The sequence below is a fragment of the Cavia porcellus genome, unplaced genomic scaffold, assembly GCF_034190915.1.
Source record: "Cavia porcellus strain 051 isolate PalLab524CR breed Dunkin Hartley unplaced genomic scaffold, mCavPor4.1 scaffold_7, whole genome shotgun sequence".
Classification (NCBI taxonomy): Eukaryota; Metazoa; Chordata; class Mammalia; order Rodentia; family Caviidae; genus Cavia; species Cavia porcellus.
The window spans coordinates 68,124,260-69,227,522 of record NW_026947490.1 but is presented as its reverse complement, the minus strand read 5'-3'; the positions used below and the strand labels follow the sequence as shown (position 1 = coordinate 69,227,522).

General features: G+C 43.7%; 6 protein-coding genes, 5 long non-coding RNA genes and 2 other non-coding genes across 30 annotated transcripts; 6 read left to right on the top strand and 7 right to left on the bottom strand.

The window, feature by feature from the left end:
• Positions 1-4,701: 4,701 nt before the first annotated feature.
• Hspa14 (heat shock protein family A (Hsp70) member 14) lies at positions 4,702-34,084 on the bottom strand. Of its 2 annotated transcripts, XM_003468610.4 has the most exons (14): positions 33,886-34,084; positions 32,900-32,980; positions 32,748-32,830; positions 24,765-24,813; positions 24,529-24,634; positions 23,222-23,312; positions 21,899-22,003; positions 20,700-20,861; positions 18,965-19,120; positions 13,639-13,741; positions 7,939-8,151; positions 7,378-7,551; positions 5,686-5,756; positions 4,702-4,916 (listed from the first exon to the last, which is right to left on the bottom strand). In XM_003468610.4, exons 1-14 carry the CDS (start codon positions 33,940-33,942, stop codon positions 4,838-4,840), a joined length of 1,530 nt encoding a protein of 509 aa, XP_003468658.2. In that variant the 5' UTR covers positions 33,943-34,084; the 3' UTR covers positions 4,702-4,837. The 2 variants fall into 2 exon arrangements, with proteins under 2 accessions (XP_003468658.2, XP_063109869.1); XM_063253799.1 differs by lacking the exons at positions 32,748-32,830; positions 33,886-34,084 and having other exon boundaries at positions 32,900-32,979.
• On the bottom strand, positions 24,529-32,974 carry Msantd7 (Myb/SANT DNA binding domain containing 7). 2 transcript variants are annotated; one of them, XM_063253800.1, is made up of 6 exons: positions 32,900-32,974; positions 32,748-32,830; positions 30,145-30,868; positions 28,755-29,639; positions 24,765-24,813; positions 24,529-24,634 (listed from the first exon to the last, which is right to left on the bottom strand). In XM_063253800.1, exons 3-4 carry the CDS (start codon positions 30,704-30,706, stop codon positions 29,116-29,118), a joined length of 1,086 nt encoding a protein of 361 aa, XP_063109870.1. In that variant the 5' UTR covers positions 30,707-30,868; positions 32,748-32,830; positions 32,900-32,974; the 3' UTR covers positions 24,529-24,634; positions 24,765-24,813; positions 28,755-29,115. The 2 variants fall into 2 exon arrangements, with proteins under 2 accessions (XP_063109870.1, XP_063109871.1); XM_063253801.1 differs by lacking the exons at positions 30,145-30,868; positions 32,900-32,974.
• A 164-nt stretch (positions 34,085-34,248) lies between the features above and the next one.
• Cdnf (cerebral dopamine neurotrophic factor) lies at positions 34,249-57,065 on the top strand. The gene is made up of 4 exons (XM_003468653.5): positions 34,249-34,497; positions 49,513-49,640; positions 50,680-50,821; positions 54,442-57,065. Exons 1-4 carry the CDS (start codon positions 34,383-34,385, stop codon positions 54,618-54,620), a joined length of 564 nt encoding a protein of 187 aa, XP_003468701.1. The 5' UTR covers positions 34,249-34,382; the 3' UTR covers positions 54,621-57,065.
• Positions 57,066-71,042: 13,977 nt separating this feature from the next.
• On the bottom strand, positions 71,043-71,149 carry LOC111756440 (U6 spliceosomal RNA). The gene has a single exon (XR_002790933.1). It is a non-coding gene; the product is annotated as a U6 spliceosomal RNA (small nuclear RNA).
• Positions 71,150-110,121: 38,972 nt separating this feature from the next.
• Positions 110,122-288,305, top strand: Fam107b (family with sequence similarity 107 member B). 4 transcript variants are annotated; one of them, XM_003468652.2, is made up of 5 exons: positions 110,122-110,535; positions 163,590-163,647; positions 278,189-278,372; positions 285,020-285,170; positions 285,759-288,305. In XM_003468652.2, exons 1-5 carry the CDS (start codon positions 110,122-110,124, stop codon positions 285,873-285,875), a joined length of 924 nt encoding a protein of 307 aa, XP_003468700.1. In that variant the 3' UTR covers positions 285,876-288,305. The 4 variants fall into 4 exon arrangements, with proteins under 4 accessions (XP_003468700.1, XP_013006753.1, XP_013006755.1 ...); XM_013151299.3 differs by lacking the exons at positions 110,122-110,535; positions 163,590-163,647 and adding an exon at positions 218,853-219,030; XM_013151301.3 differs by lacking the exons at positions 110,122-110,535; positions 163,590-163,647 and adding an exon at positions 219,435-219,457.
• Positions 219,543-255,092, top strand: LOC134477021 (uncharacterized). The gene is made up of 2 exons (XR_010048907.1): positions 219,543-252,178; positions 254,060-255,092. It is a non-coding gene; the product is annotated as an uncharacterized LOC134477021 (long non-coding RNA).
• A 197,737-nt stretch (positions 288,306-486,042) lies between the features above and the next one.
• LOC134477020 (uncharacterized) lies at positions 486,043-488,446 on the bottom strand. Its single transcript, XR_010048906.1, has 2 exons — positions 488,322-488,446; positions 486,043-487,795 (listed from the first exon to the last, which is right to left on the bottom strand). It is a non-coding gene; the product is annotated as an uncharacterized LOC134477020 (long non-coding RNA).
• Frmd4a (FERM domain containing 4A) lies at positions 488,316-1,050,076 on the top strand. 11 transcript variants are annotated; one of them, XM_005003241.4, is made up of 24 exons: positions 761,430-761,961; positions 876,903-876,968; positions 917,492-917,586; positions 927,164-927,256; positions 937,137-937,221; positions 954,474-954,530; positions 955,398-955,420; positions 966,899-966,982; positions 969,220-969,285; positions 969,553-969,610; positions 972,578-972,664; positions 999,714-999,790; positions 1,003,866-1,004,004; positions 1,010,444-1,010,585; positions 1,023,806-1,023,939; positions 1,027,037-1,027,159; positions 1,029,750-1,029,978; positions 1,032,140-1,032,196; positions 1,035,138-1,035,375; positions 1,036,010-1,036,177; positions 1,037,228-1,038,105; positions 1,041,247-1,041,343; positions 1,043,374-1,043,445; positions 1,046,932-1,050,076. In XM_005003241.4, exons 1-23 carry the CDS (start codon positions 761,869-761,871, stop codon positions 1,043,441-1,043,443), a joined length of 3,159 nt encoding a protein of 1,052 aa, XP_005003298.3. In that variant the 5' UTR covers positions 761,430-761,868; the 3' UTR covers positions 1,043,444-1,043,445; positions 1,046,932-1,050,076. The 11 variants fall into 11 exon arrangements, with proteins under 11 accessions (XP_063109853.1, XP_063109855.1, XP_063109851.1 ...); XM_063253783.1 differs by lacking the exons at positions 761,430-761,961; positions 1,043,374-1,043,445 and adding an exon at positions 488,316-488,504; XM_063253785.1 differs by lacking the exons at positions 761,430-761,961; positions 1,043,374-1,043,445 and adding an exon at positions 634,363-634,762.
• LOC134477019 (uncharacterized) lies at positions 894,225-897,652 on the top strand. Its single transcript, XR_010048905.1, has 2 exons — positions 894,225-895,144; positions 897,496-897,652. It is a non-coding gene; the product is annotated as an uncharacterized LOC134477019 (long non-coding RNA).
• LOC134477018 (uncharacterized) lies at positions 984,870-985,486 on the bottom strand. Its single transcript, XR_010048904.1, has 2 exons — positions 985,327-985,486; positions 984,870-985,061 (listed from the first exon to the last, which is right to left on the bottom strand). It is a non-coding gene; the product is annotated as an uncharacterized LOC134477018 (long non-coding RNA).
• LOC134477017 (uncharacterized) lies at positions 1,031,465-1,035,141 on the bottom strand. Its single transcript, XR_010048903.1, has 2 exons — positions 1,034,923-1,035,141; positions 1,031,465-1,032,212 (listed from the first exon to the last, which is right to left on the bottom strand). It is a non-coding gene; the product is annotated as an uncharacterized LOC134477017 (long non-coding RNA).
• Positions 1,050,077-1,059,105: 9,029 nt separating the features above from the next.
• Positions 1,059,106-1,102,855, bottom strand: Prpf18 (pre-mRNA processing factor 18). 3 transcript variants are annotated; one of them, XM_013151295.3, is made up of 11 exons: positions 1,102,653-1,102,855; positions 1,091,403-1,091,480; positions 1,091,262-1,091,288; positions 1,088,472-1,088,576; positions 1,084,463-1,084,576; positions 1,078,430-1,078,576; positions 1,076,372-1,076,440; positions 1,075,103-1,075,243; positions 1,074,906-1,074,977; positions 1,072,790-1,072,945; positions 1,059,106-1,060,999 (listed from the first exon to the last, which is right to left on the bottom strand). In XM_013151295.3, exons 1-11 carry the CDS (start codon positions 1,102,716-1,102,718, stop codon positions 1,060,919-1,060,921), a joined length of 1,056 nt encoding a protein of 351 aa, XP_013006749.1. In that variant the 5' UTR covers positions 1,102,719-1,102,855; the 3' UTR covers positions 1,059,106-1,060,918. The 3 variants fall into 3 exon arrangements, with proteins under 3 accessions (XP_013006749.1, XP_003468698.1, XP_023420451.1); XM_003468650.5 differs by lacking the exon at positions 1,091,262-1,091,288; XM_023564683.2 differs by lacking the exons at positions 1,091,262-1,091,288; positions 1,091,403-1,091,480; positions 1,102,653-1,102,855 and adding an exon at positions 1,089,167-1,091,201.
• LOC111756449 (small nucleolar RNA SNORA2/SNORA34 family) lies at positions 1,071,873-1,072,009 on the top strand. The gene has a single exon (XR_002790940.1). It is a non-coding gene; the product is annotated as a small nucleolar RNA SNORA2/SNORA34 family (small nucleolar RNA).
• Positions 1,102,856-1,103,263: the final 408 nt, after the last annotated feature.

Here is a 1,103,263-nt window from a genome sequence, read left to right as displayed (position 1 = left end):
CAGGGAGACGCTGACCGCTTTAGAGTGGTAGTTTTGGAGAGAGAAGTCATTTCACAAATTCATCTGAAAAGCTCAAGGATGTTTTGTGTAAAGTGAATATTACTAGGCAGCCCACGTACAAAGGATCGCCTTCTCGAGCACCAATCTACCAAGTGTGTTTGATGTTTCTAAAAATTTTTATAGCTGAAGATTAAAAAAATAGCAAACACTCGGTTAAATAAATTGACAGCCTACAATAATGAAGAAAACGATTTCGTCGGCCAGATTAACTATCCTCATTGCAGTAACACCCCTTCGCGCGTTCACCCTACACTCGCCCCGTCACGCGAGTCGGCTTCGGGACAATGAGGTCACAGAGCGCCTGTGGAAGCAAGGGCGAGAACCCCTCAGGCTGGGGGCGCGCAGCGCCCACATTCGCGGTAGCAAGCGCGCCGTCCACGCGGACGACTCACAAGTTTGCGGCGGGCAGAAAGTTGCCTAGGCGGACGCGGCGCCCCACACCTCCACCGGAGGCTCCTCTCCGCGCTCGTAGCACCGCGGTGCCCGCAGCCTCCAAGCGGCGCTTCCGCTCTCGGGGAGCCGGCGCCACAAAGAAGCGCGGCCACCTCTAGACTGGCCGGCCGCACCGCCAGGCGGGGAGGCGGGCGCCGGGCCGAGCGCGGGCTCGCGGCAGAGTCGCTCGGGGGCCGGGGCAGAGTGCAGCCAGGTGACGGCGGCAGGATCCTGCAGCGTCGCCGTGCGGGCAGCCTGTATGACGGCCCGGGCTTCGGGCGCACGCCTGGAAACGGGGCGGGGGTCGCGCTCCGCCTCACCTACTCGAGCCTCGGTCCCGGCCGCCGCCATCTTGAAAAGCTTTCATTCAAACTGACGCGGTCTGACAAGGCCGCTCAACTGGCCCAGCGCCCCGCCCCAACTCCGCGCGCCGACTGGGCCTTAGCTGCGGGACTGGAGCCCGCGACGCGCGCTGACGTCACGGAAGTCGCTCCGGACCGCCAGCGCGCCTGCGCCCACGTGCTCCACGCTCGGAAGAGGCGTGGCTACAGGGCGTGGTCTGGCTCGGGCTACCCCTGGCAGCCAGGTTCCAACCGCAGAGGGGTGCACCTGAGCAAAGGTCCCACGGAGTTCCTCCGATGCCAGATTCACTTCACCCCTCTGCTAAAGCGGTGTTACGCTGTGGTCACTTGGAGTTTTGTGTGACCCACTTGCAGAAATGGTGAAGAGCTGGCACGGTGTATGGCCTGTGCAGTGGCAATGGTTTGAAAGCACCCAGCTGATACGCGTGATAGTTTGAAATATGGTCTCCATCAGTACTTCCCACCAAAACCCGCCTGGGGAGGCTGACTATAACGCTGATTCAGCTGTGCCAGATCAAGCCCCTGTATCTCTGGCCAGCTGTTCGAGCTCTTGGGCAGCAAGGCTGCAAGACTCCAGGGGCCCCCTCCTTGAGGTGACCCTGCCTGCCCACCAGCTCTTCACACTAGTGGCCATGATTATTCTAGTAATCTATAATCTAAACTTGAAATTTTAGAAGAGGAAATCGCATCCATAATCCCAGTACTGAAGCAGAAGGATTCTGGCAAATCCAAGACCATCCTGGGCTCCAAAGTGAGCTCAAGGGGGTCCTGAACTACACTGCAAAACCTTGTATCAAAAAATACAAAAAAAAAACCCAAAAAACAAACAAACAAACAAACAAAAAAAAACCGCAAACTTGTAGACAGCCATCTTAACACCAGGGAGTTTTAAAAGATTTATGTGAAAATTACACTGCTGTGTAAATTTGAAATACTGCAAAGGTGGAACATTAAAGGTTATTTGACTCCATTATGAAATGCTGGCTAGCCCTCTGAAAAGGTGCTTACAAAGTTTCTGGTGTCATAGAAGTGTTATAATATGTGAAGCAAAGGCAAATCCTAAAATAAGAGTTTTAACTTTAAACAGAAGCATATAGAGGGCTGGGGATATAGGGACACAAGTGCCTGCCCGGCAAGTGTGAGGTCATGCGTTCAACACCTGGTACAAAAAAAAGTATGTGGAGGAAGACAACAAAATATAAAACGTTCAGTAATTTGACTTCCCAACTTTACATATTTAGCTATTTTCTGTTACGAGCTCCTATTAAGGAAGTACAGGGACAAATGATTTTTCTACTCCACCACATGCAAGGCACCTTTACCAGGAGTGCCTACAACTTCCTCCCCTGGGATCACTTCCTCCTATGCTCACTCCACATGACTGCCTTAGTTCCCATAGATCAACATACTGACTTTATGATTCAGATTCAAAACATTTTGGCTCTAGCCTTGACTTCTTCCCTGAATTCCAGTCTTGAATGTTATGGTTATATCCAAAACGTCCCCCAAAAGTCTCATGGCTAGAGGTGGGGGTTCTGCAAGATGACTGGATCATGGGTGTGCTCTCTTCATTAGTGGATGAGTTCACTGATGAATCTGCAGCTCAACTGTGCTGTTATGAAGTGGGCCTATTTGGAGGTTATAGCTCTTTCTGAGCTTCCTCGCTGCTAAGGGTTCAGGAACTTTCCTCTGCCCATCCTCCTACCTTGCTGTTTCCCCCTTAGAGCAAGGTGACCATACACTGAACCCTCTGAAATTGTCAGCTTAAACTGTTGGGTATTTTTCTCCAGCAGTGGGGAGCTGACCAATACAAACATGCACTAGTGCCTAGTGAATGCATTCCCCTAGGTGTCACACAAAAAATTTACAACAGCGCCCTTCACTTATGCCTCCTAAGCTCGCTCACTCTCCTGCAGAACTCAAAACTTCCCATCTCACTGTATCAGCACTTCTATTTACTCAGGTGTAGAAGGCAAAATAAGTGCTATCCATCTCACCCACAAATTTACCCCTCAGCCCCCGCGACCCTAAGCTCTCTCAGAACTCAGGATCATGCAAGCCTCCTGCCTTAGCCTCCTACATAGCTAGACCACAATGCCTGGCCTCAGTAATTCGTAAGTGTAAAGGGTCCTGAGACTAAAATATATGAATGTCTTGATAAATCCTGAGTATAAATGAATGGAGAAGGCAATCAATGGCCACTGAGCAATATAAACCAGTGCCAAGGGAAATACTCAAAATCATGCCTCTTCTCAATTTCTGTTATAAAACCCCTGAAAACTTAATTTCTGGAAACCCATGGATCATCTCTCCTCTCCTAAATGCATGAATAGTTTCTGAATGGCAGAGAACAGCACAAATACCAGATTTTTAAAAAATGGGAATTTAAATGAATAAAGCATGTCATGTGCTTAGAAGACTGAGTAGCCAAAAGCAATTTAAAATTAGGTATATGGTCATTAGTTCAAAATTTACTACGTATTTACTGTGAGACACTGGATTGGATACTTCTTCAAAACAAGTTTATATCTAGAAAACAATATATGTTGTGTTATTCTCTGCATATTACAATCATTTGTGGAAATGTGATGGGGAAAAACTTGCTCTCTACTACTACAGCCTTAGTTCTTTTTGTTTGAATCTTACTAAACCTTGAACTTGTTAGTCCAGCTACCTCAGCCTCCTCAGTTACCCGAATTACAAGTGTGCACCTGATTAAGATCAAAATCTTAAAATGAAAAAGTGAATTAAAACAAACAGCATTTATTGTGCATAAACATTACAATAATTATTAATTTCATTTTAGATATCCTTACATTTTCCCATGAACGTATTTTGTACTCTAATAATTGTCTGGTATAGTGACACACACCTCAGAACTCTGGGAGGCTGAGGCAGGAGGATTCTGAGTTTGAGCACAGCCCAAGCAACTCAGTGAGACCCTGTCTTAATATATATATATATATATATATATATATATATATATATATATAGCTGGCTCAATTTGAGGGCCCTAGAGTCAATCCTCAACACTGCGAAAGAAAGAATTCTTAAACATGTAAAAGCTTTTGAAATGTTTATTTTGTGGCTTCCTTCTCCAGACTGGACTGAGTATTTGTCCCCACCCTATGTGTATGCTGAAATCCAACCAACCCCCAGTGTGTTGGTATTCCAAACCAAGGCCTCTGTGATATAATCAGGCTGTCAGAATGTCCTCATAAAGACGGTCAGTACCTTCATGAAAGAGACCTTCTCAAGTAATGTGCCATTTGTCCTTCATGATCCAGCAGTTAGCAACTCAAGCGCCTCCCTGAGTGACCATACCAATACTCTCATTTCAGAGCTCCAGACCAGACTGTGAGGATAACTTCTAGGTGTTTATAAGCCACCCTACATTAGCCCCAATGAAGCCACTTTCCAAGGTTTTCGTGTTACTTTTACCTAAAAAGTAGGTAAGTTTCTTCCAGGTTTTATTCAGATAATGTTATTCATGTAAATAAGCAAAACTCCAATTTGACATAAATATTTGCCAGTAAAAATGTATGTATTTTCAGGTGTATATGTACTGTACTGAGGACTGAAGCCAGGGTTTTCGTATGGATTCCTTCCCAGCCCTTTTTACGTATTTTAAAATTTTGAGACAGGTCTCGCACAGTCACTAAGTTGTATAGGCTGGGTTCAAATCTGCAATCCTCAGTCTCCCCGAGTCTGAGGGTTGTTATAATTTTGGAAACACCATGTATAATTTCCCTTAGTCAACTCAATTCTTAACAGCTTAATGGCCAAAAATGTTATTTTCCACTAGCAGGTGGATTTTACATGAAAAACAAAACAAACACTGCAATACTTACCAATATATTGTAGTTTAATTGAAACATAGCTTACATAGTTCACTGAAAAAGTATCTTGGTATAAACATCACTTATACATAAAACCAAATATGTTGATCCTCCGTTTCTAAAACTCTTGATTTATTGAAAATGCTACGATGTAACCTCAATAGTAATCGCTTCACATTTTCCAGTCTCTTGGTCTGTGCATGTCACATGTAAAGATCCATCCCTATACAAAAAATAAATAACATCTCATGACTCGTTTCGTAAAACAGGAAGTCATTAAGAAGTTACTTCAGGATACAGAATAAGTGAGCAAATTTCAATTTTTGAAAGATATTAAGATAATGAATAAATGCAGTATTAGTGTCCTTAAATTTAGGGTATGTTATATTGTAAGACAACCTTAGAAATCTCCTCCTGCACCACTGAGATAATAATTTCTTGGCAACCTAGGAAGACAAACATCTTAAGACTTTACATAAAGCTAAAGATAAATCATACAATTTTCAAGCTCAGATCAAAATGAGTTAAACCAACCTTGATGAATTTAATATTGCTAAGTATCACTTAAGGAGTAAGTTATCCCTAATGTTAATTTGGAAAGGATTTACTTATAATACTCAGAGTTATGGATGACCTGTAAAAGAAATGTTAATAGCAGAACTTAATTACTTATTTCTTAAGATGTTTTCTACAGCAATAATGAAATATGCTTTCACAGGACAGAGTATCAATGATAGAAAGTTATACTGAAAATGATAAAAATTACATCTCAAGTAGGTTGACTATATGCAAAATAAAGAATTTATAAAATAGTCATAATATAAATGATACACATAAAATTAAGTTTTCAGGGTGAAAAAATGTGACTGATAAAATCTTTGTTTTTATTAAATAAATTGTCTAGAATGAAAATGAGTAAAACATAAGCTTAAAAAGGGGTCAAGTTTCAAAGTGGATTTTCTTTGTACTAAAAGTATATTCATTTTTGTTACCTTTTCATAGTGAGAACGGCTAATATATCACGTAATCCATTTTCTTTTTTATCTAAATCCTGAAGTACAACCTGTTATTGCAAAGACAATACAAAGATGATTCAGTACTTTAACATATTAACGATCTGAGGCATCAATCATTGTGAAAGTCTTACATTGAAACAGAATTCAGAGAATAGGAGTTAGGCTTGTCAAGTGAAAATGTATCATCAAGATGAAGAGCGTATTAAGAAAACTAGTATTTGTCTCTCATATCATGTCCTAGATTAAAACTATTATTTCTAAGAATTACTATTTACCTCAGAAACCAAAGACTACTATTCTTTTTGGTGATTAACTATGATCATTAACATACAAATCATATTTTGGCAAAGAAAGGTATACCAGCAAACCAAATCTGAAGCTCGGCAGTGACTTTTCACACTTTGTCCTGATTGAGGTTGGTGACTGAAATAAGCCACCCTTGTTTTACTCATTGTAAATGAGGTCGGGAGAGACAAGAGCACAGAGAATTTCCTCCAGTTTAGTATTATGGGACTAACTCTTCTCCTTCTGGTGCCTTTAAGTTAGAATACAGTGGCCACATGCATGGAGTCAGTCAGCCAAGAAGAGAGAGGTAGTAAATGAGTGTGAGAGGACAGCTGTGGGGATACTGTGCACCATCTGAGTTTGGCGAGTGTGGGTGCATATGCCACCAAGTTACCTGGAGGGACTCTCCACACAGAGCCAGTAGATGCCAAGGTGGGAAGTCTAAGATGTAAGCCCTCGCATGCAGCATGTATGTGTGTACCTTTTCATTATGATTTTGTTTTGTGGGTATCAGAAAGTAAATTACACACCACCTCCTCACATACACTCATGCTCAGTCTCTTTACACAAATGATATTATATGCTAAATGGCAATCTCATGTGCTAGCTGTAATGAGATATCTACCTCATTATTATAGACAGAGCTATTGTGAAAAAGTAATCTTAATCAGAGGCAGGATGGTCCAATGGGAAGAACACAGGCTTAAGAGTAACACCAGGTAGAAATAACAAATGTAATTGTCACAAGCCTGTTTTTAATTTCTCCCCCCTTTATGATGTTGAAGGTGGAATGCAGACCCTCAAGCATGACAGGCAAGTGTTTCACAGTTGATGTACAACTGCAGCCCTATTAAGTCAGTTTCCTAATCATTTGGAACAGGTCTTACCTCCTATCATTCTGAGACTAGGCTTATAAATCACCTGACATTTAGCAAATAAAACACAGCTTTCCATTTCCCCTTATGAAATTAAACTGGGCCAAGAGCATGAACAAAGAACCAGTACAATTCTTTAATCTTTATTCTTTCATTTCACATTTCTTTATTCTTTCAGCAAGTAGAAGTCTTTCATTCACAAAGGGTGTCAGCTGGGGGTGGTGGCACATGTTTGTGATCCCAGCACTCTTGGAGGTTAAGGCAGGAGGGCTCACAAGCTCAAGCTCCACCTGGGCAACTTAGTGAGACCTTGTCTCAAAATAAGAATAAAGGGCTGGGGATGCAGCTCAGTGAGGTGGCCCTGGGTTCAATCCCTAGTGCCATACACACACGTGCAGAAATTACACGTCTTATATACATTTAATATAAATATTAAACTGAATCTAATTGAAAAGAAAAGCTATACAGTTGCATGTGACTAAGTCATAGTTTAATTTTATGTATTTACCTGTGCAAACTTGGTTTCTTCTTTTGCAGAGTTTTTCCCCTCAGATTCATAAAGCTCAAGGCACACGGAAGATATACTGCCAGGGGCCTGTAAGGTGTGCTGTCTTCGGGCTGGCAAAGGAGTCCCAGACGGAAACAGCACTGTGAACCTGCTGGCTCCTGATTCATCTATTCCCTACGATCAGGGAGAGAAGACTCATGTCTTTTGATCTTTACAACAACAAAAAACTTTTATTATATATGAAATATACATTTCTTGTTGATTTGGAAATTAGGCAAAGAAGAAAATAAATAATTCAACCCCCACTTTATTTAAAATTATACTGAATTTATCTGAATTTAAAATACACTGAATTTATGCCTTTATCTGTATTAGAAGCTTATGACTATTTCATCTGCCTAAAAAAATTAACACATTAGATAAATATTAACTAAAAGAAACTCATCAAAAGTAGTTACACGCCTATATTTAATATCTTTACCAATATAGTTTTACTAAAAAGTCACTGTGGCAATTAATTTGTATCACTTTTATGGCAAAGTATAGAAAAGCTAAACATACCTTAACTAAAATATCTCTAGCTGAACACTCTATCATAAGAGACTCTTCCATTAGTTCATTTTCTTTTCCAATAAGAATTCCTGCTTCAATAGCTGCACCAATAGGGATAACCTCATCAGGAGGGATGGAGTTGAGAAGTTCAACAGCTGGGAATAGATCTTTAATCAGCTGCTGCAGCTTTGGGATTCTTGAAGACCCTCCACAAAGGACAACCTAGAAAATGAGTATAATTTTCAGCTTTTACTTCCAGAAGATTCTCAAAATCAGTTAACAGGCTGAGCCATCTTCATCCTAGGTAAAAGTAAAATCCCTATTTTAACATATATAATGGACATCTAAATATTTAATATATATCCATACACATATATAATGTACATACATATATAAGTAAAAACATTCTTGTAACGAAATTTAAAATGAAAAAACCTCATAGCACAAAATACAGTAGAAAGCCAGGCAGTAGCGTAGTGTACACCCATAACTCCAGCACTCAGGAGCTTTAGGTGCAAGACTGGGTTTGAAGCCACCTTGGGTTACAAAGCAAATTTGAGGTTAGCCCTGACTCTCTGGACCACTGTCTCAAAAAACCAAAAGCAAAAACACAAAACAAAAAAAAACCCAACCACCTCAAAAAAGGTTAGTGTTTGGTCTTCCGTGGAAGAGAAAGCGAGCAGAAGACAAAAAGCCTTGAGGGTATATGAGGGCTGCCAAAGAGAGGCTGGCACCCTCTCCAAGCTTTGGGAAAATACAAGGGTTTCATTTGGAATTTGACAGAGGGTGGAGTTAAAGGGATGGGCAGAATGATGTACTGACAGCTAATAAGAAGAGGTTTTGCTCATGCACGAAAGGTAGAGAGGTCTGAAGTTTGGATTCTGGAAAAGAACACAAGGAGGCACTGTCCAGTGCTAAACAGCGGTGCTTTCTGGAAAAACCTGTCAGCAGTATTTTTGGCTCGTGAATATTAACTGTATATATAAGGTTTAAAAACACATGCAGTCATTTGAATAGGAAATATTTTGAGCTGCTTCAACATCTTCTATAACCATCTTTAAATAAATTCCACATCATTTTTGTGATAACATATATCAACCCACATGAAACAATACCAAACCTTTTTGTCTCCGACAGATTTTTTTTTTTTTTTTTGAGACAGGGTCTTGCTATGCAGTTCAGGCTGTATTTGAACTTGCTCATGTAGCCTAAAACTCAAAGCAATCCTCTTGCCTCAGCCTCCCAAATGCTGGGATCACAGGCATGTGCCATCACGCCTGGTTTATGACATAATATTAAGTGTCTTGAGGAAAAAGATGTAGTGTTGCAAAGCTACATTTTAAACTCTTAGTACTATTTTGCTAAATATCCTGCCTGAAGAGCTTCATGTAAAACTGTTCCTTTACAAATTTCCTAGGTTTCTCACTAACATCCATTCAGCACTCAAAATTGCACAGGTATTCATAGTAATATAAATACACAGAAGGACGGTAACTATGTTAGGAAGGGCCCCAGCCTCACTGCCCATGTAATCCTAATTACTTTAGGAAAGCTCCCATCTTCCAAACAAAGTCACAGTGAAGAGTAAGGCTTTAACATATGGAATCTGGGTGGGGATGCTGACCAGAAAAGGACAGAACACGAACACAGAGTCCATTATATGACCATAGCCACTTGGAAATTATAAAACATGATGCTAGACAACAAAGAGGAAAATAAAAAGTATAACAAGTTTAAAAAATTGAGACAAGGTCTTGCTATGTAGGTTCAGGCTGGCCTCAAACTCCTAGGCCAGCCAGTGCCTACAGGTGTGGGATTACTGGCATACCTGGCAAAAATTTCAAGTTGCAAAGTGGGGAAAAAAGGAAAAGCAAGAGTACTAGATGTTTGGGCACAATAGGTATTGCTAAGCATGAATAAATCAAACAATGGTGATATTTCATCATTCTGAGTCAGTTCAAGAACTTAAGTCATTCTCTAAGTGTGTCTTAGGACTTCTGAGAGAGGAGACGGGGGAGGACAGCAGAGTCTGAGGCTGGCAGTGTTACTATGGTCTCAGAAGAGGCTACCCAAGAGCAGTCACATACTTTGGGGACAGGGAGAAGTAGAGAGGAAGCACTGGAAAAGAAATGAGCCAGCTTCCAGCCACCTTGAAACTCAGCTCCACACCCTGACTACAAGCAGTCAGGATCATGGGGAGTTCCTCCTCCTGGGACAAAAAGGAGCTACAGCTAATATGCATCTAAGACACTTCTTCAGAACACGGTCCAACCACATAAAGTCTCCTTTTAAGTGTTCCATATTGGAAGGGGCCAGTTTTTCAGGCAATACAGGCAAAGTAGAAAGGGCTGAAGTGTGTCAGCTTTATACACTTATTTGCTAACAGCATGAATAATGTGAAAATGATAAACTACTTAGAAATGTAACTAAAAAAGAATAATTCCTCATAGCCAAGTAAGATCTATCTCAGGAATAATTGTTCTCATGCTAGTAAGTTACTAATAATTGATTGCACAGCTTTAACAAATGTAAAGGAAACTGTAAGATCTCATCAGTGTCTAAAAAACTCAACAAGTACTTCACATTAAAAAACTATTAACTACAAGGAAAAAGGGAACTTCTGTCTCAATATGGTAGAGATTCTATTTCCAATCAGTTACTAGTATCTCTTATCCATAAGACTATTTCCCCAATACAAAAATGAAAGGAAACTGATCTCTATAAAAATAGTTGTTATACATCTGATCATCGTGAATACAACAGAAATACGAGGGGCTCATGCTAAGGAGAGAGGAGCATTCCCACTCACAGAGCTAACACTTCCCCGACATCCCTGGTCACCCACATCCCTGTGGCATGTGTGACCTGTATGACCCGTATAATCCTTCACTGTCATCTCCATTTTGTCACCTCCTGTTCAGCAGATGCACTTCAGGAAAGTGTTACCTCTGCCTCTGCCCTGCCCTGCCCTCTCACTAGTCACCCGCACTGCCAAAGCCAAGGACCTATCTTCAGGCCACTGGACTGCAGTTGAAGGGACAGCTGTCTGTGTGCTCCTTTGCTGATAAGTTTTTACTCATTTTCTTGGTCCTCTTTCTCCTTGACTACTGGTTCTAAATGGCTTATGTTCTGCTTTCTCAAACAATTAACTGTTCCTAGCTCCCAGGCTCTGTCCTGGGGTCTCTGCTGTGCTCTACTTGCCTTGTAAGTGGCTCCTGCCCTTTGGTGGCTCAAATAGCATACAGGTGCTGTCAAACAATTCCAGCCCAGATCTCTCTTCCCAAAGCAGATGCTGGAGTCCACCACTAGTGTACTCTTCACTAGGCACAGGGCTAAGGACTCCTTACTGGTGCCTCATCCCAGCTCACTGCCCTGAGCTCAGCTGTCCAAGTCTGCAGCTTCTTCCCTCAGTTCCACCCACATACCCTTCTGCTGCTTTTAGTCATTTCAGGCACCTCCCTCCCGGCTGTTCCCCTGCTGTGATACCAGCCGACATTTACACACCTGCTCCTCCATTTCATCCAAGTCACTGATCAAAAGCCACTTCCTTAGAGGGGATCACACTTTAAAAAGCCACCCTGTATCTGCCACAAACTTTCCTTGTTCTTTCTTCACAATATCTACCACATTGTTTCTTAACTGTTTTTTTTTATTATCTGTATATCCTAATTGGAACCTCAATTCCAATTAAGCAATGGCTGTGTTGTACTTACTACTGTCCCAGAGGGATAAAAAACCTGCCGGCATAAAATGGAACACACAATGACTACTCATGAGCTCACTAATAAAATATATTTAATGAATGCACAGGAAATTCAAAAGATTTCAAAGAATCACTCATATAAAGAATTTACAAAGTGGCAAAATACAAGTAAGCCAAACTAATAGTTATTGAATATATTAGCAAAAACAAATTCGAAAATAAAGCACAGAAAAATTTTTCATGATAGTAATAAATCATAAAGCAGTCTTAGCCAAAATTTAGTAGTAAATATTTTTTAAAAACATAAATTTTAAGAAAATATTAAGCAAAACTTGAGTACAGAGCAAAAGCAATGTGGTGGTTAGGCAAACTAGATTATAACAAGTTCCTACACTACCCACAAGTTATTTTATAGACAATGCAATTGCACCAAAGTCACAGTGAGATTTTTGTGTAAGGAATTGGAAAAATAATTCTAAAGCTCTCTGAAAAATAAGATATGTGAACACATACTCAGTAAATTGCTTTTGGTGAGCAACCTCATAGCAATACTAAAAGAATTAACATCTAGAGCAACGGTAGTGAACCTGTTATAGAAAGTGCCCAAAATGCAACACCAAACCCACTTATTTATCACAAAGTGCCAACAGTGCAATTAAACCAAAGCTTTAGTTTTAGAAAAACAATTCATACATTAACATCTGTTGTCTTAACAACAAAATAACATGCATCTCATAATTCACTAAGACTGATATAGAGTTTTATTCCTAAATTTTTTTCTAATGAAATCAAGAATGTTCACAAGTCACAATAACTGCCACTTATAAAACCAAAATAACCTACCTACCCAACATAAAGAATGAGCTCTGGAAATCATGGTACAGTAAGTAATGCAATGAAACCTTTGAGCTTCTGAAATCCAAAGCTGTGTTTCAAAGATGCTAACCTCATCCATGTATCTTTTGGAAAGTAACTTTAAGTAAAAAAGCCTTGAGCTACTTAAATTTTGACCCAGAAACTTTACTATGGAATCAGTCTTAAATATGGTAAAAGCTTGTGTCCAAAGACAAGCATTGGTCTGTAATGAGAGGTAAAGATCCACTTTAGGTAAGGGAACAGTAAAATGAAAAAACAAAACAATAAAATAGTAAAAAGATCCACCCTAGATAAAAAGCAAAATAGTTCTCTCACTGGTACCTTTCCTTTTCTAGTGTATGAATGACCTATTTTAATAAGTATTTGTAAGTACTATACACTCATTGAAAACAATATAAAGGAAAGAGCAAAATTCAATATTGTACACACAGAATTCAAACAGTTTTTTTAAAAAGTCCACAAAACTATAGCTTGCAAACAAACGTGTACAAGGTGTTATGAAAACTTTTGGAATATAACACTTGTTGGCTTTTGATATTTTCTGAATTTTCTTACTGGAACACTCATTGCTTGAATAATGAAAGTGAAAAATATCATAGAACATTTTTATATGTTCAATAGACAGAAATAATTCTGTGGGAAAGGAAAACATTAAACAATTTAAATGTTTCTGAAAGTTTCAGACTTACCTACAGAAGCAGAAATGTGGTATGCTGTACGCTAAGAACAGACTCAGAAATGATACTGGGTTAAATCTTGACTCTATTATTTACTAACCACATGACCTGATGAACAGAAATAAACAACAGTGTCGACCACACAGAGGTTTTGTGGGCAGTCCATAATTTACTATACATAAAGCACTAAAGAAGCAATGCTTTGCCCATCTGATACATTCAGGTATCTGTTTATCTTACAAAAAAACACACTGGAAAGAACTTACTTTGTTTTGTTAGAAAACTGAGTGTATGTGTTATAAAATTCGATTCACCAAAGCCACTAAGCACTTTGCTTATTAATTTCCTGAAAATACTTACATACATAAAAGGAGTTTTTGCCATACCAAGAGCTATTTCTTAAATTTCAAATCTAAAACTACTAAAATAATCAGAAAAATATAAAAACATTACCTTGTTGATATCATCTGCTGTAAATCCACTTTGAGCTAAGAGATCTCGGATTGCGTCTATACATTTACTAAACAGTGAAGAACAGAGAAGCTCAAATCTTGCTCTGTACACATCATACACGACACAAACATCCAAAGAGACAGAAGAGAAAGACATTGAAAAAAGGCTTAGTATATCAAACTTCTTTTCTTGTGAAGATTAATGCCAAAATTTAATGTGTTATTCTCTGAATGACAGTGACACATTAGAGAATAATTAAACAGGGTATCATTTAACAAAATGGTACATGTCTCTCTCAGTTATTCATCTCCATATGTATGAAGAAATTATTTAATATCAAATTCAAGTGAAAAGCTATTGTGCCCACAGTCTACACACAAGCTTTCTAAAAAATCTAAAAACACACATCCAATAAGGCATTCCCAACAATAAAACAAACCCTAATCAAATAAATCATTTGAAAGTTTTTGCTGAAAGTTTTGCTCTATGCCAAAGGTTTCAGAATTATTTCTACTTACTTTCCACTTAGTTTGAAACCATACTATAACCAAGTTTCGTCAGTTAGTCCTTTAGCACTGCCAGAGAACTTGAATTGCTGCTGTATATAGTACAACTTTAAGAAAGGTTTATGTTCAAGAAAAAGATACTGAGTGATTTTTAAATCTGTGTTATTTATAGATACTAAAACATGTTTTTATTGAATGATATATTTGAAAGGCAAAATTTCCTTAATGATCAATTATATAGCTATGGTGGCACATGTCCATAATATCAGCTACTTGGGAGGCTCAGGCAGGAGGTTTGAAAGTTTGAGGACAGCATGGGTAGCCAAGTAAGATGCTGTCTAAAACTTAATAACAATTGTGGGATGTAGCTCAAGGCTACAGTGTTCTTGGGCATGAGCCCTAGTACTGGGGGAAAAAAAGGAGGATGGAAGGAAGGGAAGGAGAGAGGAAGAGAGAGAAAAGAAGAGAGCGAGCAAGACTGAGAGCGAGACCAAGAAAGAAAGAGAAAGAAATAGGCAGAAAGAAAGAAAAAGGGAAAAGAAAGAATTTCCTTTTTATTTCTTATTCACTGATACTAACAATACGTACTGAGCACCTGGAAAAACTCAGCACTAAGATATGCAGTGTAATCAAAAATCATAGTGAATACTGCTGTGAGTCATCCAACCGAAAGGCACACTGAACCTTAGAAACACTGTGACAAGTTTCAATTTATTTATTGCAATCAGTCAGCTGAGAGAATATGTGTTATAAAGTATGCCACAGGCACTCAATCATTGAGTTTGATCACTGGCACCAAAATAGATAAATAAATAAAGCCACAAAACATGCATCATCAACAATGCAGTAACATGAAATTTTGTCAGTTTCACTGGAGTTGTGCAACTGTGCCATTTGAGATTTTAGTTTCTTAAGACGCATCATCACGAACTGCTGGGAAGATGTCAGAGTAGTGAACAGCAGAGAAACAGCCTCTCCAAGATTTGGTGTCCAGACATTGGAACACAGCAACATGAGGAAAAGGAAGGAAGGAAGTGCCTGGGATCCAGCAAGCTAAAGTGAGAAGTGAGGCAAAGAGACCTCAATGTGTGCCAAGGAGGTGGCAATCGGCACCTTTCTCCCTGTGCCCTGATTCAATGGATGGGAGGGGGCTCCAACCTACAGACCCACAGTGACTACTGGCGACCCCAGAGGCCTCCACAGAGAAATGCAGCAGTGGACCACAACCGTGGACACAGTGGACTGCAGCGGCTGGTGAGTTAGCTGGCTTCAGACATCGTCCGGGAAAGGGCAACTGGCTGGTAGCCATCTTAATAGAATGGCCAATTGAGCTCAGATCTCAGATATCGCAAGCTGGCTCCATCGAGCAGATCTAGTGTCAGTGTAAGGCAGAGCCAAACTAAAGCTGGCATGAGGCACACAGAGTACTGTAGACTGAACAAATCGGGTTCCAGCCTCACAGGCAAAAACCAGCCTGAATTTCAGTGGAACTAAAGGTACATACAGGCTTGCTGAAATCATCCATTATCCTGGCATAAACCTACAGCTGGTTTGCTGTGACTACTCAACATGGATCTGAACTCTTGTCTGCCCACTCTGTCACTGACATTAAGAACATACCCTGAAGGGGACATGTTCTTGATTTGTTTTGTCCCCTACCCCGCTTTTTTTTTTGGTGTAAACCCAGAGTTGGATCTGAACTGTCTGCCCACTCTGTCTACCGGTGCCAGTAGAGACATGCTATGAAGTTTCTTTTCTTTACTGTTTATTCTTGTTTTTTTTATGAGTATGAACACTGCTTCTAGTTTTTTTGTTGTTTCTCTATTCTTGTTATTTTTTCTTTCGTATCTTCACCGGTTTCCCAAAGTTCATATAATCTGGTGGAGAAAGAACTTGTTCAGTTTCCCTTCTGATCTTTTCTTCTTTTATTACTTTTATATGTTTTTTCCATAACTCCTTTTAAGTTTTCTCCCAAGAGTAAAATCATCATAAATAGGGCATATTTACTGTATACAATTTTCTGGTTTTAGACTTTGTTAACCACAAATCAAGTTTATATGATTAAAGGCAGAAAATGAACAACAATCTATCATTTTGTAGGCTGTGTTTGATGCTATTATTATTGATTTTACTGCTTTAGCCAAGATGACATAATTGTTCTATCTGTAGTCCCTTGTATGCCACCACTTAAGGTCTTAACCAATACTACAGGCCAGTGCCAAAGAATCAGGAAGTAAATCAAATAGGCAGCAACTTCTCATCTGTCTCATCCCAAAAAGAATGGCCATCATCAAGAAATCAACCAGTAACAAATGCTGGCAGGATCCTGCATTGTTGGAGGAAGTGTAGATTGGTGCAACCACTGTGGATATCAGTGTGGAGAGTCCTCAGAAAAGTAAAACTAGAGGTTCCATTTGACCCAGTCATTCCTTTCCTGGTATCTTCCCAAAAGAATTAAAAGAATCATAGCACTGTGATACACGCATATTCACGTTTATTGCAGCAGTTTATAATAGCCAAATCTTGGAAATAGTCCAAATGCCCATCAACTGATGAATGGATAAAGAAAGTGTGGGGTTTTTTTTTGACACAATAATATACTACTCTGCCACAAAGAAGGACAAGCTTGAGACATTTCTAGCTAAATGGATGTGCCTTGAGACAATACTTTTAAAGGAAAAAAATTGGACACACATATTTAAATACTGCATTGTTTCTCTGATGTGAGAAACGTGAAGTGTAAATAAGGAACAAAATGTGTAATAGATATTGAGAAATGGGAAGAAAATATTCAAATGAATGGTGAACAAGGGAAAAAGATGGGGAAAGCAAGGACAAGAAAAAAAAGAATGAAAGAGAAAAAATGGAAACAAAGCTTTCATAAATAAGAGGGGGGTCAAAGGTAAGGGAGGAAAACAAAAGAAGCAAGACATATCATGTGTAAGTCCAAATTCCCTAAAATGCATATCTAAAATGTACCAATGAAAATATAAAGAAGAAATGTCATCATGGGAAATAAAACTTTACTCTGTGTTCACAATTCTGAGATCAAGGTCTAGAGTTCTCAAGTGAAATCACCCATTCTCCTTATGTGGAAAAAAAGAACACCAATGATGTGGATGTGGTTTTTGACCCTGATGAAATTGTGCAAGCTGAACTGTACTCAGGAACACAATGGTGAGCTGTGGCATAATAATTTCTGTCAAATGAAAACATTATGCTGTGATTTTATATGACTTATTCATTAGATCTGGTACTCTGCAACTTCTGGCTCTTCCCCAAAAGTGAAAATGAACACGGAAGGGAAATATTTTGAATCATTTCCGTACATCAGGACAGCCAGAACAGCACATCTAAATGTGTGCTGAACAGGGCTTCTAGAACTGCTTCAGAAAGTGGAAGGACAATGAGGTAAGTGTGCTCAAAGTGAACAGGAGTATTTTAAGGGGGATTAATGGCACTTTGCCTTTTGCTATCATCAGTTTTTCCAATTTAAACATTCACTGTATTTTTTGATCACACTGCATATTCCAGAAACAGAAAAAGAAACATAATCTGCCCACCAAGAGATTTCAACCCACTGTTTCTGTCTTTGGGGCTGGAGTGTCGAGCTTTCTTCAAAGAGCTACAGTGATGCTTCCAATAGAACTTTTTGCCAGCCACCTGTCACTAAGACTACAGAATACAGTATTTAAACTGCCTTTCTAATGTCATGTTAACTAATTTAAACTTGAATAGCCCTGGGAAGCTAGTGACTATTGTACTGGGCAGCTGCGGATCCAGACACTTCAGGAAGTCCAAGGGAAGTAAAGAAGTTCAATTGGTAAAAAGATGGAAAGAGAAGGTAGCTCCTCAGAAAAGAGTCCTAAAAGTAATATAACTGCAATGTTGGAAAGCTGGGCTGTTTCAAAGTTATCTGGTAGGTATTTGGGAAGTTTCAGCTGGCTAAACAAAGACAGCTGTTTTTATTCGTAGTAAGTATGATCCAAAAGCCTACTGCAATATTCAGCTATCTTGTCTTTGTGCTTTCTTGTTGTGCTGTTGTTATTGTTGTTGTTGTTGTTGTTTTTGGTACTGGGGATTGAATTTACAACCTTGTGCTTGCCAGGCAAGCACTTATGCAACCGAGCTAAATCCCTGACCCAAATATTGTGTCTTGTAAGCTATATCTTGAACTATGTAAAGAGTAAGGGTATTAGAAACTGTTTTCTTCATGTAAGTCTGTCATAAAAGCTTTTAAAACATAAAATACTGATAATGGTGGACAGAGCAAAGAAACACTAGTTAGATGTCAATCTTCAGTACAGTGCAATAGGTAAAGAGGATGTATTACGAAGTCGAACACTTCTTGGTCCCTGCTTCTCTTTGCCTCAAATAAGGAGAACACTAGTACCTACTTCACAAGGAAGACATTAGGATTCAATCAGCAAATAGGAAAAAATACTTAAAATACAGCCTACCACATAAGGTGAGCTACTGTATTAAGAAACATGGAAACATGAGCAAACCCCATATCGAACTTAACAGGAGCTAGGAACTTAAGAGGTAGGACTGTAATTTAGGGGGAAAAAAAAAAATCAAACCTTATCTCATCTTTCTTTAACACTGTAGCCTAAATTCTCAGGGCAAGCAATCACAATGAATTATTTGGGGAAAATAAAACCCAAATAAAATTATTATTTGGATCCACAAAAATGTGGACCCAAAAGTAAAGATAGTAAAATTCCCCTTTTAAGGATTAATAAATCTCAAGATGAGAAAACTACATTTACATAAGATGCTCTTGGAATATTTTAATGTTTTTTGAGCTTTAGTGTTACCTGGATACATTGCAATCAAAATCTTGACCTTCATATAATGAGTCAAGGAAACAGTTGGCACTTCCCAAGGTTGACAAAGAATGTTTTGCAACTTCAGCACTGTTCATCAATTTCATCATGGCTCGGGCATTTCCCCTAACATCATGTCTGAAGGATCTAAATGAAAAAATACAAATTTTGGAGTTTAAAATTACTGAATTACCTAGAAATTCATGTAACTAAAATCTGAACAATCATTATTAAGACAATAATAAATTCATGCATCAATATTACATACCAGATATTAGCATCTGGCTTTGCAGTCCCATTAAATTTTCCTAAAAATATTCTCTGCAATTAACAGGATGTCCCTTAGAGAAAAATAAGCAACCAATTTAATTACTACTTTGAATTGCTGTGCTATATAACCATCATAGTAGACTGCCCTACAAAGAATGTAAAAATAGCTAACACCTCTTTGCAGGTGAGACAATTACAGATTGCAGGAGACTCATGTAACTGAGTCAGATTCTTAGCTCAGTCTTCACTGGACAATGGTTATCTGTTGAGCACTAAAAAATAAGTCACGGACATCTAAAGGTACTTTCTGACACATACAAAATATGTAAAATTAAAGTTCTCTCTCCAATGCAAGTTAATTTTTAAAACTGCTGGCTAAGTAAGGATCATTTGCTTTGTTAAAACAGCACTTTTGTAATAAAAATAAAAAGCAATTATTTAAAAAAAAAAAAAAAGAGGCAGGGGGGGAGGTGCTCAAGGCAGAAGGAGGACCTGGGAGATCAGCAAATAAAAATATAAAAAAAAGCAAAAAAAAAAAGCAGTGTAAGTCTTTCCTAAACAAGAAAGAAAATAAGTTCTCTTAAGTTTTCTTAAACAAGTGAGAAAGTTTTTTCATGACTTTTTCAACCTTGTAAAAACAGGATTATTTCAACTACATTTTTTTTTAGTGGCAAGGTCTAAAACATTTCTATATATTAGATTCTTCATCTGGTCAAAAAGAATTAAGATTTAAGTGGAGTAATTAACAGCCATTAATAATACTAAAGTATTTCTTATTATAGATTAGTAAGTAAATAAATAATCCACATTTATTAATTCACTGCTCTGGTGGTACACACCTGTAATCTCAGCAGGTGGGAGGCTGAGGCAGCAGGAACGCTTCAAGTTTGAGGCCAGCCTGAACTATAGAGTAAAGACAACCTGAACTATGTAGCAAGGCCCTATCTCAGAAAAAACAAAATCAAAACAAGCAAATAAAAAAAAAAGGACATTGACTCACTGGAATATGATGATAACATAACTCTAACCGGTGCAAAATTTTAAAAACTGTTCAGAAAGTAGTAAGGACTAGTCCTATACCTTCTCTATGCAGACAAGCAACCCATTACAGGGTGGTTCCTGCCTGTATCCCAGCACTCTGGGAGGCTAAGGCCAGAGGATTACAAGTTCAAACCCAGTTGGGGGAACTTATCAAGACCCTGTTTGAAAATAAAAAATAAAAAAGGGGCTGAGGCTACAGTGCAGTTCAAAGGTAACTGCGGTCAATCCTCTGTACCATGAAAAAGTGGGGGGGGGGCCCAACCACCAATGATTGAAAAAGAAAATCACTGAGTTCTTGTCACTCACTGGCTGATGAACCCCCTGCACAAAGGACACTTATTCCAGAGGTAAATCCAGTCTCATCAAAAGAAGACATAACATGCTCCTTTACATTGACCAGGCCATTAGTACTCACCTCTGGAACTCTGAAGCCAGGTACTGCGCTAAGGCTGCTGTGAAATGTGCACCTCCGATGCTATCGTCAGTGTTTGCTGAAAGAACCCGATACATCCCACTGTTAACTTCCATGACACTGAGAGATAAGGATGTCCCTCCAAGCTTGAAGACCAGAACATTGCTTTAAGGGAAAGAGAAAGTATGCAATTTATCACATTTTAAAGCTAGTTTACAATTATAAATCACTGAATCTTTAAATTACAAAGTAGTTGAAACTCTCAAATGAATAACCAAGTGTCTACAATGACTTGGTGAAGAATTTGGCCTTGAACATAGACATTCTGAGTTTTTTTTAATCTTGTCATGCTGAAAATACAGGTAAAACTGTATCCTGAGTAACCAGAATTCAAAATTCTAACTTTCAAAGTAAATCAGGAAGAGATTAGTGATTACAATGAATTTTAAGAGAATACAGAAATTCTAGTATTACGAAGTTATTCTGTTGAATATTATACATTTTACAGTCTGCACTACTGAGTTAATATTATGCAAGTTATTATATGTTCAAAACTAGAAACTAACTCATTTCTTGTATATCAAAATTCATAATCTGATATCTCTGTATTTATCTAGTTTACCTAAAAATAACTTCCAAGTGATTTATACATGTTAATTTAACTGTGAGACGCTGAGTAAGTAAAATAATTAGAGAAAGTTAACATAATATCTGAATTAATTTCTCGGAAGTTTAACGGCCTTCAGATCGAGAAACCAGTATTGATAGCTAAGTTAGGGTTATGCAGGTCTGAAGCCTTAAATCCTCATGCAGGATTTTCCACTCATCTCCTATCAAGTCCAAAGCACATAAAACGGTATCCACTATTTCTAAATATGTAATCACAGGAAATGCTGGCAAGTGTCCTTGTTTCTGCTGGAAGTGAGCCAGATCTATAATCTCCCAATCTCCCTCTAATACAGGGACAAAATGAGGGCAGCAAGAGAAGGGCAGAAAAGCTCAACTTCCCTCCTGCGATGTTCCTCCTTTGCTTTCACAGCACTTCTTTCTCAACCATTTGACAAACTCCAGGTGAGAATTTCAGTATCTTCCAGCCTTAAAGGTTGGGCACTACAGTACAGAATAACTAAGACTGATGTAATTGCTAAAATCCGCAATGCTTCTACATTGAAAAGACTTAAAGCTGCAAACACAGTTTTTACCTTTTTCCGGTAGGGGAGTCTTGCCCAATTCCATAAGCAAGAAGAGCTGCAGATGGCTCATGTATTAATCGTAAAACATTAAATCCAGCTGCTCCAGCTGCTCCTCTGTGAACAATTTGTTTTTAGTGAATTTAATATCACAACACCTTAAATCAATTTAAGAAATTCTGCACTAAAAAATTTATGCAATAGCAGGTAAGATTCCATAAGTAGACAAAAAGTGTAACAATCTTTAGAAGCAAGAAAATAGAACATGTGAAATGGAAGTCATTCTGTAACAGCTCACTTTCTGTTTAACATTACAATGTTCAGAGTCCATTTTATTGAGGAAGAAAGTACATGCTTATACTGAAAAAAAATAAAGCTTTTTGAAATGGCTAAGCTTAAAAGTTTACTTTTTGGGGCGGAGGGGGGGGGTTACTATCTTTTCGGGCTCTCCAAGTCTAGGAGGAATACCCTGCTTAATTACATAGAATTTCCTATTCAAAACATTTACTGAACTCTCTTGATAATTCTGTGAGATCAGAATCATGTTTTAGTTATCTTTGTGTACTCAACTTTGAGTTCAAAAGTAGTTTAATTAACAAAGACAACTATTAGCTGAATGAGGGGGAAAATGATCATAAAGAGATTAAGATAAATTTATGAAATATTTTAGAATTTTTCCAATTACATTAATCTAGGGTCACAATTTTTAAACTATGACAATTTTCTGTCAGTAGCAACTTCAGGTAGGTGCTGTGGCATACATCTGTAATTCCAGTACTCTGGGAGGCTGAGACAGGAAGGTTATAAGCTTGGGCCTACCCTAAGCAGTTTAGCAACTTATGAGACGTTATCTCAAAATAAAAAATTAAAATGTGCTGGGGATGTAGTTCAGTGCAAAGACCCTGGGCTCAATAACCAGTAATACAGTGGGGTGGCGGGAGGTCACTTCAGTGCTTGCCAAAATCAAATGGAACCCCATCCAGCAAATCAAAGGTATGCAAGCCCGATAATTACATTTGCCTGATCACCTGTAAAACCAATGAAACTTTTTGGTTTAATATTATGATCTCAGATGAAATAATTACAAATATTTTCTATGATTATATATTCTTATATGATTCCCACATAAACCTTAATTACATGAAATAGGCAATGATTTGTAAACATCAGTTTAACCTGGTAATGAAACGATTATCACCATATTAAGGTATTTATGGTACAATTTATTATGCTAGGGTATTTTCAAATACAATTTTATAATGATATTATGAATTGTAATATTGTCAAATCTGCATTTCTTTTAATTAAGAAAAATGAACCCCATATCATACTTACCCAAGAGCCTTTTTCTGCTTTTCTCCAAAATCAAATGGAACAGTAATAACCACATTATTTGCATCTGAGCCCAAGACAGAATGTGCTGTTTCTGTACATTAAAAAAATATAAAAATACATGTTTTTATTTTGCTTTTTGAAACAAGGTCTTGTATAGTTTAGGCTGGGCTTGAACTCACTATGTAGCCCTGGGTGGCATCAAACTAACAACAATCCTTTTGCTTTGGCCTCATGAGTTTTGGTATTTTAAGTGTGTGCTACCAAGCAAAACAAAAACATAAAAATCCCAATGACAGAAAAAAATATGTCAAGCAATACTTTCTGATGTTTCTTAACTTATGCCAAAGATCTTACAAAACAAATATTTAAATTCCCTTGCTTCCTCTAGCCTGTCAATTTCTTCTTCTGAGGTCTTAAATCATGCAATATTTCCTATACTTCAAAATGGTTGTGCTGAGAACTAGGTACTGTCCAAAAAGCTATAGTTAGATTTCAGTTTCAACTATCTTCAAATTAGATCAACTCCCACAGAGAACAGGCGTTTGATGAACCAACATGGAGACGTATCACATGAGCTCAGCATGTCACAGGACTGCCTTTTATATCTTAGATTCCTAACAATTCCAGAGCAGAAATTAGCCTTGAAAGTAACCCACTCCAGAATTTCTCAAAGTGTTTCACAGAACACTGCTCAACTCACTTCCCTTTGTCTAAAGTGGTGATAAAATCAGATCTACTTTACCTAAATTATTGTTGACAGTTTGTTAATCTTGAAGAAAGATATTCACTGCTTGCCATGTTTATTTGGCTGCTAAATCTCAAAAATTTTTCAAAATCTTAATCTGGCCCAATCCATTTATGTCACAGGGTGAACACACCTAATCTGAAAATCTAAACTCTGAAATCTCCAAATCAGGGCTCAAAAGGGTTAAGATTTTGGAGCATTTCAGATTTTGGACTTTTGGATTACAGATATTCAACCAGTAAGATCTATATAAATATGCCTAAATCCTTAAACAAACAACCAAACCTGAACACTGATGTATTTCTGGTCTCAAGCATTTCAGGTGAGGAAGACTCAACCAGTACTTCAGGGAAACCATAGTCATGGAAGGCACATCACAAAAGGCGAAGTCACAAGGCCAGAAAGTGGCTAATCCAGCCATGGTGTTTAGGTTTCCTTACTGCTAATCTGCTTAGTCACTTCTCCCAAGATCAAAATTACTTCTGTTTTGTAAAAGCAAACTTTTAAAAGATCACCTTTAATTTTAAGGTCACTTAAAATTAATTGCTCTTTTGCTTAATACCTTTCATTTTACTAAATATCAGTCTGGCAACATCTTCTGAGTTAACAAATTTTGTTTCTTCTCCAGTATCTATTTCATATCGTAATTTCCCATTTTTTTCAACGACCTATAAAAGAAATTATAGTTGGACTAAAGAAGGAATAAACTTAATAAAAATGCAAAGTTTAACATCAACATTACCTGTCATGACCTTTGGCACTCTGTATAACAAGAAGTAGTAATAGAATCATACTCACTGAACATTTACTTTCTGTGATGTATTTCTGAACTTGTGGGTCATCAGAGCTGTCCATAAAGAAAGATAAAAACATAGCTAAGTATTAAAATTAGTTTCAAAATTATACAAGGTTTAAAGATTATACTTTTCAATGTCAACAAATACTAAAATATAAACAAAATCATTAGACAACTCAGTAAGTCTTCAAGTATTATAGAAATTAGAATTTATCGATTATGTATGACAGTTATAGTAATGCTCCTAAAGTGTTAATCTTCAAATCTGAAAGTACACTTTATTGTGCTGACCATGACACATATGACTTTGCATCTTATCACTGATTTTATATCACACACTTTCACATTATGATCCTGAAGACACAACAACTAAGATACAAAGGATAAAAAGTGAGACTGCAAACTGAGGGCAGATCTCATTAACACCATCTATCTGTGTTACTTAGTTTTGGAGCAGAATCAACATCCAAAAGTAAAGGGTTGAGCCTAAATGCAAATGTATTTAATGCAGAGTAGTAGAGTATCCATATAAAAGTTTTATAATAAGGCTCCATACTACTAAATGTATATGACAAGAAAAAAATTACGTTGCTTTAGATGGCAGTACCCATTCAAACATACTATAGAACATTTTCATCTACTTGATTCTCACCATACCTACATGGGGTAAGTTTGGTGGGCATTGAGAGAAGTAAGTTCATAGAGGGGTAACAATTCTTACTAACAGGCAGAGCCAACTGATCCCAGGTTTTAGTTACCAGGTGACTCCTGTCCAAAACTTTATTACATTGCCTCCTACTAATAAACTGTAAACGACCACTGTACTTCTGCCCCCAAAGTGATAGGAATCTCTGACCCTTGGCTTAATTTTACTGAGACATAAAGATGACATGGACTAGTATCCTTCCTAGGAGGTTTCTAAAAAGCTGTGGCTACTTTAATAAAGAAACCAATTTTAAGTGTTTAATCAAGATGAAAATTAATAGTGGGTAATTACAGATGGATTAGAGAAAATCTTGAAGATCTTAACCTGTGTAAATAAAAGATAAAATAACTGGGCTTCGAACTGAAATATTTTTAGATTCTTCTTACTTTACTATCACTTAAGTAGCAATTAATAGCAGACAAGCTTGCTGAAAGTGACACTACTAATTCATACCATGACAGGATGGTATCTAGAGGTTCATTATAAACTTAAAGGTTTTTCTTATTAACCTTTCTGCTCCTCCCTTTAACTACACCACCTAAGCTACTACCTACATAACATTTTAAGACTAGACAAAAAAAAAGGAACTGTATCTACAATTTCAAGCATTTTTCTTTTATCACAGAATTCAAGGCAACCAGGATAATTTAATCTGTGTGTGGGTTATCTCCTACTTAGATGGGTTAACTTTTAAAGGTGTTTTGTAGAATTTAAAGAACTCTTAGAAATGAAAAACAACTTTTTAACTGCCATTCAAAAAGGATCTCTCTCATCTGAGGACAGAAAGCACACGTAGCTCTCAGGGCCAGACCCAGGCAAGACGGTAAGACTCAAAAGCAGGGAAGTAGAAAACACAGATGGAGGTGACAAAGCGGCACAGGTATCACGAGAAAGCAGCAGACAACCCACAACTACATACAAGTAAGAACTTTTATTTGTCCACAAGAGGATTAAATTACAGAAACACAAAGGTAGTGAAGGTAGTGGGAGGCCAATACACACAAGCACTGCGTTCACATCCTGGTCTTCAGGAGACAGCACTGACTCAACCATTGGACCACAACATTCCCAGCATGCCGTTTTCTCTCCCTCCTAAACACCTCTGATAATCATCATGGCACTCCATCGCACCAGGGACTCTGCCCACAGTGCCTACTCATCTAACAGTGCTTCACATTCACCTGCCTGTGAGTCCTCACAACACCCCTGTGAGGTAGGTGGGACAATGACTTGGTCTCATGTGGGAGGAACTGAGTCAGTAAAGAAAGGTCTGTGAGGCTGCGAAGGTAGTGGGCCTGGAACTGGAGCCTAGGCAGGACTCTGCTTGCTTCCCAGCACAGTCTCCTCTCACCACCACCTTTCTCCTCATATTCTTAGCAGATTTTTCTGTTTACTTTGTTAGGACTCTTTCTCTTGAGCTTTCTTCCCACACTGTAGCCCTTGATTCATTAGATTTTCACAGCAGCACCTCCAAACTGTAACTCTACTTTTGTTCTGCAGCGCTTTTCATTATTTTAAATCAATCCCTGCCTCTACACATTCCTATCATAGATTTATATGGTACAGTTCTAATTCTTAAGTATTCCATTTTCCCAGAAAATCTATTTAATCTGTATTAGTGATTTTCAGTTACAACTGATATATATCCTTCCACATAATGACCTAAAACAATTAAGATATCTATGTATGTATGTGTTTTTCAATGCCTTAACACGTGTTGTTTTGTTTTGTTGAGACAAGGTCTTGCTATGTAGTTCAGGCTGGTCTCAAACTCATGGCAATCCTCCTGCCTCAGCCTTCCAAGTGCTTGAAAGCAAAGGATCCACATGTTGGATCTGGTAGTTAAAAGTTCATGGGTTTATTAACATTAACACTATAGAATGCTCCCTTAAAATACAATTGTTACCAGAATTTCCAACATATACTAATATGCTGCGGTAACTGAAAATGTCATAACTGAAATTTTGTTTTCATTGTCTTTTTTAAAGACATGCTATTTAAAATATTTTTAGAATTGAAAGGTACTAGAAAAAAAAGCATCCAGTACAAACCTGCCATTTTAGAAACAGAGACCAAAGCATACAAAGGGCAAGTGATTTGCCCAATGAAAGGAGATGTGCCAGGATTAGAGTCCAGCAGTGCTCCAGCCTGCTGTACCATACACCTAGTTGGTGCTCACCCTGGTGGCCAGCACGCTTGCCACTTGTGAGGTTCCCGAGTGCTGGGATTATAGGCACACACTACCATGCCTGGCTGCAGAAATCCCAAATCCTATCTACATTTCCAGAAAGTACTCCTTTTAAACCCAAAGATTCTTATTTGTATTTCCTGAAAGTACTAATAAACTACTAAGAGCTTTAAATTAATTTAGTTAAGACCTGTAATGGTTTTTTTCTAGTTAACTGAAAATGCTGCTTCATTTCTCCTAATAAATGTGTATTGAGGTTGAAGGTATATCTGCTCAGGGCTTGTGCTTAAAACTTTATCATGGACAGTCTTCATCTACAGTGACTCAAAGCTAAAGTGAAAACAAAGCTCATCTCTTACTATAGGCCATTAACTACATGAACTTTTGTTTATACTACTGAGAAAAAGTGACCTTGGAAAGTCTTCTAAGGTTTGTCCTCTTTAACAAAGTGGATCAAAACAATAAAACCATAAACAAAACCAAAAATAGGTATAAGAACAAAATTTACCAAAAGCAGATTGGAAACTGATATAATCCAAACTGTTTCCATGGTGTTCAAATGGCAACCACAAAGTAAACATATAACATAGGCACAAAGGGATCCAAATAATATAAAATTTAAAGAATTTACTTACACTTACTATTTTATATAACAGCCAATATTTTATCATATTGAAAATTATCAGTATGAACCAGAGCATACTATTAATTGTGGTTGCCTGGCAGTTCTTAACTATGTCCTTATCTTGACAGGAGACAAGAATTATGAAAATGAAGGCAAGAATACTCACTTGACTATTTTAAGTGCTTACTAGTAGACTTGTCAGAGCCATCACAGTAAAGCTAAGAGATAAAGATACAAATACATACTGTGTCTTAGGAGGCTAATGAGCCACGGAAGGATTTGAAAAACAGATCTGAAACTTCATGAAGCAGTCAAATCAAGCTAGTAACAATTCAAGTAATGAGGTGAAGGTATGCAACAGTACTTCTATGTCTTGTGAACTAATGTGCTCATTTTAGCCTTGCCTCAACCAAGGTCATGTGCATTAATAACTTACATATGTAAAAGTGCTTTTAAATTTTCACATCTATTACCTATCTGATCCTCACAACAACCCTGTGAGGTAGGCAGGGCAGGAGTTATCTGTCCTCCATTTTACAGATGAGGAAACTGTCACAGCAAGGTAAAGGAGACTGCTTCGTATCAGTGACAAAGCCAGGACGAACTGGCTCTTGAATTTTAGCTCCATCTGTTTTGTGTTAGGCAATCCTTCACATTTTGGGAAGATTAATGGAGGATCTTGGGAAAAGGAACTCACAAGTAAACTCCTACCACTCCACATATTAATGATTCATTTTCTCTCTTCTGAGGACACAGTAAGTCAGGGTACCAGAAGGCAGGTGCTGGAAGTAGACTTTTACTAGTTTAGGAACTGTATCCTTCTGCAATCAGTTCCTAACTTTTGGTATTTGAAATCAATCTCTGAAGCAATTTTTCAAGCCCTAGCTGAAAAGCACCAGTTGCCTCTTCCACTGCCGTGGCCAAGCGTCTGAGTGCGATGACCGCATCCCTGCGCAGTTCATTGGCAGTGTCTTGCTGGGCACTGGCCTCCTCACCAATAGCAATTAGCCTGTCCAGTTTTTCTTCCTCTCGCTTTGAAAGCTCTTGTGCCAAACGCCTGTTTTCTGCCAACTCGGCTGCAATTGTCCTGGCCACTGACCGCCTTCTTCGCCTTGCCCACCTTGTTGGGGGCTCACTGGCCACAGGAATATTCCCACCAGAGACAAAATCAAGTCTGGAAGAGAAGACTGGAGGCTGCAGTGTGGAGGCTGCACCAGGAGGGTTTCGGTTGGTGCTGGTGGAAGGATTAGGCTCACCGGACATGCCCAATCTGGTCATAGGGCTGCTCTGACAGGGAGCAACTGCACCTCTGAAAAGGTTGTGGGAGCTGCTGTAGCTGGGGGTCCCTTGAGAGCACCCTGAAAAACAAAGCAACAATGTTGCAGAGAGGACATTCCTGCCAAGGGAATGCCTAGAGCCAAGCAGCAAAGCTGGATTACAAAACTAGGGCTGTTCTTGGGAAGCAATCTTTCCAGGAAGTTGAAAAAATTCTGTACTCTACATTTTGCCTGTTGTAATCTCCAAAACTTCCCTCTTGCCTCTAGAACCCTTCTCCATGTAGCTATCCAACCCACGTTTTCCCTGTGTATTTCTAACCACTTATCACTTTTCTACCATTATCACTTTTTGCCAAAACTAGTTTATTTGTAGGGTATGTCTTTTAAGTTTCAAGAATTCTAATATTTTACATACTTAGGGTTACAGCTTTTTAAATCTGGAACCCTTTATCTTACTCTTAGGTTTGAAAAAAATGGTAGGATGGGACAGAAACAGGCTGTTGAAGAGAGCACTCTCTCAATGCTCATTTGATGTTTAGAATGAAATGATCGCGAGACCCTAATCCTGTACATGCTTGAAAGTTACCTGCACCCGAGGATTCATCCCAGGAGTCCTCAAGGTCACTGGTTTCTTGTATCCGGTCACTGATTCTCAGCTGACAATCCTCATCTAATTCCTTAACTGTTTTCAAGACAGGCTGGCCATCTGCTGCTTGAGTCCTTTTTGCTTTCAGCATGCTGGTTCCCTCTTCCCCTGCTGTGCCAGAGGCCACTAAGTTCTGATCACAGTGCTTGGCCCAAGCAGCAGCCTCCATTAAGTTGTCTGGGTCACTCACTATCTGATTTCGAAGAAGCTGATCCAATGTGTCATAAAAAGGACAGTGTGGTGGGTCGCCCATACTTGTGGCATGAGCAACATAGGCCTTTAAATACAATGCCTTCAGAACTTTAAACTTGGAGCGGCACTGACGTTCGGTGCGGCGGAAGCCTTCCTGTTGCATTCGCTTAGACACAGCCTGATAGACATCTGCATTGTGATGCACAGTCTGAAGGCGTTGAATATACTCTGCCTCACCTAATATGGAGAGAAGAGTTCGTGTCTCCTGTCTGGACCACCGGATGCCTGCACTGCTACTGGCAGTAGCCATAGTGGGCTGGGAAGACTACTGAAGCAAGCGCCTGGGCAGCAAAGTACAAATGTGAAGGTGTGGGGAAGCTCTGTGTGCTCTCAGCGTATTCCCAGGAGCCAGCCGATTCTTCCCTCTCAGGGCTAATTGCTGAGAAGTCAGGTCCAAGGACCGCATTTCTGGCTGGAAGGCCACAGGGAATGAGAGTTACAGGAAGGGTGTAAGGATCATTTTGGCAGCAAATAGGTCATAAACAGGCATGTCTGCAAGACTGAGAAAGCCCACCGTTGGAGTTCACTCAAGGCGGGCACTGGACTAAAGGTTCAATAACTTGGTAACAAAAAGGCCAAATGCTTCCAAGGTTGACAAATGGTACAACTGTGTGTCTTTGAAAACCAGCAATGTCTAGTGAGTACACAGGTGACGAGAAAAACAACCTGTACCATGAAAAAACTAACTCCCAGGCCTACAGTAAGTATCATGCTGTGGCTGTTCCTCACCTGCTACCACTCTTGTGTTCCTTTGCTAAAAAGTAATTCTCAGGATCAGAAGAGTAAGCTTAAGTCAACCTGCTAACACAAAGCATTGAGCATAAGGCAGAATACAGGTTCATCATTACTCTAGCTATCTGCCTCCAAAGAGCAGAATAAAAGACAAATACATGTTGGCTCTCAAGGGATACAGAGTTACACAAATGTTTCCTTATCTTGAATATATCCACGTCAGTCTTCTACTTGTGATATTAGACCAGTTTTGCAACCAAAAAAGGAAGCGGGAAATCTAGTTATAAAGCAGATGCCTCTATTTTTTTTTTTAAACTACATGTGAAACTACAAGTATCTCAAAGTTTAATTAAAAAACAAATTGTTAGCCACCCAGTGATTCTGGCTCTGACATCTATTACACATCCTTGCTTTTTTCCAGAATATATAATTTGAGAATATCTGACACCACAAACACTTTGTACTGTTTTATATACTTGTACAGGATATAGGATCACAAAACTTGAATGTTCTCCAAAATACTATACTTTCTAGAGATACAAGAAAAAAAATACTAATACAAAAATATCTGTATGTACAAAAGAAATGAGTACAAAATCCAATACATAATCTCCAAATCCTAAAATCAATACAAGGAAAAGACAATCAAATGAAACAGAAGGGTAAGGAGGGCTGGGATATAGTTCAATGGTAGAGGAATGGCCTAGAACACCCAAGGAAGAGGAGGAGGGGACATCAGAACCTGGGGATGAAAGTTAAGAGATCTGTCTACCTCTCTAACTTAGAAATGCCACACTTGCATATACCTTGATTTTCTCATCAATAAATGAGAAAGCACCTGCCCTATCAATTTTTACAGAGCTGTTGTAAGGCTTAAATAAAATGACAGATGTGAAAGCACTTTGCAAATTTAAAACGATTCTACCAAGTAGTACTATTCTAGTGAAAATGAGAACTCTTTAATTATTATGGTAATCTATAATTTGAGGAGACAGAAGTCTGGGGAAGCAATCTCTTTAATCTTCTAATTAAAATTACAACAAATGATTAACCTGATTCTTACATAACACATCACTTAAGCTGTTTCTCTAATAATTAAATTTGTAAGCCAAGTGGAGGTTAGTTCCCAGAAAGCTTCACAAAGAGACCTGAGGAAGAAAATCAATAGCCTCTACATAAATTATGATCAATTACAAAATTTTGCAAAATTCAACCCCCATGCAAGGAAATCTTCAGATTTCCACAAAGCCTATCAAGTTCCTTTGGTTAAAAATTATAAAAATGTGAAAATTACCACCTCCAAATGAGACAAACTGTCAAAAGTAAATGGATATTAATATTTGTCAACACTAACTTGTCAGGAGCAATCAATTATCTGAGTGAATCCCATCCTCACTTAAGAACCAACAAAAATCAAAAGAAACAACTTGGTTATTTTCTGGAATGATTCAATTATAAAAGCAACAACATAAGCTGTGGTGTTTCTAGTTTTACTTCACTTTTCACTTAGATGAATGCATTTTTGATGCCATACTGTAAAGTACCACTTTATTCCATACCTTCTGCCAAGGATCTGCTTGACTTTCATGACAGTATTTGAAATATTTCTTATTCTACTTTGCTTTGCTGCCATTCCAACCACCTGAAAAAAGAGCAACATGTTGTAACATATGTTATTTTTCATTATTTCCCAGTACAAAAAGAATAGTACCTCTTCATTTTCTGAGTAGGCAACAACAGCTGGAGTAACTCTATCACCTGCATCATTTGCAACAACATCAGCACGGCCATCCTAGAGAAAAAAACATAAAGTGTATTAGTTTTTAGAATGATTATATAAAACCTCATTGAACATGAGCCACATATAGTGTCACTTTTCCATCCACGTGGGAAAAAAATTACTGTATTAAACCTTAAAACTTGTAGATTTAGTCACCATTACATCCCATGTAGAACTGCCTCATTTTTTCAGATTGCTATTCAGTCAACAATTGGATCAAACCTAAGATTTACACACCCTTTCTGCTTCGCTTCTTTCTCACAAAAAACACATCTTTTTTCCATCTTGACTGCTTTGGGCTTTCCTTACAAATCCTGTAACACCTGCACACGGGCTACTGGCAGGAGAGTTCATTATGGTTGGTCCTCCTGCCTCACTATAGAGGAAAGCAAGGTCACATCCCCGCGTCAAGCTCTCACCTCCGCAGGGGCCGAATGTGTACAACACGCAAGTCGACTCACCCCACAGACAGCGTACTCAGGCGCTCCCGGAAAGACGCTAAACCCCTGTGTACCGCGGACCTTCGGGCTCAGCCTGCGAGCCCCGAGCCCCAGACACTGGCCCTCTGGATCCTGAGCAAGGGGCACCACCAACCGCTCCGGACACTGCAACCCGGGTGTCTTCTGGCTGTCCTAGTCCTTGACGTCCCGGAATCGCCCAGGACTCGGGCCACCTCACACGCCCGGCCGTCCCGGACCCCCAGGAACCTCATCGCCTAGGTGAGGACTCGGAGCCCGGCTCCGACGCAGCCCGCAGCCGAGCCGTGGATCCTCGGAAACGCCGCTCGGCCCCGCCCCACAGCAGCGCCACTCCGCACGCGTCCCCGGGCCACCCATGCGCCGTTCGCACGCTGCAGTGCCGGTGCCGGAGAACTGAGGGCCCGCGTGAAACCCCGATTCATCCCCCAGGGCTCTCACCTTATAGACGGCCACACAGGCTGATGTGCAGCCCAGGTGAACGCCGATGGCCGCCATGAGGCGGCAGGGACCGCGGCAGCACTAACCAACAACTCCCTACCGCCAAAGGCTTCCAGCCGACTAATAGGCCCGTCAGGCACCGCGGAGACCTCACGTTGCTGCCCGCCCACTGCGTCCTGTTGGACACGCCGACCTCCTGCATCAACACCAATGAACGCCAAGGTTCCGCCTTTCCTCCCGATCAACCAGCGAATAGCTTTAGTGCGTCTTTCCTCTGGAGACTCACAAGGCGTAAGTATTACGCACAAAAAGCGGAGGGACAGAAAGAACCTCTTTAGCTCCGCCCCTTTCCCTGTAGATAGAGAACCAATAAAAGCTCTCAGTTGAGCTGCGTCACTCGTCCTAGCAACTGCGGGCAGATTCTTTCTTGCCTAGAGCTAGGCACAGAGTTTGCGTTGGTACCCTCGGGCGATCGGAGAGCAAACTGCTTTCTCGGCATGAGGTGCGCGAGCTCAGCTGCCGTGGTTGCCTTCTGCGCCGGGCTGTGGGTCTCAAACCCGGCGCTGGCGCAAGGCCAGCAGCCCGCCGGACGGCCGGGGTCTGGCTGTGAAGGTGAGCGCTGTGTGGCCTGCTTGCATGGCGGTCCGCGCGCGGCGCCCCTGGGCTTTGGCGGCTCGGGCCCTGGCTGTCAGTCGCACTTCGCCAGGTCCGGGATCGCCATGAGGCCGCTCTGCCTTTGCTCTGAAGGTTGCCGCTATGAGGACGGTGGGTCGAAGCTTGGTTAGGGTTGTACAGGCACTGCCGGACTAGACAGGCCTGGCACCACTCCGATTCTGCGCCGACTCTGGCCTGGCGGGGTGAGAATTGCTTTCCTGGACGGAAGACTGTTTTCAGCTGCCAAGTAGTTTGTGACTCCCAAAAGGAAAATCAAAGTGAGCCGGGTGTTAAGGCAGAGGATGCAACTAACAGCCATTAGGACTTCATAGGTAAAGGCTGCTTCACGAAGGAGTACGTGGACTGTGAGAGAATAAACTCTGCAGTCATTGCTGGGGATAGGGGTGACCCACACACACCTCCTCTGGTTCCAGGGTTTTTTTTTAACCTGGGTTTTGCAAAATCAGCGTATGTCACGTAGAGTTCCGTTTACAAGAGAAAAGAAGATAATTACCTCTGTCAGCCCCTACCTTTTACACTTCCTTAGCAATTACTCCATGTTTCACTGAAGCCGCTGAGCTTGGGAATCACTCCACGAAACAGGAAATTATAGGCTGACAATATATGTTAATGCAAGAACTGATATAGTTTATGTTATGAAATAAAGACAATAACTGGAGTCAGCTTTCTATCAGCAATAATTAAATTTTTCTCCAGAAATTGCAGAGATCTATGTGATGTTGTTTTACAAACTTGCTATAAAGTCTCGCTAAATTATGATTTTGCTTAAAGACACTTTGTCATATACATTTAAAAAAGCATTTGTGCAATATACACAGTTGATCTGAGGAATTATTGGCAACTAATTGCCTGGAAGAGAAAGAGTATCTGTATTAATTATGAAGCTGATGTTATCCTTCCTACATGTATTACTGCCCATTGTGATTATTAACTTGTTTGTCTAGCAAACTTGTGTACGTATTTCATTTGTTAAGTAAAGAGGCTATATAATCAGAGGAATGAAATTTTTGGACCGAGAACTAGATTCTAGATCTTGCTTTATTACTTACTGCTTGTGAACCTTTCATTTTACCTGCTTAATTTCTCAGTGTAAAGCTTATTATGCTGTATTGTACTTTAAAGGAGAAATGTAAAACACGTTTTATAACCCAATTTAGAACTACTAAAGTATTTTGTGAGGCTCACAAAGTATTTTGAAAAAATTTAATTGCCCACATTTTTAAATTTGGAGATTTCATGTAAAAATTCTGAGTTCTAGCTTTTCATAACAACTTAGTAAAAATATGGTCAGTGAAAACTGGCTTAGCTGTTCTTTTGTAAGAAAGACGTGTTCACCTGGTGTTGGGCCATCTACAGTCAAATGGTTTTAGTCACTTATTTGACTTGTCTGATATTTAAATTTGTGAGCTCTGCATTTAGGTAATGTAAAGCTTAATGGAAAACATAAATGTTTCTAGACCTCTCTAATGTTTCTAAAAGGATTGTATTATAGTAGTCTTTTTAAAAAAGTATTTTGGAATAATTACAGATTGACTTATGGGACTATTTTTTAATAAATACCCAAAACATAAATGAAAGGAGTATGATTGTTTGAAGTTATTATAGCAAAAGATACATGCCAGGAACCTGGAGTTCCTACTTTGTTGCTTCCTATCTCTGTGCCCACTTGTTCAAGGTATCTTTGTGGAATTCTAATCCTCTAGCCATTGCTTAAATACTACATAATAGGATTATTTCCAAAAGATGAAAAATATTTCCAAAAGATGAGAAGTATAAAACAAAAAGTGGCCTTTATTCTGAGAACACGGAGAGAGATGGCCAGCACCCCCCACCGCTGGCGTCCGGGTGATCTCTCTGGCGGACACGTGGCGTGGGGATATGTAAGTAGCCTCGGTTTGGGGTGGAACCTAAGGCGGGCATTAGGGATGCACAGGTAGCCCATTCGTCCTAGGTTTCGCACCATAGGTAAATTCCCAGGGGCGGGAAGATGGCATCACAGGTAAATTCCTAGGGGTAGAGGAGATAGGGGCATCCTGCTTCCCGTTGAGGCTTTCCTGGCTACAGTGTCATGTCTGGGCCAAAACCCTTTCATATCCCATCTTATGATTATTATTATGAAAAGGGGAAAAGATTTCTCTCTTTAACTACTTCCTGCTGGCAGAAGGCGCTGTACTGGAGCCTAGGGGAGTCAACGGGATGACGGTTGATGCCCAGGTAGAAGCTGGTGCCAGGTGTTTTGCCAGGACAACTTCACTGGTGAATGCACATATGTTAGACTGGAAAAACAAAGAGATAAGATGTTATGAGGAGACATGGCACTGTCATATTTAAGGACCCAGGTGAGGTAGAGAGAAAGGTGCCTTTGATTTAGACATGTTCCACGGTAGGGCAGAATTCTGAAAATTAAGTGTGAGGTTAGGGGAAATGATGTTATAAGTGGTGATTACTCCCCCATCTGAAAGCATAAAAGTTAAGAGGGTAGGTGTATAAAACTTGTCTCCGGTCCAGGAGTTGAACTGGAAAAAATCGGGGGAACAGGGAAGGCAGTGGCTGTACCAATATAGGGAAGGTAAGGGCTTAGGCTTTCAGGGATGTCACATTTAACCAGACAGCTGAGGTAGAAAGAACTGCGACTGTTACTGTATAGAACATTGTGAAGATTATCTTACACATGATGTGGGAGTCTTTAGGAAAGACTGTCAAGAGTCCTGCTGTAAAAATGATCATTAATAGAATGTAAGAAATTAGGAACCAAAGTGGATAACAAAACATGATTTAGCCTGTTAACTGTGGCTGTGAGGCTTTTGTGAGACGGAGATGGGTGGGCGACAGAAGATGAGATGACCACTAAGAATGATCAGATTTAGGGCTGGAAGGGCACCTCTTAGCCTGAGTGATGTGGAACCAGGATGGCAGTCTAGCAACTTTGATTTGGGCATGGATCGCTGTAACCTGGTTGTATCAGCAGTTTACCTGGTTGTGGGAAAGGCTTTTATGTATCCTGAAAAAGTATAAACAAAGTGAGAAGACAAAATGTATCTGTCAGTCTTGACCAGGGTTGTCTAACAAATTGGTGAATAAGAAAGGAAGGGGGTGGTCTTATATCACTAAGGAGAGGTCCACCAGCGACAACAGGTGGAAGCTGCCGAGGCCTCAGTGTGTCTAAGTGAGCCTGCATAAACATAAGGGAGTGAAAGCATTTTAAGATTTAGGACTGGGACCTACACAAAATAGGCCCTGTTTGTAAATGGCATAGGTTGACCATCAATACCCTGTCATAGAGATTGAGGACTTAATATAGGCGCCTAAAAACTCAGGAAGAACTCTGTATATATGGCCTCTATGTCCACAAATATAGAGAATTGTCTTACCTGAGACTTTAGTGCAACTTGGACTCTGAGACGGACACCTTAAAGGGGGCTGTTGTTGCCCTGAACCTCCTCAGTCTTCAGCAGCAATTTTTTTTCTGTTGGCAAGGAGTCTGGCAGTGTCAACATTTCCTGTGAGGGCTAGAAGTTAGAATGGATTACCCACACACGGCACCAAATGATAGGATTATTTCCAAAAGATGAAAAATATTTCCAAAAGATGAGAAGTATAATACAAAAAGCGGCCTTTATTCTGAGAACACAGAGAGAGATGGCCAGCACCCCCCACTGCTGGCGGCCGGTGATTTCTCCGGTGGACACGTGGCATGGGGGTATGTAAGTAGCCTCGGTTTGGGGTGGAACCTAAGGTGGGCATTAGGGATGCACAGGCAGCCCATTGGTCTTAGGTTTTGAGCCATAGGTAAATTCCCAGGGACAGGAAGATGGCGTCACAGGTAAATTCCTAGGGGCGGGGGAGATAGCGGCTTCCTGCTTCCGGTTGAGGCTTTCCTGGCTACAGTGTCCTGGGCCAAAACCCGTTCACTACAGTTTTCCAAAATTCTGCCCACTGCCTTTCTTAGACTATACTCTTTTATGTGCAGTCAGAATCAACCTACCGAACAGTCTGATAAATTCAAAATTTTACATCCAAACTGTCTTTCTAGAGTTCCAGACCAGACCATTCAAGACCTTCTAGACATGCATCCAGTGCATTACTAAATATCTTTCATACTGTAGCACTAAAAACCCAAGTTCCCCCCTACCATACCCTTAAGCCTACAGTGCAAGGATGGGACAACGTCAGGATGGGAACCCAGCCTGAATTCTTGAGTTTTCTCTTAGGTCCCTCACAGCCAGGCAGTCACTGTACCCATTGACTCTACCTCCTGATGAACTCTCTCCTTCCCTGCTGCCAGTGCCTTGTCACTCACCATTTTTCACTCTTTACTGTCACACTACCATCCTTCCTTCTTGCACTTTTCCTCCTCTCTATCTATTTGGAAGGATCATCATGTTCTTCCTTCATGTAACATCTTTACGTGGTTCTCTAGTTTTCTCCAGGTAGCTTCCTTTCTGTTTGACCATAACATCTAGCATTCATATGGCTCAATAATTGTTTTATTCTACAAACTGGGACTCTGAAATTCAAGACTGTGCCTCTCACCAGGTCATTTTTAGTAGCTGCTATAACCCGTTGCATGTGTAGGTACTCAATCTGTTGAACAAATAGATGTCTATGTGCTATATGAAATTTCATTTACTGTTGGAACATCAACTTTTAACTCTCATCATCTAGACGATACTTTGCAGAATGAGAGTTGAGGCCCAGAAATCATAAAGAAGCACCGAGGAAACAGGGCAAGAGTTACTAGGGTTTCTGAGTCTCCTTTGCAAAAAGACAGAAATGAGAGGTAGCTGGGAGTCTGAGTTGATGTAGAGCATTGATTGTAACAGTAGGTGTCATTGTTACATACTTAGTATATTTGCTAATTAAATTTCACAATAGAATATGTGTTGGGAGAGATCTCATTTTTCACACTCCATTAATAGTGTTTAACATTGTGGATGACACAAGCATTTCTTTTTACGTTTTCCTTATTTGTCTTTAGTATTAACATTGGTCTTTTGTTCTCAGCCTGTCTCACTGGCTGCTGCTTTTTGTCTTTTCTATTTCTTTCCTATCTTTGAAATTTCTATAAACATTAGCATTTCATGAGGAAGAGATCTAAGTCTATATCTTTTCTCCTCCCCCTCCCCTACCCCATTCTGTGATCTCATAAATATCACTGGGAGGTTTGCTGGGGCTCACACAGCTTCTGAGTTTCTTGGGATGAAGGACCCAGAGGCAATGAGAAAATAAAGAAGAGAGAAAGCTGGAGTCAGGTAGAGTCCTTATCCTTCTGATGGGGGAAAGGTACTGCTCAAAGACTGAAACATGTTTACATACTAGGAAGGATGATGTCAATTTCATCCCCTCTGCCTACCAACCTACTGTTTGAATTCTATAGACCTTAATGTTTTTCTGGGCTGTAGCAACTTCTTCATGTGGCTGACCCTGGCACTCTTTGTTTTCTGATAGGGTTATGCCCTAGGTCAATTTCCAGTTTCAAATGGCTCCCAACATAGGTTGACTTATAAATTTATGTGTCAAGCTACACCTCACTGTGACATCTAGATTTGTGGTCTAGTGCTACTTAATGACATTTCAGTCAAGAACGACCATGAGATTATGATGTAGAGATTATAATGATATTATAATGTAGCAAAATAGCCCTGTCACCCAGTGAGATCATAACATTAGGCATCACTTCCACATTTTTGGGGTTGAACACATCTGCTACGCTGCCCATCCTGTAGAAGTATCACGCATATGATTATGTACAGAATATAATACTTGATAATAAATGGCTATGTTACTGGTTTATGTACTTACTGTACTAAAATTTCAATCATGTTAGAGTTCCTGTTCTCTACTTGTTAAAAGTTAATTGTAACTTCAGAAAGGTGATTCAAAGGAAGGAGATTCCAGAGGGAGGTGTCGTCCTCACAGAAGGTGACCAGTCCATGCATATCACTGTCTTTAGAGACCGTCCAAGGGACCAGTTTGTGGAGGTAGAAGACACTGATACTGATAATCTTGACCCTATGTAGTCTTATAAAAATATGTTTAGTTGGGCCTTAGTTTTTAACAAATAAATTTTAAAAAACATTTAATGGAATAAAAACATATAAGGATATAAAGAAAAAAGATCAAAAAGCATACGTTTTCTCTAGTATGAAACAAATAAAATATATAAATAATATAGAGAGCAAAATAAAAGATGGTAGGAAAGGTAGACTCTGGACATAGGAAGCAAACCAGAGAAGGTGGAACAGGGAATAAAAAGGGTGCGATGCAATACATAAAGAATATATTTTCATGCAGCTTGTAAACTAAGTGATACCGCAAAAGTCAAATAGTTTTTGATAAAAGTTATACTGTCAACAATTACAGTAAGCTAAGGTTAATTTATTAGTGAGAAAGTGATGAACAATCCAGAACAGTGCACAAGCGTATCCTGGGCCTTACCTCCGCTCCCCTCTCACTCACCCTGAGCTGCTCCCAATCTTGAGTGTCCCATCAAAGGGAAGGGCTCTCTGCAGATGTGTTATTTAACTTTGTATTATTGTGCTTTTTCTACGGTTAGATATGTTAGGCAACTATTTACCATTGTGTTAAAGTTTTCTGCAGAAAAATCTGAATATACATCATGAACAAAACCCCTTTGGTAGTCTGCATAGGTCATTACGTTTCATAATCAGGAGCAAGAAGGGAAACTCCAGTCTGAACCATCATATTCAGGCCCAGTGTCCACAGTCAGTGGAAGAGATGGAGCTCAGAGTGGCACAGATATTAACAAACAGCAGAGTTAGTTAACATCTGTCAGATGTTGACAGGTGCTTGCCCTGTTCTAAGCCTTTTATGTTTTTCTCTTATTCATGTCTCACAACAAAACTGTGATGTGGATACCTACTGTCTGCTTTTTTTACAGTTAGAGAAATTGAGTCAAAGCAAGATCACTTGACTTGCCCAAAGTAGCAGAGAGGGCGTTAGGTCCGAGGTGGCCTGAGTCTGAATGCACACGTTCATCCCTCGGGTTATCCTGCCTCAGGAGGGGCTCTCCTCAAATGAGCAGGTGTCTGGGCTGAGCAAGACATGAAGCAAAAGTAAGCTGGAAGCCAGAAGCTCGCACTGGGAAGGCCCTGATACTGGAATGTTACAGAAACACAGTAAAAGAATGCAGTGCTTACACCCTGGTTTCTCTTTATCCTTCCCGATGCACGGTCCTGACTAAAGTCAGGTAATGTCCTCTATCTCCTATACCCAAATGCTCAGGTGCTCTTTGTTTTGGTAAATAAGGCAAGGTCTACCACTCTAATGATACACAAATGAGACATCTTAAGTAATGTGGACTGTGTTCTTTTGATCTGATTCATGTATTGGCTAATTTTTTGAAAACATTTCTATGTGTAGAAGATGAATTTCAAGAAGGAGACAGAATCCATCAGGGAAGATCAAGCTGTAGATATAGTGGTGAGAAAAGAAAATGACAAATATTTAAAGATCTAAGTAAAGATTATCTAAAAAAATCATATGTTAATGAACACATAAAAGCATTAACATATAGGAAAACCTAAATATAACACAATCATAATACATGAGAAAGAAGAATTCAAGTTAAAATTTTATTATGTAGGAGGAGGGTAGAGAAATATAAAGTCACTGAACTTTAGCCAACTGAACATGATCAAATTATAAGGATAACAAAAAAGTATAGATTATTTCTAGTGCAGTATTAAAGGCATTTTTAATGGTAGCAAATGCCAAAAAATATTAATATTTTATCTAGATGCTAGATACATATTATGTCAATTTTTTCTGTGTTTGGAATACTTTCTAGTTTATTATTAAAACTCACCACATCTTTATTACAACCATCTCCAACATGATTAGTAAAATATTTGGTGATATAATAAAATTGAATTTAAAATAATGTGAAATCACAATTCGATTAGGCAATTACGAGCCAAGGCCCTAAAAAAGAAAGCTACGTTTGAAAAATATAATAATACCACTTGCAAGAAAAGAACTACCATTTTGTCCAAAAAATTCTAACATAATGATGCTTGCTTAAAATCAGGTTCATAGAATTGTTAAAAATTGTGGCAAGATGCAGGGATTTAGCTCAGCAGTTCAGCCCCTGCCTGACAAGCATGAGGTCCTGAGTTCTATTCCCAGTACCAAAAAAAAAAAAAAAAAAAAAAACAAAAAAAAAACAAAAAAAAAAACAAAAAAACTAAGTTGCAGTGGTATGAATATATGCTTGTAACCTAGCAGCACTACTGGTAAGCAATGTCAAACAGCCTAGGTAGGTTATACTTTGTAAGTTTGTATAAATACCCTCTATGATGTTCCCACCATAAGGAAGTCTCCTAATGACAACTTTCTCAGAATCTGTTCCCATCTGTAAGTGATGCCTAACCATATATTCAGCTGCTTTCTCACTTTTTCCAGTTGCATGTTGTATCAGGGTTCTCCAGAGAAACAAATCTAATAGGAAGAATGTGTGTGTGTGTGTGTGTGTGTGTGTGTGTGTGTGTGTGTGTGTGATGGTTATACAATGGGGTCGCATCCTGATAAATCCAATATAAATTGAAAATATGCTATAAATCATATGTTCAATATACCTAGCTCATCAAATGCCACAGTTTAGCAACACAGTACATGAGCATGAGTGTCTACCCTCATGATCATGTGGCTGACTAGGAGCTGGGAAATCAGAAAAGTTACAGACCCACCAGGAAAAGGGGCAACATAAAGGACAGCCAGTTGAAACAAGAGACAGAAGAAGCATACTTAAGAATCTTGGGTGTCAGAACTATCAAGCATGGAATGTAAGATAAGATTTTTATGTTTAAAAAGGTTTTTTAAAAAGTCTGAGAGATAAGTAAGGGCAGGAGGCTACTAAAAATGTCCAGTTATTTTGGAAAAAATAAAAAATCTCACAAAATAAAAATTAGCAACAGATTAGATACCAGTGAGAAAGGAATCAGACTAGTGCTCCAAGGCCTGTTGGGCACCAGGGATCTATTTCAGAGAAGACAGCTTTTCCATGGATGGAGGGCATGGTTTTGTTCCATGGGTGACTCAAGCACATTGCATTTTGTGTACTTCATTTGTATTATTATTACATTGTATAATGAAACAATAATGCCCTAATGTAGAGGGCTGGAAGCATGAGCTTGTCTTTCTGCATCTATGTCCCATCTAGAGGTCAGGAGAGACAGCGATGCTGGAAATATGTTGTTTATGTCCAGTCTATTCTGAACTCTTTCTCTCCAGTTTTATTTGCAGTACCAATAATTTTGTTCTGGCTGCTGTGACTGTGGAAACTCCTGCTTTGCAAAAGCTTGAATGTTGGAAATGGAAGCAGGCTTCCCAGTGCTTTTTGCAGGGCTGGGTGTGATCTCAGAATATTCCCCTTGATTTTAATCCAGAAGTTGAAGATTAACTGAAGACTTGAAATTTCTCAAACATTTTTAGTCCACCATCATTTATAATCTTTTTGTTTTATTTTATCTTTTAAACTTTCATATTTTATTAGTATATATTTGTCATATATATGTATCCTATTTCTTTTTTGCATTCTCCTCTCTACCTTTTAATCGCCTTCCACATTTAAGTTTTGTTTCCATTTTTCTCCTTTTGTTGTTTCCCTTTTTCCTTCCCTCCCTTCCTCCACCTCCTTCCCTTGTTCCCCTTTCCTGTTGGAATTTGTTCTTCCTATTTCACAATAGCAATCCTCCATTACACTCCTTGTTTACCATCAAAGTAATAATCAGTAATCAAAGTACAATCAATAATAGCAATAGCTTCACTTGCAGATTAGAAAATGAAAACCATGATATTATTTTGCCAATTTAAATCATGGAAGATTTGTAGTTATATAACAAGATCTAAGATAAATCAGACAATTATAAACAGTAAATATTCACTCAATAAAGCAATTTTACCCTTAGGAAAAAAAATAGATAAATAGCAAAAGTAAAGCAAGACTGAAAGATTACCCAAGCTTTGGAAAGCTAGTGAAGAAGACAGGCGAGAAAGAATGAAGGAAAACACAAAAACTAGAACAAAAAAAATCCACTAAAACAAAACCCCTAAATGTTCATACTCATGAAAAAATATAAACAATAAAACAAATCAACAGCAAAAACCCAAAAGGAAAGAAAAGGCAGAAAACATTTTTCTGTGATTTCAAACCTCTGATTATCTTCTGGAGTCTACAGTTTTGTGGTAGTGTCCAGTTCAGGGTGTGACTCTTCCTCACCTTTGTTCTCCTGGACCTCTTCCCACTTATCATCCTGTTCCTTTTGTCAAACTTTTATTTTGTAATTTATGAATACTTTTCCTTACTCACATGAGAGGTATTACACAGTATTTTAACTTGTGAGTCTGACATTTTATTTAATATTGTATTTTCCAATTGTATCCATTTTCTACAAATATCTTTATTTTAAAGTAGTACTAGTAGCCAACTAGTATTCCATTGTGTTTAGATACCATATTTTCTTTATCTATTCATTTACTGATAAATATACAGGCTGCTTTCAGCATTTGGCTATTATGAATTGCTCTGCTATAAACATGGGTTTGCATATATGTCTGTAATATGATGTCATTTGCTCTTTTGAGAAGATACCTAGAAGGAGAATCCCTTGGCTAAATGAGATTTCTAATTTTAGTTCTTTGAGAAATATCAGTGTAGGATCAATTTTTTCCCCAAAGCCACACCAGCATTTGTTATTATTTAATTTCTTGATTACTGCCATTCTCAGTATTGTTTTAATTTGCATTTCTCTAGTGGTCAGAGACACCAAACATTTTTTTTGTGGGTGTGAGTATGTTCTTTCAAGACAGGATTTCACTATAATGTTCAGGCTGGCCTTAAACTCATTTTGTGCCCAGCTGGCCTCAAACTCATGGTAATCCTCCTGTCTCAGTCTCTCAAGTGCTGGAATTAGAGGCATGTGCCATCACACCCAGCTCTGTACATTTTTTCATATGTTTACTGGCCATTTATATTTCTTCTGAGAAGAATTATATATTCATTTCACTTGCCCATTTTTTGTTTGAATCTTTTATTTTGGAGGGCTTAATTTTTCCTAAGTTCTTTATGTATTCTCTACTTGTCCTCTGTCTAAGGAGTAACTGGAAAAAACTTTTCCCATTCTGTAGGCTGTCTCTTTACTCTTCCGATTGTCTCCTATGCTGTACAAAAGATTTTAATTTAATTTATTTTATTTATTTATTTATTTATTGTCTTTTTCCTTTTTATCGGTACCGGGGATTGAACTCACGACTGCCTGCTTACAAGGCAGGCACTTATGCCGCTGAGCTAAATCCCCAACCCCCAAAAGATTTTAATTTAATATGATTCTTTTGATTCTCGTTGATATTTCTTGTGGAATTGAAGCTCTGTTCACAAAGCCCTTACCTATATGTATGACTTCAAATGCTTTGCCTATTTTATCTTTCAGTTTCTGTTTTGGTGTTTGGATCTTTGATCCATTTTGGTTTTAGTTTTGCATAGAGTGAGAGATGTAGGTACAGTTTCAATCTTCTGCATATATATATAGCCAGTTTTACCAGCACCATTTGTTAAATAGGCTATCCTTCCACTGATGTGTGTTTTTTGGCCTCTTTGTTGAAGGTCAAATAGCTGAATATGTCTGGGGATGTTTCTTCATCCTGTGTTCTGTTCTATTGCATCATTTGCAATCTTAAGCCCTTATGTTAGCATAAAGTCATTTTACCTGGCTGCACGTTGGGTCCTCAGGCCCTAGATTCTCATAAGGAATGCACAGACCAGAGTCTTTGAATGTACAGTTCATAGTAGGGTTCACACTCCTATGAAAATCTAATGTCGCTGTTGACCTGACGGGCAGAGCTCAGACATTTGACCAATGGGGGTAGGTATAAGTACAGATGAAGTTTTGGTAGCTTGCCTGATTCCTAACAGGCCACACACCAGTACCACTCTGTGATACATTGGCTGAGGAGCCCTGAAATTAGTGAATTAGAGATCTAAAGAAACAATCAAGATGCTTTCACAATGTGCTGAGCTAGGAACTTTGACCTGATCTGTTTTATTAAATATCTGTGCTCCCTCTATATGTGGACAGTTTTGCCACCTGCACATTAACTTCTTTTTTTTTTTTTTTTTTTTTTTTTTTTTACCAGTACCAGGGATCGAACTCATGACCAAAAGCTTGCAAGGCAGGCACTTATGCCACTGAGCTAAATCCCCAGCCCCCGCACATTAACTTCTATCTCCCACTTCTCAGGACCTTATATAATGAATTGTTACTCTCCTCTGTGCATTCATTTTGTCTCCCTTTCTTTATGTCTCACTCATTTCCACCAATATTTAAATCATGTTACTAACTTATTAAAAAAGAACTTAGTAATCAAGCATAAATCACTGAGAGATGAAATGGTAAAATAGGAAAGAAGGATAAAGGTACTACAGGGATACAGAGAAAAATTCCACAGTGTGTAAGTTGGATTTCCAAAAGGACAGGAGTGAGGATATGGAAGCCCAATATGTCCCAACAGTATAAATAAGAATGATTCTACCTCTGATCACATCATAGTAAAACTATACAACACAAAGAGAAGAATGAGAAATCTTACTAAAAACCAGGTTAAAAAAAAGGCTAATTGCTGTCCATGACTTTGGATGGACACATGAATTTCTAAAAGCAATGATGAAGAGCCAAAGTCACAGAGGTAAGAAACAGAAAAGCCAAATTTGGATGCACAGACTATAGTCTCAGAGCCCAAACTCTTTGAGTTATATTGCCTTCTGAGTACTTGGGAGGACTCATTAGTTTAGGAAAACATCACAAATCAATTGAAATGAAGAAATGCCACCCACATTATTCAAGAATGCCTGAGTGTTCATAAAGTCTTAACTCACTGTAATGTGCACTGTGTTGTCAGGTAACAACTCTCTTATACTCTGGGTACCACCCAAGAGTAATCTGGTGGGCATTTTCCCCTCCAAATCAAACTGGACCAGATAAAGGGGGACTGGCTATCGTTATAAAAGGCCTGAGTGGAACCATTTAGAATAATATTTATACCACTGCAACTTTTATTTTTTTTGGTACTGGGAATAGAACTCAGGACCTCATGCTTTGTCAGGCAGGGGCTGAACCACTGAGCTAAATCCCTGCATCTTGCCACAATTTTTAACAATTCTATGAACCTGGTTTTAAGCAAGCATCATTATGTTAGAATTTTTTGGACAAAATGGTAGTTCTTTTCTTGCAAGTGGTATTATTATATTTTTCAAACGTAGCTTTCTTTTTTAGGGCCTTGGCTCATAATTGCCTAATCGAATTGTGATTTTACTTTATTTTAAATTCAGTTTTATTATATCACCAAATATTTTACTAATCATGTTGGAGATTGTTGTAATAAAGATGTGGTGAGTTTTAATAATAAACTAGAAAATATTCCAAACACAGAAAAAATTGACATAATATTTATCTAGCATCTAGATAAAATATTAATATTTTTTGGCATTTGCTACCATTAAAAATGCCTTTAATACTGCACTAGAAATAATCTATACTTTTTTGTTATCCTTATAATTTGATCATGTTCAGTTGGCTAAAATTCAGTGACTTTATATTTCTCTACCCTCCTCCTACATAATAAAATTTTAACTTGAATTCTTCTTTCTCATGTATTATGATTGTGTTATATTTAGATTTTCCTATATGTTAATGCTTTTATGTGTTCATTAACATATGATCTTTTAGATAATCTTTACTTAGATCTTTAAATATTTGTCATTTTCTTTTCTCACTATTATATCTACAGCTTGATCTTCCCTGATGGATTCTGTCTCCTTCTTGAAATTCATCTTCTACACATAGAAATGTTTTCAAAAAATTAGCCAATACATGAATCAGATCAAAAGAACATAGTCCACATTACTTAAGATGTCTCATTTGTGTATCATTAGAGTGGTAGACCTTGCCTTATTTACCAAAACAAAGAGCACCTGAGCATTTGGGTATAGGAGATAGAGGACATTACCTGACTTTAGTCAGGACCGTGCATCGGGAAGGATAAAGAGAAACCAGGGTGTAAGCACTGCATTCTTTTACTGTGTTTCTGTAACATTCCAGTATCAGGGCCTTCCCAGTGCGAGCTTCTGGCTTCCAGCTTACTTTTACTTCATGTCTTGCTCAGCCCAGACACCTGCTCATTTGAGGAGAGCCCCCTCCTGAGGCAGGATAACCCGAGGGATGAACGTGTGCATTCAGACTCAGGCCACCTCAGACCTAACGCCCGCTCTGCTACTTTGGGCAAGTCAAGTGATCTTGCTTTGACTCAATTTCTCTAACTGTAAAAAAAGCAGACAGTAGGTATCCACATCATAGCTTTGCTGTGAGACATGAATAAGAGAAAAACATAAAAGGCTTAGAACAGGGCAAGCACCTGTCAACATCTGACAGATGTTAACTAACTCTGCTGGTTGTTAATATCTGTGCCACTCTGAGCTCCATCTCTTCCACTGACTGTGGACACTGGGCCTGAATATGATGGTTCAGACTGGAGTTTCCCTTCTTGCTCCTGATTATGAAACGTAATGACCTATGCAGACTACCAAAGGGGTTTTGTTCATGATGTATATTCAGATTTTTTCTCTTTGCTTAAAACTAAGCCATCCCAAGATCACACCCTATAGGGAGCTATCTTTCCTTTTAGGGTTAGCAAAAGTTTGTAGCAAAGTTGTCATTTTAGGTGAAAATGGTTCCAAAAATTGATTAAATAACTGATATAATATTCTCATATTAGTGTCTATTGTATCTGAAGCCTTAGTAACAGCCCCCAAATATTGTAGAATTTGAATTCATGATCACAATGCTTTGAACCTATTCTTTCACTTGGCGAACCAGTCATGAACATGGGTATAAAAGTGCTTAAAATGCCCATACAGATCCATTTCTTTGTTCCTTATAGTGTGCACAGAATTCTTGAACAGATTCTACAACTCCTTGATAGCCAGAGGAGTTAACTTTTCCCTGGACACCATAGAAAAAGAATTGATCAACTTTTGCTTAGATGCCAAAGGAAAAGAAAGCCGTCTGGTATGGTAAATCTTCACTTTTCATTTTTATTGTGTGCTTAAAGAAAACCACAAATAGTTCCATTTCTCATCTTAGACGTCCTCCTACTCACATGTTTGCTCAGGGACATCATTGTGAACAGCACGCAGAAATCGAGCTTATCAGGGAAACACTGTCCTGTGTGTTTATACTGAATGTATCATGTCACTTTGGTTTCTGTGTAAATGATAGGCAAATAATTTTACATTTTCTTAGATAAAAATGGAATAGTAAAACTGAATTCCTAATGAGAATGTATTGTCCTGAATTAGTGGTTTAGACTTTCCATTTGTTAAGTATATCAAAACATGCACATTATTATTTACACATAATTATATTTCCTTGTATTTAGGTGGTGCTGCCTGTGTTTACACATATGGCTTGTTTCAGCATGTTATTTTACATTACCAAGGACAATTCCTGTTTTGTTTTGCTTTGTTTTTTGATGCATGGAACTGAACCCAGGGCCTTGAGTGTGAGCTTCACCTTCACACCCAGGCCAATTCCTTTTTGCCTAAAATGCTGCATTGAATTTGTCAGCTAATCTGCATTGTCGATCACTTTTTATTGACACATTGTAAAATTTTTGTCACGTATTTATGACATCAAATTTTATCTTTTTACATGTAAAAGTGTTAGGTCAGTAGCTTGAAAGGCAGCATTTCATGACTGAGAAAGTCCTGGACTCTGGAGTTGAAAGGCCAGATTTTTAACTCTGTTTTGTGTTGCCAACCAGGCAACCTTAGGCTGACTGGGTGCAGCATGGGAAGGATGATAGTATTGCTATCAGTGAGAATTCAGTGAGGGACTGTCTTCCAAGTGGTAAGAGTAATCCATGCACAGAGAAAAAGCTTAGCAGGTACAGCTCTTCTCACCAGCCTTGCAGCATCAAGCATGCTGTAGGGTGCTTCTAACTAGGATCAAAACTGGGTTAACTTCTTTCTTCTTTCTCTGTACCTGTAATACTTGTTTGATTTTCTTTTATAGTCTTAAGCATTAAATTGTCTGCATTCTCCTTCAGTGCTATTATCTAGGAGCCACAAAAGATGCAGCCACCAAGATTCTAAGTGAAGTCATCCGCCCCATGAGTGTGCATGTGCCTATCATGAAGATTTGTGAGAAGCTGAAGAAGATGGACAGCCAGATCTGTGAGCTGAAATATGGTACAAAGGAGCCAAGTATTTTTTCCAGTGTGTTCCATGTGATGCCAAACTTTAAAGCAGGTCACTATGTTGTCTGAAGGGTCAAGATTAAAAGAAAGGGAATTCTGCTGGGTGTGGTGATGTTCACCTATAATCCCAGCACTTGGGAGGCTGACTGAGGAGGACCTCTCTTATTTCCTAGTCAACCTGGGCTACGTAGTGAGTTCAAGACCAGCCTGGACTGCATAGTAAGACCTTGTTTCAAAAATTAAATAAATAAATAAATAAATGGAAAGGAATTCTTCACTCACCGCTTGGTTGCTGGCTGATAAATGCTGCCTCTTGCCACCTGAGCAGTTTTCTTGAGTGAAGAGAAATAAACAGTTCCCAATCAGCCTCAGGTTAAAACTGCCAACCCCAACAGTGACGTTTAAACTCCTAATTTACCAAGGTAGGGTCAGCCTGGCATCTGAAGAAAAGTTTCAGAAGTGAATACAAATATTCCTGGTGATTTAGTGCATGGTAATCTATTAAGACAAAAGTTTCATCTTTTCAAAGATGTTAGTAGGACTTTCAAATGTGACTATAGTTTTCTTCCTGGACATGTTTACTAATCTGCCAGTTTTAAATTTTAGGATATAGGTTATTTATATCAAATCAAGTTCTGCCTGATGAAACAGTTTATCAGAGGTGCGTAAAATAAACTACAAGGAAAGAAAGCAGATATCCTATTTAAAACATTATCCTTCGCCTTATAAATTTCACATAGTTAGATTCTTACACTGAATATTTGTATCTTGGCCAGCCTTTTGGGTAGATTGAGTTGGAATGATAAAAGGCTGGGGAATTTTTTTCTTTAGTTCACCTGAAACTCCAGCAGTAGAGACGCATTTCTTTTGCTAAAATCATTGTTTCATGTTACAGACCTAGTCTAATATTGTAAACTACCAAAATGATTAGCATCCAACCCATATTATTTTAGTGTTAATTTCCCAGCACAGCCTATTGCTCCATAGCAATATAGATAACTTTAAATAGCAATGTAAGGAACTAAAGATAACCTGTTTCTTAATTTGTGAAGCACTGACCCTAAACTCCAGGGCAGTCATTATAGGCAGGCATCCCTTTTTATTGGCTTTAAGGTAATTAAGTAGAGGCAGCAATCATCAACACCACATATGCAATATACATAAAAGGGACAGTCTCGTGCTGGTTCTTCGAGTCAACAAATTTATTTTTAAAACCTGGTTTATGCAAGACATATTAAAAAGTCCTTAAATCATGGAAAAAGTAATCAGGTAGTACTGAGAAGAAATGAATCTACTTACTGTTAGATTTTTGGTTATATTGGCTATGAGAGACTCTTGGGGAGTCATGAAATAATTTTAACATTTGTATTGACTTTTTCTTTGTAGTTTTGGGATGTCACAGAGGTGTTCCCCCTTTTAAAAAATTAATGTCAAATACCAAATTCTCTAGAAAAACTCAAATAAACTACTGACATAAGAAAGTATTTTTTCTCCATCTGCCGTTTCACCTGTACTGTTCAATAATTCTAAATTTTTCTTGAAAGAATAAGATTGAACTGAGGCCTTAGGGTTGTCACTAGGCATGGCACATACATCTGTAATCCCAGCTACTTGGGAGACTGAAGCAGAGTTATCACAAGTTTGAGGTCTGTCTGGGCAACATAGTGAGACTGTCTCAAAATAGAAAATAAAAAGGTCTGGGGATGTAGTTTAGTGGTAGAGTAACTCTAGGTTGAACCCTAGTACCCAAGAAGGGAGAGTGGTGATTCTCTGGAATACAGAGTATAGCTGATACTCTAAATTAAAAAAAAAAAAGGTTGGGTGTCATAGTAAACTCCTGTAATTCCAGGAGTTGTGAGGCTGAGGCAGGAGGATGACTGTAAGTTTGGTGCCAGCCTGTGCTACATAGCAGGACTACGTCTCTAAAAAGGAAGCCTTTAAAATCTAATTTTCAAATTTGAAAATTTCCAATTTTCCAAAACACACTGGAAAAATTTGACAAATCATCTGACATGTACTAGGATTATAATCCTTTTAAATATTATGTCTGCTCTGCAGAATCGAAAAGGAAAATTTTTGAAGAGAAGTCATGCTGAAAAAACCCTGGGCTGGCAGTAATTATTTCATAAGTCAACTTGAATGCTTCATCCATGTTTGATGTAAACACTTAGCAGTAGAGAGAGCCAAGAGAAAAATCATCCCTTTTTAGTAGTGACATTATAATCACAAGTGGATGAGCTTATTCTTTTTCTTTTTCTTTTGAATGGGGAGATAGAGAAGTAAGTGAGCTCTTCGTATGCTCAGCACATCATCCAAGAGCTGAGAAGTAGGAGTCGTGGTCAAGGAGTTAGACACTGATGATGAGTATATTGGCAAGGGTTTTAGGAACCAGGTTGATGGCACCAAAGCAGTAGTATACCACAAAGGGTTGCAGATACTCACTGGGATGATTTAGGAATCCCCACAAGGCAGAGCAGGCAGTGAGTTTAAGCAGAGAACCTAAACAAGGATTGGTGAAATGCTCTTGATTTTATTTACAGTTTTGATTTCTTCACATTTTTACTGAAAACTCCTTAGCAGTGGTGGTACATCTATGGAATGCATGTTGTTTTTCTTTTAACACAAAATAATTGTTTTTTTTCTAAACTAAAACTTCAGTATTCAGGTTTAACTGCAGTGTTGGTACTTTGCGATAAATAAGTGATATTTGGCTTGCAGTTTAGGCGCTTGTCTCTAAAAGATTCACCATCACTGTTTCTATAGTGTTCAACAGTGTTATTAAAGACCTAGCCAGCGTACAAAGTACACTGTGACATTCTGGTTAATTACGATCTATGGCTTTCAGCTGGCCACTGCCTTTTGGGAATCTCTGTCTTTTTATCTTAGCACAGCAATGGAGATGGAATACTGTTGGTTTTAGGAACGCTGATCTGGAGAACCCAGTAGAGCTGTATAGGTCCATGTTCTGAAGTGGATATAATCCATTGGCAAGAAAGACAGGTTGAACACAAACTAGGCTGATAGCTTTGTATAGTTGGCCCTCAGAATTGGCAGGGGATTGACTGCTTTCCCCACCTTCTGTGGATACCAAACTTCAGATGCTAAGTCCTTTGTAGAAACAGTATAGAGTTTGTGTGAAACCTGGGCACATTCTTCTATATTCACTAAGTCATAGATTATGCTAGATTACTAACTATACTTCACTCAATGTAAACATTATGTAAGTAGTTATTATATTGTATTACTAAAAGAACAATGATAGGAAAAAATCTATACATATTCAGTGCAGATGCAATTTTGTTTGCCTCATGAATAGTTTCGGTCTGCGGTTGGTTGCATCTGTAGGACCCACCAAAAGGGAGGGTTGAATGTACTATACATTTTCCTTGGCTGTGTCTTAGTTTCCATGGAAATTGGAACTGTTGCCAAGTTGGACCATAGGGAAGTTAGTAGCATGTGCCTTTTGAAGTGCTTCTGTTTCTTTTTTGTTTTCTATTGCAGTGCTGGGGACTTTTCTATTGCAGTCTTGTGCATGCTAAGGCAATCACTTTACCTGTGAGCTACATCCTAGGTTTTGGTTTTTAATTGTGCCTTTTTCTTTCTGGTGTTTAGAGAAGCAGCTGGACTTGGCTTCCGTGGACCTTTGGAAGATGAGAGTAGCAGAGCTGAAGCAGATACTGCAAAGCTGGGGGGAAGAGTGCAGGGCGTGTGCGGAGAAAACGGACTACGTGAATCTGATCAGGGAACTGACCCCCAAGTATGCACCGAGGCACCCCAGGACAGATCTGTGACTTGGCTGCTGGGCCACTGTGGATTTTAACTAGAGAAAGTATGATGCTGTAGGCATGTTGGGTGAGCATGAACCAGGAAGTGCACTGTTCTGGGTCTCAGATTCTCATCTCAATACTGTACCTCAGAATTTTGTTAGGTTTACGAGTAAAATGACAAATATTAGGTTTAGAGTGCTAAAACCTAAAGTGCCTTTCTCCTAATTTTCTTATACGGACTATGTAAGTGCTGCCTAACTCCTAAAATGGAGGAAAGTGAGTTGCTAAAAGTTGACAGAATAAGCCAGTTCTAAGAGTTAAGACCACGTACATAAGCTCCTTGTTTGCACAGTTTTAAAATTATATTAGGCAAGGACAAAAGAAACAATAGTAGTAGCTTATTTAAATAATTACTTAACGTAATAAAACAGTTGATTTTTTAAAACTAAATTTTTGCCAGGCGTGGTGGTGTATACTTGTAATCCTAGCATTTGGGAGGCTGAGGCAGGAGGATCACAAATTGAAACAATTTAGTGACTTAGTTGTTGGGAGCCATTGAAGCTGGAAATTGACCACATGTGCAAGGCTGAAGCATGACCATCCCAAGAACAGAGTGCCTGGGGCAAGCCACTCCAAGTAGCTGCTTCAGCCCAGAGAACACCCAGCCCTAAGACAATCTGAAGAGTAGGTTTGCTAGGACAACAGGGTGTCCTGTGACACTAAGTTGCTGAAAGGTATGATAAACACCCTTGCAATGAGAGGCCAGTTCCTTTCCTCCATCAGGAGAGTAAGGCTCCACCTGACCCCAGCTGTATCTCTTCTTTATTTTTTCGGCCTCTCATGGTCCTTCCTTCAAGAATCTCAAGAGCCTCATGGGTTGCAGCACTTATCAAGGCCCTGTCTCAAAAAATAATAAGGGCTAGGGATGTGGCTCAGCGCAAAGGCCCTGTGTGAATCTCTAGTACTCAAAATAAATGAAATGAAGTGAAATAGGCTAAGGAAGCCATGGTGAAGGGTTCTCTTTGGGTGGCAGGGATGCCCCAGAGCAGTGTTCCCTTGGAACTTTCTGGAGTGGTAGGAATGCCTTACATCTGAGTGGGATGGTGACAAATGCAATTATCATACTCACCCAGGAGTACAATAAAGAGCTGAAATGTAAATCATATGTAAAGTTGTTGGAAAATGGAGTCAGAATGCCTCGTTTGTTTAAAGGATCGTATGCACTGCCAAAAGTCCATGTCAGGAGTGGAGAAAACTGTTCAGACTATAAGCATACACTGAAAGTGCTGTATAATGTTCACTTTTAGCAGGGAGTTGTGGCACACGCTTGTGGTCCCAGCCCTGGGGAGGCTGAGACAGAAGGATTGTGAGTTTGAGGCCAGCATGGTTAATTTAGAGAAAACCTGTCTCAAAGAAAGTAGAAGAAGAGAAATGGGAAGAAAAGAAAAGAAAAAAGAAAAGAGAAGAAAATGTAGTTTATGTTTCATTGCTAGAGAGGTGAATGAATTTTCAACTGGGAAGTTAGGATGTAACCAAACTTGTCAGAAAATTAGTGGTCCGAAGGAGATAATGTATTGTGCAGAATGGAACTAAAAACATGAATAAAAAGTTTTGCTGTAAGAGCAGTGGCCAAAGTGGTTGTTGTTCATGAATTCTGTTCCCTTGGTCACCATGGGTAAAGCACCCACTTTATTTTGAATTGTATCTTTAAAAAGCCCAAAATTAGTTTTTTTTCTTAAACTTTATGTAACCTATTTTTATTTTTACATTTTAAATGTAATTTAAAATATATTTTCACATTTTAAATGTAATTTAAAATATATTTTTACATTTCAAATGTCACTTGAAAATAATAGGCCTGATCTCAAAATTGGGTCATATTTCTGTGTCATTTTTTGGTTTATATGTAACTAGGTAATGGGAATACTGCCCGAGGTCATTCAAATCAGTGAGGTATATTCTGGTTCTTCAAAGAGAATTTACATCAGTGCTTCTCAAACTTCTTAATTTGTACATATACATCAAAGGGGAAGGTGGGGGCTGCAAACAATGTAGGTCTGACTAGGTGGGTGTGGGGGATCTGGGCGTCACCATTCCTAACAAGGCCCCGGGAGATGCCTGTGCTGCTGTTCCAAGAGTTGCACTGTAAGCAGTAAGGCCGTGGGTCCTGTGATAGAATTTGGCCTTTGTCAGTCTGTCTGTTACGTTTTGTATAGAGGTGAATATAGCAACAAAAATGCACAAGAGCTTATTCTTCCATGCAGGCAGGCAGCTCACAGAGGTAGGTTGTCCCCCATGAACCTGGCAACTCCCCGAAGCCATTCAGGACTCAGTATCACCTCTCTGCCTCCCGTCCTGTAGGCAGGTTTCATTCAAGTTGGCTGCTGGAATTCCTGTAAAGTGTGTACCACCACGCCTGGATGGCCACTGTTTCACAATGCGTTTGAAATAAAACAAAAAATTTTCTTAGATGTGCTATCATTCTGAATTTAGGAACTTTTTATTATTATCATTTATTTTCATTTTCTCTTTTTGTTTCCATATGGGAGTCTTCAATTTGTAGTATCAACAAAGGATTAGAGTTAGAAAACATAATTGTATCATTATTGTTCTTCTCAAAATACTTATTTTCTAGTAACACAGAACATTTAAACTCTCCAAGACTGTTCTTCACCCAGACCAGTTCCTACTGGTGGTTGGAGGCAAATAGAGTCCCAGGTGACTTCAATGTGAAACTGAGCTTGGGGTTTTCCTGAAGTTTGATGTTCAGTTTTGAAAGCTAACAGATCTGGATTGGCAAGTGGTCCACATGAGCATACCTGCCTGGGAAGATACTCTCAATTCATTGTTTATACTGATGGATAGGTGAGTTAACCTACAATAAGAACAGAAGAAAGAAGAAAGACACAAAGACAGGATTCAGGCCCATGACCCATCACCAAGGTTCCTGTTGCAAAATATTCTGAAATTCATAATATTCTAACAAAGTTCCTGGAAAGGTGTGATGTCTCACACACACACACACCAACCAGAGGTGTATAGTGGCAGCTCTGAAACACGTCTCATAAATCTGAGTGAAATTTGTGACCAGAGGAATTCATATCACATTAAGCTTTGCTGAGTTATATATAACTTAAGAACTTAAGATTTTCCAAACTTTTTGGACTACAGCATCTTGGATGAGTGATGGTGGATGACTCTGGCCTAAGTGTTACTAAACATTAATGAAGACTTTGGGGCCCATTTTCTGAAATTTCACTTCTCATACACTCTTAGATGTTGAAAAGAACCAGGGAGCCTTAGGAAACCAGGACTCATGGTCCTTTGCCTCTGTGTGTGTGTGTGTGTGTGTGTGTGTGTGTGTGTGTGTGTGTGTGTCTTGTTTTCCTGGAGCATAGGGCAAGGTAGTGTTAAATATTTGCAGAGGATATGCTCACCAAGTTGCCTTCCTTCCCCAAAGAGGTGCATCAGCTATGGTCCCCAGGAGCATCTAGCCCTTCCTCCTTCCTGTAGCCCCTGCTTCCAGAAACCTGCTCTCCTAGACCGTGATCTGCCCTGTTTGGACCCTGCAACCAGAATGGCCATCAGTTTTTGGCTGCAGTGTCACAATCAGCTGCAGAAGACGTTGTTTACAGGGCTCTTGCTCTTTTTCCTTTTGAATTTTTAAAAACCTATTTTGGAAAGAACAGATCAAATGTTCGTTTCTTAGTGACAGAGCAGCTATAAATACATTCTGAGGGCTCTCGGGCTATGTAATTTCTGGCAGGCTGTACATTTCCTTACCTCAAAGATTATCTAAGATGTGTGCACACATCCTAGGAATTCCAGTGTTCCCCTCACCTCTCACAGTCTGAATACTTACATATCTCGAGTCTTTTTAACCCTGAATGAGTAAGTTTCCTGTTTCTTTCAGACTCTTTCCCAGATTATATTTGTATGTGCATCATTTTGTTTCTCGGGTGAAGTTCATACTGTTATAAGCACTTTGACCTTGAACAGGAAACACTTAAAGCCTGGTTCAGATTCAGATTCTGAAAATGATGTTTTCAATCTGTTTGTTGTTATTCAGTTTGCTAGTCATTCTCAAACATTTCATTCTACTGGAGACTCCAGTAGAATAGCCTCCTAAATAGCCTCCTTAGTATAATAGCCTCCTAAATACACAAGTATGTCAGTGAATATAAGAAAATGGAAAGAGTGCCACACTGAAATTTGAATCTTAGATTTGCTTATGATTAGTTGTCCTACCTGAGAATGACTCAACTTCTCTGGCCTTTGGTGTTTCATTATGAGAATGTAGCTACTGATTGTCTATTAGGGTTACTTTCAGGATGAAACGACAAAAATAAAAAATTAAATACTCAAGAGAGTGCCCAGCATAGAGTCGACATATCTGCAGATAGTAGTTGAATCTAAATGGTGCTTTTCTTTTAAAGATTTTCTATTCTCACAGCATTCTATAGAAAGTGTAAATATTGGCCTATTTATAACATAGGTGAGGAAGCAGGCAGAAGTAACATTTAGTAATTTTTCCCCAGAAACAGGAATAATTCAGATACAATGACTTCTGGATTGGGTATAATTTTTAGACTGAGAAATGCAGTGTCAACCGTTCAATGGTTTGGAAATGAGCTCTTGAAATGACCTTTGGAAAAATAGGTACCTTTCCATTTTTAAAGGAATTATAAAAATCATCAAATAAAAATGACCTAAGGTAATTGAAATTCAATAAATAAAATTGAGTGCAGTGTGTCATGGGATGGCACTTGTGAACCAGAGATTGGACATCTCTTTTATTGGGGTGACTCAGTGTTTCTGGAGCACCCTTTAATTCTACACAGCTTTACAATGCTGTTGCATCACGTAAAATGCAAGGGGGATTCAGGTCAACTCTTCATCAAACAACACAAAGAGTAATGGGTGTGTGTGGATCTTTTTATTGCAGTCACAGAAATCAGTTCTCTGGAAATCCCTGGGAAATGGGGTCCCCAGATGGTATCTCTAGAATATATTTAGCTCCTAACTCTGGCGTCTAGAATGACGCAACTGTGAACTGTGCTTTCTTGAAACTAGTTTGACTGTTAGTAACTTTCCATTCTATCTTCCTTTCTCTGTAAGGCAAAACAAGCAAACAAACAAATAAACTATATATATATATATATATATATATATATATATATACATATACAAACTAAATATATACATGTACATTCTGCACTACAATGTGATACTTTATTGTTCTATTTTGAAGAATTCTTTTTCATGATTATTTAAATGGTTGGAAAACATACAAGTTGATTTTCTTTTCCTGTTTATATAATGGTGTCAATTATTTTAATCTAACCTATACTTATGGGTACACCCTAAATTATAGCTCTCTCTTCCAGGGGCAGGCAAAATATGTGCTGTAGTGCTTGAAAAAAAGCAATGAGAATATATGATGTGCTTTGGTTAAATGCCTTAATTTTAAACCTAAGCCTTCAATATCATATTGAAAAAAACCCAAAAGGTACCTTAAATGGTTTTACTAATCATGTGGGATAAGAATGATAATGTATGGATAATTTCTTATTTTTTATCTGATCATCACATATGAATTAAATGGAAGAATGTATGTGGTCATGCTATTTATAAATTTTCTTTCCAAAGATTTGACTCTTTGGTGACTAGGTCACTTCTTTCAGGAAGGACTCTATGATACCTTTGTTCTTGGCATCAGTGGCCCTATCATAAAAAAGTCAAAAGCCTCATGAAAATCAAGTACATACCAGCTTACTTTTTGTTCATGTCTGTCAATTACATCTTGTATTTCCAGTCATTCTCAGCGTGACCTTTGAAAGAGAACTATACAAAGTTTGAATACCTGTCCTAGTCAAAGTGCTGCTCTTCCTATAGTTCAGATCTGCCCCAGATGTTGGCAGGAAGTTGGTCTACTGCACCCAGCCCATTTTGTTTGCAGCACTTAAAATCTTCTATGGATGACCACCCCACTGCCAGTCTCTAATTGAGAATAATGACATACAAAGGCAGATCAAAAAGTATGATGTGTGTCTAAATAAATGAATTGATTATAGGCCAGCTGGGGTAGCACACACTTGTAATTCCAGCACTTGAGAGATTGAGGCAGGAGAACTGCTGAGGGTTCGGGACCAGCCTGAGCTACAAAGTGAGTCCAAGGCCAGCCTGAACTTCATAGCGAAATGCTGTCTCAAAAAGACAGAGACAAAAAAAATTGATCAGTACCCTCTTAAAATACTTCCCTTCACTTGTGCACACTTATCCCATTGTTCAACTTGCTCTTTTCTGAAGTAGTTCTGGAAATGCTCTTTTATGAGTGTCTTTATGAGGTGCAATAAAAAATACAGTGAATGCTGCTTCCAAGTGCCATGTAAAGGAAAGGCAGCTTGTGAGAACTTTACGGTGTGTCCTCATCCACCTTACTCATCTGGTCTGTCACTGTGTGACTTCAGTCTCTTCTCAAAGTTAAAATGACTGAAATGCAAACACTTCGAATTGACTCAAGATATAGAGGCAACCAGGACACTCATGCAAATACATGTTAGATTTACTTTGAATTTAAATATTTTTCGGTTTGTGGTATTGAATACAGGACCTGCTCTTGCTAGAAAATAACTGTACCACTGAACCACATACCTGGTCCATTTTTCTATCTTTGGTTTTGACATAGGTTCTCAGTAAATTGCCCAGTATAGACCTGAACTTGCGATCCTTTTGCCTCAGCCTTCTGAGTAAATGGGATTTCAGACATACACCATCACATCCAGCTTCTAAGATATATTTCTAAGTGAGTAAATCAGTCACAGAAAAGCTTGTGTCTTAGTTACTTTTCTATTTCGTGGTTCAGACAAAATACGTGATGTCCAAAATTAGGGAAGGAGAGGTTTATTTCTTACAGGTTGGAGGTTTCAGTCCATATTTAGTTGGCTCCAGGCAGCAGGGTGATGTGGCAGGGCCACAGCAAGCAGCAAGCTCCAACTGGGCAAGAGAAAGACACACCTTCTCCCCCCCATTACAACATACGCTGGCTCCACCCCTGGGTGGGTGAAACACTCCCACCACCAATCTGAGCCCCAGACAACAAACCAATCACAAATACTAGATTTGGTTGCGTCTGTGATTGCATGAGGCTTGGGGTGGGCCTACAAAAACAAACCACAACAGCTTGTATAAGGCACGTTGCCCAGCCCAAAATATAACTGCAACAACATACTGTATGTAATCTTAGGAAAATATCACAATGCCTCTCTCTCTGTCCATAACATGTATTATATAAATTTGCTAAAAGTTGACTTTGAACTATGTGCTTTTTTGAGTAAATATATTTAAAAATAACTTTAAACACATACATTTTAAATAACTTAATTTTAGAATTTGATTTTAAACTTACAATTTGCAGTTTCCAGAATAGCACACGGATATCCCTAGATTCACCATCAAAATAATGTACTGTCTCTACCTTTACGTTTTTTCCCTAACTGCTTGGTGAAAATTTGCAAAAGGCACACTGTCCCATTTCTTGTAAAGTCATTAGTATGTATTTTCTCAAAACAAAGGCATTCTCAACATAACTGTTTGGAGTGGTTGAAGAAGGAACTTGACCTAGGACATGAACCAGACATCCTACCAGAAAATAAAGAACTCCCAGGGCAGCCATGTGAAGAAGTTGCTATAGCCTAGAAAAACTCCAAGCTCTTAGACAATCCCAAGCATGGGCTGATATGCAGCGGGGCTGAAATTGACATCATCTTTCCTAATATACAAATAAACATGCTGCATGGGTTGAGCAGCCCCTTTCTTCTCATCAGGAGAGTCAGGGCTCCACCTCACCCCCGCTTTCTCTTCTTATTTTTCTTATCCTCTCAAGGTCTTTAACTCCAAGAACCTCGAGAGCCACTTGGGTTATGGCATATGGCGCCAGAACACAGTTGGGGTAAGAGATTGAGGACAAGGTGACACTTCTCATAAGTGTGCAATTTAGGGGGGGAAGTGCATTGGTATAGGTCAATAATCATCATTGGAGTGTATTGATAGTGGTTTCATCAGGTATAAAGAGTGGGGCATTGAAAGTTCCTTATTCTCTAGGGCCAGTTATTAAGGGGCCTGAGAGAAACTGCCTTAACTGTGGGACAAACTTATTCAAAAGAATCACAAGTGGATGAGGAATTGTTTGTTGCATGCTTGATTCCAGTGTTTACATTCCTTCTATGGATCTGGATTAGGCAGGATCATAATGATCCTAAACTTCTTGAGACAACCACCTTGGAATTGGCTCCAGGCACTGTTTTAGAATCAAGTCCCAAGCAGGGAAAAGAATGTGGCATGACAGCCACCCCGAAAGTCTTAACTGAGCCACAGCGGCAACTCCTGCCTTCTCAGGTCAGAGAAATTTTGCTGTATCACAGGTTAAAATTTCTGCCTTCCGGAGAGTAGAGCCATTTTCTCCATCTCCCTTGCAACTGATGTGAAAAGAAGCCAGATGGGTAAGAGAGTACATAGAGAGTGCTACTCTGTTACTAAACTTTGAATCCTCAATAGCCAAGACCAATTATAATCACTCAGGTCATCAGTTCACAGCCAAAAGGAAAGAGAAAAAACAAAGCTACTTATTTTCATTGTGAGAGGAGGGGGCATTTTGCTAAAAGTTGTGCTGCTGCACCTGTGGGGGCAACACAGCCACTAACTGTCCCTTCAGCAAAACCTTCAACCATCTGTCTACTGAGCCACTTGATGTAAAATCAAAACTGATATGGAAGACCTTCCTGTTACAAAAGAAAAAGTTCCAGCAGGGCCTGCGGCAGCCCCGCCAAAAAGTAGGGTGCAACAGCTCAGACAGCTCCCCCAAAATGGCCTGGTCCTGCCTGGCCAGGCAGGTGCCTACTGGGTGGGGGATAATACAGTCCTGGTTCGTGGTTTGCTGATTTCTGTGTACAAAGTGCTCTTACAAAGAGCAATTTCAAATAACCAATACAACTAAACTTTAAAACTTCTAGAAATTAACATTTGGCATTCAATAGCTGGTACTAGGATGGCTCCAACATATCACTGTCTCACTGGCTTTGTAGGGAGTCTTGATATCTGGTAGTATAAATTCTCAAACTCCATTGTATTTCAAACTATTTACCACAGGGGTACTTGTTTCAAATTCATGATTAATTTACCTGTTTATTTAGGTCTCTTTTGCTTTCTCAAGTCAAATTTTAGCTTTCAATACACTGATGCTACACAGCTTGCTAAATTTCTTGAGTTTGTCTCTAGATGAAATTGTAAATTTACTTACTTGGGAGGAAACTGAAAAACAGCTTAGAGCAGGACTAGGGAAAAAACAAACTAATATAAATCTAGCTGGCCCTCTACAGATTTTAAAGCATTACTTAACAGGGAGAAACTGCTGCTTTCTGTTCCTCTGGCTCCTTCTCACAGGCCCCAGGCAGGGAAGGGCACCAAAACCTCCACTGAGCCCGGAGTTTGGCTCAGACAAGGAAGGTAAAGAAACAATGTTGCTTGTTCCAGGTTCAAGGGGAAATCAAGATTATGGTTCAATCTACTCAAAATACAGTTCAAATTTCCCTTGATTATTATATTGTTCAATTGGTTATTCTTCTCTTGACAAAAATTGGAAATCTGTAAGTAAAGAAAGGGTACCTAAGGATTTTGGCTCTTCTGACACTTACTAGAGAAGTGGGACATGGCTCTGGCCTGCTGGAGCCACCCTGATTTTTCCCATCACCTGTGCACATGCTTTATGAATCAAAAGTTTACACTGCACTGGTGCTCAGATCCCAAACAACAGCGGGGCCTCCAACCTAGAGCAGGTGCACAACCTGCGTGTCACAAGGTGCCCAAATACAAAACGCATTTTCTTTTTTCTCTATACCTTACCACAAAAATTCTTTATAATCTTCGGGTCTTAAAAGTAGTTAATGTGCTCACAATTTAAATTTCAAAAAACAAAAGGGAGAGTTCACCTCATAATAGATTTCACTTGGCAGTATATATCACTTAAAATATTTGCATTCTATTAAAGATGTAACTACCATAGCAGAAAGGTAATGCAATCAAAGACTAAAAAGAGTCCATTAGAAAGATCTTTATACTGGATAATAAACCCATTCCATTGCTAATGTGGATTTGAGGGTGCATTTATGTTTTTCTAGGAAAAGCTAAATGTCCTAACTGGGTGCCAGTGTGAGCTATCCAGCTGTATCATGGGCCCAAATCTAGAAAAAATGTTGATTTCTCTCAAGAAGCTGATGCTCAGTCCTATGACAGTGATGCCTCAGAGACCACGCACAACTGGTAGAAAAGGATGAAGCTAGAATCAGCCTGAATTGACCCAGGATGCTCAGGAGATTGTAACAAAAGTAAAACCAAAGGTTCAAGTAGATCATGGGAGTGTACACTAAGTCCTATGACAAAAATATACGTGAATTATAGATAAGATTTTGTCCCTCCAAAAGTCTTTGATAAGAGATATCTGCTAATTGACCTACAACAAATCTGACTAGTCTATAATTTTAAATTCTACAATTGTAAAAATTTTATGTAATTCAATTTGGCTAAAATATATTTGAGTGCACTCTGTGTAAGATGTTTGTCAGTCTGCCTGCATATCTGTCTGCTTGTCTAGTCTGTCAAGCTGTTGTTGGAATTTGCTGAGCTAGTGATCGTTCACATGTGTGGAGCCAAAAGCACAAGTGCCCATACAGGAGTGCCCAAGTGGCACGGAACAACTGAGAAATGCCCAGAGGGCATGAGGTGCTAGAGGTGACAGATGTTTCAAACCTGAGGACTGGGGTTGTAAGAAGTGAGCTAGTTCAGCAAAGGAGTGTTAAACAGCCCTCAGAAACTTAGTTCTCACAGACACTGACAACTGTGTTTGTTTCTACATCCGTTTGAATCTATACAGATTGTCTGTCCAAGTTCGTCCATTTGTCCATTCTGCAAACAGCTGTTCCTTTTATTTTGAGCTCAACAATTTCTCTCTCTTTTTTTTTTTTTTACATTTTTGGATCATTTAATCAAAGTTTAATTTGGATAAGACTTAAAAATCATGCTTCCACCTGGTTCCCCAGTTAGTCAAAATGATGCTAAAGTTAGTTGTGTAAATGTAATGTACATTGTTGCTTATCATAACTTGACAATCTCTCATTGTTCAAAATAATATGTTAAATGTTATGATTGGAGTTTTCTTAAGAAAAAAATTATTATAAAGATGATTGAACAAATATCCCTTTTGGGATTATTGGACAGATCTTCAACAGATGAATAAGAAAGTGGGGGCTGGGGATTTAGCTCAGCGGCATAAGCGCCTGCCTTGCAAGCAGGCAGTCGTGAGTTCGATCCCTGGTACCGATAAAAACGAAAAAGACAAAAAAAAAAAAAAAAAAAAGAAAGCGGCCACCTAGTGACATTTAACCAGTCCCTGTTCATTGATTGGAGGCCTTAATGATCTCTATAGCCTGATGGGAGACACCCCAACTAAAGTTATATAAAAATATTATTATAATATGTTCACATTGATCATCATCAAAAGAAATAATACAATGCAGTATTTGATTTAAAGATTCCCATACAAAGGTTTTCATATGGTTATGGCAAATAATTGTTGTTAACCTCATGGTGTACTCATATATTCAGCCTTCTAGATGTATAGGTCTTCAAAAAATGTAAAATAATGTTTATTTATGGTGATAGAATTTTGGTTCAGATTCAGATATCTGCTTTCAACAAATGCTTATGAGATCTATATCCCACCAAATTTCAACAAGTTAGGTAAAATTTTTTATGGATTAGATAGGATAATTGACCAAAAATGTGAAAATTTTTAAAATTTTATTTAAAAAACAAAACAAAACAAAACAGAAAAAGGGTACAAGTAATACAGAATTTCAAAAAAAACAGTAAGAAATCACTAGTTAATAGATTACATGTTGTCATCTTAGAAATAGTTGTTCAAGTTACAGGATTAAAGCATACAAAGTGGACATTCAAATAGTGAGACTGCAAACAGTTGTGTTCAGTGATCCAACAAAAACTTAGTAATATGGTCATCTATCTTACACACCTAAACACACTTGCAGTTATATCCTTTAGAGCACTTGCTTTTCGTCTCTTTTTTTACAATAACATTTACACATTTTGGGTTTATTACTCCCATAGTTCTTATTACTTTTTTTGGAAGAGAATAAAACCAAATATAACAAAACAAAGCAGTCAGTCAAAACAAAGGATGGACATAGTACATGATGTAAAAACAGAATACAAGGTAATCAACAGTGGTTACCATAATGCCTCTTGCTACCTTAAAAAGAATTGCCTATATCATTAGGTATAATAAAATTGAACAAAACAGTACAGGACAAGACCAATAAAATCTAAGCATGGGAGATATTACAGGACTTCAAAAGAAGATAATAATCAAACCAGAATGGGCATCATAGTGAACCTTATTGCCTTCAAAGTAGTTGCCTACCCTCAAACTTGACACTATCAAACAGAACAGAATAGAGTCAAATCATTCAAAACAAGATGGTGGGAGCAACACAGGGCTTCAAATCAAGTTAATAGGAAATCAAAAAGTTATTATAATATATCCTTGCTAATTTTTCCCTTAATTAAAAAATAATAATAATAAAATAAATAAATTTTTTTAAAAAGGGGAAGATTGAGATAAAAGAGGACATAACAACATAACAATACAGGTCAGAACAGAGCAATTTAAGCAACATAGTGTTTCACCACAAGATAACCCAACTTAATAGTAGTTACCATAGTGTCTCTTTCCTTGAAATATTTGAGTATAACTTGGTATACTGTAGCATCAAACGTATCAAGACAGTGTGAAACCATTCAAGAGGATGAAAGTATTATAGGGTATTTAGAACCAGCTAATGGAAAATGGACAATGGTTTCTATATTTTCTCTTTGCCTATAAAAATTTTTGTTTATACTATCACATATAATAAAACCCAATAAGATACATGATAAAACCAATGGAGACAGAAGAACAAAAGCTTGATGGGACTTCAAAACAAGCTGATATTAAATCAGCACTAGCTATTATGATGTCTTGTTTTCTTTAAAATAGCTGTACATACCATCACAGACAATAATATCAAACAGGCCAGAATAAAACCACTCCACTTAATGAGTGAAAACTTATAAGGCTTCAAAGCCACATAATGGGGAATCATGGTTACCGCATACTTTTATATATTTGAATCATTTCTTACAATAGGGAAACTATTCGGTATTTATACATGTGAGTTTGATTTATTTCACTTATGAGTATGGTCTCAAGCTGCATCCATTTATTTATAAATATCTCAGTGTGATCATTCTTTATAGCTGAGTAGTGCTCCATTGTATAAAAATACCACAACTTTTTTATCCATTCCTCAGTTGATGGACACTTGGGTTTTTTCCAAGATCTGGCGATTACAAATTGTGCTGCTATAAACATGGGTGCACATATATCACTGTGGTATGATGCTTTCAGTTCTTCTGGGAATATGCCTAGAAGTGGAATAGCTGGAACAAGTGGGACTTACAATCACAGATTTTTGAGAAATCTCTAGACTGACCTCCACAATGATTGCACCAGTCTACACTCCCACCAACAGTGCAGGAAAGTTGCTTTTTCCCCACAGCCTCTCCAGCATTTGTTGTTTATGGTTTTCTTGATCCTGTCCATTCTTTCAGGAGTGAGATGGAATCTCAGTGTGGTTTTAATTTGCATTTCTCTAATGACTAATGATGATGAACATTTTTTCATGTATTTATTTGCCATTTGTATTTCTTCATCTGAGAAGTGTTTATTCATCTCAGATGCCCATTTTTGGATTGAATCTTTGAATTTTGGGGATCTGATTTTTGAAAATTCTTTATATGTTTTAGACAGAAGTCCTTTGTCTGAGGGACAGTTCACTAAGATTTTTTCCCAGTTTGTGAGTTTTTGTGAGTTTGCTGGAGATTTCTTTTGACATGCAGAAACTTTTTAATAAGAGGTGATGCCAGTTATTGATTCTGGGATGTATTTCCCGTGTGGTTTGAGTCCATGAATTCTCTACCCTCTATGTCTTCAAGGTTTTTACCCAATTTGTCTTCCAATAGATTTAGTGTTTCTGTTTTAATATTCAGATATTTGATCCATTTAGATTTTAATTTAGTACATGGTGATAGGCATGGGTCTAGTTTTAGTTTTCAGCATATGGAGAGCCAGTTTTTCCAACACCATTTACTAAAGAAACTTCTTCTTCCAGTGAACCTGTTTGGCTCCTTTATCAAAGATAAGGTGGTTGAGTGTGTTTGTAGTTGTGGCTGTATCTTCTAATCTATTCCATTGATCTTCATCTCTGTTTTGATTCCAGTACCATGTTGATTTTATTACAGTTGCTTTGTAGTTAACTTCAAGTCAGGGATTGTGATGCTTCCTGCCTTGCCTTTGTTGCTTAGAACTATCTTTGCTATTCTAGGTCTCTTCTCGCTCCAGATGAATTTTAGGAGTGATTTCTCAAGATCTATGAGGTATGTTGACGGTATTTTTATTGGTATTTCATTGAATCTGTATAAGAGTTTTGGGAGAATGGCCATTTTCACAATATTTGTTCTTCCTATCCATGAGCAAGGGATGTCTTTCCATTTTCTGAGATCAACTTCAATTTCTTTTTTCAGTATATTATAATTTTCCCTCTATAGGTCTTTTACTTCTTTCGTGAGAGTAATTCCTAAATATTTCATTTTTTTGGTTGCTAGTGTGAAGGGTGTGGCTACTCTCATTTCTCTCTCTGTGATTTTGTTGTTAGTGTATAGAAATACTATTGATTTTTTTGGATTGATTTTTTATCCAGCTACATTACTGAATTTATTTATTATATGTAAGAGTCTTTCAATCTAGTTTTGGGGGTCTTCTATGTAGAGTATCATGTCATCTGCAAACAATGATAATTTAACTTCTTTTCTTATCTTTACCCCTTTTATTTCTCTTTCTTGTCTAATTGCTCTGGCTAGTATTTCCAGTACTATATTGAATAGGAGTGGTGATAAAGAACATCTTTGTCTTGTGCCTGATTTTAAAGTAAAGGCCTTCAATTTTTGGCCATTTAGTATGATACTGATGGTTGGTTTGTCGTAGATGGCCTTTATTATATTGAGGTAAAGACCATCTATTCCAATTTTCTGTAAAGTTTTTATCATGAATGAATGTTGGACCTTATTGAAAGCTTTTTCTGCATCTATAGGAATGATCATGTGATTCTTACTTATGGCTTTATTGATATGGTGGATTACATTTATTGATTTATGTATGTATGATTTATGTATGTATGAACCATCCCTGCATGCCTGGGATGAATCCCACTTGGTCCTGGTGTATAATCTTCTTGATGATTTGCTGTATCCTATTTGCCAATATTTTATTGAGGAATTTTGCATCTGTGTTCATTAGGGAGATTGGCCTGTAGTTCTCTTTTTTAGTTGGGTCTTTCTCAGGTTTTGGTATTAGAGTAATATTTGCTTCCAGAAATTACTTAGGAAGGATTGCTTCCCTTTCAATTTCATTGAAGAGTTTAAGGAGTGTCGGCATTAAGTCTTCTTTGTATTTCTTGTAGAATTCTTCAGTGAATCTGTCTGGGCCTGGATTCTTCTTTGTAGGTAAGGACTTAATTACATTTTCAACTTCATTAATAGAAAGTGAGTTATTCAGCAGTTTTACATCTTCTTGACCTAGCCTTGGTACTTCATATGTTTCTAGGAATCTGTCTATTTCTTCTGTGTTATCAAACCTTTAAGAGTAGAGGTTTTCGAAATAGGTGTTGATGATCTTCTGTATTTCTATAGAATCTGTAGTGATTTCGCCTTTTTCATTTCTTATTGCATGAATTTGAGCTTTTTCTTCCCTTGTTTAAATAAGGTTGGCTAGGGGTTTATCAATTTTATTTATTCTTTCAAAGAACCAGCTCTTTGATTCATTGATTGTTTGGATTGTTTTCTTAGTCTCTATTTCATTGATTTCTGCTCTGATTTTTATAATTTCCTCTCTTCTTTTGGCTTTGGGCTTGACTTGCTCTTCTTTTTCTAGATGTTTGAGGTGTAACATCAGGTTATTTATTTGTATTCGTTCTGTTTTCCTGATGTGGGAACTCAGTGCAATAAATTTTCCTTTGAGGACAGCTTTCATTGCATCCCACAGATTCCGGTAAGTTGTATTTGTATTTTCATTTGCTTATAGGTATTGTTTAATTTTTTCTTTAATTTCCCCTGTGACCCACTGATTACTCAAGAGTGTGTTATTCAGTTTCCATGAGTTTGTGGGATTTTTGCAGTATTTTTTATCATTAATTTTTAAGTTCAAAGCGCTATGATCCAATAACATGCAAGGGATAATTTTCACTCTTTTGCATTTATTTAAGCATGTTCTGTGAGCTAATAAAAATGCAACGCTTCTTGAATTTGCGTGTCATCCTTGCACAGGGGCCATGCTAATCTTCTCTGTATCGTTCCAATTTTAGTATATGTGCTGCCAAAGCAAGCACCAAAAATGAGAAATTTGATGTCAAAATGAAAATTCAAGAGTGTTACAAAATGTCACCATGTTTTTTATGCTACAATGTTGCATATGGTTTGATTTCTAATTTTCTGTGTAAAATATGTAACTGTTTGTTAATATTCTACAGGTATTCAAATCTTAAAACATCCATGGTTGTTAAAAAATAGTGATTTTATGTTGTAATACGTTTAATATTTAGATAAGGTATAATGCCTTCATTATATTGTACTGTTATCAATCTTTTCTTCTGGGTGCTCAACAACTGAGGTTTAAAGACCGACAATTAGACAGATAGGCTAAGAGGACAGCTGTATTTTGACCCCAGCCCTCCAAAGTCAGTGAGGACCCAGGACATTAGAGAACCTCTGCTTGACATCCAATACTCAGTGAGTGCCTGGTCTTCTGAACAAGGAGACAATGAGACCACCGAGGAATGAGATCATCAGTGTGTAGTGTGCCTAAGTAGAATCACCAGGAGCAAAAAAATCTCCCAAACTTTCACAGAAAACAACGTGGTCAAGCAATAGCCCTGACTCATCCAAATGGCTGACACTGACAGAAGAATAAGAGGTGCTATTCCTGAGGGGACTCACCTGACCTAGATTACAAAAATTGATTGTATTTAATACAGATCTCACCTTAACTTGGTCTTGAATATCCTGCAGAAAACATACAACTACTAGATGTATATAAAATAATGCTAAAGTAGTATATTCTGAAAGAAACTCAAATCACTAATACCTTTTGACAACTGCCAGCTACACTGGTAACTGACTACTGTTATGGGTTGATGGACTGCACAGGTTTCAGTTGGGGAATGCAGGGACTTAAAAATCTTTGGACTGCACTTAAAATAAAAGACCTTCTACAGAGGTCTCCAACACAGCTCCTCCAGCTTCAACTAACCACCCATCCTGTGCAACAACAAAAGAGATGGATATGTTGGAAGCCATAAAAGCTGGAAATTGATCTAGGGCATGAACCAGACACATCCTACCAGAAAACAAAGAGCTCCCAGGGCAGTCATGTGAAGAAGTTGTTACAGTCCAGAAAAACATCAAGCTCCCAGACAATCCAAGCAGTGCGTTGCTAGGCAGAGGGGCTGAAACTGGTATCATCTTTTCCAGTGTATAAATAAACATGCTACATGGGTTGAGCAGCCCCTTCCTCCCATCAGGAGAGTAAGGGCTCCGCCTGACCCCCACTTTCTCTTCTTCTTATTTTTCTCTCCCCTCATAGTCTTTAACCCCAAGAACCTCAGGAGGCGCATGAGTCACAGCACCTAACTACTGAATGTTCATCAAAATCAATAAGTTAGCATTGATAACAAAATACTTTCCGCAGATCCCTATTCAGATTTCACTGAGGATCTCAGCAACGATGCCAGGGTCTGGTGTAGTGGATGTATTTTCTTTATTCAAATGGTTGAAGAAATAGATACATTTGCTCCAATTTAAAAATTACAAAATGTATGCATGTATCAAGATATCACCTGGGACTCCATTAACATGTTTAAATAAGTTATGCCTCACTTGCATAGTTTTCCTGTTATAAGCTCAAAAAGCTAAAATGTGCTGTACTTATTATAACTTGTTCTCTTCCTGTAAAACTTGTGTAACTGCCAGTTAAGTTGCAACCTTGTAACATACCCACCATGTAACCCCCTCCCTGCCTCCCTGGTTCCTGTAACTACTTACTTGTTCCGCCTCCCTGGTTCCTTTTATGGGGACAAACTGATCTTAAGACTCTGACCCTGCCTTGCGGCTTGCTACTTTATAACTCCCTGCAGCCCCTGGCTCAGGCACATACTTCCCTGGCTGCTTTTCTGGGACAGTGTTGCCACTGAGCTCAGCTAATAAAAGTGCTTTTTAAAAATTTTTTGGAGTCCATCATTTTTCTGCCCATATCATTCTGTAATGGGTAGTGAAACCCACGTTTTCCCATTCCAAGGTGCATTTGTTACAGACCTGGTTCCCATGTTGTTTAGAAGTAGTGGAGAAGTAAGAGGAGGTGTGGCCTAATGGAAGTCCTTGGATGATCTGGGTGTCCTCCCAAGAGGCTTGGGGACCTGATCCATCCTTTAACTCCCTTTGTGCTTTTGGCCATGCAATGAGCAGTCTACAACACCATGTGTTCCTTGCCATTTCCATCCAGCATACACATCAGCTGCTCGGAGCAATGGGTCCACCTGATCTTGGACTGGAAAATTCAAAACCAAATCTTGAGCCAAATAAAACTTTTCTCTTTTAAGCTAAATGTCTCAGGTATTTTGTTACAAATGATACAAATGGCCCTTAAAGTCCAGGAGCTGATGGAGAATGATGTATTGATTGTAGGTCATGTGTTTCTTTAATCATTTTCAATCTGGAACAGTTCTTTAGTTTTTATTTTTCTTTTATAGCCTGGGTATTTTTGAAGTACAGACCAGTTTCTTTGAGGAATGTCTCTTAATTTGAGGTTGTCTGGGGTTTGTCATGACTGGATTCTAGGATGTTGCAGGAATATTGCAGAAATGATGGTGAGTTCTTTCAGTGCATGTTGTCAAAGCACTCGACGTTGATTTAACCCCACTAGTGCTGATGCTAACTTTTACAGTTTGGTTAACATGCTGTCTGTTAGGTTTCCAGGAAAGTTCATGGATTAGAACTTTGTGAATGGATTATGCTAAGTATTGGTAAGTGTTGATAATTATCTATTAAAGATGTTAATTAGTGGATAGATTTGAGACCATATAAATGTTTCCTTATTAAAACATCATCCTTTAATTTAGACATCCACAGATGCTTTTTACCTGAGCCAAATATTAAGATGATCAATAAATAATTATATAATGCTATCATTCCTTCTATAATTATTACTTGGGATTATACTCTAAGATAGAGCTTTCCCTTCTCATTTATTTAAATCAGTATGTATTCATGGGTTTCTATTTTGTTGAATGAATTACAATCCATTACGAACACTATTTGCTTGGATACTTAAAGTGGCCTAGATCTGGCCAAAGAGAACTTTGTGAAGCTGATTTCCATGACTGCTGGTATCCTTCATCATTCTTGGAGAAATTCTTAACTTGAAAATTACAGACTCATCTTGAACTTTTCTTGCCATGGCACTGGAATTAGCTATTTCTCCAAGGAGTTCTGGTAGCTTTCAGTTGAAAATGGTATTTAGAAAATAAGACTTAGGCACTCACAGTGCTCTGCTCTACAAAAGTACCACTGATTCCAGGCTTGCTCAGTGAGCAGAGTTGTAAAGCCATATACATACTTTATTAGTCTCTGTATCCATGTATTTTGGAAACCCTGCATTTACACCAGTGCCTGCTATTATAATCCATCATCATATAAACTACCGTAGTCCTCCTTTCTCCATAATTATGCCTCCCTTCCTTAACAGTGAGAAAACTGAGGGTCATAGTCCTTAATATTTGATGACTTCTTTAGAATGTGGCCTGCTCTCTCACTGGCTGTGGTGTCTTCTCAGCCCAACATCTCTGACTCACACCAGCTGGTTTAGGTCAGGAGTCCCAGGCTCCCAGTTCTAGTGGTAAGCTAGTGAGAAATTCATGCCTGTAATATTCTGAACAGATCTTGACTATCTTACTAAGGGATGCTTCACTTATGGTTAAGGACGAGATGTCTACAGTTGGAATATCAGCCTTATGTAACAACTATCCCTCTTGCCAGCTGTGGGCAAAGTAGTCAACTTCCTCCAGGATTTAAAAGAGGCCATGGCAAGGAGAAGGTGGACCATCTTGTTGATTCTCGCTATTTGAGTACAGATCCTGCAACGCAGAATGAAGGACCTGCTTCACCAAGTAGCCATTCACAGAACAATGCACAGCAACCTTCAATGAGAGATTGTGAGGGGCTTCAGAGCAGAGGTACCAGCTGGGCGGGAGCGATGCATCCACAGAGGACTTGCCAATCACATCAGCTCACCTGGGGTAACTGCAGCTCACTGTCACATAAACATGCATACTAATATGTCTGAGGCCTCCATTTCTTGCAACCTGAGGATGGTGATGTGAGCTTCTCTAAGGCAGAGAATTCTCTACCTCAGAGAATCATGTGAGGATCAAATGCACTAACATTTCCCAGTGGATGAAATTAGAGACATTTAAAGAACACTTTCAACTTTCACTCCTTCTCCTTTTCAGAAGAAACACATATGCATTGTAGATAATATAGGAAGCCTAAGCAAGCAGAAATAAGGAGGTAGCACACCGGAAATCCTTTCAGAAAGGATAGTGATGGGTAACATTTTGAACTACATCTTTTTCATCTGTTGCTATGCACATCTGGGAAAAGGCATTAATCTGATGGAGTCTTTGCTCTGTTCTCCACTTTCTGAGCAAGGAGAGGACCAGATTTGCTTGGACTCCCATGTCCCAATTCTGCTAAGCCCCTTACAATGTCCCCACAAAGAGGCCAGGAAGCAGGTGAGGGTCTGAGTGAGCGTGGCATGGACCATGCATGCGCTCTCCTCTTGGTGAGCACTTGTGTCTGGCAGCTTTCTCCCATGACACCCTTCTTCCTTTCCAGGTGCAGAAGGCCAGGGCACAGGTTTCCTCATTCTTTCATCATGACAAGTCATCTCCTGTCAAAGCTGGCTGGTGTCCAGATCCAGAGGAAACAGCAGTACTAACCTTTTCTTTTGACTGTGCCAGGTACGGAAGCCTCTCTTGCACACATGGGCCTGGAGTAGCCTCAGAAGATGTGGTGGGGGTGTATTTGTGATCCCTGGGGAGGGGGAGATCACGGGTCCCTTCCTATCTCTTATGCTTGCCTTGGAAGTTGGCCAGCTGGTCAGTTGAAGAAGAGGAAGAACATACATTTAGCTCTCTTGTCTTTGCATCATCACTGTCTGATGAAAGGATGATAGCTCCTTTGAAGTCCTTTATTGCATTCAATGTAGTGTCTTTATTGTTTCTATTCTATTCTATTCTATTCTATTCTATTCTATTCTGTTTGATTTTTATCCTGTCCAAAGTTATCTGAAGGTGTTAGGAAGACATCAAGGGGCATTATGGTAACTATTGTTGATTTTGTAATGTTTTGAAGTCCTGTATCTCTTACACTGGGTTTTTTCGATTGGTTTTATTGTTTTATTTGCTTTAAAATAAATAAAATAAAAGTAAAAAGAAAGGATGATAGTTCAAGTGTGCCTTGCATCTCTCTGAATATCTCCTAAGGCCTTGTGGATGTTTTCATCACTTACATCTACTGGAAGCCACAAAAGCCTTCATTTTTGCACCGTCATCTTTTTATTTTTATTCATTCAAAAAACAGATTAGTGTATCCTAGCCATTCTGCCCCAAATTCGTTATTTACAATCTGTTAATGGTTTGAAATTTGAGACTTTGTGTCTGGACATTTTATTCATCAAATGGTAAGAGTCTGATTAAAACACAGCTCGAGCTTTATTAGGGAATGGGCTGCTGTGTATTCGTGGGTATCCTTCAGTGTTAACGCTTGAGTGTAGGGAGGATGAGAGGGGCAGACTAAGAAGACAGGGTAACAGGGACCCAGGAGGAGCTAAGAACAAAATCATCTTAGCACCTGAGTGAAGTTGGCTGGCTTTATCATTCAGGAAGCCTTGGGATACGACTTTTTTCTTTATTTAAGTTCACCCCCTCCTTTCCCATCATGTCTTTATGGCCCTTCTCACTATGGTGAGCAGTGCTTAAGTGATTGCTTTGCATATGTTCCAACTCCTTTAACCCCTACCTAGTTCTCCGCTGGCAAAGTCTGATGGAATTCACCTCTGGCCAGCTCTGCCCCTGTGCCTCAGCAGCTGAATGAGGCTGCCCAAAGTTCACAACTACGAGGCCTATCTCACATTAACTCCAACAGTCAAGGAAAAACTATTTGCATCTTCTGTTTTTTCCTGAAACCCCAGCACTTCCTCATTGGTTCTCCTCATGAACTGAGGGCCTTGACTCCAACTGAGAAAACAGAAGATCATGCCCGCGAGGTCCCAAGTCCTCCAGCCTTCTTGGTTTTGCATCTGTCTACTGTGCTTTCTGCCCTTCTGTTTCTATTACAAAGAGTGATCAGCTCATTCTCGTCCCTTCCCATCTTCTCTAGGTCTTTGTTCCTAGGTCTTCTCCTCCCACATCTCAGCTTTCTTTCCTTCTTTCCGATGCTTTACATTAGTGTCTAAATTCACTGTATTTCTACTCACTTTGAAGCAAATAAGAACCCAGATTCTGAATGTGGCTTCGTCTTTCTACTCTCCTTATGGCAAAGTATCTTAGAGTTTTTATCTCTACCTCCAATTTGTGAGATAGTGGTAGTGCTATATTAACTGAACGCATGTGTTTTTGTTTTTTTCCCCGTGAGCTTTGGAAAACCTCTGAACTAAAAACTGAGGTGTAAAGAGTTTGCGGGACTGTGGGGCATGGAATGATGTTACTTTTTTTTTTTTAATATTGCATGGCTTTGGGATGGACTTCTGGGAGAATATGGCAGCAGCTTCAGAGGCTCTCTGAGAAACCACACTTAAAATCCAGGAATGGTGTCAGGCGAGAAATCCTAACAAGGGGAGATATACTTTGCCGACCCAGGAACGAACTAAACTAAGACAAACCAACTGGAAATGCAATCCCGGTGATATAAGAGGAACAGATAAGGTCTCAGTGCAGAAGCTGGACCCTGCACCACTGGACGCTGTGATTTGAATTTCCTGCAGCCGCTGCTGCATCCCAATCGGCATGGCAAGGAGAGAGGCACGAAAGCTCTCAGAGTGGGAAGCGGTGAATGGAGTTGAGAGCAGGACTGGCCGGGAGCCCTGCATCGACCTGTGGTGAGTGAGCAGATCAGGGACCCTTCCATAGAGTAGGAGGCTTCAGCAAAGGGACATACTGGGACTGGGAAGACTAGCTGGAATGGGATGCTGCAGTGACTTCAGTCACATACTCCGCTCTCAAGCAGATTGGTGGGGAGTGCCTGGCCTGCATGACGCGGCTGACTAAGACCCAGTAGGCTAGCCCAAACCAGGTCCCAGCACCTGGAGGTGCACCCAAGTGGTGAAGCCTTCAGTAGGTTGACCTGGAGGGGAGGGCCCAGCAGAGGCTGCCGAGGTTTGTGTCTCCTTAGTACACTGCAGTGGGCAGGAACACCTAGCCGGCACAATTCAAACAAACAAAGAAAGAAACTGGGCCTCCTATATACGCTTGTATAAAAGGAACAAAAAATATGGGAAGAGGGAACAACAAGAAAGGGTCCTCGGCTCCCAACCCTGAGAAACAGGCAATAGCAGACATGGCACCAATAGACATAAAGTGCTATCGCCAGAGCCTCATAGACGAGTTCAGGAATGAAGTTATTAACGACCTGAAGCAAGATATAAGTAGAATAGTTAGAGAAATGCCAAGCACTGCCCAAGAAAAAACAGATGGTGGAATGGGCTGCAACCTGAGAAAGTGCCTAAGAAAATCCAAGGTATGTGTATACCACAGTTTTTGTGCTCATTCTTCCACCATATATTATCATGAATAAACGCAGTGAACATAAGGATGCAGATATCTTTTTAGAATTCTGATTCCAGCTGTTTTAGATATGCAACCAGGGGTGGGGTTATGGCGTTGTTTCATTTTTTGGTGGGTGGGAGGGATTCTACGCTGTTTTTCATGGTAGCTGCACTGTTGATATCCTGATCGATGGTGTGTGAAGATTCTCTTTTCTCTGCATTCTCAGACATCCTTTTGTATTTTTGATAATAACCATCCTAACAGGTATGTTATATCACTGTTTTTTAGTACCAGCTGACTAGTGATGTTGAGCACTTTTCATATATCTGTTAGTCAAATATATGTCTTCTTTAGAGAAATGCCTGTTTAAACGCCTTGGCATTTTCTATGTATTTTATGGTGCTTTGGATCAAACGCAGGGACTTGCACATGCTAAACAAGTGTTCCACCACTAAGCTATCCCCCAGCTCCTGTTTTTTGCCATCAGTTGATAGTAGTTCCTTACATATTTTGAATATTAACTCCTTTTGGATTTGATTTGAAAATATTTTCCCATCTGTAAGTTTACCTTTTCATTTTGTTTATTGTTTCCTTTGCTGTACACAAACTTTTTAGTTTGATATAATTTTATTTGTTATTAATTCTTTTGGTGTCATATTTTTAAAAAATTACCACCAAGTGTAAAGTCAAGAAGCTTTTCCTCTATAAGCTTTACTTGGAAGTTTCAGGTCTTACGTTTATATTTCAAGCCTGAACACATTATAATGTATAGTGTAAGATAAGGGTCTACATTCTTTCTTTGGCTTGCGTACATCCGATTTTCCAAATACTACTTGCTGAAGGCTTTGTCCTTCTCTACTGTGTTTTTGGTGCCCTGTCAAATATCAGTTGACCATATATGAAGTATGATAGAAATTATGGTGAACATTTAATTTAAACAAAATTACCTAAGACATCTTGCCATTGATCCCCCTCACACCTGTCACGATCATTTTAATTTGGTGAGGAGTCAGAAGTTGCATGCTGCCAGATTCAGTTTAATAATGTAGGCGAAGACACACTGTGATGGATTTATGAGGCAGCCTTTATGTAGGATGAAGTTAGCAGCATATTCCCTAGTCTTTTGATCATACCTTGAAAAGACACAAAAGATTTACAGAACTGCTTCAGAAAGTGGCAAGGATGATGGGATAAGTGTGTTGGAAGTTATAGGGTGGTATCTTGAAAGCATTTAATGGCAATATGTCTTTTAGTATAATAAATTTTAAAAATGTAAACAGTCATAAGCAATATTTTGATCACACCTTATATGTGTGGGTTTATTTTAGGGTATCTATTCTGGTTTATTATTATTATTTTAAAGGGAATAAAGCCAAAGAAAGTAAAACAGAATAAAATCAATCAAAATAAACTAGTATAAGTGATAACAGATCTTCAAAACCTTATGAAATCAGCAATAATTACCATAATTCCTTTTGTTGTATTCAAAATAGCTGCAGATACCTTTGGACATAGTGAAAAACAGAACAGAATAGAATATAAACCATAAAAACAAAACATTGAATGCAATAAAGGACTTTGGAAACAAGCCAATAGCTACCATAATGTGTCTTGCTATCTTTTAAATAGCTGCTCATGCCATCAGATTTAACGTAATCAAACAAAACAAAAGAGAATAAAACCCAACCCAATAAAGCAATGAAAATGATATGGTTTCCAGGGGAGGATCACCTCCTGGTGAGGCCTGGTTCTCTCCCCCGCAGTCCATGAATGGCTCTATTCTGTTTTACTGGTCTGTAATGGTATATCTGTTTGTCTTTATGCCAGTAACATTTGGTCTTATTATATCTTTGTATTATGCTTTGCAATTAAGTGGTGTGATGCCTCCAGTAGTTTTGTTCTTTCTTAAGACTGCTTTGACTATTTGGGTTTTTTTGTGATGCCATATGAATCTTGAAGTATTGTTTTCTTCTATTTTCTTTCTTTCCTTTTTTTTTGGACTGGGAGTCCAACTCATGATCTTGTGCTTGCCAGGCAGGTGCTTATGCTGTGGAACTATATCCCTCGCCCACCATTAGGATTTTGATGGGGATGATGTTGAATTTGTAGGTTGCTTTGAGTCATATGGACATTTTAATGATATTATCTTCCAATCTATGAAAATATCCACTTTGAGCCACATGTTTTAAAGAATTATTGTTAGGAGAATGCTGTCATATAAGCTTATTTGAGCTTCTCTTCATCCAGTCAGTACAGTGACTTTTGCTAACAAGAAATAAAATTCACTCTTTTGGGAGATTTGGGTATTTTAAGAACCTTGAAAATATTTATATTCTCTGAGCCACTATATGATGAAATAATCTAAAATATAATTATAATAATGTATTCATGAACATACTTCTTCCCATATAGGAAAATTCATAAAGATTCTTTCTCTTCTTTCTTCCAGTGGAAAACCCAAAGCAACACCACACATACCGGGTAGTCACTACAACAAAGCTGCTGGTTATTCAAGCTGGCCAATCCTAAATTGTCCTGTTCTGCTTTGCTTTTCTTGCAGAAATATAAGTAATGACTGTGGCCCAGCCCTTCCCTCACCCTGGCTTCTGTCCCCTAACTTCCTGCCTTCATAGCATGCCATGTCCTCGTCTTTGAGACCTGTAAATATAAACTTTGTTCTCCTGAGCCTTTCTTCTAAGCCTTCTTGCGGTTACATCATAAAAGAATTATGAAACAAATTCCAGTAAGAATCCTGGAAATTGTTTTGGAAGAAATGGACAAGCTGATTGTTTTTTTTTTTACATGAAATTACAAAAGATTTGGAGTAGAAAGAACAAGTTTGAAAATAAAGAATAAAGATGAAGAATTCATGCTACCTTGATTTCAAGATATTACAAAGCTACGGTCATCAAGACAGTGTTATTGGTATGAATTTAAACACACAGATTAAGGGAACCAAATTGAGACTGGGGATAGGTTCACACATGTGTGGTCAATTGATTTTGTAGAAGACACTAAGATAGTTTGATGAGAAAGGATAGCTTGTTTCAAGCAGCCATGCTGGAACAATTAGATATTCACATGGGAAAAAAATCCCCCTAAAAACTATGAACTGATAGGTAAACAAATTGTGGTAGATCCAACAATGGAATCCTACTCACCAGTAAAAATAAATAGGCTATGAATACATTTAACAATATGGGTAATTGTAAAAGCTAACTGAGAGAAGCCAGACACAAAAGACTACATGTTGTATATTTCAGGACATGAAATTCTCTAAAATGGCATGTGTGTGGAGACAGAAAGGTCAGTGGCAGTCTGATGCCGGGGATTGGATGAGGTATTTAGCAGACAAAAGGTATAAGAGGAGTTGTAGTGATAAAATTCGATAGCTGGAGTATGGTGGTGGGTCTCTAACCATTTGTCACAACTATAGCCATTTGTCACAACTCAACAAAATTAACATATTAGCAAGTGTTATGGAATGTAAATTATAATTCAGTACATCTAATTTTCTATAAAAACTGCCAGGGCTTGGATAAAACTCGTTTACCCATAAGTTTCTGTCTTTTCTTATGATAAAGTTAGATGATTCATTCCTATTTGTTGCCTGGTGATTTATGTTTGGCACAGATCAAAGTCTTTTTAAAAGTACTACCACTCCAATCATAGCAATTTTAAAATATTCTACTTGTTGTGATCCAAGATTTGGTAAATCCTACATAAGCAGTTGTTCAAAAATTGTCTGGGGAAAGCAGTCCTGGAGGACTAGGTTCTCAGCTATCAATCTCACCCTGCTGTCATCGAACAGAAGTGAGGGCTGGCCACTCCTGGTTCACACAATGCTGGACTCAGCATTCATGAGATTTGCTGTTTTTGAAGGGTTACACATCCAGTGCTTCCCTGGCGTCCTCAGGATAAAGCTAGTATTGTCAGCATTGCAAAGTAGAACTACTTTATCTTCCCATGGCTCACCTCAATGAGCATTCCTATTTCTTCTTCTACCTTTCAGCCATAGAAAGGGCTGGCTGTATCTTTAGGGAACTTTGCTTTCAGACCTAACCATGTGCTCTCACTTCTACCTGCAAAGTTCTTTATTTCTCCATCCCCTGATGTCCTTCTTTTCGTGTACAACACATCTTACTCAGTTTAGGTGTTAATTCAGGAAAAATCAACCCCTCAGAGTTATGTTAGATATTTCTCTTGAGTGCATTAGTGATACTGTTTATGACCCTAAGGTCTTGAAACATCTTTGAGTCTTAAGTGTAGCTTGCCCAAAGTCTTTTCTATGCTTCCTTATTTTTCTGAAACCATTTTGTCTTGAGTTGTCTTTCTCTTACTACTATCCTAAGTATAAAGGATGGTTACAACAGGTACAACAACTTTACAATTAACAAGGGAGAAACCTTTAAGAAGGGATTAAAGGAGGTGGCTTTGGAAACCAGTAGTGGAACCAGGAGAAAAATCTAATAGCTGCTAGCTGCATCCACACACAGTATGTGTCTGGTAGCCTCGGACTACAAGAATCGTAAAGGTCCTAGAATACACTTTTGATTACTATAATTAATTGAGGTGTAAGAAAGAAAACCAAGGCTATGAAGACAAAAAATGAAAAATCAAGACAGTATCTGTTACTGCATTCTGTGCTCCAATCTTTTGATTATTTTTGTTTTGTTTTGGTACCAGCGATCAAACTCATGACCTCATGCTTGCTGGGCAGGTGATTATCCCACTGAGCTAAATCCGCAGCCCCTGAGCTCCAATCTTGAAGATGAAATGGACATAGTCTTAGAAAAGCTAATTGGACAGTTGGCAGCCTATTTCTAAGCAACAGAAATTGGGAACTGTTTTAGTGACTTTTTTCATTGCTAAGACAAAATACCCCATACCCACAAATTAAGGGAGGAAGGGTTTATTTTGCTCAGTTTGTAGAGGTTTCAGTTCTTAGTTGGCTGACTCCAAGGCAGAATGGAATGGCAAAGAGGCATTGCAGAATGAAAAAAAGGCAGCACAAGATAATCAGAAGCAGCAATAAATAACAAGTCACCAGAAAATAATCCTCTTACTTTCCTTTATGTCTTATCCAGCTGCTAATTGCATCCTTAATCCTAGTATCACATCCTTGATCCCAGCATCACCCATTCTAGATCTAGCGACCTCCAAAAAGCCCCATCTATGACTGCATGAGGCTTGGGGGTGCATCTAGATACAAGCCGTAACAAGAACCCAAGCTCTTCCCAGCAGAGAGGCTCCTGGAAAAACTGAGAACTTTCCCAGACAAGTATCTTGCAGTGATCCTACACACAGGGTGGGGACTCTTGGTTGCTCTGAATTGTTTGTTAAAGGTCGGGTAAGAATGCACACTAGAATCCCCAAATTTCTCTATGAATGGTATATGTTTACTGAAGGCTGTGTTTTTACAGAACAAAGATTTGAATATTATTTTATTAACTAAAAGTTATTTATTAAGTACACTACAACTCATTACTATCTGATGCAGAAACTCCCAGAAGGATCTGAAAGGAGAGTAGTTTTAGATTTTTGTTTTTCATCTGAAAAAATAGATGCCAAGAGAGCATGATAATTAGCCCGAATGGAGTTGGAACTAGAACAGAAGATTTCTAGCTTATAATTCACTACACTTCTGAATGCACCAGGATGGCAACAAAAGAAATCAAAACATGAAAGATTCATGCATAGATGTGACCTTCCAATCAGCAGCTGGTAATATGTTAGGAAATCTTCTTGGTCCTCTCCAGATAGTTTTATTTTTTATTCTTCATACATAGGGGATGAAGTCTGAGGTGCTTTATTTCTCTACAAGTTGTTTCCTTTGAGCTGTTATCAGGAATCATAGGAATGTGAGGGATAATAAAAGTAATACATCAATAGATAAAGGATAAGGATAACTATGATATAGTGAGAATAAACTCCGGCCTGGGGAATGTTTAAAAATTTTAATATTTTGGTTTACTGTAAATAAACATTCAAAACTATTCTATTTCTCTTAGTTGAAATTTTTAATGCATTATCAGTCCATTTCTTGTACAATGAATGAAGTATTGAAGCCCAATTTGTTCTTAGAAGCAAAAGGTTCTCTAATGAATGCTCTATGTTAATTCAGTTCTCATTATATAGTATTGATAATGCACATGCAAAAACCTAGGAAAAATAAGGCTTTAAATCCTTGAAACTTTTTAAAAATGCTGCTGTGCTAAAAGTGGAACACAAACAGTATCAGGACAATTGTGAGTTTCCTGATATATGATCAGAAATTAGAATTGGTGATTTCCCCGTGATTCTTCTGAGCATATCTTCCACTTCTCCTTCTAGAAACATTCTCTGAGCTTCTTGCCCTGCTGTGCACCCCCGAGGCGATCTTTGTGGACGGTACCAACTCAAGACCTTGCCCCTTGCTTCTCGTTGGGTTTCAAAGGGAGAAGCATCAACAGTTCATTGGCAGAGGGAAAAGCTTGGATATTTATTTGCTCATTCCTTGCTTGTGCACTTGAAGTTCTGGTGCAGAGTGGTTTTCTCTATGATGCACACCATCAGCTTCTACCAGGCAACTTTGCTTCCAGAGCTCCAACTTTCTATTTCATATGCCTCCTCTTGACTTCTGAGACCTGTGGGTGAGGCGCCTTTGTCTTGCTTGCTCGTTCTGTGTACAGGCCCTCAGTAAGCTCTCTCTCTCTCTCTCTCTTTTTTTTTCTTTTTTCTTTTTGGTCTTTTTCATTTTTATCGGTACGGGGGATCGAACTCACGACTGCCTGCTTGCAAGGCAGGTACTTATGCCGCTTAGCTAAATCCTCAGCCCCAGTAAGATCTCTTTGATGTAACCCTCTGACTATACCATCGATTGCCTGCTTAGACTTGGGGGAAATAGGAGTGTTGCAGAGGCTAATGATTTTCTTTGAGGGATTATTATTCTTTATTCAATTATAACTCTCTCGAGTCCATGTAGTATTTAATAGTGAATTTCTATTTCTCTTATGTACATCTTTTTTAGTTTGGATTTTTCTGTAAAGAAAGGTTGTTTCTTTTCTCCCATGTAATCCTTTGTTTAAATCAGTATGCTTGTGTAGATATTGATTTTATTCTTTAAAGTATCATCCAATTTATTATATTATTGTTGTTTGTTTTATTGCTAATTTGTCCCAGCTCTGGCCATTGTGTGTTCTTTCAGGTTGGCTTTGAATCTGCTACCATTTTTCTTTCTCTGCTTCTTTCTCCTCTTTCCAGTACTTACAAGGTGCCCCCAGGCTCATCTGTGTTTTCTTGGTTCCAACACTTCTCCAATGAGCTCTGCTTCCTTTCAAAGAGCTGTGTTTAAAAACAAAGCCGCAGGAACTGGGTATGCTCATTGCTTCTAGGTCCTCTCAGGGTAGAAATAAGAAATGTATGTATGTATGAGTTTGTATAAATACACACACATCTCACATTTCTGGAAGTACTCTTTTAAAAATATTTATTAGTACATATTTGCCAAACATTGTGATCACATTCATCATAAAGAATTTGAACCTGTAAGTAATATATCTTAATTTTCTTCTTTTTCTACTCCCTTTCCCTTCCTTCAGCCCTTCTTCCCTCCCAATTTACAGAAGTTTGTTTTCATAATTTCCTGCCACTCTTTGTTTTATAAATCCACTTTTACTTTTATCTTTTCTTCCTATCCCTCTCTAGTTTCCCTTCCCACCTGAACATGTTTTTCCTAATTCCTAACATCCACCCTCTGTTTTGCTCCTTGTTTACACTTAGAGTTTCTCACACAAGAGAAACAATGTGATATTTAAACTTGTGTGTCTAATTTATTTCATTTAAGATTACAGTCTTGAGGTGCATCCACTTACTTAAAAGTTTATTCTTCTTTATGTCAGAGTAGTACTCCATTGTATATAAATACACCTTTTCTATTACAAGTTATGCTGCTATAAACGTGGTTATGCATATATCACTGCACTATGATGCTTTTAATTCTTTCAGGAAGATGACTAGAAGGGGAATAGACAGGTCAAATGGAATCTTTGATTTCAGTTTTTTGAGGACTATCCATATTGATTTCCATAGTGGTTGTATCAGTTTACACTCCCACCACAATGGGGAAAGGTTCCTTTTTCAACACAGCCTCGCCATCATTTGTTATTGGTTGATTTCTTGATGACAACCAATTTTTTTGAAGTGAGATGGAATTTCAGGTTAATGGCAATGTTTCTCTTTTGATTTCATTAAAGAGATTGAGGAATTCTCTAAAGTTCTTATGAGGTAGGCATGGTGGTGCACGCCTGTAATCCCAGCACTTGAGAGGCTGAGTCAAGAGGATTGCCGTGAATTTGAGGCTATCCTTGGTTACATAGTGAGTTTAAGGCCAGCCTAAAATACACAGTGAGACCCATTTTTAGAAAAAGTTTCTTGAGGAATACAGCAATGAATCCATCAGGATGTGGACTTATATTTACTGGTAGTTTTATTATTGCTTCTTTAATTTCATTGATTGATATTGTTATTTAGAATTTTTATATCTTCATTTAGTTCTGGAAATTCATATGTATCTAGGAATCTATCCATTTCTTAACTTCCTAATTCTAACATAACAGATGAAATCAATTGCCATTGATTTCCAATTTCATTGCACTATGATCCGATAATGTACATGGGATGATTTTAATTCCTTTGCATTTATTTAAGCATGTTCTATGAGTTAGTACGTGGTCTATTTTGGAAAAAATTCCATGTGCTGCTGAGACGAAAGTGATTTCTGTTGTGTAGTGGAACACTCTGTAGATAACTACTAAGTCCATTTGTTCAAAAACTTAGTTCTGATAATTCTTTGTTGATTTGTTGCCTAGTTGATTGTCTATTTGTTACAATGAGGTGCTGAGGCCCTCCATTACAATGGTACTGTGTCTATCTGGTTTTCGTATCTATTAATGTTTGTTTTATATAGTTGGGTGTACCAGTATTTGGTGCATATGTACTTACGACTGTTATCTCTTCCTCTTGGCTTGTTCCCTGAACAAGTATGAAGTGACCTTTGCCTCTTTTGATAAGTTTTGGCTTAAAATGCACTTTGCAAATAGAATAGCTACCCTTGCTTTTTCCCAGGTTTCTGTCCCATGAAGTTTCTCATTCTTGACTTTTAGCCTGAGTTTCTTTTTGTATTTGTTTGTTTACTGTATGCATCACATTGTTGGATCATGTTTCTTGTTCCCCTCTGCCAATCTGTTTCTTTGATTGATGCATTGAGACCATTCACACCAACTGTTACAAGTGATACATACTGACTTGTCCTTGTCAACATATTATTTTTCTGTTTTTTATTCCATTTCTTTTTTTCTATTTAATTGCTTACCTCATCTGTAGATTGATTCTACTGGGATTCTTGGAATTGTTATCTTTTCCTAGAATATCCTTTGGAACTTTTTGGAGTGCTGGCTGAGTGGTCATGAATTTCTTCAAGTGTTCTTTATCATGAAAGTATCTTGCTTGTCAATCAATTTTGAAAGATAATTTTGCAGGAAACATCAAATTAAGTTGGAGATTTTTTTTGTAGGGCTTGAAATACTTCATTCCAAGCTCTCTTTGATTAAAGGTTTTGTGTTATGTTTTGTTTTTTCTAACAGTTTTTAATGTTATGTTCTTGTGTTGAATTTCTAGAATCTTGAATATTGTATGGCTTGGTGTGGTTTCCTTTTCTTTAATGGCTAATTGGAGTTCTATATGTCTCATTTTCCATGTTTCAGAAGTTTTCTTCTATTACTTCTGTGAACAGGTTTTTTTTTAATTTTAAAGAGAATAAAACCAAGCAAAATAAAACAGAACAACTCAGGAGGCTGAGGCAGGAGGATCATTGCAAGTTTGAGTCCAGTCTGGGCTACAAAGTGAGTCCAAGGCCACATAGCAAGACCCTGTCTCAAAAAGAGAGGAAAAAATAATATAAAATAGAACAGAGCCAATGAAAACAAATCAGTGTAAGTGGCACGGAACTTCAAAACAATACAAAATCAACAGTGGTTACCATAATGCCTCTTGTTGTCTGCAAAATAGTTGTAGATACCTTTACACATAGTAAAAATCAAATAAAACAGAACAGAATAAAGCAATGAAAACAAAACAATGAGTGCAATAAAGGACTTCAAGACAAGATAATAGTAAACACAAAAATGGCTACCATAATATATCTTGCCATCTGTGAAATAGCTGTCCATGCCAACATATATAACAAAATCAAACAACAAAACAGCACAAAATCAAGTTCAACAAAACAATGAAAATGACACAGGACTTCAAAACAAGACAATAGGGAATTAACAAGGCCACCACCTCAGAAGAAGATCCCCCATAGATGCCACACTGTGTACCATGATCCTCTGAATTGATAATCAGACCAATGGCCCTAGATTTGCAGAGCCGGTGAAACTCCAAACGCCACAAACATCAAATTGCATTTCACCTCAATAGCTATTGTTACAGCCTGTGTTTCTCTGGATCAACTGGTTACTTACCAACATGAGGGGTTGGCTCTTCTTGTTTCCCAGCCTGTGTGCCAGAAGGGGCTGGAGGTCTGGTTATCCTCCAGCGATGGCAGCCTGAGCATGGTGCGGGTTTTCAGAGAGGGCTTGCTTCTTGTGGACTTCTTGTTCTCTTCCCCCACAGTGTGCAAATGTGAACAGGTTTTTAAAAATGTAATTTGGCTGTCTCCTGCCTTTTCATCAATTCCAATCAATCTTACACTATTTTTCTTTGCATCACCTAGAAACTGTTGGGTTGATTTTTCATGGTTCCTTGCTATTTTAAACAAGCCTTTCATTTGAAAGGCTTTAATTTGAAACCAAAAATCTGTTTTCTATATCTGAGTCTCTATCTTCACATTGGTTGATTCTCTTTCTCTATGTATCTGTATTTCCATAGATTCACTAACTATGTCCATCACTTTAATTATCAGTATAATTAGTTCTGATTTTTTTCTAGATATATGAATCTGCTTTGTTATACCCACTGCTACTATTTTGGGAAGTTCAGTGGGGTGGTTTTTTATTTCATCCACCTCAGTGCCCCCTAATTTTGCCTTGGGGAGCTGAAGATCTGAGATTGCATCTTGCCTTTGTGTTTCCTAATTTTCTATATTTTTTATTTGCTTTCTGTGCTGATGTTTGTAAATTGTTTATGGTAAGTATCTTTATTGCTAGTATATTGAGACTTATTTTTCAGTGATATCTTCTAGGCATCATTGATTCTTGGCCTTTGAGTCTATTCCAGGAGCCTGTCACTTCCATTTCTTAAGGATGAGAAGTTGCAGCCTGTTTGATCTACTATGCAGTTTTGTATTATCTGACAATAGTAGTTTTTATGTTCCTCAATTAGCTATTGTATCATACAGCATCCATTGCTCTGTTCCACTGGTTCCTTTCTCCCTGGAGAACTCTGAAGTTACCTGCTTTCACTGTGTCTCTGTAGATTCCATGATCCTTTCTTATACCACAAGCTAGGAACTGGGGAGAAAGTGTAGGCTGCCCCTTCCTTTTTCTGTGTTGTGGTCTTTCTCTTCAATTTTTCTGTAATTTGGGAAGTCTTCTTTCATAAATGCCCTTATGAAATGTGTTCAAATATATAGTGAATTGTTATCCAATGGAATACATGTGGTGTATTTGCATTCGTTCACCTTATTCACTAGATCTTGCACTGTGTGACTTCTTGCTCTGATCCAAAGGAAAAATAGCTTCAAAAGATTAAAAAAAGTCAGTACAGTGCATTGAGGCAGTCACAATAGTACAACTAAAGACTCTTGGGAGAGGACTACCAGAACAGCTTTAGAAAATGGGCAAAAATGATATTGTAAGTGTGTTTGAAGCAAGAGGGAGTATTTTGAAGAGTGAGTGGCAATGCATCTTTTACTGTAATAAATTTTTAAAAATTTAAGCATTCACTATTTTTTAACCACACTTCCTACATTTATTTCTCATTTGTTTGTGTATAGTATGTGGGTATACATACACATAAGTTATATATTTGTGCATGTGTGTATATATGAATAGATACACATATAGTATATACATACATTTAAAAAGCCATGACTTTGAATCAATAGGAAATGAGGTAAAGAAGCACATACTACTTCAGATTTAATATAGTAAAGCTAGCCAAAAATATCATGCTTCTAACATGGGAAACAATTTTAATATTAAATAAGATAGATTTACAGTCAAGAAAATATTTAAGGAATAAAGAAGTCTATATACCAATAAAAGAATAAACTGAGCAAGAAGATATATCAAAAAACATATAGACACCAAACAATGTATTCTCAAAACATGAAAGACAATTGATACAGTATAGTGGGATGATAAACACCCACTTGGGATAAATGTCCCATGTGTAACTGGAGGTTTTAATATAATTGCTTCAAAATTTGATGAAAGATAGTGATTATCAGTAAGCAAAGAAATAGATTAGAATTCCACAGTTAACTTAATCTGTTATATGCCTAGCCTTTAAAGATTCTTAATAATTACATCCTTAAAGACCTTTCTGCCACAGAACACTTACAGGTTCTGGGAATTTTACCAGGCTGTTGCATTAGTCACACTTTCTTATTACTGGGAAAAATTATCTGACACCCATACCATAAAGGGGGAAGAGTCATTTGGCTCACAGTTTTAGAGGCTTCAGTACATGGTGGCTGGCTCCATCACAGAAACGTTACAGTAGAAAGGACTGGCAGAGGAAAACTATTCATTGTACAACATCCAGGAAGCAATGAGAGAAGAGAGGTGCTGGGGACAAGACCATTATGAAAAATGGTTAGACATCAGTGATAAAAGAGTATACAGTGAATGGTACCTCAATTCATGAACTTCATTTATCTCACGGTTCTGGGAAAGATGGCTATTGTAGTCAGGGCTTTCAAGGAGAACAAGACAATACGGGACACAGAATTCATAGTATTATTTATAATGGTCACCCATAGAATCAAATATAAAGAAAGTGCAGGAAATCTGTCCACAACACTAAAGACCTAGAAAATCCAGCCAAGGGCTTGGATCCCATGGCAATCACCCATATGAATTCAGCTGAAAACCTAGACAGTAACTCATGCAAGTTATTTCACAGATCTGTACTTGGAAGGCACAAAGGTCAGTGGTGAAAGCTAGAAAGTCTGTGCCAGTGGGGTGAAGGATCTGTGCTATATGCTGAGGGTTCTGCAGTATAGCCAAGAAGTGATGATCAAAATAAGGACCAGGACTCCCCTGAGAAGTACCACAGCCATCCTCAGCAACAATGAGGTCTCCTCTGATGATGATAATAGCCAGCATCAGGAAGCCAGTGTGACAAACTTCCCCTCTGGAGCCTGGAAGCGATGCCCAAAGTAAGGATCAAAGCTCCCCTAAAGTGAATCACAGCCATTCTCAGCAACAAGGTCCTGAGCTCTTATGATAAGCTGAATTCCTATCAGGGGAGCCAGCATGACAAGCTCCTCCAGGAGAACCGATGGCTCCAAACAGCAATAATTAGGAAAACTCACAACACTACTCTTTCTCTCCAGGTTTCCTTTTTATGCTGACAATAGTCCTCAGATGGGCCATCCATGCTCAGTACCACATTCAGTTGGTATTTAAATTGACCACCAGTCACCAATCCATTACAGTGGCTGAATTCGTGTTCATGCAGAGAAGACAACAATAGCTGTGTTCATCATATGATATGGAAATGAGAACTGGAAACAAAATTTTGCTAAACACTTCTCTTAGCAAACTGTATTTCAGAACTGTATTGTCCATGAAAAGAAGTGTTCATTAATCAAGGTATTGCTGTATAAAATAAGTAAGCATCCTATGTAAAGAAATCAAATGCTATATTACTTATACCAATGGAAAAAGGAAACATAAGGGAAATAATCAGATACTTAGAAAGAACCAAAAACAGACAAAAATAATATGTCAAAATTTCAGGGACATATTTAAAGTAGTGGTTAGAATGGTGTGCTGTGTGATAGTCTGTCATATCTTCATTATGAAAATGTTCCTGTCAACTCTGTTCAATGCAATAGCTATTAACCCCATGTCATTTTTAAACACCTGAAATGTTGTTAGTATGAGAGACTATATATATATATATATATATATATGTATGTATATATATATATATACATATATATATATATATACATATATATACATATATATATATATACATATATATATATATTTTAATTTTATTTAAGGAGAAAAAGAAAAAAAAGCAGAACAAGGGTACAAGTTATATAGAATTTCAGAAAAAATAAACAGTAAGAAATCACTAGTTAATGGATTACATATTGCCATCTTAGAAATATTACAAGTTACAAAATTAAAGCATATAAAGTGGACATTCAAACAGTGAGACTGAAAACAGTTCTGTTCAATGATCTAACAAAACTCAGTAATATCATTGTCTATCTTATACACTTAAATATACATGCAGTTATGTTGTTTAGAGCACTTTCTTTTCCTCTCTTTTGTACAATGACTATTACACATTTTGGGTTTTATTGCTCCCACAGTTCTTATTACTTTTTTTGGAAGAGTAAAACCAAATGTGACATAACAAAACAGAGTCAGTCAAATCAAAAGGGTGGACATAATAGATAATGTAAAAACATAATACAAGGTGATCAACAATGGTTACCATAATGCCTCCTGCTATCTCAAATAGAATTGCCTATATCATCAGTTATAACAAAATTGAACAAAACAGTAAAGAACAAAACCAACAAAACCAAAACATTGGAGACATTACAGGTCTTCAAAAGTAGATAATAGTCAACCAGAATGGGCGCCGTAATGAATCCTACTATCTTCACAGCTGTTGCCTAAACTTTTGAACCTGGTACTATCAAGCAAAACAGAATAGAGGAACAACAGTCAAAACAAGATGGTGAGAGCAATACAGGGCTTCAAATCAAGTTAATAGGAAATCAAAGTGGGTTACTATATCGTGCTTTTTTAAATTTATTTTTCCCTTAATTAAAAGGATAAAAATAAAAAAGTAAATAATAAAATGGAGATTGAGATAAAAGAGGGCATAACAACAAAACATAACCATTTAAGCAAAATAGTGTTTCACCACAAGATAATCCCGACATAAAAGTAGTTACCATATTGTCTCTTTCCTTGAAATCTTTGACTATAACTTCGTATACTATAACATCAAATATATCAAAACAATGTAAAACCATTCAAGAGAATGACAGTATTACAAGGTATTTAGAATCAACTAACAGAAAATGAACAATGGTTTCTGTATAATCTCCTTGTCTATAAAAGTTTTTGTTTATACTATCACATATAATAAAATCCAATAAGATACAACATGTTAAGGCCTATGGAGACGGAAGAACAAAAGCTTGATGGGACTTCAAAACAAGATGATACTAAATCAGCATTGCCTATTATGACATCATTTTCTCCAAAATAGCTGTTCCTATCATCCAATCTTCTCTGCCTCATTTCTGTTGAGCTCTTTTTCTGTCATTAGTTGTCAGTTTGTCTTCTTCATTTTGTTTTCTGCTCTATTCATTGTGGCCCTTCTGCCACTATTTCTGGATTCTTTGTATTTTTCTTTTTTAGAATATCCTGCAGTATTCTCTGTAGAGTTGAATTGGTGGTTGCATATTCCCATAGTTCCTCTTTATCCTGGAAGCACCTTGGTTTTCCATCAATTTCTAGGGACAGTTGTGCAGGATATATCAATCTTGGCTGGAGGTTATTATCTTTCAAAGCTTGAATTATTTCCCCCCATGCTCTTCATGATTTGATGGTTTGTGCCAAGAAGTCTGCTGTAATTCTGATGGGTGTTCCCTTGTAAGTGATCTGTTTCTTGTCTCTGATGGCTTTTAATATTCTGTTCTTATATTGGATTTCTGATTATTATATGCCTGGGTGTAGCTCTGTTTGGGTTGTAGGTGGCTGGGATCCTGTATGCTTCATACATCTGAGTATCTTTACCTTTTGCTGAATTAGGAAAATTCTCCTGGATTATTTCTGCGAGTAACTTTTGTAGTTCATTTGTTTGTGTCCCTACCTCTTCTTTTATGTTCTTAATTCTTAAGTTATAGATCCTCTTATCATCTTCTAGTCTTTGTATTATTGCTGTTTGTTTGTTATTTTTAAGAAGTTTTTCATTTCATGCTCCCATATTACAAATCTGCCCTCCAGTTCAGATAATCTATCCTTAGTTTCTTTCAAGCTGTTATGCCAGTTTTTGATAGAGTTTTTAGTTTCCTGGTAATCTCTTTGAACCTTCACGTATTCTATGTTTTCTCTATTTTCTCCATCAAACAATTCTCCCCTTTTTTTCTGTTCTTCCATTCCACAATCTATTTTTTCTTGGGTGGTGTTTAGCATTTCTCTAACTATTCTGCTTATGTCTTGCTTCAGGTCATTAATAACTTCATTCCTGAACTCGTCTATGAGGCTCTGAAGATAGCACTTTATGTCTATTGGCGCCGTGTCTGCTATTGCCTGTTTCTCAGGATTTGGGGCCGAGGAGCCTTTCTTGTTGCTCCCTCTTCCCATATTCTTTGTTCCTTATATATGCAAGCGTATATAGGAGGCCCAGCTTCCTTCCCTGTAGGCCACAGTCTGATTGAATTGTGCCCATTAGGTGTTCCCGCCCACTGCAGCGCACCAGGGAGTTATGGATCGGGCAGCCTATGCAGGGCCCGCCCCTCCAGGTCAACCTACCGAAGGCTTCACCGCTAGGGTGCACCTCCTGGCGCTGGGACCTGGGTTGTGCTAGCCTACTGGGTCTCAGCCAGCAGTGTCATGTAGGCTAGGCACTGCTCACCAATCCTGCTTGAGAGGGCAATACGTGACTGAAGTCACTATAGCGCCCTGTTCCGGCAAGTCTGCCCAGTCCCAGAATGTTCTCTGTTGGAGCCTCCTAGACCATGGGAGAGTCCCAGTTTCCCTCACTTACCGCAGTTCGATGCACGGCTCCCCACTCATCCTGCTCTCAACTCCATTCACCGATTTCCGTTCTCAGAGCTTTTGCACATCTCTCTCCCTGCTGAGCCGATTCAGATGCAGCAGCGGTGGCAGGAAAACCAAATCGCGGCTTCCAATGGCGTGGGCTCCAGCTTCCATGCTGAGGCTTTATCTGTTCCTGTTATAGCACCAAGATTGCATTCCCAGTTGGTTTCTCTCAGCCCAGTTCGTTCTTGGGTCAGCAGGGTATATCTCCTCTTGCTTAGGATTCCTCACTCCACACCATTCCTGGATTCTAAGCTAGGTCTCTCAGAGAGCATCCGTAGCTGCTGCTATCTGTCCGCCATGTTCTCCTGGAAGCCGAGAAACTATATTTTATATTTTAGTTTAATTTTAATTAATTTAAAGCTAAATAAACACATGCGGCTTGTGGCTTCCTTACCTTGCAGTACAAATCAAAGAGAAACATGTGCCTTAAAATATGAGGAAACTTTTTAAAAACTGGAAAGAGTGAACTTCTGTAAGGTTAGGAGAAAAGAACAGTACAAATCCCCTATCTTATAGAAGTAAAAACAGGAATTAATGGATCAGAGAGCAAGGATGATAAAAAAAAATGAGTGAAATAAAAAATGAGCTATTTGAGTAGGATAATAAAACTGAAAGAATTTTGATAAAACTGATCAGAACAAAAGAGGCTGCAAATAAATAAAAGTCACAACTCAGAGATAAATATTTTAGAGCCAAAGTGATGGTAGGGGCTGGTGTTGATTGGACCTGTGTTCATGGTGTGAGCTGATGCACCTTTGACTGGGGTAGCTGCAATGGAATCTCCATGGGAAGCTGATGACCTCGATTTTCTATCTAGCTGCACAGGCTTAAAATCTGGCTTTTTTGAGATCTATGAACTTATTTTGTCAGGTTAATGAAATATAATTTACATATGATAAATCCACCCTTTAAAATATACAATTCTGTGTGTTTCTGCAAATGGACATATACTATATCCATCACCACTATAATCCCTTGTGGCTTTCTGCTAACTTCTGTAATCCTCCTTGACCTTCCTCAAGTTCTTGGCAACCACTGATAGTAAATTCTGCTGTTATTTAGGACCTTATAACTGATAAACTGTAACATTTTTACTCACTATGATGCCTATGGTAAAGCCAGTGCTGTAGGTTTTTCATCCCAGTTTATTTTCCTAAGCACACGGGAAGATATTTCCTTGGCAGACTCCTTTGAAGTTATTTCTGTGGATGTGTCCTATGTACTGAACAACCACAAATGAGTAGAAACTTGAAAAAGTAGGTTTTAATGACTCCTGTGTGAGCCTCTGCTCTCTCATTTCATCTGCCATCTTGGGGATCACATATTTCAGACGATGCAGTCACAAGAAGGAAGCACACCTGTATTATTGAGCTCCTAAATGGAGCAGATCTGTACAGGATAGCTACACTGCACTGTAACAGGAAAGAGAAACAAACCATTATTGGGCTAAGAATTTAGATGTTAGAGCTTATGTATTTCAGTAGCATACTTTAGCCTAACCTAACTTCTTCTTTTCATCTGATTGTCTTTACTTGGACTTTTATTTCTTTCAGCCCTAACCCATCACTGATCTTTTTATTTCAGGCTTTTATTTTCATGTGGAGGACATTCCCTATATCTTTCATGGAATATAACTTTCTAATTGCTTAAAAAGTATTCTGGAGATGGGGTGCTGTGTGTAAGTTGTCTAGAAATACCATACGAACTAAGACTGTAACTCCTTTACCATTTTTACAAAGAATCTTCTGAAAGTTACTATTATACTTTTTACTTTTTAAAGGAACATGTCTAATCAATAAGAAAAGTAAAATGTTTAGTCCATTTTTATAGTTAAAAAAAACACAAAGGAAACCCTCAATGTCATGTCATATGCAGTGGTAGGGGATGGGCAAATTTTCACTCCTGTTAAATAGTTCCAGCATCTGCCATACTACTTACTGCACTCGTTCTGAATCATGACAAGGCACGCAGTCCTAGGGAAGGGTGTAAATTGCATTGTTGAATTCATCATATTTTACAACTTTCTAGGGAGAGAAACTTACTTTTCAGAGTCTAGAGGCTGGAAGTCCAAACTCAAGGAACTGGCAGAGTCCATGTCTGGTAAGAAATCATCTCTTGGTTGATAGATGACACCCTCACATGTGCCTCCCATGAGTCTCCTTTATAAAGGCTCCAATCCTTTCCAGACAGGCCCCACCCTCGTGACCTAACCACTTCCCAAAACCCCACCTCCTCATAAATTTGGGAAGATACAAATATTCTGACCATTGTAGGTTCCAACTGCTACTTTATCAAAACTTCAAAGGATCTTTCAATCTTTCTGACTTCCAGATCACCCAGAGCCTCCAATTTCTAAGCTTTCTGGGAACACTGGAAGTGTGGAACAAGTGGGATTCAGTGATGGGCTCTCAGTGTGTGTTCTTTGCAGACACTGAATTTTCAATCAGCTAGATCTGTTCCCTTTTCCCCTTGCCTTTTGTATTGTTGTCTTCTACAGTCTTTTCTACCTTCTTTCTTTTTATTGATTTAAATGCTATAAATTAGTTTACTATCATTTTTGTGAAATTCTTTTTACTGTTCTTGCTATTCTTTGGTCATTTAGATCTTGAAGATCTTGAGTTAGTTCTCTGAATTATACCAGGATTCACATTCTATTTTTATTTAAAATTTACTTTTATTTTATTTAGCAAATGAGATGATAGATGACGCCTTATAATCTGCCTTTAAAAATTAACACAGTATGAAGACTTTTTGTGTGAGGCTCATTTGCCATGAGACTTCATTCCCTCATCACCACCTGCCCATAGTGTGTCATGCAGGACAATAGCATGTGTCTTAGTTACTTTTCTTGTTCCCGAGACAAATATTTTACCTGACACACACAAATTAAAGGAGGAAAAGTTTATCTTGGCTCATGGTTTGTAAACGTTTCAGTCCGTAGTCAGTTGGTTCCGAGGCAGAATGGCATGGCAGAGGGGCATTGCAGAGGAAAAACAGTCCATGGCAGGCAGGAAGAATATAGCTGCAAGCAGTAGCAACAGGTCTGCCTGCCCTCTCTTCCTTTATATTCCACCCAGACTGTAAACCTATTGATTGCTGCTGCTTATGCCCCAGGTAGGGCTTCCATTGTCCACATCCAGAGCTCTACTAATTCTAATTAGTGACTAATAATTTAGTACCATATACTCTTAATCCCAGTATCACCCACATTAGACACAGCAAGTTCTGTAAAGTTCCACCTATGAAGCTTTTTGAGGGACTTCTAGATATAAGCCACAACAGCATGGTTGGCATGCCCACATTGTGGTAGGTGGGAATTACATGGGGCAGGAGCACGTGGACAAACCATTGGGAAAGGGTGCAGGGCATGTAGGCTTTAGGGAAAATGCTTTTTCACTCTGAAATTACTAGAACAGAAATCCGTATCAGACAGCTGAATACTGTCTACAGATCCATTATACTGATTGTGCAATGAGACGGACTAGCCACCATCATGAGGCTAGGACTCTAGCCCCCTCTATTAACTTGTTTATTAACACAGCCCCTGACTTCTGCTACTTATTTCTATGGCCACCCAAGGGGCTGAATAATCCTCTAAATGGCAAGTTATGGAACAGAAAGCACTGTAAAAGAAGCTAGAGATGGGCACATGTGAAGCCTTTAAATATGGGCCAGAAAAGAGCTAACTAGGAACTCAATAGATTATTATTTACTCAGAAATACTGACAGAGCTGTAATGACATAAATATAATCCTGAAGTCTGGGGCTTTGCTGAACATCAAAAAGGAAATGTTGACCTGGCCCAGGGGTCAATCCATGGTGCAGTTATCTGGAGAAGGGATGGGGATTAACAAAGACAGGGCAAGAGACAAAGAGAAATGGAGACAAGTTGAGGAAGTCCAATCAAGTCTTGTTTATTGAGGAAGTGGTCGCAGCTTTTATAGGGCAAGGGTGGGCTGGCAGGACAGGAAGAGGCTGTGGGGTAATCTCTGATGGGTCATTGTCACGTCCGTGTACGTGACATGAACAGGAGAGGATTATGGTTGATGTAGGTGCACTATGTGCCCATATAAGGGAGAGGTGAGGAGACAGCAGTGGGGCAGTCACGCTGCTCCCTACATCTCCTCCCCTTTTATATATTTTTTAATCAGGATTATGGCAGACCCTGTGAGGACAGTGCCTGTCTTGGGTCAAGGACCTTTTTACATGAACCCAACTGGGCCTTACCCGTCATGGGCTTGCAGGACAGCAGTTGGTCCTGTGCCTGTCTTAGGTGGCCGGTGGTGTAGCATGTATGTCCTAGTTGCCTGTCTCTGGCTGCCTGTTCATTGCCCCAGGGCAGTTAGGCCACATCGTCATATGGGCCACTCGTGGGAATTCTTTCCCGGTAGGTTTGTTGATCTGCCATCTCCAGCTGATGATAGTGTACTTGAATGGGCTTTGTCATAAATGCGTCTATCTGGTTATCAAAGAGTGTCATAATCCTCTGAAAAATACAAGGACCCACAGAGAGGAGAAGCAACAAGGCAGCTAGGGGCCCCAGGAGGGGCACTAGGTAGGAGAAGAGCCCTCCTCAGAGTGTGGAGAAAGGGTTAGAGGCCATCTGTTGTTTTTTCAATTTGAGCCGCTCTTCAATTTTTTGAAGTTTTCCACATACGATGCTGGATTGGTTAACATAAAAGCAACATTTTTCCTGTAAGGCAAGACAAATTCCCCCCTGTTCTGCAGTTAGGAGGTCTATCCCTCGTCTATTTTGGAGGACCACCTCTGCCAATGAATCTAGTTGATTTTGGAGGGTCCGTATGGTGGCAGACAAGGCCTGGCATCTTCTGACAGCTGGTTGGAGATCTCAGTGTACTTGTCTAGGGCGACACCCAATCCAACTGTACTGGTGGCCAGTGCCCCGGTGACACCCATTCTTATCAGAAGTGGGATGAGAGCCACCGCTTGCTTTTGGTGGCCAGAGATGTAGGTAAATTCTGGAATGGGTATAGGCTCTTGTCCAGGAATTATATCAATATCAGGCAAAATGGCAGCTAGCATACATATTCTTGACCAATTGGATGGGAGAAGAGGGTAAGCCAGATTGGCCCCCACAGACAAACACTTGTCCTGAGGGGGGGCATAAAGGATAAGGGCTCTTCTGGCTTTTGTCTAATTTGGGTGAGGGAGGAGGTTACATCACTCCCAGAGGGAAGTTTTTTCCAAGCCCTGGTAGCGGATGTGTTAACTTGTGCAAAAAGGCCTGGATCATATCCCATTTGGGCCTCTTTGGTGTTAAAATCCCCAGTTCCCGTTAACATGGGAAGGGTCCAGGGGTTTTGTCTAGTGGCATTATCTCTAACAATATTTTCACATTGATCCATAAATTCAGACTTCCAGAGTAAATAATTGCCCCTGGAGAGAGTAGCTTTAGCTAAATCCCTCCATTCATTTGGAATGATCCAACCTTGGGTCATAGAATCTAAAACAGCAAGAGTGAAAGCAGCTGTAGGGCCATATTGGGCGACTGCTGTTTTTAATTCTTTTAGGGCCACCACTGTGAACGGCATATGGGTTCTGATGACCTGTAGTGCTGGTGGCATGGTGCCGTCTTGCGGCTGTGTGGTGCCATCTTGGGGAGGCACGTTTGTCACCGTCACCAGAAACACCATTTTGGGGAGGGGCCCACCCGGATGTGGCGGAAGTAAGGCAAGTGCCATTTTAGAAACTGGCACCATCTTAAGGGTGGCGTCCAATTGGCCCATCCGTAAAGTTTGGAGTTGCAGAATGAATCTTTGTTTTTCTTGTTCTAATTGGACCTGTTGTTGCAAGTCATGAATCTCTGACTCTAAGTCGAGAAGCGCAGTAGAGGGGCCGGACAATTCGGGTGTCTTATCATAGCGAGGGGGTGGTTTTTATGGAAACAGAGGCTACGATAAGGTCCGAGTGATGTTGGCTAGCTTCCTCTGCTAATTGTTCCCAATCAACCTCTTGTAAAAGAGCGAGGTCGGGATATAGAGAGTTGTGGCGGGCCTCGGGTGATAGGGGCTCAGGTGGTGGTGAGCCGCCATCTTGGAGCCTTTTTAATATATCATTTGCCTCCTTGTTGGAGGGGCAAGAGACTTCAGATTTGTCCCCTGAAGGGAGCAGTGTTAGCACAGCTGAAGCGTGCAAGGCGGCTTCACCCTGGGTGATTGTTTCATCAATTTGAGGGTCTTGGCAGTGCTGTGTAAGTAGCTCTGAGATTAGGTTCCAGTAGGCAAAGGCCATAACCAGGACCTTTTCAGGGCCAAAGACCCAATAGTAATCCTTTAATGCATCTCCTACTCTCTCCCATCTTTTTGCATCAATAGAGCCCTCTAAAGGGAACCAAGGGCAAACCTTATGAATAAATTGAAAATATTGTAATAAATCTTTTTTTTAGCCTTAATCCCTCTTGTCTTTAATGCCTTACTTAGACCTCCCACGAAAAGTTTGTGATCACTTAATGCTTGACCCATGCCAGAAAAAAAGGGGAAAGGATCGCTGTCCACTTACCGTGACTTGAGCGGCATGGCAGGCTCCCACGTAGCATTGGTCACAAAACTCTTAGTTTCCTTTTTACGCGCGCATCCCCAGATGGCTCCCTTGTTGGATCCTCTGTGCCAGGTGCCCCACTCTGGGTGCCACTTGACCCGGCCCTCAGGTCAATCCATGGGGCAGTTACCTGGAGAAGGGACGGGGATTAACAAAGACATGGCAAGAGACAAAGAGAGATGGAGACAAGTTGAGGAAGTCCAATCAAGTCTCGTTTATTGAGGAAGTGGTCGCAGCTTTTATAGGGCAAGGGCGGGCTGGCGGGACAGGAAGAGGCTGTGGGGTAATCTTTGATGGGTCATCGTCATGTCCGTGTACATGACGTGAACAGGAGAGGATCATGGTTGATGTAGGTGCACTATGTGCCCATATAAGGAAAAGGCAGGGAGACAGAAGCGGGGCGGTTGTGCGGCTCCCTACAAAATGTCTAGTTTTTCAGCTTACCTGACTCACCAACTTTGAATAGAAAGCAGTGTAGGTTTTGCTTTTCTCTCCAGAGGAATCAAACCTTATGATCAGCAGTACTTCTATGTGAGTGCCAGGACCCATGGGTCTCCATGAGGGGATGAGAAAAATAAGAAGAGACAAAGCAGGGGTCAGATGGAGCCCTTATTTTCCTGAGGGGAGGAAGGAGACTGCTCAACTCATGCAGCATGTTTATTTATATACTGGGAAAGATGATCTCAATTTTAGCCCTGCTGCATAGCAACCCATTGCTTGGATTGTCTAGGAGCTTGGTGTTTTTCTGGGCTATAGCAACTTCTTCAAGTGGCTGACCTGGGAGCTCTTTGTTTTCTGGTAGGATCATGTCTGGGTCATGCCCTAGATCAATTTCCAGCTTCAAGGGCTCCCAGCAAGTGAGAATTAAAAAGAAAGGTGAAGAGAATTCCAGCAGGTGAATGGAGGGCAGTCTTATTTCCAAGCCAATCTTGTATGCTTATCAAATCTAGTTTTGCAACACATTAGGGCATTTTCAACAGTCTCAGAAATGTTTGAGAAATCCTTATCCAAAAAAAAAAGAGGAAACATTACTTCACTTTAAATTCACTTTGACACTAAAATAAACAGGGGGAAGGATGTAAAATCAATCAGTGACACAGTTTCAGGCCTCACTGAGGTCACAGCTGTGTTTCTGGGTCTGATTCTCGAGTCCCTTGTTTCCTGCGCCTCCCCCTCCTCCCTTAGTTAGGTGATCTCCTTTCCTCCACATGTAGGTGGAAGTGACTCTTCCTGTGATTCTCAGGGACCGCTACTGAACTGCTGAATGCTGCTGTGCACTTTGCCTTTTAGAACAAGGACGAGGGCTTGGGCTTAAAGAAGATTTCTCTAGGGCAGAGGATATTCCCAGCATTCATCGTCTGGGTGTAGGAAACCACCAGAAAGGAGGGGAAGGGAATTCTGGGCCTTATCTCTTGAGCCTCTGCAGCACTCAGGGATCAGGCTGGGTTTGAGAGGGTAAAATGGTTGATCCCTTGCAGAGGCTGGACAGGAATCAGGTAGGGAAAGCCCTGGGAACCCTCCAAGATAACTGGGGACTTTGGGCACCCAGCGATACTATCTAGCATCAAAATAAACAAACAAGTAAAAATTTAAAAAAAAAATTTTTGAGAGATGTAAGTCCCCTTTGTAATCAGTGAAGTCTACTTGAATAGCACAGATTAATATTAGTTGAATGTGGACGAGAAGGTAATTTAGCTTTACTTGGGCTGGATTTGTGAAAGAAAGCCCCAAGGCAGGGCAGGGATCAGTGGGATCCTCAGTGAGAACATGGATCTCAGGATGAGGTCATGGGCCCTGAGATCAGCCATCTCCCTAACTCATGTCCGTGTTTCCTTTCCAGTGGGTTTTCTGCAACATGCTTACCATGTTCCATCATGTCTTCCACTGGCCTCCATGTTCCAAGGAAAAACAACCTTATCTTTTTGACCCACCTCTGTACAGTAGCACTAATGCAGAACTTCCTTTCTCAATATTGTTTGAAAACTGGATCCAAGTGTCAGTTTCCATGTCTGGGTTCCCTGTGGAAGATGAGAAATTTTGAGATGTTCCAGTGATGGCACAGAAGGACCTCATGTAGGGGCTTGGGTTGGCCCTGTGAGTCTCTTCTTTGGAGAGATCATTTCAGCCTAAGCCTTGACTTTTATCTGAGACCCTGCCAAGAATTGATCACTTTGGAGCCCAGTCACTTTGGAATACTTTCATGCTAGGTTTTTTTAAGTGGAAAGTTAGTATTTGCATATTTTTTTCAAAGTCAAATCATGCATCAGGAACACCACAGATCAAGAATACCCAAGGGCACACTTCTGAGGTCCCCTGTCCAGAAGCAGATACTAGCTGCTTGAGCATTTCTTTCATAAATTGCCTACATAAATGTGAACACAAACATGTATATATTTATATAAGCATATTTATAGATATGTTTTTCATGTTTAGTATAATTGGGACCATATTGTTTTGTTTTTAATTTATTTTTGCCATTCCAAATGTTTGTTGGTGATTTTTCCATATTGCCTCACGTAAATTGACCTCATTTATTTTTTAAAATATGATCATGTTCTGCCTCAGCTCCAGCCTTAACCCACCTGCCTCTTATAACTCTTAGTTTTTAGTTTTAATAGCAGTATATTATCAATAATACAGTTATATTCATATTTCTTAAATTATCAATTTAAAATATTATCTACTGGTATTGTTCTATGATAGATAAGGATGCATCCCACTAATATGGTAACTATCTATTAACTTTAGATATTGTCTGTTGGTTTTAGAATAAGGCAGCTGAGTGCATAGCTACCTATTCCACCCCATCTCCTTCCAACACGGCTGCAGTTTCTCCTGTTGCCACTATCTCCCTTTGAATTGCCACTATCTCCCTTTGAATCAGGCAGAGGCAGCATCTTTTGATTCTACAAACCACAACCTTCTTTTTTCTTTAATCACATCTTCTACAAGTACCTCTGCATCTTTCAGGCTCTCCCAACTCTGTTTCTGCTTCCATTGTTGAGGTTCGCAACATTTTCACTCTGTTCTGTGACCTTAAAGATGTTTTCAAAGATCTGCTGATCAGAGTGCTTCCTGTGTGGATTAGCCCTTAAGGTAGCAAGTGACCGAAAACTCAAAACCAAAAAGTAGGAAAGGAAGTTTACCCCTCACATCACAAATGGCAAAGGGAAGGAGTGGATCTAGCCTCAATAAAGCTTCATCTAATAGTGTTCTCAGGATGGTTTCTCTTCAGCTAGTAGCTTCTGCTTTTGGACGGCTCTACTGGTTGAGCTTGTCCCTAAAAGGTACAAGCAAGATGTTGGTATCTGCTCCATCATCTTACTTTCTCAGGTTTAAATCCAATGAATCCAATGGAAAAAAGAGCAAATGTTTTTCAAGTGGTCAACTTGTGGAATTTATTCTGCTTGGAACAGCACATTGCCATGCCCATCCTGAAACGGAGTCTGTAAGCAGGGATTGCAGATATATTGGGTATCTAACCCTGTGCCCCAGGTCTGTGTTTGTTAGGAGACCAGGAGTCCCAGTCAAAGCATAGAAGGAGTTGCCTGCCCAAAAGGAAATAGAAGAAGGAGGAAAGGTAACTAGGAATCAAAAATAATAAATACACACTCTTAGTGTCTCTTCTTATTACTGACACACAAAGTTAAAGGAATGTTTATTTAACTCACAGTTTATAGAGGTTTCAGACCACGACAATTTAGCTCCAAGGTAGTGACATGGAAGAGGGGACTGGCAGAGGCGAAACAGTCCGTGGCATGGCCAAGCAGCCAGCAACCAGGCTGCCTTTCCCTTTCATTTTATGCTACAAACCTTTCATTGGTGCCACCCACATTAAGGCTAGGGTTGCTGTTTTCAGTAAATCCATTCAGCCACACCCAGAACTATGCTAATTCCAGTCAGTGGCTACTTTAGTATCACACACCCTTAATCCATGTTCACACACCCTAGATCCAGCTGCCTATGACAGCATGAGGCTTTGGAGAGAGAGTAGGGGGTCTAGATATAATTTACAATACTATGCAACAAACTTTCATACCTTCAGGGTTCTGCTGACTGAAACTTGCAAACTCAGTGAAAGATTCAGGGAGTGATAGCTGCTGTGGTTGAATAGTTGTATAATAATTTCTTAAATTGTCATTCACCAAATGAAAGCTACCCAGAGGCCTAATTTTTCTAGAGAGTCACCAGCACACAACTACTGATCTGCATCTTAATTTTGAAAGTTGAAAAATGCAAATAGATTTATATTACTATGGCTATGCAAATGATTTTTATGGCAGAGTATGTTGGTATTTCAAAGTTCCCTGAGAGTCTTGTCATGTTGCATTCCACAAGAGTGTTCCTGGTGTTAAGCTGCTGAGAGGCCCCTGACCTCACACACTTGGCTCACAGTCAGCCCTGCTTGTCAGACCCTGGACAACAGACTCTCTGGCTTCCTATCTTCCACGCTCCTCTTGCTTGCTAGGATCTTTTTTTTTGGTTTGGTTTGGTTGTCATTTATGTTGCAAATGTCTTGTGATAGCTCCAGATGTATTTATAATTTTAAATAAGCAAAGAGTATGAGAGTTGAGTGGGAGTTCTGTGAATGTTGGTGGGATTTGTCAAGTAACAGGTTCATTGTAAGGTGGCAGGTAGAGAACTACCTAATATGTATCAGGGCCATAACTGACTAGGATAAACCCAGTCTGCAGGGGTCTTTATTCTTGAACCCCCATGTCCATACTAGCTACACTCACCAGATCACTAGACAGCTCATCAAGTAGTTTTAGATAAGACTGACCTCCCATACCTTAACAATTGTTTTTGTAGCGAGTTTGTAACTGTCATAAGTAGATAAGAATGTAGGAAATTTTTATTTCCATAACCGAATTTATGTTAATCCTATTTTCAGACCTATTCTTAAGTTTCATTGCTGCTGTCCCTTTTTGTTTAGCATAATGTCTTTCTGACTTTTTTTCATTAATTCATAATATTTTATCTGCTTTTTGTTCTATGGAAATTTATTGAGTATTCTTGTATGTTAGAATAACTTTAATAGAATTCTATCAACACTATCTTAATGATTTCTTCCAAAGAGGAGTTTACACATGCACATCTTTAGTACATGTGATGTGTAATCCTGTACCTGAAGCCTCTATATTCTTTTTAGTGGCTGCACAATATTTAAATGTACAAATATATTAATCCATCTTCTGCTGATTACTTTGTGATTATAAACACTAATGCCGTGAATGTTCCTCTAAATGCACATAGATTTATAGAATAAATTTTTAGTAGAGTGTGGAATTGATAGTCATTGGAAAGCTCCTCTTTGGAGAGAAAGAGAAAGAGAGAGGTGTACGTGTGTGTGTGTGTGTGTGTGTGTGTGTTTGTGCACACGTGTGTGTGTGTGAAGTGGTATCGCTAAGTGATTAAGAGCATGAACCCTAACGCCTGGTAGCCTGAAATCTTGGCTGTCTTCTTTAGTAGTGCTGTGACCTTGGGCAAGTTACTTAAGTTTCTGCGTCTTATTTTCCAGGGGATAAAAATGGAAATAATAATAATATCACCTTTCCTCTAGGACTGTGAGGACTAAATGAGTTAATTTGCCAAGACTCATGTCTGAATACTCAGTAACTGTTATCTGTTAGTGATGTTATGCTAGGTCAGACTTAGCAACCACATGAATTAAAAAGAAATCATGATTCTTGTGGCCTGTGCTAGGACTCTGGTGAGCGTGGACCTACACTCCTAAGCACACCTTTGAGAGGGGACAGGTCGTCCTCCCACAGCAGAGCTGCAAGCCCAGGGCCAAGGAGGAAGCATAGCTGATGTGAGCATGGGGCTCTGAGCTCCTCAGCCTTTTAAGGCTGTCCTGATCCCTACTGTCTCTGTAGGCTTAGATGGTAATCAGCGCATGGTTGGATGAAAGAGTGAATAAAACCAGGTGTAGGAATTCTTTTTTCCTTGTTTTTTGGAATTTTTTTCTTGTTTTTAATTTCTTTCTATTATCTCTAAGCCCTCATAAAGCCTTGTTAAAAGCTAGGTAAAAGCTAGGCATAGTGATACATGCCTAAAACATTAGCAACTTCAGCCACTTAGGAAATTGAGGCAAGAGGATTACAAATTCAAGATCAGTCTAGGCAACTGAAAGAGACCCTGTCTCAACATAAAATAAAAAGGGCTGGGGATATAACTCATGGTTAGAGTGCTTGCTTAGCACACATGAGGTCTTGGGTTCAAATCCCAGCACTGCCAAAATACCAAGCCAAAGCAAACCCAAAGAAGACAAATCCTAACCATCAGAGCCTAGTTTACCATGCTTGAAAGGGAGAGGACCAAGGAGGATGCAGAGTGAAATGATCCTGCCTGAGCTGATTGCAGACAAGAGACAAACCCCAGTCCCCACGGCTCCCCAGGAACAGGTGAGAGAGCCTGGCAAGAGCATGGGTTTCTGCTCCTTCAGGAAAGAAGCCTTGGACTGCTCACCCTGTATATTAGCAAAGAATGAACCCTTAACCCTAAGAACAGTGGAGCAAAGCTGTTTTGTGGTTAACCTCTGAATAAAGGGAAGCTTTTTATATTCCATTTCTAACTTTTGATAAATACTAAAATAAGCCAGCATTTGATGCTGGATTGACTCGTTCTCCTGGTTAAGGCAACTGTCAGGTTAAATCCAAGAGATCAGTTGAGATAGCAGGAACCTTGGGCTTCCAACCAGACTCAGTGCCATAACCTCACCATCGGTTTCTGGCTCTGTAAAATGGGGATTACTGTCATAATAACTACCACTTGCCTGGATTTAAGACCATCTTGACATTAAATTAAAAGAGAGAACAAACAAATAAATTAGAGTGATAATATATCCTGAAATATTTTTTTTGGTATTTTTACTGGTACCAGGGATCGAACTCATGACTGCCTGCTTGCAAGGCAGGCACTTATGCCGCTGAGCTAAATTCCCAGCCCCCTATATCCTGAAATATTAACCTAGAAGTCATTGTTACTGGTAAAACTATTAGAATGTTATGTTTCTCTAACATTCCTGGCAATGCTTGACTAAGGAAAAATCTCAATTTTAAGTTGCCTTACAATATGGTTATAATTTATTATTATTTCTTTCACAATTCATGTATTAATGTGTTGAGAAGTAGATCTATGTTCAGCAGGGGCTTCCTTTCTAAAATTAGGAAGTCTGTATAACAGATAAACAAAATACTCTTTCACATATTATAATAATTGTCACAAATCATAATATGTAATGTTCATTGTTAATGCAGAAAAAAAAAGAACAAAGACTTATTTGTAATTAACCGGATCCAGTATAAACCCAGAAACCAGGAAGCTCCTTTGGAAGAAGGCTCAGGAAAGACCAATGGAGATTCCAGGAACACTGGACTCACACATGGGTCTCTGGATAATACCTGCACCAACCTCCTATTTTAATAATGAATCAGCTGCTGGGGACGTGGCCCCTTTTGGGGGGTCTTCATTGGGGTAGGTAACTGGATGGTTTCTGTTTTGTTTGGGGGAATAAATATTTGAAGGGGGTAACTGAAGACGGTCTTGCGGCTGCTGTGGTGTTACTGATACACAGGCTGACGCTGTTACGCGGGTACTATCAGGCCACATTATCTTTATGCCTCCAAGGTAACCCGAAGCAGCTGTCTATTGCCTTGGCACCCCCTCACCAAGCTCTGCCTACCTGGGGAAGTAACCTGAGCAGACATACTCCTCACAGACAGCTTTCTTAGCCACTGACAGCAGCAAGAAGCCAAAGCGCGAAAGCACCTCCACCGGCGCTTGTCTCCTCCTCTTCTGCTGAGCGAGATCCACTGGGGAGCCCTCTGCAGGCGCACGAATAATTGCTGCACGGAACCCTCTGGAAAATTCCCTCTGCTCCTGGGACTTCGCCATGTGTCACCGCGGGTCATGTCCACGTGGAGAGCCAGGCTGGCCCAGGGGCTGAAGGCCCGGTCGGGAGGGATGCACCCATTCCCCTGCTCCGCGCTACTGGCTTGTTTCGGGAGCTCGCAGGAGCCAGCGCCCTTCGATCAGCCCGGCGCCGCCGCAGAGGCCCACGCCACCACCCACGCCCAGCCCACGGCCAGAGCGGACTCACACTGCAGTCCCGGGCGAGCGGAGGGAGCTGCAGCCAGAGGGGGCGATTCTGGCAGCTCCACTGGGCGAAATGGCAGCGCAAAGCAGGACGCAGGCAATCACGCAGCTGCCCAGCCTGCAGGGCCCCTGGAGGGTCAGCCTAGGCCCCTGGAGGGGGAGCCCCACCACCAAGCAGTTACTGTGCAGACGCCCATCCCCAGACCATCAATTATCAACAGGCCGGAGGTGAGTGGGGCAGCCAGGGCTGCCACAGGTTGGGTGGTGCTGGGCCACTGGTCTGATTCGCGCGTGGACTCACACGCAAAGACACAAGGGCACTCACGCCAGCCCAACCAGGTGTGCAAAGCCTTTAACTCCTCCAGGCTCTCAAAGATGTAGCGAGAGGCAGGCAGTTGAGAACTAAGAGCTTCTGCAATGGTCAACAGGGTCTCAAGAGGGGTTCGGGGCAGTACAATATGGAAAGACCCCCACCCTTCGCTTTTAAACTGGTTAGTAAATTTATTTATATGAAAACAGTGTAAAAGGCTTGACTCTAGGAATTAAGAAATTATCTTTAGCCTTAAAATGAATCACAGGGCAGTAAAGTACCATGAAGGACATTTGGAAACGATAATCACAGTGTGCTCAGGAGCGCAGAAAGGGCCTGATTAAGGAGACGCACGATACCAGGTGTTCCTGTGACAGTTCCGAGATTTCAAGACAGGAAGAGGAATGTGTTTTAAAAGATGGTGCTCCTGGGGCGAGGGGTTAGCTCCATGGCATAAACACCTGCCTGGCAAGGTCAAGGTCAGGAGTTAAGTCCCCAGTAACAAAAAAAAAAAAAAAAAAAGCAATCCCTTGAGGTATTTGGGATTTGATTATTGAATTTCCCAATAAAGTTCCCAAATAAACTGTACCGGCATTCCTAAATTCTTGATAATGCCAATTTTGGAGAGGAAGTGTCTCCTAAGATATTTCTCAGAGCTGTCCTATGAGCATGCTTTTGCTCTTGATTTGTCATTTACTGGCTAAGTAGCTTAGGACCAGACCTTAAAAACTGAGAAGTCTTAGGGTATCTATTACTGAGATACTCTGATTTTTTAAAATCTTTTTTCCTATGACTTAAATCTAAGGAGACTCTTTAGCATTGAAAAAGTCTCAGTATCAAATTAATAAAGTTAAAATATGATTTAAAACTAGTTTTCTTTGATGCTCCACAGATTTATGTTAAGTAAGGAAACTCAGCTCTGTTGCCCGCACCCTTCTATTCTGAAGGAAGGGACAGGTTTCACCGAACTATGTTAGAGCAGTAACAGCTGGCTTTTCCTTGCTCTTCTAAATCAAACCCTGAAACTAATCCTCAGAAACAAAAACACCCATTCACTTTTCAGGACACACTCACATCCAGATTAAGGTATTGTAACAGCATTAGAGTTAACTGAGTACAGTTGTAGTAGTTATGGGTAAATCTGTATTTGTTGCATGCTGCTTGTTGGTTGTAAAACTAGAGGTTCAGCTCCGGCCTCACGCCTGCTAGACAAGCACTGTACCACTGAGCTCTACCCCAGTTCTTTCTATTTTTTAAATTCTGAGACAGGACCTCACTAAGTTGGCCAGGCTGTCCTTGAATTTATGATCCTCTTGCTTCAGCCTCCCAGCTAGCTGGGATCACCGTATGTGCTACTGTGACTGGCTTGAAGTATTGCTTTAACAAGCTGGAAGACTTTCTATTGGGGAGAGGGCCCAGCAACCCAGAGCCCACCCTATATTGAGTATAGGAGCAAGGAAGAAGAGTCCATCTGATTTTATCTTTCTGTTTTAGTGGCTTATGTGTGACAGCAGGGTGGTCACAGTCAGCATCTGCGTTCAAATAGAACCAATAAAACATATGCTTGTATTGCTAATTAATTATGTAGTGTTTGAGGGTTTGTAATCAAGTATTCATATATGACCACACTTGATGTGCAATAAAACTTAAATTCTCTATGTATGTGTATGTTCGTGTAAGTACATGTAAATGTATGCATGCATATGATTACAATTTTAAACATCAGTCTGCATAGCCTTTTTCTACTGTGGTTTTATGGTGTCTAACACAATGGAAGGGGACTTTTTCCATTTTGCACTCTGCTGGCTCCAAAGCTTGCGGCTAACAGTGTAGGCGCTTACCCTGGATCTTGCAGCTGAACATATTATAGGACTTCCCAGAGTTTCCATTATCTGGCATGTTTCCCCTCAGCAGTTGATGGATGAGCTGCTTTTATTACCACCTTGCCTGGTGGCAAAAATCTGCACTGATCCTTATCTATCACTTAAGCTGCCTTAGTAGAAGCCACACATAATACTTTTTCTTCTTTGGAGTTCAATCTCAGAACATAACTAGTGTAGCTCAGCAATGAGGACAAGACCTTTTACTCACTGCTGGTTACCTGGTCTTCAGACAGCAGGGTGGATCATTTAGGTCAGAAAGGATGGTCTGAGAGGAGAAGGTGGAAGTCATGAAGTCAAGTGAGCTAACTATAAGTGAGAGGTTTTCCTTTTGTGTAAATAGCATTTAAAAAGTGATACCAAGTAGTTTTCAACCTTTTCTGTGGTTGTCTCTTCCCTGTTCTGAGCCTGAAATTAAGTTGATAACAAGCCTAGATTTGGGCATATCTTATAATTGCTAGTACCTTTAAAGAATATATTTTTACCTTTCTTAATGGTCTTAAAATTGTGGCATCTCATATTTGGTAGAACCTTAGAGTCAATGAAATATAGCAGTACTGTGGTCTCTTCCTTTCCCTTTCTTTCCCTCCCCTTCCCTTCATTTTCTTTCCCTTCCTTTCTTATCTTTTTCTTCCTCTTCTGCTCCTCCTCCTCCCCATCCCAGTCCCCATCTCTTCCTCTCTCCATCCTCCTTCTCCTTCTCTTTTTTTTTCTTCTCCCTCCGCCCTGTGGCCTTTATACTGAACCACATCCTCAAACATCCCCAGCCTTTAATTAACTTTCCTTTTTTGAGACAGGGTCTCACTAGATTGCTAATTTATCCAGACTGGATCAAACTCATTGTCCTCTGCCTCACCCTCTCAGAATGCTGGGATTACAGGCATTTGCCTCCAGGTCTGGGCTGCTGTTTATTTTTCTAGCTGATCCTTCTGTGCCTTCCTTTTCTGCAAGGACAGCAGCAGGCCTGGGGAAGTACAGCTGATGGGTGATCTGGGGAAGACAGATGTGTAGACAGTAGTAGCATCAGTGCTGTGTGAGAAAGCTGAGGGGTCAGCTTTGGATGCCTCAGGGACGCGGGAAGGTGCTTCCAGCTCAGTCTTAGGAAGACAGGGAGACCAGTTATTTGGAGGAGGTGGTTTCAACCTTGTTTTCTGAAAATTGCTCATCAGACCCAACCCTGCACCTTGCTAGCTGGCTTCACTCTGCTGGGAAGGGAGATTCACACACAAGTGCTATGGCTCCAGGGTGGTTTGGTACTGGTTGGAGAAAGTCTCTCTGCAGTAGTAAGTTTTGATGACTGCAGGCTCCTAGTAAGTTTTAAACTTGGCTGAGATCATGAGCTTTGTTCTGTTCTTTCAAGATTGCTTTGGTCATCTGGTGTCCCTTGAAATTCTGCATAACTTTTAGAATGGATTTTTCTGTGTCCCGTAAGAAGCATCGTTTACCTCCAGGTAAATTAGGGTGGTATTGACAGCTTAATAACATCAAGCTATCTGTTCCATCAGCATGGACTATGTTTCTGTTTATTTGTGTCTTTGATTTCTTTTATAACCATTTTGTAGTTTTCAGTGTACATTTCTTTTGCTTCCCAGGTTAAGTGAATTCTTACATATTTTATTATTTTTGACACTATTGTAAGTAGAATGGTTTTCCTTATTTACTTTTTAATTGTTCATTTTTAATGTTATAGTGCAACTGATTTTTGTGCATGGGTTTTAGGTCTCAAAATTATGTTGATTTTATTTTTTAGTTCTGTTTTTAAAAATTGTTTTGAGTATCTTTATAAACTTTAGGGCTTTCTCTATAGAAGGTTGTGACACCTGAAAGTATGTAATTTTATATATTTCTTTCCAATTTGGATACAATTTACTTCTATTTTTCTTGTCTAATTATTCTGGCCAGAACTCTCAATGATGTGGGAAGTAGAAATGCTATGAGTGAATGCCCTTATCTTGTTCATGATTTCACAATAAAAGCTTTTAGTCTTTCACATTTAATGCTAGCTGTGAGTTTTCACATGTGGACTTTATTGTGTTGTGATAGTTTTCTTTTATTCTTAATCTGTTGAACATCCTCATGGTGAAAGTGTACTGAGTTTGTTAAATGCTTATTCTGACTTTTTTTTTTACTTTTGTTTTATCTTTTTATCGGTACTGGGGATCGAACTCAAGACCGCCTGCTTGCAAGGCAGGTGCTTATGCCGCTGAGCTAAATCCCCAGCCCCAAATGCTTATTCTGAATTGATTGAGATGAGCATATCAATTTGCTTTATTCTGTGGTGATTTGTTACATTTTGGATTTTTCTATGCCAAATCATCCTTGCATTGTAGGAACAAATCCTCCTTGGTCATGGTATAATCTCCTTAATATGTTGTGGAATTGTTTGCTAATATTGTGTGGAGAATTTTTGCATTAATAATCATCAAGGATATTGGTCTGTAGTTTTATTTTCTTAGTATTGTCTTTGTCTGACTTTGATATCAATGTAATGCTGGCCTTATACAATTAATGACAAACTGCTTTGCAGTTTTCAATTCTTTGGGAGAGTTTAAGAAGGACAGGTGGTAATTCCTCGCATGTTTGGTGGAATTCACCAGCGAAGCCATGTGGTCCAAGGCCTTTCTACATTGGACTACTCATGGGACCATGCATGTTATCCGACTTGGTCTTAGTACAGAAGAGCTACCATGACAGCATCGCTGAACTATGGTAATCACAATTGTCATCACTTCCTGAGTCCCACTAACAGTCTAGGAGTAGTGTTACATTTCTTACTGGATTTTCCATCTTTCTAGTCCTTTCAAAATATCACTTCCGAATTATATCCTCCTCTTCTCAAATACCTCCAGGGCTTCCCATTTCATGCTCACAGTGGCCCATAGGTGCTATATAAAGTATCTCCTACCGTCTCTCTGAGTTTGCTTCCTACTATTCTTTTTTTTTTTTTTTTTTGTCTTTTTCATTTTTATCGGTACCAGGGATCGAACTCACTACTGCACACTTGCAAGGCAGGCACGTATGCCGCTGAGCTAAATCCCCAGCCCCGCTTCCTACTATTCTTGATGGGGAGACTGGACTTGGTGGAATGAGCTTCTGGTCCAGTTCCATTTTAAAGAAAACCCTTTAAACACATTCTGGAGACTCAGATGAACAGTTCAGAGCACACCTTTCTTGGGTGATGCAGAATTATATTGCAAATAACTGAACAGCTTGAGACAGGGTCTTGATACACAGTTCAGGCTGGCCTGGAACTTGCTACAATCCTCCTGCCTTAGCCCCTCAAGTTCTGGGATACAGACATGCACCACCATGCTCAGCTACCTGAACAGCTCTTGATTCTGCTCTTCTGGTGGGCTCTCAGGTCCTCCTTTCTCCTCTCTTGGCACAGTCTCTGTTAATACTTGTATGGTTCGATCATTTGAGCACAAGCTTTTGTGGTTAGGTCAGGTTCCAACCACACTCTCATGAAGCTGCATCAAGGCCATGTGAGTGGAATCTGGTGTTGAGGAGGTTCCTGGGAAATCTGTTAATGGGCAGAGCTGGGAGGTATTCACTCTGTTGGTAACTGATTGAGTTCATCATGTGATTTTTGTTTTCAAATGTTTTTAAAGTTGTCTTTAAGTCAAGGCTCAAGGTACCATCTAGAGATGGCAGTGCTGCTTATAAGCACATCATAAACTCGTATGCAGTCATTGCCCTTCACCCCACCTGTATTCTACTTCCCCTTATTCTGTGGCATCACTGGGAGCAATGCTGCTGGGCGCAGATCCCTTTTCTGGCACAAATCAATTTCCCTGCATGTCTTTAGATGAAACCTGTGCTCCTTTTCCAGAGGCCTGAATGGAAGTCAAGAGAACTTAGCCTATAAAAATAAACAGTGGAAACAAATGAATGAAGTTGTCTGTTGAAGACATGAATTGACATAAATATTTTAAAAATAGAGACAACCTAGAAATCTATGTGACCCAATGTCCATTTTCTAGCTCTTTTTATGCTTCTGGGAAAACCCACTATATTTCTATCCTTCTCCAAACAAGGATATTAGAATCAGTTGGGGAGAATCCTACCCCATTCCATTTAACCCCTGATAATTTTTCCTGTCAGGTTTCTGTTTTCAAAGGATGTTAAACACAGTGGTACAACAGTGCATGATACACCAGTATACTCTGTAGGGAATTTTCCAATCCAGATATTCAGTTGCATTGCAATTGGAAAAGAGGGAGACAGCTTCCTGGCTCCTCTTTAAAATGAAATAAAATGAATATAACCCTTAAAATGTACATTTTACAGCTTTGGCTATCGGAAACTATACATGAGCTATCCATCAACACCAAAGGATGGCAAAAATGCAACACTTTCTGACAATTTAGAGCTGAAAATATACATTCTGAACTAAGAAATAGTAGATGAGCACATCATTTAATCAAAATTTAAAGCATATTTTCAGATGAGGTTCCTGCTGTGTTTAGATTCCAATTAAAATAAAAAGTATTCTCTATGTAGGGCTTGACGTATTGGAGGGACAGAGAATAAAAGACAGAGGTCAGTTCATTTTTGAGTAGCACCTGTTTCCAGCTGGACAGCAAGAGTCAGCAACTTGCCTGTGACCTACTTGTTCCTTTCCCCTCGATTTTTGTAGATAGGGAGCAAAAGAGCAGTATTAGTTTATGTATGGGCAGTAGCTTTGGGTATCTAACCCAAGAGCCACCAAGAAGATTCCAACTGAGTGACAGGCCCTGTTTCCCCAGAACACTTTATCTGTCTGCTTGGTTGGAGTTTCTTTTCTCTTGATTATGTAACTGGGTGTACTGGAAACTTTAAAATTTCTTATACTCCGGGAGTTGCAGATCCAGTTTAATGAATGTGCTATATCAATTATGGGGAATTAGAGTTTTTTCCAGCCAAGGACATGGTTAACCTGATCTGACTGTCTGTTAGTTTTCCACTTTTACAGTTCCTTCTTTCCAAAGAAAATATAAATCATCCAGTTAACACTTTTTCTAATATGAGGTTGACTTACTAGATTTGTAATTCTTCACCAAGAGAGGCAAAAACTTGAGAATCTGAGGCAATCTGAGGAAGGGAAAGCCTCCACCAGAGCATTGAGCTTGCTGGAGATGGTGGGTATAATCTTGTCTGGGAAGCTGGTTGGTGTCTATACCAGTTCCAGTTCAAATGGAGGATGGCCATGAGGTAATGGTTAGAACCAAACCATAGACATGATTTGGTTGTCCAGTGGTGAGGATTACAGTCCTCCAACTGAGCTACCTGCCAGGGAAGAGTCAGAGCAATCAGATGTGCTTGTGTCATTTAGCAACAGTATTGTGACTACTGTGCAAATGATAACCTAACTTTAAAGGTTTTATTTGTAAAATAAAACAATGCATGGTCTTGTAAAAGTTCAGATATTTTACACGTACACTTGACATTAGAATTGATTCAAGATTATCCCTGCTCTCTGGTGGACTAACTCAAGGAGGAAGAAAAAGTGCTCATGCTGGGGGCTTGCTGGCCCTGAGCATTGTTGCCATGGTCCTGACACAGAGTGGGCACGAACAAATCATGCTGCATCGTCCTTGGAGACCCTGAGGGACTGGCTTCAGGGCCCTGAGACACTGTAAGCCACAGATGCCCAACTGTTATATAAAGTAGTGTCATATTTGCAATGCAGATCCTCCTCTTGTATATGTTAAATCATCTCTGGATCACTTATAATACCAAGCACAATATAAATATTAATACATCACGGCGGAGGCACATGACAAAGGAGGCTGTTTACCTCACTACCACCAAGAAGTGAAACAAGAAAGAAAGAGAAGAGAAAAAGAGTCCCATGCTGTCCTCCGAGGGCATTCCCCCAATGAGTTAAACACCCACTAATCCCTTTGCTTAGTTTCTACTCCCCCTTCCCCAATAACACCACTCTTTTGGGACCATGTTGTTCTGGTCCCTGCTGATCTGGTCTGGTCCGGACCATGTTGTTGATATATGAGCCTTTGGAAGATACTTTTAGAGTCCAATGATAGTAGTTACAAGCCCTCAGGCTTAGATCTAGCTGGATTCGTTTGAAGCACTTGCTCTGGCCACCATGTTGAGGTCCTCCAGTCACTACCTGACCAACTGTGAGTGTAGACTCCACAATGTTCTCTGTTCTCCAGAGGAACAAAAGGTGCTCAAATGTGGAGTTCAGACATTGTTGGGTGAGGGACACTTGATGCTGCTGCTAGAGCCACCCTGAGAGCCGAGGAGCACAAGGAACTAGAGATGACAATAGAGAAGTAGAAGGAGCTGAGGTCTGTGACAATGTCATGAGCCACTTCTAGTAGGACAAACTGTCCTATAGATGTAGATCCTAGTAAGTTCATGCAGAAGTATTTTAAAGAACTAAAAACTGCTACAAGCATGACGTAATCCCAGTAATCTCCAGGAAATTGCTAGATGGTACCACAGCATCTCAAATTCAACCACACCCTCTTATATTCTTTAGCTTGATTTTAGCTGCAATAAATGAACAACAACAAAAAAATGTACTCCAGCTTAATGCACAAATGTGTTACGTCACACATCTTTAGGAAGACTTCCAACACAAGGAAGTGATAAATGTTTAGGGACATGCGTGTGCTCTTTACCTTGATTTGATCATTGCACATCGCACACACATATTGACATTATGGAAATATGAGCAATTACTATGTGTCAGCTAAAAATAAAAATTTGATAGTATGAGCTCCAGGTTGAGCAATTCAGTGGTCCAGTGTGGACATGGAGCCTCTACACTTTCTCCATCTCTATACTCCCAACTTCTGTGCTGGTTTCAGCCCGTGTGTAGTTTCTTTTGTGGCTGCTAGAAAACTCCCAGCAGCAGCTGGGGCAGCAGGCTTCTTCCCTTCCCATCTGCTCCCTAAATGGCTTGGACAATCCCTGCTCGTGTTCCAGCTGCTCTGTCCGCTTCTTTGTTCAGACACCATCCCCAATACTCAGTTCCAGTTTTGTGCCCCCTGGTGGGCTTCCTTGGTACTGGATCTTTATTTTGCTTAAAGCACTTATTAAAATACAATGTATAAGAAATTTAAGAAATTAAAAAGTTTATAAAGTAAAAAAAAATTGAGTTTGTTCATGTATTTGACTTTCCTACTAGACTATGAGGAATGTGAGGCCAGGGACTGTATCTTGTCTGCTTTTTATTCCTTACAATTAATGCCCAGAACAATAACTGGCTCATAGAAAGCACTTAATATTTTTGAATAAGTTAATGCATGACAGAATAAAATTAAAACCAGGAAAGAGGTTTGTGGTAAATAGCCTCCATATAATCTTATTGCTTGATCTTTATTTAGTATTGCCAGTATCTTTGAGGCATTCTCTTGACTAGAAATTCACAGAAATAATTTAAGATTACATAGAGAGATTAGGAACCAAGATAATTATTCCCCCCTTGAAGAATGATCACTCAGATTTCAAAGAAGAGGAGATTTTATTGTCAAGTAATCCCAGCTAGAGGAAGTTCCCTTTTGACTGCCCATTTAGACCATTTCCTTGAAATTTCATTGAAATTTCTTCCTTGCAAAGAACTATAATTTTACACTTCAGTTTTTCTACTTGCAAAACAAGGATAATAGTTTTTATGATTCTATACTGTATTAGACAGAGCAGCTATTTATTCAGAACTTTAAGTTCTACAGGAGAAAATGTAGAATTTAATAATATAAATAACAGTGTCTTTAAAATAGGAACAGGAAAGCAAGGTACATTTATGCTGTTGTTCTCTGTGACTGCAATAGCAGGTAAAGAAACACAAACATGATATTGGTCACATTAGACGCTAAGCTATGTTAAAGACATCAGGAATGGTTTTACATCCTACTCCCTAATTCTGGCTTTATAATCTTTCCTATTGAATTTTTCTTTCCTGATTGGCAGAACACTCAATGCCTGAAACATGGTTTTAGTTCCTTTGATTAACTATGGAATACATGATCTTGCATTTAATGGGTTACTCATAGATTTAAGATCAAAGCCAAGCACCTGCATTTATTGTTAAGCTCAAGGGTATATGCAGTCAGGCTCTGAATCCACGACTCTGGGTCCATGGTTCCACCAGCCAAGACTCACTGACTGTACAGCTAGGCCTGTGCAGCTGAACTGTACTGAACTTGTACAGAATTTTCTTCTTGTAATTCCCTAAGTGACATAGCATAGCAACACTGGTACTTACACTGTATTATAAGTGATGCAGAGGTGACTAAAGGACATAGGCTGTATGTCCATTTGCATAGGTTATATACAAATACTAGTTCATTTTACAATAGGGCTTTGAAGATGGCTGTAATGAGAAATAATTTCAAATTGTGTTCAGCACATGATTTGCTTTGTGCTTTCAGTAATTTTTGAGAAGTCTAACTTTGTAGCTTGAAACTCTGCTTTCATTCCTTAAGTCAGCACACATTCATGGAGACCTAGTGTGTGCTTTATTAGGTGCTAGGAGGCTGTGAAGAAGTTAGCCCTGGTTTTGCCTTTGAGTTGCTTGCTGTTAGGACAGGAGCAAAGAAGCAGCTATTGTTACTTTTTCCTACGTTCTTTGATAATGTCATAAACAGCAATTTAATTAGACACTTTCTAGGAGCTGTATTGTACCCTAGGATCATTTCTACTCTACTAAATTATACCAAGGCAATAAAAATTGTCCACTCTTAACATTTTCATATTCTATACCAAACTCTTCTTCACAACCCAATCTTTACTAAAAACTATGAGCTTGTGTCTGGATGAGGCCTCAGGAATTAAGTGTGCCCTGGTCTCCACTTTGTGCCAGTGTAATGGGACAGGGACAGCATGAATGTGAGGAGTGGAGAAGCGCCAGGGTCCCTGCTGTCCTCCAGCACTGGAACCCTGCAGAAGGAATGAATTAAAAGCCCATGGGCTAAAACTCAGAGGCTATGAAAATTACACAGGCAACATGTCATGTCCTTTCCTCAGGCTTTACTTTCCAAGTCATAGCAGAAACAGGCAGGAAGCCTGGAGCCCAGAACTCAACCTAGAAGAGATCCTCAGCCTCCTGCAGAAGCCAGCTCCTGCCTGGGATACTGGGACCTGCAGATGGAGGTGACATCCAACTGAAGAGGAAGAGTCCTCCCTGACCCAGCAAGTCTGCCAGTAGCAAACCAGTAGGCCTTGGAAAGCACTAGGAAGCTAGATGAGAGAGATCCTGTGGTTAAGCCACACTGACTCCCTTATTTCTTCCTGAAAGCTCCTTGTCCTCCCAGCTGACCACCACTGACTGTCTAAAGAGGGGCAGTTGGAGCGTAGTGGAATATATCTCGGACTTCTTCAAGAGGCTGGCTCTCCCTTGTGCTCTTGCGTCTGTAGCTCTAGAGGCATAAGCCAGGGAATTGATGGCAAGCATTAAAATTTAGGATAAAGATTTAACTTGGGATGGTAGGCATAGCTAGTGTGGGTGGGTGGGTTCCAGAATAGCTCTATTTTCTTAGACCAGTGGTGATGAACCTATGGTACGTGTGCCTCCATGGGCTATTTGCATCATTGAAAGCTTTAAAAGGTTTGCCATCACTGTCCTGGACCTAACCTTGGCCTGTGGCTGGTATGACTAGCATGTTCTTACTCAAAAAAGATTTCTCTATGGCCATTAAGTCTTTTCAAGCTTATACTAGACTGTGATTTGTGTTAAGTTCAACTTAGATATGTCAAGTCATGAAGCTTTTTCATCTACTGACTCGGTTCAGATGATTGGTTTCCAAGTCTCTGTTTCTCTAAAATGTAGTTTTGTTTGGCAGTGAAGATGTTTCTTTTGAAGCCGCACTTGTGGGTTTGTTTGGGAACACTCTTGTTTGGGCAGGGTGAGGCAGGGTCTTTGCAGTTGGATTCAGCTTCTCCCTGGGGGTCTTAATATAGAAGGAGGGAGCAGATGTGCAGGCCCTGTCTGCACCACTGGGGCCAGGTTCTTTCTCCCACTTGCCTCCAGAAGATGGTCACAGCATATGAGGTTAGTGCCTTCACAGTCCATCACCAACAATAGCCTAGGCAGATCTGCTCCTAACATTTGCAGGACTGGACTGGGCTGACAGGCTGAGGCCAAACTCCCTTCTGGAGCCATCTCTGGTGCCACATTGGGACTCCAGGGGGCCTCTAGTATGTGGTCCAGCACACTTCAACCTGCAGGTCCCTCTGGTCTCCAAAGAACCAGGCTCTGAACCCCATCCTGCTGAGAGATATGGGCTTTTGCTCTCAGGAATACAGGCCCAAGGACAGAGGCTGTGCCCAGGGTGATTGCGTGCTATGACCTGCACAGCTCCCAGAGTGAGGGGTCACAAGAAGATGAGAAAAATAAAGGAGAGTTGAAAGCAGGGCTCAGGTGGAACCCTCTCTTTTCTGATGGGAGGACAGAAAATGCCCCCTCCTGTAGGGGTGTTTATTTATACATTTAGCAACTTAATGTCACACGATATCCCATTGCCTAGTAATCTGCATGTATGACAACCCTAGAGCCTGATTTTTGGGACCTGAAGTCACTGTTTTCTGCGACTCACCCTGGGTGGTCTTTATTCTTGGACCTGGCTGGCAGGCTCCTGCAGGTGTGGTCAGTTTCTAGCTTCTAGAGCTCCCTACAATCCAGTCCCAGAATCTCTGAGTTCCAGGAGCAGGTGCACTGTCTTGGGTGGGCAGGCATGGAGTGGGTGCAACCTGACCTGAGGACCCGGAGAGGGGTGTCTCCCACAGAATGCTGCAGGCAAAGGGCTGATGGCCTGGGACTCAGGCTGGTTCTTGGCCTCTCAGTTCCATGACACTTTGTACACTTGCACTTTTTATAGAGATGAATGTTCTTCTTTTTGATTGGTTTCCTGTGCTTTAAAAATGGGTTTCTAGGGATTTTTTGTGTGTGTGGGGCACAGTTTTGCTTTATAGGCCAGACTGGACTTGAATTTGTCATGCAGCCCAGTTCAGCTACCCAGAGGTTCTTGGGGTTAAAGACCACGAGAGGATGAGAAAAATAAAAGACAAAGCTGGGGTCAGGTGGAGCCGTTACTCTCCTGATGGGAGGAAAGGTACTTCTCAACCTGTGCAGCCTGTTTATTTATATACTGGGAAAGAGGATGTCAGTTTCAGCCCCTCTGCCTAGCAACCCATTGCTTGGATTGTCTAAGAGCTTGGAGTTTTTCGGGGCTGTAGTAACTTCTTCACATGGCTGCCCTGGGAGCTCTTTGTTTTCTGGTAGGATCCAGTCTGGTTCATGCCCTAGGTCAATTTCCAGCTTCCATGGCTCCCAACAGCACAGGCTGGCCTTGAATTTATAATCTTCCTGTCTCAGCCTTCCTAGTGCTAGGTTTCCAGGTATGTGCCACCTCACTTGGCTTAGAATTCTGTTTTTATGTCTTTCCATGATGATGCAGCTCCTTTAGTTTCCACAGGCGTCCTATGCCTTGAGATATGAGTCAGGTCACAGTCAGCATTTGTCTGGGAGGACACATTCAGATGACATGCAACCTATGTGAACACTCCAGTTCCTCAAGGAAGGCCAGGGGATACTGCCTGTGGCTTTACATCTTAGCTTTGCCTTCACACTGTTTCTCTGGCCTCAGGTGGCTCTTCTTTAGGCATTCTCCTTGTCTGAGTGGAACTCTCCTTCCTTCTGAGCTCCCAACTAAGTCCCTGAAGCCCTCTCATCCCTGGCTCCTTAGAGTCCACACAGGTGCCTCTTCTTTGGGGCTTCCTGGTGTCCCCATCTGGGGTTCTTTTCTTCCCTTGTCTCTAAAGTTTCATTTCCTCAAGGTCAATCCTGTCTGTGGAGGTGGTAGCCATGGTTCTGCAATGCCATCTCACGTTGCATTGTCATTGAGTGGCTTAAGAATAGGCATGAAGCTGGTGGCTCTGGGAATTGCAGCAGGACAGGAGGGAGAACATCTCCAGGAGGGTCGAGAGCAGGTGCCTCTGTTCCTGGGATGGAGATTCTCTATCAGAGTGACAGTGCCTGAAGCAGCTCCAGTTGTATCTCTGGGAGGACCCCAGGAGTGGGAGAGGACTTGCTGATGCCCGTGTTCTCATGAAGGGCTTCTCATGAAGCCCTTTCGTTACTGACTTGCCCAAGGAATAGGGTGATGACATGTGTGTTTTACTAAATGAACTCACCACCTTGCAGAGTGGATATTACCCAGAAGAAGGTAGCTCAGATGCCAGGTTGAAAAGAGGGGAAGAGGGGTCAAGAATGTGCCAGAATGTAAGGTTTTCTTCTGGGGGTATGCCCTGTTATCCCCGAGTGTCACTCAGCCTTCATGTCCTCAGCCAAGTTGGCTATTAAGAGTTTGACAGATCACACAGTCTTGGCTTTTGCTTCTTCCCAATGGAGTTGTTTCCTGACTTACAAACTCAGCTATTCCACTTCAGCAATTGCTTCTTTGCAGAAAGGCTGGCTCTTCTGCTGCCTTGGGATGTATCTCAGCAGTGCTAAATCCCTAGTACACCAGGGAACATGTAAGTTTTGTCTGCGACATGCACTCAGGAGATTTCTCTTGTTCTAAAGGAAAGTTACCCTGGATTCCCAAGGCATAGCCAGATCTATTCTTGCCTCCTGCTTTGAGGAAGGACAGGGGTAAAATCCAGGCCAGTTGGCACCTACGTAAGCAGGCCACATATCCCATTTGGGACAGCTCAGTCTTTAATTGCCCTGGGATTTTACCTGGTTTTATTTGTGCCATATTTTGTTAAAATGCTGTATATTTGAAATCTCTTGATATCAGGTAGGGTTTGTATTTGCAAGCAATGGGAATGGTCACCAGGATGCTAGAGAATTAGGCTGTGGTCTAACACCCAGGAACAGCACCCACATGGTGCTGCAGAATTGGCCCTGGGGAAGTGGCCCTGAGGCCACTGTGAGCACAGATGTGACAGCCATGTCTTCAGTTCTGCTGGCTGGGGACATTGGTACCGCTGCTGATTCTGGTCCAGAATGCAAACTATTTTCATGGCTGCTGTTCCCAGTCCCCTCTACCTTAAATTACTACTTCCCATTCAGTCTTGTGTAAGGGCAAGTACCTCACTGCAGGCAGTCAGGTTAGAGCCTGTACCATAGATACAGGAAATACAGGTAGGGACTCTGGATATCTTCAGCATCTGCAGGTGGGCTGTTCCTCCTCCTGAGTCTTCATGATACAGTTATTGGGTGGCCAAGAAGAATGACAGACATCCCCTGCTCCTTTTTAGATCTAACTGGCTCTCAGGTTGAAGACATTCATTCATTCATTCCATGTGCATTAATTGATCCCTCCTTAATAGCCAGGCACTGAGGTGACTTCTGAGAATGACAGTATCTAGTTGGGAAGAAGAATAATTCACCAGAATGAAAAGGTACAGTGAATGTTTCCACAGGAGTATGCACCAGAGGAAGTAATGGATAAATACCTGACCAGAGGAGGTAACAAGTGAGAACTGCCTGGCAAAGAAGAGGAGGGTGTTTCAGAAAGAAAAGCTTCACTGGTTCTTGTGGTGGAAGAAAGGACCCGGAGATGGGGCATGAAAAATTTGCATCCTGCATGAGGAGTTTGGGACTAATGCTAAAAGTGATGGAGCATCCTTGGGGAAATTTAGGGCAAATCATTTTGGAAACATCATTTAAGATGGGAAAGTTAATTGTGTGGGGCAAGATGGAAGAGAGGAGGCAAGCCAGGAAATTACTACAGGAATCTAGGAAAGAATGGCAGATTTGAGAATGATGTGACTTAGGAGATGCTTTGTGACAGACTGATGGACTCAGTAATCCACTGAGCATGGGATAGCTTCTAGCTCTGTATTTGGGCAACTATGTGCAAATGATGTCAGATCTGGGGAAGAGGGTCTGTTTGATTTTGGAAATGCTGATGTTGAGGAGACTGTCAGACATTGGAGTAGAGATAGTTGCCGAGGCAGACAGAGATAGAGATCTGAATTTCAGGAAAGTAGGCCGTATCAGTTACTTTCCCATTGCTGGGACCAAAAACTTAACATTTGAACATTAGAAGAGGGAAGGTTTATCTTGGCTCTCAGTTTCCAGTTGGTCCAGTCCAAAGTTGGCTGCTCCAAAAGAGCCTGGTGAAGGAAAGCAGTTCACTCTGAGGCAGCAGAGAGCAGAGAGAGAGAGAGAGGAATCAGGAGCCAGGGACAAGAATATGCCCTTCTGGGTCACTCTGGAGTGCCTGCCTCTTCCAATCAGGCCCCTCCTCCTGAAGAGACCAGGGCCAGCCTGCCTGCGATCGCTCCGCATAATAAGGGAGGACAGAGGCAGCACTGCTCTATTTCTGGCCCTAAGTCACTAAGATGCCTGGAAGCTTTTACTTTGGTCTTTTGGAAGCCACCCACCATGTCAGAAGTGTGAATACCTGAGGCCTCTATTCTGGGAAAAGTCCAGACCACAAGAAGCCCACAAAAATGCAGACCAGGGAGCCATCTTGGAAGGTGGTCCTTCAAGTGTAGCCACTACACACACACACACACACACACACACACACACACACACACACTCGGATCATAAAGAGCTCAGCTGAATCCTTTCTGAAGTCCCGACCCACAAACTTGTGAGCAAAATGGTTTTGGGGTTGCTTGTTCTGCAGCAGGAATATCCAGAACAGAAGCTGCTTAGCACCCTGATATGATGAACTGGAGCTGGGCAGCCCGGTCAGTAGGCTCAATCACAGTTAGTTTTAGTGACTAAACACTTGCATTCACAGGCCCCACAGGGGTGCGGCAGGTGGTGGCGACCTGGTTTTGTGTGTACTCATCAACCTCCTTTTTCAGATGGCCTGTGACATGCTTCAGGCTACTCAGAAATAGGCTGCTGCTGGGATCCTCAGGGACTCTTTTGGAACTGAAAGGGCCCTGACAGACCATCTCATTTTACAGATAAGATTTAAAGAGCCCTAAGGAGGTCAGGGGACTTGGCCAAGCTCAGTAGAAACAGCTGGACCTGCAACCCAAGATGATCATTTCCTATGCCACCTTCCAGCACCAGTGGCTTCTCTGTGTAAGGGGACAGGCTACAGGTGCTGTGGGTGAGTTCAAAAATCTTCTTTCTTCCTGAAATCTGCCCTGTGTTTCCTTTGACTACTACCTGTAAAAATTTGCTATCCTGACTGCTTTCTCCTAATTTAAGACTTTGAAGACAAATTGGCCACTGCAGTCAGGTGTGGATTGAAGCCTGGATTTAGCCCATCATTACCTTTGTGACCTCCAACAAGTCACTCAAATTTGCTGAACTTGTGTTCTTGGCTGTGGAACAATGGGGACAGCATCCTCCCTAGTTGCTACACATCTGTGTATATAAATATTGTTAAAAGCCAAGGAGATCACGAGTGTGACTTCTGCTCCACTCTGCTGGCATGTGGTGATGGTTCACAGTGATGGCATCGCTGTGGTGGAATGTCAGGGGTGGACATGCATAGGGACAGAAACCATGTCCAGGAGTAGACTTTGTGCTGAAATGTTCAGCACATTTTATAACATTGCCACCATTAAGGAGTATAAATTTGCATTTTCAAATGGAGCTAACATTAAACTGAGCACAGAGCTGGGGCCTGGCCTAAGTCTCCCTGGCAAGCAGGTCAAGGAGAGATCAGTGCCATAGAGATGGGTTGGCCTTTTGATGAAGGGTGTGTTTTTGGAGAGGTTTCTCTGTTGAAAGAAGCTAAATTCACCTTACGGTGCTTCTCCAGGGAAGGAAACGTTTTTCTGTTGACAGGACATGCTTTTCTCCATCCTTCCCCCTCCCACTTTCTCTTTCTCTCTGCACCATCAAGACTCCAGCTCTGTGATACATGGGTCAAAGGGAAGCCATATGAGCGAAACAAAAGGGCCCACTGTGAGCAGAGTCAACGGAATCCCTCTGTTTCTACCCAGAGCCCAGCCAGGGTCTGGCTCCATCCTGCTCAGGGATGCTTTCTTCGCCTCCTGTATGTCTTCTTCACAGACTTCGTTTTCCTCCAGTACCGAGGACTGGTGTGTATTGTGTGACCTTTCCTCAAACTGCCACCATGGCTACCTGGCATGGCTTCCTGTTTGAATGCTGGGGTTGGCATTATCATGGCTCCAGGGAGCCTCAGCCATCCTAGGTCACAAGGCCCAGCATGACATCTGTGAGCAAGGCCACATGTTGTGGCCATTTGGATCCCATTTTTAGATGACTCTTTCAAAATTCTTCTAGTGTTGACTCTTGAAAGAACATTGCATGCTGGTGAATGGAAATAAATCGTAGTAATACTTATCCCTGAACAGAATTAAAATAAAGTTTTGGAAATAACTAATGATTTTTAATATTTGTTCTTAGTAAATGCTTTTTAGTATATCTTGGATGAAGAAAATGGCATTGATTTATGGAGCCAGGAAGAATTGAACAATAATTTTTTTCTTAGACTCACTGTGCTTTCATAAAGTGCTGTATTATTCACTTTAGTGCAAAAGAAAGCTGAAGAATATATGCATGAATAGAATCTTAATTGTGAGTCCGTAAGAAGGTCATTCCAAACAGCATGGCTTGTCTCCTATATTGGAGTGGACCCCTTATGTCATCAGAGGCCTGCTGAAAAGGAGTTGACAAACTGGCATCAAGTGTTTCTTGTCAGGAGGACAGCACATGGCTGTAATCCAAGCACTTGTGCTGAGGCAGGAGGACCATAGGTTTAAGGCAGCCTGGACGATGTAGAGAGACCTGTCTAAAAAACGTTTCTAACTTTCGTAAGCAATACAGCAGAACCCCCCTCCCCAAGCACCATAGGGAATCCTCTTGTAGACTTCACTGTCTCTAAACTATAATCATTCATGCCTGCCTTCCTCATAGATTTCCCATTGTCGTAAGTGCCATATATCATAATATAGTATGATCATATGTAATATGACTTTTATATACATGAGATATGATAAAAATATGGTGTCTGTTTAAATTTTCAAAATTTACATTAAAAGACAAATTTCCTTTAATCCCCCTCAAAATATCCCTGCTTCCTTCAAAGACATTTTTGCCGCTCTCTGAAGCAGTTCTGGAAGTCCTCTTCTGGAGTATCTTTAGCTGTGCTGTCCTGGCTACTTTGCAGTCCTGAATCAGTTCAAAATGTTTGCCTTTCATATTCATGTTTTATTTGGGAAACAGCCAGAAGACATATGGGGCCAGGAGCTGATAAATAAGGCAGATACTACCATACTAATGCTTTACATCACTACTTTTCTATTGGATAGTACTTGGCAGAAGCAATCACTGTAATTTTGGTTACACCTTGTAAAGATGCTCATGAAAGATCACTACCAGAACTGCTTCAGAAAGTGGCAAGAATGATAGGTTAAGTGTATTAGATGCCAGGAGGAGGGATTGAAGGGATTAATGGCAATGAATCTTTTTATTTAAATATTCACTGTATAATTTGATCCAATTGTATATTTTGATCTGTTTGATTTGCTAACAGAAGTGTTGGGTAAAATTCTGTTTTTGTTTATGAACTCTCCATTGGGTGAGGAATGCAACTTTTTTGCATGAACATGAATAAGGCCATTTCCCCCAAAATTATGGAATGATTGAGGTATCTCTGTATATACATGAATATTTGGGGGTAACACTCAAGCAGTAGATGTTAACATTACTACTTGTCCTAAGGAGAAACTCTAGTAAGGCAGGACCATCAGAACAATCATAGATCTTGAAAGTGAACTTTGAAGGACATTGAAGTCCCTGCCCTGGTTCAGAGAAGTTTTGGAGAACATCAGGTACCTTACGCTTTAATTTCTTTGGAAAAGGTTTTTCCTTATATCCCTGGTGAATGTACCCAAGGGTCCTATGCCCTTATAGTTGGAGAATTCTTTTCAGAAGCACTGTAAACAGTCCTGCCTTTGCTCCAAATTTTCTTGCTCATCTTTTCATGTTGCACTTCAGCAAAATGTATTTGAAATTTATGCTCTTTCTCCTCCTGGGAGGACAACATCCTAAAAGGTTTTCTCTCGGGCGTTGCCCTGCTTTCCGCCAGGGCTGCTCTGACAAATCTCCCACAGATGAGTGTCTGGTCCCACACAAAAGGCCAGCAGCTCTCAGGAGACCAGTTCTACTTGTTTTTTCCTGTCTGGATGCACAGGCCCTCGGAGTGACTGCCTAAAACAGAGTTCAGTTTTGTGGTGGGAGCCAACCTCAGGGTATCAGATGGAAGACACTTGCTGGACAGTGTGTATGGGGGTGGACACTGGCTTGGCAGATTGTCTGCAACAGACGGCCTTCTACATGCTGCTAGAGGAGGCTACGCATATTAATTTGTTTTCTTCGAAGGATTTATAAAACCGTACCCACTGCAAGGTGCCTGACAAGTGAACCATTCTCAAACACAAAGGTGTGAGGGATGCCAGCAGCAAGGTCAGGTTTATAGAGCGGAGCTGGCTCTTGGCTTGAACAGTGTGGACAGGTCCTGTGCTTTGGAGACCAAGTCTTGCCAATTCTTTTTTTTCAGTGCTGGGAATAAACAAAGGGCCTGTGCATACCAGGTGCTCTGCCACTGAGTGATGTTCCTGGCCTTTTTACATTCTTTTGTTTTGAAACATGGTCTCATTAAATTGCCCAGTCTGGCTTTGAATTTGGGATCCTCCTGCCTCTGCCCACTAAGAAGCTGTGTTTATAGGTATGCACCATCGGGTCTGGCTCTGCTAATTTTTTCTCTTTTTTAAAAATTAGTTTTATTGGTACATTTTAGTCCATAATGATGACATTCACCATGGGGAATTTTTCCCTGTATATGATATGTCTTGCTTCCTGTTTTCCCCATTCCCCTCCTATGAACCATTTGGATCCAGGTTGTCTGGGACAGCCTTGGTGTCCGTGAGCACAGCATCCATCACCATGGAGACTGAAGCCTGCCCACCTGGCTCTCCATGGTGTGTAAGTGATGGTACCACAGGTCTTCGATTCTTGGGTGGAAACACATGTATTCTCCTGCTATCTTAACATTTTCATCTACTTACAAATCTGTTAGTGTTGTTTTCTGTGGAGAAGCCTTTATTGAAGGGAGTCAAACTACGTGTGCTTGAACAGATCTGGTCCTAAATGTGTGTGGGCGTGGTCAGCAATCCACTTATGCATTTTAGTGGCTCAACAGGGATGACATTAGCTTACTATTTGTTCCCTCAAAGTCCTCTCTCTGGACAGCAGGTGACTCTCTTCAAGGACAGTCATGGAAGTAGCATCCAAAAGATCTGTGCCATTGACATGGACAAAGTAAAAGTCGATTGAAGAGGAGGCGACAGACAGTGTGGCTGGTGTGGGAAGCACGTGAAGACTGTAGTCAGAGAGACTCGGAGTTGAACCTCCTCTTGGCTGTGTACCTGCCTTTTGATCTTGGAGAAGCTGCATAATCTTTCTGTGTCTCACTGTGAGGGAAGTTATGAAACCTGCCTTTGAGTTCTGAGATCAGTAAGTCAGATAATAGGAGCTTATCATTACTATGGACAGATAATTTACCTTATCTTATTACAGACATTTCCCCAGTGCACTGTGTATCTACTCTGATATTTCTGCAGGCCCATCATACAAATATTATTTGCCAGTGTAATTTCCTCGTTAAGATAGACAGATTATTAACACTCGATCCTGCATTTTAAAAACTAGTTTGTCATACAAGTAAGACAATAACATTTTTCTAGATAACATTTCTGCTTAACATGATGTTAGTGAGGTTTCTAGGAAACGTGAAGGCATTTTGGTAACAGCATAGTGATCTTTGAATATGAAGTTAACAAACTTGAAATAAAATGTGATCTCCATTGACAAAGCTAAATTTGGTACACTATGATTGATTCTGGGGCTATTTTATTTGAAAAGGTGGGAGAGGTTGCCAGTGTAGTGTAGTAAATGGCAAGGCCGACACTGAGACGGCCGCCCCACTGCTGGCCAGGCACTGCTCCCCACTGCGCAGCACTGGAACCTGTCAGGTGATTCACTGTCACAGTTCTGGCCCTAGTTGGACATCCAATGAGAGCAAGTGGTGCCAACAGACATGTGTATGCATCAGGAAATTAAAAACAGCTCCTTGGGAATTACAGGCCTAGTCCTGTCTCCTGGACCCAGAGCTCCGTAAGGTGAGCACCCTCTCTGCCTTAGGTTTTTGGTGCCAGGTGTCTGGCAGGTGCTCAGTAAATCGGTGGGTAGTCTGATGTTTGGATACCATTCCTCACATGAACTTTGCTTGTATACCTCCAGGTGAGCAGGTTCAAAATAAGGCTGGACCCCTCCCTCACTCAAGTACCTCTCAGATGGTAACAGCAGCTGACCCTCAGTTGCTCAGGCCAGAAACTGAGGAGTCTGCCTTGATCCTGTTTCCCTCCTCCCTTTTATTCTTCAAGTCCAGGCTGTCTCCTGTATCTCTAAAACCTGCCCACTTTGCCTTGTTCATGCTGCTGCTGCTGAGTTGTTAGATAGGGTAACTAACTGTCCTTTCTTTCCCAGGACTGAGTTCAGTGCTGAAATCAGAACATTATCAGGCCAGTTGGAGAGTTCTATCACTTTGCATCTACGTCACATAATTTCTAGCCTGGTCTAGTGCAGTAGCATCCTCATAGATAGTTTGTCCCTTATAATCCATTCCTACACTGTTGCCAGAAAACCTTTGTGAGTATAAACCAAGTCATGCCATTGAGGAAAATGCTTCAACGACTACAAATCTTCAACAGGCCACCATATTGACCTGGCTCCCACTTCCCCCTAAGCCTTTCCTCCCCAGTTCTCCAACATCCTCCAACATAACCATATTCTCTGTGCCTTCATGTGTGAGATTGTTTCTGTGTGAATTGCACTGAATTCCTATTTTAACTGTTACTATTATTCTCATCATTACTGTTGTGCTAGGGATAAAATCTGGAACCTTATGCATGCTTGGCAAGTGTTCTACTAGTAAGCTACACCTCTAGCCCATTACTTAGGCCTTTAAAACTCAGCCCAAGAGGATTACATTGGTGAGACTCACTGGGTCAGCGTGGCTTTGCCTTAGATCAATGATTGTCAGCCTTGATTTTATATTAGAATCATATGAGGAAACTTTAAAATATCCTGATGTCCATGTCCCACATCAGATCAACTCAATTCCCATAATTAGACTTGCCTAGATGATTCTGCACAGCCATGCTTGAGGAACACCAGTTATTGTGAAGTTTCTCGGATCCCAAGATTCCTCCCACTCCCTATGACCTGATTTGATCTCTCTCACTCTAAGCTGTAAATGTCTCTCCCAGTGATATCTGTCACACTATGTCCTGAGGGTAGGGACACAAACTAATATGTCTGGCTTATAGAAAAGTTTTAGTAGACATTAGCCATGTAAAACAATGACCTTGAACCACTTACATATCCTATTTGAAGCTCATTTTTCTTTCTTTTTTTCATTTTTATTTTCTACAAAATGAAGATAAAATATCTAATTCAGTGCTAAGGAGCAAACAATTTATGTCATTTCTGGATTGTGGTTTGCTTGCTGTTAGTTTGGTGGTAGATGGATAGAGAACATTCCTGCCGTCTCTCCATTGTAATAGTCAACTTTTCATTACTATAATGCATAGCTCAAAGCAGGTTGCCTTATAAAGAAAAGAAGTTTACTTGGTTCTGGAGGTACAAGACTTAAACAGCATGGTCCAGGCTCCTGAAAGGGACCCTTGTACTGCATTTTGTCATGGCAGGTATATATATGGATCTCTGCAACCATGGTCTGTCTCCTTCTCCTCATAAAGCTACCAGACTCAATCACTGAGCTCTGTGCTGAGGACCTAATCTAATCATTTCCTGAAGCCCCTACCCCACTCCAATGCCATAGTCTGGTTAAATTTCCACCTTCTTAATATCTTTCATATAAGGCTTTGGAGTTTAAACTCCTGCATGAGTTCAGGGAGACAAGAAATCCAAACCACAACACATGTAGCATGCCTGACTCTAAGTTTATTCCTGTCAAAAATAAGAGGAAAGCTTGTCCTAGAAATAGTGTCCATTTGCTTTTGCACCACACGAAGAAAGGCTGGATAAGATCGTGACTTAGAGGTGGGGTTCAGGTGAACTGAATTGTGTGATGGTGACACTGCAGCCTCTGGGCTGCCACCCCAGCCAATTGCTTTGCAATCCTGTGACCAGGAGTTCTGCAAATCTGTCAGCAAGCAGTAAAAGGGAAATAATATGACCTCCCCACTCAGCTTTCTTGTCTAAAAGGAGTTGGAAAACAATTGACAAAGAGATAAAGAAATGTTTCTGGAGGCTATGGTGGTAGATGGTTTTCACATGTTACCCTGCTGGCCACTCAGCATGCATGCCCTGGGTTCAGTTCCTGTATCCTTTCTCCTTTCTATTTAGTGTGTTTTTCTCTGTGGCTTTACTTTTTAAAAATTGTGATTTCTATGATTGGCAATTAAAAAGAACACATAGACACATAACACACCACCACCGCCACCATCACCACCACCACCACCAAAGAAATTATCAAGATGAGAGAAAGATAATTATTATTCATTTTACAAGAAAGTCAACAGATCAAAAATGAGTTTTGATCAATATGAAAACACCAGTTTAAAAAAACTGATGTAAATGAAATTAACCTTAAAAATTTAAGTAATGACCCAAGCCATGGTTTTGATCTCGAATCTCAAACCGCCCGCTAGCTCACAGATATCATCATGCTGGCCAGACACTACATTTGGCTCCTCAGGTTACTCAGGGGATTTCTCACTTTCTAAATAGATGTGTGGATGGTGACAGTGAGTGGAGAAAAGAAAGACAAGAATATGGTGGTGGGTTGATGGCTGGCATATTTAGCTCAGTCCTTTATCTTTGGTTTAGAACTTATGGGTTTGCACCTAGGGTGTATCTTGTATCTGCTTAGAGCATTTTTATTTACCTAAATTTCCAAAATTACTTTTTCTTAAAACAGCTTCTTACTTAAAATTAAGAGATGAGGTTAGTTTAACCTTTTGCTGCCTGTTTTGATATGGGTTCTCTTAGAAGCCTCCTTAGCAGGAAAGTGGGAAGTGTCTCAGAAAGAGAGGCTGTAACTAAGCCATCTGTCGTGGTGCATACCTAGTGCTTCCCACCATGAAGGAGTCTGGAGGTATGTTAAACATACGCCAAGAAGAATCCCATGGAAAGGTTGAGGGAGTTGGGTACGTAAGTACCAACCCCAAAAGTCATGAATTGCGTGCTGCTCCTGGTGGGTGTTGTCTGACAAGGCTAGCCTGCTGATTCCCAGGCTACCATCTTCCTTGATCTAGAGCTCAATGGCGCAGGTATGTAGCTGCAGACAGCTGGAAGCCCATACTGGGATACACGGTAACAACTGTGGTACTTGGGACCTGGCTTGGACAGAATTACCAAAGCAGGTTCAGCTGACAGCACTACTTCTGGAACACTAGATACCAGTTTTGGAAGATTAGAGCAGAGTTTAAAGGGCAACTTTGTGGGAGAGGATGCAGAGAGCAGCTGATCATCTGGGGAAGACGAAAGAGCCATTTCATGTGCGTTGGTCCTTTGGAGCACTTCCTACTGCAGGAAGCTGGATATGCATATTTCTAGATGCTATGTGGCTAAGTGTGGATTCTAGGGGAAGCATGATATTACTGTTCTTCATCTTGGACTGTTACCCTCCAAAGCATAGCTCCAGAGACCTGACAGACACACAGGACTATCTTTCAGGTCTGGTTCTGTATTACTCTGTGCTACAGCCTAGTCCTTTCTCCTTGAAAGCATGGTGCAAACATCCTCTCTGCTTGCATTTGTTCTGCTCACAAACCAGACCATTGTGCCCAGATACAGCAGGAGATACTACCATGTGCTCACTTTCCTCTGTATGTGAATGTTTGCATTCCCCACAGATTCTCCAGCAGCATGATAGGTAGTATTAGAAGCTGAACACTTCTGGAGGTGGTTAGGTTTAGTGTCTTACTATTTCCCTGTTTCCGATTTTCTCTCTTTTATTTTAATCTTTATTTATAATTCGAGTTTCTCATGTAAGAGAAGTCATGTATTATTAAAGCTGGTGTGTCTGATTTATTTCACTTTACCTTGTGGTCTCCATGGTATGTCTGTTTTCCTACAAATGACTCAAATTTATTCTTCTTTATGGTAGAGTAGTGCTCTATCATGTATAAATAGCATATTTTCTTTACCCCTCATTTGCTGATGGACATACACACCTGGATTTCTGAGGAGTCATCTAATTTTCATTCTCTATCCCCTTACCTTCCCCTCTCCTCCCTTCTCATTCCTTCCTTCTTCCTGCCTCCCTTCACAACCTCCTTCAGTTTTCTTAAAGAGATTCCTCAGTGTCTATAATTGCAAGTAGATATTTCAAACTCTAGGAAGCTCAGCCAAGCTGCCTGGCTCTGCAGGGAAGAAGGAGCCAGGGTCTCAGCTCTCCCCACAGTTCTGTGGGGCATAAATGTGAGGTCTTCCCCAAAGGCATCTGGCTCTCAGGAGCTGTCTCTCTTCTCCCCTTGGAATTGGATTTATTTTCCTGGAGATCTGAACCATATGTTTCTATTTCATTTATACAAGCTTGAAAGCCATGTTGTTTCCTTATGATCCTTTGAAGTCGTGTGAGCTGTGTGGATTGATTCTGAAAATGTTTACTCTTAAACCGTCACTCTCAAGAGGCACTTTAGAAATGCCCATTTTGTTTTCTCATAGCCAGTGACCCCGGAACAGACAAGAGAAGAGAGGTCGGTGCCTGGGGCACCCTCACTCTTCAGTGGGGATGGCCATAGCTTTGCCTGTCTGCTGTCTTCCTGCCCTCACTGTTAACTGGGCTCCAGGAAATTTCTGCAAAGCCTGTGCAGAGGCTGATTTTTATCTTCCGGGAGGGTTGTGAGCCAAACTTCTCATGGCAGAGAACGCTTTGGATGGCAGATTTGTGAGCCAAACTTCTCATGGCAGAGAACGTCCTTTTATGGATGAAATCATGAGCACATGCTGCAGACCACTGCTAGTGTTGATGCAGTAGTAGTGATCTGTGGTTTGTTCCACACCAGTGGCAAAACCGTGTGAATGTATGTGAGATCCATCAAAGCAGGCCGGGTGCTATTGGGAGGCCCATGAGGGCAAGAGTGTATTGTGTTCTGCTGTGTCCAGATAGTACACAACACGCGATAGACATTTGATCAATGTATATTTAAAGAAGGAATGGGGACTGTGTGGTAAGTAGAAGAGATCCACACATACACAAGGATTATAAAAGCATTCACGCATGTGCTCACAATGTGATATAAATATTAGGAGCGTGCTTCTCTCAGCTGAGCCTGTAGCAGGTTCTGAAATGAATCAAGACATTTGTTTTGTTTTTTACTATGGAAGTACTTTCTGCCTCTCTAATGTTTGGTATAAAACAACTCTGTTAAAGTAGTTAGATATTTACATAAGTATTCACCAATGTAAAGCAAAGCTGAATTAGGGCAGCGAGACGCTAAGTGAACAGATGTTGAACTTTCGGAAGTTTCAGACAAGTTTATTTCCCCCTCACATTGCTGTTATACTCTAAAGCTTCAGTGACTACAACAGTCTGGTACTGGCACATAAACAGGAATCTGGGTCAGTGGAACAGCGCAGAGGAAGCAGACACAGCCCTAGAGAGGGATCAGAATGGTGATTGGTTACAAGAAACTTTTTGCCTGAGGAGTAGTCAAGTAAAAACAACACTGAGATTTCATCTTACCCCAGAAAGCATCATCAAGAAATCAGATAATAACAAATGCTGGTGAGACTACAAGGGCAAAAGGAGTCCTCCTGTATTGTTGGTGGGGATGTAAACTGGTACAACCACTGTGGATTCAGAGTGGAGATTCCCCAGAAACTCTAACTAGAAATTCCATTCAACTCACATATTCCTTTCTGGAGGTCTTCCTCAGCTAATTCATGACATCATATTAGAGTGGTACACACATTGCTGCGTGCATAGCAGTATAACTCATAATAGCTAACTCTTGGAAGTGGCCTATCTCTCCATAAACACATGACTGGATAAAGAAAATGTATTTATACACAGTGCAGTACTAATCAGCCATAAAGAAGCATAAACTTGAATCATTTGTAGAAAAACGGATGCACCTTGAGACTATGATATTAAGGGAAATATAATAAGATACACAAGCTTCAGTGTTGCATAGTTTCTCTTATAGGAGAAAGCCAAAGTAAAAATAAAGGTGAAATAAAAGACAGTAGGATATAGGGAGACAGAGCTTCCTTACAGATCAAGGGATGGAGAGGGAGGGAGGGACGAGAAGGGATGAAAAAATGAGTGTGGTGTACATGTGCTGACTCCACACAGGAATGTACACAGTCTATACTGCAAACATTAATAAAATAAAATTTTACAAGTATTTTCACAGTGTGTTCTTGTGTTCTGTTATCCATGTTGCAGAGCATACACCTTTCTAGATAAAGCTTTGCTGACACTGGTGGATTTGCTGAGGCAAACGGCGGGGACAGCACAGCGATGCTCCATGGCACCTGAGGTGCTGGACATACACGGTCAGTTGTTAGAGGAGCAGCGTGACAATTTGTAACAGTGTGGCCACTTCCTCTGACTAACCAGAGGGAGCATGGACTGCTGTTGAGGCCCAAAGCTTGCCCAGCAGACAAACTGGCAAGGAGTTGTTCCTGGGGGAGAGAAGAGCAGGGCCACTCTGTAGGCCTGGTGACTAAGGACTATTCTGTGACAGAAACCTGGAATCCTGGAAGAGAAGTCCAAGAATGACATAAGAACCCTTAAAATGAAAAGTGGAGACATTTGGTCTCGGCCACCCTTAAAGGAAATGGCTTGAAGAGAGAGCCCAAAGCAAATGTGAATTTTGGATTTATGATCAAAAAAATTCCCCACTTCTCTGACTTTGACCATTTTGTACCTTAACCCTTTCACCAGGGATGCTCTTTAAAATTTATTTATTTATTTATTCATTTATTGTCTTTTTGAGACAGGGTCTCACTATGCAGTTCAGACTGGACTTGAGCTCACTTTGTAGCCCAGGCTGGTGTCAAACTTGCAATAATTCTCCTGCCTCAGCCTCCCAAGTGGTGGACAGGAATGTGCCACCATACCTGGCTAGAGTTGCTTTTATAACTTTTATGGCTTTCTGCCACCTTTGCTCTTGTGACTTACAAAAGTACCAATAATTCTGTGCTTTTAAATGATTAGGGTTGAAACTCCTGTATTCTTAACTTGGTAAACTTGAGAGAGTTCTTGCTCTTTGGTGAGAATTTGTGGATTTTGAACTCAGACTTCCCACAGGAAAATCTAAATGCACCACTAGACACTAACTAGAGTCCCTGAAGTAGGACCTGTGTGCTGGTATTTTTAAAACTTTCCTCAATATCTTGCAAATTGATAGTCTTTCAAGAAGTGCTGTTAGATTCCCTGAAAAAAATGAGTGAAAAGTGCTTGGAGATCCCACAATGAGTGAAGGGCCAGTAGGGATACATTGTTACTCGTTTAGGGTCACTGTGACATCGCGGCTCACTACTGGCGTCTACTCTGTGGGTTCTGACAAATGCAGGATGACGTGTGTCCACAACCATAGACTCACACAGAGCCCCTTCCCTGCCTTCAGGGTCCCTGAGTGAGGGTTTTATTCTTCCCTCTCCTTGCAAGCCCCTGGCAGCTGCTATGTTTCTATTGTTTCCATACTTCCATTTTTTCCAGAATGTCACAGACAGTTGTAAGTCACAGGATGACATTCGGTCAGCAGTGGACCGAATATATGACAACTGAAGTCCTGTGCGGTCGTGCTGGAGCTGAAACATTCCTGTTGTCTAGTGATGTCACAGCTGCTCTGACGTTGCAGGAAAATGCGTTACTCATGGGCTGTGTGAAAGGGAAGCACTGCAGTGACCTGCAGGACACGATATCTGATGATGCTAATCTGTGTTGTGCTTTATATATTTATTCTGCTAACTTTTAAGTCGTTACTGGAGAATTTTTCTGCTTGAAGTATTTTCCTGTAAGACACTGTGTTGCCCTGGTAGCAGCTTCACACATCTGGTGTTTACACTTGTCTTACTTGCTTTCACATTCAGATTGCTTTCATTTCTAGATTGCTTCAGTTTTTCTTGTACTTGATTAGTGGTCGTGAACCTGTGGCACGTACGCCGCCACGGGCAGTTTGTGTCGTTGAAAGCTCTAGGTTGGCCATCACATATATTGATGCTGCGGTTAGAGGCTGCGCTGAGCGTTTGACTTGACAATGAAACGGAAATAGACAAGGAGAGGTGCGGTGTGTCTCACTGGTAAAGAGCTGCTAGCATGAGTGGGGCTCTGGGTTACAACCCCAGCACCACAAAAAAGTTACTAAGGAAGACAAAAGTGAAAAATCAGTGCTTTTTACTGCTCTCTAGTCAGATGTGTCTCAGTCCACCCAGTCAGGTGAGACTGAAACATACAGCAAATGTGTAAATTTAAAAATTATTACTGTAAAATAAATGTTGCCATTAATCATCAAAACACTACCTTGCTTCAGACACACTGTAATTATTTAGACCTGGGAGCAGAACCAGAAGTCTCGCGGTCCTGATCTGTTGGGTAAGGTGAAGACGATGTGCTCATGTTCTTATGAGCTGCCTTTCCCCTGGATGGCGCTTGGCAGGGATCTTCACGGTATATTTGATCACAGCTTATAAGACACTTAAGAAAGCTGGCTTTCAGAGTTCCTTCAGAGAATGGCAAGAGAGAGGTGAAGTGTGTTTAGCTGTGAGGAGGAGTACTTCGAGGGTGACTGAGGGCAGCGTTTCTTTCACTGTAATAAATGTCTTTATTTAGAGACTCGCAGTATAATTTGATCACACCTGGTAGCTGCAGTCTTGAAAAAGAGAAAGCAAGCAGAGGAAGCTGTCAAAGTCTGTGCTTCATTGAAAGCTGTGAAACTAACGTAGGCTTGAAAAGATCTCACAGGGAGAGATTTCTGCTGACCAGGCCTGAAGATAAACACAGAAGTGGGTTCCTCTTAGTGCCAAGATCATCACTGCTAAAACAAAAACCTGGTGACGCTGGAAGAAAGGCCAGAGGGAACTGTGATGTGGGAGTCTTTGCTAGCACCAGGCGGCTCATACAAGTCAGGAACACTTATTCATCACACAGTGTGAGTGCGAAGACTCTCTACAAGTGCTGACGTGAAAGAAGCTGAAGGATTTTTGGAAACTCTAGATTAGCTGATTGTGGAGGAAATTTACTTGCTAGAATAAATCTTCAATGTGGATGAAATCTTCCTGTTTGGTTAAAAAAGAAGATGATTTAAGGGCTTTCATCTAGAAGGAGCCCAAGAAAATGCCAGCTTTTGAGGTTTTTAGAATCCAGGGAAGCGTCTTGCCTGGGATCAGTGTTGCATGATGCAAACTGAAACAGTATGAGGCCTGGCACTGTGAGGCCAGGTCCCTCAAGCGCAGCAGGAGACACACACTGCAGCGAGCAAGGAGGGGTGCTGGGTGACCCAGATCCTCCCGATGTGCCCTCCTCAGTGGGTTTACCCAAGGAGCAGAGAGGCGGTTTTGGAGAACAACCTATTTTTCAGTATTTTGCCTATTGGGATAATGTTCTTGTGTATCCTCCTGTTACTGGTGCTCTTCATCCTAGTGCCAAAGGCAGGATTCTTTCTGCAGACACCATCGCTTTGATCCAATCAGTGAATCAAAGAGGTCTGGCAGGGTTTAAGGCCGATGACCTGAGGATGGCTGTGCCTGGTGACTGATACTACAAAGGGAGACACACAGGTTCTGGGGCAGTCATGCCATCTGCGGCTGTATTGAAACCTTGCTTGGGCTGGAGGTGATGTCCCCAAGAAGCGCGTGAGAGACACTGGAGCACGATGCTATAAGGCTCACACGTGACTCCAGAGGTTTGCCAGAGGGGAGGAGGTAGCATCAGGAATGTGGCTTGGGTGGAGTGGCAGCACTCCCACCTGTGTGGGGGGTGCTAAGGAGTGGGGGTAGGCGGAGCTGGTTTCTGAGGAGCTGAGGAATGAGGAAAGGTGGGGACCAGAGCAGGAATGTGGGCTGAAGAATTAAAGAAGGCAACTGCGGCAGAAGAAAAAGTAGGGCCCAATAGAAAATTCGCAGTGAAGGGTTTAGTAGAAGCAAGCCAACTTTGGCAGCAACTGAAGACGTCTGGAATTGTGGCCGGCACACAGGTTTTCATCAGTAGAGGGGTGTTGTCTTGCTTACTTTTCTTGTTGCAGAGATAAACTAGGCATCAAAGTTAAAGGAGAAAAGTTTATTTAGCATGCAGAGGTTTTGGTCCATTATCAGCTGGCTCCAAGGCTGGGCGGCGCATGTCAGAGAACAGTTCACAGCGGGCAGGAGACAGCAAAAGCAACAAGAGAGAGACAGGCAAGCTTCCTTCTGTCCCTTGTATTGTACTCAACCTACTGGAAGTTAAGGTGGCGCTAATCCTATCGGTGGACTGATCCAGATTCCCCCCCACCCTGAATCCCAGCACCCTGAATCCCAGCACTGCACTTTGGATCAGTCACACACTCTAGAATCAGCTGCCTCTGAAAAAAACACATTAAATTCTGGGGGAAAGCGGGACACAAAGCATAATGGGTATGTTCATGGTGCCAGATCTGCTTATAGCAAATCAGTGATGAGTAAAAGAAAAACAAGTTAAAGCATCACAGCCATTTTTCTGATCAGAGAAGGTGGTCTGCAGGAAGACACCTCTGAAGGACCCCAGAAGATGGCCTCAGCAGCTCCACTGTGTCACAGGAACAAGAGGTGGAGGTGGAGATAGTGACGTGGATGACACTGTCCATGTAGGCCAATGAGGGGCTTTGTGCCTGGTTTCTTCCCGTTTGTTTTTTTTATTATACCATCACATTTGCATTTCCCATGAGGAGTTGGTGCATCGACCTAAGACATTTTAATTCCTTTCCTGATTCCCTTCCTGCCCCTCCCTCCCTCTCTTGATGCCCTTCCCTTTTGCGAAAGATCTATCTCCCTTTTTCCTATAATCTTTTTTTAAAAAAAAATTTGCTCTTTATTCATGATTTTGGGTTTTCATTTTAGAGAAACTATGTGACATTAAAACTTGTGGGTCTGATTTATTTCACTTAACATGGTCTTAGGGTGAGTCCATTTTCCTACAAAGCACCCAAGTTTGTCCTTCTTTATACAACATTATCTTTTTATCCATTCATCTGCTGATGGACTTAATAGACTGCTTCTGAGGTTTATCTGCTATGAATGCCTTGGTTTCTAACAAAAATATTTTAGTAGAGAAAAGCTTATAGACTATAAAGAAAGAAAATATTTTTTATGCACCCTTACAATGTTTTTGTATTTTAGACTGTGTTGTTACAAGAAAAGTTAGAAAATATCTAAAATGTTTATAAAGTGGGACAGTTATAATAAGCAGAGGTACATTTATTATGGAAAAAGAAAAACACCTTACGAGTTGGGTGTAACTCAGTGTCAGTGCTGTCTGCTGTAGGGTGCAGCCATGGCCTGGTCTCTCAAGCTATCCCCGCTCATCCATCGACTCACTCATGGCAGCTGCTTGTCCTGTGAGCTCCAGCCAGTGCTCGCCACAGGATTGCTGTTTTAATCTTTCATGCCTCATTGTTGCTGCAACTGTCCTGTGTTTAGGTGTGCACACACAGTACCACATTTTTACAGCTGTCGCACACTGTACCATGCTGGACAGGTTTGCTGCCAGGAACAATGGTCCATTCCATGTAGCCTTGCTGTATAACAGCTGCACCATCTTGCTTTGTGCAAGTGCCCTCTGTGATATTTCCACACCAATGAGAGCATCTAGTGCTAATTTTCTCAGAATGTCTCCTGTCATTAAGAGATCCAGGACCTTAGTGAGGGACACACAGCACATTACAGATACATCTTTTGGGTTTCCCCATTGCCTTTTTATGACTCATGTCTTACATACCTCAGCTATACCCCCTTCTAACTGCATAGTTTGCTTACTCATTGACATATTGAAGAATGTCTCAATAGCCTTAAGCTTTCAGCGATGATGTGTATTGCTTCTATAAGCCTCCCTGGGCAGGTTTTTGCATGGACCTAAGATTTCCTTCACTTGGGTAAATATTGAGGAATGTAGTTGATGAACCTTATGGTTCAAGAGTATGTTTAGTTTTACATTTAAAAAATGGACAAATTATCTTCCATAGTGGCTGTATCAGTTTGTCCTCTACCAATACTGAGAGTGCTGGGTGCTTCACACTGGTGCCAGCATTTGGTGTTATCAGAGTCCTGGATGTGAGCCTCTATGGCAGGTATGCAGTTGTGCTGCATTGTGTAAATTTGCAATTCCTGTTGTTATAATGCTGAACACTTTTCATATGCTTATTCACCAGCTAAATGCTTCACCTCATGCTGTATCTGTCCAGATCTTTTGCCTATTTTAAAACTGAGCTATTTTCTCATTGTTGTTTGTAAGAGTTCTTTGTATAATTTGAATACCAGACCTTCACATCCCAGTTATGTGTTTTGCAAATATTTTCCCCCAGTCTGTGGCTTATATTTTCATCTTCCTACCAGTGTATTTTGCAGGTCACAAATTTTAAATTTCTTTTGTTTTTGTTCCCTGGTACTGGGAATAAAACTCAGGGATACACCATCCCTGAGCTACATCCCCTGCCCTGCATCCTTAGCTTTGCATTTTGAGACAGGGTCTCTTCATATTGCCCGACTGACCTTGAACTCGTGATCTTTCTGCTTCAGCCTCCTGAGTGGCTAAAATTACAAGCATGTGGCACCCAGCAGAAGTTTTTAGTGTTAATGAAGTCAAACTTACCAATGTTTGTCTTCAACTATATTTCCAGGATTGAGAAGCAAGCCCAGTGGGACCTGGCTGCACACTGATTTTCTTGTTGGTCTCAAAGGCTGTTTTCTGGGAAGTCAGCCTTGCTGGTGATATGTGAGAAACATGTTATCCTGTTGTCTTGCTGACATCTCTCAAAGGCACAGAGTCACAAGAAAGGGCCATGGTCCGTGTGATCTGGGGTTCAAAGCTCCTAAGGTTAGAAGCCTGAGCAGTTGTACAAAGTGACAGCAAGGTTAGAGACAGAACACAGTGAGGTCTACCAGTAGACCTCATGGGACTGTTATTTTTGAGCTCAGAAAGGTGAGTCTTACTGTCCATAGAATGGAAATCATGGTTACTGCTCCTCTCAAATGGTTTATACAAAATCCGTGGGATTCAACTAGTTTGAACTTTTTTCATTGCTTTGTCTTAAACTCATATTCAGCCATTTCAGTTGCTAAGAAGAACAGCAGCTACAGTGTATGGTGCTCAGTTATTTATGAGTAACGACCTTCTCCATGCTTGGGAATCTTTCTGCTATGACTTCTGCGAACAGGTTTTTTGTATGTATGTTGTGCTGTTCTCTGATTTTTTTCCACTGGTTTCGATTAATCTTATGTTATTCTTCTTTGCATTATCTAGTAGATGTTGGATTGATTTTTTTTTGTGGTCCCTGATATTTTAAAGAAATCTTTCACTTGATGATTGCTGACCATAAACAGGTCTTCTGGGTCTGATATGCTGTCTCACATTGGTTGATTGTGCTGCATCACCTTCAATAGAATTTTTAATTTGAAACTGTTGTATGAGATTCAGTTCTTTCCTATGTTTGGCAGTTGTGGTTTTCATCACTTTCCTGAGGTCCATTTTTCTTTGTCTGTTCCTTCTCTAGATTGATTAACCATGTTCTTCATTATGGTCCTTGTCCTTTTAGTTATCTGTGTAATTTTTGTGATTTTTTTTTCCCTAGAGACTCATTCATCTGCTTTGTTACTCCCAGTGCTACCATTTCAGTAAGTCCAGCTGGGTAGCTTTTGATTTCTTTCTCATCAAGGACCCCTGAATTTGCCTTGGGTGAATAGGAGTTTGGGGTTGCATCTTGCTTCTGTGTTTTCTCATGGTCTTTTTTAGAATTTGTTTTATGCATTGATGCTTGCAAACTGCTTATGGTAGACAGCTTTATTGCTAGCACTGAGACTTCTTTAGGAAATGCCTGCTTTTCAGAGATGTCCTCTAAGAGTGGCTGTCCTTTGGCTTTTAAATTAGTCCCAAGATCCTGCCTCTTTCAGCTTATTAGGAATGGGGGATTACTGCATGTTTGTCGTAACACCTAACTCTTAGGTACTGGACTGTGGTATAGTTTATGACCCCCGGACAATCTAGGTATTGGCATATAAGGAAGAACAATGAATCACAATAACTATGTAGCCTTGGCTAAAGTAGTACAATCAGTAATAACATCAAGCACAGTTTAGAAAATGACAAGCTATGGCAACTTTAATTTGCCACCTTTAACCATAAGGCACAAAATTTATAGTTACATAGCATAATATAAAATAAATCAGAAAAGATATACCACAAATGTCCACTCACTAGAGAATTTTACTCTGAAGGAATAAACTTTAAAAGGAATAAGAGGAAAAAATAGAGAAATAAGAAAAGGAGATTTGAATTAAGGTTGAAGGACAAAGGAAGATTATTCAAACTTTAGGAAACTGGTAATAAAAGATAGGACATGTTTACTTATTTATGTATTCTACATCTGAAAAGAATCAATATAAGAATCTATATTTCTGCCACATTATTTTGTTTTTTGAGTGGCAGCAGGGGCCAGCAGCAGGAATCTTGCACTCCTGAAAGTTTGCTTCCGAACACTGCTGATGCAGTGACAGATATTTTTACTGTATTCTGTTTGGTAAGCAGTAAATCTGAGCGGGCTTAGCTCCCTACCTTGGCAACTCTCTTTAGGATGCGGGCCACCTTGCTCATCTCAAAGGCCCACAGAGGGACAAGTCTTGCAATGCTCTGGTGTCTCCAAAGGTGACTAGCCTGACACCACACGTCTCCTTTTTCCATCCCTCACTCTTTTTATGATGGGGGTACTGGGGATTGAACCCAGGCCAGGGATGAACACTGAGCTGCACCTCAGACTCTATTTTTGTTTTTATTTTGAGACAGGCTTTCACTAAGTCACTGAGTTGCCCAGGCTGGAATTGAACTTTCAATCTTCCTGTCTCAGCCTCCAAAGTAAAATATGTGCATAGGGCCAGTTATGCCCTCTTTTTGGTCATTGTAATGATGTGCAACATGGCAATAGTTGACTCAGGTGGCCTTTGCCTTATTTTTTAGTTCTCATATTCAATGATTCCATGATAAGTAAATATTATTGAACTTTCTATGACTATTTAAAATGGAAAAGTTCACATAGTACTGAGCTTTTAAATGTATTAGAGGGAATTAAATGACGTTAGTACAATGTCGTAATCCAAGTGGCCTGAGATGGGATGAACTCAGTGCTTCCACACAAAAGCAGCCGTAGAAAAATGCTTTCCAAGGAAAATATGACTGAGTGTCACCTCTGATTCTCATCCTGACCTCAGGACAAAGCTCTTGCTGATCTAAAGCCCCCAGAGCCATCTTAGGCTGAGGTGATGTGTGTGTGGCCACATAGTACCGGCCACTGCCTGTGTCTTCCGGGGAACTGTTCAGCTGCTGCTCTCTCCTCCGGCCATTCTTTTCCTCCTGCAACCAGCGGGGCCTGTGTTTCATCTAGGGCTGATGTGATTTCACATGACTCTGGCTGTTAGAGCTGCCAGCAGAAAATGGTTATTCAGTCTGTTCAGCAGCTGGGCAGGAGTGTGTCAGGGTTGTTTACAGCAGAAGACAACGCCCTGGGCCCTGAAGCTGTCTACACGCATGGATCTGGCTGGGGATGTGAAAGTGAGCACAGGCTGGGTTTTAAAATTCCCTCCTGCCGTATTCTCCTCATTATGCCTGAAGAAGCACATGCATCTTTGTATTGGAGCTCATCTGGTTTCCTTCCTTGCACTGAATTCTGGGTGAACACTGGGGTGTCCTCGAAGCTCCCCTAGAGAAGGGTAGTCTCCACTCCATTGTTGTGGAATTCTGACAGTTATAAATTGGAAAACCAGATGCTCTCCAACTTCAGAATCACTCTGGGGCTGCCCATGCTATTCTCAAGCTCCATAAAATGTCCAAAGAAATGGTTCATTTTCAAAGAACAGTCTTTCTACTGGGGACTGCTTGTCTTCTCTCTGCTGAGTTTTTCCTGGATTATGCTTGGCCTTTCCGTGTATCACAATTGTCATTACTCCTTCTTTTTAAAAGATCTTCACTTCCCTTCCATCCACAGCTCACAGGTTTACTGTGCAACCAGCCCAGGCTCCATGCAATGGTATGACTGACCTATGGGCTGGGCTGTCTTTGACTTCTCCGTGGGCTTCCTGTTGCTTTGCAAATAAAGTGAAAATCTTGACCATGACATGCAAATTCTATATGACATGGCGAAGGTTAATTTTATGTGTCTACCTGATTGGGCTGAGGGATGCCCTGAGAGCTGGTAAAACATTATTTCTGGGTGCATCTATGTGAAGTTTTCCACAAGATACTAGCTTTTGAGTCACTGGACTGAGTTAATCAGAGCACCTTCATCCACACAGGAGGCCATTGTCCAATCCACTGAAGGCCTGTAGAGAACAAAAAGCAAAGCAAAGAAAGCTTTTTACTATGCTTGAACTGATGCTCATCTTTGCTTGCCCTTGGGTCTCATTGCTTCTGGTTCTCAGACCTGTGCTCTTGGACGAGCTCTTATACCATCAACCCCTGGTTCTCATTTCCTGGGTTTGCCCTGGAATTAGAGCACCAGCTTTCATGGGCCTGCAGCCGAGTCCCTCAAATAGTTCTTTTTTTCCATGTCTACATCTAGGTGTGTGTCAGTGTCCGTGTACATGTCCAGATAGCCTGCCGATCTGTGTTTCTGGAAAACTCTAGGGTCTGCATTACACCTTGTCTTACAAATGGCCCCTCACTCAGAATTCTCGTTCTGCACCTTCCTTCCTTGTCTTTGCTATCACTGTCCTTCCAGGTTTTGCTGCTCCCCCTGCCTCCTGTCTTGCCTGTGCATGTTGTACTCTGTCTCTTTTTCTACCATCAAGATGTTCTCCTCACAGCATGCAGAGTATACTTGTGCCTCTTTATGATGGTCACAAGTTTTGTCTTCCAAGTTATTTGTGTTTTTGTCCTAGCCTCTGGGAGAGCAGAGCAATGCTTTCTAACTCCTGGAGGCTGGCATCTAGTCTACAGAGGGTTAGCATAAGTGGGTCAGGGGGACAGAGCAAAATGTCAGTCAGGCTGGAGGTGAGGGTTGGCTTAGGTCTTGGTTGAGTCACAAGTCTGGTTTGAAGTGCTAGAGTTTGGAGCTGGAATGTCCCCAGAGGACCATGTGTTAAAGGCTTGGTCTCCAGCTTGGCACTTGTGAGAGGGGGAACTGTTCCGAAGTGGCCCTGTGGGAGGCCCGAAGTCAGTGGGGGCAGCCTCTGAAGCAGGCCCCATCTTTCTACTCTTTCCAAAGCCCCCAGACAAGTGACTCAGCTCTGCTAAGCTACTTCCCACATGATGTGCTGCCTCACCATGGACCCCAAAGCGAGGCCAGCCATGAGGTAGACCTTCCAAAATTCACCCAAATGCACTATTTCTCTTTATAAGACAATTCAACATGTCTAAGCGTACTTTGAGTATGACAGCGTTTCCTCAAAGATCATGTAAAATAATACATATGAAATACCTTTACAAATTTAGAGTATAGTACACATATAAATTTAAACAGTAAATATTTGGAGAATTAAGCAGTTTGCAAATGGTTTCTAGAACTTTCTCAGGCACAAGTATTCTGATAATCCTCTTGAGTTCTACATTAGCTCTACCACATTTACAAGAGTACCACTTCTTTCTTTTCCACTAAGATAGTTGTGCTTTCCATCACCAAGTTAAAAAGATATAAGACTCCACTCTTGGAAAAGGAGAGTTTTTAATCTTCCTCCAGATAAATATCCTGTGGTTTATGTTGGCTTAGGCGTACAACTGGCTTGAGTAATTTGTTTTGGTAAGTGTGAAAGTTGTGGATGTGCATTATTTTTAATCTTTGAATTTGTGTTTTGAGAGCCAGAGTTGAACTGGGGCTGGGCCAGTGTGTGTTAAAGGCCCTCACAGCAGGGAAGGTACAAAATTATAGAAATGATCTAGTTTTAGCAACAAGAGGGTGATGTTAAGAGCTCCCTGTACCCAGGGAGACAGTGATTGCTGAGGTTGCACCCACCAGGCAGTGCATTTCGCAGAGATAAAACTGCTTCCAAGGGCACCTTTACATGGGACCTGGAAGTGAAATATTTGGAAAGTGGCTATTTTTATTTGCCCCATCTGCATTCCTTTAAGACCACTGTTAAAGAAAGAAAAATGGATTCTGGAACATGATAGTTTACAAGTTATTTGCAGCCAGATTTGGCTTATGATTAATTCCCAGGGAGTGTGGCAAACTTTCCTATTACATGAACACAGAGCCCTTCATTATTTAAAAAGCTCATAGTCTTGGTCTGGAAACGATTTAGGAGTCTGAGCCATGGCAAGTCTGAAGGAACTGCTGCTCCCATTCCCAGGACTCAGGGTTGAGGAAGGCTGGCTGGGGGTATTAGTGGGAGAGGAGAGGAGAGGAGGAGAGAAGAGTTGGCCAGGAGCTAAAGAAAGGACAGAGGGAATGAAGTAGCCATTCCTGGCTCTTCTTCTGAGGGGGTGAGCTAATCATATTCCTTAAACCTGCTGCCTCAGCTGGAGGCCTGAGCACAGGGCTGGCCTCCTCTCCAGGCTCTGGTCCAGGCAGCCTAAGCTTTGATGTTGCCCCTCCCAGCCTGTGTCCTCTCTAGACTGCCAGTTTGTCAGGTGCCATCCGAATGTGAGTGTTAGGCCTAGTTAAGTGGGAAACTGGAGACACAGACAATTTGGCAAAAGTAAACAGGACAGACAGAGTCTCCAGCATCCTTCAGGGACACTAAAGAAACAAACCACTGGACTCGGAGCTCCATGTCCCTGGGCACTACCAGAGGTCCTTGGGCACCCTGCCATCATCTGTCCTATCTCTGTGAAAGCAGATTGATGAATTGGCTAGTGTAATTCACACTCAGAGACTTCTGTTGATCTATGATGGGTGTTTTTTCTGAGCCTTGTTAATAGTAGTTTTATTTTAAAAACATGCAAGCATCAGAGAAGTAATCAAAAACCTCCCAGCAAGGAAGAAGCCAGGAACCGATGGTTTCATGGCTGAATTCTCCTCAGACATTCAAAGAAAAATTAATACCAGGACTGGGAGAGATATACAGAGAGAGAGAAAGAGAAAGAGACAGAGACAGACAGACAGACAGAGAGACAGAGACAGAGAGAGAGAATCTTTCAAAAGCATTTTCTGAGACCAGTATCACTTGACATCTCAGTCAAAAACAATGCAAGAAAAGAAAGCTACAGGCCAATATTTCTGATGAATATTGATGGAAAAATCATCAATAAAGTATTAGCAAACTGAATTCAACAACATATCAAAAATGTTATATAACTTGATCAAATGAGACTTACCCCTGGCCAGGAAGCCTGGTTTAACAATCACAATGATACCACTACTTGCAAATAATATAACTCAATATATAGAAACCCTCAAACTCCACAAAAAGGAAAGCCTTTCAGAACTAGTAAGTTCAGTAAAGTTTCAGGACACAAAAAGTCAATATACAAAAATCAGTAGGATTCCTATACATAAGTAACAACCTAACTGGGAAAGAAATCAAGAAAACAATCCCACTTTTAGTAGCCCAAAAACACTATACTTAGAAACAAATTTAACCAAAGAAGTGAGTGATCTGCATGCTGATAGGCATAAAACACTGGTGAGAGAAATTGTAGACAACACAAATAAGTAGTTTCCCATGCTCATGAATCAAGAAGATTAATACTGTTAAAATGTTTGCAACTCTCAAAATAATATATCAGTTCAGTGCAGTGCTTATAAAAATCTCAATGACATTCTTCACAGCACTAGAAAAACACTCTTAACTTGTATTATTTGTATGAATCCACCAACAATTCCACACAGATCAAACAATCTTGAGAAAGCTAGAATCTTCCTGATTCAAAATTATATTATAAAGTCACCTTAATCAAAAGTTTGTGGTCCTGGTTCTAGGGACAAAACATACACATAGACTAGTGAAACAAAATGGAAATAAATCCTAACACATGTGGTCCAGTGATTTTCCAGAAAGGACAGTCCCTTCAATAACATCGTGGGAAAACTGAATTTCTGCTTGCCAAAAAGTGAAACTGGATCCTTATCTTACATCATACACAAAAGCCAACTCGGAATGGATGCATGACCTACTGTAAGAGCTGATACCATCAAGTTCCTGGAAGGGAACCTGGGGAAAGCTCAGTGACATTGGCCTTGCAATGATTTTTTTTTTTTTTTTTTTTTTTTGGTACCACATTCAAAGCTAAGGCTATAAAAGGAAAAATAAGTAACTCGAACTATATGAAACTAAAAGGCTTCTGAAGCACGGAAACCAATGAAAAAGCAATCTAAAAATTGGGGGCGGGGGAGGACTTGCAGGCCATAATTCTGAAACAGTTATGAAGGGCTCAATAATAGGAAAATAAAGAATGTATTTGAAAATGGACAAAGGGGAATAAGCTTTTCTCCAGGAAGAAGAAATGGCCAAAACATACATGAAAAGGTACTCAACATCATTAATCGTTAAAGAAATGCAAATGGAAATTGCTCTGAGGTGCCACTCATGAGCTTTGTGATGGCTGCTACCAAACAGCCGCGAGGCAGCAGGTGCTGGCAGGACCGTGGAGAAGGGAACCTGCACCTGATAAAGCCTTGAAGATTGATGCAGGCTCCACCGGAGGCGGGTGGAGGTTCCTAACAGACGAATGTGACCACATCCTCTTGTGGGCCTGTACCCCAGGGAAACAAGATCATCACCGTGTGAAGATCTCTGGCCATCTACATTGCTCACAACAGTCAGGATGTGGAAACAACCCATGCACACGCTGGCGAGTGAGCAGACATGGGACCTGTGGTGTAGATCAGCAGCGAAATATTACCCAGCCTTTACAAAATGTCCTGCCATTCCTACAACACAGATGAAACTGAGTGAGACTAGCCAGACACGGAATGAGAAATCTGCATGATGTCACTTCCACATGGACTGTAAACAAGGGGAATGAAAGAGTCAGCATTCAGAGAGTAAGACAGTGGTTATTAGTGCTTGGGTGATGCGGCATGGTGCCTATTGAGCGGCAGAAAGTGGGATGAGATGCAGATCTGAAGCATGGGGACTGTAGCTAACAAAATTCTACTGTATTTCGGAGTCCTGTGAAATGGGTATGTTTTAATGTTCTTATCACACAAACAATGGGTTACTGTGTAAGATGGTGATTGTTAATTTACCTCACTGACAACTATTTTACCATCTATATGGAAACTGTAGCATCATTTATATCCCTTAATTATATACAATTCCATTTATTTATTATGGAAAATAATTGAAAATTTATTTATATATACACAAGGAATTTTATTTAAGACACAAACAGATCCAGATGGACTAGTAATTAGAATTCCACTTGATAAAAGGCTTAAATCACCAAGCCATCACCTCTATGAATGTGTGAGTAGTTTGCCATGACTGGGTTGCTTTGCTAAATTTCTTCACAATAGACAGCCCTGCTGAAGATGGGCTGTATCTTTTGCATGGCTCCTGTAGGCTCCACACACTTGAGGCTGTTTATAGCTCTAAGGTCTATAGCCCTAATGGACTACTTGTGTTTTTTATAGTTCATAAAAGTCATTGGCCACATATTTTACTTTCATTTGACACATAAAAGATCAGAGAGGTTAATTGAAAAATGTGGGCTCATGCAGTAAGATCGCATTCATTGGAGAGCAGATAGGGCTATTTGAAACCCAGCTGATAACTGCAGACAGCATAGATAGGCAGATAATCTGTTATCCAAACTGATACTTCCGTCAGCAAGGAGGGAGGATGGGCGTAACCATTTTATATGGGTACTTTAGACATAGGAGGAAAGAAGGGTAGTTTTTTTAATGAGGGTATCAGCAAGTCTTAAATTTGAATTCTGCAAAATTTATGGGGCACTTTAAATGGACAGTCATTTGTATTACCTGCCACTCATCAAGACTCCCCACGTGCTCAGAGGAGGCATATAGTGGGGTTGCCCAGTCCCTACCCTGTGTGGAGAACCAGAAGTAGAACAGCCTTCAATTTTGCTGGGAGCTTTCTGCTGCCTCCTGGAGTGCCCAAACTCAACTTCTCCTCAAAGCAACAGAAATGGGATAGGTCCAGGAACACAGAGCCACGGGGGCTGAGCTGTGGCGTGCGCCATGTTATGCTTGCGCCTCTTCCTAGTTCTAGGGCAAATCATAGCTGTCTTAGACACTTCATGGAAAGGCACTCCCCAAATCTAATCCCATCTGGTTTCTGGCTTCGTGGACCTAACAATAATGGCCAAGTCAACTTGCAGGAGAGCCCTTTGCCAGCAACTGACTCTCGCTCTGCCGTGCTGTCTGGCCATGGCTCCGAATGACCTATTCCTGGCCGATATTGCTGTGGAGTGGCCACGCACTTAGGCCCAAGAAGAGGACTCACGCTCACACCCAGGTGCCACCTACTTCTCACCACGGACCATTTTAAGCCTCGATTTTCTTTTCTGCACAATGAGGAAGATAATACCTGTTTCATAGACGTTACCATGAACAATAAACCTGATATTTAGCATAAAGCTTTCAGTTCAGTGCCTGATTATGAGTCTTCATTGTTAGTAAAGCTTTGAGCACAAAGCATCCGTGTCAATGTTCAGCAGGCGAGGAAGCTTCACTTGAGTGCAACTCTGCATTTCTAACTGCTCTAACAGAAATGTGGACTTTGTCAGACTGAACTAGATGAGTATAGACTCTAATGGCACAGATTCCATCCTGCTTACTTTCCCATTTCTCTTAACTATGGAGACTGTATTTTCTGAACTTCACATTAAAATATAGCATCTGAGTCTAACAAGGATGTTGTCTTCTAGAAAAAGAAGAAAGTTTTCCTCTCCACTGCGTGTTGCATGTAGTTGGCCACCAAGTTGACCCAGGGCACGAAGAGATCATACAGCCCCCACCGCCACCCCTGGCCTCTGTATGTAGTTGCTGCATCCTGATCTACCTGGTGTGTTTGCTGTTTACTGTGTCAGTTAAGGGAACAGATGACTCAAATTGAATATGCAAGGAAAGCTTAAGGAGGGGATTGTCTGCGGAGCTTGGATGAGAGAGAAGGGGACTGCAAGGGGTGCTAGTAACAGTGGAAGAGCTGCTACCAGTCCTAGGCACACAAAGATGAGGGGTGGGAGCAGAAATAGATGAGAGGAAAGAGTCCGTCCTGGAGAAGGCCGCTTGGAACAGCCTTAACCTTCAGGGACTGCAGACGAGTGAGTCCAACAAGCACCTGGAACACAGCCTCCCTCCTAATGACTCTCACTGATGGAGCCAGTGGGAAGAGAGCATTAAGGGGACCCATTGATGTGATCCATCAACAGGTACGAAAGAGGATGGAGTGCATGGTAGATATTTGGTACATGTGTCCGAGACACAAGGAAGAATTACAAGTGAAAACCAGTTCCCTCTCAGGAATGCCACCTCCTCCACCTCCCAGCCGTGTTCCAGGCCCCCTGAGAAGTCTTCCTTGTGCATAGTTCTCATCACCTCTGAGCAGAAAGTGTCCCTTCTTAGTGCTCCTGAGTGCTTTGCCCTTCACCCCAGTGCTTCTGGTGCCATGAAGATTAGTGTTTTTCTCTAGGAGTCCTTGGAGTCCAAGGATGATGTGTTGGTCCATCTTGTCTCTCTCACTATAGCTAAAGGACACACACACATAAGCTCATAAACACCAAGTTGGTGTTTGGTCAGTGTTTGTTGAATGAATGGCATTTTACATTAAATAAAAGAATACTTGATGCAAGATTACAATAAAATCTTCCTTTGATTTTCTAGATTAAAGCCCCAAAGTCTCTTCTCCCTCAGCATAGTAGACATGTTAATGATACAGGTCTTCCAAGTGTCATAGGAGGAATATTATAACTCCTAACTTGCTAGATGTCAGATATGGTATTTGTACTCACCAAAATTGAAGAATGAATTCTAAGGAACATGGAAGTTAAGAGTCAGAAAACTTTGTTGGTAAAGATAGCTCTTGAGAGACAGAAGGGAGCCTTATGGGGTTTGCCAACAAGCCCACTTCTCACAGGAAGTTTTATTTGAGCAAAATCACTAGTTGGGAACAAAGTCACGAGGTGAGTATAACATAGGTCAAAGCTATGATCAACCAATAAGATTACAAGTATAGCCATTTAGTATACTGATGCAGTGAGGAGCAGGTCATTTAGGCAGTATATATGGAAAGATCGAGGACCTTTTTAGTAAGAGATTGGTCAGAAGGCCCTGGTCACCCACCCAGTGACTGATGCTATCTAGCCTTTACTGGACCAGGTAATATCATATATTGTTTGTCCCTCAGGAATGCAAACAGGCCTGACCATTCCATCTTTATCTTGAGGCCTGATCTTCAATGAATGCGCCTCCAGCCACAGTTGTGATGTGCTCTTATCTTCTGCGCCTACGCCCTCGGGGCCTCGCCCTGTCTGACTTCCTAGAATATTTCTACATAATGTAGTTGTCTATAATAGTAAGACCAACAGAGCAAGGTCCAAGGGCCCTGATGAATTTGAACATCTGGACCATGTTAGTGGCTGTGGGAAGCATCCAGCCAGCAGGAAGGGGTGGGTGGTGAGGTGATAGAGTGCTGTCTACAACAAGGAAACTCCATTAGTAAATTGAGCATTACTTACATTTGCATTCAGATTCTCAGTATCCCTTCCTTTTCTGGAGATCTGGCAAAAGAGTCAGTGAACTAAATGTTGTATTTCTTTTACAAAGATCAGAGGCATTAACAGGACAATTGGGAAAGCTTGACAAAATTTTTCTCACACTTATGATTTGTTATTGTTTTGCTCACTTTTGGTCAGTTATGTGCTTGTGTGTTTTGTAAGTGTACGTACATGGGTGTGTACGTAGAGCTGTAGATGTTTGCATATTTGTATGTATGAGTTAGCCCAGCCATAATGGTCTAGAAGTAGATTTATTAGGCTCCGTCCAAAAATAAGAATTGGATGAATGTTTATAGGTAGAAGAGAATGAAGATGATACACAATAGTGTGAGGGAAAGAAGCTGCTCAAAAGCAAAGAAAAACTGGAATGGGGGAAAGGAGAAAAAATATATACACTAGATAACTAAGATAATTGCACTGCTGTTTCTGTTTGTTGAAAGGAGCAGTTAATGCTTATTACTGTTTGATCAATTTTTCATGTTGTATCTGGTAATCTGAGCAACTATTTTAAAGACAATATACAATATAATAACCATTGTTAATTTCCTATCATCTTGTTTTGAAGTTCTGTTTCATTTCTAGTGGCTTTTAAAAAATTCTTTTTAGAATAAAAAAAAGTAGAACACAGTAGTCTGGAGCACACTTTTGCTTCTTGCCCACCCTTCCTGGTGCCTGCCCATCTCCCCTCCACACAGACCTCTTCTCCTCCCCTTGCAGCACTTTCCTAGGACTCCCAAGCAGGTGTGGTGTTGCCTGTATGGTGATCTTAGCCCACAAACAATAATCCTTGCTGAATGATCATTGTGTGCAGGGTGATAGATTCTACTTGCCATATTGATTCTTTTATTTGCACACACATGGTGAATTCCCATGACACCACCAGATAAATATTGACTTTATATATTAACTTTTATACTGATTGATCTCTTTCCAAATAACCAATGTGTTAGAGCTTCTGTTATGCTCATGCTCCCACCCTCACTTGATCCGGAAGGATCTTGTGAGTTGCAGAACTGCTGTGCAGTTCTGTGTTAAGGAGGAAATGAAGGCCCCGGAAGTACGAACTTGATCCGGTTCTCATCATTATGCTGGTGTGTGTGTGTGGATGGGGAGAGGTCATAGATGTTCATTTTCCCTGAGATGACATTGCCTTTCTAAAATGAGATTAACAAGGATTAGTGAGAAGAACATTATTTTTCTTTATTGGTGAGAGCCTGAAAGAGGAGAGGTCCATCCTGCCCCATTCTCTGTGAAGCTTCACCAGATGTTCTGAGCACAAAGCTTCCTGAAATGCCTGAGGATCACTGAGGTACTTGATGTCACTGCTGGCACAACTGCATTAAAAATAGCAATGCCTCAGAAGTTCCTTTAGTAGATGTGCTTTTCTAGGACCTGTGTGTCAGGGGTGCAAAGAAGGGCTGAACAACAGGTCACTGTCTTCCTGCCTGGTCCCTCCAATTCTTTACTGTAGATGAACATCCACAGGTTAGCATTACTTATCAGGACAAATTCAGACTATGCATTAAGTTTATTTGAGCAATTTATAAATTTTACTTTAAGTCAGCTTAAGCTTAAGGAAAAGACCCTAAGAGCTGGACCTGGAATCTAAACTTCTTTGCTTAGTTTCAGGGCTACAAAAATTTAGGTTAATTTAAAAAAAATCACCACAAAGTTTATATTTATTCTGGAAGGTTCTACGAGTGTCATTTCTGCTCACAGTCATAATTTTAGCATCCACAAATGCTAGGGCTTTGAATAAGTTTGGAAAGGATGGTTGGCCAACGTACTGATATAGCTCCAGGGTCGTCGAGAAAGCTCCAAGTTCACGCTTATCCTGAAGAAACCACAGGCCTCTGGCTCAGCCTCTTCTGCATTCTTATTTCCTAACTTTCCTGCCTAGACTTTGAGGGAGCCACGGGAGGAAGTAGGGGTGAGCTCACTGTGCTCCATACTGGCTGATGAGCGTGGACCCTGACCTCCTCTTTCTGCACAGCTGTGCCTGTGGGGCTCAGGATTCTCAGGCGGGACCTGAGGGTACCTACTCTGTCTACCTCCCAGAGTTACTGAACGCGTCAGGTAAAATCATGCATTGGACTTCACTTTGAACGTGGAGAGTTATCAGAGAGATATGAGATACGACATTTTCACAAATATGCAAAGAATTGTGCCACAGTTTCCAGGTGGGTCTTTATCCTCTTGCTCACACCATGTTTATGAACTCCTTTTGGCATAGTGCTGTGGCCTGAAGGCTTATGACTTCCAAAGTTCATATGTTGAAATGCTAACTGCTGAAGTGATGGTATTAGGAGGGTGAAGAGTTTGGAAGCTAAGTCTTGAGGGTGGAAATTATTGCACTCATAAACGAGGTCCATGGGCACTCATTCACCTCTCTGCCATGTGAAGACAAAGCTGAGAAAGGTTTGTTTATGAGCCAGGAAGTAGAGTCCTCTCCAGATGCTGAATCTGCTGTTGCTTTTGATAGTAGACTGACCAGAATTGTGGAATAGGTTGTTTAAGAATCAGCCTACAGCATTTTCTTATACCAGCCCTACATGGTCTAAGACACACATGTCTCTCAACCTGCATTCTTTTCTAGGGACAAGTGTCATTGTGTAAACATAATGATCCCCTCTTGTCATTTGCTCATGATCTTAATGCAGTCTGCACCTGGGATCTGCATATAGGATCAATAAAGGCAGTCGATTAGTCATCAGTATAGTTAAGTCTTAGCCCTTCTGTTCCTAGCAGTTTGACAAGATTACAAATATTTTGCAATAATTATGTAACTTCAGACTTTGGACCCATGAGTTGAATTACAGCTGCAAAGATAATGCCATGAAAACTTATGGAACTGGATTTGAAAATTTCACCATGTGATAAATGTGGTTTTGGTCCGTGGTTTCCCTGGCTGGGGCTCTATAACTCTAAAGGCGCACAATGCTCTGTCCTTGGAGAAGCCTCCTCTAACTTTGAGGAACAATCATTCTTTCCATTGCAGAACTGCACTGCCTACCTTTTCTTTACCTTTTGAGCTAATCCTCTCACTCAGGATAACTACACATTAACCAGCTTTTATTCCTCGTTAAGATAAAATTTATTTATTTTTTTCATTTTGCAGTAGTAGAGATGATTACACCCAGAACCTTCACACTTAGTTACATTCCCAGGTCCTTTTGTTTTGTTTTTTGAGACAGGGTTTTGCAAAGTTGTGAGTTACTCAGGCTGGGCTTGGATGTTCACACTTCTTCCCTCAGCATTCCAGCATGCTAGGACTACAGGTGTGCACCATGTGCCTGGCAAGGTGAAATACTTAGTCACATGAGCAAACAGCTGGCATGGAATGTGGCAGTGTGGCCAGGAAGATGGTATGAATCCTTCTCCCATTTAAAAGTATGTGTCCTGAGATAAGGTCTTTAGCCCTCTGGATCCCTTCTGTGCGATGAAGATACAAATGTCTACCCTTCTGTCTCTGTGACCTAAGATATTTACATTGGTGAATTGGCCAGGACCCATCCTGTTTGAAGGACAGAAAATCTGACAGAAATGAGTTTGATTTAAAAAGAAATGTATCATCTGACCTATGCAAAATGTCCAAGGTTAAGCTTACATCTGGCTTGACTGGGCTGGGGGCTGAGGTGATGTTGGTAGGCCTCAGTGTCAGTGTGTTTCTTGGTTTTGCCTTCCTTGATGTGGACATCAGTCTTGGCAGCACATGAGAGCAAGAGAGTGGCCACAGGAGCAGCTCTGAGCCCTATCTGCATCTCAGGTCTCAGAGTCAGTGGATAAGAATAGGAATATATTTCCATCTTTCCAGAAATACAGAGAACAATCTGATTTCCTCTCATTCACCCTGGCTGGGTTACACATACCAGTGCAGCAGACTGATGGGAACAGCCTGGTGTCACTTTGCCTCTTCTAGAGTGGAATAAGTTTCATGGACTACATCAGATCACAGGGCCACACTTCCTTCAGGATGGGAAAGCATTGCTTTAAAGCGGAAGTCAGACCACGCTTACTTCCTAGAGTGCGAGTCTGGGCCATAAAATCAACAGATGTACTACAGTTGGGCTGTTTTTATTGTATCCTAGTGCTGCTGAGGGAAAGCCACTGAGATCAAGTTCAGCAAATCACAGGCTGTCACCAAAAGGAAGAGGCCAGGAACTGAAGGAGCTCAGCCTCTTTTCTCTAAATAGAACATAGTTTATCCCTGCAGACAGATGTTTGTGTATCCTGAGCTGAGAGCTCTCCAGCAAGAGCACTGCAAATAGCCTTTCCCCTGCAGACTCTTTTGGGCTTGTAGCTCTTACCAAACAGAAACTTGGTGGAATGGAAATGGAATACTAAATATGTGTGGAGGAAATCTAAAGAGCTCTTATTTCACAATTCCAGAATTCAGAGTAATAAAATGTTAATACTGTTATTGGCTCAAGGGAGAGGATCTTTTGTGTATGAAAAAACTTTATTTGGATAATTTTGCCATCTCAAGAAACTCTCTGTGGCTGTATTATACAATAACTCCTCCTGTTTTTAGTATGTACTATTCAGTTGGGCCTTATGAAGTAAGAAATTACTTGCTGTACATTTAATTGCTATGGGACAGGACTTTTCTACAATGTGTGTGTACCACTGACATACCACTAATTCCCACTCTATTAAGAAAGAAACAAGTTTGGAGGCAACTTTTATTATAATTTCCTGTCACACATAAATTTGAGGTAATTGGACTGAGGCCTTGTTTAGCGTGTGCCCATGCCAATACTGTTTCATGGGTTTTAACAGTAAGACAAAGTTGGGAAACTTCAAACTCTGATGATGAACATTTGAAGATGGTATTTGATTTCTGGAAAAACTCTCATGCCTGATATAGGTAATGCCAATTCCCTCGGAAACTAATAAGGCACAATGACACTTGCCTTTATGAATTAAAAAGCATATTTCTCTGTCTCACTAACTGAGCTTGAGAGTCTGCTGGATTCTGATCTGTACGAGACATTATTACCTACCAACTGGAAAATGTATCACAAATTTGAGATTGTGTCCATGATGGACAGTATCAGGGTTTGAGTTCCAACATTCTACCCTGATGACAGAATAGTCCCAACTGTCATATGTGGAGTTCCATAGCCATGTGCCTTGTATAGTCTAGAATATCCTGTGTCAGGGTAAATTCTCAGGAAGAACAAAGCATGAAGAAATTATTTCAAGGTAGGAAAAAAGCTGCCCACAGTGTAATTCAAGGGTGTTAGGGTGGATCCTACCTAAAGACCGAGATTCCAAGAAATGGCCCACAATGGGAAGAGCGAATGACTCATCATCATAAAGTCCCCATCTTGCAGACAAAATAAAAGAGCCATCCTTTCGGCATTCCTGCTAACTTATAGTCCTCACTTTCAGCCACCTCTGGTTTCATCAATGTTGTAGCATTAGCAATTGTCCTTAAGCAGTTCCAGTTATTGTGACACCGCTTGTGCACTGTGGGAAAGTACATTAGTACAACCATGTAAATAACAGTACAGTGGTTTCTCAAAACATTAAAATAGATCCAAGTACACTGCTTCTTGGTGACTATCAAGTGGTGTGAAATCCATATATCAAAGTGATTCTTGCACATCCATGTTTATCCCAGCATATTCTGAACAGCATGGTATGGAATCAGCCTGGGAACCTATCAGTAGACAAGTAGATAAAGGAGATGTGGATCACACTCAGAATATTGGTCAGCTGTAAAGATGACACCCCGTCTTTCATTACCAGATGGGTAGAACTAGATGACATCATGCTAAGTGAAATAACCAGACAGAAAGAAAAGTACTGCACATGGAAACTAAAAAATGCTGACCTGAATGTATAATAGCAATCATACCAGTACTAAAAGAAGAATGTGAACTCTACCTTCCCAGAGATTAAAAATAACTATAAACTTTCAAGAGTACATGAAAAAAGCTCCTTGAATTATGAAAAATAAAACGTCTTCTTTGGTATGCCACACTGCTAGAATTCTTCCTGTGGAGAAGCTTTTCTAAGTAACTGGTGTCCCCAAATGTCTTAGTCCCAGAAAACCCCTGGATGATACTCCAAGGATGATTCTCAAAGGCATTTCCAGATGAATAGTACCTGGAACGATGAACCAACACTCCCATAGTTAGACAGCTGTTCTTGTATTTGTAACTTGTCCAAAGCTTTAGTTCTGTAAGGCGTGGCGTCATTTTCTGAGTTTTGGTCTCAAGTTTGCAAAAACAGTGTTGCTGTAAATTAATGCTATGTTTTACCTTTTCTCTGTTTTTTTTTTTTTTTTTTTTGGCTTGTGGGACTGGAACTCAGAAGGAAGAACTCCAAGAAGAACCTAAGTACCCTGAGTTGGAAAAGAAGCCGCCATCAGGTAGAGTACATTTGATCCTTTCCTGGCTGCTGTTGCTGACAGCAGGGCTCAGTGCTGCCCAAAGCTCTGCAGATTGCAGAAGAAAATCTGTTTCCAAATGATTGGAAACATGATGAGGAATGTCACTGTGATGTATTCCAGGCATGACATCTGGACAATCTAGTCATAATGTGAAAAATAGCTTATTCTCTTGTCCTCTTTCTTTTATTGATTGCAGTTCTTGATGAACAAATACTTGCAAAGTAGTACATAATGATGAAGAAATTTCAGATTCAGTAATGCTAAAATAGGGAATGTGGTTATTTACTGAAATGTTGATGATTATCTTGGAAAATGTTATTTAGATACATTTGCTGCGTTTTTAAAATGTTAGTGCATAGTAAAGTATGTGGCATGATAAAGTTAGTTATCCCCGAATGGGACTTCTTATGAGACTCTGTGGAAGGAAACAAGTGGTGATCAAGTTTATAACTTAGTTTGTGACTCAGATCAGCAATGATAATAAGAAGTAATGGTCATAAAATAAACATTAGTTGAATGGACCTAGAGTCAGAAACTAAATCTTAATGCTCTCATCTTCAATTTTCCTAAAGCTTTTAGTGTTGTGTTTTATATGGTTCAGTATTAGAAGATGGCTCTAGATGTTTGCTCCTGGGAGAAGGTCGTTCTTCTGTGATGAGACACCATGTCGATGAGGAGTGCCCCATTTCCCAGAGACAGCAAGGCAGGCTGGGCAGGTGGGTGGAGTTTGTTTTTGCCCCCAGCCTGCCCTTCCTGTGCTGTGCTCCTCCTCCTCCTGTGCCCCTGTCTGCTCCCTGCCTTTCCCAGGTTCGCTACCATCAGAAGGGCAGGCAGTTAGACACAGGGGCCATAGCAAGCCATGCTGCTTTTCTTTAGGCTGCTAGTAATACAAACCTCAAACCTACCAGTGCAATGAAGACATACAAGCAACTGTTAAAGGGATTTTGGACATCAGCAAACAAGCAAAGAAATACAAGTGGGAGGAGCAGGAGGTAGCTGGAGGTGGCACTTGCAGTGGTGGTCATACTAATAGCCCACTGTGTTCTCAACCTGAGCACAGGGGGCCTTGAATCCCAGGAGCACCAGGTGAAGGCTCTGTTAGTCTGTGTGCTCCCGAGCAGGAATTATATCTTTTGAGTGTGTGTGTACTGGGAATGGAACCAGAACTTCACACTGAGCTGTATCCCCAGCCTCATCCATGCATTCATTCACTCATTCATTTTGAGACAGGGTCTCACTAAATCACTAAGATACCCAAGCTGGGCTTGAACTTGTGATCCCTTGTCTCAGCCTCCCAGAGTGCTGGAATTACAGGCATGTACCACCATACCTGGTAGGTTACATTTGCTTAAAAGTGAAGTTTGACCTTTTATTGAAAGGTACCATTTTAAAGATGCATCCCTTGGACATAATATTTGAAGCAAAAATAAAGAAAAGAAATATGAACCTAAATCTTGGTTTTATCTATAATTCTGCACAGGAAAAGGGAAGGATGAGCTAGTGACCCCACAGAGAGTGATGATCTTTGTAGAGGAAAAGTCTCCATACTTCGATGTTTCTACGCTATGGCCGAAAGTTGTTTCAATAATAAACAAAGGTTCTTTGCCGATAATACCAAGGAAGAGGCTATCACACCAAACAGAGAGCTTCATGATGAGCCAGTTCCCGGGAGGGGGGTGTTCCTGAGGATGGGGCAGAAGGCAGTGTGTGTGTTCTCACCTGGGCTCGGACCTCCTTTCTTGGCAGCTGCTAGACCAGAGCACTCTTTACTTCTGTATCAGCCAGGGTTCCCTAAGGGAACTACTAGGATATAAATCTTCTAATACTGAACCATATAAATCTACTAGGATATAAATCTGGATGAAAATCTGGTACAGTCGGTGATGCATGGGGCATCATCCGGGCTGAGAAGCCCCACGGCTTCTTACTGTGAGCTGGGCCCCCAGGAAAGCTGATGGTGTAATTCTGCCACAGCTTAAAGGCCTCAGAACAGGCGAGCCAGTGGTGCCAGTCCTAGCCAATGGCAGTGGCTGACAAGAAGCAGAAGGGGTGAATTCCTCCTTCTTCTGTTCTTTGTCTACTCCTGACCTGGACAGATTGGACCCTCTCCCCTGTAACTTGGGAGAGCAATCTACTCCACCAACAGAAGATTCGGAAGATTCGTGTCTCCTGGAAACACCTTCACAGACATGCCAAGAGCACCTGGGGCCCAGCCAAATCAACACAGAATGGGCCATCACTCTCCTTCCCATCTGCCTTTCTATGGACGCTTCTCTTTCTCCAAGTCTTCCCTGGCCACTCTGCTTTTTATTTTAGAGAGGAAGTTTTATGGTGAACCTCTGTTTAATCTCTTTATTCAAATGAAATGCTTCTAGGACAATAAGCCAAGCCCTACAAAAGGCATCAGTAGTGAAGAAGATCAAAATTGAACATCTCTTGTCCAGTGCAGAGACTTAGGCTTATAGCTGATCTAGAGACACTGCAGACGCTGTCCTTGCTTATGTCATTTTAAGCTCAATAAATAGAAATTGATAATTGTACACTATGTAGAGAGAGGGAAACCTTTTAAAGATAACATATCATGTCTCCCCTTGTTCATTTATTTCCTGTGGGTGGATCAGTGAGTAAACAGGGCAGCTATGCTTTCTTCTAAGAAATCTTTTTGAACATGAATTACATTTTTCTAGTGGCTATATTTACAAAAGTGAAATGTATTTGAACATGTTGCCTCTCTCTCACCATTCCTATTGCATTGCTTTAGAAGCAGGTCAAGTATTTCAATGTGCTGAAACATCTTTCAAATGAGGATAAAATTCAAGGAGACCTTGTGGAAGCCTTCTTATATATCCAGCTCTACTTAACTCTGTTCCCAGGGCTTCAAATATTGCAACACTTGGTCATTCAAGGGGGCAGTCCTGTAAATTGGGGGTTGTGTGATGGTCAGAAGTTTTCATCAGAGCGCTCTGTGCAACTGAAGGTCACCTGGAGCTCAGCGGGGCTCAGCACAGTTTCAGAGTTGGCTGTGTGTGTGTCGTTTCCTGAGGTTTGTGGGTTACTTAAGTGTGAAGTAATAAACCCCAAACGGTTAAAGTTCTTTACCTAACAATGAGTGCAACGAGGAAAACAATATATGTATTTTTGCAACTTCTATGGGGCAGTGAGATCTGGGCTTATACTGAGCAAGTCTTAGTTGTACAAGGTAAGCTCCCTGTGGGAAGGTCTACAGTCACATTAAGAGGCCAGGCTTTGCTGAGCAAGACCCATTTTCTGTTTATTTAGACAAATGAAATAATCTACTTTTGCTTTTGTATCATGCTAAAAACAGTCAAAAGTGCTGCTTCCATCAAAGCCAAGTGTATGAGGTGTGATTGAAAATATGGTGAATATTTAAGAAAAATGTACTGCAGTAAAAGACACATTGCTATTAATCCCCCTCACTTTGAACACGCGTATCCTATCATTCTTGTCACTCTCTGTAGCAGTTCTGGAAGCCCTCTTTCATGAGTGTCTAGGGCTACCCTGTCATGGCTGCCATCTGCTAAACCAGTCCAAAATCTTCCATGATGATTTCGACTTTAGTGAAGAGCTCGAAGTTGCGTGGGTGCCAGATCCAGTGAATAAGATGGATGAAGACACGGGGTCATATTTTATAAGCCTGCCTTTCCTTGGATGATACTTGACAGCAGAATTCACAGTACTTTTGATCATATCTTGTAAAGACACTCATGAAAGAGAGTTTCCAGAGCTGCTTCGGACAGTGGCAAGAATGAGAGAACAAATGTCTTTGAAGTGAGCGAGATGTATATTTCTATCATATTCATATTTCAGTCTCTTCACTTGTGCAAAAAAGCTTATCATCCACACAGACTTTCCCAAGACTGTGCCCAAAGAATGAATAAACAACGGTTTAGATAAACAGATTGGAAACTTTCTCTGTCCTGAATTCAATTTCTTTCCATTTCCTTCATCCCAGGACAAACACTGTAAGGAACTTTGGTGGGGCTTTTATGAGAGAGAACACTCTTGGGAGTTGGAGACAACTGTCAGGGGAGAGCTGGTTCCAAAACTCCTTTCTGGTCTATCTGACTCATGCTCCACCACGTACCAGGCCTTCGCTCCCAGGAAGATTTTTCTTGGTCACTTGCTGTAATGTTGTGATCTCTTTTCAGTTCTTATATCCTGTCCAGCTTGTTTTCCTAAAGACAATGAGTGCCAATCTTGGAAACAAGCCAATTGCCCATCAACTGAGGAATGGATAAAAAGATGTGGTATTTTTATAAAATGGAGTACTACTCAACCATAAAGAAGGATAAACTGGAAACTTTTGTAGGTAATTGCACACAAGTGGAGAACATACTCATTAGTGAAATAAATAAAACACACACATGCAAATGTTGTTTTTTTTCATTAGTGTGAGAAGCTGAAAGAAAAAAACATATACAAGTGTATGTGTATGTATATAAAAGATAGTTAAGATAGTTATACTACTGATTTCTCTGAGTTTGCTGAAGAGAAAGATTTGTGCTAGTCTCGTTCAGACAATTGAATGCAGATGTCCTGTGCTCTGGGTGAATGATTTGGGGATGAAAATGTGCAAGGTATGTACCATTCTTGCCCCCTAATTGTATGATTTGAAATTTTGTTGTAACTTTTCCTCTCCTCCTCCTCCTTCTTTTTTTTTTTTTTTCTTTTTATCCTTGAAATAAAATGGATTTTGGGGGAAAAAGACTAGTGCCTCCCATTGTGCGATGGGGAGGACTTAGTTTGGTCTGTTGCCCCCGCACAAGGCAAGCCCTGTGGGGCAGGGATGTTAGGCCTCCTGCACACACAAGCAGAGCCCAGAAGAGAGCTGGCTAGGAGCAGGTGTGTATTTGTGGAATGAGAATGAATGCTTGTTTCCTTAAGCTCTTGCTAAAGTGATTAGATGAATCAGAGCTGAATGCTGTTTTCTATTTGCTTTTTATTTCAGCTCTCAGCACAAGGTCTGGAACATATAAAGAACTATAAATAAATAGTTGTTTGACTCAGGTATGCATTCGTGAGTGAGTGCTGAGTGGTTTCCAGGAGTCTGTGACACAGAGTGGTGTACATCAGGTCCCACCCAACACGGAGTGTGTCATGCTAGTCCGGGAGAAATAAGAGATGAATCAGATATAAGTCTGCCTTCTGCAAGCCAACACGACTCCTTCTTTCCGAGTTTCCTTTCTTCCCATTCTCTTCATCTCAGGACATCTTGAGAGTTTGTCACAGCTTTTATTGGAGAAAATGACCTCAGGGGTTATGGGTGACTTCGGGAAGGATCTGATACCTGGGATCCTTTGTGAAGTGGTGCTAATCTCTATTCTAGTCTAAGGAAGCCCACTATTTTGTTTCTGTTCCAGGTTTTAGAGATTGGATTTTCACTATCATTTAAATTCTTTTTAAGAAGTAAATGTGGTAATATGCTTTTGCTGGAGAGTAATCAGGGGAATAGGCTTGAAGAGAAGATACGTTCCCAATTCAACAGCTCAAAACTCTACAGGACAAGAAGCCATGGGCTGTGAACATATAAAAAGATGTTTCTAGAGTTTGCTGATAGCTCTTGTGTTATCAAGTAGGAGAACTTTATTATTGATACTGTAAGTATTATTGCCTAAGTCTTCTGCACTGGTTAAATCAATTGGAATTGCCTCAGGCGCTGAGGAGCTACTTCTGTGTGGCCAGGTGTTGCAGGTGCTTTCTTCATCACTGAACTTGACCCACAGAAGGAGGAGAGGTTAATTTTGGCTCAGTTTTAGAAGTGTCGGTTTGTGACTGGTGGTTCACATGCGGAAGCAGCAAAGTGAGAGGGTCGGCTACAGAGGACAGCAATGAGAGAAAAGGAAGGAGATGTGTCCTCCAGCTCACAGCCGCAGTGACATCGGGTGAGATCAGGCCCATCTACTAACAGCGCATCAGCCAGAGAGCCCCACAATCCAGTCACCTTCCAAAGCCCAAACCTCTGCACCCAGCTTTGGGGAACGTTCTCGATCTAAACCCTGACACTAGGGATGGAGCAGTGTTTGCTTTTGACAGGAGAGGCTGCAATGGCGGAAGGAAGTTTCTGCCCACTAAAGATGTGCTGTTTCTAGCCCACTGTCGTTTTGCATTCAGAAGGTGTCAGCTAATGACGGTTTCAAAGCTCTCAACAGTCTCAAGGGCCAAACTATCACTACCCACAGCTCCAAAAACCATCCACCCATCCTCTTCTGGATCACTCTACTTTTTCACCTTCTCTCTATAGGCACAGGGCTACTTGTTTCTAGTTTTTTTTTTTTTTTTTAATTAAGGAAAGTCAACGGACTGTTTCTTGTTCATGAGCTGGGAAATGCCAGAGATAAATAAAAATGAAGTCTGGCTTAGTCCTCTGTGTTTGAGGTAGACTTGACAGCTGTTGATTGATTGGGTACCTGAGCCTTGTCGGAGAACTGAGGTGAACGTGTGCAGCAAACTGTGGAGTGTGCCATTGTGCTCGTGTGCACTGAGCCATTCCACACCTAGTTCTACATCTGTAACCATAGCAGAAGTGGAGGCAGGAGCTCTCCAGGTTACCCACCATGTGCATTAGTTAACAAATGAAACCTTCAGGGTGGTAAATCGCGGAGAACTGCTTGATTTTATATGTCACAGGGTCTCTTTGTACCCTATCTTACTTTCTTTTAAAGTTTCCTTATTTGTATGCATAAGATTTAATGCTGGTCCCTTGTAAAAAATCTCAGAGGGGAAAGAATTATGAAGATGCCGGTACTATACACAGTCAGAAGTGGTGGTATTCAGTGTTTCCCTCCTTGAGGAGCCTCTCTACCCACTTCCCATTTCTCACTGGCCTCCCGCACATAGGAGTAAGGGACATATCTTGTATTGGTCACTAGGGACTTGGATGTCCAGCCAGCTTTCTCCTAGGGTGCACATTCACTCCCATTCTTGGGATGTGGAAAGTGGAAATTGACACCTAGAAATTCTAGCTCCTGGACACAAATATTCAGAAGAGAAAAAGTAATCCAACGTTCTCAAAGATTGTTTTTGAAATTATTGGTGATTTTGTTTCTTACCCGTGTTTCCTTGCAAACATGTCAAAGAAGTGAAATTCTGCCCCAGGTTTCCATGTGAAATCAGATCCATTTCCCAGCTGCAAGCTCCACTTGTGCTTGGCTTTACAGCTGACATACCTCGCCACTGTCAGTGCCTCACAGAAGAACAGCTATTGCTCCTGAATTTGTACTTGTGCAGGAGGGGACCTGGAGTCAGCAACATGGTGGAAAAAACATGAAGCGACTTGTCCTAAAGCTGTTTTTGCATCACATTACTGGGCATTATCCTGGAAAATGTCCACTGTTCACAACAAGGGTAGGCAGAGGGAGGACCAAGTTGGAATGTGTGGCTGGTCCCCACACCTGCTTGCCTCCCCTCATTCCTCACCTTAGGCTCACTGCTTCCTCCTGGTGCCCGCAGTTCTCCTCTTATCTACCCTGAGTTCACTGGCACGCCATGCCCTGAGGGAGCAACGCTCAAACCACCACTGTGAATACACAGGGCAGCTTGCCCGTGCTCAGGCAGAGTGCCATGAGCGCTGCTGGTGCCTTCCAGAGCCACTCAGAGTGTCTGCTGCATACAGCCCTGTGGTACCTACCGACATCATACCCCGGCACCCACCTCAGGGGCTTCTATCTGAACCCCTGTCACCGAACCTGCTTCTGGGGAAACCCCAAAGAGAGGGTCTTGTGAGATGTTCACTGATAGAACACTAACAGATTGGAAGGCATCAATAACTGAGATCACAAAAATATTTGAATATATTTTTAACTTCAAAAAATAACATTTGAAACTAACATAAAAAGCTTCCTTGATTTGGATACGGCCAATGCAAGTGCATTTGTTGAGATGGACAGCATGGGACATGAATAATGCTCTCAGATGGGCTCCCCTGCTCCCCCCATCCTCCAAATTGTGGTTTCGTTGAAATTGTGGGGGTTTCTGGGGACACTTACTAGTTTCCATGGAAAAATTCTCAAATTACTGAGGTCAAGAATTCAGAACCACAACTTCACAAGAATACACAGTATTTTTCAACTCCATTAATTGGTCAAAATGGTAGCATTCCTAACGTCTTAAAATTTGGTGATATTTTTGAATGCAATGTTGTAGCTTATGTGTCTACTGAGAAATATTTAATAATTGATTTTAAAAATGAGATTTTCCCATTATGAACTTGACTATCACAAAGCAAGTCTGTTTATTTAGTGCCATATTTTGACTTAATTTAAATGTGCTTGATTTGAGCTTTAGCAGATTTGTATTGTAATGTCACTTACTTATGAACTACCAAACATGGGCCCTCCTGCCCCGCTTAACTGCTGATAGATCCTGGGTGAACTTAGATAATTGCACATCCTATTTTGATCGTTTTTTCCCTTTTTAAACAGATTAGAAAACCACCTCTTATTTCTCCTCCTTCATCATAGACAGGGAGATATGACAAAGCAAAAAAGCCCTTTCTCGCATGAATTATGCCTTCCTGATTAACAACTTAATGAATTATGCCATAACCAATAATCAATAACTAATGATAATTAATAACTAGGCAGGGTATGTTTCTCAGAAACATTCAGAATACAGCAAATTATTCTGAAAACCTGGAAGGCGCTCACACTGCTTGTGACTGGTGTTCTAAACAGGGCAAACTCATAAGGGTTGTTTGGTTGGGAGCCTTTAAACATTTTTTTTAATTGGTTGCCAAGGTTTAAAATTGAAAAATTGTATGAAGAAAACCCAAGTTCCCATTTATCTTGAGAAACTAAGAGCTAGCCAAATCAGGCCTGCAGGCTAAGTAATAATGAAAACATGATGTTAGTGGGTCTCTAGCTGCTCTGGCCAACCAGTCCTGCCCTGGGGGACTTTTCAGGCTTGAACTCACAGTTTAGGAGGTCAGGAGAAATGTGGGAAAAGGAAGAAATACAAACAAGTAGCAGCCCTTATCCTCCTCAGGCAAGAAGAAACTTGCGATGTGCTCATAGTTTGATGGATGGACGGTATCTTCTGTGGTTTCATTCTTATATCAGAAATCTCTTTAGCTGTGAGCTGAGGAGCAGGTAACACAGTGCGGGAATGGTTGCTATAGAAACAGTGGAGCAAATGCAGGCATCAAGCCTGTGAACTCTTACCTTGGCCAGAAGGTTTAAGGGAGTTGTGTAAAAATCATGTGGTGAAAGGGAATAATAGTATATTACTCCACGGCTTTTCATGATTTCAGTAAAGGAGGATTATGGCAGCTTTTACAGCTGTGAAGAATTCCACGAGGAATGCAATCAGTGGGTAGGTGTGTGAACTGCTAACACTTCAGTTCTAGTTCCATCGCAATGACACAGGAAGTTGGAAGGTGCAGAGAAAGCTCTAGAGCCTGCGCTTTCCTCTGGTTCTCCTTTTGAGAGAAGTGTGCTCCTGAGAGGGCTGGAGTGAGGGTTGCTGCTTGTTCTGTGCCTGAGTAGTGAGGCAGATGATGCCAAATCACCTGGGAGTGTTTGCCTGGCTGTGTGCCTGGCTCCTTGTAGGTGGATGTTGATGAACCATGACTCCTGTGTGAACAGTAATCATGGACAATTTCAGCATTCTGTCCACAGAGAAATAGACAAAGCAACCAGCTGTCATTGGCTTTTTCTAAAGTCGTGGAAGCAGAACACATCAAAGACTCAAAAAATCAGGGCAAGTTTTGTGAAGGTCTGGTTCCAGTACAGTGAGTCCCTGACTCGAACATGTTCCATTCCTGTAGAATGTTTGCAAGTTGAATTTGTTCAGAAGTCGGACAGAGTGAGCCTTACATAACTTTGGTGCAAATATACAATGCATATGGCGTTGTGCTCCCTAGCAGTGCCCTCCACATCAATACCACTTTCCCTTCAGCTTGCAGAGACCTGGGCTCTGCCAAATTGGGCCTTAGCACATAATAGTCTAATCAATCTTTTCTAACAACTGAGCACAATATGTCTGGTACTCATCCTAGTCTTGGTAGTATAACAATAGCAATGGCCAACGTTATTAAATTTTTGCAATTTAATTCAAGATATTGTGCTGTGATTTATTATTTAATCCTCTTAGCAGCCCTATGTAGGAGACCTATTTTATTTCTCTTTGCACAAAAGGAAAGTCACACTTTAAAAGTTGACTTTTGCAAGATCGTATACCAGAAAGGACTGGAACCAGAACTCAACTCAGACCTGGTTGAGTGCAAAGCTGTTTTAACAGCTCTTCAAAACCTAGCATGCCTTTTGGATGGAGTTAATCTGAACAGTGTCATGTATCTCTGATCTGAGGAAATGCATCAATAGGGATCTTAGATTTGGTGCTACTTGGATGGTCCAGCCCTCCTGATGTCCCATAAAAGAGGGAGCTCTATGCCAAGTGTAGCAGCTATAATCCCAGCCCTCAAAAAGTTTGAGGCAGAAGTAAAAGTTCAAACCCCATCTGGACAATTTAGTGACTTATGAGAATTTGTCTCAAAATAAGAAAAAAAAAAGGATTATGAATATAGCTCAAAGTGAAGGCTTTGGATGTAATCCTCAGTGCTGAAAAACATTAATTAAAAAAATTCTGAAATTTGATGATGCCTTGGGGTTTTCCCTGTGCATATCAAGTCGCTCTGGATGGAAATAAAGTATAGAAGTAAGTCATTGCTTCTTTTAAAAAAAGATTTGGTGAAGTTGAGAGTCTATTCTCTATCTCTGACTTCAGTGTAGTAGGACCTTCTCTGTAAACCTGGCAGAGTCAAAGACAGTAACACACATCCCTGAACTTGCCTCTTCCCTCTGCACAACTTCCATTCATGGTGCCCCATTTACCCTGGCTTCCAAGGTCAAGGTCATGTTGGTCCTCCTTTCCCTTTCACCTCTGTGTGAATCTTACTCAGGGCTCCTGCAGTGCCTGTCATATTCATTCTCTCCTCCAGTCTTGCTGTTCTACTCCAGTGCTGGTCGTTATTCCGCACACCCAAACCATCTTAATAGTTTCCTAACTGGGCTGTCTGAGTCTCGGCTTCATCTGTTGTTATAAATCCTGCACATTGATGTCAGAGAGTTTGTTCACTTATAAAAATCACAAGTAAGCAGGTCCTGATGGTCTATGTCCTTAATCTTATTAATTTGACAAGCTGAGGTAGGAGAATCACAAATTTAAGCCCAGCTTAGGCAACTTAGTGTCTCACCGAGGCCCTGATGAAAATGAACAATTTAAAAGGGCTGAGATGTAGCTCTGTGTAAAGATCCTGAGTTCAACACTTAGTATCTAAAAAAAGAAAGAAAGAAAAAAATCACACCTAGACTTGAAGATCCAAGTCAAGTTGTATAGGCCTAGCGAAGTATGTGCCAAGTAATTTCTCTGGTCCCTTAGTTATGGCCTACATGTTCCCGTAACCTGAGGATTTACCTTATTTCCTGGGGCAGAGATGGAGCAGCTGTTTATATTCTTCTCTTTACCCATGAAGTCCTGCTGTTGCTGGCTACAGTTACAGCCCCAGCTCTCAAGCTCCCTTTCCAAGCCCCCATAGGGAGGACTGCACAGCGGATGCACTGGCTTCCTCCAGAAGCCAACACTGGGACTGGGCAGGCTTCCTCACATGAGTAGTACAAAGAGGGGAGGGAACATGCAGAAGGCACCAAGAAAGCCAAGGTGTTAGGAAAGAACCACTTTGGAGATGGAATCTTTCTCCTGCTGGGGAGCTTTAAGGGTACATTGCAGTGCTAGAAGTATTCTGCTCTTTCCCTAATGCTTGACACCCCACTTTTCTTTTTTTTGGAGTGGTGTGCACTGGAGGTGTGAAAACAGGCAGCTGGTTGAGCTTTATTGGAATAATGATATTTCCCCCTTTTTAGGGCATTCTATTACTTCTTGAACGTTTACCAATGTAACAAAGTGAGAAAACAGTAATGTAATGCCGACTATAAAAAATAGAACCTAAAATTGTTGGCTGGAATTCTGATCACAGAGGACAAACCCGAGGTCCAACTTTCACAGGTGGCAGGAGACAGACCAGGATGTCACAGGAGGAGCTCCCCATTGTGGAGCTTCTGGCCAAAGGCCGCCTCCCCCCTCCTCCTTCCTATCTGAAACAGTGATGGGGCACAGCATGGCAGCCACCTGGGCCCACGGGGAGGCCTTGAAGATGGAGCCATGTGCCGAGGGTTGTGGGGAACAAATGCAAGCAAAGGTCGCACCTCTGATGACCACAGAGCAGTAATACCAGCTCTGAGCTGTCGGTCGCAGCTTCTTTTGAGCGTAAAAATAAGGAAAGAAAACTGCTCTCTCATCCACAGTTCTGGTCTTTGTGTACTTGTGGCCCAGACTGAGCCTCACTATTTTTTCCTGAAGAACCTGGGGGCTCCTTGTTCTATCCATGTGTTGGTGTCTCCACCATAGCACCCCCGCCGCACCCCCGCACCATGCATACAGAGCCAGATCCTACAAAATCTTTGTGGAACAAAGAGACTGACTTGGACGAACTTGGAGAACTGCTCATGCGGCTTTGTGTCGGGTGTTGTGGGATCTAAACATGATAAAACTAATGCCTGGGCTCTCAAGGAATTGATAAAATCCTGTGCGTGTGTGTGGCTGTCTCTACCTGCAGCTGGGTAGATAAAGGAAGAGGAGGTAAGTTGTCTGCTTCTCTGAATTCAAACAAGATGCTCCTTCAGTCTCGTTCTCTCCCATATCCTTGGTTCTTTGCTTTGGCTGGAAAAGCTGGGCTTGACTTGGTGTTATCATGACGTCTGAGCTTTGAGAGCTATCCCCCCACCACAGCCAACAAGACACAGGAAAATTATTCTAGTGGTATCTGAATGGCTCTAGGAGATGGTTCCCTAGCAACAGAAGCATCTGGAAGCTGCTCAGCACCCTCTCCTTCTCCCGGCTTTTTGTTTCCTCTCCTGCACATTGCATGTCAGCAAATGGCCAGAGAGATTGCACCTGCTTTGAGTCAGGGCCAACCCAAGAGACCCCAGATGCAGTGTTACTGAGTCAGAGGCTCTGTTCCTCTTTGGGTCAAGTTCCTCCTCAAGTCTGGGGCTGTGCTGCTCCTGGTTAGACCATAATTACCTCAGACCACACATACTTCTTTGTTCCTTAGGTTTGTACCCAAAATGGGCAACATTGAAGTTACAAGAAAATTTGAGTGCTGCATCTGTTAAGAAAATGTTTAGTGTTCCTTCCTCCCACCAGAAAGAATTCATTCTCATTTCATTCTTACTTTCAATGTTTCCACAGATGTCAAACAAATTCTTCATTTCTTAATATATCAGCATCTTGACCTTAAATGGGCAAGATGGTTAGACTCAGCTTTTCTGTTACTGGGACAAAATACCTGACATGCACAACTTTAGGGAGGAGGGGTTTACTTTAGCTCATGGTTTTCAAGGTTTCAGTCAATAGTCAGCTGGCTTCCAGGCAGAAACATCATGGCGGAAGGGCCTGCTGGAAGAAAACTGCTCACCTCATGGCAGCCAGGAAGCACAGCACTGAGTCTGAGGGAGAGGAGGGGCAGGTGATGGAATGAAACCCTCCAGGTCAGACATGAAGCTGTAAGTGACCTCTTCTCCCACCCAGCCTCATCTCCTAATAATTTGTCCTGCTATGAATTCACCAACAGATTAATCCACTGGAATGATGGTCTCATCACCTTCCAACGCCCCACACTGGAACACATGAGCCTTTAGGGGGACATTTCTTATTCAAACCATAACAGGATAATAAAGAAGTATCCCCTTAGAGTTTGTTTGCAACACTCCTTCAGACTCTGGAGCTAAACCCGACTAGGGACATTGGTTGTACTGCTTCTCCAGCCCCAGGAAACTGTTTGGGAAGTACAAATTGGAACAGGGTACAGCACGTGGCTCTATCGTGGGTCCAGAGCTACTGACTGGAAATGCCTCGCTTGGTTTCCATAGAGCAGTCCGGATGAGCAGCTGTCTCATAGGAGATGGTTGTATCTGCCCATCAGCTGCCTAGTGTGGACTCAAAGTGTGAAGCATGTGGGCAAGACTGATGGTGGTGAATGATAGCATGGAGATGCTGGTAGCTAAGCCTAGCCGCCCTCTGAAAACTTGTCATCTACACTTTGCAGACTAATTTTACTCATTCATTCAACTAACACATATTTGTCGTTGAGAGTCTCCTAAGTGGAAGATGTGGTGTTGGATCCGGTCAGGGAAACACCACGCAGTACATAACTGTTGAGAGGCCTCAACCTCAAAGAGAAGATCAGCTTTGTGACATGAAGGAAGACTGCTGCAAAAAGAAAGGCAGGCAAGCCCTGTGGTCGTTCTCTTCCATGATGTCTTCCTGTGGGAGGGCCCTGCTAAGGGTGAGTGATGAGCAGGTGGAGTATGAAAGGGAAGCAGAACTGGTACGGTTGTTTCTGTACTACAGAAAAACAGGGTTTCCAAGATGGAGTCCAGCTCGTTTTTAACCTCCCATTTATTAAGATAACAAAGTAAACTGATAAAACTCCCCTGCATCCAGATACTTTGTTTCCACCCAAATGAGGTATTTTTAATCTATGTTAAGAGCTTAACATATTTTAGGGAATGACATAAAACAGAAATCAAGATAAGTCATTATCTGGGACCTGGGAAAAGTAAAAAGAAAACAAAAAACCTAGACTAGGGAAAGTCTGAGTCACCACTGTTTATCTTATATTCCTCTCAAACATACTTTTCCACTAGTAAATGAGGAAGGAAGAAAAACACATCTTAGAAGCCGAGCTGCCCGGGGCCAAGGCTTTGCCTCGTGGCCTGGCGCCCTGTGGGCTGTGGCGTGTCTCCTGGGTGGAGTCCCACTCTCAGCCACAGCTGCAATGGACCTACGAAATGAGTTGTAGATGATGGTGACTGGGGGAAAGAAAGGACCAGCCGAGTCGGACAGCCCCTGTGTGTTCTTTCTTAGGCTTGCTTAGAGCACTGGGCACAGATATCTAAAGGCGACTCTTCATGTGTCTAGGTAACAAGCTTTTGGGGATCATTTCAGACTTACTAAAATAGCCACTACTGCTTTCTGTGGCCTTGACTCTTCTTGAAGATTTATGTAGCGAGGAATGTGAGTCTGGGAAATAAAGGAACTTTTTAGCCAAATACAGTGGGCTCTCAAGTTACCACCAGCCTGAAAAACAAATAATTTGGATTAAGACTGGAAATTTAGGTTTAACTTCTGACTAAAGTCTTGAGTTTTGATACAAATGCCAACTGGTTGTGTGATTGTAAACAAGACTCGTGAAAATTGAGGAAAGTATATGTAAGTGTATGTAAGCATCAGTCTGAGCCCGGATGTGCGTGTTTGTGAATGGAGTTTCAGTCAGTGCTTCATATAATTGCTATAATTATTGCTATCAGAAGGGTCCCAAAACAGAAAAGAAGCTAAGGAAGGGAAGATTAAAAAAAAGCAATCACAATAAAAAAGAACAGTGTTAAGGAAAAGACAGAAACAGACAAACCTGGAGCAGTCTTTAGTTCTGAAAAGGTTGAGACCTAGTGATTCAGAAGCAGGTCCTAGCCAGCTACAGACTGTCCTGAGGAGAGAAGGGACAGCAGAGCCAGGTTCCTGATGCTCCTGTGGAAGGGGCCTCTCCTTCCAAACAGCAGCCGCCTCCCCCTCCATCTTCCCTTCCTGCAAGCTAAAGGTGTCCACTTGGATGGAGACTTGGACATATGAAACTGTTCCTGGTAAAGATTTTATAATTTCTTGGTGAATACAATAGAAAATTTTTGGTGTTTCTGGTAAATTATGCACATTATCTAATCCTTTTATTATGAAAAAATTAGTTAAGGGATACTTTGGAAGATTTGGAACACATTATGAATATTTCCATGAAAAACACAAAGGCGTAGTTTCTTGGCCTCACACTCAGTAGTTTTGATTTTGAATCTAATTGTAGCCAAGAAGCTCATAGGTAATTACCTGTTTTTCAGATACTGTGGATGGATTGCTTGAGACACTTGATGAGCAGGTACCAGACTATAATTCCTAAACCTGCTCTCTCAGTGTGAGAAAATTAATGTTTATTGAGCATCTGCTAGACCAGGCTAAACCCTCTGATGTTAGGAGATAATTATTCTCTGATTTCAACATCTGGATATGATGAAGATTAGATAGAGGAAGCACAGAAGAAAGTTTTCTTTCTGTCATACAAAAAGGTGAAATGTTTTTGTGTTTTATAGAAGTGCAGTCATCTTAATACTTGCACTTGTGTGTATTCTTCATCACACTTTCACAGTAATTTATTTGTTCTGTGACTGCTGGTGTAGACGAAAGCATTCTCCAGTTCTGGAAGGTTTATTTCTGCTAATGTTCCTACTGTCAGTGGGCCTCCTTAGCAATAGGCAGCATAAGTGGGAAGAAGTAGGGCTTCCAGTGCAGGTAGGGCAAATGGAAATCGCAGTTGCATTTCTTGTTTGTTGATTTATGCTGAGACTGTCCTTATCTGTAAAACAGGATAACAAGACCTACCTCATCAGTTAGGTGGAGGGTAAGGCAGTGTAGCACTGGGAATGTGTAATGCCAAGTGTAGTAAAGGAAGAAGAGCTCCTAGAATTAACAAGCATATGATCAACATTAATCATCGTTACTATTGTTGTGTCATTGTAGATTCTCAAAATATGTCAGGATTACATGTACAGAAAGACTGAGAATACAAAGAGAAAGGGGAAATAGCTTTCACTCTTGTATCTGATCTTTCTTACTACTGGTATCATTAGGTAATTTCTAGATAAATTGTATGCAACAGCGTAAAAAATATCTTAAATTCGACAGCTGCTGTTTATGTCTTTGCCCAAAGTGGGATTGTGTCAGTCACCCTCTGCAGTTATTTTGTGGAAGCTGCCATGGTTGCTGAATGCTAGGGTCACACATAGTATGATGTTTAACTGTATTGCCAAGTTGACTGAACCATATACCTGTAAATTTGGTCAAAAATTACGATAACACTGGGGGTATAGCTCATTGGAAGGGCAGTTGCATAGCATGCACAGGGCCCTGAGTTCCATCCCCAGCACTGAAAAATGTCTCTCTACATATGGTTTTGGAAAGTTAAATAAAACAAATTGAGCTCTCTAATGCATGTGGGCCTTAAGCAATCAATTTATGATCTGAACAGAGCAAAAAGGACAAGAGAGAGCTCCTCCTCATTACTTAATTTAGCTAACTCATTGGTCTTTTCTAGCTTTCAAATTTAGACCAAAGATTGACTTCTTGGCTGTCAAGACTACCAACTTGCAGACTTGAACTATACCATCAGCTCTCCTGAGTCAGCACTGTATAGACTGTAGATCTTGGGCATTCCCATCTTTCATAATAACATGAGAAAAACTGGAGTAGTGGCACACACTGTGAACCCAGCATTTGGTAAGCTGAGGAAAAAAGCTCACTATTAGTTCAAGGCCAGTCTGGGTTACATAGTAAGTTCAAGAGCAGCCTAAACTACATAGCCAGACCTTGTCTCAATAATAATAATAATAATAGTAATATAATTCCTAATAATAAATCTATCCATCCGTCCATTCACCGATGCATATACAGTTGATTCTGCTTCTTTGTAAAACATTGGCTGTGATAGTTCATTGTGATGCCAACTTGAATGGATTAGAATATGCCTGGATTAGAATAGATTAGTATAGTTTTGGGTGTGTCAGTGAATGATTGGCATGTAGCTTGCAATTTGAGGAGGGAAAACATAGGCTGGTGCTGGGCAGCACCAACCAATGGGCTCGTAGCATGGATGGAATAAAAAGGAAAAGAGGGAGGAAGTCTTCTCTTTCCCTTTTCAGAGGAGCTCCAGGCCTTTGGATGTTCGTCTCCAGCTCCTTGGGGCTTCCAGGAAAGACTCTGGCTTTCCAGGATGGACTTACACCAGACTCTGCAGGACTTACACCAGACTCTCTAGGCCTTCAAAGTCAAGTGGATCCTCTGGCTGTCCTGAGCACTGATGGCTATTTTTCACTCTTCCACTCTTCCACAGGTAGCCATTGGAAGCCACTTTGTCAATCCTTTATATATCTCATCACTTCTTACCATGTTATACCATAGCACATCTGTTCCTCTAGTGAAATCTAACTGATACGTAGACTAAAACAAATGTTGTCCCCATGGTAGGTGGTAGTGGTGCTTTGCTATAACAAATACTTTAAAATATGGAGATGAACTTGTAATTCATTAATGAGTAAAGATTGGAAGAATTTTGAGGTGCATACTAGAAATATAGACATAACTGGCAATTCTGGTGAGGTCTGAGACAGAAATGAGGAAGTACTATTAAAAAGATGATCCTCATTCTAAAGTGGCAAAGAATTTGGCTGAAATTTGTTCTAATGTTTTGTGGAAGGTAGTAGCTGTGAAAAATGAAATACAGTATAACCGACGATATTTCTAAGTGACGATTTGAAGGAATGGCTTGGTTCCTTCTGTCTGCCTTGTGTAAGATGCAAAAGGGAAGAGAATAAGGATTTGTTTAGACAAAAAAAAGGAATTAGAACCCACATTTGGAATGTTCTCAGTCTATTCCTATTAAAAAATGGGCAAGTGTGTCCTGAATAGAACAACAGGGTTGCAACTGGACTATCACTCAAAAGTGAGTCCGCAGAATTATATGAGCAAAAGCATAGCCAGTTTAAACTGCAGAATGAAGCAATGAAAAAGGCTTTGGGCTTCTTGGATCTGGTAGAATGGGACAGTAAACGTGCTACTCTTCAGGAGGATAAATGGAGAAAACCACAGGGCAGGCCTTTTGCCTGCAGCTGTGGGGCGCTGCTTCCTTGGGGAACCTGAGACACACCCTCAGGATTGTTCTCAAGCCTTAAGATCTACCAGAATCTTCCTCGTTGTACAGGCTGGCTTAGGGTCTGTCACCCCTTTTATAGTTCTGCTCCCTCTTTCCAGGGATATAAATGGTCTATCCTAGGCCTATCGTTTGTATTTTGGCAGTACATAACTTGTCTGGTTTACCTTGGAATGAATCCTGCCTCAGGATCCACCTGTATCTGATTTAGATATTTAGATAAGACTTTAAAGTGCATAGTAAAACAAGACTCTTGAAGTTACTGAGATAGAATGAATACATTTTGCATGCAAGAGTTAATGAATTCTAAATACTAGTTGGAATTCTATAAGCCGACTTGAGCCCCCTCCCCCGCCAGTTGATTTGTGATGGTATTTGGAGGTAAAGCCTTGGGGAAATAATTGGGTTTACATGAAGTCATAAAGTTGGAAACCTCGTGATGCAGTTAGTGTCCTTGGATGAAGACACCAGAGAGTATCTCTCCTGGCCATTTGATACAATAAGCATGTGGCCATCTGTAAGTTAAAAAGCAAGGTAAGGATCATACTGGCCACATTGGCACTCAGACTTAGCTCTCAGCACCTCGAATTGTGAGAAAATAAATTTCTGTTGTTTGAGCCACCCCAAATATGGTATTTGTTTTGGAAGTCTGAACTAAGGTATCCAAGCATTTCAGACTAACGTAATGTGGTTTTGTATCTGTTTGTCTAATCTGAGAACAGGTCTCAATGGACTAACCTATGTTCTCCCAGACCAGTATTGGCTTGAATTATTCAGAAGTCTCAAGTGCTAGAGGATCGTAAACTCTTAAAATGTATTGTATCTGTTTAACAAAATTGGAAGCTTAATGAATGGAAAATACCAATTTAATTATTTCACTTGTCTAAGAAGGAACTACAGAGGATGGTAGGGCTTTGTTGATGATCAGTTATATTATTTAAGCAAACACATTTGGTTAAAACACATTTTCCCCTTCTGCTAAAGCTGCTGGTAAGGAAAGCAAAGGAAACTCTTCATCTGAGAGACAAAAGAACACTCACGTAGAAGGATGTTGCGTGGCCACCATGAATCCTTTGAATCCATGCAGTTTGAAGTGGAAACTGAAGATAATCATTCTGGGTCAAAGGTAGACAGTTAAATCTAGACTAAAACTCTTTTAAAGTAAGCTTTAAAGTAAGTTTTAAGAAAATGGAGAAAAGTTTATTCCTTTGAAGAAAGATTTGCTGACAAGCTTTGAAGCACTTTTTTCCCTTTGACTCTGGCCTGAGAATCACCAGTTACTTGTGTGACAACTGAAGAGTTTGATTGCTTTGCCAATTGGTGACTCAGTTCCTCATCATTAAATTAAGGGGTTGGAATCAACCCCTGTAAGTTCAGCTCAGAAATCCCTTGATACTAACTAGAATTTATGCAAAGTACTATCCTAGTAAATCCAGCAAGAAAAAAGAAAACCTGCTGATTTTATCCAAGTTTCAGGAATGTTTCTATTATACACTATTCACTATTCCACTCATGACAGAGCTCTATGGTTGGTTATTCCTTTGCTTTTTCCAAGAGAACTAACTCAGATGAGAACCTTTTTGAGAGATGTGGATTGAAAGAGTTTACTATGGATATGCTAAAGTGAGTAAGGAAAACCTATGGAAAAGGACAATTGATTACCTTCTACCATTCTGGAGATCTTGTCATTGGTGTATGCATTATTTAACCAACACTTACAAGAGTCACTGTATTTTATTATGGTTAAGGTTCTGGAATCAGACTCCCTGGGTTTAAATCCCAGTTCCACTACTTAGGTCCTTTGTAGCTTGGAGGAAATACCTAATTCCTTAGTTACCACATCTGTAGGCTTCAGATCAAAGACTTGTTGTGGTTAAATGAATTAATGCAGATAAAATATTTATAACAGTATTTGACATGTAAAAATCATTTAATAAATGATTATGTGATATCCTGCCACACTCTCTGTTAGAGACAGATAGGAATTCAGAGGAATGTCACTATAGCCAATCATGATCAGTTTATAAATGAGGAATGTGGGCAAACATCAGAGAGGAAGTAATTGCAGCTGAGTCTCAAAGTTGAGATAAGGCTTTGTTGAACATGAAGAAAGGCAATTCCAGAAATCAGGGGCCCAGTTGGTTCGGGAGGGAAGCTTCAAGTCACCCTGAACTCTGACTGCACTGGGGATGGCTGGTGAGTAGTCAAGGGGGAAGCACCACGGTACGGAGCTGGGTGAGGGTGTGAGTGAAGCTGGATAAGTATGTGGATTAAGGAGAGCTCATGGGGAACACAGTAAGTTTCATGGAAACTATTGAAGCTGGCTTAAACTGGAGTAGGGGCGGGGGGGAAATGCCATAACCAGGAAGTCTTCAGGTAACCAGGAAGTCTTCAGGCTTGGAGCAACGCTGGAATTGGAATGAGAAGGAGGTTGAGAAATGAGCCTGGACTTGGCCCCAGGTCTGGTAGATCTTGGAGTGAGGCTTTGGAGAACAAAAAATCTCATTCAATTTTGTATATTTCTTGATTCACAGTTCTGGGTTGCTTCCTTATACAAGATTCCATTTTTGCATTTCCCGGACCACGAATTCCATGGCCTTTGAAAGCCTTCTACTAGGCAAAGACACTAGAAAGTCAATCATGGCAGGACATTATTTCAGGTTGCTGGTGTTACTCAAGCATAGGAGTAGGGGAGATATCCTTGACTTGGTTAATCAGAGAATATTCCCAGAGGAAACTGTCTTCCAGCCAGATGTTTAAGTTTATGGGAAATATTGATAGAAGGAAGCATCATCAGTAGAGTTGAGGAGATGAGAACATGTGAGAAGGAGACAGTAGTATAGTGTCTAGACACAAAATCATGAGGACCATGCTTGAGAGTTACCAGTAGCTCGACAAAGAAGTGGCTTGCCTAGAAGTATGAGAAGGAGGGACAGAAAGGTCTTGGTCACCTATAGGTTAAGGGAAGAGTGAAAGTAATTGTTAGGAGACAGTTATGATATTATAATGGTATCAGGACCTCTCTAAGGGAAATATAACCTGCTAGGTGTTCAATATTCTGAGTTCGTGTTCTCTAGAATTGAAGAATGAATTCTAGGAACAATGAAGGTTAAGAGTAGGAATATTTACTGGGAAGGAGAGGTATAACTCTTCAGAGGCAGAAGGGGACCCAAAAGTGGATTACCAAGGACCCCACCTTTCAGGGGAAGTTTTGTAGAGCACAACCACGTGGGGGCAACATGGGTTATAGCTATGATCAACAAATAAAATTACAAGTATAGTTACCTAAGTAGAACTGATCGAGTGGTGGAGCAAATAACATAATAAATGTGCATGGATAGAACAAAGAGCTTTTTAGGAAGTGATGAGTCTGAGGGTCTTGGTCTCCAGTCGGGTCATTCTGTTTTTATCTTGAGGCCTGGGCCCCCCAACAGATGCACCTCCAGCCATAGTTTTAATGAGTATTCATCTTTGCCCTGATTCTTTCTAGGACACATCTCTGTCTGCCTTCCTATAGTATTTCTACCTGATGTAGCTGTCTGTAATAATTAGGAAACAATGCACTGAAAAGACTGTCTATAATAATTAGAAAATAGTCCACTGGAAAAAAAGAAAAAACCAAAGATACAAACTCAAACAGGACAGTTTATTTCAGAACAAACCTGACAGAGACTGCCCTGGCACTTAGACCAGAGCAGTGACTCTCATACAGGCTGTGCAGTCTTTCAGGGCCAAGTGTGTAGAGGGGGACTGTGAAAGGAAAAGGGGGAAAGGTTCCATGAGCAAGAGTTGTGCCACCTGCCAGGGAGGCTTGAGGATGTATAGGGTGTGGTGGCTGTCTGTCACAATAGGGCTGAAGAGTGGTGGTGGTTTGGGGGTATGGTCATGCTTACTGGGCTTTCTTAACTCACAATTATACACCTTCAGCAGGTGTGAAAGCATAGTGGGACAGAAGGGGCTTAACATCTCTGGTCAGCCTAGGGTGGAACTGGTTTGACTCCTTCACTGGCAAAAAACAGGTAGCTGGGGCTTCCCACCAGTAACCAGCTCAGGTCCAGGAGACAGCGGGCAGCCCTGTCCGCTGACACATACCAGTCACCATCGAGGAGGCTTCCCACTTCCAGTAGCCAGTGTGAACTGGGAAAGCAGCAGCCAATCCCACACCAGCACACCTAGTGGCCACCATCAGATATCTGCAGCCAGCACTGGCCAGGAGAACCCAAGTCATGCTTCAGAGAAATTGTAGCCAATGTGGGAAATGGCTGGGACCCCATTACCCACTTGTCCAGAAGAACCCAGGAAAATGTCAAGATGAAGAAGCAAAAGGCAGTCTATTTCCAGCCCATGCAGAGCAAGTCCAGGAGATGTATACATGGAAGTGACTGAAGTTTCTCAAGTGATGGCAACTGAAGTAAAGAAACAACTTCATGAGGCTATAAAAGAAATTAGAACAGAAATAATATCCAAGGTAAAAGACGAAATGAAAAAATAATAAAAGAATTGCTAAGCATCTTTAAAGAAGACATACAGAAAAAATAGAGAAGTATAGGAAAATGAGGAAACCTTAAATAAACAATATAAGAAAGATTTACAATGCATGAAACAGATTCAAAGAGATAGCCAGGAAATTAAAATCTTCATTGAAAACTTGAGAAACTGCTTGAAAGAAACTGAAGATAAACTTTCAGACCTTGAAGACGGGTTTGCAGCTAGCAATGGCTAAAAGAGATCTCTTAAAAATAACAAGGAACCAGGAAATAACAATTCAACAGCTGCAAGATGACACCAAGAAAAATAACTTAAAAATAATAGGGATCAGTGAAAAAGCAGGGATCTACACAAATGACATAAAGGGTCTATTTACAGAAGTAATAGAAAATTTCCCAAGCCTGAGAAAAGGATATGACATACAGGCAAGTGATGCATATAGAACTTCAGCTAGCCATAACCAAAATAAGTCTATACCCATACATATAATAATCAAGATCCCAGAAAATGAGCAAGAGAACAAAATATTAAAAGAATTACAGATCAGAATCATGACAACTTCTCAACACAAACCATCAAGTCAAGAGGTGGTTGGTATGAAGTCTTTCAAATCCTGAATGAAAACAACTTCCAACCCAGAGTGGTGTACCTTGAAAAACTATTTTGCAAAATTAATGGAGAAACAAGATTCTTCCATGGCAAAGAACAACTGAAGGAATTCATGACCACCTAATCAACCCTATAAAGAATATTAAAGGACATTCTAGAGAGAGATAAAAATGACCACGTTTCCAAGCAAGGCAGACAATTGAATGGAGGGGGATACATAGGCAGCTGATGGCAGGAAAATAGCATAGCAGAGATGAGCCAGAGAAGGTTGGCCATAACCAGTAATGTAGATGGCCTCAATTCACCAATAAAAAGAAACACAGGCAGAGTGGATCAGGAGACAGGATGCATCAATATGCTTTATACAAGAAACACATTTAACTTGAAAAAAATTCATAGATTGAAAGTCAAAGGACAGAAAATAATGCTCCATGTGATAGAGAACCAGAAAAAAGTAGGAGTACCTTCCCCATTAACTGCAGAATGGATAAGAAAAATATGACATTTTTATACAGTGGAAAGCTACTCAGCTATAAGGAAAGATAACCTCGAGGCTCTTGCAGGTGTGGGTACAACTTGAGATCATGCTCATGTGTGAACATCCTGTTGTCTCCCTAGTATAAAAAACTGAAGAAGTTATTGGGATCCAAAATGCACATTAGATATTGTGAAAGTGAAAGGGGAGGAAATGTCTAAAAAAGGAAAGCAGTGGCCATTGTTAATCTATTATCCTGTTTTGAAATCCTGTATTGTTTTCATTGTTCTGTTTGGTTTGGTTTTATTCTCTTTTGTTTTGTTTGATTTTGTTATATGCGATGGCATGGACTGCTACTTCAAAGATAACAAAATACATTATGGTAACTGTTATTGATTACCTATTGTCTTGTTTTGAAGCCCTGTATTGCTTTCATTGTTTTGTTTTAATTGATTTTATTCTATTTTGTTTTGTTTGATTTGGTTATGCCTGATGGTATGGGCAGTTATTTTGAAGATAACAAAAGACATGGTAGCCATTATTGATTTTCTTGTACCTTGTTTTGCGGCCCTGTATCACATTCATTGTTTTGTTTTGATTGACTCTGTTTTGTTTTATTTTGCTTGATGTTATTCTCTTCTAAATAAATAAAAATATAAATAAATACCAAGTAGCTGGAATTTTGGGCAGTGAAGAATTTAATGCCAAGATAAGACCTTTAAGAAAAAATTATTTCTAAAAGGCAGTTGAAAATGTAGGTTGGTATTAGAAGGAAAATATAAATATCTAAGATAACAGCTTGAGGGTCAGCCACATAGAGGATGTATCTGAACTTTGGGATGTGGTAAGTTTCTGGAGGGACTAAACACAAAGAAAAACCAGCTTGATAGGAAATCTATGGTAAATTCTTCCATTTCTAGTAAGATGGAGGACTTTGTAACATGAAAATCACCTGGTTCAGGAGTGAATACACCATACACAAACTAACCAAGATTTTTGTAAACAGGCTGCTGAAGGAAATAATGAAATTCCCGTAGATCAAAAGCAAAGAAGTAGCTGGAAACTAGGTGTAGCAGTGTTGTAAACTGACCCCATTGCTGCCCTGGGGCAGCTTTAACAACCTCCGGGCTTGGCCTTAATGCTCCTTTGATAGGCAGGAATCAGTTAATTTTGGCTGTGTAACAAAACTCAGTGATTTAGGTGGTGAAGTACTAGGTTGTTGAAACAGTCATGCTGTGACCTCTATTGTTATATTGTTATGTCCTGTTTTATCTCAATCTCCCCCTTATTGTTTCAAAAAAAATTATTTAGTCATTTCTTATGTTTGTCTTAATTAAAGAAAAAATTCAAAAAAATTAGGAAAAAAAAAAAACCTCAGTGATTCAAAACAGGGTGCATTTATCTCACATTGCTTGGTAGCTGTGCTGTAGTTTCTGTCAGTTTTTGGCCACTTGGCTTGTTGTTGGGCTTTTATTTAAAATTGCCAGCTCTTTTCTGTAAGGGAAGTCTCCCCTTACTAGAAGCAGAAATCCATTATACTTTACCCTCTCTCATTGTCTTGAAAAGCGGGTACTTCGATATGAACAAACTCAGGGCTGTCTACGTGTTTCCCAAAATGTGGATGCTGAACACGTGTTTCAAAATCTTAAATGCTATTTTGTATTATTTAAAAATCAATGATAGTGTCTTAAAAGTGTCTTAAAAGTATAACTCAATAGAGAAAAAGCCCCACAGTCCAGTTTGTAGGAGTGTGGAAAGTGGCATCGTATCTCAATGTTCCTTCATCTCTGGCAGGGGAGATGAGATTCGTGCATCATAGCTTGTCTCATCTTATTCCCAGATTGTATTTATGTTTCCAAAGTGATACAATAGTTTTCCAGAAATGTTTTGAATCTCTTGCTTTGTGAGAGAAGTCTGAGTTTAGTCCCACAAGGCAGGTCTCAATCAAAGCAGTGTTTTCTCAGCATGTCTTGTGAAAAAATGAGTTGTCAGGTTTCAGATTAGAAAATTACATCTCTGAGATTTGAGGATTAAAGAATGTGCTTGCATTTATTCATTTACTGACCTCCTCAACAAGTATTTATTATGTACCCATATAGATTATTAAGGTTAGAGTTTTTTTGTGGATTAGGATTAACTAGTAATGTGCATGTTTACACTCATCAATAAATTAGCTCCACAAATTTAGTTAATTTATGGGTGCCTTGATAAAGTAATTTTATTGACCATTAAATACATCATAATCATAGTCATTGCAAGAGCCTGAAGCATCAATGTCTGCTATCATCTTTTGCGATCATTGAACCCATATGAAGTATATGTATTGATTCTCCTGAAGAATTATGTATATATGTTTTTATTGGCCAGTTTTATCATTAGAGACCTGTGGACCTTATTCATGAGCTCTTGCAGGAAACTTTTACTCAGTGTGGTGCTTTTGATCAACTGGATGATTTTGAGTCAGTTGCTTGTTTCTTTCAGCAAATGGATCCCTAGCCTCAATTCCTGAACTTCTGCTCTCTCTGGCTCTTCTTTTCCTAAACCCCACTGACTCTGTCTTCTGGTCAGCCTTGCCTGCCTCTCCCATGCCCTGTTGCTCTCCCTTATCCCTACCTCACACCATATCTTTTCTCCTGCAACATTTGCTCACTCCCGACTTTCATTGAGGAAATTACTTTTGGATTTCTTTACTTAATAATCCTTATATGCAGATTTCTGAATCCTATCTAAATATTCCACTGATCCCCATGTCACCTTTCTTCATGGACTATATAATCTGTGTGGCAGAACAGGGACTTGTACTTATATAACTCTATACTTCAGTTAATGCTTTGCAGCCATCATCTTGAAATGCTTAGATACTTTTTTTTAACTCAGGGTAATACATGTTCATTTTACTGTGGGCCTTGCAGGATATGCAGCCAACCCTACATTAAAGAGAAGAGCTTGTTGAGCTAGGAGGAGTGCTATCAATGTGGAGGAAAAGGGAAGCTTCAGGGTAGTGATGCAATCACTGGAGTGAGAGACCAGGAGGTCAGAGAAGGAAGGGGAGGGTTATCTTTGAGTAGTGCTCTTTCCCCCTGACATCTCTTTAAATCAGAGGGCCAGGTTCTGGGAGGCATGGTGGTGGTATTCTTATAAATTTTTCAGGGAGATGTTTAAATGATCAGTCAATTCTGATCTACTTTTGAGGAACCTCTGCCAAGTCCCAGAAAGGGAACTTATCTCTAAAAATAGATGGATTCTAATAATTATGCCATAGAAATTATACTGGCCTATTTCTCTCATCTAAACAGAGGACCTGATATAAAAAGACAGGCAAGTTGTGGGAAAATCTTGGCCTAAAATGACAAGAAGTTACCTTTTAAGTACATGGGCTGCAAAGAATTTAGTGTTGGTTCAGGGAAAAAATCCTGGTAAACTAGGCAGAAGATTGTGGTATGGACCTGTTGAGGAGGTACATGATGAGCATGAAGGAAAACTGAGTTTCAGAAGTGAGAAAGAAACAGAAGAAGACACACAAGGTAATCACAAACTGTGCTGAAAAAAATGAGGGCTATGCTGACCCAAGTAACAAGGTCTCTGCGATGATCAGTACAATAGAAAGAGGCTTTGCATTCACTGTTTTGTTGGCTCTCAATAAATGCAACATAATAAAAGTTCATTAGATAAACCATTCTAAACAGACTAGAGTCCATTATACTTCTTAGAATTCAAGCAGCAGTATTTGAAGGCTGTTTACTGAATTTCTTTTTTTAAATAATAGACTTGCTTGCTCTTGAAGGCAAAACATGGTTTTGAAAATGAGATATAAGTAATATGCACACTTACATGTGTAAAAGCCACCTCTGCATAACAGTATTATTGTATTTTTTGAGATTCTTTGGGCCTTTGACAATGGGCATTTGAAGGCAATCCCGTATTTTGCTGATGATCACTATGTTAAATTTTGCAATTCAGCTATTTTTCCTCAATTTCTATTCCACTGTTCCTTTCACGATCAAGAAGAAATCAGGGGAAAGTGAATTCAACAGCCAACTCCGAACATTCTGTGGAGGGCAGAAAGGACTTCCTCTAGTCCAGTGATGGCAAGCCTTCTAAAGACTGCCAAAGGCGCTAGGGATTTAGCTCAGTGACATAAGCACCTCCCTGGCAAACGTGAAGTCATGAGTTTGATCCCTAGTCTGAAAAAAAAAAAAAAAGGATTAAAGACCACCAAAGTGTAGTCCAAGCCCTTTATTTTTATTGTGAAGCACCAATGGTGCAATTAAACCTGAATACTGAAGTTTTGGTTTAAAGAAAATAACTCTACATTACATTTTTTGTCTTAAAAGAAAAACACAATAACACATGTGCTAGAGGTTCACCACCACTGCTCTAGGATAAACTGCTAAAGTGTATCAGAGAAATATATTTTGCATGTTTTCTTGAAAGTCTTGGTATGGAACACAGGAAATTCTTCAATGAAGGAATCCTTTTTCCATGCACTGTTCCCTGCAGAAGATCAAAGGGCATCAGAGTTTTACCATGATGCAGGTTGTTAGTTCACTGTGTAACCTCAAAGAAGAGAGATACATTTTATGACTCTTTAGTGGAGAGATCATACTTTGATGACTTATTTATATTTTAATATTAAAAGCTTTTTACAGAGTAAATTTAAAAAGCGTGGTATTCCTTATGTTTATAAACTGTGTTATGTTTACATACTGCTAACACATTTAAAAATTACTTTTATGTCCTTAATTTTTGGTCCCACTTACATACTTAAACCCCTTTAAGTATTTTCAATTGTATTTATATTTATATATTTTATTTATTTGGTTGTCTACATTCTATGACACACCAAATTCTTCCCAAGACTTGTAATAGAAAGCCAACATGTATAGTATAATATATGCATTTAAATAACCTTAAACTCTTCAAAGTTTTTAAATACTATTTATAAGTTTAGTTTTATCATTTTAACTTAAAAGCATGAATCTAAATCTATTAATCATGCCAAATTATTTTAGGTAATAACAATATTTAAAATATAAGGCATGTAAATTATTCACTATTAATGTAAAAAAAATTAATAAAATAACTCTCATTAGTTAATCATATTTAAACTTGGATTTAAGTTTACTTGGGTTTAAATATGCATATACAATAAGGACCCAAATACAATACCCACTTTCCTTGTATTTATCTTTCAAGAAATTGGGGGATCCTCTCCCGAGGAAGCCCAGGCTCCCTTCTGAATATGCTGATTTCCTCCTCAGAGACCGAGTTGCACATGAGGTTCAGAGACTGGCTTGCGTGTGAAATGATGCTGGCCACAGCATCATTATTGCCATCAAAAGACTGCTGTGTCAGCCTCCTTCGTCTAACAGTGGCTTGTACCAACTGTGGACTCCAAGTCACTGTCCCGAACTCCAGGTCCCCTGGATTCATGCTCATTCTTTGTAATTGCTCTTAATTCTGACCTCTGACTAGGGCAAATGATGGTCCGCAACCTTCCCTCCAAACTAATTCCTATCACTTGCTTTTCTCTATTCCCTAATTGAATTTAATCTATGTAGTGTTTGTCTCTGTTCTGAATTCTGTCCACATTCTTTCTGTATGGAAGAGATACTATTTTAACTGATGCTTGTAAGGCATCTTTTGGATTCTGGGCATCTCGCTTCATCTCTGTGTATCTGTATAGATAGTTTCTAAAGTTACTCTAATGGAAATAGTCTAAATAATGTTTTTAAATAGATGGGAACCTAAAAACAAGGACTGTGGTAAAAGTATGTTTTAGTAGAATTGAATGGCAATGCTTTAAGAATTAATAGTATTTTTTAGGAAAGTTTGATTTTGAATCATTTAACTACAGTTTATACTCTGGTAATTAAGCAATGGCGATTGGCTTAAATTGCCTGGATGGCAATTGGTGCCCAGAAGAGAATAGACCCACCAGTGTGCCTGCTTCATAAACGTCTTGTTTGAAATACATTTTCAAGCTAGAGTTTTACCTAATTAGGGCATCCTGTGGGGTAGAGGTCAGAGATGATGCGAACAAAGAATTTAGCCAATTGACATTGAAGAAAATCTGGATAGTACATGACAATTTATAACTGATAGACAACAGATAGAATAGCATCCATCAGAAACTAATCCAGAGGCCACTATAGTGTGCTCGGTGGCCCTTTTATGCACAGCCTGAGGAATTTTGCCAAGATACACAAAGACTTAAAGGAACCGAGCTAAATGAGACACCTAAAGTTATATAGCGATCCATTTCAAATACCACAGTCTCCACACAAGTTAGGTTCCATGATAACCAAGATTCCCAAATGAAAGACCACATCACAGAGGTGCTGTGGGCGAATCCCAAGATTTTAGCTCCTGGACAATTGTAGAGTACAATTGAAAACTCTGCACTGCCATTCACACAAAACAGCATTGTTCTCATTGTTTGTCTAATGAATTGTGTATTGAAAACAGAGGAGGGAGCGGGATCTCAGTTCATTCATGTGACATGAAGAGAGACTTGTGTAAAACTGTGGCCACCCAGGGGCTGGCAGTGGCCAGCAGTGACCAGTCCTGGGCAAAATAAATAAAATCATCAGTGTAACAGAACGTGGCTTTTCTCCTCTCCTTCTGTTTTGCCAGCTGCAAAACAATCACAGTCTTAAAAGAGTCCCAAGTGCACCTTGGGAGGACCCAGGGTTCTGCGCATCTCTTTTTCCCTAATGAGGGAGGAAGATATGCTTTGCTTTGATGTACAGCTGCATGTTTTCTAATGATATAGGCAAGAGATTGGATTCCATTAGGACTTCTCCTTTTAAGCCTTGATTATTCAGCAGCCCTGTTGAAATTAGCTGTTCATTTGTCCATGAGCAGCTGCATGCAGGGTTAGATGGTTGTGGGTCTCGTGTAATACTGAGTGGATCTGGGCAGAAGCATCCCTGAATATTTATTTAATTCAGTTATTTCTCTGCACCACTTTTTTTTTCCTTATAAGCAACATCAGTAGATTTCTGAACCCACTAGATTTTCATAATAAAAAAGACCAAGAAATCTGATCTGGATTGTAAAATGTAACTTGTTTCTAATACGAGACAAATCCTTTCTGTCCCTTCCGCCTGTTACTCTTGCACGCGACGTTAATGCCTGTTTTGGCACATCGTGTCACAGCTGCAAAGCAGGACTGGTCCCTCCTGTTCCCTGTTCTTCTGAGCTCCCCGCAGAGCTGCCAGCACAGTCATATCCATGACAGTCAGGCCCTGGCCAGAGCAGTTCTGAAATGAAGTCATTGTAAAACAGGAGCCAAGCTCAGTTCCCCATCCTGGGGAGGTGCGTGAGACTGGATGAGGCACAGAAGAACTCAGGACTGACCCTGACACAGGGTGGAGACATGTGCCAAGGTGGAAAACTGGCAGGTCTGGAAGGGATACACACATGTACACACACGTGCGTGTGCATACACGTGCAGTTCTGATCAACAAAATTATCCTGCATCTGAGTTAGCTGACCAGCAAGAATACAAGTGTACTTTGCTCTTGAATTTTTAATGATCAAGATATGTAAACTGTGTTAAGTATGTGCTTTTATTAGATTTCTATGTTATTGATTTGATAATTCCACCCATTCCCGTTTTTTTATGGCCACATTTTCCAGCTGCTTATTTTACCACATTTGTCCTAAAGTTGCTATAGACTGTCACACCCAAATGTGAGATGCTGTTTAGAAACATCAAAACTCGCTGAGGACTGACCCCTAATTCTTTGCCTCTGAAAGAAAACAAGACAAACAGAACCTTGGCCCAGTGGAGATCAGCCCCACTGTATTGTCTTCAGGCTTTTCAATCAACCTCAGAACAGATTCTGCACTTGCTTATTTTCTTTACTTTTAATTTTATTCTATAGAAAAGAATAACATGGAAAAATCAAAAGCAATCAAACAACCAATGAAAGAAAAAACAACAGCAAAAGCCAAATGACAACAACATCAACAACAACCACAAAAAAACCAGTAATGACACAGGATTTCAAAACAAGATCATAGGAATTTAACAATCATTATATTGCATACCTTCATAACAGTTGCATAGGTTTTGCTTATCTTCTGACTGATTTTGTAGTTTATGTATCCTTATTATGGACACAACATTGTTTGCATTATTAATAGATCTCTTTCAACGTTTCTAGTCTTCTGGATGGTCCTCCATGTATTTTCTACTTTAGGCTCCAGGTTCCTGCACCTGCCTTCATTTTGTTTTATGTTTGTGAGAAACTGTTTGGGAGTCAATACAATGGTTGTTGATGTGAGAAGCTGATATTTAATAATGCTCTGTTATTCAGAAGAATGCTTTGTCACTGTGGCTGGCAAGTTCACTAGAAGAGTTGTACTGCCAGACATTGTAACTATGCCTATAATCTCAGCACTCCAGGAGGCTGAGGCAAGAGGATCACCAAAATTTGGCCCAGCCTGAGGCATTTTAGTGACTTACTAAGACACTTAATAAAATATTTAAAATAAAAAATACAAAAAGGGGCTGGTAATGTAGCTCAATATGAAGGTCCTCGGTTCAGTTCCAGTACTAAAAGTCCTAACGGCAATTAGCAATGATTAATGCTGAGAAATGTGAATGTCAGCTTGATACTTCTGTTATGCAATAGGAAAATCAAGTATTCTATATGCCTTTTAAAAACAAGACTGGTGGTGAGATATTTAACTTGAGCTGTTTGCTTTTCCTCTCCATATATTTGTGCTTCTTTTGTACCCATTTCCACACTTACAGAATCACTCTCCTCTGAATGTATGTGCTCTTTCTGGACTAGAAGTTCTTTGGACAGATCTCCATTGAGTCACTGCTAAGAGGAATTAGCGTTCTCAAGTCCCCTGTGGAACACATTGAGTGAGTCCTACAACTTGCTAGGTCTCCCTACTGCTGGGTGCTTCCCACACTTCTGCTCCTACAGCCTACCTTGTTTGTGTGTTTTCTCCAACTTGACATCCGTTGTACTTGTTATTTAAATACACTATATAGTTAAAATTAAGTCCATAAAATGGGAGTGTCAAAAGAAAGATCATTGTGATTATGAAATTCTCAGAGAAGAATGAGGATGAACTGCTTAAGACAAATTGCTGTCAAATTAGGTGTGGGCAAGAGAATTGTATCTGACTGATACATGAGTATAAGGCAACAAGGATTCTTGGATTGCTTTGCAATTCTCTCCAAATTCTTGCTCTCCTTTAAAGAAGAAACTGGAATTGTGCATTGCATGTGTTTACTGCAGGAAAGAAAACAGGGAACTCCAATTAGATGGCTTATGCTTAAAAGAAAACCTTGAGCCAATGATCAAATTGGCCAGAAAATAAATACCCAAGACAAGTTTAAACTGGATCATGTGTTTAAGGTAGACATCATGTTTATACATGATTGACTGGCCATTGTCTTAGTTACTTTTCTTATTGCAGAGACAAAATATTGGATACCTAAGATTAAAGGAGGAAACCTTTATTTGGCTCACAATTTGTACAGGTTTCAGTCCATAGTTGTCTGGTTCCAAGGCAGGGCGGCATTGCAGAGGAGAAACCGTCCATGGCAGGGCAAGCAGCAGCAGCAGCAGCAGCAGCAGCAGCAGCAGCAAACCTACCTCTCCTCTGTTCCTTTAGAGTCTATCCAGGCTATAAGCTTTGCATAATGGAAGCACCAGGATGGTGCTTCCATTATTCACATGCACAAGTGTGCTGAGCCAATCATTGGACTAATTTAGTGCCACACACCCTTAATCCAGCATCACATGGCCTAAATCCAGCCAGCTCTGAAAAATTCCACTTAGGAGCATATGAAACTTTGGGGGACTATCTAGTCACAAACCATAGTAACCAAGTATCTGAACTAAACCTGCTGGTTTCTAGGATTGTTGAACGTCACGCTTTGTTCCATGTTCTGCTCATATTATACAGAATCCCTTCCAGAGGCTTTCCCTAACTTCCTCTGGTGAGGGTGAAGAATCCCTCCTGAGTGTTCCTGAGTCTTTGCCTTCACAGCTTTTTACTGCATTCTAACTGGTTGCTTCCTCAGCTGTCTTCTCCCCTGGGTCTTGAGTGTGGGTGGAGACAGTAACCTCATTTTTAATCTCTTAAATCCTAAAACCTTGCCCTGGCCTAGTGGATGCAAAAATGTTTATTGAATGAATGCTTTAAAAAAAGATTTTTATTAAACGTGGGGATAGAAAAACAAAGATAAAAAACAGGTGCCTTATTTTGCAGAAAGATGATGGAAAATATTTGTTGGCATAAGAGGGTCATTTATTTGTTATCTCAGTGTTCTGTGATTTATTTCAGGAGAAAAGACCTGAGGAACCAGCATAGCTTGAATTGTTAGAGTCTCAACACATCTTCTCTTAATTGCAAGGCATTTTGTAGATCTTTTTCACCCTGAAAAACTGTTACTCCCCTTTCTTTTTGCTGTCCATGTATTATGTTAGGTTTCTAGCAGCTAATAAACAAACTGGGAAACTGCTCTGGTATCACTCTACATGGGCAGAGAAAGTCTCAAATCACCTTTTTTTTTTTTTTTTTTCTTTTGGTCAGGATCTCACTGTGCAGTTCAGGCTGGCCTTAACTCACCATGTCATGTAGTCCATGCTGGCATCAGACTTGTGGCATTCCTCGAGCCTGAGCCTCCTGAGTGCTGGGATTACAGGCATGTGATACCACACGCCTTCAGGAGAGCCCAAGATTCAAGCCATGTTCAAGCCTGACTTGAACTCTTGCATTTCAAAGCTGGTTTTTGCTTATTCTTGTCTTCCCCAACGTCCAGTCAACAGACACTTCTAGTCTGGGAACCTTCGGGGGTGCCCAGGCTAAGCATCCTGTTTCCTTTAATAGAGTTGCAGCCTAAGTAAAGCAAGCATTAACTTCCGTTTTGTCCTTTATATTCTTTAATTCCTTAGTCTTAACTCTTTAATCATCTGTCTTGCTCTAATTATCCCTTACCCTGTGGTATTTGCCTTCTGTCTAACCACTAAGTGTTCTATTTTGTAAACATTTTAAAAAGTGTACCACAGGAGAAAATATTTCATCCAAAGGAGGCATTGTAATATGAACATTCACAATGTTAGACCAGATAGTCTACAGTGGACATCAGCCATACAGAGTATGAATAGTTAAAGCGTAGTTTAACAGAATTATAAAATGAATCCATGTCAAAAGTGGCAGTTTAATGCATGCTTTCAAAGCAGCTAAATGTGGACCCTAATGTCATTCTTCTATCTGGCAAAGCTGTCTTTATTGAAAATGACATGATAGTCTACAAGAAAATCCCAAAGGATTTTCAAAGAAAGCTACTTGAACTAATGTGCGCGTTTAAGATCAGAAACTCAAGGATAGTTTATAGGCATCAGCTATATCTTTATACACCAGCAACAAATAACTAGAAATTGAAATTTTTGTAAGTCTCATTTATAGTAGCACTTAATCTAAAAAATGCGTAAGCATAAGTTCAATAAAATGCTTAAGATTTCTATGCCAAAAGACTGGATTTGGGAGATGGAAAGGAAGTGGAAAGATACACTATGTTTATGCATCAGAAAACTAAATATTGTCAAAATGTAAGTTCTCTTCACATTGATATACAGATTTAATGTAGTCTCAATTAAAATCAGTAAATATTTTGGAAAAAAACCAACATGTTATTCTAAAATGTATGTGAAAAGCAAAGAACCCAGCATGACCAAAATATTTTTGAAAAACAACAAATTGAGATGACTCACTTGATCTGATTTAAAGACATAATAATAAAAGAAAATAATGTAGTATTGATGAAAGGATAGATATATAAAAACATGTAACAGAATAGAGAGTCCAAAAATAGACATACATTTGCATAGTCAATTGATTTTAAAGGTACCAAGAAAATCAATATATAAAACAATCATTTCAATAGATGGATCTGTAATAATTGAATGCCTATATGCAAAAATGTCCCTCATCTTTTCTAATATCATCTACAAATATTTACTTGAAATAGGTCATATATTTAAACATAAAAGCAAATACTCTAAAGTTTCTAGAAGAAAGCATAAGAGAAAATATTTGGGTTGTAGGTTTGGGAAAAGATTTGTTAGCCAGAATACAAAAATATAAACCGTGAAAAAGATGACTATCACATTTAAAATGTCTTCTTCTTCAAAAGACATTAAGAACATAAGAAAAGTCATAAATGGGTAGAAAATATTGCAAAACACACACCTGATAAGTATGAATGAATTCTTATAACTCATTAACCAAGAAAATACACAACTAAAAAACTGATAAAGAATTGCACAGACATTTCATTTTATAGAAGATTCTTGGATGGTGAATAAGCACTAAGAATGATGCTCCACATCGTCAGCCATTGGGAAATGGAATAGAAAACCACACACATCTGTAAGGATCATGTTAAATACAAAGTGCTGACAGACTGCATAGCAATGGGATTTCCCATGCACTGCCGGGGGAGTGTGTACACAAGTATTTGGAAGATAGTTTGGCATCTTCTATTAACCTGTCAAGGAAAATATATACTGATCATGCATGTTATTTTCATCGGGATGCTGTACCAAATTATCACAAAGTTGGTTGTCCTAAAACAACAGAAATTTGTCTCACATGTCCAGTGGCTAGCAGTGCTGCCAGAGGGTTATACTGCCTCTGATCATAGAGAGGAGAGTCCTTCCTTACACCTTCAAGCTTCTGCTATATCCTGGCAACCCTTGGGTGCCCTTCTGCTTCCAAATGTGTCAGTCCAGCCACTGTACGCATTGTCACAAGACCATACTCTGCTGTGTTTCAGTCTCAGTGTTCTCTCTTTTTTTGTTAATTTTTTTTAAATTAAAAAAAACTAAAAAAGTATAAAAATGATGCAGAATTTTAAAAAATAAATTGAAATTAACACTAATTAATATATTGCATATTGTTACATTGAAAGTAGCTGTTCAAATTACAAGATTTAAGCATCACAAAAATGATCAAACAGTCAGACAATGAGCACACAAATTATTCTTTTTGATTAACAGGTTAGTAGTATAGTTATCTATTTTGTATATGTTTATATACACACATACATAATTATAGATATGTATATGTATAATCTTTCCTTTTCTTTCCCCCATCCCAGTTGTTCTTTCTTTTTGAGTACTTTCCTTCCCTTTTATTTTCACAATATCTATTGTACATTTTGGATCTTATTTACTCTTTTTTTTAACACTAGGGAGACAATAGAATATTTACACATGTGAGTCTGATTTATTTCACTTATGAGTATGTGAAACTAGTTGCATCCATTTACCTATAAAAGCCTCAATTTATCCTTCTTTATATTGAGCAATATTCCATTGTATAAAAATAGCACATCTTTTTATCCATTCTGTGATTCATGGGCATTTGGGTGGTTTTCAAGATTTAGCCATTACAGTTTGCTGCTATACACATAGGTGCACATATATTACTGTGGCATGATGTTTTCAGTTTCTCTGGGAAAATACTGAGAAGGAGAATAGCTGGGTTGAGTGGGACCTCCAATCTCAGCTTTCTGAGGAATCTCCCCACTGATTTCCACAGTGGTTATACCAGTTTACACTTCCTCCTGCAATGAAGAAGGGGTCCTTTTTCCCCACAGCCCTGCCAACATTTATCATTGGCAGATTTCTTGATGACAGCTATTCTTTCTGGAGTGACATGGAATCTCAGTGTTGTTTTAACTTGCATTTCTCAGATGACCAGTGAAGTTGAACATTTCTTCATATATTTATTTTTTTATTTATATTTCTTCATCTGAGAAGTGCATGTTCATCTCAAATGTCCATTTTTGGATTGGGGTTTTGAATTTGAGGGACCTGATGTTTTTTAGTTCTTTATATGTTCTAGATATGAATCCTTTGTCTGAAGGACAATTGTTTAAATTTTTTCCCACTTTGTAGGTTTTCTTTTCAGTATTGGTGACTTATTTTGATGTGCAAATCATTTTAATAAGAAAAGATCCCAGTTGTTGATTCTTTGAAGTACTTCCCATACAGTTTGCACTTTGTTCATGAACTCTTTGCCTACACCTATGTCTCAAGATTTCTACCTACCTTGTCTTCCAGTAGATTTAGTGTTTGTGTTTTAATATTTAAATCTTTGCTGCATTTTGCCTTTAGTGCATGGTGATAGAAGACTTCTAGTCTTCAGCATGTGGAAAGCCAATATTTCTAGCACCATTTATTAAAGAATCCATCTTTCTTCCAGTGAACAAATTGGGCCCCTTTGTCAAAGATAAGGTAACTGAGTGTCTTTGTAGTTGTATCTGTGTCTTCTAATCTGTTTCACTGATCCTCAGGTCTATTTTTTTCTAGTACCATGCTGATTTTATCACAGTAGCTTTGTACTATGATTTCAAGTTGTGGATTGTGATGCCTTCTGCCTTGCCTTTGTTGCCGAGGGTTGCCTTTGCTACTCTAGGTCTCTTCTGTTTCCAAATGAATTTTAGGAATGTTTTCTTTAAATCTGTGAGGTATGCTAATGGTATTTTGATCAGGATTGTGTTAAATCTGTATAATAGTTTTGGGTGTATGGTCATTTTCACAATGTTGGTTCTTCCTATCCAAGAACAAAAGACATCTTTCCATTTTCTGATATCTTCTTCAATTTCCTTTTTCATAGTACTATAGTTTTCAATATATAGATCTTTTACGTCTTTTCTTAGATTGATTCCTAAGTATTTCATTTTATTGGCTGCTATTGTGAAGGTGATATTTCCATAATTGCTCTCTCAGTGACGTTGTTTGTGTACAAGATTGCTATTGATTTTTGAGTGTTAACTATGTATCCAGCTACACTGTTGAATTTGCTTATTAATTCTAGTAATCTTTTCATGGAGTTTTCAGGGTCTTCTATGTAGAATATCTTGTCATCTATAAAGAATGATAATTTAACTTCTTCTTTCTCTATCTTTATTCCTTTTATTTTTCTCTCTCCTCTAATTGCTTTGACTTAACATTTCCAGAACTCTATTGAATAGGAGTGGTAATAGTGGACATCTTGTCTTGTTCTTGATTTTAGAGTGAAAGTTTTCAGTTTTTGTCAATTTAGTACAATGTTAGCTGTTGGTTTGTCATAGATGACTTTTGTCAAATTGAGGTAGAGATCATCTATTACAGTTTCTGTAGGGTTTTTAAACATGAACAAGTACATCTGTTGAGATGATCATATGATTTTGTCTTTGGCTCTGTTGATGTAGTAAATTACATTTTTTGATTTGTGTATTTTCAACCATCTTTGCATTCCTGAGAAGAATCTCACTTGGTCATGATGTATAATCTTCTTGATGATTTGCTGCATTATGTTTGCTAGCATTTTATTGAGAATTTTTGCATCTATGTTCATTAGGGAGATTGGCCTGTAGTTCTCCTTCTTGGGTTGGGTCTTTCTCTGGTTTAGGTATCAGAGTGATGTTTGCCTCCAAGAATGAGTTAGGGAGAATTGCTCCTCTTTTCAATTTCATTAAAGAGTTTGAGTTTCATTAAGAGTTTGAATCTTCTCTAAATTTCTTGTAGAATTCAGCTGTGACTCTATTAGGACCTGAGCTTTTCTTTATTGGTAAGTTTTAATTACATTTTTAATTTCATTAACTGATATCGGGTTATTCAAAATTTTTATATCTTCTTGATTCAGCTTTGGTAATTCATGTGTTTGCAGGAATCAGTCCATTTCTTCTGTGTTTCCCAAGCTATGCAAATAAAGATATTGCTGTTCTAAATTTCTGCAAGATCTGTAGTGATTGCATCCTTTTCATTCTTCATTGCATGAATTTGAGGGTTTTTTTTTCCTTTAAATAAGGTTGGCTAGGAGTTAAGCAATTTTGTTTATTCTTTCAAAGAACCAACTCTTCATACATTTTTTGTATTTTCTTCTTTGTCTCAATTGTATTAATTTCTGCCCTGATCTTTATAATTTCCTCCCTTCTATGAGCTTTGGTCTTGACTTGCTCTTCTTTTTTTTTTTTTTTTTTTGTAGAAGCTTGATGTACAGCATTAGGTTGCTTATTTGTGCTTGTTTGGCTTTCCTGATGTGAGAATTTATTACTACATATTTCCATCTAATAACTACTTTCACTGTGGCCCACAGGTTCCTGTATGTTGTATCTGCATTTTCATTTAATTGTAAATACTTTTTAGTTTCTTCTTTAATTTCATTTGTATCCCATTAGTTGTTAAGTAAGATATTATTTAATTTCCATGTGTTTATGCAGTTTCTTTTGCCACTAATTTCCAATTTCAGTGCACCTTGGTCAGATAAAATACATGGGATGATTTCAGTTCCTTTGCATTCTCTTAAACATGTTCTATGAGCTAGTATATGATCTATTTTAGAGAAGCTCCCACGTGAAGCTGCAAAGAATGTGTATTCTGATGCTGGTGGAACACTCTGTAAGCATCTAGCAAGTCCATTTGTTCACATGTTTGACTGACTCATTATTTCTTTACTATTTGCCTAGTTGATCTATCTCATTGTGACAATGGGATATTAAGGTACCTTGTAACAACTGTGTTATTGTATATTTGATTTTTCATGTCTATTAGTATTTTTCTTATATAGTTGGGTTCTCCCATATTTGGTGCATATATACTTATGATTGTTACCTCTTCCTCTTGAATTTTTCCTCCAATGAATAGGTTGTGATCTTCTTTATCTATTTTGTTCATTTATGGTTTGAAGTTCACATTGTGTGCAAACAGAATAGCTACCCCTGCTTTTTTCTTGGTTCCTGTCTCATGGGATATTGTTTCCATCCTTTGACTTCCAGCCTATGAGTTTCTTTTTTAGTTAGATGAGTTTCTTCGATACAGCATATTTGGATCTTATTTCTTAGTCCTCCTGCCAATCAATTTCTTTTAATTGTGAATTAAGGCTATTTACATTGATGGTTAAAAGTGATATATATTGGCTTATCTTTGTAGTGTTGTTTTCCTGTTTTTGGTTCCCTGATTTTCTTTTTTGTTTAATTGCTTACCCTGCCTAGTGGTTTTTTTCTGTTGTTCTTGGAATCGTGGTCATTTTATATCTTTCTATAATATCTTTTGTTACTCTTTTTAGGGTTGGTTTGGTGGATATGAATCTCTTCAGTTGTTCTCTGTCATGGAAATATGTTATTTCTCCATTAATTTTGAGAGATAGTTTTGCAGGGTATATCAATCTGGGTTGAAAGTTGTTTTCTTTCAAAGCTTGAAATACTTCATGCCAAGGTTGAAGGATCTGTGCCAGAAGACTGAGGGTTGTGCACTGGAGCCAAGAAGTGATGCTCAAAATAAGGACCAAGGGTCCCCAAAAAGTACCACAGCCATCCTCAGCAACAATGAATGATGTCCTGAGCTCCGCTGATGATGAGAACAGCCAAGTTCATATCAGGAAGTCAGCATGACAAGCTTCTCTTGAAGACTGAAGAGCACACCATCTTCCCCTTCAAGCCAGGAAATGGTAAAGTAAAGACCAAAGCTCCTCCAAAGTGGACCGCAGCCATTCTCAAATACACAAGGTCTGGAGTTCCTCTGATGATGAGAACAGCCAACTTCATATCAGGGAAAATCTCCACAAGTTTCTTTCAAGAGAACCAAGAGCAAGAGGAGAACCCACCTCTTGCACCATGGAGAAGCAACAATGTTACCATTTCTTCTCCAGTTCCCCTTTTAATATTGACAGCAATCCTCAGGTGGAACATTCACTTTCAGCAACATACTGATTCAGTTCCGCTGGTGTTACAAGTTGACCACCAGTTATCAATCCACCATGAGGCCATATAAAAAAGACAAGTGTTGTATAAAATCATTTATTCAATGTTCTGGACAAATGGAACAGAAATCAGGGGAGTATTTCAGGAGCTGTGGAAGTGGGGAATAAGGTAAGTTCAAGAAGGTCAACCACAACGGACCATGAGCCAGCTTCTCTGGGAATGAAATATTCATTATCATAATTATGGTGGTGATGGAACAACTATAAATGCTTGTCAGCATTAAAATACTACTACATGTTAATTAACCCTCAAGAAAACTGACTTTCACAAGAATTCTTATATTCTACAGTTTGACAACCAAAGTACTTAAAAAAAAAGAAGACTCAAATTCTTTGCCATTCCAAGGTTGATTGCATCCAAGATTCACTATAAGCAATCCGTGTGTGAACTGTTCTAACTTAAGGAAATAAAATGTCTGCAAAGATTGTATGGATATATTTGGGTGAACTTAAATTAATAAAGGTCCAAGAAAAATGAAGGAAATCTGTAAAAGGGGACAGGGACTGTCCTTTCAGGGAATGGTTGTCTGATCATTACAAGGAGCATCCCTCCTATGCCTGCCTGGGTTGTTTCCCTGTTTTCTACTTGGGTCTTTCCCTAATTTCTCTGTTTTGTCCCCACAGCTTTTTCCTAGACAGGAATGTGCTCTGTCTTCCCAGAGGACAGTTTGCTCTTGTTCCCGTCATTTTGAGTTCTCAACTCACAGTTCTACTTTTGTCTGAAATCTAATATAGACCACTACTTTCACGTTTCCTCAATTTTAAGAAGTCATCTTTTGTGAAACTGTGGTATAATAAGCTTCAAGTGATAGGATGTCTAGTTTTAGGTTAATTCACATTCAATTTATACCACTGGGGTTTTTTGTTGTGGTGGTCATTCATTTTTTTAGGCAGTGGGTCCTGAATAGCTTAATTCCTCCTGAGCAAGACTTAGTCCTCCCTCACTTCCTGTTTCAAGTTTGAGAGATCCGTTTTCTCTAGGGACTTGAAGCAGTTAGGGCCCAGCCCCAGGTGCAGAATGTTGCTCTCATACACTCTGGACAGCTAGCAAGGCGCATGACAAGAACTGCCTACAGGAAGGCTTGTTTCCATGGTCTTTAATTCACAGTAAAATCAGGGCTGACCTTCCAGAAGAAAATCTTAAAATATCCCAAGTCCTCCTCCCTGCCAGTTTCCTTTTCCTCCCAGCCTCTCTCTTTACTTCCTTTCCTTCATTCTACACTGGTTTTGTTTGAAGTTACTTCTTCCTGTTGGTCGTTTTTCTTCTCTCTCTCTCTCTCTCTCTCTCTCTCTCTCTCCTTCCTTTTCCTGCTCTTCTCTATCCCATCCACCTTATTTTTATTTGACTTTTCACTTGGCCCACTCTCTTTAACTAGTGTGAGAGGCTCAAGTGTAGCATTCATTACTGCTGTTGTTATTCAGTGAGGTTTTGCATTCACAGTAAATCTGCAAGAAAGTCAGCAGTAGTCCTGTGCACAGTGTAACTGCCGGATCCACCCCCGCTTCACTGCCAGTGCAAGTGGGCAGCACCTTCATCAGCGTTTGGGTGGGAGTCCAGCTCATGCATATTCGTTTCCTGCCCCATTAACCGTCCTCTGGCTTGGACCCTGTCATCTGTAGTGCACTGGGAATAGTGGAAACCTCAGTCACAACAGTGCCCCTGGTCTTTTTATTTGCTGTTGTATTTCTGAGGCACATGTGTCCCAGAGCTCTGTGGAGTGGCTGACCAGCTGCTTTCCCAAATACAAATCTGCATCCTGTGGACAGTCCTGCCAGCTGATGGGCAACGTGCACCAAATTTGGGTTCATCAAAATTCCCAGCAAATCGTCCTGTCATCCTCAAACAGACGAGAGTGACTTTTAAACACTGCTTTTAAGGATCTTTATTTAACGAGAGCAGAAAAATATGTAATATATTTTAGAAAGTATTAAAATAAATGTTATAAAATGTTTATAAGAATAAACTTTTACAATTTTATTAGTAATTCATGTAACTGGAAAGTGATCTAATAACGTTGTTTTGAGTAATTACATCATGCTGATTTTTTTGTTGTTTGTTTGGCATTGGAGGTTGAATTAAGAGCCTCGCTCACACATGAGGTTCACTGCTGGGCCATGCCCTGTTCCAGTCATATTGATTTCTGGTAAAATTTGATAAATGTCAATCCAGTTTCTATCATGTACTCACTATGCTAAGTGATTTAGACATCAGCTCTTGCCTTCCTTCAGGATTTACAAGATAATTAGGGCAAAAAACATGAGTGCAAGAATTAAAAATATAGAGCTGGGCATGGTGGTGCACACCTGGAACCTTAGTACTCAGGAGGCTGCGGCAGGAGGATTGCTTTGAGTTCCAGCCCCGATTACATAGTGAGTTCAAGGCCTCCCTGTACTGTATAGCAAGATCTTGCCTCACTCCCCTACACACACACACACACACACACACACACACACACACACACACACACGGAGAAAAGGAAAAAAAGAATTAAAATACAGACCAGATAATAACTTCATTAGTTTCTTGAATATAGATATCACATTTTTTGGTTTTATTTGTTGTACTAGGGATTGAACTTAGAGGTGAGCAAAGTTCCTGATGCTTATGCATTTATTTATAGACAGAGTCTTCTAAGTTGCCCAGGTGAGGCTCAAACTGATCATTTTGCCACCTCCTTCCAGAAAGCTAGGATTACAGGTGTGTGCCACACCTGGATGATACTGTGCTTTTTAATTGATGTACTCCCTTCTGAAATCTAGTTAACTCCTTTCTACACAAAAACACTGAGTTAAAACAGTTCTTCAGGATAACTGTTGTTCAGGAAAGAAAAGTCATTTCTTAAAAGATGAAGCAACTTTGAGTTTTACTAAACGTAAACCTTTGAGATGAAAAGAATAGCATACTTTGTTTTGCTGAGTTAGCCTACTGAATGCAGCCTGCTTTAGAGAGGACTGAGGACCGACAGGCGGGAGGAAGCAGGCTTTGTGGCTGTACATCAGGTTGGGAAGGGGAGACATATGGGAGGGTCAGGTGGAAATCAATAGATGGATGATGTCTTAGTTACTTTTCTCATTGCTGACATGAAATACCCCATCTTAAAGTTAAGGGGGAAACATTTATTTAGCTCACAGTTTGTGGCAGTTTCAGTCTATAGTTGGCTGGCTCCAAGGCAGGGTGGCATGGCAGAGTCGCATTGCAGAGTGGGCAGGACGCAGCAGAAGACAAGCAGCAGCAGCAGCAGCAGCAGCAGCAGCAGCAGCAGCAGCAGCAGCAGCAGCAGCAGCAGCAGCAGCAGCAGCAGCAGCAACTGCTTTCTGTTCCTTGTAGCTCATCCGGGCTACCTGGCCTTAGGGTGTATACTCACACCAGGCTGGGGCAGCCTTAATCCCAGCATTACATCCTTAATTCCACACACTCTGATCCAGCCACCTCCAGAAAGCCCCACCTATGACCATGAGGCTTTGGGGAAGTCTAGACACAGTCATAACAAAGGCAAAGTGAGTTTGAGAGACATGGTAGAGAAGACAGTGTGGGTTGGCTTGATCACCTGGGCAGATATGGGGCCTGTGGGAGGAGATGAAGATTGGCCTGATCTTTGTGTGTGGAGAAGAGGCTGTCAGGTGTTTTCTTGATAAAGGGGCCCAAGGACAAGAGAAGTTGAGAGTTAAAAGAGAAGCTTTGCTTTTAATTAGTCATGCTGATAAAACTATCTCTTAAAAGATTAAGATCTCCCACCAAACCAAGAATTATCACGAGCAATTTTTTTCCTAAAATCAATTTCAACAGCACTAGATTCCTCTATTCTGTGAGAAGATTTTAATTGCTAGTCCAACATACTGACAGTTTATGGGATTCTGCAGATTTCTTAATTCAGGCTGAGTCATGTGCAGAAAGCTGTACTTCTCTATTTTATTTTAATTTCCAAACTAAGTTGTTCATAGTGTTTCCATGTTTTCTCTAGATTTTGAGTGTCTATACTTATGTTCTGTTTTTATTCTTAATACTTTTTACTTTTTCCCCCTATGTGTGTCTTCATCTCACTTTCTCTGTATCTTTCAATCTGGACAGAGATTTGCCAATTTTCTCTGTCTTTTGAAGACTGAGATAGTATCTGTTTTTCTTTCTTTCTTTCCTTCCTTTCTTCTTTCTTAGTTGTGCATAAAATTTTGCAGAACATAGCAGATGGTTTCAACAGTTTCAACAGTTGTTGCAAAGAGAAATGAGCTGAGAAAAACAGATGCGTGTCAATGCCCAGTGTTTTGCACTGTGTTTCAGCTGTTGACTTAGAAAAAGGAGGTTTCAAGGGCAGGCTGGAATATGAGGACAGGCAGGTTGTCCTTAGCACTCTTGGCTAGAGCCTGAGCAGTGACTGGGGAGAACTTTGTGACATCTCTAGCATGTGCTTTCAGCACCCAAGGGGCACTCTGTCCTTCATCATTTGCTCTGTCTTTTGCTTTATAAAGTTCAACCTTGTATTACTGTTAATGTGGTCCAGCAAATGTTAACCTTAGAGTTTTTAGTTCATATTTAACTTCGTTGGAAGAAACAGAGGAATGTTATCAATGCAAAGCAGTTTCAAAAGTCCAGTAATCATTAGCCGTTCAAATGTGTAGGTGGCACACTTCTCTGGGTAGGGTTAATAAGCAAACTTCTGGTAAGATTTCACATAGCTGTAGTTTGGACTTGTAAACTTAGAGTGGACTGGACAGCCTCCCTTTCCTGCTGAGTCTGGTGGCACAACTATTAGTACCCAATTTTTAATGCATATGAGCAATACATGCACATGGGCTCACACACACACACATACGTATTTGAACTGTTATATAGAGTCATCCAGCATCAAATCCAGAGGAAATGGAAGGCTACAGTGAATTAAACGCATTGTTTAAAGTTGCCCAGCTGTTTGGGAACACATCTTTGACCAGAAAGAAGCTCTCTAGTCCTAGCGTTGCCTTCGCTCCACCACTCCATGAACTTACATCATTCCTCTGAATAAATATAGTATCTAAATGACACTCAACTGGTTATTTCTGATCTAAGCTTTCCAAGGGATTCTTTCTGCTAATGGGAATGTGTTTATCTAGAGTGAATACTAGAAGAATAAAAAAACTGTAGAACACTCTTAGTAAATGGGCCATTTGTATTTCATAAGAGCCATCTGAAGTGAAAAATATATAGCAACGTACCTTTTCTGTGTTGAAATCTGAAATGATCTGCTTATTTCTTAGTGTTTGCTCTTAAGATAGCTCACTATTTCTGACAAGTTGAATGTTGAGCAGTCCTCCTTCCTTGCCTTTTAGAGCTCTTAGCCTTTAACACACAGGAAGACCCTCAGGAAATCCTTTCTTCTGGTTTTGGATTCATGTAAAGAAAAGATGTAAAGCTCAGGTCTTGGCTTCGTTCAGTGGTTGTTTATATACTAACAGCTGTCTCCCTTCTTTGTGATATTTAATTACAAACTACAGCCACCATTTATAGACTCTCTTTGATTTTATAATTCTAAACAATAAGGAACAACTGTTGTATAAAAACTAAATTAAGCATTTTAGAAAGCACATGTATTAGATGTCTTGAAATTAATTTTTCAATGCTCTACAAGTGACAAAGTTTCACTGTGAGGTACATCTATGCTACAGAGTTCACAAATGCTTTCTAGTAGATAAATATAATAGAAGAAAATATTAGTTTATATTATTGGTACTATTAGAATATTTAATGAAATCCTTCAATTCCCTTTCTCACAAATGCTCACATAAAGAGGTTATTTAATCTAATCTAATTTCTTATCATCTGGTTCGTAGCATATTGTTTCAGGTATCAGTATATCGTTTTCATGCCTTCCAAGTACTGTTGAAGTACATATATGCCATATTTGCATGATAAATCATATATCTTATCATAAAAATTCTTCTCAAATTAGATGTATCAATATTTTCATTGAAAGCATTTTCCAGGATTATAGAATATTGTGTTAATCTTATACAACAACTGTGCCAGTTATATAAGCAAAATAAGGGAAATACTGTACTAGTATGTTCAAGTTACCATGCCGTTAAAATAGTAAAACTAGGGCACCATATTCTTAACTTTGTTTTTCTCTCCCTAATTTTTCAGTATTCACCAGATTTCATAAAGATTCATTGCACAGTGGTATGGCCTAGTAAGACTTCCTTCTTAGTGTTGGTTCTTCTGGTTTACCTAAATATTTACCAAGCTCACTGATACCTCTACTTTCTACCTGTCCTCACAGCTATTAATTCTTTCCTAAAGAGTATCTGTCCGCACATTCTTTTGTCTATCCACCTATATTCATGATTGTGGGCAGAATTCCAAGGCAGCTTCCTAGATTTCTGGCCTGAGGTGTGGAAGCACCTTGTCTCAGTTATTCTATGAGGCACTAATTTAAGTCTCTTAGTTCCATGTTACTTGAATGAAATATTTGAGGCAGGCTAACTTTGTTAAGAAAATAAGCTTATTTAATTTAAAGCTGTTTTGGTTGAAAGTTCAAGATCATGTAGCCCCACGATTCAGCCTCTGGTCAGGGCCTAATGGCAGGTGGCAGCCCAACAGTGGTAGAGATCATAAGGCTGGATTCTATTGCCTCCTCTGAAGACATTGCTCCAGTGACTAGGACCTCCTGGTAGATTTTTGTTTTTACTAGTCCATAACTTCCAGTTATACTGGGGCACAAGCCATGCAGCACATGAACTTCTGGAGGACATGCTCATGCCAGATCCATAGTGCTGTGATGGAGGATCTCAGAATCAGTTGACTGTGAGATAAGGAGACAATCTGCTTGGGCCCAATTCTCACAGGAACACGGGCCTAGAAGCTGAGAAGGAAGCTGCTAGGGTCTGGGGAGCCGCTGATGACTTGAAGATGGGAAGGGCCATGTGGTGAGCGATTGGGACAGTCCTCAGGAACTGAGAGTAGCTCCTGGTTGACAACTGCCAGGGAAACAGGTACCTTAGTCCCACAGCCACTAAAAACTGAATTCTACCAACAGTAGGAGTGAGCTTAGAAGAGGACCTGAGGTGGCATGGACTACTAGTCTGCCCAAGATCTTGCTTTTGCATTGTGAGGTCTTCCACCAGGAATCCATGAGTGTTGTCTGAATTAGTCAGGTTCCTGTAGATAGGAAAATGCCTGATGACCACAATGGGAAGAGAGGTTTGAATCTGACTCTGTTTCAGAGGTTTCAGTCCATGGTTGACCGGCGCAAGGCAGAAATACCACTGCGAGAGGTTATGATAGGAGAAGGCTGCTGGCCTCGTGGTGGCCGGAAGCAAAGAGAAAGGAAGAGCTAGAGCCAAAGCCGTGCTCTCTGGTGACCCACGTCCTCCGATGGGCCCTGCTCCTAACAGCACATTTTGTCTATGAAGTCATCAATGGATTAAGACATTGATGAGCACTGCATCCCCATAATCCAATGGCTTTCAAAAAACCCCACCTCCAAACACATGAAGCTTTGAGGGAACATTTCAGGTCCAGACCATGACACTGCTAAGTCACTGTTCTGATTTGGAACCTGGTCTACTTTAACTGCTTTAGTGTGCTGAAGCCCTTGTTTTCGGCCCTTTGTTTTTATTCTTATTTTAAGTTTTCTTTACTTATATTTTTTCTTATTTTAAATTTTAAAAAGAAGAAACCAAGTATCTGCTTTGACCTATTTATTCAGAATATGACACCAACACCAGCCTACCAAACCTGTTCTTGTGGGCTTCATGTCCGAGGGCCAAGGACTTTTGGGTTGTTTATAGTCAAAAAGATTTCTCTTGAGACTGTACCACCGGCTACTCTCCACTGCCTGGCTGTCTACAACTGACTCAGAGAGAAGTTGTTTGCAAGGATGGCTGTAGTGACTCTCCTTAGCCAGGTATTTAGGTTCCTTGGCAATATGACTACTGCTTCTAAAATTAAGAGGTGGGGCTAGTTCCCCAGACCTTGAATTCAGGCACTCCTGGTGCCAGTTTTAAACAATAAATGCAGCAGGACGACCTTGATGCTTGACCTAAAAGGCTTCATTGCATCCCCCTTTGTTTACTTGCACCTGGCTGCTATGCAGGGGAGTCCCACCTGGCCTGTAGCGAGGCTTGGAAGGAGGGCATGTGAGCAGTTTCAGCTGACAGCTTAGGTCACCTCAAGGGCTTTCAACTTCCTCTTCCTGGAACAAGCCAGTCTCTGGCTAACCTCCCAAACAGCTGAAATGCATGAGGGAGCTGAGCTGACACTACCCAGGGCATGACTGTGGTAGTCAGCGGAACCTGGTCTGTGCTGATAACCCTCAGCACACAAAGCAAACCATCCGTTCTTGTTTTAAGTTGCTGCGTCGTGAGGTGCTGTTGAAACTTCTAGAGAACTGATGGAGACATGAAAGAGCATGACTTTAAAACAAAAATTTTCTTTTTGAGTGGGTTATTATTTATTTAAATGTTAAACACATAGAGCAACATTTAAGATGCAAAATAGTACATGTGTGAAAATGAATTTTGCTCCAAGAGGGACCTATGGAGTTTGCCTCATCTCTTTGGAGTTCCTTTGAATGATGATTAGGGCATAAAATAACAATCTCAAGATTATGCACAGGAAAAATGACTAAGGTAGACGACCAAAAACCTCTATCTTTCAGCAAATCATCAGTTGATTGCAGAATATAAGATCGTCTAATATTGCTGTGTATAGGAAAATTATCAATGACAGTAAGAACAATAATTATAAACTCATTAGTATTTTAATGTGATTCTCAAACTTAACTTTTAAAAATGTTTTATTAATACTGCATTATGGATAAAAGAAGATTCTCATCTATTTGATTTCCTATGCTTTTCCATTTCTCTAATTTTTATTATTTGTATGACCTGTACTCCATTTGTATGAAACTTGAGAGTCTGTATGAAATAATACAGGATTTTGGAAATTGTAACAGACTTGCCAAGACATTTGTGATTCTTCAGAAAACTATTTTTGATAAAATTGTGGAAATCAAGAGATCTCTAAATATTTCATTTTAGGGAGCATGCTGTTGAGATGATGCTTGTTTCTGACTTTTAAATATGTGACACATTTCTTGTAGCTGGCATGTAGTGGGGCCACATTTTTCATTCAGTTTGACAATCTTTGCACTTAGGTGTTTTAATACAGCTGTCCACTAATCTTACATAGTTATTTATATGGCTGTGTTTAAAGCTATCTTGTTAGCTGGAATTGTAACTTCATATTACTTACCATGAGTGAGGCCTGGGTTCCGTCCCAAGCACATGCATGTAAAGTAAGCATAATAAAATAAAAATAAGGGAAAAGCTATATATTATCCCAAACTGATTTGCCTTGCTCCACTTTATGTTCCCAAAGGTTCATTTCTTTTGTTTTTGATTTTCCTTAGGAATGAACTTAAAAGGTTCCCAGATGTCATAACAAAAGGGCAAGGTCAATGCTGAGTATATAGGTACACTTGTAGGTGAGCACTTAATTGTTTTGTATTGTTTTCTAGTAATATGACACTAGAGAATATGGAATCAGTGACTCCATGTCTTAGTTACTTTTCTTGTTTCTGGGACAAAATACTGGACACTTACAAGTTAAAGGAGGAGAGTTTAGCTCACAGTTCACAAAGGTTTCAGCCCAAAATGAGCTGGCAGTAAGTATGGCAGAGGAGCATCACAGAGAAGAAGGTCTGTGATGTGACAGGCAGCAGGCAGCAAGCAGTGAGCCCACCTTTCTATTTTATCCCATCCAGGATGCGAGCCTTTGGGTGTTGCCACCCACACCCAGGGTCGGGTTTTCATCCTCCACCTAGATCTATGCTGCATGTACCCACGACCCAGCTGACTCCCAGAGGCTCCATCTTTGAGTGCATAAGGTTTGAGGGGGACATGCTGATGCAAGCCATAACACTAAGAAACCACTCAGAAGAGTATTTTATTTATATTTTACTTGGAGAAAATAAGTCAGTCAGGGCTATGGGTGTCTCCTGGTAAACCAAGTCAGCCTAGGAACAAGAATCTAAGTGCAAACCTCCATTTTTTGAGGCCACTGGTTTCTTGTCCTCATTCAGAATGTGATATCTACAGGCTTAGGCTCAGGTTCAGGCTCTGAGTCTGGTGTCACTCAGGATGACACTGAGAAGTCCTTGAAATACCAGGTTTATTCATTCAACAAACACTACTCACACACTTGCTATCTTCTAGGCCCTATGGCTAGGGTTAGGAATATAAAAATACCACCATAGTTTATAACAATACAGTTTTTATTTCCAAGATCCAATCACTCTAGGTTTAGGGGACCCCAATTAAACTGGATATTTAATCAAAGTCCCTCTAAGAGTCCCTAAAAAATGTGAAACACTCAGTCCAAAACAGTGATTTTGGCCTTTGGTCTTTTAATAAAGACTTGAATTGTGAAATTGAAAGTAAGTATTTGCTCTCCATTTATTTGTTTTTGGCTTAAAAGACATTATTGTGCTCAGTATGGAGGTGGGTTAGTAAGTGCATTTTTAAGCATTTGTATTTCAGACTATGGAACTAATATATGGATTACAGTTCTCTGAGTGTCTACTGATCACATCCAGACGCTGTGCCCAGTTACCTGGCATCACAAAAATGTATGTGGGCTCTTCTAGGGAACAAATTGGGCTAGCAGTAGTTTAGTGCTTTATTGTATTTAGAATCCAAATTTGGTTGCGCTCTCATAGCAGAATACTAGAGACTGTGCAATTTAAGAAAGACATTTTATTCTCTAACTGTTGTAGAATTTAAGAGTGTGGAGAGACTGCAGGGGTTTCAGGAGGATTTATTAGGTATACACCTGGCCCAGGGGACTTGTGTCCAAAAGGGCTGAGCACTAAACAAAGAAAAGGCTCTAGCTTCACACATGCTATCAAGAGGGTTGGTTCAGTATCTCATGGACAAATAGAATAAAGACAGTTTGTCAAGTTGTGCCCAGTGGCTTTGGGTGGGTAAAAACAGGATGTCATGAGAGCAGGAGGCTATAAAGCTTTATTTATAGGGACTAAGTCACTTTTTTAAAAGTCACTTTTATCTGTATTAGAATAAAGACAACAGCTGTAGGGAGGGAGATATTTTGTCTTCATAATGGTTCCAGAGGTTGGAAATTCCAGGTCAAGATGCAAGCAGGGTTGGTTTCTGGCAAGGCCTGTCTTTCTGGCTTATAGACGTTTGTCTTCTTACAGTCTTGATGTCACCAATCCTATTGGATTAAGGCCCAACCTTCTGACTCATTTCATCTTAGTCTCCTTCCTATATAGGACCTGTCTCCAAACACAGGTACACTGGGGGCCAGGGCTTCAATATATAAACTGTAGATGGAGCCAGGGGTTTAGCTCAGTGGTGTAAGTGCCTGCTTGGCAAATGTGAGGTCAAGAGTTCAATCCCCTGTACCAAACAAACAAACAAAAAAACCCAAAACAGTAGATAGAATACAACTTAATCCATAACACTTAAGCATACCAGATGTGACATTACTCCCAAGGATGTATATCTGCACAGCCAAACTCTGGACCCAGGGAAACACATTTACAGTATGGTACAATAATTAGACTACCAAGCTGGGTATGGAGGGACAAAAAAAGACGATTTGCGTGGGCCAGGAACAGCTTTTCAGAGGAGAGCAGCTCTCAGGGAGGAAGGTGGAGTGTGCTGGGTGAAGGCAGAGGCATTCGAAGAGGTATGAGTGGCTCACTCATCTTTCATAGTCTCCACAGTCACAGAGCAGAACCTTTTGCAGATACAGTGCATGGGCCAAGCAGAGCCCCGAGGCTTGGAGAAAGTAGAAAGAGCACCTCAAAGCACTCAAACTGATCTCAAAGAAGGATGTAGCACCCCTGGGCTGCACTAAGGAGCTTGTACTTGATCATGTGGCAGGTACTAGACACTCTTTATATGATTTTTAGTAGCAGAAGAAGCTGAGCATTTGCACTTGGAAAGTTCCCTGGGTAATCTGGAGGAAAAGACAAGGACATTGGAGGCCTGGCTCAGGAGACAGAGCCCACAGGCCCCTGCAGCAGGGGAGGTGAATGAGGCAGCTGAGTGAGGACTGCTAGGCATCATGCCCAGTGTATAGAACTTATGAGAGAGGAGGATGATGTCGGCAGGAGGGGAACCTAGGCTGGACCCAGGTTCTGGGAAGTAACTTTGTGGAGCCATTGTCTAGAACAGGAATAGGATGTAAGAAGGAAAGAAGGAAGAATTGCAGGCAATCCTGTGGCTGAAGTTCATGCAGCTCTGCTTTCTGGGCCGGCCCATCTTCTTTCTGACTACCCTGCAGATGATGCCAGTCCTTGGTAGGTGTCCTGGACCAGGAGATGGATGGATGGTCAGGCCGGGGCTGTGGCGCAAGGCATTACGTGCATGACAGATACTTGCAGGAGAAATAATCTGCTTACAAGAATCTTTGAACGCGACCCAAGCTTTTAGTCAAAAAAGCTTCCCAACAAATAAATCCCTAGATTTATGTTGCCAGAACAATCAATAAGCTTCTGATGTGGAATCCACCCAATCTCACCGCGCCTCTGCGGCGGCGCTGTTCCAGATCCTGCTGTGTGTGACACAGGTCGATGGTCGATCTTTGGTCTGACCAGAGAAATGGCCCAGAGAACGGAGATCAGAGAGGATTTTTTAAAAGAAAGGTAAAACACACACTGTCTTCCTTGTGCGCATGCACATCCAGTTCCCTCTGAGGAAGAGAGGGTGGAACATGAGGCTCCGGACTCGGAGCCCTGGTTTGATAGCGAATCTCAAATACAACAAATTCGTTTCCTTTTCCTCCCCGACTCTTGCTGCCTTCTCAGCTTCCCGGTCTGTCAGATGCTCAGTCTTAGCCCTCTTTCGCGAGTCCCCGAAGCCAACCCAACATTGCTAAACGCCGCAGCTGCCGGCGGAACCCACTCCAGTGCGCCTGCAGCCCTGAGCTCGCACGGAGCTCTCGGGAGGGGGCGTGGTCGGCCAGGGGGCGTGACAAGCCGAGGCTCCCGGCCCCGCCCCTCGGCCCCTCCCATCCCAGCCCCACCACTTAATTCGGACGCGCGCGGCCGCGGGGTGAGAGCCGTTCTGCTCGCCGTCCGTGCCGTCGGGTCCGCCGTCCGAGCCAAGGAGCAGCCGCCGCTTCAGGTCGCCGCCGAGCCGCGGAGCGCCGGGAAGGGGCCGCGCCTTTGTACGCGCTGAGGTAGGTCGGTCGGCACGCGCTTCGCACACAAAGACGGGGGCGTGCCGCGGGCCGGGACGGCGGGGGCCGTGGGGGACCGGGGCCGGGGGCGGCGCGGAGCGGGCTGGGAACCTCGGCGCGCGGCGGCTGGGTCAGCGCGGGGTCCCGCGGCGCTCGGCTCTGCCGGCCCGGCCCGGGGCCCGGAGACCCCGCCGAGCGCTGCCCGCCGCGCCGGCTCTCGCCCTCGCCCCACCGTCCCTCGCCCTTGCAGACAAAGGCGGGGTCGGGCGCGCCGTCGCGGTCCAGTCGCCCGCGACTTCCCCTCGCCCCGCGCTCCCCTGTGTCGCGTCCGGGCCGGGGCGCCCGCACGCCGCGGGTCCGGGCGCGCCGCATCCGTGTCCTCCGCCTGGCGCGCAGTCCCGGGACAGAAGAGGAGTCCTGCTAGCGGGTGAGCACTGGCGCCTGCCGTACCCTCCTTCTTGGCGGAGATTTTTGTGATGACCGCAGAGCGGAGTTACCGGGTTCGAGTAAGTGTGATCTTGAAGGGACACGCAGGAAAGTGGCCCGAGGCCTGACGGACGCGGTGTTCTCAGTCATGGGGTTCCTGCTGACAGGTGGCTGCTCCCTGCCCCACGGTTCTGCTCTGAGCATCTCACAGCGTTGCTGTAAATTGAAACTCTGGGGTGTCGACTAGGGATTCCTTTATGCCAGTAGTTTTGTATTTAAAACTTTTAATAAGATTGCACGTATTTATTAAAACTTGTAAAAAAACACAGAAAACATTAACTGCCGTGACCACCACCAAAACCTACCGTGAGGATAAAGACATCTTTGCGTGACTTATGATTGAACAGTCCGTGTGTGTGTGTGTGTGTGTGTGAGAGAGAGAGAGAGAGAGAGAGAGAGAGAGAGAGAGAGAGAAATCCACAGAGGGGGAGAGATTGATTCTGATTCGTAACCTTGATCAGTTACATCGTTCAACAATATGACGTTTAATAATAGTTCTGCAACTATACACGTTTAGACAAACATTGTTTTGGAATTTTTTTATACCTTTGTAAATAATCACTTAACAGAGAGGAGAGGGAAGATGAAAGAAAAACTATAATTTCTACTTGGAAAAATGGGCTGACTAAAAAGTTTTGTGAACAGTATTCTTTGGATTTAAGAGTAGTTTAGAATTTACTTCATTTTTAAAAAATATTTTTCAGCTTTTAAAATATAGTGCGTAATTGTTCAGCAGTTTATGAGAAATATGTGATGGAAAGGAACTCTTTTTTGTAGAGCAAAGAATAGCATGGTTTTTACAGCTGGAAACATTGCTTCTGAAAGACTGCATTGAGAAGATAAAACAAGAAGGGCTTCCCATGCAGTGGTGAGCAGTTTCAAGTATGTGTCTTTTGTGGGGGGAAAATCATTCAGCCATGTATGAGGCCACTGGAGCTTTTGTTACATACTTTTATTTTCCTCGTTTGAAGTTTTCGGACATTTGGAGTCTTTAATGTACAAAGTTAAAATAGGCCTTTTGAGACAACCATTTAGAAGTAGGCTGATCATGAAGATGATGCAATACTTTCTGAAGTTGGAAGAATTTACAAGAAGGAAGTTGTGGCTATGTAGCATCAGGTGCATTTCTTGTTGCCGTTTCTCCTGCTTGGGGTTCCTTCCCATGCTGTTTGGGGCTCCTTAACTGCCTGCCCTCACAATGGAGTTGCTGTGTCCTTATGGCCCTTATGTGAAGGGTGGAGTATTTGTAGTGATGAGTGTTCTTGAGGGGTTCTGGTAATATTCTGCATAATAAAATTGATAGGAATGTATGTGGGAAATACCAGAATCTTCACATTTTGTTTTTCAACACTCCTTTGGCATCTTGGATGATATAAGCTGTGTAGCCAAGTGGGCCTGAGGTCACAATTTAGGAGTTTTGCTCTTTAGTTCTGTTGCTGTAAGAGGAAAGAAAAGTGTAGGGGGTAGCCCAGTGGTGGAGACTTTCTGTGGCTATGTGATTGCTAGCTTCTGACCCTGGGGAGGACTCCTGCGGTTGTTAAAAAGTAGACTTGGTTTGTGTGGGAGAGGAGTGCTAGGCAAGACCTTAATCTTGTTCCTGAACTGTGGGAGTATTGTCATTCATTCATTCCTTGTATTTGACTGTTTAAAATGTCAGAAATGAAGGTGGGAAAGGTGATTTTCTTTGAGGGGTACAGAGGTAAAGGACTTTTGTTTTTGTCACACTCATGACTAATAGTGTCTTAATGTTATTGTCCAATCTGCCTCTTCTTTCCAGAATTCTGTGTGTGAGTATTCTTAAAACAGAATCAGTGAAGTCTAGATTTCAGGCATCTGTAGATCTGGTGTCAGACACCTTGGGGAACAGCAGCATACTTCAAGTCTAGAGAAAAAGTGGCTGTGACAACTGGCCTGTTTGGGGTCTTTCTAGGCATGCCCCTGTGAGAGCTGTGCTGCATTTCCTTGTGAAGTCCGCTTGTCTAATCTTGGCTTGGTTTTTGCTTTTCCTGCTTGAAATAAACCATCCCTCTCCCTTTTTCTTTTCTATTTCAAGAAGTGCTGGGCTTGTCCATCTGAACTTTTCTTTACCCCAAGTACTTGGGGAATGTGCAGAAAAAGAATCAACACTTGTATCCACTTCATGTTATTAATTCCAGTGTCCAATCAGTAAAAGAAAACCTTATTTGGCAAGCTGGCTCAGGTTCCTATTTAGTGCTGGTAAATCAATCAGGTCCTGATCCTAAGGCTGATATGGAAGCCTTGCTTTTCATTCACCTCACATTTAACAAATGTTTAATTAGTCGTGTTATCAAGACTGATCGGTTCCTCATCTTCATTCTCATCCTCATCCTCATCCTCATCCTCATCCTCATCCTCATGGCAGGGCAGGCGAGGAAGGTATTTTAAGAATTGCACAGAATGACACAAAATTGTTCAATTCAAATTAAAAGCTTTGAATAGAAAGTAGTACTAGCCAGGTGTAGTGGTGCTTGCCAGAAATCCCAGCACTTGAGAGGCTGAGGCAAGAAGATTGCTGTGAGTTCGAGGCCAGCCTGGGCTACATAGAGAGACCTTGTCTCAAAGAAAGAAAGTAGCACTTTATGAATTATGATAATGTCTCAGAAAGAATGATATAAACCCAGGTAGGACTAGGATACTGGGTTTCTGACCTTGTCGGGTCAGGGGTGGTATGGGACAGAGATGGAGGCAAAGGAACGTGATTCACCAGGGCTGACCAGTTCTGAGCATGTGAGTGGGCCTGGCTGAACCGAGGAGGTGACTGTTTGGTTTGGCTGAGGGGATAGGCTTTCCTCCCACTCTCCTCCTTCCTTCTGAAATACATCCCCAGCCCTTTTTCTGAGCCAGGCTTTCACTAAATTCCTGTGTTGCCAGGACTGGAGTTAAATTTGCTGTCCTTTCTCAGCCTCTGCTAGTGCTGGGATCACAGATAGGCACTGCAGTGCCTGATGATTTTCTATCTGATGATTTTCTATCGAGGAACTGAGGATGGGACAGAACACTTTACAGTGTTTTCCGTTGTCCTTAGAGGACAGTAAGTCCCTGGTGGTCATGGGATGCCAAAGTCTGCAGGTGGAGGAATCCTTCTTAAGTACGTGTGGTCAAGTCCCCTCAAGAAACAGGGCTGGAAGAATGCAGATTATGACCAGCTGTTCTGCCTTTGGCTGGACATAGGTACCCAGGCATCGGAGGGTTTCTTCTCCATATTCTTTTCTCCCTTTTGTGGTCAGTGCCAAGTAAGTTACCCAGGGGTATTTGAGGTGAGAACCCTGCACGGCTGCACACGGCCACAGCCTTGGGCTGCAGCAGTGGAATTATGGATTGGGACAAGGTTCCACACCTGGTATAAGGGAAAGGTTTGGAGCTTCGGGCAGGGCACATCTGATTTGGAGTCCAGCTCACAGCCTGTAACTTCCAGCAAGTCGCAGAACCACTGCGCTGTTCGTCTCTGTGCTCGTCAGGTAAACTTGGTGGTGCCCGTGTCACAGTGAAAATAGCTGTGGGCGCCAAGGCCTTCATCTGTGGTCCCTGAGAGTTGGTAGGTGACCTTTGGACCATCAGCCTTGGTTGTTTTTTTTTTTTTTTTTTTTGGTGGTACGTAGGGCTTTGGCATTGAGTTCCACATCCAGCCCCTTTTTCACTTTTTTTGAAACAGAGTCATGTTTGTTATGCAGTTTAGGCTGGGCTTGAACTCACTGTGTAGTCCAGATTGGCCTTGAATTCATGGTGATCCTCTTGCCTCACCGTCCCTCGTTCTGGGATACAGGTGTGTATTACCGTACCCAGATCTTTATATTTTAATGTTTTTGAGTTTATATTTTAGTCTCCTCGAGTTGCTAAGTTTTCCATTTTGGGCTCATATGTGCAGTTCTCCTGCCTCAGCCTTCCAGAGTGTTGAGATTACGGGTATGTGGCACTGTGGCTGACTGTATATAATACTGTTAAGTACAGTTTTTGTGTGTGTGTACTGTTGGGCTGCAGGTTCTCTGCTGAATGGTAGACATGTAGAGATGACTCATGCTGCCTGGTGAAGCTTTATACCCCTTAATAGGTTACTCCCTATTTCCCTGTCCCCTTGGTTCCTGACAGCCTCCATTCTGCTCTCTCGCGTCTGTGCTTTAACTGTGCACGTACTTCATGTAAATAGAGCCGTACTGTGTTGATCTTCTATATGGCGTGGTTCCCTTTGCAGAATGTCCTCAAGGGCCATCCCTGTTGCTGTGTGCTGCAGGGCTGGCTTCTTTCTAAGGCTGAATCTGGCCTCTGCAGGTGTGTGTGTTGTGTTTTCTCTGCCCGTTCATTTGTTGATGGCTTTTTAGGTGTGTGTACAACACCAGAGGAAAACATAGCAGGCCTACATAACATCAGTCTCAGCACAGTTTCATGGATGAGATGTTGAGAACGTGGGCAGCAAATGCAAAAATAACCAGATGGAACTGCATGAGTTTTCAAAGCCTCTGTCTAGTCAAGAAAGTAATTAACAGCGTGGACGGCAGTGACTTGTAAGATGAGGGACTTGTAACCCGTGTAGCTAGAGAAGGTTAATCTCCAGAATAGATAAGGAGCTTCCACAACTCCATAGTGAAAAGCCTAGTATTCTGATTAAAGAACAGGTGAAATAATTGAATTGATGTTTCACCTCCAACCTTTTAATTCAGGTTTTTAGTAGAGTAGCTGCAGAGTTCTCAACATGTTGGCTTGGGGACACTCAGAGGGAAAGGGACTGTGTTGCTGTCTTCACCCAGTTCTGCATTTCTCTTCCTGCCTTCAGGAGAGTTTTAAAGCTAGTGTTGCTTTGCTGCCCACATTCCCTCTCATATTCTATTCTTGGGCATAAGTTTTGACATCTTCCTAAAGTGTCATAATAAATGTGCAGAACAGAGGGTGTGGTACTGTGGTGTTGACAGTAACATGTGAAATACATTCTGATTTCCTGAGAGTTAGTGTTTCATCCAGGTTTTCAAAGCATCTGGGCCTGATGGAGGCTAACAAGCTTATAAAACTCATTGTAAAGTCCTGCAGCATAAATAATCAGAAGTCGTTTATGAGCATCTATTGTAGATACATTGAAATTCTCATGTCCTAGACAAGATATGTCTATGTATGACTTGATGTTACTTGAAATAGATAAACTATATTCAAAGTTCTTTTCTCAGTGATTGTAGAGAATGGTTTGGAAAGGAGTAGGCCAGGACTTAAATTTCCTGAACTCTTAGCCTAAGCTCACCTTGACTTATAGCATATGATTTTTGAACAAGCCATTTAGTTGTCTTCCAACGTCTTCATCAGTAAATTGGAGACAGTCACATGTCCTTCCTTCTTAGTGTTGTCTTGAGGGTAAGATTCAGGCATGTTTCCTTGATTGGGAAGCAGTGCCTTGTGACTAAGTTATTAGAGAGTTCTTTAGGGTTGTTGTAATGTGTGGGTCAGCTTCAGGAGGAGGAGAGGCAGGCAGGGCCCAGAACGGAAAGGAAAGTCAGCTGCATCTTTCTGGAGAATCCTGGGGCTCCAGATCCTTGTGATTTTCCTGTGTTCCTGGAATGGGAGAAATCTCAGAGGTTATGGCCAGTGAGACATAGATTTCAACCTGGGTTATTAGGGCTCCTGTAGTTTTTATCTGTGAAATGCAATGATAACACAACAAATGTAATAAATGGCAGTATAATTGTTACCAACCAACTGAGCATGTCCTATGTGGTAGGCATTGTGTTGAATGCCAGCTGACATTTGTTTCTTCCTTCAATGGGTATTTGATGATGCTGCTATATGCCAGGTGCTGCTACAGACTCAAAATCAGGGGGTAGGATGGGGGTCAGACAGAAAACAAGCTAACTGCACAGTTTACATGGTAATGGGATGTCAGAGTAACTGCACACATATATTCGCTATCAAGAAGACTAAATCAGGTCAGAGAGCTGGAGGCTGATGGGAGGGGAAGTGGTGGTTTCAGCAGGGTGAGGTCCCTCTAGGGAGGAGAATTTGAGATCTGAAGGAAGGAAACGGACGAGCCTTACTCAAGCTTGGTGTTAAAGAAGGGGGCACAGGCTAGAGTAGGTAGAACCAGATGGGCAGGGAGGCAGGGGATGGGAAGTAGGGTCTGAGCTGGGCAGTGCAGGAGAAGCCATGGATTCTGAGCAGGGAATGGAAGAAATTGACCTAATGTTTTATAATGTTCCTTTGGGTAATGGTTGCAGGGGCCAGCATGGAAGCTGAGAGACCTAAGTGGGGCCATTGCTGCATCTGGGGCATTGCTCCATCTAATGAATGGATGGAGGTAGGGAAATGTTTGGATGCTTGATGTATTTTAAAGATGGAACCATCAAAACTTGCACATGGATGTGGAGCTGGTATTCAGGAGAGAAAGGAGTTGACAGTGGCACAGTCAGGGGTAAAGGATTGACACCATTTGTCAATGTGGGAAGACTGGCCAAGGTTTTTTTTAATAATGTGCTCAGCAGTCTCTGAAATTCTTTAGTATTTATTTTATTCCCATTTTAGAGATGTAGAAACTGAAGATTAGAAAAGCATAAAGTTTGCCTAGGGTTAGGAGTGACTTGGGCTCAAGCCCTGCATTTTCATCCCAGTTCTGTTCTACTTTGTAAATATCTGAATCTCTGAATTTAAAATGCCAGATTCATGTGAGTTGCTTGTGCAGATGCTTTGGAAATGCATCTATTTTTTAATGCATCTTTTACATTCCTTTCAGGTCACTCATTATCAGTGTACAGTTTGATAGTTTTGAGTACATTTGGAAGACTGGGCAGTCATCATCCTAATCCAGTTTTAGATTTCCCGGTTTCTGTTTCCATCCTCAGCTTTAGGCAACTATTTAGGCAGTTTGTTTTCACTCTCTAGAATTTTGCCTTTTCTAGAAATTTCATACACTCTGACCCTTTGTGCCCCGCTTTGTTCATTTATATGATGTTTTTGAGGTTCATCCACTGCTGCATAATACATCTGTTTTAAGACACATTCTTGACCTTTCTCAGAAGGAGGTACTCTGTTTTCAATTGAGAAACATATCTGGGATTCTTAAGGTGATGATAAAAATAACAGCACTGGGGGCTGGGGATTTAGCTCAGCAGCATAAGCGCCTGCCTTGCAAGCACGTGGCCGTGAGTTCCATCCCTGGTACCGATAAAAAGAAAAAAATAACAGCATTTATTGAGCAAATATTAATGCTAGATTTGGTTCCATTATTTTTCTTTTGTAATCTTTCAAGTGATTCCATGAGAGAGTGCTATGATTAGTATATTACAAATGAGGAAGCTAGTGCCTAAAGACCTTAAAAGGCTTGAGGATGGTAAGACCTGAGATTAGTCTGGGTCCTGGTCTCTGCAGAACTGCCTCTTGGCCTCCCGCCATTCCTGTAATGATAGATTGAGAGCTGGTACATCTTAGCTGCAGAGAGGGCTGGGAGTCCCACTTTGAGTAACGCACTTACCAGATAAAACATGGTTTTTAGGAAAATATTTGTCCTGCATTTTTATTTTGGTGTTACTGTAGAGAAATTATAATGCTGTACAGTGATCCATTTGTGAGGTAATTTTCTTAGTCATGGTGTCAGAATAGCACTAAATTAAAACACATAATTATGTTATTAGACAGAGCTTGCATGTTTGAGTAGTGTTTTAAATATTGTGTGCACCAGAAATGCATTTTGGTGTGAAGTATCCTAAGGCTGTTTATTACTTTATTATTAATGAATGGAATTAATTAAGCATCATGAACTTTTCAAGATACTGATGTAATTATGTATTAATGCATTTCTCTTGTTCTGTCAATATACATTTAAGCAGTGTTTTTCCCATCTACATAATGTCTATATTGGAAGATTTTATGTTCTGTATTATAAAGGAATTGTTTGTGTATCAAAAGAATTCTGAAATTTTTGAAAATAATTTAAATACCTCATACACATAATTACCTTGATCACACCTACTTATATAAATTTGTTCATGGTGAGCAATAAACTTGGAATGAGGACTAATGTCTTAGTTGCCTTTCTCATTGCTGAGAAAAGATACCCAACACCTGAAGTTAAGGAAGGAAGAAAGATTTACTTAGCTCACAGTTGGCTCATAGAGATTTCAGTCCGTAGTTGGCTGGCTCCAAGGCAGGGTGACTTGGCAGGGGAGAGTAGTTTGTGGCAGGTGGACTGTGTATAGCAACAAGGGGAAGACAAGGTTCTTTCTGTCCCTTGTATCACATCTACTGGGACTAGGGAGGTGCCAGTCCAATCAGTGGACTGGTTTAGTAAGCACATCCTTTTCATCCTGGCATTGAACCATGAAATTAAAGTTGCAGTAAGACTTCATTTGTACACATGACATTTATGTCCTATGTGCAGAGTACATGTATAAAAAGACAGAAATCAAAGCAAACTGAAAAACCTCTAGGGTGCAAGTGTTAGTGTAGAATGCTGCTCTAGATGCATTAATCTGACTTGTGTCTTGAATGTTTTTTCTATTTTTTTCTACTCTTATCTCGTAGGTGGCTTGATGGCTTTAAATGCTGATTTCTTGGTGCAGAGCACCAATTTTCTCATTTTTTACAAGCATAGTTTTCAGAAGCAGCTCTGGGCTGGCAGAAATGTATTGACAAAAACTGCCAAGGCGAGGAACTTGCAAGTTTCTTCTTGTGATATCTCCAGGCACTGCTACCAAGTCCAGTCCTCTGACCTGAGGGTCTCCCCTTTCTAAGCTAGGTGGGACCTTGCTGCCCTAGCCTGGTTTCTGCTTCTGGGCTCTGCCCTTTCAGTGGGTAGCAGTGCTGGCATGGCAAAATGTGCAGTCTGAAAAATCAGATGACAAAAGGTGGGGGAATCCCAGCAACCTGTTGAACTCCTTACCAGCCCATTGTTGATTTATTTGAACTAGGATCTAGAAAAAAGCCTACACAGTGCATTTGACTATTATGCTGCTTAATGGCTTTATAAGTGGAGAAGAGCTTTTCTTTTTTCACTTGTCTCCCCGCATTACTGGTTTATTGAACAGATCAGGTCACTTGTCTAGTTGAGTGTCCCACATTCTGAATTTGGCTACTAGTTTGCTTTTAAAACTTGTTCCACAAGTCCTGTATTTCTGTAAACTGGAACTTGGCACTGACACGTGATTGGATTCATAGTAGGCAGAGTTCACTTGTTGCTGGTGTTATCTGTTCTGTGCTTTGTTATCCCAGCACAAGGTTTGGTTGTCTACTCATAGTGATGTGACCATTGATCATTGGGTTTCTGTCTTGGTTCCTTCATGCTTCATGGTGGATTTTCCCTGTTGACGTATTCCCAATGTCATCAGCATGCATTGATGACAGTTGCTTGAATTAATTATCTCAAGAGAGATCAGTTAAGAGCATGTTAGTGTGAGAAGAGATTTAAAACTGGCTATCGAGTCCAGGAAAACTGTCAACATTGATGCAACTTAGGGATGTTAGAGACTTAATGGGTAAAAGCAAAGAGTGACTTGGCTTTTCTAGTGGTTGTGGGTACTTCCTATTATTAAAATTAATGGCTGTTTGCAAATCTTTATGAATGATAGTGTGTCAGTTTAATTGTATTATAGATCTTGTTTAACAGCAATATAAAATTCTGTGCACATATGCTACCTACGTGCTAAACATAACATGATTACCTGTTCACTACCTATAACATAAGATTATGAGATACATAGTTCTATAGTCCACAGTACGTTATCTTTTTAAGTGATTATTTAAAATTTACTGACACATATAGACATTTATGTCCTGTCTTTTTAAAAGAAGTATCTATTGATGAGTTTATAAGAACAAGAGAAGGATGATAAAACTAAAATAGTTTTCTCTTCTGCCAAGATGTAAGAGAAATGGTCCCTTAAAGGTACCTTTGAACTTCACTGTTTAGAAAAGATGAATTATTGCAGCGTTTCCAGTGAAAAATAGTTGAGAGGCCTCCTAAAGGGACTTGGTCATAGCAGACGAAATTTATTTATGTATCCTCCATTATCACTGGGGTATATCATGACATAGGACCCCAGAAGTCTGATGTTTGAAGGCCATTGGTATGGAAATGGGTTGATTTCTCCTATCATTGGCAGATCATCCTTCTAACAGTGTGCTCCCAGAAACCACTTCGTGAGAAAGGCTTTGTAAAAGCAAGTCCTAGGAGTTGGGTGTGCCTCCTATGGGCATGTCTCATATTAGGAGTCCTGTTTTTGACCAGACACTTGGTATAAAATAAATCATGGCTACCACCAGAAACAGTAAAGCATATAAAATCTGAAATCCTAAAAGAATTTGAAATTGAAAATGACTCTGTGTTGTCAGAGAGGGTTTGAGCATAGAGAAGCCATGACAGCCAAGAGTTATAGGATCTAGACTTCTCATTTTTAGTGAATAAACTAACCCTTCGACGTACTAAATAGCTTGCTCAACACCACACAGGTAATGATGGGTGGAGTTGGAACCAAAACTCACCCAGAGTAATGATCACTAAAACTTCAGTGTTACTCATAGACATGCCTAATGCTTTACATGCTTCTCTCTCTCTTTTTTAATCCTAATAACGACTTTGTAATACAGGACTGTGCCTGGCTGTCTTTTGCTGAGAAGCACACTGAGGCATAAAGATATTCAGTAACTTACGTGTGATCACATAGGACTCAGATACATTCATTATAGAGAATACTATATTCCGTTACCCACTCTGTAGTCCTTTCTCCTTCCTTCCTTCCCATCTTTTTTTGTTTTTTTCCCCATGCACCCTCTTACTATTTTTAAGTTCATTATTTCTTATTAAAAGAATGCTTTTTCTTAATGACCTATAAACATGACCTAATAGGGTTTTCCATAAACTCTTAAGATCTATACTTTTTAAAAAAATCAGCCCATTTGTTATGAATATGGTCAATGGAACGTGATATGCTTGCTGGAATAAGTATTTTTCAATAGTAATTTCACTTTTTTTAACGTTAAAAAAGCTTTTGTGTCCTCAGGACTTTTAAAAGATGTCTAGAAAGGTTTGATGGGATAGTGTCTTAATAAATGCCCTGAGCCAATTCAGAGCTTTAAAAATAATTCTTCTGATCATTCTTTAAATTTAAAAAAGTCATGTTTTACCTTTAGATGTTTGGAAGCATCATCAAGAAGCTTAGTGGCTTGTGGTCTGGGCCATCCTCATCCTTCTGTCCTCCTCCCTCCCTCTCTTCATATCCTGGGCAGTCCTGAGCAGTTCTGCAGCTGGAACGTGGGGAGGGTTCAGTGACTTCAGGGGCATGCACAAGGTGGCAGTTTGGAAACCATGAGGATGAGAAGCCATTATCTTGCAGTGGAAGAGGACATTAGTTGGTTTTCTGAATGTTAGTCTCTCTTTTATTTCTTTCTTGTTATTTTTTTTTTGAGGCAGGGTCTCATGTCCTTAAGCACGGCCTTGAACTCTTGAGGCTTGTATGATCTTCTTGCCTCAGCTTCCTGGGCAGTGAGGACTCAGGCACAATGCCCAGATAACCTTCCTATTCCTCAAGACTGCTTATGAGGCCCCGCTTTTCTCTGACCATGCTGCCACAGAGAGCCCAGTATGGATGCCTCAAGCGTACTAATTAAAATGGTAACCTGTGTTCAGTGAGTGGTGAGGAGACAGACAGATCCTGATCAGGTTCCAGAAAGCATTCACTTAGAGTGACCTGCACGCTGATCCATGGGTGCCTTGAAACAGTCTGATAAAAATACATTTGGCTTACAAATACCCATAGATATGCCTGGAGGAGGTTTGCTATTTTGATTTCATACTACAACTGAAGTCCGTGTGACTCTACCAAGACTGTTTTCTCTCTACTACACTTACACAAGAAACTAAATAGCTCACACATGTAGCCTGGTACATGTTGCAGGCACACACTAGTGAACCATAACACTTAGCTGACTAATTTCAAACTCTGCCTATTTATAGCCCCTTCAGAGCTGTCATCAGACAGCTGGTGGTATGTTCACATCATGTGGACTCACAGGGCTTTTTAAGTGGAGATAAATTGTTTTCACTTCAGGGTGGATCATTTGGCAATGTTTCAGTGTGAGCCCTGACTGGAGTTTGCAGCAGTCCTTGTAGGACTGAGCACAGGACCATGCCCTAGGAAACATGCAGCTCTCTTTCTTTGTAGACAGCTCTGAAGCGTAAGACCTCCTTGGTGCACACCTGGGCATAGGGCTCCCTTCCTTCACTTCTGACTTCACCATTTCCTCTGTCTCACCCATCATGCCTCACCCTATCTGCATTGTACTGCCACTTGTCACCACAGAAGAATAAAAATATGATCCGGAAACTAAACTTCTTAGTTATCAGCATGGTAATGACAATTTTATTACGAGAATAATGTTTAACACCGTGCCTTAAGGCTGCCTTTTTTATGTGTATGCATAAGAAATTCTTGTTCACACTAATGGAAAGTTTGCAAATATTAAATGTTTAAAACACTTAAGTGAGTGGGTGAGGATGCTCTTTGCCAGCTGTCGTCTCTTGTCCATATTCTCATGTCTGTCCAGTTACCTACTGTTTGAATTCTAATGAATGTTTCACAGTGTACTCTACAGAGCTCTTGTCTCTGTTTTTAGATGGCTGTCAGTTGTGCTCAGTTTACTCTGTAACCTTCAGGGCACGTGCATACCACAGATCTAGAGCACACGTCTCTCCTGCCACATCCTCTTCTCCTGGGAACGTCCCTTGGTACGTTGCTCCACCTGTGGTGTTGGTAGCAGGGACTGTGGCTCATGGGAATGGGGAAGAGAGGAGGGAATAAAGCCTCACCTCCTTTCACTTCTCAGCCTGATCTTAGGTGATTTGGAGCATCTTCCTTTGATGTGAGTGCCTGGAAAGTGGTGTGAGGGAGCAGAGGTTAGTGTGGTGGGGTCCAGTGTACAGTGGGCCATCCTGGTGCCGGCTTTCATTGTGGAGAGAGCACTACATGTGTTTTCTTTTTTCTTTGTTGGGATGAAAGGGTTGATGCTCTTCCTTGAATGTCCACCAGCTGTTTTATATAGATACCAGCATCTTTAGGCCATTGTCAGTCCTGAGACCCTTTGTTTATGGTGAAATGAAATGGAAGGCTCTGAGGACTTGAGGGCTGTGGAGTGAGAACACCATTGTCACCTGGGAGGTGCTTCTCTCTCTGGGGTTCCTGTAGCCTCTTGATTGCTGCTGTGGTTTTGATTTCTGGTTAGGAACTTTGTGGGTAAGGGGCCATGTCATTTTACTCTCTTGTGTCCCTATAGGTCCTGGGTAGAGTAAGCACTGTTCAAAGTGCTCGGTGCTGTGCTAGGTCAGGCACTGACCCACTGACTGCCTTTGACACTGTGTGTGCTGTTTTTCCCAGTGGGGCTGCATAAACCTCCTCAAGTCTGCCTTGTGTCACCTCCTCAGCCTGTCCTTAAGCTCATTCCCTGTTGGCATCTGGAATCTATAGGGGTAGCTAAGCAGTTCCTTTTATGAGGCAGTATCTACTTCTGTGTTTGTAACATTTTTAGCCCCACATTTTCTGAGCTCAAAAGTCCTTTTCCTAAAGATTGCGTTGGAACTCATCCAAGTGATGACCATGACAAGAAGTACCTTTTGGGAAAGGCTTTGTGTTGTATCCCGGACCTTGCATCCCAGGAGGTGGCCTTGGGATTCCTGCAGGAGTCTGAGCAAGGTTGAAATACAGATATTCCTAGTGAGTGGACAATTTTGGCCTTCTCTCCCTTCACCTCTGGAGCTTCCTTCTCTGTGAACTTTTCCTTCATGGCAGCTGTGCTGTCAGTAAATGCACAGGTTAATGGGGTGGGGCCTCTTCTTCCTCTGTCCCCACCCACGCTATCTTTATGATTCGGGTGGAGTGAGATGTCCGGCCACAACTTCCGTGACCCTGCTCTAAAAACACAAAGGGAGAGAGCTGTGCAGTATGGTTGGGATCTCCCATAGCAAAACATATTAAACGTAGAAGGGCGCAGCTGCTAAGTGGGTGCCTGCAAAGGTACACCTGCTCTTGTCCTGTTGGCAGAGCTGTGTGGTTTGTGTTGTGGTTCTGCATTTCACATCACTCATTGTTAACGAGCAGTAGTTTTCCTGCAGTTAACTTAGTTCTAGGTTATGCATGTCTCCCTCGAGTGTCCTGCCTCTGGATCTTAAATAAGACCGTGACTCTCACACGGAAATGGCTACATCCTCCCCTGTCTCCCTTGGCAACTTAGGCCGGATGAATAATTCTTCTTTTTCCAGATTCTTTAAATTTAGAAGCAATATGAGTTGACCAGTTCTGAAATCAGAGTGTGTGGGCTGGTCTTCGGCGGCTGCAGTTTGCCAACTTGTGATTTTGGGCAAATGAATTATCTGATTTTGTTTCCCGAGCAGGGAGAGGGAGGTAATGATAGTGCCTCCTGCACTGAGTTAACAGTGTTGAATTACTGCATTAGCAGTGTGCCTGTGGAGAGTGAGCACTTAGAGAAATGATAACTAGGTGTGAGCACTTAGAAAATGGTAACAAGGTGGCTGTGTTGTTGGTAGTGTATACTTCAAAGTTCGGGCATTGCTTTTAGAGCTGTTGTCTGTCTTCTGGTGGTCTGGTCACTGTCTGTTCTCTACCTGTGGCCAGAATGAATTGTTTGAGAACTCTACATACACTTATGGGGACAGCAATGAGGTGTTGAAATTGAAACTGTCCCCAATAACCTGGATGCTGTTGGCAAGTCATACAAGTAAGGTATGTTTTTCCATGGCCGAGGACTGTTTATTCTAATGCACCCAAGCCAGGAGTATGAATTGTGGCCACAAAGATTGTCCATGGTACGTGAGGATTCTAACTGTTGGCCTGGGCAAATTCCACGAGTTTTTGTTTGGTACTGGGCATTGAACCTAGGGCTTTCACACTGAGATACAGTCCCAGCCTTTTTATTTTTGTTTATTATTTTAGTTTTCTTGAGATAGTGTTGCTAAGTCACTGAGTTGTCCAGAATAGGCTTGGACTTGCAGCCTTCCTGGTAGGCAGCTTCCCAGTGTGTGCAGTTTTAAACAGTGATTCCAGACTTCATACAGCGTGTCTCCTTTTGCGGAATGGATATTGATTTTGCAGCATCCTGGCATAATCATTAGTTGGTAATGCCAGAATTGGGCATCTTTTGGGAATACGATGATGGCCTAGTAAGCCTGTGTGCGGGATAGCTAAGGAAAGGATGCTTCAGAGGAGCTGGTGTTTAACTATGTTCAGTGGCCTGGAGCACTGAACCTGCACTTTCCTTCATTATGCCCCGTTTTCCAACCACAGTAATTCTTCCTTTTATGTTGTTCTACAGCCACATTAACCCATTTGCATCTTCCTGAACTGTAAGTACATTCTTGCTAGGACCTTCAGGTCTCCCCAGATCTCTCTCTGGAAGGCTTTTACACACATTCTCAGTGACCCCTCTGGGCATCTGTGTAAATGCAACCCCTTGACTAGCTGCACCCTCTGCCTCTCCTTTGTTGTTCTTCCTTGCACATCATCAGCTTAGCTTCATAACTGTGTTCCTCCTCCCCAGCCGTCTCTAAATCATGCATTCTGTGGACTCAGTGACCTATTCAGGCCCTGTCCAGACAGAGACTTAGTTCTGTTCTTGCTGTGTGTGGCTGTAACCTCAGGTGTCCTTCAGCCAGGTGAGATTGCTTTTATTCTCCCCAAAGCCACAGAGGATAGAGTTCTTTAGGTCTTTATCTCTGACACTAGCTTCATCATCTGTCTTCCCAACAAGCTGGCAGAAGGAAATGATACTTGGAAAGAAAATTCTGCAGAGTACATTAAGTTCCACCTTGATAGGAAATTGGGAGCCAAGTAGGAGAATCCGGTTAGCATTTCTTTTCAATGAATTAAAATGAATTAAAGACCATTGAATTAAAAGCCAGACCTAATCTTATGCCTTCCGCCTTTGTGGTTTTTTAAAATAGAAGATAGCTGTGTGTTCAGTGTACTTTCGTTTGTGTGCAGAAGGATACTACCTATATTGTAGCTCATTGTCCCTTACTTAAGGTTCTATGTGATGAACTTCTTTTAGACTATCATGCCTTGATTTTTCTCTTAAGAGGATGGGATGCCATTTTTTTCTGAGAATAAAAAATATGTAACTTTGTTTTGTTTTGTCCTGGCTATGAGAAAGCTTAAAACCACACTTAATACACAGATCTGGAAATTATATGTGTTCTAATGTATAACATTTTGCTATGTCTTGTATAGGTTGCCTTGATTTTCTAATTCTGTTATATTTACCTACTTGCATATTTGACTTATATTTTAAGGTCCCTAAATCGTCTTTGGAAAGTACCAAGGAATGACCAAGCAGTTTTTTCTCTCTCCTAATATGAGGTGTAGAGCCTTAAAATTAGTTTTGAAATTCCCTTGCCCTTTGTGGTTTCAACTTGGGTAACTGCTTGCAGAAATTTCTGTTTGCTCAAGTGTAATTTCCATTTCTTTGGCTAATAAGCCCAGGGTAGCAATTTTAGGATGGTTGCCCACTGGGCAGGGAGGCTGGCACTGGTAAATTATCCCATACCATTGGAGACAGAGCTCTCACCGATTTTATCTGGTTCATTCTAATTGTGAGATTTTCATCGCATTTCTGTAGTAGCCTTTAACCATGTGCTGCTTTAGGGAAACCAGCCATCTGGCTCCAGAGTATTAAACCTACTTGCTTATGAGACAGCATCTTCTATGTAATTGAGGCTGGCTTGAACTTGTTTTATAGTCCCAGCTGGCCTTAAAACTTGGAATCCTCCTGTCTCAGCCTCTTGAGTGCTGGATTATTACCACCATGTCTGGCAAGAAATAATGTTTTGATTATGTTGCATGATTATATTCATTTTTTAAAAATCTTTTTTGAGGCAGGGTTTCACTATTATAGTTCAGGCTGGCCTTGAACTTACTTTGTAGTCCAGGCTGGCTTTAACTCCCAGTGATCCTCCTGCCTCAACCTCAGCCTCCCGAGTGCTGGGATTACAGATGTGTACCACTGTGCCCAGCTGATTATATTCTTTTTGACCTACTGCTAAAAATCAGTGTTTAATTTTTTTGTTTTCTTTGTTTTTAATTGCAGGGAGGATTTAATCTAACACAAATACTCTTCCTCTACTCAGACATATGATAATTTCTCTATTTCTTAACAGTAATCATGGTGATCTCAATATTTCTTATTAATGAATACTTCTTAAGCATTGCAAACTCTTTAATTTCATAGTAAACAGCCTTATTTCTCTTTCTTAGATGGAAAAAAAACTAAAAGAAGTGAAAAGATGTGAGTATGCTGTTAGGATTCTAGTAGTACATCACACTATTGTAAAATAGTTCTTCCCAGTTAGATTCATCTCACTAACGTCATGTAGTGTAGAAAGACTCCACTATTTGGGAGGAAATTTCCCAATTGTTAACTACATTCTGACTCTATTTTTATTGTGATAAAACACATACAGCAAATGCCCAGATTTTCATCATTTTTAAGTGTAGAGTTCAGTGGCCTCAAGTTCATTCATGCTGTTGTGCAGCCATCACTGGCACCCACCACTGCAACTTTTTTTTGCAACTTTTTATTAAAAGCTAAACTGTGTTTATTAATTAGTTACCTCAATTTCTCTGCCCCTCAGCCCCTGGCCACCAAGTTTCTGCTTTCTGTCTGTGACTCTGACCACTCTGAAAACCTCCTATAAGCAGAATCACGTACTATTTGTTTTTTGGCTTATTTCATGTCACACAATATCCTCATGGTTACCGTGTAATAACTTAAAAACTGCCTTCCATATGAAGGGTAATATCCCATTGCATGTAAATGCCATATTTTGTTTATGCATTTGTCCGTTGCTGGATCTAACTCACTTTTGATAGGGTAGCTCACAAGCTGCATTTTAAAATACAAAATACAGTAGGAAGTGTGTGTCCCTTACTGTCAGTGGCTGGAGCTGCCCAGCGTGCACTCAGGTCAGGCACCTGCATGAACTGCTGTGTGGTGCTGTTGTGGTTTCCTTGGATTCCCACTGTTACACAAAGCGTTCTCTATGCCATGTTTGTAGGCTTTTCAAGAGAGAAGTCTCCTGGGAGGTGATAGGTAAACATTAAACTAGAAACTTCGAAAAATATTTCTTCTGCTTTATTCAGTGCAGGATGCTTAACTTCATTACTGCTTATTATTGATTCACATGGTTAAGAGTTTCATGAGCTATTTATCCTAGAGGTCTTCATAAATGGCAATGTCAATAAAGAATGTCGCATTTCTTTCTTGCTGTTTTCAGGTTGAGTGTAGTATAGTAGAGAGTAAGATTATCTGGAATAAAACAGCTCTAGAGTCAAACATTCTGTTTCTGGGTGGCTTGACCAATTTTATGCTGTTTAAGAAGAGATACACCAGCATCCTTAAGCAGAATTAGGCCAGGTTAAAGATGGAGGTATGTTAGAAAAAATGTGATGTAGTGTCATTTAAAGGTCATATTTTTAGCTTGGTGTGGTGGCACATGCCTATAATCTCAACACTCAGAAGGCTGAGGCAGGAGGATCATTGTGAGCTTAGGCCAGCCTGAACTGCATAATGACACTTTATCTCAAAAAGACCAAAAAAAAAAAATCATGTATTTTTTCCTGTAGAATGTAATTGCTCAATTCCTTTTCTGTGAGTTTACTAAATTTACCAATAATCTGTTGCAGGTTCTTATGCTAATTTTTTTCTCAGTCTCTTATCTTAGTTAACTTAGGTTCATAAGATAATGGACTGAAAGTGTGTGATCTGCTAATTTAATTTGATGCAAAGAGGGGAACCATTGTGATCATCTCTGAGTACTTTGTTCTGAAGTTTGGATGACAGGTAATTTTTGATCTGTAGGAGCTCAGAACAGGAAGGAAACAAAATATAGGTATGAAAGATACTTCCCAAATGCCATTTGTTTGTCCAAGAGACATTTTTACCAGTCTGCAGAATGTTTTACTGAAGATCGTTTTTAGAAATGAACAAATTAAAACACCAGCAAAAAAACATGGCTTTTAGTTGTCAAATGAATTATATCCACCAGACTGTATAGTTTTAATGGCTTCTGGTACAAAATTCAGAGTAACAGTTCATTTTACAGATCCAGTTAGGAGTAACTATGGAATGCCTGAAAAAACGTATACCTCGATAACCATTTGTTAAATCTAGTTAAAGATTTTGGGAGAGGGTTGCATTCATTAGTGTGTGCTTGTGTGTGTGTGTGTGACACTAAACTCTGTTCTCAGGTAATTCATTTTTAGCATTTATTTATTTATTTATTTATTTCTGCAGTCAGAGTAGAGCTAAACTCTACTACCACTGCTTCTTAGGTCTTTGGGCACATTTCATATTGTGGGCTAGGAAAAAGCAGGAAGATCAGATAAACTTGTGAGGCGCAGTTAGTATAAAAGTATTGCAGGCTCATATTGGTACACTTGGGAGGACCTGAGAGAATCAGACTTGAGCTACACAGCACCGCAGTTTTTCCAGGGTGTCTCCCTGTGCCCCTTGTACACAATGAGTAGGCTGTGTCCCAGGAGCTGCCTAGTGCCTGCCTGTAGTGGGGCACAAGTTGACATCAGCTCAGTAAGTAGGTGCTGTGTATGCTCCCACAGTTACAACGTCACAATCTTTGTTTTGATGTTGATTTGTTACTTCCTAACAGTTGGACAGCAATGACCCAGAATTTTGATGGAATCCCTGTGTAGAGAGGAGGACCTGTCAGCCCTGAGGTTATACAGTTAGTAGTAGAACACAGCTGGGAGTAGAACTCCAGTCCCTCCTCCCACCAGGGCTGTTTATTCCAAAGATCATGGTACACTCCAATATATGATGCCCAATCTGAGAACAGCTGGAAGACGAATGGCATTCTTTATTTTCTATTGTATTGTACTGAACACATTCTCTGCTGTCTGTAGTAAAACTTGGCATATCTCCCAAGTAGACTGTAATGCCATGAGTTAGAATCTGAAGGAGCACAGTTTTCATTTGCCTCAGACCTTGTGTACAGGTATTATGATGATGCATAAGAAATACTAAAACTCAGCCTCCTGGAGTGGGGCAGTGGAGTTATAAATATTTGAGAGGGTGTCAGATGGGCAGGTGGTGTGAATGCCAGGCTGTGGTGTGCACCCAGACCCGGAATGGGGTCTGATCTGTGATGCACGCTGCAGACTGTGACAGCACCCAGCGTGGGAGCTGCTTGGTAAAGGTTACACATTTCCTTTCTTCAAGGGTAGATTGTAATCAGCCTGTGTGAAGGGCATTTGGTTTCAAGTAGATTTTAGTATGAACCAAATTTTACCTAAAAGTGCTATTGAAGACAGTGGTGTGCTGCAGCTATAGAGGTGGCATAGTCTGTTTGGCATCATTTGCCATAGTTCCTGTAGCCATCCAGCTTTCAGAGTTCCTTCTTTTTGAAGAAAGAGCTTCTGGGGTGGCTGTTCCTCACTCACTGTGTAGGGAACTGCCACTGTTGAGAGGTGTGTTTTTACTATTCATCTTTTTACTTGTCACCTTGGATGAGTTCAGTCTCTGGAACCCTATGTCACTTACATGTTAGTAGACAGGTGTGGGATTTCCTGGGCATATTACTCTCTTGCTAAAAGGTGACCATTTAAAACCTTGAAAAATTCATGCTTAAAGTAGAAACAAGAAATTGTGAACTGGAGCTAAGGATGAAGGCTGGGCTCTTCCTGTGGGATATAGAACAGTCTAGTTCATTGCTGGACATTGTGTGGACTTAACCTTGTGGGCTTCACAATGAGCCTGAATAAAAGCCATGTCTTAACAGTAGTGAGTCGTATTGGATATTGTGTCTTTGGTAGGAAGAGGGCTTTATAAGAGGTTGTCTCTTTCATTGTCATGTACTCACTTACATTTTTTCCCTGGTATTCTTTAAATGCCTAAACATGCTTGTTAAACTTTGGAGGAGTTGCTGTTCTCTTACTTTAAAAACATCATTTTGTGTTCAATAACTTTTATCACTCCATGTTGTATGATTTAATCCATGCTGTATGATTAAATTTATGTTGTCTTTGGAGATTTCTCTTTCCAGTAAAATATGACTCTCCAATGAAGATCATGGGATTGGTGTGTAGTTTGAAGTACTTATTACAGCCTGAATGCTTACCCGCCTCACCGTATTCACATGTTGAAATCCTACCTGCAGTGTGATGGTGTTTGGAGGTGGGCCTCCAAGAAGTGACTGGGTCCCAGGGTCCCAAGGTGCAGCCCACACAGAAGGAGACGGAAAACATGCTGTCTCTGTTCTCCACTGTGTGTGGACAGGTGAATGGACTGACCTCTGTAGACCAGGAAGCAGCCCTCACTAGGCACTGAATCTGCTGACTCCATGGTGTTGGACTTCCCAGCATTCAGGGAAATAAATATTTTTGGTAAGTCACTCATGCTATGGTAAATTTGTGTTAGTAGCCTGAGCTGACTGTGTGCTTTATTAAAGTAGCACTTGATTTTAACTTACCTTTATACCTTTTTCCTAGTAGTTGCAGAGTACTTAAAAAAAAAAAAAAAAGGCAACAGAAAACAAACGAAACAACCACAACACAGTACTCTGATGTGTCCAGAGATGCATTTGTTTCTCTTGCTTGCTTGAGATTGGGGGTTGGGGCTTGAGGGTTTCTTGTCAACCCACTAAGGCAGTGTACTACTTTAGTCCCTGGCTAATGAGAAAAGGATTTTATAGCCCTCCTTTATCTTGCGTAATAATTTTCACAGTGGCTTTGGCTTTCTTGCACCACATTATTTCACCACTCTGTCCTGCAGGCCTAGTGTATACAAATATTTAGTGAAATATGATGTTAGCCCAGACAAATAGATTACACACCTTTTTTTTTTTTTTGTGATTATATCTGCTGTGTCTTTTCATTTGAGAAAATATATGGGCTATCCTTATGTTAACATATGGTTATCATCTTCCTTCCTTCCTATATAATCATATTTCTTTATATGAAAATAAAATTTTTAGTAGCATTTATAAATGCCACCTTAGTAACCGTGGCCTGGCATGTGAACATTTTGTATTTTCTTATTGTTACTAATGAAATTGATGTAAAAATGTGATCTACTGGCAACTTGGCTTGAGAAAATAGGCTGACTTAGCAGTGGGGATTTCTGCTCTGTTTCTGTACTCTGAATTTGAATGAGCTCTGGGCTTGTCCCGCCTGCTTAGTTGCATTTAGACTAAGTCTAGAAAAGTGACCTGTCCTAGAGAACCTGTGAAAGTTTACTCTGCCTGCCCCAGAACAGGCCCTGAATGTGTGCTCTTTTGAAGCAACAGTGCCCTGCTTTGAGGTGGGGACAGAGAGAACCTGGCCAGGCGAGGGAAGGGCAGAGTGCCCCTGATGCCTCCCAAGGTCCCTAGTCCCAGGACTGCCACTCTCCTGGTTACCTGTGACCTTACTGTGCCGTTGTATTTGATGAAGGTCCAAACACTCCCAGGCTCGGCTGAACTGTTCTCCCCAGAACTTAGCGGAAATTTGACTCAACAGAAGTACAGTAGAATTGATAGAATTTTTCTGCATAGTTTTTCTAAATAATGCTAAGACATTTTTTCTGGAACAATGTATTTTATTGTTGAATCTTTCTAACTTCCTTTCATAGGACTCAAATTATTTGATGCAGTCTTAACATGTATACGTGTGTGTACTTGCACACATGTATGCACAAGGCAAATACAGCTAAATACAACACCCGTGCCCTTCCTTCCTTTCATGGTGATACAGTAACTTGAATCTTTTTCATTTTGTCTTTTATTGTCAAGGACTATTTTTTACATTTGCCTTTCTCTTGTTAGCTTTTGGCAGTTGTTACAGTTCCAAATCCATCAGGATTCTCTGGGTTCAGTTATCAAACACATCATTAGCAAAATACATGGGATGTAAGGAGACTCAGGATTAGGCACAGGTTTGAATGAGTACGATGATGTGGATGATGATTTGTGAATCAGGCATCTGAGAATTGAGTTCTAAAGGGAAGGGATGCTGAGACAAGGACCAGCAGGAATGCATTTCAGAGCTTAGAGAATTTGTGACTTCATTGGTGGGGGGTTAAATATGTCTTTGTACCAAATAGTTTCCAATGTGGTGAAATACAATTGTGGGACACCAGGTCTGCCATAGACACCATTTACTAAGATCCCAAACAGTGGTCCCCAATTCATGTGGAATGTAGCCCCTTTTCCACCTACCCAGTCTCTTCTCATCAGCACTTGCATCTGTGGGTTCCTTCATCCCTCCAGGCTCAGGGGACTTTGCTCCTACAACAGCTCAGTGCTTTCCCTCTGTTTCCTTGCCTTCCATTTCTTCCACTTTTGCTTGTCTCCTCCCTTGTGATCAGCCAGTTCTCAGGCCTCTTTCCCTCCTTCCTGGTCCTATTAGAAACCCTGCTGTTTACTGTGGACCCAGCAACTTTTGTGAGTGGAGAGTTCTGTCCCATGCTGTGTGTGGCTGGAGGTTTGGAGGCTGGAGATCGGGACCCTGCCTTTCTGGCCACTTTCAGATTGTTACTTTTCCATGCCCATCTTGTTCCACTGAGGCTCATTTCAATAATCTTCTGTCCTTGGCCCTTCAATGCTGTCATTTCCTGGTTTTAGCCCCCACTGACCAATTAGGCACTGGATGACAGACTTCTCTTAGGTGTCTGTGTTTAGCAACACTCCGAGGTGATGCTAGTAGCAGCCAGAGCTGGGAACCAGCAGTTCCAATTTGTATGGGAGTTGGAAAGGTTAGGGTCCAGTCTGGAGACTGAAAAGATGGCCAGGATATAGGATGTTCAGTGCTCAAACCAGGCTGAGTGCACTACTCTGCAATTTCTGTTCTAGGTCTTGTTATACCAGGAGTTGCTGTGATGTGAAATTCAGAGATTCAACCTACTGGCCCAAACATCCTGCCCTTCAATTCATCTAAGCAGGAGTCAGATTCTTCTTCTGCAGGTCTGTTTCTGGCTCCTGCTTTGACTGTCTGCCAGTCCTGTCCCACTGTACGTTTCCAGTGTGAGCCAGCACTGCAGCTCTGCTACATCCCTGTGCCTGCTGTCTTGGCTCATCCCAGCCCAGGAGGCCTAGGTTGCCAGAGGGAGTGGCCCAGAACTCTGTGAGATCTGTCCCTGCCTCACCTGGGTCTGCACACTTCCTGGAATTTTCCTTATCAGCCCTCTCACTTCCTGTAGTGACTTTCCCAACCTTATGACCACTTTTCTCCTTACATCTCCAGTTTTGTACTCAGCCACTTCCCTTCTCCTTGTCTCTGCCTGCAGATGGTCTTGTGTCTTGGATGAACTGGATGAAGACGGCTCCTTGTTCTTCCCACTGGCTTTGCACTCCTGCTTCTGTGGCTATCTTGTTTTACCTTTTTCTTCTTACACTTGGAAGAGGAATCCTTGTTGCTTTCTAAAAATCAGCTTTTGCACTCCCTCCCTCCACCCCTTGTGCCTTGTGTTGGTGTTTCCTTCTTTTTAAGCATTTGTGAATATTCAGGCCTCTCCCACCTTAAGACCTAAGAAGAAAAGAGCAGCTCAGCCCTTCTTTAGCTGTCACTTTTATTCTCCTCTTGGTTAAACTGAGTGATATTCTGCTTTTAGGTGTGTGTGGATTATCTGTTACTGTGGAAGAGACTATCACAAATTTAATAGTTTAGGCAGCACTCAATGATTATCTTACAGGTTCTCTGGATTAAGACTCTGAAAGAAAACAGTCTGCATGTTTGACCTCGTTTCATTGTACTGATCTCTTTAATGATTCTTTTAAATGAAAACTGTTTTCCAAATGCAGAGGACTTAGAAGAGTAGAATTGTTTTCCATTTTTAAAGATGTGTTTCATAATCAGCTTTAATAAAAAAGTAGTTGAGTTCCCACACCTGCTTCTGATTTCAGTCTGTGATGACAGTTTGTTTTAGTTGCAGTATGTACAAAAAATCCAATCTCAACAGATAAATGATGGGCAGGTTAGAGAGTTGAAATGACCTTTTCAGAAATTGTGTGTTTTCTTTGATGTCCCACCCAAACTTGACAGGTGATAAATATCTTAGGGTTAGTTACATCGTGCATTCTGAAATTTTAAGTGATCTTCTCCTATTCTGATATATCAGAACATTGCTCTATTTTCCATTCTGACTAGGATACTAAAGGAATAGTTAAGTCAGTTATAATACATCCATGTAATGGCATACTGTGCAGCCAGATTGCAAGAAGTATTTTACCACAGGTGAAATGCTCACAAATGTAATAATGAATAAATGTTAAAAATGAAGTGTTTGTATTGTTTTAAAGGAAATTTACTGAAATGTGGATATATTTAGTGATATATTCATGGATAACTCTTCTTTTCTTTTCTTTTTTTTGAAGTAGGGTTTTGTTTTTATGTAGTATACACTGGCCTTGGACTCACTGTGTAACCTCTCAGTATCCCCGTCCGGCCTCAGAGTGCTTCAGCCTCTCAAGTGCTGAGTACAGATGTGTGCCACTATGCCTAGCAATGTTGTAGTTTCTTTATACTTCTGTGTGTTTTCCAGTTTTGTGTGAACAATTCATTGCTTCTAAATCAGGGTAGGGGAAATGTATTTTTTAAAATGAGAAAATAAGGATGTCTGTTAAACGGATTTCCTTGTCCATAGGTTTCCTTATATGGGGAAAACATCAGGATTGACAACTGTAGCAGCAGTGTTGTTTTTCTTCAAGTTTTTATTTATTAAATGGATTAATATAATCTTTCTGTGGCTGTCCCAAGCCTTGAAATTTTTCGTGTTTTAGCAACAATTTATTGGTTCAGCAGAGAAATGTTACTCAGAGTTTATTCAGGAAAAGTTGTGTGCATTGACCTCGCACATGCAGTGGAGACAAAGCTACCTTTTCCCATTCATGGCTTCGGACAGCTCTGCTTCTTGTCTGAGGAAGATGGCAGAGGATGTCTTGTCCTACCGTGATAATGGCACTTCCTGTGTGGTTCAGAAATAACCTGTACACAGGTATGTGGTCCCCGTCTTAGCTGTGGTGCCCTAGTCCTGCTGCCAGGGTGTGGGTGTTGTCTGCTTTTCTTCGGTTTTATGGCCGCAAGTTGAAGTGGTTTCAGAAATGCAAAAGGCAGCTGGCATTTGGGGATTAGTTAGTCACTGCTGACCCTTGGATTTAGAAAGGATGTTTGCCAGTGCTTATCTGGCTACTACTTTGTTCTAAAGAGTTGGCGCTGCCAGACTTTCGTCTCTGGAGAGACAGGAATCTAAACCTGGTGATGCTCTGTTGTCCTGTTGTTCATGTTCCTTAGTTTTACATTTCTTATGATACAAGTAATTATTAAGATGACTGAGGATGCAATGAAGCATCCACAAAGCATGAAATAAGCAGCTTTGCATCCACCACCTGTCATATTATAGCTCAGGGCATCATTACTCCGATGGGTCTGGGGGCTGTGTGGGGCCCATGGGGGGCCGTGTGGCCGTGTGCGTGGCCCTATGTGAGTGACTACCAGGGATTGCAGCCTCTCCCCATTGTCTACAAAGGCGCAGCTCCCATCGAAGTGTCAGCTGTGAGAGAGGACTACTTAGTGCATGTTCAAATACTGCTTTACATTAAAAGAGCACTCTGTCCTCTGCTGAAAGCCATTGTGAATATTATCCTAGTGGTTAAAAGTATCACTAGGTTTGGAAATACGCTACTTTCATTTCCATCCAGTGTTAAAAGCTAAATATTTTGGAGAGTACACTCCAAATATACCTAGTGGTTTCTCTTTTTTGTTGAAACTACTATTTTCATGTAACTGTTTTTTGAATCTACCAGTGTCTTTTACATATTAGACTTGGTTTAGATGGATTTGCAGATCCTAAATAAGGATATTGAGTGTTACTGTTGTGTTACCAGAACCAAAGACTGCAGAGGCCTCTTACCCTTGCCTGCACTCGTGTTGAGAGTTCATCCTTCCCTTGGTCTGACTCTTGCCTGTTCTCTGTCCTTCTCACCACTCCCTTGCCCTGGTCCCTCTTGCTGTTTCCAGCTCTGGCCTCTGTCTGCAAAAGCTCTTCCCTGCTTAGCCAGTGGCTGGCCTCTTAGTTCTGCAATCTTTGCTCATTATTGTGGTGACACCAACTGCTTCAGCAGGGAAGTTGGCTGTGACCGTTTATTTAAAGTAGAAAGTAGCACCCCTCTTTTCACCTAGGTTTCCGCCCACGGCCTTACCGCTGTATGACACTGATTTTCTTTGCTTGTTTATGGTCTGCTGCCTGTGCTGAGTGCAGGTTGTTCAAGGGCAGCAGCTTTGTTTCCTTCACTGCTGAACCCACAGACCCAGAGACAGTGCCTGAGCCTTAGCATGGAATAAACACCTATGAATTCATGACAGAATGGATCACCTGGTACTGCCTCCTGGGTGACTGAACAAGATGGTATTTGCTTTCCAGGTATTGCAAAGACAGGATGAATGGCTGGTTCTGCTTTAGTTTGATCAGACAGCACCACCACACACACTGTTCCTGACAGGCAGATGCAGCCATATGGGACAGTGCACAGTACAGTAGGGTGTTCAGACAGTTAGCTATTAATGCTGACTTCTGTCAGGGGCACTCAGAATGGTAATATGCTATAGAGGCGGAGAAAGGTGGGGCTTGAAAAACACAAGGAGGTTGGTAGGAAGCAGTTTTCAATTTCTAATTAGTAAATGTTGGGACTTTCATAACTGGAACTTAATTTTGATGATAGAAATGAAAGTCTTGTGTGAATGTCAGTTAGGTTCTTGTTAAAATATTGGTTGCATCAGATTTTTTCATAGGCCAACAAAGAGTTGGTAATAGCTGTTTCATCCATGTGCCTAAAACTGTCCCTGTCATGACTGCCTCCTTGGACCCTCCATGGAGATCTTTTACTGACTGTCGCGTGCGAACCACATCTGACAGTGGGTCTGCCTCTTCAGCCGGATTTCCTGTCTCCTCCCTGATTTGACTGGTCCTGGTTTTAGCACCTGTGACTGACCATTTGGGCCGTCTAAACTATCTTTTTGGATCACTGCTCACCCTGCCTGGCCCAAGCCTTGCTTCAGATGGAGCTTTCACTCTGACTCATCTCTTTGCACACCACCGCATACGTCTGGTTCTTCATAGTACATGATAGTGTGTGACGGTCAGATGATATTTGTGTCTTAGTTTGACTCTGTCTTATATCTATTAAATCACTTAAGCCTTGAGTGTGCTTAATGAAAAAAGTACAGAAAAGAAAAAATAAGACAAACATTTGGCTTTAGAATCCCGTGGTGACCCCAGTGGAGGGTGCCAAGCACTTAGGAGCACTGGATAGGCCTGGGGCACAGCACTGTGTGGTGTAGCACCTGCCCTGCCAGCTAAAATGAATTTGCGTAGGTGTGGGCTGTGGATTTACTAGGTTGTGTGAAACTAGAAAGAGGATGTTTAAGTTTGTAATCAGTCTCATTTTTGTCACATTTAGTGAAGGCTCTTACAGTTTCTTCTTTCACCCCAGCACTGAACAACACAATTTGAGTCCTCCTGCAAGAGTGAGAAGTCCCTGCAATTTTGGATTTTAGTGTCCCCCCAGCTGCCCTGTGTCCCGTCAGAGTGCCCAAGGTGATGCCTTTAGGGGGTGACAGGCCTGGTGAGGAGGTTGTAGGGTGCAGGGCGGGGTGTTGTGAGGGGAATGCTCAGTAGCATTTGGCCTTGCTGGGGTGTGCCAGCCCAAGCACAGCAGGACTCGCGGACCATGGATGGAAATCAGTCAAAAGCTGTGAGCCAGAATGCACCTCTCTCTGCAAATTGACCTTACTGCCGGAGGAGTTTGTTGTAATAATGGAATGCTGACTCACACCGAAGCTGTGGACTGAAAGGATTTAAATTCAAGGGTTATTGAAATTGCTTGGAATCCTTTGAAGTTACTTTTTTTAAATAATAAAATTAACTTGAAACATAAAGTAAAATTAGAAGAATTATTAAACTTCCAGTAATTGTTTGTTCTCCATAAAAGTTTTGTTTTCCTAAAATACCACTTAGGGTGGGGCACCTTGGATCTGCCCAGGTGGTCTGTGCCACAGTGTAGTGAGAGCCCTCAAGGGCAGGCTGCTAGGTGTCTCCACTGTCCCTGGCCCAGTGATGCTCCCACAGGTTGCACTTGGGAGGTGGTGAGAGGGAGGCAACTGAGCTCAGGCAGAGCTCAGGTCAGAAGGTGAAATCAGGCTTTTCTAAAGATGTTTTTCTAATGGTTTGCTTGACTCCAAAACAGGAAAAGATAGTTCTGCTTCATTTTTCTTGTGTCCTGCTCTACATTTGCAAGGAGTGAAATGTATAATTTTAGAGGCTGGGCTTTTCAGGCTGAATGACCTTGGGCAAATTGCTGGCTACTCTGCTGTCAAGAAGGGAACTAATAACTCCCTCCTGGAACTCCTGGGGACAATAGAGGAAGTGAAATAGTGTTTAAAACATTGCCTGGAATGCAGTAAGTACTCACAAGTTAACTAGGAGTAGGAGCAGGATTTTTGTGGGTTACCTTGGAAACCAAGCCATGATTGCTAATGTAATTTGTTACAAGTTTTAAAGGATTAAATAACAAACCATTTTAATCAAGAGTTTGCAGTACAGCATAAATTCAACCAGGGTGGAGCAATTAATAGGGAGAAATAGAATGAGAATTAATATTTGGAATTAATTAATGTTAAGAATTGATATTTCCCAAGGTCAGTGAAAACACTTCTGTCACTATCACCAATATAGGTGACTTGATGTTCACGGATTGTATCTTTTCTCCTTACAAAACTTGTTGAGGCATTTCCTTACCTTAACATGATAATTAAACATTGAGTATCTTCTGTGCCTTGGAGGAACTGTAGGATATGAAAGAGAAATGACTCTAGTCCTCAGGTGGCTACATATCTAGGAAGGAGACATCAGGTACACGTGTCCAGCAGTGATTAAGCAGTTGCAGATGGGGAGGAGGAGACAAATCTCAGGACAGAGATGAATAGTGGAAGGGCCATGTTAGACTGTGGAGATTTGGAAAAGTGAACTTGAGCAGAGATTAAAAGGTAAGGATGAGATGTGGAGACAGAGGCTGGGACAGCTTGGAGAGCCTCTTGGCAAATAAGGCTCTCCTGTGTGACTGAAGGCAAGTGGGGGAGCTGGTGAAAGATGTGAGAAGCAGATCTGGGTCAGATTGGGTAGGGTGCACTAGAGCTGTGGAGAATCCATCATGGCAGTCACTGGTCCACTTCTGCACGGTTACTGCTGCTGCTTTGTGCTCTCTGCCCCAAACTGTTAGCACCTGGATATCTTTGAGAAGTGTAGTGCCAAGGTGGCCTTCTGAGCCCTCACCCTGCAGCTCTGATGGTGTCACGTACATCCCTGTGGGAGGCAGGTACCACAGAGTATAGGGAAGGCTGCCAGTCAGGTCTGAAAGTGGTGTACAGCTTTGCATTGTCCAGAGCAGGCTCATTAGTCAGATTCTGTGACGGACATGGCTGTTGTGACCTGGACTGACACCTGCATGCTGAGTGCTGACGAATATGTTTCCTTTCTCACAGAATTCTGGCCATGCCAGTAACCATCCAGACACTCAGCAGTCAGCAGTTTTAGAACTTCTCTGCATTTGGATGGAGTCACCATAGATGATGATCAGTTATAAATTTCTGATGTCAAATCAGCCTTCAGCTGGTTCTAACAGCAGGAAGCCCTCTGGAAAGTCATTTTAGCCATGGGTAGTCAAACAGCGCTGCTGTTCAAACTGAGTGCTGGGAAAGGGTTGCACTGTGGCTGCTCTTGCTTTCTTCCTGTGTGGGTCACCTCTGAGGCTGAGAACATCATGCATGGCAGTGTGGAGGCCCAGGTTTAATCTGGGGTCCGATGAGTCATAAATCTTAGGGACCCCCATATTGTTTTGTATAATAGCCTAATAAAAGACAGATTCCCCATGTTCTTTTGGGGGAAGGAGGTATGTGGCTATGATGTATGCATTGCCCAGTGTGGTGGCGTGTGTGTACATGTATGGAGAAGCCGGCAAGAGCATCCTGATTAGGGAAAGCCCCCAATTGCTTTGGCTAGGACTGGGGCAGACTTCTGACCCCAGACACAAGTCACTTGCTACAGGCACAGGGTCTGAGAGTGGCAGAGCTGGGGCTCAGCTTGGAGTTTGAAGCCATAGTGCTCAGTTAATTGTAAGGAAAAGTTCAGTAGCAGATGTTGTGAAGAGTTACATAATGCCCAGTGACTCCAAGCCATCAAATCGAGTCTTCATCTTTGCCTTGTACATCTTATGAGAAAATAAAATTTGGAGTCAATTATTTTAAAACTAAGAAGGGCCAAATAAAACTAAAGAAAGAAAACGTTAGCCTAGGATACCTTGTATGTTTTATAATCAACTAAGCCATAAATTTTGTCAGTGGAATATGATTGTAAGATTGTAATGTCATTAGGATTCAGTTAAAATAATAGATGTGTTAGTAAATCTGCTTTCATTCTGTAATCCCACAACTCTGGGAGGCTGAGGCAGGAGGATCACAAGTTAGAGCTTAGAGTAGGCAACTTCACAATTTGTCAAGATCCTATCTCAAAATGAGAAAGAGGAGGCTGGGGATGGGACTCATTATGAAGACCCTGGATTCAGTCCCTACTAACAAAAACAAAAACTTAAACTGGCAGTCTACCTCATAATCAATTTTTTCCTTAAGGTGAAGAATATTCAGTCTTTTAAAATTATTAAATAGCTGTATAGTAACATCCTGTTTTCTGGACATTTGTCAATGCTGTTTATATCATTTAGAATTATGGTTGCAGTTTTCCAAGTGAAGAGGGAAACTTGGAACTTCTCTAAGTGCAGAGTCAACCAAGCATAGATTCCCTCTGGTTTGAGCAGGTAGTGATGTCTTAATACTTAAAGGTAGCTTTAAGTAATAATGATAGATGGAAATGTGAAACAAGGAACACAAGCCCCAGGTACTGTCTGAACAGGTGGTGTCCAGGGCTCTGCCAGCTGCCAGTGTGCCATTCGGAGGTAACTTGTTCCACCCTAGGAAAGCACTTGGAGCAGTTACTCTGTGTTTGCTTTTAATACCCACCCTTGCTGAGTGGTTAGGTGAGGGTGTGTTACTGGCTTGTCTTTAATCCACTCAATTACATGAATTTGGTTGAATATTTAGACTGTTTTCACTTAACAGCCTGTCAGTTCCTGTCTTTACTCACTTTTTTTTTTTTTTTTTTGTGAAGGATTGGGGAGGGAATGTGATTCACGTGATCCTGTTTTGAAAAGTTCTGTCAGGACTTACTGGCTGCTTGGCTCCCTGGCACTTCCTCTTTCCAACACTGGAGTCTGTGCAGTCCTATGTTATGAGTGTTTATTGCCATAGGCAGAATTCCTGGCATATTTGAGGCCTGTGCTCTTTAGTTTCTGACGGAGCCTGGAGCCGGGCCGGTTCCATTCCCTCCTCGCACAGCAGTGGTTCTCTCCTCTCCTTCATGCCAGCCTTGTGCTGGTGGTAGAGATCACAACCGCAGCGTACTCCTGCTCCTGACCACCTTCGTGGCTTTCTGTCCTCCTGTCCAGGCTTTGAATGGAACCTGACAACTTACCTGCTCTGACTTTAGTCAGCTATTCACCACCCCGTTGAGTAAACAGGCTGATGCTGGATGTTCCGTGACTCTCACCCACAACACTGAGGATGCGGTCATGTTTCCTGGGGTCAGTGGAAAGAATTCATGGGAGGTGGTGCAGAGTGGTAGGGCAGTGGGAGGGAAGGAGGAAAAGACAGAAAAACCAGCTCTGACTCTGCTTACCTGGGGCAGTTTGTGGCAAGTGTGTATAGGGAGATGAGCTTTGTAGGACAGGCAAGCCCAGTCCACAGACCAGGCCTGATGGGAAGCTAAAGAGGCTGGGTTCAGAAGCCAGGGTGCACTGCACAAAGCTTTTGAAAAGGGCCTGTGTTCAGAAACTGGTGCTCCCATTAATACCTGCATAAATTCATGCTGGTTCCTCCTCCTCTGAGCCTCACAGCCTGCCGTGGAGTGTTGTAAAAGCTCAGCCCGTGTCCAGCTCTTGCCTAGAATATGTTGGATTCTGATTGTGATTGTTCGGACAGTGAGGCTGGCAGATGGGTGACAGAGCTGGGCTGACTGTTTCCTACCAAAAGCTCCTTGTTCTCTCTGTTACTACTGTTACTGTAACTGTGTCAGCAAGAAAAGCAGACTATTTCTTAGTTTAGCCATTTTATCATTTTTTGCCCAATTGCCTTTATAATCTTCAACTATTTAGTTTCAGGTAGCTAGGACTGAAGAAATTCACCCTTGTTTAACTGTAGTTTAGTTGAATATTGTTCAGTTTTTTTAAAGATTATACAAATGGAATTGTTTTGGTATTAAATTTATATGAATGGATTTACCTTCTGACTTTTTTTTTTTTACTGCATATGCTCTGTCACCTTATTTGCAGACGAATAAAGTATTGAAACTGCTTTAAAAATAATATTAAGGTGTTACAGCTCATTGGCAGATTGCTTGGCAGGTTTCTTGGCTAAGTTACAAGATCGTGGACTCCATCCCCTCACTGCTAAATATATATGTAAATACATGGGGAAAAATACTTTCTCAGTCATCTCTATTCCCCAGCTTCCGTCATTAGCAGGAAGAGGGAAAGCTTATCTACGAACAAATACAGTTTTTGTTTTTTAAAATCTTTTCATGTGCAATGTGCATAGAGAGAAAGTTCATAGACCAAACAAAGTGTAGGCTCATTGAATGTTCACAGTCCAAGCACACACACACATAAGGCTTCTAGAGCAAGAAATTTTTAATTTGTATTTCCTCTCTTATTCCTATTCAGATAAATGGATTTAAAGTTACATGTAAGGATAGTTTAGAGTAGGTGGAACAGAACTGATGGCTGCAGTGTCAGTGACATTAACCCAAGTAAGACTTTCTCAGCTTGGCTGTTGGAAAGGGATGATGGCACTTGGCGTGTAAAAGATTGCCTAACCTACCTGTCTCCTGGAGTCTCAGTGCCTTCCCCAGCCACAGAGAGCAGCCAAGTTATTATAGACATTTAACTAGATGAATTAGGGCAGTGTTTGTGTAGCTGTAGATTGAACCATTACTGTGTTGTGAAACCAATGTAGTGGGGGTCACAGCAAGTATTACAGAAAAGTGAAGTAATATGAGCATAAGCAGTGTGTAGTAAAGTTTGTGTTACTACTTTGGAAAACTTTCACTTCCTGGGGTTCGTATGTATTGGGTCACTACCGTGTATGTGAAGACAGATATTTGAAAGCCATGGATTAGTGATATTTTAAGATGCTTATCAAAGTTCTTTATATATAAAAAGTACTTATAACTGAATCTTTGTTAGCTGTGTTTTCTTTACAGTCTAAGTGGAACCATTTTAGGATTTAAGACTTTGATTATCACAAGAGCCTCTCCTGGTCCAGCTGAGATCTTCCCAACATGATGTCTAGGTGGGAGAGCTGCACAGCGAAGCTCACTGTCACATGCACAGTTACACAGCCTGGAGGTGGCCACACATCCTGTCTCCTTTCTCTTAAAGTTGCCGTATTTCTTTTCTCTGTTCTAGATACTGTAACTCCAGATCCTTTGCTACAGAACTGTACTGCATGTCACAAGAGACAGACCTCTGGGGAGGTTCTGTGTGTACCAGAAATGGAGAGAAAGGGAGGCTGACTCAGGCTCTACAGGATTAGAATGGGAAGCTGGTGTCCCAGGTCACTAAAGTGCTGCAGAGGGCCAGGGGAGCTTTGTGAGAATATGCCAAGCCAGAAAGAGGTAGAAATAACAATTGCTGTTGGGATTGGCGTCTCAGAGAATTAAATGAGAGAAAGAGAAAAAAAATCTTTTGGTTTTTGTTCGTTTTTGTGACAGTCTCACTGTGTAATCCAGGCCAATCTTTGAAATCACTGTGTCCTCCATGGTGGCCTCAAACATAATGCTTGTCTGCCTCAGCCTTCTGAGTACTGTTACAGGTATGCACCACTGTACTCAGCAAGAGAGTCTTTACTTTTGGTGACAGTACATTGTTATTAGGCATAACAGTTTTAGTAGTAGTAATACAGGACTATTATATTTTATAAATAAAAGTGAGGTTATGACTCCAATTATGAAGACTCCTATTATAGATGAACTAGAAAACTAAAGCATCATTTAAAATCATATTACATGTGTCCTTATGTTTATATATTTTGTACTATAAACTCAGTTGAAAGATTATACAGCAAAATACTTGGAATCTTATTTAGCCTGGTTATCTGTAAGATTATAAGCTATAAAGAGTGAAGAGTCTTATTTTCAGGTTTTGTTTGAACTCTGAATTATCTTGAAAAAAATTTTAAACAATTGTTTCTTTTTCCACAGCCTTTTGTTGTATTTTACTTGGCTTAATCTAGTTAAAAAGGTAGAACTGTGTTATTATTTTTAATGTTTTTAGATTAGTTTTGTTGGAAGGAGTAACAAGGCATAAAAGGAAGTAGTTAGCTGTCATGATACATCTGTACATCTGTGGTTTATTAAAGAAGTGTTTCCTGATTGTTCTTCCAGAAGCAATTCATGAGTTCCTTTCTAATCAGCTGTGAGTAAAGGACAAGTTCTTGTTATGAATGTGTTGACATGTCATTTGTTCATACCCTTCTAATACTTAGAGTAGCTGATACTCTCTGTAGATTTAAAAACGGTGTTGCTGGGAAGTACCTCAGTGGTTGAGTGGTTGGTTGCCTAGCATCCTTGAGGCCTTTGTTTCTGTCCCCAGCACTGCAAAAAAACCTTAACCAAACCAAACCAAAATGGAAAAACAGATACTGTTAAAGGAAAGTTCTGACCTTTGTGAAGAAAGCCATGTGGAAAATCAGAGCTATTGAGAAGTTTCTAAATGCTGAGTGTTTGGGTTGCCAAGGCACGGGCAGGGGGGATTTTGAAACAAGGTGGCCAGCAGGGGGGGGGGGGCGGTGTGTGGCAGGCCTAGAGGCTGAAAAGCTAGGTGGTGAAAACTGTGACTTGCTGGATTCTAGTACTTTGGAACCTGAAAAGAAACCACTCATACAAAAAGACAGGGGGAAAATTTTTTTTGGACTCAATATTTTTATTACTTTTTTCCTTCATGGGGTGGGGGATGAGAATTTTTCTCTTTGTTTTCTTCTTTTTTATATTTTCTTATTTTTCTTTTTCTGTCTCTATTTTGCTCTGATATTTTCCTTTTTTTTTTCTTGTTTCTTCTGTTACTCTGATCTAATAATACTAATTTCTTTTTACTCATTAGGATCCTTTATCTGACTGTTCTCTCCTCATCTTCCATTGATTAATTTTTCAAATTCTACTTTTTCATTCTCTAGTTCCCCAACTAGTAATGATTATACTTACTGATCATTAAGCTTTATGAATCTTTAAATTTATGCTTTTATTGTTGAATCCTATTCCATTGTTAGTAGTGGTATAGTCGCTGCACTTAGTAGATGTTTACTGGATGTCAGTATTTGGTTTTAGTGTTTTTATCCTGTAGTTATCAGTCTCCTTTCCATGCCTAAGGGTGGTGCATTACTGTTTCTTAGGATATGTCAATATGCAGTTTGTCTTTGATACCATTTCTAGTGCCGATTTGTTGCTGTTGGCCAAGGTGGCACTATTATTGCTATTAATTGCTTTTCTCTGTATCCAGTATGGGTCATAGAACAAAAGCAAAAGCCTATCGTTAGCCACACCCAGAGAGTATCCACAGAAAGCAGACAATAACTAATAAGGTCTCAACACTAGGAATGAAGTTTTCCACTGTAATCAAACTTCAGACCTTGTCACAAAAAAGCAAAGCAGAACAGTGACAGCAAAACAAAGGATAAGATATATAAGATGACAAAGCAACAAAGTGTTCTAAAAACTCCCCACTTCTCCCAAAGCGATCCATGGAACATTGAGGGGGAGGATATCAGAAGCTCTTACAGCTGAGTTATTTGAAGGGATAACAGAGGAGATAACAAGCCAGCAAACTTAAAAGACAATATAACTAAACAGGTAATAGACCTAATAAAACAATCAGTGAGTTTGCAAAAGACACTAATAAAAAGTTAACTGAGTTAACCATAATGTTATAAAACATGAATGACCAGTTTAGCAGAAAATTAGAGTCCTTGAAAGGAAACCAAACAGAAATTCAGGAGCATAAAAATTATTTTGAAAGTAATGGTTGCAGAAGCAACCAATGCGTGTCTACTAGAACTAGAAGATAGAACTTTTGTCAAGAGACCAGTTATTCAGAGATACTTTAGAAGCAAGAGCATGTGAGAAATGAATCAAACTGCTATATGACATAAAGAATAATCTAAGATTAATTGGAATAAGTGAAAAATCAGAAGATAGCACAAATTGCATTTTTAAAAAACCCTGTTTACATAATGATAGCACAAAACTTTCCATATATGGGGAAAGAACTAAAAATACAATCAGTGAGAGAACCCCAAATAACCATGAACAGAAAGTACCTTTTCATGACACATCATAGTCAAGATCCTAAAAGTCCCAACACAAGGACTGAATCTTAAAAATAACAAAAGCAACAAATTATTTGTAAAGGTGTATACATTAGAACTACACCACACTTCTCAGTACAAACCTTAAAAGCCAGAAGACCTTTCCCTAAAAGAAAACAACTTCCCAACTCAGACCAATATGTTCTGCAAAACTCTCTTTCAAAATTGATTGAGAAATAAGGTCTATACAAAGAGCACTTTAAGAAATTCATGACCACTAAGCAAGCACTGCAAAAAATTCTCAAGGATATCCTTGAAAGAGCTAAGAATGCAAGACGATCTGCTGCAATGAGAGGACCAGGGAGAGTGACAGTTAAGTAGAAATGTGCACCTGTGCTCATGTGAATCAGCAATAGGAGAATAATGCAATGACAGTGATAACCCTCCAATGAGCTGCTTCAGTTCTCCATCACAACACACAGACACACGTAACACACAGTCGGCAGAGTAGATTAAGAGACAAAACCCTGGAATATACAACAAAGACATTTAACCCAAAAAAGAATTCTTAAACTAAAAATCAAAGTTCAGGATACAATATTCTGTGCAATAGGAATCTGAAAACAAGAGGAGTACTATTCCTGTTTTCAGACAAAGTGGACTTAAAGCCAAAATGAATCAGAAGAGCAGAGGTCAAGATGAAGGGAACAGTTCAATAGGAAGATCAAACTTTAAACATGTATGTACTGAATACTTCAGAAAACAAACAGTGCTGGACAAAGAAGATCAGGTAAACATGAACACGGTTACAGTGGGGATCCTCAGTAACCCATTGTCACAAACATCAACTAGACAAAAAAAAAAGATCAGTGAAGAAATGTGAGAGTTGAACCAAAACTTTGAATACATGGACTTCATAAATACCAACAAAGTGATCCACCCAACAAAAGAATACACATTCTTCTTAGCAGCACATGAAACTTTCTCCAGAATAGACCACATGAAAGCCAATAAAGCATGGTTAAGCAAATGCAGAAGAATTAGAATTATCTCATACATCATATCAGATCCCAGCAAATTGAAACTAGGAATCAGTGGCAAAAGAAATCATGGAAATTAAGCAATGTACTCAGTGGGACAGAATCATTTTGAGAATCCAATAATATCAGTACAACATACCAGAGCTTGTAGGACACAGTGAAAGCAATCCTAAGAGGATTGTTTATAGCTGTGAATGCCCACATCAGAAAAACAGGACAAGCCCAAATAAATGACCTAACAGTCACCTCAGGGTCCTAGAAAAACTAGAACAATCCATACCTAAAGTAACTATAAGGAAGAAAATGATAAAAATCAAAGCAGAAATCAATGACAGAGAATTTTAAAAATAGAATACAAAGAATCAGTGAATCAAAGAGCTGCTTTTTCAGACGAATAAACAAAACAGAAAAACCTTTAGCTAGTCTTATCCAAAACAGAAAAGAACCAAATCAGTGTGCAATTAGAAATGAAAAAGGTGAAATCAGACACCACCGAAATTCAGAAGATAAGCAACTACTTCACAAAGTTGTATACCAATAAATTGGAGAATTCAGAAGAAATGGTTAGATTCTTAGATACATGAGAATTAACAAAACTGAACCCAGAAGATATAAATACTCCGAGTAATCCAATAACAAGCAGTGAAACTAAAACAGTAATAAAAAGTTTAGCAACTGACAAAAGCCCAGGTCCCAGTGGATTCACTAGTGAGTTCTATCAGAACTTGAGGAAAGATACAACAGTAATACTCTTCAACTCTTGAATGAAAGTGAAAGGGAAGGAGTACTCCCAAAGTCATTCCTGAAAATTAACGAATTACAGTACTATTTCCAAAGCCTTTAAAACAAGATCCTATCAAGAAAAGACAACTACATGACATTCTCTTTAACACAGTTCTGCTAGTATGAACCACCAGTGGTACATCAGGTGGCATGGACAGTTGTGTGTGTGTCACTGGTGGTTCAAACTTACGGGAACTTAACACATTTAAATCAGAACCACCTAACAGACATGAATTGTGGCCCCGTTGTGAATGTGTTAATGAACACAGATGCAAAAAAACCTCAACAAGATGTTGGTAAACAGAATGCAACCAATTATCAAAAATATACATCATTAACAAGTAGGCTTCATCCCACATATATGAGAGTGATTCAGCAGACAGATTCAACATTGCATTATATAAATAAAGACAGAAATCACACAATCACCTCAATAGATGCAAAAATACCCTTTGACAAAATCCAGTATCCATTCATGATTTTTAAAAAACCTGAAGAAATAATTATGGAAAGACATTATTTTAGTCTGATAAAAGGTGGCATTTATGGCAAACATACTGCCAACATCATATTAAAATCTGAAAGGTTTCCCTCCAAAATCAGGAACAAGACAAGGCTGTCCACTGTCAACACTCCTGTATGGTACCCAAAACATTAGCCAGGGCCATCAGGCAAGATAAAGAAATGAAAGGGTTATATATGTACTATAGGAAAGGGAGAAGTCTATAATTATTATTATTTGCAGATGCCATGATCTTTTACGTGGAATACTCCAAAAATTCCAGCAAAGTAGCAGGGTATAAAATCAACTCACAAAAATCTGTAGCCTTCCTGTACACCAATAATGAGCTCATTGAGAAAGAAATTAGGAAAACAGTAGCATCTCCAATAGTATCAAGAAAAATTAAATACTATACTTAGGAATTAACCTAACCAAAGAAGTGGAAAACTGCTGCAATGAAAGCTTAAGTACTCTGAAAAAGCAAATTGAAGAGGACATCAGAAAATGGAAAGATACAGTAGTTCTCTGTTCTGGATAAGAAGAACCAATGTAGCCAAAAATGGCCATAATCCCAAAGCTGATATACACATTTGACACAATCTCAGTCAAAATACCAACAGCATTCTTTACAGTACTAGAGAAAGCAATCCTAAAATTTATAATGTATCAGAAGAGACCCAGAATAGCAAAACTAATCCTGATCAACAAGAACACAGCAGGAGACATCACAGTACTGGCTTTCAGGTTATATTACTGTGATCAAAACAGTGTATACTGACACAAAAACAGACATGTGGCTCAAGGGAAAAGAATAGAGGATGCAGATACGACCCCAGGCACACTGAGCCATCTGGTCTTCCACAAAAGGGCCAAAAAACACACTAGAGAAAAGATAGTGGGTGTTCACAGGCAGAAGACTCAATTGAGACTCGTAATTTCTCACAGTGTATTAAGCTAAAATAAAAAATAGAGTAACAATCTTAATGCTAAAACAGAAACACTTCATCTACTGGAAGATAAAGTCGGTAAAACTTCTGAAGAAATAAGCATAGAAAAAGACTTTCCAAACAGAAACTAGCTGCACAAGATATAAGAAGGATCAGCAGAAGGGTTCGCATCAAGTTAAAAAGCTTCTACACTGCAAAGGAAACAACCAACAGAGAGAAGAGACAACCTACAAAATGGGAAAACATTTTATTGAGCTATTCCTCAGACGGAGGACTGATATCTAGAATTCATATATAATTCCCCAAAATTAGATCCCCCAAATAAAAAATGCAATCAAAAATGAGCGACTGAAATTAATAGACGTCTTAGAGGAAGTGCAAATAGCCAATAAATATATGAAAAAAATGTCAATGTATCTGACCATTAGAGAATTGCAAATTAAAGCAACACCAAGGTTCCCTCTTACTTCCAAAAGAGTGAGTGTCATCAAGAGGTCACATGACAACAATTGCTGATGAGGCTACAGGGAAAAAGGAACTTTCCTGCATGGTCATTGAGGAAGTAAACTAGTACCCATCACTATGGAAATAAATATGGAAATTCCTCAAAAGACTAAAACTAGAAATTCCATTTGACCCAGCTGTTTTACTTGCAAATATCTTCCTAAAAGAGTTAAAGATGTCATGTTTGCATGCATACTCATTTTTATAGCAACACAATTCATAATAGTTAAATATTGAGAGCAGCTTATATGTTCATCAGCAGATGCCTGGATAGAGATGTGCGGTATTCATGTACAATAGAATACTATTCTAACATAAAGTATAAACTTGAGTCATTTATAGAAAAGATCATAATGTTAAGTAAAATAAATCAGATACACAAAATTAAATGTCCCAGGGTTTCTCTTATGTGAGAAACCCAAATATTAACTAAAGAGCAAAGTAAAAGCTGGATAACAATAGGAAATAGGAAGGTAGATCTTGCAAATGGGACATAGACTAAGACATGGAGGGAGGGCAGGGAGAGGAATAATTAAAGGTGTGTTATGTATATGTACTAACTTCACACAAAGAATGTGATTGTTATATAGTGTAAACATACTAATAAAAAGTAAAAATTAGAAAAAATTCACTTTCTGGAGGACAGAGCAAACAGGAGAATATTATAATAGAGTTAAATCTTTAAAATTTTTGAATGAAGCTGAATTAAACCACACAAATTCTATAGGGCCTGGGTTATGACCAATGTTCTCATTCTTCATGTCTAAAATTAAATGATTGTATTTCTGTAGGACCTCTTTTAGCTCCAGAATTATATAACATTTTGAAATCTTGAGTATTTTCTAAATCAATGAATCTCCTTCCCATTTCTCTTAAGAATAAATGTTGTCATAGTTTTCAGACATTGTGGCACCTGGACATTTAGTTGTGGACTCCTTTTAGGCTTTCACTATTCTATGTTCCTTGTTTGCCAAGTACGTTGCTGTCATTTTTCCCTACTAGGTTTGGAAAGTCGCTATGTGCCTGTGACTGTGCACACAGAATCCAGGGAGGCCAGTGTGGCTCTGGCTTAGCCCTGCTGTGACCTGTGGTGACTGACAGTGTCAGAGGGCTAAGGTTGCCTTATTTTTGTTTTCGTGAGGCTGCAAGGCAGCCTGTGGAAAAATGGGAAGCCTGGCATCCTTATTGGACAGGCCCCAGAGGGAGGTGAATTAATGTGTTCAGCCCAAGCTGAGGAAGGGAGGAGTCAGTGTAGTTTACTCCCTTGTTCCTGTGCATCCTCCACTGCTAATGTGTTTTACATTTGAGCTTTTGCTGAAGCGCTTTGGCTTTTTAAAAAGGGAGATTTCATATAGCGAGAAAAGTAAGACAGAAAGGACTCCCATTAGAAAGTTTCTCATCTTTGTTCTTATTGCAGTTTTTATTTGGATGCTGTGAGCACAAAACACTTCTAAGAACTTATTTTTGCTAACCAAATAGGGCCTGGATGTGCCCTATGTCAGGAAGCTGACGTGACTTTGAAGGTGGTTGAGTTTATTGTGTTCCCAGTCTGTTCTGGCTGCCTTAACAGAATACCAAAGGCTGGGTAGACTGGCTGAAATCGAGGTACAAGCTGCTTTAGTCCGTGAGAGTGGTCTCTGGCTTCGAGTCTTTTTGCAGTCAGTGTCTCCATGTGGCCAAAATGAGGCATGGAGAAAAGAGGAGAAAGAAAGAGGGAGGGAGAGAGGCTGTCCTATCAAATGGGGTCTACTTCCATGATTTAACTAAAATGAAACCTGACCTACCCATTTAAACCTAATTGCCTTCCAGAGGTTCTGCATTTCAGGTACTATCACTTTGAGGGGAAGGATTTATATCTTTGACATGTGAAGTATGGGGGGGATGCACTCAGTCCAAAGCAGATGCAGGTGAGGGAGAGTTGGCTGTGTACCGTGCCTTGTTGTCCCCTCATCACAGTTGAGACGCCTGGTTTCTATTTTGTCAGCTTCCTTTGGGATGGTCACATAACTATTCTGACCAGTGAAGCAAACGGAGTTACCCAGGGGGCTCTGGGGGTGCCTTGCCTCCAGGTGAGACAGCCGGTGGGGTCCTTCCTTGCCTTCTCTTTCTCCTGTGTGCACAGCATAGGACACTGGGGAGAGCCCAGGTCCCTCACAGAACAATCAAGCCCTGCTGTGGCTTTCTAACGGCAGCGTCCTTGAGTGAGCTGAAGGGGAGTCCCAGAGATATTAACTACTTGTAGTCAGTGTTGCTGGTGCCCTAAGTATCCTCACTGATGTGGTCTACAAGGAACCCGTCCTCCCGGAGCTGGCAAGAGGCCCAGTCTTCTAAGATCTTGTCTCTGAGACAATTAGCACCCCGGAATGTCCATGTCACAGTGTGGCACATGTGGTATTTATATGTGAGCCCACCTTTGTGCTCTGGATAGGAGGGTCTGAAGGTCAGGGACCTTCCTTGTTCCTCCCTAGATTTTTAGGGTCTGCCTTGTGGTCCATGCTGTGGAGGACACCTGGAAGTCAAAGAAAGTGAGCAGGCCCTAGATGCTAGTCTTGCTGAAAGCTGTGATCTCTTCCTGTCTTACATTGGTGTCCTCCATAATGAAGTGGTTGTTGTTCTCAGAAAGCCCATGAGGTAACCTGAAGAGAGAGGTAAGTGGGAAAACAGGCTTTAATTAAAGATTGTTGGGCTAGGTAAATAGCTGCTCTTGAGAGTTTAGTTAGAGACAGACAACCCTGCAGAGACCAGGATGGAGACAGGGCCCAGTCCTCACACTAATTTCTCACTGGGAAACAGAAATCAAAAACAGTTACCATATTTTCTTTAAATTATGAAGCATTCTAAGCACGTAGAAAAACACAGATGTTGCCATTATTTCTAGCATGAAGTTTTCTAGACAACAGCTTCTCTGTATTACATTCTAGAAGAATATAGTAAGTTGAGTGGTTGGGAGTCAGAAGATGTTTCTCCATAGGAAAATACCTTTTTTTTTGACCTACAGTATGACTGAAATATAAACATTTGAGATGGAAGGTTGTAAGATGATAGTATTACTTGCTGTCATTTTACTAGTAAGGGAACACACCCACAGAAGTGGAAAATTGGCATTTTACTTAAGGTTCTTTCCACTCTACCATGTTAGTAGTAACTTAGATCAAACTGCTGAATCCTATCAGCTGCAAAGTACGAGACACACACTTTAGTCACAGAGATAGTGTGCATGTCAGTGGGCCAGTGTACCCAGGAAGACTATGGATACTACCACTTTGGACACCTGGATAGGCATTGGCCTGATGCTTGTGCTGAGTGTGACCTGAGGGTGGGCTAGGGAGATGGGGGATATGGTCAGGATGTAAACTCTACTCACTACTCTAACATTTTTTTCTAGCTAGCAGGAGATAAAGTGTGGCTAGAGCAATCATTTAACTATCACACATTAGTGAGAAAGGGGATTATCTGGGTGTTTTTTGGGAAATTTGATTGCATTTTGGGAAATGTGGTTGCATGTGTCCTGTTCTGAGCCTTCTTTAGGGTATGGTGCATGTATTGGGGTTTGTTGTCAGTAAGGCTGGTCCTTCCTTCTCTACTTGTCAGTGAGACTGGTTTTCAGTTTTTCAGTTACTTATTTAGTGTTATGCTGAATGCTGATGCTTTGGGAAGGATATGATTCAACAGAAGAAGAATGGGATGGTGAGTAGAATCTGAAAAGGATTTCTGAAGTACCTGGGAATGAATAGTCCAATTTTTTTGTAACATTATCTTAGCTCATTGGTAATATCTCTAGCAAAGAAAAGATGAAAAAGAAAAAGACAAATCATGACTTTGTACTGTGCTACAGTTTGGCAGCCTTTAGAAGTAGATAAACCTGTGATGTTCTCATTAAAAGTATTCTTGTAATTTAAGCACATTTTTATAGTCCTCAAAGATGTCATCCAGTTATTGATCCAAGATAATGGTGGTATTAGTTGTGATGCCAAAAATGCCCTCCAAATCATGGAAAATGTAGAAAATCAATTTAGAAAACTCGAAAGCTGTCAGAAATGAGAGGTTTTGTGACCACAGCTTAAAACCTTATGTCTTATCCAAGCTACTTGGGGTGGGGAGTACTCACCCTAGTGCATTTGATACTAGCATTGCGCCATGAATTGATTCCAGTGTCACACACTCTAAATCCAGCCACCTTTGAAAAGCTCCACCTATGGCTGCATGAGGGGGACACTGAGGGTCATCTAGGCACAATCATAATACTGGGCCTCAGTTTTTTCTTCTGTAACTAGGTGGAAACTGAGTGAATAGTCTCTGTCGCTTCTAAAGTTCCTGTCATTAAATCCTTTTGAAGATAGAATCTCTTCCTTTGAACATATTAAGTAGTGATTTGGACTCAGTCATGAATTTTATTTTGTTGTTATTCATGTTTTGAAGACAGAATATCAGAAGCTATGAAAGCTGCTCCAGCAGGAAGTTTTTTTTTGGTTGGTATAGTCTCCTTCCTGTCCAGAGTGAGTAGGCCTAAATTGGCCCTCTTCTCAGTGCAGTCCCTTTGTAGTTTCCTCAAAAGAATGAGGTATTTCCCCCTCTGATGATAATGTACAGTGAACACGCCAGACAGGACCTCTTTATTCTGGAATATGCAACTTACAATTAAAGCCTTTTTTCTTTTTGCAACTTTGAATTCTGTGAATGAAAAATAGCATAATGTGAATATTTATGCATTGTGTTATGTGCAAAATTTGAAATAGCACAGAAACCAAAAGCATTAAGAAAATTGATCAGAAGCTGCATGATTTCAAAGAGGACAGACCAAATGACTTGTAAGTCATCGTCTACCACTCCAGCAGGCATTTGGAACACCTCATGTGTGTAGTTAGGCATTGCTGATGGACATTATTATTTTTGCTAAAATGGGCTAGTATTTAATGTGTACTTAATTCTAAACTTTTTATACTTTTGAAAGACCTCAGCCAAGTGTTCTTTGAGAGGTGCATTAATGGTGATACTGGTGATGGTGCCATCACCCCCATTCCTATCAGTAACTTCATAGTAGAAGTGTTGACCTACTAGGAAGAATCAAACAATGCCTGGGTCACATCTGGCTACTTGCTTAGGGGAAGAAACACAGAGCAGAGTTAACACAGAGGCTGCACAACAAAATGATTCTGAGTATGTTCTCCAGTGAGCTGGTGCTGCTTTTTTAGCGCTGTATCCTTAGACCTAAGTCACCATAACCTCCTGCCTGCTATCCTGTCTGTACAGCAGGAGGAAGTTAGTAGCTCCCTCAAAGATTGTGTGGCACATAATGTGCAGAATGGATGCACTCATTGTTGGGCACATCCCTAGGGATTCTGATTTATTACCTCTTAGCACTTTTGCATTTAACAAATTCTCCAATGGTGTTCTGCTGCTGGCTTTGGGACCCTTTGAAGACCTTGGCTGTGCTTTTATATGCACAAATAGGCACATAGACATTTATTTTACATAACAAAGGGTGTATGTTTTTGGAACCTGGTGTGTTACTCCCATTTAATGCAGCATGAATATTTCCATTTTCATTTTTACTGTTGTCTTATATTCTCATTCTATTCCATTTTTATATGGAATTTTCATTTTTTCACTATTATAGATCATGCTGGAATAAATATTATTAATGTACGGTTTGGTTTATATCTCCTCATCTCTTTTGTTACATTCCCAGAAGTGCAATTACCAGGTGTAGCTCTTGCAGTGTAAAACTAATTTTGTCATCAAGCACACAGATGTGGGTCTGTCAGACCCAAGTTTATTCTTTAGCATATTTCTACTGATGAATTATTTTAAGTTCATGAGTTTTATTAAACACTGAGTACTTGACAGGAAAAATATCACAAAAATAAAGTATTGAGTTCTTGATATTTATTAAGTATAAAAAAGCATCAATATTTTCATGGATTTTTGGTGTACAAAGTCTGAAAAGAATCAGAAATTTTCATATGAACTACAATAAAAATACCAATATCGCTTTACAGAAAATGATCTTCAATTATCACACCTAAGGCAGTTTGCACACATGATAATAATACACATCTTTTGCTTTCCTGCATGCTCTGTAGGATGTACTTGACATTTCAGTGGTCTTGCTGTTTTGTCAGGTTCTTGGTATATTATACAATGTGTAGTTAACAGGAACATAAAACATCAACAAAATAAATCATTAGACTCCTCAATATGTGTTGTGTGTTTAGACATCATTTGCACATTAGCTGCATACTTAAAAGTAACATCAGAAATAAATTCCTATATGAACTACAGTGAAAATACTAATCGAACTCTAATACCAAATAAGCTTTGCTTCAGTATCACACCCAAGGCAGTCTTTACATGACAGCTGTGTTTGCTGTGTACATGTCTTACTTACACTGACAGCACAGGGACTTAGCTTTCCTGTCTTATGTGGAAGGTCATTCTTGTCACCTCTCGTTTCTTCGTTAGGCACTTCCTACTAGAGTGTACAACATGCACTTAGCACAGAAATAACATGTCAGTAAAATACAGTATTAGATATGTAATGTGGTACTTAGAATAGACATCAGCATTTTCACACCAGCTGTTTACTGCTCCCAAAACCTAAAAGATAACATGAAAAATAAAACCTGTGTGAACTACAGTATAACCACAAACAGAGGTCTACCACAGAAATAAACTTTGCCTCAACTGTCACACCCAGGTCTTCACACATGACAACTGCATGTTCAATCTACAGCATTACTTACACTGATAGTAAGTATGTTTTTTTTTCCCTATACTTTCTTGTAGGGCACAGTTGACATCTTTTTTGTTTTCCTGTTGTCATAGTAAGCGTTTGTATTGTGCCTGCCTGTTCACCTGTCAGCTTACCAGTGCACTGCGCAATACTTGTAGTGTAAGTTCCCTGGGCAGAAACAATTTGTTTTCCCTCTGCTGTAAATGATCTCTTCTGAGGTCCAGGCACAACCCTCTAAGAAAATTTTTTCGTGATATTTTGTACTTGTTATTTTCTTTGTAAAGTATCACTGTTTATGCCACACCCATTCAGGATCGAGTAAAACACAACCTTGACCAGTGCTTTGTGTTTCAAGTGACATCTAGTTGTGCATAACTCAACATCTACTCGACGTTCAGTTTTGTTGTTGAAAGTTTCCACCTCAGGCTTCTGTTTGGTTGAGAATTATTTACTTGCATTTCAGCATTTGTGTATTTAACAACATCTTGTGGATTTTTATCTGTTACAGTTTTCAACCCTGAATGGCAGTGCTGGCATTCTGTCCAATACATTTTACCCCTGCCAAGGCCTTCACTGTATTTCCGGACCTGGTTCTAACATTGGGTTCTTCTATTCTATTTGATTGTGTGGCCATTTTGCAGCATTTTGACTAGTCAAGTGTGTATTCACATTGCTGTTTTCATCATCTGAACCAAGAAGCTCTGCAATCCCTGTGTCTGTCTCAGTTGCTTCTTGCTTCATTTCACTGTCATAGGAACTTTGCTTCACATAGCCCATGTCAACGTCACCGTCATCATCATCATCATACACCTCCATACCATTCTTCTGTTATGAAAACATGTATTTTACTATAATGGATCATCTTCATCCTTGCACGCATAATCTGAGGATCCACTTTTGACCTCCTTCAAAACTTGCACATCTAGTTTTCACGTGCCAGTCTACTGAATTGGGCTACTTGTATCAGAAAAATAAAAATAAAACTTTTTAACAAATCCTGGAGTGGTATGGATCTATGGTACCCTCTGTGATGCTAGTGCAAACATATACAGATCCAGCTAGAGCATAAAGGTGGGTCCACATCTCATTTTGACACTTTTGTACATGTGCACACTCTTTGCCATTCATACCAAGTGAGTTAACACATAGATTGATTCCTGTATCCCTCAGGGAAAGGTACTGAGATGTATAGCCAGCTACCATAATGCTAAAATACAAATTTACAGTGGAAAAGTAAAAGATGGGTCTGCTGGACCAAGCTTATGCCTCAAGGATTTAAGAATGTGTATATGTTAAAACCTCTTGGCACACACTGCCAAGAAATTGTGGCAAAAGACAGGAAACAGCAGAAGCTTCGTTTGACAAGTAGTCTCTGAGAGCAGACACTTTCTAATGTAAGGGGTTAATGAAAAATACTTTGTCATTAACTTAGTAACTTTTTTCATGTGTCCTTGGGCTTTGTTAAGAATATGCATGGATTTACAGAGAAAAAATACTAAGAAAAGCTAGGGGAGAATAATGGGGCAAATTTCAGGTATTTTTAGGATTCATGTATGTATGATTCTTTAATACATGCCGATGTAGGTGACTTTACACAAAGATGACTAAACATTGCCTTATTTTTACTTTTCATGCCTCATTGCTGCTGTTAAGCTCAAGAGTCTGACTTAAAATACTGGGCTTTTGTTTGTGATATTTAGGAGGCCCCTGGATTTGGTGTTTCCGTTTCCTGCAGTCGAGTCTGTGATCTGGCCCTGGGGTTGTAGAGTGGGGTGTATGTGGAATCTGAGGGGAATACCCTCTGCATGTTAATCTGGCCCAGCAGTGAGGCCAGTGTGTTACGCCCTCGGCTGTAAGCCCAGGTGGTGGAGATGAACGGACAAGCTGATCTCTTTACTAACAGAACATTTAACGTGTAAGGGATTTTGGATCATCAGGCCAATGTGTCTTGTAGTACAGATAAGGAAATTTCCAGTGAACTTCACTATATACAGCGTTTTGTTTGTTTGTTTTAAGTTTTCAGGATGGACTTTTGAGCTGCTTTGGAACAAAGTCAGCAGCTTCTTATTTTCTTTCTCTGAAAGAGCTGAGCTTCTGCGGACTGAGATCCCTGAAGGCCAGAAGGGTGCAGCAAGAATGAAGTGAAGCAGAGAGCTCTGGTAGCTGCAGTCACCCAGCTTGGGCAGTGGCTGATTTAAGGCTCCCTTGTTGCTTCTGCACCCAGAACCTCGCTTCTGTGCCTCCTAGGGAGGCCAAGCTCAGAACTGCCCACACTTTCCTGTGTGGTTCCCTCACAGTAATTTAACACAAAGAATTAAAAAGGGTGGGGGCAGGGGTTTAGCTCAGCAGCATAAGTGCCTGCCTGGCAAGCACAAGGTCATGAGTTCAATCTCTGGCTCCAAAAAAGAAAAAAAAAAGCAGCAGCAGTCAGGCCAAACCCAGTGCAAAGGCCCTGGGTCCCCTCCCCAGCCCTGTGAAACAACAGCCAAACAAGAAAGAATAGTTTTTTTCTGCCTAGTCCTGTGCTTTTAGATATACACGGATTTTCTTTTGCAATTCAAAGAGTTGGGTTTTTTCCTTGTAGTAGAGAAACATGACAGTGATTTCCTTTTAAAAACTACGATAGCCACTCTGAATCTAAACTGCATTTTACCACTGGGTGACACTGGCAGATCACAGAACCCCATTTACTGACACAATCAAGAGTCCTTGAACTTCATATTTCATTATGCTACTACTCATAGGAGAGAGAGAAACTATTGAATCTAAACTTTGGTGTAGTCATCTTACCAGTGTTATTTGATAACTGTAATTTACCAGCCTCAGGCATTTTAAGACCAGTGAGTTATGGGCAATCATTAATGAAATCTGTTAGTTGGGCAGCATTTTAACTGCTTAAAGATTTGGGCAGATTAGTGTGCTACCTATTAATGAACTACCAATTATTTCATGGAAATATTTATGAAACCAGTGTTCTCACATTTATTTCCCACCAGACAACAATCTGAGTTATCTTTCTGTGGCAAAAGGCCCATTGCTTATGGGTAGTAATTAATAACACAGACTTCATCCTGGTCTTTATTGAGCCATTTTACTGGAGAGGACACACACTGTGGGTTAGAAGAATCAGTGTCTGCTCCCTCTAACTTCTTCTGAGCACCTGCAGTCAGGTGAGGCAGAAGACTTGCAGGTGGCTTTGGAAAAACAAGGGTGTTAAGGGAACAAGGGTTATTTCTGATAGTGGGAAGACAATGTGCATGCTGTGGTCTCTATTGCTTTTGACAAAGAGTAGCCTCAGCCTAGGATGACTGCATGACAGTGTAAGCGTCTCAGTGGGGGCAGAGTCTAGCCTGTCCCGTTGGGGTCCTGTGCAGAACCTGGGCAGTGACTGGCACTTACATGGCTCTCAGAAAATGCTGAGTGAAGTTGATCTCAACTCTGTACTTGCTGCCTCTCAGATGAATTGTCCGGGGACAGCTGGAATTTTAGACCCAGAGCGTGGCAAGGTGAGAGTGGCTCATGAAATGGAAAGTGTGTGTCACTCCAACAGCCTGCCAAAGGGAGGTACAGGGCTGTGGGCCTGCCCCTGTACAGTTGTTGGTCAGGGAGGGAAGGGGCAGCTTGGGGAAAGTTAGGGGAAGACCCCAGAGGAATGCTCCTGGGGACTGACTTTCACAGAATCCAGTTCAAAGCTAAGGAGAGTATCACCTGTGAAGATGCTGGAGCTCTGGAGGTTTGAGGCAATCCCTGGCTATGGATAATTATGATCGTGCCACCTGTGAGCGAGTGGTGAACATTAATAGGATGACATTTATTATCTGCTAGTGATGTATTGATGGCTTTTGTCTTTGACTGCTTATGGATCACAGGTCTGGTCCACAGACCCTGAGGGCCAAAAGCCTGAAACCTATTTGAAAGAACAGCCCAAGGGGCAGGGTCAGCCCTTGTAGAGAACAGCTGGTCAGGAGGATGCTTGTCCAGGCCCAGCCAGTCTCCTGGAGTAAGCGTGATGCATTTAGTTGATAGACGACCCTGTGCTTTTGTCCTGCAGCTGAGACCAATCAGGCCAGGACTTGCAGAAGTGTAAGAGTCTCAGGCTCCAATGTGTTACCTTCTTGTGCTGTGCTGTGTGTCACCGCAACAGCATTGGACCTCACAGAATGAGGGACGCATTGCTGTCCACAGCGAGTTCTAAATCTGTCCTGCGTGTGACTGAGAGGAAGCAGTCTCCGAGGGTCTGCCTTCTGCCAGGATGGGGATGGTAGTGGCTATAGATAGCCAAGGGTTTTATTCATCTCTTGAATCCTTTGTACTTCCTCTCCTAACCTAGATCCTTCATAAACATACTTACTTTGTATGAGTTTTATTCTTAGTGACTTCTTTCTTTCACACCCTAGATTGTTTCTTTTTTCATTGTCTCCTTACATTTTGCCTTCAAGCTTTTCTATGTAAGTTTGGATATCTAGCTTTCTAATAAAATGGATTATTCAGTAACTTACTTCTTTTTAACTTTCATTTTGGCTTTATGATATAATTGAATTGTTTAGGAAATGACATTTCAAGCAAAATGACTTGAGGAGCTAGAAGGCAGAAGGACTTTGTGTGATTCCACCTCCCTTTTTTTTCTGGGGATTGAACTTAGGACCTTGCATTTGCCAGGTAGGTGCTGTGTTACTGAGCTACATCACCTGTGCAGCAAAAGAAATTTGATTGCTGGAGTTATTTGGTAGTTTTCATGGAAGGCTCTCCCAGATTTTGAGCTCAGCATCACCTTCTTCTGAGCAGGCTACCAAAGGGTCTTCATTGCCTGAGTTTGCTGTAGTTCTTGCTTCTATCATTTTCCTTCTTGAAAAACTGTTTCATGCGTAAGAATAGTCTTTAGTGGATGCAAATATAAATGCATTAATAGTGCAGAAACTTGATTTTGATGAGGCAGCATGGTAAACTTCCTGTCTGATACCAGTAGCATGGTATGATCAAGTGTGCAAGTGTGATCTATTATGGTGCACTTTAGGATGTTTTATCTGTCCCTAGTTCACTAAATATTTGGTAAAATATGCCTGTAAAGTGCTCTCTTTCATTCTGTTTTTGGCTTTTTGGTGGAGTTCTAACCACTGTTGATGGGTGGTTCGTTTAGAATCCACAAGGAATGTAGGAGGTTGAGTAACTTGTAAACATTAATCAGATTTACTTGATGATGGTGAAGTTAAAGGATATACTATGTTTTCTTAGATTGCCTCATATTTATACAAGCACTTTTTTCATGGGGTAGTTCCTCATTCCAGCTTGCTAGGAACATGAAGAGAAATGGCCTTAAGTGTTTCTGATAAGTAGATGAAAGTGCGGAGTGAGGAGATTGCAGGGTATCCCAGACCTTGCTGCTTCTGGCTGCAGGCTCTCCTCTGTGCCATGGCTTTGCCAGTTAGAGATTTTCTTTTCTCTCCTCTCCTTTCTCCTTTCTTATTGCGCTCTGTCACTCTTATGTCCAGATTAGAAAAATGAAGAGGCCAGATTGGATCCACCCACTAAAGTTGTATGTCTGTCTAAACTAGTAGATTTATAGAGGGTCATCCATTTTGTTAGCACACTAGTCTAGTTATGGAGAGTTCAATTAATGATTTAATTTGTTGGGACTGTAATTTCCCCTTTGTTGAATATCTGTTACATGTGCTGGGACTGTGTATGGATATGCCACACTGTGTTTTCCATAAGTTATTTCACTGTATGGAACAGCTGTACCACTATAGGAATGTTAGCTCTGATCTTAGCTGAAAATCAAGATTCAAATCAAAATCACATAACTGTTAAGTGACCTAGGCAGAATTCTCATCCAGGATGACCTGTTCCCCAAACCTGGTGCTCTTCTTGTTGCAGAATACAGTTTATGGACTGAACACAGTTTCAGATGAATGGTATAACCAAATGGTAACAATGTAGCAGCAGATGGTGATTGTTAGATGGTAATGCCACAAGCTATGTAATAGAACTGATTTTTTAAAAAACCAATACAGATAGCGATCAGCATTTTTGGACAATGCTGAGGATTGAACCCCAGGACTCACACATGCTAGGCTAGCACTCTGCCACTGAGCTACACCCCCAACCATCAACATGAATTGCATTTGTTTGGTTGTAACTTGTCTACTGAAAAGAGAACATACCAGAAAAGTACCCATGGACGAATTTTCAGAATGCACACACTCACCTTACCAGAGCCTGTGTTAGGAAACACAGTACCAGGCCCTGGGAGCACCCATTTGTGCCTGCTCCCAAATAAGCTGACGCTGACATGTAATACCAAGGTGGAGGAGTTGCTCGCTTTGGATTATTCTGATCATGGGACTGTCTAGTAAGTGCTCGGTCTGGCTTCTTTGGTTCAGTATTGTATTTGTGAGATTCAGACATGTCATTGCTTATAGTTTCCACTGATTTGTTCTTGTTGGCATGTAGTATTCCATTTATCAGTGCACTGTGATTTATTTACCTGCCCGGTAGCTAAATCTATGGACATCCAGATTGCTTCCTGTTTTCGGCTATTATGAATAGCACTGCTATAAACATTCTTGTAAAACACGTTTTAAAGCAGGTGTCCTTCCTGCCTGCTGTCTCCACTTTCTACAAGATGTTTGTAGCTTGGGATTATAAAGCTATAATGTTAGAAAACTTCTAAAATCTTTTTTGAGATTTTTAATCATCCTGTTAAAAGTCAAACCCAATTCTTGTCTGTTATCTCATTCCTGAAGTATAGAATTTTTAAGGGCTTCTCACTGGAATTGCACAAACTCAAGTTCAAGTCCTGGTCTCATCGTTTAATAACTGCGTAAGCTTAGAGCAGCTGTAATGGTATTATTGACTGATTTGTTGTTACTCATTGCCAGTGATAGCACTGATAGCATGTGGCATTTGTTTAAAGTTTATTATGTGCCAGGGACTGCATTTTGTGTGCATTTCTCATTTATTCTTCATAGTGACCAGTGAGTAGGTTTTTTTTTTTAATTGATGGACACTTGCCCAAGATCACACTTGCAGTAAGCGATAAAACTGGGGTGAAGATATGGTCAGCCTGACCTGCAACTGGTGCTTTGGAAACTGACCGCCTCATCTGGAGACTTAGGGGAAGAATATGATGCGCAGCCTGGGCATAGCGGACCTCCTAGGCGAGCTCCCTTCCTCGTGCTTTTCTGCCTAACAGTGCAGAGGGCTGGAGGGGCAGCCTGCTCTGCTCTAGACCAACAAGAGGTCTTTGTGCCACCATCGCCATCTGCTGGTTGGTCCCACCCTACCTGGCCCAGCTTCTCTTAACTTCTGGATGTTTCTTATCTTGGTCTCTCCTCCTCCCTTTCAATTTTGTAAATATGGAAAATGTGCCTTATTTGGGAGATGAAAGTGATGAGAAAGTTAGTTTGCCATTATCCCAAGAACTTCACCATTTGGGATTGGTTCAAAAGCATATTGGGATCCAATTTATTAAGAGATTAACATTGTTTTAAATGAATGGTTTGGAATGTTCAAGTCACTGCTGTGCGGCTGTGAGGCTTGGCAAAGTATGACAAAATGACATTTCTGCGCTTATGCAGTGCACTCTGCCAGAATGTCATTTCTAAGTATTGGTGTATGAGGTTTGTGGTCACAATGGCTCTCTGAGCATTTTGCAGATGTTTTAATGCCAGACCATGTCACTGTCTCTTGATCCAAGACTAAATTTTTAGGTTCACATCAAGGCCAGAAAGGTAAGAAATTTATCAGGTGAAGCCGGTGCTATTTGGAAGAGAATCTTGTCTTAAATCATTCTCCTGCCTATCTGGGGAACTCAGGGTGCAGAAGGAGACTATTCTGGATTCAAGAAGAGCCTATGCTCTTTCAGGCCAGCTGAAGGGCCAGGGCTTGTCAGCCTGCTCATCAGAGGCTACAGAATCTCTTTGAGACAGCTGAGAAATCAATTCCCTGAAAGAATGTCTTGGAATACTTTGAGGCTTCCATGAGTTACAGCAATTTGGAAGTGTAATTCTTCAGCATTTACTGGTGCTCTCACTTCCAGACTTGTTCCCCACCCCCCTTTTTACTTGGGGCTCTGGATTACGTGGTGCTCAGTGAGCACACACCAGCCACCAGCACCCGTGGGGGCACACCAGGCTGCAGTGCATGCAGTTGCCAGTTCAGGGGCTCCCCTGCCTTGTTACATCGTTTAATGTTAATTAAGTCCAAGAGATCTAAAAGATGTGAAGATAACCCAGATATAATCTCTGCAATGAAGGTATTCCTTCTTTTATATGCATACTAAGATTCAAGATTTAAGTCTTAAATTTAAGATATACATGTATACATATATATATAGCTGAAATATAAGGTGATAAATCAATGAATATGTAGAAAAAGGAACAGAAACTTCTGTTGTCATCAGAGGTCAGAGAAATCGAACTACAGCGTCACATTAGGGATGGCTTTGTGGAAGATCTGCCATTTACCTGACTCTGAAGGGATGAGTAAGGTTTGGCTCTGGAGAGATCTGGGATGGAGTGGGAAGAGGATCAGCATGCTGCTCAAGGAGCAGCACTAGCCCCTTGCTGCTGGAGGAAGGTGGAGATCCAGAGCCCATGAGGGAGCACTGGTGGTTACTTCAGTTAGAGCACAGCCGCTGAGATTGCAGGTCCCCTTAGAGCTGTGCTGTCCTCTGAGGTAACATGGATATGAAGGCTGGCAGAGGAACAGAAGTGAGCAGGGTCACTAACATGGTTGTTGCCTGTTTTGCTGTGCTATCATGGTTTCAGGGTGGAATGTCACTGGGAGTGTCCAAAACCCAGATCCCAGATTCTGTACTGCCCTGCTGTGAGTGCCCTGAACACACAGAGAGCTGCCCAGCCAATTCACTCCCTTGTTCCTAAGTCCCTTTCCCCCAACTCCACTGCACTTTGCTCCGCTGCAGCAGAGCTGTTAGGATCCCACTGCCCTGTCCCCAGATGACCTGAGGGCTGCACAGGAGGCTCAGGCTATGGGCTTCTGGGCCTTTCACAGACCCAGCTGTGAGGGCCAGTGAGAAAAAGAACAGGGAAGTGTTTGCTCTTGCATTTCCAGCAACACCTTCCCTGCTGCACTGTCTCTCTTCCTAGCAGGAGATGGACACAGGCCCATCTTAACCCACAGTCCTGAGAAAGAGACTTCCCAGCAACTGAATTTGTAGAGAAGTCAGGGAGGTGCTAATCTGTTGTCCTGTCTTAGAATTTCACTCATCAGAGTGCTGCAGTGGCCACTCCTTCTTCTGCCCACCTATTCAAATCCAACCCATTTTGCGGCTGACCTTCAGAGGCAGCTTCTGTTGAATTGGCCTTTGAAGGTCTCAGTGGTTTAGGCCAAGAAACACCTCCTTTTATGGAAGCATGGAGCTTCCTTTGTCTACTGATTAACTAGAGTGAAACTGCTATGTTCTCTGTAGATGGTCCTGACTGCCCAGGGTGTGCGCAGTGCCTCAGAGACGTCCATGTGGGGCAGTCCACATTGGACAGCCAATGGGGCAGGCTGGCTGTGAAGAGATCACGACTCGCCATGCCACATGCAAGATTTACCTTCTCCACTGGGCTAAGGCTGCAGTATTCTCCTTAAGAAAGCAGTAGGACAGTACGTAAGGAAGGTTTGGGGAAATGTGTCATCTGTTCCTTGTCGTTTGCTAACTTTGAGTCTTAGGTGGGTTGATGTTTCAAGTATTTAAAGAAGCCATGCAGCAGTTCCTCTTAGGTGATTTTTACTTTTTATTCTCTTTATTTTCATATTAACTTTCAAAAAGATGTTGTAAGCATGTTACGTGTTGCAGTGTGGTGGAGAGAACACGGCTTTTGAGATCAAGGCACTCAGTTTTAGCTTTATGCTGCTGTCAGAGTAAATGAGGGCACACTATTTAAATTTTGTGAACCCATTTTATAATGATGATTCTGGTTCCCTTATTGAGGCTTGCTACTGGGGTCTGGTGTGGTTCTGTAACACATACACCATAACTGAAGCAGGGTAACTGCAGTGGGCTGCTCCTTTGGACAGTTTCTGATCACCTCAAATGAAAGCAGGAGTTTGAAGTTTCAAGGCACCAGGGATGTTTTCTCAAATCCCTGAATTATGCTCTGCCACACCTGATCAGACACAGTAGAGAGCATCACCATGCATCGGGACACGGTTTGTGACAGAAGCACAGCCACAGTGCTACTGGAACATGGAGTTGGGGATGGTGCCAGTGCGAGGTGTGATCCGTTCTGATGTGCCTTTTCCTCCTCCACGTTTTCTTCTATTCTGTAGTTACTCTTCCGTCCAGGAGCTTCCCAAGCCAGAGGGCATGCACCTTGCAAGCTCTCTGCTGTGTGTTCCCAAGGCCAGTTTGTACACTGATGCTGAGGAGGCAGACAGGCCCCCGGGTTGGTACCCACATGCTCATACTTACTGGACGCTTGCCGATGAGACTTGGTGGCAGGAAGTATCCTTTGTGACTCATGATGTGAGTGGCAGTGATTGAGTTAGTCAGAGGGTTCCTCTGCTCTAGATACAGGCAGCACAGAAGAAAGCAGCTTCCTCCTCTCCCTGGGCTCCCTAGTTACTTTCTGAATACTGGGGAAGACCCCTCAGTGATGTCCCTGAAGTAGACCTGGAGGTGGCACCTCCCAGGCTTCTGGAGTAGCACACCCTCTGTACCTGTGTGAGGGCATGCAGAACAGATCTCATTATAAGCATCTCTCCTTTATCCACTTCAGATAGCCCACTTGAGGACAGTGACCCCCAGGACTCATCCCTCACACCAAGACACATCATGGCTGAGCCAGACTACTTGGATGATGACAATCCTGAGCTGATTAGACCCCAGAAATTGGTCAACCCTGTCAAAACATCCCGGAATCACCAGGATCTTCACAGAGAACTCCTTATGAATCAAAAAAGGTAAGGAGCTTTCTTGAACATAGTTTTCCTTTGGGGATTTTTAAGATAGCTATGATTAATTTTAGTTGTGTTGACAGTGTTTTGAAGAGTCTTTTGCCGTTTGACTGTGGTGAGAGCTTCCTCCAGCGGGCTGGTCCCTCCAGCACAGCCCTCAGCACTGTGTCTCAGTGTCCCCTGCAAAATGGTAGAGGAATTTATTTCTTAAATTCAGTACCTTTGAATTTCCTCATTTTGCATGGAGAAATGCAGGGCTCAAATGTAAGTTATGCATGTGTTTGCATTTGTAAGTGGCAGGGCAGAGTCACTAGAACCATTTTAGATATAATGGATAATTGCTCTTCCCTGTGTTTCTGTTGGTTTGCTGTTAAAGTACAATTTAAGTTAATATTATTGTCACCATGTTTATTAAATTTCTAAAAAGGGGTACAACATCCAGCCTGTCTCCTTGGCAAGCCATTGTTATCCCTTCGGTGCCGTGCATACTTGGGATGCTGGGTCAGGTGGTTCAGCAGTGAGTGGAGCTGGCATGAGCCAGGAGCTGAGGGTGCAAGGCCAGTCCTTTGTTTAAGGCAGCTGAACTCATGTTTAAGGACTGTAGAACTCATGCTAAGCCCTGTTGGAAAGGTTCAGGACTCACAGACAAGTTAAGTATTGGGGAAGCTTTTTTTTTTTTTTTTTTTGCGGTACCAGGGATTGAACTCATGACCTCACACTTGCCAGGCAGGCGCTTATGCCACTGAGCTAAATCCCCAGTCCCTTTCTTTTTTTTTTGGGGGGGGGCAGCTTTTAGAAACCAAATTTGTGACTCTGCAGAGCAGAGGTGAGGTATCCAGAGAATGACTGTGTTGGTCTCATTCTTCCTTTCATTCCCTCACCCTTTTCTAACTTATGTTTTTCTCATTTATCTCTACAATCTGCCTTAAATCCTGGGTTTACTTATATCCCTATTGTGCAGTCTTGAGAAGATTAAAAATCTTAAAATAAAAAAGGATTGGGGTATTTTCAAGGCAGGTCCCCTCTCCAGAGCACATTCCTGGCTTCCAGAACTAACAGGTTTAATGACTCATGGCCTAGGAATTCTTTGTAAGTGCTTCTCTCCTTCTAGAATGGGGGGCGTGGGGCATCGTACTTGTTCCTAGCACTAGGGTGATGTTAGATTAACATTTATTAAATTTAATGAGAGTTTAATCATTTTAATGATTTAGTTTCTACCTGTCTTTGTTGAATAATAGAAAAAAGAATATGTGGATTTGGTATTCTCATGTCCAAAGCAAAGCAAGCCAGTATACTTTCTTAAATAGACTTCAGAATTGAGAAGCAGTCAAAATTCAACAAATGATGTCCGCATTGGTGTAGAAGAGACCAAACAGAAGCAGCTGTGACTTACGGGTTTTCTGACTTCCAGTGAACCACCATGGTCTTATCAGTGGGCCCGCCGAGTAGAACTTCAGCACCATTTTAACTCAGACTGTCCCTGCTGGTGAAATGTACAGAAAAGCTCCAAATCAGAGTAAAGGCTAAAATCAAACCAAATTTTGTGGAATATATGTTCTTTGAATTCTAGGTTACAAATTATTCTACAAAAATATAATTAATAACATGGATTATATCACTATAGAACATACAGATTTGTGTAATTGAATCTGTTGCCAAATTTTCTAGCAGAGGGCCTTTTTCTCCCTGTCTGCCTTTCTGTGTCCCATTTTTTCTTTCCTTTACTTACATGTTGAACACTTCAGACAGGGCCAGCTCTACAAATCTGGGAAAACAGAGAGAATGTCTTAAGTATCATGGTGCAGAAAGGATGTGGCAGCCTATGGCACACATGCTACAGCCAGCATACAAGCCCCTTGGTCAGCATGGGAGCCAAGTCGTCCCAGCGACCAAGCACTTGGTGATAAGTAAGAGGGCTTGGGGGTGCAGTTTGGGCACTCAGTCTGTAAAAGGTTCACCAACACTGTGGTGTCCCCCTTAATATTACAGAAAGGACACAAATCCAGGCTCACTTAAATTGACCTGCCTTCTGATCTTTACTGAGGCACCCTTCTTGAGATCTGTTTCTTCATCTATAAAGTGGGAAAAAGTCAAATCATTCTTATAAAATTGATAGCATGGACCAAAACTGCTGGCATGGGAGCAATCCATCAGGCCCACTTGTCTTTTACTTTCCGTGTGCATCACTGGGAAATTTTGGTATGTCTTTTCTTAGAAAGACTTTAGTCTATCTGGAAGTACATTTTGAAAGGAAGAAAAGAAAAAGCAAATGTCAAAGTCAAAAAAGATGAATGTATGTCATTCTATATTGAAGGCATAAACAGGTTTTTCAAGACAAAATCTTAGTTTGATAAAATCTTTGTGAGAAATACAACTAGTTTTAGGGTGAAAACTTCTCAAGCAGTTTCTTTTCTTTTTGTTTTTCATATACTATACTTTTTAGATGTTAGTTTTTTGTTTCTAAACCTTGGTGTCAAATAAATTACATCACACAATAACAGGCGCGTTTGGCTCAGTATAACCAGTCTTGAGTTCTGCTTTGTGCAGTAATGAAAGTGTTGTGTTGCTATTGTGTGTAAGGGGTTCATGCATGTTACATCTAACCCACGATCTTCCCCGTAACCCAGCATGTTTCTTGGAATTGTCCCACCTTGAAATGTGAGTTATGGAAAATTCAGAATAGATTGAGGAATTTCCTTGAGGTCATACAGCAACTTTTTCTGGAATAAAGACAGAAATAAACACAGAATGAAAGCAATTTATAGAGGTAACTATAGTAGCAGTACAAATTAGAAAATGAAGCGGGGAAGTGAGGGAGGAGGAAGGGACCCCACACAGCCAGCTTTCTGGAGGCTTGACCTTTGCTCTGCACAACCGCACATTTGGCTCCAGTTCTGCAGCAGTTTTGTTGTTTTCCAAGTTACTCTTCAGATAAAAGCAGTTCCTGCTAAGGAGGGCAAACATTGATAGACCTTCTGGCTTGGATCTCACGTTCCTGCTAGAGTACACTTGCTCCTCTGTCATCACTTTTTGGATCTGGCTAGGTTTCATGTTAAAAGTCTTGGATGTCTGCTTGATTATAGTTAGCCACAGCTCTGAGTGTTAAGGTTCTTTGTCTGGTTCTCATTTTTCATATACCTTTTCAGCAGCGTAAACTGTCTAATTTCAAATGGCATTTAGAAACATTAAGTTTTGGTAGTTGAAATTCATATTGAAAAAATGTTTAAGACAATAATATTTTCACCATTGAGAGAGTCTAGCCTCTGTAAAGGGTGAATCTTTTTATAAGAAGGCTAGTTGCTTAAACACATCCATAAAATTTGTTCTTTGGCTTGTACATTTCTAATTCAGTGTTCTTGTAGATCCCCGTGTTTTCAGTTGACCTTTTGAAATGCCATAGTAAATAAATAGTTTTTCAAAAATATTGAACCAGACAATAGAGACAGACAAGGGAAGTTGTAGTGGTACTGGATAGAAGTATCTGTTTGAACCCATACAGGTAAAAGTGGCTAAGCCAAAAATACAAGTTATTCAGGCCAAACTAGAAGGTTTCAGAATTCAAAACTGAAGCCTGAAATCCAAATGCATCCATCCTTTTGACCCCACCCTCCTAAAGGTCAGGGAAGGGAGAGGTTTGGCCATATGGTGAGTGTATTCTGTGATGAGCTGAGCACCGGACCATCCTCACTGCTGCTATCTCAGGTGAGGAGTCAGCCTCGTACCTAGGGCTTTCAATGTTTGGTGTTCAGGTAGAGACGGAAGGAGTGTGATCCTTTCCAGGAACCCCTGCGTGTGCTCCATTGTTTGTGCATCACATGAAACATTGCCTTCAAGGCTGCACATTTCACACACTGGTGATTGGGATGGAAATTCTGGAGGGCTCTGGAAGTCCAGCTTCTGTGGCTATAGCCAGCAGAATTTCTAGTGCAAGAGCAACTTGTCAGTGTACACAGAGGTTCCTTGATTTTAATAGCAAACAGTTGGAAGCAAAGGCCTCTCAATAGGGAGAAGGCAGAATTACTGGATTTCTGCACTGTGAGATATTGTGCAGATGAGAAGGAGAGGAACATGGGCCAGACTCATTGTCTTAGTGCGGGCATGCGGCCTCTGTCGGGACCATTGCTGGATAGGATGCACTGTGGACAATGATCTCATCATTCACAAATATGGATAACCACCTGATTTTATTTTTATCGCATGAGTATTTATTAATTCCATGCTTAAGATTGGCTTGGCCCACTGCAGTGTCACAGGTAGCTCCCTGACTATGAAGCAAACTTGGGAATTCCCGGGTCTTGGGGAATAGGAAACTACCAGGACTTGATCACCCGTCAGGAATCATTAATATATATGTTAAAATCAGCTGGAGAGAATCAGGTGCTCTGCACAAGTGCTAATATTGTGGTTATTTGAGAAACCTAAAGAAGCTCACTCCTGTCTGCGGACACTGTGTCTACAGTCTGGGCTGCTGTGGACTGCAGAGAGCTGTACTGTTCATGATTAGCTTCTCCAGTGCAGCACAGAAATTAACTGATCCACCGTGATAAAATATTTACTTAATATGTATGATTTCTTGACTGCTACAAGTATAGATTATTTTTCATAGAAACACCATTTTCTTGAGTTTTATGTTCTTAAATATTTTATCTCACTGTCGCTATTATGTGAAATTTTGGTACAGAAAATGAATACTGTGTAGTAGTTAAGCCCATTGATTTACTGCAGTAGAATATCAGCTTAATGTGTCATAAATCAAAAGTATGCGGCTTTGCAGAATCCAGGAGAATTTAATAGTAGTTGAAGTTAATTTTGCCAGTGAAATGTAGAGAAGGAAAAATGTTTGAAATTTAAATTATTTAAAGAACTAAATTCTTGCTTTTAAAATTTAATTCCCTGAATTCTGTCGGTAGTGCCATACTGAAGATTTTTAATACTCATGAAATCAAAGTCTTTATTCAGATTATTTAAAAACAAACTTTCATGTGGTTAATGGCACTTTTAACTGAACAGTTAGAGTACTTATTCATAGATTTTATGGTGCTGATTAAAATTTTAATTTCCAGACAATTTCATTTGTACTTTTGTACCTTTTTATGGTCTTGATAACTGCAAAGCAAGCCATAATTGAATCATAAAAGTCACCTACCTCCTTGCGTCACTGGACCAAAAGAGGACCAACTTGACCAAATTTATTTTTAACCAAAAATTCTGCTATTGAACATCAGGAAAGTGAAGACGTTATGTTATTCTGACAGTCTGGTTTTTTTCTCATCAGAGGGTAAATGTACTAATCTCTGCTTTGTAAACAGTTTTGAAAACAGTTTAAATCATGGATTCTTAAAAACATCTAGAAAGAAGAGATACCAGAATTTAAAATACTTCTGTGTTACTGAGGAAGTGTAAAATGGAGGAGTAGTTTACAGGTAGGATCATGTGACTTTGAAAGGCATCTAGATAGGTGTGATTGAACTTCTTGTAAGCAGAGCACAAGTTTTGGAAATTACTCTTTGATCAAACAGTTGTTGAGCTGCTTCCTGGTGAGCGAGTCATGTGTGTCAATCAGCATAGCAAGGATTGTACCACCGCACACGTCCATCGTGGCCCAGGCAAGACACAGAGGTGCAGGTGCGTGGGAGCTGTACTGAGGCCATGCGGGTCACCGTTGGGTCCAGGAGTGCCATTGGTCTCCCATGTGTGCACATGGCCCCTACTTGTACCCCGTGGCGCTCTGTGTCCACAGCATGGTTTTCATTCTGGGGTGGTTCCATTTTTATTTTAAATGCCTCTGATAAACTTCACCATCAAGTTGAAATTAATTATGGCTGATGTAGTCTGAACAGAGTTAATAATTATGGGAGACAATACAGAAGAGATGGGAGGGTCCATCCAGCATCCTGGAAAGCCTGGGCAAAAGGACTAAAGAAATGACCAGGGGACTGCAGCAAAGGGGAGCCCAAGCTGACCTTAAAATGCTGGCCTTTCCCTCGACTTCCTGCATACACTGCAGGCTGCTAGTGCAGGCCTGTTTTTGCCTTGTTCTCCCTGTTGACAAATGGGCTGCCCAGCTTCTCTCAGAACCGAAGACTTTCCCAGAAGCCCGACTTCCATGTTTTGTAAGTGATGAACTATGTCTAAGACCATGTGGTGGAAAGAGCCCTGGATTGGCAGTTAGGAGATTAGCGGGCTGTGAGGCTGTGCCCCACGGGAATGACATACCCTTGGTTTTAAGGACCCTCTTTCATATCTGAAAAATGAAGGGTAGGATGAGGTTTCCAGGGCTGTTTCCTGGGCATCCTCCCCGGGACTCTAGGTGGAGCCACTCATGTCCTGAGCATCACCTCTCTGTGGTGTGTATCCTGCTCCTCACCTGGCCCACGCATCCTCCACCCTCCACCCACCTTGTGAGTCTAGTGCCTCCAAAACAGTAATGCTCCATGTCTTTTTACTGAGTGAATGGATTTTACCAACTTCTCAGAAAATGCACTTCTACTTTCTTCCATGTCACTGAGTTTTCAAGTGTTGTTTGGTAGTTGTCACAATTGTACTAATTCCATAGATACCTTTTCTGTGGCTGATCCCTTCAGTTATATTTATATTCATGAAAGATGCATCCATTTGCTCAGTTTTTATTTATCTTAATTCTCTTTTTATAGGGGTCTTGCGCCTCAGAATAAACCAGAATTGCAGAAGGTGATGGAAAAGAGAAAACGAGACCAAGTCATAAAACAGAAGGAAGAAGAAGCGCAGAAGAAGAAATCTGACTTGGAAATTGAACTGTTAAAGCGGCAGCAGAAGTTGGAGCAGGTAGGCATAATGGGCAGACAATCAGTTGGGGATGTTGGAGCGGGCAGAATTTCCTAGACAAAGCAAATGTAAAGGATCATACTCTGAAAGAATAAGAAGCCAGATGCAATACATGGCATAAATTGCATTCAAGGCAGGCAAGAATACTATTGAGAATCTGAAAGAAATGCTGGAGGCAAAAGCAAAATCAGAAAAAGAATCACTGAATTCACAGAGCATCAGAGTAATTCACTAAGACTCTAGAGCAACTGTGTGTTGGTCTTAGGATTTTATTTTCCTAATTTTAACTTTGTCATTCTTGCCCTCTCCTGTTAGTGTTTGTAGTAACAACCTGTTGGCTCCTGCTTGTATGCAGGACCCCTAGATACAGACACAGACACACAGACACACACACACACACACACACACACACAGACACACACACACACACACACACACACACACACACACACACAGACACGCACATACACACACACACTTTTTTTTCTTTCTGAAGTGCAAGATGAAGAGAGAATTTCCTATTGGAAAGAGAGGAGTAGTTTGACAAATCTCTCAGATTATAATTTTCCTGTTTTTGAATTCCTTTAGCTTGAACTTGAGAAGCAGAAATTGCAAGAAGAGCAAGAAAATGCACCAGAGTTTGTGAAGGTGAAAGGCAACCTCAGGAGAACAGGCCAGGAGATAGCCCAAGCCCAGGAGTCCTAGGCCAAGGCTGCCTGGAAGCCTGACACATGCCACCATCACTGCAAGAGCTGTGTCTGAGTGCTTTTCCGCACTGGTCTCAGGGCCAGAGCCCCTGAGAAAACTGCAGCCAGCTAGGAAGCTTACCTAGAGGGGGTTTATGTGCTTTCCTACAGTCTGGGTGGGGGAATTGTCTGTGACAAGTTGCAGTTCCCATTCGCCAAATGAAGGACATTGACCAGTACTTACGTTGGAATAATGGACCTGCATTCAAAGATTTTAAGCAGAACAAAACAAGAAGAAATAAGAAGAGGACACTGGAATAAGTTCTTAAGAGTTGCACTACTCAGTTTTCTTCCAGTTCAAATTTTGTAGGACACAGTGACTTTTTCTTTGAAAGTTAAAGAAAAGACGATTAATTCTTCTCATGGTTATCTGTTAGATAACTTGGATTGCATAGAAATGCATTTAATCTGTCATAGCCAATACTTGTAAATTTCAAGAATCCAAAATTTTGTTTAATTTATAATTCTACCCATGTTAGAATTAGTAGCAGGGAACGTAGCATTGGGTTGAGCACAGCTATTGTCTTTGTAGGCACTAAAATCCAGAAATATGGTAAGAAGCATTGGGAATATGCAAGGTTCCATCTTCTTCCTCCCTCTTGACTGTGTGTGGCATTGTGGACCTGGCGGTGGTCTACATCTAGGAAAGCACCATACGCAGGTTCTTGTATCGCTGTGAGAAGCAGTGGGATTTCTCTGCAGCTTCATGCTTAAACTGTGCTGAGCAAGTCCTTCCAGATGAAGTGATTCTGCAATCCTTTAGAAAAGGGAAATAGTCTGTATAACCCATTTCAGTTTCAGAAGTAGAGGGCCTGGTGTAGGGCGCTGTCCGTGAGGAGCTTCATGGGAAGATTCTACAACAGTTGTACGCTTTAATATTAGTAGAATCCAAACTTGGATAATTTCTGATCAATGGTAACATATTTCCTTACTGTTTTTCCCTTGTGCAGAAAGACTTCTGCTACCCTCTCAGCCCATGCTGTTGAGAGGGGTGATGTTGATGACTACTGTATTACCGCATCTCTCAGGAAAATTGAGGAGCAGTGTGGGCTGGCTTGGCCTCCTCATGCTTGCTAATGTGCTTCTCAGAGGGCATCCAAGTTACAAGAACAACACAGTTCTCATGCAAAAGTAACTTTATACTGCTGGTGTTTGTGGATTTAGTGCATTCTTCATAGAGATGGCTCAGCCAGTAACTTCTAAATTGAGGACTATTCTTACACTTCCTCTAGTGACAATAGAGAGTTGAACCAGAGCTTTGCAACCCTCTGTTAGCACAGTACCCATTAGCTTTCTGTCTGAGTGCTGTTGTAGCAGCTGACAGGCTCATACTCAACTCTAATGTGAGCAAGATAAGAGTAAGTGGAGGCTGATACACAGCTAAAAAATGTTGGTTGGTTACACCTGAAATGGATTATTTGTGTCATCAGCAAGTGTTATTTGAATAAAATACAAGATGCTTAAGATAAAATACTGCTCTATAATAGTTTCCTTTCAAAGGTTGGAGTGGTGACTTTTTCACCATTCTTTTGAGAGAACAAAGTACAGTAACTGATGATCTTGAAAGAACATGTCTGATTGCATGTTTCCTTGTGTATGTGAACTGATAGTGTGGTTGATAAAGTCTAAATTTGGCCTGGCTCAAAATGTTTGGTCTAACGAGACTTTGATCTGTGGCCTTGAAGCAGTTTTGCCACTTGACAGAATTCTCAAGGGACCTAGCAGGCTCCTAAAGAAGTATAAGTTCTATGCCTAAAACTTCTCTAGAATTCATTCATCACTGGGTAAAAGTTAATTTAAAAAAGCATTCTCTCCTAATTGCAGATAAGTTTGCAGTTATTTGTGGTTAGTACTACAAGGTCCAGCCAAAAGAAGACTTGTAAATAACATAAAGTGATGGGCTATGCTCAGCAGCAGAGGTGCAGGTGGTGAAGTTCTCTGAAGTCTGGTCAGCTGACTCACAGGCTGGAGCTTGACCAGTGGTCTGTCTCTCCTCCACACTGTCCTGCCCAGGCCTATGGACTCGGGAACCTCTGCACAGTCCTGTGCTGTGAGCCACTTTTTTTTTTCCCACAAAAATGGCTCCACTTTTCCACTTTGTGGTTTTCTTAAAATAGTTGAGTATTTTGTAGTTTCCTCATAGTAAAATAGAATTGCTTTATAAGCTATAACAGTTGACTTTATTCTTCTACTCTGAAAAATCTTGCCTTGTTTGAGTGTATATAATATATATAAAGGGAGCCTTAATGGATTTGTTTTCATAATTTAATATTTTTTGTATTTGCTCTTGTATAATTGTTTTTAATGGAAAGTATTAAAAAATTGAGGTTGGAATTCTTAGAACCAAAGTTATTCTTAATAAAAATCACCACATGCTTGGACCATGCAACCACGTTTGTCTGATCTGTTTAGGATGCACGTCCCTTTGGGTAGTGTAGTCCTGAATGGGTGTGCTTCACCAGCTTCCCTCCGGCCAGGAACACCCTGCTATCACCTTGTGTCTATCGAGGCTGACAGTTCACCCACCAGACAGTCCACGCTAAGATATTAATGGAGCAAGTAAGTGGACGTTCCAGTTTCTTTATTCGATGATTATGTCTTTTTTAAAGTCTACTTTGGAGCATGAAAAGCTGTCACATAGGTTACACCACAAACCCTAGAACCAACACAGAAGATGGTTGTGAACAGTAGCTACACCCTTGGAATAATCACTTTACCAAGGTGCCATTTAATTGGACACGTGCATGCGCACACGTGTGTGTGTGTGTGTGTGTGTGTGTGTGTGTGTGTGTGTGTTATAGCAGTAATAGAGTTGAAGAAAGGGAAATTAGAGTAATAAGTTTTAAAATGCTACAAATGAAAGAAACAATACTGTCAGCTACTAAAACACATGGAAGTATTTTATTTCATAGGAGAAATGAAATCTTTATGAGCTAGCTTCACAGTCACAATTTCTACTTTGTATTTCCTCATGAGAAAATGAGGTCTGATTGACAATGGGGATGTTTTGAATATCTCCCCATTCCTCCTAGATTTTCTAGCAAGATGTTAATTCCCAACCAGAGTGGGGAGGGGGAAGCAGCACTGATTGAATGTATGCTCACTGCTACTAGTGTTGCTGCACCCTGCCCTCTCAAGATGTGTGGGTGTGTGTGTGAAGTATACCTACGTATGTGCGCATTTATACCTATGATACTTAACTTTGGTATCTTTGCTTACTGAACACTCTGCATTCACATCCATACTCTTAGTGGCACATCCTTCTTGTCGTCATTCCATAGCTGAAGCTTCCTTTTCAGCTGTGAAAATCTAGCTGCCACACCTCCTCCTCTTGAGCTGTTTTCTTCCTCTACTCTCCTGTGTATTACCAGTCCTCTGACCTTTCTCAGCCATGTTCTTCATTCAGGCTTTGTCCAGGGTTTTTTGGGTTTTTTTTTTTTTTTGACTGAATTAGGAAGGAAACTACAATTTTTCTTTGAGCATTAAACATGTATTATAAATTTAAGTGAATTGCCTCCAATGACCAAATTTACAGACTAGTTGTGACTGATTAGAACCTTTCGAACTTCTTAAGCAGTATGCGAGCTGTACTTGAATAAAATAATCAGTACATTTTAAAATAATTTACATGAAACTTTTTAATATCAAGCCTTAATGTCCATTATTTTTACACTTAAAAGTTACTTTCTATAACTATGGCCCCTTTAAATTTTCATATTTAAATATGAAGCATGCCCAGAGACTCATATATTGAAGGTTCAGTCTCCCAGTGCAGCAGTCTTTGGGGGTGGGGTCAGAGAGGTGATTGGATCACAAGGGTACTGATACCATCACTGGGTGACTTCATTAGCAGAATGGGCTGTTGGAAGGTGGAGCCCAGTTGGAGGAGGTGGGTCACTGGGGATGTACTTTCGAAGGGTGTATGTCTCTGCCTCTCTGGCTCCTTCCCTATTTCCTGGTTGCAATGAGGTGAACAACTGTTTCTACCATGCCCTGCCACCAAGATGTTTCTGCTCTGCACAGACCTAAAAGCAGTGAAACTGTCTGACCACAGACTGAACCGTCTAGAACCATAAGTCAGATACACTTTTCCTCCTATAATTGTGCATATTAAATATTTTGTCTGAGCGATGAAAAGCTAACTAATACAGTATCCTCCTAAAGGCTTTGTTATACCCTTTTTCCTGGGCTTGTAGAAATCTAATGAAGCCTAACGGAAAAGAAATGCTTTCTTAGAGTAACTGAAGGAGTCAGATCTGGGTGATGGTTCTTGTTTGACATGGCTAGGCTGTGATCCAAGTTCTTTCAGTCATGAGTCACAGGCCTCAGACCAAGTCCTTTTTAATAATTCTTAACTTGCTTTGTCATGGGATTTTTAAAAAATTTTATTTTAAAGAGGATAAAACCAAGGACAATAAAACAAAACCAAAATAAACCAATGTAAGTGATACGGAACTTCAAAACCTTACAAAATCAGCAGTAGTTACCATAATGAGATAACTTTGGACATAGTAAAAATTGAACAGAACAGAATAGAATAGAAACTAAAAACAAAACAATGAATGCAGTAAAGGGCTTCAAAATAAGCTAATAGTAAATACAGAGTGGCTACCGTAATATGTCTTGCTGTCTTTTAAGTAACTGCTCATGCCATCAGATTTAACAATCAAAAGAGAATAAAATCCAACCCAAGAAAACAGAATGGTATGGTTTCTGGGCAGGGATCACCTAATTAACCCTGGTTCTCTCCCTCCACAGTCCAAGAATGGCGCTGACTCTCGGAGAGGCTGGGGTCTGGCTGTCCCCACTCCGGCAGCTGCCGGAGCATGGCGCTAGTTTCCAGGTGGGGATCACCTCCTAATGGGGCCTGGTTCTCTCTCCCCACACCCCGCAGTCCATGAATGGCACTGCCTCACAGAGTTGTCATGATTTTTAAATACTGCACCATATATTTTATTTTTGTGACACTTGGTGTCCTTCCCAGAAATGGTAGAAACTTCCATTTTGCGTGGCCAGTGTTACCTACACACTGCTCTGCCTTTGTGATATATTCATCTCGTTCATTGGCATTGTTGAAAACTTTATGTGCCTCATCAGTGTCTCAGACTACAATGCATTATGCAGATAGCAACAAATGAATAATACTTAGCTTACATACAGAATGTCTATAAATGTCAATGCAACAAGAACTAAATACAGAGAAGTTGAAATACAGATGGGCCATTGGCATTGAACGGGTGCCAGGAGAGTCATTGCGAGATTTTGTCTAAGGGTCATTGAGTCCACATGGCAAATTTCCTTGGGGATATTTTGAGTGTTGTCTTGGACGTACTGTTGGGATTTCTTTCATTGTTCTTGTGCAGAATGCACGGGCCTCTTCTTTTTTTTTTTTTTTAACTTGGTTGCTGTATGTGACCACTGATGGTCATCAATACTCTTTTTCTAGTTTTATGACTGCCTATATTTATTATTTCTTGTATAGATAGCCACTGCTTTTTCTCTGTAATGTAATTCTCAGCATATTTTTGTTTTTCTTTGTAGGCATTCAGAATACTGGGTTGGCCAGTAGAGGTGCTAATTTAAGCTCTCTCCCCTGTTTTTGTCTGTTTTGTCCAGTGCTGGGTATTGAATCCTGGGCCTCACACTGAGCCCTTTTTAAAAACTGGTTTTTTTTGGTAATATATATGGATCATATATCCCCATGTATAGTGTATATAGATATGCACACATATATATGTACACACATATATATACACTATACAGTGTACAGTTTTATGTCCTTTGTACCGATGAATAAACTGATTTGCAAAGAGGCTAAAGAACTTATTCATGGCCTTACTCTCAGCAAATGGTCCTTTCTTCAGTTGTATTAGTACTGTATTTTTATTTTATTTGTCATACATATTGATCATATTCATCACATGGAATTTACGCCACTACATAACATATCTTAATTCTCTTTTTTCTCCATTCTTCTTCCCACCCTTCAGCCCCTCTTTCTCTTCCCATTTGCAAAAGCTAACAATGGGAGCAAAGGGTCCTTCAGAGGGGAGCCTGGGCACCTGGAGCTCCAAGCATGAAGGTTGCTCAACCCCTGGGTTTTCAGGGCAGCTTCCCTGTGCCACCTAAGACACGGTGATTACTAAGGACAGAACTGCGTCGTGAATACCACCGTGTTCCCTGTACCTGGCACCACCCGGCACGTTTTAAGAAATATTTGCTGAACTGAATTGATGAAGTTCAGGGAAAGTTGTTACCAAGTGTAAGACTACAATGCAGAGTCTGTGAGGTCAGAGGAAGAGCAACAATTTCTGGTAGAAAAACAAAATAACCTGGCATTTCAAGAAGCAAATTAAAGTCTGAGTGTTTGGTGAGCTTCTTACTTTTTGTCTTTCTGGGAAACTTCTGAGTTTGGCAGTGATCCAGGCATGGAGAGCCGAATGCAGTACAGAGACCACTCTACATCGCCCGGCCTGTGCAAACAACCTGGCAACCTCTTCTCGTGTGCCTCTCCACAGCAAAACATTGCTCAAAGGCTCCAAAGGCAAGACAACGATTTTCTGTTTGCCTGGGAAGTTTGGAGAAACATCAGAAGCACAGTGAAATTCTATGTCTTTAAGTGTTCCTTTTTTATACGCGGGACGTAAATAAAAATGGGATCTACATGGAAACTTGCTTAGGATTTCTTCATGACATGACACAAATTCATAGTAAATACAGTAACAATTTTTAAAAAACTTTTTTTATTTGTTTTTGTTTTGGTACCGGGGATCGAACCACAACCTCATGCTTGCCAAGGCAGGCAAGCCACTGAGCTAAATCTCCGGCCCCTTAAAAGTGTTTTTTGAATCAAGTTGCTAAGTTGCTCAGGCTGGGCTTGAACTTGTGGTCTTCTTGCCCCAGTTACCCAGAGTGCAGGTGTGTGCCACAAAGCCCTGCTTGTTGTTCTTCAAAAATATTTCTCCTGACAGTTATGACAGTTTGACAGTTATGATAGTTATGACAGTTATGATAGTTCTTGCTTTGTTACAACAGTAGGGTTTTGAGTCATCCTGATTTTTTCCCTGACATACGACATAAGACACTGTGTCCCTCAAAGGACTCCTGGTGCTTTTTAAGGAAAATAAAAATAGAAAGCAAAATCTGGCACAAGATCACTAGTGGATAGGGTCCATACACTTTCAGTAGTTACAGAACAACTTTCCTTATTTTAAGCCATTATGTATTTTTACTCTGTTTTTTTTACAATATCAAGTTTTAACCAGAAAATGGTAACTTAGAAAGATTAGGTGAGATACTTTCTTTGGAAACAAAAATTATAAAAGAGAACCTGCCTTCCTGTACAGCCAACACTTTCCACACAATAGTGATTTAACTGGTCCTTTTCTAGCTCAGAGTAGACAGATCAGTGGAACAGACTATAAAGTCCAGGAATATCTGATCACACATGAAAATGTACTGTGATTGAGGTGGGTTTTTATTGCAAAGCAAGAAGGGATAACGAATTCATCGAAAAAAAGTTGGTGTAATTGGAATCAAACAAATACGTATTCCTATATTCACACCATATTGAAGAATGATCCCCATATTTATTGGAGTGTTCAACAGAAAAAATAATACTATAGATATATTCCAAGAGAGCATATAGGAACACTTTAGAATCCTGGGAGAGGCTGGGAGGCTTTTCTTAAATAAGACATCTAACCCAAATCTGCAGCGAAAAATTCAGAGGCCAACTTGGCTCACTGTCCACACCAGTGACTTTAGCTCACCAGATACAGGGCCTGCCTCAGATGCTTAGCAACTTAGTGAGATCTTGTCTCAAAATTTTAAAAAGGTCGGGCATACAGCTTAGTGCAAAAACCCTAGGTTTAGTCCCCAGTACTGTACCACAAAACAGGCAAAAAAAAAAAGCGTAATGAATTTAATTAGTGAAAATGAAACATACAAAAGATAAAAAGGTTAAAAGATAACAAACTAAGATGCATTCCATATATAGCAGAAAATGAATAATACCTAAATCACCTACAGAATGTCTGCAAATGTCAGTGCAATAAAACTACACAGAATATATGAAGAGGAAGTGTACAGAAGACGAAAACCCAGTGTCCTCTCCACATATGAAGAGGACGCTACCAGTTTCATGGAAATAGAAATGAAAATAACCAGGAAATAATTCTGCACAGTATTCACTGAGCAAAACCGTAGTTTTGACACTGTTATTGGTAAGGATAGGGAGGTTCAGGTACATGCGTGTGTGTTCAGTGATGTGTACATCCCTTCATATCCACTCAAACGGCTGCAGAGCAGAGGCGAGATGATACTCAATTGATGAGAATGTGAAGAAATTGAATTCCTTGCTTCACTGCTTATGAAAACATAAGGTACTGTCACTCTGGAAAAGACTGGCAGTTTCCTAAACATAGATTCACCATATGACTCAGGAGTGCTCCTAAGTAGGTACCCAAGAGGAATGTGTGTACTGTGAGACTGTCCAGCCGGAGACCACAGCCAAGCTAATCCACTCTCCTTGTGATCACACATTCTGTTGCTACTGTTCTTCGAGGATCCGATCACAACCCCTCCTATGGGACACAGACCTGAGCCCAGATCCATAATAGGGGCCCAGAGGGGTAGGCTTTGAAGGCTTCCCCTTCAAAGCTTTCTGCTGTCGTGGATTGAAGGTAATATGGCTCCAGGATGCTGGCTCTTGCTGCTGAGGTTGGTAAGGGGCTGCCATGCAGGTAAGCGTGAGTGGAAAGAAATGAAGCTCACACCAGTGTGGTGCTCAGGGTGCAGGGTCTTCTGGGGCTCCAGAATGGTAAGTTTTTTCTTGCATGATGGCAAACTTCTGTTTACTTTCTTTCTCAGTGTAGCCTTTATCGTGCTACTGAGAGTACATCTGTTTCCCATTGGCTGAATGAATGCTCCAGACTGCAGTTCAGAACAGAAAGTAGTCAAGAACTTGAGAAGTACTTCTCTGGGCTCTGTCTGAGGTCTACTGGAGTTGAAACAGGATGTTTAGAGGAAACCTCCCCTCTCCTGGCTCCTTAGCTGATGCCTGAGACACACCCACAGTCTTATCTCCTTTGTCACTTGCCTGTGGTTATTTATTGATTCAAGGTGTTCCAGGAAACAAGAGCCTCATGTCAGGTGCCAGCAGGGAAAGTAGCTCAGCTAGAAACATCTGGGCCACATAGGAAGACGGCATCTTACACATGACCCATGAGCCAGTTGGGATTCATAGGCCACCCCCATACGGCTGTTGGTCACCCTTGGCTTAGCAAGGAAAATTCACTGTGCAAACTCGGTTGCGCCTAGTGGGGTGCCCTCTGGTCTTCACTTACCTGGTGCTCCGCTGCCTGAAAGGGGCCACTTCCACGTGTGCCCCTTCTGCTTTCTTTCCTTACTGATTGCGGTGCTGCGCAAAATGGGCAACCTGATGGATGAACTATGAATATAAGCAAGTGTGTCTCGATGGTCCCACTGCATAATACGTAAGAAATAATAGGCATTAAGTGCCAAGTGAACACAGGATAGAACTGTAGTAGCGAAATGAGAGGAGAATGCACTAAACCGAACAGTTTCATTGCAAAACGCTTCCGTAAATGTCCCCTAGGGAGCAGTGGCAATGAATGTCTCGGATATTTTAAATCAAAACACAAGTCGTTGTGAGCTGAAGTAGAGGGGGACTGAACATCTGGGAGGATGGAGCCAGCGGCCAGGCCCCAACCTGCCCCTGGGGTGGGGGAGGGAGGCAGGTGCTGTATTGCTAGGTAACACCTGTCCCTTTCTGGGGAACTAACTCCCTGTCACTTGGAGGTTAGGCGGAAGGGAGTTTGGATTTGCTTCTTAGCAGGGAAATCTGAAGAACCTTGTGTGGCCAAGGCAACCGAATGGTGGGCTGTGTTGTGCACAGTGACAGAAGTGAGTGTGCTCCTGCCCCGATGGCTTGTCATTTTGTTTCCGTGCTCAGTGTTAGAGGTGCAGTGCTTAGCAATTCTTCTCTCTCTGGAGCTTAAAATCAAGTGAGGAAGAAAACGGCATTGGAAGAGTGCACAAATACACAGAAATGGACAACTTGGGGAGTGGAACACGGGCAAAGGGCACAGTGGGACCAGAATGACTCCTTTGTTATCCCTCTGGTCACCAGGCACTGTGCCCCCCCCAAACACACAGACACCCGTGGGACCACCACCTGTGTCCTGGAGAAGTGGGGACTGCACCTCCTTCGAGGTGGGTAACGACCCAATGTCTCTTCTCCCCAGCCACAGCTGAGTACATGTCCGCCTCAGCAAAAAGGCCCAGTCTGTGAGACAGAAGCTGAGAGTTCTTTGACTCACTCCCCTCAGGTCCAGACAGGCACCCCTTCTGCCCACTTTGTCTCCTGAGTAGCTCCTGGGTTTCTGGTCCCCACTGTACCCCACTACCATCACAGGGCAGCCGCCTCCCTTCGCTTCTGCCTCCATCAGATTTACACTATCCAAAGACACCTCTGACCATGGCTTCCTGCTGCTTGAAAACACCCACAGATTGGAGGATTGGAGCAAAAGCTGTAGGGCCGCCTCCCAAGTCTTGTACATCGTGCTCCTGTCTCTTGGGCTCCTGGATACACAGGCAGTAATAAGGCTGGGTCAATGTCACTCTCACTCAGCACACTATTCCTAACCCAAGGCTCAGCATAGAATAGGAACTCAACAAGCATTCTGTCAAACAGATGAATGGGTTTTCTGGAGTTCAGATAGTAAATATTCTGCAGAACCAGGACTCAAACTCAATTCAATTACAGTCAAAGCTCCTGTGCTGAGTCTTTGGATCCAGGTGTTTGTTAGGTCCCCCACCTGAGAAACAGCACAATCATCATGGCAACGGCTCAAAGCTCTGCCCTGATAATGCACACCTCCTCCTTTCCCAGAAGCCCCTATGACTTCTCCCTCGCAAGAGTCTGCCAAACCTCAGGCATGTAAAAGTTCACCCAATCCCCTGCACTCTCATGAAATAAATCAGCTCACATCCGTCTCCAGAGCCCTCTCCCGATCAGAGCCTGCATCAGGCAGGCTCTGCCCTTTGTCTGCAGAGAGCCCCACAGCCTTCTCTGTGGAGACTCCCTCCGTGCCCCCCCCACCATTAAACTCTTTTTCTTACCTACTTGCTTCCTCTCTTTTAATATTCTGTACTCTAGATTGAGTACAAATCACACAATCAGTGTTGCCATCCACACTGCCATCATGACAGTGTCTTGGGGGACAATGGAGCACACTGTGGAGCTGTGGCTCCACAGCTGCTCATCCCACATCACTGCTGTCCCCCACCTGTTCTCACCTGTGCCCCTACTTGGCTGAGGCAGGAAGAGCATTAGTCATAAAAATCCAGAGACCAAAGAAGGGTATTCTTAACCAAAACAAAAGTACAGATTGAAAAAGAGAGGAATATTGTACTTCATAGTAGCTGGCTGACTTTCTATTTTTCTAACATGTGAAAAAGCAAGCAAGCGTGAAACAGTTCCGGCAGTGTCCCGGCCAGAACAGGACATTCACCACAGTGTGTGGGACACTTTGGGAACGACACGGGAATAGCGGTGAATGCATGCTGTGAGGAAAGTCACAATCTAAGACCTGTAAGTCAGGGAGCGCTGGCTGTGTCCCCAGCTACATCGCTATCCAGCAGCACTGCCCATCACCTGTTAGACATGCAGCAAAGGCATCAGAATAAATGCTCAGAATAGGGATTTCAAATCAGTAAGTTTCACTGTAACATTTCCACATGCACTGTACTGCGTCTCAACTGCAAAGCCTCTGATGGTCCCAGGAAGCTTCCTGGAAATCCGTTCTCTGGCACTCCGTGAAGCTCCATGCCGCGGTGCATGAAGCTTCTGGCACTGCCAGTGTCAGCAGGTGAGAGAGGGCAGGAGCTCTGCACCCACAACACATGCCATCGGTCAGAGACTGTCACACAGGCCTGGCCACCGTGGAGAGGAGGGAAGTCAAAGTTTCTCTGTCTCTGTCTCTGTCTCTGTCTCTGTCTCTGTCTCTGTCTCTCTGTTCTCTCTCTCTCTCTCTCTCTCTCTCTCTCTCTCTCTCTCTCTCTCTCTCTCTCTCTTTCTCTCTCTCTCTCTTCCTTCTTCCTGTCTGGAATAAACCTGTCTGCCCATAATGCTAACCATGGCCTGGGCAGATGTTCACATACTGAAATGTTTTAGAATGTATGATTCTCAAAATCATCCTCTTTTCTCCAAAATTTTCATGATCTTGCTTGTGACTGAGAATTTTCTAAAATGTGTAGGTTTTCTACATATTTCTGTGCAAAGATTGGTCACAAATCAAAGTTTAGCAACTTTTTGTGTGTCAAAAATTCTTTGAGTGTTGTAAATTATAGAAGGAAATTCGTAGAAATTTCTCTGTGTGGGTCAAGAAGAGTGTGAATCCATTCAGTTGGTCCCTGATATCTGAGGTTCTGCCTCCTTGGATTCAACCAACACAAGGTTGAAAATGTCTGGACAAATTCAGTCAGGAGGTACTGCAAATATGCACTAATACAAATTTTAAAAGTATAAATTAAAAAATTAAAATCACTGTAAATTCTTCCACTCAAAAATAACCACTGCTGATATTCTATGCATGTTAGCATTATTGATATCATAGTCTGTGTACAGTACTTTTCTGTTAAATATTGCATGATAAGCACTCAGCCTTTAAGATACCTAAGGTTACTTTTAATTATGCTGTTCATGGAAGACCCATAATTCACATATCTTCTATTGTTGCATTGTTTTTAAAATTACTAAATTATAATAACAAGTATTTCTTGTATATTAGTATAGAATGGCTTTCCACATGACAAAAATAAAGAAAATGCTTGGAAAGTAAGTTGCATCTGTAGTGAACACATGCAGACATATTTCTTGTCATCAGTCCCTAAAAATACAGTAGAGCACCTGTTTACATAGCATATGCTTCGTATTAGGTATTCAGGGACCTTAAAAATGACCTTAAGTAAACGGGAGGATACTGTTAGGTTATATACAAATACTACCCCATTTTACACAAGGGATATGAATGGTCATCCATGGGGTACCCTTAGACCAATCCCCTGTGAGTATCAAGGGATAATGAGTGCTTTCTCTTTCCACCAGGGCCAGTACTTGGCAATTTCCTCCCCTCCCAGCTCTTGTTCTCCTCCTCCTCTCTCTCTTTTTAACTGAAGCCTGGGAAGGGCTGGCTGTTCTGCCTGGGAGCGCTCCCGAGAGCCTTGGGTTGTGGGGTTTGCAGCTCTGTCTCTGGTGGCAGTGGCATCATCCTCTCTCAGAGGATGATCTACAGGGCACTTATTTGCCAAGTGGCTTCAAAAAATGCAGAACATGATCAATAAATTTATTTCCAGTGAAAGTGGAGGGAGAGGAACTCGAGATTTTTGAAGGAAGTTTATTGTTGGTGATGTACATTGCAGCTCACTTTTCTTCAGATTGTGTGGCTTGAAAAAATGAATTTTTGCAAAAGCTTGTATTTTTCAAAGCAGACTATCTGCAGAGTGTTTAATGGTGGGAAATAAGAACCAGGAGGAAAGGTAGCTTTATACTGCATCTGGCATTTGACTTTCATTCTCCTGTCAAAAGTTATCTTTAGCTGAAAGAGTACAAAATCAAAGCAGTTGATTCCATCTTAACCTGAGCCTCACAATCGTATTGACATCAGGTTAAAGAGGAACTGGGGGTGGGAGAGTGGCACTTTCCAGAGTCAAAAAATACGTAGGTTTGAAGTATTTCACCAAAGTAATTACAATTAGGCACGGCAAATATTTAAGGGAACTCATGTCCACTAAAGTCAAATACATAGGTGCTGCAAAGTTACCCAAAGCTGTCACCTGCTACTTGCTGGGAGACCCAGAACCCTGCCCCTGAGCACTCTTGGGTGTCTTGGGCCTGCTGAGTGGAAACGCCCTGCCTCTTATTGCTTGGGGCCCACAAGATCCTGGAGTCCCCCGGAGAAGCAGGAGTGTAGACAATGAGGGTGAACCCACAGCAAAGGCCCAGAAATGCAACTGGCTAGAAAGCACGGACAGATTGTGGCCATGTGTGACCTACACGAAACCAAATGTCCTCTCTCTTGACATTTTATTTTTTAGACAAGAAAATTTGATATACAAGAAAGACCTGGATCCTCTCAATGCAGGCTCTGTATTTGCTCTCAGTGATGTCATGGTCATGGGGTCATCGGACATGACATGGGGTCCTGTCATCGGCCCCACCCCTGTTCCCAACACCATTCATTTCCCTGCTTCCACCCTTGCTGCTGCTTACACAGCAAGACAAAAAGGGTGTGTTAAATTGCGAGGCAAGTGCTTTCCTACAAGCCCATGCCCTGCAGGGCTCAGTCCCTGGCTGTAACTCCCTTTCATTTATTCCCATGTGAGCCTTCTCATACAAGATCCAAGGGGCTGTGCGTCGCCGTCGTGCAGCTCTGGAGGGTCTGCTTGTGCAATTTTCCTCTGGTGCACATCGTGTTTTGTGTGTGCCTTTTTGGATGTTGCTGTGTCTGACAGAGTGATGAGACAAGCAGACTTGGGGAGCCCAGGAGGATACAGTGAGGTGCAGGAGCAGACACCCAGGGACCAAGATGGCACCCCCTTTCCTCACCCACTGTGTGCTGGCCAGCATGGTGGGCTCAAGTCCCACCCTTGGGAGATCCCACATGTGAGTGCATGTACCCAGCATGCAAGGAGGCTTCTCCTACATAGACCTTGATAAACATGAGCACAAGTATATGAGGGCTGGGGAGTGTGGTTTGTATTTCCCTAAGATGCCATGAGGGCAAATCAAATCTAATTGTGACAAGAGAGTACGATTTACCAGCCGACTCCAGGTTACTTGGGGCTCCCTTCTGCCAAGGACCTGGTTCTCACTGGCTGGGGCCCTCTCTGGCGCTGTGGTTCTCTCTCTCTCTCTGTCTGTCTGTCTCTCTTTCTTCTCTTTCTCTGTCTTTCTCTCATCTATCTATCTACCTATAAATATATGGGGGAGGGGCTGCCACTTTCCGTATCCAAGGTCAGATGCAGTTCACACTGGACATGGTCTTTGTACTGGGACAAAAACAAGTGGACCCTTGAGTAAGGTTGGGAGCTCAGGCTATGGAATCAGACGCTATCTACTTTTGTGAACCCAGAAAAATAAATTCCCCTATCTCCCCATGTGTGAAATAAGCTTATTTGCTTCGCTGAGCTGTTAAAGAGTTAAAGGCGTCATCTCTGCAAAGGGCACAATAATCGTGAGTAGCTTGAACTGTCTGTGAGAGTCAAGCCCGCCAAAGCGCCATCCAGGCTCCCGCAGGGTGTGGGATGGCCACAGAAGGATGCCACAAAAGGATGCCAGGGCACCGGCAATGGATGCTACAACAGTCTGCCACGCCGCCGTTTGATCCGAAGCCTGAGGGCCTGGTGCCTCTGAGCTCCTCCTCGGAAAGCCTGCAGCGGTCACAGCCACTGTGCACAGGTGTTCAGGCTCTAGGAGCCGATTAGGCTCCGGACAGCTGGGAGCTGGGTGGGCGGTGAGGGGTCCTTTGGCATGGCACGCAGGGGGTGCTCAGTGTGACATGCCAGGAAGGGCGAGCTGTGAAATGAGGCCCCCCCCATCAGGCGTGGGGTGCCCAGGGCCCTCGGCTGGCACGGGGGCAGCAGTTGGAGGGCTAGAAAGAAGGCCGCGGCGGTCTCCCGAGGAAGCCAGCGAGGCTCTGGGTCGAAGCCGAGAAAGGCCCCTCGCAGAGCCGCAGGAGCCCAGGCTTCCCGGTCTCCGTGCAGGGACGGGGCGCAGTTTGCAACGCAGGCTTGGAGTATGCAACCTGGGTCGGGCCTTGTTGCTAGGTGGTTTACACCCACGGTATTAAGGGGCTGTGAGGCTTTAATAAGATGATAAAATCCAGCCGGGAAGCCTGGCCGAGAGCTGTTCTTGGAGGGGCGTGATTGGGGAGTTCCCGCGGCCCTGGCTTGAGGGCTGATGCTGCCATCTGGTGGGCACAGGAGGAACTTAAAAATTTACAATTGTCAGTTATTTGTTAACTTGGTGGCTGGTGATGACCTGAGGCATTGTAGCCCAAGTGGAAAAAGTCGTCCAAAGGTCTGAACCCTGGGTGTGCTCACCCCCAGCCTCTCCCTCTCTGGCTTCCTTTCCCTCTTTGCTTCCTGGCTGCTATGAGGTGCGCGGCTTTCCTCTGCCATGCCTCCACCCTGCCATTTCTGCTTTGGAAGCAGCTGGCCATGAACTGAACCCTCTGAAACTCTGAGTCAAACGTTTTCTCCCTGAAATTGGGTCTCAAGTATTTGATCACAGCAATCAAAAAATATTCTGAATACATTTACCATCTTATCCTGTTGACAGTCTCGTGTGGCTTTGAGAATCACTCAGTCACTCATCTAGCAATGGGTCATAGGTTCTAAGCCCCAGGGAGTAGGGACGTTAGAGCACCTGCCATCAGAGGGCAGCACTCTGTAGAGGAAACAACACAAACAGACAGACAGACAGACAGATGGCACACACTCACTTCTTCCCTTCTATTTCCCCATTGTATGACAGACAGTTCTTTCCTGAAACACAGATCTGAACATGAGACTATTGTGCTCAGAAACCTCCCGTCATTATCATAAATCCAACTTATAGGAGCTCCCGTCCCAGCCAAAGTGGCCTGCTCTGCTCAGCCTTCTGGGTTAGCAGTAGATGCCCTTTATCATGACCAGGTGTGCTGAGTGCTTCGTCTGTTAATTTCCACAACCACCTTGCGAGCTATGTGCTGTTACTATTTTAACTATGGGAACAATGAGAAAGGGAGAAGTAAAGGAATACCCCAACCCCACAGCCTCACAGCTAGTAAACGACAGCCCTGAACTCAAGCCAGGTCCACTCGGCTGTGGTGTCCATGTGCTCACCGACCAGATCACCACTGCTGTTGCATATCTCTATGTGTCTGTCCAGCTGTTTTCTGACGCCTCTTGGATCTCACCAGCTGCACATGGACTACTGCGCATGTGCGTGCAGTGCTGCCCTCAGTCTGAAGGCGTGCTCTATGCACTGCCTTGTACTGCAGGGTAACAGTCACACATGTCATTGTTTCTCTTGACACAAAGTGAGAGTCTTATAAAGCCCTGCAGCAGACTGAACTAAATAGGGGAATTGTAGCAAATGAAACAGCATAGGAAAAATACTGTGTGACTGTAAAAAAGTCAAGAGAAACCCAAGACAGCAGAAACCTTTAAGTCACTTTAAAATGTAAATTGTTCCAAAGATGGAATATGAAGTATCTATCTGTGCTCAAGCATTTTCTTCTTGTTGGTTTTAGGCCATTTTTCATACCACTTAAGAACGCTTCTGCTTTTTAACCAGGGGTCACTTTGTGGGGGCAATGTCTGCATAACTTACTGTGAGATGTGTTATCTCCACATATTCTGAGCAAACACAAGCTTGTCCCATGCTAAGTAGTTTCCAGAAGCATCCATTAGGCAACTCCAGCTGGGTGGCAGACCTGGCCTGGACCTTGCACTCGGCTCTCGTTGGGCTCATTCCCTGACTAGGTGCATCTCATTGACCTGCTCAACAGAATGCAGCAGCCATAAAGTGCTTTCTGAGGCCCCTTTCAATCCTAGAGTTCTTAGATTTGCACATTGGCTCTGCTGCTTCATTACTTGGGAGTCACTTAATTGATTTTGGCAATCAGTTTCTGTGCCTATGAATTGGTGTTTTTTTTTTTTTTTTTTTTTTTTGTCTTTTTCCTTTTTATCGGTACCAGGGATCGAACTCACGAATGCCTGCTTGCAAGGCAGGCATTTATGCCGCTGAGCTAAATCCCCAGCCCCATGCCTATGAATTGGAGCTGGCCTGACGTATTGGAAAATTATGTGCATTACAGAGAAACACTGAAATAAATTGCTCAGACAATTTAAAATCTAATAAATGCAAAGAAGAGCAAAGAAGTCTAAATGACCCAGAAGTAAGTTTGAAAGGGCCAATTCTCTTCTATTTGGAACTTAGTTAGCAGGTTAAACCTGACATCTTCTGCTTAGAGCGACAAACTGAGACTTACACAATCTATAAACTCAATTTATGATACTTCCAACATCCCAGGTCCAAACCTACCCAGGAGTATAGGAAGCAGGAAAATTACTGGCACTAACATGATCATGGGCACAGAAAATCTATGTAGTACACTGAAAAACTAAATCTAGCAGTGTACTAACGGGGAAACATGTCATGACCAAATTTGGTTATGATCTTTGAACATGAATATAACTTTCTAAATTACCAGATTAAGACAGAAAAATTATATAGTTCTTTTAATAGACACAAAAAATATTTAATGAAATTAAACATTACTTATGATTTTAGAAAATCCTTCTAAAACTAAGAGAATGGTAAATTATATCTTTAAAAGAACAAAACAACAATCTTGCATATTGGTGAAAAGGTGAAACCATTCCTTTTGCATTAAGTAATGATGTAAAGGCTATCACACTCTTAATTCATCATCAAAATACAGATCTTAGTACCATAAGACAAGAAAAATATATAAAAAGGTAAGCATTTAAAAATATATTTTTATAGGTTAAACAATTCATTCTTTTTATTGACATCTAATATCTGTACACATTTATAGGGTATATTATAAATTGATACATGTCAGTGATGTGTAATAATCAAATCAGGGTGATAAAAACACTTCTATTTCTTTCAACATTAATCATTTTTAGGTTGGGAATTATAAAAGGAGAAACAAAACAGCTGTTATTTGCAAATGCCATGATTGTATATATGAGGAATCCAAAACAATCTTCAGAAAACTTACTAGATTTAATAAAAAGTTTACCAGTATTATGTATATAATGTATATAGTATCAGTAACACAAAAACTTACTGTCTTTTTATATACTGGCAACAAGTATCTAGAAAATGAAATTAAAGTGATGCTTTTTTTGGTTTTCAAACTAAAAATCAAGTTCATGAATTTAAAAAAAGATGTTATTTCAAATAGTACAAGAAAGTATTGTGAAAGCATTTGAAATGTTAAATAAGTGGAGAATTAAATAGTAGTTTTCAGAGGAATTGGAAAGGAGAAAATGGGAGAGTAATTCAGAGTATACAGATTTGCAACTGGGATGAATTAGTAACAGCATTAATGAAGAGTGAAGGTGGCGATCAATTGTGCTGCATTGTATAATGAAAGAGACTCAGTGTCACTACACATGCACAGAGTGCAACTGTGAATGGTGACTGCTGCTATAGGCTTGACCGCAATAATAATTTCATTATGCACACATGTATCAGAACATGCTGTGCACGTTAAATATACACAAGTGAGTTTAAAATATTATTGGGAGGTAACAGTGCCAAATACATAAAATTGCTTACGCAGAGGTAAGAAACATTTCAGAAATTCTCTGAGCTTTCCGAATCCTGTTGTTGTCTTTCCCTGAATTTTAAAATATTTTAATTTATGTTATATGTAAAATTTTTCATGTGCCAAACAAAAATGCAAACTTTTTAAAAAGCATAGCTTAAACATGCAAAAAATTCTAAATTTTTTCTGTTTTTATTGAAAAAGATGAAAGAATTCCCAAGTAAATGGAAAGATATATTAAATTCATGGATCAAAAATTATTCTCTCCAAGTTGATTTAGTTATTCAAAGAAATCCCAATTAGGTGTCAGTGTGTGAGTGTATACAAGTGGGTACACGTGTATAGCTTGATAAGCAGATTCTAAATGTACATGGAATAAAATGAGTGAAATTCAGCCTAAAAGAAGAGAGGCCTAGAAGGGCTAGCCCTACCAGATATCGAGATATATTGTGAAATTATAATTAAGATTGTTGTAGTATGTACCCAGACATTTATTTATTTATTTAAAGAAAGATTAAGCAAAACAGAAAATAGGTAGAAATAGTACATATGTTCAGAGAAAAAAAAACAGTAAGAAATCACTAGTTGATGTTGTCGTTTTACAAATAGTTGTTCAAGGTACAAAAATGGAACATGAAAAGTGGGAATTCAAACAGAGAGACTGCAAAAAGTTCTAATCAACTGTCCAACAAAAACTTAGTAACATGGTTGCCAATCCTATAACTTTTGAACATACATGCAGTTATCCATATCTTCATTTATGTTTAGATTAAACAAACTAAAGCAGGTTAAAATTATTCTGAACAAAGAATAATAGTATTGCTGGATTTCACATCATGACACTCCATGATCAGCACTGGGTACTGTAGTGTCTTCTTTTTAAAACTGAATTTAAAGAAAGACTAAAAAAACAGAAAACAGGTAGAAATAATACATAACTTCAAAGAAAAAATAAACAGTAAGAAATCACTAGTTGATGATTACAGATTGTCTTCTTACAAATAGTTATTCAAGATACTAAAGTGGAGCATATAAAGTAGGGATTCAAACAGTGAGATTGCAACCAGTTCTGTTCAACTATCCAACAAAAACTTAGAAACATGGTTATCAATCCTATACACTTAAACATATATGCAGTTATCCATATCTTCAATTATGTTGACTTTGAATAAACCCAAGCAGGCTAATATTACTCTGAACAAAGAATAACACTATTGCTGGGTTTCACATTATGACACTCCAGGGTCAGCACTGGATATTTTAGTGTCTCCTTTTCTTCAAAGTATCTGTTCATTTCATCAATTGTCCTAAGATCAGTTCTCATAAACTGTTTATAGATTCTACACATGCATGCCTCTTAACATGTATTTTTTTTTTAATTTTGAAAGTAGTAAAAATGCAACAGCTCAAGACAGAACAAAGCCAATCGAGACAATGCAGTGAAATTGGTACAGGATTTCACAGTAGGATACTGGGATAGTAGTAATAAGTACTATGGTATATCTCTTTAACTTAACAATAGCTGTCCAGTCAATTACGTATTGTAAAATCAAACCAAAAATAGAACATTGTAAAATCAATTGAGAATACTGAATAGAGCAAAAGAAACATAACAAAACAGTGAAAACAACCTATGCCTTCAATCAGAAGATAAAAGGAAATCCCCCATATTTGCTATACTACAAGAGATGCTGAAACATCTATCCCCAGTAGTTAAGTGGGGAGGGGGCAGTTGGGAGAAGGGTGCTTGATTTTCAGCTTGCCTGACAGTAGGCTCACAGGTAATGATTCTTCTCCAGGCCCAAGCTGCAGGTGCTTACCAAGAGGGTGGGTGAATAAGCTGCCTGAGTCCCTCCATGGCCAAATCTCTGACCCAGACATTTAAAAAGTAGCACAGTGCAGCAAAAATGCTGTCCAAATACAACAAAGCTGCCATCAAGATAGATAGGTAATATTGAAATTAGTGGGGAAAGGACTGACAGTTTCATAAGTGCTGCTAAAGTAATCATTTATCTGGATGGGAAAATTAAAATAGGATCATACTTTGGACCATACATAATTATGGATTTCAGTTGTATCAAAGCAAACATGGAAGCAAAAGCATAAGTCATCTGTAAAAGAATATGCTCTTACCTTTGGCACAGGGAAGTATGTCTTAAGACTTACATTAAAACCCTAAGAAAATGTAGAGGGAAATTCTCATGCAAGTTGGAATGCAGTTGCCTGGATTATCTCCTCCAGGGTTAGGGTTAGGACAGTGATGGCAAACCATTCAGAGATGAACGCCCAAACAACCCAAAATCCAGTTATTTATCACAAAGTGCCAACATTGGAATTAAACCTGAATACTAAGGTTTTAGTTTAGCAAAAACATCTCACATATTAGCATCTTTTGCCTTAAAAGAGAAACAATAATATATGTGCCATAGGTTCTCCACCACTGTGATAAGACCAAAGCATACAGCAGAGAGAGGGATAAAGAAACTTCCAGTAAGGCACAGGAGAAGGTCTGGCCAGCACCCACAGACATCATGGGAGTCCCGGTGAGCCACACGAGATGGGAGAATGCCTGCCCACTGCACCTCCACCACTGGGGGAGTCCTGGTGAGCTGCAGGAGGGGAGAAGTGTAGCCCACTGCCCCTCTGCAATAAAGGGAGCCTTGGTTGGGGGAACCCAGGTGCCTGGCGGATTTCCCTAAACTGGGGAATGGGCAGTTAGAGCCAGAAGTGCCTGAGACTCAGTAACTGGCTCCTCTGGAGGAACCCTAGAAAATCACAAGACCAAAAAGCAAAATACAATCTCCAATCCACCCAGAATAAGTCCAGGAGACATAGACATAGAATAAATTGGAAGACACACACCTGAAACTTCTGAAATTATAGCAAATGAAGTAAAGAACTCTATGAGGCTGTGTTGTAGTCAAGGGTTGTACACAGAGAACAACTAGGATCAGGACATGGAGTTTATAATATTTTTATAATGGTCACTGGAAGTTAATACAGGAAAATGCAGAAAATCTATCCGCAACACCAAAGACATAGATTATTTAGTCAAGAGCCTAAACCCCACAGCAATGTCCCACATGAGTCCAGATAAAAATCCAGAGCTCAGGACAGTGCCTCCCACGAGTCCAACTGGAGGCCCAGAACCCACAAAAAGGACTCACGCCAGTCTCTTTTACGGATCCATGCCAGGAAGACCTAAGGGTCAGCGGTGGGAGCCAGAAAGTCTATGCCAGCAGGATGAAGGAGCTGTGCTAGTGGGATGAGGGTTCTACACTGGAGCTGAGAAGTCACACTCACAACAAAGACCGGGGCTGTCCTGAAAGGCACCACAGCTGTCCTCAGCGACACAGAGGCCCCGAGCTCCTCCGACGACAAGCACAGTCAGGTACATGCCAGGAGGCAGCGTGACGAGTTCATCCTGGAGACCAGGCAGCACATGTCTTCCCCTCCAGAGCCAGAAAGCAATGCTCGATGTGAGGACCAAAGCTTCTCCAGGAGAACCAACAGCTCAGACAACAACTCGTAGGAGAACCCACAATGCCTCCTTAACGCCTCAACCCCTCTCTTCTTCTCCACCTATTTATCCTGGCTACTTTCCTCAGGTGGAGCATCTTCACTCAATGCCATGCTGATGTAATCCAGCTGGTGTTAAGTTGACCACCAGTTCTTAACCGATAACAGGCTGTAAAGTAAATCAAATAAAAAAAACCTCTCAGGTAAAAAAGAAATGGCAACCATAGTGAAAGAATTGCTGAGCATATCTAAGGAAGACAGATTAAAAAAATAGAGGAGCATTGGAAAATGATGGAAACCTTGAATTAACAATATAGGAAAGAACTAGAGCACATGAAACAGATTCAAAGAGAGATCCAGGAAATTAAAAATGCCATCAAAACCTGGCAAAAACCACTTGAATGAAACTGAAGATGAACTTTTAGACCTTGAAGGAGGATTGTAGCTAGCAATCAAGAGAGGAAAGATCTCTTAAAAAAAAAAAGGAATCAGGAAATAGCAATTCAACAGCTATAAGATGATGCAATGAAAAACAAGATAAGATTGATAGGCATCAGCAAAACAGCAGCAGTCAACACAAATGACACAAAAAGACTATTTGCAGAAGTAATATCAGAAAATTTCCCAAGCATGAGAAAAAACTTGACATAAGATATATGAGACATATAGAACACCAAGTAGCCATAACCAAAATAAACATATACCCATACATGTAATAAACAAGATCCTAGAAATTTGGCACAAAAAAAAGAATATTAAAAACTGCTAGAGAAAAGAAACAGATCACCTATCAAGGAAAGCCCATCAGAATCATGGCAGATGTCTCAACACAAACCATTAAGTCAAGAAGAACTTGTAGTGAAATATTTCACATCCTGAAAGAAAACAACTTCCACCTCAGATTGATGTATCCTACAAAACATTCTTTCAAAATTAATGGAGTAATAAGATACTTCCATGACAAAGAAGAATTGAACAAATTCATGACCACCAAATCAACCCTAGAGAAAATACCAAAAGATATTCTAGAGAGAGATAAAAATGACCACAATTTCAAGAACAACAACAGAAAGAAAAAACCAAGCAGGGCAAGCAATTAAACAGTGGATAAACTAGAGAACCAATAGCAGGAAAACAGCGTGACAAAGATAAGCCAATACATATTAACTGTAACCATTAATATAAATAGCTTCAATTCACCAACAAAGGAAACAGACTGGCAGAGTGGATCAAGAAGCAAAAATCCAACAAAATGCTATATACAAGTAACAGATTTAACTCAAAAGGAAATTCATAGACTGAAAGTCAAAGGATGGAAAACAATACTCCACATGACAGGAACCCAGAAAAAAGCAAGGGTAGCTATTCTGTTTGCAGATAATGTGAACTTCAAACCAAAAATGATCAAAGGAGATAAAAGAGGTCACTGCCTACTTGCTAGGGAAAACAATTCAAGATGAAGAGATAATCATAAAAACATATGCAACAAATCATGGGAGTACACAAATATGTAGCACAAATATTAATAGACATGAAAAACAAGCAATAACACAATTGTAACAGGGGCCCTTAGTGCCCCACTGTCAGAGTTATAGATCAAACTAGACAAAATATCAGCAAAGAGATAACAGAACTGAACCAAACTTGTGAACAAATGGACTTAGTAGATGTTTACAGAATGTTCCACCAACTACATAAGAGTACACCTTCTTCTCAGCTGCACATGGGATGTTCTCTAAAACAGATCATGTACTAGCCCATAGAACATGCTTAAGTAAATGCAAAGGAATTGAAATTATCCCATGCATATTATCTGACCATAGGGCAATGAAATCAGAAATTAATAACAAAAAGAACTGCAAAAACTCCATAAACACATGAAAATTAAATAACATTCTTCTAAACAATCAATGGGTCACAGATGAAATTAAAGAAGAAATTAAACAACATTTACCATCAAACAAAAATCCAAATACAACCAGAATCTGTGGGAGTCAATGAAAGTAGTCTTCAGAGGGAAATTTATAGTGATGATTCCCACATCAGGCAAATGGAAAGAGCATAAAAATACAATCTAGTGCTACATCTCAAGCTTCTAACAAAAGAAGACTAAGTCAAACCCAAAGAAGACAGAAACTTATAAAGATCAGAGCAGAATTTAATGCAATTGAGACAAAGAAAACAATGCAAAGAATTAATGAATTGAAGAGTTGATTCTTTGAAAGAATAAACAAAGTTGATAAACCCCTAGCCAATCTTATCAACAAAAAGAAAGAAAACCTCAAATTCATGCAATGAGTAATGAAAAGGGTAAAATTATCATAGATCCTGTGGAAATTCAGATCATCAATACCTAGTTTGAAAATCTTTACTCTCATAGATTGAAAAATACAGAAGAAATGGACAGATTCCTAGAAACAAATGAATTACCAAAATTGGATCAAGTGAATATAAAATTTCTGAATCATCTGGCATCAGCTAATGAAATTGAAAGTATAATTAACAATTTACTAACAAAGAAAACCCTAAGTGCAGATAGATTCATAGCTGAATTCTACAAGAAATTTAAATATAACACTATTACTCCTAAAATTCTTCAATGAAATTGAAAGGGAAGCAATTCTCCCTAACTTTTTTTTTTTTTTTTTTTGGTGCCAGGATGCAAACTTGGGACCTTGCACTTGCCAGACAGACACTGTATTGTTGAGCCATATCCACGGCTTTCCCTAACGTATTCTTGGAAGCAAGTATTACCCTGATACCAAACCCATAGAAAAACCCAAACAAAGGGAAGTATAGGCTAATCTTCCTAATGAACCTAGATGCAAAAACTCTCAACAAAATACTAGCAAACAGGATGCAGCAAATCATAAAGATTATGCAACCTGACCAAATGGGATTCATCTCAGGAATGCAGGGTTGGTTCAACATAAACAAATCAATAAACGTATTAAACCTATCAACAGAGTCAGAGACAAACATCACATGATCATCTCAATAGATGCAGACATTTTTTTGGATAAAGTCCAACACTCAGGGTCAAGGATATAGCTCAGTGGCAAAATGCCTGCCTGGGAAGCACAAAGTCATGAATTCAATCCCTGGTACCAAAAAAAAAAAAAAAAAAAAAAAAAAAAAAAAAAAAAAAAATCCAACACTCATTGATGATAAAAACCCCACAGAAAATCAGAATAAACACCATCTACAATAAACCAACACCCAGCATCATACTAAATGGACAAAACCTGAAAGCTTTCACTTTAAAATCAGAAACAAGACAAAGATGTTCACTATATTCAATATAATCCTGGAAACAGCCAAAACAATTAGATAAAACAGACAAATAAAAGAAATAAGAATAGCAAAAGAAGAAGTGAAATTATCATTATTCGCAGATGACATGATACAGTACACAGAAGACCCCAAAAATTCCACCAAAAGACTTTTAGATCTAAAACCAAATTCAGTAACATAGCTGGTTACAAAGTCAATGCTCAAACATCAATAGCATTCCAATACACAAACAACTCACTGAGAGAGAAATTAGTGAAACCACAGCCTTTATAAAAAGTATCCAAAAAATTGAAATACTTCAGAATCAATCTAACAAGGAAAGTGAAAGATTTACATATTGAAAATTACATACTCTGAAAAAAGAAATTGAACAGGACTTCAGAAAATGGAAAGTTATCTTTTGTTCATAGACAGGAAGAACCAATATTGTGAAAATGGCCATAATCCCCAAATTATTATACAGCTTTAATGCAATCCTGATCAAGAAACCATTAGCATACCTCATAGATCTAGAGATCTAAAATTCCTAACATTTATCTGGAAGCAGAAGACACCTAGAACAGCAAAGGTAAACCTGGGAAACAAACACAAGGCAGGAGGCATCATGATTTCTGACTTGAAATTATACTACAAAGTTACTGCAGTAAAATTGATGTGGTACAACCAGCAATAAACAGACCTGAGGATCAATAGAACAAAATAGAAGATACACACACAACTGCAAGCCTTACCTTTGACAAAGAAAGATAGTAACTTTAATAATTGATGTTGAAAAAACTGGCTTTCCACATGCCAAAGACTTAAACTAGTCTATCACCATGAACTAAACTAAAATAAAAATGAATCAAAGACCTAAATGTTTTTTTATTAAAACAGAAACACTAAATCTTCTGGAAGACAAAGTAAGTAGAAGTCTTGAAGACATAGAGGGAGGCAGAGAGTTCATGGACAAAAATCAAACTGCGTGGGAAATACTTCAAAAACTCAGCAGGATCTTATTACCTTATTAAAAAGTTTTTGCAACTCAAAAGGAATCACCAACAGAATTAAAAGAATATCTATGAATTTGGAAAAAATTTTAGCCAACTGTCCCTCAGTTTTATCTAGAACATACAAAGAATTAAAAAAACCCAAATCCAAAGACCCAGTCTGGGATGAATATACACTTCTTTAGATGAAGAAATACAAATGGCAAACAAATTTATGAAAAGATGTTCAACAACATTAGAAATGCAAATTAAAATAACACTGAGATTCCATCTTACACCGGAAAGAATGGCTATTATTAAAAAGTCAACCAATAATACATGCTGGCAGGACTGAAGGGAAAAAGGAAGTCTTCTCCAGTGTTGTTGGGAGTGCAGATGGATGTAACCAGTGTGGAAATCAGTATAGAGTTTCCTCAAAAACTATGATTGGCTGTATCATTTGATCCAGCTATTGTAACCCTAAATATTGAGCACGGTAATCAAAGTATTGTAATCTCTTTCTCTGTCTTCCTCACAATCCAAAAGGTAATATTTGTAATCTAATTGAGGCATTACTAGAATTCCAGCAAGTTAATTACAATCTACCACTTCCAATGCAAGCCATGGTGAGAGTAAAGACACCAAGTCATTTTCTTTCTTTCTTTCTTTCTTTCTTTCTTTCTTTCTTTCTTTCTTTCTTTCTTTCTTTCTTTCTTTTTAATTTTGTTTAAGGAGAAAAAAACATTAAAAAAAAACAGAAAAAGGGTACAAGTTATACAGAATTTCAGAAAAAATAAACATTAGGAAATCACTAGTTATTAGATTAATATTGTTATCTTAGAAATAGTTGTTCAAGTTACAAAATTAAAGCATATAGAGTGGACCTGCAAACAGTGAGACTGCAAACAATTCTGTTCAATGATCCAATAAACCTCGGTAATATGGTTACCTATGATATATACTTAAATATACATGCAGTTATGTCCTTTAGAGCACTTTATTTTCCTCTCTTTTGTACAATGACAATTACACATTTTGGGTTTTATTGCTCCCACTGTTCTTATTACTTTTTTTTGAAGAAAGTAAAACCAAATGTGACATAATAGGGCAGAGTCAGTCAAATCAAAAGGATGGACATAATACATAATGTAAAAACAAAATACAAGGTGATCAACAATGGTTACCATAATGCCTCTTGTTATCTTAAAAAGAATTGCCTTTATCATCAGTTATAATAAAATTGAACAAAACAGTACAGAATAAGACCAATAAAACCAAAACATTGGAGACATTACAGAAGTTCAAAAGAAGATAATAGTCAACCGGAATGGGTGTCATAATGAATCTTATTTTCTTCATAGTTGTTGCCTATACTTTTGAACTTGGTACTATCAAGCATAACTGAATAGAGGAAAATCAGTCAAAACAAGATGGTGAGAGCAATACAGAGTTTCAAATTAAGTTAATAGGAAATCAATGTAGGTTACTATAATATATACTGCTATTTTTTATTTATTTTTCCCTTAATTAAAAGGATAAAAATGAAAAAGTAGATAATAAAAAGGACATTGAGATAAAAAAAAAGAGGGCATAACAACAAAACAGTGCAGGTCAAAACATAGCCATTTAAGCAAAATAGTGTTTCAGCACAAGTTAATCTTGACATAAAATTAGTTACAAAAAAGTGTCTCTTTCCTTAAAATCTTTGGGTATAACTTTGTATACTGTAGAATCAAACATATCAAGACAATGTAAAACCGTTCAAGAGAATGACAGTATTACAGGGTATTTAGAATCAACTAACAGAAAATGAACAATGGTTTCTGTATAATCTCCTCATCTATAAAAGTTTTTGTTCATATTATCACATATAATAAAATCCAATGAGACACAACAGGTTAAAACCGATGGAGACAGAAGAACAAAAGCTTGATGGGACTTCAAAACAAGATGATATTAAATCAGCACTACCTATTATGATGTCTTGTTTTCTCCAAAATGGCTGTTCCTACCATCCAACCTTCTCTGCCTTATTTCTGTTGAGCTCTTTTTCTGTCATTAGTTGTCAGTTTGTCTTCTTCATTTTGCTTTCTGCTCCATTCATTGTGGCCTCTATGCCACTGTTTTTGGAATCTTGATATTTTTCATTTTTAGAATATCCTGCAGTATTCTCTGTAGAGTTGAATTGGTGGCTACAAATTCCCCTAGTTCCTCTTTATCCTGGAAGAACCTTTTTTTCCATCAATTTCTAGGGACAGTTGTGCAGGATATATCAATCTTGGCTGGAGGTTATTATCTTTCAAAGCTTGAATTATTTCCCCCCATGCTCTTTGTGATTTGATGGTTTGTGCCGAGAAGTCTGCTGTAATTCTGATGGGTGTTCCCTTCTAAGTGATCTGTTTCTTGTCTCTGATGGCTTTTAATATTCTGTTCTTATATTGGATTTCTAGAATTTTGATTATTATATGCCTGGGTGTAGCTCTGTTTGGGTTGTAGGTGGCTGGTGTCCTGTATGCCTCATACATCTGAGAATCTTTACCTTTTGCTAAATTAGGGAAATTCTCCTGGATTATTTCTGTGAATAGCTTTTGTAGTTCATTTGTTTGTGTCCCTACTTCTTCTTTTATATTCTTAATTCTTAAGTTATAGATCCTCTTATCATCTTCTAGCCTTTGTATTATTGCTGTTTGTTTTCTTGTTATTTTTAAGAAGTTTTTCATTTCATGCTCCCACCTTACAAATCTGTCCTCCAGTTCTGATAATCTATCCTTAGTTTCTTTCAAGCTGTTATGTCAGCTTTCAATAGAGTTTTTAGTTTCCTGGTAATCTCTTTGAACCTGCTTCACGTATTCTATGTTTTTTCTATTTTCTCTATCAAACAATTCTCCCCTTTTTTTCTGTTCTTCCATTTCACCATCTGTTTTTTCTTGGGTGGTGCTTAGCATTTCTCTAACTATTCTACTTATTTCTTGCTTTATTTCATTAAATACTTCATTTTTGAACTCGTCTATGAGGCTTTATGTCTATTGGTGCCGTATCTGATATTGCATGTTTTCTATCTTCATTCTCTTTTGCATTTACCTTTCCTGGATTAGTGTTCTCAGGATTGGGGACTGAGGATCCTTTCTTGTTGCTCCCTCTTCCCATATTTTTGTTCCTTCCATACAAGCATATGTAGGAGGCCCAGTTTTTTTTTTTTTTCTCTTTGTCTGTTACAGTTTGTTTGGATCCACCGGCTAGGTGTTCCTGCCCACTGCAGTGTACTAGGGAGACACAGACCTGGGCAGCCTTTCCTGGACCCGTCCCTCCATATCAACCTAGTGAAGGCTTCACTGCTAGGGTACACCGCCAGGTGCACGGACCTGGTTTGGGCTAGCCTATTGGATCTTAGTCTGTGGCATCACTAGGCCAAGCGCTCCCCACCAATCTCACTTGAGAGGGGAATATGCGACTAAAGTCACTGCAGGGCCTTGTTCCAGCTAGTCTGCCCAGTCCCAGAATGTCCTCTGTTGGAGCCTCCTAGTCTATGAAAGGGTCCCTATTTCTGTCACTCACCGCAGGTCGTTACAGGGCTCCCTGCCAGTCCCACTCTCAACGCTGTTTGGTTTGCCGATTCTTGCTCTCAGAGCTTTCGCGTGTCTCTCTCCCTGCCCTGCAGATTGGGATGCAGCAGTGGCAGCAGGAAATTCAAATCATGGCTTCCAATGGCACAGGATCCAGCTTCTGCACTGAGATTTTATCTGTTCCTGTTATAGCATCTGGATTGCATTTCCAGTTGGTTTCTCTTAGCTTAGTTCGTTCCTGGGTCAGCAGGATACATCTCCCCTTGCTTAGGACTCCTCATACTGCACGACTCCTGGATTCTAAGCTGGTAATCTCAGAGAGCCTACGTGGCTGCTATTATTTGTCTGCCATGTTCTCCCAGAAGTCTCAACACCAAGTCATTTTCAAAGTTAAGAGCAGCCAGAGGGTCCTAAATCCAATTCCTGTGAGAATTTGTGGATGTGCGGAAAAAGCCCCGATCCATGGTCTCTCCCAGAATTTATTACCTTGTGAAGAAGTGGGTGGCTCATGGATGAGTGACAGTGAGGATGGCAGAAACTACATAAAGAGATGGCTAGCCAGGTGGGGAGAAAAGCATCTTTGCTAGATGTAGGGAGAATGACATGCAGAAGGACCAATCTGCATGATTCAATCAAGGTAGCAACTGAATTGTTTTTGGTGGCTGATGCTTCAGTTTCTGATATGTAAACTTTTTTACTCTGGAGACTCATAGCCTCTTTATCTCAAGGCTCATACCCAGTTGACAATCCTGGAACTCTGGATCTACCATCCTGCTGTGCTCATATCTTTCACAGAGAACACTATTCAAGGAAACAGGAGACTGCTTGATGGCATTAGAGACTGCACACCAGTACCTCAGCTGGCCTTAGGTGCAATGGTTAGACACAATGGAAGACAGCAGGAAATACCATAGTCAACTCTGTACATATCTGTATATGGAAACAAGCCTCAATATAATCAAAGTCACAGTGATTATTCTGCACTCAAGGAGAATCACTCAGATTGTCTCCTACACCAGCTACTTCCCTTCTGGGTATTTTCCCAGGAGAATTAAAAACATCAAGTTTAAGTATTCACACCACAGCAATATATATATATATATATATATATATATATATATATATATATATATTTGTGCTGGGGAATGAACTCATGACTTTGGGCTTGCCAGGTAAGCACTTGAGCCACTGAGCTAAATCCCCAGCCCACAGAAATATATGTGCACCCATATTTACAGCAGCACAATTTGTAATAGCTAAAGTTTGGAAACAACCTAAATGCCCATCAGCTGAGGAATGGATAAAAAAGATGTGGTATTCTTATACTATGGAGTATTATTCAGCTATAAACGATGATAAACTTCAGGCTTTTATAGGCAGATGGATACAACCTAGAGAACATACTCATAAGCAAAATAAATCAGACTTGTATGTGTAAATATCATATTATCTCCCTAGTGTAAGAAACTGTAGGAGTAAATAAGATCCAAAATGTACAATAAATATTGTGAAAAGGGAAGAAGCTACTCAAAAAGAAAGAACAACTGGGATGCGGGAAAGGAGAAAGAAGGAAGGGAGAAAAAAATATATATATATGCACACACATATACACACAAGATAGCTAAGATAATTGTACTAATTCTAATAGTTCATGGAAAGGAACAGTTCAGTGTTTACATTGTTTGATCAATTTTGCATTCCCGTATCTGGCAATCTGAGCAATAACAATATTGAAAATAACAATATTCAATACAACCATTGTTAATTCCCTACCATCTTGTTTTAAAATCCTATATCATTTGTTGTTTTATTCTCTTTAAAGTAAAATAAAATAAAATAAAATAAAAAGAAATGTCCAGAGTCTCCAGTGCTCTGATTCTCAACTCAGGTCCTGGTGGCCTAGGTGTTTGCTTTATTATGATATATGGTATTAATAGAGGTTCTAGGCACTATTCTGTGGTAAGAAGTGTTTTTGTATTAAATCTTTTTTAATGTTGAAGTTTCAATGAAACTCTCTGATTCGTGTTCTCAGAAGTAAAGCCTGGGTCATGTAGGAAGTAATACCAACACTTATGGAAGAGAGTGTCCTCGGTGGAGAAAACTTCAAAGAAAGCAAGAAAACAAGCAGCTAGGAGTGTTCTCGGAGCATCTGCTTGTGCTGCATACTTCTCTGCTCGTTGGTGCAGGAGGCTGCTCAGCAGCCTGGGCTCCAAATGGAGCCTGACAACTACCACACACAGCACAGGATACAAATTTACCGTTCAAGGACAGAGGTGAGGCAATTAAGATGCAGTATTGTTGCAACAAATGGATTTAGATTGGCTTTATCTTACTTACTCTCTTTTAAAATCAATGACACTAGCAGTCTTTATGGCAGATCTGCCTACCATGCATTGCCTTTTTGCAACTTTAGCCTCCTATGCTCAAGATCCCTCATCTTCCTCTCCTTTCACAAGTCCCCAAGCACAAGGCTAGGAGAATCAACCTCCACTTTATGGGAAATCTCATTTGGAATCCCTTGAGGAAGCAGCTTCTTAGAAAAGCTACCTGAATGGGGTAAGGGAAATCTCAGTTCCCACAAGTCACTCATTCCCTTTATCCATGCAGTTTCTTTTGGCCCTGAGATCTCTTTCCATGTCTGATTTATATGTTTATGAGATTCTTCTGCCTTTGGGGACACTGAGGCACTGGGACAGGTAGCCTCAACTGAGAACTGAAATCTCTTTTGTTCTTTCAAGAACGACTTTGTTTGAGATGCTCTTACTAGAAAAGTGGGAAAAACTTTTTGTTGAACCACTGGGTGAGGGGAAGTTCATGCAGTGGTATCCTAATTTAGCTAGCTTTCTTTCCTTAAATGATTTTATTATTCTGTTAATAGATCGAATTTGATCTAGCACCATTTGAGGGAGATAATAAATATTACCTGAAATTTAAATTCATCCCAATAGTAGATTTTTTAATTTAAGTTCCTCATGGGCACTGGGTATGATTTATGTCAGCTAAAGAAGTGGGGATTATCTCTGAACCCTTGGAGGAGCATTGTCCAAGTAAGTTGTTGAGACCTGAGAGTGTCTGGGTCACTCCATGTAAACGCAAAGAGGTCCTGACAATCAGGGTGTAGGGGGACGGTAAAAAAGGCATCTTTAGGATCTACAACCGTAAAATGAGTGGTGGAGGGAGGGATATGAGAAAGCATGGAATAAGGGTTTGGTACCACTGGGTGGATTGATTACAGCACTATTGATTACCCTAAGGTCCTGTACCAGGTGATAGGGCCCATCAGGCTTGAGTACCAGGAGAATGGGAGTATTGTAGGGTGAATGGGTAGCTTTAAGAAAACCATTGTCTAAAAAGCACTTAATTACAGGTTTAAGGCCCTGTAAATGTTTTGGAGCTATGGGATATTGGGGAACACAAGGAAAAATTGAAGGATCCCTGAGACAGATTAAAATAGGCATGGCATGCATAGCGAGGGTGGGATTGGAGGTATCCCAAACTATGGGATCGACCAGAGAAGAAGGAGGGGGAGGGGGTGACTTTATGATGCATTATGAGGTTGTTTGGAGGGTTAGAGCTGTGGGGAGGGAGAAGGTAAAGGGGAAGTTAAGCTCTTGAAGGAGGTCTCTACCTAAAAGGGGTGTGGGGCATGTTGGAATTACTAGGAAGCTATGGGTAAAGAAAAGAGTCTGGAATCTGCATGGGATAGGCCCAGTCTGCAAAGGCTGTGTAGGCTAGTCACCAACACCCACAACAGAGACTGAGGACTCAATACAAGGACCTGAAAACTCAGGAAGTACACTATAAGTCACCCCCAAGTCTACAAGTATAGATAGTGTCTTACCTGAGACAGAACTTATTGCCCTTACAAGGGCTCTTACACTAGTGAAGACAAAGTCATAAATATATACACTGATTCAAAGTACACGTTTAGCATTTTACACTCTCATGCCTCTCTCTGGCAAGAATGGGGTTTTATTAACTCTCAGGGAACCTCCATCATTAATGCACCTCTTATCTCTAAACTCCTAGAGGCAGCACAACTCCCAAGCAAGCAGCAGGTATTCATTGTAGGGGGCACCAGAATTCTGCAGATCCCATTCCTCAAGGTAATGCCTTTTGCAGATTCACAGGCCAAGTTAGCTGCACAAGGGCCCTGCCCTTCTCATCTTCTCCCCTTAGTCCCAAACAGTCTACCTCAGCCTAATTATTCACCAGAGCAGCTACAGTTACTTCATAAACCAGATTACACACAAAATACTCAGGGATGGATTTTCCAGGGATCAAACTTGTTCTCCCAGATTAGCAGGCCTTAGACATCATCACTGACTTACACAATTGTTTTATTATAGGATCACAGGCCCTGTACAGACTCTTAGCCCCAGTAGTCACACACCCTTCTCTAAAAGCTATCAGTCTTTAGATTACTCACACCAGTCATCTCTGTGCTAGGACCTCCCCTCAGGGACATATAGCACCCCCTTCCTTTCCTACCCATCAATTTCGAGGACACACACACCCCTGGTCAGGACTGGCAGATAGATTTTAAACACATGCCCTGCCACAAAATACTCAAATATCTTCTCAACTTTGTTTGTACTTTTTCAGGATGGATTGAAGCCTTTCTCACAACCAGGGAGACGGCTGATGTAATTACTAAAGTCTTATTACAGGAAATCATCCTAAGGTTTGGCTTACCTCAGAATATTCAGTCAGATAATGGTCTAGCCCTTATTTCTCAGATCACTCAACAGGTATTCTCAAGCTTACATATCACCTGGTGCCTACCCATTCCATACCACCCACAATCTTCTCTACAAAAGGAGAAAAGGCAAATGGCCTCATAAAAACACACCTTACAAAGCTCACTTTAGAACTACACAAACGTTGGCCTCAACTTCTGCCCTTAGCCTTAGCCAAGTTCAGAGCACTTCCCCAGGCACCTACCTTTTTAAGTCCTTTTGAACTTATGTATGGCTAACCATTCTTCCTCCACAATCTTCCTACCCCTAAAGTCTCCCTCCTTTTGCTGACTATATCCCAGTCTTCTCCTTCCTCTGACACTTGTTATGACAACATGCTGATCTCTCCCTTCCTCAACTCTCTGGAGGGGCCAAACCAGATCCTCCCATATTCCCAGGAGATCTAATTTATTTCAAATGTTCTAAATCCACAGGATGACAACCAAGGTGGAGTGGCCCCTATCTGGTCTCCTTGACAACCCCTACAACAGTCAAAGTTGCTGGGCTCTCATCCTGGTTTCACATCACTCAGGCTAAGCGGTGCCCTCCCAGCCCTAAATCTGATCATTCTGAGTGGTCATCTCATCTTCTGTCACCTACCCATCTCCATTTCATGAAGGTCCCACAGCCACAACTCTCAGGCTAACTCATGTTTTGTTATCTAGTTTGGTTCCTAATTCCTTACATTGTATTAATTATCCTTTTTACAGCAGGACTCTTAACAGTCTTTGCAAAAGACTACCACATCATGTGTAAGATCATCTTCATATTGTTCTACCTGACAATTATCTTAGTTCTCTCTATCCTCAGCTGTTTGGTTAAACATGAGATCCCTGAAGGCCTAGGCTTTTACCTTCCCTATAGTGATGCAGCCATGGCCTTCCCCACCTCTCTCATTCTTTCTAGCTCAACTTCTGGACCAGAGATAAGCCTTACCTACGTACTCTCTTAACCCTGACCCTTTCAGGTGCAGGAATAATCATCTCTCATAACTCCACTCCTCCTAACCCCACATTTATTTTTCAGAATCTGCCTCACTGTAACAATGATTCTACCTCAACATGGTCCTGATAAAATGACATATCTAAATCAAAGGCACCTTTCCTTCTACCTCACCTGGGTCCTTAAATATGATAGTGGCCTGCTTCCTTATGACACCTAATCTCTTTGTTTTTTCAGTCTAACATGTGGGCATTCACCAGTGATAAAGTTGTCCTGGTTAAAACACCTGGCACTAGCTTCTACATGGGCATCAACCATTATCCTGTTGACCCTCCTAAACCTCAGTACAGTATCCCCTTTCAACAGGAAGTAGTAAAAGAAAGAAAAACTTTGCCCTTTTTCCTAATAAAAAGATGGGAATGAAAGGATTTTGCCCTAAAGGGGATGTTGCATTGGTGGGAGGCTGGGAGATGGAAGGTCACCTTCGCCACCCCTAAGCAATTTACCTATGGTGGGAAATAAATTCCAATGAGCTACCTGTGTATCAGTAATGCCCCTTATGTTCCACCCCAAACCTAAGCTGTATGTATGCCCCCACACCACGTGTCCTGCAGAGAGAAAGTCAGACTTCAGTGGTCGGGCATTCTCTCTCCATGTTCTTGGAGTAAAGCAAGGCAAGTGTTTATGCTGCTAAGCTAAATCCCCAGCCCCAAGGCCACTTTTATTTCATATTTCTATCTTTTTAGCTGAGCCGAAAATTCTATCAAACATGCCTTACCTAGGCTCTGCCTATCTATAGAAGGCCAAGATAAAGCAGGTTGGTATCCTTTCTTATGATTACTTCAAATAAATATTTCCCTAAATGCCTCCTTTTGTCCTGACATTTATTCTTCAATTTTGGGAGGCATAGAACTCAGGTTCATAGAGAATTCACTGTTTTACATGGACACTGTCAGCTCTGGGGAGATGTGCACTGGTTACGTGGCCACTGGGGCCTTGGGTACCAGAGCTACAGGCGAGGCTTCAAGTGTGGCAGGGCTGTGGGTGTTGGGGCCCATGGATCTCTGGTGTTCAAAATGCTCAAGAGGAAGCCCTGCTTCCTGGGGACTCTGATGTTGATCAGTTCTATCCTATTGTGATGTGTTTAGGCAATTTAATCCTAAACCATCAGGAACTCTTTTATAACCAGTTCCTTCTCTCTGGGCCTTTGTCCTGAGGACAATGAACAGTGAAGCCAAAAGCACAGCAGTGGGGAAGAGCTGGGTGTGGCTTATTAGAAAGAATAAGGAAAAGCCCTTACTGGCTGAGGGGGGTTCCCAGGGAGAACACCTCCAAAGGGGCTGTATCTGGAGTCTTCTATGTAGTTTTTGGCAGAAGAATTTGGTGGGTGTGCCATTGGCAAGGGCCATTTGGTGCATTTTGGACTCTATGGTCATGGGAAGTGCAAGTATGCAATACCACCATTGCTAGGCTTCTTGTCTTTAGCAGACTTTATTAGCTCTTTGTCCCTCGTGCTCCAGTTTTCTGAGGCTCATCTCAATTTACTCAGATTTGCTAATTTGTCTATCATCCCTCTATCTCATTTTAATTTTATAAAATTCCTGCATTTGCTAGAGTAAAATTGCCTCAAGTCAAGGAAACACCCTGTTCTACACTCTCTGAAGTTGTGGCAGATTTAGCAAAGAAACACTCACATGTGGACCCAGACCAAAGTCCCTTTTGTGCTGAGCTCCTGCACCATGGTTTCTTCCAGGTGTATGGATTTTCTGAGAGACTTCCCAGAAGTCACTGCTACAAAAAGATGCCAGGAATATTTCTTTACCCAAAATCCCCAAAATAGCAGGAAGGAAAGGAAAGAAGGTGAATCTTATGTGAAGAAAGAAAAGCACTTGTGGTATAAGATACCAAAAAAAATTTTTTTTTGTCTTTTTTTGAGACAGGGTCTTGCTATGCAGTTCAGGCTGGCCTTGAGCTCACTTTGTAGCCCAGGCTGGTCCTCCGGCCTCAGCCTCCCAAGTGCTGGGATTACAGGCATAAGCCAGCTGATACCAAAATTATAATGAAAGGTCAGTTGGGCATGGTGGCACATTCCTGTCATGCCAGCACTTGGGAGGCCAAGGCAGGAGGACGACCATGAGTTCAAGGTTAGACTAGGCTACACACTAAATCTGAGGCTAGCCTGAACTAGATAGTGAGATGTTGTCTTAAAAAAACAAAAGCAAAATGTCAAAAATAGATGGAGAGAAAACTCAAAAAGGCATTTTAAATGGAAATTGTCTTCATTATGAAAAGTCACATTCAGGAGGAGTGTTATGGTTTCTATCTCCCCGGTGCTGCATGCATCAGCGGGGTTTTTGGGAGGTGATTGAACTCTGGGTTTGTGTTACTGGATTAGCCCACTGATGGGTTTACAGCTGGATGTGATGTTGGGAGGTGACACCTTGTGTGTCACTGTGGGCAGGGCCTGGAAGGATGTACAGATATATCCCCCCTCCTCCCTTGATGGCTCTGTTCCCTGTCTCCCTGTCATGGACTGTTTCTCCTCTGTGATGCCCTTCTGCCCTGACATCCTGCCTTAGAACCACCTGATTATGGACTGAAACCTCTACAGACTGTGAGCTACAGTGAACCTCTCCTTTAACTTCAATTTCTGGTCCCCTGTACATGAAAGGCCTTGGCAGCCCACAGGAAAGTCAGCAATCCCTTGTGCCACCTGTAGTACCACAGTGGGCTGGTGGGAGCCTCAGCAAACCCTTCCCTCCACCCAGAGAAGCTCAGCAGGCCATCAAGAGTACAGTGAGTCCCCCACTAAGCAGATCTCAGTGGGTTGGCAAGGTCCACCTGAAGGACCTTTGTAGGGTGGTGAGAACAGGGTGAGTCCTTCTTCCATACAGAAAACCCCTGGGTGGCCTGGTGAGAGAGATGGTGAGGCTTCTCCCCATTTGGAGGAATTTGGGTGGGCCTGAGAGATTCATAGTGACACAGTAGTGTCCCAGTTGGGGCGCACACCACACACATACAGGTGGGTCTGGTAACCTGGAACAGTCTGAAGCTGCAGTAACAATACAACCTAGGGATTGGTTCACATCAATACTCCTAGGCTAGTCAGCCTAGGAAAAATATAGGATTCACCCGAATGGCCCTACAGGAAAAACTCAGGTGACTGGCCCCTTCCTTACACTGCAGGACTTAGTTACTGGGTGGACATCAGTCACACAATAGAACTCTAAGACACACATGATGGACAGGTAAGACTAGTGGGAATGAAAAGACTTAAATATTAACCAAGAGGTGAAAATGACAAAAAAGAAAAAAAAAAAAAAAAGAAAAAAAGAAAAATGCAATCCCAAACACCTAGCCCATGGGGAACAAGTACAAGAGATATCAAAATATAGGACATTGGAGGTCACACACCTAAAAGATTGAATTTAAAGCAAAGAAACAAATCTATGAGGCCATAGAAGAAATCAGATCAGAAATAATCTCTCAGGTAAAAAAAGAAATGACAATCTTAAAGAAGGAATTGCTCAGCATAGCTAAAGAAGACATTGATTTAAAAAAGCACAGGAGCATAGGATAATGATGGAAATCTTGAATGAACAATCTAGGAAACAAATACAATGCATGAAATAAATTCAAAGAGATATCCAGGAAATTAAAATTTCCACTGAAAGTTGTCAAAATCACTTGAACAAAACTGAAGATAGACTTTCAAATCTTAAAGACAGAATCCCAGCTGGTGATCATGAAAGGAAAGAACTCTTTAACAATAACAAGAGACAGTGAAATAACAATTCAACAGCTCCAAGATGGTGCAAAGAAAAATGATATAAAACTGATAGGTGTCAATGAAAATGCAGGAGTCAACACAAATGATGGAAAAAAATTTTCAGACATAACAGCAGAAATTTTCCCAGGTATGTAAATAGAATTTGATATACAGATAGGTGAGGCACATAGAACTCCAAACAGCCATAAGCAAAATAAATCTACACTCAGACATATAATAACATCTCAGAAATTCAACTCAAGAACAGAATACCAAAAGCTGTTAGAGAAAAGAAACAGATCACCTATCAAGGAAAGCCCATCAGAATCATGACAGACTGTTCAACACAAACCCTTACATTAAGACGAGCTTGAAGTGAAGTATTTCAAACGCTAAAAGAAAAAAACTTTCAACCTGGGTTGATGTACCCTGAAAAACTTTCTTTGAAAATTAATGGAGAAATAAGATACTTTCATGACAAAGAACAACTGAAGAGATTCATGACCACCAAACCAACCCAAAAGAGAATACCAAAAGACATTCTAGAAAGAGATAAAAATGACCACAATTCCAAGAAAAACAACAGAAAGAAACCACCAAGCAGAGCAAACAACTAAACAAAGAGGAGAAGCAGGGAGCCAACAACAGGAAAACAGTATGGCAAAGATAAGCCAAATATATATCAGTAATAACAATTAATGTAAATGGCCTCAATTCACAATTAAAAGAAATAGATTGGCAGAATAGATTGAGATACAAGATCCACAAAATGCTGTATACATGAAACACATCTAACTAAAAAAGAAACTCAGACTGAAACTCAAAGGATAGAAAACAATACTCCATGTGACAGGAATCCAGAAGAAAACAAGTATACATATTCTGTTTGCAGACAATGTAAACTTCAAACCAAAAATTATCAAAGAGATAATGGTCACTACATTCTCATTAGAGGAAAATTTCAAGAGAAAGAGATAACAATCATAAATATATATGCACCAAATATGGGCAAACCCAACTATATCAGACAAATACTAATAGGAAAAATCAAATATGCAATGACACAGTTGTAACAGGGGACCTTAATAACCCATTGTCACAAAGAGATAGAAAAACTAGACAAAAAGTCAGTGAAGAAATAATAGAACTGAATCAAAACTGTGACCAAATGGACTTACTAGATGTTTACAGAGTGTTCCACCAATAATGTAAGAATATACATTCTTCTCAGCTACATTTTAGGCAAGTATTATTCTGATACCTAAACTCCTCTCTAAAATAGAGCATATATTAGCTCACAGAACCTGATTAAGTAAAAGCAAAGGAAGTGAAATTATTCCATGCATGTTATCTGACCATAGTTCCTTGAAATTGGAATTAATGGCAAAATAAACTGCAAAAAGTACATGAGCACATGGAAATTAAGTAACACCCTACTGAAAAACCAATAGGTCATAAATGAAATTAAGAAAGAAATTAAACAGTAATTATATGAAGTGAAAATGCAGATACAACATACCAGAACCTGTGGGATGCAATGAAAGTGGCCCTAAGAGGGAAATATATAGTAATGAATTCTCATATCAGGAAAACAGAATGAACACAAAAAACAACCTAATGTTGCACCTTGAGCTTTAGAAAAAGAAGAACAACTCAAGACCTAAGCCCATAGGATGGAAGAAATTATAAAATCAGAGCAGAAATTAATGCAATTGAGACAAAGAAAGCAATACAAAGGATTAATGAATTGAAGAGTTGGTTCTTTGAAAGAATAAACAAAGTTGATAAACCCCTAGCCAATGTTATCAACAAAAGGAAATAAAACCTCTAATTCATGCAATGAGTGATGAAAAGGGTAAAATTACTACAGATCCTATGGAAATTCAGTTCATCAATACCTACTTTGAAAATATTTATTTTCATAGGCTGGAAAACACAAAAGAAATGGACAGATTCCGAAGGATGTGTGAATTACTAAAGCTGAATCAAGAATATATAAAATATTGAATAACCCAATTTCTGTCACTGAAATTGAAAGTGTAATTAAAAACTTACCAACAAAGAAAAGCCCAGGTCCTGATGGAATCACAGCTGGATTCTACAAGATTTAATACCAATACTCTTCAAATTTTTAATGAAATTGAAAGGGAAGAAATTCTTCCTAACTGATTCTTGGAGGCAACTGATACCTAAACTACAGAGACTCAACCAAAAAAGACAACTATAGGCAAAATCCTTAATGAACATTGATGCAAAAATTCTCCATAAAATACTAGGAAACAGAATGCATAAAATCATCAAGGAGATTATATAACATGACCAAGTGGGATGCATCCCAGGAATGCAGGGATGGTTCAAATATGCAAATCAATAAATGTAATACACCCATCAACAGATCCAAGGACAAAAATCACATGATCATCTCAATAGATACTAAAAAAGGGCTTTTGATAAGTTCCAACACTTGTTCATGATAAAAACTACAGAAAATTGGAATAGATGGTTTCTACCGCAGTCTGATAAAAGTCATCTATAACAAAGCAACAGGAAGCATCATACTACCTGGACAAAAACTGAAATCTTTCACTCTGAAATCAAGAACAAGAAAAAAATGTCCATTCTCACCACTCCTATTCAATATAGTTCTGGAAAGGTTAGCCAAAGCAATTAGACAGAAGAGAGATATAAAAAGAATAGAGGTAGGACAAGAAGTTAAATTATTATTATTTTCAGATGACATGATACTCTACATAAAGACCCCAAAAACTCTACCAAAAGACCACTAGAGTTAATAAGCAAATTCAGCAATGATGCTGAATACAAAGTCAACACTCAAAAATAAATAGCATTTTTCTACACAAACTATGTCACTGAGAGAGAAATTATGAAAATATTACCTTTCACAATAGCATCCAATAAAATGAAATACTTAGGAATCAATCTAACAAAGGATGCTATATTTAGAAAACTATAGTACTCTAAAAAAAAAAGGTAATTGGCCGTACTCCCAAAACGTTATATAGCTTTAATACAATTCCAGTCAAAATACCATTAGCATACCTCACAAATCTAGAAAAAATATTCCTAAAATTTATTTGGAAACACAAGAGACATAGACAATTCTAGGGAAAAAAAGACAAGACAGGAGGCATCACAATCCCTGACTTGAAATTATAGTATTAAACTATTATGATAAAATCAGCATTGTACTGGCAAACAAACAAATAACAACCACCAAAACAAAAACAAAATAAAGAAAATCAGACCTGAGGATCAGTGAAACAGATTAGAAGATGCTACCACAACTACAAAGACATACAGCCAGGGGCTGGGGATTTAGCTCAACGGCATAAGCACCTGCCTTGCAAGCAGGTGGTTGTGAGTTTGATCCCCAGTACCAATAAAAAGATTTAAAAAAAAAAGACGCACAGCCACCTTACTTTGACAAAGGGGTAGGGGACTTGTTCACTGAAAGAAAGATAGCCTCCTTAATAAATGGTGCTAGAAATATTGGCTTTCCCCATGCTGAAGACTAAAAGTAGACCTATGTCTATCGCCATGCACTAAAGTTCAAATGGATCAAAGATCTAAATAATAAAACCAAACACTAAATCTACTGGAAGACAAGGCAGGTAGGAATCTCAAAGACATAGGTGTATACAAAGAGTTCATGAACAAAACACAAACTGCACAGGAAGAACTTCAAAGAATCAATCATTAGAATTTCATCTTATTAAAAAGTACTTGCACATTAAAATAAATCAACAGAATAAAGAAAACCTAAAGAATGGGAAAAAATTTATGCAACTGTCCCTTAGACAAAAGAGTTACATCCAGAACATATGAAGAACTGAAAAACATCAGGCCTCCCAAATTCAAAGACCCAATTCAAAAATGGGTATATGTGATGAACATGTACTTCTCAGATGAAGAAATTCAAATGGCAAATAAATATATGAAGAAACGTTCAACATCACTGGCCATTTGAGAAATGCAAATTAAAACAACACTGAGATTCTATCTCACTCCAGAAAGAATTTCATCAAGAAATCAACCAATAACAATGGTCGCAGGGCTGTGGGGGAAAAGGACACATTTTCCACTGTTGGTGGGAATTGTAGAGTGGTACAACCACTGTAGAAGTCAATGTGGAAATCATTCAGAAACCTGGGATTGGAGGTCCCAATCGATTCAGCTATCCTCTTCCGGGTATTTTTCTGGAAGAATTGAAAACAGCATGCCACAGTGACATCTGTGCGGCACATATATAGCAACATGCTTTGTAATAGCTAAATCTTGGAAACTACTTGAATGCCCATCAGCCACTGAATGGATAAAAAAGATGTATTTTTATACAATGCAATATTACTCAGCTATAAAAAGGATAAACTTGAGGCCTTTATAGGTAAATGGATACAACTAGAGATCATACTATAAGTGAAATAAATCAAACTTGCATGTGTAAATATCATATCTCTCTAGACTAAAAAAGTAAATGAGATCCATAATGTACCATAGATATTGTAAAAATGAAAAGGAAAGAAAGTGTTCAAATGGAAAGAACAACTGGGATAAAGGAAAGGAGAAAAGTGAAAAGGTTATATATACATGTATATACACACATATGTGCTTATGTAAATATTTACAGATAAGATAACTGTATTACTAATCTCTGTTGTCTGATTGATCATATTTTGTATGCCTAAATCTTGTAATCTGAATAACAACTTTCAAGATAAACAGAATATATTAACTAGTATTAATATCTTTTAAAAAGAAATTCAATATCATTTTTACACTTTTTTGTTTTTTTAAAAAGAAAAAGTTTTGTAAAACAAGGATGAGAGAAAATAATTAGAAAAAAAATTATAGAGAAAACAGCCTCTCTGAGAGTCATGTACAGAAGTGGAATATGACATCATGAGGAGGACAAGGAAGGAAGGAAGGAAGGAAGGAAGGGAGTCCCTTGGACCCAGAAAGAACCTGAAGTGTGAATTGAAGCTGAAAGAGAGGATAAAAAGAAAAACTTCAACTAAGAAGCTGGTAGCCAGCGGTGACTTTGCCCTGAGATGGAACTTTCTGTGCGAGAGAAGCCGTTGGGACCTGGGAACCCACGGGCATGGTGATTGCAATGGCTGGCAATCCCACAGGCCTCTGAAAAGAGATGTGGTGGTGGGGGTGCAGCAGCGGACATGGCTGAGTTCACTGGCTACTTGTGAGTGCAGAGGACTTAGCCCTCCTGTGGGGGACAGCAATTAGCCAGAAGCCATTTTGGAGATGAGCCACGTAAACCCAGAAACTGCTGCCCACTTCCTCTAGCAGCTCCAAGATAGGTGCAGTCCCATGTAAACTGCTTGGACTGTGGCAAGCCCAACGAGCTGGTCTCCAGGCAGGCCTACTGAGGCTAGCCACTACTCTGCCATAAAGCACCTGCTGGCCTGCTGGGACGGATGGCACGCTTAGAGACTCTGCCTCCAGAGGTTGTTACTAGTGAAACCAGAGAAAATCTTGAAAGTAGATTATTTGCTTTTTTCCTTTGTTTTTGTTTTTTTCCTTTTCTCTTTCTCTTTTATTATTTATGTATGGATTTCAAAGTGGTTCCTAACCTCTTTGTGGATGTTGTTTTGTTCTTACTTTTACCTCTTCTATGTCTCTTTTCCTTCAGTCTTCTGCACCAGTTTCCCAAGTTGGTGTGATCCCCCTTTGTCCTGTAACCTTACTTCTAACTTCTTTCTTTCCTTCCACTTCTCTATTTTCTCTTTAATCTATTTTAAATTTTAACCCCAAGGGCAAAATTGATACATTATGGACTTATATATTGCATATAATTATCTGGTTTATTTTACATTTTGTCATATAATAACAAATATAGTTCATATGGTTAAAAGTTGCAAATTAAGGGTTAGCTCAGTTTGTTATGTTCTAGGCTGTTTGATGTTACTGGTACCACTATAGCAAAAGTGAAATAATTGTTCTAAGCAGCTGTTGGTCCTGCTATTCCATGGCTGAGATTAATTAAGGATTACAGAAAATATGGTGACACTAGGCCAAAGAAGCAACAGGTTCTCATCTCCAACAAACTGAAATGGTAAGATCTTCCAACAGACTCAAAAATCCAAAAACTAGATACACCTAGAAGATATCTCAGAGAAGTAATCATTACCTAAGTTTCCTAAATTGCTACTAATAAAGCAACACACCACAGGCAACTTACAAGAATCACTCCAGGAATTAAACTAAAAGAAATAAAATAAAATGAGAAGACACTTAAGAAAAATGCAACCTCAGAAACCCAGTTTGACAAAGGCAAATCCAAAGGGCAATGAGGTGGGACAATCCATTAGCTCCCCCTCCAGGTCTCTCTGAAGTGGAAACAAAAAAGTAATTGAATGAGACTCTGGAAAATATGAAATCAGAAACAATCTCCAAAATACACACCATGCTTAGTAACATTAGAGCAGACACGGACAAAAAAATAGATGAGCTTAAGCAAATTGTGGAAGCTCAGCATACAAAGAAATGGAATCAGTAAAGCAGATTCAAGCAGATATCTAGGAGAATAAAAATTCTACTGAAAATATTTGAAGCAGATTACAGCAATGTAAGGACAAGATCTCAGCTATTGAAGACAGGTTTGCCAGTAGCAACCAGGAAAAGGAAGGTTTCCCAAAAATAACAAGGGAGCATGAAAAATCAATCCAGTAGCTGTTGGATGAGACAAAGAATAATTTAAGATTAAATGGAGTCAGTGAACATGCAGGAGGTACCACAAATCACATTAAAACATGTTCAAGACATCATGACAGAAAACTTTCTGGGTAGAGAAAAACAGTTTGACATACAGATGAACGACGCTATAAAATTCCAATTAGCAATGATCAAAGAAATCTAGAACCAGACATATCATAGTCAAGATTCCAGAAATTCAGCACAAGAATAGGATCTTAAAATGTTAGAAAAAAGAAACAAATTGCCTATAAATGAAAGCCCATTGGAATTACAGCTGACTTCTCAGCATGAACTCTCAAGTCAAGGAAAGCTTGGAGTGAAGTACTCCAAGTTCTAAAGGGAAACAACTTGCAACTCAGATTGATGTACCTTGCAAAACTATCTTTCGAAATTGATGAAGAAATAAGATACTTCCATGACAAAGAACATCTGAGGAAATTTATGGCGACCAAACTAGCGCTCCAAAATGTTCTGAAGGACATTCTAGAAAGAGATAATAAGGACTACAGCTCCATGAACCCCAACAGAAGGAATCTACCAGGGGAGGCAAACAATTAGAAGGAGGGGAAGCTAACAGGAAAATAACATGACAAGGATAAGTCAATACATATCAGTTATAACCGTGAATTAAAGATCTCATATCACCAGTCAAAAGACACAGACTGGCAGAATGGATCAAGAAGCAAAATCCAACAATATGCTACATGTGACAAACACATTTCATTCAAAAAGAAATTCACAGACTGAAAGTTAAAGGATGGAAAATAATACTCCATGTGACAGGAACCCAGAGAAAATCAGGGGTACTATTCTATTTGCAGATAAAGTGAATTTCAAGCCAAGACTGATTGAGAGAGAAAGAAGGTCACTACATCCTCAAAAAGGGAACAATCAAAGAGGAAGAGATAACAATAGTAAATATTTATGCAACAAATGTCAGTGTACCCAGTATATAAAACAATTGCTAACAGATATGAAAAATCAAATAAGCCCTAATACAATTGTACTGGGAAACCTCAATACCCTACTATCCCAAAAAGACAGATCACCTAGACAAAATATCCCTAATTAACTATGAGAGCTAAATCAAACTTTTAAACAAATTGACCTAGTAGATATATATAGAGTGTTCTACCCCACAACATTAGAATACACATTCTTCTCAGATGTACATGGGACAGTCTCCAAAATAGACTATATTCTGGTTCATAGGACATGCTTAAGTAAATACAAAGGAATTGAAATTATCCAATGCATACTATCAGACTACAGTGTAATTAAATTGGAAATCCATGTTAAACCACAAGAACTTCATAAACGCATGAAAAATAATAGCACCCTACTGAACAACCAATGAAATCACAGATCAAATTAAAGAATTAGACAGTTTTTACAATTGAATGATAATGACAATACAGAACTTGTGGGACACAATGAAAGCAGTTTAAGAAAGAAATTTATAGTAGTAAATATCCATATCAGGAAAACAGAGCAAGTACATATAAACAACTTAATGTTGAATCTCAAACTTCTAGAAAAAGAAGAGCAGGCTAAATGTACAAGGCAGGAAACTATAAAGATCAGAGCAGAAACTAACACACTGAATACTAAAACAATACAAAGAATCAATGAATTGAAGAGCTGGTTCTTGGGAAGATTAAATAAAATTGACAAACTCTTAGCCAACCTTATTTTAAAAGGAAAGAAAAGACTCAAATCTATACAATTAGGAATGAAAAGGGAAAAATCACAACAGACCCTGCAGAAAACCAGAAAATCATCTATATCTATTTTGAAAATTTTTGTTATACCAAGATGGACAATACAGAAGAAATGGACAGATTCCTAGATATATATGAGTTACCAAAGTGGAATCAAGAAGACATAAAACTCCTAAGTAGTCAAGTTTCAATAAATGAAATTGAAGGTGTAATTAAACACTTACCAACAAAAAATACACAGGCCCTGATGGATTCACTGCTGAGTTCTACAAGAAATTTAGAGAAGACCTAACACCACTAGTTCCCAAACTCTTTAACAAAGTGGAATGGGGAGCAATATTTACAAATTCATTCCTGTAAGCCAGCGTTACCCTGATACCAAAACCAGAGAAGGAACCAACTAAGAAAGAGAATTACAGGCCACTCTCACTAATGAACATTGATGCAGCAATGCTCAACAAGATACTGGCAAACAGACTGCAGCAAACTGTCAAGAAGATTGCACACTATGACCAAGTAGCATTCATCCCAGAGATGCAGGGATGGTTCAACATACATACATACACAAATGTAATGTATAAACAGAGCCAAAGGCAAAAATCATACGATCATCTCAATAGATGAAGAGAAAGCTTTTGAGAAAGTTCATCATTCATGCATGATAAAACCCTAAAGAAAATTAGAATAGTCTTCATCTCAATTGGATAAAAGCCATCTAAAACAAACCAACAGCCAACATCACACTGAATGGACAAAAAACTGAAAGCTTTTGCTCTAAAATCAGGAAAAAAGACAAGGATGTCCATTGTTTCTACTCATATTCAACCAAGTCCTTAAACTCTAGCTGGAGCAATGAGACAAGAGAAAAAAATAAAAGCAATAAAGACAGGAAGGGAAGAAGTGAAACTATCCTTATTTGAAAATGACATGATATCCTACTTAGAAGACCCCCAAAACCCCACCAAAAGACTTTTAGATTCAATAAGCAAATTCAGTAACATACCTGGTTACAAAGCCAACACTCAAAAATCAAGTCTTCTGTACACAAATGACAAACTCATTGAGAGAAAAATCAGGGAAATAATATATTTTATAATAGCATCCCCAAAAATGAAATATCTAGGATGTAACAAAGGATGTGAAAGACCTTTATATTGCAAACTGCAGTACTCTGAAAAAGGAGATTAAAGAGGATATTAGAAAATGAGAGATATCTTGTGCTCTTGAGTAAGAAGACCCAATATAGTGAAAAAGATCATACTTGCAAAACTGTTATACAGATTTAATGCAATACCAATCAAAATTCCAAGAGTGTATCTCACAGAATTAGAGAAAACAACCCTAAAATTAATCTGGAACCAGAAGAGACCTAGAATAGCAAAGGCAATCCTAGGTAACAAAGACAAGACAGGGGGCATCACATTCCTTGACTTCAATCAAATTATACTATAAAGCTACTGTGATAAAAACACTGTGGTACTGGAAAAAAACCAGACCCAAAGATCTGGATTAGATAGAACAGATTAGAAGATTCTGAAAGAACTCCAGATACACTAAGCCAACTTATCTTTGACGAAGGTGCTAAACACTTTCACTAGGAGAAAAATAGCCTCTTTTATAAATGGTGCTGGAAAAACTGGCTCTACACATGCCAAAGATTATCCCTGGACCCATATCTTTTACCATGCATCAAGCTAAAATCAGAATGGATCAAAGATCTTAATATTAAACAAAAGTATTGAATCTGCTAGAAGATATAGAACATTTCTCCAACTTTTGGTGAGACTGTAGATTGGTGCAGCCACTGGGGAAATCAATATGGAGATTCCTCAACAAACTAGGATTGTAAATTTCCATTCAACCCAGCTATTCCCCCCCGGATGTTTTCCCCCCAAAATTGAAAATAGTGTGTCACAGTGATATATGTGCACCCATGTTTATAGCAGCACAATTTGTAATAGCTAAATCCTGGAAACAACCAAAATGCACATTAACCACAGAGTGGATGAAAAAGATGTGGTATTCTATACAATGGAATATTACTCAGCTATAAAAAGGATGATCTTGAGGCCTTTCTAGGTAAATGGAGACAGCTTGAGACTATCTTCATAAGTGAAATAAACAAGACTCATATTTGCAAATATCACATTGTCTCTCTAGTGTAAAAAATAATAAAAACTGAAAGATCCAAAATAACAGATATTATAAAAATGAAAGGGAAGGAAAGTGCTCTAAAGGATACAACTGTATGGGTGTTTAAGTGTGTAAGATAGATGACCATATTCCTAAGTTTTCATTGGTTCATTGAACAGAATGGTTTGCATTGTAAATGTTTGAGTGCACTTTTTATGCTTTGAGTTTATAACTTGAACAACTATTTCTAAGAAGACAATATGTAAATTATCAACTAGTGATTTCTTAGTGTTAATAATTTTTTTTGAAATTCTGTATTACTTCTACCTTTTTTCTGTTTTTTTTCTTTTTTCTTTAAATAAAAAAAAGAAAAAAAAAACTACTACTAGAGGTTTCATTGAACCCAGCTATTCTCTTCCTGGGTATCTTTAAAAAAGAATTAAAAACATCATACCACAGTGATACATATGTAACCATATTCATAGCAGCACAGTTTGTAATAGCCAGATCTTGGAAACAACCTCAACGACCACTGACTGATGAATGGATATAAAAAGATGTGGTATTTTTAGACAATGGATTACTACTGGAGATTTTTATAGTTAAATGGATGCAACTTCAGACATATTCACTAGTGAAATATGTAAGACACACATGTGTAAAAATTATATTGCTTCTAACTCTGAAGCTTCAGCAACAACAAAAAAAATTATATTGCTTCATTAGTGTGAGAAACTGAAAGAAAAATACATATATGTATATGTATATAAAAATAACTAAGATAGTTATACTACTGCTTTCTCTGAGCTTGCTGAAGAGGAAGATTTATGCTGGTATTGTTTGGACAATTGAATGCAGATATCTTGTACTCTGGGTGAATGATTTGGGGATGGCAGTGTGCAATATATGTATCATTGTCACCCCTGCTGTACACTAGCAAAAAGAGCTTTGTTATGTTTGTGTTATGCCTAAGTAATATGACCAAAGTACCTGTAAAGTTATCATACTGTTCTGTATGCGCTGTTTTTCTGGGTGACCTAATTGATATGTTAATCAATGCTCCCCTCTGCAAAGAACTGTAAATTTCTGGGAATCTGACCTAATTGATATGTTAACCATTGCTACCCTCAGCAAACCACAGATGTTATCTAAAATTGAGTGCTAAAATAAGTTGGCAAAGGATTGTAAATTCCTGCGAGACTTCTCTGTCCTCTGCTAAGGGAAACAAAGTTCTTCCTCATTCCTTAGCAGATCAAGGATTTTTCATTTCCTGATCTATGCCCGTAACCCCTTACTTTGTAAATCGTGCTTTCTACAAAAAGTCTGGAAAGTTTTGAGGGAGACACACAGCTTTGTAAACTCCAACTGCACTGTGTTGCTGGGCCCAGGATAAAATAAATCAGCACTGATTTTTTTTTTTAAACATGTCTTGCCCCATTTTTGGACTCAAGGTTGGGGGAGGGGGTTTAGGGGCTCGTTTTTGGACTACAAGAGCCCCCACTGAAGTGTTTTGAAATTTTGTTGTAGGTTTTTCTTCTTTTTATTCTTGAAATAAAATGGATTTTAAAAGAAGAAAGAAAAAAATAGAAATTTGAAAAATTAACAAAATAATGTAAAAGACACACACTCAAAGAAATAGAGTGTGGGTCCTTGGGGGGACACTACAGCTTGGAGCTGGGAAAGTTATGTGTTTCTGGTGGTAGAAATTTGAAATCTGATCATCTTGCTCTCCTTTGGGTTAATGGGTAGGGGAGGATTGGGCACCCACAGGATGATGGTCCATGCACAGTGGAAAGCTAGTAAGCTATTTTACAGGCTCTATTCACAGCTGAGAAGACTCGTTGGGAAAAAAAAGTGCAGCCTAACACATTCCAGATGAAAGAGATCTGCCCAAACTTGGAGACAATAGGGGAAGAGTTTAAAATTGGTTTGCATCTGAAACTGCAGTTTTTAATTTTAAAATTGAAAGGATTTTGGCCCAGACAGAACACTGTAGCCGGTAAAGCCAAGGAGCTCCTATCTCCCCCACCCCTAGGAATTTACCTATGGCGCCAAACAAAGACCAATGGGCTACCTGTGCATCCTTAATGCCCCCTTAGGTTCCACCCCAAACTGAAGCTACTTATGTGCCTCACTCCACGCGTTCCAATGTTTAACATTGGATCACCGACCCAGGGTGGAGATGCCAAGCCCCAGGGGATCGGGGGTGTCTCTCCCCACATTCTCAAAATAAAGGTCATTTATATTTCATACTTCTTATCTTTTCAGCCGTCACCGGTCCCCCACAGTTCTATCAAAAATTATTTTTCTTGTTGCCTTTCTAGAGAATATCTTCTGTCCTACCTCCCTGTGGCTATTTCAAATCAATGTGCGGTGCACACGCAGACTACCCTGGCTCACACCCACCGGCGGCCTGTGGAGGTCAAGCCTGCCTGGCAGGCAGCCTGTCCTGTGTGGGCCCAGGGGTGGCCAGACACCTCACAGTGGGTTTGTGTGTCCCTGCCATATCTGGGCCATTCTATAAATCTTTGGAGAAAAAAATCATTTCATAATTAAATCGTGATTAGGGCTTGTGGGAAGCCTAGCATCAGGCTATTGTATGTGGAAATCTAACTCCTGTGCCTCTGGCCACAGCTGTGGCCTCAGGCTTCCCGGATGCCGTGAAGCCCCAGGGCAAGATAACAGTGGCTGAAGACATACATCCTGGTCCCTTGGTCCCCTGAGAACCAAGTAGTGATACACAAGGGTTTCACCTGGGGAAATGACAAAATCCTAGGTAACCTTCCATCCCTCCCTGTCCTCATCAACACAAAGATATTCATTAGCATAAGATCACCACCCCTCTCTGAATCATTCAGTGATCCCCTGTCATTGTCCTCAATGAAAATGTGATCAGTAAATACCGACATTGCTCCTCCCCCAGATCCCTGTTGCAGGGACATCTTGTCTCTGGCTCTTCCTTTCTACCTGCTCTGCATCATAACACCTACCAGGAGACAGCAGTCCAGGGGCCCTGCCTCTAACATTGGCAGGCGGCGAGGCTTTGTCTGCAGTGCTCTGGCCACCAGCAGCTCCACGCTGGGAGTCAGTTAGGGTCCCGCCCCAGACGTACTTCATCTGCCTGAGCCAGCTGCCAGCACCCATCACTCTTACAGCAGCCCACAGAGTCCTCTCTCTCAGCCCATCTATCTCCCTCCACCTACAGTTTGTCTGTGCTTGATTTCTGCTGTCTCCAAGCCCCATTTTCCTGGCTTGTTTTGGATGCTGAGTAATGACCCTGGCAGTCTGATAGGAGGAGGAAGTAGCCGTCCTTCTGAGGAACTTCTAGGAAAGGCAGCTTCGCAGAGGTGAGTGTAACAAGTCACTTCTGTCCGTGCATTTGTTAAGAGCCAAAGCCCATTCGCCAGGTCCTTTGCATGTGCTTTTCTGTCCTGGCCAACCTCCCTTAGTCCCAGGCACCTCATACCCTGCTCCCCTCAGGTCTCTGCCCAGATGTCCCCCCAATAGGGACAACTCCTGAGCACCAACTCTCCACTCATTACTCTCTTGTCTTCATTAGTTTTCATCCCTGAGACTCAGTACCCAACACCGCAGTTCAGAGGACAAGAGATGCGTTTTGGCTCAAGTCTTTAGTCCACAGTTGCCTGGTTCCCAGGCAGGAAGCCCTGGTAGAATAGTCAGATGGAGGAGAGATGTTCACTGCAACCAGGAAGCAGAGAGCAAAGGAGGACCAGGGAGGGATCTGCACCTCGCAGGCCCCACCTCTTCTGGCGAGACACCCCCCACCGGAAGTCAGCCATCTGCCTGTGGTCTGTCATCCCCAAAGCCCCAAGTATGAGCACTCATATGAGGCTTCCAGGGGGACCTCCAGACACAAACTATAACACCTGGCTTTCCTCCTCACTGTGGTAGTATTTCTCAGCACTGACCCCTGCTTTGTATTGCATTTTGCATGTTACATTTTTGCCTTTTCCCCTCAATGGGAATAAACTGCAAGAGGGCAAAGACTGTCCTCACTAACCTCTCTCCTCCTGTCCAGGTACAGGGGAGCATGCCAGCAATGCTCGCTGAAGGCACAGGTATGGTCTGCTCCTCAGCTGTCATCTGTGGCAGGGAAGGGGCCCAGTCAAGCCAGGGCAGCTTAAGCACTTTCTACGTTATGTCCTATTATTGTGCCAGGTTCTCTAAACAACTTGGTTGTGAATTTTCATAGCTTTTCATTGCTGGGTTAAAATATCTTGCATGTCATTGCATAGTAATAAATTGACAGTGTGGTTAACATATCAGCTGTCTGTTACTATATTGCAACACTTGGAGATGTCACCATGCTGGAAGTCTAAGCCCTGCTGTCAGTTTTCTTGCTGTCTTGAGTGTCCCTCTGCATATAACCTTCTGTTTGTGAGCCCAGAGCTCCATTCTACCAGCTGGACAATCATTCAGAGATAATAAGGCAATGCAGCAGTTCCCAGTGGCCATGTTTGGTTGGTTCTGTGCTCGGCTGACATGTTTTATTAATAACAGCAATCCTTCTTTGCCATTCTATTACTTTCCAGTGTGATTAATGGTAAGTGTATGGATGAAGGGAGCTTTACAATAGTAAATGATCATTTAGGTTGTGCTTTGACTACCTCCAGCTGCCAATTCAAGTAAAAACTAACTGCTTGAGGTAGAGAGTAATTGTTGCGTACAAATTTAAGTACTAAAAAGTGTCAAAGGAGGAAAGAAAGCTCAGAGGAGATCTGAGAAAAGCTGACCTTCTGAAGGCGGCTTTGGGCAACAGAAAAGGGAGCCATCGCTTCAGCCTTCCAAGTGTCCAGCTGCCGGCGCTGCTGGTGCTGACGGTCCTTTGGAAGGGGCACCAGGCACAGAAAGGAAAATCTGGGAGAAAGGAGGTGGGGAACAATAGAGGCAGAGGGGAGGAAAAAGGAAGTTGTTTTTGTTAGGCAGGTGAAATGGCTACCAAGTCTGCTGTCTTACTAAACTGAAGAATGGAATTGCAGCTGTAAAAGGTTACAGGCATTTCCCGATTCCCTCTTGGTTTAGTGACCCCTGTTGGCACCTGTCTTACTTTTCTTATTGCTGAGATAAAATACCCAACACCCGTAAGTTAAAGGAGGAATTGTTTATGTAAGCTCAGTTTATATAGAGGTGTCAGTACATAGTGGCTGGTTCCAAGGCAGGATGGTGTGGCAGAGGTTAAAGAGGAAGTGTTTATTGGAATACAAGAAGAAAAGAGCTCTTGCTCGCCAAGAGGGGCCCCAGGAAGGAGTCCAAGGAGGTGGCTCTGTTTGGAACCCAGCGTTCACCTCTGTTAGATGGCTTCTTGGGTTTAAAGTAATCAAGTGGCGCTCAGGTTCTGTAAACTAGTTACTCATCTTGTAGAGTATCAAGGAACCGAATTTGAAAGAAAACCAGTTGTTCTGTGAAAGGGTCTTGCCTTGGTATAAATTACTGTATAGTTATGGCAGTGGTCTAACGTGGCAGAAGGCCAAAGCTCTTAGAACGCCTACCACTTCTTGCTTTTTCCTCAGCCTTAGCTGCAACTCCCCTTCCTGTTGGTGTGCAAAGAAAGTTCCAATCAGCTCCTCGCGTGTCATCAGTGGCTGCCCTAAGCGCCAGTCCAGTCAGAGGTTTTATATATATCTCATACCCCACATTCTGGTCAGAGAAAACCAGACCGTCTGGGGTCATGGATTCCTCTCTACGTCCTTGGAATAAAGGCTACTTTTACTTTATATTTTGCATTTTTATAGTGCTGAAAATTCTTTCATAATGATGCCGTGACTCAGATGGCACAGTGAGTGGCTCCTGGGAACCTCCTAGTTTGAGCTCCCCTGCCTATGAACCACCTTTTTCTTCCTCCAGGACTGTTTACTTGCTGCCACTAATCTGTATGCAGCAGCAACCTTCCTCACTGATCACAGGTGAGCTACCCTCCAGGGTTTTCTGTTTATCTTCCTAAAATTTGAAAGCTTGCGTCAGAAAACCTATCCCTGCCTTCCCTTGGACAGAGATACCAGTTTTCATGCTCCTTAGGCCATACAGCCTGAGGTAAAACTGTTATTTTTATTCCCTGGGACCCCACCCTGTACTCTTTGGTGACCGGCCAAGGAGAATAGGTGTTGGGACTTTCCATGTCACACTTTCAAAACTGGTGACAATCTCTTTTGATAGATGTGACCCAGGACAGCTTCCACATTCCTTGGTGGGAGAGCTAAAGCACTTACGTCCCGAGGCAAAGTTGTTCTCTCCGCTCACTTATAATTTGGTCATGGGGACCACTTCCTATCTCCTTGTTTTTCCCCCCGAAAAAACACACCTCTGGGGAAATCCTGGTTCATAACCTTGGTGCTCTTGGCCTCAAGGCTATAAAACCAAAAAGCTGATCTCTTATTTATGCTTTTGTCACAATGGCAGCAAGTTGGCAGAAACCCTTCATTTTTAGGCCCAAAATACTTTAAGGATATGTGCTTCTCTCAGTCTGTCTTGTATAATGGCCCAAATACTTCTGGCTTGCTCTGCTCCACCGGGCCTCCCCTGTATCTCCAAGACCAAATCCCTCAGCCTTCTCAGCCAGAGGTTTCTGTGCCCCCTACACCATCCTCTCCCCCTTCCTCACCACAGCAGCCTCTAATCCTTCCCTTAGTGTCTCTCCTCAGTCTCCAACTTCTCAGGCCCCCCTCCCAAGCCGTCTGTTCCATTGGAGGGTTCTTTGTTCCCTTCCCCTGCATCACGAGTTTCTCTGGTGGCTCACCACACACAGTCTCGAGCATTCCAGCCTTGTGGTAGGCCACATGGTTGTCAGTAGCCATCTTGCTGCAGCTTTCATGGAGGACAGCCGCCATCTTGTGGCCTTCTGCCACGTGACAGTGCACTGCCATCTTGTGATGGGTCTTAGGGTCAATCACTACCACCTTGTGGCCCCTTGTGTGATCAGCAGCAGCCTTCCTGCTGCAGGTCACATGATGACCAGTCGCCATCTTATGCTCCCTCATTGTGTTACTGGCAGTAGCTAGGCTGCTGCAGGTCACACGGTAACCCGCCAACAGTCTGTATTTCCTTGTCACATGGTGATAAGCGATCATTTTATAGTCAATCATCAGATAATTGCCCACACTTGCCTGCTGGACGGTTGCTCTCTCATCTACTCCACAGCCTTCTCAGCCTCCATCTCTACTCATGTGTAGGGAACAGGCTGGCCCCGAGGGATTAATAAATATTCACGTTCCTTTTTCCCTCTCTGACCTATCTCAGATTAGCCATAAATTAGGTTTCTTTTCTGGTATTCTCATTTCAAGAGATCTCTATTAATTGATCTACAAAAGGTTCACACTAGTCTATTTATTATATTCAAATTGGCCAAATATATTTGAGTGCACTCTGATTTTATAAGATGATTGTCAGTCTATATATCTGTTGCCTGTCCATTTGCCTGCTCTGTAAACAGCTGTTCTCTTTTATTTGAGCTCAACAATTTTTTCCTCCTCTTTTACATTTTCAGATCATTTAATTAAAGTTTATTTGGGTTATAGATTTAAAAAACATGCTTCCACCTAGGTTGCCAGCTGGTCAAAATGATGCTAGAACTGGTTAAACAAAGTCCCTTGGGGTGAGGAGACATTGGACAGGACTTCATTTGATATATAAGAAGTGGCCACCTGGTAACTTTCACCAGCTCTTATTCATTAAACAGAGGCCCCAATAATCTCCATAGCCTTATGGGAGACACCCCAACTAAAGTTCATATGACTAAGACAATTCATTGTTGCTGACCTGACGGTATATTCATGCCTTCAAATATAAAATTGGGATTGTTTATGATGACAAATGTTTTCTTTCAGATCAAGACATCTGCCTTTTGCTCCAGCCAGGAGACTCAGGTCAGACCAACACGAGGTCATCAGTCAAATGATAATTTTTAAACAAAAATTTATGTAATATATATGTTATACTTAGAGATGCTTAAATAGTGAACACTCCAAACAATGTCACAAATTTCTTCAGTGCTCAAATGTTAAAACACCCATAGTCAATAGAAACTAATAGTTCCATTTAATGTTCTACTGCACTGTACTGTTATCAATCTTCTGGATGTTCAACATCTAAAATTAAGAAATAATTATAAATTCCTTTTGCTGGGATCTACCAGATCTTTTCCAAAACAAGGTTGTATGATGCATATTGGGGCCATAATTAACTGTATTCAACTGACGTTAAATGACACTACAGCTGATTTCTATTCTAAATAAAAAGGTAAAATTAATAAAATAGGCCATCCTCCAAAAATCAGATGGTATTCGACATTCTCACAGCACAGGGGATACTTATACAATAGTAAAACCTAAATGTGTGTATGAAAAATAAATGACATGTCAGTTTCTAAAATTCCCTAGATCTTATTTTATCCTCCTCATGGGAAGCCATTACTAAAAATTATGCTCATAAATACCCTGTTGATTGTATTATTTGACTCCTGCATACTTAATTGATTCTTTGTCATTGTCTCTTTTAGACTTAAAGCTGTACACTTACCCAAGATAAAAATCAGATGTCTTGCGACTGTGGAAGAGACAGATACCTTCCACTGTGGGCCAAATCTCAAGACAAAAGGCTAAACTTGGCTCTCAAACCCCACAGGGAGATCTTCTTAAGATGGCTTTTCATGTTTTCAACAAAAGAGATAAAAATCCAAAGAAAAAAATAACAATTTGATCTTTTAGCAGTGACACTTGGAGCTCTGAGACAGGTAAACCGAGACAAGGTGGAGCTGCCTGAGCTCCTTCAGGACCATGCTTCAAGTGAAGCAAAGAAGGACATTGGGCAAGACAGTGTCCCAACCCTGGTGTTCCTCTGGAGCCTTGCCCCTATTGCAGTCTCAAGGGCCATTGAAAGAGCGACTGTCCTACCCACTAGAGAACGGATAAGCTATCCTCTACCTCCTTGCTCTCACAGGAGATTTTGTCACCACTGCATTCATCACTGGATGATCTACTTGGACGTTCTGCTGAAGACTGATGGAGCTTGAGGCCCACACCTCCCATTAAGGTGTCCTTTTCAGAGCCCCAAGTCCCACTGGAGGTCTCAGGTAAGACACTCTCTGTACTTGTGTACATAAAAGCCATGTATAGTGTTCTTCCTGAGTCTTCAGGCTGCTATATTAAGTCTCTATAGTGGATGTTGATGGCCAACTTATGTAGTCCTTGCAGACAAGGCCTACTCCATGCAGGTTCCAGACTCTTTTCATTACCCATAGCTTCCTAGCAATTCCAACATTTCCCATACCCCTATTTAGGTAGGGATCTTCTTCAAAAGCTTAACTTCTCCTTTACCTTCTCCCTCCCCACAGCTCTCCATTCTCCAGACACCCTCACAGTGCACCGCAAAAGCCATCTCCTCCCCTTCCTTCTCTGGTTGATCCCATAGTTTGAGATACCTCCAATCCCATCCGTGCTACCCATGCCATGCCTAATTTAATTTGTCTCAGGGATCCTTCAATTTTTCCTTGTATTCCCCAATAACCTATAGCTCCTAAACATTTATATGCACTTATACCTATAATCAAGTACTTTTCAGACAATGGTTTTCTTAAACCTATCCACTCACCCTATAATACTCCTGTTCTCCCAGTATTCAAGCCTCATGGGTCTTATCATCTAGGAAGCTATGGGTAGTGTAGGACCTTGGGGTAATCAATAATGACATTACCCCAATCCACCCAGTGGTGCCAAACCCTTATACCATGTTCTCTCATATCCCTCCCTCCACCACGCACTTTACAATCATAGATCTTAAAAATGCCTTTTTTTATTCCATTGTGTTTACACAGACTGACCCAGACACTCTGAGGTCTCAACAACTTACACCTGTTATCTCTAGAGTAGAACTTCTCCTTAGGGACACATACCATCCCCCTTCCTTTTCTACTCAACAATTTCACAGATAAAACCCTGGTCAGGACTGACAGGTAGATTTTACACACATGCCCTGCCCAAAAATTCGCAAATATCTTCTCACCTTTGTTTGTACTTTTTCAGGATGGATAAAAGCCTTTCCCACAACCAGATTGCTGATGTACTTACTAAAGTCCTGCTACAGGAAATCATCCCAAGGACTATAACTAAAATGGAGTGGCCCCTACCCGGTCTTCCTCATAACTTCAACAGTGGTCAAGGTCGCTGGACTGGCATCCTGGTTCCACCTCACTCAAGCTAAGCAGTGCCCTCCTAACCCTAACTCCCCTGACTACACATTTTGAGAGGTCATCTCATCTCCTATCTCCTGTCTCCATCTCATCAAGGCCCCACAGCCACAATTTTCAGGCTAGGTCATGTTTTGTTATCCTATTTGGTTCTTGATCCCTTACATTCTATTAGTTAGATTTTTCACTATAACTACCTTAGTTCTCTCTTGCCCTTAGCTGTCTAGTTGAACATGAGATCCCTGTGGGTTTAGGCTCTTATTCCCCTCATAGTGACACAGCTGCAGCCCTCTCCACTCCTCTTATTCTTTCCAGCTCAACTCCTGGACCGGAGACAAGCCCTGCCTACCTATACTTTTAACTTTTACCCTTTCAGATGGGGGAATAATCACCTCTCATAACTCCATCCCTCCCAACTCCATGCTTATTTTTCAGATTCTTCCTCACCATGGCCCTGATGGAATGACTCATTTGGATCAAGGGCAGTTTTTTTTCTATCTTTTCTGGGTCCTTAAATGTGACAGTGATCTGTCTCCTCCTAGCACCTTGTCTCTTGTTTTTCCAGTCTAAGATGCAGGTGTTCACCAATGATAAAAGTTGTCCTGCCTGAAACACCTGGTACCAGCTTCTACTTGGGAATCATCCCATCAACCTTCTTGAACCCCAATATGGCGCCCCCTTTCAGCTAGAAGTGGTAAGAGAAAGACTTCATCCTTTTCCTAACAATACAAAGATGGGAATGAAAGGTTCTTGCCTTAGTATAAATTACAGTATGGTTATGGCCGTGGTCTAATGTGGCGGAAGGCCAAAGCAAAAACATCTACCACTTCCTGCTTCTTCCTCAGCCTTAATTGCAACTCCCCTTCCTGTTTGCATGCAAGAAAGTTCCAATCAGCTCCTTGCACATCATCAGTGGCTGCCCTAAGTGCCACCCTGGTCAGAGGTTAAAAATATATCCCATACCCCATGTTCTGGTCAGAGGAAGCCAGGCTGTCTGGGGTCATGGACTCCTCTCTATGTCCTTGGAATAAAAGCTACTTTTACTTTATATTTTGTACTTTTATTGCACCAAAAGCTCTTTCATTCTGTATTTCTGTGCTTCTTGAAACTCAAACCTGGACTTAGGGAGGGGTTACATTGCATTTTGCCTAATGACTTATGAATCCAAGTCTGGTCCCACTTCCTGTTTTTACTGTAATTCCTATCAGCGTGCTGAGTACCCCAATCCACCTCAGGGGCTATTTACCTCTAGCCGCCTACTCACCAGATAAATAACGAAAACGCCTGGTTAGAAAATTAGGACAACAGAGTTTTGCTCACTGACTTTGATGTAAGGTCTTCTCTCTGGAACACTTAGTGAAGATGTTGGGAATCTGCTTTCACTTGTCACTGACTTCTAAAAACAATAATATAAAGATAAACTATAATATAACCCTAAAGATAAACAATAATATAAAGATAGCTATAGAGTCTTTGATGTTGGCAAATTGTCCTGAGAAGCATCAATTCAGAGAATAGAGATCAGCCTTAGAGAAATGAAGGCATAGATAATAATAAACACCCTCGCTACTACACCCTAGACATCTTCCCTTTCCCTATGTAATTCCAAGTCCTGACACTGTTGAGAAGCTGGAGTCTGCGCTGGCCCTGGGATTTTACACAGTCATGATACCAGCTGCGGGTATCATGGTGTTGGTGCTGAACTTGGCTATCCACCAAAACTAGCTGAGAAGAATGTTTTGATAAAAGCTATGTTAGAGCATTTCCTGATTTTCTCTTGGAAATCAGCACCCCTTTGGCACCTGTCTTAGTTTTCTTATTGCTGAGATAAAATACCAAACACCCATACGTTAAAGGAGGAATGGTTTACATAAGCTCAGTTTACAGAGGTATTAGTCCATAGTAGCTGGCTTCATGGCAGGGTGGTGTAACAGAAGGGCATCAAAAAGGGGAAACAGTCCCTGGCAGAGCAGGCAGGAGGCAGCAAGCAGTGAGCCTGCTTTTCCCTTTTATCCCATCCAGGATGCAAATCTTTCTGGTAGGTGCTACCCACATCCAGGGTGGGGCTCCTATTATCCACACCACAAACTATGCTAATTCCAATCAGTGGACTAATTTAGTATCACACACCCTTAATCCCAGCAGCACACACCGTAGGTCCAGACAGCTCTGAAGAGCTCCACCTATGAGTGTCTATAGCTTTGAGGGGCATCTACATATAAGCCACAGAACAACCAAACCAAATGTGATGATAGTTGAGAAGACATAAAAGAAAGATGGTAGGAATACCACATTGCAAGTTGTGCCTCCAATTTGGCTTTAAATTCACCCTCTTCTGCTTTTCCTTTTATGTTCAGCATAGTAGATTGATAATACTTTACCATCAGCACCAAAAGCTTTCCAAGCTTCACTCAACACATTTTCAGTGAACATAATGTCGGGGTCGCTCCCGGCCGGCAGGAAAGACACACGACAAAGTCTGGCGGTGTGCAACCTTGCCTTTATTTGTCTCCGCGTGGGCCCTGCGAGGCCTCCGCTCTGTCACCAGCCCTTTCTCGCCGGTGGACTTTCTCTATCCCTCTCTGTGCTTCTTCCTCGTGGCGGGAGAGGCATTCACTTTTATAGGGTAACAGTGGCCAATCAGTTTAAAGCGCGCGATGCGGGCTGACTGGCTAACATCAGTTGTTGCTAGGCAGACTATCTTACAGAGCGGGTTGTTTAAGTCGCTAGGGCAATCAGGGGGCAGGAAGCAGGCGCCAACTTGGCTCACTCGATGGGAGGGGCAATCTAGCTCAGGCTCCGCTCCCACCCACAGGCCCTATGTCCGCCAAGTAAGGCGACCGGTGTCGGCCGCGGCTCCCAACACATATCACTTGAATCTTCCCCACACCCTCTCTTCAGTAGTACTACCTCAGACAAATAACTGTGACATTAATTTTAGCAAGAGGGTAAGTCATCAAGGGGTCCTGATTAGTGGCAAGGAAATATAGGAAATTGAATAGTGTGAAAGATGTGGACTCAAATACCCAAGACCATCCACTCAGGAGCTACATGAATTTTGGCTGTCTACCTAGCTCTTTGGAGCCTTGAATTTTTTAATCTTCTAAGTCAAGAGCTCTTCTTATACATTGCTCATGAAATCTATTAGAATTAGCCCTTGCATACTCTAGATGCATAATAGTTACAATTTGGAATTCTTTCTGGTTGATTAGTTCTCTTAAATAACAGAATTTTAACCCTAACAAAATGTACTCAAGATCTTCTGCAGTCTGTAGATGCCCCCAGATGTAACTTAAGAATCCTTCAATGTGGATTGTCATGTCCCTTTAACACATCGATCATATAATGACCTTTTAGTATTTAAAAATGGACTTCTCACCTTGTTACTTTCTGTTCCCTCCTCTAGAGTTCTAACAAAAGGCCCCTGGACCTCTCCATGGGGACCTGAGAGGGCATCATTTTGATTTCCCCCTAATTCCTTGGCCTTAGGAGAGCCCCTAACCTCCTTAACTGGATGCCAATCACACAGAATCACTTGTAGTAGAGCCTATAATGACCAGGCCTCCTGAGCTGCTTTCTCAGAGTCCTCCTCTCCCCACTTCCAAGCACTAATGTGTTCATCTCCTTAACACTTAACCTGGGTGCCAGCTCCTGTGTGAACCCTGTGTTGACACTGCTGCTCTTCTTCCAGGATGATCAGCTCCTGGGCACACTCTCCGAGTGCACGGACCTTGGTAGTTGTTTCCTTATCTTCCTTCCCTGACCAGTGGTGAGGTTCTGAAGGGTGTGGACCACCTCTTGCTAATCGTGGTGGCTGTAGTAGAGGCTTGGCTTCCATGTGGCACTGTTGAGAAAGGGGGGTACCTTTAGAAGGTGGGGCCAGTGGAGGTCTTCAGGTCATTGGATGTGTGGCTTGAAGGAGATCATAAGACCTCAGCCTCTTGCTCTCTTTCAGTTCTTGGCCACGAGGTAAGAGGTTTTGCTCTGCTGCACACTACCTTTCATAGTGTGTTGACCCACCCCAGGCCCTGGAGCAACTGGGCAGCCATTCGTGGACAGTAACTTCTGCAGCCATGCCCCAACGTAGACCTCCTCTACATGGATCATCCAGGTATCTGTCACAGTGCTGGGAAGCTGACTAGACAGTGGTTTGATGCCCGGACAAAAGACCTAGTAACAAGGAAATTAGTTGAATGAATCAACATGAGGTAGCCAGTACCACTGGTGAAATGAATGCATCATGATGGGCCGATCTCCCTCCAGCTTGGTGGCCCACAGGAAACACAAACTCACACAGACTGAGCTGGCCTGGTGCTTTCTTGGCTCTGCCTTACACAAATTTTCCACCTCCTTGATTAGGGAGCTTCTTCCCAGTTTTCTCTATCTGTGCCACTCCTGTCTTTGAAGCGCTGTCAAGAAGTGACCAAATTTTGAATATCATCAAGTCTTAGTTGTAGCCTGTCTGCTTCCCCTGACTTTCTCTGAGCTCCTGTGGTTACACTGATCTATCTGTGTTTTCCATCATATGTCTTAGAGCCTACCAAGTGCCTGTAACATGGGGGTTAGTCTGTCAGTGTATGTTGAATTTGAAAATGAAAGATATGAATGAGCCTCATTACCCATGGAAATCTATTCACGACTGGTATTTTTTCTGTCTTGTCATATCTCAGACTTCCTGAAATTACTCTTAGTACCTATGCTAGGGTCAAAGACTGAGTAGGTGCTCAATACTTTTTAGTTACACAAGACTTTCCTTTGGTCTTAATCTTGACTGTTACAGTCTATATTTTGCAATTCCAAAATTTCTTGGAGTTATCCCCAAAGTGAAAGAAAACTATTAACTTTAAACATCTAAATGGAGGTTTTCTCAGAGAAACAGCTTTGCAATAATCACAGACCAATGATGATTATGAGTGAACCGCGCTGCTGCGTGGCAGGACAGTAGTTCACCACTAGAGGTCCCTCTCTCCATGGGAGCTGGCAGCCCTCACCGCGATCCTTGCCAATTTGGGTGGTTTCTGACTGGGAACAAAAAGTGAGGAGCAAAGGAAATTGAACCAGTGAGTTCATGGTGCTGCAGATTGGATCTTACACATCAGGCTTCATTGCTGAGGCGCTAGCTTGGCCATAAAATGGGCTCTATTTTCTCTCCCTGTTTCCAGCCCCATTGGATTTTGTTCTATTTCTATCTGGCTCCTGAATTAACCACATTACTGTATTCAGACCCTTTTCATCTCCTCCCCATCTGGAAGGCAATCTGGGTTGGTCCCGAAATGTCTCAGAGGAAGAGAGCAGCGATGAAGCGTCCACCGCCTCACTATGGGATGGGAGAGATACAGACACAGCTTGAGGGCAATGCAGGGCGACAGCTGAGGCTGTGCCTTGCCCAGGGCTGCTGAATGTCCCAAGGGTCAGGGCTCCTCACAGCTACAAAGCACCTTTTCTTGTTCACATGCACCTGGCATGTCCAACACACAACCTAGGAAGAGTGGTGCTTTTCCATGAAAGGTCTGCAACTCGTAGGTAAAGACATTGGCAGAAGGACAGATGAAAGAGAGAAGAAAAGATTGTTTTCAAAATGAGAAGCAGAAAGCTTCTGTATGCTGGGAAATAAAGGGGAAATAGAAAAATGATATTGTAGTGCTTCTTCTTGGAGGTGACAGAGGAGGGGGTTTGACGGGCTCTTTGCTGGCCTCCCTGTAACTCGTGGCTGAACTATGGGCCTGGGAAGAGCCTTTCTCCATCTCTGCATCACAGGGCCCTCCACCCCCTTCGGCAGACACCTGCTCTTTGGCACCCTGTCACCCTCATGAAGCTTGTAGGCAGTGCTTTCTATTGCACAGGGCACAAAATTGGGGACCAGGCTGGTGGGGATCTTGGAAGGAGATTCGGACAATTTGATCAGAGAATTTGGGATCTAGAGCAGGGGTATGAGTTCTTGAGGCTAGAGGATATCCCCATGGGCTTAGGAGTGTCTCTCTCCATGATGATGACCTCAGCTGAAGCAGGGCCAGCTCAGGGCCCAAGGTCTAAGTGCAGTGGTCCAAACTGTGGTTAGGAAAGGAAATTTGGCCCCAAAATGGTCTCAGTGAGAGTCATCTTCTGATTGAGAGTTGGGACCTAGCCGGAAGTAGCAGAAAGTTATACAAGTCATCAGAACAATCCGGTCCTTACTACTGGTGCCCTGACTCACTCCAAAGTAGATGCCCAAAGAGATGAGGGCACATACTGGGGACCCATGGAGCATATTGGGGCCCATGCTAAAAGCCTTTAAATAGGTTTCACAAGTACAAGATCAAGCGACTACTATGCGAGCGCCATTTGCTAGAAGGGTGGAGAGCACAAACAGCAGAGGTGTCAGGGGGCACTTTCCCAGACACGTCCCTGTAGAGGACCTGTAGAAATCTCAGCATCAGAAGCCGCATGTTGGATTTTAGATGTTGTTAGTCTGCAACGCTGGAACTGTGCTCCCATTTCTGAGAGTCTTTGAGCTAGCTATGGCATGGCCACAAATTGGAAGGAAGTTAATGTGTTTCACTTATTATGGGCAACCCTGGGCCCACCCACAGGTGTGGAGTGACTCAGGGATTTCTGAGCTGACTCTGTATCATTTTTGTTTTCCCCACAAAGAGACACATCTCAGAGGCCTCTGTGATGTTCAAATCAGTGAGTAGGAATACCTGTTAATTGCTAATGGCATGAAACTTTGGAGGATAAGAGCTCAAAACCTGACAATAGCATCCTTGTTAATTTATGGATAGGCAGTGTGCAACTTGGGACCCTGGGGGGATGGAATTTTCTGAGCAACTTGCACCTTGTTTTCTGATGAATATGTACAACCTCCTTGGCGGTGTGCAGAGTTTTGAAGTAGAATCCAATTAGCCATTAGCAGTGCTCTAGCTGGGAGGCAGGAAAGCACATTTGTTTTACCTAATTCTGTGGTTGTCATGACATCAATAGATGACAGAGCATAGAGGGACCCAATCGTGAGGGCATTTTACAGCTTGGCAATTAGCTTCTTCATTTTTACAGCAGCCTGGAGCGCTGCTCTGTGGAAGGTAGGACTCTCTCATGGTGCCGCTTCCTTTTGAGCTCCAGTTGTGTGCTTGTCCTGCAGGGACCTGCAGAGTCCCCACCTCCAGTGCTCTCTCTGCAGCAAGCTTGTGACCAAACAGCAATCATGCTCCAGGAAGAAGAACAGGGCTTACATATTGCAGTCATTTCTCATACATACGTTTCTATGGAAATCATAGGACCTCTATTGTGCTAGTCATTTAAATATATGTATTTCTGGAAGATGAAGATGGTCTTGTTATGTATTGCAACATGGTCAATGACTCCAAGACTTCAACAACAGCATTAAACAGCAACTTAAATAGCAACACTCCCTGACCGTCAGTGTGCTGGGGCTGCCGGGGAGAGCCCCACAGGCTGGTACCGTATTTAACCACAGGAATTTGTGACATCTGACAGCAAGGCAGGGGCAGGGCTGGCTTCTCTGCAGGTCTTGTCTCATGGTTTGTAGATGGCCACCTTCTCCCACCTTCATAGGATCATCCCTCTGTGCATGTCTGTGTCCTCATTTTGGATCAGTCCCCTCATGACCCTATCTGAATTACCTTCTTGGAGTCTGTCTCTAATGCACTAATTTGGGGCTTAACATGTGCATTATAAATCCACAATTTGGACAGAGGTCACCAAGGGTGGCTCATTTCTGTCCAACAGTGACTGGGGCCTCTGCTGGGTGACTAGAGCCTCTTTCTCATGCGCACTCTGGCGTACACTCTGTAGCATCTCCATGCTGTGCCTCCAACATTAATGGCTTCAGCATTGCCTAGCTTCTTATAGCCTGGGTCAGAGAGCCAGAATTTAGGCAGAAACTGCATGGTCTTTGGTTACCCAGGCTTGGAAATCATCACTGTTTGTCTTGCTCTATTCTGAGTCACACAAGATGAGCTCCGTTCAACTGAGGGGATCTGTAACAAGTGAGTGACTCAGGGCCCCCTGGACCACTGGGAATCTATCCTGCAGACTGGACACCACAGGGAGCTTGTGGGCCAAGTCACCAGGCTGAGAGGGACATGCTTGCATGGGGTGCTCATCTCTGGTCATTTGGGGACAGTCCTCAGCCCATCTCCCTCCTTCTTGAGATGACCTTCTCCCATCAGAACTCTGGTTTAGAACAGGCTTGTAGGAAGGGGTATCACCCTTGAAGTGGCATCTACACTGCATGACTAGGAATGGGGAACAGGCAATCTAGGGCAGTGGTACTCATGTGGGACCCTGAAAATATTCCTTACCAGTCTAGGATGAGAGGAATACAGAAACTGAAAACAAGATTTCAAAAATGTCTGTTATAATCCAGCACACTTGTTGAAATCTGTTGAACATGGTATTTAAACATGTGGATATATTTTTACATGTTCTTGATTTTGGTTTCTGTTTTATTTCTTCTAGTAATTACTTTCATAGCCCCCATCTTTAATGGGTGTAGAAAATAGAAACTGTGGGTCCCTCACAGTGGGTAGCATGGAAACCCTGATGGGGGTTCAGAGGTTATGCAACACAACAATGTGCATACACTTAATGTCATTGTGTATTTCAATTACATAAAAAGGTAAATTTTATGTTATATGCAGTTTACCATAATTAGAAGCAGAAAGTCCACAGGAAGACAGTGCGAGCGCTTTGCACTGGCATGGGGTCTTGCTATTCTTTCCTGCTTGGTTTTCAAGTGGTTTCCATCCCAGTCTTTACCTCGCTCCTCCTCTTTCTGATCCTGGCCTCTACCTTCTTACCTGGACTGTTCATGCCTGTGTCTTGCATCACACAGATGTGTTTGTCTTTTAGGGCTACTACACCTATTTAAATCAGTTCAGCCCAAATTTCTAGAACATTCACTCCCATCAAGCATGATGCCCTGTGCCAGCGATGGGTAGAGAGGGCTCTGTCCAGAAGGTGCAGTGCCAGGGGACAAGGGGACAGAACTGTGGGTGAGAGCTCAGTGTGCCGATGGAGCTGTGGAGCGTAGCAGGAGGGGGGGAGGCAGGCTCTGGAGGGGACCTTTCTCAAGTGGGAAGAACTGGCTGGGCAGGAAGGAGCCTGAGCTGGAGGCGGCTGCTGGGCAGGTGAGGATAGCAGCTGGGAGACAGTAGCAGGTGTGGACAGTGCAGCCAGCGAGCAGCTCAGGCCATCTGAGTACCATGCTGACCGGAGTGCTGTGCCCAGTGAGGGTGCGACCAGAGCAGGCAGCTGCAGCTATAGCCAGTACAGCCACACTCAAAGCACCCTGTGGACATGCAAGAGTCGGGGGTGGTGCTGGGAGACCCCATGCCAAAGCTGGGTGCAGCAGAGACCAACATGGAGCTCATGGAGCAGAGTGAGGAGGTGCGGGAATCAGTGCACTGTCACCGGCAGGCAGCCCCTAGACTCAGGGTCTTCAGAGATCCCTGCCCTGGTGTAGCCAGGACAAAAGATAAGCCTGGGTGCCATGTGAGAGAAGAGGAGACTTTTAAAATTGTGAAAACTTTTTACCTTTTCAGAAATCTTTATAAGATTTTGATAAATTTCCTGAGATTATGGGTATTTCCCATACCCATAACTCCGCCACTTTCATTTGGTAGTCATTTAAGTGAAAACCAACTGTTGGACAAAGTTCTAACAAGTATTTCTTGGCTGTTCACGTTTCTGGAGAAAAGAGCAGTTGGATTAGCCAGTGGATCTCCGGACTTTTCCCCAAAGCCCAAGTTTAGGAGCCAGAACTCCTGGGCCGCTGCTGTTGTCAGTGTGTGTATTTTGGGGCACTCACAACTGACTGGCTCCAGGTCTGGTAGGTAGGATGAGGGGTACAGGCATGAGTGTAGGGAGCAGGATTGAGCAGCAGAAGCCTGGAGCAGTGTGGGGCTGGCTTCTTGGCTACTGAGGCAAGAGGATCACCAGAAACACACAAGCAGACCCTGTCTCAAAAAAGAAAAGCTTAGAGCCGGGTGTGGTGGCTCATGCCTGTATTCCCAGCACTCAGGAGGCTAAGGCAGGAGGATCGTTGCGAGTTCCAGACCAGCCTGGGCTACAAAGTGAGCTCAAGGCCAACCTGAAATGCATAGCGAGACCCTGTCTCAAAAAGACAATAAAAAAAAAAAAAAAAAAAAGAAGCTTAAGAGATTTGGAGGAGGTGTTTCCACACACTGGTCTCCAGGAGGCTTCGTGAACTGTGTCTCCAGGAGGCTTGGCATTACTGGGTCATCTAGTGCAGAGGTGCCATCTGCCTCTTCGAAGTCATTAGATGACAATCTCACAGGGCTGACATGGTAATCAGAAAGGGTAATGTGCTAAAGATGACTTGGCACCAAACCAGCCCTTCGTGAAGCCCCAGCCCATCCCTTCTACGTCATTGAACTGCCCCTCGGGACACTCTGTACTGGTAACGCTTTCCCTGAAGCCTGGGGTGGGGCCCTGGGACTGAGGGAGGTGGTGCTGCTTTAGGTTTATGCTTGGGGACTGGAAACAAACTGGGGGCCCTGCAATAGAAAGCAGATACAAACAGTTATGGGACATACTAGTCAGTTTGGGACTAGGAATATTAGATGAGGAATCATTAATGGTTGACAGACAAGACAAACCATTCCAAAGCCTTCACTCAGCGTGTAGTCACAGGTGCTTACCAGATAACACCTAGAGCAAAACAGTTCGTGTACAGAACTTACTGTTGGCATCTATAAGAAACAAAGGTGCTCATTTAGCTTTGACACAGATTTATAGTAAGATTTACAGGTTTATAGTAAAGTTGCAAGGTTGGAGCAGAGAGGTCTGATGGGTCCCTCACCACGTCACTTTCCTTAATTGCTGTGTTAGGATCCTGGAATGTTTTCCTAAACCTGGGAACCTCATTGGCACTTTTCCAGGATCCAGGTTCCAGGATGGGATTCCCCTGTCCTGCTTCTGCAGGCTTTTCCTGACCCAGGGTTCAGTCCAAGTGACCATACCACGTGTCCTGTTGTTGACCACTCATCCCTGTGCTTCCTGCTTTCCTGTGACCATGACATGGTCCGGGGGTCCTGGCCCCATGTTCTGTTGAGAGTCCCCAGATTTGGGCTGGGGACCCTGGGAGGAAACATGGAGGTGGAGCCCCTGTTAACCCATCGTGGCAGGGCCTGTGGCTTCCATGTTGGCATACAGCGATCCCTTTTTTCCCTTTCCATAGTGGGAGTTTAACAAAACTTTGTAAATGCCAGGCAGCACTCTACCACCGAGCCACATCCTCAGTCATTTATTAAAGTTTTTATTTTGACATTAGCTTTCCTTCAATGGCCCAGTCTAGCTTCAAATTTGAGATACTTCTACTTTGGCATCTGGAATAGCTTGGATTATAGACATGTGCCACCATGTCCAGCAGTGCAATGGCTTTTAAGGTATGAATTTTAAAATACAGGATGCGTTTGTTCCCTTCTGTCTACTGCACTTAGTGCTGAGCATGACACTGCTAAAGTCCTCAGTCCTAAGCCAAGGCAGCATCTGTCGAGCTCACATTGTTCACAGTCGAGCACAGAGTCACATGTAGCTGTGCCCCCCACGGAATCAATGTGCCTAGCAGAGCTGGGCGTCGCAGTCAGACCTGGCTTCAAGCCTGGCTTCTCCACTAGGTGCTGTGTACTTGAAGTACACTGTTTACACCTGTTGGCCCATTACATAAAGCAGGACTCAGAGAGAAACAGCATGTTTCCTCCTGTAAAATCTTCCAGCCCAGGCAAGCAACCCCTTGGGCAGCCTTTCCCTTAGGAATATGGACTGGTGCTTTCTCACTTTGATCCTATGCTTTTCTCACTGGTGTAGGAGACACTTCAGGCTGTTCTCTCAAGGGAATCTACTTTCCTAGAGAGACAGCACTGGGTCCCATCACAGATAAAGCTAGCATAGGGGGTCATAAACAGCTTACAGCATCCACACATCCCGAGACACACAGGATGTGTTTTCTTTCAAGGCTAAGATGGGGTTAGCTGCTGGGGTGACTTTGTTTCCCTTCTGTACCTTACTCCATTGATGTCATAAATTATATAAAAGGGAATCTGCCCTTGATTTGGGGCTCAGCCTGGTTTTGAGCATTTCTAATGTGGGGTTGTGACTAACATAGTCCTCCTGTTATCCCTCCTGGTCCTCCAGTTTCTTAGAAATTCTGAAACAGCAACAATGTTACAACTGACCAGAGTATGTGAATTGGTCTTTCCCAGCTGAATGGGGGAGGAACATCGCTGTCTAGTTTTGGGACCAGTCCTCACTCCCTGTCACTTCGGTAGGGGAAGGGACTCGGGTAGGGGAGATTTGCTTAATACCTCTTCCTTGTTCCTGCCTGGACTCCTGCTTTTATTCTTCTTAAGCTGGACACCCTTCATGATAATTTTTGGCATATTCTGTCTCTGAGTATTGTGCCTTCATGATCCCACAGATCTTCATGACACAACGGATTTCTGTGGGCTTTGTCATTGTTATATGATTTGGAATGAAAAAGAAAGTTCTAAGAACAAAATGTCTATCCCATTGTGACAAAATGACAGAATCTCTCAAAAGGAAGTGGTATCTTCTAGGAATAGGTAAGTGAAAGCCCCTTGATCATGTTTCCACAGCTGTGAGCTGCAGTGTTGGGGTAGGTATGGGCTTGGGAGAGGCTGTGATGTGAGATACTGGTTTGCTGTCCATGGTGTTGTGGTCAGAATGTCTATGCATCCTTAGCAGTGTGGTTACGGGACTGTGACTGACTATTAGTAAATCCTCCTTGAAACAGCTTGCAGTTGGGTCAGGTTCTACCTATAAGTGACCTCAGGACTCTGGGGTGTCCACGTGTGGAGGAGAGTCTTGGTGCTATAGCCATGACCACCTGGCAGGGTTTTCTGGATGATTAAATGAGCCTTGTTATATTTCTATGAAAGGCCCAGTGCTTCAAATTTGAGATCCTAAAGCAAAGTTCTTTTCTTCCCATTTGTGCTTTTTTTGTTTTGTTTATAGTCTTAAAATATATTTTTTTTAAAAAGTAAGAATTTAAGAATAGACCTTCACTGCCCTAAGAATTTCAGAAAGTTTATTTCAGCTTTAGGCACAGTTCACGTCTATATAATAGATGAACCAGTGAACTACATACAACTCAGCAAGAGTTTGAGCCAACAGAAAACACCAGTGACGACTTGTGAAAAATCCACAGTTCAACACCTGGATTCTTTAGTTGGATGAGAAGCAAGTCCCAATTCAGTAGATGATTCCTGGAGAAATGATAAAATCCATAAGGGAAGATGTGAAGATGCCCTTCTTCTGATTGCCAGCCAAAAAAGAATAATCTGCCCCAAATCCAAAGCATGGCTTTTGGAAAATAAAGATTTGTGATCTGGGTATAAACGGTGATGAATCACTTGGTGGTGTGTGCTTTCTGGCAAAACTGTCAGAAGTAACGAGCCATAGTCTGTTCTAGAGTTCATCCGATCGTAAGCACTCTCTATGAAATATGGAAGACAGTGGGACACAATTTGTCTTTGCACAAGTCTGCTCCAATTACTGTGCTCCTGTCCCTGTCACCAGTGGAAAATAAATGGGCTGATAATTACAGCCTCAGACACACTCTTGTAGCCCGCTTTTCCTTCAGCTTTGCTGGCCTGTGTGTCTAATGGGGTCACATTATGAGTCATAACTCAAGTTTTATTGTCCCTTCCCGATGCTCGCTGCCCCTGTCTTCCCCTCAGTGACCTCCATTTCTGTGCAGAGTTCTCATCGCACATCTCAGGCTCTCCCTGGAGGATGCTTCACAAGCCCTTCAGTAAGCGGCTCTATGGGGGAAGTGTCCCTGCAGTGGGCACTGGTGGCTCCCGGGCTCATTCCAGCCCTGCTTGCTCTGGCTGGATCTTACCATTGCCCACTGATGCCAACACATCTTTCTTTGGACAGTGCCCTCATTTGATAGACTGATACTGGTGACAAAATCATTACGTGTCCTGTGGCAACATGGAGGAAGCAAACTCCTCTCTCTGAGCTCCTTTGTTGTGTGTGTGTGTGTGTGTGTGTGTGTGCGCATTTGTGTGCAATTTGTGATGCTTGCAACGTGGATTTCTACAGATATTTTAATGGCACACGCTTCATGCTTTTTAACCTTCTCTGTCTCTCTGACCCTAGGAGGAGTCCACATGCCTTTCCTATAACCTCCCCCTGCTGGACCTGCCCCTTCTCCCCATTTATCCATGTCTCCTAGGCAACCATTCCATTCCCAAGTCAAATAGTGCCTGTCTCACAGACTTGCCAGACAAATTCAACAAATATAAATCTCAAATGAGCTCAAGTGAGACCTGTATTCCATTTTCCTTTCAGTGAAGTATTTGCAGACCTTTTGCAGAGGTTTCGTGGCTACCCATGAATGCTTTGTTGGAAGGTGGAGAGATGGGCACTGTGGCACTCCCCTGGGAGCAAGCCCCATGCCTCTATGAGGCTGCTATCTCTGGGTGGCATGCGGCCAGTCTCCATCTGTCTATTGGAGAGGCATCTCTTTCCCAGGAAAAATCACCGTGGATTGGTAAAGGCATCACGTTCCTGCAGGGTTTCATGAGGACAGAATAGCTTCTGTGATGTACGTGGCTTTTTAACCAACTTTAAATCTCTTGATGTGACAGTCTTCAGATGATAGTCTCTTTTTTTGATAGTCTTTTTAAAGTTATGGATTAGGGGAACTGAGGAGAAAATGATCTAGGAAATTTAAATTTCCTGAGCCATGCTGGACTATCTTTCTCACCATGTTCAGTAACCCTTGTGAATCATAAACTTGAAACAGATTGGTGAGGGAGGAGACATTGGTACCAGAAGAAGCCAATGCCTGCTTCTCCTGCCTGAAGCCTGGGCACCTTTTCAGGGTTTCGGAAGCCCTGCCCTCTCCCAGGATGACATCATGCCACACAACTGGTCTTCAGGAGCGGTGAAGGACAAGCCTAGGACACAGATGGCTGGGTCAGTGAGCAACGCTTCCAGGTCCTCAGATCCCACTCTGTAAGGATGATGGGGTGATGGTGAGGAAGACTGCACCTAACTTTTCCAACCCAAGCCACGGCTAAAAAAGTGCCATGTGAAACACGCTGCAGTACTGTAGCAAGGGTTGGAAGGGAAAGCATCCAGAAGCTCAATAGCCCAGTGAATATTTTATCCTTTATGTGTTCCCTTAAAGTGTAAGAAATAAAAAAAGATAGAAATGAAAGCTTCTTGAGTCTTTGACTTAATGAGTGTAGCAGCTACTAGACAACGAATTGACCACCTAAACAGACAGTAGAAGCCCTTGCTTGTAAGTGGAGGTACTTGGGTAAAAAGATACAGTGATATCGAATAACTTATTCAGAGAGATAGAAATAGCATGAGAAAAAGCTATATTCTCTGCCTCCCAATCAAGTTTCCTTTTATGTATTATGGTGAGGTTGACTCTACTTTTAAAAGAAAAATATCAATTTATTATTACCTTTTAAGACTTTTTTCTGATTATAAAGTAATACACATGTAAGGTAGAAAAGACAGTTAAATACAAGAAATTGAAGCACATGAAATTTTACCAGCACCTATAATACTTATGTTTTATTTTTCCAGTGTTTCTATATGCATATACTTTAAGAACCATATTTAATTGGATTCTCTGATGATGTTTATTTCTATTGTTTTCACTTATTGTTATTTCCTAGATGCCTTTAAGTATTATTTTGTCATGTATTTTTTTTTCTTTTCATTTGTTTCATTTTGTCTTTTTGAGACAGGATTTCACTATGCAGTCAGGCTGGCCTTGAACTCACTTTGTAGCCCAGGGTGGCCTTGAATTTGCAGTGATCCTCCTGCTTCAGTCTCCTGAGTGCTGGGATGATTACAGACGTGTGCCTCCATACCTGGTCTGAAGGTGTCATTTAAAATGACAGCATAACACAAGTGGAGATTCTCCTTTGCTGAACACTTGATCCCAATTTTTAGAAACCATAAATTTCATCACAGCAAACAAATTTGTAACTGGTATTGCTGAAGTTTCTGTGTGCCAGAGTGAATGTGCCGGGAATGTTCATAGTTGATGCTGTCTGGAGCCAGGCTCTCTGCAGGAAGAGGGAGACCCAAATTGCTGGCTGGTGTCCTTCCACAGCTGGGCCCTCTGCCTGTCACGGTGCACCAGGAGACCCTCACCGCTCTCCAGGCAGGTGCCAGGCCTTGCCCTCTGACTCACTGCCTTCAGATCCAGGGCCCAGTAAGTTGGTTTTTGCAATAGCAGCAGGAAATGGACTAAGGTAGGCAGTTTTGACTTTATGTATATATATATAAAATGCAAAGTTCTTATGTAATACTTTTCTAAATTTAACTGTCTTTCTAACACAGAGGCCACCACTGCTGAAAATTTCATTTCTTGCCAGGTCTCATATCCTGTAAAACACTTGTTTGGTTTTAAATAGTCAAATGGTACTCGCTTTTGCCTACACCTCCACTTCTTTTAGTGGTCCTCTTTTCTTCTGATAAATGTAAACTCTATCTGGGGTAATTTTTCTTCTGCCTGAAGAATTTTGCTTTGATATTTCACATGGTGCAAAGTCAGAGAGTGATTAAACTATCTGAAAATATCCTTACCTTGATTCTTGATGGCTGTTTTCACTGGGTGTAGTTGAGTTATTTCATTATTTTTGTCAGTTTCTCTGTTGAATTCTCAACCTTGTTTATATCTTTGAGCATTTTTACTACAAAATCTGTCGGGTGACAACAGCCTGAATCTTGTGGGTCTGTCTCTCTTCACTGTTGTTTCTCCATAATTTCATTCATGTTGTCTTATGTGCTGAGCTATTTTTGACTATGAGTTCATAAAATTATTTGTTGAAAAACTGTGAGGCCTAGGATTGTTCTGTGTTTCTCTGCTGGTAGCCTGGGTGGGCTGGCCAGATGAAATTTTCCTGACACAGTCACAGAGACTGAGCTAAGTCAGTTGGCCGGCAGGTCCCAAAAGGACACTGTACCACACATTCCTGGGAGGTGGTGCTTTAAAGTCTCGATCCAAAGCCAAAGACATCTGCTAGGACTTCTTCCTTGAACTCTGGACTCTAAAGTGTTAGCTCTGACAAAAATAGCATTCAGTCTCTCAGCTGTAGCTTTAGAAAAGGACCAGTATGCAAGGAGAAATCAGTCTTCAATGCCAGCTGCTTCCCCGGTAATTCATCACCATCTTGTTGCTTCTTGGTGCCTTCAAGCCAACACTTTACATTCTGTTTAAATTTTCCGGTGTCTCCATGAGGAAGTTGGTCTGAATTCCTGCCCCTGCTTCTTTGAAACTGCTGTCTCCACCAATCCTTTCCTGGCTCCTAAAGACCTTTCTCTGTAAAGCATTTGCTCCTCCTTTACATCTTTGTGTTCAGTGCTTACAGCTTCTGCTCATCGTCCTCCCAGCTACCTTTCACTGACATTTTTCTATGAGTTAGACACCATACAGTCATGTACATTTAAGTGTTGCAATGATCCTGAGGTGGTTCCTGCTCTTACCATCTGCATTTCCTGTCAGATAAACAGATGGATGAAGCTGGAGTTCTCTGCTCAGCGCATTACCAGAGCAGAGTTTGACCCATGCTGTCCCCTCACACCACGACTCTGACCATTCTTTGCTGTTTCTGGAGCTGTCCCTCAGTCACCTTCTTGTCTGATTGGAAACACAGTATTTTGCTTGACTTTAAAATTTAAAAAATTATACTCTCCAGACTCTACCTACCTATTTTAGTCTTTTTTGATGATAAGCTTTTTGCTAGTTTATAATGTGCCTCGCTGTGATTGCATTTATCCTGCCTTGATTATTTGAGCTGCTTGAATTTAATAGTTTATGTCTTTTATCAGCTGTGGAAATTTCTAAGCCATCTTTTCTTTAAATGTTTACTATGCTCCACTGTGTCTCTTCTGGAACTGTGCACGTCTTAGGCCTGCTCTTTTGTCCCTCTCAGAGCTCCTGTCTTTCAAGGTTCCTATCTCTTTTACAAAATCTGCTTTCTGTGTTTGCATTTGGATGATTTCTGACGACCGATCTGTCTTCAAGTTTACTGAGCTTCTCCTCTATTATTCCCGGCCTTTTGTTAGACCCAGGCAGTGAATGAGCTGGGTCGGGACCGGGTTGTGGCTGTACTCAGATGAGTTCATTCCCAAGGATCTTGTGCAGGCAGCATGTCTTCTGTGTTTAGAGCATTTTCCCTCTATTGGGACTCGGAGTCCCAGCACTGCACAGTTGTGGCGATCTCTGTTTCTAGTTGAGTTCCCAGCCTGACAGGCAGCAGCTGTTGTTGTGCAGTACACACACACACACACACACACACACACACACACACACACACACGTCTCAGGCAAGAATGGTAAGAGGAAAAATTAGGTCGTCCAAGGCCAGCTCCAGTGGTTTCTCTGTATGCCACTGAAGTGGCTGCCTGCTCACATCTAGTAGATAAGTGGCTGCCCAGGATGTCGCTTGGTGAGATTTGAACCTTCTTCAAACTTCAGTTTCTTTAGACTTTGGATTCATAGAAACTCAACAAGTTTTAAAAATAAGGGACCCTGAGCTTCTATACCTGTCCTACCAGTTGCATTAAAAGTGTGCTCTCTAGGGGACCTTGACATCCTCCCTTGAGCAAGGGCTCTGTGTCTCCTCTCTTTCTTCCTGAGCAGCCTTGTGCTATTCACTCTGCAGCCCAGTGTCCCTGTCCACTGTGTGATTTCCTTGAAAAGTCTTCCAATGGTAGCCACTGTTTCAGTTGGGCAGAAGATCCTTCTGATCCTTCTTTGACATCATTTTCTTCGTCTTTAATGTCTTTTCTTATTTTACTGTAACAAGAACAGAACTCCTGGGGAGGCATAATGTATGAAATCATTATGCACTACAAACAGGTATTAATGCAAATAAAAATTAAAATTAAAAGTCCAAAACTCTCGGGAGAGGGAGGAGAGGAAAAAGGGACATAAAAAGAAGATATGTTGTGCGTGCGCCCACTCCCCACAATGAAAGCAATCAGTATGTAGTGCCAACAGATACTTTAAAAATCCCCGAAACTCTGCTGGTTAGTCTTCTTCCTTCTCTAATAGCATTTAACATTCTGTGTGTCTCTTCAGTGTTCATGCTTTACAGGTTCTAGAAGTGTCAATTTTCTACTTATATATCCATGTTTTCAAAACCATGCTTTTTGGGGGTTAGTGTGGAGTGAGGGAATATTCACATACTTTGACGCAGTTTACAAATCTACTTTCCACATATTGTGCACACACACACATATACACACAGACAGAGACACACAGAATTTTGCACATTATTTCATGTGACTTGGAGTTGTCTTGAGAGATTCCCAGAACTCTGTAGGAGTTCAGTCTTCAGAGTACTATGCTATCAGATGGAAATAGCCCCAGAAGTGACACGATGACTGCTACAAGAGACCATTCCCTACTGTAGTCTCCTTTTGAGTGTAGGGTGTGACAGTGGTCCTGCCTTTGTGACACTGGTGGTCCAAGGGGTGGCATGATCATTGGGAATTAATTGCAATCTTCATCCAGCCTATTAGCTCCAGGGCTGGGAACACAGAATGAATAGGACCCTAAGATGGGGCTGGGGAAACAAGACACAGGACTCACCCGGGCCCAGCCTTGCCCCTGTGCTCCTCCAGACATGGTGAGCCCCTATAAGAACATGGACTGATCCCCTCATGAGATTGTGTATGCACACCCTCTTTCATCATAAGAATGCTGGCTCACCCGGTAAGAGTAGTAGAAGAATCTTCCTTAGAAAAACAACTAACAGCTGGAGAAGATCTCCAAAAACATAGGTGCCTGGACATTAGAGAGAGCCCCAGTAGCATGTCTAGTCCCTTACACCTTGTCTTTCCTGGATACACAGTCTGGGTAAAGGATTGGTATCCAGAGTGCCTTGAGCCAAGTTGGAAAGAGGCACTGACAGCCAGTTTGATCACCCCACAGCAGTATAAATGCAGTACAATTAGAAACAAGGGGTCATGGTTCATCACAAAGGATCTCAAAAGGCGGTGTCAGCCTCTAGTGTGACTAGAGCAGGACTGTCGTCTTACTGTGACATTCCTGAGGCCATGGTTGGTATCCTTTGGCCCAACCAGTGATCTGGGTCACAATGATTTAGAGTTGTGGTATGATCTCTGGAGCAACTTTTTGCCAATTGTGGTGGCTCCATGCAGGGATTCCCTCCACTCGGGCTGCCATCGGCATGGCTGGAGGATGCAGTTCTCAGGGTAGACATCTTCCTTTGAAACTGTAATGAGATGGGAACCCCATGGGAGCTTGAAATTTGGGTTGTGTCTAGGTGGGGAATACTTGGGGAAAAGGGAGAGAATGGCTTGTACCTTAGATAAACTGAACTATAAGGGCAAAGCCTGGAGACCCAGTAACCATTGACGATTAATTCTGCCACTGAAGCAAATAAGCTACATCTTGCCATCAGAGGAGATGCTAAATTCTGTGTTGTAATATATGGAGGTCTAGGATGGGAAGGAGAGTACAGCTATAAATTAAAAATATGTGTGTTTCTGGAGAGGGTTTTAGTGCAGTGACATAGGCGAGCTTGGCTGTGTACACTGGTCATGTTAGGGCAGGCTACCTACCAAACAGGGTCCTCCCTAAAAAGATGAAAACCTCCAGCCTCCTGAACGCTTGGGATATGCATTCCAGTCATGCTTAATACACTAGACTCCCACAACTCAGACTGAGTAGAAGGCAAAGATTGTGGGCTTTGATCTATATGGTTAGGGTCACGAACCAGGGATGGTGCTTTGTACCAAGAGGCATACTCATGCCCCAGCCACATCTAGCTTCCAAATTTTCCACATTTTTTATGAGAAAATGATCCAACCTCTGCTGACATCCCCTCTGTGATGCAAAACATTTTCATTAGACATAGCACACTCCCAGAACATCATCTCATCCCTTAAGTGTGGGGGGAACCCTTGTAGGGGACCAATGGCCAATCACAAAGCCCTCAAATTGGAAAAAATGTTAAGAATGGTGTCACACAGCTGTCTAAAGGAAAACGATTCTGAGGCTAGGTAGGATAACGGACTTGCCTGGGACAAAGATTCTGTAATGAGGCCAAAAGGAGCACAGAATGGTGGGGAAACAAAATTAAAGGCAGCCGCTTAGCCCAGTTCTCAGACTCGAACCCTGGTAAAAGAACATAACTGCCTTCATCCAGGGGAGCATATTGGATATGTGGGAATAGAGCCTATGCTCAACTCCCAGGAAACTAACTGAGCAACAAATTAATCTTGGGCATGGTCAATCCACCCTTCTTCCTCCTCATACCAAAGGGAAATATTGGGCTAAACCTGTAGACATTTGCTCCTGTGGGAAAAGGTGTATAACCATACATAACTGATAAGGTGATGCATGGCCACCAGAGAGAATAATCCAATACTATGGGCTAGCCACTTGGGCTGAGGATGGGATGTGGAGTTACTGAAATCCCACTTACATGTTAAGTAGAATGATTAGCCTACACGCTGTACTAGGAATCATAATTAATGAAACTGCTCATGTGTTGAATCTCTTAGTTAACTAACAGACGAAAATTCAAAATGCAGCATATCAAAATAGACTAGCACTCTGTAACCTAATAGCTAAAGAAGGAGGAGTTTACAGGAAGCTCAATTTAATCAACTGTTGCCTTCAAATAGATGATCAAAGATGGGTAATGGAAGAAATCACTGAGAGGATGCAGGAGTTAGACCATGTAGCAGTCCAGATCTGGGAAGGATGGAATCCAGGAGAAATGTTAGGAGGTTCTCAACTTTAGGCGGTTTTAGAGCCATGCTGGGAGAATTCATTGCTATCATGGGAATCTGCATTTTTTGGGCCAGGGGATATCAATCTATGGAAGGCTATTTAAACATGGGTACTGAGCAGAAGGAACGTGATGAGGGAAGTTGGTATAGAAGGTCACGCTCTTCAACAGAGTCTCAGAGCAGAGAAGGAGAGAGGAGACCCTCTCGGGATGAAACTGGGTGACAGTGAATTGACTGCATAGTGAAGCTCCTGGGGAAACTGATGCTTATGACTCAGCTCGGTATGGGTGTAGCTCTGAGGTAATGTCAGTGGAGCACAGCAGACTTGGAAAGTTCTGTCTGAACTCTCTGCTCCCCTTGATCCCTGTCTCCCTCCTGCCTTGGTCACTGCTTTGCTTCTGTAATCTTGCTGCATGCTGGTTTCCAGTGAAAAACTGCCCCATAGAAAGGGAACAGTGTAAAAGTAGAAACAAAGCTTTGTTCTGTGCTCACGAGACATTAGCCCCGCATAGGGAAGTTGGCAGAATACACTGCTCTCTGTTCCTAACACTCTAGGCCTTGTCAGTGCCGTCTGGGGTGCTGAGCAGTTTCCTGCACTATGAGGGTGGAAACTGAATCCAGCTATGGTGTTCAAAGGTGGGGCCTTTGGAAAGGTCACCAAGGTGGAGGCCTTGTGGTTGAATCCTGGTAGCTTTATGCAAAGAGGGACTGAGAGGTTGGACTTAGAGATAAACACATGACTTTGCTGGAGGACGAGGCAGCTCAGACCTTGCACTGTGAGTTTTCACTTCTGACCTCTGTGAGCTAAGTAAATGTTTTCTCTCATTTCATCACAGTAACATAAAATGGAAGATGGACCCAGACAGGGGCGTCGAGTCCCCTCTCTGCCAGAGTAGGGGCAGAACAGGGAGTGCCCAGCTCTCCCAGCTGGGGTGCAGGTTGTGCTTATAAGCCTCAGTTATCATTTCTATCTGGATGTCCCCCACCAAATCCACACATTCAAAGGTGATGTGTTGTGGGTGGTTAACTGGCTTGTTAGGAAGCAGGGCCTAGTGAGAAGAGGCAGGTCACTGGGGATGAGAAGCAGAAGAGGGCATAGCTCTCTCCAACCTGCCCTCCTCTCTCCTTGCTTCCTGGCTGCCATGAGGTGAGCAGCCTTCCTCCACCAACCCTTCTTCTGTGCCTCCTGCCTTTGAGCCAGGCAAATATGGACTAAAAAATGTGAGCAAGGTAAACCTCACCACCTTTCCGCGGCAGGTTTGGATACTGTGTCCCAGTGATGAGCTCCTGTGTCCACATCAGCACCTTAGGAAAAGACTGCAGAGAAGCCAGTGAGGGTCAGAGGGCCACCTCAGCCTAGAATCAAGATAGAAAATCTGTCACTTTTGTCTCAACTTTCAAGTTTTGTTTTATTTTTAATATTGATTGATTGAGCGCAGAACTGGGAATTAAACCCAGTCCCTTTGTACTGAGCTCCATCCACAGCCCCTTTTTATTTTTTATTTTGAGACAGGATCTAAGTTGCCCAGGTTGGCCTCAGCCTCACAGAGTGCTGGGATTAAAGGTATGAGTCCTTGCACAACGCTTAAGTTTTATTAATTTTTTCTGCCTTAAAATCAACCCTAGTGAAATACTATTCTTGATAGCATAGTGTGATGCTTATATTTTTGTCTGATCTGCTTTCAGTGGTGGAGGAAATTGCTGGTAAGGGTGGGTCCCTTCCAGCCTCATTTTGTAAAAGGAAAGAATATCAAGTAAGCATCCAGGGTAAGTAAAAGCAGAGCTGTGAGATCAAAACTGCAGCTTCCATTAGCAAAGCCAGTGATAGAGCTGGCTGACTTCAGTGCAGAGGTGTCTCAGATCTTCACCAAACCCCTGCTTTGTCTTCCTCCATGCCTACAGCCATGTCTGGCCTTCAGACTGACAGAGGAGAAGCAGATGCTCAGGAAGGGAATACTGTGAGCTCAAGTCTCCATGTTGTTTTTTGTCCTATGGGGCAGTGGAGGACATTTCTCAGAAAACCACATTGGGGAGACCTCAGTCTCAGACTCATAAATTCTACAAATGTTAGGGCCCTAGAGAACAGAACTGCTTGTGAATTTAAGGTGGGTGAAGCGTGACATCTACTCCTTCTTCTGCTTAGTGAAATAGTGACTGACAAGAATGTCAATGGAAATGGCAGGAAGAAAAGAAAAGAAGGCAGTTGTATTATTTGCTTCTGATTTTTTTTTACACAGTGGGCATCCACATACCAATGGCCAAGTGCAAGGAAGCAGAGGACTCCAGCAGTGCATGCAGAGGCTGAGATGTCCCAATTCCTGTGTGCTGGTGTGTGCACAGGTCCACATTTGCTTGTGCATCACTGACCTGTGCCGAGTGATTATTACAGAGTGGTTTTCAGCATGGGGCACTCTGAGCCAGATGGAGCTTTTGCAATGTTGTTCTCAGTGCTGGTCCCTTGAAGTCTAGGCCTGGGACCGTAGGAGTGTATCTACTCCGTGTGTCGTATATGTTTTGTTCTCTATTAGTGCCTAGTTAATTGTAATCTGTGTTAGTCAATTTTTTTGCTGCTGTTACAAAATACCCAAGCAGAACAGCTTAAAGGAGGAAATGTTCATTTTGGCTCACATTTCAGGTGTTTCAGACCATGGTTAGTCTGGCTCCTCTGCTATGATGAGACTTATGCACCATGGTGAAAGTGAGGAATGCTGCTCACCTCACGGTAGCCAGGAAACAGAAAGGGAAAGAACTGAGAGGAAGGAGCCAAAGTCAAGATGTAGCCCCCAAAGTCCCTTTAAGCAGGTCCCCCGTCCTAACAGCCCCTTCAACTATGAACTTAATGGGTTAATTCCCATGATCCCTTCCTTCTCCAAAGCTCTCAGCAGAACTTTGGGAGATATTTTAGGTCCAAACCATAATAATCTACCTAGTCCTCAAGTTCTGCTATTTGTCCTATAGCCAGGCACAGCCTATATCAGGCTCTGGGACCAATTCTTCCTCCTGTTCCCTTCTTTCTCTCCCCCTTCTTTCTTTCTTCTCTCCTCAAACATCCATTGATCTTCTACAAGGTGTTAGGCACAGTGCTGTGTCCCAGGGATGCCCAAGCACAATACTCCCTACTTCTTGGAACTTACATCCTGGGTCTTCTTTTTTTTGTACTGGTGATTGAACTCACACTTATTAGGCAGGCACTTATGCCAGTGAGCTAAATCTCCAGCCCTCTAAGAGATTTTTGAATGATCAATCAAGGAAGGCAGATAGAGGATGATACAGTGCTTTCAAATAGCAGATTCCCAGGAAGTGGGAGTAATGTAGGCCTGGCATCTTGCATGGCATGGTCAGCCAGGGGTGTGGGATCTGAGACCTGAAGTGTGAGGGAGGCTACCATGGACACAGAGCAGCAGATAGGGCAGGTGGAGGCTTGAGGTGCAGAGCTAGCTGGCCAGTGTCATGGCCCCACACAGCTATAGTGCCTGAGAAGAAGAGGGAAGGAGGGGACCGATATGAGCCGGTAGTGCCCTGAGGGCCACTGTGTGCGACTGTACTGCTCCAGGTGGAAACACTGTGGGAGAGGGACAGGGCAAAGGACAACAGGACCCATGTGTTTAACGGGCTGTTCACAAAGAACTAGCCAGACATGGGAGGCAGCTCTACTGCTGGGATCAGCATCCTCTGATTCTTGGTTCATTCTTGTGATTATAATTTTTTTCTTGTCCAAACCTTGCCCATCCATGGTTCTCTGGGTCCTGGAAACCAGCTGCCTTGAGCCCTGTGCCTCAACAGCCCTGAGCCCCAATGCTTCCTTTTTCTGCCTGGGGAGGGGGTGTTGTCTCTGGGGCCCAGGCCTGGGGTGCCATTCTTTGTGTTCCCACAGATGACAGTTTCCTCCATGCTTCCCAGCCAGGCTGCACCAGGAGCTGGCTTCAGAGCGGACAGGATGCGGCTCCTGTCCTTGCAAGGCAAGCAGTCTAGCCAGGCAGATGGCACACTGACCCAGTAAGGGAACTAATGCACACAGGTGCAACCAACACACATGCAGCTCCACACTGTGAAAGTCAAGTGACAGAGCAAAGAAGGGCTGAAATATATCTGTTTGTGTCTATATCTCCATCTCTCTCTCTCTTAAAGGAAGAGAGACTGAGAGATTGATTTATTTTAAGACACTGAGATTAGGTGGGGAGTTGCAGGCCATGCTGCAGTCCAGAAGCAGAATGCCTTCTTTCCAGAAAAACCCAATTTTGCATTTAAGGCCTTCAACTGATCGTTCAAGGCTCTCCCACATTAGGAGTATGATCTATCTGATCAACTGCTTGCAAAATCAAAAAATGTCTCATGCAAGTCTGTCTCATGGATCTGGGCTGGGAAGGTTCAAAGGCCAGTGGGGGAAGCTAGAAAGTCTGTACCAGTGGGATGAAGGATCTGTGCCAGTGGGTTGAGGATTCTGCATTGGAGCCAGGAAGCAATGCTCAAAGTAAGGACCAAGGCTTCCCCCAAAAGTACCACAGCCATCCCCAGCAATGGTGAAGTCCTGAGCTTCTCCAATGATGAGAACAGCCAACTTCATGTAAGGAAGCCAGCATGACCAGCTTCTTCTGGAAAGTCAGCAGCTCACCATCTTTCCATCCAGTTCTCTTTGTAGGCTGTTGGAAACAATCCTCAGGTGGGCCCGTCATGCCCAGCACCATGCTGATTCAGTTCATCTGGGTGTCACAAGTTGCCCACCAGTTGTCAGTCCACCATACCGGGCCATGGCCATCTTTTCTACCTTCTTCTTTTAATTTGAGGTGCTAATAAATGGGGATGGCATCTTTGTGTCCTGTCTTTATTTAAAATTTTGATGTTTTAGTTATCCTGGATATATCATTAAATTAGATGTTAAACAGATATTGCCTCAAAACATTGAAAATCACTCACTGGGTTTTGGAGTACTTTTTCATATTTGGCATTCAAGGTAAGCACCTTGTCAGCTTGCACTGCAAGGTGGGGACTACAGAGCCTGTTAGCCCAGGAGTTGGCTTGCAGGCCACTGGTGGGAAGAGGCCCAGAAAGCGCTTTGTAGGCAGAAATCAGGGTCACTCTGGAGGTTGGAGCACAGTTATTTCTTGCTATGAGAAAATTCATTTGCTGGCTCTTCCTCCCAGCCCTCTTCAGCAATATGGAGGAAGAGGGCTATTCTGCTTGGGTATTAGAGTGTTTTCACCAAGGATCAACTTGTTATATTCACAGGGTCAGCAATTTTATTTGACATTTGGCACACTGGAATAGGAAGGGAATATAAACTCGAGGCAATTCTAAGGAATTGAATAAACGTGGAATCGAAGGCAGCCGATCATAACCATGTCAAGGAAATAATCCATTCCATCAGAAAGCCACGTGTCATAAATAAACTGCATGCATTTGTCCCCTGGCAGGGTAGGTTTCCATCTGGGAATCACAGATGTGGACATAAACTCAGCCTAGGGTGATTACTGTGAGTGCCTGATGAGTGATTTTGATTAAATCTTCTGAATTTTACAGAGCAAGGGGCAAGGGAATATAATAACCATACCTTGGGCATAGTTTCCAGGGATATGATCATTTTGGTGTGGATTGTGAAATTTCCCAAGTGATTTTTTTTTTCCTGAATGTCTCATTAATTTTCTCCTTTCGTTATTTTGTCTTTTTTTTTTTTTAAGAGAAAGCTTATGCTAGTTTAAGTGACACATTACTGAGGAAAGAGCATGTGCAAATTACCTTTTGTTGGAAATGAAAGGGCAAGTTAGGAATGCTTTTCCACTGTAGGGTTTAGAAGAATGCATTCTTTCTTCTGGACAAAGAAATAATTGGTTCTCAAATAGCTATGTGACGAAGATTAAAATGTAAGATTTGTAGCAGGCACCCATCCGGCACTCACCTTTCAGGCAAGTGGCCCTCATTTGCCAGGGTGCCTCCTCTCTCTCAGATGTGCACTGTATTTATAGAACCCTAAAGTCGCATCAGGTTTGGACTCAGAATGGCAGTTTTCAAATTAGTATTGACTTTATTGGTTGATACTTACACGCATAAATTCTTCAGTGTCTCTGTGTCTCAGAAAACTTGCTAACATTAAACCTCTGCCCTTTAAAAAAATTTCATTTATTTAATAAACTCACATATGCCCATGATGTGCTAGCAATAGATGCTGATGAACAAAACTTACTTCAAGGAATATTAGTTAGACATCTGTGGATTTAAAACCTGAAGATGTGCTTTTGGAGTGGACTTCTTTGAATAAGCCTTGTACACCATGTGTGGGCTGTGGGGGCGACACCCAGACACCAACCCCTCCTGGCGAAGAGGCAAGGTTTCCCCCTCCACACCCCCAAGGGACCAGCTGATCCAGAGAAACACAGGCTGAGATGACAGCTATTCAAGTAAAATACAATTTAATGCTTGTAGTGTTTAGTATTTCACTGTTTGCAGGCCTAAAGCTGGCAGTCTGATCATCTATTTAGAGAATAACAGTACACAGTACAGCATCAATGGGGGGATCTCCTGCTGAGAGATAGGCCTTACGCCCCGTCTTAGTTTCTCTTCTTGTTGTGGAGACAAAATACCCAACACCCACAAGTTAAGAGAGGAAAGGTTTATGTAGCTCACAGTTTGCAGAGGCTTCAGTCCATCATCAGCTGGCTCCAAGGCAGGGGTCATCACAGCGGAGAAACAGTCCAAGGCGTGGCAAGGCAGGCAGAAGCACAAACAGCAGCAGTGGACCTTTCCTGTTTTATCCCATCTTGTCTTCTGGGAAGTGTCACCCATACCCAGGGTGGGGAACCCTTAATCCCAACGTCACACACCATGGATCAAGCCACCTCTGAAAAGCCCTGCCTATGACTGTATAAGCTCTGGGGGTCTCTTGTTCATGTTTTGCTTTGGTATTTATTTTTTTTTATTTTTGGTGATTGGGTTAAATTCCTTATATATTTTGGATGTTAATCTTCTATTAGATATGTAGCTTGCAGATCTATTCTTCAATTACATAGTTTGTTGTTGAGTGTCTCCTTTGCTGTACTATCAGTTTTGAGTTTGATATGATTTTTGTATATTTATAACTTTGTTGACTGTTTATCAAATTGGTGTCAAAAAACCATTGCCATAATCAAAGTCAGTAAGCTTTTCCCTGTTCTTGTCTAAGTGCTTTACACTTTTAGATCTGACATTTAAATTATTAATGAATTTGGTCAGTTTTTGCAGATGATGTGAAATAAGGGTCCAGTTTCATCTTTCTGTGTATGGATATTGTTTTCCCCACATCATTTATTGAAGAGACTGTTCTTCCTAACTGGTAGTCCTTTGTAAAATTTCACTTGTCTTTAAATACACAAGTTTATTTTCAGATCTTTCATTCTGTTCCACATTCTGTTTTAATGCCAGCACCCTGCTGTTTTGGTATTCTTTTTTTTTTTTTTTTTTGTATCAGCAATCAAACTCAGGTACCTCACACTCACCAGGCAGGTGGTCCCACCCTGCTGTTTTGATGACCACTGGTAATACATTTTTAAATCAGGAAGGTGATACCTCTGGTTCTTCTTGCTTGGGGTTGGTTGCTTGCTTATTTGGGGTCCTTGTGGTTCTTGAAATTTTTAAGTTAAGGTATGGTAGAACTACTATGTGATCCAGCAACTCCTCTTCTGGGCATGTGTCCATAGGAGGTGTTCATAAAAATAAGGGCATCCCCATGCCAGAAGCATATTCACAACAACTCGATTGCAGAAACAGCCATAATTAATGACTTAGGAAGCAGTGTAAATATCTTCTGACAGAGGAATGGGTGAAGAAAAGAAATATATGCATAACTGAATGTTATCTGGCCTTCAAAAAGAAGGAAACTCTGCCATTTGTAATGTAGATGAACCTAGAGGACATTACAATAAATGAAATAAGCCAGATATAGAAGAACATGCATGATTTCACTCCACTTATATGTGGGATCTAAAATAGTTAAGCTAACAGAAGGTCAGAGCAGAATGATGGTTCGCAGGGCCTGGGCAGTGGGTGAGGGAGATGAGACTCTGGTCAAGTTTCAGTTATGCAGAATGAATATGCCTCCAGATTGTTGCACAGCCTGGGGCTGTGGTGAGCAGTACTGTACCATATACCTACAATTTGCTAGAAGGATAGATTTTCCTTTTATTATGCTAAGTGTTCATCATATGAATTGACAGATTGATGGGTTTCACAGTGGAATTTCCATGGGTACATTAGTATGCTGTGATCATGCCCACTGTCCCTTCTCAGATGGTAGCCCTTCCATGGTCTCACTAACATACACAAAGTGAAAAACAGTAACTCTGTGAGGTGACCGATGAGAATTAGCTTGGTTGAGATAATCATTTCACAATGTATATGTATGTCAAAGTATTAAATTATGTATCTTGAATGTGTACAATTTTTATTTCTTACTTATACCTCAAAAAATTGGGCATGGGAGGAGGCAAGAAATGAAGCTACCCACCCACGCCCAAGCTTCATGGCTCCTCACCCATCCGTAGTTCACCCACCCTGCCTCTAGTGGCACTGTGCATCCCCTGGAGCATCCCTTACTGAGCCTCTGCCTGCACTGGTCCTTAGTCTCCCTGAATACTGAGTAGGCAGGAGGCCAGGCATCTGACCTTGCCCTTAGAAGAGCCATGCGATACTTGCATTTTCTCTGCGGCTGTCTTTCCCTCCTAGGAGAAGACCCCAAAGCTTTTCCATTGTGAACATGGCAAAGCTAGCTGTGCACTAGCTGTGTGCTTCTTTTGGTCTGGAAACCCTAGGTGCAAGGTGGCCTCCTTCTCAGGGTGCGCCAGGAGCTGCTTGCCAGCTCCACAGCACAGGGGGACTCTCCCAAAGGCAGAGATCCAGGACCCATCCTCAAGGCTCTGGTCTTTCCCAGGAAGCCCCAGGCTGAGACTAGGATCTTTGTTCGAGGAGAAGTTTGTCAAGCAAGCACCGTGTCCGTGGTCACCCAGTGGAGGTTGTGGCTTAACTGGGTGGGGGACCCAGTACCTTGACTTGAAGTTCATTTGGCTCTCACACGGGTCCCAGTGTGGCCACAAGGGTGTGACGAGGCCTCAAGCAGATCCTCCTGGTTTTAGAGCAGCAATCAAATGGGCACATGTGTGCCTGTTCCAAGTCCCTGCCTTCGGAGACCTGCCCTTTTCCTGGGCCCTGCATGGCCTAGAATCCTCTAGAGAGCTGCTTCCAGTCTGCTGGACAGCACTCCCATCTGGATGTTGTTGCCTGCCTCTCGCAGGTGACATGAGCCACATCATCCATCACCGGGTACCAACGCCTCTACAGTGGGGATCATTGGATGCCTCACACGTGGAACTTTACATACAAATGGGTGATCTCCTAGTGTGTGTGTTCTGCATTTGCAAATTTGTTTACTTGCTAAAATCAGTTTGTATTTCCCTAATCAGTACTTTCTAGGGCTTTGAGGGCAGGCAGGATGCTGCCAGTCTGTGGGGCTCTTTCCAGAGATGGGCAGAGGCGGGAAGCAATTGGTGGGAGGCAGATGGTACAGGAGCTCTGCTCTGGGGCTAGATAGATAAGTTTGAATTCCAGCCCAGGCACCTGCTCAAGGGGCCTCAGGCAAGTCACTTAATGCTTCTGAACCCCATTTTCTCCTTAGTAGAGACAACAGAATCCACCAGTGAGTCCACTAGGGTTTTTTTATTTTTGGTGTGTGTATGTGTGTCTGTATGTGCCAAACTCTAACTCCCTGTCTCCCTCAGGACTGTCAGGGCATGCTCAGATGTAGCTGGCTTTTTCTTTCTCATCAGCAAGTAATGCTGCAGTGTTGCCCCAGGTAGGTGTCCTCCGGTCCAGTTCTGCTGACACCATTGTCCTGGAGAAAGCAGCAGAGCCTGTGATTGAAAAGGCACAGAGTATTTTGTCTGGGGTAGGAATTACTGATAAGAGCTTACATAGCGGCCTCTATTCAGCAGAACTTCATGTTCAGTATTATTAAATATACATTTCCTCTTGCGATTATGGTAGCAATGGCAGAACAATGTCCAGGTTTCAGAAGGAGCAGGAGCAGGTTTCAGTGGAATGATAGAGTTGACAACAAGGGCGTGTTTTTCCTGCAGCACACAGCCACGTTATTAAAGCCCAGATCCATTTGTTTTCTGCATATCAATAATTAAATGGGATCATTGAATAAATATTGTAGCATTCCCCTTTCCCCTCTCTCTTTCCACATGGGCACATTGACATTTTGTGCTGCAGATGCCTGACAAATATGTCCACCGCCAAGAGATAAACTGCCCTGCCAACCCGGAGGGTGCCCGATAGGGCCTGTTCCTGTGGGAGGATATGAAATGTGAGCTTTGATTAAAAGAAAATGTCAACAAGGGAACATACTGGTCTTTCCTTTTGATACAGCCAGTAGCCCTGCAGCAAAGGTTGGGACCATGAGAAATTAAATGTAGTGTGCAGAAAAAGCCCCCAAACCCCACACCACTTCATAACACAGTGTTCTGTGGGTGGGTTTTACTCACAAGCAAAACTTTGCTGATACAGGTATTCAAATTCATTTTTCCTATTTTTGTTTATTTGTTTCATGGTTTTTCATATTTTTTATTTAAAAATACTTAAGATGCTTCTTACATCTAAAGGACTTGTAATGCATGATTGTATTTGAGGTGTGATGAACAGGCTCCCCTCATCATCTGGCTTCAGGCTTTTGCTCACACACTGTGCTCACAGCCCCCTCCCTCGTCCTCAGGCGTCAGTAGCAGGCTAATTTCTGTGCTCATCTTCCTTTTTATTTTATTTTTTTTTTAAATTTTATTTAAGGAGAAAAGAAAAAAAAAGCAGGGAAAAGGTACAAGTTATACAGATTTACAGAAAAAAAATGAACAGTAGGAAATCACTAGTTAATGGATTACATATTGTCATCTTAGAAATAATTGTTCAAGTCACAAAATTAAAGCTTGTAAAGTGGACATTCCATCAATGATACTGCAAACAGTTCTGTTCATTGATCCAATAAAACTCTGTGATATCATTTTCTATCTTATACACTTAAATATACATGCAGTTATATAGTTTAGAGCACTTTCTTTTCCTCTCTTTTGTACCATGACTATTACACATTTTGGGTTTCATTGCTCCCACGGTTCTTATTACTTTTTTGGAAGAGAGTAAAACCAAATGTGACATAACAGAACAGAATCGGTCAAGTCAAAAGGGTGGACATAATAGATAATGTAAAAACATAATACAGGTGATCAACAATGGTTACCATAATGTCTCCCGCTATCTCTAATAGAATTGCCTATATCATTAGTTATAATACAATTGAACAAAACAGTAAAGAATAAAACCGACAAAACCAAAACATTGGAGACATTGTAGGTCTTCAAAAGTAGCTAAAAGTCAACAAGAATGGGCGTCATAATGAATCTCATTATCTTCACAGCTGATGCCTAAACTTTCGAACCTGATACTATCCAGCAAAACAGAATAGGGGAACATCAGTTAAAAACCAGATGGTGAGAGTAATACAGGGCTTTAAATCAAGGTAATGAAAAGTCAAAATGGGTTACTATAATATATCCTGCTATTTTTTTCCTTTGATTAAAAGGATAAAGATAAAAAAGTAAATAATGGAGTGGAGATTGAGATAAAAGAGGGCATAACAACGAAACAGCGCAGATCAAAACATAACCATTTAAGCAGAATAGTGTTTCACCACCAGATAATCCTAACCTAAAAGTAGTTACCATATTGTTTCTTTCTTTGAAATCCTTGAGTACAACTTCGTATACTGTAGCATTAAGTATATCAAAACAATGTAAAACCATTCAAGATCTTCCTTTTTATTATAGTTCTGTTACAGAAGCAGGAATCTTTAGCAAGTTTATTTTTTGTGTATTTTGATCTTTATTAAGTGGCGTGATTCTGCTGTTACTCTTCTGTGAAGTTTTTCATTCCTTCTTTCCTCTGCCCCCTTCCTTCCTGATTAGGAGACTTTATCACATCAGCTCCGGAGCATATGTGAGGATGCATGGGGTGAGGGCTGGTATCATCGTAGGGCATGAGACATATTAGTCATCTTGGTTTCATTTAAAGATTTGTTTATTTGGGGAGTTAAGAAAGAATTCTTTATTTTTTATTACCACAGGTTTGCAGTATAGATGACTTCATTAGTCCTGGAGAGTTGGTGCACGAGCATAACACACCTTAATTCATTTTCCTCTCCTACCTGTTGCCTACCACTCCGCCCAGGGCTCCTTCCTACTCCTGGTGCTCTTCCCACCTGCAAAAGCTTTATCTCCATTTTTGCCAGTGCTTTCCCCCCGTCTCTCCATCTCTTGTTCCCCTTCCCATTTGAAAAAGATCTCCCTACATTCAAATATATATACGTGTATATATATTTGCTCTTTATATTTTGAATTTCTTATATAAGAGAAACTACTCAGTAGTTAAGCTTGTGTGTCTAATTTATTTCATTTAGAATTATGGTCTCAAGGTGCATCCATTTTCCTACAAATGACTCAAGTTTATCCTTGTCGAGGCCAAATAGCACTCCATTGTGTATAAATACCACATTTTCTGTATCTGCTCATTTGTTAATGGGCATATAGGCTGCTTCCAAGACTTAGCTGTTATGAATTCTGATGCTATAAACATGGGTGTGTCAGATGGAATGTCAGTATTATTTTAATTTGTATTACTCTAATGGCCAGAGATGCAGAACATTTTAAATGTATTTATTGACCATTTGTATTTCCTCTGAGAAAGTATTAATTTCAGTTGCCTGTTATTCAACTGGGTCTTTTAATTTGGTAAGTATAATTTTAAAAAATTCTTTAAATTATCTCTCTTTCTGAGAAGTAGCTGGCAAAATGTTTTTTTTTTTTCCATTCTGTAGGTTGCTGCTTCATTCTGTTAGTTGCTTGCTTTACTGTGCAGAAGCTTTTTAATTCAATGTAATCCCATTTTTTGATTCTTGGTACTATTTCTAGTGCCACTGTAGTTCTGTTCAGGAAGTTCCTGCCTACACCTACATCTTCAAGAGCTCTATTTTGTCTTCCAGTAGATTGTGCCTCTGTCTTAACATTTTGATCTTTGGCCTGTTCTGATTTTAGGGTGCATGGTGAGAGGTATGCATCCAGATATGACCTTCTACATGTGGATATCCAGTTTTCCCAGTATCCTTTATTAAAGAGACCAACTTTCTGTCAGTGTATGCTTTTGGCCTGTTCATCAAAGATCAAATAGTTTTATGCGTCTGGATTGTTTCTGAGTCTTCTAGTCTGTTCCATTGATTCATATGTCTATTTTTGTGCCAATACCATGCTGTTTTTATCACTGAGGCTTTGTAATATAACTTTAAATGTGGGATTGTGATGCCGTCTGCTTTTTATTTGTTACTTAAGATTGCTTTTGCTATTCTTTGGATCCTTTATGATTTCATATGAATTTTAGGAAGGTTTTCTCAAGATATGTGAGGAATAATGTTGGTATTTTGACTGGGATTGTGTTAAATGTATGTATCAGTTTGGAAGTATGGAAATTTTGATAATACTGGCTATGCCCATCCAAGAACAGGGAATATCTTTCCATTTTCTGATGTCCTCTTTGGTCACCTTTTCCAGAGTACTGCAGTTTTCATTATAAAGGTCCTTCACTTCCATGTTTAGACTAATTGCCAAGTATTGGGTCCTGATCTGGATCCCCAATCTCCCAAATGAGTGTATGGTGAAGGTTTAGATAAAATGAGACAAATGGTATGATTTTAGGACTCCAGGAGGCTCAAAACCCTTCAGCTGAACTTGAGACTCTGAGGGCTAAGGCAAAGACTTCTCTGGACTACCCATTTTTATTAGGTCTAAAACAAAGGGCAGGGAAACTGAGGAAAGCACAGGCAATGAGCAGGACCTTGGGAATTACTTCAAGGATGTCTCCAAGTAATGAATCATGCCAGCTTAGGAGAACCATTTTATCATGAAGACGTGGTAGGAGTGAGACTGTAGGACTAATTTCTGCAGCTACAGTCTCTATCTACTTAACTGATGTTTGAGCCAATTGTCCGCAGCTGTGGCCTTACCTTGCCCTTTGAGGTATCTCTGGCCTCATGGGCCACTACAGGCCTCAGCCAGGAGAAATGATTCATAGAGGTTCACTTACTGTGAATCAGCTCCCGTTGCCAGGCAAGGGGCCGAGGCCTAGGACAGACTCACAGATAAACATAGAGAGCCCATTAGTTAATTTTAAATGCTGCTCAGAGTTGCTTCACAGTGGTCTCCAACACCCAAGTACTTACCTTTATATGTTATTGTGAATGGTACTGTTTTCTAATTTCTTCCTTAGTGAGTTCATTATTAGTATACAAGAACACTATTGATTTGTGGGTTGCTTTTGTATCCTACTATGCTACTGAGTTTGGTTATTAATGCTAGAAATCTTTTGGTGAAATTATTTGAATCTTCTACATAGAGGGTCATGTCATCTGGAGATGAAAACCAGAACTTCTTCCTTTCTTATAACTATCCCTTTTTCTCCTCTGATTATTCTGGCTAACGTTTCAAGTACTGTACTGAACAGGAGTGGTGATAGTGGATCTCCTTATCATTTTCCTGATTTAGTATGACACTGAAGTGGGTTTGTCATGGGAGACTGCTGGCAATTGGAGAGTAGACTAGCGGAGTCCTGCTGATAGGCAGCCTGGTGGTCATGGACTCAGTTCTTTCAATCAGATACCAGTTTCCACCCTAACTGTGTAGGATTGGAGGCCCCCATTGGCACCATGTTCCCACTGCTAAGGGGAGACCCCAAGCTGAATATTATGCTTTGTGATTTCTCAACTAGTTATGGTACATCACATAAAAAGATCAGTCTGTTACTGCTGTAGTTGAATTGATTACATAGGGATAAACCTGACTTGGTGGACAGTTGTCTGCCAAATCTACCATCACACCAACAGTAGGGACAGCAAGAGCTCCTAACCCAAGAATTTGGGCTGGATTAAACTGCAAAACTGTCTGCAATCTGGCACCAAGTAGTCCTGAGTTTGAGTTAACTCCATTTTTGCAGTGGAAGGATCCGAAGAGTAGTTGCAGTGTGAACCCCAGACAACCTGGCAAAGAAGCTACTTTAGAATCATGTATGTAATGGTTTATTGGAATATGTAATCTGTATTCCCATAAGATATCTTATTGGTTTAAGATTTTGTTATGTTCCTTGAGTTATTTTGTAACTTAGGTTTATACTCTTTTATAGTTTCGTATGTGTAGTAGGGGATTATTTTTATATATTTGTGCTTTCACTGACTTCAATTTAATAGGTTTCTGGGTTTTTTCTATCATCTAGAGAATAGACAAAGGGTGGGAGACTAACTGCAAGGGCTATCATATAGAAATGATGTAATGCTGTTACAAATTGAAGAATTTTTGTGGCAAAACATAGGAACACAGTCAATACTACTTAAAGTAAATAATGGAGTAAATCCTAGAGCTGGACATAAAAAGCTGAAAATTAATCATGGGGAAGCTAAAAGTCTCCATATAACCACATACTCTCTTTACCTCTTTAGTCCCCAACTTGCAGTGACCCACTAGAAATGGCAGGAGAAAAAAGAGGAGAACACATACAAAAAAGAATATATGTCTATATACCTATATATAAACAAATACAGATACAAGTCAGAGAATGAGGATACAAAGAAATAGAAGCTCTCCTAAGCCCCCCAATACCCCAAAAGCACAGTAAGGAGCTACAAAGGAGAAGAAAACAAATACCAGCTACCAGAAACCCATTAAAAGTTCTTAGGCAGGATTAAAAAAATAGATGAGTTAAAAGAGGAAAGGACCCACAAGTTTGCAGCAATTACATTCAGTGTGCCCCTGGTGAATTTCAGGGAAAGAGGTTAAAAAAAACCTGGACAAGCTAACCAAAATAATCCGAAATTTGAATGACAGATTCAGTAAGGATATGGAATCCTCAAACAGATGTCAGATAGAAATACCTTAAATTTAAAAAGCAGTATAGAATGTATATATTCCAGAAATGATGAATATGAAGACGGAGTGTCTGATATTGTAGTGAACTATGAGAAAGAGCTCAAAGAAGACCAAAAGCAAATAAGAGCACAAGAGAAAATGCTCAGCACCTGCTGCCGGACAACAGGAAAAACAATCTAAGTCTAATCAGAGTTAGTGAAAATCTGGAAGACTGTGCAGATGGAGTCACGAACATGCCTACAAAAATTATGGAAGAAATCTCCCCAAATATGAGAAAAAAATTTAAAATACAAGTGTGTGATGCTTATAGAACTCCAAACAATTGTGATGAAAGGAAAATTCATCAAGGCACATCTTCATTAAATTCACAGGTATACAGAAAAAAAGAAATAATAAAAGAAAAAATCCCAAATCTTAAATGCAGGCAAAGAAAAACAAAACTGACATATAAAGGTAAACCATGCAGTATCGTAGCAGACTTCTCAGCACAAACCCCCAAGGACAAAAGAGCTTGGAACATTTCAAGCCCTAAGAGCAAGTAACTTTCAACCCTGATTAACTTATCCAGCAAAGCAATTCTTCAAAAATAGATGGATCAAAAATCAGAATCCAGGTCAAGTCCCTGCAGTGGTGGCACACACTAACCACACTGGCCCAGTGTGGCCTCAGAGGTTTGGCTGGTCCAGAGGGAGACAGCACAAAGTAATACAGTAGTGCAGGCCACAGCAGCCTGACTGATCTGGAGGGGAGGGGCCAGCATACACTGTCCCTGTCTGCAACTCACTAGCACACTGCAGTGTGAAGGGTCATCTAGCCAGTGTGCTTCAGAAGAACTGTAACCAACAAAGAAAGAAACTGAAGCCTCTTGGAAGAAGTAAAAAAGATGGGAAGAGGAAGCAACAACAAAAAGTCCCCGGGCCCCAACCCTGAGAACATTGACCCAGGACAGGTAAATACAAAAGAAAATGAGAACAGTAAACATGCAATATCAGACACAGCATCAGTGAACATAAAGAGATATATTTGGGGCCTCATAGATGAGTTCAAAAGTGAGATATTTAGCCAAATAAAGCAAAATATAAGAAGATTAATAAAAGAGATACTAAGCACTCCTCAAGCAGACACAGACGGAAGAAGGGAAGAACTCAAACACAGGAGAGAACCATTTGGTGAAGAATATAAAAAAAATATAGAATATATGAAGCAGATTCAAAGAGATCACAAGGAAATTAAAAACTCTATGGAAAGATGGCAAATCAGCTTGAAAGAAACTAAGGATAGATTATCCAAACTGGAGGACAATTTTGCAGTAGGGGAGAATGAAAGGGAAAACTTTTTAAAAATAACAAGGAAACTAGCAGTAACAATACAAAGGCTAGAAGATGACAAAAGGATCTATAACTTGAGAATAAAGAATGTAAATGAAGAAGCTGGGATACAAACAAAGGAACTAAAAAGGCTATTCACAGAAATAATTAAGAAAACTTCCCAAACATAGGAAAAGGAAATGATATTCTGATATATGAGGCATACAAAACTCCAGCCACCCACAACCAAAACAGAGCTACACCCAGGCATATAATAATCAAGATCCCAGAAATTCAATATAAGAACAGAATATTAAAAGCTGTTAGAGACAAGAAACAGAACCTACAGAGGAAGGCCCATCAGAATAACAGCAGACTTCTTCACACAAACCATCAAGTCAAGAAGAGACTGGAGCGAAATATTCCAAGCCCTGAAAGAAAATAACCACCATCCCAGATTGATATACGCTGCTCAACCATCTCTAGAAATTGATGGAGAAACAAGATGCTTCCAAGACAAAGAGGAACTTGGGAAATTTGCAACCACCAATCCAACTCTACAGAGAATACTGCAGGGCATTCTAGAGAGAGAGAAAAGTACTAGGATCCCAGGAGCAGTGGCAGAGACCTCAGTGAAAGGAGCAGAAAACAGAATGAAGAAAATAAGCAGACAACTGATGGCAAAAAAAGAGCCTACCAGAAATGAGGCAGAGAAGATTTTATTCAAAACTGATATGATTGATAGTATCGAGTCTGAGAGTACAGGCAACTACACTGAAGATGGCAAGACTCAACGATACACATTCTGGTTTGATAACTGTCGGTTTTTGAAGTTCTATACTATATACAAAGTTGTGTTTTTACTAATATTGTTATGTACTGACATATTCAATTATATATGTCTGATGACATAGCCAATTCTATTGGAGATAACAAGAAACAACACAAGAACTATGGCAGAACGATTTGTACAGTGGTCTTATATGTTTATTTTTTCTCATGTGTTTATAGGAATATGTTTTATTTTGCCTTGCTTTGTTTTGTTTCTCCCTCTAATATAGAAAGGACAGAAATACATGTTAAGACTCATGCATGTGTAGAATCTATAAAAAGTTTATGAGAACTGATCATATGACACATGATGAAATGAACAGATACTTTGAAGAAAAAGAGACACTAAAATACCCAGTGCTGATCCTGGAGTATCATAATGTGAAACCCAGCAATAGTATTATTCTTTGTTCAGAGTGATATTAGCCTGCTTGGGTTTATTCAATCTCAACATAGTTGAAGAGATGGATAACTGCATATATATTTAAGTGTATAGGATTGATAACCATATTTCTAAGTTTTTGTTGGATAGTTGAACAGAACTGGTTGCAATCTCACTGTTTGAATCCCCACTTTATAAGCTCTACTTTAGTATCTTGAATAACTATTTGTAAGAAGACAATCTGTAATCATCAACTAGTGATTTCTTACTGTTTATTTTTTTCTTTGAAATTATGTATTATTTCTACCTGTTTTCTGTTTTGTTTAGTCTTTCTTTAAATTAAATAAAAAAAAGACACTACAGTACCCAGTGCTGATCATGGAGGGTCATGATGTGAAATCTAGCAATACTATTATTCTTTGTTCAGAATGATTTTAACCTGCTTTAGTTTGTTTAATCTAAACATAAATAATATATGGATACCTGCATGCATGTTTAAGTGTATAGAATTGACAATCATGTTACTATGTTTTTGTTGGACAGTTGAACAGAACAATAGGGGGTCTCACTGTTTGAATTCCCACTTGTTCCATTTTTGGAGATAACTTGAACAACTATTTGTAAAACAACAATATGTAAACATCAACTAGTGATTTCTTACTGTTTATTTTTTTCTCTGAACGTATGTATTATTTCTACCTATTTTTTGTTTTGTTTAGTCTTTCTTTAAATAAAATTTAAAAAAAACAAAATTCAGAATCCAACAACCTGTTCCATTAAAAACTCGTCTAATCCCAAAAACTATTCATAGACTAGACCACAAGGGATGGAAAACAACATTCCATGTGCCAGGACCTGAAAAAAACCTGGGGTAGCAATTCTAATAACAGATGGTAGACTTCAGGTAAAAACAAGAAGAGCCAAAGAAGGTTGCTACATTCTAGTTAAAGGAGCAATGCAACAAGAAGAGATAACATTAATACACATATATCCACTGGATACTGAAACACCTTTCTTTATAAAACAAAAACTGCTGAACTAAAAGATCAAATAAATATTACTACAATTATAGTAGGGGATTTTAACACTCCATTTTCCCAGACACATCAACTAAACACCACCACCAACGTTAACAACCAAGTACATCACAGGGCTGAACCATACCCTTGACCATATGGACTTAATTGATATTGACAGAGTATTCCACCTCTATACAACAGAGCATGCATTCTTTACAGCAGCACCTGGTACTTTTTGTTACCCCTAAGTAGATCACACACTGGTCTACAAAGCCCACCGAAGTAAATATAAAGCAGTTGAAATCATCCCATGCATACTCTCTGACCATGGTGCACTTAACACAGAAATCAGTAACAATAAATTTTGGAAAAATTAGCAACACACTCCCAAACAATAAATGGGTCACAGAAGAAATCAAAGAAGAAACTGAAAAATTTCTGGATATTAATGACAATGACTATACAATGTAACAAACCTTCTGTGACACTATGAATGCAATTCTAAGGAGAAAACTCATTGCAAACAATGCTCACATTGGAAAAACAGCAGGCCCAAATAAATAACTTGAATTCTACAAAACTTTTAATGATGTTATATCAAAAATATTCCCACTTCAAAGAAATTGAAAGACATGGAGTATTCCCAAATTTATTTATCAAAGTCGTTATCAGTCTAATCCCAAAACTAAAGACCTAATTAAAACAGAGAACTATAGACCAACTTCTTTAGTTTTAGTTTATGCAAAAATCTTCAACAAGATATTAGTAAATAGAATGCAGCACAACATTAAAAAGATCATTCATCATGATCAAAAAGGTTTCACCCCAGTGATGCAAGGACCGTTTAACATATGTAAATCAATAAATGTAATACATCACATAAACAGAAGCAAGATCAAAAACCATACAGTTGTATTAATAGGTGCAGAAAGGCTTTTGACTAAATCTGACACCCCTTCATGACAAAAATCCTGAAGAAAACAAGCATAACAGCTAGCATTATGCTAAATGGGCAAAACCTAAAAGCACATCCCTAAAATCAGGAACAAGACAAGAATGTCTATAATCACCCTTCTATTCAATACAGTAATTGAAACAGCTAGAGAAATTAGGCAAGAGGAATAAATAAAGGGGAACCATTTAGAAAGAAAGACCTCAGATTATCATTATTTGTAGATGACATGATACTCTACACAGAAGACGGAACCCACCAAAAGCCGTAAGAATTAATAACAAATGTCACAACATAGTAAAAAACAAGATTGGCACACAAAAATCACTAGCATTTTGGTCTGTCAATAATGGATAGGGCAAGAAGGAAATTCTGGAAACAATACCATTCACAATTACTTTCAAATAAAATGAAATGCCTAGGAATTAACCTAACTAAGGAAGCGAAAGACCTCTACAAAGAAAACTACAGCACTCTGAAGATGGTTGAAGAGGACATTAGAAAATGAAAAGACCCCCTGTTTCTGAATAGGTAAAACCAATATCGTCAAAGTGTCCACACTCCTAAGGCTGTTATTACAGGTTCAGTACAACCCCAATCAAAATGCTAACAGCAAACCTCACAAAACTAAAGGAAAATCCCCTAAAATTCATATGGAGCCAGAAGAGCAAATATAACTTTGGGCGATGAGAGTAAAGGAGGTGGCACAACAATACCAGACTTCAAGCTATACTACAAAACAATAGTGATTAAAGTGGCATGGTACTGGAACAGAAACAATGCTGAGTGTGGGTTGATGGTCCAGTGTTCCAGTCTGTCAGGAAAGGAGATCTCTAGGTTGGGTGATAACAGCATGTTGTCAGGTTCTCCAAAGCAACTGCATACTTTGTAGCCCAGAACGAGAATTCTGATTTTGTGGCATCCTCACCAATGAGATATCATATGTATTTTTAGTTTTTGCTGTTGTGGAATCTTATTGAGGTTTCATTTGCATTTCCTTAATAACTACTGATGTTGCATATTTTTAAGCATAGGCTTTTGTCTGTCTTTAAGGGTGTAAAGTATTTTTCACTTCTTTTGCCATTTTGTCTCTTTCTGGTTACTTTTCTTTTTGCTTACCGAATTGTAAATGTTTACAGTTTTTGATGGAAGTCCTTCATGAGATGAAGGCTTTGTAAGTACTTTTTTCTCAGGGTATAACTTGCTTTTCTGCTGTTTACCATTGTCTTTTAAAGGGTGAATCAAAAGGGGCTGGGAATTTAGCTCAGCGGCATAAGCACCTGCCTTGCAAGCAGGTGGTCGTGAGTTCAATTCCCAGTACCGATAAAAAAGAAAAAGACAAAAACAAAAACAAACAAACAAACAAAAAACAAACAGGGTGAATCAAATTATCAAACTTATTTTTGATAAGCTGTTTCTGTGTCCTGAAAAATCTATGTTTCTTTCTTTCTTTTTCTTTATTTCTTGCTTGCTTGCTTTCTTCCTTTATTTCTTGTTTTTTTTTTTCTTTTCTTTTTTTTTTTTTTTTGAGACAGAGTCTCACTATGTAGCCCAGGCTGACTTTGTACTCACAGCAATCCTCCTGCCTCATTCTCCAGGATGCTGGGATTATAGGCATGTGCCACCACTCCCAGGATAAAAAAATGTTTTTTTAAACCCAAATTCATAAAGATGTTTTCTTATGTTTTGCCAGAAAATTTTATCTTGTAAGTGCTTACATTTAGGTCTTTGGTACATCTTAAATTTCTTTTGTATGCTTTGAGAATGAATTTGAAATTCATTTTGTTCTCCTATAAATACCCAGTTGTTTCAGCTCCATTTGCTGAGAAGGCCATTGTTTCTCCCTTTGAATTGTTTTAGTTTCTTCCCTGATATTAATTGACTTTATGTGCTTGAGTCTAGTTTTGGAAAAATCTATTGTTTTATTGATCTATATGTCCATTCTACTTGAATGGACTGTTTTCCTTTCAAAATTGTTTTAATTATCGTAGGTCCTTTGCATTTCTACATAACTTCTAGAATCAGCTTGAAAATTTTCATAAAACAAACCCATTAGGATTGTAATAATTCTGAGAGTTTCTTTCCATGTATCTTTACACTTGTTTTATTTGTTTTCTCTCAGTAATGTTTTTTTCATTTTTCAGTCTAATTAATTTCCTAATTCTAAATTGTTTATTGATAATATATGAAGTGCAGTTGACTTTTTACACTGATCCTTCGTCTTGTAGCTTTGCTAAAAACCCCCTTGTGAGTTACAGTTGGTTTTGTTAATGACTTCCTTAGAATTAGACATGCCACTTATGAAAAAATATGTTGCTCTTTTCTCCCCCAATTTTATTAACTTTTTCCTAGTTTTGTTATGCTGGCTTTGCACAGTATTATATAGAAGTGGTTCACCACCAGATAATCCTGACCTAAAAGTAGTTACCATATTGTCTCTTTCCTTGAAATCCTTGAGTACAACTTCGTATACTGTAGCATTAAGTATATCAAAACAATGTGAAACCATTTAAGAGAATGACAGCATTACAGAGAATTTAGAATCGACTAACAGAAAATGAACAATGGTTTCTGTATAATCTCCTTGTCTTTAAAAGGTTTTTGCTTATACTATCGTACATAATAAAATCCAATAAGATGTACCCTTTCTCTGCTTTTTTTTTCTTTTCTCCATAAATAAAATTAAAAAAAAAAATAGAAGTGGTAAGGATGGGCACCATCACACCATTCCTAAAATGAACGTATTTCTTCTTTCATAGCTATGTCTGGTATTATGGATAGAATTTTATTTATTTATTTTTGGTACCAAGGATTGAACTCATGACCTCACATTTGCCAGGCAGGCATTTATGCCACTGATCTAAATCCAAAGCCCCTATGGATAGAATTTTAATAAATGCATTTTGCAAAATTTAAGAAATTTCAACTTAGTCTCATTTGGCAGAGAATGTTTTATCATTTACAGATGAATTATGGCAAATATTTATTCTTCATCTATTTGAGATGGTCATGTTGCTTTTATTTTTAAATTTGTTAAAATGGCTAATTATATTGATTGATTTTTTAAAAAAAATGTCAAACTAATCTTGAGCTCCTGAGATAAATGTCACTTGATGATATATTATCCTTTTTACAAATTTCTGGGTTTGGTTTGCTGAAATTTAGCTGACGATCCACACAATCATGCTACATTAGTTTCCTGTTGCCTCTGTAACAAATTACCCTGGATGCAGTGGCTTGAAACAATACCTATTAATTTTCTTATAGTTCTGGAGATCAGACATGGCCGAGGAGGTTTCAGTGCAATGTGCTCAAGGTGGCAGCTGAGCTTTTTTTGAGCTGGTTCCTTCTGAGTCTGAGCAGTGTTCTGGAATTTTCCTGCATCTTGTAGGTGCTTTCTCTTCCTCAAACACACCGCTCTTCTCTCTGCTTTAAGTATCTTGTTGCCATCTCCTCTAGCTCTGACTCTTTCTGCATCTCTCTTGTAAAGATACCAGTCCTGCCTGGAGAGCCTCGGACAGTGTCCCACCTCTGCATTTTCCTCACATCTTACAAAGTTCTTCTTGCCCTGGAAGGCTGTGTTCAGAAGAGTCAGAGCTAGGGTACAGACATGCTTAGGGAGTTGCTAATCTACTCACCAAGTATGTTCCTGAAGTTCTCTGTATCTTGTAAAGTTTTATCTAGGTTTGATGGCAGGATATTTCTGATTTCATTAAACCAGTTGAGAAGAAATATTGTCTCCTCCTCTCTTTTCTGGAAGCATGCTGAGATGGCAATCACTTGAAGTGCTTGGTAGAATTCACTGGTAAAGACCTGTACTGTGCAAAGAAGTTTTCCATGACCCCTGTAACCTTCAGTCTATGTCTTTCTAAAATGCCCTAAGCCTTTCTTCAGAATAGCCCATGAATTTATAAGACACTTGAACAATCTGTTTCCCCACCGGATTGTAAGAAGGGAGTCAGTCTAACCCTGCACTGCTGAGTCTCCTGGTCCTGTCACTTCATCTGGTACATACTGGTCCCTCAGTGAGTTTTTTTGAGTGGCTGAATGACTGACTGAACAAATGATTACACTCTTGTTCCATGACACACCCCTGTAGTCTTACAGTAAGCCCCCCAATAGCTTTTGTTAGGTTAATGCAAAGATGAAAAATACAGAATTTATGAAAGTATCTGGAAATGTCTTAGAAACAGGAGAAGTTGGTAGTCTGTAGACAATTGAGGCTGATATGTTTCCAGGGAAATCTGGACAAGTCGGGGAGCTCTGTAGCCTGATGATGATGGCAGAATACTGTGGACAGGAAAGCGAGATCCCCCTACTTCGGCCCAGGCCTCAGGCTGTCCTCCAGCTGCCCCGCTGGACATGTGGCTGAGCAAGATCAGGAAGGCAGCCTCGGAGGCAGGCGCACGAGACCAGGAGGCCAGAGACGAGCAGTCTGCAGCCCGCTGGCTGTGAACACCCAGGCCCCTCCACGCCTGTGTCTCCCTGCTCTGCTGCCCTCTCTTGCCCTCACTTGTGCCCTTCCTTCTTTCCCCAGGACAGACAGACATATACACAGGCATAGAGAGCCCACTTAGAGCTGCACAGTGGTCAACATACCCCAAAGGCAGCAGACTCAGTGCAGAGAAAGCAAGTCTTTCTATTTTTATTACCTAGCTTATTAAATATAAAGAAATGAGAATTAGCTCGGACAGAACTTTCTTCCAGTTTGATCTTTCTCTTCTTAGGGACTCTTGTGCATCCTGTTTGGGGAAGGTTTCAGTCCACGCAGAATATCCGTGTGGTCCCTGCAGTCAAGCCTGCCTCACCCATTGCTGCTGCTCTAAGATCAGTCATCTACTACCTAATCTTAAAGATTTGTAAGGGATAGAAAACACACCAGAGAAGGAGTCAAGGAAGATAAGTGTACCCTCAGATGCCATCTGTCCACACCATCAAACAAGTGCAGGTCATGCTGTTTGAAATGCTCTCCAGTCTGCTGGCAAGTGTCTTCTAGTGGATTTCAGGAAGGGAACAAAGTCTTTGCATGTCAAACACTCTGCTGCTGTTTATGAAGTGATGTAGATTTGAAATGAAGGATGTATAAAGTCATCCGGTCCATGCTGCCAAGATGGACTGCTTTCATTGGGTGCCTCATTTAATCGGTGGTGTCTGGGCATCTTACTGGCTGTACCAGTCTGCAAGTGGCAGGGCTGCAAAGGGCATCGAATCATCTTTAGGTCTGCAGGACCTAAAAGCATCCAGTTGATGCTTGATAAAATGTTTGCTGAATGGAGTTAAAGTAATATTTTTCTAAAGTCCAGTCTTTTCCATATTGAATATTTTCTTGGTTATTTACGAAATTGATATTTATTATCTGCAAATATTTATAGCATTGATTGCTAATTTTTTGATACTTTTTGGTATAGGCATAAAAATAGGTTCATATATTACAACAAATAAATAAAACACATTACAATCAAATGGTAATAATGGACCTCATATTGATTAGCTTAAAAGATCAACTCTTTTAAAAAATGAGAGGACTACATATAAAGAATATAAAACAGGTCTCTCTCTCTCTCTCTCTCTCTCTCTCTCTCTCTCTCTGTCCCTCCCTTTCTCTCTCCCTCATTCTTCCTCCCTCCTTTTCCCTAAAAACAAGTCTTAATCTACACTGGCAAGCAAACAAAAAAGATAAATGAGACAGTGAAAAATACAGAATTTTAAAAGAACTATTTATAATATAATGTGAAAAATTTTATAGAAAAATTAGAAAAGATATAAGTTCCTCATAAAAAGACTGAAATCAGAGACTTTCACTTTGAATTTTACATAATTCTACATTATTGTTCAAATTTCTATCAGCAGAGTAAAATATTTTCTTTTAAAAATAAATGTAGAAAAGTGGGCCAAGTGAAGAAAATTTTGAGTCATGAATTTAGACTCCTGATTCCTGAGGCTGGATCCCAAATGGGATTGTTATAAGGTGACTTCGTGCAGGACTTGGTACTGTGCATATTTTTTCTCTCTTGCCACTCTGAGGGAGGAAACAGATCTATATTAGACAGCACTGAATAATGCCTGTGCTAAAATTCAAAATTATAAAAGCAAGGCTGCCTGCTCATGCAGTGCTCTAGTTACTCTGCCTTCCTTCAAACCCTTCCTTGGTGTAACTATAATCTGGCACGTTGGGTTGGCAGCGAATTCTTTTCTTTGCAGAAGTGTTTTCTTTAGGGTCCCTTCAGAAAGAGCACAGTGCCCCTGGAACTGGCCCCACAGCTACGGCTACCCCAATCACTCACCTCTGTTGATCAGCCCTCAGCCCACTCGGTGGACACCACAGACGTTTCAAGTTTGCTGTGACACCTTTGAAATCTCCTGTCCTGCTACATTTCAACTCTGACTTCACATTTATTGTTCAGCCATCATCTGGCATGAGCTTACCATAAGAAACACAAAAGAGAAAATGTCTAAGCATATACCACGCTGGGCTGGTTTGTGGCCGGTCTCCCCAGGCTCTTCCATTGCCATCTTGAAATGCTTCCTACTTACTGGAAAAGGGATTCACAGTCTCACTCCATACTGTGTTCCTCAAACTGCAGAGCTGGACCTGTCACTACATACCCCAATCTACTTCTCAGACAAGAAGAAAGCTGAAATTGGATGAAACACTACAAAAGACTATGTCAGTATGATTGAGAGCACAGCATGGATTTGTGCTATGTTTGTTCATATTTGATGAACATAGCATCTCTGGGGAACCTCATTTCTTGTGGAAAATGGATATAGGGTCCCTCCAGCTGTGGGCAGGAATTGCTAACAAAGTTCTGATGTCTGGGACATATTGCAGGCAGTTTGAAAAGGAGGAAAGAAAGAGACAGAATTGAGACACAGAGACTTGCATAAGTAGGCACCGGAGACCACAGTTGTTCACTGTGATGCGCTTCTCCCAGACACTTGGCCACCCTCAGTCAGAATGCATGCAGTGCCTCATCCTCTACGTATTAGATTTTGATATTTCAAAGTAAAATGCACCAACAGGTTCCTGAACATTAATACCTAACTTGTCAAAGTATTATTCTTAAGACCGTGTGAGGACCAGAAAAATCCCAGAAGTACAAGTTTTCTTGACCTTTTTTTTATTAAAGTGAAAAATAAAAAATTGGTAATTACCCCAAATGTATGAAAATAAGCTGTGGAACATGGGCCTCGGGATCTTCTGCTCTGACCTCATCACTTCCTGCACAATACAGCAGCTCTCTTTGACTTTGGTAGGCGGCCTTGTACCCCATGTGTAAGTTAGGATAAACCAGCTACCTTCGTCATAGCTGGGCTATCAAGGTGCAAAACAGAGCACAGCATGTGGTTCCTGCTGATCATATGGCAGCCAACACGCATTCCTGCGTTGCCTCTGGATTTTTGGTGAACCTGGATAGGCCTTTATCTTTTTGGTGCACTGATTTTCAGGACCAGGACTACATGGTCTATGCCATTGTGACTGCCATTTGTTTGTTGATTTCCATTTTGTTTTAAAAGTGAGTCAACACATCTGAACCACAAGAAGCTTTTATTTAATGAAGGGTAGAACCTTGAACTGTACTCTGCACAGAGGAGGTGACTGGACAGTGCGACATTGCTGAGCACTGGGTCACAGAGTTGATGGTGTTTTCCTCTGAAACCGTCACATGGCTAGAACCTGATGAAGCAAGTTTACAGATATGTCTTCACACACTTGCTAATATCTCCTCCTACTTTCTGGCATAATTTTTTGTCATAGAAATGCTAAGAAACCATAGCCTTCCTGAATTATATAGATTTATAATGTGAGTAAAAGGCTTCCAATAGCATGAGTGGGAGCAAAGGTGGACTTTTTAGTGACAATTTCTAAGTGGGTATCCGAAAAATATGTTCAAACTCTTTTCTAAACCTTTTTCCTGTCACCAGTTCTTCTGCTGAACAGAAATAAATCAAGTGAACAAAGGACATCTGTGGTAGATTAACTAACAGTCAACTTGAACTGAATCAGCATGGTGCTGGGTATGGAAGGCCCACCTGAGGATTGTTGTCAGCAGCATACTAGCAGAGCCAGAGGGGAAGGTGGAATACTATTGATTATAGAGAAGCTTTTGCACTGGTTTTCCTGATGTGAACTCAGCTCTTCTTCTCCCTAGAGGAGCTCAGGTCCTTGCTGTCTCTGAGGATGGCTGTGGTTCTTTTCGGGGAGCTCTGATCCTTACCTTGAGCAGTGCCTCCTAGCTCCAGTGCAGATCTCTCAGCCTGCTGGCACAGAGCCTTCATTTTGGAAGTTCAGATTTTCTAGCTCCTGCCACTGATCTTTGGACCTTACCAGTGCAGATCTTTGATACAAACTTGCATGAGACATTGTTGTGTGTACTAGGCCTCCAGCTGGACTCATGGAGGATAATTGCTATGGGCCCTAGATTTTCAGCTGGACTCTTGCAGGACATTGCCATGGGATCTAGGCCCTCCGCTGGATCCTTTGGTTCCCTAGTGAATAGACAGATCTCTTGGGCTCTTCTGCACTTGACTCTTTGGGTTAATATTAGAAAATAACCCTATAAATTTTGTGTACTATAGTGAATCTATTCCCTTGTATTCCATAACTACAACAAAATTTCGGATCAGAAGTGGGACCACTGCAGTGATTATACTTGACTTTGAGAATGGCTTATGGGAGGAGTTTGGAAAAGTTTAAAGATTCTAGATGAAAAAGTTGAGTTAGAATGCTTTGGACTGTACTATGGGACATTCTGGTCAGAGCACAGAAGACCAGAAGGCTGATAGAAATCTTGCCAGTGAAAACCAGACTATGGAAGTTTCAGATGGGAAGAGGGTCTGCATTGGTTTTTGGACTCCTGCCAACTTGCATTATGACTTGGTAGAAATTTTATCTACATTTTGCTAATGTCCAGAGAATTTGCCTGATATTGAGATTAAAGGTGGTGGACTAATTAATCTGGCAAAAGAAATTTCAAGATATTAAAGTGATGTCATGGTTAATATTAAAGTGGTGTCATGGCTACTGCTGAGGTTTTTTTTTTTACTAGATCTATGTTGAGAATCAAAAGCAAAGAGCCTAGCAGAACGATGTAAAATGTTGTAAGTTTGGTCAGAAAGGAAGCTCTAGTAAAGCTGTAGACTGCAGATAGAGCAGAGGAGATCTTAAATGCTGAGAAGGAACAGGAGAATAGAAAATATGATCTGAGGCCATTAAAGAAGCAGCCTTTGTAGTCTCAAAATTGCCAAAGTGAGAGACTTTGCTTTGAGAAGAAAATCACAGAACGCCATGTTCCAGAATGACTGTGGCCTACAGAATTTGTTCCTCAGAACTGGATTCAGAGTGCTCAGTGATCCTGATACTGGTCCCTATGTCCGAGAGAGAGGGAAGCCTGGCCACTGCTTCTGCTGGCAGCAGATCTTGGCATCAACCACATGGTACTGGTTTTAGGTGCATGCACAATGCAAGAGTTGTGGAGTTAGAAGGCTTCCACCCAGATTTCTGAAGAAGGCCTGGGAAGCCAGGCAGTACGGCACTAAGAGGAGTGTGTGAAGCTGTGAGGGTGAAGCCAAAGTGCAGTGGAGACCCCAGAAATTTGAAGAAGCCAGGAATGTGAATCATCTGATGAAAAATACAAGAAGGGAGCAGAGATAGCTCAAAAGAGAAGCCATGGGAGTTACAATCACCAGCAGTGCTGTAGTGGTGGAGCCATCCAAACCCTTTGAAGTTCATGACTTGCTACAGAATACTTGAGATGCTACACATGGAACTACAGGATTTAAAATTCGCTCTGCTGCATTTTGGACTTGCTTTGGTCCCATTCCTTTATAACCACATTTATAACTTTTGGGATGCAAATATTTATTTTGTGTCATTGAATGTTAGACGTGTTTAATTTTCTTTTCATTTGTACAGAGGCTCACAACTAAGAGTTTGCCTTATATCTCAGACTGAGGACTTAGACTTTTCAGCAATGCTGAATCTATCAAGACGTTGGCAACTCTTAGAGAGGGACTAAATGTCTTTTGCATAAAGGAATGTGCATGAGTCTTTGGGGGCCCAGGAGTGGAATGTCATGGTTTGTGTCTGGATGTGCCCCCAAAGTTTCATGCAGTCATGAGAGGGCAGGTCTTTTAGAGGCACCTGAATCTAGAGTATGTGATTCATTTGTTGAGTAATGCTGGGATTAAGGGTGCTGGTATTAAGTCTGGTGATTGCTGGATCACTCCATTGATTGGATTGGCACTGCCCTAGTCCCAGTAGTCTGGATAAGACAAAAAGGGGCAAAAAGAGGTTTGTTCCCTCTTGCTGCTCTTGTTTCTTTAGTTGTCCTCAGCTGCCATAAACTGTTGCCCCTCTGCCATGTGCCATCCTGCCTTTGAGCCAGCTGATTATAGACTAAACCTCTGCAAACTGCAAAACTTTCTTTTAACTTTTTTCATTGGCTATTTTGTTTCAGCAATGGGAGAAAAGTAACTGAAATAGCATCTAATCTCTTACTTTAAGATTTCCTCTAGAAAGGAAGCTCTAGGAGGACATTTTGATTGCTGATGTATCCTCAGAGTCTAGAACATGCCTGGAAAATCATTTAATGACCATATTGGGGATGGATAGATTGAGCTCAGTGACACACATCTGTAATCCCAGCTGCTCTGGAGGTTGAAGTAGGAAGACCCCATTTTCAAAGCTGGTTAGGTGATTTAGCAAGACCCGATTTCAAAAACAAAACAGTGAAACAGAAGAATGGACAGAAGCCAAGTCTATAATTCACCAATATTTTAATCCCTGTTTGTCCTCATCCCAATTTAAAAAAAAAAAGAAAACTGAAATAAACAACAACAACTAAACTAAACTCTCTCCTGCACCAGCCAAAGGAGGTCAGGTGTGGTTTTCTGACCTAGAGTATAACAGCTTAGAAAAATGTCTCAATTAACAATGAAACTGTTTATTCAGTTAACAATCATTTATAGATAAGGGCAGTAAAGAAGAGATCAAGACTTTGGAAGAATAGTGCCTTTTCCAGCAGGGCCCACAGTGTTCATGTCAGCTTCACTGTTATTTGCATCTGAAGCCCATGCTTTCTGTTTCACATGGTGGCAGTCACAGTGGTGGCTGCAGGGATACCAGATATCGCTCTGTGCATCACATGGCTGAGAGAGATTTCTTTTGTAATCTTTTAACTTCAGCTCCATTCTTAACCTTTTCATTTATTTTCCCAACCAAGAAAATTTAAAATTCAAAACAGAATCACAGGAATTGCAAGGGCTTAATTGGACTTTTCTGCTACTTTATTCCTAGTTCTGTTAATCCTGATAAATCTCACATCATGTTGATTTTCAGATGGCTTAGCCCATTGAAAAGTGATCTCTGTCCTCAAGAGTCCATTGCTGGGGTTTGGATTTGAGGGAGCAGGGTTACAGGGACCCTGGATCTAGAGCAGAGATGCATCACCCTGGATGCAGGTCCTGCTGTCTTCCTGTGCCTGACTTGAAGCATGGCTCCTGTGTACATGGCTGGTGGCCTTAGAGGCCTCAATGTGTGATGTGTGATCAGACTGTGTGGTGAACATGCAGATTTAAATAAAATTATTACATTAAAAGACACATTGCAATTAATTCCTCTCAAGATCCTCCCCCTTGCTGTGAACATACTTATCCCATCATTCTTCCTACTTTCTGTGGCAGTGCTGCAGGTTTTCTTTCCTGACTGTTTTACAAGATATGATTAAAAAGCACTGTGAATGCAGCTACTGAATGCCATCTAATAAAAAGTTAGGTTCATAAGAACATGACTGGGCGCCTTATCCACCTTACTCACTGATCTGTACAGTGTGACTTTTCGCTTCTTCCAAAGTCAAAATGACCACGGAAGGTGAACATTTAGAATATGGGGAAGGCTGTAACAGTGCAAGTATGGACACTCAGGAAAGAGGACTCCAGCACCGCTTCAGACAGTGACAAGAATGATGGGATGAGTTGTTGAAAGCGAGGGGAAATACTTTGAGTGGGGCTGGGGTGGTATGTCTTTTACTTGAATAATTTAATAACCCTAAACACCATATTTTGGGCCACATCTCATGGTACAACAGTTTTCCCCCAAGTGTCTGGGGTTAATAATTTGCCATCTTCAGCTCATATCCTTTATAAAATACCACTTTGGATACATCTTTAAGATAGTCTTTGTGTATTTAGGGCTGGCAACCCTACAGCTCTTCCAGTGTGAGATGGTCATTGCCTAGAAGCTTCTGCACATAGACATCCTTAGAAAAGCTTGCTTTTCATCCTCATTTGCCACCACCTCTCTGAGACTTGGTCTTACAGATTGCTCAGGCTGGGCTTAAGCCATCATCATCTTTTTTCCTGCCTTACCAGTGGCTCAGGAAATAGTAGCACTGAATGTAGTTACATCAAATTAAAAAGCTTCTGTATAGCAAACAATCAACAAAGTGAGGAGACGCTTCCCCAAATCAGAGAAAACCTTTGCCAGCCACCCTTGGTAGAGGACTAACATCTAGAATATATAAAGAACTTGAAAACTTAACACCAAAATTACAAATACTCCAGTCAGTAAGTGGACTGAACAGACTTCTCAAGAGAAAAAAATGTAAATGGCCAAAAAGTATATGAAAAAATATTCACCATCTTTAGCCATCTAGGAAGAAACACTGAGTAAAGGTAAGGGCACCTCCCTCTATGGCACTGCTGGAAGTGACCAGGTGAGGGCAGGCAGACTTGATTATGACCCTTCCCTGTAGCCCAGCTAGCCTGGGACATTCAGTCGTGGAACCATAATGTATTGTGTCTTTTTTTCATGCTGTCAACTTCGAAGAATTAAAGAGCTATGTAAACATACTCAGTCTTCTTCAAATACTTGCTACCTGTTCATTAAATATTTATCTGATTGATCCTTAGATGTGTTTGTTCATTTGTCCATGCGGTATTTATTAAGTAGTTACTATTCTCAAGTATTACTGAAGGTACTGAAAAAGGTCCTTCCATCAGAGTTTACATTCCAGTGAGGACGTAGTGCCTCCCTCCTCGATATCTGGATAAATGAATTAATGGATGCATAATCTATGGAATGGTGCTAGAAGAAGCAAAGAACAGGTTGGAGAAAGAGATCATAATGGAGTGGTCCTGAGGTGCACTGAGGAGCTGACATAGTCACACAGCATGAAGAGTGTTGATGAGAGGCTCGTGTGATTATCTGGGAGGTTAGCATCCTAGATCATAGAGGAATACAAGTACATATACCATGTTTTTAAAATATATTTTTAAATTTGAAGCACAGTTTTTAAAGCAATATTTATCTTTATTGGTCCAAGAGCAGCAGCATCTTCTGACTGGGGTCCAGCACAGCAGGAGCTCAGAGTGTTGGCTTCCACCTCTGCTCTTAACAGCACGTTCGTTCCCCTTCCTATTGTCTTTTGGAGATCATGAACTTTCTTTGGATCTTCTTTTAGCCTAGCCGTCGTCTTCAGACCGAGGTCCATTTTCCTCTTGCCATCTGTTCCACGCTCTTCATGGAATGTTTATGCTTTTTACCTATTGATTTTACTTGTCATTATTCATTTTCATTCTGAGGATTTTGTGCAAAAGTAAGAGGATAACATCCCATGCTTCACTTTTCAATCATGCATCATGAAACGAACATAACAGGCTTTCAAGGATATCACCTACCATTGACTTGAATGCTTCGGGAAAAATTAAAATTATTTGATATTCTTATTTATGAGCCACTGTCTTCATTAAGATTTACTCCATTGCAATTAATGGAAATGAGTTTATTAATGGCTAGATCAGTAGTGTTCAACTACAGGCAATATTCTGCCCACTCGTGGGACATTTGGAAATGTATGCACTATGCTTTTAGTTGTCAGAATGACTGAGAGGCACTGTGTCATTTAGTGCCTCGGGACCAGAGATGTTATACATCTTGTAGTCTAGGGGATGATTCTGCATAATGAAGAATTGTTCCACTGAAAATGCTATTAGATCCCTGCTGAGAGCCATTGGTGTATGAAAGGAAGTGGGAATTTGCTATAACCCCAGTAAAAATGGACCTCCTCTGTCCAGCCTCAGCATAGGATGTCACTAATGAGAAAGATGCACATCTATTTCCCAAGGAAGATTTGGAAAATAAAGTACAAAGAAGTGAAAAGTTCTAAAAGAGAAATGAACTTCTTTCAATAAATAGCTTGTGTCATGGTTTGTACCCTCACGCACCCAGAGTCAGGGCTTACGGAAGGGATCAGGGTGAAGGGGATCTACAGCTGGCTTGGTGTTAGGGCAGGAGGCCTGGTGGAAAGAGGCAGCTGGGGTGTGGCCTGTAAGGAGACGCTCTTTCCTGGCTCTCTTTGCTCTCAAGTTCCTGGCTGCTATGAGGTGAGCATCTTTCTTTCCCCAGACCCTCCTGCCATGCTGGAGCCCACTGAACATACAAGGACTGAAATTCCCAAAATGTGAGCTAAGCCATGGTATCAGATATTTTGTCCCAGTGAAGAAGAAAGTGACAAGAAAACCTGACTTTTCAAAATCTGCCCTAATAGCTCATTCACTATCCCAACTACCTCCAATCTTATTTTATTCTCTCAAAGTATCTAGAACCTCTGTTCAAATGATTGTTTTGGGTATTTCTTTAATCTTGGTTCCTCCCCTTAGCAACAATAGGTTAGGGTTAGGGGCAGGGTTAGGCAGTTGTGGTAAGTCTGGTGGACCCTTCAAGCTGAGTGAAGCAGATTCTTTTAGAAGGAGCTATTGATGAGGGAGGAATGATGTATACTATTGGTCCAGCAACACAGCTTCATTTAGTTCCCAGTGCCAGTTAATCCATGTTAGGAAATTTTAGTCCAAGGTTGAAGCAGTATCTTGAGCTCATTATTTCTCTAAAGCAATGAGACTAATCTTGGCAGTAGATTAGAGCAGAAGTGCAGAGATGCTCAGCATGATGTGCTTTGTTTGTTTCTGACCTTAGGGTTACAGAAAATTCAAAGTGGAGTTTTAGTCTTTGCCTTCCTTCTTTCTGGTTTTCACCCCATTTGGGCAAAATATTAGTATTTGTTTTATAACATCAAGGGTAGTGTGATCATAAACTCTGGCAAATTTTTGGAGTATACAGATTCCTAAAATAGAGCTGAGCTGCTGATTCAGTGTTAGTACTGTAATACTGGGACACAACATAATTTAACACCTTCAAAGGCATTATATAATATACTCAATTTGGTACACTGAACTCAAGAATCAGGTCCTTTGCTTGTATCTAGTGTTTGTTAAAACTACATCATTCCTTGAAACATTTTTTCCACTGCTGAGTTGGGAAATGAAAGCTCACTCATCAGCTACTCTGGAGGCTGAGAGAGGAAGAGCACAAGTTTGAGACCAGCCCAGACAACTTGAGGCCCTGTCTCAAAACAAAATTTGAAAAAGAACAGGCAGTGTGCCTCCATGGAAGAAAAGTAAGAAGGCCTGGGTTCCATCCTCAGTACTGCAAACCAAGCAAAACACAAACAAGACCAAAAGACAAAACAAAACATTTGCATGTAGTTAAAGTTGAAATTCCCTCTTCTAATTAGTATTCACTTCAATCAAGTTGAAAACTTCAGAGATGTTCTAACACAACTAAAGTTCATCTTTCACTGAAACATAAAAAAGTTGGCTACAAAGATAAGATAGTTGAATACGTCTGTGAAGGTACTTATATTCTTTATTGTTTTCCATTGATCCATGTATCTGTTTTTGTTTCAGTGCTATACCAGTTTTATCACTGTTGCTTTGTAGTATAGTCTGAAGTCAGATATTGCAAGGCTTCCTGCTTAGTTTTTGTTACCCAAAATTTCTTTTGCTATTATGAGTCTTTTCTGGTTCTATAGAAATTTTAGGATTTTTTTTCTCTAGTTTTGTAAAGTATGTTGTTGATATTTTGACTGAGACTGTACTGAATCTGTACAACAACCTTGGGAGTGTGGACACTTTGACAAGATTGGTTCTACCTATCCAGAAGCAGGGGATATCTTTTCATTTTCTAATGTTCTCTTCAACCTCCTTCTTCAGAGTGCTGTAGGTTTCTTTGTAGAAGTCTTCCATTTCCTTAGGCTAAATCCTAGGTATTTCATTTTGTCTTAATGTGACTGTGAACTGTATTGTTTTCAAAGTTTCCTTCTTGTCCTATTCATTATTGATAGACCCAAATGCTAGTGATTTTTGTGTTGATCTTGTTTCCTTCTATGTTGTAAAATTTGTTATTAATTCTACTAGGTTTTTGGTGGGATTCTTTCTGTTTTCTGTGTAGAGTATCATGTCATCTACAAATAATGATAATTTGAAGTCTTCCTTTCCTATATGTCTCTCTTTTATTTATTCTTCTTCTTGATTGCTCTGGCTAATGTTTCAAGTGCTATGTTAAATAGAAAAGGTCATAGAAGACATTCTTGTCAAGTTTCTGATTTTAGGGGAAATGCTTTCAGTTTTTCCCTATTTATTATGATATTGGCTGTTGGTTTATCATAAATAGCTTTTATTATAATAGGGTATGATCATTCTTCAGTGTTCTTAACATGAAAGAGTGTTGGATTTTGTTAAAAGTCTTTTCTGTACCTACTGATACGATCATGTGGTTTTTGCTTGCTTGCTTCTTCCTTGTTTAGTAAGGATCTTGCTGTGTAGTTCAGACTGGCCTTGAACTCACTATGTGGCTCTGTGTGACCTCCAACCCACAGCAATCCTCCTGTCTCAGTCTCTGGAATGCTGCGGTTATGCCTTGAAATCATATGGTTTTTGATCCTACTTCTGTTTATGTGATGTATTATATGTATTGACTTATGAATGTTGAACCATCTTTGCATCTTTGGGATGAAACTTACTTGATCATGATGGATTTTTTTATATGTGCTGCATTTTACTTGCTAGTAATTTGTTGAGGATTTTTGCATCTTTGACAAAGGGACCAAAATGTATGTTGGAGGAAAGACAATCTATTTAACAAGTGGTGCTTGGAAAGGTGATTATCTGTTTGCAGAAGATTGAAACTGGACCTTTATATCTGGTCATATAATATATTAAAATCAAAGTGGATCAAAGACCTAAATACTAAATCAGAAATATTAAACCTAGAAAGATAAAACAGATGAAACACTTGAAGACACAGGTGTAGGAAGGAATTCCTAAACAGAAACTCAACTACAAAAGAAACAACAGGAAGAATCGATACATGGGATTATTTGAGACTAAACAGATTCTGTATAACAAAAGAATCAAGCAGAATAAAGAGAATAAAGCAGAATAAAGAGACAACCTACAGAATCAGGAAAAAATTTTTCCCAGCTACTCCTCAGACATAGTACTAATATTCATAATATACAAAGAACTAAAACAAATTAAACCACTTAAAATGAAAGAACCAGTCAAGAAGTGGGCACAAGAAATGAACAGAGACTACGCTGAGGAAAAAATACAAATGTCAAAAATATATGGAAAAAAATTCACTGTCTCTACCTGTTAGAGAACTGAAAAATAAAATAACACTAAGGTACCATATTATTCCAGAAAGAATTGCAATCTTGAAGAACTCGAACACTAAAAATGCTGGCAAAGCTAAAGGGAAAAAGGAGCCCCTTTCAGTGAATGTATAGTACAGTCATTATGTAAATCAGTACAGAGATTTTACAAAGGACTAAAGTTAGAAATTCCGTATGACTTAGTGATTCCTAGTAGGTATCTTCCCCAAGGAGCTTAAGACATCATGCTGCAGCAATATATGAATACCATGTTTATGGAAGCAAAATTCCTAATAGCTAAATCCTGGAAACAGCCTGTCTATCCATCAAGAGCTGATTGGATGAAGAAAATGTATCTCTATATAATGGAATACTACTGTGCTAATGACTGATTAGAGACATTTGCAGTAAAATGGATGCATCTGGAAAGCATAATGTTGTGTGGAATAAACCAGAGATACAAGTTTAAAAACTGTATTGCAGCTCTCATTTGAATGAGGCAAAGTACAAAGAGAATAATAAAGGATGGAAAGAAGAGGACAAGGGGAGGGATCTCTTGCAATAAAAGAAAGTGGTGCAAGGGCACAGAGATGAGGAGTAAGGAGCAGGGAAAGGGAAGCACGTAGGATAAAGACACGCTATGTGCAGGAACCAAGTAACTTCAATTGTTACAAATCTATGCGATGTCATGAGCTAAGACTGACAATCTCACAAGAATGAAAACCAGGATAAGGCAACTGGAAGAGGAAAGAGGGAGGGGGAAAAAGAAAGAGGATTTAAAAAAAGGAACAAGCTGTGGCATGTACCTGTACCCATTCCGAGATGATTACTGCATGTAATGCAAACATGTACTAATAAAAATTTTAAATGTTAAAAACAAAAAAAAAAAGAAAAGTTGATTGCAACCTGAGAGTCAGTTCAGCCTCCTTGATCAGCTCAGCATCACACTTAAGGAAAGGTCCCTTTCCTTCACAGCTGTTAGGGTTTATGTTTAGATATCATAGGTGGGGCATTTGAGAGGTGGCTGGATCGTGAGGGCATGGTATTTAGCAGTGGAATAGTCTACTGATGAGTTTACAGCAAACTATGGTGTTGGAAGATGAAGCCTGGACACAGCAGGTGGTTACTGGAGGCGTGGCCTGGAAAGGTATGTCTCTCTTCTCCCTTGATCTGTTTGTATTTCCTGTTGCCATGCTGTGGACTGTTTCTTCTCTGTGATGTCCTCTGCCATACTGTCCTGCCTTGGAGCCAGTCAACTAGGGACTGAAACCTCTACAAACTGTGAGCTGAAATAAACCTTCCCTTCTTAGAGTTGTGAATGTCAAGTATTGAGTCCCAGCAAGAAAATAACTAAGAAAATTGCACACTCACTCATGACCATGGTGAGGTGCTTCCTAGGTAAAGAAGAAAGTGATGTAGTAGGGTTCATCAATGTTACAAACTAAGGATTCAGACTCCACTGTAGTGTTGGTGCTTCCTTAAGTAGATGTCTCAGGATTTCAAGAACACTGGACAATGAGCAACTTCATATATATTGTTTTCTTTTTTTCACATTTATTTTTAAAAACATATTTCACTGCATCTAAATAAACTTGAAATTTTATGTGCCTTCCTAGGTTTTTAATCTGCAGCATCAAATTATCTGTTTTTTAGCCAAGCAAGAGTTTCTCAGAATTATGAACCCACTTAAGAAAGAGCTAGTGGGAAATGGGACTACTATGCAAATTACAATGAAGTAGCAAATAAGTAGAAATAAAGAAAAGGCCAGAAACAAAAGTTCCTTGAAGAAAAAAGGGGTTTCTGGATGGAGAAGAAAACAGATTTTCATATAGATAAAAAACATATTATAGTCCTCTATTTTTTCTTTTAAATTGGTGACAACAGAAACAGCAACGTGCACCTAGTTCCTTCATCCGGAAGAACTGTTAAATACATGTTTTTGTGTAACCACTGTCCAGGAAAATTACTGCCAGCACCCTTTAAAAATCTCTCTTTCTTGTCTAGATTGCATGTCTACAAAGATAACCACTGTTTTGACTGCTAGAATCATTGGACAATTATGTTTCTTATTAAAAAGTAATTAAGCTTTTTTTTTTTTGTGTCTTTTTCTTTTTTATCGGTACCGGGGATCGAACTCACAACTGCCTGCTTACAAGGCAGGCGCTTATGCCGCTGAGCTAAATCTCCAGCCCCTGAGTAATTAAGTTTCAAAGTAGGAAATTCCATAATTTTTTGCCATTCATTAATTTAACAAATCTTTACTGAATACTTTACCATAAATTTCACAGAGGCGCTGGAGATTGGTAATGAACACTATGGGCAACATTACTCATTATTATAAATTATGAGATCGTCCTTACAGGTAATCTGGAAATCTTTGTTTCCTGGAGTTTTAAGTGTGTACCTTCATGAAATATATTACAAATATTGGTTTATATTGCCTTTATAGATTATTTGTTGGTTTTTGATACTAGGGATTGAACTCTTGACCTGGTGCATGCCAGGAAGGTACTTGTGCCATTGAGCTAAATCCCCAGCCGTATAGTTTTCATAATGGGTCTGAAGGTTTAAAAAAACTTTTCTTGAAGCCTTACAGGCTTGACTTTGTAGAAATAACTCACAAGAATAGAGCACCACTTCTCAGTTAGTTTCTGGGACCAGTGGTCACAGCTGTGTCACCATTGTTGACCAAGGAACACACCCTAGGTGAAGCCAAAATGCCCGAGTCACCCATGACACAGGAGAACGGCGGCCATGGTGGTTTGTAGGGAGATGAAGATGGATGATCCAGGAGCTCTGCATGGGCAGCGCTGTAGGTAGGAAGAAACCTTTGCACCTCAGCTCAGGTTTCAGATATTCTCACCTTGCTCTGTGGGAAAAGTGGGCAGGTGCATTGTGACAGTTGCCTCAGAAATCCCCCTGAGTCCTCAAATTTAAAGGACTTCTCCCTAGGAAGAAAAGGATTCCACAGGCAGAAATGAGTCACAGCCGCCACCCTGGGTGAATACTCGAAGACACCCAGCAGCCAGCCTAGAGCTCGCTGACCGTAGAACTGAACATAGGTGCAGCTGTTCTAAGACAGTGGGCAAGCACCAGTCAGATGTCCTACAGTCTTTAAAACATGAAAAGTGACAACTCTCATTTTCCTAACTCTATTGAAAGGGAACCAATCCACTGTCATAGAAAATGGTTCTGGGAAATGGGGCTTGGCCTGTGTGGCTTGATGAGGGCACCAAATGCAGCCCCAGATCTGCCATTCACACTTCCAAAAAGATGTGTGCAAGAGAGAGTGGAGGGGGCTTTGTAGGTGAATGTTTCAAGTAGCTGTTCAGAGTTTTCAGTCTCTGCTTCTTAGACCACAGAGTTTCCCAGATGGGCTCTTATTTCTAACAACCAAAGAGAGAGAATCATGACTAGCATGATTTTATGTGATTCTTTCTTAGTTTGACATAGAAAATCTAGTGGAATTGGGCGAATTTACAGATGAAGGGATTTATTTTCCCTGTGGTTTGTGGACATAATTGTCTCCATTAACTTTAATGGGAATTTCAGGGCCTAGTCTGAGGGAGCGAGAATGAGGGGTTAGAGGGAGCTCTGGCCCTGTGCTGTTAAATCTGTAGAGGAGAAAAGCAGTGTGAATTTCAGCATCCAATGTCTACAGTGTGAATAAAATAGAGGCTGTTGAAAGTGCTTACATTTGTCTCTGTTGATGTCTTACAGGGAAATAAACTAGAAACCCAGTGTACAAAAGAAAAAGAATGTGGTCTTTGAAAAGATTAGAGATTGTCTTGGTTACTTTTCTCTCTTTGTTGAGACAAAATACTTGATGCCCAAAATGAAGGGAGGAAAGCTGAGTTTTTGGAGGTTTCAGTCCATACTCAACTGGCTGCAAGGCAGGGTGGTGTGGCTGAGGGGCAGCCGTTCATGGCGGCCACAGTGGATACCAGAAATGACAAGAGCAAAAGGCCAAAGGGAGAAGCATGCCTCCTTCTCTCCTTTATGCTGAATGCTGGCTGCCCACCCATGGGTGGGAGCAATACTCACAGCGCCACTCACAGACACTAGGTCATGACTACAGGAGGCTTTGGAGGGCATCTAAACATAAGCCATAACAAGAATTATCTTAAGAATCCCTGAATATTGCACGCTGAGTTACAAGGAAGTGAATACACACAAATCAGGAACATAGAGCCCAACTTCCATGTCTTGTAACTGATATACTTCTGTCTCTAGAAAGTCAGGTTGGCCAAGAAAACCTTACATTCTGTCATTCAGAGTGACAACCTAATCTTCTGAGAAATGAATATGAGATATTATCAAGAAAGTATTTCAATAATCTCTGTTTCACTCTTGCTAAATCGGTGTATCAGAAGTACCATAAACATTTGACCAAAATAATGAAGTCACATTCTGTGATGGAACCAGCTTAGTGAATGAATCATTACCATGACATCACACACTCTGAAAATGATGAAAGGAATGTGAATTGTCTTTTCACTGTCTGGTGCAGAATTCAGTGCACTATTCTAACCAAGAGTGTCAAATATGGACCTGGGTCTCAGGAAACTATATTGTAATAAATATACAAAATTTGGGAGTCCTCTTTCCAGTGCCAAGCTCTAATTAAATTGTAAAGGATCTTGAATATCTTGTGAAGGAATTGGGATTTATAAAATATTTTCAAATGATGCAATATCTGATTTCTTTAAAAAAAGAAAATAAAGGGGCTGGGAATTTAGCTCAGCGGCATAAGTACCTGCCTTGTAAGCAGGCAGTCATGAGTTCGATCCCTGGTACCGATAAAAAAGAAAAGAAAAGAAAGTGCTGTATGAGTAAATATGAGTTTTAGAAAGGACTCTGATATCACTGTAGAGATGCAATTGAGAGGGAGAAATATCATGCATAATAATATTTATGCAGACTATTTTAATAATAAATAATGAGAGTGACCTGACCAGGAATAAGATCGGTGGAAATGGGAATAGATAAGAAGTTCACCCAACTATTCCTTCACTGATTCTCACCCCTACATAGGCATTCATCCATTCATCCCTACCCACCCTGCCACCCATCCACCCATCCACCCACCCATCCACCATTCATCCATCCATCTTTCCATCCATCCATCCATCCATCCATTCACACATCCATCCATCCATTCAATGATTCATGCATCCATCCATCCATGCATCCATGCATCCATCCATCCACCCATTCATCCATCCATCCATCCATCCATCCATTCACACATCCATCCATCCATGCATCTATCCATGCATCCATCCATCCATCCATCCATCCATCCATCCATCCATCCAGTCAATTACTTATGAAGTGCAGCCTCTACCAGTGCTTTCTCGTCAGGCACTTTTATTTCTCTAACAGACAGATTTCCTTTGAGATTGCATAGTCATGTAGTTTTTTAAAAGTCAGATTTGTCTTCATTCCCAGGAATTTGAAGTCAGTGAACTAGAACCATACACTTACTTTGTTTTTGAGCATGTCATAGGTTAGAGGCACTGTTTTTAGAACTGAGGTACAACAGTGAGATGAATGATCCTGGTTATCTTGATTAAGATGCTTACACTCTGATATTAGAGACACTATCTTGACTGGTGCATATTTTATTTTGTATTGCAATGGGAAATCCAATGCCCGGTATTTCTTAAAGAAAAGAGGTTTATTTACCTCACAGCTCAGGAGTTTTATGGTAGCAGCATTTGCTAAACTCTAGGACATGTGAGAGAGACGTCAATACTTAGGTGGCAAACCAGAGCGGAGGAGGCTGGGCTCACTCTTTTATTACAACCCAGTCCTACAGGTACAGTGGCATAAACCTGGGAGTCTGAGGCAGGTGATCACTCGAGTCCAGGATTTAAGAGTCCAGCCTGAGCAACATAGCGAGACCCTGTCTCAAAAAGGATCAAAGACAAGAGTCAGCACCATTTGCAGACTGTTGAGGGAGAGAACAAGAATTCACCCAAAAGCAAGCCCTTTAGAGAGATTAAACCAGCCCAGCACAATGCATGGGCTGCTGCCAGCGGGGGACAATCATGCCCCAGCCTTTACCAGTAAGTCAGAGCAATTTGTGGACTGAGGAGGAGAGAACAAGGATTCACCAAGAAGCAAGCCTTCCCTGTGAACCAGCGCCTTGCACTAGTTGCCACCAGCAGTGGGGACAGCCAGACCCCAGCCCCTTCCAGCACGTGGACTGGCAAGCAAGAAGAGCCCACACCCCCCACCCCTCGCCCCACTCCATAAGTGACCAACTGATCCAAAGAAACACAGGCTGCAATGATAGCTATTTAGGTGAAATGCAATTAGATGCCTTTGGTGTTTTGGTGTTTCACTGACCTTGCAGGTCTTGGGACAGTGGTCTGACTATCTAGTCACAGGATAATGGTACATAGTGTGGCATCTAGCAGGCATCTCCTTCTGAAGATGATAGCCCATTTAATTCCCTATTACCTTTTTTTTGAAGTCCCTTATCATTTTCATTATTTTGTTAGGGTGGGTCTTATTCTGTTTGATTTTGTTTGATTTTGTTATATCTGATATTATGAGCAGCTATGAAAGAGCAAAATATATTATGGTAGCCATTTTGGGGTTGCTATTGTCTTGTTCTGAAGTCCTTTATTGCATTCATTGTTTTGCTTTTATTGGTTTTATTCTGTTCTGTTTGATCTTTCCTATGTCTGAAAATATCTACATCTTTTTGAAGACAAGAAGAGGCATTATGGTGACTATTGTTGATTTTGTATTGTTTTGAAGTCCTGTATCATTTACACTGGCCTGTTTGTATTAGTTTTATTCTGTCTTATTTTCCTTGGTTTTAATCTCTTTAAAATAAAATAAAAGAAACAAAGACAATCCATTCCTTCAGGAAGTCAGTCTCCTGGGAGCAGCCCACTTTCAGAGATCAGCCTTACCTCTCCCATGTGTAGTGCCCTCAGTACCTAATCACCTCTTACTAGGTCTAGTCTCTTAAAGATTCAGTTAATTCTCAGCATTGCCACACTGGAGGGACTCAGCTTCTAGCAAAGACACTCTAGGAGACAGCCACCCCCCACAGCGGCTCCTTGAGAGCAGGGGAGGGCTTACAAGTGGGCGTGTCTGTTCTCTAAGATCTTCCCTAGATTCAGCCTCCACCTCATGGTCAGGTAGGACTGACATGATGATGTCTGGCCAGAAGGAGAAGGATGAGTGTGACATTGTTGTCCCTTTCAGGCCACTCTTTTACTCCACTGTGGTTCTGATGCAGAGCAACACGCTCCGTGCAAATGTCTTGTCAGCCTGGACCCGAGTCTGTCTGGAGAATGGGTATCCTGGGGACCCACTGCGACTGGGGATGACTTTTCCAGACCAATCTGGAATACATAGCAAGACTGTAATAAAACAATAACAATGTCAACTAGGCAACTATAAAGCCTTGGTGTGGGGAATGCAAATTAGGTGACAGTTCAGACCTTGAACTGGTCTGACGTGGTGGAGGAGCCCTGCTCCAATTTGTCTGGCTGCACGCAGGTCTGGCTGTGAGAAGGCTTTGTCTGTCTGTGAGTCAGCTCATCAGTGCAGAGCATCTCTGCACATACCGATTCTGTGTGGTGGGAGACAGCAGGAGTCTAAACAAAAGGAGCAAACCAAATGCCAGAGCCTTTACTGAAGCATCATAATTAGGGCAGAATTAAGGGTTTTCTTTCTACTGTAGGCTCTCAGCCTTTGCTGTCACTAAATACCATTAAACGAAGTGATACAGCCTATTAGGTCTTTCAGACTGTTCCCTATGGGCTCACAGAGGTCCCTTTAGAGAGATTAAACTTGGGAACCAATGGTGTAAATAGGAATTATCCAGACAAAATTAACAGCAGTGGGCAGACGCCACTTGAGTTGTTTATATTTATAGTTTTAAGAAAGGAAGCCTAAAAATACCCTTAGAGCGTTGACATGTTTTGTGGCAGATTTAGTTCTATAGAGAGGACAATTACCCCACTTTCTGGGCATAATTATTTTTAAAATGTCCCTTCTAAGGCTCACAAATTTTATAATAAAGAAGTACCTGCAGTCATAGAACTTGTTAGATGTCTTGAGAAAACTGATAGGCTACGAAATACTCTTTGGTTACTGTGCATAAGTAAAAATTTTTGCTTTTCCCCTTTATTTCCTTTTATTTTTAAAGCATGCTGGTTAATAAGTGATTTCCTACCCCTCAAGTTTATCAGCTTTTTTATTCATAGGCAGAAATATGCTATTTCTTATATTTCTTTCAAAGCTTAGTACAAGCCAGTTTAATAAGTAAATATATCCAGGCTCACAACAGATATCACCTACAGATCTACTCAGAGGCAAGCAGGGCTTCAAGTACTTGTCTTAGTTACTTTCCCAGTCACTGAGACAAAATACCCCATGCCCCCAGCTGAAAGGAAGAGAGATTATTTTGGTTTACAGTTTCGGTTCACAGTCTGCTGACTCCAAGGAGGAAAGGGAATGGTGGGAGGGCCAGGCCAACAGTGGAAAGCTGCTCAACCAATAGCAGCAGCCAGGAAGCAGGGAGAGAAGGGAGGAGCCAGGGACAGCCTCCCAGATCACACCCCAGTGATTACCTCCAGCCAGGCACCACCTTCTCACAGCACAGTTGGCTCCCAGCTCCTGGCTAGAAGAACCCACCAAGTGTAGGGTCCCCTGAACCAATCATCTTTGGCACACAAAGGAGTTTGGGGAGGGGGCATTTTAGATCTGAACCATAACAGTGTCAAGATGAAATTTTCTGTGTAAGAAACTTACTTGCAAGGAGGGGGTCAGAAACAAATAAATGAGTAAATACATATAACGTCGAGGTAGAGTGCTGTCACGCTTCAAGCACAGCAGAGAGGCCAGTGTGGATGGGGTAGGGCGAGTGAGGGAGAGAAAGAACAAATACAAGCTTAGAGTAGTCACTGGTCAGATCTAGGAGGGACGGTAGGTCAGTGGAGGAACTTAGGCTTTTATTCTGTTAAGGGCAGCTTCAAGAAGGTTCGGAGACCAGTGTGTGGTCTGACTGGTAAAGCCCCAACCCTTTGTACCTTAGAATGTGACTGCTTTGGAGGCTGGAACCTTTAAAAAAGATACTTTATTAAGAAATCAACCAATTATAAATGCTGGCATGACTATGGTGAAAAAGGAACCCTACTTCACTGGTGGGAGTGTAAACTGGGGCAGCCATTATGGAAATCAGTATGCAGATTTCTCAGAGAACTGAAATTAGAAATTCCATACAACTCAGTGATCCCCCTCGTAAGCGTCTTCCAAAAAGAGATTAAGACAGCACACCACAGTGAGACATGAATACCAATGTTTACAGCAGCACAGTTTGTAATAGGTAAATCCTAGAAGCAGTCTGTATACCATTAACAGGTGACTGGGTAAAGGAAACGTAGTACCTGTATGTAGTGGAACGCTGCTTTTCTGTGAAGAATGGCAGATTTGAGACATTGGTAGGAAAATTGGATGCACCTGGAGAGTATAATGTTGAGTGCAATAAACCAGACCTACAAGTTTGAATACCGTATGGTAACTCTCACTCAAGTCAGACAACGTCCAAAGAGAGTAGTAAGAATGGATAGAAGGGGACAAGGAGATGGATCTCTTACAATCACAGAGTGGTCCGAGGGATGAGGAGGAGGGAAGGCAAATAGGTAGAATAAAGATTTTCCCTGTGCAGGAACCTCATGGCTTCAGTGAACGTAAACATGATATGCCATAACATGAGCTAAGAATAATATCAACAAGAATGTTGATGAAGGAACGGAAGGAGGAGGGAGAGAGGAGAAGTTAGGGGGAAGGGGATTAAAAAGAAACATCTGTGGCAGATACCTGTACCCAGTCTCAAAGATGCCTGTAAACTGTCAATTGCACACATGTACTAATAAAAAGCATTTTTCAAAAGGCAATTTAAGCGAAGTGAAGTCATGTGGCAGACTTTAACTCACTAAGATTGAAGTCCTTAGGAAGAGAAAACCAGAATGTGGACATGTGCATAGACAGAACACTTTGTGGAGCCAAAAGGGGAAGACACACGGCTGTCTGGATGTCCAAGATCTCTGGAGACCTGAGTGAAACCTCTGGTCACCACCCTGAGCTTGGGCTTCGGTGTCCTCCGTTGTTGGGCCGCTCTGACAGCCTCGCTCTGACTCACACTCCTGTCTTCCCTTTGGACAGATCATTCCAGCTCAGGGCTCACGCAGGGTGTGGCTCCAGGGCGAAGCTGAAGACAGGCAGTGGCTGATTTAATAATCCACATGAAATGTGCTGGTGCTGAGTTCCGACAGGTGGAAAACACTGGTGGTGAGAAATGGCCAAGCCTGAGGTGCATTCTGATGGGAGAATTTGCTCTTAGAGTGATTCTGGATATAAGACAAGGAGAGGTGTAAAGACTGCCTCCAAAGTTTCGGGCCTAGGCCATGGAGCATGAAGTCAATGCTTACTGCAATGAGCTCCCTCGTGCTGGCTCAGGGCTGGGGAGGGGCAGCAACCCTTCGGGCACAGGAGCTGATGCCTGGCTCTGTGGGCCCACTAGGCAGCGGAGCAAGACCCGGCTCCAGGGAAGCCAGACAGAAGCCTTCAGGAGTCTCTCTCCGCAGAGCACCTGGCAGGGGACTCTGACATTCACAGTGTGAACGAGTTGATGAATGTGAAGAGAAAGACTGGAGCCTGCTCTTTTTGACTTTGGAAAGAGTTTATTCTCTCTGTTTACACTGAAAAAATATAAATGTCTGAGAAAATATAAATGCTATTACATAGATGTATGTTTTACTTTAAGCTAGTCTGATTTTTTTTAAGTTGTAAGTTGGTAGCTCTTGGGCTCACTTTTTAAAAATTGTTTCCCAAAATAGGAAATATTGAAATAGAATACACTTCATTCAAAACATAAAATTTCTGATGTCTATGATCTCCCTGGAGTGGTTTTGCTCTTTTCCTCTTGGTAAACTGCCTGAGTTCCAGTGCCGTATCTCTACAGGGATCCCCAAGGAACACTTCAAGGCTGTTCCCTCCAGTGATGCGTCCACTTGAGAGCTCTGTCCATTGGCAGTGAGAACCTGCCTCAAGACATGTGTAGTGTCCACTGGAGAAGACAGCAGAGGCAAGAGAAGTTTCCGAATTCTGCTGGGCAGGATCAATGTCCCAGATCGATTTTGCTCAGCTGAGATTCTTTTCTGGATATTCCTCTGATAAGATTTTAAACTTTTAGGAAAGTTTCAATAACAGGTCCAAATTACTTATGTGTTTGAATAAGCAGGAACATCACTAACCAAAGAGTATTGGGACACTTCATCAATAAAGCCTTCTAAACAATAAAAATTTTAAAAAATATTCGGAGAGATGAGAAGGAATATTTTAGAAGCTATCACTCTTCCAGGTCGCCAGGGAACACTGAAAGGTCAGTTCTGTCCTGGCACGGGGCTGGATGAACTCTGGAGTAACCTTAGGTCACACCAGGATCTGGTGACCAATGACTGGCTCCTTCCCGGCCCCTCTCTGCCCTTTCTGGGACCCACACAGATGCTTGGGTGTCCCCCAGGGGTCCGTTGAGCATGGAGCCACAGAACACCTCTCCCTCAGCTTGCTTTCTGCAGGAGCATGAATGGAGGGAGCCAGTACTGGGTTTCTCTTTGCATGTTATGGGGCTTGTCAAGACTCAGGAATTCCTTCCAGTGAGGAATGGCAGGATTTTGGAATTTTAACACATTCGTGTATGGCAAGACTAAAACCACAATCTGTTCAAAGACAGCAAGCAACAAGTATGAAAGTCTGATTTGGGTTGTACATGCTCAAAATGAGGATGCCTGAGCTGCTGCAGTGTGTTTGAGGAGGGGTCAAGTGTGCAGAAAGCCGCCAGAGCCAGGGAACATTTCTCTGTGACAGTGGTCTAGGTTCATATGTACAGGAGACCCAGCAGATCCCAAGAGGGGACAGATGCACGCAGCCTTGTGCTCACACTGCCCTTGCCATCCTAAAGGACCCTGGCTTCCCTAGCTTGAATGCATATTACTGAATCACAAAAGGCTCCCCCAGGCCGTACTTCCTTCCAACTGTGCTTTATTTATAGGAGCAGAAATCCAGCACCACGTGAAGGAATTCATTCCTTTGTTATGTTTGGCATATGGCTGAGATGTTGTGCAGTCTATAAAATGAGTATGCTCTTTTTCAAATATATGTGTGTAATTGGTAAAATTTTCAGCAGTGCCCTTGATGTTTTCAAATATTCACTGCTACTCAGAAGAACTAAGTTATAGTTCAATCACACAGTAATTTCTTTATGTAAACCAAGTAAGGCATCTATAGATCCAAAGCAAAATCTTTACCCACTGGCAGATTGCTTGGGAGCTAGGGGAATCTGACTGCTCTCACTGGCTGTTCTTAGGCCTTTCTATGCTTGTTTATTGAATGTGTAGGTTAATGGGCCACAGTTTTATTAAGTAGAAGGGTTTATGGATGGCTGGGTGATCAATAACATTGACCATTCATAAATCAAATAATTAAGTTAAATGAAGCTGACACAGGGTAGGTTGGCCATGGCATATAAAGTAACTTCCTAAGGCTACTTTGATGGGTCAATTTGTTCTTTGCTAGACTTCAGTTATTCAGGACCTAGTTCTTATGGCCACTTTAGGTGCTGGTTGTGCAGAGGAATACAACCATCATGATCTGCACCTGGGTGCTTGATGGTTTCTTTTCCCATAACAGAGCTGTTGTGTTTAGTGAGTTGCTCATTCCCCAAGGGCTTGCCACAGGTACTTCTGGGTCTTCCAGGATTCAGACAAGAATCTGAAATCACCATGGTGTGTATTTCCCTTAGGGCTTAGGATGGTTCAAACAGAAGTGCTCAGTATCTGTTTCCTCTAGGGAGATCTGGAAGGTTCTTAGAGATTGTTCAGTTTATTCAGATTGTTCTTAGAGGTTGTTCAGCTTTTCATTACTGCAAGAAAATGCCTGAGGTGATCCACTTAAAAGGAGGAAGGGTAGTCTGGGCTCTGATTTCAGAGGGTTCAGTCCACGGTACTTGACACTATTGCTTTGGGCTGGGTGACCTGGATGTTAGCAGGATCCTGCTGGCTAAGAAACACAAAAGCAGAATGGGCTGTCATCCTGTGGGTCATCACAGTATTTCTACCACTTTGCAAAGCATAGTGTGCTGACCTGCAAGCTGTTAGCATATGAGCCTGGGGGTGACATTGGCCAAATCCTAGTGGAGAGCTTCCAAAAACCTGGTGCCATCTTTCACTTTAGGAATCATATTGAAAACAATACTGCTGTTTACTCTTTATGCAGCTCCTGTGATGGGATGAGTTTTGCGCTACAATCTTTATAACTGTTGACTAAGATGCTCAAAACAACTCTACAAATAGCTGTTGTCTTCACTTTACAGATTAGCTGGCCTTGGAAGATGAAATGATACAGTGGGAGGCAAAGTGAGCCACATTGTCATCAGTCATTTTAGGATGGAGGAACAAGCCAGGGGCAAATGACTCTGAGACTGGAGGAAACCAACTACATGGCAATGCTAAGCCTGAACTGGGTACGAGAAGACAGTGCTGAGCACACAGGGATGTAACCTCATGGACCTCTGTGGCTCTGGGAGGACAATAGCTGTTACTCTGTTATTCATGCAGTGACTAGCACATCCTAGCATTATTCTAAACCTGTGAATAATTATGCAGTTTGTGTTTCCTGTGATCCCTGGAGATAGATGCAGGGCAATCTCCCATTGTCTTCTTAGACAATTAGTAGTTTCTTTAGCATTACAAATATTTTTCATCTTCATTGAGATTTAATTGACAATATTAATTATAATATTCCAGGAGTATAACGTAATTTGATACACACGTATAGTAAAACCTCGGATTGCAAGTAACTTATTCTACAAGTGTTCTGCAAGGTGAGCAAACATTTCCAATAAATTTTAACTTGATAAATGAGTGATGTCTTGCAATACAAGGAGTATGGGATGTTGAATGTCACGTGATCACAACTGAACCATGGTTGTCTCCTCTCTGCAGGACTGTGAGTGTTTATCTCCCAACAGTCAGAGGTGATGGAAGAGATCTCATCTGTAGAAGAGGAGGAGAAAAGGTAGAGAAGTCCCTCACTACACAAGACAGTAGGGAGGTGTGAAAATTGTGGGAAACTGCAAACTTTTGCAGGAAAGCCTCACTTGAATAAGGCTGCAGTAGCACGAGTAATACATCTCTTTAATGACAGTGCAGTGTCACATCTCCATGAAACCTCAAAAGGAGGCAAAAGTGAGGGTCACTGGACAGGTTTCTTGTTAGAGGCACCTGAAGGAAGAAGACTCCAGTGAGCCAGGAGACAGCAGCGAGCCCACTGGTGACAGTGAAAGTTGTCCTGCACAATGACCCTCTTCTATCTTGTCTCCCTCACCCCAGTCACAGAAGTTCTCAAAGATAAACACAGGTTAATTTTTTTTCTATATTTTGTGTTTTCTTTATTATTTTATTATATTACAGTATCATAAACATTTTTATGTGCATATTTTTGTTTTTTGTTGTGGACCAAATAATCTGAATTTTCATTATTCTTTGTGGGGAAATTCACTTTGATATACAAATGCTTTGGGTTATAAGCATGTTTCCAGAACATATTGTGCTCTTGAAGCAAGGTTTTACTGTCCATTGTGATATGATTATCATAAATTGGCTATTTATTGATCACGTCATACCTTTTTCTGTGTGTGAAAAATTTATGATTAACTCTGAACAAATTTCCAGTCTGTAATGGACTGTAGCTATTAGGTCTCCAGAACATCTGATTCAGCCTATAATGGACAGTTATTACTCTTTGACCAGTGTCTTCCCAATCTCTCATCCTCACCAAATGTAATAGCATTTTACTCTGTTTCTACAGGTGCAACTCTTTCAGATTCCACATAGAACTGAAGTCATACAGTGATTATTTCACTACATCTGACTTATTTCTCTTGGAAAAATGCCTTTTGTGTTCATTCATGTTGCCACAAATGACAGATGTCCCCTGTTTGTGGCTGAATAATATTCCATAATGTGCATATGTATCATACTTTATTTATTCATTTATCCATCCATCCATCCATCCATCCATCCACAATTATTAGGTTATTTCTGTGTCTTAGGTATCATGACGAATGCGACATGCAGTGCTCCAGACAGATCCTAATGTTCCATCTGAGGCACAATGACATCCGAGAGAAGTAAAGGCAATAGTTATTATGTTAATTGTCTGTAAAATGCCACTTGTGATAATACTTTAGGGTCATTGTGTGCATTGTCCAATAAAATTTGGGACAACTATGTTGTCCCAAATCAACAACAATGATGTTTCTCAAGTAAAGTTATTTTAAAAAATTTCTAAGCAAAATCTTTTTCCTGAAAGGGCATGAAACCTCTGGAACCCTCCCTCTGAGTCAGTCAGGTGTGGAGGAGGAAGGGGGCAGAAGCCGTTTGACCCCTGCCACCTGCATGCCACCAGACTTATTAAGCACTGGGGCCACTGAACACAGGACTGTGCGCCTTAGCAAAGGAGACAGACACCCAAAAGGCATTGATGAAGCCACAGCTGCACATTAGGGTTCCAGGGTCATGCAACCATATGGTTTTTGAGGAAGAAAGGGGTTCCTTATGGAGCCCCTAGGAGTGCACCTTGAAGTGAGAAACATTCCAGGTAGTACTTTATATAAAAATACTTAGTTTGTCATGGGCCAATGATTTCAGAATCACAATGGTGCATCATTTAAAACTCAAGTATTACAAAAACTGTCACAAAGGTATTTGTATTTATCTTACCATCAAGCAATCTACTGCTCTGTAGGAAAAATAAGTGAATTCAAATAAACAAGAACATGTTGTTTTGCATGGATGTATTTCCAGGGATGGCTGGGTTCTTCTGACACAGATGGGCAAGTATGTGATTCACTTTGGCTAATTGCTGGTGCTAGTCAGGGACGCCCCGATTTCCAGTCACCTCCAGCAGTGTTCTGCTGAAAGATGGCTCAGCGAAGGTGGGAGGGGTCCGCCATTTCTGGCCAGATGGTAGGAAAGGAAATGGGAATAACAAAGAGGATGAAGATTTAAAAATGATCTACTACAGTGGGAGATGCATGATTGCCTGTAAAGTCACCCACCAAATCCAAGAACAAAGCCAGGACAGAGCTAAGGTCTCAAACATTTGAGATGCGATTGCTTCTTCCCCACCCTCCTGATGACGCCAAGTTTGGCGGTGCTGAGTGCTCTGACCTGGCCTCTGTGTCTTTGTGTTCATCTCAGCTCGGAGCAGAAACTTGCTTCCCTCCCATCGCAGGTTCTCAGACAGAAGGTTTCTGCTTAGGAACAGCTCTACTTAAACTAAATCTGTGTGTTACGTGCAAGGAAATTTAAATAAGCAGAAGAGGCACTGATGGCTTAATTTTAGCTTAATTCTCCTAGTAACAAGTGAGAGAGGAAGATGCCATATGGGGTAAAAAGAACTAAAAAGACAATGAGAATCACTCCCAAGAGGCCAGGTGGACTCAGTGCAGAGACGTTGTGGCAGAGAAACCAGACCTATCAGCGGGGTGTGTTGGGGTATGTTGGGGTGTGCAGCAGGACAATAAATCACCGTGGCTGTAGCAATCAGGGCTTTGACTTTTCCTGGAATGCAATTTCTTCTTTTTATTTTTTATGTTCCATTTCTTTTTATAATTTCTTTGATTCAGTTTCAGACTGAATCAAAACTAGACTGAATCAAACCAGACAAGACTGGTCTTCAAAACTAAGGACATCAACACAGATGGTACAGAAATAATATGAACTGACTTCTCGCGAAAGGGCAACCCACAAAAGCCTCTGTACTATCATAATCTCCCTTATCAATTTTTATTTGTGATTAACAAAACATAAATTTCCTGTGATTTTTGCAATCTTCAAGCTTCTTCCTGTGATGTAGATATATTCAATAATATATATTCTTATTTTATAATAATCCTTAGAAATAGGCTCTTTAGAATTAAGCATGGCTTTGGTAAGGGTGAAAAATATATTTTTCAGCTAAGTTAAAAAAGAGGTCTGGGTTGAATAGCTGTTAAAATACAACTAAGAATTGGAATGAAAATAATTTGGAGGATTATAAAAGACCAGCTCTGCAATGATCTAGTTATGATTCTGTTGGCCAGGAAAAAAGATGGTGTTTCCCATAGCACCCAAGGACTATATGAAATATTTTATTTACACTCATGGGACATTTCAGTGTCCCAGTGTATCAAGATAATACTTGAGAAAATCAAGAGTCCTGTGTTTTAAGTCTACGAGATGGCATAAACAGTTATGTGTGGGTGCTGACGGCTGCCCGCTCCCCTTTTCCTCAGCATCTGCTCCAATGTTGATTTTTGAAGGGAGAAACATGTTCCACGAGGAGATTTGTGTACCATGTGTGACGTGTGTGTTGGCGTAGAGAGCGTGGAGGTAGTGTGTTGATGCATATGGCATACAGCTGAAAAAGTGGGGGGCCTGGGAGCTGAACAGGAAACAAAATAGGGTGGGTAACGCTTAGAGCAGAAGGGAGATGAGGCCTGAGAGATCTGTGGGTCAGAGAAGCAAACAGCGGAGGTCATCTTGATAGGAGTCGCATGGTCTGGTTTCTGACCTGACTTACGCGTTTGATGAGAACTGGAGATGAGAACTGGAATTCCCATTTGGTCAGTCCTCTTTCCCTGTGAGCCTGATCCACAGTGCGGGGAGGGTCAGGGCTACGCAAAGACTTAAGAGCAGGGTGACAGGGCCCCGGCTCCATTCCAAGCTGAATCTAGGTTTGAGGACAGAAGCCTCTGAACTGTGAGTACATGGTAGTCCCGATTCCTTCTAACAAGTGTCTGGCGTGGATGTTAATTTCATTTAGTTAATTTCACACACAGGTGGGAGACTGAGACTTAGGTTGCATAAGCAGACCAACAAAGTCTCATATGCAAAGCCAGGTCAAGCCCATGTTCCGACTTCTGTACTTTGTGAAGGATCATTCAATGTAATTTTAATTTCTTTGTTCTTTCCACTTGATGGCCCAATGACAAGTTTCCCTTGTTCCTTGAAATGCTAATCAGGAAAGCTGAGTGGTGAAATGCCATTTGTATGTGCAGCTTTGCTGACTGAGTTGTTTGATCTCAAGTTGCTGAAAATCTCAGATTATCTCAAGTGAAAAACAGAACTATGAATGTTATTAGTCCTGCAGAGGGTTGGTTTATGCAGTCTAGCAGGGCAAGGCTGCTCTAATACCCTTTCAGAGAAAAGGACCTTATTCAGAACCGGTGTCCTTCCTGAGGCTCCCTGACCCCCGTGCAGATGTTCACATCAAGACTGGGGGCAGGCAGAGCTCAGAAGCTGTCACCCTTCCACTGTGAGGATTGCAGAGGTGAAGCACTGGCTGCATAAGTGCTGTGCCTGCTCTGTGTTTGGCAGGCAGAGGTCTCGGAGTCAGTAGTGCGTGCATAGCGGAGTAACAGACTCTCTAGAATAAATCCTATCCAAATACATGCAGTGAGTGACAGGGTCCCTGCGACACCTGTCACACCACACACACAAGCAACCCTAGTCATCGTTTTCTACTGGGCTAAGTGATGGTGGCAGTGATACGGATTTACAGGCCTCTAATCTAGTAAATCCAGAATGAACTCTCACCCATAATGATTCCAGAACAAACACGCACTGGCAGTGGGCCATGTCTTCTTTTGTGAGTCTCCCTGTAACTCCAGGACTGCTTGGAAGGGAGTACTTCCTTTGATGCCTGGAATTACCCAAAATTCAACTTAATAGGAAGAGAAGTCAAAGGACTTAACAGCAGAAAGATCGTGTCATTTCTTCGTGGTCAGCAGCCTGGTAAAGACAGATTGCCTCACGCCTCTGCAGCCATCTGAGATGGGGAAACTCAGAAGGTAAAGTCGCTCCATCTAGAGCACAATAATGATGTGGAAGGAGCCCTTTGCTTTTTGTTTGAGCTGATCTGTGGTAACAAGACCCAAAGGAAGGGACAAGGTGACTTCATGTCCACTGGCTGAGTATGTGGTATAAGGTGGGTGACCCACCAAGCATGCCAAATGATATTCTGGTGTTACAGCAGAAGAAAATAAAAACCTATAACATGGAATGCAGGTGAGATCCCGAGGTCCTAGGTGTTTTTTCCTGGTGTGGGAATTTTGTTTCAATTGTGATATATGTGTTTCGGGCTCTGGAATCCTTATAGGCTACCTCTTCTCTTGGCCAGAGAATTGCTGTCCTTTCCTAGCCTGAGCCTATGAAGAGGGACAGTGACCTGGTTCATCCAAGTAGGCCCTGCTTTCTCATAGTCCACTCACGGAAACTGTTGATGATGTCAGAACACTCAGGACCCAGCTGCTTTCTGGAACCTCATCTGCTGGCGACCACCAAGCCTTCAACACAAGGAGTCTACAGGGGGAAAAGATGCCAAGGCTGCACATTCAAGTTGATTGGCTGGAACCCTCTGCTAGTGCCAGGTTTCCTCACCAAGTCTGTGTCACCTGAGCTCTGTATCTGAAACTCTGGTTACAGAAGGGTTTGTCTTACCACAGTGGAGCAGGTACCCAAATAATTCCCAGGGAAACAAGGCTGAGGAAAACGCTTAGTTTTGTTCTGATTGAACAAAACTTATGCAAATTGTTCTTTTATTTTTAAAATAAAGAGGGAGCTGCAGGTGCACCAGGGCAAGAACCATCAGCGTCTCCTGAGATCCACTCCCTGTTGGAACTTAGGGCCCTGGAAAACCAAGCAACCAGCTCACACTGCTGGTAAGTGAGTGTGGCTCAGGCAAGCTGCAGCCACACTAGCGGGGAGAAACACCAGCATCTCCTGAGATCTGTGCCATATTGGAAATTGGGGTGCAGGGAAACCAAGCAACGAGCCCGCCTCCCTGGTACATGCCGTGAGCACACAGGCTGAGAATCAAACATCCACCCCCTCACCCCGTTAGCAAATGGGAGCCAGAGGTCTGAGCATCTCTTGAGAGGATGACCATATGCATTATAGCAAATAGGGGTGATTTCCTTCTACCACCTCTTTGAAGGCAAATATTTTTATCATTGTTTTGCTTTGTTCTGATTAATGGTATTGCTCTTTTCAATATTCTGTTTTGATAAGTTCTATAATGTTCTGTATTTCATTTCATTTTGCTACACCTAATTGAAAGAACAACTATTGTGAGGATAACAAGATATACTAGGGTACCTATTAATGTTATCCCGGTAATCTGCTGTGAAGTTCTGTACCAATTTCACTACACTGTCTCTATGGGCTTTGTTCCGTCTTGTTCTGTTGTATTTTTCTACCTTCAAAATAATAAAAAATTAAAAAAATAAAAAGGGAAATTGGAGAACAAAAGCTTTCAACTAATTCTGCCTTCCATTGTGGGGTGAGGGACCCAGCATGGCCATCACACGTCCCGGTAGTGGCTCCCCCAGGCTGCCAGCAAGTCTTGACCTTGATGGCAGGTTCTGGAGGACCATCTGGCAGCTCCTTCAATCCATTAAGACTGCAGACACAGGCACACTCAGAAACCCATGGCTGAAATCAGGTTAATTTCCGCCTTCCTTTGCTGCTGGGCTCTGACAGCCCGTGCCAGCTCAGCCCTGAAATCTGCAAGGTTAGGTCATGGTACAAGCCCTGCTAATGGACATTTCTCAGGAGGGCATTGCTAATAAATGCAGGACTGACCAGGTGGCTGCAGAGTTCTGTTTCAAATACAAATTGCCAGCCTGCGATGAGGAGATGGAAGTGAGACGGAGCAGAGAAAACAGGATGCAAATGCACAGAAGGAGTTGGGTGAATGGGGAAATAAAGGTCTTAGGCTTGACCTGCACTCATATCCGAGAAGATGCAGTTATTTCAGAAATGGTGGCCTCTGGGGTTATGTGCCTGGGCTTATCATGAAACACTGAGCTGATCTGTACCCTGCTTTATGATGGCAGTGTCTGTGTATCTGAAGCACGGGACATGGTCGCTCAAGCAGCCAAATGCTGTTGGAGTTAGACCATTTCCCTGCACCTCCTTTCTTTGCATTCTGCTTTGTTTACATACTTGTTCAAGTCTACTTACAGTCAGAAACTTGTTATTCAGCCTTTTTAAAAAATTCATAGTTAGAACGATCTGAATTCACATTTGGAGAAGATGGAAGAATCGAAGGTTACTATCTTTATGATGACATGGCACTCGGGGAACATGTGTTTCCTAATGGGAGAGGGAGAATGCGAAGCTTTCCTCTCTCCTGCCATTAACCTTCTGATGATTGTGCTTCCCTGGTGGTCACGCTGTCTTCCCACACGGCCCAGACTCTCAGTGGTATCCTACTTCATTCTTTCTCTTCCCTGGTCCTACTCCAACGTGGCTCAGCAAATGATCTTATGCTCCCACTCTTGACTGGGCATGGGGCTACATCTTGGCTCTAGGAGACAAATACATCTGAGCTGTGCCCACAAAGGGATTATAGTCCAGTGCCAGGGCCTTGGCTGTCCCCAGAGGGAAAGGGCACAGCAAAGAGAGCATAACAATCCCAGCCAAATCTCTCTGCTCTGTGATTTTTACCTAGGCTCATTTGGTGCATGGCTGGATATGAAAGATGGACAGATGCTCCATTAAATGGGCATTTTAAAAACTGATGGCTTAAACAGAAGTTCTGCTCATGGTTACGAACTTGAGCTTTAGAATCAGAAAGGCCTAACTTGGAATCCTGGCTCTGCCACTCATCATTGTGTGACCTTGAAATATGCACCTGCCTTCTCAGAGCACCGGTTTCTGTATCTGCCAAAGCAAGACAGTAACTTCATAGCTCAAAGAGACACTGTAGAAGGCCTGCAAAGAAGTTATCAAGTGGCAAGTGCTTCGTAAGGGGTGACCATTAGTGCTTTCTAGCTGCTTAGCCAGCACGTGGAGGGTGCAGTGGTCTTGGAGGAGAGGGAACCTGGGGCAGATAGCATGAGCTAGGGGTGGAGGCAGGGGTCAAGGTGGCTGTGAGGAAGTGGGGTCCCTCTAACCTCCTTGCTTTGGCAACAGCTGAGTTTGGTCTTGTGGAAAGGAAACGGCATGTTTACCCAGCCAGATAACCAAGCCGTGACTGTCAGAGCACTTTTTAAATGGAGCTTAGCAAATGCGTGTGCAGCCTGCGGTAATGAGATTCATGCTTCTTCGGCAGTAATCCTCCGCTAGACAGCATCTTAAATCTTTTTCCTATTTGGTGCACGGAGCTAGGGTCCAGGATATACACATTTTCCAAGTGTCATTTTTAATTTAATGCATGATTGACCATATTACCATTGGCACAGCTAAATAGTTAAACTAGAATCCATCAATTTGTCCCGAGCTGTCAACATGTACGGTGACGCTACAGTTAAATTAAATTTAAATATAAGAACAAGAGGTATCTTGGTTTTCTGGCAGCCCTGGGGCCTGCCTTGTCAGTGAGGCTGAGCTGTGGCTGGAAGAGGACACTTAAAATGCGAGCTATTTTCCCAGTCGCTCCTCAGTATGGTGTGGGGAGGGCGCTGATGCCCACGTTTCTGGGTTTTTTTCTTGAGTGAGTGGCCAAGCAGATTAGGTGTCTGGATTCTGGCAGCAGGGCCCTGTGCAGATGCAAAAGAAAATCACTGTTAATAGAAAAAACCTGGTTTGCAAATTGCAATGTTTTATAACCAGAACAGATTTGGAGGGCCAAGATTTGGGAATGGCAAGTCAGGGAGATGGACCAGAGCTTGGGTCCAGCTCAGAGTTCAGGCAACCTGCCCAGGAACATCTGGGGTGAGCCCTGAATGCTCAGACTCAGAGTGAAACTCCGGCTTTTCTATCCCGTGGTGGTTTATACAAAGGTGCAGCTGAGCAGTGCCCTGCCATTTCCGTGAGAACCTGGGCACTCAGTCAGTGTGTAGGGAACATGGAGGTAATAACAGTAGCTGCCTCAGAGGGTCATTTGGAGGACTAAATGAGCTACTAGACATGAAACAGAACTATGCGTGGCATTTGTTTAGAGCTCAATAAATCTAAACTACTGTGTTGATGCAATAATAAACAATTTCTGTTGATGGATGGATTGCTCCAGGGATTGAACCCAGGGCCTTCCCACTGAGCTACAGTTCCAGCCCTTTTGAGATTAGATCTTGCTAAATTGCACAGTCTGGGCTTCAGTTTGCAATCCTCTTGCCTCATCCTGCCAGGTGCTAGAATCACAGATTTGTGCCACTATGCCCAGCTTTTCACAATATTTTCTGAGCATTTTCACAGAATTGCTTTTCACTAGAGTGATACTCCTGGTGCCATGCAGTATCAGTATCTTGTAGTCCTATAGTGGTTACTATGTTAATCTTTTAGGGTTGCAGTAACAAATTACTCTAGCTGGTGGTTTTAAACAATAGATATGTGATCTTTCACAGTTCTGGAGGCCAGAAGTCCAAGTCAAGCTGTCACCTAGCCAATGCTCCCTCCAAAGAGTCTGGAGAAGTGTCCTTCCTTGTCTTGTCCAGCTTCTTGTAGCTCCTAGTGCCCCTTGATCTTCCCACATCATGCAATCTCTCTCCCCGTGCATATGGTCTTCGCTTCTCTGTGTGTCTCCTGTCTCCTTCAAGGATATTTGTCACTAGATTCAGGGCCCATCTGGATAGTCCAAGATCTCATCTCGTCTTCTCTTTGATCGCACTGTGAGGTCCCTAACATAGTTATGTGTGCAGGACTCTTTTTCCAAATAAAGTCGCATTCACATTCACAGTTTTGGAACACGGACCCAGCTTCGGAGGCCTAGTGTTTAACTCAGGTAGCCTTTGTTGGAGTAGGAGCTATGTATTAGAAATGGAACAAAGCTAGAAAGAGTAAACCCTTAAACCTGGCTTTAGTTGAACTTCATGCTAACCTACCATTTTTGGTACTCAGAGGCGTAGAAATGGTGAAAAGATAAATGTGACTGGAAAGTTTATTCATTCGGCTCATCAAAAAGAAACAGGCTGTGACTGGTAGATAAGGTGGACGCTCATCCATTCACTCATTCACTAGTAAGCACTGATCAGTACCCCCTGCCCCTGACAATATTGTGTGCTACACTCCAGTGATAACGAAGACACTGATCCTTTCCTTTTGGATCCAACAGTAAGGTAAGTAATAGACATTTAAGTAACAAATTATAATCTGGTAAAGGCCAGGCATGAGTGCAGAGAGGGCCTGCCCCAGAGTGAGTGCAGGGATAGAGGGCTGAGTCGGCGTTGGGTCAGGCCTTTGGAAAAGGGAGGTGACACTGAGAAAATCTGGGAGAAGGATTCCAGCCAGGGAAGAGAGGGCAGGAAAGGCTGAGCAGGCTCACTGGATGAACCATGGAAACAGAGGCATGGGGTGAATCCGTGAAAGGACCTAGGTCACCGGGCCCTCCTGTCACAGAGAGGCATGGGGAGGGCTCAGAGCAACCACAGGGGCAGGCAGGGCACATGGTAGGGAGCCCTGTATGGCAGTCAGACATGCAGGGCCGTGCTTGTCTTTTAGGATACTCATATGCCTTCGCAAGCATTTTAATCCTCCTTGGAGCCTAAGATTTGCCTGTAGAGGACCTGCTCTTGACTGCATAGGAGGAGGAGGAAGCCAGAGGCCAGTTAAAGAGCATTTTGAAGAAACTCAGTGAAGACAGAATGAAGACCTGGATATCATGGGAGAGGAGGAGAGTCAACAAGCTCTTTCCAGGACAGGGGTGGCAAGTTGAAGATAAAGCACCAGTGTTCAGAAGTGATGTGGACAGTCTGTAAATGCGAGCAGAGAGAGGCAGGCAGCAAAACCAGAAGTGGGTGAACAGCAGAAATGAAAATGAGACGCTTCTGAAGGAGGATAGAGGGCTGGGGATCTAGCTCAGTGGTATAAGTGCTTGCCTAGAAGGCATAAAGTTTGATCCCTGGTACAAAAAACAAAAAATAAAAAACAAAAAAAAAAAAAGAAGAAGAAAAGAGGGAGAAGGAGGATGGAGTGAGTTTTGGCCTGTTTGTAAGCACAAGAGCTATAAATTGGAATTTTCCTTGTGAGGAGAGGAAGCTGACCAGTAACATGACAGACTTATGGGCAAAGCTTTTCAGGTATAGCCCACAAGTTTGCAGACATGCCCTGCCGTCTTCACTACTGTTAACTTGTTTCCTTTTGTGCAGAAGTAGAAGAGGGAGGCCACAGTACTGATGCAAGGATGTGGTCCGGGGTATAAGTGAGCAAGAGGGAACAGGGGGAAGAGAGTCAGGTGACAGTAAAGAGAGGCACTCAGATGATCAGCCATGGCGCAGAGCCACGTTAGAGAAGAAGAGGGCCCAGGAGATGCTGATAGACCAGGAGAGAAGAAGGCCACTGATTAGATTGTAAAATGTAGCATAGAGCACCTCCATAGCAGTGCTAAGTAGTGGGTTATAACAGAAACTTTTATTTTCTCATCTCAACCAAGATAATTTCATGTTTGGCTGAATGAAGGGTCAAGAGATGTTAAAAAATATTAAAGAAAATAAAGGAAATACATAAATCCCAAAGATTGCCATCCATTCATTGAAAAAATCTTTCTTGAAGTTGAATCAACACATCCAAAATCACACAGTATAGCACTCTTTCCCAGACCTCAGGAAGTCCAGAAAGTTTATATTGGCCATGGTGTTTCAGTACATCATATCCCATGGAATAGTTATTGGAATCTTAGGTGAATTAATTCCAATCTACCACTTCTAGTATGATCCATGTCAAGAATAAAGACACTAAGGCATATTTACAGTTGTGGGGAGCCAAAGGAGTCATGACCTGGGGTTGAACCCAAATTTCATTAATTCATCAGTGAGTGGTTTGGGGGTGAATATGGCTTTGATGGGCAGTATGTGAGTGCCTTGAGCTGGGCCACATAGAGGGCCTGAGATCACCTCCACAATATGTAGAGAGAGAGATGTGCAGAAAGAGTAACCTGCAGAACACAATTCAAGACAGTATCTAATGTTTTGAGGTCAGTGCTTCAGCTCTGATGGATAGTTTTTATGCACTGAGATGTCACAGTATCTCGAGGCTCAACCCCAGAAGAAAGTGTGGAAGATGGTTCTCCCTCCCATCCGGCTCAACAGGGAGGTACAGAGTGGGGCAATACTGACCTGTTACCTTGCTTTAAAAACTACACATCAGTGCCTCAGCTAGACCAATTTGCATTGCTTAAAGCCAATTGGGGAGAGGGGTAAGGAAATGATCTAGCCAGCTCTGTACACCTCAATGCATGGAAATAGGGTCAGGTTTAGCTGAACTGAAGATAATTTTTCTCCTTTCAAAGAGAGTCATCCAGATGGCCCTCACAATACAGATAAATAGTTGCAGTGCAAAGACTAGAGGAAGGGTATAGAGAACCCTTTCCCATCCTTGTCACAGTCCATGAAAGGTTACATTTATAATCCCATAGAGAAGTTATTGAAATTCCAGTTCCAATCTTACCACTATCAGCACATGGCAAGAATAAATACACTAAGACGTATATACAGTTGTGGGGAGTCAAGAGGTCCTAAGTCAGCCAAGATGGTGGTTCACCAGAACGAAGGCCACACCCAGGGCCCAATCCGGGTTTTATTAATTTCCCATGAGGGGAGTGACTTGGAGATGAGTGACAGTGAAAGTGGCAGGAAATATGTAACTGCCATGACTACCAAGAGCTGGGCGAGGCAGGCTGAGATCACCTCTCTGATCTGCAAAGGGCAAGAAATGCAGAGAGAGTAATCTGTGTAATACAACTAAGCTAGTATTTAATATTTGGGGTCGGTGCTTCAGTTCTGATACATAATCCTTTTTGCCCTGGGAAGTCATAGCCTCTTTCTCGAGGCTCAGTGCAGCTGACAGCGTGGAGAACAGCTTTCCATCCTGCCCAGCTCAACTATGTATTTGGGAAGTCACTGGGCGGGGTAACACTGACTGTCAGTTTGGTTCAGAGAGTACACATCGCCTCCTCAGCCAGCCCAGTATACATTGCTCAAAGCCAATAGAAGGAACAAAGGACTAACCTAGCCAGAGGAATAGCCTAGCTCTGTACATATCAGTACTTAAAAATAGGGTCAAGTTTATTTAAAATGGAGATAGTTGCTCTTCTTTTCAAGAAGAGCTTCTGGGTGGTTCCCCACACAAGGGAAGCACTGGTACTGATCACTCTGACTCACATATCTAATGCAGATTCATTTTGAAACCCTGATGGCTGTCTTTTCTCCATACATCTGGCCACCCACCTTCCTTCCATCGCCACCTTAGTTCCCAACTCAGCACCTTCTGCCAGATTTAACCAGAGAACAGCTCAGGGCTGTCCACACATCTGGTCCCACTTCTACCCTGATTTTGCTTCCCCTGGCCATCAAAGAATGGAGATTCTGGGGAAGAATGAGAAAACTTTCTTGGCCAGAATAGTCCAAGCCACTCCTTTCCACCTCGTGGTGACTGTAATTCTACAGTTGTATGTTAGAATTACCATCTCCTCCTCTCTAACCATGCTTGTTCTGAATGAATTCCAGTCTTACTCTGCCCTGTCTGCTCTTTCCTCACCCGTCAGCCTTCCGCCAGGTCTTCTTTCTCCGGATGTTCCTTGGCCTTTACTGACTGCTCTTGTTTTGAGGAGTGCTTTTATAATACTTCGCACTCACATTGTTCTTGATTCTACTCCTCATCACTATATTCTAAACTGCTTGGGGAAGCCAACTTGGTATGGTAGAAAATTTCAAACCTAGAATGCGATGACCTGAATGATGAACAGTACACCAGTTATATAAATTATTCTGAGTAAACCTTGGACTCTTGTTGTTTACCTCAGTTTACAGATGTAGGATCTCAAATGAGGTCACACACAGGAGCATGCTGTACTGTTAAGTCCTCAAGAAATAACTCAATCTTTATTCAGAAAAATCATTCTTTTTATTTTATTTGAAAAATGATAAAAACCAAGGAAAATAAAACAAGAAAACCAACAAAAAATAAACCAGTATAAGTGACACAGAACTTCAAAATCTTACTAAACCAACAATAGTTACCATAGTGCCTTTTGTTGTCTTCAAAATAGCTGCAGATACTTTTGGACATAGTAAAAGTGGAACAGATCAGAGCAGAATAGGAACAATAAAGCCAAAACAGTGAATGCAATATAGAATTTCAAAACAGGCCACTGGTAAATCAAACACTGCTACCATAATATGTCCTGTTATTTTTCAAATAGCTCCTCGTGCCATCAGATTTAACATAAACAAAACAAAAGAGAATAGAACCCAACCCAACAAAGCAGTGCAGATGGTATGGTTTCCCTGTTGAGGTTGCTGCTTGGCGAGGCCTGGCTCTCTCCCCCTGCAGTCTGGGAATGGCACAGACTCTCTAGAGACACTGGGGTGCAGCTGTCCCCACTCCTGCAGCAGCCAGCACATGCGCTGCTTTCCAGGCAGGGCTCACTTTCTGCTGAGGATCCTGGTTCTCTCCCCATGTAGTTTAGGAATGGCCCCGACTTCCAGAATCACTCTTGATAAATGCGAAAAACTAGCTATCGAGAAGTAGAGGAGCACTACAGTTTCTCATGTGCCTCAGACCTCAATTTCTGGTCAAGTATGTGCCCAGAATATGCCTCCAAAGGCATATTATTTTCCAGTTTTGAAAGATAAATATACTTAATTTGTTTCATTACTGATCTTTTACTTGTTTTTTTGGGTCCAGAAACAGAGAAACTTTTGCTTACATACATTAGCTAGAGAAAGGAAGTTTTAGTTACACATTTTCAATAAAAAAACCAACCCAAAGTCTGGCAGAGTCCCTTTGGCATTTTAAAAATCCAGGCTTCCTGTTTTGCTGGACCGGATATTACTTGGTTTAGACAGAAAACTCAGCCAGATTTTCTGCTTTTGTCTTTTGACACCAACCTTAATGGGAGAATGGGGAAGGAAGGTAAGGTCTGTGGAGGAGGATGACCTCCGCAGACACAGCTGGCCAGCCAGGCTGCCGTGTCCAGAGGCGGCCTGGTGCAGTGCTCAGAGACATCACCAGCTGTACTGCTGGGCGAGCATGGTGACAGCCTTCCACCCTCAGAGTGGCCTTGATTAGGCAAGGCACTCACAGATGGGTCAGAGGTAAGCCATGCCACCTGTGGTCAGGAATCGCCATTTTTATCACTGTTGTACTGATGGAGACTCAAGCCCACCAAGTGGTTCCTTAAGCTTTTTTTTTGGATCTTGTCCTTTAAGATGCAATCGTTTTATGAACTCTTGGGCTTCCTGTTTTTTGTCACAGTTTTCCCAGACCTGTGACTTTTATTCCTCTCTAGAATGAGATGGAATCATTTTTCTGAGACTGTTTGTGCCATAATTGGAATCCAAGAAGCTTTTGGAGCTGATTTTTATATCCTGTCCTTATTCTGGACAAAAAATGAGACTTTAAGCAGAAGCAGATAATGAAACTATGATCTGGGCTGGTAGAGGAAATAAATACCAGGCATTCAATGAGAAGGTGGCTGAGTATGGTGTCTCCCACAGTGTGACGTCCAGGCCACCAGCTCATTGAAAATTATATTTTCCCAATGCTGAAACATTCTTTTGCTTTACTCTAATTGATGAGCAAGTGCTCCTAGGAGGGATGGACATGTCATCTGTCTTCAGAGATGCATGCTCAATGTGCAGGAATTTACCCAGGCACTTCTGGCTTAGATTTGTTGAGAGGCTGGAAGGAGGAGAAAGAGGGCCCTGGACACTTGTGCAGTGTGGGGAACAGGTGAGGACAAAGAAAGAAAGGAGAGCTTCGCACATCTTTCCCTCGACCTGGCATTCATAAGAAGTAGAGCAATGGGAATCAAGACGTCTTAGATGACAGCAATTGAGAAGATGAAGGGCAAGGTTAGAATTCCGTACAAAGAGAGCCAGGAAGCAACACAATCTGAAGTCTCATACTTTTAAAGGGGTTTGAGGTGTGAGGTTTGGCAGGCCTCATTTTAGTCCTCAATTGTGATGGGTAATTTTATGTGTCAACTTCACCAGGATAAGTGCTCCCCAAACAACCTTAAAACACTATTTCCATGTGTTTCTGTGAGGCTGCTTCTGGAAGGACTTGTATTCAGATGTGAAGACTGACTGGAGAAGCTCACACTCCCCAGGGTGGCCACACATCATTCAGTTCATGTAGAGCAGAAGGTGGAGGGACGGTGAATTCATTCTTTCTGAGCAGAGATATCTATCTAACTCAGCCCTTAGGCATCAGTTCCTGGATCTCAGGTCTCAGGACTTGGGCTGACGGTGACGTCATCAGTTCACCTGGCTCTCAGGTCTTGGGAACCACAGTTACAGTCATAGCTTGCAGAGGGTCAACAGTGAGACCTCAGCTTGTATAATCATGTGAACAAATTCCCATAATACCTCTCTTGTCCCCCCCTTCTCTCTCTCTCTCTCTCTTCCTAACTCCCTTCTAAAGATTTTTCCTTTCACTAAAGTTTTCTTGTACAGTATATTTGATTTGCAACCAAATATAAGTACTGTTTAATTTAATCTTGCTCATCTTATTGAAAAATATGATTTCTTAACCCCACACTTTGAATTCCTGAACCAGTCTTACCAAAGTTATTCTATTTCAAGATTTGATCTATTAAAGTCTCATAATCTTATTTTTTCTAGTTTTAATAAAGACTGCAAAAATGTGATTCTAAGTTTATCAAGGTTTCTTTTTGCAGGGGTCAAGTTAGTTTTGATTTAATTTGGGAATATAAAGGATAAACAATAATATTTATATGTCAAGGGCTATAGAACAGTGCATGGGGTTATCTTTAATAAAAGTATGATGTTTTATTTTCATAAATTAGTCCCTTAGCATGACATCAGGAGAGTGAGAAAGGAGGCTGAGCTTCTGACAGTGTTATATAAAATGCTTTGTGTTGAGAAGAATATATGAGTAAATATTAGACTATGTGTTTTATATACAGCAATAATTATATAAAGGTAGAGTCCCCAGAACTTAATCAGTGTACTGCTATATCTTTGTATGTCTTTTTCTAGACCTGTCATTCATAAGAAATAGAGCAATGGAAATCAAGATGTCTTAGATGACAGGAATTGAGAAAATTAAAGGCAAGGTTAGAGTGTTTTTTCCAGAAACAGCGTCTCTGACAAACATGGAAATACTGTGTCCCTGGTCATTGGGCACCCAGCATCCCAGTCCTGCTGACACATACAATTAGCCATCACACTCTAAAATGAGATCTGTCAAACCTTAAACCTAAGCCTTTATGAAAGTACTAAGCTTCTAATACCTTGATACCTGGCCTTGACTCCCATTAAACAGATATGGGGGCTAAGAAAATACGTATTCTCCACCAACTGAATTCAGTGAGATTCATATGTGTGGATGGGTCATGTGCCCATTGGTATCCAAGGAGGAGTCAGATTCATATTACCTAAATGGAAACAGGAAGACGAGATTGTGTGGTGCATATAGGGCACTCTCCATAATCACCTGCCATGCTGAGGGCCACTGTGTTTCAAGTGTAAGAACAGTCTAGCAAATAGTGTGTATATGTATGCTGCAGAGACATGAGTGAAATGACTAAAGATTCCTCCCAGCACCTGTGTGGCTACTGGGACTCAATAGCATTTATGAATGTCCATTCTGAATTTCTCAATAATATCCACCTATTTTATTAAGCCCACAGTGATCACTGCTGTGATGTCTTCATTTTCTTAGTGGATCCAATACTAAGAGAGACCAATACTCAAGCTAGAGAAATATGCATTTGACAAGCATTTATATTTTGGTTTATCACCTTCATTAGAGGCTTGTCATTGACCTTCTCAAGGTCAGCAATCCCATCCTGTCCAACCAAGTGCTTCTATTTTGGGGGAGCAGACTTTATGGCATATGACCTGGGTTGGGGCCATTCTCTTCACGTTGAATGCTCCCTTAAATGAAGGAATGTTTAAAAGCTCCCCTCTTATTGAGTGCTACTGATTAATTGATTCATTTATTCATTTGGTTATTTAATAAATACTGCCTGCACTATTCTAGGACATTAGTCTGGGATTGGTCAACATACACTTTAAGCTGTGAGGATAAACTTACATGTTTCTCCCGAGCACACAGGTCAGCGAGTATTGTAGTCAGGGGTTGTGAGGAGAACAATTAGAATCAGGACATGGACTTGATAGCATTGTTTTATGATTGTCACCCAAAGTCAACACAAGAAAGTTCAGGAAATCTATCCACAACACTAAAGACAGAATATTTAGCCAAGGGCCTGAATCCCACAGCAATATCCCACATGAGTCCAGATGAAGACCCAGAGCTCGTGATAATGCCTCCCATGAGTCCAACCAGGGGTCGAGAGCCCACAAGAAAGACTCACACCAGTCTCTTTTATGGATCCGTGCTGGGAAGGCCCAAAGGTCAGCGGTGGAATCTAGAAAGTCTATTCCAGCAGGGTGAAGGAGCTGTGCTGGTTGGTTGACGGTTCTACACTGGAGCTGAGAAGTCACACTCACAACAAAGACCAGGGCTTCCTGAAAAGCGCCACAGCCATCCTCAGCGACTTGGAGGTCCCAAGCTCCAAAGACGACAAGCACAGCCGAGTACATGTCAGGAAACCAGCATGACAAGTTCATCCTGGAGACCAAGCAGCACTCGTCTACCTTGCCAGACCCAGGAAGCAATGCTTGATGTAAGGACCAGAGCTTCCCCAGGAGAACCAACTGCTCAAACAGCAAAATGTAGGAGAATCCACAATGCCTCGATGTACCTCAATGCCATAGCTTCTCCTTCTCCACATCTTTATGCTGGCGCCTTTCTTCAGGTGGAACATCTACACTCAGCACCCTGTTGGTGTTAAGTTGACCACCAGTTTTTAATCCATAACACTGAGGAAGATAGATATTAACTGTATATAATGGGAATTGATCAAAGGCATGATTGCAGCACATGAAGACAACCAGGTGTCATGGGAACGCGCAGCAGGGGGTTTCACTGGAAAGCTGAAGCTGTAACACGAGGGGAGCATTTGGGGCTCAGTGTGGAGTACGGTTTCACTGACTCCCGACTCTCTGCTGTTGTGCTCTCACAGCTGTCTGAGTTGATTTCTCATAGCTGTCTCACTTGACTTGACATTTCTGGAGCTGCTGAGGCTGTGGGATGCACATGAGCTCATGACAACCATACCAGGAGACTTGAGGGAACACTGCAGACTGCAACTTCAGTCTGCGGCTGCTTATGAGTTTTTACCCAGGGAAGTGAAGTAGTCCCTGGATGGTGAATTCACCAAGTGTCTTCCTTTCTACTCCAGTACTGATGAAGAGGGCCATTCACATTTTTACTTCCTTATCAGATTGAAGGTGCCCTGATATCTCCATGTCAACCTGGGCCTAGGTTCTCTCCTTTGTTGAAGCAAGTCAGCCGTGTGCTTTGGGTTATGTAGAATTCCCATCCATGCAGTCTTCTTTACACCAAGTTAAGCTTCCAGTTTGCCATGAACAACCCACTGCTCCACCAGAACCTGTCACACCTCACTGGGGAAAGGAGGGGGACCAAGACTGTCCAAGAGATGGCACCAGCACTGCCCACCTGAGGCTGCCAGTGCACAATTCTTGTTTTGCAATGTGGGTTCTTGACTTGGAGGGCGCATTTCAACCCAGGTACCGGAATACCACATCTCTGAGAGCAGTGGAGATAGTCTGGGGGAGGGGAGCCCCAGCTATTACACACAAATTTAAAATTTCCAAAGCTTTGAGTGGGAGCTGCTGTTATAAATCCTGTTATTTATTAATGGGATTTGGGCCCAAAACGCCCACATGCTGCTTTGAAATTTTCCTCCATCTGTTCATTTCTACAAAGCTTATTTATTTAGGGCAAGAGAAGTGGCCTACTAATGTCTCCAGCTGAAGCATTAGGACTACAGATCGGTGGGGGAAAATGAATCTGCTAGCTGGGGTCTTCTCTTCAGTGCCTTCTTGAGCCCACTCCTGCAGATGAGAAGATTTTAGAAGAGCTGGACTGGAAGGAAAAATGGGGGGCCCTGAAAAGACTGAAAAGTGGTGGGCACGGTTGTCGCTCAGATGTGGAAAATAATATCAAACGGGTATTTGAAGACTCATTTGTGCATTGACCTGACTTACACCTAGTTTAAGGAGAGATTAGCTGTTTAATTTGCCACTGGAAAATCTCTGCATAAACACTGGTTTTTTTTTTTTTTAAAGGAAAAACAAACTCCTGTAGTTTTTCTCCCATTTCCTTTTGGCTATGAGCAACTACACCTGGAAGTCATTTCCTCTCAGAAGCATTTTCTTCTCTTTCAGAATAGGTGTTTTATCCCTGTTTTCCACCCTGAGGCTTTCTGGCCCACGGTGACAGCTGCTGTGGGCAAACCAAGCTGCAGCTTGCAGAGTCCTGACTCCTGCCTTCCCTTTCCTGTCTGCCACTCTTGGTCACAACAAATTTTCCAGTTTTGTGTTTAGAAAAAAATTGTACTACTAAATCTTGTAGTTATTTCATAATTATAAGCACCTCTTAGATTCCTTCAACAGCTATTTCTTGAACGCTCAGTAAGAACTGGGCATACTGGGAAGTCCTCAGAATGCAGAGGTGGAAAGACAGACAAGGAGCTTAGCATCAAGCCAGAAAACCCATGTGAAACAAATAAACACCCTACATGCGCGTGCACACACACACACACACACACACACACACACACACACACTACTCCATTGCTTCAAGTGTTATAAAGAAATGTCCAGAGAATGATTAAAACTGGGGCATCTGATTGAAATGTAGGCATTCCTAGCCGAGACAATTTTCAGGGTGAAATGAGCTTTTTCTCCCCTTCATTTAGGTTTCACTCCATTAAGGGAAAAATGAAGCATTAACAACAATTCTTACTGCTTTTAAAAACTAATTCTGCCAAGTGTGGCTTTCCAGTCTTTTCTCCTTTGATAATTATTGACATGAAGAAAATACAAACATTTAGAGGTCTTTTGCCTCTGAAAATCATGGCCTAGGTGTTGGAGTGTTTCCAAATGCTAAATGCAAAGTTCTAGAGATCAGCTTTTTCTACCAAAGTGATGGGGTGCCAGGGAAGTGGTGAGCTCTAGGAGGACAGTTAGAGACACAGGAGAAAGATGTCACTGGCATATGCACCATGGATGACAGTGGAAGACCCTTGTCCCCTTGTCTCTTGTGCTAACCTTTGGAGATGAGAGGCTGATATGGTACAAGAGAACTTGGGGCAATTCCTAGCTTGGAGTTTGCCAAGAAAAATGTGAGATGTTCTCCTTGGAAATAGGGGGCTGAGATAAGTGTTTCCCCAAGCCGTGAGCGGGAAAAGTCCTGGATAAAAGCTGAGTATCACTGCTTTTTCACCTTACAAGGGGTCAAAGAACTGTGTGTCCCTCAAGTTCCCCAGTGTTCCTGCTGCTGCCAGTCCTGCAAGCAACCTCCAGCATCTGCCCCTGGTTTCTCTCTGCCTCCCTAACATCACATTTTTCATACAAACATATATTTTTTCCCCACACTCATTACTATTTCTCCTTTCTATAATTTTGCCTGGCCCAGACCTCCATCTCAGCTCCCAATCTGGTCAGTTCTGAAATAAGAGATGCAAAGAAAATATAACTCTCTTCACTTTCCTCGCAGCATATACAGTGCATCTAGAAGCTTGGGGGTTGCTAACGTGTGGAAGAAGCGTTTCTTCCTCTGGCACCATTCACAGTCTCCATCAAGATCTTTCCACCCTTACAGATTTTCCATCTCTATAATTGTCTTCATTTTCACAGAGAGTTTCAGCCTAAAGCACAGTGCTGAAGAGGAAAAACTGCACATCTATGTGAGTGCCCATTCACAGCGATGCTTCCTGACAGCTCCTGGGAAAATTTTTTTAAAAATTACCTGATCATGGATTTGGGAAACTCAGAAAAGGATTTTAAAGTTATACCTCAGATCTTGTAGCTAAATGACATTATGAATAATAGCTCAGAATTGTGCTGTCCACAGTGTAGATCAAATGTGTAATCTTACACTTTTTAGCAACTATGTTTCTTCTTAAAAGTAAGAGGTAATGGGTTAAGTGACTTTAATAGTCCATATTGCCTAACACACTGTAGCCCCAAATATTAATTCAACAAGAAATCAATGTAAGGATAACTAGTGAGAAAGTTTTTACACTAAGTTTTTGAAATTCAGTGTGCATTTTGCACTAAATCCGTATCCATTTGGATAGGCCACGGAGAGTTTGTAGCTTCCAAATTAGATGACCCGGGTATGGAGCACTGCTCTCTACTTCTTCTCTGGCTCCTGGTTTAAAATCATTATAGAGCAAACTGATCTTTTAGTTTTACCTACCCCAAATGCCATATTTGTGAGAGAACTGCCAGGGACATGCCAGGGTGTGCCCTGGGCTGTGGGCAGTCCACACCTCTTTTTCTGTGGAGCTCTTTCTAGATCTGGTCACATCCCAGGGTGCAATGACCCATGACACTTAGAAGTCTCAGAACAGGCCATTCTTTGACAATGCAGCATTCCACAGGTCACCTCTGATTTAAGATAAGATCAGTCTTAAATTCTTCCCCTCACAAATTAACTCACTCATTCCTGATTCATCCAACCTACCATTCATTCATTTGACAACCAAAATTTACCAGAAGCTAGGAATACAAATACACCCTGCAGAAACTCAGTCCATGGGAGGCAGAGAGGCATCACAGCATTCATGAAAGCATTGCAGGACAATGTGTTTGCAGGTCTCCAACAGTCTGAGACCATCGAGGAGTACAGAAGAGCACCTGACAGAGAGGCAGATACACTGACAACCAGGCTGAGCACCAGTCCTGTGTGCTTTCAAACAGGAGATAATTGGGAACTTGTTTTTAGGGTGGTGAGGTGAGAAGCAAGACCCACTGTTCGAATACCAAAGACAGTTGCCTTGTTTAGGGGAAGATATGCCAGAATCAAAGTATTAAAATGAAATAAATCATAAACCACAAAGAGTACAGGACACAACATTGAGAGGCAAAGGATGGAGACGGAAACGATTTTTACATCTGTGAACAGAGAACTCCGCCAGAGGTTTACATTAATTAGAGTAAGACTGGCTGTTATAACAATAGTAGGAACATTCCAAATATGAAATGGTTCAAAGTTGTTTCTCTCATTCACATAAAATCCCAAGATAAATAGTGCAGGAGATTCTTTTTCATGTGGCGATTCTGAGTCCTCAGCCACTGCCATCTCTCAGCCTGATTTTAGCATGTTGTTTCCATGGTCACCATGCTCCTCTGTATCAAGGAGATACAGGGAGATTAGCGAGCCTGTCAATGATGCTTGTGGCTTTTTGCTCACCATCAATTGACAGAACTAACTGCAACGGAGACTGGGAAATAAGGGCTGGTGAGGAAGACACGACATGACACCAAACATGTGCAAGAGACCAAGCATGTCAGGAAGACCAGGTGTGAGCCGGAGACCAGGTGTGCTCAAAAGATCAGCAGGTGCAAGAGACCGTGTCAGGAAGACCAGGTGTGGGCAGGAGATCAAATGTGAGCACAAGCCCAGGTGTGTGGAGCCCAGCCACGCCCAGAAGGAGGAGCAAGTGTCTGGATGACCATTTACCTAGGCTCTTTCACACAGTCAGAGAATTAAATGTGTCTCATTCACAGGACATGTGAAGAATAAAAGGAAGCATGTTCTTGGCAGATAAAATCACATGCCAAACAGCTGAAATATAAACAGGTGACTCAAGCATGGGATGCAGGAAATGTAAGAGAGTGATGAAGAAATCTGGAGAGGATGACAGGGCTTGTGGTTTTAAAATGTTTTGTTGCCAGAACTCCGGAGATCCGGCCATAGTGGGACTCAAGCAGCTTATTCACCTGCCCTCTTGGTAAGCACCCTGGTGAGGGCCAGTAGGAGAACCATTACCTGTGAGCCTACTGCCACGTGGGCTGAAAATCAAGCAACCCCCCCCCCCCGCCATAGCAACTGGGGATAGATGTCTCAGCATCTCTTGGGAGGATGACCATATGCGGTACAGCAAATATGGGGGATTTCCTTTTCTCTTCTGTTTGAAGGCGAAGGTTGCTTTCACTGTTTTGTTTTGTTATGTTTCTTTTGCTCTATTCAGTACTCTCAATTGGTTTTATAATGTTCTATTTTTGGTTTGATTTTGCTATACCTAATTGACTGGACAACTATTGTGAAGTTAAGGAGATACACCATAGTACCTATTACTATTATCCCAGTATCCTACTGTGAAATCCTGTACCAGTTTCATCGAATTGTCTCGATTGGCTTTGTTCTGTCTTGTGCTGTTGCATTTTTACTGCTTTCAAAATAAAAGTTTAAAAAAATGTTTTTAAACACCTAACATCAAATTTACTTTTCTTATTGTTGTTTGGTACTAAGGGTTAAACTCAGGCTTGAGCTACATCACTGACACTTTCTCTAGTTTTTGAGACAGTGCCCAACTCAGGTACCTCTAACTTAAAATCCTGCCTCAGCCTCCCAAGTGGCTCCATTTTAAGTGGGCAGCTCGATTTCACCAAGTTCATTCACAACCCTGGATAGTCAAGACCACTATCCATCCCGCACCTGCTCCTCACTGGAAGCCAATGCTGAAACTCTGCTCTCCTTCCTTACCTGTGAGCTGTGCCTCACTCCTCCCAGGGAGCTCTGCTTGCCTGTGTCTGATCTGAAAATCTGGAAGAGGAACCAGATTTGGCCTCTGACTTGCTCGTTTTACTTAGCATAAGTTCTCAAGGTCCATCCGTGCTATAGGCTAAGTTAGAATTCCCTTCCTTGGAAGGCTGAATAACGGCCTCATGCCCAAGCATGGCGTTCATTCATTCGGCTCCCAGTGCATCCACCTTTCGGCTGCTGTGGAGAAGGCTGCTGTGTCCACACCTGTTTGAGTCCTTGTGTCCAGCGGTTTGGGGTACCCATCAGAAAAGGAATTGCTGCAACGGCTGGTTCTCTTTTAGGATCCCCCACCGCGTTTTCTGTCGTGGCACTTGGGGACAGGATCTAAGTGTCCCAAAGCCCCACGGGAGGCAGGTGACAGGAGTGTGCGGCGCTGGACTCTCCAGTGGATTGGTCTCCGCTGACAGCGCTGGGGGGCGTGGCCTGGCGGGGAGGGGTAAAGGGGGCGTGGCCTGTCGGGGAGGGACAAAGGGGCGTGGCCTGGAGGATATCTTCCCCAACTCTCCTCTCTTTCAGCAGCTTCCCCTCTGCCTCCCTATCTAAGTACAAACCCAAGGCCTCTGGCTCGGGTAGGAAAGTGACCCAGGCAGTTTGCCTTTCAGGGAGGGGATTCCTCCTTTTGGAAATTGTGTGATGTTCTTCAGAAACACCTGTTTTGGGTCCAGCCACGGAGTGGGAAGATGCTGATGACGTCATCAGCCCCAAGAGTTCTTGCTCCCAGTGCACATACCTGCAGTAATGTTTAGGGCAGAGCCTGAGCTGGCCGCCTCCTGCCTTTTGTGTGTCGCTCCGCGTTTCCCCTGAGCTGGAGCTGCATTGGCTGGGGCTGGGAACGAAGGCAGGCCTGAGCAGGTGAAGGGTGATTCGATCTTCAAGGCTATTCAGTTCTGCGGTTCTTATTTGGCCTAATAATGCAGACCAGTGAGTGTCAGTGGTGATATTTGTGGCTGTGAATATGGCACCTGTCCCTTGGGAAGCTAGTGACATTGCTAATTCACTTCACACCAGCCTGACAGGAGCAGCTGGACTGAAGTAGGTGATTAGTGTCAGGGAAGCAACAGGATGTCCCCTCTCTTGGGACTCAGGTCCTCTCACCCCTGATGTTTTTATGTCACAGCCTGATACACTAAAGTCAAAATTCAGTATGCAACTTAACACAGCCTTTTCCAGTTATGCCTGTTCTCTACCCTTGGTTTTCCTCCCACACATTCTTATTTAACCAAGGGGTCGTGTTATCCATCTTCAGGGTATCCGACTCTCCTGGAGGCTCTGTCAAGACAGAGTGCTGAGCTGACCCCTCCAAGTTTCTGATCAGGGTAGGATCTCAAGAGTTTGAATTCCCAATAAGTTTCATATGGTGTTGCCACTAATCTGGGCGGATGCTCTGAGAACCACTGCATGCAGATGACAAACCTGGGCTTTGGGGGTCAGGCAGTGAGCTAATGCAGTCTTCAGAAGGCAGTGACTGGCTACGGTTTATCATGTCCTTGAGGTAGGCTGCTCAGCTTCTTTCCTCTGGAAATATTTTTGGTACTATTGTGTGTGTGCATGTGTGTGTATCGATGTGTTCGTGTGTGTTCACATGAGTGTGACATAAGCACAGACTGCTCCCTTCAGCAGAAGTAGTGGTTGAAAAATGCATTTTTGTTAGTTGTATGAGATCATAAGGAAAAAAAGCGACATTGTTGTGTGCCCCAGAGCGCATGGGAATTAATTAACACCTACTGAAACCTTTCACATCAGATTATTAGAAAATGTTAACCAAATATCTTCTGTTGACCAGCTCTGTTGCAAGTGGCAAACCAAATGGAGGAAGCCTCTGGTCCAGCAGAGCCTTTGTTCTGGTGGTGGTGCCGAGAAACACACAGATTGAAACTTGGATATGCTGTGTGTCCAGTGCCAACGGACACTGTGGGAGGAAATGCTGTACATACAGCATTTGTCATGCATAAGCTCAGTGGCCAGGTAGATATCCACCAAGGTGGCACAGAAGTCAGGGCAGCATGGCATGGGGACCCAGAGGACACGGGCTGCAGGCAGAAGGGAGAGCAAGAACAAGAGGCTTACAGTGGCAGCACCCTTGGCATCATAAGGGTGGTGTGGCTGGTGAGGGTCATAGAAATGAGCAGAGGGCAGGAGGTGAGTCCAGGCAGGAAGCCAGAGCTCCCAAGCCGTTAGAAAGATCCAACAAGCACCACCGGGATTTGAACAGAGGACAGTGCGGTTGGTTTTTCATACCACAAGAAGCACCCTGGGTGTTGGGCTGTGGCCTCCTCTCTGTGGAGCAGCACTGGTGGGAGCAGGAAGATAGCTAGGAAGTCCTTAGCATGTGATTCTGTGAAAAGCTGTTAATGCGCATTAGCTTGCTAAGTCCCAGCAACGGCCTAGGGTGAAGAGGAGTGATCCCTCTGACCATGTCACAGAGGGCCCTGGTTTATCCCTGTCAGCTCCCCTCCTCTGCTCTCATGTGCCCTTGAGCCCACTACAGCCTGCTGCAGTCCAGACCCACTATATCCAGGTATGCATTCTGTGATAGCTGGTATACATGGCACATGTGTGTCTGAAAATGACAAGCCCATGGCCTGGACACCACATGCAGACTAAGGAGAGGAAACACTGCTGCAGCGGCAGAGAAATGATGTTCCATGCTGCTTGCTCTGCCTAAACTGTCATCCTTGCCTGGTGCTATGGTCGCACTGGATTGTGGATCCAGCATCCAGTTGGCTGACACATCTGTGCATCCAGGTCCACCTCCAGGCACTCAAGGCAGTTCTGTGACCCCTGTACCACAGGGGCCTCATCTGGGCTGTGCTGACATGCAGCAGAGCCTGTGGGTTACCCAAGCCCCTATGAGGCTAGTGCATAGAGAAGGTGGGGTAGGTAATCTCAGGGACAGCTCTAGCAGTAATACTGTCCCTCACTGGTGTGACAGACTTCCAGGCAGAGCATCCCTTCTTGTCATGGGGATCCTGGTCTTTCTCAGTCAGCATGAGGCAGACTGGTGTGGGCTCTGTGCATGGGTTTCTGACCAGCCCTCCTGGGGCCAGGCGAGTGAAGTCTTCTGTGGGGCTCTGGGGCCCTCATCCTGGTATTCACTTATTCCACGGATGCATAGGCGCCACAGCACACCCGGCACTGGTTTAGATGTGGAAGTTGTAGAAGGGAGCAAAGCAAACTGGAATCTTTGCCTTTGTGGGGCTTCTATCTTAGTGTGCAGTGAGGGGACATGTGGAGGGACCATGTTAGGAAACCAAACAGCATATGTACCTGTGAAATGTGCCATGAGGAAAGGTCAAGGCCAGTAAAGGATGCAGTGGAAGGGGACCAGTGGTGATTTCAGAAGCCAATGGCCAGGAGGGGTTGAGGGAGGAGCTCCAGGAGATGAGTGGTGCCCCAAACGGGAAGCAGGGCCAGCACAGACCATATCATGGAGGGGGACTGACTCTGATGGTGGATGAGCAGCCAGGAGCCCCTTGTGGCTAGGGTTGGGAGACCAGACCACCCTCCACTTGAGTTGGGGACCATGGCTGGCCTTTGAGGGAGTAGCTGCAAGTTAGACTGGCAGCAGGAAAATTCCCCTATGGCCACTGTAGTTAGAATGGAAAAGAGAATACTAGGTGAGGTCAAGTGGGTGTTGTGGCCAAAATCCAGCGGGAAGAGAACACACTGCCTAAAAAAGAGAACGTGCGGAGGAGGACCCAGGGACCTGGAAGCTGACACTGCCTCCCTCATAGCTCTGTTCCTCACTGTCCTGAATCTCTCTGTGTCATGGAGGCACACCTGGCTCTAGGTTCACCCGAGAACCCCATGGAGTGGCCACCATCTCACCCCACTACACCAGGTCTGCAGCACGAGCCACCTGCATATCTTGGCCCAGCCTCTTGCAGAGGCTCCTGGGGGACATTAGTGTTCTTGCCTCCTTATCATTCTGGATTCCATGTGACCTTGACAGGACCCAGCAGACCAGGATTACAGCCTTGGCCGATGGAAGATGTTTGAGCTGCTAGACAGGTGCCTGTTTGGAGAAGGCAGAACTGAGTGCAGATGGACCCTGGGCCGTGGTCCACAGCCAGGCTGCAACACATTTGCTGAGGTCCAGGGAGACTGCGTCCGCCATCCCCTCCCCCACGTGCCCTGGGGAACCACAGATGGCCCTGTGATCTGCTCAGTGGCAGGGTTTCTAAAGCATCCCAGGTTCCTGCTTCCAGGAAAGTGTCTCCAATGTCAGGAATTTGTCATTTTGTCTCTAACTCCATTAAAATCTTTGTAGTGGTACACACCCAGGCAGAAATGACCTTTTTGTAAATGCCAAGAAAATCACTGGGTTGAGATGCTCTGAGTTTGTAGAAGGAGCAAAGCCAGGGAGATTCCCACACCTGGAGCCCACCCTAATTCACTGCTGTGTGACAGAATACCTGGTGGCCATGAGATAATTTGCCATCTTCATGGTCTATTTCCTTAGAAAAGATGATTTTAAAAATGTTTGGAAGATAACCTTTTTTTCAGATTTTGGCTTTCTGTTTTTTACTCTAACGTTTAGCAATGCTGTGCCACAGTAGCTCCCGAAGTGACAAAAGCATTTACCCTTTGATGCAGAAAGCCCATTTTGGAATTTATTTTAGATTCATTTCCCTCTATATGAAATGGCATCTGCGGCACTGCTTGTAATGACAAAGAGGAACTCGTTAAAAGGGCAATGCCACATCTCCACAGTTGGGTCCTGTGCCGCCACAGTGAATTAGGGGTGCTCCCTTTCTGCTTACACAATAAGGTTGTTAGGATGTGTTGTTTCAGGGGGGAAACCAAGAAGCAGAAGGGTATTGGCCTTTGCATAAAAAAATGGAGGAAAACAGACATATGTTCCTATCTGCTTGCATATGCATGGACACTACTACGCAGGAGAGAAACCAATTAAAATGATTCCATGGAGTGCAGATTAATGGAGTAGGTGAAGACATGGGCATAAGATACCTCAGTGCATTTCTTTATTATGGTTCTGATAGTAGAGACATATAAGTGATTTTGCTCACTTTTTTTTCCAAAAGGAAAGATACATTTGGCCATGTCTGGACCCTAGGGGCTCACAGCTTTCCTCCTGACAGTGGTGCAGGATACTGCAAAGAACAGTTTTGGTGACCGTGGAGTTTTGGGATATCTCCCTGTGTTAGGGAGAGGATCCAGAGGAAGAGATGAGGAAGCCCCAGGGCCTGCCTCAAGATCTAGAAGCCTAACAGAGACAGGAGTGTGAAGAGCTGGCAGCAGCTCACTGTCCAGATGCCATGAGAGGGAAAGATGAAGGCAGTGGGGCTCAGAGGAGAGGAAGCCAGTGATGCTGGGCATTGATAGGGTCCTCAGAGCAATCCGCAGGAGAGTGAGGTTCAAAAGGGAGAGCGAAGTGAAGGAGTTGGGAGAGAAAGGCTCCGCAGAGGCTCAGTTTGGCAGGAAGAAGTGGCCCAGAATGTGGGGAAATGTCCCCAGTTGGCAGGATGGAATTGGTAAGCATGGTTGAAATGGAGGGTGGGTGCTGACCTGGGGGTTTAGGGCCCTCAGAGATAGAAAAAATGGCCAGGCCATGAAGACCCTTAGTCATTTGCAGTTTTTCAGGATGGATGTGCTCATCATGCTACCTGTATCTCTTCTGGCTTTTTCCAGTTACCTCATTGTACTCAACCTATAGCATTGTATTCAACATGATGAATCCCAGCCTCATTTGCAAGTTAGTATGTCATTGCGATTAAGCGCTGGCCAATTTATTAGAGTAATACTATTTTATTTATATTTCTAGTATAGTGTTTGGAGGAAACTGTGCTGACTTCCACATGATTATGTTACACTCCCATCAACAGTCGAGAAGAATTCCTTCCCTGCAGCCTCACCAACATTTGGTATTTGATTTTTGACAGTAGCCCTTCTTCCTGAGGTAAGGTGGGATCTCAGTGTTGTTTTAATTTGCACTTTTCTAGTGGCCAACAATAATGAAATAGTTTAAAAAGAAAAATAAATAGAAAAAGCTTATAAGAAGAAGTATGTAATGAAAATATTTTGGTACAGCTGTACAGTGTAGGTTTAAACTGAGTATTATTAAAATGAGTCAAATTACTTTTAAACTAAGTTTATTAAGTAAAAATACAATAGGTAAGATTAATTCAGGATTGAGGAAAAATCTTGTAGAAACGTGTGGTGTTTTGCATGCCGTCCTGGCCAGGATTTGTGGTCTCTCCTGGCTAGCTCCGCACTCAGCCAGACAACTCCAGCCCCACAGCTGCTCCAGGGCAGAGGCCATGCAGGTCCAACATTTTAAAGTCCTCACACCAGGCCCTCCCTTCTCCTGCCTGTACTTAAGTGTATTGAGATTCATGAACTCTTGCTAATGTCTCCCATTGCCTACAGTTCTCGGTACAGGAACAACTGCAGTACCTGACCCGAGGTAGACTGTGGCATCCAGGTTTGTGCAAGTCACACTATGTTGCTCCTGCAATGACAACATCACCTAACAACTTGCTTCCCAGGAGGGTCCTCCGGCTACGCACCTAACTTCCCTTTAACAGCCATTGGGCTAGAAATTTTGAGTTCAGCCTTAAATATTTTTGGTCGACACAGTGTCTTAGAATGAACATCTCATTATTCTTTCTGTTTGTTATTTGAGTCCCTGAAAAACCATCTCCTTTAAGCTTGGCATCATGTGTTTAAATTGGGACAGTTGTACAAATGGCTAAAAATGTGGGCCAGGACACCAAGTTGCCATGATGTAAATCCTGCCTGTCACTTCCCACTTGTGTGACTTCAAGTAAATTACACATTCTCAGTTAAGTGCCAGCTTCTCCATCTTTAAAATCCCCCCTATTTTATTTCTGATCCTTGTCAAGAGCATCAACAGATCCAATGCATGAAAAGCAATCAGCGCAGTGCAGGGTCCCCAGTAAATATTGACTGTTGATCAATTCTGGTCTGCATGTACCTCCTATAGTGAGAATCTCTGAGCACATCTGACATAATCCCATCAACATACTAAAGGTCCCTGCCAAGTGTTACACCAGTAAATCATATTTGTCCTCTCTATTTGCCGGTACAAAGAAGAGAAATTGTATTTCCCATGAAGCATGAACATAAGTAGAGCTAGAATAATACATATGGAAGGGCTTTGTCAGTTGGTTAGAGATTCATGAAGTAAATACCTTGGTGTGCTCTCTTTTACCTCATCTCATCTAAATGCTAACGGGCAGGCATTGGAATGCTTGCTCTGACTTCTTGGGTTTTTGCTACGGTCTGTCCCTTCCCATCAGACGTCTCTGGATGACAGGATCGTCATTGGAGGAGGAAGCGCTGTCCCCACTGGCTCCCATCCTCATCAAACGCCTGGTACCTCCACTCCCCAAGAGCAGAGGGCAAAATGGGCACTGTTCTTCTGGGTATAAAGGAGCTGAGAGTGAATTACTCATCATCCAGTACCTGCCCCCTTCTAACTGGAGTGCTCAGAGCTGACATGCGTGGCTGGAGGGTCCTCTTCTACATGACCCCTGTTGTCTGTCTGTCACCACTGAAGGTAGGAAAACTCTGACCTCAAGCTAGAGCATGAGACCACCTAGCTTCAGATTTCTACTCTGCCCTTTCCTATCTGTAAGTGAGGATGACAACCCTGCCTTCACTGGGGAGCAGTGACCAGAGGAGAGAATCTAAAAAGCAGGCTTGGCATAGAGCTTGGTTCCTGTCAAACACGTGCTAGACAGTTTCTGGGGTCCTTCCAGGACAACTGAAGTTTCTCTCCGAGGACTCCAAGAACTTAGTGCTCGTCTGACTCTAACTTTAAGCCCATGTCTATCCTTACATGCACCAGTCTTTCTTCCCCCAGACAATGAGTCCTGTAGTTTCTTTATTCTTCATCTCAGGATTCCCCTGCCAAGCCTAGGAAAGTAGATATGTCTGTTAGCTTTTGCTGTGTAACAATCAAGCACAAAGCTTGATGAGTTGAAATGGTTATTTAGCTCATTGTTTTGCAGGCTGACAGGGCTGGGCATTTCCATCTAGGCTGAGTCCCATTGAGCCCAGCTGGGTGGCCAGCAGGGAGCACTGCTTTGCCACACACTCCTCTTGGCAAGCAGGATTCCCAGTACATACAGTTTCTCACCCACTGGCAGGCTGGCCTGGCTTGCAAATCTGCTGATTGCAAACTCCAAAAAAATCTATGATAGGACCAGTTCTGAGGCACCAGAACCTTTAAGTTCCAGATTCTGTTACATTTTTCTCTTATCTTCTTGTCCCAAAAAAGTTGCATGACCAGACCCAGAGCTAGTGTGTTTGGGTGGTGGGGCTCCTTCCTGATATCATGAGTGCAGGGAAGCATGAGAAAATTAGAGCCACTGCTGCCTCACCTACTGTTGGGAGCCACAGCACCACTAGGTCACCCTGAGTGACGGTCGCGAGGCCCGTAGGAAAGAGCAAAGCCTGAGATTACCCCTCCCATCGAGCACGCCGAGATGGCGCCTATTTCCTGCTTCCTGATCTGTATCTCTGCATTAAGCGCCTGCTCAGCAGAATAGTCTACCTAGTCACCAGTGACGCTAGCCAATCAGCTCGCCTGAACTGCTTCGATATGATTGGAGGTTGTATCGGTATATAAGCCAGTGCCTCCACCCTGCGAGTGAGAAGCACGGAAGGAGCCGCGGGGAGTGGACCAACAGAGGCTTCGGCCGGGCGGATTCCCGGGGCAGACTGTGAAAGGGAGAGAAAATAAAAGCGCCTTGCCACTGCCAGATCCTGTCGTGTGTTCTTCCTGCCGGCTGGGAGCGACACCGACAACCTACCATAGTACCTTGTCTTATTCTGTTTTTTCCCCTTGCTTGTTGTTGCAACAAAATGCCAGAAGCAGGATATTTTACAAAGACAATAGGTTCTTTAACTCACAGTTCTGTAAGTCTGAGTTTATGGTGCTGAGGTCTCCTCTGTCTACACCACAGTGTAGTGGAGAAACAGAAAGGGAGATGATGGTGTAGAAACCCAGTGCACTGAGGGCCTTGCTTGATAGCAACCTGCTCTTGTGAGAATTAATCCACTCTGTGAGACCTTAGTGACCCTTGGCCCTGGAGCATCCCAGAACCTTGCTCCCTCACTAGGTCCCCATCCTTCAGTGTCCCACCCTCATGGCACTGACACTAGGCTGCCAGTTCACAGCCTCTGGGGGATGCACTCACACCATGTCCCAACCCTGCACCCTCATTGTCAGCTCTGGATTCCCTCCCCATTGAGAGGCTCCAACTGGCACCTTTCCGGTCACTGTCAGGAATTCTGTCAGTGGTATTCTTGTCATTGTCAGGAATACCAAGTCTCCAGCTCATCCTGCAAAGTCAGTCCTGATCAGTTTGCACAGTACTACAGATGCTGCAGAGCCTGATGTCATACTCTGAGGCCTTTGAGGTACCAGGCACATGGTGTGCAAGATCTCCTTCCATCCCATGCCCTGTGATATGGATGGGTATCATTAGCCCAAGTTTCACAAGAGAGGAGCTGGGTTCAGACAGATAAAGACTCCTGCCCAGGGTCACAGAAGGGATAGGAGGGGAACCATGGTCTTCCTGGTGTTGTGACTTCTCCCCTCTTCTGTGCTAAGCACAGCCATGCTGCCTCCCAGCAGCCTGCTGACCATCAGGGGTTGCCCACAGGAAGCAGCAGCATCACAGCAAAGGTGGTGGGGACACAGACCCTGTGAGTGACAAGGCACCTAGCCCAGCTGGTCCATGAGGCCGTGGGTGCGGCATTGGCAGAATGTGATTCTGGGGGAAACAAGCTGTTTATGTAGATGATAACACAGGAACTCAGCACTGAGGTATAGGAGTCTGAGTGGGGAGAGATTTGATGGCTCAGTGATGAGCACTGGAAGTCAATTTGAAAAGAGAAGGCATCTCAATCCATACTGAAATAGTAGTCTGAGCTACTGAAACCGAATGAGACAGCAAGCCAAGATGGCACCATTTAAACTGGATGTGAAGGAGGGTGTTGAGGGCAGCGATCAATCTTACATACCCTCCAGAGTTAATGCTCTGGGGCTGGGCCTGTTTGGACTGTGGTCTGGCTGAACAGATGGCCCCTCCTAAAGCCCCCTTTCTGGAGGTGGCTGTCAGCCCAGCTGGAAGGGGATCCTGGTTTTGGAGGGCTCCATCTGACTCCCTTATATCTGAGTGCTCCATTTTCTAGTCTATCTCTGGGATCAGTTGACTCTCAGTTGCCTGGATTGCCCAATCTGCAGAAAACTAAGCCCTCTGTGGCAATTTGGCAAGCTCAGAGATCAGAGAGAGCCAAGTGTGGAAGTTTTGGGCAGGGATTATGCTCCAAACATGTGTCTCCTGCAGGTGTCCAGTGGAAGCTGTTGTCCGCAGAGATGGAGGAGAGTTTCAGAACCTGGCAGGCTGGAAAGCTACTGAAGAGGTAACGTGTCTTAGGCCTTGATCACGAGGGGCCTTGGGATGCTTGTTGGGAACATCCAAAGGGAGCATGGGGTGGCTACTGGATACTCATGCCTAGCACGTGATGGGAGGTTGAGGCCATAGCTGAAGACTTGGAGTCATCAAACATAGTGTTAAAACTCTGCAAGTGGCCACAGAGAAGACCTAGGAAGAAGGGCCAGAGGACAGGTGAGGAAGAGCTCAGAGGGCAGGTGAGGGAGACCTCCTGCCAACCCTGGCTGCTGCTGAGGTGCAACCCAACTCCCGGGCTGTGCTTCGGCCTCCATGGCAGAGATAAGCATTTAGCAGTGTCTTAGATAGCCACTGAGCATGGAAAGAAATGCAAATGTGTACAGAATCTGTGCAGCTACTTCCTTTTAAGCATCTCTTTTGGAAGTAAATTTGACATTTCTGGAGGCTCCCAGGAACTTCCCCAACTCATGTGCGACATTTGAGTGTGGTGTGATCCTGCTTAAAGCCCTTTGCAGCTTGAGAACCCCAAGATTTAAGAGCGCAGATGCTTTAGGGTGAGGGGTGAAGATCTAAAATGTTATCTGAATGCACTTGCCATGTCCTGAGTTCCATTTATGAAGGGGCTAGCAATTTCTAAAGGTGCATTTCTAGAGCATCCTGCCTCAGCTGCATTCTCCTATCTCCATAGTGGCACCACATGACAGAGAAAGAATGGGGCCTGGAAATTTGTTGTGTGCCTTGTAGTTAAGATTTGGGTTAATTCTTGGCTGTTAATTCCTAGCATGGTGACCCTGGGAAAACTGTTAAACCTCTACCTTAATTTCTCCACCCAGGAATTGAGCATAATAATAACATCAAGCATTACTGTATTAAGAACACTTCCCTGATGCGTTCCCTAATGAACAGTCCAGGAGCTCTGATCATCCTTCTTCCAGAATTCCAGCTCTGCAGACCCAGTAGAAGGACTGTGTCTTAGTCTGTTAGGGTGCTGTGACTGAGGGCCACAGGTCTGTTCTCACCACCTGGAGTCGTGGATATGAGCCAGCATGATCGGTTCTGATACACAGCTGTTCTCTTGTATCCTCATGTGTGGAAAGACAGCACAAGTTCTGTGGTCTATCTATAAGGGCACATGAACTCCATTTGCAAAGGCCTCAGCCTTCTGACCTATTTACCTCCTGAAGGCTCAATGCTATCACTCCGGGGCTTAGGATTTCAACATCAGAATTCTGGTTCGAGGACATATGCTCAGCACCAAGAACTGCAGCTGGTACACAATGGGTTCTCAGTAAGTGCTTGTTGACGGGGATAAGGAAAGGAGCAGAGAGAGGCGTATAGCTAGTAAGTAGCGAGCTGCATTTTGAGTCAGGGCTGTGTGGTCCTGAAGCCAGAACTCCCAGCAATAGGGTATCACTGTCACAATGGCTGCACCCATGCCATCCCATCTCCGGGGATATAAGAGGTCAAAACCATTCTGCACAATAGTATTAGGAACACCTTTGCCGGTTTCTCATTCTCCCAGGAGCATATGATGGAGTTTTCCAGAGGCTACAAGATATGTACAGCCTAGTCAACTGAATGTGGAAGCAAATATGAAAATCCAGCTGTTTTCTTTTCTGCCAGACTTCCAAGAGTTTTTCTGAAAATGTTAAATTCTGCTACTCTTCTTGCAGAAATATTTTTCGATTGAAAGATATAGTCATTTGGATAATCTAAAGAATTTGTTATATGCTAGGTCAATTAATACCATATTTTCCTCCCAAATAAGACCAAGTCTTGAATTAATTTTTGCTCCTAAAGATGCAGGAGGGCTTATCTTCAGGGAATGTCTTATTTTCTTCACATATAACAATTTATATTTTATTCATATACAAAATCTGTATTTATTCATGTACATATTCATGCATTTATTCAACTATAGTCATGTCATCTTCTCCTGGGACACTGTCATAAACTTTCCAAACCCTGAATTTTGGCCTCAATTTCTTGCAACCCCACTTCCTGTGAAACCATTAGCTCCCATCTCTCACATCCAGCAAAAGCTCTCCCTTAATGAATACTTTTTGTCATGTAGCCTGTTCATACTGCATTGGCCACACAGCTGTCAGTGATTTTATCCTTCATAATGTAAACCCTACCCCCTTAAGTGATGGAATCCTTCACCTGAGACATGACCTTTTGCAAGCTGGGTGTTATTGTTTGTGTCTGGATGTCCCCTTAGAACCTCACACAGTGAAGGATTGGGATTTCAGAGGTGGGTAGAACTAGACTTTGTGATTGATTCATGGTCCAATGCTGGGATTAAGGGTGTGAGTGCTACACACTCACAGCTGTAGTTTCCCAAAGAGTTGTGAGCAGGATTCCCTAGGGTGGGTACCCTGCCTACAATGTAAGGAACTTAAAGTAGGCCTGTTCTTCCCTTCGCTTGCTTGCTTTTGCTATTTTCTGCCACCATGAGCGATGCTCCTCTACCATGTGTGGCCCTGCCTTGGAGCCAGCTGATTATGGACTGAAACCTCCACAGGCTGTGAGCTAAGCAAACTTTTCCCTCCTTAACTTTGGGTGTGGAGTGTTTTGTCTCAGCAATGAGAAAAGTAAGACAGTAGGCTTCAAAGTGTTTCCATTAAAGCCATGTTAACTGAAGACTTAGGAGATGAGTAGCAACAAAAATGATGACAGTTGAGAATCATGCTCCACACAGAAGGGACAAAAATTGCAGGCACAAATTCAGAAAATGTTTTTGTTCCATGGGATCCATTAAGTTCGTCCATTACAGCATATGCTGGGGTGGATTCTGAGGATTCGTATCAGATATGACCACGTCTGTTCTTACCAGGCAGGTGTGTTGTTCGTGTTGTGTCTGTGCTCTTTCTCATTGCTCTTTTGGCAATAAGTCTCAAGTTCATCTGTTTACATAGGCATTTACCCCTCATCCAATCCCTGCTTGGGTAATTACAAATACTGAATTATAACTTGTCATGTATTTTAGGTATTAATGTCAATATTATTATTTATGTTTAACCGTGTGTTAATATGATTTTATAATTCAATATGTCCATTATGCCATCATGTATCACCCAAGGCATACAAAATGACATCTCTCTGGCTGATGATCTTATTTGGGGGTAGGACTTGTTTGGGGGCTTGTTTTGGGGGTAGGACTTACATTATGAGCATCCAAAAACTCATGCTAGCGTTTATTTTCTGGATAGGTCTTATTTTGGGGGAAATACGGTAAATAACTATATAAAAACTCAGTTTTAGTTCTTTTATTGAAAATTTTGAAATTTCTCTCCTGAGATGGAAGAGTCTAAGGATGTGGCTTTATGCCACAAAGGATAATTGGGGTGTGTGGGGGGCACTTTTGCTTGTCTGGGACATGGCATGTGGGTGGCAGCTCTTCTGCTCTGGTGTGGTAGAAAAATCAGTGACTGCAGCAAGATGGTTGCCATGATGGTGTGGCCACGCTGGTGGCACTCTCCAGTCTGGGCAGGCCCCACCTGAAGGCCAGAGGGGCCCAGCCATTGCTGGAGGCAGGGCATCAGTGGGTTTTTTTGGATACTGTCCAGGTCCTCCTCATTTTGGTTGTTTTTGGGGTCATGAGAGAAGACGGGCATAAAGAGAAGGCATTCTCCCTGGCCAAAGGAAACTTGGGGAAGCTACTGGATCTTGGATTAAAAGGACAGACATGTTTTCACGTCCTCGTAGTCACATAATGAGTGTGTTTAGATTCCCTTAACAACCCATGTACTTCTACACTGAAGAACAAGATGCAGGTGTCTGAGGGTAAAGAAACGGAATTCCTAGATTTTTGGCAGAACTGAAGAGTCATGCTACACTATAATATACGGAGGTGGGACAGAAAGTAAGCGCTTGCAGAAAAATTCAGCAGATGATGTTCAGGCTCCACCTCCATCTGTGAGATTCAGCTGGAGTCAAACCTTCTATACAGGCGAGGTAGCTGGCGCAGAGGCCTGCCTCTCCTGGACACAGCCAATTCTCTGCAGAATAGATGTGCTGCCAACAAAGAATATTCCACAACAATCCAAGAGGGGAAGTTATTCCCCACCGCATGACTGGGTGAAGCCTCCTGAACCTGGCTGTCCTGTGGGAAAACCTCAGCTGTGCAGTCCCGGGCCGGTCCGACCGCTCACTGCCCCGCTCCACTGCACTCTATCAGAGAGGAAGGGTTGGGGGTTTTGTTTGTTCAAAGTTTCAAAACTGTCTTTTAAGATGCCTGCTGCAGGCTGGAGACAGTAGTAGCAAGTTGGGACCTGTTGATTTACTCTTCTCATAATTTCTTGGTTATAACTGTGATAAAGACAAATCCAATTAAGTCTGGCCTGAAAGTTCAGTTCCCCTCATGATGCAGAACTGGACAGGAGCTCAGAGCATTTCTTACTCTTGCACCTGAGGGGTTGGGTAAGCAAGGGGAACCCCAACACGAAGCCATCAGTGATCCCAGTGGGATGACAGAATTACTGCATCTGCTCAGCCTTGAGAGGCCTCGGATGTTCTGGGGAGACCCACACCCACCTCACCTGCAGCTAGCTCTGCTTTCCAGGTATCCTGGAGGGAAATGGGCAGCAGACTCCGCTCTCTTCTATCCTGGAGCAACACCAGGCCTCCATGCACAGCCTCTTGATTGGACTCCACTGTGGTTGGTGAGCATGGGATTCCGGCATGTGTGAGACAGATTACTCAGGGGAGGTCAGATCACTGACCAAAGGGGACAGTATCCATGCCAATGGTTTAGAAGGAAAATTTTGTGCCTAAGAAAATGAACACAAGATTGATTGAGGGAAATGGTCCTAGCTCAGGAGCTGGTGTCCTTTATGTTGGTCCAGGGCTCCCAGGAACAGAGGCTAAATCTGTCATATGTGTTCCCAAGGACTGGTCCAGAGTATGTTATGCATGAATATTTGTTTACTGGAGTTGGGTGAGTTTTTTTAAACTTTGATTTGGAAATAACTTCAAACTCAATGATGCAAAAATGTGCAGAGGACACTCACACTTACTTTGTTCAGATTCACTGTTGTTGAACCCTTGCTCCTTCATTCATTTGTTCTTTGTCTCTGTCTTTCTCTGACTCTCTGTGTATCTCTTTGTCTCTCTCTGGCTCTGTGTTTCTGCTTTCATGTTCTGTAGTCATCATACTTTTCCTGAATCGTTTGAGATAAGTTGCTTTACTGTTTCTGTGTGTGTTTGCGAAGAATAAAAATATTCTCAACAGTAGTTCTAACATTGATACAATACTTTATCTGCTCTATTATCTAAGATAATTGTTTTAATTATCCAAAACAATTTTCATAGCTTATTTTCCCCTGAAACTTAGGATCCAGTCGAGGATGAAGTGTTGACTTTGTTTTCACATCCTTCCCCTCTCTTCCACTCCCTTTTCTTTCTCTTCCCTTTTCTCCTCCTTCCCCCTTTCTTCCTTCTTTTCTCCCTCCCCCTCTTCTTCCTTATTTCTTTCTTCTTTCTCACTTTCTCTCTCTCTGTATTGAATCTAAAGCCTTTGCACCAAGCTATATTCCTAGCTTTTTATTTTACTTTTTTTGACATAAGATCTCACTAACTTGCTCATGCAAGACTCAAACTTGCTAATCCTTTGCCTCAGCTTCCCAAGTGCTGGAACTGAAGGTGTGCACCACAGTGCTTGTCATTTATCACATCTCTGTATCCTCTTCAATCTATATATATATGTATTTTTTTGGTGTGGGAATCAAATTCAAGACCTTGCATTTGCCAGACAGGCACTCATGCCGCTGAGCTGTATCCCAGCCTCTCCTTCAATCTAGAACACATTCATGCCCTTCCTGCATCTCTGATGACACTGGCATCACTGATGAATAGTCTCAAACTCTTGTACACTGCAGTGGGTGTATCTTCTAGATGTACATTTGATGTTTTTGTCTGCAGGCCTCAAATGGTGTACCCTCCTCAGGCCTGCGTGACATCTCATTTGTTTCGTGGGCTGTTGAATCACTTTACCTCAGAACAATAGGCCAACTTTTCCACAAAGGAGATGAACCCAGGATCCGCGGGTCCTACTGTGGTAAATCTGCCAGAAATCGCCAACCAAAATGTTGGCATGGTCCTGTAAAGTGAGAGCAAGGTGCCAGTTTACAGGAGGCACTCTGAGGGTTTGGGGTGTTCTGTTTCAAGACACAGTGGGTACTTCGGAGCAATGGCTGTTACCTGACAATCTGTGTATCCCCCAAAACAGAATACACATAGCTGGGTCTGGCCAATAAGGCAGGGAAATAAAATCAGCCACTCTTATCATCAACCCCACTGACCCACTGGGAAATTTTTTCCTTCTTGTCTTCAAATCTTCAGGTTTTCTTTGGGTTAAAGCTCTTGTAGCTGGAGATACCTGAAAAGGGTGCTACTCACTTTAAAGATGTGGTACCTTCTGGTCATCTTGGCTTCTACCAGAAATCAGACAAGTGGTTAAAGATGTGGTACCTTCTGGTCATCTTGGCTTCTACCAGAAATCAGACAAGTGGTTACCTATTGTACTGGTGCTAGTAACTGTCCTTGGACATCATGAAAATGTAGGGCTACTGCTATATACTGGGGTAGGCCAGGTGTCTATTTTGCTACTATAATAAATATCCAAGACTCGGTAACTTGTTAAAAAAAATTTATATATTTCCCATAGTTCTGGAGGTTTAGAAGTCTACATGGGCATTTGGTGACTGAGAACCTTCTGACTGTGTCCTCATGTGGCAGAAGACAGGAAGGGCTGAGCAAACCCATTCTTACAGCCCTTCTATGAAAGTTCTCATCCATTCAGTAGGGCGTGTGAGCTAATCGCCTCTGAAAAGGCCCAACTTCCTAATGCCACTACAATGCAAAGTAAGTTTTGTATAGGCTGGACTGTTCAAGAGGAGCACAATTGATAGGAAAGTGTAAATAGTTATGCAGGAGAACTGATTAAATGGGCTGACAGGATCAGAGATAGGAAAATCCCTAAGGGGTCCTCTTCACACTGTGGAGCCAGATTATCTGGGAGCTGTGTGGTCCATCAGCTGGGAGCTGCTGAACCAGTCATCTCTGGAGATGCCCCAGAGACACACATCTCTTAGCCAATAGACTGTCAAGGTTAACAGTCACAAGTTTTAACATGAATTTTGGAGGGGACACTGTCATTCAAACCATAGCAGAGGAGTGTGCCTGGAGCCCAGGAAGATAATCAAGAACCTCTTAGTTTTCTGTGCATTAGTTACAGAAATAAACCGCAACCTGCCAAAGGTGTAAGATGCTCTCACCTCAGACCCTTTAGGGAAGACCATATTACTCACCATGGAAAAACCTAGAGCAGTAGAAATACTACTCTTGTTTAGAGGAGTCCAGAATGGGTTGCAGAGGAAAAAGAACATGTCTATAACTGGCTTTGTTCAACTGCACCAAGGAAGTTGTGAAGCTACCGTGGTCTGTGCTACTACTTGGGGGTGAGGATTTTCTAGTTACTGAAAAGATCTTCTAGTTAATGTTGCTCTCACTGCAAACATTTTTAAAATTTTAACTGTGAGTAGCCACCACTTTGCAGGAAAGTAGGAGAGTGGGTGTGACATGGCGCCACACCTCTGTCATTCGGAATTCCTGCACACAGCACAGGCTCCTCAGCATGAAAACGCAGTCTGCGCTCAGGTTTGGTGAGCACACTTGGTCAGTCTGCTTGTGCTGGAGGATGTTGGCTGAAGGGACACCCCTAAACCCACGGAGTGGAGAGTTGGCTTTCTTATCTCTTACTACATCCCAGGGAACCAGTCAGCATCAGGTTCTCTTGCTGGTAATGACCCTGATCACAGACCCCTTATTGGCTTCTTTTCCTTCCCTATCTTAGTTCTTAGTTAGCATTTCCTGGGTTTGCTTTCTATTTCTCCTTGTCCTCGGTTCTGCTTCTGGAGAAAACCAACCTGAGACAACCCAGGTTTATGTTGAGCTCAGTCCTCATGGTCAGCCAGGTCGACTATATCCAAAAGGACTATTGTAGAAAAAAAAATCAATTTTTCTGGAGTAATCTCACATGGAAGAATGCACATACAGAGGAATACAGCTCAAGAACTGTCATGTCCTAGCTAAAGAACAGAGAGAAGATATCAGCATCGTGTCAGGGTTCTCTGTCCTGCTGAAGTAGGGACCGCAGAAAGGGCTTCCAGCGTGCCTGAACCAATTTACTTTCTCTTCAGCAGCAGATAAAGGTTCATCTTGCTCCAAAAGTTTAACCCTTGCCTGTACTTGGTGATTGCCTGTCCTCTTGTGTTAAACATTCTGTAGTGTGTAGTAATACCGTGCTGTAGCTTTAACATCACTCTTCCTGATGCTCACTGATAAAGAACATTTTCAGTATGTTTACCCCCATGTAGAGTCCTCTTCCATAAGTGTTGGCTTCAGTTTTTTTTAAATTATTTGCCTTTTTCTTCTTGATTAGTAGGAATTTTTGTTATATTTTGAATATGAGTCATTTGCCAGATATATCAGAAAATAGTCTTTTCATTCTCTAAATGGTGACTTTTAATACACAGAATTTCACAATTTTAATGTAGTCCAATTTATCAATTTTTCCATTAAATTCAGTATTTTTTGTGTATTATTAAAGAAATCTTTGCCTACTCCAATGCCATGAGGATGTTTCCATGTGATCAGATGCATGAGGCTCTATCTGGGCTTTCTGCCCCCTGGGTCAGTTGTCCATTGTGTTTATTCCTATATTCGTATCACCACAGTTTCATCACTAGGTCTTGGCATTTAAAAATGCAATTCTCTAGCTGTGTCCATCTTCTTCAAGGTCACCTTTGTTTTTCTTGGATTTTGTAATTTAGTAAGAACTTTAGAACAGTCTGTCAATTTCTTTTTTTTTTTTCAATCTGTCAATTTCTAAAGAAACCAAATTCTGTGATTTTGGCTGATATTACAGTAAATCTGTAGCTCTATTAGGGGAAAATGATATGCTGTAGCACACGCCCTAGAGGCCATGAATATGGTATGCAGTCTGCTTTCTCCATTTAGCTTTCTATATCTTTTCTCAGTGATGTAGTTTCAGTTATCAGCATCAAGAATGCCAGTGCCATGGGAGTCGCTTCAAAAGCAATAAAAAGATCAGTCAAGGGGTGGACATGTTCCATTAAATGAAAGTTGAACTATCTTTAATTAACTTAGCAACCAACAAACTACACACCTGTAATCACAGTAATAATCTGGGTGTGAACTCTATTCCTTTCTCCCAAAGGAAAAAACAACTGCTGTGGATTGAATTGTATCTCCAAAAAAATGAACTGAGACCCAAATCCTGTTTACTTCTGAGTGTGGACTTTGCAGATGCATTAAGGTAAGGTCCTAGTGGAGCAGGGTGAGCCCTGATCCACTGTAATAGCTCCCTTCCTAAGGGAGGAGCGATGCAGAGGTACATGCAGGGAGGATGCCATGGGGCAGTGGTTGGAGCTGTCCTCCACAGGGTGCTAAGGCTGTGAGTGACCATTGGGAGCTGGGGAGGACACACGAAAATGACTCCTTTTCAAAGCCCCCACAGGGTGGCAACCCTTCCAACTCTGCTGTTTCAGACTCCTAGTCTCCTGAGCTGGGAGAGAATACATTTCTGTTGGTCTGTTTCCCAGTGTGCAGTGCTAAGCACCAGCAGCCCCAGGAAACAGACACAAGGGTCATCTGTAGCCATAGGACCCTTGGGAGAATGGGCCTGTCCTCATTTCCCGTTGCTGTTTCTGGTCCTATGCTAATTTTTGTGCCAAACTTGATCTCACAACTCAAAAAAAATCCCATATGAAGAAGTCTCAATTTCTTTGTTTTTATTTGCTCAGAAAACTCTAAAATACATAAATTTTCATTTCCAAACTTTTTACATTTCTTGAATATATGAACACATTTTTAACTGAGAACATTTGATAAGTAGAAGAAAGCACAAAAATCTTTGCGGCCTCCTCTTCTTTTGGCTATCTCCTCAACATTCCCTGTCAGCAGTTTTGTTCACGTGGACCCTTCATACAACCTATGAACCAGTTCCCTCTCCCAGCAAAGGGTGTGTGTGTGAGGTAGGCGTGTGGTGAAGAGGGCGGGAATGAAGGCTTTCGCAGAAAATGGCAATCATTCCAGCTAGATGAAACAGAAAGAGACTTGATAGAAGACTTCAAGTGGCTTTCAGAACTGTTTAGGAGGAGTCAAGCAGAAGACCTGGGGTGGACACAGGAGACAGGGGAGTTGCAGCCTCTGCCTCAAGATACATGTGAAGCTAGAGCCACAGATTATACAGCCTACCGCCTTTGACAGGATCTGTGGCAGCAAACGGGGTGCCCCACACCTCCCGTCTCTTCTTGTGGCTGGCTCTGCATTCATGTCTGGTACAAATGCACCAGGTTGGCTGAAGTTAAATCACATTCAGGACTCTAGGTGCAGCAGTGATGTTATCTGTGACATTTGAACCTCCGTAATGCAGGAAGACACACAAAGACTCTGGGATAAAAGTCAAGTGATTCAACCCTCGACACCTGCCTGAGATGAACAGACATTCTTTACTGCCTGGCCTCCGTTGAGAGGCAGATTCAGAAATATCCCTATTTCTCAAGACTTTGTCACTGTTCCTTCTTTTGGAATGCTACTAAATCCTGCCCACTTCTCACTCCCTGTTGTCTAGCAGTCTTAGAGTTTGAGGTTTAACTCTTGCATGCTGGAGGTAGAGGCAGTTCTCTGACCCTGTAGGCACCACATCCCTCTGCTTCTAGTTTTGTTCTTGCAGTTCTCTTCCTGGGACACAGTGTAACACCATGTGGCATTTTGTCTCCAGGTCTCCCTCTTATCAGCTCTGCACCCTTTTCTTCCCTGGTGCAGCCGACTGGCGGGTACTTTTGAAACAGGACCAACAACACATGCTGCTAACACAGCACATGCTCTCACACATATGTAATATATGTGGTCTAGCTGTCCTTTTCTACTATAACTGGGCTCCAGCCTCACAAGGTGGCCCACATACAGCACTTGATACCCGTTGGGGTCTGGGTGGGCTTTGGGAGTGGCTCTCCATGATTTGGCAGAAAGGACTATGACCCTGTAGTGGCGCCCACACCAGGAAGCCATTGTGCCTTTTCTCTTCAAGTATAAGAGTGGCAGGTGAGCTAAGCATACCCCAAGTCTGTGTGGCTTTGGTCTGGGATATCAAGCTAGGGAGTTTCAGCTACCCTGTGACTGCTGGCTCCAGTTTTTCAGGACCTTGAGCTCCTCCCTGGCCTTCCAGAGCTCTTTGCCAGGCACAGATTTGCTGCTGTGGCAGCTCAAACCATGTTTCCTCTTGAGAAAAGGAGGGACAGGAACAGGGACAGGCCCCAGAATTAGAAACAGTGTGCTGGGCTGAGTCCCACTGAGTCTTCATTTCCTGATTCCCCAGCCTGAATTTGTTTGTACTGTATGTATCAATCAAGATCCTGGCAGGAAACAGACCAAATGCTGACTCAGAGTGATTGCAGAGAGGTAATTAAAGGGAGTCCATTTATTTTTGAAATGGTAAGGACTATTCAAGTTATGAGGGGTGTGCTACAGGGGATTTAGTACTCAGAGAGAAAATCGAGCCCAACTCCAAAGTATCATAAGGACAAGTGCAGATACGTAGTTAAGAAGCAGAGTTGGTGGGGGGCGGGGGTGCATCAGTGAATGGAAATTACAGAGACAGCGTTAAGGCTACAGCGACCCTTACTGGACCCACTCAACAGGGTTCACATGAAAGGATGCCAGAGTGATACATATTGCAGGTGGAAAAATGAGAAATCTGCTCAGACATCAAGAGCAGGGATTTTTCCTAAACTGACTGTGTTAGTCGCTTTCTTGTTGCTGAGACGTGATATCAGACACCTGCAAGTTGGAGGAAGAGGTATATTCTGGTTCACAGTTTTAGAAATTTTAATCTATGTCCAGGGGTCTCCAAAGCAGGAAGGTGTGGTGCCAGGGTCTGGTGGAGGAAAGCTGCTCTTGCTGTGGTGGTCAGGGAGCAGAGGTGAGGCAGCTGGACCTTCCCGGGTCTCACACCAGTGACCTGCTCTCAGCAGCCCACTCAGGCACTGGACTCGGACCACCTTCCAAGTATGGGAGACTTTAAGGGAATGTGGACAGAGCGGGACTGTGGCTACAATTACCCTTCACAGGCAAAGCACAGAGCCAAGTTTGGGAACCTTAAGAGTTTGAAGAATCCTGACTAGAGTAACATCAAGGAGAGAGTTTTCATCACATCCTCTCCCTCCCTCTCTCCCTCTCTCTCCCTCTCGCCCTTCCTCTCTCCCCCTCCCTCTCTCTCTCTCTCTCTCTTTCTCTCTCCCTCTCTTTCTCCTCCTCTTTCCCTCCAGGAAGCCATGGGTAGACTAACTTTCCTCTGCTATGCCCTTCTGTCATGGAGCTTCTGCCTCAAAACCAGCTTATCATGGACCGAACTCTCTGAAACCATGAGTTTAAATAAAATCCTCCTCCTTTATGTTGTGGGTGTTGGACATTTTGTCCCAGCAACAAGTAAAGGACAACACACCTTGAAAGCAGAATCTATTAATTCCTCCCAGGCAAAATAAGTCCTGATTTCTAGGACTCAAAGGTTTGGTCTGTCTTCTCAGTGGTGCCATACTGGGAAAATTAATCATTCTGTTATGAGTACAAGACTGGCTTCAATTACCTTTGACATGGTATGTTTTGTTAGTATAAGAAGGAAACCAAGGTCAGGAATGGTGGTGCACACCTGTAATCCTCGCCCTTGCCAGGCTGAGGCAGGAGAATTGCTGTGAGTTCAAGGACTACACAGTGAGTTCAAGACCACCCTGAACTGCAGAGTGAGACCCTGTCTCAAAGAAGACGAAGACGAAGACGAAGACGAAGGAGAAGAAGAAAGCCAAACCAAATAAAAATATAGGACATTCCTTAATCAGATTTTCCTATGACTTTCTGTATCTTTTGACACAAATGATCTAAATCTACACATGTATTTATAGAGTCCTCCCTCGTTACACCAATACCTGTGTCTATATAATAATATAATTTACTACTAAGCTATAGTAATATGTGCAAATAAATTTTATTTGTTCACAACTGAACATGTCATTCTATGTAATAGGATTTCTCTTGGCAGTAATGGCAAAAAAGAATAAATTACACCTACAATAAATAAATTTCAACTAACTCACTGGAATTGATCTTTAATAATCTCAATCAGCATAACTGAGTCAAAATAATTTGGACTAAAACTCACAGTTCTATCTTCCATTGTGTCCATCTGTTGTTTTATGATCACCTGGCTACAGTGTCTGTGGTAATCCTTTCCCCTGTCTTGCAAGCCTCGCTTTTGGCCTGGGGAGCTCCCAAATGGTTATCTTTCTGCCCTTCCACTCCCTTTATGTCTAAGTCATATCTTACCAGCTGGAAGAGATTTCCAAAGACTGATTGTCTTTACACAGTATGTGTCCACACTGTAAACTGAAGTACATGCTCACTCCTCCACTCATGGGTAGTTATGTTTTCCTATGATCCCTTTATCTCCATTTCTATCCATCAACTCCATGCTTATGCACGCAGGATATTTGTTCCTGTGCTAACACTTAATTTTGCTGTGTACATAGAAGTAGAAGAGCCTCCTCAAAAAAAGAGACATAGTCTTTTTCACTTCATGTACCAATTTATATTGAAAAAGTTTGGGCAAACAAATAATTTTCTCTAATTTGTTGGGAATAAGGATTTGGCACCATAGATAGGAATGGAGAGGTAGGAGACGAGGATTTCACAGTGACATAGGAAACACCAGAGGACAAAAGGACACCACACTAAGGGTAAGTGAAGTGACCTAAGAAGGTCTTACAGTCAGAAAATGTTTATGATGATTCTGGTAGATTGGAAGCTTGGGGAATTGTTTGAACTGCTAACAATTCAAGTTTGTACTAAGAGAAAACAAAGAATAATGATTGTGATTTATGACTGCTAATTATAAATGTCAATTTCAATATAAAAGAAAGAGAAAAATCAGTTATGCTTATGTTATATGTCCTTGTAAACAAAGAGTGATTTCAGGGTCCTTGTGTTTTATGACTCTCAAGTCTCTTTCAAAGAATGCTAATAAATCTGCATGTATGCCAAAGTTGACAAGACCCATGGGAAAAGACTTCTAGGTACAAACAAAAAGTCTTTCTTTACTATCTTCAGGTTCTACAGGGACTGAAAAGTTTACCCATCAGAGCTGAGGCACTGAAACACTGAATGCGGCCTGAACTGGTCTTCCTGCATACCATTCTCTCTGCCTATCACAGAGATGCTTCCTGGCCTCCAAAGCCAGCCCCGCTCACAGAACACGAGTATTTCCCACCATTCTCACAGTCTCCTAGCCACTTCCTTCTTCACAAATTAATAAAATCCAGGTTGGGTCCTGAATTGAAGCCTTTGTTCCAGCGAATCTTCATCCTAGCTGGACTTAGGACTCCCTTGGCTCTCCATAACTATTAATACATCTTAATGCCTTTATTCTCACCGTGGGCTACCTTGGAAGTGTTAGACTGAAATTACTTCAATACAATTCCAATAACTTTTCCATGGGATTGCAAATATAAACTTCCCAGATCAAGATGAGAATGGGAAAAAGGATCCTTATAGTGGTGTAGCAGTTACACCACCTGTGTGCCCTTTTCTAGGTCAGGCTGAGTATGTGTGCAAAGCGAGGACGGTGGCCCTCTGCTGAGTCAGGTTAGAAAGGCTGTAGCTGTTACTGAGGTGAGAGCGTGAAACCAAGGGGTCCAGGTTTAACAAGCTGTCTTTGGAAAGCACCTCCCCCTCAACTAGCTGAGGCTTTGGAGGGACACCCAGACCAACCATAACAACATCCTTTTGCCCAGGTAGGTTGACAGGTAAGACTAACCGTCCTTATGATGACAGAGTCCCATGTGGAATGTGAATCCACTGTGAAGCTGGCCTTGTCATATGGACCTGGATGCCCACCTATGCTTCAGAGTCTGGAAGAAGGGAAGTGACTGACAGTTTGCTCTGTGCCCTGCTCTCTCTAAGGGTCCTTCTTCCTGCAAGGACCTTTGAAATCTAGCTGGAAGGCACCTCCTCGCCACTCTGCCTTTCAATCACCTCATTCTGACATGTCAATGGACTCACCAGCTAAGGACATGAGACAGGCAGGCAGCCTCAAAGGTCCCTGGCTGCTCACTTCACTGGTCCAAGCCCACTGACGGGGAGGCCGACTAGCTTCACTTTCTATGTATGCTGTTTAAATGTCCCTGCCACTTTAGAAATCTTTACCAAAAGGGAGGTAGGAAAGGAAACCAAAAAGAAAAATCAGTTACTACATTCTAATAAGCCAGGTACCAGAGGTCTTCCAGGATATCAGTGCTTTTTAGATTATTGGCCTTTGGGACAGCATTTCTTCTTGTATTGGGTGTAAGGATCTGGAATTAGATACCGAGCATAGGAAGGACCTGGGTCAGGAGCTCAGTGTTCAGCGCTGCAGCAGGGGAAGGACACTGCTGAATTTCAACGAGGCTGGCCAGGCTGGATGATCTGGTGTCTTTTTCTTTTTCCTCAGAGATGTAATTGCTCCTGTGTTCCTTCAGGATTAAAATGCAGGAAACTGAAGACTCCAGTGCTCCTGGCAGTGCTGGTTCCCACCCAACGATGTAGCAAGGGACTTGTCCCAGGCAGGGTTCCTGACCTCCCTGACTGGCAAGCACCCCTATCTAATGTATTTCCATTCCTTCCCACAGAGAATGGCCTGCAGTGGTGCTCCTGGGAGGAAGCACTCTCACAACCCAGGATGTAAATTAAGGCTTTGGAATGGACTTTCAAGGCTCAATGATGCTGTCCCCTTGCAAGTTCCACAGGAGAGAGAATTGTGTGTACAAAACTCTTCTGCAAGTATGTGAGTCCTGAAATAACTCATCAGGACCTTTTTGAGCAGATCATTGGATGAAGTGAACTGTTTGGTCACTTTGGTAGAAAAAACGAGAGGGGTGGATAGATGTTATGCAAAATTAGTCCTAATCACATTCCATTCATACTCACACTTACCTCAAGCTATAAACCACAAAAAGGACAAAACTAGTAATTTAAGTAGACCCCCCCCAGCCTTTGTATACTTACTCTCATGCTGTATAAACAAGTGGTATATAGGAACATTAGTATTTGACAGCATAGTTAAGACTGTTGTGCAATAAGTGACTCTAGCTGCCTGAAACTTACCACCTAGTTATTAATCTTATAGGCACTTGGAATTAATTATTTTATGTGGGTCTTTTTCGGGGGGTCTTACTAGGCTGAATTTATGTTTCCATTTGGGAAACTTGATGGGGACATGTACTGAAGACTTCTTGGAGATAAAAGCAATCAGAGATAGAAGATAAATAGGTAATAGATACAGACTAATGGATTCATCAATAGATAGATGGATAGATAGACCTGAGAAGAGGTTTATTAAGGAATTGGCTCATACAATTATTATGGACAAGCCCCACACATGCCATCTGCAGGCTGGAGACCCTGGGATACAAAAGGAGTAGTTCATTCCAACTCTGAAGGTTTCAGAACCAGCAAGCTGAGCATAGCTTTTATTTTGAGGCAGGAAGTCTGGGAACCCTGAGCTGAGCCAACTCCGAGGGCTGAGGTGGTGAGTGGAACATATCCGCCTTCCATATTCATTCTCTCTGGTCCCTGCCCACTGATGGCACCTGCCACACTGAGGGTGGGGCTTCCACACCTGGACTGTCCCAGGCACTGGTTGACCTCCTCTGGGAGCACCCTCACAGCCACACTCATAATAATGTTTTCCCATATTTCTAGGTGTTCCTGATCCAGTTAAGTTGACATCTAAACTTAGCCATGGTGGTGGTATGAGCAGGTGATTTGCCTTCAGTCATTCTATAATTATTTCTCAGCTTTTACTCTAATAAAAATGGGGAATAAGATTGTCTGCCTGACTTGCGGGAACAGGGCGCTGCAGTGACTTCACTCACCAATCCCCCTCTTAAGCAGGATTGGTGGGCAGTGCCTAGCCCACATGATGCTACTGGCTGAGACCCAGTAGGCTAGCACAGCTCAGGTCCCAGCTCCTGAAGGTGACCTGGAGGGGCGGGCCCCACATAGGCTCCCTGGTCTGCAACTTCCTGGTGTGCTGCAGTGGGCGGGAACACCTAGCCGGGGCAATTCAATCAGACTGTGACTGACAGGGAACGAAGCTGTCAGTCACAAAGCTGGGCCTCCTATATATGCTTGCATATATAAGGAACAAAGAATATGGGAAGAGGCAGCAACAAAAAAGGGTCCTCGGCCCCCAATCCTAAGAAAGAGGCAACAGCAGACACAGCACCAATAGACATAAAGCGCTATCTCGAGAGCCTCATAGACAAGTTCAGGAATGAAATTATTAATGACCTGAAGCTAGACATAAGCAGAGTAGTTAGAGAAATGCTAAGCACCACCCAAGAAAAAACAGATGGTGGGATGGAAGAACAGAAAAAGAGGGGAGAATTGTTTAATGGAGAAAATAGAGAAAGCATAGAATACGTGAAGCAGGTTCAAAGAGAATACCAGGAAACTAAAAAGTCTATCGAAAACTGGCATAACAGTTTGAAAGAAACTAAGGACAGATTATCTGAACTGGAGGGCAGATTTGTAATATGGGAGCATGAAATGAAAAACTTCTTAAAAATAACAAAGAAACAAACAGCAATAATACAAAGACTAGAAGATGATAAGAGGGTCTATAACTTAAGAATTAAGAACATAAAAGAAGAAGTAGGGACACAAACAAATGAACTACAAAAGCTACTCACAGAAATAATCCAGGAGAATTTTCCTAATTTAGCAAAAGGTAAAGATACTCAGTTGTATGAAGCATACAAGACCCCAGCCACCTACAACCCAAACAGAGCAACACCCAGGCATATAATAATTAAAATTCCAGAAATCCAATACAAGAACAGAATTCTAAAAGCCATCAGAGACAAGAAACAGATCACTTACAAGGGAACACCCATCAGAATTACAGCAGAATTCTCAGCACAAACCATCAAATCACGAAGAGCATGGGGGGAGATAATTCAAGCTTTGAAAGATAATAATCTCCAGCCAAGATTGATATATCCTATACAACTATCCCTGGAAATTGATGGAAAAACAAGGTGCTTCCAGGATAAAGAGAAACTAGGGGAATATGCAACCACCAATTCAACTCTACAGAGAATACTACAAGATATTCTAAAAAAGAAAAATACGAAGAATCCAGAAGTAGCGGCAGAGAGGCCACAATGAATGGAGCAGAAAACAAAATGAAGAAGACAAACTGACAACTAATGACAAAAAGAGCTCAACAGAAATGAGGCAGAGAAGATTGGATGATAGGAACAGCTATTTTGTAGAAAATGACGTCTTAAGAGGTAATACTGATTTAGTATCATCTTGTTTTGAAGTCTCATCAAGCTTTTGTTCTGTCTCCATTGATCTAAACAGGTTGTATCTTATTGGATTTTATTATATATGATAGTATAAGCAAAACCTTTTATAGACAAGGAGATTATACAGAAACCATTGTTTATTTTCTGTTAGTTGATTCTAAATACCCTATAATACTGTCATTCTCTTGAGTGGTTTTACATTGTTTTAATATATTTGATGCTACAGTATACGAAGTTATGCTCAAAGATTTCAAGGAAAGAGACAATATGGTAACTACTTTTATGTCGGGATAATCTTGTGGTGAAACACTTTTGTTTAAATGGTTATGTTTTGATCTGTGCTGATTTGCTGTTATGCCCTCTTCTATCTCAATCTCCATTTTATTATTTACTTTTTTATCCTTTTAATTAAGGGAAAAATAAATTAAAAATAGCAGGATATATTATAGTAACCCACTTTGACTTTCTATTATCTTGATTTAAAGCCCTGTATTGCTCTCACCATCTTGTTTTGACTGATGTTCCTCTATTCTGTTTTGCTTGATAGTACCAGGTTCGAAAGTTTAGACAACAGCTGTGAAGATAGTGGGATTCATTATGACGCCCATTCTGGTTGACTATTATCTACTTTTGAAGACCTATAATGTCTCCAATGTTTTGGTTTTGTTGGTTTTGTTCTTTACTGTTTTGTTCAATTTTATTATAAATAATGATATAGGCAATTCTATTAGAGATAGCGGGAGGCATTATGGTAACCATTGTTGATCACCTAGTATTATGCTTTTACATTATCTATTACATCCACCCTTTTGATTTGACTGACTATTCTGTTATGTCACATTTGTTTCTACTCTCTTCCAAAAAAGTAATAAGAACTGTGGGCGCAACAAAACCCAAAATGTGTAATTGTCATTGTACAAAAGAGAGGAAAAGAAAGTGCTCTAAACGATATAACTGCATGTATATTTAAGTGTATAAGATAGATAATGATATTACTGAGTTTTGTTGGATCATTGAACAGAACTGTTTGCAGTCTCACTGTTGGAATGTCCACTTTATAAGCTTTAATTTTGTAACTTGAACAATTGTTTCTGAGATGACAAAATGTAATCCATTAACTGGTGATTTCCTACTGTTTATTTTTTTCTGTAAATCTGTATAACTTGTACCCTTTCCCTGCTTTTTTTCTTTTTCTCCTTAAATAAAATTTAAAAAAAAAATATTGTCTGCCTATTCTCTTCTCAATCTCCTTTCTCACCTTGTGTACCTTCCTGACCCTTTATTACCAATCAAGAGAAGGATGAGGTTCTGGTTGCCAGCAGGTTTGTATATTTCTTGAGTAGTCATACAGTACTTAGATTCCATATTAACACTGAGCCTGTCCACTGGATGCTCTGGGAGGAATCATTACTGGTACTGGAACTGACGGATAAAAGAAAGTCGCACCCATGAAAATGAAGCACTTATGACCATTACTTTGTGAGGGCGTAAAAATGTTAGGCAAGAATGGGAAGAATGCATTACACTTTTTGCCTTAGATTACTTTTATTTTTTATTCCCTCTTGTTTCTATATTACATCACTTGAATAATGTTTTAAAAAATATCTTTGGATGGAAATTTTTCCTGTACGCATATCATTAATTTATTAGTTAGTTTTCCTTCTTATATTTTTAGTATAAAGGGGACATATTTCTAGTAAAAATCTTTTCTGAGATCTTGATTGGAAATATCACACACGGTACATTCCCATGAAATACCAATGCTGGTGGTATTTATTACATTTCTGTTATCATTTCTTTGCATTGGTAAATATTGAAAGGATTTAAAATATAACTGTTTTGGTGCTGGATTGAACACAGGACCTCATGCATGCTAAGCACATGTTCTACCACTGAGCTACACCCACAGCCCCCCAAATCATTTTATTTATGGCAAGTCAGTGGTGAATTTGCAAGTCATTGTGGGAGCTAGACCTTGGAAATTTCTCCTGAGACTCACTTCCAACACCTTTTTCATCCTCTTATATTCAAACATGCTGCTAGGAAATGCCTAATTTTGATGCTGCTGGAGGAAAAGATTGGAGGTGTACCCTGAAAGGTACAGCTGTGCAGAGCTACACTTTACAGATTCATCTCCCTACTTGTATATAGCAATGCAAGCTATGACCCCAAACTTGTTGCTCCCAGTTATTTATTGGCCTATCTTGATGTTGGCTTGGATGATGAATAAAAATTCTAACTTCACTTTTGGTATATGTGCTCGGCTTATTGCCCAGATAGGGACCAATCCCTTTAGCTCCTATGGACTCATAGTTATCGTCAGTGGTCAGAGCAGGTGGTTTTCCTTCTGGCCAATGCTCAGTTTATAATTGTGAAAGTGGGCCCAGACTTCTCTGATTAGTGATTATCACCTGGCCAGCTAACATTTGTTTCCTAGGATATCTTTGGTTTGACACTAAAGGATGTGCTGTGTAACTAATTTCTGTTTCTAGATATATGCCTTGCCTTATATATATAGAGTATATATAGGGTGCACAAAAAATAAAGATCTACAAAGAGAAAAAGCCAAACAACACATACATTACAAAAATATTATCATAATATTCATGTAATTGAGGGTTGAGTCCATTCTGTTCTTTACTTGCTGTTCCATTGATTAGTTAAAACAAATGTTAGTCTTTGCTTGTTTAGATTTGCTATTTTGTTGGTTTGGCTTTTTCTAAAGATAGGTTGCTTTCACAAATATAAGCAACATAGACTATGAAGACAATCATTTAGACAGCTCAAGTTAAATGGTACTTTCAAATCACAAAATTGAAGGAAAGCACACTTAAATACATGTTATCACTTACTTATAAAATACCTTACTCCATTATTTTCTTTAGAGGCTTAGAATTCTTTCCTCATAAACTACGAAAACAATCTTAATGAAACTTAAAAATTCCATCCAAGTTTCATCCATATTAACAACTCTATTTTTAATAATTTTTATTTCAGAACAATTTTAGATTGAGAGAGAATTGAGAAGATTATCCAGAGAGCTCCTCAATGCTCTGCCCAGAACATCCTCTTGCTGTTAGTGTCTTATTTGTTAGGGTGCAGGTGTCCCAATTCATGAACCAATATTAACTCACAGTTTCTAGCTGACAGCCAGATTTCACTAATTTTCTCTTACTTTTTCCCTGATGTGCTCTTCCTATACTAAGGTCCCATCCAGGACACCTCATTACATTTAATCATCCTGTGTACTTGGAATCCTCTTGCATGACACTGTCTCAGACTTTTCTTGTGTTTAATGTCATGGGCAAATGACTGGACAGTTATCATGGTACAGATCTAGGATGGCCCCCAAATTCTCATGTGGTCAGAGGTGCGGCTTTTGGAAGGAGATTGGATCATGGGGCGCTCCACTCATTCACAGATTGATCTGTTGACGAGCTCGGGGCTGAATATGCAGTTAGGAGATGGCTGGTGGAGTGCCTGTGGAGGTCACCTCCCCTTCTTCTGCCTTCTGTCTCTCTGCTTTTGGCTGCCCAGAGGTGAGTAGCTTCCTTCTGTGCATCACGGCCTGTGGAGGACCTGCCCCAGCAGTGTGATCTGAGTCCAGTGCTGACCTTGGTCACCTGGCTGAGCTGTTGTTGTCTTTTATCATTTTTAAAAGTAACAAGTTTCTATTGTACGTTTAACAGATGACAAAGAAATTATTCAGGGTGTTGCCTTCAGAAACAGTTTTTACTTGAAACATATGATGACCGTAATGCTAATTTTCAGGAGAGAGATTGCATTGATATGGAACGACAGGAAAACTAAAACTGACAAGACATTTGCGGTCAGGTGAAGGTTTCAGTTGTATAAAAAACAACATAAAAATCATTTGTAAGTGTTAGGAATCTTATCTTCTGGTGAATATCAGAATTTTATCATTTCCTAAAAGACAAAGGCTAATGTAATTTACTCATTAATATATTGGAGAGTTTTCCTTGTGGAATTATAGATATCTCTTAGAATTAAAATCTAAATAGATAAATTTACTTTTAGTTTTTTCTTACCATCGTGCCTATTTTTTGTAGGAAATAATAAAGAATAGAAAATTAGTAAAATGTTGGCAAAACAGACAATAGAAGAGGCTAAACATATAACTCACAGACTACGTAATGTGACTGTGAAGCACTATCTGTATAAAACTAGTTGTTCTTAGCTGGACTCCAATTAACTAATTCAGATGCAATCAATAATCTATGGCATACACAAATAAGACATTCACAGGGTCAGGGTGAAACATGGCAGCAAAGCCTTTTTTCCTTATCTTGCTGATTTTCCATGCTGAGTAAATCATTAGAATTTCCCCTTCTTTGATCTCTGGTGTATCAAGCGTCAGCTTTTATCCATGAGAAGGCAATAAGCCCAGTTGAACAACATATTTAATCTTTTGGGGACTGTCCTTAGAGATTAACTTTATTTAATAATTTAAGGGAGAAATTCTTTACTGAAATATATTAGCCCTCAACTGAATGAGCTAACATAAAATTACATCTATCTGATTAAATGTTTAATAAAATTGAGCACTTAACCGAATCTGTGAAAATCAGGTGTAAAATATTCCTCGCTGATATAATACAAAGTTCACTTAATAATAATACAGATGCAAATCATACTGAGTTTGGATCTTTCATCATGGTCCATCCGCAGCTGCTACGGATGGGCTTCCATATGACACAACTGTTCACTGAGCATTTGTTTTCCAGGGCTCACATACAGTAATGAGTAAAGTGGGCTGAAATCCTCGATTTGTGAAGCTTTGAGTTTAATTGTGTGTGTGTGCATGTGTGTATGTGCATGAATGAAGAAGACAAAAAAATAAGTGCATATATAGACCATCAGATGGTGAAAATGTAACACAAAAAATCAGAATCGAACAAGGAAAGTTTGGAGAGAGCAGAGGAAAGGAATGCAGAGCTAGAATGGGGTTGGAGGTTAGGGTTAGGGCATGTGCATGCCCAGGACAGGCTTTTCTGGCAACGAAGCCAGCAAGTGCAAAGGCCCGCAGGCGCTGTTTGCGGAATGTCCGTGAGCTCCCATATCTGGAAAGAAGAACTGAGGCTGAGCTGGAGATAAAGTCAGACAGACAGAAGAGCCTTTGTAAGGAAGGGTAAGGAATTTGGAGGCTATTGCGCAGCAGCAGGACCTTGATCAGGAAGCCATGGCATCAATGCATGGGGGCTGGGAAGCAAGGTGGAGAAAGGGCGTGGTAGAGGCAGTGCCTGAGGCTGCTCCAAGGAGAGAGGGGTGAGGGGTGGGGTTCTGTGGGATCCAAGGCACTGAGGTTCGGTGAGCACTAGGGAGGAACTGTGTCCTGGAGATTTCTATCTTATTGTCTGCCTAATAAAGTACAGAAAAGAAATGAGACTTAAAAGGATCACTGCTAGAAGACAGTATGATTAGACAGCTAGAAGAGCTAAAGTAATCAACCCCAAAAGTATTAGAGATAATAGACCAGGACTGAAAACTGCTAGGCAAGGGGTAAAATAACACAATCTGTGCGCTGCTCAAGGGCCTTTATTAGGCAGCTAAAGATAAAATAATAAAGGGCCTCCAATTTATGGTAGCCACAAAACTGAATTATGTGCCAACTAAACCTGTGTGCGTCTATGTAATATATATCTAAAAATTTAAAAACATTGTTAAAAAAACCTTGAATACAGGTAGAAATAAACCCTACTCCTAGATAAAAAAAAAACAAAGGAGGGAATTATTTGTAGTTTAATTTGTAGTTTTAATAAAACATCAATTAAAATGCTCATGTCATTGACATAGAATTCAAAATAACTGATTCTAAAGTACACTTGCAAAGAGAGGAATACTGGAGGGTTAATCCTCTCACAAGAGCGGATTATTTAGAAAACAGAAACTGGACTGGCATAACACTGCACTGAGAAGAAATAGAAACTACGGACATAAAATAGACTATGCATTAATAATTCTGAGTGCATATGAAAATATGATATGTGGAAAGTGGATATAATAAAATTATAAAGAAGGTAATTATCTTACTCATGCTGTTGAGAATAATTTTATTTCAATATGGCAAGAAATTGTAATAAAGTAAATCCTATACAGAGAGATAATTCAATTACTTAGTCAAATAGAGAAGCTGGGTTAAGATTGTTGCTGTTATGAAAAAAACATGGGCAGAGGTGTTTAAATAAAACCCAAGCATCTGTACAATCACAGTACAGGCAAGTTTAAATGTAGGGGAGCAAGTTTAAAGGTTTTAAGTAGTTATAAGGAATTTCAAGAATCATATGGCTATGTTATTTAACATTCTTTAGTTTCTGATATTTTTTCAAATTTCTTAATATAACAGATGGATATTTAATATATATCATTAAGAGCTTATAAAATCTCTAAAATTGCCAACACAGCAACAGACAAAGATACACATACATGCATGCACAAATAAATCAGATAAAAGAAAAAAAATTTAATATTTATTTATAAATAAAAACATAGAAATCAGTTTTTCAATCAATTGTATACCTGAAAATAAACCCCGTTCCAAGGGAAGTTGGTAAATGTCTGTGTAGTAGAAATGACACAAATGGTTTTAGTCCTTCAAAAGGACAATATTTTAAGTAGTATTATTTACTTTAGCTTAATTTTGGGAAATGCTTTGTGGGGATATTTTTGGATAAAAATAATTTGAAAGAAGACTAACATTATTTGTGCAAAGATGTATTATTAAGTATTACCTATAACAGTAAGCAAGGGTAACCAGAAGCCAACAATTAGAGAACGAACTGTTCTTCAATAATCCAATGCATGAAGTCCTGGAGATCAGCTTTCTGATTTATAAACCTAAGATCGGAAATCAGAAAAATATTTATCACATAAAGAGTATAAGGAAAAAACAGCAGAACATAATATTTTTTACCATCATCCAGATACAGAAAAATTTTTAGCTATGATTAAAGATGTAAAATGTCATTTGGGACACTCACCCTCCATCCTGTGCTATGCTTCCCTGCATAGCCTACGTCTTCTCTGTTCAGACACAAGAACCCTTTCTTCTCACTCACTGGCTCAGGCTGGGCCTCAGAATCCTCTGACCCTGAATCCAAATCCGAATCCTCCAACCACAAGAGCAGCAGGGTCGCCTTCTCTTGACCCTGTGGCTCCCACACAAGACTTCCTTGTTATTTAAACAAAAAACTATTGCTAAAAACACAGTTATCTTGTTATCTTGGTTACTGACAATATAATGCAACAACAAGTTAAAGATTTCAAAATGAAAAATATCACTGTTAGTCCTACTATTTTAGCACAACTAATTTTATTTTTCAAAATTATCCTATTCATATCACTTTTGAAAAACAACTTTCCTGGAACAGACCTGAAGCAAAGCATCATCCAGCAACTTCCAACATCTGTGCATGCACAAGTCCTCGCCACACCTCCATCACTCGAGTTTCTCTTACTTTTATGGAAAAAAGTAAAACAAACTTAATAACAAAATAACAGAATATCAATAATTAATGCATTGAATATACATATCTTTAGATAATCAGATACAAGGTATGGACTAAAAAATTCTGCACATAATATTAGCACAAACCTTTCTTTTGAATGAAGTGGGAGAAACTGGTCTAACTATCTTGTGTTTTGACTCCACCCTTGCCGTGCACTCCCTTCCCCACTGCACCCCTGGATCTCTGCACCCCCATCACTGCACATGAATTTGAATCATCTGGAATTGTGTACAAGGGGAGTCATACAGCACGGAGGCTTCTCATTTGTCTTGCAATCAGCGTAACTACTTTGAGAGTCATCTGTATTGTTCACTATGGAAAACATTCACTCAAAACTGGCAAAATCTGAGTTTTAAAGAAGCCCTTTAGCATCTCATAAATGTCGCCTTTCTATTTATAATAACTGTTCAGCATTGTGCCACATCAGAGCACTCCTACCCTACCAGCAAGGCCACCCGTACCCCTTGCTGTCCTTCCCTGATCATGATGCCGTAGATGCAGAGGACTGTCAACCTTTTCTACACATTTGCCTTTTCTGACATTTCGTATCAAGGGAATAAGCAGGATATGGTCCGTTCCTTTGGTTCTTCCATTGTTCTTGTCTGTGTTGCAGTTTGTATTATGCTCTGTTCCTTTTTACTGCTGAATAGGGTTTCATTACACAGACACACATGTACATTTCACCCACTGATGGACATTTTCACATTTTGACTGTTGCAAATAAAACTGCAGTAAAGACTCGTGTGCAAGTCTTTTTGGGGGTATAAGTTTCCATTTATCTTGAATTAGCTGGTATATTTAAATTTTTAAGAAACTGCCGAACTGTTTTCCAAGGTGGGCAAGGCAAGTACAGTATATGGGTTTCTGTTCCATCAGACCTTTGGGTGCTGCCTGACTCTCGGTATGGGGGACCGTGTTCACTGCAGTCGTATCCAGTAGAGCGCTGTGGTTTCTCCTTATGACTTTGCAATCTGGCTAGTGTCTACTGATGTTGCACACCTTGCCATATGTTTATATGCCACATGCACAGTCTTTGCGGAGGTGTTTATTCAAGTATTTTCTCCTTTTTTAGTAGGATGTTTTCTTAATGTATATGTATATATGCTTTGAAACTATTTGCTATTATTTTATGTTACATTTTTAATCTCTTAACAGTGTCTTTCAAAAAAACAGAAGTTTTTAATTTTGAAGAAGTCCAATTTATCAGCTGTTCTTTTTATGGTTGTGATTTTGGTTTACTATCTAAGAAACACTGGTGTCCTAAGGAGTAACACAAAGTCCCTCTGTTTCACCTATGATTCTCATTGTATTAAACAGATCTGTGACATACTTTTAGTTAAATTTTGTATATGTTGCAAGATATGGATTAATGCTCTTGCATCTGCATACAGATACCCTATTGTTTCAATCCTATTTGTTAAAAAGATTACCCTTTCTCCACGGGTTGCTTTTGTAATTTAGTTAATGATCAGTGTCCCTATATGTATGGGTCTCTTTTTATGAGCGCTCAACTCTGTTCCACTATTTACCTAGCTTTGTAGTAATACCGCCTTGGTAGTCACCATCCTTTTATAATAAATCCTGCAGTTAGGCATTGTGGTGATTGACTGACTAGTTTTCCACTGGAGTTGAAATGAGCATGGTTCTGGGCGTGGGAGACTCACCCAAAGTGGCTTGTCCCATGGTACAAAAGGAGAATGGAGGGAAGGCTTTCAGCTGATCTTTCTTGGAAGAGCTTTGTAGTGAGTGTTTTGGGGGAGGGCGAGTTCCAGTGGTTTTTCTTCAAAGAAGCTTTGACTGCTTTCTTTCTCTGGGAGCCTCAGTCCTCATCGTCATCTTGGACATCATCTCCTGGCTTTAATGCAGATGCCAGTGTTAGGCCTGCAAAGCCAATCACACAATACACCTTCTTGAGTGCAGGATATATTGCATTTCTATAAACATTTTTTTTCAGACACAGCTAAGTCATGTGGAGACTGTTTAATCCTTTTAGGTCTTATGTCTCAGATTAGCCAGGCAGGTTCAGGATGGTGATTGGTCTATGGCTATTTATTCCTCACAGTGGAAGTGAAAGCTTTCTGAGGATTCTCTAAAGCATTTTGATATATGAGGTTTTGCAATCTGGCAGATAGTAACAGGCACATTCTGGCCCTGTGTGAACACTGGCTGCCATTCCTTCCAAATCCTTTTAGATAGTCTTTCCCTAGCTGTACCAGTCAGCTTTCCATCACTACAATAAAATACCTGACACAGGCTGCTTATAAGGCAAAGTGGAGCTTATTTAGCTCTCAGTTTTGCAAGTTCATATCATGGTAGAAGGTCGAATAGGAGGATCTTGAATTGGAGAAAGGGAGGGAGACAGAGACAGAGACAGAGACAGACAGAGACAGAGACAGAGACAGAGAGACAGAGAGACATCCCAGTGTCCCACCTTCCCCTTTGAAGCTGTGCCATCAAAAACTAAAGACTGGTGGACCCCACCTTTGGAAGCTCCACAGCACCCACACTCTGCCACGTGGGTCAAGAGTTCCCATGCAAACCTCTTTGAAACCTCACCACGTAAACACAGTGCTGGCTCTGGGTGTTTTCCTCAGCTAGATGCTCAGGAGGATCCTTGAAGGATCCCGAGTTCCGCTGTGCCTTTCTCCTCTCTTCTGCTCTGCTGTGTGAGCCTATTTGCCTTGGTCTTTGGGATGCTCAGCTCTTCCCCCCTGACCCAGTGACCTCTGACTTACCTGTTCCATGCCTGGAAACACTCTGGGTTCAATAACCTGGAACAATTGTCAGGCCCCCTCATTTGTTTCTTATCTCTTATGAATCATTGTCTTTTGCTACTTATATCCTTTGTCTTAAAAATACTGTTTCATGCATTTTGTATCATTTTTGTTTATCTCATTTGGAAGGGTAACTCTCCTCCTTGTTACTCTGCCCAGACTTCAAGCAGAAATTCCTTTATATCTTCTGAAAATACAAATATTTACATGGTTCTGGTTAGACTATATGTATCATTTATGGTCAAAGAAACACATTTCAGACATTTGCCATATTTCTAAACAGTTTCACGATTGCCATTTGAATAGCCGAATAGCTGAAAAGTATTTCACAGCATGCCAGATTTTTGGAGAGCAGTTTATATATTCAAGAGTGATTTATGTCTTATCTATTTCCAAAAGTGAATTTCAGATGGCTTATTGACAAAAAGGCCTACTAAATATGAGTAAGGTTGCACGAATTAAAAGGAAAAATAAGATCAAGAAAAAACAAAGAAAGTAATAATGCCAACTATGATGATGTCTGCTCTAACTGAAAGTGAGATTAGGCTTTGGGCATCCTGGCTATCACATGTGCCAACTACTGTTAGTCAGAGTGCCGCTACCTTAGAGTGGAAGGGGGCTAATGCGCACTAACAGTTACTGAATGCCTACTATGTGCCTACCAATACTGTGTTCTTGACACATCACCTTGGCAGTACTGGCCCTGGACTATAGTGTGAATGACAGCCTAGGGACTAACTTGGTACAGCAGAGATTTAAAGGCCAAGGCCACCATTGCACAAGTCCCAGCAGGAAGACAGACATTTTTCTGGTAATAAATGCTGAGAAGTCTTACAGGGTGCAGTTTACCCAGGCGATAGTGAAAGAGCCCACAGCAGTTCATACTCAGTGTGGACAAGGTTTCACAGGGCCTTTTTCGTGTACTGCCTTTTGATGGGTGTGACACTGAACTCACTTCATTTAGGGGCTCTCAGGTGGAGCGGCACTGAAGTGGCCTGTGCATGGTATTTTCGTGGCTCATAACCTTAGCAAGGATGGCACTTGGTACCTCAGAGGAGAGACTCGCCATGCCCACACCTGCGAACCATGTTGTTCTGGAGATCTGCACAGGACCTGGACACCTCCTTTCCTGCTTTCTGATGAGGGTCTATTTCATGTAAATTAACTCCTCTTTCCCGCAGTTTTGTTTGCCGCTTGCTCCCAAGGTCCATTGCTCTGTGAGTACTCTGGGGCTCATCTTGCTCTCCTGACTACTGTCAGCCCGTCCCTTTTCCCTCCGAGTTCCCATGTTCCTCACCCCTTGGGGGAATGTCATTGGCTTTGCTCTTTGTGTTTGACTCTTTGGCATCTTCACGGCTTTCCACCTTAATGTCATTGGGCACAAACTCCTGATTATGCTTGGTACTTAGAACAGGAAGGGTAAACAGGCAGGAAGAAGCCTGATTCTGACCTCAGGGGTTCCTCTCCGAGAGAGACAGGGAGTAACTATCATTTGAAGAAATAAATTTAAAGTTATATCAACAAAGCAAATGTGAATGCTCAAATAAGAAATATCAGGAAATATTTCATTGAAACATACCTTTTGACACTGAAAACGATATAAACATAATACTTTGAGAAGACTCAATTTATTTACTTCTCAGATATACCCAGTCCCATGTACCCTGGGAATCCTTGGTTTTTTGAGATACCAGCTGCTGTCATTGTCATTCAGTCCAGCACTGCCAGCTGTCCCCAACTCCGCCAGGCCACAGTCAGGTGTTGGAGTGGTTTCCAGCACACACACAAGGGAGGAGACTCAAGACTCCATGCTCTCTCTGGTCCTCTCTGATTGACTCTCAAAGTCTGTGGATTTTTCCCTGTACTTCTGGGCTCAATAAAACACCTCTCATGGGTGCTTGAGGTGCAGATAACACAGTCTTGAAGTATAGGGAGTTCACCTCCCACAGGGTGCATTTGACTCCAAGAGCCACAGGTAATGCCAGGCTATTGGCTCCCGCTCCATCCACCCCTCAATGGACTGTTCCAAGAATGGACCTTCCACATCTGGCCAGAGCCCTGCTTCACTCTTGAGCCCATGGACACAAACAACTCATGTCCACTCTCATTTGATCCATGTTTCACTTTCCCAGTGTCATCTTGTGGCTCTGTGGCCCCGCCTTCAGTGACTAGATTGCAAAGTCCTCAGAAGAAGGCAGAGGTACGAAGTAGGACTCTCTCACATGCCAGCTGAATTCATGCAGAAGTCTACCTGCAGGTTCAGTTAGGGTTCGGTTCTTCAATCAGTAGTGGAGATATGTTTCTTAAATCACTGTAACTATTTTTAAATACTAATATTCGAGCAATGTTATGAAGCCCTCAGTATCTGGAATTTGCTTGCAGCTCTATGCAAGGCCACAGCTCTGCCACCTCACTGTGAGTCTCCAGGTACCTGATGACAAGGTTACTCAGCATCTCCAGAGGGCAATGTGTCCGAATCCAGGCTCACAACATGGAGGCAAGCTGCAAGGTCCCCGGGTCCCCTCAGGAGAAACAATGGGAGGCCATCCTCTTCTCCACCCAGTGAACATTTTTAGAACTTCCTCTGTGCCAGATCAGATAAATACTGTGACGATCAGATAAATACTGTTAAAAGTACAAAGCATCTAGGGGCCACAGCCTCCCTGTACACAGGGACACTTCAAGGCCCTTAGTTTCACCCAGTTTCTCATTTACAAATTTGGCTTTTTTCTCCTGCATTTTACACCATCTAGTTAATGTCAAAGAATTTTTGGAGTCATTGTAGCTGGTGAGTGAAGGGAAAAACATCAGCAAAGGATCCAGAAACATATTGTGAATAAATCGGCAATCATTTTTAGTTGGAGTTGCGGACTCCATGAGACGATACAAACTTGGCAGTGCTTGTGAAGAAAGATGTCATGATTTTATTAAATCTTTGACTCTGGGAAGCTGTTTGAGCCACTCACATAACAAGGCTGGGCAGATTCCCTTCATCCTCTTCTTTTTTTTTTTCCTTATTGACATCTTCCAGAGAAAATGCTGCATGATTTGATTTTCGACAATAATTTGCCTTTTTGTCCTAAGCAGCATCCCTTCCCTTCCTACACGTTAACCTCCTATGCTCTCCCTCCCAGAGCCAGGGAGGATCCTTCAAAATTCCTACCAGGCAGCTCTGTGCAGAGATGGGAGGGAAGGGAGGAGAGGGAGGCAGGGAGAAGGGAGGGAGGGAGAGGTAGAGGGTGTCTGCTGCCTGCGTACTTGTGGTACAGGCAGGGAGCTGAGGATGCTAACAGAATAGGCAGTGAATTCCATGTTCCTTGTAAGTATGTTACCCTTGCAGAGAACTGAGCCTGTCAGTCCACCTGGAGAGAAAAAGTAGATTTGAGCAAGGCAGACTAGGTCAATTTACAAGTGACTTTCTCCTTGGTGATAGTGAGGACTGCTGCTGATCTGCAGTGACTGCCTGGTGCCTCTGGGTCAGACTCAGCTGTCTCCTCCCAGACACTGGATTTTGCAAAAGAGACACACCTTTCTGCAAGAAGGAAGCCTCTGGCCAGACTGCAAACGGTAGGTTGTGACATTCAGCATGTTTATGCAGCAAAATTGCTGAGAGATGCAGGGAGAGGGGGTTGTGGGGCTGGCTGATGTATTTGCATGAGGGAATGTTTTATTTTAATTGTCAGTTAAAAGAAGCATTGTTGCCTAGGCTAAAGTAGCAGTTTAAAATGCCGTGTGGAAGCTTCTGCATTTGTGTTTGATGTGGTTTCCATGTTTGTGCATCTCAGAGAAGCCAGGCAGGGTTCACCTTTAAATAACCTGCAGCTTCCTATTTCCCTTCTTTTTGCTCTCCTTACACAGATTCACCCCATCTCCTGCCTTCCTCCTCACCTTGTGGAAGCATGGCCTATCTTCACCTTGAGACTTTTGCACCCTGAGCCTGGATTTCCAGCTGGTTTGCTGTAAGTGGCTGTGGATGCCCAGGCAGACTGAGTCGGCAGTAGCGTTCGTGCACGGGAATCGGAGACCATGGCAGTGCAGCTGGTGCCGGACTCTGCGCTCAGCCTGCTGATGGTGAGTGTGTGGGAGGAGGGGGCCCAGGCGGTGCCCTAGGCCTGCGCTCAGCTGCCTGGGGCTGCTGCTGGTGCTGGTGCTGCTGCTGCTGCTGCTGCTAAGCTGCTGCTGCTGCAGTGGCTGCAGACATGTCAGGCCTGCTCTGCTTCCCTCTGCAGGCTCTTTGGAAAGGAGTTCTTGGGTCAGAGAGGCAGCATGACTAAGCACTCTCAGAGAAAAGTGGTAGGTTTGCCATTTTAGAAACTTGTTGCTGAAGGCTGTTTGGAGCCAGGTACTTGCAAATCGATAGTGGGAGCCCCTCAAGACTGGATCGCTGGGGCACCTCCCCTGGTGCTCAATATTCCTCCCTTTTGGCCTTTTTTAATCTAAAGCCACAGCGTAGCATTTGTTTGTTTGTTTGATCTCCCTCTTTTTTTTTTTTTTTGAAAGAAAGCTTCTGTCTAAGAGAGAGACAGAAGGGGTCCGGAGTGGGTTGTCAAAGATTCTGTCTTTTCTAGGGACTTATAGAGCAAAACCACAAGGACCTGTCTCACCTTGTGGTTGTTTGATTTCTTCTTGCAGTAACGAAATTCTGTCCACAGTGTGATTGGCTTGTATCCTCTTTTCAGGTGCCCCGGAGTCTGCTCAGATTCCTGTAGGGGACCTGTAAAGGTTTACAGCAGCCTTTGTGACCCTTGGGCTACTGACTCAGAGGAAACACTCCTCCCGTCCACAGCTGGCAGGGCAACACTGGCTGCCCCATGCAGACACTGATGTACATGTGGACCACTGATTTCTTTACGCCCCTGTGTGACTTTTTATGTTAAGAAAACTGTCACTTGTAACATTTTGAGCCAACAGGGCAGTGACCTTTTTTCTTGTTACCTGAATGGCTTTTTTGTTTGTCGGTTTGCTGTGGCTGTCATTTTGTTCTTCCTCCACCCAGTGGCTCCCAGACCAGGGTGATGCTCTCGTCAGAGGTAGCCTGCGTCAGCTTGGCATGGGAATGTTCTCAGCACTTACACAGGAGGCTTCATGAACAGAGTCTAAGTGCTTCTGCTGTGTGTATTGATCTGTGTTTTCCAACTGCAACAGGGAAGTGCAGCTTGGTGAGACCAGATGAGTTTATTATGGTCACTTGAAGGAGTAGCCATGGGACGCCTCCTGGGAGGAGAGCAGATCACATTAGGAGGGACAAATATCTTGATGCTTTGTTACTTAAAATGTCATTTGGGCCACAGAATCATTTGAACAGCCTGAGATTACATGGGCCTCTGACTTCTGATTTCACTGAGGGTTGGATAAGAAAGAATGGAAGTGATTTTCTGGAGAAACCACACTCTACCCATCTTCCTTCCTGCATTAATGCTATTGCCTGATGACCCTTCATCTTTCTAACCTGCCTTGTGTTAAATGGTTGGTCCAGGATCTGAGTGTTTGCCATGCTGGCTGGGCCTGCAACACAGTTCTATCAGGAGCAAGAGACTGCTGGGAGCCAGAGATCTTGGTTTTGTATATAAAAGTAGAGAGGCACACACCCCTGTGATAATTTGCACACGTGTTATCTGATGTGACCTAGTCCTGCAGCATGTTCATAGAGGAAGGAAGTTATCCATAAAAATAGCATCAGGGGAGTCAGGCCTGCTTGCCTCTGGCTGCACTGAATTCTCCTTATGTGTAGATGTCTGTCTGTTTTCACTCCAAGGCCCTGAGGACACATCTTTGGTGCCTATGCAGACTGAGGCTCAGCCTCCCTGCTCAGCTGCTCCGTGTGCACACACTCAGCCTCCTGTCTGCTGGAGTCTGAGCTCAGACTTTATCCTCCATGCATCAGCGGCCTCTGCCCCAGATCTCTCCCTGGCCCGCACCTCCTGCCTGGATTAAAGGATTGTGTTCTCTTCGCTCTCAGAAGCTGGGAAAGTAGCTCTTGACATCAAGATGGCCCATCATATGAGAGCCCCCTGGAGAACTGACTGTAATTGGAGTCAGTGCACATTTTCTGGTTCATATTTGGTTCAGGAAAAATTTCCCCTATGGACTTCGGTGCTTTTTTTTTTTTATTTTAAAGGTAAACCCCAAAGTAATAGCATCCCTGACATGTTACATGATGAGTGTCAGAATTTATAAGCAAGTCAGGGAGAAAAGAAGGGAAGACAAGAGGCTATTTAATGGTGTGGCTTGGCTGTGAGTTCAGGAAGGAAGTTATAAACATTATTACTCATTAGTGCATTAACCAGCCAGTCAATTCTCAGTACTTACCCGGCGTCTACACACAGGGAGAGTGACATGCTGCAGTTGCCAGAGCCAGAGCTCATGATGCACAGTTTGGGGAGCTCAGTACCAGGTTAGATGATGGCAGCTCTGATTTTGCACTCTGCAGTCACCCGCTGCAGGGAAAAGGGGAGATTCTCTGGCTGTGCCTCTTGCTTGGATAAGGAGGCAGCCAAGGTTGTATTGAGGGCAGATACTAAAACTTGCTCGGTAGAATATGTTTGTTGAGTCCGGAAATGGCCACAGAGTCTGGAGGGCTAGAGAGCCCTGTGCTCTCACTGTAGCTTTGCTACCTACTGTGTAATCCTGAGTACTTCGCCTGCTCTCTCTGTGCCTCATGTGTGCCATTTGCTAACTGAGAGAGTGGTACTAATTTCTAGCATCCTTTTCAACTCTGCTAACACAGTTTAGGGCTCTTAGGGATGCTTTCTAGGACAGAGCTCCTAAACAGTCGGCTCAAATGTTTTAGTCACCGTTATGTCCTTATTTTCAGCCTGTCACATGAGCTTCTAGAATGCTGAGCTTTGCTCCCTCCCACGGGGCTCTTCTGCCAGGACAAGTATACTTCAAATGATTGGGTGAACTGGGTGATCATTTAAGGTTTATTCAACTCTACTGTCCAGAGTCCCAGCCCATAGGAGCCTAATGTGTTCTGCTGGACAAAAGCCAGGTATCTTTGCACAGTCTCTGGGTAATTTTACCCGCACGGATGGGGCCTGGGCTGTGAGACATCCTGGGAGACAGGAGATGGGAGATTAATGCCCTGATTCTTTCAGCGGAGGCTTGGGGAGGAGGTGTCAGTACTCAGGTAAGGTGGAGACCAATAAATGCCTAAGAGTGAATGGAGGGAAAAGGCAGATGCTGTGGTAGAGATGGCCCCAAGTGTCCATGAAAAGCCCACCTCCACATCTTCGCAGGAATCTCAGAAGCAAAAACAGCATTGCAGTGACCCCACCCTTTGGCAGTCTTGAGCCAGGAAAGACTAAGTGACGAGCAGGGTGCTCTTGACTGTGCGTCATTTGTTGAAGTCGTGCGAGTTCAGAAAGCTGCCAGAGCTGAAACATGCTGGACTCAGGGATTCACTGATTTCTGGAATAAAAACTCAAAGGTGGTTTTGTTTAGCTTAGGTTTTAGCTTCAGAAAGCTCAGATTTGGGGCTCAGCTATAGCTTTACCTTCCTCATTTCATTATTTGTTCCTGAGCTTTTTTCTTCTTCAGGACTTTTCTTTTTTACCTAAGCACAGTGTTTGCTGAGTATCCCATCTAAGAAGCATATGAGCCAGTTGCTGGCTTCAGGCAACTTGCAATTTGGTTGGACAAACAGGATGCAAGAGCATGGGAGCCAAGGTGCAACTCCTCTAAACAAGAGATGACAGCTTGAGAGGACCACTTGCAACCTGTGAACAGGGCAGAGTCCAGCTCTTCTCCACTCCAGCCCACAGCAGGCCCTGGGGTACAGTTAGAGTGGAGGAACCAGATCTTGATCTAGATCTTACTAAGGAGAGGTATCACTGAGGCATGTGTCAAGAGTAGATTTAGGTTGCTGGCTTACATCTGAGTCCAGGTGGTGTTTGGGAGAGTGGAGAGTCCACTGGTTTGGCTGTATCTGACAAATATTCACATGGTTAGAAAGACCAATGAGGGTGTAATCAAGATCTAACTATATTACTATGACCCAATTTTCCTCTACAGTTAACCTATCATAGGTATCTATTCAAGGATTTTAATGGATTTATTTTTTTTATTTTAAAGGGAAAAAACCAATAAAAACAGTGGTATGAAATTTCCAAACAAGGTTGTAGGAGAGTAATACTGGTTAGTACATTGCATATTGTTCGATCCCAAATGACAAAAAGATATAGAGTACAGTTGAGTTCTGTCTTGAGGAATCTTATTTTTTTAGTTAATATAAATAACAGTTATGTTTTTCAAAGTATTTTCGAGCCTGTTGTCTTACTGGATGGTCTCAACAATCTTGTGAGTCAGGTATTGTATTTGCTTGTCAAATGGCAAAGCTCTCCCTGAGAGGTTAAATGGCTTGCCTTAGATAATCTGTGATGAAACAGAGATATTACCTTGGTTAAGTCATAAATTTGAAAAAGTGATATGGGCAACCTTTAGCAAAGTTAGAGCAAGACAATGGTGTGGTAACCCAGTGTCTCAAGGATTGTCTTCAGAGGGGGCCGTTTGAACAGGGTGCTAGAAGTTTCACTCTTTGGTATCATTTATCTTTCTGCTTTGTTAAAGAAAGATACTTGCCAAAGCATCCATAGTAAATGATTGTGTTATTGCTGTATCTAAATCCATACCTAATAGCCTTCTTAAACTCAATTATCCACCTTCTAAGGTGCGTTTTCTCAATGCGTATAACTGAAATCTTGATATTAATAATTTTTAGTTTGTTTACAAACTTCTTTCAAAAGGTGAAACTTGAAGTCAGTGGTAGTAATCTCTGATCACCTTTTGCTAGATTATTAAACTCCATTTTCTGGCAAATCTGATTTTGTGCACTTAAGCAAGAGAGACTACCTCAAATTACCTGTGTTAGCAACATGAGAAGTTGATTGGCTGGGGTGCCTGGGAGTACAAGGATGAAGTGGCACTGGGGCAGCTGGCTTGGAGACTGAATGCTGGTATTCTGACTCTGTTCCTTTGGCTCTGCCAGGTCTTGACTCTACTTCTCTCCACGTTAACAGAGTCTGTGACGGAATCTTCCCAGACAAGGGTCTTTGGGATCACTTGTCTCTAGATTTGTGTATGCAGATAGATGAGCAGGCCTTTTCTTCTGTGCCTGTTGTTGTTTCGTTCTTTTGGATAAAAAGCTTGTTCTGAGTAATTTCCCAGTCCAGGCCTGCGGGTTTCTGACTGCATAAGTTGATTTCTGTGTCTAGATATGTGGGGAGGAAGGAGACATGGCGCCTGGCAGATACACTACCTGAATTGCATGGAGCTTCCAAATGAAAGGAGCTGCTTCATCAAAAAGAAGATAGAAGGCCAGGAATTTAGCTCAGCGGCATAAGCAGCTGCCTGGCAAGTGCAAGGTTGTGAGTTCAATCCCCAGTACCAAAAAAAAAAAGATAGGAGGCTAGCAAGGCAAAGACAAATAGTGTCCGGTGGTCCAGTGGTCTTTGCACCTTATATAGCATTACTGAGCTCCACAAAGCTAGTCAGGGAGACAAAAACATCAGTGAGCTCTGAACCATGGGTTCAGTTTCTCTAAAAATAAATTCAGTTGGAGAAGCCCAATTCTCTGAATATTTTATGCTAGGGTGAGTGAATCTCACCATCTGCAAGATGAGACAGTAATAGCTACTACATAAGATGTGGGATAATTCAGTGAGCTACGTAAGTGAAGTGTTGAACATTTGGCTTGAAGTAAATACACAGTACTTATTAGTTTGCTCCTTCATCTTAAAATGGTAAGAAATCTCCATCTATTGAAACTCACTCACTGGACCCCACATGAATCAAACTCAGTCAGAAACACAGAAGAAGCCACCCAGCTCTCTCTTTGGGGCATCCCAGTCTCTGGGTAGTGAGTGACCATCACTGGACAACCAGCCAATGGTTTTTAAAAAACAGACCTTCCCAGGGTCATGCAAACCATTGCAGTCAAGCATAAATGTAAATTTACATTCCTGTCTTAAATGACTAACAAAATTTTATACCCTCCAGAGGGAGATGTCTAAAATATGCGCTGCAATATGCTCTCTCTGGAAAATGTGAAATGCATGTCTTTCAAGCTTGCTACACATGATGGGGTGGCTAAAAGAGTATCTCTGCTAAAAATTAATTGCATGGCTGTTTTGTGGTGCTTAATAGTGGTTTGGAGACATATGTTATGGTTGCAGGTAACAGTTTCTCATTGAATTTTGTGCCAGAATATGAAGTCCAATGGGACATATGGTGTTTAGCCTGGTCAAAATCAAAGGTCCTGGAACCGTGATTGACTAGGACCATGTGGTGCATATCAAGTGAGGAGGCTGAATTCCAATGTCAAAGTAACCCTGGCTTGCAACACAGCTTGCATTGTGATGAATGCTCTTTACAACCCTGGATATTGAAACTTTAATCTCACAGAAACAATTTCCGGAATGGTAGATCCAGTTCACCAGCTCATGCAGCGTCATGTACAACCCTGATTTTAACTCTCTTTTTGCACGGTAATGACTTCCAAATCATGTCTTTGGCTCAGGTCTCTCCCAGTGATGACAAATGCAAAATGGTTCCCAGAATTATCCCCCTTCTTCTCCCATAGGCACCTATAATGCGTCTCTCCCAAAGAAGGTCTCATCGTCTCCCTGGTCCACGTGCCTTAACTTGACTGATGAGTAGCAGTGCCATTTTGCCTGTCCCGGGGATGCACTTTTGACACCTTGCTGGCCGCAGGTTTTGCTACTTCTGCACACTTCCTGATCTGGCCCCTCCTGCCCCCTCCTGGCCCCTTCAGGCAGAGAGATATTCTGCTGGACTTTGTTGCTGTACAGGCATCGCAGAATGGACTTGCACAGCGTCAGTCACTCAGTGTGCCATTCCCCAGTCCTGGGGTTGTAGTCCAGGGCCAGGCACTCACTGAGCACGCCCTCCACTGCTGAGCTCCACTGCTGAGCTCCGTGTGACCTTGCTGCAGTCAGGAACTGCTGCAAACACATCGTGTGGCAGGTGCTGCCATGGGACACGGACTGCTCTTTTACACTAATTTTTTGAATAAGTAAGAACACATTCTAAAACAAAGACAAAAAGTTCAGTCTGTATAAGCCACACATGAATTATCATTGATGTAACATTATGATCGTTAAGCATTCGTTATACATAACTGTGCAATGGCAGGATGGCTGATTTGTTTACACCAACGTGTAACATCATTACGTCAACATGCCTTAAGTGCAGGAGCAGGGTGTGTCACCATGTATTAGAGCACTCTGATGCTACTGGCCAGGAGGTTTGCACTTCTCTTACAGTCTTAGAGAATGCTTGCACTCACACCATGTGGAGCTGTGTGTCTGTCCCATGGACAACCCACCGGCCCGTGTCTGTGCCCTTTTAAATGCACTCTTCTCACTTTCCAGGTTTCTGCTCTTTGCTTTGCCCTCATTTCCTTGCATGTATATTCAGTTTTATTCCCTGCTATGTGTGTCTGTTTTCCTTAATACATTGTGAGTGTCTTATGCAGGTAGAATACTCTCACCTGTTCGTTCAGCACATTTCTTGAGCACCAAACATCTGCATACTGCTCTAACGTGAGGGATTTGGCGGGAACAGCTCGGACAGGGCTTCAGTTGTGGTCAGCCTATGCTCTCTTTGGGAAAACAGAAGAACTGTTAAGGGGTGATGAGTTCCTCCAGTGAATTAAACACTGTGACTCCAGAAGGTACCTGGGGGACAGCATGAAGTGAGTGGTGATAAAAGTCTTCTCTGGGGAGGTGACATTCAAACTGGGTTCCAATAGCAAGAAGGAACCAAAGGCAAGCACGAGTGTGTTTTCCAACCAGGCCAAAGACTCTGGGGAAAGAAGGAGTATTTGGCAAATTAATTGCTCGCTTCCTGGCAGTTTCATATTAAACCAGGCTCCAGGAGGAAGTTCAAGCAAGTGTGAAGCGTGACCTTGGAACTTGGATCATGCCAGGGAAATAAGAATTACAGAAAACAATTAGGTGGCACCGTGCCACAGGAAATGGCCCACACCCGAGGGTGTAGTGGTGAAGTGTATAGGAAGAAGACACTCAGGGGAGCAGGAGCCCCAAATCCAACCCACACAGTGTGTGCACTCCCCACTGTGAAGAAAGGCACAGGCGAATCATCAGAAGGGAACAATGAACTGTGGGCCCGTAATGCTAAGTGAAGCATATCAGAGGAAGTCAGATATTGGGTGGTTTCCTTCATATGAGAAATCCAAAGTATAAACAATTTAAAGAGCAAAATAAAAGAGGAGTGGTAGGAAACATTAGACTCTGTGGAGACGGAAAGGGGTCTGGGGATAGAGGGAGAGGGGAAGGTGAGAAGAGGAAGAAAATTATGAAGACATGGCATGTGTATACACTGATTCTCCAAGATGACTTTGAAAGTGTTATATATTGCAAATGTACATTAATAAAAAGCTTCAGAAATGACTTGAAGTCATTCTGTAAAGTGCATAAGATTGGGCAGGGAAGGAACAGGGGTGCTTCCAAGGAGGAAAGGCCACAGGCAAAGATGGGACCAGGTGGGTGCGACTTGAAAGGAGGGATGGGTGGAAGATGTGGCTGAATGAAGGTGAAGATGTGGACAGCCATTGCGGGTGGGGAAGGAGGAGGAGAAGCGCTGGCTCTGAGTTGGGGCCCATGAGAGAAGACGCTGTGGATGCTTCTATGCATTGGAGCACCAGCCGCGAGGGGACTGTGCTCTTGGCAACAAATGTACAATGGACGTGGGGCTGAGGAAGCTGAATCTGGTGGTGAGATGAGGAGTGACTAGGGAGGCTGGAGCTTGGGGGGGCAGGGAAGAGACAACGCTGAGGCGGCACTGAGAGGACAGGACAGGAGCACTGTGAAGGGAGCCTCTGCAACACTGCATGGTAGGCAGAGGCCTCCTTGCTGAAGGAGGAGCCAGCCAGGACTGCAAAGCATGGCAACTGAGGCTGCCAGAAGCAGGGCAGGCATGCATGGACAGCGAGGGAGGGAGAACCTCAGGGGGTAGAGGTGCAGCTCATCCCGCACCCCAGGTGTGGTCCCCAGATGATGGGGTGGGAGGCTATGCCCGTAGACGCTGGTGGGCAGCTGAGGTGGGCTGAGTGAGATAGAGGTGGAGTTACACTCAGACAGGACAGAGAGGCCACCCTGAGAGGTATCGGCATCATCGTCAGAAACAGTTCCTGCTGCTAGATGACAGAGGTGGCCTCTGTACAGATCAGTCTTGCCTTGACTTTGGAATTAATTTTCCTCATGCCAAATATGCCACATGCTGCCTGGAGGTAGTCTCAGAGCCCTTCCTCCCTTCTTTCCTCCTCTCCTTCCTTCCTTGTGGCCTGGTGCGGGGTGAATACTGTTCTGTTAGGTGGCTACACCTTTGCACAGCTCTGTACAGAGCATGGCTGAGCCAGGAAGACACATGTGAAGCTCAGCTCTCTTCAGAGTGGCTGTCTGTGACTGCCCTGCGTGTAGAAGTTAGAGAGCATGCTGCATTTGCCAGCTTCTCATGCTGTCACAGGACATATACCATACTTTCGGACTTCCACAGATACCTTGTTAGGCTCTTGAGTTTGTCCAGGAGCCTCCATGGGGTGCAGCTTGTCCCTGGCCTGTGCCTGAGATGCAGTGGTAAGACCCCTGGGCTGGGATGACAGAAGAGCTGGGGGCTGAACTTTTCTCCAAAGAGCATCTTTGTATGATGTCTGGTAGTTGGTGCTGCTGTCAGGGGTTCTGCAGCTGCCTCTGTGGCCCAAAGTACATCTGAGAGCCTCTCCTTGTGGCCAGGGTGCCCTCATAACATGGTGCATCTGGGTGTTTGGCTAGACACAGTGGCCCAGGATCCTGCATCAAGTGTCTGAGCTCACAGTGCAGAGCTGCATGAGTCTCCCGGTTACTGAGGCTGTGTGGAACAAGAAGGGGACTGATCACTATTAGGTGAGAGGGTGGCATATTCAGACATGTTTAAAACCATCACTGCGTGCATCCAATATGTGTCACCTGATTTCATGTTCCTCATGAACTGCCTAGGGGACTGGCCCAACAAGGAGTGTTCCATACATATTGATTGACTGATTGATTGAAACATAGCCTGATAGCTGAAGAAGCCAGAGTTTTCAAAGACTTGCCATTTGAGTTTTCAGATTGTTGTCCAAACTCTGAACATCTGGGAGTCGCTTGTGATTAGTGGTCTTTTCTGTCTTCCGGGACACCCAAAGCATGTATGTGTAAATGCTAAGGAAAGTCCTGGCTTTCTTGTTCCCTGACCTCCAAGGCCCCTGGGATTAGTTCTCTGATGGATGAAGCTGATTAAGCAACAGTGTGGCTGCATTTACACTCCTGGTACTTGGGCTAATAACTTGTGTTGTTCTTTATTGCCTACGTGTCAAAGTAAGCGAAGGGACATTGTTTGGTACTGGCTGTAAAATGTTTTTGTTCCTTGTAGGAAGTGTCAGTGTAATTGAGCCCTAATGAACATGGCTGAGGTTGTTTTCAAGGGATTAATGAACAGGAGAATGTGAGCATGGCCTGAGGCTGAGACTCAGGTCATTAACCGAGCTGGTCCTTAATATCATCCAGGAATGCTTTATGCCGGCCCATTACAGCTAGCGCCATGTGCTGCTGCAATCGGACACACTAACATTACCGTAACAATGACTGTTTGTTTTCTCTCCATTCACCCTGAGTATGGAGGGGGAGAGAGGCAGGAAAGCAGGGGGAAGGGAGGGAGCCTTCTTAATACACACCCATAGGCGCGAAGCATCAACCGCTGGAAAATTGAAAACCAAAAGCCTGGGAAGTGCACATTCTCTTTCACGTCTTTGTTCTTTTTGTGGAAAAGAATTCAGACTCATATCCGGACAGGGCAATCGTAATCTGGACTTTGCATAATAAAATCTATGATTATTCTGTCAACTCTTTGGACCTTCTACCTCTCCAAGGAATAAGTACGGGATTTCCTCCTTTTCTGTGCCTCCTGTCCTTATCTGCTTCTTCTTTCCCTCCTCTCTTCTCCCTTTCCTTCCCTTTAAAACCACTTATAGAGAATGCTAATCAGAGGCTGTTATGACCTATATCTAGATATTCTCCCAAAGCCTCATGCTTACAGGTAGAATTTGCAGAAGTAGCTGGATCTAAGGTGTGTGGATATGGATAAATGGTATGTCATATGAGTCTACTGATTGGTTTAGCATAGATCTAGGTGTGGATAATCGGAAGCCCCACCCTGGGCATGGCTGACACCAAGCAATAGGCTTGTAGTTTGGATGGGATAAAAGGGTAAGGAAGGATTGTGCTGCTGCCCCCCTGCTTATCCTGCCATGGACTATCTCTTCTCTGTGATGTCCCTCCACCATGACACCCTGCTTTGGGACCCACTGACTGTACTGCCTCTAAAAACTGTGAGCTACATAAACCTTTCCTCTTTTAACTTGTGGGCTTTGGGTATCTTTTCCTAGCAATGAGGAAGTGACTAAGACAGAGCCATTGTGGTCAGTACTGAAGACATTAAGGATGTATGTGTGAATACCACTCTGCTTTTCAGAAGTTTTGAATTGAGTTGGAAAAGCCAATAAATAATTCTAACACAGTGAGGAAAGTGTTATGGATGAGAAATAGTCAATGTGTTACAGAACACAGGTGCATAAAATAGGACTTCTAGGGTGGTAGGTTTCTGGTGAGTTCTGAAGGAGTTTTGTGGGTGCAGAGGTGTTGGTGGTGTGTGGGTACTCCAGGCACAAGGGACAACACACACACATGCAGATGAAAAAATCACATGTCTAGCAACAGTTTTTGTACAGGGAAGACAAAAGGAATGTAGGAGAAAATGCCAAAACTTGGCTAAGGGGTAGCCCCAAATACCTCTGAGCTAATGGTAAGACATGGGAACTTTATCTTAAATCCCATGAACAGTCATTAGTGATTTGTATGCAGGGAGTGGTGTGACAAGGGCTATAGAAATGTCACTCTGGAGGTCATGTGGGGAATGGATTGAGAGAAGCAGTGTACCCGAGGGGAGGGAAGCTCCGTAAGAAGATATTAGAGTCATAAAATTGAGCAGTAGAGTGGGGCTGGATGAATGCCAGGCCAGTGCACCTGGAGGACAGAGTGCAGGACACCCTGTGGGGGACAGATGGAGCTGGCTCTTTTTGCCTTCCATTAGTAAGTATAACAAATACCTGTTCAGCTGGATTTAAAATAGGAAATCCTTAGCTCACGTATTAGGGACAGAGATGGAGCTGTTCCCAGGCACAGCTGTGGGTCCACCTTCCTCCCCAGCATCTTTACATCTTTGGCTCTGCTCTCATCTGTGCGCTTTGTCTTTGGACTGCTTTCCCACCCTTGGCTGCAAGAGAGCTCCACCAGCAACTGTTCAGAGCAATTTCTTGTGTGAGCCCAGGATCCCACAGAGGGACTCCTAAATGTGTTATTTCCTCATCACTTAAGGCCCGTGGAGTCCAAGATAAAGAAACTGACATCTGGAAAGGGCTGTCTTGCTGGGTCACCCCATCACAGACAGCAGAAAGGCAAATTTGAGAGAGGGTGCTGGACTTGCCCTTCTATAACTGTGTTAATCCCACCCATGGACCAGGGCCCTTGTGGCCGAAGCATCTTTGAAACATTCTGCTTCTCACTACAATTACAGTAGCAATGAAAGTCCAGCATGAGTTTTCAGAGGACAGACACACCACCGCATCTGAGATCCCAAAACACTAGACAAAAGCACCACACTTGGCTTCGAGGAAGGCGCCATCCACACTGTGTTGGCGATGGACTCAGTACCCGATTTCTCCCTTTGCAGGAAAGGAAGGATGTGGTGGCTGCTGCACAGGTGACCAGCAGTGTCTGCAGGGACACAGGAAAATTACCTGGTCCACCCAGGAGAAGTGAGGGAAGAGGTCAGGGTGGATTGCGAGTTCACAAGAGCAGAGACTTTGCGTCTTCATCACTGGCTCATTGGCTCTTAGCTCAGTGCCTGACACATACTTAAGACATCCAGAAAGAGGTGGTATCCAGCTTGATGGCGTAGACCAACTGATGAGGCAGAGGAAGTAATTCACATAGCAGAATATCAGCAAGACTAAGGGATCCGAGAGTTGTGATGAGGCATTTCAGAAAAGCTAAGCAGTTTGGGTTTGCTGGAGCAAGGCTCTGGCAAGCAGAGATGAGAAGGGCTGAACTCTTCTGATCCTGTAGCAGAGGCAACTTGTGAAGCACTTGAGGCAAGAGAATGGAGTGGCCACGTTCCACTGTGGCCAGATCACTGTGCTGATGGTGCGTGGGAAAGTGCTGGAGGGACACTGGGTGGACACCACCAGGTGATGTCAGCAGCTGGTTACCTTTAGGTTTTACATTCGAGGCTGAGGGGATCGGCAGGAATAACCACCCACTGTGTGCTGGTGGGGAGCAGGTGGAGACTGGGTGGACAGCTGTCGGGGGCTAACATGCAGACTTGCTTTGGGATTTGCACAAGTGTTGTGGTCAGGTGACCACGTGTGAAGCAGAGTTTCCGGATTGAGTATTCACACAGAGTCCAGGTGGGATGAAAAGCAACCGGACTGTGGCCTAGGAGGTGCTGAGAGCCAGGAGTGAGATGCCTAACAGGAAGGAGAGGAAGGAAAGCCATGTGGGAGGCAGTGTACTGCCTTGGATGAAGAGGCAGTGCAGATTTTCAAGAAAAACAAACATAAGCTCATCAAGACTCAAGTGCAGTGGAGAAACTAAAGGAATTCGAGACTAAAACATTACTTGCAAAAGGGTGGCAGTGATGACCTTATGGTGGGATGCTTCCTGAGTCAGTAAGGAAGGAGAGCTCGCTGTCTCTACTTAAGAGACAGATTTGTCCCGCAGGCTCCCAGGGACATTTCCTCTTGTTTTTCACTGGCTGAACAAGGCCATTCCTTCCTAAGTTACAGAGAGTGGGGATCTAGACAATATCTCTCCCCTACTCTCTTGCAGCCAGGGTTCTGTCTGCGATCTGGCTTCCTCCCTGGAAGCTCAGCAGTGTCAAACTTGGAGGAGACAAGTGAGTAACTCAGAGAAGCAGCTGCAGAGTGGATTTTCTTGCAAGCAAGGTGACATCATCAGGTGGTCCTGTGGAGGTGCCAGGTTTTGGTCTCCAGTGTGTGAGACGGTGTCTGTGCTCGGGTGATGCTGAGGGGAGTTTGGGTATTTATCTTGGCTGTCTGGTTTTCCCACATGCTCCTAAACTTTCTAATAAACTGATAATAAGCCCTCTTCTGCTTAAATTAGTAAGAGAGGACATGCCTTTCTGTGCAGCTGTACTGAAGGCTGGAGAGAGAGCTGCTGGTCCTTCTCCGCTCTTTCAATACAGGAGGGGGACGGGTGACAGCTGCTGTGGAGGTGACTTCAGGCTCGTCCACAGGTCAGTGTGGACACAGAGAGGGTTGTGGGTAGAATGGCAGGGTGAGTATTCCATATTATGCATTTTTAGGGGGATCTGAAAAATAGGGAGCACACATAACTGTCAATCTTCGAAAGTAATCTATGAAAAGAGCTTTTGCCCAGAAGTTGAGTTTATTTCATCTCTGCTGTCATCACTGACACCGGCCTCTGAAACAGCAGTCAACCAGCTCCCGAGAGGTGACTGGTACCAACTCACTTGGACCCGATGAGTGAGTGAAAAAGGAACTGTTTATAAGCATTCTAATTTCTGTTATGATTATGTAGAGAGACAAGGCAAAGGTGTTTTGAAACTCTCACTGGATATTCAGCCATTTCAATCTTGATCTAAACCCTTTCACCTATACTATCATTTTCCAAAAACAATTTCCAGTTAGTTTTCAAAAAGTGAAATACTTTTATAGTGGAGGTACATTACATGCAAAGGGAAATTCTCCACAGGCCATGTATACACCGTCTGTCCTTATCAGCTCTCACAGCCATGCTTCCTTCCCAAAGGCAGCACAGCATTGTACTGCTTGACTCACAATATTTTTAATTAACTCCTTATTGATGGACATTGAGTTTGTTTTAAATATTTTATAATTACAAACCCTCCCACAGTGAGCATCTTTATGCAGATGCCCAGAGTTACTGCAGGACAAATCCGGATGGAGAGTGCTGGGTCAAGAGTGCATCCTCTTAAATTTTTATAAAAACCATTTAATTACTGTCTCCAAAATGGCACTATGCCAATTTTCCCTTTAATTCTACTTTTGAAACTCTGGTTAAATAAGAAGCAGTTCTTGTCTGTGAAGGATATAGAAATTATAAGATAAGTGAGCTGTTCTCCAAAGGGTATTTAGAATTTACTGCGTAAACAATTATAATGTTAAATGTCTGCAGAATTCAAGTGGCAAATGAGCAGTGAATATCAATTACACATCTGCTGCATCTCAAAGGCAGATGGCCTTTTAATTTTATATCCCAAGAATTATACCCAAATTTCATTCCCTTCTTCAGATTGCTCCCCCCTTTTCCTTCCACTGAGAAAATGGATGATTGCACTTTTCAGGCATCGAATTAATTTTAACCTAAAGCCCCAAGAAGCTATCTTGCACATTTTACTCCACCGATATATTGGCTAGGGATTGGATCTATGTGCGCACACTGAGCCCCGATAATGGTGTAGCACCAAAGAAGAATGCTGAGACAGTCCCTCCCTTCAATAGCCTTACGCTCTACACTGAGAAATCCACACATAATGCCGAAATGGTTAAAGGCCAAAAGAAAAGGAGGGACCCGCTGTACAATTTAAACACATATGCTTAGAAGTACAAAGAAGAGAAAGATGACTTTTCACTGGCTTGGCAGGGACTTTCAGAAGGCAGATGGATGTTGGCTTGGTTCTTTGGGGCAGGAAGAAGACGAAAGCACCAGGAAGCCAGGGAAGAACACAGAGAACTGAGCAAGGCATGGGCTGGATAGAGAGAGACATCATGGAGGGTGAGAGAGGGAGAGAGTACGAGCATGTGGGGGTGTGTGGGTGGGATGGGTGCCACGCTTGGTAGGAATAGTATGGGGAATAATGCAGAATGAGTGTCGTACAGTGGAAAGGGTGTTTGGGAAAAGGCAACGTGTAGTAATGGTCCTGTGGAAGCAAGACAGAACCTGTTCTGGATTGTTGTACCCAGCGATAGAAATCAGACCTTTCTTAATCACATGCACACATGCATGCACGCTCTCACAACGTGATCCTTCTAATGTCCTGAAGCTTTGGCTGTTTACCTGAACTTTTTGAGCCTGTAGAGATTTCTTAGACCTGAATAGAACTCAGCAGTGTTTCTTCCACCATGACTGAGGTGTGATGGGAGTGAAGTCTGAGGATGGATGGAGGCCTCTGCAGGGCTTGGGATGCAGGTACAAGGGGCTGTGTTCACAGTGTGCTGCTGGGGAAGGACACACAGAGCTTTCTGGCCAGAACCTCAGGCTTGGTGATGAGAAGTTGCGTGATAGTCTGGAAACAACCCAGTAAGCTCTGATGAGGGTCCACATATTCAAGTCCACCCTAGGTACTGGGGGACGGGAGGCCTTTATCTTATTGCCTGGATAAGGCACTGCACATTCTTGAGCTGGCAGTTCCTGGAAGAAGGCACAGAGAAGGGGAAATGGCCCTGCCAGCGAGCGCAGGTTGCAGAGACTGGTGAGAACCTTGCACCCTGAAGTCAAAGACCTCGCTGCAGAGCCTTGCTGGGAATGGATTTCGTGCTCCTGAGGATTCTCAAAACTTGCACAACCTCCCACTGTCTTGAGTTTGTTTAAAATCCAAGCTTCAGGAATTTATCCTTCAAGATTTGACTTCTCTGGATCTAGCCATAAATATGTACTTAAACAAAACAAAATATCTTTCCAGATCATTCTGTGGCCCAAAGAGTGAAAAATTCCCTGCCCCTAACACATTTAGCCTATGAACTGACTGTGGTCTGAGTCTATTTACACAGCATGCTCCCCTCCTTCCCAACACTCTTCCTCTCAAAACCTTGCATCTACTGGATATAGTGACCCCATAGTGGCCATGGCCTGTATACCCTGCAGGACAGCGGGTCGGTTGGTTAATAGGCCACCCTTTCTGCTTCTATGAAGGCAGCTCTTTGAATTTCTTCAATCTCAATGCAACTGTCAGCACGCTGTGATTATGGGGTGGTGGTCATTAGCCTGGTTCCAGCAGAATTACTCCAGAATAGCCAAACACTGTTTCCTGTGCGTCCTGGCAGTGACCGCAAACACAGTTCCCAGTGATACTGGAACCTTTTTGCAGAAAGCACTTGTTAAACTTGATTCTTAAAACAGTTACAGTAACTACTGAGAAATGAAAGACATGTGCAGGGGGAAAAGAATCTTTGAATTTCAAACAGTTGGCTATTTTATATGAAAGCAGGGCTGTATTTTTCCCTCAATCTGCTCCTGCATAATTTTAGCCTATTTTTCTAATTATGGGAACAGAACAAGAAAAGTTCCAACTGCTGTTCACATTCTCACTATTTTCCTCAAGAAAAAAAGTAATAAATTGGTAGTCTGTGTCTATGCCAGAGAAAATGAAACAAAGACAGGATGTAGACTTCTTTGTGCAAGTTCTCTTTGGCACATTTCTTTCCCTTCTTTTACCAAAATCATTTGAAAGAGTGTCACTCAGGACCAATTAAAGGGATTTGGGCGAGAGCTTTGAGGTTGCAGTTGGTATCAATCAATAGTACAATTTGGCCATCAAAGAGCTTTGAAATGCTCCTCCAACATGGCTGCGCTTAGCTGTAGCCAAAGGGTTAGAAATGAAACTTCAGTGAACTAGGCTTCCTTTGTTGGGAGACTGAGCTTCAGAGCACTGGAAATCAGCCTTTCCCTCTGTTGTTTGGGTGAAAGATGATCCATTTGACAAGGAGAGTGTGTCAAATCTTCTTGGATCCTTTGCCACCAGAGTTTGGCCACTGACTTTCAATCACGTGTGTCATAATGAACCCAGGGAGAAGGACAAGGAGTGAAAGACTGGAAATGTGGCCTCATTAAGAATTAGGAGCCTGGGCTAGAGTTGGCTCCAAGATGGAGGTGGGCATCTTTCTTCTCCAGGTACCTGGAGCTCAAGGGGCCATTAAGAGGAATTTCCTGGGCTTCTTTGGTGTTTTGTGAGAATAGGTGCTTGGGAAGGCAAGTGAATGTTGCCTGGGGATTGATCAGTCTTCTATTATTCTTGGAAGCCCCTTGGTGGAGCTCAACTGGCCCTGTCTCTCAGGGTAACCCCCCTCTTTGGGAAGGGGCTACTTCTGTGTCTTGCCTTCGGGTGTCCTGTGTTTAGTTAAATGTGTGTCACAGGTAACAGTGGTGTCCAGAGGAAGTGCAAAGTAGAGGGGCACAGATCTGGCTCTGGAGTTGTGAGGTGTGGAACTAAAAGGAGGCCCGCTGCTTTGGCACGTATTCCTCATTTACATATTTGTGCAAATGTCACCAGGGATGGCTCAAGCCGGAATGTGGAGGGCATGCCATGGACTCACATTTTTCCCTTACACAGCTCATTTTGGAGGAAGACATTCTGTCCAGCTGGCTGACAGGACTTCCTGCAAGGCCCAGGCCCTTTCAGACACGCTGCTTTTCTTCTCTGTGATTTTCTCTGAGTCACCTTTAGGCTCTAAAATAATAACTTTACTAACATGAATTTTGCTTCTAGTAACAAATGAATATAAACAGTATAGCAAAGGAAATGCTAGACATCAGAAACAAAGAATCAAAGAAAATCAATAACATTGTTAATGGCTACCAAGAATGGACGAACTTGAAAATCCTGAACATGTTTGCATTAAACCAATGTGGCTGTGTTTCAAGTATTTTGCATTGCCTTGACTGCTATATTAGACATGCGAGTACTTTCTCTTTGGAGGTAAAAATGTTTCTTTATTGAATTAGGACTTTGCTAAGTACTTTTCTCAGTATTTAGGGTACTTTTGCCACTTTCCTTTCTCTGTTCATCTGACCCATCTGAAAATTTCTGTAGATTCAGGGTTTCAGATTTATAAAATAAAATTGTAGCTTTTGGGTAATGGGAGCAAATCATTATACCTTTTCAAGAGCTATAGGAATTTTAAATAAAAATTCTAATCACTGTACCTTAAAGAGAGCTGACTCTGTTGAATGTTTACCGAGTCTTTACATTTTTCTCTTTCACAAATGCATTCTCTTTCCCAGGACATAGGTTCACTTTACAGAATTAAAATATCAATCAGCCTCCCTTGATTCTTTTCCTTGGAGGAAGTGTGCAGGCCGGGTGAGAGGACCCACCATGTGCCGGAGCCCCCAGTGACTGGGCACTGCACTGTCCCCCCGCTGTGTCTGTGGCCTTGGAGTGCAACTCAGGGTCTTTTCAGCTCATTCGGTGGCTCGTGATGTCATCAGCCCTGCCTCGCTGCTGTTTTCCGTTTCTGTCATTAGCCATCGATGGGCTTCAGGGTAAACTTACTGGCCCAAAGGATGGTGTGATGCCTGTTCTCTGTCGGGAAAAGACATTTCCCCTCTCTTTCCCCTCTTTTCCATTTGAACCTGACCAATTTTAATTTGCACTTGAAAAACTGTACATGGCTCCCTTCAGGAAGAACTTGTGTACTTATCCTGCAACTGTTGCTTTGCATAGTTCCATCTCTGGGTATCAGTCAAGAGCTAGAAATTTCTGAAGCTAAAGCTGTGCACCGAGGGAAGCTTAGCAGGTGAACATCAAGCATTCAGGGCTGCAAGATCAGCAAAGATGTTGTCTCATTCCTAGCATTATAGTCTAGGAAGACATACATGTCCTTGGCATGAATGATATGCAGGTTCTAATATGTGCTGTATCATTACACTGGGGAATCAAGTAAGCTTAGCAGAAAAGAGTACAAATCACATACTCAGCTATGTGAATTGCTTTGTTGTTTTTCAGCAATTTCCTGCATGCAAAACACTACCTCAGAGTACACTATTTTATAACCAGAGGTGAGTTGATAGGACACCGAACTCCCTCAGGCAGGCATATATCTTAGGGACATGTGAAAAATGGAAGCTGGCAGATAGGTGAGGGAACCCAGGCTCTCTAAGTGTCCTTACTGATCTAAAACTTCTTCACCAGCTGTTTCTCCACACAAGCCAAGTGCAAGCATGTGCTTGTAGCAAGTACTGTTGGCTGGAAGAAACACAGCATTGTTGCTGTGGATTGGGGGTCCTGAGACAAGAATTTAAGGGCACGTTGTTTATTTATGGGAGATCCTAGGAGACCTTTCCAGGGAAGTAAGCAAGTGAAGAGGAGAAGGAATGAAAGCCAAACCAGGAGCTGTTATCAAACCAGCTTCCACCCTGAAGCCGCACTGCTCCTGGGGCTCTGGGAGCCAGGCAAGGCGCACGCAGAGCTCTCAGGTTGGGGGCTGAGGGACTGTTGGTCCACCAGAACCCATTGTCTAGGGTGAGGGCTGCTCTAAGCTTTCAGGCACTCCTGATTTTCCCCTTCTGATTTGTTTGTGCAGAAAGAGAATTCTTCCACCGCTGAGCCACAGGACCTTCAGGCTGAGCGTTTTTAGGTGGGTAGCACAACAGAGGGGGAGCTCTGGGTGACGGTGTCCACCTACAAAGCATTTTCTGTGAACTAGGGCAGACCTTATGGTTCTGAGGCCTTGGGAGAGAAATAGTACATCTCCTTGATTCTGGAAACCTTCACCCTAGCTGGAAATTAAGATAGCATTCATGATGGTCCTTAGCAAGCAACAGGAGAGGGTACATAGTTGTAAGTTGCCAGGTACTATGTATCAGTGCCAAGGGTGAGAGTTTCCATTGTACCCTAACTCCTGCGTATAACTCCCTAGTCACTAAGGAAATGCTAGTCAAAAGCAAAATGAGATACCAAACGACACCCACTAAGAGGAAACACAAAGAAAATAATCACACTGCAAACAACAAGGGCTAGCTGCCACTTCTTTTTTTTTAAATCGGTACTGGGGATCAAACTCACAACCATTTGCTTATAAGGCAGAAGCTTAAGCCACTGAGCTAAACCCCCAGGCTCACCCTAGCTTCTTTAAAAAGTCAGGTTGGCAAAACTGGCTTTCCAAGGACAAAGACTGAAGCTAGGCCCTTGTCTCTCACCATGCATTATACTAAAATTGAAATGGGTCAAAGACACAACTATCAAAACAGAAACACAATCTGCTGGAAAATAAGCTAGATACAACTCTTGAAAACGTAAATGTAGGCAAAAACTTTATGAGGGCAGTGTGTTCCTGCACCAGCTAGCCCTTGAGAAGGATTTGGGTAGACTCTGTAGCAGTGGTTAGAATTGGGTTAAAGGCCTAAGGAAGTTTTTAAAAAATGGCCAATACAGATGGACATGCTGGTGCATGCCCATAATTCCAAATTTAGGAGTCTGAAGCAGGAGGATTGAGACTTTGAACCCAACCTGGACAATTTAGCAATGTAGTGAGACCCTGGTTCAAAATAAAAAGTAAAACAGGGCTGGGATGTAGTTAGCTCAGTCTGAAATCCCTAGGTTCAATCCATAGGACCACAGGGGTAGAGAAATATTCAAATTATCATTGAGTCACCTCACAGGAAGCCAGGGGCACTTTACAGCTGCTGTATTATACGGCTCCAGAGCAAGTTTTGGCATGGCTTGAAGAATGGGATTCCTACTGGGACATTGTCTAGTTTCCACTGTCCCTTCTCCTTCAAAGCCCGAGTCATTTTTCTGAGGGGTCTTGCTGCCGGGTATTTCTTTTGGGAGAAAGAACTTTTCTCTGACTTGAAGCCTTGGCACATAGACTACTGACTGTGCTCTGTCCCTTGGAAGTACTTAAGTGAGTCCTCCAGGTGCCATATATAAAAGTCGTACCTCTTTTGCTCTGTGGAGGACTCGCTACTGTCCTGGGGTAATGACCTGCAGCAGGCAGAATTCTCAAGTATTCTGTCCCTGCCCATTGAACAAGATATCCTAGTGTTAACCTGGAAACTAAGATTAAAATGTGGATTCCATGTGAGACACCAGAATGATCCTAGCTTCTGTCTTTGGTAACTAGGTTACTAATGCTACTGTAAGCCCTCTGTTCTCTGTCATTCCAATAATGATAATAAATATCTTTTGAACAATTATGTGCTGGTCACTATTCTAAGAAGTCCGTATGTGTCACTGATTCATATCAGACAAAAACCCTATAGGGTGTGTTCTGTTAAGATCTATTATACACGCGAGGAAATTGACACATGGAGAAGTTCAGAAACTCGCTCATGGTCACTCAGTAGGTCTGTGGCAGCACTGGAATCTGCAGTCTGACCCCAGAGCCCATGTTCTTAGCCCTGTTGCTATTTTTGGACAAAGCTCCTTTAAGGCAAAGTGAGAAGACCTCCGTTAACACATTTTACAGGGCAGCAGGTTGACTGTGTAACTCTCTTCCTCAGGCCAGTTGGACTTGAGCCTGGCATATGAGTTAGTTTCCAGCTGTCGCAACCTGTAGTTCTGTCTGCAGGCCGGCTAGTTCAGCCTCTAGTGAGCAAGATTCACCAGTGTCCTACCAAAGGATTCAGGCGGTAGGTGGAAAAAAATCCTGGCATTTCAGGAAGGAGCTGGAGGTGATGAGAAGCTCTGAGAGTACTTGATAAGAAAATCCAGCTGATTTCCTGCCTGAAAATTAAACTTTTCCCTTTTTGATGAGGTCTGTCCCATTGCCACTTAGACCTTGAGCAATGGCTTCAAAGCTTTCTTTCCCAAGATTTGTCTGCAAAACTCCCTTTGGGTTGAATCTGCCTTTTCAATTCTTCCCTAACTGACTTCCTTGGGACACTCAATGCCATTTAATACAATTCACTGCGTTTCTCCAACCCTTGGTCAATCATGCAGGCTTCTGCTTCCCACTTTTCAAGACAAGTTTTATTTATTTATGTGTTAAATTACAGGCTCAATTTCCCTTATTGAATGGAGTTATCAGATTTTACAGCCTATAAACATTTCCCAACTTCTTGTGAATTTAGCATTTCTAAAATCTGACATTATCTTTGGAAAAATATTTTCTTACAGGAAAGTATCTATACATGGAGTATAACTTTACTGATAGGTCTTGAGGATATAGGAAAAAGATGATGAAAACCCACACAATGATCAACGTCAATACTCAGTCAACTGGCTAAGAGTGAGGTTTGGGGTCAATACAGAAAACAATTATTGCTATTGAGAAAATTGGAGAAGACACACCCTGCCTTCTGCCTCGCAGACTTTTCCTCTCTTGGCACCTTCAAGAATCTGGAGGTTCAGTTCCCATAGGAGATTGTATCACTTGTGACCAGTTAAGGGTTTGTGAACTTCTCAAAGCTACTCTCCAATTCAATAATTTCCCAGAAGGACTCAAAATTGCTGGAAGCTGTTGTACTGATGGTGACAGTTTACTACAGAGAAGGATACAGGTTACAACCACCCAGGACAGAGTCCAGGAAAGACACCAGATGTGGAGAGGAGCTCTGGTTGTTACCTCCATATAGATTCAGGACAGTGCTGTTTTCCAGGTATTTGTGTGTGACAATGTACAGAGAAAATAGTCACCCAGTGAAGCTCACTGAAACCTTTGGTGTGGACATTTTATTGTATGTTCAATCACACAGTTCACATATAGAATGACTGCCAGTCTTTAGTCCCTTCTGGAAGTCAAAGAACTTGTACAACATAGTTTGAAGTTCCCATCATAAACCATGTCACCAGACTGTTTGGGATCTGAAGCCATCAGGCATGCAAAGAAACTCTTTTCAATCATGACATTCCAGGGGCCTGGAGATGGATTTCCTGTAGCTCAGCAGGAAATGAGACCATTTCTGAGGAAATATTAGTTCTTCCCTGTGTAGCACCTTACCTTTTTAACATGCAGCCTTTCCAGGAGCCTTTGTGTCCCTTGGTGGAGCTGTCTGTCCCCTCGTTTTATAACCTCACCAACAGCACATTCTTCTCCATTCTTTCCTCCACATCATTTTACACTATGGCCTGTGTGTGCCCCACTTGAATGCCTGGGGGGTGTCAGTTGGGAGTCACTGCTGTGTGACCTCTGCCTCCGCGGGCTGGCACTGAGTCTGCCTTGACCACCAGTGCAGCTCAGCTTTTCCCACGCACTCCAAGCCAGCTCCTCTTGGGTGACTGAGAGCTGACTGTACCTGCAATGAAGCATGAATAAAACAATTTTCTTCCCGATGTGAGGGATCTTGAATGACCCGGAACCTGGAGAGACAAGGCAAGATCCTGAACTTACGATCCTGCAAAGGAAATGACTTCTACTTGGAGAAAAGGAAAACTTCTGCTGGATGTTAATGCATTCACTTCGGGGATGTAGGATGAGTCCGAAGGAGGAAGACCTGTCCCCTGGGAGATCACCTTCAGCCCTTCCTTAGTTCCCCTTTCTCACATCTTCTTTCACCCCCTTACTAGTAGCCAGCAGAAATCCCCACTAATCGGCAGTCCCTTGCTCCTTTCCATCTCCAGCCTTCTCTTCCCCGAGTCTCTGCTTAGCCAAACTACACAGACTGAATTCTTCCAATCTCTCCGGACAGTTGACCTTTTTCAGACCTTAATTATTCCCGTGACTTTCCCTTGAATTTCCTTCAGGCCAGCAGCTCCTTTTTGGCAGCTGATGCATCTTGTCTGAGGTAGCTCATTTGGCTCCCAGGAGGTAGGTGTGAGCGCCTAGGGCCAGATCCCTGAGAGGACAGATGGGTGGACTCAGAAGACAGCAGAGAATGTCCTTCAGGAGAGAGGATAGATCTACGCTGTGTAAATCTGGCTCCCACATTTAATATCCTTGTAACACTGGATAAATTATTCAAACTTTTAACCTCACTTGCTAAATAAGTTGAAAAAGTAATAGTATGTTGTTTTTATTAATAATATAGTTCATTAAAAATAGTTAGTGAAGTACTAGGCTATACCAAGTATTCCCTTGATGGCAACCTTTATTATCATTAGAAGCGGTGAGCTTTCTTTCCTCTATCGTAGGCTTCCTACCCAAGAACTCTTCCTGTGGAGGCCATATGCCCCATTCCTGTCAGTGAATTGGTACAGTCCTTTGAGATAACATTTTGCAGGGAGGTGGTAATGGTCAAAAGGCATTCTGGAAAACAGCAAAGCATTCTATTCGCTTCCTTGAAAATGTTGGCAAGAAGTTGCCATCAGAACAGAGTGGGATAAGGACTCCTGAGTTTAGGAATCTTTTCACCTTGTGTCTGGGTTTTAGCAACAGCCTCCTGACAGGTAACCCTCCTACCACAAAGCTGATCAAATGCCCACTTTCTTAGGACGGTTGCAGTATGAGCACTGCATGCTCTATGACCAAGAAAGTGGCTCAGTCTTGGGCAACTGGTCACCCTGATTTTTGGTCACCCTATGGTAAACCTTGCTTTTCCCCAGTGCTTAAGGTAACTCCACCATAAAATTGATCTCAAAGCACCATTTTATTCTCGGAATGACCCAGAGGCTGCCTCTTGTTTCAGTCTGGCAATGTGAGTTCTTCCAAAATGGCTCCGCTGTGCCTCTGAAGCCTCATCAGAATGTCCTGATCCCACACTTCCCCATTCTATGAAATCTGCTAACACAAGTCCAGACGATCAGCAAATAGTTGATCTAACAGATCTCAAAGTGGTGGTTAGAAGGCACAGATGCCTTACAGACAGCTTTATTGGTTCCCAGGGTGAAACGTTATTCTTTTAAATAAATAAATGCTGCATAAAATTCTAGCTTTTTAGTTTCTTTTGAAATCATGAGGCAGTGTGGGGTCACCCTTCGGCAGGACATGGTGCCCACTCGCCAAGGGTCAGCCCCATGGGAGCTGAAGGCCAGTTGTATTTTCTCTGTGTGTTTCTCCTGGGAGGAAGAGCCTCCCTCCACCGTGGTTTCTACCAAAATTGAAGGTGGAAACCAGGCCAAGAGGAGTGAATGCTCTTGTTGATGCATGTAACCTGTTTGATTTATGCAGACATTTGAACATGGGACTCAGGACTTAAGGCAGAGACTAGCAAACCCTTCTTCTTAGGCCAGACAGCAAATACGTTAGGATCTGTGGGACACAGAGTTACTGTTATGACTCTTCCACCTTCTCTTAGTTGCACTAAAGCAGTCTTGGGTACATGAGTGAGCAGAGGTGTGTTTTAATAAAACCTTATTTATAGCAAAAGGCATCAGAGTCAGGCCTGGTGGTGTACTGTGATTTTAGAGCTCGGGGATCCTGAGGTCAGAGGATAGAAAGGCTGAAGCCAGCCTGGATAACTCAGCAACTTGGCCAGCCCCTGTCTCAAAAAAAAGGAGAGAAATGGGAGGTTAGCATGTAGCTCAGTGTGAAAGACTTGAGTTCACTTTCCCATTTTGCAAAAAGTTTAAAATTAAAAATTATAAAAAAGCAAACATCAGGCTGCACTTCCCCTTAGGCTATCCGGATTCTTGATGTTTTTCTCTTTCGTTTTACGAATGAGCAAACCCAGAGTGATAACATCAGTTGCTACACTGTGGCAGAAACAATGCTAAGATCTCAGCATCTTAACACTCAGAAGCCGAGGAAAATAACATGGCTTCTGACACCATTCCCGGTGCCCAGTCTCCAGGCTCCACAGGGCTTGTCTTCCCAGGACTCCTGGGAGCTCATCCCTGCACAGTCACCTTGGTCACAGACGTGAATATCTCACCTATTGCCAGATTAGGCAGCCCCTGACCCTGTTTTACTTTACCTTGCAGGCTTCCATTAAACATGTTTCGTGTCCAGTAGGTGCTCACTAAACAGGCAAATGTTAAGATGTGAGTGGGGCCAGAGGGCACATGGGGTACACAGAATAGGTTCTCATGGGTGTGACAGGTGTTGGAGAAATGGAAGCATTGAAGATCATTCTCCACCTCCCAAGTTAATGCTCCCAGACTAACTCTGATGCTAACGAGCCACCCTTCCTTACAGGGCTCACCTCTGCCTTTCCCTTACACTGTCAGGGTCTGAGCATGCCTGCCTCAGCCTTTTGTTGCGGGCTTTGTTCCTGCCCTGCTGTGATGTGCTAAGAATAAGGATGGAGAGTGGAAGTGACAGAATTTGGCAAAGCATATACAAAGGTGTTTTGTATATCTTTAGTTAGGAAAATCATGTGCTTTTCAGGTACTATGCCATCACTGCTCCTCCAAGTGGGATTCCTGAAATGCTGCAGCATCCCAAGTAATGTGCATGTTCTTCTTTGCTATCTTCTTGATCTGTCTGAGAAGGAAAATTTAGAAAGGACATCTGAAAAGATCCCATGGAGAGCTGGTGCTCTCTAGGTCTGGGAGATCTGAAGCTGGTAGGATGACAAATACGTTCCATCTTGTATACTAATTCTGCTCAGCTGTCCCTGGGTGACTGAAACAGCGCGTCCAGGCTCAGGGAGCTCTGTGTTTGACAAGTGATGTCTGTCCTGGTACAGCAGAAAGGGGGCATTAGGCCATGCTTTTACCATGCTATTCTACAGCAGGCAGACAGCTGGGGGAAGGCACTGTGTTAGTTTTATTTCCCTTCCTTGTTCCTTCCTGGCCCAGTAGTCAGGCTGTGGGGAGGGAGAATTTGCGCTGGGAAATGTCCAAGAGTAAAACGGAGGAGGAGAGGGCGTGGCTGTAATGGTTGGGAGTGTAAGTGGGGAGGGAGGCAGGAATTCACCAGTTAAACCCCTTTCTGCATTAAACTGTCACTGCCTTTCCCTTTGGTTTCCATGTTTGTCCTCCTATATTATTTGTCCTAAGGTCCTAAGCCATTTTCTGGTGTGTCTCGGATCCTTTGAGCATCTTGGCATTGAGGGAGATGTAGCAACCTGATACCTGAGGACAATCCGGAAGCAGGGAACTGCCTGGTCCATCTTGTATTTCTATAATGATATCATAGAAGAAGTAATTTGTGAATTTAAAAATGTTTCTTACTGTTCTGCAACTTGGGAAGTCCAGAAGTGAGGGCCTTCTCCTTGCATGCACAGGATGCTGCCTGAGGAGGCAGAGCCAGCTGCGTTCTCTGTAAAGTCACCAGTGTGCCCTCGTGACCTCCCCTCAGCCTCCCTCCATGCAGAAACCCTACTTCCAAATACTATCAGCAAAGCATTTATGACTGTGTATAGCTCACCTTGTCGTCCCCGCCCCCGCCCATCTCTGTTTTTCTTCAGGTAGGAGGAGGAGGTGACTTTCTGTTGTGGTAGTAATACTCTTCGCCTTTTTGCTAAAAGTCTCAAAGATGCCTCCTGTTAAGTAATTTCAAGGCAGGGACAATCATTGGAAAAGATTTTTTCCTACAAAAACTGATGAAGCAGAGAGTCATGTCATGCCACCATTCCTTCCAATAGATTATTTTACTTATTTTTGACCCAGTATAAAGTGCTAGGCTCTATGTTCTGAAATTACTTTTGAAATAACACAGCCATTTTGAAAACTCACTGTATTGTATACATGTAGGCTTCAGTATACAAAGGATTTTTTTCACTGTGTAGTAAATGTCATTCTTTAAAACATAAATGGAACAGCTCCTGTTCAGCTCTCTCCCCGTCCACCCTGACCTGGTTTCTCTCACTGTGTCCCCTCGCCTCCTCCTTTCCCCCTGGCACTGCTGGACAGTGTAGCTTAGAGCCTTTGAAGCAGGATGCTGGAGGTCCTGCCCCGAGACCCAAGCTGAGCACAGGACTAGAGATAGGGCTTGGATGAGGCTGAGAGACAGAGACATCAGAAGTTAAAAGTGGAAAGTTCGAGCAACATAGGGGCCAATATGCCCGCAGCGAGTCTCATTTTGCATCAAAAGAGAAAAATCAGTTTACTTGGTTTGTAGCTCGCCCATTGCCTTACTTTTCACCAAGTGAGGATGAGCTGGATCTTCAGTGAAAGCTGAGTATTTCAGGAGCTTCATGAACCAGCTCTGCAGCCCAGGCTGAGAGGGTGAGTCAGGCACAGCCTTCTCCATGCCCAAGGCCATCAGCCGGGGGAGTCCATAGCGGTAACGTGAGGCTGTGATTCTGGGCCCCCGCACTGATATGGACCCCAGCCTGCCTGCCTGCCTGCCTGCCTTCCTTCCTTCCTTCCTTCCTTCCTTCCTTCCTTCCTTCCTTCCTTCCTTCCTTCCTTCCTTCCTTTTCTTTCCTCTCTGCACAACCTTGCGGCAAGGCCTGAGACTTTTAGCAAAAAGGCGAAGAGTATTACTACCACAAGGTTTGAGCAGGCTGACCCTCCGTGGAGCCACTACTTCGAGGAGGCAAAGGAGGGAGAGAATTAATCTCCTTACTAAAAATACTTTGTATTTGACTTCTGTTTCCCCATTAATCAGAAGGCAGGGATCCTGGCTTCCCCATCCCACATTGCCGGCAGGGACGCAGATAGATTAATGCAACATGCCCAGCGACGCAGGGGCAGCTGCTATGCAAATGAAAGCCGCAATCACAGCCCAGCTTGCACACCTGAGCCCGCCGTAACCTTTGGCTGGCCTCCTGGAAATCAGATGAGAGCTGATATTTAATAAAGCTTGTAGTTTCAAGAAGATCATGGTAGCGAATCTCGCAGAACGAATTTAGACTTCAGTGACCTTTCTATGCCATTATAGACAGTGTCAGTGGGTTAACACGATGCAGAACGTACTCTCTGCTGTAGAGAAAAATCCTTTGCGTCTTCATCAGGTTTTGTTGTTGTGAAGAATACTAAGCTGCCTGTTTTGCTGGTTTGGCCCCTTTGAATCTTTCTGGATTGGAGCCCATTACACTACCATAAAGAGAGTGTAATAATCCTGTGTGTATCAAGGGTCAGTGAAGTATGGTTTCCAATATTTTGCAGAGATATTGCATTTATTGCAAAGCCACAGGCACAACCTTATTATCTGCCTCCAGCCATGTGGACACAAAGGACACCTGATACATTTGTTAACTTCTCTGCTTTATCAGTCCACACAAGGCCATATGGACCTCTGACCAGGGAAGCATCACTGCTGGCTTAAAGCAAAACATGCCCATTTCTTTTATTAAAAAGTGGGAAACACATTGCACCCACAAAATCCACTGTCAAATGTACATCCAACTGAAATAAAAAGTAAAACAAGCATCAATCCTTATGAGCAGGCTAGGAAACAATATTAGCAGCACTTAATCTGTGCCTCTGTCTTCTCTGGCTCTACATGGAGGAATCAGCCAGCCCGTGTTTTGTTATTTTGTGTTAATTTCTTGGTAGCTGTTCTGAGAAGCCGTTCCCAGACAATGCATGCAGCATTGCCTATTTTTGGGTTTTGTACAACTGGAATCATTTTGTGTGCATCCCGCTTTTTCTGTTTTAGTTTAACCTTGAGGTTTCTACGTAGTGCACACCACAATTCATTCATTCTGTAATGGACGCACATCTGGGGGTTTCCGAACTTTTGTAGCAGGATGAAGCTATGCCAACACTCCTGAATCTTCTTTCCTGACTCATAGGTGCAAGAATTTCCTCAGGGCTTGCACTTTGCATGGAAGGAGGCGATCGTGAGATTTTAGGGTACATCCAGTTTGCGCCATACCACAGTATTTCTGAGTGGGTTTCAGCATTTAATCTCTAGCCAGCAGTGGAAAGCATTACTATTCATTTTTAATAGTTTTATCAAAACTTACAGGCCAGCCTGACATTCTAGAATGATCATCAACATGTGAGGCAGTTTTTGTTATTTGTCTAATTCTCAGTGCAGCAGGGCAGGGTTGTCCCTAGCAAATCTGCATTTCCTCTTCTGTAAAACCCCATTTCTTTTCCTTCGCACATTTCCCATCGTCTTTTGCATGCTAATTTTTTTTATCAGTTTTCTACACGTCCTTAGCATTTCTCAGTTATAAAAGGGAGTAATATTTCCACTTTATATTTTCGCTTTTTAAAATAGTATCTTTTGGTGAACAGGCCTTCTGAGTTCTCATGTAGTCAAAGTTTTAAATCTTCATGAATTATACTTCTGTGTGTTTTTTCATATATTCTGGCTGGAGATCATAAATGTGAACTCTGATTTCTTCTAAAACTTTGCTTATTTTCTCTGTTGAGCTTGCTAAAATCCACTTGGCACTGATTTCCGTGTAGTACATGAAAAAGAGAGGCAGTTTATTTTTCATAGGAATGAGACCCCTGCAGTATCCATTGGATTGTCTGTTCTTCTCCACTGGTCTCCACAGACAGTGCCCATCTGTGGAAATAGATTTCCATGGAAGCAAGGAGAAAATTTTCTAGCGCTGATTGCCTTCCGTGCCTGGCTATGTACATGCAGCAGTGTCTAACCAACACCCTGCCATGGCTTTGGGAAAGTACACTGCCTGCCACACAGGGCCTCCTCCCACCTGTGTCTCACAGGCCGACGAATCAGCTCATCCAGTTCCATGCAAGTGTTTCTTTCGAGATTCCCCGTGTGTGTGGTGAGGGGGGATCCAGCCTAGGCTCTCATGTGCTAGCCCAGAGCCTTGCCATAAGCTACTACTCTTTCCCTTTTGTGGATTTTCAGGGGTTTTGAACTCGATACCTACATCATTTTATGAAAATTAATATTTTTACTGTGCAGTGCTTATCTATGGTTATTTAGGTATCCATTTATTTATTTTAATGAAGCTTTTCATTAAAATTTTCCTCTTTTTCTTCACAAAACACATGTATTTAGATTTTATTCTAAATAAATATTCTAAATAAACATCTGTAGCTGTTGTAATGGTAGCTTTAAAAATTGACACTTTAAAACCATTAAATTCAATAAATTGATCTTTTTAAGCTGACATTGGCAGTCATCTTTTGAGTTTTATATCATTCTTTTGAGCTCTATATCACTGGTCAATGATGACTTTTTAAAATTCTAATTCATATGGGTATGTTTTGTCTTAGTAAAGCCTCAGTAAAAAGTAGGTTAGTGGAAATTCTTGGTTTGTTCCTGTTCTTACCTGGAATGTTTTTCACCTTCTTTCTATCATCAAGTATGTTCTTTTTGTGTAGTGGCATTTCATTTATTCTGAGAGAGATGAAATTCTCTCCTCTTAATTTGGTAAGTTTTTTTAAAATCAGGAATAGGTGCTATATTTTGTTGAATTATTACTGTTTTACATCCACAGAGATAATCAAGTGGTATTTGTTGCTTTTAAGCTATTAATTAAGAGGATTACACTACTCTATTGAGCCAGTGGTGGTGAAATTATGACACGCATGTGGCAGCAGGTGCACAGCCCTCTGTCGGGGTGCAAGACAGCTGCACCAGAAACCGTGAGCACTGGATATTCAGGTTGGGTTGCGGTGTTGGCACTTTGTGATAAATAAGTGGGTTTTGGGTTGCATTGGGCGCTCAGTCTCTAAAAGGTTCACCATCACCGTATTAAGCCAACCTTGAATTCCCAAAATAGTAGTAAAAAAAAAAAATGACAGATAGTCACTTTACATATCGCAGTATGGCAGGAAGATACGGACCCTGACTCAGAATATCTACATGTAAATCTTTCTTTTGCTTATTCTTTCTGATAAAAAACTATGCTGTCAGTTAATCAGATATCAATCAACTAAACACTGATTCCTTTCATACTGATTACTTGTTACTTTGTTTCTTCATTTGTAAAAAAAATTAATATAATTAAAATATTTAGCATGAATTTGAAGTATTTTATTATATCCATTATTTTAGGTCTATGTCCAATAGATAATCCACATTATTTTTTCTTGATCTCTTGATATAAAATGAAAATAGTAAGAAGATCATTGGTTTAACGTGAATCTTTCTTTTCTGTAGTTTTAAAGAAGGAACAGCTGGATGATGAATGCAGGTTGACTTTTCTCACTTTATTTCTGTGTCTGACTTCTTGTGTACAAAGTCATTCCTACAGTGTCAGTTTCAGGGGAGTGAAAGACAAACAATTTCCCTTAGAGACTCTTTTTATAAATTCTTGTATGCCAAGCACTTTTCATTTGCTTTACATTCTTTGGAATGAAGCCCCTCCCTGTGAGACAGCTGCCACTGCTCACGTTTTTATAGATGAGGAACCTGGTTTGAGAGAGCCTTTGCTTTGGTGTGACGCAGTTCTGCCTATCCAGCTGGGTTTTAGCTGCTTGTGCTTTTGATGTCACAGCCAAGAAATCACTGTGCAATTCATCGTCATGAAGCTGGCCCTGTGTTTTCTTTCAGGAGTTTCATAGTCTCAGGATTCACCTGTGAATCTTTAATCACACTTGGTTGATTTTTCTTTTGGTATAGATATGGTATAACATAAAAGTCTGATTTTATTTATTCCCTTGCATGTGTGTATTCAGTTTTCTAAAAAAACAGTTATTTAAAACACTGTCGTTTCCTGATTGACACCTTTAAAGAGCATCAGCTGTGTGTACAGAGCTGCTTCATTTCTGGGATTTTCTATTCCATGGTGTGGATCTCTGTGCTGGTTTCATTCCAGTGCCACGGTGTCTTGATTGTTATAAATTTGATTACTCTGATTTTGAAATTAGGAAGTTTGATGTGCCTGCCTTTGCCCTGCTTTCTCAATATTGATTTGACTCATCAGACTCTTTTACCATTCTTTACTACCTTTAGAATTTATTTATTTATGTAAAATGCCTTTGGGATTGTGACAGGGAGTACACTGAATCTGTGGATCCCTTTGAGTAGTATGGACATTTTAACAACATAAAGCCTCCTAATCCATGAGCACAAGGTGTCTTTGTATTTATTTGTATCCTCTTCAGGCTTTTTCATCAATAAATTATAGTTTTCAATGTAAAGTCTTTCATCTCAGTTAAGTTTATTCCTTATTCTTTATGTTGTGATTAAAAGTGGGATTATTTTCTTAATTGTCTATTTGAGGTAGTTCACCATTAACGTATACAAGTGACTGTTTCTTTGATTCTGAGTCTATACTGTATTCATATATTAGTTTTAAAGTGTTTTGTGGAGTCTGTAGGATTTTGTACATTAATGTGTGTAATCATATCATCCATAAATGGAGATAATTTAACTTCCTCTTGATTTGAATGTCTATTAATTCCTTTTCTTGCTCAATTGCTGTGCTGTAGACTTAAGTTCCTTATTAAAAGTAATGAAAAAAGAACATCTTTGCCTTCAGAATAGGATTAAAAATATTTTCAAACCATATATCTGATAAGGGTTTAACATTCAAAATACACAAGAAGATTCATGGACTACGGAAGGAGAGAACCAGGCCTCACCAGATGATCCCCATCTGGAAACCAGCACTTCTAGAGAGGGGACAGCCAGACCCAAGCATTTCCCCATGAGCCAGTGCCATTCACAGACTGTGGGGAGAGAAAACAAGGCCTCACCAGAAAGCAATCCCTGCCTGGAAACAATATTATTTTCACTGTTTTGTTGGGTTGGGTTTTATTCTCTTTTGTTTGATTATGCTAAATCTGATGACATAAGCAGCTATTTAAAAAATAGCAAGACATATTATGGTAGCCATTTTGGATTTACTATTGGCTTGGTTTGAAGTCCTTTATTGCATTCATTGTTTTGTTTTTATTGTTTCTATTCTGTTCTATTTTGTTTTGTTTGATTTTTACTATGTCCAAAGGTATCTGCAGCTATTTTGAAGACAACAAAAGTCATTATGGTAACTATTGTTGATTTCATAAAGTTTTAGAGTCCTGTGTAACTTATACTGGTTTATTTTGATTGGTTTTATTCTGTTTTATTTTCCTTAGTTTTATTCTCTTTAAAATAAATACATAAGAAGCTCCTACAATTGAACAGATATATAATCATAACTCTGTTAAAATGGACAGAAGGCTTGAATAGACATTTCTCCAAAGAAGAGGTAGAAACAGCCAATAGATATCTGAGAAAATGCTCAATATAACTTGATCATCAGGGACATGAATGTCAAAACCTCAATGAAATATTAAGACGGATGTTATTAAAATGAAAAGTATTGGCAAGGGTGTAGAGAAGTTCGAACTTTGTGCCCTGTTGGTGGGAACAGAAAATGATGCATCAGTTATGAAGAACAATGATGAAAGTCCTCGAAAGTTAGAAATAGAAATAGCATGTAACCCAGTAATGTCATTGCTAGATATAAGATCAACAGAATTAAAATCAAAATCTTTAAGTGATATGTGAACCCCCATGCTCATAGAGAGATATTAATGAGTCAAGATACAAAAACAACATAAATGTCCACCAAAAGGTGAATGACTAATGGAAACATGTCCATGTATGCAATGAAAGATTCTTCAGCCCTGAAAAGTGAATGAAGTCCTATGGGATGCAACAATATGGCTGAATCTGGAAGATAGCGTGTAAGCAAAGCAAGTCAAATGTTGAAGGACACATACAGCTGTACACTAGCACGAGAAACCTAAAAAGCCAAACTCATAGCAACAGAGCAGAACTGTGGCTTCCAGGGCATGGGTGGAGGGGGAAGCAGAGAGCTGCTCATCAGTTTCAGCTATGGAGGCTTAAGTTCTAGAGTTGCCTTACCCAGGAATTGCATCTATACCTACAATAGCCATATTGCTAACACTTAAAATTTGTTGAGAGAGTAGAACTTACGTTATGTATTTTTACCATGATAAAAATTAATAATAAATTTGTAATTAAAAAGTGGGCTGATGTTGTAGTCAGGGGTTGTACACAGAGAACAATTCAGGTCAGGACATGGAGTTTATAATATTTTTATAATGGTCACCGGAAGTTAACACCGGAGAATGCAGGAAATCCATCCGCAACACCAACGACATAGATTATCCAGTCAAGAGCCCAAACCCCACGGCAATGTCCCACATGAGTCCAGACAATAACCCAGAGCTCAGGACAACACTTCCACGAGTCCAACTGGAAGTCCAGGGCCCACAAGGACTCACCCCAGTCTCTTTTACGGATTCGTGTTGGGAAGACCCAAGGGTCAGCGGTGGAAGCCAGAAAGTCTATGCCAGCAGGATGAAGGAGCTGTGCTAGTGGGATGAGGGTTCCACACTGGAGCTGAAAAGTCACACTCACAACAAAGAGCGGGGCTGTCCTGAAAGGCACCACAGCTGTCCTCAGTGACACAGAGGCCCTGTGCTCCTCCAACGACAAGCACAGTTGGGTACGTGCCAGGAAGCAGCGTGACGAGTTCACCCTGGAGACCAGGCAGCACATATCTTCCCCTCCGGAGCCAGGAAGCAATGCTCGATGTGACGACCAAAGCTTCTCCAGGAGAACCAACAGCTCAGACAGCAACTCGTAGGAGAACCAACAATGCCTCCATAACGCCTCAATCCCTCCCAACACCTCTCTTCTTCTCCACCTATTTATCCTGGCAACCCTCCTCAGGTGGAGCATCTTCTCTCAATGCATGCTGATGTAATCCAGCTGGCATTAAGTTGACCACTAGTTATCGAACCATAACAGCTGAGTAACTTGCTTAAACTCCTGTAAGACTCAGCCTCCAGGTGAGACCATCTTTCTTCCGCACCACGATCCCACTTCCCAGTCTTTTGGGATACTCTTAACACAAGTCATTAGACTGTGAAAAATGTAAATTTCCTTTTGTATGATAAATTGCAGTTTAATTTGAGCAAATCTCTCTCCTCTTCTCTTTGCACCAACTCCAGGCAAACCACATCAGTATCTGCCAGATGAGCTAGACGCTCACTTTACAGTAAAATTTTGCAATTATCTCTGGAGACCCTGGAGCACATTGCAGCCTCCCTCTGGGAAGTGGACTGGGCTTTGTTGTGAACCTCCTGTTTAAATGGTCCAGGTCACACTCACATTTCTTGGGAAAAATAATGGTGAAGATAGAGTGGCTGGTGAGGGGCTGGGTTGGCGTAAGTCTTCTTCTTAGGGCCTGGACCTTGCATTCTTGTCTTTTCACTATAAAAAGTCATCTCAATTAGGGAATCTGCTTCCTCTGAAAGTTGATTTCAAAGTGAAGGATAACCCCCCACTTCTCATGCAAGTCTAAAGAGAATTCATGTGGTTAGTCCCAAGATACTTTTGAGCTTTTTGGATGTGAGTTATTTTGTCATTTCTGATACTGAAGAATTATTGTCTTACCTCTCAATCCTGGAATTTATCATTCCTCTTCTTTGCCAGGTCTGTGCAAAAAGGAACTCAAAGGTCAGGGATGTGACTCTTCAGAAGCTTGGTACTGCTTGCTATAGGTGAGCAGCAAGAGAGGAAGGTGAGGCAGAGGCAGAAGCCCACCTTATTCCCTCACCAGTGAAAGTATGACTATCTTTATAAGCAGAACCATGTGCTTGTACGAACTGAGGTGGCTGCCAGCATGAGGTCTGAGAAGGTGCTGGGTGGGCATCTGCGCCCACTGACTGACATCTTGCTTCTTGGATCCTGGAGTTTTTGTGTTCTTTGTCATTGTCTATTAAAATACCAGTATATCTCAGAGGAAATCAACATAAGGCACCATCAGCTAATATCTTAATTCATTAAATTTGTTTTTAAAAAAATGTGTTCAATAACTACTAAGTGCCAAATCAATGCTAAGCCCAGGGGATTTAAGAGGAAGGAAGTGGCACTTTCTCCCTGCAAGATCTTGCAGACTGGTACAGAGATGTAAGGAAGCTGTAATGTCAATGATAGGATCAGCGCACGCACACACACGTGCACACATACACACTCTTGAGGAAACACAAAAGAGGGAAACAACGTGATCAACCTGTACCACAGCAGCTGAAGCCATCTGAGAGCAGGACTGGGCACCAGGAGACCTTGTTAGAGAACAAAATGGCAGCTAGAAGAAAAATTGGGGCACTGGTAGGTGAATTTAGAAGATCAACTTGCCTGTCTTGCAGTTTTATGAAAGAATGATCCTAACAGTGCAGACCCCAAGAGCAACCTGAAATGTACTCTGTAAGGATGGAGGTGGCCTTTCCTACAGTTGTACAGGAGGTCGGGTGAATGCCTTGGTTTCAAGTCTCTCAGGGCTTTGCCAATGGAAGGAGCAAGATTCCTGACTTAATGATATTTGCTACTAGGAAGCTTCCCTGTGTGGACTTGGATTCCCTTCACCACTTCCTTTGGTTGCTGCATCCAAACCAAACAGCTCTTTTGAAAGGTGAATGTTTAGGCCTACTTTACAAAGAGGGTTTTCCATATTCCCGTACTGGGGAAAGATGATGAACTCCAAAAGACCCTTTTGCAGAAAGAAAAGTGACCTCCAACACGTGAGGCAGGTGTGCTTCTGGCTCTTGCTAGAAACACAGCTGCTTGATTTCTGGAGTGTTATTAACAGTGCAGATTCACAGGAATGGGGAGAGATTTTGTTTTCCTTTATCTGTAGTGTGTCTCCACTGTGAACATTTTGTTTTTGCTGATGCTTTGTTTCTCAGACCAGTACTTAAGAGAGAGAAGCATAGGTATGAATTAGGCCATTTTAGCAAAAATTTGTAAAGGCAAAAAGCCAAGTTGCCCAGGCTTGTTCATCTTAGATGTTTGGCAGTATTGTTGAGGAACACAGTGGGGTCTGAGCCTTCTCTTGCTTTGGACCTAAGAGATAGTTGGGCAAGAGCAGAATCAAAGCTATAATATCCTTTTTCCGTTTGATTGACTTGGTCCGCTTTGAGAGGCTGAGAAAGAAATGTCTACAGAGCATTTGTGATTCCTTTTCTCAGCCAGCCAAGTGCAAATCCACTTCCTAAGTCCAAGAAGAGCTAGAGCTGAAGTGAGAATATCAAAGCTTTGAAAATCAAAATATGTAAGGGCAGTTTCTGATCTTAAATTAGCACCATAATGTCTGAGGTGAATTCTAACAGTCCACATGCTGTGTTGCTTTGGCTCTGATATTTTAGGAATGCAGATTCTTTCACATGTGTGCTATTTTATGTGTTTTACTATGTGTGCAAAACGAGTGCTTCCCAGCCTTACTTGTTCAGAACAAAAACTCCAGCACCACCATATGATGAGTTTACTGTGCCTTGGGGCCAATTTAAAACCTTTAATCGATTGCCAATCAGTTGCCATAATCTCGAGCCATGAGATGAGTGCAAATGCCTGAGATGGACAGCTGGTGCTGGGCGGGGGGAGAACAAAGAGATTAATATTTACTTAGCATCTTCAGCACTAAATCTTACCACCAGTTCTCATTATGGTTTGTATCTAGATGTACCCCCAAAGCCTCCTGTGATCATGGGTAGGGTTTTTTGGAGATGACTAAATGTAGGGTGCGTGCTGCTGGGATTAAGGGTGTGTGACACTAAATGAGTCCACTGATTGGAATTAGCATAGTTCTGGGTGTGGATAATAGAAGTCCCACCCTGGGTGGGATGGCACCACCCAAAAGACTTGTAACCTGCATGAAATAAAAGAGAAAGGCAGGCTTGGTGCTGCAGCTTGCTGCTTGTTGCCTTGTGCCTGCCACACCATGAACTGTTTCTCCTATGCTCTGGCCTTCTTTCATCGAAACGTATCTTGGACGCAGCCTCTACAAACTGTGAGTTCAAGTAAACTTTTCCTCCTTTCGCTTGTGTTGGGTATTTTGTCTCAGCAGTGAAAAAAGTAACTAAGATAGTGTTTAATACCTACTATGTTTTAAAGCTGCTCCTATATAATTCCAAGATGTGTTTTCATGCTTGTCTTATAGGTGGGCAGGGAAGTTGACTCACTTGCTTATGGTCTCACCAACAGCATGGGGTAGAAACCAGGGAAGGGGACAGGTGGAGATGGGGACAGTCAGTTGTCTCCTGAGTAAAATTCTGAGGAATTCCATTTGAGCTAAAAAGAGTGCTCACCTGGGCCTGGCTGTGCATGCTAATACTTCTCACCTGTGCAGTTTCCATCTCCCAAGTATATAATTGGCTGGAAGGGACCACCTGGAGTCCCAGCAAGGCTCTGAACCCTCAGGAGACTTTGTGCAGACTTGGGCCGAAAGCCAGGATAGAAATATGGAAACCAAGCAAGGAGCTGGGGCCCTCTGCCGAGCAGGTTCCCTCTGGGGGTCTGTGAGAGCCCCTCTGGCTGCTCTAAGTCTCACCCTTGCTATAACCACATTGTGCAGCAATATTACTTGTTTTAACATGGAAATTCTGCTGCACTTGCAATACAGACATCCATGATCGAGCCTGTGGTACACTGCTTCAGAAAGTCACATTATTAAGAATGCAAAACCAGCACAATAAAAGTATTCCTTCATTAAATAAACAATTACTGTGTACCTTCTAATATCAGGCTCTGTGCTGGGCCTGGGTATTAAACTCTCCTAAAATGAGGGTTCTGCTCTTGACTGCCATCTAGTGCAGATCTGTGGTAACACAAAAGTGAAGACATCTGTCTCCTGAGTTTAGAAGGAATTTGTAGAGAAAAAAGCATCTACTCAGGAAATGAAACTGGGGCCACATTACCATCACATAGTCACATAGCACAGATTCCACACATGTGCTTTCAGCACCATACGAATTTTGTCATCAGTACAATTACATTTTACTGCTGAGCATGTTAATGTCTCTAGCTGAAAACAGTATTTATCACTGTTTTTTCTTGATGTAAATTCCAGTTACCAACATCATTAGCTACAAGGCCAAATCTTCTTTAAAACCCTGTCAGAAGAGTTCCGGAATGGTGGGACACACTGGGACACTAGCACCCACCTTAGGAAGGTGGTCGGTTTCAGTGACTTAGTGTGCCCTAGCCTCTGTGACACTGATTACATGTGTAATCTCATTGCATCTTTGCAACAACCATATGAGCTATATATTTTTGCTTCTGTTTTGCAGTTAAGTAAGTAAAATAGCATAAACTGTTGGATTTAGTTACTACCTCTTTATTTAGCAGTCTTTCTTAGACCACAGACAAGTTACTTAGCTACTCCAAATATCAACTTCCTGACCAGCAAATTAGGAGCAATACAAATGGTATGCTTATCAAAGTGTTGTCAAGTTGAGCTGAGAAGATAGGTGTTCATTCCTTTGGCCCAGTGTTTGCCTCAATTGTAAGTCTAAGTGAAGGATCATTATTTTGGTTCTTATTATCATCTCAGAGAGGAAGACACTAGCCCAAGATTATTCACTATTTTATCTGACTCCAAAGCATATGGGAGCATTCCCAAGCTCAGGTTCAATGATCTACAGGCAAATATAAAAAATAAACAAAATCGTGGAAACAATGTGTGTTACAAATAAGAGAAGATAACATTATACACAATCAAAACAATTTTTGTAATTATGAGGTAGGGAGTAAATAGGCCTGAACACTCAATAGTTTGGGTTATCAATGCACATAGACAATCCACAAAATTTGCATTTTTTGTATTTGTTTTGTTGTTTTATTTTTCTCTCCAAATTTTTTTTCATCCTTACCATGAATATATGAATGCATGACTATATGGGGGGATGAGTCCATAATTAGATCTTTAAATAATTTTTTAACATCAGGCCTTACATGTATTCAGTGACCAACCTGCTCACTCTTGACAATCTGAATTGTGCTCTTTTAACAGTTGCAAAATTTGACAGCAGCCATTCTGATCTGAAACAATCTAACACTGAAATGTTGCAGAATTAAAGTTAGCTCTAACATAAATCCAACTCTGAGTTTGGAGACTGGAGCATGCTTGGAGGAGAAAGAGGACTGCGAGTAATGCTTAGCTAGTGTGACACTCTGTGGACACGGCAGCTAGACAATCCCTTCAAATCTGTGATGTGAGTTTCCTGAGTCACACTCACGCCTCCGAAGGCAGAGCTCGTGTGTGTTCAGAGGCAGTGCTGCTTGTATTTCGGCATTCGTGGCCCTTTCTGGGAGATGTACTTGGGTGTTATGTCAGACGCCGAGAAACCACTTTTCCTGGTCCTCGCTCAGGCTTCAATAGTAGAGCTGCCTACAGGCTGCGTGTTCTCAGGAAGGGGCGGATGGGGCCCGCCATAGTGCGTTGGTAAGGCCTCTCTAGGAGCAGCCGGCACCGGGGGAGGCTGCTGATACCCACTTTTACTTGGACTATCTTATTCCAAATTCTTGCCTTTACCAAATGGCCCCCCAAGCAGCCTTCTCAGATAAGCTTTCATTGCATCCATATATTTACAGAGCTCATCTGAGACCTGCAGTCTGAGCTCTGTTGGTTTCTCAGTTTCTGTGTTATCATTTATTTTGCTTTTTCATCCTGGACGGTTCCCACAACTTTTCAGACTGTGCTTCTCTCCAGTTAACTTTAGGGGTAAGAGAGTCTCTTTGGAAGCCAGGGACAAGGCTGTGTGGGAATTGTTTAGCTTCCCCATTGCTCACGCCTTTAGTCAATCTGCTGAGCTGTTGAAGACTTCTCAAGGCTGAAGCAGAGGTGATTACTCATTTTATTAGAGGATCTGCCTGGAGATTACTGGGCCTTTCTGGAAGGAAAGATGGATCACAATTGCTACTATATCTTGTTAGGAAACAAGACAGTTGGCTGAGTGGGTGATGAGCCTGGCTCTGGAGTACAGTCTTGACCAAGGCCTGGTACCTGTAGAGAGGCCACTTCCTGAATATCCTCATACACAGTGCCTTTACCATGGATTTTCTCCTTCTTGTCCCCGTATATGTGTTAACCCTGTCTGAATGAAAGATCTTGGACTGGCCTAGAGCAGGCAACCAGGCACATTTGGTGGCAAAAGGTCTGGCGCAGGACATTCAATGAGCATGAGACTTCATGTGGGAATATGAAAAGATCTGGAATTGGACAGTGGTAACAGTCCACCACAGTGTGACTGTTCCTAATGCCACTGAACTATAAACCTGAAAATGGCTAAAATGGCAAAGTTTCTGTTACATCTATTTGCCAATGTGCATTAGCTTGTCATAAGGCAGTGCCATAAACTAGGTGGCTTAGAGAATAAAAATTCATTTTCTCACAGTCCTGGAGGTCAAAGTGCCAGCAAGGCTTGTTTCTTCTAAAGCCTTTCTCCAGGGCTTGTGTGTTCCAGTGCGCCCTCACCTAGACCTCCCTGGACCAGTCTACCATGAAGCTTCCTTTCGTTTAGATGAAACAGAATAGACTGGGGCTGCCTCTAGGACTCCTTTTCCCTGCATCCCCTGTTCAGTTTCTAAAGCCTGCCATACAGTAAGGTGTGAGCGCTACGGCTTCATCATGCAAACTCCTCCTATAACAGCAAAAGCAACAGCAGTAAATTGTGGATGGTGTTGATTTATCTGAAGGAGTCAAAACTTGAGACTTCTAACTCAGTTGTTGAAGGGAAGCATGAGAGATGCCCGTGGGCTCTTTCAAAGTGCACACATCTAGGTGACGTTTAGAATCTCATCTTTTGGAGACCAAAACCTCCCCATGCACAAAGTCTAGCAGGACAGGAGAACAGAAAGGGCCCCGTCGTTTTTATCACTATTAGATCTGCTTGTCAATGGTGTCTGTCTGGAAATGATTGGATTTAATTTTTGCAAATCTATTTGTAGAAATGTGTGTCTTTTTATAGGCAAAGATAAGTCAAATGATATTTTTGCCCCTAGTGGGTCTGAGAGAGGTGTCATAATGTGTGTGGCCAAGCTGAAGTGAGACTAAAGCCATCTTTAATGGAAGGGGAATAGCCAGGGCACTTTCCCATGAACCTGTGATCCTAGGGGATGAATTTGATGCTGCCCTGCATCAAATTCTCCTGGAGGTAAGTAAAGAGCTGCTCTTTCCTCCAGCTTTGCAATATGGCATAATGGGACAAGGATGCAACCGGGAGCATCCTGGGTTGGTCTGCTTACCCCACCGCTAATTATCATGGTGAGCTTGAACAACCCTGCCCCAAAGGGCCTGTTTTCTCTTTTGTAAGATGTGCATCATACAAGATAGTAATCATGTGTCCTGACTACTGACCTGGACTTGGTCAGACAGATCTGAACGATGGTACCATTTTTAACATCAAGTGGCTTTGGCCTTCAGTTTCCTCAAGATGGGACAGTACTAGACCCGCTCTTGTAGAGTTGCAGTGAGAATTAAATGACATTATACTTGTAAATTCTAACAGTAAGGGAATCCATAATCAATGTTACATCCAAATTTCAAATTCTACTCCAAATTCAGAATGTCCTCAGTAGTAAATATCAACTCTTGGCCTGAAATTTACAAAAGTCTGAAAAACCCAAGGTCCCAGGGAAATAGTTGACTTTCCTATTGGGTGCTGTGTGTCTCCTAAATTCCTGTGTTGGAAATTTAGACCCAATGCAACAGTGTGGGAAGGTGGGCCTGGTAAAAGGGATTGGGATGAGGCAGCCAAGGCCTTCTGAATGGGTTAAGATGGTGGAGAGAATGAGCCCATACACCAGCATCCTGCTATCATCCCCACCCTCGGTCACGACTTCTCCACCCTTTCACCTTCTACTGTGTTGGGACACAGCATATCTTGCTGCAGCTGTGAGCTTCCAGCCTCCAGAACTGTGAGCTCAGTAAAATCCTTCTCAAAACAAACAAACAAATAAACAAAGCTAATATGTGGTATTCCATTATAGCAACCAAAACCAGACTGTCACTGTGAGTTTGGGTATCATCTACCCCCTGCTTCCTAAATGCCCACAGCTCAGTGTCATCAGGGACATGGCCGTGGTGTCCGGCACACCCTGAAGTACCTCTGACCCCGTGCGGTGCCTCACAGAAAGGAAGTCTTCACATCTTTCCTGCTGATGAAGGGAATAAACCAAAACTAAAGAGAAAGGAGAGCATTACAGCAGTGCAGTTGGGGGAGACCAGAAGAAAGAAATCCATCAATTTCTTCCTCGGAGCACAAAATTAAAAGCACAAAAGCAGAAAATAAAAAGGTTGCTCTCCTGCTCTCCTAGCTGTTGCTGTCCGTGTAACATTTGTGAGACAGGAAGAAATCGATTGCTTTGCTAGAAAAGGCACAAAGCTCTGGAAGACATTAGTGTGCACAGTCAGTTTTGCAGGGGCAGCTGTAAACCCTACATCAGCGCCCAAACTCTGGGCCAGGGGCAGGAGGTGTCCCTTCCCCTTCCTTATCCATAGAGCCACTATGCTTTTCCTTTAGACCTTTGCATCTGTTAAGAAAATGGAGATGGGCTGTATTTATTTATTTCCACAAAGGGTTATTAAAAAATATTTTTAAAACTATTTTAGAGGGGTGGCTGAGAATTCTGGGAATGTAGGAAGATGATTGAATTTTCATGTTGAGTTATGGTGATTTTTGTTAGATGTTTCAAAATACTAGCAAAAAGAAAAAAATCACTAATTGTTTTAAAGCTTTAGAGTAGGTTGAGTCTTGGCCTCCCTAGCCTGGCTGGATCCATCTGGATGTAGGAGGCAGAAGTGTGATGATAGAAGTTAACCTTGGTTTTAGGGAGTGTTTGTAAAGTAGAAGAACAGGAGCAGGATGGAAAAGGTAATCTAGAAATAAGCTGTTAATTCCTGCAAAGACAGTTTCATGGAAATGTTACACTGGACTTGTCACTGAGTGAGCCTCAGCAGGAAGCCAGAGTGTCTCCAGGTTCAAACTCATAGAGCCTGGCAGTCGATTTGAAATGTACAGCCTTACTTTGCCAAAGTCCATGAACATAGAGCTTTGCATCATTGTGCCAAAGTGCCCACGAGAACCAACCCAAAGGAAAAAGGGCTTCTTATGGTCTGCCGTTTCCCTGTTGGGTGAGCTGATTCCACTGTTTTTGGCCCAAAGTGAGAGAAAACATTATGAAAGGAAGGGGTGGTAGGGAAAAGATGCTCTTCTAATGACAACCCAGAAGAAACAGACAGAAAAAGCCAGAAAGGAAAGGACCAGGGAAAAAATATGCACTTTGAGTCCACACTCCTATGTCTTGTGTCATCCAACTGGGTCCCATCTCCCAGTAAGTCCATTCAGTTACTGAACTCATCAGTAGGTTAATCCAGTGATGAAGTTACCACCCTCAGGAGCCAGTCAGCTCCACAGAGCTCATCCCCTGGCAACCAGACCTTCAGCACATGTTGCCTGTGGGTGGCTATTTTGATCACAAATATAACAAGTGCCATCTTGTCAAAGAGCTATGACCTATCAGAGAGATACACTCAGCAGGCCACACTGTGGGGAGCTGGGTTGGCAGGCTGGGTTAGGTGCTAGTTCACTGAGGTCTTCCTCTCCCTCTCAAAACCTGACTTGAGCTAAACTGCTAGGGTTGTTAATACAGCTTAAATGGTGTGGCTGGAACCAACAAGCATTATTTTCTCACAGTTCTTTATGCTAGGAAGTCCAACGGCAAGGCCCTGGAAAATTTGGGGCCTGGTTAGAACCAACTTCCTAATCCTCAGCAGACAGCTCCTCCTTGTAACTCATGTGGTAAAAGGGGTGGGGGGGGGGCTTTCTGGGGACCTTTATAAGGGTACTAATCCCACTCTTGAGGGCTCCACCTCCATGATGTAATCAGATCCCAAAGGCCTGTTTCCTAAAAGCATCACGTCATGGGGTAGAATTTTAACAGGGATTTGGCATAGAGAAAGACACAAAAATTCAGACTAGATCATCTTTCATCCTTCCAGGGGTTGAGTTGAAACCCAGCCCTCTGTCCTTGATGTCTGTGAGGGAACTTCCGAGACTGTTGTGTGGTTGGTGGAACAGGTGGCCATCCCTGCAGGGTGGGAGCTATGGCAGGAAGAATGGAAAGGAACATTTCGCTGATCACATCAGAAAGGTGAGAGCTCAGCGTGTGGAGAAGCAGAGAAGTGAGGTCAAAGAGGATTCACCTGTTTTGCAGGTGTGAGGTTCTCTCCTCCATCCCTTCTGCCTGTGGGAATACACGACACCAGGGCCAACTTTTCTCACAGTTTCCTCCAACTTCAGACCTCCCAGGACAGAAAGGGAAGCCAGAGGCAGAGGGCCAAAGAGGCAAATTTGTCCCCTGAAGTGGGGGACACAGAGTCCAGTGCTGAAAGACCACATGACTGGAAGCCTTCTTATTAAGATATTCTGAAGGGATTCCTCCCTCTGAATAGCTTTCCCAAGAGGAGGGAGGGAAGCGAAAGGCCAGTGGCCAGGCTCGCGCCAAGTTGCTTTTGTGGCGGTCGTGGGGAGGCTTCTTAGAGGAAGTCTCACACTGAGTCAGGACTGTGCTCAATTGTCAAGCTGGTCACAACTTCCTCTCTACTCTTCCCTGTAGCTCTCCCAAGGGCCCAGTGCCCAGGGATGGCCAATGTGCTGACGCTGAGTCAGGACACCGAGAGTTGAACCTTTACATGAAGTCGGAAGTTTAAAAACTCTTCAGAAATGTGAAATATTTTCAGGTCACATCATTTGGCCACCATCAAACATGGCAGGGCCAAGGCTAGAGCTAGGTAGGTCCCTGATCCACTCTGCCGTTTTGCAGTTTTAAAGACCAGGAGTGGACTGTTGCAATACCCCCAAAACAAACTGAAACAACTAGTTGGAAATTATTGTCCAAATGTGTAAGTTGGCTTTGTTCTTTGCTCTTGGATACATTCTTTAGCTTAGTTTTTCTCTACTTCCTTTCTATGCATTGTCTCACATATTTACATAGACTCAAAATATTCAAATATCCCCCAATCACGTTTGCTTATGGAAATATACATTGAGCCTGAACATTTGGTTTTAAAATGGATAAAACTGCTGTACCCTGATACGTTTCATTCATCTCTACCTCATGCCATGTTGGTACTTCTTTAAATTTTCAGTGGATTTGAAAGTGTTTATTCCTGTTTGGGAAAAACTGAGGTTTTGATGGTTACTTTTCCAAAATAAACAAAGAATAAGCAAACAAAGAAAATTTAATTAAGCATAATTGTTTGAAATTGATTATAAGTGTATTAAGATCATTAGCACTCAAGTTCTACTGGTTAGACAAACACCCTCATATTTGCCACTCTTTAGTCTCCAAGAGCACCACAAATTAATTTTACGCTAACTACTCAGAAGCTGCATTTTTTAAAAATGCAGATCATCCCACAGAATGAGGAAAATGCCTCACTACTTCCAGGTTACTGTTAAATTTTTACAGATATTGGTCATTAAATAAGAAAAGTGTTTGATGACAGTTATCCCAAACCCAGAATTGTAGGGAGCTGCTGTTTTTACAAGCAGAAAAGAAGCTATTCAGGGAGCACAACCGCGCTCTAACGGTGGTCACGATAGCACATGTCACAAGAACCCTTCAGTACCCTCCACATAAATGATTAGGAACAACAATGGTTTTCAGGGTTAACATGCGGCAGGCAAAACTGTCTGTAGTTGTGATCTGTCTCTAGATGGCTGCTACAGTGGCTGGGAAGGTTTTCTCCATTACAGGGAATGAAGGACAAAGCATTTGCAGATCTTCAGGTGACAGTGGCAGATCTCTGTCTGATAATGGCTTCTCCAAAATGCTCTTGTCCTAATCCCAGGGCTGTGAGGATTTCATATTCATTGCAAAAGGGACTGTTTAGTGAGTATTCTCTTGAGACAGAACCAATAGGACACACAGAGAGACAAGGGACATAGTTTGGAAAGGGAATTGGCTCATGCATTGCAGAAGCTGAGAACTGACAGTCTGAAGGCTTCAGAGCCAGGGGAGCTAAGATGTAGCTCATAGCAGAAACTGAAGAGAGCCAGGAAGAGGGAGGGTGCTCCCAAGCCCAAAAGTACAACACCCTAAAGTTCTGAGAGCAGGGCGAGGAGATAGCTGGGGTAGGCCAGCCAGGCAGTGGACACTGGGCTCCAAACGATTGGATAGTGTCTGCCCACAACAAGCGTGGACTCTCCCTGCTTGGAACAGAGCCCTAGACAGCTTTCTTAGAAGCAGCTCTCATTCTTAGGAGCATCCAGGGCCTCCCAAGTATCCAATCAAAGGTCTGGCCACCTGGTTTCCCTTTCGGCAGAACATACCACAGACTTGGTGCCTCCTGAAGCACTGAGACTAATTAATGCAATGATTGAGAATAAATAATTAACCCCCTTAGTAATTACCATTTAATTATTATTAATTATTCATTATTATTCCTTAATTATTATCCCTTAATTTAGCCAAGTTAACATCTAAAAGCAGCCACCAAGATGGAACTTTGCAATTAGGATTCAGGTTAGAACCTTGTGTTGGGGAGAGTAGTGGAGTGATTCAGGAGGATCCAGTCGAACCACACAAATCCTGAGACAGAGAGGTCCTCCCAGGTGGGATCAGAGAGAGAGATGATGGTGGCAGTAGGGTCAGAGAGATGCTACAGTGCTGGCTTTGAGAATGAGGGATGGAATGGCAAGCCAAGACAGGATGTTTTCCCCTGGAGCCTGTGGAAAACCCAGCAGATATCTTGATTTTGGACCATGAGAGCCGTGCCGGACTTGTGACCTGTAGAACTGGAATATAATAAACTTGCTGGTTAAGCTGCTAAGAGTGTGGCGATCTGGTGCAGCAGCAATAGGAAATGGACAGAACTGGGAAAGACATTAAGAATGCCCATAAAACAGCCAGCGTAGAACACGACTGACCTCTGGCGTGGTCACCATTTCAAGCATATCGTTTGCTGAGCCCATGAACTGAGTGGCATTGGTGATACTTCCTACAATCTTATCTTTACCCCTCAGGAATAAGTCACTACCCCATCCCACAGCCTTGCCAACCACTGGCAACCTAGAGCGGTTACAGTATGACCTCATGGCTAGGTGCGTAATTATTGAATACAAAGAAACAGAAATAGATCTGAGGTTCCCCTTTGTTTCTCCTTAATTATTTTTCTCAAATCTCAGAATGTTCTGTCACTCTTAACTTGTTGGCTTGTATCTCAAAGGGATATACTAAATAGGCATCAATTATCTAATTTGTGGTTCCAATACAGTGGTAATCTTTCATGTAGTTGCCATTTGATTTGTAGCATTTATAAACTGAGGCTAACACAACATTATGTCAAAACTGAAAAATTAGACTCAGCTTCCGGGATGGCTTGGTAATGATGATTTGCTCTATCAGTTACTGGCTTAGCTCAGAATGTTGCCTTTGACTGTCTCACATACACACTTGAACTAGAAATAGTCACTGTGCTTTGAGTGTCTGTAGAGGTAGTGTGTAGATTTCATAATGCATCAAATACTCCACGTAGCATGGATTTCTCTATATTGGTTAATCTTTGCAGTTTGTTGGAGCCCTTTTCGAGTAAGTTCATATAAAGAACCACAGCTCTTTCATTAGCATGGATTCTTTTATGAAGATGAATGAATAAAGGGTGAATTGAGGGCATCTCACAGTAGGTTAAATTTGCAGGGTTGGGTTTCTTTGCAGAAACAAATAGATCCAGAAGCAAACCAACAATAAAAAAAGAAATAGATAGGTCCAATGCTGAGAAAAATGGATGCAGAAAGTCCACAGTGTTTATCGATTAGACCAAAGTCATTGACAAAAACCAATCATCTTTAAGGATCTATTGTGTGCAGTGTCATGGGTGACATAAGTGACCTGTGTTGTTAGGAGACTGCCCTTGACTGCATGACATTTTATCAGGAAATAATTCTGTCTTTTAGTGTGCAGCCTTGCTATGAACTGAGAATTTTATTTTTTAGACTTGAAGCAAAGACCTAAACAAATAATAGATACCTAGGTAGGTAGATACATAAATGATAGATGGACATACATAAATATATGATGAACACCCTTCTTAATTTTTACTGTTGCTGACTGAAAAGCAGACACAGACATTAAATAAACAATGATAGTAATGATCACACCAGTCTTACCGTTTTCCAAAGCATTCTGACATGGATTATCTCACTTAATACAACAGAGGCATGACATACATAGGATTAGTGTTATTTTACAAATTTTAAAACCTAGATTGGTTACCCACCAGCAAATGGATAAACCTGAGCTCAGTTTCAGTTACAGTCCATTTAATGGCAGATTGCATTCTGACATTCATAAATCAGTTATTTATAATCCAGAACACATTTTTTCATAAAAAAAACAATATTCCTATGTAGGAATTAGGTATCTAGACAAGTCAAAAAAGTCTGTTTACGTTATAAGATGGTGTTTGAGTACCCTCACAAGCCAAATAACATTCTCCAGGACCAACTAATAAACAAAGGAGCCAGGAACCAAATTTAAAATGTAGAAAACCTGCTCATTTACTTATGCTTATGTTTCCACTGTGTGAAAATGATTTACAAGCATTAAGCTGAAACTAATTTGTAGTTTTTAACCTAAATGAATTTCTAAATTTACTGAATTGTTAATATGGTAAGAAAATGAAGATTGTGATCCATTCTGGACTTAGAAATACTCTTTCTGGCCAGAAAAGCTGTGAGTCTTGAAATCTGTCCTGGACCAAAGCTGTCACATCTTTACTCTTCGCTTGGCCTTGGGACTTCAGTGGTCTCAGCTCCTCCGTCCATTCCTCCTGCTGTCCCTCTGTCTCTTTGAGACAGGGTCTCATTGTGTAGTCCTGGCTGGCCTTCAGCTCACTGTGTAGCCTGGGCTGACCTTGATCTTTTGCCAACCCTGCCCAGGCTCCTCAGCGCTGGGGCCATCCTCATCCTTATGGTGGCCAATAACACCCTCTCCCACGGACAGCGAAAGGGTTTGATGAGGTGATCGTGAAGACATACTCCTGCACCACACTGGTTTTGCTTGCTGTTTCTCTTCCTTCATTTAATCCTTCAGGTCCGTGTGTTCACAAGAATCACAGCGTACACACAACCGCATTTGTCTGAAGCAGACACAAGAATTATAAAATAAGCCAGGCACAGACTGAAAAACACTGCTGTTCTCACTTCTGTGTGTTCTCACACCAGTACTGTGCCGAATGATGCGTCCCAGAGGCTGGGGGAGGGCTGGAAGGGTGGAGAGAGCCTAGCGAGCAGGCTTCAGCTGGAGGAAGCTCTCTTGTGGCACACCACGGCGGCAACTATAGTTTTAAACATTTTCTCATCTATTTCAAGATAACTTGATGACAGACTCTAAAGGTCTGAGAAGACTGAAATGCTAATTACTCTGAATTGTCTGTTATACATGCAATGAATTATTATGCTATACCCTATGAAAAATGTAAAGGTGTCATGCGCCCATTAAAATTCAAACAGTATCTGCAAAAATGTTTAAATCCCAGTCTTGGCCCTGTACCTTTCTTACCCCTCTTTTCCGTGTCAGCCGAGCCTTCCTTTGTTCCTCTCAGCCCATGGTGTGCCCACCTTTGCAGGTGGCAGGTCTGTGGGTCGGGAAGCATGATGTCAAAGCACAGCGCTGGCAGCGTGGAGTGCAAAGGCTTCCTAGGAATTCCAAAGCAGAAACTGTTCTACTCTTGCTTATTTTCACGACACAAAGTGGGAATTCATTATATTTATGCTAGCTCAATGATATAAATCATATATTATCTACAAAAATTCATTTTATACCCATCTATTCACCCTGAAACTCCTGGTGTTCTCCAGAGAGTAGTAAAAGGATATAATTTATAATAGTATAATTAACTTTTGACTGTATTTGCAATTACATTTCTTGGAGTCTCTTCATGATAAGAAAAAAATAAAGGCAGTTAAATGAATGTGTACTCTGAAGTATGAAAATATGATTTTGCTTCATTTTTTCTCTTTTATGAATGTATTCTATTTGGATCATTAATCTCTTGGGGAACATTTTTCAAATAGATTTTTCTGCTTAATGCTTTCCTGAGTGCTAGTGTGAAGCAGCCTATGTAGTCAAACACGCACACACACACACACACCATATACCAGGAGTTCTGAGCATTAAATGGAGCAGAAATAAGATGCTTCAATTCAACAGTTTAATTGTATTTTGCCAGAAAACATTATTCATAATCATAAGGCATCTCCCCAACTTTTTCTGACTTTGACAAAAAGTACTGAGGGTAAATGGTGGTTCTCATACGGCTTAACTTACACACCCTGCTCCCTGCCCTGGGTCAGTCTGGATGTGGGTGAGTGTCTGAGGAGAGGTTTGGTCTCCCGTGCTACGGTGTTCACAGTGGTGCTTTCGAGAAGGGACTGGATCACTGGGGCTCTGACCTCATAACACATGATCTGATGAGTTTGTGCTCGGAGAGGGATGGAGAAGCGATGAACACTAAGGAGGGAAGGGAGAGGCCCTTTGGGATGTGGCCTGGGAGACCCTACCTCAGGGGTTATATCTTGTCCCGGCCCTTTCCTCCCACATGCCCTGTTTCCTGGCTGCCATGAGGTGGATGAATTCCTCTCCCATGGTGTCTCCACTGAGATGTCTCTGCCTCTTTAGAGCCCGAAAGCCATGGAGCAGCTGACCATGACTTCAGCCTCAGAAACCATGAGCTAAATCAATATTTCCCCCTTGGGGCTGATCTCCCAGGTGTTTTTTTCACAGTGACAGAGAGCTGACAGAGCCCTCCTCTCTACCTCTCCATCCCCCCAGCTACTGGGTGTGCTCTGGGTTGACACCTTGCCATTGGTTTCCAATGCTTCGCTGGTACCAGGTGTGTTACTCACCTTGAGGCTGAGTAGATCCTCCTGAGGGAACGGCTGGGAGGGATGGGCACAGCACACCTGCAAGCCCTTGTTAGCATGGGCTTGGGGCAGATGGAGGTGAAGCCTGAAGTGAGGAGGCCAGAGGGGGCAGACTGGAAAGGAATCGTGACACGTGGCTCTGTCTCTCTTCCTGGTTGCTTTGGAAGCCAGCAGCACATGCATGTGAGGTTGCACCCTGACCTCTCCAGGGAGGCTAACTCAGAATTTTACATGAAGATCCAAAGTATCTCTACTTTCTAAAATCCCACAGCTACATCCCTTACTTACATTCCTCTTCCTCTCATCCCACTGGGACGGGATCAGCAGAAATCACGACAGGAGTAATGTTTTTGATTTTCCACCTTCAGAATCCATTGCAATGTTTTTTTGTTTTTGTCTTTTTCCTTTTTTTTTTTTTTTAATCGGTACCAGGGATCAAACTCACGACTGCCTGCTTGCAAGGCAGGTGCTTATGCCGCTGAGCTAAATCCCCAGCCCCCATTGCAGTGTTTTAAGACTTAATATTTTTATTCTCATTGCTGATAGCTGCTAAAAACCTTTGACGTCAGTCCTTATTCCAAAATATGTATGGTTTGCATTTCAAATTTTTAGCTTAAGTAATGAGTTTTCCTGAATATGACAAACCCAAGGGTATCTGTCAACTCCCTATGAAATTTTTAAGGTTAAAAAAGAAAAGTCTTGTTCCTATCATCCTACAGATATAACCAAGGATAAGACAACATCCATTCCTTTTAATCAGGTGTGGTGTTAAATAGAGCATCAAATGACAGAGTTTTAAAAAGAATCATGATGACAATAAAAATTAACATGTTGTTTCCTTTGCATAGCACTTTAAAATTTAGAAATAAGAGTAACTTACACTTATTAATGTGTGAACATTTTAGACCTGACAGACAAAGCATTTTGTGTAGATCATTTCATTTAACTCTCATCCCATCCCATGAAACACTCTCGTTAATCCATTTTAGAGATGAAGAAATTGAAGGCCTGGAGACCTTTAAGTATCTCATCCAAGAAATAAGGCTAGGGGCAGGCTCAGTTGATCTGACTCTGGTTCTGGACCATGTCCAGGCACGGTGACACTGGATGAATGAACATATCAGGAATAACCAATCTGTTCCACAAAGCCTATCTAAGTGCCTTTCTTCACTGGAACTCTAATTTTGTGCCTTCAAATGACCATCCTATCTTTGCTACCCAGGAACTTGATATCCAGGCTCAGTTCCATGGGGCAGAGATTTCTGTATGAGTCAGCACCTGGGAGCCTCCAGTGTCATCCTGAGTCTTTCAGAGACTGTAGATCTCCCTCATATCAGAGATATGACTTGGTAGCTCAGACCAGCCCCACAATAACCCTTCTGCCACAGTAGTTCTGCCTTGGAACTACCAGACCATGGACTGAACTCCTCCAAATCGTGAGCTAACTTAAACCTCCCGTCCTTTAAATCTTTGATGTGGGCATTGTGCCCAGCGGTGTGAAACCTGGTTTATACACCATTACACTATTTCCCCTGAATGGCTATGGGAGTTAGTCAGTGGAAGGAGGGCCAGGAGGTAAAATCTGGTACTTGACCTGACTCCATACTAATTTTGTTAGAGGAATACTATCTCACCTTACCTACTAGGTAGCTTACTTAATCTGTACCCTCCAGGTCTTTGAAGCGAGCAGTCTCCTTAGGAAGTTGAATCACGGTTCTCCTACTACTCTGCCATGAGGAATCAGGCTCCCGAGAGATTCCTCCTCAACTTTTGGAACCAAGGAGACAAACAGCTGTTTGTACCAACAGTTACAGAAGTGGCTGTGAACATTAGTGGGGAAAAGGCTCTGTTACCTTCCAAGACTTGCAATAATATTGGTGGATTACAGTGTTAAATAACTAACTCTTGTATCAGTGCTAATATGGAGCTGTGGATTTTTAAATCAAATCATCCTTGGAAATTCCTTCTATCAGGTGTAATGTAATAATATTACAACAGAATTGAAGGAGCACCATGTCATTCTTAGCAGCAAACTCACTATAGTATCCGGTATAGTGTTTGAAATCTGTGGACTGAATTAATTCATTATTTTGAGCCTCTAGCTACAGTCCAGCAGCACCTAATTTATAAAACAGTAAGTTTTTTCACAGCGACTACTGCAAAGGGAGATTAATCAGCTATTCCTGTGATAAAGACTCTGCCCACTGACTTCTGCAGGTGTCGCTGAGAAGTGGGATTCGGAGCAAGGCAGCAGCGGTGTGCTGCAGAGCCGGGCTTTGCTCTGCCCGCCTAGAAGGGCCTCGAGGCGTCCAGGGTATCTGACGCCGCTTCCCCTTGGCTGGGTTACTCCATCTCCGAACTGGGCATAATAATAAGTACCAGCATCACAGAGGCCAGAGTGGATTAATGAGCTAATCTTGTAATGTGCTTGGCAGGTGAAAAGTTTCTGAACGGCGCTATGATTGCGCTCATTAGTTGTGGCCGACACTCTGGAGCGAATCCTGGTGCAGAGACTGTAATTAACACCGCAGCTCTTAGTTGAGGGAGCTGCTGGCTCCCAGGAAGAGCCCGGGGTCCCTTTGATGTGCCCACTATGGCTCTCCAGGCTGTCTCCCCCGAGTGCCTTCCTCTGCGTGGTGGCCTCAGCTGACAACAGGCCTGGCTGTGGCGATGTCTTAATTAGGCTTGCCCATCAGGGGTGTGCATAGGTCTCAGTCAGAATTAAATCCACCTGCCTCTCCTGCGTGCCTCCTGGAACAGGCCCTTGCAGCCCACATCCTATCCTGGACACGGCCCTACGGATGCCACTTCCTGTTACAGTCCCAGTGACATCTTCCCAGGGCGGTGAGCAGACAGCTCATGAGGGAACAGCTCAGGACACCCGGGCTGGCTGCGGGTCAGGATGGCTTCCTAGGAATGAATGAGGATGATTTGCAAAGAAAAACTTGGATACTTTGGGTTTGCAAAGAATATGGAATGGATGTGCTTATTAAATATTTTTAGATGGGGTTTCTTGGTATGCCACAAAGAACAATGAGGGGAATGGAGGTGATTCTTCACAGCATGCCTGGCAGGTGTTTACTGTCCTCCCCCTCACCTGGCTGAAGTCAAGGCCATATGCTCTGCTCCTGAAGGAAGCCTCCAGCCCTATCAAGCAGCAGCCTCATCAGATGAGACTGCAGGACAGGAACAGTGCTGGGCCACCAGGCTGTCATGCCGGCTCGTAAAGTGGGTATTCTTCCCTGCTTTCTCGAGTTCAATCAAACCAAGACTCAGGGATCCGTTTCCTTTAATACCCCAGTGCAGAACCGCACAGAGATCCTCTCTGAGGATGACTTGTCCTGAAAGAACCTTTCTGAGCAAGGATGGCCCAGGCTCCAGGCCAGGGACACACACACTGGTGTTTTCTCCGCCTGCCCCGCTGCCCTGACAGACAGAATGAGAGCATGGGGACTGGACCCACGCTGGGCTTCTTCCAAGCCTCACCCTGGAGTTTCCTGAGGAAGTGCACTGCTCAGCCCGCACACTGGTTCCATTTCCTTGTGAAAGGAAGCGTCCTCTAGGACAGACATGCTCCTATCACCACACCGAGCAGAGCTCCTAGGTGCACAGTGCTCCAGCCCCGTGGCAACCCCAGTTTGTCCCTGTTGTCTCTGGGAGGTCAGCCAAGCCTCTCTAATGCTTAGAGCAAGAGAGCAGCTCATTCCAAATTTCTGCTGCTCCTCACCACCATGAGGCTTTTGTGCACTTTAAATCTTGAGTTCTGGCAAGGGTCCGAGCAAGGACACTGAGGGAGGACAAAGGAGCCCCTGAGCAACTGGGAGGAGCAGGGCTCTGGACTCTTTCTGCTCGGTGGATCGCACTGTCAGAGCCACGAGTAACCAAGTCCCGAGTCCTCTGCTCAAGCCTCTGCGCACAGCAGCTGTTCACACACAGGGTCACTGAGAATGGGCAAAACCAGGTCCTGAGATTTGAACACACAAAACAGCTCAAAATAAGCAGCTCAAATCCATTTCACAGAACCAGGATTCAGGGGCAGAAAGAACTTGCCCAGTGTTATTGGTGTGAATTCCATGGCAAGAGAGGGGATAGTTGGGGTAGAAAAGTATTTTGTGATTTTTTTCCATGGTAGGTAGATTTCCCCCAAAGTCTTGATAATTACGAGTCAAAGATTACTCTAAATTTTGGAATTGCGTAGGAAAGAAGTATGTTGACGGGGAAGTTAAAAAGAGATGAAAGGAGAGAGACAGAAGCAGAAGGCAGGGAAATTGGGAAACACCCAATTGTGTGGGCCTGTTGGCTCTCTCTCTCTCTCTCTCTCTCTCTCTGTTTGTGTGTGTGTGTGCACATGCATGCATGTTTGGGCACTTGCTAGAAGTCTCTGGTAGGGCATCTCTGTAACCATACTCTGGACCCAAAGAGGCCCCAAAATACCTGAGCAAGTATCAGAAGACCTTGAGAGCCTGCATTGTGTGGGAGGGAAGGAGAGATCCTCTGCTGGTCTCCTCTCGGGTATGAATGAAGTCCCTGAGGTCCAGGGAAGTTAGAGGCTTACCTGACAGCACCTGACTAACCACTCACCAAGCTAGAACAGAGCCCAGGCCTTGTGCTGCTCCTCCTGGGGTCCACCCAGCCTCCCACCCAGAGCCAGGCAGTTGTGTGACGTCCTCCTTCCTGGGAGGGAGCTGGTGGAACACGGCTGCTAGGACAGCTCTTTCAAGGACAGAAAGCAGCTTCAATTTGAATCCCCAGGTGGAAAGGTGTGGATTAGGGTCACAGGGGAGCCAGTCAGTTTTCAGGTAAGGACTAGCTGGGTGGGGAGGCAGGAGGGAACGCTGTCTGCTGATCACTTTTACAGTCCTCTCGACTTCCGGGAGAACATGGCGGACAGATAACAGCAACTACCGGAGGCTCTCTGAAAGACTCGGCTCAGAAGCCAGGAATGGTGCGGACTAAGGAGACATAAGCAGGTGGAGATATGCTCTGCTGACTCAGGAACGAACTGGGCTGAGAGAAACCAACTTGGAATGCAGTCCTGGTGCTAAAACAGGAACAGAAAAGCCTCAGTGTGGAGGCTGGACCCCGCGCCATTGGAAGCCGCAATTTGGGTTTCCCGCCGCGCGGCGGCTGGCTGCCTCTACAGTGGCTCGGCAAGGAGAGACGCGCAGAAGCTCTGAGAACGGCAATCTGCGAACGGCAGGGAGGCGTGCACTGACTTGTGGTGAGGTGAGTGAGAGAAACTGACACTCTACCACAGTTTGACTCCAGCAGAGAACTTTCTGGGCCCGAGCAGTCCTGCGGGAGCAGGGTGCGGTGGTGACTCCAGCCACACATCCCCTTCTCGGGCGGGATTGGTGAAAAGTGCCTGGCCTGCGTGACGCTGCCGGCGGACCTGGTAGGCTGTCCCAACCCAGATCCCAGAGCCTGACGGTGGCCGGGAGGGGAGACGCGTAGGCTGCCTGGTCCGTAACTCCCTGGTGTGCAGTGGTGAGCGGAAACACCTAACTGGCGCAATTCGATCAGGCTGTGGCTGACTGGGAGAGAAGCTGGGCCTCTTATATAAGCTTGCATATATAAGGAACAGAGAAGAAGAGGCAGCATGGGAAGAGGCAGCAACAAGAAAGGCTCCTCGGCCCCCAATTCTGAGAATCAGGCAATAGCAGACACCGCACCAATACACATAAGGCGCCATATAGAGAGCCTCATAGACCAATTCAGGAATGAAGTTATCAACGACCTGAAGCTAGAAGTATGCAGAATAGTGAGAGAAATGCTAAGTACCACCCAAGAAAAAACAGGTGGTGGAATGGAAGAACAAAAAAAAAGGGGAGAATTGTTTGATGGAGAAAACAGAGAAAGCATAGAATACGTGAAGCAGGTTCAAAGGGACTACCAAGATACTAAGAAGTCTATCGAAGACTGGCATAACAGCTTGAAAGAAACTAAGGACAGACTATCTGAACTGGAGGGCAGACTTGTAATATGGGAGAATGAAATGAAAAACTTCTTAAAAATAACAAAGAAACAAACAGCAATAATACAAAGACTAGAAGATGATAAGAGGATCCATAATTTAAGGATTAAGAACATAAAAGAAGAAGTAGGGACACAAACAAGTGAACTACAAAAGCTACTCACAGAAATAATCCAGGAGAATTTTCCTAATTTAGCAAAAGGTAAAGATACTCAGATGTATGAGGCATACAGGACCCCAGCTACCTACAACCCAAACAGAGCAACACCCAGGCATATAATAATAAAAATTCCAGAAATTCAATACAAGAACAGAATATTAAAAGCTGTCAGAGACAAGAAACAGACCACTTACAAGGGAACACCCATCAGAATTACAGCAGATTTCTCTGCACAAACCATCAAATCACGAAGAGCGTGGGGGGAAATAATTCAAGCTTTGAAAGATAATAATCTCCAGCCAAGATTGAGATATCCTGCACAACTGTCCCTGGAAATTGATGGAAAAACAAGGTGCTTCCAGGATAAAGAGGAACTGGGGGAATTTTCAACCACCAATTCAACTCTACAGAGAGTATTGCAGGATATTCTAAAAAAAGAAAAATACAAAGAATCCAGAAATAATGGCAGAGAGGCCACAACGAATGGAGCAGAGAACAAAATGAAGAAGACAAACTGACAGCTACTGACAGAAAAAGAGCTCAACAGAAATGAGGCAGAGAAGATTGGATGATAGGAACAGCTATTTTGGAGAAAATGACATCTTAATAGGTAATACTGATTTAGTATCATCTTGTTTTGAAGTCTCATCTAGCTTTTGTCCTTCTGTCTCCAATGGTCTAAATAGGCTGTATCTTATTGGATTTTATTATGTATGATAGTATAAGCAAAAACCTTTTAAAGACAAGGAGATTATACAGAAACCATTGTTCATTTTCTGTTAGTCGATTCTAAATACTCTGTAATGCTGTCATTCTCTTGAATGGTTTTACATTGTTTTGATATACTTAGTGCTACAGTATACGAAGTTGTACTCAAGGATTTCAAAGAAAGAGACAATATGGTAACTACTTTTAGGTTAGGATTATCTGGTGGTGAAACACTATTCTGCTTAAATGGTTATGTTTTGATCTGCGCTGTTTCGTTGTTACGCCCTCTTTTATCTCAATCTCCACTCCATTATTTACTTTTTTATCTTTATCCTTTTAATCAAAGGAAAAAAAATAGCAGGATATATTATAGTAACCCACTTCGACTTTTCATTACCTTGATTTAAAGCCCTGTATTACTCTCACCATCTGGTTTTTAACTGATGTTCCCCTATTCTGTTTTGCTGGATAGTATCAGGTTCGAAAGTTTAGGCATCAGCTGTGAAGATAATGAGATTCATTATGACGCCCATTCTTGTTGACTTTTATCTACTTTTGAAGACCTACAATGTCTCCAATGTTTTGGTTTTGTCGGTTTTATTCTTTACTGTTTTGTTCAATTGTATCATAACTAACGATATAGGCAATTCTATTAGAGATAGCGGGAGGCATTATGATAACCATTGTTGATCACCTTGTATTATGTTTTTACATTATCTATTATGTCCACCCTTTTGACTTGACCGATTCTGTTCTGTTATGTCACAATTGGTTTTACTCTCTTCCAAAAAAGTAATAAGAACCGTGGGAGCAATGAAACCCAAAATGTGTAACAGTCATGGTACAAAAGAGAGGAAAAGAAAGTGCTCCAAACTATATAACTGCATGTATATTTAAGTGTATAAGATAGAAAATGATATCACAGAGTTTTATTGGATCAATGAACAGAACTGTTTGCAGTATCATTGATGGAATGTCCACTTTACAAGCTTTAATTTTGTGACTTGAACAGTTATTTCTAAGATGACAATATGTAATCCATTAACTAGTGATTTCCTACTGTTCATTTTTTTTCTGTAAATCTGTATAACTTGTACCCTTTCCCTGCTTTTTTTTTCTTTTCTCCTTAAATAAAATTTAAAAAAAAAAAAAAAAGAAGAAAAAAAAAAAAAACTTACCTAAACAGCACAGTCCTCTCCTGGTCACAGCATAGTGCTGGCTGTTTTGTTCCAGACCAGTGACAGAAGAGGAATCACTGAGGAAAGATTTGCTATAATGAGGGCAGAAATTCTAAATGTCACATATGCACTGCTTGCTGCCGTGGCAGAGCTGTTCCCTTTGTGCTTCCAGCCACTTCTGTTGTAATTTTCCTTCTCTTTCTGCAAGGAGATTTGTGAGATGGAGAGAAATACCTATGTCCACCCCCAGATACAGAAGTCCAAGGTGCCATGGTTAAAGATGTGTACTTGGGAGCCAGAGGGTTGTTTGAACTACTTTCTGGGTCTACCTGTAGCCTAGAAGTAACCCTGACTTAACTTCTTTATCTCACTTTCCTCATCTGGAAGGGCATTATGTGATTGTTCATACAGACTATTAGATTAACACTTAAAAGCGGCATATAGCACTAGACTTATAGTTGTATCTGTTATAATCTTTTTTTTAAACTTTATTTAAGGAAAAAAAAAACCAGAAAAAGTGTACAAGTTATAAAGAATTTCAGAAAAAATAAACAGTAGGAAATCACTAGTTAATTACATTTTGTCCTCTTAGAAATAGTTGTTCAAGTTACAAAATTAAACCATATAGAGGGGACTTCCAAACAGTGAGACTGCAAACAGTTTTGTTCAGTGATCCAACAAAACTCAGTAATATGGTTATCTTTCTTATACACTTAAATATATATGCAGTTATATCCTTTAGAGCACTTTCTTTTTCTTTCTTTTGTACAATGACAATTACATATTTTGGGTTTTATTACTCCCACAGTTCTTATTATTTCTTTTTTGAAAAAAGTAAAACCAAATGTGACATAACAGGACAGAGCCAGTCAAATCAAAAGGATGGACATAATGCAAAATGTAAAAACAAAATACAAGGTGATCAACAATGGTTAGCATAATGCCTCTTGTTATCTTAAAAAGAATTGCCTATATCATCAGTTATAATAAAATTGAACAAAATAGTAAAGAATAAGACCAATAAAACCAAAACATTGGAGACATTAGAGGACTTCAAAAGAAGATAATAGTCAACCAGAATGGGCGTCATAATGAATCTTATTGTCTTCATAGTTGTTGCCTATACTTTCGAACTTGGTACTATCAATCATAACATAATCTAAAAAAAGAACTATAGGACTGGGGTGTAACTCAGTGGTACTCTTTGGCACTGAAAATAAATAAGCAAGAATTATAAGCCAGCTAGAAATATAAGCATGGCTCTATGTGGATGAGAAGACTTTGCAGGCTCATGGAGTGGTTCTAAATGCTCCTACAGAAATTGGATATGACCCGTGTATTGGTGTACAATGCAGCCATGAAAGCAGACTCAGACCTCTGCAGGTTCGAATTAGTGATCCAGTTACCTGGATTCTTGTTTTGCCTACCTTTACCAGTCGTACCCAAATTTCTTCTTCATTCTCCAGTTCCAACAGAAATTTCCCCCATATCTCAGTGTTGTAAGCACTTCCTGGGATGGGTTGGGATAGAGAAGATGGTTGCCCAGCCAGCCAGCAACACTATCTGTTAATAGCAGCTGGTGTCATGAGAGAAATGTGGGTAATTGACTCAAGTGGCAGACGCCTTGACCCCAGGCCCTAGAATGGTGTGACTGCTTCTGCTATGTTAGTTTTAAAGACTCCTTGGCCCATAAGGTTTTCTGTGTTCATTCTTTTTTTTTTTTTTTTTTTGTCTTTTTCATTTTTATCGGTATCGGGGATCGAACTCACAACTGCCTGCTTGCAAGGCAGGTGCTTACGCCGCTGAGCTAAATCCCCAGCCCCCTCTGTGTTCATTCTTAATGGTGTCTCAATGAATCACAAATCAGCAATGCTTGCTAAAGATGTCCCCTTCACTATCTGTATCTACTTTTTCATCTATTGGTTTGTGTGGATTCTCAAAGAAGAAGAACCAAATTAAATACAATTCTTCTTATTTTATATCATTCATTCACTTGCCATCTACATCTTTAACCCATGAGTGTAAGAAATGCTCATCAAATATATAAGCAACTAACTAATGAGGATAATATTGGCAAATGGTAAACTGGGTAGGGTGACACCCCCTTAGATCATGACTCTACGCACCCCCCCTCCACCTCCAAGACTGAGTCTGGAGGGGTGTCGGCCTGGGGAAGAAGAGAACAGACCTTTCTGGAATGGAGAGCACAAACTGCTTGTGACGCAGCCCCGACTCTAGCCTTCCCGTTCCACGTGTCCGTCGAGCACACTTTACACTGATACTCAGACTCCCCTAAGTGGTCAGAGAGGAGGCTTCCTGAGACACCTGCCAGGTGTTCATTTTCCCAGTGAGACATCTGAGACCCAGGGAGGCAGATTCTGTATCCTGACATCAGCGGACAGCAGAGCTGGGCCCCAGGCTCTTCGGAGAATGCAACGTCTTCAATTCTCCACTCCTCCTGTCTTCTTGGGACTTAGAAAGTGTCCAGGTTTTCACCCATTTCCTGTTTTAATACTGTATACTTTTATGGTCAAGGAAATAGTTTGCCTCTTCAAGTTTTAAATTTTGTGACTGTTATATAGAATCAAAAATTATACATATTATCTGGATGTCATGTGATGTGTTGATCCTTGTATACCTGGTGGGTTGTTTTGAGCAGGTTACCATCCTAACTCTTCAGACAGGTATTATCTTTGTTTGAATGACTGTGCAAGGCTGGGGTGGGCAGGCTGAGCATAACAAGAGGCATCGTAGTAAAGATGTTGATTTCCTATTGTCCTAGCACTGTTTTGTTTTGTTTCATTATACAGTTGTTTTATCCCCTCGAAAATAAAAAAAAATTCAAAATTCTTTCTTCTAGATTTTTTCAGTGTACAATAAATAATTGCTATCCATAGTCACCGGCTATGCAGCGTCACCCTAGAGCTTCCTATTCATAACTAACTTAGGACCCATCAATCAGCCTTCCTGTTTCCCCCGCCCCACAGTCTCCACCCTCAGCTTCTGAGAGATAAATACAAACAGCCTGTTAAACTCAGCGCAATGATCCAGCTCCATCCATTTTGATGCATATGATAAGGTTTTGCTCTTGTTGTGGCCAAGCAGTACTCCTGAGTATATAAGCACATCTCCTTTACACATTCACTACCTGGTGGACACTGTGCACATGGATAGTGCTACGGTAAACATGGGAATGCAGCTGTCTTTGCAATGTGCAGATTTCACTTCCTGTGGGCCCGTACCTGGCAGTGGCATCACTGGGTCACATCTTTAACCTTTCGGGAAACTTCATGCTGTCTTTCATGGTGACTCTACTGATTTTCATTACTGCCAACAGGGCACAAGGGACCCCTCTTCCCCCTCTTACCTCTGATCTTTTGGATGATAGTCATTCTGGAGTGGGGTGATCTCTTCTCATGATTTTTGACTTGCAGGAAATAATTTTTTTAAAATCCATGTTTCATCACTGCTGAGTGTTTCTCATAAGGAAAAATGTGGATGTTTTCCTCTGTTCTATCACGTGGTAAGATGTACCGAGGGTGGCCAACCTGAAGCTTTTGAGACTATGCCTTGAATAGTGACCATTCTAGCTTTAGTTCCAATCTTTAAAAAGATTCAGAACTGCCCTCGAGGCGCCTCACCATGAAGGAAACACTGGGATTTCAGGAGTCTTTAGTATACCTACGTTACCCTCAGACTGCATCAGTGGTGACCTCTGAGCCTGGAGGGGCTGCACATCTGCAGAGAGGCCGTGTAGACTGCTCTTGGGGTCAAAAACTTCTTCATTATTCCACGGAAGGTAAACGGATACTCATGCAAAATTCTGATTGGTGAAAGCGAATGAGAGTCCATATAGTACAGGAGAGAGAGGGTGTGGGTGGACATTGGATCACGGCATGCTGGTGCCTGCCACCCCCAACCTGCTACAGCTCACCTACAGGCCATCTCTGCTTCGTCCCCTGGTGTCCCCTTCTTCATGATGTCAGTGATGCTCTTCCCTATCATCCTTGGTTGGCTGCCAATGGGGGGAGAGGGAATAGACCTTTTTATTTTTTCCGTCCATTGCTGAACCCTATCAGAGATCTTTAGAGAATGTTTTTCTTGGAAAGTTAGTATTACTTTTCTCAGGGATATTGGAAAGAGGTAGAGGCACACATGAAAGAGTACACTGGAGCCATGTGGCTGGGAGATGCTAATGAGCCATGACGGTCAGGTGGCATCCATCCTGAGACCTATGGTCAGTACAGGAAGATTCTAGAATGATACTGAACCCTGCTCCCTACCCCTCAACCAAACCTGAGAAGCAGCTCTCAAGGAAGGTGTCACCTATTCTTTCTGCATGTAACTTTGCAAAATGAAGCTAATTTAAGTATTGCTCTCTGGAAGAATATTTTCTCTGTTTAAAATATTCACAGTTGGTGTTCAAAATGTAAATAGAGGAAACTACAGAGGAGAAAATTAAAATGACTCCAGCCCTCGATACATAATGACGTGAAGAATTTTAATGATAACTGCAATAACTTCTCCGAAAAGGTTTTCCAACTATATTACTACACCCGAGTATGAATATCAATCTCACTGCATAGATACAGATTTAGCGATTAAAACTGAAAAAGAGATTTTATAAAAATTTTATAAAAGAAAACTCATAGGCAAACCATTGTGTTAAAATTTTCTTTGATTAAGGCAATTATTGAAAACTTGCAGGTTTTTCAGTTGTGAACAGTTGTTTAAACTTTGGCTCTTTTTAAATTTTAACTTTTCCTACTGATTTGTGATGCCACCTTGTATATTTGACACTAACCATTCTATTACACTGTTGTTACATTGTAATCATTGTAATTACCAATAACGGATGTCTTTATTGTTTGTCTTCTACATTTTTATGAGTCAATTCAGTTTTTGTAGGTTTGTTGTGGTACAGGTAATGTACAAAATGCAGAACATTAAAAATATGCAAGATGTGAGGAGCTTGACCAGATAGGCCATCATTAAACATCACCACAGTCAAAATAACAAATATGTCTACTGTTCCTAACAATCCGCTTTCATCCTTTACAATCCCGCCTTTATAGCGCCCTTTCCATGCCTCGTTTTTACAACCTTGAATTTTTGATAAATGGATTCATACAATGCATACTCTTCATTTCTGATTTATTTAAGAAATTATTTTGAAATTCTTCCATGTTGTTGCATATGTCAATATTTCATTTCTTATTGCTGGGTAGCATTTCTTTTTATGATTATACAACAATTTATGTATCTACCCTCTGATATAAATTTGTATTGTTTTTAGTTTGGGGGTCCACAAATAAAGCTGCTACTAACATTTCAACCTTTGTGTGAACATGAGCTTTCCCTTCTGTGAACTGAATACCTGTGTATGGAATAACTAGGTGATGTGGTGGGGAGAGGGTTAACTTCTCAAGAAACCTCCCAGTGTTTCCCACAGTAACTGTGCCATTTTACATTCCCAACAGCAGTACACAGATGCTCCAACTCCTCCACTTCGTCGGCAGCACTTGGTATTTTTTTAAAATTTTAACCATTCTGACTGTTAAGCCTGGGTTTGTGGTGGTACTTACTGTGGTTTGATAAGCTTTTTCCTAATAATTAATGACCTTGAACATTATGCACTTTTTGGCATTTTTACATCTTCTTTGATGGAGTGTCTGTTAAAAGCACTCGTCCATTTTTTTGTTTGAGTTATACGCCCTTTTGAATTTCATCTTTAGAGTTTCGTCGATATTTTAGATAAAATCCTTTTATCATAATATGATATGCAAATAGTTTTTCCTGGTCTGTAGCTTATCTTTTACTATATAACATTTTTTGTTGTTGTTGTTTGTTTGTTTGTTTTGGTACCGGGGATAGAACTCAGAGCTCGCACTTGCCAGGCAAGCGCTTATGCCACTGAGCTAAATTCCTGGCCCTGTAACATGGTTTTTAAACAGTATAAATTTTAAATTTCGGTGGTGTCTATTGATTTTTAAATAGTCTGTGGTCTTTATTGTTTCTGTTTTATTTTAGGAATTTATTTGTGAGTTCTGGGGACTGAACCCTGGGCCTCATGCATGTAAGCATGTGCTCTTCCCCTGACCCACACGACCTGTTCATTGATCTTCACATAGGGCTTTCCAACATTTCTGGCACTGCTTGTCAAAAACACTTCCTTTCTATTGAATTAGGTATCAGTTTCCTAAGGCTGCTGCGACAAACCACCCAAACAAGGTGCCGTAAGACAGCAAACACTTCTCATAGTCACAGATGCTGCAGGTTTGTGGTCACATTGTCGCAGCGCTGTGCTGACCCCAGTCACTCAGGAAAGGAGCCTGCTTTTCTCTTCCTGTGCTCTGGCGCTTCTCAACCACTCCTACCGCCTTGGCCTGCCGCGGTGCTGTGCCAGTTGCTACTCCATCTTCCCGTGAAGGCCTCCCTGTGTGTCTGTTCCTGTGACGCTGTCTCTTACAAGGGCAGTCATCCTTGAGTTAGGGCCAAACTAATCCAGTCTGATGGCCTTCAAGCAATTACACCTCTGCTTCCTGCAGAGGCTAAGGAAGGCCACATCCTGGGGACACATGCTCTGAGGAGACACCATACAACCCAGGACAAATTAACTGGACATCTTTGCTGAAAACCGGTAGATATGTAACTTATACTCTAGTGGTTCTGTTGTTTTTATGTTTCCAAAGTGTTGTTTGTCATGGGATTTAAAAGTTAACCTGTGTTTTATTATAGCTTAATTTCTGAAAATCAAGAGTAAATTTTAAATTACGATACAAGGCTACATTGAAATTTTTTTCCCAAATAAGAATTTTCCTTTTGTTTCCTCTAGAACCTAAAGTTTGTTTTATATTTTAAATTTCCCTATGATAGATGTTCACAATTTTACAGAAATGTTATATGTTCACAGAAACTATTAAGCATGGCCGTTTGCTCTTTGTGGAATAATTCATCACAAGCCCTGCACGCTACATACTTGCCTTAGACTAAGTGCTTGTGAGCATGTACTTGAAGATCATGACCACTCCTTCTGTTCTTACTGTGGCTGAAACTGCGCTACTGCTCAATTCATATTCATTGTAACTCTATAATGAGTTTTAACAATGCTTTATAAAGATACCACTTTCAGGCTGGGAATTTAGCTCAGCGGCTCAAGCAATTGCCTGATAAGTATCGGGTTGTAAGTTTGATCCCTGATACCAAAACAAAGAAACTTTTTTTTCCTACTTACTCAGGATGACCCTTCAAAATAATTAGTTCAATCTTGTTGGGTCCACTGTAATTTCTGGTGAAATAACCTTGTACCAATGCATGAGGTGGGCAAGAATTAGCACTTTTCAGCTTCAGTCACTCTGTAGAAAAATCTGTGTGTGCCTCTGTTTGTGCAAGCCTTTTATGTTTCCCATTATGGCTTTATAATTTTCATCATATGAGTGTCTATTGCACATTTCTTAGTAGCGATACATTCCCAGATATTTTCTACTTATTACTTTCTGTTATAAATGAAATCTTTATTTTTCCTTTATGGTCAAAAACTCAGCTCTTGCTGACAGGTAAAACCATGAATGCCTTTGATATATTCATCTTCTAGCTGCTAACTTACTGAAATCACCTGTTAGTTCTATAATTTAAAAAATTGCTTTTATCTCCTTTTGGCACCTAACACTTAAAACTCTCTTTTTGCTTTTGTTCTCCTTGCTGGTTTGCTTTCTGATGGCTGGACCAGTCTTTCCCTTTCAGATCTGCAGTTGGAATGCAGATTTATGTCTTCGGTTCACGGTTCAGATTCTCAGGGTGTGGCAAATGGCATTGCCCTGGTCTGAGTGTCTCCTGCTTCACTGCTTTGACCTCAGATAGTAAGCACCACAGCTCACTAGCATGTACACCTCCCAAGCACACAGTGCTAACGGGGCTCATCTTGTGTCCCTATGATGGTTTTTTCCTTTTGGAGCTGCTTTTTGAGACCATTCCCCTCTACCAGTTTCCATCCTAGTTCCCTCCCGTTAGTTTTCCTGAGAATTACTCTGTCCAGTCCCTTGGAGAAGAGAAGGTGGATAAGACTGTGTTTACCTTAGGTGTCAGCAACTAGGGAACGGAGGGGGACTTTCTATTTTTTGCTTTGTTCAGATTTACAAACAGAGAAGGCAAAAAAAAAAAAAATGGACAAGCAGGAATGGGTTTTCCATCTATTTTTAAGAGGATAGGTTAGTTCATTTGTAAACATTTTTCACCATCCTTAAAGCAGTTCTCACCTCCAAATCCACCCGGACTTTAGGAACAGACTGATAGTCCTTCTCATTTTGAGACCATAGCACATTCATGACCTTTTCTCCTACTTAAGGTGTACTTTGGTAGAAAGTTGGTGACATGAGCTTTTTGGGTTGTACACCAAGTACCATTCTTAACAGGAAGTTAGCAGTTTCAAAGCAATTGCATTAAGACTTTGGGATGTAGGGCTGGATGAATTGGGATCCTCCAGCAAGGTCTAGGGGCTCCTACAGAGAAGGAAATGGTTTTATGTTCTATGTTGCCCTTCAACTCTGGAGCTCAGGTAACCCACTCTCAGCTCCTCACTGAGCTCTGATTAGCATTTCACCCTCAGAGCGTCTCTGGGCCAAAATCTATGAAACTTCATGGTACCATCCTCCTTCCTCAGCTGTAGGGAGCCAAAGCCCAGTACCTTTGGAAACTCCACACTCCCAGCAGACTGAGGCTTTCTTCAGCTCCGTGTGCATCAGATTGAATGAAAATGACAGTTTGTCTCTATAGAGGCAGTGCTGGCAGTGGTGGGACCTTTCAGGGGTTCCTGGACTAACAGGTGGAGTAGAGCACAAAGCAGGAGAGAAGCCAGGATGGGCAGTGTCTTCACAACAGGAAGAGCAGTGTCTGATCCTCAGAGGAAAAATGACTGTGGGTCACAGTGCTTCACCTTGCTGATTAGCTCATTACAAGAAAAGGAGCCTGATTCCAGGGGGAAGGAGAAGATGGGGTGGGACTGTGTTCACCTTAGGAGTCAAATGTTCAGAAACAACAACAATAACAACAACTTAACAGACCAGGAGTCTCTTGAGTGGATGAGTATGAGGGAGACCAACAGAGGACCCAGTGAGCTTTTCCTGAGAAAGTCATGAACTATTACTAAGAAAACAAATGACCCAAGGAAGAGAACTACAAGCTGACAGTGTCTGAAAGGGGATAACTCTACCCAAGAAATGGAGGAGCGCAGCTGGTGTTGGGCAGCTGCCCCGCAGAGGACACAAGCCCAGCGGCAGCGCTACCAGCCACATGAGACCTTTGTGTCTCACTTATGTTTCCTTATCCCTTCCTTGGCCCCAGAGAAGCCAAAGGCAAGCAGTGAGCAGCCAGAATAGGAAAGAAGAACAAGATGAAGGCCCAAAGACTGTCTTCTCTCCCTTCCGTCCCTTCCCAGTCCCTTGCACGCTCCACTGCAAATCTGGGAAGGTCACGCATGTACCTTGGGTTGGAGCAGGGAGCAGCTTCAAACTGAATGGGAGATTAAACTATTTATTTCTAGTAGCTCTGGATTTTTGTTACTTCATAATTAGGTTATTCTAATATCAGAAAGAATTGCTAAAGCTAGAAAATCTCTAGAGTAGATAAAATCTCTGGAGTAGATAAAATTTATTTAAAGGAAGTAGTTTTTCCATAAAAAAGTTGATTTTCCATTTTATATCTTATACATTCCATCTACTCTGTGTGAGACCAGTTACACTTGCATAAAACTCGTTATAAAAATGGTTGTGTTGAGATTCTTGCCAAACTGCTGGTAAAATATTGGGAGTAAACCAACTCTTAAGATTCTTGGGAGAGATGCTCACAATTTGTCTTGAGTTTTCTTGCTGGCATGTCCTGTAAGGATGATTAATCATGATGCTACACCAAGTTCTCAGTCCAGTGGCAATGACCTTGGCTAGAGAGTAGAACAAAATCAAGAATAATCTTTTACATGAGCAAAATTTCTGCAGTAATAAAAGAAAATATACTTGCATCTTTTAGAGATCAGTAAATCTTTTCTTGGTTAATAAATGTCAAAAGAATCTAAACTCCGAACTATTCAGATTTACATTTGTTTTTAATGCATATTGGGAATAGTAAGAGATCATTACCTAGTGAGTAAAATAAACAATCCCAAGTCCATTTTATGTAAGCAAAATGAATGAATAAATACAGGGCAGTGAACTCTCTTCCTCACACTAAAAAGCTGCCTAAAACTTGAGAATGATTCATGGGATTAAGCCAGTCAACTCAGTGGATCAAAGTTTTAGGAATGCAAGGATCTCAAAATGTATCCCTCCAAAAAGCTTTTTATTATATAAAGGTGAAGAGTAACATTATAATGGGTCTACACATATCAACTTACTGATGACCAGAAATGTCACTAACTGAGCCCCTGTGCCACTCATCAGTTCTGGGCTCTTCCTGCCCAGAAGGAATATCACGGATCTAATTATAAACACACAGTAAAAAATCCGCATTGATAAGTATTCTCCAAGAGAACTGGCCATGGTCCTTCAAAATATTAATACAAGAAAATAAAAAAATCATAGAGGTAAGAACTGCTACAGATTAAAGACTAAAGAGAGGGTGGGCATGGTTGATACATCATATGTGAATCTATTATGAATCTATGGAAGCATCACAGTGAAACGCGTTAATTTTCTCAATTATACTTGGTAATAAAAAAAAGCAATAAAGAGACTAAAGGGATATGACAACTGAATGCCACACCGTGCATGATTTTGGATTGTCTTTTGCTGAAAGGACCTTTTCAGATTACAGGATAATATTCTTTGGTGTTATTTTAATGATGTTTGTGGTTATGTAAGAAAATTGTGGGTCTTTTATTTAATAAGGTGTTATTTTTCTGAATGAACAGTAGTTGTTTGCTCATCTTCAGCAGCAGGTGGGGCATTTCCACCCTCGGGGTTTCTGGTCTCAGTAACTCTGAGCTCTGTGCTTTGACGCCATGCTGATGAGTGTTCTGCGGAGCTCCTGAGGGGCCGCCCTGCTGGTGGACCACGTATCTTCAGTCTCTCTGAGACCACAGCTGTGCTATAGGCTCCCAGGTGGGAACTTTCCTATAGAGTGTCCCAAGTCACTGTATCAAACAAGACCAGATCCTTGAACTTACCCGACTTCCCCTTTGGACCACTTCTCTCGGCCTCGCTTTCAGATTCATTCACTCAGTCTTGGTCTTTCTTGTCCAACGTTCCAGCACTTTTTTCCCCTTGTTCTCCTTGGGCCACCTCACAAAGCTTGGAGGGCACTGGTGACTGCTGAGCCTTGTTACAATATTACAATAAAAGGGAGCACCATTCACCAGTGGGCCCAGGAACCCCTGCCCCCAAATTTATGTTTTGTTGAGTGACCTACAAGTATATACAGATGTATTTTTCTTTGAGTCAATCTAAGAATAAACTAAGAGCAATAAACAGAAGGAGAAGGCTGAAGCAAAACATTAAAAAGTTGAACATTTGAAGTGTAGCAGGGCATTGGTAATTCCTGTGTGTGTGTGTGTGTGCATGTGTGTGTGGGTGTGTGTGTGTGTGTGTGTGTGTGTGTGTGCGTGTGCTCAAACGTATCTTAATCATATAGATTGGGTGCTATATTATTCCCATTTTCATAGCAAACAATGAAAGGACCAATTTGCTTCTAGTTTCGTACTAGTCAGTGTTGGAACTGGTAAGTGAACTCCCAGGAGTCTAACTCAGAGTTAGGTTAAGTACTGAGTAAACTGAAGAGTTTTCTTACTTCAAAACTCCTTAATACACCCAGAAACCTCTTCTGGAAGTTTGTACTCAGGGGATGTGCTAGTTACCTACTGCTGTGTAGCACATAGCTCCATAGTTCAGGGGTCTGACATCCTACAAGTGGCAGCACACAGTCTCTGTGGGTCAGAATCTGGGCACCATTGGGGTGAATGCCCCCGGGTCTGGATCTCCCCCGAGCTGCAGGGCAGCTGCTGGCTGGGGCTGTGGTCCCGTCTAAAGGGTTGACTGAAGAACAGCTGCGTTCAAATTCACTTGTGGTTATCTGCAGGCCTGGGTCCCTCCCACAGGGCTGCCTCATGACATGCAGCTGTCTTCTCAAGTTAGCAAAACAAGGAGTTATGACTGGGAGAGAGCCACCGTCATTTTATAACTGAATCTCCATTTCTGCTGATTCCATTCATTAGAAACGACCAGCGTGTCTTCCCCACTGTGGAAGCGAGGGGACTGCACGTGGGAGGAAATGCCACAGGTTAGAACCCTCGTATAGGCTGCTTACTACAGACTTCAAGTGTGTGTTAGCTTTCTATCGCTGGGGCAAAATACTGGAGAAAATAAATGGAGAGGAAGGGAGATTTATTTTAGCTCACAGTTTCAGAGCTTGCGTTCCATGATTAGCTGGCTTCACTGGGCCTGTGGCAAGGTGGCACATCATGGCAGAAAATCATTATAAAACAAAGTTGCTTACCTCATGGTGGCCAAAAGGCAGGAGGGAACCAGAGAGTCAGGAGCCAAGACATGATATGGTCCCCAAGGTCATGCCCCCATAACCTATCCTTTAACTAGGTGCTCCCTCCTAAGGTCCTGTCACCTTCCAATGAAGCCCTCATACTATGATCTGATCACCGGATTGATCCATGATGAGGAGCCTCTGCAGTGCAGCCATCCATGAAAGCCCACCTCAAAGCACTGCTGCCCTGGGGACCAACCTTGCCATGTGAAGCTTGCAGGACACATTGCATGCAAAACCTAGTAAAGTGTTTTAACCTACCACACATTCCCATCTCTTCTCTGGGCACTGATCTCTTGGGAGAGGCCAGTTTAAACGCGGCTAGAAAGCAAGGGTTGTTGCTCCTTCCTGGCCACAAATGCAAACTGACCTCACATCCCCTCTTAGGTCCATTACCGTGGGCATTCCAGGTATTGGATGCTAATCTCAGAGACCAGCATGTGTCTGGCTGTGACATTTGGGCCTCCCCAAGCCACTGCCTGTTCTCTTTCTGCTCACTGTGCCCATGTCTTTATCACTACGCCTCTGCTAGAGTCCAGAACTCCTGGAGGACAGAAAATGTGGCCTTTTTGCTAAATCTGTTCCTTTCCAACTAGCACACTCCTGAAGCTAGAGACTGGGCTAGAAAGAACTACTTAATTCTCTGGGAGACCTTGCTTAATTTTTGGCCTTAGCAGAGGCATGACATATGGCTGAGTCTTTTACACATTTAGTTGGTTCTGTAAGATGTGCTATTAAACTGGGCAGTAATAATAGAGAGACCATGAGATTAAGGACTTGATATCTTTCCAGGATTACAGCCTTAATCTTTTCCTCTTAATTGGAAAATCCTCTTGCAGGGCAAAATGTTTATTTAAAAAATAGAGTAGGCAACAGCTTATAAAACAACACACCATATTTCACCCGGAGTTTCTTGTATAAGCCCCATTTCTATACTCCTGAATTTTCCACTACTAGAGTTATTCTTTTTGAATGGGTACCATTTGAGTAGGTGTGACAGAAATATAAAATAAGAAATTAACTATCATATTTAATCTTATCTAGAAATTAACTAAATTAATGTGTTACTGTGTTTCCTGCTAGTCCTTTGATCACATATATATATTTATTAAAATTAAGTAGCATGGAATTATGCCACGTCTGTTTTTTCCATTTTTTAGTTCATGAATGTCCAATATGGTTGTTCAGCATTCCTCATGTGCCCATAGCTAATGTGATGTCATACCTCTATTTTAGGTTGCCCTTAACAGTGATGCCATCGTAAGTGTCTGTGCACTAAATCATTTAGCACATCTCTAATCACTTCCTTCAAGAAATTCCTGTAAGTGACCTTTTGGAGTCAGAAGGAAAAAAATGGGAATTTTATTGTTCAGCTTTCGTAACACCCCTAATTTAAGGGAGAAGAAGTTTATTTGACTCCAGAGGGCTCAGTCCAAAGTTGGCTGCTCCAAGGGAGGAGCATCATGGCAGAGGGTGCAGTGGAGCAAAGCTGCTCACTTCATGGAAACTGAGGAGCAGAGCCCAGAAAAGAGTGCAAGATAGGAAGGTCCAGAGACTAGAGGTGGTGCCCAAGGTCCCCCCATGACCCTTCCAGGTACACCCAGATATGTGCTCACAAATCTCCTGGGCATGTCCCAACTCCGTCAACTCGACAGTAAGCTGAACTAGACAGGCTGGGAGCAGCAGAGACATCCTGGAAAGGACTGCACAGTGGCTGTGCCACAGGGGCCGTCCTGGGAGCAGGGCTGTGCAGCCTACAGGGCAGCCCTGGAGCCCTAGATGGTGAACGTCCAGGCCTCCAGGCTCATTTCTCTCGAACAGTGCCTCTGGATTTTGGGAGAGTTATCTGGACTTCTTTTGTGTTCCTTTGCTTTCTGTAGTGCTAAGGGTCATACCCAGGGCCTCGTGCATTCTAGTGAGTGTTTTGCTCTCGTCCTTCCCTCTTCTTCTAAAGTTCAAGTTCAGCACCTGTCAAATGAGACTAATGATTTATGTGAGTCAGAACATATGTCCAAAGGGCTTCACCAAAATCATCCTTAGGAGTCATTTTCAAATACTGGAAACCTTACCCAAAGTCTAGAATTTTGGTGCTGTCTTATTTCCCTTAACATGAAAAACAGCATCATCTAATCTAAGGAAAGTGTGTTGACCTGAACATGCTTCAGTCAGCATTTGTGTGGGGTGCTCATCGAAGTTTCCTGGCAGAATCAGTAAACAGGAAAGAGGCAAGCGGATGGAGCACAGATTTGACTGTCAGTTTTAGGATGTGTGCTTATGAAAGCAAGTACTGGATGCCATCTGATGGCTTCTTTAAAGACAGTGAGATAATTGCTTACATTGTGGAGCTCACACATGGACACCTATAGATTGAATAAGTAAGACAACTGTCCTAATATTATTAATGTCAATCTAATCATGGTTTGGGATGAAGTTCCATGTGACAGTGTGCTGTTCTCAGGTGATGGAGATGGGCATGCAGATGATACATCTTGATAAAAAAGGGAATCGGAGGACTCAAAAACTGGCTCCAGAGATAACAAGCACATTGATGAATAAAACTGTGTAATGATATGTAAGACTGGGAAAAGGCAGTATTTCTACACTCATGTATTATGTAAAGAGTATGTGGTTTAAAATATGCATGAGCAATTGAGTTGGTACATTAAATTTTATATGGTATTTATTTTGTCTAAATCCCTAACAGTTTATATAGCCAACTGGATTATAAAGTGTGTTACTGGAGGATCTTTTTACTGGTTAGGAGAAGGTTCCCATCTACGGGCAGACATAAGAGCCACCTAACGTATACATGGTGTGAGACCACAAAGGGGAGGTCTGTGGGGTACTCGGCCCACTGCCAGGGGTACAGCAAGTGCCCACTCAATGCTAGAGTCTGTTAAGTGAGGAGGTGGACAAGGGACCAAAGCAGTGAATGACAGCACCAGCTCAGGTACTGGGGGTGGAGACCACAAGATTATTTTAGGATAGAAGGAATAAAGGCAAAATTATTATCACTTGATTGGGATAGGATTTGGTCACTTATAGTCATTTACTTTCAATTTTTCTTTCTTGCCATGCAAATGGTATTTGGCACTGTCTTAATTACTCTTTTTGCTGAGACAGAATACCCAACACCCAAAGATAAAGGGGAAAAGGTTGATTTAGCTCACAATAGTTTCTGGAGATTTGAGTCCATCATCAGCTAACTCCAGGATAGGGTGGCGGGGCAGACTGGCATTGCAGAGGAGAAGCAGTTCATGGCAGGCAGAAGGAAGGGAAGCAAGAGGGGATCCCACAGCTCTGTCTATCCCTTACATCTTACCCAGGCTACTTAGGGTAGGTAGCACTCCCACCCTTAATCCCAGTGCCACTGAACCCAGTATTGTACCATGAATCAGTGTGTCACACCTCCGGGAAAGCTGATCCAGCCACCTCTGAAAAATCCCCACCTATGACTGTATAAGATTTTGGGGGACATCTAGACACAAACCATAACACGTATGGAGGTAAAACAAAGCTCTCTGATTTTTATACAGTGATTGGAGGCACTGAAAAACAAAGGAATAAGAGATCTTATACCCTCAGGGCAAATATAAGCAGAAAGTGGAGACTAGACTTTCACCTGGAGCTGAGACTTCCTGTAACCACAGCAGGCTCCCACCTCAAGACACTTTCCACTCTTTCTATCTTCTTAATCTTACTTTTGCTAAACAGGGCTCGTTTCTCAAGGTACCTTGAAAAGAAGAGAGTGTCTTTCACAGCAGTTTTCTCTGGCAGGATGTGTCATATAGGTCTTTGGGTCATAGTCCAAAACCCCGGATAGAAACAGAGAAGAGGAGAGAGAATGGGAGAGACAGAGACAGAGAGACAAAGAGAGAACCAGACAGAGAGACAGAGAGAGAAGAGATGGAGAGAGACAAAGAGAGTGAGAGAGAGAGAGAGAGAGAGAGAGAGAAAAGGGAGAGAGGGAGAACAGAGGGAGTGAGGGAGAAGAGGGAGAGAAAGAGAGAGAGAGAGAGAGAGAGAGAGAGAGAGAGAGAGACCTCACGAATATGATCTGCATGCTAACCTACCAAGTTAAGAAAAAAAAGGAGACAGCAAGAATTTAATGTGATCTGATGTCTTCTGACAGATGCTAGGGGCTGTGTTTTCAATTTGCCATTCGTTTGAGCACTGTGAAAATGTCTCTATCCCAAGGCCTGAGGCCTGCATTCACTTCTGCAGGTGTGGAGCAAACCGGATGCACTTCTGGGGACCTACTGCACTGAGGCCCTCAGGGAAGCCTCTCCAGCGGGGCAGGGAGCAGTCTGACTCCCCAGGAGGAAGCAGAGTGACTGTGGGTACGGCCATCCTCCTCTCTGCCTGGCCCTCTGCATGCCCCTCAGTTTCTACCTGGGGATGCCAGGGACGCTGGTTAGAGCAGACTGCTGGCATCCCATCCCACGGCTCTCACCTTCCCAGAGAGCACAGTGAAGGGTTATGGAGGTCTTCCTGGAAGGCTTGGAAAGAATCACCCTCAATGCTTATTTTGGAAGCCTCCAGCCCTGCTCACGTTCGCTACATAGGGCAACTCTGGCCCTCCTGAAGCTCCAGGCTGCTGAGCACAGCCTCCCGCTTGCTCTTCCCTGTCCCTGGACATCATTCCTGCCATCCTCCCTCTCCTCTCAGAGCACAGTTTGCTTTGTCTCTCACCATCTGCACATCCAGCTCTGGCTTTCCCTCCACTGGGAATGGGGCTAAGGGTGTTTGCCTGCTGGTATTTTGTCAAAGCACCTGTTACAGCTCATGTTATCAGTGGCATGAAAGTCTCTTGTGTGTCCATACATGGGAATGTGCTTGTGTGTATGTACATGAAGATGGATGTATGTACACATATGGACATATGTATGTGTGTACATACATGTGTGCAAATATATGGACGTATGTGTATGTGTGAGTGTGTTTTCTTAGTTGTTTCCGAACCAGCACTTCTTGGGCCTGTGTAGGCACTGGAAAAATATTTTTGTGATGTTAGTGACACCGGGTTTTATGTTTGTTCTGATACAGTTTCATCCTAAACAAATCAATCTGCCTCCACTCCTCTAGAACACTCCTAAATTGAAAATAGCTCTTTCATTAGACCTGAGAAGTCTTTCTAACTCAACAAGAAATCAAGCATTGGTAACAGGTTTATCCAGTGCGTTATACCTGGACCTGCACGAATTTGGGGGGTGTGGGGTCTGATCTAGGGAGCCCCTGGTAATGGGTCCCACAGTTCTTGGGACCTCCTTGGCCTCTTTACCAGATGGCTACAGCCAATGTGAGTCCGAGGCTGATTAATGAAGGGAGCATCCTGGATTACCTAGGTTAGGTGAGACGTCCTGTCTCTATCTGATAATGGTTTTTAGGGTTACTGTAGCCACTGGCAGTTGGAGGGACCTTGTCTGGTCTGTATGGCTACAGACTTGGCAGCTTAGACAACCAAAAATTATTTTCTCCTTGTGCTGGAGACCAGAAGCCCAAGCCTTAGTGGTGGGAAGCCTCTCTTCCACTGCAGATGGGTGCCTTTCTCCTGTCTTCCCATAATTGTCCTGTGCCTGTGTGGACAAATCCTCTCTTTTCAGAGGGCACTAGTTCTTTAGGGCCCCCCAGTGATCCCATTGACACAATCATCTTTTGAAAGACCTTGTCTGGAACACAGTCACAGTCTGAGATGCAGGGTGTTAGGATTTTAGCATATGAATGTTTGGAGTGGCACCAGTCAGCCTGCATTGGGGCTCAGCAGCCTTTGGGAAGCACTCTCCTCCCTTCTGCTGCCTAAATTCTTGCTCTGCATTTCCTCTCTGACTTGTCCAGGTGTTTCATATGGATGAACTAATTTCTTCCACACTCACCTGCTTTACTCAGAGGAGCTGTCATTCCCACATTACACAGAAGAAGCCATGGAGGTGATGAATGACCTTCCCTCGCCCGGCTCCTAGCTGTGCAGGGCAGATGCACCCAGGACCCTGCTCCAGCACCCATGCCCTCCACCTGGCTCACCTCCTGGCCCAGCAGCACCCTGTTGGGACCTGACACCAGCTCTAGGTGTGTGACATCCTGAGCAGGCTCCAGACCAGGAGAGCCCAGGGCACTCCGAGTCACAGCCTAGGGGTTAAGGGCTGCGCCTTCTGTGCAAGATCCTAAATCCAAGCGCTCCGAAGGCAGGGACCAAAGAATATTGCTCCCCAGAAAGGCCATTCCTCTTTGAAGGCAAATAAGTTGAGTCAGAGAAGCCATTTCTCCCTGAGGGAGAAAACCTGATAGCCATTTAAAGGAGCTAGAAAATGACTTGTGAGGGGACTTAATGGTTAAGTTTAGCAAAGGTGTTAAAGGGAACTTGACATCACAGTGGGAAGAGCACTGCTTTGGGATCAGATGTGTTTATATTTGAGTATAAGTCCTGTTTTCCTGGGTAACATGCTTTGGTCTCACTTGCTTCCCCTGAAAATGATCTCCTTGCTGGTCACTGTAAGGTAAAAGTATACACGCAGGGTGAGCAGTGCAGTGTTGCTCTGTAGTGAAAATGGACTGGGCTAACTTGCAGTTACATCTCACAGCCGGCATCTGCCCAGGATGCCTCTCTCCAATGGAGAAGCCGTTGTCTAAAGCCTTGCCAGGCATCTGAGGCTGGTGAAGGGTCTTGCCCTAGCAACACGATGCTTCCATTTGGAAGGGATGCTTGTCACTCTGCCTATGGCTTACTGTTCAAGCCAGGTCCCAAGGCTCCACTTGCCCACTGAGAGGCCAGACTCTGCAGTGCATAGGCAGAGGTGACCAGAAGCCTGGAGAGCAGCAGTCAACACCCGCCCTAGTACCGCTTAGGTGTCCAGCAAACGGAGGCAATATTATTACAGCTCGCTCTCCCTTTGCCAAAAAGCATTGTGCCCTGTTCTGTTTGCTTTAAAAAAAAAAAATTGATTAATTAAGTAGATTCATGGATTGGGTCACATGTCCTCTTGCCTCTCACCCTTGAGGAAAATTATCTCCAAAGAACCTAAAGGTCTTGTGACATCTTCAGGTGAGGTGGAGCTGTGTGGATTCACAGACAGAGGCATCTGACCACAGCGGGAAAGATTTTATGCATGTGTGACATTGTGTGTCAGCCACAGAATGAAGCGCAGAGTTGGTTGCTTTTGTTTAGGGGTTTGAGTAAGGGGCACACTGTTTTACCTCACTGGCCAGGCTGTAGTTAGACTTCAATTTCAGTGCTGGTCTCTCCCTTTTCCTTTTTCATATATAACATTTACCATGTTAGTCATTTGAAGTGCACAGTTTAGTAACTGTAAGTATGTTCACTCTGTTGGACAGTCTTCTCCCCCTGCCATTTCTAAAACTTTTTCCATCTTTCTAAACTGAAGCTCAGTGAGCAAAATTCCTCATCCTCCCTGGGCTCAGCCCCCAGCAGCCACAGCGCTGCTGCCTGGCTCTGTGAGTTTGCCTGTTCCGGGAGCTCCCAGACATAGCACTGACAACGTCCTCTTCTTAGAGGAGCTTATTTCACTTAGCATGATGTCTCTGAGTCCGTCCACTGTTTCAGCACATGCCTGAATGTCCTTCCTTTTCAAGGCTGGATAATACTATGTGTCTGTGCCTTCCACATTTTTCTGATTTTTTCACTTTTAAGAGACGACATGAGCTGCATCTCCCTGTTGCTGTTAGGAATGACATTACTTTAGGCGCAAATGTCTTACAAATCTACTGAAGTATTCGCTTTCGCTTCTTTTGGACATACACCCAAAAGTGGCATTGCTGGGTCCTGCGGTAACCCCATTTTTAACTGACGGAGGGCCTGCCATTCTGTTTTCCATCATAACTGGACCATTTTGCACACTCAGCAGCAGCATTCCCCTGAATTTTAACCCCGTCTGTCTTTTTCACAAAGAACTTGCTAATATTAGTTGCTTTGTTTCATATTATTTGTACAAAGGTCAGGGTCTTTCTTATATCCCATCTATCACAACTTAATTTGGCATTTATTGCTTCCTTATCCTAATTTGATACATAATTTTGTCCAGAGATCATGGCTACAGGCAGAGGTTATCCTTGAAATTCTTACAGAGAACAGTGAATGCAGAAGTTATCCTTTGTATGTCCTTATTGGACTTTTATCATTTTTTATTGCCATTAATATATTGCCTATGCCTGTGGGCTATCTATCATGGGATTTCTTCAAGATCCTTAGCAACAGCGTGTAAGAGATGTCTGCAAAGTCTAATTCAGAAGCGCAGTCCCATGGAGACTTGTAAGAATAGAATTAATTTGAGATGTGCTTTTGATTTGAGTTAGCATCAGACTTGTAGTGTGGTAGATGTATCTGAGGACACATTATTGTCTGTAAAACCCTTGGGGAAAAATCACTAATCTTTGGGAGTTCCCCTCTCCCTCTCCACCCTCCTCATGACTCTCAGTGGTAGTAAGTATCCCATCAGTGGAATGTTTCTGTTTTCCCACTAGTTTTTAATCCCCTTCCACATTGCGTGAGTCCTGAGTCTGAGAATGTTCTGACATCCACAGATTGCGTGCTTAGCCTGTGATAACAGGTTCAAACACTTTGAGGGCCTAGTGCACAGATGACAGCTGCAAGTCCTTCTGTAATCTGATGTCCACTACTGCAATCAGGCTGCTGGCCATTCGAGCTATCTGAGCAAACAACCAATCCCAACTGACTGTGTCCTTCAAATTCTAGGCAAAGCAGCCTGGGGTGGCCCAAGCTGTGGAGAGAAAGGTTGGAATGGAGACATCCCACTAGGAGAATCATCCCATCAGGAATTGCTGGGAAAGTGGGAAGGGGGAGGGGAGCTTCCAAAAAGTGGGCTCTAATCTTCCTGGAGCATTTGTATTTCCAGTGCAATAGCTAGTTGGAGCACAGGCCTAGCCTGAGGATGGCCTGCTTGTCTTCCAGCATTACTGAAGGGTCTTGCACTGTCAAGAAAATGGTTCTACTGCAGATCTCACAGGTCGCCTCTGCTTACAGGAAGCCTGTAATCCCTTACATGTGTGATCTATCCTCCCATACAAAGATGTACAGGCAAACACTTTTATTTTATAATCTCTGTTCCTGACAACACCTCCAATTAATTCTCACTTGGCTTTTTTTTTAAGACAGGAAAAATAAATCTTCTCTAATCCTCTGAGGTTGGAGTTGCAATCACTGTGAAATTCTGTGTTGGCTATTAAATTAATACGAACGTAAATTATAAAACCCTGAAGACATGGGTCTGAGCTCACGTATGTATTTCAAAAGCCCACTGTACTTCTGCTGTTTGTGGTGCTCAGGCTGGTGACTCCCATCTTAGCCTCCCAGCTAGCTAGGAGCTCACCACCTTCAGCAACCACATCCAGATAAAAGGCTAGGTTGTTAGACCAAGAATTAAAAATAAAATTTGACTGAGTGTGTAGTGGCACACACCTGTAATCTCATCACACAAATACCTGGCAGGCTGAGGTGGAGGAGTGCATGCTCAAGCCCAGACTAGACCATTTAGCAAGTTAGTAAGACCTTGTTTCAAAATTTTAAAAAAGGCTAGGGATGTGTGAGAAGGGCCTGAATTCAATCCTCACTGCTGCTACTACTAAAGAAAGAAAAAGAAAGAAAGAAAGAAAGAAAGAAAGAAAGAAAGAAAGAAAGAAAGAAATTGTCATGTGCTAATTAGACATCTTGGTTATCACTGAATAAATATCCTTACCTGGATATCAAGATGTCTTTAAAACAGCTGACCACAGCAAAGAATCTAGAAGCTACCTCAAAGGACAGGTTCAGACAGTTCCAGCTGAGTTACTATTAACATTTTACACAAAGGGCTCCAGTCAAGGCTGGTCCTCCCAGGTACACATTCATAGATTCTTTCTGTGAATGAGGCCCGGGTATTTCATCAATACAGGGACATGGATTAAATTTCACATTAGCTATTTTTAACGTAGACTACTTTATAGTGCTGTGGTATTGTTCAGCTTGAAAGCACTGCTTTTTGGCGGAAGAGCTCTGCTCTCATTTAGCCAGCAGAAACCTGTGTAGGCTGAATTAATAGCTAGCAGAACAGAGGTAACTGCTTCATTTGCAAAATGCCTCACTATCAGGAGGATCAATCAGTAGGGGGTGGTGTAATCCACCAACACAGACATCTCCGCAGGGCTCTGGTGATGCATCTGAATGCAAAATTGTCCAGGATTTTTTTTTCCAAGTGCATTAAAGAGAAAAGTATCCCAGCAGGAGCTTAATAAAGGATTTTTCCTCTTTTTTTTTTTTTTGACTTTTTATTTTTGCACCAGGCTTCATAATTTTAGAAATCATTTTGAAGTCAATGTTGTAAATATTAAGTAAGGAGGTAAAAGAGGACATACTAGTACCTTATAATACAAATCAGATGCTAACCCTTTCCCACTGACTGCATGGCATTGTAGCTTCAAGAATGGTTATTTTGGTCTCGTTTAATGAACAAATTTGGTAATAATTGGCTCACTCTTTGGAGGATGCAAGGGAGAATACAACCAGTGCGGCTTTGTTAGGGGTTTGCAATCTCCAGGGCATCAACTTGCACCTCCTTCATGACACCAGAGATGTCCTGTTGCCACTGAATGAAACTAAACATGCCAGTGTTGCCCATAACAACAGTTGCTAGGCGACCTTTGCCAGCATGTGAGCGGTGGGAAGTACTGCAGATCATGGCATTATTTATCATCATGCACTGCAGTCTTGTTTAGGGAAAGGTCTGACACACGCAGTGAGTAGCCACATGATAGAAATGTCATGCATACACAGAGAAAGGAAAGCGCTTGGGGAAAGTCTGGGAAATCATAGTTGTCGTGCTCCTGTCCATGTGATTTCTGACTGTAACTTCCATCGTGGCATTGCACTTGTGTGACAGTGCTAGATTTACCCTGTGACCATCCTCCTCTCTCAGGGGGGGCTGGAGGGAAAGAGATGAGAGCGTGGATGAGAAATAATGAAGATGTCATCACTACTGGGATTGGGACGGCAGCAGCAGTCAGCCAGAACCATGTGTTGTCAACAGACAGCCCGAGCCAGTGCAAGTGGAGAGCGTCCTCTAGGCATCTCTACGATTTGATTGACAGATGGCCAAGTATCTTAGGAGGTAATGCATTTTCTGAGGTGCAAATGATGCTACCATCATGCTGCTCACTTCCTTAAAGACATTACATCATTTCAGCAATCGTTCACTGAACTGATAAACTAAACATGACTGGAGACCAAGACGGGGTTCCCAAGACTCCCTCCACCCAGAGTGACCAAGAGCTTAGAACAACATTTTCTGCTTCCTTTTCCTTTCCCCCCTCCTATCCTCGGTCACTCTTGGCCATACTGTGCAGTCAGAGCAGTTGGGCCAGATTCATATAGTTTGAGAATTTAATGTGGATCATTGAAACCTGCTTGCCTCCACCTTGTCTTTTTCAGGTTTAAAAGAACAATTTTCAAGAAGTCTTTTTTAACCCATTAAAAAAAACCATGTTTAATTAAAGCAGATTAAGGAGGTTGACAATTTTTTAATCCCTGTAGTGTTACGCATCAGAAGTGGCATTCTTATTCCAGAGACTTCAACCCCTAATGAGGCTGTGGTGTCACCACAAAAGAAGAAGAAAGGAAGGCATCTGTGGGATGTTTTCTATGCATGAGCCAGATAATTAAAATGACAGCAGCTTCGGGGTGAAATGGCAGGTCCACCTGTCTGTGTTCTCAGTATTACAATTGCATTTATAAGACACTTCCAGGGTACAAGGAGAGAAGAGCAGGAATAAGTCAGTGGGAAAGAAAAGCATCTCACTCAAAAACCAAAAGGAAAAAGAAAAAACAGATGCATAACAGGTTCCTTGGAGAAATGATGGGACAGAGATGAAAATCATTTTCCTAAGGAACACATAAAGTGAGTGAAGATTAGCTTCTTGGCAGAGTGGTGCACAGAGGCGGAGACCTGGCTCGGGGATTAGGACTGGGGTCCTGTATTGTTTCCACCACTTACTGTCCAGTGCATCAGAACAGGCACCCAAACTGGGCAAAGCTCTATTTCTCCTTTAAATGTGGGGGCACTCTGCCTACATGGCAGAGTGATGCTGAGAATTAGATGTGCCCCGTGAATAAAATGCTTAGCACAGAGCCTGGCATGCAGTCATGGGGAGCAGATACCAGTGAGGCATAGCTGGTGCCCTCTGTTACAGTTACCTGATTGGGAGAGGAGCTCCTAGGCAGAAATCCAGGAGCGAGCAGCGTGTGGACTTGGCCAGGGCACAGGGAAAGCTGCGTTTACAGCCCGTTCCACCACTGAGAAAGGCTGGCTAACAGCAGGCTGGGAGGGTGCTGCAGCTGTGGGATTTGCCATGAGACTCTGACCAGCACAGATGGAGCAGGACACAGAAGCTCCAACAGCAGATGAGAAGCCAGGGCTGTGCGCCATGCTGCCAGGACGGGGCCTTGGCCAACAGCCTGAGAAACCTCGGAGCACTGGCAGCCTGCAGACCAACAGTACATAATGGATTCCCAGAAGGAACATCAAATGGACAGTGAAGTGAACAGCACTTCCTAAGTCCTCACGACACCCGATAAGGTCCCCGCAAGAGCCGTGGAGCATACCCAAGCCCGGGACTCTCTCGTTCTCTTTCTAAAAAAGAAAAGAAATTCATGCTTAAAATATGTAACTTGCCCTTGATGATTGGGTTAACCTAAGAAGCACAAGAAGCAGGATGTGGTAGCGCCTGTCCTCGGGCCCTGGATCCCATGTTCTAGACTCCTGACTCACCATGATGGTGTTGGAAATGCTCCACCCTTGTTCCCTTTAGCTTTGGTACCCATGTAAGGATGGCACTTCCTGTGTGATCAGGAGCTCACTTCCAGGACTGTACCTTGGTTGCTCTCTGTTTCTGCCTCTGAGGCTGCCCCAGTCACCCCTTGACCCTGACTCAGGAGAGCCTCCATTGGGGCAGGGCTAGGACAGAGGGTTCGCTTCCTGCCCTGAAGGGAGGTTTAGAGAAACAGGTGTCCCAGTGAACCTGAGTCCCGCCTGCAGCTGTCCTTCTTCCCCTGTCTCACCTTCCTGTCCTCTGCCACCACATCTTGGGATTTTCTCATAGGGAAACCACTCACACCTTGAATTTGGGGCCCCAGACTCAGTCGTTTTATGTACCTTTAACAAAAAAGTTCCAAAAATCAACATAAAATTTCTAAAGTATCAGTTTCAAGGCTGTGCATTTTGCAGATTTTGTAAATGAGAAGAGCAATTCCACTAGGACTCAAAACTCAACAGGGAAGAAAGAGGAATGATTTTGCTTTGGGTTCTAAATGGACCTGACTTCGGCGGCACCAAGTGGCCTAAATCCTTGCAGACATGCTGCTCCCTTTCAGTGGTCCTGCCCCAACGCAGGCTTTCTTAAGCACAGCTTGGAGCCTTTCTCATTTTCTGCAACTCAATTCCCTTCCCTTGATTTGCTCAGAAGTGTACAGTGGTCCTTCATGCTCCAAAGCATTGTGGGAGGCCAGCAAGGACCTCAGGCTGGGTCAGAGAGAACTGAGCTCGCGGATTCTACCACTTCTCCCTCCCTCAGCATCTTACCGTTACTTAATAGGATGTGTATGAATTTGAGAGAAGGATTCCTAGATTTGAGTTCAGACTTTTTTGCTTGGTTGCTTTGTAGACGTATGCTTAATGGGGTGGCTATGGATGCACAGGCAACTATGTATAGGAGAGCACTCAGAAAACCAAAGGGAACAAAGTAAGTGTTTGTCATTAGTTTTTAGCAGATAGAGAAGGGAGGTAGGAGAAAAAGATGGAAAGGGAAAGGAAATAAGACCCTTGCCAATGGCAGTAAATTCCATCCTCTACACATCTGCTACCCCTCCAGACCATTCCTACCCTCTTCTGTTTCTACTCTCTCTTTTCCTGGCTCACTCCTGTCTTCCTTCAGGTCTCAGCTTAAAGCCTTCACTGCCCAGTGCTTCAGTAAACCTCTGGCAGGTGCCTCTGTGCCCTTGTGTTACCTTGGACTTGAGCTGTCAGAGCCTTCCTCCTGCTCCAAGCCATGGTCATCTGAGGATTGTCCTCATCCTCTGTAGCACCACGGAAACAGAGCCCAGTCCTGGCAGCACTTCAGGGCCACACGGTGCTTAGTATGTAGCTCTCAAGCACAGTGAAGAACCAGAAACATGAATGGCCATGTCCCTTAAATCACTGCAAAGACGAGAAGAAGTGTTACAGTTCTTGTACTGAGTCATCTTAACTTCATTAGTAAATAAATGCTATCATTGCCAAAATACCATAAGCCACAGGGTAGAATTTTTTCTGGTATCCAAACATGTCACTTATGCATGTGTGGGTATTATGATTTCTTTATGCAAGTTCAGAACAAATAGTCCCAGCTTTTCTTGGAGACAAAAGGAGCCCCAAATACCAGTGCTCCTGAAATTTCAATCTGTTGAGTAAATTCTGCTTACTAAAAACATGCAAGGTCAAAACAAAAGCTACCATTGGCTTCTCATGTTGTTGAAGTATGGAGTGAACTTTAAAACCTAATTCTCATTCTATGGAGTCTCGGGGATTTCATCTTTATTTAGTGTTACAGTCAGAATAAACACTATGACAACTAACAATGGAGTTTTAGACAATTTTGGCATTTGTATATCATACTTTTTAAAAATAAAGCTTTGATTTGTAAATATCAGAAGTTTTACTACTCGGTACTTGGTGTCTCAATCTTTATGTCAGATCTTTAGGACAGTTCTCACTCTATGAAGAATGGTCAGCAGCCAGTCTTGGTGGTGGTTTAAGGCAGTGGTCCTAACCTGCTTGGCAAACTGAATTTGTCTCTTCAAGGGAGAAAGACAACTGTGTTGAAGTTGGCAGATAAAATGGCTGCATTCAAAGCCAGACTGGAATTATGGGGTGGTGGGTGAACAAGTAGGATTTTGATATGTATCAAATATTAGGAAAGATTTTTAAGAGACTTAAGCAGAGTCTTTTCTCTCCTAGCTAGTATGTAACAATATATCTCAGCCTTCAAAAGAGTCTGAGCATTGTTTCTCCCCACAAAAGACCTCCAAACTGGAAAGGAATAAAACCATGACTCACTCATTCATGAATAAGCCAGATGACTCCACTTTGTGCTTGGAAATAATGGTGTTTGAGGTTGCAAATAATGGTGGCTCTAAAAAGTGTCTTTGGGACAACTCTGGGTTCCTATACGTTCTGAATTAAAGGAAAAGCAAAGTATCCTGTGGTTGGCACAAGGATTGAAAAGCCTACCTCCACTTCCAACGTTCTGTCTGTGAGAAGCAGTGTTTTCTGCTGTGACAGAAATTAAAAGGAGATTATGGAATAGACTGGACATAAGCGATGCACCCCAGATGTCTCTGTCTCCTGTCACCCCAGATGGGACATTCTAGTTGCAGAAAAGCAAGCACAGAGCCCACTGGTTCTGCACTATGGTGAGTTGTACAATGATTTCATATATATTACAGTGTGAAAATAACAGTGCAATGAGCTTTGAATCACCTGAAACACCCCACCCTGGGCTGTGGGAAATTGTCTTCCCTGTAACCTGTCTCTTGTGCCAAAGGTTGGGACCACTGATTTAACGCACTTGTATATGGTTTAGAAGTGTCACATTTTTAACTCAGCTTGGCTATAATAACATGAGTACTACCGCAAATGACTCAATAATAGATATTGATTTTTCTGCCAAATTAAACAAAGACTATGAAAGATATGTGGTGAATCATTGATATGACTGAGGTCAAATTATGACCAAAATGATCAGTACATGTTGTAAGGGCTGCGAGTTCTAAAAGGAGTATAATCCACTACGTGTGATTACTTTAAAAAACAACAAATAGAACTACAGATGCAGCTTAGTAATAACACACTTGTCTAGCATGCATGAGGGCCTGAGTTCCAACAAACAAAGGAAGGAAAGAAAGAAGGAATGAAGAAAGGAAAGAAGGAAGGCAGGCAGAAGGAGGGAGGAAGAGAGGGAAGGAGAGAAAAATAAACCGTATGGTGGGCTCCAAATATGAACTGGTTCAGAACCCTTGGGGTCTGTCACTTCCTTTGTTTTTCATAACAAGGCAGAAGGGCAGGTTTAGAAGAATAAGACAAGGAGTTCAATTCAGAGCTCAGCATTGATTGGTGATGCATCTGCGGCATCCATGTGGCAGTAGTTAGACAGCTGGATGCAGGCACCCATGGCTCGGGGCCTGCAGTGGAGGATGAATGTGGACCCTCAGAATGCTGTGCTGTGTAGGGCCATGGTGGGAGGCAGTGATCTTGGGAGTGTGTCTGGACAGCAGAAAATTAGGTGTTCCCAGTGAGCTGCATGCTGGCGGCTCTGCTTCACACACAAGCCCCAAAGGAAACACAAGGCTCTTCTCAGTGTGCAAAGGGCTCCCTGCAGTCTCAGGCTTGTCCAGCCTGGGTGGTTGCCAACCACAAGTCAGATGCATTCATTCTTTAGCACTGCGGCTATGGGAACCTCCATTTCACAGTCCTCTCCAAGACCTGCAGAAATGATGTCCCCTTTAGTCTCTCCTGAATATGCTTCTTGAAATGAAGGTCTCTGACGCACTCCAGAGAATGTTCTGGAGAACCCGCTCCATCTCACACTGGGATGGTTGGTCATTTGAATGCGAAAGAAACTCTACTATCCTGCGAACATTCTTGGCTATGTAGATTCCTGGTCAGCACCTGCATCATGGCCCCATGGTCTCCTCTTCACACCTCGAAGTCTGGACACTTGTCTGCCTCACCAGCATCTGACTGGGCCCTGGTTGGCTGTGAAAAGCTGGTCCCTTTTCCAGGGCACTTCCCCTCTGCCTGCTGTGCACCGAACTGCTGGAAAACACCGCAGCCTCGAGCCCTTCTTTTCTGTTCCCTTCCCACTTCCTCCCTTTCGTAGCCTTTGTTACCTTTTAATCTTCAGTCTGTGTGGTTCTGCCTGTAAGTCTAGCAGAGAAATAAAATCAGCCAAACTAGTGTTGACCCTCTTCCCACCACCTTCTCTGACAAAGTAGTTTTGACGTTTAAGTAATAAAGAGAGTAAATCAGCCTTGACCCTTCCTCGCCCTTCTTGAGACATACTCACAATGTCTTCCATGTTACAGCAGCTTCTAAAACATAGGTTTTATGACTGGAGCTTTGCAGATGAGTAGACTGAAACCAGAAACCCAGAATTATTTGCCCAAGGCCATTCAGTACCAAGGCAAGTTTCCCCCAGCACTGGCTGGCCTCATGCTTCCGAGTCTGTCCCAGGTGTGTGCCTATGGAGTGGTTTGGCATCTGTCTGTTTCCAACCATTATCTGCACCCCTGCTGACCTGGGGGAATCTCCCCCCAGGGAAAGGCAAGAGTTCCACTGCCCAGGATGGAAACAAGGTGCACCAGGTGTTCCTCATCCTGTCCTCTCCAGCTGGACACAGACTCATGACCCAGACGGACCCTGCAGCTTGGATGTCTGCCTTGTCCTCAGCATCTGCGTGGACAGCACACCACTGCAGCAGTGGGTTAGACATAAGGGAGACGTCTTTATCACAGGTTTCAGGGGCAGTACCAAGTGTTCAGTACTTAGGGCCAGGGACAGAGCCCTGATTGCGATCGCGGAAGCCTCTGCTGTCTCCACTGCCACCCTGATCTCCAGGTCTCACCTGTAGTCTGACTCAGATCCTCTACTCTCCTTCTCAGTTCAGTGGGTCCTCACATCTTTCCAAAGATGCCTCTTTTGCTTGTTTCACCCAAAACTGCTTTCTTGGACTACAATCAAGAGCTTTTTATCCATGCTGCCAACAGTCTACTGATAGGTTTTCCATCCAAGAAAAGATATTCCTACACAATCCTTAGGGAGGCTGAAAATGAAATGGTACCAGGGAAAAAGAGTTTCCTTTGCTCTTCTTGGGTATTAGAGGGAGCCCCGTGACAGCAACAAAACCATTAGAAAGTCCTTACGAATGTGAACCGAAGGTTCCCAGACTTGATAGAGGATGATGGGAGTGGGTAGTTGTAGTCCTTCCTGGTCCCGCCCAGTTTTTGCCACTGAAGTTGGTGCTTCCCTTTTGTCATGATTTATTCCATTTTTAAATTAACAAGATTGGATTTGCTATCTGATTCCTAGAAGGATCATGGCAGCTCAATCCTAATGATTTCTTTTGCCTACCAGATGGCAAAACCAGCAAATATTCCCAAGGAGAGATATTCTGCTGTACTCAGAAATTCTCTGAGCATTTCTTTAAACACTGCAGCAAAACAGCTGTCTTGGACTAGAAAGTCGATGGTAGAGAATTCACCTACCACACAGGAACACATGGCCATGGCTGCTCATGTAAAGCACATGTTAGCGCGCGTAGGGAAGGTCCTGAGACAGCACTCCACTGCAGCACCAAAGGGATGGCTGCTGACACCATCGTAATGCTGGAGTCGTTCTAAAGCACTTCCTGGCAAGACAGAGGCAGGAGTGTGCCTCAGTTTTCTCTTTGTTGAAACATAATACCTGACACCTAAAGTTAAAGAAGGAAAAGTTTATTTTGGCTTGTAGTCTGTGGAGCTTTCAGGCTGGGTCTAAGGCAGGGTGGCGTGGCAGAGGGGCATCATCGGGGAAAAATAGTTCAGGAGGCAGCAGACAGCAAAGTAGTGAAGAAGTGAAGCAGCAAGCAGCAAGCGACCAGTGACAAGCAACAAACAGCAGCGTTTTCTGTCCCTTGTATTTTATCTGGGCTACCAGATAGCACTCACGCCCTTAATCCTAGCACCAGCGGTCAATCCCAGCATCACACACCCTGGATCCAGCCTCCTCTAAAAAGCCCACCTATGACTGCATGAGGCCTTTGGGGATATCTAGACACAAGCCACAGCAGTGTATGTATGCAGAGAGATCACAGGGTTGAGATGCTACCAGAAGACTCGTTAGGTAATCTAGAAAGCCCCTCACCAATGCAGCACTCACCTAGAAAATACCGTGTTGTTTGAGAGCAAGCAACAGGTAGACTAGGGGCTGAGCTGGAGGAGCACCATCCAGTTGTAGCAATAGATAAGAAACAAGAGTTAGAAAAGCCAGTTGATAAAGATTAATGCTTTAAAGTCAGACCTTGGAGCAATTTTGGTACAAGCTAGCAATTCTCCATAATCCATGGATTCTGAATGAGATGCACAGGCAACTGATAGGATCATGAGGTCTGTTCATGGATGTCAGACTGTGAAGGACGAGGCATCTAACCATGAAAGGTAAAGATCTGAACACCTAGCACAGAGGCAGCTCCCTGGCTGCTTGGCTTGAAGTTCCAGCCATCTTAATAGGAAAAATGCAGGTATCAGCATCAGGCTCATATGGTCATCAAGGTCTGTTTCTAGAATAAGACCAGGGCTCAGCCAGAAAACCACAAGATAGGATATGCCTTTAGGATGCTGCCCTATCCTAGCCTCTGGGTCTCCATTTTGGGGCAGAAAGTCCAAGCATCTGTGTGAGTTGGGCAGGTGGATGCCTGGGATGAATTCCCTTATGCTCAATTTCAGACTCCTTCTGAGAGGTCTAGCAGACCAGCAGCGAAAAGAAGCTGCTGACAGATGCTGTCTGGAAACACAAAGGAGGGACAGCTAGTCTCTGATGCTCGGAACTCACAGTCATCATCTGGGGCTGACAGCAGTCACCAGAAACACAAGGCACAGTGGTTGGCTCACCCATGCTGGACTTTCTGCTTTTACCCGAAATCCTAGAGTCAGTGGACCAGATGCTCTCTTCAGGAAGGTCACGTCAAGAGTCCAGACAAGAAAGATTCACGCACACATCAGCTCATCTGGGGCTGAGCACTGTGACTGCGTGTCACCTTCTCTGCTGGTCTCAGGGCCATGGTTTGTCTGTGGTGCTGGCAGCTGGGGAGTTCTGCCTCTGCCATTTATCAGTGCAACAGCGGAGGACAAAGATCTGCATCTTCAGCAATGGAAAGCATCAGAGACTTAGACTGTCTTCCCCGAATAGCATTGATTTACCATTGCTAATGCACTTTCAGAACATCTCTCCAGCCTTTTAAATGCTGAATTAAAATCTGAGTTAGATTCTGATTCTGCCTTCAGGTTTGTATATTGCAGAAGACAATCATGTGCATAGCTGTGCAGCCAAATGCAGCCCAAATGCAGCCCTGCTTCCGTCTCCCAGCTCTGCAGAGTGAATACTTTTGGAAGGAAGCAAAGCCAGTGAGCCTTTGGCCCACCTGGTTTTATTCTTTTCTAGACTCTTATCTTTGTAAATTTGTAAAACTCCTACTTCCTGTTCTAACTACAACCACAGGATGACTGAGTTCCGAGCAAGGGGAATACCGTGGAATCACGTCACTCTAGGATGTATATATTTGCTCCTTAGGAGAAGTAGAAGTATCAATAGCAACTTTTTAGTGACATTTATCCTGTCCCAGTGAGCTCTGTATGCACTGCCTTTAAGTTTCCTGCAGGGCACATACCATTCCTATTTTTCAGATGAAGAAGCTGAGTCTCCTTGGGGGTTAGAAAAATACCGATCAGGCAACTATATGTGTCAGAGCTGAGTTGGGATACAGAACTGTCTTTAAGAAAGTCTGTTTTTTCTATTGTTCAACACTGAACAAATTTTTCATTGTCCAGGCTTAGAAATAGCAATGGTAGCTCAGGGGGAATCCCAATAATAACAGCATAGGGCCGAGGAAATAGCTCAGTGGCACAAGCATCTGCCTGGCAAGTGTACAGTCCTAGTTCAATTCCTAGTACAACCTTCCCCTCAAACCCAAAAACCAATAATAAAAACATGGAAAAACAAACAAAAGTAAAAGACAACTCATATTATATAGCAACTACCAGCTGCCAGGACCAGTGTGCATATTGCCTTCATAATCCTCATCATAATTTGTGATTCAGAAACTACTTTTTATCAGTGTTCTACAAACAAGAAGACTGAGATATGGTCTAGTGAAAGATATTCTCAGGAAACACAAATAGTAGTTGATGGAGTCATGCTTTAGATCCAGATCTATAGTGTCCAGGTTCCAAATCTTGACCATTCTTCAATAGTGATGACTGGCAAATGTGTCCCTAAATTCACTCACCGCATGTGTCTACCTCACTTGGGAGAAGAGGGCAGGTATTTCTGACTTGGGAAAAGAACCACTGTACTGAATCATAATGTGGTATAAATAAGACACACACACCTTCGATTGGGCAAAATGCTAAGATGTGCAAGATGCTGTTATGGGGAATACAGTCAGGAGCCGTACATACAAGAAGCTCCCTGAGCCACTGAGATGGGGAAGCTCTCTCACAATTAGATCAGCCAGCTTCAGTAAGCAGGGATGAAATGGAGCAAATTGGATTTTCCACCAATCCTCAGAGGGCATGAACTCAACTTTCATAGTTCATAGGATAATTCGAGTTCTGATTTGGGGCAGAATGACCCCACGTGGAGAGGATAGGCTAGCTAGATTACACAAGCTTTCGGTTTTGTTTTATTATGGTGGCTCTGGGCATCAGAGTTTGAGTTTTATATTTGACAGAGCACTTATGAGGATTAAATTGCTTGGTTTCTGAAATTATAAAAGTGTGGGTGTATTTGTATATGTGTGTGTGTGTGTTTGTGTGATCTGTTAGGACAGTTTATATAACTGGCCCTGAAAATGCAATGGAATATTCAAATTCATTTTAGTAGAATACATACACTTTTCTGGTTGTCATATTTCCATAGCTGCTTACAGTTTTAAAAGTGGAGCCACTTAAAGGCAAGGAGAATTCCCATCCGCTGAGGCTGACATCAGATTGCACAGTATTTACTCTGGAACATTAAGCATTTGAAACTAAAGACAAAGACAGCAAAGGATCCAAAGTCTAAATCAGCTTGCATCCCCTCTGTCTCTGCCTTGGAGTGTGAAAGCTTGTATATAATTTTTCTTAATATAAGAAATTAATTGGCTATATTTTTCAATTACTAAAAAATAATCAAATGGAAATTGGTGATTTATATTAATCCAGATTTTAATCTGGTTTAGCTCAATTACTCCAGATATGTGAAATTCCTGCTGGATTGATTATGAGTTGACTCAAATTCATTTTTTTTAGTTTGATTTATGTCAGAAGTCTGTATTTTACAACCCGTGGCCATAATCTTATTTCTAAACTCTAGTCCATTAAATAAATTTTATTTAAATTTTTGGCTCTATTTTGGACAAAAAAACTCTATATTTTTCCTTAAGAAACAAGACTGCCAAACACTGTTTTCTTCCACAAAATTAAGCATTTGTAAACTGGCTTATGAGTAGGTGACTGCATAATTAATCATACAAACCAAAGCACTTGTGAGAGTCAATGGGAACATTATTAATTGCACTCAGACAATAGGCTTAAACTGATGGTCCCAATCAAGCAAGAACATATGGTCACTCTGCTTCTATGAAAACACATTGCCATTTTATACTTTCTGTGAGCATATGAAAAAGGATCTGAATTTCTAGGCCACCAGCTCTGCAACAAAAATAATGGTAGAAGTTTTCCAACATGATCAACAACACTGAGTGTGAATTGGTTTGATTAAAATGTAATTTGATTAAAATTTCTGGCTAGAAGGCTTTGTTAGAAAAAGTGATTGTGAGGTTTTTATTTTCAGCAAAGTCTACAGTGCTGTGTGATAGCTACTGTGCACCAGAAAGCCATCGAGGTGTTAAGGATTCTGAACAGACAGTGTAGTGCATCACAAAGCTGCCCACCAGGGAAGACTATAGATGGAGAAACAGACCTTGTCAGTACTTTTGATGTCTAAAGCAGGGACATCATGAGAAAACAGGAAGAGGCTACCCCAGTTATGCAACCCCAGTTCAATGACATCTAATGAGCATTTACAGACAGGAGGGGTAGGCTGGGAAGGACATGGGCTGCAGTGTCCCAGCTGCTGGAGGGGCAGGTTCAAAGGCCTGGATGCAGCGGAAGGCTTGACCTTTGGGGGGGGGTTGGAAGTCTACCCAGCTGTGCTGCTCTGGGTGGAGAGTGCTCAGGCCATCAGGCTGGGAAAGTGCCATCGGGTACTGACAGGTCTTGAAAACCATGATAAGCAGTTTCATACTTGTGCTGAGGGGAATGGGGCACCACTGAGGTGCTTTACAGGCAAAAGCAAGTGCTTCTGGGGAGGAACTGTCAGTCTGGATGTGAAGAATGGACCTCTCCTTGGGTAGAGGAGGCGAGCAGGAGAGCAGAAGGCAAAGCAGGAGATGAGGAGCAGGAAAACAAGGTCTGGACTGAGACGGCGGCGTTCCTGAAGGAAGAGCTCTTCAGCAGGCAGGGTCTATGGCCCAGGTGGCTTTGGTGTGGTGGCCAGGAGGAGCAGTGGATTAATCGTAGTGCTGTGGGCAAGACCCAAACCACAAGTATCTGTAACAACAGAAATTCGGACACAGACATGGAAAGAGAAAGATGTGAAGACACACCCCACATACAAAGACCTCAAGCAGTTTCTCCCTCTGGCTCTCAGAAAACTCAACCCTCTCCCTTTGACTTTGGGTGTCCCGCCTGCAGGACCAGAGGTAGTATCTGCAATTTATTCCCACCGGTCTGTGGAGCAGGAGCCGAAGAACCCCCTAGCTGGATCATGACGGCCCAACTTTCATGCTGGCTTGGAGATGCTTGTGTCATAAGTTCCATCAAGGCTGGGAGGGACAGCAGGCTGACACCCAGGAGGGACTTCGGGACCAGTGTGCTAAGAGGTGAATGCAGAGAGAGCCCTTGCAACACCAGTACTGGCTGTTTCTTCCCTGATTACACCGATGAATGTGGCTTTGGTATTTACTGTTTTAGGAAAATTGCATAGGAGTCAGCAAGGCGAGCTCACGCAGCATGACCAGCATATCAGTAAAATGTCTGAGCAGGCAGAGGACAGCCCGGTCTCCCCATAGGGTAAGCATCGCCCCCTTGAGATGGTGCCAGAGCATACTCTGAGATTCCAACTCACTGAAGCCTCTGAGAGACAACATCTGGATCTCAACCACCAAACCACCAAACAGTTAAGTTATGAAAAGAAACAGAACTAGCAGTGGGACAGACGCGCATGTCTGTCGACCCAGCATCTTCCCTTACTCAAGGAAGAGCGCCATGGAACTGACGTGAGGGATTCATTTAATGATCTAGATTAGGATCCAATAGCCAGGTGTACTGCTCCTCACGACTGGGAAGCTCTTATTAAGTGGGCTGTGCACTTGTCTGTCCATCAGCTGTCAGCTGGACGTCCCTGCCCTGGACAGTGTGTGTGAAGCACTGCCAACTTTCATCTCTGGGACTTTCACTGAGCCGCCACACAAAGCCACCTTCTTCATTTAAATGCAGGTTGCCTTCAGTCACAATCTGACCAGATGAAAGACTCACCCTGCTGTCCTCAGGTCCACTAGACTTCTTTGAAATAGTTCTGTATCTCTCTATTTAGTCCATTATTTGTTCCCTTTAAAGTATCTTTTTCCTCATTTCTATATTCTTGGCTATGGGCGAAGAAAATAACCATGGAAATAAGCCCTCACTTTAGTTCCTTTTAAATTCCATACATAAATAAAATTTTAATGTTTTCAGCAATGCTTTTGGTAGTGGGTTTTTTAGGCTACATATTTTTCAGTGCTTTGGTTAGATGTTAATTTGTAAAATATTATTACCTTCCACCTGTTTTATACTTACAATTTTATAGCTCCTACTAATTCTAACAAGCCTGTGCAGGTCTCTGACATCAGCTGATGCTCAGGATGCACTGAGTTTGCTTTCAGGACAGATGGCATGGCATCACGACGGAAGGGGCAGTGTGCTTTCACCGAGCCTTGCCGTTTCATTTCTGCCAGGCCTGTGCTCCTGTCCTGTAGAGAGGAGGTGGCGCTGCGGAGAACGCTGTGCTCTGATCTGGCCAAGCATTGGACTTGCTCTCTCCAAAGGCGGGGACCAGAGCGGGCGGGCTCTTTCTTGGGAAAGTGAGGATCACGAGGCCAGAGGAGCTGACCAGGCCATTAATTTCAGAACCCCTTGTGGTCACTAGAAGTGCCCCACGAAAGCACTAAGCAAACGTGAGTAGTACTCAGCTTTGCAAGGTGCTTGGACTTACCTACTCCTTTTCATGGTCTAATTGTGCAGGGGGCAGAGTAGCACAAATTGAAAGGGAAAGCTTGTATGTAAGAAGATGTCCTATTCGAATGGCTCATAAAAAAGTATCTTCTAACTTCTAAGTACCTCTCTTACTCTAAATTTAGGGTATCCCCAGTTCCACGCAACCTGTCTCCCTGCCCTCTGCTGCCTTTAAGATGACTCTGCCTATTCAGCCATCACTGCCTTTGCTAGGTGCGCGCTGATGAGCACAGGCTTAGCTATGTATTTTACATGCCAGGAAGGGCCTTTGCTGCCAATTTCAAATCTGTGCTCACACTGAGTAATGAGACCTTTGCTAAAGAGAGGCTTACTGAGCTTTGTTGATAATTATTCTGCACTGCCAATAAAGAACCCAAACACACAGGAGTTTGCAATGATTTAACAGCTGATTTATATGCACAACGAATAATTAGCATCATGTAATTTTCCTTGCCAGATTGAGTCTCATTTGAATATCGAAAGATGTGTCGTTTTAAAATAATTTCATACGCGGTTGATGAACTAAAATTGAGACATTGGATGCACATGACATCCAATGTGGTGGCCAAGTGAACAGCTTCTCCCAGAAGGCAGGGACAATCAAACTCACATGAAGTAGTTCCCTACCTTTAAGAGAAGCAATCCTCATGTAAGCATATCATCTGGAAAATAAACCTGGATCTCACTACTCAGTCAAAAACAACTAGGGCCCCTTGAAATGAAAATTCAAGGGATTAAGATATAACAGACATAAAGCTTTGATATTAGAAGTAAAGTGAACATTTTTAATGCTGTGGTTGGGTTTTGTCTTGTTTTTGCAGTACTGAGAACTGAACTCAGGCCCTTTGCATTAAACTACAACCCCAACACTTTCTAGTTTTTATTTGGAGACAGAGTGTCACTAAGTCAGCCAGCTGCCCAGGCTGGGCTCCAATTACGATCCTCTTGTCTCAACCTTCCAGGATTACAGGTGTGTACCATCAACCTGTCGGGATTGGGTTCTGAATAAAGGGAGGTGCTGAGATCTCTCTCCAAGGTTGGCTCTAACACACTGGCAAGCATGAACCTGGATTCTCACCCACTGACTGGCTACCTTCTCTCCAGTTCCCCAGGAGCCTGAGCCGGGCCTCCTTCCCCACCAAAGGCCTCAGCCAAGCTCTACTGTTTGAGCCTCTGAACCCCAGTGAAAGGAGCAGTTGGCCGTAACCTGGGTAGGGCAGGCCGTGCCCAGTCCTTGATGTGTGCTGGTCCTGTCAGTAGGCAGTGCCTGTGATGTCAGCCCTGCTGTGACCGCCCCACCAGGAAACTGGGTGTCTTCCTTTCTCCCCTTGCATCCCAGCTTTGCACCATCTGCTGAGTGATCCCCACATGTCTCTGGAGGTCTTCTTCAGTCGCCCCACTCCTCACCCTGGGCAGTAAGGTCAGGAACCCCTCCCTGTGGTCTCACCCTTTCCATGCTGGGGTCACAGTCTCCATTCACGAGACTTGGAAAAACAAAAGCAATCAAGGCGGTCTTCCCTCCAAGAAGAAAGTGAAACGACCTATGCAGAACAATCAGTGCCCCTCTAGGGATGCTTGTGCCTGGAAACAGAGGTGGTAGCTACTGGGGCTCCAAGAGTAGGTTCCAAAAAAGTGGGGCATGGTTAATTTTACAATATGCTTTAATCCTTTCGGAGAACTTGGGGAATTTACTGACTCAATACTTAATACCAAGCTTCACTCTCATGTTTGAACTGTTCTTAGGAGCTTTCTCCAAGGTCTACAAATAGAAGTCCTAAGAAAAGCTTTCCACATGAGTAGGAGAAACAGCTGAGCACCTCACCGTAGTATTCTGCAGGGAGCTGTGTCATTAATTTGCTTTCTGCCACCCACTGGCTTAATACTCTTTTTCTGTCAAAGAGGGAAAGCCCAAAAGCTATAAAAATACACTGTTACTTTTAGTTTGTAAGTTTAAAAATTACAGGAAAAAGGAAAGCTGGTCTTTAATGCTTTGGCAAAGATTAGGCATGCTGTACTAATAATTATATTCTGGTGTTAAATTAACTTTCTAACAATATCCTGCGATTCAAAAAGCAGACAGCACAGAAACCAAATTGCACCCATTATTTCATTTTTTATGAGTAAGAAATATTGAGTCCTTTCAAAGCGGAGTGGTACATATTGATGGCTTTAATTATTTGGGGCTTGGCTTGTTTTTCGCTTAAGTGTACACATGGAATTTAAAACAGCTTCTGCGCTCCTGGAATGAATTTTCCACGACTTTCCCATTAGTGTCCAGACAACGGCTTCTGGGGTTGGTGGCCTCTACCGTTTCCTCTTGAACTTGCTGTTGCCCTGTCTCTTAAGCTGTCCAGTTGTCAGCATATTAAACTGTCACGTGTTTTGTCTTTGGTTAACTGACCTAGCTCACCATGCTTGCTGTAATTCCAGAAATAAAATGGGACAATGTGCTTCTATTTTGTATGCTTATTAGTTGTCTGGGCGTAATTCATCCCTACAGATTATGATGTAAAGTGTATACTAACAAGGGAGCCATCACGAAGATTTTGTGACCATGTAGGCATGATACAAAGCAGATTTTAAAAATCACAGTTGGTTCTCTTTCTAGTTTCTGTTCTGCTTTTCTGGAACCACTAATTAAACATACAAGGCACTATATGGCCTGGAGTAGCTTTCATTGTGGCCTCCAAGAATTCATTTGCTACAAGTGTGGCCGCCAAGTGGTAAGGTTAAGAAGCGGCAGGACTTCCAAGAAGCAGGCCTGGTGGGACATCTCAGATCACTGGGGGAGGTGCCCTCTTACTTCTTAAGAGACCCAGTTAGCTCCTGTATTAGTCGGGGTTCTCTAGAGGAACAGAATCAACATAAAATGTTATAATTACACAAAGGCTTTAGTAGGTAGTCTCACAGGCCAAAGCAGAAGAGGCCAATGGCCATCTGCAGGATCAGAGACAGAAAAATTCAAAATGGTGGTCTTCCCACTGACCAGAGGCACTGAGCCAGAGGGTCCGGTAGCCATTAAAGGTTTTAGGTCAGGAAGCTCACCGTAGTCACCGTAGAGTGCGAGACTGCATTGGAAATCTGAAGAAACTGGAGACTGACGTCCAAAGACAATGGTAAGGGCTGGAGCTCTTCCAGATAAAAAGGGAGCCCTGTCTTCTTCGTCTTTCTGTTCTCTCTCATATATGTGGTGGGTCTTCTCCCCTATTTGCAGGCCTGCTTGTCAGTCATCCACAGACATACTCAGAACTTACCGCTGAGCTAGGCGGTATGGACATCAAGTTCACACAGTGTAATTAATGGTGGCAGTTCCCAAGAAAAGGACTGCCACAGAAGGGCAGACCCAGCCCTTCCTCACTCTCTGGCACTGGCATTCTACATGCTCACCCTGGCACAGCCCTCACCATGAGGTAATCAGCCAGGAGGGCCCTTGCCAGAGCCAGGCCATGCTGTTTGGGCTTCCAGCCTTCGGAAATGTGAACTAAATAAGTGTCTGAGTCTCTAATAGATCTCTAACTCTCTAAGTCCCCAGCCTCATGTATTCTGTTATAGCAACAGGAAATGGATGAATACACAAGATTATCAGCGGACAGGGGCCCTCTGAACATCCTAAAACAAAGACAAATCAGTTGAAGGTTTAGAACTTTTCCTAAAAGAGACTCACAATTGTTAGAAAATTATATACATATGAAAATAATAATGCTGCATAAGATAGTGTATATTACGCAGTAACATAAATATTTTGGGTTCCAATGAGACAGGTTACAGGATCTTGGAGCTCACAGGTGCTTCAGAGACACCTCCCCCATTCTTCTAGTTTCCTCTGAGAACATGGAGGTTCAGGAAGGTTAAGCAATTTGCCTAAAATCATTCACTTGCATGCAAAAGAGCCAAAGTAGACACGGTGTTAACTCACTCAAGCTTTAACATTCTGTGGACCATGGTGCCCAGACATGCAAGTTGAGTGAGTCTCAAAGAGCCACATTCAGGGTTGCTGAGGGGAGCTGTGCAGTTTGACCTGAGCATCTCCAGTGGGAGCCAGTCCAGCAGACCCTGATGACCACTGTCTAAGGCAGACGACACCCTATCAAGGGTGATGTGCATAGAGATTCTAAAATGCAGATGTGCTGTGGTACTGCTGCTCCCCTGGCTCTCCCCTTCCCTGAGCACAGTTTTGGTTGCAAAGACTTAGTCCAGAGTATCCAGCATGGGCAGCAGCAGAGCTGAGCTAGTGACTGGCATCCCAGGCACTAAATGATTTTCAGTATCAGGAGTATAGATCTGTTTTTCCATTAAGGATGAAATAGGATCAGGGGATTCGAGCCACTCAGAGCAAACGCGACACAGCTCCTTTCTCTGATAAGGCAGTGGGGTGGCAGTCATGTGGATGGGTCAAGGGACAGCTGGAGATGTTCTTCGTCTCACTATAGAAGCAAAAGTGCAGAGAGGCAAACGAGGTAATGGTGTGCCATCTCTTATAGTTAATAATCCCCAGCCCCTTTCTCCTGGCTCTGTTAATACAGATGCCTTGGTGCCCCACGAGCATGTCACCACCACAAAGAGCAGCCACTTGTTGGGAAACCCACAGGTGAGGTGTGGGTGTGGAGCGAAGGCCCACCTTCTTCCTGCCAGGAGATGAGTGTCAATCTGGAGCTAACCCAGGGCATTCATTTTTCCACTCAAACAAAGAATGATTTTTGGAAACTTGGAAATGGATGTCTATTCACATGATAGACATTATTTTGGGGCTCCACACAGCTTCACTGTATCGCACTGTTATCCACCAGAGAGAGATGATACAAACCCCACAGCCTGGCTCCTTAGCCTCAGGCTTCAGTGAGCTCAAGCTGGCTTTTTAAGCCCTTCAGCTCGAAATCTCTCTCAGGGAAGATCCTCTATCACATCCATTAGGAAACTGTTTCATAATGTGTTCTAATATGTGACAGTTTTAAAAAATCATTTCATTAGAACCATTCTTAAGATTTTCCCTTAACTGTTAAATCACCAGCCTCCAACTACTTCGAGGTCTTTGGAACTCTCATTCTTTAGGATCCAGCCTGGATTGTGGCAGCACTCAGGTGTCATTTACTTTGTTGGGAACAGGGGTTAAATTTGCACAAGGACTCAAGGCAAGTAAAGTAAAGCCTTTGCCTCCTAAGATTGAAGCACAGCAGGAGAGGAAATGGAGGTTTAAGGGAAACAATAACTGGCTTTTTACACATAACATACACAATTGGATTTGATCCCATCACAGCCCCTACGAGTATTTGGAGCTCTGTTTCCTTGTCCTGCAGTTGTGTTTGTGTGTCTGTTTGTTTTTGTGTACTGAGGTTCAAACTCACTTATTGTTTCTGGGGTGTGTGCAACCACACCGCTGCTCTGAAGCTGAACAAGGTTGTAAATCTAGAACCAGCAGAGAATTAAAGGAACAAAATTTAAAAGGGAAAGCACTGTACTTGTTTTAAAAAGAGTGAAAACGGCAAAGGACAGCAGTGAGATAGGGGGACCTGGACCTGCATACCCCTGGGCCTTTGTCCTCAGCTTTCTTACATCAAGTAGTAGAGATGCTCCCTCCAAGGTCAGAACCTGGGACTTGTCACAGTGTGATCAGCTCTCTGGACTGTCCTAGATGGATCTCAGGCCTCAGGACTCTAAGCTGGTGCCATCGTCTCTGTGCACATTCCCAGGTAGGCCCACTCGTCCTGGCCAGGGCCTCGTCCTTATGTGTGGAATTTATAGGTCAATTAGGAGGAACTTTACAGACAAGGTCAAGTTAGTAAGTGGATGTGCATATATCTAGTGCAGTAATATAGTGACCTAGAGTGGGAATGTGTGCGTGTGTACATGTGTGTGCGTGTGTGTGTGTGTTTATACACTAAACAAGAGTTTTCTTTTTAGTGGCTGTCTCCTGTCCCTTGTGTATTTATTGGAGGTGAGTGAGGGGCAGCTCCTGTGCTTTCAAGCTCCTGGCTTCCCCTCTGCTCTGCCCGCTGCCTCTTCTCTTCCCTTGTTAATTGCTTTCTCCAGAAAAGTTTTAACTCTTTTAGTCAGATTTGCTGGAAAGCCTAGTGAGGCCGTTGCCCTCAGACCCTTTTCTCCTGCACACGCAGCTGTATCCGCAGCCCTTCTTTCCTATTGTGACTCAGGTCCTTATTAAGTCGTCCAGGCTGAGCTCAAATGCAGCATCTTCCTGCTTCATCCTCCCAAATAGCTGGGGTTACAGAAATGCACCTACTGTTGATTTCTGATGGAGACTGATCATTTAAGGAATTAGTGTAGAAGATGGTAGTGAAAAGCATAGGCTCCCAAAGCGGGAAACAGGAGTTTGAATCCTGGATGTTTTCCCCAGTGACCCTGGAGCCTTGAGCAAGTTACCTAACCTCTGTCTCCACACTTTGTTTTTCTAACCTGGCTCCTGGGGGTAGTGAGAGTACCTTCTCACTGGCTTGTTGTAAGGACAGATTCAGTATGATGTATGCTCCCAGTAAAAATTAATTGTTAATATTATATTCTCAAACACCATCAATTAATTCATTTGACGAATACTGATCTACCAGGAAGTGTTGGCAGGAAGAACAGGGGCCCACTTCTTCTAAACTAAATACTCCACTTACATTTCTCTGTAGAAGACCAAACCTGAGTGCACAGCAACCCAGGAGCATGGTGGGTGTTCAGTAAATGACAGGTAAGGGCGAGCATTTGAACAGAGTAAAGACAGGCACAGCAGGCTGTCCTAAATGCCTTCAGGGCTGGATTCCAGGATGCCTAGAATTTAAGGGTTATATATTTCATCTGCTAGAGTGGTCTGTCCATGCATCTGGGTAACTGACAGACAGAAGAAATTTATTTCTTACATTCTATAAGCTTGGAAGCCCAAGATCAAGGACCAGCAGATGCAGTGTCTGGTGAGGGTTCATTCCCTGGCTCGTTGGTGACATCTGGCTGCATCCTCACGTAGCGGAAGAACCAAAAGATTTCTGATCACCTACCCACCTCTGAATGGCTCTCCCTCCTAAAATTGTCACTTTGACCTGTGGGATTTCAACATAGCCATTTCTGAGAGACACAAACATTGAGATGATAGCAGATTGTAACCAATTACCACAAATGGGGTGGTTTAAAATGACAGGAACACGAAATGGAGGTGTCCATGCAGCTAGATCCCCTGGGCTCCTGGGAATGGTCCTTCCTCACCACAGCAACGGGCTGCAGCCCATCAGCCTCTTGGGACCGAGTAGTAAATGGCTTCATACCTTCCTTCTGCCCAGTGTCCTCAGCGAAAGCTGAGTGTGACAGTGAGAGGGCAAGTGTGTGGATGAAGTTCTCTACCGTAGATGTGACATCCCTTCCTTGGGACCTGGGCACCATGGAGCAGTGGGCAGCTTGACCACAGCTTGCCCCTCACAACCTGAACCGAACCTGGGCTCTGGATTTCGGCACAGCAAGTAGAATGAGAGTGATGGTTTTGTTCCATTACATTAAAGTGAAGTATATACTGTCTTGAGTACTCCTGATCCAAATCCCATGTTGTTTGAAACTTCAGGGGGGTTTGTTTGTTTGTTATTGTGGTTGTTTTTGATTTTGGAATACTTTCATATACAAGGTATGATAAAAAGCATAGTAAATATATAGTCTTTTAAAAATTATCATAAAAGACACATTGCTATTCACTCCCTTTAGAATATACCCCGACTTCAAACACACTTATTTCACATTCTTGCCATTCTCCGAAGCAGTCCTGAAACTCCTCTTTCACGAATGTATTTTGTTATGCTGTCACAACTGCCTTGATGTCATGAGTCAATTAAAAATTTATTTTTTTCATTGTTATTTTTAGTTTGGGGAAGATCCAGTGAATAAGGTGGATGAGGGCACGCTGTGGTGTTTTTATGACCTGGCCTGCCTGCTGGACGGTCCAACTCAGTAGCATCCACTGTATTTCTATCACACTTTATAAAGACTCATGAAAGAGGACTTCCAGCACTGCTTCAGAACTGGCAAGAATGTGGGATCAGTGTGACAAAGCTAGGAAAAGTGTTCCGAGAAGGATTAATGGCGATGTGTCTTTCATTGCAGTACATTTTTAAAAATTTAAATATTTATTGCATATTTTGGTCAACCTTTATACATAATGAGATGGCTTAGGAGGAGATCCAAGTTCCTAAACACAAAATTGATTTATGTTTCATATGTGTGTATATATATCACCTATCCACGTAGCCTATGGGTAACTTTTATTTATTTATTGTGGTACTAGGAATCAAACTCAGTACCTCGTGTTTTCCACACAGGTGCTTGGGCCATTGAGCTACATCCCCAGCCCTCTATGTGTAACTTTATATTATGCTTGTCTTTTGACCGGCCAGTCATCAGTTCTAGAAGGTTAAATATGGAATTTTCCACTTGTGACATCAAGCTACACTCAAAATTTTTGGAATTTGGAGAATTTTGGATTTCAGATTGTTTTATTAGGGATAACATTATAAATTCAAAGAGTATTTATAAGGAATGCATAAAAGAAAGAAATAAAAATCACCAGTAAAGTCACTGTACCCTGATACATTACGCATTGCTTCCTCTTGTCTTTAATTACTCCCCTCCACTTCGTGTGTGTGTGCATGTGTGTATATGTGTGTGTATGAGTGTGTGTGTGTGCATGTGTATATGGGTGTGTGTGTGTGTGCGTGCACACGCACGCTCTTGCATCAGACAGTGGCTGGCATTTGTGACTCTCCTATCACTGTTTAGCATTGTGCTAAGTGACTGACCAGGCTTATTTCACTAACTCCCATACAGCATCTAAAGGGAGGTGGGAGTGGAGGAAGAGTTAACAGCGTTATGTAGTCGGAAGGACCAGACCTGAGCTGAGATCACATTTTATATGCAGATTTACACTATGCTTTTGACGCTCAACATACATGGGCATCTTTTATACTGTTGGCTGTTCTTTGGAAGCAGGACCTTTGGTGGTTTTATCACAACCAGGGAATATTGTTTACCTAAGCTCTGCCCTCTTTGGAGCTTTGAAAGTCTTCTCTAGTTTTCTTGCAAGATAAGTGGTTACTGGGAAGACCATCCTTATGCATAAATCTCCACAGGCTGACTCCCTGGAAATGTTATGAATGATTTTGAAGCCACTGCCTGGTCAAGATGAACAGCCTTCCCAGAGTTTATGTGCCACTTTGCATTTTTGCCTGTTGACGTGAATCTGTTGATCTTACCTATGTATTTTATTCAATAAGAAAATACTTTATCTCCTCTTTTAAAGATTTGGCTTTGAAGTAGCTAATCAGTATGAGTCACTTGGGTCTACCAATAAGAAAGAGTGGAAAGAAATAAAGACTGAAAGGACCAAGGGAGCAGATAAATATGTATTAAAATTCAAAACACAGGCTTCTGGGATGGAGCAAACAGCTGCAATAGTCCTTTGTAAACCTATAGGCAGTAGGTTCTTTTTTAAATTAAATTTCTCTCCCAGTGTAAGTGTTGGCTGTTGTCAGTTTGTCGCTGAGATGGTAAGGCAAACATGAGAAGGTTACACGAGCCTGCTGAGTTCTCATGGCTATACGGAAGTCAGTTATGTTACTTGGTATGTTGAGCTTTGGAAGTAGCCTTGCAACCAGTTCATTGAGCGGTTTGTGTCAGTAGCAACTGGATGTGCCACGTATCAATTGGACAAGGGGACTAGACCTGGGGAAACAGGCAGAGAGCCAGTGCCTCTGAATCTGCCTGCCCCAAAATATGCAGTAAATCACAGGGAGAAATGAGCCTCAGGAAGTGACAAGTTTCAGGCTTTCTCGTTGTTCTCATTTAATAAGCACACAGCAGATCCGAACAGTCCAGACCATCGAGGCACCTCCCATTTCCTGCATAACCCAGTAGGGGACTTGGCCGCCCCCAAGATTCTCCATTTACCCTCACCCCCTTATCCTTGGCATTGTCTTTGTCGCACTTAAGATTAGAAGTGTGAGCCCTCCGACTGCAGGCATCAGTGCGGCAGCGGGGGCTTGTACCAGGAGGGTAGGCTTTTTCCAGAGGAATGGGGACCTGCATGTGCACTGGACCCAGAAAGTTCTGGAAATGCTAAGATTATGAATCAACGCCCTAGCCTGTGAAATACGAGAAGTGATGAGGAGCCGATCTTAGGAAGCCACACTGAGGAGCAGGATGAGAAAGCTCCTTTTGCAGCCTAAAGCAAACACGGGCCTACTACCCTGCAAGACTGAACTCAGTCTGCAAATAACCAGTTGCCTTGGCTCTGGGGAATTGCTGTTGTCATCTGCGTTCATAGGAATGTCAAACCTGGACACACGATTGTCATCCTAGCAGTCAACAAGCAGGGACAGCAGGACCCCTTGAGTCCAGGAGTTCGAGACTACTCAATGCATTGTAACAGACCCTGTCTTATAAAAAAATCAGGTCACTCGGGAGGCATATTCTCAGTGTGTCAGAAAACTCACGGGAATACAAATAAATGTGTACACTGCATGCTGTGTTCTGTGACCATTTCAGGGCCTGGCAGAAACCATACATCGCTGATTAATGGAGTGACCATCAGCCTCAAGCGGCTGCTGAAAATTGATGTGTGAGAAATGAAGCCAAGCAACTGAATTTTAAATTTTAATTTATTATAACTAATGTTAATTTACAAAATCACCTGTCTATTGTGGTGGACAGTAAGAGATGATGAAAATATAAACCTTTTTCTGTTTTGATAACTAACACTATCAAAAATTCAGATCTCCTTGTTTTAGGTAAAATTTTGACCTGTGTTCTCTCAGAAAAGTCGAGTTATCCTTTACTCATAAATGAATGACAGCGGTGGTGTAGCTCAGTGGTAGAACATTCGCCTAGCATGTGAGAGGCCTTAGGTTTGATTTCCCCATATAAAAAAAAGAAAAGAAAAGAATGAACCAGCATAATTTTGGGAAAGAGGGTTGAGTGGGGGTGGTTACCTCAGGGTGGGGACACCAACAAGGAGTCTGAAATGCAACTACTTGATGTGCTCCCTTGGGGTGCTCATCCCACCCCTTCCTGGCTCCAGCGGTTATTTTGGTAGCTCAGAGCTCTCGTGCTCAATAGGCTTGATTTCCACCAGCTGGGTTGTCTTGGTGGAAAGCTTTCTGCTTCATCTTCCCAATTTCCCTGCTTGTTCCAGCTGCACAGACATGAGTGTAACGCCTTCCTCTCTCTCTCCCAGTGCTGATCAAGTATGACAACTTCTATGATGTGTTCAGAGAGAAATAAACAAATTGCAACTTTATGGAGAAAAAGGGATCTCTGCAAAAGGCTCCTAATGGTTCTGTTGTAGTCAGGGTTTTCAAGGGAATAGATTTACTACAGGGCCCATAATTTATAGTATTATTTTTATAATATTCACCCAGAAAGTCCAGTGTAGAAGAGTGCAGAAAATCTGTCCATGTTTCTCCATGTCAGTGGAATTGTTGGGATGAGGACAGTTTCTCACTTAGAAATAAGGAGCCTACGGGTCTCTGCTTCCCTTAGCTGTGATTCTCTCCCGCCACACTGGTGTCCTGCAGTATCTTGCTTTTCAGTGTCTCACACCGTGGTGCCATGACGATGCCGAGGGAGAACCTTGCTTTCCAAAACTGGTCAGACGAGGAGGAGGGCATGGCAAGCATAGATGTCTCCCCATCAGACAGAAGCAGAGTACAGGCTCTCTGAAGTATCAGATCAGGAAACTGTCCTCATCCCATGCACCTCAGTTAGCTCCAACTTTATGTCCACCATGCATCTCTCAACTGGAGTTCTCTCTTTGTGGCGTGAGATATCAGGCTTGGTGCCCAGCACGGTAGAGTCCCTCCCTGTCAGTCCCAGTCACTGCTGCTCTTCAGCATCTCTTCCCTGAATCCCTCTCTGTAGCTCTCCTCCCGTTTAGAAGTGAGGCTGATTTACTATTAGCTCTGTAAACAGGAATAATTAGTGTCCGCCTTTGGAAGGCGTAAACTGCAAGATGTATTTCTATATCAAAGCTGATGTTTTCCCTTCTACCGGAATGAAAAGGAATGAACGGTGAAGGTTGAAACCAAACATTATAAGGAGATAAGATGAATTTGAAAACATATAACAGGGAAATATTTAAAGTAAGAAAATTAAAAGTCTAATGCACATTATGAAAAACAATAAAAAATAAATGAGCATTTAAATGATAGGAAACAAAGTTTTAAAAATGAAACAGAAACATAAGAGAAAATTAAAATCAATAGAAAACCCTTTACAATAAACAAGTAAAATAGAATTAAATTGCTTTTGCAAAAGAAAAGGAAATAATTTTAAGTTAATTTTAAGAGAATAGAAAGCATGAAAAGATAGAAACAAAGAGCTTAAATGTAATAGCAAATATAATAACTACCATTTATTAGGCATTTAAAGGATAAACGAGAACATTTGCCAAGTCTGTCAGGTAAGTATCTCATTTAAACCTGCCTCACCCTCACTAGGCAGGTGTTAGAGCTCTCCTCACAATGCACACGGGACAGAAACTTGGAGTATTCTCTCAGCCTGTGAGACTGGGGAGCCGGAATTTAAATTCAGCTGAATCTGACTAGAGACAAAGCCCGAGTTTTATAGGAAGAAACAGAAAAAGACAAATTAAAGTTAACTAGGTACATCATGTTCAATGATCTTTCCAAGTAATCCTAAAACAGTGATTTATTCAACCAAAAAATATCTGTGATCAGGAAAAAAAAAAAAAGAGCAAAATCAGAAAGGAAGGTCGGAGGAAACTGAAAGACTCAGGATCCAAGGAGTTAATAAAGTTTATAAATTCCCCGTGAAGCCCGCTCCACCCTGGGGCCCTCCTTTCCCTTCTGCCCTGTTGCTCTTTCCAAACTCCAGCCTTTCACTGTACCTTGTCTCACCTTAATGATGTGGCCTGTGCCACGGATGGAGACTCCCTGGCACTCAGGTCGCTGTGCTTTTAAGGCAAAAGACATTAATGCAGTTGTTTTTTCTAAACAAAATGCTCAGTATTCAGGTTGAATTGCAGTATTGACACTTTGCAATACGTAAGTGGGTTTGGGGTTGCAGTCTGAGTGTTCCATCTCTAAAAGGCTCACCCTCACTGGCCTCGGACCCCCCTCGGACCTTTTGTGTTGCCTGACAAGAACTTCCTGATAGGAATCGGACAAGCGCTGCCTCAGCATCCCAGCTCAGCCTGGCCTGCAGGTCCGAAGCAGGTCCTGTTCACATTAATGCCCACATCTCTTCTCCTCTAAGACCCATATATGATGCTCACATAGAATTTCAGTCCTTCTCAAGATCTGTTCCTCTCTTCTCCCTGGGAATCCCAGGAAGGATCTTCTGTGTGTTCAAACAGTGTCTCCTTGCTTAGAATATCTATTTCTGCAAAGAATATCTATTTATTTCACTAGGGCCAGCATCTCAGTTCTTATGCTCTGGAAGAGTAGTTTGAAAGTCTAGGCACCCAGGAAACCACAGGCAGGTGTCCTACAGGATATTCTATCCTGTTCTCTCACCACTGAGTCAAAATACCTGACACTTGAAGTGAAAGGGGGAAACATTTACTTAGCTCACAGTTTGTAGAGGTTTCATTCCAAATAATTAGCTGACTCTGAAGCAGAGAGGCAACAGTTCATGGCAGTGCAAGATAGCAACAGCAAGCGAGCAGGGGGTGGGATAAGACTCTTTCTGTCCTTATATTGTATGCAGGCTCCCTGCTCTGGGGTGGGTGTAGCCTCATACCCTTTAACTGTAGCCAGACTATGACAAATTAATAAGTTACCACCTCTGAAATCCCTGTGACTGCATGAGGCTTTGGGGTACATCTTAACACAAAGCATAACAGAGCACAGGAAAGCAACTGGATTGGTATGGTGTGTCCTACAGATTCCCAACTCACCAAAGAACCAGAGATCCAGCAGGAAATGAGTTTGCACTGGTATGACATGTGTTTCCCCAGCATTGTGAGTTGTGCATCCGTGTGACCTCTCTGCCTTTGAGGAATGGTTTTGAGATGTTTGTTGCTGAAGGATTGCATATGTGGTGTGCTTATTTACTAGAATGTAATAAACTATGGACAAACTTCTAAGCAGAATCACTGATTTGGCATTTGGAGTGCAAATGTTTACATGTATATGTGCGTGCGGAACAACTTCTAGGCAATATAAAGTTATATGATAATACCAATAATACAGTAAATCTGATCATAACTAGGATGATCATATATCTTATTTTCTCTGATTAGTCTTGGTTGGCCTTGTAATCCAGTATTTTGTGTAGTATCTCCTTTTTCCTTTAAAAGTTACCATGTGGTCATTCTGACCATCCTGCAGTTGGAGATCCCATTTGTAACTGCATAAAGTCAAGTCAAGAGGTGAGTAACCAGGCAGCAGGGAACTTGTAGTTGAACAGCTCATCACAGCCTTGTTGTGGCACCATCATGGGCCACAACACTTTCTGAACTGGCTTACATATTCATAGGGACCATGCTGGGTCTCCACACCAGCAGGGAGCAAGAATGCAGAAGCAGAAATTCTGGAAGCCTCCCCAAGTGTTGGTTTCCAATTCATGGAGACTGGAGTACATGAATGCAATCTAAGACAGATTTTCTGCCATCTCTCACTTGGCATTGGCCTTCTTCACATCATTTTCTTTCAGAAGAAAACTTTAGCCACTCCATATGAAGTACCCAGGCTTGAAAGAATGAGTTCCCTACTTTGCACCAGAATTAAATTTATCATCACAGTTACCATTGACAATCTCATAAAAGTATTTATTAAGAGATTTTGATGGGCCAGAAATTTACATTAAGAACAGCATTTCTGAACAAACATCACATAAATATGTGTGAAACACTGCAGACTCTGTTGAGCTGCACAACCCACAACTGTGTAGAGGTGGTGAGCTATCCATGTGTAGGTTATACAGGAAATATTTAGGTGTGGTCTTGGCTATTTTTTCTTTTATAAAACTGAAAACTTCAGATCTTTTATTTGAATTGAGTTTTATCTTTGACTTAAATAATTTGTTTATCACGTGCCCCAAATCTATTTGGTAACAGGTATATTTTAATGTTTTACATCCTGTGTATTTAGGCCAAAATATTTAGGCCTGTGTATTTATCCTGAATGCCAAAATGGGACCAATCATTGGAAGGTAATCAAGTTTGAGAAGCTCAAGACTGATTTTAATGACTAATCTTAGTCTCAGCAATCCCTGGCTCCTGTTAATGGAATTCCTGCCACAATTCCATGACTGTGCCTGTGCAAGGGTGAGTGTGTGATTGCACACAGTGTGTGTGCACAGGAGTGTATATGGTTATTCTGGTAGCATTTGGACATCATGTTTTTGCTTTTGCTGGCATTGTACCTGACTAATGTGCTTTCCCTGGAAAATAATCATCAAGGAATCCCTCTACTGATCTTTGACAAAGACTATAAAGGGCTAATAACTGCTCTGTAAATACAGTTGTTTCTCAGCATCTGATAGGGTTATGTGTCCTATAAACCCATCATAAGTTGAAAAGGGAAAAAACTTCGCAAGCTACTCCTCTGACAAGGGACTAAAATTTAGAATTTACAAAGAACTCAAGAAAATCAGACTGCCCCAAAATAAAAGACTCAATTCAAAAAATGGGCAGTGGAAATGAGCAGACAGTTCTCAGAAGAAGTTCAGCTTATCAATAAATATATGAAAAATGCTCAACAACTTTGGTTATCAGAGAAGCGAGCACAAATTAAAACTACATTGAGATACCATTTTACTTCAAAGAGTGGCTATAAACAAGAAATCAAATAATAACAGGTGCTGGAGAAGAGGCAGGGCAGGAGGAAGGAACCCTTCTACATTGTTGGTAGTATGTAAACTCCATGTAAATCAACATGGAGACTTCAAAAACCTAAAACTAGAAATTGCATGTGACCCACCTATTCCCCTTCTGGGTCTCTTCTCAAAAGAGTTAGAGACATCATATTACACTGACACATTCATACCTCTGTTTGCAGTACACAACTCATAATAACTAAATTGTGAAGGCAAGCTATCTGTTCATCAATAGGCAAAAGAATAAAGAAGCACTACTCTGCCATGGAGAAAAATAAATATGAGCATTTGTAAGAAAATGGATGCACCTGAGACCATAATGTTAAGTGAAATCAGACACGCAAGCTTAGAGGTCCTATGTTTTCTCTTACATGATAAATCTAAAGTAGAAATAATTTTAAAAACAGAATAAAAAACGTAATAGTAAACAAAGAGATAGATCAGCTGCCGTTGGGAAAGGTCTCTCAAGATAGGGGAAGGGGAGAAAAAGGGAAGTGAAAAGAATTAGGGTATGCTGAGCACATGCATCTACCCCCAAGATGAACGGAAACGTCGTGTACTGCAAAGATGTACGACTATAAAATCTTTAAATCCCCATATTTATCCCCCCAAATGCACTCCACATGCTTCACCTCTGCACATTCTGCGTTGTGCTGGTCTACCTTAACTGGCTGAGAACACTTCCATTAGCCTACAGTTGGGCAAAATGACCAAGCCGAAGTCTTGTTTTATGGTAGTGGAACAGCTCACGCCATCGGCGGGACACTTCACTGCGAGTCTTAAAGCAGGGTGGACGTGGTACAGGGTGCTTTAGGATTGCTGCAGCACCAGACACATGCAGCTTCAACGGGGCCAGCTGGTACGCCGAGTGAAAAGTCCAGGGCTGCAAAGCGGTAAACAGCAGCGTGGTTTGGACTCTTATTCTGTGTGTTTTCCACGTCAGCCGGGAGAAATGGTCCGGCGCCTCCTGTATGGCTTCCGGTGCTACACGCCCACCAGGAGTCGCCCCTGTTCACTTTGCAATGGAGCTCTCTCCTGCACGTGGCCGTGAATCACACCATCTCCATGCGGCAATCATGGGGCGATGGTCCCAGCTGGGCTCACTACAGAAATGTCTGAAGGTCTCAGGGCATGAACAGTTGGGCCTGGACCCGTAGTGCAGAGCAGGTTTATTTATTGTCTGCAGAGAAAACGGGATAAATGGGGAGCCTTAGGGAACCGATTTTTACAGGTAGTATTCAGCCTCCAATAGCCCATGTCTCTGCTATTTCCTGATGATTTTTTATGCAAGGAAACACAAGAGAGACATTTTGCTTTTGTCAGAAAGATTTACTATCTCGGGCAGATCTGATTCTCTCCCAGCTATGCTTTTCTTGTTAAATTTCACTGAAATACCGAGCCAATTTTGCAAATATGATTTCTTGCTCTTGCTCCATTTCTCATTTGCTGGATTATAACAGGTCATATCCTGAACCCCCTCCAGGCTTGTTTCCACACAAGCAAAAATAAGAATTAGGGCATCTAGCCTACATAAAAAGGGATGCAGGGGAGCATGGGAGATGATTGGGGGGGTTATGGAAGAAAGAAATAGCACATGCTACTAACGATAATTCCAGTTATTCTAGTTAAACCTGCCCAGAGAACAGGGACCATTAGTGAAATTTTAAGGAATGAAGGAAACTACAAGTGGCTGTTAATGCTTGGACACAGCTGAAGCAAAGCCGGGGGCTTCTCCAAGGCCTAACCCCAGGCACGGCTTTCACCCATGGAATCAAAAAGCCCAATGAGGTGTTTCGGAAGGGAGTTTGAAGTACAAGTACGCTATTGTTTTGTAGAATAAGCAGAGGCTTTTCAATCTCGTTTAAGGAGGTAAAAGAGAGAGACACTTCAAATTTGAAACTTTGGAAGCTTCATCTTCTTGACATTCTAGAAACTCAGCTTTCCTGAAGGGGAGCTTTTTACCACTCCCTTCTCACAGTGCCAAACACAACTCTGTAGGAAGCGAAAGTGTCCACGCGTGGTTGATGAGTGAATCAAGAGATATCAACAAGGATGAAGTAAGAAAAAATGAGAGCGTTGTCATCCCCCTTTTCTGCCCCCCACAGTACTGGGGTTGGACCCAGGAACTAAGAGCTGAGCTACTGCCGCAGCCTTCCTTTTTCGAGAGGAAGCCTACACATTTAGTGACAATCAAATTTGCATCTTCCAGCCTCAGCCTCCAGCACATGGGCAAGCACAATCACACCTGAGTGTTTTTCATTTGTAAAAAAAAGTTGATTGTACAAAATTTGTAAAATGAAGATAAGTATGAAAATGGAAATTGTTTCTATTGTAAGTATTCTAACATATTTACTTGTACTTTTGATGTGCTTATATACATATGCATACACACATATATTTGGGTAAGTGAACATAAATCTACACTGAAATTTTAATTGCTTGACAATCTGGTATTAAAGTTGTGATTAACTTCTTCTTCAATTAATATTCTACTGTGACTATTTTCTCTGATTAATATGTTGTTAAAATACCATTGGATGCACCTTGATATAATTAAATTGTCATGTAGAGTATTTAAATTGTAGAGCATTTAGGTCTTTAAAAAAAACCCCTGTATAAGTATGTCATTAATTTCCTGCACACAAGTCTTAAGACTTGGGTTAGTTTATTTCCTTACAATATTAAGAATTATTCAAGTGTCCTTTAAATTATTCTTTAGAATAATTTTCCAGATATAGAGGAGAAGGCCGTTCTTCAAAATCTTGGTTCTCTTTGCCGTATGCTCATTGATCTCTTTCATGTTTTCTTTTTTGCCCACTACCTAGGGGTGTGTTTTGTTGGAGATGGCAAAGCAGCCTCTCCTGCCAGGAAGCGCACATAGCTAGCTCTCTGTCTCCTGAAGAGAGTTGGACAGAGATAGACTGGGGAACTTTGAGAAATTTACTTCAGAGGATCAGCAATGCAAAGTCTCCCAGCAATGTAAAGTCCAGGGCCAAATAGCTTCACTGCTGAATTTCATCAAACTTAAAGAACATACGCCAATTATTCTCAAACTGTTTCAAAAAATTGGAAAGGAAAGAGTTCTCCCAAACTCATTCTATAAGGCTGGTATCACCTTGATACCAAGTCAGACAAGGACATAATGACAGAAAAGAACACTGCAGACAATTATTTCTGATGAATGTAGAGGAATACATTCTCAACAAAAGACCAGAAACCAATTCTACAAGCACATCAAAATATTATATACTGTGACCAAATTGGAGTTATTTCAGGGGTGTAAGGATGGTTCATATGTGCAAATCAATAAACCTAATGCACTGCATTAACAGAAGGAAGGAAAACAGAAATATGACCAGGTCAATTGATGCCTCCTCCAAGGCATTTGTTAACTTTCCATCACTGTGACCAAACACCAGAGAAAAACAAGTTAAAAGAATAAAAATTCAATCTTGACTCACGGTTGCAGAGGTTTAGCCCATGGTCAGCTGTCTTCATTCCAGCAGCCTGTGGTGATACATAAATATTATGGTGTCAGGGCATGGCAGGGGAAGACCACTCACCTCATGGTAGCCAGAGAGCAAAGAAGGAGAAAGTGCCAGAGATGTCAAATAAAGATTTCATCAGTATTTTAATCTGGTAAGTGGTGGCCCCCAGGACCAAATCACTTCCCAAAGCCTATCAACAACCAAATCTTCAAAACAATTAGGCTTTTGAGGGATATATTGGATCCCAATCATAACAATGTTCAGTAAAAAGAATATCCCTTTGTGATTTTAAAAAAATCTCAAAAAGTTAAGTAGTGAAGAAACAAACCTCACTGCAATAAAGGCTGTCATAAATCCACAACCAGCATCATCCTGAGCAGGCAAAGCAGAAGTCATTTCCTCTTATTCCTCTAGCTAGAGAAATAAGGCAAGAGAAAGAAATGAAGTCATCCAAACAAGATAGCAAAAGATCAAGCTATCCCTCTGTGCACGCATCATGATCTTTTATGGAAAGAAACCTAAAGACTACGGAGAGACAGAGACACACAGAGAGAGAGATCAATTCAGTAACGTTACAGAGTAAAAAAATCAACATAAAAGTCAGTGGAATTTTTGTATACCAATTATGAAATAGCTGAGAAAGAAACCAAAAGAGCAATTCTGTTCACTATAACTACCAAAGATAGCTCCAGTAGTAAATTAACCAAGGAAGTAAATGATCTATACAAGGAAAATTACAAAACACAGATGAAGGAAATTAAAGACAATACCTAGTAAGCAGAAATACATCTATGTTTATAGATTAAAACAATATCATTAAAATGTTTTTACTACATTTATCACATAAATCTACAGATTTAATCTGAATACCTACCAAAATATGAAAGAAATTCTTCACAGAAAATTTTAAAACTAAAATTTACATAGAGCTCCTAGAGGCCCTAAGTAGCTGAATGAATCCTGAGCAAAGACGAAGCTAGAGGCATTAGAATACTTAGATTTGATACATTCTTTAAAACTATAAAAACACACAGACAGGTGGAACAGAGAAACCAGGAAGAAATCCACGTACTTACAACAAACTAATTTTTAATAAAATTTTAATAAAAACATACATTGAAAAATAAAATATCTTTAATAAATGGTGCTGGGGAAACAGGATATTCATATGCAGAAGAATGAAAATAGACCCCTGCCTCTTGTTATCTTTTCTAGAAGAAAATGTAGGAAAATATTTCAAAACATATGTCTGGACAAAGACTTTTTTGATATAACTCTAAAAGCACAGGCAGCAAAGGCAAAAATTGACCATAACTGGATCACATCATAATAAAAATCTTGTATGCAACGAAGGGAAGAACAGAGTAAGAAAATTTTGCAAAGTATTCAACCAATAAGGGAATTATATCTAGAGGGAAAAGGAATTTAAACTCAACAGCAATAATAACACTATAATAATAATAATAGTAGGCAAATGACCTGAATAAATTTTTCTCAAAAAAAAAAAACCATACAATTGGTCAACAGAAGTAAAATAAAAAGTGCTCAATATCACTATCAGGGAAATGTAAATCAAAACCACAGTGAGCTGTTATAAGAGTGACTGCTATCAAAAAGACAAAAAATAACCAAAGCTATTGAAGACTTGGGGAAAGGGGAACTCTCGAACACTGTCTCTGGGAAGGTAAAGTATTACAGTCTTTCCAAAAACAGTGTGGAGCTTCCTCAGAAACCTAGAAATAAGACAGTGACACGACCAGCAATCCCACAACTTGGTATGTAGCCAAGGGAATTAAAAAAGTGTATCAGAGGCATCTGCACCCCCATGTTTGTGGCAATGCTAAGCCGTGAAACCATCCAGGTTCCATCAGTGGGTGAATGAGTTGTGAAAGTGTGGTGTAGATAAACAGTGTAGTGGTATTTGCCATTTCATTTACAGGAATATGGATGGAACTGGAGGACATGATGTGTAATGAGATGTCAGGCTCAGAAGCACAAACGCCGCATATTCTCACCTACAAATGGAGTTTAAAAAGTTGGTCTCATAGAAGTAGAGTAGAAAGCTGGTCACCAGGGCCTGAGAGGTGTGGAGAGGGATGAATGCCAGGGGAAAGGAGGGCGGCAGACAGGAGTGCCGAAGGCCGGGGTTGTAACTTCAAATGTTCTGTAGCACGAGAATGATTACGTTTGAAAACAATTAAATGTGTATTCCAAGATTGCAGGTGAGTTCTGAGTGTTCCCAAGGTCTGAGATGACGGATATGCCAGTACCCTGATCTGATAATTGCACACTGTGTACATGTGCTGAAATGTCACACAGTACTGCATAAACGTGGACAATTACTACATGTCAACTTGCTTTCCATCCTAAACTCAGGTGTTGGTGCATTCTAAAAACATTATGCCAAGCAAAAGAAGCCAAACCCACCATCTCATGTGTTCTAGGGTCCCATTTACATGAAATGCTTGAATAGGTGAATCTCTAAAAGCACAGCAGAAGCTGACAGTTGCCAGGGACTAAGAGGAAGCAGAGACAGGTGGCTTGCAGACCCCGCCACTGGGTCCCCACTGGCTCAGTTCTTTTGGGGTGATGAGAAGGCGGAGTGGATGCACAACACTGTGAATGTGTTAAATGCTACCGATTGCTCCCTTGACAATATCTGATACAGTATATGTGAATTTCACTTCAGTTAAAAAGGAGAAAATCGCACTGTTCGTATGAAATTCAAACTCAGTACAAGAAAGCTGAGGTTCAGCACACAGCACTTCCTGAAATAAATAAGAGTCAACCTGAGGCCTATGAGAGCTTGGGGGTCCCAAGGGGTTAAATGCAGGACCCAGGCCGGAAGGTACAGGCAGGTTGCTGGGGAGGGAGGAGTGCTTTCTGAATATGGAAGCAGATGCTGTGGGGTGAACATGCCCAGGGTTAATTCTCTGCCTGTGAAGATCAGAGGGTCTTCAAGGACACCCTCCTGACCCAGCCCCCTGCATCCCCCCCCCCACACCTACATCTGCCTCTAAGGACTTGTGGATGGTGATTTTATAGATCTCACAATGGCAAGGCAGAGACTTCCCAGGAGTCTCCTTCACAGCCAACATGTGGAGCTGGTTACATATTTCTAGCCCCAGGGATTCTGTTTATTAAAGCCTCATCTTAAAGGAATTAGAGGGAAATAGAAATTTCATTGGCTCATTTCAGCCTTGAGATGGAAGACTTCAGATAAGCACAGGGACCAGGCTGCAGTGGGTCACTGGTCATGAAAGAACTGGTAGAGAAAAAGAGCCCAGAAGTCTTGGAAAGGAGCAACACATTTCCTGGATTTCACCAAACTAACAAGTGTGCCAGCGTCCTGCTGAGAAGAGCCCTGAGCTGACTTTAGAACGTTACAGTGGCATCTCCATAAGTGAGATAGCAACTTAACTGTGGCCACATCACACACACGTACGTGTATACATGCACATGGACACAAACACAAATCAATGGAATATGACATTTTATTTTCTGGGACATTAGTTTCTGATTGATAAAACAGAGTCTCCAGATCTTTTAGTTTATTGCTAATGTCCATTGTTCATTCCAAGGTACGCAGTTCTTTCTTCTTATCCTTTCGCCTTTGTAAAGCTCCTGGAGTGAAGAATCCCTTTAATAATTGATGTGGAGGCATAGAAACCTGAGCACTGTGGGAAAGCAACATCCCTCTGCACTGGTGCCTGGGGACTCTGCATCCAGTGCATTTCTTAGTGCAGTGGAGCTGCTCTCTGACATCACTCTGTCCTTCACTGTTCAGTCTCACCCCACACCTCCAGATTCTGCCACTTTGGAGAACTGAGGCCACATCACTTGGAATCCATGAAGTCCTCCTTAGTGATTTGCACCTAATCCACACTCTCCACTGGGTCAGGAACACAATGCTGACCACCCCCATGGCACCCTGCAGCACTGCAGTCCATAATATGTCTTCACATGTGGCTCCAAAGGCCATTTTAAATTTATGAATGGTTTCCGCTGTCTGCTCTGACCAAGTTATAGCTCCTTGAAGATTGGTCTGGCTTGTGTTTTGAATTCATTCCTACAGCGGTTCCCTCACTCCAGGCATTCTTATTCCACCTTGCTGAGTAATAAGACACGGTGAGGTGCAAAATGCAGTAAAGTGAGCTGCTGTCCCCCATGCCTGTAACTCCAGCTACTGGGAGGCGAAGAAGAGGGTTGTAAGTGTAAGGCCAGTCTAGAACACTTAGCAAGATCTGTCTCAAAGTTAAAAGACAAGGGCTGGGGTGGTAGCTCAGAGGCAGAGTGCTTGCCTGGCATGAATGAGCTCTGTTTTCCATCCTTCTTACTATGCACATATACGTGCACACACCCAACACATGCACGCGTGCACACACACACACACAAAGCCATGAAATATAACATTCTGTTTTCTGGGACTTTAGTCTCTTGTTGATAAAAGAGTCTCCAGACCTGATACCATGAAGTGGAAATTCAGGAAGGCTCTCTCACACCTCCAACAGCTTGCTTTACAATATGAGGCACATCACTGGGTCCATTGTTTTGGGTTTTTTGATTAATTGATTGATTGATTAAGAGGCAGCCTATCAGGGAAAAAGCAAGATGATATGTGTCCATGGGCATACTGAGAGTCAAAATGTACTTAAAAATCATCTGCAGTAGAAGCATATCCGTCCTCAGATCATGATTGTTAGAAATCTTATTCAAACAGGAAACAGAATTAGCCATGGTTGGTCCAAGTGGAATTTCTGAAAACAGCATTAAACTTGGCCTTGATATTGACAAGGATAACAGTGTTGGCATAAGCAAACAGTAGCCATTGTTCTTTTATTTCTTTCTATGGCATCACTGTCTATGCAAATCTCTCCAGTTCACATTGCTGTGTACATGACACTGACAACTGAAACTGATTGAGGGATTAAAAATGCAATGGTAAATAGAGAAATCAACTTTCAGTGACCCCTGGGGAAAAACAGATGCAAAGGTGTTTAAAATATCTTTCAAGGAATTCGTTGTGCTTTTAATCCTGTAATCTAGAGAAGAGATATCAGTTCCTGGAAAGGCAAAGGCACAGAGTAAGTTACACCTCACTACTGCCGGGCTCACTGCTGCACTTGAGCATATTGTGTGATGCTTGGAGAGCCCATGAAGACTCTTCTGTGGAGAGGTTTCAAGACGAGGAAACAAATAAGTCTGAAGGATCCTGAAGCTCTCAATGATTGAGGATCAAAGAAATCTCTTACATGTGCCAGAAGATTTGAAGGGGCCACAGCACAGAATGAAATGAATGTGGAGGAGACCTGCTACACACAGTGGATGAGCTGGACAGGTTGCTCTGAGCAGAGCTTTGTTTCCTGACTGTATCTTCAGCTTCCTATCTTTTTATTCTAAACTAACTAGGTTATCGTTGTTGATCAACCTCTTTTAGCATCTTTCAAATAGGACAAACAACATATTTGTGTGTGTGTGTGTGTGTGTGTGTGTGTGTGTGTGTGTGTACACTGCATGCTCAGAGTGAAGCAAAATTCTATTAGCAATTCTTATTTGTTGGCTTGTTTTTTGACACAGTTTCATTACGTAGCCCAGGCTGAACTCAAACTCACAGCAATACCTCCTGCTTTGGCCTCCCAAGTACTAGGGTTACAGGTGTGCATCACCATGCCTAATTTCTGTTGGCAGTTCTTATAAAGGAGAAGTATGAAATAAGTACACCTATTACTCCAGAGCTAAAAGAGTGATTTGTGTAGAACTTGGGGATTCAGTAAGTTGGACTCATGACAGACAGTAACGGTCTGCTGACTTCAGAGTTAAAAATCTATGAGCTAAGCAGTCATACACTTTTGGCTGCCATGTAAGACTGTTGATTATTAGCTTAAAGTGTGATCAATTAAGAATAATGCAGCCAGGTGTGTTGGCACAGTTCTGTAATTCTAGCACTCAGGAGGCTGACATAGAGGATCGCTGTGAATTTGAGGCTAACCTGGGCTACATGGTGAGACCCTGTCTCAAAAAAATAAGAAAAAAAAGGAAGAAAGTAAAAAAAGAAAAGAATAGTAAAGATTAAGACCTGGATGAAATCCTGTGTAAAAGTATAGTCTGGTGATTGTGGAGACAGACAGCTAGAGAGAGAATGATTTTAATTATAGAATAAACAGAACATAGGAAATGAGAATGCAGCACCATTTGGAAATAAGAAAATCGTAAAAATAATTGTACACACTATCTGTAGATGGAGCATTTTCTAGTAGAAAACAAAACAAAGCAAAAAGGTGAAAAATATTCCAGCAAGTTGAGCTGAAAAATCCCATCTAAATATGAAAGCAAGGAACCTGGAAACATTCATCAATGTGTTAAATGTCACACATTCTAAAAATATGAGCAAGATTTCGACAGTCCCCTGGTTAAAGACTGGTGATTGGAATTTTGCTTTTATGATGTGATAGCAATTCAGATGGTTCTTATGTCTCCATAGCAACAGCCTGATACTACTTTTTGTTCTTCCGTGGAAGTATGTGATACCGGATGAACCACAGGAAGGAAGGAGAGAGGAGCAGTTGGTTAATTAGTGACACGGAGACCAGGAACCACCACGGGGGACTTTTATTAGGATTGGACCTGGGCTCGGTAAACTCTAGCTGCACCCTGCTGACCTTTCTACTGGGAGCTGGAGTTTGTTCTGGGTGTTAATCCTGCCTCAGCCCCGCTGCATGTAAAGTGCTGTGGCTGATGAATTGTACGAACATTTGGGTGAAACCTCCTCAAGCTTCTTTTGTGATACTTGATCATCTCAGAAGGTACTACCAGTATAAGAGTAGCTATCAGCAGTGAAGAATCTCTCATCTTTCACTCAGACTGAGCAGCAGTTTAGGGTAAGGGCATGAGCTCTGTCATGAAACACTACACAAGTCACTGCTGTGGTCCGCTCTTCAGATGTCCCATCTATGAAACTGGAGGAATAATGTAAGCATTTCCATTACTCAGTACATTTTGGAATGTGATAAATGACAGAGGGGTTAGGGAGACACATAGAGACAGAGAGACAGAGTCTGTCTTAGGTGTATGTATGAGAGGTACCAAGGTGCTGTGTCTGGACCTGGAGTTGGAGCAGGCTCTCGAAGCTCATACGCATGAGTGAGACAGAGAGGAATCTCTCCGGAATGCTCACTACAGCTTCAGGGTGTTCTTACAGACACCAACACGTGCCCCAACGCCTTCACCTTCCTTCTCACTAGAGAGTGTCAGGCGGAGTCAAGAGTCTGTAGTTCATCTCAGCATTAGTCATTTTTCAATAGGATCAGAAATTATTGGGCTCAAGTCTTAGGCGATGATACATCTGTTAGCCTGTCTGAGTCAGTTTTCTCCTTTTATTTCATTTTTTTCTTTATATTAAGGACACTTAGAAAAATATATATAACCTTATACCTAAAAGGCGGTTGATAAATATTTGTTCTCTTCCTCCTCTTCTTCCTTTCTTCACCTAAAAATTCTTGCATTTCCAGAGCTCCCTATGGGGTTTGAAAGCTGGGCCAGTGAGGTTTCCCTGTTTGGAGCTAACAGCCTTCTAGCAAAGCTGCTGCGGCAACATCACTGCAAGATCGTAGGCTCCTGCTCTCTGCAGCACACAGTGTGTACGGATGGAAATGCTGAGAGTTTTGAGGCCTTGTGGTCGTGGGCTAAAATGCATCTGAAGGTTGAAAGATAGTTATAGCACAAGGTAACCTAAGTAAATACCAACTAGGCAGCGTAGATAAGCCGATGGGAGGCAGGCATTCAGGGAACGCTTCCTGGAGGGAAGTACTGATGCAGAATTTAAAGAAAGCTAACCTGTTTGGAGTCCTTATTAAATAACAGACACTGGGTCCTTTGCTTGCTTTACCTTATTGATTAACAGTATATTCCTGATAAGGGAACTCAAATGGAAAAGTGGGGTGGGCTGCTTAGACTCAGGAGTGACTGAATAATGCATTTGACAGCAGGGAGGTAAATTGGGGGATGATGGATGAGTCCAAAAGCCAGAGGATGGAATTCCAACAATGAGGAGCCCCTATGTTAGGAGGGGATGCTGTGTACCCAACTGTATGATTTAAGAGAGAAGCATTCAAGACTAGGGAAAACAACAAGCCACTGAAGTGGCCCAGACATTAGGTCCCAGGACCTTGGCCTAGAGGAGAAGCAGAAGTCAAGGATGAATTTGAAGGTGACTAGAAGAATGAGGGTCATTCAGGAAAGCGTTTGGAAGTCTGAGGAAGGGCCTCATTTGGGATAGAGAAAGTTAAAGCAGAGTTTGGCTGTATTAAATCCGAAGGGACCACAGGCAGGTGGGGAGGTCTTTCCTATACAGCGCTAGCAGTGGGAAAATGTGCTGCGGGGGTGTAGACTCCACTTACCACCTTCTTCTTAGAGACCCTACAAGAAGCCTGGAAAGTCAATGGCATGCGCTTGGTCTGTCATTTTATACTTTTATCTCCTTTAGCAAATTATGCAATCAAATAAAAACCAGTCTCTAAATTTACCTCCAACCCCCAGGAGTATCACTCAGTGATCATTTACTTAGTCCCTTCCCTGGGGCCGGCCCAAGCTCACTGCCTCACTCCCAGCCGCTCCACGGATGACTGTCCTTGTCCTATGTGTATTTGAGTGTAGGGAGAAAAAAATGCATGGATACAAGTCAAGGCAAATGTCCTTAGAGAGTTTTCTCAGTTATTCCACCCCTGTGGTTTCTTTTATTTATAGCAGGCATGGATAGCAGACCTCATGTGGAGGGGGAGAAATGTCAGATTGGGAAGACTGAGGAGGACTTCCATAATTCTTGGCAAGTTATCAAGCTATGTGGGACTCAATTGGCTTATCTGTTGATATCTGGTTCAACCCTAGGATCCTGTGGTTGAATATCACATGTTAGACTTATAATGCCTTTAAGAACATAGCTGTCCCTTGTGTGAATAAGTGTATGCATTACGGTCATCATAAGCAGTCCAAGACCACAGCGTCCTTTGTTGGATGCCTTGGGCTCAACCCAGTAGGTGCAACCTCAGAGGCTGAAGCCACTCTCCTCCCATGAGGTTGTGAATATAGTCAGACGGGAAGAAGATGCTTGAGCGGGTGTGACGGAGTGCATCAGCAGCAGTGTGCCCAGTGCCACAGTGTCCCCTGCTCTGCTGCACTGGTCCCAGCCTGTAACCCTCCTTTCCCATGCTCCACTGACCCAGGGCCTGGGCGCTGGCCCTCGGGCTTGTCCTTCTCGTCTTTACACAAATGGCTCTCTGCTCACTGCATTCTGCCTGCTGCCTGCTTCAGCACCATGAATTCTCTGCCTGGCTGCCAGGGCCACTCTGTACCGCACTGCATGGAAAATGGCCACTGCTGCTTCTGCTGGGGGCTGCCCCTCCTCAGCGCCACTCCTTCCAAGACCATTTACCTGCTAGAGGGGCACAGACCAACCTTCTCATCACTTTCTTCTAGAGCTGTTGAAGATGCACTCCCTAGTAATGCTGCAACTGCCAGGTTATGCCACTGTGGACACCCCCAACTGATGCTACCACCATTGGTTCCCAGACCTCATCCTGGTTCCTGTTCTGCCAACATCATGGCCAGCCTGTCCTATCAGTTGTTCTGCAGGGAGCCTCACCGACAGACACATTACCTCAGGGTCCTGACTCTATAGTCGTCTCCACCGCACAGTTAACTGCTATGGTCCTGCTCCTCTCCCTTGAGCCTTGCACATATCTTTAATATTTTCACGGCCAGAAGACATCTATGAATTTTTAGCCACCTGTCTCCTATAGCTGAACACAAACCTCCAGAGGACACTTAGATCAGAAGCATGCAGTGTGGCAGGGATCTTGAGACCTCCCTTTGTCATGACACACACTGCTCTGATCTTCTTAACCGTTCTTTCACCTAGGGGGATTCTTTAGTCCCAAGAATGCTTTACAGATGGTGCTCAGTTACACAGATCCTGAAGGTGTCAAGGGCTACATGAAAGAATGAAAAGAATCTATCTCTAAATCCTTCTTTGGGGGTCTCTCAGGAAAGAAGACCCTTCTGCAAATGTGTCTTCAGCTTATGGAAATATACATGCAAATCAGATCCCATGGAGGCTTTGGAGGATATGGTAGCACACACACAAGAGGAAAAATAGGGTGAAATCTTGTTTCTGAGCCACATACCTGGGAAAAACTTGTCCAGACAGACTCTGGCAAATGATGATCAATGTATGGAATGGACTTGGTTTGGTTTAATAAAGAAAAGCAGATTCAAAACATTCTTTTCTCCTGGGCTTTGTTTTCTTTTGTTCCAGGCTCTCTAGTTGTGTAACTATCTGAACACATTCAGACATGAAACACCCTGAACCATGGTGGTGTTTGTTTGTGCTCCACCGGACTTGCATGGCTTCACCCTGGCAAAACTTGTATGAGGATGCTGTTCCCAAGAAAGGAAGAGAGAGAGAGAGAGAGAGAGAGAGAGAGAGAGAGAGAGAGAGACAGGGAGACAGGGAGACAGGGAGAGAGAAGAGTCTGCAAAGGAAAGGGGAAGGGAAAGGAGAAAAAAGAAGAGGAGGGGAGGAGAGAGAAAGTTCTTCCATTCCCCAATTTCTTTCATTTCTGACCCGTATCCCATGCCACACACCTGGGACTGTGAGCAGAGCCAGGGTACTTCTCCCCCTGGGGAATGAGAAGGAGCCTCTATGCCTTACCCAGCTGGACATGGGCTCCCACCAGTGCTCAGAGCGCCTCTGGGGAGACAGTCCAGTGCCTGCAGAAAGCGCTGAGGTCTTTGTTGAGTAAATGCATTCCCTTAAATTAGAAAACAATGCCTTTTAGAAAAACATTTGTGAAACAATAATTTTCCTATTTTTAAATATAGTACAAAAGAAAGTTGGCTAAAAAGCAACCAAGAATGCTCATGAAACCAACCGCAGAAAATGGGCTGAGGTAGGAGTCTGGGGTCTGCCTCTCTATTCCCTTCATTCAAACTAATTCTTAACACTGGGTTTAGCTTGGAAGCATCCCGTGTAGACCAAGGTGAGCTCAGTGGCCAGGGACGTGTTTGGGGTGGGAGATGGAGCTGCTTTTGTATCCCCAGGGCCTGGGATAGGCCTATTGGAGGAAAGGCTCCTGTCTATTGATGTTGCTTGAGCAGGAAGTGTGAAGATTCTTGTCTCCACTGATCACCATGAGTTTTGTCTTCTCTCTGGCTGGGCTTTGATAAACATAATGTGCCCATTTAATGGTAACATTGGAGTTGCCTCTTAGCAAGAAAAATAACAACAAATAAGCGAAATGTCAAGAATGATTTATTTACAGAAGGCCCGACAAATCCTAAACATTTTGAGAGAATCACCATGAAACAATGTTTTCTAGCAATCATTTCATAGTGTACTCATCCACCAGTCCCAGCTCAAGGCAGACCCAGCCTGAGGCTCGGCCTGACGCTCAGAGGCTGGGCATGCTGACCAGGGTTCCTAAGAACTCTGGGAACTGGGGCTGACTACACGGGAACAGTTACAACCATTTCACATTGGACACCCCCAAAACACACAGCTTTTGATTTTTCCAGAAAGAGAATAAAATGATTTCCTATAGAATTTCCTTCAATGCAATTCTTTGTTTTTGAACTTGAAAATATATACCTAGACAGAGGCAGGAAGGCATAAAAATGCCCGCTTTGGGCTGTGTTCTAAGAGGGAGAGGTGGGCCGGAGGCAGAGAAACATCAGCTGCTTCTCGCTCTGGGGGAAGCTGCACCCCTGAGCTGGAGGAAGCCTGGAGGAAGCTGCACCCCTGAGCTGAGTGTACTGCTCCCCTTCCTCTTTATCTCAGTCCCAGAGGTCTTCCGAGCAAACACAGGAGCAATGATGTGGGAACACAGCAGCTGTCAGCTTTTCCCCTCTTGAAAGAACCCCTTCAGCAGAAAAAATTTAAAGAGGAAGAAAACAATCTAAATACCTGTTTTCAAACCCTGCAAAATAATGCTTCCCTGTCCTTTATATATTGTCATAAAACACAGGGGTAGGTAAAGATCCATTTCCAGCCAAAGTTTTCGTAATAATGAGAAAAGGCAGATTTATTTTTCGCTCTGCAAGGCTTTTGTTTTCCTTTTAGAAAGACAGGAACTGCTAAAGGAGGAAGTCTCCCGGGAGTAGAGTCCAATTAACTTCTGTACCGATTACTGATAACTTTAGGCAATAACTGTTCTTCAGAAAATGGACCAGAAAAATCTAAAAGAGCATAAAGTGAGATGACTGACCAACCAAAACGTAGACCTGTTTCTAACTCCATTCTTTTTCCCTGTTGGTCCAAACTGCAGAGAACTGTATATAAAATACAACAGGTTTATTTGATACTCAATAACACAGAAGTGCTGGTCTGTGTGCTTGGGAACTGAGATTGTGACCTGGAGCTCTGAGAATCATTTTAATAATCAGATAACCTGCCCATCACTCTCAGAAGAGATTGGGCCAGCTGTGGCATATACAAAGACCTTGCAGTCCAGTCTTAGAAGCCCTGAATTTGGGGTTCCAGACCATGGTCTACTGTGTAGGAGCTCTGTGAGATCCATGAGCTCCGTAGCAAATGCAGTACCTGGAGACGCATAATCATAGATGCTGGCTTTTAGGGGTTTGCAGCTTTGCTGTTGAAGGCTGAGATCAGCAGATCCTAGCTGATCTTGCTCATTTGTGATTCACTGACTTGATCTTCTGGCTGTAGGCTGAGTTTTCTCTCATCTTCTTCCAGGGTCAGCAGTGTAGCTTGATGGTTTCTTCTTCGCAGACATTTTACAATTCTTTTCTTCTTCTTCTTCTTCTTCTTCTTCTTCTTCTTCTTCTTCTTCTTCTTCTTCTTCTTCTTCTTCTTCTTCTTCTTCATTTCTTCTTCTTCTTCTCCTTCCTTTTGTACTGGGGATTGAACTCAAGACCCTGCACTTGCCAGGAAGGCGCTTATGCCCATGAACTAAATCCTCAGCCCAAGCTTTTTTTTATAACTCGTTAGTTACAATTCCACTGCCCCAAACCAGTCATACTCAGAGAAAATGAGTGTAACTATTCATGTGCAGATGGCATGGATGACAAAATATATAAATAATTGAGGCCAACTCATGCCATTTATCACTAATTCTGTCAAATTTAGGTCATCATCTGTCATTTGGGAATAATGATACAGCTTTGAACACTAAGTAAGATACACTTAAAAGTACCTCAAGCCCTGAAACGAAGTTGATGTTCAATAATTGTTGCTTTCTTTCTTGTCCTCGGTCCAACTTTTTAAAATAAATTAATATCTGCCACACAAAATGTGATTGTGAGGTTTTAAAAAGTTAACACATATGGAAATACTTTGAAAATATCTCAATTGCCATATAATCTTTGTGTTGCAATAATTTATGGAATTTTACCCTCATATACACAAATAAGTTCAAGCACTGGCGTATTAAATCATAATTTTCACTGAGTGCTTTGGCTTGTAGTAAGTGAAAATTGTCTCTGTAATAGGTTCTGTTATTTCTATTATAATCAAATCAAGTAGGTGTGGCTTAGGATGAGGGTCAGGCAGAGAGGAAGAAAGAAGAGATTTGTAGCCTTAGTTAGGTGACTCCTTCAGTATTATCCAAGATATATGGAATTGATCTGGGAGAGATTCTTTTCAATCACATATTATCCTAAAGCACACATCTTATGGAGGATTTTTCCAAATAAGAAGTAAAGACTGATGAACAGGTCACAGAGGATAAAACCTAGATGGTTGTCAGGTCACAATCTCATGCCTTAATAAATTGGAAACTGTTTACAAAGTAGAACAATACAATCCTCAGATAATGAACCCTAATTGTGCAGCTAGCTGTGACCCCCAGAGACCCAAGATGGCAAAGATGTGAGGAAGGAAGTGTCAGTATTTTTATGTAGGAGAGATGGGAGGCTGAACCCTCTGATTGTGTTATTTCTAATGGTCTTTGTGACATTCACAATGTCCCAGTCCGAAGAGGTTCATTATGAAGTCTCTCTCTGTCTCTGTCTCTTTTTTTTCTCTTTCTCTCTGTCTCTGACTCTCTCTCACTGTCTGTCTGTCTGTCTCGCTCTCTCTCTCCTTCCTTCTCTCTCCCCCTTTAGCCAGATTTCAGCCAAGATTCCCTTTTCCTACAGCACAAACTTAAGTAATATTTTTACCAGTTTTTACATGTTGTATATTCATTGTCTTTTCCTACTAAGGATAAGCTGTTCCCAGACTGTAACTTCTGTCCTTACAGTAGCTAAAGGACCCCCTTTTGGAACATGAGGTTGAAACCTGAGAGTTCCATAATTCAAAGAAATCTAGGAAGGAAAATGTATATGTTTTATTCTAATTTTTGGATATTTTGGCAGTGCTGACCACTGTCTAGATCCCCAGAATTCTGACAGACCTGACAATTACTATTCATTGTATCTATATATCTATTACCCAGGTGAGATTATTTACTAAATCTCACCACAACCACTACTTTTTCTGACACCCATCTGCTCAAAACTCTACCTCACACATACATATAAAAGATGATCATTGACATTTAATGGGCTTGGAAATGGTAGGTAAAATGGACTAATGTAATTTTATGAATAACTATCTTTGACAAAGGTGAGATTATTCGCTTGATAAGTGCTTGGTTGAGGAATATTGTTAATGAATGTTGCTTTCATGAATCAGTGAGTGAGGTGCTGAATGTCAGCATAAAGGCCTAAAATAATATAGTTTCACATGCTTAGTTTGCAGATCTTAGCTAATAAAGAAGAAAACCTTACTATGCTTTTAACACTTTATAAGTCTGAGGTTGGCAAAAGATTTTTTTAAAGAAATGAAATAAGATGAAGTGGAAATAGTGCACTGGAAATGGCTGCACTGAGCTAAAGGTAGGTCCACTGTGTGGATGCATTATGTAACTGAAATTATTACAGAATAGCCATAAGACTAGTACCTCCTTCCTACAGGGATGGGGAGGGACGAGTGCTTTCTGAATATGGAAGCAGATGCTTTGGGGGTGAACATGCCCAGGGAGCTCTACAAACTTGAGAAGAAATGGATTAAACAAAGTTTTTAAAAATCAATAAAGAAGAGTCTCAGTAAGAGGACCTTGCCCATTATTTCCTGTAGGAGATAGCATAGGAATCACCCTATCTTGAAGTCTCATTTGGAGTGAACCACAAAACAACAGATGTAAAGAGAGACAAGTTCTATCTCAGGGACAAAAGATAGAAAATGTTGGCCTTAAATATCATTGGTAATACAAAGATCAGCGTAGAAATTAATGAAAATGAAACTAAAAAAGCAATACAACATACCAACGACTCCAAGAGTTGATTCCTTAAAAGAATATATAAAATAGACAAATCCCTAGTCAGCCTTACCAAAAAAGGAACCAAAAGACCCAAATCAATGCAATTAGAAGTAAAAATGGTGACATTACAAAAAAACATTTCAAAAATCCAGAAGATTATTAGTAACTTCTTTGAAAGCCTGGATGCCAATAATTTGGAGTATTCAGAAGAAATGGATAGATTCGCAGGTACATGTGAATTACCAAAACTAAACCAAGACATTATTAAAATGCTGAATAATTCAGTAACAAGCAGTGAAATTGAAGCAATAATAATTTTTTAAAGAATCCTGCCAATTAAGAAAAGCCCAAGACCCAGTACATTGATCACTGAAATCTACAAGAAATTCAGGAAAGACATAACTGAGCCAATACTTGTCAAACTTCTTGATGAAACTTAAAAGAAAGGAGTACTTCTGAACTCATTCTTAAAAGGTAACATTACCTTGACTGGAAGACCATCCAAAGATCTTAATACAAAAGAGAGCTACAGACTGATCTCTTTAATTAATGTAGATACAGAACTCTCCAACAAGATATTGGCAAAGAGAATTGCAACAAATCATCAAAAGACACAGCTGGACAAAGTAGGATTCATCCTGGGGATGCAAGGATAATTCAACATATACAAATCAATAAATATAATTTATCATATAAAAAGAAGCCAGGACAAAAATCATACAATCATCTCAATATATACCATCAAGCCTTTGAAAAAATTCAACATTCATTCATGATTTTTAAAAAACTGAAGAAAATAGTTTAGAAGGTCCTTTTCTGAATCTGATAAAAGCCACTTATGATGAACCTATTGTCAACATCATACTAAATCAGGAAAAACTGAAAGCTTTAAAATCTCTAAAATCAGGAACAAGACAATGATGTCCATTACCATCACTCCTCTCCAATATAGCACTTGAAATATTAGCCAGAGCAATCAGCCAGAGAAAGAAATAAAAAGGACATACATAGAAAAGGAACAAGTCAATTACTTTATTTGCAAATGACCTGATCCTCTACATAGAAAACCCAAATTTTCCACCAGACTCCTAGAATTAATAACTAAATTCACGTGAGTTCCTGTTCACTATCCTGAGTCCTGGGAGAGTTTGAGATCATCACTCCTAGTGGTCAAGGATGCACCCAGCTTGCAGCCAACTAGACTAGGCTTGGGAGGTTTTGTGGCCCAACTAGACTACACCCAGTGACCTTCTTCAATCAGGGGAGTTGAGGGCATGTGAAGTGAATTACACTGCACTGGTCCTTATCCAGGGAAAGCTTTGGACCATCATCCACAGTGGTTAGGTGCCCACCCAGCTTCCTGAACACTGGAGGTGGCATGGGAGGTCCTGTGGGCCTGACTGGACCAGGCTTGGCAACCTCCATTCAGACCCAGGAGCCCAGAGCATAGGAGTCAATTTCCAACACGCTCAGGGGAAACTTTGGAACAACACTTGAAACACAGAAATATAGGAAAATGACAAAATGAAAGACCAAGATGCAGTCTCAAACCTCCAACCCATCCCAAGAAAGCCAAGGAGCCATGTACATAGAAGAAAATATATGCCATACACCTGAAATACCTGAAATAATAGCAACTGAAATAAAGAAGCAACTCTGGGAAACTTTAAAGGAATTCAAAATAGAAATAATCTCCCAGGTAAAAGAAGAAATGAGAAAAGTAATGAAGGAGATGCTGAACACATCTAAAGAAGATACAGTTAAAAAAAAATTAGAGGGACAAAACAAAAAGAATGCCTGGATGAACAATAAAAGAAGCAAACAATACATGAAGCAGATTCAAAGAGATATACAGGAAATCAAAAATTTCATTGAAAGTTGTCAAAAACATCTCAATGAAAGTGAGGATAGAATTTCAAATCTCAAAGACAAGATTGCAGCTAGTGAACAGGAAAGGAAAGATCTTATAAAAATACCAAGGAATCAGGAACTATCAATTCAACAGCTGCAAGACAATGCAAAGAACCACAACATAAGACTGATAGAGATAAATGAAAAAGAAGGGGATGACACAAATGATATCAAGAGGCTATTTACAGAAGTAATAGCTGAAAATTTCCCAAACATGAAAATGGAAACTGACATACATATTAGTGAAGCATATACAACCTCAAATAGCCATAACCAAAATAAAACTACACCCAGACATATAATAATCACCATCTCAGAAATCCAACACAATAACAGAATACTAAAATCTGTTAGAGAGAAAAGGCAGATCATCTATAAAGGAAAGCCTATCAGAATCACAGTAGACTTTTCAATATAAACAATGAAGTCAAGAAGAGCATGGAGTGAAGTATTTCAGATCCTAAAGGAAAATGATTTCCAACCTAGACTGATGTACCCTGAAAAACTGTCCTCCAAAATGGATGGAGAAATAAGATACTTCCATGACAAAGAACAGCTGAAGAACTTCATGAGCACCAAGCCAACCCTGCAAAGAATACTGAAAGACAGTTTAAATACACAAAGGAAAAAACCAGTAAGCAAGGCAGACAATTAAACAGAATGGGAACATAAAGATGCAACAGCAGAAAGATAACATGTCAACAATAAACCAATATATAACAGTTATAACCATTAATGTAAATGATTTCAATTCACCAACTAAAAGAAACAAACTGGCAGAATGGATCATGAAACAACACCCAACCATATGCTGTCTACAGGAAACACATCTAACCCAAAATGAAACTCACAGACAAAGTCAGGATGGAAAACAATACTTCATGCAACAGGAACCCCCAAAAAAGTGGGGGTAGCTATTCTGTTTGTAGACAACGTGAACTTCAAAGCAAGAATGATCCTAGAAGATAAAGTCACTACATACTGGTTAGGGGAAAACTTCAAGAGGAAGAGATAATCTTAAATATATATGCACCAAATTCCAGAGCACCCAGCTATACAAAACAAGTATTAATAGAAATAAAAATCAAATTAGCAGTAACACATAACAGGAGACCTTAACACCATTGATCTCTCCCATTGACACCAAGGGACAGATCAACCAGACAAAGAATCAGCAAAGAAATAACAGAACTGAGTCACATCTGTGAACAAATGGATTTGATAGACATATACAGAGTGTTCCATCCAACAACATCAGAATATACATTCTTCTCAGCAGTACATGGGACATTCTCTAAAATAGACCATATACTAGCCCACAGAACATATTTAAGTAAATGCAAAAGAATTGAAATTATCCCATGCATGTTATCAGATCATAGCATCATGAAAATAGAAATTAATGGTAAAAGAAACTGCAAAAACCCCAGAAACACATGGAAATTGAATAATACACTCTTGAGCAATCAGTGGGTCACAGGGAAAATTAAAGAAGAAATTAAACAATACCTACAAGCAAACAAAAATACAAATAAAACATACTGAAATCTGTGGGATGCAATTAAAGCTGTCCTCAGAGGAAAAATCTATTGCACTGAGTTTCCACATCACGAAAACAGAACGAATGCAAATAAACAACCTGATGCTACACCTCAAACATCTAAAAAAAGAAGAGCAAGTCAAGCCCAAAGCCAAAAGAAGGGAGGAAATTATAAAAATCAGAGCAGGGATTAATGCAATAGAGACTAAGAAAACAATCCAAAGAATCAATGAATCAAAGAGTTGGTTCTTTGAAAGAATAAATAAAATTGATAAGTCTTTAGCCAACTTTATTTTAAAAAGGGAAGAAAAAGCTCAAATTCATGCAATAAGGAATGAAAAAAGGTGAAATCACTACAGATTCTGTGAAAATACAAAAGATCATCAACACCTATTTCAAAAACCTCTACTCTCATAGGTTTGATAACATAGAAGAAATGGACAGATTCCTAGAAATATATGAAGTACCAAAACTGGGTCAAAAAGGTGCAAACTGCTGAATAACCCAATTTCTGTTAATGAAATTGAAAATGTAATTAAGTCCTTACCTACAAAGAAGAGCCCAGGCCCAGACGGATACACTATGGAATTCTACAAGAAATACAAAGAAGACTTAATGCCAAAACTCCTCAAACTCTTCAATGAAATTGAAAGGGAAGCAATTCTTCCTAAGTCATTCCTGGAAGCAAATATTACTCTAGTACTAAAACCTGGGAAAGACCCAGCTAAAAAAGAAAACTACAGGCCAGTCTCTCTAATGAACACAGATGCAAAAATCCTCAATAAAATATTGGCAAACAAGATGCAGCAAATCATCAAGAAGATTATACACCACGACCAAGTGGGATTCATCCCAGGTATGCAGGGATGGTTCAACATACGTAAATCAATAAATGTAATCCACCATATCAATAAAGCCAAAAGTACGAATCACATGATCATTTCTACAGATGCAGAAAAAACTTTTGATAAGATCCAACATTCATTCATGATAAGAACCTGTCATGGTTTATGTTTGTGTCCCCCAGGCCTCATGAGTTTGCATTGTGTATTTGTGATTGGTTCATTGTCTAGTGCTTGGATTGATGGTGTCATTGCTCCACCCACAAAGGGGTGGAGCTAGGATGTGATGTAATGGCAGGAAGAAGGTGTGTCTTTTCTCTTTGCCAGTTCCGCTTTGTTGTTTGCAGCCACCATGAACTGCGGTCCAGCCATGCTCGCCTGTCTTGGAGCCAACTGAGTGTGGACTGAAACCTCCAAAAACTGTAAGAAATAAACCTTTCCTTTCCCAACTTGGGCATCAGGTATTTTGTCTCAGCAACGATCATAAAGTAACTAAGACAGAACCTTGCAGAAAATTGGAATAGATGATGTTTACCTTCATATGATAAAGGCCATCTATGACAAACCAACAGCCAACATCATATTAAATGGACAAAAACTGAATGCCTTTCCTTAAAATCAGGTACAAGACAAATATGTCCCTTATCACTGCTCCTATTCAACATAGTATCAGAAATACTAGCTAGAGCAATTAGACAAGAGAGAAATAAAAGGGTTAAAGTAGGAAAAGAGGAAGTAAAATTATCATTATTTGCAGATGACATGATACGCTACATAAAAGACTCCCAAAACTCCATTGAAAGTCTCCTAGATATAATAAATAAATTCATCAATGTAGCTGGATACAAAAATCAATAGCATTCCTATACACAAAATCACTGAGAGAGAAATGAGAAAAGCACCCTTCACACTAGCATCCAAAAAAAAAATGAAATACTTAGGAACTAATCTCATGAAAGATGTAAAAGATCAATACAGGGAAAATTATAATACCCTGATAAAGAAATCAAAGAGGATCCCTGAAAATGGAAAGACATCCCTTGTTCATGGATAGGAAGAATAAATATTCTTGAAAATGGCCATTCTCCCAAAACTGTTATACAAATTCAAAGCAATCCCAATGAAAATACCATCAACATACCACATAGATCTAGAGAAATCACTCCTAAAATTCATCTGGAATCAGAGAGACCTAGAATAGCAGACAATACTAAGCAGCAAAGGCAAGGCAGGAGGCATCGCAATCCCTGACTTGAGGTTATATTACAAAGCTACTGTAATAAAATCAACATGCTACTGGAATAAAAACAAATCTGAAGATCAGTGGAATAGATTAGAAGATACAACCACAACTACAAACACACTCAACCACCTTATCTTTGATAAAGGGGCCAAACATGTTCACTGGAAGAACAACAGTCTCTTTAATAAATGGTGCTGGAAAAACTGGCTATCCTTATGCCAAAAACTAAAACTAGACCCATGTCTATCACCATGTACTAAACTAAAATCTAAATGGATCAAAGATCTAAATACTAAAACAGAAACACTAAACCTGTTGGAAGACAAATTGGGTAAAAATCTTGAAGACATAGGGGTAGGTAGAGAATTCATGAACAGGAATCAAACCGCATGAGATATATTTCCCAAAATCAATAACTGGGATCACGTCTTGTTAAAAAGTTTCTTCATGTCGGGCTGGGGGTTTAGCTCAGCGGCAGGGCTGGGGGTTTAGCTCAGCGGCATAAGCACCTGCCTTGCAAGCAGGCGGTCGTGAGTTCGATCCCCGGTACCGATAAAAATGAAAAAGACAAAAAAAAAAAAAAAAAAAAAAAACCAAAAAGTTTCTTCATGTCAAAAGAAATCTCCAGCATAGTGAAAAGAAAACCCACAAACTGGGAAAAAATCTTAGTGAACTGTCCCTCAGACAAAGGACTTCTGCCTAAATCATATAAATAATTTTAAAAAATCAAACCCCCGAAATTCAAAGACCCAATCCAAAACTGGGCATCTGAGATGAATACATACTTCTCATATGAAGAAATTCAAATGGCAAACAAATACATGAAAAACTGTTCATCATCATTACTCACTAGAGAAATACAAATTAAAACCACACTGAGATTCCATCTCACTCCAGAAAGAATGGCCAGGATCAAGAAAACTACCAACAACAAATGTTGGAGAGGCTGTGGCAAAAAAGGAACTCTCCTGCACTGTTGGTGGAGTGTAGACTAGTGCAAACACTGTGGAGGTCAGTCTGGAGATTTCTCAAAAGGCTGGGACGGGAAGTCCCATTTGATATAGCTATTCTGCTTCTAGGCATATTCCCAGAACTGAAAACATCATACTACAGTGATATATACATCATACTACAGTGAAAACATCATACTACAGTGCACCAATGTTTACAGCAGCACAATTTGTAATAGCCAGATCTTGGAAACAACCTTAGTGTCTATCAACTGAGGAACGGATAAAAAAGTTGTGGTATTTTTATAGAATGGAGTACTACTCAGCTATAAAGAATGATCACACTGAGATATTTACCAATAAATGGGCGCAACTTGAGACCATACTCATAAGCGAAATAAATCAAACTCACATGTATAAATACCAAATAGTTTCCCTAGTGTGGGAAATGATAAGAATACATAAAAGTATGTGTAATCATGATTTCCAATCATATTGGTTTGAAGCCATATAATGTTTTCACTCATTAATTGGAATAGTTTTAATCTGGGTTGTTCGATTTTATTGTCTGTGATCGTATGAATAGCTATTTTGAAGAAAACAAGACATTATAATAGCCAGTGCTGATTTAATATCATCTTATTTTGAAGTCCTACTGTACTTTTGTTCTTCTGTTGCCATTGGTTCTATCGTGTAGTATCTTATTGGACTTTATCCTGTGTGATAGTATAAACAAATTTTTTTATGGACTATGGGATAATATAGTAACCATTGTTCATTTTCTGTTATTTGGTTCTGAATGCCCTATAATACTTTCATTCTCTTTAATGGTTTTATACTATTTTGTTATATTTGATACTATTGTGTATGAAGGCATGCTCAACTGTTTCAAGGAAAGAGACATTATGGTAGCTACAGTTATATCAGGTTGTCTTGTGGTGAAATAGTGTTGCTTAAATTGTTCTGTTCAGCTTTGTTATGTCCTCCTTTATCTTAATCTCTTTAAAATAAAAAAAATTTTAAAAAATAACCAAATTCAGCACCATAGCAGAATACAAAATCAACACACAAAATTCAACAGCATTCCTGTACATTAATAATGAACTCACTGAGAGAGATTTTAGGAAAATAATACCACTAACAATAACATCATAAAAAATTAAATACTTAAGAATTAATCCAACCAAAAAAATGAAAATGAAACTGATATATAGATGTAATGCAATGTCAATAAAAATTTCAACAGCATTCCTCATATAACTAGGGAAAACAATCCTAAAATTCTTGTAAAAGTAAAAGAAATGCAGAATGGCAAAAGCAGTCCTGGGCAACAAGATCAAGGAAAGAGGCACCACAATCAGGACTTCAAGTTATAAAAAACCTACTGTTACTATATACACACACACACACACACACACACACACACACACACACACACACATGCTTCAATGATAAAAATAGCATGGACTGAAACTCCAGCCTTTACCCATGAGTGAGCACCATTTGAAGGCTACAGGGAAAAAGAACAAGAAGTTACCAAGTAGCAAGCATTTTCTGCAAATCAGTGCTATGCACAGGCCCCTGGGGACACAGCCAGGTACAGTCTTTTTCCTGTGCATCAGTGCCATTCATGGACTTCAGGGAAAGAGAACAAGAAGTCACCAAGAAGCAAGCCTTTCCTGTGAATCTGTGCCATGCACAGGCCTCTGTGGAGAGAGCCAGATTTCAGATCCTGCCAGGTGTAGGCTGGGAAACAAGAAGAGCCAACAACGCCCCCCCCCCCACCACCACCACTGTAAGCAACAGGCTGTGATGATAGCTATTGAGGTAAAATACAATTTAATGCTTATAGTTTTTAGTGTTTCACTGACTTTGCAGGTCTAAAGCTGGTAGTCTGATCATCTATCTATTCAGATGATAACAATACACAATGTAGCATCTAGGGGGATCTCCTTCTGAAGGTGGTGGCCATTATTATTTCCCTATTATCTTGTTTTGAAATCCTGTATTATTTTCATTGTTGTGTTGGGTTGGGTTTTATTCTGTTTTGTTTTGTTTGATTTTATTATATTGATGGTATGGGCAACTATTTCAAAGATAACATGATATATTATGGTAGCTAATTTGGATTTACTATTATCTTTTTCTGAAGTCCTTTATTGCATTCATTGTTGTGAGTTTTTTGGTTCTATCTGTTCTGTTTCATTTGATTTTTACTATGCCTGAAGCTATTTTTTTATGATTTTTTATTTAAAGAGGAAAAAACAAAGCAGGAAAAGGATACAAGTAATACAGAATTTCAAAAAATAAAACAGTAAGAAATCACTAGTTAACAGATTACATATCGTCATCTTTGAAATAGTTGTTCAAGTTACAAAATTAAAGCATACAAAGTGGACATTCAAACAGTGAGACTACAAACAGTTGTGGTCCGATGATCCAACAAAAACTTAGTAATATGGTTTTCTGTCTTACACACTTAAATATACACGCAGTTATATCCTTTAGAGCACATTCTTTTCCTCTCTTTTTTACAATAACAATTACACATTTTGGGTTTTATTACTCCCACAGTTCTTATTACTTTTTTTGAAGAGAATAAAACCAAATGTGACAAAACAAAACGGAGTCAGTCAAAACAAAAGGATGGACATAGTACATGATGTGAAAACAGAATACCAGGTGATCAACAATGGTTACCATAATGCCTCTTGCTATCTTAAAAAGAGTTGTCTATATCATCAGGTATAATAAAGTTGAACAAAACAGTACAGAACAAGTCCAATAAAACCTAAACATTGGAGACCTTACAGTACTTCAAAAGAAGATAATAGTCAAACCAGAATGAGCATCTTAGTGAATCTTATTGCCTTCAAAGTAGTTGCCTATACCCTCAAACTTGATACTATCAAATAAAACAGAATTGTTTTCCTATTAACCTAATTTGAACCCCTATATTGCTCTCACCATCTTGTATTGACTGATTTTACTCTAGTGTGATGCTATTTTGAAGACAAGAGACATTATAGTAACTACTGTTGAATTCCTACTGTTTTAAAATCCTGTATCACTCTGGGTTTTTTAAATTAAGTTTATTCTTTTTATTTTGGTTTTATTCTCTTTAAAATAACAATTTTTAAAAATAAAGAGAAAACAGAATGGTACTGGCATAAAAATAGACTTTGGATCAGTGGAGCAGAATTCAGGATGCAGATACTACCCCAGGCACCTTGAACTATCTAATCTTTGACAAAAGGATCAAAAACACACACAAAAAGAAAGATGCCTCTTTTTAAAATGGTGCTGGGGAGACTGGCTGTCAATCTACATGCAGAAGATAAAATTTCACTCTAAACTAAAATCAAAATGGATCAAAAATCTCAGTGTTCAAACAGAAGCAGTTAATTTGCTGGAAGACAAAACAGGTAAAACTCTTAAAGTCATAGGCGGAGCCAAGGATTTGCTGAACAGAATATCAGTTATACAAGGATCATAGCAAATAAACAGCTTCTGCTCAGTGAAGGAAACAAACAACAGAGTGAAGAGACAACCCACAGAATTAGAAAAATTTTTGCCAGCTGCTCCTCAGAGGATATTAATCTAAAAATATATAAAGAACTAAAAAAAATAGAGCCCTCAAAATAAAAGACCCAATCAATAAAATGGACAACTGAAATGGACAGAATTTCTGAGAAGAAATGGATAATAAATACTACCTAGAAAAATGTTGAACATTTCTGGCCATGAGAGTAATACAGATTAAAACAGCACTGAGGTTCCATCTCATTCCAAAAAGAAAGGCCATCATCAGGAAATCAAATTGCAATGGCAAGCAAAAACACTGAAAGGACTCCCAGGGTTTGGAGGCAGGTTTATTTATGTCAACAGGCACTGATCCAGATCATTTCCGAAACAGCCTGCCTTGAAGGCCCAGGGAGGGAGGTTTTTGTGGAGTTAAAAAGAGAAGTATAAGCAGAATACTTGACTGTCTTCAGTTGGTTCTCACAATATGCATCATGCTGCGTAGCTGTGCATCACAAGGACTGCCATTTCTAAGAGACAGTAGTAACAGGAACTGTAACAGGAACTATTTCCTGAGCAACTGAAGTACAACAGCTGGGGGAGAGGGGCAAATAATAACAAATGCTTGTGCGGCTGAGGGAAAAAGGAACCCTTTTACACTGCTGGTGTGAATATAACCTATAAACATCATGAAAAGCAGATGGAGATTTCTCAAAAATAGATGGAGATTTATCAAAATACTACAAGTTGAAATTCAACCCAATCCGTACTCTTTGGGTATCTTCCCAAGAGTGTTAAAGACATCATGTTACAGAGATTCATACATTCTCATGTTTATGGCAGTGCAGTTCAGAAGTTAAGTCTTGAAAATAGCCTATACGCCCATCAACAGATGAATGGATAAAGAAAATGTGGTGTTTTACACAATGGAGTACTACTCTACCATAAAGAATGATAAATTTAAGTCATTTGTAGCAAAATGAATGCACCTTGAGTGCATTCATAGTGTTGAGTGAAATAAATCAGGTATACAAACATTGCGTGGTTTCTGTTATAAAAGAAACTAAAATTATAAATAAAGAGAAAAATAAAAGATAATTAGTAGGAAATAGATATCTTAGTTACTTTTTTTTGGTTGCTGAGACAAAATACCCAACATCCAAAGTTAAAAGGAAAGGTTTTTTTGGCTGACAGTTTGTAGAAGTTTCAGTCATCAATCAACTAAACAAAGCAATGGCATGGCAGAAGGGCTTTCAGAGAACAGTTCATGGAAGGCAGAAGGTAGCAAAGCAAAGCAAGGAACAAGACAAGTCTCTTTCTGTCCCTTATATTGTAATCAGATTTAAGGTGGTGCCAACCCAGGGCCTGATCCAGCAATCATCCACCCTCAGTCCCAGCACCTTAATCCTAGCATTGCACCATAAATCAGTCATATACACTGGATTCAGCTTCCTCTGAAACAGCCCCATCTATGACCCGCATGAGGCTTTGGAGTGACATCTGGATGCAGCCACAATAATAGGGAAACAGGTCTTTCGCAAAAGGGAACGGGACTGAGAAATGGAGAGAGAGGGGAGGGAGCGAACAACAGGATGAAAACAAGAATTAGGACGTGTTGTGTCCATGTTCCAACTCACCATGAGGAATGCAACCATTATGTACTACAAACATGGGCTAATAAAAATTTACAATTGAAAAACTGATGAATTCACATATATTAATTATATGAGCATGTTCTGAGCCCTCACAATAGCATACACGTCCTCAGCTACAGTTAAGGAGTCAGCAGTTAAAGCAGAGATATTGAATCACTTCCACACAGAGCATTCCTCAAGCCTCAGGAAGTCCAAGGACATCTCACTTTTTCAACTTCATTATGCCTGATCGAGGCCTGGCTATTTTTCTTTCACTGTTTACTTTTTTCAAGTGACCAGTAACGTTGAATGAAGCAGCCGGCACTGATTTATGTGAAGTCCTGGATGGCACACGCATGTCAATACACACAGATACAAGCACACTTAGTATTTAGTGTTCTGCTCTTCAGGGATGGAGTCTATAAATCTGTACTTGGAACTTTCCCTGAGAAGAAGCTATGCCTGGGTTTCTAAACATCTGGTCCAACCACAAAAATCGCAGTTAACGATCCAGATGTTACGTCCTCACTGTGCTAAACAAATGATATTTAGGAAGACCCCCGTGGTGAGATTTTTGTTTTCTTCTTTCAGCACACAGACTGCAGAACCAGCTGAGTACTGGTGTCAGCTACTTCCATTCCTGTGTGGGTCCCGTCTTCTTACAGGAGAATGAATGCATGGGTGTGGGAGTAAGTGCGTAAGTCAATGAATGAATGAAGCCCACAGCAGCAGTGCCACCTCTGGAGGGGACACGCTGCAGACTCCTGCTGGGAAACCCTGAAACACTCAGGCAGAGCTCAGCCTCACCTCCTGTGGGGTGAGCTGCCCTGTGGTCCAGACCACATCTCTTGGCGCCAGTGCGATACCTAAGACAGGGATCATTTGTCAAGGGAGCACGGTACACAGAGAGCTGCAGGCAGATTATGGAAAGAGAGAGAGAGGAGAGAGAGGGAGGAGAGAGCGCGGAGAGAAGAAAGCCAGGGGAAGAGGGCGAGGAAAGGAGCAGACTTTGCCAAGCCCAGAGCCTTGCAGGCACTGGGGATTCAAGTTAGACCGGTGCAGTGCAGCGGCGCCACCGGACCAGCCGCCACCGGCAGCTCCCGACATGGCTCTTTTTATGTGGGATGCTTAAGGACGACTAGCAAACAGACAGAGTAACTTGCAGAAGAAGGAAATTGGCATGAGGATTCCTGCAACATGGAAGGGCTCCTGTCTCCAATGAGGACGAAGGTAAGCAGAGTGAATCTCGGCTGCTTTTGATGGTGATTGAGGTGCGGAGAAGACTCGAAAAGAGGAGGCTTGGGGAGCTTTTGTTTTATTTCAGAACTCGCTGGTGAATGTAACTGATCAGTCAAAGAAAAGATTTTGCCTTCCAGGCAGCGCGATGGGGGCGTAGGGGCGAGTAGGGGGGTGCAAGCCATCTGTCAGCCTGGACAATGGGAATCTTAGTAAATGAGTTCTCCTTTTGGTTGATTAGACAGCCATATTTTAGCAGGATTTCCAGTCACTCTTGCTTTGGGGCCATGCTATCCTCCAAGCTGCTCCTTCGCAGGAAGCACCAATTTCTCAGGTTGCTTTGCTGCTTAACAGAAAGGGTAACACGTTTAAGGCAAAGAGCATGCCCAGCTCACACTTGAAATCTCCTCTCCTCCTCCTCTAGTTCAGAGTAGGAGGATCCAGGGAATCCTCTCTGTGGAAAGTAGGTTAATGCATTCTGGAAGCCAGCATATTCACAAAAAACTAGGCAGCCAGTAGAAAACACTGATCTCACATCTTGAACTTGGTCCTGTGACATTTAGAAATCCTAGTGGGGACTGGTTTGAGCCTCCTGAAGACTGAACACTTGTTCTCCTTGGCTGGAGTTTGCTTTTGCCTTGAGAAAGGAATCTCTTGAAGATGGGATTTCTATGCACTATCCAGATGATGAGGGGGCTGTTTGATATCTGTGCAGCCTACATATGACTCTAAGTGGATGGATCAAAGCTTTAAATAATGCTAGAAATATTACTTTGCTTATTCAAAAACGGGAGGAATTTCTCTCTTAACACACATCAGAGGTAAAACCAGTAGAATAAGCCTCAATGTGCCTCATCCCTGTGATGTCCTGTTTAGTGACTGAGACACAAATAGACCCTTTTGTCAGGGAGCATTTTCCCCTTGCTAGTTAATGAGCATGACTGTGACATTTTGAGAGAATGTTAGAAGTGAGGTCCTGTGCAACACAGCCCATGTCCTTTGGGAGGATTCTCTATCTCTGTCATGTGCACTGATCCTTTGATAGTCATTCATTAGAAGGACAGCCACTAGTGACAGTTGGTTACAAAGGTTCTCATTCCAGCCCTTCCAGTGGCTGGGGATCTCCCCTGGGACCCCAGGTGACCCACTGTTTTTCCCAAGTGTATAGGTGAAGTCAGTTTGCTTCTGTAGCCTTTACTGAAGAGAAGAAAATAGCAAAGGCGGCCAGTTTCTCAGTTCTCTTTGCAGGCGAGCTGAGGTTTGAGTGCTGTAGGGAATGGTTTTATAATCTGTTCACTTGGCCAGACTTTGAAATGACTGCCTTGGACAAACTGTCCTGGTATTGTGTACTCGCTGGCACCAAACAGATCTATGGCTGTGAGTGCACAACCCTCCCAAGTACAACTGTCCTGCACTTAGAAGGGAGTTCCCCATGCAAATGAGGCAGGACCAGGCACTGTGCAAATCAGTCTGGGCCATTAAAATGGCATGCTGGAGGGGAGAATGAATATCGGTGAACAGCCTGCTCACATGCCATGTGTGTCAGTTGAACGCACATCATGACGTCGCCTCCTCCAGGGAACGTGGGAGCTGTGGAGGTCTGGGTCTTGGCAATGCTCAGACCTAAAGTCTCTATGTAGCAAATCGACTCTCATGCAAGCCTTTCTGTATTTTATGTTTCTAGGGATTTGCTTGTGTGTTTTTAACGGTTTCTGTGAATTTTTTAATTGCTGAATTTCTGACACTGGAAATTGATATTTTCATATTGCAAATTCAAATTACCTTTGAATTGAGTAACCTACAATGTTATCGTGACTCAGGAAACAAGACTACAAGAGGAGAATCTCACTGAGGAAACAGCTTTAGTCCCTAACTTGCTGTGTCCTGCCTTTGAAATTACCCAGCAGATTCTTATAAAATATGTTGAAAGAGTTATATCAATAACTCTCGGTTGCCTTTCCCAAACTTTGATCACATTATGCCGTGTTAAGACTATTCTGGAGTATTTTCCCTGTTGATGAGGATTTGGCTTGAAGTTTTTGACTTCCTCGTATCACGATGGGGCAGACAAAGGAAGCATCTTAGGGCTCAATTTCAGGGCGTTTGGTTACTTAATAACTTCCTGACAGTTGAAAGCGAGTGTTGAGGCAAATTGGACATCACGCCGTAATTTTATTATGCTATGTAATAGACTTAACCAGTCTAAATCATGGGTGCTTAATGCATTTTTATCTTGGGATTTGCATAATCAGCACATAAATATGCATGAGATTAACTGGAAGTGGCAAAATAGGGTGGGCAAAATGGGCATGAGCATTGAAATTAAGGTGGTTTTGAGGAGGGTACCTAAGCAACCTCTGTCTCTAAGGGGGCTAAACCTGAGTGCCCAGAGATGCCAGGATGGCAGCAGGTCTGCTCCAGGTGATGCACTATCAGTGATGCATAGCCTGTGCACGGCTTTGGCTCTGGGCAGTGTTCCCTGGAACCCACTATTCTCCCTCCCCTATGAGTACAGTCTACAGTGCACTCAGTATTATATTAAAACTTCTGGAAACTTTGCCAGGACTCCATGGAGAATAGAAGCTTGAAACAGTTCATAATATGTGGATCCACATAAAAAACTGCCGCCTCTTGTTTGAAGAACTCTGTAAACCAGAAACCACGCTAGGAAAGATTTAGCCCCCATAGGGTAAGACAAAGGGGATCTGACACTTTTTAAAAGTATGCTGGGCACACTTGAAGAGGTGGAGGCTTGGAGGAGGGAAGAAGGAAACAGAAAGGGGCCGAGAAAGTTGCTTCTCCCATGAGAGTAAAGGAAATAATTTTATAATGATCTTTGTGCACTTTTTGTTCATGCCTTTTTGAAATTCCATTTTGAGTCCTCCAACCTCCACAGTTCTCTTTAGCCCTCAGAGCTCGGCCTGCAGGGAATGAGGCTGGCAGCAGCACCACTCACCTCGGCTTCCTTGATCCCTGCTCGCCAGTGCCAGCTACAAAACTCATAGTGCGCCCTGGACCGGGCACACAAAATGAGGCCAAGTCTTTCCTGTGTATGGGTGCAGGGAGTGAATGTCAAAGAAACTGCAGCATTAAAAGAAGGGAAAGAGAGGAGCAGAGCAGAGGGCAGGAGAAGAAGGAGCAAGTAGAAAGGTTCGAGGTTCATCATTTATACCCAAACAAAATCGTGGCTGTGTTTTACCAAACCTTTGTGCTCTAAATAGAAAGGGATCAAAATCAACTTCCTTGAGATAGATTGTTAACTTTGAAAAAGTTGAATAACTATTTTGCACACTAATTAGTACTTTTAAGACTCTTCCAGTAATTTTGCCTTTAATATCTGCTGTCAGCTTACAATGATCTAACTCCCCAGGGATGGTGTGTTTTTGTCTGTCTGAACCTGCCGTATTTTTGCCTCACAGACATTGCATCATGTATTACACTTCAGTTACTTCTTTAAAGGAATGGGTTCCTATCTGGGGTATAAATAGCTTTTTAAAGGGAGTCTTCTAAGATCAGTGCATTTGATAAAAGAGATCCTTGAAGAGAAATGGAAGCTGAGCTGATAAAGAAGAAGTATCTGAAATCAGCACCAGGGTCTGTCTAGCCAGTCCAGCCCTTTTTACCAGACTTTGCTCAGAGTTGTCCTTCTCAGCCCACACTGAAAATCCGGAAAAACATTAGACACAGATTTAAGATGTCAAAATGCTCAAATCACAATATAGATAGTAAAAAATATAGTCAAAGGTTCTATGTCTTTTTATACCAATTACCATACAGTATATGAAACCCTTAAGGATGCTTCGAATTATACTAAAACTTCCTGAAACTGCTAGGATTCCATGGAGAACAGTGCCTGAAGCAATCCAGTGTGCTCCACATTCTCGGGACGTGAATTCACATGAAATGTTGCAAGCTCTTGTTTGAAGAACTCTGTAAACCAGAAATCACACTGAGGAATGGTTTAGTCAACATAGGGTAGGACTCAAGACTTGACTTAGTATACGTGAAATATATTAAGTAACACTGTGCACAAGCTAATGACAGCTGTGCTCCATCTTAATGGAGATTTGAATTAAAGGGGACTTCTGGGAACTCATGGATGATGGGTTTACATTAAATTCAAGGAACTGCTTCCTTATAACAAAAGATTTTCCTAAGAAAGGTTGATATAATCCCTATTCAAGAAGCCTCTGAGACAGGTAAGGAATCACCTTGCCTAGAAGGTATAAACCTACCTGAGAAGCTAGGAGGAGCCAATGCAGACATTCCACATTTTTATGGTGCTTTGTAATTTTTACCATAAAGCCAATAAAATCAGAAATAGCTTTGAGTATGAGGCATTCATCAGACTTTCTTACCAAGAGTTTCAGTAAAGTATGTGGTGAACTGCTGAACTCAGTTAGGTATAAACAGAAACAATTCTTTTTTTAGAATGACCCCATTTAAGACATCTGTGAACTGTGGAGAGGAAGTTGGAGGCTGTAGGAGTCCTCACTTGATTAGATTTTTTTATGTTGGTCACCTTGTTGGGACTATAACATGACCTGAGATGATCAGGTGGAAGAGCAAAGGTTTATTGTGGCTCACAGTCTGGGGGGTTTAGTTCACGATCTATTGAGCCCTGTGTGTTGGGTCTATGGTAAGTTAGCACCGTATGGTGTGGAGTGCATGGTGGAGCAGACAAGACATGAAAAAGCATGGAAAAACTGGGTTCCTAGAGTCCCCTTCAAGGGTGTGACCCAAGTGACCTCTTATGAATCCTTAAAGGTTCTTCCCCATGCACCAAACTGGTGACTAAGAACACAAGAACCTTTCTCAGGACACCCAAAATTCAAACTATTCCAATTAGGAAAAGACAGTGGGCATATCATCACAGTCTATTCCAATCAGATTGGGATCACATGAGTTCAAATTCCAGCTGTCACTTGCTCGGGTGTAACATTTCTAAGCCTATTTCTTCATGTATAAGATGCATATGATCATAGCACCTAAATCACAGATTATTGTGAGAGGTAAACTAGTTCCTGCCTGTTAGGTCTTGGCACACCCTAATAAATGTGAGCTAAATATGTGCAGAAATGCAAATCTCATGACATACATTTGCAATGAATTGTCATTGTGAAAGCAATTAAAGAAAAGCAGACAATCTGCTTCTGGGTGACGCTGCAGCTGAAGCTCAGAGGGAAAACTCCCTGCGCCTGCAAGAGCCTTGCCAGGGCGGTCTTCACCTGTCACCTGTCAGAGCATGGCTCAGAGAGCTTGGCGTAAACATGTCTTTCTAGCACAAATCAGTTCTCATTACAATAAGGCCTTTCACAACAAATAATTATGCTAGGTGGATTGTTTAGAAGAAAAGACTGTAGATTCTGTATAAGCCAAGAGACATCCTTTCAAGAAAAAAACAACACTTCTTTCAGGGTTGACCAAAAAATACAGTCTGTGTTTAAATTTAAAATTATAGTAAAAGACACATCACCATTAATCCCTCTCAGTTTCCTCCATTGGTTCAAACACGCTTGTCCCGGACTTTCTGCCACTCTCTGAAGCAGTTCTGGCAGTCTTCTTTCACGAATGCTTTTAGTTTTGCTGTTGTAGCTGCCTCGCTTGATATGCTGAATCGATTCTTAGTGTTCACAGCAGTTTCTGTCAAATCGTAACATTATGGTGATCTTCATCCACTTATCTGTCAGGTCTGGCTCTACGCAACTCTCCCTCAAAGTCAAAACGACCATGAAAGTAAACGCTTTGGAGAGATTCAGCACATGAAGACTTGCAGAACTGCTGCAGAAAATGGCTAGAACTATGGAGTAAGAGTGTTTGAAGCCAGGAGAAGTATTTGGAGAGGATTAACAGCAATGTAATAAATATTTTTTAAAATTCTTTATTATAATATTTTTTAAAAGTTTAAACATTCAGTTTTTCAACCACATGTAAAATCGCTCATAAAATGTTCACCACAGTAGGTAAAACCCAGAAACCAGAAAGTGTGAATGGCCCACTGCTCCCCCAGCCAGTTGTTAACGTCACCAGAGCACCTGAGCCCCTCCCAGGTAAGCCCAAGCATCTTCCCAGTTTTCCACACTCTTTATGACCTGAACCTCACCCATCTCCTCTGCCTCATTGCTCCTCCTTCTCCCTGTGTCCCTCAAATTACCTGAGAATGTGTAACATACTGATGCCCCACCCCTCTTCCAGAGATCCTGACTCAGTGAGTCTCACGCGGGGCCCAGGAACCTGCATTTTCCACAAAAAACCAGAGGGTTTAAATCTAAGTGGTTCTTTGACTACATATGGAAGGAACACAGAGCCTCCCCTCTATCTGGCCATTGGGCCACCTGGCTGCTCCCAAGCATGATTCTGGACCTTGGAGGACACTGTTCTTTCTGGCCGAACCCCATTCTGCCCTGTCTGTCCACTACTGGCATCTCAGCTTACGCTTTCGATGGGAAGTTGGATCCCACTCCCTTGTGTTATTCAGATCTTGGTCAGCTTACCTTGCATAAGTCTTTAGCACCATCTGAGTGAGCTCACATCCATTTGCCACTGTCTGCAATGGACTGTGAGTCTGTGGACAGCAGGCTTGACAAACCTTTGTTCAGCCTTGTATACTGGGTACACGATGCATGGCAGCAGAATTGCAAGCCTTCGGTGCATACTTATGACCAACTTGAGAACAAAAAACCACATCGGCCCTCAGAGGAGTGGGTAAATGCCAGGCATGGCACAGATGTTGTACTGCTAGCATGGTTGATCAGAACCAACAAGAACTATCTCATCATTAGTATGGTTGATCAGAACCAACAAGAACTATCTCATCATGCTGGGGTGGGAAAGTTTCACAGTGTAGGGACACTGAGGCAGAGTCTCGGGTCATTTCTGCTTTCCTTTTCCTGTCTTTTCCTCTCATGTTAATGATAATAGCTAACACTTACTGAAGTTTTAGGAGCTACCAGGAGCTTTATGGTACAGAAGCCACAACTAAATGCTGGCACTAGCCTCTGCATAGGGTCTCTTCAAGATGTTTCAAGGGCTTTACTCTTATTGTAAAAGCAAATGATTATTTTCTAGATAAAACAAGGTTGTACTTACTCTAGGCAAATGAGGGAAATGTTTGCCTGCCTGCAGAATAACTCAGTAAAGGGTGTAAACTAGCTAAAAATGACAAAACAAGTTAACTTCTGGCATCATCACAAATCAGCATTAATGTTTAGTGACAACACTGTATCACTATATTGTAACAATGTATAAAGGATTATTATAATGACACTAATATAGTAATGTCTTAATGTAAGATAGGAATATGCATGTTTTAAAATGTATTATTATATTAATAGACACGTTAATATAGTAATTGTATAACTTTCAATATGCAGCACAGTATATTAACAAAAGGTATATTATTATTGAAATTTAAATACTTCATATTTTAGCGTGATATTTTAATAATTATAATACTAATTTCCCATTGTCGAACATTTACTACAAGGAAAAATTGCTTAAAATTTCTGATCTATATAAGAGTTTTGGAAAGCATATATTTTTAACCTCATTCCAAGATGGGAAACCAAGCCCCTGAGAGCTGAGTTCTTCCCATCTTTGGAAATGAAAATGGGGAAGACGATCATTTGAACCCAAGTTTCCCGGCTCTGTCTTCTTTCTAATACCTCTTGCTCCTCAGGCCAGCTTTGAAATGCAGAGTGAGGAGGAAGGGATGGTTCCCCAACACCCACTGCAGTGGGAATAGCAGGAGGCGATGTGCGTGGCATGGCCTGCTCTTTAGCTGGTGTGGTTTTAATCGTGTGAGTCCCCAGACAGCTTGGTTCATGAAACCACAGCAGAAACCAGTGTCAGTATCACCTGGATGTGGGGCCTTGGGCTCGCTGTTGCCATGGGGAGGGAGAGGCACACAGACTCAGGCTTGCAACCAACAGAGACCTCCCTTCTGGGTCCCAGACGCCCCTTCCGAGCAGCTTGCCTGTTCCAACAGTGAAGGCTTTAATGCTTGAAGAGCAGGTCAGGACAAACAGGGAATAAAGGCTGTGAAGGAAGAGTCCAGAGCAAAGGGAAGATACCAGCCTGGCAGCTGCTATGCTTTCAAAGCCATGGTCACTGAAAGCCCCTGACCTCCCTGCCAGCAAAACCCTGTCGGCTTGGGGGCTAATGGAGCCTCTGGAGTCCTTCAGGGTGGCCCTGAGACCAAGGAAACACAGAGCAAGGGGCTTCAGCAGGGTGGCAGCAGGGCCTGGGGCCAGTCCCAGGACAGTGGACCAGCTGCACTTGCAGAAGGAGACACTGTACTGGGAAAGAAAAGAGGAGAGGCCCCATGCCACAACCTCAGGACCTCTGGACTTCATGACCTCACGACCTCACGACCTCTGGACCTCCGACCTCTCAATGTCACGACCTCTCAACCTCATGACCTCATTATGCATAGTTATCTGGAAGTGAGAGTGGCTGGTGAAGAAGTGGGCAGGTCCAGGGGGCAGAGAGGGTAATGAAGATTTCTGATGTGTGGAAACTTACATAAAACAGGGCTGCTCTATCTGTAGCAATTCTATTCACTTTTTGGTCAGATTCATTTGCTACACCCCAAGCCAGGGGGAGAAGTAGCAAAACTGCTGAGAAGGAACAAGGATGCTGGCAGTTGCTCTCGCTCATTTATTTTATCCATCCAATGAGAACTTATTAAGCGTTCATAGTGAGTGTCAGGCAATAAACACATTTCCTTCTGCCAAGCTTGCGCAAGCGGAGAGAAAGTGCTAACAAAGAGACTACAGCTGAGACAAAGCAAGCCGGTTACTTTCTCTGGAAGCAAGTTGGGACCTAGTCCTGGAAGAAGAAGCAGATTTTCAGAGGCCACATCGCTTCTCTCCGAGTGTGGTGCTTGCTGTTAAAGGAGTGAGTGATAGCAACTGGTAAATCAGCCACACATTGATATTCAGAGGGAATTTTGTTAATGCTAATAACTGAGTGTCTTCAAAGGAGCAAAACTTCCTTCAGAAGGACGGTGTTAAGCTGCAGAAGGTCTCCTTTATCTTACGCAGACAGTGTGAACTTGGATATGTTTTGTAAATGGGGAAACAAAACTTGGCCAGGTCACTAAGATTTCAAAGGAAGATACTATATTTAAGACTATGAAAGCCAATTTAGAAAATTTCGTTTGGATACCATGAATTTAACAAAAACTAAAGTGGTTCTTTTTAAAATAAATTCCCCCTATTAGATACGTGGATTTTCTATTACTCTTTGATCTCTATAGAATTTCTTGGTTGGAGATTCATGTTTAGTCTCTTGTGTGTGCGTGCATGTGTATTATCTGTCTTTTGTTTTAAAATTGGTGCCACGAAGGGGAACCCAGTGAACATGCCAGTGCATGTAGCTGAAGTAGGGTGAGATTTAGGGAAATATTATTTCACAGGACCTGAAACAATCTTTAACTCACAGTAGTACCCCCGTTGCCTGCAGGTACACTGTCCAGCATTTCAGCTGCTCCCAGTCAGTCTCAGTCTGAAATACTAACTGGAAAAGTCCAGAAGTAATTTATAATTTTGAATTGCACACCATTCTGAGTAGTGTGAAGTCATGCACATCCATTGTATCTCACCATCTCACCTGAATAAGAATCATCCCTTTGTCCAAGGTGTCCACACTGAATGCTTTGCCCATCTGTTCATCATTTAATGACCATTGCCACTATCAGAGCAGTTGTACAATTGCAGCCTGTGTGCTCAGGGCTAGGTGCTAACTGAGGCTTCAGACATCTCTCCAGGGTCCTGGAACACATCCTCACAGTAAGAGGGCTTCCTGCACTTACACACACAATGGCTCGGTCATAGTTCTGAGGTACAGCTCTCCGGCAGGTATCCAGGCTGTCAACATTTACTCTAAGCTGAGCATCTGTCTGCCTCTTGTCTCTGTGCATGCAGAACTAGCTAAAGAAACCCAGGAATGTAGTTAAGTAACAGAAACTCTGAATCCTCACTCCAAGAAGCAGAGAAAGAGAAATTCCAGGAAAACATTAAACTGGTCTGGAGCCAAGTGTGGTCAGTGGCCCAGTTAATCTACTGGTCTCACCGCTTTCCTGTGCCGATGCATCCCTGCAGCCTGACCTCATGTCCCTCTTGTACGAGAATGTGCTGAGGCAGATCTGTCTTCATGTGCAACCATCACTCTCACTGCAAGTTCAAAACTCTGGGCTTCCATCCCCCCAAACAACCTTGACCAGAGCTTCCTGGCTGCACCAAAATCCCAGTTACAAATGTCACCTGCATTGCCAAATTAAGTTCATAAGGTAACTGTTGCAACTTCTTGGTATTAGACAAATGCCAACTTACCAGCTACAATTGGGCCAATAAGTGACAGCTACTCTGTCTCCTGGGCGGGCCCTAGCCCCATGTTGAGCCCTGGAAATGGGGCCAGTCTACATCGACATGTATTAAAAGTATAAAAGCATAAATTTTGAAGTCTTGGTGTAAGAATAGATTTCATAATTATTATACTCATTACAAGGTGAAATCATATTATATTGGGTATATGGTAAACCAGCTATATTACTAGACTTAGTTTGACCTTCAAACTTTGTTTTGTGTTGGTGGAAAGTGACAGTGTTCTTTTTTTAAAATTTTATTTAAAGAGAAAATAGAAAAGGTAGAAATAATATATAATTTCAAAAAATAAACCATAAGAAATCACTAGTTGATAAATTACATATTGTCCTCTTAGAAATAGTTGTTCAAGTTACAAAATTAAAGCATACAAAGTAGACATTCAAACAGTGAGGCTGCAAGCTGTTCTGTTCAATGATTCAACAAAAACTTAGTAATATTTACCGTAAGCTAATATGGTTATCAATCCTACACACTTAAAAATACATGCAGTTATATTCTTTAGAGCACTTTCTTTTCCTCTCTTTTTTACAATAGCAATTACACATTTTGGGTTTTATCACTCCTACAGTTCTTATTTCTTTTTACACTAGAGACACAATATGATTTTATAAATGTTATTCTTATTTATTTCACTTATCAGTATAGTTTCAAGTTGTCTCCATTTACTTATGAAGGCCTCAAGATCATCCTTTTTATAGCTAAGTAATATTCCATTGTATAAAAATACCACATCTTTTTCATCCGCTCTGTGGTTGATGGGCATCTTGGTTGTTTCCGAGATTTAACTATCACAAATTGTGCTGCTCTGAACATGGGTGCACATATATCATTGTGACATGACCTTTTCAGGTTTTCTGGGAAAATACCCAAGAGAGGAATAGCTGGATTGAATGGAACCTCCAATCCTAGTTTTTTGAGGAATCTCCATTCTGATTTCCACTCCCACCAGTAGAAGAGCAGTGTTCCTTTTTCCCTGAAGCCTCACCAACATTTGTTATCAGTTGATTTCTTGATGGCAGCTATTCTTTCTAGAGTGAGGTGAAATCTGAATGCTATTTTAATTTGTATTTCTCGAATGAACATTGAGTGATGGTGAACATTTCTTCATGTATTTATTTACCATTTGTATATCTTCATCTGAGAAATGTGTGTTCATCTCTGATTTTGAAGAGGGCCTTTGAATTTTGGGGGCTCAATAGTTTTCAGTTCTTTATATGTTTTGGATATAAGTCCTTTGTCTGAGGGATTGCTGGCTAAAATTCTTTCCCATTCTGTGGGTTTTCTTTTCACTCTGTTGGTGATTTCTTTTGAAGTGCAGAAACTTTTCAATAATATGAGATCCCAGTTGTTGATTCATTGAAGTGTTTTCCTTGCTGTTTGCATTTTGTTCATGAATTCTCTGCCTACTCCTAGGTCTCCAAGATTTCTACCTACTTACTCTTCCAGTAGATTTAGTGTTTCTGCTTTAATATATAAATCTTTGATCCATTTAGAGTTTAGTTTTGTTCATGGTGATAGGTATGGATCTAGTTTTAGTCTTTAGCATGTGGAGAGCCAATTTTTCCAATATCATTTATTAAAGAGGCATGTTCTTCCAGTGAACATGTTTAGCCCTTTTGTTAAAAATCAGGTATCTGAGTGTCTTTGTAGTTATGCTTGCATCTTCTAATCTGTTCCATTGATCCTCAGGTCTATTTCTTTGCCAGCACCATGCTGATTTTATCACTGTGGCTTTGTAATATAGTTTCAGGAATTGCAATGCTTCCTGCCTTGCCTTTGTTGCTCAGAATTGTCTTTGTTATTCTAGGTTTTTTCTGTTTCCAAATTAATTTTAAGAATTTCTCTAGATCTGTGAGTTATGTTAATGGTATTTTGATTGGGATTGTGTTAAATCTGTATAACAGTTTTGGAAGTATGGCCATTTTCACAATGTTGGTTCTTCCTAGCCAAGAGCAAGGAATATCCTTCCATTTTCTAATATTCTCTTCAATCTCCTTATTAGCATAGTATAATTTTCATCATATAGGTCTTTTACATTCTTAGTTAGTTGATTCCTAAGTATTTAATTTTTTAAGATGCTATTGTGAAGGGCGATATTTTCATAATTTCTCTCTTGGTAAGCTTTTTGTTTGTGTACAGAAATGCTATTGATTTTTGAGTGTTGTTGTTTACCTCTAGTAGTCTTTTAGTGGAGTTTTTTGGGTCTTCTATGTAGAGTATCATGTCATCTGCAAATAGTGATAGTTTAGCTTTTTCCTTTCCTATCTTTATTCCTTTTATTTCTCTCTCTTGTCTGATTGCCCTGGCTAGTATTTCCAGAACTATATTGAATATGAGTGGTGATAGTGGACATCCTTGTCTTGTTCCTGATTTTAAAGTGAAAGCTTTCAGTTTTTGTCTATTTAGTATAATGTTGGCTGTTGGTTTATCATAGATGGCCTTTATGAGATTGAGGTAGACACCGTGTATTCTGAGTTTCTTAAGTGTTTTTATCATGAACATGTGTTGGACTTTATCTAAAGCTTTTCCTGCATTTATTGAGATGACCATGTGGTTTTTGTCTTTGACTCTGTTGATGTGGTGTATTACATTTATTGATTTGGGTATGTTAAGCCATCCCTGCATTCCTGGAATGAATCTCACTTGGTTGTGATGTATAATCTTCTTGATGATTTGCCGCATTCTACTTGCCAGTATTTTATTGAGGATGTTTGCATCAATGTTCACTAGTGAGACTTGTCTATAGTTCTTCTTTTTGGTTGGGTCTTTCTCTGGTTTTGATATCAGAGTAATACTTGCCTCCAGGAATTATTTAGGAAGAATTGCTTCCTTTTCAATTTCATTAAAGAGTTTAAGGAGTATTGGTATCAAATCTTTTCTAAATTTCTATAAGACAACAAGGTCAAATTCCTAAAGAAGAAAAAGCCCTGGAATCTACTTGGGCACAGAGCTAGACTAACAGCCATAGAGAAGGCTCCAAGGAAGGCTCCAGCATTCAGCCGGAGCCATGGTCTTGGCACAGTCTTGTGCAACTGTCATTAGACCAGTCTGACCCAGGGGCCTCCTTTGGGAAGCAGAGGGGTCAGTTCTGCAACCTAGATTCACAGTCAGTCTAGACATTGGTTGTTGGTTGTGGTTGGTTGTGGTTGTGGGGATTTGGGTCAGAGACTCATCTGTGCTCCTCTGCTCTATCTGTGAGAGCATCATTTATCCAGTCCATGAAGGGTACCTGCTTTCAGAAAGCACCATGTAGGTGGCTGTAAAATAAGTGCATTTGACCTTCCTAACTCAGGTGAAGACAATCTGGTTAAGATAACAAGGAAGGGAGTTGCCTCTGACAGAGAAACCCAGTAAAGTCACTGGCCCAAGACTCACTCAGATTTACAAGCTGTGATCTAGGAGCTGTGAATCCATCAGAACCTGGAATTTTCTTTGTTGGTAAGCTTTTAATTACATTTTCAATTTCAATAGCTGATATTGAGTTATTCAAAATTGCTATATCTTCTTGATTGAGCTTTGGTAGTTCGTATGTTCCTAGAAATCTGTCCATTTCCTCTGTGTTTTCCACTCTATGTAAGTAAAGATTTTCAAAGTAGGTATTCATGATCTTTTGAATTTCCATCGGATCTGTAGTAATTTCCCTCTTTTCAGTCCTTATTGCATGGATTTTGGTTTTTATTTCTTTTTCCTGATAAGGTTAGCTACAGGTTTGTCAATTTTATTTATTCTTGCAGTGTTCTAATTCCTATTCTAGTAAAACCTTCCAGAATCTTACCTCTGTTATACATCCCTTAGCTACGGAATGTTTACTTTTCTGTTTTACACATTGATGTGGGCTTTGCTTTGTGCTTGTGTTTTTAATCCTCCTTTGGTTATTCCAGAAACTCTGTCTAAGTGGGTCCCCACTGAGCCCCTCCACCTCTCTCGTGAACCCTACCATGCGGGAGCAGCCTCCCACACCGCACAAGCAACTGATCATACTCACACACTCTCCTGTCCTCACGGCTCATGTCTCCTGGTTTCCACATCCTCTGAGTCTCCTTGATCCCTCCTTTCTCCTTCTTCCACAGGGAGCACTGGCCACTGTCTGCCTGACTTTCCACCCTGCCTCCTCACTGAGCTTCTTGCCTCCAGGGCTCCCTTTCACGTCATTATCAGTAGAGCAACTCCTCCTTCCCACAAACTAGACTGCCAACTTGCTTCCCAGAATCCTTCTCCAGCTGCCCCTACAGCACACAGAAAAGTTCTTCCCTGGAATGCCGCTCAAGGCCCTTTATTCTCAGGCTCTGCCACTTATTGGCTGTCACAGCCTCTTGGAATGTTGTGCTCTTGGGTTGCTGAAGTGGCACCATAACACTCTGGTGTCCCATACTGTGCCTTTGCTCATTCTAAGTCCTGAGCCCAAAAAGGAAGACAGACAGGGTCTCAGACTCATCTCACATGGAAAGCAAGGTGACCAGTGGTGGAATTCAAATTCCATTTGCTAAATGTCTGGCAGTATCCTGCACATAATACCTAGTAAGGAGCTAACGTTCATGTCCTCATGTGGACTACCTGGTGCAAAGGACCAGGTGGCCCTCACTGCTGCCAAATGGGTAAGATTTGCTGCTGTAGACACTGGTTGGGCATTGGGGACAATGATGCCACTTGCCAGGTTATGGTCATGGCTTTTCATGCATGAGTTAGTTGTCACCATCCCATTTTAGAGCTGAATAAAGCAAGACTCAAAAAAGGGAAATCACTTCCCCAGTGCCTCAAAGGCACTGAAAGACCCTTAGCTGGCTGCAAGCTCCACCCAACATGCACTATGCCCAAAGCCTCTCAAATGTTACTGTGGTCCACAATGCTCGGAATCTATGATAAGATGACAAGGTCAAATTCCTGAGGAAGAAAAAGCCCTGTATTCTACTTGGGCACAGAGCTAGACTAACAGCCATGGAGAAGGCTCCAAGGCTCCAGCATTCAGCCGGAGCCATGGTCTTGGCACAGTCTTGTGCAACTGTCACTAGACCAGTCTGACCCAGGGGCCTCCTTCAGGGACCAAAGGGGACAGTTCTGCAACCTAGATTCACAGTCGGTCTAGACGTACGTTGTTGGTTGTGGTTGTGGGGATTTGGGTCAGAGACTCATCTGTGCTCCTCTGCTCTATCTGTGAGAGCATCCTTTATCCAGTCCATGAAGAGTATCTGCTTTCAGAACTTGTACTTGCTTTACAGCCCATCTAGGTGGCTGTAAAGTAAATGTATTTGACCTTCCTAACTCACATAAAGACAGTCTGGTTAGGATAACAAGGAAGGGAGTTGCCTCTTTGACAGAGAAGCCCAGTAAAGTCACTGGCCCAAGACTGGCTCAGATTTATAAGCGTGCTCTAGGAGCACTCAGGGGTCTGGGGAGCATCAGAGTTCTCACTAACGTGCTTTCTAAGCAGGGCTGAGTTGTTTAAAATGACTGATTTGTTAAACTGTCTTATCATAACTTATTCTGGATACATAAAAACTTATGAGGATTATAGACTTACACTGGTATGACTCAGCTTAAGAAATAAAATGCAGCTAAGAGAGTAGTAATTAGTCATCTCTTACTTTTATTTATCTTTATTACCAATGGTCATAATAAAAATTAGCAATATTACAAATACGTATGTGTATGTTTTAGTGCTTTTCAAAAATGATATCTGAGTGTGTGCTTCTTCAGAGTCCACATCTTCTGGACTTTGTCTCCCTCAGTGATTTTGGTGTGAAAGTCATATGTGCAAATACGTGGATATAGGTGTAATTCATTCATCATCCCTGCTGAAAAAAAAAATTGCTTGAGGATGACGTTGGTTGCCTATACCTCAGATCATGTATCTAGTCTCTTGTGGGGACATTTGCATTTTTAAAAAAGCATTGTAAACTCTCTGTCATGAGCCTGTGGATGGACATTTCCCAGGGTCTCACAGGCTGAGGGATCTAAGCCCCCTGAAACTTAGCAAATTGCTCCCTCAAGACAGTGACCACTGGCATGTGTTTCATGCCCCTGTATTCCACCTCTGTCTTCTCTGGGCTCTGTAGCTTATGTGTCTGTGCACAGTTAAAGGTGATGTTCAAGAGATAGAGTGTAAATGTCTCTGTCTACACACAGCACGTTTATTGTACTTGTTTTATTGTATCTTGAAAATAAAAACAAAGACAGAGATTTGATCACTTTCCTCTAAAACCTCCATCCACTCTCACTTGTCTCCAACATTGGCTTTCAGTGTCACTGCATCTCAGAGCTCTCCCAATGTGCCTAACATTGTGCAGCGTCTATCAGCAAGCATTTGATTTTATTTTCTGTACATAAAACTCATAAAATGTAAGGAAGCCTGCTAGACTCTGTCTGAAACCAAGCCTACATCCCTCGAGGTGTCCAGGAAGGAGAATCTTTATCTCGTAGGAGACTACAGCTAACTCTCAGAGTTCTAATTCTTTCTTGAGACCCAAGTTTCTGCAGGGGTGGCTCATGGATTACTGTCAGCCTTGCTAAGTTGGACTCAGGGGTACTAGTACTTGTCCTGTCTCTTGGAGGTTGTGTTCAGGAGTTTGCGTGTTACGTTTTCAACATAGTGGACTTACAAACGCTAAGTGTGAGGGGATTGTAAACTGGCTGCTACCTACTTCACTCATAATTGTGTACCCACCTGGGATTGTTTTGTGGGCCATATTGTTTTTAGGTTAATAAGAAAAAACCAGAGCTTTACCTAATAGTCAATGCTGTGTCTTTGCCAGATGTAGGCCATGGATGTCACAGTGCATTGTTTGAGTTTTGCAGATGTTTAGCAGGAAGAGCAGTGCTCACACATCAGCTCCTGCTCAGCACGTGGTAACATAGATGCCCTGTACTCACAGGACCAGGGAGAAGAGCCAGAAACACTCACACTGACTGTGCAGCACTGTCCTGCCCTCACCAGGTTCAATCAGTGCTATAAAATTGAATTTTATTGATTTTATATATTGCACAATTTTAAATTTTATTTGATATTACATTTACCTAAGAACTCTAAGCACAAGAAGAGATTCTATTTCTGGTGATTACTAATATTTAAAGGACTACATTTAAGATAAAAATAAATTGAGAAACATGGAAAGCCTGGTAATTGGTAGTCTTTGAAAGAGACTCACATTTTCTTCCCCATGCAGCTGAGACTCTGCGGACATACTGATAGCGGACCTTCCCAGGTCTCACAGGTGACTTTGTGTCATGATTATGACTTTGTTTTATGATTATGACAGATGATCTTTCTCATCTACTTTATGTCCCAAGAGCCCACTGCTTGCCCCTTCCTTGGCAGAAACACTCTGTCTCCATCACCCTGTGGCTCCCTCACAGCTGATATAGGAGCTCCTAATGTCTCCACCCTAGTGTTTGAAGTCAGGAGAGAGAACCTCCCTGCCCAATCTCTTTAGGGTCATTTCCAGATGCTTCCCAGTCAAGTACTTCAAATGCAGATCTCTTAGGACAAGAAATTGGTTACCCCAGTTCTAGAAAGATAAGAGGCCAAGCAGAGAATGCTGAAATGACAGCAAAAAGACACAGTTGCCTTAGGTCATATGGACACTGCTGAGAGGTGCAGCTACCCACAGTGCCAGCCACAGCCATGGGTCAGGATGGAAAAAGCAGCAAGGACTACCTTGTGGAAGGCAAGTCTGGAGAGGAGACAGCCCAGAGGGGCATTAGGAACCCAGAGAAAGTCTGTACCTCCTATTGCCCTCTAACTCATTTTCAGCACTTCCTGCTGGCAAAGCCAGTTAGCAAGAGAGCCTGAGCAAAGCCAGGGAAGGATAGGGGGCAGACAGTGAGTCATTCTCTTAGGTTCTGTTTGCTTGCTGATAATTCACACTGGAAATAGCGGTTAGTAAACAAACCTGCATGCAACACATTGGTAAATTAGCAGGAGTCCTGATTTATACCACTTCTCCTTGTTGGTTCTGTCTGCCTGGAGCCTGTGCCCTGTACTGAAGATGCTATGAGCCTCTCTGTGCATGTGTAGTTAGCAAAGAATGGCTGATTGATTGGTAATGTCTGTCACAAGCATAGAATGGGAGTAGCAGTACCCAGAATTGGTGTAGACTAGTGATGGTAAACTTTATAGAGATCATGTGACAAAGCACAATCCAAAACCCACTTATTTATCTCAAAGTACTAACACTTTAACCACGTTAGCCATTTTAAACTTGAACACTAAGGTTTTAGCTTAGAAAAAATGACTCTACATTAACACATTTTGTCATAAAAGAAAATACAGCAATGCATGTACAGGTTCACCACCACTGGGTAGTACTCCTATCTTTCACTTCATCAGAAAAGTAAGACATTAGCATTTATCTGGAGCAGGCATGACCTTTATTCATAAAGCTCAGTGTCTAAGAGTGTTCATTTCTTTTCCATTGTTAAACTGAATCATTAAGTCTTCATTTCTCTGGATGTGTGGCAATTTCTTTCAGTCTTGTCCTTCTTCTCACATGTTGTATAGACACTGAGCAAAGATCTCTACACTGCGGTCCATCATGATCCCTACTGCTGTTTATTGTCAGCCTTGCAGAGTGGAAATCAGGTAGCTCTCTGCATCCTACTTTTGCTGAGCCAATGAATCGTTGCCAAAGCCTGGGATCCCAATGTTCAGGGACCACCATTCCCAGGAACCCAGTGCTACCATCTTCCCTTGAGCCTCACCTCTTTCCTGGCTCTGCCACAGAATAGAGTAAAGATGTGTGGTGCTCACAACCTTTTCCAGGCTAGGAGTCTCTTCCCCATTCTTGAATGCCAAAGCTTGACAAAAGATGCTAGCTGCAGACATCTGTTCCCCGGTGTCCTCTTAATCAGCACAACCTAGATGCCCAAAAGATATTTATTTATTTACTTTAATATTTTATTTTTTAAAGACCATCCTGTATAATCTCACTTATCTGCAGAATCTAAAACTTTTAACCTTCTAAAAATAGAGATCAGAATGATGGTTCCCAAAATCTAGGGATAAGGGGTGTCTGGGAAAAGGGAAACTGGTCAGACATTTTAATTTTGGTGAAATCCTGTCTGTGTTACCTTTGGATTTTCCCAGTGGAAGTGTGTGAATGGATCCTGGTTTGGCCACAGAGTTGTATATCTCCCAGAAAATTCTAGCATACCGAGACAGCCAGGGTCCAGACCCCACAGTCTCCCTTTGTGTCAGTCCATGACCAACCCTGCTCTGCTCTCCATCTGGGAATCCTGGCAGCTTCTCTGCAACAAACAGGTTTGGAGACTAGAAGCTGAGACAGAGAGTCCCCCTGAAGTGATTTCTGCCTTTGCCCAAGGGTGCAGTCATCTCTTGAATGAGATGCCTGGGAGCTTGCTGTTTTCTAAAACAGATCAGAGAAATAGATAGGGGAAAAGAAATAAATTAAACATCTCCAAATATTAATATCGCAGGATTTCCAAGAACTGCATCCTGGTGATGGGAGGGAGGGAAGAGAAAAGGCCATGAGGAGGGAAAGCCACTCTGCTAGTCAATGGCTTTGTCTTGTGCATCCAACCTTCACTCTTCACAGTAAGCACACTTCGTACCCAGCTCAGGGCTCAAGAGGCACTGCCTGGTAGGAATTCCCGCAATTCCCAGGTGTGTGAAAGATTACATCCTTAGGGTAGCATGTGGCTCTAAACTGAGATTTCTCCATGAAAAGCTCATTACTCGGTCCTTCCATGAATGAGCGTGCTAATGGTAACCTGCTATTGTGGAGTAATTTCTAAAAGTGCTGATGTATCTTCCATGAGTTTCATTAGCTAATGCTTAATGGAAATGTGCAGTTTGGGGGTCCCAGTGGTGAGCAGGTTTCCTAGGAAACTACCTGTGCTGGAGAGCACAGGCTTTCTGAATTAGGAAGGAGGGAAAAATATGAAAGGGAAAAATAAATCACTAGCTGAGTTCCTAGGTTTTTAATTAATAAAGAAAATATCCTATTCTGAAATCTTCTACAGATGAGGTAGGGGCAGGGGATGATGGGAAACACACAAGTGGGTACACTGACTGGACAGGAAAACAGTCTAGGACATTCAGCCACATCGATATGCAGAAAATCAAGCAAGAGGCAAGTGAAATGATAGCATCACCTCCATTTCAGCTTCGCAACAGAAATGGAAATAACAATTTAACTGTGCTCTGAGGTGAAAGGGAAATCACTTGTTCAATATTGTAAGGTCACAAAGCTTCGATTTGTTCTACCAACAGCACATGGTTTTGCCCAAGCCCTGCCATGTCCCATATGATCAACAGTTGAACTTGGGACATATAGGAAAGACAGTTGGCTGGGATGTGTGTGACCTAGGAGTCCAAAGTGCCTTCCTTTAGCTGCATGTGTGTGAGTCTGACCCTCACAGCCTCTTTTCCCACTTCCCCGTGAGTGGGAAATAGAGTGTTGATTGGCTCAGTGAAGCTCTGGAGCCTTGAACAGGTGCATCGTGGGAAGTTTTGAGAACTTGGGTTTTTGGATATCTGTGGTAGTTTTGATTTCCTAGAAGCATCTTTCTTCAGGGCTGGCGATATGCTAGGGAATTGAACTCAGAGAGTGATGCATTACATTCCTAGCCCATTTCCAAATTTTATTTCAAGACATGGTCTCAGTAAGTTACCCAACCTGACCTTCAAGAATCCTTCTGATTCAGTCTTCTGGGTAGCTCGAATTCAGACATGCCCCACCACGCCCAGCCTAGAAGCATCCCTATATTTGTTGTCTCTGTTGTTTGATGGTTGCGTTATTTTCAGTGGCATGTATGTAATCAGGTATTAGAGCTCATCTGTAATTAAAAGTGTGTAAGTGTGTGCCTATGTCTGGGTATGTAGTACAGTATAAACTCCTAAGCCTTCGAATCACATCAGTGCTCTAAAGTGTCACCCCAATGTAAAGTTAAGTCTTCCTATTTCTATAAGTTCTCATAGAGATGGTAACAGGAGCATTGTTGATTTTTTAAAAACATTCTTATTTTTAATCCCTGGGAGAATGTCTTTTCTGTTCATTTGCTGTTTAGAAAGCAGCATTCATGACTGAGACCTGAGTTTCCAGGTTAGTCTGTCCTGTTGGGAAATGAAATGGTAGTTTCTGTAAGAGGTGAAAAGAATGAAGTGTCCCTGCCATGTAAACTCTGGAACCCATCAACATGGAGACTGAAGGACACTGAAATCGCCTTTTTCTTTCCACATCTGACACCCTCCTTGCAGACGCTAGTGTGACAACAGAGGCAGGTGCACACACACACACACACACACACACACACACACACACACACACGGTGTTCCTCCCTAGGAAAGGATAACAGGCAGCTTTATTAGCATCTGCCCCAGGCAGAGACCTAAGACTATTACTAGGATTAAATCACCCTCATACTCTTTGAGGTAGGAGCTACTAGATAACCCTTCCCTGACAGACAAGGAAACTGAGCACAGAAATATAAATGGCTGTTTTACAATTACACAGTGAATGGAAAGGCCATATTTTGAACCAGACAGGTGGAGCCAGAGGCCATACATTTAGTGAAAGTCTATCAGGTCTTGTCTTAGTTACTTTTTTCTCATTGCTGGGACTAAATACCTGACACCCAAAATGAAGGAAGGCAAGGTTTATTTAGCTCTCTGTTGTGGAGGTTTCAGTCCATACTCAACTAGCTCCAAGGCAGGGTGCCATGGCACAGGAGCAAGGCTTCAAGGCAGCACACAGCAAAAGGGGGAAGAACAAGTCTCTTTTTCTTCCTTATATTGTACAGGGGCCACCACCACAGCCCAGGACAGGTGTAACACTCACAAAATCTCTGTACCCTCCTTTTGCACGGGATAAGGATATTTACAAAGTAAGAACCCTGGCTCCCTGCTGAGTCTTAGTTAAAACTTCCAGACTTCTGTAGTTGACACAGTGCATCATTCATACTAGGTCTCCAGACTGCAGTTCCCTTTAGGGCACAGAGGGTGGACCCCCGAACCCCCGCTTAGGAACGTAATGCATACCTCTCAGGTGTGCTCTAGACGCTCTGGCTGGCTGTCAGTCCCTCATCTGACTTCATAAGCTCTTCTGCTGCTGCAGATTTGCATGAAGAACTAAAATTGCGTGTGATTGTGTGTGTGTTGTCCAAAAACAAACGCATCCTAGGTCTCCAAAATCTGCAAACTCTGACCCTTCCCTCTAGCAGCTATTTATTTCTTGTTTATACCTTGCATCCAAAAAGGAGTTGAAACAACTTATAATAAAGACATGCATACCTTTGCTCATTAAAACAAAAATAGAAAATTGCAAATGTGAAAGGAAATGAAGCAAACAGATGATTATATATTTACTGTAATTAAGCTTCGCGTTTTCTTATTGCTCAGCCATTTGGCTCACCTGATTATGCACACATTGCATTTCCTTTCTCCCCCTTTCTCACTCATCAATTAACTCCCATGTTTGCCAAGTGCCACATACCCTAGGAGGGACAAAGGTGCCCAATATATTGTTGTCCTGAACAGCTGACATCCATCCTGGAGAAAAAACTGGCCGTGTACACCAATAGCAGAGGAGGAGACTGCCGAGCTCTGTGCCTCAGTGGGGTCACTACTGCTCCAGGCGAGGATTCTAAGCAAACAGCATTTCTGGGAGCCTCAAGCCCTGGACTTGCAGGCTTTGATGTGTATCAGCTGCCTCATTATTTCTTCACCCTGGCCAGTCCCAGCCTCCAGCACCACAGGAGGAACAGAAAGCCAATCGAAACACTAGACCTTGTCTCGCTATGCAACTGTGTCATACTGTGCTGTGCTACATGGCATCGAATTGAAGCGCAACCAATCATACCCTGCTGTCAAGTTTCTGAGCTCACAGATGTTAGGAAGAAATGGAGTATCTTACAGAGCAAGAAGGAAAAATTTCCTACCTTTTTGTTTCTGTCTTATAGTCTGCTACTGTTTTCAGCATATTGAGGAATGCAGACAAATATTAACACTAATCTTTCTTGACAATTTACTATGAACCATTTAAAGCATTTCCTAAGTACCAAGCCACCTAATCTCTTTAATAATTCTGTAAAGTAGATCCTGATCTTTGGGTCATTTTTGTCTTGCTTTGTTTATCTTTTGTTTGTTTGCAGCTCCAGGGATTGAACCCATGCTTCACACTGAGCTACACCCTTAGCCCTTTGCAGAAATGTTTATTTTTAGACAAAATCTTATTAAGTCACTAAATTGCAGAGGTTAGGCTTGAACACAAGTTTTTTGGGCCTTAGCGTCAGAGTGCTGGGATCACAGATGCCCTGTGTCCCAGAGTGTGTGACTGTCTTCAGGAGCAGTGTTCTGAAGCTGGTCTCAAACACCAGATGTCCCCATGAGCAACACACAGAACTCATGTTTTAAATCCATGAATATTTTTAGCATATATTATCTTGACGCAGAGAGGAAAATGATGTGTTTGGTAAAAGGGAGGTTAATTAAGCCACTCAGTAAATCACGGGTAGTGTTAAGATTCAGATTCACGCTTCCTGTAGCTTTCTTGCCTACTTAGCAATTTTGCCCTGTGTCCCCCTCCTGACTGGCTTACCAATGCTTCCTCTGCTTTCTTTCTTGTGTATACGCTGTCTTTGACCTGACTCACTTTCTGTTTCTCTGTAAGCTTGTATCTATTCCTGATGGTCATCAGTCTCCAATTCACCAAGCAATGAACCTTGAAATGACCTTGATTTCTAGCTTTTCTCTTTCTCCAGAATCTTATCCGCTACCAATGGCTTCTCCAGGCCTTGGTCAAATGACAGAGCAACAGGAGATGCTGGCTAAGGACCTCTCAGTTCTGAATGTTTCTTTCCACATCTTCGCTTAGCTCTGGTCACTTCCATCCCTAAGCTTTCCCTTGACCTCAGGTCCTTCTGCAGTCCCGCCATCTCCTCCCTAGTCAGCATCACCTGCCCCAGACCAAGTTGCCTGTGAAACAACCAAGATCATTCGAGTCTGAAGTCTCTTGGTCTTTTCCAAGTCTGGGAAATTGCCTGGTTCTTTGCAGACTTGTAAGCAGCATCGCAGGATGAGCACGCTCCCACAGGGCATCCTGGCCTGACAGTCCCCTTGTGAAGGATGCAAATTGTGCTGAGACCATGACCAAACACCTGGTGATGCCACAGACAGTAGCCAGAAATAGGCAGCCGAGATGCATTTATTGCCAGGGGGTAGTTTGAGCAGAAACCCATTAGGGTGAAATAAAAATTGTATATAATTCAGAACAAAGGTAATTGTCCACATTCTTCTAAAGATTTATCTGACCACACTGTAGATATGAACACAAAGAACAGGAGAAAGAAATATGAAAGACTTCTTTGCATTAGGAGATTCTTCTTTTCCCTCCTCTCTCTCTCCTCCAACCTCTCCTCCCTTCCTCCCTGTTATGGTCTCCAAGGACCTCCCCTAAGGCACAGGTGACTGATGGGATCTGAGGCGCTGTGCCTGAGCAACACTAATTCACATTTTAACACATCCTCCTGTCAAAAAAAGAAGAAAAACGCTAAGAAAGGATTTTGAATATCAGCCAGCATGAGAAGAGGAGACTGAAGGACTCCAGCAAGTCCATGCTTTTCACATTGGCTTGCATTTATTTATCTATTTATTTTTGGTACCAGGGATCAAACAACTGAACTCACAACTTTGTGCTTGCCAGGCAGGCACTTACGCCACTGAGCTACATCCCCAGCCTCTTGCTTTCCTCACTGGAACTCTCATAGTGTTCAAGGAGGGCCCCAGGAGGAGACAGGCACCTCATCTTACCCCTCTCACTCCCACGGAGTAGGTTCAGCAACTCTCACCACAGAAAAGCGTGTCAAGATTCATCAGGGAAGGGCACTGGCAGGCTTGCTGGGCAGAGTTGAAGAAGTGTGAGCTCAGAAAAGAAAGTGGGTGCCCAGAGAGACGTGCAGCAGGGGCTGGGGTAGTTAAGTGCTCTTGAAGGTGCCCTGGAGGTGAAGTAAGGGGTTTTGCCAAAATATAGGCTTTGAGCCACTTGAATCTACTTCATTTTTGAGTCAATTGCTTCCCTTTACTTTATTAATTAGATTAATTTATGGATCTTTGAGGGATGTCAGTATGATGGGCCTGAAAGAAAACAAACTAATGAGCAAACTCTAGGGGATACAAAGAAGCCCAGGAAGGAGTGATGTGGAGTGAAGTTGCCAGGCCACCCTGAAGTTCTGTGCGTAACAGTTTGAGGAGCCGGATTTTTCTTTCCATAGCAGCTGTACCATTTTACACTCCCTCCAACAGGCACGAGGTTTTTCAGTTCCCCACACTCCTGCCAACCTGTGCTTCTGTGTTGTTTTTAATCATAGCCCTCCTCGTGGGTGTAAAGTCGCATCTTATTGTGGCTTTCATTTACATTTCCCCTGATTAGTGTTGCCAGACATCTTTCCATACGTTTATTGGCCACTTCCATACCTCCCTTGGAAAGATGTCTGTTCAGGTCATTTGCTCATTTTTTAACTGGGCTCCATACTATATTTAGTGGGAAGATTCAAGCTCAGACATTTTAGAACATAGGTTTTAATTTAAGTGCTAGCCTTTACCTATCTGGGCTCAGTCCCTCTCACTGACAGATGAGGGCTGAAATTGACATTCTCAAGCTCTTCTACGATGGGGAGCCCTGGATACCAGGAAAGCCTGACTAGCTCTGGCACGTACATCCTACACAAACTCTTCAGATCCAGGTCGCAGCACCAGACTTTCTGTTAAGGATACAGAGTTTTGAGCTTCTATTTCTCTTAATTCTCACAGGTGTTTGATGGATTTGGACAGTATTTATACTCTCTGAAGCAGGCACCTTCTGAAAAATCAGCATTTTACTCAGTTAGATTTTCTGCTTAAATTGCTTGACAGTTTCCCTTAACAGCAGAACAGTGTGCTTTGCTCAGAAAAGCCATGCACAACAACTTAGAGAATATTACCAGCCTATGTATATAAATGATGCATACATCTTAAAAAAAAAAACAATTAGTGTGTGATGGAGAGAAGATATACTGAGGAGATAAGGAAGAGAAAGCTAGGACTTTCCAATTAAAAAAAAATGAAACTCACTTTGCTGTTTACAGTATCTTTGTTTAAAAAAAGTTTTTCCATTTCTTATAATTCCTCCATCTATAACAGAACTTTTCCCATATATTATAGATCTCAATAAAAAGCCCTAATCCTTTATGCCAACAGTCTGTTAGGGTGAATCTTGCCCTTTGGTGGATGAGTCCTTGCTCTCCTTGGGCTGCTCTGCACCATTCATCTGCCAGTTTTTTCTGGTCCAGGCTTCCAGAAAATCACGTCCCACGCAGACCTTGGTGCCCTTGGGCTCTGCCTTTTTCTGGGAGCTGTAATGACAACTCCCTATTTCCCTGAGAAGTTCAGACCTTAATCTATAGCCAGGGAGTGTGGCTGAAGGATGTTGAGTGAAGCCACAGCATGAAGGACAGGGGTTGGTGTCTAATTTCAGAGGGTAAGCATAAGAGACATATAAAATTCAATACCTCAGGCGTTCAAAGCACCCTCCAGTGATAAGGAGGACAGTGATCTCCATCACAAGTTGCAGTTGACTATTAAATTATATGTACAAAGCACTCAGAAGATGTCTAAATCCTCATTTTAAATGTATTTTTCTCATGCTGTTGTGTAACCTTGGATTTAAGAATCCTTCAAAATATACAGACATACAACTTAACATTAATAATATGGAGGATAAACAATGCAGTGGTTAAAAGCTGTCTTTCAATAATATTGTTTTTCTTGTTTCATAGAATATAAATATATTCAAGGAGTAATGAAAAAGAATTACAGTATATGTAGAAAATGTGTGAGAATTAATATAAGAGGCTTCCAGAAGGAGAATCAAACCCCTCTACTGGACAGGAAACTAAGAGTCACAATACCTCTTGTAAAAAACATAGATTTAATAAAATGTATTGTTTCCATGGTCAAGAGGAATAAAAATATTTAGTTTCAATAACCTTTCTCTAAATCATTTAAGAAACAGACTGATTTTCTTAAATGCTGTATATTTCATGACCATTATGCTCTGACTTCCTACCATAGTTACAGTCATTTTTGACTACCAAATTCCAAACAACCACTGGCTTTGTTTACATATCTTCCTGTTTCTACAATTTGTGTGTAGTAACAATACCAACAAAAGCAATTATACATATGTTTAAAAAAAAAAAGGAGGGCATAGATGCTGGTCATCAGAATGGGAGACGCTCATAGAATTGGAGCTAGATCATGGCAAATTCCAGCCATTCTAGATCACATGATGTTTCCAAGGTCTCAGGAAAGGAACAGGGTGGCTCGTGCAGGCTATGGGAACAAGGCCTGAATGGGGCTCAGAAACAATGATTACCTTCAAATCAGTAGAAAAATGTTTGCTATTTTAACCTCTAACTAGCTGAGTGTCTTTGTTGCCAGTGGTAGGTTAAATTTATTCTATTAGTTCTCTCTTCCAGCCACACTAGGAAGATAATAATGCTTAACTTATTTATTTTGCTCTCCTTGTCATCAAAGCCTTACTCTACGGCTAGAAATCATGATCTTGAGAGGGAGAACAGCCCACGCTGTAGAGTCTGTTCCACTGGACACAGTTGGATTCAGCTGCTTCCTTCTGCTATCTGAGCAGATATTGTGAAACCCTAAGACACAAGGAAAGTTTTGGTTGCCTTGGTGTTTCCAATGTCAGCTCAGGCTTAGCACAGTGATGGTGCTGGGATGTCCAAATTATCTCTGTCCCTCACAACTGTCCTCCTATTGTGGATAGAAGCTCACGCTTGCATTCTGGCAAGGTGAGTGTACAGCAGCTCCATTCAAAGTGTTCTTGCAAGCCCAGCTCCAAAGAGCTCCCTGCAGAAGCACCTGGGGCTTATATCACTCTGTCTTGTGAAAGATAAAGACAGAAGAAAAAGAGGCAGGAATGAAAACATGTTCAGATAGAATTAAAATTAGAAAATTGAGACGGATGGAAGCAGACATCCTTGTATATTCAGAGGTGCAAAATCATAGATGCAATGATGTCTAACAAAAAGAGAGATGACCCAGGATAGGGACAAGAGAGAGCAGCGCCACACACAAAGGAAACAACAGGGAGGGGGCGCAGAGGGGCCCCCCAGGTGTTTGTATTCGAGAAGAACCGGTTTTGCTGAGCTCGTAGTGTGAACTTTTATTATCCTCTCCAGTGTCTCTACTCAACTTTAATCACTTCACTCTTATTAGACATACAATTCCTTGATGTTGAAATCAGTACGTGCTAATAGCTGTTGGGTCAAAAGGCAAAATGCAAAAGATGAGAAAATCTTGATGGGAAAGGAAGAAAGAGAGGGAGATGTGAAATCCACTCAGTGCTTCCATTTAGTCAAAGGCAAGACCTTTTTGTCACTTTCCCCAGCTTTGAGACACTTTCCCAGGCAGAATGAAACCCCTGTAGATGCCACCAGTGAGGGAACATTTCCGTCCTCAGGGGAGATGGGTGTTAATGCATAAGGGCTCAAATTATGCTCAATCCATTCCACTTGAAGTGAAACAAAGCCTGAGTAGCGAGACCTTTCTGAGAGGAGAGACCTAATGAGGGTGTGTCCCTGTGTACCCACTCAGTGACGGGCAGGATGACAAGACCCTCGCTGGCTTCACCCAAAGCACAGCTCTTGTTGAGTCAGATCAATCAGCATCATCCGTAATGGAAGGGGAGTGGGAGTGTGAGATTATCCATGGGAAATTACCTGGCTGGGAGGTGCACAAACTCTGGGCCTGCAGACAGAGTCCACTGGCATTTGGCCTTGGCTTCCTGGCAGAACCTGGGCTCATCCCCCTGCTGGCCCTATTAAATGCACGATGTAATTATGAGTCCTGTGAAACTTACTAGTTCCTCGGGATTAATTAAAACAAGATGATAGAAGAACCATGAACAACCCGGCTGGACGGGGCAGTGTGAAGCTCGGTTGGACCTGTGAGAGGCAGTCAGGGTAAGGGAGGGACCAGGTTCATTCAGGATTAGTTTAAGCACGCAGAGCCACCTCTTGACTCCTTATCTCTGAGAACAGAAACCACGAATCTGAAAGCTGAAGTTGCCATTTAATACTGATGATTTCTTGTTATAAAAATATTTCCCAATGAAAATATTATAGAAAGAGAATAATATTTTACATGTAAAGCTTCAAATTCTAAAAAAAGGTATTTTAAAAAATTCAGCCCCTCACAATTTCTTTCTTTTCAAGTAATTAAAAAAGGTGATCATAAAGGTGATCAAAAGTTTGTGATCATACATCATGAACCTTGAGTCCCCATCCACAGTAACTTTTCTCTCTTAATTTTTTGTCTCCATTGTCAACAAACTGGTGTTTTATAATCTTTCTATCCCTCTCTAAGTCTCCAGACCTATCTTCACCTCATCTGTATCTCTGTCTCTATGATTTTCCATCCATTCATCCAACTATCCATCCATTCCCCTATTCACCTTTTCCAAGATTTGTTACAGAAAGATTTCATAAAACAGAATACGAATAAGATAAGGGAAAAATAGTCAAGGGAGCCCAAAATAAAATTAGTTTTCCAAAAGCCTTCTAGAAATGATCAAAAAGTGAGTCAACCTTATGGTTCTAAATTTTCTAGCAGTCAGAGCAAAGAGAAAAATCAACCCGGCACAAGACTCTTAAGTTTCCCAAGGTAGACTTGTATCAAATGCTAAAGAAAAACAAGACCACATCTCATTTTCTCCTCTTTGCTCAACACCACTTGTTTTCAGCAAACTCTTCTTTCCCACCCAAATTTGCCAGGGAGGAACTAATGGTGTAATTCTCGAGGCGGAGCTAGAAGTAACCCTTGGTCCTCAGAATGATGCACTTAGTGGGCAGCTCCCAAAGAGAGAAGTCAATACCCATGGTTCTCATTTTTCCACGTAGAATATGGCACACAGGAGAGAAGAGAGAGTAGGTAGCAAATCCAGCTTCTTCCTCCAGCCTGAGAAGGACTAGCACATCAGCCAGCTGGCCTTCAGCAGTCCTGGTAGGCTCATTGTGCTCTGCTGGCTTTGGTGATCATCAGCCACTGCCACTAGGCCCCTCCCACAGGGTCCAGCAGAGCAAGGTTCTGTTCTTTCTGAAAGGCCCAAGCATCTAGAGAGTGTGCTGTCCCAGCAGGAGAAAACCACATGGCCTAATACCAGTTTTACTTTTCCCTTAATTCCAGTATGGTGCTTAAAGTAAAACCATTTCATTCTGTACTCAGACTGCCAGTACCATCTCTGTCCTGCAAGCCCACAGACTAGACTTTAACAAAAGTGGTATTTACTTGGAGGCCCTGGTCCTAAATCCAATGAATATTTTAAGGACCCCTTGGCAAGATATCACTTTTCTTGTTAATTTTGCCTCAGCCCCACTCATTGTCTGTTAAATTGAAACTACTTTAGTCAACAAAGGACTTCCTTCCACCACCATGTCTGAAGTTAGAAAAGAATTTGCCTACCCAAGCTGTGCTGATTTCCCCTTATCCTGATGAGGTAACAGCACGAAACAGGACCAGCTCCTACTAACAGAGAGTCAGAGAGGCTGCCCTGTCTTTGGAATTAGAATGTGCAAGAAAATATTGCTGCTAGATCTCTTTAAACCCAAGAACAGTCAGGATTCCTGAGGAAAATGTCTTTGTAGATGGGTCATGCCCATGGTGGGATACAACTGGACTCTGTCCATCCTCAGTGTGACTCAGGACAGGACTGGGGGAGCGGAGATATGTTGCCCTTCTGGTTTTCCACGGGCAGCTCTTCACAGCAGGCCATGCCAGCCCAGGTATGTCCTATGTCCCAAGTGCCCAGAGCCCCATCTGTCCCACTACAAGTCCCTCTGCCATCCCTATTGGAAGGGCTCCCAGAAGAGGAGAGGAACAGGGCCAGTGGGAAGACACCAGCTGCTCCCTCAGCTTCCTCCTGCCCCTCTTCCTGGTGAAACCTCCCACATCAACCCCCAGCTGCCCACGGGGAGTCTCAGAGAAGATGGGGTCTAATGGGGAACGCCAGGCCGGGTCAGTGACATTAGAGGTGAACGCCGCCTTGCCCCCTTGCCGTCTACCTGCCTTTGCCTTCAGTATTGTGCGTTCTGCCTGGTGAATGACTTGGAGAGGGTTGCACAGCTCTCCACAAGCTCTGCCTGGTGCTGGATGTGTGAGTTTCATGCCCTGCTGCTCTGGGAAAATTGCCTGTGTGACTACGGACCAAAGGGCAGCTGCGAACCAAACAGGGGTCTTTGCTTGGGCTGCAGAGCTGGGGTGTTTGGAGAGTGAGGGGGTCAAGATCACAGTTACAAAGAAAAGCAAAGAGGCATGATTTTCATAGCCCTGCTCTCAGCTCTGTATTCCACTGTCAGGGCCGCTGTTCAGGCAGGGGGAGACATCTCAGGCCAGAGAAGCTCAGAGATGCCCCCTCTATCCGGTGTGTGCGCTCTCATTTGCTTCTGGCATAGATGTGGCAGTGTGTCTCTATGCCCACGCTTCCTGTAAAAAGCTGACCAGCAGACCACAGCTTCAGCAGAGAGCCTCAGCTGTCTCCTGTAAGAAGGAGCAGGCCAGCTGGGCTACAGGCGCTTGGCTGCGTGAGGCCATTTGGGGCTGGGATCTGTCTTTTCCTGGAGACTCCAGTCATACTTACCTGGATTTCATCATCAAGACCAAGTAAAGACTCAAAGTGGAGGACCCCCGAGAGTGGCTGGGGAGGTGGCTCAGGCTAACTCGCAAGAGCAGCTAGCAGGCTTGGTTTCCCGTCGCCTCATCCCACTTCGTCTGTCTGGAGCCATCCCCCAACACACCATGCTTCTCCACCCACTCTGCCCATCCTCTCTAGTGGTTTTGCTCATCCTGGTATTTTGGGCGTGTCATGATTCGGTGGAGATTTGTGAACTGTGTAATTCATTATTTCCTTTGTTCTTGAAGAAGTATAATTTGGGATTTGTGTGGTTGAATTCCGTATTACACATGCTGTGGTTAGGAGTTTATGGCGTAACAGGACCCATTATAGGAGGGTGCGGTGAAGTGAGATGCAAATTTAACTGTGGAGTTTCTGGAAGGAGTAGTCTCCTCCTTCCTGTCCAGCGCCAGGATGTAAACTGCAGCTCTGAACTCAGACAGAAGCCTGGACTTGCACTCCACACTGCTCTTGAGCTGGCACACGTTAGGAATCGTGGAGGCTTCATCCCAGGCTGAGCAGCTGCCAGAGCCTAATAGGAATTGGGAATTGAGGAATTTTGAAACAAATGCATAGAGCCATATTTTCTATGCCAAACAAATATAGATGTATTTACAAAAATATACATGTGGATTCTGTACAGCCATGCCTGTGCCTCAGTTGTTCAGCCACATGTAATATTTAGTTGCTACAAGGATCACACTATTTTGCACACTGAAATGATTAACAGCCAGGGCAGCCATGTGTTAGGTTTGCAGCAGCATCTCTGGGAAGTACTATTTATATACCAGTAAACCCTGTGTCACAGAGGAAGCTGTCTCCAGTTTGATGGAGGCCAGGGGCTCAGGAAGAGGTAACTGGTGTGGAGAACAGGGAAGGTAGGGCACAGGTGCTGATGGGACCCCATAGTAGGACCTCAGCCTGCAAGGTCACTGGGTGAGGTCACCCTCCGGCCACAGTGAGAAAATGGGAGGCAGGGAAGGCCCTCAAAGGGAGATCTCCCCTCAACTCTGAATGTGGGAAGTCACTGCCAGTGCCCATGAGGTAGAAACTTAGACAGCACATGGTCAAGGAGCTTTCTTCAAACATGAACTACTGGTTTGTGGTTGGGTGTTAATGAAAGCTATTAATATTACTCAAAGATCGGAGTTCCCACCTTACATTTCAGATTTTCCCCAGGAGTGCTGAAAAGATGAAAGAATAGGAATTTGTCACCCAGTAACAAGACACAGAGCTAATTACATCACGTGATCCAGGCGGGACTCCACCGGCAGGAGGGTTCTGATGCTTTCCCTGCCTCGGACGGCTTCAAAAACAGCCTCCTGCTCACCACTGCCTGGCTGGGTCCTTCGCTCCCATCCAGGCATGGTCTGAGTCAGACTCTGCCCTACTCAGTATTGATCCTCTCTGTGGCCTGAAGCTAGTTTTTAAATGAACAAGTCTAAAATCTGTTCTACAGTTCATGTATACCTAGGAATGATGATGCTATTGTTATAAATTATTAGACATTTTTAATCTGTAAGCAACCCCTGAGGCCTCAGAGGGACTGTTTCTGTTTTCTTGATTTAAATCAAATGAATAAAGAAAAATGGCTCTATGCTTCACTTCCTTGAATTATTAACTAGTTATAGTATAATATGGTTAACAAAGGTGGAAAGAGAGAGAGAGACAGAGAGGGAGAAGTCCATGGAGATGCAGGCTGCTGTCAATGCCAGGCAATGACAAAGGGGAGAAGCAGTGTTTGGCGTTGGGGTGGAGCGTGGTAGCACTGCGACTGTTGCTATGCACTGGCCAAGGGAGGTTGGTTTCTCTGCTAGGAGACTAAATCTGTCGCCCTGGAACCAGTGAGCCTTTCTTCCCCACCACACAGCAGTTGTGCACATCCTTTATCTCGCCCGACTCTCACAACCTAATGATAAAGAATCTGCTGGGAATGAAGTTGGCTGGAAGAGGGTTGCCGACTGTGAGCTGTGACAGCCACCATGACAAAATGGCGATGGTGACTGCGATGAGAGCGCTCAACAGGCACAGAGTGCTTTGGGATCCGCATGTGCCACGTGCACTCTCTTACTGCGCAGCTGGAAAAGTCACTGTGCTACAGTGTGGGCCCTGAGCTGGAAGGCGGGAAACCTCAGATGGCAGATTCACCTGGCTGCACTATGCAAAACCATGCACTGGAAAACATGCCAACATTTGCATCAGATTTGAAGGCCAGAACTCATGGGAGATGATGACTATGCAAATGGAGCTTGCCTTCACCAACTCCAGCTTGGAGCAAAAGGGAAAAACCATATACATTTATAGCCATATACAATAAGAAAGCAGGAGACAAGAAGTGGCAGGAAAGATGGCCAGGGCCAGGGGATAATTGAGGAAGGGTTTATAAGATGAAATTGAGACCACTTCCCCTCCTCCTCCTTCTTCTTCACTTTATTTGGGTAGGGGATGGTTGAATTTCAGCAGGAAGACATGAACCACAATTGATCTAGGCAGGGGCATCCTGACCAAAGCATGGAGAACACGTAACCATTCTGAAGGCACAACACACAGCCACCAGGAATATGGCAGAGAGCTCCACAAGAGAGCTGCAAGGGACAGCCCAGAAGGTAATGGGCCCACATGTGAAGGGCTTTGAGGCAGAGGCAGAGACTCTCACCACCCAAATTTCTGAATAGAACAGAACGGTGGAAGCACACAGAGTCCCATCTCCAGCTTTAAGCTGCCTAGCCGAGTACTGCAGACTTCTAACTACCTCACAAGATGGGGGCTCAGGAGCAGTTATTTTGCTTTTGGATTTGAGTAGTGGCCCTCAACTCAGACTAGCTTTAACAAAAAAGAAAACCAATGGCCTCAACTGAAAAGTGCACCTGCTGGGTAGGAACAGGGCTGAGTGACCCAGGGGCACTTAGGAGGAGACCTTCGCCCCACCTCTCTACTCCACTGTCCTGGGGGCAGCTCCATCTGGCCAGGTGCTCTCTACACCTCTCCCAGGCCTCTTCCTGACTGTAACTTACCAAAGCTGCTCCCAAACCTCACAGCTGGTCTCCCCAGGGCACTTGAGCACACATGGTTCTTGTTCCACTGGCACAATCAAACTTTCCCTCCAAATGTGATTCTGCGACCAGAGCCACAACTCCTGGCCACACTTCTCATTCTGCAAGGAAAGAAACCCCATAGCTTCTACTCAGGACTTTGTCCTTAGTGCCTACCATGCAAATATTTGTCAAATGCATAAATGACAGGCCTAGGAATGCAAGGATCACCAAGTTACTAGAGAAGGCACTTTTGTCCCTGGTACCAGTTCCCTGAGGCTGTTTTTGTTTGTTTGTTTGGTTTGTTGGTTTTCAGCTTCTTCCCCCAAGAAACATTTTCCTTCTTAGAAAGCACCCAGTCCAGTCTGTATTGCCACACAAAGGTCTTTCAGGAGATTCTGATTATTTTACTCCCTGGAGGCAAAAGGATGAGGAAGATGGTCCCAAGAAAATCATCTCACTTTCCAGCTTGGATGGATTGATGGAGACTTTAATCGTTGTGATAGAAAACACCAGAAAACTGGAATTTCTCCAGGAAAGTTTTTCATGCAATATTCCATACCTGGTTTCATAAATTGAAGTCACAACTTGTCTTAGTTATTTTTCTCATTGCTAGGACAAAATACTTCATGCTCAAAATTAAGGGAGAAAAGGTTTATTGAGTTCACAGTTTTCAGAGGTTCCAGCCCATACTCAGTTGGCTCCAAGGCAGGGTGGCATAGCGGAGGAACAGCTTCAAGGTGGAAGAAGATGACAAAAGCAACAAAAGCAAAGGGGGATAAGCAAGCCTCTTCTCCTCGCTTGAATTGTGTGCAGGCTACCTACCCTAGTAGAGGTGTAACATTCACCACTCACGCACCCAATCCTAGCATTAGACAATGAACCAATCACAAACTCTAGATTCACCTGCTTCTGAAAAGCCCACCCCCATGACTTCATGAGGCTTTAGGGGGATACCAGACACAAACCATAACAGATCTCATCTCTTTTTTGTGCTTATGCCCATCACAAAGTGTTGGGCTCTGTATCTGCCCTGCTCTTCAGCCCTCCTGCAGCTGACTGATTTACTAACATTTTTACCTCTTCCTGACTGGCTGAAAGCTCTGAAATGCTGTGTATGTGCCTGTGTGTGTGTGTATGTGTGTGTGCATATGCAAACAAGTGTGTGATTTTGTCTCCTATGGAAGACTGTCTGTCGTTTAGTCTATAGTAAGTGATGGGTAAATATTTGCTTGATTTAATGGAGCTACAGGACTGCAAATGCCACAATTTGGTGGAAGAGTTGGTTGCTCCTAGGAAGCAGACAAAACGCCCACCTAGCCAGTTCTCCTCATGCTGACAGCACCCTTTCCTAGATGAGTCCATCTAGCATGCTTCTTGGAAATGGAGAAGATCTGTGCAAGCCCTGGTTCTTCGCTAGGGGGTCTTTCAAAGTCCTGGGATGAAGATCATCACTCTTGCTGTTTTTGGGTGAATGCACTATCAGGAAGGCAAGGGCCTATGCTCTTCCTTGTTAACAGGTTAGCAATTATTTCAGCAGATCTAAAATAATATTTTGAAGGCCATGAGGGAGTGGAGAGAGGATATTACTTATAATTGTTGAATATTGTTATTGCAGTTGCTTACAAGGAAATAGTGGCACCCTGCCATCAATCAAGGGAGGGAATGGTGTAGACAGCCATCAGGGTACTTGCTTCTGAATGTCATGGCAACCATCCCCCGGCCCCTGAGTTGATTGCTTCTACTGCATTCCTGGTTGTAGCTGAGTTGCTTCATTAACTTCACTTTCTCTGAGATCATTTGTGAAAGGGAAACTGGGAAATAGTCTTGTGTGGGGCTTCATTCTTCCTGCCCTGAAACCTGATGTGATCAGAAGAAGCTGTCTTCTCTCTACCCTTCTCCAAATACAGCCTCCAGTCATATTCAGAAGCTCGCAGTTCGTATCATGGGACATCACAGAGGGGCTCAAACAGAGAGGAGAGGGATTATACACAATCTAAACCTCTTTCTGCAAGTGAGCAAAATAAACCCAGGAAAAGCATGTGTCTCATGTTAGAGTCCTATCTGGTGATCAGAGATGCTGCCATCCAAATCCTGGCTCAGTTAAACCACTTACTTCCACCTCAGTTTGCACCTCTGCAAAATGAGAATAACAGCTGCCTTGCAGGGCTATCATGAGAATTACAGTTCAGGATGAAGTCACAGATACAATTAAGCCAGTCCCGGGAAGCGAACTCAGTGAGGTATGAATCTCACAAGAGCCAAGCAGGGCAGCTGCTGTTATCCCCATTTCATAGGTGGAACAGGAATCAGAGAGATAGATTTTTTGCAAATGGGAAAAGGACATAGAGATGGAGGAGGGAGGGGAGGGAAAAAAAGGGGAAGTAAAAAGAAGTACTGCGTGTTATGCACAAGTACCAACAAGGAATGCAATCACTATATATACAAGCATGCACAAACAAAGTCATAAATGGAACTTAAAGGAAAACTGAACCTCAAACTCATGTCCCTTGATTAGACCACATGGCTTTGCTTGGTAAAGTGGGCAGGGAGCCTCTCAGGGAAGGGTGTTTGTAATCTCTGATAGGGAAATGGTTTTCACTTTTCTGCACAGGCTGTGGAAGAACAGCACTGGGGGCCTGGTCAGATATTTCCACCTAGTCCAGGTCTCTGTAGCATTTTAGGGAACCCTCTGTGACCTCCCAAGGGTGCTGGAGGAGTAACTGGGAGTTGCAGATAAAATGGCCAAAGCCCATGCCTGTCCTATGAGAGGCCCTGGGTCAGATTCCCAGCATTGCCAAGGTAAAAAAGGAAAGAAAAGAAACAAGGAAAGGAATGGAAAGGAAAGGAAAGAAAGGAAAGCAAAAGCCAGTCTCAGTATGAAGAACTCAGGGCATTATTTGAACCAAGCAAAGACCACTGTGTTCAGGTATGAACAGATCCAAGTGCCCCCTGAGCTCACAGGGGAGATAACGTTGCTTCTAAAGGCATTGGCACAATACAATATTCAGGGAAGTCCAGCTCCAAGTGCTCAGGACTCTCTCCCACAAACAGGACCTAAAGCCATAGCTCAGAAGTACAGATTTCTAGCCCAGGGGGAGACTATACAGCAGGAAGGGCTCCAAGAGGGGTGTGACTTAAAAAGCTAAGTTTGAGAGGACCCCAAAGGAGTGGCTCCAGGGCTGGGCCAGGAGCCTGACTCTCCAGGAGTCCTCTCATGGGGAGAGGCCTAGCCCAGGTCCAGCCCTTGGGCTCAGGTGCTGTTGTCCTCATGAAGGTGTCTCCGCAACTGTAAGAAAACCAGAACCAGATATAGGAGCTGGACACGTCCCCCAAAGCTGGTGGCACAAAAGAGTTAAGAAGATGGGCTACCCTGCCCTGAGAGGGGCTCTTGGAGACAGAGCCTGACTCCACCACCTCCCGCTAACAAGAGAAGTTGTATCCCTTAGCTCCGGCTGACTGCCTGCTTTGGTAGCTTCTGTCTCTCAGTCTTGGTGGCTTTTTCTGGCATAAATGTGCCTGAAGTCAGGCTTGTCAGTTTTAGCAGCAGCTACCTGTTGAGTCATGGGGATCTTGATAGTTATCTTCTCTTCTAATCGGCACATCAGTCTTATGAAGCCAGTACTTTGATTTTGACTCAATGCATAGAAACAAGGGAGCTTACCGACACTAAGTCATTGGCTTGGGGACAGAACTGTTAGGGGAAGAGCTAGGGTAGATCCCACGCGCCCTTATATGCTGATCGCATGCACACAGTCTAAAGGGCCACGCTAGGGGCTGATCCTATCACAGCTGTTCTGGCCCCAGCCCCCTGTACATGGACAGGCAGCAGCCCATAAAGAGGGGACCTCCCCTGGCATCATCTCCATCCATCTGATGAGCCCCAAGGCACCAGGAAGCTAAGGAATGTGTCCAGTTGACACGGCGGTCAGCAGCAGGGCCAGTTCAAAGCTGTCAGTTTAACTCTAGTGCTTATCATCCCTGTGTGGTCCCTGCAACCCACAATTCAACACCACCCAGACTGGTTAGAGGCAGAGATCCTCAAGTCCCACTTTAGACCAGAAAATCAGAAACTGGGAGAGAACAGGGACATGCGTTTGAGAGCCCCTGCTAAGCCCACACCTGCCTCAGGGCTCTTGCCTCACCCTTCTCACCAGCAGCTCATATTTCCTCGTGTAAATTACAACAGGCTCACCTGTTGCAATTGTAGTTGTTGCTGTTGCTGTTTTATTTTGGTTTTGTGATACTGGAGATTGAGCACACAGAGCTACCTCTCTAGTTGTTTTTTCTTTTTTCTTTTGAGACAGGTTCTCACTAAGTCACTTAACTTGAATCTGTGACCCTCCTGGCTCGGCCTCCTAGAGTGCTGGGATTCCAGGCATGCACCAGCGGGATACCTGTTCCTAAGCTCTTGCCTCTCAAGGTGTGGTCTGGGGTAAGCAAGAATGCTCTCACCTTCAGGGCATGTCAGCGTTGTAGACTGAGTCCAACCGGATTGTCCAAGTCAGACACTGTATTTTAATAAGAACCGCAGAGTTTATGTGCAAGAAAAGGTGGAGCCCCTAGTGTAGATATCCCAGAGGTCATGCCAAGCAAATTTCCCTTAGATCCATGACTTCTCAGCCAGCAAGGAGAGGAAAGCTGCCCACCACGGGCTGTGTGTCCACCCACAGTGTCCCACGGAGGACCTGAAGCTGATGAACCTGTCCTAGAGAGAGGGGCTGTGTGCCAGCTCAGCCAATGTTAGCTGCAGTAAGAAGTAAGACCCTATTACCAATGAATTCATGGGGGTAGATTTTACTTCTCATTCCTGCAAAGTCAGATCAGCTGGCAAGATTGTGCTCCCCACCAAACTAAATGGAGTTCCCAGTATTTCTCTCCATATACCACAGTGACTCTTACTGGAGAGGAAGGTGGCAGATGTGTGCTTGGGATATAGTATAGTAAGCAACCAGCAGTCTCTGTGGAGTTTGCTGGTAACAGCTCTCAAAGGTTCATTTATTCATTCAGTGAATTAATAATTTACTGAATAAAGATTAAAATTCATGTATCACCCATACTCTCATTTGCTCATTCAACAAACATAGGAACTCAGCATGTTGGGAAGCATAGAATGAATACCGAAATGCTTGGGTGGACTGAGAACGTAGAGGGAGCATTGTCTGTGTCAGGCAAGGATATCACGGAGGACTTGTTCAAGGAAGTGACAATAAAATGGACACAGGTAAGGGATAAGCCACATGGCCAGAGATGTGAGAAAAAGCCAGACATGTGTGTTAGTCATAGAGGAGCTCAGTGTGATGGTCAACCATCACTGGCCCTCTGATGACCTGAGAGATACCCCGGGTAGTAAAGCACGCCTCTGGAGGTGACCACAGGGACTGTGGCTGCTCCTGACCCTGCCCCCCGCTCCGGCTCTTCCTCTGCACTCTGCTTTCTGGCTGCAGTGCACTGAGCGGCTTTCTTCTGCCATGCTCTTCCGCCTTGGAGAGAAACAACCATGGGCTGAAACCCCTGAAACTGAGCTGAAGTAAGCCTGTCTTCCTCAGGATGTGCGTGTCAGGCATTTTACCCAGGCAACAGAAAAGCAACCGAGATACTTAGGTTGGAAACTGAGATATTGGAGGCTGGGGCAGTGTCAGGAAATGATGGGGTCAAAGGGAACTGAATTCAGAATTTGCTTATTTCCCAGGAGACGGGGAAAGCGGACCCAGGGTATAGACCATCCCGGGAGGAAAAGATGCAAAGTTCTGTCCACACTTGCATGCCACAGTGATGGCCAGGACAGAGCAACACTGAGCTTCCTCTCATAAATGCCTTTTGTAATCTGGTAGAGAGATGTGCAAGCTGCTTGAAATTCGCTCATATTTTACACTCCTGGAACATCTGTCACCGCTGTGCCCTAGGAACACATTACTTAGCAGAGGGACATGCAGATTCCACACATTCACTGGGTCCTGGGCTTCCTGCAAAGCAGACACCGTGTCTCTAACAAACTGTCACCACTCCCAAGCGCCCTTCGGAAGGTCTGTGGGGCGGGTACACAGTTCTGTCCTTTGTAATTAGAGAATGATTAATTATTTAATCAGAACAGATAGCAGCCCAGGCACTGTCACCCCCTCTCATTTGTTGGGCCACAAGCCCCCATTAATCACAGGACATTCTGAATGCAGAAGCGACAGGCTGGTGTGAAGCTTAGCACTGTGGTAACCTCGCCAGTCCTCCCCGTCTGCTTCAAAAACAGTGGCGATACATCACAGCAGAAGTTACTGTCACCAGCCCAGGCTTTATTCCCAGCTGAACATCTTAGGACGGGAGTGTGATGTCAGCACATCAAGGACTCACACTCCAGCCATCCTCCCTTCCTGGGTCCTGACAGTTGTGCCATAACAGCTGCTCTGGCCAGGAGGCTCCCTGGGACCCACCTGGACCCTCCCCACTAAGCTTTGGCACTGTCCCCTGCAGTGGCCACAGAATCTCTTCTGGTTCAGGTTGGGTTTCAAGTTTTGTTTGAGAGAATCCACCTCCCCCTACCCCTTTCCTCTCCTAAGGATGGTCCTGATGATTACCTTCCCAGCAGCTGGTGCACAGCATCTGTCACCCAGGAAGAGGTGAGAAATGAGTCACCCTCAGCTGTGTTTGGCACCCCTGTGAACTAGAAGGCTCGCCCAGGCTGCACGGGCTCCGGTGTCACTCTGTACTGCCTGGGGCCACCCTCCACAGCAGCATGCACCACTGGAAGCCAAGACCTCCTTCAGCAAAGTCTCCTCCTATACTCGGCACACAAACCAGGTGTAAACACACCTGTATGGCTATGAAGGGAGGACATTTGGTGCGAAGGAGGTCACTCAGGAGGCCACAGAAGGTCCAAGAGGACAAAGGGTTATTGGATTCAGGGTTCTGTGGCCAGGAAATAGTGTCCAGATCCATCAATGACTGGCTCCACCAAGGACATCATCAGCCCACACGCTCCTGCCCCAGAGCTGCCCACCCCGGCTTCCCCACTCCTGCCATCCCAGGGCACAGGTCTCTCCTGGTACTGTCACTGAGGGTAACACCTGGTCCCCAAGGGTCCTTCACATCAGCCTGCCTCCATGTCTCGGGCATAGACATCCAATCAGAAAGCCTGGGTCTGGCACCCACACTCCATTGAAAAAGAGCAGCAGAGAAAGCAAGTGAGAACCAGGAGAAACACGAGGCTCCCTGGTGGCGCAGGACCTCCAGCCCTCAAGGCCCCAATCAGCAGCCACCTGCCTACAGTGGGAATGGATGAGGGACAGGCAGGCAACACTGGCCGTGGCCACTCTGCTACGCCCGCTGTCTGCTTACTTCTCCCAGCTATGAGGGGATGTAGACACCGGCCTCTTGTCCTCTCCACTCAGTCAGCGACAGAAGCTCTTGGGGTCATTACTCTCTGCAACCTCCTCATAGTATTGTTTTGTTTGTTTGTTACGTCTTTCCTAAGATCACCAATTGTGGTGTCTTTCATTCCGGCCCTATAGACTACTTTAGATTCAGCTCCCTAGGATCCTTTTAAAATTCTGATTCCTGGGCTTTAGATCCAGCAACAATGGTATAGTAGGTGTTCGATAAAGTTGGTTGAGTACTTTGAAGTTGAACATCTTTGGCAACTTCACACTTTTTCCAAATATCACTACTGGCAGGGTCGGTAACAGTTAACTGCTTAGATGTCTGGGGTAGGGGTGGGGTCTATGCAAGTGTTCAGTGTCTGCAGTCATAGAAGCCTGTGCTCAGGAAGGAAGTAGCTAAATTTGAAGTTGGAGCCACCGAATCCCAGAGTGCAGCTCCCAAGACATGAGTAGGACTCTCCATCACTTTCTAAGAAACGAGGTTCCCCTTGTCCCGGAATGGGATATGTTAACCCTGGTGATAAGAAACAAGCAGACTGTCACTTTCCTGGACCCGAAGAAGACTCATCTCATAGCCAGGACCACCTCGCCAGCCATTTAAAGGTCTTATTCCTCATTTCTCAGCACATATTCCCTGAGTGGGGGGGGTACACGCTCGGTCTGCCTAGTTCTGGCTTATCATGGCTCCTGCCTTCTCCAGCCAGTGGAAAGGAGTCCACGTGAGTCTGGGTCTCCCACGGAAGTTCCCTGTGTGAAGATTTTCTTGGGAAATGTCTGCATGAAAGGAAGCAGGGAGGAGCTGCGAGAGCCCTGGAGGGTGGTGCATGTTTGACCCTGAAGGAAGGGGAGGGAAACTTAGCCAGGCACGTCTTGGGCTGTTGGGCAGTCTCACTGATCCTTGAACCACCAGGAGCACCTGAACGTACATCACCCACAGCATGAGCCTGGTATCTCCCCGGAAGGTCCCTGATAGGTTTCCCCAGTGCCCTCTGACTGTAGGGAACAAACCCAGGAGACTCAGAGCAAGGACAAAGATAGATTGCAATGCACAGTGTGGAGCTCTCCGCCAGTGTGGTCTATTAGAGCACTCTCCTGGAGGTGACGGACAATGATTTTAATGGACACCGGAGTGGGACAGGAATCCTGGTGTTTCGGCATGAAGCCAACCCTAATGTGAAAGAGTGCTGCATTTGTCTTCCAGGGTAACATGGGTTTTCTTGGCCAACGTCCATTTCCTCTCTTCCAAAGGCAGGGAATGCTTTAGAGGAGGTGCTGACCAGGTGATGTGGACTCACCAACTTGTGCATGAGGGCCAGTAATCTGGGAAAGAATTTTCTGGGGCAGCCCTAGCTTATCGCTCGTTTTCAAGTCTGCTGCAAATGAGGTCTCTGTGGTAAGAAAGCAGAGTCCCATGACCCCTGAAACTCTGCTCCACCCCCAGGATCCTACAGGCAGAAGGCCTCCTTCCCCCCTCTGCCATCTCCTTCCGATGGCAGGGTTTCTGCCTTTGTAGCATCAGAGCTCCATGAGTGCTATCTAAGCACACAATGGAGGAGTCTCCATCTCAGCTTTCAGTTTAAGTGGAAAACATAGGAATATGACACTTGATTAAGCCTCTTCATGCCACCTGTTCCAGTGGATCCAATTTGGTTTTAACACAAGAACAAACATGTGGAATCCACCCACCAGTGTGCATTTTTCACTTGGCTCAAGGTGAAAAATAAGCTGTCGAGATAGTTTTCAGGTTTTCCTAATAGATGGTGCTCGTGTTTCCAAAGGGAAACATTTCCCGTGTTTCTGTGAGCTCCACCCCTAGTAGGACAGCACACGGAGGGAGGGCCTGTCATTTTCATAACCAGCCCCTCTGTGGACCCCAGCACCAAAGCCTAGAAAGCACGAGGAGAAAACCAGCTAAGGCCCACAGTGTTTCTGAATGGTGCCCCTGGCCTCCTGAATGCTTTGAAACTGACAGGTGTGGATGATGTTTACAAATTCTTTTTTCAGCCATTCCTTCAAAGCTGTTTATTGAGTATCTATTATAGAAAAGGCTGCTTTCAGAGAATATCATCTGGGGAGAGATGCTACACATAAGAGGTAGGGCAGAGAGGAGATGTAGAAGGAGCTGTGCACTGTTGTTGATGAGAAGGAAGAGAGCAATCGTGTGCATAAGCAATACCTTGGTCTGTGTTGAGAAAATCAGAAGACCATAGCTAACTAGGTAAAGGAGCAGTAAGTTCTTTCTCTCATGTAGTCTGAGATTTTGAGAGAGCTGCAAGATGAGCCATGAAGAACTCAGATGGACTGGAACCTGCACATCAGCAATGATTAGGGAAATGTGAGCTCACCTGGTCCTGCCTGCACAGGGCATGTGACTACTGAACACTTGGGTGTGACTCCTCTGACCCAGGAGGGTGCTATTCGTATACAATGCCCACTTGACTTTAAAGGTGGGCTGCTCTAGCTTGCCGACCTGCATGGATGACTCTCACCACGTCCCTAGGAACCAGCACTGTGCCTAGGAAGCACTGGGTCCAGGAAGCTTGCAGGGCGAGGGGTGGGTTGTATACATATTACAGCAGTCTGTGGTTAATAGCGATCACTTATTATCTTACTTTCTGTTTCACTTGGGTCCCATCCATTCTCCTTCTGCAGTGCTCGGGGACTACCCACAAGTCCCCCCAGTCCCACCCCCGAGCCAACAAGTGTCCTCACAGCTTGCTCTTTGGCACCCAGTGTGCACAAACATCCCAGCTCCGGTGCTGAGCCTCAGCATGTGCTAATCCAAGAGGCTTAAAGGATTTTGCAGGCTGAGACACCTACCAGCTGATCTGCAGGACTGTGGAACTCTATAAGCAGCTTGCCCCTAGATACTCAGGTTTCTCCCCTGTGTTTTTGTCTCTTAAATTTTGCCAGAAAATTTTAGTTGACCTGAAGGAGGTATTTGCTGATCTTCCTTTTCTCCTTTCCTCTGCCCGCTGGGGTTCAGGGAATGGTCCTGTTTCTGCAGTTCATCTCCACCCCACTGCGCTCTCCTCCAGAGGCTGTCTAGAGGTCATTCCTCTCTACCTCTGCAGCCCACTGCTCTTAAATCCAGGCTCTGAGTGATTGAGAACTGAAAAGAACAAAAATGGTCCTTTAGAACTATTTTTAAAAAGAAGAATAAATCCCCAGCACACTGGTACACACATCATCTCGTCCATTCCGGAAGCTGAGGCAGCAAAACCACAAGTTCAAGGCCATTTTGGGCAACGTAGCAGATCCTTTCTCAAAATAAAAACTGATTTTAAAAAAACTGGAATGTAGTTTATTGGTAGAGTACCTGCCTAGCACATTCGAGGCCCTGAGTTCCATTTTCAGTCCTACAAAGAAAAAAGTAAAAGAAAAGAAAAGTGGAGGAGAAAGAAATCTGTTCCCAGCAAGGACTGAGAAGCTACCTCTAAATGATGGACAGTTGAGGCCTCTGTGCGGCCTCTTCCCTTCCCGGTGTTACTGTGTATTACTGGTTGGAGATGGGTGGGAATGAATTCTAAACATGTGGTTAGTCATGTGTGGGACCAGGTGCATTTGGAAAGTTCATAGCAACTAAGTGAGATAGTGTTTGGTGAGGCCTCTCAGAGGGACCCAACTGGACCTCCTCTCTGACTGGGGTGCAAGGCCCACGTCTCCTGCAGAGGACCAGGTGAGGCCCAGGTTGTCGAGGCCTCTTCTGCCCTCTGCTCTAAGGACAGAAACCTGATGTGCAATGGCCCTAAGGCTGCCCCTGTCCTTGCCCTCATAAAGGGAAATTGATGGGTGGGGAGGCCAGATACTTGTGCACAGTGAAGGGAACCTGCAGGCAAAACAAAAAGGAATTGGACTCTGGAGGTGGGGAAGCTGGCCCAAGCCACTGGCCCTGAATTGTCACTGGACATCGAGTAGGCAATGGGCAGGCAGCACCTTTCTGAAGGTGGTGGTGAGAAGGCAAATGTCCCATGAGAAGGCACCCTCCCGGGGTGCTAGAGCACAGGCATAGGGAGATGCAGCTGGGCCCCCAGGGTTCTCAGAGCCCTCAAGGACAGGGTGAGCTAGTGAGGGACAGGTGCTGCGTGTCCCCATGCCCAAGCTGAGATTGGGGCTCCTGGTTCACTCGGGTAGCGAGTCAGATGTGTCCCTCAGTCCTGGGCACAAGAGGAACAAAGAGGAGTCAAAGCAGGGGGAGGAAGAGGAGGAGCATAGCGACTGCATACACTCATTTGCAGCTGGAGCCTTCCTAGTCTCAGACTAGGATAACTTGAACATACGGGCATCCAACAATTTTTGAAAGTAGATTTTATATTTACCTGCATTTTAAAAGGAATTTCAACATGTATGAGGTGGCAGAAAGTGAATCAATACACAACCCAGGTGTCTCTGAGCTGGTTTTTGCTAAAGTATGCAGGATCCCAAGGCAGCTGTGGGAAGGGCTGTGTGCCCATCCAGACAGTGCCCAGGCTGTCCTGTCTGTGGTCCCCTCAGCCACTAGCCCTGCACCATCCCACCCCCCACCCCCAAGAGATCCAGTCCACAGCAGCCAGGCTCACTCCAGCCTCCCAGCTGGGTGGTTTTGGGGGCTGCCCCTCCGTTCCTGTACGGTCCCTCCACCCCTGCCCTTCGGAGATACCAATCTGTCTACTGATTCTCAGTCCAGTTGAGAACTTCCCACCCTGAGCATGTGCTCATGCCAGTCTCCTGTCTCAGTGTCTGCATTTTTGGATCCTCTGTTCTGCAATAATCTCAGAGCACCTGCCAGATAGCAGCTTTGAGGGAATCCTCCCCCATCCTCCTCCTCCTTCCCCTGAGACAGCAAACTTTTTTTTGTGCTAGGGATTGAGCCCAAGATCTCACCATGCTAGGCTAGTGCTCTATCACTGAGTTACCTCCCCCGCCCTTTTCATTTCTAAACATTGAGAGCCTTTTGCTAAATTGCTCAGGCTGGCCTGGAACTTGCTATCCTCTTGCCTTTGTCACTCAAGTGGCCTGGATTATAGGTAGAAGCCACTCATCTTGGCTTGCAAATTAGTTATTATAATTAATATGTGAGTTAGTCATAGAATTCAGCAACAACCTCTTGTGCTATGCATTTTTAAATAAAAAATTTGACTCAAAATGAATTGAAGTTTCTCTGCACCAAAACCATGACTTATTCTAAGACTGTGTCAGGTATTTTTTCAGTCTCAATACTTGACATGTTCTGCCTGTGGTAGGTATACTCAATTAATTAACCCATAATTAATTAATGGATTGATTAAATGCATCATCAGTGGCTACTATGCTTGATCTTTCCCACAGTAGATCTGACCTTAGGGTTTTCAAACTCAGATGTCTCTCCAGAGTGGACACTGCAGCGGGAAAAGTCACCCTGTGCTAAACATCTGGGCATTGCACAACCAGCTGTGGCAACAAAGCACTTCGAGCCACATCTCAGTCCAGGCTGTCATCCCATCAATCTGGGATCTGTGCTTGGGAAACACAGCCCGGAGGCTTCTGAATTTCAAAGGCAGAGTGAATGAGTAGAAATACTCTCGGTGCACCCCAAGGAGAGCATGCGAAGTGAAGCCAGCCAGTCACAAAGACAAACTTTGCTTGATTGCACTTTAGTGTGAGTCACAGACATGGGAAGCAGAATGTGCAGCTCTGGCTTTGTAAGGGCCAATAGGAGGGACTATTTACGGGCACTGAGCTCAGCTTTGCCCAGGGAATGGTGCCCAGTGAAGGTGCTTGGCACTACTGACCATGCACCAGAAACAGCCAGCATGCAGACTTCAAGTGTAATTTACCATTTTTTACAAAAATTAAAAAGTAACCCCTAAAATTAAAAAGTAAATGCTCCTGAGAGAATTCTGAGGAGTATGTTTTGCAGGTTAAAATCATTTCAGCAACAGCCAAAAAAATAAGCATAAATAATATAACCAAGGGATCACAGTTATTTTCCCAAGTATGGAATCTTGGTTATAGCTCTGGTGACCACATGGGCACTGCATTGATGTATCTTCTGATCTTGTGCATTTAAAAAAATAGACACACACTTCAGCTGTCCAAAATGTTTATTTCTGTTCTGCTCTTGAGTCATCTAAAAAAGAGAATGAAGCTCACTTTGCAATTCATCTCTTTCAAAGTCAGGAACACCCTCAAAGCCTCAGCTTCAACTTGATCATGGCATTCAGCATTATTTCATTTCTTTTGTTGTGAAATATTTTTACTTCTTTTTTTGAGCTAGTTCCTCCTAATTGACACAAAGAGTTCTTGATTCATAAGTCTTTTTTCTGCAATTGGAAGCAGCATTTGTGTGCACATAATTTTTCCCATGAAATGCCCTATCAATAACGGTTTCAGGAGCTCACAGGTAATCCAGAAACAGAGGAAGAATATTTGTGAGAGACAAAAATTGTGAAAATTTTAGGCCCTTACGTGAAGCAGCTAACACCAATTGCTGATGAATGTTCCTGGTAGCTTAGACACAAAAGAAACACATTGGGTTAAATTTTGAATCCAGCAGTGGATTAAACTCTAACGTAAGTGCACTTAAAAAAAATATCAGTGCACCTGAGGCCCATAACTGCAACACACTCTGTTTTGCTTTAGTTAAGAGAAGCAAGTGCATTTCTCCTTACCTTTCCTTGTAACATCAGCTTTCCATTCTTTTGTTACTTTCTTCTCCTCCTTTGCACAACTATCTCATTTGGATTTTTGTTTGCTTGGTTGTTTTTTTGAGATAGGGTTTCATTCTGTAGCCCAGGCTGACATTGAATCTGCAGTGATTCTCCTGCCTCGGTCTCCTGAGTGCTGGGATGATGGCTCACTTTGTTTATAACTTTCATCATAGTGAAGGAGACTGGAGATCATTTAACAGAGAATCGAACAAAAGAATAAATGATCATCTCGTTCTCAGCCTTTACAAAGACTCCCGTCTCAGAATCAATGCTCCTGAGAAGCCTCTTCTGGGACTTGTTCTAGGAGGTTTTTACTCAGCCAGCCTGGTCCACGCAGGTTGTTCAATCCAGAAAGTGCAAGAATGCTTGCTGTTTGGAAGACCAGCAAACTTGAAATATTAGGCCTTATCAAACTTTGAGGCTCCCTGCAGTTAGAGTGAAAGCAGCCTTGTACAGTTTAAACAGATCAATACAAGACTGGATATGAACAATAAGGTGCTAAATTGGATACAATCAAGAAAATGCCAATTAGTCAACCGTGTCAATAAGTCAGAGAGCTTGGGAAGTGATGCAGTCTACGAAGATCAGGAAAGGTTCTAGAAACGAGGGACCTCGGGCTGCAGGCCATGTGGCAATTTTGCTTTTCTACCTTGTGTTCCTGCCCTCCAGGAATTCATTGTCTTTTATTTCCTTAGCACAGATAGGAGAGGCACATTTTTATCTCCCGTTGTTTTCTGTGAGATGACCCCCACAGAGTGTGTGGTGTGGGTATGTTCTTCCTCCAAGGCTGCGTTGAGCAAAGCTTTTCTTCGTGCGTGTGTGGCTCAGTAGGGCTGTCTTATTTGATTACCTTCCTTGATGAAGAGATACAAGGCTTGTGCTGGGACACATTCTCATTAGACTAGCAGTGAAAGCCTCCATGGGTGTTCATTAAGGCACAGTTACAATTTACACACTTCTAATCACACAACCCACATTTGCAAAGCACTTCATTCTCAGACCACACTGCACATCTCAAGCGTACAGTCCTAGGGCACAAGGGGTTTTGGACAGATTCTGTGATCAGTGCTCCCAAAGATTTTCTGAATAGTCAGCTCAGGTACATTTAATTAATACCACGAATTCCAATCCATACTTTAAAGCTGAATTATAACGTGTAATTTAAGATGTATTTCTAAATGCATTTATCTGAAAACAGAGTTGAAACCTAAGAAAGAGCCTGGTCTCACTCATAAGAGAAAAGCAAATTCAAGCTTCTCTGAAACACCATTTCTCACTATCAGAGGGGCAAAAATCCAAAAGTCTGGCAATGAACTATCAATGAGACTGTGAAAGATTAGATCTTTCCAAAAATTGCTGGTAGGAATGCTAAATGGTACATCCCTTAAAGAGGAGGATTTGACAACACACACAGCAAAATAACATCTGAAATTTACCCTTTGGCCCACTTTAGAGATTTATCCCTAAGCTTGATTTGCAAAAACACATGACACTTATCCATAAGATTATTCATTATGGTAGCCAAAAACATGCAACTTGAAACAACCCAGTTGCCTGTTGGTAGGTGTCTGGGTAAATAAACTGCGGTCCAACCACATGAAGGAGTGCCTTGAGTCTCTAAAAGGGAATGAGCAGCTTCTCTCTGTGTTACTGCAGAATGATTCCTAGGATATGTTGTTACACAAGAGACTGAAGCGGAGAAGTATGCAATGTATTCTATAAAAAAGATATAAATCTTTATATTTTTAAAATACAGAAAATATACACAGCTACACACACACACACACAGAGAGCAATTACCTTAGGGAAAATGAAGCAATAAGTGAGATCATGAAAGAAGTTATGAGCTTTGGTTATACTTTGTTTTAGGAATTTAGACTTATATAAACAGGCTACATAACTACTAAAATATTAGCATTAAATAAATTCTCCTTGAATACTAAAAAAGACAGCATAAACTAAACTAGTTGGTAAACTCATAGAAAGGAACTATTCAAGTCAACCATTAAGTGGGCAATTTTATTACAAAATCTGTAAGGACAAAGAGAACCCTCCCCCCAATAGGTTAAAGTATAGCCATTCAGTCTGAGACAGGGGTGCTGCTTTTTGTTATTCTGGGGTTACTGTGAGAATACTATATGAAAAGCAAATGAACAGAAGTGTTTGGTGTCCTTGAGACTTAGGTTTTTGTCATGAGAGAGAAAAGACCAGCAAGACTAAGGGATGCCTTCTATCCTGAATCTAAATTAGAAATGCCAACATATATTTATGACATTATTTATATCTAAAGGAAAACACAAATGTTAGTTTGGTCTCTTCAAAGTTCCTAGAAACAACCAAACATAGTGATCATTAGCCTTACTTCTCAGATTCTGACATCTACAGGTACCATTTCTCATCGAAAAGAACTGGTCCCCTCAGAACCAAGAAAATTTTATCATGAACTGGAACCTCTAAAACCATAAGCCGAAGCAAACATTTCTCCTTTTCAGCTGGTTTCCTTAGGCATCTGTTGCTGTGGTGGGATGCTAACACAGTAGTGCCGTAAATTGCTGGTCTATTCCTTCCCTTCACCAGGCGGGACAGAGCTTGTGACACAACCTTAGCAGCTGTGTCAGACAGACTCAGGCACCAGCTGAACGATTTCCATTTCAACTGGGCAATTTGGCCACTAGTCAGAGTGGTAATCAATGGATTACCAATGAATGGATTACCAAGAATAAATGTTAACATGAGAAGGACATTTATAACTCTGGAGAAATAACAGAGGTAGGCAGAGATCACTTGCAGATGATGGCACCACAGAGAAAGAGAAAGCCAGACACCATGTAAGTCTGGGTGGGAGGAGACACCACCAAGCTGGAGTCTTGGCGGGGGTCTCGGGGATGGAGGGGCATGTAGACACCACACAAATCCAGTCAGTCACAACCAAACTGTGGGAAGCTGTGCAGGCAAAGGCCTCAGCATGTTCAGCAAGTTTTGCAAGAAAAGGAAGAGACAGTAGAGACCTACAGGATAAAAGAGCACTGAGACATACAACCAAAAACTAATTGTTATTTATGGACCTTATGTGGCTCCTGCTTCAAACAACCAACCTGTAAAATGCACACACACAATTGAAGAATTTTAAGCACTATTTGATAACATTATTGTGCAACTGCAAGAAAGGCATTATGGTTGCTTTCCTTAAATGCCCACCTTTATAGAGATAGACTGTTTTACAAATGTCAATTTATTAACTTATATAATATATTCTTTGCTTATCTATTTATGAGTTATATATAACAGAGTTTATTTTATTGCTTAAACATATGAATCATAAAATGACAGTAAATTTCATGGATATCCTGAAGCCCAAGGAAAACAGATGCTGGTGAAATTCCATTTTGCTCTTCCTGTAATCTCTTCCTAGGGGCCAGGCTCAGGCCACAGGTGCAGTGATGAGGAACTGAACCCCAAGCTGACAGTGGGGGCTAAGGTGGCATATAATGTGTGAAGACTGGGGAGAGGCCCATGCCCGGGAGTCCTGCTTGCAGAAGGAAGAGCTCAGCCTCATGAGCCTGCCGAGGCCCTTGACGCCTCCCTGGGACAAGGTTCTCAGCACAGAACCTGCACTACACTCAGTGTGGAATCTGTAGAGGCAGCGGCGTGTGGGAATGCTCTCTCCTCACAGGAGGAGTGCAGACAGAAAGAGCTAGTACTGAGCTGAGCCAGATGAAGTCGCCAACTTCTTGGGTCCACAGTGGTCAGCTGCTAGCACTTTTCCATCCTCCAGACACTGCATTTTGTGTCCTGGGACTGGCCCTTGGGGACAACCGTGGTCAGGGCGAGTCTCGTAGCTGCCTGTCATTCTCAGCTTTCTGTGCAGTTCAGGCTGGGTTATAGATAGCATTTGGGGTACGAAGACTGAGCAAGTCCACCATCAAGCCCCTGGGAAAGGAAAGGTACTTTGGCTTTTTATGACGTTGCCGTGTCAGCACCTCGTCACGGTAACAAGTACCCGAGGTGATCAGCTGAAAGGAATAAGGTTTGTTTCAGCTCATAATTTCTGAGGTTGCAGTCCATGGTCTCTGGCAGCACAGGATAGCATGGCAGCAATGTGTGGGGAGGAAAGCCTGCTCAGCTCCTGGAAACCAGGAAGGGACAAAGAAAGACAGGAAGGGGACAAGGTCCATGACCTAACTTCCTCCCACCAGTTCCTGCCTCTCAAATGTTCCCCTGCCTCCCAGCAGTGCCCAGGCTGGGGACCAAACCATCAACATATGAACCTTTGGGGGGCATTTAAGACCCAAACCATAATGGTCATCTTCCCTTTCTGGGAGCTGACTGTCCAGAATAAAAAGTAGGCTATGTGGAAAAGCAAACCAGGATTCTGGACCTGAAGCAATTTTATTAGCAGACCACGGGGTCTGTGTAGCTGGCAGCAAAAACCTCAGGACAGGAAGTGAGTGTCACAGTGTAGTCCTTGAGGAAGCCTAGAGCACAGAAAACAAAATGAGAGAAGACCTTGCTGTTGCTTGTGTTTGTTCTTGTCCACAAAGAGGAAGAATAGGAACCCTACCTTGCTGTGTCTACGGCTAGCTGTCCTTTGCCTAATAAGAAGCGTTGAGTATTTGTAATTCTTACAGCTTTGAGTGGGCCCTGTTGGTCTGAATTCATCATGGTAGTGTGATCTCTGTGGAGTTTGGAGGGTAAAAATACATCTTGGTACTATTATTATAGAAATAATGAGAGAAAAAGAAAGAAGGAAAGCAGGAAGGGCAAGGGAGGATGGAAGATGAGAAGAGAAGAAGGGAGAACAAATATCTAGTGACCAGCAGCTAACCCCCGCAGCAAATCTGTCCTGGAGAGTGGGCCAGCCAAGTAAGGAGTCCCTCAAGAGTCTGCCTTAGCTTAGCAATTAGGAGCAAATTAGAACCTGATCTTTGGATGTCACTAATTACAGCAGTTAGGCTTCTATTCAGCTGCATCCACTACAGGGTGATGTTTACTAGTTATTATTTGTGGCACAAATGGGACAGATTCTCTTTCCTGAGCAGACAGCCCACAGGTTCTACAGCCATCCGAGCCCGGGCTCCAGCTTCGGAAGCTCATCACCATCACTGCGTTACTAGTCCATCTGCCTTCCAGATGCAGCAAGGAAGAAAAGAGGGCAGGCTATTCCCTGCCTGTCAGGAGACCGCATTGACCGGACACTGGGCAAAGGCGAGTCAGAGGTCTTATCCAGGATGCGTTTGCGTGATCTTCCAGAGGAGAGGAGTGTGAATCAAAGTGCGGGTTTGAGCCCCTGAAGACAACAAGGAACATTGGGATAGACACTGGTGGTCCCTGCCACATTGGCTACAGCAGCACCTGCCATCGACCCACACACTTCCTGCAACTCAGTCACCACTGCAGAGGCTCAGGACAGGATGCCAGAGATGAATTACACCACGTAGTAATTCCCATGCTTCTTTTCACACTTTTAAAAACTCACTTTCTGGAAGTGCTCCTGATTTTCTAGCGGCTAGATTGTGAATTCTGAAAACTAAAGTTTCGGGAAGTGACTGTGACAGGTTGCCCTGAACAAAACCGCCTATGCCCATAATCACTGTAGCAGATATAATTGGAAGCTAATTTCATATTTCCTGCATATCATATTGGAAAATTGAGCTGTCAGATTCGTTTAAGGGCGACATGCCAAAGAGAGAATGTCTCAGCCCTGCTCTTTTCAATACGTTTCTGTGGAATTTTCTTTCTCGCTATCTTCAAGGCTTAATTGTGTTATACCAGAAGGCAAAATCATCTAATTGAGTAAACTTTTGAAGTCCATATATTTACTGTGTCTGAAAGTTTTAAAATTTACAGAGGATGTGATAACCAAGGGGAAGCTGGTCTGGGTTATCCTTTCCTGTAAAAAGTCCCTTAACTCCCAACGCTTTTTCAACCGCAGATTCCAATACAGGCCAGTGGCTTAGGTCTTGTGAGGGTCACCAGGGTCTTTACCACCCATGCCCTGTCACACTTGTGCAATCAAAGTCTTGGTTAATAAGACGTGAGCAATGCACTTTTCAGTGTCTCTCCCCACGAGAAGCTGTATGTCATGAATGCGTACCCCAGAAGACTTGGTGTGGAGAGGGGCCCTTGTGATGTGTCACTCATCAACGGCTCTGCCAACCTGTGCTCTTTTCCTACAGCTTTTTTCTGAACTCTTTTGCATTTGTATGCCTTAAAAGATGCTTAACAGGGAAGAAGTCTGCATCTCCTGTCTCCCCAAAACATAGCAGTCTCTGGATTGGATATAAATACAGTCAAAGCAGTTTTATTTTCTCATGATGTTCCACAAATGGCTGAGACCTGAATGCTCATCAAATGCCTGGTGAGAGAGCTTCTTAAATGTAGATGAGATTACATTGATAGGAAGACTGAAAGGTAGCAGGAGGAAGCAGGAAAGAACACACTCCTGTGATTTGCTGAATGAAGAGTTGATGGCATTCTTCAATAGAAATGTGCTGCTTTTTGAGGTAGAGGCCAAACTTATTTGAAGGCAGACGCTCATGAGCTTGGAGGTGGTGGCCATAGACATAGAGCCATAGACACAGAACAGGAAGTGAGAAGGTTCTTCAAGATAAATTCTCTAATTCCCTGACACCGTATGCCAGGAGCTGTGCTGAGAGGGAGACAGCTGTGATTTCTTCTGATGCCCCCAGTAATGGATGTTTTCAGATGAAGAAAACAAAGTTCAGAAAACCACACAGTGAGCCAAGGTCTCATCTCTGGTAAACGATGGAGCTGGGTTCTAATTCAGGCCCACTTGATGCCAAGGCTGTGTATCCGCCCCCTGCCCCATACTTCCTAGGGAAGGCTAGGAAGTCAGGACAGAGCCTGAGCCCAAGGTCACTTGAACACTGAGCCGAGATGTTCAATCGACTCCAGGGATGCAGGGGGCCAGGAGCCTTTGTGACAGAGTCCTTGGCACCATATTCAGAAGTTGCACTTCATCAATCAAGTGGGGGAAATCACTGAGAACTTTGGGACACTGGAGATTATGATATGACTTACATTTTAACACTACACTGTTGTTACAGGATGATTTGTTGGAGAAAGCCAGGATTTTAGGATGATCAGTTTGAAGACTTCTGGAGTAATCCAATGAGAGCCTCTTAGTCTAGGAAAATGAGATTAGAAAGTAAATTATGTTTAGAACCAAATAAATTATAGTCTAACAGTTAAGGGCACTAAACTTAGAATCAAACTGTTGAAAGATGAATCTCAACACTGGATGTATATACACTAACTCTTTAACCTTTGGTATGAAACTTTCTCTTTTGTAAATCAGAATTCAAAATATGGTTTTGTTGGTGTACATTAGTTATACATTAGTATGTGTATATATGTCAGAGTACTATGGAAATTCAGGTTAAAAGGATGACAGTATAGTTTCATATAGCATTTAGCAGAGTTGCCTAGCCCAAACCAGTGCCCTGTAGATGCATGGTAGTGTGCCGTCTTTCTGATGATTGGTAGTATTCCTCAGGGCCCTAATATTTCCTGTCAAATGAAGAACAAAAATCTGCAGAGAATCAGAAAGGAAGAATTTTAAAATTTTTCCTTTATGACTTATCTAAACAAAAATTTTCAGAAATTATATTTCTAACATTTCTTACAGACTAGCAGACTGCAGAATCTGCAGTGTGCCGTGTGATATCCACAATCAACACTTTTTCTTTAATGAATGGTAAAAAATGCAAAACAGTTGAGTAGGTTGTGTTGCCGACAGCCTTAGGGACCTGCGGGAATTGGGCATTGGCGCTCCTGTCACGAGGTGTAACCCACATTCAGCTCTCTCCCAAGACCACAGCTCCTGGGTAAAACCTCCAGGACTGCCTGGCTCTTTAAAGCCAGGAGGGCTGAACCCCACAAAAATCAACTGCCTCAAAGCTTATTCTTCTTAAGTGACCTGTCTTTTGTAACAGCAGTGGGAAATGTCTGATGCTGGGAAGTTTACTTATTTACCCCAAAATCGACTAGAAGATTTTTGTGAGGAGCTCAGAATGTAGACAACAACCTGTATCTACTACAATCTGGACATCTTAGAGTTTCTGTTTACCTAAGAACTGCCACAAAAGAACCTGTTTAAGTGTCTCAGTTCACTCTGGCTGGTACAATAAAACCACTTAGGTGGGTACTGTATAGACAGCAGGAACGTGCTGCTACCAGGTCTGGCACCAGGAGGTTCAGGAGCTGCTGAAGACTTCCTTAGAGATGGTGACTTCTGCGTGTCCTCACATGGTGGAAGGAAGGAAAAGAGGGGCAAATAATTACTCTCGGGTGTGACACAGGTGTGATAATCTTATTCACAAGGGCTCTGCTTCCTTGATGTGATTGCCTCCCAAAGGCCCCACCTCCTAATACAGGCAAGGGCTGGGGCGGCTCATGAATTTTGGAAGGATGCAGCAGAAACTTTTCCTAGAACAGGATGGTGAAGGTTATTTCTATAGCCTTTCTCAATCCAAATTTAGTGCTCCAATTTTCCCTCTTTTTGTCTTGTTCTTCCAGTTTTATTCACTCATGGATAGTGAGGGCTTCAGCAGTTTCTACTGCTGCATTTTGGCCCTGCCCTGGGCTAGGACTATCACCTCCAGAAGAGGTCCCAGTGTTAGTGAGCTCTGGAGGACTTGGTCACTGCACAGAAAGCATGTTGGTTACTCAAATTATATGCCACGTGGCGTATGAGCTAAGAGCTGCACATGAGGTCTTTGTTTTTATACTTCTCATTGAGTAGGACTTTGATCTACATGCAGGATAAGAACAATGACTTTGGAGCAATGGAGCCCAGAAGCTGCCTTACCGGCTGCAAAGTGCTTAGGTGGAGAGCACATTTAGAAGTGCACGTATGAAATAATTCAAGCTGAGTGATCCCTTGTGATAGGCTTAGGCTCCTTATGTATTGTGCTATTAATAGCTTATGTCTCCATGGATAGTTCCAAGCATTCCAATTCAATTGACAACTGTAAATTACAATACAAATGGCATCAAGTCAGTGATGGCCCAGTGCCAAATTACACCACCATTTTCATAATGGGACAAATGTGTTCCATGTGAGGGTGATGGCTAGCAGGAAACAGTCAGTTCTGTGCACAATCTTTTAAACTTGAACTGGTTCCTGGGAGAGAAGCATTCACTCTGAAACAACCCAGTGGGAAGAGAGGTCATGTTCTGAGTGGTCAGTGGTCTCCTGGGTACAAGAATAAATTAATTTCATTTTGGTTTCATTTAATTACTAAAACCATTAGCTTGCTTGATTGTCTTGGTTTCTGAGTTAAGCAGTCTTGGTAACTTAACTATCACAATCATTAAAACTCACCCATCGAAGGCAGTGCACATCACTAAGAGACCTGATGTCATCAGCCCTTTACAGTTCACACACACATACACACACACACATGCACATGTGTGCATGCACACATGTGCACTAACAAACACCCATGTACAGATATATGTGTGTACAGATGTGTACACACAAGCGCACACATCTACATATTTGTGTATTCATACACACATGCACATGTATATATATGTATGCTTGTGCATGTGTGCACACAGTTGTGTACATACACGTGTGCACCCATACACATGTGTACTTCAGCAGCAGTAGCCACTGCAGATCTGTGTGCTCCTTTCTGTGCAACTGCACAGGTGGTCCTCCAACCCAAGGATCCCTTCTTCCTCCTGCCCCTCACACACACATAGCCTGGGCACAGCAGTCACCCTAACTTACACTAGCCAACATCTTTCCCAGCAGAGAGGCAAGGCAGGTGCTGATACAGACCTGGGCAGGACTTTTCCAGACCAAGCCACACAGGACTCCCTGAATCGGAACCCAGGCCACCTCGCAGGCAGTGTGCATGATGGAGAAGCAAGCGTACTCTCAGCCCAGTGACCCAGAATGCTGTCTGCTGTCCAGGGAGGAGGACAGGTCAGCTTTGTGTGCTCATGGAGCCAGAGGCTGGGTGGGACAGAGTGGGTGTGCAGCTGTTGCATGTTATTACACTGCCATTCTAATGACTCCTCCCTTCTCTTCGCTGGCCGTCTCCTGAGGCCTCGTTAACATGGTTTTGATGCTTCACATGGACACTGGGGCTTCTGCATGGGTCTCATTGTTGCGCGCACACTTCCTCTAAACTGGCTCTGCTGTCTGCAGAGATTGGGCCATGCATCCTGCTGCCTGGGCTTGGGAGCCAGGGTCACAGTGGCAGTCAGATCCAAGTCAGCTCCCCTTGCCACTCTTCCCAGGAGCCTGCACTGGACTACAGCTCCCTTTTTGTGCTCTTTCCCACAAATCTGATTGATTCATCTCAGCGCTCCCCGTCTGCAGGCACCAGCGCTTTCCTGCTTCTTTATCATTTGACACTGGAAGCCAGTTAGGCTAGGATGGTCTTTGAAATAGCCTTTTGCTTCCAGCTAGTTTCTTTCCAAATAAATTCACTAGGTGGCAGTGAACTGCATGAAACGGGAGCTGCTTTTCAAAAGGAGAGCAAAGGCAAGAGGAGTTGGGGTTAAGTATTCCAGGATATACACTCATGGGTTTAAAATCCTTCGTGGGCTTTGACACAGGTCACTAATGGGAGGTCACTGCAACGTTAATGTGAGTGTGCGCTCTTACTCATGATGAAGTGACCAGATTCACGGTCAGGTCTCCTCGGAGCACAGCACTGAGGATTCCCTTCCTCCTTCTTTTTGTCATGTGGTTCACTCTCAAAGACAATTTTGTAACAATTTTGGTCATAAACAAATTTGTTAATGAATATATGTAGGCTCTACTCATTCTCGAAACTTCAGGAGTATGTGATTTAGTAAGCAAGAAAGTGCATGTGAGTGTGCATATGACTGCGTGTGTAGCTGTGCAATGTGTTTGTGTGAAGGCATCTTCTCATGATTATGTCAAAGATTTCAATGTCGCTGTTCTTAGAGTAACTTTCCCACATAACCATCTCCCTCTCCCAGCCAAGAACCTTCCTTTCTTCCTATAAATTTCATGTTAAGTTTTCCCAACAGGTTTCTTTTCTTTTTCTTTTTGCAGTGCTTGGGATTAAATGCAGGGCCTTCACATTGAGCTATGTCCTGAGTCCTTTTTAAAATTTTTACTTTGAAAAAGTTGTCTTGAGGTTGCCCAGTCTTGGTTTAAACTTGGGACCCTTCTGCCTCAGTCTCTCAGGATTAGAGATGTACACCACCATGCCTGACGAGCCTAGAATCTTACATGGCCCCTGAACAGGGAAGACTCTAAAACTTTCAATTTATTAAAAGACCACAAAACAGTGTGTACACTTCCAGTTGGTTTATTTATATGCTTCCTGGTGTTTAGCCTACATGCGCTCTGTTTGAAGGGGAAAAAGCATTTGTAAACCGATTGAAAAGGCTCTTTGCAGAGCCTGCCAAGGCCTGCGTGTGGCCTGAGGAGCTGGTCTGCAGGATCAGGATGCAGTGCTGTCCCCTTACAGCCAGCATGCTCTGCTCATCTACTTGAGCTTATCCCAGACTGGCCCAGGCTCCAGTACAGCAGGAGGGACACGGGGGAGTGAGTTCCGGCCATGTCTTTGAACACAGCACCCTCCCTAGTCACGTCGCTGTCCAATCCTGACCTTACAATGCAGTGCTCAATTGTGTGTGGACTGTGTCTAGTTCCTGGCCTTTTTCTACAGCAGAGGCTCTGCAGCTGCCTCTGCCTGGGTCCTGCTTGGTCCTAGTCAACCATGTCCACTCCTCTCTTATTCCCACCAGAAAAGGAGTCAGGCCCCTCCTGAGTGCCCCTGGACCTGGCTCTATGGTGACAGACCCCTCCTCCAAGTGCCAACCAGGTGCCTCTGAATCACTGGGTATTGCTAACTTCTGGTACCCAACAGGGTCTTCTACTCTGTGGAGACCCCATGATCTCATGCAAACCCTCCAAGGAGGGCACTGTGAGAACACCATCTCTTTGTCAAATATTCACTCAGCCAACACTGGTGAGGGTTACTGTGTGCTGAGCTCTGAGTTGGGTTCCCAGATGCAGCAGGAATGAGACATCATAGCTGGCATCACAGGGCTTACAGCCGCCTCCAGCAGGCACTGCCCATGTGGTGGAGTCTGCCCCACCATGGCTGGAAGCACTCCAGAAGTCCAATACACTGAGGCAAACTGGGCTCTACCGGGCTGGGCCTTGGACACCAAAATGCCCAGCATGGTATCAAGGAAAACTCAGTAACTGTCAGTGGGAAGGTTGATGTGGCCTTTACTCAACACAGAAGGGAATCTGAGTGCTGAGTAGTTCCCTGGTCACCATCTCCCCGAGCCTAAATGGTCAAGGGTCCCTGCAGGACAGCAGCAGACCCAAGGGCCCCGCCTGGATTGGGAACTGAGATGCTGGACACTCAAAAACTGCCTGGCCAACTGCTGCAAGAGAGCTCAGATGTTAGGAGTGTGAAGCTCGGGAGGCAGGAGAGGAAACTAAACTGTGCCTTGCTAAGAAGATGAACTAAGCAACAGCCATGACTCTCCATGGCAGGGCCAGTGAGATCTTCCCAAGAAGCCACGCTGCGTGTCTGCAAAGGGATGAGCCTGGGTTGGTATGAGTCCTGGTGACCCCAGTTAGGGATTTAAAAGCATGCCTTTTTAGTGATGTATTAGCTGCCAAGCAAAAAGGAAATGCCAGGATTCTCTTTGGGTCACCCACAGAAATGAGGCAGACATGGATAAATATCCTAGTTGGGAAACTAAGATTTGAAAAAATCAGTTCAAGAGAAAATGATCTGTACAAAACAGTGCAACTTCGTATGTGGCTGTTTTCTCTATGGTAGTATTGAGGGTTTCTCCAACCAGCATCTCCTATGTGGGAGACACTTCATCCACTGTACACATACTTGTACACACAGACTGATGCCCACTCTTTCTATGTACTGTTTACTTGCAGCCTGAGGACTGAATCTAGGGGCCTTATCCGTTCAGGTCCTAATGATGAGCTCCACCCTGGCCCTTCTTATCTTCATTTTGAGACAGAATCTCACCAAGCTGCCCAGACGGACCCCACTTGCAGTCCTGCTTCAGCCTCTCAACTGGCTGAGATTGCACTGTGCCTCACCACAGGCCCAGTGTTCATGTGTATTTAAAGGATGAAATATTTTACTTCTATTAAGTGAACGTTGGGTTCCATTTTAAGCAAACTTTGGAAATCTAAGCCTCCTTTGCTCTCTTTTCCTAAGATTCTGTTATAAGGGTTTTGGTGCTGCTTGGTCGTTTGTTGATCTATGTAGTCAGGGACCGGGGGTAGTTCCTTTAATGTTAGTTTGAGAATTTCATCTAGGGGATTTTCCTTGATTAAATCTGAAGATGAAGAATTTATTCCCAAACTCCTGGTCCCAAGCTCTAAGGTATACTCCATGCAGGCCAGAACATCAGCAATGCAACATTTCAGGTAAAGTTACTCCTTGATGCTTGACGCTTTGGAACTTGTGGAATCTGTGCTCAGAACATTTTTCAGTACTTGTCTTTTGGTACTCAATATGCAAGCTAGAATTTGCCAGTGTTGATGCTCATGTGACCAGTACTCTTCCCAGCCAAAATAGTCTGATACTCGTCCTTTTTGGTACTGCTCATGCTTCCAGAAACCAATTGGCAATGTGTGCCGAGGTGCCCGAAGTGGCCCAGTCACACTGCAGATGACCCTGTGCTCAAGCCCGTGCTCCCCAGGCAGCTGATAAAGGCTGCAGCACAGAGCAGCTGAGGCAGGCTGCGTGTCCTGACTCTAACCCCATCTCACTGCTCTGGATATCGTTCGCTGTGTCCTGCCCAAGTCTCTCTCAGGTCCCTGCAGAGTGGCAACTTTGCAATGCACTGACCGGTGACAGGAGTGCCCTCCGGGTCTCACTCTAAAACTCTGCTACTTGCAGCGACTTAGCCTTGACCGTGGTGACAGACCATGTAGTCTCCTAGTAGTCTTGACTTCTCTTCCTGTTTCAGTTGCTGGATCACAGATCTGGTGGTGCAAGGCTGCAGGAGGCAGAATTCTGTGTGCCCTGTGCATATTACAAATGCTCTCTCCTAGGTGGCAATGACCTCAGCCCCCAAGACATCAGCGAACAGCAGGACTGTCTCTTGGACAAGGTGTCACCTTGGGCACTGTCCCCCAGCACTACCCTAAGGGCTTTCCCTTGACAATTATTTCTAGGCATCTGCTATAAATACTTTCCTGGCAGCCATCTGCCCGGTTAGCAGCAGAGTGCTATTTCATGCTTATTGTTTGAGTCACACAATCACCCCACCACCACCCATTCCAGAGCCATTTCAACTGTTCCCTTCACTCCCAGATTATCGGTCCTTCTCTGTCAGGAGAGAGGAAGATTTATTTTATTTTCATGAAAAATAACGCCTTTGAAGCAATCAGGAACTTGTAGGCTCCTGGGTTTAATCCATGGGCTTATAAAGAGAAGGAAGGAAATAAAACAAGGTCTGGAAACAACCTGGACATCTGGACTATGAGTCCCTGATCCATCCAATAAATCCACGCTTGCGATGATGGGCTGTCTCATGGGACCAGGGAGATCTTTTCCCACAAGCAAAAATGTTCCAGTAAAACAATACTGTGTGTGTTTTTTGGATTTTGGGGGTTTTTTTTTAGATGCTTAGAAAGGTGAACTTTTTCTCTTCCACAATAAATAAGGTGTTTTGAGGCCAAGACCTTAACGAGATAATCACCATGAGAACTGCCATTGAAAGTGGCATGTTTGAAAACACAGAAAGGGGCTGGCCCTGTTCCCAGCAGGCTGGGGAGGGGACAGGAGAGAGGGGCTTTGTTCTCTCAGAGCAGGTGACAGTGCAGCATTGCACCAGCACATCCTGTCTGGGAATCGTGCTGATAAGTGACTTCACACCATGCATGCAGGGACTGGTCGACCAGCCAGATGGGGGGACTGGAACAACGGGCAGGATCTGGCCAACATAGCAGCACCCCCAGAGAGCCAGGATCAGGGTCCTTTGGGGAAGGAATGATGCTGGAAAGCAAATTGTAACAGGAAGACCAGCTGGGAAAGCGAATGGACTTCAAGCAGTGGGGATCTTCCAAGAAAGACTCCATGAACTGGTGGTGGCTAGAGCGGGACTAAGAAGCCCCTGACCACCTCCAGTGAGGACTCATATCCTCGCCCTGCCAACCCTCACCCTTGAGGCGCCCTTCTGTGCCCATGTTCCAGCCAGCTAGAGCAGGGATAAGAGTGCAGCCACAGCCAACTCTGCTCCACTCTCTGCTCCTACTATCCCAGCTGGGACAGTGACTTCTCCTGTATGAGAAGCCGCCCTTTCGTGTAAAACCTGGGTGTCTTACTGGAACCTTCCAGGAGCAGGTGTGAACCAGGACTGGAGGAAGTACTCTCAGGAAGGGAGCACCCCCAGGAAGGAGTACTCCAGGAAGGGAGTACCCCCAGAAAGGGAGTACCCCCAGGCAGGAAGCAACACAGGAAGGAAATACTCCAGGAAGGGAGTCCTCCCAGAAAGGCAGTACCCTCAAAAAGGGAGTACCCAGGAAGGATATATTCCAGGAAGTCGTAAAGGAAGAGGAGAAGCCAGTTGGTGAAGAAGCCACCTAAGAGTGTGAATTCAGACCGGAGCAGTCTGTAAAAAGTGCTTGAGATAGTTAGCCCCCTTCTGCATTTTCAGGGAGTTTCACACTTGTCACTTTCCATGGCAGCTTTCCACCATGGTCATCTCACACATAGGAATTGTCATTATGGGAGCAATGCTGTTGGACAGGTGACACAATGCAGAACAGAATGAGGAATGCTTGATGGCACAGGGAACCTCCAAAAGGAGCAGAGCATCCTTGGAGGGTAGAACAAGGAGAGAAGAAACAGCAGGTACATGCAGGAAGGCCCAGAAAGCTTTGCTCGAGGGCCCCATCCTTTGTGGCACCAGGGCCTGGTGTTATGGGAGGCCATCTTTCCACAGAGAGGAAAAGAGGGGATGGTTTTGGGGTAGTTTCAGGACAATTCCAGGCACTCACACCTCTGTGTCAAGCATAGCCTGAATAGGAGGTGTGACTGCAATTATGGCAAATATCTAAAACATTATTGCAGGGAAAGACACATTGCCACCAGTCCTCCTCCCTTCAGATACACTCATCGCAGTTCTCTGGGTCATGTCAATTGTCCTCGCCACTTTCTGAAAAATTCTGGGCTCCTCTTTCTTGAATGTGTTTAATTGCACTGTCATGGCTACTTCGATAACCTCAATGGATTCAAAGTGTTCATCTTTCACTGTCACATTGATTTTGGGGAAGGGTCAGTGTCTCACAGTGCCACATCTGATGAATACAGTGGGCATGGACACACCATAATACTTTGCACTTCCATAAACCTTTGGAATAGATGTAGGACATCAAGGCAGCTGCAAAAAGACACTCAGGAAAGAGGACCTCACAACTGCTTCAGACGGTGGCAAGTGAGCCAGGCATAGTGATGCACTCCTGTAATCCCAGCACTTGGGAGGCTGAGGCAGGAGGCTTGTGGTGAGTTTGAGGCCAGCTCCTAGTGAGTTCAAGGCCAGCCCAAACTGCATAGTGAGGTGCTGTCTCAAAGAAAGAAAGAAAGAGAGAGAGAGAGAGAGAGAGAGAGAGAGAGAGAGAGAGAGAGAAGCAATAAGAATGGTAGGATAAGTGTAAGAGGGAACGAACCCAGGGAGGTTAATGTTGACACATCTTTAGTATAGTAAGTTTTTTTATTCTTAATTTAAACGCTCACATTGTGGTCACACATCCTAGATGCTCCTGTTGGACAATTGTGTCCCACAGGGGTAAACTGAAATAAGGGTCCAAAGCTGAATTTTGTTCCAGCCTGCCAACTCAGTGGCATTTGTCTCCACTGTGAGTTCCTCCAGGAACCCAGACATTGATTATGTTATTCTTTCACAGTCTATCTAGGAGCTTCAGCTGCACACAAAACTAAGGAAACCCTTGAGAAAGACAATGACAACTGTGATGTCCCTTGCCACTTATGTGCCTGCTGGCATAAGTATGCTTTGCCTGTGCATCTCTTCCGCCTCTGAAGAGTTAGCAACACCTCATGTGACTCGAGCTTGTGTTTTCACATACCACACGACGCTGCTTCCCACCTGGGTGGCCAGCTGGTCCCAATCTGCCTCGGGTTTTCCTGGATGTTGGTGTTCATGTGCCCATGCCCTAAGGACTCTTGCTTCCCTCTGGCAGACTAGAATGATTTCTCATTAACACACACATGGGCGCACCACTAACATTAAGGAACATACGATCCCGGAATTCTAGAGCTAGGAGAGACTGCAGAGACCCAACCAAGAAATCAGCAAGCTGAGCTCAATGCAGAGAATTGACTCATCCAGCTCCCCACTGGCTGGTGGCAGAGACCGAACTGCGGATCTCTGGGACTCAGAAGACCAAGAACAAGTCCACTAGGGACGCGTCTTTAGATCTTTGTGATCACTCACAATTCTAAGAAAACATACATTGTACAAACTCTTACAGAGGGCTGGTGCATGAAAGATTTTCAGGATAGACTTTATGTGCAATGCTAAATCCTGTCCTACTTAAAGAGGACCAGAAACTTTGCTCCCAAGAAGGCAGGGAAAGTATGGTCAGTCCATAAACCAGTGTCCGAAGCAACCACACCCTATGAGCTGAAGACGAGGAGAGTTTATGATGAAGTACTTTTAAGCCAAACTTGATCACTCCATATTCTATCAGAAATTACTTTATTTTCTACTTTATAAAAAGATGCAAATTATTTTTAAAAAACTACAAGAAAATAATTAAGATTTTTTTCTAACAATTTTAAGCATACATGAAAATTTAATCAAACGTATTGTATCAACAGACTCAAAATTCTTATTAGTGATTGAGAGGTGCTGAATTATCAAAACTGATTAAATGTTCAGTCTAATAAGGAAAAAAGGTGGCTGGTACATTAGAAAGATGTTTTCGTCATTAAGTAGAAACCATGGTAAACTTTCTGTTCAGCCTTTAGTTAAGCAGATAATTAACAAGGTAAGCCTTCCCTTGCTTACCCAATTAAATTTCTTTCTTCGCAGATTAATAGAAAAGTATACTATTTTTACTTATTTATACTTAATTATGTAACTTTACTACCAAATTGTATGTTTAGAATGAAAACATATGCCTTGAAATATGGTGTAGGGTACTGGGACAGTCTAGGCACAAAATACTTGCAGCTAATAATGTTAAAAGTGAAGGCAGAGAATTTTGAAGAAAATAAATGGAAGAACAGCACAGAAGTGAGCCTGCTGTAGTCCCAAAGAGGCGTGGAATCTCAGAACAGCAAAATGAATGGATAATCCCCCTCCTGCAATGAGCAGTTCACACACATCCCTGAAAGCTCTCGGGTACATTTGGGACCAGGCAGATGGTCATTCCCAGATCGTGACTCCTCCAGTTTTGCAGAAAGATTTTCACAGCACACTGAACACCATGATGGATGGTAAGACAGCTCCTCACGGTCCCCCTCTGCTCTGCAGCTGAATACGTCAACAAGGCTCATCTTACCCTGTGAGGGAGGCACCCTCTTGCCTGGAGTACCCGTGGACACATTGCTCTCTAAGGGCAAGGCTCTGAGCCCTGTCCCAGCACTCTGCTTTTCAGAGACTCTGGGATAAGGGAGCATGCACTCCACAAAATCAGAGCCTCCCCTGGGTCTTGCAGAACGATAGTACTGAGCCTATTGACTAGAGAGAAAGATCAGCTGCTGAAAGCCATCATCTGGGCCAGGAATAGTGGCTCACCAGCACTCCAGGAGGCTGAGGCAGTAACATTGCAAGCTCAAGTTCCACCTGGGTAATTTAGTGACCTAGTGAGCACCTGACTCAAAATAAATAATGAGAGACCCAAGATTGAAGTAATGAGGTAGCTCAGTGTGAAGACTCTGGATCAAATCACAACACTGCCAAAACAAACAAACAAGCAAACAACACAAACCCTACCGAGTAACGAGTAGAAGCCAAACCACACATTAGGTTCTTCACACACCGTCTCAGGTCAACCCCCAGGCATATGAGGTGGGCACTGGCTTCCACATGTTCAGATGACAAACTAGAGCAGCCAGCCAGCGGGAGTTAGGGTTCACCCACTTCCCTCTGTCACAGTGTCCGTGTGCTTCACCGCTTTTTAAGTGGGTGTGAGCTACCTACCTTGTCCGATGTCAGATCTCATGAGAACACATCTTGAACCATGGACTGAAAACGGCAGGAGCTGATGGAAGAGGCTGGTAGGGGGTGGCTGAGAACGGCCTGACCTGTGCATTGCTCCCAGGCAGGTCTGCTCTCCGGGAATTAGTTGATGCTGGGGCAAGCAGTGTCTCCTCCAGTGCTCATATAACCCTGAGATGCCAAGAGTCACGAAACCAGAAAGTTAAGATACAGATACGATTAGTACAGGAGGGCACACAAGAACTGCTCTTTGTGTGTGCCTTCACTCCCAGTGTGAGTGTGTGCCTTCCACTCCCCCGGAAGGTGGAGCACTGTTACTGGCTCTGCACGTGCCACGGGGCAGTTCAGCCCCTTCTGCACACGCTGGACACAGGCTGCTGGCAAAGGGAAGGGGCTACCACTTGTGCCCAACTCACACCTTCCTTCAGCATGACAGCTCACAGATGGGTCTCTGTTCACCCTGGGGCGGGGGTGAGTCACAGCATTAGCTCATTTGAAACCTGATCCTCTGCTTCTTTAACAACCCAGATTTTCATTTCGTGGGGGCTGCCTGAAGGAGGAGGAGGGCTGTTGGGCAGCTATGCTGCTGTTAATGCTTTTAGGGATGGCGCTCATTCACGTCTTTCGGTTTCTTGTGTCTTTGACAATTTTCGGCTTGCCTTGCAGTCATGAGTGAGGGAACCGTGGCACACAGAACAGTCTGTCCTAAGATCTCCCACGCATTGGTCCACACTAAGAAGCAGCAGTCACTAGGGGATGGGAGGTCCTGCTCACCTCCTCAGTAAGGGCACTTAGCTCTGCCCTTAGATGAGGCCCCGGATGGGAGCCATGGATGCACTGTCTGCTTTCCCGGCCTGATGAGTACCTAGAGCCTGAGAAGTTGGCTCCCCTCATGTAAAGACAAAACCAAGAGGAGAAGTAGGAGTCCCTGTAGCCCCACCCCCACGCAGAGAGGCCAGCAGAGCCTGGAACCGCACACAGGCCTTCTGCGTCTTGACAGCTGGGTTCTTCTCCCTTCCTTCAACGTTACCAACCCAGGGACCAGAGCTGGCTACCTCACCTCTTGGTGACTCTGTTTGGTTTTGTTTTTTCAGCCTCTAGAATGCAAGTATAATAATGAAATTCATATAGGACCGATGAGAGGATTTGATAACTATGCCAAGGATAAAGTAAGGGCTTACAACTGTCAGCTGTCATTCAAATGGAGTCTGAAGCATTTTTCCAAGTATGATCTATGACACACCTGCACAAGAGTCATGTAAAGTGTTTGTGAGGAAGAGGAGGTCCAACTGGCTCCCACCCACACTCAGCCCCAGGCATGTGAGAGTCGTTCCTTAGGGTTTAGTGGTTGGTGCCGGAGCTGCATGCAGGCAGACAAGTCTAATTCTGACTGTCACATCACCTTTTCCATAGGTCTACATGATGGACCACAAGATTCTGGCTTTAAACTGAGTCTTTGTCTCAATAAATAGATATTAGTTGATATCTGTCAAGTCAGATGTATATCAGTGCATGCTACATATAAGACAGTCTGATAGATGTCAAGGATAATGAATACATACTGTCGAAAAAAGTTACTCACTTGGTAACTTGGTAATGTCACATCTTGGTGACATTACTGCAGGTCACTTCTGATCACTCACAGTTAAATCCACCCTGTTAATGTTCACCTGCTACTGTGTTCAGTGATCTGAAAATGCTCTGGGAACGATGCCATGAATACTCAGTGTAGGGACCCATTCCAGCCAAAGAAGATCAGCCACTATGGAAACATGCCTGTTCCTCCGCCTGTATCACCTAGGTCTCAGGGACAGCACACTGCAGCTTGGGTTATAGCGACAGCTGGAGCCATGGTGACTGGGTGCAGGGCCCTGCCACAAAAATAGCCTGCCGTAGAGGAAACTCCACAAGCAGGTGCCCCTGTCTGCCATACCTTTCTCCTCTCCAGCTGCAGGGTTTCCTGCTACTCTCAGAAAAGAAAGGTCAAGTCGTCCACAGCGCTGCTTGCGTTGGTTGTCAAGAGTGACCCACATCTGTTGCAGACTCCAAGCCAGAATATTAATAAACATATCCTAGACTGTATCTATGTTTTCAACAATTAGTAGAGAATTTGTGGGAAGCATGGTTTGAGTTAAGACAAACTAACTTAATAAAAATGGTCATAAAATGCTGAATGGTCTCGGGCAGTGGAAGACCATCTGGCTTTGGAGCCAGATGACCGATGAGTTAGGCAGCTTCTGTTGCTATAATGAAATACCTGAGAAAATTAGCTTATAGGGAGGAAAGGCTTCTGTTGGTTCAGGGTCACTTGGCCCCGTCACTCTAGGCTTGTGGTAGGCAGAACTTCATGGTGGAGAGTACGTGGTAGACCAGAGCTGCTCATCCAATGCCACGGGAAGCAAAGGGAGAGAAAGCAGGAAGAGGTTGAGGTCCCAACCTCCCCTTCACAGCCGCAGTCCAGTGACCTCCTGCCAGGCCAGGCCCCCCAACACTTCCACCTTCTAGTAACACTCTCAGCTGGGGAACAAGCCTTTGATAGGGGACACTGAAGATCAAGCGTGTGACAGTTGGTATCAAGAGGTTGAATTTGCCCCCAGAAAACTTGCTGTGTCATCCTGGGCAAGTCACCCATTCTCTCTGAGCCTGGGGAGAGCGAAACTTGCCTCCTAAGTACTGTGCTTCCTAAGTACTGTGGAGACACAACCAAGAGTGAATGTCCAGGCTGTGTGACAAAAGACATTTAGTGTGACACAGATTTTAGCACCTTCATCATTATCATTACTATTTCTCACATTACTGAGCTTAGTGCTGAGCCTTCACTGATGGTGTCTCCAAGCACTTCTGAGGGTGTAGAGCTGGCATTACTTTTAGATGAGGATTAAGTGGCTTGATGAATCAACTGTGGTCTGGACTTAGTTCTGCCACTGCCTGGTGGCTCCACCTTCAAAGATCACAGAGAGACCCGTGTCCACTCTACTCTGAGCCTTCCACTTATCCACATGGGTGCTTGCTGGATGTCAATGATTTGCACTCAACCAGGCCTGTTATGGCTGTGTCTAGATGTCCCTCTATAGCCTTATGTGGTCATAGATGGGGTTTTTCACAGGTGGCTGAATCTAAAGTGTGTGACACTGGGACCAATTCATAGTGCAATGTGAGGCTTGAGATGCTCATGGGCAACAGGACTAAGGGTGTGAGCATTGCCTGCCCTAAGTAGCCTGGATAAGATAAAGGAACAGGAAGAGCGTGGTCAGAAGGAAGTCAGTATCAGAAACCACTTCAGCACAGACCCCAGCTTGGCTCCTGTGGTTTTATAAGTCATGGAGAGTTTATTAAAAACTAAATTGATAGCTGAAAAGACTTTGACTAGGAGAATCCCATAAATTTAATGGTACTTATTAATTTATGGGCTATTACTGCTAAATGAGTAATCTCTCTGTAAAAGCAGTAAAGGGCTATGATTTAGTTAGGATGATGCTTGCTGTCTGCGCTTGCAGAGATGACAACTACTGGCTCACATCTGAGCCAGCTCAGCCTCCAGGGAGTGACCCAGTGCACCCGGCTGGCCTGTCTGTTCTCAGAGCCTCTCCGACACGACACAGCTACCTCACTGAAATCAGCATGGTCCAACTCTGGCAAATTGGCAACAGGCAGCACAATGAGAGAGATCCCAGCCCAGCACAGAGCACCTGGGTTCTCTTCCCCACCCTTCCTCCTGCAGACTCTGCATTCGCACTGACCATCATCCCTCAAGCCTCGGGTTCCTTGTCTGCAAAATGAAAGACTATGTTCCTCCAGATTCTCTTTCCAGGATCCAAAGTCTAAGTGGTTCAGCAGTTTGTTGGCCCCAAGTGCCTGCCCTTGGAAAGACTCAGTTAGACCTGCGAGTGCTGTGGGCATTTGAAGCACCATTGGGCACACAGAATCAGGATAGCACAGGCCACTACTCCTTGACCACAACACATTTATTGTCTAAAAATATTATAGAATTCACCCCTTTCAACAAATTCCACTATGGTGTTGGCTTGATTATTTCATAATCAGTGTTGTACATCAAAGCATTGAATCAGGACTTGTAATAACAAAAACATTAGAAAACACTCTTCTCTTTCTCCTTCTCCTTCTCCTTCTCCTTCTCCTTCTCCTTCTCCTCCTCCTCCTCCTCCTCCTCCTTCTCCTTCTTCTTCTTCCTCTTCTTGTTCTTGTCCTTGTTCTTCTCCTTCTCCTTCTCCTCTTCCTCTTCCTCCTCCTCCTTCTTCCCAAACTGTGGGTTAATATCAGGGACTTCACGCTCTTTAAAGTTTTTCTTTTTTCTCTTTTTGCTAAGTTGTTATGTGGTCCAGAACGTGCTTGACCTTGCAAACCTCCTGCCAGAGTCCCTGGATTTCAGCTGTGCATCACCGTGTCTAGCAGACACTCACCATTTTGTCAGATTGACTTTTGTTTTCACTCTGAGTAGTGAAGATGCTCACAGCTGTGGGGCCCTTACTCAGTGCCAGCCTGTGTTCAGAGCGCTTTCCACAGCACTGCCTGTTTACTGGCATCATCAGTCTTGCAAAGTGCTTGCTCTTATCCCAGAGCTGTGCACAAGAAGTGGGAAGGGCAGGGAGTTCACCTCTGAGTGGCAAATGGCAGAGCTGAGGCTCGAGCTGCCTGCCAGCACCATTTTTAGGTCTATGTTGACACATTCAATGTGTAGTCCAGGCCTGTTAGCATTCAAGATGCTGAGAGATGACCAAGCCCTGGAAACCCAGTCCCTTCTCTGACTGTCCCAGGCTCCCACAAAACCTGGCAATACCCAACACTCCTCCTGTTCCCTGATGTGACAGCCTGTTGTAAGGGTCACACGAGGTCCCAGATGGGAAGGAGTATAAAATACTACATGTGCAGGAAAGCACCTTGTGCACCAACACTCCTCAATAAAGTGTAGCTAAAAGGTAGCCTTGGCGCTGTCCATGTGCCACCCGAGCCCCTCCACGTGCATGAAGAGGGAAGGCAGCTTTCCCAGAGACCCTGCAGAGTGCACACAGCCTTGAGAAAACACAGACAGATGTTAGCCTTGAGGCAGTCAGATGGCCTCAGGATGGCTTAGGAGCATGCTCCGAGGGAGAAGCAAGGAGTTCCTACTCCTGTTTGGTGTGGTTGAGGGATAATTTTACCTGACGACAAAGAACAAAGAGAAATGACTCTTCAAATCTCTCCTTGCCTGGGGATCCCAAAGGAATGGCTCTGAGAATATCACGACCTGGACCATGCTCGGATTCCAGCCACACAGACAGAGGAAGCCAAGCCAGCAGCTGGTGGTTTGTAGCTAGGATTATTCGTTCACCAAAATGATCCCTTGCTTGGAGATGCTGCCTATCCCAGAAAACTAGTAACAGGGGCTTTCATTTTTGAAATCAGTGAGATCATAAGGTAGACTGAAGCTGAAATGATTCACCATTGTGTAGTATTTTCCCACCTGGATCATCTCAATAAGCTTTTGCTTTCCCTCTTCCCCAGCTCATGCACCATTCATGTTGCTCATGTGTGGATGAGCAGGCAGAAGACACATGCCACAGCACACATGTGTCTCACAGCAAGCAGCAAGGAGACAACTGAAGAAGGAGGGGGCTCAGGCTTTGGAAGAAGGTGATCATTACTTTGGAAGGTTGAATTCAGTTGCTAGATTCAGTTACATAATCCTCTGGGCAGTGGACAGAAAACCTCAATTCCAGCAGATCCGCTTCTCCTGTGTTTGCTCCTAATAATGAACGTATTCATCCGATCTTAAGGGGAGGGTGCTCCAAATGGGTCATTTCTCACAAAATGCAACACCAAGCTGTCATGTTACAAAGGGCCTCAGCACTGACATGAGTGACCTCCTAATAGCAGGGCAAGGAGAAAGCGCTCCACTCAGATGGAAGGGGACGCAGAAGTGCTTTGCCAGTATTGATAATCCTGGCTGTGAACCCTTCTAGCACACTTGCAGAATTTACAAAGCACCTTCTCTTAGATGATTCCCTTTGAGCCTCATAATGACCCACAGAGGCCAGTGGGTGGCCATTACTGATATGATTACTAATTATTATAATCTTCACCTGGTGTGGAGAAAGGAACACTCCAAGAAGCCAGCTCTACCGACCCTTCAGCTAAACTGTGTTCAAATCTCAGCGCAGATCATAATCCCAGAACAACCAGTCATGAAGCCCATAATCTGCACACTGAAATCCTGAAGATCCAAATCCCTGAATTCTAAAATTCCCCAAATCACAATCCCAAAATACTGAAATACTGAATGCTGAAATCCTGAGAGCCAAATTGCAATTCCCAGTAAAAACAAAAGCAGTCATAAAAGGCAGAAAGTCAAATTTAGGGAAAGGGTTTGTGTGGCACAGTCACACCATGTTACATAAAACAGATATCTAGAATCCTAGCAAAGCATAAGCAGTTTTACCATTCTAATTTGTTTATGCATGTTTTGCAAGCTTGACTCTGTCAAAGCACATCCTTACAGCACTGGCTTTGTATGTCAGCATTGTGTGCAACACAAAAGCCTGACACCTCCTAAATAAATGGGGAGAGTTCTCTTTTTTACATCCCCATCCACGAAAGATGAAACTGAAGATCTCTGCTCCTCACAGTATTGTGTGCAGTGATGACTCTTAAGGGTTCCTAATAGCTATTGTCAGAAAGTCTTGAGTTAAGTCTGTCACACTGTTTGAAAAATAGTAGTGGCCAAGTTGAGTGCCCACAACCATCAACCAAAGGGATATATATTTGCATATTTCACTGTTGACTTATTTCTTTACAAATATGGTTCCTCTGCTCATGCAACTGTCATTAATATATACCTGGGTTTTATATTCATAAAGTTATGTGTTCTATTATCTATTTTACTGTTTTAAAAGGCTTATGAAGTGCTCCATCCTGTCTCTCAAGTAAGTCTCCTTTTAAAGGTGTATCTCTTAAAGGATGTCTTAAAACTATGTTTTCCAGAACTATATTTTTAATTTGATCATTTAGAATTTTACATTTTAGAGCTTTTGATTTTCTGGGATTTCAGCATTTGGGACAGTGGCTTTCGGAGTCAGGCCCCACACCCTGTCCCTCCCTATCTGGGAGAATGACTTTCAGTAGAGCCGGAAGCGGGGAGGAGGTGACTCTTCTGCAGTGGTTCCTCACCTGCACACTCGCCATCAGTTCACAGGGGGCCTTCCCTCGTGCCAGCTGTTGGGCTCCTGGGCTTCTGTAGTGGCACCTGGAGCTGCTGGTGTCTCCTCAGTCTTCTGAGTGTTTTGGGGGCTCCGACCTGGCTCTGCCGGAAATGGGCTGGCCTCCCTAAACCAGGCCCTCTGCAGAAAGGCTCAAGGTGCCTAAAGCAGGGCTTCCCAGGCTCCCTGTCCCCTGGGGTTCATGCCACCCTGAATGCCTTGCCTCATGGGCTGCTATGTGTCTCTCATCTCTGTGCCTCGATTGCCCCTCTGTCCCTTTATGTGGGAGCCCTCGAGAATAAAAAGCACAGCTCACTTAGCATTCTAAGCAAGTGGCCAGTGCCGACCTCAGGAAACATCTGAGGAACTTAATTATATCATTCATTACTAAGGACAAGTGTAGGAAAAGAAAACAAGTGAATTCTTTTTTAAAAAACGTTATTTAAAGAAAGACTAAACAAAACAGAAAACGAGTAGAAATAATACATACTTTCAAGTAAAAAATAAACAGTAAAAAATTACTAGTTGATGATTACATATTGTCCTCTTACAAATAGTTGTTCAAGATACAAAAGGGAAATATACAAAGTAGAGATTCAAACAATGAGACTGCAAATGGTTCTGTTCAGCTATCCAGCAAAAACTTAGTAATATGGTTATCAATCTTATACACTTAAACATACATGCAGTTATCTATATCTTCATTTACGTTGAGATTAAACAAACCAAAGCAGGCTAAAATCACTCTGAACAAAGAATAATAGTATTGATGGATTTCACATCATGACACTATGGGGTCAGCACTGGGTACTGTAGTGTCTCTTTTTCTTCAAAATATTTGTTCATTTCATCGTGTAATAGAATATCAGTTCTTGTAAACTGTTTATAGTTATGTAATTCTATCCTTTCTATATTAGAGGCAGAAACAAAACAAAGCAAGACAAAACAAAACATATTCCTAAACACATGAAATGAAAAAGACATTAAACCACTGTACAAGGAGTTCTACCATGGTTACTGTGTTGTCTCTTGTTATCTTCAATAGAATTGTCTATATCATCAGACATAGTATAATTGAATATAGCAGTACCTAACAATATTAATAAAAACACAACTTTGTAGATAGTGTAAAACTTCAAAAACAGGTAATAATCAAACCAGAATGGGTATCGTAGTGAATCTTGTCATCTTCAGTGTAGTTGTCTATACTCTCAGACTTGATACTATCAGTCATAAGTTTTGAATAAAATCTGTCGATTCCAAACAGCAATCAAACAAACTAGATTTAACTAAGATCAGTCATGATAAAACACTATAAGCTATACAGTGCTCCAGATTAAGTTAATAGGAAATTAAAGATGATTACTGTACTATATCCTGTTATTTTGGGGATAGTTGTCTGTGCCCTCTGATCTAGTGCAAGTAGACAAATGGGACAGAGTAAGTTCTATCTAAGCAGAGCGGTGAGAGTAATGTGGGTTTTAAATCCTGATACACTATTAACAATATCTTCTGCCATCTTTTTTAAGACTATTCCTCCCCTTTCACTCCCCCAGGGTGCACTGTGCATTTTTGGGTCTCACCAACACCCTCAGTTTTTAGATTGAGTAGGAGGGCAACCTGCTATTTACCTAAGTGGTTCCCAACCTCCTCCCTCCTGGACTTGATCTCTAGTTGTATTCCTTTACCTATTAAAGCCTGTCTTTCCAACCTATCCACAAATACTGGTCTAGTTGTCCCTATTACTCTCTGGTTCCCTATCACATAGAGCATTTTTTTCTCATATTTGATTTTCGGTTCATAAACCCTTTTTCAGGTTAATTATATTTCCTATAAAGAGCATCTTGGTGGACCCTACCTCCTGATCTATTCTGCCTGTGTTTGTCTTTTTTTTTTCTTTTTCTTTTTTTTAAATGTGTCAAGGCCATCTATATTAGAGATTATAGCTAACCTTCTCTGCCTAGTTTCTGTTGTGCTCTTTTTCTTCCATTAGTTGTCTGCTTTTCTTCTTCATTCCACTTTCTGCTCCATTTATTGAGGCCTCTCTGCCACTGTTCCTGGAATCCTGGTACTTTTCTCTCTCTCTAGAATGTCCTTCAGTATTTGCTGTAGAGTTGAATTGGTGGTCACGAATTCCCACAGTTCCTCTTTGTCATGGAAAGCATGGAAGCATCTTGTTTCTCCATTAATTTCTAGAGACATTTTAGCAGGGTACATCAATCTGGGCTGGAGGTTATTTTCTTTCAGGGCTTGGAATACTTCGCTCCAAGCTTTTCTTGATTTGATGGTCTGTGAGAATTCTGCCATGATTTTGATGAGTTTTCCTTCGTAGGTGGTCTGTTTCTTTTCTCTGACAGCTTTTAATATTCTGTTCTTATACTGATTTTCTGGGATCTTGATTATTATATGCCTGTGTATAGCTCTGTTTTGGTTGTAGGTGGCTAGAGTTCTGTATGCCTCATACATCTAAATATCACTTCCTTTTCCTATACTTGGGAAGTTTTCCTTAATTATTTCTGTGAATAACCTTTGTAGTTCCTTTGTTTCTACTCCTACTTCATTCACAGTCTTTATTCTTAGGTTGTAGATCCTCTTGTCATCTTCTAGCCTTTCTATTGTTACTGTCTGTTTCCTTGTTATTTTTAAGAAATTTTTTCTTTCATGATCCCACATTGCAGACTTGTCTTCCAGTTTGGATAATCTATCCTGAGTTTTTTCAAGCAGTTTTGCCAACTTTCAATGGAGTTTTTTATTTCCTTACCAGGAAATTGCTTCTCTTTGAACCTGCTTCATGTATTCTATGTTTTCTTTATATTCTTCATCAAATGTTTCTCTCCTTTTTTTGTGCTCCTCCATCCTTCTGTCTGTGTCTTCATGAGAGGTGCTTAGCATTTCTTTTATTCATCTACTTATATCTTGCTTTACTTGGTTAAATATTTCACTTTTGAACTCATCTATGATGTCCCAAAGATATCTCTTTATGTCCACTGATGCCATGTCTGATATTGCATGTTTGCTGTCCCTCAATCTTTTTTGAATTTATCTCTCCTGGATCAATGTTCTTAGGGTTGGAACCTGGGAACTTTTTCTTGTTGCTTCCTCTTCTCATATTTTTTGTTTCTGCCATACAGATGTATAAAGGAGATTCCAGTCCCTTTCCTCGTTGTTTATGGTTCTTCTGAAGTGTGCTGGCTAGGTGTTCCTGCCCACTCCATTGTGTTATTGAGGTGCAAACAGGGGCAGCATATGCTGGCTCATCCCCTCTGGGTCAGTCAACCTGCTAAAGCCTTCACTGCGTTAGTATGAGCCATGCATAGGGAATTGGTTTGGGACAACTTATTGGGTCTCAGTTAGGAGCATGACCCAGGCCAAGCACACCCCACCAATCTTGTCTGGGAAGAGAACAACTGACTGAAGTCGCTGCTGTTCCTTGTTCCTGCCCATCCTGCCCAATTCCAACATGTCATCCTGTTGGTCACCACTTTCCCATGGAAGGATTTTATTCCTGGCACTCACTGCAGGTCGATGCAGGTCCCTTGCTAGCTCCATTCACTGGTGGGCTTGCCGACCTCTGACTTCAGTGCAACTGCACTTCAGTGTGACTGCAGTTCCAGTGAGTTGAAGCGGCGGGAATTTGGGTGCACGAGAGCACGGAATCTTAGCTACCTCAATAGTAGCCCGGGGCTGCATTTTTCACTTTAGTTTCTTCCTGGGTCAAGAGCATCCATCTCCCTCTGTCCAGGCCTCCCCACGCTGTGTTATTTGGGCATCTGAGTTGTCTGTCTCCGGCAGCCTCTGTATTCTGCTCTTATCTATCTGCCATCTTTACCAAAAGCCCCAAAACAAGTGAATTCTTATCTACACTGACAATGTTTTCCCTAAGAAAATGAGCAGTGAGAAGTTTAAGGACACTAACATTGTAGCATCTTAGCATCTCACCCAGCCCTGGGAATGACCAGTGAACCCCAGTACAGTGTTTTCTTTCACTGGGGCACTTAGAAACTGGTCTCCCACACTTTCCCAGAGAGCCGAGCCGGGAGAGCCTGGTGGGGACCCTGCTTGTGGGCTCAGGGCAGCCCCAGGCAGGGGAGGGATGGGTGACAGCTCCGCAGCAGATCTGGGCACCGAGAGCCTAGACTGTGCAGGCCGCCTGAGACAGCTTGTCACGCAGCTCAGGTCAGGTTCTTCCACTAAATGTTAGCATTCTTCTCCGGGTGGAGATGTGTTCACATTATAGTGAAAAAGTCTCTCAGGCCGCATCTTGCTCAGCACAGAGATATCTGTCAGCAAGCAGGGACACAAACAAATAATCTAATCCCATAACTTGAGGAAGTTCCACTCTCCAGCTTTGTAACAATGCAGGAACATTATCAAAGGATGTTTGTGATCCGTAAGTTTAAACACACACACGCATATATATATAGATGGCCTAGATTCAGAATTTCACATCACACATACACAGTAAAACTTCACTCATTTGTAACCAACCTGTTGCAGTGCAGGTTGGGTTAACAAATACTTTTTCACTACTGATTTGGTACACCCCATTGACCTCAGGTATACCCGCCAAAGCCAAACTCCCTCTAGGGAATGTGTCACTGCATGTCTGGTCTGCAAGACCAGGAGAGCAGGGGTACCAGTAAAGCACCTTAGGGTGCACAGGACAAGGGTAATCAAGGTGAGTTGTAAGGTAAATGTTGCAGAATGGGATTTCCATACACAGGGCAAACTAGAAGCAGTAAGGGGAGAACACATGACTCAGGGTGCAGCAATTCAACCCGACCCAGATTCTTTACTGGTAGCCCAGTATTACCAGCAAAATAATTTGCAAGAACTCTTGGTGACTCTACATATATAGGGCAATTTCCAGTGTTCAACATCTAAGGTAACAAAGGTTCTGACTTAACCACTGGGCAGCTACCCTGACAATGGTGGTGGTGGAAGAACCATGAAGAGGCTATTCTCTTCCCTCATCCTGCTCTCCCTGCCCCTCCCCCTGAAGCAGGTAACTGACCACATCAAGCTTCATCCCTGGGTTCCTTCCCATCCTGCAGGCTAGCCACGAAGATGGAGTTTGGTTTTGGAGGGTATACCTGAGGTCTATGGGGTGTACTTTCAACCACATAACCCCAGAAACAACCACACAATGACCTGGGATCCTGGGGTTGTTGTATTTCTCACGGATACTCTAATGGCTATAGTTCTTCCTAGCCAAGAATGCCTCCCTTCATACCTAAGAATCATTCCAGTTCCAACTCACTGGCCCCCTACCCACCCTCACTCTCACCCCAGCTACACCCTGCAGATGTACACCAGCCAGCAAGAGCTCCAGGAGGGCATGTGGGTAAGAGTCACATCTGAGCCAAGAGATGGGTCACCCAGCTGTCCAGGCAGCTGCCAGGTGCTGTTTGTGGAGAGTTATCTCATTTACTTTTCCATGGCTGGACTGGATACCCGACACCCACAATTTATGGGAGCAGAGCTTTATTCTGGCTCATGGTTTCAGTCCAAGATTAGCTGACTGCAAGACAGCAAGGATGGTAGAGGATATGATTTAAAAAAAAAAAAAAAAAAAAAAAGATGCCCAAATCATGGCAGTCAGGAAGTGGGGATAGAAAGGAGGCCCTGGGAAGGTCATGCACCCATTCAGGTCATGCCCCCAGTGACAGACAGTCTCTTCTGACCAGACTCTGTCCCTAACCAGGCTCCACTTGCCAAAAGTACATTCATCCATGGATAATACCCATCAGCCAGCACAACATCCCCCAACCCAGTCTCCCTCCACATATGTGAGGCTCTGGGGTTAAAAAGCATTGGATTCGAAACAAAACAGCGGTGCTTCTACAGCAGGCTTGTTCTTGTTGCTTTTCTCTCTTTAATGTTACATCATTCTTTTTGCTTTTATCCCCATTCTTTGGCTCACTCTCTCTTTTTTCCTTTACAGAAATTATAAACATATGTATGCACTTGTCTAGCCGTCAGTACCCCAGCTATATTTTCCCAAGGGCTTCATTAAAGAAATAAACTTTAGAATGGAGAGGCTCAGGGATGGGATGCCAGGAAAGCTGCTTTCCAGAAGCATGTTTTATTGCTCTCCTGACTTAGAGATCTCTATCTCACCTCATTTTCCTTTAATACTAAATACATAGCAAACTGAGATGACCAGCACAGAATCTCAGGGGGGAATAAAGACAGACAAAAAGCTTATTAGTTTGGTTTCCTGTCTTCTAAAAAAAAAAGTCCTCCCCTTTCCCAAAATAGCTGATAAAAGGCCCTTTGTGGAGAGGGCTGGGGTGCTGCTTCCCCAGCTGTCAGAGGCCTGATTCACATCTTGGCGGCATGAGGATGCACAGTCCAGTCCCGACAGCATGCCTGGGCGCTGCTGGTGGTGGTTACATCACAGGCACCCACAGTTCAGCAGGCTAGCGAGGACGATTGGACCCCAACTCATAGAATTTTAATCCTGCAATATTTTAGATTTTCCAGATTATAATCGTGATATGCTAGAAGGGTGAGGGCCTGGGAATACTGAACTGAGCCTTAAATCATATGGCCACAGTCACCATTTTGGGCTAATTCTTTCTGATTTCCCACTTCTTGGGACTTGGATGATACTCCAGAGAAGTAAACCTTTGTCTTCCTAAGACTTCACTTGTTTCTGAACTCAGTTCCGTGACCCTAAACTGCCTTTCGATATAGCCATCAAGTTGTCATTGTTCAGCTGATCTCCACTAGACATCTGGAAGAAAGCAGTCTTATTAAACATTCACCAGGAAGAAAGAATAGCCCATTGACTCAGACCTTCCCAGGAGAAATTTAATTTTTAGGAGGTTGCTAACATAAATCATTATCAATGGGTGGAATTTCAGGTGCCAGCATCATTGTATGTATACTAAGGATTATTAGATGTTGGTCACAATCCTTTGTGCTTCATGGCAGTCACAGAATTAGGAGCAGTAGATTTATACAATACAGAGGCGAAACTTTTCCTAACACTTCTCTTGTTCGCTGTTTCTCTTGCCTGGGCCACCAGTTCCCCGCCATATGACCATTCACTCAAGCATCCACCTTTCCAGGTTCCAGAGCACTCAGTGTTCAGCAAGTGCCTGCTCTCCTGCCTTGGCACCTCCCCTCTCCTGAGGCCCCAGAAGCACCCACACCCCAGTCTGCTCCCCCTAAGATCGAGGTCACAGCCAATAATAATTTGGATATGATTAATTTTCAGTACCATCTCTATCTCTTTCTTTCCTAACCTGAAATATTTTCTAATCCAAAGCAGCTCTTTTAGTTCTTCTAGAATTGGTTCTTTCCATGAAGTATTTTTAGATGGAAAATTATGCTTTATTGTTACATATGAAGAAGATGTATCCATGTTCAGATTTTAACCCTAAAGCATGCTAGCCCACATCCTAGCCCTCAGGTGTTCTAGGAGTATAGGCATGAGTTACGCAGGCGAGTTTACCCACTAGGGAAAAGGCAAGATTTACAGTGTCCAGTGTCAATGTGAACTCCGTTTAGGTGATGTCCAGAGTGTCAGATTTCTTCCCCAGCAGACTCAAGATGCCAGATATCTGGAAGCTCTAGTGCCCTTCACAAATGTGGCTTGAGTTTACATGGAGTGGAGTAGCTTCTGAGAACGTGAGATTTGAAGCCCTTCATGACACAATGGTCCTGTGGACAGGAGAACATCGAGTCAAGGAAGTGGAAATGCCCATGCCCAGGGATCTGGCTGTGCCTCAGCACCAGCCTCTTCCTAGAGGAAGCTACTGGAGGTCCTGCAACCGGCTGTGCCTTGGAAACTCCTATTCCCTAAAGTTAGAGGCATCAACTTTGTCCTGAAGCCTTCAAGTCTTCCTTGAAGAAGTGAAGAAAGCTTCCTCTAGCCCTGCATCTGTCTGCTCCGTGATGGTAAAAGGCTCTTTTCCCTCCGTCCCGGGGTTCAGTGTCAATGTGAATGCTGCCCCCATGTTTGCAGAAACAGAGTGTGTGATATTCACTGTGATGTTCCAGGGCCTCCACAGGGTCTGGGACAGTCAGTGTTCAGTATACAGCTGATGAATCCACCAGCGAGCTGCGAGGTAAGGAAACATGGTGCTCCGCCCTAGATGACAGCCCTGAGTCCCAGGCCCTCTGCCACCAGCACAGATGCTGCCACAGTACTGGGTCCTTTCCTGCTCACACCAGGGGCCAGCCCTTCTGTCCTCGGTGCTCCCTCCCTTGATCACCTTACATTTATTCAGCTTTTCTCCACTGGACTGCCCTTCCATGTCACTAACACGATGTTCACAGAAGAAACCAGGATTGGTGGCACACGCTGTATTTCCATCAAGTAGAGGCAGAAGCTGAGGCAGAAAGATCTTGAGTTTGAGGCCAGACTGATCTTCATAGTGAGTTCAAACCTGGGAGGCCCTGTCCTGGGAAGAAAAAGTTAATAGACTAGAGACATTGTGGCAAAGGCAAATAAAATGAGTGAGGAGGGGGGACTGACCTACCCTCATGTTCTCTTAGACTAGTACGTGTGGGACACAGAAGTAATATTTTTACGTAGACTTCAAAGCTAAGTTGATTAGGGATTGAGGATCAGCTCAGCGTAGAACATTTGCCAAGCGTGTACAAGGCCCCAAGTTTAATCTCCAGAACCAAAAGTTAAAACAACATGAGTGTGAACAAATTGAACTCTGAAGAAACCCTTTTCCACATGCTACCACAGGACAGTAAAAACCACTCTGTGGCTTCTCAGAGCAGTTTATGGGAGTAGTTGCCCCAAGGTGCTGGTCCACTCAGTCCCCTGCTAGCACTAATGAAAATCACAAACTGTTCACCAAGAAAACATGTATAAGACGTAAGTTTCTACAAAGGGCTTCAGGGATCCATCTCTAAAATATGCACTTGGGGAGCCAGAGATTGGTCACCGGAGTTCCTCACCCCAAGGCCATGTAGTAGTTTTTTAGGGCAGTGTGGGCTAAGGCATGGTGGATCCATGGCTCACGGTTTCTCCCTACATGAATAAGAGACAGAATAAGAAATAAAATTCACATGACCTGAGTCCAGTACTGATTTAGCCAACTTACTTAGCACCGTGAAAACCCAACACAGAGCAAACCTATTTCCCTAACACTACAGCTGAATAAATCAATAATACCTCCTGTCTCTACCCTGGGGGCGGGAAGATGGCTAAGCAGAGGTGAAAGGTCAACTTGATAACTTAGAGATTAATCCTTCTAAATGTTGGTGGCTGCAGACACTACTCTTTCCAGTCACATTAATTCTTGAAGAGATGGTCCTAAAAAGCACTCTATGTTGTTTATTAAAATGGGCTTTATGTCATTTATTAAAATGTTGGAATTGCAGATGGAATAACATTTGAATGGAGAAAGTATTGGGAATGAAAGGGAACTTTATCGGCGCAAATAGTCTTCTGTGAATATAATTATTTTCGATCCCTAGAATGCTACTGCTGCTACCACTAAGAAAGCTATGTACACACTGTTTATTGCCAGTGTTATTCAAAAGGCAGCTGGTGGGTCAGGGGTTTAGCTCAGCGGTATAAGTGCCTTCTTGACAAATACGAGGTTGTGAGTTCGATATGGGAGCTGATATGCTTGTGTTATTTCCTAGTTCTACAGCTTGAATAAAACTGACTATTCTAAGTTTCATTTGTTTTTCCTTCAAATTTTGTTATATATTCTCTCTTCTCATCTGCACTGGTTATTACTGTTTAAACATTGGTTATTAATTATCATGAAAGACTTGCTAAAATCTTCTGTTCGTTACTTCATCACTAATTTTTGTACGGGCTCTTGAGAAGGAAATTTATTTCCTGCAAGACAGAAGGTCAGACGTCTGTCCACTGATGCAGCCCTATGGTGACTCAAGCTTTCTCATGATGATGTTGTTTTCTGTGTCAGTTAGAAGATGAAAGCTGTGCATTTAAGTCTCACGGCGATAGCAATCACATTTCTCTCCATTTCTCTTTGTATTTTAATAGACTTTGCATATTCTCATGCTAGATTATTTGGTACATGAAGTTTTATTGCCATGATGGATTCTATATATTTCTGCATTATGATTTGGTTTTTATTATTATTATTCCTTTGAGACCTTTTTGGTCAGAAACTCACCTTGCACTAGATGTTCCTGGTCCCCTGTTGTATGTGTGCTTTTCTGTTACATTTCCCTCCTTACTTCCAGCATACACGTGTGCACATGCACACACACACACACACACACACACACACACACACACACAGATCCTCTTCTGTTGTTTTCTAGAAGTTGCACAATGCTTATAGCAATATAATGATGTCAGCAGGAGAACTGGGAGCTAGGACTGTGGTCACGTCTGAACCGTACGTGCACAAGACAGTACAACGACTCCTCCCCATGTGTATTCAGAGCCTGGATCCTTGCACCCAGGGTGAGGGAGAGCACTCAGGGAAAAAAAGTGCTACCATGTTCTTTGACAGGCACATGAAGTTAAGCATGATTAAACTATTGTTCACTTTTAGTTCTGTGAGCTTTTTGGTCATGGACATTTCCCCCAGTTTCTGCTTCTCCACAGTTTGCAGGTCTTGCGTTAGCTTTGGCCACTTTCTGTGTCTTTGGTGTCTCAGTGGGGACTTGGAAGAGGCTGCACAAGTCACACCCAGATGCTACCTCCAAGTTCCAGGGGAGTAGGCAAGGCTGGCATCCCTGCCTGGCATCTTCTGCTACTGAGAGATGAGAACACCAGTAAACAGTGTGCAGAAAGACTCCAGAGCCAGCAAAATGGAGCCAACACCCCCTGCCACTCAAATGAAGTCCTACGCATGGCAGTGCTCATAGATCATGTGGTAATGCACACATGTGTGGTGGCAGGTGGCATTATAATACATTCTTATCACTGCGATCTCACATTCTGAATCCTGTCTCTGCTGCTGTAATGAATGATCCATTTTTTCACTGCAGAAATAAGCACAATGCTCTGATTTCTGCCATCCACCAGGAAGACCCAATACTGGGGGCCAAGCTCATGCACAAGGTATCATAGTCTCCCAATAACACGCTTCTACTTTCGTCCAAAGCCCTGCCATCAGGTGGCACAGCAGTGGTGGAGAGGAGGAATTTGATGGTAGCTTTCCCATGGTGCTATTTTACAATGGGAAATATTTCAGAGCCTACTGGACATGGCTGTAACAATGGGTAATTTAAGAGCACAGTACAGTCTAAGGAAAAGCAGAGATGTGAACACATGCATTCTTTCACCCAGGCTATTGTTAGGGAAAACATCAATATAAAAATAGCCTGTTTTTAGGAGCTCAATACCTCATCTTTCTGAATGCGTCTGAGTCATATTTTATGGGCGACACACTTGGGCACTGCTGGGCAACAGCTCCATCTAGCTCGGGGGGATTAAGGAGAATTCCACAGGCAAGCCCTTCCCAACAAGATTGCTCATGAGCTTCTGATTGTGAAATCTCTACCCTTGGTGCTGACTTAAATAGCGGAAAGAGCATGACTTGATTTTTCAAATCCCTGCTTGATACATTGGAGCTCTTAAGCTTTTGAACCCTTTGGCTGGACTCAGACATCTCAGGGAAAGCCATAAAATTTCTATTTTCAGATTCTTAATTTTTAGTGTGCTTGAAACTCCTGGGGTGGCTTTTTAATGGCACACATATAACAAGGAGACTTAATTCACCTGTTTTGACTGCACTGTCTCTTTCCTGAGTCAGACAGGAAATCCTCAGGAGTTTAAAACACACGCAGGAGAAGGCATACCAGATAGGAGTTAGCTAAATCCACCTGCAAGACTGTGTGGTTTTAAATGATGATCCCCTGTCTATCCTTGTTTGATTGGATAATAGAGAGATAGTTATTAAGACATAATTCTGTGCTCAACAACCTTCTAAACCCTGGTGGTTTTCAACAGAATTTCAAGGAGTGTATCTGTAAATTAAGGTTACACATAAAGAATAATGACATAACTTTTATTGTAAAGAGGGAAAAGCAGCTTAGTTGACTTTTGTCACACCTAGGAGCTCTTTAATTTAGGGTGTGATCCTTAAATGGCTGAGTCTCCATTTACATATCTGCAAAATATCCAGAGATAATGAAATCAGCTTGCATGTCAGGGAGGCAATGGTGATAGAGTCAGTGTAAATGGCATAGTAGAGATCTGCCTTATGCTGATGAGGCAAATCAGGGTTGTAGTGAGAGGAAGCCTGGATTTTGCTTCTGTTTTAAAGAGTCACAGGTTCACTCTCTTCAGTGTCTAGAAGTGGGTCACCTGGGAGCCAGATCCAAGCCACCACAGCACCCAGGAGACTGAACTAGCCAGCAACATGCTGCTAATTTTAAACAGAAAAGAACGCCTTTTTTTGGAAATGGAAATATTCCTTATTGCAAAACACATTTTCTGACATGCAAAGCTTTGAATTTGTATGTCCCATATTAAGCATTTTATAAATCCTAAAATAGAAGTTGTATAATCAGAGTTATCCTGGGAAGTACTGTCAAATATACAAGAAATATGTTACATCTGCGTGATCAACACATCGCGTCCTTAACGACAACCCTACTAGGGACTGAGCAGAGGGAGCTGGAAGAATGAAATGCACACAGCGTAGTAGATTAGCAGCTACCGCATGTCGCCGGCCCACTGTCTAGGTATCCCTAACTTATTTCTTCATGTTGCCCTGATTCCGATTTTCTCAGGCGTTTACCGCACAGGTAAAGTCAACCTACTCCCAGTTTGGGCATAAGTCCATCTAGGCTGGGGAAGACACCTGCATTTTTCAAGCCACTAGTTATGCTCAGCAGTGGAATTTTACCAAAGAGGAGAGCTACTGGGAGGAGCTGCCGGAAGAGGTGGCATTTCGTCTTTCTCAGGAGATGATGCCCAGAAAATCTGATGATCCCTCTGCTTCTTGAGGATGAACCCACACTAAAGAGGCCATGATGAGGTGTGGAGAGGACTGAGGCTCTGATGACTTAATGGGGCCCTGGTCCACAACATCTGAAGCTCACTCCCTTGAGGACTTTGCTTATGTGAGAGGATAATTTCTTCATTGCCTAAAGGTGGGGACTTTTTAACTTATAACTGAAGGTCTCCAAATGTACGAAAGATTCCTGCCTAAAGGCACCCCCATAAGAGGAGGGATAGGCAGTGAGACCAGCAGTGCTTGAAGCTTTTTGGCTACTGAACTTGAGATACACTACCTGCCACCCTGTCATAGCAGCTGCCTTGCCAGGGGTACAGGGTACATGTAGGTCAAGCTGGACATGGTGGCACACACCTGTGACTCTACCTGCAAGCTGAGACAGGAAGATTCCAAGTTCCAGTCCAGCCTGGGCAACTCGGTGACTTCCCGAGATCATCTCTCAACAATATTTTTTTTAAAAAATGAAATAAAAAGGGCTGAGAATGTAGCTAAATGCAAAGTCCATATGTTCAATCTCCAGTATCACATAAACACACACATACAGAGAAAGACAGAGACAAGAGACAGAACCTGCAGTCCAATGGCTGGGGGTTTCTTCCCCAGAAGCAGTGGCCAAAAGATATTGAGATGCTCACATCTGAGAAGATTCCCTTTCATTCCACCCCACCTCCAGTTTGGAGAATATTCTTCTATGCCTTTCTTTAACCAGATGAATACAATATGATATTTACACATTAGATTACAATTTATTTCTTATATCTCATGTGCCCACTTACCTACAAAAGTCTCAAGTTTATCCTTCTTTATAGCTGAGTAATATTCCACTGTATAAAATACTCCATCCTTTTTATCCATTCAACAGTTGATGGTCGTTTTCATTGTTTCCAAAATTTAGCTATTAGAAATTGGTGCTACTATAAACATAGGTGCACATACATTGCTGTGGTATGGCGTTTTCCTCAGAAGGGGAATAGCTGGTTTGAATGGGACTTCCAATCCTCAAAACTTTTTAATAAGACAAAATTCCAGTTGTTGATTTTTGACATATTGTTATCTCTTCCTCTTGAATTTTTTCCTAATGAGTAGGTAGTGACCTTCTTTGTCATTTTGATCAGTTTTGGTTTGAAGTTCACATTGTCTACAAACAGAATAATTTTTTATGGCTTCCTGTAACATGGAGTATTGTTTCCATCCTTTGACTTTCAGTCTATGTGTTTATTTTTTAGTTAAATGTGTTTCATGTATAAAGCATATTGTTGGATCTTGTTTTTTGATCCATTTTTCCATTTGTTTCTTTTGATTGGTGAATTGAGGTGATTTACATTGATGGTCATAACTAGTATTTATTGGCTAATCTTTGTCATGTTATTTTCCTGTTGTTGGTTCCCTGATTTTTCCCTTTAATTGCTTGACCTATTTGGTAATTTCTTCCTTTGTTCTGGGAATGGTGATCATTTTTTATCACTATCTATAACATCTTTCAGTATTCTTTCTAGGGTTAGTTTGGTAGAAATGAAATTCTTCGGTTGTTCTTATCATGGAAGAATCTTATTTCTCCATTAATTTTGAAAGAAAGTTTGCAGTGTGTATCAATTGTGTTGGAAGTTATTTACCTTCAGGGCCTGAAATATTTCACTCCAAGCTCTTCTTGACTTGAGGGTTTATGTTGAGAAGTTGGCTGTGATTCTAATGCATTTTCCTTGATAGGTGATCTGTTTCTTTTCTCTAACAGCTTTTAATGTTTGTTTTTCTGTGTGTGATGAATTTCTGGAATCTTATTATATGTCTGGGTATAGATTTACTTTAGTTATGCCTGTTTGAAGTTCTATACGCCTCACTTATCTGTATATCAGATTCTGTTTCTACACGTGGGAAATTTTCTGCTATTACTTCTGAAAATAGTTTTTTATGTCATTCACGTTGACTGATGCATTTTCATTGACATCTATCAGTGTTATCCTGGGGGGGGGGAGTTCTGCATCATCTTGGAGCTGTTGAATTGTTATTTCATGACCCCTTGTTATTTTTAAGAGTTCTTTGCTTTCCTAATCACCAGCTGAAATCCTGTTTTCCAAGCCTGAAAGTCTAGCTTCAATTTCATTCAAGTGGCTTTGCCGGTTTCAATGGAGTTTTTAATTTTCTCGATCTCTCTTTGAATCTGTTTCGTGCGTTCTATTTCTTTCCCATATTGCTCATTAAAGATTCCCATCATTTTCCCATGCTCCTGAACTTCTGTTTATCTATGTCTTCTCTAGCTATGCTGAGAAATTCCTTCATTCAGATTGCCATTTTTTTTTTACCTGAGAGATTATTTCTGATCTGATTTCCTCTACAGTTTCATGGATTTGTTTCTTTACTTCACTTGCTATCTGTTCAGCAATCTGAGGTGTGTGCCTTCCACTATCTTCTACGTCAGTGTCGCCTGTGCTTTTTCCAGATGGGCTGGGGTTTTGAGATTGCATTTTTTTTTTCATTTTCACTTCTTGGTTAATATTTCCGTCTTTTCAATTCTGCTAGTCTCAACTGCCTGTTATGTATTCCTTATGGTTCTTCTGTGTGAATGACGTTCACTCAGTTGCTGAGTCCCACAGTGTGGGGCTGGTCACCTGAATTCCTCCTGTGGGGCCAGTTGGCTATATCCTGGATTTTTCCTGGGCTAACTAGCCCAGGAATATTGGCATGAACCAACCCTTAGCTCATATTGTTACTCAACTTCAGATTGTTCGTGGTCATCAGACTCAACTATCCATGGTGTGCACCCCAGCCCTGCTGTGTCACTGGGGGTCTCACAGGCCTACCTGGGTTCCTCCAGGTGGGAGAGGAGCTGTTGCCAAGGTCCTCCAGGTGGGGTCAGACCCACCCATGACTTTGCCTGCCTACTCTGGGTTGGGAGAGAGATCTCTGAGACCCCTGCCAATCCACTGAGGTCCTCTGGTTGTGAGGGGGACTTACCCATGCTCTTTCCTGCCTGCTGAAGTCCTCTGGGTGGACAGAAGGGTTGCCAAGATTCCTTCCAGCCCATCAAAGTCCTCCAGTGGGAAGAGGGGCCACTGATGCTTCCACCAGCCCACTAAGGTACTGCAGGTTGGGGGAGGGGTCACGACATTACCACCAGCTATCAAGGTCCTCCAGATGGTAGAGAGGGGTCACTGACCTCCTGTCAGGTGCTGAGCTCCTCTGGGTGGGGGGAGGGGTTGTTGATGCTCCTGTCAGCTGCTGTGCTCCTCTAGAAAGAGCAGGGGTCATCGAGGCTCCCACTAGCCCACCAACATACTAGAGGTGGGTAGAAAGGCGGCCACTGCTCCTTCCACTGCTGAGCTCCTGTGGATGTGGGGGAGGGCTGCTCAACATCCTCATCTCAAACATTTTTTTCTATAAATCCCTATCTGTGTCATCACATGTGTTTAACTGGCTGTGCATATATGAACTATATAAACCATATATTAACCAATTCTGTGAAGGCCATTTAAGTGATTTCTTAGTTTTTCACTGTTACGGTGTCTTGTATAAACCTCGCCACGTGTTAAGTTTCAGTTCATTTTGTCAGAATTCCTTCAACTATGATGAATAAAGCATCCAATTACAGAAAGTTTAAAGTACAAAGATAGTTTGTCACATAACAAGCACTTGGAAAGTGAAGCATGCTAAGGCGAGGTCAGATGCTTAATAATGTTGCGAAGTCCAAAGGATGCTACCTCCTTGCTCTTCTGGTAACTTCAGTGGGCCTCAGGGAGGCACATTTCTGCATGGCTCCAGATATTGCCTGATGACACTGATGTGGTGAAGGACACTTCCTTACATGTAGGTCTCTCGTCATAAGAACAGGACTTTCCAAGCTGTCTTCAAACTGTCCCCGGCTTCATATGGCTAGGATGGGCTGACTGATAAACCATGTAGGAAAGCGCAGAGCATTTTTGACAAAGTATTCTCCAGAAACATCAGACCAAATTACATTGCCTCCGGAATCTGCTTCCCTATTTGGTCAATCTGAAAATATATTTTTTAAAAAATGATACCTTGCTTTTAAAATAATTTCCTTGCTTACTGTAAATTGTTTAAGTATATATAATCTCTCTTTTGTTTCTTGTTTTGCAAAAACCCCTGATCATACCCTTTGCTCTATGTTCAAACTTTTTTTCTTCATTGGGTTGCAAGTGCCATGAGTGTGTGTGTGTGTGTGTGTGTGTGTGTGTGTGTGTGTGTGTTTGGGCAAATAAGACGAATACCATCAGCTCTCCAATATCATTATCTCTCCAATAACCAATCTATTAGCATTACTTATGATGGGTTCTTTTCCGTGGAATTTTAAATTTCTCTGTAGTCAAATTTATCAATTTTTAGCCAATTTTTGCCTTTTGTTGTTGCTTAAAGGCCAGGGGAACATAGAATAAAGAAAAACTGTCTTCCTTCTGTATTTCTTGTTTTAAGAAGCTGGCCATGTAGCCCAGAAATTAGGAAACCAATGTCCGTGCCCACATTAAGTGGCAAATCCTATCTTTGTCACACACTAAGCTCCCACAGATAGAATGGTTATGGGCCCCAGTCCTCAACGTGAGCCACTCAGCGCGGTATCTGTTGATTTTCTGTGCTGGAAGTGCCTTACTTGAGGTTGAAAGTAGACAAAGACATTAGAGTCAGCTTTCAATACTTGACTTTTAGGAGAACAATTCAGTTCATAGTAGATCATTTCAAAAACACCCTCTGCTAGCCCCTACATGTTTATGAGGTAATAGCTTTGGGAGGAGGCAGGAGCTACCCATAGCCTCATGATTTCTTCTTTATACAAACACTAGACTCCACAGTGAGGATCACAAAACAATGCAATATGAACCAATTTTGGTCTTTCAATTTTATCTTTTGAAATCAGAGCTCTTTGATTTTTAGTTGTTTTCTTAATCAAAATTATCAGATATAATTAGATACTATTTGCATTTTGGTTTTTGTTTTCTCCTCAATTATATCTAAATCCATCATTATTATTCTGACTGAAAAATTAGCTTTAGCTTGGTTCGGCATTTCCCCTACCACCACCTTCCAAACCCAGGGCAGCAGTCACACATGATTATGCACCTGAAAACCATGGCCTCTGCACACCGGATATGGGTTTGAGTCTATGGCTTGGCCAGTGTATGTGTGGTTATACATTGTGGTCCTCTCTGTGGAGACACAGTGATCACGTGAATCCCACAGTGTATATCCCTTCATCCCAGGATGCAATGCTGACTCTGATCATCTGCTGGGGTATCCACAGTATGCCAGCCTACGTATCACTATCTACAAGGAACAGAGAAAGGGCTTGAGGATGTGATTTATACTCCCTAGGTTCATAGTCAACTGTAACTTTCTATATTTACTCTTTCTTTGAGATGTAATCGTACTTGTATTTTAAAAAGAAAGCAAATAGCATTGTTTGCTCATTTGAATTGTTTTCACTCATTGTGTCCACAGAGTTGTCAACATCACTCCTGGTCCCCAGAAATCACTTGTCTATTTTGTCTCTATGTGTTGCCCATTCTGGACCCACATTCAGTAGGCCAATGTATAGATTTGAGAATTCTCTGCCTGTATTTTATTGATCTAGATTATATATCAAAAATAAATAAGGAAAGATTCTATGATGAGAACTGAGGATTTTCAAACTGAAAGTATGAACTTCAAACTACATCTTACAAAGGTCAATTTGTCCTTGATCCAAACTTCAGATGGACCCTAAATCAATGAATTTTGTGTAGGGTTCAATTTAGTATGAAAGTAACTGACATCACTCTGCTTGCTCATCCCTCTGACCTTGGAAGAAGAACCTAAAGGAGGCAGCATTTGAGGGGTGCTGTAGTTGGTAAGGGGAGCCTTCCTCACCCTCCACCACCTCCTTCCACAGAGCCTGCAGTTATTTCCCTGTAGCTCTGCTCATTAAGGGAACCAGAAATGCCTACATCTAGAGAGACCTAATGCAAGCCCAAATAAGAGTGAATGGATTGCTTTATCTATCTGTATATAACTAGACATTCCTTCCCTGATCAAAGCTGTTCTTTTATCGCTGGATAAGTTTTATCATTATTATTATTATGAAGTTATATCCTCTGAAACAGACAAATAAAATGAACTTTGTTCAGGAGAAACAGGTGTCTCCCATGAGGGTCACAAGTAAACGAACCCTGGCGAGGAGAGAGGTCTTGGGCGGGTGATCTGTGGCCGATTTGAAATGTCTCGAGTTGGTTCAAAAATGCAAAACAGCCCTGAAGCCAGTACTCATTATTTCTGTACTTGGCAACATGACACATTCTCAGAAACCCAGTCAGGAGTGAAGACAACACGGATTCACACTGTGCTGAGGAGGAAAAACCACTTCATCTTCGTTATTCTCATTGAATTAAGAATGTCTGCGTTTGCTGGGATTTGTAGTCAGGTAGCTGACTGCCCTGTGTTATTTTGCTGCACCAAGCGACTGGGAAATCATACCAGCAATATTATGTTCTGTAACTTTGCCTGCTGCAAAAGCAAAATGCCTTCATTGCACGGCTTCTTGAAATCCCATCCCTGGGGCCTGCACGAGAAAGGTCTGCATCCTGTGGCATCTGCTGCTGCTCAGCTATGATGAGCCAGAGGAGACAGAGACCATATCAACCCCCCGCAAAGGCCTCAAGGATTTGTGGCAAAGCATACTCAGCCAGACCTAGTGACACCAAACGTAACCCCAGAGTACCTCTGCTCCTCAGGGAGACACTCGGGCAACGCTTGTCGAATATCCCACTAGTGATCAGTAATCCCTTTCTTTTTCATTTTTCAATCTATGATAGGCAGAGAGCAAGAATGCTAACAAGGTCTTTTCTCTCACCATAAGAAACAAAGAAGCAGCAAAGAGCAGTGTCAAAGCGCCTTCGAAAGCCCTATTTACACAGGAGAGAACCACAGCAGACAGCTGGGCGGTCCCTGTGGGCTGCGGGTTTGGACAGGGTGGAAATGAGTGAGTGGCACTTGAGAAAGCCAATGGCGAGTAAGTGACTTCCTGCAGGCTGCAAGAGTTCTGGAAGCGGCCACCTCTGCAGAGGATGGCATGGAGCAATATTGGGATACGTTTTTCTTTTAATATTTCAATATTAAAAAGGAAATTAAGTTGGTATTTTAAAACTAATAAGAGCACATTGTTAGGCTTTTCCTTAGCGCAGTAGAGAAGCAAGAACAAAAAAAGAAAAAATGGAAAAAGGCCTTTACTGTGGGCATAAGAGGGCTGCAGAAGAGTGCAAGGTCCCTCTGAGGCAGACAGAAGTGGCAGGATTTTATTCGGTTTGGCAGAAAGTGGGATTTGAAGGGGCAAGCAGGACACGGAAGTCAACTTTGAACGGACGTGCTGTTGGTCCAGGGTCCACATCCATGTTAGGCAGGTGCCAGGCTGAGCCTGGCAGAGCTTTACATGGGTGGAATCCAACACAAATCTCTTCGAAAGGAGGAACTGGGTGTGGTGGTGCACACCTGTAATCCCAGCACTCTGGAGGCTAAGGCAAAAGGATTGCAAGTTCAAGTACAGCCCAACCTGGTGCCTTCACAAGACCTCCCCACCAAAGTAAAAAATAAAAAAGGGCCTGCGATGTAGTTCAGTACGAAGGGCCTGCATTCAATCCTTGGTATTGCACTTAAAAATTAAAAATCAAATATTATAGTTGTTTAGATCTTTTCATTGGTATCTCTGAAGCTTTAAGAATGAAGAACCGGATCTGACAGCCTCTGTTCCTTCAGTCTTCCTTGGAAGGCAGTGCAGTATTGATCTATTAATTAACTTATCAACAAAGTGACCACAGTTGAGTTGCTGGGGACAAAGGGCCAGATAACAGGAGGAGAGTTTTCTCACCTCTTCTCTTCCTAGAAAAAAGCAAAAGCTGCATCTGTAGAAAAGGAGACTTGAGAGAGAAGGGAGCTTCTCCTAGCTGAAGAGGTGGCGTCTCCCAGAGCTGAGCTTAGAGAGGCACAGCCTCCAGAGGCATTGGGCGACTATCCTGTATCCGGGAGCCTTGCAGGCACCAAGCTGGGCATACAGGCTCCAACATGGCTTGCAGTTTTGATTTCTCTTTACACTGTCTCTGTCTTTATAAGGCCTTATTAACCATTTCAGCATGGGCTCATGAAGGGTTTGGGAAAGGAGGGCAAGGCTGTGTCTGGATTTCAGACGCGGGTATGTGCGGGCAAAGACCAGGGTGCCCACCCTGAATCCAGATTGAGTGTAGCAATGGCTGGATAGGGAGAAAAGCTCTCTTTGGTCATCACAGTGCAAGAAATGGCAGGACCAGAGCCAAAGCCCAAAGTGATTTGCTCCTGACTTAGCAAAGACAGGGGCTTGGGAAAGACTTAGGGTACTCAGGGCTCTTTTAGATGGAGATTGGTGGATGCCATAAGAAGCTGGGCAGAAGAAGCAAAAGCAAAACCTTGCTTTCAAGTCACAAGTGGGTGACATGCTGCCTGGAGGGGTGATAGATAAGTAACTAAATGCAGTACCTGAGGAAAGTAGACTAAAGGATTTGCTGGAGAAAGGAGAAGGCAGTGAGGCAAAGGTTTATGAGAAAATGAGACTTAAGGCCCTATTCTGAATGAAAAACAGCATTCTGTCCCCTCATTGGAGAAAATTTTCAAGGCTAGGTTCAAAGCCATGAGGTAGTCATGAGTCTCTGACTGGGCAGGTGTTCCCCTCCCCACACACTCTCACCCAGGAACCTCATATTTTGGAAGCAGTGGGCTCCAGCAAAAACACACACAGCTCTGTTACTGTTGGGACAGAGCTAAGAAGAGCAAATCCCAGGACAGTGCTTGTGTCACAGCCCCACAATCTCTGTAGAAACCCTTCATAGTTTGGGGGGCTTAGGAAAATGTCCAACGTGGTGGTACTAATTTCTCATGACTGTTGTAACTGGTTTTCCCGGTTCCTGCTGTTTGTCCACCCTGTTGAGGGTCCTCTCCTGGACAGATGCTTTCTTCTCAGGCCCTTGAGTCTCCACTGATGCTGCTGCTGCACTGTGTAAGCTGTGCTACCCACAGGACCCTGAGCATTGTAGTGCCACCTTCTTCCCAAAGAGCCTTGCCCCTTGCAAACAGTCCAACTGGTCACCACTGCTCCCCACTGTGGTGTCAACTGTGCAGATATGAAGGAACTACTCTTCACTGCATTTAAATTGTTGCATTTCCAGCTCCCACCCTAGGTCAACAGAGAGCCTGGCTGAGTGATGGGCTTGCTCCCTTCTATCTCTTCATCTCAGAATGAGCCCCAGGATATTTCACAGGGCTGCACCTTGGCTGTTTCTAAATGAGCTCTGGGAAATCTCAGTCTCAGATGAAGCCCAGGAGAGAGCTATAAGACCCAGCCCCTGTACATGCATGCCCCAGGCTCAGAGACGCTTGGGTGTGATGTAAGAGAAGCCTTTCTGAGGTGGGAAAGAGACAGAGATTCCAATAGAAAAGAAAAGGAGGATACCTCCAGGCAAGATATTTGGATCATACTATGAAATATTTCTCAATCCTTTAATTCTCTGATACCAACAAGGTGTCCAGCAACTCCATTGAGTTCTAATACTCCTTGGAGCTCCTGACAGACCCCCAGCCAAAGGCTCTGCCTGAGACCTAATGCTTTAGTGGCAAGATAGGCCACCCATAAACAGGGCCCTGAAACCCCTCCTCCATTCCAGTTGCTGGCTAGCATGGCTCACAAAGCTCGGAAAAGCACTTTACTGTGTTCACTAGTATGTTCCAGAGAAATAGTCACATGGAAGAAGTTTTCCTGGTGACCAATCCATGCCCTGAAGCTATCTGGGTCCTGTTTTTGCCTCTAATGAGTAATCTCAGTATACAGAAGAGTACATTCCAGAGGGTCTTAGGCGCTCTGTATTGGGAATCTTGTCTAAAAACCCAATGTGAAAAAAAAGCCAGTATGGTCATGGTCTCAGGATGACCACGCTGACACTTCATCCCACAATGGACCACATTTCTAAGGGTAGTTCTATAAGCGTACAGCAGTGCTGAAAATCCCTGCCACCTACGAGGTGTAATCTAAGTATGTGTTATTACAAAAGAATCAAAACGCTAAAAAGAAAATGTAAATGTTAGTAAAATAAAAAAAAAACCACAGGAAGCTAAGCTTAGTGCCATTAAAGAAAGACACTGTTTATGAATTTGTGGAGCCCAAGCATGGAGTGTTTATGCCATGCAGGGCAGCATGAGGTTCTGTCCTGGCCTTCGCCTCCCCTCCCCACTCTGTAACCCACCCTCTGCAGCTCCCAGTCCCATGGGCTGTGTTTATGATGACCCTCATCTGGAGCACTGCTTTCATCTTTCTTGTGTATTCTACCTTTTCTAGAGTTAGAAGTGTTTAGATGCACAAACTCTTGGCACAGCAATACATTGCCCAGAAACAGTGGGTAATGGTATACAGACCGGCTGCGTGGAAGGTGTGAGTATCGAACACTCTACGACGCTCCCACAGTGATGAGAGAGCTTAAGAGCACTTGTCAGAACACATCCCATCCGAATAGAGGACTCACAGCTGTGTGCCTTCTTACCACAAATCAGGACTAGTTTACAGCTCCTCATGTTATCAGTTACTCTTTCATCATCTGTTGGCAGACTTCATGGTTGCCAGAGCATTACTTTACATTCCTCAGCCTCAGTTTCACCATCTGCAAACTGGAGATAAGACTGAGACCTACCTCATAGGGCCCTTGTGGGAACTGAGAGTCAATTCATGAGTCCTGGCACACAGGGTGACTTGGTGAGTGCCAGCAGCTTTTGCTAAAGTGCCTTTACTTTGCATAGGGCATTGAAGGCTTCACCCATGTTGATTCACTCGATTCTCACAAGAAGTCTGCCAGATAAATTCCATTAGTCCCGTTTTACAGGTGGAAAAATTGGGGCACTGAGAAGTTAAAGAACTTTCCGGCATTATGCAGTTTGCCATCAATGAGGGCAGAGGCTACACTCAAAACCAGACTTGTTTGCCTCCACATTAGGTGTGTTCAGTAAACATTGAGCGTGAGCAGATTTAGAGACAAGTGTGCTGAGTGTGGTATCTGGAACAAGTGTGAAATCACAGCCAACTTGTTAACGTTCCCCTCATGTTCATAAAACCCTGAACAGCGAGACCCAGCTGCTTTTCACAAAGGTGAGATTTGCCTGTCCAGCGGAAGTGGGAGGGGAAAGGGCTTACTGGAGTCTGCTCTGAGTTATGAAGAGTGAAAGGACAGAGTTTGGCAGATGTGTTTTTCTAACGCAAAAGCCATCCTGGGGGATTCCAGCTTGGAAAGTCAGAGTCCCTCTCTGGTCCCTCAGACTCCTGACTGCTTCCAGCACATTGTTTCAGCTTCCTGTTCTCAGCCATAGCTGGGGAAACTCTGCACCTGGCCATCAAGCACTTACCCCTGCTGACAGCAATGGCCTCGCCCCAAAACCCCCTCTGCACGTTTGTCATCTTAACTGATTTAATTGTCCTGTTTACTGTCTCTCACTTTCTTTAATTTGCAAAAATGATGAGAAAAGGGGCCTCCTCCTTCCTTCTCCAGGGGCCTCACTGTTAACAAAACAGAGATAATATCTGCTTCTTCCTGGTGACTTGTTCTGGGCTCTGCACTCAGTGTATATACACCTTCTATTAAATGTTCAAAACACCCTGCGAGGTTCCTGTGCTGCCCCACTGGCTGGGGAAGGAAGCTAAGAACTTTCCCTTCCCAAAGTCTGTCCATGGTGCGCAGGTGGGAAATGCAGTTCACAGTCCTAACCCTGCTCCAGGGGAGTCCCTATGCCTTTCTCCTCTATGTCACTATGCTGCCACTCATCAGGGCCCGAACCCTGAAGAATCACATCATCCCACCCTTTTGGACTTGGGAATCTTTCACAGTGAAACATGTCTAAGATGGAATTTCAAGCCCTAAAACTTTGCTTTTTATGTTACAGTCAGTTTTGCTTTCTGGATGATTAAAGACTAGGACAGCGGGGTTCTTTTGGTCTCCAGGACATGACAGGTTCTGGAGCTCAACAGTTGATAACTAGCTGTCGAGCATTAGAGAGTGTACCAATAAAGACAGCAAGTTCACGTCAATCCCCCTCGGCCCTGGAATTGCTTATGTAGCTGAAAATGTGAACACTGCTCAGTTGGACAGAGAAATTCACACTGTGGAGTCCGTGTCTTCTTTCTTTCGCTCTGCTTTTGCTGTCATTGCCCGTGTTGTTGATGCTCTCTTTTGGGGGCCCATTCACTGATGAAACTGTGGCCTCCTCTACCTGGAATGACGCGCACACATTTACTACACACTTTTGTGCATGGTGATGGTGGTTTACCTTGAAGCTAAAGGCACAATATTTGTAAACACAATCCACACCAACCAGTGGTTTTCAAAGGAAATGCTCCCAAGCAGCTGATGATCAAGCCTAAGTCTGATGGTGGATGTGGTGTGAGTTTAGCTTTAAGGCCCTGCTGTCTCCTCCCTGAAAGCATCACCAGGCCAGTCACCCCAGCCTGGACTCTGGAAGATGAAAGCCAGCATCCGAAGACAGTCCACCATTTCCTCCTGGTAGACAGTGGTTCAGGCTCAGGGACACTCTCCAGTGTGGTGTACAGTGTGTGGGGCTGAGGACTTTTGCCTCAGGTGGATACAGTTAGTCACCACCCTCTCGCAGTGCTAAGTCCTCCGGAGTTACTTGAAAGTGAACATTCTCATTGTCAAGATAAGAGCACAGAGCTGGAAGAAGGATTGAATAGACTGCACACAGGTGGGCAGACTCACCAAGAACTTCAGTGCCCTGCTGGAGCCCAGACCACAATGCCACCATTGGGGTGGGGAGGGGCACTGTGACCCAGAGCACCCCAGCACTGTGCAAATGACCTTCTCTGCAGAGGAATTACAGAGGCGTCCTTAGGTTCCTTGCTGCGAGGTAGAGACACCTGTAAACACAGTATAGCAAGAGAAAGAGGAGCTCAAATAAGGCAATTTGCATTGTGTTTCCACTGCAAATGTCTTCTTTACTTAATGAATCTGTTTCATGAAATTGCAATTTGGACAAGAGACATCAAAGATGAAATTCAGAGCAAGATGTCAGTGACCTTACCAGCATGTCAGCCTATCATGTTCTGAGATTGGAAGCCCAAAATCCACCACCGACAGAGCAGAAAAAGGGTGGCTATCTTGAATGTACCTGCATGGTTTGCAAAGGCTTCGTTCTTCCCTTCCCCGCATCATCTGCAGAGACAGCCCTATGGACACACTTCCAGCAGCGGAAATTCACTTGGTCAGAATAATATATCCCTCTATACAGATCATTCTGGAGTTTCCTCATTAGTGCAACCACAAAATTCTTCCCTTAACCAGTCCTCAGGCTGCCCTGGGACAAAACCAGGAGGGATGTTTAATCCCTGGCCATTAAAGCAGTGCTGGACAGCCACAAACACCATGGTGCAGGTTAGAGGTTTGATCATCACCCTGGGCAAACAGAAGCGCTCTCGTCTTCTAAGTCAGGAGCCAGGGTGACTAGAGCCGAGGAGAAGCTCGCCAGAGGAAAAGGTGGGGGGAGGCGGAAAGCTCAGCCCAGACAAATATTAAAATAATTCCGCCTTCCATTTTCCTCCCATGTCATCAAATTAGGCCCTGGGGCTCAGAAGATCTGGGAATGACTTTTCCAAAGTTATAGGACAGCTTCGTGTGCTTCCTCCTGGCTTCTTAAAATACTATAAAACATTCCTGCAGCATAAGGTAGAGAAGGAAAATAGCAACTCCTCGCATTTCATTAAGGAGTTTTACTTTGGGGTTTTCATACGGAGGCTGGGTCACAGCCCTAGTCACTGCAATCACTTGACAGTGATAGGCAAATTCATTGTGCTCCAAGCCAGCTCTTGAGTATTTTAACACAACAATAGGTTGGGGATGTGGTCCAGGGGTACAGTACTTGCCTAGCATGTTCGAGGTCCTGAGTTTCATCCGCAGCACTGGGAGGAAAACACAATTACTTTAATAAGTTACTTAACATATGTTGAGGAAAGTGAATCAGAATCCACAAATAAGATAGAATAAATAAAATCTATTATATTTGGCTAGAAAACTTGAAGATATATTTCAGTGATCCAACCTACTGGAACAGCTTTTTTGGTATTTATGTCTTTAATGATTTTTAGTAGATTTGTTTAAAGTATGAGCATAATCATAAAATGCACCAAGCGTGGGCCTAACGGAGGTGCTAGCAGTGGTCATTAACAGAGGGTGCTATCTCATCGAGTCAAAGAAAGCTTCAGGTAGACAGCGCACTGGAAAGGCTCAAAAAAGTGTGCAGCATTGTTGCTTCAGGCAGAAGTCAAAGGGAAAAGTCCAGCCCCAGCAGGAAATGGCAGGGGTGCCCTGGAGCAGGACCGAGACATCTGGAGTGGGGTATCTGATTCCCAAGCAGAAGGACCAGAGAATCTAGCCTGGCTGGCCAGCAGATCAACCAAATCTAGCAGAGCCACTGAACATTCCTGAGCACAGAAGTACCAGCGCTTTGTGAAAATTAGGGTACTAGCTGTGTTACTTTCCTGGGGCTTCTATAACAAAGGAATAACCCAACAAAAGGAAATATAGAAATTACCATCGCAGGACATAAAATCTCACACCGCGATAGGGAAGAGTAGAGCATAGAATTTAGGAGAAGAGCTCCGTTGCACATCAGAGATGGAGAGAGCCAGAAAAAGATAACAGGGAAATTCAGGAAACCAGGAGGCAGGGTTGATGGCGCCACAGGGAAGGAAAACAGAGTTTTATGATTAAATCATGAGATTTAATGTGGTTATAAGATAAAAATATATATTCTCAGACGTGTCCTTTGAGTATCACCCGCATATCCATACAGCACATCTTAAAGTTTAGAATTTCTTCAGAAATAATGTGGAACATAAGGCAAACATTTCTCATAAAAATAAAATCCTTCAGAAGTACCCTATATTGAACCCTCAGCAGTTTGAATGTTAAACATTCATGTTTTTGATGAAGAGAACATATTTGTCAGTGCCTAGCAGATAACATCTCTGGATGACTTATAATACCAAATACATTGTAAATGCTGTAGAAATAATTGTTCTACCATACTGTCCCAGAAATAATGGCAAGAAAAATAAAATCTGTGTATGTTCAGTATAGACATAACCATCATGGGATTGTCTGTGTCTCTGATGCTTTGCTGCAGAACCCACAGATGCACAGGTCCAACTGCATACAGATTTCCATTATGGGGAGCAGATAAGTTGATTTTCTCATCCTGCACCAGGGTGAGTTAAGGTTTTCTCTGGTTTTCAAATATATTTCTTCTTGAATGTGTTCAGAAAATGGCACAACCCCAGCAGTGAAGTCTCAGTGGAGTTAATGGGGTCACCCACTTCCCACGTAAAGAAACAGTCACCTTGGACTTGGGGACCTGCTTTACCCATCCTGATGGTCACCTTCCTCCCCCTGACTTCCACCTGCACGGTTCTGTGTTCGGTGTTTCCATGCAGACACAGACTAGCGGGTCTAGCCTTTCCCTCAGAGCTGTTTACAAGCAGGACTGATTCTGAGCTTGACAATGGTTCATGCCTTTTTGCTGCTGAATTTTATCCCGCTGTATGATCACCAGTACCATTGTGCAGTGTTTGCTCTTTGGGTGAGCATTTCACTCATGTTCACTGGGCTACATGAATCGTGCTGCTAGATATATTTTAATTATAAAGAAATGCCTTGTGTGACTTCCAATGCTCAGATGCGCTCCCTTCTTTCAGAACAGCCTGAACATTTACGTTTTCTTGTAAATATTTCCTAATTTTAACTCTTATGTAGCAAAATAGCTCATGTATAAAGAGGAAAATGCATTTCTCTTTTGGTTCAGAAAACAAATTAATTTGAGAACAGACAAAGAGAAGTTGTTTAGAATTTTCACGATGCACAGTTTATCTGTGAAAGGAAGTGTGGAAATATTAGAACATGACAACAAAGCCCAGCTTTCTGAAGAATGTCATAGAAAGGCTTTTGGGGGGTACTGATAAGGAGCCAAGTCAGGCTGCCTTAAAAGCAGCTCCAAAGACTCCAAAGGACAGAAAGAGCTCTGTTTTATTTGGAGAAAGCAGAAGTGTTCTGCATTTGTCCTGACTGCCCCGTCTCAGCAGGAAAAGGAGAAAACAAAACAAAACAGAAGAGATGCATGTAACTCTATATGCTCCAGGACATTTTCATCGTGCTCCTTGTTGCTAAGACCTTTGTTAGGAGGTCACTTTGCTTTCTCATGAGTGAGTCACGTAGGTGCTTTATTTAAGGAGAAATACAATTTCTCCTTCACTCAAGACTTGGTGAATGCAGCAAGGAGAAAGCCATTCTCAGACACTGTGGGGCGCAGACACACGGGCCCCTTGCTCCTGGAACCCTGTTCAGTCTCTTTTAACCCGCTACCCAAGAGCACCTCATTCACAGGGACCCTTGTGCACGCAGAGGCTGAAATCCTGAGCTTCAGAGGGCTGTGTGGTTGTCTCCTGGGGCCTTACTACCTCTGGAGGGCACATTCCCAGTGGGGAAGGGAGACCACACTGGCGCCTGGGCCTGAGGCATCCTGTTTGTCTCCCAGGGGGAGAGAATAAGGAGAAGTCCGAACTCTACATTGGGCCACGGACCCAATGCACAGCTTCCAGTAGCCAAATGAGGACACAGTCCCTGGGGCCTGTTCCCTTGTCTGCAAAACAGTCAGTCTGAGATGCACGTCGCCCTCCTCCCCACTGTAAAAGTTGCATCATTCTGTGCTTCTCACTCCAACAGTAACTTCAACTAAATTCCTCTTGTACCATTATTACACAATGAAGACACTATTACGATTATCTCGTAAATGAATACCCACCATTTTCCAAGCACCCTCCCCCACCACCCTGCCACGCACACTTTTCAACCAGCTCTGCCTCCCACAAGAACGCTCTGATTCGTTCAGCAGAAGAATGATCTTCCCTTAGTGACAGGGAGCAAGGGATTGTTTGGGAAAACCAGAATGTTGCAAAACACAGGCCCAGTATATGGGTCTGGCAGTGACTCGGGAACCCGAATGCTTGGGTTCCTATGCAGGCTCTGCATTTGAGTTAGATTCTCCATTCCTGGGTTTGCCACCAAGGGTGGCAAAAATGATCATTACCTTACAGGGAATTGTGAGGATGAAATAAATTCATATTTCTCAGGTTCTTAGGACAGCAGACTGAAGATTAGCTGATGGATGATAGGTGAATAGATAGATGAATAAGACGTTACTTAGACATTAGACATACAATCTACAGATGTGGAAGACCATTTACACCTGTACATTGAGCAAAAGGAATATTATGAAACAACAACTTGAGAAAATAGTTGAAGTACAGGTCACATTCTATCAAATACTCTCCTAACAATCCAAGAATCCAAGCTTTTGCAGCTATGAGATTAATAGTTTGGTGCTTGCAATACATGACCAAAAAAATCATTACAGCTTCGATGCCAATCCAATAGAAAACAATAAGCTGAGTAAATATTAAAGATGCTTAATTACATTAAGTTAATTAAATTAATTATTTAGTTTGTTGGCTGCTGTTCTATAATGGTTTTTGTATGTGTTCAGGAAACAAATGGAGTCTATACTGCATCTTTCAAAATTGCTCAAATAAGGTTGTTCTGAAAATTATATTATTGTTTTGTTCAAATATAGATGCCTTGAGAATAAGAGGGGAACTACACAGATTTTCAACCAGGCAAAACAGACTCCAGTGGTCAGCTCAGGATGCACTGGGATCAGGGGGATGGGTAAAAATGCTTGGTAAGGAGTCTCTGCTCACCAAGTTGCAGGGCAGGCTCAGGACTCGGTTGTTGGCACTCATAAATCTTAGCCCACAGGAAAGTTCTGCGGGCCTCTGTTGCCCGCATTGCTGATTGTTATGAGATCAGCTTCTGTGCTTGGTAGGGCTGAGCTTGGGTAGCTGACAAGTGCTATCAGTTTTACATGGCCCACACCTGATCAGATGTGATGAGCCAACATCTCTCAGAATTCAGCCCTTTCCTGGCTCTTCTCAGGGCCAAAGGAAAAGTCCAAGGAGCAGGGAGGCAATCTGGATGAGTTACCCTTTGTTCTTGTTTAGTGTGGTTTTAATTTTTCACTCAGCTTGACAGGTGTGCTTTGAGAGTACAACTCTGAGACACATAAGGGAACCATTAATAAAGATCCCCTTACATTGCTTTTAAATGTAGACTTCTCCTGTTAATCATTTGCTCTGCCCATTAGTGGGATGTTTATGGGACACAGCTGGATCCATCTGGATCCCTGCAAACTTGGTTTCAGCAAAAGGCATTTGTATTAGGGAAATGTTAAGAGCAAGCACATTAGCACATAAAAGGCAAATAGAAGTTTAAAAGGTGCTGCCATTGTCCACCCACCTGTGTCCAGGAGCAGCTGACTAAGGGAGACCGAATCAGTCGCCATCCATATCAGGGTCTGGAAACTAGTAGGCGCTCCACGATGGAAGAGTTGAAAACATCTAATATCTGAAACACACATAACCTGGAGCCAACAATTCTGCCTTGTGAGGTCCACCACAGAGAAAAACTTATCTCTCATCTATACTTTCTTGTTAATTTCAATTGTGTATCATCTGCATATATTACTTGTTTTTAAAATATTAACAAAAAAGTTTCAAAAAAGAGAGCCTGAGTCTTGTGGGTAGGAAGTGGGTTGCCCCCTTTCAAGTACATGATTAGAGGAGAACATAAAAATCAGTGACTCAGTTGTGGTAAGAAGCTGGGAGCGATACCCAGAAAGTGCCCATGGTTCCAAGCAGAGCTGTAGCAATTGGGTCTGGTGGGGAAGCCACGCCAGGTCTCTCCTCCCTGCTCCCCCTAGGTCTGGCTTTGTCCTTTTTCTGCAGCCACTGCCAAGTACCTCTCCTTCTCGGTCCTGATGATGGTTTCTTCTGCAGCTTGGCACTGAGAGGAAAGAGAAGAAAGACAAGGGAAGGAAAGTGGGGTTCTGCTCCCTGACCCCAACTTTTGGCCATGTGAAGAAGGATCAGAAACCAGAAATAGAACCAGGGATGTCACAGCTAGTGGAAGTTGAGCGTCCTCCTGCTCTCTGCCTTGGAATAACCTTGGGCCAGGATATCAACATCTGCTTCAAGGCAAGGCCCACAACCACCTTGCTTCCTCCCATAGGCCACGCCTCCTGCAGGATCCAATACCTTCTAATAGAAATAGCGCCATGGACTGGAGACTGAATCTTTAATATATATGTGTTTGGGGTCACCAATCCAAACTGCAACAGTCACCCTGTAGGTTGTTCCTCCTGGTATTTAATTTTCAAATTGCATTTTCCCATGACATCCAAAGTGTAGAAATCCTTATCTAGTCTGAACTTGGAATGGGACACATAACAAAACTCAGCCAGGAGGTTGAGATCTTTGAGTCACTGACTGGTGATGTGGGGCTCCTCCATATACGTGTGTTGGCAGGTGGTCCCCTGATGACAGAATCTGCAGAACTGGAGTTGTTGCAGAAGTGTCAGAGCCTAGGAAGGAACACATCCTCTTTCCCTCTAAGGATGGCCTGAGTCTTGAACTTCTCTATTGAGCTTAGTATTCCAGCTAAACTTGACCAAGGATTTTCAAACCGAATGAGGAGCGAGATTACTTACTGACTGGGACTTGGAGGTGCTGGTGAGATCCTCCCTCCCTTTCAGAGTAATTCTTATGAAAAACGTTTATGTTGGAACTTTCATTTCTGTCTGGAACAGCTTTGGATTTACCTCATGGGAGGTTAGAGACTGAGTCCTCCTCCCATGGCTGTTCCTCAGCCAGCTGAGCCTACCCAGTTAAATGCTTATAAGCCCCAAAGACCAACCTAGGAAAACATGCTCCCTGCAAACCCAGGAACCTAGCAGACGTTTAGAACCTATCTCTGAGGATGCTAATCACCTCTGAATTTTGAGAGATACACTGATGGGCTGTCGGCCTGCCCCAACTAACCTACTTTCTCCAGTTAACTTCTTTGTAGTCAAGGGATAAGGCCAGAACATGAACAAGACCAAAAAATGCATTGTTTTGGAACTAGGGAATGAATCTAAAGTCTTTACACGAACCTGCATCCCCAGCCTTTTTATTTTGTCCTTTGAGAAAGGATCTTGCTAAGTTGCCCAGATTTTATTTGAACTTCTAATCTCCTACCTCAGCCTCTCAGAGTGCTGGGATTACAGGTGTGTACCACCACACCTAGATCAAAAAGATGCATTTTGATAAGCACTTGGGGAAAGTTAGACAGATATTATAGTGCAGGAACTCAAGCACTAAGGGGAAGAATGTCTAAGCTCCAGTAGATTGCTCTTACTGTTGAGGGCCATGGTATCTCCGGAATACAGTAGTGTCTCACAGCCATTCAGTTCCACTCCAGGGCTACCTGATGATTGTTACGGCCTCATGAACTGTTTTCACAAAGTTGCTAAGACTAAAAAGAGTGTACAAGAGTCCCAAGCACCTCTGTCTCTTGCTCAGGTGCATACATGCACTTGCACATGCACATGCACGCACACACACACACACACACACACACACACACACACACACACTTACCAGTCCATCCCTGAATGCTGCCCTCCCAGTATAGATGAGGTGATAGGTGATGGTGGGCAAAGCAGAGGACACCACACCGAAATGGGGGTCTCTGAGTAACATCTTCTCAGCAGCTTCCTGCTGGGGACATGTCCTGGTGATCTGGTTCCCAGGCAACCATAGGGAGGGTGGTGGATGGTGGCCATGGATCTTGGTATTTATAGTTGTCCACCACTTGCTGACTTGCCCAGGGATACAGCTGTCGTGCAGATGGGAGAGTGATGCTGCTGCAGCTTAGTTCTGACAAGGACTATGCCCATTTCTGGGAAGGTTCTGCACCAGTGGCAGTTCTCCTTTGAAGCTCAGCTGTGGCTCAGGTGTTCACGAGCTGCCCACAGTATCCAATGTGGCTGCCTCACATGCGAGCATTTGTATATTGTAATGTGCTGGTTAATGATAGGTTACTTTTCTTCTACATCTTGTTTACATGGCTGAGGATTGCATTGGTGTTTTTAAATTATATGTGTAAGTAGGTTACATTATCGGTGAATTACAGTTGAGGACAGAAAGGGGCATTTTGTAATAGTTGCTAGACAATGGCCCATTGACTGTGAAAGGTTAAGAGTCATTGATCATTCTAGGGCACTCTGGGAAAAGCCTCAGTCTAAGTCAGAGTTACTGGAAATGGCGGTAGTGCCCTGGGGTGCTGTCTCCTGCCAGAAGATGTCATTTTGGCCCTGCCCTTGGGGAGCAGACTCCCTCACCAGGAAGGACCAAAGTGGAGAATTCAGAGCAGGAGTGCTACACCTACGGCTCGCCTTTCAGATGGCCACGAGATCTCTACCACAGATACTGTGTTTATCCTCAGAACAACCCCAGGATGCAGGGAAATCTTTAAACGTGTGCATATCTCACAGATGGGAAAGCTATCTTATGTTCCTCACCATCTCGGGGCTAGAGTAAAGTCTATGAACCCTACAAAGCCAGGCACCCTAGAAGTCAGGGTGACAGGTGTGGGATGACTGTTCTCAGCCTCTTCTAAATGCAGCTGCCTCACAGTGCCCTCAGAGTCCCCACAAACCTCTTCCCTTCAGTGCTGGTAGAGCACATGATGGGTGCCAAGACAGAGAAGAGCAGAAGACCTGGCACGTGTTCCTCTACTAGAAGCGCAGGGTGCCCAGCATGTGTCCACCATGAATCTCACTGTCTGTTGGCACTGGAAAGCATGGAATTCATCCAAATGAGAGGCTGGGCTGCAGTGGCATGGGGCAGATGTAGAGGAACAGAGCCTTTGTACTGTCACAGAGGCTGTGAGGCTCGAAAACACTCTGTGAGAGGGCAGGACAAGGTTGGCTGTGTGAGCCGGTTGATACCACACAGGAAGAGGAGGACAGGCACAGAGAGGCAGTCGTGCCTGGTCCCAGGCCAGTGCCAGCTGCCGGAGCCCTATGGACGGAGACTTTTAAATCAACATGCTTGTTCTCTAAGAAACTGTCAGCGTGGGAGGACAGGACTGGCTTTGGATTCCACCCCCAGACCATCTGACGGGCCTGTTTCACGTACACTAGTGTAGTATCTCTAAAGTCCACCCTTAAGCTTAGTGTAAGGCAGATGTTCACACACAAGTGTGAGAATGGGCCATTAATAGCCACTGCTTGTTCATATATCATGGAAGGGCTCTGTTTCCATCCTTATCAAGGAATAATTGGCAGACAGTCATAGGCATTTAAAGTACGCGATTTGATGTCTGGTTGTACCACACATCAGAAAATGGTAGCTGCAGTGAAGCTAGCTAGTAATGGCATGCCCATTACTTTGCTTTCTTGCTTTCATTCTTTCTTTCCTTTCTTTCTTTGAGACACAGAGAGAGAGTGGGAGTGAGAAAGAGAGACAGAGACAGAGACAGAGACAGAGACAGAGAGAAACACGTTAGTAAGCCTCTTGGCCATTTTCAGGATACAGAGCAGGCTTCTGCTGTTGTGCTTTAGGTCTGAGAATGTGATCAGCTTGCACAACTGGACTCTAGCTCAGAGCCTTTACTGTTATCCCTTTTCTGCACCGGCACCCTCCAGTCTCCTCTACCTCTATGACTTTGACTATTTTAGGTTTCTCAAGGAAGTGAGATCTCTCTTGGTTTGCATGGTTTCATTAGCATAATGCCCTCCGGGTTTGGAGAAAGGACATCTCTCCCGTGAATGTGTTAGAAGACCTGGATGTCCAGGTGCAGAAGAATGAAAATAGACCCTTCTCTCATACCGTACACAAAAATTAACTCCAAATAGGTTAAAAAATCAGTCACTGAGGATTGTTGCACTATTAATTAAATCTTTGTAATATAATTGAGTGATCACATTGGTGATTTTTCATTTTACAATAATGTCTCATAACTTGATCACATTGCTACTTAGATTTAGCGATTTGGGCATAAAATGGGTAACTGTGTCATCTCACTGATTGGTTCTGATCAGCTCTGTGGTAACTGATCTGTTGTTTTACAACTGAACTTCAAAGAAATGACTCTGCTGATCAGAAAATTACTACTCTTGGGTGGAGAGAAATATATTTCCAGAAAAACATTTTTGAATATTCAGTTGCCTGTGGTCTAATACCTGCACATGGCAGTCTTTAGTGGAGACTGGTTAATAAAAATTGGACCATGATTGCACTGACCAGAGAGACCCACCTTTGTGGAGTACCCATACATTCACTGTGAACGACTGTCTTTGGGATATAGAAGAATATGGGACTTCCTGGAATAGTGGTTTTTCCTCAGTAAGCACAGCTTTATGTCAGAGTAGGGAATTCAGTGAATCCTACTCTCCAGTGACTCTCCATTTTATTTGAATCCTATTGCCAAAATGTTAAGCCCAAAGGAGCCTTTTCACACAAGTGAGAGGAGATGGTTGCCTGAGATTCAAACAGAAAGAAATTTTAAATCTCTGTGAATTTGAAACCACACTCACAGATGCTACTATTTAAATGTGCAGGACATGCTCCAGTGTTTGTGTATCACGTGATGTGTGCTGCTAATAGTTTGCAGCGGGCAAGGGCTCAGGGCCAGGTCCTTCTCAGTTAGCCAGCAAGCTCCGGCCATGCTTGGAGTGCACCTTCACTGACTGAGGTTTACACCCTGTGAATGGCACTGGGACCCGCGCTGCCAGGACTGAGAAGGGCCTCCATCTTCTCCAACCCAGGACTCTCTAGGCTCGGAGCCCTGGATGCCATTACTGCCCAGACAACATGCCTGCCACCTTTGATTGCCATCCTCGGGGTTCATTCTCGTCCCTCACTCACTCTAGACTTGTGGCCTTACCTTAGGGGAAATCAATGCTTTCCTCTCCTTTTTTATCACTGAGCTGTCCTCACTGTCCCTGTCCCTCAGAGAATGCCCGAGGAGGAAGAGCACACTGCACCACATCTCCAGGAGAAGGGGCTTGTAACTTCCTGCACCACATCATGCTCATTTCTTTAGGCCTTAAATTCTTGAAGAAGGCACCATGTCTTTTTTTTTTTTTTTTTTTTAACTTTTTATTGGTTCTGGGGATCGAACTCACGACCGCCTGCTTGCAAGGCAGGTGCTTATGCCGCTGAGCTAAATCCCTAGCCCCTAAGGCACCATGTCTTAATCCACTGAGGGGACATCTCCGTCTACCCCAGAATCTGGTTCAGATGCTAAACAAATGTCTAAAAGATGCACAAGTAAATAAAGAAAGGCATGTTCATATTTGACGTAAAGAACAATAAAGTCTCAATAATTATATATACATATATTAATAATTATATGTATATATATATTTATTAGACAAAATGTAATTCCTAAGGAAATTTGGCAGTGGATCTAAGCTTTCTTCCTGTGTTCTCATCGATTGGCAGGCAGGGATCTGGCGAGGTTTCCTTGGCTCAGGGCATCTCACCAGTGTCCTGCCCGCTTGCTCTGTGGTCATCCTGCCTCCTTAGCGCCAGTCGCTCCTGGGGCTCACCTCGCTCCCTAACACCCCAGTTCCTCATGAATGTCTCTCTTGCTGGCATCCTCAGTCTATTACTAACTTCCTGTTCTCCCCTTGAGCTGACTCCCTTCTGGCCCATTTCTCCCCTCTAGGGACTGTGAGTGTAACCTCTTCCCTACACTTAACACATTTCCGCTGTGTTCTCCTTAAAGCTCTAGAGTATTAACTGCTTCCGCATCCTGTTGCATGCAAATTCTTATCCCTAAGGTTCCCTGTTCATACCCAAACCACTCTCTTGAGCTGTCCTTAACACCTCCCAAGTTACCCCAGAAAACAGGCAGGGAAAGTATTTCCTGAGACCAAGATTCTATCCGTAAATGAGAAACACGAAAAATTCTCCACTGGCTGATCTCTCACCCTTTCCAGGAAGAGAGCTAAAAACATAAAGTAGAATAGTTTTTATGTAATTCGAGATCCCAAAAGTATTTTGCCCAAGTTTAATTGATAAGGAATGGCTAAGAAACTTGGTTTTAAATCCTCCTCTGAGATCTCTGGAAGAACAGAACAATGTTGCATGCATGTATGTGTATGTGTGCACAAATGATCTCTGTGACGTGTCCAGTGGCACAGGACAGCACCTGGTCATATGAGCAGCTTCAGGGAAGCCATGTCCTAAACTTAAGGTCGTGACATTGCAGTAACAGATGTGTCATGTCGGACCCATGGCAGATGCTATTGCTGTGGTTGTTGAATCCTTTTTGGCTTGGTCAGCACCCAGATGATAGGAAGGCCTGGGAATGAGGTGCCCCAGGAGGACAACGTCTTTTCTACATATGTCTTTCTGATGAAGCCCTTCATTGCAGCCTTGCCTGTCTCCTCTTGGTGCCACCAGTTAAGCAGAGACACTTGCTGGGAAGCCTGCTATGAGTCTTCTGGTAGGGGCCTAACAGCATACGAGGAACCCATACATCATATGACAAGAACTTATGTACATAAAGCTAAACTCATCTGACAGACTACTCAACTCTTCTTTTTAAACAGTGTGGTAAGCTGAGCCTGGTGACTTGTGCCTGCATCCCCCTTACAAAGGCTGAGGCAGGAGAATCAAGACTTCAAGGCCAATTGGCTCCATAGAAAGATTATGTCTTTAAAAAATCAGTAATAGTAATAAGCATCAGATTTCTTGGTGTTCTGTTTTATGATAACCTTGTTTAGCTATTAAATACTGAATGATGTCCCCGTTTATCTTTGGGAAAATGAAAATTATCAGCAGATATGAAATTGAAGTGCTTCCACTATTCACATTTTGGAGAGCTGTGCTGGGGAGGGGGAGTGAGGTCACAGCGGAGTGAAAACGTTTGTCTTTATCTTCCCCCCGAGTTTCACTTGGATTTGCTTCTTCCGTGTCCGTGGTGGGTAGGTGGTTGTTTAGGATTCCAAGGCTAGAGTTGGCAGCTTGGACCTTGCTTTGATAACTAAGCCGTAAGGCCACCAGAGTCTTGACACACAAGTTCCCAAGAGATTTTTCTCAGCCCAGAAAAACTGTCCAAAGTGTTGGTCTTTCTTAGGATGTGTGATTTCAGCCTTGAAATGCAAAGAAATTGCAAAAGATGCCACAATGCATTGGAGTCTTGATGACACAGTGCTAAGTGCAGCAAACTCGCCACCAAAGGCCAAATACTATCTGGTTCCATTTCTATGAGGTCCCTGGAGTAATCAAATAGGTCGAGACAGAGAGCAGCATGGTGGTGGCCAGGGAGGTATAGGGAGCTGGGGTTTAGTGGGTACGGAGTTTCCATTTTTCCAGCTAAAAAGCGTTCTGGAGTGGGGGGGGGGGGCAGAGACAAAGAATATACAATTTACACAATAATGTGCATGCACTTAACAGCTCTGAACTATGCATGTGAAACTTTTAAGGTAACAAATTCTATGTTATGTGTATTTTGCCACAATTTTTAAGTAAATCAAATGGTAAAAAGAAAAGAGGGAAACTGGGAAATGCATCCATCAGATTTTATGGATGCCCTACCTGGCAGATGCTTGAGGAGTTGACACCAGTGATTAAACTGTTTTCCTCTGTGTTTATCTATCCCACAAGGACAGGGCAGGGAACCAAGGGCGGAGGAGAGCGTATAGGATCTAATAATATTCTGAGGAAAAATTTAGTACCCCACAACTTTGATTTCCTTGTTTTGCACAAGACTCTGCTTTTCTGTCATGGTATACAGAGCAAGGTCTGATACGTCTCGTACAAAGAACCATTGATGGCATGTCTGTGTGAACTGCCCTAGCACTGGTCACAGCCAACTTCTGTGGGACCCCTGCCCCCGCTCGACAATACACCCCAGTGTGTTTAGCCATTTATGAAAGGTCAGAAATGAACTGAGAAATGGGCTAGAGTCAGAGACATGTGGCCCTATAAATATCAGTCAGACGCTTGTGTTCGTTTTCCCCCATCTCGCAGTCTTCTTGGTCACACACTGTGGCACAGGCCCTTCTGTCTGACTTGGGCTGTGACATTACATAGAGAAGGCAGAGGCTGATTCTCCTGCTGGTTTCCACTGTGTGCCCCATCTGGTTCTGCAGAACCACGAGGAGAGGCTTTCTTTCCTTTCACTTAGTCCTATCCAAATTCTGGCCACAAGGCCCTCGCAGCCCCATCTGCAATGTTCTGCTTTGTTTCAAGAGCTTCCACTTCCCATTAGTGACAACCCTGCCTTGTGACTCAATTCCATGCCAGCGGTGCCTTGTGGGCTGAGGAGTTTGCAGATTTGGGCTCAGCCAGCCTAAGAACAAATTGGAACTTTCATCATGACTTTGGCAGCCAGACTGGACGACTTCGAGGTGACGCTGGAGCACCTGCTCATGGATGTGTTTGTAAGTAACGGCGTTTGCATCCCCCGGGTCTTCCCTGCCACTCCGGAAGTCCTCAGCACTGTTGTTTCTGATACTTCTAACTCTGTGTCCAAATTCCATACATGTCATTTTGTTCTTAGTCATGTGTCATGGAGAAAGGAGAGGAGCGATCTACAAAGCTCCTGAATGTCTGCATGGTGCAGTCCATGCTGATTAAATAGGAGAGGGGCAGCGGCTTAAAATCAAGTAGTCTGCAGGAGTCTGTATGAATGGGGGGAGAAATACACAACTCTTGGCAGGAAAGACTGAAACAGCTTCAATGGAAGCTCAGGAGACTCAGCCTTGTCTATGAGATGAAGGAATCATTCTAGAAAAGATAAAGGCAGAGGAGGCGAATGGTGCATAAAATCCCGACTTCTTCACATAGAGGACAGGATGGTGAATGCAACTTGGGTGGGGGCTTCCCCGTTTGCGGACCCCATGCCCACATTCCTTCTGTTCTGAGTTCCTCCCTCTGGGATCGGTCTGATGGGATGCGCTATAAGAGTGATTCCCCTCCAAAGACAAGAGCCGCTGACAGGGACACTTCTGTCCCTGTAACACTTTGAGCCACACTCTGAAACCTCTGACATCCAGCATCTGTAGTGACCCAAATGCCACTCCTAGCCCAGAATGACCGTCACTGTTCTGAGGGTTTGCTTCGTCCCTTTGCCGTGAGCTGTGGACAGGGTTCCGGGAAGTGCAACTGGGGTGCCAAGCAGATGGGCAGTGGCTGAGAGGAGCTCGCCTTCCAAAAGCAACACTGGCACTGCTGCAGGAAGGGGGCTGCGGGCCGAGCTGAGGACCAGCCAGTCTGCTCTAGAGTCTGCAAAGGCCTCCGAGGCCTGGCACTGTCCATGCCATATATCACCGAGTCCCTTTCAGGAGCCTTTCAGGGAATGGTGTGTTTTGGCAGATGTGAGAGTCTGGAGGGTTTTATTTCTTCTGTATTAATTTATAATTTGTCTTCAAATTAAGGCAACATGGTGCTGGCAGGATGCCAGCCAGCAGGGCCTGGCCTTTCCAGGCTGGGCTTGGGGATCTGATGACTCAGAGTCATCCAGCTGTGGTGACGGGTGGAGGAAGGAGAGGTCTTCCTGGATTTCCAGCTCAGGGACCGGTGGCTGGCATCGGCTCTTTACTGAAACAGGACTAGAGAGTAGAAGGCAACACCACCCCATGCTCCATCTGTCACAGCCCGGGCTTGGCTCCTCTTCATCTCTGACTTGAAATACCCTTAAAATTATTTTCCTGCATCCAGGATTCCTCCTCCCATTTATCCACCACTATCGGCTAAATCAATCTCCACTAGTCTGCTTCCTCTAGAACCTGGCTCTGTGCTCCCTTGGAAAGCATTTTAAAACCCCCGTGGCATGATCCAAAGAATCCAAGTAATTCGCAAAGGTTTGGGTGCATTACACAGACTTCATCATCCAAGTCCTAAGCCCTGCCACCTAGGGATCTTACTGCTGTCTTCCCTTGCTCCCCCTGCATCCTCATCCAGTGACTGGGATGTGGGGTTTCTCCCTGCTCCCTCACTGAGCTGCACAACCTGTGTCTGCTCTCCTGCTGTGGAGCTCAGCCAATGACTGGTGTGGCACCCTGGGGACTCCAGCTGGCTCTGGTGGGGCCTCAGCCAGGTGGCTTTGGGCTGCCTTCCCAGGCCCACCTCCCAAGAAGGGCAGGGCATGTATGTGATGTCCTGCAGGGCTTGAGAATATGAAACCCAAGTAAGATGAAAGCAGACTTGAAATCAGAGTGCCGGCACATTGGTGTCCAACCTGCTAGGGCCCATGGCTGTCTCACAACAGTTTAACAGTCCAGAAGGCACTTTCACACCGAATCCTGTCTCCTTGGCTTTCCTCTGTGGCTCACAGTGTGCTCAGGAGGATGTGTGTGTGTGTGTGTGTGTGTGTGTGTGTGTGTGTCCCGCTATCTCTAGAGCAGCTGTTTCCATATTGACACTTCCTTTCTGGGCTCACAGAGAGCCACTGGGGGACATGGTGGGGAATGCATGGCTTCTTCAAGGTGAGATAAAAGGGACACATCAGATCTCATGTATCACAAGTGTCATCACCACTGTGGAGCTCTGCTAGCCACAGCTGTGCTGCTGGGTTCACGAGAGGAAATGACACACCTGTACCTATGCACAAGCACACACTGGGCACTGCGCCAAAAGCCAGCACATGAAGGTGAGTCTGTCAAAGGGCAGAAAGGGCTCTGCGTCTCCTCCTTACTAGGATTGCTGGCACTGCCCTCCCCCGTGCATGTGTGTTTGTGCTGCTTCCTTTGGTGCCCATCCTCCCTTTGGTTCAGAAGACTGAGGGCTTCTCTCCAAGAGCAGCCTGGAGGCTCTGTCTCAGCAGCTATTCCCAGAGCAGATCCATGGCACACATTGGATAGAGAGAAAACACAGGAAACAAAGAGGCTTTACGGAACCAGACCCTGCCCTCCATTGGCAGACTCACGTTGTCCCTGCAGAAAGAGGTAGCTCGATATGGTCCTCTCCTCTTCCCTGGCACTGTTGTCACTGTTTCTCGCTGGCATTCCCAGGCCACGAGGAGCTTGGACCAGTGCCCACTGCTTCAGCCTCATCTGGTTCACACTCCCTGCAGCACTGATCCGCTTGCAACTTGGTTTTTATTTTGACCGAAATGGTGCGTGTTCAAGGCAGCACTCACTAGTGTGCTTGTGGAGCAAACCCCCATTGCCAGGTGTGTCCCTCTACGCTCTGAGCCGCCAACCCATGGACTGCCATGTCTCCTTCTGCATCTGGTGACCCACTCCTGCTTCTCAGCCACAGGTTCATACAGTGACTTTTAATTCAATCACTCAGTTTTGGGCAATTATGCTGCCTCCCTGAAAGATGAGGCTCTAACCCTTACTCCACATCCCTGACACACACACACACACATACATACACACACACGCATGCACACACATGCACACATGCACATCCTTCTTTTCCCCTGCCAACTCCTCAATATATTCATATCACAGTTTAGATCAAAATTTAATTTTATTATGACTACCAAAATATTATTTGCAGCTGAGAAATTTTGTGCATGATGATTGCATCTGAATTTTACAACTTTATGTTTTTCTGGCGTTTTCCTGGCTCATGTCAGCATTTGTATTATATTCTCTGTATTCAGCAGTCATTTTTCCCTAAGATATTCAATAGTTAACTCAGATTCTTACTCCTGTCTTTCTTTCTCTTGCTTTTCTTCCTTCCTGGAGCTCTCTCTCTTCCCTAATCTACTTCCAGAGAGACTCATTACCCGCCCAGAACTTCACCTCCTCCTGAGCATTGATCTTTACTAATAGGACCACTTTTCCTCGGCTGTCTCAGGATAAACATTATAGAGGAGTGCACCCCAAGGCTGGACTTAGTCATTTCTCAGTTGGACAACTGCAGTGACCTTGTAACTGCTTTCCCATTCTCTAATCCCCAGGCTCTTTGCTCTACATCCATGCTTTAGCCATCGAGGCTCCAGAACTCAGGGTGGATGACATCACTTCCTTCCTAAAAGTGACTTTTAATCGCCCCTTTGGCTCGCAGCATGAGGCCTAAATGTATTGTTCTGAGGATGCAAGTGAGAGTCTGATCTCTAAATCCCTTCTTAGAGCTCTTGTTCTCTCATCTGTGACTCCATGGTCTCAAGTGATTTTTACATTAGCTGTCTTTATGCCCTGGAGGTTAGAACATTAGCAGCCAAGTGTCCCAGGATAGGGACAATATAACAATAACAGCCAGAAGTTCACCCTTGTTTTCCTCTAAGAATGGCCCCACTGACAGTGGTCTGTCCATCTGGCCATGGGCTTGTGCTGGTCACCCTTTGGCATTTTAGCTTGTGGGTTAGAAGCTGCCCTCTCAGGCAGATTGAAGATTAACCAGATTCTCTCAGCCACGGCACCATCTCTGACAGATTCAAGGTGCTTTTCTCCTTGGGGAAATACAGAGCACATGGCTTTGCTCACACCCTGGGTAAAGGGGTATCTGTCCTTGGAAGTGACCTGCTTCTGGCCAGGGAGAGAAAACAATCTGGGGTCCCAAAGGAAAAACATCATGCTTTGCAGCACCAGAGATGACTTCAAGCACAGTGAGCTCCTTTCTTGTGGTTATAGAAGAAAATCACAATGCAGTTCTCTGCTGGGGGTGGGGGGAGCATGGAAATTAGAGGCCGATTTAAAAGTTGATCATTTGCCACCCCATGTTCATCTATGGCACCTGAAATTTGAGAGCTAAGTCTAGTGAAAGTAAAAATCAACATGCCCCAGCTATACATAGAAGTGAACTCTATATATTCCACTAATTCTCCGAAGTCAATACCATAGATAAGGACTTTATTTATTCTGTCATTCCAGGTGCAATTACACGGTTTACCCTGTGCAAAGTGCACTCCATAAACCTGGCAGATCAATGCTAGTTATCAAAATCCATCCACAACTGGCAGCTCATGAGAAAGAGCTTTGCAAAACGATCTCGAAAGCCCAGATACCCAGCCAGCCGCACGCAGGTCAGCTTATTACCTGCTTAATCACACAGGCATCCTGGGATTGTATTGATTCCCCAGGCCCTAGACATGACATATCTCCTCACAGCACATGCAATAATCCATTACCATCATGCAGAATGCTCATTAGCCCGCAACCACCTCTGATTGTCGGAAGCGGCCTCTGCTGGGAAGGACAAGTGGAGCTCTGATGGGGCCATTCTTATGGAGCCAGATGTAAAGAAGCTGCACAGGGAGGCATAAAACCTGCCTGCTGTATGTGAGGAAGACCTCTGTTGCCCTTCCTCCTGCAAGGGAAGGGTCGAGTAGCCTCCCAGCACCTGGCTGCATTTGCTGCCCATGAAACAAGTCTTGCTGTCTCAGCGTATCGACTGCGCCTCTGCCCATCTTTAGCTTGTTCCCTGTGGCATCCTCTGTGGCTTCACCACTGTGCGAAAACTGAAAGGGACCCTGCAGCACCCAGTTAGCACCTGAGGGCTCCATCCCTTGTGTGCTGTACCCCCTCCTCTTCCCAAGAAGACTGAGAGGTGCAGTCCTTAGCGACAGATTGCGTGTTGTTGCACTGATGGGACAGGAACTCTCATTCTGGGGCTTCAATTCTGCACTCCCACCAAGCAGGATGGATCCTGCTTTCCAGAGAGCTCTTGCAGGCCCAGGAAGAAATCCCCTTCCACGCTGGATGACCTTTCAGGGATCCAGGCGGGTGACGCCTGCAGCTGTGAGCAGAGCACACATGAAGAGGCAGAGAGCTTGGTGGTGAGGCCCAGGAATTCCACTGTGGGAATCAAGCAAAGGGGAGACTGGAGTGGAATTCAGCGGCGTGTGGGTGGGAGGGTGCGCGCACACAGGAGCACTGCTCACCGAGAGCTTTCCAGACACTGTCTTGTGTCATCACACTCCAGACGTAGTGCAGGTCTAAGGTCAGTGGCCCTCCACTGCCCCACACTGCTTCTCATGGAGAGGAGCTAAAGCTAAGGTACAAAGGAAGTTCCCTGGATCTCTCAGTGCTGCACGGCACCTGCCACACAGTAGGGACCCCAGACAGGGCCTGGTGAATGCACCTTGAAGCCTGGGCACCTGACCTCATTTTCGGCTGTACTTCCTTCTCCTTCACCTACCCAGTGGCCAGGAGTCCTGAGCGCTGAAGGAATCAGTATCCTTAAAAACCTTGAGAGTAGTCCTTGCAGCATGGCACACCACAGAAGGGTGCATTACTTTATCCAGCACTAGATAAAATGCTTGTGAATGAACAATGTCATATAAACAATAACAGGAAATAATAACTTGATTGAGACAAGAACAAGGTCAATGTCACCAAGGGTCATACAGAATGTAATCAAATCACAGTGTCATTTCAGAAGCAAGTAGTTGCCAGTGCACTTATCCTAAAGCACCACAATTTTTTCCAGCAGGGACAATGCAGGTTCAAACTGGACAGTCCTGTCCACACTTTATCTTCTTTGCCTGGCTGTTCGTGGGGGAGAGTATTACATGAATGTCAGAAGTAGCCCAACCAGAGGGAGGAAAGAGGCAAAGAGGGAAGGAAAGAAGGAAGGAAGGAAGGAGGGAGGGAGAGCGGGAGAGAGAGAGGAGACAGAGAAAGACAGAGACAGAGACAGAGAGAAACTGCCCACCCAAACTAGCTGCAGTCCTTCCAATGTCTCACAAGGAGAAAGGTTCTTTCTAAGAGGAATCCTGCAAATCATGCACTCCAGCGACACAAACACACACTGGCCACCCTGACGAGCTAGCGGGGAGTGCTCTTGCAGGCCCCGGATGGCAGGCCTGATGGCAGAGTGTTGCTTGATGTCTTGGTCCTGTTTGGGGATATTGGATTTCATGTTTGACCTAAATTCTGGCCCCTTTCAAACAGAGAATTAGAGATGGAGGCAGCGTTTCTGTTTGTGGAGCTTCGGTCACAGCTTCTGCTAATGAGACATGACAGAAGTCCCCCAGGTTAGCTGAGGCAGGGGTGATGGGAACGAGGCTGGAATGTTGAAGAAATGCAGGGCCTCCCTGCCAAACTCCCCCAACTCTAGGAATTTTCTAAATTTGTGAAGAGCATTTTCTTTGTGTGTAATTTGGTTCGGTTTCCATGGCCTTTCATCCCCTTCCCTGTTTCATTTGACAATATTTAAAAGGCTCCATCCAGAGCTGGTTTCTCCCATCCCCAGCTCAGAGTGGGTTTGAGGGAATGGCTCTGTTCGCAAAGATGGGGAGATTCACCTCGCCGGTGCATCTCCCTGCACTCCACTGCTGGAGCTGCCCCAGCCCTGCTGGGTTGAAGAGGGCAAAAGAAGAGGTCAGAGCAGGAGGCCTCACTTGCCCAGCTCTGAGCTCATTTCTCCCCGGGTCCCTCAGCCAGCAGGTGAGGTCACCTCCAGTGTCAGAAGTGATGTTGGTGTTTGCATCAGCCTCTGAGATGCCCTTCCGCCAGCCTGCTGGCCTTTGAGGGCAATGCACAAGGAAGCGGGGGTAGTGGTCACCCTTCCTCCTGAGATCTCAGGACACTGAGAGAAGCCCCCTTTTCATGTTCCACAAGATGCTGTAAGAAGTGATGGCTGGGGCTGCTGGGAAAGGCTGCCTGCTTTGCATCGCTTTGTTTCCTGCCTGTGAGCAAGGGCAGTCCCCTTTTCACAGGGGAGGAAGGGTAAGAAACGAGAAAGACCTGGAACACTTGCTCATGTCTTCCGGCAGGCCCTGTGCTCCCCTTCCAAATTCTGGCCTAGGGCTCTGTCCTTTGTGCCCCCCTCCTTGCCTTGGGCTCTCAGGGCATAGCCTATGCGTCCCCTGGAAGCCCCTCTGCAGAGTGCCCCCAAGTCCCACCTCGGAAGTCTGTCCTCTGACTTGTTCTTAACCCAGACCAGGTTCTGGTTCTGAGGTGAGATTGCAGGGTGTCCCACAAACCAAAGGGTTGAGCTCCTGGGGGATTTTAGGCACTGGGCAGACACCAGGGACACGTCAGAGTCACCCTGGGTGGAGTGGCAGTGCACAGTGCTCAAGGCCATGCCCGCATCTATGACCTCACATGGGCATGGTGTCTAACATGCCCTGGAGTTGGAGCCCGCTGGCAGTAGCACACACACGCATGCACAGGCACCCAGCCTAGGTGGGCTGTCTCACCCCTGAGGCTGTCGCACACTAACAGCAGTGTGTAAAAGGCTTCCTTTCCCTCCAGTGGGCCAGAACCTCTCTCGTCCATCACTTTGGGCCACCTGGAGCAGGGCACCCATGGCTTTAGAGCGCTGATCTTCCTAAAGTGCCATGCCCAAGGCTCTGCACATGCTTCTCCCAGAGTCCTAATGTAAACGTTTTCATTGAGACAGGGGAGGGGTGGGAGGAAGATTCCAAATAAACAAACAAAACCTTAACCCAGCTGCCAGTGGAAGCACTCTGAGTGCTTTGCCAAGCATACAAGCAGCAGCTCAGAGCAGTTCAAAAGGGTGCTTTCCCCAGCCCCCACCTCAGCCAGGATCCAGGGACCCCAGGCCATTCCCTGGTGTACCTCCCTGTAGGAGCTGTTCTAAATGCTGCCCTCTAGACCCCTGCCCTTTTCTGGTCACTCCTAGATCCCCCACATCCACATCCGGTCCTCTGATCCATCATCTCCGTCCCTGGGTGCTGGTCCTGAGCACATTTTCCTGTCCTGTCTGTGTGGCTGTTCCCTTCACGCTCCCTCAGGTGAGAGAGGCTGATGCACCCCGGAAGGCAGGCCAGGAAGATGCTGTGGTCCTTCCTCCCTTCCCCGGCCTCTGACTGTGCTCCAGCCTCTCACTGGTGGGGTCTGTCAGGCTCCCACTTCCATCTGGTGGCCCTGGTCCCACAGGCCTCCCCAGCTTCTGTGTCAACTGTACTAGGCCGGCTGACTTCAGAGCCAGACCCAGGGCACTGGAACTGCTCACCTGAATGCTGTGCTTACCCAGGTTGGCTGCTGCCTCTGCCCGCAGTGTTGCCCACCTCCCAGCAGTCCCGAGGAATCCCGCTCTTCTCAGGCTTCTGAAACTTCTGTAAGCTGAGGAAGTGCCTGGTCACTTCCTCACAGGTGGAGGCAGACTGGATGACACAGGGTCCAGTTTCTCATAAATGGGCACTGGCTTTCCTCTGAGCTCTACCATGTCCTCCTGCACCACCTGTGTAACTGGTGAGCTCTCTCCTCATTTATAAAACAGGCACGATGAAACTGGTTTTCCTCATTGAGGGTGGCTTTGGTAACCTCCCCGGGCACCGCTTTGGTGAACATCCACTCCGTCCCTTTACCAAAGTGGTCATATCAGTTAGGCCAGGAGTACCTAAACCCTCCCGGGAAGCAAATCTGTGTCCCAACAATGAGAATAAGAACTCAACATGGCTACCAAGGTCCCGTCATTGATGATAAACCAATAAATCTCAAGGTTGCACAGTGAAACGATCAGAAAGGTGTCTTTGGACAAGCTGACCTCCAGGAGCCCACAGATCACCGAGGAGGAAGATACCTACTCTCCACATGCTCCAGCGCTGCCCCCCCCCAAGGGCGGAATGCGTGGGCTGTGCCTGAGGGAGTGTGGCCCAGGGTTATTTCTGCTTCCATTAACATTCTTTTCTATATGTATTTTAACCTTAATCAAATGCATGTGTTTTTGTTTTATGTGCACTTAGTTCATAAAAGTGTCCCTTAGGATCTGAACTGTGCCGCCAAGCCTAAGCTCCTCACCCAAATGCTCATTAATACCCCTGGGAAACAGGAAGTCGCATTTCCTCAAATCTAAATAAGCCCAGCTCCTGGGCTCTGCCCTGGCTGGGTCAGAGGAGAGGCAGTGACTTCTCTGCAATCTGATCCCCTGCCCTCTCTTGTGGAGAGCTGGAAAGGCTGGGTCCCACGGCTACCACAGACTGGTGTCCTGGACACATGCCTGCCCCTTGTTCAGAAGTGTCCCCGGGCCAGTGCAGTGTTAGGGAAGAAAGAGTCTCTTGGTTTGGCTAACTGACCAGGTGCTATTCAGATTTATTCCTATCTTCCTCCCCCATACTCTGAAACCAGGGTTGGAGGCAGGAAGCAAGAAAGACAGGGAAAAAAAGATGTAACCTAACCCACCTCCCAGGGATACCCCACAGAGCTGCGTTCCGGGGGACCCTTCCCTGCGGCTCCCTCTCTGGTTGTCCAGCCGCACATATGGAACCAGTTATGAACAAAGCCCGATTGTTGTGTATGTAGAGTTTCCCACATCCACTGGATGCTTCCTTAACGGCCTCTTAATGTGCATCTGCGTGGGAGCACGGCGCCCACGTCCCAGACCAGGCCACCCCTTTCTCTGGAGTCTTTCCCTGCTTCTCTTTCTAGGAGAGTAAAACTCGGTTTCTTCCCTTTGCACCCCACCCCCACTTCCTATTAGATTTGTTTAAATAAACAGAACTTTCTTTTCCATAGTTTTCAATAAACTAAGCTCCAGGCTGTGGAGAGTAAATAAAAGCGGTTCCCAGAACATATGCGTAATAGCTGGCTGACACCAGAAGGCGCGGGCTTGCTGCAGCGGAAGTGGCCGTGCGTTTATAAACCCAGAACTGAGGGGAGTAGGGTCTGAGAAAGATGTTAACTAGAAGACAAAGATGCTCCAGTTCCAGAAGCCCTGTCCTCCTGTTTCCTAGTAGTAATGTTCTCTGCTGAGGAAATAAGGGGGGCGGGATGGGGGAGGAAGACGAGCTAAAAATATCACAAGAGAGCTAATGCTAGACCATTGACACCTCCCGTTGAGAAGACTGACATGGGTTTACACCATGGTTATGAAGAACTGGCGGGTGTGATGGGCGAGTGTGGGCCCATCCATCCTCCCCAAGCCTTGTAAACCCAAGGTGATTTGGTGCGCTCACTGACACACGTAAATATAAATGTTCTCCATTGCAGAATTTTACGTGGAAAGGTGGGAAATGCAGGTCTGTTACACTGGACGTGATTTCTCTAAACCATGCGATGCAATCGTGTTTTCTCTTCTGTCTCCCACATTTTCTTTCTGTGGACTGTGTTCTCCTAGCTAATGATATTCCTGTATTTATTTGCTATGCACTGGAAAGTAGGAGGCGAAAAAACCCCTGCATATCTGAAGCTCAGTTTCAAAGGGATAATTTACAACTGGAAAGAGACTCCTCCCAAGTCCCCAGTGTGCTATGCTGCCGGTCCTCAAATACTTTCCCTGTGTGCAGACGAGAGTGAAATCAGAATGTAGGGCTGAACACTAATCTCTGCTCCAGATGGGGAGATTCCAAATAGTCCTTTTAAGGTGAGCATGTGACCCACTGCACAGCCCAAGGGCTCGGGAGTCACGTGGTGGAAGGAATAAAGCGGCGGCAGAGGCCTGATGAGACAGCTGACCTGGTTACCATCACAGCCCGAAGAGCGGAGTTGACATTTCTGGATCACTCTCCCTGGAAGCGCCGCTTGCCCGCTCCTCAGAGCAGCAGCAGCCTCCTGGAGCCAGCGCATGGGGACGTGGGGCCAGCGGGGAAGCCGAAGTCACCAAGCAGGGACGGTTTTCTTTTCCCATCCCCCCAGCTCCTGACAAACCACAGCTTGACCCATATGGTCAAGAGAAACGCTCTCACAGTTCTCTGATATTTGAGTAACCACCAGGAGATCCTAACTCAGTCTAGGGGAAGCCTCCATCTCACGCTTTGCTAGGAACAGGTGAGCATACACGCGCGCGCGCACACACACACACACACACACACACACACACACACACACACACACGCACGCCTCCACACCATGGTGGTTCAGACTGCAGTGGCTCCGAACAGACCTCAGAGACTTTTGCTGAAGATACCTTATGGATCGCTGAGGAGACGCAGCGTGGAGAGGGTAAGCAGGCGGTGGGCCGTTTGTTTCTCCAGAGAGGGGAGAGTTTGGTTTTCTTTAACTATTGCCTTCCTGCCTGACTTGAGGTCCTGGGCCTATAGGTGAAATGCTGTGATTTTTTTCCGGCACAGATAATGTTAAGAAATATAAAATAGAAATTTTGATCATGTGGGTGTGGGAGGCTTGTGGAGATGAAATACAGGGGAAGGTTTGGGAGGCTGCTCCCTGGAAAGGGCATGAAAGATAAGAGAGCGGGGGAGAAGCCCGCAGGGCCTGGGGGGTAGTGTTTGTCTTGGCATACTCTTGAGACAACCTGTCTCAGATGTGTCCTCTGCAGGTTCTAAGGGGGAGCTGGTGACCATGAGAGGAGCTTTGCAGCTTGGTAGCTCGCGTTCTGCAAGAGACCTCGCCACTCTCGGCACATGCTTGGTCGCCGCTCTTTGCTCCCGTTTGCGTTGGCTTCTTTGTGACACTGTTGATCAGGCTCAGTGACTCTTAATCTCCTGAAAGTGCGCTTCTGTTATGGCAGCCCCTGGACTAGAAGATCCTGTGAATAGTGAGATCTGCACCTCTCTGCACTCAGACAAGCAGTCTGGGACTCACTGGGGTCAACACAGAGCTGGTTTCTCCAAAGCGAGCAGTGCTCTGCATGTGGGGGCGGAAAGATCCCGGCCCTCAGAGCCCCTCCCAAGCCCTGTTTGCCCTCTCCGTGAGCTCCCTGCGTCTGCACGGGCTTCACAGGTTAGGGTGCAACCCAAAGCCTCATGAAGCAGGTAGCAGGGTCAAACCTGAGAGAAACAAGCAAGCAGTCTGTGCAGCTAATACAGGGAGCGAAGCTCATCCTGGTGCCTTTCCCTGGTTTGTATGCTTACTATTCCGGGATTTGTCAACCTAATGGAAATTCAATGAAAGGTTGAACATGGGAAGAGCTGTCTGGATTACCCACACAGGGTTAATGGCCTCACTCGGATGAGTTATGGCTTTTTCTGTCTTTTTTAAAAAAACCTCTTCACTTCCTATTCCCATTCTGGTTCCTATACTTCTTTATTTCCAGAAACATTTCCCTGGTCAATCTCAGGATTATCAACTAGGATTTTTTTTTTCTTGATGGCGGTACTGGAGATTGAACATGGGGTCTTTGCACTGAGCTCCATCTCTAGCACTTCCATTTTGAGACAGGGTCTCACTAAGTTGCTAATATTCAAACTGGACTCAAATTTGTGACCCTCCTGCCTCAGCCTCACAGTGTCCTGAGATTTTAAGAGTGCACCACCATGCCTGGGTGACTAAAATACATCAAATGCTTCTTTTGCCAAGAACTTCTGAGATAGAAACACTAACAGTGAAACTGACAAACGTATCAGGTGATAGTGGGCCTGATTTTAGATTCTGATAAAACTCTTTGTATGGGAAATTATTTAATATGTTCCATTATGAAGGTATTTGTTCACGCACAGTTGGGTGGAAGTGTGAATTGTATGCCTGAGGGGTGTGCAACATGGCACTATGGAGGAGAGTCAGCTACCTAGAAGCAAAGACATTTAGAGTCACCTGATAATCTCTTTTTTTCTCTTGATACTGAAGATTGAATCCAGGGCCTTTGTGGTTTTTGACTTAGAATCTCCCTAAGCTGCTAAATTGGGCTCGGCAAGCTCTGCTTACACCCTTAGAATCCCCAGCTGGGTATATTAGTCACGTGTGCTTCCACAAACCCAGGTACCACCTGTCACTCATGATTCACCAGCATGACGCAAGGCCATAACAGCCTGTGTCTGTGTGAGCATACCTGCCTGCTGCTCTGAGCACACACCAAGGGCTCTCTGTTCAGCACACATATCCCTGGAGCATTAGGGTCCCCTGCCGACCAACCCTGCCTTACACAGCAGGAGAGCCACACTAACTGAATGTGTGTGACCCGTCAGATCCCACTCCATGACTCCTACTCTAGTGTTCCCTGACAGACCCCGAGTCAGAGTATAGCACACTTACATGAAAGGCGGGCAGGAGAGGCGAGAGAGCAGCCCCACCCTCGTGCAAACCCTGAGGACCGAGGCCCGGCACTCTCTCCTGGGGGAAGGCTGCCTGGGTTAGAAGCATCCCAGCTTTCCTGGATCACCAGCAGCCTCTGGGTGATGGGCACTGGAGAAGATTTCTACTGTTGATGCCTTCCTGGAGGAAGACCTCCATGGATGCCTCTCCTCCAGTGGCTTTCTATCCAGGGTGACACCTCTGATTGGGAGATGCAGGGAGCAGGTGCTGCCCCTTGTCCCATGTAAACAGGGAGACTGAGGCAGGAAGCACTTTCATCTCCCGCCCCCTGGACAGGCAGCCAGCAGCAGGGCAGAACCTGCATCTAGGCCCATATTGCCTGTCACTGGCACTGGGCCCTGCTTCAGTACTCTTGCTCCCCGGGGACCATATGTCCTGGCCCTGAGAGAGGGGTTGTCACCAAGTTGTCACCAGGACTTCACCTTAAAGGACACATAGGGCACATTCCAAGTCAGCATGCAGCTATAAGACAGCAATGTGATTTTGGACGAGCATTGCCCTAATGTGTGCAGAATTCAACACCTGTGGCTTCTTAGTTTCCACTTCTCAGAAGTCAAGTTCAAAGTAAGGAATTGTAGTATTTATTCTTTTCTATTCACTGTACCAGGATGTGAATCCAGGGCCTTTGCATTCACCTAAATCCCCAGCATTTTGGGAGGGAGGTGGGGGATACAGGGAATCGAACTCAGGACCTCACGATTACCAGGCAGGTGTTTGTGCCGCTGAGCTGTATCTTTGGGCCCCCTCCCCTCCTTTGTGAGACAAAGTTCCCTTGTGCTGTTCAGGCTGGTTTTGGATTTACTTTGTAGCCTACGCTACCTGGAATTCCCAGTGATCCTCCTGCCTCAGCCTCCCAAGTGTTGGGATTATAGCCATGAGCCACCACACCCAACATTGGCCCCCCTGCTTTAAATTTTGAGACAGTGTCTCAATAAGTCAATGAGTCGTCCAAACTAGCCTTGAACTTCAGTCCTCCTGCCTCAGCCTCTCAGAGGGCTGAAGTTACAGATGTGACATGAACTACTTGGACATTCCCACGTCCTGACTGTGTAACCTCACTCCACCTGGGAAATCAGTGTTTCTCCCATGTGTTTTCCATAAGTGATCATGAACCCATCGCTATAGTAGGTAGAGTGGGAAAAAATAGGAGAAACAGAAGGTGCTGTGTGTTTGGTATGACTGAGACAGGCCAGGAGGAGATGGAACCATTGTAAGTCGGTACAACAGGGCCAGAGTGCAGGAGGAGTGAGTACAATCCGGGTCAGTGCAGAGCAGCAGGGAGGGCTGGGAAGCCTGGAGGTTAGAGCCACTGTCCCCAACCCTGCACCCTCTCCACATCCAAATTGTGCAAGCCTGACAAAGCCACCCCTGCTCCTCTGTCCAGTCCCCCATGAGGTGCGGTCATGGGGCCAGGGACGATGCACACCAGCAGCTCCGCGGTACATGGCCAGCCCTTGTGATGAAGGCACCGTCATTGGGTAGAGGACCCAGCTTTGCATTTGCAGCCTCTCTTGGTCTTCTTGCGCACTCCCCAGGAGCAGTGTTTATAGCACTGACAGAACCAGGACAGGCGGGCTTGGGGTGATGGTGTCCCTTAAACCCCCACGCTGGGTATGATGTGTGGGAAACAAAGCGTTTCACACGCGCTGTGCTCAAATGTAAAGTAACTGAAAGTGCTCAAGCCTGGACAGGAAGTCTTGCAATGCAGAAGCCAAATCAAAATGATCTTTGTGGAAAATTATAATAAATGTAAGAACAGAACATGTAAATGAGCTAATGAAAGAGAAAAAAGTGGAAATTTTTTTTCTGAGAGTCTGCCTTGGGGCAGGAGAATGTTTTTATTAGCTTCTGTAACCCTACAATAAGAGGAAATCGTTTTATGTTAGTGATTACCTTCCTACATCCAGAGCCTCAGTGTAAATGAGGTGACCTTTGATGTGGCCACTTCACGTGGTTTTGGTTTGTGATTTTACAGTGGGGTGGAACCTATTGGCCTGCTGTCTGTATCCTGCTCAAAGCACTTCTGTTCTGGTTCCTGCTCAAAGCAACTAAGAAATATGTGTTTCTCTGCACCCTGAGATGCACCCCTAGGAGGGCTCTGAAGTGTTCATGCCAGGAGCTACCAAGTCAGAGCATTTCTGTTTTCCCTGCTGGTTTCCTAGCTGCAAAGGCACCTCTTGGAGGCAGGCTCACAGTTCCCTGTGTTCATGAACACTCACCTCCTCCGCAGACTTAGCCTCTCCGACCTACAGACTCACAGACCTGAGGGCAGACTGCTGGGTGTCTCTGTTCTCTCCATGATCCCCATTCCCTGAGTCCAACATGCCCACCACGGAATTCATCATCCCCCACCCCAGTCCTGATCCTCCAACACCAGCCACCTGCAGACAACCATGCCTCACTCATAAGTGGGGACGCTTTATAAGAGATGTGTAGCTGGCCAGGTGATGCTGCTGTGTAAACAGACATCATAGTGCACACTTACACAAATCCAGACAGCACCACCTACTGCATGCCAAGGTACACGTAAACACAGAAGCAAAATACACACTACACCCTATGGCTCACAAGGCCATGATGAACCAAATAATGCAAAGATTCAATCAACCATGAGAAGAAGTCATGGAGTCGAAGGAAAGATAACCCTGAGGCCTCTGTAAACTAGCACGGTGGTTACAGGAAAGGGTTTTTAATAGGTGAGGTGTACTCTAAATACCTAAACCAGTAACACACCACATGGTGCACCATGAGAATTTCACATTGCACAGATCTGTACAGCCAAGCTTTTGTACAAGGTCTGTTTTGAAGCAGCATCCAATGCTAGAGAAACATGTTGTGCTATGACATTACTTTGCTATGTGTCACTGGCAATAGGGATTTTTAGGCTTCCTATAATCTTCTCATGGACAGAAATGTGGCACCTGGCTGGCCCCAGACTAGAATCCAGGTTGTCTCCCCCCATGCAGTCGCCGCGTGGTGTGGTGCCTCTCACATCCTGCTGTTCCTCCCTATCCCTGTGTTCAGGCCACTGCCACATGTCACCTGTGTGCTGCCTCCGGTCCCTTTCCTGTGCTGCAATCCTGTGACCTTCCTAAAAAACAGGGCTGACCATGTGCCTTGTGTTCTTAGAACCTATCAGTGATTCCCTACCTCTGGATAGATACACGCACCTGCAAAAACATATTCCCAAAGGCTTTTGTCATCAGGGCCTGCTAACTCCCCAGTCTGTCCTCTCCTCACACCTTGCCCTGGGTGTATCACATCACAACCATACATAAATGAGTTTTCGGTTCCTTCAAAGTACTGCAAGGTCTCCTGCCTCAGCGCCTTTGAACGTGCTTTCATCTACCAGACACTGCAGACCCCTGATTTCCTACTTGCATTCCTTAGCCTGAAGTCGTCCTTCACCTTTCCAAGCCTTTCAGTGTTCTTGTGGTGGGCCGGATCCCGTACTGAATTGTACTATCCTTACAGTGCTAACGTAGCTCACACTGCTCTGAAACTGGTGGCTTCCCTCAAGCTCCTCCTCTGCAGGATGATGAGTTGCTTGAGGCCCAGGAGCAGCCTTTGGTCCCCAGTTCATAGCAGAAGTTGATAATATTCAGCAGATATGAATAGGAGGGAAATCTGGACGCTCTTCTGTCATTAGGTGCCTGGTAAGCGGATTAGGGTCAGAACTGAGGCATGAATAGGAACCGCCTCAATTCCCATCCTCGCTCACCGCGTGCTCCGTCCTTGCTGGTGGGGAGTGGCTCGCTCTCACAGGCTGATGTGAGCTGAAAAAACCAGTGCTCCTCTCCTGTGTACCCTGAACCCTCAGCTCACACCCCACATCTTAAGTGAAACCTGAGTGGCCAACCAGAGTTAAATCACAGGTTTCCTCTCAAAGTGCTGTAGATGTGGTGGTCTCGTGGTGGTGGTGGGGGGGGCAGTCAAATAAGAAGGCATTCTCTTTTGCCACAGCTATTGACATACTTTAGGTGAAAGGGTCTTTTTCTGGTCACAGAAAGATTGAAATGGCGTGATATTTCTGGAGCAGCATTTTTAACACAGCATAAATTAAACCTCTGCGCCCACATCATTCATTATATGATGTGTTATTCCAGGTTGACATATGGCCAGTCTATTATTTTGCAAACCATTACATTATCACAGCTGCTAAGCTGCATAACTTAAGAACTGGGAATACAACGGGGCCTCTATAGTGGAGTGTGTGGTGCTTACATTCTGAATGTATTCATGCAGGGAAGTGCGAGACATTACCAAAAACACATACAGCAGACAGCTTTCAGTGGATATTTATTACCATGGAAAGCAGACAGCCAAGAAATGTTCAGAGACAGATCAGTGTATTCACACATATTATTAACCAACCCCCTCAGCCTGCAGACGGTTTTATTCCTTCTATAAATAGACACCAAACATACATCGCTCCAGAGCCCTCGCAAACAGGGACTCTTGGGGCCTTCAGTTCCCTGGTTCCCAGAATTTGCAAAAGGTCATTTTCCTTGCATTCTATGCAATTTTAAGTGAGCTCGGCTTGGTTGACCAGATGTTTGAGAGCAGCTTGCATCACGCTGAGCCAGTGGCTCCTCACTGTGGGTGGTGAGGCTGCACGTGGGCTCGGGGCTGGGGTGGAGGTGATGGGTGTCCTCACAGACTCCCCTGCAGTCTTCATGCTTCGGGCTGGACCGGAAGGCAAGGTGGGAATCCCGCTCAGAGGATCAGCATTGCCAGGAGCTTCTGCCTCCGGCTCCATGGCTAATGGGGAACTGGGCATGCGTCTCTCTTCAGCCCACTTGTCCTGGTTCTGTGTCTTCCTTATGACACCTCACGATGGCCTGAGTCAAATGCCAGAACCTTTCAACCTTGGGTTTGCGTTGCAAAGACTTGAGGAGCTCTAAAAGTGCCCGTTGTCCAGGCTGCACCAGAGGTGACTGACTGTGTGTCAGCGCCCACAGGACGGGACCCAGGCATTGGCATGACATCCCCAGGTGCTCCTCCGAGCGTGCAGCCAAGAACACTACTGGAGGCTTGAGATTGCCAGGACACAGCACGTTGCAGACGCTGGCTTCAGAAACCCGCTAGTTCTCAGTCTGCTGGTTCCTTCACATGGAAGAGGAACAGGTGGATGGATTGTGTTGGATTTTGGTCATTTCATTCTTAATAAGAGAAAACTATCCACACTCCCCAAGAGTTAGCTGCTCCTGGTACATCCTGTGCACTGCAGCCACTGTGTGGATGGTGAGATGCAGTGCTCTCCAGCCACGAAGTCTACTAGCAGCTGGGACTTCCTTTCAGACAGTTTAAGGTCAGAAATACCCAGTCCAGCTTTGTCTGCTAAGAGTGGACAAAAGCCTTTCAGGGTGTATTTCAGTCCTCCACATCGCAGGAAATCAGTTACATCTTCTCAGAGCATTTTGTTTGAGTGTTCTGAAAGCAGCAGACGGCTTGTGAACTGCTCTAGAGTGCTACCCACATTGTAATGTAAGAGTCTCTGAGACCGCACAGTGGTCTCAAGAGAACAACATTATCTGGGTGTGAATAAACAATCCAGAAGAAACTGTACCACAGATGTTCTATATCTAGGCCAGCAGTAGATTTTATTTAGTCTTCCCTTACAGCTCACTAACTGCTTCAAATGACTTGATCAGTTTTTCCACTAGGTCCTGAACTTTAGAGCAGTGCTCACAGGTAGGATAAATAAATGCTCAGACAACAAATGGGTGATAAGGATGCCTTTGCAGCCACAAATCCAACCCTTTGAAAAGCAGAGGTTCCTTCAGGGACAGGTTGCTCGCCCTGGCTTTCCAGTGCAGGTGAATATTCCCACTTGTGTCAGTCCTCACGGGTGACTTACTCTAGGGTGGCCAGTTCTGCTTAGGTGGGAACCTGATCACTTGATTGAGAGAATCTTCTTGCTCGTCACATGATTGACACCTTTGAGTGTCACAGCCAGTCCTTTTCCTTCCCAGTGAGAATGTGTGTTTGTGTGGGTGTGTGTCTGTGCACATGTGTGTTTGTAGTTGATGAACTGAGTGTAGAGGAGGCTCCAGGTGACTAAGCTGGGCTCCTTGGGTGAGGAGCCAGTGGAGGACAGAGCAGAGGGTAGGAGAGGAAGAGTCCTGTCTGATGCTGCCAATCCATGATGATAAGTCACAACGCAAACCGAGCATTTAGTAAGATGTTTAAAACATGAGCTATGAGCTTCAGGGAGCTCTGGACTGGAGACCCAACAGGGATGCTGTCGGATGTAGGGAGCTGGCTTAGCTTCCCCAAGTCCACATTCAGCGGTGGCCTGTAGGGGGCTTAGAATGGGCCACAGAGGGGAAACCAATACAGGGCAATTGGTAAACGTTCAGAGAGGGGCTTTCCCCAGGAGAGCTGATGGTTTCCCCTAAGGATGGTTCAAAGTTAGAGGATTCTGCCTGGGGACAATGACGCATCAGAGGCCTGAATTCTAGGCCACTCCAAAACGTATGTGAGGAACCAGCAAAGACTAACAGGGAGGAGGTGGGTGAAGGGAGGAGGTGGGGGAACACTCGCCCAGCATGTGCAAAGCCCTACTTCATCCCCACTACCACACACACACACACATATGCACATGTGCACAAGCACAAGCACACTTAGCAAGGAGCAGCCAGAGCAATGGAAGGAGAATTGTAGATGAAGTCCCAGAAGGGGACAGTGGACTTTCGAATGCTGCTGATAGTCAAGTGAGACAAGGATGGAAAAGCACCTGAATCCAGGGCTGTCACGAAGACTGTGACTCTCCTTCTCAGGGTTGCCTGAGTGATCCCAAACCCAGCACGCAGGCGCTATGAGTCTGATTATCAGGGCCAGGAGACAGAATTTGTAGACTGAGAAGTAACACCCTCCTAGACAAGGCTCTTTCCTGCAAAAGGGTCAGTGGGATACGGGAAGGAACACCACCTCGGAGGGAGACATGATTCATACTGGCAGTGATGGGTGCTCAGAACACGTTTCTGTCACCTGATGTCAGTCCTGCGCAGGGCGGCCGGACACCAGGGCAGGGTAACAGGGTGAAAGTCAAGGCAACTACGGCAGCAGCAAATTGTCCTGTTGCATCAAAATCACAGCCACGCCATCCTCAGTAACGACCCCACACACACCCTAAACCACAGTTGCAGAAGTGGGGCAGGGATTGCCTGTTAGAGTGACCCCAAAATTACAGTCACCAGGAGATAACAGGTAGATGTAAGTAGCTTATGTTGCCTGGAAAAAGCCGCTTTCCACCCCTAGATCTTAGCTTTCCTAAGCTCTATGCACAGGAAAACCTGTGTCGATTTTGTTTTGCCCTGACATATGTAAGGGCTCCAAAGCACAGCTGAGTCCTGGAATAAATCTAGAGTGTGTAATTTCAGGGCAGGCCGACCATCAGACATCCAGAACAAATAGGTCCTGATTTGAACTTGGAATCTGAACTTCGACCTGTTCTCTAAAAGAAAATTGATGAAACCGAACTGAAAGAAACTAGGTCTTGAGGTAAAGTTCTCTTTCACTGAATCTTTACAGGTCTTGTAGAAGAAAATCCTGCTCTCTCCCGTAAGGGAGAGCAGAGCAAAGTAGCAGCCTCCACGGCTGCATATAGATCCCAGTCCTGAGCGCATGGCCTCACAGCAAGCATGGTCTCCTCCCACCACACCCTCACCCCTGTTCCTTCAGGTAAGGCAGTGCCCCTGGGGTCTCACACACCGGTCAGTAAGGGACTTTACAAGCACAGGTGGCAGCCCCTCCGCCATGCCAGGATGATGTTTGGAAACTGGTCCCCACCAACCCATGGAGGGTCTGGGGCCAATGTATCTGCCACAAAGCCAGGGCCCAGGGACTTTTCTCCATGGGTGACAGATGCTGTCTTTGGCTTTGCAGTGTGTTGTGGCCAGGTCAGTCCACATAGGGAGAGATGTAGAAATCTGTTCTGCTTCCAGTTCACAAGTCACTCTCACCATGGTGCCAGCCCAGTATGCCATGTTCTGAACGTTTGTGTCCACCCAGAATTCATGCGAAAACCTTCAGTCCCAAGGTAATATGCGGGGAAGAGGCCTCTGCTCCTGCGAGTAGGGTCCTGCCCTGCAACCTAACCTGTCCCCCTCCACTGGACCTCACAGCAAAAAGCCCCCCCACCTTGAGCCTAAGAGTGAGCCATGACCAGACACTAACCTGCCAGGATTCCCAGGCTCCAGGGCATTGCAAGAAAATCTCCCCATGCACAGCATTTTGTTACAGCAGCTGGAACTGGCTGAGACAGTCCAGAAACAGAGGGAAAGACTATCTTAGCCTGCTGGGCCTCAGCTCTGATTTTCAAATGGACTACTCTAAAAAAAGATCCCCTGGAAATCAGGCTAGGGTGGCACTTTCCTGAGATCCCAGCCACTCTAGAGGCTGAAACAGGAAGATCAGAAGTTAGAGGCCAGCCTGAGTAACTAAATGAGAGTCTGTCTCAGAATAGAGTTCGTCGTATAGCTCAGTGCTAGAACACTTGCCTAGAGTTCAAAAGGCCCCAGGTTCCATCTCTAATACCAAAACAAAAATGCAAGGGAACTGCTGGTTTAAGGTCAGCAACACAGACCAATGAGCTCACACTGACCTGCTGGGTAGCAGGGCTTCCCAAAGCCCAGTGCCCTGCAGGCAGGAGCCAGCCATTCAGTGCCTCCCCTTGGGGACATCTGGGTCCTGTGGTGTTTAACCATGGCCACAGTGACTGTCCCAGTGGAACCCTGGGCCTGTGTTCTGTGCTCTCTAGACTACACGGGACCCACAACCCCACAAAAGTACCTGTAGGGACCTGGACAGTGTGTCTGAAATTAGGCCCCTCGGCATCTGTGGATCAGCAATGGGCTATTTTTGGAAGTTTATTTCCTCTTCTCACTTCATGGCTCCCACTGGGCAGGGATGCGAGCCTCTTAGAGTTTTCCATGCTATAACTGGCCCCCTGCAGTACACCTATGTGGGTTTAGCCACACGCCCAGGGCCTGCCCTGCAGCTTAACTCTTCACTGGACCCCTCACTCTGCTTGCTCTGTACAACAGGACCCAGTACCAGCACTAAAACTCAAATTCTTGTTGCTGCCAGGTAAGGAAACATAAACACAAGGCAGCTAGGAGAAGGACACTCTGCAAACAGAACTTCCGGCCAGTGTGGCCAGCTGCTGCGTGCCCTCGCCATAGGACACTGAGGCTGGTGTTTCTGAGCATCTAGGCGAGGTGAAAATTGGGAAAAATCTTATGCAATTTTCTTATTATATTTAAGGAAGTGTGTGTGTGTGTGTGTGTGTGTGTGTGTGTGTGTGTAAACTAGAGCAAAAATATCGTAAAAATGTTCTTATTTTTGCCATATTTTTGGCATATTTCCATAATCCTAGCTTCTCAGGAGGCTGAGGCAAGAGGATCACAAGTTCCAGGCCAGCCTGGACAACTTCGTGAGACCTCAGCTCAAAATAAGGAGGGCTGGAACTGTAGCCCAGTGATAGACACTTGCCTAATGTATGAAAGGCCCTGGTTGAATTTCCAGTACCCCCAGCCATTCCCCCCAAATTCCCACATTTGTATATACTGGCAACTAATCCAGACTTAGAGAAAAATGTTGCATCCTACATAATGCAGGCTACTTGTGGCCCTCAAGATGCCAGTTTGTAACTTGTGCAAGAAAGTGAGCACTGTCCCAGGTGTGTAGGCATGAACTTCATTAAAAGGTGACATCTCAACCAAAAACGCTAACCTCAGAATAGCTCTTCAGGGCTTCCCACTGGCACCTCACTCTGACTGCTAAATCAGAATATTATTATTTTTTAAAAAACTCTTTTGACAGGTCAAGTACAAAATGTAAAATATATTTACATAAATTGCATTCCTGTCCTCCAGCTGCTGGGAACTGGAAGGCTGCGCCTGCATTCCTGAGGTAAGGCTGCATTTCCCAGCCAGAGGGGCAGAGCTTGAGAAGCAATTGCTCCTTGAGTCTAATTACAGCTTGTTAAGGCCACTCGGCATGCCCACCCCCTCCTACTGATGGCAGGTGTCCCCTGTGACAGGACACTGTACCAAAACAGCTCAACTAAGCCAACAGCTGCCCCTTCACAGAGGGATGTGCTGCTGCCGACTCGCGTGTACGGGCCAGCAATGTGTGGTCCTCCTCGACAACAGAGTTTTCAGGAGACCCACGCGGGCGTTCTTTACGATCAAATTGGTTAGCTGATAACAGCTGAACCTTCGCACTCTAAATCACCTCTCGTGCCAGATGCAGAGTTCTGGGGTTTCAGCCAAATATTGTGAGCGAGGCCTGGACTGGCTTCACCCTCGTTTCTGTTGAAACTTCAGCTCTTCCCACAGAAGCTCTTCATCTTGCATCCACACCGGACGTTAAGGCAGAAGGGTGCTCCAGCTGGGGAGAAGACAAGTCAGGCTTCCTGAATGTTCCTTCTGAACACCAGCTCTCACTTGTTGTAGCCTCCATGGCAGAGATTTATCTCTTTAACTTTAACCCCAGAAGACCTTCCCTCTGCCTCCTGCCAGAGAAGGCAGCTGTGAATTAACCTCCATCTAGCACTCAGCCAAAGGCTTTCCAGGCATATCTGACACCAAAGGGAAGGGATCGAAGGCCACATTGCTCATCCATTACTTCCATACCTTGATGCTGTATGTTTATTAAATTAAACAATGCACATCAATACACCTGGACCGTATTTTCTCAACCCCTGATGAAATTATGTAATGGTGCTGAGATTTAATTCATCTCCACTAAGGGCCAGTGTTCAGTGTGGAGCAGTACAGTCTAGGTCTGGACTAGGGCCAGCGAGTGGGTGGGGACTCGAGGCGATGGGGAGATGTGGGGGCAGGACTGACGGAGTGTAAAGCTAGGGCGAGGCACAGGGTTCGCTGATGGCAAAGATCCCTGAGACAGTTGCCACCCACAGCCACCAAGTCACAAGTCTGAAAGCATTGATTGAGGATGGAACAAGTAGATGGGAGACCAGAAAAAGGAGCAGCAAAGGAGAGGCAGGGGGAAGCATCTGGGGTGCCACTGGATCCTCACGTGAGGGCAGGTGTGTCCAGTCATGGCCTCAACCGGGGACAGGGATGTGGTCAGTACGGCAACACCTGGCTCAGCAAGTTGCACGAATGCTTCTGAAGTTTTCTTCCACACGCCCATGGAGCGTGTTGTTCCTCTGCTCCTCAGATCCCTTATGCATCTCCTACTCTGTTAATTCCTTTTAGAACATGGTAAGAAGTCTGTCCTTCCGTGGACTCACCTCTTTTATCTTTGCTGCCAGGAAACCCAAAGTTTAAGTGGAGCGAACCTCAGCAACTTGCTCATCCTGGAAGCCTTTTAAAGCAGACTCCCAGTTCCCTTCATTTGCTCTTTCTTCCCTTTTATGATATCCTCCGATTCCTGCCCAGGAGAGTCATGCACATATATTTGTATTCCTGCCCAGCATCGCGAGTGTTAGTGTCTAGAGGGAAACCAAACAAGGAGACAGTCAAGAGAGAGTGAAAAGAATCAAACAAACTGCCGCTGGGTTCTGTCCCAAAAACCACCGATCACCTCTCCAGCGTGTGAGGGTGCTGCCCTGCGCTAACAGTTCCTCATCCCAGAGGAAGGGACTGCTGCACAATGGTTATGGGACCTCTCTGTCTCACCCTCCTGTGCTGGGGTGCATGGGTCCCTGCAGACCACTGAGCTGAAGGGAGACCTGAGGTATGGAGGAAGAGGAGGATTCTGGGAAGAGTGTGCTCCGGGGAGGGGAGCCGAGAAGAGGTGACCAGGCTTTCCAGTTCCCACCAGGATGTAGGGAGGCTCCTCTCCGTCCTGTTCACTCAACACTGCTTTTTTCTCTTCCTTTTGAAATTTTGCTGCTGGTGCGCTGGACTGTCCACTATCAGATGCACAAACAACAATAGCTCCCTGGGAAAGTTTTGTGCCTGCAGGGCTGGGCTGGGGCCAGGAGTGGGAGGAGAGCCAAGACCTCGGCTTCAGGAAAGCCACAGCGCCCAAATAGCAGTTTCGGGGTGATTGTTCTGCACCTGGAGGGGCGCTGGCCCATAACCCCTCTTGGTTTTCAGTTTTTGTTTGATTTTCATGAATCACCTATCTTTGGAGCCCAGTGTCTGATCTTGCTTGTTCAGAGAAAGAAAGAGGGAACCAAAGCTGTGGGAAAAAGGGGTTCTATGGAGGCTCATGTGCACTCAGAGAAAGCCCTCTGCCCAGCGAGATCCTGCTCCCAACAGTGGCTGAGAATTTCCCACCTAGAGATGTGAGTTGTCCCACCTAGAGATGTGAGTTGCCTCATGCCTGGCTCCTTGGTGAGAGTCCAGTAAGAAAGACGCAGCTTCCTGGCCAAGGAAGCTCCATTTCCAGCCCAGACAGAGCTGCCAGGCTCGACAGTGTCAGGACTGTGTTTTCCACCCTCCTTCCCAGCACCCCCCCCCAGGGTGGTCCCTGGTAGGTGTGAAGGAAGTGCCCTCACTGGGCAGCTGGACCACCAGCCAGGCAGGAAGTGTGGAAAGGAGAGAGTGCCTCCCTCCCGGGGGGCTTTTCAGACCCTCTTCCAGTCTGCATATCTGCTGTGACACAGGTCCCCTCGAACCGTTTCCAGAAGATGGCCAGGTCGAGACTCATGTGCAGGGAACTGACAGTCACCCCGAAGCCCCTCCTGTGCAGAGAAGACTGAGAGGCACACCTGATGAACCTCCTGTGTGCAGTGTCCTGCGCCCCACTCCACTTTGAGCCCCAGACCCGCCCTGAGAGGAGCAAAGGAGAACAGAGAGAGGAATCATCTGCCCAGGGTTAGATGACCTGGGGTGGCAGGTCCTGGGTGGTCTGAATCCAGAGAACTCCCCAGAGGAAGCAGGTTGAGGGCAGAACTGGGTGGGTCCAAGCGACCCATGCTGCAGAGACAGATGTCCTTTAGAGAGGACTGACGGGTGAGTGCCGAGTCAGCCATGCAAACCCAGATGCCCACTCGTGTCTGAATTTCAGATCTACACTGATGGCTTTTCAGTGTGAGGACATCCTTGGGTGTCTGTCTGACAATCAAATGTGACTGGATGTGCTGAATTTTATGTGGAAATACTAACCATAGGCAATTTCCTTTCCTCTATCTCTGTTTTATCTTCTCATACTAAACATGTATCTCTCTGATTTTTTTAATTTCTCCTCCCTCGTCCATCGCTAGAACTTCTAAGCTCAACTTTTCCACATATAGTTTTGTTTGTTTGGGATATTTTGTTGTTATTGTTGCTATTGTATTTTTGCAGTACTGGGCATCAAACCCAGTGCCTCATAGATGCTATTTCTAAACCCTATAAACCTTGCTTCAAGATCAGTTGTGAGCAGGTCACAGGGTCACACACCTGCAGTTCCGGCACTCTGGAAGGCTGAGGCAGGAGGATTACAAGTTTAAGCTTGATACCAAGCAACTTAATTATTGTCAAAATTTTTTTAAAAGGCTGGGAGGTAGCTCAGTGCACTCAGTTACTAATACCAAAATAAATGAATGAATGAATAAATAAATATTAAATAAGTAAATAAAATTGGTTGTGGCTGGGGGATAACTCAGTGGTAGCATACTTACATATTACATAAGAGACATTAGGTTCACTTTTCAGCACGAAGAAGAAGGAAGAAGAGGAGGAGGAAGGGGAGAAGCGAGACCTATATTAACAAGTTTTAACCAGGTTTGAGTGTCCGTGATGTGCCAGGCTTGTGCATTCAGGAGACTCACGGTTGTGGCCTTTGTGTGCCATGTGTTGGGGTCCGCACTGTCAGCTCCAGGGACCCCAACTGCCCCCATAGGAGCAGAGGCCACCTCAGTGAGGATGGGGTGAGGCGGGAAGTGCCCAAAGGGCTGGGGAGACTCAAAACACTGCCCCCATCTGCTCCGAGGATCTGTGCTTCTAAGAGACTGCTTCTGTTTCCTGGTTTCACTGGGGAAAGGGTTTTCTTTTTTTTTTTTTTTTTGTCTTTTTCCTTTTTATCGGTACAGGGATCGAACTCATGACTGCCTGCTTGCAAGGCAGGCGCTTATGCCGCTGAGCTAAATCCCCAGCTCCTGGGAAAGGGGTTTTCATAAATGAATGTTTACTGAAAATCACTGCTGCAGGCGCCGTGGTGAGCAGAGCTCCTCAGGCTTCCATGTGCAAACAAGCCGCCACTCAGGATCTGGTCACATGCAGATTAGGTGTACAGTTCTAACAAGGCCACAGGCTGTCCTCCTGCCAGGGCCCGAGGAGGACAGTCCGTGGGACCACTCTGTTAAGTCTTGTTCTGTCATCTCTGTACTGTCTTCACTGTGACTCAGCCTTGCAAACATCAGGCAAGACCACTTGTGACTTTCCAACTCCCTCAGTGAGGAATGAATTCCCAAAGTGCGAAGAGACTCAGCACCTTGAGATAGCCCTTTCTAAAACGTGTCCGTTTCTTGCGTACTCTGAACACGTAGGAATAGAATCCACTCAGCAGTGGTTTCTTGCCCCCCATATGCCGACAAGGTCAGTGAGTCCACTGTGGCTGGAGATGTGACTCCATGGTGGTGGAGTGTTTGCCCAACATGTGCAACACTCTGGGTTCCAACCCCAGCACTACAAAGAGTCCACTGCGAGAGGCTCACACTTGCAAATGCATAAATCCTGCAGGCCAAACAGACCTAAGTTTATAAACATCCGTGACCCTTGCATGACCAAGCAGGATTCTCTCCGGGTTGTGCATAGCCCTGAAGATGCCTTTCGCATGGTTTAAAGGCACATCACAGCCTGCACATTGAAGGAGACCTTTTTGGTTTCCATCTCTGTTTTGCATAAATATTAAATAAATATGTCTGAGACACTACCTTTGCTTACTGTGTAAATAGGTTTGCTTTTTTTTTTATTATTTCTTACCCTATCTTGGATGTGCTTGTTTCTTCTAGATTGTTTTTAAAAAGGCAAACGACATGTTTGTTTTCCAGCCACAGATGATATGGGACACTGCTGCCTTGGAGTGATGTAATTTTTGTCTCTTCCCTTACAGCTGTGACCTAGTTAGTTCTAGGTGGGAAGCAAACTCCAAGATTGTTAGGTTTTGGGGCTTTGCTTAGAAATCTTACTCAGTTAAATGGTAGGACTTCCTCCTTAAAAACAGGAAGCCAGGTTCCGTGAGCAGCAGCATTTGTGCTCTTTGTGCATGAGAAGACCAAGTGTATCACCCGCAGTGTCCTCATGGCTGGGAGGACAATAGAGACAGATGAATAAGTGACCCAAGGATGAATCACGCATGTCTACAATAGAAGTTTGAATATTCTTTGTTGTCTACAGATCATAACCTCTGAATGTACTGGTTTCTGATCCACAGAGACAAAGGGGCAAGTGACTCAGGATGGGAAATCTTGTGTGCCAAAATATCACATCATTGAGAAGCCAATTTAACATAGACACAAATGCCAGTACTTACACTTGCGCTTCTCACAATAAGTGGGATTTAAGGTGGGAGAAAAACATATATATATATTCCCTTTAACAAAATGTTTCTAACTGTTTAATGGGGGAAGGGCAAAGAAAAGCTGGGTGGCAGGTCCTTGCATGAATTCTCCATTGTGCCAGTGGACAAAGGGTTGTTTACTAACTGGTCCTGTGCACTAGCCACCCTACTGGGGTACCCACCCATGACACCGCAGAGGTAGAAGAGTGATCTTCATAGCTGTGTCCAGAAATGAGGTTATACACAGTCCGTACAGTGATGGACACAGATCCTGTCTGCCTCTCTCAATCACCAAAATCCAGAACCCACAATGGGGTGGGCTCAGACCTGTGGTCTCAGTGCACAGTCCCAGGCCACACGTCAGTCTCTCCAGGTAGCTTGTTCAGAACGCAAAATCTCATATCCTGCATAGGTCCGCCGAGTCACACCAGGGCTGAGCCCAGACCTGTGTTTAGTACGCCTTCCTAGACATTCTGCTGCAGGCTGAGGTGTGAGAGGTGCTGGGCCAGGCAGGACTCATGTCCCAGGCATGGAAACCTCACAGCTCCGGAGGTCTGTGACAGGGGCTCTTTCTTACAGTTCTATATTAGATCCTAGGGTGCTTCTTACAGTCAGGACCCTGGGAGTAGAACGCAGGTTACACTGATGTGCATCTGGGGCTGCTAACGCAGCCAAAACACCTGTACTTGGTGAAGGGGCTTGCAGTCCACTGGGCCTACGCACAGCAAAGAAGCCCAAAGCCACGGCGGCCTCTGGATGATTGATGGGGGCCTTGGGGTGGGAGAGGCTTCATTTGGAGCCAACTAGTGATATCTGGCCGGGCCCCACCTGTGCAGTGCTCCCAGCTGCCTCGTGGAAACTCAGCTCCCGGGGCAACCCTGGACAGGCTTGGCAGAGCTCCATGTGACGGCAGTTCCGAAGCCCGGGACCCCTGGCTGGGTTGCAGTCGCCTTCTCCTGAGTTCAGGCCACACCAGCAGGTCCAGGTCTGCTGTCTGCTTTCCACAGTGATGGAGCCTGCTAGGGCTGCAGATTCAGTCCACAACCTCGCTTGCTGTACCCTGCTGCCTACCCTTCACGTCTGGTCGCCATGCCACATCCCAACCCAAGTGTATCCCTGGCTTTGTGGGTCCTGATGCCTGACCCAAACTGCAGCCCACTTCCTGGTACCTGCCTTGTTCAAGTCCCATGAGGGGAGCAGCAGCCGAACCCCACGTGTCCTGGGCCATGTGCTCAGGGGCACGCATCCCAACCCGGCCTTGCGTGCAGGTGCCCACTGACCTCACACCATTGCCCGTGGGTCTAGAAGAGCAAGGCGGCCAGCACGAGACCTCAGACTTGCCCCTTGCTGGTCTCTAGTGAGAATCTGGTGCCAATGGAGGGACAGTGAGGTCACTGTTCTTAGTTTATTAAGCATCACAGTTTATAGGTAAATGGAAGTGACTTGGACTATACTCATAAGTGAAATAAATCAGACTCATATGCATAAACACCATATTGTCTCCCTAGTGTAAGAAACTGAAAGAGCAAATAAGATCCAAAATCTACAATAAATATTGTGAAAGGGGAAGAAACTGCTCAACAGGGAAAAATAACTGGGATGGGGAAAGGAGGAAAGAAGGAAGAAAAAGTTATAATTTGTGTGTGTGTGTGTGTGTGTGTGTACACATAAGCTAGCTAAGGTGACTGTACTAGTAATTCTATTAGACCTTGGGAAAGAACAGTTAATACTCATGCGATTAGATCAATTTTGCATGTCTATATCTGGTAATCTAAGCAATTTTTTGAAGATAGCAGTGTGCAATATAACAACCACTGTTAAATTACTATCATCTTGGGGCTGGGGATTTAGCTCAACGGCATAAGCGCCTGCCTTGCAAGCAGGCAGTCGTGAGTTCGATCCCTGGTACCGATAAAAAAGAAAAAGACAAAAAAAAAAAATTACTATCATCTTGTTTTGAAAGCCTTTATTGTTATTGTTTTGGGACTTTTGTTGTTCTTTGTCTCTTCTGGGGTTTTTTTGTCTTTTAAATAATTTTTTTTTTAAAAAAAAGAGATGCATACTGCGGGGTGTCAGCTTCTAAGCACCCCTTTCTTCTCTAGGGGAAGGATCAGTACCCCATCTAATTTCTTTCTCTTCTAATGGAACTTCACCTCAAATTATTCTACACAGAGGACTTGTTCTAAAAGGGAAAAATCATTCTTTTTTTTATTTTAAAAAGAAAAAACAAAACAAAATTTCAAAGTAAGATAATAGGAGAGTAACAACAGCTAATATATTGCATATTGTTATCTATAAATTAATTACTGGGAGTACAAGATACAGGCATTTAATTGTCCAAACAATATTAGCACAAATCTTTCTTTTCAATTAACTGAGCAAAATTAATAGTATAACTTAACTTTCTTGTATATATACTTATTATTGTTGTTGTTGTTTTTCCCTTCCTTTTCTCCTTTCCCCATCCCAGTTTTTCTTTCCTGTTGAACAGTTTCTTCCAACTTTACAATATCCGTTATACATTTTGGATATCATTTTTCCTGTCAGTTTCTCACACTAGGGAGACAATATGATGTTTGCACATGTATATCTGCCTTATTTCCAATTTTCTGTAGGATTTTTAACATGAGTGGGTACTGGACTTTGTCAAAAGCTTTTTTTCATCTTTTGATGACCATATGATTTTGTCTTTGGCTCTGTTAATATAGCGTATTGCATTTACTGATTTATGTATGTTGAACCAGCCCTGCATCCCTAAGATGAATCCCACTTGGTTATGGTGTGTAACCTTCTTGATGATTTGCTGCATTCTGTTTGCCATTATCTTGCTGAGGATTTTTGCATCCGTGTTCGTTAGGCAGACTGGCATTTGGTTCTCTTTCTCAGTTGAGTCTCTCCAGTTTTGGTATGTGGACAATGCTTGCTTCCAGTAATGAATTTGGGAGTAATGTTTCTCTTTCAATTTCATTAAAGAGTTTGGGGGAAAGAAAGAGTTTGAGAAGTAGTCATGTTAAGTCTTCTGTAAATTTCTTGTAGAATTCAGCAGTGAATCTGTCAGGGCCTGGGCTTTTCTTTGTTGCTAGGTTTTTAATTATATCTTCGATTTCATTGATTGATATTGGTTTATTTAGAATTTTTATATCTTCTTGATTCAGCTTTGATAATTCATATGTATCTAGGAATTTGTTTATCTGTTCTGCATTTTTCATCTTATTAGAATACAAGTTTTCAAAGTAGTTGTAGATGGTCTGGATTTCTGCAGAGTCTACTGTGATTTCACCAACAGGAAAAAATCATTCTAATTTTCATGGTTAATCAAACAATAAAGTCAAAGCGAGTGTTTCTTATAGATTATTAGACGCTTTCCTGGCCTGGGAGCATTTAATTATATTTTCTCCCTTGAATCATACAGGGCATTCCATCTCTTTCCATTGATTATTTACCCCAGCTCCCTGGTTTTCTGGTTTCAGAGCTGCTCTAGCTCAGGGGCATAGGAACTGTAACTAAAGAAAAAGACCTCTTGCAAATTCAAGGAAACACTATGCCAGCAAGTAGTCACCTCTCGGTGGTCACAGAGGTTAGTTCCAGTGCCCCCAGAGATACTAAGTACCACGGGTGCTCACATCCCAGGATAAAACAGTGTAGTACTGGCATGGACCTATGCAAACCTCCTGTAAGCTGAGTGTTTGTAACACCTAACACAGGGGCAGTGCTGTGTAACTGGCTATTGTGTGGCATGGTTTAGGAGATAGAGCCCAGACATGAAAAATCTATACATGCTCAGTAGATACACAGTTTTTGTAAATAGTTTTCAGTCTTCTGTCGGTTGAATCTATGGACACAAAACCCTACACGGAAGGCTGAATGTCCAGGAAGGTGATGAACCATAACAAAAGAAGACATTTTTAGCCAGCCATGTTGGAATCCAGTCCTGGATACCAGACACGGCTCAGAGTTTGTAGGTGTCCCAAGCCCGGTGTGGAACCTTGTCACATTGAGTAATTTCCTGGCTGGATTCCTCTGGACAGTCAGCTTGCTTTGTACCCCTGCTGTCTTCCAGAAGCATTGTAAGAAACCGAGAGGGGAAAACAGCCTAGAATCTGACTCTCCAGACGCCCCAATCACCGAGTTGCAAGAGCAATGTTGGTGCTTCAGAGTCACTCACCGGGCCCGGAGCTTCATCCATGCCAGTGTACGATGTTTACATTTCTGAGTGAAGAAGGGAATATTGGGCTTCCCTCAGGCGCCTGCTCGATGAAAAGCCAAAACAAGAAGAGTGAATGTTCTGCCTGATACTCAGCTCCTTCAGGGTCCATTCTAAGTAGGCATGGCCAGCTATGCACAGCCAGCCAAGGGGTTCCCTCCACCCTCTGCATAGGATTTACATTTTGGGGCAGGCAGTGTGGCAGATTTGCCTAGCAGGGAAAATGTCCTGAGTTTCATTCCCAGCTGCAGAAAAAGAAAGAAAAGGAAACATCTTCACCCATCAGCAGTCACTGACATTTCCATTAAGATAGGATACAAGAAGCATAGGATCACTAAATTAAAAGTGTGAGAGAGGAAAAAGGCTCTGCTAGAAACGTACAGTCCATGAGTAAAAACCCAGCTCCCTCTACCACCTTGGCATAAACAGCCCAACAACCCCAGGCCAGGAGTCAAAGGGAGTAAAACTAAGGTTGCTTTTCCCACTGGGCTCCCTCCTTGCTGAGCTGTCCTCTGACCTCTGCACAGCTTAGATACAAGGGTACAGAGAACTTCCGGTTCCTCTCTGGAGGAAACTGTTCTTTCCTCCTAAGGTCACTGGCCCATGAACTGGAACCCAGCACCATGCTCCCCCATGGGAAGGAAAGGGTTCTGCTTCTTAAGCGACTAAACCTGCGATTGACAAGCCCCAGACTATTGTTCTTCTGAACGTTTGTAGCCCCTAAACAAAACAAGGCCTTTCTTTCACTTAGGCCTGTGAGCGCATAAATATGCCTGCAAAATACATCCTCAGAACTCACCCTTAGCCACTGAGTTCCATGGAAACCCAATGAGAAGAGATTAAGGGAGGCTAAGAGCATTTAATTTCTGATTCAGAACCTGGGTTATTTAACTGGGGGGGGGGGCTTGTTTTATTTCTCCTGGGGCCTGGGATGTATTTAAGAGCTTATGTTCCTAACGGAGTAACGAATCGATGACATTACTTTTACGACCTCAGGATCCCTTGTCCAGTGGTTTAAAGGGCGGGAAAGTGTTTCTAAATTTAGCCCTTGGCTTACTGCTCTAAGCGCTGAAGCCAGAGGGCAGCTCCTATCTCCCTGTACTTTCCCAGGAACCCAAAATATTTTTATATACACAGCCAAGCAATTTTTAAAAACGATCCTCCCACTCTTTCCCTCCCACACCCCCCAGTGAACAGAGCGAGTTCCCCGGAATTTATGTAACTGGGTCTTCAGGGCTCCTGGGTTGAGATAGGATGACTGGATGATGGCTCTGTGAGAGCTGTGACATTTTCCAGACCCAAATATGGGATTAAATGTGTTAGTGAGCAGCCCTGAAATGCCTCGGATTTTAAAAGATTGTTTGGGTTTGGGGTTTGCACATCACCCCCTCACTTAACCAGACAAGTGCTATTTCTAAATATCCTTTTCCCAAAGAGCAGGGATGGGGATGAGAAGTGACGAGTGGGAACTGCAGGGCACTTGGACTTCTGCTCCGACGGTGGGCGTGAGAGTCAGGCGCAGAGAGCTGCGGGAGAAGGCAGCGGAAATGCGGGGCTCCAGGTTCTGCGGCCTCTGTTTGGCCAAGTCCCTGGGCTGCAGCGTGCAGGGACAGGTCGGACACCAGTCCAGTTCGTGTTCATCGTCCGCTCTACCCAAAGGCCGTGTCGTAGAATTTAGTTAGGAAGCTCTTCACACCACTGGAGCGGCTGGAATGAGGGGACCAGTCAGGCCGAGATGGAGGAGACATCGGGTGGGAGGCAGGGCGGTGTTGTCCTCGGATGGCTGGACGCGTCCTCTGACCTGGCGTGTCCACTCTGGGTGCGTGAGAGAACTGTGCGCTTCTTCACCAATGCCTGTGCGGAAAAATGCGCCTCTGAGACCCATTCTTCGTCACAACCAAATGGTGAGGCTCCCCCAACTGCGGTCAGCTGATGAGCGAACAACGCTTGGTCTGTTCATAGGAGGACGCTGTTCAGCAGAACTGAAAATGAAGTGCCACTGCACGCACGAGCCACCCAGACGCGCCTCCAAAACGTCAGGGACGCGGGGTGCATCCTCCCGCGCGGTGCGACTGCGCACTGCAGGGATGCTCAGGTCCTCGGTGTGTACAGCAGCGCAGACGCAGTGCCGTGCAACCACCCCAGCCTCGCTTCCACGCACTGGTCCCAGCATCCTTGTCACTTCCGAAGCAGTTATGCCCCTAGCATCTTGAGCTGCGTTGCGCTGCTGCCTCCATGTCCGAAGCTGACTCTGAACATTTCCCTTGCATGGTCATTTTGATTTTGGGAAGGAGACAGGCGCCACACGGTGCAGGTCTGGTGACTCTGGCGGACGGGGATGCACAGCCATGCTCTTAGGAGCCTGCCTTCAGCCTGGATGCTCTCTGAGCAGCATCCACTCAGTATTCCTCATTATAAAGACACTCACAAAAGAGGACCTCCCAGACGGCTCTGGAGAGTAGTAGGAACTGGGGTAACTTGTGCTGGAAGCAAAGGGAAGCATTTTGAGGAAAAGAATAATAGCAACGTGTGTTTCACAACAGCAAATATTTTCCAAATTTAAATAATCACTGTACATTTTGGTCACACTTCATTAAATGTCCAGAACAGGCAAATTTATAGAGATAAAAAGTAACTTGGTGACTGTCAGTAGCTGGGAGAAGAAGTGGGACAAAACGAGGGCACACCCAGGACAGCTCATGGCATGCAGTTTCTTCCTGGAAAATATGATGAAAATATTCTAAGTTGATGAAAATATTCTAAAATTAAATTTGTGCAATTGACAGTTGTGCGATCTCATAGCTGTATTACAAAACTATCAAAAGGTCCACTTTAAGTGGATGAGGTGCGTAGAATGCACAGTAGATCTCAAGTCTATGTGTGTGTTTTAACAGATGCTAACAGAGAGTTATGGGCCATCTGAAGAACAGGGCTTTCTACGTTGTTCCCACCTGGCATTCTGATTACATAAGAGAATTCATAACAGAAACACTCGATGGATAAGAACAAAAATGTGCAGTACATTTACACTCAGTTTGAGTGCTATATTAGGAGGCGGAGGGGGATTCAGCCTAAAATAAAGATCAATAGCTAAGAGCGGAAAAAGTCCATACAAGACATAGAAACAGAGTTTGTCTGTTAACTGCATACAAAACTCAAGTACGTTTTCTATAGAACCTGAGAACACAGTAAATAGGTAATTCTGAGCTCAGCCAGCCTTTTCCCTCGACTACTGTGGGTCTTAATTTTCCTGTCACCATCTCAGCCTCTGTTTGGAATAAGTCATTTATGGGTCTCCTGAATTCGCCTAAGAAAATCAATCTGGCTTATGCTGTAGTTGTTTGATACTGGGCCACAACTGGACCAGGTCCAGTGTTGGAGGAGCCCCCTGCTATCTCCAGAGCCCGCCAGTAATAGATAGCAAAAGGCACCCGAGAGCAGCCTTTTAAAATGCCATGTGGGCTTACAGGCAGCTGACTCCGACCTGAGGTAAAGAAGTTCTCCAGACCATCTTGCAGGTGACTTTTTTCATGGGTGGCAGTTGCAGCACAGGCCACTGGTGCAGTGGATCTGATGGCAGTAGCAGTCAGTGAGGATTAAGATGGGGTGGGTGTATTAGGCTGCACTTCCAGATGTAGGTCTGATTTCTATAAACAGACTATAGACTTGGTGTGCCTGTGTTGTTTCTTGTGCATTTACTTAATTATAAATTGTGCTGCATGTAACTTTCAAGTTAGTTTTTCCAAGTTTTTTTAAGGCAATAATTACATCTCAGAACATTCCAGACAAAGGCATTTATTGATGTTTTTAAAAATGTGCGTCTTAATGCAAGCAGTGAAGTTAGCTCTGAGAGCTGGGCAGGATAGCACAGCAGTGCAGCAGAGGGAAGAGGAAAACTAACTGGACAAGGCAGGGACGGTGGGGAGGGCATGGTCCGTCAGCCTCCTCTGTCCCCACTGGGGGCTCTGGCTTCAGCAGTATCTGCTCCCTCTATGATCAGTTTTAGCCTCAGAGTTGGGTGCAGCAGGCTTCGTACCAGCAATACAAGGGCACATACAGTCTGTCACCCGTGCTTCCACGGGCTCAGAAAGACAGCCACCATCATAGACTCAGATTCCAGCACCAGGCCGAGCTTCCACAGCAGCGCCCACGGCCCCTGCCAGTGGTAACGATGCGGAACAGCCTAGCAGGAATTCATGTTCGCATTCAGACGTTTAAAAAAAGAAAACACCATAGCACCTTTACTACTTAAGAAATTCCCAGACCATAAGCTAAATATATATTTAACTTTTGTATTTTTAAAGTCGTGTTATTTAATCATAGAGTAAAACGGTGCTTTTACAACTGTCCCTACCCGTCTGGTAATTGCAGGCTTTCGATAGGAGCCTGGTTCACAGCTAGCTTCCCCGCTCCGGGAGTCCCGGCCAGTGCAGAAGCAGCCATCATAACCCTCGCTTTTGTTTTTCCTTAAAATGCCAAGGCCATTAGCTAATGTGAGTGAGAACATTATTTTCTGCATACTAATTTTTAATTTAGTTTCTCTCCCTCTTCTTCCTTCTTTCCTGTCCTCCTCCACCCTTCCTTTTTTCCCCTTTCTCTTTTAAATAAAACTGTGTCTGTTAGTGGATCAAAAAGGCAGTTTAGTATCCCACCCCTGCCTTTTATTGTGGTGATAAAGGAATCATCTCTGAGGTTAAAGTCAGGAGTAGTGTTTTATCTGAGAGCCATTACTCACCAAAAAAGAGTTTAAAGTTAACAAGGCCACAGGTGCCGCGGCTTGCAGTGGTGTTGCTCGGTGGTACTGTGCTCACACCGGCACCACAAACAGAAAAAAAACACAGAAACGTTCTCAGGTATTAATGAAACAAACGCACAGGTCCACAGCAAGAGGATAAACAGAGTTAAGAGGTGACTCAGAGAAACCCAAATTTTAAGACCGTCACAAGAGTTCATCTCACTTTACTGGCTCACAATAAGTGCTTAAAAACACCAGTCCCCATGCTACTCATGCTAAGTACATTGTCATTTTATCCTTGCAACAACCTAAATGAGATAGGTCTTATTTTCATTATATAGATAAATAAATCAGAGATTAATTAATTTAGTCCAAGGTCATAGCTCAAGCTGCAGTAAGGGTATGAGAGGAACTGAGAGACACAAAAGTCAGTGAGCAGGTTGTGTTCTGTGACTTTTCTGATAATAAAAAGTTAGACCTGAAGAGACAGCAAACAAATCCATGAACAAAATGTGTGGAAGACAAATGTGCCTCAGTAGCAACCATGATTTTTCAGGACTACGCTACCAGGATGGCACTGAGGTTAAACTTTCCCCTCCTCTTCATCGTGGAAGTCAGGCTGTGACAGCAGCCTCGCCTCTCACTTATCTCCCTCCCCTGGCTTGGAATCTCACCCACTGAATCTGTGGAATTGGAGTACAGTGTCCTCCTGAAACTGGGTTAAAAGAATCAATAGTCGGAGGTACCTCAGTGAAATCACAGAGTTGTGCCTCATTTGAGTGTTTCCCCCTGGGTTAAATTCTGCACAGGGCCAGTTTTTACAGAAAATCTTGGGTGTGGGGGAGAGGTAGGTTGCCCGTCTCCTGCATCTACTGTCCTCCAAAATCTTAGTTGTAGATACTAAGTTTATCAGTCCTTAAAATCCTAGTCTAAACTTGGGATGCTTCCAAAGAAAATGCCTGGTGTTTCACAAGTTGCCCACAGAAATAGCCATTTCTCCAGGGTTGATATAAAATTGGACTGTTCTGCCCTGCTGTGCAGAAACCCCTGGGTTCTCCAAGTTTTAAAGAGTTAAGAAAAGAGATGGAATGTCTTGGGAATGCTGGCAGGCGGCTGCAGCTCTCTTGCTTTGCTCTCATATCCTGGAATGTCTCTGGGTTTGCGCTCTTCCCCAAGTTTTCCTTCAACCTGCCAAAGAAGCTGGCCGGGACGCAGGGCGTCCTCCGACGCCAAGGATGTGCGCGATTGTCTGGCCACGGAGGCTCAGCTTGCCCTGGTGCCTGGTGAGTCCCCAGACACAGGGAGAACACAGTTTAGTTTAGGAGAGGGGAAACTGTGTCCAGGGCTTTGGAGGGCCCTGATGCGGGCGGCAGGGTCGGCTAGGGGAGAGGAGGGCGAGAGGAAACACGCTTGTTTTGACTGCAGTTCTTCCCAATGTGATTAGCGCTTGGCGGCATTGGAACTTTCTGTTGCTAAAAGAACAGAGCTGTATTGGGCTACAGGGAGCCCGGGTGCTGCCTACTTGGGGGTGCGGTGGTCTCGGCGCTCCACAGAGGAAGCCCATGCTCCTTGGACTTTTCCTTGCAGGGTGAGGTGGTGGCAGTGGGGAAGGGCAAGCATGAGCACCCTCAAGTGTTGGTCTCTGAGGCCAGCTGGTGACATAAAGGTGCGCTCTGCCAAGGGCTGGGTGCCTGGAGCTGCACAGTCTACAGGGTCCAGGACAGTTTTCAGGTGATCCTAGGAAGGACCAGTATGCCACATAGATAAGCCTGTTGACCCTTGGGGCAGGGGAAGCACTCTCAGTTGCTCAGGCAGTGAACAACAGAGGCGTGTGATTAAAGCCACAGGATTGCTGGCCACAATGACAAAGGATGCTCTTTCAACTGGCTCGAGTTTTCCCCTCAGCCTCTGTGTGTGTGTACGTGTCCACACGTGCGTGCACGTATACATGTGTGCATCAGTTTTGGGGTGACCAACTGGCAAGGACAGTGTGGCCATATGGGACAGGAGCATTAAGCAGCAAAACTGAGCCTTTTCCTCACTTCCCCTCTGTTTGGTGACTTACACAGCCACCTCTGAAGGGAGGCACTTGCATGCAGCCTACGTCCAAATCTAAGGAAAACAGAGGACAGCATTTTCTGAGTGTTTCATTTTTGTTTGCTCAATTGGTGCAGCACTGGCGTTTGAACCAGGGCGTCACACATTAGGCAAGAGCTGAGCTACACCCCAGCCAGGAGAGACATGTCTGCATGAGACAGCACCACTGAGAAAACGGGCTGAGGGTCCACTTCAGAAGTGGAGACCAAGTGTATTAGCTCCCTCGGCCACCAAGCCGATTGGTGGCATTAAGCCACCTCCCTGCTTGCCTAGGAGATGCTGTTCCTGATGCTCCAGCCCTCTGGAGAGGGGCTGGTCCACTGGAGGGCAGCCATGAGAGAGCCAGCAGGAGACACCCTGCTTGCTTCATTAGGTCAGCTCAGGCCTGGCCACTCTCCGTACTCTCTGGCTCACACTGCACAGCCTGGAAGCAAAGGAGCACAGCTGGCCTTGGTATTTTAGGTATAACCCCATTCTGAACTTCAGTGTCTAAACTCATGCAGAAACCCAGCCCCATCTCAGTATCTGCACTGAAGGAATAGGCCCGGAGGTCACAGCCAAGGTGCCCTGCTGCTTGTGTGGACAGGCGTGACCCCACCCCCAGGCCCTGTCTGCTCTTGAGCATCCACCCAGGGGCAGGCAGAGTTTCCAGGGATGGGATTTTCCCAGAAGCCTGTGCTTGAAGGGCGTGTGCCTGTAGTTCTAGTCTAAACAGCAACTGCGTCTCTACTAGATGACATGTAGATCTTCCCAAATTTGACAGCCATCCAGAAATTTCACATAATATTTCCAGTGACAAGTTGTGAATCTGAAAGAATTCTAGAAAAAAAAGAAAAGAAAGACAGAAGACCCCCTGTGGGGAGATTCTAGCAGCAGGAGAGTTGGCATGTCCACTGGAGTGTTTCTAAATCCTTTAGTCCTAGTCACGTGTCCCCCTGCATGGCACTGGATAATTTCTCGGCTGTCTGTCCAGGGGTTGCTGTGATTCCTAGTGAGTTTGGGGGCACCTGGCTCCCTAACTCTGCCTCCTAGTTTTGTTTCATCTCGTTGTCTTCTCTCGGGCCTCATCAAGTTACATAAAAACTAAGCTTCGAAACTCAAGGAAGAGAGTGGGCCAGTCCTTCCCTGGGACTCCATCCATGTCTGCAGCCTCCCGAGGAGGCCATGAACTGTCAGCTGCCCAGCCCAGCCCGGAAAGCAGAGACGGTGTCTTCCGGCCCAACCCCAGTCCAGTCCAGGTCAGCAGATGCTTGGCCTTGTTGGGGACAGCTGGGACTCACAGGCTCAGCTCTCCCCATATTCCCCTTGGTCAGTCACAGCCAAGCTGGCTGGCTGGCCCTGAGGGCCAACACCAGTCACTCACGTGGCTGTGATCGCTGCCAGAAGCAGCCCACGGGGTCTGGAAGGCAGTAGCAGGTCTAAACTAATGAGCTAAGCCAGGAGGCCAAGTTAGCAATCAGGCCTGCGAGCAGGCTGCAGAGCCGGCTGCTGTGTGGACCAGGCAGGCAGAGGTTGGAAGCAGGGCCCAGGGTGACCTGAATGTGCTTCAGCCACTGCTTAATCCTGGGTAGCCCCTCCAGCTCTCAGCCTTCAAGGTCTGCTGGTCAGGGGGGTTGGTTTAGGAGGGACACTTAAAATAATATACTGAGCCATCTTTACCTGCTCATATTCTCAAGGGGAAGAGGCAAGGAAAATAATCCAGCCAGCTGTGGGGCAAGCACTCTGGGAGGCCGAAGCAGGAGGGTCCCAAGTTCAAGCTCAGCCTGGGAAACTTAGTGTCTTAGAAAGACCCTGCGTCCAAATGTAATAAACAAATAAGTAAGTCCTGGGGAAGGTAGCTTAATGTGAAGGCCCAGGGTTCAGTCCCCAGCACTACAAAAACAGCCCACAAATAATTGTATTTCAGCAGAGCTTTTGACAGTGCTGAGAATAACAAACTTTGTTCCAGGAAAACTGTCCAGAAAGGATTTAAATCTCTCCAGGGTTTTGCTTTCTCCATTACAGAAAAGGGGTAATGGTGCTATGGTCAGGGAATATGATGGAAGCGTGTTGAAAATATTGAAGAATACACCAAGATGACAGATGTGGTTGCAGTATACCATGTTCTTACTGTCATTGATCTTCAGAAACATTAATCAAAAGTGTGTTTATGTGCTAGGGGCAGTGATGAGAGACCATTTGTGTGTTTTGTTTAGGCCATATTTCATGGTTCACAGTCTCTCCTTTGGCTAAAGCGATGGCTGTCAATCTCTGAATGAGTTTTAGATTCACCCAGAGAGCTTTTAAAATCACCCACCCCTAGGCTGACTCCCAGAGTCTGCTTTAATTGATCTGGGGCCTGTATGTGGGGGTGTTTTAACAGCTATTCAGGGGGCAGCATTCAAGCTAGGGGGACCTCCCTGAATGGCTAGGAGCAGGGAAAGACTTCATCACAGCTGAAACCAGCAGGCAGTGCAGTTTTAATTACCCTGACTTGATTGGTACACATGCTTATGTGTAATGAATTATCAATGAGATTGTCACAGCAACTCATAAATCCCACAAACCCATAAATACATATAGTTAAAATCATAATTAACAAAAATAAGTGCACACATATATAATGTCATGAGCCCTTTGCCATCAGTTTATTAAGAGCATCTGACAGTCTGTATTTTTAAAATGTGATTCCTGTTATTAGCAGGAATCTCTGATTTAGATGCTCTCTGACTTAAACGATATTTGACTCCCAGCTTTTTGACTTTACAATGGTTCAAAAGTGACACGTACTCAGCAGCAACTGTGCTTTGAACTTTTAATTTTGATCTGTACCTGACTGTGCTGTGGGTCAGGTTTTCTCCCAAGGCTGCCGGTGGCAGCAGGCCCAGCGCCCAGATATCCCCAGAATCGTGAGTGGAGCTACCTGCCCTGAGGAGATGGATGGCATGAAGCTGGGATGCTAAGCTGGGGGAGAGGTGGTCAGTGCCCTCTCAGCTGATGACCAGACCGTGGCCCCACAGTCCATCATGGAGCATCTATTGTGGATAGAGCATTAGGGGGCATCTGGAAATGAGAGTCATAAGTGATGACTTTCAAGAGGACTGTGGGGTACTGACGTTTAGAAGCTTGTCTTTCAGATTCACAACTTGTACCAGAAGTTTTGTGCAGATTTTAGAATTCCTGTAGAATCTGGAAAGATTTCTGAAGTTTCTCCTCCTCGGGGTGATTTGTTGTAGACTAGCCCTGCTGCTAAGAGTTAAAAGTACAGGGTCCACCCTCTCCAAGCAGAAGTGGTGAGAAAATCCAGCTACATCCTATTCCCTTCAATAAAGAAAAAATCGTGGTGCTTTGTAATTGCATACACTGTATGTTATACACATGTCTGGGAATAACTCCCACCTCTGCCTAAGGATTATGACAACTACACCGTAATTTCCCCAGTATGGTGATAGGAAGATCTCCACAGCCCAGCTTCTGATTTGTGGTGTTTGAACCTTATTGCTCTTCTGCTTGCATGAGACTTCCCAGCCAGTGTTGTGAGATGCAACCCTCTTGTGGGGCTCGCCAGCCCCGTGTTGGGGGCGCAGGATGAGCCCGGGGCTGTTTCCGGAGGCCATTCCCAAACTGGTGCGGCTGATGGGGACTGGGCTGTCCATATTCCAAACCAAAGTGTCCCCTCTCAACTTGGTTAAATTCCCAAAATTCCCGTGGAAATTCCAATGCTGTTGGTCAAGAGAGCACATGTCACAGAGGGGAAATCAAAGTGAAAGGGAAATTAGTCGTATCTAATGACAGTGAAAATATCGCACTTTTGCAAAAATGACCACATGAATGGATGGCTAGGAGCTGGCCCAGACGTAAGAGTGAGAATCCTGGAAGTTTAAGCTTCCTGAGGAATCTACTCCTGTGCACTCTACCACAATCCTAGCCTCAACTCGCTCCTGACTGTGCAGCTCAAACTATAAAAAAACAAAATAAATAGAATGAATGATCTGAATTTCCGGGCCATCATAAATCGCTTCTGGTCTCAGAGATGTGGAAGGCATATGTGTGGAACATGTAAATCTGTTTCAGATTATTTTTTTAAAAGTTGGATGTCATTCCTTTTTTTTTTTAAGTTCTTTTTGGAATTTTTTTCTCCCTTTATAGAAACTGCATCCCTCATAAGAGCTGTAAACTTTGTTTCTAACTTCAATTCCCAATGCCTGCTGACAAAGCCCAAAATGAGGCTGCCTTGCTGTCCTCTCTGCCTGGCTTCAAGACACACGCGCATCTACTTCAGAGACGTGTGGTTCCTTGATCGTCTGCGGCTCATCCCTCAGGGATGCTTTTGGAGGACCAGTGGCCACCGTGACCACCCAGGGGTTAGGAATTTGGAGAGCTCCCTACCTTAATCTGCAGAGCAGCCTCCCCAGTGCTCTCACACTGGCCCTGTGTACACCTCAGAGCCAGGCCTGCCAGCACTGATCTATGGATATCAAATTTCTCTCCAACGGCAAGGTGTGATCAATCTGTTAGGGCTGGAATCACAGAGCAGTTTGTGTGTTTACTTCTGAGCAGAAGTTGTGCTTCCTAGACTGACAGGCTTTAGAAATACGAGGTAGTTGGCAAATATGACCCCACCTACTGTCTGCATGAGTCATTAGGGTGATGTCGGTGGCTGATTTTCTTGAGGACAAGGCGTTTCTCTAAAAAGAGCCTAGGATTTCTGGGCTTTACTTACATCTTGTAGAATAACTAGTATCACCAATCTGGACAGTGCAAGAGACCATGATTCAAGCAAATGTTTCCACATGTGGAAAGCTGGGCTTTGATTCTCAATTTGCTATTTCTGCTGTTCGTTTCATCATTTCGTTACAGCAATGTATGTTTTTAAAGGGTGAGGGGGTCCTTTGCGTTATTTAATGTCTACATATGGCTTGGGCTTTGCCTGTTCTCAGAAGATCGGTAACATGTGCTGTACTGGGGTGGGGCTCTCCAAGGGGAAACAATTAGCAAGTTTATTAGATTTCTGTGTCAAGTCTGTTTGTATTAGTATTTTCAGCCACCTTTTAAGGCCTTTGGTGCCTGTCAGTAACGGATGATGTGTTTGTATTTTCACTGATGTGTTTGAATCTCATGCATCCTGTGTTTTGCAGTGGTATTTTTTTATGTTGACACAGAACCACATCTTTTCAGTAGGACTAAAAATAAATCTTTCATTCTTGGATTTTTTTTTTTTCTTATCTTTTTGAGACAGGATCGCACTATGCAGTTCAGGCTGGCCTTGAATTTGTAGCAATTGTCCTGCCTCTGCCTCCGAGTTCTGGGATTACAGACATGTACCACCATGCTTGACCATTCTTAGATTTTTTAATTATTCTTGCTTGATGTAAACAGGAAACAATGCAATAGTTTTTACTTTGTTCATGAAATACTTTTGACCCTGATGTGGGGATGTTTTCGTCTTCATTCAGTAGACTTTTCTTTGTTCCCATAAGAAAATGCAAGTCTGAAATCAGGGACTGTGTTAGCCTCCCCTCATTTGGGCCTGTCCCTCTGCATGTTGGATGATCTGCTGCCAATGCAGAGGGTTAGCTGTGGATTAACACCTGGCTCTTGGGCACAGTGAAATCCTCCAAAGCTCTGCCTGGTGTAATAACCTTGCCAGTGAAGGGGTGGCCCTCCTTTCTTTCATGTGCATGTGGTTTGGGGTCCTGAGTGGAGTACATGGTGATGGGATTCTGATTGCTCTGTGATGGCCCTGGAAATTATGTAACCCAAGGGCTCACTGTCCCCAAAACGTTCTCCTCACAAAGGGTTGTCTTTGAAATCCCATCATTCCAGAGGCAAGTGTCACACTTGCAGAAGCTAGGTATGCGTATTTTTGAAGAATTTATAGAATATTTTCAACTATGTTCTCTCATTTTTTGACTCTTACCACCCCCAGGAAATGAGTACTGAAGGGTATTGGGTGGCCCAGGGAACTGATGGCCACTTCCACTGGGGGGTTGCAGCAGCTGTAATGAGCATTTGTGTTTTGGGGTGATGGTCAGGGGGAAGTGCTTAGTCACCTCTTTGAATAAATGCACTTGGAAGAAGAGGACTTGCAGCCATTCAAAATGAAGCACCCTAAATTCTATTCCCAGTGTACACATTTACTCCAGGTAGGGCATTTTCAACTTTCTTTGCCTCTGCTTCCGGTTAATTAAATGAACATTCATGCTTTCATTCATCTAATAAATTATTAATGAATACTTCTCTCTGCCGGACAGCATACTTGGTTCTAGAGATAGATGCTAGACAATGCTTCTTGTAGGGGCGGCAAGTAAGCAGGGGTCTTGGCAGAGGTGGGAGACCGTAGGGCAAGTCCTGCAGCAGACAGGACAAGGGCGCTGAACTCCTAGGCCTAACACCAGGCATCCTCACTCAGTAAGTGTAATATGTTTTAAATCATTTACAATGACATTGACGTGCTAGTCGACCCCTGGACATTCTCTGCTGGGCACTGTCCTGACCACCCCTAGACCTTTGCAAACCCAGCTGGCCTATTCTGGAAGCCACCCCAGCCAGCCTCGCACGGAAATGTCTTCACTTCCAAGGGGATGAGCTCACTGCTGTGCCAGATGGGTTTCCAGTGACTGATTATTGGGCAATCTGAGTATTTTTATGCCATGCTAATTCCCTTTGAAAGACGGAAACAGGATATGGGATCTCCTTACCATCTTTGTAATTGAGAAGAGCATTCCTTAGTCGTGGCCATGTGCCATAGACTGAGAGAAAGCACACAGTTAAAACCTAGTGGTAATTCTGGCATAATGGTCCACTAACAGTAACTTTTATTGTGCACATTAATAGATTTTATCATAGCATATGTCACTTAAAGTAACCTCAGATTCTGTAATAAACGACTTGGAACTCAGAGACTTAACACAATAAAGCTTTTCTACAGATTCGAAGTTTCACATGATGTGAATGGTAGGTACTTCATCATACCAGTTACTGCCATCCTGTGACTCCCTCTGAGTCTCTGCATCTTTTTCCACTTAGTTGCCAAAGGAGGACAGAAAGCTTCAGTGAGAGACTTTCACGGATCAGGCCTGGAGAGGTTCATCCCTCCCACGCATATCTCACTGGCCAGAACTCAGCCAGAGGACTGCACCCAACTGCCAAGGACAGGCTGTGAGCAGCAGGTCACCTTGTCCCAGAGCTGCCGACCCAGGGCTTGGAAGGTCTACCATGGAGTCAGTGGATTAGGCAGAGTAACCCCCTCTTATATACAGGGGACACACTCTAGGGTACCCAGTGATATTTGAAAACCTCAGAGAATACTGAACTCTAGATATGCTAGAGTTTTTTTCCTGTCCATAAAAACCTGCTATGGATTGTGTCTGGTGTCGCCTCAAAGCCTCAAGCAGTAATGGAGGGTGGGCTCTTAGAGGCAGATGAATCTAGAGTCTGTGATTGGTTCATTATCTATTGCTGGGATTAGTGGTGCTCACCCACCCTAGGGTGCATGGCCTGCCTACAACATAAGGCAGGAAAAGAACATAAGGCTCTGTCCCCTTTTTGCTCTTGGTGCTCTTTCTGTCTTTTGTGCCTTGAACTGTTGCCCCTCACCATTCCACCCTGCCTTAAAGCCAGCACATTATGAGCTGAAACCTCCACAAACTGTGAGCTAAATAAGCATTTCCCTGCTTTAAATTTTTAAAAATTTTATTTAAAGAGGAAAAAAAGCTAACACTAATAATAAACACTAAGTAATAATAAACACTAAGGAATCACTAGTTGATAAATTACATACTGTCCTCTTAGAAATAGTTGTCCAAGTTACAAAATTAAAGCATATAAAGTGGACATTCAAACAGTGAGACTGCAAACAGTTCTGCTCAATGATCCAACAAAAACTTAGTAATATGGTTATCAATCCTACACAGTTAAACATACATGAGTTATATCCTTTTCCCTGCTTTAAATTTAAGTGTTGGGTATTTAGTCTCAGCAATGAGAGAAAATCAACTAAAACAAATCTTAGGATGAAATTTAATTTGTAAATTACACAAAGCAAGAGATCCACAAGTAATTAATAAAGTGCAAGAATCTTAATAAGTGTTATGTAAATGTAGTCTCTCTCTCTTTCTCTTTCTCTTTCACTCTCTCTCTCAAAATGTAACATTTTACAGCTTCTCTCTGATGTATCAACATTTTTAGCACCTCCATTCTACTGTGGGAGCTTAAGGAAATTAGGGTTATTTGAACACAAGTGATGCCACACAAGGACAATGGCTAGTGGGCAGGTAGGATATGAGGCATGGGCATTGGGGGATAAAAGATAGTTCACATAGGATGATGGGAGGTTTTGTCATTATGCTCAGAACAGCGTAGGACCTAAAACTGATTAATAGCTTATTTATGGAATCTTTTATTTAAATTTTTGGGCCGTGGTTGACTGCAGGTAACTGAAACCAGGAAAAGCAAAACTATAAATAAATAAAGCAAAACTACTAATATGAATCCCAACTCCTAGGTGATGATTCAAAGACAAATTATTTACCTTTGGAGACCAAATCTTCTCATCTGTAAAATGGAAACAGCAACATGATTTATTGCATGTGTCATCTTCAAGACAGAACGAGGTGTAAAAGTACTTAGACCAAGACTGATAAATGATATGCTATCAGCCGTAAACATTATCAACTTATTCATTTGCTACAAAGTAAAGCAAATTGAAAGGTGATTCTTTAACATTGTTTTCATCTAAGAAATGAGTGAGGATATTTGAATTCCAAAGCAAACAAACTTCAATTTCCAAAATCAGCGCAGGATTATTATCACAGCTATGGTGATCTTCCTTTAACTTCTGGGGGAAGTTGAGGGATGATGCCGATCAATAATTATGTCAGGAATAAGCTCATCTGAAGTTCCCAGGCAGGTGGTTTCTGTATCTGAGAGGGCAGGGGATTCCCAGAAGGTGAAGTCCCAAGTTAGCAGTTCCCAGCAGCCCAGAGCTCATTCTCTGGATCCTCCTGGGTGCCCCCTACTCCCCTCAGCTCCTGTGCTGGGTTTTCTTTGTGCTTTCCAGTGCAAGCTTTGATTCACGATTCCCTGTTCTAGGGCAGCCCCTGGGACTTTTCCACGGATTGCTGGGCCGGGCCAAATGACCTGTGCCTCATCCTCTTGATTGGCCCTAATGAGAGTGTGGACTGCCCCAGAGCATTTTCTGGACAGGAGAAGGGCCCATAGGGACCCAGTCTGATGGGCTAAATTTCAGCTGCACTGTAACTAGAGTACTGCTGTAGGAATTTGGTGGCCATGCCAGAGCTCACTGTGTGCTAGAGGCAGAATCTGAGGGCGTGGTGGTGACTGGTGACTGCCTTCTACCTTCCAAGTCATGTTTCGCTCACCTGAGAATAAAACACGTTGCAAGCCTGTCCGGTGTAATCTCTTCCCTTCTCTCAAGGCTATAGCTCAACTGAAGGGGAGATGACCTGTGCAGGCAGTGGTGTTTAGTTCTGATCGAGTGCTTGGTACACATTAATTCTCCAAAGGGATCCAATGCTGTGCCACTCTGGTTGACGGCCCTATGTAGGATTAAGAGAGTGGAGACTGGTCACCTTTGAAATGCTCAGGATGGCTGGGCCTGGTGCCTGGAGCCAGCACAGACAGTGTTAATCGCCATTCCCAAGGTGCTTCCTTTTTTCGCTCACCCTCAGCTCCCACAGCCACTTGAGGAGAGACTCTGCTGCAGCCCCATGAGTTTCTGGGTCACCAGGCATTGCTGTGTTGGGCAACCCTGGAGGGAAGGTCCTGGGTGACCTGCCCCTGTCTCCCTCTAGCCCTGTCTACCGCAGTTGCCTGCTTCTCTATTGGGTGGGGATTGAAGGATAAAAACAGCATTTTATGCCCTCCTGTCTGCCTGTGAGCCTGGTGTGTCCCACTTTGGCCAGGTTAGAGGTAGCGAGGTGACAGACAGTGACACTTACTGATTGCTCAACATACACGCATTTTGTAGGTAGAGACCACCAGGCCGGGAAAGGAGAGAGATACCTCGGTGACCCATTCCCTGGGCAGCTACGGGGTAAACTGGGATTTAGAGTCAGTGCGTCTGACTTCGAGCCAGTGTCCGAGGTCTCCGGTAACGGTCCGTGCAGGAGGGTCGGTGTGAGAGGTGCTGTAGGATCCTTGTTGTCTCCTGCTGCCATCAACTTTCTGGCCGACCCATGCCTGCATGTCCATGTTCGTCACCACCCCAAGTGTCCCTGCCTTGCTGCTTTCTTGCGTTGATCAATCACCAAGGGTTTCTTGCCTGGGTCAGGGATGGTAGGATGGCCACAAACACCAGAGCCAAGGGCTGAATTGCAGTTCTATCACGCGCTCGTTCTTGTTCCTTAACTTCCGTTCTGTCCACTGTAAAACAAGGCTAATAACACTTCAGGATTTTATAGTAAGGAATGAGATGCTGCATAAGCTCTTAGCACTGTTCTGATAGACAATAAGCAGTCCACAAAAGGCAGCTGTGACTAACATTGCCATTTTACAGTCAATCAACCAATACTTATTGAATTATGGGCCAGGCTGTGTCTTAATTCTGAGAGAGAAACACGAAAGAATCAGTTGTGTTGTTTGCTACAGCTTTCAATTTAGCTGGGAAAATTAGTCAGCTAAGTTAAAAAAAAAATAACTTGTAACATACAGCAGTAGCTGACAGGCCAAGTGAAAAGCCTGGACAGTATACACGGGTGGATTTCAGAGGGAGAAGAAACCAACACCAGTCCAGGTTTGGAGAGGAATGGACAAGATGCGGGCAGGAGGGGCACCATCTCAGCTCATCTGCAGAGCAGGGCAGCCCCCCACTGCGCAGTCAGCCTCCGCAAGCCCGTGCACTCAGGCTGTAGGGAGCTGGGTAGGATGGGATGGATCACCCATCAGGGGGGCACCTAGGAGCAGCATCATTAAAACCAGCTGGATGACCACGCCACCTTACACAGCTGAATATGACGCATGCTTTGCTAAGATTGTGTGACATTTGAGAAATAGGACCTGCCTGAATAAAGGAAATTTGTGTCTATGGCTAAAGAAGCTGAAGCCAATGGCTTTTGTTAGAAGAAAATCCAAATTGCCTTTAAAGATGACGTGTCTGTGATTTCTGCCTTACCTGCCATCAAAAGCCTCAACGATTAAAGAATACTGAGAGGCAGATTGGTGCAAAGCCCAGGGGTGAGCGTGGTGCTCTGCTGGCCTTGGGTGAATTCCGGGTGCTGTGTCGGCAGAACTCTGCTGGGGACTACAGCGCATAAAGCCAGGCATCCAGCCGCAGGGACCAGGAAATGTCCCTGTGGGCTGGGAAGGTACAGTCCAGGGCTGATGGTGCTGGACCATGCTTCTCACTGGGCTCACTCACCCATTACCCCTACAGCCAGAGCTACTGAGCACGACAGGAAGTGCTGAGCACGCAAAAGAGGGGCTCCCTTTTCCTTGATTTCTGCGGAAACACAGCCCCCACATGAAAAGAGGCAGCAAGGGCCAAGAGGAGAACTGCAAACTGTGCCCTCACCATCTTACCGGTGAGGGCAACTAAGCTTTCAAGTTTACAGAGTCAGAGCACAGTCGATGGAGAGCTCTTGCCCAGCATGCAAAGGCCCAGGGCCCCAGCCCCAGCAGCACTGTGCAAACTGCAGCTGCCTTGCAAAGCGGGGAGAGAACCAGGTCTGGACCCTGACATGCGCTTCTGGAAGTCATGCTCTCTGTCACCACACTGCAGCAGAACCGTTACTTCTGGGTCATAGAATTACAGGTGTATCTTAACTTCCTTTCCCTTTCTGTTTTCGTTTTCTTGTTTAAACAATAAACCTATATTACTTGAAAAATTAGACAGCAAAAAGCATAAGGGGAAAAATTACACAGTGTGAAAAAAATTGTTCTTGACTCATCTCAGAGATATTAAATTGAATCAGACTTATCTGGCTTTAAAACAAGCCTCTTCCTAACTTAAAAGGTGCATCTTCAAGAATGCCTTGAGGAAACAAATCTCTGGGACTCAGGAAAACAAAGAGAACAGATATTCATACCCAGCCCTTCTCAGTAAACTGAGGGCAGTGACGCCAGATCCATTGGACCAGGGGGACGCATGAGCCCCTCCCTGTCCTCGCCCGGCTCTGTCTCTCTGTCAGCTTTCCTCCGTCATCCCTCCCTCTGTGATCTTCCTTTATGCATTCAAACTCAGGACCCTCCATGAACCCCAAAAGTTCTTCACTCAAGCCTGCTACACTCAACATCACACACCACTGGGCTCCTTCTTTCCTAGTAGGTGACACTTGGTCCCATACTGTCACCATTCACCCCTAAAACTGCAGACTTGGGCTCTGCCCTGCCACCTCCATTTCCCCGGAGCTCCACAGTGACCTTCCCGCTGTCACAGCTGCAGCCAGCTCCGTTCTCCACTCTGCCCCGTGTCTCCGTGGCTTTGCTCACCGGCCGGTGTGGGAGTGCTCAGCTCTGCAGGCCCGTCTCCACCACCTCCTGTGCCTCTGCCTCCTTCCGAGCCTGCTCACTTCCGTGGCCAGGCTCTTTGGCTTCTCGTTGCTCCGCGTGGATAAACCCACAGAGAGGCTTCACTGTCCTGCCACCCCCTTTGCCTAGCAGAATTTTTTTAGCACCATGATGTTCTTGTCCATGACTCCCAAACAGACAGGTAGCTTGTCAGGGCTGTAGCTCAAAGACATGTCACCTGCTGGACAAGCTCGAGGGCCTGTACCAAAAAATCAACAACAACAATACACACAAGTAGAAGGGAAGATTATGCTCTGTTGGGCAAGAGAGAGGATAAGTAAACAAATCAACAAGGTATCCGGAAGGACTTTCTTGACGTGAGGACATCTGAGCTTTTAAACCCAGAGAATGGAAAAGAACAAGTCAAGCAGTCTCCCAGAAAAACTAGAAAAAACCAGGAGGCAGAGGGAAGCCGAGTGCAAAGGTCCTTGGGGAGAAACCAGAACAGCCTGTTACAAGGAGAGAGAAGATGCTTATTGAGCTCGATCCCCAGTACCGATAAAAAGGAAAAAGACAAAAAAAAAAAAAAGGAGAGAGAAGATGGCGTGGCCAGAGCGAACAGAGGCCGAGGTCAGGAGGCAGCACCTGGGCACAACGCCGAGTCTCTCCCCTCGCTCTGGCCTCTGTCGGTGGCACGGCCACCCTGCCCTGTGCTGGCCTCACTGAGCCCACCACATAGCCGTCAGTGACAAGATCGGGCCTGTCCTGCTCTCCTCTCTCCTAGTCCACCAGACAGTGTGACATGCATCACATTCAGAGGGGAGCAACAGAAGATAAGAATGAAATCTGGGAAGAAATCCGGGAAGATTCAGACCTTCCCAGATTAGAACCCACATTTGAGTCACTAATCAAGTGATACCAAGAGTTCCACTGGCCAGAAACACCAGTAAATTTCAGTCAGAGCCAGCAGGGCAGCATCCGGTTCCTCTAAGCCTCTGCCTGCCTGGAGCTCAGCTGCCCCTATGGTCACTCTCGGAGGCAGGGCGTCAGCTGTGCATATGATCTCATCTCCCTGGGGCTGTGTGGGTGGAGGAGGGCTCCTGCCTCGGACTCAGATCAGACCTGCTGAACCATAGGACTTTCCAAGGAAAGGAGCTGGGCCCTGAGAGGTGAGTGACACTACTCCGAGATGCTGTGCCCTGCTGCAGGAGCTGTGGACTCTGGGTGACCTGGAAAACAACACACACTTTATTTCATGCATTCCGAAGAGGAAAGTACACATATGTGAATGTCTGAGTCTCATACCCACCACTTCTGCAACAAGATGCTGAGAAATCTTAGCGGTGTAGGATGCAGTTTGGAGTCAGAAAACCACAGCTTGTGTATCGGCGGCAGACCATGTGACATGGATGTCACTTAAATCCCTGAAATGCTTGGCTTAAAAAAACAGAGGTTTACTTCATCTCGCAGCTTGGCCCTGTGGCTTTGGGCCTGTGGCAAGGCAGCCCCTTGTGGGAGCCAGGTGTGGTGGAGCAGAGGAGGAGGAGAAAGGGGCCGGACTCCCACAATCCCCCTCCTGAGTCTAAAACATCCCTCCTGGCTCTGCCTCTTAAAGGTCCCACTACCTCCTCAGTAGCACCCAGCCTTTAACACATGGGCCTTTCAGGAACATTCCAGATCCAAACTATGAAATAAGAATCTATAACCCCTAGCACCTGAGGTTGGCATGAAATTCCTTTGTCAGTCAAGGAGGCCACAACACTTAAGTTTGAAGGTTTTGAAAAATCTTGGCAATATTCTTACTTGACTGTAAGGGGTTGCAAGAGCATAATATTCGCAGAGTTCTTTTGATTCAGTCTGGCCCTAGACACGCGTGCTCCTGGGACCACTGGTGTCTTTCCCCACAGAGACAAGGACACACAGGAAGCTCAATTTGAAGTCATGCACTAATTACTGTGTGAACTAAATGGCTATGTGAGCAAGCAAAGCTGTGCTTAAAATGCTGAGTTTTAGAAAGCAAGCAGACAATCTCTCATTAACCCTGTCCCATTTTATCACTAAAACGTGACAATAGTTCTTCCCGCAAATTCCTCCATGCCTGGGATCAACAAATTCCTTTATCTGGGCATCAACAACAGACCTGGCTGTACTGAGTTCATTGATTTTTGAAAGCAAAGGTCTTTAAAAGTGGCTACATAGTAATCAAAGACCATTTGATGGCATGTTTTGAATTGTACCCATTCAATAAAAGATGTAATTAGTGCTAAAAATGAACTCATTGCAGTTCTGAGCTCTCGCAAATAGCCATACTTGGAGGAAGCTTAGCATCTATTGTGAGTGCTGTAATGACCTTTGAATGATCAAATAAATTGTTCCCATTCGCACTTTTAAATCCTTTTATTCAACCAGGCATGGTGGTGCGTGTTTATAATCCTATCCTAGGAGGCTAAAGCAAGAACCTGGGCAAATTAGTAACTTAGTGAGGCTCTGTCTCAAAAGCAAATAAACAAAAGGCAAGGGTCATGTACAGCCCAGGGTGAAGGCCCTGGGTTCAATTCTGGTACTGAAAAACAAGTCCTGTCTGCGCGTGGTTTGACTGGTACAGTTCGTACCTCTGCCTCTTCTTTGCTGCCTGCTCCCATCAGACACTTTTCTCCTTCTGGGGACCGCCCTGTTCTCCCCAGCTGCCTCCTCCCATCTTTACCTTCTGTCCTTTTCGCTCACATCAAACAATTTATTTGTCTGCGAAAAAATAGATGCCTATAGTGGTTTCCAGTGGCCTACTTACGGTCAAATTTTTAGCAGCAAAACCCTTTTTATATAGAATCATATACTGGATTTCCAAATATAAAATAGATTTGAAAATGATGTTTTAACAGCATCACTGTACAACATGTGTTTAGTACAGGGCCTTTCAATGGGAAGCATGTTTAGGTGGACACTCACAAAATTCTGGCCCATTCTCACAAATCATTGTCTAATGAATGGACACAGGCCTGGGTATCTGAAAAGGTTAATGAAGTGTTTCCCGTGCTGATCCTTCAGGACACAGAATAGTTCACCAAAAAAGCACTTGCAAAAATTCAAATGGACCCAACTGATAGAAGAAAAAACACTGGTCCAAATTCAACATCAAGCTAGGGTAGATCAGCAGCACAAGTCAAACACTAGGAGCCTCCAGTGCGACATGAAGTGACAGTCAGCTTCCCGCCACTGAGATCAAATGCCTGAGGAAAAGGCAGAGAGATATATTTGGGCTCATGGTTCCAGAGGTTTTAGGCCATGGTGAACTGGTTCCATTGCCGGAAGCCTTGGCCAGGCAGAGGCATCCTGGCAGAAAGGCACAGGAGAGGAAACTGCTCATCTAATGATCGGGAAGCAGAGCAAGAGGGAAAGAGCCAGAAGGAAGGGACGGGGGCAAAACGGAGTCCCCAGGATCGTGCCTTCGTGGCCCACTTCTATAATTAGACCTCTCCTCCCAAGAGGGCTTCATCTCCTGGCAATGCCACAAATTCCGATCCCTCCAGTGGACTAACCTGCTAGCCCCACCATAACACTAGATCTGCACCATAACAAATGGCATTTGTATGAGTGCAAACAGTAAACATAATATCTGCTGTCATTTAAAATAACCATGCGTATCTTTAGTGAAGCCTAAAACTGGATTTTTACAGAAACCCCCAGGCACCTCACAAAACCACATGTCAGTCAGTCCCAAGTCCACCCACCCTGCCGGAGGAAGGCAGCATGAGCCCTCAGGCCACCAGGAGGACTCAGTTTCCTCTTCTGACTAGGTAGAGCCAAGGATGGTAGGGTGGGTTACCTGCCTGGGACAATGTACACAATCTCTACTAACATGATTGGTCTCCACTTCCATCCAGTCCTCTACTTACTGTTTCCTGAATCCTGGCACTCTCCAGTCTCTGTTTTTCTTCCTGAAGTTTCCATAGCTGGCACACCGAGGCCAAAGCAGCTCCTCCTCCTACCTAGCCTTTCAGATGCGCTTTGACGGAGGCATCAGCAATGGCTTGCACAGTCCGTAATCATTGCTCCCCTGAGGTCCCAGCTGCATGTGTGCTCCTGCTGTCTTTCATGCTCCCCAACAGGAGCTTTTCCCTTGTTTGTAGCCATTTTTCCAAGGTCTGCCTTCTTCCTCTCTGTGTCTGGGCTTCCCTGAGACTTACACTGTTGACTGCTGCACCTTCAGGACAGACTCCAGCCAAGGACAGACAGCTCGGTAGATGCATGGGTAACTAGATACTGACCGCCTCATGGACTGGCTGATGGCTGACCAGACCTATCACTCATTTGACACATACTCTATTTTGTTAGTTCTTTTTATCTGATTTTTTTTTTTTTTTTTTTTTTTTTTTTTTTTTTTGGTGCCAGGGATCAAACTCACAACCTTGCGTTTGCCAAGCAGGCACTTATGCCACTGAGCTAAGCCCCCAGCCTATCTGAACATTTTAAGTGGTCCATTCTCATTAGTTACTCTATTAATTTGTAAGGACAAGGCTAGGAAAAGAACAGAATTCAGAACAAGGGGCCATGGCACACACCTGAAATTCCAGCTACTTGGGAAGGTGACGCAGGAAGATCACAAGTCAGTTTGAGCAATTTAGCAAGACTCTGTCTCAAAATTTAAAAAAAAAAAACTTTAAGACTGGGAATGTAACTCAGCAATAGATTACTTGCCTAGCATGCATAAGACCCGGGGTGCAATTCCTTGTACCAAGAAAAAAAAGAAGGAAGGAAGGAAAGAAAGAAAGAGAATAGAAAGAAGGAAAGAAAGAAAGGAAAGAAAGAAAGAAAGAAAGGAAGGAAGGAAGAAAAGACAAGTTAGAGGTTAGAGGGTGTGAAAGACAGGAATATAATATCACTAACTTGGGGAAAGTGAATTAGGTGACTACTGTCAATATGTGACAATTACGCACGAATAGCTACAATTCTTTTTAGGGTAAGAATACACTCCCTGGTCCTCCCAGGGCCTCTGGGATCCACTGATTTGCTGACAAGATGGTGTCAGTAGAAATAGGAATTCTGGTAAACACCACTTCTAACTTCCTGGTTCCAGCTCAGCCTTCAGCCCGTCAGAGAGGCTCCTTGTGCTCGGGGTAGGTCTGCCTACACGAGTCCAGCTGACCTCATTCTTCTTGCTCCTGGGTCCCAGAAGCGTTTGCATGGGTCTCTAGCATCACTGGTCTTCCCAGGAAAGCTGGGGCAAGGCAAGGTTCTAAGCAAACAGGTTCCCTTTCTTTCTCCCGCATAACTCAGTTTTAGGGCCTGCAGTTGCTCTACCGGGCGATCCTCCTTTCTATACCCCTAATCGCCTGATGGTGCCTCAGTTACTCTGAGAGAGGTAAAGGCGAGTTCTAGGGAGGTGTAAACAATACTTGGATTCTGATTTATGGCTCTATTTTCAGCCAGGTGAAGGTAAAACCAGGGGGCCTCTCACCCTGGCCTGATTTGGCTTCTTTCTCGAAGTCTACAGTAATGAGCAAGGAAACGAAGGATCAGCTTCTGAGTTAACTGGTGAGGAGACAGCCACTACAGCCAGATACGCAGTGCCACTTGCTGTGGAAGTGGAGAGGTGGCAAGATTTCCCGGGGTGCCCATGGCTACACAATTGCACAGGCTTCGCTAAACGATCTGTTGGACAGAATGTGGAAAGTGTCCCAGCCCAGCCTTCAGAACACACCGTTCAGGAGGCGGAAACCAGTCCACATCTGAGCCTTGCAAGCCCTGCCGGGCTGACTTGCAGACGGTGGTGCCCAGGGGACACCTCTAGCTTTACGACTACATATTTAAGCATTTATGAGACTTGAACTATGTACTATTAAAATGGTTTTTTAAAAAGGGGGTGAGGAAAAAAATCAAAATCCTGGGCCTTCCAGCAAGGCTAATTAACCCCAAATGTTTCATAAAAGATTTGATAGCATTCTGGTTTTAAGCTCCTTTCCCAGCTCTGTTAGAAAGAGAAGAAAGGAATCTACTAAACATTCACTCTTTAAAAAAAATCTCATGACCAAACAAGCATCTGGATCCATGTTCAGAAGGAGAGTAGCTATGTGGACCTCATTGAAGCCAGGAGGTTGAAGTTTACTGAACAGAAAATGTTGGAGATGTGGGCTTGGCTATTTTCTTTACACCCATGAAAGAAATTCCTTTTCTTCACTCTTTGCCCAGTCATTCTATGGCTTTCCCACTGGTCTGGGGTCTGGTTTTGGCCGGTTGGCTTGGGGCCACCCCAGCCTCCCCCCAGCATGGGTCCGTTTCCCCACTAGAGCCATGCAGGGTGGCCAAGTAATAGCTGAAATGCCCATGTCAAGCCAGTGTTAATCCCCACCCGGGACCTGTGCATAAGCATGGCTCAGCCTTTGCATGGCCCCTGCAAGGGCGCGGTACAGAGTTCCCATCGGGCCAGGGCTGGCAAAGCCTCAGATACCTCGTGCTCCTCCTCCTCAGAAGCACAAGGTCATGTTTTGTGTGCTGTGCACAGCAGAGACAAACTTCATCCGAATGCGTTTCCTGAGCTTTCTCGTTTTCAGAAGGGGCACCCAGAACAGCAGTCAGCAACCAAGGCAGAAGAAATGGTTAGCAGGACATGAACAGAAGAGGTTTGTCTGTTTTGGGGACTGAGCCCACCACTGCTGCAGTGAGCTATATCCCCAACCCTTTCAGTGTTTTTGTTTTTTTGTTTGTTTGTTTGTTTGTTTGTTTTGAAACAGTGTCTCTAAGTCAGCAAGTTTCCAAGGCTGAACTTAAACGTGCTGTCCCCCTGTCATGGGCTCCTGTCATGGGCTGTCGCCTCAGCTCATGGGAGATTTCTGTCTAGGGCCAAGTAGCCACCCCGACTCTGTGTTTTAGTTCATGTGTGTGGTACACACTGTTGGCATTCCCCGTGTGGAGTCAGCACACGCTCGCAGCACAGCTTAACCCCCTCTGCCATCCCTTCCCATGCCTCCCCCAGCCCCCATCTCCCAGTCCTCTTCTTTCTGGACCTGGGTGCAGTACCGAAGGCTCCTGTTCCTTGTCTGCAGTTGGTTCATGTACACGATGCGTCCCGGTTCCATTTTCATGCCGTTCCCTCTTCTCTCTCCTCCCTCCGCCTCTTGACTCCTTTCGCCTTTGAGAACGATCTATCTCTAGCATCCCTATTATCTGCCTCCTCTTTCACTTTTATTTTTACTGTGGGGTTCTCATATAAAAGAATAGATGTGATATTGAAGCTTATGTGCCTGATTTATTTCATCTAACTTTATGGTCTTGAGTTGTATCTATTTTCCTCAAACGACGCAGGTTTATGTCTTTTTATAATAGAGTAGTACTCCATGGTGTGTAAGTACCACGTTTTCTGTATCCATTCACCTATTATGGATACAGAGGCCGCTTCCAGGATTTAGCTATTATGGGCTGTGCTGCCGTAAACATGGATATGCATGGATAATCGCAATGTGGTGTCTTTAACTCTTTCGGGACGATCCACAGAAGGGGAATAACAGGGTTCAGTGGATTTCTAGCTTTAGTTTTCAGAGGAATTCCCATTCTGATCTCCATAGTAGTTGTACTGGTTTAGTTCCCACCCTTTGATAATGTCAGAGGGTTCCTTTTCCCACAGCCTCATGAGCGCTTGTCGTTGGATTTCTTGATGGAGACCATTATTTCTGGGTTAAGATGGAATCTCAGTGTCATTTTATTTGGTAGTTCTGTAGTGGCCAGCGATATAGTGCACTTCTTCAGGTGTCTGTTGGCCATTTTGCACTAAAAAGACCACTGGTTCAACTGTTGGTTCTCTTTTCTGGAGGTGAAGGGGACAGTTGAGTGCTCTTACTGATGATCCATGGCTCTCCTGCATGCTACCCCTTCCTGCCAGAGCAGGACCTGCTCCAGGCCTCCCAGAGAGGGACTTTCAGCAGTGTTTGTCCCAGCAGGCCAAGCTCAGGTCTGCCAGTGTGTGCCTGTGTGTGCGTGTGTGTGTGCGTGTGCATGTGTGTATGTGTGTGTGTGTGTGTGTTTGCCACACTAGTGCCTGGACTTAGGGCCTTCACACTGAGCTACGTTCCCAGTCCTCTTTTCACTTTTTATTTAAAAAAAAAAATTTTTTTTTTTATTGGTATCGGGGATCCTCATGACCACGCGCTTGCAAGGCAGGCGCTTATGCCACTGAGCTAAATCCCCAGCCTCTTCACTTTTTGAGACAAGATCTCACTAAGTCTCTAAGTTGCCCAGCTGGGTTCCCACTTGCAGTCCTCCTGCCTCAGCCTCCTGAGATGGTGGGGTTAAAGGTGTGCATCACTGTGCCCAGCTCCATAACAGGTATTTTTAAAGTTACCACTGATACTCGGCTTCTGTATTATCTAAAAGGAATGAAAATCAGGCTTCTGTATTATCTAAAAGGAATGAAAATCACTCACCTTAAACACACATGGCACCTTTTTGTTTGCGTTTGTTACTGAATCACCTGTTTTAATGCAAATTTCGTCTGGAGGTGGTATCCCTGTCCAGAACACCTGGCCACGCCAAGGAAACTGCAGAGGAAAGCACAGTGTGCAAATTCACCCCACAGCCTCAGGTGACTCCACACCTTCACAGGTGGTGAAATTTCCAGGCTTTGTGTGCTCAGCACATCCTGGTCTTCCAAGGAAAACAAAAACAGAAGCTATTGCTTTTTAAACCCTTTCTTTATATCCAGTAGGAGTCTTTCTGGTTGTGCACAAAATTCAGAATCTTTCTAAAATAGGTATAAAATTCACCCTTTTCTGGCATTTTACAGAAATGTCAGGACTCACATCCAGTAAGCTGTTGGCATCTTGTGGGCACCACAGCGGTGGCCCACAGCAGGGCGGTCTCTTCAGGATGCCCGAGGAGGGGCCTCAGGAGTGTGGCTCCATGGCCCTGGTGGAGGTGGTGGGGAGGGACAGAGCTCTTCAGCCGGGACCTTTAATGAGCCTTCCCTGCTTCCATCTGCGGCTGAACTGCAAACTATCTGCATCATTTACCTGGTCATGGAGCCATGCTCAGAGTAGCTGACTCCGAAGGGGACAGGGCTCCTCCATCACAGTCACCAGAGCTTGGTACCAGCCAGAGCCCCGAGCATGGCACTGCCGGTCCTCACCTGTGGGCAGGGCCCCCCAGAGAGAGAGTGGGAACTACCACTCTGGGTACCCCCAGGGCTCCCACAGGGTCCCGCTGGGACTCCAGCTCTCATGTGGGTCCCTGCTGGAGCCAGAGGTCCCAGCCAGAGGGCAGTCAAGCCTGCTGTGAGATAGGACAAAGAAGCCTCACTCCCCTCTTGGGCAATTTAGGGGGCTGTGGCCAGCTCCTCTCTGAATATGCACAGGACTCCAGCCTTGAGGCCTCCAGGAGTGCAGCTAAGCCACAGGAGCCTGCCCAGCCATCTCCCCTCGGGGTCCTGCTGCTGTCCCCATTCTGCTTTGCTTTGTGGCCGTGTCCTGAGAGTGCTGCTTTTACGTATGTGCACTGACTGCTCACGCTTCACGTTGAACTAAACTACTCTTTCAAGTTGTACAATTCTGAGATATGAATGTCGAGTCCTTGGTCTCCTTTTCCATCTCCTAGTGGACTCATATGGTCCTCCCATCCGGCTTCCTGACGCTGATGTCAGCAGCCCCACAGATCATGCCAACCTGGCATCTGACCTCTGTGTGGTCATGGTCGTACAGCAGTGCTCTGGCCACAGCTGGCTGCAGGGTTAGCACAGGAGACATGTAGGGCATTTTGGAGCTGAACCCAAGTAAGGGGCAGGGTCCAACGCACCCCACTGTGACCTGGCTGTTCCCCAAGGCAGCATTCTGCACCATCCCCTCACAGCGTCTGTCCTCATCACCACCAGCACCACCCTCCATAACCACTGTCCTCTCAGGACCATCAGGGAGGACAGCTGATGTGGCTGAAGGGCTAGCCACAGACTCATTGCTCTTCCAGACTCACGGCTTAGGGGTTGGGAAAGAGAATCCTGCAGGCTGAGGTGGACACGTGCAGAGTCCCAGATTTGCATGAGGGTGTACGTTTCCTGAGGCTGGAGACAACAGTGGTGGCAGACAGCCCCATCTCACACAGGACCCCTGGGCTTCTGAATATGCAGTCAGCTGCATATTCAGATTTACAAAGTATTCTGATTTACAAAGTGATTTACAAAGTATTCAACTATCAGGATATTGAGCTCTGTTTGCAGGTAAGGTCCTATGATAAGAACATGTGTTCCAAGGGACAGGGGGACCCTGTAGGCACAGAGTTCCCCTGCCAGTGCCTCACAGTGAGGGGAGGCCAGCAGGGACAGGGCAGTCACTATGGCCTCAGCTTTGATAGGTGCTGACCCCCAGGGAAGCAGGAATAGGCCAGGCACCTGGATCTCACCAAGCACTCGTGCTGTGGTAATGCTTTTCACCTCCGGACACAGAGGCCCTGCTGGCTCTTGGCAGACGGAAGTACAAGCGTTAAGTTGTTTTCTCATATTTGTTTCAATCAAAGAGCTTCACTGCTTGGCCAAATAATTGAAAAATCCTCAGTATTTCAGTACCGAGGATCCAATTCAGGGTACTCTACTGCTGAGCTGCCTCCACAGACCTTTGTATTTTTCTTTTGAGACAAAACTTCATCCAGGTAAGACTTGAGCTTGCATTCCTCCTGCCTCAGCTTCCCTCAGTGCTGGACTTGCAGGCATCACCACCGAGGCTAGTGGAAACGAATGCCTTCATAAGCCTTACAGGTGTTCATACTTCGTGATTTACAAAGTATTCAACTACCAGGATACTGAGCTTTGTTTGCAGATAAGGTCCTATGATAAGAAAGACATTTTGTTGTCAGGATAGGGGATCTGGCCTAACATAGGTTACATACCAAGTTCCCTTGTGTCATGAAAAAGTGGGAAAAACCTTGACACCCTTAGAAACTCTCAGAAAGGGCGTGGTCCTGTGCAGCATCATTGGTTGGTCTAGCTGTGGGTCCCACAGACTAATTCCAGAGTTTTTCCACTCTATATTTAGTTATGCCTGTTGCTAAATTAGGAATATTTTCATATCGTTGGCCTTTGACATAGGGACATTTTTCTGGAAAGGAAAAAATATCTAAGCTTTCACATTAATGTCGGGAAAGTACAAACCTCAAAAATGCGGCAGTTTCTAAAGGCAGAGCCAACCAGAAATTCACATTACAGACAAATCCCACTCCGTGTGCCAGGAAGCAAGTCAAGGGTTGGCAGTTATGCCGGCCAAACTGAACTATTTCCTGAAAAATTTAGAAATCCCAAATAATGTATCACAGCTGTTACCTTGTGAAAAATAGAGGCAAATTGGGTCTGGTAATCTCATGATAAAATAAGAAGTAGATCCAAAATATAACTACAGTCATGTGGTTAGCAATTTTCAAAACCTCAAATGATCTCCAGGTTGGTTTCTCGCCCTAATCTTGCCCTGCACTGATTAATCTCAGGACACTCCAAGCAATCTGAAACACACATGTACTGGAGCTGAGTCCTCTATGACTGCTCAGTGGCCCTGCCTGCCCATGCAGTGGCCATTTCCTTCTAAACACTGTTTCTCAGCCTTGTCCTGGTGACCTTGGGACCAGGCCATTCTTTGCTGGGGGAGGGATGCTGGCCTAGGCTGGGCAGGGTGTTAACAGAAACCTTGGCTCACGCCCTTTGCATGCCAGCAAAACCCCCCACCTCATGGCAACTAAACCCACCCCAGATGTTGCCAGTGTCCCCCAGGGATTGGAAAGAAGCAAAATCACCCCCAGTTGAGAACCACTGTTAACCCTTTCGTGTCCAGTTCACAGCTCTGGCAGGCTCAACCTTAAATTTGTACGGGATGCCGGGACTATAGTGAGACTAAGAACAGCACAAAAAGCAATTAAAGGCATAACAAGCAAGATCTGTAAACACAAGAAAAGCTTTTCTATTATTGAGGGTGGTTAGTAATGAAGTATATTTTGCCACTCTTTGAAGGTCTTTAAAAATTAGATTATTTACAGTGGGTGATTGAGAAGCTAGGAGATAAAAAACAATTCTCTTAGTCCTTTTTCAGACGTGGTGTTTGATTTCTTTCAAAGTTAGCATAAAGAATAAGCAGAAAGGCATGTGAATGTGCAAGAATACAAAGGAAAAATAAATTATTTCATTACTTTCAAGAGGTTTTGTCCCTTCCTTCACTGAAGAATCGGGCACGGGAGGATGGAAGAATGAGCTTACACGGGAAACGGAGGAAACTGAGAGGTCGGCGATCATTCACGTCGCGATGTGACCTAGTACAATTAAGAGATTTGCCTACTGATAAATGTTCCCAAGCTCACATGGCTCTAGCTGTGCTTCCATCCCTTTCCCTGGGAATGGATTTCCCCAGAATGAAGAGCTGTTTAAATTTTAATTTTAAGTTCTTTTATAAATTTCAGTTTTATTAATCTCCATCATACAATAATTTATGAGCACGAGTGCCTAACAGGGCCTCAGGGTTCTGGCTCACAAAAGGTAATGAACATCACTAGTGCGGAAAGACAGCCAGACAGCGCGGGGCCTGGAGCTGTGCGCTCAGTGGGAGGAGAGCGCTAAGTCTAAAAGACCCCCGCTTTGTGGGTGACCACATTTAAAGCAGCAGCACCCTAAACATAAGCAGACTGTCCAGATGCGTTCTGATGTCCAAGCACTGAGAGTCTTTCGCTATCTGCAGGCAAACCTGAAGTTGTTTTTGAGTTCCTGTGCGTGGTTTTCTCTCCCTGCTTGGCTAGCATGGCTCCCTGGGGCTCTGGGGAGCTCCTCTGCCATCAGCCTGAGCAGGAGGCCCCCATGGGCCTTGCCCTTTGCACTGCTCTGTCCTCTCTGCAAAGATCACCATCTCAGGGATGGCAGTGTTTAGTGACTTCCAGGAATAAAGGGGTCACTGCCAAAGGCTTGCAAAGCTGTCAGCCGTGGGCAGTGCTTGCCAGCTCCATTGCACACCAGCCTGCCCATCTTGTTAAGGTCTAGAAGGAGCCTCTGGTGTCTTCACAGTGGTCTGCAGCAGAGATCTTGCAGTGTTGACCTTGCCCATGGGGAGCCTTTAGAACAAATGAGAAGGTTTGCTTTGGCAGCCTATTGCGAGTTCTTAGGTCTGGGACACAGCAGCCCAAGCTCACACCCTCCTTCTCAGTGAAGAGTAGAGAGTGTCATAGTCTGTCCAGGCTGATTAACAGAGAGTGTGCAGGTCCAGGTGGCTGGTAAACAACGGAAAGCTATTTTTAAAATATTTTACTAGTGCATGTTGATTTTATAAAATATTGGGTTTTGACATGGCATTTTCATGCAAGAGTGTAAGGATTTTTATCCTGCCTACCTATTTCCCTCCCTTAGACCCTATTCTCCCTTCTCCCTCGTCAAATAATAATTTTCATTCTACTCACTTGTCTTTCTAGATCTGGCTTATCATGCTTAAAGTAATGGTCTCAGTTCCATGCATTTTCCTACAAATCACATGATATCCTTCTTTGTGGCTGAGTGATGCTCCACTGGTATGCACACCTCCCATTCTTCATCTGCTCATCCTCGGATAGGCATCTGGGCTGACCTATGACTTGGCCGTTGTGAGTTGTGGCACAGTAAATGCGGGTGTGCAGGGGTCCTGATGGCAGACTGGCTTTAATTCCTGCAGGTGTCTTTGTAGCTCTGTTTTTAATGTCTGAGGACCCTCTGTACTGATTTCCACTCCCACTGGCAATGGAGAAGGGCTTCTTTCCATAGTGTTGCTAACATTTATTGGGGTTTTTTGTTATTGTTTATTGGCTTTCTGACTTGGGTGACAGAAGCTCAAGACAGTTTGATTTGTGTTTCCCTGGTGGACAAAGATAAAAACAGATTATTGCTTACAGCTCTGAGGCTGGAAAGTCCAAGGTCACAGCAGCTGAGCAGTCTGCTGAGCACCTGCTTGGTGGTCCTGCACAGATGCCCATCATTTCACTGTGTCCTTGCTTCCCAGAGGGATAGGGTGTTCTCTGTGGTCTCCTTATAAAGACACTAATTCCATCCATGAAGGCTTCCCCCATATGACCCAATAATCCCCTAAAAGTCCTGCTGCTCAATATCATCTCCATGGGAGTCAGGATTCCAACATGTGCACTAGGGGGTGCAGGGAAGAGCCATTCTTCTTAGCATACCCCAAGCGAGTAAGGGTCTGACCAAGAACCCAAAAGAGTATTTCTCAAGCAAACACATTTGCTTGTGTATGTGGACTTCCCATGGTGCTTCAAGGGAGAGGCAGAGTCTTGACTCCGCAGAACCCCAGGGTGACAGAAAACACAAGGACCAAGACCCAGCAGACCAGGAAACCCCTTTCCCACCCCAGGTGTATGCCCTGCAGGACTCAGGGAACTCTCAAACCTCAGCTTCTGGTCAGGGGAAGGAGTCAGCTGTGTCGCAGCCGCCAGGGCTGCTCTGAGGAAGCAGCGCTGTGACAGGCGGAAAGGGAGGCATAGTCAGGACCTGCAGGAGGGCTCAGTTGAGGGCTCCCAAGGCCTCCCTTCATTTTACCCTCCAAAAAATAAGGATCAGCAATGACCAACCCTCCTTCACGCATTCTCCAGAAAATACAGTACAGCTGATACAGCTCTATTCTTGTCTCAGAAAGACCGTGCAGGGCATCTTGGGGTTTCTGGACGATCCCTGACCATCTGGTACAATTTCTAAGCAAGGCCTGCTACTCTAGCTTGGTGCGCTACTTGTGTGTTGAAGCCAACCACCAAAGTGATGGTATTCGAAGGTGGGGACTTCGGATGGTCAGGAGGTCATAAGGGCTCCCACCAAAGAAGCTCCAGAAAGCTGCCTCACTTTTCTCCAGCGAGGACACAGCAAGGAGGGGCCTTTGATGAGGCTGACAGCCCTCGCCAGAGACTGACTCTGCCAGCATCTCCAGCATGGGCTTCCAACCTCTAGAGCCATATGCAATGAACTCCTGTTGTTTTTAATCCACACCATTTAAAGAATTTTGTTATAGCGGCCTAACTCTTCATAACTTGATAACACATTTTTACAAGATAATTATTTTGTGTTCTGCTTATAATTTATCTGGAACAAAATGGGATGGACCATTTCACTGCAGCAAGTAAGAGGCAAATGTGTTTCTATTTTAAGAAACTTCCATCTCAGCCACACCAATTTCAGTAGGATTTACCTATGGTGTTTGTTTCCCTCTACCTTTTGGTCAATGAATGTGAAAGGACAGTTAACATTTTTAATTGTTTTTAAAAGCAAAAATAGATTACAAGAACACTTTCAAACACTGTTTTTCCAACTGCAAATTAAGCTCATCTACCTAGAAACTCAGTAAATGAAGCACATAACTAGTTATTTGCTGAGAGAAGGAATTCAGGTACTTTTCCAAATTTTGGTCTCATGTACTGAAATGACTCATACTTTGTTGTGCTATATAGAAGTTAGAAGCTGGACTTCTACAGCTTCCTAAACTCTACTCCTTGTCCTAGCTGTCATGGGACGCAGATATGACAAGAAAGATGAATGTGTGTCTAAGCTCTTTCTAATTCTTGACAAGACTTTCTTCCATATATCTCACAGTAAATGCTGTCCTTATCAATGCTTTCTTGGTGTAGAACTCCTATTTTTTCCAGAGTGTAAAATTTTAATTAACTCTATTAGAGATGTTTGTCAAATCCTGTAGCACTATTTTTGATCATGTCTTTTAGATCTTTATTCATAAGAGTTTTAATGCTCTTTAAACCCTTGGTTGAATCTGGCTGTTGCTGCTTTTTGCATAATAACCATGGAATTGTCAAGAATGCTGTGTACCCTGAGAGGTTATCCTGCTCTTTTTTCTAGATTTTGTCCTGAATTTGACTCCCCAGAGGGTCCATGAAAACAGGCTCCCATCCCCGTCTGCCCCCCACCTACCTCCCCATCTGTCTTTGGCCAGCTTGTCTTAAGCCTTGGGGACGCTTGAGGACCACTGGAGAAGACATAGGCGGGAGGGAACCTACAATGGGCACGATTAACCAAAAATCCACAAAACATCACAACTTCCTACATAGAAAGTATGCAGGAGACATGTTTAAATGCAGGCAGTCTGGCTTAAACAAAACATTCTCTATATAACGACACGCCAGCCACACAGAGTGACTGCCACCCTTGCCTCACTCTGAATACCTCCGTTCTTCTAAATAGAGTCAGAAATAGTTTTCAATTACAGTAAAAAAAAAAAGCCCACTACCTTTCTGAGGACTCACACATCTGTGTATTATTATGTATTACCTGCTGTTATTTTATGGGTGTTATTTGAAATTAGCTCTGATTGTTCTTGAAAACAGTCTCCTCTAAAAGCCTGAGGTAGGGGCCAGGGTGTGTGGAAGAGCTCTTGCATGTGTGCATGCGAGAGGTCCTGGCTTCCATCCTCAGTACAGCGAAATAATAATAATAATAATTATTATTATTATTTAAAAAGTGTCTAGCAACCTTGGATGAATACAAGTTCCAGAGCTGCCCAGTGGCTCAAGAAGGCAATGCACTCTAAAGTCTACATTTGCAGAAACCCAAGACGCAGCTCTTAGGCAGATGAGCCAGGTTGCCCCATCTTCCCAAGTGGGAGATGATCTGCTGGGAACATTCCAGACTGGAGTTCTCCCAGGAAAGGCTGTCAGGTGCCGAGGCTCTGGGAACTGTGTCTTGTGTAAAGTCGAAGCAAATGTAGGTGACAGGGCCAGGAGGACACAATCAACTCCTAATTAAAATTAAAGCATTCTTTAAACAGTGTGCTAGGTGCCAGGGAAACTGAGGCAAAGGAGTAGACCAGGCCACCACTTGCACAAAACCTAAAGTTAGTGGTGAGTGTAGACAAGAGTAGTGCAACGTAGTTTGGGTTAGGGACTAATTCTACCATCCATTCCTTCACGTGGCCCACACTTGGGGTCTAAAGATAAAGTGTAAGAAAGTTTCCCAGTGAAAGGCTCTAGGAGTCTATGCCAATTAAAAGCCCATTTACCTCCTTTTAATTCTGCACTGTTTTGTTCCCATTTAAGTCTACTTTCCCACCAACAATGCTTTCCCCTAAAGCTGAAATCCATTTCTCTGCCTCTTTTCCTGTCCCTTCGGAAATGTCTGGCAGAGACTGAATTTTGCAGTCAATTAGAGAGAATCATCTGCTCCACACAGAGACAAACCACACTTAACCGGAAAAACTCCTGGGGTCCGGGTGCCAAGACCCTGAGGGGTGGCTGCGCCCTGGGGCCAACAGTTTCTTTCTGCTCAGGGAGGCTCACCTTCCTGCGACCCCCTGGAGTAGACCAGCATTGTCACAGAAGCCACCACATCCAGAGCATTGCGAAGCCGGAGCTGAAGTCGAACTCAGCCCCGCCTGCGCACACCTGGAACTGTAAGCTGGAAGCACTGACATCACCGCTGTGTTCCCACTAAGTCTGAAATGCTGCCTTGAGCTTGTACTGCTTGTCTTTCCAGAAATGCTACGTATTTTGCTGGCGACAAGGACTAATCCTGACCATATGTGCCAGCACTAAATAATAATAATTACAGTCATTACAGCTAACACTTGTTGCATGGTTATTATGTCTCTGAATATCTAACTGAATATCTAACTGAATCCTCGCAAGAACCCTACAGTGCCCATTTCATAGATGACAGAGGAGGTGTAGAACTTCTCACTTAACTCCTCCATCCTTAAGCCCAGGAGGGTGTTTGCTACCCGGGAGACTGAGGCAAGTTAGAGGCCGGCCTAGAAATTCAGAGAGGCCTTGCCAAAAACCTAAAAATTAAAAAATGAAATGGACAGGGGATGTAGTTCACTGGCAAAGTGCTTGTCTACCACATGCAAGGCCTTGGTTTCCATTCCCAGGAACACACACGCACACACACTCACACACATTCACACACACGGCCCCCAGAGTGGAGCGAGTAAGCAGCAGAGCCAAGCTGCAAACCCACGGAGTCCACCATTACTGCCTCTGACCCGCTGAGAACTAAGTGCGAGCGTGACAAAAGTGACTTGGAGCCAACATCAGAACCCAGGTCCAGCCGGAGGACACTGCTCCTCTCTACTCCCGTTTCTTCTCAGTACAGGATAGTACTGAGAAGCACTGTTGGTACTGATTCGGGACAGTAGTGCTACATCCCAAGGCCACACTGGTTTTCCTGGGTGCTCTTTTAAAAAGCCATGTTGGTTCTGATCTCTTGAATGGAGTTTAATCTGGAAGAAACAACACTGCTCCCTACACCCCCGATTTCATCTCTGTAAACCTGAAGGCACTCCGGGAAGCTGAGGCAGGAAGATTACAAGTTCAAGCTGTTTGGGCAACTTAGTGACCTAGTGAGACCTTGTCTCAAAATAAGAAAGGGGACAGAGGATGTGGTACAGTGCTGAAGCCTGGGTTCAGTCCCCAGGACACCCCCCCACACACACACAGAGAGCCACACAAAAAGGAAGAGAGAAAGAGAGAAATCAAGCCATTGAGCCTAAAAGGAGCATCACTCCTGGATAGGTAGCCCCAGAAGTGGACACCTTGCTCAGGGCGACTGTCCCTGTGGTCCCATCCTGGTGCCCGCTGTGTCAAGTCCCCAGGTCACACAGGTACCTGGGTCAGGCTGTCTGCTGGCAGGCTCTGTGCCTCATGATAGCTCCGGAAGCTTCCTGACTGTCCTCCCATTTTTCATATGGACAGAGGATGATAAACTGGACAAATTATGAAATGTGGGCTGTTACTCTGACTGTGTGATTATGGTAAATTTACATTTTGTATGTCAAGTGGTAACTTGATTCAAAAATAAAAACTCTGCAGATTGCCATCCCACAAGTAATTTGTAGCCTGCTGTGCAGCCAAACACTCCCACAAATAACAAGGAAATTAGATGTGAGAATAGCAGAAAGACTTGGCACGGGAAAGAAGGGTGCCAAGCACGTCTCGGTGCTTCCGGACCTTTTTCTAAAGTGCCCCAGCTGCTCTGTCATGCCTGGTGCATGCTCGAGGCTCTGCTGCATAACAGAATGCCTGGGCACAGCTCTACATCAGCTCTGGCTACTCAGGATTCTGTTGCCACCCTGCGCTTGGGCCAGAAGGACAATTTCCTTCTTGCTAGAGGAAGTCCTCCAGCACTCTCAGGCCACATCCACCAGCCAAGGGATTCCGTTGGGCCACAGCTCTGGAACCCACCCACAGCGGTGTCCTGTCCTCTGCACAGCAGCTCCTGAGCTGTCCTCAACCAACTTCAGCAAAGTCCCAGAACAAGCCACTAGGAGAATACATAATCTCCACTTATTACCCTGTGCAAAAAGATATGAAAGGGAGCCGCTAAAATAAAACACAGCTGCTCATCTCCAAGAAAGGGTCTTTATTCTTTAATTCCACAGGTTAGAAAAAATGTGCATTCAGATATTTTGCCAGGATATAAATGCCACTCCAAATACTTGGGCAAATAATTATACTTTAATTGATTAGAATTCAGAGTTTGAGTGGGTTTTTCCCTAACACTGGAGATGGAGCCCACACCTGTTGTGCATGGAGCTACATCCTTAACTGTGCTTAAATTTTGACACAGCGCTTCCTTAAGTCACAAAGTTGCCTAGGCTAGGCTCAAACTTATGATCTTCCTGCCTCAGTCTCTGGTGTAAATGGATTTTTTTTTTCTCTTTTTCGTTTTTATCGGTACCAGGGATCAAACTCACGACTGCCTGCTTGCAAAGCAGACGCTTATGTCGCTGAGCTAAATCCCCAGCCCCTAAATGGGTTTTTTTTTATGAAGAAAAACATCAGACTGCTAAGAAATCAGCAAAAGATATGTCAGTAAGAGTAATCCTTTCTCTTCTGGCTGAACCTTTACTTTTGAAAATGCATCACTGAACTATAATTTTAACTCTTGCATAAAATTCAGTAGCATTCTGAAAATCAACTCTAAAAATGACACTAGGGAAAAAAAACCAGTTAAATTTCTTAATATCGCCAGCTTAATTTACATGTTCCAAGAGAATTTAAATCTCTCGAACTTTCAACATAGCCAACTCATTTAGGAACTAAAGATCAAACTGCACTCGCTTTCATGTGTGGCTGTAAATTTGTCTTCCTCCTCTCTGTGAACGGCCTCTGCTCAGTTACAGAATTTACAGTGGCCCGGAACTCGTCCTCAGCACTTGGAAGTGTTAGTGTCACTGCTGAAAGGGGACAGCCTGTTGGAAAGAAAGAGCCAGCTCCTTTCCCCCAGCCTTTTCTCCTGCAGAGATTTCTTGGCTCTTCTAAAATTAACTCCCTCCTCAAGAAGAAATGGCCTGAACTCAGCTGAAATTCCAAATTCTTATTTCTTGGTATGAAAAAGATCAGATATCAACATGTGATCCAGTAAGCTTTAAAAATCAGTTCTCAAGCAGAAAAGCGCAGGCAGACATAAATTTGGGGTAAGCTTTGGTTCTAGAAAATGTGTGCATGGCAGTAAAGCCAGTCTTCCTGAGGGACAGTTTTGACTGTTGGAGGAGAGGACATGGACATCAGCTTCACTCCTAACAGAACCTGAACCAGGGACGGGACTTGAACTCTTTGGGAGAGCGTGGCCACGCCACTGTCTGGAGAAAGATGGGGGACCTGGAGAAGGGATGAAGACGGACATTCCAGAAGTGACCCTTCCCGGGGATACCTTTCTCTACTTCAGAGTGCCCTGGGTGTCTGTACCTTTTCCCCATGTGCGTGTTCATTTTTGACTAGCCATGTGAGGAACCTATTGATGAGGAGGAGACACTTGAAGAGTGTCCCTCCTGACTCACTGAGACAAACCTTCCTCACCTGCGCGGAGATGAAGCTCATCTTCAACAGCGGTGGGTGGGTGGGCCACACAGGAATACAAGGTTGACGCTGGTGTCTGCAGGAGAAGGCATTCAGAAGCCTGAAGATACACACGCAGGCTGTTCCTCTGCCTTCGAACTGCGGGCTGACTACGCCGCTGCCATCATGTTGCTTTGGATTAAAAACTGGAATTGCTTTGGGGCTGGCCTTGGCATAAATCAATAGCCAGAGTAAAAGGAACAACCTGTGAGATCAGCCTTGCCCTCCTTTCCTCTCTGCCTCCAACAGTCCAGGCAGGATTGGTCTCTACAGGAAAAACTCAATCTTCGCTCCTGCCTTGCAGATTCAACTGACCGTGAGGCCTTTCTCTTGTCATCATTCCCTAAGCAATTAATATAGTAATGGGTACACTGTATTAGATATTATCAGTAGGCCAGAGGTGCTTTTAAACTATTTCGGAGGATGTATGCAGGCTGTTTGCCATTTAGTTTAAATGACTTGAGCCACCACTGATTTGGGTCCTAGAACCAAGGGACACCACACAACAGCTGTATCGGGGCCAGCGTCATCACAAATGACCCACAGATAACATGGGATGTGTGTTCCGGGTCTGTGGGGAAGTTGCCTGGTGATTCCCATGGACAGCCTCACCTGCACCTCTCCTGTTTCTGCACGTCGCTGCTAGCTAATGCTCAGTGCACAGAAACAGAACGAGGTCAAAACAAGGTTGGATAGATTCCTTTTCACTGTGGTTTTCAAATCTCTGTAGCTAAGAAATTCTTCTTGGAAGCATACTCGGTACAGAAACACCTAAAGGTCGAAATAAAAAGTTGATTTGCTGGGAGGCACATTTTCACCACATTATCATATTCAATCAGTCAAAGAAATGGACTAATTGATAACATGAAATTGCATGAGGTCATGGGAACCTTTATACTCAGACAAAACAACACTCTCACCACAGTGGAATGTTTCCTTGGGCATTATAGTGTTACACTGAAAATGGGTGTTGAGGAAGGGGGAGAAGCAAAAATGGAGCCCTGGCCACCTACCAGTTGTGTGAATTAACTTTGCAGAGAAAATGGTCTTGGGCATAGTCCCAAGCCCAGAAGGTAGGAGAGATCAGATTAATGAGGTGGAATTTTTGTACACAAAAAAATAAGCATATGGTACTTTTGGTTGTCAGTAAAAATCGTGATTAGAAGGAATTCTTTGTAAGCCATCTTTTAGTTCACTGAAGTCCCTACTCCGGGTCTTAATGATTGAGGCTAAGCCTGCTGATGAGGGTGAGCCCTGACCCCCAGCCGCCTCTCACCCCTCAAAGGCTCAGCAGCTGTGCAGAGGGTGGGTGTGTGCGCACACTGAGGAGAAGATGGTCTGTGAAGTCATTTCTTCGAGGTTCCTCCTCTGTGCTGGACTCATGTAGACTCTGGGATGAGACAGAGAGCAGAACGTGGTGGTGTCTGTGGTCGTGGAATAGCAGGGTCCATTCGAAAGGACCCAACATGGAGCAAATCAGTATCTGTTCCATGTCAGTGCATGCTTAGTGCCAGAAGGAAAGGGAAAGCGGCTGAGGAGGACAATGGCATGGCAAGAGTGCTGTCCTTCAGCCTGAGTGGCCTGGGAAGGCGCTCCTCAAGAGACTTTCCGGGTGCACCCGTGCGTGCTCTCTGGGAAAAGAGTCCCAGGCAGAGAGATCTGTCATGCAAGGCTCCACAGGTGGACCCAGCTTTTCCAGTGCTGGAACAGGAAGGAAAGAGGACAAGTGAGTGGGGAGATGAGATGGGGTAGGCAGGAAGTGACCAAGGTACTTCTAGGCTGCTGCCCGCACTTAGGGATTTAGTCAAAGCATCAGGAAAACCACTGTAGGACACAAGTCCAGATGTGCTGTATCCTGGCCCCATTTTAGAGGGAGACTCTGACTGTGGCATGGAACGTGCCACATAGGAGGCCAGGCCTAGAACTAACACTGTCTTCAGCCCCCTCTTAAGAGGCATGGCCAGCAGGTTCATGAGCCCTACAAGGAACGAGATGCTCAGGAAATAATGGATTTGGCACCTTAGAAGGCGGAACAGGGCACTCTGCCCTCCGCAGGCCACACCCACCCACACATCGGTTCCTCCCTCCTGTGTGGTGGCCCCTTAGTGGTCACTTCGTGCTAGCCCAGAGACTTGCAGGTGCGCTGTCTCTCCGTGCCCCAGGTGGCTCACTGCAGGGACCGCACACACTGCAGTGATCAGTGAATCTCCAGCACTGCGTTGGACTGATTAGCATCAATAAGGTGATACACCCTAAAAACTGACTCAGTGTATAAGATTAAATAAGGCTGACCTTTCAATAAACTGAGTTTTTAATCCAGTTTTTATCAGACTTTGAACTCGCTGTGAGGCTTAAGTGTGATGTAGATAGAGGCTTTAAAAATTACAAGCTGAGTGATTACAGCGTGCCTACAATCTCAGACGCACAGGAGGCTGAGGCAGGGGGATCACCCAGACCAAGCAATTCAGAGACACTATCTCAAAACAGAAATCTGAAAACTAACGACTAGGGTATAGCTCAGTGGTAAAGTGTTTGCCTGGCACATGCAAGGTCTGGGGCTCAATCTCTAGCACCACAATAACAATAACAAGGAATGGAGGGGACAGGGAGGAGAGGAAGAGAAAGGGGGAAGGAAGGAGAAGAGGAGAAGGAGAAGAAGAATGATGAAGTTGTTAGCAGAGTCTGTGGTCTCACAACTGTGGGCAACTTGCTGGTCAGAATGAAGGCCTCACGTGTACTACTGTACCTGACATGTATGTACACATATGTGTGCCCGCCTGTGTGTGTGCATGTGCATTAGGAGAGCAGAGGCGTCACCGTCCACAGTGTCAGAATAAAACCACAGCCAGCACAGTCCCCATCTGAAGTTGCAGGACGGGGACTTGGGAAGCAGCCAGCATCTCTCCTGGAGACTCCCACTGGAGCCCAGGTCTTCGTGTCCCTCGATGTGGTGGCTTGGCCTTGGCCTTTGCCAGCACCTAAAAAACAAAGCTACCAATTTACACATTCACAGTGGGTTCCCTAGGATGGAGGATGGCCTGACTTAAAAGTCATCTTCAAGGAAACATGTAGGAATGCTTGTCACTCTCAAATGAAGAGAAGAAGGTTTGGGGTAAATTCAGCACCCCCAAAACCTCTCTTGACGTCCAACCCCACAGTTTCCCACTGTGCCATTTACTCTGCGCCCAAGATGTGCATCCCTTGCTATTTCTTCAGGGAAAATATCCAGTTACACCAGGTAACATCCAGTTACTTTAGGGATCAAGTGCATGTTTCCTCCCGTTTTCTCACTTTTTATGAGCATAATTTAACCAAAGAATGAGCTGCTCACAGTTGGTTCTAATGCTGAATGGCAGGTCAGTCATGCTGTGTGAATGCAGCCTATTTATGGCTGATGGTTACTGTCTGAAGGAGAAGTCCTAAACAGACAGACGTGACAGGAAGAGGCACATTCCTGTCGTATGCTGCATCGTAATGATTCAGTTCTGCTCACTGCATCCCAGAGGAAAGAGGAAAGAAATTATTACAAAACATCAAATGTGTTGGCTTCTAAATAATTTTAAACTGGGATCATTAGAGGCTAATTTTGTTGCACAGTTTCACTATATATAGCGATCTTGTCATTAGAATAATAAAATAAGAATTATATCATCTACTTCTAGTCAAGACTTGAAGGAGATAAGAGCTTTTTTACAGGCCAGTGTTCTCTTGGTGTATGAATAGAAAACCATCTTCTGTCACCCCACAAAACAAATAATCATCTGTCTCTGGTTTGTGTTCACTTCCCCTTGACCTAGATCAATGTGTCAACCTCTTTCTTTCACAAAAATAAAGCAGTGGAACTGTGCATATTTTCCAGGCTCTATGAAATTCTTGAGCCCTGACTCAACATGTGTATTAGCAACGATCTGAGAGCACACTGTCAGCCTGTGTGTGCCAGAGGACCTCGGTTTTTCATTCAGCATCATCAGGGGCAGACAGCTACTGAGCCCTGGTCTCTGCCAGTTTGGGTCACTGGAGTAAGCACCAGAGACCAGGTGGCTTCAGCAGTAAACATTTATTTGTCACCATCCTTGAGGCCAAGAGCCCAAGATCAAAGGCCAGCAGAGTCCTTTTCCAGGGAAGACCCTGTCCTTGGGTTATAGACAGCCACCTTCTCGCTGTGTCCTCCCCCAGTGACAGCAAGCCCTGGGCTCCTCTGTTTTCTGATCAGGATGGGAGGCCTTCCCAGGGCTGCATGCCTGTTACCTCATCTAACCCTGCTTACCTCCAGTAGCGCCCACAGGGGTGCGATCCCAGCAGATGGGTTCAGTGGGAGGGGCACGCAGGCAGACCACAGCAGCAGATCTAAATTCTTTGATAGCACTGAGCTGTGTGTCAGGAGCTGAAGTTCGAACCTGCACAGTGTGGCTCTGTGCTCTTGCATCACTCTGAGCTGTTTCGTGAGCACCCTGGGCCTTCTTGCAGGTTAGAAATGGAGAACTTTTACCAGGTGATTGCTGGCAACTGCTGTGTGATTCCCGCCAAATCTGCTGAAACCTTTCTGAATAGGATTAGTGCCCTTAAAAGGAGGCATGAGGACGCCTTCAGACCTTCTTAAGGATGCCATGCAAGAATGATCATCCTCAGTCAGGAAGAGGCCCCGGACAGTGCCCAGTCCTGCCTACACCCTGGTCCCAGCCTCCACCTGCCAGAGCTAGGAGCATAAAGGCAGGGCTGCACAGCCAGGTGGCCATGGCATTTCACTGCAGAAACCTGAATAGGAAAGAAATTCTGTAACATGGGAATTTTACAAAGACTAAGGGCTTGCAAGCACTTTGTTTTTAACATTTATTCCTTGCAAATTCCTGCTCTGCCACTAAAGCTTCTGTGCACAGTTGGCAACAGTCTAAGGCTTGCAAGGGTATCAGAGCACCAAACATAAACACAACAGGTGGGATATAAAAATGATTCCCAGGTCCCAGAAAAAGGGCCCGGATGTGGATAAAAACAAATAGTTGGAATAATCTTACAGGTTTCATGTAGGGCCCTGGTCCATAAGAGACGGTTTCCTTGGGGAACCCAGGGCATACTTAAACTTTCTCCTTACGTTCTCCTTAGATATGTGTGGTTTCCTGGAACACACAACACGATGAGTCAAATCCTGTGAGTTTGTATGCAGCTAAAGGACACATTATAGGTTCTTCCTTCCCAGAAAGAATTCCTGGAACCACTATCCAAGTCTGTGCTCTGGCTGAAGGAGTTAATGCACTTCCTAATTAATCACGTGGCTGGGGGTGCCACAGGACAGCTCTCTTCTCAGCTGCGAGGGTGGCACAGATCTGATGAAGCCAAGATGTTTGGGTGCTGAGGCTCTCACTCCAAAGATCTGTTTCTGGCAATAACTACTTACACTTTAGTACGCAATTAGAACCCTGGCTGCTTGGAAGCCTGAGGCAGGAGGACTGCTTAAGTGCTGGAGTTCAGGGCCAGGCTGGGCACAGAGAAGATCTTATCTTGCAAAGAAGGAAGGAAAGAAGGACAGAAAGAAGAAAGGAAGGAAAGAGGAAAGGGAGGAAGGAAGGAAGGAAGGAAGGAAGGAAGGAAGGAAGAAAGAAAGAAAGAAAGAAAGAAAGAAAGAAAGAAAGAAAGAAAGAAAGAAAGAAAGAAAGAAAGAGAGGGAGGGAAGGAAGAATGAGGGAAGGGGGAGGGTTTAACTTATAAGAAAGTTAAAGTGCTTACTTTTTCATCTATCTGATTTCGTAAATGCAGGGTCAGCCTCAAGTATTACTTAAGCCAAATGAGGAGCACACTAGGGTGGAGTTTCAGGTCAGATTTTTGAAAACTTACTTAGGATTTTGAAATGAATATTCTTAATGTAGTTGCTGCATTTTAATTACATACACAAAATAAGTAAAAGCCCTTTATTGGTATATGTCATCTGAAGCATTTTCCACACCGCTGTCGGGTAATGATGTAAGAGCCTTCCAAAATGTGCTATAAATGTATTTCTAAAGCCTCGGAGATATCTGAGTCCCTTTCCTCTCAGACCCTTCTTTTGAAATTGCTGGTGCTGTTTCTACTCAGAAATACAACAGGCAAGTAATTGAAAAACAGGGGCGCCTGGTTACTTATTAACTCGTTAGCAGCGTGATGAATGAACATCTCCTAAGTCAAAGGATTCCCCACTGCAGTATAAACAAAGACACACTCAGGGCAGGTTGAAGGCTCTTCACTAGAAGGGGTGTTTTACCTTTTCTGCTAAGGGACACCCCATCAGCCCTGCTCATCTAAAGAAATTGCAACTAGTTTAGAAGTGTGGTGGGGAATAATGCCGTACCTTGTTGTCAGTGTCCAACTGCGTGTCACTCGGGAACACAGGACAAACCTCTTTATTCTAAAAAGTAGCCTGTAAAAGCAGAGGTGCCTAGAAAAGCATTGTGCAGAAGCCACGCAGGGATGAGGGGACTGCTTACTGATGCAGCAGTCATGTGGCATTCAAGGGGCCTGGGCTTCTCCCCAGCACTGAAAAATAAGACAGCCATAGAAGGACATGGGAATAGTCAGGTGTAGTGTCACACACACACACACACACACACACACACACACACCTGTAATCACAGCTACTCGGCCGGCTAGGGCAGGACAATCACAAGTTTGAGACCAGCCTAGGCAGCTTCGTGAGATTGTCTCACAATGAAAGAACAAGAAGGGCTGGTAATGTAGCTCAGTGGTGTGATGCCCCTAGTACCATCTAAAAAGGTAGGTTGGGTACACCTTTAACTGTCTAGTTAAGTCTTCTGTTGTTGCCGGTTAGAAAGCTATTTTGCTTTGTTCTGTAGTGTTCTTGTCTGACATTCATGACAGACACTTAGCAGAGCCCTGATCTCTGTGCAAGTAGACACTCAGTGAGAACTAATTAAGGAAACGAATAAGACACAATCTTTTGCTTCTGTCTCTAAAGCTCGGATTTCTGATGCACTCTGACACTGTGCCTGATATTCACAGAGGGCTGGAACGGGGCTTACTGAGACACAGTGTGGAATCTGCAGCAAGGCCTGATCCAGCTTGCATGTACCTTACTGGGGTTCTGGGCGTCAACAGAGAGCCAGACAGACTGAGACCAAGACTCTGCAGCAATCACAGCAGATTGCAGAGCGATACACTGTGGACAAATAAGTATGACATACAGCAGGGTAGAATCAAAGACAAATCCAGGGACAGAGACAAGGAGGTGAGGGCCAACTGCAGACAGGACCCTCTGAAAGGGCAGGCCGCTGAATTTTACCCTTGCAAGGGGCCTGCGCCCCAGGTAATGGCGACCCTTTCTGCGGAGGGCTTCACAACTTACAGCAGCTCTCCTGCACCCTTACCTGAAGTTCACTGCGGTGCTGTGTGCTCTGCATGGTCCTCTTTCCCCTAGGCGAAAAAACAAAGGAACAGAGACCTATTAAAGGACTCGGCCAGGGCATGCCCCCTGCAAGCCCTGGTACCCAGCCATGGCCTGGATTTCCTGTCCCTCTGCCAGGCAGTGTGAAGAGCGACTTGTCTGTGTGGATCTGCATACTGGGATGGAGGAAGTCCGTGCTAGGGTGTTTGTGACTCGCTCAGAGTTGCTTTCTCCAGTTTTGTATGCACAGTTCTTGGTTCATTGGTTTCTTTCACTCCCTGGGGGAATAAAAGCACCGTGTATGTTTATTATTCAATAAAATTTACGATGAACATCACAACACAAGAGAAACCTGTGAGCGGAGCTGCCACCGCAGCCTGCCTCTCGCCTTTGCCTATTCTTGCTTCCTGACCTCAAAGCCCACCCTTGGGTGCCGCTCCTGCCACACATGATGCTACAACCGCTTGGCGTCTTGGCGGTCACCAACTTGGGGTCCATCAGGCTAAAGCCTTGTTTTGGTGAGTGGAGTCTTGATCAAGAAGTACAAGTCACCTCTGCTCTACTGACAGAAAAACAGAACAGTTTTGATAGCCAAGACTTCCTTGGGTCCATAGAAATAATTTTTCTACTTAGAATGATCCAAGTATAAAACCTGAAAAGCAGATCTGTCAAAGGCAGAGTATTCATTTTAAAGGCACTGAATCCCAGTGTGCGTCAAACACAGGGAAGATTAGGAACAGGGTTTTGAAATGGAGTGGAATGTTTGTCCATTCCTGTGAAACAAGGAAAAATAAAAAAAGAATCCATAGATATCTTGAAACTCTGACATAGTTTCAGCAAGGTGTGTTGACCCAAAAGAAGCCCTGGGTGCGAGAGGAAAACGCAGATGTTTGGAAGCAGACTCAGGAGGCTGGAATCCCTGCTTAGCCACTGAACCCTCGGATAACTCTGCACTTCCGGTGCCTCTTTTTAACATGGCACAGCAGTTGCTCTGACATTTCACCGAGGGACTGCAAGACCTTCATACCAAGTGGTGGCACAGATCAGATCGTATGCTTCAGCCAGGGAGCCACAGCCCTGAGAGACATTCCCTGCAGGGCACAGAGGCCTTGATGTGAGCTGGGATTCCCAAGATGCAGAAGATGAGTGGGCAGTTCTTGCCACAAGAGCAGACGTAGAGGCAGGGAGCACAGTGCAGAGCCAAGGGAGAGGTTTGCGGCGGGGTCAGGCGGGTTACAGCGCTGATTTGGATGACTGAGTGGAAAGAGGGTCCTAAGACATGGCCTCAGGGAGAAGATGTAACGAAACCCAAAGGACACAGTGGCCAAGACCAAGTGTGAGGCCAAGCACAGCGGCAGAGCACACAGGGCCTCAGGCACCAGAGACCAGCTTCTACCTTGCAGAGGCCTCGCACCACTGACCGCCGCTCTCCGGACGGTCCCCTCTCCCGGCACCTGCCCTCAGCAGTGCTTCAGTTCAGACAACATGGGGTTTGTTCACAGAAAACAAACTACTAGTGTGGGGAACCACAGCGCGGAGCCAGCCAGCCTACTGGGGCTCTTTGTTCACAGCGCCTGATCCCTGACTCTAAGAGCCAGCAGGGACCCCGGAGGTCAGGAGGCCAGTCCCCTCCCCAAGAAACAGGGTTCCCACCAACACAAGACCAAGCGCTACCTCAGAAAGCCAGGCCTTGCTAGCTGCCTGAGCTGCATAGAGGGCTCCATGCAGCCACCAAGCAGTCTGTCCCACCTTAGCCACTGCCCAGCCCTGCCCATCTGCACAGAGCCCTCCTGCCACGGACCAGCTCATGGCATGTCCAGTCTCCAGAGAACCACTCCCCAGGGCACTCGCACAGCCTGATTCCTGGCCAGAGTTGTGCTTTCAGGGACCAAACATGACCATGACCTCAGACAGTGCCTCATCCAGCCCTGTCACCCTGACACAGCCGAGTTTACAAATATGTGATATGGCCTGTGAAGCGGACGTGGTACTCCACATGTCCACGGTATGTTGGTGCTGTTAATGTCATGAGAGCCCTTGTGACTGTTTTCATGTACCTGTGTCACACCACCTTGGGGCTTGTCATCTCACACTTTTGGCTTCTATTCAACTTGTTAATAAAATTCAGGATTTTTAAAATACTTTTTCTGTATTTTCTTACCTTACATATATCCTACAAATACCACTTTCTCATCCTGAACACATATAACTGCTTTGGTTAAACTTCCATTTCATTTTGTCCAAACCATCCTCTCTGTTGTCTTACCTCTTTGAATCCTGCTTTTTTAGCTCTTTTAAAAAATTTTTGTCATTTGATTTCATAAATCTGGTCAAGAGATTAATAAAAACATTATCAGTACCTAAACAGGCACATGCGCTGTGGCACAGAACAAGAGACCAGTGAAATTCTGCTCAGATGATATGGTAACTTATTTATAGTTAATGTTATCAAGTGTCGCTAACTCTTGGCACTGTTAGTAATACTAATTGGTTATGTTATCAATAATCCTGCTGCTATCAGGACTCCCAGTACATATTGGATACATTATCTGCTGTATTGTTTCATTAATTGACCTTCTTTATTGGAGTTATTTAGCCATTCCTAGGTCTGTCTAGGGTAAGGGCTTGGTTTTCATCTTGTCCACAAGGATTTCGTGAATCTTGGGAAAGTATACTCTGTCCCGGCAAAGAGCAGAAGCAGGCGGGGTGTCCCCAACTTCTGAGAACATAGACGTCCATTCTGCTCCTTCCTATCAACGCAGTTATGATATGTGCTCTTTCGTCTTGTTCTGTTTTTGCAGTGCAGAGTATGGAGCCCCGGATCATGTGACACTAGGTGAATGAGGTCCCACTCAGTTGCTGTCCCTAACCCCCACCAAGTGCTGACTTTTTAACCAATTGCTTTCATCTCACCTAATATGCTCAGCATTCATCCATATTGCAGCCAATATCAGACCCTTGTTTGGGCTGAATAATTCTCTGCCATATGGGAGATCACGTCCTGTCTATCCAGCCACAGAGTGGTGGAGTTTTGGCTTGTTTCTTCTTTTGCCTGCAGGGAATAATGTTTTCATGCACATTCAGATGCAAGTTTCCTTTTTCTGGGTTGTATACCGAGGCATGAGTTTCATGTTCACTCTGTCCTTCCTAGTCATGTATTCCCAGTCCCCTCCCCACTGCAAATGTCTGCAGGTTCTGACTTTTTCTCATGCTCACCAATGCCGCTATTGCAGGATTGGCTCTCACTCTTTCTTTTCCAGTAATAAAGATGGAACCCAAGGGTACTCTATCACTGAGCTATGTCCTAAGCCCTTTTCACTTTTTATTTTGAGGTAAGGTCACACTAGTTGCCCAGGCTAACATCACATCTATGATCCTCCTGCCTCAGCTGCCCAAGTAGCAGAGATTACAGATATGTGCTAAATGCTTTGAACCTGGCTATAAGTTTGCTTCCTTTACTCTTACTGTTCATTTTATATTCATCATAAATTTTGGGTTATTTCCCATAATCTAAAGGGTTCATTGATCAAATAGAAATAACTTATCAAGAAAAATGAAAGAAAAACAAAACTATGAAGCATATTTGAATTTTTCTATTCATTTTAGAAAAAAAACAGCTGAGTTAGAAAAACAAAACTGGGCTGGAGTATAGCAAAGTGGCACAGCACCTGCCTGGCAAAGGAGAGGCCCTGGGTTCAATTCCCAGTAACAAGAAAAGAAAAGAGAAAGAAATCTAAAGCTGTCAGAGTCAGTGTCCAGAGAGCTTTCTCTCTTTTGCTCTCTCGTCCTCTTGAGGACCTGAAGACTATAAATATGGGGGGCAAAGCCCACTTTTTCTCCAGCTATCCGTGCTGCTGGCAGGATCACTAAGGAGGCTCCTTGGTCGCCCCAAGCAGTGGTGCATCTTTAAGCTTCTAGGGGAAAATGTCACAAATGTATCTTCATGCATAGACTAAGCTCCGGTCCATTAGGCAATCTCTTCTAAGCTCTTAGAAATCTAAGATGATTTCTGTGCCGCATATAAAAAAGGGTGCTTCTTTTAATTTTACTCCCAACACCATGGTTTGCATAGCGTAAGCCATACTGAGAGCTACAAAAGGCTCTGTTCCTGGCTCAACCCTCATGTTCTGTAGGCCTTTACATGGGGGAAAGTGATCTTCCCACATGCAGGAAGAAGCTCTCATAGCTTTGCCTCAGATCACTGCACTGTAAAAGTTCAGATTCAGAAAAATCTTCGTAACCCCTCTTAAGAATTAATGTCATTTATTTGGTTTTCAGTCTGTTTGTTTTCTATGAAAAATGTGAACAATCCTTTTCTAGTTTAAAAACTTCAACTGTCATGTGTCCCTGGGTGAGGCAAAGGATTGCTCAGAATGCTATGCTTTTAAAGTCAAATTTTGAGGCAGTTTTCATTTTCTGACATATTTCCTTTAAAAAGACAGGTTTTTGCGTCACTGGATTTTTATCATGGAATTCCCAGGGACCTGATGAGGGAGGCTGCAGCCGTTGGTGCGTGCACACAGTGAGCTGGTCTGACACGGTGCCGTGTCTGTCACAGATGGGTGCCCAGTTGTGTACATGATTGTTTATTTGTGAGGGGTGACGTTGCGCTTAATAAAACATTCGCACATTTTATTTTAAAAATTAGTTTTCCATCAAGCCCTTTGCAAATCAAGAGATGTTCATCAATGTCACCAGCATAAATATAGCAAGAGGAAATAAGGAAGAAGGAAGAAAGAAAGGAAGAAGTGAGGAAGGGAGGGAAGGAGATGAAGAAATTAACAATTCTGCTTCCTATAGAGTGGATAGCAAGTTAGCCTGCATTTCAATTAAGCATGCTATGTAACAAATTGTCCCAGAAGGCTGTGGCTTAAAATAATCAGCATTTACTTAGCATACAGTGGTGTGAGTGGTCATGTGGGAGGGTTCAAGGGATGTCCTTCCTCGGTGGTCACTGCAAGTCATGCAGGCAGGGTTGCAGACCTTGGCCGGACTCTGCCCACTCTTCAAGCCTGGGACAAATGGGCCTGCTCAGCTCTGGTTCTCAGGTCTCTCATCTTCCAGCCAGGCAGGCCCGGGTCCTGTACACCACCGCTGGACAGAGACTCGAGGGACCAGACAGAAAGCGTAAAAGATCTTTTGAGGCCTACAGTGTGAATCGGAGTGCTATTACTTTTTCATTTTATTGGCCAATGCAAGTCAGAGGACCAGGCCACATCGAGAAGAAGGAAAAAGGGATTTCATGGTTCACTATCATTCACAGCCATATAACAAATGGCCCGCGTGTAGGACCGAGTGGGGTTGTGGCCACTTTTGCAATATACCACAACCTGGTTCATGACTGTTCACAAAGGTATTAAGAAAAACACACTGAAAGGTGTAATTTTACTCCATCCTTTGATCACAGAGGTTTTTCTTTTCTGTATGTACCAAGTAGCGTAAGTTCATCTTTTGAACCTAAAAGAGATTGACTATCTCTATATCAAAGAACTTAATTAAAATTTCTCTTTTGATATGAGTTTCACCTGTCTGGCGGTTCTGAGGATGATAGTCATGCATGTGCATGGGGTGGGGTTACACCCAGAGCCCTGGGCCCTGACCAAGTGCTCCAACACTGCATGGTGCCCTGGGCCCCGCAGCCCCGTGCTCATACTCAGGGACTAATTTTAAAAATTAGTTTTCCATTAAGCCCTTTGCAAATCAAGAGATTCGTGTCTGTTCTCGCTTTCCATTCTTAGCTCTGACTTCCTTCTTTTTAGCTACGGAAATAAATGAATAAGCAAGGAGGCTTCTCTTTAAGATTTTTTCAGTGGGCTCTTGGGTACTACTGCGATAGTGAGGATTTTGCCCAGTTTTTTTTGTTTGTTTGTTTTCTTACACATGAGAAACTATGGCTTATGACTGTTATGCCTTATGACTTTCCCATAATAATGAATCCATTCTTTGAAGGAGGACTGCTTATTAAAATTCCTTAGTTGTGGTTTACTAGTCTAGTTGTGTATTATGGCTTCTGGCTGGCTTCAACAGTTGCTTCAAAAATCTTAATTATTGTACTTTTAAAGGTAAAGAGCTCTGGGAAATAATAACTCCTATGCATTGCTGATGGTAATAGAAATGAGTTCGATCATTTTGAACAGCAAATTGACAAGATACACTATGAAAAGCAATTCCATTTCCAAGTGTTTACCACAGGGCACTCTTCCGGAGTGTGAAGAAGGCATGCGAGAGGCGGCCGGGCACTCTCTGGTCCCGCACTCACTCAGCAGACAAGGACCGAGCGCACGCTGCACCTCAGATCACTCTTAGGGGTAGGCGTGCAGCACGGGGCATAGCGACCAAAGGTCCTGCTGCAAGGGCCTTGCGTTTCAAGGAGGAAAACATGAAGTAAATATAGTAAATAAGGGAAACATACTGTAGATAAATTAGTAATGCATGATGTGAAGAAAACTAAAGGAGATTTTAAAAAGACTAGAAGTATTGGGGAGGAGGTTAAAATATTTTAAAACATGCAAGGATAGATGACTCTGACAGTGTGATGAATGGAGTCACAGGCTTAGCCAGTCAAAACACGAGACTACCACGTAAATCTCAGAAAGTGAAATTGGTGTTAGTGTAAGTATAGCACATCCAATACTTAGGACACACTTGTCCTGCATTATTTCTTTATTTGAAACTCAGATTTAGCTGGATGTCTTGCATTATATCCGGTAGTTCTAGTGGCCACAGAGTAAAAGCCTGAAGGAACTGGGGAGGGAATGAAGGTGCGGGATGAGGAGGTGTTAGATGGAGGAACCACCAGGAAACTGAGGAAGAGGCCTGGGTGTTTCTAAGAGGGAACTTGTCCAAAAAGAACTCGTCTCTCAGTAAGGGAAAAGGTAAATGCTCTGTGGTCTCGATGGACTCTAACAAATGGACTGAATGTGGATACATTTCAAAGATAGGATGTTGAATGAAAAATAAATTGGGAAAAGATAAACTCAGTTCTGGTTGCATTTCTGCAGGAATATCACTGAGGGTTGGACCCTGGAACTTGTTCACATTAGGCAAGCACTGTGCTGCTGAACTCCACCCACCACTGCTCCGGGCGCAGTTCTGTAAGGCTTAAAACACAAAACTGTGCGCCCTGCAGTTGTAGTCATAGGTAGTCAAAAGAAACAAATGCGATGTACAACTTTGTCAGATTGTAAACTTCCAGGCAAGAGAGTACAAAGGCGGAGAGCTCTGTCTCTGTCTCTCTCTGTGTCTTTCTATCTCTATCTCTGTGTCTCTCTGTATCTTTGTATGTCTCTCTCTCTCTCTCTCTCTCTCTCTCTCTCTCTCTCTCTCTCTCTCTGCTCTAAAGCAAATAAAGAGTTTAAACTTAAAGGCAGTTACACAGGAGTCTAATGTATTCTCTGTGCTTTCCTGAATGTTTGCAACATCTTATGAAAAATACTTTTAAAAGAGTGACACAAAATAAAAAGCAGAACTAGGGTGCTTTTGTATATGAGGACCTTACCACCGCAAGAAGCAGCCTCTGAGTACATTTGCTCCAGTGAGGGCCCTGGGCCATGCTGGCAGGTGGCAGCTATCGAGGTCGGTGCTCATGGTTCAGAGAGGGGAGCTGCCTGTTTTCACTCCAAGCATCCTGCAGACTGACCAGGCGAGCCCGTCCCTGTTGGGTGGTGAGAAGAACCCTGGCCTCTAAATCCCAAGGTGCTACTGGGAACAATTAATACAACAAATACCCCGCAGAACCTGTTAGTGTCAGAGAGTGAACGGTGACAGGACGTCCTTCCATCTGACCAGAGACCCTAGATCCCAGATCTGAGCATTGAACAGACTCATACAAGTCAGGCTGACCTTCTGTTTCTCCTTAGGAACTTGTTTGCACTTGAAACAGAATTCAGTTCTGATTCCAGTGAAACACCAAAGTTCCTGTATGTGTGTATGTGTACGTGTGTGTGCACACACAAGTGTGTGCACGTGCGTGTGTGTATGGAGGGTACTGGGGGCCAACTGAAGGCCTCTCACACGCCAGACCAATGCTCTGCTGATAAGCTACGCCCTGACCTTTTGGCAGCTCTTGCCAACCCGTTGAGTGCCCTAGGGCGGAGAGCGTCTGAGCAAGTGGAAGAATCCAGAAATCCATATATGGGCATGGCTCTGCCAGGCAACACCACTGAGGGGCAATACGGTGACACTTGGGGTGGGAGCTGATGCTCAGAGTGGGCACCTCATGTGACCACTGTCCAGGGTCACTAGCTGACAGCAGTGGACCCAGCTGTGTGAGGAAGTCACATACCGTTTTCATGACTTGAACGGTCTTCTAAGTTAGCCATCGGGGAACTCAGCAAGGAGAGAGCACACATCACAGTGTAGGCTGTGACTATTTAGGCCGCAGGGGTTTCCTGTGAGTTATCTGCAGACCTTCAGTCACCTGGGGTCTCATTACAGTTCCAACACATATTACATGGGGCATAAGAATGTACACAGGCTGTGGTGGGTAACTCGGTATTGTACAAAAACAAAAGCCACCACATGCCGTGGCCTGTGTGGACACAGATGTGGAAATGAGAATACTAATAGCAAAGATCTTATTACATGTGTGCTGTGTGCCAGTAAGTTTCTGTGCCCACAGCAGTCCCACTCCAGAAGCAGACACCGTGAGCTCGTTAGTCTAAAACTGCACAACTAGCCAACAGTCGAACTTGAATTACAGTCCAAGCCCAGCGATCTAGAACTGTGTCTGTGCTCCCAGCAAGGGGGTTATTGTTTTCTTCATATCTGAACCAGAAAGTAGATCATAACACCAGTGTCGGCCTGCTGTGTGGACAGATAAGGGAAATTCAAAAAGCCTGTTCAAAGACCCAGTGGAGGAGGAGCAGGATTGGGGATAGGACTGTGGAAGCCACTAGGATTACAGGGAAAACCAAGACAATTCGCCAGTGAGTGTTAAACGCCGTGCCTGGGGGTGGCAGTGGCTGGGCCCGGCCCTGACATTCCTCTTGGCCCTATGCTCCTCAGTACCTCAGGAATCTGCCACGCTCTGCACACTTTGGGACATTCTGAGTCCCAGGTCAGTTGGAGTGGCTGTCGGCACAAGTGTCACCTAGCCCTGCGCGATGCTCCACATGTCTAGCTTTCTGTCCCTTCCCAAGACCCCCACTCTACTCAGGGGACCCCAGTCTCGCCTCTCACAGTGTTCCTTTGGTCAACACTAAGACACTGCAGGGCAGGTGCTCATTTTGGATGTCCTGGGAAGGACCTCAGACTCACAGCCACCCCTTCCTAGGTGGAGACGTTGGCAGGTTCCTTGGGTCTCTATAATGGGAATTAATAATTCCTATCATGGAGTGTTGTCAAAAAGGTTACAAGAGGCTCCAAATGTGCCTGGCTATGCTCAATAGACAGTAGACATTAGCATTATCTTAGTGGGTCACAGTTAGAGTTACACCCATTTCCAGGAGGATTTGCTTTATGAGGTTTCCTCTGAAAATTTGAAAAGTACTTAAATTCAGAAGGTATTTTTCCTTCTTCTCACTTGCACTATTTTTTTTTTCAAAAAAGGCTGTGAAGGCAGTCCCAAAACCATGCCAAGTAATTAAAAAACATAAATTAAAGTACCTTCCACTTCTGAGAGCAAACATCAGAACAATGTAGGGTTTATTAAAGAGAGAAGTAAGCATGTCCATTTCAAGACAGAAGTTCCACCTATGTGGTCATTAAGGGATGGAGCTCTGTGCTAGAGCACTTGCCTTGTACATGGAAGGCCCTAGGTTCCACCCCCAGCACCAAAACGTTTTTAACCAACCCCTAGAAGCACCGGCAGGAATCTTCCAGACATGCTGCAGGTATCCCGAGAAAGTGGGCCTTGATGTCACCTTCACAGGAATGCAATGGCCACCACCCATAAAGAGGACTGTAACGTGGGCTGCCTTTATTAAAACAGCGACACGAGACTGCATGTAAACGCTGGTCAAGGGCTATTTCCTACCATCTCAGACTCTTCTGTTGTTTTTTTTATTAGCTGAACAGATTTAATTATAAAAATCTATTGGGTCTAATTATAAAAGCAATCACAACACTTGGCCTAAGGAAAGCGATAAAGTAAAATTAAACATGTTCTGTGCAGAGTAACACCTACTGAGGGCTGGGAAGGCGACAAAATTCTTAAAATAAAAACAGCGTCGGTGGACTCTCACCCTGAAGGAAGCCCGAGCAGGCACAGACACAGACGAGCGCCCAGATGCCTGTGCCCACTGAGGTAGAGGAGGGCAGGGGCTCTTCAGGGCTCAGGGGAGGGGACTGCAGGCAGCAGCTTCCAGTACTGTCACAGCCAGTCAGCCTGGGGTTGGCGAGAGGGACCCCTGGCCCAGGGATAGCAGGAGCCAAGCCAGGAGGCATAATGCAGTGGGACTTCCACAGCTTCTGCCTTCGAGCAGGTGAGACACCAGCCAGGAAGCTGTCTAGGAAGGTCAGACGCTGGGGCAGACCCCCCTGCCAGCAGGCTGGCTCATGCCCACCTGAGCCTGTGAGGGGCACTGTCCCCAGAGGTGAACTGGAGCCCTATGCTGGGCTGCATGGCCACCTCAGTGTCTGCTCACTGTCATGTCCTGGCCGCAACCCATGCCCAGGAGTCTGTGTCCCTGTTTTTCAGGCAGTTATCCCCAGGGCTTAGACCTGAGAAGGGCTGCCTCAGCGCCGTGAACTCTCCTCTCCCCCGCTCCTTCCTTTCAGGGTGTCTTGGTGTCTCTCTGTCTCTGTCTCTCTTCATCTCTGGCTCATTCATATTTTGTGTAAATAATCTCACCATTGTATAGGTTTTAGTGCCTTCTGTATTAGACACTTTCCTGTCATGGGGACAAAGTGCCTGACACTGGACACTCACCGGAGGAGAGGTTTATTTAACTCACACTATCAGAGGTTTCGGTCCATAGTCAGCTGCTCTAGTGCAGGCATCATGGTAGGAAGGAGCCAGGGAGCAAAGTTGCTCAGCCCACGGCAGCCAGGAGGCCCAGAGGACAAGGGGAGAGCCAGGGCCAAGACACGTCCTTCCCAGTGACCCCCTCCTCCAGCCAGGCTCACCTCTAACAGCACATTCAGCTACAAACCCAGCGACACATGATAACCTCGGGACCCAGTCACCTGCCAGAGTCCCATGGCTGAACTTAGGGGCCTTGGAGGCACATCCTGGATCTAAGCCATGACATCTCCAGCCTTTCTCACTTTCCACCCAGACATTTCTCAGTTCTAAGCTTGCGTGTCTGATTTCCATCTCAAAGATGGCTTAGCCACCTTCCTCCTATGTGATGAAGTTAGAGTCCTAGAATTTTGCTAACCTGAATTTACTTTATTTTTTTTAACAAATGATTTGTAGTCATAAAATAGAGTAGGTCTGATTTCTGGTGAGCGTCTCGAGAAGCCTTCACAAGGGTCACCTCGTGACAGGTTTCTTGCCCTGCCTGAACTCTAAGGACCTGACTCAGTTTTCAGCCTGGGGCCAGGGGATGGTTCTCAGGCTCTCCAAGGCCCCGGGCTCCTGCTGCTGGCTCTGGCCCGTCCTTTCAATGCTTTCTAGCTGATTGTGAGAGATGTCAATGACCTGGCATTACCTGTGCAGTCTTAGAAGTCACAACTGAAAAAGGAGTGTTTGCTGAACATCTTTCTATTCACTTTCACAAATATTTCTGCTTTCACTGCCTGTTGTGGTGAGGCAAGGGGCTACTAAACAATGGAACTCTGGCTGATAGGTGCCCAGTGGGGGCAGAAGAGAGACAATACCCCCAAATACCTGACCACTAGAAAGTGACATAGGAGAGGGACAGGAATAATAACTCCTGAAACAATGCAACTGAGTCTGATTATTACTGTTGTCCCCTTTCCCTGGCAGAACCTGAGGGGCATCTCATACCTCTCTGTGCCTCCATGCCCTCATTGTAAGTGGGGGTGTGAATAGGGTACCAGCTCCCAGAATCGGTGAGAGGACTTTATTCTTTATAAGACACATGATATATGCTTATAATCGTATTAATACATTTATGTTTCTAAATACATGGAAAGGTTTGATTGGGAAGCTAACCTAACATATGGTACTTGGGAGCACTTCTGCGGTTGATCAGTCTTCATGGTCTGCATGGTAATGCAGCTGTTTTCCAAGGCTCAAAGTCACATTAATTAGCTTTGAGGGTTTGACTGATTCTTGTCTGTGTTTACCAAAGATCTGCTCAGATTGGTATTGCTGTGCATTGAGACCATCTAATCCAGGTGTCACAAGTCAGAAAAAATAATAAACAGCAATCTAAAGTTATGAGAACTCAAGATTATAAAGCACAGCTATTGAAAATGATGTCACTGTTTAAAAATAATAATGTAAAATACAGCAATTGTGTGATTCCTTCACATACTCCACGTACCATGGTTTCAAGCACTTGATCTAAGGCCAGGAGAGAAGATGAAATTCTTTCTTTTTCATGGAAGTGGTTCATAATTGGCCTTCAACCCACCTGGGAGTGAGGCAAGAAAAGGCTTGGGAATAAAAATGTAATGGGTTCACTTGAAACCCACCAACCACTGTAAACCTGCCCCAGAAGGGTTGTTTCTCCACCCTCAAAACCTAGTTGAAATGTGAAAGGAAAGGTACAAGTGTTATCCTATAGAAAAGCAGGAAATGGCACATAAGGCTGGGTAGGAACCCATGTGGCAACAAGGCACCAATTTGTTGGTCAACTCCCAGGGCTGACCAGCTTGAACTGTGTGATGTAACTGTGGTGCATATGAAATGAATCTGTGGCCATGCACAACATGGTTGTCATTGTAGTTCACAGTATAAGGTATGATAAAAAATACAGCAAATGTTTAAATTTTTAAAAAGATTAATTACAATAAAAGACACATGGCCATTGATTCCCCTCAAAACACTCCCCTTGCTTTGGACGCACTCATCCCATCCTTCTTGCCCCTTCCTGGAACAGCTCTGGAGTCCTCTCCTGTGAGGGTCTTCAATTGTGCCATTGGGGTTGTCTCAGCCTCCTGAGTAGATCCAAAATGCTTCCCTTTCATGGTCACTTTGGGGAAGAGCAGACACCTCAGTGCCAGATCTGGTGACTAAAGTGGGTGAGGACACATTTAATGCTTGCATTTGAAAGAAATTGCTATAAACATTTGCCCAGTGAGCATTGTATAAAAACACAGTGAGCAAATAAAAATTTTTTGCAGTAAAAGATGCATTGCCATGAATCCCCTCAAAACCCTTAGAATTCTTGCCCTTGCTTCACACACGCTCATTCTTTCATTCTTGGTAATGTGTGTTTACAGTATTTTTTAAAATTTGAACATTCACTGTGGTTTTTGGTCACCTCTAGAAGCTGGCAGTCCACAGTGACAGTTTGGGGTCTCGCAAAGATGATTCTGAATCCTGGTCAGATTCACAGAGCCACTACCTGCATGTGGATTAGTCTTTTTAGGCCTTAAGTCCTTATCTATAGAAGAGGGGTGAACTGGTTCAGCCAGGTGGCACATGCCAGTAATCACAGCTACCCTAGAAGCTGAGGCAGAAGGATTGCAAGTCTGAGAGCAGCCTGGGCAACTTGCTGAGATCCTACCTCATGGTTTTTAAAAAGACAGGGGTGGGCATTGAGAATGTTGCTGAGCACTCCCCAGGGTCAGTGTTTAGTACTGTCAGCCAGAAAACAGAACGTGGGTTTCTACTTTGTGGAATCCTGCAAAATTCAGTTAACTAAACACTGGGACACCGCGGCACTGGGCCTTGGTAAGGGGCTAACAGCAACATTAGCTGCTCATTTTTTCTTTCCTTTGTTGGTGCTGGGGCCCAAACCTGGGCCTCACACACCTGGCGCACCCTCTTCTACCAAGTAGCTGCCCCGTGGCCTTCCATGAGCATTAGTAGTTTGATTTGGGGAACCTCAGCACGTGTGGAGCACACAGTGCTCCTACGAGGGTGCCTCCCAAGGAACTTCCCAAATCCTTGACAGTGATTGCCTGCTCCTGGGGAACAGACCATTCCAGAGTTTTGATCGGCAGTTTTTCACCTGTCAATTCCAACTGCTGTCATCGGTGAAACAGAATCTGTTTATGTTTCCCAGGTAACTTAAGCTTGGATTTTATTTTGTCAATCAACTTTAACCATAGCCTATTTCTCTTATTACTTCAAACTTCTCAAAAACAACAACAACAACAGTTTTTCATCCCATAGTACCCACCCATTCTCAGTTCAGACCCCAAGTACACCAGCTGAGGGGTGAGGAGCTCGGTAGGTCAGCGGGCCAACACAGCCCTTGCCAGGCTGGTGCTTAGCTAGCCAGGCCCTACAGTGCTGAGCGCTCCACACATGCTGACCCCCGAATCCTCCAGCGGGCCCTGGGAGGAGGCAGTGCGATCACCCCATTTCTCAGATGAGAAACAGAGACACCGAGAGGTCAAGAAGCTTGCCAAGGTTGCACAGCTTGTAGGTGAGCCAGGCAAGGTTCACCTCCAGGCAGGCTTGCATCAGTTTGTCCCCTTCACACAGGAGTGCAAACACAAACCACAGTCTAGCATGTAGGGACATTTTAATTTTTCTCTGTTCCTGCATGTTTAGATCATTTCCATCCATGAAATAATCTCATGATAACAGGAAAATCATGCAAAGTTTATTATACACCTAAACATCCGAGCTGCAAGTGAACAGTGTGAGATGCTCAAGTGTGTACACCTTTCAGAGACAAACCTGGAGAGAGGCTGCCACAGGTTGGAGGACAGGAGGGCCCAAGGCTGTCCTGCTATGTGATAAGGTCTCTGGCAGCAGCGACTTGCATGGACTCTGGCGTGTCTGGGGGGGTCTCTGGTCTCCCTGGGGCATCCTAGGCAGGTAAAGCAGGCCTAGAAAGGAATCTTCCTGAATCTGGTACAGTCTATCTATAGATACTCCAAATTGCCCTTTCAAACTATGTCAAAGAAACAAGGGGACAGATTGTGAGGCCTCATGCGTGGTAGGAGGGAAGTGACCAGGCTGTTGCTACAGTGGTAGGAAGAGGCTGCTTCCGGTGTGCTGTCAGGGGAGACTGTCCGGGAGGCAGCTGGGAACTCCGATCTGGGACAAGGGTGCTTCCAGGCAGCGAAACAGGAAATGGAAAACTCAGGAGAGGCCAAGAGGAGCTTGAGGGAAAGAGAGCTTGAGAGAAACGAGGCCCTTGTGACCAAACTCGGAGAGACAGGGTGAATGACACATAGAGGTGGAGAGCAAGGAGAAATCTTTAACTGGACCTGACCAGAGTGAGATCCTAGAGCTGAGGGCCAAAGGGCTGAGTGGTCACTAGGAACACAGGGGGCCTGGGAGAGGCGAGGAGGTGGAGAGACCCTGATGGGGCCAGGCAGCAAAAGATAGGGCCAGTGGGACAGCATAGCCTGGTCCTCAGAGCTGTCTGAAGAAGGGCAGCTTCACTCCGATGAGCCAGGAAGCCTGAGCACCGGGCTTACAGGATCCCGTCTGAGTTCTTGAGGAACCACTCCACTGACAGTGGGGAGTATGCATCTGTCTGGAGACAAGAGGCAGACGTGGACTGAACAATGCCAGGGACAGAGGTGAGTCGGTCCACAGTGGGCACATCGGGCTAGGTCGGCAGCTGGCTGGCACTTTGAAGAGGTACTTGGGAACCCAGGCTTGGTGATCAATGAGTGTTTGGAATGAGAGGAGAAAAGGAGAAGATGGGAGCCTCTCTGTCCCTGCTTCCAGCTTGGGGGACGAGTGCTCTGTGGTGTAAGAGGGAACCTGGAAAGAGGACTTGCATCTGATGAGGCAGCTTATGACACAGTGATCCTTCCAGTAGCCAAGTGGAAACAGCAGGTAGAGGTAAACAGAATCCATCAGGTCCTCCAACTAAATACTGAAGAAAAATGTTGTATGTCGCAGCATTTTTTTAGAGCTGCAGTCAAAATAAATCAGAACTGGAAATAATCCACTTTCAATGAAATAATACTCCCATTTAGCATGTGGGAGCCTCTTGGGTTCAAATCCCAGCACCAAAAGAAGAAAAGGAAGAAAGGAAGAAAGGAAGGAAAATCCTCTGTGAAGATCCCAGAGCACAAGGGTGTGGAACTTGGCTGCAGTGTGAAAGGATCAGGTTTCACCTTAAACCAGCACCCCAAGACTCTACAAGTGCAGAAAAATCAAATTCAAACCGGGTTTCCCATTTCTCAGATTTAGATCACGGATTTAAGTCCCTTAGTCTTGAGTGTGATGTTGGGAGGGCCTGCAATAAGGTCAGAAACCCTCAGTGTTGGTGTGCAACTCTTTCCCTTCTGTTGATTATGAGACTCTCTGAACTGTCAGGAATTTTTATCAGTGTGCTTTAAAAAAAGAATCCATCATCTGTGTTTGAAAAAAGTTAGCTTGCAGTCAGTGGGAAGACAAAACGTGAGAGATTTCTTTTAAACTTTACAAGTATTCACTGCCTGTGGGGGCCTTGGAAATAAAGATGCTGAGTTAGGGGGTCTCCTTTTGGGGTGGGGTGGGGCTGGAATACCTGTCCCCCACAGGAAAGGTGTGGGGTGCACTCTGGGGGCGGGGGGCTCCACAGGAACATCTTGGTCCTGAAACCTCTTGGCTTTTGCTGTGTAGGTGCTCTGCCTGTGTCTCTTTTTATTTTCTCAACTGTGTTTTGACAATTCATTAAAAAAAAAAAAAAAGGTGTCTAAAGCGAACTGAGCTTCTAGAGCAACAAACATTTAGACACAGATGTGCACTGAGTCATTGTTCTCGGCGGGGATCTTGGAGTTTCTCCTCCCAGGAGTCGGAGGTGCCAGCCCGCCCTCTCCCTCCGCCAGCCTGGTTGCCTTCTGTGACAATGGGATGACTCTCCCAGGACCCGGAGTTGGGGGAGATTAGCATCCAAGACAATTGCCCTGGATCAGAGGGTCAGACTGCGCCCTCAGCCGAGGAAGCTGCGTCCTGCGGGCTCGCAGGGTCACGGCGGGCGTCACAGGGTGGGCTGGGGCTCGCCAGCGTGGGCGGGGGGCTCCGCTGGGCCCGGCTGTGGCCGCCTGGCGCGCGGACCTCGCCGGCCGGAGCTAACTTTGCCCGCGCGGGCGGCGGGGAGGAGCCGAGGCCCGGCCGGGGCGGCGCTCATTGTTGCGGGCCGCGCGCGCCGCTGCTGGCTGGGAGGCCGGGCCTGGCCCAGCGCGGGCGGAGCTGCGCGGGCTCCACGCGGCCCCGAGCCCACGGGCCTGTGCCCGGGCGGATGGGACGCCCGCCTCTGGGGACCTCACGCTGCTCCGCTCCTTGGCAGCGCTAAAGATAAAAGGTAAGGCGTCTTTGTTTCCGGGCGCGGTGGCAGGGCGGCTATGCGTTCTGCCGCGCTGGTGTGGCATGCGTTTCTGTGCTGGGCTGGGCTGCAGGGCCGGACCGCTGCGTCGCTGGGGACCTGAGGACCTTCATTTTAGGGTGGATTTTAAAATTCGAGCCCCACGTGGGGCGCGTGCTGTACTCCCTTCTCCTGCCCAGCCCCTGCGCTAGCTTTACCCTGACACCGCAGTCGCGCGCGGTTGAATGGGAAAGGACGTTGCTGCAGCAGCGCAGGGTGGGACTATTTCTTTTAACAAGCATGCTCTGGAAGTGACAGGGAAGCCCTGTCCTTTGGGTGTGGGGCGTGCCAGGCGCGGTGGCTGGAGCCGGCTGAGCCCTCTTCTCTCGGAGGCTGCGGCAAGTTTGATGCACAGAGAAGGGGACCTAGCTAGTACGGGGAGGAGGAGAGCAGGCGGCACCCCTGAGATCTCCAGCCAAGTATCTCCTCTTTTCAAATGGCTAAACGCAGGGCCTGGGTCTTCATTGTGAGCGGCTGCCCAGATATGGGCGCACAGCGGATTCAGAACCCATCACCCAGTGCTGCGCTTGGAGAGCCTGTGTGTAAGCAGCAGCTTAGTGCCTCTCTCCAATCCCTTGTTAGCAGAGTAGTAACTGCTCGGTCGATTGAGGCAAATTTTGCAAAATTTCCAAGGGATTGCTGTACTAATAATAGCTGTGGCGGTGGCTGCTTAACAGACATCCTGATTCTGAATGGTGCAGCCACGCCAACCCCCTGGGAAGCCACCTCTGAGAGCCAGCGCTAGCGTAGTAAGGCGCCTGACCCCGCCTGAATGGACAGGTCTGCCTCCCCTGTGAATGGAACATCCCAAGGAGGCTGCACTACCGTTTGTGGCTCATTTCGGTGGAATCCTCCCGGTTCCGCTGAGAGGTGTGCCTGGGAACCTAGAGAGGCGGGTTCTCCAGCACAGTCATCCACAGTCAGCTTCACATTGACATAAGGATTTACCTGTTTGGGTGTTCACCGTCCTTCCCCTCCGTACCTCAGCATCAGTAAGTCTGGTTTTTTTCCAAAACCTGGTTGTGACCTGGTTGTGGGAAAGAACCCCGAGAGACCTCAGGACAAACTGCTGACACCATTCGGACAGGCAGAATGGGCTCTGGGGGAGAGCACTCAGCAACTGAACGCCTCGGTCTGTTCCTCAGACGCTGTGGCGCTTAGCCCTGTGCTCTGTCCTTACAATGTACGGCAGGGTGTGCTAGGGGCAGGAGATGGAGATGGAGGCACATTTCATTGTTTGGTTTGTGGTCCTGAAACTGCATCAAGCCGGTTCATAGCGTTTGGCCTCTGAAGATGAGAGCCTCAGAACAGCAGAAGTCTGGCTTTGATTCGCAAAGTGTCACTTGTCCCTTGTGACCTCAAGCAGCAGGAGATGGACCAACTTGTGCATTGTCTTGTGTGGTCAGCAAAGTTTGGCTTTGTCTGCAGCACAACGGGAATGAGGAGCCCATGGCAATTAGACTAGAATCCGTGAATCCTCAGCAGTTATATAGCTGCAATTCATTTAATTGGAGGCAGAATCTGGGCCTGCCTTGAAGTCAACCCTATGTGGTCCAGCCTAGGAATAGAAAGTTGCCTGGGGATAACTTGGAAGGAAGTAACACCTGATGTGTAAGTTGTGTGGATAGAGGAAACCTTTGCAAAATAAATAAACTCTCCTTGCATTAACTACACTTGTGGTAGGAATGAGGGTTGGAAAATCTCTCCAACCTCTTTGTTCTGACCAAGTGTGATTTGCCACTATTATTGCTGCATTCTTTTTGGCATTGGTCCTGAACTAGTTTTATTAATAAGATGTGTTATTTATGGCCCAGAGCTTCTTTGTAATATGTAGACACTATTGCCAAGTCCCCTGATAGCCTGGCAGGTGGCTTGTGCTATTAGCACGATCTCATCATTGGGGAAACTGAGACCCTGGAGGTTCAGAGAGTCACTGATTTCCTAATCCACGAGAAATGCATCCCAGATGTGTACAGTGTGGATTTAATTGTCACAGCAAAGTTACAGCCTGAGGTGGAAGGAAAAGATAAGCAATGGCTTGGTTTTTGGATCTTGGGAGGAAACTGGAAGTGTTAGTGTGTGACAGTTGTCATGGAAAGGGCACCTGCAGCCTCCAGGCACAGACAGAAACAATGTGATTGGCTTCTGAGGGGAAAGAAGGTAAGAAGTGGGAAGTTCAGGAAGGAGCCCCTGTGGGACTAGGCTGGGCTACTTCTGTGTTCCAGAGAGTGTGCGTGGAGCGGAGGCTTCTTTCAGCTGCTGACTCTACCATGTTCCATGTGTGCTCACACTGCTTGTGCTGGGGTGTGTGTGTGTGTGTGTGTGTGTGTGTGTGTGTGTGTGTGTGTGTAGAATACTTTTCATTCTATTTACAGGTCTCTTGAGAAGTATGTATCCATCCCTGACTGTGTTTAACCAGACAAACACAGTGAATAACTGAAAACATGATAGGGTAATTTACACCGTAAAGCTTTGTTGTTTGATATTTTTGCATAAGTAAATAGGTCTTTGAAAAATAAAGGATCAGTATAACTTCTGGAGAAATTTTGGTCAAGCAAGTCTAAGTGAGAAATAAGCATGCTAACGGTTAAGTAGCTTACAAAGTTATTTAAACCACAGTATCAGAATGTCTTAGTCTAGGCTACCACTGACTCTCATTTTTCTCTTTTTGCTATCATCAGCTGTGTCATTTTAACTTGTGGTGGAAATTCTCTCTGCGAGGTTGTTTCTTGTGCCTGTCAAACAGTAATGATTTCTGGCCCTTCGTAGAAGAGTGTTAGGATGATAGTCTTGCAATGATTCTCTGATTTAAATCCTGAAATCGCCTTTCTCTCATGCTCCCGCTCTTTGCATGGCTCCACAGGGATCTCAGAGCCACACTGCCAGTGATTCCCCAGGCTCCTGCTCTAGGCTCATCCTTGCCCAAACCTGAGGCTGTGCAGTTCACTGCTCTCTGAAAATGGACTGAAAAGAGCTAAAGAGGGTTCTGGGCATCTCTGGAAAGGGAAGCATTGCCCTGAGAAAAGGAAGAAAAGCAGTCCTTCCCTCAGATGGGTAGGACACGTAGTTGCACAAACTTTTCTAACTCCAGGCACAATCAAGGAGCCTCAGGAATCCGAGAAAAAGTGCTACTAAAAGTCTGGCCTGCTGGGCAAGGGTGGCATTGGAGCATTTTGGTTTTGTAGTGTTCCTTCTGGCTGTAATCAGAGTGAAGTACATGGTGGTGTTTCTCACTGTTGCTTTTCTTTCTCCCAGAATAGCTGGTACCATCGCTTGTGGAACTGTGGTGTTCACAGTCATTATGGCACAAGTTGCCACTGATGTCATTGGTGAATCGGCATAAATCGAGCTTATCAAAAACTCTGTCCACAGATTTTCCTTTGCGTTCCCCAAAGCCATTAGCCACTGCCTTTTCCTGTGGTCCCCTAGGCTCAGAATGGCTTTCTCTTGCAAGGAATCAATATTGTAGGCACACCCCAATGTTAAGGGTAGCGGCATTGTCCTGGAAATACTGATCTTGGCGCCTCCTACCTTTTACGGAAGACAACTGAGCTGTGACTCCTGTGTAATAAATCGCACTGGTGTATGTTTTGGGTGCCAGTAGGTGTGTGTTTTAAATTCAATCATGCCAGAGAAGTTGGGCATTTGTTCCCCTAAGAAGAATCCTCTTCTCACTGAAGGTGGAAATTACTGCTAAGAATAAGGACTGCAAGTGTTGGAAAGTGATAGAAGGGATCTGATTCTGTTCTGCGACCCTATTACTAGCAAGTAATCAAAAAGAGATGAGCTGTGGCCTGCGATCAAACTGAATGAGTACCTTCCCGTCACCTCTAGAAGAATAACTGACTAATGTAGAGACATCACTTGTAGGCTGTACATGGTGGGAAGTACAGTCTTTCTTAGGTGCAGTGTTTTCTAGGTTTTTTATTCTAAAGTGGAGCACCAGCCACTCCGTATGCAGTACAAGCAGAACCTTGCTCTCCACTGATGCATATATGTCCCTCAGCCTGAACTCTGATTGCATCACGTGATCCTTCTTGTGCCTCTCCAGTAGCAACCATTCGCTGGTCCAGAGCTACCACACACTTTTTGTCCACTTACTTCCCACTGTGTTTGGTTCTCTGCTCATGCTACATACTCCGTAGATCTTGATTAAGAAAATTGTTGTGGAATTCATCACAACACACTCCCACACTGATCTGCTTAGGCATCATTGTAGACTGGGAACACCAGTGGGCTGAAGGGCAGCTTGTCAGCTCCTGTGTCTACCCTGCACCTTATTTACCAACATATTGGTAGCCACAGGGCCAGGAGACTTGGTACTGCTGCAAACGTTTTTGCTTCAGCTTAGCACAGTCCATCCCTCCAAACATGACGCCATAAATCCAGTTTCCACCAGAATTAGGAATTAGTGTGTTCTCATGTTGTACTGCTCTGTGCAGGGCTCTGGTCTTTCTTTGTTCTTGCTATATGAAGAATGCATGAAAAAATGCCGTGTGATGGGAATTAGATTGGTAATGCATGACAGTGAATGGAAATCATAACCAGAGAGTTGCCAGGCTGGGCCACTCATAACCATAGAATGTGCAGTTGCACTCCCGCCACATGCCTGTGAGAAGTCTATAGACGTGACCACCCCAAACTAGGAGCCCAAGAGTGTGGAGCCCTGAGTGGGCAGCATACCTACTAATAGCTGGGGGATGGCACTGGCTGGCCCAGTTCTTGGCTCCTTCTGACTGCCACCAATAAGAAGCCATATTTCTTTCTCTGAGAGGGGGTCAGAGAGAGAAGAGGGAGAGAGAGAGAGAAGAGGGAGAGAGGAGGGTGCTGACATGGAGCAGATGCAGAGCTGAGCACAGTGCAGTGCTGTGTTCTACTCTCCTCCCCTTTGACTGGGCCGGTCAAGTGTTTGGTAACAGAACTGTGGAGTGACCAGGGGCACAGATGTTGTCTGCAAGTCTTGGCACGGGCACGGAGACACACGCAGGGATGCAGCTCTGGTCCGAGGGCTGCACAGCACATTTGATCTCAGAGCAGCCTGCAGAGTAGGCTACGACTGGCAGAGTACTGATGAAGCGTTTTAGATGGAGGATGTCATAGCAATGAAGGGGTAGCTGGGTCACTTTCACCAGGGAGGAGCTCACAGGCACTCAGGGTCTCTCCAGGATCTCAGCCCCCGCTTCAGGACTTGGATTACGCGCTGTAACTCGGAATGACAAGCAGAGCAGATGGTGGCATCGTCCGCTGTGGGTTTGGTCATCCATCCAGGTCTGCCATCATCTAGCTGTGAGGACTTACCCGAATTACTGAATCTCTCTGAGCCTCAGTTGTCATACTATAAATAAAGAAAAGGTACACGCGGGGAATCCACTGAGATAATGTTTGTGAATCACATAATTTTGTGTGTGTACACTGCCCTTCCCTACCTGGAATGCTCTAATGCTAGTTTTGGGGTTGTTTAAAAGATCTTGGGTATGAGAAGACAGCTGGCTTTGCAAGTGGACATATCACTGATACCCATGGCACAGCTTCACTTCCAATGTGTGCTGAAATTTTAGCACACATAGCATAGGGGAAGAAAAGTGAGCTCTAACATTTCCTCAGTGTCACAAAGCTTTCTAGAAAAGGTTCTATGGATAAAGGCATGACGATCACGATCCTTCTAGGAGTTGGGAAAGGTTATGAAGAGTAGCAGGTGGCAGGATGCTACAGAGTATCCTAGGTGTGAGCGAGGGAGAGGCTAAATAACCCAAGCTGATGAAGGAGTCGGGGGCTCCATGGTTACATCTGGGGTCTCCCCTGGGTCCTGGGGTTGGAAAGGGGGGAGGAAAGAAAGAAAGGAAAATGATTTTGCTTTCATACTAATGGAATATTTTATCCTATTTTTCTAAAGTTTTCCTATTTTCAAAGATGACTGAAAAGCTCTTCAAGGCTTTTATCTTGAACACATTTCTAGGGTGGAAATTAGAAGAACCAGCTAAGAGTATGTCAATCAGTGACAGTGTCATCCTTTGCTTAGCATCAAAGACAAAAGCTGAATTACTGCGTAGCGCTCTTTGGTTGCTTCCCATTCATTGTATTAATTAGGAAGAAGTTCACTTCCTGTGTAGTAAACTCTACTCGAGTAATTACTACAGTGAGTTAATAGCAAGATCAGCCAAGATCTTGAGAGTACGGGATGTTTGGAAGATTTTTTTTTCCCATTGTACCATCCACTGAACCATACTGAAAAGATTGGAACACTTTCCTTGTAATAGAAGAAATCAACGTGCAATTTGCATAATATTCAGCAGAATTATTTACGCATTTAACCCTCCAAGGTATTAAGTAAAATAAATCAGAATGAGAAGTCATCTGTCTTCTAGTTGCTGATTACATATACACACAGGCGGCAAAATAAAAGCATTACACACATGCACAAACAGGGAACATATTTATAGAACACGATATCCACATCTAAGGCCAGGGTGTATTTTAGGTGGACCCTAAGGCACAGCTTTCTGCTGTCTTCTGCTGAGCAGGGGAGAGCATGTCTGTCATTTTATGGGGAAATTATAAGCTGGCATTTGTTTGTGGTTCTTTTTGTTCCTTATTGTGGAAAATATGGTTTTTCTAGCTTACAACAATTTAGTTTCTCTCCCTTCCTGTTTCTATGGTTGTAACTTAGTTAGTAGAGATTTTTGGTTATTTTGATACTGAGATCTACAACTTCCAACTTCGAAAGATACCCAGATGCTCAGAAAATAAGGCCCAAACACATAATCCTTTGTTTCTTACGTGCTGAGATTTCTTTTTTCTCCTTGCCAGTAGAACTGACCACAATTCTAAAGCACTAACAATACTCAACTGAAAAATTCCATGAACCATAAGTTTCATATTGTGGCTTTTGGTTTCATGTTAAACATAGAAAAAAGCCAGGACGTAACCATTGTGTTCCTTGTTTGTAGGAAGGGTGGGCTGGGAGCCCGAGGCACTCAGCCTGCCAGACCAGCCAGAAGCCAGGAGGAGGCAGCCCAGCATTTGCCCAGTCCCTCCTCGGCTGAGCCTGCCACGTGAGGTTATCTGTGTCACGCTGGCTTTGACATGGCTTCATCTTGGTCTGGCTGTTTCTTTAAATTCTGTCTCTACCTTCTTTGAATAGTGTTCCGGAGTTCCCAGAAGCTTTGCAGTGTTTCCTTTGGTTACTGTGAGTCCCACCTGTGGTTTTCTGATTACTCCTCTTCCTCTTCCTCCTCAGGCTTAAAAATCATTGTCCCATGATGCCTGACTCACACAGCAGCCTTCTGCTTCCTCTTGGTTCCCTTGCTGAGTCTCAGCTCCTCTGAGTGACCTTTGGGCATTTTCTCCCGAGTCTGAATTGTGCATTTGCCTTCTAGATTCTTTTATGATGAGGTGCCCAGTTCCATCATTGTAGTTCAGGCCTCCTGCTTTTCCTGAGGTCATTATCAAATCATGGCCATCTTCCTGTCCTGAGCTCACACCTGCCCACAGCCGCATCTCTCCCCTCCTGCCCACATTCCCTGTAAACTGCATGTCTTAGCACAGTCTAAAAGCCCATGGCCATTGAGCAGCCTCTTGGTGTTTAAACCTCTGTTCTTCCATTGCCCTTCACAAGCCCAGGGCCTGGCCTCTGACCTCAGACCTTAGCCTCCGTTGGTCCTCCTTGTCCGCCAGACCCCTCTCCCACACCTGGACACACCTCTGCACTCTTCAACTAGAAGCTTCAGTGTTCTCTTCCTATTCCTCCAAACAGTGAATTTCCCTCCATTATGCGTCCCAACATCCACTCAGAATGCTGTTCCAGGGTTACAGTCTGATCTCATCAGACTGTAGTGACCACTTCACACACGCCCCGCACCGTAGCTTTGTAAGGACAGCATCGTGTATGATTGTCTTTCTGCTGCTGGTGCTGGTGACTTGATGTCACAATGTAAAGGAGGAGCGGTTTATTTTGGCTCACAGTGGAGGTTCAGTCCACGGTCAGCTGGCCTTGATGCCGAAACATTATGGCTAACGGGGGTGGCGGAAGAAAGCTGCTCACTTCATGGCTAACGGGCGTGGCAGAAAGCAGAGAGAGGAGAGGACCCAAAGAGACGGGGCCAGGCACGAGATATGATCCCCAAGCCGGTGCCCCACACCTACCAGACAGTCCAAGTGAACTGCCGCAGTCCGTGTCTTACTTCCCCTTTGTGCTAGGTCACCCTCCCGTGTGCCTGGCCTTTGTAGGTGCTTAAGGGTCATTGATTGCCACAGTGTCTTGTTGCTTGCTTACCTGTCTGCAGATGTTTTTCCTGTTTATTCCTGTCACTTATGTGACAGTTAGTTCTTCTCTTGCCACGCAGCTCACCTTCCTCTGCATGTTTTTGTATCAGCAGGTAAGAGATATGTGACACAATTCTCACACCTCACAACTTGTGATCCTTCTGGCTCAGCCTTTTGAGTAATGAGATTACAACTACATCCCGGTACGCCTGGCTTAGTGGGTTTATTGATGTATTATTGATGTACAGTACACTGTGTGTGTCTAAAATGTACTGCTGGGTTATAACCGGAGTCTACACTGTGTTTTGTTTTGTTTTGTGGTACGGAGGGCTGAATGGGAGGCTTTGTTGTGTAGGCAAGCACTCTAACACTGAGCTACACCCCAGCCCTGCACTCTTAAAACCATCATCACAGTCAAGAACCACAACCCCACGCTCCCATCAGTCCAGTTTCCTGAGGCTCTTTGGTGTTTTAAGCTCAGTGCTAGGAGGAATCTGAACTGTAACCACTGTCCCTGGCTCGTGCATCTGTCCTGATTTAAATTTCTGGCTTTCTTTGTTCTGTTATCAAATCACAGCTTCGTTTGCAGGTGCTTTCTGGAGACAATACAGAAACACTGAGGTTTGGTTTCTAAAGGATTTGGAGTGACTCGGTAGATTGTTTGCCACTATCCTCGTGTAACTGCTTCACGCAGGAGGAGCGGAGATCAGAACCCTGCCATCTTTTAATCAGCACCGATCTGGGCAGAAACATACCCCCTATCCTTTCCAGCATGGAAACAGCCCAAACAGTAGGCTTGCTTGCGGTCTTTTTTTAATACGTGTAGTCAACACAATAATTATCTCCTGCCGAAAGCACTGAGAAATTGTTCTGTATCCGATTAGAATTTCTGATTTGACTAACAGATACAACATAGCATCTTTATTTCTGTAACTGCTCCCCTAATGCTATGCACCCCAGGTATTTTTAGAATTCCCGTTTACCGTGATCATTGCATCTTAGGGCACTGTGTTACTTCCTCTGGCAGCATTTCTAACTAGAGGCCTGTAGATGTGGAGTGAAGGGGCCTATTTGGTTTTAGAGTCTTTGCTCTCCTCCTTTCCCAGCCTGGTTCCCCACCCCTATTGTTAGGTGACACTGGGGACAGAAGGAACAGCTCTGGGACTTGGCTTCCTAGAGCTTGAGCAGGGTCAGGCAGCCCAGAAGCAGGACTAGGGTGATTCATGGGACAGCTGTGCAGTGTTGAAAGCTCCCACAAAATGAATGGAGGGATCTGCTCATGCAGAAGCAAGAGGTCTGCCAGCAGCATTCTTGAAGAATTCTACTCAAAAAGTTCAGTTATGTAAATACCAGCTCAGCAGCCTCCAACCCAGAAGCGCTGGCCTGCATGGATGTGAGTGTAGCTGTTAGAACTCCCCTGACCATAGGAGCACCGCTTCCTGCCTCTCACAGTCTTTTCATTGTGGAAGAGTGGGTGAGCTTTCGAGCTCAAGTTGGGGCCTGAGACAACTCTTAAGGATTTGTGGTCTTCCAGCTCTGGATCACTGGAAATTTGGTCTGATGTAAGTGTCACTAGCATCAGCTGTCTGGATGGAATGCATCCCAAGAAACATGCCAGGATTTGGCACCTGAGCGCTTAGGGTTAGTGGTTGCAGATCCTAGGAAGGATTAGCTGTTTTGTGTCTAATGCAGGTTCTGCCAAAGCAGGTGGCCTGATGAGCTATGCCAGTCCCTTAGGTAGCTCATCTCCAGCTGAGTGATGCACGGAGCATGTTGGTTAGTGGAGGGGAGAATCTGCCCTCTAACCCACTTACCTCCAAGGCAAGTTGCTTCACCTGCTGCTGCCGCAGACTCTGCTTGTTGTGTGTTCACGTATGTACTGCACAAAAAGATGTTGCTTCCAAGCCTGCGTTTAGATTGGTTCTAATTTAGAAATTAGAACCTAGTTTACAGGATGCAAGTTACGTCTGTATAACACCTATATTCTGCAATTACCCTTAAATTGATAGGAAGGATATATGTTATTTGATCATATAGTTGTAGTGAGAGCCTATTATAACAGATACAGGATTCGTTTCAACCAGATACATTTTATAATTCCAATGACATTAGAATATTTACAGTACAATTGAGATAACTAGTGAGGCCAGGGTTGTAAATAGCTCTGTGTTAACTCCCATTGATCACAACGTTGCAGAGATAGGGTTAAGTTTAAGATGAGAGACTGAAACTTGGAACAAATTTATGTAGCCACAAAAAAATCAATGAGGTTTTTGGTTATTGAACACAGAAATACTCCACCCGGCAGTGGCAGGTATAACCAACTGTCCCACACGACATGACATTTTGTTATATTTTATTTTATTTTGAAAATTTTGGCTGAGACTGAACCCAAGGACTCTTGCATGCTCAGCAGGTACTCTACCACCGCGCTATACCTCCATACTCCACATTACATTTTAAATAGAGGATATCTGATTACACACTTACACAAGGGAAATTGGTAGCATAAAAAACTAGGAGAAATGTGTGCCTTTCAGTTTGCTGTGCAATTTTGTAAAGCCTTCTGAAGCAGGGAAAGAATGTGATGCTTCATCAAACCCTACATACTGTTATAACAGGGAACATTACAAGTAAGTATGGCTGCTGTTAGAGTGAGTATCTTTTCTTGAAATTTGTGCTTATGGTGTACATGTATATTTATGTTTTGCATGTCACAGTTTATTGGAATGGAAGACAGGGTTCTTGGGCTGTGTCTGTCTGTCCTACTTTCCCAAAGGTCAGTCACTCCTTCTGGAACTTCTGGCTGCTGGTCACCCACCTCTCATGGTGAACACTGAACTCCCACAGAGTTCAGGATTTCTCTCCCAGACTTGGTGCTCTTGGTAGGCAGACTGTGAGTGGGACATGGAACATGAACAGTAAGATCCCAGTTGTTAAATGCTGAGCTACCACCCAAACTTCCTCGTCACCTGTAAGTTTCACGAGCGTGCGTCCTGTGTCTGTTTATAAATCACTGGTGGAAACATGTGAATTGAAAAAGACAGGTTTTATTTTAGTATGCCTGAAAGCTCCCGAGTGCCTGGGTGTCCTGTTAGGCACTGAGCGTGGCATTTGCACTTGGACCCTCCTCCCCGAACTCCCCGTTTCTACATCGCTTACAGTGATTTGAAGACAAGTTCGATGGCTCCTTCAATATTCCCAGGTTTGGGGGCCTCCTTTTTCCTAATCATAAAGGGGCTCTCGCTGCCCTTCACTACTCACAGACCAGCCTCAGGTCACTGCACATTGGGTTTCCAGAACACAGAACGTTCTCTTCCATGGCAAGCCAGGGCCTCATTCTGCAGAGGTGGTTTACTTGGGGGTACCGAGCGGTGACCAGGTGTGCATCAAGGTCCAGATCCCTGTGCCTCTGTCATATGGATGACTCTGTAATTGCCTGTGTGCTGGAATAGTTCCTGTACCCACAGGGGACACAGACTCTTCTGCAGAACAGGAACAGAATCGTGTTCATTGTGATATTTCTAATAAGATACCTGGCATGTCATAAAAATGCCTTAAGAACATACCGTACTATCCGTACTGTCCTGGACTCCATTTCTCTTATTTCATTCCTAGAACAGGAGTAAATTCCCAGAAGAGGAATAGCAGAGCCAAAGGACACGAACTTTCTAAGCATTTACATTCTAGTTTTATTTCCTGCAGAGTGTCTGTGATCTTCTAATTAAGTCATAATTGTCTGCTAATTAAATACTTTTGCCCTTGACATAGAAGACCTTCATTATAGTTGTTATTTCCCGCCCCCCCCCAAAAAAAAATTTACATTTGCTACTTTTTCTGTGAAGTGGAATTATTATTTTTTGGAATTATTTTAACGCAGTCAAATCATAATTGCTTTCACTCTTAGAAAAACCTAACAAATAATTATCTCCCTGTTTTTAATGTTGTAAGGGCCACCTGTGATTTACCTTAGGCACAGTGACATAGTCAGTTCATTTGTTTTTCTGCATCCCCTGTGTGATCCAGGGGACAAAAACAAACAGGACCTGAATTGTTCTGAAATTGATCCTTAAACAAAAATCCACTGGCTGCAAACAGTGAACCCATTCCACTCCTTGCTTTTCTTGTCTTGACCATGCAGTTAAAGGACTGTTGTTGTCCTTTGACTTTGGTTGCGTGAGGTGTCGGCTCTAGTTTTGCAGCTTTGCCGGGTGAGTTTGTGCAGGACGGCAGAGACACATGCGGAGAGGCTGCACATGCGCCTTGGCTTGTGTGCCGTTGCTTGCTAGTGGAGCGTGCTGCTGTCCAGCCACCATCCAGCCCCTTCCATGGTGCGCCTCTCGGCCTGTGTCTGCACAGGCCTTTAGGAGTCCTTGGATGTCTCAACCATTACTTTCTCATTTAATTCCCTTCTCCTAGTGACAGTTTTGCTTTCTTTGTTTGGAGGGCACTGGAAATAGAATTCGGGGCCCCAGGTGCTAGGCAAGCGCCCCACCCTTGGTCTACACCACCAGCTTCATTTTCACCCTAGAGTCTGCATCCTTCACAAGGGCTATCCTGCCAGAGCCACAGCAAACTTACCTCCCTTTTCCGACCTTATCTTTTTTCCTGACTTAAAAAAAAACTCAAGTTCTTGAGTCCCACTTCCCTGACTCGGTCACATTTTCTGCTCTCTAACATTTCCAAGTACAGTCATCAAAACAGAAGAAAGGGTAGGTGTTTGCTTTGTCCGTTGCAAGCCTCGTGATTGCACAAACAAACAAACAAACAGAACAAAACAGAAACAGCAGAAACAACAAAAACTTCCTGTCCCTAAGCTCCCTAGGCCAGGACGCCTGTGGCAAAGGACAAGTGTAATTTTCTTTCTCCACATTTTTTTCCTGCTCTAAAACAACAGTGGGGTGTGGGTGGGTACACAGACTCTTGCTTCTCTGTCTGTCTGTCTCTCTCGCTCTGGCTTTTTATTATTGATCCCAAGGTATTTTTTTAAGCTATTGATTTATTTATTTTTGTTTTAAAAAGAAAAACAGAAAAATAAAGGCGCAAACAAGCCACCAAAAAGCAACACAAAGCAGAATGACAACAACAATAGACACTAGTGACATAGGATTTCAAAAAAAGATGATGGAATTTTAACAATGGTTGTTACATTACATATTGTTATCTTCAAAAATAGTTGCTTAGACTTTTTTGTGTGTTCCTCCATTCTCCCATCTGTGTCTTCTTAAGAGGTGCTTAGGATTTCTTTTATTAAACTTATATCTTGTTTTACTTGTATTAGAATTTCAGTTTTGAGTTCATCTATAAGGTCACGAAGACATTTCTTTATGTTGGCTGATGCTGTATCTGATATTGCATGTTTGCTGCCCTCAATCTCTTCTGTATTTAAGTTTCCTGGACAGATATTCCCTGGGATGAGGGATGGGGACTTCTTCTTCTTTCTTTCTCTTGTCATGTTTCTGGTTTCTTCCATACAGGTGTATAGAGGAGGTCCCAGCCCCTTACCTTGTTGGTTGTGGTTCTTCTGAAGTGCGCTGGCTAGGAATTTCTGCCCTCTCCAGCTTGCTGTTGGTTACTGAGGTGCAAGCAGGGACAGTGTAGGCTGGCCCTTCCCCTCCGAGCCAGTCAATCAGCAGGGGCCTTCACCATGTTAGTGTGTGCCACTCAGACGGAGCTGGTTCGGGACAACTTTGGGGACAATTTCATCCCTGGCTGTTGGGTCCCGGCCAGGGGCATGACCCAGCCCAAGCAGATCCACCAATGTTCTCTGGGCAGGGAGCATCCAACTGAAGTCACTACCATTCCTTGTTCAGACTGGTCCTGACCAAATACCAATATGTCATCTGGTTGGTCACCCCCTATCCTGGGAGGGCCAGATTCCCAGCACTCACCGCAAGTGGGTTAGTGCAGGTCTCCACGCTAGCTCTGTTCTCCATTGGGCTGGCAAACCCCTGACTTCAGCAGGACTGTGGCTCCTGCAGTGAGAGCACCATGCCCACGAGTCTGAGTGGCCCCAGCGAGGGTGCTGCAACTGCGAGTTTGACCGGTTCAATGGGAGTGATATGACCTTGAGTCTGACCAGCTTCTTCCCCTTTAGTTTCTTCCTGGGTCGAGAGGAATCGTCTCCCTCCGTTTGGTCTTCTCCAGGATGTTTTATTCCAGCATTTGAGCTGTTTCTCTCAGGGAGGCTTCTTATTTTGCCACTTACTGATCTGCCATCTTTAGCTTCTCTCTGCTGTAACTTTCAGTTCTTATTTACTCTTTCAGTGTTTTACAGCAGTGAGACAATATGGTGTTTACTCATACAAGTCTAATTTATTTCACTTATGAGTATGGTTTCTAATTGCATCTATTTACCTTTAAGAGCCTTGAGTTTATTGTTCTTTATGGCTGCATAGTATTCTGTTGTATAAAAATACCACATCTTTTTTATCCATTCTTCCACTGATGGGCATTTGGGTTGTTTCCGAGAGCTGGCTACTACAAATTGTGCAGGTATAAACATGGGTGCACATATATCACTATGGTATGATGTTTTCAGTTCTTCTAGGAAAATACTCAGAAAGGGAACAGCTGGGTTGAATGGAACTTCTATTCCTAGTTTTTTAAGGAATCGCCACATTGATTTCCACAGTGATTATATCAGCCTACACTCCCACCAACAATGAAAAAAGAGTTCCTTTTTCTCCATAGCCCTGCCAGCATTTGTGATTGGTTGATTTCTTGATGACAGCCATTCTTTCTGGAATGAAATGCAGTCTTAGTGTTGTTTTAATTTGCATTTCTGGAATGACCAATGACTTTGGACATTTTTTCATACCTTTATTTGCCATTTGTATATCTTCATCTCAGAAGTGTGTATTCATCTTACATGCCCATTTTTGGATTGGCTCTTTGAATTTTGGGAGCCTGATTTTTTAAAATTCTTTGTATGTCTTAGATAGAAGTCCTTTGTCTGAGGGACAGTTGACCAAGATTTTTTTCCCAATTCATGGGCTTTATTTTCATTCTGTTGTGATTTCTTTTGACGTGCTAGAACTTTTTAATAAGATGAGATACCAGTTGTTGATTCTGTGAAATATTTCCCATGCAGTTTGGTTTCTGTTCATGAATTCTCTGCGTAACCCTATGTCAAGATTTCTGCCTACTTCATCTTCCAGAAGATTTAGTATTTCTGTTTTAATATTTAGAGCTTTGATCCATTTTGACTTTTTTAGTGCATAGTGATAGACTTTTAGCTTTTGGCAAATGGAAAGCCAATTTTTCCAGCACCATTTATTAAACAGGCTGAGTTTTTTTTTTTTTTAAACCAGTGAACATGTTGGCCCCTTTATTAAAGATAAGATGGCTCAGTGTGTTTGTATTTGTGGCTGTATCTTCTGTGCATTCCATTGATCGTCAGACCTTTTTTTTTTTTTTTTTTTTTGCTACTACCATGCTGATTTTATCACAGTAGCTTTGTAGTATAATTTCAAGTCAGGAATTGTGATGCCTCTTGCCTTGCCTTTGTTGCCCGGAATTGCCTTTGCTATTCTAGGTCTCTTCTGGTTACAAATGAATTTTAAGAATGATTTGTCTAAATCTGTGAGGTACATTAATGATTTTTTAAAAATTGGAATTGCATTAAATATGTATTGCAGTTTTGGGAGTATGGCCATTTTCACTATGTTGGTTCTTCCTATCCATTAACAAGGCATATCTTTCAATGTTCTGAAATCCTCTTTGATTTCTTTTTTTCAGAGTACTGTAATATCCAGTGTATAGATCTTTTACTTCCTTGAGTATTTCTTGAGTATTCCTAAGTATTTCATTTTTAGGGGGAAAGTGCTATTGTGAAGGGTATTGTTTCCCTTATTTCTCTCTCAGTGCGTTTGTTGTTTGTGTACAAGAATGCTATTGATTTGTGAGCACTGATTTTTGTATCCAACTACTTTACTGAATTTGGTTATTAGATCAGTAAGTCTTTCAGTGGAGTTTTTGGGGCCTTCTATATAGAGTATCATGTCATTTGCAAATAGTGACAGTTTAACTTCTTCCTTTCCTATCCTTATTCCTTTTATTTCTGTCTCTTGTCTATTACTCTGGCTAATGTTTCCAGAACTATATTAAATAGGAGAGGTAATAATGGACATCCTTATCTTGTTCCTGATTTTAGATTGAAAGATTTCAGTTTTTGCACATTTAATAAGATGTTGGCTGTGGTTTATCATATATGGCTTTTATCAGATTGAGGTAAAGACCATCTATTCCAATTTTCCATAAAGTTTTTATCATGAGTGAGTGTTAGACTTTATCGAAATCTTTTTCTGCATCTATCGAGATAATTGTGTGATTTTTGTCTTTGGCTCTGTTAATGTGGTGTATTTCATTTAGTGATTTGTGTATGTTGAACCATCCCTGCCTTGCCTGGATGAATCTCACTTTGTCATGGTGTTTATTCTTCTTGATGATTCATTATATTTTGTTTCCCAGTATTTTATTGAGGATTTTTGCATTTATGTTCATTAAGGAGACTGGTCTATAGTTCTCTTTTTTGGTTGGGTCTTTCTCTAGTTTTGGTATCAGGGTAATACTTGCTTCCAGGAATGAGTTAGGGAAAGTTGCTTCCATTTCAATTTCATTAAAGAGTTTGAAGAGTATTAGCATTAAGTCTTTTCTAAATTTCTTATAGAATTCGGCTTTGGATCCCTAAGGATCTGGACTTTTCTTTGTTGGTAAATTTCTAATTATATTTTCAATTTCATTAGCTGAAACTGGGTCATTAGAAGTTTTATATCTTCTTAATCCAGATTGGTAGTCCATACATTTCTAGGAATCTGTTCATTTTTTCTGTGTTATTGAACCTATGAGAATAAAGGTTTTTGAAGTAGGTATTGATGATCTGCATTTCTACAGGATCAGTAATGATTTCACCATTTTTGTTCCTTATTGCATGAATTTGAGTTATTTCTTTCCTTTTTTTGATAAGGTTGGCTAGGGAGTTATCTATTTTGTTTATTCTTTCAAAGAACCAAGTCTTTGATTTGTTAGTTCTTTGTATTGTTTTCTTAGACTGAATTGTGTTAATTTCTGCTCTGATTTTTATAATTTCCTCCCTGCTTTGGGTTTTGGCTTTGACTTGCTCTTGTTTTTCTACAAGTTTGAGGTGTAGCATCAAGTTGTTTATTTATGCTTGTTCTGTTTTCCTGATGTGGGAATTCACCACAATAAATTTCCCTCTGAAAATCACTTTCATTGCATCCCACAGGTTCTGGTTGTATTTGCTCATAGATGTTGTTTAATTTCTTCTGTGACCTATTGGTTATTCAGGAAGGTATTACTTAATTCCCATGTGTTTATGGAGGTTTTGCAGTTTCTTTTGTCATTAATTTCCAATTTCATGACACTATGGTCAGATAATATGCATGGGACAATTTTGATTCTTTTGCATTTACTTAAGCATATTCTATGGGTTAGTATGTGGTCAATTTTAGAGAATGTCTCATGTACAGCTGAGAAGAATGTGTGTTCTGATGTCATTGGGTGGAATACTTTGTATATGTCTACTAAGTCAACTTGTTTACAAGTTTGATCCAGTTCTGTTATTTCTTTGCTGATTTTCTGTCTAATTGATCTGTCTCTTTGTGACAACGGGGTATTAAGGTCCTGTTGTAATTGTGTTATTGTGTATTTGACTTTTCATGTCCATTAATATTTGTCTTATATAGCTGGGTGTTCCCATATTTGATGCATATATATTTTAAGATTGTTATCTCTTCCTCTTGAAGTTTTCTTCTGACTAATATATAGTGACCTTTATCCCTTTTGATCATTCTTGGTTTGAAATTCGCATTGTCTGCAAACAGAATAGCTACCCCTGCTTTTGTCTGGGTTCCTGTTGCATAAAGTATTGTTTTCTATCTTTTGACTTTCAGTTTATGAATTTCCTTTTGAGTTAGGAGTTTCTTGTGTATACCATATGGTTGGATTTGGTTTCTGGATTCATTCTACTAAATCTGTTTCTTTTAATTGGTGAATTGAGGCCATTTATATTAATAGTTATAACTGATATATACTGACTTATTTCTATCATATTAATCTTTCACTGTTGGTTTTTTACTTTTCTCCTCTGTTTAATTGTTTGCCTTGCTTGGTGGTTTCTTTCTGTTGGTGTTCTTGAAATTGTAGTCATTTTTGTCTCTATCTAGAATTTCTTTTAGTACTCTTACTTTAGTGTTCATTAAGTTCTTCAGTTGTTCTTTGTTGTGGCAACATTTTATTTCTCCATTAATTCTGAAAGATAGTTTTTCAGGATAAATCCATCTTGGTTGAAAGTTGGTTTCTTTTAGGACTTTAAATACTTCACTCCAAGCACTTCTTGACTTGATTGTGTTGAAAAGTCTACTGTGATTCCGACAGAATTTCCTTTATAGGTGACCTATTTCTTTCTTTAATAGCTTTTAATATTGTGTTCTTATGCTGGATTTCTGGGGTCTTGATTATTACACATCTAGATGTAGATTTATTTTGGTTATGGCTAACTGGAGTTCTATATGCTTCACTTATCTATGTATCAGTTTCTTTTCCCATAGTTGGGAAATTTTCTGCTATTACTTCTATTGTCTTTTTATTTCATTTGTGTTGACTCATTTTTCACTTACACCTATCAACTTTTATTGTTTTTCTTTGCATCTTTTTGCTACTGCTATTCCTTGTTATTTCCTGCTTTCTTGTTATTTGTGAAAGATGGTTTCTTTCCTGATCACTAGCTGCAGTCTTGGCTTTAAGGTCTGAGAGTCTATCTTCACATTCCTTCACACAGTTTTTCCAGCATTTGATGGAATGTTTGATTTCCCGGATACCTATTTGAATCTGTTTCATGCATGCTGGTTCTTTCCTGTATTGTTCACTCACGGTTTCCATCACTTTCCAATGGTCCTCTATGTTTTCTTTGGATGTGCTCAGCATTTCTTTCATTATGTTTATCATTTCTTGTTTTATCTGGGAGATTATTTCTGATCTGATTTCCTTTTAGCTTCATGATTTTTTTTTCTTTAGTTGCTATGATTTCAGAAATTTCAGGTGTGTGACTTACACTTTCTTCTATGTCCAAGTCTCCTGGATTTGTTTGGGATGGCTTGGAGCTTTGCGATTGTGTTTTGCTCCTTCATTTTGTCATTTTGCATATTCCTTTGGAGCAGCTGAATGCATAGTCCCAGTTGCTTCCGAAGTTGGCATTGGTTGGGGCCTTTTCCGGGCCTCGTGTGGCACACTAACCCTCTTGGCTGGTTTAGAAGGCTGCTTGCATGGTTGGGGCGCTAGGCAGGTCGTTTCTGGGCCCTTTGTGGTGCACGGACTCCCTAGCTGGTTGGAGTTGCTGCTTCTCTGTATGTTCTGAGTGTCTTCAGGGTTTCCATGTCACTCAGCCAAACTCTTGTGGGATATTGGTGGACACATCCTGAGAGTAAGTGTGTGACGCATGTGTAAGAATAGTGTCTGACTGTTACCCCCCCTACCCAATACACTGGTACTCCTCAGACTACCAGCTCCAGGCCAGGTCCAGCGCTCCATAGACTGCACTCTGATGCTGTCTTAGTCAGCACAGGGAACCTTGGGAGCAGAACCAGGCCTCCAGGTTCTCTGTATGGATCAAATACCCACTCTACCAGGAGCCTGTCATGGCCTGGCTCTTGCTTATCCTGGGGAGAGGCACCCAAATGTCACCTCCTTCCTCACCACCCTGTGGTGAGGGACAAAAAGATGCAGCTGCACCTTGGCCATCCTGGTCAGCACTGCAGCACTGTTTTACAGATTACAGAATGGGGCCTACAATGTTGATGTGGCCTGTGAGTATCATTCTCACCTAGCAGTGCACAAGGGCCTACCTCTTATCCTTGTAGACCAGGACACAGCCTGGTGAAGACAGTGAGGGAAGCCCAGTGTTCAGCTTTGTGCCTCTACCTCCCCAGTGGCTTGGGACTAGGTGGGGCTGTGTCCCTCCAGAATCCCCTGGCAAACCACAAGGGGCATCTTGAGGAGCCAGCAGTCTCTCTTGTTTTATTCAGAACAAAACAAGGGCTCCATTTGATGTCCCAGCAACAGGGTAAGGAGAGACGACATCAAGTCCTGGGGCAGCTATGAGGTGGGCTGGGAAACCCCTGTGGTGGGTTGACCAGACAGCTCTACAAGATGCACAAAGGTAAATGTATGTCTCTCATTTGAGCAGGGGCCTGGGCCCCTCTGGTCACCTGTGTATCTGCAGCATCTGATTGAGTCATAGGATAGAGGACTGTCCTTTGACTGCAGGGGGAAGAAGCATCCAGCATTCCAGATAGCATCCAGTAAGGCCAGGTGGCCCTTGGAGAAACAGAAATGAAAAACCAGTGTGGTTGAGACTCAGGTCCAAGGGTGACCTGGAGAAGAAGAACAGCTCAGAAGAATGGATCTAGTGAGACTGGCTGACCTCAGAGGAGCCTTATCATTATCTGAAGCCCTTTCACACATGCAAGCCATACACACTGCCAGGGGAGGGGTGGCTTCCAGCCCATCAGCAACCCCTCCAAGGACTGCTGCCTAGGTCCCACTTGGGTCTACTCAGGAGTCTTCACTTTCTACCCTGCACTTCCTGCCAACCCAAGACTAACCATGTTACCTTCCCCAGCCCCTCTCCAGTGATGATGAAGAGGAGGAAGAGGTGGATTAAGTCTCTGCCTTCAGAGACTCTGACAGACGGTTACTGAGCTGGGTCCCTGGCTGGGTAGGACAGCAGCCTGCAGCTGTGCGGCATTAAACCACATCACCCAAGTGAGAGTACAGATTGGGCAAAACAGCGACTCTGATCTGGCCGGGAAGCTCTAAATGGAAGTGGAGAAACGCTGTTGGCAGGAAATATTCCTGCAGTGGCTGACCCCAAGGGATGAGCCAGTGACAGTCTTGGAGGAGCCCAGCTGGTAGAACACCAGCACAAAGCGTGGTGGCCACCAGCAGCCTGCAAGGTTGTAGCCTCCCGCGCCCGGCCCGCAGCCTGGTGGCAGCTGCCTATCACTTCTGGCCTGTGCTTTGGATGCCCTCGTGTCCTTGTCCTCGTGGCTGTGCAGGAATAGGGAGGGTGATGGTGTGCTCTGGCTCAGGCCCAGGGCCAGGCCCAGCCTTCTACGGTGGAGCGGCCCCGCCCAACCTCCATGCCAGCAGCTAGTCTCTGGGAAGCTTGACTGCAGGCGGAATCTGTGTCCTTCCTCCAGGACCCCACAGCCAGCTGTTCCTCCTCCTCAGGAATCCCCAAGCAGTTACTCTGTCCCCACTTGTGTCCCTTTTTGTCTTGTAGACCTTATGCCCAGAGACATTTTCTGACTGCCCAGTAGCGGTGTCTTGATTACTTTTTCTCACTGTTGAGACAAAATACCTGGTGCTCAAAATTAGGGAAGGAAAGGTTTATTTCTTACAGTTTTGGAGGTTTCAGTCCCTACTCAGCTGGCTCCAAGGCAGGGTAGAATGGTGGGGCTGCTGTTCATGGCCCTTGCAAAACAGCAAGAGTCAACTGCACAAAAGAGAAAAAGACACGCCTTCTTCCTGCCCTCACACTGTGTGTCAGCTCCACCCTGGGTGGGGACAGCACTCACACCACCATCCCAAATGGTGAAACTCCAGATTTAGCCATGTCCATGACTGCATGAGGCTTGGCAGCGGATATCTGAACACAAACCATAGCAAGTGGTCCTGTGTGGAGATGGTTACATTGGTATTCTTACAGGACTGCGGCTTGGACCCATGCTGGATTCTCATAGCAGTGACATCAGGGGAGTAAAATTGTCCCCCACACGCTCCATAGCGCAGCCCTACAGTGTCCCTCTTTCCCAAGCTTCGCCACGGCATCTGTCTGTGTTATCAGAGGAGAGTCACATTCCTTTAGCTGCAGGCAGAGACCCAAGCAGCAGCAGCGTCACTGCAATAGACTTGCCGGAGATCCCAGGTGCAGCAGTGACCCCAGTGACAAGCTTGGCCCCTGCTAGACGTGCATGAGACGGCACTGAAGAGTGGACGGCAGGTCCATGTGCGTAGCATCCCGCTTTGCTGCATTAGTTTGCTTCTAACAGAGCCTCTCACTGGACAGCTTTCATCTGGGTTTGTAAACCGCAGCAGCGTTTAGCAGACAAGAGCCTTAGCCTGTGTGTGCTCCACCTCTTAGGATAGAAGAGCCCTGAGAAACACAGGGTATCATTTGCCGGGATCACAGAGCGGCGTGTGAACAAGGTCAGTCCCTGGGAATGGACGGCATGTGCTGCTTCTGTCTCCTCCCTTCTGGTGTCTTCTGGTTGATTATGTGGCCCTGTAAAGAGTGAGCTCGGGATAAATCAGTGAAAATGATAACTGTCCCTTCCAAATTTAGAAGGTTCCAAGCAGCGAGGCCCCCAGGTGGACCCTGCTGGTGTCCCTTTTATTCTGTGTTCAGATCAAGATTGGCAGCCACTGGGTAGGTCCTTCCACCAAGCCTCCAGGTGACTGGAGTCCTGTCTGTGCCTTTGCTGTCAGCTTGTGTCCCTGCAGTCACAGGGGATGTGTTGTCTTCATTAATTACTACCTGGCTGGAAGGGGCTTTATGATTACCGAGATTATGTGATCTTACAGTTTTGGGATACTTAGTTTGTTCCTGAGACTTAGGTTTTCTGAAGAGAAGCCTGAAGCAGGGAGACAGATGTGACACTTTGAGGTGACCCAGAAATCAAGGCTCCAACAGTGACTTGTGCTGGGAAGTTGTAGTCAGGGCCTTGGAATTTCCTTCTGAGCCACAGAATGGACAAGGTCAAAGGGCGGATTGTGAGGTGCTGTTGTAATGCGTCAAGCATCTTTGGGCGCCCTCAGGGACCTCACGCTGGGATTTGCTACAAGTCTTACATCTGTGTTTGGGCCTTGGCTTGATGCTTTTGAACTCTTGAGTTCTGTTTGGTGATCGGGTTTCCAGGCACAGCATTTCAGATCTTTTAGCGACTGTTGGTGATTTTCGTAAGTTACTTAGGAAATGCAAATTTCCTAAGTAAAATGAAAATTTAGAAATTTTCATTCTTTCTTAATGCACATGAATTATTAGTGTTTCTTAATTCAAACTATGTGTGGTGGCACATGCCTGTAATTCATGCCCTCTGGGAGGCTGAGGCAGGAGAACAAAACTTTGAGCTCAGCTTGTTTGCATCTTAGTGACTTAGCAACGATCCTGTCACAGAATGAAAAACTAAAAGGCAGAGGTGGGGTGGAGATGTAGCTCCATTTCAAATCCCTAGGTTCCATCTCAATACCACAAAGGCATTTGTCCATTTAGATAAAAAACTTACATGAGTAGGTAAAGTAGAAGCACTGTGTCAGAAATGCGTGTGAGTCACAATTTGGTAACTTGCTTTACTCTGGCTACTAAACTTGGTCAAAGACCATTTGCAGGCCCGTGGTGATCATGACCCTAAGCAGGTGCCTCCTCCGCCCTGTCCCCTTCTTCTCCAGGGGTGCTACCATCCCATTTCAGTGTGAACAAGCCTTGTGTGTTGAGGAAACATAATAACAATCTGTGTTGATAGGCTTTTCTTTAGTTTTTATTTTAAACCACACGTGTTTTGGAGGGGCCAGGATCTGTGGCTATGTTACCACTTGCCCAGCTGCCTTGCACTTCTATGAAAAGGAGCCTGTTTCCAGAGTCACGTCCTGTAGCATTTCCAACCTGAGCTGCTGCAGGTGGATGCCCGCCAGCCTCGATGTTTCTGCTCTCCTCTCTTGATTCTGACTCCCCGGGACCACTTCAGGTCATAGCTGGCTGCCCATTCATGCTGTCTACAGGGAGACAACGTGTCAGACATTCGATCTGGAGTAGTCTGGCTCCAGTGACAGCTCTGGTTCTCGTTTGTAAATTAATAAACTCGATTTCATGTGTTAAAAATAGAAGTCCAGCTAATTGAATTTGCTGAGAAAGAATCTTGTCAAGCTCTGTTTCTTATGGCTGACCTCAAACAGTGTCATTCATCTTTCCAAATACAGTACTTTTTTTATCCTCTTTTAGCCGGTTGGAGGGAGGAAAATTGTTAAATAATATTTGGATGGGGCAAGGGAGGAAAGAGCCATCCAAAAGCCTGATGCTCTAGCACATCCAATGCTTTTAGTTTTGCCTTCTAATCCCTGTTCCAGTGCAGGACAGTTTGACAGCCAAGCTGGATGAAGTGGGGTGGACACCTCGCTTTCAGAATAACACTTTTCCATGCATCCCCCTCAGTCATGGAGCACTTGGCAGGCCTGGGCTTGGTGAGGGAGTGCACTGTAGCAAGACAGTTTGTGGTTCGAATAAATGCCAGCTGCATCTATGTGAAGCCTTGTTCTCCAAAGGATTTCCTTTGAGGGTGATGCCAAGGCTCCACTTGTGCCCGAGCAGCTGAAAATGGGGGAAAAAAAGAAAAGAAAGAAAAGGAAAGGAAAGCAGTATTATTTTATGATTGTTAGTATTCAGAAGAAAACTTCAGTGTGGCTGGCAAGCCAAACAAAGCTACAGATGTCTGTTCTGTCAGTACACACCCACGAGGGTGACCCTTTTTTGAACTAAGGATGAAAACAGGGTGGTTCAATCTTGCTGGAGAATGGAACAACAAACAGGTGTCCTTTTGAGAAACAGCCACAGTATTGCTGCCACAGAAAGTTGTGCCTTCATAAGCATGAATCAAGCCTGAGTTTTAGTCCAGACTGCCTTCTCTGTGCCAACTATTTTGCAGAGATATTTAAAATGTGAGGCCTGCTTGAAAATTGTCCAGGAGTAGATACTGACATCTCCATATATAACTGTTACAGTTTGTGTCTAGATGTCCCCCAAAGCCTCTTGGGCCTTTTTCAGAGATGGCTGGATGTAGAGTATGTGATTGGTTGGTGGTACAATGCTAGGATTAAGGGTGCTGGGATTAAGGTGCTGGATTGGGCCACTGATTGGATTGGCACTACCCTGACCCCAGTAGACTGAATACTAGGTAAGGTAATAGATAAGGGAGAGATAGAGGCCCCTCTCTTTCTCTCCCTTTCTCTCTCTCTCTCTCTCTCTCTCTCTCTCTCTCATTACTTTTGCTATTTTCTGCTGCCATGAACTGTTGCCCCTCTGCCATGTGTTATTCTGCCTTAGCTAATGAAGGACTGAAACTTCTTCAAACTATGAGCTAAATAAACCTTTCCTCTCTTAACTTGTGAGTGTTGGGTATTTTGTCTCAGCAGTGAAAGAAAAATAACTAAGAATTTGGTACAAGGAGTGGGGTCATTGCTGTGACATTGCCTGGCCATGTGGTTTAAGATTTTTTGGAATTAATTTGGAAGGTTTTAAGAGACTGGCCTAAGAGGCAGGCTTATGCATTGTAAACTACATGGCATACTCTGGTCACAGCCTGGGAAATCAGAAAATACTGCTGGTTAGGCTGAAGCTTCAGAGGCTTCTGAGGACTGCGTTGTCTGGTGGGTCTACACATGGAGCTTTAGTGGGCTATTGCTCTGCATTTTGCTTATGTTTAGAGATATTGCATGGGTGTCAGGAAAATTTCAGTGCAGTCCTCTGTTGAAAGCTCTTGGCCAGATCTATGTTCAAAACTAAGAGTAAAGGGCCAGCAAGGTGATGTGAAGTATTTGGTCAGAGAGAGGGCTCCAGTGGAGCTGTAGATCACAAGAATGAAATAGAGGAGAACATAGTTATTGAGAAGAAACAGGACAGTGAAAAATGACCATTCAAAAGAGACAAGAAGAATGTATTGGAAAAGCAGGAGATCCCTGTTTTTTAGTATTGCCATGCCCTGTTATTAAATTAATGGGAAGCAAGGATTGTGATTGTAATAACTCTTCTAATACGATTTTAACGTAGTTTTTAGAGACGTTTATGACCAGGTTAATTAGTCAAAGTGTTGTGGTTTTAACCTTCAATTTTGAACACTCTTTGAATATTTTGTTTTTGGGGCAAAAATGAGTGCAATAAGAATTGCATCTGTGTAATTGTTATATTAATATAAATCTGAATAGAACAAGAAATCTTAACTTTTCACAAATCTACCACTGAAAACTGTGGCTTGAGGAAATGTGTCTGGTTATTAAAGTGATCAAGGTGGATTGTTGTGGATTAACTCATGAGCACCTGTAACACTCAGCTGAACTGAATCAGCGTGATGCTGGGTGTGGATGGCCCACCTCAGGATCGTTGCCAACAGCATAAAAAGGGAACTGGAGGGGAAACACTGTACTCTTGGTTTTCCTGGAGAAGCTTGTCACACTGGTTTTCCTGATTGGAACTCAGGTACCATTGGAGAAGCCCTTGTTGCTGAGGATGGCTGCAGTTCTCTTTGGGGGAGCACTGGTCCTTACTTTGAGAGATGCTTCCCGGATCCAGTGCAGGACCATGGGATCCAGGCCCTCCGCTGGATTCTTTGGATCTCTAATGTGTGGACAGATCTGCACTCCTTTGCGTTTGACTCTTTGGGTGATCATCGTAAAATTATCCTATAAATTGTGTGTCCTATATTAAAATGTTTCCCTGGTAAACCCTGACTACAACAAGGTACTTCCTTGAATAGCTGAGCAGATGAAGTGAAGTTGTTTAATTTAATGAAAATATTGTTCTCCAGTTGAAACTAAGACTTTCAGGGTAAATGTATAATTCTGAACTTTACATGCTTTAAAATATTTTTTGAGAAAGTGACGAACTAGCTCTTTGTTTTTATTACTGTGATTAAAACTTTATTTGCTATAATAATATCTTTTAGGTACTAAGTTGTCTTTAGAAAGCTGACTAGAATTTGAATACGTGGCTTGAAAGCATGTGTGTACCCTTCAGATTCTGTAATGTAAGGTAGCTCAGAGCATTGTTGGAAAATGCAAAGCACAAGCAGTATTTCTTTCACAAAATTCTTCCTGTATCTTCTCTGCTGAGAATTTTTTCAAACCTGTGACAAGTGTTTTTCAAAGAATCTGCCGGATGATCGCACAACCTCCCTTCCTAGAGAAAACTTCATTCTGTGCCCCTCCCTAAGGAGCGGCAACTTGTATAGCTCCATACAGTGCAGGACTATTAACTGCCCTGTTGAAATCTGAATTTATCATTTTTGGTGTACTTTTTTGTTTTGATGAGGGAATTATATATGGATGTGGTATGGCAGCGCAGATTTTGGTCCAATTTTAAAATGTGACTTTCACGGAATCTGACAGCAGGATGATTAAAATGAAGCTGACGGATTTTTAAAATTAAGTCCATCATAATACCTACTAAGTGCATGGTTGACAGATCATTAGAACTCCAGTCTGCTTACTAAGGCAGTTACTTAAGGTTGTGTTCAGAAAGTGAATAAGGACGTCTCATAGACATATTTCTTATCCATAGCCTCCTGGTTGTATATGAAAATGGCAAGCCTCTGGGCTAGGTTCTACCCAGTTATAATCTATTTTAATTGCTTTGATAGACTCCTTATGAGTTGATCAAGCTTTTCTTGGTATTTTTCAGAGCTAGAGAGTGTTGAGTCATTATAATAACTCAGAATTCAGAGATACTTGAGATTTGACCAGCCCAAGCCACATGTGTTGATTAATTTAGATCTTAAAACTAGGAACATCTGACTCCATGGAAGCACGACGGGATGGCTGTTTGAGGCAGAAATAAGGGACTTTTCTCATAGTATATAATAGGTTAGTTTGGGGCATGCAGATGATAAGCAAAGTGCTCATGAGAAACTCTCCAATGGCTCTGCAATAAGACAAGGCCAGAATCTGCTTATGTGCGCCCTTTCTTTTGTTCTGCTTAAGGAGGCTGGTTACTGTGGAACAGTATCTTTCATGGAAGCTATCAAGTCATGTGAGATACTGGCCTGGAAGGAACTGCATGAGCTAGCTCACTAGAGTCATTATAACATTTGCAAAAATTTTGGATCCCAGTTATCCTAAATAAATCTCTTCATTAAAAATTAAATTGTATAAACACTTTACCCCTAGCTTCCAGAATAGTGCCTGGTGTGTAGAAAGTGCTCAGTAAATATTTTTGACTAAGCCAGTGAAGCAGTCCTGCCAATCCGCAGCATTATGTGGTGCCAGCTCCCCAGGGAATGCTTCACCCAGGAATCTGCTTGATGGAGCCAGAACAGGGACCCTCCAACCCTTTGTCTGACTTCTGGACTCTCAGTGACCACCATTTCTCTTCCCTTTTAGATGACGGAGGGCCGTCGATGTCAAGTCCATCTTCTTGATGACAGGAAGCTGGAACTCCTAGTACAGGTAAATGCCTGCTGGTCATCTTTCTGAATTTATTCTGAGAATAATGGGATTCAGAGGTTGATTCATCAAGGGAAGGTGGGGGGAGGTATCAGCTGTTTTTAAATATCTGTCTGTTAAAATCCGTGGGAGAAGTGCTGGGACACACCAGAGGGCTTTGTGGGTGTGCTATTTTTGTTCAGTCTGTTTCTGGGTATGCCATGCCTGAGGCGCTCAAGGTCAGATGTATATCTAACCTATTGTTAAAATCTCTAGAAAAGGAAATTCCACAGCTGCCATTAGCAATTCTTTCTGCTTTGAAGAAGTTTGTTGTAATGTAACCTAAATAATAACTCTTGCTGTAACCAAAGCTGATTTAGCCTCCCATGCTCTGAAAGGATGAAAACAGTTCATGCTCTTCAAGTTGAGCTTTCGTAGTTGTCAAGCAAGAACAGGAATCTTTGCCTGCGTGCCTTCCCTCTAATGGCCACGTGGGCCCTCTTCCCCCATCCCACTGGTGCACATTACCAACACTGTGAACATCTGGAGGAACAGAAACACAGGAAATCAACCAATTTCGTCCCAAACTAAGAACACGTTGGGGTCAGAAAAGTCAGGGAAGTCATTAGAACTGTAGCCCCAGGGTACCCTTCTTGCCAGAGCCCTAAGGAGTCCTAAGCAGTGATGATATTTCAAAACCTGATTCAAAGAGCTTTAAGATGTGTTGTTCAGCTCCCCCTCTTATAATGCCTTCAGCTGGACTTTCTCTTTTTTTATTCTTTTTTTTTTTAATTTTAAAGAGGATAAAAATAAAACAAAATAAAACCAATCAAAATAAACCAGTATAAGTGATACAGGACTTCAAAACCTTACGAAATCAACGATGATTACCATAATGCCTTTTGTTGTCTTCAAGATAGCTGCAGATACCTGTGGACATAGTAAAACTCGAACAGAACAGAATAGAATAGAAACAATAAAAACAAAACAATGAATGCAAGAAAAGACTTCAAAACAAGCCAGTAATAAATACATAATGGCTACCATAATATGTCTTGCTGTTTTTTAAAACAGCTGCTCATGCCATCAGATTTAACATAAAACAAAAGAGAATAAAACCCAATCCAAAAAAGCAATGAAAATGATATGGTTTCCAGGTGGGAATCTCCTCCTGGTGAGGCCTGGTTCTGTCCCCGCGGTTTGTGAATGGCACTAACTCACGAAGAGAGGCTTGGGTCTGGCTATCCTCCATCCAGCAGTGGCCCACGCATTGCGCTGGTTTCCAGGTGGAAATCACCTCTTGGTGAGGCCTGGTTCTGTCCCTCTGCAGCCCATGAATGGTGCTGACTTACAGAGAGAGGCTTGAGTCTGGCTCTCGACCTTCTGAAATGTCTTTCTCAGGTTCTTGGGGGCACTGTGACTTAACCCCTGCACGTGTGGCTATGAAAATACTACCAGCAGTCATGAGTGGGGAGGAGGTGGGCCCAGTGCACTCGCTCAAGGAGGCAATACAGTCCCATAGGAGCCCTGCACTGACCATGGTCTCCTTTACTCGTGTGTGTGTGTGTGTGTGTGTGTGTGTGTGTGTGTGACTTTCATTTAAAAGTATTCAAATTGATAGCTCTAAAAATTGATACTTTTCCTAAGATTCAAACTTAGAGACATTACAAATGCAATATAGGAAACAGGAAAAAATGGAAAGATTTATAATCACATTGCACTAATTTAACCCATTTGCATTTGGATGGATTTCTTTCCAGCATTTTTCATATTTAAATTTCTTGCATGGTTGTACTCATAATGTACATAGACTTCTCCACATTTTATTTTTCTGCTTAACATTGTCTTCTGCTGGCATTTTCCAAGTCACCATAAATTTTCATCTTTGTTAAGAGCTGTGTAAATTCCAGAAACAGATATATAATTATTACCTATATTCACCCCGATTTAAATACTTTTTTTAGAAAAAATAATCTTTCTGCTATTACGAATAAATACTGGGGAACAAATGCTGGGGTTAACTTTACCCTACATATGGGTCCTTCATAGGCCAGACTGTGGCCTACATAGTCGCAAAGCCAGACTTGTGGTTTGAATTTGAGCTGGTGAAGCGATAAAGGAGAACCATAAATGTAGCAAGACCTTTTCGGTTAGAGCCTCTCACACCTTGACATGACATCTGAAGCCTTAAATGGTTAAGAAGCAGCAGGAAGACTTTATGGGTGAGTGGTCTGTCCGCTGTGCTTTACATGCTTTTCTGAAATCAAAGCTTAGGGCCTGAAGGAAGCCATTTCCGACAACAGGAAATGAGACCTCAGATGTAGCTGGGTTGCTGCAAGCAGCTGGCGGCCTGGGGAGAATGTGATGGGGACAGCTGAGAGGGACTTGTGTCTCGGGGATTTTGTTTCATTGCTGGTGTATGGGGTTTGAAAGCAGTTACCCTCTACCCCAAACAGTCAGCAAACTGCTGAATTAGGTCAAGCAGAGAAACTCGTGCTCCTGGTACCCCTCCATGGAACGTGCTTGTCCGCGTCATTCCCTCTTACTAGTATGCTGTTCCTCCCACTCCTCTGCCCCTGGACCTGGCTGGTGTCCCCTCAGTCTGCAGGTCCCAAAGTGCCAGGTACTGAGACACCCCACATCAAAGGGTGCTCCCTTTGGCTCCTGAAGATGAGCTCTTCTAGTCTGGGTTCCACAGACCCTACCCGTGCTCCTGTTCCAACACGTCACGCCTTATTGTCGTTATCTGTTTCCATGTCTCACTACCTCCTAGAGCCCCCAGCAATGTGAGAGCCAGGTCTATGTCTGGCCGCTGTGTGTCCTCAGAGTCCAGTCTGCTGCTTGACATGTGATGTCACTAAATAAGTACTTATGAATGAGAGAATGTAAGGCCCTAAAATGGCCTGATATTATGTATTTGAAAGGATTTCTTGTCACCACAACCATGCGCCCGTGTTTGCTCAGGTGACTGTGCCATGAAGGGCGGTTCCAAGTCCCACGTCCCCTGTCAGAGGATGATGGTGTCTCCTTCCTCTGACTCAGTGTCCCAGTGGCTACTGGTGGGACACGTGCGCCTGTCCTATTCTTGTAAAACAAAAGAGCAAAATGTCCCTGGGATGTTGAAAAATGGGCTAAACTTGCTAGTCTGTGCTCTCCAGGAGAACTGTGGTGACATCATTGCTGGCCTTGTTCCTGACCTTGAAACAGCCACAGGGACAGAAGGAAGAACAGGAAAGGTCTTGGGCAGTGACCTCTGGCCCCAGGTTGCACTGAGCATTCCAGACTAAGATTAAGAGGTGTTGTTAGTATAAAATACACATTGTTTTAGAGTGTAGAATGGCTTATTAATGACTCGATTCCATGTTGACCTGGTAATATTTTGGATATGTGAGGTTCAAGAAAACAAAATTAAATGAACTTCATCTCTTCCCCTTTTTCAAAGTGGTGACTAAAACTTAAAATTTTCTATCAGGCTTACTTTGTGGCTCATGTTCTATTTCTATTAGGTGGTGATCTCTAAAGGATAAGGGGAATGAGCTAAATAGGAGAAAAAAATTATAGACATGGTAGGGTTCCCTAGATTTCCCTGGATATCTGGATAATAATAGGTATATGTTGCTTTTCTTTTTGAAATGTCTATGGAGTGAGTCTGATTTAGTCCTCAGAGTAACTGTAAAGTTGAGTCTGTCTCAGGTGAGCAAATGGAAACTCAGAAAGGTTAAATAATGTGCTCCAGGTCACCAGGTGGTTGAGTGGTGCGTGTAGCTTGAACACAGGGCTTATGGAGTCATCTGTCCTCTTGTGACTGTGTGACCGCAGATGTATGTGTAACATAAGCCCCCACCCAGTTTGCCTGCCCTGTGGCTGCCCCAGCCTGCAGCTTGGTGCAGATTTGAACCCCATCTCAGATCTGCAGCTAAAGCTGCGTTTTCCGGTCATCTGATGGCTGTGAACTCAGTTCCTCATCTGTCGAGTAAAGACTTAAACAGGTGACGCTTAAGGACAAAGTTTTTTCACATTTCATCAGCCTCAGCCAATCGGGATGAGAAGACTGTACTGGCAGTTGATGGAGTGAGGGTTCCTGCCCCTCCCTTTCACTGCCTGACCGTGACCCTGGTGTCAATTCCTCTTAAAGGTGAAATAAGTGACCAAGGGCTGCGAATCAGGTAGCAGTGAGAACACAGTGACACCCTGGCCTACCATGAGCTAGACAAAAGCCTTTCCACATTTAAAATAACCAGAGCGGAAATGGTACATCATCAAGTAAATTAACAGATTTGGGCTGTCTGTATACTTCCCGTACACGCCTAGCCCAAGGCCAGCCCATTCTGTGGCTCCTAATATTCTGCTGTAAAAATGCAGAAGATTATTTGCTACCAAGGAAACCAGGGATTCCCCCAAAGCACATGTAGCCAAGAAATAAAAAAAGTCAATTCCCTGGTCTTTTCATCTGAGTGGGGTGGGCAGGTGGCTCGTCTTGATTTGTTGGCAGGGCCATCCGCAAGGCACAAGCCGCATCTGCCATCTGCTCCTGTCTGCACCCAGTTCATCAGGAGTTCTCATCTCAGCCAAGGGCAGGGAAGCTTTGCACAGAGCTGGGAGCAGACGGGGACTCAGAGCTATACACTCTCTGTCCTCACCCTCCCAGGTCCTGGGCCTCCTCTCCAATAGCCAGAGCGGAGTCAGACAACACCTCATTGAGCGAACCTCAAACATCAGCACCCCAGCCACCAGCCTTCATTAGCCACCTCTCTGCAGGGCTGGTCACGCCATCAGATGGGCAAAGCAAGTGTGGTTCCAGGCTCCGGGAGTGGCTACTGATACAACACTTTAAAGGCGCGTGGTGAAGCAAACAAATATTCAGATGCAGAATACAGATGGGCTGTGTGACGGCAACTGACATGGAATCAGAAGGTCGTTTAGTGGTGTGCAGGAGTAGTTCATAAAGTACACCCTATGGGGCACAATGAGGTGAAGAGTTGCCTAAAGTGAGAGGCCGCAGATGCTGTAAGTGTCCTTTCCATGGAAAACTTGTGCTGATGAAACAAAGGCCAATCCCTGCCCCTTGGAGGGACTGAGAGTGAGGGCTGGGAGTCTGGACACAGCAGACTGGTGCCAGTATCTGGGGGCCCCCACACCTCTCAGAGCCAGACAGGTCATCCAGGCCCAGGCCAGGAAGAAAGGAGGCCCTCCCCACATCTCCTCGAATCCCAGCATCTCCAGCTCCTGGCAGACTGGTCCATGCTCCTAGTTGCCTAGCAACACTCCTGTGCTCCCTTCCCCCAACCCTCCTCCTTCCACACACATTCCCATTTCTGCGCCCCATTTCCCCCTTGATGCAAATGTTAACGCCTTTCGAAATGCATTTGTTGGAACTACTGGAAAATGCCAATATTTGACCAATTTCATCCAACAGAGAAATAATGATTTCCTGTGGATCAAGCCAAACGTGGAGGGCGAGAGGAAAGGCGAGGGATGGTAGGACAACTCCCTCTCCTTCAGCGATGGGCGATGCTCTGGAAAGTTGCTTTTTATGGTTTTGCTTTCATTTCTTGTTTCACTGCTGAGTCCTTTGTTTCTGTGATCCATTTGCAACCCTATTCCCACATGTCCTCTAAGGCAGTGCTGGGAGAGATCCCGTGCAGATGAGCGCTCAGGGAGCTCTGTCAACCACTTGCTCCTGGCACGAGTGATGGGGGAGATGAAAATGAACCCCTGGCAGTTTGGCAAACATGTGAATGGAAGACACACAACACACTGACATGTACACACTCTGTTTCTTTCTTTGGTTTGTTTGTCGTTTTTTTTTTTTTTTTGGTAGCATTAGGGATGAGACTTAGGGCTTTCACACAGGCTACATCCCCAGTCCATTTTATGTCTGGTATTGTAAGACAGAAGCTTGCTAAGTTGCCCAGGCTGGACGTGGCACTTGGGATCCTCCTGCCCCTGCTTCCCAGGGTGCTAGGATTACAGGTGTGCTCCCACCAAGCCCAGCTGTGTGTACAAACTCGTGGGGAGGACTTGGAAATGGAGAGAACTCTGGTCACCTTTCATGTGAGCCAAGAAAGGATGGGGCGGGAACCCGAGCTGACGTGCGTGGAGCTGGCATGACCCTTGGGTGGGGTAAGGTGTGTTGCCAGTGCTCATTTGTTTGCTCCGTGACTCCCGCTGTGCCAAGCAGGTCTGATCACGCTCCCTTTGGACTAAGTCTGTGTCCAGTGAGGATGGGGAATTGTTGAGGCTGTGCACGGGCAAGTCCACGGCCGGCCCTTCCTTCCTGAAGCAGAGAGTTGCTGCTCGCTCTATGGGCTGCTCCCTCCGGTAACCCAGGCATCCTCTCTTGCAAGGGAAGCCCAGGGCCAGGACAGAGAGATGCAGATGCATGCTTTCTGGCACCTGTGCTGCCCTGAGAAAGAAGGCAGGAGGCCTGCTGCAGGGATTTAGAGTAGTCAGGCCCAGAACAGTGAGGAAAAGACTGGAAGGTCAGGAAGTCCCTGCTATCCCCCTTCGCAGACCACCCAGCAGCACTGGATTGGCTCTGGACCCCTGCGTCCGCACTCGCTCAGCGCACAGCTAACATTGTGGGGAAGATTTCCAGATTTTGCCCAAGCCTTAGTCTCACTCTCCGGTCAGTTCTGGTCTCTATCCCAGGCTATCAGCACAGCAGTCTGACTCTCAGGGTGACCCCAGCCCATCCGCCCTCTGCAAATTGAGCCTTCCAGTCCCCACTCAACCAGATTGCAGCACAATCCACCTGTCTCCACCGCCACCCCACCCTTAATTCTACCCATTTACCCTAGCAAGGGAGTGACCTCCTCTCTCCTCTCCGGTGCATACCCCAGAGTAGGCATTTACACCAGGACCTGACACTCCCTGCAGCTCCAGCAGCCCCACGCACATGCCCTCCTCTGTGTGTCTGGCTGTGCCCTTCGTGTCCTGTACTGCACAACCATGTTATTCTTCCTGAAGTGCTGCCTTGTGACATCTCTGCTCAAAAGTTGCCAATAGCTCATCCAATTTGAATTCTTATTTCACTCAGAGGAATGTGCTTGTATCCTGCTTACAAGACAGAATCTCAAAGAGGTTCGAAGTAAGTTTTGCCCGAAACTGCCTGCTCTCTACTCTCTATGGTTCTCGTGGCCACACTGAACTGTGCAGTTGTAGAGAAGTGGACAAGAGTAACAGACAACAGCAACCACCAATCCCTACTGCCCTCTTCGAGCGTGATTCTCAAATTTCTCTTTGCTGCAGAATCCTTCTGCCGATAGCATGTAAGTGAAGGAGCTCAGTGCTCCACTGCCTGGTCCCTCGTCACTGCCAGGGTGCAGCCTCCACAGACAGCTGGGGATTTTAAAAGCCACTCTTCTGGGCAGACACCAAAGGATAGAAATTCTAAGTGTCTTTTATTTTGTGAGAGCAAACCTGTTGCTGAATAGTTCAGTGTGAGGTGATTTTAATTGCCCCATTTGAGATGCTTTCAGAAATGATGTGGCTTAATGATTAATCAGCACATTACTTCATTGAACTATGGTTTGTATGCAGGCTGCACTAAAGGCTTTAGTGTGCTGAGTCATCTGCTCAGCCCTGTGACGGGGAGGCAAACAGCTATCAGCATTCCTGCTTTTCAGATGGTGGCCTCAGAGCAGAGAAGTTAAAGAATTTATCCAGGGTTACACAGCTGACAGGGGTTAGAGAACGGATCCAAAACCGGGCAGCCTGGCTCTGAAGCAGGAGCAGACTCCAGTGTGCTAAGTGTGTAGGCTCCAATGAGCTGTCCTCACAACTTGAATCGCACACTTAGCAGTGACTTGACTGTGACCAATCGTGTTGCCTCTGAGCTTCAGCATCTCCCTGTACCGTGTGCAAGAGCCACCTCCAGTCCCGCGCTAACCTCATCTGTAAGTCGATGTTGACCCTCCCTGCCTTACAGACTTATGACTAGGAGGGAGTGAATCAGAACATGTAGATGCTCAGAGCCCAGCACAGGGCAGGCTTAGGCTGACCACCCCCGTAGTGACAGGCACCTGGGCAGTCATTCACATTTGCTGCCTCATCTGTGGAATGGGACCACTCACCACCTCAGCTCTGAGGGAAAGCACTTAGCGTGTGTGAAATGCTTCATAATTTACAGGGCTGCTGTTGCTCGTAATTTGGTCTTCTCTGTGCTTGTGTGCACAGTTAAATAGAGTATTCACAGAGTTTAGTGTGACTTCACTTGTTAAGTGATGTCTTGAAAGTCCTTCAAATGTGTCTCGGCTGCTTGGGTCTTGTCCCCTGGTCTTTTAATGGACACTGACTGTCACTGCTCATGCTTCCAGTGTGCAGCAAGGTCATGGGTGACAGGTGTGACACTTGTGCACCTGCATTTGTGCGAAGACCAGATGACCTTCTAGAGAAGTGGGTTAAGGTTTGTGCTCCAGTTGTCAAAGAATGCTAATGGTTCATCATTCTTCCGGTTGAAATAGGAAAAAGCAATTTTGATGGTGGCATTACAGTATTAAACTTCTAATCCTTAATGTTTTATGCTAGATGATACTGAAGTACAGCCACATACGAGCGGGTGTACTGGCTGTGATTTGAGGAGTGATCAGAAGGGAAGGCACATCCTGCCCTTCACAAACAGGCTAAGGGTCGTGTCACTCACAGACCCAGGCTCCTCCCACCATTCCAGCGTGAACTGTGGTTCTGGGGCTGGACCTCTCACAGAGGTGACAGTAGGCTGGCCAGGTTCCGCCACACAGTAGGACACACAGAATCTACCCAACTCAGAGACATATGTGGCTGAAAGCAGGCTTGCTGGAGTCCTGGAATCTGATGATTCCCTCAGAGCCACCCTACCCCCCCCCCCCCCCGAATGCCTAACTGCCAGTTCCAAGGGTCAGGAAGGTTTTTCTTTTAGGGAAGCAGGTTTGGAAATTTCACATGGGATCCTGTGAGGGTGGCGATGGACCAGTACAGTGACTCCTGGGGTTTAAATTGCTGATAGATCTCCGGACATATTGCTGCACTGACGGCCATATGTGGGCATTGTAAACCCTTTACAGGCATTCCTCCACTGTGGCCTGCCTCATTCATAAAACAGCATGGAAAGTAGCGGCAGACTAACATCTGCATGTTGGATTCAGAGGTCTTTTGAAACTGAAAACCTGCAAAGTGCCGTGTACCTCTAACGGAACTGGATAATTGTAGGCAAATCACTGCCTTTACTCCCGTGTGAAGATGAATAAAATGCGCCAGGGAGAGTGTGACCTGGAAATGCCTCCAGCACGGAGTAGGGTGTGTCAGGCACACAAATGCACACTCACACTCATAAATACGTGTCTACCTGCACATGCTTGCTCATATATTAACACACATGTGCTGGTGTACTCACAGTCACACAAACATGTCATCCACACACATAAACACTTGCACATGTACCTGTTCACTCACACACATTCACACACTCACATATGCTCATTTGCTCAAATGAACACACATACACTATCATACACATGTATGCACATGTATGCTTATATACACAACTCAGGTACCCAGACACTCACATACACACGTGTCTACCTGTGTGTTCCACTCATGTTCATATAATTACACGAACACAGCAGCATGCACTATCATGATGCACACACATACATATGCTCATACGCACATAACACATTCATAATACACATATGCACACATACATACTCACATATTCCTACACTCACCTAAACTTAGCACATGTTCACATGACATCTCCAGCACTCCCATGGGAGTATATACACACATCACTCACAGTGTCACACACCTTCACATGGCTCACAAGGGATCCACGCATCTTAGGGAGCAGAGCCACCTGTAACCCTTTGTTTAGCAACAGTGACACAGACACACCTGCCCTTAGCAGTGCCTTTGAGCACAGGACCTCTTTAAGCTTCAATCTCCTTTTTTTAAAGAAAGTAAGGGAAGGAGAAGAAAGGTCCGGGCTCCTGTGAGTTTGGAGGACAGTGCTGTGTGAAGCCGTCCATCAGTGTCTTCCAGCAGTGAGGCTGGCCTCCCTCCACCCCTTTTGCCAGGACCCAGTGCCCTGTGCCCCAGTGGCTCTCAGGACTGTCTCTGCCCTCTGGTTCTGAAGCTGGCAGTGTCCTTGGAATCATCATTTCTCAGAGGAAGTCAGAGCCCTGGTGGGGTTGGTCCACTCTTACTGAGACCTGAGTCATCACTCTGAGTAGGGTCTCTGTCACTCTGATCACAGCTGCTGTAGATGTAGCTGAGGGCCCAGGAAGGGTCCACTCCATCCTGAACCAGCAGGCTTCAGACGCAGAGGTATGCTGTGCAGAGCCTGGAGCTGAGCCGGGTGTCTTCTGTGTGACTACATGGAAGTCTGGAAAAGTCCATGCACCTTAAACTCTCAGGGTTCTGTGAGCTCCCAGCAGGAAGAAGAAAAGGATGCTAATTGCACACAAGGCCAAATTAACTGGAGCCTCACCAGGAAACTTAGAACTTGCATCTGCAAAGGCAGTTTCTCAGAATGGCTTTGGTGGGCGCTGCATGGCAGGAATCTTGTTGGCTGGAAGTATCACTGAGCAAGGGCACTGACTTCCTCATGAGGATGGTTTCTCCAGGCTTCTGTCCAGAGGAATGGCTGCAGGGGTGGCAGCCTCCCCCAGATTCCTCTAGAAATGGTGATTCTCCCAGCCTGGCTCTTGAAGATTAATCATTGCCATTACCTTAATCCTCCTCAGATGACTTCTATTCTGTATTCCACAGTTCTGCTCAGTTAGACTCTACAGTAAAGGTGTCCCCATCTCTTGGGAACTTACAGTCTACAGAATGCAGTTTCCACAGAGTCAGGTGTAAAGAATAAATCTGAAGAGGAAGCAACACAACCCAGAAGGTGGAGCAGGAAGCAATGACCTTAGGAGAACAACCGTAAACGGCAGCATGTGATTGAGAGCTTTTCCCACCAGATCCTAAATAGGTAAATAGAGAAGCAAACTCACGTACTTCGTTTTAGGGAAAGAATGATTTCTACAGGAGCTAAGCCCACTTCATTCTTCCATCTACTTAAAAGTATTCACCAGGCAGGTTGCCGTGGAGGCCACCAGATGCTCAGTGGCTCAGATGTAGGAACGTGAACCAGAGAGTGAGGAAGTAAGGAGGAGACTGTTGGTCAGTGTTACCTCACGTGCACAGCTTGAAGGGGAAAAGGCTATTTTGGCTTACACTTCAGAGCTTCAGTCCAAGGTTGGCTGGCTTCTGGTAGAGAGAATGGGAAAAGAGGGTGGTGCCCGGGAGAGCAAGGAAGCCCAGAAAGAGGTGAGGGGCTGGGAACAGGTGTGCCTTTGCAGGTGACCTGAGCCCTCTGAGCGGCCTCATCTGCTAGGAGCGGTTAGCTATGTCAGCACCTCAGAACCTGGTCTCACCAGGCTCCACCTCGATACTTGGCTGCCCTGGACGTCAGTCTCTCAGTCCACAAGTCCTGGAGTGCTCGTGTATGAACCCTAACAGAGTCACAGAGGCTCCTCGGCCGCCTGGGTGAGTGGAGAGGTATAGTGAAGGAGCACCTTGTCCAAGTCCAGTGGAATCGAGGTTTGGAGTGAAGACAGCGGGGGCCCTAACAGAGTCTCGTCTGCTCCTCCGACTGGAATGCTGCCCGAACCGGAGTCTGGGGCGTCTGGGTGCAGTCTGCAGGAGGAGTGGGCCTGCAGTAGGAAGTGGACAAGAGCTACCCACTGCCTGTCCTGCCTCTTGTTATGAAAAGTATGGTGGCTGAGGGTGTGGACCCTCAGGTCCTCAACTGCCATGCGTTCCCTGCTGCTGACTTTGGAGGCTTTGGGAGGCAGGGTGTGAAGCCACTTCTTAAACAAGATCAAGAATCTTGGCTGGAATTCTTGCTTCTTGGTTCTTGTCCCAGGAGGAACTGTGACTCAGGGCTCTGTCAGGACTGAGAGCCTGAGTGTCAGGGACCTCCCGCCTTTGGGCTCAGCCAGATAACTGTGTGAGAACTTTCTTTCCAGCTCAGTGACCATAGAAGGGAGGTCCTGAGGTGACAGTTGTGTTTGTAATTTTGAATGGGCTTCTCATGGGACAAGCCTCTGAGGAAGCTGTTTTTCCAAGAATGTGTGGAGGGGCTCTGAGAAGTGCTCTGTGGGCACATTTGCCTGTAAAAGTCCAGAGCAGAGCCCAACAGTAAGGATTCCAGGCCCCTCCCTGGTTACACCCTCCTTCCGGGACCACAGACTGCTTTTCGGGTAGACAGCTTAGCGGGGACAGCTTAGGTCCGTGGAAACCCAGCCTCTGTGTGTAGTGACTCTGGGAAATGCCAGGTCTGATTCCAGACATGTGGTGTCCTATTTCAGCTCCCCCAGAGGCTCGGGGACTGTCCTTAGCAGACATTTCCTTTCCATCCGTTAGTTTCTCCATCCAAAAATGGTGATTTCTAAACCACCTCGTTTTTCTTCCCAGGAATGCCTTCTAGAGGAAGTAGATGGCATAGGATTGCCTTGAGCCTGGGCACTTGGTAGCTGTGGTGCTGAGAGAATGTCAGAGGAATGTCGGCGTCCCCTCCATGACACAGTATTCTTGGTCCTAAAGAAAACCTAAAATCTTGAATTTCATGCTGAGCTGCATAATGCCAGGCCCCTGACAGGTGCTCTGTAGATATTTAGTGAATCAATGGATGAAAATAAAATATAAATAAGAAAAACGTACCCACATGAGAAGTATCCAACAGTATATAAAATTATGAATATTTACAAGACACACCACTGGTTATTCTCGCCTGTTTTCACCGACTCTCTTGACAGCCTGTCATCTCCATTCTATTGTGGAGGAAACTGAAGCAGAAAATGAAGCAAGGTGCTGGGGTTCACAGACCCACAGTAGGGGGCTGTGTGCAAACCCAAGCCCATCTGAGAGCACAGTCTGCTCTTATCCAGTGGGTTTGCTGCTGGCTGGGCATGTGCATTATGCAGAGAAAGTGCGTCCAGTACATCCGAATGACCTTGTCTTGGACCCCTCCGGCAGGCCTCAGATAAATGGCGTCACAGTGACACATTCTGTGCATGTTGTCACGATGGGGGATTATGGGGTTGTCTGGAATTATGGGTTAGAGTAAGGCTAAGGAAGCCACTGACAGGGAAGAACGTCAGAAGGAAGAGCATGTCTCTCGTGTGGGCAGCGGGGACTGTTGACCCTCTCGTCTCACAAAGCCCTTGCTCTGTCTCTTGCTGTGTTCACTCAGCATTGTCGCCTTTCTGAAGTATGTCACGTGCTTAGCCTGGCCTGGCACCAATCCCTGCTGGCTCTCGTGGCCCCACATCTCTTCCTCAGGATGTGCCTGGTGACCCCCAGACTGTTCCAGACCTGCAGTCTCAGGTACCTCCATGCAGCCTTCCTGACGCCCTGGGATGAAGTCACTTGTCTCCTAGTGTCAGGCTTTCCAGCTCCAGCACCTCTGATTCTTTGGAAATTAATACTTAGAGGAACTAAAAGGACCCCCAGGGGTACAGGCTTTGACTCCTTCCTGGCCCTCTTCCTTGTGGAGAAGGAAGTGAGGGAGGGCCTGTTCCAGGAAACATAAACTAGTTTCTGTCCAAGAACCGTGTTCTCAGGAGAACTGGCCTTGCTGCCTGGACACCTTGTCTTTCTCAAGCAGTTGACACATCCTCATGGAGGAGAACCTCCTTCCTTTGTGTCCAGAGTCTCCTTTGTGACACAGCATCTGTCCAGAATCCCCAAGATCCGGGAGTCCGGGGCCAGGGCTCTGAGGGTCGTGTCACTGTGGATCTCTCTACACTTTGAATTTTTACAATCACTTTCCAACTTTTTGTTTTAAAAACACTTCTAAGTATCTTCCAAAAGCCATATCGAGGCATAGGTAACCTTCATCAAAGTGTGTGAATCAGGCCAGGGTTATAGCTCAGTGGCACAGCACCTGTCTGGCAAGCGCAAGGTTCAGAGTTCAATCCGTGGTATCCCCGCTCCCCACAAAAGTGCATGGATTTGATGGTCTTGAATTGTTTTATATCTGTGGGGCCATCAAAACATCTCTAACTGGTTCTGCAACCACATTTGACACAAGGGCCGGCCAGAGGTGGCAGAGCCAGTAGTTCTAGGCTTTCATGGAGGCCACAGTAGGGATCTTGGAAGGAAAATCAAGGGATTTGGATGTTTTGTTCTGTTTTGGTTTTTGGTACCAGGAGTCAAACTCGGGACCTTGCACTTGCCAGACAGGTGCTCACTGAGCTCTACTCCCAGCCCCCCTTGCATTGGGTTTTTGTTGTTTACTTCTGCACACCCGGGCTCTCCCACGCCGGGCTACAGACTCCTGGGTCAAGGGTGCAGGGGTGGTGCCTGGGCTGGAAGTGCTTGTGGGTGTGGGGTCACAGAGCATTGTACTCTTGTGAGCTGGACCTTTGGGCATACTAAGCATGGACAGAGGTTTCACTTCTTTTTGGGCACCAAGACAGGAAGCCTGAGCAGGAAGAGCCCCAGAAACAGGGCTTCTCTGTGGGAGCTGAACTTGAAAATAATGCTGAAGAAGAGCATTGGCCACAATGGGCAGGCTGGGCTTAGAGTGGACACCAGGGCAAACATCCATGTAGGAGTTCAGCCTGCCGTGCTGCCCTGGCTGCCCAGGGACCCTTGCCCTCAGCCTCTTTTCCTCTTGGTATTTGGCAGACACTTCCTCATTGAGCTTTGAGCTCCTGAGAAAGTGAGTTGTTGTCATTGTTAGGTGTGTAGACAAGTAAAACAAAAGTCACTGCGCTTCTGTTCTTCAGAGGTCAAGTTACAGAGGTTTCAAACATGCCCATTTTATCGCTGCCGCAGGCTCCTATGCAAAGGCAACTATTTGAAATCCTGGTACAGAAGGCAGAGCTGCTAACCTAAGAGCCAGGCTGCTTTCCTCATGGTTCATGGCAGTGACAAAGCCCCAGAACTTTCTTGACGTCCAGGGCTCTGCAAACACGTGGAGCACCGCAGGGCACTCCGGCCCTGGACCAGGAAGAGCCACCCGTTCTGCGGCCCTCAGTGCCCTGTTTGTGGTGATTTATTCCAAAGGAGACAGCTAAAGGTGGACTCAGAATCAGACCTTTGTCACAGTCTTGTGTCAATTAAGATAAAAAAGTGGAGTGCGGGCAGATGGCGTGTGCTCCTCTGAGGAACAAGGATGTGACATTAGGCTAGGAGGAGAAGAGCCATGTCTCCAATTAATAGGATTTTCCCTCCAGGACTGCTCCCCAAAACCTGATTTTTAAAAAAGATCTGCAGCTGTATGTCACAGCATGCAGTGTGTGGCTCCTTCCTGAGGCTGTAGTGGAGACAGTGTGACAGGTCAGGTTCCTGGTGAGGTGGTGGCTTCACTCGCTTACAGTTCCAGTCTTTGTGACTCATTAGTTCTCACATTGTTCATGCGCCCTCTTCCAGAAACACTGGAGTGAAGGATGGGGCTCCAGAGATGGGGTGAAGAACAAGAGTCTGACTTAGGGGTATTGACAAAGGCTTGTACGTTTATATGTTTATCCCCTTCCTTCTTTTTTAGGATACATTTGCTCAATTTTGGAAATATCCTTTCAAAATAGACATGATTCCTTGTTGAATGGGTGTAGGGTTTCAGTTTTGTGAATCTAAAAAAGCTATGCACCTCGGCTGCCAACCGTGTGAAAATACTCAGCACTGTGGAACTGACTACTTGAAACTGGTTACGGAAATAAATGGACCTAGTACCTTGAAGTCTTCTTGGAGAACACTTTGGCAGCCGAAACCTCCTTGTGGGAGTGTTTTTCTGGTGTTGGGGATCGAACCCAGGCCTGGCAACTTCCCCACCACTGATCTCCCCACATCTGCACTGGTGTTCCGCTCGCTGCATCTCACACTGCTGCTTTGTTAGGGGAAAACTGTATGGGAGTGGTTCACGCAGCCCATAAAACATGCATTCCCTAAACACGAAGAGGCTTAGCGAGTAACACCACTTGGGGTCCTCTGAGCCAGTTCTTTCTCAAGCAGAGAAGAGAACAGCAGTGCTCAGGCTGCACTTCTTCTAGACCCACGTCCAAAGCAGGCCTCACACGCAGCCCCCTAACCACCCACCGTGGAGTTCTCCCTGGAGAAATGCAGCTGTGAAATCCAGATGTGAACACCATCACCCCCACAGCTGGGCCAGGTGTCAAGGCAGAAGGGTGCTCAGATAGGACTTCCAGGGGCAAGGTAGACAAGCCTGAGGGTCAGAGCTGGCTTCCTCCCACCCACATGCACTTTCCCTCCAGAAAGACTGCAGCCTACTGGTTACCCAGCAAGGAATGTGTGACTGGATGTGACTGGAGTTTGTTGTTTTGTTTTGTTTTTTGTCCTAAGGTTTGAATCCAAGGCTTTTTTATGAATGAGCTACATTCATAGGCCTTATATTTTTTAAATTCCCAGGCTTGGGAATCTTGCCAAGGCACTAAGTGGACCAGGCCAGGCTTAAACTTGTGATCCTCCTGCCCCAGCGAGCTGGGACTGGAGCTGTGCTAAGCGTTTCCCACTGATAGGATGGGGGGTCATTCGGTGGTTAGGAGGGACTCAGCAGGCATTCTGCTAGGTTTGGGTTTCAGCTCTGCCCTTTTCTCACTCCACGGCTTCACATAACATATTTAATATCAGTGCCTCAGTCTCTCCAGAAGTAAAAGATGGGCGAAGTAATGTTTGTTGATTTTCTCATGACCGTGATGGTCCCATCTGATCACATCCCAGCTGTGTGACAGGGCTCAAAGATCTGTCACCCTTCTTCGAAGGGCTGTGCCCTGGGGCCTCACACATCTTCAGATGTGTAATCATTCAAGCAGCCGAGTTTGGTGGAGTCTGCTGTGCCCTGATCTTACTAAAAAGCCTTCCCACTGTGTGAAATGCAGTGACCTTTGTTATGTTTCCCTATAAGCAGTACCACGAGTGGGAAGTTGTGGCCTTGCTGTGAAATACAGAGTCTAGGGTCTCACACTGTCTGGGTATAAGGCCCAGCTCCACCAGGTGCTTGCTGGATGACCTTTAAAGTGGGAATCATAACAAAAATAACACCTGGCTCTTTGGATGCTGAGAAGACCAGCTGCAGAGATGTCTATATTTGCTGGCGCAGATAAAGACCTTGCTTAGTGCTGGGTGTTCCCTCCTGATTTAGTCTTCATGGCACTCTGAGGAGGTAGGCACTGCTGTTTTATTGACAGGTTGATTTGCCTTGCCTGAGGCGACATAGCCAGGAAGCGGCTTTACTGTGGCTCAGGACCCCTGGCTGGGCGGGGGGGGGGGGGGTAAGTGCCCCATACATCGGAGTGGTTGTGTTGCTGTGGCACTGTGAGCACCTTAAGGACAGGGATTGCCTCCCTAGCACGGAACATGCTGCCCAGCACACACAGGTGCTCCTTAGACACTGCATCTGGAGAGACCATGTCCACAGCAACAGTCTGTATACTGAAAGGCATCAGAGTTGCAATAGACGTTTCCCACACTATGGTAAATCTTCCGTAACAGGGACTCAGCCCCAGCTGAGTGTCAGTAGACTCTTGAACCCACACTAGGCAGACTGAGCCAAGCATTTTAGAAGGGCCTCAGGCAGCTCCCAGCTGATCCTCATGTGCTGCGGGGGTGAGGGGGTAGGTAGCTCTTTAGAACAGTGTCCAGGTGACATTTCTGCATGTCTAGACCGCTGCTTCCTGCTCTGGACCTTGGACTCTGAACCTCAGATAGATATTTTGAGTGCAGCGGCCAATCCTTGATGTCCTCGTTGCCCTTGGTTTTTAGGAGGATATTTCTGAAATGAGTATAAGATATAGCTTAGAAAAATGATCAAAGGAGACAACCAAACTGAGCAAAGAAATAAGTCTAGTTCACATGCTCATGCAAGGGTGTGACCTAAGCTGACAACCGCTTCTCCTGGCCTCATCCATCACTGCAGCCCACCTTGTGGGCACTGGAATACAAGAGCAGCACAGGATTTCAGCTTTGCCATTGTGATTGGGTTTTTTCTTTCTCTCTCAGACTGAGGAAGTGAGTCTTGATGATTATGTATGTATCAAGGGTTTTTTTTCCTGCTGGTTTAGTCCTGAAGTCTTGAACTAGATGAATTCTGGTAGAAGTAGGAGGAGGGTGCTCAGCATGGTGGGCATGCAGGTGCTGAGCCTCCGTCCCCAGGGAACGCCAGAATGAGCACCCATTGAAGAAGGAAACATGGCATAATGATGTGGGTAAGAGACTGGGGTGTGGAGGGGGAATGCAGAAGGAAAGCTCAGGGGGAAATTAGCAAACATTAAGAAATGATCACGTGTCAGGAGAAGAATGAAATTTCTTGTGTACTGTCCTGTTCATCCCCACGACATTCTGGAAGGTTTGGTGCTGTGTCTCCTTTACAGAAAAGGAGCCGATGCTTTCAGAAATTAAGCATCTTAGCCTGCTTAGTTGAGCAGTTTCTGAAGCCAGGAATTCACTCCAGGTCTCTAACTCCTGTTTCCTAGCAAAGGTCCTTATTTCTGCAGGTTATGATTTAGTGTCCAGGTCCTCAGATAGCAACTAGGAAGGTTGATGTCACCTTAAGGAGCTTGGAGATGTGTTGGGTCTAAAACCCAGCAAAGACTGTAGACATGAGACCTGTCTCTCTTCTGTCAGCTTTCGGCCTCTCTGCCTCCTTGTCCAGCAAAGAAATGTCAAGTGCAAAGGCGTAGACCAGGAGAGATTTTTCTCTTTTGCAGTGCTAGGAATGGAACACAGGGCTTTGTACATGCTAAGCAAGTGCACCACTGAGCCATATCCCCAGCCCTAAAGCCATTTTTAAAAATAAAAAACTTACGATACAAAACACACACACACACACTGATCTTGACCATGAACTTGAACTACAGTTTTCCTTCAGCAGCCTGCCTTGTTCTCCTGGTAAGAAGAGTAAGGTTGCTCCTAAAGCACAGGTAGGAAGGCCTGGGAGCACAGGATTTGGAGACTAAGGCTGGGTCTGAGGGCAGGACTGAGTTAAAAGAAGCAGCCAGCAGTGTTGCTGTTAGAGCCATAAAATTCTGAGTGTCCAGGTCAAAGCAAGAACCTCGGTCTTGCTCTTGGCCCAGGGCTCTTGCAGAGTCGCCAGGAGCTCTAGAGAAGAGATATTTTCCTTACTTCTCCTTTTCTAACTGTATTTTTTGCGAATCCATGGCCTAACAGAAAGTCAGGGAGGCAGACTGAAGTGTAGCCCCACAGCCAGCCCCAGAGTTCCTTGTACTGCTGTGGTCTGGGCCATGATCCCACTCTTCCTCCTGCAAACAAAGGGGACCCAGAGTGACAGCTTCTGGTCCAGCAGACACTCCGCCTGGCAGCCAGTGACACTTGCGCTGCCACAGGGTCATGGCCTGTGATTTCTGTCTTACAGGTTGACATGCTATTATGAATGCAAAACCTATTAATTCTACTCCAGAAAGGAGGAGGCAAGGCCTCAGGAGGGAGGGAGCAGGGCCAGCTGAGAAGCACAATCAGACCCCGATGAGCTCACTGCTGACTTCCAGGGCCAGGGCAGTGTGGGTTAGAGGGCCTGGTGCGCTGCATGTGAGTTGCTCGCTAAGAATCTTCGTGCTCGTTGTTTCAAGGGGCCTGTCAGGTACATTTTGCTGACAGTTTGGATAGGAAGAAGCAGGGGGATGACAAGGCTGGAGTGTACTCCTGTATCTTGGCTGTCCCTCATCCCATGCTTCTGTGGTGGCTCAGATTTTAGGGGGTGGGACCAACAAGATCACACACACAAGAGGAGGTATTGGGCTTAACCTGGGCCTATCACTTAGAGTCCTAATTAACAAAGATGTTTCCAGATGTTGAAAATGTCTCCGTGATGCTTACTGTGGGGCCTCACAGGCTTCGGGAGGTGCTGGACTTCGCTGCAGTTAGAACCAGCGGGGCAGATGAGTCACGTAGAGAAGGCTGAAATCCTGTCTCCACTTTGCCATTCATCCATCCATCCAACCATCCCACACGTCATCAGCAGTGACCATTTGGACACAAAAATACTTGCAGTACCACTCCTCCTGTCAAGATGTTGTCATCCTAGGCAAGAAACAGACTTCTGAACACGAATGGGAATGTCACAAACCAAGAACTCAGCTGTAACTACTGCAGCTTTTCGAGCACTGTGACAGCCCTGTCATTGAGCTGCTGGGTCATTGGGGTTAGCACCAGACAGAGCGGCATGGGGACAGAGAGCTCTTCGCAGAGGTCCCGAAGCAGGACCAGTTTGGGCAGCAGAGAGAAAGGGGTGTCTAAGCCAAGAGAGCAGCTGTGCAGTGGCGGGGGCAGCATGGAAAAGCAGATGGGAACAGAGGGACGTCTTCGTGTCCAGGCCTTCCTTCCGTCTCAGGGGCTCTGCTGCTGGAGCTGTCAAAGAGGAAGGTGCTCCATGCTGTTCTGTGCACCCCAACTGACTGCACCAGCACCCAGCAGACTGTACCAGCACCCAGCAGATTTCACCAGCAACCCCCCCTCCCCCAGATCCAAGACCCTGGGCACAGTGCATCTGCTGTCGTTTTCTCGAACGTGACTTTGTGAACATTCCTTCTTTCTTTGTCAGCCCGCAGGAGACTGCTTCTCCCTGCCTGTGTTGGGACTGACTTCACATTTCTCGTGTGGTTTGGCTTCAGAATCGAGCTGAAACATCAGTGCCAAGCTGCCTAATAAAGGCTGACATGAGCATGTGTTTAAAACCTAATAAAATATTGCCTCCAAAATTTCTGGCCAGACTCTCTAAGTAAATATCTAACATTAGGTCTCACCCAGAATCGCCCGTCAGGTTTCAGGAGATGGGGTTTTGAATGCGTTCCCAGCTGTGGGAATGGTGCGGAGAGGCTGCCCGCTGGACTGGGCTGTAAGAGAAGCCGCCGTCTGTCCTTCTCAGAAACTGTGGAAGAGTCTTCTGTCCCCTGTGTACTCTGGGCAAAGCCCGCTGTGTGGATGAACCGGGTCTCCTTGTTTACCCATGAAATCTAGTGGATTTTTCCCCACACAGAGTTGAACTCTGAGACCAGCATTAGGAATTAAAGTCATCAACCTTACCTGGAGCAGAAGACACATTCCAGGACCCTCAGTGGCTGCCTGGAACCACCAGTAGTGCAAACTATTATATGATTTAAAAAATACAGAAATTGCTTAAGATTTTTAAAATTTATTATGGTAAAAGCCATATTGCTAGCAGTTCCATTCAAAATGCCCCCGCTTCAAACACACTGCTCCCTCTGTTCTTGCCACTTTCTGAAGAGATCTGGCCTTAATCTTTTGAGGGTTTCTTCATGGTTGCTCTGATGTTCTGAAGTGATTCAAAATATGGACCTTCACGGTCATTTAGACATTGGGAAAGAGCCTATGCCAGTCCGGTGAACAAGGTGAACAAGGACACACAAAATGTTTTTACAAACCTGCCCTCCCGTTGGACAGTGCTCGGCAGCAGCACTAACTAATGTCTTTGATCACCTCTCATAAACAGGACTCCAGAACTGCTCAGACAGTGGCAGGACTGATGGATAAGTGTGTTTGAAGGGGGCGGGACTTAATATGAGGAGGGTTAATAACCTGTGTCTTTTACTGCAAGAAACTTCTTAATTTAAATGTTCGTTGTGTATTTTGGTCATACCTCTTATACAAAAGGTTTTCTACAGTTACATACCTGAGCTTTAATTTATTTTGGGTCCAGTAAGAGATTTATAACATCTAATTATCATAACAGTATACTAAAAATGTGATTGAATCAAGGCAACTATTATTTTGTTAATACTATGATTTTATTAATATAATGCCCAACTGAAATCACAGAAGGTAGACACATGAATGAGGAGCACCTCAGTGGATTATTTCATACACTGACACTCTTCAGTGGACTGATGTTCCTAATCTCCTTGCTGTGTGAAATTCTGCAAGCCTCTTCTGGAGCTTTTGGAAGCAAGTGGATTGTAGGTAAATAGAAAATGATGTTTTGACCCAAGAACCTGGGGACTGGAATTGTGTTTCTTTGGAGCCGGCTCATATGCGTCATATCTGAGTGTCCCCAATGAGCATATTGGGAGGGAGGAGGTCCTGTGACCTTTGCATTGTCACTTACTTGTCTGATTTTTCATGAAATTTCTCTCAGGGAATGAAAATTTTCAGCTGAACATGGGTTTTCCCTCCTTGATTGCCTGGAAAGCCAATGCATTTTTTTCATTACTCTCCTCCTCCAATGAGAGGGCATTTTTAATCATATCGAGTAGGTGCATGCTAGGAGTTGGTGAGCGCTGTCCCCAGGGAGGACACCTGGCAGGATGCTGAGAAATTCCAAATTAAAATGCTGATAAGCACTGAAGAGTTCATACTGTGTCTTCAGGAATACTGCTTTTTCTTCTAGCCAATAAATGTAATTATGACCCTAAAGGAAACAACTGACAGGGACAGATGTGAGAAGGTGAATTCCATTGGCTGGTGTACCCACGCACTCCAGAGGGCCTGCTTTCTGGGGAGACTTCAAGGCCCAGAGAGGTCATCTGCCTTCTGTTTCAACTTAAGACACTTTTGTCACGGTTCCCAGGATAAAGGACATCATTCAGAAGCAGGGTTGCATTCCGGGCCAAGAAACGCATGTCAAGGCATTGAGGGGAAGCTAGCACTTAGAGTTGCCACCTGAAAGGGAACAGGAGTCCACTTTTTTTGAGCACCAATCCTGCACCAGGTGTTGATAAATGATAATCAATAAAAGTATATGGCAACTATGGGAAGTAGATGCTATAACATGCCAGAGAGTGCCCTAGGCCTGAGTTCTAAGCCCAGGCCTGGGTGAAGCTGCAGCCCTGTGTTTTGTTTAACCCCTTTTCAACCTGAGACGTGCATCAGCATCTTACACTTGCTGAAACTTTAAGGCAAAAGCCCCACCTTTGGGGGTCCCAGTTGGCCAGGTTCAGCCACCCATCCCCAGATGCCAGTCGAGGACTCGGGCCGGGTAGGAGCTGGGATCAGCACAGCCATGTGGGAAGCACAGATATAGAGAGCAGGTCTGTCTTTGAGGGACTGACTGGAACCTTGGAGTTTTATAGAAATGGGAAGAGAAGGCAAGAGATGGGGTCGCATAGCTGGGGTTTGCATGGCTGGCAGTGCAGGTAATTCCGGTCAGGTCGTGGTCTGGTTGCGGGGTGTCTAAGGACTGGTTCTGGGGAAGCTGTCATCAGCAATGACGGCTCCTGATTAGGAAGCAGCCTTGGTTCCTATCATGGAGTCACTGGCCTGTCTTGTGGGTGACCTCATCATAGCGTTGTCTGCCAGGCCCTGCTTTCCTGGAATGTAAGGCGACCACAGGTTTAGCACAACAGCTGAAGGCTTGTGGGCATTGCTCCAGCGGGGATAGAACCAGATGCTGTGAAATCTGGCTGCGAATCCTGGGAATTACTTTAGGCCCTCTTATCTTGATGTCCTCAGTGCTGAAGGGGATGAGATAGGCTGGGTGGATTCAGACTGATAAACCTTGTAAAGCAGATGCTCCTTAGGTGATTAACCTGGCCACATACAGAGTTAACAGTGATCTGTCCCACAGTCTCAAGGTTTAAAGGGATGATGTCCAGTGAAGGCAAAGATGCCAAGCTTTGTCTGGGTCTGCTTGCCCACTAGACTTTTGATGTGCAGCCTCTGAGTCCCTGTTTTAAAGCTCCATTCTCTGAATATCAGGCAAGCCCCAGCCTAGGTGGTGGTCATTATGGCATGTGTGCTCCAGGAGGATGTTCATGTCATTGAAAGCTGTAAAAGGTCACAGTTACTGCTAGGCAAAGGACAGCAGGTGTCCCGGGCAGTGCCCTTTCTGTCGACTGCACTAGAAAGGTGAGCAAGTAGCCCACCTGTCCCACCCCACCTTCACTGTCATCTGCTCTAATGCTGGACAATAAAACTGTACTGTAAAAACCCCAGCTTCTTCTGACTGTGAGCTTGGCAAGTCCAGTACCAGAGTCTGTTTGGGGCATCCTGACCTCCACGCACAGCACAGAGAGCCTGTTTCAAATCTCACTTCCATAGCTGCCCCCGTGTGCTTGGACAGAACCCGCTCTGCACTTTGTTGATCCCCAGACCGGCAAATGGAAAAATTCAGTGCGCAGCAGCATGACAACATCAGGGTTCCTTTGTCCTGGGGCCGTTTGACCCTCTGGAAAGGTAACAGATCTGCCAGTGTGTCATTCTGTCAGCAGACAGGGCTCAAGGAGGTTCCTGAGGCTGAGACAGGAACCTCACTCACTTTTTTTGTAGAAGTTTGCAGGTTCACAGATTCGCATCACAGAAAAGTCCCAGGTCTCATTACAGTACAGGACAGAGAAAGGCTTTGTGAGGCAAAAATTAAAATACACACACTCGAAGAAATCGAGTGTACACCCTAGAGGAAAAGGTGCTTATTTACTGGAACAGGGAAATGTGCAGGCTTCTCTTGGGGGAGTGGAGACCCCAGGAAAAGCTGACCACCCCCAGAAGGGTAGTAGCCCTTTCTGCAGTCAAAAGATGCGGACTTTTTGTTTTATTGTTTTTTGATGGGTAACTTAAAACATTCTTTAGATTCTTTCAAGCAGATCCTCTATCTGAGGGTCAGTCTCCTGCTCTTTCCCTTCTCAGTTCAGTCGTTTTATGGACTTTCCATGTTCCTCAAGAATTTTGGGTGTGAGGAATCTGGAAGGAAAGGAAAGGAAGCTGGTGTGGATCAGTTTGGGTGACTCTGTGTGAGGTCCGAAACCTGCAGTCTTCATTTTTATTTTATTTCAGCTTATTAGCACACATGTGTCGTGGTTACTTTTCTCTTGTTACTGAGACAAAATACCTGATGCCCAAAGTGAAGCAAGGAAAGGTTTATTTAGCTTACAGTTTGTGGATGTCTCAGTCTATAATCAGCTGGCTGGAAGGCAGGGCAGCATGGCCCCGGGGTAGGCAACGCTTCAAGGGAGCAGCCAGAGCAAAAGGGCAAAATGCAAGCCTCTTTCCCTCCCTTATATTGTACCCAGGCCACCCCCTACCATTTCAGGGGAGGTGTAAGCACTCACAAAATCTCCTTGCCTGCCTTTGCACAGGAAGAGGATATTTACAAAGTAAGAACCCTGGCTGCCTGCTGAGTCTTTGGATTAAACTCAACTTGACACAATGTATCAACCATAACAACCTGTTAGTTTCCTATGTGGGGTTGTAAGTGTACATAATGCATCTTAAGGCAGGTGTACATGGTGCATCCCTTCTTCTTCCTTTTCCATCCCCTCTCCTCTTCACCCATCCCTTGATGGTGCATGTTTTCAAGACACAATGCACAATTTTTAGTTTTGATTTCCTTGTTTCCTTTCTGCGTATCTCTGCTTCTTTCTTCTATCCTACTTCACTTCTCCCATCTCCAGACTTTGATCCTGCTCTGAAGAGGGTGCAGAAAGCTGGAACTATTTCAAACTCAGGAGGGGCGTTCATCTCACGTATCCAAGGATCAGAGGGACTGATCTAGAGACAAAGGAGGATGGGTTTTGTTGTTTGAGGATCAATCATCTTTTGATAGTCTGGAAAAGAGGGCAAAGACTTTAGCATGCCACTGACTCCTATGCTGCATTTTCTAACCTTATTAAACCAGCCAGGGCCAGAAACCAGCAGTAGAATATTGATGAACAGTGGCCCCAAAGAACAGCATCACCCTTTTGTGATTAATACGAACCTCTATTTGTGAATAGATGCGTTTAAGAGCAGGCAGACTCCTCTTTGTTTTGTCTGTCAGACATCTAACCTGTTTTAATTATAACAATGCTGAATGAATATCCTAAGTAAATATACCTTTTTTTTTACAGTGGACACTCATTTTTATTACATGGCTCTATTTTGTAGTTCTGCCGACCTTTTGTAATGGTTGGCTTGAGATAATGTAAACAGAGAGACCTGAAATGAGTAAGAGAAAGTTAGCTTATACCAGAACGGTAGCAAAGCTTGTTGCTAGAACATTCCTGTTGCCGTTTCTATGTCAGAGGCGCACAGATACAGGAAGCTAAGTGCTTAGTGAGAGGTATGTGAAAGTACACACAACATGAAGGCTGGTGAGACTGGGAGTCAATAATTCTTACGGCTCAAAGGTGTAGGTGTAGCTGAAGTCTGCCAGGAGGGGCTGGTGTAACGTTCAGAATCCCTGCATATTCCGGCTCTTTTTCGTTTGACACTACTGTTACCTTTTCTATCTGTGTGTAACTGTGGTTATACTTTCCTGCTGGATGTTTACGAGCAAGTCCAGTCAGGTTCCTCTGGTGTTATTTGGGGACAACATGCAAGCCCCTTAGCTCCTCTAGTGTTTTCCTCTGCTTATTGGTCATCAGCCAGAAGGTTGGCTTGGCTTCCTTAGTTCCCTTAGAAGCACGGGGACAGTCGCCTTTTCAGTGACCCCTTTTGGTACAGTGCACACTGGTGGAGTCTGTTCCTCTGGGGTGCGACAGTCTCCCTGCTCGGGAGGGTGGGTAACTCACCAGAGCTGTGGGATCTTTTCAGAGGATTCCCATCCTGCCCTGTGTTCTGGCTGACCTCAGACGACAAGGATCAAAATATTTCTGTCTTCTTAGCCAGCTCACTAGTTTTGGCCTCCAAGCCTCATTTGTTGAGCACCCAGAGATCAGTTGCACGAGTCTTGAGGTAGGGACGGAGGGCTTTAATCTTAACTGTTACAATCTTTTTCAAATATTGGTGCTTTGAAAATATAAATCATGATTAGAGAACAATTGTCTCTTTTGTTAATTGGGTCACAGTCAGTGTCTGTGGTGGCCTATTATTGTAACGTGTTGCTTGAGTTGTCTTTTCGAAGACATTTTTGTAGTGTGGTGTCAGATACCAGTTATAAAGTTTTATAAGAAAAATTTAAAATCAATAGCAAACAGCATTTTAGCATAACAATTATGACATTATTATATAGAACCATTGAGTTTTTGAACTCTAAATATACATTTAAACTCCCTTTTTAGTATAAAATAACTTAATAGGTTACTTTTATCTTCAGTATTACAAATTTGCATCTAGGTTTGCTACTTTTTAGTAAAAATATAAAGTAGCTAAGTGTACTTGTTCACATATGTACCTATAGATAGCATTATAAATATTAATGCTTAGTGTTTAATCTTTGGAGTGACATTGCCTGGACCGCACCTAACTATTGTAACATAATTTAATAGTAAGCACATAACTGGAAGGCTAGGAAAGACCAACACCACAGGCCATGTTAGACTGGAGGTCATCAGCGGATAATATAGTTTCCTAAGTACCACCTCTTAGGAGGCTTCATACTTCGGGAACACAAACACACTCATACCATGATGTTAGCAATATAGCATTACAATTATGCAGGAATCTTTTCATATATTTATTTAGCTTTTACTAGAGTAAGTTTAGAAAACAGTGTTAATGACCACAATCAGATTTATTATTCAATATACAAGCATGTTTCATTTATAAAATAACAAAATGAGTGTTTAAACAAAACCAATAGTTGTAGAATAAGTTTTAAGTTGTAGAATAAGTTTGGCAGGACCAAATGTAAAGAGATACCAAAACTTTTGATCATTTTGTATACCTAAGGTCTAGATGCAGTGTCTAGTGCATAAAAGAGAGTGGTCATTAGTTGCCTTGTGTGTATTTAACTTAATTTTAAAGCTTAGTTTTACGGCGTATTTAGTCTTCAGCTGGATATGCACATCTAATCCCAGATATATAGAGTATGTTACACACTAACATAATAGCGATTCATTAGTCCATCATAAACTGATTATTGAAGACATTTACAAGTTAATATTTAAGTAATTTTTAATTTTTAAAACTGAGATTTTTTTTAAGTAACTGAAAGCCTAAAAATGGGAAATACAAAAAATTATCCCAGTAAAATAGAAAACTCATCTTTCGCATAGTTTTTTTCTGTTTTGTTTTCTCTTTTTGAGACAAGGTCTTGCCAGGCAGTACAGGCTGGCCTTGAGCTCACTTTTGTAGCCTGGGCTGGTCTCAAACTTGCAATGATCCTACTCCCTCAGCCTCCTGAGTGCTGGGATTCACCTAGTTTTTGTAAGTTTAACCAAGTGCATTTTCATATCTTAAGCAAGCCTTTTTGCTTTAGACATAGAAAACCTAACCTTTTAATTACAGCCAGTGAGACTCTAGGGGAAGAAAACCGCCCATCAAAGAAGAAAGCCGAAACAAATTAGTTCAGGCAGCTGCTGTTCAGACATGGGAGTTGGGGGAAGTAAGGTGGGGGGATCAGGTCTGTCTGGTAGCTTCCCAGGAGAAAAGACCTCCAAACCGGGGACTTTTTTTTATTATTTGAATATAAAATTAAGTACTAGAAATTTAACTTTTAGCCATCTCAAGGAAGCAATCTTAAACCTTTATACAAATAGCTTATGAAAATACACTTAAATATGTGATCTTTTATAAGCCTTAAAGATACGAATATCTGAATTTATATTTAATAACTGATGGCTTAGAGGTTGTTATGAACATTTACAAGCATTAATCCTACTTATATTTACTTATTTCCTCCTAACAGTTACTTTAGATGACTGCTGAAAACCAAACAGCATAGTTAACATTTGTAAGCTGACCATGATTATCTTTAACCAAGGAAAAGCTCTTAAATTATTATATATACACAACCATGAACATTGCAGGTATAAAAATAATTTTAATATAAGTACAATCTTGATTATCTAACAACTTTGATGAAAAGATACTGCCAACTCTAACAACATCTTTTATCTTATCAACCAATTTAAATTAGCTCACTGTAAGCCATGTGAACAAAAAGCACTGCCTTGGGGCTGTGTCTACTTATCTATAAGCCAGCATTGGTAGAACTTTTGGAAGATAACATTACCTGAAAGTTAGCATACAAAAACATACATATTAACTAAGTCATACATAGCATTTATGTTACCAAACCTTAAACCTGATATTTGCAAGTTTTTATGTGAACCTTCAGCCCAAGCTGAAGGTTTTTTACCATCTAATATTTTAAGTTAGTTTGGTTACCTTTGAATATTTGTATAATCAGTGTTTATAAAAGCCCTAACAGAAGTGTAAAGGGCAAAATTAAAAGATAAATTAAATAAATATGAACTTAAAAGTGTATTTTTAAATGAAGCAGCTGCAGGTACTTTCACCAATTATTAAAACAGATTAACAGGCAGAGGAACAGAAGAGGACAGGTAGAGCACGGAAAAGAGCTATATAATCAGAACATGCACGTAGTTGTATTGGTCATACTGAATTATAAGAACCATTTCGGTTTTAGTTGCAGTTTTTAGTTTAGCTTTTTAGTTTGTAACTGTAAATAAACTAATCAGAATTTTTCCCAGGGGTTATCAATTAATTCTGTTTTTCTTTATGTAAGTTATTTTTTTTTTTGTCTTTTTCTTTTTTATCGGTACCAGGGATCGAACTCAAGACTGCCTGCTTGCAAGGCAGGCGCTTATGCCACTGAGCTAAATCCCCAGCCCCTTTATGTAAGTTATAATAGTCTTTCCTTTAATAGTGTTAAGCTACTCTGGATATCTTGTTGTTAGTACTGTAGACTTATAACCAATAAAATCAGAAGGGGAAAGAGAGAAGAGGTATAAACCACCAGATAGGATCTTTGTTTATTGTCCCTTCTTATTATAAAATCAATTTTGAGGTCTTGCCTTTTTATTCCTTTGTTTACATTTGGAGAAAAACTAACCTTTTAAAATTCTTCATCTTAAACTGATCCCCAGTTCAAAAAATATAACCTAATGGTGATATTTTGGGGACAGACATTGAATTGCCCATAATCATTTAAGATGTGCTACAAGCCTTTACGATTTCCCTTGTGAACTTTTGGAAAGAGACAAAGAGAAAGAAAAGGAAAAGACCGGATCCTGGTTAGATCCCCGAGTTAGGCTGCAGGAACTACCTACCACCTTATCCAGGTCACGCGGCATGCGCAGCCCACCCGCCCCTGGGCAGCCTGCACACAGCTGCCCACTGCTGGGGTCACACTCTGAGTGCAGCCCACCCCACCCCCAGAGCTCCACCTGCCCAGGGGGACAGCTCTGCCCCAGCACCCCAGGATCAGAACCAGTGGCCACTGATAACTCTGTCCTGTTTCCCCAGAGTCAGAATGATCCAAAGGAGGCAGCTCTAGTCTATTCCTAGAGTGCTTGCTGGTCTACAGGGGCCTCCTTCCTGGCACTTAGGTATTCCAGCCTTCAGCAAGAGCTCAGGAAAGCAGGAAAGGGAGTCATACACAAGATGACCTTAACTCAGAACTCTGCCCCAGAGATCTTTGCATCGAGGGACCTGTAATATAGATACACAGGGGACTCACAGATGACTTGAGAAGTCTGGAGATGTCACTTAGCAACGACAAATCACACACCATTTTAGATAGGGAGGTAAACCTGAGGCCAGAATGATAAGACTTCCAGAAACAAATAAGATGGAGGAGGAGACCAGCGGGCATTAGAGCAGCAACCTGGAGAGGCTTCAGACACAAAACAAAACAACACAACACAAAACAAAACACCTATCGGCAGGCTGCAGAGGTACTCTGTAGCCTAGGCGGACCCCGTGGCCAACAGCTTAGAAGTCCTACCCCCAGAATAAGCCCCAGTTAAAACCGTCAGCCAGATGGATGGTCAGGACATCCACTGCAACACATGACAGATGGATTATAAAATAATAATGCTAATATACAATTAAATATAAATAAGTAATGGTAGTGACATGAATAGTTAAATACATGATAATGTAAATTACAATTAAGTATTTGTAAATACACAAGTAAATGCCTATGTCAACAGAAGCGTTGGAGATTTACTGTCAAATGACCAATCGGAGAACAGACACAATATGCAAGTTACGAATGGGTGATGTTGTGTCTAATGTGAGTCTTCATAATTCAGTAAGCCATGGGTTGTAGCAATGCACTATGAGCAGGCTGCATGGCCAAGAAGCCATCTTTTAAGGAGAGCACTACTGCCCGGTTGAGTCTGGGGCCAGTGTCTCTACAGGAAATGAGAGATTGGGAGCCAGTGGTTCCACAGGAGATGCAGAGATGAGAAATTCAGGCCAGAATCCGAGGTTTGGAGAGTGATGACTGTATTCCAGAAGAAGATGGCATGACTGTTTGAGCAAATGTAGATTTCTCTGTATGAGTAGGTGAATTAATGTAGATTGCTATACATGAAAAAATAAGACATCCCCCGAATGCAAGCCCCCTTGCGCCTTTTGGAGCAAAAATTGGCATACAATCTAGCCTTCCTTTGGGGAACACGGAAGATGACAGCAGTCCCGCTGCTCTTGCTCCTGCGGCTGGCTCACCAGAAGTCATCGCCAGAAAGGGTCCAGGGAGGCTCCTGGCGCTGAGCTGAGAACCTGACCCAGCTCTCCTTGTAGCAGGTTCGCTCACTGCCGTGGCTGAAGAGGAATGTTCCAGACTAGTCAGGAAGGGTTTTACTAGCACTGGAAGGGTTTTACGAGGCAGAAATCAAAAGGTACATGCTCAGAGGAGTAAAGTGGGCCCATGAGCGAGGGGTGCTGGTTTCCTGGGACAGGGAACACTGCTGCATCCCTGGGGGGCAGAGAGTCAAAGAAAGGCAGCCTCCCAACAGAGGAGTGGCTCTTTCCTCAGGGAAGGGCACAGTTTTCCTGGATAATTTAAACATTCCTTTGATTCTTTCCACTGTCCTTATGCAAGCATCCGGTTTCTGTTCTTCACTTTCTCTATGAAGCTGCTTGATGGACTTCCTGTGTTCCTGAGGAATTCGGGGTGTGGTGGGCCTGAAAGAAAAGGATCCTAGATGTAACCAAGAGAAGCCGATGTGATGCCAGGGGTGACTTCTGCTGCGGTGCTCAATTCGCAGTCTCCTTAGAAGTACAATTTTTAGTTACGATGTCTTTAGTTACGATTGTTTCTTGCATCCTACCTCAATTTGACCTTGGATAATGTATGTCAGCTCCCAGTCAGTGCATGGGCCGTTTATGTCCAAAGGAGTAATTGATTCCAGCCTGGATGAAGAGAGGTTCAAATTCAAGGATGAGGACTGGCATCTTTTCTTTTTTTTTGTACTGGAAATCGAGCTCACGACTGTGTGCTTACAAGGCAGGCACTTATGCCGCTGAGCTAAATCCCCAGCCCAAGGACTGGCATCTTTTTGAAGGGGAAAAAGAAAAAAAAGAAGCAACAATTATGTGGAGAAAAGAAACTGCCAACCACTAGATGTCAGGTACAAGTGTGTGTTCTTAAAATCGAGAATGAATCTTAGGATCAGCAGAAGTTAAGAGCAGAATGTGGTTACTGAAAGATAACTTCTGTTAAGAGAAAGTCAGAGGGGTCCTGAGTGGGTTGCCCAGGATGAATCTTTTTCCAGGGGTGCCCAGCCATCCTCTGCAGGCTTTGTTCTCCTGTTCAAAGAATTGGATGAAACAACTAAAGAATATAAAATTCAGCATTAATTTGGTGAAAAGAAGTGAATGCCTCTAATCATAGCACTCGGGAGGTTGAGGCAGGAAGATCACTGATAGTTTGCGGCCAGCCTGGGCTGCAGGGTGAGTCTAGGCCATAGTGAGCCCTGACTCAAAAGGACGAAGGTGAAAATTAAGCACTCTGAAGAAAGAAGAGAAAACATTGTTTGTCCCGCACACAGAGCAGGCCACTGCGAGAGCCAGAAGACGGTGGCCGTGCGGCTGGTGGCTGCCGTTATTTACACCCCTGTCTGCCCTCAGGTTCGGGCCAGCTTTCTGACTACTCTGCCCAGTGTCCTGGCTGTGGTGGGAGGTTTCCGTAATTAACAGGTTACACCTAGTTGCCCCACGGATTTGCCATGCCCTGATCTCTTGCCTCAATAGGTTATGTACATTTAGGGCTAATCAACCTTGTTTCGCCAATTTTTAGATTGACCTCCTAAATTTTCAACATGCAAATATGGGGCCAGGGATATAGCTCAGCAGCACAACACCTGCTTGGCAAATGTGGGGTTGTGACTTCAATTCTCAGTGCCAAGAAAACAAAATAAAAACAAAAGCAAAATGCTTATATGCAGCGTTGAGCAAAGGATATGACCCAAAGTCACAAAGTAATAAAATGAAGGTCATGGTTTGCTGCTTTCGCTTAGTCACTTATTGGGCATCTGCTGGCCTAAATGAGGAGACACTGGCTGGTTGTTGTCATTGTCATCATTATCCTTGTTTAGCAAAGACTGATTTTACGTCCCTGACTGTCAGCAGAAGAAAGCACAAATCATGCTTCTAATGAATCACTGTTAAAGGCCAGGAGTTGTCTTCTGTCCTCTGTCCTGTGCTGGTCTCCAACTGTGTGGGTAGACACACAGCTTGGAATCCCGAGGTGACAGTTCACACAGCACCCTGGCTTCTGCTAGAAATAGCTCCGGATTTGGGCTGCGGACCTGACAGCCTTCTCCACAGAGCCAAGCTGAGTACTGGGACTGGCTTTGTTTTGCCTCAGCAGAGCAGAGTTACGGTTTCATTAATGCAGAGGGGCTGCCTTAGCAGTCCTGGTGACATTGCCCTGAGCAGGCTGGAGTCTGGGGTCTACGCTAATCAGGAGGTGCCCCCTAATGAACACCTGCCTGTCTCCCCAAGTCCTCAGGGGGATCCTGAATAAAACAGGCTCCCCAGCAGGCTGGCAAGAAGCTTTGCATTTCTAGAGGAGCACTAATTATATTGCCTGTCAAAGCCTTCTCATTACATCATTCAAACGCAGGGATGGGAAAGAAGCCCTCCCATCCTGAGTCAGCCCTAACTTTGTGGAGAACCTGAAACCAGGCTGTATCTAAGAACATGGAAGAAACTATGTGGAAATTAAAGGGAGGGGTCAGGGGATAAAATATAAGAGGGAAGGGTAGGGGGACAGTCGAGAAACTTAAAAAGATTGTTCTCAGGAGTTCTAAAGCTGAGTAAACAGAATCCCTCAGGAGGAGAGGTGTGCTGAGCAGGGGGTGTCAAGGGGATGCCCAGGACCTGGGCTGGAGTCAGCTGGGGGAGGACTGAGGAAGGGGCACAGTTAGGAGTCGGGGTACAGGGTCTCCCTCCTTGAGCATTTTCCAAGGTGTGCATCCCACATTGCCCCGTTGTGGTGCCTGGAGAGAGAGGATCTGACTGAAACCTAACCCTTTCTTAGCTTCTGCCCTCGGCCCCGAAGTTCTCTGCTTCAGCCCAGCCTGGGAGTGGTCCATGTGGCATCGAGCCCACCAGGCTGGCCTGTGTTAGATGCTGGCACTGTGCAGGGCTGTCAGTGGGCAGATCATAGGACCGCCACTCCAGGCCCTGAGCACCGCGCTGCCAGAACCCGACTGCACTCTGAAGGTCGCTTCAATGTCTCCAGTTGCTGACCTGGGAAGAGGCTGTTCCTGGCTGGCTGGACCTGTTTGTCCACACCGAAGGCAGCTTTGTTCAGGAGCTCTGTCATCCTTCATGTCCACAGCAGTTAACGATGCTTTGTATGCGGAAAGTTGCTGAGGACAGATTTTAAATGTTCCTACCACTAAATGCATATGTGAGGCGGTCAGGTTACGTCTGTGCTGCACAAAGAGTGTTTGGAAAATATGGCGAATGTTCGAATTTTTAAACACTTATTATGTATAAGATACCTTGCCAAGAATGACGGGATAAACGTGTTCAAAGGAAGGGCATTATTTTGAGGGGATCGTGGCAATGTGTCTTTACTGCAACAACCTTTTCATTTCACTACTTATCTTCCTAGGTCAAATATTTTTGATCATCCCTCATATTCTTAGATCAAATACATCATGTCATACACCTACCATAAACACAGTGTATATAGTTTTTATCATTTTGATAGCTGGATCAGTAACATCCAAGGCAAAGCCAGGCTTGGGAGTTGGCCCTAGACTCTGCCCTTTGAGCCTGTACCCGCTGTGCTGTGTTCTGGGGCCTGAGAGTTAGCATCTCTGTTGTTTTAAAGACCCAGTGGGCTGAGGTCGGTCACGGTGCAGGCGGAAGCCAGGGGGACACTGGGAAGGTGGGAAGCTAGCGCTCAGAGCATCCAGGCATTCACACGCCCTTCTGTTTCCTTTCCTCCACACTTTGGATTGGGGGGCAAGGGCTGTATGAGGCCCCTGGGCCTGGCCCTGCCTGTGGGGGCAGCTCAGTAGCCTCCCTTGTCCCTGTTGACATCTCTGAGCTCTGGTTTCCTTCGAGTTAGTTAAGTGCTTGGGTGGGTGGCCTCTGGCTCTGTGTGACCCTGCATTTCCAGGTGATTGCAGTGGCAGAGACTGTGAGCCACTTTCCAGGGCCTTAGTGGAGTGAGCATCCCCATGGGAAGCACATGCTCATGGGAAACTCATGCTGTCCCAGAAAGTCACAGCCAGCTGTGCCATGATGTCCTGCTCCACTGGGTTCTGAGCTGGAATAAAGCACTGTAGGGTCCTGATCAGGCTGGAGGACCTCGAGATACAGGTGGAAGTGCAGGTTTTCAGGTCCTTGCTTGAGGACCCCACCCCACCCCTATTCATAAAGAGAGTGGCCGTCTGTCCCCTGCCACCGTATCCTCTTAGCCAGGAAGGAAATTGGCCTCCCCAGTAAATAATCAGCAGCAGCCTAAGGGTGCAAGGGGAGGAGGGGCTGCAGGGCCCGGGAGCATCTGCCACTAAGTGGAAACTACGGGAAGAGGGAGGAAGGAAGAACTGTGCCTCCCATCTACCTGCTGCCCTCCCCAGGAGCAGTGAGCAGCCCAGGCTCCTCCCTGGTTTACTGCAGAGCCCTGGGGACCTGGGTGGGGAACTGGGAGGGGGCCGTGAGAAACAGCAGGCTCAAGTGTCCTTTACACAAAGCTTCCCCTCCCCCAGGTTTGCAGGAAAATGAGCCTCAGCCCCTCTTGGGAGGCAGCTGGGACCAACCCTGTCTGCTGTCTCACAGCTGCGGCCACCCTAAAGGCAGACATCACCTGTCCATCAAGGCCCAGGGTCCCTAGGGTGGACAGGTGGTGTCGGGCACAGAGAGCCTGTAGCTGAGCCTCAAGCGGGCACGATACTTTTCTGTCACATGGTGGTCACCTCTGCCCTCAGTGAGCTGTCATGGAGGCCCCTGGGATGGAGGGCAGTGCCTCTGAACACAGCCCTGATTCCTCCCAAAGCACGGGCTGGGGCCGATGGATGATTGCTGGGTGGTGCGGGGTTAGTTCACTGGGAAGGGGCAGGCCCTCTGGTGAGGACCTGTGTGACACCCATCAGTGCAGTGGCTCATGGGACATAGAAGGTGGAGGCTGGAGATGGAGCCCAGCTCCCCATTTCTATGTGGGCAGCCCCAGGCCAGAGCTCTGCTGCCTCCTCCCAGGACAGCCAGCAGCTCCTCCCTGCAGCGTACACACCGGCTCTGGGGCTCTGGTCCGCGGGCATCCACCTATCCAGCAGCGTGGTGGCTGACCAGAGAAATGTATCTCCACAGTTCAAGGCTGGTGGGGCAGGAGCCCAGCCTCTTCTGGCAGCTGCCTTTGCCCCTGTTACTCCTGTCTCTGCCCTCTCTTGAGACTGTTTCAGAAATCTCAGTCTCTGTCAAAGGAATGCCATTGCCTCTTTGACTCAGTCCAGCCCCAGCCGGTGAGTCAGGGTAGGTTCCTCCTCCTCTGAAGAACCCTGTCCCCGCCTTCCATAATACAAAGCAGCATCCAGGGGTCAGGACTCACATGCACTCTCAACCACTACTGGGGTGATAAATCACATTGCACAGGTCTGACCACAGAGCACCCATGGGAAGGGTCAGTGAGGTACACATGCTACAGGAATGTGGAGAACAGAGGGGCCCTTGTGCAGGGGAAGCTTCGTGGGGGAGTAGGGCTTCCAGCAGGATGAAAACTGAGTGGGAATTGGAAGCAGAGAGGAGAGTGTGGATAACAATTAGAAAATAACAGTGAGATCAGGGTTTGCTATAGTTCAATACAAATAGATTGAACAAAAATGGACATTTTGCCTGGCATGGTGGCATACACTTGTAATATCAGCATTCAGGGGACTGAGGCAGGAGGATCACAAATTCAAGGTCAGCCTGGAGATGCATAGAATTCAAGATTAATCTGAGCTTAATGAGACCCCCTCTCAAAAACAAAAAAATAAACACAACAGAGTGAATAAGGCCTTTGGGAAGGGAAGCTGGGCAGTTTTCAGGAAAGGAAGAAGATGCACTCAAGAGTCACATATGAATGATATTTTAGGATGTCCATGCCGTCATTTTCAGAGGAGAAAACTGAGCCCCAGAGAGGTCGGAACACTTGTCCGAAACCAGCCACCTGACACGCACTTGCACTGTGTGCAGAGTGAGGATGTGGCTTGGGGTCTGTCACATGAAGCTTTACAGAGACCACTGGGCATGGACAAGGTCCAGAGCACCACAGGCTGCCAGTACTGCAGGCTCAGTCACAGCGGTCAGCCCTGCCTGCCTGCACACGTGGGTCCTCCTCTGGGCTATCGGGACTGATGTGACCGCAGCAGCACCGGGAGCTGCTGTATCTCCCTCCCAGCCCATATGCGGCTCAGGTCCACAGCAACCTCGGCACAGGAAGCCAGCCCCAAGGCCCCAGACAGTGCCACCAAGCAGACCATATAGATGGGAACATTGAGAGGGAGATTTCACTGGCCACCCACAAGAAGAACACTAACTTAGAAGGACAGTGGGTTTGACATTGAAAGAGGAAAATAGAAAAGTTATTAGGTGAACAAAACTAATTACGGGCTGAGAGAAAGTTGATCTTAAAAGCATTGGGCCAGCGCAGCCACTGACCAGAGAGGCCATTTCTAACCATCCCAGTATTTGCGAGGCTGGCCCGGCCCATGCTGTGCTCCAGCTCCTGCTCAGTTTGTCCTGTAGGTTGTGACAGGCCACCGGCTGCCTTTCTGGCCTTACTCCCAGCCCAATCCCTGCAAAGTTCTACGAATGTTTACAGCCCAAGTAATTGGCAAATTACAATCAGCAGGATCCTGCAAACATTCCTTCCAAGAGCATAATAGCAGGCTGCTTTCTGCTTTCCCAGCAGTGCTCCAGATGAGTTTAAGGAATCTTCAGAACTGTGCAGTTCATTAATCACCTTTGTGTCAGGGTGGGACATTGTTCTTGTTTGCAAGATCAGGAAATCAATATGCTGGTGCCTGAAGTGGTTCAGAGCAGCCTCACGGCTGGAGAAAGATTGGTACTTGAGTAACTCAGGTGGGCCAGGTTATGCTGTGTAACAAGCGGCCCCAGAGCCTTGGACTGTAGCACCCCCACCACTTGTCTGTCAGGGGCTGGGGGTTGGTTCTCATGCTGCCTGATGGAAGGGCCCATCTGGGCTGTCATCACGGACCACGACAGTAGGAAAATGAGGGGCTGTTACAGGGAGTTAGGGTTCCAAGATTCCCGAACTGTAGCCACCGCATCGCTGAAGTCCGCTCTCTTCCTCTTCCTCTCCCTTACTCCCTCCTTTCTTTCTCTCTCTTTTTCTCTCTCTTCCTCTCCTTCCCCCACCCCCCTTCCCTCCCTCTCTTCAACCTTTATTTTTCTATTGTAAATTGTGGAGGTAAACTTGGGCTTCTTCCCTGGAGAGCAGTATACGAGGTGTGATAAACTACAGTGAGATTTTACTTTTTCTTTTCTTGGTGGACTGTAGCAGGAGACACAGTGCCATAACCTCCCTCTTGTTTCAGACTGTTGTCCCGTGGTTCTTGCCACTTTCCGAAGCAGTTCTGGAAGCCCCCTTTTGTGGGTGTCTGCAGATGGTTGCCTTGATAGTAAACCTAACACTTGGCCCCTCGTGCTTAGTTTGACATTGGGGAGGAGCCAGCAGTCCCATGATGCTTGATGCAGTGAGCAGGCGGATGAAGATGCGCTGCAGCGTTCCCACAGGCTGAATTCCTGCCAAGTGCCACTCAACAGCAGTGTCCACTGTGTTTTTGTCACCCCCATAAAGATACTTTCAAAAAACGACTTCTAGAACTGCTCCAGAAAGTAACAAGAATGATAGGATCGGGGTGTGTGAAGTGAGGGGGAGGGGGTGGAGGGGGTTTCTTGGCGGTGTGTCTTTTACCGTAATAAACTTTCTAAGAATTTAAATATTCACAGTACATTTTGATCATCCCATATATAGATCCATAACAAGTCTTAGGGGCTGGGGATTTAGCTCAGCGGCATAAGCGTCTGCCTTGTAAAGCAGGCAGTGGTGAGTTCAATCCTGGGTACTGATAAAAAGGAAAAACACACACACACAAAAAAAAAACATAAAACAAAACAACAACAAAAAAAAACAAGTCTCCTATACAGTAACAAGACTGAATTTTTAAGTTTTTTTTTTTAATTAAAACTATCCATGCAAATTGATGCAAGCCTGGCAAGAGGACTGAAGTCTATTCCTGTGGTGTGGCCTTCTGTTTGTAAGTCACCAGGAAAACTTGCTTTCCTATTGTAGAAGTTCTTATATTAAAAGAGCTGTGGTGGTTGGCCATGGTGGAGCACACCTATAATCCCACCACTCGGGAGGCTGAGGCAGGAGTTCAAAGCCAGTCTGGGCTACAAAGTGAGCTAAGGCCATCCTGAACTGCATGGCGAAACCCTGCCTCAAAAACAAACAAGAATAAATAAGTATACAAATCAGTTGTGGTGACAGGTGTGAGCAGAGGGACACAGCACCACAAAGATGCCAAAAGTCATTCTCCACGCTGTCCAAGGTGACATCCACTACTCTGGTAATTTCTTTAGAGGACTGAGTCACGTTTTCACCTGTTGGCTCCCAAACCTGACTTTACACCCTGCGGTGCTGGACATGGAAGCAAGGCCTTGTGCACTTTAGGTAGATGCTCTCCCTCTGAGCTCCCCGATGCTCACAGAGACACTGGTATCTGTGAGTGCTTAGCTCAATGCCTGCCACACATAAATGTGAGTAGTTCTGTGCTCGTGATCGCTTACCCTGGGATCCGGAGACCTCACGGTGGTGCAAAAGCCCAGGATTCCGTGGAAGCCACACTTGGTATTTTGGATTTGGATCTTCTCCCTGGGCTAGTGCTACGTGGCACGATCCTCTGGGAGATCCTGGGCAACGGTGGTGATGGGAAGCCTCCGTCCCCCTGGATTACAAGGTGAGCCACCGAGGATGTACAGTGCACTGTGCTGCCCACAGGTCAACAGGAGCGAATTCCTTTTTCACTTAGTGATACTTTCAACTTACAGTGGGCTTTTTGGGAAGTAGCCTCCTCAGAAATACAGAAGCATCTGTATTGGTGTTAAATATATTGACTTTTAAAAAAAAATTAGGCCATTTTCCTCCAATTCAAAATCAGTTATAAGGCAGGAAAGTCATCAGACCTGACAGCCCTGCCAAAAGCTAGTGCCATTGGTTGGTAGAACAAAAGCAAGTAGAAAATAAGAAAGTCTGCATTTCTGGCCACCCTTCCCTTGCCTGTTTGTTCGGTGCCCTCTCGGTCTGTTGGTTTTATAAAACTCACTTGCATTTATGTACAATGTTTGAACTTTGAGGCCTTGCACTGAGCAAAAGATAGAAACCTGAGACTACACATTTTAGGAAACTCGGCTCTGGTCACTTAACTTTTTCACTCTGTGTTCTCCCCCAGCCCAAGCTTCTGGCCAAGGAGCTGCTTGATCTCGTGGCATCTCACTTCAACCTGAAGGAAAAGGAGTACTTTGGGATCGCCTTCACCGATGAGACGTAAGTGTCACTGGCACCCTGGGCGCCGGAGGACACGGCAGGGCCAGCAACTACAGCCTCCAAAGTGAGCTCCGAATCAGCTGCAAGCCAGCTGCGTCCGTGGTTGGGGGTCAGTCCAGGTTCACCATCCGGATTTCAAAATGCTCACAATCCCCAGCCTGGAACAGCCGCAGGCTGTAATTAGGGTGATGCTAATATTGTGAAATCGTTAGGTGAACTCATTCTTATAATCAAGCAGGTTCATATTCAGACCAAAATGTTTATTTTTCTTCAAAAGTGTATCTGTATGGGTTTGGTTTTCATTAAAGTTAAACGAAAACTTCTGGAAAATTAAATGATTCTCTCCAGTATTGGATTAATACTAACAGGAAGTAAATTTGATGATAAATTCAAAATGAAAACTATCTGGGCAGTTTGACCATCTAAGCTGAAACAGGATACAGAAATCAGAAATTCAGATCAGTCATCTGATGAGACGTATATTTACTTTCAGTAGTTTTTCAGTTTAGTTTTATAAAGTGATGTTTTGCAATACAAGGAAAGAATATCTACTAAAATTTCTATTTTGTATTAATGCACTATTATCAAAAGATAACTGAATACCACCCAAATTCCTAGATAAGAATAAGCAATCCTAAGCGATTGTACCATAATTTTCTCTGTGTATATCCATGTATACCTATGTAAACCTTAGAGTTGTGGAGATGGTTTTCAAAGATGGTTACCAATCAGTTTGATTAGCGGGTGGGTCGAATGGCTCATGCCCCAGGAATCTGTGGTATCATCAAGGCAGGACCAGTTCCAAAGTAAGAGCAGGTGCCAGTCATACTGGTCAGATGAATGACCACGTGTACTTGTGCATGGCTACCCTTGGCCTCAGGGAGCTGCAAATGGACAAGGGTCTATATCCTGTTATTCAGATGGAGTTGCCAGGGATAAAAGGGTTTCTAGCTCAGGCTGTGTCAGGCAAATTGGAACATACAGTCATCCTGTCAGTCAGTGGTATTTGGAGCAGCAGTGTGTTAGGAGCAAAGCCATGTCCTCCTCAAGATCAAGGTCAGCCCTGCTTCTGGAGCCTATAGGCAACTGAGGCCTTCCTGTGGCAGGAAGGTCACTCTTGTCTGAGGCCTTGCTGGCCTCCAGATGGAACCCAGTAAGGTCAGATGGGAGGAGAGGCTTGTGCAGGAGAGGAGCCAGCAGAGTAATCAAAAACAAAATACTTTTAAGCAACTGAACATCTAGAACAATTACTTCCATGAATGAAAAAATATTCTACTCTTTCTCTTGAGAATCACTGTAAGTCCCTTAAATTGCTCTTCACATTGTTTCCACTAATTAGAAGGAAACTGTATGCTTCAATTAATCATATCTCATTGTTCCCATTTCCCACATAAGTTTACTCAACAAAAAGATTCCTGAACTCCTGATCAGACTAGACTTCCCCTTTGAATTAACAAGAGTCAATTATCCTGGGCCTAATGGGCAGAGGTCTGACCACTAACAACTCAGCAGCAGGAATCAGTTGAAAGGGAGAGAGTCCCTCTTCTCCCTTGAAAGAGAGGGGACAAAAGCCAGCATCACGGAAGGGAGATGCAGGCCACATAACCGTACAGCTGAGTAACTGTGCAGGGCTGAGCAACACTGGCGGGTGGTCCAGAAGAGTGAGTATGTGTGCACGTGAGTGTGGCAAGCCGGAGAGAAGCATGGTTTCCACCCGGTAGTGGTGTTAGCGGAGAGTAAGGTCCATAGACTATGTGACCACCACCACTGCTCTTGCCCATGTGGCCAGCTGGGTTTCTCCAGTGGTGGCAGGAGTGGCAGTGACCAGGGGCTGGTGCTGGCAGGTACGTCTGCTGTGTAGGAAGGGGGCCAGCGTCAGGGGCCCAGAAGGAATCAAGGACCAGGGCTCCAGAGGGTCAGCACAGGAAGACACCAGGATTCAGGATGGTGCTTCGTGTCTGGTAGTGTCCTAGCTGACAAAGAGCCCCTGGGTGGAAATGGAAGAACAAAATTCACCCCACACAATTTTGTCTGTGAGTGGGAGCTGGTTTGGGTTGATAATTCCTGTGTCAGAAAGTGCTGGCCCAGCTTTAGAGTCTGTCCCCACCCTTCCCTCTGTGTGGAAAGGGTTCTTCGGTTTTTTGAGACAGTCTCTGTATGTAGTCCAGGTTGGCTTTAAATTCCCTACAAACTCCTGGCAATGATCCTCCCGTGTCAGCCTCCCCAGTGCTGGGATTGCAGGGCTGTGCCACCACATCCAACAAGAGAAATAAATTCCTTTACTTATTTATGCAGTGCTGGGAATCAAACCCAGGGTCTCACAATTGCTAGGTGTTATGGCTGTGTCTACATGTCCCCTAAAGCCCTATGTGGTCATAGGTGGGGCTTTTCAGAGGCGGCTGAATCTAGACTGTGTGATGCTGGGATCAAGGGTATGTGATAACTAAATTAGTCCACTGAATGATTTGGCACCACCCTAATCCTAGTAGTCTGGATAAAATAAAAGGAGGCAGAAAGCCGCTGTTAAGCTCCTTGTTGTTTTTGCTGTCCTCCATTGCCAAGAACGGTTGCCCCTCTGCCATGCCACCCTGCCTTGGAGTCAGCTGGTTATGGACGGAAACCTCTACAAACTGAGCCAGATAGAACTTTCCTCCCTTAACTTTGGGCGTCAGGTGTTTCATCTTAGTAATAAGTACCCAGGACACTGGGCAAACACTAGAACGCATCCCCATCCTTCCCCTAACAGAGTCTTCAGATCAGGCAGTGAGGTCTGTGTGTGCTCTGTGCCTTAGGCACGTGCTACTCTGCTGGACAGTGAAGGGCAGCAGAAGCTCTGTCCTTGTGGCAACCTGTGTGTGACAGACGACATAGTTTGCCTAATGCACCCTTTGGTCAGCGCTTGGGAGCTGCAAATGCAGAATCACTGGCCACAGTGGGGGTCCTTGAAAAAATGAGTCTCAGGCCATGGATCGTCTGTAGTTCTTCCAATACTACTTCTTGTTAATGATGTTTTGTGAGATGTAGATGCCAGCTCAGAAAACATATCTGAAACAAAATGCAGAGAAGAAATTGGGAGTTTCTCTTAGCAGCTCTCACTGACAAGTTATATTAATTATTAATAAAGTGTCTAAGTCCACAGTGAAAGAGTTATGCCTGAGAATATTTAGTGCTAGTAGTAATCAACATTTTAGCAGCATTGAAACTCATTCTTCCTTCTCCAATTTTTTAACATGTTTTTCTTTGTAGTACTGAGGATTGATCCCTGAGCTCTACATATGCTACACTGGGTTTACAGTGTAATCCACCACGCCTGCCTTCCCTGTTTTTGAAAAAGTTAAGAAATATGTAGAAATGCGAAGGAATAAAAGGAAAAACTCAGGCATTAGTGTACTGTTTAAGAACTGAGTACAGCTGGGCGTAGTGGCACATACCTGTAGTCCCAGCACTCAGGCGATTGAAGCAAGAGGATCTCCTTGAGTTCCAGGCCAGCCTGGGCTACCTAGTGAGTTCAAGGGCAGCCTGAACTGCAGAACAAGACCCTGTATCTCAAAAAAATTTTAAAAAATAAACCAAATCCTGGTAGAATTGGAATGTGTTTGTACGTATCAATTGAGAAAATGAGCAGTTCTTAACCTATTATTTCGTCACCAACCCTCTGAGATGAAGAAATTATATTCCTTCTTTTCACAAAGGTTTACATATAAAATTTTTGCTGACATTTTAGTGATTCGGAAGGGCGTCTGCAGATGTGGTGCCCAGCGTGCTGGCTCCTAGGTGCATGCATCCTCTGGCTTTGGCCTTGCCTCTGCCTGAACCTAGCCTTTGCTCCAATGGCCAAGGCATCTGCAGAGGCCCTAGTAGACAAGCAAGCTTACCTACCACTGAAACGTCAGCGAAGTACAAAAGCAAGTTCCCAGTTGTGGTAGCCACTTGGGGGTACAGTATATTTGGAAAGGAGCCTGGGGTTTCCATTCATGAACTCCAGCGTGAGGAGGGGGACACAGGACAGGAGAAAGTCTGCAGCCATGGTCTCCTGCAGGGCTGTCCTAGGCCTCAGGGACTTGGCCTTGAGCTACCCCAGTGGAGCAGGCATCTTGTATCTAGTGATTCTGGAAGGTGTGCACACAACTCTCTTGTGTATAGCCCAGGTAAATAAAGAATGGTAGTGCGGTCCCGGAGGTCTAGAGGCCCAGTTCCTCCTCACCTTTCCTGCCCAGTGGACATGGTGTTGAGGAGCCCAGGCCTGGGCCGGGGAGCAGAGTGAAGCCTTCATGTGGGACCATTTAGTTAAGGGCGAACCCAGTGTCTACCCCCAGTGGCAGTTGAATATTATGGAGCTGAGGCATTCAGCTGCTTAACAAGTAATTTACTTAGTATCCCCTGTTAACCCTTGGGCTCCAGAAAGAATGGTCTTTTGGGGCTTGTGTTATTCAGGAGGTGATTAATAAGTCATTGTGGGAGGGGTTGTAAAGAGAGTTTGAAACAGTTGTAAGACATCATAGTGGGGAAACGATTCCTCCATAAATAAACAATTAAAGTCAGAAATTCCCATTGGAATGAATAGCTCCTGAGTTAGTAACTTGGTCTCCCTAGTACTTGCCCTGCCTTGACCATGTTCTGCTATTCGAGGGTTTCAAGCTAAACGGGTGTCCCTGGGCTCTTCTGGAAAAGCCAGTGCACTTCAGAATCAAGGACACCAAGGAACTACCATCCTTACCCCAAGTGTCTCCCACATGCCCACCTCCATCCAGCAAGAATGTCAGATGCATGCTTTGACTTTTTGCAGAAACCCACTCCGTAAGAAGTAATCTGTCTACAGTGGAAGGGTCTAAAAAGCGCAGGTACCCTTCTCTCTCTAGGTCATGAGAAGGGATGAGTTAAGACAGACTTGTCACACCCCCAGCTCAGGAACTCTAGAAGCAAAGCTCTCCCCGAGGCCACCTCCACTGAAGGTGCCAACACTTGAATCAAAAATCTGTTTCTAGTAGCTAAAAGTGATTTTTAAAAAAAAAATGCACCCAATTTCTATTGCCTGGAAGCTATTGCATATTTTATTACAGACTCAATATTTTGACTTAGTGCAACCAAAAATGAGTGTTATCTCCATCAGCTTTAGAGACAGGTATCAGCAAGGTAATAAAAGAGTACTCCGTCCACATTGGTAATATTTATTTATTTACTTACCCACAATTTTATTTTTGGCTTTGTTATTGGCAAATGTGAATTCTTAAATGGAAAATTATGGGGTTTATGAAAGCCAAGCTATTTGGCATCTCTTAGTTAACTGTACACAGGAAATACTTGTGCGTCTCCCTCAAAAAATGGCTTGAGAGCTGAGTGTGTCAGTGTGTGCCTATAATCCCAGCTCTCTGGGAGACGGAGGCAGAAAGCGCAATGTTTGAGTTTAACCTGGGCAACTTAGCAACTCAGCGAGGCTCCCTCAGAAAGAAAACGGGAGAAAAGGAGAGAAGGGAGGAAGGCAGGTAGATAAGGCAGGCAAGCAGGAGACGTAGTTCTGTGTGGGGGCCGTGGGTTCCATCTGCAGAACTTCAGACCAAGTAAAATAAGCAGAGACAGCACTGTAACAAATCTTACTGCAGCTTACACCAGAGGTCCCACATTACAGTTCCCACATAACTCTAATCCATCCTTTAGCTTTTGCCCAAATAATTGGCACTCACCTAAGGGACCTTGGGTGAATTTCTTGTTCCCTCAGCCTCTCTCTTTGTCAGCAGCCTTCAGGAGACTTTTATAGGGCCTTAAAATGGGGAGGGGACTCCTCCTGCGAGTCCGTGAGCTGTGCATGTGAGGAAGCCACTTCTCCGGGGATAGTATGTGTCAGCCACTCCTTACAGAGTTACGGTGAAGAGTTGGCAGAAGTGGTGGGAAAGGAGACCCACTGTTCCTTAGAGACTCTTTAATTTAGGGTGATTCCCCCTCACTCTCGTTACTTCCTAGCCATTTTTCTTACATTATTTTCTCATCAGTTGCTTGATAAAATCAAGACCCATATGCAGTCAGGAAGAAAGGGACTTCCCGTTAAGTGAGTTCATTACTGATGTAGGGAGCGGAGCAGTTGAGAGCTGGAATCCACCCATTCTCCGTCAGCATGGTCGAAGAAGGGTGGGCAGTGAGCCACTAACAGTGGTATCCAAGGGACAGCGGTGCCTCTCTGTTCCTTTTGACGTTCTTCAGCTTGTGAATGACGCCCCCAGGGACCTCAGGCTCGGCCAGCACCCCGTGCGGTCAGTAGTGTTGTCCCTTAGGCTGGGCTGAGGATTTCTCAATCCCAGGCCTTTGCCTGATTGCAAGAGAGCACACTGGAACATTCTGTTTCTCAGGTCTTCCTCCTTCTCGGCCTTGTAGGCCGGGGAGAAGTCCCCGTATCTTTGTACCATTGCGGTCTGTGTGTAATTCAAAGATTTCTCATGTGAGGATCATGAAAAGGCTGCTGTCATCAGACCCTTAATTAAGAAATCTTATGAGACCGAAGGTAAAAATTTAAATGTGCATGATCATGAGTAGATTGCCTTCCTAAGCAATAACTCATTCAAGAACATTCTGCCCTTTAGAGCCCTGATATTTCCCAGGCACTGTGCTATATTCTGAGGAATTAAAAAAAAAAAAAAAACTGTTAAAAACTTAGAATTAATTTGCAGCTACAGGTCTTATTTGTCACGTAATTTTATAAGATGGGGCTAATTGCCTCCTAGATGCCACAATCCAAAACCTTCAGATTTATTTCTGTCCATGGTTTCAGGGGTGTCAGCCTATGGCCACTCGGCCCTGTTGCTTTGAAGCAGGGCTGAGGCACCACATCATGGCAGGAGCACAAGGCGGAGCAAAGGCAGACAGGAAATAAAGGACAGGAAAGGGCTGGGCTCCCAGGGTCGCTTTCAAGCCCACTCCCGACCCGTACCTCACTTCCTCCACTAGGCTTTGACTCTTAAGGTTCCACCACCTGCCAATCTCACCACAGGCTGAGGACAAAACCTGCAGAGCATGAGTCTTTGGAGGACCTTCAACACAGAAGTCTCCAGCAGTCAGTCTAAAGGGAGGACTTGGAACTCAGCCTGGATCAGTGCCCAGGCTGAGCATTTGGTGAAGAAGATGGAGAGACAGGCCTGGCTCCCGAGCAGGAGAAGCACTGAGAGTCAGGTGGTGTGCAGCCGGCAGAGGACACCTTTGGGAGGCTGGGCAGGGAGAGAAGCCTCTGAGAGTCCCGGGTTCTGCAGAGGCAGGGCGTGGCTGTGGCTTATTACCCTTCCAGCATGTGTCCAACACCATCCATGCGATCTGCATGCACATTTTGATCTTGTGAGACAGGTTGGAGACATTGTCAGATGTAGGAAGACTACAGAGAACATTGAGCCTGATGCAGGAACAACCGACTGGGGTTAGGGGTGGAGCCCCAAGGGAGACCGGGGCTGGTCAGGGCTTTTTTGTGGCACAGTAGGGCCATGTGTTTGAGCATGGGCTGGACTGCTGAGTGAAGGAGTGGGGCAGGGGCATCCTGGGCTGAGGGAGCAGCAGGAGCTGAGGCGCAGAGGGATCCCTGCAGGGTGTCGCTGGCTTTCGGCTGTGCCCAGCTATGATGTTGGCACCCTGTCCTTCTGTCCCATGATCCTGTGCCCCAGGTGAATGGCAGCTTTGATGGCCCTGTCAGTTTACTTAGAAACATTTGTGGGTTTTTTTATTCCTTCCTGTATTCAGAGCAAAGTAATTAAAAAAAAACAACACAACAGTGAACAGGAAGAGTTTTTCCAAGTAGAGATTGTTAGGGTGAAGCAATAAAGGCCCAGTGCATCAGAGGATGCTATTCAGAGGCAGAGCGAGTGCCCTCCCAAAGGCACAGACTTAACCCAACGAAAGGTTTCATTATGGCTATTGTTCTTTGTCTGTTTCCTTGTCCAAAAGGTGTAAATTGAATGATGGTTCAGAAGGGGGACAGAAGCATGTGATAGAAGAAGTGAGTTTAAGCAGTGATGCGGACAGACTTTCTTTCCATTGACCCTCTCACAGGCACGTCCATTCCAGCGCTGGTGCTGCCCACAGTCACTTGAGCAAATGCAGGCCATAGGTCTGCTCAGTGTGAGTGCAGTTGTAAAGTAGTGACAGGTCCCACGTGCTCCAGGATGTTGAGCTGAGGCAGGAAAGAACAAATCACAGCTGGAGCCAGGACTGTGTATCCTCCAGGGTGCTGCCCACCTCTCCCTGTTACACAACTCTCAGGTGCTGGGTTTCTTCTCAACCCAGGGCCTTTGCATGTGCTGCTTTCCTGTTAGGAAGACGGTTCCCATTTCTCTAATCCAAGTAAACACTACACTGCTAATCAGTGCAAACACCAGGAAGTGCTTCTTGGACCCCCGCACTAGATCAGCTCCATCCAGTTCTCCCAGCTCATGGTCCCAGTGCTAGTGGCACTTACATAGCTAACTGCAGAACAGCAGTTGAGTGTCAGTCTCTGGAAGAACACAGGCTCGGGGAGGGAAGAAAGAGCATGCTGACTGCCTTCTGCTGCACATCTGAGTGCTTGTGTAGAGCCGCAGGTCTGTGTTCCTAGAGAAAGAGGAGAGCAGGAGAAGAAGCACCAAAGGAGCTCTACCAGCCCCTCACCTCATGTTGCTGTGGTTTATATTCTAAATGGCGCATGATGTGCAAAAGTGTGCGGTGCTGAGTTTTAGCCATGTGTCTACATCTGTGTAGTCCTTACCACGGGGAAGACCACGTACACACCCATCACCGCAAATGTCCCTTCTTATGTCCCTCACACCCCCAGGCTGCCTGAGCTGCTTTCGGCCACTGTAGATTACTCTGTGCTCTCTTGATCTTTATATAAATGCAGCCACACAGTCTGTACATTTTTCAAACTAAGGCTTCTTTACTTAGCATAGTGGTTTTGCATCCCATCCCTGCTGCTGCATGTGGCAGTACCGCCTTCTCTGCACTGCTGCATGGAATCTGCGGTGTGAAGATATCACCGCTCGTCCCCCCAGCCCCCTATTGGCAAATGCTGGGGTTCTCTCAGATTTAGGGTTGTCTCTGAGATGTGTGTTCATGTACAGTATTATGCAGGCAGCGACTGGGAAGTGTCAGAACAATAATGTAAGAGTCTTTAGACAAATGCTTTCATTTTAGGGTGAATACACTGGAGGAAATCCACTCTAGTGGGTATGAGTTTGATTATTGTAAGAAACTGTCATGGCTGACTTTTTACCCCATGTGCTTGGCAGGATGCTGTGAGCATGATTAATGTGTTTCTGCAGGGCATTTTGAGTCCTCCTGCTTTGAAAGGTGGTCAAGAGTTGTGTGAGGTCACTTTAGGACAGGAGGGAGGTTCCTAGTACCTTCTCTCTCAGCACAGTACAGGAAGCTGGCGGAGGGTCTCAGCCCCAACTTGGAGGTTCCTTGATTTTGGCATCTCCCTGATGTTCAGTTCCCCTGGGGATTCTTTTGGCTTTGTTCCTGGCAAGATACAAGTGAAGAAGGTCCAGCATGCTGTGTCCACATGGACATCCATCTCGGAACACCACTGCAGAGTCCACAGCCCTAACCCATTTGTCTCTGTCTTCCTCAGGGGCCACTTAAACTGGCTGCAGTTAGACCGGAGAGTTTTGGAGCACGATTTCCCTAAAAAGTCGGGACCCGTGGTTTTGTACTTCTGTGTCAGGTACGTACACCTAGAAGTCCCTCCATGGTACCATGTGAGTAACGCTTGTAAGGTAAAGTGACTTAAAGGACAGGGAAGCCACATCCATCCTGACTCTGTGCAGGGGATAAAGATTGTAGCAGGCTGCATTTAGGGCAGATGCGAACACAGGTGTGAGCGTGCAAGGTATATGTTTGCCTTCTTGCACTAGGATGCATGTGTGGAATGATCCTAGCACTTGTTTGGAGTGCTGTGGGGGATCTGGAGAGGGCCATGGATCTCAAACTAAACACGCCCTGGAATGCTCTGTGGCAGTTGGCTAGAGCTCTGTAACAAAAGTCCCTATTTCCTTTCTTTCTGTCACCAAGGCTGCTGAGTCTTGAAATGTACGTGTTTTATCCCAAATAGCTCAGTGCATTTCCCGGCAAGGGAGGAGAAAGTGTAGAAAAGTATTATAATAGAAGTTGTTCTGTGCTCCCTCATCTGTTCTGGGAAATTTCACTTGATTGCAAAGGAAACTACAATTGTGACGAAGCGATCTGAGAGTCTTTTACGGATGACAGGATTGATCACATCTTGACAGGATTGATCGCATCTTGACAGGATTGATCGCATCTGTTGGCAAAAGGGTATGGGAAGCTGCAGGGGGCAAAGTGGCCAAGTCAGAGTTAAAGCCCCCGGTCCAGCAGCTGTATGGAGCCCTGGGCTCTTTTCTCTAGATTGCAGCAGAGTCGGGTGGAGGTTTTGGTTTGTTTGTTTGTTTTGCCATGCTGGAGATGGAACCTAGGCCTTGACTAGTTAAGGCAAGCACTCTATACTGAACCACATGCCCGGGCCTTCGAATGGTCACTGTTTATGGGTCACACTACCCACACACAGACTCTGCCGCTTTAAAATATATGCTACACAACCTCATGGCTTGCAATCATTTCTCCCTACAGACCAAGGTCAGTCTTGCAGTTCTGGGCTTTGCCATCTCAAGCCCACAGACAGCACTAAAAAGAGTCCAAAATAAGAGTTCAGGGGGTCCCCTTACCAGGCTGGAGGGTCCATTACCTCAGCCGGCAGAGTGAATTTAAACTACATTTAGTGCCTTTTCTATTTGTTTAATGGCTGCAGACGTACACAATCTCAGCTGCTTCCAGTACTGATGGGAAGGATGTTAATGCCGTGTGATCTTTAATGGTATGCACTGTTTCTCAGACTAGTGGAAAGTAGCCCTACAGGACCAAGGTTCAGTTCTGCAGGGAGGAGCAGGGATGGTCGGCAAGATCCCGGGGGAGTGGCCGCTTTGCTGACCTGTCTTCAGAGCGGATGCTGGCCTTGGCCGTGTGGAACCGGCCTCCTCGCTGTGCATTTATCTCGATCACTGAGATTTTAGGGGCTGTGCTGAGGATTTGGGCATGGACACTGCAATCTATTTTTAACAAATGTTCCAAAAATCTACAAGACCATGTATTGGGATTCTTTCATAAACAGTTATCCCAGCTTCATATCTGGATGCAAGATTTCCCTGAGATGTGATCAAGTACTGGAATGTCGATAAGCTGTTACCTAAACCCTACCATCTCACGGTTCATACCACGGGTTCAGATTATCAGCTTTTCCAAAGTTATTACTAGGAAAACCGGACTAACACAACTTGTTACTGAGTTGGCTAGACTTTTTTTTTTTTTTTTAAGATAGAGTTTTCCTAAATTACTTACACTGGCCTCAAACTTGCGATTCTCCTGCCTCAGCATCCTAAGATGCTGGGATTGTAGGGAGAGCACGTACACACTTCTGATAGGGCAGTGATCAAGGAACAGTTTTCTTTAGGAAGAAGATCTCCTGAAAACAGCATGGGGAGAGAATTTAAAAGGTCCAAGACCTGTTCAGTTCAGGGCTGTCGCGCAGGGTTGCCGTTCTGTGTGCTGTGTGATGAATGCACCTTCTGCCTGCAGAATGGTAAGCCGACCTCGACCACTGCAGCCTCCTCCTTCCACTATTTTCTGTTTGTAACAAAAAGTAAACAACCAGCAATGGATTTCACCTCCTTATGAAAATAATTTACACTTAAAAATGGGATGAGATGGGATTTTGTCCTTCATGAAGAAAGATGTTTCTTTTCCTGGTGCCTCTTACTTGGTGTCGTTAGCCAAGACTAGAGCAACTTTCTCATTGTTGAGAATGTAGCTCAGTGCAAAGGCCCTGGGTTCAAGTTTTTAGAAATCTGTAAGAGTGCAGGCCAAGTAATCAGCTCCATTCACCAGACAGGAAAAATAAAGCTCGTGTATGAGAGAACTTGAACTTGATTGAACAAGGAGAATTCTGCTCCACCCCCCTGCAGAGGGTCGAAAGCTGGTGCCGTGCTGCAGGACATTTGAGAAGAACATGATGGGAGACTCCCTTGCCTTAAGGTCAATGGTCAGCTCACTGGGAATGATCACAGGAGGCGTCAGGGTCTTAGGAAGCATTCAAGAAGGGAAAAGCCAGAGAGCAGAGCTATGCATATGAAGCATGTCCTTATAGTACCCTCAAGCCCATGGTGAGGCACTCTGAGAGCCCCAGTGTGTGCCTGAAAGTGCAGGAAATACCAAGCCCTGCATCCTGTGTTCCCCCGTGCACAAGAGAGATGTGCGTGTACCTGTGATAAAACTTAATTTACACTTGAGGTACAAAAAGAAAGTAACTGTCAATCAGTAATAAAACGGAGCGGTTCTAACAACACACTATGAAAGTTATGGGAATGTGGACTGTCTTGAAAGATCATTTCAGACTGCTGTTCACTGCAGGTAACCAACACTGGTGAACGAAAGGGCAGACTGGGGCCAGGGAACCCAGCATGGATGGCAGCTTAGGGCTGGGGATGTAGCGCAGCGGCAGACGGCTTACTTAGCATGTGGGAAGCCTTGGGTTCATTCTTCAACATGCGTGTGCATGCGTGTGCGCGCGCAGACACACACACACACACACACACACACACACACACACACACAGTGAGCAGTGGTACTCACAGCATGCCTTAAGCAGGTATGATCATCTCAGTAAATGAAAAGAAATGGAGACCCGGTAGAGGCCGAGTACATTCTCCCTCAGCATGGCTGGAGCCAAGATAAATCTGATCCACTAAAGCTACCTCCAGCCTTGTCCGTGCACCATTTGACATGTGTCTCAGCAAGTAAAAAGCCGCCCCTGACTGGCACCCCTGCTGCTGCACCCCACCTGCACCTGTCCAGCCGGTGTTCACCCAAAAGGCTGCACTAGGGCCAAGTGCACACTGGCCCAGGTGATAGTGACTGCACCAGCATGACCCAGTTCTTAGAAACTCCTGGTCCCGTTCACCATTTCCTGACTGTGCACACACAGGAGGGTCTGTGCCCCAAACTGCTCTTTCTTCACTGATAACGAAAACTCATCATCACCCCAAGCTGCTGGGCTGTTAGAGCAAAATCTATATCTACCACAGCATCGGTTCAGTGGTCTCCACCATCCACCAGCTCCTGATCAACCCGCAGATGTCCAAGGCTGTGGTCAAGAGCAGGGACCACAAGCGAACATTCCCAGCTCCTGGCACCTGTCCTCCTGCCCTCTGTACCTCTTTGCCAATGTGATTCAAAGCCCTGGCATACCTTCCAGTTGTCTCTGCCTAGGACTTCTTTCAGCCCAGTTACACACACACACACACACACACACACACACACACACACACACGAACCTTACTCCCTCCCCAGCCCTGCACAAGGGTAGGTGATGGGGGTGACCAATCTCCCTTACACCATCAGTTCTATGTTCTATGAGGTGTGCCCACTTCAGGGTTTCTGTGTCCCCCGTGATGGCTTCACCTCCCCCTGCAGAATCCATAGCAGACCCAAACCCTTTTCTTTAAGAGTGTGGTGTTGCTCTCCATGGCCTTCTTGTGCGTGCACTACACACATGTGTGCACAGTCGCATCCGGGGAAACGTGGCCCTCGTCCTACCATCAGCACTGTGGAGCTCACATTTTGCGGCTCCCGCACCTTCCACCGCTTCCAAGTGCTTTCTCCCTCCGCTCTTGCTCCCAGTCTCAGGCTGCTGCTTCTCCACAGAGCCCTCCCCTCATGGCCGCAGCTCACCCTGCTTTCCGCTCACCCACCCCAGCTGCTGCCTTTCTCTTTACTCACAGCAGAAGCCAGAAGGATGGATCTACACTGCTGTGTGCCCTCCACATCTCTCACTTTCTCCTCTGTTGCTGGCATCTGGCCCTGGTCCCATCACAACCGTGGTCACCGGGGGACTCTAGCCCCAAAGCCCCTCACCCCTTTGCCCTGCCCTGACATGGCCCCGGGACTCTGACCTCTGAGGAACCACACACCTTTAGGGCTCTCAGCTCATCTTGATGCCTTCCCCACCTGAGTGCAGGGTTTCACCCTGTCTGTGCCTGCCAATACTCTGCCTTCACTGCAGACACCAGGTCCTTGCCCCGTCCTGACTTCTGTCCATTTCCAGCCCTCTCCACGGCTGTGCCCACGCGGGACCTGCAGCCTGAGTCCAGGGCATCATCCTCTTTCCGACCAGTCCTCTCTGGTCAGCAACTGCCTGTGAGGCTAGAGCTCCGCCCATGCAGCTCTGGAGCCGGAAACACACGGTCCGGCCCAGACTTCACCTCTGCATCCCACTGCACCCCAGTCTATCCTCACTACTTCTCTGTTCCTCACCTCAGAGAGCTGGTAACAGCCCCCCTCTGCTCCCCAGGCCTGGCTCCTGGATGTCATTTGGCCCTTTTTAGCCTTTCATGGGTGTGCAGCCCCCTTGCACTGCTTCTGGCCTTGGCATCTGCCAGTCTCCCCTCTAGGTAACCACAGAACATCTTTCTAGAATTTTCATCTGGCCCTTGGTCATCATTTTCTCTGGTACCCATCAGCCTTCAGGATAAAAAAACACCCTAAATGTGTCTTGTATTGTCTGACTTTTCCGACCTGCCCTGCCTACTCTCTTCCCAGTACCCACCACACCAGTCAACAGAGGGCCAACAACATCTTCAACCGCAAAGCATTGTTTACTGCTTCAAGGGCAAGTTCTTGAAAGTTGGGAACAGTGACTGTCTTCTTGTCCATCAGGAGAGCTTCAGAAATAGGTCAAGGAGAAGCAAAATACAGCAACACACTCGGGCAAGTCCCTGGGGCTTTTTGTGGGTACATTTGTGTGTTCAGAATGGTTCCACAGGCCAGAACTGCCATCGTGTGTCCCTACAACCGTGGGCATTTACACCATTTGTGGGAATATGAACAGAGATTAGATTTGTCTCCTCAAACTTTGGGTTGCACAAACAATAAACCGAAGTGGACAGTAGGGAAAAGAAGGCAGAAAGGAAATGCCAGGAAACCTTTATCCAGGAGAGAGCATTTCACAGCCTCAACACGGACTTGACTGTCAATGCGTCCCTTGCTGACTGGGACAGAACTGCTACTTCCAGTTCCTTGCAAGAGAGCAGTGATGGTACATCTCTAAAATGAGTGCCCGCTAAGCAGACCTTGCTATAATCCAGCTGAGAGTCCCAGGGAAGGCTGCAGCGTTATTGAAATTCTACACGTCAGAGGTATGCAGCCAAGGCAGAGCAGTTTATCATTGTCATTATTATTGCTTTTCTTTTTGATACCAAAAGCCAGTGTTCCAAATGCAGCATTTGTGTTCGTTACAAAATGAAATCGCTGGTCCATTTAATTAACACTAGCTGTGAATGTTCAGCGGTTCCCCAGGGCCAGGGTGGCTGCACGAAGAAGGCGAGGAGAAGGGGCGGAGGGGAGCCTGGTGGATGCCATGTGGCTTGCAGAGTTCAGTTGGTGCCAGCCTGAGTGTGACACAGCTGGGGTAAGGGACTAGGAGCATCTGAAATAACAGCCAAACATCCAGGGCTGCTGAATGCGTGGAGGAACCTACCTTAGAATGGGTTTCACTGTACTTGGTATACGGCCAGCAGGGCCAGCGGCCACTGCACTGCAACGAGTTTGTTCTCACATCCCCAGGCCTGCCACCATGCTGCACAGGCCACTCCTGGAGGGGCAGCGGTCAGGTCAGGAGTGGGTTGGGCAGCATGAGCAGAGCCCTTATTGTGGGGAAGAGCCCAAGAGGCCAGGGAAGCAGGCTCAGCACTGCCAGTTTGAATGATTTCTGTGGCTCTGCCTGGCCCGTGCCCTTGGGATGGTCAGGGTAGGGGACAGGGAAGTGGTAGGAGGGACGTGTGGGTTCTCCTGGGACCTGGCATGGGGCAGCTGCAGCCCTCACTTGGGGGTGCACTATCTAAACATTGCTCCCCAGGAGGAGCAGTCCGTCCAGGGCCAGCACAGCATCCTAAAGACATGATTAACACACATCGGGCTCGGGAGGTCCATAGGGACTCCCGAATCTAAGACCTAGTGTTCTTTGTGAGCCTACATGGTAAGCCCAAAAAGTGCCCACCCAGGGAGGGAAGGAAAGGCCACAGCGCCACCTACTGCCAAGGAGGAGAACCGTGTGCGAACCCTCCATGAAAATCAAAGAAACTGAATTCTTAGAAAAGCAGACAGTGGACCAGTGCAACCATCAGCACTCGTCCTCCCCAGACAGTCTGGTCGCCCGGGGTCATTGATGTGCAAATGGAGACATCTCTGCGCTTTCCTCCTGACGTTTGTGCCTGAGCAGCCCTCTGGTGCACGGTGGAAGGCTCAGGACAGTAACCGTGCATCCGTGGTTACAGGAAGGGAATGGAAGCCCCACACCGCCGGGTTTGCGGCTGTTGTCTGGATGATAAAGGTTAACAGGAACCTGCTTTCCAGCGTCTGTCAAGAGGCAGGAGTTTTCCTGTGTCTCACAATATGCTTGTTATTTCCTCCGACTTCCTCGCTTCTCGTGGCCAGGGAGCCAACACCTGGGAGGAAACGAGTGGTGATGTGAAAGACACATACTGTGCCACCTCATTGTGTTTTTTATTTTTGCTTTCACTGGTCCATGTTTGCAGTATACAATGGCTGCATTCATCGTAGGGAGTCGGCCTGTGCACATTATACATCCTAATTATTCTTTTTGGCCCCTACCTGTTTGCAAAAGACCTATCTTCCTGGTTCCTATTATCCTACCACATTTACACTTTCCACTATTAGAGAGTTGGCAGAAAAGCAAAGTATTATGTTAAAATACTATTCCAGAGAAAACTGGGGATGGGGGGCAGACAGAATATCTTCACTGTTTAATTCTCAAAACTATAACCACTGGGGTAGAAACACACAGCGCTGCTTTGCGAATGAAGCTGTTCCAGACCCACGCTACAGACCAAGGCTCAGAATCGCAGGTGGGGAGATCACTGGAATTCAGCAGCAGCTGTGTTGTCGAGGTGGTTGGTAGCTGCCTCAGTGCTTTCCCGGCGACAGAGGGTAAAGACCAGCTCGTGGAAGAAAGTCCCGGTCACCTGGAATTCAGTGCCAGCTTGGAAGTCATTTATTATTTTTTCCCCTCTTTATTGCCTTGGTCTCCACTCTTTTTTTGTGTGTGTGTGTGTGTTTTTCTTTTTTATCGGTACCAGGGATCGAACTCACGACTACCTGCTTGCAAAGCAGGTACTTATGCCGCTGAGCTAAATCCCCAGCCCCCTTGGTCTCCATTCTTGCCATCCAGCAGGAATTCTGAGCAAGGAAGAATGGAGAGGAGAGAAACTAAAAAGCAAGCTTTCATTCCTTCACCGTGCTCAAGTCTGTGCCAGGCATTGTTTTGGGACTTGAAATACAAAATTGAACAAGACGTGGTCCCGGTCACCTGGGAGGTGGCATCCCAGTAATGAGAAATAACAAGGCTGTAGGTGGTGTCATGATGCGTAGCTGCCTGGGTGTGTGGGATTGTGGTGTCCTGTGGGGCTGTAGAAGTGGCCTCTGTGGGCTGTCCTCCAGCTGAGGGAGGCAGGTCAGGCTGAGGGGTTTCTCAGGGTGGGAAAGTAAAGTGGCTCAAGCGAAGACACCAAAGCAAGAGTCTTGTCTGGAATGGGCAAATCTGTAAGTTGCAAATGATTTCTCAGATGTGACTTAACTTCTTATGTCTCCCACAGCCACCTATAACCCCATCTCTCCTGCCTTTCCACTTAACACAAAAGACGTTAAAGCTGCTAACATGTCTTATTTCTCAGTACCAGAATAATCACAGGAGCCTCCTGAGCTCGGCTGTGACTTTAGGACTAGAACAACATTGGGGGTCCAAACCCATGGGGTCTGAAATAACTCCACATCAAAGCAGTAATGCCATGCGAGTTTGTACCAGTGGTCTCCTCCCCTGCCGTCCTGTTTTCCTTCCTTTCTTCCTTCCTTCCTTCCTTCCTTCCTTCCTTCCTTCCTTCATGCCCTTGGTAAAGGATTTAGATTTTGGGTTAAACATTAAATTTAACATATTTGGCTCTGAGGTGTGCATTGTGCCGCTGTGTTTAGTCCTCCATTATTTGAGAACTGAACAAGCCATTCTTTGTGGAGACCAGTCCAGAGCAAAAGATAGGTGCTTTGGGGACAGAAACGGACAAGTGGCTTAGATCAGCCAGTCCAGGTGGCTCATTCCAGGGCCTGGCAAGTGCAAGAACTGTCTTGTCATTCTTCAAAACTCTGTAGGGCCTGACACGATGGTGATTGTACCACTGCTGCCTGTGGACTGAGAAATTATGCTTATAGCTAAGCTTATACCTGATTCATTCACACATTTTTGAATGAATCTATATTACATTCATCACAGCAGCCTCTGCTTACATTGGAAAAGTGACAGAAGTCATTATTCATTTAGTCTGTTGACAAGGGGGTACAGTGGTGAGCTGTGGACGAGGCCTGGCCTGCAGGGCCTTTGTTGGCCCTGTACAGAGCTGCCTTGGTTCCGTGCTGCTCCTGCAGTTATTTTGTTTTCATCTGAATTAATTACCAATGTTTGGAAAACCAAGAGACTTCTGAAGGGGAGACTCACTGGCCATTGTCTGTTACATGATGCAAGAGAGAAGCGAGGTTGTGTGACCTGTGCTGAGCACAGAGCCGGCCTGGATCCCTGGTCTTCCTGATCATGATCCCGCCACTGTAACACTGTGCTGACACAGTACCTGGTGCCTGTCATTTCATCTTCCCTGCCTTCTGTCCCTTCTAAGTCCACCTGGTACCTAGAAGCCAGCGGGCAATGTCCCCCAGTGTAGTCTGTGGGTTTTCCCATCTACTAGGAACCCTCTTCCTCCCCTGTGTGTGTTTTCATCATTCATAACCCAGCTCCTGCGTGCACCCAGAGCAGGCTAATCCTCAGACGGTCCAAGCACATTATCTGATTGAAGGATTTAATAAACCCCCAAGTCAGTGTGCAAAGGCACATTTAATGTAAACTTAAATAATGTCAGCATGTTTCATTTTGAGAAAAAACTCCATAAGCTCCCTCTGGATAGGAACTTGATTCTTACTTGGCTTAATATGCATTAATATTGGAGTGTTAAGAACACTTCTCATGGTGCTCTGTGTGTATCACTGAAATTGAGTCTCACCTCACCATGTGGTGACCATTTCTGAGAGTAATATTGGGAATTCCTCCTGCCTTCAATTAAATGCAAGAAATTGTCATCTAAAAATTCCACCCCGCAATGACTTAGGACACAAGTCATGTGATGAAAACAATCTCTGAAAAGGGGGCAGGGAGGTAAGGAAAAACAGAGCGATGGGTGCGTAGAATCTGTTCCGCGGTGGACGGCAGACTTCTGCACTGCAGGAGGCCTCTCAGGCGTGAACCTCACCTGCTACACGTGTGCATGAATGATACTGTTTCCCCCCAATGAAGTCAGAAAAATACTTGGCACCTTTTTCTGTCCTTCATTTAGCATCAGGAATCCGGTCCTCACCTCCAGTCACGCAGCCCAGGGAAGCAGGCGACTTCCGCTCCATCTGGCTCACCCGTGTCCCTTCCCTTTCAGGTTCTACATCGAGAGCATCTCCTACCTGAAGGACAACGCCACCATCGAGCTCTTCTTCCTAAATGCCAAGTCCTGCATATATAAGGTAGGCACACCCCTTCCTGCTGTGGGGCCCATCCAAATCCGAAGGTCCCGTTGGAAGTGGGCTGTGCCACTAAGCTGGTTCTGTTGATCAGGAGAAGCGACTTATAAAGCAATTCCTGTCAGTAAAGGAGAACTTCATGAAATGAAGTCCTCAACCAAATGGCGTGATTCCTCTGATCCCATCACTGATCCTGGCTCTGCAGAGGTGTTCCAAACAAGGGTGACAGATGCACTTGTCAACTTAGGTCTCAAAAGGCTGCTATCAGAACTTCAGGGAGGCAGTTCTGTTCCCTTTCCTTTTAATGTGTGAAATACACATACATTTGTCCTCATCTTTTTCTGAGGTGCAGGGGATTGAATCCAGAGCCTCACTCACGCTAGACAAGTGCTGTGCTACATTCCCAGCCTGCCGTGACCATTTTTAAGTGTACAACCACCATCTCCAGAATTCTTCCCATCCTGCAGAGCTGAAACTCTGCACGCATGAAGCAGTAACTGCCCGTTCCCTTCTCTCATCAGCCCAGAAGTCCCCCTCTTCTTTCTGTTTCCATGAATTTGACTACTCGTAGCTCACGTAAGCGGAGCACCATGCAACAGTTGTCCTTTCGCGTCTGCTTACTTGCTTTGTGTCGTGTCTTAAGGCTTATCCATCGTGGTAGCATATGGCAGTTTCCTTTTTACAGCTGGATAATACTCTTTTGTTGTGTCTAACACACTTTATCCATTCATCCTTTGCTGGACATTTGTCCCAATTCTGCCGTTGGCTGTTGTGATTAATGTCACTGTGCACACAGGGACAACTGTCTCCCCTAAACACTGTTTTCAGTTCTATTAAGTACGTCCCCAGCAGTGGAATTGTTTGGCTCTACTTTACATGTTTGAAGAATGGTCGTTCTGTTTTTCGTAATGGCTGTAGTACCGTTTCGCATTCCCACCCACGGTGCACAGGCTGCTGGTTTCTCTGCATCCCACCAACAATTGTGATTTCCTGTTTGTATATTTTTCAAAGGTAAACAGCCTGATGGATATGAGAAGATATCTCACTGTGGTTTAGATCTGCATTTTCTAATGATCAGTGATACTGAGCATCTCTTCACATGCCTATTGACTATTTTTGCATCTTCTTTAGAGAAGTGTCTGCTCCAGAGATGATTTTTAATGAGTCAGACAATCACAGTCTTTCCCTCACAGTTTGTAGTGCTTCCTCTCATTGGAAAACCCATATTCCTGCACACATCTCTAGCACACAGCTCCTCTTTGAGAAGAGGCCTTTCAGAACACTACTTAGGTTGAGAACTACTGAAACTTATTTAAACACCTATTCATCTGACTGCCCAACATGTACATTGTCTTGGTCTGTTTTCCACTGCTGTAACAGAATACTTGAGACTGGGAATCTTACATGGTAAAGAGGTTGATTTAACTCAATGTTCTGGATACCAAGAGCATCTGCTCCACTCTGGTGAGTACATCATACCAGAGGGCATCACCATGGTGTGTGCGTGTGGCAGGGTGTTAAGTATATGTACAGAGAGATGGGCTTCACTGTGTAACAACTGACTCTTGTGAGAATCACTCCTCTCCTGTGAGATATAGCCCATCCACAGTAACTGCATTATTCGCTTCGTGGGGCACAATCTTGATGACCACTTCCTTTCCGGGAGGCTCCCCCTCCTCCAGAAGTCACCACCTTGGAACCACCACCCTGTGGACCAGGCTTCCAGCACATGAACCTTTAGGAAGCAAAGCACAGTGCACGTGATGACCCGTAACTGCAGCCTGCATTGTGCTTCCTGGGTCTGCTCCCTAGCAGTCACCGAGGAACAGTGAGCCCTGCAAAACCTGAATGGCTTGCAGGCTCAGAGCTGAGTGCTTTCTGTGGACTATCTAACTGGATCTTTATGATGTTCTCCAGTGAAGGCAAGGTGCGGGGCAGTCTGCTTGCCCAGTGATGGCAGAGTCAGCAGCTGTGGGGCAGCCTGACCCCTGTGGCAGAGCTCAGTGGCCCCCCTGTGCCCTGAGGCCAGGACTCTTGGCATAGGAGGATGCGATGCAGGCCTGCACATCCCCAAGAACTTCAAAGCCAAGCACGTCTGTGGATGAGGTGGTCACTGGGTGTCTGCACAAGATTTCAAGGAGGTCTCAGGGGGAAGTGCTAACTAAACTCTACTTTGGAGGATTGCAGAGGGCCAGCAAATTTAAGAGTTGAAATGGTGTGTGAGATGCCACTCTTCCTTCTGGAATGTGCTTCAACATGCACGTTGCACAGGATAATCCCACCAGGTGTGAACCCTGAAGGAAATGGAGACTTGGTTGTGGGGATCCTCAGTGCGGTGGGAAGACCTCGCCGAGGTGGTTGCTGAAACCAGACTGACCTCTGCCAGGCTGCACCCAGAGCACCTAGAGGATGGTATTTTTGGTCTTTGCTAAATGCAGAGAAAAGGCACTAATTGAAGTTCCAGGTACTTGAAATTCCTTCCTTTTAAGCCCCCATTTTCTCATTACAAAGAAGGAGTCATAATACTGTCCAGGCACCTCACATTTATTAAAAAAAAAAAAAAAAAAAATCAACATGAAAGTATGTTGAAAAGACCCAAAACTAGGTAGTGAGAATACTGCCCACCAGGGGGCAGTAAATGGCTACAAAGTTACTGAAGCTAGGAAACCAGCACTCAGCCTAGGAGGAAGAGCCTCACACCATGCTGGGTGTAGATAACAAGGGGAAGGGAGAGAAGACAGCTTCTTGCTTGGAGTCATTCACAGCTGGTCACAAATGCTGAGCCCAAACTGAGCACCATACACACCAAGGACATTGGGATTCATGGAAAATGAAAACAGGCGAGTAGACCCTCGGAAGTCAGTGTTACAGATTTTCCAAGTGAAGGTCACAATCCTCAGAGCCAGCCATGTTGACTGTCAGAGGGCCACCACCTCAGCCTGCCCACTGGACAAGGGGAGGGACCACAGTCTATAGCCCTAGCCTCAAAATCTGCCCTCAAGCTTCGTCGCACAGGTAACCACATGATGACCAGCGAATGCCACTAGCAAGTGTATACAGAAAGCCAAACAATGTCACGTGACCACTGTCTCCCCCAGAGTCAAATGCCAGAGACCTGGCCAAGATCCCAAACTACCTGTATGGTATAAGATGAAGGAAAACAGAAACAGATTTAGGAATACACAGAAGCAGGCCTGGCGGTCTGTGTCTCCAGATGGCAAAGTCAGAGATTCTCCAACCTTGCCACTGATGGAGCACTGCACACATTTTAAAAGGGGCCCTGCGTGAGTCCAGGAACAGCAACAGCGATTGCTGTGGGCTTTGTAAAGAAAAAAAAGCCTTCTTGCATGAATAAGGCATGGGTTAAAAAGAAGCTGTTTTCCCCCAGCCAGGTGAAACTTTTGCTAATGCTATTGCTCTGTCACTCTCAGCAGGTCTTCATTTTGTCCTGGGAGGACAAGATTCTGTGGTCTCCCTGCCAGGTCCAGGTACCAACTGGGGCTTCCATGGAGCTCTCGGTCGGTGAGACAAAGTACACACCCCCGTCTCAGATCCCATCTATTATAGATTCTGGTCCCCAACAGTCAAAGGTAATACTCTTACTTGTGTGAACTCACAGAATTTACAAAAGCTTTGTTGCACTGTTTGCCTGGAGCCCCCTTACCTCTAAATGAGTAGAGGAGGAGTCCTTTGCTTACTAAAGAAGGAAGCTGGTGTTGAGAGAAGCGAGGTGCCTGACTCAAGGAGAAGGAGCTGGGCAGCAGCTGGACTTCCCAGTGTCCACTGCTGTGAACGCGTACCGAGAAGAGGGCGCTGTGGAGCCGAGTGATGAGGAATTTAGGTTTTGCTGTGCCAGACTAAGGTTCCCTTCCTGATTCCTGATTTAGTAAAATGCCCTACCTGCGAGAACCTCTCAGGAGGACACCAAAATGCGTTTTCATCATTGAGAAGGTTATCGAAGCCGCTGCCTATGCCTGCTTAGGAGGACGCATATTCAGCTCTGTCCCATGCTTGACTCTCGCCACCCGGATGCAGACCAGAGCAGGTTCTTTGAGCCCTGACCTTCGTGCCATCCTCATGGGCCACGGCACTGGTGAGGTCTGTACCACTGTCCTAGGCTTGGATTGAACCTGAAGTTCAATGTCTACACCCTGCCCGTTTCCTGGGATGGATTCCCACAGTGGGTCATAGTGTAAATTGTTTTAGGTAAAATAAGCTGCCAACCCTGCTTCCTCAAAGTCTGATTTTGTTCGCATTTAAAATCATTAGGATTTGGGGGGCTGGGGATTTAGCTCAGCAGCATAAGCACCTGCCTTGCAAGCAGGCGGTCGTGAGTTCGATCCCTGGTACCGATAAAAATGAAAAAAGACAAAAAAAAAATCATTAGGATTTGGGATGGGGATTTAGCTCAGTGGCATAAGCACCTGTCTTGCAAGCAGGCGGTCATGAGTTGGATCTCCGGTACCCATAAAAAAGAAAAAGAAAAAAAATCATTAGGATTCGTTTTTATTAGGAACTGGGATGTAGCTCAGTAAAACCTAGCATGTGCGACATCCTGGGTTCAATCTCCAGCAGCACAGAGTTTTATTTTTACAAAGTAACAGGTGGTTCGAAGACTGATTATGAAAAGGTCCCTCCTTCTCTCCCATCCAAGTCCTACCTCTTTCAACAATTTTAACTGTTTCTTTTGTATTTGGCTCTGTTTTTCTAAATAAATGGCGTGGTTTTTCCCTGGTTTGTCCATGTTGGATTTATTGAATTTTCTTTAGGATAAGAAAGAACTGGAGTGTCCCTTACAGCCACTCCCACTGTCCCCATTTCCTCAATAGGGTCATCATTCTAGGTTCAAGAGTCAGCTGCATGATGTTGCCGTGACTAACCCAAGTCATATCCTGTGGTTGCAATTTTTGAGACAAATAGTTGTTTTATTACCTCAGGGGACAATTGCCTTGCTTTTACCTGCTTAGTTTCTATGCACCCTTTGCTTTTATCCAAAATCTGCAGATTTCCGGATGCATTCTATCATTCATTTGCAATGCAAGAATAACCAATTGGGTCTCTCTTTGTTTGATGTTGGCTTCTGCTGCTGCCACCATCGATGTCGCTGGGTCCTCCCCCCCCCCCCAACCTTCTGCCCTCCTGCTCTGGCCTGAACTTGGCATCCTAGTTCTAACCCCATGCGTACTGCTTCCCTGTCTGGTCTTTACCCGCCTCTGCTTGTATGAGCCTCTCTGTCTCTTGGCTCCGTTTTCTCTGTTTCCTCACTGTTGTTTCCCAGGATAACATCTTTCAGTAAACCCAGAAAGCACACACCTGAGAACTACAATTTGGGGTCACTGCAGCCTGACATGTCTTTATTCTGCCTTTGTGCCTCACTAGTAGTTTGGCAGGATGTAGTGACAGAGAACGAAGATTTCTCTCAGGATATCAGGTGACTCTAGCATGCACTGCCGTCTGCTGCATGTGATGCTTCCTCCACCTTCCGACAGTCGGGTCTTTGGGCTCTCTTCTTTCTTCCTCTTGCTCTGAAATTTCAGGAGTATGGATCTGTAAATATATTGTGCTGGTTAATAAGTGGGCGTTTTCAGCCCAAGAATGCATCTTCTTTTTCAGGCCTCTTGTATTATTGTTTTGTCATCTTGTTCCTGTCTCCTGCTCTGACCTTGTCTCTCCAATTTTCTGTCTCTTCATTCTACTTTCTGGAGGATTGGGTATTATCTTTTATATCTTCTGTGGGCTGTTTTAACCTTTGCTGTCTGTTTTCAATTTCCAAACTTTCTGTTTTCATTCTGTTTCTCAGATGCATAATTTTATAACTATTTGATTTAGGTAGGGTGATCTGAATTGCTGGTCGGCATGACTACATGTGATACTATGAACCTCATAAATATTTTTAGCAGTAGCAAACTGTGACTAATTTGAGCCTAATAACAACAGGAAAAATACACTCTACAGCATGAGAGTGGACCATCCATGCAATAGAGAACACAGTGCCAAAAACTCAATGTGGTCTATCCTTTTGTATCATCCACTCCTCAGGCTAATGTCAGGTCATGGCCATCCTATAGAAAACATACTGGAGTTCTTGCAAGAATTCCATGTGCAGGGCTTTCAGAATGGCTCTGTGCATGTGTCCTGGGATTTGGTAGTTAACAAGCACCACCTACTTTCTCAGCCAACTTTGCTAATTTCCTAAATTCTTGTCTTGTTTCCCCCTGAGAAAACACCTGTCCTCAGTTCTGTATGGGCTGCTGAGGGAGTGCAGGTCTCTGATTCAGCAACCTTTTGACTTCTCAAGGAAACTGGAGACGTGTCTTTTAGGATCCCTTATAATGCATGACTGCCACCAGCCCGGAAAAACAGGCTGCCTCTAAGAAGAGCTGCAGAATTTCCTGCTTCTGTTTTGTAGATGATTGCTTAGTAGTCAGCAAGCTCTTCCCTGCCAGATTGCTACATGGACTTGTACCACCAGAAAGGCATATTTAGAGTCTATATAGATGTACAACTTCTTGCCTTTTCCTCATATCAATGTCCAACTAAGAGCCGTTAGCTCTTTAGCTCTGCACTTTGAGCAGAATTCCCTGGGGGAAGTTGGCCTCAGTGACCTGTTGTGAAATGACAGCTGCATAACCTCCCTTTTGATGTCTTTCTTGGACAAGAGTACTTTCACCAGTGATCCACACCTCTTTAGGGTCTTGAAGGGGCAGGTCACTGATGTCTTGCCTACTTCTATAGGTCAGGTAGATCACTTGTTCACAAGAGTAGCTAACTTCTAGGTCTGTGGGCATCAAAGAGGCAGGATTAGGAGCAGTGCAAGTTTTTATAATAACCTCTCAGGTGTGTAAAAGTATGGCTTGATACTTGATAAGCTGTTATGGTGTTGATCACAAGTAACCTTTGGTCTCAAGAATCATTCTGACCTGATGGGGAGTCAGCACTTCAAATTTTTGTCCTAAAGTTACTTTTGCAGCTTCTTCTATTAGCATAACAGTAGCCGCTACTGCTCGCAAGCAGGGTGATGATTCAGCAGCTGCCCCGTCTAACTTTCTGAAAAGTATGCCACTGGGCAGAGTTCTTGTCCTAAACTTTGGGTCAAGACACACAAAGCAATGTTTCTCTTTTCTGATATATAAAGGAAAAAAGGGTTTCTGCCTTGCAGCAGGATCCACCTGTTGGTAATTAGGTCAGAGAGACCTGGTGTTATCCCAGCTGGTAAAATCTGTTTTGATCTTTGTTAGAATTTGAAAATTGCCTCCTAATCTTGCTTACTTTTTCTTTCAAGGGAATAGGACACTGTGGTTCAATTAGAAACTCATGATTAAACATTTGGCCTTCAAAGTGACACATCAGAGCAGGAATAAAGACTCTCCAACTAGGGGTCTCCTTGGCACCAACTATGGCTATAGATTTAGAGGAAGATTTTCCAGAAAAGTAAGTCAGTACAGAGTGAAGTAACTGTCCCCAGAGCTGCTTGTAGGAAACAGTGATGTCCATGGACAGGGGCATTGTTAGTACCTCTTCAGAGCAGGAAACAAGGGTGACTGGTCTACCTCCTGTCTAGGAGGATGAGTCAGGCACATTGGCTGCCTTCCATTCTGAGCAGGGGCCAAGCAATGGCTTAGTATAGTCATGTGCCCAGTGTCCAGATTTCTTCCACTCGGTCATCCTTGGGTTTCCCATGGAGGACCTGGGTGAATTTAAAGCAATGCCAATTGTGATAGCTATGATTCTAGTTTTTCTCTTTTGATCTTCCTCCAGATCCCAAATGTTGAACACAGAAAAGGCAATGTCCAGTAAGTGGGTCAGAGGTGTCTGGAGTGCCGTCTAAAGTTTCAGATGAGAGAGAACCGTATCTCCCTGAAACACAAATGGGGATCTGAGGACAGGATCATCAAAGATAGCTCTTTGTCTCCTCAGGGGCCACTCTAATTATCTGGGCTCTTCCTGAGATCAAGAGTCATAAAAGCCTGAACATAGGAGATTTCACTCTACCTTCTATGTTTCAAGCAGAAGCAATATAACTAAAAAATAGTCTCATAACTTCAGCCACCACCCCATAGCCGTCTTTCAGCATTTGTAGTTTATATTGAATCCAAGCCACAATGCAACAGTAAATAAGCTGTTCTTTTTTTAAATTGACAGGGTCACCCCTTTCCCACTGATCAAGGGTTCACATAGTTTTGAAGTCAGTGAAATCCATGGGGCGTGGTTTATGAGATTTCCTATGGCTTATCTTGAGCCCTATAGAGAGACAATAATCTTCATCATCATCATCATTAATGATTATCCTTACACTGGCATCCCATGCAGAAGGTGACCCAATGAGCCCACAAAGGGTTCCTTGTGAGACTCAAATATTCACTAGACAGATGTCGCTGTCTGAAAATAGGATGATGCCAGTGTCTTTCAAAGAAGCATAGAAGAAAGCCTTACTGAGGGCTTTTCGTCCTCATAGGGGACCCACTGACTCCTTAGGGACAGCAGGTTGAGCCACCTGGTGGCTCTGAGTAGTTCTTTGAAACTCCCATGAGATCAGCGTGGGGAATCCCCCAACACACACACACACACACACACACACACACACACACACACAGATATAGACCAGGATTCCCCTGGCCACGTTGAGACACCTGATAGCCATGCTGAGCACGGTAGAGCCACTTGGGAGAAGTGTCTTTCGAATTTACCCCAATAGTAAGAACTTTGGCACTTTATTTAAGGTAGTAGAGATGAAAACTTCTTTTTTTAGGAAAATACCTTTAAAAATTCTAGGTATGAGGATGGTTCTACCTTTAACTCACCGTCACTTGAGTTAAGCTTTATGGCTGTTCTTTATTCTTCTAAGGCTGTCAGGTATGTTTCTAAATTACCTGTATTTTGTTAGAAGAAACAGGAAAGAGTAACAAGCGTAGTGAAATTCGTATGGATCCAAAACAGGCTGTCATGTCACCAAGATGGTGACCCCAAGATAGCACCCTAAAAAAGAAACAGCTATCCACAAGAAAAATGCAGATGAGACTTTGAGCACATAAAAGACGACCACGTGACCAAGTTACCATCATTACTATCCATTACTATCTTTTCCCAAAAGAATGTCATGAACAGAAATGCAATGACAAAAGGGCGTGCAGTGTACCCCTACCTGGAAAGTCATGGTCAGAATTCGCAGCCTCTTGTTCACATATTTTTCCTTAGAACCTAACTAATAGCTGTTCATGGGCACCCTCGCAATTTCACAGAAACCACAAATATCCTCCGCAGGTTTTTTTTTTTTTTTGGGATGGGAAGATAGCCAATCCGAAAACGTTATGAAGTTCTCCTTACTGCTGATTGGCTGCTGCCCTGTAGGCCATCTGTACAGAGGCACCAGCGTTCCCACATCATAGCAGGATGTACTGTGCTATGTACCATGTAGCTATCTATCTCCAGTGTTCTTGGTTTTGCTCTTCTTAAAGTTGTAAGAGATTTAAAATGCCACCAAAACACCCTGCACCTTCTAAGGCTTCTGGTGGTGAACAAAAAGAAGTTTAAGACACTCCAGGAGAAGGCTAAAAGCTATTTTTATTAAATTAAATTACTAAACTACTGTATACAGTATTTTATTCAATTAAATTACATAACTGTGGGAGACAGTATATATAGGGTTTAAACTATAAAAATAGGCATTTACAAAAAAAAATTAGATGTTTACAGACATTTTTCAGGCCGTATTTTAAATTCTCAGTTTTCCAGTTTGCAGGTGCTCTAGCAACATAACCCCCACGAATCTTGTGGGTGGAGTCCAGTGTAATAACAGGCTTTCTAGCTATTTAATGGGTACCCACAGGATGATCCCTAATGGGAAAAAGAAAGAAGAGGATAAATGCACTTGAGACAGCCTTGTAGGCCTTTTACAGGCTGAGAGGGGAAAAAAAACCAAAACAAAAAACATGCTCTCCTTCTCCCTCTCCCACACAGGGGAGAGACAGAGAAAGAAGAAAATCCCCTGTGACATTTTAGAGAAAAGCAAACAAAAAAATGTACCTCCAGGGCTTTAGCTGCTCTTCTGGCTGACTGAGCTACTTATGACCAGGGTCAGGGATGCTGGGGTCTCCTTCTAGAAGTGGTTTCTGGATTCCTTCTGTCTTGAGCAAAGAACTAGTCAAGGCAGGCACACATGGTAGCCAAGTTTTAGTAAAGGTAATAAAGGAAACAGGCTTTGGAGAGAGTTTGGGCCAAGTAGAAGTAGGAAAAGAGTCCACCCTGCCACGTGAGGGCGGCCACTGTGCAGGAGAGAAAATAGTGGCCTGGACCTCACATTTTTAACTGTGTCCATTTCTCCTCACTAATATATTCATTATGTTTAATCAGTGTTGATCTCAGCACTTCCTTGTCTTGTCTGACAATGGTAAGCAAAGAAACAGGATTGTGTTCCCCACTGAAGGATGGACCTCAGGCTGGGGGTGAATTGGGGTGAGCGCTTTTCTGATTGGATATGGATGGTCCCACCTTCCATGACCTGTCACTGTATGAGGGCATGGCTAGTACTCAGAAAATTGTTTTTCATTGATTATTCTTTGATCCGAGGGAGCAAGGATTTGCCTGTTTCCTGGGAAATCATCACCAACTTTAGCGCCTGCATGCAAACACTGATGGGAAAAAAGGCTCGAAATCCCTTTGTGTGTGAACTAAAGGGGTCTCGCCCAGCTTCCAGGATGTCTGCACTGGCCTGGAAACTTCACCTCATTATTAGAATTTAAGTAATTTTCCCTTGGCTACATTTGCTACTTAGGTCCAAATGCTGTCATTATTGTTGGTGTTGAAATAAATGGTCTCCACTAAACGTCTCCAAAGAGCTTTGCTCAGTGCACAGATGATGTCATCTCATCTGTAGGTGGGAGAATGAAGCCCAGGATCCAGTCCCACAGGACAGAGGAACCGACATAAATACTACCCTTGGACTTACAGAACCCTGGCTCTTGTCTCTCACTTGGATTGATGCAGATTTAGTGCCTGTGCTTGGATGACAGAGCAGAAAAAAAGAGAGAGAGACAGGGAAGCACTTTCTAGTTTGCTCTCCTGAAACATTCACATGGATCTGCCTTCTTGGCTGTGCCAATTTTCCAAAGATATTTTTCTGGGGTTGTGCTATCAGCTTTCATCAGTGACCAGCACAGAAATCCCAGTGCCACAGATGTAAAGCCATGGCTCAGCGCGATTGGCATGAGCACCATAGTTCATGAGACAAACGTGAAGCGACTTGACTGCTGACAATCTGGCAAAGGGCTGAGAAACAAATTGTGCAAGGTTGCAGCAGTCTTACCCTGTACTCTGATCTGTTTGCCTGGGAGCAACTTCATGCAGTCATTATGGGTTGTGCAATGAGGCATGGCAGCTAGAGCCACAAAAAGGAAGCTAGCAAATTGAGCTAAATATCAGCACCATGACCCAATTTGATGATGTACTCCATACAAGCCAGGCTTCTCCAGAGACACAGAACCAACAAGATACATATACACAGGCTGATCAAAAACTGTAGTGTGTGTCTAAATAAAAATATTTATCACAGTGAAAGGCATACTGCTATTAATTCCCCTGAAGTTCTTCTATCACTCTGAGCACACTGACCCTACCATTCTTGTACTTTCTGAAGCGGTTCTAAGAGTCCTCTTTCATGGGTACCTTTATGAGGTCTGATCAAAATCTAGTGAGTGCTGCTACTGAGTGGGGCCCACAGAAAGGCAGACTTGTGGAAGCTTCAGTGTCTCCTTGTCCACCTTATTCACAGGATCTCTGAGCACATGGCTTCCAAATCTTTCCCAAAGTCAAAATTCACATAAAAGATAAACATTGTTACTTAATTAGGATCATCAGGGCAGCATGACAGCATAACTAAAACTAGGAAAGAGCTTTCAGAATTGCTTTGGAAAGTATCAAGAAAGATGAGATAGTGTGTTTGAAGTAAGAGGAAGGATTTGGGGTGGGAATCAATGCCAATGTCTTCCACTGGGATAATTTTTGTGATTACATCGTGTAGAAGGTCATCTGTGGCTTAGGTTGGCTCACATGATGGTGGAGGCTGATAATCTGCAGTGTATCTATCACCTGCATGCCAGAGGCTCAGGGTGGCTAGGCTGTAACTCAGTCCAAACCTAGAGGCATGAGAACCAGGTGCTGCGCTCTAAACCCACAGCCCAAGAGCAAAAGAGGATGAAATGAGATGCCCCAGCTCAAATAAGTGAGGAACACTCTTCCCTGTTCTGTTCCTTAAGGGACTGGACACTGAGGCGGGTCACCTGCTGAGTCCAGTGATTCAAATGCTACTCACACCTGAAAATACTCTTATAGACATGTAGCCAATCAAGGCAACATGGAAAACTAATGATTACATATACAGCAGCCAGTAAGACACACGCACACACACACACACACACACACACACACACACACACACTGCCCACTTTTTTGAAAAAAAATCTTACTGAAGATTTCTATAAATAGTAAGATATGCTGAAGAACAGAGGCAAAACTGTGGAGTTCAGATTATGTAAACCAATGAGCAGAAATAAATACCACGGACACAACATTTCTAGTGTGTTTTAGAGTTTTTCCATGTGTGTCTTCACCAAGCCCAATACAATAATTGAGAAAAAAAGTTGTTTTTCTCATTTCATTGCTAAGACAAATGAAACTCAAGCAAGTCCAGTCATTTTTTTCTCCAGTACTGGAGACTGAACGAAGGACTTTGTATTGAATCACGTCCCCACCGCTTTGTATTTTATTTTGAGACAGGGCCTCACTCAGTCACCAAATTGCCCAGGCTGGGCTCAAACTGTGATCTACCTGCTTCAGCCTCTCAGAGTGCTGGGATTGCAAATGTGTGCCACCAAGGCCCATCCAACGAGGTCCAGTGATTCACTGGGGGTCCCTAAGCTACCGGGGACAGAGTGGCTGAACCTGGAGCTTTCCGAAGTGGAAATAGTCATCAGGAAAACACAAGTCACTACTATTCTGGTTGTTCTGAGAGGAAAGTTCAGGTGGTGACATGATGAGGAGCCTGCACAGCTCATCCTCCTCCGTGATGTCTCCTCCTCCTCCCCAAGGCACAGAGTCACATTTTCTGTGGTCATCACTCCATCAATCTTGCATGAAGGGTGGGCTCTCCATACTCCTGAGCATGGAGAAAGGATCACCTTCTGCTGGGATTCTCCGTGGAGTGTGAAGGCCACACCAAGCCTTCCCGGAGGTGATCAGGAAGGACTGGGTTGTTTGAGAGCAGGTGTAGCACCTTCCATGTGGGCCTGTCTGGAGCTGTTTATTCGGAGCACTGGGGAAATCTCACTGGGAGTGACGTGAACTGCTAAGCGCTGGTCAAGGGCGTTGGCCGCCTCCCTTCAGTGCTTTCTACCTGGAATGAAGCAGGCTGAGCCAGAGGAAGTGGGCCTTCTCCCCCACAACTAAGACACACCTTAGGAATGGCCATGTTTTCTCATTCCTTACCAGTTTTCACTGATAAGGCAAATGGCCCACATTGTTCAGTAGTAAGCAAACAGGGCCCCAACGGGTATCCTCCATGACCCCAGCAGGCAGAGGACTTTGCGTGCTGTGTTCCAGCTCATCCTTCTTACCAGTGAGTCTCAAGATGAAGCTAGCCCAGGCCCACAACCCACCATCACTCCTGGTTCCCAGGCGAGGGTCTCACTCAGAAAATGACGACAGAGAACCTTCTCAGACCACTCTGTGAGCCCTGGGGCCTCTGCACAGTACCGAGGATCACGCAAACTGGAAGAAGCCACTGGCCCCTGCACGGGGCCAGATGGAAGCAGCCAGAGATCCTCCTTGGTCTCCTCCTCCCCACCCCTTCCTCATTTTGTCCTCCATCAAGGGAAAACCCAGGGCAGTCAGCTTGTGAATGTTATATGGCAGCCTGTTGCTGACAGGAAGAGCCCTGGAAACTGCTCACAGCTCTTCTACAGGAACCTCGGCTTTCCAGTGTTCGAGTACAATGGGAAATTGTAGAGTGGCCAGAAACGTTAGGGCTCTGCTCCATCACAGTGTCATATTCAAGAAAAATATCACCCGAGAGAGTGAAGTGGAGAAGGGGCAAAGTACTAGGAACAATGGACATCAGGGAACTGGGAGAGATGGCCAGAATATGGAAGTCTTTTCTTAGCAATTAGGAATACGTTTTCCTGCCATTCTTGGATCAGTTCTTACGTACACTGCTTTAGAGGCCGGTGTCAGCTCCTCTGGGACGTCCACTGAGGTGTCCTGGAGCTCAGTCAGTGCTAACAGTGACAGAAGAAGTGACAGTGCAGCTGCCCTGCCCTCCAGGTTTGTGAGTTTGTACAATACCCATGGCACTTTATTCTTACTCTTTTCTCTCTTACTGGGCACACCTGGACTCTGGGTCAGAGAAGGTGAAGATGCGTGCAGTTAAAGGTACAGGTGAGAGAGAGCCTGCTAAGCCTGCTCAGGCACAGCACGGCACACTGTTGGATGCTTTCCTGCAGATAATGGTGCCCCGCAGTTAATGTTCACCAACAGAACCTTCCTGGCCCACGTAGTGAGCTGTGTAAAATAGCTGACCTTTCTCCTCCCCACCCTCACTCCCAGCAGACCGTTTCAGTCAGCACATAGAGTGCTGGACTTGGAGGCTGTGCTCACAGCTAACAGGTCATTTCCTGGGGTTGGTTCTGAGCTGCATATCAGATAAACTTCCCAGCAGACCGTTAAGCATTAGCCTGCCTGTGACCACCTGCTCCTGTGGCTGTAAATGTTTGATAGAAAAGCACACATACCAATATACTAAGCACTCTGAGCACATTAGGAAGGCGATTGGTGGGAAAGGAAATGGCTGTAGTGAGAGGAGGAATGATCTATTCTGGAAACCCTGGACAGAATGTCTGTTAAATCATTTGTACACTGTTCAATGATTTACATTCTGATGGGACCTGTTAATCCCAGAACTGCAGTTCCAAACATTCTTCCGTGTGCCTGCACTGACAGTCTGTGTCAATTACTGCAGCCATAAGGCTCTTCTGGCTGGTTAAACATAAAGAATTAGTGTCTCTTTTCTATATAATGGTTGGTTGTCTTAGCCATACTTATGAGGAAGTTCAGTGGATTATCATCTACCTTTGAAATTCTGAGGCCTCAAAGAGCCTGAAGACGTTCCTTGTTCCAAAAACATAGGATGCTTGATTGCATTGTTTTGTATTACAGGGGCTCATTTTGTATTTCCCCCAAGATAATGAGAAAAATTCATGAATCAGAATTTGGTTTAAGATTCAAGTAACTTTTAAGCTAATTTCAGTTATAAATACTGTTTGAGGACATGCTGGCTGAGACCAAACCCTCACTCTTTTATAGTGCAGGCGCTGCACACTGTAAAAAACAGCCCATAACTGGCACAAAAGCCCTGTGACTGTTTAAGTCCCTGTGTGTTTGGGTTTCTGCTCTTAATATCAGCACTGGGCTGGACTCTAAACCTCTCCCAGCTCCATCTCTGTGGTCCAGGCTTACTATAGGGTAATCCAACCATATCAAGAAAAGAAAAATCAAGATGGACCTTTCTGCTTAATCTCGAAAGTAGACATAATCACATCAGCTAATTTACTAGTGCTTTGTGCCCTTTGTCGCATGAGATATATGTGTCACATATGAGATGTACGTGTGAAAGTTTCTTGAAAGTGTAGATCATGTTAAGTGTGTTTAACACAAATGCTTATACACACAAGGACATCTTAGAAGTAACGGACGTGTTTATTACCTTGATTGTGGTAATGGGATCGTAGGTCTATAAGTAGGGCCAAAGTCAACAAATTGAATGTCGAACATCTGCAGATTAGTTTGTTTTGCAATTATGCCGCAGTAAAACTTATTTTAAAGAGATAGGAGCTACACTCTGGTGTCAGTTAACACAGAGATACATTCTTATAAGTGTGTCTTATGTTATCTCCTCATCGTGCAAACACAGCCAAGTATATTTACACGACTGTGACATTGCCTGGGACCACTGCCATGCATACAGCCCACTGTGGACTGAAACACGTGGGTTGTTTTGTTTTTGTTTTGGGTCACGTTTGTGATACCGGATGAATACATTCACTTTGGGAGTCGGCACATGTTCATATCACATCTTAATTCTTCTTACTTGCTTCTCTTCTCTAGCCTCTCATCTCCTTCCATCCCTACATCTTTTCCTGTCTCCTAAAAGTCCACCTCCCTGTTCCTATCATCTGTCTCAGATTTAGCTCTTTAAATCTTTTGTACTGTGGACTTTTCGTGTAAGAGAGACCATGTTATCTAACCTTCTGTACCTGATTTGTCTCCTTAGCATCGTGTGCATCCCTTTCCCTACCTGTGACTCTAAGTGTCTCTGTTTATGGCTGACTAGCACTTGGCTTTGTGTAAACAGCACGCTTGCTTTCCCCACTCATCTGCTAATGGACGTGGAGGCCACTTCCAAGATTTAGCTGTTGTGAGTTGTGTTGCTGCAGACATGGGTGTGCCTGAATTGTACATTCCTGAAACTTATGTATACAGCATACACTGTGTATTCATTTTGGAAAATAAACATTTTTTGAAAATCAAGATGAATATATATTCCTTTATGTATTCTTTTGATTATGTTTCTAGGGGAAGAAAGGGTAGGGTAAAAGGATTTTTGAACTAGACCTCATGTGGCACTGACCAGTAGAGCCATTTGCAATTGTAGAAATGTTGTATGTTGGCAACATGTTAGCTTCTCACTACAGTGTTGAGTACCGTGAGCGCCTAAAAGCAATGTGCCCAATGCAACTGAAGAGCAGTATTTTAATTTAATTTAATTTAATAATTTAATTTTAACTCAAAGGGCCATACTCCCATTGTAACATTGTTTTCAATACAACCTTGCTGCTAGCTCTAGTCCATTTAACCAAGAAAATGCATTAATGATGGAGCAACCATACTCCAGTAGGTGATAAGATGAATACATGTGGTAAAGCTAAGGATGGCCCGCTCCTAAATTTCTCATTGGAATTTAAATGTTGAGATGACCACGTGGGTGCAGTACCCCTGGTCCCTTTTGGCTAAGAGCTATGAAAGGGCATTGGGAGTGTTAAGAGACCAGGTCATTCAGAGCAGTTGTCTCTGAGACTACAGATGTTCTGTGTGTGTTTATATTCTGTCTGAGAAACTCCAGAGAAAGAAGACAAGCTCTTTAGAGAGCTGTTATAAAGACGCTGTTGTATGCGTGAAGCTCACCACCCTTACTGGTTTTCCCTTCTCAGGAGCTGATTGACGTGGACAGTGAAGTGGTCTTCGAACTGGCTTCCTATATTTTACAGGTAAGTGGCTTTGCTGAAGCAAGAAGAAACAGGGAGTGTCACAGCCCTGGCAGAATCCAGGGTTATTTGTCTCCTTAACTTTTTCTAGCCACAAGTTGGACAGAGCCACTAAGAATACTGAATACCATGACCATAAATAGGGTATTCTATCTGTCAAAATGTTAAAACAGCCTATCACTGTAGAAGAGAATTGTGTATTTAACTTGAGCCTGGGAGAAATAAAGGTTTTCAGTGACAGCACTGTTCTGTCCTGGGCACAGCCAAATGAGTAGAATTAATCACCAAAGAGTCACCCCGTGTAAACACACCCACCACAGAGAAAGCTAAGGAAAACAACCCTTGGCAGGGGGCGGGGTCTTACATTAGCTGTAACTATAGCAGGGTAAGTGGAAGTGATCCTTCATTTGTCCTTTCAACAGATATTTATTGAATACAGCTATGTGCAAGGTATCACACTAGATTCACTGAAATTTTTATGGCTCTTTGCTACAGAGTCTTTTGTGTAACTGGAAATTAGCCCACAATACAGAACAAAACATAACATATGAAATAGTTTTATCCAGATGCATGTTCAGGGTCAGAAACTTTCAACTTGAGGAGATTAAACCAGGGACTAGGGGTGACCACTCTCATTTTGTCTTTGTGAATCTCTTTGCTTATTAATCTCTGAAGTTTAACCTTGTGTCTCGTTTTGGGGTGGCAGGTATGTTCGCTCCGTCTTCATCTTAATCCTGCTGTCTCAGGATGATTGCAGTAGGGAGGCGAATTACTTATTCCTGCTGAGGAGTTATCATGATTATATAATATATTTTAGTCTGACACTGGATGGATGTGTTTCACTGATGTTGAGTTTTTTTCCCTTTACAGGAGGCAAAGGGAGATTTTTCTAGGTGAGTTTACAAAAGCGTTTTTTGAAGTTTTTTTGGTTTGGTTTGATTTGGTTTAAAAATATACTCTGTAGTTTTATTTAAAAAAAAAAAAAAAAAAAAAACGGTTTCCCTACCTGTAATACTGTATTAGTGATGAATTCTACTCTCAGTTTCCCGTGGCAGCCATAGATGAAAAATACAGCAATAACAAGGACTTTCAATGCACACAAAGACCCTACAGGTCACCCTTGGCCAGGCCAGTATCCACGGTCACATGTGACTGTTGTGCCGAGGTGGATGACTTGGTCAGGGTCTCCGTGGTCCCCACAGTTACTGCTGTTGTTCACTGCGGTGATCTTAGGGCATAGTAGGGCCATAGTAGCCCTAACAACACCTTTTTTTCCCCATTCTATCAATTTAGTTACTGGCCCTTAAAGGACCAAGCTCTGTCCTATAGGGAGATGTATTTCATGGAAGTGTTGCAATGCAAGTATCCCATTTCATCTTCCTTTTTAAGACAACAGGATTGGAGAAAACATATACAGACTTAGCAGAAGCCAAGAACAGCTCCACTAACCTCTGAAGAGAGTCCTGGACTCCTTCCTTAACTTCCTCCAGGCCCCGCCCACTGGCCCTGGGGCTGAAGTTGCTGGAAGACCCTCCCTGGAGTATTCCTAGACCTCTGTGGGCTCCCTGTCCCCTGTGGGGTTGTTGGTTTGAAGACAGGTATTATTCCAGGGAGTCTGTCTTATCGGACTCCTCCAGGAAAAGCCCAGGACAGCTCATTCTGTAGGATTGATCTCTACAGGCAGAAAGAGAACACCATGCTCAGAAAAGCAAAATGAGTACCCCAATTTAGGGCTCTGGCCCATCAGAAAGAAGGTCAAAGATTGGTAAAGCATAATATAAGCGTAAACTGTTCTTCTGGTCCATCAGCAAACTTGTGTGCTGTGCCATGCTTGGAAGGATTAGATCTGTAAATGCAGCATCACCATACCCAAGGTTCTATGGCCTCAGTCAGATGGTTCAGCAACAGTGAAAGATTATTTTAAAATCTAAAACAAGGGCTGGCAAACTCTGTGAAGGGCCGATCAGTGCGTGGGTTTTGCAGGCCACAAGGTCTCCCTTGCAGTTAATCAGTTCTTCCTAAGTGCAGAGGTGCTTCCAGGATTTGTAAGCGGCTTGATGTGGTTATGCTCCAAGAAAACTTTGCTCAGGGCAACAAAAATTTGAACATACATTTTCATGTATCATGGAATAATAGTCCTCCTCTTCTTCCTCCGCCTTGTCCTCTTCTTTGTCTTCCTCCTCCTCTCCTTCTCTTTCTCATCTTCTGCTTAAAAACGTACAAGCCATTCTCAGTTCATAGTTCGGCCCGCAAGCAGTTGGTCAGTCCTTGCTGTTTGCTGACCTATGGTCTTAGAATAGAGTCCCCTGAGCTCCCTCTGACCATTTATCTGAGGAAACCTCCAGCACTCCTTTATTTAGGGTTTCTAAATCCTAGGGAACCAAAGATCATTAATAAATAGTGGCTGTTATGAACCCTAGCTGGAGACCTTGAACATGGTGAGTGAAGAATCGCCATTTAATGAATTTACTTAAATCACTTCGGCTTCGCAGAATCTTGAAGTTGTTTGCTATTTTCTGATGAGCTAAATTTAGTATTAGAATGTAGGGGTTTTATGAGTTCATATGAACCTACAAAAATTCCTGGACTCCTATGAAAAACTCTAAAAACCACAACACAGTGAACCCCAGTGCCTCGTCCACTTATGCTGAAGATACTTTGGTATTTCCCAGCTCTGAACTCTGCCATAAACATTATTTATTTTTGAGAGCAGCCTGGCAGGGTGAGAATGGCCTCCTCTGGCCCCACAGAGCATGGGAATGTGGCCATGGGGTTCCAGCAAGGAGGAAGTGCAGGCCTGGCCCTGGCAGTCCTTCCTGGCCCCCTGATGAGCTGGAATGCCAGCTTGCCTGGTGGCTGGACTCATTTGTCAGAGGTGCTTTCCGCCGCTGTTTGTCTGCAGCTGCAGCTGTCAGGGCGGGAAGGTTGGGTGGGCACCGTATCTGAAGGTCAGTCTAGCTTATCCCACAGAAGCCGCACTGCAAAGTTGGGAGTGATCTGTTATATGGGGTCTCTGGTCCACACCCACCTTCTGGAGCATCCAGGGTTCATGAAAGTTTCTTCAGAAATCCACGAGTAGTGCTTGGGTGTAGCCTGGGGTTTGGGGAGATGAGAAGTGATTTTAAGTTGCCCATGTATGTCGCTTTCCATCTGCATCTCGGAAGATCCTCAAAACATGAAAGGTGACCACTGAACATCACATATTTTACACGGCTCATTCTTGTAGTTCAGTTTTATAGACAGTGAGTTTTGCTATTAGTCGTTAATGTGTGACTTTACAGCTTTAGCTATCTGTAACTGGCTGGCTTTGACTTGGACACACACCCTGTAAGTGCAGTACATTTCCTTGGACAGCATTTAGAAGATACTAGCTTAGAAATACAGAACCTTGAGGGAAGCTTTTACATATAAAACACAGGATTCGGGCCCAGTTCTAGGATATGTAGAAATCTAGATCAAATAACCTTTGAAATGAATGATTTTACACAAACGGCAAAGTAATTCTTCCAGAGCTGGGAGGATCTTGAATCTGTAACTTCTGAAAATATAATTTACACAAGCCGCTGTTACTTATATATTAATTTCAGTGACTATATTCAGGCTACACTTGTGTGGAATGAGTATAGAAACCTACAAATTGCAAGTGCTGTTTCCTTGAAGCACAAGAGGAAAAAGACTATTTTTACAAATAAGAGAAGTGGAAAGTGCCCAGGGGCTTCAGTAGGAGAAGAGCTATAGAAAGACGGCCACTGGGCTGCTTTCGTGTCCTTCTTCTTTTGTCCTTTCATTGGCTCAGCAGACCCTGAAGGCTGGGTCTTACATAACTTTCTTTTCTCCAGTTAATGGAAATGCTCACTGCTAGTCTTATTGAACTTGGCAGTGAAACATTGGGTTCTGCATCACTGAAAGAAAATGACTGAAGGATACACAGCTAAGTGGCACTGTCTGCGGCAGGCAGAGACACATACCGGTGTGTTCATGTCCTCACAGAGCAGACAAAGGCGTACGTACCACCAAAGGCTTAGGAAATAGCCTTATCTAAGAATAACGTGTTCTCTTGTATTACTTTCCGTAGCACAGCATGGTAATCTTGTCTCATTTCCTGGTGTGTGTGCATACATGTTACAAATTTTAAAAAACCTCATGCCTATCACCATTCAGGAAATCTGCAGAGTTCGCACTTACATTTAAAAACAATTAGACAGCCCCAGAGCTATGAATCACGGCCAGCATAGGAGCAAAGAGTAGGCGGAGACAGCTAGCAAAGTCTAAAAACAGAAAGGTCACACTGGATAACCACCTCCACTGTTAGTCAGCGAGCAGACGTCGCCCACAAATTGAGCACAGCATGTTCACCCCAAACACCGCAGCTTTCTCAGCACTGATCACTGACTTTTCTAAACTTTTAAATAAAAATCTTGGGTTATCGTAGAAAAATATTCTTTTCCTTACAAAAGTCAGTACAGAGAACACCGTTTCACCAACTGACATCCACATTTTCAAATTATATTAGAAATTAATTATGTTCTAACATAATTAAATTATATTCTAATTAAACTTAATAGACTTATTACTGCACTGTGCTGAGTGAGGTATTAGGTGCAAGAACTTGGGTTTTAATTTTTTTTTTCCCTAAAGGGAACTTCCCTGAAATCCCTTTTGACCAATTTTCTTACCCTCATCTTGAGAATCTCCTCACTTGTCACCTTCCGGTCATATTAAATTCTTGACATAATTTAAAATAATGATAATAATGTTAAACACATTTTGCAAAATTGAAATTTTAAGCCGTTTTATGCTGTACACTGCAATCGTTAATGCTCGAATCATACTGCCCTTGATATAAAGAATCATCCGTACGTTAGGAGGGACTGCTAAAAGCCACCTGAATCTTTTTGCTAAGATTTACTGAAACCAGGTCTGAAAAGCTCTGTTGCTCTGGGCTGTCCACTGGGACTTCTGTTGCAGAGGACCGGATATACTAATGCTAACACTAAAATAAAATTGTTCCAGCATGAGATTTATTAGGACTAGTGCGTCACCAACACATGAAAAAGGACTGATACTAAGGAAGTGCCATGTCAGGAGCCAAGGGCTACAGTCTGGCAAGCTGGCTCACTTCCTGTTCCAGGGGTGGCCTGTCTGTGCTTCGAGGTGATGGGGGTACCCTGTGGCCGCAGGCCTGCCATGCCAAGTAAGCACAGTAACCCACGAGAACTCAGGGTCAGTTTATACAGCATCTGTGCAGAAGGAAGGTCTACCTGAGAGAGTATTAGCTGATCAGAATCCAGCAGTAGAAAGAACAAATGGCTGTCATCATCGAGGAGGGAAATTGATTTTCATCTCCACGTCAGAAGAAAACTTAAGAACATTTATTTGTGCTGAACAATTCCCATCATTGTCCAGCAATCTTAGGTCCCTGGGGGAGCCATTAGAAGTAAAAAGCATAAAGACCTTTTCATATTTTATCTTCTATAAACTGTGGCACTGTGCAGTCACCAGTCTAGAGAGAAACTCTGTCGCACGCAAAAAGGTGCCCTCTTGATTCCCCACTTTTTTCAAAATTGGTTTACATTTTTAAAAACACATCGGTAATTTACAGTGAACTAAAGCTGGCTTTCTGGTCCGTGAAAATTCCAGGTTCATAAGTCTTTTTGGTCAGGCTGAGAGATGCAGGGAGTCAGTCACAGGTTAAACAAATAATTTGCTTTTGTTTAGAATTTTCATCTTTTTAAAAATTGATTTTCTCCCTCTTGGAAATGACAGATACTTTACCATTGTTACAAAGTTTCTTCTGCTTAATAACAGAGGGTGAAATAGCAATCACAGTATTGTAAACCCAAATAGCAAGTTCAGTCATCCAAGTATTGTAATCTTCTTCCTAGTTTTCCTCACAACCCAAAAAATTATATCTGTAATCTCATTGAGACATTATTGGAATCCCAGCAAGTTATTTTCAATCTATCATCACCAAAGACACCCACAACGAGAGTATAGACACCAACACATATTCCAAGTTAAAGGCAGACAAGTGGTCCTAAGTCCAATCCTCCTCATGAGGACGTGCAGACAAAGACCTCAATCCTACGCCTCTCCCAGAATTTATTATCTTGTGAAGAAGGGAGGTGGCTCAGGGATGAGTGACATTGAGGATGACGGGAATTATGTGAGTAACTTGAGCTGGCTGGCCAGGTACAAGATTGGCATCTATGTATATTGCAAAGATAAAGATATGCAGAAGAATCAATTTACATAATCCAATTAAGGTAACAGTGGAACTGTTTGGAGGGGGCTATACTTTGGTTTCTGATATGCAAACTCTTGTGCCCTAGGGAGTCATAGCCTCCTATCTTGAGGCTGGCACGCAGTTGACAGCCCCAGAACTATTGGCTCTAACGTCTCATGTGCTCAATCCTATATGTGGAGAGCACCATGCGAGGAAACAGGACTGTCTGATGGCTAGACTTTGTGCGTTAGCACCTCAGCTGGTCTTATTCGCAATGCTCAGAGCCAACTGAAGAGAGAAGGAAATACCCTAGCCAGTCTGTCACATATCAGTATAAGGAAATGACTCCCCAAGTAACCAAAGTCACAGTAATCGTTTTGGATTCAAAGGGAGCCAGCCACTGGATTTGTCTCCCACACACAGAGTGAAATCCTACTGAAAAACAGAACATGTAAAAGATGGACGCAAAAAGAAAATGAAGAGTGAATTTTCCTCTAAAACACTTTGTTTTTTGTAATGTAAGCCCTTGTGTCAACTGTTATCATTAAAAAGATGATGAGATCATTTTCTCACCCAATTGACAGGTCTCACTGAGGGCTGATTAACTGAGCAGTGATCTGTAAATCACAATCCAAGCTGCTGGTCTGTTAATAGCAAGACTCTCCACAAGCCTAGGTGGCTCTGCTAAAACAAGTCTAAGCAAGCTCAGTTTGAAGCCATCCTTAGTCATTTTGACCGTTTGGGATATGTTTTCATACGGTGGTTTAAGTGCCACTGGAGAGAATACAGCTGTCACTGGTCACATAGTGATGGAAATACATTTGCTGAGACTTTTAGATAATTAGCAAAAAAATAGTCCTGTTGGGAGTAGCTAACATTCAGACTAGAACTTAGACCGTGTGACGGGGTCACGCCTAAACTTGCAGGTTTCCCTATTGGAAACTTCGTAGAAAAAATGTCACACGTTAAATGTGAAACACATTTATCAGCCCAAAGAAGACCTTTTTTGCAGAAAGAAATGAAATTAATATAATTTTCATGTATTATTTTTTAAAAGAGAGTGTGTGGAGTTTTCCCATGATGTAGAAATGACCTTGGGGGCCGTGAGTGATTCCGAAACAGCTGGAATCTTTCATGCCAACAGCAGCTTTTAAAAAGAATGAAATCTGTGAATGTTTGAAGCACAGTATTCAAGTGGAAAAGTTATAAATTGTTATGAAAACTCTGTTTTGTGGACAAAAGCCCATTTGACTGAGCTTTCCAGTGCGTAGTTCACATTTTTGAAGCATTGAAAAGTGTTCAGATAGGGTTTCTTTTGCAGAGTGCCATTCTTCAAATCCTATGAGAACTATAAAAATATAAAGAGAAAATTTTGTATTGTGACAGCTTAACTCTTCTGTGAAGCACTTAGTGAACCCCAGCATCACATCTGAGTGAATTCTGTGGATAGCAAAAAGGTTCATTCATGGTTAAGTCCGTTTTTCAGAGTTCTGAATCCCAAGCTGAAGGGTGATATTAAAAAATTAACCAGTTGCTTTTTCTCAGGCTATTTGAATAAAAATTACTTTCCCACAATCATGGACTTAAGAAACAATTCTTAAAACTTGTTTTGAATTTTTCACGTTTCCAGCTAAATTACAAACTTACAAAACTTCTTTTTACCCTAGGCAAACCATTCACTAATAAGAAAGAAATCTTTACATATATAATTGAACAATTAGCATCAGAAATACTTTAAATCCATAAATGGCTTTGTCCCTTTGCTCCCTGTAGAGCTGGTGAATTAGTATGAGTATTTATCCTTGACATAAGCCCAGAATCCAGAATCCCGTGCTGGAAAACAAAAAACAAAACCCTCAGAGCCACTCCAGGTGCTTCCGTTTGTCTGCAGGTGTTAAATGCAATGGCAGAGGGGGCTGGGGATTTAGCTCAGCGGCATAAGCGCCTGCCTTGTAAGCAGGCAGTCGTGAGTTCGATCCCTGGTACCAATAAAAAGGAAAAAGACAAAAAAAAAAAAAAAAAATGCAATGGCAGAAGGTCCACAGACGCAGGACTCTCCTGAGTCACCGGCTTCCTGAGCCTTCCCCTGCCCCTGGGAGAGCACGTAACCTGGAGGAGTGGGCTAGTCTTCCCTTTTCTCTGGCCACTACAGCAAGCAGGAGAGACAGAAGTCAAACATTGCCTCAAAAAGCTTAAATTTACCACCAATGGAGTGGGAAAAATTTGTTTCCTAGAGCTCTTTGCATTTCAGAACTGTGGGTAAGGGATGAGGTACTGCTGTCATTTCACTTAGGAACTGCCTTTCCCTGGGGAAATTTACTTCCTGACCCATTTGCGAAGTAGAGTCAGTCTGGAGTAGTGCATCAGCGTCTCTGAGTCTTACCCTGTGCCCTTACGTTATATTTGTAGAACTTTTTGGATTTAGTACTCAGTTGTCTGTGCCATGTTGGCAAACCAGCTGGCTTCAGGAAGAGTTTTTCAATACTAAGCCTCCTTCGGCCCCAGATTTCTCCTGCACATCCAGGCATCTCCTTTGAGGGGAATTTTCCTGAAAAGGTTACTTCTTAATATTTGAAAGGCCAGCCCATTGTGGCCTTTGCTCATCATTTTCTCAAGTTTAATCCTGGCTTCCTTCGGTTATGTGGCTTGATTAAATTTGCTTTTGCTCAGTCATAGATGTGTTGGCCACTTGGTGTATTGCTAGAAATCTGTGTTTCCCCTGTAGACTGTTCTGACAGCTCATGTTGGAGGCAGTGGAAGACAGGTGTATCATTTCAGCCCCACCTTCAGGAAAAAAATAGCAGAGCATCGCCGCACCTTTTCCACACTGGGCACATTAACAGCTACGTAGAAAAATGACTGTGCCAAGTGCAGTGGTGCACACATGTAATCCCAGCACTCACACTCACGAGGCTGAGGCAGGAGGATCACTGCAAGTTTGAGGCCAGCCTGGGCCACATCATAAGTTCAAGCCTGAACTGCCTAGCAAGATCCTGTCTTAAAATATATGTAAACGTAGTTCGTGGTCCTATGGGTTGAACCTAGGACCTCACACATGTAAGGCAAGCACCCCAGTGCTGAGTTATACTCCCAGCCCTTTAAAAAATGTTTTGTTTTGAGACAGGGTCTCTCCCACCAGGCTATCAGACTGACCTCAAACTCAAGATCCCCTACCTCACCCTCCAAGTAGCTGGAATTACAGGTGTGTACCACCATGCCTGGCTTATACCTAAATATTTTAAATAAAATTTGATCAATGTAAAAAAAATGAGAAACCTGGAGTTTGGTTCTTGGTTTAGCAAGTAGTTCTCAGAGAGTTAAGACTTTCTGCTGTTGCTAAAAATAGGATATGACCATGATGCACTGGGTTCAGGTGTGTTAAAAACTGGCCCTGGACTCTGGGAACCATTAGAGCAGCAGTCGTAGAGGGAGGAGGCTAGGAACTGCATCTGTCAGGATACAGCCTTGCACGTCCCTGGAGGTGGAGCGTTCACCTCTCCACTGGGCAGCTTTCTGAGTCCCAGCCTCAGCGTTTGGAGGGATTGACTGGAATAGAGGGCTTCAAGTCATTGCAGGTGTTCACAGACAACAGGAGACAAAGAGAATGCTACTGCACGCTTGTTTGGGTAAAGGGCAGAAGCCACAGATCCCTTTCAGGGTGTGGTGGAGTTGAATGAGCTTCAGACCCGGTGATTTCTCTGTTTTTGTGTAACCTTGTCCTGGTGGGCTGCTCCAGGGAAACTGCAAGCTTCAGTAAGGAAGTAAAGCATTGGCTGTCATCAGAGAACTTGTTTGCCAACAAATGAGCTTTGGTGGGTAAAATGATCCCTTCCTCCTTCAGTTCCTTCCTTCCCTAAATGCACTTTAAGTATGAAGAGTGGGGCGACCCAAACAAGTTTCGGCTTCATGAAAGAGCTCCTAATTGCTCTTCTCGGTTTCTTCTCATGGAAGCGCCTCTGGCATGTGTCTTTAAACATTTAAGGCATCTTCTTTGACACTGATGAGCCGTGAATCAAATACCTGTGCTCAGTGACAGAGGTCTAAAAACCCATCACCGAGGGCTTCTGAGTTTGGCAAGCTGAAAATCTGCCTCAGCTGTGTCTTACTTACACACACTGCTGGGATATGTGTAATGTACAAGTGAAAATTCTAAATCATACTTGAGAATTGAATTTTCTTAAGCCTCAGGAAGTCACTGTTTGAAAGCTCCAGTGATGGTTCCGTTGCCCACTGCAGTGTGGCCTCGTATTGTGGCACTGAAAGTTCTGCCCCTCGCCTGCCTTTTGCTCTGTACTATCGCTCACGTACCCCATTCCTGCCGTTTGGTCAGCTCCAGGACCTGTCCTGGGTCGCACAGAGAAGCGTGATGCGCTGATCCTTTTCTTCATGCGATGTCTCCCCCAGACCTGCTTTTACTCTGGAGCCCAAAGGCCCTTTACTTCCTCTAACTTTTCAGAGTTGTTGTTTGGATTCACACGACCAAAGACTTTGCAGCCAGCTACCTTCACTGTGCACCTGTCGCCGCCTCCCTGGCTAATTTTGTGGAGAAGAACTGTCATATCACTTTTTATTTTTAGTAGTAGTATTGGGATTGAACTTGGAGCCTGGCACTTGCTAGGCAAGTGCTCTACCTCTGAGCTCCACACCTAGCACTTTTTTAAAAATTTACTTTGATATAGCATCTTATTAAGTTGCTCAGACTGGCCTCAAACTTGTGTTCTGCCTCAGCCTCCTAGGTAGTTGGGATTACAGACATGTGCCACTGCACTCAACCCTCAACACTTTCTGTGCCCTCCCCAGTGCTTTCCGACAGCCATGTGTGCTTCATAAGTACCTTATGGTTACTAGGTGCCACTCATAGGGACTGGCCACTCCGATTTTAACATTTTAATTGCATACAGCATCAAACAATCCCAAGTGGAGCTGTTTCTCTGGTTGGTTGTTTAAAGCTGATTCACAAACATCCAACCTTGTTCTTAGTGCATCTGGAAAATGCCTACTACATTGTTACCACACATCCACGTACTTCCGCATCACCATTCCAGTGAGCCCTGAATGCTGCATGGTGCTTCCCAGGAGCTCATGACACCTGGAGGTAGAGCTGCTGGCTCCGCTGCTGCCCGAGATGATCTCCACTGAGGATGCCAGGAGACGTTACTGTCTGAATAGCGATGTTGCCTTGGGGAATTTGCTGTCCAAAATGCCTGGGGAGCGCCTGTCTGTACTCTGGGTGTTTCTCCCTTTACGTTTATTTATTCATTTCCTATCTTACTACTTTTCTGTGTGGCTCTGCCCCATGTCCTGGTAGCCAGTAATTTTCCTTGCTTTGAGTAAGGCAAATGCTGCTAACAGCCCAGGCTAGAGCCAAAGGTAGGGTTATATGAAATGAGCCTGGGCACCCCAGGTTGAGACATCTGAGGCTTCCTGGGGGACCACCCTTTCATTATCAGAAGCATCCCCTTATGGGTGCCACTTCAGGCAGCCCGCAGGGATACGAACTGCCGCCAGCTTGCACAGAGGAAGCACTGGTCCACTGTATGTTGGGACGGGTGTTCAGCATCTGGAGAAGGTCAGTTAGAGTAGGAGTCCACTGTGCCTTCCAATCCCAAGCACAAGCAAAGCTGAGGGAAGGATACCCTGGGTCCAGGGCCAGATACAAGGGATTTCTGGATCCCATGCTTTCTGAGTAGTTTCCAGGCCTTGTCAAAAGCAAAGGTTGTTAATCATTTCAGCAGACACTTTTCAGTGTGTGGTCAGTCTAAGCTAGGAAAACTACTCCTGTATATTGGCAAAGTGAGCATCACTGGAGGAAGGGGTGGTACTGCCCATTCATAGAGTCCTGTGAACCCAGCTTCGGACCCTGGGGAGCTTCTCCTGGACCCTCCCCTGTGAGAATGTGCAGTTCTGGGGTCTCAGTCTATGCCCAGTAAAGGCGAGCTCAAGCCCTCTAAGCACCCGCCCTGGGCCCACGCTGCCGAGGAGGAGGTTCTTGGCTCTTCACTGTCTATATTAAGTAGATAAACAGAGGGGCCCCTTGCTGCCCACTCTGCAATAACAGGGGCCTCTGCCTGCCCATCTGTGAGTCATCTCCTCAGAAAGCCTGCTGGTTCTCCCCCTGAATGTGTTTCTGGCCTTCTCCTTTCAGCAATGAGGTGGTAAGGAGTGACCTGAAGAAGCTGCCGGCCCTCCCTACCCAAGCCCTGAAGGAGCACCCCTCCCTGGCCTACTGGTAAGACCCCTGGTCCCTCAGGACCCCTGGCTGTGTGCCCTGGCTTCACAGTCAGTACCCTGTGTCTTCCTTCAGAAGCCAGTGGTTTAAGTGACAGGTTATGCATGAGGCTTCTCCTTTTTCTTGACTTTTTTTTTTTAATCCTTCTAAAATTTCTTTTTTTTTTTTTCCTGTCTTTTTCCTTTTTATTGGTACCAGGGATCGAACTCACGACTGCCTGCTTGCAAGGCAGGCGCTTATGCCATTGAGCTAAATCCCCAGCCCCTAAAATTTCATTTTTTAACTTCACCTGTCTCGAGAGCCTTTCCTGCGTGGCGGGGCCCCACAAGGGAACTCCATGGTCCTGAGACATGATGTGTGGACATGTAAGGGTGGTGCTGGAGACAGACTGGGTTTTCTTTGCTGGCGAGGGAGACAGAGTCTTTTCTTCCCCCTTCATGTTTCCTATCTCCTGATTCAGCTGCCCTGAGACACCAGGCCTCAGCGCCATCTGCCAGGCCCTGGAGTGTGATTCTGATGACTCCGGCCTGTGACAGGGCCTAGACTGTGGCTTGGGCCCCAGCTGAGAGGGGTGTGCACCGCTGGGATGTGTGTTGAATGCTGCTGGATGCGTGAACCTGGACTGCCGGCCCGTGACAGGGACAGCCCTGCTTCTCTGACGTCCCTTCTGACTCTTAACAGAACCAGAATAGTGTGAATGAAGTGGGACACAACATGTGGGACGGGTCGATCCCAATCAGCTCCCTGCAGCCTGCTGCGGCTTCTGTGGTGCTTCCTGAACTGTTCGGGTCACTAGCATCGGGCCTTGTCTGGACGTCACTCAGGTGGCTCTGAGTACTTCCCTCAGTTAGGGCAGGCCGCAGCCCGATGCAGTGTACAGCTCATAGATGGAGTCCCTCTGAGTGGTACCCGTCATGGGAGGACTGACTTAGGGCTGCACTTCAGGTCCTGACTTTATCCCTGTGCACTGATCTGGTGTCACTCTGCCTTGGGGACCATTACCAGCCTTTTCAGCTGCCCCCAAAGCATGCATCTGCTTCCGGATGCTTGTCGTGCAGTCTGTGCATCAATTTCTCCACCTGAAAAGTAGGGTTGACCAGCAGCCTACTTCCTTAATTAAAGATTACGATGGTAATTGAAAAGTAAGCAAATTCCCCCCAAGGATTAAGTCTTGAACATAGAGTGAGTTACCCCTAGAGATGACCTAGCTAATAACAGAAAATGAGAAAAGTGGGGGGAAAAGGTTTCAGATAAATTACGGATAGTAAATTAACACCAAACTGTAAAGATCAGCCAATGAGATCTGAGGGCACACCTCTCGGGTCACTCCCACCCCCATCATGGAGCCTGTAGGGAGACAGGAAGGGGTTCCTTTGCCTGAGGCTGGGCAGAGGTGAGGCAGGCAGTGAAGAATCAAGGTCAAGGCCGGGTAGGCAGATGGTGGAGGCTGAGGCTGGGAGATGTGACTCTCAGCAGATGGAACGGGAGGCCTCTGCCACAGTCCCCCTGCCACAATTCCCCTTGTCGGCTCTGGTTCCCAAGGCAGTGGTGAAACACCAGAGTTGCCACTCACAGGAGGCTGTGCTGCACCCAGCCAGGCACCTTCTTCTCTCTCAGAGAAACGTGTGGCCAGCTACTCTCCCCAGGGAGCCAGGGCATCTCTTGTTTTTTAGAATAAACCCTTCCAAAGGTAAAGGAGCAGTCATCTCATTCTAGCAGCTCGTGTGTTGCTTCTCCAGTGTTTCTCTGGCTCTTTTGTGGCCTCCTGATTTGTAATAAACCAAACCCAGGTTCCAGAACTTTCCATGGCCTTTGGAAGCACTGACTCCATGACTGCTCATTCAGAAGAGGTGAGCCATGAAGAAAGTGAGAAGAGGGATCCACATGTTTATCCATGGTGTTGCTTGGGACCACTGCTTCCTGGTCTGTCCTCTTCTCTCAGGCTACATTTCCTACAGGAAGCTGACCTCCAAGCCAACCACTAATCTTGTTTCACTGATTAGAGTCTCACAGAAAGACCACGCAGGTCCTCTAAGGCCAGACAGGGATTTTTAAAGTAACTTAATCTAGCCCAAAGGATTTCCCTCAGGTTGATTTAGAAATGTCACTTCAGGACAAAGCATTTTCCTGGAGTCGCTGGCTCCTTGAAGCATCTCAGGAGGTTGGTCAGGTTCAGAAGCGTCTCCTGCAGTGGCGTCTTGGCCTCTCATCACAGTTTTTTTTCCTTCTCATTCTAGCGAAGACAGAGTGATTGAGCACTATAAGAAGCTGAATGGCCAGACAAGAGGTCAAGCAATCGTGAAGTAAGTGGCTCTTCTCATCACTTGTGAAGACTGTGTGTGCTGATACAAGGTGTAGGTCAAGGGGGTTCAGTTCTGCTGGGAACTTTGTGTCTCTGGGGGGCAATGTTTTAACTGAATTTTTGAGTAAATAATTACTCCCAGAACTTCATCACACACACACACACACACACACACACACACACACACGAACATGTTTATTGTACCACTTCTGCCAAATAATCCCTCTCTTGTGCACTGACTGTTTCTGTGTGTCCATTGTCTTTGCAGCTACATGAGCATTGTGGAGTCCCTCCCGACCTACGGGGTTCACTATTACGCAGTGAAGGTAAGTGAACTCATTTGGTGGAGGCTGCCCACCTTGCCGCTAAAAACAAGCAAACAAACAAAAACTACTGATTTTTAAATCTTCTCAAGATTTTAGGGGGAATAGGAGTTGGCAGGAAATGGTCAAGGAGATTGCGTGCCTGGAGAAACCAAGCAACTATGTTTTGTGCCATCAAAAGTTGATATCATTTTCCAAAACTCATTTTCCATTTTGTGAAATAGCATCCAAAAAAATCCCTGCTTCATTTTGATCTTAGAGGCACTGGGGGAGAGCAAGCACTTTTACACCACTTCTATGCACTGACTTGCTAAACTTCGGACTTTAGATAGCTTCACAGTGGGAAGACTGGGTCAAACACATGGCAGAGTAGCAAAAACTTGGAGCACAAGTTGAGTGTTTTTCTTGATCATCATATTCCACACGGTCAACTCCTCAGGACTGGGCTGGGATTATGGGCTGACACACTGAGTCTATGACCAGGTGAAAGACAGAGTCTATCTTCATGCAGATTACAGTGGTCAATCCAGTGAGATGTTGACCCCATTCCAAGTCCTCTTTAATCTTATTCACAGTGTACCAGACCAGGATCCCTTCTGCAGATAGTAGATAACGATATTCCCCACAAAGGGGAGAAATTCTGTTTCTTCCTCAACCCCTAAGTGAGTACCTGAAGTCCAACCTAAAAGAACAGAAAATATTTTCAATCTGAGAAAGTTCCACCAGCCAGCATAAGCTTCTCTTGCTGTTTTATAGTCTTTCCCTGCGTTTCCTCCCCACTATATTTTTAAAATTTCTTTAGGCCAAAGCATCTCTCTTTCATTCTGTGTTACCCTTGGAAATCTGCATAACACTTACACTGTCGATATGCATTGACTTGTAAATTACAGACTCTAGATGGCAGAGACTAATGTTGTGTTCTGTGGTACATCCTGAGAACCAAGCATGGCACCTGGCACAGGCTTGCTCAGTAATCGTGGGCTAAGAATCGAGCTGAGCTGCTGGAGGTATGCATTTCCCTAATGAGGAGTGAGGGCTGGAATCACAGTTGTGTAGCCAGCCCTATGAGGCACTCGTGGGACTTCAGGCCCATCCAAGAGTTTAGCTTGGGATCTCTATAAGACATTGTTCTGATGTCTTCCCAAAGTTCTTCCCACCAGCCAGAGCTCTTAGTTTTCTTCATCATCATGATAGAACTCGTGGCCACCATGACCAGCCCTGCTCTGCTCAAGCTCATGTTAGAATGTCAGGAGCAGGGTAGCATTCACTACCTAATATTTCTTCTGAATTTGGGTTCAATTCTGTCTCTCGTCATACAAGAGACTAAGATATTTGCCTCCCCAGTGACTCTCATAAAACCTTCTGAGTGTTGGAAGACTTGAAACATAGGGAGCTTCGTCCAGTCTTTAAACCAGATGTGACCAGAGGTCCATTCTGTCGGCAGCCCCAGAATTTCACATTAAGGTTGCCTCCAATGTTTTCTTCCTTCCACTGTGACCTTTCCAAAGGGCTCTGTCCTCTCCTCCATTTGTTGACAACCAGGAAGAAGGCTTGTGATTATCAGTGTCTCCATTGAGTATGTGTGTTCACTCCTGAAGTCTCAAAGCATCAGCAGTTATTACTGTGTTAACATTGGTAAAAGAGCCCCTGGTCCAAGCCGGCACAGCCCACATGTGTCACACACACTGCCTGGTGGCCTTGCACCTTCACTGGTGCCCAGCTGCGCTGTACCAACGTCACTTCCCGGTCAGCTGATGTCACTGTGATGTTAGGCTTTCTGTTGTTCTGCTGTCTGAAACCATTGCAGGGCACAGGTATTTCCCAAAGAAAGGGACTCAAGATGAGGACCTTGGCTAGGGATATAGCTCAGCGGCAAAGCACCTGCCTAGCAAGTGCAAGGTTGTGAGTTTGTCCCTGGTATCAAAAAAAAAAAAAAAAAGATGAAGATTTTACATTTTGGGGGCTGCAGGAGGCTCAGCAGTACAGCATGAGCTTAGCCCACATAAGGCTCTTGGTGAAGTCTTCAGAAAAGAAAGAAGCCAGATACCCTTGAAGCTTTTAATACACTTTAATACACAAAATTTATTCATTTTTGCCTTTCATCTTTGTACTAAACGTGAAATAATTCAGACCGCAGGTAATTGGAAATCATCGTGCCAATTTTGAGTTTTTGGATACCCATACTAGGGGTAGATAGGTTATTCAAAGAAATAGCAGTTAGTGCAAGACATGGAAAAGACTGTTTAATATTCCTATCATAAAGTTCTGGCATTTGGGAGCTTTAATAACTCAAAATTACCCCATCTAAATAGGGAACCACAGTGTCCACCCAAGTGACATGATTCCTGAGTAATAATCAGAAGGAATTGGCTCTGTGTTCGGCAGCGTGAGTCCTAAATCCTGCTGGCACCCAGTTGTCCTTGGGACATCGGGGTGACATGTCCAAGCTTGTGAGGCATTGCCTTGCTGTGCCTGGCAGGCCCTGAGTAAAGCAGGCTCAGCTCCATGCTCTGATTTCTTTGTCCTTATGGAGATAAGAGCCCTATTCCATAGTGTCCAGAGGCCTGTCTAGCTCTGGTAACCCCAGTGGCAGTTTCTCCACTTAAAACATCGTTTATTTTATCAGCAGGCTCAATAATGCTCGAGTTTTCTGTGTAGTGAGGAAAGGAACAGGCTGGAAGGCATCAAAAAGGGGAAAAACAGAGCATTTGCTCTTATTTGTAGAGGGGGGAAGACGCCATGGTTATGGTGCTGTCCCCAGCCTGGGGCTCAGTCCATGCCACCCCGGTCGTATGACTGAACATCCTTCCGGGATGGGCACATCTGTAAGGTACGAGGGGCCAGGTGGGCTCCATCCATCTCAAGAAAGTGGGGTTTTTCCTCATTTTCAGCTGACCCAGGAAGCTTTCTCTCAGCCTATGTTTATCTTCTCCAACCCGTTATTTACCTGTACTCCTTTTGCTGTCCTAGGACAAGCAAGGAATCCCATGGTGGCTGGGACTGAGCTACAAAGGAATCTTCCAGTACGACTACCACGACAAAGTGAAGCCCCGAAAGGTAAGGGTGCCCTCTGTGGGTTTAAGGGCTCTCACTGTGAGAACGCGGCGTAGACAAAGTGAGTTAAGATGCTGACCCCAGGCAGCCCAGGGCTCACTACCCCCCTGCTGATTTAAGTGTGTACAAATTATCCGCAGTAAGCCTGTCTGAGGTCCTTATTTTTCTCCCTGTCTCTAAGGAAACCTAAGTTGTAATGATTTAAGATAAGGTGCCTGGTTCAGCTCTCCACAGAACAGATGAACAAAAGGGTTTTGAGGGCTGTTGTGCTCCCTGCTGTCCTGGGGCCTTTATATGGTGAGAAGGAGGGAATAACTGTCCTGAATTCTGAGGCTCATCTGAATTCTCCCAAAAGTTTTTGGGTTTTAGAGTAAAAAGAGTTGAAAAGGGTAGATGAGAGGAGAGCCTGAAAACCTGGCTGCTGTCTCCTGGTTTGGTAGAAAGAAGTGGGCCACAGAGGCGTCGGAGACGCAGGCCCAGTATAGGAGGGGAAACTGTTTGAGTTTTCTGTTTCCACTTATGTACATTTTTTAGACCAGAATAAATTGAAAAATGACGGTGGAAAATGTCTTTGAGGCAAGTGCTGTCATTCAGAATCTGAGGCAGAGAGGGGCAGAGCGACAGCTGTAGTTCAGACCTGAAACGTGTATGAGAATCCACCAGAACCACACTTGCCCTAGGAGCGGGAGAGCGGTGTAGATCCGTTGTGCATCAGCTCGCTCTCCAAGCCTCCTGGGCCACAGATGGGATTGAAACCCACAGTGTGTGTCTGAGCCCATCACGCCCCACCCAGTTAGTGTCTGGCATGTGCCAACTTCTCCAATCAGTTGGTGGGAAAAATGGCCCTATGGTGGGGAGGACTTTCGGGCCGTTGATCTGTAAGTCTCTTAAACACTAAGTAAGATGCCGAGCAGATGATGAGGAATTAGTCCCAGAAACCAATCAGCAGGAACCTGAGTCGGGGTGGAAGGGTGCTGTGTTGCTTTGTGGCTCTCTGCAGACATCCGTATTTCTGCTTTTATGTGTCAGAAATGAAGTGAGCCTTAGGTTCTGTATTTTCTTTTTTGTTCTTCTGTCATAAGTTCCTATTTTATCCTCCTTGTTTCCCCTCTCTTCCTTACTGTGTCTTTCTTCCTGTTTCCCCTGTGCTTTTTCATGCGTGGACTAATTTTCTGTGCTTTTTCTCCTCACATTGTCTCTTTGCTTCATCTGTCTTTTTGCATCAGCTCCTCGCTTTCCAATTTTTCTGCTTGCAAAAATTAAGGAACACTCTCAGAGCTTTTAACAAAGTCCTGGGTGCAATATATTCAGCCATCTCTTGCCCAGGTTGGTGGAAGACCAAGACCGAAGTGGATAGTTGAGATCCACAACAGAGTTAACTCAAATCCAGCAGCTGAAATCTCTCACTCTGAGCCCTCTGAAAGACACATTAACGAATGTTGAGATTCGTTCCATCCAGTGATCAGTCTGTTTAAGCGTTCTCTGTTTGTCCAGTAGTAATGAGAGTTGAATGGGTAATGGTACCTGTCAAACCCAAGGTGGGATGCAGGCAGGGCTCCGTAATTGTGACTGTTAGTGTGAGACCATGCTTCACAGTAAGCATGAGACAGGTTTCACAGTAAGAGAAAGGACAGAGCCAAAGGTATGATAATTGGCCACTGAACAGTAGAATTAACAACTTACAGAACTTTTCTGGGTTAGTGAATTAAAAATGGTAAAAGGTCAATGCATTTTTCTAGGGCATTGTCTCTTATTGAAACTGAAACTTAAGTTTCTGCAGCCTTTAAGAAAGAAATTGAAATTGAAGGGTAACTGAGCTCTCAGTCAGCGTACATTTATCCATTCAAGAATAATTGCTGTGTGTCTACTGTGTGCCAAGCACTGAGCTATACTGGACACTCACCAGGTTCTCCGGCCTGCCCAGTGTGTCCAGCAGAGAATGTGTGACTTAGTAGGGACTGCATTTACTGTGACTGGAAACATGATACCACGGAGTGGGAAACCATAAAGAGAAGCGGCTTAGTTTAGCTTGTAGTTCTGCAGGCTAAGAGAGCCAGAAGACATAGAGCATCACAATGCAAGACAAAGGAGTGTGTGTGTGTGTGTGTGTGTGTGTGTGTGTGTGTGTGTGTGTCCTGGTCTCTCTTCCTCTTCTGATAAAGACACCAGGGTACTATCATGGAAACTGTCTCTGATGACCTTGTCTAGCCACCTCCCAAAGATGACCCCTAGACACCATAGTCAAATTAGGTCTCAGTGCTCTGAATACCTCACAGTGCGGATCAAATCTCAGCCCAGGAATTGTGAGGACACATGCAAACCACAGCAAATGGTAAGAGCCAGGAGAAGCCTGTGAGGTAAGCTGAAGGACAGAGGCACCGCTAAGCAGAAGTTGAGAGGAGTCTTCTTAGAGGAAAAAGGCTGTATCTTTAAGGAGGGAAGAGACTTCAGATGGGCAGAGGGCCAGGAAGAAGCCTGCCTGAGTGCCAGGAGCACAGAGCCCCACGCAGACTAAGAGGAGAACAGGATAGGAGGCTGAGCGGCAGAGGCAGCAGCTCGAGGGCTCTGCTAAGAAAACCCACCCTCTGCAGACAGAGGAGCCTGGGTTACAGCATGTGAAGCAGAGGCGCAGCTCACCAGGCTTCCACTGATGCAGAGAAACATCTTTCTGGAAGCTGCATGGAGGGTGGATGAGAAAATGCTGGTCAGGACTCAGAACCAGGCTGGGACCACTGGGGGCCGGTGGTTGGCGCTCAGCAATGGGGGTAGAGAGGAAAAAGTAGGAAAATGTGAAGAAGGGAAATGTTGTCGGTCAGGAAGCTCGTGGCAGTCAGAGAAGAGAGCAGTCACAGGCCCTGCCGGGCTGTGTATCGGCCACAGCATGGAGTCTAAAGGAGGGAAGCACTGCAGGACACAGATGGCATGGGGCTCAAGCAGGCCTCCAGGGAGCTGTGGCGAGTGGCAGGCGCCCTTCGTTCAGAGTCATCGGTGGCTGTGAGTGAAGGACTTCAGCTCCTTGTCACGAGCATCCCTGGAGAGGCAGATCCTGCAGCTTGTGTGATATCAGGGTTCTCTGTGGGAACAAATGTGCAGTCTGAATGGAAAGGTAAAACCATCTCTGCCGAAATGTCAGTGGAACTTAAAACAAAATCAAACACTGTGGACCTGAAGTCTGTACTGGAGGGTAAGGGGTATGTTTCTTCCTCTCACCACCAGAAAGGTCAGGAGCCATTTCATGTAGGATGGGAAGACTCTGAGGTCAGCATCTGTGGCCTGGCTGGGAGCTGGAACTCTGGGGGGAGCTTGCTTGTGGTAATGGAAGCCAGTGCACATGCTCATGGAAGGTGGCCAGCACCTGTCTTCAGGGCCAGCACTAGGCCAGCAGTGCTAACTGCTGCTGTCTGTCAGAAATCTGTAACCCTTGAGGCAGGAAGCTCACTGTGAGTTCAAGACCAGCCTCAACCACATAGCAAGCCCTTGAGTCAAAAGCAAAGAGAAATCCATAAGCCACTGCTGGAATGGCTGGATGCCTCCTTCAGGCCAGTCCACCCCCTCTGACTCCGCAGCTGAGCTTGCAGAAAACCTTGCAGGGATGCTGCTAAGCAGCTGCCCGCGAGGGTCACCACTCACCCACACTCCTACTCAGCCATTGTGACCAGTGTCCCTACCCACTGAGAGCTGGGGGTGCCCTCCAGGTGGCGCCATTCCCTCCTGGCACTGGGGCCAGGCATGGCTTTGGCACCAGGAACTTCCAAGGGTGCTTGGGGAGGTATGGCACCCAGTCCTGAGCACTTGGAGGCATCTGTAGCAACAGCTGCCTATCCAGCCAGGGCAGCCGTTTCCACCCAGTGGCAGCCAGAGGCCCTCCCTGGTTAGCACTCTGACCCAGTTACAGGGCCAAAGCAGTGAGCACCAACAGGCGTGTAGAGGCAGTGTCAGGGCTGAGCCTCTTCTCTTCCTTTGAAAGGCCTCAAGGCATCCTCTGGCACACACAGCAATTTGTTAGCACAGCCACTGTAAGAATGCACGCAAACATTTCCAAATAGCCCAGCAGAGCCAACCTCCAAAAGACCCCTGAGGAGGGAGGCTGGCGCTGCCCAAATGGGCAAGGCTGTCTCTTGGACTGTCCTCAAGTTGGGATGCAGTTTGCCATTCTAGTTCCAGGATCCACCCTAGGTGACTCAGTCTGCACTCAAGCTTGGTGGCTTTGGGAGCATGCAGCACCCCAGGGCCTACCTCCCAGGTAGAGTAGCAGGAAGCAAGCCTTGCACCCCCCTCAATCATTCCCTCCCCACTGTGTGGGCCACTAAACCAAAGGCTCCTGGTCTTGCCAAAGCACAGCCCTCAGGCAAGCTGCTGCCTCACTGTGCTTAAAGAATTCACAAAACAAAACAAAATATACCAACCCTTTTGTCCTCAGGCTCAGTGTTGTATCGGGGATAACTGGATGTGTGAGGACATCTCACAGGCTGGCTTTTGGCTCTTTGAGTGTGTTCAGAAGAGTTGAGAACTATTGAACTGCTGAAGCTCAACTTCCATTGTATTTTGGGGTGACACGTGCAGAACAGTCATCCTTGAAGAGCACCCAAAACTGCAAACAGCACTAAACAGGACAGAACTGAAATCTGCAGTATGTGTACATCCTCCAGGACTGTGGTCCTTGCTTATGGATGTAGTTTCTTGCAAGCAGATTAGGCAGAACTCACACAGTATCTGAGGATAGGATGCAAAAGAATCTTTTTTAAAATGGGGTCTCCTTATGGAGCCCAGGCAGCCTTTTGAACTCGCTATGTAACCTAGGTTGACCGACTTTGTGATCCTTCTGCCTCAGAATCCTGAATGCTGGGATCACAGGGTTACTTCACTGTACCTGACTTGTAGAAATTGTTTTCTCATTTCATTTTTATTTTTGCAGTGCTAAAGATTGAATCCAGGGATTTTCCAGTGCTAGGCAAGCATCCTCCCACTGAGCTGAGGTCCTAGACTTATCCTCATTTTATTTTTAAAACCACTTTATAGCACACGTGTATAGCACCCAGTGTTTACATTCCCGGGGTGGAGTTGGCCCATGGACATAGCGCATCTTAATCTCTGTTTTCATCTCCTCGCCCTCCTTACCTCCCCCTCCCGCCACCTCTTGACGCCTCCCCATTTGAGGATTTCTCCCTACTTCCTATTATCTACCTTTTTACTTTGCCCTTTGTTTACAGTGTATGTTTCTCATGTAAGAGAAACATTGTGATATTTAAGCTTATGTGTGTCTGATCTATTTCACTTCATACTATAGTTTCAGGGCACATCCAGTTTCCTACAGATGACTCGCTTATCTTTCTTTAGGGAAGAGTTGTACCCCACTGTGTGTAAACACCACCTTGCCTTTATTCCTTCAGCTCCGGATGGGCACATAGGCTGCTCCCAAGGTTTAACTGTTACAGATTGTGCTACCATAAACATGGCATTCACGATCACTGTAATATAATTTCTAACTCTTTCACGATGATGTGTAGAGAAGGGATAACTGGGTTAAATGGAATTCCTAGTTTTAGTTTTTTTGAGGAATCTCCATTCTGATTTGCAAAGTGATTGCATTAGTTTACACTCCCAACAAAAATATGGAAGAGTTTCTTTTCAAAACAGCCTCACCAGCATTTGTTAGTATGGGATTTCATGATGGCAGCCATTCTTTCTGGGTAATATGGAATCCCAGTGCTGTTTTAATTTGCACTTCTCTAACAGACAGTGATATTGAGTATTTCTTTATGTATAAGTTGGCTGTTTGTATTTCTTCTGTGAAGTATCTGTTCACATCACTGCCCATTCTTTTGATTGGGTCTTTTATTGGGTCTTTTCTGTCTCCGGTGTAGTTGACAACAATTTTCCCCATTGTCATTTTGTCTTTTGTTTCTTTTGCTGTTCAGAACCTTTTCAATTTAATATGATCCCATTTGTTGATTCTTGGTGTTATTTCTTGTACAATTGGGTTCTGTTTAGGAAGTCCTTGCCTATGCCTTAGACTTCAAGAAGACTTCACCTTCTAGCAGGTTTAATGCTCTTGTTTTAGTGTTTAAATCTTCGATCCATTTTGATTTTAACTGAGTAGATGCGGGAGTTATAGGTTGAGTCAGTCATCTGTAGTGCAGAGCCAGTTTTCCCAGCATCATGTATTAAAGAACTTTCTTCCAAAATACATTTTTGCCCCTTTGTCAAATAGTTGAATGTGCTTGGAATTGTTCCTGCTTCTTCTGCTCTGTTCCATTGATCCTCATGTATGTTTTTGTGCCAGTACCGTATTTTTTTGTTTGTTTGTTTGTTTGTTTTATCACTGTTGCTTTACAATATAACTTCAAGTCTGCAACTATAATGCCTCCTAATTTGCTTTTGTTACCCAGGATTGCTTTTACTATTCTGGATGTCTTTGGTTCCTTATGAATTTTATGATTATTTTCTCAAGTTTTGTGAAGACTTCTACTCATACTTTGATTGGGACTGTGTTAAATCTGTATATCAATTTTGGAAGTATGGCCATATCGACTGTAATGATTCTGGCTATCCAGGAACAGGCGATACCCTTCCATTTTCTGGTGTCTTCTTCAATTTCCTTTTTCAGAGTGCTATAGTTTTTACTGTACAGGTCTTTCACTTCCTTAGTTAGGTTAGTGCCTAAGTGCTTAATTTTTCTTTTCGATGGTTCATTGGTAGTGTACAAGAACGCTCCTGATTTTTCCGTGTTTTAAGGAATCTCTCATTAATTGTTCCCCAGCACAGCCCTGCCTTCTAGTTCTGACTTGCTGCCCTCATGTTAGTCATTTCTGCTCCCCTAACTTTCAACAGAATATTTAATCTCCAAACTTTCTATGTTGAGCCTTTTTATAGACTCTAAATATTTTCTGTGTTGTTCATTCATGTTTTGACCATTTTGTTTAGCTCTGCTAGCTTTTTATTAGTGTTTCCTATAGACTTGCTGATCATTTTATTTATCTGTTTACTTTTTCATCTTCTATAAGGTTGCCAAATGCCTTGCAGACCTGTTGTTTTATCTCCACAGTTACCATTTCAAACATTTCCAGAGCACAGCTGGGGAAGTTGGGAGTTTGGGGAGGTTTTGTTTTGCTCTGCTTTGTGTGCTTCTGTGTTGGTTTGGTGGCTTTTTGGAGGCTTCGGGTTATCATAGAGGAAAGCTTTGTTTCTAATATGGAGACCTCTTTAGTAAACGTCTGCCTTTCAGTGCTGTCCTCTGGATGTGGCTGTTGGCCTTTGTCTCCGTTCCAGGATCCCATCACCTCCATTCGCTTGGGCCGGGAGGTTGCAGCATATTTGGCACAGTTCCCAGCTGTCCAGGAATGGACCACAGTGTTGCTAATAACCATATTCAGATATTGGCATTCCAGGAAAACCAATTAAGAGCTAAGGTGTATAACCCTGGCTATAGTAATAAAATCAATATCAGTGGTCACATCAAACACAAACTTATCATTACAAACACCACCCTTAACCATAGAGAAGCCACCTACATTTATAGCATGAACAGTAAGACAAATCAAATATTGACCTACAGTAAATATCTACTAAGTGGAACAACTTTACCTCAAATAGCATAAACCAACAGCAAACACGTAATAGCTATCTAAAGATTCATAATGCTTAGTAGTTATATTAAAGGTAAAGAAAAATGGGAAAGTTGAAAAATTAATTGATGGGATATGAGAAAGAAGAGAGAAAAGTGAGATGAGGGTCCTATTGAGGGAGAAAAAGAGATTAATAGTATTAGAGGGCAGTCACAGGAAAGAATGAACAAGAAAAAGAAAAGATAAGCAGAGAACAGAAGCAAGAAATAAAAGAAGAAAAGAGAAAAATGTTAAAAGGATAAAAGAAAAAAATGGAAAAAAAAACTCCAAAGTGCAGGACCCATACTCCCCAAAAACTTAATGAAGGAAAGATAAAAATATTAAAAAACAGAAAAATCAAAAAACCTTGAGTCTAAAAAAAAAACTTGTGTTTTTGAATGAGTGGCTTCTTTCCAAAATCAGCTGTCTTGGGATCCAGCCAGTCCTGATTTTATCCAGCTTTAGGGCCTATGAGTTTTTGGGGCACCCTCCCCGCACCAGAGGCCTCTCTGTCCATTCACCCCAGACTGTGGTAAGCTTCCGAGCCAAGGTGTGTCCTTCCTCCCGTTGGTAGGTAGGGAATGTGATCAGCCCTCTGGTCTCTGCTAGATGGAGGCTGTGGGGTGAGGTTCAAGTGGACTCTCAGACTCAGTGTCAACAATCATGGGGTCTGGTTGCTCCCTTCTGTCCCCAGGCAGTGTCCTCATCCTGGATCAAGTTGGCTAATTAGTTCTTCTGCTCCCCCATACTAAGGAGAAGCAAAATGTAGAGCTCATTTGGAATTGATGGAAGTTTGTTTTCTTGCATGGAGGCGAGGGAACCACGAATGTTTGACACAGACCTGCTTGCTGAGGGAGGGGAGGTCCCTGGTGGGCAGGGACATTGTGTATCTGGCACCGTGTAGGGGGGAGGGTCACCGAAAGTCCAGTGCAGGCCTGCTTGCTTGAGTGGCAAAGGGGAGTGTGCATCTGGTGTGGACCTTCTTGCTCACACTGGGCTGCAGAGATGCTTATGATTTGTAAGTAAATCCTAACCAGCTCTCAGAAGATCCTTGTCTTTCCACCCTTCACCCAGCGGTGTTTCCCTTCCACATTCTGCCTGCCTCCCTGCCACTGAGTGATTGGCATGCGCATGTCACACGGCACTGGGAAGCATCCCTTTTGATGACGTAGCCCTCCCGTTTCCCATGAATCATGTTGATCGTCCACGCATAGCACAAGTGGTATCAAGGACAGACGCTGATCAGGGCCACTTGTCTGTTTCGCTTTGGCCACTGGGAGAGAAACCTGAGGAGTCATGGTGACAAAATAAATCCATCTCTCTTGCAGCTCACCAGGGCCTTCGTGCTGCGCTACATCCCCAAACCCATTTTATTTTATATTTTGACACAGGGTCTTACCAAGACTCTAAATTTCCCGGGCTGGGCTCAAACTTGTGATCATCCTGCCTCGGTTTTCCAGAGTGCTGGAATTTTAGGTGTGTGTTATTGTACTCAGTTTATTTTACTCTAATTTTGTGCTAGTTCCTGAATTCTAGTTTGTGTCGATGACTGTATGTATGTAGAAATGAGTTCTGCCAAGGCGAAAGGCTCAATATTTTGCATGTTGGAGTCCTGCTGCCTTCAGGGAATAATGAAATGCAGTGGTAACTCTGTTCACAAACTTAATTCTTTCCATGATTCTGTTTGCAAACTGAATTGGATGACAACCAAATTAAATTCCCCCATAAGATCAACGTTGAACCTAACCATTGAATCTGATTCAGTTCTTGTCCACGTTGGTTTATGACCAGAAGCCCAGCAAGAATTACGTTCAGGAACCAAGGTGCACTGTGCTGTCCAACTGGCATTTGGGCACCTGAGGTGAATCTTGAACTACCTCTTAGTTTGCAACTACAGTGAAATACAGAGCCCTGTTTGCCACCATAAACAGAAAAATGACCAGTAGCAATGCCCTTGCCTGGCCATAATGTGCTGATGTAAGTAGCATATTTACTCTTTCTTCCCTGAAAACATTTGAATGAAAAGCAAATGATATTCATTGAAGAAGCTGTGTTTATTAACTGTCACAGAATTGTCATCCCATAGACAGAGATAAATAAGTCTACCTCAGCGGAGCTTTCTTTAGAGAGTAGCATGTCCCCCACTGTCCTTAGGCCAAAGCTTGAGGAAGTATGACAGCTCTGAACTCAGTTGGCAGCTTCCTAGTGGCACCACTCCCACAGGTGTCACTTCCACACCGAGGTCTCAGCTCACTGACAGTAGCAATACTCTCTGTTCTCTGCCTGACTCCTGTCTTTTACATTCTTCAAACCTGGGGACAGACTGGCTATCTGGTCCCTCATGCAACGTGTATAAGAGTCTGGAAGCATCAGAGAGCAAAGAGTGTGAAGGCAGTGATTCATGGGAACCTCCCAGAAGGGGCTTGTAGAGCAGCCGTGGAGCTCAGCCCACTCACCAGCCCACAGTGAATGAAAGCTCTCCATTGGGAATGAATGGCGACTCCCTGTTCTGTATTCAGCAGACAGTGTTCACTTATTTATTGGATGTGCAATTAGGGGGGCTTTTATGTACACTTAGATGTACAATTAGCAGCCCTATGGGGTCCCTGCTGAGGCATTAGGACAAAGAACCAGAGTAATTGGCCTGCCCCCTGTTCCTGAGCAGCCAGTGTGGCTTCCTGTGATTCCTAGGAGTATTTCAGAAGAGGGGCTTTGGCCATGGGAATTGATGCATTGCTGTCACCTCCCCAGATTAGTAAAGATTTCTGAACTGTATAAGATGATGAGACAGGAAGGAAAAATAATATTTACAGGAAACATTCCATTAACTATGAGCTGACTCCCAGCGGCTTGGCGCTGCTAAATTATTCAGCATGATAAGAACTGTGCTACTGCTGACTTAGTGTTCAGCTCCGTTTTGGGTAAGTTTGACTCAGAGGCTGGCTGCTGAGCCCTCTGGCTTGGCGGGGGCTGGCTGGCAGCCTTCTCATTCCAGCCTCTGTGTTCTCCTTGGAAACCACACCCTGTGCACTCCAGGGAGAGAAAGTCTAGTCAGTCTGTTTAGCATTCTTCACATTTTGCAGCATGGCTCATTCACAGTGTAGGATCAAAGGGCCGCCTCCCTTTGCCTCTCTACTATCCTTCAGATTCCAGAGCAGCCTGAGTGGCCCCAGGAGGGTTTGGTACCATGCTCGAAAGTCCCTGATCCTGGGTCGTCTTAGGGATGGCCCAAGGCTGAGGACCAGGACTGAGGAAGAAGTGGGCAATGCCCTTACCAGAATCTGCTATTTGAAAATAACTCTCCAATAAAGAGAGGACAAGAGCAGTAATGGTCTAAGAAAACCGAGGTCTTAATCTGATGTGAAGAATTTTCTTTGATGGGCATATCAAGTTTGTGCATTCTTATGAGCTGGGATATGATGCTTTGATCTGTGTGTGCATCCGATGGTGGCCAGATCTCAGTAGGGAAGCATCAGTCCTAGACACAGCCCTCTGTGAACCACCAGTATCAAACATGGCAGTGCCATCTCTGTGAGCAAAAGGCCCTGTCTCTCTCCCCATAGAAGAATCGTAGTCAGCTGAAGATGCTGAACTGATGTTAGAACTTCAAGGGGCGGAATGTGAAATTCTCAACAATGTAGTGCCCCTCATATGAGGTTGCAGGGGGAAGCTGAGTCATCCCAGGTCTCAGTTGAGGGTTGACCTGAGTTTACCTGCTACAGTGACACACAGAGGCCAGATTGGGCAGAACTGGTATCTCTGTATGAGCCGGGTATACTACACAGCCTCAGCTGGGAACAACAACCATCACCCACCTTCCCAGAGCCACTTCTCTTCTCCCTTCCTGCCTGCCGCAGGGGATGCACCCTCAGGGCCATTGGTCTCAACTGACCTCATGTCCTAGCACCAACCAGACATTGGCTCCAGGTGACCCTGCAGAGAGGGTCTTAACCCGGGGTCAAGGCTCTCTATGGCTTAGAGGAATCCTGGAGACAGCCTCTCCTGGGGGACCGGCTGATCGGTTCAGCACTGTCTCTGCCATTAGTGGTTCTTAAAGTGTGGTTCCTGGGTCAGCAGCAGTTACCTCTCTTGGAGAAGTGAGGTCCTCATCTAAACTGAAGACTGAAACCCTGGACAATCTACCTCCCCAAGCCCTCAAGGTGACTCAGGCACACACTGTGAAGTTCAAGGAGCATTGCCACATGACCAGGCACTTGACAAAGGACTGTCTATGTGATTCTACTTTGTTTTTGTTAGAAAGATGTTTTAGTCTGTTAAAATCAATTTCCTTCCTATAGCAATTACACCTTTTATAGAAAGGTATTTTGTAAAGATTCAAGGTAAATCTCCTCAAAAGAAGATTTTGAGTGCTGTTAACTCCACTGTGTTCAGAAAAGTCATGATGGTTTATTTAATCTCTCTCTGCCCCTCTTTTCTCTAGCTGTTAAATGGAGACTGTAAGATGCAGGGTGGACCTAGCCCCATCTTAAGTGAGTTTACTTCCCAAAGAGTGTCTGGTTCCCCAAGATAAAAGCACTGTTACCCTTGACACAGAAAATATCCTTAGTCTCTTTCATACTAAACAAAAGAGGCGGGCTCACCTAGAAGAGCAAACAACATCTCTTTGTTAAAAGGATTAATTTTTTTCTTGGTTACTAGATCTGGGAAGCCAAGGTCCCTCCGTTCCCACAGGTTCCTGCGGAGCTGTTCTGAGTCCAGGCACGAGGACCAGTGTATTCCTGCTGTATTCTTACTGCAGCTCATGCTGGTGTCACCTTTGAGGAAGGTCGATCTGTCTGTGAACAGGAAAAAATAGCATCATCTCATCTGCACAGAGAATTCTTACAGAGAAACTGTCACAGGAGATGATTCCTATGCAAAGGAACAGGAAGGGAGGGATGCAGTTGTCCTGGTCTCTCCCAAATGGTGGGTTAGAGGACATCTCGGGGAAGAAGCACATGCAAGCTCTGAGGAGCCTCTGGGATCAGTCCCTGGGCCTGAATACTCTTAGGGAGCTTTGCACCTGCCTCAGCTCAGGTGCCCGCTGTAGCTTGTGCTCACCAGGTGTCTGGCTGGTATTGAAGACAGTTCAGCTCCCCTGTTGCAAGACGAGGCACCGCCCTGGGACTTAGTTTCCTCCCGGAGAAGGTGGTTTGGTTGAACTGATCAGGACTCTTAAGATCAAACGAACTTTGAAACTAGAAACAGGAAGAGGAGTTCATTTTTGTGCCTGAGGGAGGAGTAAATGAAAGAAATGCAGTATTTTCCCCAGAAAAAAAAAGTAGTAGAAAAGAAAAAAATGAGTTTCTCAGAAGTTAAGCTGTGTCTGTCTTTGACTACTCAGACTGTTCTCTCATGAGTCAAAGCCCAAGCTGGATCTAAGTAGATTATCCGAAGTCATTTCCCTCCCTAAGTGCCTACAAACTTTCTGGCCTGTCATCTTGCAGGGCTTCCTCAGTTCCCACACAGTTGCATGGTCTCCCAGGTTGTCTGACCTTACTATTCTGAGCAGCACATGTCCCAGCAGCACCGAGAAAGCCTATATAAATAGCGTGTTGGCTGTGTGGACAGTAGGAGGTCAAGCAGTGTGCTGGGTGTCTGTAACATGCACACATCCACCCAACCAGACACCCTGCAACTCCCTCGAGATCTGCTGACTTCTAACATCTCTGCAGAGGCAGATTCCCACAGCTCACACAACCCCGTTGACCTTGGATGCAAGCAAATTAAAACCAAATGCTCCTGTTGGATACCAGAGCACTACAGAAAAGCATCCAGTAGCCTCAGTCTCCAGAGGAACCACGAACCAGTAGTGACCTATGAATAGATTTGGTTTTTCTGGCTTGAAAGCCAAAGCCTTTGCAATGTAAAAGAAGAACATTGACCGCATGAGACTCAAAGACAAACCTCTTTTATCTCACTCTCTTCCTCTATATGTGTTCTTTCCTGGCCCTTGATACAACCACAGGCAATCTGCTGGCTTTTTTGATCACTCGGGTGTAATATAAAGGCACACAATCACTTTAAATAGCAAAACAAGCTTCTAGTAAGAAATTACAACATTCAGTGTTTCGTAACAGTGTTTGGTATCCTTCCAGCACTGTAACAAAAATACCTGAGATAATCAACTTGTAGTAGAAAAAGTTCCTTTTGGCTCACGGTTTCTGAGTTCAGGTCCATGGTTGGTTAGCCGTGTTGTTTTGGTGTGGAAGGCAGCACATTGTGCCTTACTGCAAAACTGCTCAACTCATTATCAGGAAAGCAAAGAAAAGAACAGGAAGGGCTGGGGTCTCAAAGTTGCCCTAAAGGGGATGTCCCCAATAACCTAGAAACTTCCCACTGTGCTCGCCTATTAAACATTTTATGACCTTTCAGTAGATCCAGCCTATGAACCAAGTCTTTAACGTGTTGGCCTTTTGGGACACTTAAGATCCAAACTAGCTGGGCGTGACAGCACACACCTGTAATCTCAGCACTCTAGGAGGCTGAGGCAAGAGAGTCACAAATTCAAGCCCAGCCTGGGTGATTTAATGACATTAATTAATGAGACCTTTCTCAACATAAAAAGTAAAAGTGAGTCTGGAAATGTAGTTAAGTGTAAAAGCCCTAGATTCATTCCCCAGTACTGCAAAGAAATAAAAGGCCCCAAACCACAGCAGTGCTCCCAGCTGACTCCATCTCTCTTCCAACTCTCCTGACTTCGGGGTTGGTGAACCCTGTCTTCCTAGGTTTGAGGGGGTTAGTCAGCAGCTTCTCCCTCCCCAGTGTGTAGTGGAGAACTCACAGCACACCTCTTTCAAGGACTTTTCTAAAAGGGCTCTCTTGGTTTTCACCTTCCTAAATATGTGATACTCTGACTGTGGGTGGGGTTTCAGAGTCATCTAACCAAAAGATTCTTAAAATTGTAATAGAATTCACATAACATAAAATATACCATTGTTTTCAATGTGCGGTTCAGTAGTGCTGAGGGTTCTCACAGAGTTATGCAGCAATCTCCAGCACCCTCTTCAGTGTGCAAAACTGAAATTGTGTCCATTTCACAGCAGTGCCCCAGATCTGCTTCTCCGGCCTCTGGCTATGACCCTTCTCCCCTCTGCTTGGTTTGGCCACTCTAGAAGTGCGCAATAAGTGAAATCAAAGTGGCTGTTTTTCTGATGACAAATCAGGTTTTAATATCCAAAGCAGGACAGCGTCTCGAGTGAAAAGGGGTTGGTTATTATGCTGCAAGGTTGACAACCCCGGACCGTGGCAGACAAAGGAAGGTGCATGCTGGCGTCTGTAACAGCGAGGCGATATTGCTTGCCACTCTTGCCCTTGCTTTTTGCTTCTGGCCCTGCACAGCTTGTTCACAACTCTCCCACGGTGGGGCTCATCCTGAGTTCCCAGCTGTGACTTTCATCTTACTCTCCCTGGTTCTACTGACACAGCAGCAAAGTAACCGCAGACAGCGTAACCCTTGACAATTCTGCTTGGAATCAGTGATGGGGGAGACTCCCAAGAGTCCTGCCTGGTGAAATAGTAGACCACCCACCCTCCCAATTTTTTTCTTTGGCATTTCCAATGAGTGTTTTGTGGGCTGCTTGGAGGTTTGGACAGCTCTTCACCAGGCCTGTGACCATTCTGGAAGGCACATGCTAACATCTAACCAGCCTAGGGGTCTGTACACCCCCAAGTATGCTTTGCCTCCTGGTGATGGTGTTTGTGCTTCGGCCTTTCCAGGAGAGGGCAGCGCACAGGGAGGCACTGGACTCCTGCCTCTCACACTTGACCACCATCAGGCACTAGCTCTGCCTTTAGTAAGCATCAGAGGTCCGACTAAGTGAATATCCTGTGTGCACATACGTAAATTTTTAAATACATAACTGAGTTGATGTTTGAAGTTTGAAACCCCCATAAAAAATTGGTCACTGGCCAGATTTCTCACCAGAAGAGTAAAAGATTCCTGGGTCCCTTGGCAGCAGGGCAGAGTAGCATCTGAGGTCCCTTCCCTGCTGTCCTGGTGCTGAGGGCCTGGGGAAGCAAGTTACCATGCACAGAGGACCCCACAGCGGGTGGAAGAGGGGACTGGAACCATGATAGGGTGGCAAAATGTTGGTGCAAAGGGTCCCACTGTGAAGTAGGATGCTTCTCTGTTATGACTACCAGCTTCTTTTAAGCTTTGCTGAGTTTTAACCAAAGGCCAGCCCTGACCCACAGTTGGTGCAAACTAAGATTAACTAACCAAGAGAGCAGAGGCCACAAAGCACCCCCTTGTCACTCCTCTTTTCTGCCAACCCCCAAAGCCCAGGAACCCCTGTCTGCTTTCTTGCTCTCCGAATCTGTCCACTGACGTGGACACTCTCAGTGGAGTCCTACAATGTGCAAGCTAGTTTCTTCCACTTAGAATAATGTTTTCAAGGCCCACAATCATCTTTTTGGCAGCATAGATCAGGAGACTATTCCTATTCCTATTGTTTTTTCTTTCTTTTTTTAAAACAGTTCTCAGGATTGAACCAGGGGTCATCTGCCACTAAGCTTCATTCTCTGCCCTTTTTCCTTTTCATTTTGAGACAAGGTCACACTAAGTTGTTCAAGCTGCCCTTGAACTTGAAAGCCTCCCACCTCAGCCTTCTGAGTAGTAGGGATTACAGGCCTACAAGTCTGGAAGTCTGTTCCTTTTTATGCCAGAATAACATTCCATGTCCTGTGGTGGTTACCTCAGCATTTTCTGTATCAACAGAGTGCACACACACACACAGTGATGTCCTAGACCTGGATACCTGCTGTGGTCCCTCGGAGAGCTGCAGAGCCTTGCACTTGGTGTCTTTTGGGTGTGGTCTCAGACATCACTTTAACTGGCCCCTCTAACCCTAATCCTGTCCCCTGCTCTGAGCTATGTAGGTCTCTGAACCTGTGCCCTTTGCCTCACTCTGCTGTGTAGCCTTCTTGTTGGTCACTCGTCTGCCTCAGCCCTGTGACAGTGGACACAGTGCTCTTTCACCCCTGTACCCTCCATGCGCAACATGGTGTCTGACACGTGCTCAATTCTCAATTGCTGAGTAGATAAAGGTGGCCCGAGCAGGCTGTGTGAGCTTGCGTGTACGTATGTGTGTAGTGACTGTTCATGTGTGACAGGCTACCTCACAGAAGGAAGGGTTTTCCAGCCTTTTGTCCATTTGTAAAGGAAAGGAAGCAAGGTGGGAGGCGCTCTGGCTTTTTCCAGCTCAGATTTGATGATGTAAAACATAAAATTGCTCCCAGCTGAATTCTGCTTGGTCCATTGGGCCAAAAAGAAGCCAAGCACTATTAGTAATGAGATGTCAAGAGCACGCCGCTTGGAGACTATGGGTGCTAAACACAGTGACTCTCTAGACTCATTTCTTTCCTACGAAGCAGGAAGTGTCAGATTGGGAAACCTGGCTTGCTGAATTCAGTAACTGCTTTGTCTTAGACGATCTTCGCTGCTGCTGAACCATGCATTTTCTAGGCGCTCAGGGTGGTGTTTAAGGAGCATGATTCAAAGGGAAAACCCGACCTTCCTGAAAATTGTTAAGCTTGCTTAACACTGGCAGGGCCAGGATAGGCTGTAGCTAACTCTGCCCACAGCCCTAGGGCTCTGGCAGCACCCTGCAGTGGGGCCAGAGGACCAGCTGACACTGCAGCCTATCCCTAGTCATCCTGGTGAAGGCCTGAGCAGGAAGAGCTATGATAATTTGCTCTTAGTGGGAACTAGGGATCCAGCAAGAGACCCAGAGCTGAGTTCCCACCGAGTGTCCCCAGTTTTCTGTGGTCAGAGCTGAGTTCAGGCGGTGCAACAGGAGGATCAGGAGGGCCGTGGATCCACATCCTCCTTCCTTGGGTTGACTCTAATGTCAGCTGGCTATTCTGGACCCTGCAGGCTACTCTGGATGGACCTGACCAAGCCTCTGGCACTTACTAGCTGCTGCATGAATGAGTGAAGAACTTTATGATGCAGGTATCACGGTCCCCTACAGCTTAGAAATGTATCTCTAGCAAAGCTTCATGGTTCCATTGTGATGCATCCCTCACACCATGTTAGGAGCCTGAATTTGAGCCAAAGATGAAGGTCAAATACCCACCCCATTTCCTCTGTGAGACTTTGAGAAAGTGACTCTACTTCTCTGAATCTCCTGAATCTCTGTTATCATGATAGCTGCCAGCTTGAGTGACAGCAGCCACACCCAGCCCTGCTGTGCAGCCCAGGCACTGTGAGCTCCTCTAGACCTCAGCAGTGCACAGGGTGGGTGCTTCCCCAGGGGTGCGAATACTCAAAGCACTTAGTAACAGCGAACTTGCTGTTACTAAGCCACTGAGAACACTCTCTCCCTCCTTTCCCTCCTTCCTTCCTCTTTCCCTTCCTCCCTTTGCCTTACGCTGATGAGTGTGTTCCTAGCTAGCTGATTGCCGGCCAGTCTTTGTCTTCTGGTCAGGTGTCCTCCCCAGAGGGTGCAGCTGTTTCTGTGATGCCTCATTTCCAGAGCCACAGCTACCAGACATGATGCCTCCCCTCCAAAATAGAAAAATACAGCTTTCCCTTTTGTAGTGTGTTCTCCAAAGTAGTCAGACCCTGCTTTGCAAAACACTCCTATAGTAGTCCCAGCGCTCTGGAAGACCAAGACAGGGAGCATCACAAGTTCAACCCCGGCCTGAGCAATTTAACAAGATCTTGTCTCAAAATAAAAAAATGTTTAAAAGGCTGGGATGAAACCAGTGTGAAGACCTTGAGTTCAGGCTTCAGTCACACACACACACACACACACACACACACACACACACACACACAGGCACACGCCAAACAAACAAAACCACTTTATAGCAACCTGAAAACACATGAAATGGCCCATCATAATTTTCAGTCTTCTTTCCACTTGAGCCAAGGACTTCTCAGACTCTTTCATTCCCCTTTGAACAGTCCACCAAGGTGCATTTGGAAGGATGGACGGGACACGGAAATGAAGCCCTGCATCAGTGGGCACAGTGCTCATTGCTGGGATGGCAAAGCCATACCCTCAGCCCTCTGGCATCCCGGCTCGGGCCCATCCTCCTCCATAGGCGGCGTGGTCTGAGGGGAAAGACGTTCCCCCAGGAGCAGAGGAAAGGAAAGGAAGAGCATCTGACTTCCAAGTGTGTAACTCGCCAAAGCTTCTGGTGAAACTGTTTAAGAAAAGCCACAGTTCACACAAGAAAACAGTGGGGAGAGAAGCTGTCCTGTGGAGAAACGGAAGGAAATCAAGTCCAATGGGGAAAGGCAGTGGCCTTCTCAGCTGTCCTGTCCTTCCCCTTCCCCTTTCTAACAACTTAAGCCGAAGGGGGCTAAAAGGTTTTTGATGGGTTAAGAAGAGGCCATCCATTAAAAGGCCAAGGCCTGGGCCTCTGTCACTAAATTAGCCAAGTCAGTGTGGCACGTGTGTGGTCTGTCAGGAGAAGGCAGCAGCCAGAGGAGCATCTCGGTTCCGTCAGGTCCCGCTGGAGGAGAATCACCATTGCTTGGTTTGCTGGGTGCTTGGTTTGCTGAGTGACTACGAGGAAATTGACCCTGGGAGCCTCCTACTGTGCATGGCTCCTTCCCTGTGAGCTGGGTTCACAGGTTCCAGAGGGCCCCTTCACCCTGAGACGGCCGCTCTGTTGTGGTTACTGAGGAGTGAAACGCTTGCCCCTTGGGTGAATGTTTGGAGGTCAGCAGCCATAGCAGGAAAATGGTGACAGTGGATTCTGGGAAAAAATTATAGGGATGGAGGACCTGGCTGGTTAGGATTGGAAGGAAGAAGCCAGAGAGAATCCAGCAGACCCCAGCGCAAATGAAGTAGATGAGCACCCTGCTGGCTTCTGCTTTCTGGACAGAAAATGCTGTCCTCCGATGCCCATGGCACCACGGTAATCATCTTTGAGGGAATGTTGCATGGCCTGTATGTGGGGAGGAAAGCTGCTCAGGGCTTCATTACATCAGTAGTGCTGGCCGTGTAAGCAATGCAGAAAAACAGAGAACAGTACTAGTACTAACTGAGGGTCAGTATGCAGCAACCACTTTAAGCACTTTGTATATATTGATTCATCAACACAGCAAAACTATGAGGACAGTAGTGTTGTTATGAGTAGTGTTTCAAAGGTAAAAAGTGTGGCCCACCATCAACCAATGAATGGGCAAAGAAAATGTACTATTTACATACAGTGGAGTACGACTCTGCCATAAAGAAGAATACTGAGTTGTGTGGAAAAATGAATGAACCATGAGACTGTTAGGTCATGTGGAACCAGACAACGTTTAACTGTCACATGGTTTCTCTTATGTGAGAAACACCAAGTGTGAATAAAGAATGGAATAAAAGACAATAGGAAGGGCTAGAGAGGGGCAGGAACGGAGGACAAGGGAATGAGAAATGAATGAAGCCATGTTATACACACATTTTAACTCCACGCCAGAGTGCAAACATTAGGCACCACACACAGGTATAATAAAACATTTTTAATTATCCATGGCAAAAAAGGGAAAAGTGTACATAAGGCAATTAATGGACCACAGACACCAGCCAAACAGTGTCAGCAGACTGCAGAAGGCAGAAAGCAGGCTTAATGGTAGTGCTCTGCTTCTCTCTCCCATGAGGAAGGAATGTTTAAAAGCTACTTTACCCTTAAGCACCAGTGAGCAGCAGTGTGACTTCCCTGTGTGCCAGTGTGGGCTCTGGCTCCGAGTGGCATGGAGGGAGGCCCACATCCCTTGTCTTGGAACTGGAGCCTAAGATGCAGAGGTTCCTGACCCTCAAGCCAGGATTCTAAAAATGAACCAGAGTGGGGCTGGGGATTTAGCTCAGTGGTATAAAATACGTCGAGTGCCTGGGAAAGGATAGGAAACTGATGGAGGGTTTCAGCCACGGCCTCGCCTGCTTTTGCAAGCTGCCTCTGTCGGCCCCCAGAGCAGCTGTAGTATCACAGCAGAACTGCACAGATCCCCTGCACACAGGCTTGGCATCTTCCAGGGCACCTCACATTTTAGACTCTAGCCGTGCTGGGTTCAGCCACTTCCTCCTTTTGTGCTGCAGATGGGTGGCAACTCCATTTTATTTGCTGAATGTGTAAATAACCTAGAGATTCACGAGTGGCAGTCTGCTTCTAGAAAATATAAAGGCAGAAATGAAATAAGGAAGCAGATTTTGCTGTGCATGTTTCATTCTGAGCTTGGAGTTTTTTCCTGTCCGTGAGTCTAATTCTTACCAAGAAGTGCTTGCTCTCAGCATTGCTTAGACTGCTGGAGCCTGTCTGATCGCTGAAGAAGCCACCTTTGAGACTCCTTTGTTTTGCCATGGCTTCATGGCACCTTAGGAGGAGTGAGGACAGGAAGGCACAGATATGGGTCCTGATGTTGGTCACTAATCTAGCCTCTGCCAGTCCCTCAAGGCATCCACTGGGCTGCTTTTTGTGTGAAAGGAGGAGGTGGACCAGATGGCTGCTGGGAATCTGACTAATGGCCCCTTTGGATGAAACAGGAAGTTGCTCATACGGAGGTCATTAAGAGGCTTGGTGACTCAGTCTTAGGGACCAAAGGAAGACAGACTCCCTGAAGTCCTGGTCAAGAATCAGAGCTGCCAGACCAAGCTTCTTCTCAAGTCTTTGTTTCCGTATCATCCTGTAAACTGGCCACCTCTCCACTTGCCCCAGTGCTGGGTGAGCCCTGGCTGGAGAAGAAGTCCAGCAGAGCCAGGGCCCCTGTCACTCCAACTGTAGCCATGCACCAGATGTGGAGCCCAGGAGGCCAGGATGGTGGGAGCCAGCCTCAGACCCCTGCTCATTAAGACTTCCCACTGTAATGAGGGAATAAGGTGGACAAATTATAGCAGAAAAGTGGAGTAGCAGACATGAGGCAGAGACAGTAAGCTATAGTCTTTAGTATAGACAGCTCTGAAACTATATTTAAAAAAAAAAAAGCAGAGGTCATTGTTAATGGTGTATAACGATTTAAAAGACACAGTAGTCCTATTGCCATATTTAGTTTGAATTTTATTTGTTCTGGTCTGTCCACTCATGTCAGATTTGAGGGCACAGACCTCTAGAACCAAAAATAGCAGGTTATACCATGGTAACTATCCTTACTTTCCTATTAACTTAAACTGAAATCCTGTATTACTTACATTGTCTTACTATGACTGATCTTAATTGAATCTGAATCATAAGACTATTGGTTGGCCTTGGCTGATTCTATTTGAAATTGGTATGCTTGTTAGCATCAACCCTAAAAGTAGAGGCAACTACTCTGAGCATGACAAGTTGTAAAGGATATCCATACTGATATTAATTAGTAACAGCTCTCAAATCCTACAATGCTGTCAAAGTTAAGTTTTTATAAAAATAGGTGATACTATGTTTAACTATAATAAGCCAGTGTTGTGGACAAATCTATTGAAAATAACAAGAGAAAACATAGTAGCAACGGAAGATCATCTATATTGTTGTCTTATATGTCTTATTCATTGCATGTTTTTCTAGGAAATTGTTTTGCTGTCTTGCTATGACTTGATTTTCCCTATAATTCAGAGAGGATAGATATATATGTAGAAATTCACACATGGGTTTTTTTTTTTTTAATTATTTACGGGAACAGATTGTATAATGCAAGATGTAATGAACAGATACTCTGAGGAAGAGACGCTGAGAAACCCGAGGCTTATTTTGTAGCATTATAATATAAATTCTAGCAATCTATTGTTCGATGATTAGAATGACATTGGACTGGTTTCTTGAGTTCAACTTCAGCATATGTAGAGATGGGGACGGCTATCACAAAGAGAATGAGAGATGCGATGGTAGTTACTATTGTCTCCCCTAATTTGGAATTTGAGGACCTAGAAAGACTTCATTATCCTGTGATGATTTGATTAGTTCTATAATATGCAATAAGTATATAAAGTGGGTGAAGAGAGGAACAACTATTTGTAAGAAACTAGAGACAGTTAGATAATGAAGATCTCCAGTGGACTTGCTTTGAAATCTGTATTTCTTTAAATTGTTTTTTTTTTTCAATGTTCTGTTCTGTTTTGATATGTTTAATCTTACCCTCTTTGAGATGTAAAACAAATGTGTAGGACTGATAAAAAAAAAAAAAAGACTTCCCACTGTGTACTCAAAGCCAGCATTTTTTAGCCACTCTCCCTTGCTTTTTGTGGATAAATGTTTTTCATCTTCTGTTTTATACATGTGAATGCTGAGAACTAGAATGGCAGAAAGAGGATGAGGGACCACATTGGGAGTCACTCTGCTGTTTAGAAATTGAGAACTCGTACTTGGACCAGTCAGGTTCCCAGTGATGGTGACATACTCCATCTCAGTGAAATCATGTCCTGTTAAGTTTCCTCTAAGTTTTTATTTCCTTTGGGAGCTCACATCAGGTTGCTTTGATGGTGTGGTTGTGTTGCTTTGCTTTTGTCTTTTTGAAATAGTGGGAATGGATCCTAGGATCCCACACATTATAGGCAAATACCCTACCACTGTGCTACAAACCCAGCCCTTTTTATTTTGAGACAAGATCTCACCAAACTTCCCAGCCTGAGCACAAACTTGTAATCTCCCTGCCTCGGCCTCCCAAGTAGCTAGGGTTACAGACGTGCACCACTGTACCCAGGTCAGGCTGTCCTTGGCCGAAAGCTACTAAGTACTGAGGTGAACGCTATGTACAAAGCTAGGTCTCAAGTAAAGAAAGCAACTCTGATCATCACTTACAGTCCGGAAAGAAAGCAGAGCCATTGTGGAGGGCTAGAAAATTTGGTTTTCTACTTTGTGCCTGTAGTCGCGTTGGTGCTCATTTGTGAAAATTACTCAGTGTAAGTTAACCACCCATTAATGAGTGAGAGCTGTTCCCACTAATTGGTGGGCTCTGGGGAAAGCAGCATAGTTAGAGGCTGGAGTCATGGACCAGGTGCCCTCGGCTTCTATTTCTGGTTCCCTCACTGACTTGCTGTGTGGCCCTAGGCGGTTTCCCCCTCATTTCACTGGACCTCGTTTTCCCCAGGAAAGTTTCCCACTCTTTCTGTGTGGGGGATGTGAGATGATCAAAGAAACAGTGTTTGCAGAGCTTCTTAAAGATGTCTAGCTGCTGATTTAATAGGCATTAATTAATAAATCCTTTGATTATTGATTGAACTACACAGTTGAGCTTTTAATTAGCTTTTGGATCTGATTGGCCCGTAGGAGTCATAGAGCCCTTGGGAAACTGGCCAAGTCATGTGACAATCACCGGGAGTGTCTGATGTGTCTTTATGTGGCGTCACACAGCACAAAGATGTTTCTCGTTAGTGGCAGGTGCTGACCACTGCGCTGACAGCCCAGTCTGAGAGGGAGAACCCAGGGCTGCACAGGCAGCCCAGGGCTGCTGGGAACCAGCAGCCAGCACCCACCTTTCCCAGTGAGGAGAGAGGAAGGCAGGAGCAAGTGCTGCTGTTCATTGTTTTGCGTGTTGTTTTTGTTCTGGCAGCCTCAGGGCAGTGTAATCAGGGGCCCCAAGCTGTAGGGTACAGGGGTGCAGGAGCAGAAATGTCCCAAATCCTACAAAGACAGTGCAGTGTCATTACAGCCACCAACATGGTGGCCAATGCAGCCGCTCCTGCCCTCTGACCCTGCTGCCTCCATGGTCCTGCTCCCAGCTAACAGCCCCGCCCCACCCTGCACACAGCATTCCCGCGTGTGCAGGGCTCCTGTTCCTGTGCAGCAAGCCAGTGCTGGAAAGCTACTCATTTACCTTGCCCTCACATTCTTTTCCCAGTGTTTAAGGCAAAAAATAAAAACCAACCAAGTCGGTGCTTACAGCAGACTTCAAGGGGAATCCATTGTTCTGCACCCTGCTATAAAATGCCCACACATGGAACAGCGTCTGAGGCCATGCTTGGGAGCCAGGGCTCCAGGGTTCACCGCCGAGGACAGAAGCCAGCGGCAGAAGCCTTCCCATGGGCAGCCGCAGTGGCCGCAGAGAAGCCCACGGCAGCCAGATGGTTTTGTTTGGGCCCTTTGGCAGGCACGCGGATCTCCACACCAAGCAGCATCAGGGACCACTTAGAGCAGAGGCTTGGTTTGTGTTTTATTTCACAAGGAGGGTGGGGAGCAGGAGCCAACCCTCTGAGCCTTGTGCTAAGTGGTTCTTTATCAGGCAGAGAGAAGGCTTCAGATCGAAAGCACAAAAGCGTGTGAGGGGTTTTTCTCACATGCTCAGCCTTGTGTGGCTCCCTTTCCTCTTTTTGGTGGGGTTGGAGAGACCGACCTTCCTGGGTCTGTCTATCAGACACACCCATGGTGCTCAGCTCAGTCAGCACCCGGCCAGCACTGTGTCATCAGCAGGGCCGGTGCACAGTGGCAGCCTAGGGCCCTCAATGACAACGTATCCAGATTTCAGATAGCAGCAGCAGAGCTTTGGGCTACACACCCAGAGAGCCAGTCCCATCCAGGGCCCCACCTTACCGAGTCAAGGAGGGGAAGAGAGAGAGCAAGGATGGTGAATCTTTTAGAATTACTCTAATGTTTCCAGCTGATAATTTTACTCTTCTAAACCCCAAGTTAAGAAATTTAAAAATTATTTCAGATGCTCTGCAGTAACTCTTTTATTGGCCAAGCTTTGGAAGAAGTAAGAACAATGTAGAATCCTAGGAAGACCTGAGTTTGCTGAGTGCTTACTTTGAGCTACTACCAAGCTCCCCCTTGGAGGGGCATTCTTGCCCTTTTATAGATGGGTGGAATTAAAACCAAAGGGAATGGCGCACCTTGCCAAAGGTCTAGCAGTTTGGATGTTTGGGAGTCTGGATTCAAACAGATGCAGGCAGGTTCCCAAAACCTTGGTGCCTGGCCACGCCACTGTATGTACCACCTGCCGGCTATGAGGTATTTTTATGGCTGTGGTGAAATCCATAAATACCTGACCCCCGGGGAGCAGACAAGAGCTCTGGATGTTTTCACAGAGATGCTCTAAGTAGCAGAGCGGCCTCTACCTTGGAAGCTTGAGCTGCACATTTGTGCATTTAAGTGGCAAAGGCCCTGCGGAGGAGGAGGCAGCCTGAGCCAGTGCGGGGCTTTAGATCAAGGATTTGCTGTCCTTGAACTTGAAAAGAAGTACAGTTTCCTCAAGCACCGGAGTAAGATGTACTCTGAGCTGTGGACAAAAGAAGCAGCTGTGTAACAAGAGACAGTAGGCGCCCCCTTCCTGTTTCTTGTGCAGACAAAATGAGTTTGCAATTCCAGCGAGGAGAGAGGGAAGATAAGCAAATGCAACCCTTCTAGAGAGCTGTTGTATTCCAGCCCAGTTTAACTTGGGCAAGGAATCCATTGGCCAAGCATTGACAATCAGCACCCTGGGCCTGGGGCAAGGGGTTGACAGGACACAGGGAACTGACCCTCACATCTTCAAGGTGGAGGGAACACTGGCAGGTCAGGCAGGGTCAGGAGAATAATGAGACTCTGAAAAGCATGTTCTATACCTCAATGGGACAGAGAAGAGGGGGGGTCCCTGGGAGAAATCGATATTCCCAGGGGGAAGACAAGACTAGGATTCCTGTTCTGCCTTATTTCAGCAAAATGAACCCACATTCAGAGTGCATGGAATGGGGTACACATCCATCAGTATAAACACAATCATATGTGCACATAACTCTATCCTCCTGTGACCCTTCCAAAGGGCTAAGTAACTTTCGTTTTCACGCAGCAAGATGAGCCCCATCCCTACAGCGATGGGATACAGCCCTGACTGTTCCCAGCCTTGCAGTCAGGTTCTCAGGTTAGGGGCTCCCTGGTGCTTCTGTTGTTGGGAGGATCCTGGCCACAGCTCCGTGGAAAGCTTCCCTTTGTGCTGCAGGGAGAATGGGCCTGACAGGCTCCCATTGTGATCCTGAGCTGCCTGCCCCGGACTGAGGTCCCGGCAGCCTCCGCCCTCCGAGCTGCAGAGGGCCTGCACATTAGCAGGCAGGAAGTGGAGTCCCGCTGGGAGGCTGGGAATTTGACCGCCTTCCCACTTTAGCACTGGAGGGGAGGAAGCACAGGCACGGTGGCCACACCGCTCCCTTCTGAGCTCCCTACTTGGGCTGCTCCCCCTCCCTCTCGCTCCCTCGCAGCCCGCTCCCTCCCTTCCCCCTCCTTGGAGGGAAAAGTCTGCAGAGCTGGGAACTGTCTTGGAGAAGCCAACAAAGGCAAACCAAAGGGGAGCAACTCGGGAAGAACTTGTTCTGCTCTATTAAGAAACCTGCGGGAGAATCCACGCCCACGGTGCCTGGTTTTGAGCGGAAGGTTGCTCTGGTGTGTGTATGTGTGTGTGTGTGTGTGTGTGTGTGTGTGTGTTTCAATGCAAGGCAAGGAGGAGGTACAAACAACTGCACAGTCTGCTCTGATAAGGAAACTGCCAGCTGGCGAAAGTTAACCAGGAACGAAGGGACAGCGGCCAGCAAAGCCACCACACCTCAGCCTAAACTGCACTGTTTTCTGTCCAGATATTCCAATGGAGACAGTTGGAAAACCTGTATTTCAGAGAGAAGAAGTTTTCCGTGGAAGTTCATGACCCACGCAGGTGAGTGAGAGTGCCTGGCACATTATTGATAATCTGGAGTTTGCACTGTCAGTGTTCATGTTCGGTTTGGGGTAAGAGGAGAGGACGGGGAATCGTGGGAAACAGTTCAAACCAGACAGTAAAGCTTTGTTTTGTATGTGTGTGTTGGTAGACACAGTGAGTCCAGCCGTGTGTGTGTGTGTGTGTGTGTGTGTGTGTGTGTGTGTGTGTGTCCCTGGAGCACTGGAGGAAAACTGTGGCACTTTGTAACAAATGGCAGGTTAAATTGGGCAGGAGCCGAAGTCTCTGTAGGAAGCTTTTCCCGAGACAAGGATGAAAGCTTTCTGGTCAGAGCTCCTGAAAGACTCAGATAGGACAGTCACACCAGAAAGACTCTGTTAGCAAAGCAGTTGTGTCCAGTTGCACTCGGGGAGCTGAATATGAGAGAAATACTATCAGTTTCTCTCCCCCACGTTGTCCCCCAGACAACACAGGGTAAAACTCCATGCTCTCAGTCAGATGCCAGGCCACAGAGTCACCACCAGCACCCAGGGGTCCACAGCCCCTGTCCGCTGCTTCTCCTCTTTGCTGAAGTCCTTGCCCTAAAGTTGTAGCAACCTGGAAACATAGCACATTTCCCTGACCCAGGCCTGACACCGAACAGGGAATCGCTTGCCTTAGGCCTGAGAACAGGCTGACAGCACCCCAGCAGCCCTGGGAAGACAGTGAAAGACCAGAAGCTGTCAGGAGCGCTGGTGGGCTTAGATGCCACTAGTGCCCACCCTGGGTTTGGAAGAAAGTTGGCCCCAAGCAACTTCTGAGCAGAGGTGACTGGTGCCTCCCAGGAGCTCTGACACAGTGAGAAGCCTCCCTCCTGCAGACCCAGATAAGCCTGGGCAGAGATGCTCTGCCCCGTGCCGTCATCTGCATGGGAACGGCCTCTGTGGGGTCTGAGAACCCATCCCTGATGCTCTGGAGCTTTGCATCCATGCAAACAGATGCAGAGGTTGGAGGTGAGCAGGAGGATCCTTGTCTCAAGGCACTCAGGGTTTGAGCCCAGAGGGTCACAGAGAGCCTCTACAGAGTGCTCAGGGATGCATCTGCACAGGAATGCCAGTAGCAACACACCAGCGGAGGAGCTGTCAGACTGGATGGCTAGGCAGACAAGAGGAGACGCTTCCACAGAGAAAGAGTGAAATGCATTCCAGCCCAGTGGGTCAGATGCAGAAGGGGACACTTGATAGAGTAAATAAAACTTGGATTATCAAGGGAGCTGAGCACAGGAAACAGACAAACTCTCCATGCCTGTGGTCAGTCAGTCCGAAGCTCCACTGCTCAGGCACCTTGGACAAATCCTTCAGACGTGCATGTGTGTGGGCTGTATGTTCTCTCTGCACCCATCTCCCTAATCAGTGATGTAATGCTAAATTCCCTTCATGTTCCCAAGGCCTGGGGAAGGGTCCAAAGTTCCCCTATGGCCCCCTTAAGTGGGCTTTTAGCTTATTGGACAAAAGGATTTACATATATGCTGAGAAACTTCTGTGTCCACACTGTGGTAGACGTGATAGGGCACAGAAGGAAGATGGAGGCGGGGTCCTCATCCTTAAAACACTTCTCAAAGAGTTGGGGAGAGCAGCAGGAGGAGGAACTGACCCCTAGGAAGTCTCATCAGTGTCCCGAAGTCCTTCTCTCACTGGATCCTCACTGTGACCCAGAAGATAAGTCACTCTTGTTCTACATGTGGGAACCTGAGGCCCAGAAATGATGGAACCTACTCCAGATGACCAAGCTAGTATGTGGGACAGATAAGGTTGGAACCCAGGAGCCCAGGGCCAGAGTTCATGCACTGTCCTACTGCCCCATACCTGGGGAGAGTGTCCCAGGTGTACGAGGTGTCTTCTCAGCAGCTGCATGGTGCACCAGGTGTCCAAGGGTACAGACTGACATGGACACCAAAGCCTGCCTGGTTGGGAGAGGCCTCATGGGCAGGGGCTATCTGAGCTGGGACTTAAAGGTGCCTTGGGCACTTCGGGAGCGAAACATGTCAGGTGGGTGCACTTTACCTGAGGCAGCCACATGGACAAAGCCATGGCCTGCCAGGAAGGGGCACAAAGGACACGTGTTGACCTGGGGACAGGCAGGGAGGTCAGAGGTGGAGGCTCACATGACACCTTCCTGCCACACAGGGGAAGGGTCCTGCTTCAGGTCAGCTGGTCTGGGGTGGAGCCAACTACTGCCAGGCCTCCTGGCTCAGGAAGTCGCCTTCTCGTGGCCACTGGCACACTTGAAAGTGCCATCCCACTACTGGTTGCCTGCTTGTTTGGAACATGCACCATTTGTCTTAGCACTGTACCTTACATGTGTCCACTCTCAGCTGCTCCCTGTGCCAGGAAAGGGGTTGTTACCACCTTATAGTCAGGGCGGGGTGGGCCAGCTGCTCTCAGACACTGACCACTGTGGTTACTGACCACAGTGACAGTGACCTTAGAGGAGGCTCTGGTGGCACTCAGCATCAACAGTGCTTTCCAAGCGGACTGAGACAGGTGTCATCCCAACCTTCCCCTCTCGTCCTTCCCCCAGAGGACATGGGATGTGCTGGGACTTTGCCCTCTGTACAGCCTAACTGTGAACCTACCTCCATTTTTATATTCCGTGGGTTTTGCCCATACAATTTCATATCTCAGGCTCAGGCAACATAGAAAAATCAGTGGGGTGGGAAGGCCCTGAAGGGGAGATGAGGAGAGGAGATACAGTAATGATGGGTCTGGAGGAGAGCGGGAGAGGATGCGGTCAGGCGCTCCCATGAATAGCCCTGTCTCTGGGGGATGAGTCACCTGACTTCTCACTCACTTTACCTGAAAAGCAGAAGCTGTAGCCTCTATAACCAGTGCTGCCCGTGCAAAAAGATATTCAAGTCGCCTTTCTTCTCTGCCTCAGCTTTTCTGGGGGAAACAGCCACACACACACACACACACATACACACGCACGCACACACACACACACACGCTCTTCTCCTAGGAGGAGCCAGACTGAGCATGCAGACCTTGGTTTCCTCTCAAAACCAGAGACCTTCTGGGACCCCTCCTCACTCTCTGTCTGCCTCTTTTCAGTTATCTTCAACTCTTTCGTGCTCTGGCATTTTTCCCTTCAGTTTGAACCAAAGGGAGAAAAAGCCTGCCTAGGATCAGGTTTCTAATCACCGAATTTGAATTCTCCTTAAAGATGATAGGCATGGCTTTGAATGTTCTTTGAGGAAAAATCCTCTGTGAAAAAAAAAGGTTCCATTCACAAGTCCTGCACACCCATTTCTTGCCGATTAGACATCTTAATCTTGAGAGTGCACATTTTCCTTCTGGCACGGGTCAGGTGCCCCATCCCCACCCCACGCCTCCCCCGCGGCCCCGACACACATGCCCTCAGAACTTATTTGGTCTCATAATAATCTGCCTGTCCTGTAAAATACTTCAGGAAGGACACAGCCACGTCACCCCATTAATGTGTGGGTTCTGTTGAGATCGAGGCTCCTGTTTGCCTTTTTCGGCTCTGCTTCACTCTCCTCTGTCCATGATTCTCCTTGTGGCCTTGCAAGTGTCAGGCAGACCGGTTGGTTCCCTTCTCTCTGCCCGCTCTCCTGATCCATCGCAGCCTCCTGTTGTCCAAATGTATCTGAAATTAATAAGTGGACCTCTCGAGGATTGTAGAGTTACAGTGATGAGGCCAGTGGTGACCAGGACAGAATGTGCTCCTCTTCGCCACAGATGGCACTGCCTGCTTCATGAGAAGCACTGTGAAAGGCTGTTCTGCTCTGAGAGTCGTCCTGGCTCAGTTCCAGGAGGTGGGGGTGGAAAGGACCACCCAGTAACCTGCAGTGACCAACATGCACGGCAGAGGCTGAGCCAGATTCCAGCCCCTGGGCGGCTGGTGTCTCTGTGTGCACGCGTGGGTCCCTGTGTGTGCGTTTAGGTTTTCGTGTGAGCTTATCTGTCACTTTCTCGCCAGGGAGTGAATCCAGTGGGTTCTCACTACAAGCTGTTGACTGATAAATAATTTCTCCCGTCATAAAAGAGATTGAAACTTGCAGTTCTTGCTTTCCCAGGGCCTCGGTGACCAGGAGGACATTTGGGCACAGTGGCATCGCAGTGCACACGTGGTACGCGTGTCCAGCGTTAATCAAGTCCATCTGGGCTATGGCTATTAGCCAACACCAGTTCTATCTGGACAGAAAGCAGAGCAAGGTAAGCAGGCAAACCTTTCCTCCAGGCTGGGAGCTGGCCTCGGGGTAGGAGTTTAGGGATGGGAACTGGATGCTGGGGAGGCGCCGCGTCCTTGGCCCGAGACTCACACAGGTGCAGACTAGCCTCTTGGGGCTACGAGTGGGAGGAGCAGGCCAGGCCTGTATGGGAACAGATCCTACACCTCTTCAGGGGCTCCAGCTGCCACTGCAGCCAGGCAAAGCCCTCCAGCAGATGCTGAAGGTGTTCAGGGACCTCAGGAAACTGCTAGGAGCAAGGAGCCACCCTCTGGGGTGTTTAAATACTGGTATCTTGTTTTGTTTTCTGAAAAAAAAAATAGTATCTCTTCTCCACTAGTAGACACCACCTAACTGTTTAGGGTAATTGCTGTGGAAACCCTCCAGGCTTTTCTAACTGCCAAATTCATTTTTTTAAAATGCCAAACTGGAAAAATGAAAACTAAAAACAGAGCAACCGCTCTGTTTCCCTGAGGTAGACCTGGAGCCTGGGGCACTATAAACAATCCTCCTCGTCCAGGGAGGTTTCGGGGCCCCAGCCTGGACTCTGCACTCTCAGGTGGGTGGGAGAATGACGCAGTGTTGGTTCACACGCTTCTGTCAGTACCCAGCCCCTCTCCTCCCTCCCTTCTGTGTCCCCCTGCCACTCCCATTCGTTCTGCTCAGGTGCAGGCTCTGCCAAGGTGGCCCCAGCACCCTTCTGACCTGGGTGGCTGCAGTGCAGAGCAGTGGGTCCCAGCGCCATGAGGGGTCCTCTCCTGCTGGCTGTGCGAGTTCTAGGAGGAGGAGGAGGAAGGACCTGACCCTCCCTGGGCCCTCAGGAGCTCTTTCTCTTTTGCCCATTTCCCTTTCGTGTGTGGTTTCTCATTCCGTGGAGGAGAGAGTTGGGGTCAAAGGAGAGATAAGAGAAAGACAGTGAGAGAAGACAGGAAGATGGAAAGCCACTGCTTTGGTCCAGTTTCAGCTTTCCACCAGGGCCTGTGCCCTGTGGCCCGACTGTCTCCTCTGGCCAGCATTGGCTTCCTCTCCTCCATCTTCTCCTGACCCTTCGTGACTGAGTGCACAGAGGTAGTATTTTCATGGTTGGGACTCATGAGAGTTATTCCTCGTCTGTCCTGGGGATGATAGGCCTTGGCACTGGAATCTGCAGCTCAATTACACAGAAAGGGACTGGGCCAAAGGGCTTTGCCTCCGGCTGCAGGCGAGGCAGGGCCAGTGCCCGTGCTCTGCTCCTCGGCGGAGGTTGGCAGCCTCGGACACTGATTTCATCCTCTCTACTGGGTGGTGAGGGGTGGTAAGGGTAGAAGGCTGGGCGGTTCCCCTGCACCCGCTGCCAGCTCCTCCTCAGGGCAGACCCCCCCATACACCAATACCACAATCTGGAGAGGGAACCAGAACTAGCACATTGCCCAGAACAGTAATGTCCACAGTCTTCTGAGACCCATGCTAGTTTCCTGCGTTGAGTTTCCCAATTATTCTAGTGGCCTTTCTCAGGTTTTCAGCTGCACTCTCAGAGAGCCCTACTGTGCATGCAGAAAGCCTTGCTCAGCAGGTTCCTATCCCAGCCACCTGTGCCGCAAGTGAACCTCAGGTCACTTAGTAAGAAATGTCTTTTAAGAGCCAATCCAAATGCCACAGCTCCAGGAAGACCTCTGCTGTCCATCTCAGTAACTCTGAGGACAAAAGGAAATGCCCATACTGCTGAGAGGAGAATTTTCTCCCAAGAAGCTTTGTAGGCTCACAGACATTGTTGCACTTCTGCTGGGAATCAATTCTTTGTCTCCCAGAGATGGGTGATGGCCAAGTTCCCCACTAGGAAGTCCGGGGACTGTGTTTCCCAACACTGTGACCTTGGGCAGCCTTCTGTCTTACACGCTTTGCTTTCCTAATTAGAAAAGAGAAGAAGGAATTCCTGCCTAAATCAGGAATTGGTCAGAAACCCAGTGTTTGTGAAGTTGCTTTAGGAAACATGTGTGTCTTTTACTAACATCACCATGAATCTAACATACTGCACCCTGGCCAATGTGGCATCAAGTTGAAATTCTCTAAAAAGTATCTGACTTACATCAGAGATGATGAAATGCTTAGTAGAAAATGACACGATGACACCATTTGTTTCTGGAAGGCCGTTCTGTGTAGAGCAGCGGTGTGACCCACGGGTAGACAGAACAGTGTCTGGGCAAGGCAGGGCCAGCAGGCAGGGAGAAATGCTGCACATACTTCTGGACAGCTCGTGTGGGCTGGCACCCTGGCATGGTTTCACACTCCGCTGTGTGTGGCTGTGCCAACCATTCCTTTCTCTGAAGTGCTTCAGCCCAACCCAGGCCTCCTGAGCGATGTTTATCAACCCCGGAAAGACAAGTGCGGTCTAAGTGAGTCCTGCAGGAGTGTGGCCAAGTGGTCTCCCGTGCTTCCCCCTACCAGTTCTGCACACACGTGTGTGAAGGGACCCTTGCACCAACAACAGCAGAGGCGGGGGGCTGTGCTGGTTGAGTCCGGGGTTCCTTCAGTAAAAGAAGCTAAGTGGCGGAGCTGGGGATTTAGCTCAGTGGCATAAGCACCTGCCTTGCAAGCAGGCAGTCGTGAGTTCGATCTCTGGTACCGATAAAAAGTTAATTAAAAAAAAAAAAAAAAAAAAGAAGCTAAGTGGGCAGCTACTAGTTAAAACTGTAGCTTAGATATGCTGACCCCAAAGGTCAGAGCACTATCAGCAGGACCCTAGAAACCGCTGTAGCCAGAGCCAAGCAATGCCTTGTGGACTCAGGAGGGGAATATTTGAATGTTTACACTCTTTAAGAAACATCAGACTTTTCCTCTGAACTCAGATTGGGGCTTCTGGAATTGGCCCCTGATAAAATATCTTTCCTCCCTGTTGGTCTTTCCCTTTCTCCCCTTTTTCCTGATCTAGTTAGCTATTCTTTATTTCATTTAGAATCAAAAAGACTCAGCATAGTAAGGAAAATTAAAACCTTGCCCATAGCATACCAGTAATGAACCTGGGTAATGCCTAGAGGGCCAAACCCCAGAGCGAGCAGGCCTTCCGAAGCTCGAGAACTCTTCAGGGCTGGTCCAGGGGCTGGACTGTGAGGGGAGGGTCCCCCACAGTGTTCACCTGCCCCCCAGCATTCATCTCCCTGTAGGTCTGTCTCCACGCCCACCGAGTCTGTGGGGTCGCTGGGATAGTTCCACAGAGACTGGAAAATCCTAAGGCTTCTAAGAAGCTAACCCCCCTGGGAGAGGGCACCTGCTGTTGCTTGGTCCAGGTTTTTGATTTCCGCCTGTGAGAATGATGTGTGGCAGGAATGGCCGGGTTTGATAGGGGACAGCTTTTCCATGTAATTAGTGAGAGCCTGAAAACCCCGGTCAAGCCATCAACACCACCTATTTTGGCAGATTCTTTCAGGTTCTAAGTTATAGCCTCCTCCTATTGCAATCACCTCAATCTGCACTATCTGATTTGGTCCTAACCCTGCTTCTGCCGTGTGGCTCTGAGGGTCACAGAGGCCCCCAGTGATGAGTTAAAAGAGGCAGGGTTAGGTTTTCACACCTTCAGAGCATGGCCCTCAGGGCTGTCTGGTGCTGGCCTCAGCCTTCAGGAGCCATCGCTCCACAGCTGTGTAAGTACGAGCTCCTTTTGTGAAGCAGAGGTCTTGGTAAAAGAAAAGATTAGGGCAGAAGGGAAGGAAGTAATGGATTGTGCTCACTGTGCTCGCTTGGTAGATAAACCAGCCAGATGGGTGCTGTTGATACGCCGGTCAGAAAGAAACAGAGGCTTTTCCTGCCTCTGTGGCAAGCCAGAGCTCTGCAGGGCTGGCAGCTGGGACTGCTTTGTGAGCTGGGTGCCCTGATGTGAGGAGTCAACTGAGTTTTGAGGTTAGAAAGGATAAACAAGTCAGAGAGGAACAATAGGAGGGAGAGAAGGAAGACAGTTTGCACCAAGTAAGCAGAACAAGCAGAGTCTCAGCACTTCCTTTGGCCCAAAGATTTCGTCTTGCTAACAGGAAAGCACACGGAGACCGGAAGTTGTTATCATTCACCAGTGTGGTCAACAGCATCAAGGCTAGAGGAAGGGCAAGGCCTCAGGGGCCCAGACAGCCACTGCCGGACAATTGAGGGTCCAGGCTGGCACCAGGCAAGGAGACGGCAGGTCAGGGTGAGGAGGCCATGGTACACAACCCCTCCATGCGAACCTGCCCGGTACCCGTGCTCCAGGCACACACAGTCCAGGTGTGAGCAGCTGTAAACCAGGACTGTGACCTTCACAGGGTCCTTTCTGATGGGCTCCAGCCCCTGGCCAGAGGCAGGATGTGGAGGAACAGTGTGTGGGTTACACCATCATTGACAGTTGTTCTCATGATGCTCACGGTGGAGCAAACCCTGATTTTGTGAAGAAAAAGATAAAAACAAAATGCCAAAAGCACATTTCCCACGTTGAAAATTGGTAACTAAGGCAGATAGTGTTAGCACAGGCAGTCACTTCTGGAAACGTAGTTGTGAGTACAGAGCCCTTTCCTAACTGTTCTCACCACTGTGACTGTCAGCCCAGTGGCAAAAATTAATATGCAAAGTGAAGCGGAGTTGGAACCACAACATGACAACTCTGGAACATGTATGTAGACATCCAAATGGAAATACGACACCTGTGAAGTGCTTTAAGGGGGTTCCTAAGAGTATTAGTCACTTCCACTAGGACTCCATACCTGACACCCACATATTAAAGGAGGGATTTATTTTGGCTCATGTTTTTATTTTGGCTCATGTAGTTGGCTGGTCCCAAGGCAGAAAGGAGTGATGGGAGAACTTGGTGAAGGACGGCCACTCCTGCCATGCGTTCAGGAAGCAGAGTCAAGTGAGGATGGGACAGAAGATGCAATTTTCCAGGCCACCTTACAGAGACCTACCTGTCCCACCAGGCCCACTCCTAGTGTCACGAGCAGCTGAGTTAGTTAGAAATATGGCAGGCAGTGAGACAGGGCTGGGTCCTCAAAGGAACCAGAGCCCAAGCCCAGACACCTGCAACTGTGGGAGAGACAGGCACCTCCTGCTGCTGTGGGCCAGGCCTCAAGACAAAGGATCAAACAAATGCACCCATATCCTAAGGACTGATATTCTGTGTGTGTGTGTGTGTGTGTGTGTGTGTGTGTGTGTGTGTGTGTCTTTTTGAGACAGGGTCTCACTCTTCGGTTGAGGCTGGCCTCAGGCTCACTTTGTAGCCCAGGCTGGTCTCGAACTTGCCATAATTCACCTGCCTCAGCCTCCCAAGTGCTGGGGTTACAGGAGGGCACCACCGTATCTGGCTAGGACTGGTATTCTAGTTCCCTATCACCCTGAGGAAGCCAGGAGTCACCATTCCAACCCCCCAAGGGGAAGAGTCAGTGCTAAGAATGCCCGCTTTCTTCGTGACTTACTTCCCCCATTTGTCCCCAATTTAATCAATTTTGCCTGACTTATTAATCTTACTGGTTAACCTTAGTTCTGTCCCACCTTATGCCCATCTGCCTTGTGAGTTCCCAGTTTTCCCCACCTTGAACCCGTCTCGCCCCCTGATTTTACTCTATAAAAGTCCCTGGAAAAGACACAGTCCTGGGCAACCCAATCGGGACCCCTTCTGTCTCTCTTGGACAGAAGCTTTCTTTCTCTCAATACATACATTCTTCTCTTAACCTCTGTTGTTCCTAAAATTCATTCTTCGATTTTAGAGACCACGAGCTCACGGACATAGTGGGTCAGGAGTGTCATTCCCCCGTATCATTAGCAGCAAGCTGGCTATAGCTCCTCCACCTTCCAGAGGCCCCACCTATGGTCACAGGAGGCTGCAGGGGACATCTGCATCTGAGCCACACCCAAGTGAGCTGCTGTCATGTTCGCCATGGCTGCAGGTCCAGACTTCATCTCTAAATGACTCTTCATCTCTAAATGTCCTGTGTCACATGACTAGCATCTGATGAGGCTCCAGTCATTACCAAATGTATTGGAATTCATGGGGTTTTTTTACATATGTCAGAAAGTTAGAAATTATTGTTTCCTTTATTTTAGCACACCTCTCCTGATTGCCATGTGTGAGGAAGACAAGGAAGGAGAGAGGAGGAGAGGGGAGAGAGTTAGTGCCCTACACGCTCCTTGCCTCCTTACCCTCACCCACTCCTGGATGGCGGGACATCTTCCCTGGTTTACACTGAGGGAGAGGAGGCTCAGTGTGACTGAGTAACTCCCCCCCAAATCCAGAGCCTGGATCCCCTGCTAGAGCAGTGCACAGTGCAGCCTACCGAACCCTCGGCTGCATCCTTAGAGTTGTGATGACCAGCAGATGGATTGCGGACACAGCTGCAGGCTGGAGGATGCTTGGGACTTTGATCAAGCAGGGGTTTCTGTTCCCGCTACGAGATGAGTGTGCCCTCCATAACCTGCCGGTCTTTTCCTTCCAGTCCAAGATCCATGCAGCCCGGAGTCTGAGTGAGATTGCCATCGACCTGACCGAAACAGGGACACTGAAGACCTCCAAGCTGGCCAACATGGGGAGCAAGGGCAAGATCATCAGTGGCAGCAGTGGCAGCCTGCTGTCCTCAGGTAAGCCTGGGTGTGAGCACAGAGGGCCACTGACCCAGACACCCGAGGGCAGATGCCAGGAGGGCACTTCTCAGGGCTCAAAAGGTGTAGACTACTGTCTCTCATGTAGGAAAAGCCAAGTGTGCTGTCACGGGGTGACAGAATACAAGTGCCCGTTGTCACTGAGAGTGAGGAGATGTGGTCTGTGTGATTTCTGTGCGGATGGGCAGGTCATTCAGCATTGGGAGGGACAGGAAAGCTCTAAGAGTTCCTTTCTGGATGGCTTTAAGGGCAGCAATGCCCGTCGCTGAACGATGGCAGAGGAGGAAGGAGGGAGGGAGGCAGGGCTGGAAATGGAGAGAAGTCACTCCCCAGGCCTGACCCATGGGGGCGGCATGCACATGCTTTGCCTCTGATCCTGGAAAACAGGGAGATATCTTCACCCCGCCTATCCTTCTGGGTCATTTCTATAATTATATAGCATGTCTACAGGCAACAACAACAGGTTAAAAAAGGAAAAAGAAGAGGAAGGCGAGCTAAACACTCTCTTTGGTTTCTGGGCTGGTGTCCTCAGTCACTGCCAGGAAAAAGTTTATATCAAAATAAGTGGGGAAAGGATTTATGCACTTCCTGGAGCTCAGCCTGGGAGGGTGTGGGGGACAGACAAGGCTCTCCAAGGCCTCCACGCTCACATATTGTTTGCCCTAAATGGATCCACCAAAATTACTTGAGTTTGGGGCCCCATTAAAGAACAAACAAACAAACAACAGGGCTAAAGGATCATTCTTCCTGAGACTTGGAGATTTCCAAGGTAGACTGTATTAGTGCTGCCACTTGTATCAAAGAGAATGCACTTCAGAGTCAAGCCCCTGCCTGGAATTACAGCCACTCCCAGACTCCTGATGAATGCCCAAGGGACAGCCAAAGCCAGCACCTTGTTTGTCTTTTAGACAACATACAATAGTCTTCCTAACCCCTGCTAGGACCCAGAGGCTCAGGCTCCAGTTTAGATGGGCTCAGGCTCAGCTCTCCGGCCTCCTAGCCAGGCCCAGGGGACCTGGCCCACACCACCACTGAGGTTCTTCCAGCTCAGGGGTTCTTAGACGTGCATCTGAACGGCTTGGAGAGTGATGGACACAGAATACTGGGGTCCCCCCTCCCCAAGGTTCTGTGGGTTGGAGTAGGCTAGAAATGAGTTTGCATAGCCAACAAGTTCTCAGGCGGTGCCTGCTGGTCTAGGCACTGTACTCAAGAGCCACTCTTCTTGCAAAGAAGAGATAAAAGCTTAAAGTCATGGAACCCAGCCATGCCTGTGTCCTGTCCATCTGCCTGTGAGGCCACCTCCAGGGGCCCAAAGCTGTCACTTGTCAGCAGCTGTTGATGAGGTGGTGAGTAGGACTGAAAAATATGGTAGATGTTTAAACTTTAAAAAAATTATTATAGTAAGAGACCAGTTGCAATTCATCTCCCTCACTTATCCCATCATTTTTGCCACTTTCTGAAGCAGTTCTGGAAGTTCTCTTAATGGGTGTCTTGAATCAGTGTCCTGAATCAGTTCAAAACCTTTACTTCTCATGGCCCTTTTGACTTTGGGGAGTTGCACAGCAGCTGATCCAGTAAACTAGGTGGAGGAGGACGCACAGTATGCTTTACAGGCCTTGGATGGCGTTCAGTAGCAGCGTTCCATATATTTGTGAGCACATCTTGTAAAGACACAATGAAAGAAGACTTCAGAGCTGCTTCAGAAAGTGACAGGAATGAGGAGATAAATGTGTTCCGAGTGAGGGGAGAATTTTAAGGCGGACTAATGACAATGTGTCTTTTACTGTAATAAGTATTTCTTTCACTATTCCCCGTATATTTTGGTCACGCTCCTAAGCGTCTTTCCCCCAAGATGTGAAAGCTGTTCTTCAGTGTTCCGTAATTTAATGGTGGAGCCCCACACAGGTGGGTTAGGAGTTGGTAGAAGAAGCAGAGGCCACTGCAGAATGGCCTCCAGTTGTGGGTTTCACCCCCTAGTCCTTTCTGCTGCTGCCTCTCAAGGTAAGAAGAAGCATGGCAGGAGGAGAAGGCTCCAGGACTAGAGCAGGGAGCAGGGCAACCTCTCTGAGCTCTACAGGTCCAAGCCTGGAAAACACCTTTGAGTGCCAAGAGTCAGGCTCCTGGGGATGCCCCAGCCCACGCTCTGTGACTAAACTGGTGGGGACAATGGAGGGAGGGGCCAGCAGGAAGCCTTCCAAGCAGGCACAGAGGGAACTTCCAAGAGATCTGTCCTCCCTCCGGGAGCCCCTCGGTCTTTCCAGGCTGGGGAGAGCCCTGGCGGCCCCACCCGGGAAGGATCCGTACCACATCCCCCACACGGGGAAACCCAGCCCCTGCCTGAGAACTGAGGGAGCTGCCTGATGTCCCTCCCCTTGCTTTCTGTCCTTCCTGCCACTTGCCCCCACAGATAGGACACCCCCACACCATCACAGGACAGTCCTGATTTTAAATACTCTTTGCTACATGTGGCTGACCTTGCATTCAAGCTCCAAGTCAGAAAATGTGTCACATCCAGTATCTGATTTGATAACTGCTTTCTCTCCTTTCCATTCTTATTCACTGGTGTCTAATAAAAGTTCCTAACAGCGTGTTGAGAACCTTGTCACCATGTGAAAATCCTCTTCCTTAGCACTGCTAAGTGCTCGAGACACAGTTAGGAACTGACGTTTGAAACACACTGATCACAAGTCCTAGATGTTCTACACCCCACCACTCTGGGACACCAAGGCAGGGAGATCCTGAGTTCAAGCCCAGCCTGGGCAATTGACAAATGAGAAAAGACGGTTCTCAGAATATAGTAAAAACTGCTAGGGGTGTAGCGCGGTGTGTAGACACTGAGTTCAATCAACCAGTCAGTCAATTAGCAGAATCCTTCACGTTCCTAGTGTATGAATCTCCAGGCTTTCTGAGAGCCCTCCCCACACTGTACTGTGAGCCCCAGTCAGGCCGGTGTCAAACTGCCCAAGGTCACTCCCGTCAGCTTAGACTCCGACGCAGTGGTCTCTGTCCTTGTCTCTGATTCATCGTCTGCCCTCCTCTATCCCCATAACTGATCCATGCGGTCACCCTGTAATATCTCTATGGCATAAGCATTGTTTTCTTTTTTGTTGTTGTTGTTGTTGTTTTAGCAAGGCATGTTGGTACATGCGTAACTCCAGCTACTTGGGAGGCTGAAGCAGAAGGATCACAAGTTCAAGCCCGGGCCCTCAGTAAGCCCTTATCCCAAAATAAAAGATAAGTGCAGGGGATATAGCTCAGTGGTAGAAGACTTGCCTAACACATGCAAGGGCTTAGGCCTCTATTTCCACACCTTAAAAAAGGTTTTTTTAAAGCTCAGGCAGGAGAATCATTTGCAAATTTGAGACCAGCCTGAGCTACAGAGTGAGCCCAAGGCCAATATGAACTGCATAGTGAGACCCTCAAAAAGACAAAAAGAAAAAAAAATTTAAACATTTGTTCTAGCTCCCAAGCTATGCTAGGTACTGCCGATGGCGTTTTAAAAGTTCAGACCTCTCTCTGCAAAGTTTCCATCCTGTTTATTAACGCAAAACAGAGAAAAATTATCTCTATGCTATTAGTAACTGTGAAGGCAATTTCCTATTTAAGAGCGTGTAATTATCAGGGAATCCTATTCATGGTGTCTGAGACCTCAGCTGGTACAGAAATGAAGAAATGTCACTGATGCCTATTGAAGAAGTCCATGCTATCTAGTGTCCTGAGCCGGGGACTTGCTTTCCAAAAAGTCATAGAGAAATTGAGCCGAGGCCGGCACCGTGCAGGTGCTTGTGGAGACCCCTAGGAGGGGTCTCCCATCCATCCCATCAGAGCTGCAGGTTGTATTGGGATCAATTGTTTGTGCGTGGCTGCCACCACTGGAGAGGGAGGAAGCTGGGACGGTTTACCTGCTGTGTTCTATAAAACCTGATACACCTCTGCGTTTAGAGACTCCTGCCCCTTGCGTCTGGGCACACACTTCCGTTCACAGATACGACTTCACACCATTTCGTTAAGATGTTTCTAGGATTATTTTTTTAAAGGACCTCAAAATCCTTTTTTGTGGGATCTTCAAAGTGTGTATTCCTCCCTCCCGTTGTTATTGCTTGAAATCCCAGGAAAGATTGAGGAAGAGGGAGGAAATAACAAAATGAAAACTACCCACCCTCATCTGTCTCTGTCGCCGATGAGCCTGGCTCTAGCTTATCTGCAAGCGGGAAGTCTGAGGTCTGCTTAAGCCCCTTCCAGGGGTCTGCATGGCAGAACCACTGCACTTCAGTGCCAGTGCAAGGGTCGGGGGAGACCTTTGCTCTCAAGATTTTTAAATAAAATGCACAGCACCCCCTAGGAAGTACCAGTGCTCTGCAGAGCAGGATGGCTTGTTGCATTCACCACTCAAACAAAATGTAACTAGCAGGAAGGATGGGGTGGCTGTGAGCTTCTTGAATGGAAATGCAGGGACACCAAACAAAGCAACCCGGTGCATGGAATTGTGAGGGCAAAACAAAGCAACACGTCCTGTGCCTGAGGAGGGCTTGGCTGTGTGCTCCATGAGGGGCAGTTGAGTCATCCTCAGTGTGACCCACAGGACGATGAAGAGTGTGGCTGTGGATCTTTGATTTAAACACAGTAAAAATACAAACCCGCATCCACTTCTGTTCTGGGGAAAAACACATCACGCTCTGCGGGCCCAGCCTCGCCTGGGTCCCGTCCACGCCGATTTACGCAACTGCTCCCACATTCCCATACCCTGCTGCCAGCACTTCCTCCCATTGTGGAGGTTTATTAATAACTAACGTAACAATGCGGTGCTGGCTGTCTGACACCGCTGGGCACAGAGAGCTGATCTGATGGGCGCCTGCCAGCTCTGGATCCAGTTGCAGCCAGCTCTGCCCATCCTGGTGTAAATCACACAGTGTTTTTGTTTCATTCTGCTATTGTCTGCATCCTTTCTCCTTGTTTTTGCCCCTACTGTGTCTCCTTCCTGAGCCTTTTGAGTTCTCTGTGATCATCCAGCTGTTGCCTCCTTTTAGGTCTAACGATGAGCAGGATTCCAGGGGCCTTCACTTTGGCCATACCCTGTCTTCGCTGTTGGGCCCGGCCCACCAGGCTCTGCCAGAGGAGCCGGTGCCCAGGGTTTGTTTACTCCAGGCCGTGTGCTGAGGCCGTGGACAGTCTGTTCCTGCAATGGATGTTTCTGGACTCGTTTGAACAGGGCTCGCTGAGTGGAAGTTGAGGTGGAGACAGAATGGTTTCTCCTCCTGCTCCTATTTTAGGAAAAATAAATAAAGGGTGGAGGGGAACCCTAACAAAGTCAGTTCTACGGCTGTGTTTATATCCTTGGGTGTTACTAGTGAAGGAGTATTTGCCTGCTAAGGAGAAATAGGACAGATAGACAACGCGGACTCTAAGGGAATGACTTTCCAAAGCTGTGACTCTGACTAGGCATCAGGGGAAAACTGTTTCTCTGGCCTCTTGGAGGGCTGCTCTGCTCCCACCTAGGTGGGCTCTGTCTTGAGTTCCCCTGCACTGGGACCACTGAGGCTCATAGTTACGCCCTAAGACTTCAAACTGCGATGGAGCAACAACCCTGGAGCCAGAAAGGCCAACTCTCTCCTTTCCAGGTTAAGGAACGGGTGGCAGCATGCCTGTAGTCCTGCTACTCAGGAGGACGAGGCAGGAGGATCACAAAGTCAAGGCCAGATTAGGCAACTTCGTAAGAAAGTCTGCGGATGCAGCTCAGGGGTAGAGTGTTTGCCTGGCATATGTGAAGGCCTAATGTTGCATCTCTAGTGCAGTGAAAAAAGAAAAAAAACGGGAACCGTAGGAGTTAGCTGTAGACTGTTGTTTCAGTTAGATATCTAGCCAGATGCTGTTCATTTTTTAAAAAGGAATCTGTTCTATCCTTGGCCTCTTTAAATGACCCCGGTACCCTTCGTTCTTTGGTGCAGGAACAGTGGAGACAGGGGCTCTCCACAGAGAGCAGAGCTATCCTCACGTTTCCTAGCTGTCACCAAGATCACTTGCTTCTCAAAGAGTTCAATTTCAGTCCCCTTGAAATGACTGATTTATTTCTAAAATTTCTACACCCTATGAAAAGTTCTCCATGCATGCCTTCTTTACACCGAGAATCACACTGAGACCCACCAAGACAGTCCCCAGAGACCCTCGATGATCCTGCTGTCTGCAATGTGGCACTGTTTGCTGAGTCTCCTGGGACTTCTTTGATGTAAGGAATTCATCCTCCAGGATTTGTCAGGGAAATAAATATCCCTTTATCATAAAAGAGAGTTCAGACCTCCTCCCACATTCATTCCTCAGTGTCTACAGAAACTTTTCCCTACAGTTTTTCCAGACCTGCAGGGAATGCGTTTTCTATTATCATTATTATTTCTGTTCTATTTTCCCCCTAGAAGTCCACACACACACACACATTCTTATTTCCTGCCTTGTCTTGAGGATATCAGATAACTTTCTTTTGGGTGGCAGTGCCTGTTTTGAATTTCCCCTTCCTTCCAGAGAGAGGAGTGCCCCTTGTACTCTCTGAAGCCAGTGGCCTGGTCCTCAGTGTTCCCACCCCAGTCAGCAGGACCACCCTGTATCCACAGCTGAGCCACAGGATCTTTGCATGACTGGAGGGGCTTCTCCACCGCAACCCTGAGCAGCCCCTGCCACTGGTTGGCCCAGAGTGGGCTGTGCCTTCCCCCAGCATCCTTCCACTTCCAGCCGGCTGTGTGCAGCTGCCCCCTGGTCTGACATCTGGAAAGTGGACATCAGCAACAACAGAGGTGGTTCCATGGTCTCCAGTACTGTCCACAGTGTTGGCTGGTTCCATCAAGGGATTTCCAAACACTCCCTGAAAATGACTTCCTAGCTTGGAATGAAACATTCAGTCTGTCTCTCTGGTGATGTGGTGGTTTGGTTTAGTTTTGTTTTCGGTGGTGGAACTGAGGGCTGAACTCAGGGCCTTCACGCAGAGCTACATCCCCAACCCTTTAGTTATTTTTTATAGGGGACCCTTAACTTATGAACTTAATTTGTTCTCGAAGGGTGGTTATTACTCAAGTTGGTTGTGAATCAAGACTGTTCTCATAAGAAATAATGGAATACCCATAATGCAGTCCAAACCTCTCAAAGCACCCTTTAACTAACACTTTCATAATAAAAAAGGGTGCAAAATTTACCAGGAACACCAATCATTTTCCTAGTGTATACACCAAGAAGTTATAAAATCTTTACCAGGAACAGTTTCAGACTGTCCAAGTCTCCATCCAGGTGGACACCTTTTTGGTTTGCAGGAAGGGAGGACGGAGTGGGAGGTGGTTGCTGTTTGGAAAGAGAGGCCCCTTCCACAGGAGGATCAGGAACCTGGCTCTGGTGTCCTTTCTCTCCTTGGGACAGTCTGTAGCCTGCTAGGACCTGCTTCTGGGTCATGAGGATTCAGCCTTTTCAGATTGGTCTAAACTTGTCTGTTTCTCTTTTCTTGGACGGTGTTCTTTCCGGCTGTGGTTGTTTTCTTTACCTTCCCTTCCTCCTTCAGCTTCTTTTCTTGCTTTTTTGGGGGCCATTTTGATAGCAGTAATCATAGCGATTATATAAAGCACTGACCAAAATCACACCCACAAACCTATACATCTGGCCTGGACTGACGCTTACCTACACTTTCCTGGCATTGAGAGTCTTCATTTACAAGTGCACCAGTGACCAGCATTTGGGTCATTTGGGTCATAAGTCTTGACTTTAGGGGTCGTAAGTGAAACCGAAAATTCAGGTCATGACCCAAATTGTTTTTATGTGAGGCCAGTTGTAACTCAAGGGTTCACTGTAGTTTGAGACAAGGTTTCGTTTAGAGCCCAGATGGTTCTTGAATTTGTAATGGTCCTGTCTCAACCTCCCAGAGTGCTGGGAGTGCAGGTATGCACCACCACACCCTATAGGACTGTCATTTGTTTGGTTGGTTGGCTGGTGGATTTTAGTTCACACTGGCCTTGAACTCACTATATGTCACTCGGGCTGGCCTTGGACTTGCAGCAGTCCTCCTGCCTCCGCCTCCTGGTGCCAGGATTATAGACATGCATCGTTGCCCTTGGCAGGTCTATCTTTTTATGGCAGCTTTTTCGCCTCCACATCAGTCAGATTATTGGTGACCTATTTCAGTGATATTCTTTGGGTTTTGATTGAAATGTGATCACAAAATAGCCTAAGCCAAAAGATTATATTCTCCTCTAGTATCAGTCAGATGGATGTTTCCTGGGTACTAACAGGGAGGAAGGGTTTGCTGGAGAGTGAACCCCTGACACTCAGTGTTCCTAGCTGTAAGTCAGAGAAGGAACCCAACTTCTTAAAGGGAAGCAGTCAGCAGCCATCCACGCTCAGCTTGTCCTTGCTTGTCCACTCTGTCCTCTCCTCTCCTGCTCTGTGGCGTCCTCTAGAATTGGGATGTCAACCCCTAATGAAAGCTGGAAACACTTTCTCATTAGAATGACTGCTGATGTCCATATGGTCCCGCCTATGTCCTGAACCTTCATCTAAGCATCTTTCAAGCATGACCTCTTAACTCTCCCAAGTTTTCATCCTCAATATGTAAGGGAAGGAGCTGAAACCTTAGGAGGCTGTGTGACCCACTTGGGTCCTGGAGTTCATCAGGAGCACAGGGGGAACACAGCAGCTTCTGCACGGAGAGCCCCCAGTGCCAGACTCACACACACTCCTGGGCATTTAAGTACTGTTGGGTACTGCTTGATACCTAACCCCCAGAATCATACATTCTGTGTAACTCCCAAAACTATTTAGAACACCTCGATTTTTCCTTAGCCTCCCACCAACTCATCAGATTTGGACATCCCTCCAAGCAGCTACCTTGGCTACTGTGTTCTCTGTCTAGACACCTTGAAATTTCGATCTTCTAGACACAGGGAAGGAGGCGTCCATCCATCTCCCTACTTCACTAACCTTAAAGACAGTTCCAATTAAACCCCATTTGGCATTCAGTCTTACATATATTTGCTTTGGCCTGTTGATAAGAGAAGATGGGAAGTCTTTTAAGCACTGGATGCTGATTAGATCTGCTCTCCCAACCACAGGAGGCTACCGCAGGGAATGAAAGAAAAGACCAAAAGATTGGCAGAACGCTTGTCTTTTCTGGAGGTTTGGATGAGGAAGAGAGAAAGAGCGCAGATTATACTGTGTCTATGACTCCTCTTTGTAAAAACTTCAGAAATGACAGCAGTAAGAGGCAACTACCCGAGTAGGTTTTAACTGAGATGCAAATTCTTTAGGTTTGGCGGAATCCTGGCAGGCGGTCAGTGGAGCACTTTATAGATAAGACTATGATGGCTCCTAGAAGTGAGTAACCCCTCTCCCGCTGCTTAGCAGCAAAAACCTGAACGTCTTATCCATCAGCCCCTCCCAAAGACAGCAGGTTTACCCCACTTTAATTTCTAAGGGGCTGAACTTACACCATGAAAGAGATTTGTACATTCAGATAACTGGCAGTGCACAATACAGCAGGAGCAGAGACGGCCCGTTCCATTCTGTTCCATCAGCTCGATGCCGATTTAAACTTCTTTCTGTGTCTACAACAAGGTCTACATGTTCCTCCCACTTTACTTGGGAGCCCACCACTGACCTGAGCCCCGGGGCTTTCCTCAGGCTGTTTCTTCCAAAGGGAAAGAGGCAGCCAGCTGGAGAGTGAGCTTCTGCCCTCTGACGTCTGGCAGCCTTGTTTCTCTGCCTTCTGGCTCAAGGAAAGCCAAGGGGTGTTGGCAGAGGGCGAGGTGCCTGCTTAGCATTACCAAGCAGTCTGGGCTCCAATGCCTGGGGAGCTTCTCTCCACGAACTGTCACTGGGCACTTGGCCACCTCTCCTCAGAGTGGCCCTGTGTGCCTAACCGTGGGTAACAGCCTCCCAGCTTGGTTTTCATGAGCTGGGACACGGAGCAGCTGGGACACTCAGGGCCCAGAACAGTGGATCTCCTTTCAAGGTGTAAAGGCAGTGGGGCCTTTTTCCAATCCAGTCTGACAACCTGTGGCCTTATACCCATGAGTGTGGAGGTGCTCTGGCTTGGGGAGTAGGGAGAGGAGACCAGCAGATCCCCGACCTGATTCCCATCTCTGTCTGTGGCAGCCCCAGAGGCATAGCTGCAAATCCAGGGCTCAAGAAATAGAATTTGAAAACATGGTCTACACCTCTGTTTCTCCTGTCTTCAGGTGAGCTTTGGAGGCCAAGCAAGTCCTCCTGCTCTGAATTGCAGTGAGGAGCTTTTCTTTGAGCTGCTCCTACCTGAGCAACTCAGAGGAAGGCGCTTCAGTGATTTCTCTCTTTCTAAGTCTACTAGGGTGTGTGTGTGTGTGTGTGTGTGTGTGTGTGTGTGTATGCACTTGTGCCAACTGTGCCCTGGACTGAGGGTTTACCTGCCTCAGGCGCGGCACCAGGTACCCCACATGCATGATCTTATACAGTGCTGAGTGCCGAGGCAGGAGGGCTGGTAACTCCCCTAAGGTCACGTGGTTTAGACTTCATTAGATCCAAATCCTTTTTATCCTCTGCGTGTCCACAGTGGGCTCACTTAGCCACTTCGCAGGGACTTGATCCCCAGGCAGTAGGTTTCTCTTGCAGAGATTTCCAACCTGAAGGTACACACAGGTGTTAGGCTATGGTCAGCCTCAGAAAAGGACTCAGGAGCCATTTGGCCTGCCAGGACCTTGCCCATCCTATGCACTTTTGTATTTAGGCTAATTATAGTAAATAATAATTTAGGTAGCATTAATCAGCCCTGCACCTAAAGGCCAGATTTTAACTAATCCCATAACTGCAGATCCGGTCACCCAAAAATTGTGCACTTTTCTTCCCAGTGTTTAATAATGTGACTTTTGCTGTTCTTAAACATAGTTAATTCTTAGGTTTGAGTTAATAAATCACCATTTCCTACTGAGAAGTTAGGTGGGGGTGAAAGGGGAAACTGAATTTTTCACTTGAGCTCGAAATCCTTTAATCTTCTTGGGCCTGAGTGTCTCCTGGTCTGTTTTTCAAATCTCCAGTCTGACTTCCTTGCAGTATTATTTTACCTTCTTATTAAATTTTTAGCTGATGGGAGAGAGAGTACCTCATTAAATTTTCCTGTATCTTCAAGTGGGATTGGTGACTGTTACTGAGAGAACCAGATTAAGATTCATAATGATTTAACCTTGTCACACTAGATGGATATAGACTGGAGATATTTTAGTGCTGATAAGCACAGGGTAATTGACTTACAGAGCTGGAAAACCTGAACCATTGCAGAAAGGGGAGCCTGCAATAATATGCAGGCTGTGTTCCATGAACACGTCACCCTACTGATTTAGTACCTGAGAGGCACAAGTGAGGTAATGGAGTCTTGGTGAGGACCAAGCTTTTGCTCTTAAATTTAGAAACCTGTAGCTGAAGCGTATCAAACTGCAGCAGAGAGAGCCACAGCCATGATTCGGAGCCAGAAGGTCGCTTCAATGAATGAACAACTTAAAGACACTGGACTTTTTTCCGGGATGAAATATAATTTAATTATAGCATCTAAATATGTGACAGATGACATTTATTTGCTTGTGCATTCAAGCTCATATTTATTTGTTACTGGGGAGGTGTAAAAATGGTACATTCCTACAAGTGATGGATGTTCTAACTGCAAGCTCAAATGTACTGTGGAGAGAAAAGAACAAAGCCATGTCAGAGTCAAAGTGCACTTATACACTAAGGGAACTTCACGGTTAGGGTTAGAAGTGTCTAGTGGCATGGTGATGGAGGGGATATATGTTTCCTGCCCAGAAATCCTAAATCAAAGAGTAGGATGGAATGTTCAGGGAAGCGTTTGAATATAGCACAGCTATTTGGTTCAAAGCCTTCTGTGGTTCTTATTCAGATGTTTTCGTTACCATAGAAGAAACTGAACCAAATCATTGACTCTGGGAATCCCAGTCGGATTATTCTCACATCTGCCACAAGGTCACTGAACTGTCCAAAAATTTTTGTTGTTTCATATGGAAATACAACTCCTATTCCCCTCCGAAGGGGAAATAAAAGAAGAATTCTTCCTGGACTTTTCTTGGGATTGTTTTGAATATTTTAATTCATGGCAAATTGATACCTTTAAAATACCAACTGTCCAATCCAGGAGCACAGTGCATTTATTTAGTCTTTAATTTTTCTCTGCAGAGTGTTGTAATTTTCACAGAAGGGATCTTGCCAACTTTAATTAGATTGATTTCTGTAGGCTTTCAGGGTAGTTTGCCATTGTTGTCAACAGCAGGGCCCGAACCCCTTGAATGCACAATAACACCTGCTTATTTATATCAGTTCTGCTCTCCATGGGCATGAGAAGAAAAGCAATAATCAGCTTGCCCTTTTCCTGGGAGGCACTGTGCCTTCCCTAACCAATGAGCAAGGCTAAAGAAGTCTAAGAGCTTCGTTACAGGAAACCTATGCAAGGATCTAAACAAGGCGGCTCAGAAATTATTCTTTTTGGTCTCACACTCCTGCCTTTGGCATTTCAGATTATTTTCCTTTTGTTTGGTTCACAGTTTCCTTTCTTCTACAAAGGCTTCATATCTAGCAGCCTGCTGTGGGAGTCATCATAGATAATCTATGCAGGAAAGCACAGGAAAACTACGTGTAACTTCTATTCGGAGATGGTGTGTTCATGATACAGCATTAAGTTAACAAAATATGATGAAATGCAAATTGTACTTTTAATATACATATTCATAGAAAAAAGGCAGAAGAAAATGCCAACGAGTGGTTACTTCTGGGTCACTAGTTTATGGGCTATTTTTCTACCTGCCTACATTTTCAAAACTTTTATGATAAACAGACATTATGTTTGCACAAAGCAAAAACTCAAGAATTTAATTAAAATCAACACTTGTAAATGGATGAATGAAAAACAGAATGATGAGCTTGAACTTTCGTTTTTCATTGTGTAAAATGTATTTGAAATTTGCTAGTGAGATTAAGACAGGCATGTGACATATTTTAAAATAATCAGGAAAGACAGACTTCTTTTTCAGGGCTGTCAGTCCTCTGAGCAGCCATAATTCCAGGCAGTGCCTGAACTCTCTCCTCCCCTGGAAGCTGAGCACCCCCACTGCCCCGATCCCTGGTGTGGGACCCTGCTAAAGTGGCCCAGGTGGACATCCTCTGTCAGCTGCTCTTTTTAACCCACTGTTTACCGGCAGGTTCTCAGGAGTCAGACAGCTCTCAATCGGCCAAGAAGGACATGCTGGCTGCCTTGAAGTCCCGGCAGGAAGCACTGGAGGAGACTCTGCGCCAGAGGCTAGAGGAGCTGAAGCGGCTCTGTCTGCGAGAGGCGGTGAGCAGCTGCGTCTGTGTGGTTTGCAATGTCCCCTCCTAAGAGATGTCCTGGGGAGGTGGGGGCTCCCACAAATGCTGTACACATGCCCCCTTCTATGACAAGCATAGCGGTAGCTGAGCCAGTGACGGTTGAGGGACCCTGTAACCCACCAAAGCTGGTGCTCATAGAACCTTAACGGGACCTTCCAGAGGCCAGACGTCAAGCCAGAACAAGCCATGGCGCATGCACACACACCCCCAGAGTTCACAGAGCACACTCCTGTGTGCTCTTGCCTTTCACAGGAAATGACCTGCACTCCCCAACACTCTGGGCCTGGATTTATTGTCGGCCGTTTTTTCTTTTCCTGGGGATATTGTTTATCTGTGGATGGAGCATCCCTGCTGGTCAGTTACCCAGGATACCACATGAAATGTGTGAGTCCCCTTCAACCTCAGGATCTACCATCTCTGACTTTCATTTTTTAAAAGAGAAATCATCACCTAGTGATATGTTTAAATTCTGTGGAAAGCTGTCTCCCCGAGCCGTGACTGCCCCAGGTTCTGTTTTCATGAGCATCTAGAGGACCCGGAAGTCTACTTCTGCATTTATGGAATCTCCATTCTTTCTTCTGCTTGTTCAGTGACCCTCTATGAAGAGTCTCGGGACGGCATTTTTAAGTGTAGCACATACTGCGGTGTGTGTGTGCACATGGACACAGTGTGGGAGGTGCGCTCCTGGGAGTGGTCGGGTGCCCCATAACAGGACAAAGAGCTCTTCTGGGAGCCAGAGCTGAATGAGGAGGAGGTGGAGTTTCCAGCCAGCCCTGAGACGTGTCCCCTCCCCCAGATAATAATGCTTTGCAGAGAAGGAATGAGACGCAGGTCCACAGAATGAGATCACGTGACATTTCAACTTGGCTTAATTATGGTCTGGATTGATTTAAGCCGGAGCCCACTCAAAGCAGAACCACATTAGTACAAATCCATGCAAATCTCAGGAAAGCAGCTGGCTTGGCTGGGGGAATGTGCTATGTGATACTGTTAGTATTAGCGACATTTTTACAAAGAATATGCTTGAAGGAGTGAAAAAATACAGGATTTTGTGTCTGCCTTTAATAACTTATAAAACCTTGTTTTCTTAAAATCAAAAGAAAAGTCCCTAAACCCAACAACGAGTCCACATTAGACGCAAGAACACATCGGAGCAAGGCTGGCCTACACAGTAGGGTCTCCCTGTGTCTCCCAGAAACAACAGCAAAATCAGGAAAACAAGGCCCTCAGTTCTCAGTGGTGACAGCAGAATCATAACCTGAGTGGAAAAAGCCCAGCAAGACTCTGCTGCCCCGCTCCTGACCCGGGTGGCGGTGCAGAGCTGGGCGCCTGGCCATCCATGCTGTCCTCAGGCAGCTCCCTCTCAGCTCAGGGCCAGGAAGCTCTGTTCGACCTGTGGGAAGCACAGCACCCAGTCTGGGGTACAGTGGGAGCTTCCAGCAGAGTATAGAGAGGCCCCGTGGCAGGGCATGAAATTAGCCTGTGCCACACAGCTCTGGTTACATGAATCAGATTAAATGTCGGCAGAACCAAGATCTTGACTTGGATACTTTAAGGCTGCTAGTGAAAAATTGGTCACCTCAATTAAAAAATATTTTTTAAAACCACAAACACTTTTGGGGCTGGGGATTTAGCTCAGCGGCATAAGTGCCTGCCTTGCAAGCAGGCAGTCATGAGTTCGATCCCTGGTACCGATAAAAACGAAAAAGACAAAAAAAAAAAAAAAAAAAACTACAAACACTTTAGCATTATAAATCCATGACATGATTAACAACTTCACCCACCTTTTTCAAGATGCAAAACGAACAAAAACATCCTGAGCATACAGAACCTTCAATAGTTGTACATTAAAAGACAGACTCTGGGAGAACCAGTCAAAAAGCTGTAGAATTAACGCATAGCTACTTGGCAGACTCTGAACCACGTTTCCAAAAGGAAGAAAGTCATAGGGAAAAATGCTGCAATGTCAGACTCAGACGGAGCCACTGTGCTCTGAGCCGCTTACAGGGAGGACCAAAGTGCAGGGTCACTCCCAGTGCTGTGAAGATGGAAAGAGAGGTGCAGGAGACAGGAACATGCTGCGTGTGCTTCCGGGTCATTCAGGACACAGGAGTGGAAAACAGTGTCCCTCCACTGATGCAAGTCCCACCACCACTGGACGCCTGGCACAGAAAGGTTCTGTGTGGATGACAAATGTTCCCAGCAGGACACTCCTGAGTTCTCACGTACCCCAGCAGCCTTTGAGTGTCTGTGCAGCTTCTGCACTGCTTTGGGACTAGGAAGCTTCACACACGTGATGGCTGGCTGCACAGTGGGGTTAGCACCACCTCACACCGAGCTGTGCACAGCTCACAGTGACCCAGAGCCCGAAGTACAGCAGATCTTCCAGAAGCCTTGTTAATCAAATAGATGACATTTTCAGTTTCTTAAACTCTTAAATTATATGCAAGTTAGTGTCTTCTGTTCAGCATGTCCCTTCATCGCTGGCCAGAGGAGATAATTACTATCCATGTTCCAACTGCAACTGTGTGATAATGCACTTTTCTGGGAAGGGCCGTATAGGTATCGCGCTCCTCCTATGAATGCTCACTTGAAAGAAATCCTGAACTTAGATGGTAGAGAATGTCGGACGCGGTGGGAAGAGTTCAGAAAGACTCAGAGTTATGTCGACTGCTGTTTCCTGACCTTGCTGTGTGGCCTTGCTGGGGACACAGCAGGTACTCAGGACACTCGTTAGATCAGCGCAAGAATGAGGGCAGAATATTAAGAAGCCCAGCAGACTTTTATTTACTTGACAGAAACTGGTTTAGGAAAAACTTCAGAATGCCACTGGTCTGAAGGGAAAAGAGCACTGGCACACGTTTTAGAGACGAAATTTCATTTTGTGCAGTTGTGTTGTAGCTCCATGCTGATGCTTCTCATCTGTTGGTTGATCTGGGCACTAAAGTACGTGTGTGTGTGTGTGTGTGTGTGTGTGTGTGTGTGTGTGTGTGTGTCCCCATCCTAGAACAATGGCCAGCACGTGCTCTGCTCTGTTTCATGGCAAAGTGCTCCCTTCATTGCAGGAGCTCACCGGCAAGCTCCCTGTGGAATACCCACTGGACCCAGGGGAGGAGCCGCCCATCGTGCGGAGAAGAATAGGCACTGCCTTCAAGCTGGATGAACAGAAGCTCCTGCCCAAAGGAGAGGTGAGCTCTCCCTCCAGTGTTGGGGTCTCTGTTGTCCTTGATTACTCTGGCTCCTAGCTGCTCAGGCTCCGTATCTGTCTTCCTGCCTTTTCTTGATGAGCTGGCTGATGCTGTGTGGCCTCCCTGGGAGGATGAGCTTGCTGGTCCTACTAAGCATTTGATCTTCTGTCGGAGTTGCTTGCCTGACACTGCCGGGCTTCAACCATGTGCCCTTGCCTTCAGAGTGGTGTCCTGGCCCTCTACTCAGAGCTGTGCCTGATGTCTGATCGGTGCAAGAAAACACGAAGCTGGAAGGGAACTTAACTCTGTTCTTGAGTGGAAGGGGTCCTTCGCTAGGAAGAGGTCACTGCTGGCCACTGTGACCCTAATACCCTGGGTTGGTAAAATCTCACAGCATAAGCAGGACATTTGGTCTGTCTTGGCCTCATCTGTCTAAGTGTGACACAGCCATGTGTCACTGGGTTTTATCCTCATTGGACGGGACTCTGTCAGGGGCTGAGGCTGGAGAATTCAGATTTGGGGAGGAAGAAAGCACTGTGTCTCTGGCTGGGCCATGAGTATCCAGCATCACTCCAAGAGGACCCAAGTGTACCTCAGGAAGCTTTGTCCTAGTTTACTCAGTTTATCATGAATAGCACTGCTCATGACCAGGTAACAGACAGCGGTGTAAGAGGTCAGGACTCGGAGGCAGCGGGAGAGGGGATGCTGCATTTCTAGTCTTCGGAAAGTGACATGGAAGAAACATGTTTTCACGTCACACAATGCACGGTCATCATGAGGGTGAAGGTGAGGGAGCCGAGTGCCCTGGGGTCCTCACAGGTGTTAGGAATCACCTGTGAGCCATAATTGCAGAGTCCAGTGGACCCAGGGACCACACTCCCTGGCTGCTCCTCTCTGTGAACTTCAGAATGCTGACTCTGTGGGTTGCCCCAGGAATAAATGACTGGTAGATGAGACTCCATACCAAGCTCCCACTCGAGGCTCGGGACACACGAGCTGCTGTGAGTAGAGAGGAAGCGCTGAGGAGGGGAGGCCTGGAGGAGACCAGCAGGCAGCTGCTTTTCACATCCAGGTGGTCACTGGAACTCCAGAGAGACACGGGGCAGACCCTGGCACTTAAACCCTAAAAGCACCTCTACTTTTAGTCAGTGCCCCATGCTCTCTCAGGCTTCTCCTGCCCCACTCCAAAGAGTCCCCTGGGTAACAGAAGATGCCCTCTTGGGTGCGTCATCACTCTGGGGTCCCCTGGAATCCCGATCCCCTCTCCTGGTCACATAGCCATTGGCAAGTTAAATTGTGGAGATTCGCTCTGAGCTCCCGCAGCATTCAAGGTCTCCGTGGGCCGAGGCCATCGTAACTGCCCAGGAACAGCTGCTCAGCAGAGCCCAATTCACAGAAGGTCTTTGTCCCTCAGAGCTCTGGGCAGGAGTCCAGCTCTATATCTCCTTCCTCCCACAGGACATATGTGGACAGCGTGGGTGGGAAGGGAGCTGTCATCTCCTAAATATTTCCCCTTAGCCTTCACATCCCCCCTCCCCCGTCCCACCTGCTCCAAAGTAATTGAAATCCAGCAAGAGAGGTTGGCCCTGGTGTGGTGTGCACAGGGACAGGACTATGTCACTGGGCCACCGTGTGGGAAAAGCATCAATGCAGTGATCTGCCTCCTGCTGCATCAGCTCCTGACCGACTTAGAGTTGGAGGCGTAGTTCCCCACTCCGGCTACTGTGGATTAGAGGAAGAGCCAAGCCAGCAATGTGTCTGTCACATTTATGAGGTCTGGGCTTTGGCAGCAAGTCCCCATCTCCTGCAAGTCCCCAGGTGATGCTCAGGGTTCTGGCCCTTGTTCTAGATAGAGAGTGAGCTGCCCATTTTCAAAGTCAGAACATAGCAGGTACTTCCTACAGCTGACTTTGATGAGAGTGGCTTCACAGGGGAAGAGAAAAAGTCAGAAAATGGAAGCCTGAGACTTTGGGGGAATTCTGCATCAGCCCCAAATCCTCACACATGCATGCATGAGCCACCTCCTCCTGCCACTCTGCAGTCCACGTACACACATCTGCACTGGAGGAGGCTGCCCAGCCTGGCCAGCAGCACACAGCTGCCCAGGGTGCTGTCCAGCCCAGTCCTCCAGGCACACCTGACAGGTAGTGGTCCAGAGCATGAAGGGAAACCTCTTCCCAGCCCCAGGAAGGGACAGAGCTGGGAGCAGGCTACCCAGGAGGGACAGAGGGGGGAGCCTTGATCTCAGCCACAGAGCTAAGGGGGAAACTGGCCCTACCACTGCCCAGCAGAGGGCTTCTCACAGCTGGAGCAAAATTTTCTTGGGGGGGGCAGTTGTGCAGATAGCTGGAGCTGGCAGTGAGCTTCCAGAAGGTGACAGGAGAGGCAGGGGATGCGCAACTGTGAGCAAATGTGGGGAGAATGTGAGGGATCACTTCAGAAAGTGGGCCCCAGGTGGAAAAGAAACGACAGCCAAAGGGCTCAGGAAGGCTTGGTCTCCATACCTCCTGCCAGAGCAGGACTGTGCGCCAGGGAGGGGCAGGTAGCTATCTCTCGCCCAAGCACGAGCCCCAGTGTTCCCCTCCTCCAGGAAGCTGAGCTGGAACGCCTGGAGCGGGAATTTGCCATCCAGTCCCAGATCACAGAGGCTGCCCGCCGCCTGGCCAGTGACCCCAATGTCAGCAAAAAACTGAAGAAGCAAAGGAAAACCTCATATCTGAATGCACTGAAGAAGCTGCAGGAGATTGAAAATGCAATCAATGAGAACCGCATCAAGTCTGGGAAGAAGCCCACCCAGAGGGCCTCGCTGGTCATAGACGGTCAGTGCCACCCCATGCCCTGCCCCCTCCCCAGGTAGAGCCTTAGGGAGCTACACACAGCTCCTGCCCAGGGTCCTACATCCAACTCCTGCATGGCCTCAGTAGCCTCTGCCCATCCTGTGCCTTACCGTCCAGCTATAAGATCATGTGATGCAAATGAGGCTGAGACCAAGTCATGGCACTGGACTCTGTGCCCTCAGAACCAGGACAGGGACTGCACAGAGCCTCACTGCCCATACCTCCCAGGGCATCAGCCTCACGCTGTGGGTCACACTTCTCCACCTTCCCCAAGCCGAGTCAAGCCGACATCCTCACCTTCAACCGTCCTAGGAGGGCTAGCCAGGCTCTGCCATTGCAGGGGACCTGGCCACCCAAATGCAAGGTGGAGAGCAAGGTGGAGAGCGGGGGGACCCAGGGGCAGGGCTGCACCATCTGCTAACCTCTGTCCCCTAGACTGAGTATGTTCTCAGGGGCCTGCTGTCCCAAGAGCCATGGCTTGGTCAGACTAGACGGTCCCCATCCAGTGGTCTATCCTCGGGCTGAAGGCCAGGATCAGGGATTCGGGTGACAGTATCTGGTATGCTCTAGAAGAACACACCCCAGAATCTACCAAGAAAGATCAAGTCTCCCCTCATTTCAATAATGGTTTTTTTCTAACTTAGAAAATTCTTGAAAATATATGTCAAGCATTCTTGCGCAGTGTATATATGTTTAAAAATACTTTTGCTCAAGAAACACAGAAAGTACAATGAAGATTTCCAGGAACTGGAGCTTAGAGGAGGGGCAGAGGATCATTGTTTAATGGGTCTAGCATTTCAGTTTGGCAAAATGAAAATGTTATCCAAACAGAAGATGGTTGATGGTAAAGGCACTGAACCAAACACTTCAAGTGATAAACTTGATACATATATGTGGAAAGAGAGAGAGAGATTAGGAAATAATGTGGTCCTGGGGATTAAAAGCTGCCAAAGTCAAGGCCCTGTCTTCTAGCTGTTCCTATCAAACATGTGAATGAAGTGAGTCACACTGAAAAGGAGAGTGTGGAGCTGGCTATTTGGTCCTTTTCTCCAGGGAATCGGAGAACCCATGTCTCTGTCTTGCCCGTCATCCTTGGCCAAGACCCCACAGTGTGCCCCGCTTCCTAGCAGGGCTGTGGGCTGCCAGCCCTTCTGTCTCCCACTCCTTCAAGACCCCTCCATCCCCTGAAAGGCACAAGGGCTCCCCAGCCGCCAAAGTGTCCTTTGGGGCTAACAGTGAGAGGTTCGCTCTGTGGCCACCGCAGGGCCTGCTCTCCGGCCTATCTGTGAGGGTGTGGTCCTGTCGGGCCTGTGAAGGGACGGGCTTTTAAATCATTATCTTTGCCAACTCCTGAGCCCTTCCCGCCACACCTACAGCTGTTTTCTAATCTGCTCAAGAATCCACCTTGGCTGTTTCCTTGACACCAGGCTTTCATTACTAAGGCCCACATAACTCATGCATGAGGAGGGTTCTTCTTAGTTCCCTTGCGTGGCTTTTTATTTCAAAAAGTAAAACCCTGGCTTGGACTCCAAAGCCTGAGGACCTTGGCTAACTTTGCTGTGAGAGCAGTGCAGCTTCACACAGAGCCTCCTCCTGGGCGCGCCTCAGTTTCCCCCATGGTGGGAGGAGGAGGGTTGTCCCGCTGTGTCCCTCAGGACCAGTGCTGACTAAGCACTATGGAGATAAGCTCCAGAGAGGTCTTGTCTTCTCTTCAGGAGTTTTCTGAGAAGCCCTTTATTGCCATGTGAGCATTCTCAGTTCCTGCCCTGGCTTCCCATCTGCAGAATAAACAGCAATCGCCTTGCTGTGGTCCAGTCGTCACATGCCCTGAGTCTTCACTGTGACAATGACAGGGCTTACCCAGGCCTGCAGCCTTTGTATTAGACAGTCGGTTGCTTTGCGCTGCAGTATCCCATAAATAAAAGCAGAGAGACACAAACAGCGTGCCCATTGTGATGTGGGGTGGGCAGGCAGGGCGAGCTAAGCACGCGCTGTGGGGCAGTCAAACGCCCAGCAGCGATTTCAGACAGCTCTGAGCTCCGATAGGGAAGAAGAGGCTGCGTGGTGGTAAACGCTTTCTACAGAAAGGGTTTTGTTTCTAGAATGTGCTAACCTCAGGACTTTCTGTTTTTGTGGCTTCCAGATGGAAATATCGCCAGTGAAGACAGCTCTCTCTCCGATGCCCTTGTTCTCGAAGATGGTAGGTTTTCTGTTTCCTGTTTTAAAAGACAGGACATTGATTAAACAGAGGTCAGTCTGTATGGAGTTTGGGGCAGCCTCGTGTAAGAAAGAGTGAGGTCGAGATGGCAGCCAGAGTTACTGCTGGCCCTCTCTTTCCTGGTGTCACCACGGGGCGGGGGCGGATGGTTCTCTGTACAGAATCTATGCTCACTAGAGCTTCAGGATTTCTCAAGGCCCGGAGGTGTGAGATTTAAGGTGATACTCAGGGAACAGTGCTTCACTTTGTAGTAGCCAAAACCACCTTTGCAACTGAGCAGAGAATCGATACTCTGTGGATGGTTTGCGTTTGAGTATTCATAATATGTATCGGAAAGAGGAGAAATAGATTTGGTAGAAACCACAAATCAAGGACTGGAATCCAGTCCTGAGAGGAGTAGAAGGAAGCACACCGACGACCTATCTCTCTCTTAGAAGTGACAAGGAAAGGTGAGGTTTCCCCACAGACACAGGATCAGCCCCTGAAACTGTCTCTTATTCGCTATTTGGTTCTTCAAACCTGGTAGTCCCCAGAGTGTTTTCTTGGGTGATGCTTAGAAACCAGAGCTGAACCTGCAGCCCATCCCCACCAGTACCTGCCACCACCACCACCACCACCACCGCCTGCTGAGGCAGGGATCCCACCCCAGACTCACACCTGAGCACACGCCCACAGACATGCTCTCAACCAAAATGTTGGGAGGTATTAATTATGTGAAAATACAGTAAATAGCATTTAATTTTTTGCCCTTTAGGGAAACCTCAGGCCATCAGTGGTCAATGGCTGTTCCAATGAAAACCCCAAGGGCCTACCCACGTCAGAGTAGTTAGGGTAACTGCAGTAGTAATAATGACAATGATCACTGTGACCTGAGGACAGTCTGGTGAGTTATCTACCCAGCTGTTGTGGCCCTGTTACTAGAAATCGGACTGTAAAAATGTAAACATACTGTCTGTTTCCTTACATGCAGGGGAGAGAGGTTGTAGGCTCTTAGGACTGGGGTGGCTTGGGGTCCCTGCCCTAGGACTGCCTCGGTTTCCCAGTACCCCCAGGAACAGTGCAAGGCCCAGTCAGTGAGAGTCCTTGGGAAGGGAACAGCAGATGATGTCATTGACTAGTTTGGAGACATCACAGCAGTGACCATTTCTGTGGGGCCAAGAGCAGCACAAGCTTCCCAGAGGTCCGGTTTCAAGGTCAGGCTTGGGTTACGCTGGGTACGCAGGAGTCACGGAACACAGATCGAGGAGCCATTCCAAGCGGGCCTCAGACAGGAGGGTCTCACCGCAAACCTCTGTGTGGAGCAAGGTGTGAGGTTTTCTTGTGTCTCAAGGACAAAGCCAACGCCTCTGCTGGGACTCCTCCCCACTGGCTTTGCTCACAGAGCGCACAGTGGGGCAGCTACCTGCTCCCCAGCCACTACCACCTAGATGTCCCTGGTACCCACACACCCTCTGGCCTCGCCCGGCCCGATGCTTCCCTGCCTCCTCCTCCTCCGCTGCCTGCACTCACACTGGTACTTCCGGCCAGGCACCTTCCTTGCTAACTGGACCAGCCTGCTCCGGAAGTCCTCCAGGTCATCCTTGTGGGTCAGAGCCTTACTACCCGAAGGCAGGAGGGGGATGTTAGCCTTTCTCCTTCCAAAAAACTTGAAGGTCATTCCATAATTAAAATTTATTAGAACAGATTAAAGGAAAATATGGGTAGCTCTGTAAAAAATGTGGAGTGGATACCCAGGCCCAACCCCAGGTATGCACCGGGCACATCTGCTATATGCTGTCCTTTTCCTCCAACTGATGTTTTCTGGGCACCCACGGTCGGGTCAATCTGGCCCAGAGGCTGTGTGGGTGAACAGAGCAGACAAAATGCTCTGAGAGCTCACTCTGTCCCTGAGTAAATCAGATGCTTAATGTCTCTCGGAAGCCGAGCCACTGGGCTGGGGTAGCTCACAAGTAAAAGCTTCTACTCAGTACGTACAAGGCCCTGACTTTGACCCCAGTACCAAAAAAGGAATGCAGAGTTGCAGGAAATAATTACATTTTGCTGTTTGGTATAAAGCAAATGTTTGCTGACATATAGTTAAGATTCAGACTTCATTTATGCCTAATCAGAAGTGATACCTCAGCCAGAAGCAGTGACAAACACCCATAATCTCAGCACTCTGGGAGGCTGAGGCAGGAGGATCTAAAGTTTGAGCCAGGTCTGGGCAAATTAGTGACTTAGCAAGGCCCTGCCCACAAATTTTAAAATACAGAAATGAATGGAGCTGGAGAGGTGGCTCAGAGTGATGGTCGTAAGGTCAGTCCCCAACACTACACATACGCGCACACACACAGGTGCTCCTCTTACACAGACACGTGCACACACACAGTGGTGTTCCTCTTACACAGATACATACACAGCGCTGCTCCTCTTAGACATGCACACAGAGCAGTGCTCTTACACACAGACACGCATGCACACAGTGATGCTCCTCTTACACACAGAGGTGCTCCTGTTACACAGACACGTGTACACACACAGCAGTGCTCCTCTCACACAGACACATACGCATAGCAGTGCTCCTCTTCCACACAGACACACGCACACACACAGCAGTGCTCTTACGCACAGACATATGCATGCACAGCAGTGCTCCTCTTACACAAACACGCACACACACAGAGGTGCTCTTACACAGACACGCATGCACACAGCGGTGCTTCTCTTACACAGACATGCGCACACACATCGGTGCTCCTCTTTGCATTGGAATCCACCTGGAGCCTTGAGTCGAGGTTCTTTGTCTGGACATCCGGGGGCAGGGAGTCGCTGGCCCTCAGTGACAACAGGAGTGAAGCCCAGAAAGGACGCGCGGGGGGCTCGGCTCGGCCGTGGGGACCGGACGCCCTTGCTCAGTCCTCTCTGTCTTTCCGTCTCTGCGCAGAAGACTCTCAGGTCACCAGCACAATATCCCCCTTACAGTCTCCTCACAAGGGACTCCCCCCACGGCCACCCTCGCACCACAGGCCCCCGCCGCCTCAGTCCCTGGAGGGCCTGCGGCAGATGCACTGCCACCGCGGCGACTATGACAAGTCACCCATCAAACCCAAGATGTGGAGCGAGTCCTCTCTGGATGAGCCCTATGAGAAGGTCAAGAAACGCTCCTCCCACGGCCACGCCAGGTGAGTCCATTTGCAAGGGCTGCTCTCCCGCATGCCGCAGAGGACCCCAGAGCTGTCCTGAAAGGAACTGGCTGCCATGTCCCAAGGGGCCCAGCTCCGCCCAGGTGTCTCTGGCCAGCGCTGTGCTCACGGCGCCCTCTGCTGCCCAGCCTATTGAGGTGCAGATTTGTCACCCAAAGTTTTGGCTCCCAACCAGCGTGTTGGCAGATGGCTTTCATGTCGTTAAATTCCACAGGAGTTGATTAGGAAATCTTAGGTTGCAGGATTCCATAATGGTAAATGAGCGTCCACTCCTACTCATCCCAGAGTGGCTCAGAACTCAGAACCGTCTTGCGGCTGCTATGGAGCCACGGAGCTGCACATTATCAGCTCATTACTGTGCTAATGGAAGGCCTCAATTGCTGCTTCTCTGTTTTTCTCATCCCCCTTAATTGCACTCTAAGAGCTCCAAGAGGGTGTTCCCACAGGGGAGCAGCATCTCTTGGAAAACAAAATCTGTAAGAAGGAGACTTCGCACACCCTCACTGGGCCGCCCCTCACCCGGGTGGGCAGGACTGTGGGAGCCAGGAGGGAGCCCCAGAAGCAGGCGCCATGCTGCCATCGGGGTGACCAGCGTGGTTCCCTTGGTCCGCAGCAACCACAAGCGCTTCCCCAGCACTGGAAGCTGCGCGGAAGCGGGCGGTGGGAGCGGCTCGCTGCAGAACAGCCCCATCCGCGGCCTGCCGCCCTGGACCGCGCAGTCCAGCATGCCGTCCACGCCAGACCTGCGCGTCAGGAGTCCCCACTATGTCCATTCCGCGAGGTGAGTGCCCGGCTTGCAGCCCGAGTCAAAGAATGGCTGACCTGTGAGGCCTGGTTGCCCATGAGGCGGAGTGAAAATCTCTCTTCTGCCAGGAGTCCCGGGCCGGCCCACCTTCCACATCTGGGGACACGGGGAAGAGTCCTCGGCACCTAGGGACAGTCCAGGACTGAGCCTTCCCAGGAGGGTGCCTCACCCATGCGATGACCTTTGCATGCCTTATTCTAGACTTGTTAAAATGCCTCGAGGGGTAAATTTAGAAAAGAGCGACCATAAGGGCATCAGTGAATCACACATTCGTTTTCTAAAAAGAACCGGAGACCAGGTCACAGAGGACCACTTGGTAGGACTTCCGGGTCTGGCCTGTACCGGGAGGAGCCCACCTGGCTGCACGCTAGCCCCAGGGTCGTCTCCTTCATTGTTTTTTTGTTTTTTTTTTTTGTTGTTGTTGTTGTTGTTTTTTTTTTTTGATTTTTTTTTTTTGTCTTTTTCATTTTTATCGGTACCAGGGATCGAACTCACGACCGCCTGCTTGCAAGGCAGACGCTTACGCCACTGAGCTAAATCCCCAGCCCCTATCTCCTTCATTGTTAAGGGTCCTGGCCCCCAGCCGCCAGCCCACCATCCGTAGTCTTCACGGGTAGTGGGGCGCAGCCGAGATGGGGTTCGTGGTAATATTTTGTTAAGCCACATGAAAGGGTGCCTGTGGACTTTAACCCAGAAGAATGGCCACCTTATAGGCCTCAAGTCCCTTAATATCTGGAGAATCACTGTCTTCATCATTTTTTTCTACATGTTTTTTCCACTGCGCGTGCAGCTGGGGAGCCATAGCCGGGGCATGGCACACTTTTCAGAGGAGACCTTCCTTGAGTCCAGCTCCCCAGGTGGACCAAGGGCCAGGAATCAGCAGCTCCCTTTCGCTCCTGGAAGCGCAGGGCAGGGCACACTTCTGGTTCCCAGGGCAACGGGCTTCCGAGGTTCCATGCGTCCGCGTCCCCGTGTCCCCTTGGGCATCGCTGCCCAGACCACTCACCACAGCACGTCTCCCTGCAGGTCGGTGGACATCAGCCCCACGCGACTGCACAGCCTCGCACTGCACTTTAGGCACCGGAGCTCCAGCCTGGAGTCCCAGGGCAAGCTCCTGGGCTCGGAGAATGACACTGGGAGCCCCGACTTCTACACCCCGCGGACTCGTAGCAGCAACGGCTCGGACCCCATGGACGACTGCTCGTCGTGCACCAGCCACTCGAGCTCGGAGCACTACTACCCCGCGCAGATGAACGCCAACTACTCGACGCTGGCGGAGGACTCGCCATCCAAGGCGCGGCAGCGGCGGCGGCAGCGGCAGCGGGCGGCCGGCGCGCTGGGCTCCGCGCCCTCGGGCAGCATGCCCAACCTGGCGGCGCGCGGAGCGGGCGCGGGCGCAGGCGCGGGCTCGGGTGGCGTCTACCTGCACAGTCAGAGCCAGCCCAGCTCGCAGTACCGCATCAAGGAGTACCCGCTGTACATCGAGGGCGGTGCCACGCCCGTGGTGGTGCGCAGCCTGGAGAGCGATCAGGAGGGCCACTACAGCGTCAAGGCGCAGTTCAAGACGTCCAACTCCTACACGGCCGGCGGGCTGTTCAAGGAGAGCTGGCGCGGCCCAGCCGACGAGGCCGACGCGGGCCGACTGACGCCGTCGCGCTCGCAGATCCTGCGGACTCCATCGCTGGGCCGCGAGGGCGCGCACGACCGGGGCCGCGCGGCGGTGTCGGACGAGCTGCGCCAGTGGTACCAGCGCTCCAGCGCGTCGCAGCGCGAGCACAGCCGCCTGTCGCACGCCAGCTCCGCGTCCTCGGACAGCGGCTCGCAGCACAGCACCTCCTCCCAGAGCACCTTCGTGGCGCACAGCAGGGTCACCAGGATGCCCCAGATGTGCAAGGCCACGTCAGGTGAGCGGGATGGCCAGGGTGCCAGCTGCCGGGAGGGTCCGTGGAGCGCGGCCGGCAGTCCGGGCTCCCAGCCGCCGCAGCGATCACGGACTTCAGAGCTAGATGTGGCTCGGAGGTGCAGTGGGGGTGAGAATTGCTCAGGCGCTAGCCCCGAGGCGAGCAGAGCACGCGTGGTGCTAACTGCAAGGCCCAATCCAACCCGGGGCCTCACTGCGCATGCGCCCCTGCCATTTCGGCGCAAAAGGCCGCGGCTCTCGGTGATGCTATTCCGGCCTGGCTTCACGAGGGGGCGCCTGTTGTGGAGCTGTGCAGCCGGATGAGCCAAAAGGCCGCTCATCTATGCTCTCAGACCTTGCGTGGAGGGAAGGGAGTCAAGATTCCAGGGACTTTCCGGTCAGATGCAGGAGGCCCTAACACTGCTGGCCCTCCCATTCTAACCCTGGTCTTCACAGTATCCCCTAGGCAGAGTCAACTCTCTCTGCTTTCTTGTGGAATGCAAACCATTCCTCCAAGTAAGGACAGACAGACATCGAGAATGAGGTGTCTGGGGCTCTAGCCAGCCAGCGGTGGATCTTTGTCCTGGTAAAGAGAAACTCTAGTGCCTTCCACACCCATGTTAGCCCCGGAAGGAAAGCAGGTCGGGGGTGGGGCTAGGTCCTGAAGTCCTGAGATGCAGACAGACCTGCGGAGGGATAGCAGAGTAGGCAGCTCTTGGTGGCTCTTCCATGATGTTTCATTTCAGTGGCGTCCATAAAGTGATTTTATAGTGTTTTCAGTATCCTTGATACTATCTCTGATTTCCATAATTTCCATAATCAAAATTTGATCTAGAAATCTATGTTCTTGAGCCGGGGCCTCGCTCTGCAGTTCAGGCTGGCCTCGAACTCGCAGCAGTCCACCCCCAAGTGCTAGGATAGGTGTGTTCCACTACGTCCAGCTGTCCTATTGTTTTGTCCTCAGCACTGAGCAGTAACTGAATCAAGTTTTCAAATGGAGGAGATTGTTCCTTCCCTTGGAAGTCTCAGCAGTTTCCCTGACAGCAGTGTTAGCAGCCAGCACTGGCTTCACAGTCAGGGTATGCTGCTGTGGTCACGCTCGTTTGCACACTCGTGGGCCTGTTTGCATTCTCAGAGAGCAATGAAGCACTCTTCTGTGTCCTGTTTACTGTAGACAAAGAACAGGGAAGATTTTGAGGCAGAAATAATGAACATTTTAAGAACAAAATGGGAGAATGGAGAGGAGCTCCAGTCAGGGGCTGACTCACTTAAGTAAAAGCACAAAGCAGGGAAACGCAGTCACTGACATTTGTGAGGTGAGGGTGTCTTCTGGGACTGTCTTAGTTACTTCTTCTCATTGCCAAGAAAAAATACCCAATGCCCAGAGTTAAAAGGGGGAAAGGTTTACTTAGCTTACAGTTTGTGGAGGTTTCAGTCCATGATGGGCTGGGTCCAAGGAAGGAGGGCAGCAGGTCATGGCAGAAGACAGCAAAAGCAACAAGAGCAAAAAGGAGGAGCAAGCCTCTTATTGGCCTTATATCTGGTCTGCTGGGATTAGGGCAGTGCCAGTCCAATCAGTGAATCCCATCCCTAATCCCGGCACCCCTAATCCCAGCATTGAACCATGAACCAGTCACACCCTGCAGATTCAGCTGCCTCTGAGAAAGCCCCATCTAAAAGTGTGAGGCTCTGGGGACATCTGGACACAAAGCGTAACAGGGACGGAAGGGAGTTCCTAGGTCTTGAAGGACAAAGTGACCACCCAGACCCACCAGGCCCTAGGCTTTTGCCTTCACCTCACACTGACCCTTCTTACGAGCTCCAGGGATGGAAGTAAAGCCAGTCTGGCAATCATGAGTGTCTCACCAGCCTGAGCCTTCTTCATGTGCCTTCCCTGTCTGTAAAATTAGCCCAGTAAGCCAGGGGTTTAGTTTAGTGGCGTAAGTGCCTGCTTGGCAAACTCGAGGTCATGAGTTCAATCCCTGGTACGAAAACAAAAAAATTAGCCCAGCAAATTGGCCATCTACTTCCTAGGAAGATATGAGAGTAGGTACACTTACGTGTATCATTTAAAGGGTTTAATGGGCCGAGAAAACCAGCCCATATTGAAACGCCAGCTACTCCAGAGGCTGAGGCAGGAGGATCACGCTGGGCAATTTAGTGAAACCCTGTCTCAAAATAAAATAACAAAAAAGAGCTGGGACGAAGCTCAGCAGTAGAGTCTCATCTAGCAGGTGCAAGGCCCAGGGTTCACTCTGCAGTACTGCAGAAGGGTGGGGACGGGAGGTTGTCCCTGACCCTATCAGGTACCATAGTTTTATAAGTTTCAATGGCAAAGTACAAGAGTAGTTATATTCTAGCCAGATTTGCTTTATTTAGGTAGATCTTTTGGAGCCTACTTCAGGCTGATAATTTGGAGAAGCTGCACCGGTATGATCACGCAGCTCAGGGAGACCACCCATTTCAGCATGTGTGAGGCCTTGGGTTCTGCCCTCAGTACCAAGAACATTTTTGTTTGTTTTGTTTTATAAAGAAGCTGTATCTGAGTTGTGAGGAGCCCATTGCCAAGAAAGCACAGGGTGCACCTGAGTACAGTAGTGTTCTCTACCCGCTGCGTTTCCCCAGCCAGACCTCTGAGTTGCCCACACCAGTGAGTTCCCAGTGCTTGGGCTTGGACGATCTGCCAGCAGTGTTGCCCATCTGAGGTGCACAGAAGCAGCAGGCAGTGAGCCTGAACTAGCAGCATGCAGGTTCCCAGGCCTTCTCGGAAGCTTTTCCATAAGAGAAACAAAATCTTGACCTTGAAAATGCCCTGAGCTGTGCCTCCTACAAGGCTGTATGGTGGCTTCAGATTCTCTGCAGCAATCTCTGTCTCTGCAGCCACTTCCTGTGCAAAGCAGGGGCAGAGGCTCCCAGGCAGCCCGAGTGCTTGTAGAGGTGCATGGTGCTGGGGAGAAGAGGTGGGGTGTGGAACAGAAAGGCACAGAGTTGTCTCCCCGCTGTGCTCATGCCCCGGGACCACCGAGACCCTGCCCCACGGTCCCAGCCTACACCGTGGATATTGGGACCCCAGCCCTGGGCGGTACAGGTGCTTTGCCTCGTCTGACCTTTCTTCTCCCTGCCTGTCCCCCAACACTGCCTGCAGCTGCCTTACCTCAAAGCCAGAGAAGCTCAACGCCGTCGAGTGACATTGGAGCCACCCCCCCAAGCAGTCCCCACCACACCCTAGCCTGGCAGACTGGGTGAGTCACCCTCCGGGTCTTCTGCCCAGCTCTTCTGCAGCTTCTAGACTGGAGGAGTCACCAGATTTCCATCCGGTGGCAGCAGGAAGGACAGACGTATCTGCCAACCACTGAGAAAGGTCACCAGTTGCCCCCTCAGGAGAAACCTCGGCGAGCTGGCCTCACCTCCCGTCTCACTTCTGTGCCTCACTGTCCTTTTTGGAACGAACTCTATGTGCTCTGCTTTAAAGCAGGTGGTGACCCCTGAGCCATGGGAAGGTGTAAGGGATTTGTTCCTTGGTCAGAGTTCCAGACAGTAGTCACCTGAGTTAAGATGAGGGCCAGGTGGCTTCGGAATGCCAGGCAGGACTGTCAGAGGGGGCGAGAGCCAACCAGTCCCCTCCCATTGCTCACCCTGAGCCCATGCTGCTGGCTTGTTGCTGTCTTGATGATCACAGTGCAGTTTAAGGATAGAGCTTCTGTCCAGGCCACGTGCTTGTTTTTATTGAACATGCAAAGGGGACCAGGGACTGTGAGGGAAACCGGAAGTCAGCTCCTTCTGTGGCTTTAGGTGTAGCCTAGACTCTTATGACCTGTGTCCAGGTGGGGTGCCACAGTCCACTGACGGGTCCAGCTGCTTTGTGCTACTATACGTGCCTCACTGTCACCTCCACCACTGTGCTCTAGCAGACTGTTGGTTAGAGGAGGAAGGGGTCCCCGTGTCCTGGGTTACCCACAGCTTCTGATTGCTGGGGCATCCAAGGGGACGTCTGGGAGGAGTTGACAGCTGTCTGTGAGCTGAGCCATGAGAACACCATAGCCCCGCAGTCGGCCCCACACCTGTCTCAGGGCTCCTACACTCACTCTGTTCTGAGTTTCTCTTGTCCTTATTTACAGCAGCGTGTTTAGTCCTCACCTGCTATGGGGTGCGGGAAGCTGACATGCATGAGTGCTTGCTGTGTATGGAGGTGGACACTGCTGCTTACAACCCGGAGTCCATCCAATCCTCGCTGCCCCACCGCCACCCTTGGCAAAAGGAGTATCTGTATCTATTGATTTTGTAGCTAAGGATCAGCTAGCTTACGGGCATGCCCCGAGTCACACTTTGTGGAGTCTGTGACCCCAAACTTTGTCTTTTTCCATTGTGCCAATGATTCTTAAAACGTGGACCCCACACCAGCAGCATAAGGCCCACCTGGAATCCTCTCGGAAATGCAAATTCCCAGCTCCCTTCCTGATCAGAAACCCTGACGACCCCTTAAGTGTGGCAGCCACAGAACTATCCTGTGCCACCTCTCCTCCCTTCCAAATGAAGAGACTCTACTGCCCAACAGGAGCGTCCTTGTGTCCTCTGTGGCTTCCATCTTTTAGCAGTACCTACGCTTTGTCTCTCCAGCAGTGTTAACCACACTCACACTCCCCACTCGCCCAGCTGTATCCTATGACCAGGCAGCCGTGGAGGCTGAGGGCCCAGTGGTCTCCCCGAGATTCATAAAAGAATGATACATCAAGGACTTAGAGTGGCCGACCCATCTCAGCCCATCTCCAAGCCTCTCTCCGGATCCTCAGGGTTTCTGCATCCTTCCCAGTCCCCCCAATACAGATATTTGCTTGAGTTATTTGACTGACAATACGCTTTGGAATTTATAACCTCCCTTACACACCTACTCACCTAAACTGGCCTTGAGATTTGCCTGTTTCACCACTTTTAGCTAGTCAGGACTCTAAACAAATTTGAAGCAGAAAAGTATTGGATCCTGGAAGTAACTTTTGGCAGCTTGAGCTGAATCATCAATAACAAACATAGTATCTCTGTGATCAGAAAGGAGACCATGGGAAAGAGTGCCAGCACTGCCTTCCTAATGGAACCGAAGAGGTCGTTAGACACTGGGATGGGATAGAAAGTTCTGCCCGCCTCCCAGTTTTGCACTGACACCCAGTGTGTAGTCAGGGATCTTTCCAGTGTTAATAAGCTACTAATTATGTCTGTGTGGATTTCTCTCTCTAACATGACCTCTCTTCTCTTCCTCTTTTTGCTCTCCTTTGTTCAGAGAAGCGACAGAAAACTCACCCATCGTGGATGGGTCTGAGTCTTCAACTCACCAAAGTACTGATGCATAGAGGTATCGTAAGGGAGTGTTCTGTTCTCACTGCGCATGTGTCTGTGATCCCACCTGTGCTGCAAATGTGTTGCCTTTACCCATGTCGTAATTTCCGGAGGGAAGCGTCTCATGGGTGGGAAACCCACTATGTTTATGCATTAGTTCTAGATCTATGTGGAATTGTGTTTTCTTCTGTATTCTTACATCAAATGTTGGGTAATCCCAGTGCTGCTTCCTGCAGAAGACCCCCCCCAATCCATGCCAAAGTATGTGTCAGCCCTTCCAGCCTCTACGTGCATACAGATATTTGTAGAAGTTTTTGCTGGCTTAGTAACCCGTGTCTACAAAGACAGCATCACTGTAATCTTAAGTTTCAAAGGTCCAAGGTCAGAATGCGTTGATCCAGAAGCACCCAGATGTCACCTGTAACGGAATCTGACACTGAGTGACAGCCGTGTGCTGTGCCAGGCACTACAGAGCCCACTCTCAGAATGTCCATAGATCGGCACCAGCATGGCCTGGGCGTACATCACAGCGACTCTCGGGCACCATCCTGGCTGCAGAACCAGTGTCCACTGAAGTCGCACATCACTGACACCTGTTCTCTTAGCCCCGGGAACCCTAAAAGCTGGGTTACAGATTGTGTGGCATTGAAATTAGTGTTTCAAAGGACACCCAAAAAGACTAGGACACCATGCACAAGTGGATAAAAAGTTTAATAGATTAAAAGAAAACAAAGCACCTACATTCCATATTGTATTGCAGGAACCTAGCCAGAGACTGCAGCTGCAGTTGAAGTGCAGGTCAGCAGTCTGAAAGTCAATCAGCGGACAGGCGAGGGGCATAGGGAACAGCCAAGTGTATGTGTTAAGGGCTCTGCAGGTTCAAGTCAGATTGCTGCAGAGATTCAGAGACAGGAGGGCCCACTTTGGAGGCCACGCTCTGTGACCCCAGCTTCCAGGGATTAAGGCAGGGGCGCCCGGGCGCAAGGCGCAGAAATGAAGTGGCCACTTTGGGGACAGTAGTCTTGTTTCAGTGCAGAGAAAGAGCAGACATCCACATGAGAGCCAGGTTAAGGCAGGCCCCGGACCAGTGGGGAAAGATGTCAACAATGTACAAGTGTCGGGCGGGATGAGGAAGGTAGGACGGGCCTTTGAGAGGAAGATGGGCACCGCATCCCTGCGTGGGGAGAAGAGACCAAGAGCAGGGTCACTAGCGTGAGATCAACATGGCTTCAAATAAGACAGCTGCCACTCTCCCCTCGGATCTGGGGACAGAGTCCTCTGTCAGGGGCTGGAGATGGACACATTAAAGAGAATCAAGTTGCCCCGAAGGACGGCCATTGAGTCCAGGCAGCTTGAAGTGATTTTTTTCAAATGAGTTCTAAGCAGCAGCACAAGCCCAGGACAGGTAGGGCAGGATGGACCCAGAGAGCCCCAACTCCCTGGTTTTGTGACCCCTACAGCACTGTTCAGTGTCCCATTTGTAAGTTAAGTCTTCTTCTCAATTATTAGGGAATGATGGTGAGAAAGCACCGTGAAGCACTCAGTAAGACAAGAGGGTGAGGGTGAGCCGCTGACCCCACTTGCTGTGGTGGTACGTGTGCCTGGCCATCCGCTTAGAGACCTGGCTTAGCCAGCACCTAGGGGCAGGTCTGACCACAGGGTCGAGGGTCTGACCGGAGGGTCCAGACTACGTTTGTATCGGGAACAGATTTCTCTTTCTGAGAAACTACTTCAGTGTGCTGGGATTCATTGCATATCAAAATAGATGGGCTTATCAAGCTTAAGCAAATAAGAGCCTGCGATGCAGATGTGACTGGGAAGGCGAAACAGGGCTAGGGCTCAGCAGCTCCTCCCCACCCCCCCCAGCTCTGCTCCCCACTCCCAGGAGCTTCGTGCACAGGAGGAAACCGCAACCTTGTAGTGTCAGAGCCACAGGTCATTGCCTTGCTGTTCTCAAGCAGGGCTCTCACGGCAGACCTGGGGCCCATGCCCACATCTGCAGCCGAGAGGGAGGTGCAGTGGCAGTAGGGGTGGACCCCTGACGATTAACACATGGTGCCTGCAGGGCCAGAGGCTGTCTTTTCTCTCAGAGGTTTCTCAGGCCCTTTGGCACGTTGTAAAAGTCCGGTCCCTTCATCAGGATGGAGAGAAGTTTGCAGGCAGATGTAATGGAATTGTCCACTGCTCCCCTCAATATAAAAACACCCAGGCTCACGTCACAACTGAGGGCCTTCCGTTCTTTCACTTCTGAAGCCACATTTAAGCGAGTTAATCCCGTGTATTTCAGTGATCCAAGCTCTCATTAAAATCTACCAAAACTCATAGACACTGAGGTTTTCTAGTTTTCAGTGGTTTGTTTTGTTTTGTTTTGTTTTAGGCCAGATGAGAAACATTTACAAAGTCCCTTCATCCATTCATTCCATTCCTAGACAAGTCAGCCAATGGGACAGAACAGATGAGAATGACCAATTGTTGTCAGTGTAAACTGGCTCATGAACTTGTTTAAGATACTCTTTAAATGCTTTAACTCTGATTTTAGTTATGTTTTTTTATTAGCACAGGCTCACAGTACATGGTGGCTCCATTCCGCGTATGGAGCTGGTTCTCTAAGCTTGATGGGTTAGGGTCTGTTCCAGTTGGCGCCCCCAGCAGTGTCCCTAGCACTGACCATGGAAACGCCAGCGGCGGGACAGACTTGGAGGAGCTGGTTTGGGACAGACAGAGAGAAGCTTTCCCCCCACAGGATTCTACCCAGTCTCCCCGATGCCTACTTGAAATACTTTTTTTTGGAAGCTTTTATTTTCTGTAGAAACTTCCATATATATATATATATAAAATTTGAAGGGGGGCGTGCTCGGGATGGAACCCAGGACCTGTGCATGCCAAACAGGCTCTCTACTGCTGAGCTACACACCCAGCCCCCACTGTATATTTTAAGGAAATACTTTATTCTCATGAAAAATACATGTAATTTCAAATAATGAGAATTGGCACTCAATTCAGATCATACCCCCGCTTGGGCTACAGGGAAGCTCACACTTAGACAATGTTTCCGGGATGGAATGAAAATCTACTCATCTTGGGTCTGGTGGAGATAGCCCAGTCACTATCCTTGGGAGAGGCCATCCTGGAGAGCACTGCCCAGAGCCAGCTGGCCATAGCTGTACCTGAGAGTCACTGGGGATCTAGAATACCCCCCCCCCAGGCCAATCCCATGTGTATAGGTAGAGTCCTGGTGCCTTGAGGTTCCTTGGTGATTCCAGGAGTAGTCAAGCTTGGGCACCACCAAGTTAAGCGCTGGCTTGCATTTCCTCCATCCCAGACACCGTGTACAGGGTTCCCCTTTGTGTGGACTCATTCTGTGCGTGCTCTACTGACCAGGTGCTGTGGAGCTTGCCAGCTGCCTCCCCTAGCAGGGCCTTCTGGTCACCAGGGGCCTGTGTCAGGACGGCGCTCTGCATGCAGACTCTCACTGTCACATCTCCCTTCTTGGCCCCCACAGGAGCTACAATGATAGCTGCTTCCTGGATTCCTCCCTCTATCCAGAACTAGCGGACGTCCAGTGGTACGGGCAGGAAAAAGCCAAGCCCGGGACCCTCGTGTGAGCCAGCCGGGCCAGTCTGACCGCGACGCCATTCTGAGTCACCTCACTGCCTCTCATTTGCCTTACCCAGACGCACTGTCACCTGCACCAGCTTCGGCCCTCAGCACTTTCTTTCTCCTCGTTTCCACATCCCCTTCACCCTCAAAACCTGACTGAGGAGACATTCTGGAAGGTTCCGGTTCCACTGTGTGTGTCCCTTGGCTCTCTCATCCACAGAGGGCCAGACAGCAATCCTCAATGGCATGTTGGTGGCTTCCCCTAACCCAGGAGCTGTCCGGGAAGCCAGCTGGCATGACATTCCTGCAGACTAGTAGCACAGGCAGAGAACGGGAAGGAAGGCCAACCTGTCCCACCGGCCAACCAAGGGCTTCGAGAAGAGAATGCCTCTTGGGGACATTCAGTGTCCCCACCCCAGAATATCCCTAAGCAAGCCAGCTTGGGGGCGTGGGAAGGTGAGAAAGGGAGCTTCACACTTCAGAGCTGCATCATGGGCATCACAATCAGTTCTATGCTGCCAAAGGTTAAACAAACAAAAGAAGATGCCAAGAGGACTTTCTTCCTGCAAGAAATGTCTTTGACGTTCAAAACTACTCTACACAAACGCAAGTAGGAAGTCCACCTCTGTAAGTCCGTCTTCTCATGATGAAGCTCCCTGGCAGTCCACTCCCCAGCTTCGAGAGCTTTGGAAAGTAGCCCTTGAGGACAGCGCAGGAGGAAGCAGGCTGGCCTTGCACACTCAGTACACCTGCCTGCCTGGACACAAAGGAAGAGAGACCCTGGGGCGGGGCCCCGTGCAGCGGGCTCAGCCCACAGCTGAGACCCTTTGGGGAACCATAGTAAACACAAGGGGATAATTGCCAAAAGTGGTCTCTCATTAAAACAACCAGTAAAAGCGTAACCTATGTTTTTGCACAAGGCATTTCATTTTCTTCTGTTTTCTGGGAAACCAAGGGAAAAAGCACATTGCAGTCCATACAAGTGTTTAACTGTTGTGGCTCATTTTATGTTTGTTAGCACTTGTGTGACCAAGAGCTCAGATGCAGCTTCTCCTGTGTGCCATTTACTCAAGGAACCCAACTGTGCCCTTAGGTAGGAAGATCTCACGCGTTACTAGCCTGCAGGCAGAGCAGGGTTGGAAAGAAAAATCAGCCTGGAAAGCCCCGTATCCCTACAGCAGTGTCAGCCAGCGGGTCCAGCACCTGGTCTGTGGGTACGAGAAGAGGACAAAAGGAAGCAAATGTGGGGAGCTGCGTGTTTACCTGTGTTTTGAGCTACGCTTAATACACAACCAGAAAGCCATCAACCTTCAAAGGCCTCAAAAGTACTTTTCTAATAACTAACAAAGGCACAGTCTGAGTCAGGTCACTCTAGATGGCACAGAGAGGTCTCCACAGAAGTGGCATGTGGTGCTTTTCATCTGTGTTGGGGGGAGGGTCCTCCATTGCTACGACTTCCTGTTGAAAGGCATTTGACAGCCAGGGACAGGAGCCTGGGTGGGAAAAGCAGAACTGAAGTTAGCTGTGGTGTCAAAAGGAAAACCGGTATTTCTTATGCGTGGGTAGTCCAAGAATTACAATAGACTCCACCGAACCAGGAAGGTTAGAATGGTCACCACAGCCAACTCACTGACCCTGCTGCTCCCTCCTGTGTGGCTCGAAAAGCACTGGAAGTTGAGCGGAAGCCCTCACAGCAGGCACGGGCCCTCACAAGGTGAAGGGTGGGAACCAGGCACCACCCCGCCGCCCCACTTCTCTGCAGCTTCTCTGCAGCAGTCAGGGCTGCAGGTACAACAGCGGGGCTGGGTATTCCAGTGCACAGAAAAACTGCAGGGTAAACGGATGATGGCTGTGCTGTTGCTAAATGAATCTGGGCCTGACTTACCGGAGGGGATGTTGCTTTTATGTTAACAGAGCTGTAAAGAGCAGATTTGTTTTGCGGGTGTCCTTGGAGGGGGTGGGTTCTCCTTCCCTATTTGGAAACACATAATACATTGGATCATTTTCCTTTCCCCGAAGGCAGATACGTGAATAATCAGGAAAAATGCAACAGCAAAAGTCAAAAGCGAAATGGAGAGGTGAGCAGCTTCCAAGCTATACCACATGTACAGGGACTGGAAATGGTGTGCAGTAAATCAGATCAAGCTTTTAGCCCAGTTCACACACCAGGATGAGAGACAGGAATTCCCCCAAAAACTCTGGATCACATTTTAGCTTTGAGGGGCAGACAGGAATGGAGTGGGAGCAGGAATTGCAGTTCCAGCAAACATCGTGGATAGTCTGGTAGTCAGGACGGAGATTGAGTAAAACAGGTTTTACTGTTTAGCGGTGTTCGGTTAATAGAAGATGTACATAAGGGTTAGTCCCTGGAGACTAACAGGGTCCCTGAGGATCGGTGTGATGGGAAGCCTATAGCTATGTATACAAGCACTTGGAAACTCTTTATATAGCCCTATTCTTTAAAATGAACTGAGATGGAATACGAAGCCCCTGGTCTGACCTGAAGCCCCTACTGAATTCTTCGGATCCCTATGAGAAGTTGCCTGTTTCACTGCGAAGTTTGGTGAAGATGCGTACAGCAGACTGTGTCGTGAGCCAGACTGTTGCGTTTTTCATTTTGTTATATGCAGGTGAGTGTTGGAACTGTTAAAATCCCAAACCGTTCTCATTCAGTATTAGTTTAGTTCTAAATATAGCAGACCCTACCCAGGTGCTATCAGATGACCAATTACTGCTTAGTTAACTAGGTGTAAAGTTTTACATATCCATTAATGTCAATAGTTTATTACAGTTGTGTAAAATGGACTCTAATAATGGGGAAAGATTAGGTTGCTCCCGAAACTGACTGTAGAGCATGTAAAACGATTTTACTGGGTTCTGTTCCACTGTCATCAATGAAAAAAGATGTATGTTGTAGACAAATTTGCAGAATTAAAAAGAAATCTGCTTTTAATTTATTCTTTTTGTATTAAGAATTTGTATAGTACCTTTACATTTTGCAAAACAGTGTTGTCAACACTTATTAAAGCATTTTCAAAATGAAAAGATTCCTGTTGCCTCTTGGAGATTTTGTGTTTCTAAATGATAAATGCTTAATTAATCATCATTAATTCATCATCATCTAGGAATTTACAACTTAGTTACCTGTGTTGTCCTCATTGGGATTTTTTTTTTTCGTACTGGGACTTGAACCCAGGGGCACTGTACCACAAAACTACATCCTACACCTCCCCACCCCCCAACTTCTTTTTATTTTGAGACAAGGTTCTGCTTGCACAGGCTGCCCTTGAATTTGAGGTCCTCCTGCTTCAGCCTCCCCAGTAGCTGGTATTTCAGGCAGGCACCACCAGACCCAGCTAGCTCATTTATGTTCAACATAAACCTACGCATAGTATTCATGTGTCTTACTGAGACAAAGTCAGTTGGGTTAGGGAACCTCCTAGCCTGGTTTCCTGTAAATTATACAAAATGGAGTCCAAACCATGTGTTATTTTTATCATGTAAAGGACTGGAGATTAGAGGTCAGTCCTTGTCAGGACATTGTTTCATTATTTGTGTCACTATTATACACAGCCACCTATAATGTGCTGTCATGCATACTGTCCTCACTGGATTGTCCATGGCAGAAGGAACTCAGGGCTTTGGTGAATTATCCGTCTGTCTCCATGGCGTCCCCAGCCGGATAGAGGATGATCCGGAGACACACTGGATGCCCAGGCCCTTTCTGACCATCCTGGTCATCCTCACTGCAGCTCTAACCCCATGGCCTAGCCTCTAAGTTAGCTCCAAAGCAGTGGGCTACTGGGCCTGCAGGTACAAAAAAACCCCTTCTTACAGCAAGCTTCTGCTGACTTCCGCAGAGACTGCCCCTGTACCTGGTCCCTCACGGGGAAACAGCAGGAAACGAGGTCTCGCCTCCAGGAACACCTTGGAAGGAAAGCCCTTGCTGAATGGCTGGCCCCTGCCAGGAAGGAGAGGACTCTCCTGAGTACCTGGATTCCACCAGGAAGTGCATGTGCTGAGAGCTTTTTTCCTTCCTAAGCCCTGATAATGGCTCAGAGAGGCCGGGAGCTTGCTTTCCTTCAGAGCATCTCAAAATAACCTGCACCTAAAAAAAGGAACGAACAATGTGCATGTCTTTCATGGTAACCATGCCGCAACTCGGGAAATAGATCTGTGACCTGCTTCTTTACCTGCTGCGGAGAGCAGTAGTATCCAGGAACAGCTCTGCTCTCTTTCCCACTTCCTGCTTCTCACACACATGGACACACAGCATGCCTCTCCCCCTTTCTCCCTTTCCAGTTACCACACTGATCAGTGAACACGGAGTAGACACGTCCCAGCGCTGGGGGAAAGTGTTAGAAATAGCCCGCCCTTAACTTGCCCCCAGTGCAAAAAGAGCTCTGTGTAAAACTGCAATGCCACCAGCATGAAGGAGCCATTGAGTGCCACCAGGTGCTCATACCGGCCCAAAGAGGTGACGGCTAGTCCAACTCCTTGTGAAAGTAAAGGTCACCAGCATAGCTGAACGATGTCTCCAAGGGTTGTAAACAGCGCGCGTGAGGACGGCCACCTCACTGAACACTCCTTACAGCATCAGCCAGGCAGGGGCTCGAGATAGGCACTGCAGTCCCACCCCGCACTGCAAAACAGCAGGAGAACGCATGTGTGGGGTTAACAGATGGCTCCGATCACTGTGCTGTAGAGTGTCTCTCCAGCAGAAACCTTCGTTCCCATTGTGTTTCCTTCTCCTTCGTTCATCTATTTTCATTCCAACCCACTCCAGCCACACCTTCATCCACCCCTCTGCCAAAGACATTCTGGCCAAAGTCGACTCTGCGGTGTCAAACCCAGAAGCTACTTCTGTGGTCATTTCTTGCGATTTACCAAGAATGTTGAACGCAGTCGACATCTCCAGCTTTGCTAAACCTTTTTTGCTGGCTATCTTCCTGCTGCAGTTTAGGACTTCACTTTTCAGTCTCCTTGAGAGTTGGCCTCTTCTCCCTGGACTTGGAGTGTCCCAACCCTCCATTCTTGGACACTCATAGTTTTCTACGTCATCCATATGACAGTGACACCTGGCTTCCTCCTCTATCCTAGACCTCCTTGTTCAACCCTGCACATCCTGCATCCCGCATGGACCTCTAACACACTGAATACCCTGAGGAGAGCCCCGCCCCCTCCCCCAACCAGCTCCATTCATGGCCGCCTTCATCTCAGGTCCAGGCAAGTGGGCTGCCAGCACTCAGGCCATAGATCTTGGAACCAGCCATGACTACTTACTTTACCTCACATCTGCAGCAAACAAAATGTATGAATTCCCTGCATTATATTACACAGGGGGTAAGAAGAGGGAAAAAATAAAATTGCATCACTCATGAGAAAGTAGTATTTAAAAAACTAGCAGAAACAATGGAAGATTCAGCCGATGGCTGGAGAAAGAACACCTTTTCCTCTATGGCAGGGAGGAAAAGATGCTGACAAGTGTGGAGCTAGAAACAGCCCTTAGTATGTATGTCTTAGTTCCTTTTCTCTCATGCTGAGACAAGACACCCAACACCGAGAGTTAAGGGAGGAAAGATTTATTTAGTTCACAGTTTGCAACAGTCTCTGACCATGATTGGTTGGGTCCAAGGCAGGGCAGCTTGGCAGAGAGGAATCTCAGAGCAGCAACAGTTCACGGCGGTGGAAAACAGCAAAAGCAATAATGGAAGCAGAGAGAAGGGAACGAGCCTCTTTCTGTCCCTTATATTGTACCCAGTTTACCGGGGTTAGGACGGTGCCATTCAATCAGTGGACTGATCCCGCAATCACCCACCCCTCACCCCTGCACCCTTAATCTGAGAATTGCACCATGAATCAATCATACTTTTGAGACTCAGCCACCTCCAAGGAAATTCTATGACACTGTGAGGCTTTAGGGGACATCTAGACACAAACCATAACAGTATCACCTCCATATTCCACCAGACATGAGAAAGTCAGCGAGGCCATCTCCACGTGGGTTGGGAGAGAGAAGCTGGCTGAGTGAGGATGGAGAAGTCACAAAGCAGTGAAAGGACCACAGCAGTGAGGGTCCCTTTGACAGGGCACGTGGAGGCTGTGAGTCTGCTCTGGTGTCACTCACTAGCCAGGATATGGGAAGAGAGGCACAAGCGATCCCTGTGCAGACTGCTGTGGAGCAGCAGGACGAGGTGCACTGGAGTGGAAGGTGCTGGTAAGTGTGACTGATGTGGTGGCCGTGGGATCCAGACACGAACAGGTGGATGACAGGTCTCAAGACTGAAGGAAAACCAAAATGGGAATTGAGGAACAAGGAGTTAGGGCAGGACTTCAGGACCAGAGAGCAAGTAAAACTAGTTTCCCACAACGTTCACCAGCCTGTGGGGGAGGGCAGAGATGCAAAGTCTAGGGGAAGCCCACATGTTTTGTAGATGGGTGTAGATGAGGCTAATCCTGACGCTTGGGCTTGATATTCCTTAAATATCCTCAATATTCCTCTGGCTGTTTTCTCAGGAACTGAAAATCTAATTCCCTTTTACATCAGGAGACCAAGACCAAACCAATTATTTTAACAGGTGTGATTTAATACAAATTGCTAACCAGATAGTAAAGAAATGAGCAGGCAAAATGAGGGTCATCAGGTAACAGACAGCAAAAGCAGGAAACAGTTACTATGCTTAGAGCTAGGAAACAAAGACCAGCGCTTAGGAGCTCGGAGGAGGTGCCCTGAGGGGTGAGGTCAAACCCCTTAGAGGACGGAGGGCCACTGTGCATTGGGAGCTCGAGACTCAGAGCTGACACTCAGACCTCGCAAGAGGGGTGTGCAGGGTGTCAGTTCCAGGAGTGAACAGGAGGGAGGTGTCACCGCTCAGCTGGAGAACTGCTGGGCCACTGTTGTCAGGGACAAAGAGAACTGGAAACAGGCAGCCCCTTCTTCCCGCCTCCGGCTTCCAGTTTTTAAAGGCGTCTGCTGTTGGTGCAGCCTAACTCGAGGCTGCCAGGAGAGCAGAAATGTGGTTTGCAGTCTCATGACAAAGAATCCCAAGGTGCTCGTGGAGCCGAGACAGCAGTTCACTCCCCGCTTGCACACCTACCAACCAGAAATCCAGCCCTTCTCTCGCCGAGTCGCAGCCTGTGAGTGAACCCCAAGTTCCTCAAGGAGAACCGAGACTCTAATCTGACAGACCTCCCAAAGCTCCTGCTCTCATATATAGGACAAACTTATTTTCAAATTTTAAAACTTATGTAAAGGACCAAAAAATACGTATGTTGGGGACCTATGCTAGTGCAGTGTGAACCTTAGAAGAAACTGTGGTAATAACCAAAAACAAGGCATATCAAGTTACCGTCCCAAATGGTGAATTACAGCCATGTTCCCACAGCATCCTTCACATCCTAACAGGCATTTGGAGGAGTTTGTTCCCCGGAGGCTGCTTCTCACTCACACGGAGATTTGGAAAGAGAAGAAAGAAACACTGGATGCTTTTCCCAATAGACTGGGGGCCTCAGACTCCTGACATCAGGCCAGAACTCCAGGGCACCTGCTTCTTGTTTGGTTGTCCTTGAACTTCCTTTAACATCAGTTTGATTTGCAGCTCTTCTATAACAAATCACACTACACTCATACCTGTGGCCAGTTAGGCGAATGCTGTTAGATTAACTCGTATCCTAGGAGAATGCAGTAAAGTCAGACCGTAACAGACCATAGGTGACCCTGCAGCAATGTGGCACACTTGCCAAGCCACACTGAGTTCTGAAAGCCGAGAAATCTGAGTAATGGGTGTCAGGGGTTGAATTAAAGCAAAAACAATCAAAGCTCTACCTTGAGAGTTTGCCCAGTACCATTCTGGTATCACCTGAGCCTCAGGAGAAGGCAGCTATGGATGGTCAACTTTATGGATCACTTTGACCGGATACGGTCTCAGATCCTGGGCTGGACAGTACTATGGGTGTCCGTGAAGGGTCAGCATGGGAACTGGCAGGTGGAATGAAGCAGGTGGCTCCATGCAATGCGGATGGGCGCCACCCAGGTGGTTGGAGGCCTGAATAGAACAAAAGGTGGGGTCATCGCCTGGCTAAGACAAATTCTAAGTGAAGCAATAATCTGGTAAAACTGAAATGTAAGGTAAAGCACAGAAATGCACATTTCCTCTTCTCTCAAAACTGTATTCATAGGCAGACTGTCGATGACTGAATAGGAGAAATGATCACATCAATTAAGATTGATGTGATTTTTTATGAAATGTCAGATGATTACATTAATACCCAAGCTGGTCATTAGATGATTTCCCTGTTGCACACGAGTAACCTAGTGTATACCACAGAGTCTAAGAAGCATTGCAATACCCACATTTAACAGAATATATAAAGAATTATATAAATCAGTAAGAAAAAGGTAGGCAACTCTATAGGAAAAAATGTGGATGGGATGGAGAACCAGTCTCCAATAGAAGCTTCAAAATATATCCAGGTGGCCTTCACACAGACTGTATTGGCTATCAGGGAAATGCAAATCAAACCTGCAGTGTAACACCAGCAGAACACACCAGAGGGGTAAAATAAAGGGGACAGAAGGACATACCAAGTGTGACTAGAGGCCCAATAATCTGAATTTCCCAACCCTCCTGATGAGAGTATAAACTGGTGCACGCCCCTTGGAAAGGTGAGACTAGGTCTTCTGTAACCGAACATACTTATCCTGTGTCTCAGAAGATTCACAGCTCAGCGCACACCCTACAGAAATTCACATTCACCAAGAAACGCACATGAAATATTCATGCAAAAAAACTAAAATACAAACACACTGCTAACAGCAGAACAGATACATTGGGGGCTGTCACAATGAGAATTAACCCCAGAGGTACAGATCAGAATATCAGGAACCCCAGCAGAACCGAAGAGTCAAACACAAAGGAACTTAAGCGTATCTTTTAATGGTGTTTACAAACAGCCAAACTGCAGGGGCCCCCACAAATTGCAAAACTAACCTGAGGAGTGATTAACATAGGAACGGGTTTTGTGATGAAAATGTTCTAAACTTGGGACTTTTGACCATGGTGTGCAGGTCTGCAGGTACACTAACCTGGGGCACACAAATTACTTATCAATAAAGCCTTTTCTACAACTCTGATGTTAGAAATCAGGGCCACGGCTGCAGGAAGCCAGACTGATCTTCCCGTAGGCCGTGTAAACCAGGCGGGGCACAGAGGAGAGAAGCCAGACTGCCTTTTCCAGGAGCTTTTATACCTGGTACAAAAGCAACTGCATGCTTGTATTGTTTGATTACTTTTGCAAGACAAAGGGCGGTAGTCTAAGTATCTATTAGGAAGATGACAGTATGGAATACAGCAAATGTGAGGGATTTCCTGTGTCTTGTTTCTGAAACCCAGTATTACTGTTTTATTTTGTTCTGATTGTTTTGTTCTACTCAATCCTCTGTTTTGATCGGTTTCATTCTGTTTTGTTTGATTTTACTATGTCTGAGAAAAAGGACAGCTACCGTGAAGATGACAAGATCTATTACGGTAGCCACTGCTGCTGACCTGCTGTCCTGCTCTGAAGTTACAGACCACTTTCATGCTGGGTTGTGATTGGCTTTACTGGGTTTTGTATTCTCAGGTTTTCTTCTCCTTAAAATAAAAAAATAAAAAAACAAACAAACAAGAAACAACATGGACAAGTTCCTGGCAACTCAGTGACATTACTTTACTAATTTGGATGCTGATTACCTGAAGCACTGTTCAGCTAGCGAAATATTTACTACGACATCATGCTCTGATTTCCTGTGGATGTTATACTTCAAAGTTTCACCCGAATTATTGCTTCAGAAGAAGTTAACATTTAAAGGACAGAAGGTTTTATAACCTGCTACATTTCACACTAAATCTGAGAGCTAAGTGTTACTTGTACATTAGAAAAATAAGAGGTAGCGAGCGTCCTTTGGCCATAAATTCCTCTGACAGGTCATTTCCTTCTTTAACTGTTGTAATTCCTTTTAACCACTGGCTTTCACACCACGGCTCACAATGGTTATAAACTGAGGTCACAATCGGCGTATTTTTTTACAGAAACACAGGAGAACATGTCAGAATCACTGCACTCAGCAGGGAAGTGCTTTCAAAGTTACACCATATACACTGGTGTCTGTAATACTTCGTTTCAACCCGCTATCATTTGCCATGAGTTGTGGTTAAAAAAAAAAAAAACATTTTAAAAGTGACAACCTGAACTCAATTCACAGGGCAGGCGAGGGGGTCACACCACTCCTAGGTCTTGGGGAAGAGTGCTCGAGGGCAAAGGCAATTCAGGTGTGAAGGTGCTGGAGGCAGGCTGTGGAGACAGCTTAGGGGTGCAGGCTTCAGATGTGGTGCTTCCTAGAAAGTGAACAAAAGAAGTGACCTTGCCGAACAGTAACCACTCATCAGTTACGAGACCAGTTTAAGCACGGTGCAGAAAGGACCGCAGGAGAAAAAGAAATGAACATCTAGTGCCTTTGTAATAAGCCATTTTCTTCTAATGAGCACAAAATCCTGCCTCGGCTGAGCTCACACCACAGCCATTGCTGCTGAGCACACTCAGTCCCATTACCCTATACTCCCAGAACTTATTTTTAAATTTCTAAAGACTTACAGTTACTGTTAATTACCTAAGTACTAGCGTGGCAGGTCTAATATAGCCAAAGGACTCCAGTCTGTGATGCAAACCAGTTGCCGTAACAATGTTCCCATGGTGGCCCTCTGGGCACCAGCACTGGCCCTGGCTCTCTGCCCAGCTGGAAATCTTACATCAGTGTGCCTTGACAAAGTGCTCCTGGGCTCAAGGCTCCCACCGTGACACCACACCATACATTTCTATGGGATAAACTTACTCTTCCGGGGCTTCATGGGGTACACAGGGCAGGGAGGAGCTACAACCCACTAAATTATGCCTGGCAACATACTCAAAAAGAAAGTATTCCAGGCTCAACCCAAGGGTCCTTCACATTCAAAGTGCCCCGAGTTGGTCCTAAGGAAACAAGCATTAATGGGGTATTCCGTGGCTGGGAAGGAGCCAGAGACACAATCTCCAAACTCAAGTCTACGGAAGAGTCCAAAGTGCTTTTCTTCAACTGTTCATTTCACTATCAATTATTACTTTCCGGCAAGAACCAAAAAAAAAGTTGCTTTCTAAATTATTTACTGAGATCAAACCCTAGAGCTCCAGTATGCTAGGAAAGCATCAGAAGGATGAGCTTAACATTAAGTCATACTACTATCAACCCTATTTCCTAGGTGTTTGCATTCTGAGCATTCAGAGACCACACCACGTCACTAAGTTGCGTTACTGGTGGTAGCTGCCTGCCGTGGTCCCTCTGGGCCTCTACCTCCTTCCAACAAGACTCAGAATCCTACTTCTCCCTATGTGTTAATGCTCTGGCCTCAGCTTTATTTTCCAGAAATTTCCCCAAAGACTGAAATCACAGGTGTGACTTTCAGATTTCTGTGGACTATTACGAAGCTTGTTTTCACAGCTGACTGAGTCACTCCTAGGGAACACAATACAGATCGTTCCCTGGTTACGATCATTTGACTCACAGCTTCTCAACTTACAGTGGAATGAAAGCAGCACAGGACCCATATGTGGGGCTTGGAACTTCTCCCGGGCCGGCTACACGCAGCAGGGTCCCCTCTCCATGGCCAGCAGTGGCCGAGTCGTCCAGGCAACCGCGTGAGCTTCAGGTGCACACCAGCCACTGTGTGGCGGGCACTCCCTCCCAGACCTCACCCGAGTTGCTCAACGCTGGACCGCAACATCACCAGCCGGGCTTGTGTTCAAAGATTCTGCCCAACCACAGAACGATGCGGTGCTCTGAGGTAAGATGATGTCTGAGGTAAGATATTAAACGCACTTCCAATTTATGACGTGTCCAACCACGAAGAGTTTATCAGGACATAGCCTGCTCCGAGTTGAGGGACATCTGTGTTTCTTATGAGGGAAAGCCAGTGTGCTACTAACTTAAATCTTGAATACCTTTAGCGGACAGATATGAGAAGGCAGGAAGGAAGACAAGGAAGAATGTATCCAGGATCGTGACCAAGTTTAGAAGATGTATCTTTATTTTTTACAAACATTCAAAACATAAATACACAGAATCTGGAGAATGGGAGGTCGTTTTCTACACAGCCTCAGGACACACGCAGTCACGTCAACTTCCGGCCAACAGAAAACCTTTCTGAGGGTCCCCGCCCCCAGGTCAAAGTGCCTAGAGTCACAGCACTGCGGAACGTGGCTCCTCCGGGTGTGTCACACCATCACCCTGGTCAATTCCAGAAGGCACCAGTGTCACATGGCATTTTCCAGACACATGGCATTACGTGACTGGCACGCTGTGGCCTCTGAAAACAGGAAAAATACTGAGGGCAGCATTTATCCAACGATATTTACGAGCAAGCCCTACACAAGACCGCACATCCAAAGTCTGGACTGTCACGTCTTGGGAAAGTCTTTCTCATCTATGTATTAAATTCCCCCCAAATTCTATATAATTTAATCCCAAGAAAAGGCTTCCTAAATGGAGGGTGGGGGCCCTAATTCAATTCTGGACATCAGGCTCTGCCACCTCCTCATAAGTAACCAGCAGAATCAATCATTCTCCAGGCATGGATCACAAGTGGCCCGAGTGCCTTTCTCAGTGGTGGCCTTTAGCCCCCACCATCTGGCTGGAGTAAAAGCAGCCCTGGAGCCCTCTACAGGAAAAGCTTAACCAGTGATTTCAGCTGCAAATGCCATGGGTATTAACCCTTTGCATACATGAGTATACACCGCCTCTGACCACAGGCCACAGAAGGCCTAGCAATTCCAACGACGGCCACACTCCGACTACTATTTACTAAGCCCCACCGCCTACCAGGCAGCGGTGCCCCTGTATTTTATTTAAACACAAGAAGGACGACATGGGGCGTGTGCTGCTGTAACTGCCGCTGTACGATGGGGAAGCTGGCGTCTTCACAAATCAGGTCATCGGCCCGAGTCAGCTGCCGCCACGGGGCTCCTCACACCCGCTGTCTCATGCTGCCGCCCGCTGGTCAGGCAGCGCCCTCTTTCCCCGCTCTGATGCAGGCTCTCAGCTCCCGAAGCACAGTGACTGGAGGACGACACTGTGCAAGGCCAGAGCCGGGACTCACTACCGAGGCCGAGACACAGTCCGGGTCCCAGCCTTCCCGCCGCAGGGCGGCTGGGACACTGTCTTCTGCCGCCCACTCATCACACCTGCGCACTCTCGGCTGGCCTGTGCCCACCCCCCACCCGGAACCCCGATGCGCCAGTGTTAACCTTGTCTGGGGCTTAGGGGGCACGACATGCTACCTGTGCTTCTCACACTTCCATTCCCTGAGATGACAAACACTAGGACAGACACTCTTCTGAAGGAAAGGAAACTCTGAAGCCGAGAAAAACAATAGGTCAGCGAGCAGGACCACAGCAACATTTTCACTACGCTGTGTGATGCCAACGGTCAAGTCTCATCCAGCAGCCCCACTTGTGTTGGAATATACAAAAATACTTTCTCAAATAGTACATAAAAGACTGTGTGCAAATCATAGAAAAGTTAAGTCCACCCTCCAATGCTTCAGTCACTTTTGGGCCAGTCATTTCAAGTCCCCATTGGTTACCACTGTCAGCATACTTAATCTGAGAGGAAGTCTTCAGAACTTAATTTTTCACAGTTAAAATGAAAGCAAGATACAAAAATCAGTTTGTCATCAGACACAAAGGCCGCCACAGTTCCGCAGGTAGAACTCAGAGAGCAGAGGCTCCAGCTTCCTCCTTCTCCTCTCCTGCTGGTGATGAGAGAGGCGTGTGCACACGGCGCGAGGTCCTCACTGGCATCGGTGCGCTGCACACGGGCCTCACAGGGCATTGTACTCCACACACTTGGAGGGGTCCGTGGGAAAGTGCTTCTGGCAGATGGTCATCAACCTCTTCAGTCCCTAAGCACATGGAGAGAACACGGTTGGTCATGACATGGCTGGGCTGTTCCTGGCTACCCTCCTCTGAACTCACCCCAGCTCCCCAGTGTCCTAGGGACACAAAGCAGCCCCAGCCACGCCGCGCGGAAGTACACCAGTCCTGTCTGCTCACGGGCATGAGAAGGACAGACGGGAATGGTGGCTGCAGCAAGTGCTCACTGCCACAAACGAACAGCAAAGACACTGGGAAGGGCCCCATACGCAGTCATGGAGAGCACAGGAATACACTTTAACAGGCTTACAGACGGAGGACGGACGTAGCGTGTAGCAACAGAAATTAACTCCTTGAGCTACGCAGAAAAATGCAGCTGCCTCTGCCACGTTCCAAGACAGAACGCATCAGGAACTGCCCAGCCCAAGGCACCCTTCCCACTGGCCAAGGGGAACTTCGCTAAGCACCTACTTAAATAACATCTCTAGAGAACAAAATGTCCACCAAATTGCTTCCTTGGCTGTGATAGGACTGAGGGCCTCTGGCTGAGAAAAACCAACACACCCGAGTTTTACAACCTGCCGAATGTAAGATCAAGCAGAAAACAGCTACGTACAGTGCAGTATCATCCTAACAGACTTCAGAATCAAGTCCAAAATACACTGCCAGAAATGCACATGACAGGATTATTTCTGACGAGCAAAAATGACAAACATGAATTCAGGACACTGGTTACTTCTAGGGCAGAGGAAGAAAACAGATTCAGTCATTTTCAGAATGTCCCGGTTCTCAAAATGGGAGTGAGACTTTTCGGTATTTATTTTGTTACTTACTTTGTAATTTAAATTTTACATGCTTTCCTGTATAAGGACCAAACACTATACAACAAAAACGCCTCAGTACAATAAGAAGGCCGAAGCACAACGTTCCAAACGTGCCCAGGCCACTCCTAGAGTTCAGCGGCAGCAGCTGCGGCGTGGCCTTCCTTCTGTGCCTCTGACGTGAGTGACCACGACCCTGTGCTCCTTCAGAGCAGCTACGAACTCCTCAGCTGATCCCTCTTGGTCTCACCACACTCAAGCGCTCTCTTTCCGTCTCTTCCAGTCTGGCCGGTTCTTCTCTTGTGTGTGACTGTGTAATGGTTTTCTAAACTGATAACAGGATTAATCACTGTTAACTGTGACTCAGGTGCGGGATGTGGCTCAGTGGTAGAGCACTTGCCTTGCATGTGGAGACCCTGGGTTCAAATCCCAGCACTGCAATTAGTTGGTAAGTCCAATCTCTCTCAACTCGTTCTTTACCCTTCAAAAGCTTTAGCTGGTATTTAGTTACTGTTCCTAGTTCTCTCGATGCCTTCCAAGTCATTATCTAAACTCTTAGAAACAGTGAACAAACAGGCCGGGACAAGAGCAGACAGCTGCAACATCCCTCTATTTTAACATTTCTCACCTTGGGTCCACAAAAAGTAAAACCACACCATTCTCGTTACAAGAAGAAAAACAATGAAATCCTACCATCATAAGCCAAAAGTTGACTATGTATAGGTCTAATGGCCTATACATAACTTAATGACTCCCAAAATAATTTTTAACACAAAGTATTTTAATGTTCCTCACCTTTGGTTCACAAAAATTAAAACTAGAAAGTTCTCATTACAATAAGCAAAACAATGAAATTGCACTCTCAAAGCCAAAGTTTGACTATGTACAGGCCTACAATAATATTGAATATTGAGTACAAAAGTACAGTGTACAGCACGTTGGCTGGTACTTTATTAGTATTCTCTCCAAAATGCACTTTCTTCCCTACCACAATACAGCTGAGTTATCCTCACTTCTCTCATCAAGAAATAGCATCATGGCAGGGATTTAGCTCAGTGGCATAAGCACCTGCCTGGCAAACACAAGGTTGTAAGTTTGACCCCAGTAACAAAAAAAAAAAAAAAAGAAAAGAAAAGAAAAGAAAGAAATAGCATCATGGACCCAACTGTTCCCCTTCTGGGTATCTTCCCAAAGAATTAAAAACTTCATACCACAGTGATATATGTGCACCCATGTTTACAGATGCACAATTTGTGATAGCCAGACCTTGGAAACAACCTAAATGCCCATCAACTGAGGAATGGAGAAAAATGTGGTATTTTTACACAATGGAGTACTACTCAGCCATAAAGGAGGGTAAAGTGGAGACTTTTATAGGTAAATGGATGGACCTTTAGACCATACTCCTAAGAGAAATAAATCAGACACACATCTGTAAACTTCGCATTGTCTCACTAGTGTGAGAAGCTGAAACAACATATGTATACATATATGTATATAAGAAGAGTCAAGATAGTTGTACTAGTGATTTGTCTGAGTTCACTGAAGAGAAAGATTTGTGCTGGTATTGTTTGGACAACTGAATGCAGTCGTGCTCTGGGTGAATGATTTGAGGAAAACAATGCACAACATGTGTACCAATATTGCCCGTTTTGAAATTTTGTTTTTTTCTCTTTGAAATAAAATGTATTTGAAAAAAATAGCACCATGATGTAGTAAGAAGAACAGCATAGGTGGCCATAGTTATACAACCTAGTGACAGAAGAAAATAACTGGAAATCTAGGAAGAACTCATTAAAAATGTCTTAAAAATGTCTGCTGATCTAACAGGTTCCTAAAACATCATCAAAAACTTGGAACTCTCACTATGTAACTACCTACTTACTATTCAGGCAACTCTTAGCTCAGTGAAATCACCTGAACAACAAAGTCCTTGACAAATCTGTTTGGTTTCCTAACAAATAGACAATGCAAATAAATTCTATAAACTGAAGAATGATCTCACAGAGTCACTGTTAGTAAAACATGAATTTTTATTCTACCTGAGTCCTCTGTTTACCCAGAATGCCCACATCAAGTTACGCAATGCGAAGAACACACGTGTAACTTACTTTGCTCCTTCATTCTGCTTTGTTACTCGCAGTGTTAACAAGGAATTAGTACAAAGACCCTCCTTCTTCTCAAAGCCAGCTTCCCCTGCAATCATCTCTAATTGTGCACACAGACTTGCGATCTGTAGCATCAGAAGTACATGCAGTACCACTACTTTGGTTTCCTTATGTTTCCTAAATAAATAGGTGAAAGAAAGGCAAACCTAGGAAAGAACACATCTTGATGAATACAAGAGCCTCGGTCTGCAGCAGAATGCAAGAACTGCTAGGAGCACAGAGACGACTGACAAACGGGAAGATCATTAGACATAGGTTTTCATCACAAGAGCTAGAATTTAGATGCTTGCTTCTTACAGAAGACATTTGTGTTGCTTCTTTACACTCAGGAAGCAGATTCTATGATATAAACACATATAGTGGTACCTTGGTTCCCAAACTTAATTCTTTTCATAATTCTGGAGGCAAAATTCATTTTATGATTCTGGTTGCAACCAAAGTGCAAGCAAATATGCTAGAATCATGGAAAGAATTTGTGAATGAAGGTACCATTGTATAGTACTAATATTTTGCCTGGGAAGTCAGCTAGCAAAGGTCTGAACTTAATGTTCCAGTCATAAATAGTTACCTAGAACACTGCAAAACTTTACTATGAATACTGATAGCGCAGATTTTTAAAGGTGCACAATCTCAGGACATTGGTAACACATGGTTACTTTCCAACTAGAAACAAATCTTTTCAATTAGTCTCCTTAGAATTTCAACTATTTGTGGCTGCTTAACCAAGTCAAACTGTCTAGCTTAGGGAGAATAGCTTAAAAACTGGTGTCATCTTAATTGACTTTTTACTTTCACTTATTTAATATTGATTTATTTTATTTATTTTGGGTTTTGGAGACAGGATCTTGTTTTGTAGTCCAGACCGGCTCTGCTTGACTTTTCTGGTGCATATAATATCCACCAACTTTCAACCACGAAGCCAGAGGACTTAACTCACCCACACCAGGCCCACTTGGCTCCACATGTGAACACATACATCCTCTCCAAAGCACAACTTGGAATGAAACCAATATTCCTAAGTGACCTCATAAAGGCGTCAACTCCATCATTTACTGCCAGCTGTGGGACTTGTAGGCCTTGTGTCTCTGTGCCCCACTTCTCCTGCTTAAGGTGCAGGAAAGTGACAATATCCACCGCACACTGTGGCTGTCCAGCGCACAGAGTAGGCACTATGCGAGTGCCAGCCGTGATGACCCCGGAGAACACAAATTGTGAGGGTCCCGTGTCTAAGACTTTACTGTCAGAAACAGCATTAGCCTGTGCTTGCCCCTGACTGAAGGTTCAGCTACAAACAGACTCCTATGTCAGAAATCATTCTGCTTGTCGACAACGGCAATTCTCTGCTTTCTAGTGGCATTAAAGAGAAGTATGGTGGCAGCTTAATCCTATATCCCTTGTAACTGTCCTATTTCTTTTCTTTAATTTGGGGAAAGATGACACTGTATGACCAGCTGCCTTTCCGAGCAGAGAGAAGTAGTCTTTTTCTGTATGTGTGGCTGAGAAATGTAAGATTTAATATATTGAACTGTCCATTTCCTAGCAAGTAAGCTGACTTTATAAGCAAAAGCATGGCATGGTTTAGATCAGCACTGCTCAAGATGTGATTCTACAATACACTAAAGTTCTGTGATGCTAAGTAAAAGGCAGTACCTATAAAAGAGAAATGCTAGCAGTATTTTGTCTTAAACTGTATTGTGTGAATACTCCACAATTATCAAATGGGTAGGTAGTTCTACCGTGAAGAAACCTGCTGTCAGGACACGGTTCATCAAAGCCAGCCTTAGCACGAAGCCAACTAACCTACGCATATGTAACACAAAACACTGGCACACAGGAAGCGCTCCAGCCAGCATGGAGAACCGCCTGGGATCACGTATGCAGTAGAAATGCTGCCATCAGAGTAACACTGGAAACACACGAAGACATCAGAAATCTAAACATGTCCTCCCGACACTAAGTATGCACGTGCTAGAGGAGAGGAAATGTGCTAACCCCGAGCTATGGACCGATATACAGCTGCCAAGCAGTGGTGCATTCTACCTTACCATAGAATTTACAATGTAAGGTTACTGAAAGCAATGAGAATACTACAGAACATCTTTCCTTTTGTAATAGTAAACCTTAAGAAAAATCATTTGAAATGAGTATTACTCTTTACACTTAAAGAGCTAAAGAAATGTGTGTATAACACAGTGCACATATCAATTTGTCTATGTATATAAGACAAGGTATCAGTAGGACACGAAGGACACAGTCACACTGAGTATTACAATAGCAGCAGTTCTGAGGACTTTACGAAGGAATGGACACCAGGGGACAGCAGCATGAAACCCTTTGCTGTGGCCAGGCGGAGCACGGAAGGGGCATGGGAAGGGAGTAGCTACTGGAACCCAGAGAAGGTAACTGTCAGATGGAAACAGTCACCCACGGAAGCAATGTCCTTGGGCGGAAGGATGTGACACCTACCCAAACCTTAGCAGGAAGAACCTTAGAAATACAGTCAAACCTGTTTTCCACAACAAAACCAGCGCCTAGCTCTCATTGCCAGCCGCCTCAGAGACAGAGGGCAAGGGAGCACGCTGGTCAGCATCACGCAGGAAAGGCAGGTTTCCAGGGCAGACGGAGCCACGTTAAGGGTAAAGGACGGTGCACAGGGGCCAACAAGCCTTTGATGTGCTTTTTGCTGTATCTTCCTTTCTTTACCCTCCTTTTCTTCCTTATGGACACAAATGTCTAACAGATGTTTAGAAATGGCTAAGTAACAGTTTCTAAACAATCTAGAGCTTCCTAAAAATCTGTATAAAACCAGCTTTTATATCTGGGCCAGAAAGGCCCATCTGTATGTATCCTGGTACACTGAACAAAGTCCTTGAAGCTATCACCACCAATGTAAATCTAACCTCAGACCCGAAATGAGCTAATAAGCTACACAACTTTTCTTTGATCCACATGGTGGGAAAATCTTCCCTGTGTTGTCTTTAATTTTAATTAGAACACTTCAAACAACTTCCACAGTTTAAATCTACTTAGGTTTGCACAAAAAGCAAAAGATGAATTCACACTCTGGTCAAAGTCTCTGGAATCATTTTCTATCACATCCCATAAAAGATACTACATCAGCATTTCAACTAAAAAGTAACAATTAACCCTCATGTTCCAAGTTTCCGTTTACATGATAGCCAAGAAGCAGCAAAACTAAATGGTAATGACACATCAGAGTAGCAGTTACTCCGACAGAGGATGAGCCCTGGGCTGGGAATGGACAAGGAAGCTGCTGGTGCTGCAGCAGTGTTCTGGATCGAGATTGCACCTCACAGCTTGGTGCATGTTACACACACCAAGAACCCCGCACTACGTGACTCAGGGTAGCTGCATGCATTAGCATTCGTTGACTATGCCTCAATTTTACAAGAAACAACTGATTTTACAATGACTTCCTTAGCAAATATCTTCACATAGAACATTTAAGTTCACACAATTACCACATGCCAGCAAACTGTAACCTAAAGGCCACCTGCCTCTTAGAAAGTCTCCCTGGGTCACAGCTACTGGCAAGTTGGATGTTCGGGCTCCCAGCTTCAGCAGCTGGATTAGACTTGGCAGGAAGCACACAGCCTAGAATATATCCTACCTGATCCTTCAAGAAAAATTGCCAACCCTGATTTAAACTTTAAATCATATAGTTACATTTTCTTTTTATAGTTAATTCAAATCAACCACACCCAAATACCAAAGTAACAAGAGGAAGGTCACAGGACAGCTTAATACTCAGGTAATGGAAATCAAGAATCGCACTAAACTTGGGTTGGGGATATAGCGCAGCAGCACAGCACCTGCCTGGAAAACACAAGGTCCTGAGTTCATTTTCCAGTACAACACAGAGAGAGAGAGAGAGAGAGACAGACAGACAGACAGACAGAGACAGACAGAGACAGAGAGAGACAGAGAGAGACAGAGACAATTTCACCTAACTCCCAACACAAGGGTCCAACCTTCTTTTGTTTCAGCTGCACAATGGGTTTATCTTGAGATACAGATCACAAACTGGCCTTTTGTTTAACCTTACACAATATTTATTTTTTTAAAATTTGGCATTCTCTCAAGGACACAAAAACCCATTAGTGCTCAAGACTTCCCTCACCAGCAAGCTGTGAGCCCCAGCCATGTCCTATCCACAGGGTGTTACTGCACCTATACTGCTTTCAGAAAATGTGTCTACTGTATGAATAAGTATATTTATACAGGGCTTCAGCAGTCCTGCTTTAGTTGGGGTTTGCAAGCCCAACAGAGAACAGAGCCGGAGAACAGAGCCAGCATGGAGACCTGCACTAACCCACTTGCGGTGAGTGCTCGGAATTTGGCCTTCCCAGGACAGGGACTGACTGACTGGATGACATACTGGTATTGGGCAGGATGGGTCTGAACAAGGAATGGCAGTGATTTCAGTTGGCTGCTCCTTGCATAGAGCACATTAGTGGATCTGCTTGGGCTGGGTCACGCCCCTGGTTGCGACCCAATAGCCAGGGATGAAATTGTCCCCAAAGTTGTCCTGAACCAGTTCTGTCCATGTGGCACACATTAACGTGGTGAAGGCCCCCGCTGATTGACTGGCTCAGAGGGGAGAGGTCAGCCTACACCGCCTGGCTTGCACCTCAGTGACCAACAGCAAAACAGAGAGGGCAGAAATCCCTAGCCAGCATGATTTAGAAGAACTAAAACCAATAAGAAAAGGGCTGGGACCTCCACCATACACTGTATGGAAGAAACCAGAAACATGAGAAGAGAAAGAAAGAAGAAAAAGCTTCCAGCCAACCCAGGGAATATGGGGCCAGAAGAGGTAAATACAGAAGAGATCAAGGGCAGCAAACATGCAGTATCAGACACAGCATCAGATGACACAAATATCTTTGTGACATTATAGACAACTCAAAACTGAACTATTAATACAAGTAAAACCAGATATAAGAAGATTAATAAAAGAAATGCTAAGCCCTCTCAAGAAGACACAGGTGGAAGAATGGAGGAACACAAAAAAAGGAGAGAAACCTTCAATGAAGAATATAGAAAAACCTAGAATACATGAAACAGATTCAAAGAGAATATCAGGAAATTGAAAGCTGGCAAAATTGCCTGAAAGAAACTAGAGACAGATTAACAAAACTTGAAAATAGGTTTGCAATGTGTGATCGTGAAAGGAAAGCTCTTAAAAATAACAAGGAAACAGGCAGTAACAATACAAAGGATAGAAGACAAGAGGATCTATAACTTACAAATAAAAAATCTGCATGAATAAGCAGGAATAAACAAAGGAAATACAAAGGCTATTCACAGAAATAATTAAGGAAAACTTCCCAAGCATAGGAAAAGAAAATGATATTCAGATGTATGAGGCATACAGAAATCCAGCCACCTACAACCAAAACAGAGCTACATCCAGAAATGTAATAATCAAGATCTTAGAAATTCATCACAAGAACAAAATATTAAAAGTCATCAGAGAAAAGACACGGATCACCTATAAAGGAAAACCCATCAAAATCATGACAGACTTCTCCACACAAACTATCAAATCAAGAGGAGCTTGGGGCAAAGAAAGAAGCCCTGAAAGAAAATAACCTCCAACCCAGATTGATGTACCCTGAAAAACTATCCCTCAAAATTAATGGGGGAACAAGATGCTTTCATGACAAGAGGAACTGGGGGAGTTCGTGACCACCAATCCAACCCTACAAAAAATACTGAAGGACAGTCTAGAGGGGGAGAAAAAAAACACCAGCATTTCAGGAACAGTGGCAGAGAGGCCTCAATGAGTAAGGCAGACAGTGGAATGAAGGAGAAAAGTAGACAACTAATGGCAGAAAAACAGCATAGCAGAAATGATGCAGAGAAGGTTTGCTATAATCTCTAACACTGATGGCCATGATACACTAACAAAAAGAAACACAGGCAGAGTAGTTCAGGAGATAGGGTCCATCGAGATGCTCTGTATAGGAAATATAATCAACCTGAAAGAGGTTTATGGACTGAAGTCAAATATGAGACAACAACATTCTATGTGACAGGGAACCAGAGAGAAATAGGGGCAGCCTATCCAGTAGCTGCAGAAAGGTTGGAAAGTCATGACATTCTTGTGCAATGGAGAACTACTCACCTATAACGAAGGAAAACCTTGAGGATTTTGTAGATAAAGGAATACAATTTAAGATCAAGCCCAGGGGTACAAAGGCTCAGAACTACTTAAGTAAATAGCAGGTTACACCCCTAACCTAAAGGAGTTAGTGGGACCCAAAATGTACAATGCACCCTGTGTAAGGGGAGGAATTGTCTAAAAACGGAAGGCAGAGAATACTGTTAATAGTGTATCATGATTTAAAATCCATTGTTATTATCACTGTTTAGTTTGGTTATATTCTGCTCCAGTCTGTCTACTTGTACTAGACTTGAGGGCACAGACAGCTATTCCAAAAATAGTAGGATTTACTACAGCAACCATCCTTAATTTCTTAACTTAATCTGAAGCCCTCTATTACTTACACTGTCTTATTATGACTGATCATATTTGAATCTGGTTTGTTAGCTCACTGCTTTGTATTGACTGATTTTATCTGAATCTGATATGATTGATAGTATTAAGTCTGAGAGTATAGGCAAATACTCTGAAGACAACAAGATTCACAAGGATACCCACTCTCGTTAGACTCTTCCTGCTTTTGAAGTCTTATGTCTCCAATGTTTTGTTTTTATTAATATTGTTATGTACTGCTATGTTCAATTATACTATGTCTGATGATATAGACAATTCTATTGAAGGTAACAAGAGACATCATATTAATCATTGCAGATTACCTACTATTGTGGTTTTATAACTTTTTTGTTTCGTGTTTTTCTAGGAATTTGTTTCGTTTTGTCTTGTTTTTCCCTCTAATACAGAAAGGATGGATATACATGTAGAGACTCATGTATGCGTAGAACTTCTAAACAGTTTATATACAGATTATATAATGCATGATGAAATGAACAACTACTTTGAAGAAAAAAGAGACACTACGGTACCCAGTGCTGATTCTGCAGCGTCATGATGTGAAACCCAGCAATATTATTATTCTTTGTTCAGAGTGAATTTAGTCTGCTTTGTTTTGTTTAATTTCAACATACATAAAGATATAGACAGCTATTCGAAGAGAATGAGAGACATGGCATCCATTATTCACTTCCTTATTGTCTGGTCTTGAAGACCTAAAATGCCTTCATCATCCTGTTTGGATCAGTTTTATACCATGTTGTTTTGTATGAATTCACTGTATGTGAAGATATGGACAACTATTCAGAAGAAAACAAGAGACAATATGATACAGTGAAGACCTCTGGTTGTCTTGCTTTGAAATCTCTGTCTCTTACACTGTTTTCTTATGTTCTGGTTTGTTATGTTTAATTTTACCCTCTTTAAAAAAAAAAAGAAATGGAAATGCACTTGAATTTGCCCCAGTGTTTCTGAACTCTATAAAGTCTACAATCTTAAGACAACTATAAACCCTTTAGATTTACTCATGTAATTATGTTTGTTACTGCTACTTAACGTGATTGCATTAAAGCCAAGCCTTCACTCTCCACACCTTTTTAGCTTCGTAGATCTTCAATAAAAATTGGACTTAAAAATTTATTGCTCTTCACTAAACTCCCAAATTGTATATTTTTAAAGCAATTTTATTTTACAGTTTACCTGTCTTCCATCATATAGGAAAGTTAAAGGGTTTCTAGCGAGTATGTCTTAAATACAAGTGCTCATCAAGAGTGCACTTTCACTCTACTGTGCGTGTCCTACCTACTGCACAGCAGTCCTCCTCCATTTGCAGGTTTAATTTATAAATTAAGCATTACTATAGGCATTTTATCACACAAAAAACCTACCACACTTGGCCCTGAATCAAGGCCGGTAGCTTCTTGACCCTGTTGGTTTCAAGCAGGAGCCTAAAGAGATGTCTTTCTATGGTCTGTTGGCCATTTCAGAACTTGGGCAGTGAAATGGTCAATTCATTAGAAAGAAAACAGCTTGAAGTGACCCCTACCCCCGAGGTGAGCGGCTGTGAGCATGGCAGGCTGCAGCAGCCCAGGTCGGGAGCCACCGGTGTCTACGAGAACCCACAGCATGCTGGGACCTGGAGCGCCAGGATACCAAGCAACCATCCCCCACCCCATTTTGTTTTGTTGAACTTCAATATACATGAAAGCATGGACGGCTATTTTGAAGAGAATGAATGACAGCCATTAGTGACTTTCCTACTGTCTGATTTTGAAGACCTAAAACACCTTCCTCATTCTGTTCAGATCAGTTTTATACTATGGTATTTTGTACGAATTCTCTGTATGTGAAGACATGGACAACTATTTGGAAGAAAACAAGAGACAATATGATAGATAGTGAAGATCTCAGGTTGTCTAGTTTTGAAATTTGTATCTTACATTGCTTTCTTATGTCCTATTTTGTTGTTTAATTTTTTACCACCTTTAAAATAAAAACAACAACAACAAAAACCTACCACCAAAAGGTTCAGTGCTACCCAAGATTCCAGGGATCCACTGGGGGTCTCAAAACATACCTCCACAGACCAAGGGAACTGCTGCAACCCTGTTCTTGCTCTTAAGACTGTTAAGTTTTGGGAATAAGAATGTTTACGGCTGGGGCTGGGGATTTAGCTCAGCGGCATAAGCACCTGCCTTGCAAGCAGGCAGTCGTGAGTTCGATCCCCGGTACTGATAAAAATGAAAAAGACAAAAAAAAAAATAAAAAAAAGAATGTTTATGGCAAATCCTGTCCCTCCACACTGCTTACCTGAATATATTTCCTCTGAGTTTCATCATTTAATACATGCGCAACATGCTTGGAAAAAATCTTTTCTCGGCCAGTTCTGGCATGGATACCAACCATGGTGACTCCAATAGGCCAGGGAGCGTTCCCAATGGCCATCTGAAGGTAAGCATCATTTGCCTGAAAGGAAAGTTTAAGAGATCAGAAAGGCAAAAAAACATTGGTTTGGTCTAAACTTTTATGGTAATTTTCATCCACCTCTGGGGCTTGTTGAAAATATTACATCTTGTCATTTGGATAAAAGAGATTAAAGTATGAAGCGATGCCCTGCCTAGGGTCACAAATGCCCATGGAAAAACCGAAGCTGAAGCTGAGTGAAAGGACAGCATCCTGCCCAGCCTTCATGCCAGGAAGCTAACACACTCCACATCTGGGGTTCACAGAAGTCGATGTGTGACACTGACTGAAACTCCAACCCAGGGCTTCTCTGCAGGGAGCCAGAGAGGCTAACCAGCTTTCCAGCCTCCAGCTGGAAACCAGAGCACTCTGCACAGCACTGGGGCCCCTGGAAGCGGGAGGGACTCCGTGTGCGGCAAAGACCACATGGGATCCGTAACAGATGTGTAAACAGAGACTGCATCCTGCCCCAGGAGCCAACAGGTAAGGGGCAACAGTGGTCACTTTTCACTTAGGCCCCCAACTGTCCAGCTGGCCAAACATTAAAATAAAAGTTACAGAAAGAAAAGAGAGACACCAGTGAAAACAAATAGTCTTTTTTCTACGTCAAGTCTGGCTAGCTATGAGGAATGAGGAGAAAACACAGACAGCAAGTGAATTCTAAAAACCTGTAGGGCTGCAGTGCAGGCCTCAAAGAGATCTCAATCTCAAAAATCAAACACCTACATGTGATTGAAATGTAGAGATGATTTCAAAATGTAAGCTATATATACAGGTTAACTAGGAAATAGTTTTCTACCCTAAAGACACATCTAAACTTGCTTTGCTCAACAGAGGGTGGACACACATTTGCATCACTGATTCTCAAGGGTGTGAACTTTAACATTGGACCTGATGAAAGTTCCAACATTCAATTTTCCTAAAATCCCAGAAAGAACTGTCTAAATACATTATTAAAGGTTACTGGTTATTTCTGTGGTTTACACAAAAGCTTTCACTTGGTAATGACACACAGTCCTGAGAAAATAAGACAAAGAAACGGCATGCACTCTGGCAGGCAGGAGACACAAGGCACTTTGTGCAGATACAGGGACCTGACCCAGCCACTCCAAAGCAGTTGGCCTTGGAATCACGCAGCTGACAGAAACTAAGAATGCAGCTTATAACTGTAAAGCAAAAACCCTGTGTTTCTCAGAGAACCAACCAGATCCTACAAGGAGTAAAACTAACAGTGCTCTCACCGCACCAACTACACGTCGCCCATCGTCCCTCGTCCCCTCCAGGGCCCTGCCCTGCCTAGAGCTGCCACGCTGAAACCACCGTCCTGGCCTCTGCAGGCGCACGTCACCCTGCTGCCCCTCTGCTCCTTGGTGCCGGCGTACAGGCCGCAGACAGCCCCTCCACGGCGGCGCTCAGAGCCCTTCCACAGCCGAGCCGCAGCGGCAGGAGGACAGCACCCCACAGGGCTCTGCTAGGGCTATGTCCTGAGACGGAGGAGCCCTGGCTGTTCTCCAGAGACGCCACTGAAGAGCGGTGACCCTCCCCTAGAGCACCGGCACCTGTTCGGCTACACTACTATTAAATGGGCTTTTATAGCTGCTCTGGGAAATGAATCCAGACAACACTGTTTCTAATGGGAAAGTTTGCTTTAAGTCATAACTAACCATTTAGACATTCTGAACTTCAATCCCATCCATAACTGCCTGTACACAGCTTGAATTCTGAAGACTTTCACCTGCTTTAAAAATGACTACAGAATACAACCGCAGACTGAAGCTTTGTCAATGCCTAACAATAATGCTGAGCAAACAACAGGGAATACAATTTTTTCCTGCCAGTTGACTTCACATTTATTCTTACATGTATGAGGAAACACTCTCCTATCCCAAGCAGCACTGTATTAGGCAGGTAACCTAGATAGGCTCATAGCAAATTTCAGTGCATAGTGTAATTAAAAATATACCTTCACATATTCTCTCTGCAACATGAATTTAATAATATCTGTTATTGATTCTTTAATATCAGCAGGAAGATTCTGAAAAAAGAAAGAAAAGCATTAACTGTGGAAGCTACTATACATGCACAGAAACAAATGCCATTTATTCCATGCATATTCCAGATTTCAAAAGTGGTCAACAAACCACGTTCTGGAGCCCTCACCCTTTTGCGGAGTTTTCTGAAAAGTGGTCTGAGGTAGGACTCAGTCTGCTTCTGCGTAGCACTGTTCAGTTTACCCTGCACACTGCGCTTCACGTAATCTTCTCTGGCATTCAGTTCTTTAGCCCAAACACCTAGCAAGAACTGTTGAAAGAACAGGTACATTGAGACCACAACGCCACCTAGTGGTGTAGTTTACCCAGCGACAAACTCCCCTAGACTGTGCATTATATTCCTGGCTCAGGATACCCCATTTACTCAAAAAAGTCCTATCGAATTTCTTACCTATTTGAAATAAGTTTGCAGGGCTTCTTTTCACTTTTACCTATTACATAAAATTCAACCAATATAGACCTATAATCCGTGGTACATCACAGGCACTGTATATTAGAGCATTTAGACTTTCTACTTATGTAGTATAGACAATTCAATTAAAGTTGCCATTAAATCACCCAACTAATGGAGAATGAAGGGAAAACGGGCATAAAAATAACAGATTTACAACCCACTCATTCTCTCCTTAATCCGCCCCAGAAACTGCCCTTGAGGGACGCCTATCCGAGTGCCAGTGAAGGGGTGAAGGTTAAGTAGATGCTCACGGACATGTGAGAGGCTGTCACTCAGAGACAAAGACAACTGTCCCATCCGGTCTCCGTCCATGCCATGTCTTCAAAATGCAAATGGAAGTCAACACATCCCCTGCCTTTAACCTTAGTCTGAACAGTCTGGGAGCAAATCCTGAAGTGCACCTGGGAACTGCTCACACTCTAGCCCACTAAAAAAAGGAACGCTTGGAAGCCAAGACGGAATCAGCCATCACGGCAAACGGGGAGAGCTGTAGAGGAGAAGACAGGAACGGCCTCCCAAGGTGACAAATGTGTTTCCTGATGCACTGCCAATGCGGTTCCATCCCTGCTTCCCTCCTCTCCCGCCTCATTCAACCTTCCGGAACGTTCCACTGCACATCTTCCTAGGGGCTTTCCACAATGAAGAAACCCCTTTGCACCTTGTGTTTATCCTGCTGTTGGGATGCTTTACCATGTGCTCACCTGAGTGAATCAGCTTTCAAGAGAAGTGCTTTGAAAACATAAACGTATGTTTTCTTTCATTAACCACTGCATGCAAACACACACTGATCCCACAAAGCGTGTTCACAAGTATTTATGGAGAAGTCCTTTCCTCCCCGACATTTAACACTTAATAACCTAAAAACACAAGACACACTTTTAGGTGTTCACAACACCCTCCTCTTGCCTTGTGGAAGATGCGTACCTTCAGGAATTTGGTAATGATGTCCATGTCCTTATGGTCATCACCCTTCCCCAAAGACTCTCCGAGGGCCTGAAGAAAAGAAACATTACCTCAACTCATTAGCACAAAGCAACAACTGAATATGAATAAACACCGATCGTACGGCTATGATCGTCACCAGGCTAGACAAAGCTCTTTGTCAAAGACATCATGTGACTTTGATTTAAAAACCTGCTGCAATTTCTAAACAAGCAAGGAAGAAAAAAAGACAAACATGGAACACCACTTACATTTAGAAAGCACGTTGTCTTGTGCATCTGAAGACAAGAGAGGGCAAGGACAGTGACTGTTTGGCTGAAGGGTTATGAAATTTCTTTTGGGAGCCACAAAAATGCTCTAAAATGAGAATGATTTTGTGCCATTCTGGGAACATGTCAAGAATCTACTGAGTGTATACTTTAAGTGGGGAAACTGCTCATGTAGTATGTGACCATCTCAGGAAGGAAGGAAGGAAGGGTCAGTCTAACAACTGGCTGACCACCCAGCTACTTCAGTGAAATGCAGGGACCGCCTGAAGAGGCGATGGGGGGAGAGGGTCAGGATGACACCCTCCTCAACTATGACCTCTCTCTTACAGACTGCTACACCTGCAGGCACCAGAAACTATAGCAAACAGGAAAATAACAGATTTTATTAAACTATGTTTTATTAAGCATTAAAAAAGTTTCAACTATATTCTTTTTATATGCTAGGTACTTACATGATACAACACTGACTTTTAATTAAGATCATACTTATGTCATGGTTTATGTCTGTGGCCCCCAGGCCTCATGCATTTGCACTGTGCATTTGTGAGTGGTTCACTGTCTAGCGCTTGGATTGGGCATGTGAGTGCTACACTGGCCTAGGGGTGTAGCCAGGATGTAATGTAATGGCAGGAAGGTGTGTCTCACTCTCTTTTGCTAGTTTCTGCCTTGCTGTTTGCAGTTGCCAAGAACTGTGGCTCTGCCATGACACTCTGTCTTGGAGCCAACTGAGTATGGACTGAAACCTCCAAAAACTGTAAGAAATCAACCTTTCCTTTCTCAACTTTGGGCTTCAGGTATTTTGTCTCAGCAATGAGTAAAAAGTAACTAAGACAACTTACCATCCCACATTCAACATAGTGGTAAAATTAAAGTAAGATATTGCTGATATAAAGGGATATAAAGGGGGCAAGGATATAAAGATGTAAGCCCCTCACAAGCTACTGGTGGGGGTGTAGACAGGAACAGCCACAACAGAAAGCAACTCAACAGTACTCTGATAAGCTATACACACATGAATGCCCGAACCCTGCAGCTTCAGTCCACAGTGGTTTTATAAGGTTGTTTATCACAAAGCTTGTTGTATTGGGAATACTGAACTGAAAATAATTCAAATGTCCATCATTACTGGGAGACAAAAAGTAAAACAGTGAATGTCACCATGTTTAGCAACTGAAAAAAGAATTAAATGTACCTAGAGCATCCAGTATCGATTTTAAAAACAGAATAAAGCAAAAAAAAAAAAAGGAAAATAAAATGTAAAAAAAATATAAACAAAATAAAAGGTAGATAATAAGAAGTAGGGAGACAGACCTTTACCAAAGGGGAACGGGATTGAGAGATGGAGGGGGAGGGAGGAAGGGGCTGAAACAGGAACTGAGATGCCTACACACATGTGCCAACTCCTCTGAAGGGGTGCGAACATTATTACTATATCAGTGTGCTAAGAAAGATGATCTGAAAAAGAAATAAAGATATCACAGCACTATGGAATTTACATAGATCAAAAATCTATATATATACCACACTGCAGGCTCAACACCAGCAAATAAAACTGTGGGTTCATCACACTGCTATGTTCATCAAACACACAGCCACGGCTACTTCCGAAAGCAAGAAGTAGGGAAATGCAAACAAAGTGAGAAAAAGAATAAACAAAGGCACAGAACAAAGAGGGGCCCGGGCACTGCCCCAAGACGGCAGCACGCTCCGCAGCCAGGCTCCGACAACTCAGACATCTGCTCCGGGGAAAGGTGGCAGGGTGCAGTCGTACCTCTAACTCCTCGATCGTGGTGTTTTCTTCATGGACTTTCAAATCATTCTGTGTGTCTTCCTCTCCAGGTTCCTGACCACCCACAATTTCATTGAGGTACTGCTGATCGATCTTATCCAAAGCTGCTTTGAGATCGTTCCTCAAGCCCTAAGGAAAGCCAAAGAGAAAGAGTACCTTTTTGACAGCATGCTTTGGTTTTTCCTTATAAGAGTTACATTTCATTGTCTCTTTATAAGTAGTTAACAACTTGGCAAAAGTAGGCACTCAAATAATGCATCAGTTTACTATCCTGCCTCTAACACTATCATCACTGCCCACTCCAGTACAATTCCTACAAATACGTCCAAATTAAGGGACTGTGTATGATGCCAGTAGATAGTCAGAAAAATACAACACAGCTGAGTAACAAATCAGTAAGTATCCTCACCAATGCCGAGAATGTCTAATAAACCTCAGCAGGGACTTAATCAGGCCCCACTAAAGTCCATAAACCATTTCCCAGTTCACTTAAAATGTCCAGCCTCATTTCAACTACTCTGAGCCCCAAAAGCATTTACAAATATCAATGGAATAAAGCTGATGTCTCATCTGCATGCTTTCAACTCTGCCTCTGACAAACTGGCAAATCCCACACTCCATGCATACCCATGACTACGTTTTTTTAAAAAAAAGAAGCCTCAGTTTCCTCACCGTGAATGAAAATGGGCTGTGAGGGTGACAAGCCACACACCACAGCTGTGAGAAGACAGCGGTGTTGTGGCCGGTGCGAAAGCTGCTGACCATCTAGATTCACCCCCTGGGGACTATCTGGCTGTGGGACAGCTCCCTTTATCTCCACATGTCTCAAGTGGGAACAACACCATCTACTATGTATGGTTGCCTGGGGAATTCTATTTTTTAAATTTCATTTAACATTTACTGTATATTAGGACTATTTCAAAAGCCTTGCAAATGTAACTCATTTAAATGTTAACGAGTACACAGTGCACTTTCAAAAAGTCGCTCAAGTACAATCAGCAGTCAACAAACGTCAACACTGGATGCTTTCACATTATAAACACATCAGATTGCTTTTTGCTGTCCTTTCATAAACACTCAACTGAAAACGGCTTCAACTGCCAGATGTTGACTGGGGTACTTGTATAATGTGTGAGGCCGGGGGCTGCTCAAGATTATCCCATTTAACCCACACAACATCTCAGAGAACAAACACCACTACCTCTGCTTTACAAATCAGGATTCCAGCCCGAGTAGGTTAAAGACCTGTCAGGTGATTAACACTCAGTCCTGGGGCAGAATCCAGGCCTTTTGGTCCTAGGCTTTTAGGGAAAGCACTCAGAAAAACAAAACAGAAAGATCCATCTCTGCCTGCCAGCCACCGTAGAAGACTTGCTTCCTGTAGGCAGCCAGTGAAAACAGGGACAAGCAGCCAGGAAAGCCCTGTGCACCCCACTTGCATGTCACCACTTAGAGGCCCATGCTTCCTCTGGGGCCATCCTCCACTGGGAGAATCAGACAAACACCCCTGTGTGCCTGCCACCATTGTGGGAGTCCTGATGCAAACACGCAGGCTGAGAAGCAGCCCCACCTCCACATAGCCCTGGTCATCGAGGAAGCTGCACAGGGCTGGAGAAGCCCGCCCCACCTCCCTGTAAACCCAGGGTCACACGAACACAGGTGCCTGCCCCATTCCCCTGTACTCTGGAGAAGCAGTCTAGGTGGGAAGTACCTGGAACCCCACAACCCACTTGTTGGAAGGAACCCAGGAGAATGTCAAGATGAAGGAGCAACCTCAGACCTCCGGCCCATACAGAACAAGTTTGGGAGACCCAGTCATGGGAGAAAATAGAAGTCACACACCTGAAATCTCCAATAGGTTAACAACTGAAATAAAATTCATGAAACCATCAAAATAATTAAACCAGAACTAATGTCTCAGGTAAAAGAAATGAAAAAAATAATGAAAGAATTGCTTAGCACATGTAAAGAATACACAGATAAAAGAGGAGCCCAGGAAAATGATGAAAACCTTGAATGAACAATATAGAAAGGAATTACAATGCATGAAACAGATTCAAAAAGATAACCAGGAAACTGGAAAGTCAGATCAAACGCTGGCAAAACCAGACTGAAGATAGACTTTAAGACCTTGAAGACAGGACCGCAGCTAGCAATCGTGAATGGAAAGATCTTTTAAAAATAACAAGGAACAGGGAAATAACAATTCAACAGCTGCAAGACGATCCAAAGAGAAATAATTTAAGAGTGATAGGTATCAGTGAAGAAGCAGGGGTCAACACAAATGAAATTAAAGGGATATTTACAGAAGTAATAGAAGAAAATTTCCCAAACATGGGAAATGGATCTGGTATACAGAAAAGTGAGACATACAGAACTCCAACGAGCCATAACCAAAGGAAATCTACACCTAGACATATAATGATCAGGATCCCAGAATTTCAGCACAAGAACAGAATATTAAAAGCTGTTATAGAAAAGAAACAGATCACCTATAAAGGAAAACTAATCAAAATCACTGCAGACTTGTCAATAGAAACCATCAAGTCAAGAAGAGTTTGGAGTGAAGTGTTTCAAATCCTGAAAGAAAACAACGTCCAATCCCAGATTGATGTACCTTGCAAAACTATCTTTCAAAATTGATGGAAAAATAAGATACTTCCATGATAAAGAACAACTGAAGGAATCCATGACCACCAAATCAGCCCTACATAGAGTGCTAAAGGATATTCTAGCAAGAGATAAAGATGACATGGTTCCAGAAACAGCACAGAGGAGGATCAGGCAATTGAATGAAGGGGAAGAGTGGAGGGCCAACACCAGAAAGCGAGCACGGCAGAGACAAACCAATGTATGATAGTTGTAACCATTAATGTAGATGGCCTCAGATCAACAATAAAAAGAAACACAGGGAGAGTGGATCAAGAAACAAGATCCATTGAGATACCGTATACAACAACCACATTTAACTCAAGAGGAAATTCATAGACTGAAAATCAAGGAGAGAAAACAATTGTTCCATGTGACAAGCAACCAGAAAAAAGCAAGGGTAACTTGCCCATCAACCACTGAATGGATAAGAAATACATGGTATTTTCATACGATGGAAAGTTACCGAGCTATAAAGTAGAATAATCTCCAGATTCTTGTAAGTAAATGGCTACAACTGGAGGTCATGTTCATGGGCAAAACAGTTTGCACTCATAAAAGTAAACACTAACATAAAAAACAGGAGTTAGTGAAATCCAAAAACACAGTAGATGTTATAAAAGTGATAGGGGAGGAAATACCTGGGAGGAGAAGATGGTAAGCAATGTTACTTTTATCGTCTTGTCTTTAACTCCTGTAATGTTTTCACAACCATGTTAGGTTTGGTTCTGTTCTGTCTTGTTTTGTTAAGATTTTACTGTATCTGATGGTATAGGCAGCTATTTTGAACATAATGGGATATATTATGGTAATCATGATTGGTTTATTATCTTGTTTTGAAGTCCTATAATACTTTCATTCTTTTAATTGGTTTTGTTTTGTTTTATTATGTATGATGGTATGAATAGCTACTTTGAAGAAAAGAGACATTATAGTAACCACTGTTCATTTCCTGTTATCTGGTTTTGAAGTAATGGAATGCTTTTATTCTTTTGTTTTGATAGGTTTTAGTCTTTCTATTATTTGATTTCATTATGTATGAGGGTATGGACAGCTATTTTGAAGAAAACAAGAAACATCATGGTACCCACTGTTGATTTCCTACTGTCCTGTTTTGAAGTCCCGTAATGCTTTCATTCTTTCGTTTTGATGGGTTTTATACTACTTTGTTTTATTTTATTGTATTGTGTGTGAAGGAATGGACAATTATTTTGAAGAAAACAAGAGACATTATGGTAGCCACTGTTGAATTCCTTTTGCCTTGTTTAAAGTCCTGCATTGCTTACATTGTTGTCCTGATTTGCTTTGTTATTTTGTTTTGTTTTTATTCTCTTTAAAATAAAAAGAAAAGAAAAAAAAAAAAAAAAAACAGAACAGAAAAACCAAACAGCCCCAGTCCACCAGGATGAGATAAATATGTACAGGCTAAAGTTTATTACTGGCACACAGAAAAGGAAGCAAGTAATTCTGACAGGGACTGTGGATAGATGAGGGACGATGTCATCATTGAATTGTGTCTGAAGGGGCAAGTAACAGACTGCAACCAAGCCCAGAAGAGAGAATCTCGGGCACAGGAAAGTGATCCTTACACACACAGATGACTAAAAACCATTCAGGCAACTGTCAGTGCCACAGGACCAGAACCACAAGGCTAGAATTGAAGCAGGAAAGCAGTTTGCCCACAAACGAAGCAAGCAGTCAGGAAAGCAAGCTAGCCAACAAAACATGTGCAGAAGAGATGCCTAGGCCAGCCCCAGCCATGCCAGCTGTTTTAGCAGAGAAGCCTGGCACCATCTGAGAGGATTCGTCCAGGGAGTCACGAAGTGACATCAGCCACATCCTGACACAATCAGATGGAAGACGCCAAGCAAAAGACAGCCTAGCTTAACTAAATCAAACCACAAAACTATCTGAGATGTATTATGGTTGATATGTTGTGTCAACTTGAAAGCTTCAGAAATTTAATTAAGTGGTCAAAGAGGGTGGGGGTGGCCATTGCCAGGGTCCTTGCTTTGTAATATCCTCAGTTTGTACAAGAGGAGGGCATTCAGATGGTGTGAATGCTATACTCATGTGAGTAGGGGAGGGTAATCTGTTTACAATATAGAGGAGAAGAGGTTTGGTCTTCCCCACCTTTTGTTCTGGCTACTTTTGCTGGCTGCTACCTTGAAGTGTTGCCCTTGTGCCATGCCACCCTGCCTTGAAGCCATAATCAGGCCAGCTGATTATGAAGTAAAACCTCCACAAACAGTGAGCTAAATAAACCTTTCCTTCCTTCATTTTGGGTGTTGAGTATTTTGTCCCATCAACAAGATAAAAGTAACCAAGATAAGATGATACACCATCTCAAACTACCACATTTCATGGTGATTTGTTACAGTCAGAGACAAAAAGAATTCACATTAATGGACTGTTTAATATGATTAAGAATTGAGGTAGTCTGTTACACAGCCACACATAACCATACCCATTTCTCAGTAATTGATACAGCAATTAGAGACCACAGAAGATTTGGAAAAACTATCATAATTGACATTTGTAGAACTATATAACCAAAAATATATTTTACTCAAGAGCCCATGGAATAGACCACATACTGAGCCATAAAAACAGGGTCAAAGCCTCCATGTAAAAGCTAAACTATGAAGCTTCTAAAAGAAGCATAAGAAATTTCTTAGAGGCCTTGGGAAAGGAAAATTTAAAAAGCAACAACCATAAGAGGAAAAGCTAGTGAACTGAATTTCATCAAAATTTAAAACTGCTCAGCAAAAGATTTCATTGAGAGAATATGCCACAAAGAGAAAACATTCAGAGACAGATCTGTTACCTGACAAAAGATGTAATCCAGAATACACAAAGAACTTCTAAATTCATTCACAAAAAGGTAACAATCCAATTACATAAAACAAACAGTGGTACATTCACATAATTGAGTATCACAGAGCAACGAAAAGGAAACCATGAAGTCCACAATAGCTTGGATAAAGTTAACCAATGTTATATTGAGCAAAAACAGGCACAGCACCCCAGTTATGAGAACCAGCCAAATTCATCAGTGGTGACAGAATTCACAACGGCAGCTGCCGCGGGGTGAGGAGGACCGTGGGAACTGGCCAGGAAGGACGCCGGGGGCTTCTGAGGCAATGAGAACCTCCTGTGTCTGCTAAGGGTGGTGTGCGTATTTGTCAAAATGTGCTGAATTGTATGATTACGATACATACATTTTTCTTAAAGAAATCTTACCTTCAGCAGCAGTAAAGTAACTATTTTTCCATTTTTGCCTGTAATAATGCCATCCATCAAATTCCAGACTATTCCAGTTTATGTGGTGTCGTGTATTTTTCTAGTTCTGGTTTGCCTTCTTACCTTGTTAACTTCTGGTGTGAGGATTTCTATTTTTCTTAATCGTTGAAAAGCATCATAATCAGTTTCTCCAAACAGTCTAATTGGTTCTCCTCTTTCTCTCAATCTTCTGATTACCTATAAAGAGAAACAAATGTCCAATAAATTAACTTTTGAAGAAAAAAAAACTAAACATCTTAAAACACTCTGCGTATTTTACCTTAATACTAAAACATGAGTTTAAAAAAAACTGACAATCAAATACATGCTTCTAAGTGAAATCTATAATTCTTCAGGTATTTTAGTCATTTCAGTTAGATGTCTGTGAATGAATGAAAATAATTTAGTTACAAGTCTATTTTGACACAGATGTCACTGTTACAAATTTTATTACTAGAAGTGCTCTGACACAGATCTACAGTTCAGTGCTAAAGCAAGCCTGTAATAGAAGCCATCCAGGTTTCTGTAAGACATGAACACAAGCACATTCAACCTTACCTGTAAGAAAGTAAGAAAACGGCCCTCACTGTCCATAATGATAACTCTTAGTCTCTTAAAAAGGCAGAGCAAGAAAACAGTTACCCCTCACACTAACACATTAGTTTAGGTGACCAAATACTAGTCTTCAAACACTGTGCCAAAAGTAAGTTCTGTTTGGTTTTGCTTAATTTTTCATAAACAAATAGGCTACGTTGTGATCACATCCAAACCACCTCAACACTTCAGGTTCTCTGGCTGCCTGTTTCAGGTGGAGCAATCTGTGCAGCAGAATACGCAGGAATAACAGCACTATGGTGGGGTAAAGGACAGCGAGGGTCTAAAGAAGGAACATGAACTCTGGAGCTGGCTGCTAACTCCATGATCGTGTACGCAGAGCAGGCACTGCAGTAGTACAGCGAAACCCAAACCTCGTGCCTCAGAAGCGAGAGTTCTGACTGAGGGAGTCGTCTCCGAGGCTCCTGAGGTGTAGACTTGATTTCACGGTTGGATGATAGTTGTATGGGTCTCTGTTTTGTAATTATCCTTTACACCGCAGTGTTTTATACGCTTTTAATATACATGCTGTATTTCATTTTAAAGAGGAGAAACAATATAATTATGAAAATTAAAGTTGATCCAAATTTTTTAAAATTTAAGAACTTTTATCTGGAAGATCTGTCCCCCCTGGGTTAATAATAAGTTAAGATTAAGAAAGAAATTTAGGAGGTCATCCAGTACTACCTCCAATCATGTAGAAATGACCTCAAAACATCAGGTCCCTAGCTGATTTGTAACGGGTACCATGTCTCTTTGTGAAACACCCACCCCATTTTGGACAGGATGTGTTGCTCCTCGATGCTGAAATTGACCTTGGATTCCTGCCCGTTTTCCTTCTACCCTGTGTCACAACAGAGGACATTCAACGCTTTCCCAAAACCAGGGCTGTCTTCACTGAGCTCTTGAAAGACATCTGTACAATTTTTCTTTTTAGGGTAAGTATTTCAGATTCCTTCACCACCTAATTTTTATAGGTAGCTTCTAGAGTCAGGCATCTTTCCTCTGAAAGGGTTCTCTCTGCAACATTCCTTCTAAAAATGTGCAACACAGTGCCCAAAACAAAGCTGCAAGTGTGCTAATCTGTGAGAAGCAAGAGTACCAGCCTTCTGACCTAGATGCTGTACCTGCAGTATTAATGTTCATTCCTACGGACAACCAGATATGCAGACAAAGACTAAGGATGACAAACTGAGAGAGCCAATGAAAAAGGATAAGAACTGAAACAGAGAGACTGAGACAGACAGAGAGAGAAAGAGAAGGACAGAAGGAGACAGGAAACATTTGTTAGTGCCTCAAAACACTGCTTAAAATTGGGGGCTATTAATACAGTAACTAAACTGAGTTATGAGAATTATGTAATGTGTTCTCATATATCAGTTTAAACGGCTAATTCTCATCTAGGTGGGGTTATAAGATAGTGGTTCAGCTTTCTGGCAAGATTATAAACTATCTGAACTCAAAATATGCAAGGATTCTATTATTCTAAATTTTAAATACATAAATAGATACAAAAAAGGTGATGCAGACAACAAAAGGGTCAAGTGAAAACTTGAGCCTCTGAGTTCCCTTTTACCATGTCGACAGAATTTCCTTAGTGAGAGAAGAAGCTCCCACTTCCCACCTTATAGGACATCCAGCTATTAATATCCAACAATGAGTAATGAGCAGAACCCGTAAGATCAACTACTTAAAAGTACTTTGCCTTTTAATCCAAACTTCACAACGTTTAGACAGGTACATAAAGCAAACTGTAAAATAGTTTTTTAATATAACATTTTGATAAAATTATAAAATACATGAGTGACATGAGATTTTAAATTTCTCTAATTTTGCAATTTAATACATGTTCATTTTAGCCATGGAATTAATAAAAACATAAAGAAAAACCCTATAAAGAAAGAGTTCATACAGGAGGGGAAACACTAACATACTTTAACCTCTAGGGTTAGGTAAAATGTTTCTAAGCAAGGCACCCAAGCCACACACATGATAAAGACAGGTATCCAATAAATCACATAAAACCTGAAACTTATGCACGTAAGAAGTGAAGGGCAGACTGGTGAAAATATGCACATCTGAGATATAGGTTAAAACTTTCATCACACAGATGTGCTGCTTACCAATCAGAAAAGGCACCAACTTAACAACAGAGCGAGAGCTACTCTCAAAGACTAATGACGACCGAGCACTCGACAGCATATCGATTCTAGTCTTCAATAAGAGAAAGCTGCAAGTTAAGACAAGGTTCTTTCTCTCACAGATCCGTGTAGCAAAAAAACTTAAATATTGCTTTTTGACTGACCAATGCCAAAGCACTTTAAAATAGTGACTGAGGCTGGCAAATGGTACTTCTGACATGGTCAAAAGTCAAGTGGATATACTGTAGGATCAGAGTGAATAAACGGACTTTTGACTGACTATGGCACCGCTTAGCTATACCTCAGCCCCTTTTAAACTGTATTTCTGAGGCAAGATTTCACTAAATTGCTCAGACTAACCCTGAACTTGCGATCCTCCTGTCTCAGCTTTCTGAATAGCTGGGATTACCAACATGCACCACTGTGCCCAGTTACTCAGAAATTCCTTTTTCTACAAAACTGTCTCATTAATAAACCTGGACAAATACATGGAGATATGTGAAAGGATGTTCCCTATACAGAGCATTATTTGTAACAATAAGCAGTGAAGAACAACACATATCCATCAATAAAGGGCTAGTGAGCCACAATACTACTCACAACACATTACCTACCACTACTATTCTCTATGTATTACCTTCATGGATTTCCTCATTTAGCCATAGAAACCTCATGAGGCAGACGCTGCTATTCTCCCATCCCATAAAAGGAAACCACAAGTTAGAAAGGCTGGGTCACTTGCCCAAAGTCACATATTTACTGGTAAAAAAATTTTCACATGCAGTACAAACATACATATCTCCAACACAAAACCATCAAAGAACTGGGTTTCTTCAGTGAAGAAAGCGTGGTTTCCTTCATGCGAGAGGGAAGCAGACATATACACACTTGCAAGCTGAGAATACGAACATGAGGGCGGGGAGTGGGTCAGAAGCGGGGAGACGATGCTGTTTTACACCCTTGTACACAGCCTGAGTTCTTTCTAGCACATGACGTTTTTTTTTTTTTTTTGGTACCGGAAATCAAATGCACGACCTAGCACTTATCAGACAGGTACTTTATGCCACTGAGCTTTTCCCCGGCCCCCACATTTTAACTTTTTAAATAACAACTAACATTGATCAGGATACGTAAATTTAATTATATTTACTTAGAGCACATGTATTTATAGAGATTTATGACACAGTGTTTCTGAAAAGTAGAATAGTACTACCAAGCAAAGAAGCAGAGATTGACTTAGATCATGGAGAAAACCGTCTTCGGTGCACAGGTCACTTCCTACAGGAAATAATGACACATCAGTCACATACTGGGGAGATTTTTCCTTTCTCCCACAAAATACTCATACATAAACTTACCTCTTGCCTAGAAAGAGTCATGGGTAATTTTTCTTCTGCCAGTTCAAGTTCTAATACTGGATTTGATGAAGTTAGTGGTTTCTGGTCCTCCTCTTTGGGCTGTATCTGTATTAATACCCAAAATAAGTAAAATTCAGCTTTTGGAGTTAGTATTTGTCATTCTATTGCCTTAGCTAAACAATAAAATACAGCAGGTCCTTTTAACATTCCTGAGGAAAAGCTCCTAAGAAATGTGCGCACTCTGGTGAGGTATCAAACATCCACTTCAGCAACATCCCGAGTAGGAAGCATGCACATGGGAGGCAGAGCTTTGTTGCAAAAGAGTGATACCACTGTATCGGCTTCCAAAGTCCAAACTCAGCAGTGCTAACATCTCACTCACTTCCTCCCCAGGTTCTGAGGGTATGCAGTCTTTTCTTTAAAACAATTTGCTTCTCTTCGAGAAACTGTCTTATGGAAACTGACTGGTGCTCAGCTTTAAAATGAAAACTAAAGAAATGAACCGCTTTCCAACCAAAGTCTGTGAAGCTTGCAGCTCCGGCTTTCCCCTCTTTTTCTTTCTGCAAGGTATCCAATGGTGGAGAAGTCACTACTGGACCAGCAGAAAAATCCCCAATGCTGTGCAGAGCTGGCCCACCAACAGAGCCACAAATCTGGTAGAAATACAATCGAAAACACCTCTCTATACAACCCACCCAAGGAACAAGCAGGCATTCTTGTCCAGATGAACCTGGAGATGGTGTTCTCATATTTTCTCAAATCTTCTGATAAAGCTGCAATTTATAAACCAGCACATGATCTGTAAAACATACTGATCAGTCTCTCATCTACTCAAGGCAAATCTGAAACGCGCAGTGGGTAACAGTCAAAGGAACATTAAAAGGTCAACCTCAAGAAAAACACATTCGATTAAAGAAACTACAGAATAAAAATTACGTAACTCATGACTCTGTGTCTAAAGGTTGTATTATCACAGCCACAGACACTGAGGTAAAATGAGTAGGACACTTACTTCCACGTTTCCACAGGCCAAATCAGCACTGAGCCTTAAAAAGAGTAACAACTAGTACCCAGGAATAAAAGAGGTGAAAGCAATGCATAGGATACCGTCACTGCCACCAAGAAAGATGTATTAAAAACAGTTTTAGAAAGGAAGACCTGTGCTTCGTCTCACACACAGGTTATTTCCCCAAAACTTCAAGGAGAAAGCATTTTAGTTTATATAAAGATAGGCAATGGCTCTGGGAAAAGAGACTTTGTCGGCTGGACTCAAAAGTCCCAAGCAATATGATCATAGTCAAACAGGGGCCCTGATTGTACCAGACACGAGATACCACAGAACTGCTCCTCTGCCACATTTTCCTACCTTCTCAAAAAGCTACAAAAAGATTCGAATTCAAAGAACTGAACATACAAGTCAGCACACTCGTTTACGGTAATGATCCTTATTCTAGGGCACGCTTGAGCTAGACAATATTGGGGGAGCAAAAAATGAGAATTCTAGAGGGAGCAATGGCCACACCTATAACCTCAGCTATCCAAGAGGCGGAGGCAGCAGGGCTGTAAGCCCAAGGCCTGCTGGGCAAATGAGGCAGACTGTATCTCCACATTAAGTAGAGACTCTGGACTGGGGTACAATTCAGCACTCTCTGGACTCACTCCGCAGTGTCTCTGTCCAAACACACATAATCACTTCCATCAGTAAGCAAAGGAAGAAAAAGGGCATAAAGAACTAAACTGGGGAATCAAACAGAGAAGGGAACTGGGAACAGTAAGAAGTCTCCTAAGTATCTACTCAGTGGCTATTTACTTAAACTTATTTCAATTTCCTGAAATAGAAGTCAATGACATTGGCATTTTCATCATGGAAAAATATCAAGTACAAAGACACGCTTCCACATTTACAAAGCCTACCAGAAGTATAACGACATTCTCCCTCAATCCTTGTCTCACCCAACGCTACCAAGTAAAGCCAAGTGCACACAGGCGCCGTTTGCATTCCTCATGCTCCCTCAGAAAAGCTGTCCCGGAGGTTAATCTCCACAAGGTCACATGCACTGACCTTTCACAAGCAAAATGTCAATTTCAAATTTGAGTTAGAAAAAAGTATTTCAAAAGAACCTCTTAACTGTGAGTTAAAATTATTCAACTTGTCTTCATTTAAAATAACTTCAATGTAACTTCTCCACCTCCTCACCTTTAACCCCTTCCAATAAAAATTCCAGTACATTGTCAACTAGGTAATCTCAAAAATATTTTCAGTTATGCTTCCAAAATATGCAAGGAAAGCTTTTCAGAAATCTCACTTGTTTCTAAATGGTATTTCACAATTAATTTCCTATCTAGTAGACTAAGCAGTAACCCTAACCCTAACCTTATTACAACAAAAGCAGGTAAGTGTATGTGGGGCACGTTCAGAACTACTCTGTTAGGGGCCAGAAGGATTATTAACAATGCAAACATAAATTCATGGCTCTGATATTCAGGAGAAAGCAGGGGAAGAACTACCACTGCTGACATCACTGACATGGAACAATCTGTAACAAGAATTTCTGAATTCTTTGGAAACAGTTTTATTGGGAGAGGTGGGGACAAGGAGCCGTGGAGCAGACGACATAAGACAGTCTAAAATCCAGGATTTAAATATATATATTAAAAAAATTCAAGCTTTCATCTCAAGCCACTTCATGCTGTCCACAAAAGCCAAACCATTCCAAGCCAAAAGTCATGCATGTATATTCCTGAATTCAAAAATCATTTTTTAAAAAAGCAAAAATTAAAAAATCATACCTCTCCAGATGGCTTCTCACTTATAGGCTAATATATAACATTGATAAATTGAACAGAGATCAATAATTTTGTCCTTTAACAATAGCTGTATAAATTTAAACGCAGAAATATACAATTCAACTTAAAAGCTGACATTCATACCTTATAGCCACATCTTTCAAAATATGCTTCTTCTTCTTTCTTTGCAAGTTCACTGCGTTTGAAATATTTTTTATTTTCCTAATAAAGAAAAAATAAGTTAACATAAAACTAAGAAAATTTTCATGTTCCACAGTATCAAGTGCTTTTAGAAACACTCAGTGTTTCGGGATTCCTAAAATGGTCACACAGTTACTTATAACAGGCCACTTCTCCTCCGGAGAGCCTGGGCTCTGGTGTGTGCAGGAGCCAAGGAGCAAAGACTCTCCAGATGAACAGGCAAATCTGCCTGTCCCCAAACCCACGGAGCGGGCCAGTTCCAGGCTGCAGACCCCCATCACTTGGTTACAGCCACATATGGCCCTACGCAGACCCCGGTCACAAAGCCCCATAGTCCAGCTACCCACCACTTCTCTGCCCACGGTGCTAGGGAAGGAGCCTCAGACTCCCCAGCCCTGGGCCATTCTGGCTGTTCCCTCCCCTCCAGGGGACTTGCACTGAGCCCAGGGCAGAGGCAGGGTGGGCCAGGGAGGGAGAGAGCAGCTGCCCGTGAAAACGAGAGTAAGCACAGCAGAGCAGGACAGAGCTGGGCTCCAGAGGCTGCCAGGGCCTCAAACCCGCTACTGCCAGAGGCCCGAACCATGGCTCCAAGGAGCTGTGTCCACAGTAATGAAAAGAAACCAACACAGCGTTTTTAAATTTCCTAATGTCTGAGCTCAAAGACAATTTCTATAAATAGATTCATTATGAACCACATAAAATGCTATGCTTTAATACCCTCTTAATATAAAGTATGTTTAAATTCTTTTTTCTCACCTGGAATCTTAGCATATGTATGATTTGATGCTAAGAGCACTAAATCTACTTTCATATATTCTGACTGTGAAATGTACAACCTAATTTTTTTTTTTTTCCTTTTTATCGGTACCGGGGATCGAACTCATGACTGCCTGCTTGCAAGGCAGGTGCTTATGCCTGCTGAGCTAAATCCCCAGCCCCTGTACAACCTAATTTATAAGCCTGTTACTCTCTGCAGCTCTACCTGGCAATACTAATCCATTGAGAACTTCACTCAAAAACAGATACTTCCCTACTTTATGGTAATTGTAGCAGGGCCTCAATACCTCCACATGTGCTTTTATTTTTAATGGAGACAGGGTCTTGCTATAGCCTTCAGATAGGCCTTGAACTCACTATGTGTCCTAGGCTGGCCTCGAACTCCCAGTGATCCCTCTGCTTCAACCTCTCCAGTGCTGGGATTACAGGAGTGTGCCACCACACCCAGCTATGTGTACAGTATTAAAAGCACCCCATGGCTCCAAAGCTCCCTTTCTCAGGCAACGATCATCAGTGAATGCCAGCATTATTAAAAGAAAGGTTTGATGGTGACAAGGGAAAGCTTAGGTTGCCAACACTGAAGCTGGCTAATCAAGGCTGGCATTAGTAAGGGGAGAAGAGCCCTAAGTGACGCCACAGGAAGTAGTCTTCTCCCAACATGGAGGCACTAGCAGTGACGGTGAACCATCCAGGTTTCAGTGTACAAACATCCTGCTGTGGTATGCACAGTGGCACCACTGGGCCAGGGTGATAAGCTACCTGGCAACAATGAGAAGAAATCTAACGAAAACAGGACCCTCTACAAACTGGTCCCCACTTCCTCCAGCAAGTAAATGTATGGAGAAAAAGGAGGAGACGGAGGAATAAAAATGTTCTCCACTAAAAAGCCATTATAGTCATAATGAGCAAATGAAATTCATCAATTTTCTTCGGATTTTATCTGACCAAAACAAGTGTAAAAACATATGTGCATATATTTTAATTCAAGGATTCAGAATGTGAACCTAATGAGATTACCAAAGTAATTTCAGTTTTGTTGGGTGTGAGCAATATAACATGCATCAAGGCCAGCCTGAACTGCATAAGACGATCTCAAAAAGAAAAAAAAAAGGGTCCTTATTTTAGCATTACCTATATTAGGAGAAGGTTATACAGGAGTTCATTATACAATTCTATTTTTGTGTATGTTGGAAACTTTCAGAAAAAGTGAATAAGGGAGGAGAGAAAAAAGAAAAGTAATAAAAAAATAAAGCAGTGACGGTAGTATTCTTTCCATTATCTGACTTTATATGATTCTTAAACTACTATTCACACTGCGTATCAAATAAAAAACTGACCAAACTTCTAAAACTGATTTTTTATACAAAAATAAATTTTCAGAAGATAATGCAAGAAAATATCTTTGTGATTTACTCAAATGAGTATCTAGAAGCAGGAAAGCCAATCACATGGTAGGTGTTGGCTTAACGTTTAAGAAAACGTCAACTGATTATATTCTATACTTGAAATTCTCAAACAGGACACAAAATGCTAACTATAGAAAATTGCACAGACAGCTTGGTCAAAATTAAACACTTCTGCTCTTCAAAAGATATGCTCAAGAAGATGAACAGAAAACCCATCATCTAGATCACAGTCACAAAACATGTTTCTGACAAAGAACTGATATGTAAGATACACAAAGATTTCCTTCACTTTAATAAGCAAAAAGCAACTAACCAATGTTAACAGTTCACAAAGATACAAAAACAGCCAAGAACCACAGGCAAAATGTTTATTAATCTCATTTATTATCAACAAGATGCAAATTCAAACCACAGTGAGATGTCTGCCACCGAAGGGAAGAAGACACAAATTTCTGTCAAGGATGCAGAGCAAGCCGACCCTTGCGTTGCTGGATGATGTGCAACAGGGTGCAGCTGTTTTAGAAAATGGGCACTGGCCAATCGGAACCAGCACCCTGCGCCGCGGCCACTGCCAGACTGGGAACAGGCAGACCCAAGCCCCTTCCAGAGCACAGTCAATCAAGTACTCATCCAAGTACTCACCCACTCCCCAAGTGACCAGCTGATCCGGAGAAACAGGCTGTGATGAGAGCCGTGGAGGTGAAATGCGATTGGATGCCTGTGGTGCTCTGGTGTTTCACTAAGATTGCAGGTCTAGGCCAGTGGTCTGATCGTGGGTTCAGAGGATAGCGGTAAGCAGTGTGACATCTGGGGGGTGATCTCCTTCTGAGGGCTGCAGCCATTGCTGATTCCCTATGGTCTTGTTTTGGAGTCCTATATTGTTCCTATTGTTTTGTTGGGTTGGGTTTTATTCTCTTTTGTTTTGTTTGATTATGTTAAAGCCAAAGGCAGGAGCAGCTATTTCAAAGATAGCAAGATATATGTATGGTAGCAACTTCAGATTTACTATTGGCTTGGTTTTTTTTTTTCATTTTTATCGGTACCTAAGATCAAACTCACGACCGCCTGCTTGCAAGGCAGGTGCTTATGCCGCTGAGCTAAATCCCCAGCCCCTATTGGCTTGTTTTGAAATCTTTTATTGCATTTACTGTTTTGTGTTTATCATTTCTATTTTATTGTTCTGTTTGATTTTTACTATATCTGAACTTATCTGCAGCTATTTTGAAGACATCAAAAAGCAATTCACTAACTATTGTTGATTTTATAATGTTTTGAAGTCCTGTATCTCTTATACTGGTTTGTTTTGGTTTTATTATTTTATCCTCTTTAAAATAAAAAAAAAAAATGGGGACTGGGAAACTTTAGAAAACTTAGTACATGTAGTCTATGACCCAGCAATTCTAAAGAAAAATGAACGATGTGTGAATACCGAATAGTTTCCCTAATGTAAATAATGATTCAAATATATAAAAATATGTGGTAATCATGATTCCCCATTAGGTGGCCTTAAAGCCTTATAAAGTTTTCACTCATTAATTAGAAAGGCTTTATTCTGGGCTTCTTGATATGAAAATATTTGAAGCTAGAGTACATGAAGTTTTATCCAAATATTTCAAGGAAAAAGACACTATGGTAACTACTATTAAGTCAGGTTATAAGCTGGTGAAGTACTAGGTTGTTGAAACAGTCATGCTGTGACCTCTATTTTTATATTGTTATGTCCTGTTTTATCTCAATCTCCCCCTTATTGTTTCAAAAAAAATTATTTAGTCATTTCTTATGTTTGTCTTAATTAAAGAAAAAATTCAAAAAATTAGCATATATAAATAGTAACTCTTTTCGATTTCCTATTAACTTGTTTTGAAGTCCTGTAGTACTCCCACGATCTTGTTTTGACTGATTAGACTCTGTTCCATTCTATATGATAGTATCAAGTTTGAAGACATAGGCAACTACTTTGAAGACAATAAGATTCACTAAGATACCATTCTGGTTTGACTATTGTCTTCTTTGGAAGTCCTGTAATGTTTACAATGCCTAAGTTTTATTGGTCTTGTTCTCTACTGTTTTGTCCAACTTTATAATATCTAATAAGATAGACAATTCTTTTTAAGGAAACAAGGGACAACGTTGATAACCATTGTTGATAAACTTGTACTCTGTTCTACACCATGTGCTATGTCTATCCTTGGTATTGACTGACAGCTTTGTTTTGCCATATTTGACTGTATTCTCCCCCCCCCCCCAAAGAAAGTAATAAGCACTAAGGAGTAATAAAATCCAAGATGTGTAAATTTTGCTGTAAAAAAGAGAGGGAAAAAAAAAAAGCTCTAACGGATATAACAGCAAGTGTGTTTGGGGGTGTTAAATAGCTGACTTTATCAATGTTTTTGGAACATTGAACACAGCTGTTTGCAGTCTCCCTGTTTGAATGTCCACCTTGTGTTCTTTGATACTGTGATTTGAGGAACTATTTTCAAGAAGATAGTGTGTAATCTACTAGCAGGTAATTTCTTACTGTTATGTTTTTTTGTTTTGTTTTGTTTTGTTTTGTTTTGTTTTGTTTTGTAGTTCTGTATTGCGTGTACCCTTACGCCGCTTTGGTTTGTTTTGTGTTTTTCTCTTTTTCCTCTTAAATAAAAAAAATTAAAAAAAAAATAAATAAAAGAAAAATGAAGGCATAAGACCCGTTTCCAAAGGTTCCAGAATCTTTGCTCACAATAGATTATAGCCAAAGTACTCAGCAGTAGGAAAATAAACAAAATGGGTCAATCTGGGTAATTAAGAGTATCACAGCAGTCAACAATAAAAATACAACTGGTACATACAGCAGAATGGACAAAACTCCAACTATTATTCTGATCAAAGTTCCAAAAGACCACATGGTATAATCCCACTTATGTGCAATTTCTAGAGTAGATAAACTTGAGAATGGGCCAGCTGAAGGCTTGGGTTCTCATCACAGCCTTCCAAGCCTCTCTCTTAGGCAATTTTAGGTCACACTTTCTTCATCGGATCTCAGTCCTTAGAGACACACTGGCCCAAGACTTCTCAACCCCACACAAGAAAGGATTTTGCAGTGTTCTTTCTAGAACTCTTTAAGAGTTAAATCTGTATCTGAGACCATCTAGAAGCACTTCAGGAGTAGTTCTTTGGTGTATAACTTCGTAAAGCTAGCTATAACCTGCTGGCCCACAGACTGCAGTACGAGGTGAGAGAAATTCTTCCAAATGTGAGAGCCATAGGAATTCATCAGTGAAGTATTCTTCCAAATCTCATGGGTGAGCAGGAGCACTGTCTATGATGAGGAGAGCCTTGAATGGTAAACCTTTGTCCTCTAAATATTTCTTAACACTGGGACAGAAAGCCTCCCTGATCCACTCAAGAAAAAGTACTCTTGATACCCAGCCCTTTGCATTAGATCTCCAGGTGACGCCCTAGCCTATTCTTAATGACTTTATGTTTTCTGAACACCCTGGGAGTCTCAGGGTGATAAATCAAGAGAGGTTTTATCTTGAGGTCACCACTCCATTGCACACACCACTAAGGTTAGGCTGTCCTCCACAGGCTATGGCCTGGCATTTTCTTCTCTGCCTGGGAAATGTGTGCCCTCCTGGGCGTTTTCTTCCAGAAAAGGCCAGTGTTTCATTACAGTTGAAAACCTGGTGAGAGCAAACACCGTTTCTCTGGGTCCTTGTTTCGAAGTGGTGTACATAATTTTCAGCAGCCCTTTTATCAGCACTGGCTGCTTCCCCAGGCCTAGTTACGCTATGAACCCCAGTTCTCACTCCTTACTGGCATGACAGGTTTCCCCATTACCGCTCACTGATGGGTCATCCCTAACGACATCTGCATTTATAGCCCCAGCTTTTTCACCAGTGACAGACTCAGACTACAACCTGCCGTCTGCCTTTCATATTTCCAAGCTAGTAACAGCCTTCCTACCTGGCCTAACACTGTTGATCATGACTTACCAATTTAAACAACATCTTTAGCAACACCAACTTCCTTATACTGCATAGTTCCTCTAAATTCTCTGTATGTTTGAAAAATTTTCATAGTAAAATATTAAGGAAAAAATCTGCTTTGCAGCAGAGTCCAAAAATGGTATCAAACAGCAAAAACCCCTCTCCACAACAGTTTTTTCCTCCATTATAGTAAAAAAACTTTAAAGGATTCTTGCTGATTACCATTGAGAGTCAGGAAACGGAGAAGGTCATATATGGAATACTGTTCGTTCCAAGGGACAAACAAATGTGAAGAAAGGGAAGTCCAAAGAACTAAGCAGATGAAGAAGGTTCAGGAGGGCTGAACACTGCGAGAAGAATGGTACAGAGACTTGGCAGGCACCAGAAGCATCATTACTTTTGACCCTCTTTGAGTCTAAATCCCTCCAATCACATCAGAAACAGGAAGTCCTCTACTTACGCCACCTAAACTTCATATAAAACCTCAAAGACCTAACAGATACTCTGACATCTACCCAAAGGCTCTGTTTATGCTCCCCCAAAAAATGGTAATTATCAAAAAAATATACAATTTTTATTTATTTATTTTTTTTTTGTCCTTTTCCTTTTTATCGGTACCAGGGATCAAACTCACGACTGCCTGCTTGCAAGGCAGGCGCTTATGCCACTGAGCTAAATCCCCAGCCCCAAAATATACAATTTTTAAAGAGAAAAGAAAATGACTAAAACTGAATGTTAAGGTAAATAACATTTTATGGAAAAAAAAATGCAGCAGAAGCTTATAAGGGAGACCAAGAATAAGCACCCCGAGAAGCACAAAGGAAAACAGGAAGCTGTGGTACCAAGACGCCAAGGGAAGAGATAGCCAGAGTGTCAACAGTGCCAAACACTCAAGTAAATCAGCTGTGGAGGATGCTACTGCCCCTGATGAGGAGCCAGTGAGAGGGAATTAGAACCCACTTCAGAAGCTAATTAAAAAGAAGAGGGGCGGTACACACACACCTTTTTAAAGTGGGAGAGGAACTTGTACGCTTTCCATGCTGACGGGGATAAGCCAGTAAAGGTTGAAAACACAAGGAGAAAAGGGAAAGTGATACCAAGGCTCCTGATGATGCTGAGAAAGATGAACTGGGGTCCAAATGTAGATACAAGGTTTCACCCAAGATATAACTGTCATCTCATCTGATTTAACGGGGAAGAAAAAAATCAAGGAACTCCATAGCTGCTAGATTCTATTTTCTCTATAAAACTGAATGCATGTTCCTTAAGAAAAGATTCAAACATCTCTTTTTAATGTTCTGTGGCATAATGTAATATACTGCACATAGAAAATATTCAATAGGGGCTGGGGATTTAGCTCAGTGACATAAGCACCTGCCTGGCAAGCGTGCAGTCATGAGTTCGATCCCTGGTACCAAAAAGAAAAAAAAAAGAAAAGAAAAGAGAATATTCAATGAATTGGAAAGAGAGTCAAAATTCTCCACAAAGCTAATCCTTGTACCTACAACTAGTAAACTGCTAATGTACTGGCTCCCCACTAAGTTCCCAGAGCAGCCAGGGTTCCACATGAACGAGGCCTTGCTTCAAAGACAGATTCACCAACATGGCTCCCAAGCATTGGCATTCGAGCATCGCAGACACTGCATCTTATCTGAGTAGTTATATCAGGCAGAGTATCTTCGTGGTTTCCCCGTTGTTTGACAGAGAGGTGCTCACAAAGTATTATTTCAATTACCACCAAAGATAAAGTGGCTCTTCGAAAATAGGTATTAATGTAAAGACAACTCTTTTCCAGCTACAAGATTGTGTAATGAAAACTACTTATTGATTCCTAACCAGCATTTTTTTAAAAATGAAAGTGACTTAAGCAAAAATAAATAAATAATACCATAATGAAATTATTTAGTTATGGAAAGAATTATTTCACAAAAACAGGTTTCATACCTCAGATTAAGATGTAAAAATGTATTTCTTACCATGGACGGGGCAATGAAAAAGTTTGAAAGTTACTGATGGACACTATGATGTAGAAAGATAAAAGCTATAAAGTTACTGATCCTGTATGCAATTATACAGCTGCAAATCAAGATTTCCTTTCCATGTGCACAATGTGAAAAGACTTCTGGATGTGCACGTGTTGTGGTATACAGGAGCGTGCTCACGCACAAGACAGACCTTCGAGGAGGTGCGTCCTGGGCTATAAGACGGTGGCACCCCTGGCACCCTGTCGTCTCAGTTTCACCACTTGTGAGAACAACAGGGCCACACCTGGCTTAGCACTAATTACAGCTGTGAAGTCAAGTGAGACAGCACTTACATTAATTCTTACACGAGTCCTACCAAAATTAATTCCATATTCACCAATGAATACAAATAAACGTCTTATCTCCAGTGGTTATCCTAGTAGGCTTCAAAGTGGAGCCGTCAGGGTAAAAATCCATGCTCTACGTCTCTCTAGTTGTGTGGGCTACAAAGCATGTAACTTCAGTCTCCTCACTGAAGAGGAGTAACCATAGCTTTATGGAGGTGCTTTACGAGTTCAAAGTAGACAGCACATACAAGGTATACTGCAAACATCTGAAGGGTCACTTTTTGGGGGGGAGGGGTACTGGGGCTCAAACTCACAACCTCGCACTTGTCAGGCAGGTGCCCATGCCGCTGAGTCAAACCCCAAGCCTGAAAGATTACTTTTAATAGAAACTATCGATGTCAGTCTTTTAATTCCCATTTCATGTATGCCCTTTGTTGGTCTAAACTGCCTTATAACTGAGGAAGTTAATCTTATCTTTTGGCTGGATTGTCTGGAGTAAATCAACTACCAAATTATAAAATGAAAGATGCCCCAGGAAAAGAATCAAAATATTGAAAAACTCGATCATTTTTATATGTTGGCCTATTTCCATTACAAATAACCTGATTATGCAAATATGTACTTTATAAAGCCTGAGAATAAGTGGAGTATTTTGTAAGGCAATTTTCCCTGTAAAGCACTTAAGACTTCAGCACTCTGGTCCTTTCTAACATCAATTATGCACTTCAATACATATATTATTTTTTAAACATATTACCAAACCATTTATCCAAAGAAAAAAGTTCCTGAGACAGAAATAAAAGCATTAAATTGAAATATAGGCAAAGTTCCCCACACTAATTTTGCTAGCTAAAGAACATTCTATTTAATAGCTCTTTCCTAATTGTTTTTAAAAGTTTCAAAAATTATGAAATTTGCCATCTAAGAACTCTAATTTACATCATATACATTAATAATATACTACATGCAAAAATGTAAGTCAGATATTACCAATGTGTGGTCCACAGATTTCTATGGGTCCTTTAAGACTTTTCTGAGGACCCATGAGATCAAAACTATTTTCAACACTAAGATATTGTATTATTTGCCTATCTATTTTCAACACTAAGATATTGTATTATATGCAAAATGGGACAAGTTCAATATGCCAAAGCCTTAGCAAGAATCAAGACAGTGGCACTAAACTGTCATTGTATCTGTCAATTTGTTTGATGAAGTACAGGTTGAGCATCCCTTATGCAAAATGCTTGGGATAGGAGCTGGGGATTTAGCTCAGCAGTGTAAGCACCTGTCTGGCAAGCGTGAGGTCGTGAGTTCAATCTCCAGCACCGCAAAAAAAAAAAAAAAAAAAAAAAATGCTTGAGACAAAGGTATTTTGAATTTCAGATATATTTTTTTTTAATCCTGGAATATCTGCATATACAAAAGGAAGTATCTGGGGTCTGTACCCAACTTTACACACAGAACTCATATATAGCTCATATAGTTTTTACGCACAGAATTTGAAGGTAATTTTACGCGGAACTTTCAGTGTTCTAACTCTTTGAAAATCCTGTTGACATCAGGTGTGAGCTTTTTTATTTGTGGCTTCAGTTGACACTCAAAAAGCTTTGGATTTTGGAGCATTTCAAGTTTTAGATTTCTGGGCCAGGAGTCCTCAAACTGTAATAAAATTACTAATTTTACTAGGTCTCAATCTTTGATTACATCTTCCTAACATCCTCTGTGACAAGTCAGTCGTATACAAAGCTTTTTCACTGATGCCGAAGTACGAAGGCTGGCTGGAGGAAGGCTACTGCACAACTGAGCTGATGCTGCTTCCTAAATGAGTATCACTTTGTCTAAACAAATACTGACAAATTATGGTTTTCCAGACTTGAATACCTGTCAGATGAAGTTTCTGAAACTGAACACAGTGGGCCTATTACTTCAGGACAACAACTGACAGTATCTGTTGCCTATGAGAAAAAGTCCCAGCTCTGAAGACCTTAGATCTGCCACCATGCATTCGAGTTTCCTGACGCTTAGACTTGTTTACAGAAACTGCATAAAATCAGCGCACACTAATCTTTTTAAAAATATTGTGTTATGAAACGAGTCTACCATTGAGAGATTTGCGTAATTCACTGAAGCAATCACTTCCTAGATAATCAGTGAATATATGAGTATTTTTAGTTTCTTAGTTTAATTTCTAATAGGTAAAAGCTAATAGGTATGACGCATAAACAAAATCCTTCCAGGATCCTTAATAACTTTAAAGACTATGAAAGGGTCCGAGACCCACAGCTTTAAGAACTGGTGGCCTAAGTTACTGTTATGCAGTAAGGTGTGGATGTCAAAGTTCTTGTATTAGGGTATCCTTTCTCCTCGTTTTAGTTTCTCTCCGAAAATCTTACCCTCCCGCCCGTGAAAAGCAGACCTACAAACTTTGTAAGAGGAACGGGGAATAGAGTAAAAAGCCCGAGTCGTACTCTAGGGAAGAACTCCTAGGAGTTCCGAGGCGCCCTTCCAGGTCGGCTGGACACACACCCTCGGGGACCAGGCAGCGCGATCGGAGCCGCAGACAGTGTGGGCACAGGGGAGAGGCCGGGTCCCGTGATTCCTATCCTACCGCCAGGCGCCCGGCGGGTGGCTATCCAGGGGCTCCCGGGACAGGGCCAGCCGCTAACAGCCCCGGGCCCGCCAGCACCCTCCTCCCAACGCCACGGAAGACTCAGGCCACAAAGCTCACCACCAGCAGATTCCGGTCCTCCACCAGCTGCCGCTTCCGGAGGATCTCTGACTTCAGAATGTCCATCTCGGTGTCAGGGCTCAGCTAGAGACCCCTGGCCGACTCCTCAGAACGCTACAATCCCCACCCGGCCGCAGCCCCGACCCACAGCAGCCCACAAACCCAAACACCCGAGACCAGAAACTAACAGGCGGCGCTTCCGGCGGAAGCCAAGGGCAGCGAGAGGACAAAAGAGAGCGCCCCCGGGCCCGGTGGTTGGCGACGCGGCTGCGAGGTGCGCCCCCTGGTAGCGCCCTCCGGAAGTGCAGCTGTAGTGTCCCCTGGTAAAGAAGTAGAGATGACCAATAGCTGAAACCCAAGTCTTCTGAGCAGTATGGAGGTCCTGTGCTGCATTTTTTCAATTGTTATTGTACCATTTTGTATCTGCTTGGTGGGTCCAAAAGTCTCCTGGTAGAGCACTCTACTTATGTTAAGACAAGTTTGCATCAGAGTTCCTGAAGTTACTTGCTTGTCAAGAGTAATGTACCAGGCTGAAAAAAACCTGAATAATAATACTAGCTTGTAGGTATAGAGTAAAAGGCAGTATTCACAGATAGGCTGTCAAATGTCCC

Bases quoted from the DNA above. Each gene is read 5' to 3' on its own strand.
- Msantd7 (XM_063253800.1), bottom strand. From the start codon at position 30,706: ATGGCTACTGCCAGTAGCAGTGCAGGCATCCGGTGGTCCAGACAGGAG. The intron at 29,640-30,144 runs GTAACTTTCAAG...TTTGTTTTTCAG, and splicing joins GGATGAATCCTCGGGTGCAG to GGTGCTCTCAAGGGACCCCC.
- Hspa14 (XM_003468610.4), bottom strand. From the start codon at position 33,942: ATGGCGGCCATCGGCGTTCACCTGGGCTGCACATCAGCCTGTGTGGCC. The intron at 32,981-33,885 runs GTGAGAGCCCTG...TTTTTTCTCTAG, and splicing joins CCTGTGTGGCCGTCTATAAG to GATGGCCGTGCTGATGTTGT. The intron at 8,152-13,638 runs GTAATGTTTTTA...CTCATTTTCTAG, and splicing joins CAGCAGATGATATCAACAAG to GTTGTCCTTTGTGGAGGGTC.
- Cdnf (XM_003468653.5), top strand. From the start codon at position 34,383: ATGAGGTGCGCGAGCTCAGCTGCCGTGGTTGCCTTCTGCGCCGGGCTG. The intron at 34,498-49,512 runs GTGAGCGCTGTG...TGTTCCTTATAG, and splicing joins GCCGGGGTCTGGCTGTGAAG to TGTGCACAGAATTCTTGAAC. The intron at 50,822-54,441 runs GTACAAAGGAGC...TCTGGTGTTTAG, and splicing joins GATCTGTGAGCTGAAATATG to AGAAGCAGCTGGACTTGGCT.
- Fam107b (XM_003468652.2), top strand. From the start codon at position 110,122: ATGTCCACGTGGAGAGCCAGGCTGGCCCAGGGGCTGAAGGCCCGGTCG. The intron at 163,648-278,188 runs GTAGAGTACATT...TATCCACTTCAG, and splicing joins GGAAAAGAAGCCGCCATCAG to ATAGCCCACTTGAGGACAGT. The intron at 285,171-285,758 runs GTAGGCATAATG...GAATTCCTTTAG, and splicing joins GGCAGCAGAAGTTGGAGCAG to CTTGAACTTGAGAAGCAGAA.
- Frmd4a (XM_003468651.5), top strand. From the start codon at position 761,869: ATGGTGGTTCAGACTGCAGTGGCTCCGAACAGACCTCAGAGACTTTTG. The intron at 927,257-937,136 runs GTACGTACACCT...CTTCCCTTTCAG, and splicing joins GTTTTGTACTTCTGTGTCAG to GTTCTACATCGAGAGCATCT. The intron at 955,421-966,898 runs GTGAGTTTACAA...TTCTCCTTTCAG, and splicing joins GCAAAGGGAGATTTTTCTAG to CAATGAGGTGGTAAGGAGTG.
- Prpf18 (XM_013151295.3), bottom strand. From the start codon at position 1,102,718: ATGGACATTCTGAAGTCAGAGATCCTCCGGAAGCGGCAGCTGGTGGAG. The intron at 1,078,577-1,084,462 runs GTAAGAAGGCAA...GGCTTTCCTTAG, and splicing joins TCACACCAGAAGTTAACAAG to GGCTTGAGGAACGATCTCAA. The intron at 1,076,441-1,078,429 runs GTACGACTGCAC...TCTTTTCTTCAG, and splicing joins CCACGATCGAGGAGTTAGAG to GCCCTCGGAGAGTCTTTGGG.